The sequence below is a fragment of the Lutra lutra genome, chromosome 2 (assembly GCF_902655055.1).
Source record: "Lutra lutra chromosome 2, mLutLut1.2, whole genome shotgun sequence".
Lineage (NCBI taxonomy): Eukaryota > Metazoa > Chordata > Mammalia > Carnivora > Mustelidae > Lutra > Lutra lutra.
The window spans coordinates 143,778,173-144,908,391 of record NC_062279.1 but is presented as its reverse complement, the minus strand read 5'-3'; the positions used below and the strand labels follow the sequence as shown (position 1 = coordinate 144,908,391).

The following is a 1,130,219-nucleotide window of genomic DNA, read 5'->3' as shown; positions in this document are numbered from 1 at the left end:
CTCCCCCTGCAGAACCTCCTGATTCGGTTTTAGTGAGGTTTCCCCTTATTCATTTTCATGGAGCCAAATAATGCTCCACTCTCTGAATTACCACAGTTTATTTTTCCATTCATCTATTAAAAGACCCCTTAATCCTCCCCTATTTGGGCAGTATGAATAGAGGGGCTATACACATCTATGTGCAAGTTTTTGTGTGGATGTCCGTTTTCAGGTCATTTGTAGAAATACCAAGGACCACAACTGCTGGACCATATAGGAAGAGTATGCTTAGTTTTGTAAGAAACTGCCAAACTGTCTTCCAAGGTGATGCTGTTCCCTTTTTGCATTTGCACTAGCAAGGAACGAAGCGTTCCTGTTGCTTCACTTCCTCACCAGCATTTAGTGGTGTCTGTTTTCTGCATTTGGGGATTTTTAACAAGGGTGTAGTGGTATCTCATTGTTGTTTGAACCACTTATTTTATGCATACAAAAAACACTTATGAGCTAGCTGCCTCTGATATACCAAGGAAGACCAAAAGTTGGATTTTTAATAGAGCAGCCAAAATATGAAAATCCTGAGGAAAGTTTAAAATATGAGGACTCCACACGTGTATATGTTTGGTATTTACAAAGCATTTTCATGACTATTTCCTTCTTAACTGTGCCATACTCAGTAACTAGGATTTGGTTCCGTTTAATGGACAGGAAAACAGAAGCCAAAGGCACTTGTGCAAGCTGGATTCCTCACGTTTTTGCTGCTGTTTTGTGACTGGGTCAACAGACTAGAAAAGTAATTTCTTTTCTTAAAATTGTAGCAAATGTTAAAGCAAGTTTACTGTGTACCAAACTCTGCTCAGGGCTTAGGGGACACAGAGCTGAATAAGAAGACTCCGGGGGAACCCTCAACTAGGTAAAAGGTGTCAAGGCTAGCCCGAAAAACCCTCTTCACCTCCACTGAGCTTTGGGTCTGGTGGGGCCTCAGGATGAAGGTACCACACACGGCCTAGGACCCTGGAGGTGGGGGGAGGTCTCCGGCCCTGGGGGAAACGACACCCAGACATTTTCTACTGTAATTCGAAGATGGAAAACTAATCTTTCAGCCAGCTGAGACGGGTCTGGGTCTGGCTGCTTACTAAAGCCGAAGGGGCTATTGGAGTTAGTCTGGGGATGTCACAGCCTTTCTATCTTTGTTTATTGTAGGAAGATCGTACTTATAACTTAAAAATATGTAACTCAGTGCTCCAGAAACCCTCCAAGAGGAAGGTACACCCAGAAGGAATCACCCCAAAACCAGGGTGACGGAGGATCAAACCACAAAGGTAAGGGGGAAAGGAGGAAGAGCGTGCGCGCATACGTGCGCGCTCGCAGCCACGGGGCGTATTGCCCCGCCCCATTGACGTGCGCGCGGCCCGCGCCTCGTTCTACGAGAGGCGTGGCCGTAAAGAGGCAGGGCCGTGTCGTGAAAGGGGCCGCAACGCGCAGGGCGCTGGTTGACGGCTGGGACTCCATTTTGTTCGCGGCTTCTCTGCTCGTAAGTCGCTTGTTTCCGTGGCTTCTGTGAGGCGAAAAGTTTAAAAAGGGTAAAAGTTTTAAAGAATATTCTGGAAGTCTGTCGGTAAGCCTAGCGAGTCTCCATTTTCTCTCCGCAGCAGACGTCGGCAGCGCGGTTCGGAGAGGCGGCGAGAATGCGGCCCTTGGACATCGTCGAGCTGGCGGAGCCCGAGGAAGTGGAAGTGCTGGAGCCCGAGGAGGACTTCGAGCAGTTCCTGCTGCCCGTCATCAACGAGATGCGCGAGGACATCGCGGCCCTCACGCGGGAGCACGGGAGAGCCTACCTGCGGAACAGGAGCAAGCTGTGGGAGATGGACAATATGCTCATCCAGATCAAAACGCAGGTGGAGGCCTCGGAGGAGAGCGCCCTCAACCATCTGCAGAACCCCGGCGACGGCGTGGACGGCAGGGCGGCCAAGAGGTGCGAGAAGGCCGAGGAGAAGGCCAAGGAGATCGCGAAGATGGCAGAGATGCTGTGGAGCTGGTGCGGCGGATAGAGAGAAGCGAGTCGTCCTGAAGGAGCGCGGGCGGTTGAGGCGGGGCGGCTGGGGGACTGGGGCGGGGCGGGGAAGTGAACGCGAGCCCGGCGGGCACCCGGGTCAGCGGGGTCGGTCGCCAGGGTCGGTCGCCAGGGTAGTGGCAGAGAAGGTGGTGGGCGTGTGTCCGGTTGGGGCCCAGAGTAACGGTTTCTTGGAGGAAGACAGTCGTTCGGCCTGTAGGGAAACTAAGTCACGTGAGGGGCCACTGAGGAAAGGGATGGAGAGGGAAGGCCGCTCCGTGACGGTCTCAGAATTTGCTGGAAGACTGGAGTTGGGTAGGGGGCACCTCGCATGGTCGGGTTGGTGAGGGCGTTGGTTGCTGTTTTTTCTACAGGATTTTAACCTCTACGATGATTTCCTCCCATCTGCGCTTCAGGTTTCCAGCCAGCGGATTCTGGTCAACTGATGGAGATTGGCTGACATCCTTGAGAAGCTGAAACCAGAGAGCCTTTTGTTTTCTCCTTTTTCCTCTGTCTACACTCTGTCCTCACTTACACTACGTTTCTGCTATGGTCTGTGGTGGATGACCTCAAAACAAGTTCTGACCGTTCATTGTTTTTGTTTTGGGGAAGTAGTTTTCATTTGGAAGATGCTCTCACACGAGAATTAGGGCCTAGATTGTAAGCTCTTGCGGCAGTCACATTGTGTTCTTGGGCTTTGGTTATTTGTAAATTTTGAGGTGCTTTGTGCTTTCTTGCGTGACTTGATAGCTCCCTGGAACTTTGAGTCTGTGTCACATGAGACTCAGGAGTTGGAGTTTTCCAGCTCTGGAGCTGCTGAAGGAGCTGCGTTACTTCTAGAATATTACTTCATGCAGCAGCTGCTGAAGAAGCTGAAGAAGAAGGGACCAGACGTCAACATGCAATGTGAATGGGAGCTGATCTGGCTAGGACTGATGAATCAGAAGGCGGGTGGGACGATGGTAGTGTCTGTATTTCGGGACTTTGATTTCTGTGTGAGACAAAGGAGAAGAGATGTATTTTGTTCAACATTTAAATTTTATGTGGCACACTATCTGATGTAACCTATCTGGTCAGTTTGTTTGGACAACCCAACTCAGCTTTATTTGATGTGGAACCTAGAATAGGAGACAAGATCTTGGTTTTGTACACATTGATGTAATACTCTGATGCATTTCAGGGGATTCTGGGCATAAAATGGAAGAGATATTTGCAAAGGCTCTTGAGGGGCTGGGAAAGGAAAGGAGGACTGTCTGCATTGGACCCTAAACTGGACAGGGACTAGGTATTTTTGAAGTTCATAAGTCGTCCTGCTATAAGTTTCATTTGAGTAGCAGACCTGACAAGTATTTGAGGTCAAAACCCTACCATGTGTATTAAAAAGAAAAAAAAAAAAAAAAAGTTAATAAAAGTATTCATTTGCTTGAAAAGACAAAAGACCTAAAAAGTTATTGACTAAAATTTTATTTCTCTCAAAATGAAAACTTTCTCCCTTGATTGTCATTGCCAAATGTAAGATGAATTTCTTACCGGTTTTGAGGCTTTCAGAAAGCCTCTGGTCGTGGGAAAGAATTATCTCTGCAGGAGCTGGTCAAGGGAAGGACAGACTTGGTTCTTAGCATAGGAGGGGACCTCCTAAAATCCCATGGTCTGGGTCATTGCTTTTAGAGAGCCAAGCCAGAGTACTTTCAATCACCTAACCTAAAAAAACTAGAACATTAGCCGTCATATAGGGAATATTTTAATAAGTCATAATTATAACAGTGGTAGATCACACCACTCCCAGCACCTTCAGAAATTACGGGCTTACTCCCCAGCTACTGGAAGTGCTGCTGACAGACAGCCATCAGCTGGTCAGCCCTCTTGAGGAGACCCTCTGCTTAAGAGAGCTGCTTTGCCAAGTTCATGCCCCCTTTCCTAGGTGGCCTGTATCCAGTGACTAACTGGCTAAGAGTCTAAAGGCTCTTTCCTTCTCACCACAAGTTGGGACAACTTTGAAGGGCATCTGTGTGAGCTCCCTGACGGGTCTCCTCAGGCTCTTGCTAGGACAATCTCACAGCCCCACTCCTCTGCCTAGTCTAATGGACCTCCCCTTTCCCAGTTGGTAAGTGTAAAACAGTAGGAAACTGTCAAAAGCTACATGTCCTATCTCTGGGAGAGTTAAGCATTTCAGAGCAAGGAACTGGTGAACTTAGAAGATGAGTACAGCTTCTGAGAACAAGAAGAGAATGAGGGATGTCCAAGCACAAGGACCAATGTGAGAAAATCCCAGAAGTTGCAAATTTTTCTCTAAGCATCTTAATGGTAAAAACTGGATAGGATGAAATTATGAACAAGGAAACAGCCACCAGAAAAGTTAAATTTGGTAATTTGCTAAAAACTAGGAAATTAACATTGGTAACAATACTACTAACCAGACTACAGACTTTATTCTTCTTTCACCAGTTTTCCCAGTAATACCTGTTTTACTGTTTCAGGATACCACATGGCCTTTGGTTTGTTGACTTTTAAAACCAGGAATGGCACAAAATTCAAAAGATAAAAAAAAGTGGCCCTTTCCCTGCACCAATCTTCCCAGTTGCCCTCTAAGAAAACATTTACCAGTGTCCTATACCCTCCAAATATCCATTTTGAGCATATACATACATACTCTCCCCAACCTTGGGGATTTTTGGGTTTCTTTTTGTCTTTACAGAGATGGTAGCACACTGTATAACCTGTGAATGTCCTTTTTTTTTTTTTTCCACCTAAAACTATGGTTTGAAAAATCTTACCCCATTTAAACATCAAGATCTGCGTTCTTTTTTCCAGTGGCTACATGGCATTCACTGTTTATTGTCCTATAAACTGTGAAGTAGTCAGATGATCCTTAAAGGTTTGAGAACTTTCATTCTAAATTACTATCCAGTAACTCCTTACTTAGTTCCTCCTTCTTGTAAGAAACCACCAACTCCAATATCCCCAGCTTCTGAAGTCTACCCTCAATCGAGCTCCAGCATTTGGAGCAATCAAATCTCTTTCATTTTCTAAGCAAAGAATGTTCTAAGGAGCCATTCTGAGAGGTAGTCTTATGGGACTGTACAATCACGTCATTGAGTATGACCAGGGTTGCCAGAATTTTTTATTATATATCTATATGTCCTTTATAAGCCCCAGGTTCTCTGTCCCTTTCCTGGTCGTCCTTCAGAGTTCCAGTCATGGACAGCTATGCAGAAAGGCCTGCTGGGGTTCTTGGCCAGGTTCTCTCCATTGCACAGCCTGCCCAGAGCTGGAACCTATCTTTGCTCAGGTGCTTCAGGTGTAATGAGTGTCCTTTTATATCGACTGCTATTACAGAAGGAAGCATAGGGGCTGTGGGAGCATAGAGCTCTGGAAAGCCATCTATCTGAAAGGAGATAGACAAAGTATTATATAACAGAAGTTCTGATGAGAAATGGAGAAAAAGTATGCAGAATAGGCACAATCTGCTGGTCTCATGCTTAATACAAATCAGGCTGGGAAGACCACAAAAGTTGCTCCTACAGAGGCTTCTGCAGCTAGAGGTTTCATCAGCTGACATGACCCCAGGGAAGAAAGCAAGTGTATTCTAGTGGACATGGCAGGACTGACAATAACCAAGGATACAATCAACACTTTGGGGGCAAGCATTAACAAAAAATGATTCTGGGGCACCTGACTGGCTCAGTCAGTAGAGCCTGCAACTCTTGATTTGGGATCTTGAGTTCAAGCCCCACTTTGGGGTGTAGAGCTTCTTAAAGTAGAAAGTAGATTTTTTTTTTTAATTACTCCAAGTGAAGGGAGAACTCCACGGAGTTCTTAACCTTGCTGAAAATAAAACTTTAGAGTCGTGGCCGCCATTAAACAGAGGGACTGGGAAACAGGAGATCTGGCTCCCAGTCATCCTGCTACTGCTCTCTGTGTGATCTTGGGCAGATATTGGCTTGTCTGAGGTTATTTCCAGCACAGGCAATTCCGTGTGACTTTCTAGAACTAAAGCTCACCTGGCAACAAAATGCTGTAGAAGCAATTAGTGTATATTGCACTTCCTCGCCCCCTCGGGGTAAGTGGGTGTGGGTGTGGGTGGGACCGAGAGGGAGAATGAGAGAGACGAATTCTAGCCAGTGACTTGTGAGGGAAAGGAGGGAAAGGAGCACGTGTCACATCCAAGCTGGAACCTCCAACAGGAGACCTTCCAGAGTCCTCTGTGGCTCGGAGCCATTCAACATGCAAAATGGTGGTTGATCATCAGCCTATGTTCCTTTGATAGTGTAGTTTCCTTGCTAACCTATGTTAATACATAGCACAAACAGGGAAGACCTTAGTTGCTTTAAAGACCCTGAGATTGGGGGGGGGGGGGGGGGCGCCTGGGTGGCTTAGTGGGTTAAAGCCTCTGCCTTCAGCTCAGGTCATGATCTCAGGGTCCTGGGATCAAGCCCCCAAATCAGGCTATTGCTCAGTGGGGAGCCTGCCTCCCCCCTCTCTCTCTCTGCCTGCCTCTCTGCCTACTGTGATCTCTGTCTGTCAATAAATAAATGAAATCTTTAAAAAAAAAAAAAAAAAGACCCTGAGATTTGGGAATTGTTAAAATGAACGTGAGCCCACCTTAGGTGACTGATAATTTCATCCTTTCTTCCTCTCCTTGCATTTGATGAAAGGGTTGTCCTTCCTTCTCTCTAGGCCTAGAGCCTTGTTTGTCCTCACATCCCTCCCACTTGCTCAGGGCATTTCCTCAAACAACAATCTTCTTTCTCACTCGTTCGCAGCTGTTTACTTTCTTCTGCCCTCAAAAGACTCCAAGGTGAAAGAGCCCAAATTCAAGTCCCTGGTCCTGGACACTTCCTCCTTCCAGGCAGCAGACAAACATGGAATGGGTTGAGTTTCCACCATCTTTCAAAAATAAATGGAGATTTGTTACCTTGTTAACACTGTGGCCAAATAAATAAACCCATCCAGGGGTTACTTCACTGCTGCCCAAAATAGCTGAGGGCTTCCCCTAGTTAATTCTATTTTCCTCTTTTCTGATCCCCATAATGCTCCGTAGTTCCTTTCTCCTATTTACATCCCCACTCCTTCTTCCTTCATTCACAAAATCCTCCATTCCAGTATTCCCAAACTCACCGATATTATTCTTTGCCTCTTAAAAGTATGTTTCTTTACGACCCGTGACAGCTGCAAATAGACTCCCCCAAGCCCTGGGCTTTCCTGCAGTCTCATTGGTGATGGTCCCTCGCAGCACGCAACTGATCAAGGGCTGCATTTTTGACAGGAAACAAGAAGTAAAAGGTCAGGATTTTGACAAGGACATTGTCATAACGATGGATGGTGTACACTGAAGGGATGCGTGGGGAACTAAGCCGGAGAGCTACAGGAGAAAGCAGCTGTTAAAGCAAATTGCTCAGGTTAAAAAGAAAAGGTACGGGTGACTATAGCACAAATGTCACCTAGGAGGACAGGGACGTGGTCAGAAAGGGGGAAGGCTGAGCAGGTATTGAGCAGGTTTGGGGCAATAACAAGCCCCAAGTCACCCTTGGGAATAAGCAGCCAAGGGACATTGAGGAGCTCATCAAATGGGAGGAGGCTGGGGGCCTGGGGACCAGGTGTGGGATGGCCGTGGAATTCATCCAAGATGATGACAGGACGTGGGGTGGAAAGGAAGGCCAGGGGGCGCCTGGGTGGCTCAGTGGGTTAAAGCCTCTGCCTTCAGCTCAGGTCATGACCCCAAGGTCCTGGGATCGAGCCCCGCATCGGGCTCTCTGCACAGCAGGGAGCCTGCTTCCCCTTCTCTCTCTCTCTGCCTGCCTCTCTGCCTACTTGTGATCTCTATCTATCAAATAAATAAATAAAATCTTTAAAAAAAAAAAAAAAAAGGAAGGAAGGCCAGGAGCTGGGTGCCACAGTATACATGAATGAGGGAGCCCCAACATGGGGAGGGGGTCAGAGGATGATAACAGTGGGGAGGGAGAGAGGGTAGTGAGATGAGCAGCACACACTCTAAAGGAGTGCCACCTTAGAAAAGAGGGAGGACGATGAGGAATGGTATAGCGATGGCCAGAGGACAGTCTTGCCCCAACTCCTGACCGAAGCACAGGGAACATGGGGAAACCAGCAGCTTTCCCTTCATGGACCTGAGGGCCATGTGGCACAATTCTCTGGGGACAGTCCAGTAAGGGGCAAGGTTGGGGTGGAAGGCAGGGAGCCAGGCAATGGCTCACCAGTTCCTATAGGGCCAGGAGAGGGTTTGGGGGTAGAGAGCATTATGTGAAACTTGTCCTAAGAAAAGTGCCTTAGGCAGATTTCTACTTGGTTCATCAATGAGACAGACAGGGGTGATGAGTGTGGTAAATTAAGTCCTGAACATAGTCTGAGAGCAGATGGGTATGGCCTTGGCATGACCACTACAGCAGAGCCAAAGAAGTGGCAGCTGGAGGTTGTCAACTATGCTTCCTACAGTCGCTTCTTTGAAGGAGATGTGAGAGGCCACCACCACTGGTCATTTGGGGTTGAAAATGGCAAGAGTTTCTGCATGTGAAACTGAAACTCGTAAGAGGTGGCTCCAGATGGAGCCTTGCTGGCTCAGTCAGTGAAGCATATGACTCTTGATCTCAGGGTCCTGGGTTTAAGCCTCACATTGGGCATTGGGCAGAGAACTTATTTAAATATATATTTTTAAATTTTTATTTATTATATGTATGTGTGTGTATGTGTATAAATTTTTTTTTTAAAAAGAGATGGCTCCAGAAGAAGCCATCTTAGAGATGAGATGAGCTTGAGACTTCAAGATCTTTCTCAAGCTTGTTGTTGAAAGGTTCTTCCCCAGATAGCGGGTGCCATCCAAGCAGCAAAGACCAGATTATAACAGTTACCTTCCCATCAAAGCCACTCATTCCCCATGGAACGAGCTGAGAGAGTCAGGGAAGAGACCAGTTAACAAAAAACGTGTCTTGGTAAAATTTTTTGCTGTAAATACACGCACATTGGAACTGGCCGAAAGTAAACAGAAAACATTCCAGGGTTTTGAGGAAATTATATTGGCAAAGAAATTCCAAGCAGGGTGTGCTAAATTCTGTGATTAATCAATGTCCAGAGGAACAGGTGAGACCCGCACCTGCAGCAGCAGAAAGGGGGCTTCCTTGATGAAAGGTGAAAGCTGTGGTCCTACAGGTCACTGTTTCAGGTGCTATACCATCACCCCTTCTGTGTTCTGCTTGTTAGCAGCAAGTCCCATCTGCCCTCCAGGGAAGGTAATCAAGTTCTGTCCCCAGCCTGACCCCCAAACTCAGGAAAATTCTAGTAGAAGCTTCTGCCTAGCCGTCAGTCTTACCTTTTAGAAACAAACTAAGAGACTGCTGGAACAGAAAAAGACATTCGAGGAAGACTCCTGTTCAGATGAATCAGAAAGTGCCAGAAGTGCCCCACAGTTACCCCAGCTTCGTTATAATGTTAATATCCCGCCTGAACAGTCATCCCAAGCCCTACTAGGGAGTCAAGGATCTGGAGATTATTCCTCATGATCTTCTTATTTGTACAAAGAAAGATGACCTTGTGAGGCAACTCCCCCAGTGTAGTCTCTCAGTCTATAACTTAACAAGGAACAGAACCATGAAGAGAGGAGCAAAAAATTCATTGACATGTTTCTTTTTTTTTGAGATTTTTATTTATTCAGGGGCGCCTGGGTGGCTCAGTGGGTTAAAGCCTCTGCCTTCGGCTCAGGTCATGATCCCAGGGTCCTGGGATCGAACCCCACATCAGGCTCTCTGCTCTGTGGGGAGCCTGCTTCCTCCTCCCTCTCTGCTTACTTGTGATCTCTGTCTGTCAAATAAATAAATAAAATCTTTTAAAAAGTAAATTTTAAAAAGATTTTATTTATTCATTTGAGAGAGAGAGAGAGCACAAGAAGGGGAGAGAGGCAGAGGAGAAAGCAGACTCCATGGAGCAGGGAGCCTGATGCAGGGCTTGATCCCAGGAACCTGGGATCACGACCCAAGCCGAAAGCGGAAGCCCAACCATCTGAGCCACCCAGGCACCCCAGAGAGAGGGTGATTGAGAATACCAACAGGCAGAGGGGCAGAGGGAGAGGGAGAAGCAGGCTCTCCACTGAGCAGGCAGCCCAATGTGGGGCTTGATCCCAGGACCCTAGGATCATGACTTGAGCTGAAGGCAGACGCTAACCGACTGAGCCACCCAGGTGCCCTATGGACATGTCTCTTAAATGATCACAACTATTACCATTATATTCTAGTGATATTTTTCAAACGTCATACATTTGAAAGAATCTAAAGCTAAATCATCAGTATTAGTAGTAGAGTTTAGCAAGCTTTCTAGAAACAAAATCAATACATGATAGTCAGCAGTGTTTCTATTCACCAGGAAGAGAAAATATATTTTCTAAGAGGATCATTTAGTACATCCATAGATAAGTGGATAAAGAAGATGTAGTATATATATTCAATGGAATATTACTCAACCATAAAAAAGGAATGAAATCTTGCCGTTTGCAACAACATGGGTGGACCCAGAGGGTATAATGTTAAACGAAATAAGTCAATCAGAGAAGGACAAATACCATGTGATTTCTCTCATATGTGGAAGTTAAGAAACAAAACATATGAGCAAAGAAAAAAAGGAGATAAACAAACAAACAAACAAAACTCTTAACGATAGACAACAAACTGGTGGTTGCCAGAGGGGAGGGGAACGGGGTGATGGGATGGATGAATTACATGAAGGGGATTGAGAGCACACTTACCATGATGAGCACTGAGCAATGTACAAAATTGTTGAATCACTATATTGTACACCTGAAATTAATATAACACTGTATGCTACTCAGGGTTGCCTGCCTGGCTCAGTTGTTAAGTGTCTGCCTTCGGCTCAGGTCATGATCCCAGGGTCCTGGGATCGAGCCCCACATCGGGCTCCCTACTTGGCGGGAAGCCTGCTTCTCCCTCTCCCACACACCCTGCTGTATTCCCTCTCCTCGCTGTGTCTCTCTCTGTCAAATAAATAAATAAAATCTTTTTAAAAAGTAATACTGTATGTTGTTCACACTGGGATTTTAAAAATAAATAACAATTAAACCTAACTACCTCTCAAAAATCATAGTAAAATAAAAGGTGTCACTTATAATAGGACAAAACTGTTTTTTAATGGTGTGTTATTATCCTAGGGATGCTGTAATTGCCACAGACTGAGTGGCTTAAAGCAATAGAAATTCATTCTCTCACAGTTGAGGAGGGTAGAAATCAGAAATCAAGGTATGGGCAGGGCCATGCTCCCCCTTAAATGTCTAGGAGAGAATCTTTCCTTGGCTCTTTCAGCTTCTGGTGACTGTTGGCAATCTTCGGTGCTCCTTTGATCAATTCAATCCCTGCCCTCTTGTCACCTTCCCTGTGCCTCTGTGTTTTCACATGGGCTTCACATAAGGATACCTATCGTTGGAGTTAGGGCCCACCTTCATCCAGTATGGTCTCATATTAACTAATTACGTCTATAAAGACCCTATTTCCTTTTTTTTTTAAGAAGTTACTTACTTATTTATTTGGGAGAGACAGAGAGAGAGAAAGAGAGAGCATAAGCAGGAAGGAGGGGCAGAGGAAGACTCCCCACTCAGCAGGGTGCCTGACTCGGGCTTGATCCCAGGACCCTGAGATCATGACCTGAGCTGAAGGCAGACACTCAACCAACTGAGTCACCAAGGCATGCCATAAAGGCCCTATTTTCAATAAGATCATATTCTGAGGGGCAAAGTCCACATGAATTTGAAGGAGACATCATTCAACCCAGTACAAATGGTAACTGGGATAATTTTAACAAAACATATGGAAAAATCTTTCTGTATAAAACTACAAAAATGAGGGGCGCCTGGGTGGCTCAGTGGGTTAAAGCCTCTGCCTTCAGCTCAGGTCATGATCTCAGGGTCCTGGGATCAAGTCCTGCATTGGGCAGGCTCCCTCCTCTTTCTCTGCCTGCTTCTCTGCCTACTTGTGATCTCCGTCTGTCAAACAAAAAAATAAATTAAAAAAAAAAAACACTACAAATTATATTGAAATACATTACAGAGCAACTAATAGACTGACAAAATCGGCATTCTAATTCTTTCCTAATTGGCCCACTGAGTCAATCCAATTCCAAAGAAATCTCATCAGGTGGGTCTGCTTGTTTTGGTAAAATTTTAAAAACTAACTGGAAGTCAGAACAAGCAGAAAAGGGGCGCCCGGGTGGCTCAGAGGGTTGAGCCCCTAGGATTGGGCCCGAGTCAGGCTCTTTGCTCGGCGGGGAGCCTGCTTCCCCCTCTCTCTCTGCCTGACTCTGCCTGCCTGTGATCTCTCTGTGTGTCACATAAATAAACAAAATCTTAAAAAAAAAAAAAAAGGAAGAAAAGCCAGGACATCCCTGAAGGAGGAGAAGGGGGTGGTGGGGTGGGTGGAGGCTTGTCATACTTAACCAGATATCAATATTTACCATAAATCTAATTTAGTAATCAAGTCAATGCAATAAAAAGCCCAGAGATGGAGACAAATGGAACAGAATACAGACATAAGCAAACAGAGAGACTTGACAGCTGACAGATGTACATTGCAGACCAGAGGGAATGGATAAAATATTCAGTAAGCAGGGCTGGGATAACTAAGTACACACATAGGGAGAACTGCAATGAGATACCTGCCTCAAACTTCACTTCTAGATGGATTGCTCACAAGTATGAAAAAACACTAAGTCTTTTAGAAAAGAACATAAAGGAACATTTTTATGACCTTAGTGTAGCTAAAGATTTCTTAAAATAAAAGGATTTATTTTCTTAAAATAAATCCTTTTATTTTAAGGATTTCTTAAAATAAAGCCTTTATCAAAACTAAAATATTAGGGGCACCTGGGTGGCTCAGTGGGTTAAAGCCTCTGCCTTTGGCTCAGGTCGTGATCCCAGGGTCCTGGGATTGAGCCCCGCATTTGCCTCTCTGCTCAGTGGGGACCCTGCTTCCCTTCCTCTCTCTCTGCCTACCTTTCTGCCTACCTGTGATCTCTGTCTGTCAAATAAGTAAATAAATCTTTAAAAAATAATAATAATAATTTTAAAACTTGCAAACTTTTTTTTAAAAACTAAAATATTAATTTGTACAAGAATGTTTGGAGCATCATTACTCATAATAGCCAAAGGGTAGACAACCCAAATGGCCATCAATGGATGAATGGATAAACAAACTGTGGTATATTCATGAAACAGTATTCAGCCATAACAAGGAATGAAGTACTGATACATGCCCGGATAAAAGCTTGAAAATATTATGCAAAGTGAAAAAAGCCATACACAAAAGGCCACATACCATAAGATTCCTTTCTTTAAAAAAATTTTTAGGGGCACCTGAGCCGCTCAGTCAGTGGGCATCTGCCTTCAGGTGGGGTCAAGGTCCCGGTGTGCTGGGATCAATTCCTCGGGCTCCCTGCTCAGCAGGTGCCCTGCTTCTCCCCTCTTCCTCTGCCACTCCCCCTGCTTGTGCTCATGCTCCCTTGCTCTCTCTCTGTCAAATAAATAAAAAAAATCTTTAGAAAAAAATTTAAAAAATAAAATAATTTTAAAAAAATTTTTTTAATAATCTCTACACCCAACATGGGGTTCAAACTCGAAACCCTGAGGTCAAGAGTTGCATGGTCTACTGGGAGCACCTGAGTGGCTCATTCGGTTGAACATCCGACTCTTGATTTTGGCTCAGGTTGTGATCTCGGGGCTGTGAGATGGAGCCCCAGGTTGGGCTCTAGGCTCTGTGCAGTCTGCTTCAGATTTTCTCTCCCTCTGCCCCTTCCCTCACTTGTGTGTGCCTGAGATTGCACACACACACAAGCTCTCTAAAATAAATAAATAAAATCTTAAAAAAAAAAAAAAAAAAGAGTTGCATGCTCTACTGGCTGAGCCAGCCAGGTGTCCCTCTATGAACCCTTTTATAGGATGTTATAGATTGAATTGTGTCCCCCAAATTCATACATGGAAGTCCTAACCCCCAAGATGACTGCATTTGGAACAGGGCCTTTGTCTCAGTCTGCTGTAGCTGTCACAACAAAATGCCACAGACTGGGTAGCTTATAAGCAACAGAAATCTATTTCTCACAGTTCACGGATTTGAAATAATCTAAAGATAAATCATCAGCATTAGTGGTAGAGTTTAGCAGTTTTCTAGAAACAAAATTGGCTGGAAGTCCAAGATCAAGGTACAAGCATGGCTGAACTCTGGTGAGGGCTCTCTTCCTGGTTCCTAGCAGGTGATTTCTCACTGAGTTCTCACAGGGCACAAGGTGAAGGCAGATGTGTCAGGAAGCTCTATGCGGTCTCTTTTATAAGAACATTAATCCCATTCAGAGGGGTCTACCCCATGACCTAAGCCCTTCCAAAGGCCCACCTCCTAACACCAACACACTGGGCATTAGGATTTCAACATAAGAATTTGGCAAGGGGAGGACGCCACAACATTTAGATCATAGTAACCTTAAAGAAGTAATAATTATATAAGAATAATAAAATTAAATGAGGTCATGGGATGGAATTCTAATCCAACATAACTGGGGACCTTAAAGAAGAGGAAGAGACACCAGGGTTGCTCATGAGCAAAGATTTTTGGGAACCACTGTGCCTACTACTTCTCCCTAAAGGTCTTGGCGCCCAACCCGCTACGTCCCGGTGGGGACACCAATGCCCAGAGAGCCATCTGCAGGCTGCTACCTGATTGGCCCCGAGTCTCCCAGCCAGCATGTTATGAAGCTAGGATCCAAATCCCAGATCCAATCCCAGCACTTTGCCCTCAACCACCAGATACACGGTCTAGTAACACCACCACCACTTGCTCCTGCCTCGTGCTTTTATCAGTTCTACAAGGGGCCTTCACTCCTGTTTTCCCAGTTAATCGTTTCAAAAGCCCTGACAGGTATTCAGAAGTGGGACTACCGGCTCCATTCGATCCCCCGGTAAGCCCACTTGCGCAGGAAGGACCCCCGAGCTTTCTTTTTCGTCTGTCCGGGGCCACAGACCTAGAACATAAAGTTATCTAATTATCTCCCCCCAAATAGCACGGTAAGGCAAAGAAACTAAAGCCCTGCTGGGCGGCAGGCTGGGGTAGAAATGTGGGGGCAAAGCGAGGGGAGAAACTGATGCAGTCCTGGGTTTCCTAGTGTGGAGAGACCACGTCTACAAGTCTGGGTTCAAAGCCGCCCCCTGAGAACCGACCCCGGGGCATTGGCAGAGAGGAGCCAAGACCTGGGACGTGCGTGCACACCCGCACGCGCGCCACCCCAAATACCGGGCGCGAGCGCCCTGTGCGCCCCTCGGGACTCCCACAGGGGCGTCGCCGTAAAGGGGTTCGGGGCTGTCGCGAAAGGGGCTGCAAAGCAACAGGGCGCTGCTGCACGGCTGGTAGGCCATTTTGGATGGAACTTGAGCTCTGTTAAGGGGAGAAGTTTTGTAAAGTTTTATTAAAAGTACGCAAAATTCCTGCGCCCGTTGCTCGTCAGGGAGGTGCTCCCGCCGAACTCGGCCCCGCGCCCAGGGCTCGCGGACGGCCAGACGCGGACGCGCGGCAGGGCCCCGAACGTCTTCAGGCCCCGCGCACGCCGCCGCTGCCGCGCGCCGGGACGTCGCCGCCCTCGAGCGCGAGCACGTGCGCGCGCACCGGCGAGCCGGCCTGAAGCTGCGGGAGGTCTCGAGCCTGCGGGGCGAGTTGCGAGCGAGGTGCGCGTCTCCGCGGAGCTCCACCGGCCGGCGCGGGCGGGGGGGGGGGTCCTCGGGGGGCGGGAGAAGAGGGTCATTGCACACAGGGTCGCACTCTTTGGTTGGTGACGAGAGGAGAAGGGATTTGGTTTTCTTAAAAATGAAACTTACAGATTAGTGGTAGAAAAGCAAGAGGTGTAGAGCCGCCACTGGTTAGGGAATTGAACCGAAGAAAACCCTAGGCTATCAAGCAGAATACGGGGGAGCAGAGCAGACTTTTAAAGTGTGTGAAACAGAAGGCCGTTATGACCATTTCTAAATTTTGCCAGCAGTTTGGAGCGTTTCACTTGACCTTTTCTGCTGTGGGTGGCGTTCTGCATGCACAATTGGCCTTTATACCCCAGGACGACGGATTCCCGCAGGTGTGAAAGATAAGCTGGGCACTACCTGAAGCTGTAAGGATGGATCTTATTGAGTTATAACTATTGTAATAGGGCAGAGAATTCAGCGTGAACTGAACTCAGCTCCCCCGAAACGAAGGGCAGCAGACTAAAGCTTCGGAGTGCTAGGGAAAGAGGCACTGAAGGGTTAAAAGGGGGGTTTGGTCCAAATGACTCAACTATCCGGATTTGCTCAATGGAGTATATTCAGAGTAGCAAACATCTGTCTTTGTAACAGGAGCGCGGGTGCAAGTTGGACCAGGCACCAATCCAAGTGAGACCCTGTCCTCCTGCACAGACCAAGAGTGATGAGGCCAGAGAGATGGCCTTCAGGTCCTTGAGAAGACAGTGTTGGGTAGTAGAAGATTACATTTCAGAGGGTAAAGAGAAGATTTATAAGTGCAAGCTTTCTAAAGTAGCTGCTCTAACAGGGTCTCAGGTGCTTCTCTGCCTATCACTAGGTTTGGTTAGAACAAACAGTAAATTTTCCCAGCAACTTTGAGCTTTACCCCTTCTGGCTCTTTAATGGGGCTGGGGGAACTAGTGGGGGCTGGGATTGTTCTAGGGACACAGCCTTAAGATGCTGGAAGCTGGGGCACCTGAGTGGCTTAGTCATTGGGCACTTGCCTTTGGCTCAGGTCTTAATCCCAGTGTCCTGGGATGGAGCCCCACATCGGTCTTCCTGCTCGCTGGGAGTCTACTTCTCCCTCTCCAGCTCCCCAATGCTTGTGTTCCCCTCTCTCGCTCTCTCTCTCTGTCATAAATAAATAAATTTTTTAAAAATAGATGCTGAAAGCCATGCTAGAGTTTGGTCAGGTCTCTGAGCACCAGGGTTTGGACACAGTGGGTATGGGCCAGAGTTCTGTAATTCTCATAGGTAACACCTTAAAAATAAATTTCTCCCAATTGTCCAATAGGTTCACTATCACTCTCGTTGACTGGTCGGCTGACACCCTGGAAAAGCTGAAACCTGAGAGCCTCTTAATTTCACCTTGTTGTTTCTCGGGACACATTCTTTCTCCATATACCACTAAATCTGTGATGTACTCTATGTGGTGACCACTGTAGGAATAACAGATTGACAAATGTATTCTGTTCTGGAAGGAATTTTTACTTGGAAAAGACTCTCAAGGCAATTTGAGACTATAAATTGATGAGGTGGTCATATTTTTTATTTTTTATTCAGTGTTTTTATTTTATTTTTTTAATTTTTTTTTATTCAGTGTTTTTAAATTTGACTGTTACTGTGCGTTTTACTGTCTCCCATGTGACTTAATCAGTGCTGGAAACTCTGGGCCAAGCAATACACTGTCAGTTGTCCAAGAGTGGAGTTGCTGAATGATCCCGCCTGCTTCATTGGAAGATGCCACTAGAAGAGGGCAGTTTGGAACTCGTCGTTTCTCTGGGAGACAAAGAAGCTTCCCTCTGAAGTTAAATCACATTATTTGGTATACGTACTGTGAACTCTTGGGAGAGTTTGAACAACCTGGCGAGATCTGATTTGACTTGAAACCTGGAACATGGTTGTGTTCTTTTATTTCATTTGTTGTTTGATTTAAGGGTCAGCATTACTGACCACTGTCCCCAGTACGTTTCCACCACTCTGAGGGCTAGAAGTAGAGGAATCTGCCCTGATGGTCTGGGGAAAGAACCACAGACCTAAAGTGAACAGGTACATCATCATCATGAGTCATCAGTTGTCTGGTGACACTCATTTGAATAGCACAACCCACAGGGATTCAAGGTTAAAACACAACATGTAAGGGGGCGCCTGGGTGGTTCAGTGGGTTAGGCCGCTGCCTTCAGCTCAGGTCATGATCTCAGGGTCCTGGGATCGAGCCCCGCATCGGGCTCTCTGCTCAGCAGGGAGCCTGCTTCCCCCTCTCTCTCTCTGCCTGCCTCTGCCTACTTGTGATCTCTCTGTCAAATAAATAAATAAATAAACCTTTAAAAAAAAAAACACGACATGTAGAGCCATCTCGGTGCCTCAGTCGGTTAAGTATCCGCCTTGAGCTCAGGTCATGATCTCAGGGTCCTGGGATCGAGTCCCACATCAGGCTTCCTGCTCAGGGGGGAGCCTGCTTCTCCTTCTGCATGCCACTCCCCTGCTTGTGCTCCCTCTCCCTCTCTCCCTGCCTCCCTCCCTCCCTCACTTTCAGTCTCTGATGAATAGAAAGAAAGAACACACAAATATGTCACAAGGTAATATGTTCTGTGAATAAAAAAATTACACGGTGCAGGTAGGTGTGTGAAGTCCAGGACAGTGGTGGACGATGGGGACAGAACTGAATCTCAGGTCCACAGCTAAGTGACTGTGACCTTTTGCAAGTCTCTTCCAGTGTTGGCACGTCATCTATAAGATGTATTCCAATAGTACCTGCCTCATAGACTCTTGAGTGAGTTACATGACCTAAGTGTGTAAACCACTCGCAACAGAGAACAAATACATAATAATAACTGTACCTGATTCTGAAACTCCCAAGTACGAGCTGTTTACTGCAAATGAAGTGTGAAAAAAAAGGGACTCACCCATGACTTTGAGGTTTTCAGCCTTGAGAGCATGACCATAAATGCCGTGGCATTAGGAAGCATTGCAGAGCATGTCCACTTTGCGGGGGTGCAGACATGTGGAAGGCTATCAGACAGAGGTGTCTTGAACTGAGCTCTTAGAGGAGCGTGAGACTCTCCCAAGGCAGAGGAGAGAGGAAGTGCTGCTCTGGGCATATAGGGGACAGCATGAGAAAAGGCCAGGGGTTCAGAACCAGTATGGTAAGTTTCTGCCATGGGGACTGGTGTGGTAGGTTGGCTCATAAACCATGAACTGCAGAGACTTGTTCTTTGTAGTGGCTAATTCTGTGTGTCCCATTCCCCAGAATTTTTATTTTACTCTTTGTCCCTAAAATTGTTTGATGGAAAAGTTACATGAGCATAAGAATGGGAGGATTTTAGGCAGGAAAGTAGTATATTTCCTGTGTGGCCTTTGAGGTAGCAGCTTGCTGTGGCTGCTTCTACTAGACCAGGGATCAGCAAGCTTTCTGTTAAAGGCCAGGTGACTTAGGCCTTAGGATTTTAGGCCCTGTGTTCTCTGTCCTAACTACTCAATTCTGCACTATAGCTCAAAAACAACTCTAGAGATTCCTAAACAAATAGGCCTGGCTGTGTAAAACTATTAAGAATGACTGGAGATGGGCTAGACTGGGCCATGGGGTGGGTGTCAGTCTGAGTTATGAAAGACCACAAATTCCATCTTAGACATGGTCTCTTTGTATTATCCTGTGGGGAGCTAGTGCCATGTTATGAGGCCCATATTGCAAGGGAGTGAGGCCAGGCGACAACCAGAAGTCATCTTAGAAGCAGTCACCCACCCCCTCCTGTGGGCCAGGAGAGATCGAAGGAGCCCAGCCAACACCTTGACTACAACCTCATGAGAGCTCTCAACCAGATCCCCAGGAGTGCTAACATGACAAATGTTTGTAGTTTCAAGCTTCTACGTGCTGTGCAAATTTGCTATGCAGCAAGGGATCACTAGGAAAAGTTTGATAGTCCTCTAGGGCTTCCCACAGTTGGGGTAGAGGACCAAGATTTGTACCTCTTCATGGATCACTCACTGAATGCAGATGCTCCTGGAGAAGTATCATGACATTGAGGGAGGCAGCGTCTTCTGCTGAGGCAGCATCTGAAGATGAGAACAGTGTGGGCTGTCTCCAGGAAACTCTTACAGCAGCTGGGATCATAAGATCTCCATTCCTGAAGGGGGATCTGAGCCATGAGTCCCATCCCTCCCAACTTCACTGGGCTCTAGACTGCCCTGATCAAGCTCACCAAGGTTTGCAGATGCCTCCAGTGCAAAGGCTAACTTGGATGTTCGCATTCCCTGAGTCACCTGCCATTTCTTTTCCATTTGACCTCTAAGGAATCCATTTTGTTTTCCAGCTCAACAGTGCATTTAAACTGATCTTTATTTTAAAAATTTATTTGGGGGCCAGTACCTGAGTGGTTCAGTTCGTTGGGCATCCAACTCTTGATTTCCGCTCAGGTCATGATCTTAGGGTCATGGGATCGTGCCCCGCATCAGGCTTTGCACTGGGTGTGGAGCCTGCTTAGGATTCTCTCTCTCCCTCTCTCTCTGCACCTCCAACCCACCCCTCAAGGTGCCTATTTGGGGGCACCTGGGTGGCTCAGTCACTTAAGTGTCTGACCCTTGGTTTCAGCTCAGGTCATGATCTCAGGGTCATGAGATCGAGCCCTGCATCAGGCTCCCCATTCAGCATGGAGTTTGCTTGAGATTCTCCCTCTCTCTATCTTCCCTCTAGTGGTCTGTCTCTCTCTACAATAAAAAAAAAATCTTTTTTAAAAATAATAAAATAACTTATTTAGTATTATAAAATTTTTTCAGGGGGAGAGTGTTTTAGGAAACCAAGTCAGTGAGTCCTACTAAAATGTAAACTTCGTGGGTGTGGGAACTTTGTTTTGTTTTGTTTGCTGCTTTATCTCCAGAGATTAGAATATTTGAGTTAATAACCTGTTTTACTGCCCAGAAAGGAAGAGCAAACCTTTTGAAACAGGCCCTAAAAGGTCTGAGGTTATGATTTATTATAAGCCCACATCCCATTGGTAGAAAAAGGACACTCTTTGCTCTTTCATGGCCCCTTTCCATTCCTTGGGCCCCAGGAATCCATCAAAACTGGTGAAGGAGGCAGTAGTAAATAGAACAGACCAGAGGAGGAGGGAATGTCTTGCCCTCAAGATCCTTCCAGGGGGTGAGATGGACGACAAGCGAGTACATCTACACTATGTTGTCAGGTTGTACTGGCTACTCTGATGAGAAGTCAAGCAAGGTCAGAGGTTTGAGCTGCTTTAGGTCGGGGAAGGGGCAGAACTGAATGAAGTGAGGACCAAGCCAAACAGACACTTGGAAGGAGACATGTGATTTGTACTTTGGGGGCCCTGCAGACTTCGGGGTGGAGAGAGTGGCTGGGTGAGCGGGATATCAGGAGGATTTTGTGGGGAGAGAACCCACTGAGGCCCTGAGAAACCTGACACCAGCTCCCAGCAGATATGAGGGTCACAGGGAGGAAGAGCTGGGAGAGGGTACTGTTGGACTGCCTGCAGGCAGCAGGGAAAGGGATCCATCACTGGTTCTTCTAGCCTGGTGGTGGTACAGGTCCCTGAGAAGGGGAGATGCACGTAGGAGAGCTGCTTCCTGCCCTTGATCCACCAAAGCCTTCCACAGCCAGCCGAACCTGTGTGCTCTGGCCTCTGCCCTGTCTGATCGCCTCCTGCCTTTGCTGGAGTTTTCTACAGCCACACCGGCCTTGTGTTGCTTGTTGAGGGCTTTAGTCCTTGCCCAAGAGACTCCAGTGCAGCCAAGAGGTGCAACCTCCAGCGTGAAGGGGGTAAGAAGTGGAAATGATGCATACGTATAACTTCTGAAATATGGGGATGGACAGGCACAGGTTCAAGAGAGGGTCTTCTTTTTCTAGTGACATGAGGCCATGCCCTGTGCTAGGGAAGCCCCACATGCAGGTCATGATGCTCTCAGGCCATGGGAAGCATGGCCAGCCCCGAGTCCTTCCCTGGGCTCACTGCTCCAAAGCCTCCCTCCATCCTTCATGGAACCGAGGGGTTTTGAGGCCTCTGGTAACAGATCAGCAGCATGGGATTCCCCACAAATTCCTACCTCCTGAGGTTTCTCAAGCCAGTGGCAGGAAGGTACAGCACCAGCATCCCGCTACTGTATTCTTCCCTGGGGAAGCCAGGCTGTCGGCAGCCCAAATCCCCCCCCAGCTCCCCTCCTAACTTCCCTCACAAAGCCAGAGTCCTGAGCCCCTGTGCCAGGCCACCTTCCCACAACGGCCTGAGGGGCACCTGCTGCGGCCTGTTTTAGGATGCAGTGCCCCCCACTCCATACACTTGACTCTGCCACCCTCTAGGCTCCCTGTGTCTTCTTGCCAGCCCTTCGTGGGATGCCCTCTTCCTTTCTCCTGGATCAATCCAGCTTTTCTGTGAGATTCGTGATGGAATGATACAGGTTTACCACCACTGTTCTTATGAACCCCTTCCCCAGTATTCCTGGGACAATGACCCAAAACACAGATGAGGACAGACTCCCAGCTTTCTGGTTGCATTAGCCATTTGCCATTTTCCTGCTTTCTGCTCCCACAGCAAGTTCAGTGAGCTTTTGCAGGGCGGGCTCTCCCATCCACAGAGCCTTCCTCACAGTGCAGAATTCCCAGGTACTTGGTTTAGCTCCAGCCTGACAGGCACTGCTCAGTTACTCCTGTAGGTTAACCAGTGGGTGGGTAAGTGCAGCCCATCTCCAGAGCGACAGCCTGCTGTCTGTGGACCACCCAGAGGCCTGGGGCGCTGGCACATCTTGTCTTCACTGAGTCTGTCCCAGGTGGGCACTGTCCCAGGTGAGGATTCCGTTCTCTGTTGGTCACTCCTGCTTGTGGTCCCCTTGTTTCCTTGATCCTTCTGCACCCCCCTCCCTGCTCTTCCTTCAGCACCAGCACCACTCTCCTTGAACCCTAGGAAAAGTGAGCTCCTTCACAATGTCTTAACAAAGTCGCCCTCCTCCACCCAAAGTGGGGGACAATGGGAGGCCAAGGGGATAAGAAAATCTCTTCTGTAACAAAACTTTTTAATATAGTGAATGAACATGAAGAGAAAAAGGGAGCCTCAGTAAGACCTGTAGAACAGAGGTGCCATCACTCCAGATTAGCTTTTTTAATAAAGATTTATTTCTTTAGAGATAGAGTGTGGGAGGGGAGGGGCAGAGGGGGAGGGAGAATCTCCAGCAGACTCCATGCTGAGTGCAGAGCCTGATGGGGTGAGGGGGGTCGATCTCACCAACCTGAGATCGTGACCTGAGCCGAAACCAAGAGTTAGACACTTAACTGACTGAGCCACCCAGACGCCGCCCCCCACTTTTTTTTTAATAATCCAGATTTGCTTGAAGAAGTCATGGGCATCTAAAAGACTCCCACATGGAGGCGTTTATGTCCCAAGGCTATGGAAAGAAGTGGCTTCCCCAATTACACTGTGCTTCTGTTTGAGGTCACACACCATGATGTATGACTTTTGAGTTACATTGGTGGCAGGGCACCAGCAAATTAGGCAGAGGGAAACCAAGGCCTAATTGCCTGGGGTTCTTCAGGTTCAGCTTTCGTTGTCAGAGATTCTGTCAGAATTTTGGCTCCCATGATCTGTACATGTGGTGTTACTTCCACAAACACGTTATGTTGCAAGGCAAAAAGCACTTTGCAGATGTAATTATCCAGATGGGTCCAATGTAAAATCCAGTGGACCTTTCAGAGCAGAGAGCTATAGCTTCAGAGGAACTCCAAAGTTCAGAGGAACTCAAAGCAGAAAAAGCATCCCACGCACGTTGCTGGCTTAAAGATGGAGGCAGCCCCATGTCCAGGAAACAGGATTCCAGTCCTGCAGACCCAAGCAACTGGAGTCTGCCAACAACCTAAATGAGCTTGGGAATGGTGTCTTCCCCAGGACCTCCAGAAAGGAAGGTAGCCCAGCCTAAGTGAGCAGAGACTCTAGCCACACTGGACTTCAGACATTAAAAGCATGAGATAATAAGTGGGTGGTTTGTTTTTATTTCCAAGCTGCCAAGTAGGTAATCTGCTACACAGCCACAGAAGACAATGTCAGCTTTGTGGCAGAAGGTACATCAGCCTTCACCAAACAGCAGTTTCTGGCACTCTGTTCTGATAATCTCTTGTTACATAATTGATCACTCTAAAACTGAATAGGTCAAGGGGCGCCTGGGTAGCTCAGTGCTAAAGCCTCTGCCTTCAGCTCAGGTCATGATCCCAGGGCGGGGGATCAAGCCCCGCATCGGGCTCTTTGCTCGGCGGGAGCCTGATTCCTCCTCTCTCTCTCTGCCTGCCTCTCTGCCTGCTTGTGATCTCTGTCTGTCAAATAAATAAATAAAATCTTAGGAAAAAAAACTGAATAGGTCAAGAATTTGGAAGACCCAGTTCAACATTTAGGGCTCAGGGTCTGGTCGAATTGCTGTCAGGGGTGGCTAGAGCTGGAGTCATCTCAAATGCTCCTTCACTTCACATATCTGGTGACTGGGCTCAGAAAACTGGAAAGTTGGGGACCCTTGGGCATCTCTTCGACTCTCTCTCTATGGTCTGTCCACTGTGGCGGCTCTGGGTAGTTGGATTTTTTGAGACCTTGGGGATCTAAAGCTGCATGTCCCAGGAGTCACATAGCACCACCTGAGCCATCCTCTCTTAGGTGGCCACAAAGTCCTATCCAGATTCCAGGAGAGGGGACATAGATCCCTCCTCATGATAGGGAAGGGGCAAGGTTCTGGAAGAGCTCATGGGACTAGAAATACCGTGGTGGCCATCTTCAGAGAATACAGTCCATCCTCGGGCCACAACAGTTCACACACGTCCCACACCTGGGAAAACCCACACTCAAACTCTCCCTCCCTGAAGAGCCCCAAGTCTTACCACATTGTGTCGGGAGGCCAGGGTCTTGTCATCTGGATCAGAACCAAGGATCGAAGAGGCTCCCTAGGTCATTTTCCTCAGTGCTGCTTCTCCACACATGGACCTGAGAACCAGTGAGATGCTCTATCCGCCCCATACACTCCCAGGCCCTGATGGGACCAGCATCATCTAGCTGCTACAGACACAACCCAAAAGAGGGCAAGAGGAAGCATATGGTAATCACCAGTCTTTAGCAGTTTCTGCAACGCAGTTAGGCTGTTTCCAGTTCCTCCACCAGGGCCTAGTCTTACTGCCTGGGAACAATTCTCCGTGAATCTGTCTCCAGCTTCTGGACTCTCTACCCCAACCTCTGAATTATCTTTCCTTTCTTCGGAAGACGTAGCTCAGGATTGCAGCTGAGTAGTTTTTCCCAACTGCTTCTTGCTTGCAGAAATTTGGGGTTCTAAGATTCCCTTTTCATTTTGTTTAGTCTCTGTCTCCCTTAATTCAAACTGATATGGCTCCTTTTGAAACACTGCTTCTTATTGATTCATAATTAACTAATATACCCATGAAAGCCATACCCACAAAACTCATTGAGATAAGGCCTTCTCTACCCCAGGATTTTAGTGATATTTGTAAGGACAGTGTTCTTCGGATTCTTAGAGATCCTGCTCTTTGCAAGAGATCTATGAGGCATGTCTTTGAGATCCTCAGCCGGCCTTTTACGTATTTGAAAGGTTCTATGTGGCAATACCATAAGTCTTCCTAAGGTTTTAACAAAGCATTTCTAGTCATGCCTTTGGGTCTCATATTTAAACCATGTTTTCCTGATAGCAACGTGGACTTCATCTCTGTCCAGAGCCCTCCCTTTATGTTAGCATCATCTGCCATCCAGAGAGGCTGGGAATGAGATGCCCAGCAAAACCAGCCAGTCCCAGCTCTTTTATACACAACACTTGTTTCTTCCTCTTACATCCTACTACCAACAACTAGAAGAATCCAGGAGACCTTCAACACTGCCTTCACATCTCCTTAACAAGATTATCTAGTCCATTAGGTATATGTTCTCTTTCCACTATTCTGCAGGTTGCAGGTTCTCTGCTGCTGTGTAACAAAGATCCCTTTCCTCCAGAATCCTTCATGTGGTGTGATGTGGTCCGCAGCTGGTCATAGCAATGTGATCTTGATTGTAAAATGTGCAACTTTGGGGAACATCACTTTTGCATATGGCAGTGACATTAAAAATAGTTGTAGTGATGGCTGATTTATATATTCTAAAATCTGTGTCTTATGCTGTGACATCCAGAAAAATAGGACACAGTTTTAAGGTGAAAATGGGATATGGAAGAAGCTTTGGATGTCCAAAGGGAATGAGTACCACTTCCTGAAGAAGATACTCCAGGCCCAAGTTTCTAAAGTTTGTTTCTTTGTTTTTTTTAAGTAGGCTCCATGCCCAGCGTGGGGCATGAACTCACAACCCTGAGATCACGACAGAGCCAGCCAAGCACCCCTGGCCCGAGTTTCTAAAGAAAAAAATACCCAGGGATGCCTGGGTGGCTCAGTCAGTTAAAAGCGTCTGCTTTTGGCTCAGGTCATGATCTCAGGGTCCTTGGAGGGCGACACTCACTGGACTTTGCTCAGCGGGGAGTCTCCTTCTTCCTCTCCCTCTGCCCCTCCCCCCATTCGTGCTTGCTTGAGAGAGAGAGCGCGGCACAAGCAGGGGGAGCAGCAGGCAGAGGGAGAGGAGAGACAGGTTCCCCGCTAAGCAAGGATGCCTATGTGGAAGAGCCACCGCCCGCGAGCCTAGAGCCAGCGAGGGTTGGAGGGCCGCCAGGGCGAGTCCCGAAGCCCGACGCCGAGCTCGCCACCTCGGTTCTCGCTGCGCAGAGGGATGCTAGCAGGGCCCACCGAGCCGGTGACTTGGGATTCAGAACGTTAGTAGCTCGAGCAACCGGCAGTAAGCGCCAGCCAGAGAGGAGGAGGCAACCCACACCAGCGCAGGGAGAGCGATGTCCGCACGTACAGACGGCGCCGGGCGCGGGGTTGGCGCAGCGCGGCCGCAAGGGAGCCCCGCCGTGTCGTAAAAGGGCCGTACGTGAGCGCAGCTCTGGAGGACGGTGGGGTCCCATCTCGGACGCCGTGTCTGCGGTGCGGAGTGCGGCCAACCTGTTGCTCGTCACGGCGAGTTCGGCCCACGGGTCCGCGTTCGCTGCCAGCCTGCCGGCCTCTCAGAGGCGGTGACCCGGCCGCGGGGGCGGGGGCGGCGCTATGCGAACGGCGGAAGTGGACGAGCGGCGGGAGCCCGAGCGGCCTCGTGGCCGCACCCCAAGCCCCGCGCGCCCGGACGTCGCCGCCCTCGAGCGCGAGCGCGTGCGCGCGCACCTGCGGGCCCGCCGGACGCTGCTGGAGGTGGCGAACTTGCTGGACGAGCTGCAGAGCGCGGTGGACACCTCGGCCGAGGGTGTCCGGGGCCCCGGCCGCTATGTGGCCGGCGAAGCGGAGGAGCGGGTGCTGCAGCTGTGCGAGAAGGCGGAGAGGAAGGCCGCCGAGGCCGCGCTGGTGGGGCGGAGGATCGTAGAGCTCCACCGGCAGATAGACCGCTGCGGGTGCTCCTGAAGGACGCGGGGGCGGGTACGTGCCGGGCGGCGGGGGTCGTCGTGGGGCGGCGCGCTGGACGGGGATTCGTGCCTCCCTGCCTCCTGGTGCCCCGCTGGGCGGAGGGAGAGGGGTGTGAACAGACACAGGGTGGCGCTCTTAGGTTGGGAATTAGTAGCAAGTGGTTTGTACGTGGCTGCGAAGGTAACAGGTGCACAAGGTGCGTGAGACAGAAGTGCAGGACGGGAACCCTACGTGCTGACTGGAGCGTTGCACATAACCTAGCTGCAAGCGGTAGCATTTTGCATGGGTGGTTGGGTCTGTTTGACTCCAGGATATGAGAGTCTTAGGATTTAAATTGTGGTGATTAATTTACCCACTTGTACGCCCGCTTATCAGCCGATGGACTCCGTTCCGCTGGTAAAGAGGACGGACTGGAGAGGCTGAAACCGAGAGCGTTTTCTCTCCCATACTGTTCTTATATTTTCACCATGTTAAATAGTAGATGTCCAGTATCATTTTGGGGAGAGGATTTCAGTATTATGTGTGCGGATATGATTACGATTATTAGGTGCATTGAGTTTTGAGAAGACTGCTTTTAGATAAATACTGTTACCTAAGGGAATAGGGCCTAGGTTGTAAGCTGTTTTGCGGTCATATTCGTTATTGTGATTTTATTCTGTTTATTTAAAGTTCCGAAGTATACTCTTGTGCCTTGCTTTTTTTTTATGCTTCCTGGAATCTGGGGATGCTTGGAAGAGGCTTGAGGTCAGAGTTCTGCAAGACAGAAGACACTGCCTGGCTGCAGCTGCTGAAAGGAAAGCCCAGACCGGCCAAGGATGTGGATGCCGCTGCTTTGGATCAGATTGAGAAGTCCCTGGAGGGTTGTTGGGCATGAAGAGTGGTGGCGTCTGCATTTTCGGATTCTGTAGTCTGTCAGATCGAAGGAGGAGAGTTGTGTTCTTTTCATTTTTGTTTGCTTGTTTCTTTTTTTCAGAAATGTAATTTTTCTGTGGCATGTTAACTGGTGCACATCTTGTAACCTGTCTGGTGAGTAACCTAGAATAAGGGATGAGTTCTAGGTGCTGTGTGTATTGGCTGACTTTGGGGCACACTTTTTTGATGTAATCATGCATTTCAGGAGCTTCTCTGCCACAGCTGCCTGTGACATGTGCATGGCCTGAAGGGTTTGGGGAGGGGAGCATGGGTCTGACCCTGGCAGGCCCAGAATGATAGCAGGAAGCTTCTTCCAGGCTGAGATGATATCCAGTCTTGGTCCTCACAGGTTGAGATCAGAGCTCTAGCTTTCTTTGATAAAGTTCAGTTGCCTGGAAAAACAAATGCTGAAAGCCAGTTTTTAGTGCAAATAACCAAAGCCATTGACTTGGCCAAGAAAAGGTGAGAGGAATAAATTCTTTTCAGAATAAAAGTTTCTCTTTGATTGTCGTTATTGTCAAATGAATGTCCATTGGGAATGTGCTCAAAAGCCTGGAGGCCAGAGAAGGGTTTGGTCTGTAGGGACTGTAACAGGAGAGGAGAGAAGATACAGCCTCAGGAAAGCATTTGGGCTGGCCTCTGCCTTCAGAGCAATTCATTCAGTCACTTAACATTCACCGTGACCATGGGCTCCTCCAGAGTCTGCCAGACACTAGGAATTTCCAGGAGAGATGATCCAGTGGGTTAAGACAGCTCTTGTTAATGTAAAATCACAGTACAGCACCCCCGGTGCTGGTCTTTGGTTTGCCACATAAGCTGGGTGCCTGCGGATGGCTGGGGTGCATCGGTGGGCAAAGTGCAAGCCTTGGATCTGACATTTGTAAGCTTAGAGCAGTGCCCCGTCATGCTAAGGCAGGAAGGAAACTGTATGTCAGGTAGTGGTAAGTTCTATAGAAAAAAGAGGAGGAGTATTGAGGAGGGAGGGGTTGCTGTTTTATATAGGGTGGTTGGGTGACATACCTGATGCAGCGACACTGGGGCAAAGAGAAGTGTGGAATGAGTTGGGGCTGGAGCAAGGGTGAGGTGGGGAGGCAGGGCACAAGCAGCTGGGGGTGCTTGGGGTACAGTGGTCCCTGCAGGTGCTGGCGGGTGTGTGGACTGCGTTCTGAAAGTGTTGCTAAGGCATGACGCCGGTGCGCAAGGATCTAGCTGTGGTCCTGAGGCTCATGGCCTGAGCACCTGTTGAGGCTAGCCATGTCGTTCGCCAAATGGGGGCAGTTTTGAAAGGGTAAGATGGTCCTAGTAGTAATGTGGTTTGTGGTCCCAGGCTTGCTGCTGGCAGACAAGGAGATGTAGGTACCCTTTGCTTGTACTGCAGTGGGAGCACTAAAGAGGGAGTCCACTGAGCATTGGGGAGTGTGGGAAAGCTTTTTGGACCGAACGACTCTTAGTCTGGGCCCAGAAGCTTGAGCTCAGCCTCCCGAACGGCACCCCAGGCACAGGGAATGGGCATCTCAGAACCAATTCTGGGAGTCTCTCAGGAGGTCGAAATGGGACATGGTAGGGTTTGTGGGTGTTTGCAGGGCACAGAGAGGCAGGAAGGGAGGTGGGCATGGTTGTAGAGGTCTGCTTATGACCTGGAAGAGGTTAAACTTGATCCTGTGAGTCCCTGCTTCTGCCTCTGCGGTGTTTGTGCTCCTGGCTGGCCTGCACGTGCCATCAAGTACTTCGTACCAGGGCATATGTCACCGTGTTCAGAATAGGGTTCCCGAATGTGTGACAGCAAAGATACTGTTTAATTTTTAAAATGACCTACCCACGGCATCTGGGGGGCTCAGTTGGTTAGGCATCTGCCTTTGGTTCAGGTCATGACCTCAGGGTCAGGGGATTGAGTCCTGACTCAGGTTTCTTGCTCAGTGGGGAGTCTGCTTCTCCCTCTGCCTCCTGCTCCGCCTGCTTGTGCTCTCTCTCTGACAAATAAAATCTTAAAAACAAAACAATGTGAATAAAATAAAATGACCTACCACTCACTAGAGTCACAACCGGGGCTGCTTCGGGCTCTGTCCCGAGCCCCTAAAGCAGTGCTGTTCAAACTTCAAGTGTGGGGGTGCCTGGGTGGCTCAGTGGGTTAGAGCCTCTGCCTTCAGCTCAGGTCATGATCTCAGGGTCCTGGGATCGAGCCCCACATTAGGCTCTCTGCTCAGCAGAGAGCCTGCTTCCTCCTCTCTCTCTGCCTGCCTCTGCCTACTTGTGATCTCTGTCAAATAAATAAATAAAATCTTTAAAAAACAAAACAAAACAACTTCAAGTGCGTTGGAACTCATGGGATCTTACCAAAATGCAGGGTCCGATCCTATGGTTAAGGACCTGATGTTGTGCATTTCTAACAAGCCCCCCCCCCCCATGCCTGTGCTGCTGGTCAAGGGACCACATTTTGAGTAGGTTAAGGAGGGTTCACTGGAAACTGGGAAGCGGAGTGATGGGGAGCCATGGAAAGGTTTGAGCAGGAAGACAACACCTTATGTTTGGGCTTTAGGAAATAGGCATGTGGTGTGGGAGATGGGTAAGGCGGGGCTGTGAGTGAAGTTAGAGACCCCGTTGCCGGGATTGTACAGAGGGGAACTGGGGACCTGGCTCACCTCCCTGCCTCCACTTCCTCTGGCTGCTCGTGAGTTTGTCATTGTGGGAATTGCAGCAGCTGATATCCCGTCCCACCAGCACCCGGGTCTGTAGAATAGTCCTTTGCTAGAAGGGTGCCTGTAGAGAACATAGAAATCATTTTATGTGGTCTTTGAACTAAAATATAATTGACATCACCGTGGGGGAAAAAAAAGGTCCTGTAGGTTTTGCCATGGCTTCAGCAACAAATGATGCCAGGAGTGCTATGTGTGCAGCCGGGCAGGGCCGGGTTGTCAGGGCTGAGGACGGCATAACCCCCCCAGGACCCCCCAGCCTCCAGGCCCCTGTCCTGGCTGCCCCCTCAGGCAAGACTGTGGGTGACTTTCAGCGGTGTCAGATGGAGAGGGCCAGGGGTGAAAATGGGAGGGGGAATTCTTGGGAATCCCTGTCTGAGTGTATTGTACCTATTAAGGCAAATATGCTTTATTTCCATTTTAAAATCAACTTCCTTTTCTAACCAGTGGTAGTTGGTATCAATACCTTTGCTTGCATCGAACTCATGAGGAATAAAGTCAGTCTCTAGGATGCAAATGGGATGGAACAGGTCCAACCCTAAAATCACTCAAGAGACCAAAAGCGCAGTGTACCTGGATCCAGCTTTTTTTTTTTTTAAGATTTTATTTATTTATTTGACAGAGATCACAAGTAGGCAGGGAGGCAAGTAGAGAGAGGAGGAAGCAGGCTCTCCACAGAGCGGAGAGCCTGATGCGGGTCTCAATCCCAGGACTCTGGGATCATGACCTGAGCCAAAGGCAGAGGCTTTAACCCACTGAGCCACCCAGGCGTCCCTGGATCCAGCTTTTGCTGTCCCACAGCCAAGTTCCTATAGCCTGTCCAGTGACAGTGCTTTGGACGTGTGGAATGAGAAAATAAAAGTCTGTATTAGAAAAATCTACTTGGGGTTTGCCCCTTCACATCATCTAATTTTCCCAAATTTGAGAGGTCATTTTATTGTCATTGTTCAGGTGAGGACATGGTGGGTACGGTGTCCCCTGGAACTCACCCAGGAGGAGAAGCTGGCTCTGTGACTCTGGCCGAATGTGTCTGGGCCTCCAGAAGATGACAGTTTTGCACTCTCTTGTCTTTGAGCTTCCTTGGGGCTTGACATTCCAGTTGTCTCCAATTCATGTCAAGTAACCACTCAGCCTTTAAGACAATTTCAGTGCTGGCCCTCGAGGCAAGGTGCATCAGGCCTTTTCCTAGGCTCAGGGAATTCAGGGGGAGCTCTGTCAGATTTTCCCTGGAGTTCTGTAGGTTCTTTGGGCAGTTGGATGCTCTGCGAGTAAGTGCATTGGTGCTTTTATCCCTTTGTAGCGATACTCTGTCAGTAACTGTTTCTTTCTTTTTTTTTTAATATATTTTATTTATTTGAGAGAGTGTGTGAGCACAATCAGGGTGAGCAGCAGAGGGAGAGGGAGAAGCAGACTCCCCACTGAGCAGGGAGCCCAATGTGGGACTCGATCCCAGGACTCCAGGATCTCGACCCAAGCTGAAGGTAGACACCCAAGAACTGAGTAACCATTTCTGTTTGCTGTTGTAAGCTACCCCAGCTTGCTGTGGGTTACTGTTTGCCTTGGGATTGTTTACCATTTTATTTTCAATCTTTCTGTGTCCTTAACATTTTTTTAAAGATTTTATTTATTTATTTGACAGAGGGCACAAATAGGGGGAGCAGCCTGCAGCAGGAGAGAGAAGCAGGCTTCCCACCAACCAGGAAGCCTGAGGCATGACTCGAACCCAGGACCCTGGGATCAGGACCTGAGTTGAAGGCAGATGCTTAACCCACTGAGCCACCCAGGCACCCCTGTGTCCTTACATTTTTTTAAGGATGTTTTTTTGTAAGCCGTGTGTGTCTTGATTTTGTTTGGTTCGGATTTTTTCATCCGGGTCAACAATCTTTGTCTTTTGGCTTGAGAATCACACCCTCATACATTTATTGTAATTGCTAATGTATTGAGATTTATTTTACCATCTTATTTTGACCTGTTCCACTTTTCTCATTTCTTTTCTTGCCTTACTATGGACTAAGATTTTTTTTTTTTTTAAGATTTTATTTATTTGACAGAGAGAGATCACTAGTAGGCAGAGAGGCAGGCAGAGAGAGAGGGGAGGAAGCAGGCTCCCTACTGAGTGGAGAGTCCAATGCGGGGCTCAATCCCAGGACCCTGAGATCATGACCCAAGCTGAAGGCAGAGGCTCAACCCACTGAGCCACCCAGGCAGCCATGGACTAAGATTTTTTAAATTTATTCTCCCTCTGCCCCACTCCATGCCTTACTGGCTTAAAACTCATATACTTGGGGCACCTGGGTGGCTTAGTCTGCTAAGCATCTGCCTTCAGCTCAGGTCATGATCTCGGGGTTGTGGGTTCGAGCACTGCATTGGGTTCCCTGCTCAGCAGCAAATCTGCTGCTCCCTCTCCCTCTTCTCTGTGATCTCTCTCTCTTTATCTCTCTCAAAAAATAAGTAAATAAAATCATTAAAAAAAAACTCGTACTCTTTTTCTATTTCTTTAATTATCTTCTTCAAAATCTGTACATGCATAATTAGCTTACCAAAATTTAATTTATTGGCATCTCTATCCTCCTAAAATACACCAGGATCTGGAAACTTCTGATATGCTAGTTTTTTTTTTTTAATACACATTAGAAATAATACTGTTCTATTTAATAATCCATTTTTATTTATATTTACCCACATATTTACCAATTTCTTTGCTCCTCATTCTTTTCTTGCCTCCAAGGTGGCCAGTCTGCACCCTGGAATTCATATTTTAGAATTGCATTTTGTGAGGAGCAACGATGGTGGACTTAATCGAATTTGTGTTTCCTTCTTGGAAGATAGTCTTGCCGGGTGTGTGATTTTAGGTTGACACACGTTCTCCCTTGGCACCTTTGAGATAATATTTCAGCACCTTTCTGGCATCTGTTGGAGATTTTAGTTATCACTTGGAACCAAATTCAAGGTCAGCACCATAGACTGCAAAGGGCAGGGTGGGCAGACCTCTACGATTTCACCACTCCAGCCCTTCCCTAGCCAGGATGAGCATGTGATGGCCCCAGGGCCTTTGCCCAATGCCTCTGAGTGGGACACCTAAAGGGATAAGAATGGAGAGCAAGAAGGGGAGCGCTGTGAAGGAATTCTGCTGTGGAGCGGAGCAGAGGAATGAGGTGACTGGGGAGTGGCTCACGAAAGGTCTCTTTTCTTTGATGATGGGTGACATGAAGAGAGGCACCTGCTGCTGGGACCCCAGGGCACACCATGGCCCTTACCCCTCTGGTTCTTGTAGGCACGTCCGTGCTTCTCTCCTGCTCTCCAGCCTCTGGTTGAGTTAATGTAAGCTTCTCTGTGGTTCTCTCTGAAGCCGGCAGCAAGAAGTGCATTAGCACTGACATTCCATTTCTGGAACATTTCCTTGGGGAACACCCCAACCACAGTCCACATGCCCCTTCCCCAGCAGCCTCCCTGCTTCCCCCTGAGAGTCCTGAACTCCATGTGCTTGGGACCACTGACCCCTCCATGATCTTGTCCCCCAGGTCACCCTGCCCTATCCCCTGACCCCTCCTGGAGCAATATACGTGATTCTGAAATTCTGTGTTGGGTGAGAATGGGTTTATGAACCATGATCCAGAGGCCCTTTCTCCCTACAGCTTTCCTGGGAAGGCGACCTGAAAAGCCCCCACAAGATGGCAGGGTTGTGGCTTTCTGGTGGAACAGCCACTCACCTGGTTCCTGGTGGTGGTGGTGAGCTCACCACCACTCCACTACCCCCAGCCCCTGGGCAGCCCTCTGCCGACAGTCCAGAGGCTTTATCATTCAGCATTCAGCAGGCTCGGGCTGTGACCTGCCCTGAGTGCTACCCAGCAGGTGCCTTGTGCTGGTGAGATGTGCAGGCAGGTCAGCCCTGAACCGACCCAGAGGGGCCACGGTCAGTCTGGAGTTCACTGCAGAGTGTATCAGTGTAGAGCACGTCAGCAGATCCATACCGTCCCTTCTTCCCACGGGAGGGCAGCCCTTGATGACGGCTGTGCTCAGCAGACCATGGGGCCTCCCAGGTGCTCGGCCTCAGTCCAGGAATGCAGTTCACCCATTGGCAGGTTAACAGAGGGGAAAGGCACAGTGAGACAGAACAGGCATTCACGCGATCCCCTGCAGCGCCCACTAGTGCTTGCAGGAGGACAGAGGGGTGTACTGGGAACCCCCAGCAATGTTCTCCCTGAGACTTAAACCTAGCCCGGTCTGACCCAGGCCTCGCTCCCCCACCCCACACCAGAGGTCTTGGCCCAGAACTGGACACTCAGCTCTGCGGGGCTAGGAAATGCTGGGTGGGGGACAGACAGCCCGGAAATGCAGGGCTTACGGACTCAAGTGCCCTGGCACATCAGTGAGATCACAGCCTCTCCTCCGACTCTCAGCTCCTTTTTCTTGGTGTGCTCAAACCAGCACTCCCCTGTGGTCACTCAGGACCCAGCTAGAGGAGGGGACTGGAGCCCAGCTCACACAGGTCAGGGGGCACGACCCCACAGCTGGCTGCCGGGGCTACCAGGACCCAGCTGAATGGGCCCCAGGGATGGAAACCACAGGTGTTCACCACAAGGCTCCTGCTTTAGCTTGAACATTTCTGTGAGTTTCTCCATCCCAAGAGAAACACTTTGTAAATCCTGGTGGTCCAAGTACCCTCAGCACACACTGCACCCCAAGGGTGACAGGCACCTTGGCTGAGAATATGAGATTCGGGAGCTCAGAGTCCTGGAGCGGGTCTAATCTGCACCCCTCATTTACAGGTGAGAAAAGTAGTCCTGAAAGGAGAAGAGACTCACCAGAGTCACTGAGCAGGTCAGCGGCCCGGCAGGGTCAAGGCCAGGTAGGCCCCAGGTGCCCTGCCCCAGGCAGCCCTGCACCACGGGCGGGAGCCAGGTTCCTGCCGCCCCTTGCACATGCCCCAGAACCCCCAGTGCTTCTGCTTAAGACAGATCATGGGGCAAAATTCACACTAGTATCAGGGGGATCCTGGGAGAGCCATCTGAAGGACATGAACACATTAATTTGAGTCAGCAGGCCTGGGTTTGAAGACATGGAAACGTGTCCCTAGTCCCCTCTGCCACCGCCAGCCTAGACTTTGATTCTGAGCAGACTGTCACGGGTTTTCCCATACCTATCACCTGCAAGTCTTGACTCGCAGAAGAAAACAGCCAAGTTTCCTAAGGTGTGGCCCTGGAGGAGACCAGAGGGGAGCCCCCCCCCCCCCATGCCCCGATCTGGAGGCTGTGGGGCTCCAGGCACACGGAGATGGCCAGGAGGGTGGGCTTTTTCTCTCCATCAAGGCCCTGTGGCAGCATTTAACACAGGCAGGAGCAGGGTTCAGTGGCTGCACACCCAGGAAAGCCAAGGATTTCAGGCCGTCTCCAAAAGCCAGGCAAGCGGCAGACAATGGTCTCCCTCTGAGGTCCCAAGAAGGAGCAGCCCTGCTCACACCTTGATTTTGGACTCGCAGATCTGTGAGAGTGACAGTTTCTATTGTCTGTGGTTGTGGGTCACAGCAGCCCCACAAAACAAGCACCAAGAACTCATTCTAACCTCATCCACGTGGTGGCAGCATGGCTGCCGCTGCTCCAGGCATCACTTCCAGGCTTCAGAGGAAGACAAGCAGGGGTAGCAGATGGAGTTTGGCTTTCTGGACTGGAGAAGGGGGTTTACAGGCAGCTGCCCGGGGCACAGGGCTGGTCACCACCTTCCCCAGGAGCCACATGCCTGGGCTTGAGACCAGGCCCCTGCCCCCACAGCTATGTGGTACAGGACCCCTGACACCTGGGGTTCCTGAGAAACTCATTTTCTCAGTGGGGCGTGTGCCTTCAGCTCAGGTTATGATCCCTGGGTCCTGGGATCTAGCCCTGCATTGGGCTCCCTGCTCAAGGGGAAGCCTGCTTCTCCCTCTCTCACTCCACCTGCTTGTGTTCCCTCTCTCTCAATCTCTCTCTGTCAAATAAATAAAATCTTAAAAAAACAAAACAAAACAAAACAATCACTCACTTCCTCCACTCTGTCAACCTCCTCCCTCAGCAAATATTTGTCAGATACATCACCAAGGACAAAATCAGTTCAGCCCGGGAGCTGTTTGTACAGTGAGAGTGGAGGGGGACCTAGGGTTGCTCACCCACGTCCTCGCCCTAAGCCTCAATTCCCCTTCTACAAAGCATGGATCAGATGGTGAGGCCCGCATCTTTCTTCTCATCTCTGCACCCTGTTGAGGCCTCCCCCGTCCCAGGTGTGCTTTGGGCTGCGGCTGCAGGAACCCTGAGCCTGTGTGCCTGGAGGGTTCCTTACTCTGCAGCCTCCTCCCCGGCCTCCCTGCCTCCAGCCTCACCCTCCTCATCTGACTGTCCTACCAGCTGCTAGGGTCGCCTAAAAGGTAAATCTGACCATGTCTCTTCCCAGTGGAAAACCCTCCGGACCAGTGGTCTCCAGCGGGCTGCTGGGCAGGGTAAGCTGGGAAGCTTTGGGCCAGCGCAGCTCTGGGGGAGTGGGGCCCTGACAGCAGGCCTTTAAAGTCCCTCAGGAGCTCTACTGTGCCCTAAGGGCTGTGAGACAGGCTCCCAGGGAGCCTTTCCTGTTGCCCCTCCAATCACCCCCCACCAACTTCCCAGCTCTCCAGAGCCACAGTTCTTCCTGCCTCTGTTCTTTGCTGCACTCCCCTTCCCTCCGATCCCAGCTGCAGACTTCCCTTTCTCCTCAGGCTGCTCCCTGGTCTGGGGCCCCTTGCGCCTGTGCTCTCTGCCTCTCCCTCGAAGGCCCCTGTCTGGCCAGGCACTCCAGAGGTCAGGGTTTGCCTCCTGGGGCTGGGGCCCAGGTGGGGGTGGGGAGTTTGCTCAGAAGAACTCGCTGCACCAACATGGTTTGGTCTGGGGCCTGTGCCTGGCAGGGGTGTGCTGACCTGGGGCCACACAGGAGGGGCCTTGGTCGTGTTTGCTGAGCACAGACGTCCTTCTCAGAGTGACCCAGACTTCCAGAGTCTAGCAAACTGTTCCCACCAGCAGACCACGCCTTGCCTTCCCCACCCCAAAGCTCCCTGACCCACCGAGACATTTCCTGGCCGCCCATCCCCCTTAGAACTGGGGCAATGTCCTGGGCTTCTAGCGGCTTCCTGGTGATGGTTACCTGGGCCCCTCGGTCTTTCAGTGGTTCCTCTTTGCCCTGCATGGTGTGTAGGAAGGTCGTAATTCCACTTCTTCTGGCCTCCGGCGCTGGACGTGGGAGGGCCCACATGCATGCAGAGGTCTGGCCCAGCCTGCTGGGTGGTGAGCTGTGGGTGGCTGGCCAGGGATGGTGGCTGGCGACCCAGTACCCTTCCCCACTGTCAGCAGATTATGGGGGAGCATGAGAAGGGCATGGGGGTAGGGGTGGGGATTTGTGCTGATGCAGAACGCTTTTCTCTCCCAGCTCAGCCGGCTCAGAGGCTCAGAAGAGACGTGCTTGTCCCTTCCCAGGAAGCTGGGGGCTGGCCCCACACAGACAGCAGTCTCCCAGATCCGTAACCCCTGGGTGTCTGCTTCCTTGCTGATATTCCTGTTACCGCCCCCACCACCACCGAATCCCCATGCTGTAAAGGAGGCCCAGGCACCAGGGATCTTAGGGCGCCTGGGGCCTGGAGGCTGGGAAGAAAAATCACCCTGACCTGGTCAGGGTCAGAAGGGGGTTTCTGCATGATGCCACTCACCATCTCCTTTTGGGAAGAAACTACCTTTCCAGATAAATGCAGGGTTAAAAAACAAAATCCAACCCAGTGCATTTGAAGCTCGAACTGGCTTTGTTAAATGATTCAGGAACCAGACAGCACCCAGGTAGCAAGCCAGCTGAGGGGAGCTCCCAGAAGTTGTGCAAAATGAAAGGTTTTCCTACGAAAGAGGGTGCAGGGAGATGTTATTAGCAAAAGAAAAGGCTCTTCTAGATAAGCACACTTGACTTTGGGAGGAGGAGGACAAGGGGTCTCATGCCAGTTAGCCCACAGCCCAGCTCCTTTATTGGGCTGCTCAGAGCATTCCTGACGGGCTAGGACTAGGGTTTCTGGGGGTTGTTGGAACTGTAGCTAGATTAGCTATGAAGGGCCGGGTTGGGGACTCGGCCAGTGACACCAATTTGGGCCTGTGATTTTGATATAGGAAATGTTAGAGTTCGAAGCCGACAGCCAAGAAAAAATTCTTGACACATGTTCAGTGCAAAATGGTTTTATTAAATCAGGAGGACAGGACCGACCCACAGGCAGAACGAACTGCACTGGGGTCATGAGGAGTGGCCCATTATATACTTTCAAGTTGGGAGGGGGTTAGTGAGAGCATACCCATACGTCTCTAAGGAATTTTGGAAGCAAGGCTTCCAGGACTTTGAGGGGGCTAGCTGCTGTTGGGAAAAGGTCATTTAGTAGTCTAAAAAACCTGAGTCATGAGACCCTTCAGATGGGTATCGGTGGGTCAGATGCTTGGGGAATGATTGCCAATTGTATCTTGTGGGGGCAGAGATAAAGCAAGTTTCCAAAGGAATTTTTATAGGTTAAGGTAGACTCACAGGATCCTGGGGCTCTGGCTAAAGGATTGCCTTTTGCCCTAGTAAAGCATTAACATCAGGACAGCTGAGTCCCTAGAGGAATGTCACTCTGCCTGTTTCCAGGACTTGAAGTCAGTGGGCTGTGGGTAGTTTTTCTTTTTCTTTTTTTTTTTTTTTAATTTTATTTATTTATTTAACAGAGAGAGAGAAATCACAATAGGCAGAGAGGCAGGCAGAGAGACAGGGGGTAAGCACGCTCCCTGCTGGGCAGAAAACCCAATGGGAGGACCCTGGGATCATGACCTTAGCCAAAGGCAGAGGCTTAACCCACTGAGCCACCAGGCACCCAGTAGTTTTTCTTTTTAACAGCGGTTTCTGTTAAATGTTTAAGAGTTAAGATCTGGTCTGGGAAGTTAGTTGCCTACCCCCATGTTACCTACATCGAGGTATTAGTGACCTTTAATCAGGCGTTCTCTTCTGTGCTCACTCGACCAGGGATCATCTAACCACTTTTTTTTTTTTTTTTTAAGATTTTATTTATTTGAGAGAGAGAATGAACAAGGGGAGGGAAAGGGAGAAGCAGACTACCCGCTCAGCAGGGAGCCCAACAGGACCAGGGATGCTGCCCTGAGCCACCCAGGCACCCCCACTTTTTTTTAATCCCTACAAAGATCTCCACCAGGAGAGGTCTTTGAGTGGCCTTACTTTGACTTCTGCAACAAGTTTGAAAAGACAATGTTGAGGGGGAAAAACCACACACTCATCACTAAATCTTATGGGGGGCTGGGGGAGCATCTGTGTTTGAGCAAGGAAGGTGACTGTAGGTTTGAGAGTGCCAGCAGGGGTCAGAGCCCTGCAGGTGTTGTGCTGCTCTCTCCCCGCTGCCTGCCCGGCTGCCCCCACAGCTCCCGGGAGGCCCTCCCCTAGAGAGCCCAGGCTAGGCCCCCAGTCGGGGGTCTTTTCCCTGCCAGGTCTTGCCCCAGGAGTCTGGCTGACTCCCCCCTTCATCAGGCTGCTCAGCAATCCTGCCTCATCCTTGGTCCCATCTATCTTCCACCTGCCCAGCCCAGCTGTATCAAGAGTCAGGAAGTCACCTCCCTACCCTTGATGCCTGCCCAAGTTCCTTATCCCCCACTCTGACGAGTGAGCCCTGGGCTTGCCTGTGGCCAGAATCCCCCAACCCTGTCAGCCTCCTCTTAGTAATACCCTCCCACCCTCTGACCCCCACTGGCTCTGCTCCTGGGCCACCCAGGCCGGTTCTGCTGAGTTGCAAGCTGAGCCAGTGGCCCCCGCCCCCGTTGAGACAGTTATGAGCCCTATTGTGACAGCCCTGAACACCCTTCCTTTTCACCAAGTGTCACAACGGGATGTCTTACTTTGGGATGCCCTCTGGGAGGCACCACTGGCTGGCTGGAAACCTAGAGTCTCATCCTAGGAGGGCCTTGTCCAGCGCAGCAGAGTGGACTGACCTTTCCTTGCTCCCAAATGATCCCCTGCAGGAGACGTGGGAAAGGCAGTGTGTCCAAAGCAGAAAGGACTGCCAGGCTGGGGCTGAGCCCGCTGAGTGTAACTGGCTTCCTCTCCCCTCCACCCTGACCTGCAGGCTCTGTGAAGGGCTTCCCTCGGTGCCTGGGCCTGCAGGCATTCTCAGCAACAGCCCCCCCCCCCCAGTCCCATGCCACCCCTGGGGCTACCTCTGGGGACTGAGGGAGGGGCAGCTCTGTGCCCAGGGCATTCTAGCTCAGTCACAGCCTACTACCCGCCCCTGCGGTTCTCGCAGACTGAGTCCTCAACATCCACAATCAGGAAACAAAGAGGAGTCCACTTTCGGGTCTGGAAATCACTGCACCATGGGGCCAGCCTCCAAGGCACAGGGAGAGAGCATGCAGGGGTTTCTGGGGAGCATAGCAGGGTGGGGCGGGGCAGCCCTTCATCTGATCCGCTAGCTGGCAGTGTCTGCCTCCCAGACCCGTCACTGCTGTGTGTTTGGGGAGTGGGACAGAGGTGCACGGCTGTCCTCCACGAAGTGTTCTGCAAAGCGCCACGGAAGCAAAACCCTGCTTAGTCCGACATTTCCCTCGTGCAACCTCCCTCCCGCTGGCCCGCCAGATGTGGCCCGCCCACCAGATGTGGCCGGACAGGACCACTCCACCCATTCCTTAGTCACTCAACAAACATTCGCCAGGCACCCTCTTACCCTGCTGACCCCACCCGTCAAGGGTGTGGGCTGGGGGAGGGCTTCAGACAGGAAGTCGTGCCCGCACAATTTCTGGGGAACTGAGCAGCGCACGGGGGGAGGGGGGGGGCGGCGGTGTGTGTGCGGGGAGGGGCAGGGCTTGCCTTCCGTCCCACCGTCAAGGGTGTGGGCTGGGGGAGGGCTTCAGACAGGAAGCCGTGCCCGCACAATTTCTGGGGAACTGAGCAGCGCACGGGGGCGGGGGGGGGGGGGCCGGGGTGTGTGCGGGGAGGGGCAGGGCTTGCCGTCGGTCCCACCGTCAAGGGTGTGGGCTGGGGGAGGGCTTCAGACAGGAAGCCGTGCCCGCACAATTTCTGGGGAACTGAGCAGCGCACGGGGGTGGGGGGGGGGTGCGGGGAGGGGCAGGGCTTGCCATCCATCCCACCCTCTGAGTCAATACCAGGCTGGGCCTTATAAAGCTCCAAGAAGCTGCCCTGGGAAAGTTTCCTCTGTCGTGCCAGCTCCCAGAAGGAAGGTGGGTCCAAGTCCAGCACCATGACCGAACTGGAGACAGCCATGGGCATGATCATTGACGTCTTTGCCCGCTATGCGGGTGTGGAGGGCAGCAAGCAGAGCCTGACCAAGGGGGAGCTGAAGACGCTCATGGAGAAGGAGCTCCCCGGCTTCCTGCAGGTGAGGGTGCAGAGCCTGGGGCGGGGGCAGGCGGGGAGGGTCAGGGAGGACGGTGGGCTGGCCCGCAGGAGAAAGGAGGGCAGGAGAGGGCCAAGGGGCTGCAGAAGGAGCAGCTGGAAGGCAAGACCACCCGCCCAGGAGCTGATCTGTTGCCCTCCGGGTGGAGGTCTTTAGGAGCAGGGAGCTGGAGTAGCCAGCTCAGTCCCTGACACATGAAGTTAGAGCCACCAGGATTCTTTCTCAGCAGGGGCCCAGTGGCAGAGCTAGGGGTGGGGGGTGGTTTGCAAACCTGAACCTGAGCAGTAGGGATGGTGGGGCTGGGTTTGCTGGTCCCTCACCGCTGCACCCCTCTGAGGTGGCTGGCCATGAACACCCCTGCCCTCCTGTCTGCTTGGCTGTGTCCTCCCAGCATCCCCCGAGTGGTGTTAGCGGGGCTGACAGGGGTACAGATGGGAGGAGGTCCCACCTGGCACTTATCTGCCTGGAGCCCCTGGACCTGGATCTGCCCAAGGGAGACCTCCTCAGGGACCTCAAAACAGGGGGCTCCCCTCTCGGTCCTCCTTTCCCCATTATGCTCCTCTCGGTTCTTGACCCTCTGGCTGCCTCTTCTGGCTCCGTCCTCTTCCCGTTCCCTCCTCCTACCCCTTTCCTTCCTCCACTTTCCCTCCCCTCTCTCCTCTCCTCCCCTTCCTCCCCTCTTCCCCCTCCCTTCCACTCTCCCCCTCCTCCTTCCTTCTTCCTCCTTCCCTCTACTCTCCTCCTCCCTCCCTCCTCCTCTCTTTTCCTTCCCTTCCTCTCTCCCCCTTTTCCCTCCTCTTTTTCTTCCTCTTCTCTCCTCTACCCCGCCCTCCCCTTCTCCCCCTCCTTTCCTCTCTCCCTCCCTTCCTCCAGGTCCTCACCCTTGCCCCACTCCTTCCCTCTTTCCCGCCCCCTCTCTTCCCTTCCCTTTCCTTACTGTCCTTCTCTTCTCTTCAATTACAGCTCCCCTTCTTCTCCACTCCTCCCCTTCCCCTCTTGCCTCCTCCCTGGCCCCACCAAACCCCACCTCCTGCCCTCTAATGGATCTACCCTGAGCTGATTCTTAAAAATGGAAGCCTAAGATTTTTAGCCTTCAAACACACTGAGCACTTCAGTATATAAAGGTAGTGAGGGTATAGATCTTTAAATGAAGTTCATTTGTTTTTGTCTCTTATAAATGTGTTTGTGGTAGAAAATGTAAAAATACAGAAACGTGAAGGCAAGAAATCCCCTCCCCCAGCACACTCTCCCTCTCCCTTTCTGCCTTTTCCCCAGTCAAAAGCTCAAAGCTAATGTGTATGAAATTCTAAATATGCAATTTAATTTCCTTTTGAACTTAATATCACCGCAAAGTCTCAAACCTGGATGCTCACTGAACGCCCCTGCCCCGGTTAGGAATCGGGCATGGTGCAGATGTTCTGATAACAAGCCAAGTTTGAGTCTAACCCATGGAGATTTTGAACCCAAAAGCTGGGGGTTGCTGGAGGGGCAGAGGCAGGTGGCCCGGGAACACAATTTGAGAACCGGTGGCTAAGCCTGGGATCCTCAGCAAGGTGCTTGTAAAAGCTAGGGCTCAGGGCCATAGGCCCCCAGGCCTCCCCTGCCCACCCCTCCTCCCCACCTCTCACCCCAGCTTGGATTTCCCCATTCTGAGGATCAGAGGCTTGTGGCCGGGACAGGTGTGCAGGGCATGGCCCATACGTGATCGCCTAAAGTGACCCCGCCAGGCTGGCAGCACATCCTGGGGGTGGTCCCCCTTCTAAAGCATCTTAAACAGTCCAAAGACTCCCCCTTCCAAACTTGCCAGTAAGACAAACGCTGCCTCTGAGCTGCACCACACAATTCCGATTGGCCCTAAACCCAACCCTGGCTCCTGGCCTCCTGGAGCCCAGTGACACAACCTGTCAGTGTCCCCCCACCCTTCCCCCGCCCCCCGACCAGGCAGCAGTGCATGGGCCTCTCACCCACTGACCCCGGCCTCTGTCTCTAGACTAAAAGGGACAGGGACGCCGTTGACAAACTGCTCAAAGACCTGGACGCCAACGGGGATGCCGAGGTGAACTTCAGCGAGTTCATCGTGTTTGTGGCCACACTCACGGCTGCCTGCCACAAGTACTTCGAGCAAGCTGGGCGCCCCTGACGTCCTGCAAGCCCAGAACCCCAGCGGCCCTGGAGGGGGAGGGGGTGGGCAGGGAGCAGCCCCTGGCTTCCAGAACCCTGTGCTCCACAGCCTCCAGCTGCCCCTGTGATCAGTAAAATGTTTGTGAAATGTTCCTGGTCTGGTGGACATGGATTACTTCTTGACCCCCTCAGTGCCCCCACCCCAGCACGGTGAGTTCCCTGATTTGTTACTTCCTGCTCCTGCCCAGTACGGAGCTGGAGAAGGAAAGGACTCGGATCAGTTGATCAGGTGGACCACCTCCTTACTGCCCCGTGCCAGTGGGGCCCTGTCCCTGCTTTTGTGGGTGGCTCAGCACTGAGGGAGCATCATGCCGCCCTGGACCACGGAGGTCCACGGGCCACGCATCCCTCCACCCAGGCCGCCAGAGAGCCACTGATCAGACACCAGCACCTCCAAGTCCAAACAAGTCACATTCTTAAATGCATGGGGGTTTTTGTTTCTTCGAGTTTTTGGCGGGGGGGGGGGGGGGGGGGGGGTTGGCCACAAAGGCTATAAAACACAGTAACACACGTACAGAAGAAATGAATGACACAAGGGGCAGCTGGGTGGCTCAGTCAGTTGAGTCTGACCTCAGCTCAGCTTATGATCTCAGGGAGCTCTGCTCTCATCAGGGAGTCTGCCTGTCCCTCTGCCTCTGCCCATCCCCCCACTCATGCTCCTCGCTTTTAAAGATTGTATTGATTTGTCAGAGAGAGAGAGAGCACAAGCAGGGGGAGCGGCAGACAAGGGAAGAAGCAGACTCCGCACTGAGCAGGGAGCCTGATGTGGGACTCAATCCCAGGACCCTGGAATCATCACCATGGCTGGAGGCAGATGCTTAACCCACTGAGCCACCCAGGCATCCCAGTAAAATGAATTTTCAAAATGGTTCTCAGCAGGGACCTGACATAGCCCCACCCACTGCTGACTGGGAAGGAGCAGGAGAGACATGAAGCCACAGCAGGGGGGTCAGTTAGGAGAGCGCTGCACCAGCGGCCTAGGGCAGTGGGAGGGGGTCTATGAATCCAGGGTACGCTCTTATCAGAGCCTCAGTGACAGCACAAGGAAGGAGGAAGGGGTTGCTGAGAAAGAGGGATGAATCAAGAAGCACACTAAAGTTTCTGCCTTAGAAACTTCGGTTTGAGTTATGTGCACTGGTAAGCAGACACAACTACTTTTTTTTTTTAAGATTTATTTATTTTTGAGAGACAAGGAAAGGGAGAGAATCAAAAGCAGACCCTGACATGAGGCTCAATCTCATGACCTGAGCCGAGACCAAGTGTCTGACGCTAACCAACCTAGCCACCCAGGTGCCCCACAATTAAATGTAATGTATGTATAGAACTGATGCTCATTCAGTGAGTATTAAGCACCAGCCACATGGCAGCCAAGCATTCATCTCTGTGCTGGGAATGTAGCAGTAAACAAAATTCCTGACATTCCAAGCGGAGAGGTCAGACAATACACCAATTAATTATCACATGTCAGGTAGTGAGAAGCAAAATAAAGGAGCAGAGAGTAGCAGGGACAGCAGTGCTGTCTGAAAGATGAAGCATAAGCGGGCCTCTCTGGCATGGAAGCCGACACTGGGAAAGGCGGCTCAGTGAGCTATGTGGGTATGGGACACTCACCTGTTCTCAGAAGAAACAAAAGTATCGTTCTGTATCATATTGCAACAAAACACTAGTGAAGAGGCAGGCTCACAAGCCAGCTGACGCAAGTGGCCACTGGAGAACTTCCCAGGCCTTCTGGAAGAGAACACAGAATCTCAGAATTCACGGCAAGGGGAGTCTGGGCACCACTGGCTCATCCGTGACAAATGATTTCGCAGCTGCTGACAGGTGATTCAAATTTTCTAGCTGATCTGGAAGTGGGTTCAGTTCCACAGATCCAGAATCCGACTAGGGGCAAATGGATGAGTTAAAGCAGGAAATGCACACAAGGCCTGTAGGCCTCTCCATCACACTGCGTCACAAACACGAGGGAAGACGCTCAGCTTGTCGCCACAGTGCTCTGCCTTAGAGCCAGGGGTCCAAAGGATTCAGACTTTAAGGCTCTGACCACAAAGGAGGCCTAGCATCGAGCCCTAAGACAATGAAGAGATGAAATGCACCCTAATGGAGGAGTATAATCTGTGGTCAGTTAATAAAAGGGAAAATCTATGTGCGCGCATGCGCACACACACACACACACACAAGTATGGCAAGTTTTACACCAACACATTTGTTTTTAAATCACTGAAGCAACTTACAACTAAGTTTTCTTTTTTTTTTTTTTAAAGATTTTATTTATTTATTTGACAGACAGAGATCACAAGTAGGCAGAACAGCAGGCAGAGAGAGAGAGAGGAGGAAGCAGGCTCCCCGCTGAGCAGAGAGCCTGATGTGGGGCTCGATCCCAGGACCCTGGGACCATGACCTGAGCTGAAGCAGAGGCTTAACCCACTGAGCCACCCAAGAGCCCACAACTAAGTCTTCTGATCAAGGTCCATGATATCTCAAAGAGGGGTGATCCTTCAGCCAGCTCCCTGAATTAAGAGAATGTGGAGCAAGTGACCTGTGGTGTACATCAAAAGGAATGAGAAATAACTCTTGCAGGCTATATGCCCCAAGACTTTGGGGGGACCTGTTAGCACAGTTTAACCTAGCCGCCTTGACTGACACAGATAGACACTGACTCTAGGCCCCAGGAAAGCCTAGTGGGTCCTCCCTACTCCCCCGCTCCAGGTCAGGCTCTCAACTCCCATGTGCACCAGCCCCCATATTCTCGCCTTCACCCAAGTCCCATCAACACACAGACTGCAGGCAGTGAGTAAGCCTCCCACGCTACACACATGACCCCCAACACTCCCCTGCTCCTGGGTCTCAAGGGCTCCCGGCACTATTTCTGTGCCTGCTCCAGACCTCAGAAGGCCAGGAGCGTGGACAAGGATTCCATGGACAGAAACAGTTTCTGTAAAGGACTCTGTGCCCAGGTACTCTATGATAAAGTACACAGTCATCCAAGACATGTATCTTAGCCTCTCTCCATGAACACATGCTTGCTCCAATCAAATCATGTGTAGCAGTTCTGGAAATCACACCCTGCCTGTCCTATGGCTTTGAGCATCCATCAGCACAGTCCAATGCAGATGAATTAACTCCCTGAGGAAGCCTCTCTCCTCGGCCCACCTCTCTCACCTGGCTCCCCCAGTGTCCTCCAGAGTCTCCCCAGGGCTGCAGCTCCCGTGGTTCCGAGCTCCAGGGTCCCCCACTGGGTTCTGCTCTCAGAGGTTGTACTCCACACTCAGGGCAAGTCGTTTGCTCTAAAGAGCTTTCCAGTCTCCTCCATGAGTGCTCAGTCCCTCCTCATGCTCCCACAGGATACTCAAGCATACGGTAGTGCAATTACTCGTCCCAGCTCTTCCCTATCCGGGACTTGCCTTCACATTCCTGGTGCCTCAGGTAGGACAGAAAGCATGTTCTATTCCCACTGATTGAGAGACTAAACATACTGCAGCTGCTGAGAAGCAAGGCCAGAGACGAGATGATGGCCTGAAGTTCATCTCTGTTAAAAGCTGAGAGTTCTGTCAACCTGTCCCCACACCACCTGCTGTAAGCAATTCTCCCTCCCAGTTCCAGGCTCACGAGAACCCCAACCTTCAAGTAGCTCGGTCCCGCTTGCTGGTGGCAGCGCTGAAAGAAGAGTGTCCATTTCAAAAGAAATGGATTAACACACACACTGGCTTTGGTCTTCTGAACAACATCTTTATTTGAAAAAAGATTTTCTATAGATCTTTGTTTTTCAAGGCAAATGAACACTTATTGATCACATGTCTGACTTTGAACTCAAATCATGGTCAGGTCTACCTTGATAGACTAGAAGGGACTTTATGGGCCCCGATAACACCTTTTCCTTCCTCCAGTGTCCCCAGGCTCCTTGGAGACTCTCTTTGATGTGATCCTCTAAAAACCTTGTAACATGTGAGGTCATTCTGACAGCGAAGCGTCCTCCATCATTCTCTACCCAAACTTCTTTGTCATTTGGGGCCAGCAAGGTTGTCTAAATAAACCCACTTGATAGGTGCCACCGCAGACACCAGACACTATGTCACAAGACCCAGATCCCCACGTGTGTCTCATAGGAATCAAAGTTCCAGAATGCACACCCAACCATCTTCCATCTCCAACTGCCTTCTAGTTCTTCCCAGAGCTTCCCAAAGCAGTCTCACCCCTACACTGGTCACTAGCTTTAACCAAGCAGTGCCTTCCATGCATCTCCACAGAGAGAAGATTCTGGCACCAAGTCTACGCACCCTCCGAAGGTCCAGAGATCAGGTCACAGAGGTTAACAGCAAAACACAAGGCCACACCCAACATTCCAAACACAGTGAAGGAATAGGAATAAACGTGAGCACTGAAACAACTCTTCACTAAGCCCCGTTCCCCTTACAGTGTCACCAGCCAAAGCCAGACCCAGTTAATTCAGATGAACGGATGAACACCAGAGGTCTTATCTTCCCGGGGCACAGCTGGACTGGCCAGGAAACACGAAGACCCAGGCCCAAGACCCAGGAATACTTGCTGATCATTCAAAGGAACACAAAGGATCCAAGCCCGTTAACTTACGCCCAGACAAGTAGCTCGTTTAGGCGTATACAAGCCACTGATCAACACTATCCTAACCACAGAATCACCAGATGTACCTAATGAAATCTCTAACAAAAGAAAGACATTTTGGGGACGCCTGGGTGGCTCAGTCAGTTAGGCATCTGCCTTTGGCTCAGGTCATGACCCCAGGGTCCTAGGATTGACCCCGCATCGGGCTCCTTGTAGTGTGGGGAGCCTGTTCTCCCTCTGCCTGTGGCTCCCGGTACTTGTGCACTCTGTCTCTCTGACAAATAAAATCTTAAAAAAAAAAAAAAAAAGACATTTTTCAAATTCTAAGTCTCTCAAAATTGAACAGACAGACCTCTGTGGGACCAGAATAACTAAGTAAGCCTGTGAACACAACTGCACCTCCAAACCATCAACAGCATTCACCTGCTGAGACACCCCCTGACCAAATTCTGCGCTTAAAAACCCTCACCTGGGGGCGCCTGGGTGGCTCAGTGGTTAGGCCACTGCCTTCGGCTCAGGTCATGGTCCCAGGGTCCTGGGATCGAGCCCAGCAACGGGTTCTCTGCTCAGCAAGCAGCCCGCTTCCTCCTCTCTCTCTGCCTGCCTCTCTGCCTAGTTGTGATCTCTGTCTGTCAGATAAATAAATAAAATCTTTAAAAAAAAAAAAAACAAACCCTCACCTGTAAGTCATCGGGCAGTTTGGGACTTGAAGCCTTAGCTCTAGCCTACCTTTCCTCACTGCAAAATCTCCATGTCAGTCTTTTACTGGCTGGCTGTGCATCCGAGGGAAGAATTCTCTTTTGGCTCGCTTACACAACCACTGACCCTGAGGGAGACTGTCGCATGCAGATAAGAAACATACAAAAACAGAATAAACAAGCTACTTCAGCTTTCTCGTGGTGTCAGCCCAGGTGACCTGCATCCATCAACTCAGAACCTAAAGCAGAACTGGAAGAAATTCACCATCAAAACACTGAGTCTCAAATTTCTGCATCCTGGTTTAAAATTTAAAAAAAAAAAAAAAAAAAACCATCCACAAGAATGCCACTTCTTTCAGACAGAGTCCTCTGACACTGCCTCCTCCTAGAAGAACCTGGAAATTTCTAGTCCAGGCCTAAAGCTTCACACTTCTCTGTTTCTTTCCCGTGTTCTCACCCACCCCTATTTTGCTCAATGGCCAAGCTTTCTTCCCATCCCCGGCCACCACCCTCCTCAGTGCCCGGGAGGCTCTACCTCCAGCAACTGTCCCTCCAGAGGTGACTTTTCAGTTTCACAAAGACAAACCCCAAGTTATTCTAATTTTTCTCTAATTACCAGCGGAGTCAGGAAGAACCACAAAAATCACTATCTGCTCTAGCACCTGTCCCAGCTAGTAGCAAGGACCCATTCTCCTCTCAACCTCAACTTTGCTCCCCCTGCCCAATTTCGGATGCAGTGAAACTGAGGCTTCACCTTCACTGCTGCAGCAGCACGACCACCCAGGACGCTACTGAATCTGGCTGCGGCATGGCCAGGCCCCGCAGCCGCCCCGCCTCACCGCCCGCGCTTCTCTCTATCCGACTCGCTTCTCTCTATCCGCCGCACCAGCTCCACCAGCATCTCTGCCATCTTCGCGATCTCCTTGGCCTTCTCCTCGGCCTTCTCGCACCTCTTGGCCGCCCTGCCGTCCACGCCGTCGCCGGGGTTCTGCAGATGGTTGAGGGCGCTCTCCTCCGAGGCCTCCACCTGAGTTTTTTTAACTTTTTTTTTTTTTAAGATTTTATTTATTTATTTGTCAGAGTGAGCACAGGCAGACAGAGTGGCAGGCAGAGGCAGACGGAGAAGCAGGCTCCCGCTGAGCGAGGAGCCCGATGTGGGACTCGATCCCAGGACGCTGGGATCATGACCTGAGCCGAAGGCAGCCGCTTAACCAACTGGGCCACCCAGGCGTCCCTCCACCTGCGTTTTGATCTGGATGAGCATATTGTCCATCTCCCACAGCTTGCTCCTGTTCCGCAGGTAGGCTCTCCCGTGCTCCCGCGTGAGGGCCGCGATGTCCTCGCGCATCTCGTTGATGACGGGCAGCAGGAACTGCTCGAAGTCCTCCTCCGGCTCCAGCACTTCCACCTCCTCGGGCTCCGCCAGCTCGACGATGTCCAAGGGCCGCATGGGTCCTGCCACTTCTTCATGCCCGCGCCCCTGGGGACGGCTAAACCGTTCCTGCGGCCGTCCGCGCGTCAACAGTGCTCCGGAACTATCTACGCCTCAGAGCCGCTCCGGGAAAGAACCCGGAGCCGATCCCGTACCTACGCCTGGCCAACAAGCGGTACTCGCGGCCGACGCCGGGGGTGGGTGTGTTTGCGGCACTTTCACGACGTGGCCTGGCCCCCTTACGGCCGTGACTGGGACCGACCCGTGGCGGGCGCGCGCACACTGATGGGCCTCTGTCGCGGGCGCGCGCACGCCCACTGCCCCCAGCTTCCGTCCCCGCCCCGCCCCCAGTCAGCCTTTGGGATTCCCCCGGGTACCTCGCTTACCTCTTCTGTGCGGGCATCCCAGGCTTTTACTTCCACTTTGTTTTTTTTTTTTTTTAAGTGAAAGCAATTTTCCCTCCCTAGTGTTTAAATCAGACAGGCTGATGTCCAGCCTGATATCCAGCCACGCACTATTCTAAGTGCTTAGTTTAATTCACTTAACCTCACAGCAAAGCTGATAGATGAAAAACTGGCTAAAAACCTCTCTTATGGCGGCGCCCGGGTGGCTCAGGTCATGGTCTAAGGGTCCTGAGATGCAGCCCGCATTGGGCTCTCTGCTCAGTGGGGAACCTGCTTCCCCCTCTCTCTGCCTGCCTCTCTGCCTACTTGTGATTTCTCTCTCTGTCTGTAAAATAAATAAATAAAAATCCTAAAAGCAGCAACAACAAAACACAAGCTTATGGTCAGAATTTGAACCTGAGCCATTTGGGTCTACTCTTTTCTTTTTTTTTAAGATTTTATTCATTTATTTGACAGAGATCACAAGTAGGCAGAGAGGCAGGCGGTGTGGGGGGGTGGGGGTGGGCGGGAAGCAGGCTCCCCGCCGAGGAGAGAGCCCGATGCAGGGTCGGATGCGGACCCATCCCAGGACCTGGAGATCCTGACTCCAGCCAAAGGCAGAGGCCCAACCCACTGAGCCATGCAGGCGCCCCTACAGTTGCTCATCTTATGAGCACATATGCTTCCTCTTCTGGGACAGGGCCCTTAAGTAAAAAACCCAGGATTCTTCTTCTTTTTTTTTTTTTTTTTAATTTTTTTTTTATAAACATACAATGTATTATTAGCCCCAGAGTACAGGTCTCCCTCCCTTCCTGCCCCCAAACCCCCAACGTTGCATCTCCACTTCCTCATATCAGAGAGATCATATGATAGTTGTCTTTCTCCAATTGACTTATTTGGCTAAGCATAATACCCTCTAGTTCCATCCATGTCATCATAAATGGCAAGAGTTCATTTCTTTTGATGGCTGCATAGTATTCCATTGTGTGTATGTGTATATATATATATATATATATATATACCACATCTTCTTTATCCATTCATCTGTTGATGGACATCTAGGATCTTTCCATAGTTTGGCTATTGTGGACATTGCTGCTATAAACATTCGGGTGCACATGCCCCTCTGGATCACTACGTTTGTATATTTAGGGTAAATACCCAGTAGTGCAATTGCTGGGTCATAAGGTAGCTCTATTTTCAACTTTTTGAGGAACCTCCATGCTGTTTTCCAGAGTGGTTGCACCAGCATGCATTCCCACCAACAGTGTAGGAGGGTTCCCCTTTCTCTGCATCCTCGCCAGCATCTGTCATTTCCTGACTTGTTAATTTTAGCCATTCTGACTGGTGTGAGGTGATATCTCATTGTGGTTTTGATTTGTATTTCCCTGATGCCGAGTGATGTGGAGCACTTTTTCATGTGTCTGTTGGCCATCTGGATGTCTTCTTTGCAGAAATGTCTCTTCATGTCTTCTGCCCATTTCTTGATTGGATTATTTGTTCTTTGGGTGTTGATTTGATAAGCTCTTTATAGATTTTGGATACTAGCCCTTTATCTGATATATCGTTTGCAAATATCTTCTCCCATTCTGTCAGTTGTCTTTTGGTTTTGTTAACTGTTTCCTTTGCTGTGCAAAAGCTTTTGATCTTGATGAAGTCCCAAAAGTTCATTTTTGCCCTCACTTCTCTTGCCAAAAACCCAGGATTCTAACTGCTCTTTTCTCACCCCTTGCTCCCAGCTTTTTGTCCTGGGCGGATTTTTCTCCCACTGCCTTGGATTGTTCTGGTCAGTAGGTTTTTGTTCTCTGTTTGAGGTAGGGTAACTGAAGGGACTCCATTTTAGAAAGGTCCTGTCTCTGTTGTTTCTGTTTAGGCCACAAGTACTTATGTTCTTTATTCTGCATCCAGTTAAACCAAACAAGCTATGTTCCCACTTCAAAGGGAAACAAGAGAGTTAATCATTCTCTGAGGTTTTTAAAAAAGAATTTATTTATTTGCTTGACACAAAGAGACACAAAGAGAGAGGGAGCACAAGTAGGGGAAGCGGGAGAGGGAGAAGCAGGCTTCCTGCCGAGCAGGGAGCCCGATGTCTGGACTGATCCCAGGACCCTGGAATCATGACCTGAGCTGAAGGCAGAAACTTAACAACTGAGCCACCCAGGCACCCTATTCTCTGAATTTTTGTCCTAGGCCCCCAAACACCTGATAACATCTAAGAAGAGCTAGATCCCAAACATGTTCCCAGGACATTAACTTTGAACAAGACTTGGCAGACGCTGGCATCAGTAACCCATACCTTCAATGATTTATAGAATAACACCTATTACTGACCTGCCACTCACCTTTGATCGGACCCTACTCTGGATTCCTGAAGGAATAGTTGCCCTAGATCCCTTTCCAATATGAACCCCTAGACCCAAGCCAGGAAGAGACTCCTTTCTGAGTCTCCCAGTCTGTCTGCTAAATTCTGTTTCTCACACTATTTAATAAACTGTTTTTACTTTCTCTGGCCTGTGTTTGATTTCTGTCCCATGCAAAGTTGGTCCTGCAGGGACCCCGAACCCCCTCTGGGTTCTTGGACCCAACCTGCCTGCATCATCTTCACCAGACTGTGAGCAACCCAAGATAAAGGGCCACTTCTGATTCGGCTCTGTCCTCAGCCCCTCCTGGCAGCCTGGACACAAGTAGGGCCTTAGGGAATGTTTTAGAGATAAGGCCTCCTTTCATAAAATATAAGCGCTTCTGTCTGTTGGAGGCTCCTTGACAGTGCGTCCTGGTCTCTGTCCTTAACACCTATAGGACCTGAAAAACAGCAGGGGACCAGTAAAATTCAGCTTTAACATTCATTTAACAAAAAATGTTTGAGCACCGAGAGTATGCCATTGTGGAGTGGGTGGAGTCTCTTTGCAGGCTTGTTCAGTGAGTGTTCCACTAGCTGAACTTTGGAGGGATTCTGCTTACAATAGTGCCACAGATTAGAGCTTCAGTATTCCAGTCTTTAAGTAAAAACCGGTGATCCCAGCCTGAATATCCATCGATTGGGAAGATGTGTAAGTGAGGTGATGTGCAGGAAAGTGATTTGCAAATACCAAAGCACCAGCAGATATAAGTGGTGATAGTGTTATAGTTATTATGACAGTGAATGGAGGTTGTTTGTGCTAAAGGTTTTGAAGTCAGAAACATCCTGTATTAGGTGCTCCTAGTCCCTCCAGTTACTTGTTCTGTGGCCATGGACAAGCTGGCTAACTCGAACACATATCTCTGAGGTCAGTTTCCACGTGCTGCTCTAAACTGGGCATTGGACATATGATCTGTAATGATCATCTCACGATCTTTATAGTCCCATAATAATTACGTGATATGGTTTGCCCAAGATTTTGTATCTTGCTCGTCTCCTGCCTAGTGCAGCCACAGCTCATGGTCCCAAGGCTATCTGAAGCAGGTAGTATTGGATGCTGGATAAACTGACCAGTGTGTTTGCTCCTCACCTGTCTACTGGTCCCATAAGCTGAGAGAATGCCCGCCTCTTAATCATTTTCCTAAGGAACAGACTTAAGTATGCCCTAATAGGAGATGAAGTAAAGATCTGTATGCAGCATTTTATTAAGAATGATGGCAATATCCAAGCTGATATGACGTATCCTACTGGTTTTATGGGTGTCATCAGCAGTGGCAAGACTGGGGGAGAATTTCCATCTGATGTATGACACCAAGGGTCGCTTTGCTGTTCATTGGATTACACCTGAGAAGGTCAAGTGTAAGTTGTGCAAAGTGAGGAAGATCTTTGTGGGGACAAAAGGAATCCCTCATCTGGTGACTCATGATGCTTGCTCATCCACTGTCCTGAGCCCTTCATCAGGGTGAATGACACCATTCAGATTGATTTGGGAGACTGGAGAGATTACTGATTTCATCAAGTGCAACACTGGCTATCTGTGTAGGGTGACCAGAGTGCTAACCTGGGAAGAACTGGTGTGATCACCAACAGAGAGAGACACCCTGGTCTTCTGATACTGTTCACGTGAAAGATGCCAATGGCAACTGATTTGCCACTCAACTCTCTTAACATTTTTTTACTGGCAAAGGGAACAAACCACGGATTTCTCTTCCCCAGGGAAAGGGTATCCACCTCACCATTGCTGAAGAAAGAGACGAGACTGGCGACCAAACAGAGCAGTGGGTAAAATGGTCCCTAGGTGACTTGATTGGAAGACTATAGTTAATTAAAGATCATACAGCGCACACACACACAAAATGATTTGTATCTTGTATCCTGAGTGTCCCCTTTCACTCTCCAAACATTCCTGGTTTGATGAATTAGAATTTATTAAAGGGATATAGATAACAAAGGATTCACATTCAAACTGTATTGAGAATGTCTATAGGTCAATAAGGAAAAGACAAATAACTCAATTTAAAAACCGGCAAGATGGGACACCTGGGTGGCTCAGTCAGTTAAGTGTCTGCATTTGGCTGGAATCGAGTCCCACATCGCGCTCCCTGCTCAGCGAGGAACCAGCTTCTCTCTTGGCCTGCTGCTCCCCCTGGTTGTGATCTGACAAGTAAATAAATAAAATCTTTAAAAAAATAAAAATAAAAATGGGGCTCCTGGGTGGCTCAGTGGGTTAAGCCTCTGCCTGCGACTCCACGGTCATGATCTCAGGGTCCTGGGATGGAGCCCTGCATCCGGCTCCCTGCTCAGCAGGAGCCTGCTTCCTCCTCTCTCTCTCTCTGTCTGCCTCTCTGCCTACTTGTGATCTCTGTCTGTCAAATAAATAAATAAAATCTTTTTAAAAAATAAAAAATAAAAATGGGCAAGACTTGAGCCAGCACTTCAGAAGAGGGAATATCCACATGGCCAATAAATATACAAAAGGGTGCTAAAGTTCACTATTCAACAGGAAATGCCAATTAAAACCACGCTGAGATAGCATTCACTATACACCCACTAGAATGGCTAAAAATGAAAATGTTGACAATACCAAGTGTTTGGGGGAAAGTGGAAAGAAGATGAGAACGTTCAGAGTCATCAAGAAGAGCAAGGTTCTGGAGAACTCCTGTTTATTTCTCTCTTTGATTTTGGTTTGAGCAGCAAGAAGAAACTAGGGACAGTGGGAAGCTCTTCATGGGTCCTTGACATGTCCTATATCTTGATCTGGATGGAGGTTACCTGATTGTGTGACCATGCGAAAGATACAGTGAGGACGCACGCGTCTTAATCTAGTTCTGTTCACATCGCGCGCGGAGGAGCGTTCAGGGTCTGGAAACAGAGACCGGCGCGCGTGCGTGTACGTGAGCGCGCAAAAGCCGGTTGCTGGGGCGCGCGCGCGCGCAGGAGCCGGAAGCAGAACTGGGAGCCCGGAAGCGGGGCCGGCATCCCCGCCGCGGCGGGCCATGGAGGGTCGCGCCGCGGGTCGTGGGCCGCCGCGCGAGGGGTCGGCGGAGGATGAGGCCGAACTCCCCGGAGCAGCGTGGAGCGGGGACAGCGGCAATGTGTCCCAGAGCCACAGCAGCGCCTCGGGGCCGTGGGAGGACGAGGCGTCGGAGCTGGGCGCGCCGGGCCGCGATTTGCCGCTGCTGCGCCGCGCCGCCGCAGGCTACGCCGCCTGCCTGCTGCCGAAAGCCGGGGAGCGGCCTGAGGTCGAGGCCCTGGACTCCAGCCTGGAGGACCTGCTCACCAGAGTGGACGAGTTCGTGGGCATGCTGGACATGCTGCGCGGGGACTCCTCCCACGTCGTCAGTGAGGGTGTGCCTCGCATTTACGCGAAGGCCGCGGAGATGCGGCGGGTCTACAGCAGGATCGACCGGCTGGAGGCCTTCGTGGGGATGATCGGCGCCCGCGTGGCCAGGATGGAGGAGCAGGTGGCCAGGGCGGAGGCCGAGCTGGGTGCTTTCCCCAGCGCCTTCAGGAAGCTGCTGCACACGATCAGCGTGCCCTCCTTGTTCAGCAAGGCGCCCTCCGGCAGGCCCCAGCAGAGCGGCTACGAGCCGCCCGTCCTGTTTCGGACCGAAGACCACTTTCCCTGCTGCAGCGAGACACCTCAGATCTGAGTCCGCCGGCCGGCCAGCGAGGGGACGCCGGCTGCGAGGGCCTGGGCTGCTGAGTCTGCCGGCGAGGCTGCTGGTAGACCTCCACGAGGTTGGAGGACGGCGTGTTTGTCTTTGGCACACTTGTTTCCCACTGTCTGCTTGACCTCTCGTAAGGACGTGTGGCTTTCTGTCTCCAGTGCTGAACTGAGGGCTGGCTGCTTGGGGCGTCGGGGAACCTGAATGCGTTTCTCTGTGCGCTGTGGCAGAATTGTTGTTTTTATGGGTTTTACAGCTCACCCAACAGTATTACCTTTTCAGAGTTTCTATATTTTATATTAAGAAAAACTGCCCAACTGTTCCAGTCTTATTATTCGACCCTAATAGCGATTCCATTTTCTGTAACTTTTAGGGTAGATGGTAAGTTATTTCACGTTATATTATACTTTGCACATCATGGGTTGTAAACCGAAGGAAATCATACAATTTCTGAGGAGATGGATTGATTTATTGCAATTAATTCCGAAGCTGTATTTGCCAGTAGGCCCTCCGAATCTTAATTTGCCCACAGCAAACATGTCTGTAAGTGGTTGCTAACATTTAGTTTATAATTTAAATATTAATAAAACTTTTAAATTTTATTGGAAAAGCTTTTCTTCTGGAAAGGACTTTGCATATTTCTTTTTTTGTTTGAAAATAGATACATTGCTCATGATTGTAGGGATAAGAAGTGTCTTGGGAGTAACTCCTTTCAGATGTGAAAAAGCTTAGCTACTATTCCACAGAATTTTGTTCCTCACCTCTCAAAGTCAATAGTTAAGTCATGTGTGTGAATGACTGGTGTTGGGATTTTTGTTCTTTTCACCCAACAGCATGGAATCCTAAAGATGTCTTGCAGGTGCAGCAGGCTTTGATCTTGATTTGAATCTTAATCTATTGTTATTAATTGATGTTCCTAGGCAATAGACCTCAAATAAGCACCCAGCTTAGGTTTCTTTTGTGCCATTTATCGTGGATCTTAGAGGCTAACGGAGTAGTCATGTTCTCTCATAGCTGTATATCATAAGTCTGATCATGTAGGGGCACCTGGGTGGCTGAGTAGGTTAAGTGTCTGCCTTCTGCTCAGGTCAGGATCCCAGAGTCCAGGGATGGAGTCCTGCATTGGGTTCCTTGTTCAGCGGGGAGCCTGCTTCTCCCTGGAACTGCCGCTCCCCCGGCTTGTGCACCCACTCGCCTGCTCACAAGCTCGCTCTCTCTTTCTCTGACCAAAAAAAAAAAAATCTGATGATGTAATCTGCACTTTCCTCTTTCATGGACCTGCAGTGTCGCACATTTATACTTTTTATTCAGGAGGTTCATAGACGATAAATTAAGGAACTCCTAAATTTAGAAGCCGAAAGCACAAGTAAGCTACATTTAATACTGTTGGGCAATCACTGGGTAGTATCATAAGTAATTAGCATATCCCTATGATACAGTCACTGAATATGAAAATAGCTTTAGTACCTAACATCCATATTGCAAAAATGCTTTATATTAAAAAGTAGGTAGTAATTAGGGCAAATTACGAAAAAAATTGGGATAACTAATTTTTTTTAAGATTCTATTTATTTGAAATAGAGAGCATGCACACAAGCAGTGGGGAGGAGCAGGGGAGAGGGAGAAGCAGACTTCCCACTGAGCAGGAAGCCTGATTCCGGCTCTCAGGGAACCTGAGATCCTGTCCTGAGCCCAAGGCAAATGCCCAACCAACTAAGCCACCCAGGTACCCCATTTTCTGGCAATATTAAAAAAAAAAAACAACCCCCTGGAGCACCTGGGTGGCTCCATTGAACGTCTGCCTTTGGCTCCAGTCATGATCCTGAGATCCTGGGATTGAGCCCCACATTGGGCTCCTTCCTCAGCAGGGTGTCAGCTTCTCCCTCTCCCTCTGCTTGTGATCTCTTGCGTGCCCGTGCACACGCATGCGCGCGCTCTCTCTCTCTCTCTCTTGGTCAAATAAATAAACAAATAAAATCTTATATAAAACTAGGAGAGAGAAAGGAAAGTAAGAGCTGGCAGTGCTGAACTGGCTCAGTGGGGAGAGCGTGCACTTTTTGATCTCAGGGTTGTAAGTTTGACCCCCCCATGCTGAGTGTAAAGAGGACTAAAAAATAAACTTTAAATATTTTATTTTATTTGAGATTTTTTTTAAGATTTTATTTAATTATTGTCAAAGAGAGCTCACACAAGCAGGGGGGTAGGCAGAGGGAGAAGCAGGCTCCCCGCTGATCAAGGGGCCTGATGTGGGACTCTATCCCATGACCCTGGATCACACCTGAGCCGAAGGCAGATGCCCAATGACTGGGCCACTCTGGTGTCCCGAGGTTTTATTTCTAAGTAATCTACACCCAACATGGGGCTTGAACCCACAACCCCAAGATCAAGAGTTGCATGCTCTACCAACTGGGCCCGTCCGGAGCCCCAAATATAAATAAACTTAAAAAAATAAAAATGATGGGACAGCTGGGTGGCTCAGTCAGTTGAGCATCTGCCTTCAGCTCAGGTCACAATCCCAGGGTCCTAGAATCACGTCCCCTTTGGGCTCCCTGCTCAGCGGGGAGCCTGCTTCTTTTTCTGCCTGCTGTTCCCCCTGCTTGTGCTCCTGTTTGCTCTCTCTGGCAAATAAATAAATAAAATCTTAGAAAAGAAAACAAGGCCTGGTTTGATGACTACTTACCTGCTTACTGGTGCAGCTTATCTCTAGGCAGCCTTGGGTTCTGAAATTCTCCTGGTCACTTGTGTTGTCCTTGAGGGTTCTAAATAGAGATTAGGGTAGGGCCTTGTGTGGAATGGGGACTGGAAGTTGGTCTGCACAGTGCAAGACAGATTCTAGATGAAGCCCCTTGGTCTCGAGAACCCGGGCTGGGGTAGCCAGGCACACCTCTGATCTGGCACTGCCACCCGCACACCTTCTGGCTCCCTCCTACCCCACCCCTGACCAGCTGGAGATTTCAGGAAGCTCCTTCCCCCTCTCATAAGCCAATAAAATTGGGGGGGGGGGGTGCAGCACTAGTAGTCATCCTGGGTGACCCCTGCAGACCCATCTGCGCCGCTGGAGTCTAGAGCTCCCCCCACTTTCTAGAAGAATAATCAGGGATGGGGTTCAATAAAGCTTGAGAGGGGCACCTCACCAGTCACACCGGAGTCCGTCTGTTCTTCATTCCCACACCTGCTTACAGAGCACAGGCTGCCTAGTGTCCAGGAGTCCACAGGACATCGCTGAGTCCAAAGGCAGCCTCGGGCGTCCAGGAGCCAGTTTATGAACATGTGTAAAACTGGGTACTAACGAGCTAGTCAGCACTTTGTGGCTTTTCCTCCCAGCCAGACTTTCAGGAATATGAGTCTTGGACCATGTGTGAGTGGGTGGGCCTATTGTAGATAGAAAAGTACAGGTCCTGGGGTGCCTGGGGGGCTCAGTCGGTGAAGCTGCTGCTTTGGCTCAGGTCGTGGTCCCTGGGTCCTTGGGATCGAGATCTGCGTCGGGCTCCTTGCTGAGTGGGGAGCCTGCTTCTTCCTTGCCTGCCATCCCCCTGCTTGTGCTTGCTCTCTCTCTCTGTCAAATAATAGAGTCCCACATCAGGCTCCATGCCTGGGCTCACTCACTCAAATAAAATCTTTAAAAAAAGGGGGGGTGGCGCCTGGATGGCTCAGTGGGTTAAGCCTCTGCTTTTGGCCCAGGTCATGATCTCAGGATCTTGGGATCGAGCTCAGAGTTGGGCTCTCTGCTCAGCAGGGAACCTGCTTCCTCTTCTTTCTCCTCCTGCCTACTCTGATTTCTCTGTCAAATAAATAAATAGAATCTAAAAAAAAAAAAAGTGCAGGTCGTGGAGTCAGCCCAGTGTGAACCTGCTAAGTATATGATCTAGGACAGGCTAGCCACGTCCCTAAAGGGGTGGAGGGAAAGAACCACAAGGCCACAGTTCTCAAAACTACTCCCTTGGCGCTGGTGCAGAAGCAGCCACATAGACAAACGTGCAGGCTGCATGCAAATAAAACCCAGGTACTTCTTGAAACAAAAGACCTAAGGGGAGCAGACCAATGATGGTCTGCGATTTAAGATTTTTAAAGTAGCTTGGGACACCTGGTGGCTCAGTCGTTTAAGCATCTGCCTTCAGCTCAGGTCATGATCCCAGGGTTCTGAGATTGAGACCCGTGTCGGGCTCCCTGATTAGCGGGAGCCTACTTCTCCCTCTCCCTCTGCCTGCCACTTCCCCAGCTTGTGCTCTCTCTCTCTCTGACAAATAAAATCTATTAAAAACAAAACCAAAAACAGGGCACCTAGGTGGCTCAGTCGATAAGTGTCTGCCTTCAGCTCAGGTCATGATCCCAGGTTCCTGGGATCGAGCCCCGCATCGGGCTCCCTGCTGAGCTGGAAACCTGCTTCTCCCTCTCCCACTCATCTGCTTGGGTTCCCTCTCTTGCTGTGTCTCTCTCTGTAGAATAAATAAATAAAATCTTTAAAAAAAAACTTAAAAACAATAACTAAAAAATTTTAAACTAGCTTGGCTTCCTCAGAAGGGGCAGCACTGGAAAGCATTAGTTCTAAGGATACCCCCCTCACCACCACACTGGTGAATGTGAATCAGGAGAAAGCCGGGTTTAGGACCGCAAACGGGGCTCAGGTTGCCAGTTACCTTCGGACCAAAGACAGTCACAAACAGCTGGAGACCAGCTCAGGTCTTACCTTCTTTGAGACCCACCTTTACCAGAAACAAAGCTTCCTGGTCTCTCTCAGCAGTATCTTCTAAGGACTTTGGCTTAAAATGAACTGCTGTTAATAGTGTGCGCTGTAACAGGGCCTCTGGGGGGATCAGTTGGTTAAGCGTCTGCCTTCAGCTTGGGTCATGATCTCTGGGTCCTGGGACGGAGTGCTGCATGGGGCTCCCTGCTCATCTGGAAGTCTGCTTCTCCCTCTGCCCCTCCCCCTGCTCATGCTCGCCCATGCTCCCTCTCTCTCAAATAAAATCTTTTATATATATATATATATGGAAAGCTAACATCCCAATTCATCAGTACGACTATAGGTACCACCCACAACACATCCCAAATGCACCCCTCTGTCCATCCCACAACTACCCCATCTCACCTCCACCACCCAGCAGTCTCTTAAGTGGTTTCCTGCCTCCTCCATCCTCTCTCCAAGCCACTCTCCACACAGTACTTGGCAGCCAGAGGTGTCTTTAGAAACCATAGGCCAGGGGCGCCTGGGTGGCTCAGTGGGTTAAAAGCCTCTGCCTTAGGCTGAGGTCATGATCCCAGGGTCCTGGGATCGAGTCCTGCATCGGGCTCTCTGCTCAGAGGGGAGCCTGCCTCTCCCTCTCTCTGCCTGCCTCTCTGCCTACTTGTGATCTCTGTCTGTCAAATAAACAAACAAACAAACAAACAAATAAATAAATCTTTACAAAAATATAAATAAATAAATAAATAAAAACCGTAGGCCAGATACATTGGGCTTTGCCTAAATAGCATTGTTGGCTTCTCGTGACATTAGAGTAAGATCTGAATTCTATTCTGTGGCCTGCCACACCTTAGAGGATCTGGCTCCCACCCCTTCAGTGATCTTGACTTGGGCCTCTCTCCCCTTGCTCACTCCCATCCAGCTTCACCTTGATCCTGAAAGATACTCAGTGCAGTCCTTTCACAGTGCTGTGTCACTCTATGCTGTCTGCCTCCCCCACCTCCAGCCAGGCACAGGTTCTGTCCGTCCCACTGCACCACGGCTGTCTTATCAGCAGGTAACACCGCGCCTGGCACGCTCAGCTGTTGAACCAATGACAATCAGGCCGGCCAAGGGAATGAACAGCCAGGGAAAAACTAGGCGCTGCGTATGGAATGGGAGATAGGAAGACAAATAGAGTAATGCAGTCAAGACTTGCTGGAAAATCAAGCATCCTGGGAGGGCTGAGGACACCAAGAAAAATAAGACCTGATTGTTCTTCAAGAGCTGGATGGGCCAGAGGGTGAGCAGTCCAACCCCAACCCAGTCCAACCCCAGCTTCGGGGATTGAATTTGTTAAATCTGGTGCCATCATTCCTGTAGGCTCCAAGAGGGCCCCTTCTGAAATGAGCCCCGGGGATGTTGCTAGAGAACTTTCAGAACTATCTTTCTTTCTTTTTTTTTAAGATTTTATTTATTTATTTGACAGAGAGAGAGATCACAAGCAGGCAGAGAGAGAGGAAGGGAAAGCAGGCTCCTCGCTGAGCAGAGAGCCCAATGCGGGGCTTGATCCCAGGACACCGAGACCATGAACCGAGCCGAAGGCAGAGGCCCAACCCACTGAGCCACCCAGGCGTCCCCAGAACTACCTTTCTGAAGAGACTCCTTTTCATGCCGCAAGGTTAAAAACCATTTTCCAAAGAGACCTACATCGTTAGCCCCAGCAATAGAGAAGGGAATGAATGTCTTTTTTTTTTTTTTTTAGATTTTATTTATTTATTTGACAGAGATCACAAGTAGGCAGAGAGACAGGCAGAGAGAGAGGTGGAGGCAGGCTCCCTGCTGAGCAGGGAGCCCGACGCGGGGCTCGATCCCAGGACCCCGGGACCATGACCCGAGCTGAAGGCAGAGGCTCAACCCACTGAGCCACCCAGGAGCCCCGGGAATGAATGTCTTGTAGAGTGAAAGTTTCCTCTTGGTGGTCTTCATCCCCAAAGGAAGGCGTGCCCGAAGGTGTTCAGGTGGGACCCTGGGGCAGAGGATAGGAATAAAGGGACCTCGGCCCCCTCCCGTGGGCGTGTGACAGCGTGCCGGCGGCCAAGGAGGCGGCAGGAACAGCCCCTGTCCAGCAGGGGGCGGTGCCGTAGCAGGAAAGGCCGCCCTGCCAGGAGCTGGTCCGCCCCGCCTGCAGGAACCGGCCCTGGCGAGGCTGGGGCGGGGGCTGGAAGCTGCTGATTCAGAGCCTTCGGGCCCTGTCCACGCCGGAGGGGCCCGCAGTGTGGGGACCACGGCTCTACCCCAAGGCTGCCCTTTCTGCTCAGGGTGTGGGAGGGGAGGAAGGTGGGATGGGAGCAGCTGAGGGGGTGGGGAGGGGGCCGTATACAATGGCCGGTCCTGTCCCTCACCCTGTTTGCTGTCCTTCTCATCTCCTCTGCACCCAGAATGAGCACGCTCATGTATCGATTTGTCTGTCTGTCTGTCTCCCCCACCAGGGCGAGGAGCTTGGCCTTTGTCCATTTTGTGCACCCTGGATTCGGGGTGCCTGGTCCAGAGGAGGCCGTGGGCAAGGAGAACCTGGGAGGCTGTCCTGGTGAGGGATGCGCTTCCAAGCTCCCATCCTGGTTGTTCAGCTCCTTGTCCAGGCAAAACCAGGAAACCTATTGCCCTGCTTCCCCAGGGGAAGAAAAAGGCAGACTCCTCCCCCAGCCCCCACAAAATCCCCCACGGGCTCTCGCTCTCTCCACCGAGGAACTGCTCGCTGGTTTATTGTCTTGGCAGCATGTGGATTCCCGGCCCCCGGCTAACCAAGGCAGAGAAGGGTGGGGGTGGGAATTAGGAGCCACTGGGACAAGTTCAGTGCCAAACACCAGCAGCAAGTTGTTTGCTTTGCAAAGTTGTTGAAGTTGGAAACTTAAGTGTTCTTGAGTTCTCTCTTAATTGGTTTGTTTTATTTTTTAATTTTTAAATTATTTTCTAGATTTTATTTACTTACTTGTCAGGGAGAGAGAGAGAGAGAGAGAGCACAAGCAGGGGGAGTGGCAGACGGAGAAGCAGGATCCCCTCTGAGCCGGCAGCCCAATAGATACAGGACAGGGATCATGACCTGAGCAGAGAAGCCAGACAGTTAACCCGCTGAGCCACCCCGGTGTCCCTTAATTGATTTTGTTTTTAGTTCAATCAAAGTTTTTATTATTTTTAAAAGAATCTGTGGTAACGTACATACAAATTTACCATCCTAACCATTTTTTGTGTGTCCAGTTCCGTGCTGTTAAACCCGTTCACGCTGCTATGTAGTAGCTGCCACCATCCATGCCCAGAACTTTCCTCACAAAACTCACACTCTGTCCCCATTGAACACGAACCCCATCCCTGTCCCCCCACCCGCCTACCTTTAATCTGTGAACCTGACTACTCTCGGTACCTCATAGGACAGCAACCCTACAGTGTTTGATGTTTTGCAATGGGCTTTTTCGGCTGAGCACAGTGTCCTCCAGGTTCATCAGTGTGATGGCCGGTGTCGGAATGTGCTTCCTGTCTAACACTCTAACATTGGAAAATACATCCCATCGTGTGTGTGGACCACACTGTGTTTATCCATCCACCTGCTGATGGGCACTTGGGTTCCTCCCACCTTTTGGCTTCTGTGAACAACATAGCTCTGAACATGGTGTAAATATCTCTCTGAAACCTTGCTTTCAGGGTTTTTTTGGTGTTTTTTTTTTTTCTGGTTGGTTTTTTTTTTTTTTTTTTTTTCATTTTTAAATTTTACTTGACAGAGAGAGAGACAACGAGAGAGGGAACACAAGCAGGGGGAGTGGGAGAGGGAGAAGCAGGCTTCCCGCCAAGCAGTGAGCCCAATGCTGGATTCCATCCCAGGACCCTGGGATTGTGACCTGAGCCGAAGACAGACATTTAAGGATTGAGCCACCCAGACATCCGCAGCCTTACTGTCAGTTGATTTGGATAAATACCCAGCAGTGGGGTTGCTGGATCACAGGGTGGTTCATATTTCAGTTTTTTGGAGGCACCTCCAGTTTTCCAGCATGGCCACACCCCCTTACACACCCATCAGCACAGCACGTTGTCCCAGCTTCCCCCCATCTTCACCAAGCCTTGTGTTTATTAGTTTACAGTGGCCGTCCTCGCCCACTCAAGGTGGCAAGGGGGTGAGCCCGTGCCAACAGTGAGAACTGCAGCAGGCACACCTGTGTTCTTGGGGCGCCATCAAGCCTCGTGTCCACCCTTCCTTCCCCCTAAGAAGGGTGCTGGGTGGGAGCCTTGAGTACTCCAGGACCACTTCTGCCCACATTGGATTGAATTTCCTTTTTTTTAAGATTTTACTTATTTATTAGAGAGAGAGCGCACGTGTGCTCGTGTGCATGAGCGGGGGTGAGGCAAAGGGAGAGGGAAAGAGAGAATCCCAAGCAAAGTGCACACCCAGTGCGGGACTTGATCTCACATCCCCAAGATCATGACCTGAGCTGAAATCAAGAGTCGGATGCCTCACCCATTGAGCCACCGCAGTGCTCCGTCTTTCTGCTCTTCTAATCTGTGTTGAGTGCTACAGTCTCCCTCTAAGTACTGCTTTCGCTACAATTTACATAAGTTGTGTTTTCAGTTTCATGGAGTTCAAAATATTTAAAAATTTCTCTCACCATGTCTTCTTTGAGCTGCGTATTATTGAGAAGACTGTTGTTCGATCGCTGAGAATTTGGGTTTTTTTTTTTTTCAACTGTCTCCATTATGACTTCTAGCTTACTTCCACTGCAGTTCGAGAGTACATACAGCATGGTTTCCATTCCTTTCAACATAAGGTGTATCTGAGGGTCTGTCTTCGGTGTGGTCTCCCCAGCAGATGCTCTGTGGGAACTTGAGAAGGACGTGCACTCTGTTAGTGTTAGAGGAAGTAGTCTCCGTGTTTTTGTTTTTAAAACTTTTGTATTTTGAAGTAGTTTTAGCTTGTGTAGAGGTTGCAAAAATAGTCCAGGGAGCCCACGTGTGCCTGTCAGGCAGCTCCCCGCAGGGCACATCTTACCTAACCACCAAGGAACAATGGACCCAGGAAATTGACATTGGCATGCTCTGATACCCCACTATTCAGAACGGCAGCCCTTATGCAGATTCCTCCTGCCCTTCCATGCACTCACTTTTTCTCTTTGTACCCAGTTCTCTGTAACCACCACCCCAGGTACAGAACTGTTCTGCCTCCCCAGAAAGTTCCCTTGTGCTACCCATCGTGCTGGTCACCCCCTCCGCACTCCAACCCCTGGCCACCAACACCTGCTCTCTCTCCATGGCTATATATGGAGTGATATATAAATGGAATCATCCAGCATGTTATCTGAGACTGGCTTTGTCCACACAACCTGACTGATCCCCTTGAGATCCACCTGGGTGGTCTCCATGTCGGGGGATTTTCCTTCTGTTCTTGGCATTGTCTATCTTCCCCTCCACCCCTTTCCTCAACCCCTGGCTTCCCTGCTTCCGCAGGCTGAGTGCTGTGCCCCCAGGCAGCAGGACCCTGAGTGGTGATTCCCCCAACACCCTGTTTCCACATTCCACGACCAGCACACACTTGGCCCTGTGCCAAGCCCCCTGCTCACATGTTCTTGCTCAGCCCTGCTGGGTGAGTACCCACCTTTCAGATGGGATGCAGAAGCACAGAGAAGATGTCATTGGCTTCTAATTTGGCTGTGAGCAGAGGTGCACCACATGCCCCTGAAAGCCAATCCAGCCCACACTCACTGACCACTGTGCCACCCCACTCGCCATGCAGGATATTCCCCACTCCCGCTCCTGGGATGGCCAGGATGGAGAAGACCTTCAGCAGCAGGTGTCATCCATGCTGAGACCTGAACCAGGAGAGGGAGGCAGCCAGACCAATAGCTAATGCACAAGGGAACAGCAAGTGCAAAGGCCCTGAGGCAGCGGCACGCGTGGCCCCTGAGGTTTCCGAGGGAAAACAGGAGGAAGGACATGGTGTCTGGTGTTAAGCATTCTTTTTGTGGGGCCTCCACTTCCTGGTCACTGGTCCTGACTTTGGCCGGATACATCCAGGGCAGTGACCAGAGAATGTGACCCCCATGTGAAGAGAGGACAGAAAGCCACAGTCTTTCAGGGGAGATGTGTACATGCATGCATGTGTGTGCATGTGTGTGTGAGAGGCACTTCACTCAACCCTAAAGCAGAGAGGAGTATGGGTGCTATAGAAGGTGTCACTGGGGCCGAGGGTTGGCTGGGTCTCCTGGGAAGGCAGAGAGCAATGAAGGAGGCAGAGGGAGAAGTCCCTAGCACCTGGCTCAAGGGCCAGCCTACCTGGCTTCCCATTCCAGCTCACCCCCACCTCATGACAGATGGAAAACCAAGGCTAGGTGCAGGCAGGAGACCTGCTCAAAGTCATGTCCCTCCCACCCCGTGGCTTGCCCACCACGCTGGCTCTTTGTCACAGGGCACCAGTGTACGCCCTCCTTTCTTGTGTTTCTACCAGTCTCAGAATCGGTGAGAACGGGCACAGAGAAACATTCACCGTTTGATGGACAGGCACATGTAGCTTTCAGACTCACCCAGACTTTGAGACGAGGGGCCCTAAGAAGTCAAGAAAACTACCCAAGATCACATCGCCTGGAAGTGGTAGAGAGGGAAGGTAGACCACACTGGCTGGCTCTCCAGATGGCCTCATTTGAGTGCATCCTTCACTCATTCATTCCACAGACACTGTTTGGAGTGTAACGTGTCCTGGGCACTGGCCAGTGAATAAGACCCAGGCCCTGACCTCAAGGGACAGCAGGGGAGAGAGTGCTAAAGAGTCATCTTAGGTGGTCACAAGAAGAAACCTGGGTATTCTGTGTGAGGTCTGGGGTAGGGGTAGGCAATTAGGGATGGCTTCCTGGAGGAGGTGATTGCTGAACTAAACATTGCAGGGTGGGTAAAAGTTTCCCAGAGAGAAATGGGAGGGGAAGGGCACTCCAGGGAGAGGGAACAGCAAGTGCAAACACACAGAAACAGAGACAAAGAATGCATAATACAGTGGAGTCAAATTAACTAGTGAAAATTCAGTTGGGCATATGAAATTTTACATATTCAAAAAGAAAAAAAAAAAAAGGCTAAGCAGGAGATGGAGTGAGGACCTGCAGCTGGGCAGTGGGTCCAGAGCATGGGAATCTTGCTCTGTGGATGGTTGACTTTGGGTAGGAAGAACCTCTGGGGCCTTGACCGTTGAGGCTTAGGAAAGACGGGGGGCAGGAGGGACCCCTGAAGCCACTTCAAAGACTGTGGCCTTTATCCTGGGCGTCCCGGGAGTCCTTGGATGGCTTCCCTGAACAATTCAGAGTGAAGTTCTGTCCAGACAACCCCTGGGCGCTCAGCAAGCAACAGCCTGTAGCGAGCTGCCACCAGTGGCCCCAGAGATCTTTAAGAGTGTCACTGACAGGGGGTCACCCAGATGATAGGACAGGGCGTGTCCACACAAATGTGCATGATCCCACTCTGTGCCCAACCTGCCAAGGTTCAAGAGTCTGCCCACGTGTCCCAGGAGGGGCAGGACCTGTCCCCAACCCTCACCCCCACCCCCATTTCCCAGAAGTCAGTGCATACTCTCAGGCCTTGTGTTCCAGACATCCTGCCTCGGGTCACTCTCCCCGGAGCAAGGTAAGCCTGAGTGGCTGCGGGGGACTGGTCCTGCACTGGGCAGAGGCTGAAATCCTGAAATACCCCGCAGTCCCACGTGCACTCCTCCCACCAAGCAGTCTCTCCCCTCGGGGCTCCCCTCCACCTGCCTCCATCTCCAGGATGCTCACTCTGGGGGAAGCCAGCTGCCATACATGGAAGGACCACGTGGGGACACCCCCCAGGGGACAGCCAGTGGCAACCAGCACCATGAATGCACCTCCAGAAGATTCCTGCTGAGGTCCCGGATAACGTGGGGCAGAGAGGAGCCCGAATTCCTCACCCACAGAATCTGGGTTAACAGATCCTTGTTTCCGGAAGTCTCCAGGTAATCTGCTCCATAGCCCGGAACAGAGGGACCCACCACCCTACCCTTGAGAGGGAAGCGGCTGGGAGTGGGGCAGAGGAGTCATCAATGCCGCTGTGACAAGCCCTGGGCAGGGGAAGCACCAGGGTCTGGAGGCCCAGAGCCTTGAAGGAGGGGAGAGAACACTTGCCAGGGGAGCCTTCAGGGAAGGATTCCAGCAGGGTAACTACAGGGGCACAGGCCCAGAGGCCTGAACCTTGCAGAGCTCTGTTCGGAGCCAAGTCCAAAGTCAGATGAGGCAGGAGGTGAGGGCAGAGACAGGGCGGGTCCTGCAGCCTTGGGATCTGTCCCCAGGAAAGCTAAAGGAGGGGAAAGAATGGGGCAGATTTGATTGAGAACCTCTGGGGCCCACGGTGGGGAGGAAGGTGGGTAGGGGGATTCTGGCTGGAGGCAGGTGAGCAGTGAGGAGGATCCTCATTCCATGGGCAGGTGGGCCTGCCAGGGGGGACTAAGAGGTTCAGTAGGCCTCTGAGCCTCCCTTCCTCTGTTCCCTCTATGCCCCTTCCTTTTCCCTGGTCTCTCTGGTCCTTTTCCTGCCCTTCAAGAGTCTGACCCAGCTCCCAGAGGCCCTGACCCCATGAAAGAAATGTCCCCACCTGAAGATGCCCCCTGCACCCCTGCCTTGGCAGGGAGTACTTTGGGGCTGATTTCCCCAACACTTGCTGTAAATAAGCTTGGCCCGTTCCCAAAGCCAGTTTACTGGGCGCGTCCTGACCAAGGTTAAGGTCAAGGTCAAGTTTCTGGATACGCCCTGGAAGAACACACACTGTGATGGTGAAATGCACAGGCCTGAGCCTGGGGCAGACCTGCTTCCATCCCAGTTCCATTAGTTCGGCAATGAATCTGGCCAAGTTACAGATCCTCTCCTGCCCTCAGTTTCTTCATCTGCAGAATGGGGTTGGTGACCAGGGGCACCCATTCATGGAATCGCAGAGCAGCCCTTGAGCTCAGGTGTCAAGGCCTGCAGAGACTCACGTGGCATTATTCCCAGACCACACCCTTCGTGTGGGAAATAAAAACGTTTCTTCTGGGGCACCTGGGTGGTTCAGTGGGTTAAAGCCTCTGCCTTCGGTTCAGGTCATGATCCCAGGACCCTGGGATTGAGCCCCTAATTGGGTTCTCTGCTCAGCAGGGAGCCTGCTTTCCGCACACCCCGCCCTCCCCCCACCTCTGTCTGCCTCTCTGCCTACTTGTGATCTCTGTCAAATAAATAAAGTCTTCAAACAAACAAACAAACAAAACATTTCTTCTGTCCTGGGGAGGAAGGTGCAAGAAAGGTAGCTGTGTGTCTCTGTGTGGGAGTCGGTGTGTGTATGACAAGCCGCCCGCAGACGAGGAAAGTAGACTCATTGCCGGTTCCATGCGCGCTTGTGGCTTAGTGTCCAGCCCGCTGTCCTCCCGGCCCAGCCTCACAGGGGTTGCAGATGGATGGCCTGACTTTTCCTCTGTTTCAGGCCGTGAGGGACCTTCCCTTCATAAAGACCTGTTTCTTCCTGGCTGCACTCTTGGCCTGGTGCTCATGGGCTCAATGAGCGCTTCTGAGCACCCAGCCTGCCCGCCCTTCTGTTTGCCCACGCTGTCCTGGGCCAAGCTCACAACGTGGCTCTGTTCTCCGGCCACCCGGCCGCCAGCTCCCCAGGCCTCCCCGGGAAGATGCCGTGCCAGCTGGGGGAGGCTGCCTTTGCTGGTTTTCAGGAGGACGCACGCACTGTGTGTGGCCAGAGACGGGGGCATGTCTTCACTGGCAGCCCCTTAAGGAGCTTAATGGGGCAACCCCCATTAAGGAGCGATTTGTTGCAGACAAAACACATGTTCAGCAGGCGGGCTGTTCCTCTCACCCTTGAGGGGTTCCCTCCTGCCTCTCCTTCAAGCCTGAGCGCGAGTGGCTCCTGCTTGGACGGGGACCCGCCACTCCTGAGTGCTGTGCTCTGTCCCATGGCTCTGTCTGATTTTCCCCATGTAGGTAGCACTTGTCATGTTCCCTCTAGAGGGTATCGTTCAGAGGTCAACTTGCTGTGTGTCTCGATCATGGCCATTTCCCAGAGCCCAGCACAGTGCCTGATTCACAGAAGGCCACAGTCGAGATTTGAATGAACAAACCAACCACTGTATTAAGAAATCAGCCGGCGAGTCCGTGAAACCATGATTCAGCAGATCAGTCACTGACTTCATGAGGTCAGGGCCCACAGGCAGGAATCCTTGCCTGACTGCGTCTCTGTTTACTCACCTTATCTTCCCCACTCACATCTAAGCCCTTGGAGGGCCGTGCTGGGGCCAGCTTCCTAGCTGTGGTACCTGGACCCACAGCCAGCTCTGGGCCCCGCACACATCGTCACTGCAGTGAACAAGCTAGGGCCCTTCACGTGACCTCTGATCCATCTGGGAGTCGCCCTGGCTTTGTCCCATCTCAAGATCTTTGAACCTGCTACTCCCTGGGCCTGGAATTCTGCTCCCTGCCCCTTTTACATGAAGACCTTCCTCTTTGGGGTCTTGGTTGGAACAGCCCCTTCCTTCCCAGGGCAGGCTACACTGGCTCGGGTTGGGCATAGCTCATTTTGTGTCCACGTTACAGCTCGGGGCAGTGGGCCCTCAGGCAGAGTTTGTCCGAGACATAGGGGCTAGAATCCAGTCCTGCATTTGTTTATATGACAGATTTTTATCCAGCGCCCAGTGGGGGCAGAGATAGAGCTGAAGCTGCCTCGTGAAAGAAACACAAGCTCCCAGGGCGGGGGGGGGGGGGGGGGGGGGGGGGATGGGAGCAGGAGTGCCGAAGAGCCAGACCACCTGCTCCTCAGGGAGGGGTGGTCTGGGAAGGCTCCCTGGGGGAGGTGAGGTAATCCCTGGGTGGAGTTGCAGGGAAGGAACGCCATTCCAGGGGAGTAGGAGCTGTGTGCACAGTCCCTTCAAGTTCCACCTTTCAGGCCGTTGTGGAGCCGTTCCCATGCTCAGCGGGGCCTGTGTGAGGAAGAGGCCTCACTTGATTTGCTCTGTACAGTTTTGAGAACCAGGGCCAATGGTGGATGCCCAGGAAGACCTGTTTCATTCCAGTATTGGGCAGGGCCACGTAGAGGTGGAATGAGTGGCCTGAGGAGGGAATGAGCATCCTGTTCCTCGGGGTATGTAACCTAGCTAGGGAGAGGGAGGAGGGGTTCAGCAAGATGGGAAGGCTGCAAAATACCCATGAATCCGGAAAATCTCCAGGTCTGTCTAACTCAGGCAGGTGGTACCGACATGCTACTAATACAGGTACGCATGAAGTCCATCATTACAGTTTACTGATCATGGAAGAAACCCTGTGTCATATACTCCACTTTTAGAAAGTCATCCTGGGGCACCTGAGTGGCTCAGTGGGTTAAGCGTCTGCCTTCGGCTCAGGTCATGATCTCAGGGTCCTGGAATGGAGCCCCACATCCAACCCGCGGAGCAGGGAACCTGCTTCTCCCTCTCCCTCTGCCTGCCTCTCCCGCTGCTTATGCTCCTACTCCATCTCTCTCTATATCTCAAATAAATAAAACCTTACAAAAAAAAGTCATCCTAGGTGATCGACATGCATGTGTTCAGGCGATCCATGGAACAGGGATTCACCGTAGTCCTATTTGTAACAAAGAAAACTGTAAATGCCCTGCAAATTCATCTGTGTGTTTTTTTTGTCTCCTCTCCGGACTGTGAGCTCCAAGGGAATGGGCCCTTGGCTGTCTTGTTTACCATTGTACGTGTCTCCTCTGGTGGGTGCAAGAAATAGTATAATCTGTTTTTTAAAAGTATAATCCCATTGAAGAGAGAGAGAGGTGCATCCAGTGTTACGGGGTTTTGGGTGACGGGATTAAAGGTAGTGTTCGTCCCCTTCCTCACACCAAACTATGTTTTTCATCCTGTCTATAGTAAACGTGTATTATGTTTGGGATGTGAAAAATTCTCAGAAAAAAATAGAATGGCACGGTGAAATCGGGGCACAAAAATAATAATCATTTCCTTTGCTGAGCTGGGAATGGATTTTTATTTTATTTTTTATTTTCTGGGAATGGACTTTTAAAGCCAAACTGAGTTGAATAAGACTTGATCGCAACGTCCCCAGTGGCTCCCTCTCACCATCTGGATGGGACCCCACAACAATCCAGCTCTTTGGGTGGGAAGAAAAAAATTTCAGTTTCACAGTGGACCCCCCCCCCCTAAAGCCACCCGCCCCCTCCCTGGTGACCTATTTATAGTTTCCTTTGGGTGCAGACATTTATCTGAGCAAACCAGGCATCCACACTCTAGGGCTTCCAAAGCCACTTCTGTTCAAGGCAGATAACAAAACACAGATAAGTCTACCAGCAGGAATCTGCCTTTGAATTTGCCTACCAAAACAAGCAAGCTCTCTTGCTGTTTAGGGCGGAAACCAACCTGCTTTGAATTGCTCCCGAAGATGAAACAGCCCTCTCTCGGTTTCTGTAGGGCTGAAGGGATTCAGCCTCCCTGTGGGGCTGCTCCCAAGGATGGCAGCCACTGCCAGAAGTCACTGTCCACCGTTTTTCCCCTTGGGAGGTAGAAAGCTCCCTGACACGGGAAGTATGTGAGCCGAAGTTGGTCAACCCTTGTCAGAGGCAAGGGAGCAGGAATTTGTGTGTCAGATGAAAGGCAGTGCTGTGGGCTGAATTGTGTGTCTCCAGAATCCATAGGTTGAAGCCCTAACCCATGCACCCACCCACCTCCGTACTGCAGACTGTGACTGTTTGCAGGTGGGGTCTTTCCAGAGGTAATCAAGTTAAAGCGAGATCATAGGGTGGGTGCTCATTTAATCTAGCAGATGTCTGATGTAGTTTAGGAAGGTAGGTGAGGTCCGCAGGCTGACACCCGAGAAATAATTTTTGAGCTGTCTTTGGTACAAACTGCTGGTTTATGAAAGCACCGGGATAGGACCCTTGGGCAGAAAGAGCTACTGCCCCAGGGTTGGGAGGAATGGCTATCTGATGGCTATTAGATACTTGGGATTGCTAGTAAGGAACCCTGGAGGTTTTCAAAAGAACTTTCATATGCTGGGGCGCCTGGGTGGCTCAGTGGGTTAAGCCGATGCCTTCGGCTCAGGTCATGATCTCAGGGTCCTGGGATCGAGTCCCACATCGGGCTCTCTGCTCAGCAGGAAGCCTGCTTCCCTCTCTCTCTCTCTCTCTGCCTGCCTCTCCGTCTACTTGTGATCTCTCTCTGTCAAATAAATAAAATCTTTAAAAAAAAAAAAAAAAAGAACTTTCATATGCTAAAGAGGACCTACCAGCCACCTGAGGCCTTGCAGTAGGCATGTTGGGGTTTTCCCTCTAGGAAAGCAGTAGTGAAGACAGTTGGGGGCTTCTTGGAGGAACCTGACACTGTGCCTGGCTCAGGTGTTTGCCAGTGCGCTGCAGGTTAGAAGGACCTTTAATTGGATCTACTTTCCTTCTGCCTTTTTTTCCCACAGCACGAGGGCCCCACCGGTTACTTCAGGGGACTCTGTGGGCCGAGGACACAGGCAGCCTGGGGGAGGCTCTGCCCTTGCCTCCTCTGCAGACTGGAGCCCCTGGGTTGTGCCGAGCAGACATGCACCTGGCCAGAGCCCACGTGCTGTTGGGAGCGTTGGTCAGTGATGGTGCACGTGTGTGCTCTGTGCTGGTGTGTACCTGAAGTACAGGCAGACACCCGTGTTTGCCCGGAATCGAGGCAGCGCATGTGGATTGGCACCTGTGCGTGGGCTGCAGGGAGCACTGCAGGTGGGCCACATGCCCTCTCCAGCACCCACCTTGGCTCCTGTGTGCTTTGGCGGGGCTACCCAGGCCCCCGATTCGGAGCTGCTCTGTCCAGGCTGCCCCTCAGGAGAACCCCCTCCCTGCCCACCTGCCCTCAGGACCTCTCTCCATCCCACCTTCCTGACTCCTGGTCTCTCTCTGTGCGTCTGACCCAGACTCTGACCCTGTCTCTGGTCCTTTCAAGTTTGTCCTCTCCCTGGCTCCCCCTCCCTGTCCCCTACCCTCTGCATCTCTGTCTCAGTCTGTCTGTCTCCCTCCTCCACTTCCCCTCTAAGGAGGGTTGGCTCAGGCCTGGCCAGGTCTTTCTGGCGGACACAGCCCAGCTGTCCCCATGAGCCCCAGACTGCCCTCTTGGGTGTCTCTTTGCTTTGGGAGGCCCCTGGAATGCTTTCTCTGCTCAGCTCTGACATGGCTCGTTGTCACCCTGTTTTATGGGGCCTAAATGAATGCATTCAGGCGGAGTCACACCAGGGTGTGGGGACAGACCTGATCATTAAAGGCAGGGGAGGGGGGTGCTCAGCCAGCACGGCTGGCAGCTGGCACTGAGATGCCCAGGAGCATGGCCGGTGGGGGTTCCTGAGAGCAGAGAGCAGGCTAACAACCCCTCAGGAGCACAACGTTGCTGCCTGCTAACCCTCCCATCTGGACACACCCCTGTATGTGCTGCCCTCATGATCCCATTTCACAGGTAAGAAGACTGAGGCCCAGAGAGGTCACTGGATGGCCCAAGGCCACACAGTACCGCAAAGGCTCTGACCATCAGGATTTCCCAGGCCTTGGGCAGTCTCGGCTGGGGAGAGCCCTACTTACCTCCTGGAGGAGGAAAAGGCCTGGAAGGGGACACTATTCAGTCTCCAGATGTTCCCATGCTTCTATCACCACCCTAAGAGGCTGAACTAAGTAACTTGGCAGTGTTGAGTTCTCTCCCCAGGGAATTCAGAGTCTGATATAAAGATAATACAATATTTGCCCCCTAGTGTCCCTTCCTTCCTTCCTTCCTTCCCTCATTCCATGGGTACTCACCAGGCCCTATGAAGCCCCAAGTATGTGTCAGCCTGGATTTAAGAAGTGGTTGGAGGGGCAGAAGCCAGGGCGTGGCCCCTCCAAGGCTCAGCCAAAGGCGGCCTCCTCAAAGCCTTGCCCGACCCTTGTGCCTGCATGTCTGTGGAGGTATGGCTGGCTGGCAGCCTGTGGTTGTCTGTCTGTCTGTCTCCGCTGGTCCGCTGCTTGCGTGGGCTCCATGCCCAGCACGGGGACTTCCCACCCGGTAGCTCAACAGTGCTATTTGTAGAAGGGGGTGGCCGCACCTTTGAGGCGATGCCTCCTGAACGGCCAGGACGGGCTGGCGCCTGAGGGGTTGTTAAGAGTCAGCAGGGCAGACTGGGTGGGACACAGGGGTCAGCCACAGGCTGGGACGCACCCGGAGCCCCGGGCAGTGGCTTGGCCTTGGTCCAAGAGGACGCTGCTTCTTTGTAGCTACCCCCGCAGAGCCTTGCCCTTCTGGACTGACCTTGGCCTTTCCCCGAGGCTGGCCATGCCCGATGTGGAGCCCTGGCACACACACTGCCTGGGTGATTGTGGAAGGGAAAGAGAGGTTTGGGATAGCGATCTGCCCTGATTCATAGCTACCCGGAGCAGAGCTGGAATCAAATCCAGATCTGTCTTCTTCTCCCACCGGACTGGGCATTCTCCCACAGTAATAGTCACCACTAATAATAAAGTCATAAGAATGGTAGCAATAGCAACAACAATCCAATGTGAATGAGCTTCCAATGTTTAAATGTGCTTTTTCCAACATTATCTCACAGGATGTGGTCTGAGAGCTGAGGGAAGAACTCATCCTCATTTAACTCATCCTCATTTATGGATGGGGACACTGAGGCTCAGCGTGGTTGCATTCTGTGGCCAGGTCCCTCCTCCTGCTATAAAGGGCATGACCAGCCCACAGGAGGCTGAGCCTAGATCCTGGGTGGGGCTGTGTCAGGACAGCTGGGTGGGGACAGGGCTCCCACCCATCCTGTGGTCTGGACTGGGGGGCAGCCCTCCCCCCTGGCCAGCTGGGCTGTGACTGACTGCCACCTGCCTGGGCGGCCTGGATGTCCCAGAGGGAATGACAGCCCCGGGGAAGCCAAGGGGCCAGCCCAGGCCACCCACCCTCCTCGGCTCAAGCTGTGTGTCCCAGCCCAGCTAGCATCCAGTGCCGCCTGGGTCTGTCTTGCTCTGACCTGTTTTCCTGGCAGGGGCTGTCGGGGTTGGGCTGGGCTCGCCTGGGTGTCCTGCCAAGGCAGAGGTGGCCATGGGGTCAGAGGCGGCGTCCTCTGCCCTCCCCGCCCTTCCTTGGCTGAGAAGTCTTTCTCCTCCCAGCTCATGTCGTCCAACGCCCACCCACCCGTCACCTCCCCAGGGAGTGGCATCCCCCAGGTGGAGCCGGTCCAGCCCTTCTGCCCTGCTGTGTTGTCGGCTTCATAGGTTAGGCCATCTCACTGGTCATCCTGGCTGCATACAGCATCCTGTCGGGGAGGCTCAGCCAGCTTTTCCTGGAGCTCGTGATCACTTTAAACCGGGGCCAGGGAGGGCACGGGGCTAAGACTCAAGTGAGTGTCGGGCAAAGGGAGAAGGGGTTCCAGAGTTGTCCACTTGGCAGGGGCGGGGAGGGAGGACCCAACGACATGATTGTACCAGAGGGAGCACTAGGATCTGGGAAGCACACCCTGGGAGGGGGGCAGGGCAGGAAGGAATTCAGGTGGAAGGGGAGGTGGCTGGGTTGGGTGGGCAGCCCAAGGCTGAGGTGGCCCTATCCAGGCGCTAGGGGGTCCCTGAGGCTGGTGTGTCCTATTTGTGTCTCCGTGTCCCTGCGTGGAGATGGAATGACAAACGGCAGTGTCCAGCCAGCAAACCCTGGGCCAGTTCCTTGGTGTGGGACCCTCCCATTTGGCAGCTTCACACTAGTTCCTGGGCTGTCAGTGGGTCAGACGCAACTGCCCAGACAACAGGCCGAGGCAGAGACACCCAGAGGTCCTAGCTGGGAAGGTGGGTCTTTTGTGTTCAGACTCTCTCTCTCAATATAAAAGTGATACTTTATGTCTGTTGTCAAAATAAGCTGGAAAAGTGAGAAGGACAACAGACTTCCACCAAACATCACAGTCACCCCATCGGGCTCAGCAAACCTTATCAGTACGTTGGGGGAACAGTCGCCTGGGGGTTTTCTGTACATGTTTTGACAAACTGGGATCAAGCTGTACCTGAAATTTCGTGTTTGGCTCTTTTCACTTAACATAGATAGGTGTTACAATCTAAAATCATATTTAGTGTTTGTTTCTGATCATAGAATTATTATTTGCTTGTTGTAAAAACGAACAATGACAGAAAGGTGAGAGAGACAGTCCAGGGATAAACAAGGCGAAAATCCCCCAAAGTCCCCAGTCCAGAGGTACCTGTGAATGGCTGTGTAAACAGCCCAAGGAGTGTAGACCAGAAAGGTATTAAGAACACAATGCGGGTTGAGGGTCAAGTCAGCTGGTTCAATTCCTGCCTCCACAGGCCATTCTTGAGCAGACTTCTCAGGGCCCAGGGTTTCTATAAAGCAGAAATGACCAGTGGAACCTACCCCCACAGAGTTGCTGGAGAAATGAATGAATGAAGGAAAAACATAGACATAAATGAGTTAATACAGGTATAGGACTTAAAAGGGTACACAGTAAGTGCTCAATAAATGTCAGATTATGAGCAAACCCCAGCAGAATCAACAGTGGAGCACTGGCCAGGCGCCAGGCCAGGGCCTCACATCTCTAACCCACTCAGCCTCCCAGTGGCCTCACGAGGTAGGTCTTTTCCTTGTCCCCATTCTGCAGACATGACAGGTGAAGCTGACGTATGTCGAGTGTCATCACAACACAGGCACAAGAGCCCAGAGGTGCAAACAGCCACGTGTCCGCAGCTAGAACAATAAATAAACACCGTTTGTCCTCTCCCCGCAAGTGGAAGATCACTCAGCTGGAACAAGGGACAGAGCAGTGACGTGCTACCATGCGGATGAACGTAGGTCATGTCCGCCAAGGGGGCAGAGCCAATGGCAGAAGGCCACACATCGTAGGATTCCATTTATATGACATGCTGGGGCAACAGAATGCCCTTGATGGGTGGTCTCCAGGGGCTGGGGGAGGGGGAGGGAGAGCAGGAGTAACTGCTTCCCAGGTAGGGGGCCACTTTTAGGGGTGACGGAAAAGCTTTAGAATTACGTGCAGTTAGGGGTTAAAACTGTGAAGGTGCTGAATGCCAGTGAGTTGACATTTTAAAATAGTTGATTTTGGGGGCCGCCTGGGGGGCTCAGTCGGTTGAGCATCTGACTCTTGATTTGGGCTCCAGCTGTGATCTTGGGGTCGTGGGATCCAGCCTGTGTCAGGCTCTCAAGAGCCTGCTTGAGGTGCCCTCTCTCCCTCTCCCTCTGCCCCTCCCCCATGCACCCCTCCACGCATGTGTGCCCTCTCTAATTTAAAATTTTTTTTTAAGTTGATTTTTTTTTTAAAGATTTATTTATTTATTTGACAGACAGAGATCACAAGCAGGCAGAGAGGCAGGCGAGGGAGAGGGAGAAGCAGGCTCCCCGCCGAGCAGAGAGCCCGATGCGGGGCTCGATCCCAGGACTCCGGGATCATGACCTGAGCCGAAGGCAGAGGCTCAACCCACTGAGCCACCCAGGCGCCCCAAAGTTGATGTTTTTTAATTGTGAATTTCACTTCAACTAAAAAGTAAAAAGGATCAGGCAGCCAGAGACTGACGATCAAAGTATCCGAGGGTTCCTGGGTGGCTCAGTCGTTAAGCGTCTGCCTTTGGCTCAGGTCATGATCCCAGGGTCCTGGGATCGAGCACATCGGGCTCCCTGCTCCTTGAGCCTGCTTCTCCCTCTCCCTCTGCCTGTCACTGTCCCTGCTTGTGCTCTCTCTCTCTTTCTGGCTATCTCTCTCTCTCTCTGTCAAATAAATAAATAAAATCCTTTAAAAACAAAAACATTCAAAGTAGCCGCAGTGCTTCTCCACAATCCCCCACCTGCCCCCGCCCCCAGGCCAGGGTCCATTGCAGATCACAACCCTTTACTCACCAAGTTTGCACCCAGGACGCCGCCTCCCAGAAGTGGAATCATGGGGTCAAAGCGGCCACACAACATATCTGGGGACAGCCCTGGCCTCACGTGACCCCCTGGGTGGGCAGGAGCACTGTTCAGAGGCCTGAATGCAGAGAGACTGGTCAGAGCAGTGGGTCTGGTCCTGCAGCCCCACGGGGGAAGGGCGGTGCTGCCCTTTGGCCTGCTCTTTCTTTCTTTTCTTTTTTATTTATTTGACAGAGAGAGAGACACGCACAGAGGGAGGGAACACAAGCAAGGGGAGCAGGAGAGAGAGAATCAGGCTCTGCGGGGCTGGATCCCAGGACCCCGGGATCATGACCTGAGCTGAAGGCATACTGAGCCACCCAGGCACCCCTGGCCTGCACTTTCAGGTTAAGCCTCTGCTTTCGACACCAGCCTCCAGCTTGCCAGAGTTCTGTTTACCCTCCCAGAAGCCAGGACTTGAGAATGGCATGGCTTCTCGCCGGCTGCAGGGCCTCACACGGTGATTCATGGCACAGAATTGCCTCCGGCCCCATGGGGCCTTACCACCCCGCTTCGATGTTCTGAGCTTCAGTTTCCCTGTCTGGAAACCAAGGACACAGTAACTCAACCACAGAGGAGGTCCAGCAGGAGCAGGATGGACTCTAACCAAGGTGGTAGGAAATCTGTTTCCGTGCTCCCTATGGCCCTGCAGGCTCCTCGTGCGGCATCTGGGCAATTGTGCACATACAAGGATGTCCAAGAGATGTTGTTTCCAAACACCACCAGTGAGCCCCTCACAAACACTCAAGAAGTGGGAGTTGTTGTGACCCTTGATTTGGGCTTCTTGGCTTTGCCCACATGGGTTTCCATGCCCAGAGAATATTTCTGGAAGGCTCTACGAGATATTGTGGACGATAGTTTCTTCTGGAGATGAGCCAAGGACCCTTTTCACTTATGACCTTTCTGTTCTCTTGAAAATTTTCACAAGGAGCACGTATTACTTTTATAACAAAGCAGTTAACAATAAACTATACTCTGAAATAAAAAAGCGTGAGTTATTACGACCCTCTCAATCAACAGAAGAGGAACATGGTGCCCAGACCTCACCTCCTCCAGGAAGTCCTCCTGTTGCCCCAGCACAGGGCCTGTGACTATCTGTTTTCTTGGCTGCCTCTTCCATGAAGCTGGGAGTGCCTGGAAGGAAAAGCCTTTTTGACTCATCCCTGAATCTCCATTGCATTGACGGGGGAAAAGCTGGGCACAGCAGAGTGAGGAAATGAGGCTCAGGGTAAGCCAGCTGCCCGAGTTGGGTGGTTTTGCAGGGGCAAGACCCAGGCCTCTGAGTTTCAACTCCACCACCCTACCATGCCCTGACTTCTCGAACACAGGCCCCACAGCTTCTGCCCACTCAACACATATGTCCAGAAGAGGCCACTGGGGGGTCATTGGGATGGCACCTAACCTTGGGGCAGCTGCTATGCTACTGGGGGTTCAGGACGTAAGTTTGCTCAGGCCCCAAGTGGCATCTGGGGACGGCCAGGCAGGAAAAATGACAGACTGTGCTCCAAGCAGAGCCAACCAGAGCAGCCAAGGAAGTCAGGGTGGGCTGTCCTCCTGTGTTATCTTGTCTGACACTTAAAATAGAGACTTCAGCCTTCTAAACTCAGGCACAAACTTTTCTGATGATAGCAGAGTCCTTTCCGGGCATAGAGCAGTCACCACTGCCCAGAAGGATTGGGGCCTGAAGGTCCCCATAGTAGCTCAGGGTCAGAGAGATCAGAGCAAGCAGAAGGGTGAAGCCTCAAATCAACTCTTCTGGGTCCCGAACGTGTCTGTGTTCGCACCTGTGCCATGTGCACCACGTGGCTTGGAGTCAGCCTACGAGGGTCCCATCACTCCCTACTCAGGAGGCAATGGAGGTTTAGACACAGAAAGCATCTAGGCCAGTGGCCAGCACGGAGGAAGGCAGCACTCGGGAGAAAGGCGCATTTGGGGCTGCTGGTGCTCTCATACAGACAGATTTGGGGGTATGTGTGTCCTTCACTGGTTACCTTCCCAACGTGTACCTCACTGTCCTCTGGCAAACCTTAGCATCTTGCCCCCACTGCAGGAAGAGTGGGGTGAGTCTCCTGCCCTGCCTAGTGAAGCAGGGGCCTCGGTGAATCCACCCATTTCGGGGGCCGCACCCGGTGCCAGCCCGTGGTCTACCCGTGCTGCCAGACTTCCAGGCTTGCCCAGAGCAGGGTGACCTTGACCTCCAACTGCTCTTAGCCCATGTGTTCTCAGCAGACACTCACAACCTGAACATCATCTCCGGATCTTCGAACAAATAAACACAAATCATAGCTCTACAGAAAGGGACTGCAGGGAAATGAGGTCACCCTATTTTGGTCTGCTTTGGAAAGGCTCTCCTCTGAGTCGTGATCTCTGCTCACAGCCACCTTAAAAAAGTCAGGGGGCGGGAACCCCCCGCCCCCTGGCTCTGGTATAGTCTCTTGTGTATTTTTTTTTTTAAAGATTTTATTTATTTATCTGACAGAGAGAAATCACAAGTAGGCAGAGAGGCAGGCAGAGAGAGAGGAGGAAGCAGGCTCCCCGCCGAGCAGAAAGCCCGATGCGGGGCTCGAACCAAGGACCTGGGATCATGACCTGAGCCGAAGGCAGCGGCTTAACCCACTGAGCCACCCAGGCGCCCCTCTCTTGTGTATTTTTAAGTGGACTCTCAATTTTTCTCTTTATTTTTTTTAATTTTTAAATTATCTCCCTTTTTAAAAAAAGATTTTATTTATTTATTCATGGGAGACAGAGAGAGAGAGAGAGAGGGGCAGAGGGAGAGGCAGGCTCCCCACTGAGCAGGAAGTCTGCTGCGGGACTTGATCCCAGGACTCAGGGATCATGACCTGGGCTGAAGGCAGACATTTAACCATCTAAGCCACCCAGGCACCCTGGACTCTCAGTTTTTCATGCTAAATTTACAGAGTTACAAATAATGTAATTTCCTAATACATTGTAAATGTTGACATTTTATTATTACTTTATTTATTTATTTAAAGATTCTATTTCTTTATTTGACAGAGAGAGATCACAAGTAGGCAGAGAGGCAGGCAGAGGGGGAGGGGGAAGCAGGCCCCCCTGCCGAACAGAGAGCCTGACGTGGGGCTCTATCCCAGGACCCTGAGATCACCACCAGAGCCGAGGGCAGAGGCCCAACCCGCCAAGCCATCCAGTCGCCCTATTTTGTTTTATTTTATTCTTTTGGTTTTATGCCACTCATGCCCCATTCCCGTTCCTCTCTCGCGGGTTACCGACTGCCAGCAAAGGCCCGTTCTGGGCCCAGCCCTCTGACAACATCCATTTTCAGGGCTCCCTAATTTGGCAGGTGAATTATTATACACTCCCAAATGGATTCCAGCTTCCATGGCCACTGTCCTGCTAATGTCGACATTTTATTTTTATTTATTTTTAAAAAGATTTTATTTATATATTTGACAGAGAGAGAGAGATCACAAGTAGGCAAAGAGGCAGGCAGAGAGAGGGGAAGGCAGACTCCCTGCTGAGCAGAGAGCCTGATGTGGGGCTCCATCCCAGGGTCCTGAGATCATGACCTGAGCCAAAGGCAGAGGCTTAACCTACTGAGCCACCCAGGCGCCCCTAATGTCACCATTTTTTTTTTTTTAAGATTTTATTTATTTATTTGACAGAGAGATAGATCACAAGTAGGCAGAGAGGCAGTCAGAGAAGAGAGGAGGAAGCAGGCTCTCTGCTGAGCAGAGAGCCCGATGCGGGCCTTGATCCCAGAACTCTGGGATCATGACCTGAGCGGAAGGCAGAGGCTTTAACCCACTGAGCCACCCAGGCGCCCTAATGTCACCATTTTAAAATAAAATTGTTATGTTGCTCTTTTAAATAAAACCAATGGAACCTAAATCCCATAGCAATTTCATAGTCACTATCACCCACTTAAAAAATGCATGACAAGGGTTGCCTGGGTGGCTCAGTGGGTTAAAGCCTCTGCCTTCGGCTCAGGTGGTAATCCCAGGGTCAGGGGATCGAGCCCCGTGTGTCGTGTGTCGGGCTTTCTGCTCAGCGGGGAGCCTACCTCCCCCTCTCTCTGTGTCTGCCTCTCTGCCTACTTGTGATTTCTGTCAAGTAAATAAATAAATAAAATCTTTTTAAAAGAAATGCATGACAAGCTCTTTGACGATTAAGCATTTTGCATCGTTTCTGTGACTTTCTATCTCTGTTCCACTTCCCCTGGAATTTTATCCTAATTTACTAGAATTTATCTTTACACTGAAAACTGTTTTACTGTTATCAAATCATTTTTTCCTTGTATAAATTAAAGTTAATTTTCTTTGACTGCAAGGCTCAAAAATCTTATTTTTGGGTTGAGTTACCATTACCAAAATACTTTGTAACCAAGTCTTATGTTCCACCTTTTGATAAATAATCTCGAACATGAAAGTACAGTTTTACTAGAAGTTTGTTAGCAGTATGGATAGGCCTTATTTTGTGAATTAGTTCGTGGTGCCCACAGACAAATATTGCTGATAGTTAGAATGAGACGTAGTTCAAGGTAGATTTTATTCTTTTTTTTTTTCATACTTATCATGTAAGTATGGAAGAAATATGTTCATATAAATACATTGATGGGAAGGAAAGATCTTTTGTTATAGAAATGTCACTTACGTCTTTGAACTCCTTCAAAGATATGTGGCCAAAAAAAAAAAAAAAATCAAATAACAATGATCCATCAACTAAACTTTTTTTTTTTTAAAGATTTTATTTATTTATTTGACAGAGATCACAAGTAGGCAGAGGGGCAGGCAGAAAGAGAGGGGGAAGCAGGCTCTCCCCACTGAGCAGAGAGCCCAAGGTGGGGCTCAATACCAGAACCCTGGGATCATGACCCGAGCCGAAGGCAGGGGCTTAACCCACTGAGCCACCCAGGCGCCCCTAAACTATTTCTACTGATCAGTCAGTGGGCAACTTGGTTATGATCTTCTCAGTTTGTTGATTTCTCTTTGATTTGCTGGAAAGCCCCTGCCTTGCCCAAGAATATGTCACCCAGCTGTTGGCTGTTGGGGTCCCACTCTCTCAGTCCCTGGGAAAGGACACCAAGAAGAATCTACCCAAACTTATCTGGGAGCTGTCCTGTATACCTCTTACCATCAAAGACCCTTTGTGTAACTGGAAGTACACAGAAAGAATAGGGGAAATGAAAAGGTTGTTAATTTCAATACACTTCCCCCCACCAAATTATTTCATGCCCCTGTCATATGCTTTACGTGTAATTTCATCAAAATGTTGGAGCTATAGATTTATAGATTTTGTTTAGTTTGTGGAAAATACCGACCACAAAGGCAGCTCTCCCCATCAATGCATGAAGCCAATCAGACATGCTTTCTCTGAGAGGAAGGCTGGCTTCATCTTTCGATTCCAACAAAGGTGGCAATACTCACCGTTGGGGCCATCACCTCCCTTCTGCATTCTAGACAAATAAGAGATGATTAGGAGGGGAGTAAGTCATACTGATTAGACACGCCTTCAGTCCTTCTCCTGAGAAGCTTTTTGCTTAGCTCCTACAAGACAATTGCTCTGAGAGCACAGAGTGAAAAGACGTTCCAGGGGCTCCTGACTCAGTCGGCAGAGTGTGCAACTCTCGATCTGAGTCATGAGTCTGAGCCCCACACTGGGCACGGAGCCTACTTAAAAAAAATAATAATAAAATAAATTTTTAAAGTCCTGTTCCTTAAAAAACCAACCAAACAAAGAAACATGGATTTCCTCTCTCTCCATGCCCTGCGTGAGAACCCAGAATGGCCAACACGAGCCACAGCAGCCGCTCGGTCTCCAGTCCTGCCCCTGAGGAGGTATATAGGGACAAAGATGGAGATGGCCCACCCCAGTGCCTGGAAGGGAGAGGCTCTGCCCACACTGGGGCTTGGATTACCATCCAGAGTGGAGGAGCCAGGCCTCTCACAGGGCAGGAGACGTGGGTGGGGGGACTTGGGGGGAAATGGGGAAGGAACATTGTTCTGGCCTCCTGATAGGGGACAACCTGGAAATTGAGGTCCTTAAGCCACTTGGAAAGTCCTTGCCTACGCCTGGAGCACAATGCAGCCCCTGCGAAGGCTGCTGCCTTGGGGGTGCTCTTGGGATTGGAGGGACCTCTGGGCCCCTAGGGAATCAAGCTCCACCCCTTAACATCCTCAGTCGTGGAGGATCGGGATGGGTGCTGGCCCCTAGGTCACTCCCATAGGCCACACTTTTCCACTACCCACCAGATCTTCCTGGTGATTTCTTCTTGGCTGTCCCAAACCCCTCCAGAATGGAGGACACAGCAGCCTGGGGTCCCCAACCTGCTCCTCCTCCTGGGGTCCTATCTCAGTGAGAGTACCACCTTCCACCAGAAATATGACCCTGACCCATGGTCAAGGGCCCCAAATTCAAGAACTGCCAAGGCCTTTTCTAATCAGCCCCAGCGTCGCACCCCTCTCCCCTTCACCACTGCTCCATCTTGTTCCCCCTCCCAGACATCAAGATGCCTTTCCCAAGCCTGACCTTCTGGACCCCTGCCCCAGGCGATGGTCAAGTCATCTTCCTGGGCCAGAGTCTGACCTTCCGGGCCCCAGTCCGTGCCAGTGTCCTTCGTGCACATGCTCCCCCCCGCAATTGGAATGAGCCTGCAGCCCTGTCCTCCTGCCTTGGAGGGACTACCACGTCCCCAACCTCCAAAAGGAGGCATCCCCTGGCTGGCTGAGACCAAAGGCAGCAGCAGCTGTGCCCCCCAGCCCAGCCATTGCTCAGTGTCACTGCATGGCCCTCAATGCTCACCACACAGTCCTTCCCTCCTACCTCTGGGGGCTGAGGGCAGACGGAGCCTCATGTTGGGCAGCCAACCCATTTCCCATCATAGAAATGCAGCCCAGCGGGTGTGCAGAAGGCCGAGCCTGGCAGTTGGCAATGGAAGGGGGCAGAGGGCTCTGATTCCCGAAAAGCTGAACGGCCCATCCGGAGGAGAGAAACTAGGAGGCCTGAGTGAGGATGGAAGGGGCCCGCAGCTGGTCAGCTGCTAGAGCTGGTCTGGGCTGCCTGCCCTGGCCCAGGGAGCTGTGGATGCCTGAGGTTGCCCCAATCCCCGATATCACCACGACCAGTGTGTGCAGGCAGGATGCGTGGCCCCCATAACTTTTTTTTTTAAAAGATTTTATTTATTCATTTGACAACAAGAGAGAGAGAGCACAAGTAGGCAGAACAGCAAGCAGAGGGAGAGAGAGAAGCAGGCTCCCTGCCTGGCTCCATCCCAGGATCCTGAGACGGTGACCTGAGCTGAAGGCAGAGGCTTAACTGACCGAGCCGCCCTGGCGCCCCTCCTTGCTGCTCCTTGCATTGAGAGGTGGGGTCCATGTCCTTGCCTCTTGACCCTGGGGTGCAGGGAGCTTTTAATTTCTTTGACCCAAATCACAGGGGATGCTAGCCTGGGGTGAGCTGGGTGAATTTGCAGGACTGAGCTCCTGCGGCCTGTTTCCTGGTCTCTAAAGAGAGAGATGAAGGTCTCTTCCTCATGGGTGCTGGTCAGGATGGCAAGAGTGCACCCAGGTAAAGCAGGTGGGGCAGTGCCAGGTTTAATAAACCCCAGCATGGGGTACCGTGCCGAGTCCCCCAGGCAGGGCTGCCCCTGCCCCTCAGTGCTCCTTGGCCCATGCTTGCTCACACTGTTTCCTCTCTCCCACGTGCGCACCCATACACACACACAGACACACTTTCTCCTACAAGCAACTATTCACTAAGCCTTTACTGAGCGTGTGTGAATCATGGACAAGCTACACCTGGGGAGGTGGTGTGACCGTGGCACACCTGGGTGGCACACAACACAGGTGTTCAAGACAAATAACACAACCAGTGACTTCTTCGTGATCATGCTGGGGGCCGTGGAAGAAAGTTCTAGGTGAGAGGTGCCTACAGCAGGTGCTTTAGGGAGGGCTTCCAGAAGAAAGCGTGTCAGCCTGTCGTATGGAGGGAGGGAGCAGGCTGGTGGAGGGAGAGGATGTGATGTACACGTCTGCCCCTCCCGTGGGAGTGAGGAGGGCTCCAAGGACACACTGTACACAAACTGCTCCCTTAGCGACAGACCCTGACCACAGCCCTTCCTCACGTACCCCTCTCTTCTCCACATCATCTTGCAATTCAAGCAGAGAAAAAAAGCCAGCGTGAACCATGCATAGGAAGTTCGAAAACAGGAAAACCAATTCACAGCGAGAGGAGTCAGAATTGGGGGAGTGGGGGAGGGGAGTCTGTCGGAAAGGGACTCAAGGTGTCTCAATTGGAGCAGTGGTTAGGAGTGCACGCCTTGGGCCAAACTCACCCAAAGCTCAGATCTATCAATTATACTCCAAGAAATTATTTTTAAAAGAGAGAAGAAAGGAGAGAGAAAGGAGGGAGGGAGGGTGGGAGGGGAGGAAGGAAAAGCGGTGATGAAACAATATGAGATGAAGTATCAGAAAGAATAAGGAGCCAGCCCACTGACCTCAACCAGATTGTTTAACCTTTCTGAGCCTCAGTTTCCCTTCCTGCAAAACCATATCCTCGCCTGACCTCAGAGGGCCTGGAGCACAGGGGGTTGGGGTGTCTGGACCCCACCCTCTGTCCCTCTCCAGGCTGGGCCATCCCACCCATGAGGCGACAGTGGCCTGCCGGTGGCTTGGAGAGGCCCCTGAGGGCTCTAAAAGGATCTCTTCGGAAGACCAGCCTCAGTGCCCTGTCACCTCCTTGCCCATGGGTCAATCTTGGAAACTTTTCTCTTTGTTTCCTTTCTAAAGCGCCCATTACAGCAGAGAACTCTCAGCAGCCGTCCCACCAGGACACAAAACCAGTGGTTCCTCTGTGGAGGGGTCTCTGCTCAGCTCTTCTCACTGTTTCCTCTACAGGGGAGGACTTCCCAGAGATGGGGACACCCAGGGCGTGACAATGAACAGCCCCACATCTTCAGTGTCACTAGTAACCCTGGGACCATGCTCTGCCCTGGAAATCTCACCTGTTCTTTCCCATATACCTTGGCCTTTGCCTGAGGCCGCACCCTGGCCAGGGCCCTGAGGGACTACGAACAGGAATCAGGTCTGAGATTCTGGAAAGGAATGATGTTTTTAAAATATTTTAAAATATTAATCACGAGCGCCTGTGTGGCTGTCTGTTGAGCGTCTGCCTTTGGCTCAGGTCATGATCCCAGGGTCCTGCAATCAAGCCCTGCATCAGGCTCCCTGCTTAGCGAGAAGCTTGCTTCTCTCTCTCCCATTCTCCCTGCTTGTGTTCCCTCTCCTGCTGTCTCTCTCCGTCAAATAAATAAATAAACAGATAATCTTAAAAAAAAAAAAAAACTTTAAAAAACATTAATCAAGATGTCTCTGCCCTGTCTTCTTACTGAGCTTAGCAAAGAGTCTGGATTGACTCCAAGACCCCCTCCCCTTGTTTTCAGATGAGATAACAGGTGTAGCAACCAGTGTGAGATCACCCAGCTCAGAGGGTGTCTCTGCGGTGCCTGCAGATACAGAGATGGTGAGCCATGTAGGCCCTCTAGGTGCCCCTGGTCTGGGGGGAAAGCCTGGACAAGTAAAAAAGTGGCCAAACCACAGGGCTCTTTCTCTGCTCAGAACCTTCCCACGTGCTGTTCCCTCTTGATAGCTGCTATTCTCTTCACTCCCCGTTGAGTGAAATCCTGACGGGTCTTTAGGTCTCTCCCAGAAGCCATCCCCCACAGGGAAGCCCTCCCAACCCCTCAATCTACGTGGGTCCTTTGTTACATTCTTCTAGGCGGTGGTGCACGGGTAAGCTTGCGGGGCATGGTGCGGGCTGGCGGCACTTACTGGTTTCCATAGTTGGCTACTCCGGCCACAGGCAGCTTCAAGCTGCCAATATGAACGGTAGTACTGAACGCCGAGGGAAGACCCCTGTGCGACCAGCCATCTGGACCCAGCTGAGCCCACTCTGCAAGGTCCGGCTCCCTGCGAGCCCGGGCTCATCACGCATGAGCACACAGCTCTTTCCATGCTCGTCTTCCCTGTTGGACTGTGGGGGGACCTGTCTCGTGCACCTCTCCCCACCTGGGTCTAGCACGGTCAGCTCTCCAGGAATGAAGGGAAAGGTGGGATAGGGACGGGATGCCTGTTTCCTGCTCTGTCAGCCAGCTTCCGCCAGAGAAACACAGATTTATTTTAAGGAATTGGCTTACATGATTGTGAGGTCTGGCAGGCACGTCCGGAATCAGCAGGATGGACCTGCGAGCCGGGGACTCTGCCGTCCACGGGCAGAATCCCTTTTTTCTTATGAAAACCCAGTTTTACTCCCAAAGTCTTCAATGGAGCGGAGGATGCCCACCCATGTTATTAAGGATGACCTTGAACCTCAAGGCAACCCATTATAGATGTGAACCCATGGAGAAAAGGCCTTCCCAGCAACCCCCACGTGAGTCTAACCTGCACACCCCTTTTAGGCGAGGACGATTTTCCTTGTTCTTTGAGGTCCCTGCTGGAATCATTTCTCCCCAGCGCATGTCCAGTGCCTTCAGAGAGAGGGTCTGAGGTGGCCAGCCCCCCCACCACCAGGGAGCACCCTGGGGCCTGCATCCCAGGAGCATGCACGCCCCCTCTGCAAGGTCACCACACTCGGATCCTGGTGTCTGAGTGCAGAGTCCCAGCCGGGAGCCCCTGCCTCGGCACAGACTCAGCTTCACAGCACCAACGTGGGAGTCCGGTGGGAGGCTCCTGGGGACTCACAGGAAACTGAACAGTTAAGCCCCCAGGGCACTTCTCCTGGCCCCCCTGGACTTCCTCCTGCTGGCTCAGGGCAAGACTGCCTTGCTTTCCTCCCTCACCCACCACCGCTGCCCACTCCTTCCCCTGAGACCAAGGACACCGCCTTCCTCATTCTGAAGGGACCCAAAAAAACTGACAGGAGCAGATACGGCAGGGTCCAAGGTTCTGGACTTTACCGGTTACTTTCCCCATGCAAGGCCCCTCTCTGAGAGGGTCCAGGGCCCATCAGAGACTTCTAGCTCCTCCTTGTAGCCCCAAGCTTATCTCCCTGTTGTCATGATGCCTGCCCTGAGAGGGGTCCAGCAAGAGCCCCTCCAGGGTCAGCAGGGGCTGGGGGCACACGGCTGACCGCTTCCCCCATGTCCCATGTCCGTGTTGGAGGCCTCCTCATAGGGCAGCTCCCGTCTTCTTGGGGGCTCAGTCTGCCCTCTGGGTTTCCCCCTCCACATAGTCTTCAGCGTCTGTCCCCAGAGCCATGGGAGAGAGGGCACCCCCTCCTTGGAGATGGGAGGAAGACGTTCTTCCTCCAGAGCCTGTCACAGACACTGACTAACCTTTTCCAGGGCCATGTTAGGCCACTTTCCAAAAGAGGAAACAGGCTCAGGGAGATTAAGTAGCTTGCCCAAAATCTCACAGTGGAGTCAGGACTCAAATTTAGCTCTGACACTCAGGCCACCTGTTCCGTACCAACCCCCACGGCAGGACTGCTCCCTGGTGGAAAGAGGCGCATGGGACCATTCCCCTTCAGACAGGAGCTGTGCCTAAACCCCAGGTCCCGCAGAGCCCCGTGCCACAAGGCATGAACCAAATTCAGGTAAAACAAGAGCCCTTCCTCATCCAAAGTTCTGATTATCCTTCAGCTTCCCAGTAAAGCCTTCAAATCATGATGAGTAATGGTAGCACCGTGGGGCTGATGGGCCCCTGTGGCAAGGATGCGGTGTTCCCATCCCACCTGGGGACACCCGAAGAATCCCTGATGTGCTGTCCTTTCCTGCTGGGAAAAGGATTTTCTGGAAGGAAGGGTTTTTATGTACGCTTTCCCACTTAACGTGGCTATGAAGAACTGTCATGCCCATTTTACAGGTGAGGAGACTGAGGCGGGGGTCATTATTTGTCCAAGGTCACAGAAATGGTAATTGACAGAGGCAGATCTATCGGGCATTAAAACCCTTATTCTTCAAACCATATCACACCAGCTCTTTGCAGTTGCTTGTCCCAAGTGATCTTCCCCCAACTGATCTCCAGAGGGGGCTTCCAAGTTCTTTTTTTTTTTTTTTTTAAAGATTTTATTTATTCATTTGACAGACAGAGATCACAAGTAGGCAGAGAGGCAGAGAGAGAGGAGGAAGCAGGCTCCCTGCTGAGCAGAGAGCCCGATGCGATGCGGGGCTCGATCCCAGGACTCTGGGACCATGACCTGAGCTGAAGGCAGAGGCTTTAACCCACTGAGCCACCCAGGTGCCCCGGGGGCTTCCAAGTTCTTAACCAGAATTGGAATCTGTCCTTGGCGGGGGGGGGGGGGGGGGGGGGTGACTATGGACATGATTATTCTTTGCTGTACGGACCTGTGGCTCATTGTCTGTAGATGCTTTGGCTTCCAGAACTGCCAGTGCGTCCTTGTGAGTCTGGTGAAGGAAATCAAGCCCTCCAGAGAGGGGTAAGGGGGTCCTCTGGAGTTTGAGCCTCTGACGGGATGGGGTCCATGTCTGAGCTTGGCTGAAGTAGAGGCAGGCTTCCCTCCCTCTGGGCACACTCCCCATTCTGGTCCCACATCCTGGGATCCCGGCATGCAGCCTGGCTCACTCCCCGCCTGTGCTCAGTCTCCATGTCCAGTGGGTGGGATGGGTGTGGAATGGTGGACAGAGCCTGGCGTTGAACAGGGTGACTGTGGTTGAGTCAGCGCTCTGGCTCTGTGCTTTCCGACAGTTAGAGATGGCGTGCTGAGAGCTGGCAGTTCCTGGAGATGTTCTCTGTCCTTCTCTATGCTAGGAGAGACCTTGTATCTTCTGACAACAACCCCGTGGGGCAGCTACTATTCTCGCTTCCATCTGGCAGGCAGAAAACTGAGGACCAGAGAGCTCAAGTGACCTGCCTTAGGTCACACAGCCAGTGGGCAGCTGGGCCAGGCCTTGAACCCAGGCAACGTGGCTCCGGGGCTTGCAGACTGACCCCTCAGTCCCTGTCATGGGAGACTGTGGTCATGCCTTGGAGAGGAAGCCACTCCTACCTGTCTGTGCCTTAGTTTCCCCATCTGCAAGATGCCAGAGTCTATCCCCTCTTCCATTACTGAAGTGAGCGATCATTCAGGGGATCTCCGACAGACTGCTCCCACGAGCAAGCCAGGCGGTTCCAGGCACTGGGGGTGGAATGGTGAACAGATCTGAGAACCGTCTGAGCTCCTGGGCAAGGCATTCTAGTGCCAGGCAGCGGGCAGTGGACACGCCAGCAAGTGTGTTCTATGGCAGACAGCTGCGTGCTCTAAGAGGCGTGAGAACTCAGAGCAAACTGGTAGGAAGGACGCCGTCCTCCCCAGAGAGGATCTCTGCAGCTCAGTGTCGTGTCTGTACAGAAACGGGGCCCAGGATGTGTGAGGGCTGTTGAGGGGTGCATGTGGTCTTATCCTCACCTGCCAGGTGCTTTCCCCTGACCCACCTGAGTCTGTCCTCCCCATGGCCTGTGCGCTGGGTTTATTACTTCTGTCTCACAGACAAGGAAACAGGCTCAGAGTCTGTAAGCAACTCGGCCCGTGTCACGTACTGCAGGTAGGACACCTGGGATTCAGAGAAGGCCCCTGGTCCGAGGCCCGGGGACCCCAACTCCCGGGGCTACCTACCTATGACAGAATTTCCCCATGCCCAGAGTTCTCATTTTACGAGTCTAAATTCAAATCAGCGATGCCTAATGTCAGAGGAACAGAATTTCTCATGCATCCATTTGGCCTGATTCCAGGCCCTGTCCCAGCAGTGCTGTGGTGGCGGTGGCAGGGATGGGACTGCAGATCTAATTAACTGGGGTGGGGGGGGGGTAGAGGGTGGGGGACCTGCCCAGTGGGAGCGCAGGGCGTCAGGAGAGGGTTCTGGACCTGGGACTCGGAATCCCAGCGATGTTTCGGGGTACCCTGATAAGGCACAGGTGGACACCCATCGCAGCACTGATTAAACATTTCCCATATGACAGGGTTGGGCAGGGCTGGCTTCTGGTCTGGCTCTGGGCCTGTCACACCCTTGCTGTGTGACTTAGCGCTAGTCCCTGTACTCGGGGCCTTAGGGCATGACATGGGGTGAGCACCGACTGTGAGCATGGACAGTGAGCCAGAGCACGGAGCATAGATCAGGTTCTCCATGATGGGGATGTGTGTGTGTGTGTGTGTGTGTGTGTGTAAATATACACACACACACATTCTTACAAACAACCTCTGGCTCTCTCTGTGAGAGAGAGAGAGGGAATGAGGGGAGGGAAGGAGAGAGGAAAAGAGGGAGAGAAAGAGGGAGGGAAGGAGACAGAGAAGAAGGGGAGGGAAGGAGGGAGAGAAGGAGAAAGGGAAGAAGGGGAGGGAGGAAGGGAGGGAAGGAGAGAGGGAGGGAGAGGAGGGAAGGAGAGAGAGAAAGAGGGAAGGAAGGAGGGGAGGGAAGGAGAGAGAGAAAGAGGGAAGGAAGGAGGGGGAAAGTAAGGGAAAAAAGAGCCATGCTGGTGGACCCTAGGGAAGCTAGCCAGCTGGCTGTCTAGGGATGAGGGCTGGGTTTGCACTGAGTAAAATACTCCCTTTTTTTTTTTTTTTTTTTTTGCTATGACAATCCGAAGTTATATATTTTTTAAATTAATATCTATATTCTAGCATGGTTAACATACGGTGCTATGTTGATTTCAGGCATACAATACAGCGACTGTGTGACATTTCTATGCTTCCCCTGGTGCTCACGGCGACAAGTGCACTCCTTCATCCCCTCCTTCATCCCCACCAGCTCTCTCCCCCACCCCCACCTACCTCCCCTCCAGGAACTATCAGATTGCGCTCTGGAGTTAGGAGTCTCATTTTCTGTTTGTCTCATTTTTCCTTTGTTCCTTTGTTGTGGTTCTTACATTCCACCTGTGAGTTAAATCATGTGATATTTGTCTTTCTCTGAATGACTGACTTCACTTAGCAAAGTAGTCCTCTGGTTCCATCCACGTCATTGCAAGTGGCAAGATTTCATTCTTTTTCAGGGCTGAGTAATATTCTGTGAAGATTGGGGCGCCTGGGTGGCTCAGTGGGTTAAGCCGCTGCCTTCGGCTCAGGTCATGATCTCAGGGTCCTGGGATCGAGCCCCGCATCGGGCTCTCTGCTCAGCAGGGAGCCTGCTTCCTCCTCTCTCTCTGCCTGCTTGTGATCTCTCTCTGTCAAATAAATAAACAAAATCTTTAAAAAAAAAATATTCTGTGAAGATATATACCATGGCTTTATCCGTTCACCAATCGATGGGCAGTGGGCTGCTTCTGTAATTCGGCTATTGTGGGTAATGCTGCTAGAAACATCTGGGTGCATGTATCCCTTTGAATGAGTGTTTTTGTGTCCTTTGGGTAAATGCCCAGTAGTGCAATTGCTGGATCTGAGGGTACTTTTATTTTTAACTTTTTGAAGAATCTCCATACTATTTTCTTTTCTTTCTTTTTAAAGGATTTTATTGATTTATTTGTCAGAGAGAGAGAGAGTACTAGCATGGGGAGCAGCAGAGGGAGGTTAAGAAGCAGGCTCCCTGCTGAACAAGGAGCCCGACAAGGGACTCGATCCCAGGACCCCGGGATCATGACTGGAGCAGAAGGCCGAGGCTTCACCGACTGAGCCGCCCAGTGCTGTTTTGCAGAGTGTGTGCACAGGTTTGCGTTCCCACAATGCATGGTGCATCCTTGCCTACATTGTTTCTTCTAGTTTTGATTTTAGGCATTCCGATAGGTGTAAAGCGGTAGCTCACTGAGGTTCTGGGAATACCCCTTTCTAAACTTTGCGTCTTGAATCATGTTGCTATTTCCCTGTTTCAAACGACATTCCAGTTAGAGTTATCGCCTTATCATTGGATGCTCAGAATAATCTGCAAGAGAGGGCCAGACCCCACCCCTTTGTCAGATGAGGTAACCTGAATGACTTATTCAAGGTCACACGGCTCTGTCTTAGGGGACTCTGTCCAGGAGGTGAGCTGGGCCCTGCAGTCCCTCGTGGCTCTAAGGTATGGCTCTCCGGCCAATGTCAAGGCGCTGTGCTCCCCAGGGGGAGCCCCCACGACCCCTCCGGCTGGCCTCTGGCTGGGGCAGAACCCGTAAATGCCTTCACTCTGCCTGGCTGGTCTCACGGGCTCAGATTGGGCCTCCTCACTGCAGGGGGAGGAAATAAAAATAGCCAGGCTGAGAGGCCAGGGGCTGGGCTGTGGGCAGCAACGCGTGCCTTTCCCATGACTTGGATTCTGTAGAGCAGAGTCTCCCCCTGAGCCGGTGTGTGCCAGGCCCTGGGCTGGGTGCCCAGGCGGCAGAGCCCAGTCAGGCACCACGGTCCCGCCCACCCTCAGGAGCTCACAGCCTCAGGGCTGGGAGGTGTGGAGCACAGCCCCGCAAGGAATGGGGCCCAAGAGGGCTGGCATGCAGGGGACCTCTCCCCCAGCCTGAGGGTGGGGGAGGCAGCAGGGAAGGATTCCCAGAAATCGGTCACATGGGAGAACGCAGTAGTTAAGAGGTGCGGGGAGCATCCAGGCAGTGGGAACAGCATTTGCAAAGTCAGAGAAGTGTGATGAATACGAGCCCTGGAGAAGTGCAAATGACTGGGTGCCCCTGGAGGGTGGGTGCCTGTGGGGCAGGATGTAGGGTTGGGCTGGGGTAGCAGGTAGCCCTGGTCACAGGAGAGGCCAGACAGGTGCAGGGCAACGTCAGAAAGACTGTGACTCTGGAACTCAACCAGACGGTCACACCACAGCCTCGGTGCGCCCTCTGGTCCCCGTGTGCTCCCCGCAGATCCCCTGGAGGCCTCCTTTACAACCTCCAGTTTCTAGCACTTGCCTCTCTTCCTGAGGCCACTCTCTGGCTGCCGGAATCCCTGCCCCTGCTGGTCTCTGCTTACTCCCACCGTGAGCTCCAGGTGTCTCACAGAGGAAGCAGAGCCCAGTTAGGCATACCTGCTCCCGTGGCAGGAGCTCACAGCCTTGTAAGCTTCTAGAGGCTTCCAGCATTCCTCAGCTCATGGCCCCTCCTCCATCCTCTTGCCCAGCAGGTGAAGTCCTTCCCCTATGGGGTCTCCCTGACCCACTCTTTTGTCTCCCTCTTCCAATTTTAAGGACTCTGAGAGATAATCCGGGATAATCTCCCCATCGCAGGGTCCATAACCTTAGTCACCCCTGCAAAGTTCCTCTTGCAGACACAGGTTCTGGGGACGAGGAGGTGGATCTCTGTGGGGGCCGTTATTCTGCCGACCTCACCTCCATAATTAACCATTGGCACTGAATCTTTGCCCTGAGGCCTGTTTATGGTCAAAGAACCCCAAACCTCAATCCTGATCCCTCCCTCCACGGACCCCAGCTCTGAGGTTCTTGGCAGCTCAGACTCAACAGACATTAGGTTTTGCTGACCTTGCACTCTACATCCCCACCTCCAAGCCGGGGCCTCTGCCTGAGGTCCCACCCACTGCAACCTTGTACTTTCTCTTGAACCGGAACAATTGAGACAAAAAGCCAGTAAGGGAAAGGACGCAACCCTCCCCGTGGAGAAGGGGCGTGGCTTTGGCTTCCGCCAGGCCTGTGTTCAAATCCTTTCTCCTCCACGGCTTCGGCTTCCTTGCTCAGCGGCCTTGGGGGAGCCACTCACTGGTCCCCTCGGAGCCTCGGTGGGCTCACCTGGCAAAGGGGGTGGGGACCTTGAGGGATCACCGAGAGGTCAGAGAGCGGATGTGTGCGAATAGCTGCTCACAGTAGGCTCTCAAGGAAGGAGAGCTGTTGTCAGTGACCAGGAGTTCTAGCTCTGTTATCCTGTCCTTTACAGAAAAGAATAACGAGGAATAAATGCTTTGCTACCTCCCAGAACTGACAACTGCTTAGGGGTAAGAGAAGTTTGTTTGTTTGTTTGTTTGTTTCCTGGATGCAAAGAACCAGCTGATTTCTCCATGCCTGGTGCAGCCGACGATCGTCCCAGTCAACACGGATGTGGCCCAGAAGGTAGCCGAGGTTCTCGGTGGCATGGGACAGGGCTCTTCTGAGGACCCACCAGGACCTTCACCTCAAAACCAACACCAGTTTAGGGCCCTGTGATAGCCACAGGGGTAATTAGACTAGATGGTTTGGGGGCAGAAATTCCACCCTTCCCGTCAGTGCCATAAATCAAGCCACAAATGGGGAGGGCATCTGATGGACACAGGTTGTGGTCATTTTATGTCCACTTCCCCCTTCAGGGAAGGTTTCTGTGGCCATGTGTCCAGCCTTCCTTGCATCTGACTGTGGAAAAGAGTTAGGTGATGGGTCCCCCTTTTTTTTTTTTAGAGAGTGAGCACATGTGAGCAAGGCTGGGAAGGGGCAGAGGGAGAGGGAAGTAGAGAATCCCAAGTAGGCTCCACATCCAGTATGGGGCCAGACAAGGGGCTCCATCTCCCGATCTGAGATCACAACCTGAGCCAAAATCAAGAGTCAGATGCTCAACTATCCGAGCCACCAGGCGCCCCTAGGTGACGGGTTCTGATGGTTTGCATGTTAAATGAACACATCCCTGTGAATATAATGTTTGATACTCCCTTTGATAGTGTCGACTGGACAGAGTGTGGAGATTTCTAGCCTTTTTTTGCCTCCAAAAGCGGTATGAAATAGGAGTTTTCATGTAATTGCTACATAGATTTTGTTATTTTGTTTTTCAGAAGAGGGATTGAACATCTGTTTTGCAGGAACAACTGAGCTCCTCTCAGCCAAGTAGGCAAACTGCAGAACCTTCTCGCATCTTCCTCCATCTTCCTCCCCAAGGCAAATGGAACCATGGGCATGCGGTGGTGGCTGTGAGGACGGCCCCCTGTGGATCTCGCCAGGTGGGTGGGATAAGCCCAGCCACGTGGCAGACCCTGCTTTGGTGAAGTGGGACAAAGACAGCACCTGCCTCCTAGGCCCATGAGCTTTTGCTCTGTAAGTACACACGGAGCCTACAGAATTGCCCGTGGCACACAGTGAGTGCCCAGCAAATGCCAGCATTCTCCTCCTGTTTTAAAAGGCCTCTGTGGCTCGTCAAGCAAGTAGCAGGCAAACAAAGTCATGTAAGCATCTGAGGATAGGGACCCCATTTCCCAGATGAGGAATAAAGCTTCAAAAGCAATGAAACAAAGTAGCGTGATTCACAATCGCTGAGAGGTGGAAGCAACCCATGTTCATTGGGGTACTGGTGGATTAACCAAGCATGGTGCATCCATGTGGTGGAATGTTCCTCAGCCCTAAAAAGGAAGGGCAGGCTGACACCTGCCACACCGTGGACGGAGCTTAGAGATGTCACGCTCATGAGATTAAACAAGTCGTGGAAAGACAAATCATTCTGGATGATTTCACTTTACATGAGGGCTGCAGAGGAGTCCAGCTCCTAGAAACAGGGGCACCTGGGTCTCTCAGTCATTAAACGTCTGCCTTCGGCTCAGGTCGAGCCCCATGTTGGGCTCCCTGCTCTACTGGGAAGCCTGCTTCTCCTTCTCACACTCCCCCTGCCCCTGCTTGTGTTTCCTGTCTCTCTGTCTCTCTATCAAATAAATAAATAAAATCTAAAAAAAAAAAGACCTCCTAGAAACAGAAAGTAGATGGTGGCTGCAAGGGCTGGGGTGGAGGAGGGAGGGCAGAATGGGGAGTGTTCCCTGCATTCAGTTTCAGTTTTGCAAGGTCAAGATTATGGAGATGGACAGTGGTGTCAGTTGCAAAACAGTATGAATGGATCTTGTACCACTGAACTATATACTTAGAAATGGCTGAGGTAACATATTTTATGTGATGTGTATTTTACTACAATTATAAAACAATTTTTTGGACCTAGCTTGCCCACATCCCTCTGCTACCAAACGTGAGAGGAGAGACTCAGACCCAGGTCTGAATGGCTTCCCCGCCAGCAGCTCCCCATCAGAAACCTCTTGGCCAGGTGCCTTTTGAGTGGGTAAAATTCAGGGGGAGAGGGCAGCTTCCAGAAAGAGCTGAATGCTTTACTGAGGGAAGACACAGAAGGTAACCTGGGAGAGAGGAGAAATCAGTGGCATGGAATCAAGTCAGGAGAATGGGGTGTCAGCGGACTTCTGCCACATGAGCTTGGGGACACCACTCACCTTCTCTGGGTTTTGTGTCTCCGCTCCTACGTGAGTTAGGTTGGGAGTGCATCAGGGCCCTCCCAACTCGAAGGTCTGGGGAGGGGAGAGATAGGACGCCCAGGTCCATTCGTACACTCCAACAGGCCTGAGTGCCCCACCCCGGGACACTTGCTGGGCACTGGGAGTGGTCTTCTTCCTCGAGCACCTTCCCTGCACCAAGTTCTGTTCTGGGCCAGGTCCCAACATCTTCTCAGGGAAGAGAGGTAACAGACAAGCAAAGAAACAGGAATAGATCCTGACAAGAAGGGCAGACCTTGGTGGGGTAGGGTTTTTCAGAGGTGGGTCAATGGATTCCTAGTGGAGAGGAAGGCTTTGCTCTGAAAGGCATCCTGGAGGAGGTGGCATTTGGGTCAGGCCTTGAGCTTTGTTCCACAAGCCCTTGGGAGCACACAGACTGTCAGCTGGGTGAGGGGTGCTGGAGAGAAAGAGTCTTGTGGGGACGACAGACAGGGCAGCAAACGCATTGCAGTGCAGGCACGGGCCAGGAGACGGGGACAGCAGGGTGCCTCACAGGAGATCTGGCCGGAGAAGAGGACACATGAGGTGGACTCAGGTGAGTTCATCAGAGCTGAGAAACGCCCCAGGCTTGGGGAACATTGAGGGTGAAGGCCCGAGGGCCCACAGCAGAGGCTCCAGCAGTGTGTGACGTTGAAAGATGACACTTGCACAGAGTTTTGCATGCTGGGTGACCCTGCTTCAGGTGACTCGCTTCTCTGAGCCTCAGTTTCCCCACTTGCACAATGAATGGGAGTACTTTTGAGAAGGCAGTGAGGTGATGTAGGGACGGAGCAGAAGCTCGATGGCATGGGTTTCTTTTCTGGCTCCTCTTCCCATATTGCCAGGTCACCGTGTATCAGGGGAACGGGGCATGAGGGGCAAATTTGCTCTGTTGGGCTCCCGTCAAAGTCCCTTTGCCTACATTGACTGCCCACCCCTCTGAGTAGAGAACCGTCCTCTAGGACCCCTGCATCTCCATGTGGACCCTACCAGCCCCAACCTCCAAAAACCCCACCCATTTGAAGCACTATCCTGGATATTATGCTTTTGGGGACCTTCTTTCTTTCCCAGCAAATGATGGCTAAGGGTGAGCAGAGTTCCGGCTCAAGGTGCGGGCTGGATCCGGATCCTCTCCATTTACCTCGGCGGGGGGGGGGGGATACTGCTCCACTGTGGAAGTCCCAAGCTCCAGAGAGACAGTGGAGAGGGTGCTCCTGGTCAGAAGAGGCAGGCAGGTGGTGTTCCTGCCACTGACCCCTCCCCCATCTGAGTCAAAAGGGCCTGAGCAGGGGTGCCTGGCTGGCTCACTTGGTTAAATGTCTGCTTTTATCTCGGGTCATCATCCCAGGGTCCTGGGATCGAACCCCGCATTGGGCTCCCTGCTCAGTGGAAAGTCTGCTTCTTCCTCCGCTTGCTGATCCCTGCCCCCAACTAGTGCTCTCTCTCAAATAAATAAATAAAATTAATTAAAAAAGAAAGAAAGAAAGGGCTTTAACAGGAAAGGAACATTATTTTTTTTAAATATATTTATTTATTTTGGTGGGGGAGGAACAGGGGGAGAGAGAAACCCAAACAGACTCTGGGATCAGCGTGGAGCCTGATGCAGGGTCGAACTCATGACCCTAAGCTGATACCAAGCTCAACTGACTGCGCCACCCAGGTGCCCCAGGAAGGGAACTTTGCCCAAAGGCTATGCGACTGCCAAGTGGCAGAGTCACCCAGTCCAAATTTTCCATGTTGGCTCTGAGAAGCAAAGCCACTGGCCCCTATGCCATGAGCATACCTGATGTACCTTCTCACTTCAGGTCACTTCTTTCTAGAAGATGCTAGCTTCCTCCGAGGACACTTAAGCATTGTCATCAGACTATGACATAATTGTGGCACATAAACATAATATCCATTTTAATAAGTGTCAATTATATTCATTTTCCCTGTAAACACTATAGCATCACCAGCTGTTAGTAACAATTCTTAGGAATGACCCAAACAGAGCTGTAAGTCTTTGGCACTCTCTGATCTTTATTTATTCATTCAACAAATCCTTATTTGAGCACCTGCTGCATGTGAGGCTCCGTTTTAGGGGCTCAGGATCCAGCAGTGTGCAAAACAGACAGAGCCTTGCTTGCCCTCCTGGGACTTACAGTGGGGAGAGAGCCAGAGACAAATAAATGTGCAAGGAAGCATGCGATGCTTCGTGCTAGGAAGAAAAACCCAGGCCACGCAGGGGTTGTGCTATTTATGACCATGGAAGATTAGAAAGGACCAAATATAATGGATTACACAGCGGACCCAAAAGATATGTCCGGGGGCTCCTGGATGGCTCAGTGGGTTAAGCGTCTGCCTCAGGCTCAGGTCCTGATGTCCTGGGATCAATCCCTATGGGATGCTCTGTTCAGCGGGGAGCCTGCTTCTCCTCTCCTTCTGCCTGCTGCTCCCCCTGCTTGTGCTCTCTCTCTCTTTTTCTGTGTCAGATAAATAAATAAAAGCCTAAAATAGAGTTTATTTATTTGTTAGAGAGAGATAGAGAGAGCACAAGCAGGGGGAGCAGCAGAAGGGGAGGGAGAAGTAGGCTCCCTGCTGAGCAGGGAGCCTGATGTGGGGCTCGATCTAGGACCCCAGGATCATGACCCAAACCAAAGGCAGACACCTAACCGACTGAGCCACCCAGGCATCCCAAATAGTGTCCTTATAAGAAGAGAAGACAGACTCGGGGCGCGTGGGTGGCTCAGTTGTTAAGCAACTGCCTTCGGCTCCTGTCATGATCCCAGGGTCCTGGGATCAAGCCCCACTTCCGGTTCCCTGCTCAGTGGGATCCTGCTTCTCCCTCTCCCTCTGCCTGCTTGTGTTCCCTCTCTTGCTGTGTCAGTGTCAAATAAATAAAATTAAAAAAAAAAAAAGAAGAAGAGAGAAGACAGACACCCAGAGAAGGCCACGTGAATACCCCAGCAACGATGGAGGCAGGGAGATTAGAGTAATGTGGCCACAAGCCAGGGAAAGACTAGAATCTGCAGAAGCTGAGAGAGATTAAGAATCCTCTCCCTAGAGCCTTCGGAGGGAATGCTGTTCTGCTGATGCCTTGATTTCAGACTTCCTGCCTCTGGAACTGGGAGAAAATCCATTTTGGTTGTTTTAAGCCCCCCAGCTTGTGGTGATTTGTTACAGCAGTCCCAGAAAACAACTCCTGATAACTTCTGACCCACCTTGAACCCAGTGAAGAAGTAATCACACAGGTATGTGGGGGAAGAGCACTGCAGGTGGAGGCAAAGCAAGGGCAAAGGCCCTGAGGTTGACTAAGCAGACTTGGGGAACAGCAAAAGGCAATGTGGCTACTTCAGGAGGCTTGGGGTGTCTGTGAGAGTGGGTCAAAAGGAGCCTGGTTGGTGGGCCTTGTGTGTGTCTGTTTACTTGGGCTTAGGCGAGGAGGAAGACATGATCCATGTGGTCCAGAATCAGACCACTCTGACTGCTGAGATGAGAACAGACTGAGGAGGTGGGGCATGGAAGCCCACCTTGCATGCCCCCCAAAGTCATGTCGGGTTCCAAAATCATTGTGAAGCTCACATGCTTTACGGAAGGTCTGGTGGGAAAACAGAAGGGGAAGTTACACAGCCCAGCAAACCTTGCCCTCCTTCCTCTTTAAACAACTCAGCTCCCCCCACCTTTTTTAAAATTTTAATTTGCATCCCAAATCCTTTTAATAACAAGCCAGGATCTGGGGCTAATTTTTTCTTTTAAAGATTTTATTTATTTGACAGACAGAGACCACAAGTAGAGAGGCAGGCAGAGAGAGGAGGAAGTAGGCTCCCGCTGAGCAGAAAGCCCAATGTGGGGCTCGATCCCAGGACCCCGAGATCATGACCTGAGCTGAAGGCAGATGCTTTAACCCACTGAGCCACCCAGGCACCCCTGGGATTCATTTTTGTAGCCGAGGCTGGCTGGGCCATCTCAGGTGCCCTCGAACTTCTAGCCTTTGGATCTCCCGTAGGATATGGTGCAGCTGCGCAGGGTCCCTGGGACTTTGTCAAAATGCCTGAATACTTCTCAGCCCTTGCATGGACCAAAGAGTGGGACGGTGCCACAGCCCTTGGGGGCCGGGGGTTCCGGGTCAACTGGTCAAAGGCCAGAATCTTGTCCCCAGCTTTGAGGTTGCAGCTCTGGGATGGCCACCTGCTAGCAGGGCGCACGCCTTCCATTTGGGCAGCTTTTCGACATGTACCTCATGGCTTCGCACACCTACAACTGTAGCTGTCTTTCCCCTCTGCTGGGAAGAGTTCCATCCTCCCCATCATCCGGGAAAGGGCCAGAGGCCACCATTGGTGGGACTCACCAACACCCTCTCCGACACAACGTGGTTAAACGCGGAGTTAGCTGTGTCAGAAACCTATCCAGCTTGACCACGGGGCGCGGGTCGACATCCTTGCTCTTGGGCTCCTTGCACCAAACCTCTCCCTCCTCCTAGTGGCCAGTGTCAGCAATCATGAGGGCCTCTCCTGCTCCCCCCGGTCTGGAAAGATCTCTCGGCTTCTTTTTGAATGTGTTACCCACGCATGTGCGGGGAAGGAGGCAGGAGCCCCAAGCAGGGGTCACCCAGCCAGTGAGACTCAGAACCCCACTCCTCCTCCTGCTTCATTGCTCCTTCGTCAGACGCTAACTTCTGGATGGTGACCTGGCCTTGTGGACATTTTCCAAATAAGATCTGACCTGGCACCATGAGACTTGAGACTCCAAACACCCTCAGAGCCAAGAGCTAGTCTTCTTCAGCCTTGAACTGACCAGAGCACTAAACCCGTTCTGTGACCTTGATCTAGACCTGCTGACTAGGTACACGAGTTGCTTTCTAGTGGATCTGCTGTAGATGCACATTTCCCATCTGCACTGTGTATCAGTTCCAAAGTCCTTGCTTGATCTGCACTCTGTTCACACTTACACACACACACACACACACACACACCCCACTTCTCCAAAGTCATGTGCCATCCTTCAGCCATGCCCAGCTTTCAGTTTCTCGGTGCACCTTTCCTGCCACAAGACCTTCTCATGTGCTATTCCTCTGCCTAGAACGCTCTCTGGGGCCTGCCTGCCCACTGTCCTGACCATGAAGAGCCTAGTTCTTCCCATTCTTTAAGACTCGATGTGGATATCACTTCTTCAGTGAAGCCTTTTGCTGACTAAGCGAATATAGCTATAGCTAAGTACAGCCTCCTGTTCGCTGCAAAAAAAAAGTTTTGCAATTTTTATCACAGTTAGTAATGGTATATTTCAACATATTATAGTCCTCTCCAGCCTCAGATTGTAGGTTCCAGGCAAACAGGCTGACCTTATTTACCAATGCCTACCCAGAACCCCGCCTAGGGCCTGTCCCATTGCACTCAGGTCTCCTGATGGGACAGATGGAAGGAGAAAAGGGAAGAAAACTGAATGTGGGGTTAAAAGCTTGGAGTCCTGGGGGCGCCTGGGTGGCTCAGTAGGTTAAAGCCTCTGCCTTCAGCTCAGGTCATGTTCCCAGAGTCCTGGGATTGAGCCCCCATATCGGGCTCTCCGCTCAGCGGGGAGCCTGCTTCCTCCTCTCTCTCTCTCTCTCTCTCTCTGTCTGCCTGCCTCTCTGCCTAATTGTGATCTCTGTCAAATAAATAAATAAAATCTTTAAAAAAAAAAAAAAAAAGCTTGGAGCACCAGCTGAGCGGTAGACCTGGGAGAATCACTCCAGTTCTCTGAGGCTGATTTTTCCAGTTGTTAAAACAACAACAATAGGCCCTCCTTTCTCCCATTGATCAAGTGAGGTAGTGCGTCAAGTGAGGTAGGTCAGGTATGTTCACTTGCCTCCAAGGCCAAGAACATGGCAGGTGTCAGAGGTTACACTCTGCCCCCCCGACCCCCGGACAAAATATGTTGACATCCTAACTGCCTTGGTGAACTTCTCTGAAAATAGGGTCTTTGTGGATATAATTAGTTAAGATGAGGTCATCCTAGAGTAGGGTGGGCCCCTAATTCTATGAGATTAGCGTCCTTATAAGAAGAGAGAAATGGGAAAGAGATGCTGTGTGCTATGTTTGCAGAGCCTGGACTTAAGCCCCTGCGAGCCATGGAGCACCAGGGATGGCTGCCAACAGCAGGGGTTGCTAAAGGCAAGGGAGAAGTTTCTAGAAGCTTCAGAGGGAGCACACCCTGCTGACACCTTGCTTTCAGGCTTCTACCTTCCATTGCTGTAGGTCAACGCATTTCTGGTGCATAAGCCAGCTCGTTTAGGGTACTTTTAACCGAAGCCCTAGGAAATGGACCCCGTAGAAACTCAACAGATGCCAGGCCAGTGTGCTTCCCTTCCTTTTGTGCTCTCAGACAGTTAGGTCTCTATTTATGGCTGTGTCGTCTCCAGGAGTCAGTGCGGTCCTCAAAGGGTCTGTGTTGGAATCACCCTGGTCCCCAGCACGCAGCACAGAGCTGGCCCATGAGTGCTTGTGAAGTGTGACTAGAACACATTCGCTCTGTGCTTCTCAGGGGTGGGAAGAAAAGGCCAGTTTCCTGTGGTCCTTGCTGGGCTGGGATCTGCCCCTTGCTGTACCTGGGAAAGCAAGGTGAGGTAACTTGTCCAGACGAAGATGTGGGGGTAAATGGGGAGGATCTGGGTCCAGCCCAGGTTTCCCAGTGTTGGGACCTGCTTCTCTGCCCGGCATTCCCTCCCGTTATTTCTTGGGCCCTCCTGTTGGTAAGGAGCTAGGGAGCCTCTTCTGATGGAAAAGAGGGGGTGACAGCCTGGGTGGAACATCCCCTCCCACAAAAGGCCGGCAAGCTGCTGGTAGGCTATGTTCACAGTTTAATATCTTGATTAAAAATCACCTACAAGCCCTTTACATACCAATCGCCCAGACACAGAGTTCTCTTGGGTGTGGAAGAGCAAACCAGCGCAGAGGAAACCTGGAGCTTGGTGTTATTAATGACAGGCCATCAGGGTCAAGGCCCGGAGATTGGGAGGGAAGTGGGGTCAAGGACTAGCCTTAGGCTCCAGTAGCTAGACTTTAGCCTCGCTTCCCACTCAGACTCTCAAGGCGCTATTTTGGAGATACCTCAGAGCATTCAAGGTTGCACAGGTGTTGTACTCACACCCAGTCTGACTGCAAGTTCATTTCTGAAGCAGATTCATAAGGGCAGAGTACATGAGGACTCTGGCTCAGCAGCGGGGAGAGGGCAATGCCATAACATGGAAATGGGTGAGGGGCACGGCTTGCATGGGGAGTCAGCCATGGACACCCTGGGGTAGAGGCCTCACCCAGCAAGGTGAACAAGTGCAGGGGGCAGGTCCGGGGCCTCAGAGAAAGGTCAGGGTGCGGAGGAGATAGAGATGTCCTTCTGTCTCCTTGTGAGCTCAGGCTGCAGAGGGGAGGAAAGCACCCAGGAGCAGGCTGAGTGGCAGCAGTGAAGCAGTGGGGTGACAAGGGGTAGAGGAAGAGGGAGCCAGCGAAGGGTTTAAGAGCAGAGCAGCAGCCAAGGGAAAAAGGTTGCATGTTTGCTGTGTGACGGGGGCTGTCTGACCCCCTATGCAGATTTACTTATCCCCTCACTATAGCTCTCTGAGCTAGATACCGTCATATTATGCCCATTTTTAAAAAGATTTTATTTATCTATTTGAAAGAGAGACAGTGAGAGAGAGCATGAGAGAGGAGAAAGTCAGAGGGAGAAGCAGACTCCCCGTGGAGCTGGGAGCCTGATACAGGCCTCGTCCCCGGACTCCTGGATCATGACCTGAGCCTAAGGCAGTTGCTTAACCAACTGAACAACCCAGATGCCCTCTATTATGCCCATTTTACAGAGGAGGAAACTGAGATGCAAAATAGATTCCCTATGTCAGCAAGCCAAGTAGTAGAGCCTGGGTTCCACCCAGTGGTCCAGCCTGTGTGCTTAGCCAGCATTCACCCTGCCTATAGACTGGATGGTCGCTGGTGACCCTGTTGAATTTTCTGTGAATTGGGGTGGAGGGGCTAGAGTGAGGATATTACCATCAGCCCTTGGGACAAATTTGAGAAAAGATAATGATACCGGACATTTGCATGGCATCTTTGAGTCTACAGAGGCATCGTACCTCTGATTGTGTTTGGCCCTTAATATAACTGACAGATGAGCAGGACAGGGCCATTATCCCTCCATCGTTCATACACTAGGGAATGGAAGCCCTGTGAAGGTCAGTGAGCTCCTCAAAGTCATACTGTGAGGCTTCGTCAAAGGCTTGACCTCAACTTTTTATTTTATTTACTTTTAGTTAACTTTATTTTTTAAGGTTTTACGTATTTAAGTAATCTCTACCCCCAATGTGGAGCTCGAACTCATGATCCCGAGATCAAGAGATCCATACTCCTCTGACTGAGTCAGCCAGGAGCCCCTTGATCTCAGCTCTTCAGATGCTGGAATGGCATTTACCACCCCTGAAGGGAATGCAGGGCCCCTGAGAGGAGAGGTGGCAGGAGGGCTCCTGGGGGGAGCAAGGGAAAAACCCAAGAAGGAGGGGTTCGTTGACTGCTTTGACTGGCAGCATCTGAACTGAGATGAGCACTCAGAATCCTGAATGAGGGTGTTGGGCCTGTGGGGGGGAACTGGGGGAACTTCTCTGGGATTTTTATCTGGGCTTCGTTCATCTAAAGGCTGACTCAGGAAGGACTTTAATGGAATTGTGTTGCATGGTAGCGAGAGCAGGGCTGCAATCAAATCCTGGTGCTTGCCACTTAATACCAGCGTGGCGGGGGGGCGAGCCACCTAACCTGCCACTTAAGTCACAACATGGCTAGGGGCAAGCCACCTAACCTGCCATTTAAGGAGCCGTGTGGCTAGGGGTGAGCCACTGACCTGTCCAGAGTCCTCCAAGTCTCTAACTACAAATGGGAATTACCTCCCCCTGCCAACTGGCTAAGTTGGGGTTGGGACAATGTGAGTTGAGCACTTGGCAGACAGCTGAGGTCAATACAGGAACAGGTAATGTGAGTGTTGGGTGGCAGCTGAGATTGGTACGTATCCTTTTATTTTTAAAATCAGACTTTTTTTTTTTTTAAGAGCAGTTTTAGGTTCCCAGCAAAACTGAACAGAAAGTACAGAGACTTCCTGTATCCCTCCTGCCCTGCCCCCCTCCACATAACCTCCCCACTTTTATCAAAGTTGGCTTTGGTGAAATTTTGTTTCCAAAGTTCAGAGGAAAAAAACCAAATGGGAGGATGCTTTTGAAATCTTCTTGCCTAAATCCCTTGCTGTGCAGAAGGGGAAACTGAGTCCCCGAGAGGGAGATCACAGACATGCCCAAGGTCAGAAAGTGGGGGAGGCCTGGCTGCTGTCATCTACCAGCATGCTGTGCAGTATCCTGGACTTATGAATGTGGTTACAAAACCACTGCCCTAGTTGGCATCAGCCTGGATCCTTGCTGGCATTCAGAACATTCAGGTCAGAGGGCTCTGGGAGTTGTCATATGCCCGCTCTCACGGCCTCATCCTCCTGCAGGGGTCAAAGAGCTGCAGGAGGGGATCCTGGGGCTGGAGAGCTGAAATGAAGGATCCCAGCATATGCTGAGCCCAAGATACTCTCTTTAGAAAATCCTTAGGCAGAACTCCTCCATTCCCACCCCAGTTGTGCCCTCTGGCCTCCTTTTGTTCCCTGCGGATCACTGCCCTCCAGCCCTCTTTATTCCGGGTTGAATTCTTCTGATCACTACTCGAGAGCTTTAAAGAAGGTCTCGGGCAGGGTGGCCTACTAGAGTGAAGGGTTCATGTTTGAGATGCCGTTCCCAATTGCTCACATGAGTAAGTGGGGTCATTTTCTCTCCGTGTAGACCCTCAGACTCCATTCCAGATGGCCATTTAGTCATTCACCCACAAACTGACAGGTCTCAGGATGGGTTGGTGACCACCACAGACAAAAGGACAGCTCTCCTGGGATGCAGGTCTTGGGGTTGGGGGGGAAGCTGAGTTTAATGACCAAACAAACATACAACCAAGATAATTGCTTATACTGACAAAAATGATGAATAAAAAAACCAAAAGAGGGTGATTGCCTCATGACTGGGAAGGCAGGCCATTCCAAATTGGGGATCAGGAAGGTGTCTCTGAATGTATGACCTTATAGCTGAACCCTGAACAGGAAGGAGCCAGCTATGGAAAGACATGGGAAGAGAGGATTCAGCAAGTGCAAAGGCCCCGAGGTTGGAGTCAGCCAAACATTCTAGGACTTTTATCAAAACAAACAATCTGAAGCACGCGGAGCTATTTTGTTAAGGAAATACAGAAACCAAGATACTCTCATTCTCTAATCTGTAATCTTACCCTACCATTCTAAATCCTACTAATCCTAGTTACCGCCTGTTCAGTTTCAATACTTCGCCTCTAGGAAGCCTTCTGATTTCACTGCTTTATGGTTTAGAGAATCTGGTCTGTGGCAAAATGAGAAAAATAAGGCCAGTAAACTCTGAGTGTGTGTTTGTGTGCATGTATGTGTGTGTGTGTGTATAGCTATAACATTGCCCACTGTGTTTCCTTCTGAGAATATCTGAGATACATTGTTACTATTTTTTTTTATTTTTCACTGTTCATAAATTCTTTCACAAAATGAGTGTAGAGGACAGCAATATTAGCAATGTAACATGTTGGTTACTCTGGTCCCGGGAGATTTCACCCTTTTGTGAAATCCCAGATTTGGGGGCACCTGGCAGCTAGACTTCCAAACTCCTTTACTTGCCTCTGTTCTGCCCAGACCACCCTGGCTTTCCCACACCCTTTCATCCTCTCCCTCCAGTTTTAAAGTGAGCTCCAAGAGGGCAGGGCCACCTCTGCCTGTCATGGAGCCAAACCCAGCACAGGCACTGAGAATGTGTTGACTGAATGAACACGCTGACTTCTGACGAGGTACATTCAACCCAGAGGAACCTCAGAAAATAAAATTGCCAGAAGCTGATGAGAAAGAGCTGCCCAAGGGAAGACCCCAGACTCCAGAGCCAGAGCCTGGATGCTAACTCTGCCTCCTCCAAGACCCAGTGTAGTTCGGGGGAGTCAGGAACCTCCCTCCACCCGCTGCTAGCAGCAAGGCTTAGAAGAATCACTTTCTCTGAGCCTCAGTTTCCTGACCTGTGATATGGGCAGATAGTATTCAGGATTCTTCTGAAGAGCAAAAGAAATGTTTGCAGAAAACCACTTTGTAGGTAGCATGTAAATGATAGTTCTCCATGGTCATCCCTCCAGCAGTCCTCTCGGGACCCAGCTGGCCCCTTCCCAGTCTGTACTTCTGCTTCTCAGGAGCCTGTGAGCTGGTTGCCTTTCAAGTTCTCAACAGAAAAGCCCCCCGCCTGGCATCTGGTGGGCGCTCAATAAATACATCAACGGAACCATGACCCCAGGTAGGGCACTGCTCCTCTGGACAGGTTTTCTCTTTGTAAGTAGGTAATCTCCCGGGCTTCATCCCTTCTGGTGCCAATCATCCTTAGTTTTTTGCTTTTTAAGGACGGGACTAGGAATCACATTTAAGGAAGGTGGGTGTGAAGAGAGACGTTGATTAAAAGGTTAGTGCACATTTTTGGTTCCCACTTTCGAATGTTCCAGAATTTATTTTTGCCTACTTAATAAAAAGAGCCATGTCACATTTCTTTAGCTTGTCTTCTGGGATCCTTAAAAAAAAAATTAAAAAAAAAATTAAAGTCTTTATTTTAAACCGCCCACTCCAGCCATCCCAGGACGCGGGTAGGAGGGGGCGCAGACAGGTGGAGCCTGCACCCGGAAAGGCGGGGGCTGTACCGGGCCGCGGGAGTGGCGGTGCAGCGCGAGTCGCGCGGCCCCGGCGGTGTCTGGGGTCTGGGGAGGGGCAGCCGCGTTGCTGAGGGGCTCTCGCCGGATGCCGCCCCCCGCGCCCTCCGCAGGGGGCGTTTCCCCTCCGACTGCCCTCACGTGGGGTGGGCTCCCACCCGCAGCCCCGCACCTCCCGGCGGCCCCCAGCACTCACGCCCCGCCCAGTGGCTCGGCCAGGCCCCGGGCCCCTGCGCCGCCGCCCAAGGGACCGGCCGGCCGTGGGGGCGGGGCCGGGCGGTCGAAGGGGCGGGGCCGGGCGGGGCGGGCGTGCGCTGATGTAATCCGGCGGCTGGGCGGAAGGATATGGAGCGCGCCCGGCTGGCGGGGCGCTGAGGCCAGTTGCCGGGTAACGGAGCGGAGCGGCCGCGGCGCGCCGCCTCCCGCCCTCCGCCGAGTGGCGCCGGAGCCGCCGCCGCTTTACGTAAGGCGCAGGCCAGGGCCGCCGGCGCTCGGCAGCCGCTCGGAGCCCTTGCCTCGAGAGGAGGCGCCCCCGCCGGCCGCCGCGCCGCCCGGCCGCTCGGCAGGTACCGCGGGCCGGGGTCGAGGCGGGTGGGCGCGGGCCGCGGCGACCGCCGGCGCGGAGGGGCCCGGGGCCGGCCCGAGGGAGGCCGAACTGCCCCGGCGGGCCCGCGGGCTCCGCGGGAACCCCGGCCGGGCCCGGGGCGTGCGGCGGGGCCCGGAGGCCCCCCGTCCCGGTCGCTGCGGCTTCGCTCCGTGCCGGGCGCGCCGGGGCCGGACGATGAGTCCGCACAATGGGCCGGTGCAGCCGCGCGGGGAGCGGCTCGCGGCGGGGAGGCGAGGCGGGGCGCGGGGCCCGGGGGCGGCGGGGCTGGCGGGGCTGGCGGCGGGTCTCCCCAGCGGCCGGCGGGTAGGCGCCCGGCGCGTTGCCCTCGGCCCGCGCGTGCCTCCGCCCCTCCCCTCCAGCATTGTCCTTTGGGGGCCCGGGCGGGGAGACCGCCGGCGGGGGAGGGGCCGCGCGGGGCGGGGCGGGCGCTGAGTGACGGGCACGCGGGCCTGTGGCGCGGGGCGGGCGGGGCGCGGGGTCCGGCGAAGGTTACGGTCGCCGGCGAGAGCTGCGGGCCCGCTGAGTCGCCGGCGCTGGAGGGATGCGGGATTCGCGGGGCTGCTGCGGGCTCGCGGAGCTCCCCGTACCTCCCGGCCCGGGATTCGGGGCCGTCGCGTGCGAAGGGCCGCCTGCCGCCCGAGGGGCTAGCGTGCCGCGGGCAGTGCGCAGGTGACAGGCCTGCCGGGCTCCCCGGGACGAGACCCCTGCCCCCCCCCCCCGCCCCGCCCCGCCCCGGTCTTGGCCGAACTCAGTTTTGGTTTCTCAGTTTGAGGCCTCTGGGCGAGGTGTAGAGACTTAACCTCGAAGAAGGTATAGGAGATTAGGCGGGGAGGGGACGTGCGGTTCCTTGCGATCATTTAATTGTGATTCCTGCTAGTAATGAGCTGGGTGGGATGCTTGGATTCATTGTGCCAAGTTTCTAAGAGTGGGTTTTACATCTTTGGGCCTTTGTTTGTTTAAAAAAAAGAAAAGGAAAGGAAAAAAGACAACCCGGTGGTAGAAGATGGGTGAAGGGGTGCGGGCAGGCAGTTTTGTTAATAGGAGGTGATGTTGTGGATAAAACTAAACAATCAGATCCCCAAGCTAGATTTCTCCTATGCAGTGTGAATAGGAGATTCCTATTCCTGCCAGAATTCCTGGACCGTTTCGTAGACTATGCACTTAAAGCGGGGGAAATCTACCAGTCTGCATCCTGAAGGTCAAATATTCTGTCATTGGTTGTTTTGGATGGATCCATTCTTAAATGGGTCTCGGAATCCTTTTTATGCCTTTTCTTTGTGACAAAAACCATTTCCAAAATTGTGCCTTTGCCTACCTTTAGGTAAGCGCTTTGTAATCATGCCTTATTGTATATACTAGATTGAATTGCTGTACGTGCTAAATAATGAATTTTTAATTATTTCAAAAGTAGTTTACTTCTTCAGTTTGGGCACATGGATCAGTTTTCATGTTTGCCCGTTTGGCCACTGAACATTCAGTGGAGGGGAGATTACTACTATTAAGTATTTAAATCCATAGGAAGTGGAATTAGAGGGTTTTTTGCTTTTTAAAGAATAGTACAAGTCTTTAACATGGCAAAAACAAGCAAATCTGTAATAATTTTAATGGTAATTAGCTTATCTGTTGCACAAGCTGCCAACATTTCAGAAAATTACGGATTTTTAGCATTTCTCTAATGGTATACCTTTACCTTTGCTTCGGAATCAGTAGGATTTTTTTTTTTTTTTATTTTGCACAGTGTGCTTGCCTTTTCTCCCTGTTTTAGCAGCATTGGAAATGGAGCAATTAATGGCCTCTGAGTCAGTTTTCTGGTCTGTAATATGGAAGGAATGATGATACCTGTCCCACAGGGTGCTTGGGGTGATCAGGTGAGGGGAGATATGAAGTAATTCTGTCAAAAGCCCTCTGCTTTTAAAATACAAGATTAGTGCTAGTTTGTGAAGCCACAGATTCCTCTCTTGGCTGATGCTCTCTTTAGATTCCTCCCCACCCCTTCCTGTGCACACTCTGCCTGGCTGCCAGAGTCCTCTCTCCTAAACACAGATCACATCTTGCCAGTCTCTGGCTCAGATTGCTAAGACTGCCTGTTGTTTGGAGCCTGGATTCCAGATCCACAAGCATCACATTCAGGGCCCCTCGTTCTGACCCGAATCATCTCTGAACTTTACCTGACCGCTCTGTCACCTTTCTACACTGTCCCACCGAATGGAACTATGCTCCATTCTCTAAGTGTGCCCAGCTACTTCCTTCTTTGCTTATGTCCTTTTCTCTGATTGCAGTGCTCTCACTCCCGCCCTCTCCCATTTTTAAAAGTTCACACCCCATTTTATGTCCTCTGGAGCCCTTTAGAAACCCTGTCAATGTGAATTATTCATTGCTGCAGTCATAACCCTCTCTTTTGCTTTCATCATTGCCTGTATCACTTTACATTGTGTATGTGAAACTCTGGCTGTGATGGCCATACCATTATTTTCCCCCCAGCACCTTGCTCAGGCGTCTTAACACAAAAGTGTTCAAATGTTTGCTGAATAAAGTCAGAGTCTGTCATTCTACTTATGCAGTATATTATTATTACTAAGTATTTTAATAACAAACATAAGAGTACCAGCCACAGTGTTCAAAATAGTTTTATTACATTGAAGGTATTTAATACTTAGAATATTTCTTTTCCATTATGTTTGATCTCTCATATAATACCAGGTGGGATTTTTATAGGAACTAGAAACAACCATCTTTCTCTTCTGTGTCTGAACTTCAGGGTCCATGAGCCTGCACTGCTGACTGGGAAGTAAGTCCCTCTGTTGGGTAGAGGGAACAAGAGCACAAGCTTTAAAATACTTCTTAAAATTTTATTTTTATTTATTTGAGAAAGAGAGAGAGAGAGCTCGTGTGCACAGGAGTGGGGAGACAGAAGCAGATTCCCAGCTGAGCAGGGAGCCTGATGTGGGGCTTAATCCCAGGACCCTGAGACCATGACCTGAGCCTAAGGCAAACGCTTAACTATCTGAACCACGCAGGCGCCCCAGAATATTTCTTACCTTTGAGATAAAATTGCACTCCCAGCAGATTAAAGCTCTTTTTTTTTTTTTAAAGATTTTATTTATTTATTTGACAGATCACAGTAGGCAGAGGTGGGGGGAGGGCTGGGGGTGTGGAAAGCAGGCTCCCCGCTGAGCAGAGAGCCCGATGTGGGGCTTGATCCCAGGACTCTGGGATCATGACCTGACCCAAAGGCAGAGGCTTTAAACCACTGAGCCACCCAAGCGTCCCTGAAGCTCTTTTTTTAAGCATTTTTTGTTTAAAATGCCTTTTTTTTTTTTTTTTGGACATTTGTTACAATATAAAAAGTAACTTGGTTTTGGGGAGGGTTATTTAAAGAACGTTAGGGGACACCTGGGTGGCTCAGTTGATTGAGTGTCTGCCTTTGGCTCAGGTCCTGATCCCGGCCGGGATCCTGGGATCGAGTCCCACATCTGGCTCCTTGCTCAGAGGGGAGCCTGCTTCTCCCTCTGCCTGCTGCTCCTCCTATTTGTGCTTTCTTTCTCTTTGACAAGTAAATAAATAAAATCTTTAAAATAAATAATTGATTAATTAAATAAAATAAAGAACATTAGGCCTGGGTTTGCAAGACTCGGGTTGGTGTCTTGGCTCCTCTTTTTCCCCCTGTGTCAGCCTGGGTAAGTCAGTTAAATCTCTCTTGGACCTCAGTGTCTTTATTCTGTGAAATGAGAACAGTCTTGTCTGTGCTATTTTTGCTCTGCAGCGTCACTTAAAGTGGCTATACTTTGTGTGTGGCACGTCCTTGTTCAGATAGAAGCTTATAGGATGCCTTTGCCACACATTTGTCTCCCTCATTACCATTCCCAGTCTGGAAACTTGGGTTTTTACGAGGTCTACCCCCATGTCTCTTTTCCATCAGCGTTTTTCTCAGCAGTTCCCCTAGTGAGCCCTTCCAGTACTCCTGTAGATTGTTACTGTAGGCCTGCTGATGGCCTCCCTTTCTCTGGTCTCCCTGGTCTTCCTGTGTTCTGTTGCCAGAATTGCTCAGTGGGTAGATCAGATCCCATCATCCCCGCCTCCCAGTGTGCGCTGCTGAGGTTCTCAGCACAACCCCCCCCCCCCCCCCCCCGCCCCGCCATTCTGCCACACCTGAGATATGGCCTAGTTCTGTTGGTAGGCTTACTCCTACAAAGATTTTCTCCTTAGAGACACTACCACCAGTTGGGTCTTAGTGGTAAAGAAATCACTGTAAGACCAACACCACCTGGCCTCCTAGAACTCTCAGCCCTGTCTGTACTGCCTCTCTCTCAGCGCCTCCACCTCATATTTCAGCCCTAGGCTTCTGGCCACTTTTGTGCTTGTTTTGTCCAGTTCCTTTACTCTGGAACGTCCTTTGCGCCTTTCTCTTCCTATCAGAATCCTTAATACTGAGAGCTTGGCTTAAATGCTTCTGCTTCCATGAAAGAAACTTTTCCTGGGTTGTCAGAGTTAACTCTTTATCATTCTTCTCCCACACAGTGTTTGACTGATGCCCCCACTCAGTTATTTTTCTTTATGACATTTTAGTGTAGTCTTTACGTGGAGGCCTTTCCTGGATTATAAACGTCTTGAGGGAAGACCGGAAACCTTATCCACTGCTGATTCCTTCTACTGTGCAGTGTGGTCTTTTATGTAGTACTTACTCATTAAATGCTTGAGGGAATTAAGTCAGCCATCCTGCAGTCTCTGATTTCAGCAGAGGGGAAGCAGGGTTGGAATGGTTCTCAGTGAGAGCTTCATGCATGCCCATGATGCAGAACAGGGCCAGCACATAGTAAGTGCTCGGTAAGCAGCAGCTGTTAGCCAGTATTTTAAGCAGGTGTAGAAAACACTAGTGGTTGGCTAAGTTGATAGATTGTATGTGCTGGTTTACTGTAACAGTGTTCACAGATTGTTCCTGGGGCATCCTTCTAAGTGTGTATGTAAAGAAAAGTCCTCTGGGTTTTCCACCTGCAGTCCTGTTCTTTATTAGTTTGATACCAAGCAGAGAAGTGAGTACTTCATTGGAGAGGGCTCTTGCACAAGCACATTAGTGACAGTGGTCCTAAATTATTCTGAAGACAGGCAGACCAGACTTATCTGTAGGTGAACCACGTTTTTTGCTTGTGGCTTAAGAAAGTCAGTGGAAGGGACGCCTGGGTGGCTCAGTTGGTTGAGCAGCTGCCTTCAGCTCAGGTCATGATCCCAGCGTCCTGGGATCGAGTCCCACATCGGGCTCCTTGCTCCACAGGGAGCCTACTTCTCCCTCTGACTCTGCCTGCCATTCTGTCTGCCTGTGCTTGCTCTCGCGCTCGCTCTCTCTTTCTGACAAATAAATAAATAAAATCTTTAAAAAAAATAATTAAAAAAGAAAGTAGAAATGGGAATTGTCAAATTTCACACTATGTTATTTTTCAGTAAAGCAAATGTTTTCATTTTAATCTTAAATGTCTCGTAATTATTAAGTGATAGAATCTCTCTATTCAGAATTTGGAGTGACTGTTTAAATTCTGATTTTGATATTCCTTCCAAAGCGTTCTGGGTCGCTAGGCTTTCCCCATAGCTCTTTGTCTCTTCCTTTGTCTGGTCATCACTGTTACCCTGGCTGGAGAGGGAGAAACTAGGTAAGGAAAACCAGATATAATTTTGAAACTTTTTTTTAAAGATTTTTTTTTTTTTTTTAAATTTTTGAGATGGAGAAAGAGAGAGAGAGCACATGTGCACAAGCATGGGGGAGGGGCAGGAGAGAGGGAGAAGCTGACTCCTCACTGAGCAGGGAGCCTGATGTGGGGCTCAGTCCCAGGACCCTGGGATCATGACCTGAGCCAAAGGCAGATGCTTAACCAACTGAGCCACCCAGGTGCCCCAATTTTGAAACTTTTTTTTTTAGATTTTATTTATTTATTTGACAGAAAGCAGGAGAGTGGGGAGGGTCAGAGAGAGAAGTGGACTGTCCATCTAGCGGGGAGCCTGCCAGGGGACTCCAGGATCATGACCCGAGCCGAAGGTGGATGCTTAACCGGTGTCCTGGAAATCTATATATTCCTAATAAATCTCTCTTAAAACCTGCCTCAAAGAATTGTGGATGATAGGGCTATCCCAGTGGAAGAACTAATGTATTAGAAATAATGGCAGTAAGACAGTAATTTAATCATTACAGTATGCTTGAGAATGTGCTGCTTTTGTTTCTAGCTAGAAGTGGGTGTTCTGTGAATACAGGCACTGTAGGTGTGTGTTTGTGCATGCACATGTGTACATTTGCTCCTCTCATGACTGGAAGCGAGCCGGGCAATGTCTGCAGTCTTCATGGTACCTGGCACAAGGGAGTGGTTGCTCAGTACAGAGTGAAATGAGCCCATTATCTGTGGAGAAAAAATTCATGGAGCTAAATAAGTATCAGGAAATGTGGCTTAGTGCATTTTCAGACTTCATTTTTGGTGATGCGGTTATTACCATAGTTAATATGGGGAGGTGGAAAGTGAGGAGGGACTTCTTTTCCTTTTCAACCAGGAGCTAGTTTCTAGCTCAGTTCCATTTTCCAGAGTACCTTTGGAATCTTAATAGCCAGTACAGAGCTGTTTCAAAAATTGTTGGCCCAGTTTGGGGATTTATTCAAACCTTTAATTCAATTTATTTATTCAGTCACTAGCTTTTTCTTAGGTGTCTGATTAACATTTTGTTTCTTAGCATCTTCTGTGAAGATTTTAGTGGAGAGAAAGCTGAAATAGAATAGATGCTTTTTTAAAAAAATTTTTAAATTTTTTAAATAAACATACAATTTCTTATTAGCCCCAGGGGTACAGGTCTGTGAATCGCCAGGTTTACACACTTCATAGCAATCACCATAGCACATACCCTCCCCAATGTCCATAACCCTACCACCTTCTCCTGACCCGCCTCCCCCCAGCAACCCTCAGTTTGTTTTGTGAGATTAAGAGTCTCTTACAGTTTGTCTCCCTCCTGATCCCATCTTGTTTCATTTATTCTTTTCCTACCCCCCAAACTCCCCACGTTGCATCTCCACTTCCTCATATCAGGGAGATCATATGATAGTTGTCTTTCTCCGATTGACTTATTTCGCTAAGCATATACCTCTAGTTCGAACCACGTCATCGCAAATGGCAAGGTTTCATTTCTTTTGATGGCTGCATAGTATTCCATTGTGTGTGTGTGTGTGTGTGTGTGTGTGTGTGTGTGTGTATACCACATTTTCTTTATCCATTCATCTGTTGATGGACATCTAGGTTCTTTCCATAGTTTAGCTATTAGAATAGACGCTTTTTTAATTCTTTTTTTGGTGGTGGTGATTTGCCATCGCTTTATTTGGTTACCACCATAGATAATTGAGTACTGATTGCATTTTTATTTTTTACTTTCTTTGCTGGTACCAGCAAAGGAGTTTCTTGTTTTTATAAATTTAAAAGCTTTATTTAAAACTGTTAAAGTAGGGGTGCCTGGGTGGCTCAGTGGGTTAAAACCTCTGCCTTTGCCTCGGGTCATGATCTCAGGGTCCTGGGATCGAGCCCCGCATCGGGCTCTCTGCTCAGCAGGGAGCCTGCTTTCCCCTCTCTCTCTGCCTGTCTCTCTGCCTCCTTGTGATTTCTGTCTGTCAAATAAATAAATAAAATCTAAAAAAAAAACCACAAAAAACCTGTTAAAGTAGGAGTGCATGGCTGGCTCAGTCAGAAGAGCATGCGACTTGATTGTGCAGCTTGAGTTCAAGTCCCATGTTGGGTGTGGAGATTACTTAAGTGAATAAATATTTTAAAAAAATTAAAAAACTGTTAAAGTATATTTTGTATGATTCATCAAAACATTGTTCTAAAACAGCAGCAGATTATAAGATGAAAAGTAAGTCTCCTGGGGCACCTGGGTGGCTCGGTGGGTTAAAGCCTCTTCCTTCGGCTCAGGTCATGATCCCAGGGTCCTGGGATCGAGCCCCGCATCGGGCTCTCTGCTTAGCAGGAAGCCTGCTTCCTCTTCCCTCTCTCCCTGCTCGTGATCTCTATCAAATAAATAAATAAAATCTTTAAAAAAAAAAAAGTCTCCTTTCATGCTCCTACCCCTCCTATACTCATCCTGTACTGAAGAAAACATTGATAAGTCTCTTGGGTGTCCTAGGCAAAAAATACGCCAGTGTTTCTAAAAAATGGGAGTCCTTGTCGAGAGTGTTTTGTGTTTAAGCAAACCTTGAACTTTGTGCTTGGGGTGCTCTCCATATCCCCACACACAAGTCTTTATGTTCACGTCTGATTCACTGTGGCTTTTTTTTGTGCCTAGTATTCCATTGTATGAATGTGCCAGAATTTACTGAGCTAGTTGATGGGATGGGCTTCTGTGTCGCTGAACACTTTTTTTTTTTTTTAAGATTTTATTTATTTGACACACAGAGAGAGATCACAAGTAGGCAGAGAGACAGGCGGGGGGGTGGGGGTGGGGGAAGTAGGCTCCCTGCTGAGCAGAAAGACCGATGCCACTCCGAGATCATGACCTGAGCTGAGCGGAAGGCAGAGGCTTAACCCACTGAGCCACCCAGGCGCCCTGAACACTTTTTTTCTTTCTTTTTTTTTTTTTTTTTTTTTTAAGATTTTATTTATTTGTCAGGGAGAGAGTGAGAGCAAGATAGTACAAGCAGGGGGAGCTGCAGGCAGAGGGAGAAGCAGGCTCCCCGCTGAGCAGGTATACTGATGTAGGACTCGATCCCAGGATCCTGGGATCATGACCTGGGCTGAAGGCAGATGCTTAACTGACTGAGACAGGTGTCCCTGAACATATTTTTTTTAAGGAATTTAAAAAATATATATATTTATTTGTCAGAGAGCACACGCAGGGGGAGCTGCCTTGATGCTTAAATAATTTTGATCAAGGGGCCTACATTTTCACTTTGCACTGGACCCTACCAATTATGTCAGTCCTATAAAGGCTTTTTTTTTTTTTTTAAATGGGGATGTGTGTGTGTTGAGCGGGAGGAAAGGAAGAGAGAGAATCTTTTTTTTTTTTTTTTTAAATAAAGACTTCTATTTATTTGACAGAGAGATAACACAAGTAGAGCGGCAGGGAGAGGGAGAAACAGGCACTCTGTTGAGCAGGGAGCCCAATGCAGGGCTTGATCCCAGGACCCTGGGATCATGACCTGTGCTGAAGGCGGATGCTTAACGGGCTGAGCCACCTGGGTGCCCCAGGGAGAGAGAATCTTAAGCAGGTGCCAGAGCCATTGTGGAGCCCGACACAGGGTTGATCGCACACCCCTGAGATCATGACCTGAGCTGAAATCAAGAGTGAGATGCTTAGCCAGCTGACCCCCCCCACCCCCCACCCCGTGCCCTAGTCCGGTAAACACTATTTAAAAGAAGCACCCCTCATCCTCATGCCTCCTTATGCTGCTACCTCTGAGTGACCACCACTACCAATTTGGTTACCAACTTGGAGACTTTCGGGAATGCATTATATAAATGCACCTACAGCATTCTTGAGTGTTCTTAAAATCTGCTAATTAAGACTATGTGAACTCAGTGTGTATTTTGTTGAAAAACCTCTAATCTAGAATGCTACAAACTGAAAAAGTCTTTAAAGGAGCTGTAAAAACAGCAGTAGGAAGTTGGTACTGAACTGCAGTTTTAGATTTTGTATTGGTTTGTTTTTTTAAGGTGTGCTTTACTTGAAGCTTTAGAGAAACAGTTTAAGTTTCAGACCTATCCCTGGGATTTCATTTTCTGAAATCTAGTAAAATGAATCCTAAGCCCATCACAGGCAAATCAGGAATGAAAATAAAATTGAACCATCAGGCTCAGTTGATCAGAGCACCACTAGTGGGTATGTAGGATTACTTGGGGCTTTATTTATTTAAAAAGTGGGCACCGTGAGGACTCTGAATGTGCAGCAGCGGGTGGCTGTGGGTCCACTGGGTCAGGTTCTCCTGAGGGCCCCTGCTCCCTGTGCATACGCAGCCCTGTTCTGTCCTGACAATATGAGTAAGCGAATGGGTACAGCCGTCAAGCAACAGCTCCTGCTAAGAGGAAAAATAAAGTAGGAGACGAGGGTCGTGTTGTATAGGGTGGACAGGGAAGGGCTCTCTGATCAGATGCTATTTGAGCTGAGACCCGAAGGAAGTAAGGGGGAAGAATGGAGCTCTCTGAAGAGCTGAGCGTCATCCAGAGGGAGAGCAGAACAGGCGAAGGACCCTGATTCTGGATGTGTTAGGAAGGGAGAACTATGGATTTGCTGGTGGGTTGGGTATGGGATTTGAGAGGAGGATGAGGGGTCTGGATGATGCCAAAGCTTTTGCTTTGAGCAGTGGAAACAGGAGCTCACCTTGGCTGACATTGGGAAGGTCTCAGCAAGATTGTTGGTGGTGAGAATTCAGTTTTTGTGGGTTTTTTTTAAGACCTATTATAAGTTGAGAAGCCAGTTAGACACCTAACTGTCTTGTAGCTTGATGGCTCTAGAATTCCTGGATTCTTGAGAGAAAGAGTACAGTTTGGAGTAATTGCTACATAGATGGTATTTAAATTCATAGGACTGGACATCAGCGAGGACTGCTGTTCAGTTAGTTAGCCATGAGCCACATATGGCTTTTGAGTGCTTGAATTGTGGCTAGTTTGCTTTGAGATGTGCTGTGTCAAACATACACCAGATTTCCAAGACTCGGTGTAGGGGAAAAATATAAAATATCAGTGATCTCTTACCCCGATTCTGTTTGGATTGATAATATTTTGAATCTATTGAGTTAAATAAAATATATTACTACAATTAATTTTACCCATTTCCTTTTTACTGTGGCTACTGGGAAATTTGAAATTGCATACTGGTGACTTACATCTTGCAGCTGGGTGGTGCTAATGGAGGAAGCGAGTGTTGGTAGGGAAGTCCAAGGACGGTCTGGAGAGCTGGCGGAGGAGGGGAGCTGAAGAAGAGAGGGGGTGATAACAGTTGTGGTCTGTGGGCAAGTGAGCCTCACTAAAATTTCTCTAGAACTTGTGGAAAAGAATCAGAGCAGCTAGGCCTGGCCACTGTACGGTAGGTGGGCCTGGCTCTTTAGACAGGAACAGCTCTTGGAGATAGTCAGGAGGATCAGGATCTTTCCCTGTAACTTCTCTTGTTTTTGGTTTTGTTTTAAAGTGAGTTCCATCCAGACGGGGATGCAGCCTGTTCAGTGAGAGCTGTGCTGTAACGTGGCCTTTGCCAAAGAACCACAGTCAGAGAAGGTGCTCGTGTAAGAGCTTTGACGCAGTCAATGCAGGCAGGTGACTCCCGTGACCCTCAGAACCTCGGTCTCAGGCACCCTCCCACCTGCAGCCTTTGCCTGCTGTGACACCTATAAGAATGTCTTCCCTTCCTTCTTCCAAACTACGCAGAGTGCCTGTCAACACTCACTTAGGCCCCGGGAGTGGGCTCAGCTACCCCGAGAGAGGACTTTGTTATCATCCCTCTTGTCGTTCAGTTCCTTCCGTCAGTGCGATCTCGTGCCCAGGCTGCGCCTGCCCTGAGCGCCTCCTGGAGACCAGGAGCTGAGCCCAGGCGGCGCCACTGGTGGGATGTTGCTCTCCACGCTGGGGCTGCATCGATCAGTGTCAGGCAAACATTCCTCCCCTTACATGGTATCCTTGATGCCCCTGCGTTTCATGCGCCCATTTCCAAACACACAAGTGCACATTGAGGAACTGTATTTTTAACCATTTTTCCCCTAGCTGTGGGGTTGAAACTGTCATGGAAATGGCAACTCCTCCAGTAGACGTGCCCAAGGCTTGCCAGGGCAGGCGGGGGGAGCTTCAAGAGGGATCGGGTAGCACCCCGCAGTCTGCCCTTGGCTGAAGTGGTGTCAGAGCTGGTCTCGCTCTCCCTCTAACACACAGTTTAGGTCCGTTGGCTTCTCAAAGTGTCTCTAGGGCCGTGGAGCTGGTGAACACTCGTGGCCAAACTGAAAGCTTTGATTAAGAAAGATAGGCTTAATGCAAGGTAAAAAGGTTTTGCCTTGATCCTTCAGAACTGTATGACAGCAAGGCTGTCAAGGTTAGGTGAGGGGTGGACGGTGTGGTGGAAGCAGCAGCAGCTTCCCAACTGGACCACGGGGGCCCTGGGCTGCACCCATTGCAGGCCCCAGGCTGCATCTGTAAAATGCAGAGGTTTGGTTTAGCTCCGTGTTTTTCCATGCTGTGAAAGCCGTGCTTGGCACAGAGAAGGTGCTCAGATGTTTATTGAATGAACAAATGAATAAAAGGATTCTAGGTGTGAGGCAGGGGTGGATGGGGAGAGGGGACTTTCGGCGCTTCCCGTGCTCCTCACCTGTGCCCCCATAAGCTGTTTCAGGTACAGTATTGGGATTTGCTTCTTTGAGAGATGTTTGAGCAGCCCTAGGTCGGGCAATGTCTTGGAGTAAAAGCACACTCCTGACACTGACGCCTGCCCGTTTCTTTCTCCTCCTGTCCCATCCCGTACACCTTCCAGGAGGCAGGATCGCAGGAGCAGAAATGTGCCTTCAGCTGGGTGTCAGGTAGGAAGTGCTGCAAGAGTTTCCCAGGCTGCTGTAAGGAGTGCCACGGCCTGGGCGGTGGACAGAGATCCTTGCAGTTCTGGAGGCTGCGGGTCTGAAAGGCCCGTGTCAAGAGGCTGGGGTCCTGGGGAGGTGCTGCGGAAAGGCCTGTCTGTGCCTCTGTCTCAGCTTCTGGTGTTCCTCAGCTTGTATGCACCTTACTCCTGTCCACCTCTGGTTGCACATGGCCTCCTCCTGAGGTCTCTGTCACCGTTTCCCTCATCTTGTAAGGGCATCAGTCATTGGGTTAGGGGCTGAACAGAGGTAGCTTGACCAGTGTTTAGAAGAGAGTGGAAGGAAGCTACTAGTTGGAAGTGACTCTCGTTCCTCAGTCTTGGATCAGCATATCCACGTTCCTAAACCTGGAACGTGAGAGTTTCCATGGAGCGGAAATGTGGATTCCGGGTCATCGCAGAGCAGATGGATGACGTGGGCCATTGAGGATGATTTTTTTGAGCATGCGATGAAATGACATTCTCCTAGCTTTACAATTACTAGAGGACATGCCACCACTGCCCCCCAGATTAAGCTGCTTTGTCACACCCACCGTGTCTTGCGGAGTCACCAAATGGTGGTGGCTTCTGATATTTATATACAATTAAGGGTCACTTGAATCTGATGGGACAGTCAGTTCCTTTCTTAGTGTCACAGGGTGGGGTCTTTGGAAAATGGGTTCTCTGGAAAACAGTCGTAGACTGTTCAGCATGCTGATGTTGATTAAGAAGGACCCACAGGGGCGGTGCCTGGTGGTGCTGTCAGTTAAATGTCTGAGCAGTTTGGCTCAGGTCATGAGATCAAGCCCCATGTTAGGCTCTGCATTTACGATTCTCACTCCCTCTGCTCTGCCCGCCCCCTCCAAGTCACTGGCATGTTCTCTTTCTCTTTCTCTCTTTCTTTTTCCTTATAAAACATTTTGAAACTTTTTTGTTTCTTTCTTTTTCTTTTTTTCTTTCTTTTTTTTTTTTTAAAGACTTTTTATTTATTTGACAGAGAGACAGCGAGAGAGGGAATACAAGTAGGGGCAGAGGGAGAGGCAGAAGCCAGCTCCCCACTGACAAGGGAGCCCGACACAGGACTCCATCCCAGGACCCTGAGATCATGACCTGAGCTGAAGACAGACGCTTAATGAGTGAGCCACCCACGTGCCCCATCTTTCTCTCTTAAAAAGGGTCCCTGGAACAGTAGCTCAGTCTCAAAATTTTGGGACCTATTTCACGTGAATTTAAAATTCAATCCTACCTTCCTTTCCCCCCGTTTGAATTTGTCCTGCTTTGATGATTTGAAGGATTCCTGAAGGCGGATCCTTGGTCAGGTGGCACTGTGCACAGAACATACTTCCTGGACAGCCCGAGTTCGGTGCAGACCATTGCTGTGCAAGTCCTGCCCTCTGGGGCCAGAAGGACCCTTTGGGTAGCTGCAGGTTATTACCAGACAGCCTGCAGCAGTGAGGAGCTTCGCTCTAGGGTTAGCTTAGTCTGCTTTCAGATCCCAGCTCTTCCTCTTACTTGCTGTTTGGAGAAATGAAGTTTCTGTTCTAAGTTTCTGTGTTGTCATCTGTACAAAGGGAATAATTACGTGTCTACTTCATGGGGTGTTGGAATGCAGCGAGCATGCATGTAGAACCACTTTGGTAGTAAATTCCAGAAACATAATCTGCTTCTGCTGTTGCTGGAGGAAAACCACATTTATGCCATGAAAAAGGAAGTACCTTTAGTTCACTAACTCTAGACACGGGTGACTAGGCAGCTGTAGCTACGATCTTAGCGAACTGAAAGTAGAAGGCAGTGTTCCTAGCCGGTAAAGGATGTCTGCAGAAAACCTATGGACAGCATCAGTTTTAATGAGGAAGAGTGGACCCATTTCCTGTATAGCCGGGTACAGGACAGAGGACACCCTGCTGAGGCCGCTTCTCTTCATTGTCCCGCCGAGGTGACAGTGGGCCAGCACAGCCAGAGGATGGCCTTGCCCTCTCCAAGGATTGCTGCGCTAGAAGCAGGGAAGTGTTGTCACCTGCAGGTGATGATTCTGTATAAAACCTAGGAGAGTCTGTGGCCTAGCATCTAGGAATAAATGTGTGTGCTGAACATGGACACTTATTTGAAAGATCTAGGGGGAGACCTAGATAAATGGAGAAACGGTCCTTGTTCATAAATGGGAAGACTGCGTAGTATAAAGCGGTCTGTTTTCCTCAAATCGATCTATATATTTAATGTATCTCTAGTTAAAACTAGAGATCCATTAATCTCTAGTTAAAACTAATGTATCTCTAGTTAAAACCCAGCAGGGTTTCTCACAGAATGTGGAGGTAGATCCTAAAATTTTAAGAGTGAACACAGGGCCAGGCACAGAGAAGACACTCCCAAGGAGGAGTCTCGACACTTCGTGTAGAAGTTCAGTAGCTCCAACAGTGCGGTGTAGGCATGGGGGTGGGTGTGCTGAGCACAGAAGAGAGCCCCTAAGAGATGTGTGGTTACACTGAACTTGCATCTGGGAGAAAAGTGCAGTTACCGATGGGGATGGAGGGCTGATCCATCAGGGACACGGGCGCAGCTGGGTTTCCATGTAGGAAAACATGCAGTTAAGGGCCTGCTTCACTAATCCTAGATACAAGTAACTCACAGGTGGATTAAGAATGTGATCGTGTTACTAGATTTTACAAGGTTGCACTGCGGTGACCGAACCCCCGAATCTGTGACTTAAGCACTGGACAGTTCTTCAAGGCTCACATCACACATTGGCAGCTGCCACTTATAGCTATGGTGCTCTTCCAGGTGTCCCCTTGTCCTGAGACGCATGCTGAGGAAGCGGTCTCATCTGGGACACGTTCTTCCTTTCATAGCAGAAGAAGCCAGGCCTAATCCCATGATCACTTTAAAAGCTGCTTGGACATGATGTAGGTCATGTCCACTGTGATCCACTGGCCGCACCAGTCACAGGAGGCAATGCAGGGACATGTTCTCAGCCTGAGGGAGGCACTGCCAGTCCATCCCATGGCGACAATGGTGGGGACTTGCTGTGGAATGGGATGAATGGAACACAAAGTTGGAAACAATGATTCACTTTGCTACAATATGAGAAGAAAAACTTGAATACTTTTAGAAGAAAGTACAGACAAGCCTCTTTCTGACCTTGAGGTAGGGAAAGAGGTCTAAGGCCTGTGTTCTCAAACTTTTAAAGTACATGGCGGCGTGGGGGGGGGGGGGGAAGGTGCCTTGGTGTCTCGGTCGTTAATTGGCTGCCTTCCACTCGGGTCATGATCTCTGAGTCCTGGGATCCAGCCCTGGGCTCCCTGCTCCACAGGAAGCCTGCTTCTCCCTCTCCCACTTCCCCAGCTTTTAGTCCCTCTTTCACTGTGTCTTTTTCTTTCTCTGTCAAGTAAATAAATAAAATCTTTTTAAAAAATAAAAAAAAATAAAGTACATTTGTGAGTGCCTGGGTGGCTCGGTCCATACACATGTGACTCTTGTTCTCAGGGTCGTGAGTTCAAGCACTGCATTGGGCCTAGAGCTCACTTAAAGAAAATGAGTACATTTGTCACTTGGGGAACTTGGTAAAACGGAGATTCTGATTCACTGGCTCTGAGCAAGATCTGACAAAGTCTACCACCACAGTGACCATCTCCTCTTAAACCCTACCCTCAATTGCTCTTGTAGTAAAGTTCTCAGACCCTTGGGTAGGGGGTGGGGTGGAGAACTGGTCTGTAGGTAGTGACTTCTGCATAAACTACACAGGTCTTTGACCTTTTCAGTGAGGGGTTGAAACAGGGATCTATAACACAACTCCGCCCAAATCATTCCTGTGGTTCTAGTTACTGGTCATTAGGTAGCACCTGAAAGATGCATCTAGATAAGATTACCCTTATTTATCAAATATTTCTAGGGATTATTACCTTTTTTTCCAGAGGTGTCTGTTATCATATTCACCGGAGTGGAAAACTTAACTACCAATCCCCGAATTAAATATTTCATGTGATAGAAAACTTGACCAGAATCTATACGAAAAGCGTAATCAACTTCATATGTAACAGGAGTCATATGAAAGGTGACTTTATGTTCAGTGTTTGGATACTTAACAGTTCTTATTTATATCCTTTTCTCAGCTGTGCATGTATATTGCTGTTGTGTTTGTGAGTGTACATGTCTGCTACTTTTTATTTTACAGTTATCTTTGTAATCTTCATGATTTGAACATACCAGTGAAATTTTAAAAACATTTAAAAAGAGATTTTATGTATTTATGACATTGAGATAGCGAGAGAGGGAATACAAGCAGGGGGAATGGGAGGGGGAGAAGCAGGCTTCCTGTGGAGCAGGGAGCCCAGGGCTGGATCCCAGGACTCAGAGATCATGACCCGAGTGGAAGGGTCATGCTAGCAGGGAGCCCGATGTGGGGCTAACATGACCTGAGCAGAAGGCATACAGTTAAACAACTGAGTCACCCAGGCACCATCAGTGAAATTTTAGAGTTTTGACATCTATAGAGCTCTACAGATGGTCATGCCCAGTCTGTTCTTTGAGGAGAAGTGTTTTTTCTTTTTTCTAAGATTTTAAAATTTGGGGGCACCTGGGTGGCTCAGTTGGTTGAGCGTCTGCCTTCAACTCATTTCATGGTCTCAGGGTCCTGGGATCACTTCGGGCTCTCTGCTCAGTAGAGAGCCTGCTTCTCCCTCTCCCTCTGCTCCTCCCCCTGCTTGTGCTTGCTCTCACTCTCTGTCAAATGAATGAATAAAATCTTAAAAACACTTTTTTTTTTAAATTTTAAATTTACATTTATTTGGGGGAGCAGTGGAGAGAGACCAGCAGACTCCTCACCCTGAGCATGGAGCCCAGCATGGAGCTCAGTCTCATGACCCTGAGATCGTGACCTGAGTTGAAACCCAGGAGTTGGTTGCTTGATGGACTGAACCACATAGGTGCCCTCAAAAGGTTGTTTTTTTGTTTGTTTGTTTAAGACTTATTTATTTCATTTGAGAGAGAGAGTGTGAGCATGAGTGGGAGGGGCGGGGGGAGAGGGAGAATCCCAAGCAGACTCCCCACTGAGTGTGGAGCCTGATGCAGGGCTTGATTCCACAACCTCTAGGTTATGACCTGAGCTGAAACCAAGAGTTGGACACTTAACTGACTGTGCCACTAAGGCACCCTGAGAAGGGTTTTAATTAGTGTAAAATTCCAACCCCAAATCTTTCACTTTTGTGTCTTCCATTGCTGTGCATTTTATTTTATTTCTTGAAACTGTCATTATTGTTAAGGGATCCACTTCTGTGACTGTCATGAAACCGAGGCTGGATTAACAGTCATGAATCCTGGAGGTAACTGCACCTGACTCTGAACTTCCCGGCTGTGAGCACCATCTTCTCTAACTCAGCTGAAACCCAGGCTCCTGAGCTCTCAACCCCTGCCTCCCTATTCCTGGAAGGTGCTAAAGCCAGCTGTGTAGGAGTCTTTCTCAGAAGAGAAGACAAACCCTCTCCTTGGCTTTACAAGGCAGAAACCCCAGACCACAGGCAGGTTGGGACCTGTGCAGGCTGCTGGGTATTTTAAGGATTTTGTTTATTTTTAGAGAGCGAGGGAGTATGGACATGGGGGAGGTGGGGAGGGTAGAGGGAGAGAGAGGCCCTAGCAGACTCTCTGCTGAGTGCAGCCTTCGATTTCATGGCCTCAAGATCATGACCTGAGTGGAAATCAAAGTGGATAACTAACTGACTGTGCCACCTGGGTGTCCCGGCCACTGGCTATTTTAAATATATATATTTTTTTTCTTTTTTTTTTTTTTTTTTTTTACAGCTTTATAAACATATATTTTTATCCCCAGGGGTACAGGTCTGCGAATCGCCAGGTTTACACACTTCACAACACTCACCATAGCACATACCCTCCCCAATATCCATAACCCCACCCCCTCTCCCAACCCCCTCCCCCCATCAACCCTCAGTTGGTTTTGTGAGATTAAGAGTCACTTATGGTTTGTCTCCCTCCCAATCCCATCTTGTTTCATTTACTCTTCTCCTACCCCCTCGACCCCCCATGTTGCATCTCCTCTCCCTCATATCAGGGAGATCATATGATAGTTGTCTTTCTCCGATTGACTTATTTCGCTAAGCATGATACCCTCTAGTTCCATCCACGTCGTCGCAAATGGCAAGATTTCATTTCTTTTGATGGCTGCATAGTATTCCATTGTGTATATATACCACATCTTCTTTATCCATTCGTCTGTTGATGGACATCTAGGTTCTTTCCATAGTTTGGCTATTGTAGACATTGCTGCTATAAACATTCGGGTGCATGTGCCCCTTCGGATCACTATGTTTGTATCTTTAGGGTAAATACCCAGCAGTGCAATTGCAGGGTCATAGGGTAGTTCTATTTTCAACATTTTGAGGAACCTCCATGCTGTTTTCCAGAGTGGTTGCACCAGCTTGCATTCCCACCAACAGTGTAGGAGGGTTCCCCTTTCTCCGCATCCTCGCCAGCATCTGTCATTTCCTGACTTGTTAATTTTAGCCATTCTGACTGGTGTGAGGTGATATCTCATGGTGGTTTTGATTTGTATTTCCCTGATGCCGAGTGATATGGAGCACTTTTTCATGTGTCTGTTGGCCATCTGGATGTCTTCTTTGCAGAAATGTCTGTTCATGTCCTCTGCCCATTTCTTGATTGGATTATTTGTTCTTTGGGTGTTGAGTTTGCTAAGTTCTTTATAGATTTTGGACACTAGCCCTTTATCTGATATGTCATTTGCAAATATCTTCTCCCATTCTGTCAGTTGTCTTTTGGTTTTGTTCACTGTTTCCTTTGCTGTGCATTAAATATATTTTTGATGATATGGCATTGTCTGTAAAGTATTTCTGTTTTAGGTCTTGAGAATTATCACTGATGGATGGAGAATTTCAGAGATAAACATTCATATTAATGCCAGTCCACTCGGCCTCCCAGAGTAATGGAGCTTCTCAGCATCTTTCCCAGATTCAGGGATGCCTCGGAGTACACTGAAAATTGGTAGCATTTCTAAATTCTTTAGCAGCCGTACTTGACCCCAGCAAATGTTTGTGAACGACAGGTGCTTCTCCGTCAGCTTGCCCTTCCACCAGCCCCTGGAGCGTGGCCTCTACACTGCACTCGGCCTTCCAGTGTTGCAGAGCCACTGGCCAGTTGAGTTCCGTCCTAGTGGTGGCTCTGCCACGAGCATCCTATTACACCTCTGTCTTTAGAGCCACGAAAACCCAACTTGGTGGCTCTGTGCAGTGGAAATAAACCCAGGATCATTTTAGGGGCTGTAAGCACCCCGACATCTCAGGTGCCTCCTTTGCTGCTGGGCCTGGAGTGTGTGCTGTGGGGAAGTGCTGTGTGTCGAAGGCATTGGATGTAGGTCCAGCTCCTTTAGTGTGGGTATTCCAGGATTGCATATGAGGACTGAGGCGTGCCTGGGGGAGAGGGAGGGATTGGGAACTTTCGATCCCATGGAGCTTTTGATCGATTTACTGTATAGCACAATATAATTTATGTGATTTTTATTTTTTAAAAAGTATTTTTATTTATGTATTTATTTATTTTAAAAGTTTTTATTTATCTATCTGATGGAGATAGAGAGCACCAGTAGGCAGAGCAGCAGGCAGAGGGAAAGGGAGAAGCAGGCTCTTGGCTGAGCAGGGAGCCTGACATGGGGCTCCATCCCACAGGATGGGAGCCAAAGGCTGCCGCTTAACCAACTGAGCCACCCAGGTGCCCCTATATGCAGATTTTTAAAAGGATAATAAATGTACTTATTTATATGCTTAAAATCTTACTCCTAAATAGTATCTTCAGTTTAACTTTTCAACCCTAGGAAATTAAGGATATAAGGACCCTAGATGGTCTAGGTCTTTCTTATACCTTGACCCTTAGGGAAAATGGTAAGTCTGTTTTAAAAGGTCCTATTTCCCAAAGTGTGTTCTTGGGAACACAGAAGAGATCTCTAATTAAGTGAGTATGGAAAACACTGTCTACTGTGTTTTCTTCCTAGAGGGTCCAGATGCACATTACCTACCATATTAAAAGTTATAATAAATAAACCTACTTTTGTTTCAGCTCTGGTATTTCCCTAATTCATGCAAGAGGAAGAATTTCTACAGCAAAATAATAAATTTTATATCACCTAGAATAAATACACTTTAGGGGAATTGTAGCAGCTTATACTTTAAATGATGACACTATTCATTTAAATAGCTTCCTACGGACTGTAGCTACATAGTTATCCTTAGAGTCGCAGCTAAAGACTTGATTTAATCTTTGAAGCATATAATTAGTGGGTAAAAAATACAGGTACTTTGAACCTATTCTGAGTTCTCAGATGTATCTCTTTTTGCAAAATCAAAGAATTTTATTCTGATCACTGAAAATTTCTAACTAGTGGGATATGTATCAGATAATCATCTAAAATTTTTTATTGAATTAGGTATCTCTTATTGAGAGATACCAAATCTTACCAAAATTTTATTGCTTATTACCCAGTTTCATTTTGGAGAACTGTAATATGTATCACTTAGCTTATGGCTTTATTTTAGTATTTTTTAAAAATGCACGGTCTTACCAGTGAGCCTCAGAGTTTCAGGCCACTTTTTCCCCCCACCTACTGAAACTCAGAAGACCGTTCACTGTAATTTTGAGGTCAGTAGTTGAAAGCTGTAGAGTTTATAAAAAATTTTTGAAAGAGTGTATGCGCAGGGCTGGGGGTAGGTTGAGGGGATGCAGAGTGAGAGGGAGGGAATCTCGAGGCTCCACTCTGAGCAAGGAACCCAGTGGCACAGGGCTCGATCTCACAACCCTGAGATCATGACCTGAGCTGAAATCAAGAGTTGGACGCTTAACAGACTGAGCCCCACTCCCCCAGGCGCCCCAGGAGCTGTAGAATTTTTATGCACAGATAGATGTTGGACAAGCAACAGTATTGCTCAGAGAAACTATTTTGATACACTCTCGTGATCTAGTATCTTATTTAATAAATGTCTCATCCTTGACTAAATGGTTTTCATAATGGTAGAGCCTTTTGCATTTTCAGAATTCTAAAAATCTGCTTGTTTAGATTTTTTGTTTCTAAAAAAGTTGTTTAGTGTTGAAAATTTTTCTTAGAATTGAAGATCCATATAGTTTCTCCTAATTGAAATTTTTAAATTTCTGAAATTTAGTTTCATCACTTTCCAGCAGTTTTTAGGATTTCATAATAATGAACTTTGTTTTAATGTTTGGCTTTTGTTTAGTAGCTGTATTATCGTTTGCAGGAGGACGCTTTCAGATGTCAGTGTGTGCACTTACTGCCTGCTCTCTGACCTAAAGGGCTTTCTGCATGGTTTTTCATTCTGTAAAGTGCCCGACGTGTGGTTTGCCCTTTCTAGGGAAAAACGACATTTTTGTAAGTCTCCAATAAGGACTTTTTTGAAGGTACAAAAGCTGCCATTTTGCAGTCCTGCTAATGAATTCTGGTGTCTAATTAAGATCTAGATGAGTGATAAATGCTGGTTATTGTAATGGAACTTGCAAAAGAGATTTCGGTCTGGGAAAATCAGCCCAGCTTTCAAACCAGAAATATTAACAGATGAGAATGAATCATCTAATAACTGGCCTTGGAGTAAAAGTTAGAAATAAAATAATGTTACTTTGCATAAGCAGTTTATCTCCCTCTGGTTAGCCCCTTTAGGACTCTAAGAACTTAGAGGCTGGCCCAGACTTTGGGTTCTGTAAGCACTCACCAGTAGCACACCATGGGGAGAGTTTCTCCAGGCTGGACTGAAAAGCTCTTCCCTTTTAGTCTCATTACACATGTGGTACAGTTCCCGTTTGTTTTGTTTTTGGAAGTCTATCCTGTGCTTCTGATTCTCTGTGCGACCAGGTCCTTTCATTTCACCTGTCCTCATTATCTAGCTGTTCTTCCTTTTTCTTATCTTTTCACCTTAGAAATTAACCAGGTCTGTTATGTGTGTGCAATTTAGTAAGACCTTTGCTATTTCCTTTTACTCTGGAGTAATACTTTCAGCAATAAGAACAACCCTATGTTCATGAAAAGAATTCATTTTCATTGTCACTGGAGAATATATAGTGGTCAGTGTATTTCTGATAGCCTGGCTAGTAAAAATGGAATTTAATCTTTATGCAGTTCTTCCTATTTGCGTGGAAAGCGCTCGTGTCCCACACTAGTCTCATTGCTTATATTGTCTTAGAAGCCTTATTCACTTCCTAGGACTTGGCACGTTTCTAGATGGGGAAGCAATTGTAGGTCCGACTCTCCCTGTCTCCATAGTTTTTCAGATACAGAAGCTTAACCAGGTGCATATGACCAGCTTTTAGCCTGTCATTTTTTCAGTGATAAGAGTTCTGGTTTAGGCTGATTTCTATGGATTTTCTCTTCTGGCCATAGATTAGCTCTGAAGGCCTGCTACCTACTAAAGAAAATGAGTGATCCCTTATGTTCCAAATCGACGCCCAGAGATGATGTACATGTGTGTAATTAGCTCATTATAAATGTGCGCTCTCTGATTTGCCAGGCAGATATTTAGGATCTTTGTGAAAAGTAGTAGAATCTAAAAGCTTAGTTCAAGCTTCTACTTTCTTTGTTCTGTTTTCTTCTACTTATATTTTTTATATCCTTTACTCTCCCCCTTTAAAGGCTTTTGTGTGTGTGTGAAAGTCGCATTGATACAAAAATTGAGGAATTATGAAAAGACCGTTTCAGGTAATTCAGGCCCTTGAATATTGAGCACTTTGTCAAATTTATTGTGAAATTTGTAGTGCGGAAGACCAGGTAAAATATGAAGGCATAAATTGCAAAAGTACCAAACTAGATCAAGGAAGATGGAAGACAGTGGGTTTCAGCAGGAAGAAGTACAAGTTGATTACCTCAGGATGAAGCCCAAAGCCCATTAACGTAGGTTGGTAAATACAGAAGGAACGAACCTGAGGGTCATTGATTTTGTATCACTAACAGCGTGCCCTGTATCTGGCACACGCCTCCAGCACATGTGTGAGTGGTGGAAGAGTGAACTAGGGCTCCTGGGCTAGAGTTGTTCCCCACCTGGCAGCTGAGGACTTGACTGGGGCCCAGTGGTTTCCCACACATGCTAGCATTAGGAATATTGTATTTCCCAAGGCTGTCCCTCAGAATTTATTCCATTTAGATGTGGAAAGTGTTTAATTTGACACAGTTTTGCTCACCTGCCAAGGCCCAAGTATTTTGCTAATTAGCATGTGGAACATCTCACAGTTTGGCTTTGGGGAACTTTCAGCCTTGCTTGTGAAGGAGCCCACATGCAGGAGGCCCTTGGGAGAATAGTGTGAATGCGTGTCATTGAGAAGCAGAGAGCAGGGAGGACAGTGAGTGCCCCCAGTGTCACAGAAAGTGAGTAGTGTGGCCTTAAGTAGTCAGGGATGGCTTCTTAGAGGAGATAGGGCAGGGGTTGGCTGTTGCCATTTAGGTGTTAATGTTTCAGCAGTGCTCATGCCTTCAGAAACCTTCCTGAGCATGTTACTTTAGTCTCTTTTGTGGGTGTTGTTGTTTTTTGGGGGGGCAGTGTTTTGATTTATCTCCTTCAAATAGTCCCCCCAAGTTGACCAGAAGCTGGTTTTCAATAGTGTTAGACTTTAGAGTTGTTTCCTATCAAGAGTCCCACATTTTGCCTCTTAAAGTAGTTCTTAGGGCTGTTGATACCTGTTACTGCTCTCCCCTCCTCCTCGGCATGGGAGAGGCAAGCTCCCCCTGAGCCCTGCTTGGAATGATGCCATGAGACTTGCTTTAACTGGGGAGATGGGGGCTTACTCCCAGGAGGGAGTTTCCAAAGCACTGATGCATGCTTTGACATAGGTTTTCTTTGCCCCTGGTTCCTGAACTAACAGGGTTCAAAGTTGGTGACGGCACTGTCATCTTGTGTACAGAGTCCCAGAGTGGTTGTGCTGTGATTATTACGCTGAGCATTCCTGCCAGTCCAGGATGGACCTGACTACTGTGATTTGGGGATTGTTTGTTTCTGCAGCATAATCCACCCTGTTTTGACTAAATAACCTTTCTTCCTGAATTTTGAACCTTGAAATTTGGCCCCCCATTCAGGTTATTGTCAGTTTTCTTTTTGCTTTGTCAGTAAGCATCTTGGTCCTTGCTGTTCTGTATACAGTTTGACATTGTCTCTGAACCTTTCATGATTACTTTCTATTGCAGTGCCATTTGACCTGATGACATTTGAGATCCACCAAACACAAAGGCAGGTGTTTTCCACTTCCCTCAGACCGTCCCTCTGGTACTCTGTGCTGTCTCAGAGTGGCTCTGCTTAGCATCCCATCTTGCAGGTGTGAGGGGGAGTGTCTCATACAGTCCACAGGTACAGGGAGGAGGGTGCGTGGGTTCTGCTGAGCCTATGACTCTGCTTAGTCCAACATGGGAGAGAATCTAAGCCAGTATTGTTTAGCAGAACTTCTGCAGTGACAGAAATGTCCTATATTTGCACAACAGCCACTAGCTACACATGTCCTTGAGCTCTTGAAATGTGGCTGGTGTGGCCAATTTTTTTTTTTTTTTTAATTTTATTTGTTTATTTGACAGACAGAGATCACAAGTAGGCAGAGAGGCAGGCAGAGAGAGAGGGGGAAGCAGGCTCCCCGCCAAGCAGAGAGCCTGATGCGGGACTGGATCCCAGGATCCTGGGATCACGACCTGAACTGAAGGCAGCGGCTTAACCCACTGAGCCGCCCAGGCGCCCACGTGTGGCCGATTTTTAATTAAAATGTTAAATAGCCATATTGGACCCTAGCACAGCACTGGGAAGATGTAATGTTAGGTGAAAAGCAGAGAACACAGAAGTATGTATTAGTATTTAACCTGTTGAAATAAGAAAACATTTTAAATTCTATGAAAAGGAAAAATAACCACTGAAAATGACCATATGGAAATACTGTGGATTATATTAAGGTGGAGAAATTGTGTATGGGTGTCCTTCTGTTTTCATATTTAGAAAAATACTTTAACCAACTTTTGTAATGAAAGTAGATGTGATCCACTTAAGCAGAAAAGCAGAAGTGCTTGGAGAGTAAAAGAGCAAGGCCGTCGGTTGAACAGATTTCCATGTATAAGACCTGCGCTTTGCACTATGTGCTGAGAAGCGCTGTTTAGAATGGTTGACAGGTGCTCTGTGACTGGTTGTGCTGCCATACGAGCCAGTGGACACAGTGCCACAGATGATAGCTGTGAGCCATGTCAGAAAGGGATGATGCTTTTGAAATAGTCGTAATGTGTTTTCAGCAGATCTAAAAATACGTGGGCCCTACTACAAAAGAAGAAGGGAAATCCTTTGACATTTAAATTCCACTGGTCACTTGTCCGCTTGGCTTGAGCTCTAAGGAACAGACTATAAGATATCTGTTTCTTCGAGCTTCTCGGAGTCACTGCTGCTTGCACCTGAGATGACTCTGTAGGCACACAAATGGAGCTGTAATTTGAATTACTTCTAGGAATGTGTGTGGTGTTACAAAGAGGACAGAAAGACACCATTTTATTTCTTGAAACTTTGTTACACAAGGAAAGAGATTTTGGAAGATCAGTTAACTCCTTCAAATTGACCCTTTATCCCACTGTAAAAAGAGCCTTCATTATTCTGTCACTCATTTGAAACTTGTGGCCTTACCATGTCTTAATTATTTGTTGAAAAAGTACTTAGTAATAACTTAAGTTCTAGATCTGTTTTCTATTTTTCTTAGTGGACAGATCATTTGGGACTAATTATATGACTCAGAAACATATAGACTAGATAGTTAAAGAATTAAATGCTTTTATTTTATTTTTTAATTAACATATAATGTATTATTTGTTTCAGGGGAACAGGTCTGTGATTCATCAGTCTTATACAACACCCAGTGCTCACCACCACACATACCTCCCCAGCATCCATCACCTGGCCACCCCCCCCCCCCAGTGCTTTTATTTTTAATATTCAGTTTGTTACGCTAGTCCCAGATCTGATCCTAAATGTCCCAGGCCCCAGGGCCCTGACTCCTGGAGACCCAGCATGGTGTGAGGTTTCTGGCGGTGGGGACGGGGATATCTTGAGAGGGACCAGGGGGCATGATGTGTATTCCCCCTGCCCTCTGCACTTTGGCTTCCAGGCTCTGACTAATATTAAGCCTGGAGGCTTTGCTTGATCCCCAAGCCTGCACAGAGTTGCCCCAGTCTTGGGGGAAGATTTTCATTCATCACCGGGGCTATTTTTAATCCTTGATTAGAAATCGCATTTCTAGAAGCTGTACACTGGGCCGCAGAAAAAGCACCCAGGGTGTGCTGAGGGCCTCTGGATCTGTGCTGTTTGGGGCTGGTGTGGCTTCTCTGCAGAGACTGCTCTGCAGGTGTGCACATTTCAAAACAAATAGAAAACTGGGCAGCAAAGGGGATCATTGTATTTCTGTGTTCATCCTCTGCACCTTAACCACCTTGAGTTATTTGCAGTGTCACGTTTGAATTTGTAGCAGAGAATAACATGTTAACAAGCGGGAAGGCTTTGATGTGACTAGAAACTAGGTTCTTATCAGTGAAGAAGATTTCATAGTTTTTTGTTTGTTTTAAGGATAGTAAGGAAGTCAAGAATTTTTTGTTCCAGAAGAGTAGTATTTTTTACACACATACTATTCTCATAATCTGGTCACTGAAGGGACGTGTAAAATAAAGCAGGTATAAACAGTTTGAGGGGCGCAGTTTGTAACAGTACCTTCCATTTGTGTGACAGTTTATGAAATGCAAAGGCCACAAAAACATAAATGTGCTTCTCCTTTGCTCTTGGCAACAACCTTATGAGACATTGAAGTGTAGAGAGAGCTTGTATTTATTATTCTGTTTTACAGATGAGAAAACAAAGACCCCAAGAAGTCATGGGCACAAAACCAGCTATTAAGTAGCAGAGATGAGACTGACTACAAAAACCTAGATGTTATGACTGCTAGGCTCGTGAACTTTCCACTCTCCCGTGCTACCTGCAAGAATTAAAGAAGACCTAAGTGGTATAGAAACTTCATAGGCATTTAATTATACCTGTATATATTTTTTTGCATCCTTAATGGAAACCATTTAAAGTTTGATGTAAAAAAGACAGAAAAATCTAAAATAAGTGTGTTTTAATGGGACTTTTTTTTTTTAAAGACTATTTGAGAGAGCAACTGAGTGAGAGCAAGAGTGGAGGGGAGGGGCAGAGGGAGAGGGAGAAACAGACTCTCCGCTGAGCTGGGAGCCAGATGCGGGCTTGTTCCCAGGTCTCTGGGATCATGATCTGAGCTAAAGGCAGACACCTAACGAACTGAGCCACCCAGGCCCCCCCCTCTATTGTGAAACCTTTTAAATCGTCATTTATGCAGCCCGGTCTTTAGGATAATTTGGGTTAGTTTTGTGTGGGAGAAAGATAATCAAGATGATCCAAAGGTCCCTCTTTTTTCTGTAAACCTCTGGAGAATCACATGTTGAAAAATGAAGTGAAGCAAGACAAAAAGCCTTTGAGTATATACAGTGGTGCTCTTTCTCTAAAACTCTTCTGGAGGAGCACCTGGGTGACCCAGTCTGTTATACATCTGACTTTGGCTCAGGTCATGATCTTAGGGTCCTGAGATGGAGCCCTTATCAGGCTTTCCGCTCAGTGGGGAGTCTGCTTATCCCTTTGCCCCTCCCCCCACTTGTTCTCTCTCTCATTAAAAAAAAGTCTTGAAAAACTTTTGGAGAATTTAGTTAAGCCCAAATGAAATTTAACTTCATACTGACTAAATTTCACATTTAGAATGAGCGTAACAGTTTGAAATTTGGGTGTTTGCCAGCTGTATTCTTGAACTTGTCAGACAGATGTTAGATGGGTTTTGCCTCGGTTTGTCAGACCCTTCCACTGTTTTGACCATGTGGTAGATCATAACCCAAAATAAATTTTAATTAAGAATCATGAGCCAACATACCTAGGAGTCTCCTTTCAGTTCAGAACTAGAAATAGAGTCTCTCATTTAGTCGAATGTTCATCCCTCTATCAGAGGCTTGCTTCTTAGAGAGAAGCGGCTTAGTTATGGCCCAGTATTCTGTACCGGGTCCTCTGGTTACAGTTGTTCAAAATACAGAGAATGGACACTGGCTCCAAGAACATTTAGACCTGCCGTTATGGTGCAGGGAGAGCCATCTTGTGCTATTTCTGTCTCAGACCCTGTTACTGGGATCCACTCAGAGTTCTTGTGTAGACAGCTGCCCGATAGCCTGTCAGCAGCAGACTTACCAGTGTCCACTCTTCTCTGTGGTCCTCTGCAGTCTGAACTAGAGAGAGTGAAAAAAAGATCATAACCGCTAGTGACTCTAGGGATATGGCCCATTATTTAATAATGATACGGCGTCAGCTATTGGACAGGTTTGAGGAAGAGTTCTCATAGGGTTTTAACCAGCTCTGAGGAGAGCTTGGGAGTTTAGTGTACTTCATTTTGCATTTGTGTGCTGATTTTTTTTCCTCACTTCTTGAATCCTTGCACTTGGCTAAAGAAGTGTGAAGTCTCTTAGTGACAACAGAGAGAATCCTGTGGTTGGTTGGGTTGAAACCTTTTTTTTTTCTTTTTTTCTTTTAGAGAGAGAGAACTGGGAAGATGCGAGGTACAGAGGGAGAGAGAAAATCTCAAGCAGGTTCCATGCCTGTCATGGAGCCTGACACGGGGCTCGATCTCACAACCCTGAGATCATGACCTGAACTGAAATCAAGAGTGGGGCACCCAACAGACTGAGCCACCCAGGTGCCTCTGATTAGTTTATAATTTAGTTCCATGTGGTCAGGGAATGTATTTTCTATGATTTGAATCCTTTTAAGTTTGTTGCAACCTTCTTTAGAGCCCAGAATTCAGTCTTCTGTCTGAATGATGATAATGTTGCTCTAGTTTTCTGAATCCTTATTGATTTTCTGTTTACTTTCAGTGATTGAGAGAGGGATTTTGAAATCTAGTACAATCATGGATTTGTTTATTTCTCCTATCAGTTTTCACGCATTTGGAAACTCTGCGACCAGGTATATAATAAATAGGACTGTTACAACTTCTTGGTAATTGACCTCTTTATCATTACGAAATGACCTTTACTTCTGTTAATGCTCTGTTCTGAATTCTGTCAGATAATAATGTGGACATTCTACCTTGTACTTGTACTAAAAAAAAGATTTACTTATTTATTTGAGAGAGAATGTGTGAGAGGGCCAGCTAGAGGAGGGGCAGAGAGAGAGGGAGAGGGAATCCCCAAGCCGACCCCCTGCCAAACACCGAGCCCAACGCAGAGCCCTAGCCCAGGATCCCAAGATCCCAACCTGAGACAAAATCAAGAGTCAGCTGCCATCTGACTGAGCCACTGGGACCCCTCCACCTTGCTTTTGTCAGTGTTGGCATGGTGTATCGTTTTCTATCCTTTTACTGTGAACCTATCCATGCCTTTATATTTAATGTGGATATTTTTATAAGTAGCATGTATCTGGGTCTTGCAGTTTTAAAGTCCGTTCTGATTTTCTCTGCTTTTTAATTGGTTGGTTCGACCGTTTACATTTGTTATGATTATTAACCTCTATCATATCACCGCCTGTCTCCAAGTGGTATTCTACCATTGCGGGTAGTAGTAGTAGATTCCCCCCTCCAGCCTTTGTGCTCTGTTGCTCTCCATTTTGCTTCTACAGACATTGCAAACCTCATAAGATATTGTTACTATTTTTGTTTCAATAGTGGAATTATCTTTGAAAGATACTGAAATAATAAGAAGAATGTAGTTACACTGTTTCCGCTACTCTTTGTTCCTTTGAGTGGATGCACCTTTTGTTCTGGTGTCATTTTACTTCTGCTCCAACATTTCTGATGGCTGTCTGCTGCTGCTGCTGCTGCTGGAACCCTCCAGCTTTGGCAAGTCTGAAAAAGTCTTTGTTTCACCTTTGTTTTGGAAGATTTTGTGATGAGTATAGAATTCTAAGTTGATGGGTTTTTCTTCCAGTCCTTAAACTTTTTTTTTTTTGCCTGATTATCTTCTCCTTTGTATGTTTCTGACAAGAAGGTTGGTGTCCTTATTCATCCTTTGCTGTGTTCTGCGTAGTGTGTCTCTTCTTCCCAGCAGTTTTGAGCTTCTTCCCTTTACTATTTGTTTGGACAGTTTTGCTGCAGGAAGCCTAGGTGTCAATTTTTTTTTTGTGTTTCTTATGTTTAGAGTTTATTGAACTTCTTGAATCTGTGCTTTTAGTGGTCATCAATTTTGGAGAAAATGTTGGTCATTATTTTTTCAAATATTTCTTGACCCCTTCTCTTTCTCTTCCAACTAAACGTATCTTAGATTTCTGAAAATTGTCACCCAGCTTGCCGAAGCTGTGTTATTTTATTCCTTTTCTCTCTGTTTGTATGGTTTCTTTTGCAGTTTAAGACTCTGGACTCTTTCCTTCTGAAGTGGCTGATCTGCCATTACCCCATGCTGCCTGCTTTTCCTCTGTGATATTGTAGTTTTCATTTGTAGATGTTTGACTTTCAATCTTCTATATTTTCTGTTCATCACATATATGGCTTTTTGTCCTAGTAACTGCTTCAGAGTCCTTTCTGCTAATCTGACATTTGTATCAATTCTTAGTTGGTTTCAGTGAGTTTATTTTTCTCTTAATTTCTGCTTCTGCTTTGCATGTCTGCTAATTTTTATTAGGTGCCAACCATTGTAAATTTTACTTTTTTTAAAAAAGATTTTACTTGCTTGAGAGAGCACGAATGAGGAGAGGAGTAGAGGGGGAAGAAGAAAGAGGGGGGAAAATCTCCAGTAGACTCCATGCCAAGCTTGGAGCCCAATGTGGGTCTCGATCCATGACCCTGAGATCGGGACCTGAGCCAAATCCAAGAGTCAGACGCTAAACCGACTGAGCCATCCAGGTGCCTCTTAATTTTACTTTGTTAGGTGCTAGGTATTTTTTGTGTTCCTATAAACTTCTTGAGGTTTGTTCTGGGACCATAGTGAAATTAGAAATAGTTTGGTCCTTTCTGGGGCGCCTGGGTGGCTCAGTGGTTAAAGCCTCTGCCTTCGGCTCAGGTCATGATCCCAGGGTCCTGGGATCGAGCCTCACATCGGGCTCTCTGCTCAGCAGGGAGCCTGCCTCCTCCTCCTCTCTCTCTCTGCCTGCCTCTGTGCCTACTTGTGATCTGTCAAATAAATAAAAATCTTTAAAAAAAAAAAAAAAAGAAATAGTTTGGTCCTTTCAGGTCTTTCTTTTAGGATGTGTTAGGCACACACTGTTTTCTATCTAGGGCTAGTTGCTTCCCCTTTTAAAATTAGGAGCCTTCCAAGTACCCAGTGTCCCTGAACTTACTGTGTAGTTATCATGAAATGCAAGAAATGAAATCTTAAATCTTTGGTGAAGAGTCTTTCAGACTTCACGCAGGGGGAGGAGCAGGCCGTGGGAGAAGCAGGATCCCCACAGAGCAAGCAGCCTGATGTGGGGCTCGCTCCCAGGACCGGGGGTCATGACCTGAGCTGAAGGCAGACACTTGCTTAACCAACTGAACCACCCAGGCATCTCTAAAATCATTTTTTTAAGAAAAGATTTATTATATTTTTAGAGAGGGAGTGCATGAGTGGGGTGAGTGGCAGAGGGAGAGGGAAGGGATCTCAACCAGACTCCCTGCTAAGCAGGGAGGGAGCCTGGCAAAGGACTGAATCTCATGACCTTGAGACCATGACTGGAGCCTAAATCAGGTGTTGGATGCTTAATGGACTGATACACCCAAGTGCCCCTGAAAGTCACTTTTGGTAGCCCTCCTATTGTCTGTTAAAATTCATGCACAATCTGAGCTGATGAGATTTCCTGTCGCTGTGGTAGTTTCCATCTTCTCCTGGCATGAGTGATTTAACAAGGCCGTTAGATTAGTTTGACATATGAAAGTAGGTTAACTTAAGGGAAAAAGCTATTAAGAGCATGGCATCCTTCACACAAGTAGGCAGACCGTCAGCCGAGGTATAGTAGAATAAAGCAGGTCTAACCATCCAGCCTGGCATGGCTCTGAGCCAAATCCATGGTTTACCTTAACTTTTATGAAATAAGTAGCGAGCAGCCATGCAAATCTTTTAGCCGTAGGAGATGATTGACTACGATTATGAGACCTTCAAGTTAAAGGACTACTTTTTAACAATGGTGTAAATGGAATTACTATGCAGCTGCTTGTGTCTGTGAACACTCAAAAATGAACTAGTGATTTGTTACCACGCAAATTCTTTCAGCATTACGGATGAACAAAATTTTGTTAGCTCAGTCTCTCGGCATCAGTGTGACGGAGCACAAGCACAACAACGTAGATTTTAGAGTTTCTCTTTCTTTTAAATGATATTAAGCTTAAAATTTTGAGATGTCACTTATTTTAAAATGTTAAACATTATAATAAAAAAGAAATCCGTGTTCTAAGACACCAAATTTCAAAAAACAGTTCATTTGGGTTTTTTTTTCCCCCAAAAGATTGGTAATTTATATCTATATATAATGCGTACCTTTTTCTCTCTCTCTCTCATTTTCGTAGGTTCTGCCGGAGACTTCCATTTGGCCTCAATGTGAAAGTAGAGTAGAAAATCGCATCTACATGTGTATTGCTATCAGAATGTTGATTCATTGGTCATGCCTGAAGAGGGAAATTCTGTCCTAATGGCTGACTGCCAGCGAAAATAGATGCTTATCCTAGATGTCAAGCATCTCTCCTTTTTACTGGAGTGAAAATCCCCTCCAGATACCAACAGAACATCAACTGCAGAAAATGCTTCACATTTTAAGGATGTCAGCAACCTAAATTCATGCGCCCTGTCTGCACAGTAGCTGTGGATGGTTTACCATCTGAAAGCTCCTCAAGCTCTTATCCAGGCCCCGTATCTGTTTCTGAAATGTCTCTGCTTCATGCTCTGGGCCCAGTGCAGACCTGGCTGGGGCAGGAGCTGGAGAAATGTGGCATCGATGCCATGATTTATACCCGCTATGTCCTCAGTCTTCTGCTGCATGACAGCTACGATTACGACCTGCAGGAACAGGTACTTCCCCCTTGTTGTGCTTTGGGACAACTCCCCGTTGTGTCTGCATGTTTGCATTTCTCTTCCTGGATTGCTTTTATGCTGCAGGACAGGCTTGTCGGTGTGCCGGCCACACACACCTGTCCTGTCGGGCTTAGGGGAGTGGTCCCAGCGGGTAGTCCAGCTGCTTGCTCTGGGGGGAGACCTCCTCCATGTGGACCGCACCCTGGCTCAGCTCTGGTTGTGGGCAGGGCAGATTTGGGGACCTGCCTTGGAGGAGTGCTGCTCTCTGCTGGTTAGGCGCCTCATACGGGACCACTAGGCCTAGTGACCCTTGTGTCTGTGATCCTTAACATGCTAGGGGTGAGTATTTCCTTTTCATGTTAAATTGCTGGTTAACCAAAGTGTGTGTTATAAACCAGTGGACTTAGAAAGCTAAGTAAAGCACGTAATGGTGTAAGTCATTGTAGGTCACCCGTGAGTCGGCCATTATGCATTTTATCTGATGGCGGGGCTGAGTGGAAAGTGAGAAAGTAAGCAAATCTAGGTTCTTGAGAAAAAAAGAAGAAAAACCAGTAGTAGTCCCACCCTCTGAGAGTTGCTTCTGAAAGTGAGGTCTGCCCAGAGGGCAGCACAGTTGTCACTGGTGACCACAGGGGCTCTGGGCGGCTTCTGTGTGCAGAGTTCACGTGAAACCAGGTGGTTTGTGGCTGTTTTTGTTGTTTGTGTTTTAAACCATTATTGCTAACACTGAAAGCAGGAATAAAGTTCGACTGACAGAACAAGTGGCTTCACCCTTCCAAACCACAGAAAAGCCTCCAAGAACTATAAATCCATCGTTTCCCCACTGTGTTTAGCGTTCGTCACGCATCAGCTGTGTGGAGTGTGTCCTCTTCTGCTGGTGCTCCTTACCCGTCCTCGCTGGACACGGCAGTGTGTTCCTGCTTATGGGGTGCTTACTGCCTTGGCTGCTGAGAATGAGTTTCGCATTTTCGGGGGGTTGAGTTATAACCCAGTAATCAGAAAACATGTCGTGTTGGTAATCACTATTTTGTATAATTTCCTTACTAAGGCTCTACTGTTTCCTGTCATCTTCCCAGTAAATGTAACACTTAGGACTGTGTGTTAACAGTATCCACCTGGAATATTTTATCGCCACCAGTAAGTTTATTAGCACAAAGTATTGACGTACTGCATGCTGTAGGGCATTGAGAAGGGAATGAAACACGGGCCTACTGTGTGGGTTATAGTTGACACCTCTCTGATAAGACGCGTTTGTGATTCCTCTGGTTCCTTTCTTAGGAGAGCCTGAGGGTCAGGCAGGGGCAAGGCAGCTCTCGGTGCCCAACTTGATCCTCCTTCCAGAGTACTGCTTTGTCTTTAGGGAGCAGGACAGATAAAGGTTAGCGAAAACACAATGTGTCTGGAGTTGCAAGGAGAATCCAAAGGGAAATAAAGGCTCCTAAAATACTCTTGCCCTCAACCCAGTGCTGAGTCCCTTGCGGATGGGGAAGGTCGAATTGAAAACAATACTTGTTTTAGTAAGGGGTGGCCTAGGAGGTCAGTTAGCCCTGGTGATCCTTTCCCATGACTCTGGGGGAGGATGGGCTCACTGTACCCCCAGAAGGAGAGTTTAGGCTCAGAGCCGACGCCAGTCTCCGAGCCTCGCCCACCTTCTGTGGTTCAGACGCCGGCCAGTTGTAGTTCTTGATCCCTGGGTCAGAGTGTGGTAGCCTCGCTCCTCATGTGGAGGCCAGAAGACTCTCCTTTGGGAGTCTGTTTCCTTGAGAGTTTTGCACCTTCTGTCCATGAATGAGTCTAATCTTGACTTGCACCTGACTAGTTTTAGGGCTATTGGTGCTGCCACATTTAATCCCTCATTTTTCCTAATCTTGGTTAAAACAACCCTACAAAGAGCTCCTGAGTCCTAAGAAACAGATTATGCACAGGACTTTGGTCTCCGCTGCCCCTGCCCCAGATGATAGGATAGGAGAAAGGCTGACCCGCCGTGGTCCTGTGAGGTGGGATGCCCAGCAGAGTTGCACAGGGTTGTAATTGCAGCGGTGGCATTGCTGGTTCCCAGGCGGCCCTGGAGAGGAGCACCTCTGACAGGTGGACACTGGGGATGCCCCACAGTTATTTTTTGTTCTTGTTTTGTTTTTAAGATTTTATTGATTTATTCTGGGACGCCTGAGTGGCTCAGTTGGTTAAGCAGCTGCCTTCGGCTCAGGTCATGATCCCGGCGTCCTGGGATCGAGTCCCACATCGGGCTCCTTGCTTGGCAGGGAGCCTGCTTCTCCCTCTGCCTCTGCCTGCCACTCTGTCTGCCTGTGCTCACTCTCGCTTCTCTCTCTATGACAAATAAATAAATAAAATCTTTAAAAAAAAAAAAGATTTTATTGATTTATTCAATAGAGAGAAAGAGGGAGAGAGAGCATAAGCGGGGGGAGCAGCAGGCAGAGGGGGAAGCAGACTCCCCACTGAGCAGGGAGCCTGATATGGGGCTTGATCCCAGGACCCTGGGACCATAACCTGAGCTGAAGGCATACGCTTCACCGATTGAGCCCCCCAGGTACCCCCGCAGCCACTTTGTTTCCACAAATTCTTCTTTCTCTTTCTCCTTCCTTCCTATCTTCTTTGGCTTACAATTACCGTGATCCGGTAAGGGCACTCGCAGCCCCTTAGGAGCTCGCTTCTTGTCACTTTCAGATGTAGGTAGGAATCCAAATTCTAACCTGTCCTGTGGGGCCAGGCCCCTGCGGCGACGCCCTGTGAGGCCTCTGCTCGCTCCTCCACGTGACTGCGTCCTCTGCTTCCAGACTCCGTGTTTCTGCTGGAGAGCTCGTCTTTGCAGCTGTTAGAAAGTATTTAAGGTCTTTGAGCACAGAAATCAGATTTTCATCTTCTTTTTTTCAAGATTTTATTTATTTGGGAGAGAGAGAAAGAGGGAGAGGGAGAAAAAGCACAAGCAAGGAGTTGGGGGAAAGCAGGGGGAAAAGCAGATTCCCCCACGGAGCAGAGTACCCAATGTGGGGTGATCCCTGGACCCTGAGATCGTGACCTGAGCCTAAGGTGGATGCCTCACTGACGGAGCCCCCCAGGCGCCCCCAGATACTCATTTTCTTAAACATTTTTGACTTCTCGTGAAAGAATTCCAAACATCCGAGTGACAAAGCAGGACGAGGAACTCTTGTGTACTCTTTACTCAGTTACCTGTTGCCCGTATTTTCCTGCTTTTGCTTTATTTCTCTCATTTTGATACCCTAAATAAATCAGCATATGTTTCTTAAGACTGGACTTTCTCTTAGATAGCCACAATAGAAAATTCAGGAAAATTAACACCAGTGCGTTAGTATATAACATATATCCTTGTTCCCATTTTATCCGTTGTCCCAGTAATTTCCTGCATCATGGCGTTCCCCTAGTCCAGGATCTAGTTGAAGACCACACACGGATTTCACTGGTTGCTGGTCTTGACTCCTTTAATCTGGAATAGTTCCGTGTCTTTTTTTGGGGCTCACAGCTTTGACATTTGTGAAGATAGCAGGCCAGCTGTTTTGCAGCGTTTCCTTTAACCTTGGGTTCGCCCGATGCTCCCATTTAGCGTCAGTGTGTGCTGATGGCAGTGATGTTTCATGAGCCTGGGGTTCCCTTTCTTCCCCTGCGCCACAGCGGATGCAGACATCGGTTTGCTTCGTGGTGGCAGTACTGGCTTTGGTGACGTCTGCCAGATCTCCGCTCTTCTCTGTGTAACCATCCGGTGGCCCGGGCGGGAGACTGGCACTTGGGCTGTGCCTGGGTGATTCTGCCAGAATCACTTGTACCTGGTGATTTGTCTAGCTCCGTGGTCCCCTCTGCATTCACTAGCTGGCCTTCCTGGACGAGGGGAATGCCAGCCCCGTCACGCAGAGAGCGCCGCAGCAGGCCCAGGGCAGCGCCAGCCGTGTGCCCTGGGGACTGTGGTAGCCTTCGCTCCATAGCTTGCAGGTGAGTAGTAGTATGTTCCTCTTATGTGGACACGGACGTTCAGAGGAGTTTTGGTGACCTTCCTGAGGCCACACAGTACTGAGTAGGAGTGTAGACTCATGTCTGCCAGACCCAGATCACGTGCCCACTTTTATGTCAGGGAGTGTTTTGTTTTTGTTTTCATATATAACAGATAATTATTGAACACTTTCTCATAAAGGCAAGCTTTAGAAACCACATGGAATTGGTTTAATTTTTTTCTAATGTTCTCACGATTTGTAGAGGTGGGGAAAAATCCATTTGTATTAGTTGACATTTGAATTAGGAGTTGAGTCCCTGCAAAGTAAAAGTGAGGGCCATGGCAGCATGCACTGCCAGGAAACTCAGAGCATCAGGTCTCTGAGTGTTAAACTGGATTTAAGTTCTTTAAAAATACACACAGACACACACGTTTTAAGTATAAGCAAGTTTCATGCCCAGTGCGCAGCCCAGTACAGGCTTGAAGCCATGACCCTTAGATCAGGACCTGAGCTGAAATCCAGAGTTGGATGTCTAGCTGACTGAGCCACTCACCTGCCCCTCAGAAATACCAGATAGTCTTACTTAATATTGGTTAAAAGGGAAGCTTATAGTAAAAACTGTAATTTAAAGGGAGTGGGAGTTTCCTTTTCTCGCCTCAAGGTTATGCTGGGTTGATGGTCAATAGCAAGTTCCCCATAATCTTTTGTGAGTAGAAAGAGTTATTTTAGGAAGATAGGACTGCATTTCACTACCCCATTTCTTAGAACTCCACATCTTCTGAATTTTCTTCTATAATTAGTAAATTAAAACTATCATCCAAGAGTTCACTGAAACATTTTTCGTGTCTGTAATATTAATGTTCTCAGCATCATGAAATCTGTATCAGGAGCGTGTGATGACCACAGAGAGCCCAGCTCACTTATGCTCACACGGAAGTGGTGGTCCAGACAAGCGTACACGCCCCTCGAGCAGTGAGCCAGCCGCAAGGCGGCACTCACCCTCCCAGCCCGCTGCCTTACCATTGGCACACGGGAGGGACTTAGACATGGTGGTGAAGCCACTTGCCTAGCATCACAAAGCCAGTCAGTTGGGAGCCTTTATTGATTAAAAACTTGAAATGTCCAGGGATGCCTGGCTGGCTCAGTGAGCCTGCAATTCTTTTTTTTAAGATTTTATATAACACAGAGAGAGATCACAGGTAGGCAGAGAGAGAAGGGAAAGCAGGCTTCTCGCTGAGCAGAAAGCCCAATATGGGGCTTGATCCCAGGACCCCGAGATCATGACCTGAGCCGAAGGCAGAGGCTTAACCCACTGAGCCACCCAGGTGCCCCGAGCCTGCAATTCTTGATTTCAGGGTTGTAGGTTTGAGCCCCATGTTAGATGTAGAAGTTACTTAAAATCTTAAAAATAAATAAATAAATAAATAAATAAAAACTTGGAATGTCCAGAGGCTAGGGCTGGCCCCAGTGGCAGCTTGACTCAGAGCCTTCCATAGAATCTGTGCCCCCCACCCCCAGCTGTGAAGCTTGCCTTATCTATTGCCTTTATTCCGAGCCACACCCTTGGCCCCCCCACTCCCCTCTCCACTGCAACCCCAGACTCCCTCTTCCTGGTAGGGCAGCTTGGTCATGGCACGACTCCTGACTCAGTTACTGGGACAAGGAGACTTTGGCTGAGCTACAAGCACCTGGAGCCATAGGAACTAAGAATTGGAGAAGGTCGTGCCCCACAGGTAGTCTGGGGTGATTAGGGTGCTGAGCTGGAAAAACACAGTCCTCCGGGCACCTGGGTGGCACAGTCAGTTAAGTGTGCAGCTCTTGATTTTAGCTCAGATCTTGATCTCAGGGTCATGAGTTCAAGCTCCACACTGGGCTCTGTGCTGGTTGTGGAGCCTGCTTAAAAAGAAAGGAAGAAAGAAAGTAGTCCTCTCAAGAGTACCTGCATACAAATGCTCATAGGTTTGGGGAGCGCTCACTGGTGGTACTGCATTCTGACATTTGTGTTTCAGACAAATCAACTCTTCGTTGTGTTATCCACTCTTCATGACTTTGTTCTCCTTGTTTCTTTGAGGGGTTTTACCTTGCACGCCTCCTCCAAGACTGTCCTCCCATGGTCATCCCTCCGTCTCTGTGGTTGCTTCAGGAGCTCTTAGGTAGACTTTTTGTAGGTTCCAGATTGGGAACAACCAGGGATTCTGTGCAGAAATATAAGAGGGTCTTTTTCCTTACGCTTTTTATTGAGGCCTACGGTCTGTACTGACCAGGATAGTAATGGGTGAATGGTCACAGAGTTCCCATCTACGGAATGACACGCAGACAGCACGTTACTGTCAACACAGAAGCTCCCGGGTGCCCTGCAGCCTCCCTATGCACCACGTGTCCAGAGGAGAAGTTGGCCGTGTGGCCCGTGAGGCCTCTGGGCTACTGGCCCCTGCCTCACTGATGTGTTCTGTCCAGGCCTGAGAAGTCGCCCCCAGCTCCCCTGGTTTCTCTGTCTCTTAAAGGGCCACCTTTTTCTCTGCCTCTTGCCCTGTGCCTAGAACGGGTACATTTCCCAGAGGAGAAAACAGGCTCAGGTCTCCCACTCAAATGAACCGCCCTTGCCTAGGATGGTCTCCTCACCTGTTATCAAGGCCTGGATGTTTCAGCACAGGTGTTCATGTTGCTTTGGTTTTGTATTTTATCTGGCTTTTCTGGTTAGTCTGGGCAGGGGAGTTGGTCTGCTGCCACTTACCTTTCTTTTCTTTCTTTTTTTTTCTTTTTCTTTAGAGTCGTTTTGACTCGCAGTAAATTGAGAAGAAGAGATTTCCTACATACCCCCTGCCGCACACATGCAGAGCCTCCCCCGTTATCAACACCCCGACCCAAGCAGCACTTTTGTTAGTGAACCCACATTGGTACATAATCGCCCAAAGTCCGAAATTACGTTAGGATTCACTCTCTGTTGAACAGTCTCTGGATTTGGACAGATGCAGAGTGAATGACATGTATCCGTCATCACAGTAGCCTGCAGACTAGTTTCCCTACCCCAAACATCCCCCGTGCTCTACCTGTTCATCTCTCTCTCCCCCAAGCCCCGGCAACCATTGGGCTCTTTACTGCCTCCACAGTTTCACCCTTTCCAGAATGTCAGGGAATTGGGATCACACAGTATGTGGCCTTTTCAGACCGGCTTCATCACCACTGGGTGAATATGCATTTAAGTTTCTGCATGTTTCAGAATCTCCTCCTTTTAATATTCCATGGTAGGAAAATGTATAATATTCCACAGTAGGAAAATGCCACATTTGGACGCTTGGGTTTCTTCCATGTCATAGCTATTGCAAATGACACTGCCATGAATGGGAAACAGTATCTTTGAGATCCTGCTTTCAATTTGGTGGGGGTGGGGGGAGGTGGGGGTTACATACTCAGAAGTGGAATTGCTGGGTCATATGGTAATTCTGTTTAAAAAAATTTTTAAGGATTTTATTTGAGTGAGAGAGTGCACGAACGGGGTAGGGGCAGAGGGAAAGGGTGAAGCAGACTCTTCTGCTGAACAGGGAGCCCTACTTGAGGTCATGACCTGAGCTGAAGGCAGACACTTAACTGACTGAGCCAGCCAGTCACCCCTCTATTTTAAATTTTTTGGGGAACTTCTAGCAGCTACACCATTTTACATTCCCACCAATTTCTCTGCAGAGTCACTCACACCTTTGTTTTTTGGTGTTTTGATAGTAGCCATCCTGATGGGTATGAGGTGGTATCTTGCTGTGGTTTGATTCATATTCTCCCTGATGATAAGTGATGTTTGAACATCTTTTCGTGTGCTCACTGGCCTTCTGCATGTCTTCTGTGGAAGACCGTCTGTTCATGTCATTTGCCCATTTTTGAATCGGGCTGTTTCTTGCTGTTGTTGAATGTTGGGAGTTCTCCATGTGTTTTATGTTAACCCCCCCGTCAGAGACATGGCTGGATATAAATATCTCCCATCCTGTGGGCTGTTATTTTCACTCTGTGGAGAGCATCTTTGATGTACAGAATCAAAATTTTTCATGAAGTCCAGTTTGTTTATTTTTTCTTTTGTTGCCGGTGCCTTTGGTGTCCTAAGAGATCACTGTCAAAACTAAGTCATGAAGCTTTACCCTGTGTTTCTTCCCAGAGTTTATAGATTTAGCTCTTACATATAGGTCTTTTGTCCACTTCTGGTTAAATTTTTGTATATGGTGTGAGGTACGGATCCAGTATCATTCTTTTGCAGGTGGATGTCCAGTCTTCCCAGCACCATTTGTTGAAAAGACTGTCCTTTTCCCATTGAGTGGTTGTGGCACCTTTGTTGAAAATCATTTGACACATGCACAAGAGTCTGTTTCTGGTCTCTCTGTCCTATTTCTTTGGTCTAGTGCCTGTCTCTTTGTGAGTACCACACTGTTTTGATTAGTGTAGCTTTGTTGCAGTTTCTTTTAAATCTCCTAATTGAGTTGTATCTTCTAGCTCAGAGTCCATCATTGTAGAAATGTAGCTGCATTATCACATTATTTGTGTTCCCAGAGGTTAAATAAGAATACCCCAGAACTGATTGCTAAGTGGGACTGATGACGTCTACATTGGGCACAGCTCGTTTATTCCTGGAACCGCTTGTGACCTGCTCTTGAGCACATCTCCACCTGGGGAAGCTAGCATCTGCAGTGTTCCCTTGGAAGATTGTTGTCTTCTTTAATGATAACTACCACAAAATTGGATCTGTCCTGGGTTGCTTGGGTGTCTCACCCATATGCTGTATTTCAGCATACATGTACTCAGCAGACCCTGATTAGGTCAGCCTTACACATAGGGAATACGACATTACAGTCAGAGCGGGAGTTAGCACTGTGGGTGGGCCCATAAGTTCCTGTCCACAGACTCCCTAAGATACCATAATAAAAATGTGGTTTTTGGGGGGTGTGGGGGTAGAATCTTCAAATGAAATAGAGGAAAGGTTTTGAATATAAATAATTGCATTTTTATTACTTTTTAATAAATAATTGCATTTTTAAAATGCACATGTCTGCTTTTTTATTCAGCAGGTGGTGCCCATGATGTGCTAGATACTATGACGGGGTGCCAGGAATCCAGGGCTGACTAGGAACAGTCCTCCAGAGACAGCCGCTAGTTTTGGGATCTGTGAAACACTGGCTGTGCAGAGCTAGGGACACTGGATGGGGGACGGTGGCAGTGGGAGTGACAGAGGAGAGACCTTTGAGCAGTTGAAGGAAGGAGGAAGGGAGAGTGCAGGTGAGGTCACAGAAATAGGAAGGGCCTGTGCTGGGAGGCGGCAGAAGAGTGGGGTGGGGGTGGGGAATGAGAAGGGCAGGTGGGCAGACCCATCCTGATGAACTGGTGTGCTGTCGGGGGGAGTTGCACACCCCCCATTGCTGGAGAAGGCCGGCACTGCAGGATGGCGTGTGTGCTGCTGGGTAGACTGGTTGGGCTGCTGAGTGCAGGGAGGCCAGTGAGGAATTGTTCCTGTTGACTGAGGACCTAGCCAGAATTAACCTGAAGTTACGCTTATTTTTTAGAAGCAAGTCTCCATTCTTTTGAGCAACAAGAAGAGGATTTATTACTTAGGCCCTTCCTCAAATTCTTGCTTTATCTTCTATTCATAAGCAACCAAAAATTTAGCCCAAGTTGGCTTACAAGGGGGAAAAGTCTCCTATAACTGAATTTCTGGAAGTAGGGCTGGCCCAAGCCTGGTTCAGTTCAGAACTTTCCTGGTGTCATTAGAGTTGTCCTGCCTCCCTGCCTGCCTCCCTGTGGCAGCTTGCTCTTCCCGCCAGCTCCCAGGGACATGGAGGGCGCATGAAAGTGAGCATAGGTCTGGCATCCGAGGATGTGTTCCCCTTTTCTTTTTTTTTTTTTTTTTTTTTTTTTTTGCTCATTTTCAAGTGCCCACGTCTGATTGGTCGCATGCCGATATGAGCCAATCTTTATGGCCAAAGGAATGAAACACGCGGATTTGTATTAAGCTAGTTAGGGCCTGAAGATGGGGGCGGCACCAGTCCCATTCAGACACTTCATGGTTTGGGTTTTTCAGGGTGCTGTTAACAGGAAGGTGTGGGAGGCAGGGGTGGGTGCCGAGCAGCCAGCAGCAGACGTCATCACCCCAGCTGTATTTCAGAATGGCGTGTTCTTTTTCTTCCTCCAGTTCCTAGTGTTTCCGTTTTGACAGAAGGCAGCCAGAGAAAGTCAATCAAAACCCTTGCCTTATGTCACCTCACAGTAGCGTCTGGAAAAGTACTTGGTAATAGATTTCCAAGCCGAGAATGTTCTTTAGCCGTATCTTCTTTTGGTACTTGGTAATGTTTTCTGTCTTTAAGATTACGACTTCGAGAAATCATCCTTGATTTTACTGAGTTTATCAAGGAGATATTTGGCACACAGTCAATATTTTATGTTTGTGCCTAAGTAGATCTGTAATGAGTATAGCATCGGGGACTAAAAATAATAACCTAGAAATATCTTGAAGTGTCTTTTTATACTGTGTTCTTTTAAAAGCTGATTATTAGCTCAGTGCTATTGTTTAAGAAGTCCTAATACATTCACACAGTACAGGAAGCCAGAAAAAGAAGGGAGCTCTTGGATACAGTAAGTGGAAGAGCCAGAAGGCCTGGTGCATCTGCTACGTTGCTTGTTCACATAGCTTTTTCTACACACTTGATGATGTTTCTGTGAGGTCACCCTAAAATTACAAGGCAAAACAGCACATTATCTGCAAAATGTATAAAGCCATCCTCACAGCTAACATTGTTTGACTCACAAATAATGGCAAGCTGCTTTGTGCATTTTCTTTTTTTTTTTTTTTTAAAGATTTTATTTATTATTTATTTGAGAGAGAGACAGTGAGAGAGAGCATGAGCTAGGAGAAGGTCAGAGAGAGAAGCAGACTCCCCGTGGAGCTGGGAGCCCGATGCGGGACTCGATCCCGGGACTCCAGGATCATGACCTGAGCCGAAGGCAGTCGTCCAACCAACCGAGCCACCCAGGCGTCCCTGCTTTGTGCATTTTCATTCTGTCAAAAGGGAAAACAAGAAGCAAGCTCCCCACTCCGGCCCGGCTCAGTGGTGGGACGTTGTGTAGGGTCACACTGTAGTGCAGCTGTGCTTTCCCACTGGCCATGGTGCACAGGGACCGTCTGTATCTTCACATCTGTGTCACTGTTCAGCTGAGAAGCTTCTACCAAACTTTGACTTAGGGGCGACTGGTCTGCACTACAGGGACATGTGGAAAGGCAAATAGGAAGGGAAGAATCTAACAGATTTCATAAATGTCTTCTAGTCGATTAACATGTTTAGTTAAATGCATGCCTGCGGTTCATATCAGTATTTGGCAGTATCTGTGTGAAAAGACATTTTCAAAGACAAAATACACCAAGTCTTACTATAGATCAGCATTAGCAAGGGCGGCTGGGGAAGAAGAAAAGACTGCCAGCTTGGAAGTGATGGTTCACAGGTACCACAATCTTGTATAGAGAAAACCTTAAGGAATGGAATTAAGAAAAGTCCATTTATAGCAGTATTAAGAAGGATGAAATACTTTGGAATAAATCTAACAAAGGAGGTGCAAGACTTGCACACTGAAAACGTCACTCAGAGACATGAAGGAAGACCTCGTACGTGGAAGGACCTCCCATGTTCACGACCAGAAGACTCCATGTCGGTAAGACAGTGGTGTCCCACGCATTGATCCACACACAGCGTGGCCCCGCCAAAGTCCCCACTGCCTCTGTTGCCGAGATTTTGGCAAGCTGATCCTAAAATCCATATAGACCTCTAAAGAGACTCAGAGTAGCCAGTGAAATCTTGAACAAAGCTGGAGGACTTAACACGTCTCCGTTTCAAAACTTGCACAAGGCTCTGGTAACCACAGCCACTTGGTCCTGGTGTACGGATGGCTGTAGGAAATGAAACTGAGCGTTCAGAAACGAACCTGTGTGTTTATGGTCTAACAAGACCACGTGAGGGAAAGAATGGTCTTTTCAATGAAAGCTGCCGAGATGGCAGAGTAGCCGCCTGTAAAGGAAGTTGGACTCCTACTTCATACCACGTGCAAGTATTAACTCCAACTGGTGTCGAGTCATCAGTGAAAGGAGCTGAACTATAAAGCTCTTGGAAGAAAACATGGGAGTGAATTGTCACAACTTGGAGGAGGCAGTGATTTTTCAGGACACCAAAAGCAAGCAGCCTAAGACCCTAGTGGATGAGACTTTATCACAATGAGAAACTTCTGTGCCCCAAAGGACATCATCAAGAAAGTGAAGAAAAAAAAATATAGAATTGGAGAAAATGTTCCCAAATCCTGTATTTAGTGAGAGATTTGTGTTCAGAATATATTCTTTTAAAACGGGCCACTACTTGAATAGCCTGCTGGTGTATCTTTCCTGGACAGAAGATAGCAAGACCATGAGAGGGCGCCCCATGTTGTTAGTTGTTAGTCATTCGGGACATAAAGACCATGATGAGACACCACTTCGTGCTTGCCGAGACGGCTAAGATAAAAACCCAGGGAATGGCGAGTGTCAGGATATGGGGGAGGCAGAACCCTGAGATGCCGCTGGTGGGATGGTGAACGAGAGCCGCTTTGAAAATCATATGTCGGTTCTTCAAAGGGTTGAACACACAGATGCCACGTGACCCCACCGTTCTACTCCTGGGTCTCCAATCGGGAAAATGAAAACTATATGTCCTTACGAAAACCTGTATGTGAATGTTGAGAATAGCCAGGAGGTAAAATGATCCAAATGCTCGTTAGAGCGTTCATAGAGGAAACGCGGTGGAGTATTCCTCAGTCAGAAAAGGGAGTGGAGCCCTGGTACGTGCCACAGCCTGTATGAAGGATGAGCCTTCAAAACCTTGCCCTGAGGGGAAGAAGCCAGACGAAAAAGGTGGTCGATCATATCACTCCATTTATATGAAATTTCCAGAATAGTCAGATGCATAGAGACAGCAGGCCAGGAGTTCCCAGTGACTCAGGAGAGAGCAGAGTAGTGATGGGAAGGGACTGCTAATGGTATAGGGTTTCCTTTGGGGTGAGAAATAGATTTTTTTTAATTATTTATTTACATACACACACATATATATATTTAAGATTTTATTTATTTGACAGAGACAGCGAGAGAGGGAGCACAAGCAGGGGGAGTAGGAGAGGGAGAAGCAGGCTTCCCACGGAGCAGGGAGCCTGATGTGGGGCTTGATCCCAGGACCCTGGGATCATGACCTGAGCCAAAGGCAGCCACTTAACAACTGAGCCACCCAGGTGCACCTCCTTACTTATATTTTTAAAATATTTTATTTGCTTACCAGAGATCGAGAGAGCACTAGTTTGGGAGAGGGGCAGGCAGAGGGAAAAGCCTGGCCAACCAGGCCAAGAAAAAGAATGTGCCCCTTTTAGTCTTCCTGAATGTGTTCTGCAGACCTTTATAGCAGCAACAGCCATTCTCAGGTGTTGGCCTTTGAGTTTGTATTTCATACCAGCCTGGGCACCTCTGGCAGGCAGGGCCTCTGCTGTGTTCATACTTATGATCCCTAGTGCCCCAGAGCAGACACTGAAGTCATTGCTGAATGAACGGGGGAGTCCACATTTATGGGTAGACCTAGGATGCCAGATAGGAAACATGAAGCCCCTGCCAGATAACCTATCCTAGGTGAAGAGTGGCAGACGCTCTTCTAAGTTTCTCCATTTTTTTTTTAAAGATTTTATTTATTTATCTGACAGAGAGAAATCACAAGTAGGCAGAGAGGCAGGCAGAGAGAGAGGAGGAAGCAGGCTCCCTGCTGAGCAGAGAGCCCGACGCGGGGCTCGATCCCAGGACCCTGAGATCATGACCTGAGCTGAAGGCAGCAGCTTAACCCACTGAGCCACCCAGGCGCCCCAAGTTTCTCCATTTTTAACTTAGTAAATTTTCTATTAAAACAATATCACAACTTTTTTTTTTTTTTTAAAGTTTTTACTTATTTGAAAGAGCACGAGCAAGTGAGAGATCACAAGCAGGAGGTAGCACCAGAGGGAGAGGGAAGAGCAGGCCCTCCACGAGCAGGGAGCCCGATGTGGGGCTTGATCCCAGGACTTCGGGATCATGACCTGAGCCGAAGGCAGACCCTTCATGACTGAGCCACCCAGGTGCCCCAACAACTTTTGACTATTAAACAGTATGACCTAATTATAAGAAAAATCAGAAAATAATATTAGTGTGCTTCTCCTGCTTACTGAGAGAGAAGCTCCTCAGTGACCTCTTAGGTCATTTCTCTTGAGACCTTCTAGTGCACGGTAACGTGTGCACACACGCACGTTCACACGAAACGAGGTTGTACTGCTGTGTAGACTGTTTCTCCTAGTATATTGCAGATAGTTTTCTTTGTCAGTAAGTGCACTGTGTAATCTCCTTAATGGCTGTCGTACATATCTTATCGCCTGGATAAGCTATAACTTATTTAACCAGGTCTTCCTTATTTGGCATTTAGGTTTCTGGCTGTTTGCCTTGGTTGACAGCATTGTGATCAGTACCACAGCAGCTAAGCCTGTGCGCACAGAGGTGATTATTTTGTTAGGATAAATTCTCAGAAATAGAACTATTAGATTGAAAGTACACACCTATGTTTAAGATGTTTGAGGTGTTTTGTCAGACGGCCTCCAGAAAAAGCACCTGACCACGTGAACTGAATTTTGAAAGCCCCTTCTGTCTGTGTAATAAAACTTCATTAGGACTTTGAATGTGTGTTACCTCTGCTGAGCTGTAATACAGCTTCAATACAGAAACATGTTGATAATCTCAAGAAGGAGAAAGAGCCAGGCTCAATAGCTCACACAAAAATGAGTCCTGTGTTCATCATTACAGAAATAGCTTTTCTACTTCCTTTGTTTTATATAGTATGAACAGTAGAATTATTACGTTTCTTTCTGCATTTGGAAGCTTCGGGTCTGTGTTGTTATGGGTCTGTCTGCTGCTCCTCTTAGAGGACAAACCTGATCACCAGAAGATATCACTGATAAGGAATGTCAGGTTTCAGGTGTTGTCCCGCCAAACCCGTCAGATAAATGGAAATACACTGATAGTACTTACTTGGCCATTAAACACATTTTCCCTTGGAAAACTGGAGTTGACATCACTCAGCCAGAAAATATGTTTTTCAGGTTCATGAGATCTGCAGACATGCCCAAGAAATTAAGGAAAGTATGCTAATGATGAGGGGTGTAGAGGGAGGGATTGTTCTCCCACTCTTATCTGGTGGCATTAAAGTAATTTTTATGTATTGAATCAAAGTAAAAATTGGGTTACACAGTTGATGGTGTATGATTTGATTTTTATTTTCTTTATTTTTCATTTATTTATTTTTAAAGATTTTATTTATTTATTTGACAGAGAGAAATCACAAGTAAGCAGAGAGGCAGGCAGAGAGAGAGGAGGAAGCAGGCTCCCTGCTGAGCAGAAAGCCCGATGTGGGGCTCGAACCCAGGACCTGGGATCATGACCTGAGCCGAAGGCAGCGGCTTAACCCACTGAGCCACCCAGGCGCCCCATGATTTGATTTTTAAAATCTTTTTATTATTATGTTTTTCCATCTTTATCTCCTCTTGTACATATATTCGTAGCCATGTCCTGAGGTCCTGCTGTAGGCCACGTCATCTTCTAAGTAATTTTTAAAATTTTGCCATTGCCTTTCTGGTCCTTTTTTTTTTCCTTATTGTCTGTCCACTGTTTTAATCATAATTTATCTAATGGAAGGCTTTTTATTTACTTATTTTTAAATTGGGTGAGACAAAGTAGCAAAGCAATTAAAAATATTACTTTAAAGTCCCAGCTTAGGGAAATAGCTGTAAACTTACATCTTAGAATATTCTATAGCCAAAGAATTTGTGGTAATGTTGAGGTGATGCTTACGGTTTAATAAGTTAAGTCAAATACAATATTCTATAACTAGCATGAATTCAAGTCTGTGATTTTTAAAGCATACAGAAAAGGCCAAATGAAGCAGACCAAATAATTCAAGTTCTCACTGGGTGGTAGTCTCATGGATGATTTTGCTTTCTTCCCACTTTCCAAATTTTCTTCAGATTTTGATTATGGGCCTGTGTAACCAAGGGGAAAAATAAACTTACAATGCCAACATAAAATATTTTATATCTGTTGTTTTTTTAGACTACAAGGTAAAAAAATAGGAATTGAACCATTTAACTGTTAAACGTTAAAATCTTGTAGTAATATATATACTCATTATCAAAGAGTAGGAAGTACAGAAGACATTTAATTGTGTATGCAGTCTGGAATTTATTTACGCTGTACTTGATTTACATACAAATGTCTGCGTTTATTACCACTTCATGTCAGTGGGTCATATTCCTTAAGATCGTAAATAAATCATAATATAATGCAAATCTGGGTAATAGGTACCAAACGAATGATTATTCCAAAGCGCTCAGACTGACTGTGTCTGTAGTCTCTGAACTTACTAGCAATGAATGCACTTGGGAGGGGAATGTGTTTGAGCATGTGGGAAGGAACAGTGTTTGAAACTTGCTTCGTAGTTCACTGTTCATTGAGCTCTGTCTAATCTTATTTTAGGAGAATGACATCTTCCTGGGCTGGGAAAGAGGAGCGTACAAGAAATGGGGAAAGAGTAAGAAAAAGTGCTCAGACCTGACTCTAGAAGAAATGAAAAAACAGGCTGCTGTCCAGTGTCTTCGCTCTGCTTCTGACGAAGTAGGTTCACATTTTATTTCTAATGCTTAAGAGAAGAAAAAAGAGACCGGGGTGGGGGGAGGGTGTTTTTTTAAAAGTACACAATTACAACATCTTGACCAAAGAAACTTAGAAAAATAAACTACTCGTTATCTTAATGCTGTAATGTGAACAGTATCACTCTTTCCTCTAGGACATTTTAATGCATAAATGAAGTTGCATTAAAATAGATTCATTTAAAGTACTGTACAATTAGAGTATACACCAAATTCTATATCCTTTTTTCCCATTAAACATGTTCCATCTTTTTACTACATTATCTTTATTCTTTGTAGTGGCTGAGTTCTAGTTCATCAAATAATATTCCAACAGCAATATAATACACTCTTTATTAGTGGATATTTACTTAGCTTGCTTTTTTTTTTTTTTTAAGTAATTTCTGTGCTCAGTCTCATGACTCCTGAGATCCGAGTCGCATGCTCTCCTGACTGAGCCAGCCACTCTTTATTTTCTGTTATATTCTCCCGAATATTTTCATATGTGGCTTTTCCATATTCTAGATTATTTCTTTTGGATCCATTCCTAGAAGTGGGATAGTAGTTTAGTATTTTGAGGACAATACATTTGCTTATGATTCATAATTTTTTGTTGGTTTTTACAAAATATTACAAGATTTATTTTCAAGTAAGTTCTATGCCCAACATGGAGCTTGAACTCATGACCCCGAGATCAAGAGTCACATGCTGTACTGACTGAGCCAGCCAGGCACCCCATATAAGATTATTTTATTTTATCAGTCTTCTAATACTTCATATAAAATATTTGTCATGTCCTTTAACATCCTGAAAAAATATGGTTTTAGATATAATCACCCATTTAATTAATACTATGCAATTCTTTCCTTTTTCTTTCTTTCTTTGAGAGAGTGAGCAAGAGAGCACAAGCAGGGGGTAGTGGCAGAGGGAGGGGGGAGAAGCAGACTCCCCGCTGAGCAGGGAGCCCAGTGCAGGGCTCAATCCCAGGACCCTGGGGTCATGACCTGAATTGAAGGCAGATGCTTAACTCACTGAGCCACCCAGGGGCCCCAGTACTATGCAATTTTTAATACTCACTATAAGACATACTCTCTGAGATCCTACTACTTAGAAAATTATTTTATTTTGCTTTTAGCAGTTATTTGAGATGGTATGGTTTAAGTACCTTTTATAAAACAGAGTTGAATTGAAAGGATACTGTCCTCTAGAAACTTTTTAATTTAAATGGGTGATTATATTCTAAAACCATTTTCTTTCAGGATGCTAAGGGATGTGACAAATGTTTTATGTAATATTAGAAGACAAAACAGTTACAGGAGTTGCCTCATGGCTGATGTTGAGATAACCAGGTTTGCTGCATTGGGTGATCTGTGGAAGGGTCTTCTGTGTGGCCACCGCGTAGCACGCACGGCTCCCCAGGCTTGTTCAGGGCGCCTCCGCTCTGTGTTCTTCCCCCGCCCAGCACTGTCTTTGAGAGCCGAGCCCTGGCACCGTCTTGTTCTGCTTGTGCACATCTCGTGTCCGCCACTGCCGTTGTTCACTTCTGTCTTCCCTTTATGACTTTGTGCCTTGGGGACTGACACCATGAGCTCCCTGGGCACTGGTCTCCTGGTGCTTGATAGCGTGAGTGCGGTCTTGGGGCAGTCCCCCCTTGTCATCCCGACCCTTCCTATCCTCTCCTGCTGGGTTCCTCCCTCTACCCCTTTGATCTTTGACTTTTGATCTCATGAAAGTGCTGCTTCTTAGACTGTAGGACAGGGATTTGGAAGTTACTGCTCACGTGGCCATCTTCGGAACTGTTGCATTACAACAAGGGGGAGCATCAGGAACTTAGTTTAAGAAAAAGTGGGAATATACATGAAGGATGTAGGGATAGCTCACTGAAGTCAGGTCTGGGAATGCAGGGCCTGAGGAGCGGCCTCAACTGGGAACAAAATAATTGGCAGCCAAAGTCATTTACTCTAATGATCCACATTCTCTCATTTGCTTCTCTCTCTGCTTCTGGGTCGTTCCACCTCTCTCTGATGTCTGGCTTTCTCTGCTTTAGCCAGCATGCTGAGAAAACCACCCGCCAGCCCTAGCCCAGCACCACTGCTGAAGGGTGGTATCTAGCACCGATCAGCCAGGGAGAACTGTAATTGGTCGGACTGGGCCAGATATCGTCCACCCCCCTACCCCTGGTTGGGCGAGCTGCAGGGAGGGGGGCAGAATTGCCTGGGGGTCCACTCCTGGAGCAGGGGCAGTGCTCAGAGAGAAGGGGGTGGATAGTTTTGCAAAAGGTATTTTCTACCTGACACTGAAGGAAAAATAATTTGGAGTTGAAAAATGGCAGGTGGTTTTTTTAAGGAGAGTTTAGTTCAGGTAAATTCTTTGAGTAAAATCAAAGCTGCTGAGTCATGCTTGAAAGGAAAATATGAGTTAGGAGTTTCAGTCTGGGAGAGGATCTTATTTCTGCTTTGGACCAAAGTTGCTGAGAAATAACTCTTGCCTTTGACTCATGGTGAAGGGAAGCGGAGTAGAAATCCAGGGTGCAGCGCGCCTGAGTGGCTCAGTGGGTTAAGCCTCTGCCTTTGGCTCTCAGGTCATGATCTCAGGGTCCTGGGATTGAGCCCCACATTGGGCTCTCTTCTCTGCTCAGCAGGGAGCCTGCTTCCTCCTTTGTCTCTGCCTGCCTCTCCACCTACTTGTGATCTCTCTTTCTCTGTCAAATAAATAAATAAAATATTTTTTAAAAAAAGAAAAAGAAAACCAGGGTGCCTAACGTGAACTGTGAAAGAGTGAGAAGTACAGGTGCCTTCTCCTAGCCTAACACAAGACTCCCCTGCCTCATGGAGTACAGTACTCTGCTGATGAGTACAGGTGCCTTCTCCTAGCCTAACACAAGACTCCCTTGCCTCGTGGCACTCACATCTGGTTCATCCTCGCTGAGCGTGGTGTGTGCTGGAAAGGATTTGATGTGAAGCAGGAACAGTGCAGGCAGAGGAGAGTGGTTCTTTTCTTTGTTGCTTTGGAAAAAATGCTTTCCTTTGCTGGGAAGTCAAAGGGGGTATTTTTGTTTTCAAGCCCAGTGAAGTTGTCTGATTGGTTCTTCTCATTTTATAAAAAACTGTTGCATTTCTTTTTCCTAATGATGGCTTTTAATCTTATCAAATGAAAATGAGCCAGGTAAGTGAATGTGCAAGGAATGTATCAGGAGCTGCGGTCATGCTTGGAAATGGAGGAAGAGGAAGTAGGACATTCTGGAGCCCCCGGCCTTTCTCGGAGTGCCTGCTGCTGTGTGTGCATCAGCACAGAGTCCTTCAGCCAGCGCTCCAGCTGGCTCAGCATGACTCAGGGAGTCCATGGAAAGAACTGGAAAAAAATCCCTCTTTCCTTATGGCCTGTAACTATAGAAAGAGATCACTGTTGATGTTCATAAACTGTAGGCTCTGTGTCCCTAGGCTTTTCTTTCTAGAATCTGTCTGGCAGCTTCAGTGAAAATAAAGGTACAAAGAGGTCCTAGCTAGGAAATTAGAATGCAGAAGTTTTGTTTTCTGTTTTGGCCACAGTGAATGTTCGCATATGGGTATGGTGTTCATTCCCTAAATACTGAGGATGGTGACATCTGTGGTGCTGGGCTTTGCTTTCCCACCCAGTCACTGCCAGCTGACCAGAATCCAAAAGTCTACAATCCAGTTAAAATGTTCCTGACATAACTACATGACAGCAACATAAATGAGGCTGTTGTATTAGGTGGGTAGGTAGGGGTGCTGGTACGTGTTCTGCATGGGGTCTTTTCTCCTGATGATCCGTGTGTGTGTGTGCATGTGTGACTGTGCCAGGGACTGGGCTAGTTGTTTCTGTAAAAGCGTCCACAGCCTCAGACTTCCCTGGGTCGTTTCAGGAGGATGGAGGATGGTGGACTTCCCTGACTCCACTTTATATACTTGGGAAGTGACGCTTTGTCTCCTCCCGCTCTCTCCCTGCAGCAGGTTGTGCCCCCACATCACAGCACATCTCTTTGACCTGCTCAGCCCAGTATTTTGTCTAAGAGATGTCACCGAAACAGTAGGAAACTCCGTTATGTCAAATTTCATGTTAGACATTGAATAAAGTTTGGCAACCCCCGCGAAGACTCTGGGCAGGTGATATCAAGACACACACAAACAAACACACACACACAAACAAACAAACACACACACACACACACACACACACCCACCCACCCACCCACCCACCCACCCCCGAGGAGTTTGTGACCCTTGTGGGCTTTGCTTTTGGTGAGGCCCGGCCCAAGCTGCCCTTGCGGATGGCCTTCATTTGCACCCACGAGTGACCCCACTTCCTGGGCAGCTGTCTGCTCCAGCATGTTTGCATTGGCTCTGCTTGGGTTGTGCCAGGCGTGGCCCCCATGCCCTGCAGGTGGCTGGTTTCGTCAAGGGACGCTCTCCTGAGTGGTTTCTGTCATCCAAGGACGGGGCGTGTGCCTGATATCCCCTATATCCAGACCTTGTCATGTCCTGTTTTAGTGTTAGAGTTTGCCGACTTGTATTTTGGAATCCTCAAATTTCCTTGGTTCTGTTTTCTCAGTCCCCAGAATTGGAGCTTTTTATATTGTTTGGTTTTTTTGTTTTTGTTTTTGTTTTTGTTTTTCATTTTAATGAGTGATATTTCTGCTTATTCTAATGGGGCTACTGAAAGCTGCTCCGCAGCTGGTATGTCGTTGCCCAGTTTGGACGTTTGTGGAAGGCCAGGCGCCACACCGGACCCCTGTCTAGGGAGTGAGTTAGGCTTGAGGTGATAACTTGGTGAGGTTTGGGAAGTAGAGCTGCTGGTCAGCCTGGGCAGTCGCCTGGCCCGAGGCTGTCATGGAGCCTCGCAGGGGCTTGTGGCCATGGCTCGTGTGCCCGCAGTGCCTGCAGCCCCCCAGCAAAAGCGCGTTGCGCATCCTCGTATCTGAGTTGGTGGTGTTTCCGTGCTGTCCAGGGCCACGTGTACCAAAGCTGTTTTCCCTGGTGGTCTACTGTGGAAGTCAGCTTTGACAGTATATATTGATTGTGTCTTTGCATGCTGACTTTTGACCATAACTCATTCTGGATGATAATAGCATCAAAACAGTGATAAGTAACACTTAGAGGGGTTCTGAACATTGCAAGTGGTGAGGCTGTGCTGAGTCTGTAGGCCAGACCGCCGAGAAGCTGGTCAGTGGTCTCTAAAGCTGAGTGCGCTCCCCGTGGTTGTGCTGTCACAACTGGCCCTGGCCCCGGCCCCGCCCACGCGGCCTCTGCCTTACCCCGGGTTCCGTGGAGGGGAGGCATTCAAGGACACCTGTAGGCCTTAGGGAGGATTTGGCTTTTCCTCTGGGAAGTGGTGAAGTGTTGGTGAATCTGGAGCAGAGGCTAGTGTAACCTGACGTCTCTGCTGCTAGGACCCTGTGGACTGCTGCACTGACAGGGGGCCGACTCTGAGAAAGTGGCGGTCTGGAAGGGAGAGGACCATGAGAATTAGTGGGATTCTAAATGCATTTTGAAGGTAGAGCTGAGAGGACTCGATTTGGGGTGGAGAAAAGGGAGGAATTGGGGAGGATAGCTATGGTGTTTGGTCTGAGCCACTGCAAGAATACAGTTTTCAGGTATGCCTGGCTGGGAGGTTCAGTCACTTGAGCATCTGACTCTTGATTTCAGCTCAGGCCATGATCTCAGGGTTGGGACATCAAGCCCTGCATGGGACTCTGTGCTCAGAAGGGAGTCTGCTGGGGCTCCTTTCCCTCTGCCACTCCCCCTGCTCATGTGCTCACTCTCTCAGATCTTTTTATTTTAAAGATTTTATGTATTTGTCAGAGAGCACACAAGCAGGGAGAACATCAGAGTGAGAGGGAGAGGCAGTCTCCCTGCTGACCAAGGAGCCTGACCGCTGGCCTTGATCCCAGGACCCCGAGTTCATGATCTGAGCCGGAGGCAGGTGCTTCACCATCTGAGCCACCCAGGTGCCCCTCAAATAAATCTTCAAAAAAAAAAAATGCGATTTTCATTTCTGAGGACAGGAAATTAGGGAAAAGACACAAATCTGTGGGTGGAGGTATCAATAGAGCTTTGAACGTGAGCTTGGTGGGACGAAGGCCACGCGGAGACTGGGAAAGGACAGTTGGGTGTGAGGGGGTTGCCGCTGCTGCTGCATGGTTTGGAGGGAGGTGGAGTAACAGACCGATGGCTTGTCTGTGTCTCGCCCAGACCCGGAGAGCTCATGTCTCTAGGGCCAAGGAGGAAGCTGAGTGAGTAGGACAGTAGAGAGCATGAGGCCTGCCAGGCACGGGCTTGTCTCCACACTCACTGGTTGTGACTGTGGCAGGTGCGGGCCTGATGGGGCTAGGTCTTCTGATCTCTCTTTGGAAAAGGTAGGAAATTGTGGTTTTTACAAGAGAGTCCTGAATATCAAATGTCGAGAAGTGAGGGTATGGAAAGGGAAGAAATGGGAGCTGCTATAAATCTGTGGCAGGGGGAGGGGGTGAGAGGGCCAGCAGGCGACCTATGAGGGTAGTGGCGTGGGTCGTGAATCTGACTGGGTGCTTGAGGGGGCTGTTGCCCCCCCACCCCCAGCCACAGATGAGGCAGAATGGAGTTACCTTTTTCGAAGCCTTTGTGAATCATGTTATTTGATCGTTACTTGTAACAGACGCTGCCATCCTCTACTTCTTAGGACAAATTATAACTGCTTTTTGTCCATCTTTCTAAGAAGATGTGGGTCTTGTCCTCCCTGGCATGTGGTAGGCATTTGGTAGTACCCAGTGGGTATTTCTCTGCTCCTCTCTACTGTATTCTGGAGAGCAGGTGTAACGAGCTAGAAGCAGCCACGGGGTGGCTTCTTGTAGCTCTTCCGGTGGTCAAGGATGGGAGTCTCGGCCCTCGTGCAGGTGCCTTGGCAGAAACAACTTTTTGTTTCGGTTTTTGTTTTTGTTTTTTTTTCCCCTAAATCTTTGAATGGCTGTAGGCCAGAGATGTCTGTTCTGTCTGCATAGCGCGTGCCCCATCCTCCACTTCCTACTGCATCACAGCTAGCCACGGCACATGTTTCTGTTCCTTCCCTCGCCACTGAGGCATGAGCCTGGGAACCCTGGTATCGATTATCTGTTGTCTCACTTGATACCCTTTTGTTTATTGGCTTAACCTTAACTTAGTTCTGCATTTTAAAAAGGCTTTTAAAATGCAAGTGATTCTTTACAGTTTATCATCATCAGTAGGTTTCCTGCCACTCATCTTACATTTCTGCTTTAGAAATTCCAAGTGTGAGGGGTGCCTGGGTGGCTCAGTCAGTTAAGCGCCCAACTCTTGTTTTCAGCTCAGGTTGTGAACTCAGGGCTGTGAGACTGAGGCCTTCATGGGGCTGGCTCTGCTCTGGGCATGGAACCTGTTTAAGATTCTCCCTCTCAAAAAAAAAAAAAAAAAAAGATTCTCCCTCTCCCCACCCCCCCAACCCCCCAGCTTGTGAGTGCACTCTCTCACTGTCTCTCTAAAAAAAAGGGGAGGGGGCCACCTGGGTGGCTCGTGGGTTAAGCCTCTGCCTTCGGCTCAGGTCGTGATCCCAGCGTCTTGGGATTGAGCCCCATACCGGCCTCCCTGCTCTGCGGGAAGCCTGCTTCCTTCTCTCCCATTCCCTCTCTCGCTGTGTCTCTCTCTGTCTAATAAATAAATAAAATCTTAAAAAAAATAAAAAATAAAAATCTGAGATCTGAAAAATTATAAACGAGTTCTGTCCATGTGCAGGGTATGGGTATTTGGAAGTGTGTACCTTCGTTATTGGTGTCTGACCAAGTACTCCAAAGCTTAATGACTTACACTGATAGCTGTTTTCACTTCCTCACAGCAGTGTGGGTCAGCTAGGGCTCAGCTGGGAGGTTCTGTTGCTGGTCTTGTGTGGGGTCTTAATGCTCTTGAAATCATATGGCAGCTGGGACTGGAAGATCCAAGATTGCTCTCCTCACTTGTCTTGTGTTTCTGCGGGGATCACTAGCTGTGACCTCTGTGTGGCTAGTACAGGCCTCTTTATAGGCAGGTGGAACCCAGGAGGTAGCATTTCAGGAGCCCATGCATCACACCCGCTGGTGTCTCACTGTGGGCAGAACCTCTGGTGGGCGGGGTGCCAGGAGATGTGGCTCATCGGGGTCCCCAAAGTGCTAGGCTTTCCCAGTCCTGATAGGTACTTTCTGGAGTGATGGAACCAGGCAGGACACCAGGCACCCAAGATGAGATGAGACACCTTAATGGAAATTGCAGAGTAAAAGTCAACAAATTGACAGGTGAATGAATCCCTGTCCCTTTCTTCTGTCCAGCTGCCGTGGTGCTGTAGGTCAGCGGTGCTGTGAAGAAGAGACATTCAGGGGACAAAATAATGTCTTCAGTTCTAAACATGTAACAGAAATGAAGATGCTCAGTAGAAGGGTTGGCAGGAAGAGAGAAGGGACACCCCCAGTAAGTAGCACAGGAGCACTGTGGGAGTGGTGGGCAGGAGAGAAGTTGGGGCTGGTGTAGGAAATGCAGTAACAGCCTACAGGACGTGCATCAGCCCTGGTGTCATCATTTTCCTGGTGTGGAAAGCCACGGTCACGTGGTGAGCCCTGGGATGATGTGCAGACCAGGTCTTTTTGACTCATGTGTTCCTGCGTGTGAATGGAACACTCGTGTGTCCTTTTGGTTAGTGACCCCAGGGTTGGGGTGGGAGTGCCTACCCAGCAGTTAGGGAGTATCCAGTTCAAATGATCTCTCCATAGAAGATGAAGCTTTGAGATAGAGAGATAGCGATAGAAAGCTTTGAATGTGGAGAGGAGAGATAATGGACTGAGTGTGATTGCCTTTGTTTCCCTCATGTTGAGAAGGATGTGCAGTGTGGAGAGGATGGAGAAGGACTGAGCATGTTGTGGGAAGAGAGCACATAAAAGAATTTCTCAGAAGCAGTAGGACAGTAGCTGCTGCATCCGACTGTGGCTTGGATTCCAGGGGCACAGCTGTGTCTGCTGCTTTACCTATGGGCTCGGCGAGGGAATCTGGTCATGCCGGGGCCCCGGATTCTGGCAGAATCCAGGGAACTTGGGGTGACCTGGGTCAGGTTAATTATCTTTCTTATTCCTCCAACGTCCAACTCAAAGCAGAGCAAAATTTAAAGGCATTTTAGAAGCAGTGAATCCAATCCATTAATGAGATTTTGGAAAATGGAAAGCATACACAAAGTCTAGAAATGGCACCAACATTGGTGCCTCACAGGCACGTCCTCCTAATTCGCCCTCGCGGGCCTCGAGGGGAAGGTGTAGTGTCCTCGGCTTCCCAGGTAGAACAGCACCCACCCTGCCACCCAGTGGGTACAAGGCAGGGTGGGAATTCAGACCCTGCCCCTGGGACCCCAGGGCCAAATACATGCTACTCAGCCATCTTGTCTGAGCGGCAGGCACTGTTTCTGTGTCCGCTCTGGGAGGACAGGGCCCTGTCTCTCCCGGGGTCACACCTGGCCCCGTGCTCATGACCGTCTGCTGACCAAGCGAGTGCTAACCCCATGGGTGCCTGTGCACGCGGACACAAGCCAGTCTTCGTGTGTGCTCCCCTGGGTCCGGATTTGGAGGACAGTTGCTTGTGGCTTGGCATGCTCTTGTTTTTTGGTGGGGGTGGGGGTGGGTGCGGCATTTTTACGTGTTCGTTTGACGCTGGGCAGTGACCGTTAGGTGCTACTGCTTGAAAAAGCAGTTCATGAGTTCAGTGCTAGAACGGTAACAGTGTTTTCACCTGCAGCATGTTGTTCCTTACAGGTGTCACTGTTGCTTTATTCCCTTTTTTCTTTTAAGATTTTATTGATTTATTGATTTATTTGGGAGAGAGAAAGGAGCAGAAGGAGAGGGACAAGCAAACGCGGGGCTCAATCTCATGATCCTGAGACACGACCTGAGCCAAAACCAAGAGTCAGATGCTTAACTGACCGAGCCACCCAGATGCCCCTGATTTACTTTATTTCTTAAGATCCGGTAGGCTCGGGGCGCCTGGGTGGCTCAGTGGGTTAAGCCTCTGCCTTTGGCTCAAGTCATGATCTCAGGGTCCTGGGATCGAGTCCCACATCCGGCTGTCTGCTCAGCAGGGAGCCTGTTTCCCACCCCCTGCCCCCCCTGCCTGCCTCTCTGCCTACTTGTGCGTGCGTGCTCTTTCTCTATCAAATAAATAAATAAAACTTAAAAAATTAAAAAGATCCGGTAGACTCTCTGTATTCTTGATTGTCTTCAGGATATGCTATACTATGGAAATATTAAAATATCTAATGGTTTATATCATAATTGGGAAAGTAAATGGCATTTCTCATTCACAGCACCAGATTAACCCAGCAGAATGCCTGCTGGGAGATGACCGGGTACAGTGCTGCTTGGGGTACCCCTTTTTGTGTCTCAGTTCACAGTTATAGCCCCACCGTCAAATGATTATGTGTAATCTAAGTAGGCTGCTGCAGGAGTCCGGGAAGGAAGGTGGAAGCCCTGGTGGGGAGCGCTGGCCTTTCTGTGCAGAGTTAAGAAGTAAGCTCACTGTTTTTTTTGCCCTTCATATACAAGAGCAAATAGATCTACTTCCACACTGCATTACGGCCCAGAAACAACTCAGCTGGAGAGATGTGTGGATACAATTTCCCAGACAAAGCATGAAACATAGTATCTCATCCCTTGGTTCTCATGATTTTCCCCAGACACTGTGGAACAGCTGGCAGGCACCGCAGGGCCCCAAACAGGGCTGAGCAGGCCATCCCTGGAGGCTCTGCCTTCCTCACTGGAGCCTGGCACCAGGTTTAGAAACACGGTGACATAGGCTTGCTGTACTGAGCAGCGTGCAGCAGGTGGCGTGTCAGCTGACGCCGGGCTAGGTTCGTAGTCAGGGGGAATGCAATAAAACAGCCACGTCGAGCACACCTTGCGCGCTATGGTAAGCCGAGGCTTTCTGATGGGATTGTGGCGGCCGAGCAGGGTCTGTGACTAACATTTGCTGCGGGGTTTCTGAGTGGTTTTAAGGGCAGGATGGCTCTTCTGTGGCCCGTTTCCCTGTCACCCTCTGGCTTGTCTCCCCGCTTAAAGCTGTGGTCTGCCGTGGATAGGATGTAACTGTCCGTGTCTACCGTTAACCATTCCCTCTGTGCTCTGTTTCTTGCTGTTCAAATTGGAGCTATGCGCTTTCTTGTTTAGGATATCTCTGAGACTTGTGCTGAGTCATTTTGAGTTGAGTGAATGGGGAAAAGTTCTATTTTTAGCCCCTCCAGGCCCCAGGAAGGCAGCCGCTTGAGCAGAGTCACGGGCACCTGTCCGGGTCGGCCCACCTAAGACAGACTCACTTCCAGTTTAAACACGACTTTGACCACTGAATAAAGGGCCTCAGAAATGCATTTGCTCCACTTGTACCCTGTGAAGGAATTTTCTTTCTTCCTTGAGAAAGGGAAAATTGTTGAAGTTGGAAAGTCTACATAGTGGAAGATGATTTGTTCGTGCCTGTTTTCCAGTATTCATTTTTCTTTCAACTTTGGCTCTTTTGGTTATCCTCCCCATTTCAGGCTCTTGCGCGTGGTGTCCTTAGCACCCACCCCCGACCCCGTGTGGAGCCTAATACCCTGTTCGTGACCTTTCAGAGAACACATAGCTTTCACGCTCATGCACGGCTATGAGTGCTGTGCACTTCTCTTTCTGTTGCTGTCACCAGTGTTCGCTTCAAAAAAGAAAATACTGGCCTTCTTTTCTCTAGACTGTAAGCTCCTAGAGGAACCACATGAGATTTCTGTGATTTTTCCTCCTGTGTGTTGAATCTGGTACAGAGCCTTGCTCACATAGGTACCGAGTATTGTTCTGGCTGGTGACTGATTTCTAGCCATGCGATAGGTACGAGGGTATGTCGGCTGCACGGGCAGTGAGATGCTAAACCCCCAGAAAGACCAGCCGTCCTGGGAGCCTTATTAATGTTTGCACATTGTATCAGTAAGCCATTGACTGTACTCAGTTAATAAAATATGTATGCTCAATCAGAGCAACAAACCTGGAGTGTTTCAGCTCTCATGTACTTTATTTATTTATTTTAAAGATTTTATTTATTTGACAGAGAGCATAGCAGCGGGGGAGCAGCAGGCAGTGGGAGAGGGAGAAGCAGGCTCTCTAAGCAGGGAGCCCGATGTGGGGCCCGATCCCACGACCCTGGGATCATGACCTGAGCTGAAGCAGATACTTGACAACTGAGCCACCAGGCAACCCTCTCGTGGGGTTTAAATATTACTAACATATTTCATTTAGAACATGGGAGATTGGTCAAACCTTTGTATGAAAATAAGCATGTCCAAGGGCCTGACAATGAAGTAACATGTATTTTTGTTGTCACGCAGAGCTCTGGCATCGAGACTTTAGTGGAGGAGCTCTGCTCCAGACTGAAGGACCTTCAGAGCAAGCAAGGTGAGTGCAGCCTCCAGAGCCCATCCACATGCAGTAGGCTGTGGGCCCCGAGGGGTTTGATTCCAGAGGCGCTAGAGTCTGCCAGAGACAGACAGAAGGAAGTTCGTCTTCGTGTTCAGTGTGTCGCCTTTCCAGCGTCACGCTGTGCCTTCAGCTGTTAGGGCTTCCGGGTCACCCTTAGCAGTCACTTGTGGATAGATCCCCGCTCAAAGGAGTATATTAATTCACAGGTGCCCTCGTTGGGGACGGGGGCTGGGGGGCACGTTTTGTTTCCCCTTCACATGGAAGCACGGGGATCAGGAGCAATAGTTTCTCTTTCCCACCCTGGCCTCCCTGTTGGCATCTGCCTGTTGACATCAAGGCCTCCAGAGGTGTTGTCTCTATTTCAGGTTTGAAAGGAACTTCTTCCTTGACTTGGGTTTTTTTGGAAAGGCAGTCTTGAAGCTCATAAAGGTCATTTTGACGCATGAAGCCTCATAGCTTTTTGTGGATACTTTTCTGCAAGCGCTTGGAACTAGAGCTGCATATTGAGGTCAAGGGTCTTGGTTTCATTGTCCTCTTCATGGCCATTTTTGCTGCCTGCCAAGCCTTGAGCCTTGCTGAAGAGTTTGTTTGTAACTGAAGGGCTTCCCAAGGGCTGAGCTGAGAGCTCAGCCCTTTGTTTTAGTTGACTCCACAGCCCTTGCTTACCTAGATGGTTGGAACAGAGAGCTGATTATAATGGGCTTTCTTTACAGAGTAGTGTCAGTCCAACATGAGTCCATACAGAATCCATGGGTGCAGAATTTTGTGAGGATCTCAACAGATGTTCTCTCCGTCTGGCAAAATTAATAGAGGATTTTAGTCTTTAATCTGGTGCCTCTGGAGCACTCAGAGATGAGACAGACAGCTGTTCCCTCGCAGCCCACCGTTAGTGTGGTTAAGCTGGAGAATTCCGTCTGGGGCTGTGAAGAAATGGATTTTTATTAGAAAGACAGATGGGTATAGAGTTCTTTTTCAGCCATAAAGTCTATATAAGTTCTGATTAAAGTTACTTGAGAAACTTAAAAAAAAAAACAGGAGCGTTTATTAACTAGATATAAGACATATCTTTCTGAATTTTTGTTTCGTAACAGAAGAGAAGATTCACAAAAAGTTAGAGGGGTCTCCCTCTCCAGAGGCAGAATTATCCCCTACAGCAAAGGATCAAGTGGAAATGTATGTAAGATTGTATTCGGTAATAAAGTGTGCATTTGTTAAAATCAGACTATAACTGCTGCGTGGTTTACAGTTTTTGTTCATTGTCTTGTATTTGGTTCCGTATTTGATAATTCAGGAAACACTCATTGAGCATTTACTATGTGTTTGACACAGAATTCAGATGTGAATAAAATGGTCCTGTGCTTAGGACAGAATCAGTACTTGTGAGATGAATGAATGGAACAAGCAAGGTTATTATTTACAGTCCATTCGCGTACTGTCACTCCAGTGCCTGGAGGCGGCTATGAGAAAATACCGGCATCCTTGTTTTACATACAAGGAGACCATGTTTCTCCGGCTGATTACAGAGGAATGTGGGCAAGTCATTGACCTTGTCAAGCTTGTTTCCTGAAGATACTCTTTGCAGTTTTTTTGTAAATAGTTAGTAAAATTGGCTGCACTATAAGCAGAACTTCCTTCTTATACGTTTTATTGAATCTTCTGAACTTCTCGAACTTAAGGTGAACATAGCTTTTCCTGGCTGGTAGGGACGTGGGCTGTCCCGCGTAGTCTCTGTAGGCTGCGTGTGGCTATGTAGCACTTGATATGTGGCTATTACAAATTGAGATGTGCTTTAGGTGTAAGATTCTCATCAGATTTCACAGACTTGGTTAAAAAAAAAAAAAAAGAATGTAAAATACTCCGTTAATATTTTTAAATATCCTATGATGAGTGCTGTGAAGTCTGTAAGCCTGATGATTCACAGACATGTAAACCCAGGGCTAATAGTACATTATATGTTAATATTGAAAAAATACTTTTAAATCTCAATTACATGCTGAAATAATGTTATGGATGTATTTGGTTAAGTAAAATACATAATTGAATTCAGTTTCACCTTTTTTTCTTACACTTTTAATGTGACTTCTAGGACATTAAGAATTCCATGTGAGGCTCACCATGTATGTCTGTTAGACAGCTCTGGTAGAGGCTGAAAAGGAGAATCAAGTATAGGCCCTTTGAAAACATGGCCTTTTATCACTTGGTGTATGACCTTCACTGTTGCCTCCAGAATGACAGTCCCCTTGGTAGGCAACCTGACTCCAGATTCTTGCTTTGGCAGTCTGTCTTGCTCTGAAATCTGTGATGGCTACCAGCTTCTTGGCAAATTGGAAACAAGTTCAATCCCTCTAAAAGCAGCCTCCCCGGCTTTTCCTGCAGTCACTGGTCTCCTCAGATCTTGTGTCCACACACGGGCACCCATGCCTCACGAGTAGTGGCTCTAAGCTCCGTTTCCGGAGCGTCCAGGCTCTGCTGTGGGCCACTTGTCCTCAGGGTTCTCAGCTGCACCAGCATCCTCTTTTTTGACCACTTAAACGCTCTGCATAATCCTGCCTGTTTTCTGAGGGCCTCATGAGAACACGTGGGGACCGACAACCACGTAATATTCCAGCTCCTCTTGTACATTAATTCCTTCACTCCTCCCAGCTCTGTGAGGCAGCTAGTAGTATTCCCTGTATCTCACAGGCCACAGAGAGGTTGTGTCACGGGCCTGAGGTCACACAGCTGCTCAGGGTGGAGTCAGGGTTCACAGTCGGGGAGCGCAGCTTCAGAGCACATGTTCTCGGCTCTCAGCTCCTTCTGTTTCCCCTACTCCCAGTGGCCTCGGGAGGTGAGTCCTGTCCTCATCAGTGTGCAGCTGAGAATGTGGACCGACACATCAGATAATGAGCTGAAAGTCACATGTGTAGTAACTGACGTGAGCTGAGATGCAGGTGCAGGCATTTCTTCTCGAGGTGACATTCTTTCCACCATATTGCATTTGTCCTTTGTGGCTCCTTAATTAAAATGACAACTTTAAAGATAAGAACTGTCCTCTTCCCTATTTTCTAAATATTTCTAAATTAGTGCCAACCTCAGTGCTGAACATAAAGGTGCTTGATACACGGGACTAAACATAAAGTATATTTTACTGTATTATTCAATTTTTTTTTTTTTTTTTTTTTTTTTTTTTTTAAGTTTTAGTCTGTGGATGACGTAAATGTTGACCGTTAAAGTGAAATACCCCATCGCCCCACCTGGGAGGGAATGTTGTTTTGCTCTATCTTGTACATCTAAATGCCTGCTTTTGAACTCTGTCCTCTGTTTTCCAGGTACTATGAAGCATTTCCGCCACTGTCTGAGAAACCAGTTTGCCTACAGGAGATCATGACTGTGTGGAACAAGTCTAAAGTCTGTTCTTACTCTAGCCCTTCTTCATCATCCACAGCCCCAGCAGCTAGCACAGACACATCCTCCCCCAAGGACTGCAACAGCGAAGGCGAAGTCAGCAAGGAAAGAAGCAATGAAGCGCCAGGCACCGTACACACGAAAATCCAGAGCAGAAGTAAAAGTGAGAAGGAGAACAAATTCAGTAATGGCACAATGGAAGAAAAGCCTGCTTTGTACAAAAAGCAGATCCGACATAAACCTGAAGGAAAGATTCGCCCTCGCTCTTGGTCCTCTGGCTCGAGTGAAGCAGGCTCAAGTTCAAGTGGTCATCAGGGAGAACTAAAAGCATCCGTGAAGTGTGTGAAAGTCAGACACAAGACCCGAGAGATTCGCAACAAGAAAGGGCGGAACGGGCCAAGCAGGCTCTCGCTGAAGACTGGCGACAAGGCTGAGAGGGGCATGCATGCGGGGGGGAGCGGCGGTGGGGGAGCCCCCATCAAGCCACTGTGCCGGCGCGGGAAGAGGCCCTTGAAGGACTCGGGGAGAAGAGAGGCCAGCAGCGCGGAAGGAAGAGATCTGTCCCTGGAGAGCAGAAACGACAGAGAATATAAAGAGGAACCACTGTGGTACACTGAACCGATTGCTGAATATTTCGTTCCTTTGAGCAGAAAAAGTAAACTGGAGACCACGTACCGAAACCGACAGGAAACGAGTGATCTGACGTCAGAGGCGGTGGAAGAGTTGTCAGAATCTGTGCACGGTCTTTGTATCAGCAACAATAATATTCATAAAACATACCTCGCAGCAGGTACTTTCATTGATGGTCATTTTGTAGAAATGCCTGCGGTTATCAATGAGGATATTGACCTCACTGGGACCTCGTTCTGTTCTCTCCCAGAGGACAACAAGTATCTGGATGATATTCATCTATCAGAATTAACACACTTCTATGAAGTGGATATTGATCAATCCATGTTGGATCCTGGTGCCTCAGAAACAATGCAAGGAGAAAGTCGGATTTTGAATATGATTCGACAAAAAAGCAAAGAGAAAACGGATTTTGAGGCAGAATGTTGCATAGTGTTAGATGGAATGGAGTTGCAAGGGGAACGTGCAATATGGACAGATTCCACCAGCACTGTGGGTGCCGAGGGATTCTTCCTGCAAGACCTGGGCAACCTGGCTCAGTTTTGGGAGTGCTGTTCATCCAGCTCGGGCGATGCCGACGGAGAGAGTTTCGGCGGAGACTCTCCAGTTAGACTCTCTCCGATCTTGGACAGCACAGCACTCAGTCCGCATTTGCTTGCTGGCAATCAGGAGCTCTTTTCAGATATTAATGAAGGATCTGGCATAAACTCGTGTTTTTCAGTGTTTGAAGTGCAATGCAGTAATTCTGTTCTACCATTTTCGTTTGAAACTCTCAACTTGGGAAATGAAAATACGGATTCTAGTGCTAATATGCTTGGGAAAACCCAGTCTAGATTGCTAATATGGACCAAAAATAGTGCCTTTGAAGAAAATGAACACTGTTCTAATCTTTCAACAAGAACTTGTAGCCCATGGTCCCATTCAGAAGAAACACGTTCAGACAACGAGACATTAAATATTCAGTTTGAAGAGTCCACTCAGTTTAATGCAGAAGATATTAATTATGTAGTTCCTAGAGTCTCGTCAAATTATGTAGATGAAGAACTTCTAGATTTTTTGCAAGATGAAACTTGCCAGCAAAACAGTAGAACATTAGGAGAAATTCCTACCTTAGTTTTCAAAAAAAAATCGAAACTAGAATCTGTCTGTGGTATTCAGCTCGAACAAAAGACAGAACACAAAACCGTGGAAACTGCCCGAGGGGGTGGCGAGAGTGGTCCACGTGGTGGCGGCTACAGCTCAGGGGTTATTAAAGACATTTGGACAAAGATGGCAGACGGGGGATCTGCCGCGCCGGTGGACATGGATAGAGTTGACGAGGAGTTGTTCCCAACAGACGTCGGTAACTACTGCTGCTGCCTGGACGCCGAGGCTGAGGCCGAGAGCCTGCGGGAGCCCCACAAGGCCGTGCAGAGGTCCGAGTATCGTCTGTGGGAGGGGCAGAAGGAAAGCCTGGAGAAGAGAGCGTTCGTTTCCGGGGCGCTCTCGAAGGTGGACGGGGGCGACTACACTACACCCTCTAAACCCTGGGACGTGGCCCCAGACAAAGAGAACACATTCATTCTCGGCGGAGTTTATGGAGAGCTCAAGACCTTCAGCAGCGACGGGGAGTGGGCGGTCGTGCCGCCCAGTCACACCAAGGGAAGCCTGTTACAGTGTGCGGCTTCCGACGTCGTGACCATAGCTGGTACGGACGTCTTCATGACCCCAGGAAACAGCTTCGCTCCCGGTCACAGGCAGCTGTGGAAGCCCTTCATGTCATTCGAACAGAGTGATCAGCCGAGGAGTGGGGAAAATGGATTAAATAAGGGATTTTCTTTTATCTTCCATGAAGACTTACTAGGAGCTTGTGGTAACTTTCAGGTTGAGGATCCTGGGCTGGAATATTCCTTCTCGTCCTTTGACTTAAGCAATCCATTCTCGCAAGTTCTTCATGTGGAGTGTTCGTTTGAACCCGAGGGGATTGCCTCTTTCAGCCCTAGTTTCAAACCGAAGTCAATCCTCTGCTCTGATTCAGACAGCGAAGTTTTTCACCCCAGAATCTGTGGCGTTGACAGAACACAGTACCGGGCGATTCGGATCTCTCCTCGGACTCACTTCCGCCCCATTTCTGCATCCGAGCTGTCCCCGGGAGGAGGAAGTGAGTCAGAATTTGAATCTGAGAAAGATGAAGCAAATATTCCCATTCCTTCTCAGGTTGATACATTTGAAGACCCACAGGCAGATCTCCAACCACTGGAAGAAGATGCGGAGAAAGAAGGCCATTACTATGGAAAATCAGAGCTGGAGTCTGGAAAATTCCTCCCCAGGTTAAAAAAATCTGGCATGGAAAAGAGTGCTCAGACATCACTGGATTCTCAGGAGGAATCAGCTGGGATTCTGCCAGTGGGGAAGCAGGATCAGTGTTTGGAATGTAGCATGAATGAATCTCTGGAAATTGCTTTAGAAAGTTCAGAAGCTAATTGTAAAATAATGGCACAATGTGAGGAAGAAATTAATAATTTTTGCAGTTGCAAAGCAGGTTGTCAGTTTCCTGCTTACGAAGATAATCCGGTTTCTTCGGGACAGCTGGAAGAGGTAGGTGGTTGTCTGTGTGTGCTGGTGCTTGATCGAAGTTGTTAACTGGACTCGAATGCAGGAGCAGCCGGATCAAGCAGTGGAAGATAGGGTGAAATTATTGGGAAATTAACTTCAGTGTCTTAAAACTTACATGCTTATGATTTTACGTCAGGATTAAAATGGGTTTGATATTTGTAAATTGGAACTAGACCGTAGACCTCTTCTGCAGAGAAAAGACATTTTTAAATTTTAAGATAGTAAGAGTCTGTCTTAATACGCACGTACTGTGCTTCAAACCGAGTACCCTGGCATTCCGGCCTTCGAAGCGGACGGATCACAAAGTGGCTGTTCACCCTGAGGAAGGCCCCATGCTCTTCGGAAGCAGAGACAGAGGGCCTCTTTGAGGTAGCAACCCATCTCACAGTCCCCGAAACACAGATTGGTTTAGGATTTAGGTTTTACACGTAAAATAAGTTACATCTGTGTGGAGTTCCCTCAAACAGATGGTGGTACGTGTAAAAACCCCAGTCCCTGTGCATCAGAGGAGCCGCTCTGGGACCTACAGAGCTGAGACCCACTGTGTACCAAGGGTACCGTCCTAAAGCGCTGCAATTCACACGTTAAAATGGGGCTAATGGTGGTAGTTTTGTGAATGGGAGTCATTGTACCCTCTGACGACTTCTGAGACGTGGTTTGAGGTTAAATGGAGTGTGCTGGAACTATCACTGAAGGTGCTAATCTGTTTCACAGAAAAGCCCAGCGATCTGCCCATTTCTCAGCCCATACTCGATCAGCAGTGCCTGGCCTCTGTCCAGGAGCAGCTTAGTGAAAAGACAGTTGGAGGTGCTTGGAAGTCATGCTGCCTATGGCCGGAGAGTAGCTGAATGTCCTCTCTCCTCTCCACCCCGGTGCTCGTTCCCCCCACCTCTGCTGCTGCTAACTGCTCCCCAGACAGCGAGGCTCTCTTCAGTCCGTCCCCCCTTCTGACCCGCATCCTAATTCCTCCTCTCTCCCCTTCCCCGCCCCCTCCCACATCAGAACTAACACCTCCCTTCTCTTTTCACGCACTGTGCCTCTTTTCCTGTTGCAGTGCCCGATTCATGAGTCATCGTGTACTTTCTCTCGTTGGGTTATAAGCTCCTAATGGAAACAGACTGTGCCTTCGTCGCTTGCAGGGCCAAGTGCCTGGGGGTCCTGAGTGCGTGTGGTGGGAGGAAGCCCCACAGACGACTTGAGGGTCGCTGCTCCGAGGAGCCTGCCCAGAGACCCTTCGGGGGGGCGTCATGCACTGGGTCCCGCTGAGACACAAGCCGAGCTGCCAGGAATGGGAAGCAGTCGTGTTGTTAGCCTTCACCTGTTTGTTTGTTGTCCCTGCTTTGTAGCCTTGAATATTCCTTTGTGTACCTTTGTATTTCACCTAGTTCCAGATTGGAAAGAAGGAAAAAGAGGGAAGAAGCGAGATTCTACATCATACTAGTGCCATATTCCTTCACTTTCTAGTGTGTTGATGGATTTATGTGTTATCAGAATTCCAGGTTGTCTTGGAAGGTCTCAGCGGCTAGAACGGGACGCAGGGACGTAGTGGGGTTGTCAGCCAGCGGCCTGCTCCCGTCACCCCCAGGCTCTGGGCATCGGTGCTCCAGTGTAGAGCTGGATGGGGCTCACGTCCTAAGAGCCTGAGCCGAAGGGACAGCGTGGGGGCTGGGCAGGGACCAGAGTGACGATGGTGTCTGACTTGCCACTCTCACACCGCTTGGGCAGTCCAGGCGAGCTCCAACCAGAGTCATCTTCCCCCTTTTCCTGAGAGAGGGCAGTCTGGGAGCCCTGTGGTAAAGGTCACTAGTGCAAGGCCACCTGGCTCAGAGTAAGTGGACCAAAATGTAGGAACTCTAGAGGCGCCTGGCGGGTGCAGTTGGCAGAGCCTTGACCCTTGATTGCAGGGTCGCGAGTTCACAAGCCCCATTAGGTGTGGGGTTTACTTGAAAAGAGAAAACTTAGAATGTAGGAATTTTGATAGAATTGGTGTCCAGAAGCATGGATTCTTTTCAAAAACTTAGTTCAGTCAGTACAGCAAACATTTTCTGAATACCCGTTACATGCTCATCGCTAAGGTAGGTGTCATGTACAAACAGGCCCCCGTCCTTACACTGGAAGAAGTCAGTCTAGTTACAAAGACTGCTTTGGAAGTAGTCATTTACTTCAACTGAAGTAGGTCATTGATCACCTGGTTTTAATGCAGACTTTATGGGAGGGGGTGTGTACCTTGAACAGGGCGTTCCCCTGGCCGCTGGAAGCTTGCATCCCAGCACGGCTTTCCAAGGCTGTTTATGTGTGTAGAGGCAAAGATACATCCACATATGTTTCCTCTTCTGTTTCTCTTCTCGGAGAAATGGCACTTTATTGTAATCAGCCTTTTTGATTTTCTGTGTCCTGTTCCACTGTATGGACAGATGTACTAGGGTTTATCGAACCAGTTCCTTACATTTCAGGGCATCTGGGCAGAAGTAGTTGAAGGGAGAAGGGGAGGTGGCGTGGTGGAGGTGACCGCAGGCGGCCTCGGGAGCCCAAGGAAGCCGTCTCAACAGTGAGCATGAGTGTGAGCGCAAGCATGGAGGGACACTCGTGGCGCACACCTGGGGTGGCTCACCCCTGGGGTTGCACACATCCTGGGGCAGGAGGGTGAGGAGGCGGCAGGGCACTCGAGGCAGAGGGATCAGCATCAGCAAAGGCGAGGGGGCATCTGCCAGCGGTCAGTTCTTGGCTTCTGAAATACAAAATGGGAGGTGAGGAGCAGCACAGTGTGTCTCCCATGTCTCTCTGTGCGTAAGTTTGTGGTTTGTGGTGTAAGGGTTCTCCTCGTCACTGACCTGTTGCCACTGTAGCGGCACATGTCCAGGAGCACAGAAGAGCAGCAGAAAGCTTGGGCTGCCCTCCGGAGTTTGCAGTCCAGTCCCGGGGAGAAGGCCGTTTTGCCCACAGACAATTTGCAGTGGCATCAGAAGGCTCTGATGACTGGAGGGGGTAGGGGACCCATCCTTGGGGCATGGCACCTGGCCCCCCGTGCCAAGCACTGTGCCCACTCTGCCCTGGCACCATTATCCCGCTGAATGCCCACAGTGACCTTCTGTGATGGGTTTCTGTCCCCCTCCCCGGACTGTGAAGGCCACATAGGCCCAGAGGGGTGGAGTCCCTGCCCCTGAGCCCACTGTCAGGGACAGAGCCTGAGTTCTTTGCTCTGCTTTGCCATGCAGCGTCTCTCATTGGTCTCAGTGGCCCTTTGCAGCTCTTCATCTACATGGGCTGGCTTTTCCTTTTGTGACCCAGGTGGGTGGGAGCGGACTGTGGGTGAGGGGCACTTCTCTGTGCTCTTCCCAGAGTAGAACTCAAAGAGGAACAGCAGGGATCTTTGTCTTCCCAGACCCAGGAGGACTTAGTAAGAGTGCAGGGAGGTGCCCCCTACCCAGCTTCCAGCTTCTAAAGACTTTCTTAGTATCCTGTCTTTGCTAGAAAACATTACTGGTCAGGCTTTGTGGCTTAAATTGTTGTCTTCTCTGTTACTTCACGGTTTCATTCATCATTGAGTATTTTTGGGGAGCACGCCCTGTCTGAGTGCTGGCCTGGGTGTGGGGGACCAGCACAGAGCACTGCCCTGGCTGGGTCACATTCAGTGACAGCCTGTGGCCTGTCACTCAGTGCTGCATCTGTAGAGGGCGGAGAGCTGGCTCAGGGCTGCAGCGCAGTGGGGCGCCTGGAGGACTGGGCACAAGAAGCCGGAGCTCAGGGCTGGCTTCTCGGTGAAGGTGCCCTCTGAAGACAGGCTGGCAGGTGAGAAAGGGAGCCAAGCAGCTGTCGGAGGAGAGGGAGAGCGGCACAGGGACAGCGGAGCCCAGCCCGCCCACGGCTGTGGCTTCGTCTGGTTTCCTTCCCTCCATTCCCTGTCAGCCAGAAACAGAATCGTGCATCCAGAAGAGGCTATTTAAGCAAAGCATGGTCATTGCTGCTGTGCAACGATGTCCTAAGATGATGCATGTTCATCAGGGGGTTACTCAGTGTGGCACAGAACAGGACAGAGAACTCTGCCTTGGGAACTGACTTTCAAGGGGAGGATGCAGAAAATTTCCTAAAACTAGAGCAGAAACTGGCATGACTTGAACAGGTCGGGGGCAGGGGGGGTGGGGGACAGTGGGCCACATAATGGGGGACCTGCGTCGGGGGAGAGCCTTTCCTTCAGGCTAGCGGACTCGAGCATCCACTTTCTGCAGGCCCTGTGCTGGAGATACACAGACAATCAAGGCATGGGCTTCCTGCCTTTCCCGCTCTACTCTTGTCTAGCCTCCTCTCGTTCACGCTGACCTCTCCGGCCTGGTCTCCCAGCCATCTCCCACACCCTGCGATGAGTTCTCTCTCCCTCCCTTGCTTACCCTTGCCCCGACTCCCACGGTCTTGGCACGGGGTCGCACGAGTAAACGCTAATTGTTGCACAGCTGCTGGGGACATTTTCTTCTGCAGGTGGAAACTTGCTGCCTCCAAATCCGTCTGCCTGCAGTGGTGCCTTGGGGAGGAGGGCAGCTCTTCTGTCCGGGGAGGCCTTTGCCTCTTGCTCCTCCCAGATAGTGAGAGTAGGTGTGCCTTGGAGAGAAGGCCTTTCTGGAAAGGTCTAGGGGTTTTGTGAATTATACGCCAAATGCAGTTAATGTCCTTGAACTAACCATAGACCTTGGCTGTTGTGGCTTTGTTTGCATGAAGCTGAGTCTTGTCCTGTGTATGTACAGAGGGGTGCTGACTACTGTTGTTGGAGGAAGCTGGGGGAGAACGCAGTGAAGTTAACTGGCCACGCTGGGTACACGGTACCATTTTCCTTCAGTGTCTCACTTAAGAATATTTCTTTCTGCAAAATTATGTGAAGTGAAAAAAAATAAAGGTTTGAGGTATTTCCTGTTAGTTAAATAATAAACTCATTGAATCAAAAAGTCTTTTACCCATAAGACAGTTCACATGTAAGAGAAAAGCCAAGTCCTGTCAGAGGACTGACAGTCATTGTTTGCTAAGAGCACTCAGGTTTTAAGCTTGAACACATGGTGAGAATGTCTTCTGAAGCAGGGGGCGCAGACGGGGGTCTACAGGCCTTCTTTGGCTTGAGTCCCAGTGTCCTCTGGTTCTCAGCAAAGCACATAATGGAGTTAAAAAGCCATTGAAGTTGGTAATTCTCTCTCTTCAGTTTCTTTCATCCCATGCTGTCATCTTTGACTTTTTCCTGCCGAGTGTGTGAAGAAGAGGGTCCTCTCTCTTCCCTGGAGCATCTCATACCAGTGGACACTTAGGGCCGCCCTTTTATTTCTCTGCATTTCCCAAATCTAGAAATTTGCCTAGTCTGGGATATTAATTGGGGATATTTTGCCTTGGAAGGGTTTTGTCATGTCTGGTTTGTTTTTTTTGTTTTACTTTTTTTTTTTTTTAAGATTTTATTTATTTATTTGACAGAGATCACAGGTGGGCAGAGAGGAGGAAGCAGGCTCCCCACTGAGCAGAGAACCTGATGCAGGGCTCAATTCCAGGACCCTGGGATCATGACCAGAGCTGAAGGCAGAGGCTTTAGCCCACTGAGCCACCCAGGCTCCCCTTGTCCTGTTTTTTAAAGAGATCTTCATTCTCACTTCCACCATAAGTCTTTCTTAAGAAAAACTTCCTTTATATGTTATGAACACGTATTTTTTTTTTTTTTTTTTAAGATCTTCTTTGAAAGAGAGAGAGAGAGAGCATGAGTATGGGGTAGAGGGAGAAGTAGACTCCCCGCTGAGCAGGGAGCCCAGTGCGGGGCTTAATCCTGGGACTCTGGGATTGTGACCTGAACCTCCCAGGTGCCCCAACCCTGAGGCCTTTTGAATTTACCTCGTTGGGTTACCCAGCTGGCTCAGTCAGTGGAGGATGTGACTCTTGATCTCAGGGTTGTGAGTTTGAAACCCACATTGGGTATAGAGATTACTTAAAAGTAACATCTAAAGGGGCACCTGGGTGGCTCAGTGGTTTAAACCTCTGCCTTTGGCCCAGGTCATGATCTCAGGGTTCTGGGATCGAGCCCCGCATCAGGCTCTCTGCTCGGCGGGGAGCCTGCTTCCCTCTCTCTCTCTGCCTGCCTCTCTGCCTACTTATGATCTCTCTCTGTCAAATAAATAAATTCTTAAAAAAAAAAAAAGTAACATCTAAAAAAATAAATAAATAAATTCACCTGGTCTAGAACAATATTAAAAATGAAATTCATCAGTTTAAAAATCCTGGATTTGTAGTTTCTAGTTAATAATGTTTGAATTTTCTCCTTTATCCTGAAAGTTTGTAAACTTTTTTTCATATTTGTTTAACCTAAACAGTTTCCCGTATTGAACACTGATGTTCAAGGAATGAATAGGAGTCAAGAAAAGCAAACCTGGTGGGAAAAAGCCTTGTACTCTCCTCTCTTTCCTGCGTCAGAGTGTGAAGGTAAGGAGGCCTGTGTTAGGTCATTGGTTCATCATTTGGATTTCTCGTCATTGAGAACAATACATTCTTTCACTATGCCAGGCACTTACCGGGAGGCTTCTGGGTGGTGGCATTGTCAGGCCCCAGGGACGCAGAGATGAGTGAGGACTGGAGCCCGCCCTTAGCCTAATGTGGGGAAAGGCATGGAAATGCATAAAAGCAGGTCTGGCCTTTACCAAGGCCTGTTCAAGATCTCTGTGAATCCTGGGGGAATCACTTATGGGGGGATCTTCAGGAAGCCGCCCAGGTGGGGAAGGTGGGGGAGGGCAGACCCCGTGAAAGGGTCAGCTTGCAGGAGGGTAAGAGGGTCTCTGGGCCCAGTGGTCCCAAGTGGGCCCAGCTAGGTGGTAGCCGAGGCCAGAAGGGCAGGCAGGGAAGAAGCCTGTCTGGAGGTGCGGGAGTACCGCTGGTATGGGTGGAGTGTGGTGTGCAGGAAGGGACGGCCACTGAGAAGACAGCAAATTGGAGGCTGTCAGGTCCGTGTGTGTTTTAAGACAGTACTCGCAGCAGAGTGGAGAAGGGGTAGAATAGCTCTGGTACCAGCTGGGGTTCTGGGCCCCTGGTACTGGCTGTCTGGGAGACCCAGGTCAAGGCCTGGCCTCAGGCCCTACAGGGGTAGTATGGGAGGACAGCATGGAGAGGTCTCAGTCGAGGACTCCAGGGCCTCAGGAGTGACCCTGTGAGGCGTGAGCAGCAGGAAGGGGTGGAGGGGCACCTGCAGGGGGCAGACGGAGCAGGAGCACGTTGGGTGAAGGGGATTTGGGTCTGGGAGCCTCCTGGGAGGACATGCCTGGCAGCTATGAAAACTCCGCAAGCCTTGGGGGGAGTGAGGGCTGCGAAGGGCATGCCGTCGGCCCCGGGCTGCCGTGGGCTGTGCCATCCAACAGTCTCTGCCATCGGAGCTGGAAGTGGCACATACCCCATTGGTTAGTATTCACACGTGCACGTGTCCGTCGTGTCTCCCGGTTCATGTAATGACCGTGGAGCCCGTGGCGCCGCTCACTGCCTGCCGTGCCTGGCTCGGTCCAACACTCGGGCCGCCAGCCGGCGCTGGCCTCCCTCTGCAGCCTGGCCTTCACCAATGGTGGGGGTGCTGTTTGTTTCTCTCTGTGCTGTGAGCCTCTGAACGCCCTCGCCAGAGCCTGCCTGCCTTCTTCCCAGAAGTTCGCTGGGTCAGAAAGAGCACAAGGCGGAGTCTTCATTTTTAGCATCTTTATTTAACTGCATTTATTAGAGAGCGGTCATTCCACTTCTGAGCTAGTATCTGGGCCGCCTTCTCTGGTTTACAGTGCTCCCAGGCTTTCCTTTGACATAGGCCCCACCGTAGCTTTGGGAGGCGGCAGCACTAGTTTACAGATGAGGAGGCGCTGAGACTCACGTCTGACGGTTTGTCCAGAATCCTGCACTAACCGGCAAGCTCAGGCTCGCATCCAGACCGTCTTCCCTCGGTGCCCAGGGAGGCGCCAGGGTCAGGGGAGCCCAGATCTGGCCGTGACATAGATCATTCCGTGCACCGCGAGTGTCCAGTCACCGGTGAGTTTAACAGGAATGCAGCTAAGGGAGGCCCAGTGCCCCAGAGTGGTGTAGCCAGACGGACAGAGGGAAGTGGCAGTAGGCAGCGCTGGGGGTCCAGAAGACCAGTCCCTGTGGGGGTTTAGGCTGGCTCTCAGATGCTGAGTTCAAGCTTCATTAGTGTGTCAAGGGCGTCTTGGCAGCCTTAGTCTGGTTTCTTGTCATTAGTTAGGAGTCAGTCCTGACCTTTAGCCTGGGCCCTTAAGGGATGGTTAGTGCACGGCGCTTGTTTTAATGTGAAATGACAGAGAGACTCTCAGTGGGTAGGTAATGGCCACCAGGCTTGGGAATGACTTTCGCCTTACAGCTATGCATTAAATGCCTGCGCAGGTGCCTTGTCACCGTGACATGACCAGCCTCACTCTTGCGGCCTGTGGGGTGGGGGTGAGCTGTCTCAGGAGCAGGTTGGCCAGGAAAATGGGGAGCCTCTTGCCCTCTCAGCAGGAGTGACTGGAGTCTCTTGTAGCCTGGCTGGGGGGTAATAACAAGCCCCCCGAGTCAGGGGTGACCTGGCAGCTCCCAGCCTCCCCGGAGAGGAGGGGGATCATCTGTTTTTACGGTAAGGCAGGAGGTGGAGACCCGGAGTCAGCCAGCTGATCGAGGCACCCTGCTGCTGGGGCGCCAGTCTGAGCCCCGCACCCTGCCACCTGTGCCTTCACGGATGTAGCCGCATGCCGGTGTTGCTTACGGGCCTGCCTTGTGCCAGGCCCTGGGGGCCCTCCTGATGAGCTCACATCCCAGCACCAGCACAGGGAGTGAGGACATGAGCCCTGTGACAGTGGGGGCCACCTGCAGTGGGAGGTGCCCGGGCAGCAGCTCTGGCTGGCGCTGGAGCAGGATGCGCTTGGTGAACCCCGGTGTGCCTGGCAGAGAGGAGCAATGTGAGAGTGCGGTGGGGACATGGTCTGCCGGAAGCCAGCAGCCAGAGCACGAGGGCCTTGTGCACCCCAAGCCATGACGGGTCTGTCCTGAGTGGTGGTCTCGAGAGCTCATGCGCTGAATTCTGAACCTTTGGAAGGCTCATTCATTGTAAGTGTGTGGATGTTCGCTCAGTCTTCTGGAGAAAGCCCTGCAGGGAAACCATACAGATAACAGTTAAGGGTTCAGGAGACAGAACGGAGCTGGAGCCCAGGGCCTCCATGGCCAGCTGGTAGACCTGGGGCAGTGACCAGACCTCCTGTGACTCCATTGTTTGTGTTTGTAGAAAGGGGCTAACGATAGTTCCTCCCCGAGGGGGTACTTCTGACAAGTAACGTGCGTAGCACAGCCCTGGCACGTGGTCCTAACCTGGAACACGGGAGCCGTCCACGGGCAGATCACAAAGAACATTGTCCACAGTCACCACCGCCCATTCCTGACACCTGTGGTGTCACGAGCTCCTTTTGTACATACAGAATCCTGACAGCGGGGCCGGGAAGTGCAGGAGTCAGGGACGGCTGACTCCGGCTCCACCCAGGGCATATCCTAGTCCAGGAGACCGTTACCGTTCCTGTGGTGATGAGCTGACGGGGTGCATGGGGCCCATGGTGCTTGGTCAGGTGGGCTGAGTGGGCGAGCCAGCCAGGGTCTTGGTTCACCAGCCAGCATACGGCGCCGTTCTTGAGGCTGCCCGCGCGTCACCTCTTCTACTGTGCACAGGACCCCACGTGGGCAGATGGTGACCCTGTTTTAGAGCTGAGGGAGCCAGGGCTCAAAGAGAGCCAGTTACATCACAGGTGAGTGCAGAAGCAGGGGTCCGCTCATGTGGGTGTAGTCCCGGTGTCCGGGTTATTTTCGTGAACCTGAGCTGGTGACTTCAAGGTCCTGAGGCAGGCAGAGAGAGCTAAAGGTCATGGAGAATGTGATGTGGCCCACTCCCAATGGTATGAGGGCACAGTGGTCACTGAGCATCAGTCCTGTCCGCTCCCGTGTCACGCATGGGGAGCATGTCATCTCCTTGAACTCCTCGTGGTAACTGGACCACAGTCAACAGGAAACATATTCCACTGGGGGCATTACAGGATTTGCACACCGTGATTTCAAGCCAGGGTCTGCCCTGGGCCTACCAGCTGTCTCCTCTCTTGTCACTGTGTGTCCGCAGCTGTGTGGGGGCGCGGGTCTGGATTGAGACTGGCAGCGGTCAGCCATGGCTGCACATCAGAACCCCCTGGCCCTGCCCAGATCCGTCAGGATCTCAGGTAGGGGCCTGGGCTGGCGGGCTGGGCTTCACGCTCCCAGGGCTGAGAACTTTGGCCTAGATGATCTGTTTGATTCCTTCTAATTCCATCCCCTTCTGTGGGCTGCTTGCCTACTCAGACCACAAGCCTCCTTTCTCTTCCCTGTCCTGCAGATACAGGGCAGGTGAGCTTTAGCGTGATGTTGGCTTGAGAGGGAACAGACAAGGTGGTCGCCGTTCTGTCTTTCCCACTGCACTCCTCCTGTCAGAAGCCCCTTTGTTCATTTGTTAGATGAACACACACGCACCGCATCGTCTGTCTCCCTCTGCACTCCGTACGCTTGTGAGAGCTCAGGCCTTGTTGGTCTTTATCCTGTGTTCCAGGGCTTACCCTAGTACAGGTGTGAATTTGTGCTTTGTTGAATGATTGTCTCATGCTGGGATAATAGGCATGTCTGGTTATGCCAGCCTGTCTTTTAAAAACTCGATAAACAGTTTACTAGAATTTTTAAATGGACGTAGCATTTTGCTCGTGCATACCTGGCTGGCTGGTGTGCGCGTGTCTGCTTTTAGTGAGTGCTTAAACTCTGCAGAGGGTTGGTAAACCTAACTGATCTGACTCAGCAAAAAATGAAACAAAAATGTATGTTTCATAACTGTGTCTTAATGAAATTTCCCCCCCTTTCCCTCTTTTCCCTTCTCCATTCAAAATGATTAAGACTGTTATACAAATGCCAAGGGAGAGAATGGTATAGAAGAGTGTCCAGATGGTAAAGACATACCCAGTAACGAAGAGCGTCTGTTAGATTTTAATAGGGTAAGTGGACTGTCCTCCTCCTTACTAACTTACTAACAGCCACATCTCCTTGCCACTCAGGCTGGAGCCTGGGAGCCCTGGGAGCTCCCCCCCACTCCCCTGCCAGTCCCGAGTGACCCAGCTCCCAGGCCCTCAGTCCCCACTTTCATCTCCCACCTTGTCCACTTACTACCAAGGCTTCCCACACTCCTGCCCTCGCTACCCCCAGTCTGTCGTTCCCAGGGCTGCCACTGGTAATTCCTGCCTACCAGTTGGACTTTGGCACTCCCCCAGAAGCCCTTGGGTGGGCAGCACCGGGAGACCCTTCTGGTGAGCTCCAGGGATGGACCCTACCTTCCTCTGCCCTCACCATGCCCTGTGTGGCACTCTGGCCTCAGCCCTGACCCCGGGCTGCTTTTGGTTTCTGTAGCACTGTAGCCTCCCCACCAGGCCTGTGAGCTCCCGCTAGGCAGGCAGGTGGGTGAATAAGGACACGTGTCTCTTTACTGTGTCAGCGCTGTCCTATGAGGACTTTTCCCCCAGGGCACCCTAGGGTGTTGGCACCCGTGGTCCTATCTTTCTCACCTCTGTGGGGGGTGCCCTGTGGCACCCCCGCCGCCACACCCATGCCTGGGAGCCACTCTCTGGCCCCTGGCCCTGACCACCCCGCCCTCCCCTTCTCCCACCTCCTGCACCCTGTCCAGGCTGAGCACTCCCTCGCTGCTCCTCACGACGCCTGATGGGGGGACTGTCCCTGTGCCATTCTGCACAGAGTCGGGACATCCTGTCTGAGGCTATGCAGCCTCACTGCAAAGTACAGACCTGAGCCTCGAGCCTTCGCTGGGACTCAGCCACTCCCGCTCCTAACCAGAATGGCCTTATGTCCCTGCGCCTTGTCCAGAAAAAGGCCCTGTCGTGCTCTGCCCTCGTGTGCCTCTGACCTCACATCCTCTCTTCTCCTGTCCTTCCTTGTGGCTGTCTTCTGCTGCTGCCTCAGGGGTCCCAACCAGGGACAGTGCTGCCATTTGGAAATGGGGGGTGTTGGCTACTCTGAGGAGGGGGGTGGTCCTGGGTTCTGTGATGGGGGTTTTTGTGACTGGGGAAGGGGTACTGCTAGCTAGTATGATGCGGGGGGTGGTTACTGTTACTGTGACTGGGGGTGTGCTGGTTACTGTGGGGGAGGGGGTGGGCGTTGCTCGTTACTGTGACTTGGAGAGGCGGCGGGATAGCGCTGGTTACTATAACTGGCCGGTGGGGGCGGCTTGGTTCTGGCCACTGAGGGACGGGAGCTTTGCTGATCACCTCAGGGTGAGGTGGGGGGGGCGGCATTGCAGGTGGCCGTGGCGGGGGAGGGTGGTGTCACTCATTGTCTGACGGGGTTCGGGGAGCATTGGTAGTTGCTGTGACTAGGGAGGGGCTGCCATTTGCAGTCAGTGTCCTGGGGGACAGAGATGCTGACCATCTGGTGTGTGGGGGACAGTCCCACACAATAGAGAGTTTTTAGAACTCCGGTTTCTGAAGCCCGGCCCCCAGGCAAGCTCTGGCTGTTCCTTACACAAGGCGTGCTTCTTGGCCTTCAGGTGAGGACGCTTCTCAGAAGGGCCTCCCCTGCCACAGCTGTCAGAGAGAGAAAGAGAGAGAGAGAGTGTGTGTGTCCCCTGCCCGTGCCTCCCCTGTCGGCCGCAGCACCCCATTTACAAAAACCGCGGCGTGCTGTGCTGTTGCTTGGTCACTTGCTGTGGCCTCTCCCAGAATGTGAGCCCGGGGACAACACGGCCGCGCCAACCTCCCCGGGTTCCCAGTGCTCGGCCCAGCCCCCAGCGGGGCAGCCCTCATACCTTGGCTCGTGCAGTCAGTCCTCACACTTGGAACGTTTTGTCCCAGGGACTCAACATACAGAATCAGCCTTTTGGCCGCTTTCCGGACTGCAGAGGAGAGTGTGATGGTTTTTTGCCCCGAAGCAGTGCAGCTTTTCGTCGCCTGCGGGTCTCCCCAGGAAGCCGGCGATTTGCTGTTTGCCCTCTGTATGTCGGGAGTGTGTCATGTAGCCCTTTGGGGAAAAAGTCTGGCTTTTGATCTGTTAAAAACTGTTTCTTTCACCCCAGGTGTCTTCTGTTTATGAAGCAAGGTGTGCAGGAGAGAGAGGTGCCAGAGCAAGACCCAGCGGCTTCCGCAGAAAGACCTACTCCAGTGCCAGCTCCGGCTCGGAGGGCTCCGGCTCGGAGGGCGGAGGCGAGTGGGTGGACCCTGGCGAAGAAGAGCTCTTTTCTCGAACTCATCTCTAATCCTGCAGCGTAGTACAAATTATTTTTTGAGAGCGATATGTGATGGCAAATACCCTTTTGTGAGGCCTGTTAATCTAAAGCAACAACTTAGGTTTCTTCTTCAATTAACTGATTCAGATCAGCAATTATCTTTCTCTTCTTGCTTATTTTAGAGTTGAGGACAGCTATCCTGTTGAAGATTTTTTGTTTTCCAAGCTGTTGAATTCTTGGCTATCTGAAATAGACTAGATTGTGTTGTCAAATCAAGAATGGGTGTGCATGTGCTTGTCTAGAAGCAACCCTGCTTTCCACATCTTGACCACAGTTGCTGTCTGTCCTTCCAGCTGCAGCCCGGTCACTGTCACCTTAGCGCCGCGGTGTCCGCGGCCACTGCCGCTCTCCAGAGACTTGAGCTTTGAAACCTTTAGGCTTTGTTCTCTCAGAACTGGGATATAACACCCACCCCTGCCATGGATCGGGGTCTTTCTCAAGGCAAGAGGGAAGCATGGGTGACTCGTCCACGGGCTTCACAAGGTCCGCTCTCATGTACATTTGCCGTAGGAGCCACAAGGGTGTGCTTTTAGAGACTTACAAAATACTGTTTTCTCTCTTAGGATTCTCCCCCCTCGAGTATCATGGAAGATACTATGGTTTGTGACTTTCTTGCTAACTGGAGGAGCCAAGGCTTTGAGGTGCAGGGTAGCAGTGGAGGCAGAGCGGAGCAAGGGCGCACCCCTGGCCTGTTTGACGTTGTGGTGACTTTTGCGCCAAACACCCTTCAGGGTTATTTGTGGTGAGGGTCTTAGTTGCAGATCATGATTTTCTGGTGACCTCCATTGAATCGAAGCCTCCAGAACTCCAAATTATAAACGTCTGATATGCAGTACAGGCCGCCTTGTCACCCCAGAGAAGCCCTGGCTGCTGCAGCTAGCCGCTGTCACGGCTGTGATCGAGTAGAGCTTAGATTTCATTTTGTGTTGGCAAGAATGTTCTGGGCAAGTTCTGTGTGGTGGGTTGGGGGCTGGCAGAGATGTCTTTCTCCCAGACCTTTGTGATGGTTTCATGGGACTCGCTTCCCGCTCTCCGTGGGGGCTGAGCAGTCAGTCCGTCTCCTCCAAGTCCTGTCCACTTAGGATGGCCGCCACCTCGAGTTTTCACGCCGGTGGGCAGCAGGTGAAGCTACGAGGAGCAGTGTTGTAAAACCAAATTGTTTTTCTATTTAAAAAACAAACAAACAAAACCTAATGTGTAAAATCAGTTTAGTGTGCCCGTAACACCAGGAATGGCAGAGAAGTCTGGCGTGGATGAGACAGCTTCACCGTGAGTCTTGGCAGGCGGTGCACACGTGCACTTCGCTAGCTGGGAGCTGGAGTGGCTGGGAGATCCCTGGTTTGCTCCGAGCCGCGGGTGCAGTTGCCTGCTTGTAACTGAGGACACAGATGACTCCAGGGCTGCAGAGCCGCCCCGGCTTCGGTGTCCTCGCTGGGAGAAACCCAGCAGACGGCGGGCTGGGGTCTCACCACACGCCAGGGCTTGTTCGTACTTGGCACATCTTATGACACTTTAAAGTGTGTGCGTGCGTGTGTGTGTGTGTGTGCGCGCACGCGCGCATGTGTGCGTGTACGTGTGCAGGGGTGTGTGTGTGTGTGCATGTAAGGTTTATGTTGCTGTTATTTATTTACAGACTTTATAAGGTTTTATGTATTTTTCTTTCTTCCAGAGCTTCCTAAAAAGTGATTAGCATCTGCACTGAAATATAATTGAACAGCAAAGGCAAAAAAGAATTGGAAGTTGTAAATTCCTAAAATCACTACAGTGACGATCATTCTAGAAATCGTTGCTTATGTAGCAGAGACCAAATAAATATATTTCAGATACAACCTTTAGCTCAGTTGATTTTGGACAGCTGCTTTTTATCAAGACAGGGCTCCAGGTGGCCGAGGTGCCGACTTCCTCATGCACTGGCAGGAAGACAGTGCACCTTCCACGGGGGAACGGGGATGGATTATAAAATGGGCAAGGGGATTAACAGATTATGTATTTATTTGTTTTCATAGCTAAATGGCTGAAGTCCAGAGGCTTTCAGCAACAGAGTTGAAAGTGTGGTTTTTAGTTTTGTGAATGGATGATCACAAAGAAAAAGCATTTTTTAAAAAGTTGGCAAAACGCTGAGACGCACTGTGGTATGACGCGCATTTGCATATCCATAGCACTGAAGTACCCGTGTTCCATTCCTGGGCTGAGATTTTTTTCCCCGTGGTTGTATTGTTCTGATTTCACGTACACCAGAGTAACTGATTTTTTTGTTTTCTTGTGGAGTTAACACCAAATAAAAATTTCAAAAAACAGTTGGTTGTCTTTGTTTATCATAGCAGAGGATCTTTTGTAGAGATCCGCAGCCTTAGTGACCTGCGTCAGGAGAAAATAGAAAGCATCCAGGTCACATCGTTCCAGATGAAGGGCATGCAGCTCTTACGGGCATTTGCTCAGAATGCTGGTGCACTGCTTTGCTGGAAAAGGGTGAGGGGGCTGCTGGTAAACGAGTCGTGACCCCCCCCCCCCCCCGCCCAACCCCAGCTCCTACCTAAATCCTGCAAGAAACATGGGATTTTTGTCCAGAGGTGTAGACAAAAGTTCCATGTCTTTGTTACGGGAAAAAAAAATCTCTGTTAACACGATCAACGTTCATTGTAGGAAAAGAAATCAGTGTATTTTTAAAGTATAAGGGAAACTCCTCTGCACTTCCACCACCGGGCGCTGGAAGCTGCTCCCATTCGTGCCCAAAGCCTCTGCAGACAGCCGAGCACCTACAGGGCTGCAGAAAACGTGTGATGTGACGGGACGGTGCTGTCCCTGCTTCTGCGGACTTCATTTTTTATTCGTTTATTTGACAGATAGAAATCACAAGTAGAGAGAGAGGAGGAAGCAGGCTTCCCGCTGAGCAGAGAGCCCGATGCAGGGCTTGATCCCAGGACCCTGGGATCATGACCCAAGCCCAAGGCAGAGGCTTTAACCCACTGAGCCACCCAGGTGCCCTTCTACGGACTTCAGAAGTGGGTTTTCACTCAGACGTCAACTCGTGGCTGTGATTGTAGGTGCGTGAGAGGTTTGGTTTTGGTGGGTTTTTTTTTAAGATTTTACTTATTTGAAAGCGGGACAGCACTAGTGAGGGTTAGAGCAAGAGGGAGAAGTAGGCTCCCCGCTGAGCAGGGAGCTGACTAGGGACTCGATTCTGGGGCCCCAGGATCATGACCTGAGCTGAGGGGAGATGCCTAGCTGCCTGAGCCACCCAGGCGCCCTGTACATAAGTTTTTATAGCTGTGTTATTTTGTTCTAGAGATTTAATAGGTCCCTCACTGATCATCATATAGAACGTTCCATCATACAGAGTGCTCCGTATTCTGGATAGCACTTCTGCAGATGCCTGTAAACGTGGGTGTCCTTGTACAGTCGCTCCTGAGGGGAGAGTCCGGCCTGTGGAGTGCCTGCTGTCCCCATGGTGTTCCAGCAGCACGTGGGGCAGGACGTCCTTCAGGCCTCTTCTGGAAGTTGGACAGCCTTTCTCTCACCATCTGAAAGCTGAGGATCAGCTTGGGTGATTTGAGGCAAGTACTTTCTCTGGTTAGCATTTGTCTTTAATCTGGGGCAGAGGACAAGTGGATTCCATACAGAAGCATTTCAGTGTTGTTTTATCCTTTTTAAAAAAATTTATTTCTGGTACACCTGGGTGGCTCAGTGGGTTAGGGCTCCTGCCTTCGGCTCAGGTCATGATCCCAGAGTCCTGGGATGGAGCCCCGCATCAGGCTCTCTGCTCAGCAGGGAGCCTGCTTCCTCCTTTCTGCCTGCCTCTCTGCCTACTTGTGATCTCTGTCTGTCAAATAAATAAATGAAATCTTTAAAAAAAAAAAAAAAGATTCATTTCTAATGGTTTCTGGGATATGTGGGCATGTTTTTAAATGCTTTCTTCACCTTAAAAGAGTATAAAGATACACTTCCGTGGTTTTTCTAGAACCCATATACCTTTTGTAGAGTTGATTTATTTTTATTATTTTTTTTAAGTGCGCTGTACACCCAATGTGGGGCTTGAACTCATGGCCTGGAGATCAAGAGTCACCTGTGCTTCCGACTGAGCCATCCAGGCAGTCTTGGAAGCATGTAAATTACATACAAGGAGTGAGGCTTACGGATTCAGTCTCCTTGTCTTTTCCGGCTTGTTGGCCAGCTACTGCAACTCCGTTTGTTACCGTCACCTGGTGTGGCCCGAGTCTCCCCAGGAATGGCGGCAGTGCCCTGTGGCACTCCCCTCCCAGAAGTACCAGAGGCTGGGCTGGAGGGTGTTTGTGGGGCGAGGTGGCGGTCATCTGTCCCCCTGCGGGAGGTTGTCCGGGGGAGGTGTGCCCTGTGGCCGCCTTGGACTGTCTTCAGCCTGCTTCACTGGGGCCCACACCTGCAAGACCAGGGTGCGGGGGCAGGGCTGGACCACTGCTCTGTGCTCATGCTCCTCTGGAGATGGGGTGTTGTCCCCAGGAATTGGGACATTTCAGCTAAGTGCTTCTAGACCAAAGGGGTATAAAGCCCTTTAATTTTTTTTTAAAGACTTTATTTTGGAGAGGGGCAGAGGCACAGAGTCTCCAGCAGTCTCCCCTCTGAGCACAGAGCCCAGCATGGGGCTCCATGTCACACTCTGAGATCGTGACCTGAGCGGAAATTAAGAGCTAGATGGACACTAAGCCCACTGAGCCACCCAGGCCCCTTGCAGACCTCTCCACATGAAATGACCTACATGTTCAACCACTGGCCTTGTGGCTGTGCATGCCAGGCAGGGGGCTGTGTCTGCTTGGCTGTCCAGGAACAGAAAAGAGGGCCCAGCCTCAGGTTTCTCTTGAAAGCAGGCAGTGGCTGGATGGCATCACAGGCAAGGCACTGTCATGGGCACAGAGGCCAGGAAAGGCGCTCCTGCTTGAGAGCTCACCACTGGCCTTGCGTCACTGGTGTGGGGAAAGAGGTTTGCCAGGGACAGTTGTGTCACTTGACCGAACTAGCAGGGACTGGCAGTGACCTCCCCACTGAGCCCTTGGATGGGGTCCACGTGTCTGCTAGTAACAGGAACAGCGGGCATCCTTCCAGGCATCGGTCATGTTAACCGACAATGCTGTGACATTGGTGCCTTTGCCGCATTTGACGGGTGAGAAGACTGAGGCCTCGCACCTGCCGCATGGTGCAGCCAGGATCCGAAGTCCGCTAGGCAGAGATCTTAGCGGTGCCTCCCGTGGGTAGTTTGTAAGGATAAAACAACACAGTGGGGCAGCCAGAAGGTGGAGTCGGGGGGACGCTGTCCCGTCCTGGGGGTGCAGCCAGGAAAGAAGCCAGGAGCGCAGAGAAGCTGCTGCTGCACCCTGGTCTGGTAACTCAAGGAAATCACATCCTTAGGCCGCCCTTCCTTCCCTCTTCTCCTCCCCCCGGCCCCCAGGGGGCTGGTGAGCGGTGGGTAGCAGAGCCTCTGCAAGGCCCTTGCAGAGGCCATGCGGCGGCGTGTCACATGCAATGGCAGTCAGCCTGCTCTCCCCCTGCTGCTATCTCAGCCGGAGCACATCTGCCTCGAGCCCACCATCTCCGGGTCCTCCCGCTCTCTGGCCTCAGACCCCAGGCTGAGTCGGGGGCCCACCTTCCCACCACTGTGGCTTCTTCCTCACTCAGGCCCCCCGGGCAGAGGGAAGAGCCCCCACGGGACCTCTGGCCCACTGTGGGCCTGGCCTCCTGGGAGAGGCTGCTAGCCCAGCCCCGGGGTGGCTTCGTGGTGCCTTCTCCCCTTGCTGAGGGGACCCAGCCTGAAAGGATTCTCATCCCAAGTGCCCTAAACCCCAGGCTCAAGCGACCCCAGGGTTCCTGAGGGCCTTGAGCAAGTCCTGGCCCCCTCCTGGGCTTGACTCTAGCTCTCCTCCCAGGCCTGGGGCCCCAGTTCCTGCTGGTCACAAATGTCAAGCATGCCCCCGGCATCCTCCCACAGACTGCAAGCTGCAAGCCGGCGATAACGGACAGCCCAGCGGGTGGCTCCCCTGCGGGGCCACAGGTCATGCTGAAGCTCTCAGGCCCCACTCCCACCCAGCGATCACAGACCTGGGAACTGCTCAGAGACATCAGGGACCTCAGCTGACAGCTCAGCGGGGGCAGACCTGGCCCTTGGCTCCTGCTGCCGGTTCCTCCCCAACACCTGCACCTGGCTCAGTGCCCCACCCATGGGAACCTGCCTTTGCCTGGCAGCTCCCCCACCACACAGGGCCCCAGCCAGGATGCAGGCTGAGCCTCTTCCCGCTTACTCCGGTGGTCCTGGGCCTGCGGGGCCTCATTACCTACCGATCTGTTATGCCTCAACCTGACTGAGTTCTCACGGTGGAAACGGCGGCTGCACGTTGAGGTCTTTTGGGGGCTGGGGTGTCTTTATGTTGGCACGAAACGAAGCTGACAATTAGGAAGAAAAGAGGTCTCTGGGCCTTGGTCATAAGTAGGGCTTGGAAACATTCGTTCATGAAACAGACAGTATCCAGATCCTACTATGTGCTAGGCCTGAACCCTGATGTTGGTCATAAGCTTAATTTTTCTCTATCAGTAAAACTCCCACAGCCCTGGTTCTGGTCAGAAACCTCTCTCAAGGTCCTCTTTCATCTCTCCAGCCTGCCTGAGCCACGACCATTCTCCGGGGCTCAGAAGGAAGGTGTGTGGATGTTCTTCCTCGTCTTACTTCTCCGATTTTCCTGCCTTTCGGGCCCTCAGCCCCACCCAACTTGGGAAGCCACGGGAAGACCGCAGGCTGGGGGGAGGGGCAAGGTGAAGTGGATGAGGCCCCTTGCTACCCTGACCAGCTGGTGGCCTTGCCAAGGTCATGGGCATCTCAGGGCAGGGCACAGGGAGGAGGGAGGCACACAGGGGTCGTGGCCCTTTCTGCAGAACAGTTAACGAATTTCATCCCAGAGAGAACTCCGAGCCTCCGTCTCCACCCATCACCACAGATGGGCCGCGGGCGACAGTGTGGTTTCCTCCAGGACAGGCTCTGGCTTTCTGGCCTGGCTACAGGCCCCAGGAAGCTGGGGCAAGCCACTGCCCGGGCACAGCCTCCTGGGGCCTGGAAAGCCAGATGGAGTGTGCCGTGGGGAGCCTCCACCTCCTAGGCCTGTGCAGGGAGGCTTCATGGGCAGCTGGGGGGGCCCAGGGCAGGGGACAAGGACCAGACTGCCTGGCTCTCCAGTAGTCATGGCTTCTGCCATGTGGCCTTCCACAAGCCATTCACCCTCTCGAGCCTCAGTTTCCTCCCCTGTACAGCTGGCAAAGCAAGGCCAGCTGCCAGGCTGAGTAGGAAGAATGTGCCTGCACGAATGGGGTGAGGGAGAGGAGCTGATTCCCTCTGCAGTGGCCGCCCAAGCCACCGGTCAGACCATCCCAGAATCTCTGGTTAGTCTGTCAGAGAGTCTAGTCTGACAGTCTGTCAGAGTCCGGATGGGTGTGGCTGGGGTGGGCACGTTCGTTCAGGAAGAGACGGAAGTAGGGAGGTGGGAGGGGTCAGTCTGTGAGGGACCCTGAGTGTCTCTTGGGAAAGGTTGGTCCTGGAGGTAGCAGGGAGCGTCGAGGGGTGTGAATGTTGAGGTTTGTGTCATGAGACAGTGGTCTCCAAGGCTGGATAGGGATTTCAGAATCAGCGGTGCACAGTACTCTTCTAGAACTTTTATAGCTTTTCAGAGAGGCTCACTGTGGCATATCCTCCCTTCCCTACCCCTGGGTGAGCTCCGTATACTCCTATGAATGGGGCTCTAGGCAGGTGCCTGGGCTTAGCCAGGTGCCGTTGCTGACCTCAGGGTCTTATGCAGGCCACTTCCCCGCTCTGACCCGTCTCCTCGTCTGCGGAAAATCATTCCGAGATTGCCCAGCCCGCCTCCAGCACAGCGGGGAGTTTGGGTAGTCCATCCTGGAGAGAAAAGCCCTTTGTAAACTGTGTGTGACGAAGCATTAAGATCATAACTGCGTTATGCTAAAAATAGTGGGCCTCACCATTCTGCGGCCCTAGTGATGACAGAAGCCAGCAAGGTGACCTCGTTCAAGGTGAGGCGAGCCACCCCTCCTGATGGAACCTGGAGGAAGTAAACATTCAGACTCTGGGAGTGACCCCGACATGGGCCCCTGCCTCCATCTCCCACTCAGAGCTTCCTAAGGATTCAGTTCAGAGGACTTGGCCACATGTTCCCTGGAGGCAAAGTTGTCCTTGGCTGAGAACCACTGCTTGAGTTTATAGGAAATAGCGGGTGGGGGAGAGCTCGTTTAACACCACCGCCAGGCTACAGCCAGCCAAATCCACGATGTGGAAAGTTCTACAAGATAAGCAATTCCGGGTCGCCCACAAGTATACAGCACAGGAAAAACAAAGGGAGAACTATTTCAATCAGAAGAGGTGTAAGAGGGGCGCCTGGGTGGCTCAGTGGGTTAAGCCGCTGCCTTCGGCTCAGGTCATGATCTCAGAGTCCTGGGATCGAGTCCCGCATCGGGCTCTCTGCTCAGCGGGGAGCCTGCTTCCTCCTCTCTCTCTGCCTGCCTCTCCGTCTACTTGTGATCTCTGTCTGTCAAATAAATAAATAAAATCTTAAAAAAAAAAAAAGAGGTGTAAGAGATCTGTCTACCAAGTGCAGTTTGGTAAGATAAACTGTATGATAAAAATAAATTTTTATTTATTTGACAGATCACAAGTAGGCGGAGAGGCAGGCAGAGAGGAGGAAGCAGGCTCCCTGCTGAGCAGAGGGCCCAATGCGGGGCTCCATCCGAGGACCCTGAGATCATGATCTGAGCCAAAGACAGAGGCTTTAACCCACTGAGCCACCCAGGCGCCCCAAGAAATTTTTATTTTTTAAAGATTTTTTTTTTTTTTTATTAGAGAGAACAAGCAGTGGTGAGGGGCGGAGGGCGGTTGGGAGGGGGGAAGCAGGCTTCCCACAGAGCAGGGCACCCGACATGGAGCTCCATCCCAGGACCTGAGATCATGACCTGAGCTGAAGGCAGACACTTCCCTGACTGAGCCACCCAGGCGCCCCAAAAAGACATTTTTAAAGATAATGGTGGGGGGCGCCTGGGTGGCTCAGTCATTAGGCCTCTGCCTTCAGCTCAGGTCATGATCCCAGGGTCCTGGAATCAAACCCCGCATCGGGCTCCCCACTTGGTGGGAAGCCTGCTTCTCCCTCTCCCACTCCCCCTGCTTGTGTTCCCTCTCTTGCTGTGTGTCTCTGTCAAATAAATAAATAAAATCTTAACAAAGAAATAATTGGGGATACCGAGGAATTCTTGTTCATTGTGTCCAGTCTACACCCATTATGGTACTTTGGCTTCAGAAAGGACCGACCGGGCCATCTCTGGCCACGCAAGCCCTATCAGCAGGGTGACACAGATGGGGACCATGCTGGGGTTCCCTGTCCCTGCACCAGCCTCCACCATTGGCTACGCAGGGATTGAAACAGAGGGATGATGGGGAGAACAGTGCTGGAGATGGGCACTGGACCAGCTGGATGGGAGCCGCACCTGACCCAGTGGAGGGAGTGGGGAGCAGCAGGACACCAACCACACCTACCCCCAGTGCTCTGCTTTGTACACATTTGACATTTTCCATCATTAAAACTGTTTGAAAGATGAAAGCCAGGTTTTCGCCTCACAGTGGGACCTCATTCTGCAGGGCCTTACTGGGGTCAGAAAGGATGGAGACGGCACAGCCTGGGCCCTTGCCCTCTGCCAGCAGCAGGCTCCCTTCTGGACACAGCAGACCCGAGAGCGAGGCTCCCGTGCCCCCTCCACCCCAGGTTAGGGTTAGGGTTCCAGGCCTTGCTGAGCTTCACTCCCCAGGGCCAGGTGAATGCAGGGGAGATGGGGGACCTTTCTACCCCTCAGATCCGGGCCTCCCACCGGGCGTGTTCAGTGCACTGCCCCCATCGTCACTCAGTGTCCTGAATCTCTTCCCTCACCTGTTTCCAGCTCAGACATCCACTTGGAGCCCCGACAGGGAGATGAGCAAGCTGGGGGGCCTCTGCGTCCCCCAGAATATGGACCTGAGTCCATGCGCCCTCGGAGTGATGCTGCCGGAGCCCCCTTCTACACCTACACTCCCGCCCCTTCCTCCCGGATCCCACTGCAGCCCCCCCTGTCTCCAGGGGCCGCATGTCCCCAAGTCCTCCCAAGAGCCCAAGGACGCGTCAAGCGATCCATGGGCATCTCCATTTTATAGATGAACAAACTAGGGCTTGGGGGGTCAGGGGTGAGTCCTGTGGGTGGGGCCTCCTCCCCCTACCCCCCCACCCCCTACCACCACAAGGGACAGGAGGTGAATCCACCATACAGTACAGCAGCCCAGAACAGGGCTCTGGAGCTGGAGGGCCTGGGTTCAAATCCTGCCTGTGTACTTGGCTGGAAGGTCCCTCTGCCTGAGTCTCAGTTTCCTCACGACGACATGGCCAGGTGCTAGGATGAAGGACATGGACACATCCATGATGCACTCCTCAGTGTGGGTCCCAGGCTGTCTGCTAGGGATCTGAGGACTGTGCAGAGACCCTACAAGGCAAAAGGTTACCTGGGAGGGTGGCCCCGAGATCATAACGGGGAGCATGAACGGGGTGAGGCTGGTGTGGGTCTGGCAGCCGCTGGGGCAATGTTGGGAGGCACTGGCTGGAGGGACCAGGAATTTGAGCAAGAAGGGAGTCTGGGAGTTCTGGGTAGAGGGCAGGGCAGGTACCAAGGCTGATTTGTGAGGACAACCCTGGTAGTTCTGTGAACTTAGGAGAGACCTCAGGCCCAGTGACAGAGCCTCACGGGTGGCCGGGAGGGGTGCCCTGCAGAGGACCGTTGCATGTGGGAAGGAGCTGTCCCCTGCCCCCTTCTGCCCTCTGCACCCTCCTTGTGCATCTCCCAGGTGGGACCTGACCCCACAGCTTCTGAACCAGGCTTTGCTTTCTGAGGATGACAGCAGCAGGCAACAGAATGATGCCTGTAAGAAACCAGGCTATTTGGAAAATTCCACTGGGGTGTTCCGGAAGGGGGAGCCCCGCCCCCAGGCACTCTGCTTCCCTCATACCTAGAGCCTTCCAGGCCTCTTGCTCCTCTGAATATTCAGGAAGCCGAGGCCACAGGGGGGTCCCCCTGGGTCTCCCCCACTCCCCCAGTAAGGCCATGCATTCCCTAATTCGGAGGGTCTGTTGGTTTCATTGTAACTCATTTTTTTTTTTTTTTCCAGGCAATTACTTGGGATGCTCTGGAAAAGGATGAGCTTTGATTCTGGGCCAGATCCAGCTGGGTTCAAGTGTTCCCATGAAAAGGGGCAATGGTAGGGCATCACAGGGTCACTAGGGCGGCTAGAGACACTGTGACAGAGGGTGGGCCACACCGACCAGTCTCGGGGCTCTGTTGTGCTGCCTGGCTGTGCATGGATCCCTAACCTCTTGCCTCTTGGGGCGCGAGCATGGAATGGGGCTTGCTTTGCTTAAAGTTCTTGGTAAGGAGGGCTCTGGACACGGAGCCCTCACAGGACGGTTTACCATGCTTCTCGAAGTCTGCTGGTCACCCATCAGCGAGCATCCTTGCCCATCTTTAAAAATAGCATGTACGTTTCATGAGGAATTCTGAGTTTCAAAACATAGGGACAGAAGACCATCAAGTGTGTTCTGAGACTCATTTCAGTGTTTCTGCCTGTTCATGCCTGTGAGTGATGCATATTCCATTTTCTTTGCTTATACTTTATTTAAAATTCAGTATTACTCTTATGACTTAAGGATATCTTCTGTCTTATAATAAACATTTTTTTAACGGCTGCATACGAGTCTCTCCATTTAATCTCCCCTGTGATCAGACATCTACATCATGTCCATTTCACTATTGCAAATAACACCGGTGAACATCTTTTTACACTAGTCTTTGCCTGAATTTGGGGGTAACTGTCTAAGGATAGCTCCTTTCAAGCATATGCACAGACCGGAGAGATCCTGTGTGTTACATTTTCTTCTTTCCCTTCCTTCTCTGCTAGAGCCATGCCTTATCTCATTGATGAAAGTCTTGCTATTAGAACATCTGCCTCCCTGCATTCATCGAGTTTAACCTAGTGCAGGTAGGAAACCAGTAAGTGCACTTGCTAAAACTGGGAGGAAAATGCCAGTTGACGGCTCTGGTGTGAGGGTCTGAGGGCCACTTCTTGCAGCCAAGTGCAGAGGCTGTGGTGTCTTCTCTGCTGGTTCTGACACTCTTCCATCTCTGTGTCTCTGGCTGTCTTCTTTGGGCTGAGGTTGTGGGAAGCCTGACCTGCATGCAGCTCTCCCAGGCTCTCCCTGCCCGTTCTTATTTTTTTATTTGTTACTTTTATGATACTGCTCAATTTCCAGGAGCAGCAAAGAGAACCCCAAATTCCAGGCATTGTTCCCAAAAAGTAAGCACTCCCGTGTCCACAGGGAAGAAGGTAACCCTCCCGGGACTCAAGGCAGAAAGGATGAGCTTTCTGGTGGATTCCGGAAAATGCTTGGGCTGAGGGGAAGCTCTTTTGAGATCATTGAGGGCTGTGCAATCTGCCTTTGCCCCGTGGGGATGGTCTTGCCCTGGGGGCTCGAACAGAGGCTGGGGACAAGGAGGATGAGAGGGAGGATGGCAAATGGGCAAGGGCTTCCAGACGGTGGAAAGCATGCTGTGAGCCCTGGACCGGGGAGCCTCACTGCCCGGCGCCTGTCTCCTTACCTGCAAAATTCAAGTCACTGTGCGAGCTGGGCAGGTTATGGGGACAGATGCAGCTGTGAGCAGCATTTATTCATCCATTCAACAGAAATTTATGGAGCTCCCATTGGGGGCTGGGTGGGGGAGGGTTGGGGCAAAATGGGTGTTTGGGAGACTAGATCCCCATATCTCCTGAGAAGAGATGCAAAGGGGTTTTGCAGGGCAAGAGGCCTCTGGCCTCATCCTGTGCCCACCGCCTATACCCCCTACTCTTTGGGCCTGTTTCCCCTCTGAGGGATGGGCTGGAGGATCCTGATGCTGTGCTTATGACCCTCCTGAGGTCTGCCTCTGGTCAGTGAACCGTTTTCCTTGCAAGGAGATGGGGCTGAATTGGTGAATGTCCACCTGTCTCTCGAGACTGGGGATCTGCGAGGGCAGGAATTATGGGCTGTCAGTCCTTCTGGTGTGGCCAGGGCCCAGCATGGGGCCAACACAAGAGTGGTTCCCATGGGTACCAGGCGCCTGCTCCTGCTTGTAAGCCCAGGGAGGCTCAGAGGTCAGGCCTGAGGTCCCTCTGTGGGCTCTCTGAGGAGGCCCACATCCCCCCTCCCCTCGGCGGGCTGACCAATACAGTTTTTCTATGCCATATTACTGGGGGGTGCCAAGAGCTTCCCAAACAGGCCCGAAAATGACAAAGCCAGACAGTTTTTTACATTTAACCTCTCTGCCACTTACTTGGTCTCTAATCCTTGGACAACTTGGGAGGTAGAGGTGTTAGGAATCTGGTAGACAGGGAAAGCCTTATGGACACAGTCTAGGATGGGTCACTCAGTCCTGGGCCCGGAACTGAGCCGCGGGAGCTGACAGCCCATACCTGTTTTCCTCTAGCAACAGCTTTGCAGCCAGCCCTCAAAGGAACAACTGGGATGAGAATCATTCTGGGGGTCTCGGTCTGCGTGGGGGAGGCTGGATGGCTTTGCCAAGGCAGTCAGCAGTGAGTGGCAGAGCTCACTGGTACAAGCACGGGCCCCTTACACAGTTGTCTCCCTATTACAGAGGGGGCTGGGAGGCGCCAAGGTTCTCAAACGGGTGATGGGCGTGCAAACGCCCACACAGCTTATCTCACTCTTATTTTTAATTGTTAGGCTCACTGAGGCTGTTAAGTGACTGATGGGCCCCGAGGAAGGGCTCTTGGCTGGGGCCGGGAGCTGGGGGTGGGTGGCAGGATGGGGGAGGGTGAGGAAAAGGCAGATAGAGGGCGCCATGTGTAAATCTGAGGGCCAAAAAAAATTTTTTTTTTTGGTTCTGGATTCAGAACAATGGTTCCTAGTCATTATGGGGTTTTAAAACCCTAAGACTCAGTATGAGGGCAGTAGGGGATTTGGGGGAGTGGCCAGGAGCACTGGGAAGGTGGACTTATTAATCCTATTTATTACATTGCTGATTAAGTAAGCCCTGAAGCAAGTCTGTATTTTCCTGTTAGTGTTTTCTTAAAATAAGCAGGAGGAGGGGCGCCTGGGTGGCTCAGTGGGTGAAAGCCTCCGCCTTCGGCTCAGGTCATGATCTCAGGATCTCTGCTCAGTGGGGAGCCTGCTTCCTCCTCCCTCTCTCTGCCTGCCTCTCTGCCTACTTGTGATCTCTGTCAAATAAATAAATAAAATCTTAAAAAAAAAAAAAAGTAAGCAGGGGGAAGGCTTGCTGGGGTTTGAAGGAGGGTCAGCATTTTTCCTTAAAACCACCCAGAAGCGTAAGCATTTGTAAAACTTCTATTATGCACCAAGCACTGTAAGGGGTGTTAATATATTCTCTTAAGAGACTGCTTTTTTAAAATTTCTCACCCCTCCTGTCATCTTAACGAATAGGTGGTAAGAGTTGGGGTGTTTTTTTTTAACTTTTTTTTTTTTTTTTTTTTTTTTTTTTAGATTTTATTTGACACAGAGAGAGCACAAGTAGGGGAAGAGGGAGAAGGAGAAGCAGGGAGCCGGAAGCAGGGTCTATCCCAGGACCCCGGGCAGACCCTGAACCAATGGAGCCACCCAGGCGGCCCATGTGAGTTTTTTGACCTAGGACACAGGCAGTAGAAACAAGCCAGGGGTTCCTTGGCCCAACACTAATGACCATGGCTCGGACAAGTTCATCTTCCGCTGCAGGCTTCCAGATACTCTGTGAAGGAGACATTCCCCTTCCCTGACTGCTCTGCCAATTCGCAGCGGACCCGACTCTCTGACGTCTCCTCTCTGATCATTCTGGCCAGGGACAGCCCCAAGGGCTCCAAGCCTTGTTTGGACCCCAGGCCTCCCGGGTCCCAGCCACTGAACTCTTTCCTCTGCCCTAATGTCCCCAGAATAGAACAGTTCAGCGACTACTGAAGTGCCGACTCCCTGCCAGGACCAGGGAACAGACAGAGCAGCACACAAGATAAACTCGCGTTGGCCCCGGGAGCCTGGATCCCCCAAGGAGGCTTCGCCTCGTCTCGGAAGGCGGCTACCCGCGGGGCACCTGGCTTCTGACCCGTCTCTGCTCCGGCTGGTCCTGGGATCAGGGCCAGCGACCTCATCCCCCACTCCGCAGGGCTGCTTTTACCGCAGACCCGGCCCAGACTGTATCCCCCTGTGGAGGCTGTGATTTAACAGGGCTGGGGCGCGGCACGGTCGTCCGAATTTTCCAAAAACCCTCCAGCGCGGCTCAGTGCGGGAACCACGGCGCTGGCCCCGCGGAACAGCTCGGCAAAGCACTCCCAGCAGAGCCCGTTTTACAGATCAATAGACTTAGGCCGGACCAGACGGACGGCCACCGGACGTCCCGGGGCGCATTCGTCTCGCACACCTGCCGGGAGGCAGGGGCGCCCATCGATGCGCTCCGCCGCTCGGCTCCCCACGCCTGGTCCCTGCCCGCGCGCGCCCCTTCCCCCTCCCGGCCGCTTCCCACTTCCAAGATGGCCGCGGGTGGAGCTGACCAGGTACGGAGGCCTCTGGCGGGTGTCCACGGGGGCCGGGCGGACCCGAAGATCCCCTCAGGCCTCCCCTCGCGGTCCCACTGGGCCCTCGGGAGAGAAAAGGGCCGGCGACACCTCTTCGGAGCCCGCGGCGGGCGGGCGAGCGGCCCAGGAGTGGCAGTGGGGCGAGCGTCGAGCTCCAGGAGCGGCGGCGGCGCGGCGGGGGGCGGCAGCCGGGCGGAAGAGCGGCAGCCTGGCGGAAGAGCAACTGCAGCCGGCAGGGGGCGGGGCGAGGGCGCGCGGGGCGGGGCGGGGAAGGGGGCGGGGTAGGGGCTCGCGGGGCGGGGGCAGGGCGTGCGGGGCGGGGCGAGGGCGCGCGCCGCTGTTGGCCGCGGGCGGCTCGCGCGCACCTGCCCGCCCGGCCCACCGCCTGCGGCGCGCCCAGCGTCCTCCCAGTGCAAGTTGCGGCTCCCAGGGGGCCTGGGCTGCGGGCCCGCCGGCCCCGGGGATGGCGTCTGAGCCGTGCTGACTCCGGTACTGAGGGGCTCCGGCGAGGGGTCGGGACGCGAGGGAGGGAGGGGGGCCGGGGCGCGCGGGGCCGCTGCCACCTGCTGCTGCGTCGGCGGGCGCGGAAGGCGGGCCGGGCCGGGGCGCGCGGGTTAGGGACTGGCTTGTGTCCCCACGGGCCCTCGCGGCCGCTCTGTCCCCCCGCACCCGGGGAGCGCGTGGGGCCCGGGTGACCTCGCGGGGCCGGGGGCTCTCGATTCCTCCGCCTCTTGGAGACGCGCGCGCTGACACGCTTCTTTTCCGGAACTTGACGAAAAGTTTTGTTCCTGAAGCGCCGGGCTTCTCAGCCCGAGAGGAGCTAGCTCGGCGCGCGCAGCCGCCCCGCGGGGTCCCCGCCACCTCCGGGGTCTCTGACCCCCGACCCCCAGGACCATATAACCCCCGCCAGCCCCCTCCACTTTGGGGCCCCGACCACCGGAACCCTCTCCACCTTGGGATCACCTCCATCTCGGCCCCCTCCCCCACAGGTTCTTGTCCACCTGGGGGGAGGGCGACCCCTGGCCCCTACCACCCCAGGAATCATTGAAAGTGGCCTCCACTTAGGGGCCACTGGCATCTGGGGTCTCCGACTCCCGGGACTCTACCTTGGAGTTCCCGACCCCTTTTCTTTTTGGAACCGCTGTCACCAGACCGCAGAACCCACATTCTCAGACCTCCTGTCCCGGAGCCAGGGGCTCCGGTAACCTCAGGGACCCCCCCCCCCCCCCCCCCCCCCCGCCGCCCTTTCCTGGGCCACAGAATTCCTCTGTGCAGGAGAGACCAGAGAGAGTGGGCTTGGGGATCCTATCCACCGGGCTGACAGAGGGGCCAGAGCTGGGGTGTTGGCGCACAGGCAGCCTCCCTGGGCACAGAGCTGCCAGGAGGAAGATTGAGGCCATGTTGTGGAAGCCTCAGGAAGGGACAGGACTGGCCACACAGACTCCAGGCTCCTGGCTCGGGCAGTGGGCATTTAGTGGAGGGAGCCCTCCCAGTCTAGCCCCCCATCCCCCTTGTTTTTTGTTTGTTTGTTTGTTTGTTTTGAAATTGCACAGCACCGTTTTTCCCAGGAGAGTATTGAAAGCTTTGCTTTGGAAAGTTCAGTGTGCAGGAGGGTCTTGAGCATTCACTTATTTTATTTCCTGAGGCTGGTTGAGGACGGTGGTGTCTTTGGGACCCTATCAGCAGATGTTTGTACCTCCTTGTTGTCTTGACTTCCTTTATTTTTTATTTTTTTAAGATTTTATTTATTTATTTATGGCGGGGGTGGAGAGCACGTGACAGAACACACGCAGGCTCACGGGCACCACCGGGCAGAGGGAGAGAGAGAATTTCAAGCAGACCCCACGGAGTGTGGAGCCAGGTGGGGCTCGATCCCAAGACCCTGAGATCATGTCCTGAGCCGAAGCTAAGAGGCAGGTGCTCAACCAGCTGAACCACCTCTTCCCCTCTTTTACAGCTGGGTTACATCTGCACACTGTTAGGTGCTTTGCCTGGACCCGACTGGTCTTACAGCGGTCTTGGAACACTGCCTCTGGCCCAGTTTCTCTGGCCAGTACCACCCCTGCCTCAAGTGTGGCAATGACTTCTTCCTGACTCCTTCTTAACTCCCTGTCCAGCCCGGGTTGCCCTTTCCCCCTCCACCCTCCACGGCCTGAAGGCTGTCTTAGTTGTATATATATATATTTTTTAAGATTTTATTTATTTGTCAGAGAGAGAGAGGGAGAGCGAGCGAGCACAGGCAGACAGAATGGCAGGCAGAGGCAGAGGGAGAAGCAGGCTCCCCGCCAAGCAAGGAGCCCAATGTGGGACTCGATCCCAGGACGCTGGGATCATGACCTGAGCCGAAGGCAGCCGCTTAACCAACTGAGCCACCCAGGCATCCCTTAGTTGTATATATTTGATCCCTGTAGATTGTGGGCTCCACCTGATCCCCAGCCCTAATGAGAACATGGTTATTGAGTGAGTATTTTCTTTGGGAAACATTAAAGGAGGTAATGTAACTGATCCACGGTCCCCCAGTGGGGTGAGAGGCATGGGTGGGATTCAGATGGCCCTGGGTAGCTCGGCCAGGTTCACCTGGTGAACACTTGGTGTTCAGCCTGGTCCCAGTTCCTGTCCCAGTTCCTGCTTAGCACTTTGTTGTGTGCTGAGCTGGGCTTGCTTCGTCCTGGTGAAACTGTTTTCACAGTGTGCCTCCAGCCCACCCTCACATTCAGCTTCACTGCTGCCTTGCCTGGCCTCTGTTGATCCCGCCGTTCCTCTCCATTCCTCTGTCACTCCTCTGGCCCACTGTCCTATTCCCCTCTGTCCAGTGGGCCAAGTTCTGTCTTTCAGGCCTGCCTTCCTCTCATCTGTGCTCTGATGAAGTCCTCTCTAACCCTGAGGACCTGCTTATCAGAGCAGCTTAGTTTGGAATCTGTCTCCCCTGTTGGTCAGGGCTTCTGACCGTCATGTCCCCAGCCTTAACACAGGGGATGCCTGCCCAGCCTAAAGTGAGTGCTTGTGGAGCTCGGGGACCTTGGAGAAGATTTGCTATGAAAATAGGCATTTATACATAATATGGAAGAGAAGGTTTTAGGAAAATGAGTGGGTGTCATCTGTTAATGTTTGTTTTAGGACGGTTATGAAATTTCTAGGGCCTGAATTGTTAAGAATTCTAGGTTGCCCAGCTGGAAGGACCTCAGGTAGATCAGCTGGGCTTATCACCTCATTTGACAGATGGGCAGTTGAGGCCCGGAGCTTAGTGCCACAGAGCAGGTGTGAGGAGAGATGTCAGTGACAGGAAGAAACCAGAGGGTGAGGTTTGCCTGCACAAAGTGGCTGAGTCTGGGCTTTGTTTATGCAAATGAGTTGCTAAAATGGTGGGCCAGAGCCTGCTGGCCATATCTGCCCAGGAAGAAGTAACACCAGCATCTGAGGTTTAACTCGTGCCAGGCATGATCTAAACGTTTTATATTTGGGGGCGCCTGGCTGGCTCAGTTGCTGGGCGTCTTAGGCTCAGGTCATGGCCCTGGGGTCCTGGGATCTAGCCCTGACTCAGGCTCCCTGCTCAGCGGGAAGCCTGTTTCTCCCTCTCATACTCCCCCTGCTTGTGTTCCTTCTCTCGCTGTGTCTTTCTCTGTCAAATAAATAAATAAAATCTTAAAAAAAAAAAAAAACCCAAAATGCTTTATTTGCCTAAGGAGATAGGAGCTATTATTGTTCCTATTTTACTACATGGAAATTTGGGCACGGGGTGTTAACCGAGTCCAAGGTCACAGAGCTTGTAAGTGGAGGAGCTAGGCTTTGAACCCCGGGCAGCCTGCCTCCAGAGCCTGCATTATTTTTCCTCCTTGTGTATTTTGTTTTTAAAGACCCTTTCCCTGAATTCTAACATACAGAGGCGTGTAAAAATTGTTAAGCATTTAGTTTATCGAGCATTGCAAAGCTTCAGCAAGCTGGTTTGTGCTTTGATGTCAGACCTGGTGTGAATCCAGTTTCTGTCGCCGTGTGACCTTAGGTGATTACTCAGCCTCAGTTTCTCCACCGAGCTTGGCAGCCTTGTGATGAGTGGAGTGTGTGATTACATGAAGCAGATTTGCTGCCTGGCAAGTGTTTAATAAATGGTTTTCTCTTCTTAATAATTAAGACTGTAAGTTGTGCTGGTTTTGCTAAGTGGTCTGAATACCTTCCTCTTCTGTCAGTTACCTGTCAGTCACCTTGAGATACTTATGCTGAGTCACTTTGCTAAGTCACTGTATGTAGCTGAAACATTTGGGGGTAGTTGGGGGACAAAGGCCCCCCTCCCCAGCCCGTGCAGTGAAAGTCCTTAATTTAAAATTTCCCACCTGTGTCTTTTTTTTTTTTTTTAAAACATAACCACTTTGGGGCAGTGAAAGTTACATGTCTTCTCCTTTGGGTTGTGGAAGAGCCTTTGGGGACCCTCAACAGCTTACCCCCAGTTTCTGCCTGGCTTGCTGATGGGCCAAAACTTACTTAAACAACATTCTGTTACGTTCTAGGCACCTGAAAGTTGCTGTTCACCTCCCAGAGGAGTATATTGAACTTCTAGGAAATCCTTTTTTGGGATTGTTTTTATCCTGAAGAAGAACCCATTTAAAAATCAAATTACTTTTATGGTTGACGTTTCCATTGTGCATAATGCAAATTGAGCCATTATTCTTGGCCCTGGTGCAGTGGGAAGAGCGAGCCCACAGGAGCCCTCCCCAGGTTGGACCATGCACAGGGCGCGTCATTACACAAGCCCCTTGCGTCTTGCCTCCTTATCCTCGAGGTGGTAATGATGGTGCCAGGAACTCCTGGGGTTGTCATGAAGGTTACAGAGATGGCGGGTGTGAACTTTGAACACTGTGCCTGACGTACAAGGCAGACCCGGGGAGCAGAGGCAGCTGCTCATGTTAATTGTTGACGCCAAAGCACCCTAGTTCCAGAACGGCCTGTGCCTTTCTCTCCCGGGTCCTTTTTGTCTCGGCCACGACCTTAGAGAAAGTGACTCAGCATGGTTGGTGGTCCTGGAGCCCTCTAAAAGCCAGCTGATTCGTGTGGGTGATGCCCCGGAGATCAGGGGGCTTTCCTGGGTGGTAGGACCTTACTTCAGAGGCTTAACTAGCCGGTTTCTCCTGACTGGTCCTGTCCTCCAGGGTCAAGATGAAGGCCTGCCAGGAGGCTGGTGGTCTCATCAGAATTCTCCCCAGGAGGCATGAAGGACCCCGAGGAGCCTCGTGAGGAATGACGTGGGTGTTGGAGAGAGAACAGGTAGGGCCTCACCTGTACCATCATGGGCAGGTCACTGTACCAGGCTCAAGTCGGCTTTGTTCCTATCTGGGAAATGGCAGAAGACAGTCTGCTTTTTCACAGGAAGAATGAGGATTTAGGGAGGTTCTCGATGTCTGTTAGGGCTGCGTGAATAGCCCAGTTGTCTGAGGGGCCTTGGAGTCACGAACTTGGGTTCAGGCCCCCGTTGCTGCCACATAAAAGCAGAGCCCTTGGGTAAGCCATGGACATCAGTGTCCTCCTCTGTAACAGTGGGGACAATACCTAGCATGTAGAATTGTTGAGAGCTGTAAAGCAGAGACCATTTTAGGAGCTTAGCACAGGGCCTGGTACTCATTAAATTGTAGCTTTATGGTGATGTTCTGGGGTCTTTGGTGTTGCAGACCTGGTCCTATCCTCTTGAAGCTTTGGCTCTGTGACAGGTGGCTTCTGAGGCCGTGGCTGACAGAAAGGAGCAATGTCTGTCTTCTCTTAAGATTAAGGGTACGGAGGGGCGCCTGGTGGCTCAGTTGTTGAAGCATTCGACTCTTGGTTTCAGCTCAGGCCATGATCTCAGGGTCTTGGGATCGAGCCTCGTGGTGGGCTTTGCACTCAGTGTGGAATCTGCTGGAGATTCTCTCTCCATGCGTTAGCGTGTACGCTCTCTCACTATCTCTCTCTCTCTCTCTAAAATAAATCTGTTAAAAAAAAAAAAAAAGAGTAAGGGGATACGGAAATCAGTGGCAGAGCCGGGCTGATGGGATGCTTGGCAGCAAAGGCAGGCGCGTCCTCTGTGGAGGCTCGGGGAGAGGCACGGTGTCAATGGTGCTGGTGGGGGTGTGAGGAAGCGGCCCCCAGCAGCAGCCACTGAGGACCCCGGATGGGGTGGGCGCCGGGGAGTGCCATAGGCAGGAAGCAGCTGCAGGCAGGTGAGCACCAGAGGATGTCTGCATGGATGGGCAGCACCCTTTCTCCCCGAAGCTGCCCGAAAGTAAAGGTGTGCCGGCTGGGGACATAACTCAGTCATTTGGGTTTGGCCTCATAAACCGTTTATTTATGAAGGCATGGTCAAGACCTTGTCACTGCTTTTTATTTATTTTTTTTTTAAAGATTTTATTTATTTATTTGACAGAGAGAAATCACAAGTAAGCAGAGAGGCAGGCAGAGAGAGAGGAGGAAGCAGGCTCCCTGCTGAGCAGAAAGCCCGATGTGGGGCTCGATCCCAGGACCTGGGATCATGACCTGAGCCGAAGGCAGCGGCTTAACCCACTGAGCCACCCAGGCGCCCCTGTCACTGCTTTTTAAAGAGAAGCAAATTAAACTGTTGTTCAGGACGGACTTGTTTTCCAAAGTCTCATTCAGAGTCACTGGCAGAGCTGCCATGGGCTTTCGGACTTGTCTGGAAGGCCTAGCCGGGGCGGGGTGAGAGGTGCAGGTCTGGCGGGCGGGGTGAGAGGTGCGCTGTCTCTTGGGGCGGTAAATAGGATGCAGATTCTTCTTGCTGCCTGGAGGGAGAAAGCCTTCCTCTGATCTGTACTTGACGTCTTATGGGTTTTTCCTTTGTCTGGGAGGTGACAGCTAGTCATCCTTAAACTTGTATCCCATGGCTGGCCACCTGGGTCTGGAGGAGATGGAGGGCCTGCGGGGTCTGCCGTGGCCACTGCTGGAGGGGATTGTCCCAGGCTTCGGGAAGCCGGTGTAGAGGGAGGAATTCTCTCACTTTGACCGTTCCTCCCAGAGTGGTGGGCAGCCAGCGGGGCATGGGATGGTCATGCCCGGCTTGCTGCCGGGAACTTGATTGGGGGGTGCACTTCTTTCTCATCTCCTTGGGTCCAGGGCTCACCTTGTTCTTGAAGCAGAACCCATTCGCCATAGATGTTTCTTGGACAGACTGTCCCCGAAACCTGCCCTCTTAGAACCTAGTTGTTAGTAATAATTAACTCAGCAAGTAGATTTTTTTTTTAATTTTTTTTTATTTTTAATTTATTTATTTGACAGAGAAAGATCACAGATAAGCAGAGAGGCAGGCAGAGAGAGAGAGAGAGAAGCAGGCTCCCTGCTGAGCAAAGAGCCCGATGTGGGGCTCGATCCCAGGACCCCGAGATCATGACCCGAGCCGAAGGCAGCGGCTTAACCCACTGAGCCACCCAGGCGCCCCAGCAAGTAGATTTTTGAATCCTTAATCCATGCAAGGCATTTGGCCAGACAGTGGTATCTGGAACCTGTTAGCCCCATGCCTGCCTGGGCTTAGAAACCCTCAGAGGGCCAGGGGAGCAGCGGAGGGCCAAGGGGAGCAGTGGACGGGGAGCAGCAGAGTGCCAGGGGAGCAGCGGGATAGACCGTTGTCTCAGGTGTGGCCAAAAGGAGCCTCAGAGAAGGGAGGACCTGCAGCCTCCTGGGGGAGCAGGGGAAAGCTTCTCAGGGGAGGTGGCCTTGGGAATGTGCTGTGTCTTCTTGTGGCACCTGCTGCCACATCCCCAGGGACGCTGGTGGCCCCGGCCGTGGGGTTTTGAGAGAGGCAAGGGTGACCACATGAGGCTGCTGAGGCTGTCAAGGCCAGGGTGGGAGGGCTCTGTGCCAGCTCAGGGAATTTAGGCTGATCCTGTCTTTAGAAAATGTGTGACTTGGAGGCAGGCCATCTGCAGCTGGCCTCTTGGCAGGCATCCAACAGCCACCCTGCAGCCTCTCCGAGAAGCGAGTGCTTTGTGCATGCAGCCCCCCTTTGGGGCACGCTCGGAAGGCAGGTGCTCTGGCCAGGGGCTTCTGGTTTCCTAGGACTGGTGGCCCCAGGCAGAGGGGTTTGAGGACAGGCGGCCTGGGCCCTTGTGGGGTTTGGTTTGTGAGTCTGCTGCAAGCAGCAGGACATGTTTGCTTTAAGCTTATGTCCCTGCAGGCCGCCAGCCTTGTTTGTGGGGTTTAAGGAACTTCACCTGGACTTGGACCGAGGGAGGCGCCAAAGGTCATTCATCTTCTCCCTGGAAGAGGCCCTTGTTCTGCAGGCCAGGGCCCCAGCAGAGAGGAGAGAGGGGTGCAGAGGAGGCCACGGCCAGGCGGCTTTGGACTCTGTCACCCCAGGTTCGGCGCCCTCGTGCTCTTGGGGTGGCGGTTCTGGGAAGGGGTCCCTGCATCCACTCAGCACACTTTTTGTGTCCCGTGACTTCTCGTCTCAGAATTGCTGTCTGCGGGCACCTGTGCAGGTCCTGCAGCTCCTCACACGACGGCGGGGGAGGGAATTCCTGTCTCCTGGGCCTAGACTGTGGTTGGACAGGGTAGAGCACGTGCCCCCACCGAGCCCTCTCGTTGTCTATATCCCTGTATCGCCCACTTTCCTGCCAGCCGGGGGGGAAGCTGAGGCCCAGGAAGGTTACACTTTCTCCCTGTGGTAATCAGCGGAGCCAGAATGTCAGCCAGTCCAGGCACCCAGGTTCCATCGCCATGTGTGGTGAGGGTTTCCTCCGGCGTTTCTGGCTTTTTGCCAGTTTGACCTGTCAGACTATTGATGGCTTTTTGATGATTCTAATAACTTTCAACATTGCAAGAGATTAGCTCTTCACTGTGTGCTAGAAATGTTTCTTGCTGTATTTTCCTCTTAATTAAAAAAATGTCGAAGTCTTGGGGCGCCTGGGTGGCTCAGTGGTTTAAGCTTCTGCCTTTGGCTCAGGTCATGATCTCAGGGTCCTGGGATGGATCCCCAGATTGGGCTCTCTGCTCAGCGGGGAGCCTGCTTTCCCCTCTCTCTCTCTGTCTGCCTCTGCCTGCTTGTGATCTCTGTCTGTCAAATAAATAAATAAAACCTTAAAAAAAAAGTCGAAGTCTCAAGTGTATGTGCATTTGAATCTCCCTGTGTCTCCCTGTTGGGACTCCTGTTGTTCCACTGCATGGCTGGGTTCAGGGATTTCCTAGGGCAGGGGCCCCAATATTGGCAGCGGCTTTGGCTGGAGGAGCCCAGGCCTGGGGACTCGGGGTGGTGGCTGCAGCCCAGGAAATCGAGGGCGGTGGGAACTGTGGCCTGAAAATGTGTTCATGTGTGCTGAGGTGGTGCCCAGAGTCTTCCAGAGGATGAACTGAGGTTTTGCTCACTAGGTTAGAGAAGCACTTGATGGAATACATTTATAATTTTGTTTCTGTATTTAATCCTAATTTTGTGTTTTTGTTTTGGTGTAGTGCAGTGTGGTTCTACCTTGTAAGAAAAAAATCGATAATTGATCAGTGCAACATCGTGGTTTAATAACCCTTCCTCACTCACCGGGTCATATTTCAAGATTTTATATTTAGTTCTGTCTGTTTCTGAATTCTGCATTTTGATTCATTCCTTCATATATTTTTTTTATTTTTTATTTTAAAGATTTTATTTATTTGAGAGACAGAGAGAGAGAATGAACCAGGGGGAGGGGCAGAGGGAGAGGGAGACTCAGACTCCCTGCTGAGCAGGGAGCCTGATGTGGGGCTTGATCCCAGGATCCTGAGATGATGACCTGAGCCGAAGGAAGACGCTTAACAGACTGAGCCACCCAGGCGCCCCACATTCCTTCTTATTTTTATTTTTTCTTCAGTGCTGCACTGTCAGGCTGGTTGCTTCGAATTCTGGGAGGGAGGGAAATGACCCCCTCCCTGGTTCTTCTAATGAATTTGCTTTTGCTGTGTTGACAGGCTTCCTGAAGGGGAGCGGGAAGGCTCAGTGACACCCAAAAAGGAGTGGCTATCATTGTTCCCACTGTGCTTCAGAACCTTCCCCCACTGACTCTTTGATGATGGCGGCCACCAGCAGAGCGCTGGCTGGGCCCTCTGCCTTTAGATGCTTTTCTCATGGTAGTGGACTTAATTCTCCCTGGGCAGTCAGTACAGTGGGGATTAGAGCCCAGGAAAAGTCCCATTAAAACCCAAGAAAGTGGGGCGACTGGTGGCTTAGTCGATTGTCTGCCTTCAGCTCGGTCATGATCTCAGGGTCTTGAGATCAAGCCCTGCACTAGTGTCCATGCTGGGTGTGGAGCTTACTTAAAAACAAAAAACCAAAAAACCAAAAAACAACCCAAAGTACCATTCTTTATGTTGTTCTACACTGTGGATCAGATTTCTTTTTTCTTTTTTAAGATTATTTATTTATTTGTCATCGAGAGAGCACAAGCAGGGGAGCGGCAGGCAGAGGGAGAAGCAGGCTCCCCGCTGAGCAGAGAGCCCGATGCAGGACTCAATTCCAGGACCTGAGATCATGACCTGAGCTTCGGCTCAGGGCTGCTCCCTATCAGACTGAGCCACCCAGGCGTCCCCGTGGAGCAGATTTCAATAACCCCACCAGATTTCTCTAGTTTTGATGTTTTGAAGGACAGTGGAAGGTGGTTTAACCTACTCCAGGGTTCTCTGTCTAATGGGGGCTGTGCTGTCCCAGGCTGTGTGCCTCCTGCGCCATCAAGTCCACCCGTGTCTTAGGCCAGAGAACCGTAGGCAGGTGTGTGTGTGTGTGTGTGTTACTGACAGCTTTGACTCTTGTCACTCAAGTCTTTATTGTAGGTTTATGGTCTTTATTTTTCCTTTTTAAATTTTATTTATTTATTTACTTATTTGGAGAGAGTAGGGAGCAGCAGGCAGAGGGAGAAGCAGACTCCCTATTGAGCAGGGAGCCTGACGCAGGGCTGGATCCCAGGACCCCGGGTTCATGACCTGAGCCCAAGGCAGATGCTTAACTGACTGAGCCACCCAGGTGACCCATTATTTTTCCTTTATTATCTGCCTTCCTGAGGCAGCCTTCTACCTGGGTTTTTATGACTCCACACTAAGCTATTCATCCACTGGGGATGGCCTGTTTTTGGGATCAGTCCCATACATCCTGGCTGTGCTGCTAAATAACGCTATGATCTTGGAGCTATTTCTTGACCTCACTGAGGTTTCCTTGGTTTCCTCCACGGTAATGGGGGTAATATGCCCGGCCTTGTGGATATGTGGAGGGCCATGGCTGACTTGGATGTGGTTGGGGCCATCTCACGGCATGTGGCATACACAGTGTATCTTGCTTCCTATCTTGATGAGGAAACCTGGGTTTTAATGCTGTCTTGGAACAGGTAGCACTTGACTTACATGTGGGTTATGAATTCACGTACTTTGGACAGAGGTGTTCTATTATTTATTTATTTATTTATTTTTAAGATTTTATTTATTTATTTGACAGAGAGAGAGAGATCACAAGTAGGCAGAGAGGCAGGCAGAGAGAGATGGGGAAGCAGGCTCCCCCCCTGAGCAGAGAGCCCAATTCGGGGCTCGATCCCAGGACTCGGAGACCATGACCTGAGTTGAAGGCACACTAAGCCACCCAGGCGCCCCAGGTGTTCTGTTATTTTTTTTTTATTTTTTAAGTAGGCTCCACGCCCAGTGTGGAGCCCAGTGTGGGACTCAAACTCACCACCGTGAGCTCAAGACCCGAGCTCAGATCAAGAGGGGCCGCTCCACCCACTGAGCCACTGATAAACATAAAAATGTTTATCATTTTTCAAAAACTATGAAAAGCAAATAACCCTTTCTCTGCCTGGGCCTGTCCTCATAGGGAGTCAGACACGTGACTGGTGGGGTGCTGGTGATGAAGAGCAAGGTGATTGTTGAAGTACTGTTTTACCCTACCTGTAGCCTTTGTTGGGTTATTGTCCCATTGTTTTTTATTTTTTAGAAGATTATATTTCATATCGTGGTGATACATGCTAGAACTGTAGCTTCTGGTTCTGCATTAAAACTTGGCTATGTAGGACTTTTTTCAAGGATTTGTCCCTAAAAAGGGCATCAGAACATTCGAGCTCTATGGCAGAGGAGTGTGTCTTAGGCTTTTATAGCTACTGTCTTAATTTCCATCTTTGTGTTTTTTTCTAGTTCCTCCTCAGACCAAGATGACTGATGGAAACCTGTCCACCTCTACAAATGGCATAGCCTTGATGGGTGTTCTGGGTGGTCGGCCGGGAAACCACATTCAGAACCTGCAGCACTTGACTCTCAAGGCCCCCCGATCCCTCTCGTTGCCAGAGTATGGGCCCAGGCTGAAGCTTGGTCCTGTAGACGATCAGCACAGCCTCAAGTCTGTGGACTCCGGCATTCCCACCCTCGAGATCAGTAACCCGGAACCCGTCCCCTGCAGCACGGTCCACGTGAAGAGGAAGCCGTCGGAGCCGGAGATCGTCCCTGAGCGAGCTTGCCAGAGTGCTTGCCCACTGCCATCCTACACGCCTCCGGCTACTGGCGGTGCCGAGTGGGAGCAGAGCGTGCGGAAGTCGTCCACATTCCCCAGGACGGGCTATGACTCAGTGAAGCTCTATAGCCCCGCCTCCAAAGCCCTGAGCCGCAGTGATGATGTGTCCGTGTGCAGCGTGTCCAGTCTTGGCACGGAGCTATCAACCACGCTGTCCGTCAGCAATGAGGACATTTTGGACCTCGTGGTCACGAGCAGCTCCAGTGCCATCGTGACCCTGGAGAGCGACGATGACCCGCAGTTCACGGATGTCACCTTGAGCTCTGTCAAGGAAACCCGTGAGCTGCGCCAGCAGGACTGTGCGGATGGAACCGAGGATGGGAGTAAACTGAAAATTTTGGGACCACTTAGCAGCTTCTTTACCAGGTAACACCATCTTTGTCTCCACGAGAGTTAGGTTCGCTGAACCGGCTGCTCTGTTCTTGTCTGAAATGTGCTGTGTGCTTCCTGCCTTGCCAAGCACGCCCCAAGTCCTACAGGCGACTGTGATTTCTGCCCAGAGCCTGGAACCAGGTGCAGTGGTGGGTAGGATTGGTTTGGAGGTGACCCTACTGTCTGAGCCCTCACCGCTTGCCGTCACCTCTGTGTCCTTCCCTGGCTCCCTCGCACACTTTGTTGTCATTTCCCGGCTTCTGAGTGGCTGTGGCATAGGGCGACCCATAAGTGGCCAGTGCTAACAGATTGGCAGCCTTACTCTGTCAGCCTTGTCCTCTGAAGGGCCCTTTACGCTCAGGGTTAAGCTCCGGGTTAGGAACCAACATCCCCCTTGGACCCTGCCGGCCTAACATAGTTCTGGTGTTGCCAGGCAGCCCTGGCCACGTGCCCCCACAGGGCTGAGTGCCGGGCCCGTGTTCTCACGCTGGCCCTGCCCTGCGGCTTCTGCTTTCCCCCCGGGCTGGCACCAGGCCACTCGGTTGCCAAACCAGGGCCTGTGGGGCCCCTGTGTCTCACCTTTAGCCCCGGGGTGCACAGCTCCCACGGGGCCTGCTTCTTACCTGTCCTCTTATGCTTTCATTCAACAAGTGTGTGTGTCCCCAGCTCTTAGTAAGGGACTGTGGGAGGGGTGTGTGCATCGAAGTGTTACAGGAACTGACTTTGGGTCGGGTGCATGGGCAGGGGACACATCAGTCGTATAAGTAGCCGGGGACCTCTGGGCTGTGCCATGCTGTGGGGAAGGGCATGGTGGGGGGGGGCGTGTGAGTCACTGTGCAGGGAAGTGGTGACCTGTCCCTAACTGCCTGTTGGGGGACCCATTGCTGTGATCAGCGCAACTGCCCCCCGCATGTGTGTACTGTAGCAAAGCCCAGGGAGGACACTTTGTGGTACTGGGTGTCCCCTTTTTCCTTTTTAAAGATTTATTTATCTATTTGGGAGAGAGAGAGCTCAAGTGAGGAAAGGGGCAAAGGGACGAGGAGAATCTCCAGCAGACTCCCTGTTGAGTGTGGAGCCCGACCTGGGGCTTGATCCTACAACCCTGAGCTGAAATCAAGAGTCAGATGCTTGACTGACTGAGCCAGCCAGATGCACCTGGTTGTCCATTAGAAGTGGTGTGCTGTGCTGGTGGGCATCCACTGGAGACATCTGTGGCTGTGGGCTTGAAGCATAACTCACCGCAGCCCCAGCTGCTTCACCGTCTGAATGTGGGCATCGTCCTGAGTGAGCCTGAGACCAGTTTTGAGTGAAAAGATGTCCAGTGCAGGCTGTGGTTCATGGGGGATCTCTTCTCTTCAATGTGCTGACAGTCAGGTGTGAGGCCTCTGTGGTCCTGGAGCTCTGTAACCCAGGACCGCCTTCAGTGGGAGGCGCCCAGGAGCTCTGGGGGCAACAGTCACCATCCCTTCTGTGGCCATCGCCCCAGAATCTGTGGTTGTGGCTCTGACTAGCATGGCCGAGCTGTTCTCTTTACTCAGGTCAGTGTTTTCAGCATTCTAGGTCTGTAGATCCCACCTGGGTTCCTGGGACACGTGGGGTCCTCAGGATCCATCCCAGAACTCCAGAATCCGAATCTCAGGGGAAGGGCTGGGGAGACCATGTGGGGGTTCTTGGCAAATTTGGAAACGTGGTTCAGAGTGGGGGTGGCTGGGGAGCAGCCTAGAGGAAAGAGCTGAGCTTTGGACTGAACACACCTGCACCTGTGTCCTTGCTGTGTGACCTTGAATAGGTCACTTCACCTGTCTGAGTTGGCTCTCTCACCTCTCAGCATTGAGTAAGTGCCCTGCCCAAGGTGCCCATTACGTTGTTGAGCACAAGGTCCGCTTCTGAGACCTACTTCATGTGGCGGTCACGGGAATGAAGTGGGTCCACGTGTGTGACCGTCACGGCTGCGCCTGGCTCTGGCCGCTGCCTTGTCTCACCGGGATGGAGCCTTCTCTCCCTTTGGAAGGAAACACTGCCAGTTACTTGGATTGTTGCTGAGGCTACTGTTCTTTTTTAATTGACGCGTAGTGGACTATGCTGTTATGCTGGTTTCAGGTGTAAGACAGCATGACTGGACTTTCACGCGTGTTCCTAAGTGATCGTCGAGCTGGATCTCAGTACTGTCTGTCACCATTCAAAGCTGTTACCTGGTGTCGACTACATTGTGTTCCCTGTGTTGTGCGCTGTGTTCTTTTGTCTTATTTAGTTTATAACTGGAAGTTTGTACCTCTAGATCCCCCTCCCCTATTCAGCCCGTCCTCCTCCCCACCAGATTGCTCTTCATTTCGCAGTCTGTTCTTGTGTTGTTCTGTATTTTAGAGTCTGCACGTAAGGGAAATTATATAGTATGGTAAAGCTTCTGTTTCTTGAAAATCTTTCGTAGCTTTGTGCCGCAGAAATGAAATGTCTCCTCTTTGTTTTATTCTCTGGTTCTTGTCTCCTTAGCCCTTTGATAAAATATTAAAAAAAAATTTTTTTTAAACTTCTGTTTATTTATTTAAGGAATCTCTACACCCAACATGGGGCTGGGACTCCCAACCCTGGGATCAACAGTTGCGTGCTCCACTGACTGAGCTGGTCAGACACCCCCTCGTTTACCCTTTTAATGGCTGTGACATTATTGTGAGCCATTATTAAGCACTTTGGGGAAGCAGGTGGAATGTTAATGGCAAATGGATCAAAGTTTGTGATCTCCTGGGCTGAGTCTAGTGAGTTTTTGTGTCCTAGAGTCTTTAGGTGTTAGAGGAGCTTTCCATCTCAAATTCCTTTAAGGGGGAGAGGGTTCTGTGGCAAGGGTGTTTGGAACCCACTACACGTTTTACAGGTGAGTCACACAGGGGGGCCTGCTCACAGTAAGGCCTGTATGAGTTTTGTCGAGGGCAGGGCTGGGGCTAGAGCTGCACTCTGGGGTTTCTGGCCCAGCCTCTGAGTCCTCCTGTTTCTCTGCTTCATCCCTTGACCCAGGCGACTTCCTTTACCCTTGTGCTTCTCTGTTCTCCTTGTCCTCACTGAGTCAATTTCTAGGAAATTGTAGGAGGAAGTGTGGGTAGCAGTGGAAGGCTCATCTGGGAGAATGGGGCTCAGAGGAGGGGTTGGACACATTCACGAAACGAACTTGTGGCCCGAGGGGGCAGACTGGTTGGTGGCCCTGACTGCTTGATGATGGTGGTCTGGGAGAGAAAGGAGCAGAGAAGGGACAGGATGGCAGGCTGGGCCTGATCACTGTGGACCTAGCTCCCTCTGTCGCTTTGACCTGCTCTCCATCTGGGCTGTCGGAAGCCCTGTGGTACTGATGCCGCCTTGAGCTGAGAGGTGGTCCTGGGCCTTCAGGGACTCATGGCTGGTGGGGAGGACAGAGCAGGCGCGGTGAGGGTAGGGGGGCATGAGTGCAGTCATGAGGGTGTGAGCCTATGAGCCTTTGGCTCTCCTGCTTAGTAGCTGTGTGACCTTCGGCAAGTCATTTTACTCTCCTCTGAGCTGTTAAATGGGGGCATGAAACTGTAAAGTTAGAGATCAAATCAGTAAGCCTTTAGCACACTCCCTGAGAAGTAGTAAGTAGGGGCTCTCTGTGATGCTAACAGAAATGTTACCACTTCTAGGAAATAAGTTTTTCTGAAGCTTTCTCTGGTTCTTATCCTAATGTGGTGCTTACTTTGATCAAAAGTTGTGATGGGGGCGCCTGGGTGGCTCAGTGGGTTAAGCCGCTGCCTTCGGCTCAGGTCATGATCTCAGGGTCCTGGGATCAAGTCCCGTATCGGGCTCTCTGCTCAACAGGGAGCCTGCTTCCCTTCCTCTCTCTCTGCCTGCCTCTCTGCCTACTTGTGATCTCTGTCTGTCAAATAAATAAATAAAATCTTAAAAAAAAAAAAAGTTGTGATGGAAAAAGTTAAACCAGGATGTCTGCACTGTTGACATTTTGGGGTGGATGAATCTTTGTGGTGGGGGCCGTCCTGTCTAACAGCCTCCCTGGCTTATGTCCCCAAGATGCCAGGAGCCCTTCACAGGGTCGTACCGGGTGCTGCCTTCTGTCCCAGGCAGGGAGGGCTGGGAGGGGCGGGCAGGATCACCCAGCCTGTGAGAACCACCCTTCTGGCAGGTATAGACGTTGGTGTCTGTTTCCCTGAAGGAAATATACTGATGTCACATAATTGGAGCAGGATCCCCTCTTGTTTGGAGAGAGGGCCTGTGTTAAGGGGTTCTGTTTCACCCGTGTAGTTGAACAGTGTTTGTGTAGACGAGAGGAATCCAGTAATACACGCGTTTTCCACAGGAGACGGCTTGTTTCTGCAAAGGCAGGGTTTCCCGGCTGCTAATCTTCACCACGGGCCTGGGGGCCTGGAAGGTGATAATCCGCTTTGCCCACTTACGGCTTTTTCAGGCAGCTCTGTATGCTGCTCTCAGCAGAGACTGGGTGTCCTTGCTGAGGAGCCATGCTTGGGCTGTAGTGGAAGCAGATGAAGGTTCTTGCACGGGGAGGGAGGATGGAGAGCTGCCGGGGCGGGGGAGGCTGGGAGATGTGGTGCCCCGGCTGTGTTCTGAACTGCTCCCACCCCCCACTCACCTCCCCCCACCCTGGTCAAGAGCCCCTAGGGACGCAGTCTGCATGGGGCTCACCCCAGCAGTGGGGGCCTGTGACAGAGTGAGCAGGGTGCTGGGTGAGCTGGAGCTGCTCCGACCCAGGTTCGAACCTCGGCTCTGCCATTTTTGGCTTGTGTGACCCCAACAACTCCCCTCTGGTCTGTGGTCCCCTGTGTGTACGGGGTGGCGGGCGTTCACTGCCGCTCTGGTGAGGAGCGCATGGGGTCTTCAGAGAGACGCCGCGGGACAAAGTCCAGGCCGAGTGCATCCCCAGCTTGCGGCTTGGCTTTGTAGGCCTGCTGTCTGCTTTTGTTGGGGATTCACATAAGAGTCCACTGTTTTTACGGGTCTGTGTAGGGACAAAGAAGAAACCGTTCTTTTGAGAAAAGTCTTTAAGGCATTTTGACTTGGCGTGAATGCATTCAACTGCAATTCCTCGGCTTTGGGGGTTTGATAACTTGGAAGGAGCTCTGGACAGTGCTGAGGAGGAAATGTGCTCCTTGCTTTCTTTTTTTCTTTCCTTTTTTTTTAAAGAAACTAATTTTTTTAAGGGGGGAGAGAGAGAACCCGAAGCTCCGAAGCAGGCTCCCTGCCCCACACAGGGCTCGGCCTCACCATCCTGAGATCATGACCAGAGCCCAAACCAAGAGTTGGACGCTTAACCGACTGGGCCCCCCAGGCCCCCCCTCCTCACTTTCTCTTTGGAGAGGTGAGTTTGTTTATGAGCCGGGCAGAGAAACTTCAGAGGCACGGGGAGTGACAGGTGGTGGCTGCTTTGGGCCCCTCGGAGCACGTGGCCATGGCGGCCTTGCTTGATCTTCAGTCCCGTGGGAGAGAGCGTGTGTGGGTAGGTGGACTCTGCAGGCGGGCTTGCGCCTCATGCGGGCCACTCTCCTTCCTGTGTGTGCCGTCGGGGTCTCTCAGAGCTGGGGTTCTGGATAGGAGTTGGGTGCTGTCAGCTTCTCCCGGGAGGAGCCAACTGAGGCAGGAGGAGGCGGAGAAAGTTAGGTGGTATTGTCCCGTAGGGTGGTGTCAGGGCCGTGCGGCTCTCCAGTGTCGGCCCTGTGCTTGTCCCCTGGCTAGTGCCAGGCCACTGTGGCGGTGGTGGGGTGGAGTGGGAGGGTCCTGACCCTGACTTCTGAGGGTTGGGGGGTGGCTCTGATGCAGCAGAGGGCCTAGGGGCCCAGGGTAGAGCCCAAGACTTAGGCCCTCACCGGAAGTGTGAAATCACCTCAGTCCTTGCGTTGTTAGAGCCTTTCTGCTTAAACTTTTTCGGGTGGTTTCTATAACCTGTGCCGAAAACTGATGGATTCAGGTAAGTCCTGTGAGTAATTCTTACTCATAGGTGGGGAGACTGTGGCAGGGGGTGGTTAAGTAGCCCGCAAGGGATACAGCTGGCACTGGGCACAGGACTCCGAACTTAGGGTTCTCATCTGGAGAACAGGAACAAGTTCGGGTGTCAAAGGGAGGAGGTGTGCGTGGGTATGAAGCACCAGGCACACAGGAGGCACACTGTCTATGTTACTAATTGACTTTTGCCCAGATGCGTGTGCACGCGCGCTTGTGGTGCATGTGTATGTGTGCGTGCATGATACCCAGGAAACAGCCCTGGTGGGTGTTCCCTGGACCTAGCTGTCTGCTGCTGTGTGGGCACGGGTAAGGTGGGCACTCAGCCTCTCTGGAGGCTTCCTGTCCTTGTTTGCAGAAGGGGCTCAGGGCACCTGCCTTATGGAGCTGTGAAAAGAAAAAGTAGCCGTGTGACCCCGGTGCTGGGCTCCAAGCACCAGGCAGCAAGGGAGGCCCTGTGGCATGTGAGGACGGTTCCTAGACAGACGTAGAAGTCCGGAAAGAAATACGGAGACTTAGAGGCTGGCAGGTCTTTGAGTGTCTTCCGCATGGACAAGGTCAACATGGTGTCCCGCAGGTGGAAGGATCAACATGTGTGAAGTCATAGGAGCAGGAGAAAGCCCAGTGTTTCTGGGAAAGCACTGTGGCCCGAGGTGCCCAGGATGGAGAGCCGACAGGCTCACATGCCCAACTCCACAGTCCCTGCTCTTTCTACCAGAGACACCACACTACCTCTTTTAAAAAAATGTATTCTTACTTTTAAGTAATCTCTGTGCCCAAGGTGGGGCTCAGATTCAGCACCTGAGCTCCAGAGTCACCTGCTGTATGGACCGAGCCAGCAGGGGGGCCCTGCGTGGCCTTTGGGGACATGCGTGCCACGATCAGCTCTGGGGGGTTGCTGGGAGAGCAAGAGGAGATGCGCTGTGCTCGGGCCGGGCAGGGTCTGCAAGTGTGTGGCTGGGGCCAATGGGGGCACTGCTCGCAGGTCAGGGGGTCCGCTCTGCGGCACCCCCTCGGGGCACAGAAGCGTCTCGGTGCGAAGACGGCATGGTGTATGAGCAGGTTGAGAAGGCTGTCCTCGCTCACTGAGTCCTGAGGCCTTCCTGGGCTGGCTGTGGGGAGGGGGTGCAGAGCAGAATCAGTGACAGGCCAGGGCAGCCAGGAGCAGGAGAAGCAGAGAAGATTTTGGCAAGGATGCCAGGAGGGCAGCCGCTATTGTATTAAGTACACATCCATGCGGTGTCTCGACGATTCCGAGTACTGTCCTTTGTGCGAAGAGGGTTTTCCCTGGCCCTGTTTGGATGACCCCACTCCCGGGCTTTCCGGCCCTCTAGGACTTCTCGTGCCAAGTGGTGGCTTTTCAGCAGCTCGACCCCAGTGCTGTAGAATGCCTGCCTTTTCCGAGCACGGGCTGACCCGTTGAGCTGCCAGTGGCCCTTGTTACAGCTCCTCCCAGGTCCTTGATGCCCTGACTCCACCTGACCTTCATTTCCAGGGGTTCTTCCGGGGCGGGGGTGGGGAGAGCAGCGCGCGGATGGTGCAGCAGCCACAGGCGGCTGATGTCCGTGAGGGGTCCGTTCCAGGAGCTCACTCTGAGCAGCCGAGCTAAGGGCGTGCTGCCTGCCCGAGCTTTGCTTCCTGGTGATGGTGGGCCCTAGCACGATTCCCTGCAGGCCTGGGGGGGGTGTTGTGCACTGTGCTCTGCCCTTCACCATGTTTCTCATCAGGCCTATTTTTTTTTTAAGAAACATTTACCGAGGGGCGCCTAGGGGGCTCAGTTGTTAAGCAAGACTTCCGCTGCCTTCTGCTCAAGTCATGATCCCAGGGTCCTGTGATCGAGCCCCACATCCAGCTCTTTGCTCCATGGGGAGCCTGCTTTTCCCTCTCCATCCGCTGTTCCCCTGCTTGTGTGCTTGCTCCCTCTCTTTCACAAATAAATAAATAACATTAAAAAAAAATACTTACCAAGCATCTGCCCTTTGCCAAGGCACCGTGCTAGGTGCTTGGGATTCGGCTGTGGACAAGACAAAGACCCTTGTCCCTGAGGAGCTTCTGTTCTAGTGGGAGGAGAGGATAATACCCGAAGTAAGTATGGGGAGCACAGATGTTGATGGTGATGGGTGGTGCCATGGGGAGAACAAGGCAGCGCAGGCAGGAGGAGAGACTGGCCAGGGCGTGCTCTAAAACACACTGGTCAGCGGGGCCCACGGAAGCAGGGCCTGCCTGGTGCAGGAGCGGGAGACACTTCAGCAGAGACGGAGGAGGCAGGGAAGTTGACCCCGCAGACTGCTGGCGAAGCTGAGACAGGCCAGGAAGGGCCCGGCTAGGCCTGTTGACTAGAGAAGAGGACGGAAGCTGGGGGGACAGAGTGAGCCATGACAGGGGTGGAGATGAGGTCGGTGGGACCAGGTCCTATGCAGGCCTGCAGGTCGTCAAGAGCTGCCTTTGACCGAGCACGAGGGGAAGAACGGCAGAACATGGGGCAGAGGAGGCGTGCTAGTCTTCTACTAGCTTGCTGCACAGCAAGTGAAAAGTAACCAGATAGCAGATGAAAACGTCAGTGGCCCCTGGTCACATGGCCACGTTCTCTCTGGGGGTCTCACAAGGATGGAACCCAGGCGTTGAGCAGCGGAGAGCAAGGACCTGTCACCTTCCTGGCTCAGTCAGATCATTGGCAGCGCTTGGTTTCCCATGGTCTTTGGTTCCTCGATGGCCGTCAGCTGGGGCTGCTTCCAGTCCCTAGCTGCTTCTGCTGTGCCTTGTCGTGTGTCCCGGCTGTCTTCAGTGCAGCAACAGGGAAACCCCCCCCCCCCCTTTGTGTACAGTCCTTCTCCCACTTTGACTCTCTCTTGCCAGGGAGAGCCCTGGTTCTTAAGGGCTCACTGATGAGATGAGGCCAACCAAGAATAACCTCCCTTTCCCGAAATTTCTGTGCCGTACGACAGCTGACCATGGGAGTGACTGTCCGACACAGTCATGGTTTATACCCACACTGAGGGTTGCTGGGGAGGTGGGGGCAGCGGCGTACCCTGGAAACCAGTGTGGGGTGAGTTTGAGAAAGAGTTAGAGGAGGGGACTTGCTATTAGCAAAGGCAGATGGGAGCAAACACGTGAGGTGACAGCCGGATGAAGACGTGGAATGAGGGGTCTTTCTTTTCTCTAGGGCTGGAGAAACGGGGGTTTCTGTTTACTGTTAAGAATAGCCTAGCAGGGACGCCTGGGTGGCTCAGTTGGTTAAGCAGTTGCCTTCGGCTCAGGTCATGATCCCAGTGTCCTGGGATCAAGTCCCACTTCGGGCTCCTTGCTCAGCAGGGAGCCTGCTTCTCCCTCTGCCTGTGCTCACTCTCTCTGACAAATAAATAAATCTTAAAAAAAAAAAAAAAAAAAGAATAGCCTAGCAAAAGAGCAGATGCAGATGTAACCAGAGAGAGAAGGCCTTGCAGAGAGGTGTCCTTCAGTGGCCTCCAAAGGAGCGGGGTCTGGTGCTCACGGGACACACTGGCTTCAGCTGCATGGAATCGTCTAGATTAAGAAGTGGTGAAGCAGAGGATGTTGGCACCAGGGCCGGAGGACAGATGTGGCCGTGGGGGTCTGTGGGAGTCCTCGCCTTCTTTATTTAGTGAATGTGGACTACTTTATTGTCTTTAGTGCTGTGTCATTGTTTTTCTGTGTGTGAATATAGATTTTTAATTTCAGCATATTTCCTTTTTTAACTGTCTTAGAGCAGTTTTATATCACAGCAAAATTAAGCAGAAAGTGCAGAGTTGGGGCGTCTGGCTGGCTCAGTTGGTAGGGCATGCGACTCTTGATCTTGGGGTTGTGAGTTCAAGCCCCAGGTTGGGCATGGAGCCCACTTAAGAGAGAGAGTGCAGAGTTCGCATAGAATGCCCACCTGCCAGCCGAGGCACTGCCTCCCCCATCTCAACGTCCTGACCAGAGCGAAACCTCCTTACAGTCAGTGGACACGTCATCGTCACCCAGAGTCCGCGGTTAGTGGCCATGTCACGTTCCATGCGGAGTGACCTGTATCCATTGTTACCATCGCACATGAGGTGCTGCCCTGCCCTAGACAGCCTGCTCCCCTCCCTCCCTACACACCCCTGGCGACCACCCATCTTCTTCCTGCCTCCATAATTTCGTCTTTTCCAGAATGTCAGGGAGTTGGAATCCTAACAGTGCAGCCTGTTCAGACTGGCTTCTCTGGCTTGGTAATATGCATTTAAGGTTCCTCCCTGTCTTTTCATGCCTCGGTGAAGCTCGTTTCTTCCTAGCACTGAATATTATCTCATTGTCTGGAACGGACCATTTATTTTTTCATTCATCTCCTGAAGGACATCTCGGTTGCTTCCAAGCTTTGGCAGTTGTGGATAACGTGGCTGTAAATATCTCCATGCGGATTTTTGTGTCGACAGGAGTTTTCAACTCCTTCAGGTAAACAGCAGGGAGCCTGATGCTGGATCGAACGTAAGAGTGTGTTTAAGTTCAGCAGAAACTGCCAAACCGCCTTGTGGAGCAGCCGTCCTGTTTCTGTGCCCACCCACAGTGAGCGAGGGTTCCTGCGGCTCTAGGAAGCCTGCTTCCTTGTGCCCTAGGAAGGAAGCAGGATCCTCTGTGGATGGGATGGGCCCCTGAGGTGAAGGAGGGAGTGTGATGAAAGGAGAAGGTATGAGAGTCATCGTGGGGCGTGGGATTGCAGGATCTGGCTCTGTAAGAGAGTGGGCAGCCTGCCTCTGGGGGGTACGTGTGCCGGGCCCAGGCGTGTGTGTGGGCCATGGTTGTGATTATGCTGAGTTGGGATGAAAGGGGAGGCAGGCAAGGGAGTTGAGGAAGTGTGGAAGCTGGGGAAGGGGTGGGGGACGTCAGGAGGGCAAGCGGCAGTGAAGGAGGATGGACCAGTGGGATCTTGGTGGGTGGAGGAATCGGAGGAGCCGGTTGAGGGATCCAGGCCTAAGGGTAGCGGGGAGCCTTCATGGTGTGGATAAATGGGCTTAGGGCAACAGCCAGCTGGCCGTGGAGCTTGGAGGGCTCAGCTCCCACCTGGACCCCTGCCCTGCTCAGTCTGACCGTAAGACTCAACCCCGGGAGGTCACGTGCTGTTCCAGGTGTCTGGTAACTCCTCCAGGGGGTTGGAAGGAGGAGGCAGAGCACCTTCACAGGACCCCTTTCTGGTGCTCAGTGGGAGGAGGGAGGTAGCAGTTCCCTCCCGGGGGTATTGTTGGGATGGGTGCTCCTTCACTGGGCTGGCCATGGGTACATGGAAGCTTCCGTTTGCGAGCGGCATCTCCTCCTGTCGGAAAGGCCGGCACGGGGCACTCTGCTCTGGGTGCTGTGATCCTCTGGAGTGGCCCAGGCCAGGATGGCACGAGGGGAAGGAAATGCCATGAGGAAATGTCCAGGAGGAGCACGGACCATCGTCATGCAGGGGCCATCACTTCCTCTTCTTCAGTCCTTGGCCTTCTCTAGGGGACCCCGTCCTCCCTCCAGCTGGCTGCTCGCAGCCGATGTCTCTTTGGCATTCCCCACCAGGCACTAGCCTCCCAAAGGCCAGGCCTGCGGAGGTAGGGGCTCGCTCACTCAGGAACACTTCCATGCTTCTCTGAGGCTCTGCATCCTTGCATTGTTGCTATAAATGCTTACCCACTGTCAGAGCAGTTCCCTCCAGCCTCCATGTGAGGACCAGCCTCATGGGCCTTCTGTGTGCTCCAGGGCGCCCTTGTTCCCACCAGAGGGGCACAGAGAAGACGCTGGGGGTGGGTTTGTGTGTGTCCCAGAAGTTGCCTTGCTGCTGTGGCTTTGGCTGCTGTCCTGATGGGCCCGATCTCTCGCGTGTTCAGGTCCTTGGGTCCCTTTCCTGCATCCGTGTCCCCAAGCGTCTCTTGGAGCAGGAGCCCCTTGCGGTCAGTGGGGAGTGCGCACAGGGAGGTCCCGGCAGCTGCCGTTGCATCGTGGCTGTCGTGGGCTACAGCCCTGTGTGGGGAGGGCTGTGGAGGCCACAGTGAAGCCTCCCACATGTCACAGGGGTGAATATCATCCCAGCTCTGCCACTTACTTCCCCCCTGCACTGGCAGCAAGTTGCTGTGTCCCACATGTCAAACGGAGAATTGGGCTGGTGGTCTCCTCCAGCAGGAGAAACATTTCCCGGCTTGGCGCCTCATCTGCCTGCAGCCCTCCTTCCCTCCTCCGCCAGGCTCAGCGACCCTCTTCTGGGAGCAGGTGGCACTTCCGCCCTTTGCTGCTGCCCACACTGCGTGAGAGGAGCCCACTGAAGATTCCCAGCAGAGTGGAGTCCCCGGCTCCCGGCCCAAGCAGCCCCCCCTTGTTCGGTACCATTGGTGGGTGCCCCTCGAGGGCCTGCATCATACCCCCACACTCACACCTAGATGGAATTCAGTAAACGTTTGTCAGATGAGTGAGTGGAGACGGCTTCCATGTCCTTGGTGAACACCTCCCCAGGACCGAGTGCTGAGGACGCAGCCACCACCAGCCTTGTCCCCCCAGTAAATGTAACAGATGCCCCTTGAGGTCTGGTGTGGGTGCACAGCTGCAAGAAAGGCTCCAGCTCAGGCTTTCAGTGCCAGTGCCGGGGAGAGATAAACTGCAGGGTGTCTGGAGAGGGACAAGGGATGCAGGGGAGCCCAACCTCTGTGAGAAGCAGAAACCAGTGGGTTCAGGTCCCTGGTCCCATGATGCCTTGTGTGCACTTTGTCTCGCCTCTTCTATCATCTGGGGTCTTACGTTGGGGCGCGGTTGTCGCCTGAGCTGTCCGGTGTGTCTGCCACTAGCCACACGAAGCAGTTGAGACTGAATTGAAGTTGGCAGTCTGACTCTGCAGCTGCCTGAGCCACATTCCGGGGCTTTTCCATCCCGTGGGAAGCTCCGTTGTTCAGCGCTAGTCTGGTTGGTCTAGGTGATGAGCTGGCACTTTACTTTTGGCCTTTGTTCTTGTGAAAGAAGCGAATCTGGAGGGAAGTGAATGGAACCCAGGGAAGCTTGCAGCAGAAAGCACCGGAGGCTAGGACCCCTGGGGGAGGGCAGAGGCTGAGGGGAGGTAGCCCGCTGCTGGCAAGGCCGGCTGGGGTGGGGGGAGGGCCGACCTGCCCTTGGTCCAGCCGGCCCGGGGACAGCAGCTGCCTTGCAGGGTGTAGGGGATCTCACTCGAGGTCCTGTCCAACACTGCCCCTGAGCTCTGGGGCACATTCTAGTATCTGGGGAGCTGCATGCAGGGAGGTGGACGGGTGAGCACCTCGGACTTGCCCTGTGGTGCCTCCAGCCCAGAGACTGAGAACCCAGAGGGCGTTCAGGGAGTGAGGTCTCAGAGCCAGAGACGGGAGTATCTATTCTGCATGTCCTGTCGGGTTCTGGGCACCCAGCTGTGTTCTCCTGAGCCTTGGTGTCTTTTCTCCCAAATGGCAATAACAAGGCTGAGCATACAGCGTGCTTGGCATAGTGATTGGTGTTTGCGCCCCACCAGAATTCATTAGGGGCCTCTGTGTACCCCTGTGGTTGAATGAGTGAATGCTAGCAAGGGCCAACCTGCCCAGGAGCTGAGCACTAGAAAAGGGAGAATGGAGAAAAGAAGGATTTGATCTGTCCCAAAGGGTGAACGGACTTGACTTCCTCTGTGTGATTCACTGGTGACGGGTCAGAGCAGGCCACTTGCTGGCTTTCCCGTGATCCCGCCAGCTCGAGACCGCATGTTGAACTCCAGGGAACACGAACAAGTTCTGTGTTCCAGGTTGAGTCTGATGATCTGTTGTCCTTCCCTTGGGGGGTTAGGAAACTTCTGTTTGAGGAAGAAACCTTTCAAATTCAGCCACTTTTTGTTGAATGTAGACCTTGAAATCCCCGTTTGTCTCAGGTGGAGCGGGCAGGCACCTTCGCTGTGGTGTGTCAAGGCGATGGCGTTCAGGAGTGGTGTGGACTGAACCAGGAAGGGACTTCGCCGGCTTACACATCTGCTTACCCGTCCTGTTCAGGAGCCAGATCGTGTCCTGGTGGACCTCGCGGGTTACACTGATTTCTCTGCAGTGCTTCTGCCCTGGCTTCTGGGAGCTGTGCTGTCCTTAGAAATCTCACAGCCATGAGGCGCTTGGGTGGCTCAATTGGTTAAGCGTCCGACTCAGGTCATGATCTCAGGGCTGTTAGTTGGAGCCCTGTGTCAGGCTCCCTGCTTGGTGTGGAGTCTGCTTAAGTCATCCTCTCTCTCTCTCTTTCAGGTAAGTATTTTTTAAAAAAGGAATTTCAGGGGCACCTGGATGGCTCAGTCAGTTGGGCGTCTGCCTTTGGATGAGGTCATGATCGCAGGGTTCTGGAATCAAGCCCCACGTCTGGCTCTGTGCTCAGCAGGAGGCCTGCTTCTCTCTCTCCCTCTGCCTCTCCCCATTTGTGATTTTTCTGTCTGTCAAATAAGTAAATAAAATCTTAAAAAAACAACCCTTTCATACCTATAAGCAAGATAGTTTTGGGCAGTGGCCGAAAGGAGAATGTATTTATTCCATGCGAGAGTCATCCGGCTTTCCGCAAGTGTGTGCCACCCTCCGTGCGCTGGCACTATTGGGAAATCACACACTGGGTCTTTATGGGAAGTCCCAGATTTCTGTGTTTAGAGACTTTCCAGTCTGCCTTCTTTCTGTCCGTGGTGAGGTTAGTCAGCCTGGGAAGCGGGGGATCAGCAGGAAACGCAGGACACCGTGGCGGCATGGCAATTTGTGGGGTTCAGAGAAACCCATAGGCCGCCCCATTCCTACAAAGTGCTTCTCTCGCCACCGGCTGCTTCCTGCTCGCACACTGATCTCCCTTTGCCCGCTTAAGAAAATGTTCACAGAACACCCGAGCAATTAAAGCTGCCCTGCTCTATGTTCTACCCATCAGCGCCCATTCTAAAGTGTTTACAGATTTATTTTGTTTGGAGGAGCCTGAATATTTGGCATAGGGAACATCAAATTCTCTTACGCCTTCTGTATTTTTCATGTGCGCAAGGACATACCAGATTGCCACATCCAGTCTGCTAGTTCCTGTTGCCGTTAAGTGAGCTGAGTTTGTAACCGAGAGTTGTTTTGATTTCAGTTTTGCTGATTCTTTGTTGTGAGTAGTTGAGGTTTATCTCAGGATTCTGTAAGGTTCTGTAAATGGGAGAGTGATGAGTCATCCAGATTTGCCTAATAGCCGTTCTGGGCCTGCAGCATCCCATTTTCCTGTTGATTCCCCTTTGCTTCCAGCTAGAGGCTTTTCAGATCCAGGCTCTGTGTGCACAGCGTTATGGAAATAGTACATGTCTGCAGGACTTGGAAAACTAGGTTTGAATTTTAGTCCTAATTTCTTTCAGGTTTCAGATTTGCGTGTGAGACCCATCTCCCTCCAGGAAGGGAGATCTGGGCAAAGTGGCGCAGAGGTGGAAGGGGCCTGGCCTTGGAGTGGGGGTGGGGGGACTGAGAGGCCAGGTGGAGGAAGACACTGGCTTGCTGGGTCAGCCCTTGTCCTAGCTCCTAAGGGGTCTATACCAGAACGAGCAGGTTTTATTCCTTTTAGAAGTTCCTTTGAAAACAGGTGTTTTTAAAGCAGAAGAAATCGAGTGGTGGTCCCAGTTGGTGGGGAAGACCCATGAATGTACGTTTACTCCTGTGAATGTCAGCTGCTGTAACAAACTTGACACCTGCGTGGTGGCCCAGGTGGATGGAAGTTCATTTGCGGCTGGTGCTCTCCCAGGGTCTCGCCATCTGGTGGCTCTGGAGATTGCTCCCTGAGTTCTGTGGGCTTCTCTGCGTCAAGCCAGGAAGGGGCTCGTGGGGGATGCAGTTTCAGGGCCCCGCTGGCACTTTTGGTCACGTGAAGCCCACCTGAAAGGGAGGTCGGGAAGTGGGACCAGTGCCCAGCACTGGGAGGAGGTGGGTTTAGCAATAGCCGGGAGCCTCGGCCCTTTTGGGGATCGTTGTTTTTTTCCCAAGCCCCCTTCCTCTCTCTCCTTCTTTAGGATTAAATGCTTGGAGTTGGGGCGCCTGGGTGGCTCAGTGGGTTAAGCCTCTGCCTTCGGCTCAGGTCATGATCCCAGGGTCTTGGGATCGAACCCCACATCGGGCTCTCTGTTCGGTGGGGAGCCTGCTTCCTCCTCTCTTTCTCTGCCTGCCTCTCTGCCTGCTTGTGATCTCTCTGTCAAATAAATAAAATCTAAGAAAAAAAAATGCTTGGAGTTGATGAGGTGAATGCATTGTTATTTTCTTGCTAAATGGTGGATCCCACCAGTTGTGGGCGGGATTCCAAACTGTGGTGCGGCACAAGGAACATTCTGGATCCACCCCTGCGCCCCTCAGACCTCCAGTTCAATTTGTACTCAAGCCATACTTGGAGTTCTCCGAACCTGTGTCTTGTCTCTGCACCTCAGCCCATTTTGTTGCCTCTGCCTGGCAAACTCCTGTTTGTCCTTTAGGATTTCACTTAAGTGTCACCTCCTCTGGGAGGCCTTCTGTGATCGTGATCTCTGCAACCCCTTCCAGGGCCTTCATTTGGATCCCGCAGACCCTGGACTTCTGACACAGCATGGACACCCTTCCCACCCTTGGACCGTGAGCTTCTTGAAGACAGGGGCCACATCTTACTGCTTGTTTTCCTAGCCGGTGCAGAACCTTAGTAGATGTTCAATAAATAACCTGAAGTGAACGATAGGTAGGGTATACATTTTAAAAAGTAGTAAATTTGGCATACTTCAAAACTTGAATGTTTTCCTTTTCAATTTTATTACTGTTCTAGATGCAGAGAGAAGTCTCTCCCCAGCAGTTTGGTCTGCCATGTCAGGTCACCCAGCTTCTGTAGCTTTTGGGTCACATGTACTGCCTCCATACCTGTGCTGTCTGCAGAGCTGGAATGTTCTTCTGAGTTTTTAATTTTAATTTTAATTTAATTTAATTTTTTTTACTGAGATCTTCGATGTGTTTTGTTATGGATTTTTTTTTAGGACAATAAATTTTTTTTTAACGTGTTTTCTTAATGCTTCTCTTTGTTAAAAATACACAGGAAAATTTTGGTTTTTTTATGTTCATCATTCTGTTTTTGTCCTTTCCACTTTTATACTTACTACCTATTTTTCCCTCTTGCCATATTTCCTTAAAGACTTTTTATGAATTGTAAACTTAAAACTGTGTGTTTTGTAGTTTGGTACCCTCCTTTTCACTTCTAGAAGACATGTCCGCTCATAATTAGACCTTGTTCACCCATTTATTAATGACCTTGTGGTATTCCATCCTGTGAATCATTTACTGATCCAACAGTAAGGAAGTAGATTTTGTTCCTGCTTTTGGATGATAAAATCACCTGTGTGCAAGTCAGCATGCATTATCCACCATTCCCATGATTTCCTGGGACCGGATTCCAGGTGACTACTGTCCCACTTCCTGCTTCCGTGACCACGTCCCGACCGCTGGTCTGCCCTCTCATGAGCGTGGATGGTGACGCCGCTGGAGCTGTCTGACCATGGTGTGATTTTACTGGCAGTGAAAATCCGGCCTCTGTTTTATGAATGAGGCTGAGGAACTGTTAGAGTTTGTCGAAGCTCCGGCCACAGGTTACCGTGAACGGCTGTTGGGGGGATATGTCCTTCTGGGGACTCCGGTCTGCTCAATGAAGAGATGCCTGTGGTTTTCTCCTCTTCTCCTGCTGGGCCCTTGCTTGGGCTCATGAGACTGACCCTGACTTTGCCTGAGATGCCCCCCTCCCCTCTGCCCCCTGTCGCCTTGGCCCATTTCTGCACGTGTTTAAGACCTGTTCTCACTGACACCTCTTTTCTGCAGCCTTCCTGGCGTCTCCAGGACAGAGGGGACCTCCTCCAGGGGCACTCTCACCGGGCCTGCTCTCCTGTGGCTTTACTATAGTCTAATCTAGCTTTGTACGTCTTGGGGTTACCGTGAGCCCCTCAAGGGCAGGGTCTGAATGTGAGTCGTCCCTGATCCCCAGCTCCTGCCCCGCTCAGGTTCCTGATCGGCACTGGCAGATTAGTTAGACGTGCTTGTTCTGTGCACTTGTGCAGCGTGGACTCCTTCCTGGACCTGCGTGTAAGTGGCTTTTTAGATCCACAGAGGGCTGGCCTGCTTCCTGCTGTGCTCTGTGCTACGCATGTTCTGTATTCGAGAAAACAGGGATCTGCTGGCTTCATGGAGCATGGTCTAAATTTGCTGCATGGAGGGAGAGGGTACACTCCTGGGTTAGGAGTCTCCCCACTGCCTGGATCAGTGGAAAAAGACAGGAAGATACTAGAAGAACTCACACTGTAAGGCAGGTGTTCACAGTGTGGTTTTGCTTTAGTGAGTACGGTTGTTGAAGTAGTTTAAAGCAAAATCTAAAAGGTAGTAATGCGCTATTCACGGAAGCTGCTGGAAAGGAGTTAATCTCAAATTCATATAGGTTAAAGTATCAGCTAAAGAAACAAGGAAGGGAAACATTTATTAATTAAAGAGCAAAGTTCTCGCCACTCTTGCTGCACAATAGAATTGTCCGGAAAACCGAAAAAAGAAATTAGCGTCCAGGCCCCACCCTCAGAGATGAGTCGGGTGAGACTTGGGCACTAGGAATTTTTTTCGAAGCTCCCCAGGTCGTTCTCGCGTGCAGTGAGGACTGAGAACCGCCAGTAGAAGGTAGAGATCTCAGGTAGAATCCGAGCCTTGCGGTCTGTCTAGTGACCGTAGGCAAGGGGATGGCTCTGAATTCCCCGTCTGTTAAGATAAGGAAGACCGTGTGAGCCCCTCGGGGGTGAAGTCCTATGTCTGGTCATCGGGTAACTGCGGTCCGTGTCTTTGGTGCCTGGGGTGTAGTGGGTGCCCCATGTGTACTTGTCGAATGAAAGAAACCAGTGTGACGCATGGGATTAGGATGAGATGAGGTGAGATAGTTGGCGCTGTGTGGTGAATGAATTGCTGTTGGTGGGATTAATAAGCGTACTTTCTGGTCCCAAACCTCACTGAGGGGCTGGGACTCTGTTCCGCAGGTGGGAAAGGGAAAGGAGGCTCGTTTCTTACCCACAGTCGGTTTGCCATGAAGCTCTCCCTTGAGCCCGGGTCTGCCCGACACCAAATCCCCTGCACACTGTCTGTGCCTTAGGTCAGATCTTACTCCTTCAGGTTCCTAAAACAGGAAGGAACTAGTCATTCATGCCGCCTCTCACCTGTCTCCAGTCCCCGGTGGGCTCTTGCTTTATGATGCTTACAGGCCTTTGTTAACCAGCAACTCATCTTTCCTTCTTTTCCTTTCCATTCGGAGATTAAGAATAAATTTGTATTTTCCCCCTTACAGGCATTTTCGCCCTGCCTTCTCTCTCCTAAGCTGACGCTAGAGAATGTGTTCCCGTGTCACTTCTGCTTCTGTTTGATGGTTGGAGAGCATTTGAAGGAGGTCTCAAGGAGGCTGTGGTGACGCAGGAGAGCCCTGTGGCTTGTTTTGGGCTCGGTGACTTAGTGGTGAGAGGCACACAGTTTCCTGCAGGCCAGACTTAGTTAATGTTACATTAGGTGTCTACCATCCAGATTAGATTCCAGGCCCTGGGGACACGGAAGCCCAGGAGGCCATGCCTTCCCTGCACCTCTGCGCAGCGGGAAGTGATCCCTCAACTAGGATTCTCCAGGCCTCCGCCCAAGATGATGTACGGGTGTCCAGAGCCCCAAGGATAGACATAGTGGGGACAGGCTTGTCTGCCAGAGAGGACCCAGGAGTGGTTGAGCTGAGCTGCTGGTGGCTGGAGGAAATGCAAAGTCGCATGTACAGAGGAAGCACACTCACGCACTGGCCCTGTGGAGAGTGTTGCCCACACCCCCGCAGTCGCCATCTCATGCCGTCCCTGTCAGGACCTCACTCTGCTAGGGCAACCACTGTTCCGACTTCTGTCATCGTAGATCAGTGTGTTTTTTTTAGCTTTAAGTAGCTGGAGTCCTATAGCATGGCCTTTTGTGTCTGGCTTGCTTTGCTCCCCTTCCAGGACATTCACCTGGTGGCTGCTGGACGGCAGTATTCGTTTGCTTTCATCATGTGTGATTCAGATGTGCACATACACCAGCACATGTTCTCCATGGGGGGACACGTGACTTGTTTTCGGTTTTGATAACTCAGGAGAACGCTCATCACAGTCCTCTCACACACGTGTTGTGGTGCACGGGTCCCGGGGGGTGGGGGCTCCCACCGTCAGTCTGCGTCAGTCACAGCCACTGGGTGGTTTCCGGTGCACTGGGCGGGCAGCATGGTTGTACAGACTTCTAGTGGTGGGTGGGCATTCTGGGTGCAGGGTCCTCCAAAATCCGCTAGCTTTTTGTTTTTGCCATTCCGGTGATAGATGGAGTAAAGGGTATTGGGTTTTCATTTGCATTTCCCTGATGGCTAATGATTTGGTGCATTTTTTCAAATTGTACTGACCATGTGGCATCTGGTGGAGTGTCTGTGGTTGTCTCACTGACTTGTGGGCACCCTTCATGTACTCAGGAGGAGAGGCCTTTGTGAGATGGACATACTGCAAATATGTACGACACTGTGACTTGTCTTTTCACTCTCTGTGTTTTTTGTTTTCCGAACGAACAGAAGTTCTTAGCTGTAATGAATTTTAGTTTTTTAGAATCTTTTTTTAATGATTAGTGCCTTTTGTATCCTGTTTAAGAAATTATTCGTTCTCTTCCAGAAGCTTTGCTTTGCCAACTATGTCACTGACCCATCGGAATTAATTTTCTGTATGGTGTGAGGTGGTGGTTCATGTTTATTTACTGTGAAGACCATCCTGTTCACTGAACCTTTGAAATAAATCAGGTGACCATATATGTTCCGTTTTTCACCAATAATAGCTTATATAATAGGTCTTGATATCTCATAGAGTAAGCCCTTCTATTTCTTTGTTCTTTAGGATTATTTTGACTATTCTAGGTACTTTTCATATCCATATAAATTTTATTTTATTTTTTAAAATTTATTTTATTTTATTTTATTTAAAAATTTATTCTATTCTAAGATTTTATTTGACAGAGAGAGAGAAAAGTGAGAGAGGGAACACAACCAGGGGGAGTGGGAGAGGGAGAGGGAGAAGCATGCTCCCCACTGAGCAGGAAGCCCGTTGTGGGGCCAATCCCAGGACCCTGGGATCACAACCGGAGCTAGAAGGCAGATGCCTAATGACTGAACCACCCAGGTGCCCCTCCATCTAAATTTTAAAATCAGCTTGGCAATTACCACAAAAACATCTGTGGTTTTCTTTGCAATTACATTGAATCCTTTGATCATTTTTTACTATATGAAGACTTCTGATCTCTGAATGTGGTATTTCTTCCATTTATTTAGGTTTTCTATAATTTCTCCACAATATTTTTTAGTTTTTAATGTAAGGTCTTGTGTGTCTTTCATTGTAACTTATTCCAAGATAATTGTTAATTTCTGATGGTTTTATGGATGCCATTCTATAAATGTTTGCTGGAAATGTAATTACATTGTGTAGAGAACTTGAATCCTGTAATCTTGCTAAATTCAGTTATTCTAATAGTTTATCTTTGGATTCGTTGAATTTTCTTTATAGAAGATATTTTGTCTGTGGATGAGCTTTACTTCCTCCATTTCTTACACGTTTCATTTCGTTTTCTCGCCTTATTGCATGGCGAGGAACTCCCAGACAGTGCTGCTCTGAAGTGGTGTGGACAGAAACCCTAACCCTTGTCTGGCTCCTGGTCTCTGGGACAGATTACCATTTCCCCATTGACTGTGGTGTTTGCCGTAGGATCCCTCTTATGAGACACCTTACTTTTTGTGAGAAACCTGTTATCAGATTAAGGAAGTTCCCTTTGATTCCTGGTTCTATGATTTAAAAAAAAAAAATCATGACTGTGTTGCATTTTATCAAATGCTTTTTTTTCCTGCATCTGTTGACTTTGCATGTGTTTTCTCCTTTATTTTGCATAGTAAATAACAGTGTATTTTTCTAATGTTAAGTAACTAACTTTGTATTCTTAGGAAAAAATCCCAAATTGTTTGTGTTACATCATTCTTTTATACCTATTGTTGGGTTGGTTTGGTAATACTTTATGAATTTCTGTCCATATTTATAAGCATGTGACATGTAATTTTCCTTAGGTTTTGGTATCAGGATTATGCTGGCTTTCTTTTTTTTTTTTTTTTTTTTTTTTTTAAGATTTTATTTATTTATTTGACAGAGAGAGATCACAAGTAGGCAGAGGCAGGCAGAGAGAGAGGAAGGGAAGCAGGCTTCCTGCCGAGCAGCAAGCCCGACGCGGGACTCGATCCCAGGACTCTGGGATCATGACCTGAGCCGAAGGCAGCGGCCCAACCCACTGAGCCACCCAGGCGCCCTATGCTGGCTTTCTAAAATGGGTTGAGTGTTCTGCTTTCTGTTTCTCAAAGTTTCTATAAGATTTTTCTCTGGTGGTTGAATGATCCTACTGATACGTTATAACTTACAGAACCAAACACCAAAAGACTCAATTTTATTGTATATGAGTTTTATTTATTTGTGTATGTATTTTTTACACTTAAAAAAAAAGATTTTATTTATTTATTTGACAGAGAGAAAGAGCTCACAAGTAGGCAGAGAGGCATGCAGAGAGAGAGAGGGGGTAAGCAGGCTCCCTGCTGAGCAGAGAGCCCAATGTAGGGCTGGATCCCGGGACCCTGAGATCATGACCTGAGCCCAAGGCAGATCCTTAACCCACTGAGCCACCCAGGCGCCCCCCTATTTTTTACTCTTTAAAGGTAGGCTCCGAGTCCATCATGGAGCCCAATGCAGGGCTTGAAATATGACCCTGAGGTCAAGAGTCACGTGTCCAACCTACTGAGCCACTCAGGTACCGCTATTGTACATGAACTTAAAAAATAATAAAAAGGCTTCACAGGAGGGGCGCCTGGGTGGCTCAGTGGGTTAAGCCTCTTCCTTCCACTCAGGTCATGATCTCTGGGTCCTGGGCTCGAGTCCTGCATCAGGCTGTCTGCTCAGCAAGAAGCGTGCTTCTCTCTCTCCTCCCTGCTCCTCCGCCCTCTCTCTTGCTATCTCTGCCACTGTCTCTGCCTCTCAAATAAAGGACTGTTCTGACTAAATGCATGCACTTACAAATTCCTGCTGTGCTGCTGGAGGAGACCTGGTCTGGCGCAGCAGCAGGTCTGGGTCGGGGAGTGGGGCTGGAATAGAGCAGGCAAGCCCTCCGGCCCCTCTCCCTGTCACTCTCCTCACGCCACGCTCTCCTACACTAGCCACCTGCAGCTTCATGTGCCTGCGTCCCTCCAAATAGTTCCTCAACCTGCCGTATGTGGGTTTCTCCACTGTATGTCAGAAAAAAAAAAAAAAATCCAAAAATATCTGTATTTTAAAAGCCCACAAAGAATACTCAGGTCCAAATGGCCTCACTAGTGAATTCTTCCAAATCTTTAAGGAAGAAGTACACAAACTCAGAGAACAAACCTCTTATTCCTCCCCTCAGCACCCCAAGGAAATACAGTAGATCATTCAATAAAAACATTTATAGGCATTATTCACCAAGAAAAATGTATTCAACTAGGACTTTTTGCTGCCCCCGCAAGGACCATTTAACATTGTGGGCGTATGTGTGTCTATCTGTATTTTTAAAAAATTCCCCAGTGAAATCTTTTTTTTTTTTTTTTTTAATATTTTTAGTCAGAGCAGTCCTTCTCAAACCTGAGTGAGCATCACAGCCACCCGGAGGGCTCATTCGGAGCCTGCTGGCCTTATCCCCAAGTTTGATTCAGTCGGTCTGGGCAGGGCTCGAGAATCTGTGTTTCTTGCCCCTTCCCAGGTGATGCGGCCTCCAGTCCAGGTTCCCCACTTTGGGATCCGTGCTGCCAGAGGACATGGGTTAGTTGGCACCTGTCTGTCATAGGCTGTGCTGGGGTCAGTGTGTTGTTTGCCATCCCAGAGGCTGTTTCTGTGCCGTGCTGTCTAGCACATTTGATTGTTTTCTTTTTTCTTTTGGATAGCAAAAGTAATACATGCTCATTTGTTGCTGCTGTTGTTTCTCTTTTCTTTTTTAAGCAGTACAGAAATTTGTAAAAGGAGAATTTCTCTCTTTGGCCCTCACCGTCTCCTCCTGCCAGAGCTGGCCACCTGCTGGCTCTCTGCAGTCAGATGTTTCCTGTGCCGTTGTGAACACACACACACACACACACACACACACACCACCACCACCACCACCACCATCACCCCCACCCCCGGGCTGGGGCACATGAAGGATTGTTTTACCACAGACTAATTGTTGACACATGACTGAGGGATGCCCTCGTGACGCCCCAGGGAGGCCCGACCTAGAGCAACTTCTTGCGGGTTTACATTAGGTCATTTTTCCTGACCTTGTAGTTGTTTGTTAGATCTTGTCCTTTTTTTATACCTTGCGGTACTTGAAGTCATGAAGGTGGGAGCACCCTCTAGTGAGGGTTCTTATGCAAGTTTGTGCCAGGGGTTTATGTGAGAGCGTTTGGGACCCACCTGTATACCTGATTGCTTTTTCAAAGGGTGCTGTCTGGCACTCGGGACACCTTGTGCCCAGTGGGATTCTGCTTTTGCCCTCAGAAGAAGTGGCTGTCGGTTTCGTGGCTGGTTAGCCCACCATGACTGGCAGGCTGTGGCTCTGGGTCACTGCAGAGATGTCAGAGAAGAGCTGTGTTGGGAACCCGGTCACACGGGCTTTGCTTCCCAGACCGCCTACCCTCCTCCCTCCCTGTGACTAGTTAGGAGTCAGAACCCTGCCCGCCCCACCCCTGCCTTTCCAGCTGGGCCGCCCCGTCCCTGTGCCTTAATCTTCCAGACTGTGGAGCAGGGCCCCAAATGGTGCCTCCCCAGGACGGTGGCCCCAGCCCCAGGAATGTGGCCTGGGAGAGTCCGCGCTTCTGGGGCTGGCCTTTTAGAGCTGCGTGGCCACTGTCGACACCATGGCGGTCTCCCCGGCGTTCCTGTTAATGGACAGGTTAGTGGTTGCCGTCTTGCCTTTCTTGATTTTGTAAATGGAGGCATCACTGGAGCTTGGTTCTTGCCTGTGTGTAGGTTTTTGCACGATTTAGCCATATCCCCCCTTCACCGCCCCCGGGGCAGAGCTGTCTCTTTGGTGTTCCTCCGTTTAAGCTGGTGTGGTCCTGTGTCTCCAGGAGGGTTCCCGTGGGTCAGAAGCTCCCGGGCCTGCCTGTGTATGCAGGTGGTTTCCAGTGCTCACTACATGCCTTCGTGTTGACTGTCGCCTCTGGTTTTAGGGATCAGCTTTTTAGCATCAGATGCTACTTAGGTAACGTTTTCTGAAGGAGGAGAGACGCCAAGTGTTTCTGGCTCTTGGGTACTTTTAATCATGTGTGGAACTAGGAAGTTTGAGCCCCCTCTTTGGTCACAGTAATAACAACCCCTCAGTGTGTGTCTGACTCACCTCCTATTTCCTGTGTGTGTGGGGGGGTGTCACGCAGAGGCTGCCTTTGTAGAGTTCAGTTTTGTGTTTCCGTGACAGTGGAGTGGGCTGGTCTTCTCCCCCAGGGCTCTTGGAGCAGTGTCTGTGTGAGTGTCTGTAGCAGTGGAGCGTGCCAGTTTTTGAGGGCTGGAGATCTGGAAGAAACACCTAAGAAATGGGCTTTAGAGGAATCGTTGAAGATTTTTGCGTTTTCTGCTCCCCAAAGGAGTGCCAGGATTTCTCTGTCCCTTCAGGAGCAAGTTCCTTGACCTCACTGAGACTCCGTTTCCCATCTGTACCACGTCGACTCTGATACCTCTCCAATGGGGTTCAAGCCCCGGTGGTGCTTCTGGGTGACAATGACACGCCAGCAGGGACATCTGTGCTAAGTTCCATCTCTGGTGTGGAACATGTGTGATGTGCCTGGTGCAGCATGAGGCCCCTGACAGGTGCTCTGTGAAAGGTGAGTGTGGCTCAGAAGATGGCGGAGAAGACGCCTGTCTGCTGTCCTGGGAACGGAATCTACATGTGTCGGCCATTTGTGACGACTGTGGAATGAGCTTTGGAATGTCTCTTTTGTCAGCGGGACAGAGGAGGGAAAGAGCCAGTAGCCCCAGGGAACTATTACTGAATTAGAAGCAAGAGTTCAAATGTACAGTCTCCAAGGAGAAGGACTTTGGAGGTTTATTTTCGAAGATTCTGAGAGAAGTTTTGAGAAACCCGTTGAGTGTGTGTGGCTTGTGGAACCGGCTCCACCGGGTCAGGGCAGACTTCGACCTTGCGCTCCAGCTGCTTTGGCTTTCGTGGCCGGTGCTGCCAGCTGCCAGGGAGCAGCCTCGGAGCTTCGGGTCCAAGGCTTGGCCCTGCATTGCTCAGCTGCGTGCATGTCTCTGGGCGGGACTCCCCCGCCTCCGAATCCTGGCTTCCTCTGTTTTAAGTGGAGAGGAATAGTTCTTGTGTGATCGTTCTGATAATTCCTCCAAAAAGCACGCATTCAGTATATGTGTTCTCCTGTGTGCCGGCGACGGTTCAGGACCCTAGAGGCACTGCGGTGAATAGAGACGGGATTCTTGCTTCCTGGTCTGTACCTTCTGGTGATGAAAGCACAGAAAGTAACAAGTTATCATTCTCAGCTGGAAATACACTGGAGGGCTTCCTGTCTGCAGGGCACTGGCTCTGAGTGCTGTCCTTGGCACACCATCAGGGGCTTTGAAATACTCGGGTGTGGGGACCCAGAGCCAGCCCCTCATCTCCATTGACAGCTGTCATTTTTGATTGCTCCCGGAGTCACCCTGTTTTGACCTCAGTCATGTCTGGAAGTGAAGTTCGTGGGGGCAGGGCTGACAGTAACAGCCTCACCCCATAGCATCTAGGAAGAAAGGGAGTCGGTCCTTGGATTCTACTGTCTCTTGTCGGAAAACAGAGAGATGGAGCTTTGGGTAGAAGTCCTGGCTGGAGTCCCGTCATGTGGAAGCACGTGGTTTTGGTTTCAAAAGTCAAAACACGACAATGTTGGATTTGTGATGTTAATGACGCTTAGCCTTCAGGACTCCTCACCTATGCCTAATTTTGTGTTCATAGTTAAACATCATTTTCTTTCTCAAGAGGATTCCCCGGGGTGCCTTGGGTGTCTCAGTCGGTGAAGCGTCTGCCTTCGACTCCGGTCATGATCTTGGGGTCCTAGGATGTAGCCCCCCCGGGATTCCTACTCAGTGGGGAGTCAGCTTCTCCCTCTGCCACTCCCCCTCTTGTGTTCTCTCGCTTGCAGTCTTGGTCTCAAATAAATAAATAAAATCTTTAAAAAAAAAAAAAAAGGATTCCCCAAAGTAAATGAGCTTCAAAGCCCACTAAAACCCAGATCTGGCCCTGCAGACAAGTGCACTGGCCAATCCTCTGAAGTGAGGACAGCGGAAGGACCAAGTGCAGCGTGGCCTGCCAGGGATCTGCAGCTTCCCTCCCGCTGGTGGTCGTGCAAGAGCATGTGCCCTGGGGGCCAGATCCTGTAGCCCTTCAGGAGAAGACAGAAACCTAGGTTGTTCTGTGATTTCTTGATCAACACAAAATGTGGACAGATGTTTCAAACTGGAAAACACCGTGTAGGCAGCAAACACAGGCTATGGCGTGACCTCTCCCCTGGGAACCCCCGCACACCCACCCGGCTTCATCCTCACCGAGGCCCCAGGAAGGTTTGTCCTCTCTGCTTACAGATGAAGAACAGCAGGCCCAGGGCTGCTGCCGCTCCTGTGGGGGTGTGGGTGGGAAGCCCTGATTGGAACCCCGTGGGTTCAGATTTGGGGGCCACTCACTAGGAAGGCCGCTGTTCTGCCTCTGCCTGACGCTGCTGTAGCAAGGGGGTGCCAGCATTGTGAGGGGATAGCAAGGAGCCTGGGCCACTTGGCGGAGCTTTGGAATGTCTCTTTTGGCCATCGTTGCCTTATTGCCTGTGCTGGCTCGCAGGAGGCTTGGGAGGGGGAAGGGAACGCGTGTGCGCTGCCCCATTAACCACAGTGCAGGCTCACTGATCTTCTGGCCGGTGGTGGCCCGCCCATCTCCTTGGTCTGGGAGAAGGGGACACTGCTGGGAGGCCTGCAAGGGCCCGGTTTTGATTCCCTGGTGGGTGATCTTGGGAACTTGCCTAACCTAGGCAGGCCATTTTCCGTGGTGCACTGTCCCCAGTCTCTCACAGCCCCCGCTCCCAGCTCGGTGGCCTGAAGTGCCGTGGGGGGAGGCCTGTGCCCCAGCTGCGCTGTCATGTAGGCCATGCGGGCTGAGCACCCGGATGCCTTCATGGGTGCGCTCTCTGTAGCTCTCCACTTCTCTCTCCCAGAAGGTTTTCGTTTTTATACCAGTAGAGCGGATCATTTTCATTTTTTCTTCAGCTTTTTGCTCGTATAAGTCACTTCCCACCTGACGCAGGCGCCCTGTCAATACGGTTTCTTTCTTCTCCCAGGGGTGGTCTGTGCTCTATACTTTTACAGAGCTCGCTTTTCTCCCTCAGCAACAGGTAGCTCGCAGTCTTTTGAAAGAGTGCCCCCCGACCGTCTTAGTGCTGCAAATGGGAGTGTCATGAACCCTTGGGCTGTTTTCAGTGTTTTTGTGACATCTTTAAACCCTGCTTTGTTCCAGCTGGCATCTTTGGGCAGGGTGACTTGGGTGACGAGCACATTTCTCACACATTCAGCAGCATCTGTGGCTGGTGGCCCCGTCCTGGGTGGCGTAGGCCTGACTCTTGTAAGGGGGTGAGGGCTGTTGAGGTCACTGGGTTGTGTGTTTCCTCACTCCCTCAGCCCCACTCGGCCCCTTGTCAGGCTTCTGTGTGTGTCCTGCCTACGGAGCTGCACTGGACAAGCGGGGGCTCACAGCTGGAGAAGGCGGGGGAAAGGGAGCTGCGGTCAGGGTCCGAGCAAACCCGTGCTCAGCTGTTCTTGGTGAGGACCGGCTCCTGCTGGGCCATTTTGTCCCGGTGAAATGTGTCCGTGCCTGATCTTGCTGCTAATTGTGATGTGGCACTTTTCTTGAGAGCTGGTGGGCAGAAATTAACACGCCATTATTTTTAGCATGACTTTGTCACCGGTGGCCCATTTCTCTTCCTCTGAGTTGTTGCCTCTTGAAATGAAAAGAATTATACTGTAAGCCAGGGTAAGGACCCCAAGTGAAACCCTGCCTCCTTTTTCCTGCCTAAGGGTCTTTTGCCCCCACAGGATGGGAGGGTTAGTCTCTGTCCTTATAGTTGGGCGTGGCTTAGTCCTCAACCACCCATGTGTTTCCCAAGGGCTCTCAGCATTGCTGTAAAGTGCATCCAGATAGGCCTCATCGACAGATCCCTGGTGGGGCCGGCCCTGCAGGGTCACCTCCCTTCAAGCCCACCATTCCCGTAAACCTGGCCTGTGCCCCCCCAGTCCCTCTGATGCCTCCAGGGTGCAGAGTGCCGGCCCAGCTGCAGGGGATTGAGTGGGGGGGGGCAGGGCTGGCAGTCCTTTAGAAGTCCTCCCACGGCAATGGGGATGACGGCAACTGTTCCCGTGAACCGAGTATGTGTGGAAGCAGCAGGCCAGGCCTGTGAGGTCCCTTGCCTCATTTGATCCTCAAAATGTGCCTGTGATCAGGAGCACACTGAGGGTAGGGGGTGAGGCACGTGTGGCGTTGAAGCCGGTGAGGGGATTTGGGGGACAGGGCTGGTGGGATCCGTGTGTGCTCTCAGAAGACCACCCTGCCCGCCATGTGGAGGAGACTTCTGGGCATCATGGCAGATACAGGGGGCATTCTGCAAGGCCCCAGGGTCTGCCGGGTCATGTCCTGTGCCTGAGGGACACTTGAAGGAAGCCTGGGGTAGGTGTATGTGGGCTGTGACAGGCTGGCTGCAGGCCTGATGTGTAGGCCCCAAAAAGACACAAGGAGGAGGGCTGGGGAGGGCGGCCAGACCCTTGACAGATCAGGTGAGAGCTTTGGAGCTAACCTGAGGAGAGATGGAAGGTTTCTTAGCAAATCAGATTGGCTCGTTTGTTGTTCTGTAGAGCTGAGGCCCTCAGAACAATTCCCTGGATGAACGCAGTCTGGTGGGTTGTTGAGCGAGCCTCCTGCCTGAGGGTGCTCCCAGGGCCAGCTCCTGAGGGATTGTGAGGACGCCTCTGGAAGAGTCCACAGGTGCTTCCCCGTCGTTACTCACCCCTGCCACCTGCAGGAGGGTGGACCTGAGTGGGCATTGCAGAAGGGGCGGTAGTCAGGAGGAAAGCCAGGCCCACTCCCAGGTAGGGTGCGTGCAGGTCAGAGGTGCTGAGTGGATTGGCTTGCGGGTGCGGCTGGGTGGGGCTGCAGTCCCATTACACACCTCACAGCCCTGCACCTGCGTCCCCTGCAGACATGTACGGTGTCTGTTCCGTTTGCTGGCAAACAGGTGTGGCGCACCTGCTGCGTGCTGGCTGGGATTGTGGGGGTGCAGAGGCGACTCTGCCCTGCCTCCTGGCAGCCCCACCCCAAGGAGGAGCTGCGTGGAGAGGAGTCAGGGGCCCTTCAGCAAGTGCAGGGTAACTGGCTGCATGCTGTGGGAGCTGAAGCCCTGCTAGGGCTGGTGGTAGCCGGTGGATGAAGGCTGTGCAGAACCTGGGCAGACGTGAGGGCTTCCTGGAGCTGCTGGTGGCACAGGTGCATTTGAAATGATCTTGATGAAACAGGAAGCTTGAATCAAGCGGTCCCTATGTTTTGCCCCTGGTGAAGTGTCACAGATGGTGGCAATGGCAGCAGGGGGTGCTAACTTGCTGAGGACCCATAGCTGTGGCTCTGGCCTCTCCTGGACTGGGGAGAGCGGCACCAGTGTGTGACTCTGTGTGGGGTCCAGGATGATCCCAAGGGTGCCTCCGGGCCAGCCAGACAGCACAGGGTTTAAAGGGCGCAGTCAGGGCTCCTGGGCTCTCCCTACCCCATCTGCACACCTGGCCCCGGGAATGGGGCTTGGGCACATCATGGCCAGAGGCAGGGGCTTGGCTCCAGCTGGCCTCCTGGGCTCAGTGGCCAGCTCTGTGCCAGGCTTCCAGGGACCCACCGATCTGAAAGGGAAGCCAGAGGCCGGAACCTCTTTCTGGCTGGCTCCCTGTTCCCTGTGCTGAGGACACAAAGAGCTGAAGCTCGGGTGGGATTTCCTGTCCTTTCAGAGCTCCTTGGCCTCTTATCCATGACAAATAACCCAACCGAGGATACCTTTCGTGAGCCTTTCAGAAGTCGTGGCCTATCATGTATTGTGATTTTTTTTTTTAAGATTTTTTTTATTTATTTGATAGAGATCACAAGTAGGCAGAGAGACAGGCAGAGAGAGAGGGGGAGGCAGGCTCCCCGCTGAGCAGAGAGCCCGATGTGGGGCTCCATCCCAGGACCCTGGGATCATGACCTGAGCCGAAGGCAGAGGCTTAACCCAGTGAGCCACCCAGGTGTCTCTTGTATGGTGAATTTTGAGAAGTTCTCTTTGTACTATGTACAGACTTACAGAGCCTTTGCAGGGGATGGAGAAAACAAGGTTTCTGTTCCTCCTACTGCTTTTGCTGGCCTTCTGTGCGACTAGCTCCACCGGTCTGGTCCTGCTCCTGGATCCCAGTCACCGGTTGCTTCTGTGCAGTTCTCTGTCCTAGTCCTTACTACTCCAGACCCTTGGCGACCCGCATCTGTCTAGAATGGGGTCAGGTTTCATCACCTCACTCCCGGCCTCTCCCCTTCCAGGAGCATTTGGGTTCCTCACTATTTGTCCCTTGTGCCCTGTTCCCTTCTCCAGAGGCAATGCCTCTTCAGCAAAATGCAGACTGTTAGTGAGCCGAGAGTTCTGGAAGCTGAGGTTTTCGCTCTGTTTGAATCGTGTGTCCTCCACCGTTGGCCGAGTTAAACAGGTTGGGTCTGGGGACAGCTCAGAGTTTGTTTCTTACAAAGGTGTATAGAATTGCCTTGGCCTGTGAAGTGGTTTCTATTATAACCACAACAGAAAAGCAAGGAAGAGTATGTGAAACCGTTTGTTTCCTTTTGGGAAGTTTTTATAACTTTATTTTGATTGATTTTCGAATTTGTTGAAAAGTTGCAAGAAAAATAAGGAACTTCCAAGTATCCTTTACCCAGATTCACTGTTCGTGTCTCACTTCATGTGTTGTTTATGTGTGTTATTTTGTTTTGTTTTAAGATTTTATGTATTTATTTGAGTGAGAGAGCAGGAACAGGGAGAGAGGGAGACGCAGGCTCCCCGTTGAGCAGGGAGCCCAGCCTGGGGCTTGATCCCAGAACCCGGAGGTCATGACCTGAGCCAAAGGCAGATGCTTAACCGGCAGAGTCACCCAGGTGCCCCTCACTTCCTATGTTTTATCTGGTGTGTGACTGTGGTATCTATGCCATATAAGCAAGTAAGTATTTCTAAGAAGCATTAGAAGAACTGGTAGGAAGTACGAGTACCTTCCCTAAGAGCAAGGGCACTCTCTTACATAAGCGCTGTGTGGTTATAAGATCAGCAAATTTAACATAAATCTTGCGCTCTTTCCTAGTCCACAGTGTGTATTCACATCCCGTTAGTTGTTTCAGGAATCTTCTCCGATAGTCCGACTGCCCGTTGCCGCCATCAACGTGGTGGGCTCTTGTCAGGGCCCGAGAGCGGGAGGCACGTGCCAGCTCCTCTGTGCTGGGAACACGGGCTCTGAGCACCTGCCCAAGCAGGCTTGCCTTTGTACTGACAAGGAATTTGTGGGAGATGCTTTCAGAATCGGTGGAAACCATCATCGTCAGCTGTCAGCTGCCAGGCCGAGCGCCCACTGGTCCTTTCCCATGTCCACGCGCCTGCCTGTGCTTCTGAGGCTGCATCCCTCCTCCTCCGCTTCTTTGTGCTTGCTCAGATCCATATGGGCTTTTGGATTCTTGTTTATTCAGTGGATTATAATCCCTTGCCCTCCTTTTATTTCAACGACTAGATTGTTCCCGATTTAGCCAGGGAGAGTCTGTATTTCACGTTGGCTTCTGTTTCCTTTAGACGCGTCCCTGTTTTTCCCTGAGCACTTTCTTCCTTTCTGGGACAGGAGATGCCGCGGAGTCATTTTACATTTCCAGTGAGCCCTGGAAACTGTTTGTTTTTTTTAAACTTTTTTTTTTTTTTTAATTTTTTATTTATTTGACGGAGAGAGATCACAAGCAGGCAGAGAGGCAGGCAGAGAGAGAGGAGGAAGCAGGCTCCCCGCCGAGCAGAGAGCCCTACGCGGGGCTCGATCCCAGGACTCTGAGATCATGACCTGAGCCGAAGGCAGTGGCTTAACCCACTGAGCCACCCAGGCGCCCCGAAACTGTTTGTTTTTAATGAATGCACCAGCACGTACATTCCAAAACGTAGTTTATTTTGTACTACCAGTGGGGACTTATCTGTGGTTTTCAAGACTTTTGTTTACTTGTTGTTGGGAGGGAAGACCTCATGACTGTTGGCTGAGTGGCTTTCTTTTCATGGCCTGTGGAGACTCTTTATGAAGAGATAATGCAGATTTACCTTATAGATAACTTCAACTAAGCTAGAGGTTAATTATTAAAGCAACTGCTGTTTTTTTTTTTTTTTTAAGATTTTATTTCTTTATTTAGAGAGCATGTGAGAGTGGGAGGAGGGGGAGAGGGAGAGAATCTCAAGCACACTTCACACTGAGCACAAAGCCTGACGCGGGGCTCGATCTCTCGCCCTGAGATCATAACCTGAGCCGAAACCAAGAGTCGTACACTCAGCCCACTGAGCCCCCAGCGCCTAGCAGCTCTTATTTTTTAAGCACTGACTATGTACCTGTCATTTTAATTCCAACAAAGACCCTTGTTAAACATAAGGAAACTGAGGCTCAAAGAGATGAATATACTGGTCAAATTCACACAGTTAGTGAGTAACTGGGCCAGGGTTTCAATTCACTTCAGTCTGACTTTAAAACTCACTTTTTCTGGGGGCACCTGGGTGGCTTAGTGGGTTGAGCCTCAGCCTTCAGCTTGGGTCGTGATCTTAGGGATCGAGCCCCGCATCAGGCTCTCTGCTTGGCAGGGAGCCTGCTTCCTCCACTCTCTGCCTGACTCTCTGCCTACTTGTGATCTCTCTCTCTCAAATAAGTTTAAAAAAAGTTTAAAAAAAAAAACAAACCTCACTTTTTCTGAGATATTTTGTTGTGATACAAGGTATTTCCTTACTCCGAATTGTAGAATTTGTACATGTCACAGTTGAACAACAAAAAGCTTACTTGTGGTTATGGGGCTTTTTCCCGGTTGCATAATTCTGTGTCTTCTCTGATGACAGGTCTGCAGAATTAAAACTTGTGGTTCCTCATGGTGGTCTCTCAAAGGAAGGTCTACTTGTTTTCATTAGAGAGTGACTTGGCTGTCCTGGTGTTTCTGTGAATACCCAGAAGTTCCCTAACCCTCTTATTTTCTTCCTATAGGAATTTGCTTGCTAGAAAACAGAATGCAAGACTTGACAAACAAAATGACTTGGGATGGAAGTTATTTGGAAAAGTACCACTTCGAGAGAATGCTCAGAAAGATTCAAAGAAAATACAAAAGGTATACGAGACCCAAAAACGCAGAAATATGCTGTGCAGCGCTATTTATGAACCTTGCGAAAATGACCTTTCTGGAGGCTTTGAAATTGGAAAACTTTGTGTTGATCTGCATGCCCACTTCCTAAAATCTGAGTCTGTCATCAGAAAGTTGATGCCTTTAACCTTTTCCATTCCTTGTTGCTTCCCGCATGCGCACAGGGGAGAGCTGGCTTCGCTCTGTGTAATGTCACTCGATCGGTTTTTCCAGTACTAGTTGCAGATGTGTTTATTGTCAAACTTTTATTAATTGTGTTCCTTATTAAAGCACTCTCCCCTCCGGTCCCATGGGTTTCTTGGAGTGTAATCCTTCCGTTGCTGATTTGGCCAGGAATGCAGGGGCCATCGCTCATCCCCCTCCTACCCCCTGTAGGAGGACCCCTTCCCCTTGCTGGCTTGGGAGCTGCTCCCTTTTCCGAGCAGGGGGAGGGAGTGGGGTACAAGGGTCAGGCCCGGCCTGTCCTATCTCATCACTGGGATGCCGACAGCTGGAGGCATGTGTTCATCTTTTCAAAGAAGGCTCGTGCACAGACTCTGCAAGGCCAGAGGTATCTATGGCTTGGACTTTGACTGTTACCGGCTGCGTCCTCCCCTGCACTCTGAGTCCCAGCCATCCTCACAGACTGCCATTTGCCCAATGCCGTGACACTGTCCCCCCAGCAGGCTGCCTCCTACCACCTCAGTTTTGTATTCACTGACAGTTGTTCAGTGAATACTTTTGAGGACCTACTAAGTGCCCGGCCTCAGGTGTGGCGCTGGGCTGAGAGAAGTGACTGCAGCATTTGCTCCAGAGCGCCCCTCTGGTAAGGAGAGGACTCCAGGGCGGGTAGGAGGAGGAGAACCGTAGGTGTGTATGGGGGTGCGGCTGGGCCTGCTGGGCCAGGCCTCACACATGGTTGAGTTCAGAGGTGTGGCAGAGTTACTAAGACGGGGGATCCTGAATTGAGTGCTTCCTCTGTGCCAGTTTCAGATGAGTCAGCACTTGGGTTTCTAGTTCATTTAAAGCTTGTAACTGCCTTCTGCAGAAGGTACCATTATTATCTTACCAAAGAAGCACCTAAGAGACCGGCTGAGTGACTTGGGCAGAGGTAGACCCTACCCTAGGGCTGCTCCTCTGAGTCTCTGTAAGGAAGGGGCGGGAGAAAGTGAGGGTGGCCTGTGCCAGGGCTGAGGGGCTGAGGGACCAGGGCTGTGTGTGGCCTGCACCCAAGGAGCAGTGGGAGGGGCTGTCCCTGGGGCCTGTGTCATTGGCTGGGCCTGGAACCTGTCTCTCACCTGAAGGCTCTGGGCAGTCCCGGAGGATTTTACTTACCTAAGGAGTGAAAAGTCCCCCTGGCAAGAATGTGGCTCTTGGACTAGTCCAGAGGAGTAAAGTGGGGTCTGCCCAGCGCTGTGGTTCTTGTGGGTTGAGGGTACCAGACGTGCTGGGTAGAGGGGCATGGCATGTATGGGAGACGGTGAGGGCATGCCGGGGCTCTGGCTTGAACAGCATGGGGAATCTGCATGCATTTCATGTGTTTCTGCCTCAGCAAACTGAATGTCTGAAGGCGTTCTGAAGATTGTCTGATATTCCTTATTGCGATTGTCTGGGCCCAGGGAACTTAGCAAGTACACCGGTGTTGGAATTCGTTTTTACAGATTGTTATATTTTGAATTGGAATCACTTATTGTGTAGGCTTAGTATAATAGCATACAATTAAAAGGTGATGCATTCATATGCAAAGCTCTGCTATAAATTTCTTAGAAACTAAATAGCCAAGCTGAATTTTTAAAGAAATCCACACTTTGGAAAAAAAGTGGCCATTGTGCTTTTGTAGTTTTTCCCATGACTTTTAGTATCACTTGCATTGTGTTTGAATTTCTTTGTTATCTTTGTTGAACCTTTTTTTTTTTAAGGTGAACATGGATTATGTTTTTTTTTTTTTTTTAAGATTTTATTTATTTACTTGACACAGAGAGAGAGAGAGACAGATCACAAGTAGGCAGAGAGGCAGGCAGAGAGAGAGAGGAGGAAGCAGGCTCCCCGCCGAGCAGAAAGCCTGATGCGGGGCTCGATCTCAGGACCCTGAGATCCTGACCTGAGCCGAAGGCAGAGGCTTCAACCCACTGAGCCACCCAGGCGCCCCGGATTATGTTCTTGAACCTAAAGGAATTTTGTGAACTGAAATGACTAGGTCCGCTAATCATGTGGTAACACAGTACTGCAGAGAAGAGGGCCATCTGGCTTCAAGCATCAATAATAAAGGATGTAATTGTACCTGCATGAGTCACACAATCTGGCCTGTGTCTTATTCGCTCCTGCTTTGTGTCTCTGGCCCTTAATCCCATGCCTCCCTCCTGGGGCTGGCAAGGCCTGTGGGGGATCCCAGGCCGGGGATCTGGTGTGGTGGAGAGGCCCCCGGGCATCGGGCTGGAGCTGGCTGCTGTCACAGGTGTCGGCTCCCACTCTCTAGAGAGCTTGGAGCCAGGGTTTAGTTTCGGGACCTGTGAGCCCAAGCAGTGCCAACGACTCCCGTTAGAGCCGGAGCAGCAAGAAGGGCTTAGGAGACTCGAGTTCCTTTTCCTGCTCTCTTTGGAAAGTGTTTATCGCACAGTGATTTAAGAGCTTGGACTTTGGAGTCAGAGTGCAGGAGTCGGTATCCCGGCTTTGCCACAGCTCAGCTAGGTGGGCAAGTCCCATAACCCTTTTGAGCCTCATTTCCTCCTCTCCAGAATCTGGAGAGCCACAGGACCAGCCTTGGAGGGGCAAGGATTCAGTGTGCGAGTGGACATCACATGCTCAGAACAGCGTGGAATGTCCTAAGTGCCGGCAGGTGTTTGCTGTTATTATTGTGCCCTTCTTGTGACACACAAGAAACAGAACACAGTGTGAGAGGATGAGCCTGACGCCTCCATGCGCCCCTTCACTTAACACGTTCAGCAAACACCGCCCTGTGCCAAGGCCAGGCCTGTGGCTGGGTCGGGACACCTCAAGGAGCCTGCGGTGCAGCCAAGGGGACAGGTGCGCACACCAGCCAAGGTCTTTGGACTTACCGACCTGTGTGTGATTTCCAGCCTCGCCTCCCCTTATCTGTGTAACCTTGGCCAGTTACTCCTGGGCAGCAAGGGCATTCTGAATCCAACTCACTAGATTGTTATAAGAGATCACGTATGTGGAATATTTTTGTCCCATGTTTCCCAGAGCCCATGGCCCAGAGTTAGTACTCAAGGAGGGGCGGTTGTGACTTTCAATTAATAGGTCCAGCAAGTGGGAGATGCTACCTCTGATTTGCCCAGGGCGCCCTGGGACACATTGGACTTCGTCCAACTGGGCCAGAGTCTCTTAACTTGAGACGTATGGGTACATGGCTGCCATTTTTAGGAAATGTTACTTTCAGATATCTTTTCAAATTTCATAAAGGTTTTGAAAAGTAATTTTCTCTCTGCTTAACATTATTTCAGAGAGATTTTCTAAACAGGGGAAACAAAAATGACCAAGGATAGCTATGAGAATGACCCTAAAGCATGGTTCTCAAAGTATGGTCTGTGGACTAATGTTGTTACCATCTGGGTGTTTGTTAGAAACCCAGGTTCTCGGGCCTCATCTCAGACCCACTGAAGAAACTGTGGAGCTGGGGGCACCCCAAGTAGTGTTCTAGCAAATGCTCCAGGTACTGGTCACGTGCACTCACATTACCGAAACACTGCTGTTAGAGAAGGGGTTGGTGGGTATAAGAGGCAAATAGCCATCGTTGCTCACAGCAGGTTAAATAAGTGGTCCAGAATATACCGGACGCCCATCGTGGCAGCTGCTGGTGAACTGGAGAGGCCCCTGAGAATAAAGTTGTGGAGAATGCATTTGAACATAGCTGTCTTGGGGTCTCTTGTCCTTGGGTTTGTACGGGGCAGGGCTCTGGCCACATTGGCCCCTTAGGGCGGCACATCCTTTGCCTTGTGAAGAAAGAGGAGCCTTCCTTCTTGGATTCAGTGGTCCTTTGCCCCGTAAAGTTGAGCCACCGTGGGGGTCCCTCCCAGGATTACAGTGAAGGGCAAGACTAACATGGCCCCTGCCTTTGTTGGACCTTATGATAGATCGGGGACACACAGCTTGAAGCACAATAACTCTGCAGGTCATTGCAGCTGTGATAAGCCTGTGAAGAGAAGTGGCGTGCAGAAACGGTGTGATGGAAACCCATCCTAGGGTTTCCACGCCACTGGTTTTTCAAGTTGACCGCCCGTTCCCAGGTCCAGGGGTCATTCCTCAGCCCAGCTCTTATCCACCTCTCTTCTGCTCCTTGCGAGCCTTTCTGACCTTGACTTCCGGGTCACTGCACTCTCCTCTGCGGGGTGCCCTTTGGATTTTAGAGGGCCTCTCAGGTGCTTCTCTGTCTGTGGTCACCCCCTAGGAGACCTCAGTGGGACTCAAGGCTCCCCAGCAGCCCTCACATTTGTTCCCAGCCAGGACCTCATCCTTGAACTGTAGACCTTGCCTGCATGTTCCACTGGGTATCCACCAGCCACTTCCTGTCTGACTCCTACATTGCTTTTTCTGTACCATTGGGCCTGTTCCCTTTGCATCTTTCCCCATTTTGGAAAGTGATAGCCTTCTTTTTCAAGTCTTCTTCTTCTTCTCAAGTCTAAGACTTGAGAATTGTTCTTGACTTCTCTCTTCCCATAGCCCCCTTCCAGCCTGACTGGCGTTTTGCTGTTGTTTGCGTTCTGCCCGTGACACTGACACGCACCGGGTTTGAGAAGCGGCGACTTGCTGGGGAATTTGGGTACTCTGGTGAAGACGTGCGGATGAAATCTTATTAAAAGATCTCGCTGCCATCGCCTGGCGTGCGGGAGTTGTGGTTTACTGTCTCCCGGTTGCTCGAACTATCGGAAACGGGGGTTGGATTTATAAAGATAAATTAGCAATACTTACTATCTTGGTTAATTGGTAGAAGATGTATAAGATGTTAACCTATTAAGGAAAAGAATACACTGGGCATCTTATCGCCCTGAAATAACCACTGTTTGCATTTGGGTATTTTTCCTTTCAATAATTTTCTCATGCGTGGTCTTTTGATTTTTATTTATTTATTTATTTATTTATTTAGAGGAAAAGACCACTTAAAAAGTCAAAGCGAGTCTCTGTATTCTGAGATGTCAGAGGAGCTCAGGGCTGCCCACATTTAGAGAGATGCTTCCAAGCATCGTTTGTAAATCCTTGAAACCTTACAGCAGGTACATAGACTCGGGGATTCAGACAGCGTCCTGTTTGAGCTCCAAGGCAGCTGCCGACGGGTAGGGACCGCCACGGGCAGTGCGGGCTTGTGGGCTCCCATGTTCTGGATAAGACATGTCATTTGAGCAGAGAAGCGTACATGTGTTTGGGCGTGTGTAACCTGGAACGACTTGGATGGCCTGGAATTTCCAGTCAGCCCTTAGATGTGAAAGCGAGAATCCCAGAAGGCGGCAAATCCAGAACAGTTGAAAGCAATATTCATTCTCCTCACTTCTGGGTGCTGTGAAGTCTGGGTGGTCAGAAAAACATAAACCATCACAAACTGCAGAAAAGACAAAGCCTGGATGGTCAGTGCAGGGGGCTGGTGACGGGCCTGCAGGTAATTCTAAAACAACTTGAGAAAACTTCCTTCATCTTCAAAATAGGGTTGAACCCATTTACAAAAAAGAGCAGGTCCTAGTTGTGGGTAAGGAGCAAACACACTCTAACCTGTCTCCTGATAAGCACAGCTGTAAAACTGGAACATAATACATCATATGTAGAGTAGCTTTTCGAGCCTTCTGGAAAGTAAATGGTAGCAGGTGGACCACGGGAAAAGACCACAGCTCAGAGTACCGCTGACTCGATTGACCCTACCATTTTTTTCTCCTCTGATATTCCACAGCCCAAACTCAAGGTATCCTAAGACCCAGAGATGGGTGTTAATAAGCACTAGGTATTAGAGACGGGTTAGATCAGAGTTAGCACTAGGAAAGCCTTTCTAGTTCTGGATGAGGAGTGGTACTCTTACACTCAGAATGCAAAAACCCTACTTTTCATTTTTTCCTTTTCTCTGTTTTCTCACACCCCAGCTCCCGTGCAGTCTCCCGACAGTAGAAATGGGCCAGCAGGAGTCTGAAACTCTCAGGAAGGGGACCTGATGAGAGGAGGTTTATTCCCAAGATGGTGGGGGAGACCGCTGATGCCCTCTTCTCTCTCCTCCTACCACTTGGCCCAAGGTTGTGGGAGGTGTGTGTGTGGCTAGAAAACCAGAGAAGGGGTGACCCAGGGAATCTGTAAGTTCTGGAGACATTGTAGAGAGGAAGAGCTCAGGAAAGTGGCCTTGAAGGTTATTATGAACTCCTGGGCTGACTCCCAAGTTGTGGATGCATGGATCTGACCGTAACTAGCAAAAGTAGACTTGAGAACTGGACTTCAGGAACAGACTGGCACCTGGGTCCCATGCTGGCCGCTGGGCGATGCACATGGTGGGGATTGTAGCCAACAGGCGCCGTGAAGGCTTTGAAAAGTCAGCTGACTTTGGAGCCACAACCAAGGAGCCCCTACACAGAATTTTTAAATGAAAAATAAAAATAACATGTTATTTTTTATTTATTATATTGCCTGGGTGGCTCAGTAGGTTAAGTGTCTGCCTTCAGCCGGGGTCATGATCTCAGGGTCCTGGGATAGAGACCCACATCAGGCTTCTTGCTTAGCGGAGAGCCTGCTTCTCCCTCTGTCCCTGCCTATGCTCTCTCTCTCTCTGACAGATGGATGAGTAATATCTTTAAAAAGAAAAAAAGATAACCGTAACAATAAAAAGCTAATAAACAACAAAAAGCTAACTGGATAGTCTCAGTAGTAGAGCAAAGATGATAGCAGAAAGAGTGCGTAAACTTTGAGATGGGTCCATAGAAACCATTCCGTCTGAACAATACAGAGAAAAAAGATTGGAGAAAGTGACTAAGCTTTAGGGACACGTAGGGCAGTACTGACAGGCTGAACAGTGGTGCTCTTGGGGTTTTGGAAAGAGAGGAGAAAGACGGGGTGCAGAAAACATATTGGACTAGATAGTGTCTGAATATGGCTTAAATCCGACAGAAGATCTAAGCTTATAGACTTGGGAAAGGGGTCTCGGTGAACTCCAGATGGGAGGAAGCCACAGAGGACCATGCCGAGACAAATCATAATCGAACTGCTGAAAATAAAGACAAAAACTATCTTACAAGCAGCCAGATAAAATGGATTACTTACTGGGGAATGACAATTTGAATGACTTTGATTGTTTACATCAGAAACCTGGTTTTTAAAAAGTACTGGAGGAAAAGCGCCATCAGTTCCAAATTCTGTGTCGGGCACAAAACCCTGCAGGGTTGCAGGTGAAACACAGGGGTCTCAGGATGAAGGAAGCATGGGAGAATTTGTTGCCAGCAGATCTGAGTTGCTGTAGGACGTTTTTCAGATGGAAGGTCATTATACCTTAAGGAGACTTGGAACATTCAGAAGGAAGAGGAGGGGAAGAGTGAGGCTCTAGGTAGGTGCAACAGACCCCTGTTCTCTTCGTGAACTCTTTCTAATGTGTTCCATTGAAGCAAAGACTAGAACATCATCTGGGTTCTCAGTGTCTGTAGATGTGACATAAAGGAATATGGTGGTAAGAGGCTAAAACAATTAAATGTGCATTATAATCCCTAGGTCAACTGCCAAATTACAACAGAGAGTAAAAAACACAAGACATTAAAATGAAATTCTAAAAAGTTAAAAAAATGAAACCAAGGCAGGAAGGAGGAAATAGAGGAAGGAAAAACAAAACAGACAAGATAATAAACTGAAACATATCAGTTATTATATTAATATAAATGCTCTGAACACACCAGTTGTGTGTCTGAGGGCCTAATCTTGACAGATTGTCAGAATGGGTAAGAAAATTAAAAAGACCCAAATACGTGTTGTCTAAAAGAAACTCACTTCACATGTAAAATACGTAGGTTAAAATGAAAGGATGGGAAAAGATATACCAGGAAAGCACTAATTGGAATGAAGATGGAGTAGATAGAGTAGCATAAGAAAAATTAGATTTCAGAGGATGCGAAGTTCCCAGGGACGAGGCAGAATGTCACCTGGTGAAGACAGAATGACTCTGAATGTGTGTGTACCCACGAGAGCTGTGGAATGCATGAAGCAGAGATGGGCAGAGCTGGAACACATGTACAAGTCCACAGTTACTACTGGGTTGTCGACTCTAAACGGTGACCTATAGACCACTGACGGAATCAGCCAGGACTCTGAAGGACTGACTATGGGCCGGCTGGACTGATGGGTGTTTGGAAAACGCTCCGGCCTTCCGCAGGAGCATAGCACACATTTCTTGACAAGCATGCATACAGCGTGCACCAGGATAGACTATAACCTGTGTTATAGAAGCAACCATGAAGCTGAAAGGATTAAAATGACACAAAATAGGTTCTCTAACCACAGTGGAATTAGATCACAAAGCCGTGACACAAAGATAGCAAGAACCCACCCCAAAACTTGGAAATTAAATAAGTAACACACTTCTAGATAAATCATGGGACAATGAGGAGGTCACAAAGAAAGTTAGAGAATATTTTGGACTGAATGAAAATAGAACATACCAAAATTTGTGGGATATAATGCTTAGAAGGAAATTTAAAGTGTTAAAAGGCTCATGTTAGAAAAGAACAAAGTTCTCTGATCAATAATCTGATTTTCTATGCTAAGAACCATAAAAGAAGCAAATAAACCCAGAGTAAGCCAAGGGGAGGGGGGTAATAAACATAAGAACAGAAATCAGTGAAACTAAAAATGAAAAATAACAGTGAAACCAAAAGCTGATTCTTTGAAATGATGAAGAACATTGATCAAACGCTAGCAAAATTGACAAAAGGAGAAGCAAACCAGATTATCAATAAGAGTGAGAGAGGGGATACCACAGAAATTAAAACAACAATGAGAATGTCACGGATAACTCCACATTCATAAGTTTGAGAATTTAGATGAAATGGTCCATTTCTTTGAAAATCACAAGTCACCAAATCTCATCCAAGGTGACTAGATGACCTGAATCACCCTCTAATTATCAAAGAAATGGAAATCTCCAAGCCCAGGGAGTGTCCTTGGTGAGTTCTGCCAGTATTTAAAGAAAAATAACACCAGTTTTAGAGGCGAGCCCAGCTCCTGACACATTTTACGAGGCCTCAATTACCCTGATACCAAAGGAGACAAGTGCAGTACAGAAAAATCTGATTGCAGACCTGTCTCCCTTATGAAGATGTATGTAATCCCCAATAGAATATTGGCAAGTTGAATCCATTAATACTTTAAAAAAAAAAAAAAAAAAGGTCATACCCCACAACTAAATGGCATTTTTGCCAGGAATGCAAGGCTGGTTTAGCATTTGAAGATCAGTTGGTGTAATCCACCATATTGACAATCTTGGTTGAGCCTTGGGGGTTTTATCTGAGCGTGGGAACCTAGTTTCAAAAGTTGACAGGCTATATGATTCCATACATGTGACACACTGGAAATGACAGGAGTAGTTCCAGGGATGGCGTGGGGTGCGAGGAGCAGGGAGGAGGTCTTGGGGCTGGTAGAATTTCTCCTCATCTTGGTTGTGATGGTGATGGCTGGAAGAAAGATGTAGAACTTTCTGTTCTGTGGTGGCAGTAGCTGTTAGAAGTCATAGAACTATGTACATCAAAAATATTTTAATTAAAAAAATAACGTACAATGAATGAATCCATCAGGGTACCTTTGACCCACGTTTCCATTTCTAGGGATTCATCCTAGAGATGAATCAGTATATAAGTAATCAGTATGTAAGTAAAATGATGGTTGCTAAGGGTATCGATTCCAGCGCCAAAGGTTGGAAGTAAGCTCAATGCCTGGCAGTAGGAAATTGGTTAAATCCCTAAGTGGAGGGGCGCCTGGGTGGCTCAGTGGGTTAAGCCGCTGCCTTCGGCTCAGGTCATGATCCCAGGTCCTGGGTTCGAGCCCCGCATCGGGCTCTCTGCTCAGCAGGGAGCTTGCTTCCTCCTCTCTCTCTGCCTGCCTCTCTGCCTGCTTGTGATTTCTCTCTGTCGAATAAATAAATAAAATCTTTAAAAAAAAAAAAAATCCCTAAGTGGAATAAAGTGCAGATCCTAAAAATCAAAACAAATAACCATTCTCTGAGTGTGCTCTGTACATGTAAAGATACATGCATATATTTGTAGACACAGTGACTCTGTCTGGAAGGACACTTACACAGCTGATCGTGATCGAATTGCTTTGGAGTGGGGAATGCACTGGATATGTGGGAGATAGGGAGGAGGGTGACCTGCTTTCTCTGTATATCCTTTCGTATCTTTTAAATTTTGTTCTGTGTGCGTGTCTACTCTAAAAAATATATTTTTTAAGATTTTATTTATTGGGACGCCTGGGTGGCTCAGTGGGTTAAGGCCTCTACCTTCAGCTCAGATCATGGTCCCAGGGTCCTGGGATCAAGCCCCGCATCGGGCTCTCTGCTAGGGGGAGCCTGCTTCCCCCCACTCTGCCTACTTGTGATCTCTGTCTGTCAAATAAATAAAATCTTTAAAAAAAAAGAAAAAGATTTTATTTATTTATTTAAGAGAGAGAGAACAAGAGAGATAGAGGGCAAGCACAGGCAGGGAGAGGGGCAGAAGCAGAGGGAGAAGCAGGCTCCTCGCTGAGCAGGGAGCCTGATGAAGGACTCGATCCCAAGACCCCAAGGATGATGACCCAAGCTGAAGGCAGATGCTTAACAGACTGAGCCCCCCAGCCATCCCAGTCTAAGAAATATTTTTTTTTAAAGAAGTCTTTTTTTTTTTTTTTTTAAGTTTTTTTTAGTTATTTATTTGACAGAGATCACAAGTAGGCAGAGGGGCAGGCACCGGGGAGCGGAGGGGGGCGGGGAAGCAGGCTCCCTGCTGAGCAGAGAGCTCAGATGCAGGCCTCCATCCCAGGACCCTGGGGTCATGACCTGAGCCGAAGACAGAGGCTTTAACCCACTGAGCCACCCAGGCGCCCCTAAGGAATATATATTTTTTAATGTGTGTAGGGGACATCTGTCTGGCTCCTTTGGTAGAACATAAAACTCTTGATCTTGAGGCTGTCTGTTCGAGCCCTACATTGGTGTAAGATTACTTAAGAATTAAAAAAATCTTTTTTAAAAAAAGAAACAGTTAAAACAATATAAAAAGGGGCGCCTGGGGCCTCAGTTGGTTAGGCAACTGCCTTAGACTCGGGTTATGATTCCGGGGTCCTGGGATCAATCCTCTTATCGGGCTCCCTGCTCAGTGGGGAGCCTGTTTCTTCCTCTCCCTCTGCTGCTCTGCCTGCTTGTGCTCTTTCGCTCTCTCTGTCAAATAAATAAAATCTTTAAAAAAATAAACAAAACAAAACAAAACAAAAAATGCGTGCAGAATGAGAGAGGAAAAATTTGAGGAGTTTCGGGCCCAAGATAGCAAGATGAAGCCAGAGGTGAATGGGTGTCCCCACACACAACCCATGTCCCTCCAGAGGGATGGTACAGATCGGACATTGAGCTGCCCAGTGGCCAGAGCAAAGAGGGTTACGTTCAACAGCTGTGGTGGTCCCTTACTGGAAGCTGAACCTGTTCTGGAAGTTCAGGCTTGTCGAGGTGCCAGACAGCATGTGTTTGTGTGCAATAGGGACCTTTCGGTGGAGATTCAGGAGGTGATCGCACAAAATTTCCAGTCCCGCTTAATTTGGGTTTTTGGAGAAGGAGCAGGTTAATTATTTATCAGACTTGTACATGAGGCCTTTCTGGAGGAGAAGGGAGAGCAGTGATGGGAAGTTTCTGTAGGGAAAATGACAAGGTCATTGAATTTGACCTCTGTGTTTATTCTTTGGATAGATTGTCTCCCACTGTTGTGGTAATGGTTAATTTATTCTGAGAAGTATAGCTCTTGTACTGAGAAGTATAGCTCTTGTACTTCAAGTGCCTTTCAGGGATATAAACTCTGAAATTCCAGTGCATAGTACCTCTTACGGTTTGCTTATTTTTCCTGATGTGGAAGTGATAAATTCCCCATCTGTCTGCCTATGTGGCTCCCAGGAAGAGAGAGGGATTTGGGAACAGAAGCCCACATATTAGTTCCTGCAGATCTTCCTGGGGGCCTCTGACAGGGCAGGGGTGAGAGGTCTGCAGTTTGGGAAGGCAGGGGAACCATGAGAGGATTCTGACTGGGATCAGGGGACCCCAAGTCTTGTCTTGGTTCTGTCATCCACAGTCAGTTGTGTGGCCCTGGGCCAGCGACTTTATCTGCCCGAACTGCAGTTTCCCACTCTCCAAAGGTCCTATGCACCTTGCCCGTGCTTGGAGGGTCAAGTAGGCTGAAAGCATTCCCGGGGCAGCGGCTGGCGTCCAGTCCAGTGGGAGCTCAGTAAAGGTCAGTGGCTCCTCCTGTTCCAGTCTAACCTATGGCTACACCTTCGCTGTTGTGGGAGGGTAAATTAAAAAAAAAAACCAAAACACATAAAAACCAAAAACCAAAAACCAAACCAGCTTTGCTGCAGGAATGTTCAGTGTGGTTTGGAAATTGCAATTGGCAAATCAGCCTTGGATTCCATCTGAAATGGCTTTAAAAATGTTTTGTTTTGTTTTGTTTCAAATTCAAAATAATTTATGAAAAAAGACACAAATGGTCAATATAGGTAGGGTAAAACAGGAATGCCCTCTTCACCCCAAGACTTCTGAGCCCCTCCTGGGGGGGGGCTCTGACAGGTTAGTGCCCACCTGCCCACACTGCTTGCATACACATTTCGACCACATAAATACAGTTGTCCGTAGGCCATGTGAGCCGTGCACACTCTCTCTGGCATGCGCATGCCAGGTATTGGGGAAACTGGAACAAAGAAAGGACTCAAAGCTACAGTAGGCTTGTGCTGAGCCGGAGGGCACCATTCATGTTCTGCAGTCAAATGCTCTAACCCTGAGCTATACCCCCAACCACTCACATTCTGAAGCCGGTTTCTCACTGGCCTTGGACTCCGGCAATGGCGTCTGCATTCTGGTGGCCCATCCTGTCACTAGAACCAGAAAGATGCATTTCATGGTAGCAGCAGAACGGAGGCAGCTTCCTAGGAAGACCCGGACAGATGGCCATTGGGAGCTTTCAAATGCTTTTGCCCTTGTCTGGGCAGTTTAATGTGTTGACATGGAAAGAGTGACAGCCGAAAAACATCACTCTTCCATTGATCTAATTCGCAGTGGAAGACTGAGATTCTCAGGTATTTTATAGTCTCTCAAACACTATTGGAGCAGCGGGAAGACATTTCCAGTGAGCGAGGGTCCTAGGGCTGGCTGGCTTGTCTTGCGTGTCCAGCCTGGAGTGCAGGGCCCAATGCACGGCAGGCGGCCTGAGGAGACCTGATCAGCCGGCTAGGGGTGGAAAATTTTCCCTTCTCCCCTTCTAGGTTCCATTGCCCGTCCTGTAATGAAACATAAGACAGATTAACAGGAAAAAAACTAATTTTGTATGTATGGGAGACTTGGGTTTGGACTTGGGGTAGTAGATTAGTGAAGACATAATAAGGTTTTTTGACGCAGCCTTCTTGGCCCTGAGTTCTCAGTCTCTGGTGGCAAGGATGCCTCTGTCCCTCCTGATGCAGGGAGGGTACCTCTCACACAGGAGACTTATTCCTGCTTTCAGGGGGACAGACGAAGGCCAGAGTGTCCTTGCACTCACTGTTTCTCGAGAGACTTTAACTCGGAATAGTGTGCCAAAGTGGCATGTTTGCAGTGTTATATTCTGTGCTCCTTCATAGGTGACTGTGTAGGACTCTGAGAAACCTCAGATTGGTGGAGAGTGAGGCATTTTCCACACCTCTCTGTGACTTGTCTAACTTGAACTCAGAGTGTTACTTTTACAAAAACACTTGTCGGTGTGGAAGCACTTTGGATGGGGCCTTTGCATTGTAGAAGGTAGTGGAAACTACCCGTGGTGTTTCCGGAAGTAATAGGCAAGTGCTCTGTTTGTTCCTTGGTCTCATGGCTGAGTCTAATCATTAATGTGGCTGTGGGCGTGTGAAGGGAGCACCGGTGTAGGAAACTGAAATCTTAGTTCAAGGGCAGTCCCCCAGAGAATTCGGCTCTAGAGTCGGACAGCCTGGGTTCAGATTGGACCTTGCCACCTCCCATCTGCTGCCTTTCCGAAGAGGCCACTCAGAGCCTCAGGTGGCATGTTTGGGGACAGAGAGGTGGGGAAGGGGACACTGGCATTGCCTCTGTTAGTGTCCTGGGGCCACTGTGACAGTGCCACGGACTTGGGGGCTGAAAACAGCCCACATTTATTCTCCTACAGCTTTGGAGGTCAGAAGTCTGAAATGTGTCTTCCAGGCCAAAATCAAGGTGTTGGCCAGGCTGGTCTTTCTAGAGGCTCTAGGAGGGAGTCCCTTTTTTCCCTTCCAGCTTCTGGCGGCTGCTGGCATTCCTTGGCATGTGGCTACCTCACTCCAACCTCTGATCCTCTTGTCTCCCTCTCTTCCATAGTCACACCCCCCTCTGCCTCCCCTTTTTAAGGATACCTGTGGTTATTTTGGGTCCCTGCAGATAATCCAGGATAATCTCCCCCCATCTCAGGGTCCATAACCTTAATCACATCTGCAAAGCCCCTTCTCCCATAGAAGGTCACATTCACAGGTGCTGGGGATTCCAGCATGCTTTTAAGTGGGGGCCATGGCTCAGCCTAACACAATCTCTACCTCATAGGATCATTAGGACTGAATGAGACTCACTGGGTCTCAGCCCAGTGCTCCCTCCTAGATAGTGTTCCGAGAGGTCTTCCCTGCCCTCCCTGTCTGGATGACCTTTCCGGCCCCCATCAGTCATCACGGTCACAGACTTCGCTATTTCCCATCTTAAGTTCTTGCTCGGTTGTTTCTTTACGGCCTCTCAGCCCCTGCTAGACTACGAGCTCACGAAAGCAAGGTCTAGAACTTGTTCGCTCAACCATTCTTTATCTCCAGGGTCTGGAACTGCGCCAAGATTTAGTGGGTAGTTAATACGTATTTGTTAAGTGGATGAATGAGTGTCAAAATTCAAAACATACCACTTTGTGGGCGTTTTTCTTCTTATTTTTATGACAATATAGGCATTTTCCCGTATCCTTAGATAGTCTTTCATGATCTCGTTTTTTTACTAAGTAGTGGCCTTCTGATTTACTTAACCAAATCCCCAGGACTGAAAGTTGTTCCTTCGGTAATCTTTTGATCCCTGTGAGATCCAGGGGCTGGTTTCTAAAGTGTATGCAGCCCTGGGTGTCGTAGGAGTCGTGAGGGCTGAGAACCCATTCGTCTGTGGGAAGGGAGCTTGGCAGTGTTAGCCCTCTCTGGCTCCGGGAACTCCTTCCAGAAAGCCCACAGTTAGCCCATGGGCCAGTCAGCTGCCTCCGGGGGCTCTGGAAATCTAGGAGGTGTCTTGGGCACGTCTGTGGTTTAGCAGTCATCTGCTTGCTGGTCTGGGATGATATGAGGGTAGGGACTGTGCTCGTCTGTGTTCGTCTGTGTTCCTGGGGCCAATCACCAGAAGCGTGTGGATGGAGGGATGGAAGGGAGGGAGGGGAAATGACTGCCACTGTTCTCAGAGGTTTTATGGTCCCCTGAGGGAAACACATCTTTTTTTTTTTTTTCAAAGATTTTATTTATTCATTTGAGAGAGAGAGAGAGAGAGCACAAGCAGGGAGAGATGCAAGCAGAGGGAGAGGGAGAAGCAGGCTCCCTACTGAGCTGGGACCCTGATTCAGGGCTTGATCCCAGGATCTGGGATCATGACCTGAGCCAAAGGCAGATGCTTAACCCACTGAGCCCCCCAGGCACCCTGAGGGAAATACATTTTAAATAAACATGTAATTACAAGTGTGATCAGTGCTGTGAGCAACGGAAGCTGATGCTGGGAGAGAATGATGGGCCTTGTTCTGGTCCCCGAGGGCAGGACAGGGGGTGCATTTCTGCTGTTTGGGACAAGATCTGAAGGACGGTCACCAGACATTGCATAGTCCCTTTCACTTGTGAAGAAAAACTCTAAACCTACAGAAGGGTTCCAGGAATAATTCAGTAAGCACCATATATGGTCCGCTGAGACAGAATAGTCACTGACATTAGGATATTCATATTATCATGCCTCTATTTTTTTTTTTAATGCAACCATTTGAAAGTAAGTTGCAGGTATCGTAACATCTTACCCCTCAATATGCCAGCATACAGGTCTACAGAGTGGAAGCTGTCCTACGGTCAGCATGAGGCTGTTAGCACACCTAGGGGGATGGTCAGTAATTCCATGTGACTGTGACCATGTTCATGACCAGACCACATTCTGCTTTTCCCCAGTTGCACCACACTGTTCTTATGAACTGGAATCCAGTCAGGCTTGCGTATTGCCCTTAGCTTTTTTGTCTCTTTATTCTCTTGGTATAAAACAGTTATTCTGCCGTTTTCTCATGACATTTACCTTTTCTTTTTTCCCTTTCCTCCTCCCTCCCTCCCTCCTTTCCCTCCTTCCTTCCCTTTTTTTTTTCTTTCATTCATTCATTCATTCATTCATGACCATAGGTCAAAAATTCATTTAAAACATGGAGAAGTTGAGTGAGATGGTAAAATTGATGATAAGGGTATTCGAAGAACTAGGCATTTATTGGCATAAAAACAAAAAAAGAATTAGAACAAGATTGTTAGGTTGGATTTAAACCTACAGACTGGTGGGAACAAGAAAATACAACCTCTGGAGTTGTTCTTTCTACTGGACATCAGTGTACAAGTTAGTGTGTCTGTCACATTTTCTGGGCTCTAATAAAGTAATAAATAACATGGGCACACCCTCCTGGAGGACTGAATAAACTGGCTGATATGTTAAAAGTGCCCAGGGATGAAGTGAAAGGACACCCCACCCTCCAATGCTTTTGTCTTCCAAATTTCGAGTAATTTCTCTTAAGGTTTTCCCTAATCCTTCTTCCAGAATCAACCTCTCTCCCTTGATCCTCCTGTTACTTTTTGAAACAGCTTTATTGAAATATAATTACTAAACAGTTTCTCGTTGTCCATGTTCAGTGATTTTTAGGAAATTTATGTAGCTATGCAGCTATCAGTGCACTCCAGTATTAGGATGTTTTCCTCATTCCAGAAAGTTCCCTCAGGCCTGTTGGCAGTTCCCTCCTCAAGCTCCAGGCAAACAGTAATTTGCTTTCTGTCTAGAGATTTGTCTTTTAAAGAAACTTCATAGAGGGGCGCCTGGGTGGCTCAGTGGGTTGGGCCGCTGCCTTCGGCTCAGGTCATGATCTCAGGGTCCTGGGATCGAGTCCCGCATCGGGCTCTCTGCTCAGCAGGAAGCCTGCTTCCCTCTCTCTCTCTCTGCCTGCCTCTCCGTCTACTTGTGATCTCTCTCTGTCAAATAAATAAATAAAATCTTTAAAAAAAAAAAAAAGAAACTTCATAGAAACGGAATCTTCCAGATGACCTTAGGCATGTTTTGGGGTTCGCCTGTCCAGTAGCCTTTGTGCACCGAGACTTCCTGCCCATCCCATGTCCTCAGTTAATGTGAGTTCATGTTGTGAATATTTGCAACAGGTCTCTTTGTGGAGGGACATTTTGTTTCTCTTGGGCAGGTTCCCAGGGGTGTGGTCGGTGTACTGGCCCCTGAGGGATGCCAGACTGTCCTCCAAAATGGCTGCACCTGCCAATGACCTGTGGCAATTCCCGTGTCTGCAGGTGCTCCCCGTTACTCCTCCATCTTCTTGAGTACAGCTGGGTGGAAATCCTAGGCTTCTTCCCAGTGAAGAAGTTTCTGGTGGCAATTTGGGAATGCTGGTCTCCAGCAAGTCAGCTGGGGAAGCCTCGTTGTCCTAGTCTGGAGACTTGTGCATTTCCATCTCCGGGGAGTCTTGGCATTGGCCCAGACCCAGTCTGTCCACCCCTGGACGTTGGACCCGTGGGCTGCCGGGAAGGAATTTTGCCCCTGCACCTGTAAGCTGGGGTATGGTCTGTAGTGGGATGCTCCCATCTGAGATGCACTGTGCGACTGGCTTCGGTGAGTGTCACCGAAGGACAGGGCAGTGGTGTTGCCCGCACGGATCCTAACGCCCCTCCCAGCTGCCCCCCTCGGGAGCAGTCGTTCGTCAGGATGGGCTTCGCTGTGCACCCTGACGTTGGACTGGACGCACCTTCCTGCGGAAGAAAGATGAGCAACCGTGTGCTCTCAGCCCGCTACGCAGAGCGGAGGCGCGCGGACACATTGTGCAGCTCGGTTCGGTGACATACGTTTCTCATTCCAGGAAGTGCTAGGGAGCGGAGCTCCGCGTGCTCGGGGTCTCGCCGCTGCCTATGAGGAGCGCGCGTTTCCCAGTGCGGTGCGGCTCTGCTGAGGGTGCCGGCCGCGGTCCGGGCGGGCGGGGGGGCGGACCCCAGGGAGGTGGAGGGAGCTGGGAGCCCCGCCCCTCCCCGCCCATAGCCCCCGCCCAGCGCCCGTGAGCCAGGCCTGATGCGCCGACGCGGAGCGCGCGATCCCATCGGCGGCGCGGCATCGGCGCTCCACTGAGCGGCCTGCCGCCCCCGCCCGCGCGCGCGCGCCGAGCCGCCGCCCGAGGTCCCCGGAGCAGCCCGCCGGAGCCCGCCCGGGCATGGAGCCGCCGGCCGCGCGCCCCTGAGCCCCGCGGCGTTCATGGTGAGTGCGGCCGGCCCGCCCACCGGCCGGGTGCCTAGCGTGGGTGCGCCCGGGTGCGTGTGCATATGTGTGTTTTGCACACCACTGCTCCAGCGAGCTGAGGCTTGCACGCGGCCGCCGTGTTCCCCGCGCCCTCCCCGCAGGCATTGTGTGTGCGGCTCCGCGAGATTTTCCCCCGGGGGTCGGCCTCGGCGGAGGCAGTCAGAGATTTTCCCCCGGGGGTCGGCCTCGGCGGAGGCAGTGAGTGGCCGAAGGGTGAGCCGCCGCGTCCTGATTGTTGTCGCCCCGCGGGGGACTGCAGCCTGTTCTCCGATTCGGGCCAGGCCCGGCCCCCTCTCCCCGGCCAGGGGGCCTTGCCCAGGATGCTGGGGGAAGCCTTCGTGCGGGGGGCGGGCGGGGGCAGCCTGCGTCCTGTTGGATCAGACGGCAGCAGCGGCCAGGCTTGCTGGAAGCCCCGGTTCGTCTTTAAGACATTGCACTACCCAGGCCGCCTATTAACTCGGTGTTCTGCGTGTTTTGTAAGGAGCACGGCCTTGAACAGAGGTTCCCCACAGTTGCTTTCCCAAATGCCATTTCCGGTGAGATGGGGGATGCTCTCCGGGAACCGCGCTGCCGGCGAGCAGCCCCGGAGGTCCTCAGGGGGCCTTCTCGCTGTGAGGTCAGGCGGGTGGTCACCAGGCCGGCCTCCCGGAAGGCTGAGTCCTTGGGAGACCTGGACAGGCCACTGAACGTCCCAACAGACCAGAGCCTCCCCCCCCCCCCCCAACTGCGTGTCACCGATGGCAAGGTGTGAAGCCAGCTGTGGCCTTCCAGGCTCTTCCTTGCTCTGCGTTTCCCCACGGCCCTGCTGGGGAAATACTGAGAAGGGTGATTTTGTAGTACCCGGCAATGGAAAGAATTCCTAGCCATTTTCTGGGCACCTGCGGTGGCTGTCATCTGATAATCCATTCTCAGGGGAAGGGCGAAGGAATGCGCTCAAGGTCACGCTGCTGATGGTCATTGAGGAGGTTGAGATTGAAACCTGGGCCTCCTGGCCCCCTGGTGCTTCCCCTGCAGGCTGCCTGGGCTCTTGGCCTATGAAGGTGTGGCCACTGGTGCTGTGAACGGTGGGTCTTGTGGGGATCATGCGTGATGACCCGCCTTGCTTTGTTGTCGAGGTCCCTGCAGCACTAGCTCTCTTGTGGGAAGAGTCTAATCTTGCCACGGTGTAAGTTGAGTCAGAGACTGGAGCACAGGTCTTGTCGGACGGCTGTGCTCTTTCCAGCCTTTTCCAGGCAGCCTGGGGGCCTCCCCTCCTGCCATCCTGCCCGGAATGCTTTCATCATTCAGGAAGCTTGATCTTTTCTTCCTCCTCTCAAATAAATGTTTGTCCCGCTGTCTTTTGTTTTTCCTCTTTAATGGCAAGTTAAACATGTATCTGAGGAGTCTGTCACCCTTTTACTCGCCCTCAGCGCTGTCCCGATTACACGATCACATGGATTACACGATCACATGGGGGCTGTGGCTCCTGTGGCGGGGCACATCAGACGGGCTCCTCTCACAGTTCACTTTCCAGCTCGCCCCAAGTCCAGCTCCTCTCTCGAGGCTCATCCCTCCGGCTCCAGGGAGCTTGCTGTTGGCACTTGGACTCAGCACCATTCCCCATGTAACTCACTGGTCCTGACCCGCGGACAAGCCTGCTCCTGTGTGTCCCTTGGCTGCGGCTGGTGCCGGCAGGATGCCTCTCCAGTGTCCAGCCCCGATCTGCCCTGTCCTGTGTCCTTTCGGGTGGCACCCTCGATGAGATGCTGTCCTGGATTCCTGCCGCCTTAGACACCCAGTCCTCCAGCCTTGCTCTCTTGCGGCAGTTTTCCTGATCTGCTCTCCTCAGCTCTGTGGCTTACTGCCCCTCCCAGAGCCCTTCAGGGCTGAGGTCTGGGTCTCCTCCAGGGCTGGCCCCGTGTGGTCCCTTTGCAGATGAGGGCCCTTTCCATTTTCCTCCTGCCTGCTAAAGCTGTTTGGCTCTCGGCCCCTGCATGGAGTTGGGACCCTGCTCCGCTGTCCTGGCTTTTCCCCCTGACCCTTTGCTAGGTCATCAGACCACACCCACAGCTCAGCCCCTGGTTTGTTGCTGCTCTTGGTCTGTTCTTCCCAGCAGGATGTGGGGGGTAGTAAACTCCTCAGGGCAGGGGCTGGGACCTCCCATGCTGACTAATGAGTGGCCTGTAAACCTTTTTGACAATCCCCTGCACCCCCATCCCCTGTGCCTTACACAATTTAAGTTGAGACTCTGGACGGAGATAAAACTAGTATAGAACTGAAAAAACTGTCCTTATTATGTGGACTCTGCTTTTTTTTTCTCTCTCTCTCTTATTGTTTGATTTTAAAGAAAATGTTTTCATGACCACTTAAACTGATTTATCCCTGGAACTTTGAAGAACCCCATTCTCTGTTTCCTCTGGGGCTGGGCAGTGTGGGGCAGGGTGATCTGTACTGAGCAGCCTGCGGGCTAATCAAAACTTGATCCCATAGGGGTCCCAACAAGAGAAAAACTTTGTGAGGAGAGACTGGCCGAAGGCTACGCCTGACCCCCTGAAGGGGCTCACGCTCTAGTAGCTCTGGAGCGGGCCTCACCTCCCCTCCTCCTGGGAGCCTTCTCGGAGATGAGGAGGTGGGTTGAGTGAGGGCAAAGAGGACTTGCCCGAATAGGAACCAGGCTTCCGACTCACTGTTTGCTTCTCACTCTGTCCCCGTCCCCATGGCGTGCCTAACACTGGTAAGTCATGGCAGAACGTTGTTTCTCCAGGGATTTTTTTTTTGTAGCCCTTCTCCCTCCGCACCCCCCGCCCCCAAAGGAGCCTTGGAGTGAATAGTTGTCTTTTTTTTTTTTTTTTTTCCTGGTTAAACAATGATTTTATTGCTGAGTGCTTAGACAAATTTATGCAATCAGGGCAAACAGAGGCTGTGGGTGACTCGGATTTCCAACTGAGGGGAGGGGACAAGAAGACTTCCTGGTCTTAGGAATATGGAGCCAACTGGTAAACCCAGCTCTGGGTCAGAGTGGGCCAGAATTCGGCATCCTTATCTTTTCTGTTCCCAGGATGCTTTCAGACAGCCACAGCTTTCTCAGTTAAATGGTTGGGATCCTCAGGAAGATCAGGAGCAAGTCCTTTGGACTTTAGACTTCTCCAGGTTTTATGTGCCTGTCACAGGATCCACTTGGGCAAGGTCACATGAGCCTCTTGGGATCACCCCGGTTCCTGAGGGAGTCAGGCTCTTCTTGGGCAGTGTGTACATCTGTCCCTCTGTACCCTCAGCCGGGTGGGGACACCAGGCAGTGAGGCAGGGTGGGTGGGGACGGGCCCTTCTCAGGAGCAGGCGTGGTCCGTGGTGGCGACGGTCAGGCGGCAGAAAAGGGCAGTCAGTCCTTTCTGGTTTCTAAAGTCAGTTTGTCGCATTGGGAAAATGAGCTAATTGTTGACATCTTCGTGTGAGGCTCTGGAAGAACTAGGTGTGGAGCGAGACCTGTGACTGTTTCCAACGTTCCAATGACATTCACACCGGCAGTGCTGTTTGGAGTTCTGGAAAGGCTTTCCCTGTAATTTCAAGTATGGGAAGGACAAGCCACCTCTTTTTTTTTTTTTTTTTAAATCATGCAGTGCTTTATGTGGTTAAAACAAAAGTATTTGCCCTACCTCTGCCCTTAATTCAGTATTACAGGTTTCTGTCATGGTTGAAAGCTTTTCTTAGACAGAATGTGAATGACTGAATTACTTCTGCATCGTGTCTGTGAGTGGCTCTTGTGCGTTCTAGAGTCCTGGGAAGTGTGGCTGCTTGCGTGTCTCCTGACCCCAGGTCCCCCGCTCCCCAGCGGGCTGGTCACTGACAGCTGGGCCTGCACCTTCCATCTGTGACGTGGGGACAGAGGCGGCTCCTGGCTCAGAGGGCTGGCGGGAAGGCGAAGTCACGCTGACGTGTGTGTCAGGTTCTTGCAAAGCTCTCCGCTCGTTCGCGGTGCGGTGGTGCGTGTTGTTGTGACAGAGTTTCTGAGCACTAAATGAAGGGATCTGATATTTTTTGGTTACGAATCAAGGCATTTGGTTACTTTTACTCCTTTCTGTATTTGTGCTGTTTGCAGACTTTGTAGGGCTCCGTGATTGTTTGGCCCTAGGGCTGGTGGCCTGCTTGCTTTCTCTTTCTTTCTGTTTTTCTTTTTCTTTTTCTTTTTTTATATGCTTGTTTCAGGCCTAAGGGTAATGGCATTCAGCAGCCAGGGCTACCCTTTATTGAGAACTTTCTGTGCACAAAGCTTCTCCCTGTTCCTTAGATAGTCCTCTCTGGTTGGTACGGCTTCCTTCCCTTTCTGGACGTGTGGACATGAAGCTCAGGGATTCCAGTAAGGGCTTTGCTGGAGGCCGCAACTGGTTCTCGGTGAATCCGAATTTGTTCCCACCCCCATCTGGCTCCAGTGGCTGCACTTAACCCATGTAGAACTGGGCCTTTTCCCTCTAACACTGCATACCTGTTTGAGTGTAATCACAAAGAGGTTGGGCTGGTGCAGGGTGGCGGAATGGCCAACCCCAGTCCCTTGCTGGCTGTGTACTTGGGGGGTAAGGCACTTCACTCTGAGCCTCAGTTACCCTGTCTGTAGAATGGGGTGAGACTTGCCATGGAGATTGCCACAGAGCTAGAATAAGACTGTGTGTGTAAAGCACACAAAAGCAAATGGAAATGGGTGTCCATGTTCTGGGACATTTAACTTGGGTTTGCCATCTTCGGCCTCCATGGTCAGCAGGTAAGTAGCACCTTATGGGGCATTCGGGACTAATTCTTGTTAAAATCCAGTATGTCTCAGAATCTTTCTTAACACACAGCTTTGGGTATATTGTCTCTAAAATTCAAGACTCTGACATCCTGGTGCTAGATGTGAAGCTTCCAGTGGCTCGATGGCCGTGTGAAGTTAGAGCTGAGTGCCTGACACCGTGTGTGCTCAGATGTTGACTCCATGAAGGAGGGAGTCTGTTTTCTCAGTTTCGGGTAGGTAGGAGTCATTTTGGTGTTTTAGTGGGACCATTTCAGGGTAGACGGTGACGGCATGTAATCTTGCACACCCAGATGCACAGAAACTGCCCCACCCACCTGCTTCTTGGGGTGCCCTGTCTTGCAGCCTTTGAGGAAACAAATGCGCCTTTCTACTTTTTAGAGGCTTCTCTAGGCTCTTCTGGCTGAGGGAATAATTGCTGGCCAAATAATGTTACCAGTAACAGCCCTTTGGCAGCCAGTGTCGGTCTAATTCCTTTAGCAATCAATGGCTTTCTGCTCGTGATATTGCTTCTGTTGTTCTCTGGAATGGTTATTTAAATCGTGGGTTAACTGTTCATTTGTTTTCCTGTCTTGGCAGTTAGATGGTCTTCCCTCGAGCAGGAGGGTCCCAAGAGCCTTCTCTGTAACATAGGCAATAAGAAAGTATTGTTTTGTTTTTCTCTTTGGCAGAGGGCTAAGGGCGCGCACATATGTGCGCGTGCGCACACATGCACACGCACACACCCAGGCACAGGCACACAACGCACACGCTGTTCCAGAAGCCAGACTCTTTGGTGCCAACTTGCTTGACTCCCCGAACTCCTCTGGTTGGGCATTGGGAATGTGGGTCACCAGGTGTGACCAAGCCTTGGGCTACAATCCGTGGGACACATCCGTGACCCAGAGCTAGTGAGTCTGCTTGTAGCACTGTTATTTACGTAACCACTTGCAGTGACGGCTTCATACAAAGATGTTAAAGAATTTTTTTTTTATGCTCCTGCTCTTAAGAAAATGGAACCGCGTTTGCAACATCGTGGATGGACCAGGAGTGTGTTATGCTGAGTGAAATAAATCAGACAAATACCATCTGATCTCTTTGAGATGTGGAATGTAAAAACCAAAACAAATGAATAAACAAAAAGCAGAATCAGACCCCTAAGTACAGAGAACACACTGATGCTTGCCGGGGGGGTGGGGGCGGAGAGACTGAGTGGGAGACACATGCTCCCAGTTAGGGCATGAGTAAATCATGGGAACAAAAGACCCAGCACAGGGAACATCGTGATGTTGTCATAGCGTTCATGGTGAGACGTGGCAACCACATTGGCTGAATCACTATGTTGTGCACCTGACGCTAACGCTAACGTAACATTGAGTCAGCTGTGCTTAAAAAATACATCTATGAAAAGAAACACTTCTAATCATTTTCTGCAAAAAATGTTTAACCTTTTCCTCATGTTGGAAACTGTTGGACGGGCTAACAAAAACATATAAAATGCCATGAGATAAAAGGAAAGGGGTTTGAAATTTGGGTTGGAAGCATGTCGGGGATGAAGCCAGGGGTCAGATGAGTGCTATGGCCCTGAGTTTCCCAGTGGCCACGGCAATAACCAGTAGAAGTTGGCATCATCCAGAAGCCAGAAGACAGCTCTTATCCCGGAAAAGCATAGAGCCTGAGGGGGGCTGCTGGGATGGTGGTCCTCAGTGACCCCCCCCCCCCCCGCAAGCCCCCAGCAGCAGGGGCAGCTGCAGTCCTCACTGCAGAGCTTTATGACCGACCCCTCTAGTTGGCAGTGTTTCCTTTCAAAAAGGAAATATTTTCAATATGCTACCCTCAAAATGACCTAAAGGACCTCATTACAAAACAGCTCTCTTGTGCTTGGAGGGACTTCATAATATCAGAACTGGCTAGGCCCAGAGTTACCCATTGTTTCTTTGTCCCAGGAATATGAAGACAAGGCTGGACGACCTAGCAAGCCACCCTCTCCAAAGCAGAATGTGAGGAAGAATCTTGATTTTGAGCCACTGTCCACTACCGCTCTCATCCTGGAAGACAGACCAGCGTGAGTCTTTAAAAGATTCTTAGAATCTCTAGAATGTTTGCTTTAGTAGATAAGCCACAATTTGTTGATCACATTTGTGTTAGAATTAAGAGCTCGGGTCACTCTAGGGAAGAAGAGTAACCCCTGGTACATACTAAAATCCTCAGTTCCTCATTATTCCCTATGTTAATGTGTGTTCTATGATAATAATTATAACCAGTTTGCAAAACTGTCTTTAACACAAAAGTTTTGACCAAGGTTTTCCATTCAGATGGTTTTTCATTATAATTTAGCATTTAGAAATACTTCAGTAGCCACTGTAGGTTATGGGCTGACTCGTAATGGCAAGAAACACAGGGAAGTGTCCTGCAAAGGGGGTGTTGCGAGGACACCCCAGCATAGTGGGTCAGCTCCTGGCCTAGCCTGCTAGCTTTTTGGAGGTCTGCTGTACATGGGCCCACCTCTGGTGTCCCGGGGCCTCTAGAGTCCGTCGGCAGATGAGATGGGCTTTGATGACTGGTTTACAGATCACGTTTGGAGGCATCAGTGAGGTAAAGGGACTACTGCGTTGTCCCAGGCCACAGACAGTCTCTTTTTAAGTACTGAGCTTCCGTGAACATTTTGTTTGAATAGGACAATCCCACAGCTTTGGATAGAGGGAAAAAGAGAGCTTGTTAAGACAGTGGTCTCTTAGGTCCCTGCCCACCCTGAAATCTGCAGAAGTGGGTCATATTCTTTTTGGGGGGGGGTAAGATTTTATTTTTCTATTTATTTACTTATTTAGAGAGCGTGCACACGTGTGAGTTGGGGGGAGAGAGGGAGAGAAAGAATCCCAAGCGGACTCCATGCCAAGAGCAGTGCCCGTTGTGAGGCTCAATCTCATGACCCCAAGATCACTTCCTTGAGCCGAAATCAAGAGCTGGACGCCCAACTAACTGAGCCACCCAGAAATGGATCTTGTAATGTTAACTCTTGGGCCTTGGGCCTGGTGAATGTGTGGTAGGTGGGGAGGGAGTCCGTGCAATGCCGGGTTAGAAGGATGGAGAGGGACCTCGGAAGAGCCCATTTGGGACCACCCTCCCAGCACTGTCAGAAACGGGGCCTGTGGGAGAAGGTGCCATGCCTTCTGGCAGAAAGGTGGGCAGTCATGCAGAATATGCCAGAATGCAGGCTGTGCTATGTGGGGAGCATACCAGCCCGACCTTGCTGCCCCCAGCTGTCAAGAGCCTGCAGATTGACCTTCTGAAGGAGCCCATGCGTTTAAGGTTTTCACCCAGGATTCGAAGTTGCACACCCCATTTATATGCTCAGAACTGTGACACACATTTTATGTAAAAGAACACAGATGAGCCAGTAGCTGATAGAAAGCTTGCGCCCTGGAGAAACTGGTCAGAGAGTGGATTCCTCCGTGTGTGCGACACCTGCCCTTGGGGTCCCTGCTTCTCAGAAAGTGTGACAGCTGTCTGGGTGCTGTGCTCAGCTCGCAGTTGTTCTGGAGACTGGGGTGAAAAATACCAGAAGATCAAGTGTCTATGGGCAGCTGTTCCTTTCCTTCTACTAACTTTGTACTTCAGATTTTTTAAAATACTGAGCTTGTTTTACTTCTGTAATTAAATCTTTTTAGTTTAAGAAATTGCTGTGTCTTGGGTTATCCTAACAAGTGTAGTTTTTTGGTCTTTTGAGTTTTTCATTTTTTTTAGTAAGTAATTCTCAAATTTTGTTTTTCAAAGACTTTTATTTGATGTTTGTAATAGTAGAAATCCTTTGTTTTTTGTCAAGAAATCTCCCAGCGAAGCCAGCTGAAGAAGCCCAGAAACACAGGCAGCAGTACGAGGAAATGGTGGTTCAGGCCAAGAAACGAGGTAACGGCTCTCACATGTGTTGCTTATGTCAGACGCCATGAGATTGCGTGTCTTTCTGGAGATTTTTTTTACCTCCCGGAGCCCTAGATCCTGAACTTTGGTGAATGCCTAAATATTCTGAAATTTATTATCTTTCATCGAAAGCATATGTTTCCACTGACTGTCCATTCCCAGTAGCTTTCTCCAAGGAGGTAATACCATGAATTTACATGAGAAAAGAGACCCTTTAGGACAGAAGTGCTAGGCTGGGGAAAGCTTCAGTCCGAGGTGATGAGGTGATGAGCAAACTTCCTCCCCTCTCCGGCCTTCACTTTCCTCATTTACAAGACGATGTCATTGGATTTGATGAAATCCCGTGCAGCATTTAAAAACCCTAAGACGCCAGCCTGTTTAAAAAAGTATACGTAATAAACACAGTGTGGCCCATCCCACAAGTATTAATTCAGCGTAAACTGGAAGGATGTTCTGCCACCTGCTAGAGCATGGACAGACCTGGAGGGCTCAGCGACATAAGCTACTTACTAAAGTATGCATATTGTAAGATTTTGCTGACCTGAAGCCCCAGAGCAATGAGAATCATAGAGCTGGAGAGTAGAGTGGTGGTGAGCTTCTGTCAGGGAAGGTGAGAAAGTTCTGGAGTGGCGGGTGGCACACAACCATGTGAACGTACCCCATGCTGCCAGTTGTACATGAGAATGGCTAAGATGCTGCATGTTGTTTTAGTAAAAGAAAGAGCGCGATAAACTGCTAAATAGCGCAGTAAAAGAAATAGCAAAAAGCACATGTAGTTTAAGATGCGTGAGATTTCTCCAAGTTGCTCCTCCCACGCTATGACTTGTGCCCGAGCTGTGAGAGGTGAGGCTAGAGGCTCAATGGGGAAGGGGACTGGGCAGGGGGCCCGGGGGCGCCTGGTGGTCAGCCGTGTTCCAGGTTGGCTGGGCAGGGAGTTTCTTGGGTTTCTCTCCTGAGGTGGCTGAGCCCTGTTCTCACTCGCGTGTCCTTCCATCTGCGCGTTCTCCTTAAAAAGCTTAGCGAGAGGTGGACAAGGCCTAAGTGTCCCGCACCCCGAGAGGCCCAGAACGGGAGTTGGGAGGGTGGCGTCTTCTGGGTGTTTCGCAGCATGACTCTGAGCCAAGTCACCCTGTGTGCGAGCGGCAGGTGTCAGTTAACCAATGCTCTGTCCTTGTTTGCCATCGCTGTTTGCAGAGCTGAAGGAGGCCCAGCGGAGGAGAAGGCAGCTGGAGGAGAGGTGCCGCCTGGAGGAGAGCATCGGCAACGCCGTCCTCACCTGGAACAACGAGATTTTGCCTAACTGGGAAACAATGTAAGCTGTCATGTGGTGGGTACTGCTAGATGGCTTGGCAGTTCCCTCTAGAACCTGCCGTTAGCAGCGGTGTGAACTGGAGCTCCCGTCACAGCCTTCGGTGAATTTACCCTTTACGTTTATGTGGTGTGGGTCTCCCTCCCCACCTCAGTTCACCCCCGCCATTCCCTGCCGGGACACTGGGACAGCCCTCATCTGACCCCCAGGTTGTCTTTGCTTCGTATCCAGAGGAACCTTCTAAAGCCCAGGTCTGTGTCATCCCCCGCCCCCTAGTGTAGAATGTCCGTGACTTCCTGCTGCTCTGTATACAGTGTGAGTTCCTTTGCTTACCTGGTGGGAACTTCTGTGAGATAACCCTTCCCATCTAGGCTCACCTTCTAGCTCTCCCGCCTTGATGACCCCTCTCTTTAGGCAGCCGCAGGACCTTTGCATGTTCCGTGCCCTCTGCTTAGAGTGCCCTTGTCCTGTAACACCTCCAGCTAACTCTTCGTTCTTTAAAGCTCATACTTCCTTGGGGAAGACATTCCTGCCCATGGGACTGTGGCTGACCCCTGGGTACACTGCACCCATCTGCTCCAGCATCTGATGTCTTCTGTCTGAGGCTGGGGATGGGGTCTTTGATGACATTTCCCAGTGGTCAGTACCCAGCAGAGCCTGACACCTGCTGTCATCTTAACACCCGTGGACAGCAAGAGATCTGTCCTCCTTGCACGTGCAGAATGGGGAGGGGCAGTGTGCAGACAGCGGTCCCTAGGGCCACACGCAGAGGCGGGTAGCATCTTCTGGGTCTTGGTCCATTAGCAGGTGCCACCATGGAGCTTGGATGGGAGTTTCCCTGCAGGCTTGTCCCTTTCCACCTAAAGTGGATGTCAGGATGTTGGGGACTTGCTTCTGGCACTTTCCTCGCTCTGGTGTTCCTCGCTCTCGTTACAGGGGTCAGACGGCCCTGTTGAGGATCTCTGCTGGGAAAACAAGCTATTCCTGAAGCCCGCTTTTCTAGGTGTCTTTTTTTTTTTTTTTTTTTTTTTAAGATTTTATTTATTTATTTGAGAGAGAGACAGTGAGAGAGAGCATGAGCTAGGAGAAGGTCAGAGGGAGAAGCAGACTCCCCATGGAGCTGGGAGCCTGATGTGGGACTCGATCCCGGGATTCCGGGATCATGACCTGAGCCGAAGGCAGTCGTCCAACCAACTGAGCCACCCAGGCGTCCCTCTAGGTGTCTTTAATAGGCTGGACATGCTCAGGAAATATTTTCTCTCAAAGGGGACCCAGGAAGAGAATGGGGTTGCTCAGAACCCCTAGGCTGTCTCCCTGTGTGGCTGCAAAATGCCTCCTGCCCCTCCACTCCTGGTGCCTCCTGCCCTGCCCGACCCTTGGTGTGAGCTAGATGTGGGCACTTACACAGCAGCCCGTGTTCAGGGCTCCGGCTGGGCGCCCCTGTGCTCTGTCCCACTTGACCTTTACAGCGCCTCCCGGGGGAGGGTCTCAGCAGCTGCAGGGCAGAGGGGAGAAGGAATCTGCTCTGGGTGCCACAGGTAAGGGCAGAATCAGTCGCAGCAGCCTGTGCTGTTCTCCCCGCACTGTGCCAAGAAGCCCCAGCCGAGCCTGGGCCCCTTTACGTTATCCTCGGCTGGCGGCAATCCCTGCTGTGGGCCGTGCATGTGCCTCGTGGCCCACAGGCCTCCACGGCTCCACTGCTGGTGGGGCTCACTTCCCAGTGACCGGCCTGCGTGTGGGGTGTGGCGGCCAGCCGCTGGGCTCTGGGGCCCCCTTCGCTGTGCCCAGGTGTCTGTAGTTCCTGCAGCGGCCCAGGCTGTTTCTCATTCGCTGCCTCCTGCTAGAAAGCCCTTCCCTTTACTTGCTTAAACTGGGGCCGGTCACACAGGGTTCAGCTCCAGAACAGCGCCCTCCCTGCTCACACGGGGCCCTTGGCGTCCCTGTCACAGCCGTCTTGTTGATCTCCTGGCCTCTGGAGCGTGGGGCTGCGGCTCCCTGAGCGTGGGGACTGTATGTGCAAGACTCTGTCCCCTGATTTTCTGGTCTGGGGTGGTCGGATGTTTCTTCACTGAGAAAAAACTCATAAATCCACGCTTCTGTTTTTGTGCAGGTGGTGCTCTAGGAAAGTTCGAGATCTCTGGTGGCAGGGGATCCCTCCCAGTGTGAGAGGCAAAGTCTGGAGCTTAGCCATTGGCAATGAGTTAAACATCACCCATGGTGAGTAGCTTGCCTGATTCCAGGCTTGGAGAATGGATCCTTTCCCGCTGCCACCTTCCAGCCCCAGTCCTCTGGCTTCCCCCGTACCCTCTGCCCCGTGAGGAAGAGAGGCAGCCACTGCCCTGAGGTCGTGTCTTTGAGAGGCCTGGTAACTGGGTCCTCCAGGAGGGAGAGACAGCGGGCAGCCAGGGTCACTCCTCCCTGCTTCTGTTACCCAGGAGTTCCGAGCAGACGCCTGCCTTCCTCCTGATACCTGTCCTCTTCCCGGAACAGACGAGGGGGCACAGAGAGGTTTCAGAGCAGCGGTGGGCTGGGTCATGTCAGGATCTTTCCTCCAGGTGCTGTGGAAAGCCAGCTTGGTGGGGACGTGGGAGTGGAAGAGAGGCGGGCGTTCTTTCTGGAGGCCTCGTGGTTGGGGTGCGGTGGGGTTTTTGACAGCGTTTTGTTCCAGGCGGCTGGTCTGTAAGCGCCGTAGAAGGACAGCTCCCATGCCAGGTCGGGGTCCCTGAGTCCTGGTAGCTGCCGTCCAGGGGGAGGTGGAGATGTGTAGGTATTCCTCTTTCTTTGGGCTCTTTGTCTCCCCGGATGCCCCGTGCAGCATGCAGGTGGTCGTACCCTAGCAGCTGTGCACCCTGGACTGGCTTCCCGCTCTGCACCCCGCAGCCCACGAGGCTGTGTGCCCAGAGGGAGCCGGACACCAGGAGCTGAGACACTTCTCTGCCTGGCCACAGTCTCGGCTGCTGAGACAGGAGCCTCCTCCTCCCGCCCTTCGTGCTCCTGCCGTGGGTGGTGGCAGTTTTCGCCCCACGGAAGGCATTCAAGTGGAAAACTGATTTGTATCTTCTCTTTGTAGGTAGGGTTCGTGTTTTTATTACTGTTACTTTTTTTTTTTTTCTCTTTAATCTTACAAGACTTTGACCTTACCCCACAGTGGCGGCCTTGTCCAGGCAGCGGTCTCTGTCTTGATTAAGGTCAGCTGGTTGTGTGGATGGTTCCTGGTTTCTGTTTCTAGTGACTGCCTCCAGGCTCTGTTTTAATTTCGTTACCTTAGAGGATTATATGTACCATTTAACTTTTGAAATCGTTTGTAGACGTTTGGAGAAATCGCCGAGCATTTACCTCAGTCCTTGTTCTTAAAAATGTTCTAAACTCTAGCAACAGCTGAGCATCGTGCTGGATACTGTGTGTCTGTGTGGTTCTCACTGATGCCTGCGTTGATTTTAGGAGAATTAGAATCTTCTGTGGACTGTGTCAGAGTAGATGGGGCTCCACAGCCCTGATTACATATCTTGAAAGTTTGTCTCGATGCTGATACCGGTTTCATTTTATTTACATCGCATCGTTCTTGTATGATTGGCTGCCTGGAGTCCGTTTCCCCCACGAGAACACGTGCCCTGGAGGCTGTGGTCCCAGCTGTCACGCTCTCTGCTCCATCACTGGGCCCGGCCCAGCCCTCTGCATGTGGCCGGCTCTCAGGAAGTATCCGTGGGGTGCATGCCTGTGCCACCTTCTTGGGTTCTCCTTAATCTCAGTTATACTGAATATTTAAGCCAACATAAGAACATGAGGCCGGGCATCACGTTCTGTTGCTTACTTAGATGTCTTCTCTAACATCAACAACCCTCCTGAGAAGGTTCGGGACTGCCCCACACCCTGGTGCGGGCTGGAGTCAGGATTCTCTGCTACCCTGGCTGGGTCGGAAGCCTGTGGTCCAACTTGGGAAGCCCTGGAGATTAGCTCTTGAAGGTTGTGCTTATAAGATTGGAAACTTCTAGAAAGTCAGTGTAGTACATTACTGAGCCTTTGCTCTCAGGAAAGTCAGCCTTGGCCTTTGTACCCAGGTCTGGGAGGAAGGTGTGTTTGCTGCCCCCTCATCACTGCAGACAGCACAGTAAAGGACAGAGACACCTGTGGGACTTGACGCTTCAACTCGTTTTGTCTGAGGCTGCTGGCTTCTGTGCTTGAACCATCTCATACCTCTTCAGGCCAATGGTTCCCAGTGGTTGGGGGCCAGGCGGTGGTTTCCTTCCATGTTCAAGCCAGGCCCACCTCCTGTTATGTGAGAGCGAGCAGAGGTTCCCCAGACCCTCTTGTTCAGGGATAATAGTATGAAGTTACATTTCACAGTCGTACCCTCTTCTGCCCTGGCCGACCCGCGTGTTGTGACTCAGATCTTTAACAAGGCTGGAAAAGGTAATTAATCAAGATTTCCCTTGTTGGATCACAGTACGGTTCCTACAACTTATTATTTTATTAAAACATAAAAATTTATGTTTTAATAAAATATTTTTTATTATTATTTATTTTATTATGTTTTTATTAAAACATAAAAATTTATGTTTTAATAAAATAGCATGAACTCTCTGGAAGGCAGGGTGCTCTGTTGTATATTCCAAAAGTAATGGTGGGAAAAATAAAATGACAGAAATTCTCTGGGTAGCTGCAGTTAAAGTCTTCGTGATCCATCAGTGCTCGTCAGCAACGCCGATGTGGATGAGGGACCCAGGGCTGGGGTGAACGGCCAGGAGGCCGGGGAGGTCTCTGTGGGTGGAGCCCTCACGGGGGTTCCTTCAGGAATGAGGCGTGGACATACCCACACAGGGCTGGCTATGACAGTAGAATTTGTGAGAATGAGCTCTTACTTCACTATTCTAAGCTCCTCAAAGAGAAGACTTACTGAAAAAGAAAGTTGTAGGGGTGGGGGAGGTTGGGAGCCAGCCTTCTGGGGGCTCCTCCCAGGAATTGGCGGCCAGCAAGAGCCCCAGTGTCGTGAAACCTCTGCCCGCTGTGCTTGGCCCCCTCCCTGCGTCTGGCATCGAGCTGAGGGAGGCTGGGCCCCCGTGGTAACGGCCACCTCCTGTCTTCTCTGGAGCCACATGGGTCTCTGCTGGGCTCTGCTTCCCTCCATCGTCCGTCGTCTGGTGCTCATTGATTGTGTCCCTGTGCCGATCGCCCTCGCTGCGTAGGCGAGGGAGAAACCTTTACGTCTCACCTCCCGGGGGCTCACAGTCTAGTGAGGCAGTAAACCCAGACACGAGTCAGAACAGAAGTGTGGTAGGCGCGTGTTGTGTTGTTGAAGCATGCACCCAGCATCGTGCTAATACTTTGTGACTTCTTCCTTAGTATGTGCTGACGTCCTCAGAAGCCGCGTTGGGGACTTGCTCACGTGGCCTCCTGAGTGTGCAGTCTGAGACCAACCTGTAAGCATTGGAACGAGTTGGTCATGTGCTCGCCGGGGCTTTGGGGACACAGACTCCCATATGCCTGTGGTACTCACCCTGAGGCTTTTCTTCCAGAGCTCTTTGACATCTGTCTTGCCCGAGCCAAGGAGAGGTGGCGGTCCTTCAGCACAGGAGGCTCTGAGGCGGAGAACGAAGGTACACACCATGCTAATCCCGGGAGGCTACGTGGGTCCGTCGTGTGTCACTGTTTATGACACAGCCAACTTTCTGGCACTGAAATAGTGGTTGGTGCACATTTATAGAAAGGTTCATGGGGAAAGGGATTTTTTTGTCTTTTTTTGAAAAGATTTTATTATTAGAGAGAGAGAACATGAACAGAGGAGCATCAGGCAGAGGGAAAGGGAGTGGAAGAGGGAGAAGCAGACTACCCACTGAACAGGGAGCCTGATGCGGGACTCGATCCCAGTATCTTAAGAATCATGACCCAACTGAAGGCAGATGCTTAATGGCTGAGCCACCAATGCGCACCGGATTTTTTTTTTTCTTAGAAGAAACCAGTTGAAGAGAAGCTTATGAGGAAGACCAATTCCTGAGATGCATTTGTGTGCAGACAGGCCAGAGGGCCAGTCGTAACTGCTGTGGTTACGCGGTTCCCTTGATTTTAGTGCCCTGGCCCCCGGGACTAGTTGAGTATTGGCTCTGACCCGAGCTTGGGAACTTCTGCAGGGAGACAGGAGTCCTGCACATTTGCTGTGTGATGCTTTTAGAATGCCCCGCAACGCCCAGGAATGATTATTGCTGGTGCTTAATGGTGTCGTGTTCGCTGATCTGTGTTTAAACTGTCCGTGTCATGTTGGAATTCCAAAATTCAAAACCGGTTATTTGTGAATATTAGTCAGAAATAGTATGCAGGACTGTTTCCCTGCAGTAACTGCCACACATTCTGAGTTCACACCGCTAATGTTTCGGAGCCAAGGAAGGTGCGTTTCGTGTATATTCCCTTCCTTGTCCATCCTTCCACGGACTCTTGCTGCTGTCCGGTAACATCGGGTGACATTGGAACTTTAGATGCCAGGAAATCCCTGATGACGGTCCAGCCTCAGCTGGTGCCATGAGGTTTTGCTCTTCAGAAGCCCACGGTGCACCGTGCTGGCTCCCGTGTAATCGGGCCCGTGACCACCCCTGTCACACTTAGAGCCTTGGTGTGGTTGTGCATGCCCACCTCTGAGACATGTCCCAATTCCCTGTCTTTTGATAGATGCCGGGTTTTCCGCCGCAGACCGAGAAGCCAGCTTGGAGCTTATTAAACTGGACATCTCTAGGACCTTTCCTAATCTCTGCATTTTTCAGCAGGTAGGTGGGGGTCCTTTGTTGCTTTAAGTGTGTTTTGTCTAAACGTCACAGATGCCAAGCTGCCTGTGTTTGTAACCACGTTTGAAAAGCACTGGGGTTTGGGGGGTGCCAGTGGGAGAGGGCAGTCTTCCATCATCACATTGAGACCTTTACGGACGAGGGTAATTCACGCTTCTGCTCTCAGGCAGCTCTAGTCCCTCTTACGGTGCATGTAGCCAGGCCTCAGTAGGTCTGGCCCAGGAAGGGCCTCATGTGCTGCTCCACCCGATTGGGCGTCCCTGGCCACAGCTTCGTGTTCAGGGCTGCACACACAGCCCTCCCTCAGAAGACGATCTGGGTGTGGAGCCTGGGGCGCTGGAGGGGGCATGCAGAAGTCCTTGGCAGCTGTGGGCTGGAATGAGAGTGGGCTTCTGAGCAGATGGCCCAGGAGAGAGTGGTGACACCCCTGGGTGCAGAACCAGCCATGGGAGATGGGATGGAGTAGCCTCTTGGATGGCAGTCAAGAGAAATGTGGCCTCTCCCGTGGGGCTCTGAGCTGGCCCAGGAGGGGCTCAGGGCTGCTGGCCATGGATTTTGGAGTCATCGGAGCAGAGGGGCATGGAGACTTTTTCTGGCAGTGGACGTTTACCCCGGGGGTCTTCTTTGACCCTTCCCGCATCCAGTCTGTAATGGTTTTTGCCAGGTCTTCTTGTGAAGAAATGCCCTTGAGCCTGTCCTTGCCCTGTTCCCACTGCCCTTACTTGGTTCAGATTCCCGTCTTTTTGTGGATCTCTTTGCCAGCCCCCGCACAGGTCCCCGGCCTCCTCCGTGCGCTCACCTTGGCACTTGCCAAGCAACCTTGGGATCCCCGACCTGATTCTGTCAGGCTCGTGTTTCTGGTATCACGCTGTGTGCACACTGAATAACCAGTAAAAGGATAATGGAATGAACCAGAACAGAGAGTTCACCGGGCACATGGAAGGAAGGAGCCAGGCACATAGATGCACGTGTTAGACACATGTGGGCTTGGCAGAAATATAGGTGTGTCCCAGCACAGAGGAGCTGTGGCCATTGTGCTGTGGGTCCAGCAGGGGTCGGGGGGTGTCGGGAATGGGGTAACTAAGGAAGGGGCCCTCAGCCTGCGCTTGGACTGGGTTTGAATGACAGTCTGACCAGACGATGGGAAAGACCCTCCAGGCGGAAGGAGAACTGGAACAGAAGCATCAGACGGTGGGTGGTGCAGGGGATTCCCCTTCCCTCTGAAGGAACGAGCAGAGAGTGTGGAATTCAGTACTGTGGCCCCGCTTACCACCCCCAGGCCACGGTGGCCGCCCTGTGAGCCCGTGTGCTTCAGCCGTGCTCTAGAGGAAGGACAACGTCAGGACGTGCTTCAAGGTACACCTGCCGTGTAGCTGACCAGGGCAGTCTGCGAACCGCAACGTGGCCTGAGAGGGTGCCGGCCTCTTCCCGACACTGACGAGCAGAGTTCCCAAACCAGGGACCCAGCGGGATCTCTGTACTGTCTCTCCCAGGGACAGCCTCGTTGACTTCGAGATTCACTGGGCAGTTATCTCGGCGCAGGGAGATGTGTTCAGAAGAAGAGGAGGGCTCTTGGGGTCTCTCGGGTGCGGTTTGAGACAGATGGCAGAGATGTTGGCTTTTCTTCTTCCCTCTACATTCCTCTGGGTGTGTCCCTCAGTCCGTGGTTCCCTCAGCGCTGATTTCCTAAGTGGGTAATACCAAGAAACAGCACAGCGGGAGGGGAGAGTGTGGGGAGATGTCTGAAGCAAGAGTTCTGAAACAGGGCTACCATCCACTGGCACCGTCTTTTCTTCAGAGAAAAGACATTCAGCGCATAGAAGGCTGGAGCATCTTTGGAGTTAAAAGCATTTACCGTTAAGAGAAGTTGAGCCTGATGCTCTTGTCTTTCCCGTTGCGTGACGGTCAGCAGTAGTGTTCACACGGGCCTCTGGCACTCTGCCCCCGAGCTCCCTGCCCGTCCTCCTCCTCCTACCCTCGTGGCACTGGATGCTATCTCTTTTACTTTCCCATGTGGGGTTTCTTTCTTTTTTCCCCTCTGATATAGAGTGTCTCTTCTTTCTCTTCTCGGACATAACAGAATGTGATGGTTTGGGCCGTGGCATTCTTTCATAAGAGTGGTCACCTGCAGAGTGACTTCCTCATCACACACCATGTACGCTTTCATTTCCTAAGTTGACTGTGGCTGCACAGTAGCTGTGGGTGGGGACTATGGGGTCTGGACCCTGATGGTCCTTTCACGGTGTCTGCAGACACACTGACATGGCGGGAGGCCCTGTGTGACTGCCACTGTGCCCTCTTAGAAAACAGGAAATTCCAGCTCAGGTCTTGGGTGGACAGGACTGGGAGAGCGTCAATTAAATGATTCCTCTCAGGACTTGACACTCACGGGGTATTTCTTAAACTCGCCATGCTGAAACGCACAGAAGAAACAGGCGATCATTGGGGCGGGGGGCAGGGGGGACGGGTTGGTCACCTGCTCTGAAGAGCCCAGGGGTGGCTGGCTGGCTTGTGGAACGTTGAAGGGGAGACAGTCACACAGCAGGAGCCAGACTGAGGATGCTTTCCGAGCAGGGTGTTAACGCCTGACCCCTCCGCTTTTTCCCAAGCAGCTTTGTGGGTTGAGCCGCAGGCTCTGATTAACCGTGGATTGGCCGTTAACTCGTCGAACCACGCAGGACGCATAGAGCTGCAAGCATAATGCTTGGTCCCTGGTCCACCCCCCCCCGAGAGCAGCTGTTGTGGCCGGCAGTGGCAGCATCCTGTGTCATCCCGAGTACTAACCAGACTTACGCACATATTGTTTTTTGGTGTGTTGATCCTTTTAGGGTGGTCCGTATCATGACATGTTGCACAGTATTTTGGGCGCTTATACTTGTTACCGACCGGATGTGGGTTATGTAAGTGAATCTTTTCAATATTGTGGGTTATGTAAGTGAATCTTTTCAATATTTTATAATGTTACCATTTAAAGAGAAAGTCAGAATATTGCCCAGCACAACTTAGCTGCAAACGTCAGGTTGAGTGCCTTCATTTTTTTGTTGTTGTCAGGGGTAGGGGGTTGGTAGAGAGCTTCGTGGTCCGTGAGTCGCCTCCGCTTTCTCATAAAGGGGCTGAGCTGACACGGCCGCTTTGTGGCACTAATCACATTGTAACCGATTTGACTTTCATTTTTTGCATGTGATTTCTTTTTTTCTTAGCATTAAGTCAGAAAAGCCTTTAAGCATAACTGTTGATACACTGTGCTGCTGTCCCCATGGCTGTGTGCACATGACCATAGACTAATGGGGTTAGGCCCCAGCTCTGCAGCCCTGACACTGTCCGTGCTGGAGGGCGGGCTGTCAGGTGCCAGATGTGCTCATGGTTTTCCATGTAGCAGGGGGGTGGGGGGGCCGAGGGAGAGCAGGCAGGTGCAGGAGTGGGTGGGTGCTGCTGAGGCTCTCGGATCAGTGGTGGGTGGGGGCAGGTGGGGGGTGTGTGGGCTCTGTGAGCTTGGGGGTGTCTTGATGCCTCTCTGAACCCGTGAAAGAGCAGTTCGGACCACGGTGGCTGCCGTGAGTTTGACTCCCCTTCTCTTCTCCCTCAGGTCCAGGGCATGTCATTTATTGCGGCTGTGCTGATCTTGAACCTAGATACTGCAGATGCCTTCATTGCTTTTTCTAATCTTTTGAATAAACCCTGCCAGATGGCGTTTTTCCGAGTGGACCATGGCCTTGTGAGTATCCCCAGGATGTGTGTCTTATCACACAGTCAGGTTGCTGATCATTCTGTCTTTTCAGAGGGAAAGGGAGTGTGTTTTCCAAACACATGGTTCAGAACCATTTGTATGTATTTCTTAACAATTCTTTCAGAAGTATTTCTGAACAAACCCTTTTTCAAGGAGGGAGGAGGCGGAGGGCCGGCTGCTACCCGAGCATGCACGCCCTGTGTCCCAGCAGAAGCTCAGGGGGGCTGTCCACGTTTGGGTCCATCGTGGAGAGCATGGTATCACCCACCTCTGTGGCTGCTCACTGTCACCCTGGGGCTCTGCCTCATGAGGTGCGCCCCACACAAGACAGGGGACGTGGTTAGACACAGACCGGATGTAAGGAGCAGACAGGAGTTGCCCTGGGGCAGCCCCTCACGTGCTCCCAATGGTGGGTCTCCTACAGGACACCAATGAAGAACCAAGGCCCAGATAATGTGACCCATCCAGGTACATAGCTGGTGCATGGAAGAGCTGCGAGCCTAACCTATTCTGCTCCCTAAGCCCACGGGCTCCCTACACCCTGAGAGCCATCCACTCAGGGGCCCAGTGGCTGGATTTGCTGATTATTTGCTGATAATGGTCACCGGTACTACAGGATCTCGGTCATGTTTCTTCCCAAATGTCTTAAGGCTTCCAGAGTATGTCTTGCTCAGGTAGTACTTACATTTAAAAAAAAAAAAAAAGTAGTATTTTAACACTGCTGTGAACATGGTGGCTGTTGGGGGGCTATGAATTGTCAGAAACCTTTTGGAAGACAGTTTGGTTTCAACTGTCAGTAGTGGTATTGGCACAGGTAGGTAACTCGGCATGTGCAGATCAATCCTGAGGTCACAGGTGTGGACAAAGCATTATGCACAGAGGTGGTTGTTATGTAATTATTTATACTGTAATAACTTAAAAATATTGTTCATGGTGAAGATGAAAACATTTTAAAATGGGTGCTTCAGGGAGGCAGATGGTTACTTAAAATCCAGCAGTAGAAACAACGGGTGTTGGCGAGGTTGTGGAGAAAAAGGGGAACCATCTTCCACTGCTGGTAGAAATGCAGGCTGGTGCAGCCACTCTGGAGAACAGTGTGGAGGTTCCTCAAGGTCCTGAAAGTAGAGCTGCCCTAGCATCCAGTAATTGCACTATAGGGTATTTACCCTGAGAACGAGACGGCGCTGACTCAGAAGACTGTGTGTGTGTGCTGGTGTTCACAGCGGCATTAGCTACAAGAGCCGAACTGTAGAAGCAGCCCACGTGTCCATCCACTGATGAACGGTTAAGGGAGGGTGTGTGTGTGACACGTACAGTGGAATATTACTTAGCCGTGAAAAGGAATGAAATCTTGCCATTTGCAACAACATGGATGAAGTTAGGGAGTATTGTGTGACGTGAGATAAGTCAGTCAGAGGAAGACAGACACCGTGTGATTTTTCTTATATGTGGACTTGAAAAAACACATGATGAAAGGGAAAAAAGAGACAAATCAACAAACTCCTGATTCTGGAAGACAAGATGGTGTTTCCCCAGGGGAGGTGGGCCAGGGGCTGGGGGTTAGGAGCGCTCTGAGCACCAAGTGATGAGTGGAACTGCTGAATCCCTCATGACATCGTACATCTGAAAATAAGGTTATCGCTGCATGCTAATATACTGCAGTTAAAATAAGAAAAAATAATGTTTGGGAGCATAGCTGATGCAGTCCTGAGGTTTGCAAAGCATCATATCCTGGAAAAGTATTTAAGATTAAAAAGCTGATTATTTTTTCAAAAGTGTCTGAAACAGACCACTTTCCGTAACAGCTACCGTATTTAACAATAAAAGGAAGTGAACAGTATTAGTAGTACTTACAGACGATCTGTTTTGTTTTTGTACTACTTAAGTGTTCTACAGGCAACATCTACAGACTTCCAGAGTCAGGAAAGTACCTGCTGTATATAATAAAATGATCGCCATCTCCATATCTCCTATTGGTGAAGATAAGACCACCCCCCTTCTCTTTAGATGCCTATGATAAAAACTGAGCTTAGGCGTTTCTGTGTATATTTTTAAGGAGAGATCAGAGAATCACGGTGTGGAACAGGGCCTTCTTGACAGTGGGGTCTCCCGGCAGTAGCACTGTGGACGTAGGGGGCTGATAGCCACAGGGGAGGCCCACAGTGCCCACCGCCTCTAACCCCCTGAATGCGAGTAGCACCGCCCAGTTAGCAGACCCATCAGAAACGTCCTCTGAGGTGGTCAGGTGTCCCCCTAAGGGGCGGAGTCCTCCCCACACCCCCACCGAGACCCCCTGGTTTATAGTATGTCCCTTCATTGGGTCGGAGAGTGGCTGGTTGCCCGCGTGTAGCCAGGGGTGGGTGGCCCAGAAGCGAGCCACCTCTCTGATGTACATCATGGCTAATCCCGCCCTCGATGTTGGTCCCCTTCCATAAGTACTCCCCCTCTCAGTGTGTGCTGTTGTCCCATAAACCCTCCAGGAGATGGAAAGTACATGCCGGGGACAAGGCTCTGACTGCTTGCTTACTCTTGACGTCTTCTCCCTTGGCTGCATTAAAAGGGCTGCATTCCTGAGCCAGCCTCGCGTGCCTGTGCCCCACCCGTCAGTGTCGCACTCCCTCGGGAAGGGCCAGGGTTGTGCATGGGGGTGGGGGTGGAACGTGCTTTCTCAGGTTCTTCTTTCCTGGTTCTTGGAGAAGAGCCAGCCCACAAACACTCAGCCTTTGCTGAGGGGGTCAGGCACGGTTCCTCTCCCAGCCTTGCCACACTCCTGTGGGCCTCTGCTGTCTTCCTTATAAGCTGCGGAAATAGGACGATGGAGCTGGTAATGCTGGTATGGGGAGCAGAGAAGGGGCTTTGGTAGAAAGTGCCTGAGCCCAGAGAGGGGTGCTGGTCAGGACACGTTAGCAACTACGGACGACGACGATTGTCCTGTCCTACAAGTATCCATATGTGGCCTTTCTTCTGGAGAATGGGAACCTGTGCTGATAATTGCTTTATTGGTCTCTCTCACATTATCTCCCCAGATGTTGACCTATTTTGCTGCATTTGAGGTATTCTTTGAAGAAAATTTGCCGAAATTATTTGCTCATTTCAAGAAAAACAACTTAACTCCAGACATCTACCTAATTGATTGGTAAGACTGAATTTTCTATGTGTTTTGTCCTCTCTCTGCCTCTTTTTCCACTGTCCTCACTGCCGGCTTTTTTCTGGGCTCAGCCAATCTCCGTCCTACGTCTTATCTTACCATCTTCCCCACTGCCCTGCGTCGGAGGTGCCTTTTCAAGCTCTGTGTCTGCCAGGTGCTGGGAGATCTGTTTGATTACTGTGACTCGAATTGTCCTTCTTCATTCCCTTGAGGAGAGAAATGGCATCTTGGACCTACTTGTTTCAGAGTGCCATTTATCCGTGCACTAAGCAAGAGGTCACTAAGCACCTGGTCTGTGCAGGGCTCTCTGCTAGGGTCTTGTGACGCACGGGGAGCAGGACACGGTGCCTGCCTGTCCAGAGCTCTGTCCCAAGGGAAGAGCTGCATCCACGGACAGCTGTACGGCATGTCATACGTGTTGTCTCTTAGGAAGGGAAGATGGACAGAGCTCTGGACCCCGGCTCAGGGGTCAGAGTATGCAGAGGGGATCCGCGAGTTTGAGCTGAGGCATGATGTAAGCACATGGAGGCCCAGAATTGGCGGGCTGTAGTGGTCGGCCTGGGGATGCTGGAGCCTGTGGTGAGGGGGTGAGAGGTCGTGTGGGACTTCGGTCCCATGCCAGGGAGCTTGGGCAGGATTGCAGGACCCAGAGGGAATGGTTGCAGGCTTCTGCTCGGGGTGCCAAGGGAGATGAGTTCTATCCAGAAGTGAGCTTTAGGTTCCATGGGAGCCCGGGGAGCCTGAGGGCAGGGATATGTGAAGGCCAAAAGACCAGGGCTTGAACTTAGGTGTGGGGAGCTGGTGGACGGGCGGGGGCTGGGAGGCCAAGGGAGATGAGAGCTGCAGGTCCCTGAGGGAGTTTGTGGGTGTGTGAGGGAAGGCCGAGAATCATCTGCACTCCACCGTCTAGCTAGTGAGGGGCTCGTGGGCACCCCTGGCTGGGATCAGGTTTGGCGGCGTGCTTAAGGGACTTGGTTTTGGACACTGCTTTGGAGGTACCTGCTAGACATCTAAGTAGACATACACACTGGGGGCTCCAGAGAGTTCTGGGTGGAGTGGAGCAGCAGGCCAGGCCGATCTTCATGCAGAGGTGGATGTGGTCATCGGAGCAAGGGGTGGGATGTCACTCCTGAGAACACAGTGTTCGGGGGCAGGAGAGCAGATGGTGGCGGGAGGAGTGTGGTTCTGGAACCCTCAGACCTGGTCTGGCCTCTCTGCTACTTGTTTCGTGGCCTCGGGGAAGGGCATTAACCCTCTCTCCATACGTTTTCTCCTCTGTCACCTGCAGTGATGAACCTTGTTGGGCCTTAAGAGGTGATGCCCCCGGTGCCTGCCACCTGGCTCACAGAGGGACTCTACAGAAAAAAAAGATGTCATTCGGCCAGAAGCCCTGTTTGGGCTTCTGCACAGTGCCGACTGTGACTTTGCATGGAGTAGGGGAGGGTCAGACCGCACCACAGTCTTTGCTTCTGCCTCACCCGTGTTAGGCCTCCAACTCCGATTCTTAGGTTTTTGGCCTAAAGCTGAGGGTGGAGAACACTGTCTGGAATGGCGTCTTACACACTCTTTCCCCAACTCACAAAAGGAAAGGGATTCTGTGTTGGGATCGGTGTGTGGCCGTATGTGCAGAAACTTCCTCTGCATACCTGACCGGAGCAAGTTTCAGACAATATCTAGCTCTTGCTTTGTGGTAAAGCATTCTGAAATTTCCTGTTCTGTTCTGTTTACTTAAAAACCACCGGTGGTCCTCCACTTGGATTGATTTCACAGTGCCGTCGTCTTGACTAGGTCGTGAGGGGCAGCACTGAGAGCACTGTCCTAGAGGACCGGCTCGTCTCTCTTTTCGTCTGGAGACAGTTTCCGTCCAGATGAGGGCAGAGGCCAAGGGCAACTGCGTTTATTGACTCCAGTGCTGCTCACACAGAACCTCCTGTAAGCTCAGAGCAATCCCTTGGCGTGAACCCTGACACCTCTATCTCATAGATGGTGAGACTGAGGCTCGGGGAGGCCTCTAGTGGCTCTCCCGAGGTCACAGGGCTCACGTGGCCTGCCCACGGAGCCCTTCTAAGGGAGTAGGTGAGGCAGTGTAACCCGAGAGCTGCCTCCCAGAACTCGGGCTCCAAAGGTCGCGTCTGCACGCCAGTGGTGCTCCGGGGAGCCTGAACCTCGGACCAGACTTGTCCGTGATGGAAACTGATGCAGCATACAGGGTGTCTACGGGACAAGGAAGCTCCAGGGTTCATGCATGGTGGGTCATGGCTGGTCCCCAATGCCTCGTGTACGCTGCCCCCTGTGCTCTGGGGAGGCCTCTGCTTTCTGGAGTAAGGACCGAGGAGAACATCATCTCCGTTTACAGTAGCAGTGGGTGGCCAGTGAAAATGCCTTGGGCCCAGCCAAGCCCCGTGTTCCTGACATACTCCTTGCAGTTTAGGGATGAGCTGCATTGACTCAGGTTCTTGGTGGGGTGCTCCCGGGGAACGGCTCCGGCGGGGAGCAGGTCGGGTGGCAGGGAGGAAGCCAGGAAAGAGCCTGGAAGCCGACCACGTGGAATTTTGTCTTCACCGAGGAGCCAACTGCCCTGTCATACCCGAAGTCAGTGGCTGGGCCCGGTCAGACGCCAGAGCCCTGGCTTTCTTGCTGGGCATCCCTGGCCTCCCCAAAGCTGTGTCCACACTCTCAGCAGGGCGCTGCCACAGAGGGGCCGTGTGCCAGGAGACGAGGCAGATCTTGGCAGCCTCCGGATGAAGTCTCGTTCCTGCCCCCTGACCTGTCCGAGGGTCGACGGGCGCCCCTATGCCTTGGCTGGCTGAGTGTCCCGGGCGAGCTCCATGGGCACAAAGATGTCCTCTCCTTTCTGGCTGCACATCCGTCCGCCGGAGGCCGGCTAGGAATGGTTCCTGCTTCACTGCAGGAGGCCCCCTGCCCCGTGGCGGCTGACAGGGTGCGCGGTCAGTTCTTACCTAGCGCAGTGGGAGAGGGTCCTGGCTGATGTGCTCGTCCTTCTCCGCCTTGCGGCGTGAGCTTGTCTTCGTCACAGCACTGACCCGCTCCTGGGGCATCTCTGTTTCTTGCTGTCCCTGGTGTCCGGCCCCATGGGTGGCTTTGAATCCTAGAGCAGGGCTCACGTCTACTCCCAAGGGGCCCGTGCCAGATCCCAGCCCGAGGCCCGCCGTGGGGCTTGTCCGTCTGCATGCACTCGGGACACTGGCGCAGGAGCTCACGGTGCAGAGTCAGATTCACCTGCCGCTGCTGCCTTCCTGGAAAGAGGGGTCTTCCCTGGGGCGGCGTGTCACCCTTCTCTGCACGCCACAGACACATGAGGGCCGGAGCACGGGCTCGCCGGCAGCGTTGGTCTCCCTGCAGTTTCGGGTGCTCAGTCGGATGTCATGTCCTGTGGGAGGATCGACACGCTCACCGGACTCCTTGGACTCCTGCCCAATGCCGTGGACTGGCAGAATTGTCTGGAGGCATGAACGGATGTTGTATTAAACAGTCTGGGATTAGTAAAAGAATCCGGCAGGCTGTTCCCCAGCGTGAGTGGTGTTTGTCGAAGTGAGGTTGGAGGTCCTTGGGATCCCACCGCTTCGCTGAATCTCCACCTTGGAGGAGAGGTTCAGGGTGAGTTTGTTGGCACATTTCAGTTTCTGTTGCATCCTGTGCTCATTCCATTTGTGGGTTTTAATGTTGGGGTGACAGGTCCGTCTATGAGCTGCTCAGGAGCAGGGGCTTGTCCTGCCGAGCTCCCATGCACCTGGGCTAGTGGCTGGCATGCCCTGGGGCCCTTGTTTTTGCAGGGGGACAGGGAGGGTTGCAAGCCCCCTTGCAGGAAGGGCCTGCTCAGCTTGGCTGCACCTGGGGCCTACCCTGCAGTGCCAGGGCCCTGAGCCGTCCCTGCCACCTGCCGGCCCTGCTGTGGGCTGTGGCACGAGGGCCCAGTGAGAGGGAGCTCTGAGGGCATAGAGCGGGATCTGACTGCTTCCAGGCCTGGGGCAGGGGCTAGACTTGGGAACTGAGTTGGAACTGAGTCTTACATAACTACCTCCCTGTCTTTTGTCTTTTTTTTTTTTTTTAAGGTTTTATTTGTTTGAAAGAACAAGTAAGCACGAGTTGGGAGAGAGGGGCAGAGGGAGAAGCAGACTCCCCACTGAGTAGGGAGCTGGATGTAGGACTCGATCCCAGGACCCCGAGATCATGACCTGAGCTGAAGGCAAACGCTTTGCCGACTGGGCCTCCCAGGTGCCCCGCTACCTCCCAGTCTTTGCACACATGCAGTTTGTGTTTGACATTTAATGTTTTCATAGCTCTTATAAAGTCTGATCATCTCATTTAGCAGCATCTGTTCTAATGGCTCATCTCAGTTTGTGGGGAACACGGGGAGCACCTGGTGAGGTTGGGGGCTTGGGGACACTTCCTAAACCAGCTCTGGGGGACAGAGGCTCGCAACCCTGGGAAAGTGGGGCATGGCTGGGGGTCCGTGGCATCAGGCCTCGAAGGTCCTGTCCAAGAATCTGGCTGTGGCTTCTCTGCAGGGGGCCTTCCAGATGGCACCTGCACCCTAGGCTCAAACCTGCTTCCCACAGCCTCCCTGTGTTTGCATCTTCCTCGCTTATAAAGTGGAGATGAGCGTACGTGCTTGTGGAGTTGCAGTGGGGAGAAATGGGATAAACTGGGCAGATGGCAGGAAGCTGTGCTCAGCATGGAGCCGGTGCTCCCCACAGCCCTGTTACCTGCTCGGGGAGTGGACTGGGGAAGGGCTGGCTTCTGAGAGTGAGCCTTGGCCTCCGTGGAGGCTTCGGGAGCCGTGGAGCCCCCTTCTCCCCCTGCCCGTACCCCATCACATGCCTGCAAGCCAAGACCAGCAGTTAGAGCAGACATTGCTAGTCGGGATGTTTTCTGGAAGTTGGGGGCACTTGGGGGGAAGAATCCGACCTGCTCCTCCCATACACATCATGAGGGGAGCAGAGGCACACTAAGGTGTGTGTGATGCCTTCTATAAGCCCATGGCCGCTTCTTTAGTTCCGCAGTGTGGAAATAGAGTATTTTGCATTAGTTGAATGTGTACCTAAAGTGACCATTTTTGACATCCAGTGCAATAACGTGCAGCGGTCCGGGGAAGAGCGGCCTGGAACTCTTTGTTGCTGCCATGGGGAGAAGCCTGTAGCATCCTGGGCAGGCCTTGGGACCCTGCTCCTCCCACACTCAACGGGCCGAGCAGGAGGCAGCCAAGTGCACTGGGCATGGTGAGAGCGAGCGCCTGAAGGGTTGGAAACAGGAAAGGACAGAGCTCTCTGGTTCCTGCTGCTCCCGAGGGAGCCGTCCCCATCCCCGTCCCCAGGGAGGAAGTACGCATTGGTGATCCAGTCAGCATTTGCCTCTCTCCCTCTCTGATCCTGGGATACGGCCTCTGTTCAGTACCATCCACACTGTCGCCAGCCCAGAGCCCTCCCTGATCTCCAGGTCACACACAAGTGATGAGTTCATGCAGCCACTTGGACGTCTGGCTCTCAGACAGCAGGTCTTCGCACTCAACTCTGGACTTCTCTGTCCCAACCAGAGATGCCACATGTCTTTACATGACCACTCCATCCAACCTAGTGTCCCTGAAATCAGTCCACCACGGAGTCCAGGGTCTTCCCCTCTCCGGCCACTTCCACTGTGGCCTCCCTGCTCCGACCTTGCATGGGCTGTCGCAGTGGCCATCCAGGAAAGCCTGTGTCTGCGAGGTGGGCAGGACCCCCCACTGGTTTTCCACCACACGTAGAATAAAACCTAGAGACCTGACAGCCTGTGAGGCCCGCCTTTGTGGGGCTCCGGTCTCCACGGGCACGTTTGTGTGTTCTGTCCTTCGCTCTTCTTGTCTTCAGCCTGGTGACCTCCTTGTTCCTCCTCGGCTGTGTCCCCTTCACTCCTGCCTTGGAGCTTGGGAACTCCTTGCCTCCTCCGTCTGGATGCCGTCCCGACCCCTTCTCTTGGTCTGCAGCCTCTTTTCGGGGCCTTATGGAAATGCCACTTCACAGTGCTCCGTTCCTAGACCGTCCTGTTTAGAAGTGCGTGTGTGCACGTGCATGTGCTTGCACACCCAGGCTCGCAGGGCCTGCCTCCTACTCCTGCTCGTGGTCTGTTACCCTCTGACCTACCGTTCACACTGTCCCAGAGAGCAGGGACTCTGTCCCACCACACAGCACTGGTAAGCCAATGGCAGTGGGCTTCCGCAGGTGGTTTTGGTGGGTAGACCAACCTGCGGGCCATCGGAGGGACTCCAGCCTGGGCAGTTGTCTCATAGAGAAGTGGTAGGTGCCTTGATGGCTGTGAGGGCTGAGTAGGGGTGCGTCACAGGCACAGACTGACACTCTTTTTTAATTTTACAAAGCTCAGGACATCTAGAGTGATTTGTGGAGACACACATTTGAGTCTGAGCCCAGGAGCTTCATGTCACAGACATTTCTTTTGTCCTTTCTCTCCCTTTGCCTATAGCTGGGTCTGTTTTCTGGGTTTGCAGGGCGCTGGGTTGGCACATTCAGTTACGCGGCCAACTCTTGGTTTTGGCTCAGATCGTGATCTCAGGGTCGGGAGTTCGAGCCCCAAGCTGGGTGTAGAGATTACAAATAAATAAAAATAAACTTTTAAGAAAAATCCCTCAGATCCCTTGAACTGTGTTTTCTGGGCCAGATAGTGACATAAATGGTTTTCCATCTGTGAGATAACAAGCTCAGGCCAAAGGCTTGTTGTGACTTGTAGAGATAAAATGTCCTAATAGGGTCACAGCGGTGGGTCCCCCAACTCCTCAGAGCGGTCCTACATTTGGGGCCTGGGCTTTGGAGTCAGGGTCACAGCCTGGCTCTGCCTCTTGTGGGTGGAACCCATTATGTCAAAGTGAGTTAGAGGAACTGCCTCCCACAGCTGCCCTGGCTCCTGGACGTTGGGGGCATGCAGAGTGCATAGTAGGGCCCTAGTTGAAGCTCACTGTCGCCTCCATGATGTAGGGGCATTCTGTGATGCTCATCTCCCCATGTCATCATCTGAGCTGAATGGAATCTAAGTTGGCTTGCCTTCTTAAAGTCTCTTGTGTGGGTGGGGGTCTCAGCCTGCTGCTGTGATCAATACGTGCCCTTGACTGCGTGACCCATTCCTCTGCGTCCCGGATGAAAGGCTGGGGCAGGGCACACTGCCCAGTGAGCATTCGGAGCTCACAGCAGGCAAGAAAGCCCGTGCGCTGGAGCCTCGTGAGCACATCGGCCTGGATGGCAGGGACTCTGGTAGCATCTCTTCTAGGAAGCTGGGGGTCCCGCTGTTGAAGGCAGGAGGACACTCAGCCCTATAGTCGGGGTCTGACAGCTGAGGCCGGGTGCCTTCACACCTGTCTGTAGAGCTGGGGCCAGCCCTAGGCAGTGCTGGAACTGGACGGGTGATTTTCCAGGAGGGAGGGGGCTGTCCCCCGGCTGCTGAGAATCCCTGCTTCTCATGAACGCTGCCACCGGTGCGGAGGTGGTGAGAACCGCCAATGTCCAGGACTCCTGGAGCAGCTCTGCGGGGTGTCCACCCATCTGCTTCCTCAGCAGAGATCTCCAGGTGCTGTGCTAGATGCCAAGGGGGCAGGTGGGAGGGAATCAGGCAGGGTCCCGGCTCTCGGGCCTCTCTGTGGGGAGGACTGAAGCAAACACGTGCTCTGAGAGGCATCAGGGTCGGGGGAGCATCTGGCTGGTCCTGGGGGTCAGCAGATGCCCGGGGATGGCACCCAGGCTGTGTCTCTGAGCCGAGAAAGGAGGATGGGGTCACAGAGAATCCGCTCGACCTGCGTCCCAACCTGGCTTCTCTCCCTCTGCAGCACAGACCTGTTCCAGATCAGAAACGCTTCAACCTGGTAGTGTAGTCGATCACCCAAGGTTGTGTTTGTTGGGTAGTGTGGATGGCGATTATCACATCATTTTAAGATCATATCTGCATTTCACTTTTTCATCTGATCGTTTGCATTAAGTTCCATTTCTTACTTACATTCAGATTATTTTGAAAGTTTTTCTTTGTTCCTGTGCAGATCTCTAGTGGGAGAAAAGAATACAGTGTTTTTCAGAAGTGGGGAGTATGTGTGTACATGGATTATATTGTTGACTGTTACTGTTCACCTCAGACTCTGAGCTCTGTCCACCTTACTAACCTTGTGTCCAGTGCCTCCTACAGAGGAAGCACGTAGTGGATTCTCAATAAATATTTGTCCTGTATGGATGTAATCAGAATCAGCGATTCAGAAACTGTACAGTGTTTGGGATTCTGCATGAAAGCTGAGATGTTTTCTCATAACATTGGCCTTCGGAATGAACGCAGGCCTCGGGCCTGTCGCGCCCGCCCGCCCCAGATCCCCAACCGTGTCTTAAGTAGGAAAGTGACCGTGTCAGGGAGCATTTTAGCGGATTTGATCTGAATTCAGAGCTGTTTCTTTCTGCCATCCAAAATCTGAAAAACTCAAAACTTTTTTCCCCCAGGATTTTTACCTTGTATAGTAAATCTTTGCCCCTGGACCTGGCCTGTCGTGTCTGGGACGTGTTCTGTCGTGACGGGGAAGGGTTTCTGTTCCGGACAGCCCTGGGCATCCTGAAGCTGTTTGAGGACATCCTGACCAAGATGGACTTCATTCACATAGCCCAGTTCCTGACGAGGCTGCCGGACGACCTGCCTGCAGAGGAGGTGTTCGCGTCCATAGCTACGATTCAGATGCAGAGTCGAAACAGGAAGTGGGCTCAGGTAAGGAGATCTTCTGTTCTCTTTTTTCCTGCAGGTAGCCTGGCTAAGCAGCCTCCCCGAGGAATTCGTTACTCCAGCTGCCTTCTGAGAAAATGGCCCTCTCTAAATAAAGTTCTTCTTGGACTGGACCCGAGGAGCCTGGGTTTGAGGCTTGGCTCTGCTGCACAGGGTCTGGGACAGTCCTTTGGTCCCTGAGAGTCTGTCAGACGGAGGGTGGATAACAGAAGCCTCCTGCCCATTCCGAGGGCGGTCTGGGGCCTGGGTGGTGGGATTGTCTCCCATCGCTGGTAAACAGGAGGTGGGTGGGGGACAGGAGGGCTGAGGGATGGTTCCCCTGGGACGGGTCACGCTGGCCCTCTGGTGGCTGAGTCAGGCGAGTCCAGCCTGGACCTCCTTCTGGATTTCTCTAGGCCCTTCTGGGTGTCCTGCCTAGCTTGGCCTTGGCCCCTGTGGGACTGGCCAGTGTTAGCCGGCTCCGAGTGCTGATAGCGCCCGAAAGGAAAAATAAAGCCTTGCTTCCTGACCCTCTGTCGGCTCCTAGCTTGCCCAAGCAACAGATCATGGTTGGAGACTATCTGTGGAGGTTCGTACTCTCCTGTGACCCTTTGTATTAGTGGGAGATTTTCAAATGCATACTAAAATAGAGTAAGTAGTTAACGGATCCTGTGCCCTTGTTAAATGTGCAGGCGTTTTTACATTTCTAACGGTCTCAGCTGTCGGCACCTTTCTGGCTTGCTTGAACCAAGATCCAAATAAGGTTCACACCGTCGTTAGTTGAAAGATCTTTTTAGTGTCTTTTTCATACGTAGGTCACCCCACCTCTCTTTGTATCCCTTGACCTCTGTCAGCTGAAGAAATGAGCTTATGTGTCCCGCAGCGTCTCCCAGATTCTGGATCTTGCTGGGTATATCCTGGTGGTGGTGTTCAGCCCGACCCTCAAAGCTGAATTTCCCATGAAGTGACTGTTAGAGCTAAAGGTTACTTCACGGGCAACCAGGCTGTCTGCCTTTGTTTTTATAGCAGTAATAGTTTTATTGAGATGTAATTCACATACCATAAAATTCACCCCTTTGAAAGTGTACAGTTCTGCGCATTTATTAACTGGAGCATTTACTAACCACCTGGGTCCTTCATCCTGGCCCTTGAGCTGGTCCTTCCTGGCCTTCCTGGCCTGTTACATGATGCTCTCCTTGGCTGGCAGACTCCCTCCCTGTGTGTGTTTTTCGGGAAGAAGCACGGCTGCAGTGTGGACCTGGGGTAATACTGGGGGCCGGTGGGGGGGGGCACTGTTTTGTGCTTGGGTGATAGGATTTGCGTTTCTGAAGTATTGTTAAATACATTCTATTGATAAAAAGGAATGGCGTCCTGACACTACAGCTTGTGTGACCCTTGAGAATGTCACTTGAAGGGACAAAGCCAGACACTAAGGATGGCACGCTCTGTGATTCTGCTTATAGGCAAGTCCAGAACAGGGTCCCCTGTGGAGACAGGAAGTCAGTGACTGGACGCCCAGCAGTGGGCAGGAGTAGCTGGAGGATACAGGGTTCCCTGACGCAGACCGTGGTAGTATCGCACACATCCACAGATACACGAAAAACCCGTGAAATGTACATTCTAAAGGGACAAATTATATGGTTAAGGAATCATATCTCAGGAAAACTTAGAGAATGCCCTCCGCTCATGCACGAGCAGGACTGGCTGTGTGATTATCCGGGATCTGCCAAGAGGGAAAAAGAGACTTTTTCTGGTTAGGACGTTGGTGGACAGTGCACAGTGGAAATCTGCAACCACTGTTCAGAATTACTGAGAGTTTCAGGAAGGGGACTGCAGACCGTCCGGCTATGTAGGCCCCTCTGATTGGGGACCCAATGTGATGGCCGGTGTGGGAGGGCACACTGTGGTCTCTGTGGCTCACTGGCTGGCGGGCTTTCTCAGGTCCAGGAAGCCCAGGAAGCCCAGGTCTTTCCTGATGGTCTTTGTCCCACACGTAGCTTGATTTGGCCTGACTTCACACCCCACCTGCCCCACGCAGCCCCCATGCAGGCATGCAGAGGGCAGGGGTAAACCCGCATCTGTTGTTTCTCTTTTTGTGTTATAGAGACAAAGTAAAAAGGTTTGCTCAAAACTAGGTCAGTTGTTGTGTGATACTAGGGTATTTTCTAATCACGGGATCACGATGGAAGTCCGCCTGATGGGGAACTCGGGAGGCATCGTCGAGTTCGTATGGTGCTAGGCTCCATGGGAACTGCGGTCTGTGCGCATCCTCTCACATGTTCCACGTTAGGCCCCGGAGAGCTCACAAGCACGTGTACGTGTCTGTCTGCTCAGCGGTCCTGACGACTTAGAGGTAGAGGGAGGCTTTTTTTCTGTTCAGGTCATTGGAAACCTACATAAAGTGTTCCTGCTTAGCTTCTCGCCATTTGTAACTCCGCTCAGGTGACATAGTGCCTGACCTGTCGATTAGGCCCCAGTTTTGAATTCCCACCAGTCTAGGTCTGAATGGGTGCAGGCTGTTTGAATGGCCGCTCCTGTGAGTGTCTGTACCCAACCATGGGGGTCTGACCTTCCCGAGCTGCTTGTTTGTCCTTATAGCTGCTGTGCGGGAGATCCCCGGAGACGTGTCCCACTCGGGCGGCCAGTAAATGGGGCCTCTGTTAGCCCTGCAGCTGGTACTAAGCGGTCAGAATGGAATGTGGTGTCTCTGAAAATGAAGGTGTTAACCAGGAGCTGGGAGAGCACAGAATTGGGAGCTCAGTCACTTTGGGAAAGCCCGGGAGGGCGTGAGAGCCCAGGCGTGTTTGTTAGTGTTCAGGAGCAGAGAGCCTGGCTTGGGGGTGGAGCACGCCAGGGCCAGAGCCAGATGGTGGAAGGAGAGCCCCGTAACTGGGTCCTGACAGTACTGTGGCTGCTGGGACGTGGTTGTAGGATGTTAGCCCAGAGATGGCACGGTTGCAGTCCACATGAGTAGGAGGGCTGTGGTGCGGGCATAGGGGGTGGAATGGAGGAGCGGCGGAAGTGGGGGGCCGGAGCCTCCTGCAACCAGGAGGCTGCACAGCCTGTCGCTATGCTTGGCAGGACCTGTGTTCAGTGTGTTCGCAGATCACCCACGGACGTCTCCCCTGTGATTCCCAGGTGCTGACCGCCTTACAGAAGGACAGCCGTGACACAGAGAAAGGCAGCCCGTCTCTCAGACACTGAGCTCTCGGCGCTGGAGCAGATCTCCAGGTGGTGCCTGCGTTTCTGATGGACACATTGACAGCCAAGACGAACAGGCTCTTTGCACGTTTGATCCTAACCCTGGAGTTGGCCTTAAAACAAAACAAACAACTTTTAAAGAACTCAGCCAAGGCTTAGCCTTAAGCAGCTCAGTGGGGCGATGAGCCAGTGTTGATCGCGGCCAACGCTGCATATTCTGCATGGTGTAAAAATGAGATGGTGGCTAACCCCCCCCCCCCCCCGATTTCACAAGTTAATTAAATCGTCACGCTCTTATGTCAACTGGCGGGAATACATCACAGTCTTCCTTAGCCGAGGTGCGGGAGGCCTCGGAGGCGTTCCTGGCTACTGACCTGCTTGAGCGAGGAAGGACTTGTGGAGCTAGTTAACCGAGAGTCCCGTTCCAGGGCTGGAGGGCCTGCTTTTAAAGCCCACCTACCAAAGACAGCAGGAAAGGAAAGCAGGCTCTCACAGGTGGTCACCCAGCGTGCCTGTGGGCAGCCTGGGACTTGACCTGACTTTTCAGGTTGGCCTTTCTCCACTGTCACCTTGACAGAATCACAGCATGAGGGCTGAAAAGGGCCACTTGGGTTCTGGGGAACCCCTGCTCTCCCCCGCAAGATTGTTCCCTCCATCTGAGCAGGAAGGGCTGCTCACCCAGGAGGCCCGAGACCGCCTTCAGCCCCACACCTCCTGTGTTCAGAGGCCGGGCTGGCGGGGGCAGCCTGCGCCCTTGCTCCCCCAGAACGCTGCTCTTCCCTGTGTCCCCCGAGCAGCAGGATCATCCCGAGTACCAGCGCTTCCCTCCTTGTGCGTCTGGCTGAAAGCTACAGTGTTGTGAGGGCTGAGGCATGGACCCACGCAGATGGCCTTGCAGGGGCTCCCGATGTTTGTCCCATCGGCCTCTCCCCACATAGGTGGTACCCCCCACAACCAAGTTCATCAGCAACTTTCCCACTGGAACCCCTCCTTAACTAAGAATTTTGTTAAAAGCGCTTTGGTCATGGTCATGCACATTCGAAGACGGGAATGGTTTTCACACAGAAGAACCCAGAGGACAGGCAGGTCTGTGGAGACAGGTCCTCGCGCGGACCCGGCTGTGTGCTGGTGTCCATGAGGGCTTGAGAGACTGGGTCCGAGGGCTCCGCTGCCCCCTCAGCCACACTCCGGCCGGCTGCCCTTGGTGCGGCCCTGGGGAGCGCCCTGGGCTCCGAGAGCAGGCTTGCCACAAGGCGGCCTGGCTCTCCGGGGCCTTTTCTGTCTGCCATGTTCACGGCCAGCATGGGCAGGAGCAGGGGCAGGGGGCCGCACCATGGCCATGGGTCCCGTTTCCTGGGGCAGTTGCCTTCATCCCCTGTCTTCTTAACTGAAGTCTCCAGGGAGGTTGCGGAGCGTCTCAGACCCACTCTCCACCTCAGCCTGGAAGTGCTGGCCTGGCTGTCCTCTCGGGGGAAGCGTCCCGTCTTCACTGAGGGCTCACACTTCCAGACGTAGCCCACCGTCCACCATGCTGCTGATTGTCACCTTGCACCATGCTGCTGATTGTCACCTTGCCGGCCCCGGGCCTCCGCCCACAAAGGCCGAGTGTCGCTCCTAGATGTGAGCTTTCTGTTCTGAAAGGTGTATATATTTTCTTACTGTACATACAGATGTTCCTCGGTCGGGACAGGAAGCACCGCCGCTGCAGGGCGTGCTTGCCACTCGTCTGCGCCTTCAGACCCAGCCCTCAACCTCCTCCGTGGGACAGGCTGACGTCCGTCTCTCGGGACTCATGGCACCACATAGGCATTACATTTTTAAACGGGTTCCGAGCTGATGCAGAATACTTAACCAAATCTCTAGCTCACAGAGGTTTCTGTGGCCCATTCAGGGGCTGCCTGGGGCCTGCCCCAGAGGCCGGGAGCTTGGGCTGTGTGGCCCATCTGTGGGGTCAGGCTGCTCTGTCGGATGCCATCCTTTAGGAAAACGGGGAGCCCCCTGGAAGGCTGCACCCCCTGCGCGTCTGCACTTTCCCGGCCCAGCTGCCGGCTGTCCAGATCTGAAACTTGGGGTTTGGCCCCTTGTGCGTCTGGCCCTTTAGAGTCGAAAGCCGTGTCCCCACCTATCCCTGAAAGCCCATCTAGAAGCAATGTTCACTTTCAAAGGTACTTTTTAACCGCTCAGTTTTTGACTATTTGAACAGTTTGCTGATAGAAACGTCCTGATAATACTTGCTACCATGTTTTAACTGCTTGTACAGTTAACCTTTAATTTTATTTAGTAAAGTCTATCAAATTAAGACTTTTTGAATTGTAAATAATGTGGTTTTATTAAATAAAAGTCATGTAAAATTGTTACTTACGTTCACTGTAGTTTGGTTTCCAATTGAAGTTCTCACCTTCAAGTGTGGAACAATTCGACTTCGAACATCGCGTTATTTTTTCTTAAAGATTTTATCTGAGAGAACACAGGGAACGGCAGAAGGCGAGGAAGAAGCAGGCTCCCCGCTGAGCAGGGCACCCAACACGGGGACACCGGGCTTGATTCCAGGACCTTGAGACCATGACCTGAGCCGAAGGTGGACGCCCCGCCTGAGCCACCCGGGCGCCCCGAGCATCCCATTATTTTAGAACCCGCTTACTATACTCGGTTACGTTAAAAAGGTGGTGGTTGTGTTAATTCGGTGCAGGGATTTGGGAGCTGAGTGTGTCCCTTGCACATCGAAGGGGGACCACTGATTCGCTGACCCCTTCCCTGCCCCCGATCCCAGCTCTCGAGGTGAGTGCCCGCTCCCCCTGCGCCTGGTGGGCCACAGGCTGCCTGCAGTGCCCCATCCAGCCTGCGGGTGACCAGGGGCACCTCTGTTCCCAGCTCCGGGGCAGATGTCAGTCTGGCTGTCCCAGCTCGGTGGCAGTGAGCACAACCCGGTCTGAGAGGTCACTTGGCGCCAGTCAGAGCCAGCGCTCCTGTGCACTTGTGTGTCACCCATGCTCGTGCCAGCCGTTCAGCCAAGTGCAGTAGGCCCGGCCAGGAGGTGGGGGCCCTCGGGGCTGCTCCCTCTCTTGTCCCCTGGTCCCCCGGGAGAAGTGGACAGTGCTGCCCTCCTGTGTCATCGAGGCTGGTGGTCTGCGCTGGGCCACTCAGTACCGTTGAGCCCGTGACTGGTCTCCCCGCTTCTCTCCCCCAGAGACCGTGCAGCTCCGCTCTGGGCGTTTAGCTCCCAGCACGAGGCTCCTGTCTCACCAGGGATTCCGAGGCTGCTCTCCAGCTGGCACCGGCCGGGAGGTGCTATGGCTGCTATGGCCGGCAAGGGTGGCCGTGCTGGACAGCGGTCGTGCCCCAGGGCTCGCTGCCTACTGCACCTACACCAGACCCCAGGCTGAGTTCTGTGAACGGCCTCATTTCTCTCCACAGCAACTCCGTCACCGTCGCCATCCCAAAGGTGTGATGCAGAAAGCGGATCTGCTTGGGCTCCTGTGGCCAGTTAGCCACGGGGCTGGGAATCTGATGCTTCCCCTGTGGCTCCTGAGCCCTGGCTGACGCCCTCCGCAGGGAACAGGTGTGCTCTGGGGCCTTTGGAAGCCTTTCTCCTCTCGCTTGGTCCTCAACCGCCAAGTGCAAGGTTTGGGGCAAGGCCTGGATTCACTCACCTGGATGCCTCCTGTGTGCGAGGCACGAGCCTGATGGCCGGCTTGGGGAGGACCTCGGGGATGCCCCAGCTTTGAGGGTGGAAGCTGTGGACCATTTTCCCAAGAGAAACCAGGGAGCCAGCTGTTCAAAAACCCATCCCCGGAGACGTGGAGCCAGCCGCAAAGGCCCAGAGAGGGGACGAAATCTCACAGTCCTAGAGGGCAGGGACCAAGTTGGACCTTGAGAACAGCCACTGGCCATCAGAGGATGGGTGTGGCCAGCAGAGGGAAGCCTCAGAGCCCCGGCAAGTCCTCAGTCGGGGCCACGCAGGAGCTCACTGTCCCCAGGTCCTTCTGAGAGGTCTGAATCGCCAGGCTGGCCCAGGAGCTCGGGTTCCTCCGTGAGCACTGCCTCGCCTGCAGCCAGGGGGCTCAAGGGGGTGACTGCTCCACGGGCCATGGCCACGCCAAGGCCCCTTCTCTCATAATGCCTGAGCCTGTGGAGGGAGGGGCGGGAGCCTTCTCCGCAGGCAGCACGAGTCACCCACACCCCAGCCTGTCTCTGGTCCTGCGACTTTTTGACCGAACTCCAGAGCACCTGGTAGAAACTGCTCCAGCCAAAAATAACTCCCGTTTCAGGTGTCGTTTAGTTACAGGTCAGATCAGGAGTATTTAAATTCTCTGAGCCTTCCCTTTCTTTTCTGTAGCCAGACCTTAAAACAGGTACCAGCATCCATCCACTGGCTTGTGAGGATTAAAAGAAGATGCTGAATTGTGTCATTAAGAGAATCTCCTCACTAGAGATAGAGCCATACCCTTGACATGTGAACTTTCAGTATCTGAACTCTTGAGGAACTTAGGGATTTTGAAAATTGGTATTTTTCCCCTAGTTATTACAACTGCATTTTCATTGTATGCAATTTGGAAATACAAAAAATAGAAGCCATAATTTCACCACCTAGGGAAGAGATACTTTTTCCATAATGAATAAATTTGTTACCCCATTTTACCAGGGAGCACGTGGAGGTTTAAAGAGGTGGAGTGTGTGTCCCAGGTCACAATCAGAAGAGATCAGAATCCAAGTCAGCCTGATTCCAAGGCCTTATTTGCAAGCACGACACTGTGTCTTCCCCCTAGAGGCACATTTATATTCAACTTTGGCATCTTTTGGGCAAAATATTAGAAGCCAGCATCAGTTAAAAAGCTGGGGCATGCATAAGTGTATTCATTCAAACCCGCGCCTGTGTAGACAGGGTTCCAGCAGGAGCGGGCATAGTGGCCAAGCAGGAGGTGTGGACCAGGAGCGGTGCCCAGCCTTCGGGCCCCCGTGCCCACCAGCCGCTCAGCTCAGCCGTAGGCCCGCGTAGAGTCCTTGCCGATCGTGCCCCTTGTGTGACTCTTCCTTGTCCCATGAAGACGGTCCTCAAGTTTAAAACCCACGTTGCAGATCAGGGTGCATTAACTCCGATAGGATTTGATCAGATAGGCATTCCTGACCAATGGCAAACTCCTAAATTATGGCTGCAGACCCACTTACAAAAAAAGAAGGCATGTTTCTCAGCTTACGTCATTGAGAAACCTCAAATGCAGTTTGAAGCCACCAGCAAGGACGTCCCCCTATGCATGAAAAGCATTTCCTTTTCGATGCCTCGTACTCTGCGCACAGGTGGTGCCCGATTCCCTCCTGCCTGTGCTGCCCAACCACCCGAGCCGCCTGTGACACGGAAGGGGACACTTCTGACCCCAGCCCATTTAGAAAGAAGTCACGTTGTGCAACGTCTTGAACTGTATTGGGTCTGCATTTTGCAGACCTCCTTTTTGACAAGTTCTTTTTTTCCCACATTTTATTTATCTGACAGAGATCACAAGCAGGCAGAGAGGCAGGCAGAGAGAGAGGAGGAAGCAGGCTCCCCGCCGAGCAGAGAGCCCGACGCAGGGCTCGATCCCAGAACCCCGGGATCACCACCGGAGCCGAAGGCAGAGGCCTTAACCCCCCAAGCCGTCCAGGCGCCCCTTGACAAGCTCTTTAAAAGCCTTTGAGGTCAGAGGTCTCTGATCCAGCCGGGGGCGCCCCCTCTTCATCTTCCTAGAGGGAGGGAGGCTGCCTGGAGGTGGTCTCCGTCCCCTGCTACAAGGGACCATTATGTTCAACGCTTCTACTTCTAGAAAGCTCCTCTTCCTGGCCTCTGCTTATTTTCGAGTCTGCTATAGGACTTAGCAGCGTCTGCTTCTCCTAGGCCTCCGAGCAACACTTATTGCCCGAAAAGGAGAATGCTGTGATGTTGGTACATTAATAACCCAACAGACTGAGCGTCGATTATGGGCTAGGTAGGCATCGTGCTGGCTCCGAGGGCGGATGACAGTCTCCCTGGGGTCCAGAGAACTGGAGTTGGGGCTCAGGGGCTGGAATGGGGCCCGTCAGTAAGACTGGGCGGGTGGGGGTGGTCTGTGGCTTTCTTCCTCGGAGGCGAGATGAAGAAACACTTCCGGAATGGGTTGCTATTTCCTGATCAAGAGCTCTCCTGTAATTCAATTAGAAGGAACCTCGTTGTGAAGTCATCAGCGGAAGATTATCTTCTAATGAACTGTAACACTCTCTAGAGGGGGAGAGTGTAATTTGCAAGAACACGGGCAACTTTGCAGCTTAAAGCAACACTAGCAACATTGATCTGCATCTTGCGCTCTCAAGAGGCCTGTCTACCTGGTTCAATGCTGGTGAGGGAGTGCTTGGTGCAGCCTGGGGAACTGCCAGTGGGTCAAAGTCAGCTGAAACTACCCACACTCCTGCTGGGGAGCCGAAGGGACACTCTGGCCACGAAAGCTGCTTAGCTGGGAGAGGCACGGAATACAGGGTGTCAGGTTCACTCGGAAGCTTTCCCAACCACTGAAGACACCAGGGGTCCTGTGCTGCTCTTAGCACAAGGCACAAAGAGAATGAAGTTGTGCTTGCTGGTGATGGACTAACCCCCTCTGGCCTTGATGAACGGGGCAGAGGGAAGACAAGTGTAGAAGGTAAGGAGGATTGGAAGAGGAAGCAGGAAGTGAATGCTTTTTACTCCCTTGATTTTACATTTGTGTGGTTTGACAAGTATGGTCTCATAAGAGTGTATCCAAGCTGTAAAAGTTAGAAAAGGAATTTTAATCGACCTTTATTGGCTTCAAAGGGAACACACCTTAGAAAACAGCCGCACCCCCAAAAGTTAAAGTCATCGTGACCTTCTTGTGACCAACTGAGTCATCTGCCTTAGAGGGAGGGGATTCTACCCTTCCTTACGGGTATTCAGCACCAAAAACTCACTCCGCCCCCCTTTTTAAAGGGTTATTTATTTATTTATTTGACAGAGATCACAGGTAGGCAGAGAGGCAGGCGGGGGGGGGGGCAGTGGGGACAGGCTCCCTGCTGAGCAGAGAGCCCGATGTGGGGCTCAATCCCATGACCCTGGGATCATGACCTGGGCCGAAGGCACAGGCTTTAACCCACTGAGCCACCCAGTCACCCCCTAACTCATCCTTCTTATGACCTACTTAAACTTGGGGATGGGAGGATACTTCTAACCCCAAATCTGCACATTTCAAAACTCAATTTAAAATTAAGAAGAAATAAAACCAAGCCCCTAGCTTCAAAACCACCAAAGTAAGTTGGAAATGGAATCCCCAATTCTGGATGAAAGAGGTAGGCCTATCAGGTGTTTCTTACATTAACACAAGGAATAGTAGACACTTTTACATTTGATACAGAAAAATCACATGCAGAGTAAGGGTCCTCTTGCCAAGATCCAAAAATACCTTGCCGAGAACAAAAGGCTTATGGGCATTCTGGCCCCACACACTGTGCAATCATTTCGTCCTCACTGGAAAACAAAATTTCATGTTTTTGTATTTCTTTAGAGGATCCCAGGAAACATTTCATTAGAATTGCAGACTGTCGTTGAGCCAGAAAACGTTAATGGTCAAGCAGACTGAGCCTCCTCTCATGGAAAGAGGAAAGAGGACGGAACGTCAGCTCCTTCTCCTAGTTACCATTTCTCCTGTTTCCCTCCTCTTGTTTATTACCCAGAAGCCTGTGCTGCTTACATACGAAACAAGTTTAGATTCATCAAAGGAAACTAGTGAGCTTCATGTTGAGGATGTGACTCAGAATGACACAGTTTAATATGTTCAAAGGGGATTTAATAATTAGCTTATATAAGCACAGGACATTTCTTGCTCCCCCACCTGTTTGTTGAACCCTCTGATATATGGAAGAGGAACAGTTTTCCACAGGATCAAGTCTTTGAAATTACGGACTTTCTTAGATACAACAAGGCTTCTGACAGCTTTTTTATGAGAAGTCAGGTACAGTAAGTCGTCACGTCTCTGGGCCTGACTTCACCCTGTGTAAAATGGACGGCTAACCCAATTGTGCTCAGGACTAATTTAGGAGCTGACAATGATGAGATTAATACAAAATACAGCTTCATCCCCAATACCAGAAGCCTTTTAAAGAATGGCCACAAGCAGAGACTTAAGAATTAATGAAGGCTAGAAAAAGTTGCTGACATTGAAGATGTCCTGCAGATACTTCCCGTCGTGGGGGTTAAGACGGGAGAAAGGCTTTGGCTTCCCTGATCTTTTGCCTCACACCTCTGCAGGACATAGTAAGGCCAGCGTGATGGCGCTTCAGGGACTCGATACGCTGGTTGAGGGCTTCTGTCCTGTCCACTTTCTCCTCCATGTCCCGGAGCAGGAGCTCCTTGCCCAGGAGCCCGCACTTCTGATTCAGCTTGATGTTGTCAGCCCGCAGGCTGTCCCGGGCCTGCTTCGTCCTGGTCAGGATGTCCCTCTTCAGGGCCACCTGAGCCTCAGTTTCCAAAAGCTGTGTCTTTTTGCACATGTTTTCTATGTCCACGAAGTGTAACTTCTCCTTCACGTGGGTTATGATCTGTACGTTGTTGGTCACTTTGTTGTGCAGTTTTAAAAGTTCCTCGTTCCGCTCCTCCACTTTTTCGTTGAAGGTCTGGTTCTCGATCTTCAGCTGTTCAAAATCGATGAGGAGCAGCCCCTCCGTCAGGTCCTCCTGGGCCTTCATCCGCGTCTCAAAGTGCACCAAGCTCTGCTTCAGCTGCACGTTCTCTAGCCTCACGGCGCTCATCTCCTTCTCCTTCTTATCCTCCAGCGCCTGGATCTGCTCCACCTCTCGCAGGCCAGCCTGGTGGCCGCCGCGCACCCAACAGGTGCCCATGGCCTGCATCACCACCTGCTTCTTGAGTGCCTGGAAGCCGGCCCACTCCTTCTCCACCCTGGACAGCACCTCCCTGCACTGCTCCTGCAGCTGCTCCAGCTCCTGGTGGTACCACTCCAGGTCGTCCGCCTGCTGCTTCCTCAGCTCCTCCAGCAAGGCCAGATGACGGAGGTATGCTTGCTCTTTCTCGGGGGCATCGGGCTCCGGGCCCTTGTCGGGCACCTCGGCGGCGTCCAGGCCCTTCTTCTTGCGCAGCGCCTCGGAGATCTTGTGCTGCAAGTAGTTGTTGTAGCGCTGGTAGTTGCCGCGCTCGACCACCAGCGACCGGTACTGTTCCAGGAGCTCCTCGCGCAGCTGCTGCTCCTGCAGCTTCTGCATCTCCTCCGTCCATTCCTCGTCCTCGAGGTCCCGTCGCTCGCCTTCCTCCCTTTGCTGGCTATTCGCTGGGCTTCCTTGCACACCCCTCTCCTTGATTTCCTCGCTCTCCTCCCCCTCCTCCCCCTCCACCTGCTCAGCCTCCCGGGTCGGCGGAGCGTCTTCCCGGCCAGGGGTGGATGGCCGCCCCGAGGCGGCCGAGGGCGCTTTTTTCCTCCTCCACTTGAGCGCGGCTGCCGCGGCCTCCTCCTCCTCCTCCGACTCCTCCCCCTCTTCTTCCTCCTCGTCCTCCTCGTCCTTCGCCTCCGCCCGCTCCTCCTCCGCCAGCTCCTCCGGTTCCGTGGACCAGCCTCCGGGCTCGGGCGGGGCGGCCTCCTCAGGCCCCGCGTCGGCCGCCTCCCGGGGTTCCAGCTGGGTCTCAGCCTCGGTCGGCGGCTCCGGCTCCCCGGGTCCCGCCTGGTCCACAGCCTCGGGGACCTCCGGCGCTTCCCGGGCCTCGGCGGCCTCGTCCCCGGCGGCGCCTCCCTCCGAAGACTCTACGGCCCCCTGCTCCGGCTCTACGGCCCCCGGCTCTGGCTCCGGCTTGAGCGGTTCGGCCGGGGAGTGGGGGCCGGAGGCGGCCTTGATCCCGGACAGTCTGGAGGACAGGTTGGTCCCATCTCCGTCTTCCCCCTCGGGGTCTCCACGGTGCTCGGAGCTGCCGTCCATGTCTCTCCGGGTCAGCGGGCGCGGCGGAGCCCGGACGCCGGCTGTTGGGTTTCCAGGGGCAACCAGGGGCGCGCGCGGTGGGCCCGGCGATTGGCCGAGAGGCACGCAGACGCCCAGCCCCTTCTCCCCGCCTCCGGGGAGAGCGGACCAATGGGAAGCCGCGAGCGGGAGGCGGGCGGCACTGATTGGAAGGGGGCGCGGGCTCGCGCCGCGAGTCCTTCCCGCCCATTTCCAGGCGCAGGGCCTGGGGCGGGGTGGCCGGGAGGCGCTAGGAGGGACGGGCGGCCGGCGCGAGCAGCGCGCAGGCGCAGGGCGGCGGGCCGGGCCCCCGCGAGGTGGCGCGCGCGGAGCGCCTGCGCGGTGCGGCCGGCGGCGGCGGCGGCGGCGGCGGCAGCCGGGCCGGGCCCGAGGGCGCCTGCGTGCTGAGGCGGGACGCGGCCCGGCTGGCCGGCTCCGGCGGCGCCTGGGCGGGGCGGCGCGGTGGCGGCGGGCGCGGGCGGCGGTTGCTCGAGCGCGGCGGCGGGCGCGGGCGGCGGCGCGCTGACGGCGGGCGCGGGCGGCGGGCGGGGGAAGATGGCGGAGCTCGGTAAGAAGTACTGCGTGTACTGCCTGGCCGAGGTGAGCCCGCTGCGCTTCCGCTGCACCGAGTGCCAGGACATCGAGCTGTGCCCCGAGTGCTTCTCGGCCGGCGCCGAGATCGGCCACCACCGGCGCTATCACGGCTACCAGCTGGTGGACGGCGGACGCTTCACGCTGTGGGGGCCCGAGGCCGAGGGCGGCTGGACCAGCCGCGAGGAGCAGCTGCTGCTGGATGCCATCGAGCAGTTCGGCTTCGGAAACTGGGTGAGCGGCCGGCTCGACGCGCACCTGCTCGCCCCGGGCCCGCGGCGGCGGGGAGGCGGGCGGCGGTGGGGAGGCGGGTGCGGTCGGCGCCGGGTGGGTTCCGCGCCGGGTGGGCTCCGGGAGCTGGAGCGATGTGCCCAAGGGCACACAGCCGGGAAGTAGCCAGGTGGGGCTCGGGGCTGCGGCTCGGCGCCCCTGGGGCCCTCGTCCCGGCCTCAGGAGCCGTTGCATGGTGTTTGCCGAGTGCAGGCGCTTTGGGCAGGAGCGCGCTGAGCCCGAGTGCCCTTGCTGGACGGTGGCAGGTCCGCAGACTTGACAGAGGCGCCTTGAGGAACGACTTGGCTCTGCCGGGGGTACAGGGGTGCTGAAGGCCAGGCAGGCTTCCCACGCGCCCTCCGGCCGCTCTGCCGTCTCCGTGCACTTGGCTTTGTATGCGGCCCGGTGGGCTCTGCGCTCTTGTGCCCTGGGTCTCCTGGCAGGGGCCTCTTTATCGGTGGGGTCCCTGCAAGGCCCAGGACGTGGTGTGAGGAGCGCTGGGTAAGTACTGAACAAAGGAGCACAGACCCGGAGGCGTTGGTCCTGGGCTCTTGCTCTTATCAGAAGGGTTGTGTGGAGACTGAGCTGAGTGGAATAGGTGAGAGCCAGGGTCCCTTTAGGCTTGAGGGCCCCTCGGGGGAGAGTGGGTGCTCTGCTCTGGACAGTCTCTGGGGAGTTCTCTTTCCACTGGGGAGCAGGAAGCTTTCCTCCGTGTTAGAAAGGTCTCTGGCTGGATTCTGGGCCATCTCTGCCAAGAGCTTCTGTCCACCTACAGGCATCCGGGGAAGCAGGGAGGGGGCGCATGACCCCAGCTCCCCTATCTTTCTAGACCCTTCTACATGAGGTCCTCCTACTTCCCTGAACCAGTATTACATCTTGCTGCCATTTCTCCAGCAGTACACTTCTCCTGGGCTTCTCCCCTCATTCCCAAACCTGGCCTGGTTTCCTTTCCAAAAAGTGAGCCAGCCTTCAGGGACCAACACCCATGCTGCATCCCGGGGACTCCTTACTCCTTAGAGATGCACTGCTCCCCAGAGTCTCACCTAAGTGCCAACATGGTGATCACCATCCTCCGAAAACCTCATTTTGTCTTGAAGTGCACTGATGTGCACTGAGCCTCTGCTCTCTGCCGAAGGACTTTGTAGGAGGGAAAGGCTTCTCTCTGTCTTCAAGGGTCTTAAAGTGTTGTAATCCTTTGAGCCTGAGCCAGGACCTCTTGCTTAAGTTTCAGTGAGTCGACGGTGAGCCACTGGCGGACCTCCTCCCTGTTTATCTCGTGGACATCTTGACCCTCCGTGACCCAGATCTCCTACCACCTCACTCTGTTCCTCGGGCTGCTGGAACTTGGTCCTTGGTCCTTGTAGGCCCAGTCCAGCCGCAGCTGCATGTCCAACATATTTTTAGAATCTAACCACTGGTCGCAACCTTAGTCCAGGCTGGTGCTTATCTCTCGCCTTGACCACCTCTGGGGCCTCCCAGCTGGTCTTCCTGCTTCATTCTTGTGCCCTCCAGCCCATTCTGTACGCCATCATCAGAGTGATCTTTGCAGACATGCCGCATGTCATCAGCCTCCAGTGGCTTCCAGGCCTACTTAGATTCAATATCATGGCCAAAGGGGATCTCAGCTGCTACCCCCTCGATCATTTTTTATTTCTATTGCTCAGAGCACTCTTCCTCCAGATCCTGGGTCGTGACTCGTCTTTCTGCTTCCATGTCAGTGCTCCAAGAGACTTCTCCCCTCTCCACTCCATTCCCAGAGCACTTATCTCCACAGCCGTTGCTAAAAATAGCCAAGGTGGACCCCGAGCCTTGCCGAGTGCCAGGCACTGTGCTGAGGACTTTGTTTCCTGGGATCTTTCCCAGCAGCTCTGTGCAGCCGGCTTTGAGCTAGAGTTTGATGTCTGAGTCTGTGCTCTGGGCAGTGCTGCTTCCTAGTGTGCATCGCCTTCTCCGCCACACTGGGGGGGACACACAAGGACCAGGCCACCTGGGGTGTGTTGGAGGAAGCATGGGGGCAGGAAGCGGGCTGTTCTCTAAAGCAGTGCTTTAGAAGCTGGCGTGTGCCCAGGAATTACCTGGGCAGCTTGTTCCCATGCAGATTACTGCTCCAAGCAGCCAGCAGTCTCAGCTGTTACAGGAGACAAAGCCGCAGGAGGAGGGGCGCCGAGGGTCCTCTTCCTGCTGAACCCCTTGTGGGGGCGGGATGGGGGCAGGGATTTTGCATCCTAACCACGCCTGGCACGTGGCCAGGCTGCAGGCACTAGTGTGTCTTGGGCCACCTGCTCTGCCCACTAGACTTCCCCGTGCTTCACCTGAGGCTCTCCGCAGCTCCGAGACGTGCAGTGTCCTTCTGAGCAGACTCCGTGGCTGTGTGTGCAGAAGGGATGTGCCCCATGTATGCTCCATCCGGCCTGTGCTAGCTTGGATGGAGTGCACACCTGATCTTGGGCTCCTCCCCACAGCTCCAGGGCTGGGTCTGCAGTTTACAGCTGCAGAACAGCGGCTCGGAGGGTTTCGGATGCTTGTGGGGGCTGCCTCGGCTTTTCTCATGGTGAAGCCAGGGCTCAGATGCAGGCCCGGCTGACTGCAGAGTCTGGGCCTTAACCTCTGGGTATAAGAGCATTAAGTGCTACAGGGCAGGGGCTGGGAGCTTAGGGCTGCGGCTAAAGGCATGGCTGGCTTGCAGAGCTTCTCGGAGGTGCAGGGTCTTGACCTGGCTCAGCGGGAAGCAGGGAGAGGACCCAGGGAGGGCGGGAGCTCGGTGTCGAGGGCTGGGCTGCATTGTGGGGAGTCGCAGCACACATATCAGTGGCAGCGATGCATTCGAAGGTGAGGCCGGTCGCTGTCATTTTTCAGATGGCACGTGTGATCTGTCACCTCTGGGTGGCACTGCTTTGTGTGGGATTCAAGGGGTGGGGTGATGGCAGCCAACCTGTTGGGGGGAGGCTGCTCCTGAAGTCTGGCGCTGTTGCTCCCATTCGTCCTGGCTGCGGGGTGCTCGCTGTGACACTGGGGGGCTTGGGGGCGAGCTGTGTAGCTAGGCTTGGACACTGGGCCCCGGCCTTTGAGGGTGGGTGGGGAGTTGCCTGGGAATGCGACAGCAGGGAAGGGGGGCAGGTGGTTGGCGAGCCAGAGTGCTGTCACCAGGGGCTTCCAGAGCCTCGAAGCAGCCGGTTTTGTGGTGGGTGCTAGTTGTGTTCCGAGTCAGCAGACATAGATCTTGCTGGAAGCTGCTGTGGCTGATGAAGGAATGTGGCAGAGCTGGAAGCTGACCCCGGTATTCTGACTCCATGCTCTGAACCTCACTGAGCACGGGCAGAGTCCTGGCTTCTACGGGGTCTGGGAATCCCAGGGGCCCCCAGATCTCCTGAACTGGCATCTGTATGGGGGAGGTCTGGAAATAGATGTTGCTGGAGTGAGTTCCGGTGTGGCCCATGGGGCCCCATTGGGGAACCGTGGGAACGGTCACCTCACCGAGGTAGAGGCCTGTGTGTGTTGGTGGGAACGGGTAAACCCGTCCCTTGAGCATCCTTTCGGTGGGTTCTTACTTGTGGTTGAGGATGGAGAGGCTGAGGGAGGAGCCTGGGTGGAGAAAGCTGCCAGAAGTGATGGGTCTACAGGGCGGTGGTTCCAGAACACCCTGGAGGGCTTGCTAAAACACACATGCCCTGGGGCGCCTGGGTGGCTCAGTGGGTTAAAGCCTCTGCCTTCGGCTCAGGTCATGATCCCAGGGTCCTGGGATCGAGCCCCACATCGGGCTCTCTGCTTGGCGGGGAGCCTGCTTCCTCCTCTCTCTCTCTCTGCTTGCCTCTCTGCCTACTTATGATCTCTCTCTGTCAAATAAATAAATAAAATCTTAAACACACACACACACACATGCCCAGCACCCCCTCTGGGCTCTGCATCTGTAGGTCCCCTCCGGGGTCCGGATAGGAATTTGCATTTTTAACAACTTCTTGGGTAATGCGGGTGAGGCTGGGGGTTCATATCCATGACCTGAGATCGAGTTGCAGGCTCTGCTGACCGAGCTAGCCGGGTGCCCCTGGTTTTAACCATCTTTAAGTGCCCAGTTCAGTGACATTAAGTACGTTCATGTCATTGGGTGACATCACCACCATCCATCTCCAGAACTTTCCCATCATAGAAACTGCCTGTTACTTAACACTTCCTGGCTTCCCCCACCCCAGCTCTGGACACCCACCATCCTGCTTTCCATCTCTGTGAATTTGACTACTCTGGGGAGTACTTGACTACTCTCTACTCGTAGAGAGAAACGCTGCAACATTTGTCCTTTTATGACTAGTTCATGTTCCTCCGCGTAACCCTCTTGAGGTTCGTTCATGTAGCGGGCGTCGCCGTGTCCTGCGAGTGTAAGGCTGACAGCCATCCCACTGTCCATCTGTCTGGTCAGGCGCCTGGGCCGCTCCTACTGTTGGCTGCTGGGGGTCCTCCGCAGTGAATGTAGGTGTGCAGACCTCTGTTGAAGTCCGCACTTGTCATCCTTTTATTTATTTTAATTTTTATTTTTTTTTTAAGATTTTATTTATTTATTTGACAGAGAAATATCAGAAGTAGGCAGAGAGGCAGGCAGAGAGAGAGGGGGAAGCAGGCTCCTCACTGAGCGGAGAGCCTGATACGGCGCTCGATCCCAGGACCTTGAGATCATGACCTGAGCCAAAGGCAGAGGCTTAACCACTGAACCACCCAGGTGCCCCTTGTCATCCTTTTAGATTAATACCTTGTGGCACAGCAGCGTCATCTGGTTATGTTTTGAGGCCATGCCCTGCTGTTAGCCCCCCTGTGAGGCTTGGTCTCAGGTTTACTTGATCCGGAAGTCTCCATCCCCTTGAAGGCCGGTCACAGCTGTGTGGGCTGCTTAGTTCTCTTGAGTGGAGACAGGAGGACAGGGCACCTGGAACTGAGGCCTGCGGAACTTTCCATGTGCACGAATCAGTGAACAGGAGCAGGGGCCAAGGGAAATAGGGTCCCTGGAATGGCTGGGGATCTTGTAAGGATAGACGACAAGCTGCTGTTAGTCCTTGGCCTCTGATGTGGGCGGTGGCACCGACTACCAGCTTGTCTGCAGGAGAGGGGGCCGCGCTGGGGGTGGCAGCAGGTTTCGCTCCAGACCGGTGAGTGCCCCATCCTTCCAGCCCCTGCGAGGCAGGCTGCCCTTCTGTTCCCTTGGAGGATGACTGAAAGAGGCTGGAGCAGGCAAACCCGAACCACACCCAAAGCCATGTGGGGTCAGCTGGGAGTGGAGGCCCCGGGTGGCCAGGCCGGCAAAGGGTGAGGTGATGCTGGGCCCGCGGGTGCACATGTCCAGCTCAGGAGGAGCAGACAGGTATCCCACTGTATGGGTTTTCCCTCCACTTTCCTCTGGGCCTGAGCAGCCTCCTTGTCCCTTAGGTGAAAGCTCATCCATCGGCCCTTCGTCCTTCCCTGGCCCTGTGCAGGCCTTTGCTCCATCCTGCTGCTCCTGGGGACTCTGCTCCCTGGGTGGCTCTGCCTGCACAGCCTGCTCCCCCGGGGCGCCCCAGGTTTGTGAGCTGGGCCTTCAGGCTGCTTCTGTCCCTTTGAACCTTCTTGCCTTGAGGAAGAAGGAAGCCCCGCCTCAGAGTCTAGATCCCCAGTGCTGGGGAGGAAAGAGCCCAGGCGTCCTGAGGTGGTGCTTGGTGCTCTCCGGGGAAGGTGAAGGCCACCCGAGTTCTGGGGGCGGAGCTGGTTTGGCCGTGGGCCCCAGAGGCTGGAGGTGGACTGGCCCAGATGAGGTGTCAGGGGCATGGGGCCTGTGGTCTGGCCCTGTTCTGCCGTTTTAAAGGGCCGGGAAGCGTTTGACTGCAGAGGTCTCCCCGCGGTGTGTACTGAGCCAGCACCCCGCCAGAGGCCCCTCGGTGACAGGGCCGCGTGCCCCGGAGCAGGACTGTCTGCTGTGGGAACCCCGGGGGGCCTCTGGGGGACCACACCAGATGCTACATGCTGAAGCACTTACCTCACTGTGGCGGGCCTTGTGTTGTCCCTGAGAGGGGAGGGACCGCAGGCCCAGAAGCAGGAGGGGAGAGGATGAGGATTGTAGTCCGGGGGTGGTTGAGCTACACCTGCACCCCCTGCAGGCTCTGGCAGGGAGGAGCTGGGCATGGGGTAAGAACGCGTTGTGGGAGTGACACCCACAGCTTTCCTGTGGTGGCGATCGTGTGTGTGTGTGTCCTCTCTGCTGTGACCTGTCGTGATGTAGGGACCAGCGCTTGTGTGACTCACGTGAGGAGCCGGAGGCAAGAGAGGTGAAGTCACTTGGTCCTCGGCCATGAGGAGTGGAGCTAGGTCTGGGACCCAAGCCTGTGCACACAGAGAAAGGGAGCATCTGGCAAGGGTTTGGGGCCGCTGGCCTGGATGGCGGGGCGGGTCATGTGGGGTCTGGCGGGGGCCAGGCAGGGGTCTGAGACTCCGTGTCATGGACCCCTGACAGGTCAGGCCTCCCACATGCTCAGACTTTGGAGACTAGTGCTGTTGAAAACGGTATATCAAAGGCTAACCCAGAGTTGCTGACTTCAAGTCTGCCAAATAAGGATATTAATATCCGATCCGATTAATACTCTCTCACCATTTTCCAGAAAGAAAGACTATCTTAGTACTCTCCAAACAAGAACGACATCATCTGGGAATGAAGAACTGTCCTTTAAATGCAAAAGTTTAGCTCTAAGGGAAAGCCTTAGTTGTCCCGAGGTTTTCAGAGTTCCCCCTCAATCATGGGCCAATCTGGTGGGAGCTGTAGTGGACTCCCTGATAGGAGCCTTTGAAGGTTTGTCATCGGTGGGAGTGACCCCGTGGGGCTTGCACCTGTCGGGGGGATGTGTGCACAGAGCAGTGGGCGGGCAGCCATTCTGGGGGGAAAGGAGGAGACGTCTGTGGGTGCCCGCAGGCCACGGCACAGGGGCGGTGTGGTGGGCGGCTGGTGCTACCCACGGTTGCTCTGACTGCCCTCCCTTTCCCGTCCCTGCTTCTGGGCTGGAGGCCTCTCCATGAGCCATGGGAAGGCTGGAAGGAGACCAGACCACCACAGAAGGCCGCGGAGTCCTGAGTCACTAGGGTGCTCACTTCCTGTCCCTGAGAGCCAGCACCCAGGGGGAGTCTGGTGACCTTGGACTGTAGACTTGAGGGCCGTTCAGTGTCCTAGAGGTGTGTTTTCCTTCATTTCTCTAAGGACTCTGAGGAAGCAGCATATCTAGCCTTACCTTTTTCCGGGGGTGGGTGTCCTTTTCTTAGTGAGGATGAAAGGGCAGAACCTGGGATTCTGTCTCTACTGACTGTGGGCTCCTCACCCCTGTGCTGCCCTGTGTCAGGGAACACCAGCTGCAGGGTACACTCGTGTCCCTTGTTTAATTGTAGGTGTACTTGAGTTGTCTTTGTCTCTCCAGATCTGTCCCCCCAGACCCACTTTTGTTGCTTCTGCCTGCCCATCCGTGCGTCCGTCTGTTCCTGCATCCATCCGTCTTCTAGATTAAGCGGAAACTTCGACCTTGAGCAGGTGCTCGGTAGCTGTTGCAGGTGACACAGGGCGGTGACAGGACACTTGTGCCCCTTGTGGGAGGTGGGCAGGTTTCACGTGACTGCTGACGCGTGCGGATGGGAGAGGACAGTGTGGCGGGCAGGTGCCAGCGTGGGGTGGGGTGCTGCTGCTCCCGCTGTTTTTAGTCATCTTGTAAAGTGTGTTCCTCACTGTCACCTAGTGCCATGGAACCTGTCTGCTCTCTGTGGATTCTGTTTAGAGCCAGAGCTGTGTCATCTCTCCTGTGCAGACGATTCTCTTGTGATCTTCTCTGTTTCCAGAGCTTTGAGAAATGAGGGTTTTGTGTGTTTTCCTGGGCCTTTCTCAATGGTCATGAAACAAACACGGCGGCCCAGGGGCAGGATTCTCTCTCAGCAGCAGCTTCCGGCCAGTGTAGTGTTGGCCTTGGCCTTTGAGCTGTTGTCGGGCAGCGGGTAAGGGTGATTGGTGACAGATTCCTGGGCTCCTGGTGACGAGGCGCTAGCCACTCTGATTTGGTTCGTGGCTTTGTAAGTACTCATCGCCTGGGTCTGTCCGAGAGCCAGAGTCTGCCTCGACGTGAAGAGGGTCTGTGCACCCAAAGTGCCCACGCGGCTGGCTGGCCTGCTCCCTGGCTGGCCCCGGGGCCCCAGGAGGGTGCTTCTCTGCCAAGTACATGTTGCCCTTGTCACGGGCCTGTGACCACAGAGCCACACCGCACCCGCCGTGGACAGGGCAGCTTTCCCACGTGATGGAACAGCCTTCTCTTGAACGCTCTGTGTTTTCTTTTCTAATGTTTGGATGTCAATCTTATACCGCTCAACAAAATTGTGAGGCAGAATTTATCTTTATTTTTTGGTGGCTCGTGGGTGGGCTCAGTCGGTGAAGTGTTCGATTCTTGATTTTGGCTCAGGTTGCCATGATCTCAGGGCCGTGAGGTCGAGCCCCGCGCCGGGCTCTATGCTCAGCGTGCAGTTGGCTTGAGAGCCTCTCTCTCCCCACTGTCTCTCCCCCACCCCACTCTCCCTCTTTCTCTCTCTCTCTCTATAAAAAGAGAAAAGAATTTAATTTAATTTAATTTATTTATTTATTTATTTATTTATTTTTTTTTTTAAAGATTTTATTTATTTATTTGACAGAGAGATCACAAGCAGGCAGAGAGAGAGGAGGAAGCAGGCTCCCTGCTGAGCAGAGAGCCCGATGCGGGGCTCGATCCCAGGACCCTGAGATCATGACCCGAGCCGAAGGCAGCGGCTTAACGCACTGAGCCACCCAGGCGCCCCTAATTTTATTTTTTTAAAAATAACTTTTATTTTCAGTTTACCCAAAAGGGTGAAACAGTAGTATGCAGAGTTCCCACGTATGTTCCTCTCATAACCCTCCCGGAACAGCAGCATTTCGCAGAGGTGTGGTGTGGCTCCAGAAAGCAGGGTGCTGACCTTGACTCAGAGCCCCTCACTCATGCACAGACTGGCCTGGGGTCCCACCCAGGACACCCCAGTGATGTCGCTGATGGGTCTCTTCAGGTCACAGTTCTTTCCTTGTCTTGTGACTGTGACACGCTGGAGGGGTGCTGGCTGGTGTTTTGTAGAATGTTCCGTAATTTGGGTCTGGCTGCTATACTCTGGTGCTGAGGCTGAGATACCTGGGCTGGGCCGTGGGACAGCGTGGGACAGGGTCGCTCTTCAGATGCTCCCTCCTCCCCACTGTGGGATTTCTCCTTAGGACTTAGAATTGGACACAGTGTTCTTGAGGATGACAATGGTCAGGCCGGAAGCTGGTGTCCAGTGGAATGGCTCCCTCCCCAGCCCCTCCGCCCCGGGTGTCCTCCAGCCCTTTGGACGACAGCAGCGGCATGCACACACTCATTCCGTGTTGTGTGGCCAGCAGCTGGGCGTGTGAGAGGGGACACTAGCTGGGGACAGGAGGTCCTGTATGGCCCTGCTCCGGCCCAGAGCTTTGAAGGCCTCTGTGGTTTCCATCCCTGCTCTCGCTCCCGCAGTGCCAGAGTTGATGGCAGGAACCTCTGACCAGTAGCACACCCTGGTTTGGTCGAGTGAGTCAACTTGACTACTCACAATCTTCCTGTTTTTCAGGATTTCAGTTTTCTCCAAAACACGCGGGCTCTGCCATCACTTGTTTTTGAAAGGCAGATTGCTGAGTTTTAGGCTGGGGGCCCTTTTGCTAGGGGGGCAGCTGGTGCTTCTGGACGCTGGCTGGGTAGCCCGCTGTGCAGGTCTCACTGGGCCAGGCTGGGGGCAAGGCCTGGGGCCCGACTTCCAACCGGGTGAGCTTGGATGTGCGGCCCAGACCCCCCGAGCCTCTGCTGAAGGGGTCCCCCAGGTCCCTCACCCAGGAGGCTCCCTGGATGCTGGACTCGGAAATTTGTAGCGGCTGCAGGCCCTCACCAAAGCTGTGGCGAGGGATGGTGAAGACCCTGGGCCCGTACAACCTCTGGCTGTGTGCCTGGGCCCTGGAATCTCGGACCGGGAGCATGTGGGCATTTCTGCTGTCTGGACACCCTTGTGAGGCTGTGTTTCCCTCCTGAACGCGCAGGTGTCAGGGCGGTATTCTTCCGGCGTAGCTCATCAGGGTGGAAGAATACCCACTGGCTATCTCGCCCCTCTGAGCGGGACCTGAGCTGGGCCCCTCACAGGAGCTCCAAGCCTCTGGGCACTCTGTCCACAGTGCTCGTGGCAGGTGCAGGGTGGGTGCTGGGGCTGACTCCTGTCTCCTTATTGGAAGGAACTCAAGGCCCAGAGGTGGGAAGCGACCAGCTTGGGTCATGTGGTGGCCATAGATGCTTGGGATGGTTGTGACTTGGTTTGTTTTTTGGGTTTTTTTCTTTTTTGGGGGTGGGGTGAGGTAAATGGTCCCTGGGAAAATACAAACAGATTTGATGCAAACAGTAACATTTTAAAGAAGTTAATCATGACACAGTTCTTCCCCAAAGGACCAGAATCTGGTGTTTGCTCTAATCTTCCCTTTTCTCTTAGATTCTCAGAAAGGGTCCTCCTGCATTAGGCCCCAGCATTGTCCTGTCCTCCTGTCTTGGAGCCCTGCCCTTGGGACTCAGGCCCCACACAGGTTCTTTTCCCTCTCAGGAGCACTTCCCTCCAATGGTGCCCGGTGTGTCCTCAGTCCTCAACCCGAGTGGACTGGCTGGTTTCTTGGAGTCCAGTTTGGCCTTTGGGGCTGCAGAGACCAACCTGATCTCACAGGACTAAGGGGCAAGGGCACAGAGCAGTGGCATTGGGCCCTGGTGGCTGCCGGAACGGCAGGGTGAGTGGAGGCTGGAGGCAGGGGCTGAGCGGCTGCTTGTGAATGAGTGCGCATTTTGGGCAGCTCCTTTGTGAAGTGGCTTTAGCGGTTGACTGAGGAAGAGGCCTCTTGGCAGAAGGAAAAGATTGGGGGAGTTGTATAATTTCCTCTCATTAATAACCCTCGTGTTCATAGGTCACCTCCTACAGGCATGTGTGCTCACAGCCCATGGCAGATTCCAGCTACCTAACTGTGGAGCCTGTCACCAGTGACGGCCCCGCCCCTTGAAAAGGCACAGCTGGTCCCTGGCACCATCACCCAGGAAGGGGATAGGCTGCCACCCCGCTACACTCCCAGGGGCCGGGTCCTTTTGGTTCCTGGAGGCAGGCAGCACCATACAGCCGGGTCCGTTTTGTGCCGGGAGCTGTGGTTGGGTATCCCTGGTGGACCTGGGAAAAGGTGGGGCAGCTTGGGTGCTCCCCGACCGGGCCCAGAGTGCAGGGTGTGACGTGTGGCCACGAGGCCACTACAGGTGCAGGAGAGCGGAGTCCAAGGGGCAAAGTGGGCCCGGTGTCAGCGCGCTGGCAGGTGGCGCCTCCAGATCGTACCCCTTCAGCCTGTCTAGTGTCCGCAGCCGCGTGCTGTGAGCCCGGCTGCAAAGAGCGCACTGCCTGGGGCCCCTTGGGGGCGGGGGTGACACAGGCCGGAAGTGGGCATGCACGCCACGCCGACCGCCGCTTTAACCTGTGGTCCCTGTCCTTGCAGGAGGACATGGCCGCGCACGTGGGAGCTTCCCGCACGCCGCAGGAGGTGATGGAGCATTACGTAAGCATGTACATCCACGGCAACTTGGGGAGAGCCTGCATCCCCGACACCATCCCCAACCGGGTGACCGACCACACGTGCCCCGGCGGAGGGCCCCTGTCCCCCAGCCTCACCACACCCTTGCCTCCCCTAGACATCTCGGTGGCTGAGCAGCAGCAGCTGGGCTACATGCCGCTGCGTGACGACTACGAGATCGAGTACGACCAGGATGCCGAGACGCTCATCAGCGGGCTCTCGGTCAACTACGACGACGAGGACGTGGAGATCGAGCTCAAGCGCGCGCACGTGGACATGTACGTGCGCAAGCTGCGGGAGAGGCAGCGGCGCAAGAACATCGCGCGTGACTACAACCTGGTGCCCGCCTTCCTGGGCAAGGACAAGAAGGACAAGGAGCGGCCGGCCAAGCGCAAGGTCACAAAGGAGGAGAAGGAGCTGCGGCTCAAGCTGCGCCCGCTCTACCAGTTCATGTCGTGCAAGGAGTTTGACGACCTGTTCGAGGGCATGCACAAGGAGAAGATGCTGCGCGCCAAGATCCGCGAGCTGCAGCGTTACCGGCGCAACGGCATCACCAAGCTGGAGGAGTCGGCCGAGTACGAGGCGGCGCGCCACAAGCGCGAGAAGAGGAAGGAGAACAAGAGCGCGGCCGGCGCCAGGCGGGGCAAGGAAGACGGCAGGGACGGCGAGTTCGCAGCCATCGAGCACCTGCCGGGCTTTGAGCTGCTGTCGGACCGCGAGAAGGTGCTCTGCAGCTCCTTGAACCTGAGCCCAGCGCGCTACGTGACCGTGAAGACCATCATCATCAAGGACCACCTCCAGAAGCGGCAGGGCATCCCCTCCAAAAGCCGCCTTCCGAGCTACTTGGACAAAGTCCTAAAGAAAAGGATTTTAAACTTCCTCACGGAGAGCGGGTGGATATCCAGGGAGGCCTCCTGAAAGCCCGTGGCTCTGCAGGGAGCCTAGAGGACTGTGGGTGTGGGAGGGGGAGGAGGTGCTCTTTTTTAAGCAGATTGAATTCCTTTCTTTTAGGCTATAAATTCTGCTCATGGTCCTCTGAAAGAAGCAATAGTAACGATTTTATGCCGGATCATGGGGGAAGCCGACATATGTATATTTTAACTTAGTCCTAAAGTCACACCTCCAGATGACGATTTGCCTTTCCATGTTCAGTTTGGGGAATATTATGAGATTGGGTCATTTCCTTTTGTGTCTTCCTTTTGGTACGCAACTCTTGGGCTGTGGGTGAAAGGAGCAGCTTTCTGCTGGGCCCGCCACCACCAGCTTGGCCCTGTGATGTGACCTCTGGCTGGCTGCCAGGGACGCCCTTGGGGGGCCCACTGCCAACCCCGCGGACACCCCAGCACAGCCCCAGCACGCGGCACTTTACGTGGGGGCCAGGGTGGGGCAGGTGGGAGGTGAGGCTGGAGAACCACAGGAAGTTTCCTTGGGAGCTTTAGAGGCAGAGTGGGTGGGACAGGATGTCCAAAGGAGCTTCCTTTTGACCTCTGCAGCCAGGGTCGCAGCTCATGATGCCAGAGCCCAGAAACGCCCCTGGCCTCTTTGGGCGGGGGGGAGGGGTGATGGAGCCTGTGGGCTCACCTCGGGGCCAGCACAGGATCCCCCCCACAACAGGTCCCTGGTGTGTGGGGAGGGGTGCTCTGGAGGAGCTGGGAGGACTAGTGTGGGTGCCAGAATTCTGAGCCAGCCTTTGGGGTGCTGCTGCTTGCTCTTGTACTTGCAGTACTAAGCACCCCATTTACTTGGAAGAACTCGTAGTGGAGGGCTCTGAGTTCTGCAGTTTATTTCCTCCAGAATTCTCATGGTGGTCGCAAGAACCTTTCTCATGGAAACTCTGATCTTGACCGTGCTAGCCAGGCTAAGCGTCCTACTGCAGGTGGTCCCCAGCACTCTGCAGACTGGCCAGGCTGGACCAGGCTCGCACGAGCAGGAGGGAGCCCTCAGGGCAAGGCCCCACAGGGCTTCTCTGGGTCCTGCTCTTGAACCGCCCAGCTTCTGCCCAGCCCTGCTGTCTCCTCAGGGGCCTCGCTTCTGTGGATGGACACGGTGCCTTCTTTCCGGGAACTTGAGTCTGTCATCTGTCTTCCTGCTGCTCAGTGCTGTTTCTCCTGGCCAAGGCCCCGCTCTAGGGCCGGGGTGACTGCAGACCCCAGCGCTCCGTTCTTCCTGGCGCTCATCCTGCCTCTCCTGCCCCCATAGCTCCCAAGAGACTGTTGACCTCCCACAATGTTCAGGCTTGCAGTTACATTAAAGTGAAGTTATTTGAAAGACAAAAGAAAAAAAGACCCTCATCATTTCCAAGGACTTAATTACGGTGCCTTTTCCTTTCTTTTTACATCCTTCTGTCCCCCAGGGTAAATTTTTCAGCATTAAATAAAACATTTCAAATATATCGTACGTGGCTTTAGTTGTACTGTGCACGCTGGCCGGTAGTGTTCCCTGTTAGCCAAGCCCCGGGCTTTTGTGACTGTAGAAGGAGCGAGCAGGGGTGGTACTCATGAGGCCTCCTCCTGTTGTCCCCTCTGTGGGCTCACTGCGTCGACAGTCGCACAGCACAGAGCGCAGGTTTGGTCTGCCCCTGAGCAATGATGGGGATGTTGCGTCTCACTTGCGCTTCTGGACCCTGGAAACCTTCTAGAACTGCGGACCCTCAGGCCTTAGGGGCAAGGCCCTGAGACCAGTCAGGCAGGGCCCTGCCACTGGCAGGCAAGCTGGTTGGGCAGCTCAGGCTGCAGCTCCTCCCACCTTGAGATTTACTCATTTCCTGCACCAGGTTCCTGGTTGGGTGAGGTTCTAAATTTGCTATTATTTTGATATGAAATGGTTGGCAGACTTAAGCGGGAGAAGCAAAAGACTGTGTCAGCATGTGGCCCAGGCCAACCGGGCTGTCCAGCGGGCAATTCTGTGCTTAAGCAGGGTTTCAGGATGTGTATCTTTCTCAGTGGTACGAAGAACTTGGTTAGGCTTGGCTGTTTTAAAACTGTAAACGCGTGACTGACGTTATAGCATCAGGCTGTCCTGAGAAGACGGCCTGTCCTCACTGGCTGCCTCTGAGCCCATCCCCGCGGGCTGTGCCGCCCGTCAGTCCTCACTGTGGCCGCCAGCAAGGGGCCCTTGAGCTTCAACATGTCAAATTCATCCCCGCATCCCATGAAATGAGGGTTTTTCCAAATTGAAACTGACTTGAGTCCATAAAAAGTTAATTCAGCCATTCAAAATAATGCCCTCTTGGATGGCCAGTATCCCAAGGATGTGTAAAAAAGAGAAACTCTACAATTTTTTAGCACTTTTTACACATTCAACAAGTGGGGAACAAAGTGGTGTTGCGGCTGCCCCTCGAGCTGGGGATGGCATGCTTGGGACGTGTTTGGGCTCAGCACTCCGGCGTCAGACCGGTTTTCCCTCCCAGGTGGGAGTTAAACTGGCTACTAAGCAGAAGCCCCTCATACCTGGTCCCTCTGGCTGCCAGCAGTGGATCCCCAGGGACCGTGCGCGTATCTCAAGCAGATCCCGGCCACAAAGGCCCCTCAGGAGCAAATGATGCCGCCCAGTTGGTGGTGTCTGGCCCGCAGCCCTGCACCCCTGGGCCCTGGGCAGGATGCCGTCAGCAGGTCTCACCTCCAGTGTAGAGAGGCGCTTCCCTTTTAGGGGCAATGCAGGGTGATGAGAACCCACAGCGGAGCCACAATCCATCCCCAGAGTCTCCTGGGGTGCAGCCCCCCCAGTGGTCATGCCCCAGCTGACAAGGAAGGGGCTACACACACGTGTAGAAATTCGTTTGAAAATTCCTCATGTGGGGGCACCTGGGTGGCTCAGTGGGTTAAGCCTCTGCCTTCGGCTTAGGTCATGATCTCAGGGTCCTGGGATCGAGCCCCACATCAGGCTCTCTGCTCAAGTGGAGAGCCTGCTTCCCTTCCTCTCTCTCTGCCTGCCTGTCTACTTGTGATCTATGTCTGTCAAATAAATAAAATAAAATCTTAAAAAAAAAAAAAATTCCTCATGCGGCTTTCAGTTTATAGAAGTTCCAGGAAGGTGATGCAAGGCCCTCGCAGAGCTCTGACCCTGGTGGGTTTTTTCAGTGCACTACGCTGCCTGCGGTTCTGGGGCAAGTTTGTGACCAACAAACTTATGAAGACTGCTTCACAGAAAAGAGGAAAATACTTTGAAATAGTATAAATTTTTAATTATGGGAATACTACCTACATCTTTCAAAATTACAAGCAAAGTCGACCACCCCACCTTTCTTATGTAGTAAATGAATTAAGAGTGTTGACTTTTGCTCCTAGACCTACCTCTCTGCAGCACAGACAGCGGGAGGCTGGATTTTGTCTGGTCTGTAACTGCTCACTCTCAACACCCCGTGTGAATGAGCAACAGAGGGGCCTACAGAGTGGTGCGGACCCGTCCCCAGTCCCCTGCCCAGGGCCGTGGATGGCAACATCTGTCCCCAGCCAAGGCCCCGTTCCTCCTGCTCTCCCTTCCCACGGGAAGCTACCACGTGTGGCATGTCTGAGTGTCAAGCACAAGGCTTCGGGATTTGAGCCGAGAGCGGGAAAGCGAAATCCTGCTCAGTGCAGGTGGGTCTCCTCCACCAAAGTACACAAAACAGTTTCCAGAAAGTAGGAAAATAAACACATTAGGGCTTTAATCCTCTTAAATAAAATTTGAAAATTAAACATTGACATTTAAAATGTACGAAGTATGCAATCCTCGGATTTTGAGCAAGTCCGTCTTTCTAGGGAAAAGACCTTCCGGTCATCAGTAAGTGGCTACTAGAGATCTGAACATTTCTGCAAATAGATGAACAAAAGGGCAAAAGTGACTGATTTTGTCAAATTCAGTAACGGGCAAAGTAAGCTGGTGAGACCTGTTCAGGTGCATGTGCTCACTTTCCATCTCCAGAAGGAAGCCGGAAGTTGGGTATTTTCATTGCTAGACCGTAACGAATTACAAATGAACTCGCATGTTTTTCAGTGAGGGCATGGCGAAACTTTTCTAAGCAGGAAGAACACGCTCGAGCTCTCGCCTTCCCTTCTGCACAGGAAAGTTCGGGCTGAGCTCCCGGGACCCGGTGAGCCACAGCACGCAGCCCAAGTGGGGTTCCCGAAGGCACGGACTCATTTATGGTACCTGGATGTCGCTAGGCTTTAACCAGCTAGAGCATGATTCCTGACCCTCTAGGGTCCAGTTGTGTCCCGCCGGCCTGTTCTCTAAGCATGTAGAGCGATTAAAGGTGTATTAAAAATCAACGAACAGACTCCCGAATTTAAGTTCATTCACGCATCTGTGCAACCGGCTTCATTTTCTGTTTAGCCACTGGTTACTAAAGCTTTCCAACAAGGACAGAGAAAGGGTCAAAGGTATTCACAAAGATGAACCTCTCAAGAGCTATAGCAGGGGATCGCAAAGAACCCACGGGAGCCCCATGAGGCCATTAAGCTGCCTTCACCACCCCCACCAGCGCAGGTCTCAGGGTGCGCCCGTGCAGCTTGTACCCCACTTTGCTGACCAGCGCCACTGTGCCGGGCTCCTTGCCCTCCACTGGCGTGTGGAACAGGGCCTCGTGCTCGTAGGGGTCGAACCTGGCACCCACGGGGTTCAGCCGCAGCAAGCCGTGTTTGGTGAACACCTTCTGGATCTGGACCTCCGTCATCAGGAGCCCCTCGTAGAGGTTCTTGAGGTGAGGATTGTCGTCTCTGACCTCCTCCTTCGGGACACTCTGCGTTGCCTTCTCCAAGATATCTGCGACCTCCAGCAAGTCCTTACAGAAGCCCTGGATGCCTAAACGAAGAGGAGGACACGGTCACCTGCACCCCCATCGCCATGGGGCACCCCAAGGGCCAGAAGACCGCCGGCCGCACGCATAGCCTCCCCAACGGTAACCTTTCAAACCATTCACTTGTCCTTGGAATCCAGTGGCGTGTTAAAAAACAAAACCCCCACAAACCCCCCCACAGCTTCTGGGTTTAGACGAGAGCTAGTTTTAGGCACGAGGATAAACAGCTCTTGAGGGGCAGAATCATCTCCCCATCAGCCCTCCCCTGGGCTAAGGAACTGCACTCGCCACCCAACAGAACACCACACCCCCCGGACATGAGGCCAGGGAGAGGGCTGCTGCCCTGAGTTCCCAGGACACACCTGAGCTTTAACCTTAATCTAACAAAAGAAATCACGGTAGGAGAAAAGTCCCTCAAAATTCAAGGCAGCATATTACATCGAACCGTTTGTGGTTTTCAAGAGAGTGCTTCAGATGCTGAATGGAAGTCTGGGCCTGACTGGACACAAGGGTACCTTGTACCACAAGGCAGCACCTGTGGGCAACTTCTTACAACACTTTCCCCTCCTGCTGGAAAATAAAATAAAAAACTCTCTACCTATCTGCTAAAAACACGGCGTCTATCACGGATTAAGCTTGTGCTGATTCTTGCAGGGCGGTCTGTCCTCGGGGAACATAGAGACAAGACATCCAAGAACTACGAGTGACAAATAAAATTACAGGTCCCACCTCCAAGAGGGAGCTTTCCTCAGTGCCGAGGAACGATTATACTAAGGGACTTCATCGAGACTGGAGAGTCAGAGGAGAGGTCTGTGAACCAAGGCCTCAAGAGTCATCCAAACATCTGAGGACTGACGGGCAGCCAGAGCACAGGAAGAGGCAGACCCAGGCGAGCTGAAGGTTCCAGATGGGGCAGCCAAATGGGCGGACGGCGTGGTCACACTGTTGGGGCATCTGGCACAGATACGGTGGTTCAAGCTGCGGACTGCCCCGAAAGGGTAAGGAGCTCAGTAAATGGAGTCAAATGAGTTTTTGGGGTTCTCAATGCATGTAGAAATTACGTTTCTGCTGAATCTATGAGGTGTGCAATAGTGTTATGTGTAAAACACACATACCTTAAAAAATACATTTTGCTCAAAAATGCTAACCATCTGAGATTCCAACGAGGTGTGGTCACAGGCCACAACAAACACAGTGACAATCAAGTGTTGGAACTGCTGTGAGACTCGCCCGACATGTGACAGAGACAGGAAGTGAGCAGATGCTGGTGGAAAAATGCTTGCGCGACAGAGCGTTGCCATAAACCTTCAACTGGCAAAAACTGCATCATCCGTGAAGCGTGGTAAAGCAAGGAATGACTATCTTATCGCTTTGGCCCAGGGTGTGGTGGTGTGAGCGCCAAAGCTGGCCAGGATCCATCCAGGTAAATGGACAGCTGGGAGGTCAGCCACTCAGTGCCCTTGGGACAGGAGAAGAGAACTTGATTCCTGCCCTTAATAAACACCGGGCAAGATCAGAGGATCATTTAGCAGAATGAGGAAGGACAGCACAGATAAAGGGAAAATGGAGTTTAAAGCACCTGTGAGACACCCAGGTGAAGATGCGGGGTAAACGAAAGGACACACAGGGCCAGAGCTCTGAACAAACATCTGAGCCACAAAGAACCTGTGCGTGGGTGGGCCCGCGGGAGGATGAGTCGCGCGGGAAGGATGTCAAGAGGAGGGGAGGCCTGACCCCAATCCCTGAAGGACCCAGACTTCTGGAGGCCAGGCAGATGAGAAGCCAACGAAGGGCATTACCAGGAAGAGGAATAAGCAGAATTTCAAGAACAGACTGTTAGCTGCTGCCTGTGGATGAGACTGGACCCTGGCTTCCACCAGGCCATGCACCTGCCTTCTGTCCTTGGGCAAAGCAGCTCCCATCTGTGAGCCCAAGGTGGTTTTTCCAGAATGTGGGGGAAGGGTGCCTGCCGGTCTGTACAGGAGGTCCCGCGAGTGCTCAAACCGTACGGACATTTAGTGGACACCAGTCGGGGCCACCGGCCTCAGCACAGCCACCGTGACTTCCCAGCCTTGTGAAGCCTCAATGATCTCACATGTAAAATGCAAAGGACAGTGACAAAAACATCCCAATGCTGACAGTGCAGATAGCATCTTCGATCTCTGGCCTGTGCGACTGCGGAGGGAGCCACGGAAATGCCCATCCGGAGGCTGGCCTTCGGGAACCATCTGCAGGCTCAGACGGCCTCAGGTTAACGGAGGTCCACGTGGGGACAGCAATGCACACACACTCCTCACCAAAGGAGTGACACCTGCCATCCTAAGTGTGGGTCACAGCTGCAGCTTTGGCTCCTTGGGGACTCCTCCTCGCTGGAGGGAATGCTCCCGGTCGCCCCCCCGACCCTGGCCTCCTCATCCTGGCCCGCCACCCGCCTGCCCCATACTTTTCTAGGATCAGTGCAAGCAGTGTTGAAAGTTACCGTATAATTTTGCCTCCTCCACCAATTTCTGGCTCCTCTGCCTCAAGTTCTCAGTGTCTGCCAAAGCTCGCTTATACTTTTCCTAAAAGATAAAAAAAGGGCAAAGAGGAAATACGCACAAATAAAAAAGGGAACAGATTCGTAAGAAAACAAATGCAAAACGAACAAATCCCAAGTCAAAGTACAAGTAACACGTGTCATTATGTCTGGCAGCGCCGCTTCCTGAGCAGAAAGAAGGTCCACCCATGTCACCACTTCCAAGGAATGACATCAAGGGGTCATGAATCTGTACAGCCCCCAGAGAGCAGCTGGGTAAGGATGAGGAAGTCTCATGGTTTTACGGTCTCATCGCCCCTCTAGGACGGCCTGCTCACTCGCATAGAATTTCCCACTTCAGGGAATCCCAGAATGCTGGTTGGGGTGGACACACCCAGAGCCCACAGCTCCGGGAGGGGTTTAGAACCACCAGCCCACTGAGTGGAGAAAATCCCATCCGTGAACCTCGTCTTTCAACTTCTGCCCAATGGCCCCATCCCAACACTGACTGGGTACCAATCAGCAAATGCTGCGCCTTCTCTGTTTCTCACCAACTGTCCTGCCAGGCCGAGCATCTGCGCACTTCAGCTCCAGGGCCTCTGTCCTCCACCTGTCCTCCAGTTACAGGTGATTCTAGAACAAGGCTCCCGAGGCTCAAACCTGGGTTCTGCCGATCAGTAGCTAAGCAACCTGGGGAAAGTTACCCAACCTTCCCGTGCCTCAGTTTCCTCATCTGTAACTGGGGCTCTAACAGGCGACCCATGGGTGTTGTGAAGATTAATGTAAATAAGGTGGTGAAACAGAGCCAGTAGAGTGTGTCTGATAGGAGCGTGTTTTCAATTCTTAAAGAACCTGATTTGTGCCACCTACGCCTTTTCACGTGGAACACTGATCTGTCCTTCCAACTAGTTCACCGAACTCCTCCCTCCCTGGGAGTGCACCGCAGAACCCACCTCTGGCCCCAGCCCTTGCCTTCCCGTCAGACCCCGCGTAAATGCCAGGTGCGTGTTCCTCACTTGTAAAGACTGCCTCACATCTTAACTCGGTATCGTCTATGCAGCATGTAAAGAGGATTCTCATGACGGAACTGGAGCCACAGGGGATTTGAGTTCTACTCCCTTCTTCAGCGGGAACTTGCTACAGGAGCCGACCATAGTTTTTGGAAAATGACCCACCTCCTCTGGCCAGAGGTCCTCTGGAGAACCCCACCTGAGCTCAACAGATCACACTTCCCACAAGAGCCCACATGACCTTACCACAGTCTCCTTCAGCTGCTCTTCTAGCTTGACCTTCTCGTCCAGGAGTATCTTCTCTGGGGAAGGAGTATCTGTCTTCTGTTCATTCTGACCCATGTCCTCTTCCAGGTTCTGGCCACTGTTCTTCTGTTTTGTAGCTGTGCACAGCAGCCGAGGAGATGTTCTAAGGCAAATGCATAGCACTGGGAATTAAGACTCGACTTTTGGCTTAAAAGACTGATGTATCAGTTTAGAAACTTGAGATAATTTAAAACTATTTGCTACTGACCTGTGAGGGGGAATGAATTTATCTTAGATCTAATAAAGCCAGACAGTATATTATGTACAGAAGGTACTAACTTACATACAACTTTCTGTGTGTAAACTAGTTTGTCAATGTACCAAGGCCATGGAACTAACCTCTTCTTCCCGTTCCAAACATCTCCTTCTGAGGTATGGTCATCCACACCCATCACATATTGAGGGAGTAGCTACTAGGAGAAGTGAGGTCCCGTGCTGATGTTGAGGACAAGGACGGACTGGGCAGAGATCCTGCCATAGGGTACTTACTGTCAAAAAAGGCATCTACAGACAAAGTATTATGATTTTGGGTTTAAAAGTGATAAAGAAGGAATCATGCTTTAGGAGGCTCAGAGTAGAATGTTTATAACTTTGGGGAAATGAAAGGCTTTGTACGGAGGAGCTCTGAAGAATAGGTAAGAGTTACACATAAGGAGTCCACACTGGAGATAGGAAAGCAGAGGGATATATAGAGGGAAACAAGGAGCTCTAAACCCAGTACTGGAAATACTCAAAACCTGATCCAATCTGTTCCTCACATGAAAAAGGTTAAGTGATAAGCCCAAGGTCACAAAGTTATTGATGAATGGCAAAATGGTCTTAAACTCAGACTTCTTCACCAGGACCAGATTTCTCCTCTAAGCTTAAAACTCAGATTTCTTCTAAGAGTTCTTCTTCTTCCTCTTCTTTTTTTAAAGATTTTATATATTTGACAGAGAAAGAGTGACAGTGAGAGAAGGAACAGAAGCAGGGGGGTGGGAGAGGGAGAAGGAGTCTCCCCGAAGAGTAGGGAGCTTGATGTGGGACTTGATCCCAGGACTCTGGGATCATGACCTGAGCTGCAGGCAGACGCTTAAGGACTGAGCCACCCAGGCGCCCTGCTAAGAGTTCTTCTTAATGGCACCACATTTCAATCTGAAAATAAAGTACAATCTTCTTCCCAGAATAAAGGGAACTGCCTCAAAGAACAGGAGAGCTATCAGTACACAGACTATGTGTACAAGAATGTTTATGGCAACACAATACAGCAACAAGCTGGGGACACTGCTGAACACACTGTCACTTCCACAATCTGGAATATTCTGTGGCTGTGAAAAAGAATGTCAAACTCTCACCTCTGGGATACACTACAGATGTACTGGGACATACGAAATGCAATTTAGAGAAATAGACAAAACATGAAGCCTCTGTGTCAGGACAAACCAGAAATCCTGTGTATGTATACCTGTGTCTTAGGCCTGAAGAAGAATGGAAGGATCCACTAGTCTGTGGAGTGGAGTGCATTAAGCCTTTTATTGTATTTTATTTCTGTGATTTAAAGAGGCTGGTAATTTAACAACTGCATATGCTGTTGTGAGGCCGGTCGTTTCTCAGCAATGCTGATTCCTGGATATGACAGTCACAGCCTCTGTACCTATTCTGCTCCTCAGCCACGGAGGGAATGCAGCCGGGCAGTCAGAGCTTAGCCCCCTCTCAGAGTTCGGACTAGGACTCCACCTGACTCCCGGTTTGAGCCTCTTTCCACAATCAGCTAGTTCTCAAAGACAGAAATTATTGCTACCTTTGTGACTGCTTTCCAATTAGTTCAGATACAAAACGACAGACTACCTGAGCAACCCCGGCAATGCGGGTGCTCAAGGCTCTGTCCGCATGTGTTGCTTTCTGTAATTTCCGAGGCTGGCAATCACAGGGTGACCCCCCAACCACCGGAGGTCATCCTCGCCCCACCCGCCAGGTCTCCCGGTCCACGCGAGCAAGCGCGTCCGAAGAGAAGTCCAGCTCCGGCTCCGCCCGGCTGCTACCCAACGTTTGGCCCGAGCAGCTCCTCCGTGAAGTACACGGTTCGGAGCCGTTCCTCCGGCAAAGGCGATGCTAAGACTTGCCAAATTACCTTTCGAGCTAGGACTTCGAATGGCAGAGGCCGCTAGCTAAAAGAACAAACAGGGGGAGGGCCCGGGACGGTCCACCTAAACTGCTCCCTCCATGGCGGGGCAGCCCTCGCCGCGGGTCTGGCCTGCACTCCGAAAGGAACCGGGACGAGGTTCGGGACCAGCCCGAACGCCCGGCGGACCAAGCCTGGCGCTGCCCGAGCACGCGCACCCGCTCCCGCTCCCGCGCGCGACCTGGCCTTGGGCGGCCCGCCAGATCCCGGGCGCGAGCGCGCGTGGGCCGGTACGCGGGGCCGCTCTGCCCCAGCAGCCGGCCAGGCCCCGGGCAGGGGGTCCGCGTGCCGCGTCGGCGAACCGCGGGGCCCATGACGCCCCTCTCCGGGCCGGACCCCCGGAGCGGCCTCGGTCTGAGTGGAAGCCGCACTGAGGACAACGTCCTTCTTCCGCCACGGGCAGTCGAGCGCGCCTTACCTGAGAGACAGGTAAGCTGGGAAGCTTTGCCGCGCCAACCTCACACACCGAGCCGCCATGACTGCCGCCGCCGCCGCCACTGCTCACGCACTGGGCATGCGCCTAGACCGCTGGTCCGCCCCCCCTCGGGGGCGTGGCCACTCGCGGGACTCCGTGCCTCCGTCCCCGCCCAACCACTTCCCTTCAGCCAGTCCGTAACCGCTTCTCCTCTGATGGACAGACAATAGTAACCAATATTGTGGGCCGCTTCAGAGCACTCCCCACCAACCCCTCCCCCCCCGCCGTGCTCTCAGCTCTTTCCCTCCTGGTGGGCGGGGTCGGAGGCTTCCGGGGCTCGGAGGGTGAGGAGGTGAAAGGTGAAGGGAACCGTGGGAGGGGAAGCTCGTGGGCGGGGCGCGGTCCAGGAAAAACCAATGGGGACGAAGCGTGGGGAGGGCGGGGCGCGGAAGTGCGGCTCTCGGCCCGGGAGACTAGCGTCCGGCCGACCCTTCGGCGCTTGCGCCGCATATAGCTGTGGGAGCGCGTTCGGCACGCTGCGTGTGCGCGCTGGGGTGGTGCGGGCTCTCGGGACGCCGGGTGCGGTGAGGGGCCGTGTGCGGGGTCGGGTCCGCGGTGGGGACCGAGGGGGGCTCCTGTCAGAGCCGGGGCGGGAACCCAGGGGCTGATGGGCCCTCGTGGACGCTGGAGGGTGGATGGAGACGCGGGCCGACACTGGTTCTCCGCGCTGTGCCCTCGCTTCTCCGAGTAAAACACACATTGTGGCGACGAGCTCGGCGCCTAGAGGGCTCTGGGGACACAGCTGAAGGTCATGAACCCAAGTGGCAACGGCCACTGCTGCTCGATCACAGGCCCCGAGGCACTAACCCTCGGCTGCCGTCCGTCCGGCGAGGGCCCCGGAACTCTGACCCGGCTCTTGCTCCAGCGCGCCTGGCCGCAACCCCGTGGGCGCCTTGCCGCCTGGGCTGCAGGGGCTGGAGCTGTGGCTTCCTCGAGCGGCAGGGCTGCCCGCACGTCACGTCGGGGAGGACCAGCTTTTCTCCGCGTGCGCCGCATAAGTAGTGACGGTGTTGAACGGTAGTCTGCGACACCTGCAGGGGGAGGCCAGCCGCCAGATCCGGGATGGGGGCTGTTCTGGGGGAGAATGACCCAGTTTATTAATTAGTTAAGGGGCCGGAGGAAAAGAAAATAAGTAGGACTGTCTGACAAAGCTTAAAAGACACAATTAAATGGATGTGAGGACCTTATGTGGATCATGATGGAAAAAACCAACTGCACAAAAGACATTTGTGACACGGTGAGGGGAAATTTGGATACAAACAGAATGGTAAAGGAGGTCGTGACACTTGTTACAGAGAGAGAATGGCATGGTGGTTAGGTCAAAATGCCCCATTTGTTGAGGGATGCAAACGGAGTATTTACACTGTATTGCCATAGTGTTTGGAATTTGCCTTATACATACTCTTGTAAAAAAAAAAAAAGAAAATGGCAAAATGTTGAAAATGGTTGAGGCTGGATGGTGAATACCGTCCAAATTGTAACTCTTCTATTGTTTATTTGAAATTTCCTTTAATAAAATGTAGCATGATAATGTCCTTGTTTCTCACTGGCCTTGGGTAAGCGACAATCCTTGATCTGCTCACCTGTAAAACTGAGATCATTTCCTTAAAAAGATTTTTTAATTTTTTGTTTGAGAGAGAAGCAGCACACAAGCAGGGGAAGAGGCGGAAGGAGAGGGAGAAACAGGCTCCCTGCTGAGCAGGGAGCCTGATGGGGAGCTCAATCCCAGGACTCTGGACCATGACCTGAGCTAGAGGGACACGCTTAACCGACTGAGCCACCCAGGCGCCCAAAAACTTGGATTATATTTATTGTGAAGTTTAAAAAACAAATACTCATTTTCTAACATATTTGGGCTCAGAGGGAGTCCGGGCACCCCAAATAGCTTACAATGCAGCATGAGGACAGTCAGGAGAGAGTTATAGCCACCAGGTCCCGAGACAGAGACGAGCTTGTCACGAGGCCACGCTGGGGACAGTGAACCACCAGTTGGTCCAGGCTTGCCAGGAAGCCATAATCCTGACCAGTGTCCCACCCCTTGCAATCTCCCTGAGCAGGGATCTGCCTGTGCTGCCACCTCGTGGCCACACTGGAAACTTCCAAAAGGGAGCTGGGGTGTCCCATATGAAAGGGTCATTTTGCCACTGCTCTTGGGAACCTGCTAAGGTAGTTAGTTCCTTGAGGTCTTCATGAACTTGGTGCAAGTCCTCTCCACATGGAGAGGAAGTTGCTTGTATGGGAAGACTCCTAGATCAGCCCACTGATCACACTTCACAAAGGGCGTGGGTGGCCCTAGGCAGGGATGCAGGAAAAGCAAGCTCAACAGTGCATGGTGCCCCTGACAAGGAGGGGGTGACGTTTAAGAAGGTGTCCCTGGATGAAGGTTCTGCAGATGGCTCAAAGGCATGCGGGCCATGGGTGTGACCCTCCTAACCGCTGAGTGCTGGTGGCTGCCAGGTTCTGGGTGGATGTCCTATTGGGTAAGCACACAATAAGGTGATGAAAGGCCAGAGCCCTGCCAGGTTAGGTGACTTGTTCAAGGTCTCGAAGGCAGAAAAAAGCAGAACTTTCCCTTGTTTTCCTCAACTAATCTCAGCTTCCACCTGACGGTCAGAGGGGAAGCCAGCAGCATGTGTCCGTCTCCCCAGAGTGTTGGCTGCCGCCACAAACTGCATTATTATTGTCCCTCAGCGTAGATGTGGGTTTTCCTCCTTTAATCCAACTCTGAAATAAGCCAATTAAAAAAATGGGAGGGGCGTCTGGATGGCTCAGTTGGTTCAACGTTCGACTCTCAATTTCCGCTCCGGTCATGATCTCAGGATTGTGGGATCGAGTCCTTCATCGGGCTCCTCACTGAGCATGGAGTCTGCTTAAGGTTCTCTCTTTCCCTTTCCCTCTGCCCTTCCCCTGCTTTCCTTCTCTCTCTCTCTCTAAAAAAAAGAGGGGGCATAATGGGTGTGGTAGACAGAATTCTAAAACTGGGCCTCAAGATACCCATCCTCTGATTATCCAATCCAACACAAATCCCAGTGCTGATCTGAAGGCACTTTGCAGATGTAATGAAAAGGCCAAGGCAGTTGGCCTTCATGGAGATTGTCCGCTGGGCTTGACCTTGATGAGTGGAGAGGTTCCTCCAGCAAGCCACCTCAGAGAGCTTCCAAGCGTGAGAACATGGCCACAGCCACTTTGGAGATGGAAGGGTTGTGGGAGAGGGACGGGAGTGTGTGGCCTCCGGGAGCAGAGGGCGGCCTTTAGCTGATGGTCAGCAAGGAAATGAAGATCTCCGACTTTCTGTTGCCAGGAGCTGGACTCCACCAGCAACCTAAAGGAGCCCCCTGGATGCCCAGCCTGCTGGCACCTGCCACTGTGAGACCTGGAGGGGCACTGAGACCCCGAAGAATCCCGTGAGGTGGGCCTTACATTTACTGGCTTTATTGGGTCATGTTTTGGATCTCAGCACATGGGATAGATTGATCTTAGCCCTTGCTCCCTTTTTCAGCACCACTGCTCATTCTTGGCCCACTTTGGACTGTTGCTTTGTTTGGTGGCCGACTCCTCCGCCAAGGGGAAACCAGGGTTCCCCGGCTAGGAGACTTGCCTGGATGAGGGACCTGACGTCTAGCAGCAGATCTCACCACAACTCGTCTCTGGCACACTGGCTCTAAGCAGAAAGGATGTTCTTGGTAAGAAAATGCCACTAGAAGGGGCACAGATGTTCCTGTTGAAATTACCTTCTGCAAAAAGAGTCCCATCTGTTGCACAGGGAGACACAAATTCAACAGAACTCACAGCATGTCCCTGAGAACTTTGAAAGACAGCGAGCGGTTAGAAACAGCTGTTCCAGGTGCGGTCAAGGGCCCTCCGTGGGCGCAGTTTTCTCTGGGAAGACAGTGGCCTTGGCTTGCCCAAAGGATGGGGAAGGAGGGAGGAGGCGGCAAGCCCCTCGCACCTTGGGGAGAGCTTCTTATGAAGCCTGTGGACATGAGAGATAATTTGAATCTAAGGCTGATTAAATTGTTCCCCACCAGCCCCCTGCGTTTTGAGCCCTCCTGTGTGTTGGTAGAAGTCATCATCGGCCAGAAAAAAGTCAGAACCATGAAAAGCGCCGTGGGAGAGGATTGGCAGGAGGGATGGTTTCTCATTAGAAAAATAATGGAGATTATTACAGAGGCGTTGGAGGGCACGAACAGTAGGGAACCCCTGGTGCATCAGCCTTCCCCTACCTTCTGCAGCTCTCGAATCCCTGTGACGAAGCTGGGTTCTTTGTTTTTCTTGGCTCTGCGCTTGGATGGGTCCCGAGCCCAGAACCAGAACCAGAGCCGGAGGGATCTCGAGGTGATGGCTGTGATCCTGCGGGACCGCAATGAACAGGGGTGAGGCTGAGTAAGGAGGCTAGGGACACTCGTGGTATCGTGAGGAGCACATGGCTGTGCTATCCATCCCCCAGACGATGACCTGTAGCCACCAGAAGCAGTGGATGCCCCTGCTCTCATGCCTAAGCCCTCCTGGGTTCAGGGAACCAGGCAACGGTCGCCAAAGCCAAAGGTGCTAATTTCCCCCTATGCAAACATCCAGGGGACGGCAGTCCACAGCTCCCAGGCTGGCTCTGTGGTCCCAGGTTATCAGGGGCCCAGACCTCTTCCCACTTGGGGCTCTGCCCTCCCCCAGTGGTGGCGCCCGCCCTCTCCATGAAGATGGAGCTCCGGCCATCACAGCAGCATCCCCAACATTCAACCCATAGAGCTGGGGGAAGGGAAAAGTCATACTGTAGCAATCCTCAGGGAAGTTCTGTGCAGAGGGGCTGTGAGCTGGGAAGCAGGGTCACTAGTGTGCCCAGCCTGCCAGCTCACCCCTTCACATTCTGTTCTGCCCTGGCCTCCACCTGCATTCACCGATTGGACTGCTTTTTCCTTGGATGTGAAAACTTGGAAAACGCCTCTCCAAAGGGAGTTTCCAAAACGAAAGATGTTCCTTCCAGAAACAAAGCCAGTGATCTGAGGCCATAGGAAAGCAGACTGGAGCTTGGCCGCTGCTGGGGACCCTGGGGAGGTGCCCAGCCACGCCCCTGCCAGGTGAATCCCCTCCTGCCACAGCTCCGTCTGCCCACACCCTGAGCTGCAAAACAGCATCCAAAGAGCCCCACTTGGTGCTACAGATGGCTGGTGCTGGGCTTTGTTTCTGGAATAAGCAGCATCTGAGTAGGAAGCAAATGCACTTCGGTCTGGAATCTGCTCCAAAATTGGGTTTCAAAACATGCATAATGTTTTCAAGAGGTTTTTCAGGATGACTCCTGTTGCTGGTGCTGCTGGTGATGGGGGAAGGGGTTCTGCTTTGCCTGTCCTCTCTCAGGACCTTGTCTGGAGTCCCTGCCCACCTCGTTCCAGGGGACTGACCAGCAGAGACACAGGAAGGGGGGCTGGAGACATATCCCCATCCCAGAGCCTAAATCCTCCCCCGGAAGCCCTTTCTTCACTCCTGAGGCACGCCAGCACCCATCCTCGCGTGAGGAACCAAGTTAGGAGTGGCTCTGTTTGCTCACGTTGATTTGCTTTGGCCTTCCGTCCCTTACCGCTAAGGTGGTCACCACAGTGTCCCTTCCTAGTCACGTCGTGGACAGACGTCGCCGTAACCCCAGTGGACAGAGAAGGTGGCTGCTCGGTGTCCAGGGTCCAGGTCCTACCCTCTCATGCTCTGGACCTCACGCTCTTTCCAGCACCCACTGTTCCAACCTCCAGGAAGTCCCTCGTGGCCGCTGCACTGTGGCTGTTTTGCCATACCTCCATGATGAACGAGGGGCCCAGGCTTAAGTCAGAGCCGTGTCTGTGTGTCTGCATGTCTGTGTGTGTTCGGCTCTGGGAGCCCCAATCCCCGTGTTATTTCATTTTCAGATACAATGGACATCTGACCCCCACTGTGACCCCCACTGTCCCTGTCACCCCAGGGTCCTTTCCCCAATGTGCTCATGCTGGGCTTTTATTCCAGTGGAGTGTAGCGGGCACTCAGGCAGTGTGAGCGAGTCCTAATGTCCGTCTGACCATGAGACCGTGGGCTTCCCGGATGCAAAACCTCCAGCCCACCCCCAACCATGAGCGCATCACTTGGGAGCATCGGGGGCTCTGTTCCCCCACCTCCCGGTGGCTTGGAGGCAGAGTGGGCTAAGCCCAGGACGGAGGCTGGACACCAGGCCTTGGCCTTGCCCTTCCTCCCCTCCCCCCGGAGAACTATTGAGCTTCCCTGAGTTTTCCTCCAGAAATCCGTGGCAGGAAGTTTTGGTTTCTACCAACTTATTAGACCATCAGGTAAGATGCAAGTGCGTCATCCTAAAGACTTCTGAAAGTCAGTGTTTCTGGGTGAGAAATGGTACCTGGGGGTCTTTCCCCGAAGGCATCGAGAGTAGGAACCCGGAGATATCTGTACACTCATGTCCGTGACAGCACTGTCCCCAGGAGCCGAGAGGTCGGAAGTGGTCCTCAGGCCCTCAGATGGAGGGACAGACACACGGTGCGGCCCATCTGTGCGACACGATGTCATTCAACCTTAACAAGGAAGAAGATTCCGACACCTGCTGCAACGCGGATGAGACTTGAAAGCCTTGTTCTCTGTGAAATAAGCCAGACAACAAAAGGTTTGGATTGGGAGACAGGGTCTCTACAGGGTAATTAAGGTAAAATGAGGTCATCAGGGTGGGCCTGGGCTGCCATCCAGGTGTCCTTACAAGAGGGGCCATTTGGACACACAGGTGCACGGGGAGATGCAGAGATCTGTAGCCCGTCTCTGAGCCAGAGAGAGCGGAGGATGCTGGTAAACCCCGGAGGCTGGGGGAGAGGCAGGGGACGGATTCTCCGCCAGGGCCCCAGAAGGAGCCAACCCTGCCGAGACCTTGACCTTGGGCTGCCAGCCTCCAGAACTATGAGACTGTAAATTCCTATTGTGTAAGCAAGCCAGTCCGTGGTGCCCTATTACATCCCTAGGAAACTCAGATGGTGGCTGGCTTACGACAACAGACGTGTTTTTTTGTTGCTACGTCTGTGTTCAAAATTCTCTCTTTGAAGGGCACCCGCTCGTATCAGAGTAGAGCCCGCTCGACTCCATTATGGCCTCAGCTTCACTAATTACATCTGCAAAGACTTCATTCCCACAAAGGTTCCATTGACGGGCCCTGGGGTTTAGGACATCAACATGCCTTTCGACGGGATACCCCTTAACCCCTGACAGTCTGCCCTCTGGTCCCCCAAATTCATGTCTTCCTCAGAGGCAAAGTATATTCACGTTATCCTGAGAGCCCCCCAAAGTCTTAACCATTACAGCATTGAAATACCATCAGGTCAGACTCAGATCTTGACTCCTCTCTGTGTCTGAGGCCTGCGCGGGGGACACACTCAGGGAACTCGGGGAACATTGGACAGGATCCCTGAGGTTGGAGGGAAGCCCAAGACAGAAACTCGTGATCAGAATAAAAGGTACTACTGGCCTTCCATCAAGATGCTTGTAACACTGTTTTGTGATTATTTACCTAAAGCGACCTGAAAAACCTCACAAGATTGCATTTTTGTAAAACAAAGGGAAACTGTTTTTACTGACTTTTTTGTTTCTTCTGGCAGAGACTTCTTGTCTGTCCCCCAGGACAAACAGGTCTTTTGTCTCTCAGAGCTCAGGACCTGTCTCTTCCGGCTGGGCCTCCTCCTCTTCTCTCTCTCAACGGCTGGGCTCCCTGGGGTCCTTCCCATTGCTCGCCCATGGAAGGGACCCCAAATCTCTTCTTTATCATGTGCTGTGCATGCCAAGGCGAGGCCTGGCCACTTCTTTAGGGGAACAACTAAGGAAATGGGCCATTCAAATGCAGGCCGCCATCCCAGATGGTGAGAAGGGAGGGAACAGAAAGAGAAGGTTCTGGGAGGAAGAGCACACGATGCATGCAAGGCAGTTGTTGGGGAAGCCAGCGAGAAGACGGGTTTGGAGGGGTGGATGTCTGTTTCTGCCTCTACGAGATGTGCTCTCTGAAGGGGTAGTGGTCTCCGTGGAAGGGGGCAACGCCCCTGGTCTCAGGGCAACACTCTTCTGACTCTCTGGGCCTCAGTTTCCTCATCTGTGAAACGGGATGAGGAGAATGCATGAAGACATCACACAGTTGCTGTGGTTCATTCGTCATGTGCTGAACCATTCCAGGGCCCAGGTGGTATCAGACGCAGGGAGGCCGCCATAGGAGGAAAGCAAGGCTCTCAGTCTGTGGTGAATAGCCATAGTTATCAGTCCACATTGTGCCTTTCAAGTGAAGCTTGCATCATGAACCAGGGCCTGTGGGTAGAAGGGAGGGATTTGGGACCCACGTAAAGAATGTGATCACCATAGGTAGTGAGCTTGCTGTCAGCAGAGGAAATCAAGCAGCTGCTTGCTGCCCTGGCAATTACAACCAAGGTGATGCGGCTCGTGATGAGGATGTGGAGGTGTCAGGTGACAAAGGGGTCACCTGGATCGGACTCTAATTCTACCCCAAAGTAGTGAGGATCTGGAGAGCCACGTGGGCAGACCTCCAGAGTCATCAGGAGGCAGGTAGGTTTTGCGGGGAGGGGGGGGCAGGTGGCAGTGGCCTGCAGGGCCCCCTGGAGGGAGAAGAGGCTGCCTTTAGGCTGGGGGAAGGCAGTCCTGGTGGCCTGGTGATGCCCTGTTGCCATGGTGGGAGGGAGTGACCACCCCCAAAACAGTGTTCCCAGAGGGAAGGACTAAGCTGTGTGTACCACTGGATGGTGGGGTCCTTGAAGGCAGGGATGGGGTCTTCTGTGTTCATTTCTGTTTCCCTAACAGGAGAGGGCTGGGCCCACGTGAGGTCTTGGGCCTGGTTCTCTGTGATAGAATCATAGCTAGAACCTTGTGATGGCCAGTTTTCTGGTTCAGCGTGGCTGGGCTCAGGGATGCCGCAGAGGTGGTGGAACATTCTGGGTGCTTCTGCGAGGGCATCTCTGGAAGAGATGAGTGTTGCCAGCAGGTGTGCGCTCCCCCATGTGGGGGGTTCCACCCTGTCCACTGGGGGCTGGAAGAGGACACACTGGTGTGGACGCACTCTGTGCTTGAGCTGAGACCTCCGACCCATGCCCCCACAGCGCGCACGAATCCGCAGGTTGTGCGAATCCTCAGGGACAGCTGCAGGTGGAAAGAACTGTGGTGGGGGAACCGGGACCTGCGCCCCCAGCTGGCCCTGTCCCTGACTCACTGTGTGATGAGCACAGCGTCTGTTTCTCTCTGGCCCTGTTTCCTGTGCTCTAAAACAGGGCCCTGGCTTACATGCTGGCTGGAGCCCATTGTCGCTCTTGACAACACACAAGCCCCCTAGGGGAGACCCTAACCCTGGGAGGCTCTCACCTCAGTCCTCCACCCAGCCTGCCAGCTCCTCCAGAACTTAGCAGCTGATGTCACCCGCTCCTGATGTGTCCTTCTCTGGGGGAGGGGCCTCTGGCCCACTCTGGCCAGCCTCCCTCCTGCTCAGGGGAAGAGAGCTCATGGGCGAGGTCTGCTATTAGGGACCCCACATTCTTCTCTGGGCCCCGTGGCCAAGGCCTGCCCATGCTGGGGAGGCTCAGGGTTCAGTGTCTGGAGATCTATTGGCCGACAGATAGAAACCACGTTTTCCAAAATCAACTTCCCCAGCCATAAAGGGAATATTCTGGTTTCTCATTGGGGTTTTCCTGGCTTCTCTCCTTGTTCAGAACAGAGAGGAGCCATTGGCTGGCAGGGCCCCTGCAGACAGTCTGATCGCGCAGTTCCTCCTTGCTGCCTCCAGGCGGCTCTCTGCTGCTGCCAGGATCAATGCACGTGCCAGGAAGGCTGGCCCCAGGGACCCCTGCCCTCAGTCCCCCAGCCCCCATAAGCACACTGAACATCTTGCATACCCTCTGTTGTCTAGAGTCTCAGCCTAGAACATTCCTTCTTTTTCTCCTGAACTCCCTTCCCCAAGTCCTTTTGCCTGGCTAATAGCTATCTTTTGACTCATGCTCTAACCTAGCTGTCACCTCCTCCAGGAAGCTTTCCTGGATCGCCCCAAGCTACTTTATCCTTCCTCTCTCAGGGCCCTGGCCACACTGGGAGGTCTTTGCTCTTGTCTGGGCTGAGGATGAGGGCTGGGCTTGTCTCCTCTCGGGGCTGTTGAGCAGGACAGAGTGACCAGAGACAGCAGCTGCACTGGGAAGTCTGAAGGCACTGTTTCCCCCTCCATCCTTCCCCCATCACTGTTCCCTCCTGGTCCCTTCCTTCACTTTTCGGATTCCCCCATGCACTGGGATAGAGATAGCACTGCAAGGAGGCCTCCTTCTGGGCCCCTGACACCCCCTCCTGAAGGCCGGGCTTCTCTGTGGGCCGCCCCCGCCTCCAGTTCCCTGTGTCCGCCTTGATTTACTGGACATGTCGGACCTGCTTGCCAGGTGTCTGGCCCCATCTGGAAGTAAGGATCTACTTCCAGGTGATAAACGGGGCTCACTGGGCCTGGGCCCCCAGCGAGTGCTCCCAGGCACTGCTGTTTTCCCCGACTCTGCTGAGTTCAACCAAGAGAGATGATTTAAATAAGTTGTCCCCGATTTTTCTTTGTTCATTCCTGGAAATATCTTGAACACACTATTTGTGTTTTGAAAAAAATCAATGCAACAAATGGCATTCAGTATACTCTGTCGCCGGGAAGGCCGGGATCCTTTCTGTCCCTGCATTTCTATTCCTGCGGATAGGGAAGGCATCTGAGGCAGATAGGTCCCCGCAGCAGAATGCTGGAGGCGTTTGGAATTTGTCCTCACAAAACTGGGAGGAGCAGGGGCTCCAATCACTTTGCGAGACCAGGGGAAATATCTGTGTCCCTTGCAAAACTCTAACTGTGGAAACTCGTGCAATGAGCTTTGCATGCTGCTTGGCGCCCCAAGCCGAGGGCTCCACCTGGAAGGCCCGGGGCCTCCGGCCATGCTCCCGGTGCCAGCCTGGCTTCCAGCTGCTCACACCGGCGTCTCTTTGCCCGGCCAGCTATCTATGTGTGCAGTGGCTGCGAATGGGAATCAGGCCATCCCCAGGCCCGCCCTGACCCAGCAGCCGTGTGACCTGCCAGCTCCATGCCCGGCGCTGCTGTGGGCCCTGGCGCTGGAAGTCAGCCTGCTTTGGCCTTCAACGTCTGACCATGCATGGGTGAGACCATTGGAACAGCGGGCGGTTTGTAAGGGAGAGATCTTCTCCCAAAGACCTCCTCTCCAGAGTCCATCCATCACGGGTAGGGCCTGCCCCCTTTGTGGGCTCGTTCCCCAGCTGGCCCCATCTACACAACTATCTTTTCTCCACTTTCTCCCTCCCCACCCCTCCCTGCCCCTGGTGTCCTGACCTCCAGCCCCCTCAGACTGGCCTCCAGGGCCTTCACAGTTTGTGGCGCTCTGGGTTTGCTGTCCGAGGGAAACACTCATTCCTTTTGCTTGGGTGCCTTACTCATCCTTTAAGATGTGGTTCTGGCACTCCCCCCTCCACGAAGCCCTCCTGGGCACCCCCTCTATGGGTCACGTGCCTCTTGGGCCTCCCCAGACCACAGTACTTCTCTGGCCCAGCCCCACCAACCTTCATCAGTGTTGTCTTGTTGCATTTCTATTTCTACTGGCCTGAGCTGCAGCTGCTCCTGCTGCTTTTTTTTTTTTTTTTAAGATTTTATTTATTTATTTGACAGAGAGAGACACATCGAGAAAGCAGGGGGAGTGGGAGAGGGAGAAGCAGGCTTCCTGCCAAGCAGGGAACCCGATGCGGGACCCTGGGATCGTGACCTGAGCCGAAGGCAGACGCTTAATGACTGAGCCACCAGGCGCCCCCGGCCTGAGCTCCTTGAGGACGGCTCTCAGCACAGAGGAGATGCCTAATGAAGTAAGTTTTTATGGAGAGAACAGATGGTGGATAGCTGGCTGGATGGATGGATGGGTGAATGGATGGACAATGAACGGATAAATGATGGCTGAGTGGTCGGTGGATGGAAGGATGGATGGATGAATGAATGGATAGAGGGATGCATGGATGCATCCTTGGCTGTATGGTTGAATGGATGGAAGGATGCTTGAAACCACATTTCTGAGCGAATATGCTATCTTTAGTCTCAAGTTTGCATCCTGTCTATCTGAGCCATCCCATACTTCCCCTATTTCAGCCCCCCTCTTCCTTCGAACACCCAAGTCGGGGTTTCCCTGGGGGCTTTCCTGGACAGGGCGAGTCCTCTTCGATGGCTGTCCCAGGAGGCCCTGTTCTGCAGGGCCTGAGTTAGCAGGGTGGGCAGGGAGGGGTGCTGGTGGACTCCTGTACTGTTAGCCCCCGTGTTTGGTGACCCACTGAGTCTGGGGGTGCAGTAGAGACAGTGAGAAGGCTGGCTTAGCCCATTTTATTTTAAACATGCTATTTCTTTCTAATGGCAGCCCTGGGGTCTTGGGACAGACATATGAGTGGAATGGTCATCACGTTGGATCGGTAGACGGAGATGATGGAAACAGGAGGGAGGCCGGGAAGGAGGAAAGAAGGAAGCACCATGACATGGACACAAGGAGGACCTCTCAGTCCCTGGGGAGACCAGACAACACATGCACAATGGACATTCAGCTGGGAAAGTCCTTGGCATCATCCATCCCCTGGCCACGTGTACGGAGAAAGAGCTTAGAGAAGTGTGGCCTGGAAACCTGGCCAGCTGCCTGGGGGCCAGGAGGTCGGATTGTCCAGATCCAGCTTTCAAGTGGTTACAGAGAACATCTCTGCCATGCTCCCTTCCCCTGGCCCCCAGGCTCATCCTCGACTCATGGTTGTAAGGGATGAATCAGATCTAAGTCTTCAGAACACCTCCCTCCCTCTCTCTCTTCTCCCTCTCTTTAAAGCTATGGGAGATACTCAAAAAGCACCTTGAGAATTTCCAGGGCTTGCCAGGGGCTGCCAAGAAAACTACAGACTCTGGGAAACAAATAGATGGCAATGATCCTTCAGCTCAACTGAGGATGGTCTGAGGACAGAATCAGCCTCTGCCTCCTCTCTGACTCCCCACCAAAGATAGAACCTGGCCCCAGGAAGGTCCCAAGGGGGTTGGGCACCAAGGCTTTCCTCAGTGGGGTGCTCGTGGGCTGAGCCGTGCCGGCTTTCCCTGGCCCCAGGTGCCTGGGAAAGGCCATATTGCTCCATGGGGAGGGACCACAAACACCAGAGGAAAGTGTCATCCTTCCCAGCCTCCGGGCCCCTGGCTCTGGTTGCAGGTGGACTGAGGGGTGGCCAGGAGGTGGACAGAGGCCCACAGAATGTCCCAGAGCCAGATCACAGTGTAGACAGGAGCATGAGCTGTGACCACATCCCCTGGTGGTCCTTTAAAGCTGGGCGGGGACACCTTCCCCCTTCCCTCCTCCCTGCATCACAGAGTGAATGGTGCGGTGGGATAGTTCTGGGAGCCCCTCCTTGTCTGCCACTTAGCTCCCGGAGCCCTATGTCCTCTTCTCCACATGGGATTATGTTCCCAGTTTAACGAAATGATGTTATTGCGACCAAGGGCTGCCCAACCCCAGGGGCCTGAAGCAAAGGTTGATTCCTGTTCATATCCCATGCCCCTCATGGGCCAGATGACAGCAATGTGTGAAGTCTTTCTCATCCTGTGTCTCAGCTCGGGTTCCCCAAAAGTTGGCCTTGAGATAAAGCTCTGACCTTGGTTGTCACTTGCCTAAGCCCTTCCAGGCCTCTCCCCTGCCCTACTCCCTCAATGCCAGGTGCATGGGAGGGCCTTGGGCTCTGCCCCAGGAACCCTTCCCCGCCCCCTTCCTGCCAGATGGGATCCAGCCCCTCTGTGCGGGGCTCTGGCCGGCCTTGCTTGCCCATGAGAGGTGGTGCAGTAGCACGGGGCTGAGACGGGGGGCTTTGGAGCTAGGCTGCTGGCACCTGGACCCCAGCTCTGCAGGAGGTCGAGCTGAGACTTGTCTGCTCCCCTGGTGTGGCCAGAGCCCAGGGAGCCTGTGAGAAGGAGGAGGGACTGTGTTGTTCACATTGGGGCATCCCTGCAGGACTGTCGCTGGAGGATGGGATCCCCCACCCCCACCCCTGCGACTGCACTGGGCTCACTTCATTCTCCTGCCGCCACCGCAAACCAGTACTTTTGAGGACAACTTGCTTTTGCCTCAAAGGACTAGCAGTTCGTGGTGGATGTACAAAGCCCCTGCTGGGGTGCCCTGCCCAGTCTCTCCTGGGTCAATACCATGCTGACCATCACCCCCCGATCTCGCCCTCTCCCCGGGCTGTGTCCCACCTTCCCCACCCCTCTTTACTTTCCATATTTATTTAAGCACTGGTTTTGGTGTTGGGGTCAGGGGTCCAAGGGTGGAGGAGACACAGCCCTGCCCCTAGACTGGTCTTCCAGGACAGTGAGTCACAGAGAAGTCGTCCCCACTGGCTTCTGACGCAGACACCACGTGGTGTGATGGTGCCAGTGAGAGTGGACCGTGGAGGCTGGGAAGGGGAGAGGAGGGAGGGGGCGGGGAGAGGCCTGGCTCAGGGAATTAGGAAGGACAGGTGCTCAGCAGGGTCCAGGCTCAGCTGAACGTGGGTTGCAGACCCTGGGTTGTGCCAGATTCATACCGTACTGGTTGGATGGTAACCTAGGTCTCATCAGCACCCCCTTTCTCATCTCCTGTGTGCCTCCGGGGGTCATTCTGAAGGTCAAAGAAACCAGTGGGCGGGTAAGGTCTCTCTAAATACAAAGGCCTGTACCCATTTTTGATTTTTAGAATCCTACCTTCCCATGTAAATGAAATTTCATTGTTTAAACATGTTTTTCGGTGGCAGAACTAAAACCCACGACTGAAAATAAGTTGAATCACACGCTGATGAAATGTGGAATGTGGAACGTGAAGGGTCTCCCTTGATTTCCAAGTTCACCGCTGTGAACATTGCATATGCTGTCAACGCAGAAACACCTAGAAGGTAAGAAAGCTCCAGCCAGAGGGGCTGGGCTTGGCTGTGCCCTGCTGCCACTCGCTGGCCCAGTGTCCCTGGCGGGTCCCAGAGCTTGGTTTTGCCAAGTTCACAAGTTGGGAGGAGAATTGTCTCTACCTCCCTGTGTTTGTTTGGGGATTAATGGTCTTCACCAGGCCCTGCCTGGCTGCAGCCACTGTCAGCTGGGCCCGCGGCCGCCGTCCAAAGCCAGGGCAAGCGTTTAGTGGAGCAGGCTTGAGAGGGGACTAGGGCGTTGCAAACGCCAAAAAAATATCATGACTCCTGTCACGATTCCAAGAGCGATTTTCACGGCTGGTGGACAAGCTGTGTTGTTGGGCTTCCTTGTTTGGTTTGTGGAAGCCCTTTGACGCATCCCATTCAGCAGAATTCAAGTCACACTTCCCAGGTTTTAAAAAACATTGTAAAATCCACATCACCTAAAACCATCTGAGCCAGGGCCGAGCGGCCCATCCAGGGGCACAGAGGGCATTCAGAGCCAAGTGTCGTGCAGCTGTGCCCACCCTCGAGCTTTCCAAACTGATACCCCGTCCCTAGGGAGCACAGGCTCCCCCTGCCCCCTCCATGGTCCTGGCAGCCACCCCCCTTCCCGCTCTGCCAGCTCCGGAACTCAGATCTGGTCCTTCTGACAGGCTGATGTCACCGGGCTCAGCAATTCATCCGTGGGGTGGTGTGGGGAAGGGTCGCCTTCCTTTACGACTGCGTGATACTCTGTTGTCTGGTGGGACATGGTTGCATTCGCCAGTCCGTCCGCATCGAGGGGCCCTGGGGCTTCTCCCACCCTTGGCTCTCAGAGCTCTCCTTGGCCCTTTTCTCTTCCCATTTCCTGGGTCTGGCTTTCCTCCCGGCCTTGGCTTCCCTCTGTGGTCCTTCCAGGCAGCTCAGGAAGCTGAATGCCTGAGATCCAGGCTTCTGTGTCCTCAGAACTCAGGTCCCAGGGCAAGAGAGAGCCCCCCCCGCCACGGGTCCAGGCAGCCCATCCGTAGAGTCCTTCCAGGTCCAGTGCTGGGCCAGGAGATGGGCTAGGTCCTCGTTCAGGTGGCCCAGAGGTCCTGGGAGCAGGTGGGCAGGAGAGGCTTGGATGTCTTCATGGGGCACAGAGGGCTTTGATGGCAGAGCCCCGACAAAATGGAAACCAAGTACAAAACACAGACCCCTGCTGTGGGCCGCAGAGGCCCACGGGCTCTTCATCTGGGGCCACTGAACCCACTCCAAGGAGACGGGCCGCGGTAGAGGGAGCCACCTTTCCGAGCGCCTCGCAGAAGCTGATTATCCAGAGGGATTTCTGTATGAAAACCTTTCATGTTTTTGGTACAATATTTTAACTTTGGTTTTTCGGTGTGCAGATATGGAATTCTGCCAGCTTTTCTCCAAGCAGAAGGGGCCTCCCACTTCCTTTAGGGACCGTCCCAGCGGGCTGGGCTGGCCTTTCTCCTGGGCAGCTTGCGGCCTGGGGCCCGACTGGCTGGATCTGTGCCCAGGCGGCTGGCCTGCCTCTGACGTGGGGGTCCTGGTGCTCAGCTCCCTGGGTGAGGTTTTAAATCGGACGGCGATGAGAATGCTTTCTAACTGGAAGGCAGTGGGGCTGTGGGGGCAGCCCATGATCCTTCTCTTTTCCCTCTTCCAGCAGGGGTTCCCCCTGCCCCTCCAGGGGCTCTGGCTCTGGCAAACCCCCAGTTGCTGGAGCGAGGAGAGGACTTGGGGGGGTGGCAGGGGTGTTGGGAGCGTGCATGGAGGGAGGTCTCATCTGGGTACCAGGTTAGGTTTGTTATGGTTTAGAGGAGGGGTGAGGCAGAACCCGGGGCCAGTGGTGCCTTGCCTGAGCCACCTGGGGGAAGGGGTGGGAAGCAGGTGGAGGGGAGGGTGCAGATGCCCCTTTCTGAGCTTCCCGGGCCAAGTTTGGATGCCTGTGAGGAGCCAAAGGTACCAACAGATCTCTGAGCTCCTCTGTTTTATTTCTGGGGCTTTCAGACTTTCCTAGTCATTGCCCTGCTCCTTTTGGGGGGGGTGCTCAGGAACCTCCCCCATCTTCTTCATGCCCCAAATAGGTTTTAAGGTCCCAGTAGGTAGCAGGCACTGTCATAGGTGCTGGGGATCCATCCGTGTGACGCCCATCACGTGGTGCGCATGGTCCAGTGGGGAGAAGGGACAGCCAACAGCACGGGAAGTGAGTGAGCGCATCCCACCCATTGTCTGGGAGAAGACTGGGCAGAAGGGAACATGGAGGAAGGTGAAGGCTGGGCTAACGGGAGCACCTGGGACAAGCCCCCCCCTTCCCCTGCCGGGGTAGGGCTGTGAGAAGGAGCTAGAAAGCCTGGGGTGGGGCGGGGGGCCACCACCGGGGTGGGGGTGGGGGGAAGCTCAGTCCAGGAAGGGGATAGGTGGTGGGCTAAATGAGGCTGGGGGGAGGGGCTGGGTGACCAGAACACACAGTCCTTCCCAGGACCTCTGCGATCCCCCTCCGGGTGACACAGGGACCATGACATCTTTAAGACAATGAACAACTTTGCTGAGATGTAATTCTCATGCCCAATAACCCGCCCACTTTATAGGCAATTAAATGCTTTTCAGCGCATTCAGAGCCACGACCATGACCTTGGGCCATTCTTGAACAGTTTCATCTTGTCAGGAAGTAACCTGGTACTTTGAGCTGTCGCCCGTGTCTCTCCCATTCCCTGGCTGCGGCCCTAAGCAGCCACGAGCCTCCTTTCTGTCCCTCTGGATAGCCGTTCCGGATGTTTCCCATGGATGGAATCACACAGCGTGGTCTTTTGTGGCTTCCTTCCACTGAGGGTCGTGTTCTTGGGGCTCGTCCGGCTGAGGTGTGGGTCGGGTCTCCGTCCCTTCCCAGGGCTGCGGCAGTGTTCTAACGGGAGGACGGACGCATCAGCGGTTCTTGTTAAAGCTCGTACTTTCATCACGTTGGTGAAGGAGAAAGGGAGTATCAGCCCTAAATTTGAAAGTGGAAGCCAGCAGCTGGCCAGGTGCGGAGAGCTCCGGCACCTGTCACCCGGCACGCAGAGCTCCCCGGGTAACTTGGAAAATAGTTTTGGGAGAGAGCTGAACATCAGCTTTCCCTAATGTTAATATTGAGTCTCATAATCAGAATAATTATTTTAGAAATTAAATAAGTAACTGATGGACACAGCACAAAATTCAGAAGGCACAAAGGGTGTGTCCCGAGAGGCAGGCCTCCCTTCTAGCGTGCCTGGCCATGGGGCTCCTGGGCTCTTCTCAGGTCACCTAGTATGGCCAGTCCCAGCTCTTCCGCTAACCCCGCACTCTTGCCCTTGCCTGGGAATAGGATTACCAGGTAAGACACCTAATTACGTCTGAATTCCAGACAGTGAATACTTTTTAGTATAAGCATATCTCAAATAACATATGGGATATACTTACAGTAAAAAAATTAATTTGTTGTTTAATCTGAAATCCCCATTTCACTGGGTATTCTCTATCTTTGATTGCTAAAATTGGCAAGCCTGCCAGGGATGGAAAAAGAATAAAATGGCTTTGAGAAATTGAGAGTAAAATTTGGCTTTGAGAGTAAAACAAGTGACTCACATGCAAAGCTGCTTCTGGGCGGCAGCTGTGTCCCTGAGGATTTTGTTTGGGTTGTTTTATTCACATCTAGCAAATTGTTTCTAAGCGGCCCATCTTATTTTCCGTTGTTCATTCCTTCTTTCAACCCTAGAAACCTGCTGTGTGTTGGCCATGGGAGAGGTGAGCCAGAGAGCCAGATGCTGAGAGTGCCCCCTCCCGGATGCCCTTGCTACTTCCCCCAAAGCGTCAGTCCCTCAGAGCCAGCCCCGTGTGCCAGGCACTGCCGCAGTACCACGGCCCAGGGCCAGGTCTAGGACCCAGGAAGTTGTCAGTCGGTATCTGTGAGCCTGAAAATGTGCACCAGGTGTTAACTGGGTCACGTGACCCTCAGCATGGTGATGGGGGAATGCCGCAACTTGCAGAGCACCCCTTTCTTGGGGAAGTTTGTAGGACACCCTTGCAGGGCGATGTGTTTCTGACGGCTTGCCTTTCAGTGAGATGACAACAGCTCGGGTTCCCTTGCCATTTTATCCCTGAACACGGTCGGCTGTACCCCGGGGGGATTCCGGAATCTCTTCCAAGCAAACCTATCCTCGCGGGGCCTCCTAAAGGTGTTATAACTCCCGGGTGGTCCCCTTCCCTCCCCTCCCGGGGGGCAGTGGCCTCCACACGGAGTCCTGGGTCCTGAAGGCAAGCGCTTGCCTCACATGTCCAGGTGCACGGGCCGTGAAGAAGGGCAGAGCGGGAGCAGGTGGAGTGACCTTTCTCGGCATTTGCATGGAGTGTGAGATTGGCGCGGGGACGCGGACTGTGCCATGGGCAGGACACGAGGTAACAGCCAGCACTGAGCCTCTGTGTGAGGTCATTACTAGCAGGTGACCCTCCCCGTGCTGTGTGCTTATGTAGCCGCCGTGTCCTCAGCTGGAACTTGGCAAACATCACCTTCGAGTGTGTGGGCAAGGTAAGCTTTCAGGGGAAATGAGAATTTGGCAGTAATGTGTCCGGGTGGGAATTTAATAGGGTGTCCCCAGTGGGGCCCCTGCTGTGCCTTCTTCAGGCCAGCGAGCCCCCTCCAGTCCTGTTTCCCTCCACCCTGCCCTCATTTCCTTCGATGCCTGGGTTCAGAAACCAGTCTCTCTGGAGACTGAAAACCTGGAGGTGTGCCGCCAGCCGCCAGCCTGGGGCCGCGGTAAGGGCTTTTCTTTGGGAGAGGGTGACTGTGGTTCTCTCAGAGAACTGGACAAGCTACACGCTGCTCACGATCTCACTCTACAGGCAGGAAGTTCGTTATCCCTGTGACCCCCCATGCCAGGGAAACGGGCTCATATGCTCCCTGTTTTGTCTGCCCAGCATCCCTGACTCTTGGGAACTCCCACATCCTTCCACGTGACCCCAGTGGGGCTGTCAGTTGAGGGACTGACACAGGTAGGTCTAAGCGCCTGTTGTCCCGTGTGCAGTGTGACTGGGCCAATGCTGAGGGCAGGACCAAGCAGGCCCAGCATCCTTGTCCCAAGAGGTGGATGTTGAGGCCCAGAGAGTTTAAGTGACCAGCCTTAGGGCATAGAGCTAGACCAGAAGCAAGGAGGCCCCCAAGGCTGTGGCATTTACAGGGGAAAAGCCAGAGACTGAACCCTGGGCCCATGAGCAATGATGGGGTTCTGATTCTGACCTAAGGGCCTTGGAAGTGGGAGATGCGAGCGGGACCCCAAACACAACTGGAACCTTCGGTGAGAGACAGAGGCAGCCTGAAGCTCCCATGGGCCGAGGAGGGTTTGGGTTGCATGGGGATTGCTGGCGCAGAGTCACTGCCTGGGGAGGCCACTAAGGTCACTGGCTGGGACCCCCGTCCCTGCACAGGGAGAAGGGCCCACGGGAGGGGACTCCATGGGAGAGGAGTGGCCAGCCCTTCCCTGTCCTGCCTCTCCCCTCCCCCTCCCTGCCGGGTCTTGTGTGAGGAGATGGCTGCGGAGTATGGCCTCAGCAGGACCACTGGGCCACCGCCAGGATGTCCTGGCTGGGTGGAGATGGGCGTGGGAGCATGCGTGGAAGAGGGTGTGTGAGCGTGTGCAGTGTGTGAGTACATGTGCACACGTGTGTGAGTTGTGTGTGAGTGTGTCCTTCAGGACTGGGCATGCAGAGGCCTGGACACGGCGGGGCTGCAGGGAGATCCTGGAGGGGTAACGGGGGACAGGACAGAGAAGGAAACTGAGGCAGGCTCAGGCAAGTGCCCATGTTAGGATCTCACTGATGGTGGCATGGGAGGGGCAGGGACAGGGCTCTGGATGGAGAAGACTGCCCAGCTGTCTCCCTGTGGGTGTGGGCGCCACCAGCCACCCAGGCAACACCACGGGGAGCAGGAGCCGCCTGGGGGCCGGGGTGGTGGGAGGTGCTAAGAATCTCCCCACTGGGCGGCTCCTGTGGTGGAGGTCTTGGCACACGCCTGCCTGGAATTTAAACCTGGGAGGAGATCAAAGAGCCAGCCCACATGCCGCAGCCCTCCAGCCGGAGCTGCTCTAAACCCCGACCCCAGTGAAGGGAGCGGGTGGGATTTCTGCCCAAGGAACGTTCCCCAGCACCAACCATAGGGCCCGCTCTGCCTCCCTGGACGGTCCTGTTCAGCACTCCCCACGGGACCCCTCCTCCCGCCTGGACCTGGGCTGGGCACCGCTCAGGGAGGCGGCAGCGGTGGGGAGGACAGTGGACTCAGGGGGGTCTGGGTGAGGCTGCTGTGACGGGCCCATGGCCCTACAGGCCTGACCCCCTGCCCAAAGTTTGGGGCTTTGAGACATCGGACAGCTTGGCCGGGTGGGTGGTTTGTCCAGCCTGCTCTTCCCATAGACCAGGAGGCGGGTAGCCTGGTGGTGGGGTGTGCCAGCCTCTCCTCCCGCCCTGAGGCTCTCTCAGTTTTCCCTAAGTTCTCCCCCTCCCCAGCCTCCTGGCTCCAACCTGATCCTCTCACCCATGGCCATGCAGCTGTGAGAGGAGGAGTTGCCTAGCCAATATTCCCTTCCCATCCTACATCAGCCAGAACCCTGATTTGGTGTCAGGTTGCACTCTGTCCTGATAAAGGACAGATACCAGGCACACTTGCAGTTTGGGTGGCCATGAGACCCAGTGCTGTCCTTGAAATCTGAGTGCATTTCTGGGACCTACTTAGACTTTGCCTTCTTGCCTGGAATGGTGATGTGGTGCCTGGTGTTCTGGCAACCAGTTTGTGAATATAAGGAAGGAAACTACGTGCTGAGGATCTTAAAGCAAGAAGATAAGAAAAAAGCCTGGGTCCCTGAACAAATTCTGAAACTTTTCAATGAGCTCTGGATTGTTGCTATCTAGCCTGCTTGTTGAAAGGGTGGTGGGAGAGTCTTCTAGAACCTTCCAGTGGAGGGAATTGCCATGAAGAGGAATGGCAATCAGAACATAGCTGGAGGGTCCGAGGGCTGGGATGCATTCTCTTATTCTTTCTGGTTCTTTGTCTGAGTCTTTCTGCTCTGTTCCCTCTGACCCTTGTTCTCCCTGATGGAACCCTGTCTCTGTGCCAACTGCTCCCTCCTCTCCTTCCCTGCACTGCCAGCCTTGCATGGAGCCTGTGCTCTTAGCCCTGGGACCTATCCTTCCTGGTCTGGTCTGGCCCATGAGACCTTCTGGTCCCTTGTGTAGCCCTCGCACTTCTTTCCAAAGTCTGTATTGAGACCCGGCCTCATTCCCCAAGTGTTCACAATGGATGGCTTCCACCACATTTCTTGGTGTGCAAATGACACGTCTTGGTGTCCCAGGCTTGGCTTCCCAGGAAGCCAACTCCAAGGTGAAGTGTAGCATGCTGGGGGTAGGGGATGGGTTTAGGGAGGACCCTCAGGACCCAGCTCCTGGGGAAGGAGGGGAAGGAAGCAGATTCAACTGAGAAAGGCATCCAGCTGAGATGCAGGTCCAAGGCCAGGCCTGCTCGGCCCTCTGGAGAGCTCTGGAGCCAAAAGACCCTTCAGGTTGTGAAACATTAGGTCAAAATGATCAGGTCCTTCTACCCCTGGCTGGATCACATTTCAGATGCCGCTCCCCCTGGAAGGGTGTGGCCCAGGCACAGAGACTCCCCGAAGAGGCCATCCCTGAAGGGGGTGCGGATTGAAGGCCACCCACCCCTTTCCTTGTTGGCGTGTCTGGGAGGTGCATCTCCATTCCATCCCGTCAGTCAGCTCTCCAGGCGTGGCTCTTGGAACCCCACCCCACGCAGAAGGTTCACACATTCCCCAAGTGCGCATCCAGGGGCTGCTTCTCCTCCCGGTGAGGGTCCCAAGGGCCTAGGGTTGTCCAGCGGGAGCAGTGGCCAGCGCAGTGGAGGCCCGTTTGGGGGCCCTGAGCGTGGAAGATGAGGTAGGCTTCTGTGCACCCCCATGAAGGCCTGGTTGCAGCGGACTTCAGTGCCCAGAGGCAGGACACTATAAGGGTACGCTGCCAGAAATGGGAACTTGGGAGAATGGGAAAGAGAGCCAGGGTGATGTTTAGCGCGGACTTGTGGTAGGTGGGAGAACTGGTGACCCGTGTCGTGCTGCGGTGAGACGTTCTAACTGTCCTCTGCTTGGTTTTGGGATGGTGACTGGGGTTGGGCGGTGAGGGGCATGGAGGAAATGTTTCGAATATTGGCATATGCGGGTTCCTCATGGAGAAGTTCCACAGGAGATGGCTGAGCTGAGGCTGGACCCAGCCTGTCTCCGAGGACACAGAGTAAGAGGCCTGGCTGGCATTGCCTGTGACCAAGCACTCTGCCCCTTGGGGCTCTCCAGAGACGAGGGAGCCTGGGTTTTTCAACCCTAGCCCAACACAGAGGTGAGCAGCTGACTGGGCTGCTGCCCCCTCCTTGTCCAGGGCCCTTGAGAGAGCCCCACCAGTCACAGCCCAGTTGAGGAGGGAGATATTTCTCTCTGGAACATGGTGTCTTGAATTTTCCCAGGACAAAGGGGACCGGCCCTGGGGCCAGGGCAGTGGGCGTGGCCCAGGGCAGGAGGTGCTCGGAATCTTTGGGCTTCAAGTCACAGTGTAGACAAGACTGCTGGAGGTGGAGGCAGGCGCATAGACTGGACTGGAGCTTTCTAGATTCTTGAGGGAATTAGATTTCAAAGAAGCTCTGGACCTGTCTGTTCAACCCCCAAGGCCATCCCCAACTCTCCAGGTGGACCCCGCAGGTTTTTTATCAGGCTTGATCCCTGAAAGGCCAGTGGGGCCTGAAGCATCCTCGGGTTCAGGCAGGCCACCCGCAGGCAGTGCCCAGTGTGTGTGCATGTGGCTGGCACTCCGTGGTGCCACTCCCCTTCCTTCTGGTGGCGCCCCTCAGAGCAGAACCCTTCCCAGGCCCCCCTTCCCCATTTCCCTCTCCGCTCCCACCCAGCTGGCTCACCCCCACCCTGGCCTCCTTCCCTGCGGGCGGCCGCACGCCTTCCTTCTGAGCGCATCGCTTCTCCTGAATGCCCAGACCCAGCGAACAATGTTGCCAAAAACGCAAGCTGGAAACCAGAGATGTATTTTTTTTTTTTCCAAGAGGGAAGAGGATTTAAAAATCTTGGCCCGAGAGTTTTGTTCAAGGAGAAAGTGAATAGCAAGTCTTCCTTTGGAATGTAGCCCCCTCCATCTCCGCTGTTTGAGACGAGTTTAAAAGGGAGGTTTGTGGGAGGCGTGAAGGGACTCTGCTTTGACCTGCAGCTTTGCCCTCACCTCTGAGCCTTAGCTCATGCTTTCCCCCTTGCAGGGAGAGACCTTTCCCTGCTCTAAATGCTCCTGGCTCTTACTCACCCTTCAATGCATGGTGTCAATGCCTCCTCCTCCACGAAGCCTCCCTGATCACTTCAGCTTCTCTCTGTCCTCAGTGCTCACTGGTGAGGGGCAAGTGAGTGGGCTTAGACAGTGCTGGGTTTAATCCAGGCCCTGCCAGCCTGCTTTTGCTGTAGCCACCTGCGGAAGCAGAAGCTTCTGGCCTGCCTCCCTGGCCGGGTCTAAGATCTACCCTGTGTTTCCAAGATCCTGACAAAGTGTGACCTTTCTCCCCGCTTCCACAGAGCGGTAAGATTTCTTCAGCTTATTTTATTACACACAGACAGAGATTGTCATCTGGAAAAGGCTTTATTTGAATTAACGTAGCATAAAAAGATGGAATGTCACTTATCAGCCTTGGCAGCCGTGAGACAAGATAGCTTTAAAGCTAGTGACCCAGTTGCTGGGTTTCCAGAACTACAGGAGCATTTTGTTGGTTTGTTTAGGGGTCTCCCCCTTCCTGGAGCAGTGTGGGTGATCCTGGGGGGATCACACCGGTGTGCTAACTCCTAATGCTTGGGGTGTCAGGATGCAGCGAAACAGCCCGGGTTTGGTATCCTTTGAATTCCTGCTGTGCTCCTGACCACCTGGGGGCTGGAGCAGTCCCTTCCCTGATTGGTGCCCCAGGACTCATCTAGAAAAGAGAGCACTCGCTCCCTCGGACGGGCGCTGTGGGTACCGGCTGAGATGGGGCGGGCCCTGGCTGGCCCATGGTAGAAGCTTGGAGGATGCAAGGTCTCCCTCTGGGACCCTGAACTACCACATCCAGGCAAATGCCCTGAGTGCCAATTTTGCTAGATAACTCTTTTGGTCAAAGTCTCGTGATGTTAATTATTTTTTATTTTTTTAAGTAGGCTCTGTGACAAATGTGGAGCCCAACACGGGGCTTGAACTCATGACCCGGAGATCAAGACCTGGCTGAGATTAAGAGGCAGATGCTCAGCTGACTGAGCCACCCAGGTGCCCCCAAATCTTGTGACTTTAAAAATACTGTCAACAGGGGCACCTGGGTGGCTCAGTGGGTTGAGGCCTCTGCCTTCCGCTCGGGTCACAATCTCAGGGTCCTGGGATTGAGCCCCATATCGGGCTCTCTGCTCAATGGGGAGCCTGCTTCCCCCTTTCTCTCTGTCTGCCTTTCTGCCTACTTGTGTTCTCTCTTTCTGTCAAATAAATAAAAATTAAAAAAAAAATACTGTCAACATTCTTCTGCTTGGCATTCAAGTCCCTCTGGGATCTGAGCCCCTCCATGCTCCTGCCCTGTGACCTCCCGATCTGACCCCGCCGTGCTCCTGCCCTGTGACCTCCCGATCTGAGCTCTGCCATGCTCCTGCTCTGTGACCTCCAGATCTGACCCCACTATGCTCCTACACTGTCACCTCTGGATCTGAGCCTACCATGTTCCTGTGCTGTGACCTCCTGAGCCCTGCTAGGACCTTGGTGTTCCCACCCATGAGGGGTGGTTATGTCTTGGAGGCCCAGCCCCTGTTCTACCTTCTCTCTCATCTCTGACTCTAAACATTCCCTCATTCCTGTTTTAGCACCATTACTCATTGTCGGGCAGGCCTGAGTTCAGGCTCTCCTCTCTTATCAGGAGAGGAGAGTCTAATGTAAGAAACTGAAACAAACTCTGGCTGTTTTTGTTTTATTTTAAATTTTATTCATTTATTTGAGAGAGAAAGAGTGAGTGAGCACGAAGTGGGAGAAGGGGAGAGGGAGAAGCAGGCTCCCCGCTGAGCGGGGAGCCAAACTTGGGCCTCCATCCCAGGACCCTGTGATCATGACCTGAGCGGAAGGCAGACGCCTAACTCGCTGAGCCCCCCAGACGCCCCTCAACTCTGGCTGATTATAGCAGAAAATAAGTTTGCTCAAAAGACTGAGCTGCCACGGACTTGCTGGAGAATTAGCTGGGAGGCAGTCAGGGCACATTTGGCTGAAAAGCAACAGCAAATACAACTCAGAAAGACTAAGTAAGGAAACTCACAGTTCCCTGGAATGAGCTTCAGACCGAGGGCAGGGCAGCCCTGACGGTGGTTCATTCAGGAGCTCTGTGACCGAAGCCCAGGGACCGGGCTTTCCATCTTGCTGCTCTGTCCAGCCTGCTGGTGGGCGCCGGGTGGCTGGCGTGCTGTGTGCAGATGCAGAGCAGAGCCCGTCAGTCCTGGGAGTCAGGGTGAGGGTGAGGGGTGAGAGCGGGGAGAGGTGAGGGGTGAAGGCCAGGAGTCAGGGTGAGGGGTGAGGGCCGGGACTCATCAGTTCTGGCGTTTAGAGCAGGGGCTGGCACCTCCCGGGCAGCTCTCTTCTCATTGGTCAGATGGGCATCACATGTTTGCCCACTGACAAATCACCGGCGGGATGTGGGCCAATCAGAAGGCTTGCGTGTAGCAGGTGCGATTGCGGAATGGTGCCGCTCCCTGGGCCAGGTCTGGGGAGACCTGGGGCAGGTGGGCGACAGTGGGTCCCCCGGCCCCGGCCGAGCGTCCTAGCGGCTCCTGGATCTCAGATGTCACCTCAGGGGCCCTTGGCCAGGGAGTGGGGGAGCCCGTGCGCTGGCCAGATGGGCCTCGCGGCTCCGCGCCGAGTCGGTGACCTCAGCAGCATGCTATGCGGAGACAAGGTATGTTTAAAGGACCTTCAAGGGCTGGAGCGTGTTTACTTCTTACACATCTAAAGACAAAAGATGGGCCTTCCAGCAGTGCCTGCGAGTCTCTCTGCGAGGGAAAGCCAGGCAGTGCTGCAGCCGGGGGTTCGGGTGGGACAGACCCTCCCTGCTGGGCTCCCATTTACGTGCTGCGAAATGGAGCGGAGGGCGCCCCAGCTTGGGGTGGGTGTGAGGAGCCAGGGAGGCTGAGTGTGTCCCCCTGGCCAGGGTCAGACTCTCCGAGTCCCCTCTGCTTCGGCTCCACTGGGCTCCCCGCTCCAGACCCGTGAGGGGTGATTACTCCTGCTTGCCGTCTCTCCTCCAGGTGACACACCCTCCAGCCAGGCAGGAACCCTCTGGGGAAGGGCCTTGCTCCCCTGGACAAACCCTTCCCCATCCTTTGAGACTCAACTGAAAGGTCATATTCTCTGAGAGAGACTTGTAAGGACGGGGCTTGGGACGGGGCTTGTGATGGGAGGGTCTGGTCTGGCTTTGGGTTTCCAGGGATGTCTTTGGCTGCTGAGTTGAGGACAGACTGTCAGGGGCAGTTAGGAGGTGAGGATGAAGTCAAGTCTTGGCCCGGGGCTCATGGCTTTGCAGTTGCCAGGCCCCACATCCCTCTCCAGCATTACCTCTTGCCCTCAGCATCTGCACACGCTGAGTGTGGATAGAAAGTGCCAGGAATGGGTCACAGTGACCGTGCCTTTGGTGTCCCAGCGAGGGGAGAGCCTTCCATGAGCCGATGCCAGGCCCAGAGGGGCCACGGGAGACAGAGAACGTACGAAGGAGGGAATGACTGAGTGTCGTGCTTGGGCGGACGGTGTCACCGGTGGCAGAGTGTGGCAGAGTTAACAGGAAAGGGGCCGCCTCCCGGTACTGCTCAGCCCCCTGCAGCAGCACTGACGGGCCTGGGGCATGATGCCAGGAGAGATTAACCAGACAGAGAAAAGACAAGCCCTGCACAGTGTCACTTGTACGAGGAATCAGAAACCAAGTCAAACTCCTGGAAACAGCAGGAAGGTGGTTGGGTGGGGGGGGGCAGCGGAGAAGGGGGAGGTGGGTCTGAGGGCACGAGCTCTGTGCTGTAACATGAGTAAGGCCTGAAGGGCTCACGTGAAAACTATGATTGGAGCAGATGACTCCATACTGGGACACCGTGTTATGGGACTGACCTTTGCTGAGAGTGGGACTTTGGGGCTCTTGCACACACACACACACACACACACACACAAGGTGAGATCATGGATGTATTAGCTGGTCTGACTGGGGAGACACAGGGGACAGGGGGAGGGGGGAGGCATTTTTCACATCTCACCAGGGCGCATGCTTTAAATAGCTTACATGTTGTCCATTCTTTCTCAACAAACCTGAACAAACCCCCACATTAAGGGGTGGTTCCTGGGGGAACGCTGGTGAGTAAACCCCGGGGGGGGGTTGGACCCACCTGTTTGGGGCAAAGCCCCCTGAACCCCAGCTGGAGGAGCTGGGCCCCTCGCAGAGAGCCGCCTGGCTGCTCCGCACTCCTTGACAGGTTCTGGGAGACAGGCCGCCGGCCATCTGAATCACCATGGGGCCTGATTTGAAATTCAGATCCTGGCTAAACAGAACATTAATATGAATTTCATATTCTGTTCTTCTCACAGGCCCAGCTGTGTGTGTGTTGGGCCCTCCCGGGGCGCTGCAGGTTTCGGGGCACAGGACCCCCCCCAGCTGCCTCCTCACCCCGCCGTGACCCTGCCTGAGCCCCAGAGCCAAGGGCGCTGGGGGAGAACGGCTGGTCTCTCTGGATGTTTCTCTTGCAGGGAAACAAAAAGAAGGAATAGAGAAGCAACTGGGGCCAGCCTCCACCGGCAAAGGTAAAATGGGGACCTCTGGGAATGGGGGGTCCCGGGTGGTGTCAGCAATACTCTTGGCATTTCAAGGCTGCCTGGAGACCTGGCTTTGAACTTGGGTGGGGGCTCTGGGGAACAAGGAAGAAGTGGCACAGGCCGTGCTGGCAACAGAGCTGGGCAGTGCAGTAGGCCTGGGGCCTGCCCGTCCTCATGAGGTCCTCTTGGACGCCCCCCACCATCTCAGGGTTGGCCTGTCTTCCACCATCACTGCAGAACCTGGGTGTTCTGGAGTGATGTGTGGTGTGGCCCAGCTCTGCGGTCCCTGGGCCGCTCCTTCCTACAGCGGGCCAAGCTGTGCCCAGGACTCCACCCCAGCCTCATCCTCCCTGCTTCTCACCCAACCCCCCACAGACAACCAGCCACTCCCAAACTCAGTAACCTCCCATGACTCCCTGGTGCCAGAGAGGCATTAAGGCCTGGGCTTAGTGGGGGTGAGAGGGGGGTGTCAAATCCTGGCTCAATCAGGACAGTAGCCTGGGGGTCTTAGATGAGTTTCTTAGCCTCTTGTGTCTCAGTTTCTCCCTCTGTACCGGGGGGTAAGATTACTCACCTCCCAGGGTTGTTGGAGGCTCAGGTGCATGTGTGGGAAGCACCAGGACCCTGCTGGGCCTCACCTGGGGTCTGCCCACCTCCCCAGCGTCCATGCATGGCCCACCTCCTCGCACTCTGCATGGAGCCAAGGACCTCTGGCCCTGCTCTTCCCCTGCACTCAGCTCCGCCTGGCCTTCCCACCTGCTGTTCCTCTGCCTGCTTTCTCCGGGTTCCCCTCAGCCAGATGCAGCCTTCCAGCATCTGTCCCAGGAAGTGTCCCATCTGTGTCTGTCTGGCTGTGGGCTCCCTTGGGGCTGGGCTGGCCCATCTCTTCTTTACTGTCTCTGCCCCTAGCCCGGCCCTCCGCTGCTCGGTGAATCTCTGGACTTGTGCCTCTGAGCTTGGCTCAGCCCTGCTGACCTTCAGGGGGCACCCACCAGGGGTGGGGTGTCTCTGAGCCTCCTGGAAGCCCACTGGCATTCCCGGTGCCACCCACCTCCAGCCAGGGAATTTGGGCTGGGAACCCATGGCTAAGACTTTCCATGCTGGCCTTGCTTTCTGGGCCCAGTGGCAGAAGGTGGGGCGTCCTCTTGGGGTCCACATGTGACTCTGGGCTCCGTCCTGGGCTCTGTGATACAAGCTGCAGCCTTTCCCAGAGCTGACGGGCTGTGGTTGCCATCATCACCATTGTTAGGCCACATTGGTGCACGTGAGGAGGGCCGTGTCTGGAGCGGCGCTTGTTGGTATGCTCTGTGAAGCAGTGTCTGTCCCCACTATGTGCCCATCGCCTGCCCTGTGCCAGACACACAGTAGGTGATCATGGACAGAGGGCTGAAGAAGTCAGCGGGCTTTTCCCAGAAGTTGTCCTTGCTGAGTCTTACCCTGCCTGAGCGCCCCGCCCTACTGCCCAGCTGGCGTCTGGGCCCCATGGGGTGGGCAGAGCTGGCACCTGGCTGCTTCCAAGCTGGAGGGCCTAGACCCTGGCATGTGGGTACAAAGTTGGCTCCGTTCTTGTGTGGTCCCCTCTCCCCTCAGTTGTGCCTCTGTGCTGGGACTGCATGCTCTCAGGGCCCACGTATCTCAAATTCAGGACCCGGGGACTTGCCTCCCTGGGGCTGGCCACCTGCTGTCTCTCCAGTGCTTCGGGCTGCGGCTGCTAGCGGGCAGCAAGGGGCAGCTGGCCATCTGCTGCTCACCTGTCTCTGCCCCAGCACCTTGTCCAGTCCCCCCCACCCCCGAGTTATTTACAGCCCATGAGAGGGGCTTGCTAAACCCTTCCTGGACCAGGCTCCTTTTATCAACTTCATCTGATGGGGCCCGACTAGGGCTGTCCTGGCTTCCCTTCTCCCTGCCTTCCTCCTCCAGCCTTTCCAGGGAAGAACGGGGAGATGGAGGGGAAGGAAGGTTATTTTTATTAATGGCTGGACTAGTGGTAACTTCTTGAGGGCTCATTGTGCACCTTCTGGCATCATCTCTTTCCACCCCCTACGGCCCTACGGTGCGGCCATGATCATATCCATCCTGTACAGGCAGGTTCCTGGCCTCGCCAATATCACATGGCAAGGAGTCAGGGGCTCAGAGATTTGACCCCAGGTGTCCTGGTCCACTGTCTGCCTTTCAGCATCTCTGCTCTGCAACTCGTTACCAGACTGAGGCCATGGCGAGGTGACAGAGGGCAGAATCCCTCCCCTGGTCCGTCATTTGGCAGGTGTCTCTGAGACCCTGGGCTGTGGGGACACGGAGATGATACAGTCCATTAGTCTTCTAAAGTAAAATGCGCATGAGTAAGGTGCCATGCCCAGCCCCATTTTACAAATATTACAAATGAGGACAAAAAAAATTTTACAAATGAGGACAGAGGCCCAGAGATGTTTGGAGACCTGCTTAAGGTCACACAGCAAGGAAGTGGGGAAGACAGGGTTTGGGCCCGGCTGTCTCCCACCTTGGAGACACTTGCCCTCTAGTTGGGAAGAGAGGAAGAGTCTGGCTGTCACCACAGGGCTGTGGGATCCCACAGGGATCTGAACACATACCCTGGCAGGCCAACCTGAGGAGAGATGGCCATCCCGAGAGATGAGGGTGGAAAGTTCCCTGCGTGGAGGCCCAAGGGTGCCTACTCCCCACCAGTGACACACACACCCTGCAGACAGGTTCACGGGCCACTGGGGATGCAGGGTGAGTGGTCTTGACCCTTGACCTCTAGGGCTCTTCTGGGACCAGGACAGCAGGAAGGGCAGGCCCTGTGGAACACTGGGGCTGGAGTCCTTCACTGCCCCCAAGGACTACCTGTTTCCCTGGTGGAGTGGGCTGGGAACCAGGTACCCCTGCTATTGGGGACGTGGGTGCTTTGGGGACAGAGCCTGGGACTGAGGCCAAGAAAGTGTGGCCAAGTCTTTGATGTCCCCATCCCAGCACCTTGTCCAGCCCCAGGCTTTCCCATGGTTCCCGTTTCCGCTCACTCCAGCTGCTGTGGATTCACTACCTTTAATATTGTGTCTGATAGAATTCAGATGTGCCATCGGATGCCTTATTTCTCTGAACCATTTCAAAGTCATTCTTCACTGCTTATGTGATTTCAAACCTCCCCATCCTTCCCCTCCCCTCCCTTATTACTCTCTGTTCATGTCCAGGGCTCTGGGTTGAAGAGAAAGATGGGGAAGAAGAGTTCATGCTGGGGAGAAGGTGTTTGACTTTTGCCACCCATGTGCTGTGTGATTCTAGACACATAACTTGACCTCTCTGTGCACCAGGGCTCTGGGTTGGAGAAAGCAATGGGTGTGGGGAAGGTTGTTGGCCTCGCTGTACAGAAACATCCTGACTTCTCTGTGCCTGAGAACACGTGATGGTTTTTATCCAGTAGGGACACATTACCATGTCAGTGGAACATCTCTCATCTACCGTTGCCTCTGTGACCACTCACTGTGCCCCCTAGCTCAGTGTTTTCCTGAGTATCATACACATCCTACTGGATACACAGAATGCGGAACCAAAGCCGACAGCTTCAGGGACACAGGGAAAATACTTGGGCCGATGGAACTGGTCTCTATCTTGGCTGTGGAGGTGGTTGCGTGACCACAAGTATTTGTTAAAATTTGTACAAATACGCTAAAAAGGGTGAGTTTAACCGTATGCGTGTTATACCTCAGTTAAAAATATTTTCTTTCAAAAGTCTTGTGCACAATTATTAGAGTTACTTCTAGGTAGTTAACATTTTTTGTAGATATTATGCGTGGTATCTTTTTAAAATTACATTTTATGTTTGTTGTTGATATATAGAAATATAACTGATTTTTTTACATGTACTTTTGGATTCCCTTAGTACTTTTAATAGTTTGATTGTAGATCCCCCTTTGGATTTTCTATGCAGATATTTGTGAATAATGAGAGTTATACCGTGTTATACTTTATTTCTTTTTCTTTCCTCATCGCACTGGCTAGAATCTCTAGTACAACATAACAGGAGCAGGGAGTATCGATTTCTTGGTTTTGGTGCCTACTAGCATTTCTAGTTTTCATCCAGGAAGATGACATTCATCGTAGGCTTTTGGTAGATACGCTTTCTCAAGTTAAGAAACCGTCTTTCCAAAATTTTAGTTTACCAAAATTTTTTATTTTGCTTTGTTTTGTTTCAAATCATCTTGTTGAATTTCATCAGATTTTCGTCTGCATTATTGAGGTGACCGTGCTTCCTTGAACCTGATGGCATGGTGACGCACACTGAGGATTCGTATCCTAAAATCATCCGTGCATCCCCAGGGCCGCTCCATCCTGGTTGTGATGTGGTCACATTTCAGCTTCCCACTTACTTCGTACAAAACGCTGAATCTGGCTGCCCGGATTTTGTGGCGGATCTTCCCACCTTTGCTCAAGTGTGTGATGGGCTGCATTTTCTTTTCTCATACAGTTTGTCTCTGGTTTGGGCGTCAGTGTTGTAGCAGCCTCAGGGACGGGCGTCGTGGGGGGAGAAGGAAGCATCTAGGATGAGCAAGGATTGCTTCTTACTCCGCGTTTCAAATCGCAGGGCCCTTCAAATGTTCATTTCTTCCGCCGCAAGCTCAGTACGGAGTGTGTCTATTTCATTTCGCCTTTAGAAGTTCTGTCATTAAGATTTTATTTTATGAGCATTTCAGTCGGGGGCATATCTGTAGTCGCACCCGTTCTTTATTCCAAATACCGTTTGCGCATGCGCTCTGTTTTTCTTGATCGTTCTTGTTGGAGGTTAGCGGAGGTCGGCTTGGTTGAGTATTTGCTCTGTTGCTTTGTTTTCTGGTTCCTTCACTCATCCTTTTCTGCATCCATTGGGTTTATTCAGCTGTGGACAGCGTATTCGTTTCCAGCCCCCTTTTCCAATGCAATAGGTTGAGAGCACCCATGATGCTCCAGGAACAACTTCTGCTATCCTTTGCAGTTGTTCCTAGGTGGCATTTTCATTACCACACGATTCCAGGAATCAAGACCATCCTGGTTTTTCCCTGGGCCCAGAATGAAGTCTGTTTTCCCGAAGACAGGATGTGAGGGAATGGTGTGCTCAGTGCAAGCGATGCGCAGGCGCTGTGGGCTTTCCAGAGGCCCCCCCCGAGGAGGGGTGGTGGCGTTTTGTCTTGTGTTTTAATTTGGTTTAAGGCAGCAGTTGGGAAGGAGTGAGTTGCAGTTAGGCTTTAGATCATTCACATACATTTTGAAAACACAAAGCATTATTAAAACACATTCTGTTTGAAAACACAAAATCCCTCCCCCCCTTTTTTTTTAACGGATGCGTAAGCAATGAGAGTGAAAACATGGGGCAGGCATGTACCAGCTTCTTGGTCGCAGCGCCCTGCGACAGGGAGAAGGACAGGCCCTGGGGAGGGGTTCGATGGAAGCCCGTCGCATTTTCTTTCTTGTAACAAGAAGATCTCAAACCATGACAATAACAATTATAAAAAACTGTAAAAATGTAAGAGGTAGGAGAACCTTTCTCAAACTGCAAAGAAACAACCGTTTTTGACATTTAAACCGTTGAGGTGCTACCCGTCTCTGCCTGTGACCAGAAGTTGTCAAAACCCCAGCTTGGTGGGAGTCAGAGTGGAGGGAAAACAAAGACCAGAGCCAGAGACCAGCGCCTAGAGCGGCCCCTGTGGAGCACCCAGTGGGTTCCCTGGTGGTGGTGGTGGTGGGTGTGGCCAGCACCCAGCATCAGGCAGCCCAGTTCCCGGCAAGATTTTGGGAAGTGACTTGTCCCTGTTTGTCAAGTGCCTTCCTGGTTGGCTTAGGAATTCTACATTGGGGGATGGAGGCAAGGAAAAGAGTTTGGACAAAGAGATAAATAGATGAGAAAATGGTTATCAGAATCGTTTACAGAAAAAAAATTTGGAGATAGAGGACAATCAGTATGTTCTGTATTTGCATGTTAAAAGACTTTGTATCATTTTAACAAAAATGATAGTGATGAAAACGTGTAATAATAGAGTAAAATGCTTGTGGTTATGTTTTAAGTGACAAAAAAAAAAAAAGCAAAAGGCAACATTGTGCATCTCACTTGATGTGTCTGTATGGAAAAACTATGAATTAAAAACATCCAGAAGAAATAGATCAGAATGTTATCAGAAGAGTCTCCAGCTGGCGCTCCTTGCTGCTGCGTATTTCCCCAAATGGAATATTTTAGGTGTAATGTAGGGAAAGAAGAACTGTGTCACGGGTGGCCTGGTGACATAGCAGGTCAGGTCACTGGTTTCCAGCGAGGTGAGCTCCAGGTGCTTGTGTGAGCTGGTCTTGTTTGATCCTCACGCCATCTCCCCTGGCTTGAGCTGGTGTTGTCCCATTTACAGATGAGGACACTGAGGCCCACAGCAGTTTGGTGACTTGCCCACCTACTAAGTGGCAGAGTTGGGGTCTAAACCTGAATCAGGGGGAGAGAGCCATCAGGGGACCTGGCCCCACATCTGAGCCCCACTTCTCCTGGCCTGGCCATTCCGTGCTGGGGCCAGGATCTGCCTGTGGGGCTGGACTTTTTCCCATGCCCTGGAGCCCACCCTGTCCCGAGGGATCACTTGTCTGCAAGCCCCCACCCCTCCCATTCCTGCCTGTGCTGTGGGCAGGGGCACCCACCTCCTGCGGGAGACCCTTCTGGCTCCCTGCCACTGCTCCCTGGTGGGGATGGGGGGGCACCTTTCCCCACACTCCCGCCATCCTCCATCACCGGGCAGTATCCGCAGCACAGAGATGGTGGCCGTGGCCAACCCTGAGCTCCCCGAGGGCGGGCACTTGCCTCGATCCGCTTTGAGGAGGGTTCCCCACTTCCATTTTACGTGGGAGGAAACAGGATCAGCCATGTCACATGCCAGGTCTCTTGGTCTCAAGCCGGCCCCTCTGCTGGGTGAGCCCTCGGCTCCTCCAGGGGTCCGCGCGCCGACTCCGATATCACTCTCTGTGGAAGGCCCTTTTGGTCTTCCTCACTTCCACCTTCCCTTGTTTCCTTCAAGGACCCCATCTGAGTGCTAATTTAGCCTGATGAGGCAACACATTACAAATCTGGGGCTGGGGTGGGTGGCTGGGGCCCTTGACCGGATCCGTGGGTGTAACAGAGAAGTGACCCAGTTTTGACCCAGATATGTTAGGGCCAGAGGGGTGGTTTGTGGGTGGGAGCAGATTCTTCCTGTGACCCTGGGTCACTGGGGGTCTGTCAGCAGCCCGTGGGGCCAGCCAGCAGGGCTCCGGGCCCGCGGGAGCGGCCCATCCTGCCCCCATCAGTCTGTCGCCCAGCGGTTCTGGCTCGTCCATCCCTGGGCCTTGCCCGAGTCCATGCATGTGCCAGTGCTGGTCAGATGATGATTTTTCTAATGAGACCACACTGACCGACTTCCAGAAGAGAGCAGCTTTCCCTCCCCTGCCCCACCCCCAACATATGGACCGCCCCCCCATCATCCGTCATTGTAACGGTTCATTTTGGGGATCAAATTATCCCAAGTTTAGCCAGTGGGAGCCCCATGTTCTTCTGACATCTCCCCGGCTTTTAAAGACATTCTTCGTCAATGACTCCTTATTGCCCGCGAGCTGTTGCTGACCCACACTGCCCCATGTTTGCCCCGCATCTAGAATTCCCTCCCCGCACCCTAGCCTCGCTCCCTGTAGGTGATGGTTTTTTTGAAACCAAGGTCTTGGTGTCAGGTGAGCTCCTTTATCAAAAGATGTTAATCTCCAGTGATTGATTTGTTATTGACGGATCCTTCCTTCTTCCCAGCAGAGCGCCAGGAGGAGAGCACTTGGTAGTCCTTCCCACAGCTATTTCTAGTCAGCCAGGCCCCCAGCAAACCCTCCGCCTCTCCCCAGGGAGTCTTCCTTAAAAAAGCAGGCTCCCCTGTCCTGGCAGCGAGGTTGCTGGATTCAAGCTGTCTGTCTGTCATTGGTCTTCCCGTCTGCTCTTTTTGGCATCCTCAACGAGTGGAATTGGGCCTTGGTTAGGCTCCAGCCATGCAGGGGCGCCTGGATAGAGTCTGGAGGCTTCCAGGACTCCCAGGCCATAAGAGGCGGACCCACCTCGTCTCTGTCCCTGGGCAGGTCACCTCTTCCCCTCCTGGGGGAGGGGAAAGGAAGGAGGGTTTTCGTGTGAGCAGGTGCAGGGGAACTCCTGGAAGGAAGGGTTCTTTCCAGAGGTGGATGGAAGCATCCTGTGTCTGCGATGGGCTCCTCTGGGCCAGGGCGAGCAAGCACTGAGGCTGGGAGGGGGCAGGATTTGAAATGAGGTAGCCCGGTTTTATGCACACTCACCAGTCGCCTTGCTCAGACCTCCTGCGTCTGGGCTCCAGGCACAGAATGGGGAAGCAGGAAGGCTTTGGAGTCAGGAATGTTCACGTCCACAGCATCGCTTTGCTGCTTGGGACTGTGCTGTCCCTGGGCAGGTCATCCACACTCTCTGGGCCTAGGTTTCTCCAGCTCATGGTGACAATGGTGGTCCTCAAATGTCGGGGTCCGCGTGAGGGTTAGAAGTGACAATAATCAGGAATCTGTTATCTAGTTTGTCAATAATAACTAGTGGCGGGGCACCTGGGTGGCTCAATGGGTTAAAGCCTCTGCCTTCAGCTCAGGTCATGATCTCAGGGTCCTGGGATGGAGCCCTGCATTGGGCTTTTTGCTCAGCAGGGAGCCTGCTTCCCCCTATCTCTCTGCCTGCCTCTCTGCATGCTTGTGATCTCTGTCTGTTAAATAAAAAATAACTAATCTTTAAAAAAAATAATAACTAGTGGCCATAAGTGTTCCTAAATGGAATGCTTCCTACCAATTGTGAAGTGCTCTATAATTGTGAAGAGTTGATAATCTTAAAATCAAGGGTCAGGGGACCTGTAGGAGTCTGCTGTCCATAGGGCACATGGAGAACCCGGCTCCCAGCCCTTGGGGGACTCTCACCCAGGGCCTGACCCTGCCCACTGTCTGATCATCACAGAACATGATAAACTTCTCTTCCAGAAGTTAGGTGGAAGAACTAACCCTTTCATGAGGACAACTAGGACTGCGGCAGTAATAACAGTGCTTGTGGGTTTCAGACAAACAACCAGACCAGGAGTGTTGGGTGAGATCTCAGAGTGGGGTGGTGGGGGGCAGCAGACAGAGGCTCGGGCAGAGGAGCACAGCATTTGGGGCCACGGGAATCTAGCATGCTTTCTGAGATGCTGAGTCGTGCCTGTGGCCAGGGGCAAGAGCCCAGGGCTGTGATTGACCCAACCATAGCTCAATCCAACCATAGTTGGTACCCAACTTGACTGTCCCCAAGGGTAGCCAGTACTAATCCCAGAGGCTGTGAGTGTTTCCCTTCATCAAAAAGGGAGTTGGCAACTATGATTAAGGGTCTTAAGATGGGGAGATGATTCCGGATTAGCTAGCTGGGCCCTAAATATAATCCCAGAGGGAGATTTGATGCAGAAGATGGAGGCCTTATGACCACTGATGTAGGATGCTAGACTTCCAGTTTTGGAGATAGGAGGAGGAGCCTCAGGTCAAGGAACGTGGGCGCCTCTAGAAGCTGGAAAAGGCCAGGATTCTCTCCTAGACTCTACAGAAGGTGGGCAGCCTGACTGACCACTTGCCTTTGTCCTAGTAAAAGAAAGTTCAGACTTGCGGTCCCTAGAACTGTAAGAAAATCAGTATGTGTTGTTTTCAGCTACCAAGTTGGTGGTAATTTGTTAGAGCAGCCCCAGGAAACTAATGCAAGGACCTGCCCAGGGATCCTGTCCTGGCAAGCCGGACTTGTTCTGAATTAGGACCACAGAGGGCGGACCTTATCCGTGAGGGCATCAGCAGCAGACCATGTGGATACAGCATTTCAGCTCTGTGCAGTCAGAACCGCTGAAATTGTGGAGATACCATATGGGATACCTGGTGCCCTGGACAGCCGGCAGACGCGAACATAGATCCCTTCTGGACCGGGTGACACCATCCTGAATGTCTACATCAGAAATCCGGTGTTTGTGCACAATAACGACTACTGGGCACACGAGACGGCATCCTGGGAGCTCAGCAGGAATGACGAACCACAGACGCAGACCCTCAGGATATCCAGGAAAGGAGTTACCAGACGAGAACTTCGATGGGACTGTTTTCTGGCCTCCAAGAGATGACACGATGGGATTGAGAGTTTCAAGAACTGGGAGCTGTAAAGAGCAGCGAAGTGGAAATGACCGAACTCAGACATTCAGTAAGTGAAACACACAGCTGGAGAGAGAACCGGGGGCTTGGAGGAAGATTCGAAAGGGAAAACCAGAATGAGGCACAGGGTTAAAGGGTAGAAAACACCAGAAAGAGGTTACGATCCATAGAAGGGGGGGATCCAATGAGATCGGAGTTCCGGAAGAAGAGGCAAAGAAATGGGCCAGAAGCAATCATGGTTGGGTCTGGGACGAGACTGCCTTCCTTTGCTGCATCCATCATGACAAAATCCCACAGCCAGCGCGGCGTGAACAAAAGAAATAGAAATCTACTTTATCGTGGCTCTGAGGCCAGAAGCCTGAGATCCAGCTGTTGGCGGGTTTGGTCTCTCGGGACCTCCGTCCTCAGTCTGCAGGGGACGACTTCTCGCTGCGTCCTCATGTGGCCTCCATGCGCACGTGTCCTGGTGTCTCTGTGCGTCCACATCTCCGCTTAGAAGGACATCAGGTTGAGTTAGGGTCCTCCCCAAAGCTCAATTTCACGTAACCACCTCTTTAAAGATACGACCTCCAAACAGTCATATCCAGAGGTGCTGTGACGTAAAGCTTCAGCGAGTGCCCTTTTTGGGAGGCGGAGCGGGGAAGACACAGTTAGGCCGTAGCGATGATAGTCAGCCATGGATTCGAGAATGTCCGGGAGCCCTGAGCAGGACAAGGAGAACAAAACCGCATCTCTCCACCCCATGCCAACACTGCCAAATGCTAAAGATACAAGAAGCCTTCTAAGCAGCCAGAAAGAAAGGACAGGTCACCTTCAGGGGAATGACTGCTAGAGTGTCAGCTGACTTCTTATCCAAAACAATGGAAGCCAGGAGGTGGTGAGCGAGATCCTTAATGAACAGGAAGAAGGAAATGCCAGCCCAGACCCTGCGTCAAGGATGTCCTTCTGGAGTCCGTGCTGCAGCTTGGGGTCCCTGTGGGTAAGATGGGAAGGGTGGTGGAAGGACCCATAAGCTCTGGTGTGTGGCTGTAACGTGTAAGGGGTCTACATGGTACCCTGGGCCGAGAGACAAAAGACAAGCAGGAAGGAATGTGGAGGGGGCCTCCCCAGGCGGGTTCGGACTTTTGTGGAGGAGGTGTGGTCCAGCCCCTTGGACAGTGGGGAAGCTTGTCAGGTTTCCCAGATGGGAGCCAGTCTGCAGTCCTTAGGCAGGTGGCCCCCCTCCTGTGTGCGATCAGGGCCCAGTGGTCAGCAGTGAGGGGGCGCTGTCCAGAGAGGGTGTGGGTCTGCGGTGCAGGTGAGCTATGTGGGGGCCTGTGGAGGGACAGTGGCCTGGTGGGAACCTTCCGTGGTAAGCCAATCAGTGGCTTCCAGGGAGAAGAGGGGATAGGGAAGAGGGGGAGACACATATGTATACGGTGTCAGAACTTATCAGATTTTACACCTTGAATAAGGGCGATTTGTTGCCTGTCAGTAATGCTGTTGAAGGAAAGGGTTTAAGGATGTAGGCTCCATGGAAACTCTGTAAAGAAGGGGAAGTGTTTCACATGGAAATCAGGATAGTGTGTTAACTTTGGGAGGGGTTGGACTGGGGAGGGGCCCTGGCTTGCGGGGTGGTGGGGGCTCCCAGAGTCCTTGGTAATGTCCTGATTCTTGACCTGGATTGTGGTTTCAAGGCTATTTACTTTGTGAGGAATTTTTGATCTTCAGAACCCAGAAAAAGTAGGGTCTGGTGTCGCAGAGGAGACGTCTGTGCTCAGTTCCCTTCCCAGCTGCTCCCTGAGTGCAGGCCTGGGGGTGCCACAAAGGACCTCCCACTCCCCCTTCCCCTCGCCCGCAGCAGGACAGGCATGGGGTGAATGTGAGCTGAGAGCAGGACCAGGGGTAGTTTGGATGGGCCTCTCCCCCACAGAAGCACAGGGGCGAACAGGAAGCCAGAGTCTCAGGGCTGTGGAGGGTCACTTGCAGCAGGACCCTGGTCCCCAGAGAAGGGTCAAGGGCAAGCCCCCAAGATGGGCAGGGATGTCTCAGGTCAGAGGTGAGGGCCGATGACAGGGAGGGATGTGTGAGAAGCAAGCTGACTTCCCTGTGTCGTGGAACTCGTCTGAATTTCAATCCCTTCATCTTTAAAATGGGGACAAGGAACCTTGGAGGCTGAGCAGGTGACCCAGTGTCCCAGCTGCCTGAGCGGGTCCCGGCCGATGCCTGTGCTCATGGCTTAGTTACCGACGGTGCTGGCGTTCATCTCTATGGCAGCCCCGTTTGGTTTGGATGGAGGTTACAGTCATCCCAGTCACAGGGATGTCGTGACGATCGGCAATGTGACGAGGGCCTCGCTCACCAGCCTGCTCACGGTTCGTGGTCCACCAGTGCAGGTTCTGACCCAGCTGCCTCCGGGGCCGTCCGAGAGCCACGAGGGTGACCAGTGACCTTTCCCGGACCTTCCCGTATCCGGGAAGTATCTATCTACTCAGCCCGGCATCCAGTCCACCAACAGCCATTTACCTTAGTACCCGTCCCTTCAACCATCCGTCCATCCAAACATCCCCATCCATTCTGACCCCCGTGCTTCCATCTGTCCAAGAAATACCCATCCATTCTCCTGTCTTTCCACCCGCCCGCCCGCCCTCTCAGCTGTCCACCCACCCAGCACGTGTCTGTTCGTTGAATACCGCCCCAGCCTCATCTCAGTGGACGGCACCCCACGGCCCCGGGGAAGCGGGGCCCTCAGGCTCAGAGTGTCCATGCCACTAAGTACCGAAGCGTGAGTTAATCTTAACCCTCGCTTCGCTCTCCAAACGTGCTGGCTTTGACTTTGTCCTTTGAAACAGTGTTGTCTTGCTTCTGGGACACCACTGTGCATTCCCTCCCCACCACCCCTGCCTTACTGACCCTTCCTAGTCTCTTGTCTCTCCCGTGCTTCCCGCTTGTGGGCTCTCACATGCCCAGGAAGCAGTCCCTGGACTCTCCCTTCATTAGGCCGTATACTTGGGACCTTGGGGTCCCATCCGGTCTCAAGGCGTTAAGTACATTCCATGAGCAGCACGGACTCCCCCTTGTCCCTCTGTGTCCTGGGTTGGCCCCCTTGGCCGCAGTCATGTGTGTCCGGCTGTTTCTGTGACCTCCTCCTGGGGCGTGTGGTGGACACTCGGACTCACCGAGCGCACACTTCTGTCCTTCCCCATGCCGTTCTGCTCTCTCCCCAGCTTGTCAACGGCGACTCCATCTCTCCAGTTGCTCAGACCGAGTGTCTTGGGGTCACTCTAGAATCTGACCTTCCCCCCCGCCTCCTCTTCAAGATGTCCGCACAGCCTATTTGTCTCCCACCCAAATATGTCCAGAATCCCTCTCCTGACCTCTCCTCTGCCGCATGCGCCCTGGCTCAAGCCACCAGCTGCTCAGACTAGGTCACAGAAATAGCCTCCTGTCTGGCCTCCTTGCCTTCACTCCTGCTCCCTGCAGCCAGCAATCAGCTTAGTGGCCAGACTCAGGCCATGTCACCCCCCATCAGAGACCTCCAGTGGCTCCCAGGTCACCCAGACTTCACCCCCCCCACCCCGTCCTTCCTCCCTGGCGGTGTCTGCTACTCCCCTTCCCTGGCTCACCCATTCTGGCCCCGCCGGGCCCCTTGCTGTTCTTTGAACCCGCCAGATTCCCCTGCCTGGAATGCCCTTTCCCCAAACACCTATGCGGCTTCTCCGCTAACCTCCTTGGGTTTGTCAAGTGCCCTTTCTTAGTGTGGATGGTGCCCTGTGGAGGGTTCAAGATCGCGTCTGGTCTGAGCTCTGCTCCTTGGGAAGCAGAGCCTGAGGAGGAGGCTGGGCCTGGGGTGGGAATGCGTGTTTGCGAGCTGCAAGCCCCGGGTGGCGAGCTCGAGGGGAGAGGAAGCCCCGAGCTGCCATTTTCTTGGCAACCCGTGGTGATGCCCGGCAGGCTACTTGGCACCTGTGTGTGCCCAGCACCGCCGCTCTCCAGAAAGCGCATAGGGTGGGGCCATGTTTGGGGGGCTCCGCAGGCAACGGCATGGAGGGGCATGTGTCTGCTCACCACTCACCTCCTGCTTCTCACTGGTCACCATCTGTGCCCTGGGGAGCTGTTCACTCACAGCTCTGGCTGGTTAGGAAGCCAGAGCCCAGGCTCCAATGCCATGTCTTCTCCATGTATACAAGCCCGGGGCCCAGGCACAGGTGCGCCCACAGGGAGGCAGGGGCGGGAGACCCCCGCAGTGGGCGATGGCTCTGGGTGCACACCTTGCTGTCCTTCCTGCCTTGTCTTTCCCGTGGAGCGTCTGACATAATCTAGGGTGTTACTCATTTCTGTGTTTAGCGTCTCCCTCTCCCTCCTGGGATGGAAGCTCAAGAGGGCAGGAATTATTGCTGTGTCCCCTGCTTATTCCTACTGCTTAGAGCTGTGTCTGGTCCCTCGTAGGTACTCTGTAAATATTTGTGGAATGAAGGAATGAAAGGAGATTCTGTTTCATCGACCCAAAGAAGATTCTCTTTTGAGCAGTAGGTTTAATGCCGTAGGATTACGTTTTATCTTGGAGTCTTACGTTGTAGAGTATTTATTTAGACACACTGTTACGAATGTGGAGTATCAGAGTCTATGTTCCAGAGCCTGGTCTTTAGGCAAAGTCCACAGGACTTCGCTGGGGCCAGACAACAGGATGTGAGTGTTTAAACTGAGCCCTAGTAAAATACATATGTGTGCATGCTGTGGGGGGGTAGCAGGAAGGATCCACATCCAGTTTGTAGTTCTGGGATGGGTGGGTGGGGAAGGGTTTACGTTATTGCTCTAGTATTTCTTTTTTTTTTTTTTAATATTTTATTTATTTGACAGACAGAGATCACAAGTAGGCAGAGAGGCAGGCAGAGAGAGAGAGAGAGAGAGAGGAGGAAGCAGGCTCCCTGCCGAGCAGAGAGCCCGATGTGGGGCTCGATCCCAGGACCCTGGGATCATGACCTGAGCCGAAGGCAGAGGCTTTAACCCACTGAGCCACCCAGGTGCCCCGGTCTAGTATTTCTTTTTATGCTCCTCACTGTTGGGGTCTTTTTTTTTTCTTAACAAGTATGTGTTACTTCTATATTAAATTGTTCGTTTCTAAACTTTAAAAAATGTCCAGCTGAGAATCTGGAAAAATGACCCTCAGTCCTGAGTCCAGGCGAGGCCCCCTGGGGTCAGAGGCTGCTTGGCAGCCCTGGGCAGAGTGGCGCTCTGGCCTCTCTCAGGTCCCTGGGTGTCCCTGGAGATGTCCTCCTCCTGGGCATCCCTGGGGAGGCTGCGGGTGGCTGGAGCTCTGGTTCCTTCTGGAAGGGGCATCCTAGAGGCCAACTTGTTTTCCAGTATGCGAGGCTGATCGCTGGCAACCTCCCCACTCTGCCTGTTGCCCCTGCTGTTTTTTGTTTTTTGTTTTAAAGATTATATTTGTTTGAGAGAGAGAGAGAGCATGAAAAAAGTCTGCTTCTTCAGAGGAAGAAGCAGACTCCCCACGGAGCAGGGAGCCCGATGCAGGACTCGATCCTGGGACTCCATCTGAGATCCTGACCTGAGCTGAAGGCAGTCGCTTAACCAGCTGAGCCCCCCAGACACCCCACGTTTCTCCTGCTGTTAACACAAGGCCGTACCTTTGATGCAGATAGCCAGGACCCCTGCTGAGCTGAAGCAGGGGTGACAGGTCACTTCGCTCATTCATCATTCTCTGCTGGTCTGCTTTGCACTGAGCCAGGTGTGTGGTGACTCAGACATGGCCATGGTCCTTAGGGAGCTCACAGGCTACTGGGGGAGACAGACACCAGTTCACCCCATGCTCGTCCCCCACAGCATAGGCAGTGTGTAGGCGTTGTCCTAGAGGGGAGGGGCCTGGAGTCCCACAGGTGAGCTTCCTGGAGGAAGTGGCGCCTGTGCTGAGTCTTCGTGGCATAGCCAGGCAGATGGCGGGAGGGAAGGGGAGTGGGGCCAGAGGATCAGAGGTGTTCCAGGGGCAGAGACAGGCAGCGGATAGGGGGCCACTTTATCAGCTGGAGGAAGGAGGTGGGGTTGAGGATAAATAGACAACACAGGGAAAGGGGGCCCAAGCATTCGGCACCCCATCCCCTGTTGGGAGAGGTGGGGCTGGGGCAGAGCCTCAACCTTGATCTTGCCCCTTGATGGCCTCGATGAGGTAGACCAGACATGTGTATTCATTGACACAATCGCCACTGGTCACGGATCGTGACTGGCTGTCCGGGGAATTGGGCCATGTAAGTCACCAAACCCTGCCAAGGTGGTGTTACACATGTCCTGGGACCCTGGATGGCATTATGCACTGCACGGGGCTCTGAGAGAGACTAGGACTCAGACGCCCCCTGCGGAGGATAAGGGTAGGAGGCAGGGTTGTATGAGTGGGATGAGGGGCAGCGCAGGGAGGCCTGGCGGCTGGACATCCTGGACAGAGGGTTGGAGTGATCCTTGGTGACAGAGTGGCAGAAATGAGTACCAGGAGATGCGTGGAGATTTTCTCTGAGTTTAGTCCAAACCCTTGGATTTTTAAATGTCTATTCCATGTATCAGAACCAGTTAAGAAGAAAATACTGAAAACATGCAGAAAAACTCAGAAAATGACTATAAAATCTCCATGGACCCTGCCACCCACCCCCTACCCTCCCCACCGCCGCCTTGACACTATTTACGGTTTTAGTTTTCTTTCCAAAACAGGAGATGGGATGTTGCTGGTGCCCATGCCCCTCCCCCCGCCCCCGACATAACTGCTGCCCCTGAGTTGGCCGTTATCGTTCCCACGAGTCTTGGCACTTAAGGGGCTGACGTTTGGAACCCAGCATGAAGCTCCCACATGCACATCACTGCTGAGCGAGGGGCCGTACCTCAGTTTCCTGGGGCTGCTGGGACGACATGCACAAACGGGGGCTCACGTGCTGGACACGGATTCTCTTGCAATTCTGGGCCCAGATGCTCAGAATCGGGGTGTGGGCAGGGCTGGGTCCTCCAGAGGCTGCAAAAGACAGCCTGTTCTGGGCCTCTCCTGGTTTTGGGGGTTTGCTGGCATCCTTGGTGCTCCCCATCTCTGCCTTCATCTTTACATGGCCTTCTCCCTGTGTGCCTGTCTCTGTCCAAATGTCCCCTTTTTATAAGGATGCCCGTTGTATTGGATGATGGCCCCCTGCTCCAGTACGACCTCCGCTTAATTAATTACTCCTACAATGGCTGTTTACAAATCAGTTCATGTTCTGAGGTCTCGGGGGTTGGGACTTAAGCCTATAGTTTTTGAGAGGACACAAGTCAGGCCATCATGACCGGTTATTATCGTTACTAACCTCATTGTTCCACTGCATTTCCTCTCTGTCACACTGCTCCCCCACGTAGATCAGAAACTGGGATGTCCCCGGTCCTGGGCCTGGAACGCTGGGAGGAACCAGGGTGTAGGGCAAGGCAGGGCCCACCAGCTCTGGCCCTGCTGCTCATGCAGGGTCTGGGGTGGCTTGGCATGGCACTCTGTTTTCTCATCAGGTAGAACAGAACCTAGCCCAGCTCCCTCTCTCCTGGGTGACCCCGCATGTCCCGTCACTACAAATGGGCTTTGAGCCCCAAGAGTGCGGCCATGGGCCACTCATTCGGGGTCGGAAGCCTCCAGAGCCTTGGTATTGAGAAGGGGAGGCCCGCAGGGACAGGACAGGCTTGGGGCGCTAGAGGCTTGAGCCCAAGATGCGTCTTTGGAGGATTCTGTTTTGAACTCACTGTCGTTGCGCTGATTGGAAATGACTGTGTGACAAAGATGAGGAAGGCAGCGAACAAAGCCCGCCTTCTTCCCAGGAATGAGGTCTGGGAGATTTTTCTGATGAGAGCAGCTGGGGTCTCCGGCAGAGAGGGGCACGGTCCGCTTGCTAAGTAGACCAGAAGTAACGTCCATCACTGCTGCTCTGCTCACGCGCTCGCGCTGCTGCCTGCCCGGCTCTCTTCGGGGCCTCATCTATTAGTCATGAAACACAAAACACATTTAAATTGCCCGAGGCAGCTTGTTGGAGTCAGAACACGGGTTCCCTGACGTCGGGGAGCTGCTAGCTGGGGGGCAGGGGGCAGGGAGATCCCGGCCAGCGAGGATTAAGTGTCTGGAGCCCACCTGTCCCACGCTGTCTGGTGTGACTGTTGGCTCGGTTTGGCCCTGGAACGAGGCTGTTAGATTTGACAACTTCTCCTGTTCCCTGGTGTGCACTTTCTTCCCATGTAAACACATAGGGCTTAGAGGTGAACAGGCCAGGGTTCCAGTCTCAGATCTGTGTGTGACCTCGGACAGGTCACTTGACCCTGTCACCTGTCACCAGTGAAGCATCTCTCCCATGAAGGAGGGGCACCTGGACGGCACTTGTCGGTGCGGGGAGATGATGCTCAGTGAACTTGGCAAATGCCTGGCACAGGGTGGGCATCCAGAAATGGCCAGGCCCTCCAGGGTACGTTCTCGAGAACAGAAGTCCAGCTTCTTCTGGATGTTCTTTTCTGTTCTGCCTGAGATGTGCTCTGAGTCAGGGCCAGCCTTGGGAAAACAGTGGGCCGATCTCCGGGAAAGTCCGAGATCGTGTCTCTGCTGCTTTGCCTGTCCACCCCAATGTTCCTGTTCCCCGTGGGCAGGGAGGCACAGCCTGTGCATGGCGGCCCCTGTGGGGACAGCCCGAGGCGACCAGGCTGTGTCTACCTGGAGGACCCTCTGGCAATCTGTTGTGATGGGAAACTGTGCTTGACAACAGCTGAGTCTTGTGAACGTGGCAGAGTGAACGAAGGCGGACCCCAGGGTAAGAGTTGGGTTACGTGATGTTCAGCTAACACGCCAAGATGGGCTCCGGGCTTGGACGGGCCGTGGGAACCTGCTACCCAGCGCAGCAAGACCACCGGCCCACCATGTTCTGGTTCTTGATGTTGGAGGAGGTCCTGTGGGTTCTGATTGCCGTGAAGCTGGATGTTTCTGTTTCACATACACTTGCTTTTGTGTATGTGTGTGTGTGTGTGTGTGTGTGTGTGTGTGTAGTATGTTGTGTCATGGATTCAGATGTGTCCCTGGCTAACTCACGTGCTGTGGTCCTAGCCCCCAAGACCTCAGAAGGTGACCTTATTTGGAGATGGGTCTTTCCAGATGTGCAGGTTAAAGCGAGGCTGTGAGGGTGGGCCTGGCTCCTGCCTGACTGACATCCTTACGAAAAGTGGTGGTTTGGGGCCAGAGACAGACACGCCCAAGGAGTGTGGCCGGTTCAGTTGAAGGCAGAGGTCCCCAGTCCCGAGGAGAAAGGTCAGAGCCACCAGCAAACCCAGCCCTTTGGTGGGAGGTCTGAAGCAGGTTCTCCTGCGGCCCTGCTGGCACCTTGATCTGGGACCTCCTGCCACCAGGGCTGTGGGACGCTAAGGTCCTGTGTTGGAGGCCTCCGCGGGTGGCACTGTTTTAGGGTGGACCCCAGAAACAAACAAACACCGTGGAATAGGAAAGGGGGGAAAAGCACCTTGCATTCAAGTGTTGGACTGAGGTACTTTTGACTTGGGTCATAGTGGACAGGGGACCTGTGCCCCCAACCCGGATCCCTTGTGTCATTCTGCCCCTTGTTTTGGGTAGTGAAGCCCTGAAGAGACTTTTGTTTCCCAGGAAAGGGCCGTGGTGGGTTTTGAGAGGAATCCTCCGGTGATTTCTGGGTCAGTGTCCTCTAATCACCCAGAATTCTGATCTAAGGGATTAGAAGCTGCTGTGTTCCCGCTCCCCCTCCCTCCAAAACAAGGGGCGTCTGCTTAGTGTTACCTACGTGGTGAGCAAGATTAGACACCGTTCCTAATAAGTACCTCTTAAAGCATTGTGGGAATGAGAGCCCGGGGTCAGGCCCCAAACACAGGCTGTGGCAGTGGTGGGCGCCTGAGTGCCATTTATAACTGTCTGGTGACATGTGGGGATGGGGACATCTCTGGCTTAGTCTAGACCTCCCTCAGCCCCCCAGCAGGGCAGGGGGAGGCTGGCGGGTTCCAGGGGCAGGGAGAGGTGGCTGCAATCCCAGATCACCACCCCGTGGCTGTGCTTCTTTTGGTGAGTTCCTTCCTTTGTTTGCTGGGACCCCCGTTAACAAAGCAGTCTGGGCGGGGACTCACACAGCTGGCCTTTATTCTCTACTGTTATGGAGGCTGGAAACCCGAGATCAAGGTGAGGGCAGGTAGGTTTTCCTGAGGCCTCTCTCCTTGGTGTGAGGATGGTCATCTTCCTTCCGTGGGTCCTTGCGTGGTCATCCCCTGGGCATGTCTGTGTCCTCATCTCTTCCAAGGGCACCTGCTCAGGGCACCCAGGTGACCTCATGGTAAATTAATCACCTCTTCAGAGACTCTACCTCCAACGACAGTCGCATTCTTAGGTTTTGGGGGTTAGGGCTTCAACATAGGAACTTGGGGGACACAGTTCACCCTTCAGCAGCTGGTGCTGTTGTAAAGAGACAGTTGGAATGACATCTGTGTCCTAAGTGGTGTCATGATGACCACCTACGGTCCTCGTACTTCTGAGTGCCCAAGGAAGGGGACAGGCCAGTCTGGTTGCCGCCCCCAGACTCCCGCAGTGCTCTTCCTGGCCCCGTGTTGGCCGCACAGGCCGCCATCTGGGGATGTCCTCACCCAGGCAGGCCTCGGACTTGCTGTCGGGTTCAGCCAGTGGAAGGCACCAGCCAGAGCTTGGAGAGTGGACCCAGAGAGCCTAGGCCGGTTCCCCTTCCTCGCCGCCTGCCTGGCCCTGGTTCTGGAGTTGGCCTTGCTTGCACCCCCACCCCTGGGTCACGGCTCCTGTCTTGGGGCCCCTCCCTCAGCTACGACCTTTGGTGTTCCCTTGGAGTCATGACCCTTCTTGCTTTGGCCCTGGAGAGAAACACCTTCCTGTATGTGTCCTTCAACCTAGCCCGAGCCTGTGTAAGAAGAGCCCTTCCCCTGAGCCCTCATTGTTCCCCTCCAAGCAAGGCACCCAGGGGCCCCGTGGCTCCTTCCAGAACACCCGGGGTTCTGGAACTACCCCATGCCTGGCATAAAGAAGAGGTGTTTGGGAATGCTTCCTGAATCAAATTCATGATTTGCAAAGGGCCTAAAGCCCTTGGATTAAAGCACTTTTAAAATGCAAAGTTAAAGGATTTTTCATATATTATTCATGTGGGGAGTCTTAGAATAGCTCCTTTGAGCTCCTTGGCTTTGTGTGGCCTGCGTGGCTTTCCATAATGAAAGCGAATGTCCTTTCATGTCCTGGTCTGGCTTGTCTTTACCTGGGTATTGTGTCTCACCCAACTGAATGAGGAGGGCGGGACAGAGGCTGCCTGAGGGTAGGAAGCACCACAAGGCCAAGGGGAGGCAGGGAGTCCAGATTTGGCCTCTTGGGGTTGCGGTGGGGGTGACATGGTGACTTCTGGAGAGAAGAGGCACCAGCTTGTAGTTCAAACAGTAAAGGCACAGAAGGTCCCGCCAGTCTACCTGCTGGGCAGTCTCCAGCGTGCACTTTCTAAAGGCTGATGGGATCAGGGGCCCCTCTATCTCAGGACTCCACAGGGAGCCACTCTTGCCTGTAGAATGAGATCTGGGGCCTTCGGAACTGTGCCCTAGTCCAGCGCTTCGGCCTCGGGCTGGCCGTGCTCTTCCCTTGCAACCGCTCGCAAACCCTGCCCTGAGTTATTTCCAGCCGCCTAATGCCTTCTGTCAGTCCACGTCTCTGCACCTGTTCCCGTGTTCGGCTCAGCCTGGGGTGCTGTCGCCAGCAGTCAGAACAGTCCCACTAGGGAGCACAATGTCAAGTACGGAAGGAAAGAAAAGCTTACTGCTGCGTGAGTGAGTAAGAGCCGCTACAGGGAAGGCTCTGGTCCTGGGACCTGAGCTTCAGATCAATGGACGATGCCTGGCTCTCTCTGGCCATGGGCCCACCACTCTGACCCAGCTGCCTTCATGGTGGTCCAGACTCTAGGTGAGAAGCTCTGGCTTTAGACTCAGACAGACATGGGATCCCGTCCCAGCCCTGCCCTGCCCCTTGCTAGCCCTGGGGCCCTGGGCAGGTCCCTCCAGGAGCCTCAGGTGATTCCCCTGTGAAGTGGGTGAGGATGCTCGTTACACGAGGCAGAGGGAGGGGCCTCAGGGCAAGAGCTGGCCCGCGGGTGGTGCACGGGACTAACTCCGGAAATGGCCCTGGCTGTGGGTGTAGGACTGGCCTCTGATACCTGTATTGGGATGGGGCCTGTTTTCCAAAGTGGGGATAGCAGGATTCTTGAATCGGAGGCTGGGCTGTGAGCTAGTGAGATTATGAATTTCAGGCTCAGGGGACAGTCTGTTGCCATGTGTTCCCAGAGCCTGTGATGGGGTGGGGCTGCTGGGGGCGAGTGGCAAAGCCCCTCCCTGAGTCTGTTCTGTGCTGGAGGCCCGAATGCAGCAGGCTGTGCCCCAACCGCTTCCCCTCTGGCGGAGGGAGCTGATGTGCACAGAGACAGTGACAACACGGAGTGTGTGGGGGGGGATGCTGTGGGAGGGTGGAGTCGTCACTTTCCTGAGGATCCAGGTGGTTAGGATGGGCTTCTTGGAGGAGGTGATCGTGGATGAGCTACAGTCGAACAGGTGGGTAGGAACGGGTTACCTGGGGCAGAGAGGCCGGGGAGTGTGGGCTCAGGAATCCCTTAAAGACTGTGGGAGGATGTCAGGGGTGCTGAGGGAGTGGCAGGACAGAGCCCAGGAGCCATCCAGGTAGAGAAAGAGGGCTCTGGCGTCTCTCCCTTTCTTCCAAGGGCACAGGTCCCATCCCGGGGGGCCTCACTCTCATGACCTCATGACCCAGTCACCTCCCAAAGGCCCGCCTCCAGAGTACGTGAGTAGGGCTTCTGTGTATGATTTTTGGGGGACATAATTCTGGACAGAATTCTCCATTCTGGACAGAGGGAAAGACCTGACTTCTGGCCCATTTGTCTCTAGGCTCCTCAGAGCACTGAGAAATCCACTTCCTTGCATATTTGACATTTGCTGATTTTACCAAACATGATCAGCTGCTAGGAATCTTATGCCCCTCCCCCCAGCACCGCCCCCGCCCTTCCCTCGCCCATCACCCTGCTGGTCTGCACAGACGAGGGGAATTGTTCACCACGGAAGCCCTGGGCTTCTAGAGGATAAAACAGCCTCTAAATGCACATTATTGTTATTTTCATTACAGGCGTCAGAGCAAAACCACCATTTCAAAAGAGCTAATTTAGTTAAATCAGGCATAAGTGCTACTTGAGTTGAAAACTCATTCTCCTTTGCGGTATTTTCTTTCGGGTATAAATCAAGAGAAGCGCTTTAAAAATATTTTTAGTCAGTGGTCATCTGGTCAGTCACCTCTTAGCACACTTACCTACCTGGGCCGCTATGTGGTTTCTCCAAATGACTTGCCCAACAGCCCTGCGGTCCTCCCTCCGTTCCCATCGGGCGCGAGAGTCAGCAGGTTGTGGGTGGAAATCGGTAGCTGCCCCAGCCTGACCTACTCGTAGGGATGAAGACCAGGATGAGGAAGATGGGGGAAAGACAAAGATAGGGGAAATGATGGTGGTAATCCATAACTTGTAAAAAAAAAATTGGCAAAGAACATATCATGAAAAAATTACCATTGTAAGGGTTTCTTTGAGTTTATGGTTCAATAGCACTGCGTACATTTGCATCATGGCGCCCACCACTCTACCTTCTATTTCTGAGTCTGACAACCCCAGATGCCTCGTGTCCCCAGACTCACTGGATTTTTCCTTTTGCACCTGGATTATTTCACTGAGCACTGTGTCCTCTCCAGGTCTGGCCATGTTGTGCTGTGTGTCAGAATTTCTCTCCTTTTCTTTAAAGATTTATATATTTGAGAGAGAGAGAGAGACAGAGAGAGTGAGTAGGGGGAGGAGCAGAGGGATAAGCAGACTCCCTGCTGATCAGGGAGCCCAATGTGGGGCTTGACCCCAAGACTGTGAGATCATGACCTGAGCTGAAATCAAGAGTCAGACACCCAACTGACTGAGCCACCCAGGTATCCCTCCTTTCCAAGGCTGAATAGTATTCCATTGGGTAGATTTCCCACATTTTGTTTATCCATCCATCCCCTGATGGACACGTGGTCCATGATGGTTTTACACTTTAGCTGGACTCCTCATGAAGCCCCTCGTGTCTCACTCAGTCCCAGGAGAGCCCACTGGGCAGGCGTCGGGAGTAACAGTCCTTGGTTTTGATGCTGCTGAGTGGTTAGGGACCCAGACCTGCATGATTCCAGGCTTGCCAAGCCCTCTCCAGCTCTTGGCACTCCTGCTCCTTGCTCTCCCCTGACTGTCTAGAGCTCCTTGGTCTTTATTGCTTTGACAACAATGCTCAAGCACCAGGACGTGGGACTCTTGTCAATGCTGGAGTATGTGCATGTCTCAGATTCAAAGCCCCCATGGGACACTTTTACTCTTGAATCCATGTTTTGAGCTTGGGGCCCTTGTGGATGGCCCCTGGAGGAAAATGTTCATCTGGAGAAACCAAGTCATATGCCATTTGCCCATGCATCACTTGGACAGCAGAAGCCATGGCAGATTTGTGTGGGTTTTGATGTCCCTGACTCACCTGTCCATGTGGCTGTCCCCTGCCTGTACCCTGATTAACTGAGGGGTGGTGGCTAAGAAGGGACTGGACAGAGGCAAGTCTCCCTTCCACAGAGGGCATGGCAGGGAGAGTGAGACTCATTGTTGAGAGAGGTATTCAATGCTTCAAATCCCCCCAGCAAATAAGAGATTGGTCAGCAGTTTGAATCTTACCGTTGTCAACGCGGACAGCTTGTCCCTGACCAGGACACAGAGGTGTGGGGTGTGGGTGGGTGGGGGGCTGGAGGAGGGAGGAAGAGCATCCTGATGGTCATCAGTGGGCTCTAGGCAGTTAGGGGAGAGCAAGGAACAAGGGGTGGCCAGGCAGGGGAGTGAAGGTGGCTGTGTGAAGAGCAGAATAACGACCCTCCAAAGATTTCCTCACCCGGGTCCCCTGAATGTGTGACTGTGTTGCCTCCTATGGCAAGAAGCTTTGCAGAAGTGAAAGAGTTAGGGACCTTGAGATGGAGAGGCTGTCCTGGATTATCCAGGTGGGGCCAGTGGAATCACAAGCTTGCTCAAAAGAGGGAGATGTGAGGTCACAAGCAGAGGTCAGAGACAGATGGGAAGAAGCTGTCCTGCAGTCAGGGATGAGCGAGGAGGCTGGCACCCCTACAAGTGGGAAAAGACCAGGAGTCTCCCCTGGAGCCTTCCGAAGGGACCCACCCCACCAGCCCCTTAATTTTGGACTTTTGGCTTCCAGAAGTGAAAGAAAATGAATTGTTTGGAGCCCCCCAGCTGGGGTTTTGTGAGGGCTGCTCTGGGGTCTAGTACGACTGACCGCACACAGTGGCCCGTAACCACCACCGTCCTGTCTGACGTGGAGACTCCTGTCACTTGTCAGGGGTCTGGCCTATGTCTGTGTCTGACACTTGCGTTGGCTAGTGTCCCCCAGATGGCGGGCCCCTTCCTGAATCACGCAAACACAGTGTAGACAGACAGCAGGAGAAGCTGTGTCTCCCAACATGGGGCAGATTTTGTTGACATTTTCCAGGTGAGCCAGAGAGCTGCAGGGGTCACAGGCAGTGGGACAGCCAGGCCTGTGGTGTCAGACAAGGAGCCGGCGAGGAACGGGGACTCCGTGAGGTAAGCACGAGGCGGGGTCCCCAAGAGAATGACCAAATTTGGTTGAGAAAGGACGCTCTGTACTGGTTCAATCAGCCAGGGTTCTCCAGAGAAGCTGAGTCAACAGGAAGATACATCTGAGGCAATAACCACGCAAGCCATGTCCTCACAATAGATCTCATTCTAGATGTTGGCTTACATGGTGTGGAGAGCCAGGGAGGCTGGCGGTGTGGTTCGGAGGCAGGCCTGAGAGCTGGTGGTGTACATTCAGTTGGGTCTGTGGTTCTGAGCATGGGGAGACAGGTTGTGGGTATCAGTGTCCCAGCCCAAGCATGGAGAATGGATGGGCCCTTCCTCTGCCTGTTTGTTCTGTTTGGGTCTCCCTTGCATTGGATGAGGCCCACGTGTCTGCTTTCCTCAGTCTGCCAATCCAGGTGGAAACTCCCTCACAGACCCACTTGCAAAGAATGTTTAACCAGTTATCTGGGCCAAGTCAAGGGAACACATAAATTTGGCATTGCAGTGGGGCTGTCAAGGGAACATAACACGAGGGATGTTGTATTGTGCTCTCATAGGACTTGTTGGAAAAATCACCCCAGGAAACTCACCCCTGTAAGCCTTGACTTATAGTTGGCTAGTCCTAAATGTCAACACTTTGTTCTGATTATATCTCAAGTTTTGTCTCATTAGGGTGAAATAAGTTGATGTTCGTAATTCTTGGCCCCTCCTGTAAAATTTCTGTGGCCCTAACACATACACACTCGGAGGGGTGCAGATGGTGAGGACACAACTCTGTGCTTTCTCAGCCTGCACACACCTGTATCACCTGCCCCCAGAGCACAGAAGAGAATGTTCAGTTCTGAAAGCCCTCCTGCATCTCTGTTTTTGCTCAGTGTGTGTCCTTTCCCATTTGTCCCTGATATGTACCAGGACATTTGGTTTTTTATCTCAGCAGATTCGTTCTAAGTGGTTTCTCTCCTATTCTGGTTTTATAGGAATGGCTAGAGCCTCTTGCTTTAAACATGGCGAGATGCTTGCTGTGAAGAAGGGCAGATCGTCCTGTGGATCACTGATGAGACCTCAGGGTTTCTAGAAAAGATAAAACTGATCCTCAGATGGCATGTCAGGGAGGGGCTCCAGGTGACAAATCAGAGACACAAGGAGGTTTTGACTCAGACACGATTCTGGTTCATCCAGATGGGGCCAGCCCTGTGCTGGGACTGGTGATATGGTGCCTTTGGCATGGACCCTGTGTGAATTTTATTTTTGTATTTATTGGTTTGTTTTATTTATTTACTTATTTATTTATTTGTCAGAAAGAGAGAGAGAGAGAGTGCACAAGCAAGCAGAGTGGCAGACAGAGGCAGAGAGAGAAGCAGGCTCCCTGCTGAGCAAGGAGCTTGATGTGGGACTTAATACCAGGACCCTGGGATCATGACCTAAGCCAAAGGCAGCAGCTTAACCGACTGAGCCACCCAGGTGTTCCTGTTTTTGTTTGTTTTGAGAGAGAGAGCAAGCAAGCAGGGGGAGGGACAGAGGGAGAAGGAGAGAAAATATCTGAAGCAGGCTCCACGGTCATCGCAGAGACCAATGTGGGACTCGATCTCATAACCCTGAGATTGTGACCTGAACTGAAATCAAGAGTTGGATGCCCAACGAACTGAGCCACCCAGGCTTCACCACCCTCCTTCCACACCACATGAGTTTTCTGTGGTTGCCATAACAAATGACCACAAACTGGGTGGCTTGAAACAACAGAAAGTTATGCTGTCAGTTTTGGAGGTCAGAAGTTCAAAATCAAGTGTTGGCAGTATTGGCTGTGAAGGGGAAATCTGTCCAGGTGTCTCTCCTAGCTTCGGAAGGTTTCTGGGAATCCTTGGTGTTCCCTGACTTGTAGAAGTGTCACCTGATCTCTGCCTATCTCTTCACATGGTCTTCTCCTCTGTCTCTTATAAGGAGATCAGTCATTGGATTTCACTCCCATCCTAAATCTTGGAAGACTTCATCTCGAGATCTTTGACTAAGTCCCTCTGCAAAGACCCTCTTTCCCAGTAAGTCATATTCACAGGTTCTGGGAGTTAGGACTTGGACATGACTTTTGGGGGGGACATGAGTCACCCCATTACAGACCCCACTCCATAGACCAGGCCTCAAGGTCTGGTGGGGCAGGGAGGACAGGTATCCCAAGAATCAGGCCAAGGCATGAAGGTGTGCTCCTCTGAGTGGGAGCTGTGCTGTAGGGAAGGAGGAAGCTCAGGGCAGGAGGCTGTGAGAGTGGAAATCTGGCTCTGCATGCCTGGTGAGGGAGTGTGTGAGCAAAGGCACAAGGAGCAGGGTGGGGGGTGTGGGGTCTGTCACTCAGTGGGAAAATGGGGACCTCCCAAGTGTAGAGGCTTTTAGTCTGGCTCTGTGACAAGCTGGGCCCAAACAAGGGGAGAAGAGGGAGGATGGTAATCTCCTTGAGGTCAGAGGCGAAGGAGGTGGGAGTGTGGTCTGGGCTTGACCCTGACCCTTACCCCCTTACTTTACATAATGGGTACAGCCTCTCTGAGCTTCAGTCTCTCCATCCATACAATGGGAATGACGAGAGCAACACCCACCTCACAGGGATGTTGTGGGGCTGGTGAGGGTGATGAGGGCGAGGTGAGAAACGCTCACCTCTCAGTCACCTGCTGTTTCACCTGGTTCCAGCAGCTGGCCCAAGAAGCACAGCAGAGGTGCTCAAGACCTGGTAGGTGCATTCATGAAGGATGAAAAATGAAAACCCCACTGAAACATGTTTCTTTCTGTCTTAAAAACAGACTTATTGAGGTATAGTTCATGCATCATAAAATCCACCTGTTGGAAGCCACTTCGTAACTTCCAGCACACTTACAGATCTGTGTGACCGTCCCTCGACCGCTGGTCACCCAGCCCAGGCTGGGTGGTTCTGGGTCTCTCGGATGGATTCTTGGGAAGAGTGGACACACTCTCCCATGAAGTGGGCACTGCTATTATTGAGTTGATTTCACCGATGAGGAGAGTGAGATTCCATGTTGTTGAGGTTTGGGTGGGGCTCACGTGAACTTTCTCAGAAACCATCATCTTGTCTCCAGAGTGGCGGTGCCACTGGACTTTCCCACAGTGGTTCGGGCTCTTTGTCCTTTCCACCTGTCCTTTGTTGTGGCCGCCTGAGTAGAGGTGCAGTAGTCTGTCCCTGTGTTTTGAATGTTCTCTGTGATTAACGGTGTTGAACATACTTTCATATGCTTGACCATTTATTTGTCTGTCTTCCTTGGTGGAATGTCTGTTCACTTCTTTTGCCCATTTTCCTGTGGCTTCTCTCCCCTCTTAAGTTTTGAGTTGTTTGTATATTCTGGATCTAAGGCTTTCCTTCACCCCCATTGAACTGTCTTGGCACCTTTGTCAACCATCCATTATCCTAACCTGTAAGGTTTTGTTCCTGGACTCTTCATTCTGTTCTATTGGTCTATACATCTGTCCCCCCACAGATGCCTCCCTGTTTTGATTACTGAATCTTGGCTGTAAATTTGAGATTGGGTAGTGTAAGTCTTCCAACTTTGTTCTTTTAAAATCTTTTTTAAAAAAATATTTTATTTATCTATTTGTTTATCGGGGAGTTGACAGAGGAAGAGGGAGAGAAAATCTTAAGCAGACTCCACACTGAGTGTGGAGCCTGGTGTGGGCGGGGCTTGATCTCACAACTATGGGATCATGACCTGAGCCAAAATCAAGAGTCAGACGCTTAACCGACTGAGCCATCCAGGTGCCCCTGTTCTTCTATTTAAACATTGTTTGGGCAATTCTAGTACTTTTGCATTTCCATATAAAATTTAGGATCAGCTTGCCAATTTCTACTAAAAAGCCCAATGGGATTTTGGTGAGGATTACATTCAACCTATAGATCGATTTGTGGAGAACTGCCATCTTGCCAATATTGAGTCTTCCAATCCACGAACATGGAATGTTTCTGCATTTATTTTTTTATTTATTTATTTTTTAAAGAGTATATCACTTCTTTTTTTTTTTTTAAGATATTTTTTATTTATTTGACAGAGAGAGAGGTCACAAGTAGTCAGAGAGGCAGGCAGAGAGAGAGGAGGAAGCAGGCTCCCTGCTGAGAGGAGAGCCCGATGCGGGGCTCGATCCCAGAACCCCGGGATCATGACCTGAGCCGAAGGCAGAGGCTTTAACCCACTGAGCCACACAGGCGCCCCTGTTTCTGCATTTAGTTATATCATCTTTAATTTCCCACAGTGACATTTGTAGACTTCAGGGTAGGTCGTGACCTCTTTTGTTAAAATTATTCCCAAGCATTTTACTCTAATAATTAAAATTATTCCCAAGCATTTTACTTTACTTTATGCTATTGTGAATGGAATTGCTAATTTCATTTTTGGATTTTTGTTGCTAACATATACAAATAGAGTTGATTTTTATCTATTGATCTTGTATCATGTGGTCTTGCTAAATTTGTTTATTGGTTCTATAATGTCTTTATGGGTCTCTAGGGATTTTCTCCATAAAGAATCATTTCATTTGTGAACAAAGGTAGTTGGATGTCTTTGAATCTGGATGATTTTGGCGATTTGCTTTGCCTTATTGCCCTGGTGAGAATCTGTGAATAAAAGTGGTAAGAGAAGACATGCTTGGTTCTTTCTTTCTTTCTTTTTTTTTTTTTAACATTTTATTTATTTATTTGACAGAGAGAGATCACAAGTAGGCAGAGAGGCAGGCAGAGAGAGAGGAGGAAGCAGGCTCTCCACGGAGCAGAGAGCCCAATGCGGGGCTGGATCCCAGGACCCTGGGATCATGACCTGAGCCTAAGGCAGGGCTTTAACCCACTGAGCCACCCAGGTGCCCCTGGTTGGTTCTTTCTGATCTCGGGGGAAGCGTTGTTTGTCTTTCACCAACACGCACAATGGTAGCTGGAGCTGTGGATATTTGCATTGTCCTCAGCTGGTCTGAGAAGTGTCTTTCTTCTTCTAGTTTGTCAAGAAATTTTATCATCAGTGGATACTGAATTTTTTCAAATGCTTTTTCTGCAACATAATAATGTGATTTCCCCCTCATTTGTCTATTAATATGGTACATGTGTTCATTAATATATGGATATTAAACCAACCTTGCTTTCCTGGGATAGATCCCATTGGGTTATGGTGTGAAATCATTTTTCCATGTTGATGGATTCTATTTGCTGATATTTTATTAAGGATTTTTGTTTCAATTTAATAAGGAATAAATGAATTGGAAAGTATTACCCCTTCCATTTCCTGAGAAAGTTTGTGCAAGATTGGTTTTCTTTTTTCTTTAAACGGTAGAATTCACAAGTGAAGCCAAATGGGTCTGGACCTTTCTTGTGGGAAGATTTTAAATTCTTAATTCTGTTCTTCTTTGCAGCCCCATTTAGACTTCATATTTTATCTTGGGTCAGCTTGGTAACTTGTGTGTTTCTAGGAACATGTCTGTTTATCTTTGTTGTGTGTTTTGTTGGTGTCATTCGTGGTGTTCCTTTATAATCTTTTTCATTTCAGGGGGTTGGTGATGATCCCGCCTTTTCCATGATGATTTCAGTAATTTGCGTGTCTCTATTTTTTTTCCTAACTAGCTAAAAGCCTGTCAATTTTTTTCACCTTTTAAAAAAAAAAAAAAAGATTTTATTTTTATTATTTATTTGACAGACAGAGATCACAAGTAGGCAGAGAGGCAGGCAGAGAGAGAGGAAGGGAAGCAGGCTCACTGCTGAGCAGAGAGCCCGATGTGGGGCTTGATCCCAGGACCCTGGGATCATGACCTGAGCCGAAGGCAGAGACTTTAACCCACTGAGCCACCCAGGCGCCCCCTTTTTTCACCTTTTTAAAGAACCAGCTTTGGTTTCATTGATTTTCTCTCTTGCTTTTCTGTTTCCTATCTCATGGATGCACGGTCTCATATTTCTTACTTGCTTTCTTCTGCTTGCTTTGGGCTTAGTTTGTTCTTTGTTTTCTAGCTTCTTTAGGTGGAAACTTTGATTATTTAAGAACATTCTTTTTTCTAATGTGGGCATTTGAAGTTACAAACTCTGTGCTAGGCGTGGTGTTGACTGCACGCCATGCATTTTTGTACATTGCAGGGATTTTCACCCGCTTCAAAATATTCTCTATTCTCTTGTGATTTCTTCCTTGACCCTTGAGTTACTCAGAAGCATGTTGTGCAATTTTGAAATATTTTGGGCTTTCATCGGTCCTTCTATTGTTAATATCTAATTGAATTCCGTTGCGGTCAGAGATCATGCTTCCTGTGAATTTAGGCTTTTCACATTTATTGAGGATCATTTTATGGCCTGGCACATGGTGTGTTCTGGAGAATGTTCCATGTGTGCTTGGAAAGAAAGTGTGACCCAAAGTCACTGGGTCCACTAGGTTATATGATCTGAAGTGTCCTCCAGTCTTTAGCATCTTTGTTGATTTTTAAAATCTAGTTGTTCTCCCAGCCATCAGGAGTGGGTTATCAACACCTCTTCTGATGCTGTTGCCTAGTTGTCTCTTTCTCCTTTTAAGGAGTTTAGTTTTTGCTTCATGTATTTTAAGGCTCTATTATGAGTGGTGTGTACATTTATAATTTTTATATTTTCCCAATAGATTGGCCCTTCTATCATTATGAAATGTCCCTCTTTGCCTCTAGGAATATTTCTTGTCTTAACATTTGTTTCATTTGATATCAAAGTGGTCACTCCCGGCTCTCCTACTGTGGTTGTTTTCATAGCGTATCTTTGTCCCATCCTTTTACTTTCAACCCACTGCCTTGCATCTTTGAATCTGAGATTTGTCTCTTGTAGCTAGTGTGCATTCATATCTTGCTTATTTGTTCAGTCTGATAATCTCTGTCTTTTGATTTAAGCACATAGAGTATTCACATTTAATTATAAATTAAATTATTTGACCTTAACTAATTAAATTAAAATTTCTATTACATGATATTGATATTTTCCCTTGTGCTGTTTTCTCCATGTCTCCTGAGTTTGTTTTTTTTTATTGTTGTTGTCTTGTTCTTCTGATTCTCCTTTACTGTTTTCCTTTATGCTAAGTAAATGTTTTTAGTGTCCCCTTTTAATTTCTCTTGTAAAAAACCATATACTGTGGATGATTTTCTTAGGTTTGTTCTAGGGACTGCAAAAATACATTTGAGTTTGTCTCAGTCCACTTCAAATTAGCACTAGCTTCCCTCTGGTCAAATGTGGAAAGTGCACTCCATCCTTCCCCCTGCCTTGTGCTGCCATTGCCATACATCTTGTGTCTTTTAATGCTATAAACCCAAGAGTAGAACACTGTAATTACCACTTAGGTCTTTTAAAGAATTTAAGAGAAAAATTAAGAAAAATATATTTATCGAGTATTTCATATTGACTCTCATATTTACCATTTCTGCTGTTTTTTATTTCTTCTCGTGGATTTAAGTTATCATCGGGTGCCAGTTCCTTTCAGCCTAATGGACTTCCCTTTAGTATTTCTCATAAGGCAACTTTGCTAACAATACATTATTGATCTTTGTTTATCTGAGAATATCTTTATTTCACCTTTAGTTTTGGAGGATAGTTTTGCTGGATTTTTTGTTTAAGTTTTTTTTTTTTATTTCCTTTGAGCACTTTGAATGTGTCATTCCACTGCCTTCTGCTGTTCTTTTTTTCCCTCTTTTAATGAAAAGCCATCTGTTAATTGTATTGTTCATAATATATGAAATTTTGGTTTTCTCCTGCTTTCATGGTTTTCTCTTTGTCTTTCAACAGTTTGATTATAGTATGTATAGGTGTATATCTCTTTGTGTTTAACCTATCTGGGATTTGTTTAGTTTCTTGGATGTTTGATTTAAAGTGTTTCATCGATCTGGAAACATATTGGCCATTATTCCTCATGGTTTATTTCTTAACCCTTTTCTATCTCTCTTTTGGGACTCACATTATACATGCGATTGTGCTTGATGTTGTTCTATGTGTCTTTGGAGCTGTGTTCATTGTTGCTCATAGTTTTCTCTCTGTTCTTCACAGTGGATAATTTTTTCATAACTCTGTCTTCAAGTTCATGCATTCTTGTGCTATGTCAAGTATGCCACTGAGCCTCTCTAGTGAATTTTCCTCATTATTGTATTCAACTCCAGACTTTCCATTTGATACATTATTTCTTTTTCCTTTCTGAGAATTGCCATTTGTTGATTTCTTATTGTCATGCTTCCCTTTAATTCATTGGTGTTGTGTGTGTGTGTGTGTGTGTGTGTATAAAACAGCTGCTTTGAAGTCTTTCACTACCAAATCCAACTTCTGGGGTCCCCTGAAGATGGAAGAATGCTTTTTTTTTTTTCTTTCTCCAACTATAGGTCATATTTTCCTGTTTCTTTGTACTTCTCACTTTTTTTGTTGTTGTTGTTAAAAACTGGACATTTTTCAATCTGTTGCATCAACTCTGGATTTTTCTTTTCTTCCAGAGATTATTTCTGATTTTTCTTATTCATTTGTTTGTTTTTTGAAGTAACTTACCTGGGCTAAATCTTTGAAATCTATCTACGTTGCTGGTGATTTTTTTTCTTAATTTTTATTTTTAACTTATAGCTTTTGCACCCTTCTGTCTGCCTCACTTAGAGATCAGCCAGTATTTGATCAGAGATATTCTCAAATACCTTGAGTTAGTAAACCTTCTATCTGATATCAAAGACCTTTGTGTGGGTAGAGGAGCACATTCAAAATTTAGGCATTTTCAAATCTGCCTGGCTTTTGCTTTTCACTGGGCTGCTCGTGTTTCCTATGTGAGTACACATGGCCTTGGGGTCATCTAGGAGTCTGTGGCTGGCTTGGGCCATTTCCAAAGGCACACAGTCTCAGCCATTCTATACAACCTTCAAGATGATCATTGCCATTGTCACTGCTACTAGGCAGGGGTGTCACCCATTGATCCAAATTGAGTGAGTCCCTTCAGCCATGGCATTGCAGCTGCTGTGCCCTTCCCTACAGAGTCTCTGAGTCTCCCCAGCTGGGAGGGTGCTTTGGGAGCAGCCTGGGGCCAGCATGCTCCAGACTCACTGTTTCTACCTGAAATGCAGCAGTTTTTAAGCACGAACACTTCATAGATGGTTGCATGCTCTTGGATGATTTCCAGCATGTGGAAATGGCTGCTTTTGTTAACTTGTGCAGTTTTATAATTGATTTTTGGAAAGAGCATTTGCCAACCCCCTCACTTGGCCACACATCAAGGTTCTATCTCCCCAGAGTGCATTTGTGACTAGGGACGTGGGGCAGAGCTGAGGGTGCTTGAAGGGATAGAAAGGGGAAGAAGTGGCTATATATGAGGCTGTAGAGGTTGGTTGGGGTGGATGAGACTTTATTTAGCAAAGAAGGAAAACAGAAGTGCCCACAGAGAAAGGGATTTTTCCCAAGTTCTTGAAGCTCAGTCACTAGCGTGTTGACACTGGAACCTGGCCCTCCTGACTCCCAGTCCAGTGCTCTTTCCCTTCTTCCAAATTGCTTCAGCAGTTGTTGTTTAGAAGTCCAAATCCCTAGGAGTTTTCAGGATGGCAGACCCATCCATCCATCCATCCATTGATCCATCCATCCACCCACCCATCATCCATTCTCCATCTATTATCCTTCCATCCATCCATTATCTTTCCTTCCTTCTACCCGTCCATCCATCTTCTTTCCATCCATTCATCATCTATCCATCCATCCATTATCCTTCCTCCCATCCATCCATCCATCCATCTTCTTTCCATCCATCCATCATCCACCATCCACCATCCATCTATCCATTATCCTTCCTTCCACCCATCCATCCATCCATCCATCTTTTTTCCATTCATCCATTATCCTTCCTTCCTTCTACCCATCCATCCATCTTCTTTCCATCCATTCATCATCTATCCATCCATTATCCTTCCTCCCATCCATCCATCCATCTTCTTTTCATCCATCCATCATCCATGCATCCATCCATCCATTATCCTTCCTTCCACCTATCCATCCATCCATCCATCCATCTTCTTTCCATCCATCCATCCATCATCCATCCATCCATCCATCCATCCATCCATTATCCTTTATCTATCTACCCATCCATTATCCTTCATTCTATCCATCTATCCATCCATCCATCCATCATTATCTTTCCATCCGTCCATTATCCTTCCTTCCTTCTATCCATCCTCTGTTTTTCCTTCGGTCCATCCACTCATTCAATACTTATTAAGTACCTACTGTGTGCCCAGCACTGTGCTGTGCTCTGAGGCTAAGTAGAGAACAAAAACTGACATGGTTCCAGTGTTATGACCCTCTCATAGTCTCAGAGTGGGACACTAGCCTCAGGAAAGGGCAAGATCCATGTTGAAGAAGTATCCCATCCTTCTCTGTTAGTCTTAACTAAAGCAATATCCCTTTCAAGGGAAAACAATGAGTTTTTTTTTTTTTTTTTTTTTTAAAGTAGACGGAGAGGCAGGCAGAGAGAGAGAGAGAGGGAAGCAGGCTTCTTGCTGAGCAGAGAGCCCGATGTGGGACTCGATCCCAGGACCCTGAGATCATGACCCGAGCCGAAGGCAGCGGCTTTAACCCACTGAGCCACCCAGGCGCCCGAAAACAATGAGTTTTAATTAACCTCTAAACTAAAATCCCACAAAACGTGATTTCAAATAGTAATTTGTGGCAAATTTTATTTGTGGAAGCATTTTAAAGATTTTTTTTTTAAATTTATTTATTTGTCAGAGAGAGAGGGAGAGAGAGCAAGCACAGGCAGACAGAATGGCAGGCAGAGGCAGAGGGAGAAGCAGGCTCCCCGCCAAGCAAGGAGCCCGATGTGGGACTCGATCCCAGGACGCTGGGATCATGACCTGAGCCGAAGGCAGCTGCTTAACCAACTGAGCCACCCAGGTGTCCCTGTGGAAGCATTTTAAGTGTGTAAGTATTTAAATAAAAAAAAGAAGGGGTGCCTGGGTGGCTCAGTGGGTTAAAGCCTCTGCCTTAGGCTCAGGTCATGATCCCAGGGTCCTGGGATCGAGCCCCACATTGGGCTCTCTGCTCGGTGGGGAGCCTGCTTCCCCTCCTCTCTCTCTCTGCCTGTCTCTCTGCCTACTTGTGATCTCTGTCAAATAAATAAATAAAATCTTTTAAAAAAAGAAGCTGTCATATTTAATAGTTTGGTAGCAAAAATTTTGATTTCTGAAATGAATCTCAAAGGCAGCCATACTGTGAGTTGTCTTTCAAAATAGTCATTAAAATGGAAGGCTCTGGAAACTCCTCCTCCAGACAAATCTGTAAGTCTGAGGCCCTTGGCCTTGCATGGAGGGAACCTTGCAGAACGGTTTGGTACTTAGACACGTGCCAGCTGCTTGCGGCTGCCTGTGCCATGCCAAGTGCCATCTGGAAACTGAAAAATGCAGGAAAGACTCTGGAGGCTTGGTCCACATGACAACAAATAAGTGGATATTTGGAAATGAGCTTTTGGACTACATCTTGAGTCATCCTCTGGGAATTCCTAAATAAAACCTCAGAGGGATTAATGGAATTTTGTATCTCATCTTTCTCTCTTCCTTCCCCTCCCACTCCAGGTGATCTCATTCCACAGTCATGTCCAAATCTGTGTCCCAAGCTCTGATTCTGCCCCAGGCACCATTTCCAAAGGCCTCTGGAGCCCCGCTGCTGGTGTGCCACCAAATGTCCCTATGCTCCTGCATCTGCCAGGCTCCCTTACAGGTGGGTCAGGCCATGAACCCAGGCTCTGGCCGATGGGATGTGAGTGACAGTGAGGTGACTCCCAGGTCCAACCCCACAAAATATCCCATGTGGTTCTCTGGCTTCCTCTTCTGCCACCGTGACCTTGAAGGCTAGATGGTCCAACTGGCAGAGCCACAGTTGGAGGGGGAGACACCTGACCTGCATCAGGCTTCATGAATGAGTACAGTGTGCCTTCCTCGGGTTATTTATCCCATTGGGATTTGGGGTTCATTTGTTACTGTGGCCCAGCCTAGCCTAGCCTGACTCATGGCTCCTGGATGTCCCATAGACACTTTGGAAGCAACACATCCAAAGCTGAGCATTCACCTGCTTCAAATTTTTTCCCTAACCATGCAGTGGCGTCATGTTGTCCCAGATGCTTCTGAGTCTCCCTAGAGAGACTTGCACGGGATGGGCCCCCCTCTTCTTCCTCCTCCCCATTGTGCTTGCCCGCATCTTGTCTTCTCTGCCCTGGACTGATGCCGTGGCCCCCGCCGGCCCCCCTGTCTCTTTTCCAAGCTCTGGTTTTCTGGAGCTGCCAGAATTATCATTCTGAAACAAATCTCATTGTGCTGTTCCTGTTCTTGAAAGCCCTGGAAGGTTCTCTTTCACCTTGGGAGAAGGCACAAGCCTGGAGCTTCTGGGCCTGGCTTCCCCCCAAGTTCTTGTCCTGCGTGGCCAGGCTGCTGGGCCCTCCCTGTGTGGGTGGGGGACCTTTGTCCTTTGTCCCTTGCAGGTCCTACACTTTGTGTTTTACTTCACCCAGGTCCCAGCTCATCATTCAAGACCTGCTCAAATGTATTCTTCTCTTTGCCAGCACCTCAGGCAGAATGAATTCTCCCTTCTTCCTTCCGCCGTACTCAGCACATATTTCCATAATAACCTGCATTCTCCAGGGCGCTCGTGGCGGTAAGCAGGAGGAAAGAACTACAGGGTCAAGAAGTTGGGGGTGAAACTGAATTCATCAACGTCAAACAGACGGTTAAATTGCAGAGCTTTTCCGTTCCTTACGCACGTGAGCCCATGAGAGGGGTGGTCAGCCAGCTGTAGGGCTTAGACCACAGATGCTCTTCTGGGGAGCGCCTCCTGGAGCTCATGTCCTGGGGAAGTCATAATGTTGTCCTTCCCCTCGTTTTACAGGTGGGAAACTGAGGCCGAGTGCACACGGCTGCCAGAGACAGAGGCACATACTTGCTGGGGACTTAGCACTGCCGTCTGGTCCCCTGCCCACCAGCGTCAGTGGTTACTGCTCAGCCCCCCTGGGCCTCTCCCTTCAAATGAAGATACTCCTCACCCCAGCCGGGCGCTTGGGGGATGGCGGAAGACTTCCGAGGGGATGGTCGTGGACCATCACCTCAGAGACGTGCGTCACACAGACGGACCTATGGCAGGTCATTCTGTTACTCTCCCACGTGACGACCTTCCATCAGCGCGGTCCAGGTGCGCTTCTGAGCTCTGTAGAGACACTCCTCCCCCTGCTAGACAGCCTGGGACTTGGGCTGTGACTGTTCTCAGTGGATGTGGGGAGACTGAGGCACAAAGACACTCGGTGACTTATGCAGGGAGTCAGCCTTCAGGCCCCAGCCTGACCCCCACTGTGAGCTCATCGCCCCCCAGCACCCACCTGTTACAGACCGAGGTCTTCAGCCTGGAGGGCGAGTCTGAGGAGAAGCAGGGCCCACCAGAGCTGACTATGCCCCTCCCCTCCCCCACGTCCCTCACAGATGTGTACTGGGCCCCTCCTGGGCCACGCCCTCTGCATTTGGCCTCCACGCAGAGACTCTGGGCCCCTACCCTCTTTCCCAGCTCCCAGGAATCCCCAGGGACCGTTTCTGGTGTTGTATGTCCCTCTTAGGTCCAGCCCTCCTCTCCTCTGCCCTGCCTGCTGGAGTGACCAAAGCGGGCTCTGGCCCCTGCAGACTGATGGGGAATCCCTTCTCCCAGGGTCCACAGGGGCCATTTTCCAGGGTCTTCCCTGATGATCAAGTACCAGAAAGCTCTAAGGAGCTGAGGGCTCACTTCTCAGCAGCTGGCCTGCGCTGGTCAGAGCCAGTCACTGTCCCGCTCCCTGTCCCCATAGTGCTTTATGTATGTACACAGGTGGGGAGCAGTGGGGCTTGGGGCTGGCCCCCTGGCCTGTGCCTACCTGCCACGGGGGATGGGGGGGGGCATTGTCATTCTGGGAACCCTAGTCTCAGTGGATGTCAGTGGAGATGATAATCAGCCCAGCCCCGTCCCAGCCTCCCAGGGTTGGGGAAAGATTGATGCACGCGGAAGGTGAGGCAGAGAGGAGGGTGCCCCCGGCCTACCCCTCCCATTGCTGCGGACGGAACCCTGGCGAGCCCCTTTTCCTTTTTATGCTGTGCCTCTGTTTCTTCTTCCAGGAAAAGGACATGATGATGAAGCCCATCCTCCGGTCAGCTTGGGGGCCCGCACTTTGCAAAGTCACTGGGGCAGAGCTGGTGTGACACCAGCCGCTGCTGGGGAAGTGTCCCCAACATGGGCCACACTGAGGTGTCATTGACCTGCCTGCCCCCATCACTACGGCTGACTTCCCAGAGGCCAGTCCCAGGTCATCCCTCAGACCCCGGCACCACACGAGATGCTCTTGGGACCAGGAAGCCCCCCAGTCGTCACTGCCCTGCCCCCCACCCCCAGCCTGCACTCTGGCTCCCTGGAGCTCTGTGTCCATGTCCTCACCTGTCCCCGACTCTGCCTTCCCCCAGGTCATCACTCATGCCGGTCCTTCTGCCGGGAGCCCTCTTCCACTCCCTCCACCTGTTTACCTACCCAAAGATTGATTTGTTCCCTGCTGTCTCCCCGGAGCCTCGAGCTTGGCACGTGATGAGCTTGGCATGTGATGGGGCTCCACGGACACCCGGTGAAAGGAAGGGGGACACGAGCCTGTCACACTGCATCAGCCGTGTGAGGTCTGCGACTGGGGGCAGCGGTTGCCATCCCCGTCCCTCCCAGGAGCCAGCCTCCAGCTTGGCCGGCCTCTCATACATGCAGGGCTGGGCTGGCCCGTGGCTACAGGGTTGCAGGCCAGAGGAATCCCTGCCCCCACCAAGAAGTGACCACACCCCACCGTCCCTTAGAGTGTCTCATCCCCAGAGTGGCCACCGCCTTCCACCTTGTCTCTCCATCCCTCTACGGATCAGAGCAGCCAGACCACCATCTCCCTGTGGGGCCTTTTCTTCCTTCTCCATCTAGACACATTTCTCTCTGGCCTCCGGGTCACACTTCTGCCCCTGGCCCCAATGCATGTCCTGAGCAACCTCCCCCCCCAATTTGGCACCTTCCCCATGGCAACCGGATAATGTCCCGCAAGCTGTCCCCTCCAACCCCTTGTCATTTGCTGGAAGGCATTAGGAGACGTCTCTGCAAGGCATCACAGCCCCCCACCCTACACCTGGCAGCTTCCTACCACCCCCACGCGGCAGTTAACCCTTGGCCCCCACCCCTGGTGGCTTTCCCCCAACATCTGGCAGCACCCCCACAGCTCTCCCCACAGCCCCCCCTTCCTAACCTGGCAGCTTCCCCAGCCCCCCCACCCCTGTGCCTTACTGTCCTCACCTGGCAACCCCCCGTGCACCTGGCAGCGCCCCTACATCTGGCAGCGCCCCACCCCCACCCAGCTGTTTCCCACCCCCCACTAAGCAGGTGCAAATTTCTTAGTTTTTTTTTTTTTTTTTTAAGATTTTATTTATTTGACAGAGAGAGGTCACAAGCAGACAGAGAGGCAGGCAGAGAGAGGGAGGGAAGCAGGTTCCCTGCTGAGCAGAGAGCCCGATGCAGGGCTCGATCCCAGGACCCTGAGATCATGACCTGAGCCGAAGGCAGAGGCTCAACCCACTGAGCCACCCAGGCGCCCCAAATTTCTTAGTTTTGCTGGAGGCCAGGCCAAGGGCACAGCACAGGGGAGAGGCTCCCTGCTGTAGAGTCTGGCCCCCCCAACAGCCTGTCCCCTCAGTCTCCCTCCTGCTGGTGCCCCCAGCGTCCCTGAGAGCATTGCTCACGGAGTCCTTGACCAAGCTGAGCTTTGTCACATGTATCAAGACACATTAAAATATTATCACTAGAGACCTTTGATAATTTAAAAAAGCCTGAGACTTTTAATGAGGAAGTGGTCGGATTAACAGTTGGAGAGGAGAAGCACGTCTCCTTTTTGGGTGGGGGGACATTGCTGCGGGGTGAGGAACCCAGGCTGCATCTTGGTTTGGGCTGGGGTTCAGCGGGGACCCCCACTCACCTCTCAGGGAAAGCTCCATTTCCTGGATCCAACCACATGCCAGGCGCTTGGCATCTGGTCATTCACGGATGCCCATAAGGAGCCCTGCGGGGTCCATGGCACGCTCTGGCTGCTCGTGGAACTCCCAGTGAGTTTAGCGAGGGCTGGATAGTGGGCCCCAGACACAGAGGTCAGGAGTCACTGGCATTTTTCTAAAGTTCTCCCATGTGGTTCTCAGAGCCCAGGCCTAGAACCACCGGGTTAGCACAATGGCTCTCAAACCTGGGGATGCGTCGGAACCACCATGGGGCTCGTTAGAACCCAAATCCCAGGGCCCCCATCTCCTTGTTTCTGGTTCAGAGGGTCTGGGGTGGGGTCTAGGAGTCACGCATTTCTAACCAGTTCCCATTAAAGCTGATGCTGTGGTCCAGGGATGACCCACAGAGAACCACCGAGTCCGGGCAGTGCTGGTGGGGCGATGACAGATACAGAGAGAGGACAAGTCTCCCACGGGACACCCTAGCTGGCACATGGGGATGCGTCCCTTTGAGTTCGTCGGAGAAATTACTGAACCCCTGTGTGCCTTCACCTTCATCCTCAAAGTGGGGAAAACTGTGGCCTCCCAGTGTAAGTGCTACATAGATGTATGCTAGATCGATGTGAGGTTCAATGAGGTCTTCCTTCTGGAACAATCCCAGGCCCAGAGTAGGCTCAAGTCCTAATTCTGATTATTTTTGTGACTGTCTCCTAAAGGATCAGTTGAAGGGTGTCCCCCTCTGAGCAGCCTTCTTCCCTCAGCCCCACATAGGGGGCCGAGCCACTCTTTCTTCCCGGATGGCGTGGTCTACCATGTGTCTCCCCCATCCCACTGGGGGCCCCCCACAAGCAGGGGCCAGGCGTGATGGGGTTCTGGAGCTCAGTGCCCCCCATGGAACCTGGAAGGAGGAGGCAGTGAGGGAGGTGGCTGGGGCTGCTTTCCCCCTCTTAGGATGTTCTGTCGTGAGCAACCCAGCTTTACAAACCCGGAGCGTGTTTGATACCCCATACACCCAGAGCACGGATGCCGGACCCGAGTGTCTGCAAGCACGGGGCCTCCGCCAGCATTCACACCCCCTGCCACCCCGGGGGGGGGGGCACCCTAACGCTGCCCCATGGTTTCCCCACGCTTCTCTCCAGCAGCATGCCTGGCTGTCCCCTGTTCTCTTTGCTTTCTGCACCCAAGTCCCCTGCTTTCCTGACTCGGTCACCAGTGAAGGTGAGCATAGGCTCAGCAGATGCTGGAGTGGGCTTCCCTCCGTCATCCTCCCTAAGTCCCTCACTGCCTGCCTGGGCCCAGCCCCTAAGGCCTCTCTCCACCTGGACAGGAGCCTCCTAAGTGGCTCCCTGCACTGGTCCTTACCGCAGCTGGAGACATGGCTCCGGAATGTCGCTGGTCTCACTCCCCCACTTAAAACCTTCCAGCGACTTTGCACCAGCCTGTGAATACAAATCAGGCCCCCTGCCTGCCTCCCCTGAGCGCCCACACCCTCGTGGACTTGACTGTGGCTCTCCTGCTCCAATGCCCTCTGGGACAGCATTTCCCACTCTCCTCCTCTTCCGCTGCTTCTCCTTCTGGGCTCAAAGTTACCCGGCCCCTTTGTGACTCTTCCCTCTCCATGTGGTGACCATCCGATTTTCTCCTGGGTCCTCAGTCCTGTCTGAAATGAGCCTTCCTTGGGACCTGTCTGCACAAGGACGGGAGCTCTGCACCTGCCCCCCAGGGAACTTATCCGTTTCCTTGTCACCGTGTCCCCTCGCCCGGCAATGTTCGACCAAGTGACCTCAGGGAGTCCCCACGTCTCTGAGCTTTGGATTCAGAGAAGGGCCGGATCAGTCCTGCCCTTTGACAAGCCCTGCAGCCTTATCCAGGCAGAAGCAGCCAGCCGACTGTTCTGGAAGAAGCCGGGTGAGGCGTCCGCCACTCCACCCACCTTCCAGGTCTGGACTCTCCTTCCATGCGGTCGTGGACCTTCACCAAGTCACAAACAAAGTGGGCCTTGGTGTGAGCCTGCGGCGGTGGCTGGTTGTGCCCGTGGTGGAGAGGCTCCATCTGAGCCTCTGAGGGGCAGCACGCCTGTGAGCCCAGTGCCCTGACCACAGGTAACCACATGGGGCTGTGGGAAGGACGCCATCGTGGGGCCAGAAAACCCGGGCTGGAATCTGGTCTCTGACCCGCTCTGGCCTGGGGACCTCGGGCATTCACGGCCTGGTGGAGTCTGGTTCCTCAACTGTGGAAAGGGGACCATCACATGCACCCCACAGCCTGGTCGTAAGAATTACCTACAATAACCTGCAACGTCTCCTCTTGCCCCGGGAATGGGGACCAACCCCCTCGCCCTCTGCCCCGGGCCCCAGGGACAGTGTCCAGAACAGAGTAGGTGCTCAGTCACTTGTCACAGTTTATCTTGGGGACAGTGCTTAGGGGCTCCCTTTTATTAAAACAAGCGAACGGGTGGGGAGAGAGCTCTGAGCCTGTGTGGCTGGGGAGGGGTGATGGGGACCGGGGTGTGGGGAAGGCCTGACGGGGCACCAGGTCAAAGCTGGGACACGACCCAGCCCTTTCCGGACCTTTGGCCCTGCTTTCCCCGCCAGGCACGGTCTGCCCTGTGCCTTGTTTGAAGTTTCTTTCTGGGCTCCTGTTACCCGGCTCCCAGGCTTGCCTCCCTCAGCCCTGCACTGACTGGGTTCTGCTCCTTTCTGCTCCCTGGGCCAGAACACGGGCTCCCACAGCTGATGGCTTCTGCATCCCTTCCCGACCCCAGGCCTGAGCTGGAGATTTCAAGTCTGACATGTTGGGAATTGACACCACGAAGGGGGAGGGCCAGGGCACATTCCAGGGGTCACTGCCACATCCCACCTCCTGAGGCTGGGCACAGACAGCCATGGCCCTGGGGACGCTCTCTGTTATTGGATATGACTTCCAGCTGAGCCTGGGGTGGGGGGTGGTGAGCCAGCACCAGCACACAGGACACTGGGCGCTTTTCCTCTTGGGGACAGGAGGGAACCCACACTCTCCACCCTTCCCAAATGTTTGAGGCTTTGCTCCTCTGCCTCATTCGTGGTTCTTTCTCTCTGGAGTGAAGATACCCAGCTGGGAAGCAGGTGTGGCACAGGGCCTCCTGATTTTTACCAGATGCAGAGGTCTCTGGGGGAAGGATGGAGACAGGCTGGCCCCCTGTTCCCACCCCCACCCCCCAGCCTGGCCCAGGATGTGAAGCTGGCCCGGCCTCAGTGAAGTTCCCACTCCCGTTCTCCTATTTTCCCTAAGGCCAATGTGGAGCACAACAAAGTTCTATTGAAATCTGCCTAAAGTAGCCCATGACCTCCGGTGGCGGCTTCATGGGCTCTGGCTCTCTGTGGCCTGACCGGCTGTGCCCTGGATGGATCCTTGTCCTCACACCCACACCCCTCTAAATGCTTCCGCACCCAGGTGCCTGCCCTCATGTTCAGAGGCTGCCTGGTTGGGCCAGGGGCAGCCTCAGGGCCTTTGCAATGCATAGAGAGGCCCCTACGTGCTGTCTACACTGCCGGCTCACTCTTCGGAGGCCCCTGCCAGAGAACACCTCCCCACTTCCACTCTGTCCTAGTTCGGGCTCTCTGGAGTTCTCTCGTCCCTAAAGGTGTTCTCTGGGGTGCAGGTCTCCCGGGCTGTCAGCTCCAGGGCCTGGCACCTGGCACCTGGCAGTGGTTCACCCCTGTGCCCCCAGGGCCTGGAACGGTGCCTGGCCCCAGTAAGTGCTCAGTGAGTACAGGAGGAAAGGGAGGGAGGAAGGGAAGAGGGCAGAGAGGAGGGCAGGAGCAGGGGAGGAAGGGGCAAGGGAGGAAAGGAGGAGAGGGCTCTGGGGCTTGGCGCTCCCCAGGACCTGGGTTCAGGCCCTGTGCGGGTGGGCGCTCGCTCGGCGGGCGCGAGGCCGGCCGGCAGGTGGCGGTGCGCCCTCGGCTGCGCGGGCGGCGGCGGAGCGGCGAGTCCCCTCCTCCCGCCCGCTCCCTCCCCTCGCCGGCTCCTTTCTCTGCGCTCTCGCTCGCGCTCCCCAGCGCCCTCCCGCTCGCCCGGCCGCGGTCTCCGTCGCCCGCGCCCGCCCCGCCGCCGCCCCTCGGCGACCATGGCGCCCCGGGGGCCCCCGCGCTCCCCGAAGGGCCCCGGCCCCGCCGCTCGAGCCCCGAGCCCGGGGGCGCCGCCGCCGCCGCCGCGCTCGCCGCGCTCGCGGCCGCTCCTGCTGCTGCTGCTGCTGCTGGCCGCCTGCGGGGCGGCGGGGCGCTCCCCCGAGCCCGGGCGCCTGGGTCCCCGCGCGCTGCTGACCCGGGTGTCGGCGAGCCCGCCCACGGGGCGCGCGCTGCCTGGAGGCGGCGAGGACCACCAGGCGCGCGGCGCGGAGCCCGGCGCCCCGGGGCTCGGTCCCGCTCCAGGTCCCGGCGAGGACGGCGCCCCCGCCTCGGGCCAGGGGCGCTGGGCGCGGGCGGCTCCAGGGGCCGGAGCGGCTTCGCGGGCGCAGGTCTCGCTCATCAGCACGTCGTTCGTGCTCAAGGGGGACGCAACGCACAACCAGGCGATGGTGCACTGGACGGGCGAGAACAGCAGCGTAAGTGACCTCCGCGCGCCCCCCGCGGCCCCTGTCCCGGACCCCTCGAGGCCCCACTTCCGGACCGCCCCGCGGTCACCCCGGGCGTTCTCGGCGACTTGGGGACGCGAGTCACCTCGGCGGCGCCCCTACTGGACTCTAGCCACGGATTTCTTGGGGGAGAGGTCCCCAGATATGTGAAGACCCTACCTCACAGGGTTCTGGGACCCCGAGCCACCTCGGAGGCGCCCCCAGTGGCCTCCCGATCCCAGGTTATGGGGTGGGGGTGTCTCCCGAGGCTTCGGAACCCTGGTCCCTAGGTCACCTAGGGTCCCTCCCGGTCCTTTAGGACCGCCCCAACTCGGTGTTGCGCCCGGACCGCTCTCAGACTCCACCCGGTCCGCTCAGCGTTGTGTTCTGGGATTTTGGCTGCGGGAACCTCTCTACCCAGGTCTGCCCGGGACCCGGCTAGTGGTCTACCCTGGAGCTCGCTCCACGAGCTCCAGGAATTCCGCGGTCCGCTCGGCGTGGGATTCTGGGACCCCCTGTCCGGATTCCCCCAGTGCGACCCGGGGCTGCACCTGGAAGCTCAGGGACTGCGTACCCACGGAGTTGGGCGCCACGCAGCGCTCGAGACCGGCGGCCGCAAACTCCCCGCCCTCCCTCCACCTTCCCCGTACTCTGGAAGTTGAGCTCCCCCACCCTGGCCACATCTATTAGGGTCCTGGGTGCCTCCTTCCTCCAGCGCTGCGCTGTGGTTCCTATCCCTCTGGATACCGGTCCGTTCCTTTTTTTTTTTTTTTTTTTTGTGGTTCTTGGAGGTTGGCCCTCATATTCTTCCCTTGGGGAGCTGCCTCAGCCTCCTTTTTCCCCCAGGACAGATGACCAATGATCAGGCATGGGTCGTCTCCCAGCTGCCCTGGTGGGTTATCCCCAGTTTGGGAAGAGAGCAGGGAGGTGGCAGCTGTTATTGGGGGGGGGGCTGTTGTGTGGGGAGTAGAGATGGGACTCTCTGCTTACTCCCTGCCATCGGTGTTGACTTAGGTCTCCCCAGAGGCTGACCCCCACCCCCGCAGTTCTTTTCTTGGACAAAGTTCCGAGGAGGCAGCATGGGGCCAGCACCCCTGCATGCTTTGGGAGTGGAGGGATGGGCATCTGTGAGCTTCCTTACCCAGGAAAGGGGTGTAACATGGGCTCCAGGCGCTTTTACCTTTCTCTGTCTGGCCCTGCTGGGCTGATGCGGGTGGGGGCGGGGCGGATTCTGCCAGAGAAGGGAGGGGTGGGGGTTGAACATGTTGGGCCACCCTATGGCTTCTCCAGCCGAATCCTGGGGCAGCGCATCCAGGGGGCAGTGCCCGTCCCCCACCGGGTCATATCTGTCACCTCCAGTCAGACTAGAAGCGTTGGGTGGAGGCGGGGGGGGGGGCTGTTGAGTTGATGCCCAGGAGGCCAGCAGGGGGCGCTCAGGGAGCCAGGTGGAGTGGGGGTTGGGGGAATGGTGCCTGTCCGAAGGTAGCAGGCTTCCCCCTCCCTTGAAGAGCCCTAGGAGATGGTCCCTGTCTGCATGGTGAGAGCCAGGGGGGACCCCAGCTCTTGATCACTCCCCATCCTGGTGGACAACCCCCCCGCCCCCGCCCCCGCCCTCTGTGCTGTAAGCTCTGACTTAGGGACCTAAAGGTAACGAGGAACCCAACATTTCCGGGAACACATGAGCATTTAAGGTCATCCCCTAGAGCCCCACTGTCTCAACTAAGCCCCCTACCCCACTGGCTGAGGGGGATGCATCAGCTGCTGACCCACTTCCTTGGTCATTTTCCCTTCCTGGGTCGGGCGGGGAGGTGAGGGTGGCGAAAGGGAGAGGGAGGAGGTCGGGGGTGGGACCGGCACCTCCGGGACTCACCGGCTCCCAGCACCCACCCCAGCATGAGTACAGAGCCAGAGGGCTGCGCACCTTCCTTGGAAGGGAGTGAGGAGGGGTTGGGCCCGTGGGGCTGGAGTTCTGGGGTGGGGGTGGGGAGCATCAGAGGAGCTTCCCTGACTTTGCTCCCTGGGGACTCAGGCTCAGGTGCGTGACTGCTTTGTAACCAGGAGGCTTGTATCCTGGCTGCTAGAGAAGGGGGCTTGGGAGGGGAGGGGATCTGGCTGCTCTTTGGTCGGGGAGGGACAAGAGGTCCAGAACAGGAGAGGTGTGTTAAAGGCTGGATCTCTCCTCTGGCCCTCCGCAAAGGGGAGGGCAGGGATAGCATGTAAAAAGCCAGGCCCAGCCTGGCACTTAGCACACACTTAGGAGGCAGAAGGCAGAAGTACCTTATTCCCATCAGGGAGTGTTGTTGGAGTAGCAAAGAGAAGGCAAGCTACATGGAAATGTCGACCCAGGCATTTGGCTCCAGCACCTTCTCACTTCTGCTTCCCTTCTCCCGCTCACCCATCCTCTGGAATGGGATGTTGAGGCCAACTGCATTCTCTCTGGAAAAGCAGGTCACCCTCTGGCCCGGGGATCAGGTGGTACCTTAAGAATTTCATCTTGCCTGGGGAAGGCTCATATGGAAAGGGAAAGCCGAACCAAGTGCTTACATGAAAACGTGTTTCTAGTTGTTACTTGTTCAGTGCACAGGTGGCGTTGTTTTCTGGGCACCTGAAGAAGGTCTTAGAAATGTGCTTTGCTCCCTCTGTTCTCAGCGGGCAGCCACGGGGCCAAAGATATTAGCCGAGACATTCTGCACTTGAATGCACCATTTTTACCGGCACTTGAAGGCATGATTGGCTACAACAGGGAAGAAACAAACTTGAGGCCGATTTGCAGAGCGGAGCCTTTCACAAATTTTATTTCGCTCCGTGTGTCTGGGTAGTGAGACCCCGGAAACTGTTCTTTGCAGATGTGGCCCCCAGCAGCAGAGGAAGTGTTTGCTTTACCCCAGCAGGTGTTTTCAAAAATTAAAAAAAAAAAAACAAAACGTTTGCTGAGAGGGATAGGCTTTCTGAGATAGTGTTTTCGAGCGTCTGCGAGGAGTCACAGGATTGCAAGAGACAAGCCCTTGTCGCTGAGCACTGGGAACCTGTGTGCCTTTTCCTTCCCACGGCCTGATGTCTTCCTGCTCCCATGGAGATAGGGAAGCCGGCTTGCCTGGAAGTTCAAACACTGTCTTTCCGTCTATGGAGCTGTAGAAATGAACGGTTAAATGAGCTAAATGAACGTTTCATCGTTTCATCGGGACCACTGGGCATTGCCTTTGAGGGATCCAGGAGGGGCTTTGCCCCGAGGCTCCAGGTTTCGCTTCTCTGGAGCTGCCGCTTCTGTGTACTGTTTAGCTATGGCAGGGTGTGGCACTTGAACTAGCTTTGGTGCCTTCGCGGCACTTGAACGTGAGCTTGCTGCGACTCGACCTGGTTGGTTCAGTGTTGTCCCCACTGTCAGTAGATGAGCATCTCTCCCTGTCCCCCACCGTCCCCATCCTCACCCCCTCCCCCATTTTGCACATTTGCACCGTGCTGTGCCCACAGGGCTTGGGATGTCCATGGGACATGGGAGCTGTGTACAGAGGTAATTCTGAGCTGGTGATCCACATTCTCTGCTCTGGGGTCTCTAGGATCCGGTTATTTGTGTCTCTTTTAGACCCAGGGAGCCAGAGCTCCAGATGGAGGGTGTGAATTGGGTCATGACAACTTGCCAGATGTCACGTTCCAGGAGGGCAGGTCCATTAGTGTGCTCGGGCACACTCAGGCAGCCCAGACCGGGTGGCTTCAATGACAGAAGCATGTTTCCTCCTGGTCTGGAGGCTGGAAGTCTGAGGTTGGTTCCCTCACGTGGTCATCCTCTGTGTGTGTCTGTGTCTAGATCTCCTCTTCTTCTGAAGACCCCGGTCAGATTGGATCAGGCCCACCTGACTGGCCTCATGTTCACTTAATTTGAAACTTTTAAAAGACCCTCCGAAGTACAGTCCCAGTCAGAGGGGCTTGACTTCCATGTATGACGTTTGTGGAACAGCCCACAGTGGCGGGGAAGGGGTCTCTCTTACCCTTTTGTTCATGGAGTGGTAATGTGGTGGATCTCAGGGTGGTCCGGCAGGAGAGAAGGGAGGGACACCAAAGGTAGGGTACAAGGGGCAAGTGCCATCTTCCCTGGTGGGGAAATCAGGGGAGGCTGCCTGGAGGAGGTGGTATCAGAGTGGGCCTAAGGAATGACTAGGGGAGGTGTATGGGAGATGGAGAGGATCACTCAATGGGGAGGAACAGCATGGACAAGCTCTGAGATATGGAAATTTAAAGGTGTCTACCTGTTGTATAAAGACCGTGGATGCATTATGCATAGAGATGGATCAGAGGGAAGAAGTTTGGGGAAAACAGGTTGAAGTCAGCTCCTCAGGGAACCTAACGTGAGGCTGGAGAGCCCATGGGGGCGGGATGAAGTGGTGGCTTTGTTTTGTTTTACTTGGTTTGAAGGTTAAAAGCTTTTATTTAGAAAGGCCAAAATGATTGTGGGCTAATTGGAATAGCTAGGTTGTGCAAGAAATGACTTAATGACTTGAAAATCCCCTTTCGATGTCCCCAAAGAGTTGATTCCTTTATATGTGCTTTATTCTTCCTGTGGACCTCCGACCTCAGGGGGGTCAAGCAGAAATAGGGCTTAGGCTCCCTGCCATCGTTGCCGGGCTCTGGGCAAGGCGCTGGACCCCTGAGCAAACCAGCAGGCTACTGGGGATGGTGCCCGGGGAGGTCGAAGCTGTGGAGTGATCCCAGTTCCTGCCACAGGGTCCCCTCCACACCATGGAGGGGGACCTCTCAGGTGACCATGTGCTTTCCTGTGTATCACGGGGAGCTGGTGGGATTTGTCACAGAGACAGTGGTGGTGACCAACACATGAGCCTCAGCGCCTGCTGGCCTGGGGTTCCCCGGCCTCATCCTTCCTGGCTGGGAGATCTTGGGCAAACTGACTCAGCTGGGTCTTGCCATCTTGGAGCCTGACTGGGAAGCCTCGCTTTGGGCCTGCTTGGCACCTGAAGGAGGTGGTCCTTGTGCTCTGACATGGGCCTGGCCTACAGCGAGCATGCAGGAAGCTAAGTTGGGTCCCATCTGAGCTTCCGTGAGCACCGGGGTGGGAGGGGGTTGGTGTGTAGCAACGGGGGCTAGAGGGGAGGCTTTTGGACAGAGGCTCAGAGGCGAGGCTGCTGGGAGACTGAGACCTGGGCCGGACCCTGGAGGGGCGGAGGGAGGGAAGGGGTTGTGAGAGAGCTTTCCAGGTGAGGATGGACGGGCAGTGGCAGCCCCTCGCTCTGCAGGCCTCTCCCTTTCCCAGGGCCCTGCTGGCTTCACGGTTACTGGCCGGCCTCCAGCACACAACACCATAAAGGCCTTCTCCTCAAGCACTTGTAGGTTTTCCAATGAACAGGTCCAAATCTAGTGACAGAGCTGACCTGTGGCCTATGTCTGATACCGCGGTTTCTTAGAGGTGAGCTGGGTAGCTCCAGGGCACAGGGTCTCACCTTCAAGCCCGCTGAATGCTCCGTGCGTTATTTTGGAATTCCAGCTCACCGTCCTGCGGGCCTCCCAGCAGTCAGGGGTTGGGGACTGAACTGGAGGGAGACGTCTGGCCCACAGGAGGCTGAGCTGTGGCTGTGTGGCACGTTGATGGTGACCAGTGGCCACCTGGGGCGAGGAGCAGATTGGGAGGCAGAGCGTGAAGGCCCAAGGTGAGGCACGGGGGGCCTGCAAAGCCCCAAGCACTAGGACAGGGAAAGGACATCCGTCAGTCAAGAAGCCGGGCTTGAAGGCAGAGAGACGGCCCCCTTAATAAAGTTCCTGAACACGTTGCACAAATCTACTTTTACTTTAATAAAGTGGCTATTTAATCTGTAGTTGCATGAGAGTTCCTGAGAGTGTTTTAAAGAGGTCATAAATTAACTCCATCCTTCTGCCGGCCCCTTCGGAGCGGAGCGTGGCCCAACGCAAGGGCCTTCTGGAGGGTTGCCTTTGTGTTTAATTCTGATTTTATTATTATCTGTCAGAGGCAGGCTCAGGCCCTGGGGCAGGGGTACGGGGTTGGAGCGGTTGGAAAATACTCTGGGAGGAGGTCGAGCCCCTGCGCCTTTCTCAGTTGAGAGAGACCCTGAGGGGGAACTTGGCCTTGCCTTGTGTTTGAGGTATCTATCCTTTTGCCTCCAAAGACAGAGTTATTTATAGAATCTTACAAATGGCCTGTTTCATCCTAACCCCTCCTAAACCCCAGTGTATGTGAGTGCTTCGTGGAGCAGGGGTGCCGACAAGCCCAGATGCCAGGCCACTGCTGCTGTACCTGGTCACTATCCCCAGGTTTGGAAGCCCCGGGAGCAGGGAAACCGGGGACCCCCAGGCCTCTATCTGCAGTGTTTAGAGGCTCGAAGGCAAGCACCTGATCTGTTCATAGCCTGCCATTTTGCTGCAGCAATCCCGTGAAAGCCTTGCACTGGGCCGGAGCTGGGCTTCTGCACATAGAGGAAATGCCATATAAATGTGAAACGTGCCCAGGATGGGGATCCCCCTAAGTATGATCTGCTCGCTTGCACCCCAAGTCTTCCTAGAGCCATGACCCTCCGGGCCCCCAGGTCAGCAGGTCTGCGGGTGGTGGACGGTGGGGGCCCTGTGCTCGCTGGTACCCGGCAGGTGCATGCGCGCCCTGACCTGCTCCGGCTTCTGTGGGAAACTGAGGCTTGTTTTCAGCCTCCCGGGGAGCAGGTGGTGGGCACACACCCACCGAGGGCAGCAGCAACATCTTTTTAACTTGAGTCCTGTGGCTCGGGGACCCTTCACATAACGTCTCATGCTCATCCTTTTCATCCCGACTCCGTTCCATTTGTCGTCTTCAAAAATTAATAGGGCTCCTCGAACGTGTGGGCTCTCGCAGGAGGACTGAAGGGAAAAGGAAACCTCGGATGCTCTTTGGAGATAGAAAAGTTCCTCTCCATTCTGCATTTCTGTAGCAGTCAGTGACTGTGTTTGCACAGAATGTTACAATCTTTTAATTAGTTTCTTCTCAGACCACCTTGAAGATCTTAAAATAACACCATTCTCCTTCCTCGGTAATTTTTTTTTTGCAAAAGCAGGTAATTTCCTTGCAGCGCAGAGCTTGTCTTGACTTCACCAGGGCACACATCCCTCGCACGGCACCATTTCCCGATGCTCGGAGATAAAGTTTAAAGCTCGAATCAAAGTTTAAAAACAATTGCTTGTCATTTACATAGGGCTCCTGATGAGTAATAATGAAGTTAATAATCCCGGGCCCCACTGATGGGCTCATTGCTATGCCGGGCGCCTCACCTGCCTTCCCTCCGCTAGCCCTGCAAAGTTGACCTGATTATCATACCCACTTTCCAGACAAGAGAAGTCAGGTTCACGGCCACACAGGGCTGAGGGGGGCTTGCCCGAAGCCACACAGCTAATAAGGGTCCGAGTTGACATCTAATTTCTTTTCCTCTTTAGCCTGAGTGGTGTTTTTTTTTTTTTTTTTTTTTTTTTTAGTTTTAGTGCAAGAGATAGATTTTCTTTTTTCTTGATTATTATTTTGTAATTCTAAATGGAAGTATCATAAAAATTACTGTCATTACCACTGGTAGGTATCTGGTTCAGGGACTTTAAGCCACCAGCGCTCTCAGCCTCCAGAGCTCACTCGTTTTCCTCAAATGGAAACTCTGTCCCCATGAAACACTAGCCCCCCGTGTTCCCTGCCCCCAGCCCCTGGTGCCTGCCCGCTGTTCTGCTTTCTGTCTCTATGAACTTGATTCATCTGGCGGACCTCACGTAAGTGGAAACATACATACGTTGTCTTTTTGTGACTGGGTTATTTTGGGAGCATAATATCTTCCAGGTTCATCCAGGCGATAGCAGGTGTCAGAATGTCCATCCTTTCTTAAGGCTGAATAATAGTCTGTTGTCTGGATGGACCACATCTTCATCCGTCCGTCTGTCTGTCTGTCCATCCGGGGGCACTGGGGGGCTGTTCCTACCTTCCAGCTGTTGTGAATCACGCCGCTGTGATCTTGGGCGTACAGATACCTGATCAAGTCCTCGCGTCCACTTCTTCTGGGTGCGTACCCAGAAACGGGCCTGCTGAGTCATGTGGGAATCCCGGGTTGGTTTTGTGGTCGAGCCCAAGAACTTAACTGGAGCAGAAATTGCTCTTGTGTCTGCCTTGAGTTTTGCCGGCCTGCCCGTTAGTTGCATGACTGAAATCCCCCAAGAAGCCCACCACCCGCATTTCTGGAAGAGAACTGTTGACCGTGTTAGAGGCGGTCCTGCGTCTAGAGAGGGCCCAGCGGCGAGACTGTGCGTGGGAGCGGCTTTTGTTTCTGCGTTCTTCCAATAATCCTGGATTCTGCCAGCGTGACCCAAGGGAGGGGCTGTTGCTCAGAGCCCAGGAAAACCAGCTCTGTCTGTGTTGCAAAGTCAGAAGGAGGCTGGCTGGTCTGCTGCCCGGCCAAGGAGGGGGAGGAGGAAGCTGGCCGGGGCGATGCGGTCCTGAAGGCTGGTAGTGTGCATTTCAAGTTCAAGCTTGTTCTGCTTCCTCCCTGCATTTAGGAGCTTTTCCCTATTGACTGCCTCATTGGCCTGTGAAATAATTCAGTTTTCCCTCTGTAAAAATAAAGCATTCAATAAAAAATCTCATGTTTTTCTCAATTTATTCCTATCAATCCTGCTTAACCCCATCCAAGTTCATTTTCTGATTTATCCTTGGGCCGTAGGATGGGCTTCTGGGGGTTGATTCCTGCAGCAGCTCTGCCTCTGTGCTTTGAGGGGGCTGCTGTGTGCCTCGCTCGCTGTCAGGTGCCGTGGGCTGCCCCCCGATGCCCACTGAGGGGCTTCCTGGCTCCGGCAACCTGGTTCGGGGGGTTCTTAGCTCTCTCTGTGCCATGGACAGCCCTACTCTGAGTCTGGAGGAGCCCATGGAACTTTGTCAGGATGTTGTTTTAATAATGAGCATAAAAGGAAATCTACAGCATTCAAAGGAAATCAGTTCTGTGGCAATGTAGTTAGTGAAATACTGAATTGAATTTCTTTACCAACATAGTAAAGGAGCCAGCAGAAGGCAGAGGCTCGTATGTATGTAGGAGTAACAGCGATGCGAGGTGGGCCATGGCCCGTGGAAAGAGAAGGGAGAGACAGAACCTGTGGGAATGATTCCTCTTCCCTGCTCCCTGTGTACTGTGTCCGCCAGGCTCCAGCCCCTTCTTGGCCTCCCAGGCCCCAGAGCCTCTGGGCTTTTGTCTGCTTGTTCTCTGCTCTCCTCCAGTGCTTGGCACCTAGTAGATGCTCAGTAAGTCTTTGAGTAGAAGAGGAGTGACTGTCAGTCCTATAGGGTACCAGAGCCCAGAGGCCCAGCCCACTCCCCTTTGGGGAGTGACAGGGCTGAGGCCCCCTGTTCAGCTGCCTACTCTTTGAAGCATTAACTACTCCTCACCCCCGTGCAGACAGGTCATGTTGGCTTCCCGGAGACATGGAGAGGTCTCTTTCCTCTCCGAGACGAGGCCGAGAGGAGAGCTGTCCAGAAGCTTCTGACTCATGGCAGTGGCTGTGTGGTCAGGCCCTGGTGCCACCAGGTCTCCTGCCTTTGCCTTTTGGTCAGGAGCCAGGGCACTCTGGTGAGAAGGCACCTGCTCTGGAATTAGGGGCTTTAAATAGCACCCCCGGTTCCAGCCTCATTTCATGAATGTAAGACAAAATGTCCGGGAGATGGCTACACTCAGCTTCTGGACCAAGACTGGGTGGGCTAGGGTGCTGCCTCCAGCAAAGCTGGCCCAGGATGTGGCTCTGGAGCGGCGGGAGCATCAATGCTGGAGTGGTGGGAGCACCAGCTTTGGAACGGCGGGAGCACTGACTCTGGAGCAGTGGGAGCACCAGCTCCTGGTGGCCTGAGTATCCTTCTCTGGTACCTGCGGCCTGTCCATCTGGCTGCCAGCAGCCCCGCACTGAACGGTCCCTTGGGCCGGCTCCCCGGAGGAGTGGCCTTGTTCCATGTCACTCTCTTATGTTGTGTCCCCTTCAAGGTGTTGTCTTTGGAGGCTGGGGTGCTGGCAGCACCCCCTTACTGTGCCCCCCTCCCCCACCGACATGCTGCACACAGAGCTCAGGGGAGCACACACCAGCTGGTGTCCTGTGTCCTGGTCCCCACAGTGACTGTTGGGACCTGCGCCTGCCCTGGGACACAGGAGGAGATTGCTGGTGTGTGCAGAAGCTGGGGCCAGAGGGCGAAGCTGGAACCCACTGAGAAGATGGTGGGGGTGCCCATCGGAGCCAGGGGGTCCGATGTGGGTACGTTTCCCGGAATGGTTGGCTCAACGACGGCTGCACTAGGCCCAGCGGTATTCATGAAACACTCATGAAACACGGGGGCTCCGAGAATCCGCTTGTACAGAGAATTTCTCGTTGATGGCTGGCTTTTCACAAGTTTCTTGACGTGAATGATTGCCTGGAATGCTCTCTTCTTAAGAGCAAGTCAGAGTTTTTTTCCATTCTGTCCCAGGCGAGCAGAGGCCTGGGCTGGCACGGGGAAATCCAAAACCTGCGGCCCTCGGGGCTGGAGGGAGCGTTGGGGCCGCCTTCCCTAAGATCCCTCTGCTTCCTGTCTGCCCCCCCCTCCACCAGGCCAGCCCTGGACAGTCAGCAGCGCCCTCTCTGACACAGAAAAAGCAAGAAGGACGAGCCCTGGACTCCGAGGTGGCTTTGTCCCCATCTGTCCGCCCAGCCTGTGGCCGCCTCACCCCTTGGGGGTATGGAGGAGAGGGGGGCCATCCATGTGTCATGTTGGGGAAGGAACAAAATCGCCCTCAGTTCTCCAGGGAACAGGGAGTCCTGCCTTCCAGAGTGCTTCCAAATGGCCTCTCAGTGCATGTTGTTCACTGAGAAGCTCAGGGAATGGTCGTCCGGGCAGGGCCTTGGCAGCACCGGGCTGGAGGCGGGGCCCGTCTTCTGCCCTGCGCTCCTCCTCTCTCTCCTGGGGACACATTTCCTGGGCCCTCTCCCTGTGGGCCGGGCTTCGTTCTTGGTAGGTCAGCAATGGACGCCCTTCTGAGCCGGCCATCAGAGACTGCCCGCTGGTCTCTGGGCTCAGCTGCCTCCAAAACCCCGGTGCCAGGGCAGGACCCCCACCTGTTCGTGCCTATGGCTCACGAGACCTCCTGTGTTAGTCCCTGAGTTGCCCGTGGCCCCAGAGCAGCGCTCGGGATGGCGGCTTTAAGGACGAGAGCCTGCAACTCCGTCTGGGGCCAGCAAGACCTTGGGGCTGGGCTTGACCTCTGCTGTGTCTCCTTCAGGGTCCCCAGAATTTTTGTAGGGATGAATCCCCTTGTCACTCGGCTCATTGGTGGCCTCTCTGTAGTCCCATAGAGGAGCTTGCGACCATACCCAGGTCTGGGGTCTTGGGAGCACTGAGAGGGCTCTGAGAGGCTGACCGGCCGTGTGAGCCCACCTGTCCTGGCTGGGAATGGGCAGCGTGGAGGGTGGCCCCGTCTGCCTCCACATCTTTCCCCCAACACTGCATGACCCTCACCTGCTCCACGGGCTCCCGCACACCCACCAGCTCCTACCTGTCCCTGACCACACTCAGGCCCTCTTCATACGCATGGCCCTCCACGGGGCTGTCCCCTCTGCTCTGCTGCCTTCCGGCTATGAGTGGCCCTGGCCAGCTGCTAACCTCATGCAGTTTTGTCTTTCTCATCCTTAAGGACAGTAATGAGATCGTCTGTGACCTTGTGGACTGAAGGCTTATGTAAAGGGCTGGTCTGGGTGCTGGGCCACTGGCTCCTGCCCAGGGTACCCCTCCTCATCCCTGCTGCTCAGGCTGGCCATCCTCACCCCTGCCACACTGCCCCATCCTTCAGGAATGTGGTCCCTCACCCTGGGCCTCACTGCCCTTCTTCTCCGAGGCTCCTCATGTCTTCCTGCATACCTCTGGGGTTGGCTGGCCCATCCTGGGCAGGGGGAGGGGGTTCTCTGGGGTGCAGTGGTGTTGGGCCAGAGGCCCCCACCTGCCAGAAGGGAGCCTGCCAGAGAGTGAAAGTGGGGTCAGCAGTGAGGCCAGCTGGAGGTGCTTAAGCCCCAGGCTTGGCGGCCCCCAAGAGTGGCGGCTGAGCCCCACCCCTGGCTGGTGTGTGGGTGCCAATCCACGAGTTTGGGGCCATTTCCAGTCTGGGGTTTGCTGGAATCCGAAGTTCCCCCTGAGGCTGACATCGGCAGATCTTGTTCTCAATGTGATGGGAGGAAGGCAGAATGCTAGGGTGACCCCCCCCCCCCCCACTTGTCAATGACCCACAGTTTTGTTGACATCCACGGGGCTTGGCTTGGCCTGAATTCGCACTTCCCTCACAGGGCCTTGGAGAGAGTGGGTTTGAATGGTTGATTTGCTCATCCGACCACGAGCGTGGAGAGTTCCAGGCCCCACCTGCTGCGGGTGGAAGGACCGACATGGCCAAATGAGGCGCCATCCCTGCCCTGCAAGGGGACGGACGATGAACTGGAGACACAGGGCAGGAGTGGGTGGGAGGCTGCCATGAAGGAGCACACAGGTGTGTGTGGGGTCTCTAACTGGAGTGGGGGAAGCAAGGGCCTGTGTGAGTCAGTGGTCAGGGAGGGTGTCCTGACGGAGGGGGTGGCATTTCCCTGAAGTCTGTTGGGGTTGCAGCAATGCTGTGTGGGGCTCTGTCCTGCTCTGGACCTGGAAGGAGTGTGGGGGATGGTGGCTGGGCTGCTCATGCTGCCTGTCCTCTCCCAGGCAAGCCCCCCCACTCCCATGATGGGGGTACACGGTGCCCACCTCGTCATAATATCTTGGGCCCAAGTTGAGACAATTCATGTAAACACTGGTCACCAAGCCCAGTGCCCAGGAATGGGGCCCAGGGACCTGCCGCCTGCTGACCGCATAGGTCATTCCTGGACCTACCATGAGAAAGGTGTTTGGGGGATGCGGGGTGGGGGGTGGTCCGCTAGCCCACGGGACAGGTGCCCACAGAACTCTTCCAGGAGCTCCTGCTGCTCGGTGGACACCAGGAAGGTTTATGGCAGGGCTGAGTCCAGGGGGCAGACTCACCTGTGTGAGAAATTTCTTGTGTCTGTAGTTCTTCCTTCAGTCAGTACATTCTGGGTCCCTGTCCTCCTGCCAGGGGGAAAAACTGACCCCTGAGCCTCCCCACCTGGAGAAATTTTGGAACATTTCCCAGAGTTGGTGCTTGGGAAATGAAGAGGAGGGAGGGAGGGCATCTAGGTGGTGGGAATAGCAGGGCACAGACTCACGGAAGAACCTAGAAGGAAGGATCCTTGGGCAGAGCCAGGAGTGGCTGCCAGGCCTGCCACTTTCTGACTTTTTGTTCTGGCGCCTTCTTCTTCTTCTTCTTTTTTTTTTTTTTTTTTTTTTTAGATTATATTTATTTATTTGACAGAGATCACAGGTAGGCAGAGAGGCAGGCGGGGGTGGGGGGCGGGGACAGGCTCCCCGCTGAGCAGAGAGCCCAATGCAGGACCCTGAGATCATGACCTGAGCCGAAGGCAGAGGCTTTAACCCACTGAGCCACCCAGGCGCCCCTGTTCTGGTGCCTTCTTAAAGGTGTGTGTCTATGGGCATCCTCTTGAAATTCTGCCAAGTGCCTACGTGTCCCGCCCGCTGGGCAATCGAGGAGGAAGCAGTGGCAGAGGGGCGTGGGTGAATGCCTGAGATGCTGTTAGCTAATCCTTAATCCCTTTTATTCCCGTTCCACCTGGAAGAAAGCGGAATGGCATTTTTTTCTGAGCGGTGCAAGGAGATAATGAAGGGTGTCTGTTTCTGCATAATTACGTCAAGAATGTTCCCAGGCTTCTGCATGGGGAAGTCCCCTTCCATGGCCTGAGTCTCCAGGGCTCCCCTCCCTGGAGGGCCTGTCTCCCCGTACCTCCACTTGGAGGCAGAGGGCAAAGAAGGGGGCAGAGTGCAGGGGATGCTGGGGGGTGACAACTTTTGGGTCTTTCCCTCCTCTCCCTTAGCCCTCCCGGCTTCTCTTCCTACCCGAACTGGGTTGCACCGTCAGCACCATGGGGTTTCACCTGACTGTGTTCCAGCTGACTGGTCAGACCTTCCTGCCCAGGCTGAAGGGGAGGTGAGTTTGGGGTGCCTGTTCCTATGTCTGTGCTTACCCGTAGCTCCTGCAGTGCTGTGCGAGGAAGGGAGTGCGTTAAGCAGGGTTCTTGAAGACAAGTCATAGAAACCTGAAACCAAGGCGCTTAAGTGGAAAGTAGAATCACAGGTCACAGATACAGGAAGCCCAAGGGTAGTGACTTCAGGCATGGCTGTCTCCAGGGGCTCTGTGGTTGGCCCCAGGCCCTCTGTCTCCGTCTCTGTATCTGGGCTCTGCTTCCCTGTGTGTTTGCCTCCTTCCGATGGCCCACTCGGGTCGGGGGTCTGTGAGAAGCTGAGGCTAGGCCCCCGGTGGTTCCCAGCAGGATTCCAGAGCTCACACGCCTGACCTGCACCCATCATCCCTGCTGGGTGGGATGACATGCTCTGAGCGCCAAGCCCAGACCCCGTGCCCAACCCTCGAGCTGCGTACACTGAGGCTAAGCGGGAGCGTTTCTGGGGGGCACCCTACAGGGGGCACGTGGGGAGTTGGAAGGGGGCCGGGCTGCACCCTCAGTCTCCACTGGCTTTGTGGGCAGAGGGTCATGCTCCCACCTTGGGAGGGCATCTGGCACTGTCTCATGGTGTCCCTTCCCCTCTCCCAAAGCCCCCGCCTCCCAGAGTGTCATTTCTATCTCTGTTTGCATGGACGAGGCCAAGATGGCCTCCATCACCTTGCTTTTGGTGGTTTACTGTCTGTGGAAGCCCCAAACCAGGTCGTCCAGGGCCACTTGGCTCTGCTTGGGGCTATGTCAGCCTCCACAGAGCTCGTGAGTGAAAGAGGACCTCCCTGCGCCTGACCCCGGGATGGCTGGGCTGCTTCTTGGCCGCTGTGCCCTGTGGGTTCCCTAGGGCAAGGCTGGTGGGCAGAGCTTTGCAGCCACAGGTGGCAGGGTGAGGTGCAGGGGGGGTGGCCCTCGAGCCCCGGGCACAGGCCCTAGGAGGGCCGGAGCAGGGTGGGAGGTGGCCCCATTGGGTGGAGACAGGGGCTGAAGGTAACCCAGGGAGGGGTCCCCTAACAGCGTGGGTGTCCCAGCCCCGAGACCATCCTGTCCCCAAGCTGTGACATTCCCTCGGGGAGTGGATGCCCTCTGTGAGGGACTTGGCTGCAAGTCTTTGTTGGTGTCTGACAGGAACCACAGGAGAAGGTGAGTCACAGATGTCTCCTTGGCTCTTCTGAGAAGGAAGCCAGCCCTGCGTGCGGCGCCTCTGCCAAGAGGACAGCTGTCGGCTGGGGAACGCCCATTCGTTCATTCACTCACTCACTCACTCACTCACTCACGTGGGCACCTACTATGTGCAGGATGGCTGCTGGGAGGAGATCCAGGACAGACTCACAGGGTCTCAGCATTTCCAGGGGCTTGGGATCCCTCCAGTGACGGGAGGCTCACCCCTTGCTGAGACAGCACATTCCAGGATGTCTGGTCTCTGCTGAGAGTGGCTGAGGTCAGCAGTGCGCCGGGGTTGCAGTGAGAAGATGCCGTCCCAGGCGGGGCAGGTCATCTGATGGATGTGGGGATGCCTGTCTTTGCTGGTTGGGTTTCTGGGCTTCACAGCCCAGTCTGTTCAACTCAGAGAGTGGGGGTAGGGCCAGGTTGTGTGTGTGGGGGGGGCAGCTTTGCCTCCCTTTGATGGCAAATGCTGGAAGGTGGGTGGGGGGGACGATCTTTGTGAATGTGGAGCAGCACCACACAGCGGAGGCTGCCCAGCCCTGGACAGGTCCATCTGGTGGCCAGCGGTGGGTGGGAGGCAGGAGGCCAGCATCTACGGCTGGGCCCTCTGCTCAAGGCCACGTCTCTCTGTGTAGGCTCTTGGGGCTGCTGGAACAAACTCCCACACCCTTGGTGGCTGAGAACACAGATATATTCTCTTGGGGTTCTGGGGTTCGGAAGGCCAAGGTCAGCATCACTGGGCTACGGTCAAGCAGTCAGCAGGGCAGGTTCCTTCTGGAGGCTCCAAGAGATGATCTGATCCCTCGTGTTTGTCATTTTCAGGAGGTGCTCGCGTTCCTTGGTGGGTGGTCCCTTCCTTGCCCCTCCCCAGCCTCGGCTGTGTGGTCACACCTCCATGACTGACTGTCCTTGGCCCAGGGCTGCTTTTCCTCCCCCCGCTGAGCTCTGCTTTCCATCGCATGGCCTTCTGAGTCACATCTCCCTCTGCCTTCTTCTTGTAAGGACCTGTGATCCCACAGGGCCCATCCTGAACATCCAGGGTAACCTCCCATCTCCAAATTCTCAAAACCACCTGCCTAGTCCCGTGCAAGGTCCCTTCTGGGTTCAAGGGCACCTTTTGGGGCTGGTATCAGCTGCCGCTGCCTTCCTCTCCCACCGGCGCCCCCGGCCCTCACATGGTGCTCTGACCAACTGTTCTGGGGTCCCCCTTCCCCATCTGTCTCTGGGTTTTGCAAATGGGCCATCTTTACCTAGCCTGGCCTCCTAACCACGGGCCTCCCCTGCTTTGGCCCCACCATGGCCAGCACTGGAGAACATGATAGTCTGCCCTCCATCACCTTCCCAGGACACTGTGCCCTGCCTCGGGACCTCAAGGACCCTGCAGCCTTGCTCAGGCCGTGGCCCTCAGATAGAGTGGGTCTCAGTGACCCTTTGTGGGATGGATGGCAAACAGAAGCGTCCACACTCGAGTTGCAGATAAATGAGAGGAGAGCTATTTTTAAAGCACGTTTAAGCAGTTTGCTTGACGCTGGGCCTCTTCACCTATCCTTCTGTCTGTAGAACTACGTGGGTATCCCACGAGGCTGAGTCTGCACGTTTTTCCTGAAGACAAAGGTTTTAAATCAATTTGGAGGCAAAATTTGGCCAACTTTAAACGACAGCAAATCAGCAAACACTTCTCGAGCAGGTGCAAATGAAAGGCGGCTCCCCAGGATGGTGTGGACGGCTGCGGTCTGCGCGCCCACGCCAGAATTGTCCATGGCCCTTGGCTTCTGCTTGCAAGTGACTTCTTCTTTAATTGTGCGTGGGTGTCTGTGACAACAGCGCATAAACGAACGAGAAGGAAAAATACCCAGCAGTTAAGTTGGGCGCAGGGAAAGAAACCATGAGGAAGGTTCTTTGGGTGGGTCTTTCCTGCCTACAGGAGCCAGAGGACCTAGGCAGGGCTCACGGGAGGGGGCCGGGTGGGTTTTCAATGTTTTTCAGATGCTGATGGTTGAGGGGTTTGCGGAGGGACTGCTAAGCTGGGGTCGGGGTGAACAGGATCCTCTGCTAGCTAAGGGATGGCCAGCAGACCAGGGCACCTCTCCAGGGCCTGACTTCCCCATACGCATGTGCGTGAGTGGCGGGCTCGGGCCAGCCCCTGGACCAGCTGGGAGTCAGGAGGACCCCTCCAGAAGCAGATGGCCATCTTTGGAGGTTTGTGAGCCGGTGGACTTGGCTGAAGCAGAAAATCAGATGAAACGCAAAGGAAATCCGTGCAAGGAGATCCTGTACTCCTGATGGCACTTGGCCTGCTTGCCTCCCTCTCCGCCCGTCCTCACCTCCTCGCCGCGCTCCGTAAATGGATTCTAATAGCTTTCTTCTCTTCCATCCCTCAAAGAATGGCCTCGGTAGCCAGAAAGGAAATTAGTTTCAGGTGGAGGCCAAACTGTTAATTACCTAGAAATCACAGGAGGATTTTTAGCCTGAAAAAGTTCTTTTTTTTTTTTTTCCTTCTCCTTGGGTTCAATTTTTCATGGATATTAATTATAGATATCGGCTTTAGCCCGCTGAAATAATTCCTCTCTCAAGAGATCGGAAGACTTTTCAAATGCTGTCCCCTTGTTCAACACAACGCATATTCTTTTCTCTGTGTCTGCTGAGTGCCTGGGATGGAAATATGAGATCGGGGCATCGAAAAATGATTGGATGCCTTTTCTGTGTTTAACTGAAGGCTGATGCTGTCCCCTGTGTGTGTTTCCAAATCTCTGAAGCCAGAGGGGACTCAAAGAGAAAGGTCGAGAAGGCAGGCCTTTAATGTCGTGAATATTAATCCTGATAGAAATGTCACGACTCTTTTCTGATACAGATGTGTCTGCCCCACCCCCGTTCATATCTGTAAAACATCACCCCAGGGCCTCCTGGTGCTCATGGGGGGCATGTCCCAGGCAGGCTGAAACTCTCGTGTCCCTTCCAGTTGATTTTCTGGAAATATCTACTCTGCATCCTCGTTCCAGCCATTGAGACTTTGAACAAGCTGGCTGCACACCATTATAGAGCAAAGATGTGTCCTCCAAAACACCCTTCTCAAGCCCAGCCTTCCCAGGAAGATATCAGAGGGATCATTTCCAGCAAAGGGGCAGGCTGCTGTCCTCAGGGGGAGAGGGGCTGGTGGAAGCCCCCTCTGCCCAATCTGGAGCGTCCTTGAGCAGACGTGTGTTTCTGCGCCCAGAGAGTGGCCTCCCGGGTGCCTGCACGCCCCCCTGTTTTCCGGCTCCTTCTCAAGTTCACGTTTGGATACTGTGCAGTGGGAAGTGATTTCGGGGGTGGGTTGGTGTGAAATTTCCGACAAACCGTTTTAGCACACTGCACATTTAATTTCTTTTATGTTTCCAAGTTGCTCTAGAAAGTAAATGATTAATTAAGCGGCACCCACACAGTTTTTTTTTTTTTTAAGGAATGATTTTTCAAAACAGAGTAATGCCCCAGTGATTTATCAGTGAGAGAGAGAGAGAGAAGGCTCTAATAAGCAGAATGTTGTTCAATAAATCATAATTACTTATGTGGACAAGTGCGTCAGCTCGAGGGGGTGTGCCTTGTTACACGTCTGATCATGCTGACTTTCTCTGTCATGCTACAGATCTGGCAGCAGGCCTGTGGTCGACCAGATGTCCCCAGGCCCTCTTGGGCAGAACGTGAAGCACCTTTTTTGTTTTTCCCTTGAGTCCCTGAACTGAGGTCCTTGAAGAGTTACTCCGAAACTTCGGTGTGTCTTCGACTCTCCAGGGGGAGCTTGGTACAAAGACTGAGGCTGGAACTCCCCTCAGATGTCCTGGGCCGGAGTTAACAGGGTGGGCCTGGCGTCCGCATCTTGAATGAGCTCTCCGGAAGTGGGATCCGTACCTCCATGGGAGAGGCCTCTCCCAGACATGGTGACCTCCCCTGTGTACCCCCAGGGCCCTCCATCTCAGGGTGTGCAAGAGTGCGAATTGCATTCAGGACAGGTGAGACTCCCCTGATTCTCTGAGTGTGTGTGTGGACTCTGAGAACGTGAAGCAGTGTCACTGGGGCTGGTCAGAGGCAAAACTCCCTGGGCCTCTGCTCTGTACCAGGCCCATGTGTGCCTGTGGGACGCAGAGAGAGACACATAAGCTCTGGCTTCCAGAAGCCCCCCAGTCCAGCAAGCAGATGGATAGGTAAATGCCAAGCAAGGCCGGTGGAGCAGAACAGCGGGATCAGGGTGGGCTTTCTGGAAGAGGAGGCATTTCACTGAGACTTGGGGAATTGACCGAGTCACAGTAAATTAAGTACAGATGTATTAAGTATCCTCTGGGGGTCCAGCCCTGTGCTAGGTGGTGGTGATTTGGTAACCCATGCAACACAGATACTTGTCTTCATGGAGATGATATTTTGGCAGAAGAGAGGGACACTGAACCTAAAAAAAGCAGCTAAATAAAATCAGATGGTGCTCAGGGCTCGGGAGACCATCAGACAAGTGATGACATGCAGGTGATAGAGAAGGGGGCTGTGGGGGAGGTGAGAGATATGAATCTCCAGAGGTGCGGGGGAAGGAAGCATTGCACGTCTGAGCAGGGACTGGGCTGTGCATGTGTGGCTCATGGAAGGAAGGACAGTGGCACGTGACCCAGCCACCTCACTGCTGGGAGATGAGCACCTGGAGAAGGGACCCTGCCCGCGGATGTTCATAGCAGCGTTGTGCTTCATCTCCCCAAGGGAAACAACCCAAACGCCGCCCAGCCAAGGAATCAGTAAACAATGACATTTGTCTGCACAGTGGAGTTCCCACTGTTGGGTCACAAGAAGGAAGGGAGTGTGGACACGCTCTATGACATGGGTGAGCTTTAAGCCCAGGGTGCTCAGCAAGAGAAGCCAGACACAAAAGACCATGTGTTCTGCCTCGTGTAACCCATGTGCACGTTCGACCTTGCATGAAGAAAGAGGAAAGAAAAGAAATCAGAATTACCTAATAAGCCCATACCTCAGAGGGCAGTGTCCTCTGGGTCCTTTGGGCCATTCCCTCCCTGCCCCCATTTCTTCTGTGCGAGCCAGAGAGCCCTGCTGGGAAGTATAGAATTCTTCGGGTGCCTAATGTCACCCCAGGACCCTTTTTCTATGTCAGCGGAAATCCTCCGAGAGCCAGAGGCAACCCTGTCATCGTTCAGAGACATTTTCCTGCAGTCATCCCTGGAAGGATGCTCCTGGTATTAGAAGCGATGGTATTGATCCCGTGAACCAAACCAGCACCCTTCGTTGTCACCCTATCCACGTGTCTAACCCTTTTCTAGGACCAGTTTGCTGGAAGGGAGTCACCAGGTCCAAGGTCATGAACCTCCAGCAGACTAGCCATGGGTATGTTTTCCAGAAAGATCCACCATGCATCCTAGAATTGCAGTGTGCCTCGTGTGTGATGAAGTGACAGGCACGGGCATCACAGGGGCCCTTTGGGTCTCCTCCTGGGAAGGGCTGGGCTGGGGCGGGCTTTTTGGAGGAGGCGCACTTGGCCCACGGGCTGCTCTGGCATGGTGTGTGGTGGGGGAGCACGTGCAAGGTCTCGATGGCTGGAACGTAGGCATCTTCGTCTGGGGGAGGCCAGGGAGCTGCGGGTGTGAAGCTGTGTGCCCCCCCAGGGGCTGGACGGAGTGGGAACCTCATGCGCGTGTGGCCCGCACGACCCGGCTTCCCACCGGCCTTGGAACTGCACAGTTGAGCGTGGGTGAAGCTGTTCCGTTGTGGCCCTGTGCTTGTTAGAGGCCATTGTTTGGGGACACGAGGCTGGCCCTGAGTGGTTTTCTGTGATCTCACAGCGGCTGTGGTTACCTTATTCCTGCCTGTGTCGTTGCCAAAGCTGGACTAAAAGATTAGAAGAGAAATCCAGGAATCTCGGCTTCATTAGTGCTTTCATGACATGTCCCGCTGAGTCTTTGCAGTTTTCCTGGGTGTTGTGGAGTGTTCTGAGCATGCTGGCCAGGGAAGTCAGTGACTCAGGAGTGACTTGTTTCTCAGGGTCCTCTGTTGGTCAGCGCCTGAGGCAGCGAGTGTCCTCGTCACAGGGAAACGCCGGGTCACTGCTAGGGGGACAGGCCCGGGCCCGCAGTGGTCATGCCGGTGTCCTGGGAGGACTGGTTCTCTGGGACCCAAGGCTTCTGCTGAGGGGCTCCCCGGTTTCCAGGGACAAGTGAACTTTACGGTTGGGAAGAGGCAGGCTTGAACACAGGGACCCCTGCTCCAGCCCCCATGGCTGTGTACCTGCCCGGGGAGGCAGTAGTGGCCTGGCCGGTGGGCTGGGCTTCCCTGTGTGAGGCTTGAGGTGTGACCTCTGGCAGAACAAACTCTTTGACCACAGGTGGCTACTTGAAAGGCTGGCTACAGCGAAAGTTTCACTGATCCTCCCAGAAGGGCCTTTGAGCAAGGAGCCTTGAATCCCGCTGGAGGGTGCCGGAAGGTGCCGGAAGGTGGGGTGTCCACAGGTGGAGGGGTGGGGGGACGTGCCTGGATCTATGGGAGGGTCCCGAGGTAGGTGGCAGGGCAGGGGGCTCTCCTCCTCCACCCCCAACATGCACTCATCCCGTGCTTTGTTGCTGCAGACTGGTGCTAGAACTTTCCGTGAACGAACTCTCTTTGTCCTCATGGCATCCTTGGAGGCAGGTACAGCTCTCGCCCATTTGCAGATGGGAGAGCCAAAGCACAGAGGGGTCAAGTAACTTGCACCGGCTCACGCAGCTCAGCGGCCACCCCTGGAATTGGAACCCGGTCATCCCGCTCTGGAGTCCATGTTCTTAAGCAGCATGTGAGACAGGTAACTTCCCTGGGCCTCAGTTTTCTTATCTGTTCAATGGGATGACTCAGGCCTACTAGGCGCAGAGTAGGGACTCAGTTGCTGTGTGATCTTGTTATGAATTATTCCAGCCAATGAAGAGAGACATGCAAAGAGAGTGTATATGCCACAGGGGCAGGTCAGGGAGGGGTATGGTGGCCCCTAGGCTTGGCCCACAGGGAGCAGGCCCAGGCCCACCTGCTGGGAGGCTAGAAGCTCCTACAAAGCCAGGTTCTGGCCAGGAGGCCCCGCTCCTTGCAGCACTCAGCCCCAGGGGTGGCCCTGGGAACCTGGCTGGGAAGGCAGGTCTGACGATGTCGAATTCTCCCGTCTGCACCTGCCAACTCAAGTCTTGTTGAGCGTGAAGGCAAACGCACCATTAAGTCACCAAATAGGAGTGTGGAATTGCTTTTAATAATTTGTGATGAGTGGGTGCGGGTGAGTGGGGTGGGCTCTGAGGAGGGAAGCTTCCCTTCTTCCCCTTCAGGACGGTCCTGAGGCTGTGATCCTGTCCCTCCTGCTTGCTGGGGGCCGGGTGGGCATACCCTAGGACCCCGAGCTTCATCAGTGACATCTTTATCTCAGGCAAGACATTTAACCTCTTTGCTTCGAGGTTTCCTCTAAATGATGGTGAACAGACCAGTCTTCCCTCCATCTTATGGGGAGTGATATTTGGGGTCTGTGTTCCTTAAAGTGATTCAAAGAGAGGGAGGCAAGGAGAGAGAAGAAATACAATCCAATTACACAGACTATGTTGGCAGACTCCTATTCGTTCGTTAAAACCCTAATAGGGCATTGGCTCCTCTATGAAGCCTTTCTCGACTCCCCTCAGACAGAGTTGCTCATACCCACTGCTCACCCTGGTGCTTTGCTATATACGCATTTCCCTCATGGTTGGGCTTTCCCCAAACATGGGGTCCAAGTCTAGCCCGTCAGACTAGGGAGCTCTGGCTGGTGGGACCAAGGCCTACCTCCTCATCCTCGTGTGCTCCACACCTGGTGCTGCTCTTGGCTCAGGATAGGCCCCAGATGCTGTCCGTCCAATTGGAAGGAGTACTAACCGCAGAATTGGGCCCCCACAGGGCGTGGCCAGGTGTTGGTGGCATTGTGAGCTTGAACCCCTCTCTGCTTCTCCTCTCTTGGTGGTTTGAACCAGCACAGCCTGGCCAGCATGTGAGTTGTCGGGGCAGGACTTTGCATGTGCTGGGTCTAGTCCTGGGAGGGGGCAGAGATGGGGCGCACTGGCCCCCACTGCGGTCCAGGAACTGTGGGGTGGGGCAGCCAGTGGAGGGCAGGAGCTGGTAGGCTCTTGGCCTTCTCCAGCGTTCCTTGGCCCTGGGCCTGCTCCAGCCCCTCTGGGCATATGGTGGCCCTGGTGCTTGGGGACTGCTCACGAGGCGGGCCTGGGCTCCAGCGTGTGGGTTCCTGCAGGGGCGTGGTGCCCTTTCAGGATGCAGCCTTGGAAGTCATGCTGCGTCGTTTGTGCCAATAACCAGTCAGCAGCCTCCCCAGACTCCAGGGGAGGGAACCTCGACCATCTAGTGGGATGACGGGGACTGTGTTTTAAAACCACAATAGTGAGGAATCATGGCCTTGGAGGGCCTGGGACCCCAGGGCATCCTCTGGGTCTTCAGCAGGGGCTCCATTGTGCCGGGAAGGTCGGGACTGTAAGGTCACTGCTGGTGGCATGTGTGCTGTAGTGCATGTGGTGCATGCGGGACCATTTCTGCTCCAAACCTGGGAGACGGGCAGTGCTCCCCTGCTTATGGGAGAGGCATGGGGAGCCCATGTGGCTGAGGTTGCAAAGCCCAGGGGGCAGAATCTGGATTCGAACAGGGTCCTCTTGACCCCAGGCCTGGCTTTGCTTGGCCCCTATGTGTCCCCACTGATCAGAGTGTCAGAGGGAGGAGGGAAGGAGGGGATTTAGTCCTAACAAGTGCTGTGCACAGGGCCATGGGTCTATAGGCAGTGACAGCCTGCTCGATGCCTTACAGGACGAAGAGAGGCCATGGCCCTTCCCCTGAGACCCGATAATCCAGACCGCCATCTGTCCCCGGCTGGCACAGGCCACCTCCTGCCTGTGGGGTCCCACCCAGGCTGAGATGCAGCTGTAGCCCGTGGGGGGAGGGGGTTACACCCGTCATGAGGTCATGGCCAGGCCTTGCTCAGGTTCCTGGGGGAGCCACACCCACTGGCACTTCCAGGACCCCCCAGGGAGTGCCAGAGCATGGGGCTCTTTCTGGCCCCATCTTCTCACTTCTGGGTCTCCCGGGGCCAAGGTTCCAGAGGCTCCAAACTGGATGACATGCTTTCTTTGCTCGCAGGCTGGTTCACTGAGGCTGAAAGGAGCCACGCCTCGTGGATCATGCCCCGGGGGCTGCTGGCTACACTGAGTGTGCCCTTGCCTTTTGTACACATGACTGCTACCCGTGCACACACTCCCACACTCTCAGGAGGGCAATCATGAGACAGAAGTTGGGCGGTCCCCCCACCGCTTTCTCCTCCTGAGTCTCTCGGGGCCTCTGCAGGAGACAACAGGCTTGCTCCCATTCCCACACAGAGGAGGACCAGAGCTGCCCTTTTGTCTCCATGGCACCGCCCAATCTTCCAGACCCTCCTGGTCCCGGGATTTGCTCAAGCTCCAGGAGGGCCCACGGGCTCAAGGGGCAGGGTGTGTGGGGGAGGGGGTATGGTTTAGTTTTCTCTTTCTCTGGGGCCCAGGTCCCATGGGCATGCAGGGTGACCAAGGCAGGGGGCTTTGGAGACTGCCGGGAGGAGGCAGGGAGGGGAGCTTGTTAGTGAGTGTTCACTCGTTTACTGGGGCTGCCGTGGCCTGGGGCTTCATTCCCGGAGGCCGGAAGTCCGAGATCCAGGCATGGGCAGCTTGGTCCCCTAAGGTCCCCTCCGTGGCTTGTAAGTGGAGTCTTCTCCTGGGTCCTCTGTGTCTTCCCGCTTCCTGTAGGACACCTGTCAGGCTGGGTCAGAACCTACCCCAAATGACCTCCTTTACCTGAATTACCACCTTAAAGGCCCCACTTCTAAATAGGGTCCCGTTCTGAGGTGCTGAGTTGGGGGGGGACATGATGGGTGCAGGTGCTGTGGGGTCCCCCTCGTGGTGGGGGCCGCCGTGCTCTCTCGGCCGAGTAACTTGTCCTGTAACTGGGTCCCGTGGCTTGCCTTCGCCCTCCTCTCACGGGGCTGTGGGGAGACACATCGGAAGAGCTTGAGACTTTGGGCCATTTCCACGGTGGTGGTAGTCATTTGGCAGCGTGGCTACGTGCGCCCCCCAGGTTCCCCCCCACCGTGGTGGCCCAGGATCACCCCCAGAACAAGCGAGGGCCCTGTGGTGTCCCCTTGCACAAACTCATCAGCCAGCTGGTGTCTTTGTGGATGCTGCTGCTCAGGTCAGGGCTGGAACCACCCGTGCCTGAAGTCCAGGCTGCCTGTCCCTGCTGCTGAGCGGGCTCCGAGGTGCGGCCTTGCTCATACTGCTCTCGCCGTGGCCTTGTCCGTGTCAGAGGCCCTTGAGCCCTGTGGCTCCCATTGTTTTGTCCCTTTTGACTTTGGGGCCCCATGCCAGGGCTGCCCATAGGATATCGCTTCTGCTTTCTGGGCAAAGGGGGCGTTTTGTCCTGCTCAGAGCCTCTCCTCCTAGGACAGCCCTGTTTTCTCCCTGCACTACTTTCTGTCTCCAGAATGTGCCTTTCTTCCTCTTACTCCCACACAGCAAAATCCTTCCCATCCTTCATGATTTCCCTGACACACGGCTGACAGAGACTCCCCCACCCCCAAACCTGGAAGTTCAACCTCCCTGCCACCAGTTCTCAGAACCAAGAGGACCTTGAGGCATCAGTCCTCTTACTTTGTCCAAGTGGCTCTAGACCCTTTCTAGAAAGAGAGTTGCCATCATGTTAGAATTGGCCTTTGTTCCCAGAGGGAAGTCCCTAGTGAAGTGGGTCGCCATCTTCCAGCATCGATGTGTGTAAGTTCCTTTTCTGAGAGCTTGCCTGGAACCCCTCCTGCCATAAGCCAAACCAAACCTTACTTGGCTCATCTTCGGGGTACAGAGGGCAGCTGCTTGTCACTCAGAGGGTGAGAAATGTACTCAGAGCTTCTGTCAAGGCTGCGAGCATTAAATTTGCATGACGTTCTCATGGTCAAGTGTGTAAGGGCTTGGGGGCAGAGCAGTGTCATCACGTTCATGTAGGAAGGAGGCAGATACCTGCTTCATTCAACTATTCCTCTATCTACCCATCCACTCAGCCCTCCTCCCCTCTCTCTCTCCCTCCCTCCATCCATCTATCCAACATCCATCCATCCTCTATTCAACATCCATCCATCCATCTACCCAACATCCATCTGTCCATCCATCTATCCAGCTAACATCCTTCCATCCATCTATCCAGCATCCATCCATCCATTCACCCATTTATCTAGCATCTGTCCATCTACCTGTTCATCCATCTGTCCATCCATCATCCATCTGTCTGTCCATCCATCCATCCCTCCCTTTGCCTTTCATCCATCCATTTGTCCATCCATTCTATCTATCCCTCTGTCCTCACGTTTGTCCATTCATACATCCATCCTGTAGCTCAGGTTAGAGAAGGCTGCAGGTTTGGGGGAACCCATTGGAGCTGAAGCCTGGGAGAGGGCAGGGAGGAGGGCTCTCCCAGGGCTAGTGAGGAGGAGGAGGGCCAGATGGGGCAGTGGCTGGGGCAGTGGAGAGGAAGCAGGGACACTGGGTGACACCGTGTCTTCTGCCTGGGGATGCTGCCAAGCCCGGAGCCCTCTCAGGGCTGGTTCCCAGGTGAGCTTCTCTCCAGGTGCCGCCCTGGCCCCTGGGGCCCCGTGACCTGGTGCCCAGACACCTGGGAGTGCTAGTTAGCGAGCGGGGCCTGGCGTGCCGGTCTCATTATGTCACTCCCCATGGCAGCCTGGGATGGCGGATTTCTTCTTTTCATCATCTCTACAGCCCCCCAGGGTTCTGGTCCCGAGCTCTTAATTTGCTTCCCTGCCAAGCCTCGTGGTCCGTGACCTTCAGACTCCCGCTCAGCTCCGACATTTCAATCCGAGCCCTTGGCAGTGGGGCTTCGCATAATGGGCGGGGGGAGGGCTGCCCTCGCCAGCTGCTGCCATTTCTGCAGGAGGCCCCGTGCTGTGCAGAAGCCTGCCTTCCCTTCATCCTGCCGGGAGGGGGGGTGACCGTGGCCCCCCCATCGGTGGCCCCTCTCCCCAGCTGGGGGCAGGGACGCCATGGGTGAAACCAGGGCACTCAGTTCAATTCCACTTAACCGAGGGCTGTCGGCACCAAGGAAGGGCCGGGCCCCAGGGGTCGGGGTTCACCCATGGGGGACAGGGAGGGTAGAGCTCGGCCTGAGGCTGTACATCTGGAGAGCAACGGGGCTGGAATTGGATGCGAGAGTCTGAGGTCAGGCTGGCATGTCACTGCGGCTTCCTGGTGGAGATGGGCAGGCTGGAGACGGGAGTGCGCCCAGCCCCGGGGGGTGAGGGCAGGCTTCCCCTGCACCCGCAGGTGGCGATGCCCCTCTTGGCCAGTCGGCGCGGCATGGAGAAGGCCTGGAAGGCGCCGGGGCAGGGAGAGCTGGAGGGATGGGCCCGGGGACCCACTGAGGACTTGATCTGCAGAAGCCACAAGGGGACAGGAGCCTTGTAAACACATCTGGGGTGACCATGGCCCGGCCTCCTGGCTGGTACTGAGCACTTACTCCACAGGAGACGAGAGGACTTAACTGTCACCTGCAGCCCCCACGAGGGTGGGACCCAGAGAAGCCACCAGGGCCGTGACCCCAGGATGCTGTGGATGGGAACCCCTCACTGGGAGGATTAGAGGCCCCGGAGGGGACAGCTTCTGGGGAGGGTGGTGCCAAACCCCTGGGCCAACCCCCAATGCCATAGGGGTCTATTCTGGCCGCTTGCATGACTGGTGAGAGGCCAGGCCCTGGCTGGCTGCAGTTGAGAGACCGTGCGCCCTTGGGGTCTGTCAGCACCGTGTTTGTGAGCACTCAGCAGCTGGAGACTGGGATCTGCTGGAAAGCTGAGTGATGCCTCGTGTGTGGATTGTGAGGGCGGCTGCTCATGGCAGGCGGGGGGGCCGTCGTGGGGCAGTGCCAGGGTGGGGTTTGTGGGCAGGCGCGAGCCCCTGGGAAGCATCAGCTATAAGTCTTGCCAAGCCTGCATGACTTCCCAAGTGTGGACACCGCATTTTGGTGTGCAGGCACCATTCTGGGTGCTAGTGATGAAAGCAGGGAACAAAATCAGTGGAAATCCCTTTTCCCCGGCGTCCTCGCAGAGAGGGGTGCGCTGTACACTCACAGGTGAGCAGATGCACACACTCATCTCCACCTGTGGGATGGTGTGCAGTGGAGACAACTGGGTGGTAGAGGAGGGGATGTCTGAAGATGGGGGTGGTTGACATTTTAGGGGAGTGACCAGAGAGCAGAAGTGACTTTTGAGATGTTCTGTGAGGGAAATGAGGGACTGAGCCCTGTGGGCATCTGGGGCCTGAACAGCGCAAGCAGGAAGCAGGTGCAAAGGCCCTGAGGCAGGGTGCGTATCAGTCTGTGTGAGGCCCAGCAGAGTCTGTTGGCGGGAGAAGAGGCCAAGAGGTGGCGGGGCAGAGGGGCAGACATGGGCAAGGGGGCATTGGAGCCCACGTCCTTAGAACAGTTGGTTCACGTAGTCTCACATCTCCCCAGAGGGAGAGGCAGTGGTGTTTTCTAGAAGGAGGCCCCATGCCTAGAGGGAAGGGTGGGGGCTGGTTGCTGGCTGGCTTCCCAGGGAAGAGCGGACTCTGGTTCGGCCCTCCTGACCATGCTGGCTTCTGTGGCTATGCCCTGCGTCATGGCGACTACTCATTGTTGCTGGTGGGGACACGGAGGAGTCGGGACCTCAAGTCCGACTGAGAATGGAAGCGGAGTGTGGAGTTTCTGACAAGCAGCAGGTAATGTGGGCAGTTTTCATCCACTCTAGGAAATCCAGCGTTAACAAAATTGATTGCAATAAAAATAGCCAGCCTTTTCAGAATGCACGGCGAAGTTCACTATCCAGAGGGAGTCCTGCTTACAATGGTTTTTATCTTGTTATCGGAGGAAGTCTGCTTTCTCCCCATGGCTTTCCAGCTGTGAGTATGGAACTCTCCTGCAGAGGGGGCACCTCCTGGCTCTCAGGCATCAGCAGCGACCCCCACTGGCCCCCAGTGAGGACCCCACCCCCATCTATCTTGATGGAGTTGCAGACCGGGAGCAGGTGGCATGACCTGCGTGTGCCTGGGACGGGAGTCTGACTCCGGCATTTCATAGTTGACTCTTTTCATCTATCCATTTATTCATTCAGCCTTGTTCTTGAGCACCTGCTGTATACCAGGAGTGAGGCTTGGGGCCTGCGTGAGGGGCACGGGTACGACTCTGTGTCCTGGAGTGTTCAGTCTCAGGTCTCATTCTCTTTGAGCCTCGGCTGTCCCATCTGTAGAGCGCGAGTGATATGCCAGACTCTCGGGGTGTTGGCCAGGGTCCACATCAGATCGTGCGTAGTAAGACAACCCTTTGGACCCAGGAGAATGCGGGGCCCGAGGAAGGGAAGCTTTGTTCTTCTTTTTCTTTTATGTGCTTCTCTCAGATTTGCACCATGATCCATCTGAAATGGGATATTTTTGACAGGGGGGAGGGGATGTTCTTTTGCTTCTCAGAGAAAACTAGCAAGTGAAAGAACATGGTTCTGAAATGTTCAGAACTTTTACAGATACTAATGGATTGTGGACCAAGGGCATTGTTGGACGTCTGTCATCTGAAATGTGGAGTGCATTTTCCTTCAGAAACAATGCTCTTTCGGCTGCACCGGCAATAGAGAGACAAGGTTGTATTGAACTCGTGGTGGGAACGGGGAGGCTGGTTTGCAGAGCCTGAATGAAATTACAGTAATACGACTGTTTGGTGAGCCAGGCGTGCTCAAAAGAATAAACAAAGATTTTATCAGTTTTGGAAGCGGATGCTTGAGGAAAAAAATCCAGATTTAATTAGAAAAGCCTGTTGGGGGGAGAAGGAGGCTTTGCAAAGGGTCTGAAGGGGACCCCTGGGTGCCACAGAAGGCTCTAGATATTGCCGGTGGTGTTCTTTACTGTGGATAACACTGAATCCAGACGGAGTCTGTTCTGTTTAGAAGTGTAGGTATAGGGCTCTTGGTACTGTTAGATTTCTCAGACTCTTGGTTGGGGGGACAGCTGGGCTCAGAGAGGCAGTGCAAAACATGGCCCTTCTGCTGGGCGCTGAGCGGCGCTGTGGCCCCGGGACAGCTCGGTTGCTCTTGGGAGTGAGTGTGTACATGTGTGTGTGGGTGGGGGACAGTGGAAGCTATGCAGGGAATGGTCTTGAGGAGCACGTGTTGTCATGGTTGTGGCAAGGAGTGCACGATGGTGAGTGTGAGCCTGGCATCCCGATGTGGGCTCTGTGATTGAATTCAGCTCCTCCCTCCCGGAGACCAGCTCTGTGCTTTCATCTCCCTGGCCCTGGGGCCACAGCTTCCCAGGCTGTGGCTGAGCCTCTCAGGTCCATCCTGGCCGAGTGGCTCTGTTTCCTCCTCCCTGCTCTGGTCCTCTGACCCCCACTCTCTTGGGGGCCTTGCTTTGTTCTCTGCCTGCTGTGGTCAACTAAGGGGGCCCTTCTCTTCCCCACTTATGGGACCCAGCATGGACACATCGGCAGCTCCTGGGCTTCTGCTGGGACTGGGGCCAGCGACACATAAGACTGGGGCAGGGCCATGGCTACTGGGAGCTCCGGCCTCCTTTTGGGAAGGGCAGAGTGCTCTGCCAAGAGCAGCTGCCCCGCAGAGGTGACATGTCTAATTGGAGCCCTCAGCCCAGAACGAGCCACCCCCTGGTGACCAGCACAAAATGGCCTTCTCTTTCTGTCTCTCTGCTGATTGTTTTCCTGAAGGGCTTCGGGTTTTCATTTTGAATATTCCTGACCTTCCTGCCCTTGTCCAAATGTAAGTTGGGCCCAGGCTGCTGTCCCTCTGCGGACTGTCCTTAGTGACTTTCTTGGTCACAGCTTCTGACTTCGAGCGTGGGATCTGGTCAAGGGACTTCAAGGGGACAGATTTGGCCACAGTCTATCAGCAGAGCCTTCCAGGAGCTGGGCCCAGCCCGACTGGTCTGTGGGCACGACATAAACTGTGTAGCTGGCTAGGCCCTCTGGGGTCCGCATCCTTTCTCTGAAGTGGAAAACAGAGGTTCTGGGTGAGAAGTCCTCAAAAGACCACTTTGCCCTTTTGGATGTTAGCAAAGGGAATGAGAAAGAAAAGAAACCACTCTTTGATTTCTTTGTCTTTGAAGATAAAAGCCTAAGAATTTGTCAAAGCAGGTTAAGGGCCCGATGCTGCCTTCATCCATCTTGTCGAACCGCTTTGGGAAGACGGATGTTCTCCCTGGGATCGTTGGACCCAAGGGCCGCCATATTGGTTTCCTCCTCCATGGGCAGGTTGGGTTGTTGAGAAAGGAGCCTGGTCTCCACCGTGGAATGGGTCCTGATTTCAGCTCCAGACCCTCCAGGATGTGGGGACTGGACAGTGGGCCGTGAAAAGGCTGCCCTAGGACCATAGGAGCGTCATGAGCACCGTGGGAGCTGGTGTCATGGCAAGCTCGATGGAAAGCCCAGAGCAAAGCACCAGGTGTGTGGACCAGGTGGCTTCAGGTATCTCTGGGTGTCGTTGTCCTTGGTGGGGCAGGAGGCTTCTGTGTCCCTGTCTCTGGGCCAGGGGCCCAGCACGGGACCCCGGACAGCAGCACTGATGCTTTGCCTGCTCGGGAGGAAGACAGAGGACGAGAACACTGAAGAGCATCCTTCTAATCGGGTTTTACTTCTGCAAAGATGTTTCACCAGCAAACGACTGTGAGGAGCCCTTCCTGGGGATTCATAATTCGTTTGATGCCTAATGTGACGCTATCGCGGATGTCGGCTGGAATGAAGGATATACTCTAATTCGCTGGGGAGCTCAGAGGCTGGAGGGATGGTAATTAGAAGCGATTATCTGCTCCTAATTCTGCCAAATCACTGCTCCCTTCCTGGTTCTTGAGGTTAGGGTGGAGCCAAGGTGGGAAGCCCGGGCCCTGCTCCGAGGCTTTGCCACCCCACGAGCTCTATCCCACCGCTTTTTCTGGGGGCGGGCCATGCGGCATCACAAAGACACTGCCTTCTTAAGTGGCCTTACCTTCTCAGCCCTGAGTCTGGTTAGAATCCTGAAGCCTGGACTGACGAACTTCTCATGAAGAAGAGTTAAGACTGACCAGGACGGTACCACGTGAGGCCCTGCACCCGGGGCGGTTTGGTAGAAGCCCCTGAGAACAGCGGCTGGGAGCAGGACACATGGCTGTTGAGAGCCAGCTTGACCCTCAGCTGGGGTTGCCAGATCAAATACAGGATGCTCAGTTACATTTGGATTTCAAATAAACAGTGAATACTTTTTAGACATAAGTATATCCCATGGAACATTTGGGATATACTTGTATCTAGAAATTATTGTGCATTTGAACTTCAAATTCAAATATGGCTTGGGGCATATTTACATTAAGAAAGTATCCGAATAATCTGTTGTTTATCCAAAATCCAGATTGCACTGTGGGTCCTGTATTCTCCTTTGCTAGGTCTGCAGCTTGGGACCTTGGCCCTTTGCATAATGGCCCGAGGTCTGCGACTTCGGTTGACGAGGAGGTGACCGACTGGGGATGTCTCTCTCGGTTGTTACACCACCCGGTGGCCTTCAGCCTGGCCATCATATTGGTTCAGCCAGGCTCTCCACCCGCCCTGTGTGGGGAACCAGCGAGCCTCGTCCTTGTGGAAGCAGGTCAGTGAGAGTTGTCCAGATGTTCCATTGCCTTCCGAATCAACCCCTGAATCTTTAGCCCAATGTGCATTGTCCAAACCTGCTGGCCCCCACTGGCCTTTCCTCGCCATCTTGGCCAGCCAACTGGGCTTTCACATCCTCTGTTGTCTCCCTCTCTGGAATGAATTTCTCCACCATCTTGATTTCCAAAGCCTACTCATACGTCAAGACTCAGTGCAAATGTCTTCTCTTGTGAAAAGCTTTTCCTGGCTCTCTGGATGAATGCCTCCACCCTGCCCCCACCCCCACTGATTCCACTGTTCATTATTTCCCCCAGAATTTGAGCTGGCACTTGGTTGACCTGGTAGTAGACTTAGCTGCAAACATGACTATATGCTTGGATAATTGTCACCCTCCACAGCATGGTGTCTGGGAAATGGTGGCTATAATGGAATGTTCCCATTGAGCCCAGCAGCAGGCTGGCTGCAGGCCATGCTGATAGTTTAAGGGACGTCAGGCGTGGTCCTCTTTGGGGTTCCCAACCTCGAGTTTGGAGCTCTGGCCCCCAGTCTTCTCCCTAGGGATTTTCTTCCATGCAGGGGTGGGGGCTGGGATCAGCCTGCCGGGGCCCAATTTGCTTACATGCCCTCATACACATTCTGGGGAATTATACTCTTGCTCATTGTGTGTAATGTTCTGGTCTCAGCAGCGGTCAGGCTACTCCCTGAGTTATAGAAATTGGCAGAAGCTAGATATTGGATGCAGGTCTCAGACTTTGGGTGAGGATGGGGCTAGGGATAAAGAAACCCTAGCCAACCTCACCCTTGCTAGGTCTAGCTGGAAAGTGGGGTTCAGAGAAAGGATCCCCAAGACCGTCTCCAGGCTTGGTGGCTCCCTAGGATGACTCACAGGCCTGGGTGTATGGTCCTGCTCAGGATTTACTGCTGAAGGACAAAAAGCCAAGGGAAGAGGCACGTGGTATAAGTCTGGAGAAAGGCAGATGTAAGCTCCGAAGGGCCACTTCCTGGTACAGTCACATCTGGTCATGGCAACCCACTTAAGTGTCCCCTAAGCAAGCCCACTGAGACTCGGTGCCCCCGGTTTTTCCTGGGAGCTGCTCAGGAAAATTCTGGCACTTGCCAGAATTTCCAGCTCTCAGGAGGAAAGCAGGTGTCAGCACAAAGCACGCTGTCTGCACATAGGACTGAGACCCTGCGAGCCACTCTTACCAGTTGGGGTGGCGGGAACCTCTTGACATCTAAGTTCACGGACACCATCCGGCAGATGGGCCTCTCTCTAAGGCCAGCAGGTGCATGTTCGCACCTCCAGTGTAGCACAGCCAGACCCCCTGCCTGCTTTTCCCTCTTGCGATTCTGCCCCCTTCCACGTGCACACGGGAGGCAGACTGGGTAATGGGGCTCTGGGGGGCCTGGGGGATGGACTGGGCAGGCAGGAGGCCCATGACTGGGGAGAAAACACTTGTCTTTCTTCAGGGCTTGTTCATCATCTCCCTGTCCTGCTGAGTCACCTCTGCCCTCTTTGCCTCTCCCCTTGGGCCACCTTCCGTTGCCCAGGAAGTGTGGCAGGGAGTGGGCCTGCCAAGGCGCTTTTCATGACTCACGTGTTCTCGGGGGGATGGAAGACACGAAGCTGGCGCAGCATGGATCAGGCCTCGGCCCTGTGTCCCCCGTCCTGAGCATGTGGGGTCCCAGTGAGCCCCCCAGCGGACCCACCCACTTGATCCCACCCCTGCCCACCTCCGTGCACTCTTGGTGAAACAATTACAGGAAATCCTTTTTTGGACAATGAGGAAAGTCTACGAGCAGCCCAAACAGGCTCCTTCAGCCGTTTTTTGTGTTTTTGTTCTGCGGAGTGGAAGGTTTCCAGAATGTGGATGAGGGAAAGCTTGTGCCTTAATATTCAGATCACGCAGGGCGGTTGGGGATGCTGAGCCCAGCCAGGCCCTTGGCCTCCTTGGCCTACTGGGTGGGAAGTCAGGGAGGGGAGGAGGCAGTCCTGGGAACCCACGGATTGGCTGGTGCCCTGGTTCCCGGGGACTCAGGCTCCCCTGGGACTCAGGCTCCCTGCGCCCCCATGCCCTGGAGTGAGGCTGTAGGGCAGGGCAGGCCTGTGCTGGGTGGAGACTGTATGGCCCAGCCAGGGGTCCAGGATAGGACCACCTGGCTTTACAAATGAGGAAACCAGTATTCAGAAGCAGCGAGTAACGAGTCTGGGGTCACTAGGCTAGGTTCCCTGTGCCGAGGACTGAGGGAGGTGGTGTGCACGGTAGGACTGTGTATGATGTCACTTTGTTCAGAGCCCCAAAAGGCACTTACGCTGAGACCACTCAGGCTTTCCTGTCTCAAACTGGGCAAAGGTCGGCCCAGAGTAGCCCCTTCTCGCCTTTTGGAGACCGTGGGCTGCCCCTTTCAGTGAAGCGGGAACCGACAGTCCCAGTTTGGCCCGCCCGTGGGCTTAAGCCTTTTCCACGCGCAAGAGGGTGGGGAGGGGTGTTCTCATAGGTGGGAGGGTCCGGGTCCCAGCCGGAAGGGTTGAGAGACACCTGGGAGCTATGTGGGGGCCAGAGGACTGGCTCAGATGCAGGCAGCTGTGCGGGGGCCCGTGGAAGGGCTGAGGCAGGGGCTGCGGGGGCAGGCGTGGGGCCAGGATTCAGAAGTGGTCGTCCATCTTTGATCTGAAAGATCCTTTAGGGTCCTCTAGGAGCTCAGTTTTGGGGTGACCGCACCATCTGCCTGCAGCCTTGCAGACTGGTGGTCCCCCAAACCCTCCTTTCGTGGGGTCTCCGCAAATCCCAGAGACGAGTGAGCCCTCCGCTTCCTGTGATGGCATCATGGGTATTTTCCTTTTGTTGCCGTTGAAGAGGCATCCAAAGACCACCGGGTTATAGGTATGGCAGTGAGAAAAGACAAGACTCTGGCTTTTGCTGCTTCTGGGGGAGCCCAGGAGCTTGGCGGGCCAAGGAGTCAGAGGCACATGGCTTCCAGTCAGCTCCAGAAATGCACGTCTAATTCTGGAAGGAGTAGGGCGGGAGCGGTGTCCACTGAGCTCCCTGGCGCTGGGCCAGTCTGCACGTAGAGCCCATTACAGGGACCCAGGACGACCACAGTCGAGGAGAATCATGAGTTTGTGAGACTCTGATGTGTTTCTGGGCTCAAGACCTTGAATGGGGGTAGCAGGGAGTGGACAGGATGCCTCTGTCTACCATGTACAACCCTGGCTCCCGGGTTCCCGATACCCAGCATGGGAACAGGGCTGGTACTGATCAAGGTACTGATCAAGGGCTCTCAGCCCAGCCTTGACGTCAGGCCCTGCTGTTCCCTTCCAGACATGTTCGAGCCTCTTGGCTTTGGCCAAGACTGAGGACCTCACCAAGAGATTCATGGGGAGTGACTTGGGGCTCAAGGGAAGGTGGGGGGGTTTCAAGTCCCTCATTAGGAGCAGACTCTTTTTTAAAAAATGGCTTTAGGAAGTCCATGAGGAAATGTGGTCTGATACCCGGTTGTATGCTTAGCACAGGCCTGTAGACATTAACACAGAGTTTCATTTAGTCCTGGGGGTGCTACGGGGGGAAGAGGTGTCTCCCATTTCCTGAGGAAGACATGAGGCCCCAAGTCAGGGTCACACAATCCACATTATGTGGACATCAGGAAGGGCTGGGGCAATCGGGGAGGACTTCCTGGAGATGCTGAGGTACACAGCACAAAGACCTTGCTCTGCTGGGGCCTGTGTCCCAGTGCGGCATTACCACAAACACCAGGTGCTCAGAGAATGCCTAGCTGGTGCTTCCTCTGTGCCAAGGGTGAATCCAGGAGCCATGTAAGCATGAACTCATTTATTTTCACATAAAGGGGTTGCTGTAGGAACAAATACTGTGCCCAATTTACAGACGTGGAAACTGAGGCTCACTTGCCCAGACCTGCAAATGGTAAGCAGTAGCACTGGGATTTGAACTCAGGACATGATCAGGGTATCTTCCCTGGCTTCTAAGATGTGTAGAGAATATAGAGGAACCTTCCTATCCCCCGAGCTATAGTTGCAAAGGGAAACCACCAGCAGCACATCATTGTCTGATTCCCGGAGGACTGGGGCCCTCGGAGCATGCCTTACCTCCTTACGAGAGATGCCCGTAGTACCGGGATGTCCTGTCCCTCCTGCGTGGGCGTGTGGGGTTTGCAGGCCGAGCTGCTGCGGGGTCATAAGAGTGAGCATCTGGCACTCCTCCCCTGTGACCCTGCTGCTTCTTCCCACTGCCCTACCGTCTCCACAGGCAGGGCCCTCCCATCCTTCCAGGCTCTGCCCACTTGCTTCCTCCTCCAGGCAGTCCGCCCTGATTGCCCCTCTCCCTGCCTCATCCATGGCACACATACTGGGTGCTCAAGATGTGCGAGCTGCATGAGTAGTGGCAAGAACCTTGCTCTGAATGCCAGGGGTCCTGCCCTGCCACCGGCTCGCACGCTCCCTCTGAGAGCATCGGTCATCCGCGAGAGCCCAAGCAGCAGGGTTGAGCTGGGGGAGTGCTGGGTGGCCGGGATGCAGCCACATCTTCTTGCGGGTTCCCCCGTGGAGCCTGACGTGACCGACTGGGAATTACACACGGGAAACGGACTTCTCTGCCTTCAGTGCTGTTTGTGTCTACTGGAGGCTTTAATGTTTCTGGTTAATGAAATCCATTATCCGGTTTTCAGCAGACGACTCTGAAAACAAAATTATCGGAATGAATAAACAATGCAGTGTCTGTACCCAAACACTCCTTTAAAATGTAATGAAAAACATTCTTCCAACACTTGGAGTGTTTCAGTTGCTGGCCAGCTCTAAGTGGACTCGTCAAACACAAGGAAGAAGCAGATTCGTTCATCTTCAGAGAGACACGACTTCTCCATCTTCCTTGGAGGATTTGGGAGGCACACGCAGGGGATGTTAGAGGGGCTGGCGACGGCCCCCGTCTCTCTGTATGGACGTAGAGTCAAGGCCCAGAGCAGGCCAGGGGCTGGGCCTTGGCCTTGGCCTTGAGCCTCAGGGTCATGGCCAGCTTTCCTCCTTTGCTGGGCCTCACGGGCCTCATCTTAATATTGGAGATGCCAGTGACGTCCGTGGGGCTCTCCTTCCAGGACTGTCGGGGTCAAGTGCGAGGCACGTGGGAGACTGCTTTGTGAGCCCGTTGCCCCCTGTTCTCGAGAACCTCCCATGTCCCAGAGTGACACACTCCTGTCCTGTATCCCTCTTGCCCCAGTTGCCTAAAAAGCTGGGAGCTCAGTCCCTGTGCATGAAGAGCCCTCCTAAGGAGGGGGCGGCCCGTGCAGGGTGTTGGGAGACCTGGGAACTGAGCCCCCGCTCCTCTTTATTTAGAGGGTGGGGCTCCAGGCTCTGGGAGAGGAGCCCCCAGGCCTGAGCTCAGACGCCTGCTCAGCCGCTCACCGTGTGTGGCTGCAGGTGCCGAAGTCTCTGGAGCCCAGGATGCTGTGTGTGCTGGGGTGATCCTGTGGCCGTGTAGGCCACGGTGGGGCTGGATTGGAGGGGGGGGGATGGTGCGTGGAGGACATTCTGGCAGTTGGGGCTCCCTCTACCCTGTTCGTTGAACTTGGAGCTGGGCCTCCTGTGGGGGAGGTGCCGGCCAGTGTGGGCCCGTGGGTTGAATCTGAACTTCATAGTTACCGCACCAGGGATGTGGCCCAGCGGTGGGACTCTGGGCAAGTTACTTAACCTCTCTGGGCCTTCAGTTCTGCGCCTGTGGCAGAGGCCACCTCTCTGCCACGATTTTGTGTGGGAATTTTAGACATCCCTCCAGAGTGCCTGGTGCGCTGGTGGCATTTGGTACATGGTGGCCGTGATCTGGATCCCTGGCTGCATGGCCTTGGGTGGGCCCCTAGCTTGGCCTGTTCCGTTTTCTCATCTCTCTGATGACGGGACTTGACCAATTGATTTGTAAAGGTCTCTGTCCTTGAATTTGCATCCCCTTCCCAGGTGTGTCATTCCTCCTTGGCATGCATGAATATTCGAAGCCCTATACTTTGCTGCAAGTTTCACAAAACCACCTCATTCCCCCGCAGAGGTGGCATCTGTGACAGGGCTGGAGGTCCCTGCTCGTGGTCTGTGTTGGGCCAGGTGGTGGGACACTGGGTCCGGGCTGTTGGGTCCGGGTGTCTGGAGGGATCGGGGCATGGGGGCCAGTGCACGGGGGCCAGGCGGGTTGTCGTCCCTCTTCCCAGACTTCTCAGGGCCCTCGAGTTTGCTAAAAGTCAGGCTGGCAGGGGTATGTGGGATGATGAGGGCTTTTCTTAGGATATCGAGGTAAAGGGCAGTAACAATTACTCTGAGTCTCAGGGGTGTGAAATGGTCATTTACTATCACTACTCACGGTCAGAGGGGTTGACTCTCTCATCCGCATGGCTCCTGCTTGGCTTGGTGGGTGTCGGAGGGTGGTGGGGCTGGCGTCTCCCAAGGATCGCCTGGGCAGGACATCCGTGACAAGGCTTCTTCACTCCCATGTTGGATCCTGGGCCGGATCGGCCAGACTGGCGTGAGGTGGGTGGGGGATAGGGCGGGCAGGAGATGGGGGTTCGCACTCTCTGTGCGGCCTCAGAGGACATGATCTCAAAGACAGACCGTGGAAGCCACTGGCTCCCGAGGCCCGGCCCAGATACCAGCATGCTGTCACTGCAGCTGTGTTCTATGGTCAGCGATGTCGTGGACCTGCCCAGGGTCCTGAGACATAAATTTTACCTTTTGGTGGGCAGCATGCCAGAAATTGTGGCCATCCTTAATATTCTGTGGCCACAATCCGTGGAAGCTTACCGTGGACCTGGCGCTCTTCCCAAAGCCCCAAGGCTTTTTACCCCCTTGAAGCCTCAAAGGAGCCTGGGAGGCAGGTGCCATTATATACCCATTTTACAGGTGAGGAAGTAAAGGTAGAGAGGGCAAGTATCCTGCTCCAGGCCCCACAGGGTGTGCATGGGAGATCCAGCATGAACCCAGGACTCCCTTCCCGCAGCGGTAAGATGAGTGTGAGCCACAGCAAGAAAGATCCTGGGACCTGCAGAATTCTCCTCTCTGGTACAGAGCTGAATGAACCCGCTGACATTTATTCTGCACATCCCCGAGCTGGGCCCCCGCGCACAGGACGGCCCTTGGCAGGCTTAGGCAAGAACGGGTCTTATATAAGAAAGGGGGCGAAGGTCTGCTCCAACCCAGCAATTATCCCATCACCTGGGCCTCCTTGACTTGGAACGTTTCTCTTCTGTAGGCTGCTCCATTCCGTAATTAAAAAAACCCCACAGATCCTGTTTAATGGGAAACACGCTGGCTCTTCTGGGGTGATTTGAAGCAAGCCGGCTTATTCCAGAGATATTTCGTTGCGAGTATTAATAAAAACAACATGGATTTTTGTGTGTTTCCATAGAGACTTCCCGAGATTTATGTCCCCAAGACGTATCTTTGGATCCCATGGAATAATTATCTTCCAAATGTCCCCTGATCTTCTGCAGGTGTCCCCGGCCTCGAGGCAGATGTGGAGGATAGCTGCGTACGAGGCACAGACGGACTGGGTACAGCTGGCCTGAGGTCTTTCGTGTGCTTTCGTGAGGTGTCAGGGTGCACAGAGGCCAAGCCGGGAAACATCTGGGCACACACAGTCTTGTTGCATCTGTACTTGGGGCCGTTGGAAAGTTGGTGCATGTCTGCCAAGAACAGTGGTTTCCCTTTGCTGCCTAATAAGAGAAGTTCAGGTTTTCCCCAAAGGCCAAAAGAGTGGGATCTCTTAATATGGACTTGTTGCCCTAACCACCGTGGTACTGGGACAGGCTGGGTGGTCGACCGAGAGCCAGCTGCCCCAGGTGGTGTGGACACTAGAGTGGTAGGGTCAGGAGTGTAGGGTTCTTGTCCCTGCTTGGCCACCAAAAGGCTAAGTGACTAGGGGTATCTCTTTAGACCCCAGTTTCTTCATCTGTCGAATGGGTGCATTAAGGCAATGTTCCATAATTTGCAGATGACTGATACCCAGTTGGAACTAGCATAAGGAAAAAAAAAGGCATATATGACTTTGTATAATGGAAAATTCCTGGGATAGAGCTCTAGCTTCAGGCGTGGCTGGATCCAGAGGCTCAAACAATGTCATCTGAGCTCTGTTCTTTTCTCTATCTCCAGGCTCTGCTAAGTGCAAGAATTTGTTTGGTGAGGAGTCATCCTAAGATTTTCCTAGGGAGTTGAACAATTTTTTAAAAAAATTTAAATCTGCACACTCATGTTAATAGCATAGAGAGTGGGTTGGGGGATAAGGACTGTTGCTTTGTCCTATTGTTGGAGGAAATCTCCTCGTGGTGTATAGACGGCCTCCCCCTAAGTCCTAATTTGCTGTCCTCGGGACTGGGGGTGAGCACAATGCCATAGGGAAGAAAGTTCTGGGCCAGGATGACCAGCATACTGAGCCTGGCTCTGTTATTTTTAGGACTTCTGTTTCTCCAGGTGGGAGCCCTCCCCTCCCTATGCCTCAGGCTCCTCTTCCATAACTGGGTAAAAGACTCTCTTGGCACCTGGACCGGTAACTGTGAACATCCAGAGAATAAGGCACTGGGGTCTGGAATGTGGCGAGTGCTCTTGCAGTGTTCTTCTCTCCCTGACATCTGTGTCCTTGGCAGTTCTCTTGGTCCCTTTGGCATCATTTCCAGTTGCTTCTTGTCCACCTGACTGGAATTCAGTTCAGCCCCATGCTGTGAGAATAGTTGGCCAGTGATCCTTTGACTGGTTAAGCATGTATCTGTCCCACGCTAGAAGATGACTGGGGTGAGCTGAGCAGTGCTGGTGTGGCAGCTCCTGTCTGCGGCTCCTTCTGCCTTCCTGCTCTGCTGTCCTCCATGTGTGGCTTCATCCTCAGTTTACAAAGTGGCTGTCATACCTCTGGGCATCACATTTGAACTCCAGGCAGGAAGGAGGGGTAGAGAGGTAAGGAGCAAAAGGAAGCCTTTGGAGAGCCTAGCTTTTTAAAAAAGCCATCCAAAGACCCCACCAGGGACTTTTGCCTGTATCTTGCTGTCAGAACCGGGTCACCAGAAATGGCCACCTCTAGAACCACGGAGTCTGGGAAGGTCAGTATTTCCGCTAAGCATTGGATTCCCCAGGACAGTGTCAGGTTAGACTGGCAAGGAGGATGTGGAAAGTGGGTGCTGAATGGCCCACATTCTTGGGGCAGGTAATGTGTTTATCAGATGTGTTCTACCCCAGATCCTCCTCTGCCCCCCTTGGGAGGGAAAGCAGGAACACTCTGGGCTCAGGCAGGCCCTCCACACCCCGAGCTCTGCATGGCACCAGCTCCCTGAGTCTGAGCCAGTGTCATGAGATATTTGGGCCTCAATTTCCCATCTGTGCAATGGGAAAGGATTGGGGGGTGTGTGCGGATTAGCCTGGTGCCAAGTCTCAGACGTGGGACCCCGAAGCCCTACTTGCTCAGGCTCCAGTCTTGGGCACTGTCTAAGCCCCCGCAAGCCCGAACACGTCTGAGAGGGTCCCATCGCTGGCTGCTTCCCAGCCAGTCATTAAGGAAGATGGCATGAGGTTCCCTCCAGGGACAGCATCATCATAGTTGGGGTAGGTGGAACAGCCTGGAAAGGAGGAACAGAAGAAAGGAGAGCACGACCAGGACCCGACCCAGTAACAGGGGTTGCTGGAGAGGTGAAGTGGGTGGGGGTGTGCTTGTCCCAGAAGCCTCCGGGGGAGGGGCTCCCAGCAAGGCTCCCAGCAGCAAGGAGGAGACGGTGGGGGCAGGTGCCGCATGGGAACACAGACAGAGGGCACTCCCAGCCTGGGTCATAGGCACACGGGGCCCCTTGAGGCTGAGAACGTTGTCAAACCTCATAGTTGCCTGCAGAGGCAGGCTGGGGCCTGAGGGCCCTAGGGGAAGTGTCAGGAAGCAAGGGGATGTCCTTAGGAACCGGGGCAGGTCACAGGGTGAGCCTTCCTTGTTGGGGGCCCCAAGTTCCTGTGAGAATTCACCAAGAGTGGGGGCTTCCTCTCGAGTTTCTGCATCTGTGTGGAGGTCCAAGGACACGGTGAGGCCCATCTATGAGCCTTCAGTGCCCAGGACTCCAGAGCCCGCTGGTGCTACGGTTTGTGCAAACATATGCTCAGACTGAACTTTTCAGAGGAATGAGGTTGTTTTTCTTTTTTCTTTTCTTTTTTCTTTTAAGATTTTCTTTTATTCTTTTATTTTTTTTTTAAAGATTTTATTTATTATTTATTTTGACAGAGAGAGATCACAAGTAGACAGAGAGGCAGGCAGGCGGGGAGAGAGAGAGAGAGAGAGAGAGAGAGGGAAGCAGGCTCCCTGTCGAGCAGAGAGCCTGATGCGGGACTCGATCCCAGGACCCTGAGATCATGACCTGAGCCGAAGGCAGCGGCTTAACCCACTGAGCCACCCAGGCGCCCCATCTTTTATTATTTTTTTTTAAGTGGTCTGGACTCCCAGCGTGGAGCTTGAACCTACCAACCCGAAATCGAGAGGCTCACGCTCCACCGAGTGAGCCAGCCAGGTGCCCCCCATGTGATGTATGTACACAAGAATACATTTCTTGTAATTGTTTATAATGATGAAAAATGGGCATGGTTTTCCCCAGGGTGGAAGGCAATGTCCACCATACAGCCAGATGCTGCGTGGCTGGGTTTCTGCTTGGGTCGTGGCTGGGGCATGATTCGGGACGTGGCTCAGGGCATGGCTGGTGCCTGACAGCTGGGTAGACTGGTTCTTTTATTCTGTACATGTGAGTGTGTGTGAGTGTGTCAGCATGCGTGTGAGTGGAAGCATGCTATTAGCCTTTCAAACAGAACCCCACAAGTTGCTCTTTGTAAAATGGGATCCTTGCTCACACACTAGTGGGGATTGTTTCCTGTGGTCCCTATGAGATGTGCCATGTCCACTGGCCACTAAAGGCCTTGAAAAGGCCTGTAAAGTAACCATTATTTCAACCTAACCGTTTGTCTCCCTATCTCCTGGGAGGGCGGGACCCTTCCCGTCACCCCTGGTTCATTCTTGTGGAACACACTTGTGGAACCTGTTCCACCCTGTAGATATGTAATGACCCCCAGTGCTGGGCACTGTGCTCGGTCCTAGGAAGACCAACAATGAGCAAGACAGATGCAACCCAGACCGCACAGAGCTTTTGGGCTCTGCTAAGTTGTCATCGTGGCCTGGTGGAGTGGAGGGGTATGCAGGCCTGAGCCCCATCACGGGGCCTCCTTTGTTTTGGGATGGAGGTTGGGAGGGAGGCTGAAAACTTTCTAGACCAGTGGTTCTCAAAGGGGGGCCGGCGTCCCCTGTGATGTGCTGGAAATACAAATTCATCAGAGAGGTGCTGGGGCCTTTGGGAAGTGCTGCTCTGGGGGAGGCCCAGCTGGCCAGGTGGGACTTGAGGCTGGAGGCGGGCAGGGCAGGGGTCTTCCAGGCAAGGGTACTGCCCTGCAAAGGCCCTGAGGTAGGACAGATGGGAAGGTCAAAGAGCTGGGAGACAGGAGGTAGTACAGGAGGGTCGGGGTGGGGCAGAGCTGGGCCCATGGGCTCTGGGACCTGGGGGTGCTGTGGCCCTGGGGGGTGCATGCATCTTGGGAGCCTGTGGCCCGGGGTGCGTGCGTCTGTGGGAGGGCGTCCCACTCTGGGGGGCTGGATCAGGAAGGCATTGCTCAACCCCCTCTTTCTTTGTGAAATATTCCTCTATTGGTGGAAATTGTATGACTTGGAGAATGAAAGAAAACCAATAAAACTGATTTTTACTTTTAAAAAAAGTAAACTCCGGGGCTCTAAACATCTCTCCAGGTGACTTTGTTGCCAGATGGCTCCTCTTTCTCCATCAGTCCCTCTGTTTACAAAGCCCAGAGTGACCATGTGATGGACCGCTTGGGCCAGGACACTCCTGAGAAAGGATTGGGCAGGGGGGATTCATCCCTGCACTGATGACAGACATATATGGGGGCCCCCTGTGGGAATGGATGGTCCTCCCCCAACTAAACCCCCCAACATGCATTATGGACAAACATCTCCAGCCAGCCTGGGTCTTCAAGGATGATTATCCAAAATAGTTACGATATTTTGTTTTGAAATTTTGGAAACAAACAGAAAATCCACCCCCCCCCACCCTGCCCCAACCCAGCACATCCTGGGCCATTATCTGTTTCCCAGATGGAGTGCAGGAGGTTGCATGGCCGGACCCATGTCAGCGCCCGCATATTGGCTGAAGACCCTAGCTCGGGCCCCCTGCACTGCTGGATTGGCCGGCTGGGCTCAGACCACCATGGCCAGGTTCCTCTCAGCCTCCGAGGCATCTGGAAGGCTAAGGGGGTCACGACTATAATTAAGAATTGAAATAGCAAAGCCCTTGGCCTTCCTGATCTGTGAGCTTTTCCCCAAATCCAACTGCTGGCCCCCGGGAGCCTTCCCTGCATTTGCTGCTGACACAAACAGGCATTGGGCTGGGGAGGGACTGCAGGGCGGCTCTCGGGAGGTGGGGGTCCCAAAGGTCCACACTGACTCTCTGTTCCTCTGTCCTGCATCCCTCCGGGCCCCTGGAAATGGCGTGTTCTGTTGACGCTGAGCAGTGGGGCAGTCCAGTCCTCACCAGGGTCTGGGGTGCCTCCCAGAGCCGGGGATGGGGTGAAGCCCAGGGTGAATCCCTTCTCCTGCAGGAAAGTCAGGCCTTGGGGCTCGCAAAGACCATCTCACTGGCATTCCTTTGCCCGTGGGTGAGTGTGCTGAGCCCCCACTGAGTGCTGGAGGCTGGGGAAATCAGGTGGAGCAGGGGTAGCTCTTGCCTGGTGAGACACCAGGCAAGAATACCACCAACTCCCCCAGGTGATGTGACAGTGCCATGGCAGGGCACAAATCAGGGAGAATCGGGGTCAGAGTGCACGGAGGGTGCTAGGCCAGGACCGGAGGTCGTGATGTCTGGTCTCTTTCTCCTGTGGCCCCCCTGGGCCTCAGAGAGCCACTATGAGTTGTCCTCTCCTCTCCTCGTCCTGGAGTGCCTTGGGGTCACCGGTCTCTTGGGACACAGTGAGCTGATGCTTTGTCATCCTGAGGGATTCAGCTTGTAAACACCCAGACCGGTGGCAAACCCATAAGGAGAGCTCCCAGTGACTTACAGGGATGCGCCACCCTTGAGGAGGGCCCTCCCCCGCAGTCCCCATGCGTGCACGGGGCACGGTGACCTCCCCGCTAAGGGCACAGTGTGGGAGGGCCAGGAGGGGAACTGGGGGGCGGGGAAGCCTGGCAAAGCCCACCTCGGCCAGGGGGTCACGGTCACTATTGCTGTGACCGGTCACTTCGATGGCAGGTGCCCTTGACCTTATGGGACGGGCGGGCACTGTGCCCCGGGGGTCTTCCTCCCAAGAACCCGCGATCCCCGACTGATCACAAGAAATAACCAGACCAGTCCTCATGGAGGGACGCCCCACGGACCATCTGCCAGGACTCCTCACGAGAATCTTCGCAGACCAGGGAGGACTGAGAAACTGTTGTGGCCCAGAGGGGCCTGGGGAGATGGGACAGCTGCGTGTCATGTGATGTCCCACACGGGATCCTGGGACAGGGGAGGGGACGCTGGATGAAGACTAAGGGAATCTGAGCCAAGTGTGGGCTTTAGTTGATAATAAGGCCTGAGTCTTGCTTTAGTAGCAAACACCCCTGGGTCTGGTACACGCTACTTCTCCATGCTCTTCGCAACTTTCCTCCGAGTCGTGAGCTAATGTGAACGGTTTATTTAAGGCAAAACACCCAGATCCATCTCTTCCATGCTCTGTCTGCGGGCAAAGCCAAGGCCCTTCCCCATCAGAGTCCTTCCCATCCCCGCCGAGAACCAAGGACGTGACCGTGGGATTCGAACTCGGTGTTTGAGAATGGCCATGTCGTCTTGGCTCATGTTCTCTCTCTCTTCTCTGTCCCCCGCTCCCTCCCTCCGCCATCTGTCCCCCAGTGGCACAGACACTGGTGGGTGTTTGGTTGCTGTCCTGCCCGTGGGGGGCTCCTGGCATCCCGTGTGTGGAGACGGGGGTGCTGCGGAAGAATTATCCAGAGCAAAACGTCAGCAGTGCCAAAGCCGAGGGTCCTTGTTCTAGAAGCCAGACACTCGGACGGACTCCTGGTCCTGGCTGGGCCCTTTCTACGTGTTCACATTCCATACCAGCAACTAAATCTTTTTTTTTAAAGATGTATTTATTTACTGGAGAGAGTGAGAGACCGGGGGGAGGGGCAGAGGGAGAGGAAGAGGACAAATCTCAAGTAGACTCCCACTGAGCTTGGAGCCTGATGCAGGACTCAGTCTCATGACCCCAAGATCATGACCTGAGCTGAAGCAGGAGTCAGCTGGTCAATGCATGGAGGCCCCCCCCCCAGGTACCCCCAGCAACTGAATCTTTCTAGCAGAACTGTGCCTTGCCTGCAGTTATAAGAAGCAGAGGGAGAACAAAAGAATACTGCTAACAGCCACTGAAGGTTTCCTATGGGCCAGGTCTTTGGGCAAACAGAGCCTCCTCATCCTCACCCCATCTCAACAGGCAGGTTGGGTGCTTTTGGTATGATACTCATTGCACACATGGGGGAACTGAGGCTCAGAGAGGTTAATTATCTCACCTCAAGTTGCACAGTGGGAAGTGGCCGAGCTGAGCTTTGAACCCAGGCTCTCTGGTACCAAGGTCCTGGTGGTGCCCATCATGCCAGTGGGCCCTCCCTGCAGGGGCACCCAGGCCTCTGAAGGCCTGGCCCAAGCTGTGTCCTCAGCTGGGGGCTGCCCCTTATCCTGGCTTGGCACTACCCCCTGAAGGCTCACGTGTCACGCTGTGGCTCGGTGTTCCCTGGCGGAGCCTGGGCCCCCGCCCGGGCCCCTTGTCTCTGCGCTCTGCACACGTGGGCGTTGCCGGTGCCATGGAGACAGCGGGGTCTGTCACCCATCACGCGGTGTCACCATTAATTTACGGCTCTGGGGCATTGACCGATTTCAGAAGCTCAGTGGGAACTTCTCGGTGCTTCTGGAATAGCCTGGGGTTTGGTGTTTTAGCATCTGGGGCCCTCGGGGTGGGGAGGGGGAAGGGATTATTAAAGGTGTAGATCGTTGGCCACAGGTCCTCCAGGCTTGGAGGTGGGCAGCCGGCCGGGGCGCAGAGCGTGTGTGTGTGTTCCTGCAGACGAGTGATCTCCCCATCCCCTCCTGGGTGGCAGGAATGGCATCCACAGCACAGATCTGGAGGTCAGGCCCGCGCGCCCTGGGCCTGGGGTACCCACCCTACCCACCAGTGGAGAGCAGCCCTTGGTGTCGGGGAGGCCGGTGTGGGGAGTGTGTCCTTGGACCCGTGTTATTCCTTAATCCTCAGGACCCCCTCCCCAGTGTGAAAGCGCCATTGTCACCCGTTTTATAGAAGTGGACTCCGAAGTCCAGGTTCCTTGCCTGGGGGATTTGAACGAAGGCTGCTGGGTCGGGATGTCCTCAGGGCCACGTTCACCCTCCAGGATGGCGTCCCGGGGCTTCGGGGGTTATGGTCACCAGGCTCGCAGCTGTAGGAGGTGCTCAGGTGACAACCATGTGTCTTATGTCCCTCTGGTGGGAGTGGTGGGCCTTGCTGCCTCCCCCTGCATCGGGCCCTGCACTCTCGCTGCTGTCTCTTCCAAGAGCCCTCTTGCCCCTGGTGTCCCGCCCAGGCCCCTCTGTCCATCTGTCTGTCTGTGAGGCTGAGCCCTCCGTCCCCAGGAGATGCTCCCAAGTGTCCAAGGAGGCGTTTGTGTGTGTGGCTGTCCCACGGCTCCTGGCGCGTTCCCGGTGGTCCTCTCCTGCACTCTTCACGCCCTCCTGGGCTTCATAGTTTCGTCCCCATTTTGCAGACGAGGACCCACGACTCCGAGAAGCAGTGATCTTCTGCCTCGCTGAGGACGGAGCAGAGGACATTCCCCAAGCCCGCGGGGTCACTGCCGGGTGACACAGCCTGTGGGACAGGGCAAGGGTTTCCCTGAGGGTCCAGGCTGGAACTTGCGGGGGTTGAGGACTATGTGGGGGAAAAGCAGAAGGCCCCCGACTGTGCTCACTGCTGCTGCCTCCTAGCCCCTACTGCCCCTCCCCAAGAGTGGGGGAGAAGGGTAGCCTCTCTGGATGCCCCAGGACCTCCCAGCTCACTGCCCCACGGGAGCTTGGCTTTCCTCCTCCGGTCGCTGCTCTAAGGGGGTGTGTGTGAAGGTCTGCTACGCAGGGCCACAGGGGCTCCTCCATCTGTCCCAGCCCCTACTTTCTGTGGCTCCAGGCCCCACTCTCCAGAATTATGAGGAACAAGTTGCCTTCATTGCTCCTTTGATGACTGATGGGCTGGTGCAGTAGTCATTCAACAAATACTCCACTTGCCTTGCTGACCCCAGCTCAGCACCCTGAGGGCTGCCAGGAGGACTCCCACCTCCCTGGGGCCCACTGTCTCCCTCTGTGAAAAGGACCACAGATCCTGCCCTTGGGGTGAGGATAGAAGGAGGAAGGTGAGGAAAATGCATGACCCCCCTGCCTGCCCAGGTTTCATCACCGCCTCCCAGCGCACCAGTGGGTTTTCAGTTGGAATGAGTGGATGGGTGGGTGGATGATGGCTGGCTGGCTGGCTGGGTGGATAGATGGGTGGTTGGATGGTGGGTGGATGGTGGATGGATGGGTGGTACCAGGGTGATCACTACAGGCTGTTCTGGAGGCGATGCACCAATATAGCAACCAGGCAGAAAAGCACTCTGCCCCCTAAGAGAGGCACAGAGAGAAAGTCAGGGGACGTCACTCCATCTCAGGGGGAAGAGGCAGGGTGTTGGGGAAGGTGGGAGCAGGCAGAGAGGTGGCATTTCAGCAGGGCCTTAGTGGAACGGTACTCCCTGCTAGGCACTCGAGTGTTTGTGTTTAGGGGACAGGTGGGGACAGAGGGAACTGGGACGGGGCCGAGGTTGGAGCAGAGCAGGAGACTAAACCAGCTGACGTCTGGCTGGGCTGCTGTCTCGGGGCCTGTGGTGGGACTAGGGGTACAAGGTGTCAGGCCCCCTGGACTTGTGCAGGTTGCTTGTCTGGCAAAAAGATCAAGGTAAGAGGATTTGGCCCAGAATTTCCAAGGACCGACTTCGGTGCTCCTCTTTGGTCTCCTCAACTGGGCCAAGGGCTCCTCACCTCTGCCCATGTCATGGCATCCAGGAAGCCTCCCTGGGTTACACTCCTGGGTCAGGCCCCACCTCCAGCCCTCCAGCTTCCGCAGCCTCTGTGTCTGCCTCCCTCCCCCATCCCAGCCCTACTCACAGCTCTGTGAGTGTGGTCATGGCCTCTGAGCTTGTCCCGTGCCCCCTTATACCAGGAGTCCCATGGAGCATGGCCTGGGGTGTCTTGTCACGGTGTTGGTGGTGTCCGGCCCAGGCTGGCCCTGAGTGGTCTCCCTTGATCCCGAGCATGGCCTGCCTAACAGAGGAGCCCTGAGCTGGCTGCTCATTTTCTAGGATTAGTGACCGTGGGCCTGTCCTATCCTCCAGGGAGGCTGGCCTCAGGTGCGACTTCTCTGTTCACATCAGCTGTGTGCTGCCCAGACCTTCCCTCTGGGGGCCCGGAGCAGGGGATGGAGTTTTCTGGCTTGACCCAGCCATGGGTGCCTTCCTCCCTGGAGAGCTTATGTGTGCTTGGATTCAGTTAGCCCTGACTGCCTACTCAGCGTCTCCTCTGCTCCAAGCAAAATGGAGAGGCCATCACAAATAGCAAGACGGGTCCTCAGTGATTTCCAGCCTCCGTGGCATTCCCTCAGCTGAGTTCCAGGGAGCAGTGGGGTCTGGAGTCTTCTGATAGGTATGTTCGTGGATGAGGAAGGAAAGAGGACGAATGTCCCATAGCTTCAGGTTACCCAACAGCATTTAAAGGCTCTGACAAGTCCTGTAGCGAAGAAATCAATTAACTTCTTGGAGTGTTCCCAAACTTCTTTGATCATGAAACCCTGTTTTTGTTTGTTTGTTTTTCTCGGGGCATCTATGAACATCATTAACACTGTATCTGGGGAAAGCTGACTTAAAGAACAGAGTCCTAACCTCCCTTCCCTGTCCATCCCCCAATGCGTGTGCTGAGCACAGTCACAGGTGCTAGGACCAGCTGGGGCTTCTCATGCATTCTGTCCCCTTATAATCCCTCCTAACTGGTGAATGTGACCTGCTCTGTGGTCTAACATTACATTTTTAAGGCAGGCATTCGGTCCTGCCCGTGAACGCCCTGGGTGCTGGCCTTCCCAGTGCAGATGATTTCCTAGTGGAATTTGGAGGTTCCTCGGAAGGAAGGCCCCCAGGGCTGCTCAGATGGGGCTGCATGGGGTCCGTCTCGTGCCACATCTCGCTTTGGCCCTGGGGGACTGTGTGCTTCTCTCATGAACGTGCCTCCCCTCCACTGTGGCCTCCACAGCCAAGACACGGGAATGTATTTATTGAATGCAAATCACGCCGGGCAAATTTATTTCCCTGTCTTGCTGTTCTCCCTCCTTTCCCCACATCCCAGATTTATGAAATGTATGGATCTTCTCTTTAAACAATCCCTCAAAAGCTCTGACTTGCAAATTAGTTCCTTGAATGATCCGCTGTATATATTCTGCATTTAATAAATTCAGTTATTAAGGAAGTAGCGATTGATTATTTAATTACAGCGGATCAGGAAATCAGGCTCCTCGGCAAACGGCCTGAAACACTGGGCGGAGAAGTAATAAATGGGAAAAAGCACTCATCTCACCTGCTTTGGCGGTGGCATTTCCGGTGGTGATGGAGGGAGCTGGGGCTGGGTCCAGCCAGGGTCCCTGTGGACGCTGCCCTGCTCGAGTACTGACGTGGCAAAGAAATGGATGAACCAGCCATCCGCGGTCCTTTTCATTTGATTTGTGTGGATTGGAGTGTTTGTATTATGTATGAAATGCAATTTGCATTCCATTCCAGGGAAAAAACACAAACAATATTGATAAATACATTTTATGTGTATACAAAATAGATTTGAGCAAGATAGAGGGGTCCTGGGAGTGGATGTGTGTGTGTGAGGAAATCAGCTTTATAAAAAAGGCTAGTGCAGTGGGAAGGTGGTCCTGAAGACAGGGAAAGGCCCAGGCAGAAATGGGGGACCTGAGGGCACCTCCCGCTGCACTCAGGCTGCCTGTGCCCAGCGCTCAGGGCCCACTCCCGGCCACCTCCTCCAAGAAGCGCTCTTCCTTTTGAAACCCTACAGTGCTCTGCTCTTGGTCTTTGCCAAGAGCGGCAGATGCTGATGCTTCCTCCCTCCTCCTTCCCTCTTTCTCCCTCTTTCCCTCCCTCCTCCTCCTCCCTCCTCCTTCTTTCCCTTCCTCCTTCAGTCCTTCCCTCCCTCCTCCTTCCCTCCTTCTCTCCCTCCCCCTCCCTTCTTCCCTTCCTTTCTCCTTCCTTCCCATCTCCCTCTTTCTTTCCTTCTTCTCTCTCTCCTTTCCTCCCTCCTTCTTCTCCCCTCCCTCTTCCTTCTTCCTCTGATTCTCCTTCCCTCCCTCTTTCTCACCTCTCTCCTCCCGCCCTTTTTCTCTCCCTCCTCCTCCCTTCTTCCCTCCCTTTCCCCTTCCCTCCTTCCCATCTGCCTCCTCTTCTTCCTCCCACCCTCCTTCTTCCATCCTCCCTCCCCCTCCTTTCTTCCTTCTCTTTCTCCTAACCTCCCTTCTTCCCATAACCCTCCTCCTTTTCTTCCTCCCTCCCTCATGTCCCTCCTTCCTTCTCTTCCTTGTCCTTCCATTCATTCCCTTACTCATCCTCTGTCCGCCCATCTCCTGCTTGTAGGGGTCTTCCTCTATGCTGGGGCTGTGGGGCTGGCAAGATCTCTAGAGGACACTTACCTCCTAGTGTCCCCTAAACTTGGGCCAGGCAAAGGGTCTCACGGTCAAGTTCCACCTGGACGTGGATGCAGGAGGTTTGCCGAGCTGAGCCTGCTGGGAGGCCCTGGCCTTGTTCTCTCGTGTCCATGGGTCAGCAGAGCACTTCCCGTCCTCCTGCACTCATTCCTCCCTGAGGACCCAGGAAGTGCCAGGCCTCATGCAGGGTACTTGGGGATGCCAGGTCACTGGGGGACAGTCCAGGGAACAGCAGACCTGGGGTAGCACACGGGGGTGGAGGGGCTGGCTGGAGGCCTGAGGACCCGGAGGAGGAAACTGACGACTGTTTCAGCGCTGGGGGACGGACTTGGTTGGGGGCTTTGATCTCCCATGATGAGAGACAGGCTGCTGGGTCACCAGCATGGGGACATCAGGGCGGGGAACAGGCAAGGACCGCGGGGTCCCTGCCACGTGGAAACCTCAGCATGCTGGCCATCTGCTTTCTGCCATCTTCCCTTTGGTGTGGACCACTGGGCCCTGTCGCTAGCGGGACAGGAGACTCTGGGGCCCACAGTGGAGCCTGATCCCCCGCGATGGCTGCTCTCGGTTTTGCTGTGGTCTAGGTTCACTTCTTTCTCAAATGCTTCTGCTGGGCCTGGTGTGGCTCTCTCCAGCAACCCTGCCCGGCTCCCGGCCCTGGCTCCCCACCTATCCTATGCCCCCAGGAGCACGGGGAGGGGGACTTCTGGTTCTCTTGGGAGGTATGTTTGTTTCCTGAGGCTCCAGGAGGCCAGAGGGGAAGTCAGGTGTGTGAGCCCCCTTCTGAGGCTCTAGGGGAGGGCCCTCCCCCCCTCCCCCAGCTCCTGGGCTCCACCCCCTCATCAAGACCTCCTACTTGATGTGGCCTTCCTCTGTCTTCTCTGTGTGTCTCCAATGAGTTGTCGCTGGATTTAGGGTCCCCCCAGGTCATCCAGGATGACCTCACCTCCAGATCCTTAATCGTTTCTGCAAACACCCTTCCCAGAAGAGGCTACACCTGTGAATGAACAGGGAGACCGAGGTGTCCCTCCCTCCTCCTACTGCTTCCTTCTTACAAGAACCCTTTGTTTTTTTTTTTTTTTTTTTTTTTTTAAAGATTTTTTATTTATTTATTTGACAGAGAGATCACAAGTAGCCAGAGAGGCAGGCAGAGAGAGAGGAGGAAGCAGGCTCCCCGCCGAGCAGAGAGCCCGATGCGGGGCTCGATCCCAGGACTCTGGGATCATGACCTGAGCCGAAGGCAGCGGCTTAACCCACTGAGCCACCCAGGCACCCTACAAGAACCCTTTGTCCCCCACCCTCGATGCCCAGTGCTCTGAGCCGTCTCCCTACCCTCGCTGATCATGCCTTGGGCGTGTCTGAAGATGATGCAGAAACAGAGTTCTTGCCCGAGGTGCGTGGGGCTCTCTGTCTTCTCTCCCTCCGCAGCTAGTCTGCTGTCTTCTTTCATTCATTCACTCCACTAACACTCAGATGCCACCTCCCCAGGGGGACCCCCCTGATGGCCTGGGGCCCCTGGGAACCCCCCCACTGTGTGGCTTGGGGTCTCTGTGAAGACCTCCTTCTGCCTCAGTTTCTCCAGTATCCTCATGCTGGAGCCAGGCTGCCTGCTCGCAAGTCCCAGCCTGAGCAGTGGTGGCAGGGACATCAGACAAGGTCATGACCTGTCCCCCACCCCCACCCCAAGCCTCTGTTCATACCCCTGCAGACAGCGGCCGGCTGGTCCAGGGTCCCAGGGGTTCCGCTGGTAGGGGGCACTTCGGGCCGGGCCATGCACAGGAATGCTGGTGAGCACGGGGTGAGGGGGATCCACGGTGGCCTGGGGCCCCCAGCCTCTCCCCCATGGCACACCTGATAGTTTCTCAGTAAGTCTGTACTAAATGAATGAAGGAGCCAAACAGGCCCTCCCTCCTAAGTTCCCTGGAGAATTATTACACGGGGACAGACCAGAGAGTGTTAGAAACGGGTATGCGTTTCCTCCCCCTGAGCCTTTAAAATTCCGTTATTCTTCCACTATTATTACAGCTGCTAGCTATTCCCATGCCCTCCCCCTTTTACCTAAGAGCAGTGGATTTGATTCATGGAGGTCTATCTTCCCTTCTTTGCACAAAACACCTGTTCGATCAAGGGTAGAGCGGGGGTCCTTGGAGAAGCCTCCCCCATGGGGGAGCCAAGGCACCTTCAGCTCTGAGGGGCGGGTTTGAGGAGGGGGTTCTGTCTCCCAACCCCCCCTGCAGCTGACTGGGGATAGGCTCCAATGGGTGTCGTCCTGGCAGTGACCGCCACCCCCGCCCCCACTGTGACTGTAGCCCCTGACTGGAGCTGATTGGATAAAAGAAAGAAAACTTGATGGACGGAACGATCAGCCTCTCTTGGGCACTGGGGCTGCCAGACCTTTGTCATTAAGTCAGGAGAGGAGCGGCTCCTGCAAGAGAAGTCTTGGCTGTGTGACACCGCCACAGGGAGGTGACCAGCGTGCTCGGGGACGTGGCAAACTGCACATCGCGGGTGAGGCCGAACCAGAAGGTGCCAGCCGACTGGAGAGGACCCTTTCTGGAGGGATCCTGGTGTGTGCGTGGAACATGACCCAAGTTGTGTGCCTGCCCCGTGGGGCTCCCCAAAATAAGCCTCAGGCCCCTCTGGTCTTCTCCCGCCACCATCACCGTGGGTCGGTCTGTGAGGAGCTTGCTTTGTGGGGCACCTAGGGGAGCTGCATTTCCTGGGAGGAGACAGTGCTTTGTTCAGATGGACCGCTCCCCTCATTGGTCAGTCCCCTTCCCATCTGGCCATCAGGCCATGGGGACCAATGTCAGGGGCATCCAGGAGTCAGGTGTTCTCATCAGTGATGACAGCACTGTGGGAGGGCTGGTCAGGGACGCTGTGCATGAAGGAGGGGCCAGCTGAGTCTGGGGAGGGGGAAGGATCAAGGAGGACTTGCTGGAGGAGGTGAGGTGGGGACTGTATCTTAAAGCGTGAGCAGCAGGTAGCAAGCCAGTTGGCCTCCTAGAGGGAGGGGTCAGTGTGAGGAAGGGCCAGTAGGAGGTTGCCGCCTGGGTGTGGGTGTGGCAGGTGATAGCTGGAGGAGGTCTAAGGGACACGGATGTTGGCTATGGCATTCTCTGAAGAGGCAAACACGGACAGAAAGCCAGCAGCAACGGGAGATCTGGGGATCCTGTAAGGGGCCTGTAAGGGTGTGTGTGTGTGGGGGGTGGCTGCCCAGTGTTGACTGGGGCCTGTGGCCTGCTGGCCTGATGGTGGGGGTCATGGGTTGAATGGTGCCCCCCAGAAAGGTGGGTCCACATCCTAACCCCTGGTACCAATGAACTTGAGCTTCTTTGGAAAGAGGGTCTTTGCTCAAGTAGTGAGTTGAAGGTTTTGGGGTGAAGTCCTCCTGGATTTTGAGGGGCCCCGAATCCAGTGGCCTGTGTCCTCATGTAAGAAAGGAAGGAGATTTGAGACACGGACGCACAGAGGGGGGGGCTCATGAGGATGGGCGGAGATGGGAGGGATGCATCCAGAAGCCAGGAAGCCCCGAGATGGACTGTGGTCCCCAGAGGGCAATGCGGGGGCCAGGAATGGGGTCTCCCTCAGAGCCCCCAGGAGGACCCAACCCTGCCCACACCTGATTTCAGCCCCACGATCCTAGTTGTGGACTTGCAGCCTCCAGAACCATGAGGAACAAGAAGCAGTGTTGTTCTCAGCCCCCCAGTTCGGGGTAACTTGTAGGGCCGCTGCGGGAACGAAGCAGGATGTGGGTTTTCAATCTCCTGATGTCATCCTGAGACATCTGTGGTGCTCAGGGGTTCTACCTGCCAGTGGGGGTGAGGGGCGCAGATCCGGCTGCCCAGGAACGGGAGCACACTGGTGTGGGTGGGAGCACTGCAGGAACGCCCTGTTCCAGAAGTAACCCCACTCCGTCCTGCCGCGTTCACGCCAATGGTGGGCTGAGCAGGGTCAGCCATCTGTCTCAGCCCTCTGTCTGCAGCCCCTGAGACTACGTGACTATGCCGCGGCCTGCTGTCCTGTCCTTCCCCCGCCCCCTCCCATCAGCCGGGGCTCGGAGGTCCTGGCCACATACTCGTAGTCCCACCCTACCGCTCAGCAGAGTTGCATGTTTTCAGAGTCACGTTCAGGGACTAAATGTTGCTAGGAAGATTGCTGCTCGGAATACTTAACCTAAAATGACCACGTGCCTTTCCACTGAAAAAAAGATCCTTGGGAGCTCCGACTGTTCTCCTGAAAGCCACCGTCAGGAAAGGCGAAGACAAAACAGAGTTGGTTTTCTTTTTGTGGAAGTGTGTCACCAACTGTAAGATGGCTGGAAAGGAATTTCGGGACAGGAATAAGAGACTGCAGTCTGGGTTAGAGCCGCACAGCCTGCTGGGAAGTGGAGGGCGTGCTTGGAGACCTCCGCGCTAGACACCCCCCGCTCAGCTGGCCTTCCCGGTGGGCACGGAGAGGGGCCAAGGGCAGTTCAACAACATGATGTCCTCTCCAGAGCCCACTAGGTCATTCATTCATTCATCCCTGTGCCTGACACTACACTACATGTGGGACAGACCCTGGGAAGAGTTAAACACCGTTCTTGCTACAGGAACTGAGTGTTTCCATGATGACTGCAGGCTGAACTCCAAATGATGGGGCTACTGTAGGAAGCCCCATCATGGAGGTGGGGGATACTGGGACCCCTGCTCTTGCCCTGGCCCCCGTGGCCTACTCTGCACTCGGGCCAAAGGGATCCTGTGAAAACCCCATCTTGCGCTCTAAGGATGTCTCTCCTCTGCTCTGAGACCTCCCTGGACACCCTAGCACTCTCAGAGAAAGAATCAGTGATCCCAGTGGACCACAAGGCCCCATAGGTTCAAGTCTCGATTTCTCTTTGGTCTCATCTCTTGCTCCTCTCCCTCCAGACCACACCGGCCTCCTCTCAACTCCTTGAATCTGCCAAGCATGATCTGGTCTCAGGTTTTGGGCTTGCTGTCCCTGAGCCTGGAATGGCCTTCCCCAGATGGCCACATGCCTCCCCTCCCCTACTTCCCTCGGGTCTATAGTCCAACGTCATCTTCTCAGGGAGCCCTCCCCGGCCACTGCGTCTAAAATGTCAATACCCCAACCCCTTCTTATGCTTCTCCCCGACGGTTTTACTCCGAGCCCAACCTAGTACTAAATTATCCAAAGCACGATTCACTCAGTGGTCCTGTTTCTCTGTGGGTCCCTGTGCTGGAATGCAAACCCCAGGGAGGGCAGGACTCTGCTCGTTTCGTTTGCCGTGGCCTCTGTGGTGCCTGGGACGGGGCTGGCAAATGGGGAGTGCGTGACCCATAGCCCGAGGTCTGGAAGGGCAAGTGTGAGCCCCGTAGCTGGGCTGTGGGGCACATGCAGAGGGCCTGGGGCTGGGAAGCATGTACGTCCAGGGAACAGAGAAGGAAGGGTCCGGGTGGATGGGGACTGAGGGTGCAGAGGGCGATGGGCTGAGGTGTCGAAACCTTCTCCAGAGGCAACGGTGAGGTCTCTGGGGGTATTCAGCACGGGGGACGTACGTGTGCACGCATGTGTGAGCAAGTGTGTGCCTGAGGATGGGCAGAGGGGGCTAGGGCTGGGCAGGTGCCTTGATGATTTACCAGCGTATCTCCACCACCGTTTATTAAGCATTAAGCACCGTTTTTTATCTGCAGTGAAGTCCACTTGAAAGGACTGTGTACATTACCAGGACATAATGTTAAAAGCCTGTGGTGAGTTGCTCTGGCTGTGGAGAGGCGGGATGTCAGCAGTAAAAAGAGGTTTAGTTCTCGCCTGGTTGTTGGCAACAATTTCAGATACCGTATTTCATCCCCCTGAAACTCCCTCCCATGCGCTGCATGTGGCATCATTATTTTATTTGCCATGGAGGAATGTCATTGCTTATAAGCCGCCTTCCAATTTCAAAGATGTTAACCTGTGGAAGAAAACAGCAGGTGCTAGAATCAGTGAAATACGGTAATAATGGAATGTACAGATATACGGGATAGCACGCCAGGTTCTTTTCGTAAATGCAGGCAAATATATGCTCTGGAGAACCAAAGGAAACAGGCTGGGGCGTGCCATAAATCACTCAGCTTGTGTGTGCAAGCAGGCTTCCTCGGAGGTGAAACCTTCCGGCACATTCTGGAGAGCCGGCCTGGGAAGCGTCTCCTGGGGAGGAGCGGGGCAGCCCACCGGTGTGAAGCGAGGCTCAAGGGTTTCCAGGGGGTGGGCAATTTAAGACACAGTGATACAAGCCTGTGATCATCGTGGTCAGATCTTGCGTTTCGGGGTGGAAGCTGAAACCCCCGGGGAGGCGGGACAGAATGCTTGTTCACTAGAAGTTTCCAGAGCCATTCTGCTCCAGCTGCCCCTGCCTGCCAGGGCTCTCCAGGGTGGGAGAGTGCAGGTGTGGAGGGATGCCACGTGGAGCAGAGCCACGGGTGGGAGGCTGTAGGCTCCCATCCATGGATGTGGGATTCGCCGTGGTCCTGGTGTATCTTTACTGGTTTTTAGAACTCAAGCTTCTGGAGGTGAAGAGGGGAGTTGTTCCCAATGGCATCTGGCTAGCAGCTTCCCATGTCCTCTCCCAAGATCCCTTTGGGATATTTAGGAGGAAACACAACAGATGAGAAAGTACAATGGTGGGAACAGTGTAGCCGACAGTCCTGCGGGGATCGGGAGCCATGGCCTCTCAGTGAAAGGCTGGCAGGTGGACGGAGAGATGCCAGCCCAGCGCCTAGTGCCTGCTTCGAGTACGCAGGAAGCAGGGCTCCTTTCCCGCCCCTCCCCTCCCCCATCTCAGCGACCCACATCGAAATCCAACTGAACACCCCGTCCGTGTCCATCTGGGTTTGATTCCCTCAGAAACACCCTGAGACAAGGATGGGAGTACGTGTCATTTGTGGGAAGGAGGAGCAGGCTGAGGGCTGCTCCAGCAGTGTGCACTGCCCAGCCCGGCCCCCTGTGGGCAGCTGGGGCTCAGTCCCTCAGGGGACCCTGGGGGATGGTGAGGAACACGCATGGAGGTCTCAGGTGTGGCCAGGAAGCAGCCTGCAGCATGTGGGGTGACGCCGGAGGGCCCCTGCGGGACACCTCGTGCTCAGTCCTCGTGTCTATGCATCTGTCCCAGGAGGTGTGGAGGTGCACAGACGGCGGCGAGCATGAAGTTCAGCAGACGCCCCTCACAGTCCACTCATGCTCTAGTAACTGACGGAGCCGCAGGGTCCCCGCCCGGCCCCCCGGCCCCCCCCCCCCCGCCTTCCCCATCCGTGACATGGGAAGATTACATCCAATGTTGACCTTGACAGTGCTCTGTGAGGTGGAGAGGGCCTTTATGTCCATGGTGGGGACAGCACGTGTGGAAAGGCGGGGTGCTAGGCCCTCAGAGAACCGCCCTCGCCTCCTATGCTGTGCCGGCTGCAGGGGTGCTGCGGGGAGGGTCCCGGAGCGCATGTGGGGTTGAGGTGCAAAGCGAGGGGGTGCTGAGAGTCTCAGAAGCCACCCAGTGAGGCACGGGGCGGGGCGGGGGTGGCAGAGCTGTCTGGCCCCAGCGTTCTCTCGGGCACCTGGCTGAGCGTCAGGCTGTCCCTGGATCTTTCACAGGCTAGGCTGGCAGCAGGTGGCACTTTAGCAAAGGGTTAAGAATATGACCATCTGGGGGGAGGGAGACGGGGAATGGCTGGCTGTGTCCTTTGAAAGCTGTGGGACGTTGGGCATGGTCCCAGCCTTTCTGAGCCTCTGTGCCCTGTCTGCGAAAGGAGCTCTGGCGCAGTCCCCCCTTCCCAGGCTGGTGGGGAAGGTTGTGTGTGTTCAGTGCGCCCGGGGCACTTGGTCACACGTGGGTTCGGTGCCTGGGGAGGGGGCCAGAGGGAGCGCCCTGGTCTGCACTGCTCACGGGGGTTGTGGGGGCAAGCACAGACCCCTCCCAGGCAGAAGAGAGCTCCTGCCGCCTCCCCCTGTGTCCTCATGTCCTACACTCCAAGTTTCCGATAAAAGTTGGTCTTTCTCTGCTGCCCCATGGCCTGGTTTTATTAACTGGTCTTCCCTCCTGTGACTTTTCACCCCCCTCCCCTCCCTTCCCTCATCCATTTTCTGCGCAGTGGGTCTCAAGGCTTGGTTCCTTGGTGTCCTTCCCCCGTAGGCGGTGGCTGTGAAGTGTGCCCCCAGGGACTGGTTTGTCTTGCTGGAACAGGGCTCTGATAGCTAGCTTACCTGTCGCAGAGGAGGGCAGGTGTGTGCGCTATTCATTCCTTCATTCTAGAACCTTGGTGCCAGCTCCCTGTGGCTCTGTCGGGGCACAAACCTGCCATCTCAGGGGTGAGAGGGGCCAGGCCAGCATCATTCAAGATCTCAGCGGCCACCTCCCCTTGAAACCTGAGGGCGGCCCTCCTGGTGTCAAAGTTTTTTTTTTTCCTCAATGAATTTCGATGAGAATCTTTCCAAAACGTTTCCTACAGTTTTCTGGGAGTAATGGGGCAGGTTTGTCACTGCCAAGCATGTCCCGCTTCACCCACCATGCTAAATCACAGTTTCCTCGTCGGGAGAGCAGGGATTGGGGTCTCCATCTGTGGGTCGCTGTGAGCATTAGGTGGGCCGTGTAGCTGGGCACCCTGCAGGCACCTCAGAAATAAATCACAGCAGAGAGGATTCTTTCGTTTCTTGGGGGCCCAGGGTCATTGCGACGAGCAGGATGTGGTTCACGGTAACGGGTTCTGCAGGTGGCTCAGATCCAAGGGCACTCTCAGGTCACGTGTATACAAATGAGGCTGAACAATGAATTCCGCAGCACTCATTTATCGGACAGCTGGCATGGGGGGCACAGGGCCGGGCACGGACGGTGCCGGATCCCGGGTCTCTGTTCTGAGACACTGTCCCGAGGACTGGCCGGGGAGAGGGCATCCTTTACAAATGGTCTAGAAACCTCCGCTAAACTTGCTCGTGTTGTGAGCGAACTAGGAGTAAGTAGGCTCTGAGTGAGGGGTCCACGGGACTCTCTATCAGCTTCGGCGGGGAATGTTGTGGCATCGCCTTGACAAGACTGGGCTCCTAGCAGGTCCGATGGCCCTGTCCTGGTTACTCACTCACTCTCTCATTCGTCTGAGTTGCATCGAGCTCCCCAGTGCAAGAAGGCACACACAAGAGTCCCCAGACAGGTGCACAAACCACGGTTTGGAGAGCATGAGGTGGGGCTTGAAAACGTCTGTTGAGGGCAGGAGTTACCTCTGCTCCTTCCACACAACCCAAGGAGCGTCTGCCAGTGAGCTGAGCCGTGAGCAGGGCTGTGACCTTTCCCGCCTTGGAACCTTCCAGCCCCCTGACTTCCAGATGGAATCCAGGCTCCTGAAGGCAGCCGAGATGGTGTCCACCTGCCCTCTGGAACTTTCCCTCTAGCCCTGCCGGTGGAGAAGGGCTCCTGTTCTCTGGTGTAAGCATTGGTGGCTATGGATTCATGCAGTTTTTATGACAACCCAGAGGGGAAACTGAGGCACAGCAGGGAAATAATGTGCCATAGACCTGCCTGTAAGTGGTGGGGTGGGAACGGGAAGGCTGCGTGGCTCTGTACCGCTTGTACTCTCTTGATGCCCATCGGCCTCTTGGTACCAGTAACTAAATCCCGTGCTGGGAGAGTTTGTTCTCCAGATTCCTTTCTTTGTAGACGTTTGCTCTCTCCTTAAGAATCCCACAGGCCTATCTGAGCCCCCACCCCGCTCTTAGGTTCTAGCACCATTCCTGTTTCAGGGGTGAGGCGGGGGAGGCTGGCAGACTGACTTCAACAGCTTTGCCCGAGGCCATCAGGGAGCCTGTTTACAGGGTGGGACATGATTGCTGGCAGCCTGACCTGTGGTGCCCAGCAGCTTTTCCAGAAACTTCCCTGAACTTATGAAGCACTTTACGAGCCTGCCTTCATGCCCTGGGTCACATTCATTCTCATTGGCCTCTGGGATGGCCACAGGGCCCCATTTCACAGGTGGGGAGACTGAGGCTTGCTCCATGTGGCTCACCTGGAAGATGGCAGGTGGCCTTGTCCAGCTCACAGCCCTGCTCTGTCCCCTGCAGGGGACTGAGGGTCCTCACAGCCCTTGGCCCCCTGGCAGAGCTCAGGTACCCACGAGGTGATCAGAGGAGCCTCATGGGGCAGGATTGCGCCGCCCTTGCTGCTGGGGGAGGTGCAGACGTGCTAGCCTTTGGGTTAGTTGGCAGCTGCACGCCGGTCCTGGGATGCTGTGATGGAGCATCTCCACCTGGCCAGCCGGCCTGCAGAGGCGCCCTGTGATGGTCCCTCTGGGCCCTGCTCTCCCTGTCTGTGCACGGGGTGTCAGCAGCATGCAGGCTGAGAGCCTCCCGCATGCAGGCTGAGGGTCTGGAGTGGGGCCACATCCTGCCTGCTGGGTCCACCTGGTGCAGACAGAGGAGCTGACCCCCAGTGAGGTTGTGCAAAAAACGGTGGGGCCGGCAGTCCGGGCCAGCGCTCTGCTGGGGGCAGGTCGTCTCCCCCCCCCCCCCCCCCCCCGCCCCGCAGCCGCCCTCCCTGCCCTGGGTGACCGGGAGTCTGATGGCTTTGCCCATCCCAGCATTTATCGGGTGGGGCATTAATTCCCCGAGAAGCTGGCGCGGGGTCTTCATGACCATCCCTGCTGGGCAGCCCTCTGGTGTTGCATCTATTTTTAGAGGGAGAAGGGGGTGGGGGAGCAGGGCTGTGGCCATGCCCCAAGCCAGCTGTGCGATTTCCAAGCGGCGCCAACCACCCAGGGTCCGCCGAGCCCTCCCTTCCTGCAGGTCGCGTCTGTCTGTTGGATAATGTTTTAAGCAGGGTGAGGTGCTGGTTTCCTGATGTTCGAGGTTCCAGAGAACATCTGTTTCATAGATCCAGGGACACTCCCCTCCCCTCCCTTCCACAACGGCAGTATTGATGTCTCAGCCGGCAGGGGCTGCACAGGGTTTCTGGGGCAGCTCTCCTCACCAGCCCCATGTTTGCTCTGCCACCAAAGGCTTCTTCTTTTCAAACAGAATAGATCAGTCAGAATGCTGTCGTGGAGAAAGGGCAACCCCTCTAGCCGGCTTGTGCGAAAGGGGATCTAATGGGCATTACCTGCTCTCGAGATCAGCGGAAAGGCTTGCAGAGCAGCCCAAAGCTTGGATCTCCAAGGTGAAGCTTCTTAGAAAACCCCCAGAGCTGGCTGGGGGCAAGCCAGCAGGCGGTCACTCCCTGTCTGCGAGCCACCACTGTTGGCCACTGGCCCAGCCCTGTGAAATAGTTGCCTCCCATGCCACGTGGCTCCCCGCCTCACTCAGTTCTAAAGGTGGCTCTGAGCTTCCTAGCAGCCAGAGTGAAGAGGGAAAGTTGAACAGAGGCAAACAGAGCTGCTGCCCAGGAGAGCTTCCCTGAACTGAGTGCTGACAGCAGTGGTCGGTATGGACTTCATATCCTCTCGGCCAGTGGAATGTTCTGTTCATTCAGCTGGAACGGCTCAATCCCCAAACCCTCTTCACCAGGGAGACTGCCCCACGCCAGGACAGCCTGTTCAAGGGCACTGTTCTCTGCAGGGTCGAGGGGCGAGGAGATATCCCACTCCGCCTAGCAGGTCAGCTGTCCAGCCCCTGAGAGGGGAGAGTGGGCAGGGTATGCTGAGGGAGCCCACATCTGTGGCTGTGGACCTGCCACATTTGAAGACACAGTTGAGGGGAACATTGTGTGTGCTCAAAACCCTTCGTGGGTATCATGTGGGTTCACGGTTAATCAGACAAACTAAAAAATTTGGTTTAAAAATCAATCTCTGGGTCTGTGTCCCCCACCCCATTAGTCTACCATGTTGCATTTTTGCAATCCCCAGTGCACGTGTGGAATCACTGTGGTGACATCGGCACACCTGGCGGTCCTTAACCTGCACACCTCAGGCCTCTGTTTCTGAGAAAGGGCTGGACCCAGATTGGATGCTGGTGGTGACACCTTTGAAACACTTCCTTATGTGCTACGCGGTTCCAGGTCTGGAATTCAGCCTCTCGTCTTTATTTTGGGGGGTGTCTGCTGTCACTTATTTTCCCTAAGGGAAGACATGTCAAAACTCCGGGAAAGGGAGTAGACGGCGGACTGGCCACACCCACAGGAATATAGGGGCTCGCGCTGCACGAGGACATCGTCTCCGATTTCTGCCCCTTTAGGTAGCAGGCCCGTGAGCCCGGGCTCTCAGGTGGAAACACATCCTTCTGAACAATGGCGTTCCCCGGAGGCACATGGGGGCACCAGAGCCGGCCTCTGGAACATTCCAGGATTCTGGAACTGTGTGGTTGGCCCTCCCCAAGCGTATCTGAAAGAGTGACCTTTTTCTTAAACCGTTTCCCAGTGGACATCTGGGGACTGCTTCCCCTTCACTTCCTAAAGCAGGCTAACACCCTCTTCCCTTCCTGCTCTCTCTTGTGTCCCATGTGCCGGTCATCCAGGGAGGGCTGGTGTTGGGTGTGGTCCCAGGACCCGGTTTGACATGGCTGTGGCTGTGGGAGCACTTTGGAATGGTTTGGGGACATGTGCTGCGATCTAGTCCCCCCTGATGAAGTTACCCGCTCGATGCCTCAGTTTCCCCTTCTGGAAAATGTGGAAATGATGAACACCGACAGCACGCCGTGGTGGTGAGCAGTGAATGACTGAACCCAGAGGCAGCGCTCAACCCCCCCGTCTGCTGCACACACTGGGGGTCGTCAGTTAATTAACCCCTGACCGGCTAACGGAGGCCCTTTCTCCCTTATCTTGGAGAGCCCTGTGCAAGGGCCTCATTAGTTTGGTGCAGACAGAACGGCCTGCCACGCCATAAACGCAAGTTGCCTGTCGCAGCGGGCCCTGTCTGGAGCCCTTCCGGACTCAGGACATGGCCCTGGAAAGAGACACATGGTAGCACCCGGCGCGAGAGGCCGGGAGGCCGGGAGGCTGGCAGCATTCTCCGCTCTGCACAAAACGATTTTTCCTTGTCAGTCAGGCTGATAGAATCGGAGCGCGGGGGTCATGCTTGTGACAGCTTGCGCCTTGCGCTTGAGATGGGACTGCTGTTTTGGCGAGAAATCATTCTGTTTCCAGGTGGAGGGGGCCGCCTGTCTCCACGTGTCAGCCGGGCACTGGTGACATGTTTGCAAACCTTTGTGATGTCTTTGTAGCTCCTCGTTTGGGGTTTGGCCGTCGTCTGACACACGAGGGTCTCAATCCAGCAGCTGCCCCCTGGGGAGCATCGTGCTGCTCCCCTGCCCCATCCTTCTTCCCCTCAGCCTCCGAGTGCAAGGGGCCGCCCCCCGGCCCTTGGCATCTGGGCAGGCCGCTCCTGGGTCTAGTGGTCTGGCTCTCATTCTAGAACCAGAGGATCTCCCCTCCCAGGGAGCTTGGAGCCCCCCACCAAGCCAGCTGCATGGAGGGTGGGGTGGCCAGACCTCCGTCACTGGGATGGCAGCCTGCAGGTCCCTGTTGGGGTATTGTGCTGGGAATGACAGTGTGGACTCCTCCCTCCTCTCCCCTGCATCCTCGCACCCGTCTCTGCAGGCCTGCACCCTTCCCTGTACAGACACCTTACAGACAACTGTAAGTCTGATTCGTGAGCTCCTGTAATGCCATGTAATTCTGAGTGCTAAGGGCTGGGGCATCACGGGGCATATGTTAATGCGGTTGCTGTCCTGGGCTTGTTTGCACCAGCTACCATTTCGACGTAATGAGGATGTGGCTTCGTGGCCCAGGGATCGCCCAGGCAGCCCGAGTCTGTGAATCTCTTCTCGGCGCCCCCGCTAATTGCGAGGCGAGCCCGGGCACGAGCTGGCGGTGCCCGTCGGTGGGTGGTGTTCGTTACGTCGGTGGCTTAGCGCCCCCCCACTCTCCCCTGGGGTCAGAGGTGTTGTGGTCCCTGGGATACGGATGAGGAAGCTAGGCAGAGAGAGGTGAGTCACTGTCCCTGGCAGGCTTCCCTGGCAGTGGGTGGGGGCTTGGGATCACAGCCGGGTGAGTCTGCACTGAGCAATGAATGACACCAGGTCCCTGCCCCTTGGGGCTTTGTGCCCTGGGCAGGAACATGTAGGGGTGATGTAAGGCAGCTCTGGGTTAGGAGGTGCCCTGGCCTGCCAGAGGCAGCTCGGGGAGGAAGCGAGCGGAGTTGGGAGGTGGACATGGGAGTGGAGATGGTTTGCGGGGGGTTGAGGGAGTGTGAGCTGGAGAGGGGGGAGGTGCGCCAAGATGCCTGGCTCTCCACGGGTGCTCAGGACACATGTGTGCGTTGAGTGAATGAGCACAGGCCTTTGTTTATTTCTGTTGAGGCTGTGGGACGGATACCATAGGCTGGTGGCTGGTCACCAGCACACGTTCATCCGCTTGCAGCTCTGGGGACTGGGGGTCCGCAATTATGGTGCCTCGAGGGCCGGGTTCTGGGGAGCAGCCCCTTCCGGGGTGCAGACAGCTGACTTCTGGTCTCCTCTCACGCTGGAAGAGGTACAAGCTAGCTTTCTGGCCATTTCTTAGGAGAGCTCTAACCCCATCTGTGGGGGCTCGACCTTCATGACCTAAACACCTCTCAGAGGAGCTCATTCTGGCTGGAGCCTCGGGGTGGGGGGTCTGGGGAAAGAGGAGGTGGCCGAGGGGAGCAGGGTAAGGATGTAGGGAGACTTGGAGGTCCCTCTGGCTTCTCCTGTCCGTACCAGGGAGCCAGTGAAGGACTTGGACCAAGAGGGCGAGGGGTCCATTGTGATGTCGATCTCATCCTTCGCTTCCAGGGATCTGGCCTCGTAGGGATCCTTTGCAGACAGCCCTGGGGCTGGGGGTGGGGGATGTCCCCAGAGATGCGGGACCCATGGTGCTGCAGAGACTATCTAGCCTGGCAGAACCCCGGGCATATTGCTGTGCACAGTTCTGCCATGCAGCCTGTGAAAAGCCACGGGGAGGACTCCCGACTCCAGAATGACTGTCGTTATAGGGACGAGGCAGGAGGGGTTATGATCCCGGCTGGATGGACCTCCAATTTCCCTGTAAACTGGTTTCTCTTTGCCAGGCAGTGTGAAGGGGAAGAGCACAGAGTGAGGTCAGATGACCCCACGTTGGGTGTCAGCCCCATCACTGTGTGACCTGCAGCAATGTCCTCCACCTCCCTGAGTCTCGGTTTCCACCCCTGTCCCCATGGGAGGGACAGCTTTTGACACGAAGGTGTTCAGAGCTAGAAGGCCCGAAGGGGTCACGTGTTCTGGTCGAATCTGGGGTCCGAGAGCACCACACCTTCTTTTTTTTTTTTTTTTTTTTAAAGATTATTTATTTGACAGACAGAGATCACAAGTAGGCAGAGAGGCAGGCAGAGAGAGAGAGAGGAGGAAGCAGGCTCCCTGCCGTGCAGAGAGCCCGATGCGGGGCTCGATCCCAGGACCCTGGGATCATGACCTGAGCCAAAGGCAGAGGCTTTAACCCACTGAGCCACCCAGGCGCCCAGCACCACACCTTCTGATCACTCAGTAAATGTGTGGCAGCCGTGGCTTTGGAGCCCGGGTCCTCTGGTTTCCAACTGTGCGGGTTTACGAGGCTGGTGTGACAAATGATCACAAACCTGGTGGCTTAAAATAAGAAATGTATTGTCGCACCTTCTTGGAGGCCCGAATCCAAAATCAAGGTATGGGCAGTGCTGCCCTCCCTCCGGGGAGGCTGCAGGGGGAGGCTCCTTCCCCCGACTTCCAGCTCCCGGGCTGCAGGTGCTCCTGGGCCTGTGGCTGCATCCCTCCATCTCTCCTCCTCTGTGTGTCTCTTAAGAGGACACTTGTCACCAGGTTTAGGGCCCCCCTGGAGAAGCCCCAGGATAGTCTCCCCTTGGGACCCTTAACTAACGGGATAACCTCTGCAAAGACTTTTTTTGTCCAAATAAGGTCACATGGCAGGCCCTGGGTGTTAGATGTGGACCCATCTTTCAGGGGCCACCGTTCAGCCACCACACCCGTGCCTGGTCTCACCTGCCCTGTGGGGGCTCCGCAGAGGGCCTGGGTGGAGGAAGGGGCTGATTTCCAGGGAGCCCTTCCTGCCTTCCCCATGCCCTATGTGTGCTTTGCAGCCAGTCCTCTGAGACAGCTGGCTAAGCTGTGGTGGGGGGTGGGCGGGGAGGGGTGCCTGGTGGGGGGTTGGTGGGGGTGGGGGCATCACCTGGGGCCTCCGTCCTTCCTTCCTCATTCAAGGCCAGGCCTCCAGCAGAGCTTTCCAGAGTCAAAGCCCTTTTCCTTTTGGTCTGGCTCAAGCTGCCTTGTCCCAGGGAAGCTAGGAGCATGTGGTCCTGGGGCTGGGAGAGCAAAGCTGAGAGCAAATTAAAAGTTCTCCCGCTGAGGCAGTGAATTTCTCAGAGGTGTGAGCCTGGGTGGTGTGGGTGGCACTCCCAGGACCCAGAGCTGGGGGTCCCCACGAGCAGGTGCCCTTCTCCAAGCCCCGCTGAGAGCTGGCTGCTGGTCCTGCTGTCCCAGGCCATCCTCCTGGCACCCCTCCTTGGGGGGGGGGTCTCTTAGCATCCCTCCATCCTCACTGCCGCGCCCCCAGGAGATGAGCAGGTACACAGTTTCCCGACGTGACAGGCTGGGCCACTCAGACCTCGGTCTTGTCTGTGGAGTGAGGCAGCAGAACCAGCCTGTGCCAGAGGCAGGGCCTGGCCTGGAAGGGGGACCCTGCAGGAAACAGAGAGGAAGAGGGTGCAGGAGAAAAGACAGGTGCTGGAGAACAGCCCCAGAGGCCTGAGGTGTGAGCTGGGCCGTCTGCCCGGTGGTGGTGGGGTTCCTCCTTCTTCCCAAGGTGCTGCTTGTGCGGGCTAGACAGAGGGTGGCAGGCTGTCCTGGCTTGGAGCTGGGTCTGCTGCTTGGCTGCCCCCTGGCCCCAGGCCAATGCCCTCATTCTACTGGGGGAGGACTCGGGCCCAGAGAGGGCCTTGCTCACGGCCGCATGGCTCCCAGATGGAGTTGGGACTCAGTCTCTTGCCTTCCAGCCTGGCACGTGTTCACGGGCCTCAGGTGACCCGAGCAGAGCAGCCTGGGAAGGGCCCTGCGACCCAGACCACAGACACTGGGCCTAGTCGGCATCAGGAGCCATGGAAGGTTGTGAGGACAGAATGCTCTGAAGTAGTTTTGGGAAGGTGAACTCGGTGGCTGGAAACAGGTCTGACTGAGGAGAGGGACTGGCCTAGGGGGGCACAGTGAGAGGATTTGGGGCCTCAAGTTGAGTCCTCCTTGCTTGAGGTCACTGTGTCAGCCTGGGAGCCACCTCCTCCAGGAAGCCCTTCCTTCCCTCTTCTGAATCTTCAGCTCCCTGTGCTGCCTTGGGTCTCAGCATGGATTTTTATCTGCATACTCCATAAGGGCAGGAATGGGAGTCGTCTTGGGGGGTCTCATGCTTTGTGCAGAGGTGGGCACAGTATCTCTGACAACCTAGAAGAAGGGAAAATTCCAGAGGAGAAGGACCAAGGTCCCACTGGGGAAGAAGAACAGGTTCTAGACGTGAGACCCCAGGTAGGGGATCTCAGGCCTCTGGTTGATTAGATCCCCAGACCGGGACCAGGAGCTGAAGACATCGTCAGGCTCACAGCAGCTGGACCCCTGCCTGCCTTTCCAGATGCTTCTCTTGGTGAACTCCTTAGTGGGTTCTTGGCTGGCCTTCACTCCCAGAAAGGGAAAAGTCAGGCATGAGAACCATTTCCTGGCTGGAAGATGGTTCTCAGGAGGTAGGGGGCTGTGGGTGCCCTGTCCTCGGACAGGCTAGGAGACACGAGCCTCTTCTCCTTCAGGTTGTTCTGCTGCTGTGAAAACACCTAGACTTAGCAGGTGTGGGCCGCTTTCCACCAGCCTCTGGAGGAAGGAGAGTCTAACTTTACAGGTGCAGAGTTCATCCAGTAGATTATTATTATTATTATTTTAAAGAAAGATACTACAATCCTGGTATCGACTGCCTTTAATTTGACACTTGACTGAGAGGGAAAAAAAATAGCTTCTAAGGAATTCAGGAGTATTGATCTGGTGTCACAGGCCGAGGCTGGTTTGCGGTCTTCCTGTCTTCAGAAATAAAAGAGCGAAGGACACAGTAGATTTATTTAAGGTGGTTTTCCCCTTGGAGGTAAGGCCATTTCTTGCAGTGTTTTTAAAAATGGTTTCTGGTTTGGAGGGAAGTGTTGAAACCGGCTGAGTGGAGACCCGACCAGATGCCCCTCGTGAGCCTCTGCTGGCGGCTTTGTTTGGGGCTCTGGACGCGTGGGAGGAGGAGGAGGCTGTCGGCACGCTGATCCGGCCCAGGGAGGCAGGGGGCCTTTATGAAAACCAATTTATGCCATTCAGCTCCAACCAATGATTTTAGACAGCTGTCCCTAGGGTTCTGGTGTGGTGCTTAAAAATTCAGAAGAGCAGTATATTAATTAACGAGTTAATCCACGGAAAAGCTCGGTGAATCAGCCAGAATCGTCACCCACGTTCTCCGGATGAGCATCTGAAGGAAAAGGCCGCTGGGCCGTGAGAACTGGAACCTTCCACCTCAGGCCCGGGGGGGTGCCCTCTCCACGGCGAGTGGGGTCTGTCCTCCTTGTTTCTCACAGTTGCCCCTCCCTTGAGAGAATGCTTTGGTCTGGGAGGCGGAGGGCCTGCGTCTGCTGTGGTGGTGGAGTGTGGGCTGGTGGCTTATTTCTGATAGTTTTGGGGGCCAGAAAGCCAAGAGCAAGGGGCCCGCTCACTGGCCCTGTAGCTGCTGAGGGCCCTCTTCCTGATTTGCCAATGTACCCCTTGCTGTGTGCTCTGGTGGTCGACTGACCTTGCTCTCTTCTCATATGGATGGCCCTACTGGCTCAGGCCCTCACCCCACCGACCTCTTCCGACCTTATGACCCCATACAGTCACACTGGGGGGGACTTCTGCATATGAATTTTGGGGAGACACAGTTCAGTTTGTAGCAGAGTTGTTAGCCTGGGCCCTTCTTGCTGGATGTAGCTGCTGCCCAGCCCAAGTGCCACCTCCTCCAGGAAGCCTTCTGTTTTCCTCTTCCGGGTTTTCAGGGTGTTCTGTGCTGTCCTCGGCTCATGGACAATTAGACTTTCGCCCTCTCAGGCTTGGTACTCAGGTTAGACTTTGAGGGGCTAACAATGGGAAAACACCCCCCATCTAGTGTGGGAGACCAACAGTATCTTCCATCTAGGGCACTATTGACAATTTAGGGTGTATTTCTGGAGATTTGGGGTGGCTTCAGGATTGGCAATCAAGCTAATCTGATTCTGTGATTCTCTGGGCACCTGTGAGGTTCCAGGCCTCCTAGCCTTTGCTGGGGCCGGTCTCTGCCTGGAATGTGCTTCTTCACTTCTCTTTGGCCTGCTTCTCCTTGGGATTTGGCCTGGTGTTTCCTCCTCCAGGAAGTCTTACAAGTGTGCGGCCCCACGAGCCCACCTCGCTGTCGTCAGAGCCTCGCAGACGGGGCCTGGCCCTCATCCCCGTGTTGCTCAGTGCCTTCAATGAGGGGTGCTCAGTAAATACTTGTTGGTGGGTTGAAGCCTGCCCCCCGACTCCTGGAACGGTGCCTGACACCTAATGGGCGCTCAGTAAATGTTTGATGAATTGAATGCATTGAAGTCAGCCACGCAGATCGGCAGCAACTGCCAACGAGACCCAGTGCAGTTAATAAAGCCCTCCCAGACCTGGGACATTAGTAAAATATCACAATTTATGTAAAGCTTTTCATTATAACTCTGCGGGGAGTTTCCTCCAGCATTAGCATGTTTCTGACTCTCTTAGCAGCAGCATTCCAAGGATAAAAGCGGGCAGCTGCAGAAGGCGGGCGCTGAGTACAAACATGGCCTATTTGTACATCCCGAATAGAGATGGAGGTCGGCGCACGGCTGTCCTCCTGAGATGCTGGGCTCCTGCTTGCACAGGATCTCAATGAACACATTCCTCCTTGCCACGGTCGCTTGGAGCCGCCCTGATTGCCACGGGGAGGGGACGAGAGCCCCCTTCTACTCTCGGGGAAAGCGGCCCTTGGAGTTGGCCCCTGGCCTCCTGGGAGCGTGGGGAAGGGCGGGGCACGGGGGGTTTGGGGAGGGCGGCTCATTCTGGGGCAGCTGCTGGCTGACCCCGGGGGTGGCGGGTCATCTCCGTGATGGCCCAGCCTCGTAACCATGGGAGGTGTGGAGTTGGTGGGAATTGTGGGTGAAGCCAGCCATCGTGGGGAGCAAGAGGAGCCTGCCCACTGACCAGCCGCTGCAGGGCGTGAACTGGACGTCTCACCCCTTCCCGTGATGGATGGTTTAAAAAAAAATTTTATTTTCTGCTGTCATAAATTTATTTTCTGCATCATAATCACAGATGCTCACTGTAGAAAAGTGGTCAAGTCCAGACTCTCACGAAGATGCAGGCAAGTCCCTTTTGGCCACCATACACTGAGGCCACCCCTATGGACATCTGGGCATTTCCCTCCCTCCCTTCCAGGCCTTTCCTGTTTGGGGGTGTGGGATGGGGCATGTCACTTTTTGTGTCCAAGGAATTTTGGCCCCAAACTTGAGCCAGACTTTTAGGTTGTGGGAGGGCTTTTGACACTGGGGAGGTGGTGAGGGGCTGTAGCCGGCCCCTGCCTCATGGGCGGTGGCCGGGTGGTAGCCCAGCCAGAGGAGCCCATACACTGAGAGCTGCTGGCAGGGCGCTAGGTTCATGGCTGTTGAAAACATTGGCCTGCCTGGCACAGAGCATGGCGCGTGGCAGACTCACGGCGAGGCCCCGTTGGGGTTTGATGGCTGCCGTTTTGTTATGAGGACACAGACGCTCACTGCTGTCACAGACACCTCTCAGCTTATTGACACAGTGACCACGTGGGTTGGGTGGTGACCGGTGACCTCTTCCGTCGCATGGGCCCACCGTCTTGGAGCCTTCACCTCAGCCTTTGGGCAGGAGGGAACAAGCACAGACTGTCACCTGGGACGCTCAGGGCTGTCGGCTATCACCTGGTCCCAGGGGCCTGACGGATTAGTTGGTGGGGTCACACACCCCCTCCCTCACCTGCAGGCAAACCTTGCACCCCCCCACCCAGATCTGTGTGACCTCTGACCTCACCCTTCCCAAATGTCTTTCTCTGGACTCCTGTGGCCCGGGCCGAGGGCAAGGGGGCAGAGGGACCTGGCCTGGAGAACGAGACTCGGTTTCCATGTCTGTACAGTGGGGGCATTGAACAGCGCTCAGCTCACGGGGTCAGTGGCTCTCCTCACTAAGACGTGTTCACAGTCTTAGTTCCCCCGGGGCCTCCTCCCTGTGGCCACTGTTGCACTCCCTGCTCCTGTGGGCATCCTTCCAGCCACCTGGGTGTGTGTGTGAAGCTGTGTTAGCATCGCTGATGGGCGCCTACAGTGGGGAGGCCCTTATGGGTCTGTTGGCCCCACCTACCCCTGGGCCATATGGGGACGTTGAGGCCAGGAAAAGAAAAGGCCCAGCTGAGAACCACAGTGACTCAGTGGGAAGGTGGAGGCTTGAGCCCAGGTCTGGGGACTCCCAGCCCGTGTTCCTCCCACGTTCTCATACCTATGTGTGCACGCGTGTGTGATATGCATTCATTTGTTCACTCATTCGTCTATTCACTGGCTTGGTGAGGGAAGGCTGTGGGTCTGCGCTGAGCACAGGGGTGCACCAACCATGAGCCCTACTGTAGAAGCACACAGGGACGGGAGAGCATGACACCTGGGGGCCAGAAACAGCCTCTCTGGGCAGAGATTCCCAGGAATGGACGAGATGTCTGAGTGAAGGTGGGTGGAGTGATCTAGCCTGAGGGGCAGCATGTGCAAAGGTCCTGAGGTGAAAACAAGCATGGCTGTTGAAGGCAGAGTCTCTGGAACACAAAGTAGAGCACATGCCCAGAGGGGGCAGGAGAAGAGGCGGATGGAGCACAAGGGCCATGTAGTCAGTGAGACGGCTTTTAAGCAGAAATAGAGGAAGCCAGTAGAGGGTTTAATGGCTGGGTGGGCGTACAATCAGCCTGGCTTTTCATAAGAGCCCTCCAGCTACTAGGTGCTGCAGCAGCTGTAAAGTGGACCCAGAGAGGAGGCGGGGGGGGGGGGCCCTTGGTGGGGGGTGGCTGCGCTCTCCAGTCAGTTCTGGGGCTAAGCCAGCCTGGAGGCTGGGGGTCTGGAGCACAGAGTGCCGGGGACTGGAGATGGACTGGTGCATGGGGAGGGAGGAGACTTCCAGAACAACTCTGACGTTTCTAGTTGGGAGCCGGGGGCATGGTGGTGTCCTTCCTGGGAAAGAAAAGTCCTGTGTGGTTGAGGAACTGGGCTGCTAGGGATCTAGGCCCACTTTCCTTCGGGACAGCGGAGCTGTCTCAGTGTGAGTGAGACTGCTGGGGAAGCCGAGTCTGGAAGGTGTAGGGAGAGGGCCAGGGTGGGCATGTTGGTCTGCTGGAAGTCCAGTGTGTCCCTGTCCCTGTCCCACACCTTTGCGTATGACTCTCCCCTGAACCCAGAGAGTACCATATTCAGTTCTGACGTTATAGCCCAGGGAGCCGATGTGCTGGAAGGAAGGCCATGAGGGTTTTTTGAGGGCTTGTGACCGGAGAGGGACAAACCACCCAACTTAAAGCACCTGTGGAGGGCGGAGGAGAGTGGCAGGAGGGGGTGTGTGGGCAGACAGCGTTCACCACTGTGCCTGTGGTCTGGGGATCGCGGTGCTTGGGGCCTTGCAGGGAAACTGGACCAGACTTGCAGCCTGTGATGCCTGGCCCTCCCGCCCCCTACAGCAACAAGCAGGTTGACTCCCTTCCAGCGTGGGGCTGACCAGGCTCCGGGAGTGCCAGGCTGGGGCCCTGGGTTGGCAGTCTCCAGTTCTTCCTGGTGTCATTGAAGAAGATGAGGCTGGGGCTGGGCCCACGTTCAGCTGCGAAATTGGGCCGCATGCTGAATCGTGTTTTTCCCAGAAGACACTCACTGATTAAGAAAAAAAATAGGGTGTGCTTATTGGGAAATACAGAGAAGGAGAAGGGAGAAGGGTTGCCACGGTGAGGGCGTGCGGCTAATCACCGTCAGGCCATCTTGGGTGACTTTCCCTTCGCTTTATTTCCGTTTAGGACTTTGTGGCCTCCCACTCGCTGGTCGAGGTTTTCCCAACCACGCGCATTTGAGCCTTGATGTGTTTCTGACTCCGATTTCTGTTGTGCGTGGTCCCCCGTTCTCCCACAGCCCTGGTACCCACTGTTTTTAAGAGTGGCCTAGACTTCCACTGAGGGCATGTTCCAAAATTCATTCCACTGTTCCTCTGCAGGTGGTTATTTTCAGTTCTCCATGAGCTGTTTTTGGAATTTAGGATTCTTCCCTTAGAAGTGGAACCTCTCGTCAAGGGGGTGAGTGTTTTTGGATGTGTGCAAAGCCGACCTCTTGTTTCTGGGGGCTCTGCTGGGGGGAGCAGGTGCCTCACATGAGCCGCCGGGGTGGGGGAGGGGTGTCTGCCTTTCAGGTCAGGGGGTCAGCAAGTGGCTCCTGGAAGGAAAGCCTCCGAGACTACTTTCTTTGGCCCAGGACAGGCAGGGCGCCCCACGTTGGCTCATTTTAAAAGGGTGCCTCCAACAAGCCCTGGTGTTCACTTTCTGGCCAGGCCTCCCTTACCGAAGGGTCCCGTTGGCAACAGCCTGGCCTGCTGGGATCTCTCCTTCCTTCCAAAGGCATTCCACGTATCCTCATTATTCCTGCTAATTTGCCATTTTGTTTTGGTTCCTGCTTTCTCGAACTCTCCAGGGCCTAGCGCTGCGTTCTGCCTCCCCGTCTGGCCCCGTCTGGCCAGAGCCGAATGTACGCAGCCGTTGAGGAGCATTGGCTCGGGTTAATTTAAATTCTCATTAACCGGAGGAGTTCGGAGCATGGCACATGTGTGCCATGCTCGTCACCGGTGTGACAGCTCGGATCCTGTAAAGTGGTGTGGGGGTGGGGAGGGGCTGGTCTGGGAGCCGCCCGCGTGAGGAGGGGGTTGAGTGGGTAGAGATGGGGTGATGGTTTCTTGTTGAAGCAAGGGTCTCTGTGGGGGTGTGGGGGCAGTGACAAGAACTGAGTGTCCTCTGGAGTAACCAGGACAGGGGCTGGGAGGCGAAGGGATGGACTGAAGGAAAGGTGGGGGTGGGGCCGGGGGGTAGGTTAGGACCCGAGTGTGACATTCAGTGATGGCAGGTGGGAGGTAGCACCTGGAGGTGCTAGGGAGCCATAGATGGTTTCTGGACCAAGGGGTCTCTGAATTCCACTGCGGGTGTCAGAGAAGCTCTCCTGGAGCCCTCTGGCCTGATTTCCCTGATTTCATTGCACTCCCCAGAAGTTCATTAAAAAAAAAATTAGCCCTTCCCGTTTCTTTGTTATTTATCCTCTAAAAACACTCCGGTTCCTTGGGCTTTCTGGCTGCCTGGACTCTGGGTGAATGGAAGTTGTTCTGGTTTTTAATCGTGAGCTGTCCTGGACCACGCTGTTTGCACACAAACCCTGCCAGGGCCAGAACCGGGTCTCCCCACCCCCCACCCTGCCACCCCCCAGCCCCCCAGATGGAGACCCCGGGATGTAACTCTGAGGCCCTCCAGGAGGGGGAGGAATACCTTCAGATCGGGGACACCTTTGGTCGGGAACATCATCACCCCGTCCTCAGGGGTGGGGGCCCAGCCAGCATGGGGTGGGGGGGCTCCTGACTTCCCCCTTCCTTCTTTTCCTCCCCACTCCGCTCCCACCGCTCCTTCTCCCTGGTCCGCACCTCCCTCTCCCCCTCCCCCTTTCTCCTTCTCCTCTCCCACCCCCCTCCTCTCCTGCTCTGTCTCCCCCACACCTCCCCCGCCCCTTCCTTCCTCCTCGTCCGGAGACTCCGTTATGGCCACCCACACAATGAGGCGATTGTGAAGCTGGCCCCACCGAAGCTCAGGAACATGGCGGAGGCCTGATTTCCATGAATAATCAGACTCCCAGCCAGGTCCTGTGCAGGCGGCAGCCTGAGCTGGGGCGGCTGGCCGGGCGCTTTGCTCTGGGGCTTTGTCTGTGGATGAAGAGCCCCTGGCTGGGTGCCACGTTGCCTTGACAGTGGGGGTGGGGCCGTCTAGGGCCAGATGCCCAGCCGCAGGGTGGTCGGGGTGGGAGGGGGTGGGGGGGGCTGGAAGCCCTTGTCAGGAATGGTGGGAAGTGTTGGGGGGTGGGGCTGGCCTGGGTGTCCCTCCAGTGGGGGTCTGCGCGCTCTGACCAGGTGCACGGGGACACCCGGACAGCCACCCTGCTCCATGCCTGCAGACAGGACGCTGCTCTCATCCTGATTTGCTACTGTGACTGTGGGGGGTAGCTTTGGCTGTGCCCCCCCCCCCCAGTTCCTATGAGCACCACCTGGGTCTGAGCTTCGGTTTCCTCACCTGTCAGATGGGCCTGTTGTGGTAGGACAGGCTGGGGGGATGGGGCCAAGTGCATACCATAGGCCCTCTATTATGACACTTGAAGACGGAAGATGCCAAGCCCTCTGTGGCCAGTGTGGTTCCCAGCTGACAGAGAAACAAGCCCTGAGGTGTGGGGGTCCCTGTGGTTAGCAAGTCTGAGCCCCAAGGGGACGGCACCCACATGTGGGCAATCATACTCAGTGCCCAGCCCTACAGCTGCAGGGACACCTGCTGACTGGCCCCCCGGACTGACCGGCCCTTCCTCCCACGCACCCTCTTCTCCCTGGATTGCTCCCGGATTGCCCCGCTCAGCCTCTGCTCTCACAGCCCCTAGGAGCCGGAAGTCTCTGTCCCTCCCGGGCAGACACTATTTCTGTCTCTCAATTGTGTCACCGGTGAGCCTGTGTATGGTGAGCACACTTGGTAGTGGGCCTTTATGAGCCGGGATGGGGCTTCCTGACAGCCTCTTCTCCAAAGACCAGACCCTGGGGGCACAGCTGAATCCCACAGAGGGCCCCTGGAACCCAGAGTGGCTCCCTCTCTTCTGTCCCTTGAAGGCACTCTGCCCCTATGAGTGCAGATCTCAGGCAGACGACCGCATCGCTCCAAGCCTTAGTTTGCCCACCTGTCAAATGGGAGTCAGTGTCCCGGCCCCTGGGCTGTGGGAGGAGTGGATGAGTTCGTATTTGCAAACACTACCTCGGGGGCCAGAGCCGCTTCTGCAGGTCAGTGTGGAAAACAGCAAACCCTAGGGTGGAGGGTGCTCCCCACTGTGTGCCCAGCAGTCAGAGACAAGCCCACGTCTCCCCGACACCCACCGAGGAGTCTACACACCTGGCCTGGCGTCCTGGGTGCCCAGAACCAGCCCGGCTGCTCCCTAACCAGACGGCTGTGTCTTCACGCCTCTGGATTCCCACGGGCCAGGGACCATCTGGGTGTCCCCGCCCCACTGTTTCCTGCCTTTGATACTCCACTGACTGCTCCTGCTCCGGGGGGGGGTGTCTGGGGGGGCTATCTCTACCTCCTTGGATGCCTATGGGCCCCCCTCTCTGGGCCTCTGGAGTTTCTCATGTCTGCCCCGTCCTGGAGGGCAGAAGCCCTGAGTCACCGGCATCCCCAGTGCCTGTCACGGGGTCCCACAGGGCACTCAGTGTCTGTCTGTGAAGGGCATCCGTGGATGGCTGCCTGGCCAGGCTGGCGGGAAAGGCTGGGCTGCCCTCTGGCCCTCCGCTGTCCCCAGGCTCCCCACATGAATGCCACTTTTGTGTTTGTTCTGCTGATCTGGCCCCTCCTCGGGGTTAGTGCTGGGTGGGATCTCTAGCTGGGGAGGGGGGAGCATGGTGGCTCTGCTCCTGTTGCCCCCCCCAAGCCTGCAGTCAAATGCTCTACCCTTGAGCTATACCCCCCTCAGGCCTGGGCAGGTCACTGCCCCTTGCTGAGTGGTGGTGGGGCTTGTGGCCTGGTGTTTGCAGGCCTTGTCCCAGGCTCTTGCCGGAGGCTTTTGGAGGTTAGAGTCTGTGGTGAAACTCAGAAGAGCTACCTCAGAATGGGAGGTGGATGTATCCTATGTGACTCCAGGAGCGAGGGCTGCCCAGACTTAGGCCTAGGCTGGGGAGGTGCCCCGGGGCCCCACCATGCCGCTCGAGGGCACTGCCTGGGCTTCACACCCCAGCTGTGGCTTTCCTTTGGCTGTGACCCACTGTGAAACCCAGAGTCTCAGAGCCACTGGTGGTCACAAAGGCCACGGGTTGCTTGGTTCCGCTGTAGACACGGCGTTGACCAGCGTGGCCTCTAGCCTCAGTGTCCACGCTGCCAGTGTCACAGCTGGGAGGAAGGAGGAAGGGGGCCAGTTCGCTGGAGTGACCAGGAACAGGGGCCCATGTCTTCATCAACCAAAGACGCAGTGGGGGCCCAAAACAACCCTTTGTGGCCCTGGGCTCCCCGTGCCGTGCGGACCCTCGCGTGGTGTCTGGAGCCCTGTGGTGGAGACTCTGGGGGAACAGACCTGGATCGGGCTTCCAGAGCCCGCCTCCCTCCGTGGGTTTGTCCCCCTCTGGGAAGGGCCTCATGGGAAGATTCCTGAAAGTGACCCCATGCCTCAGGGTTGTGCAGTGGTGGGATTAGCGGGGTGTTGGAAGGGCCCCCCCGGCCCTGGCTGTCCCCTACCCAGCTCCCCGGGGCCCTGGGGTGGGGGGACGCATGTGGGGGGAGGTGGGCAGATAAGACCAGAGAGCAGGAGGAATCAGCAGTGCCCTAGGGAATTTACTCTCTGGTGCTTGGCAGACAAAGCACGTGGCCCAGCCCAGGCTGGGTGGGGCGGGGGTGGGGGGTTGCTGCTTGGGCTGCTGGAGGCCCGGCGAGTGGGGGCCCGGCTGAGCTGATGGCATGCTGGGCCCTCATGAGACATCGGGGCTGCCATGGTGGCCCCAGGCCCCCAATCCTAATCAGTGGGATGTGGCTTGTTTTCCCTCCGACGGTGGCTCTCCCCATCTGCGATGCTCAGTGCCGTTCCATGTGGATGGTGTATCCCTGAAGAAATCTCTCTGAGACCATCTGGTCTGGAACATCAAAGAACAGCTGGAGATAACTTTTTCCCCTTCCTTTTAAAACAGGGCAAAAGCACCCACACGTCTATGAAGGGAGCACCTGTTAGATCCCAGAGAATTTTCTAGGCGGTTGGTTTTTGTGGTTCTTTCTTCTTAAAGGTGTAAGGGAAAGGAGTGCAGGGTCTTGGTTCTGAAAGTCTGGGCTCTCCCTGGATGTCTTAGCATCTGAAACCAGGAGGGGCAGGAGGCCCCGAGCCGGGCTCCCGCCCCTCTGTCCAGCACTCTCGTCCTTCTCCGGGACTCTGCTGTCCAGAGCTCCAGGCACACGCTTCCCTGAGCTCCTTAGGGTCCCATCCCACTGTCCAGCCAGGCACACACACCAGAGCACCGGCCTTGACCTTGACTTGTCCTCTTCCCAGAGTTCCCAGACACCCGCCTTGCCTGACTTGCCTGACTCTAAGCTGGAAAGGCAAGAGTCAGGGTCTGATGGAACCGGTGTTTCTCTCTGGGGCTGAGAAGACAGCTACAGGCTGGCATAATCAGGACAAGAGACCACATGCCCTCCCCTGGGCCCACGGACTGAGACTCGGAACAGGCATTGCCCTGCCCTTTGAGCCACTGATAAATTGTTTGAGCAACCACTGAATGGATTCTCAGGGAGAGGGGACAGTGAGGGCATAGTCACTGCCCGGAAAGCTTCCTGGAGGAGGGGGCCCAGGAGCGGGAGCACTGGAGGGAGGACAGGATCCTCTTCAAGCCACATTGCAGGAAGCCCTCTGGGTGGAAAGTGGGGGCAGCTTTCCTGGGGACCCAGCAGAGTCTGAGAGCCAGGAGCAGGGAGTTGTAGGATAGGGGGAGATCAAGGGAGGATTCTTTGAATCTGGTGTTCCCTTCTTCCTGCCTTCCCCTTAGCATTCTCCCCCAAGCCCTGCTGAGACCCTCCTGGAAATGAGACTCCTGTCTCCTGTCCCCACCTCTGACTTCCAACAATGAACTGATTTTATCGGGGTAAATCAGTGCTGATGCAGGCCCTGTTCTAACCTTCATGCCCATGTTCTGGCCTGCTGCATGGGTGTTGGCACCACACCGTGTTTGTGGATGAGGACCTGGGGCGCCGAGAAGGGAAGTAACTCACCAGCCTTTGAATGCAGGGTGTCTGGCCTCCATGGCCTGGACCACCACATGGAATGCCTGGAGGGACCCCCCCCCCCACCCCCACCCTGGCCTGTCTCCTGCCAGCCTCCTCACCGGCCTGGCCCAGCCCCTTTCTGCCACCCGCCCTGACCTGGCCTGCGGCCTCTATCCGCTCACAGAGAAGAGCCTCGTTCTAGTCAGTCTGGCCACTGGCCCCGTGGCTTCTGCAAGATCCAGGGTCCTGAAGCCACAGTATGTGCCTGTGTGCCTCAGGGCCTTTGCATAAACAGCTCCTTCTGCCCACATGTTCCCCCAGGGGAGTCATCCTTTCCTTCCTCTGCAGGACTTAGCTTGGCTTCACCTACCTGGGGAACCTTCCCCAGGTGGCTCAGCCTCAGCTAGGTGCCACCCTGAACTGGTGTGGTCCCTCTGTCTTCCTCTGGCTGGCCCTCTGTCCTGTTCATCCCTGGCGTAGGCATGGTCTGGGTCACTCACAGGTCCCACAGCACAGCCCAGAGCTTGGCATTCCCTGTCCTCTCCCTCACCACATTCGTTGGTTCCACGGATGTTCGTTTCACGCAACTTCTGCAACAACTGCAAACCGGGCGTTGTGTGGACATGGGAGAAGCAGCAGTGATCAGGGCCAAGAAGCCTGTGTCCCTGGATGGAGCTTATATTCTGGAGGGGAGGCAGGGAGCAAGTAAATGCTAAGTGCGCATCCTTAGTCCACACTCTCGGGGGAGATGAGCACTGCGCCCTGCAGAGACAGGACCCCTTACATTCCTGCCTGAATGAACGGGTGAGGGGATCAGTATCACTCCGAATTCTCAGCGGCTGGGCTGGGCTCAGGACTGGGTCTGGAACTTGGGGGGGCTACTGACACCTGGTCTGTGGTCCCATGCCATGACAGGTTTGCAGGCCAGCCTGGGGAGCACTGTGCTGGCACGTGCTGGACCCTCCTCTCCAGGGGGCAGAGGCCTAGGCTGGCTCTAGCTGCTGCCTTAGCTGTGGGGGCTGGCAGAAATCCACCCCCCCGCCCCAGTCGCCTCTGCTGCCCGGGCTGAATGTCGGGGGCCTCATAGCCCCAGGGGAGAGTGTGTTTCCTGAAACCACAGTTAGGTGACAAGGGGCAGTTTCTGTTCTTTTTCCATCAGCTGGGCCCATCTCCCAAGTGGTCCCTCCTGCACGTGTTTCTGGATTGCGTTCTTGCTGATCTGAAAGGAGGTGGTTAACACCTAGAATTGTTGTTCCCGCCCATTCCTTCTCGGACAAATCCAGGCACCTCGTAATGGACTATGGTAACCTCCCCTCTCCTTCTGTCATTGCCCCCTCCCCTCTCCCCTGCAGTGGCTTCTGTGGCCCACAGCATGGGAAGGATGGTGGGCAGGCCCACCATCTACACCTGCACCGCCTACAACTGCGGCCCATCTTTCCCAGCTCAGCGCCTGATTACGCGGAGTTGTGTTTTGTTTGCTATTTCTTGGCTCTGGTCTCGTCTCCGCGGCCCAATCGCAGGCATCATCTCATGTCCCCGATATTGATGGGGCAGACTTGCAAGAAGCCTGGGTGCAAACTGGAGCCAGTTGTGCTCCCTGCCCTCCAAAAGCTTGTTGTGTTGCTGGAGCAAAGACACTTGCACGACTAATTGCTGTGCTGTGGCTCCCACTTCACTCCAAGAAGCCAGGCAGCACCGCCCCTTCTCCTTGCCTCATCTCCTGTCACCATGTGCTGTAGCACACCCCTGCCCCAGGGCCTTTGCATCTGCCATTTTCTCATCTCCTGGCACAGTGTGCTCCAGCATACCCCGGCCCCAGGGTCTTTGCACCATCCTTTTCTCCAGATGTCTGCTCTCTACCTCCCCCTTCAGGCTGTGCACAACTACCACCTCTCAGTAAGGTTCCCCGGACCACCTTTTTTAAACAACCGTGGGGTTATGCCCCCACTTATTTTTATTTTCCAAAAGGTCATTTACCAAAGTCGGTTATAACATGTATTATACCTCCTTATTTGTTTACTGTCTGTCCCCCCACCTGCATAAATGTGAGCTACTTTGCCTACTTTATCCCCATCTTCTAGAACAGTCTCTGCCATGTAGTAGGGACAATCAATAATTATGCACTGTGTGTATGCTGTAGGCACTTGTGGACACCAGCATCCCTTTCAACACTATGAGGAGAGAACATCGAATAGCTTTTTATGGTGTCAGTAAGCATAAGAATATCATCTGGTTAGCACTTCGCAGTGTCCCCAGGCCTGTGTTAACAGCTGAGGTTTCTGAGGGCCCCAGCAGAAAAGTGATTTCACCTTCCAACCTTGGGTCCCAGGACCTTGGAGTTCCTGGGGGGCCTTGTTCATGATCGTATGTTAATGTGGAGTCCCTCTGGGCCGCTCCTCCACACTCACAAAACAGAGCTCTGACAGGGTCATAAAAAAGCCAATCTAATTTGATTTTTCAGAATTAGTGCCCCTGGAGGACCTTTTCAAAAAAAGGAGCAGGCGTGGGGTCAGGAGGAAGGCCATCTCGGCGCACGGGAAGCAAGTTCCCCGGGGACAGGCAATATCCAAATCAATGAGGCGTCCCCAACTTCATTAAGTACCTTACAGCACCTTTTAAATTGTGTCGGGAATTCAGGCTTCGGGGAATTATTAATGGGTCATATCTGCTGATGACGAGGACGTCTGGTCCTCATGCTACCTCTGTGTGGCCTCGGCTTCTCTCTCCTTCCAGAAGAAAGCTGCGTCTCTGCGCTCAGTGGCCTCCTGCTCCTGGTCCCCTGTGTCCCGGTTCCTGACATGCAGGAGGTGGGAACTGGCACCGTTTGAGATAACATCGGATTCTGTGGGCCGCTTCCCCTTCTTTTATTCGTTGTCTTAAAATTGGAACCGGTATGAGCTAGTGTCACTGTCAAGTTTAATGAGGCTTTTTATTAAAGGAAGATTTTCTTTATTAATTTTTTGAGGCAGGGGAGGCGCAGAGGGAGGGAGAGAGGGAATCTCCAGCAGACTTCCCACTGAGCGCGGAACCCGAGAAGTGGGACTTGATCCCACAACCTGGAGATCGTGAACTGAGCTGAAATCAAGAGTCGGATGTTCTACCGACTGAACTGCCCGAGACCCTGCCACTGCCAAGTTTAATGAGATTTTTTTTTGAAGGTTTTATTTATTTACTTTTTGAGGAGGGGGTGGGGGCAGAGGGAGAGAGAGAGAAGGGAGAGAAGGAGATGGTCTCAGCCATCACTTGCTGGGTGATGGATGAAGGCCAATGCTGTCTCAGACCTGCCAGGGAGCCAGGCACAGAGCTCAGCAGGTCCCCCTGTCCAGCTGCCACAGAGCTTGGCATCGAGGCCAGTGAAGGTGGCCTTCGCTGGGGGACCTGTGGTGAGAGTGTCCTGAGTGGAGGAGGCCAGGGGCTGCAGAGCGAGGGAGGGCCCCGTGGCTGGGTGCCCTACTGAGCCAGTCCCACTCCCCCATGGCTTCATGGGTGCTCCCAGAGCTCTAGGAGCAGGAGTGGCTGTCAGCCTCAGTTTACTGATGGAAAACCAACGATCAGTTGGCGGAATTCGTGACACACCAGGCCGGTGTGTCAGGCCAGGCTGGTTCCCTCTTAGCCTGCTTGTCTTCTTCTACGACCTGGGCCTGGGTAGAGAGTGCGAGCCTGGGAGGGAGTGTGGCTGGCACCCCCGGAGCAGGGACAGGGGCTGGTGGACGCAGGGGACAGGGAGGCCTAGCCCTCCGCAGAAGCCTCATCCTGCAGCGCGAGCGCGGCCTTTTCTTCTTATTCCTTCTTCAGGAGGAGCACAGTAAAGCATGATGTTTCAGCTGTCCAGTGGGTTGGAATGCAGCTGAAGCTTCCTGCCGGGGGCTCCTGGGGTTCCTGCCCCTGGGAGTGCTCCTGGCAGAGATCCTGTCCCCCCACCTCTGGGCAGCAGGCAGCTGGGCCTTACTCACTGGAACTTACTGGTGTTTCTTGCTCCCATGTCTCCTTTGATCTTCTTTCCCTCACCGCATTCTTCTGATGGAACATAATACTTGCTAAGGAGGGATGCTTGGCCGGCTCTGAAAATAGAGACGGGGCCAGGTCCTCACCCATCCCTCCCACACAGCGCTCAGCTGCCTGGGGCTCCCGCTTCCTGCTTCCTGCTTCCCTTCCCGTGTTCCCTGCACACCCACAGGACCAGGGAGGGGGGAGGGGGGGTCCTGCAGTTGTCAGGGAAAGCGGTGAGGCACCCCACTCTCAGGGGCCTAGCGTCCTTCTGGGTCCTGGAAGTGGCCTGGAGCTGGGGTTTGACTGGTGGCTTCCATGGGTGGCTGAGGGGGCCAGGCTCCCCCTACCCTGCAGATCCTGGGGTTCCTGTCTATGCCGGGCGGTGGATATAAGTGAGGTGTGCAGAATTGTGCAAAGGTGTTGATGTGTTACTTATTCAGCAGCTGGCCGGCTGAGCTTGAGGCAGGGAACCAGAGCCTCGGAGGTGGGGACAGTGAAGAGACACAGGCCCCTTGCACTTGAGCTCTGCCCTCCAGGAGCCTGCAGCTGGCTGGCGGGGTCGGGGCTCTGTGCCAGGGCGTGGGCCCTGGGGCAGGGGCACCCGTCACTGTCCTGTTCCTGTGTGCGGGTGGGGGCAGTGCTGGGGAAGGTTTATGGTCTGGAGGTGGAGGGAGAGGGAGGCATCTCGAATGGAGGGTGCCCGTCTGGCTTCTGGGGCACATGGCCTGGTGATGGTAAGGCGACTCCAAGACTGGGAGCAGGGAAGGGGGGCCTTGGTCCTGCTGAGTCTCGGGGAGCAGGGACGTGCCTTGACCACTGTGTTCACTTCTGAAGATGACGTAGTCCGAGCCCAGCGGGGGAGGGGGGGGGTTCGGAACAGAGGGGCCGGATGGGGGCGTTTGATGCTGTCACTTGAAAACCCTCCAAGGATTGTAGGGCCAGCCCACAGGAAGGGGGCTCCCAGGGGCTGGGGATCTGCGGGGGAGTGGCCTTCAGTTCCCAAAGCTCACGCTGGGCAAGGTGGGGAAGATGGGTCCTGTGCTGGCCTGGGCTATCAGGGGTCGTCCTGCCGGTGGGTCTGGGCTCCGTGTACCGCACCCTCCTTCTCAGAAGTCAGGGGCTGAAGCTGACCCCAGAGGAGTGCGGGCACCGCGGCCAGCAGCAAGTGACCACCAGCGGGAGAACTTGTAGGGGACCCTGGAGATAGGCTGGGGGCTGGACTGGGGGACCTTTCCAGTGCCCAGGAGTTAGCCCTTTGACAAAGAAGGGGGTCTGAATGACCTGCACTGCTCCCCCCACCCCCCACCAGGGGCTCAGAGATATTTTGGTGCCTGGGAGAGCATGGAAGATCACACTGTCCCACTCCTGGATCTCTCGAGACAGTCTGGTTCTTAGGGGACGCCGCCTGTGTTTGGGGGATATGGAGGTGGGGCAGGCTCTGTGCCTGAGCACAGATTCCCAGAAAGGGGCAGAGAAGCCAGGCCAGCCAAGTCCCAGGCTGTATTAACCCTGCAGCCCCCTCCTCTCCCCTTTCCTCCCCTCCCCAAACCACTTTCAGAGCCAGACAAAGGCTGCCCTGTGCCTGGGAAGGACGCTCACAGGCCCGGGGAGGGGATTCCGGAAGATTCCATGCATGACTCTTCTCCTTCACTTCTAGGCAGCCTGGAAGTTGTTTTTTTTTTTTCCCCCATAACTAATTCATCCAAAAAAAGAAGAAAAGCAGCCACTTGGACGTGCACAACTTCCTGTCCATTCTCTCCGGCAGCTCCCGTGCTAGCCTGGGTGGGGGGATGGCCATTCCTCAGGCTATAGATGGGGAATCAGGGGCTGGAGGAGCAAGTGTGTGCCCCCCGGCCCCCCGGGCTGGGACCCCCGGGCCTCTGTCCTTGTTTGTGCCTGGTCCTCGCAGGGAGCCGAGGAGGGTGCATGCTGACCGCTGATCTGCAAACACTAGGCGAGGAGGACAGTGGCAGCCGGGGGCCCACAGGGGTGGGCGGGAAGCATGTGGTGCGGGTGTGCACGTGGGTGTGTGGTTCTTGTGTGTGTGTGCACATGTGTACCGGGGAGGGGGCTCTGCCTTGTTTCTTTATCTGCAGTCATCTGGGTGCCCTCAGGCCCCTGTGTTCATGTGGCTGGAGCAGTGAGGACATGGAGACCCCGTTCTGAGTCAGGGGTGCTGGGGGAGCCTCCCCACCCTGGGCCCTTCTCATCTATCCCCGTTCAGGGTTCCTCCTGGACTCTGGCCTAGCCTGCTCAAAGTCCTCAGGGGCTCAGCGCTCCCTACCCCAGGAGAGGGGCAAAGGCTTGAGAACCCAGGTCCCACCTCCCCTCTCTCTCCTCCTCCGCACCAGCCTCACCTGGTGACCTTGGGCTCTCTCTGAGGGCTCTTCCTCTTCCTCTGCCGTCAGCCCCTCCTGGTCACGATGAGGGGGCATCGCAGGCAGCGGGGGCTCTTCTGACCCATAGACTTGGGGTTCACGAGGTTGAGCCCCATGCACCTGAGGGTGCGGGAGCCAAAGCCAGGGTTGGGCCTGGGTTCTGCATTTGGGGTGGACCCCTGCTCTATCTGTGCGCCAGGCTGGCCCTCATGGGAGCCCACTCTCTTCCCGGGATCCCAGCACGATGTCAGGCTGGCCTCTTCCATGGGACACTGGTGGGCTTGGTGGCCTACTCAAGGCGGTGGCGTCGTTGGGGTGGAGGTTACAGACACACCTAGGCAGCTGGTGGCATCTCGCTTTCTAAAGGAAGCCATGTTACCTGCCTCCCCTCCAAGCAGCCCCTGCTCATTGTCCTCCTACAGTCCCCGCTCATCACTGACCGCCCCCCACCCGCCGAGCAGAGCTGGTCCTCAGGCCCTGGCCCCCTTCCTCCTCTCTCCGCTTTTCCTTCTGCCTCTCTGGGACAAACCCACCTGGCCTGGGTGCAGAGCAGCTCGGAGCACACACGCCCACACATTGTACCCCCTTCTCCAAGGCCTCCTGTTCCCCAGACTCCTTCTGAACCTGGGTCTGCCAGTCATGTGACGGTGCTCTCTCCCCCTCATGCAAGGCTCACCTGGCAGCCTTCTACTTTCTGAGCTTTTCTGGAGCCCCTGGCGAAGCCCCATCCCTCCCTCCTCCACCGTCTCCCCCTGTTCGGCCTGCAGGGGCCCTTGCTGGGGTGTAACACACGGCGGCAAACTTGGGTACATGGGCACGGTGGGATTCGAATTCAAAACCTGTGGATCCCCCGCCCTGTGACGTGGGGACTGCTTCTTAGAGAAGGCCGAAGGAGGGGGGATTTGGGGACCTCAGAGCTGGGGAGCTGGCACTGGAGGCACAGGGAGCACCACAGGTGACGGCAGGAGCTGGGGGCCCCAGAGGCACCTTGAGGCATGAAGAGCTCCCAGCTCTCCGGCCGCACCCCTGCCTGGCCAGGCTGTGCTGGGCAGTGTGGCTGTCGTGTCCACTGAATCTCAACGACTCACAGGAGCAGGAAGCGTCGCCAGCCCTGTGACAGAGATGAGCAAACGGAGTCCCAGAAAGGTTAGATCAGTCATCCGAGGCCACACACTCAGCAGTGGACTGAGGTTTGATCGCTGGCCTCCTGACTCGAGTGTGAAGGAGGTGGGGGTCTGCTGGGCTGAGGGCTTGGCTGTGGCAGGGGCCCTGGCCGCCTTCTAAGGCCAGGTTCCCCGGTCCTGCTCAGGACATCAGGCAGGTCCCCGGGGAAGGCACACCCTTCGAGGCCTTCACTGCCCATCGCAAAGTGGGGCATTTGGGTAAAATGCGGGCTCTAAAGCCTGATTCCTAGAGGGAACCGCAGGGATGCCACAAACATTGGCTTTGAATTTCAGGTTAAATTCATTTGACTAAATGCTGATGAAGGCGGACACTAACCCACAGGGGCCCAGACGCCTTCCCTGGCTGGCAGGCTGCCTGTTTTTTTGCAGGGATCATTCGAGATCATCTCCCACCCTTGGGGTCAGTGTCTGAGCCCCTGCATGTCCGTCTGCAAACAAATAGTGTAGATTTCAGGCCCGCGTAGGTCTCTCGTGGTGGGAGTGGGTGGGGGTGCGGTGTTCTGCAATTGATGCCCGTTTCCTCCGTGGGTCAGGATATCTCCCTGATACAGTGGCAGCTCCAGATGTGGGGGTGCTGTGGGAGGGCCTGATTGGCCTTAAACATGGAATTGATTAAGTAATCTTGCATACTAATAAGGCACACCTTCCATCTACCTTGTCCGTTGGCTGTTGCAAAGAATTTTATTCTAAAGGTGGCCTGTGAGCCATCGGATGAGGAAGCTTGTTTGACTTGAGCCGACTCCGGGTCAGAAACCGGACGATGTGGCCCCAGGGACCCCCGGGCCTCCTGCAGGCTCAGCGGGCTTGGGGGTGGGTTCCTGCACGGCCTTGACCTTGGACCTACGTTTGCCCTGCCCTGGTCTGGGAAGCGTTTAGGCTGCAAAGCTGGGTTTTTGGCAAATTTGCAGAGAGTGACTGACTCCTCTGAATTTGTAATGTTGCACAGAGCCTTCCAGAAAAAAACGCCAGGCATGAGCTGGAGCCCTACGTCAGCCTCAGGACATTTGAAAAAGGCTTTATTGGGGGTAGATTTGGTATGCCATTAATTGTGCGTATTTAAAGTGTACAGTTTTGATAAGTTTTGACCCATATGAGCCCCGGAGAAGCCATCACCACGAGAGGGCACGTTTATCTCCCTCAGGCCTTCCTTGTGCCCACTCCTCCTACAGTCCCCCATCAGTTTTGCGGGGGACGGGTGCTGCTGTCACTGTGGACTTTGATGTGAGTGGTGCACTGTCTCGCCTGCGCTCTTACTGCACGGAGCTGTTTTGAGATGAACCCATGTGGTCACGTGAGTTGATGGTTCGTTTGTTTCTTTTTATCCCACTTTTTGGACAGACCACGGTTTGTTGATCCCGGGTGCTAATGGACGCTTGGTTTGGTTCCTGTCTGTGGCTATAACAATACAGTTCCTGCGACCATTCCTGTACGAGTTTTGGGGGGGGGGGACGGGCGCTGTCATTTCTCTTGGGCAAATACTTGGGAGTGGGATGGCCAAGTCACGTTTACCTTTGGAAAGTACTGCCGAACTATACCACTTTGCATTTTGTTGAAGATTTATTTATTTATTTGAGAGAGAGAGGGAGAGAGAGAGAACACGAGCGAGCGAGCGCAGGGGTTTGGGGCAGAGGGAGAGAGAGAGAGAGAGAGATTGAGAGAGAGGATCCCCACCAGATTCTACATGAGCGCGGAGTCTGACTCAAGACTTGATCTTGAGAGTCTGAGGTCACGACCATGATCATGGAAACCAAGAGTTGGCCGCTCAACCGACTGTGCCCCACAACTTTACATTTTCACCAGTGATGAAAGTGAATCCTGTCCCTGCCTCCGCCCCCATCCTTGTCAGCACTTGGAATGGTCTGTCTCTTTAATTTTAGCCATTCTCACAAGTGTGTGGTGGTACCACACTGTGGTTTTGATTTGCCTTTTCCTGGCGACCTTTGATGTCCCACATTTCCTAATGCTGATTTGCCATCCCTTCATCTGCCTTCTTTGGCGAGGGGTTTATTAGAATCCTTTGTCCGTTTTTTAAGTTGTTGCTTTTGTCATCGTCGTTGTGTTGTGAGACCTCTTTATATAAGCAGGACCGTCTTCATTCTTATGATTGGCAAGTGTTTTCTCCTAGTCTGTGGCCTGTCCTTTCCTCCCCTCCACAGTGTCATTTGAAGAGCAAAAGGATTTAATTTTGATGAAGTACCTTTGTCAGTTTTTTCTTTTATGCTTTGTGCTTCTGGCGGGATAGCTAAGAAATCTTGTCCTCACACGTAGGCTCTGAACGGTACTCAGCTGGATACCTGGGAAATTCCCGCTCTGGCCTGTAGGCTTTGGGCCCACACCACTGGAGCTGGGGTTCCCCGTGTGGGTTTTCCTTGGGACGTGGAACGACGACCCCTCAGATATCCTCCACCCCTCTCTCCTTTGGCGCCTTAAATCCTTGCTCCTCCTGCCTCCTCCTTCTCCCTTCTGTACCTGCCTCAAGTGTCAGCAAGACCCAGGCCTTCTGTCTTGGGTCTCATGGTCCCCAGTGTGGTGGGAGGGGGCACCATCCTGGGAGCTCATGCTCTCGTCTGTGCTATGCTGCAGGGTGTTTCTGGAGAGGGTTCTGGAGAAAGGGTCCTCCTCTCTCACCTCAGGAAGGCCTGACTCTACCCCTTGCTACAGCCCTTGGCTTGGTGGACGGGGTCTTCCTGTTTTCATGCAGGAAGAACTTGCTGGAACTGGGCTTGGATGTCCTGGATGAAGGGGCTCCCAGATTTCCCCAAAGCCCAGATCTGTTGGGGAGACTCTGGGCATCTGAGGAAGGGCTGGCCAGAGGCCTCGGCTTGGATCCCACATGGCCTCACAGAGCTGGCTCAACCATGGTGACGAGGGGCCACTGTTCTAGGGAGAGTGACAGATGTGAGCCCTTCCTTGCCTCCAGATGTCTCGGAAAGTTCCAGGTGCCATGGGTGGACGTGGACGCCACCAAGGGTTGCTAGCTCTCCGTGGGGCCTGTGTGACCTCTGGAAAGGGGCCTCTGAGCTGAGCTCTGGGAGGGAGCAGACGGAAAATCTTTGTGGGGAGCCCGTCAAGCATGACTGAAATGAGCTCACCGGCCATGGAGACGCTTCTGTTTTCCACATGAGCGGTCCAAAATGGAGCAGGGCAGCCTTGGCCCCATTTGCTGGCAAGTGAAAGGATAGAGTTTGTTCAGGGAAGCAAGCTGTAGGGAAGCAAGAAGCAATGTGGGTTTGGAGTTGGCCTGAACTGGGGTGAACAGTGTCCCCCCAAATTCACGTCCACCTGGAAACTGACTGTGACCTCATTTGGCAATATGGCCTCCTAGACATAATCCAGCAAAGAGGAGGTCATGCTGGTCAGGGCGGCTGTCCTCCAGTGACAGTGCTGTTAAATAAAAGCAGGGGAGGGGGTGGTTTGGACACAGACACAGGGCGAGGCCACATGAGGACAGAGGAGACACGGAGAGTGGGGCCACCCCCCCAGGGACACCTGGAGCCCCAGGAGCTGGAAGAGGCAGGAAGGAGCCAGGCCCTGTGAACGCCTCGATCTTGGACTTCTGGCCCCCAGACTTGGAGAGAAGAAATTTCAGTTGTTGTGAACACACAATTGGTAGGAATCACACAAGCTAACCTGGGCACAGGGCATGGAGTCAGTGCTCAGTCCACACGGGGTGGCCCCTCTGTGGCCTCTCCTGAGTCTGTGGGGCTGATGACTGTTCCACTAAACAGATTATCTACAGAGCAGACACCCACCTGTGGGTCAGGCACTCTGGACCGCCTGGAGGCCCCATGCAGCTGAGTCAGGGCCCCTGCAGCCTTTCGCCACAGTCCAGGGGAAAGTTATGAGCTGGTCTCTCTGAAGATCAGGAGCCCCTTTTCTATAACATGAAACATGCTCGGTGTAATTGGGCATCACGGGACTCCTAGCACCAGTGAAAGGTCTGCTCTGTTCAGACCTCTGGGCCGAGCCTCTGTCTGTTGAGCAGTCAGCAACCTGCACAGCTGGGCCATGGGCCTGCTGACCAGCCCCGGGCCCCATAAATGGGATGTGCAGCTGGGTAGAGGCCTAGCAGGGCTACAGGGGTCTTGGCACAGCCCCCCAGGGTACTGTGATGATCAGGCCTCTCTTCTCTATTTGTGGATCCCTACTGTGCGCAGGGCCTGGACTACAGAAGGACACAGCAGTTAATTTCACTCAAGTGAAAGAGCTTCCCTGGTTATGGATTAAATTTCCAGGGTATCAGTCTGGCACAATTAGGGGGCAAGACAAGGGCTGTAATGGCACCATCTGGTGGGACGTCCAGACATCATTCATTCAGGTGTGAGACTCCCTGTGTGCCTACTGTGTGCCAGGCCTAGGGATACAAAGACAAGTGAAGACACAGCCCTCCTCCTGCAGTGGGGAGACAGCGCCAAGGTGGGAGATGCAGATACCAGGCTGCTTAGCTGGCTTTGCGTAAGAGGCGTGCAGGGGGGAGCAGACAGACGGAGGAGCGGTTGTCCTGGGAGCACCTGCAGGGGAGGGTGGGGGGACGGTGAGGTTAAGATAGGCAGGAAGTGGAAGGGGGTGAGCTGCAAAGACAGAGAAAAAGACTGCATTGCCCAAGCCAGGGGTTGTGGAGAGCCATCGTGTAAAACTGGCCTGGACTTGGCCTCTTTTCCAGAAACTTGGGAGCTCTTGTCCGTTCATCTGAATCAGCCTCCCCCGCCCCGTCTTTGCTGCCTCTAGTCTCCCCAGATGTTCACACTGTTCTGGAATGATGTTGCCAAGGTGGGTCTGATGAGGTCACTCCTTTGCTTCGAAGCTGAATGTGGCTTCCCAGGGCCGTGGGATCAAGTCTGGGCCCTGGGCTGCCGTCAGGATGCCTCTCCTCGACCCCTCCATGTTCCCCTGCGGGGTGCCCCCATCCCTGCTCCCTCTGCCTGATTCCCTGGTCTTCCTCTTCTGGCAGGCACACCCCAGCAGGTCTTCCAGCTGCTTGTCCCCACTTTCTACCCCCTCCCCCCACCTCCAGCCACACCTCTGTAGGGGACCCAATGTTTGTGTACCCCCAACACTCATGTGTAATGCATCTTGGTGAGTGATGCCTTACTCCCCGCACTACCTCCCCCCCCCCCCCCGCCACTGTGTGATGGTGGATGAAGGCAGGGCCTGTAGGAGGCACATAGGTCATGAGGATGGGGCCTGGTGCCTGGGATTAGTGCCCTCCTACCAAAGCCCCAGAGAGCCCCCCGCCCCCTGCCATGGGAGGATGCAGCAGGATGAAGGCTGTCCACGAGGAATCAGGCCCTGGACACTGGGGCTGCCTCCTACCTCTGGGACCATGAGGGACAAGGGCTTAGAGCGTAACCTGGCCCCCCACCCCTCTTGATGGTGTTTTTGCTGTGATGTCTTGAATGGCAACCATTTTTTTTTTCCTCCTGGAGTCAGACTCCTTCATACAGCCATGCCGCGAGGTGATGGGGTGATGGCGGCTGAGCTGGACTGCCGGGGTGAGGGAGGGACCGGGCAGGACAGCCTTGCCCCTCACCCACCTCCTGGCATCACCCAGGTGGAAAAGGTGGCGGCAGACCTCGATGCACAGCCCCTCCGCCCAGCATCCTAAGGGAATTCTGGATTTTCCTAATCATCTTGACGAATCATTGAGAAACAAGAAGTGGAGAGCAGGGGCCCCCAAGATCTTGTAAATGGACTGTCCTGCCATGCAGGGACCGGTGTCAAGGTCACATGTGTGAGCTGGTGCCCGAGGTCTCACCACTGTTCTTCTACTCCTCTCCTGCCCCTAATGGAGAAGGTGGAGTCCTTCCAGCCAGTGGCCTGGGCTCCGTCCTGGTCTCTGCCAGCCCTGGCTATGTGACCCTGGGCACGTCAGTCTCCCCACTGTGACCATGGCCAGGTAGTCTCCAGGGTTACTGAGATCATGCCTGGCGGGCTTCTGGTGCGTAGTCGGTGTGGAATGTGTGCTCATTTCTGCTTTCATTCATGTTACCGCAATCAGGGCTCATGAGCGGAATCCGTCAAAGCAGTAAGAACTGACTACCCTGTCCATCCTGGGTCGGGCCAGGGCTGGTGCTGTGGCAGGAGAGAGGGACACGGCTGGCCCTTGACCTGCAGGAGCTCCTGTTCTTGGGAGGGAGCCAGGTGGGGTTAGTGACTCCCAGCTGGCACATCGATCCCCTCTCTCCCACCCTGTCACTTTGCTCACGCCCTCCTTCCTCCCAGGAGGACCCCTCCCTAGCTCTCCCATTCACAGGTCAGTCCCAGGAGCCTCTCCTTCAACCCGGTGAGAGGGACCTTCTCTCACTTCTGCACCTCCCTTAGGGTCTCGGCTGCTTCTGTTCTCTGCTCCGTCATTCATGTCCACAGCTTCTGTACTTGACGATTTACTGCAGGCTTGAGTCTTCACATCACTGTCCTCCTGAACACTGAGGAGGGGTCCCACCCATCCAATCATCCATCCATCTGTCCCCTATACCCATCCATCCATCACTTCATCCATCCTTACTTCCATCGTCTGGCCATCCATCCATCGTCTACTCATCCTTCCTTCCATCATCCACCCATCCCACCATCCTTCCATCTATCCATCCATCCCTCCCTCCATCTTTCCTTCCCTCCATCCTTCCATCGTCTCCCCATCCCACCATCCTCTCTTCATCCTTCCTTCCTTCCATCCTTCCATCATCTACCCATCCATCCTCTATTCATCCATCCTTACCTCATCCCCCCAGCCCCCCATCCTTCCATCCATCCATCTTTCCAGCCATCATCTGTCTTTCTATTCTTCACCCATCCTTCCTTCCATTGGTCATCCTTCCATCCTTTCTCCTGTCCTCCCTTCTTCCTTTCCTCCATTCTTTTGCTCTTTTCTCCACCCTAACAATAAATATTTATTGAGCATTTCCATTATTGCATGTCTGGGATACAAGAAAAGAGACAGAAAGGACCATTTATTAAGCTTTTGTTGGGCACCTCCTACATGCTGGTGTAGGCCCAGCGCCGAGCACAACGTGTCTGGGATAAATGTGTGAGGACAAATGAGGCTGAGGATGGTACCTAGTAACTGCTCTGGGATGGTTGCAGCGTGGCCCTGGACAAATTATCCAACCTTCCTGAGTCTGTACGTGGATTAAATGAGATAAGGAACTTAAAGTGCTTAGCTTAGAAAATGTTAACTCTTGTTATTAACCATGCAGGATGACAAGGTGAATTATGGGAGAACACTGAATATTCTGTTCATACAAGAAATAAATAGGGACCCAAAGACTCTGTTCTTGCACAATTTCCAGCTATTCCAAACCTGTTAGTGGAAGTCCCAGCCGAGGTGGGACTCCAGGTGGTGAACCACCACCACTCCCGCCGCCCACCAGACTCCTGAGGCTCTGATGGAGGGAATTTGTATCACTTGGCTTCCTTTTCCACCACTAGAACTGACTCCCCCCTGAAATAGGCAGACTTCCTTGAGGCTTCATGAGAGCCCCTAGGGTCCGAGGATGCCCAGAGACCCTTGTCACTTGCCCCAAGCCGCCATGGACTCGGACACCCATAGGGGCACCAGAGTGAAGTGTCAGGGCTCTCCAGTGTCCTGGGGAAACAAGGTTTGCAGATCAACTTGCTCACTCAACGAACGCCAGTGCATCTACTCTGTGCCTGGGGCGATGCTGGGGGCTGGGGGCCCAGAAATGACAAAGCTGCTCGGGTGATGGTAACATGCGAGTGCCCAGTGCATGGGGGCTGGTGGGGACCCTAAACTGAGGTCAGGTGGATAAATGAATTGTCAGGGGCCGGGCCCACACAGGAGTGGTGCCCGTGGTGGTGGTGGGGGCAGGGGCCGCGGGAGCAGGACGCTAGGAAGGCTCGGCAGAATCATGTAGCGGGTACTGTGCAGACATGTGTCGCAGTCCCAGCCTGGGTGGGACTGGTGCCGGGGGCGTGTTGGGGGCGTGTCTGTGCAGGTGTCCTTGGGGGGCCGGGTCTGGCCCACGGCTCTGCCCCTCTTGCCTGCTGCTCCTTCTTCCGGCTTGGTGGCCCCTGTGGGGCCCCCATGGGGCTCCCTTAGCTTCAGCCTTTCTCCTCCCCCAGCCAGGGGAGGGCTCTTTGGGTCGGACATACCATATGGGTTCTGCGCCAGCAGCCCCATTTCCGGGGCTGAGGATTAGGACATTGGGGGCCCGAGTCTCCTGATTGTCTTGACCCTGTAGGTTCCCAGGTGTGCTGTTCTGAAGGCGAGGGGGGGCTCTACAAGTCATGGGACCAGGCACCCCCACCCACCCTTCCACCGTTCAGTGGATTAAACAAATGTACAGAGACTTGAGGTCCCAGTGGGGCCCTTGGACCAGCTGGTTAAATGCTGACAGGTGCCCAGCTGTATAGGCTGAATGGCGACACTCCCCCGCCCAGCCCCGTAAGCTGGGGGCCCTGAGCCCAGAACCTCAGAATGTGGCCTTTGGTGAAGCTCAGGTCTCGGAGCTCATTGAGATAACACGAAGTCGTTGGGGCATCCCCGATCCTAGCTGCCTGGTGTCCTTAGGGGAAGAGGTGATCGAGACACAGACTCGCAGAGAGATGATCACACGGGGACACAGGGAGGGGCCACCATCTGCAAGCCAAGGAGGGAGGCTAAAGGGAACAACCACTCACATCTGGATCTTGCACCTTTGGACTCCAGAGTCAGGAGATGGTATCTTTGTGTGTCTGGCATGCTAATGCCTCAGGGCGCCCTGCAGCCCATGCTCTCATGGGTAGTGGGGCCAGAGCCACAGTGGCCCAGGGACCTAAGTGGGACCTGCCGGGGCAGCAGGAGTTGAACGCTCCCTAGCTGTGCACCGGCCCCTCCTCTAGGATTTTTACCCCAATTCTCTCCTTTTCCCACTGCAGAAATTGAGGCACAGAGAGGCTGAGTCACTTGCCCAAGGCTACACAGCGAGTGCCCAGGGCCCCAGGCCCCAGTGTGCTGCCCACCACCCCACACCCACTCTCCAGTCCAAGATGGTCTGGCTGGACAGGCTGGACACTGCTGGGAGTGTGGGACCTCCTTTGGGTGGGTGGGGTCCAGGGCCCTCCCTCCCCTTCTTAGGTGCTGTCATGAGAAGGGGAAGGACCCTGGCACAGGGCGGGAGCCCAGATGCTCTGTGGGAGCTCCATGAAGCTGCTCCCCGAATGCACGAGAGCCCTCTTGGCTTCAGGACAGAGTTTCTGATGACCCACGAACGTCCTTAGTAGATTCACACATCGCTGTCTGACAGAAGGCGGAGGCCCAGGACGCCGGCAGATGAGGGGTTCCCTGACACACCTGATCTGCACCCCATGTCTGCCCACCACACCAGGGCGAGCTGTCTGGATGGTGGTTGCTGGAGCTGCCTGGCGGGAGCCTCACCTCCTGGCGGGGGGGTAGGCTTTCTAAGCTTGCACACATGCAGCAATGCATGTGGCTCGTGGGTCTGCGGTAATTGACTTGGGAGGTGGTATCGCTCAGGAGGAAAGGTCATGGCCATCCAGCGTGGCTCTGACTCCCTGTCTTGCGGCTTCTCTCCTGTCTCAGCCCTGAGGGGGAATTAACCCTTCTGTCCCCGTCCGAGTCTTCCACGTTTTAGTGCCTGGAGTCCGCAATTTTTTGCATCTGTATGAAGCTCAGTTGGCATAAATGCCCACTCAAGGTATCAAAACACAGAAGCTGGAGGACAAGCCGTTTATTCAGCAAGTATGTATGGGATGCCTACTATGTGCTAAGTGGGCTCCGGGGAGACACAGCAGTGAGTCAATCAGAAAAACCCCATGCTCACGGAGCTGATGTTCTGGGGCAGGGCGGCGGGTAGGGGGACCTCAACAGAGAATAAGAATAAATATATGGTTTGTTACATAAGGGCTTAGGAAGGGAGCTCTGGAAGGCTTGCAGAGGACAGCTGGGCGGGGCGTGAGGACAGGTGGGGATGGGAGGCGGAGTCAGGAGTTCAGATCCTTTTGTGCACAAATGCTTTCCCTTCCCGGCATCTTCATTCTGCAAGCAGCTCATGACCTTGCACACAGAGAGCCTCCCAGAGAGGGCCAGCCGACTGTGCTGGGCCCCCAGCCCGGTTGGCAGAGTCAGGATTCAAACCCAGATCTCCAGGCCCCTGTCTAGCTCCCTTTCTCTTGCCTCAGGAGCTGGTGGTGGGGTATCTCCTGCAAAGCACATGTCACAGACTTGACTCTGGTCTTGCTGGCTGGCCGACTCTTCCTCTATGGACTGCCTCCCAAGGCTGTAACCCCAGGGGTGGGGACAAGTTTGAGGTTTTGAGGGTCCAAGCATGTATGTGGGAGCCTGGTGGTCTTGGGGAAGGCAGCACGGAGCTCTTTGTCAGGATTTTGGTAGCCCAGGGTTCCCTTTCTGCTCACACCATTAGCTTGCTGGGCGCTCCCCTCTCCCTTCCTTGGTCTGATTTGTGGAGTTGGATGCTGGCCAGGAGAGAAGGTTTTGTTCAAACTTGCCTTGAAGCGTGCATCGAAGTGCATCGAAGGCTGGTGGGGTGGTGTGTGGAGCTAAAGAAACTTCTAGCTAGGGCTTGGAGGCAGGAACAACGAATACGGGTTCAGAACAGGGTCCAGACTCCTGGGAAGGAAACAGGGAAGACAGAGGCTAGCTCCGTGCTGAATCTAATACCAGCAACGTAACTACGTTCACTGAGCACCTACTATGTGCCCTGCACTGGCTCTTCATGTTGGTTTTACATTTTATTTGGTCCTCAAGTGATTCTGTCAATAGGTGTCATTGCATTTTACAGACAGGGAAACTGAGGCTCAGGGAAGTAGGTAGACCACTGAAGGCCATCCAACTGCCTAGCAGGTGGCTGGGCTGCCATCTTTACCATGGTCACTTGGTCCCAAGGTGCTGAAGCCAAAATGGGGCCATTTGGTGTATGCCCTCTAATAGGATCAAGGCATTACTGGCCTCAGAGACTCGATGGGGAACCCCAGCCTGACCTCAGGGGCTCACAGACCTCATAGTGCAGGGCCTGGGGCTGGGCACACACGCTGTCAGATGTGCCTGGAAGACCCTGTTAGCTGTCGTGCTAACTGCTCGTGGGCTTGGACAACCCCCGTTGTCTCTTCAGTGCCAGATTTGTTCTGTAAAATGTTGATGGAATCCACCCTTTGGTTGTGATGAATTATTGTTCAGTCACTGGTGTGCAGTTGGTACTTACACTGTGGGTGCCATAATTATTATTATTATTATTTTAAAGATTTATTTATTTATTTTTGAGAGAGAGATCTCAAGTGAGTATGACCAGGAGGGCTAGAGGGAGCAGGAGAGAGAATCTGAAGCAGACTCCACACTGAGCATGGAGCCCAACACGTGGCTTGACCTTCCAACCCTGAGATCATGACCTGAGCAGAAACCAAGGGTGGGAACCTTAACCTACTGCACCACTTAGGTGCCCCTCCATGGGTGCAAATATTTAGCTACTCCCCACAAAGCCTGTCACCTGGGGCCTGCCCTTTTTTAAACCCCTCCAGGTTTATTGAGATAGGATTTACATTCCATACAGTGGACCCTTTGCACTGTGCAGTGCAAATTTCAACACATTGGGTCATGTCCGCTCCACCACAGTCAAGACCTAGTACAATGTCTTATCCCCTAAATTCCCTTATGTTGCTCAGGGCAGGTCCTCTCCATTCCTGCAGCCCCTGGCAACGACTGATTTGGGATTGTCGCTATAGCGTTGCCTTCTCCAGAATGCCACGTGAGCGACGATGTGATTCCATGCACGATCACGGTCTGTAACCTTTTGGTCTGTTTCACCTCACTTAGTGCAATGCATTTGAGACTCACCTGTGTCCTGGCAGGTGTCGGTTGTCTGTTTTTGTTGCTGGGTGGTGTCCCGTTGCGGGGGTAGACTGTAGCCTGTGCTTTTCCCTTCACCGTTTGGGTTCTTTTGAGTTGCTATTGTTTTTTTGACGTGTCTTGTAATTTTTGATTGGTTACCAGACATTGTGAAGAGACAGGCGGTAAACGGTATTACGCTTGGAAACAGACCTGCCTCCTTTCTCACCAGCACTGCTGGGGTGGAGACTTCAGTCCTCCTAGTTATCAATTAAGCTGGGTTTGGGTTTTATTGGCTTGAGATCAAATCTGACCCTCTGACTTGTCTTACCTGGCTGCACAGCATTTTCTAACGTTTCAAAACACAATATTTAATATAAAGATCTGGATTCTAACTTCTCTTGAAAAATGAAAGTTTTGGTGACACTGGTTTTGTGTGGCCACCTGTCCCTGTCACCAATCGGCTTGTGCGGAGTAGTGGCCGCCCCCCCCCCTTGGCAGGGGAAGGGGGGCGCTCTCTCAACTTGGCTGCAGGCCCCCTACTCCCTAAAGCTTCACCCCCACCATGCTTCCCCTTTGTGTTATCCTCCTGGCTCTCACAGATGGTTGAGTTTGTGCTGTCAGATACTGAGTGATGGTGCACACTTCTTGCAAAGATACGGAAATCTATATATTGCTTAACAGCGGCTTTCCCCTCCCAGTAGTTAAACCAATAATCAAAGAGTTTATTTATACTGGAGATTTTTAGGGAACTCTCTCCCCGGAGCATGTCTTTCCATAGTAGTGGTGGTACAAGGAAAATCTTGCCTCTCTTGAGTCCATGTGGGTCTGCTTGGCACGTTGGGCTGGGGATCACATGATTTCAGGGGTGGGACACTGGATCCCATAGAAGAAAGAGCTTTTTACTGACGCCTGGAAACAAAGAACGCAGAAGAGGCCAGGTTTTTCACCTCTTCCTGAGGTGTGTGATATTACCTGCTGGGCAGACTCACGTTTGACAGTTTATTTAGAGGATGCAGATTTCTGAGTCCGCAGCCAGATGGCCCGGGCGGCAGCTGACGTGTGCCAGACGGCGACTTACGGGAGATTTAGAAATGCAAACACACCCGCACGTTTGGATGAGCCGCTGTTTCCGGATGGAAGGGCAGGGACTCATGACTCTTTGATGTTGTTGGCCAGAGTTACCCTGCGCCCCATGTTGGGGGGCCCCCGTGTCCCTGTTGTGTGCCTGTGGAAGGCTGCGGAAGGTTGGGCTGGACAGGACCGGGTGAGCGCCAGCTGCTTGAGCTGCTCTGTTACTCAGGTACACTCGGCTTATGGATTCACTTAAACAAAGTGCCTGGTGCTTACTGTTCATGCAAAATGGTGAGCGAAGCCAAGTCCCGGCTTTCATTGCGATGACGTTCCCGCAAGGGAAAGGGACAGCAAGGAGCAGACAAGTAGTGAGCCAAGTAGTTTCCAATGGACCTAAGTGTGAGAGCGACGGAGGAGCAGAACAGGGAAGAATATTCCGGGCGAGGCAGGGGGGAACCTGTGGGTACAGGGCCGGGGAGAGGGTTGGGGCCTGAGCCGGAGCTCTGATCCCAGGGGCCTCCTAGGCCTGGGAACGCACAGGACCTGACTTCAGGTGCGTGAGGGGGTGTGGGGGAGCAGCGTGATCTGAGCACATTTCCCCCGTGGCTTCGTTCGCCTAGGTTCACACTCAGGTGCAAATGATGCAGCGGTGGAGGCCACATGAGAGTTGCTCGTTCCTGGTGAGATTCCGCCAAGAGGCAGGCCATTGTTTCCCTGAGCTGCACAGGGCGTACCAGATGGGCTGTGTGCGGCAGGCTGGGCAGACCAGAGGTGGCGTAGTCTGATGGCCAGGGGCCTGGACACCCGACACCTGTCCTCGTGGGCCGAGACAGACCTGAGGGCCCAGGCCCGGGGCGGGGGGAGCAGAGGGGATGAACAGGACGAAGGAGGTGCCGCGAGGGGTGCCGGGTGGTGGTGGGCCAGACAGCAGCAGAAGAGCAGGGAGCATGGAGTCCGGAAGGTGCTGGGTGATGCAGAGAGGTCAGTGGGGGGAGCACATACGGGGTTGGCTGTGAGGTGAGCCCATGAGGCCAAGCCTTTTATAACTGGCCACGATGGCAAGTAATCCTGACCACATTGTTTATTTGCCTCAAGGGTGGCTCCCTGTTGCTGACGCATAAAGAGGGTGGAGTGACCCGGGCAGTCCTGTCCCTCTCCCTGCTGGCCTGTCCCCGTTCCCATCACAGCCTCCCAGCCTTGGCCCTGGCTCATGCTCTTCCCTCTGGAAGAGACCTGTTCCCTTTCCTCCCTCTCTCCGCCTGGCTGCCCTGTGCTCCATGCGGCCCTGCCCCTGCCATCCTCAGTCTCCCGGCTTCTGTGACATTGTCAGCTCACCTGGGCTTCTCCGGAGAAGGCCGGTCTGGTTCGTCCCAGCTTTGCCACAAGCCTTATGTGTGGGGCTGGAGCTGTGCCTCATCAGGTGAATGTCCCTGAAGGACTCACGTGGGGAGGAAGCTGGACGTGCAGGAGGAGGGTGGGGGGATGTCCTGGGAGAGGCAGTGGCACCCCCCCTCACCGGGCTGCTTGTCTAGCCTCTCAAAAGTCACAGGGGTTCCCCAAGGCCTCCCAGGAGCTCTGGCTTTGCAGACAATCTGGATTCAGATGCAGGAGGATCTATTTTGACTTTCAAATAAGGTGTGGAAAGGAGCGGCTGGAATTCTGGTACCCTTTGCAGAGGAGAACCTGGGGCTTTGAGAGCACACAGCCAGCAGCGGCCTGGTGCCTGCCTCCCACCCCTGCCCCACCCCGAAGGCCAAGTCTTCCGTTGCTCCTGAAATCTGGCATGTCCTTGAGGACCCTTCTTTTTTATATGTGTATAAAATGCTCTGATAATTCTAGTTCTCCTAACTGTGTATTTGCTGGGTGTTGTAACATGCCGAAGTCCATAAATCTCGCATTATTACACAATTGTCACTTAGCAGGGGTGTCAAATATTATTTATGTATTCATAACTGCTTATAGTTCTGTAAAGGGCTTGAGGTGATTTTCTTAAAGTGTGCGTTGATACTTCGCTAAAATCATGAACAGCTGAGGGAATTCATAGGAAGGGCACATAATGGGAAGAAAGGTATCAAACCCAATGGGAAAAGAGCATCCTAGCAGCCAAAACAAAAAGCAAAACTGGGTTTGTTCCAACAGTCCTGGGGGAAATCGGCCCATCGAGGAATCAAGGGGACCTTTCAGGAGAATCAGAGTGTTCTTTGGGGACCAGGATGGGGTGAAATGCCTCTCGTGGGCCTCCTGAAGGGGGCTTGGTGAAAGATTGCCCGGTTGGCCTAGGGGATCAAGATGTAGTCCTTGGCTTTGAGGCGGTGTGTTCTGATTCCCACATGCAAGGCTCTGGAACTGAAGGCAGGTGAGTTCAGCAGAGCATCTGGGGGCCTGGAGAAGCTGCTTGGAGGGGCCGCTGTGCCCAGGTCCACGGAGGAGGAACAGGGTGGTAGGACAGTCTCGGGCTAAGTGGCTGGATGGGATCTTGCTGGCTGCCAGGAGCCGGGGATCCAGTCCTGTCCTGTCCCTCCTGGTGCCAGTCAGGTTCATTCACCCTCAGAGTTCTAATCTTAACATCTGAAAAATGGGAGCACAGCTCCATTCTCATAGGGTGGTCCTGGGGACCAGGGAGCAGTGTTTCAAAGCTCGAGGCGACTGGAAAGTGTCACTTCACTGAAGTTGTTGGAAGGACTGCACTCTTGACATAGGTGTGCATCCTGCATCCTGGGGAGGGGACACTTGCCGAGGACCCACCGTGTGCCCCACGCCCTGCCCGGGGCCTGTCACCGGAGGCTCACACCCTCCTTGTGTGGGGTGTCTTCCACAGAAATCCCCTGTGTTATGTAGGGGTACTCTGTGCCCAGAGCAGTGGACACCCCAGACCCCACAGCCAGCAGGTGGCGGGGCTGGGATTCAAACCCAGGCAGTCTGGCTCTAAAGCCCATTGTCTTTCCACTAAGCCAGGCTGCCTCGGCGGAGTCCCAGCAAGGATGGCTTTGGGTTTTGCTCTACTCCCTCTCCCACCAGGGTGTCTCTGCCACGATGGCCTGTCATGTGGTCCGGGTGAGGCAGGTGGCTTCGGGGAGGGATTCAGAAGTGCGGGAGCCTCCTGGGGTGGGGGCGGTGAACAGGAAGCAGAAACACTCCCTCAGGGCACATGGCCGTGGCTGGGCCTCCACTCCACGGCTCAGAGGGCTGGCTGGCTGGGCAGGGATAGGAGGGCTGTCAGCTCGAGTCCCTGAGTCCCTGAGTCCCCCCGCCCCGCAGTCACCAGCCCCGCCCAGCTGTCAGGAGAGGTTGTCCTGCCGCAGGGCAAGCCCTCAACAAGGGGGATCTTGATTCCTCGCTCCCTCTGCTCCCTCTGCTCCCTCCTCCCTTTCTCTGAACCCTGCGGGTGGGGCTGGGCTGCTGTCTGTCTGCCTGCCTGGGCCTCAGGGATCTGGCAGAGGCCCTCCTACCTGGGCCCCTCCCTCAGACAGAGGCCAGGAGAGGCATTGGATAGGGGTGCGGAGGGTGGAGCGCAGGGGGAGATGGGTGGAGCAGGCATTTCTGGTGTGGCTCCAGCAGCTACCAGTGGGCAGCCCATTTCACACCCACGGCCTCAGTGACTCCAACTGTAAAATGGGACTTGCGGCCGGTTAATCAGGTGATGTGGGCAGGGACCTTCTCGTGGGACCTCAACCCCAGGAAATGGAAGAACAGATGAATAAGTGAATGGGTGAATGAATGAATGAAAGAGAGCAGGCAGGAAGGAAGGAATTGCGGGAGAAAGAAGTTGGTTATCTGTGTCTCAGAATGGGGTGCAGGGAGTCCTGGTGGCCTCACATGCCTGTGGGGCTCCCACAGCACCCCAAGAGCTGAGGTGGGATGAGGGGGGATAGCTGCACTAAACAAGAATTTCAGTTTTAACTGTATGGCTGTGGATCAGGCTTTCCCAGAGAGAGTGAGCTCCCCATCCCTGGGGGTATTCAAACAGTTCTGGAAGGCCATGTGGCAGGGCTTTCTCAGGCACATTTTTCTCTGGTTGGGGGATCAGATGGTGATTGCTCACTGCCCTCGGGCGCAACAGGAAGGGGCAGGCCACTCATCCTCACTCTGCAAACTTTTATTGAGCCCTTACTGGGAGCTTGGCGCTGCCCCCAGAGGCCAAGGAGCCCCAATGCCCCCAGTGGAGGGCATAAGAATGACAGGGAGTGCTTCACAGAGGAGGTTAGCCAAGCAGTTTTCATGGGCTGGGGAAGCAGGGAAGAGAGTTCTGGATAGAGGGATCAGCATTGGCGGAGGCTCATAGGCTGGTGATGACGGACTGTGTCCTAGGGCTTCTGGAGCAGAGTTTGAGGGAACCATAAGAGAAACAGTGGGGGCTGGGAGGCTCAGGAACATTAGGGTCAGGTCATGAGGACCTAGGACGAGGGATCTTGCCCCACAGGCAGGGGTTTCCATCACAGGGGTGTGTTTCACAGAGTGCTTCTTAGGCAGACCTGCCTGCTCTGTTTCCTCGCCTGCAGAATGGGGACAGCTGTGGCCCCCCTTGTCATGAGGCTGCAGCAAGGCCCCAAGTCCATGGCCCTGCCACACATGGCCCTTGACTTTCCTTCCCCGCCCCACGCCAGAGCTTGGTGCGTCACTGCTGCCAGAATGGCTGTGTAGACCGACCTTGGAGCAGGCCTTTTCTCTTGGGTGACCTTGTTGCTCGGGCTAGACAGCGGTGCCTTTGTCCAGGTTGATCCAGAGCTGCTGTCCATACCCTGAAGGGCACCGAGGCCCAGAAGGACCCTCCCAGCCCATTCCCGGGTTCTCTGGCTCTGAGACACGGTGCAGGTGAGCCCGGTTGAGTCCTACCCCTGCTTCTGGTGGGGGAGCTCCGAGTAATGGGGTGGAGGTTCCATGCTGGGTTCCTGGGGCTTGTGGAACTGTGGGCTCAGCATTTGAGGTCCAGAGCTAGGTGCCCACCGCCACCCCTGTGTCCCTGTCCCTTCGGTCACCACTGGCACCTTCCCAGGGTTTGAGGTATCAGAGCTTTGCCAGACAGGGGACTGCTCCCAAGTGGGGGGCCCACACGCTCCAAGGGGCCAGGCTTGGGGCTCTCACGGCACATGTTCTGCCCCAAACCCAGACTCATGTTTCTTAGCGTGGGATCGGCCTTCTAGACGGAGAAGGTTGGCTACATAGAGCTTCTGGAGCTTCAAGCCGGATGGGACCCACGGGGCCATCATCCTGGCCCCTCCACTTGGACTTTACAAGTCAGGACACTGAGGCATGTGGAGGAGGCCCTTTAGCGCAGGGAGGAATTCTCCTCCGCTGTCCATGGGGGACGAGACATGGGTCCAGGTGCATCCTCGGCTGGGGGCACCATGGCCCATCCCACGCCGCCCCCCCTCTGCCTGATCCACCTCATTCATTTTTCTCCCATGGGGGGGGGGCTCTAAGGCCTCGCAGTCGTGGCTTGCAGGAGCCAGAAGCCCACCGCGATGACCATCTGCTGTCCTTGTCACGCTCCTGTCACCCTCGCAAGCTCTGGCCAGGAGCGAGGCTGCAGCGCTTGTCCCACTGGCCTGGCCAGTGGCCAGCCGAGCTTCCATAGGGCCTGGTCTGGCTGCAGGAAGTGCTGGCCCACTGGAGATGGAAGGGCAGGGCAGCTCGGGGCAGCGCGCCCTCGTTCTGAAGGGCTCCATTGAGAGGTGGGTGGCGGGCAGTCAGGATGCAGTGGCCTTCCTGCTGCCCCCTGGGCCCTGTGGCCAAGGGGCCTGTGGCCTCTGCATGGCTCACAGCTGCTTGGCAAGCTCTCTGGAGGCTGCGTCACCATGCCAGGGGGCTGGCAACGCCCCCGTCCCCGTTCTCAGCTGGGCCACTGGAGGGCAGGCGGCCTGCGGGGTCCCTCCAGCTGCATCACCGGGTGCCACAGTGGGGGGCTTGAGACAATGGGATTCCTTCTTTCCCACTTTCAGAGGCGGGAAGGCTGGGATGCCGGTGTGGGCAGCCCGCGCACCCTCTGAGGCTGGAGGAGAGAGTCTGTCCTTGTCTCCTGCAGCTTCTGGGGGTTCCTGGCCACCCTTGGCGTGGGTCTGTAGCCTTGTAGCCTTCCTTCCTGTGGGTCCCTTGGTCCAAACCCCATCTCCTTCCTCTTGCAAGGCGCCAATGACTGGCTCCGGTATGGCGTCATCTCACCTCGATGGCATTGCAAAGGCCCTATTTGCAAGTGCGGTCACCTTCTGAAGTTCTGGGTGCGTGTGAATCGTGGGGGATATTGACTACAGGTAGCACCCCTCACTCAGCATCCTGGCCCAGGCCCAGCTGCTCCTCCAGCTCCCAGGACGCGTCGTGCTCTGGAACCACTGTGTGCTCTCGCCTCCTCCACGCCTCCGTCCGTGTCTTGCCTCCTTTCTTCCCCAGGCACCTGAGGGCCCTGCCCTTGTGGGTACATCTCCCTCTGGGTCTTGAGGTGGGGACCCTTCTCTTCCCTATCCTCAGAGGTTGAGCGCCCCCTCTGTGCCAGGCATCAAGCCAGACTTCTGACATATGTTCACCCCTGAAACTTCTGGGCCACCCCAGAAGGCAGGCACATTGCATTCCCATTTTACAGATGCAGAAGCCGAAGCTCTGAGAGGTGGAGGGGATTGCCCCAGGGCACTGAGCACAGCTGGGATGGACGCTTGGATTCGTTTGGGTCCGTTCTGTGAGGGACCCTTGGGGCTTATCCAAGGACTGGTCTGGATTTGGGTCATGCATCCAAAAATCATTTTTTTTTAAAGTTTTTATTTATTTATTTCACACACACACACACACACACACACACACACACACACACAGAGAGAGAGAGAGAGAGAGAGAGAGAGAGACCAAAAGCAGGGGGAGCAGCAGAGGGAGGGAGAAGCAGGCTCCCTGCTGAGCAAGGAGCCCGATGTGGGACTTGATCATGACCTGAGCCGAAGGCAGCCACCTAACCAACTGAGCCACCCAGGCGTCGCGAAAATCGTTTTTTGAGCGCCTTCTCTGTGCTCGGCATTAGGGACCTAACGGTGGCAGTCCCCCCCGTGTTCTGCCCTTGCAGACTTAGAATGTGTGAAGACAGAAACACAGATGACTAAACACAGCTTCAAAGGGCACTGGGGACCTAGTCCTGGCTTTGCCACTGAGTACTTCTGTGACCTTGGCCACACGCAGTCCCTCTGGGGATCTCAGTTTCCCCACGTGTAAGGGGGAATCTCTGATCTCTATGGGCCTTTCTGGCCTGACAATGAGCATTCTGTGTCCAGGAGCCCAGCTGGCCTGCCACACCTGTCAGGTAGCTGGGGGCAGGGCCTGGGAGCCCTGAGTCCCCAGAGACCCCAGATGAACCACCCTTGGCCAACAGCAGTGGTCAGGTGGGATGCATTCTCCCCAGGTCACAGGCAGGCTCAGAACCCTTGCGCATGAAGGCCAAGTTGGAGCAAATGTAGCTTTTGCTTCCCTCTGAGCTTGGGTCCTGGCTCTGGGAAAGAATTGGGGGCACTTTCCAAGTCCTGTAGCTCAGAGCCCCTGGGCAAGGCCACCAGGTCAAATGTTGCCATTGAATGGGGGCATTGAGAGGCCACAAGGCTCTCTTGCGGGCGGGGGCCAAGGTTCTAGAAGGGCAGTCTGTCCAGGTGTCCCATAGGGAAAGCGCAGCTAATGCCTGGCTTACCTGGGAGGCCCTCAAGGGCCTGCGGCTTCTGGGAGTCTGGAGGAGTTTCCTACAGAGGAAAGCTCTCCGACCCACGGGGGAGCCCTCGGTGTCATGCCTGCAGCGTACAGCCCCTGCGCCCCTGGACACACAGCAGCCTTCAGAAGTCCAGCCTGTCGGAGAGCCAGTTCACCCTGGGTTTGCTGGAGCAAAACCCTTCCACCCAAAGTCTCCTGCCAAACGCGTTTCTGGAGAGGAACGTGAAGGGTCCTATGGCCGCCGTTAACAGAGGAGCGCAGATGCAGGGGCTGGAAACAGCACGGGTCTCCTCTCTTCTAGGCTAGAGGCAAGAAGGGTCTGAGATGAACCTCCTGAGGCTGGAATTGAAGGTTCTAGGCCACTTTGCTTCCGCCATCATACCTGCTCTCTGCCCCCCATCTCCCCCCGCCCCCTCACTGCAAGATCCTTAACCTGATCCCATTCACACACTCACTTTTGTCCCTGTAAGGCCATGCGTGGAGTTTGGGGGACTGACGAGGATGTCTTGAGGGGGGGCATTTGTCAACTGAGCACAGAGCCCCCTGGCTACTTCCAGCATTCTCCCCGGGGATGGGACTTGGGTTGGCCACGACCCCACCTTTTTGCCACCCTCATAGCCAGGCCCGGTGTCCGGGGTCCCAGCTCCTTCCATCTGGTGTGGCGCCCCCAGAAGTTAGAATCGGCATGAGAATTTGAAACTAGAACATAGACTTTGGATATGAAGAGAGATGAGGTCACGGACTGTCCTCTGTGAGCAGCCCTCCTCTGGCCTCGCCCCGGCCCTGAGACTCAGATTTTCCCTCGCCCAGATCAGGGAGGAACAGAGACTCAGAGGGAAAGAAGGAAGGTTCTGGAAGTTTCCTAGCAAGTCCAGGGCAAGCTAGGGTGCTCACTCCGGCTCTCCCACCACGTTTATGCTGCAAGACTTAGAGGGGTGGCACCTAGGAGTCCGTGCCCACTGCAGTTCAGGGACAGAGGGAGTTGGGGTCACATGGCGGGGCAGAGAGGGGAGAAGAGGGGGTCCCTCGCCCCTGTGGAGCAGTCTGTGTGCCATTCTCCTTGGTCTGGAAACTGCGGGGGGCCAGCCTGGGACTTGTATGACATAAGCCCTATTACACTGCCCGGGTCTTGGGCTCGAGGAGGTTCTTTGGGCAGGACAGACGGATGTGGACCAGGGCTGGGCTCCTGGAGGCCCAGCTGCCAAAGAGGGCCAGTCCTGGCAGCTCAGAGCCGTGGCTAGGAGTGTCCTGTGGGTGCCAGGCTGCATGATGGAACCTGCCACATGAACTTGTGTGAAGCTGGGGAGTGACAGGGCCCGAGGAGTGAGAGGTTGGGACTGGGGGTTCTTCCAAACACAGGTGGGAGGAACAGGCTTTGGAGTCAGAGCAGGTCTGCGACTGGGTTACAGATCAAACCAGGTGTGAGGGGCGCCTGGGTGGCTCAGTGGGTTAAGCCTCTGCCTTCGGCTCAGGTCATGATCCGGGGGTCCTGGGATCGAGCCCTGCATCGGGCTCTCTGCTCGGCACTGAGCCTGCTTCCTCCTCTCTCTGCCTGCCTCTCTGCCTACTTGTGATCTCTCTCTCTCTGTCAAATAAATAAAAAATCTTAAAAAAAAAAAAAACCAGGTGTGAGAGGGGAGGGCCCATCTTTCAGATCCTCTAAAGCAACCCTTAGCAGATTTTCATCAGCCCACGGTCCCCTGGGACCTTGTTAAAATGCAGGTTCTGATTTAGTGGGTCCTGGTGAAGTTGAGACTATTTCTAACAAGCTCCCAGGAGGCTGGTGAAGCAGGTCCAGGGAACTCTGTGAGGGAGAGGAAGAGGGTCAGTGGCTTTGATCCTTCCCTTTCTGTCAACCTCCAGACCCCTGCAGGGGGTAGGAGGGGATGTCAGGAGCCCCGTATGACAGATGGGGACACAAGCTCCAGGAGGGGGAGCAAGTTGCCAGGATCTCACAGGGAGGCCAGAGGTGTGGACACAGATCCGTCTCCAGTGTTGCCCTCCACTGGGAGAGGGTAGGCGCCCGCTGCCGTTGGGCAGCTGGCCTCTGTGAGGCCAGAGGGGAAGTCCCCAGCAGAGGTCCTCCCTGGGGGGGGGCAGCTTGGGGGATGTGGCCTCCTTAGGAATGAACAGCCACAGGCTAATCGTGGCTCACAGGAGGAGGGAAGAGAGCCCGTGCTAAATGAGCACCTACTAAGCAACAGGCATCTAGTGCCTTGCCTTATTTGCCTTCGTTCAGGGACAGCAGCTTTCTCTCACTAGACCTGCCTCCTCCTGGACTCAAGGGGAGAGCCTCAGAGTCTTGAGACCTTGGCTTCTCCATCTGCTTTCCGGCCTGGGCCCGAGCCCTTGGGAAGTGCAGTCTGTGATGCTGCAGGGACTCTGGGAGAGCCCCGGGACTCTGGGCCGGGCCCCTCTAAAGCCGATTTCAACCTGCCAAGGGTCTAGAAAGACGGCGGGGAGAGCCCATTTGAAGGACTTCCAACTCAACCCACTCACGGGTCCCAACCGGATGGAGTAGAGAGAGAAATCAGACTGTGGGTGGGGCTGATGCTTCCAATGGAACACATGATCCCAGACACAGAGCCTCATCCTCCTGGTGTCCTGTGGACTCAGAACTCGGCCTTAGCCAGAGCATGGGGACCCGGCCACTGGGGCCCAAGGGCTTTCGCTTCTGATGGGTTCAAGTCCCACTGGGTGGGAGGCACTCCCTGGACAGCACAGGGCTTGGCTCGTGGTAGGGGCTGAGCTTGGAGACCTCTTGGTCCAGCCACCGTGTTCAAGATGGAGACACTGAGGCCCAGGGAGGGGCAGCGAGGTGGCAGGACCCCACGTGCCCCCACCCTGCCCTGGGGACGGACACGGCTCTTTCCCTAGACCCAGATACCGTGTCTGCCTCAGCTGGTGCCCTGCAGCCCAGGCTTTCCCACAGACAGCTCCAAGCCCGCACTTTCAAACCATCTGAAAGCAATAAGGAAAGCTGCTTGTGGACGAAATGCCTTCAACATGAAGTTGTAGCTTGCGGTCAGTGTTTCTTGCAGTCAAAACATTTCTCCTCGCTGAGCTGGGTGGCAGTGGGGTGGGGAGGGCCCAGGAAACCCAGTGTCTCCACCAGAAACTCAAGGAGGAGCCAGCGCCGCACCTCAGGAGGGAGGAGTGGCAGGACTGGACTTTGATTCCCTGTCCCCCATCTCTGCCCTGTTGGTCTGGCCTCCACACAGCCAGGGAGCATCCTAAAATCACAGATGACCAGACACGATCCAGATCGAGCACCTTCTTTGGTTCCCTACTGTCTTCAGACTGAGGTTTTAGACCCCCATTACCTTACTCCTACCACTCCCCACCCCTAGGGCCTGAGCAGGCTGAGACGTCTGGGGCACAAAATCTAAGCAGGTCCTCCCTTGGATGGCGCCAGAGAGTGATGCTCCCTTTAAATGTTGAGCCCGAGCAGCCTTGCTTTCTACACCCTAGACCTGGACCTGCTCTACCAGCAGCTGTGCTGCAGCCACCGTGGGATTCCTCTCCTGCTCAGCCTTGCTCTGGGCTCTGTGCTGGCTCCATCACCTGGATCCCCTTCCTTCTCTTTCCCTTGGCCAATTATGATTCCTTCTCCTGATCTTCCAGATTCCACCAGACTCTGTGGTGAGGTCCCTGCAGACCCTCATCACACTCTTGAATACCTTATTTGATGTCTGTCAAATCCTTAAGGCTGTGATCTCTGTGAAGGCTGGGCCTCAGATGTTGTGTTCATTGTGTCCTTGGGCCTAGCACAGGACTCAGCACATAGTAGGTGCTGAAGAAACATCTGTTGGATGAGTGAGTAGGTGGCTGGGTGGGTGGATGGAAGAAAGGATATGTCGGTGAATGAATGGATAGATGGAAGGACAGGAGGATGGATGGATGGATGGATGGATGGAAGGATGGGTGGGTGGGTGGGTGATGGATGGATGGGTAGATGGAAGGATGGGTGGGTGGGTGTGTGGATGGATGGAAGGAAAGATGGGTAGGTGAATGGATGGATGGAAGGACAGGAGGATGGATGGTGGATGGATGGGTGATGGTTGGATGGGTAGATGGAAGGATGGATAGAAGAATATGTGGGTGGATGGATGGATCGATGGAAGGAAGAAAGGGTGAGTGGATGGATGGAACCATGAATGGATGGGTAGATGGATGGAAGGAAGGAAGGATGGGTATAGGTGAATGAATGGATAGATGGATGGAAGAACAGGAGGGTGAATGGATGGAAGGAAGGAAGGATGGGTGGGTGATGGATGGATGGAAGGATGGATGAGTGGATGGACGGATGGAAGCATGAATGGATGGGTGGATGGAAGGATGGAAGAAACATGGGTGGGTGGATGGATTGGTGATGGTTGGCTGGATGGATCGAAGGACAGGAGGGTGGGTAGATGGATGGTTAGGTGGATGGGTGAGTGAGTCGCTGTCTCATGGCTGAACCTTTATTTGAGGGTAATTTGAAGCCCTTAGCAGATGCACAGGAGTCCTAGGCTCAGCCAGGTAGGATGGACTGGACCTCAGTGATTCTTTAGGAGGCCACATGGCTCGGGGCCACAAACAAGAGATTCAAAGCTGAGATGTGCCCAAGGCCCTGGGAACACAGCAGAGTTGGACACGGTGCCTGCACTCTGGGAGCTTACCATGTGTTGTGTTGTGGGAGGTGGGGCAGGAACAGACCCACATGATTAGGCAGTGATGGTGGCATGGACAAAGTGCCCTGGGGCACACGGCGGGAGGCACTCGTTCTTGAGGCCTTTCTCGGGAAGGATTCACGGAAGAGGTGACTTTGAGGAGGCTTTGTAGGATGGGTGGGTGTTGGCTGGTGGGGCTGGTGGGGGTGGGAATTCCTGGCGGAGAGAATAGCATGAGTCGGACTGTCAGGCATTTTCTGGGAAGAGAGAGAAGTACTCTGTGGCTGGGGGTTAGGAGCCAGGGGATGCCGGCTTTATTAGCGCAATAAAGCTAAGGAGGTGACTGGAGATGCACTCTGCCAGCCCAAGGTCTTTGAATGTGGTGTGGTGGCAGTGGGGATGACGTGGAGGATTTTACATGGAAGGCAGCTCTTCTGCTCTCATTCAGCAGCTCCCAGCCCAAGGTTGTGCCAAGGTCAAGTCCAAGTGGTGCCAAGGTCAGGTCCAAGTTCCTGCTCAAAATTCCAGAATTCCTGGAGATTCTTGTGCAGCACCCTCCCCCCACCCCCACCCTGCCCCTGTCAGGTCTCATCTCTGTGGTCTTGGAGTTCTACCACCGGAAGTCCCAACAGAGGTCTTTGTATGGATCTCTACTAGTCAGGGAGGGTAAAAAAAAAGAGAAAGAAATGTGTTTTCATTCTGCACCTTCCCTGGGGAGGGACAGGAATTTAAAAGGGATGGGGAAGCTTTGATAATCCAAATGTTTTGTAGAAAACCGGAGCCTGAGAGAAATTCCTCCTCCAGGCTCCCTCAGCCCCCCAACCTGCCGAGAGCTGCCCTCCCACGACATCCCCGCCTCCCCAGGCCTCCCCAGGGCTCCCCGCTCCGGCTCCCTCCTGTTCTCATGTGCGCGCTCACCTTCCCCCACTCGGGAGGCTAGGGAGGCTAGCGGTTCGGGATAACAACTGTGTCTTGCCTGAGGCAGGCCCTGGCGGAATTTCCAGAATGGTCCATCAGCAACTTTCTTCTGGACCACCAGCAGCTCCTGGGGCTTCCAAGGCCGGGCCGACTCCTGGGCTCATGTCAGCCCATTTTACACACAGGGAGGCTGAGGCACGGTGGGGGGGTTCTCAGCCAGGTGGGCTGCATGGGGATGCCTGGCGTGGAGTGGGGGCTGGGGATGAGGCCCCAGTGGCAGGCCAGTCTTGGTGACCTGGCTCCAGTCTCTGCTCTATCCCCTGCTGGCCGGGCTGGTGGCGCCTGGCTTCCTCATTTAGAAGGCAGGGCTGTGAGGACCAGGGTAATTGGTAAGTCAGCATTCCCGGTGAGTCCACGTCCCCCACCCAGAGTCTCAGATGGGTGACAGCTGTCTGTTCCGTGTCCTGATCTGTGAGGTAATCTTGGAGTAGACAGCAGGCTTCTGAGGTGAAAGGTCCTCCAGTCCAGGAGGGGATGCCCCCCCCCCCCCCAAGAGACAGGAATAGCATGAGGCCCCGCCCACCTTTTTTGTGACTTTCCTCCTCTGTAGACAGAAGGGAGGTGACAGCGTCCCTTGCTGGTGGTCTAGTGACATTCACTGGCACTCACTGGGTGCGGGGCTCTCCTGTGGGGACTGGGTGAGTGCTGTGCTCCCCTGAGGGAACCCCTCATGCTTGTGGCCCCCCATCAGCACGGGTGGGGAGAGGGTTGCAGGGCGTCGTCCTGGGCTGAGAAGATCCAGCCAGCAGGCAGAATCATCACCCTTACGGGACCACACAGTAGCAAGCTGTGTCAGAGGGCTGGCATACAATAGGAGCTTAAAAAGTACTCCTGACTAATAAGATGGAGACTGGCTTAGTTTGACAAGACGTAGTCCCACACATCACAGCCCCCGTCAGGCCATCCCTCCCAGCCTCAGGACTCCCTAGAGCAGACGTCCCACCTTGATTCTCAGTACGCTGGAAACAGAGGGATCTTAGAGCTAAGGACTTCGTTTGCTCGTGCATTCGTTCCCTCACCAGGATGTCCTAAAGGCTGGCCCTGTGCTGGCCCGCAGGAAGGGACAGCAATGTGGTCCAGGTGGATAACTGGTAGTTCAAACTAAGTTGGGAGGGGATATTCCCAGCAGCAGGAATCACCCGTGCAAAGGCCCTGCGGTTAGAGGGAACCTGGCTCCTTGGAGGACTCTGCAGGTCAGGCAGCTGGCCAGGTGTGGCTTGGGCTTTGAGGACAGCGGAGCCCCTGAAGGGCTCTCTGCCTGTGGTGACAGGACCAGCTTTGCACCCTGCCTGTGATATGAGACTTGTTGCCACAGTCACTGGACAGAGGATTAGGGATCCCAGAGCCCTCAGTCAAAGCTGAGCCAGAGCCACCTTCTTTAGCAGGGTTTGGGTAGCTTCCTGTGTGAGCCAGCCCTGCAGCTTTCCCTCCCATCTTCCTTTTCATCCCCAGAGTAAGCATATCTGCCTTTGTTCTTGCTGTTCCCTGGATGGAGACACCTTTCCTACACCGGTAAGGCCAGGGCTCGCTTCCTGACCCCACTGCCCCTCCATGGGATCACAGGTGTGCATCTGTCCCTGCGCCCTCGTCACCTTGTAGTTGGGTCCCTGCAAGGTTTTGAGTTCCCTGGCTTTGTTGCAGAGCCCAGCACCTGGTTGGGTCACCAAGCTTGCAGGGTGAATGAAGAATGAATGAGGGAGTGACTAGCATGCTGGGCTGTCCAAACCATGATGACCAGAGCTCGTGCCCTAAGATGTTGTATGCTCTACATCCCTCTGCACTGGTGGGGAAACTGAGGCTGGTCACCAGCTGGGGCCAAGGTGGGGCCAGGCGAGAGGCTCTGGAACTCCTGGTCCTGTGCTCGTTCTGCAGCCCGCCGCTCCCACCCCTGCAGTCCCATCCCTCAGCTGGCACGTAAAATAATGCCCTCATTTATTCTTTAAAAATTAATTTTAAAATATTTCACATGCTGTCTCAATCACAGTTGGGAGCCATTTAATTAATCCCGAGTGACAGGACACCAGACAGCTGCCGTAATCGCTTACAGTCCTCTGGCCCGCTCGGCTGGTTTGGAGCCACTGCTGTTTGTCTCTGCAGAACATGCGGATTCCCTCCCAGCCAATCCCATGCGCCCCCGTCCCCAGCCTCAGGCTTTCTGCGGGGCAGAGTCCGTCAGGGGCACCTGTAGCCCCTCGGCCGGCCCCCCAGGCAGATGGGCTTGTTCAGCCTGCCTGGAAATTCGTGGAGGCCCTGCCAGGAGGTGCCTCCCTACTGACTTGACTTCTGAGCATTGGGTGTCTCGTGCGTGACCCTGGGGGCCAAAAGTCCTTTTGTTGTGGTGTAGGCCGCATGGGGCTGGGGGCTGCTGTTCCATCTACTGGAGAGAGAGCCCAGGCCCGTGCTGCCTGTTCTGTCCAGATGCTCTCTTTGAGGAGCAGCCCTCCCCCCGGGTGGGGAGGTGGCAGGGCGGTGGACTGGGCTGCCGTCACGTGGCCCAGGAACACCGACCCGGGATGGAACTGTGCCGGGGTGGATCAGCGCACCAGGACGGCCCAACAAGGCACCGCATGCTGGGTGATTTAGACAACAGACATCTATGTCTTGTGGTTCTGGAAGCAGAAGTCCAAGGTCAGTGTCTTGGCAGGGCTAGAGGGAGAAGCTGTCCTGGCCTCTCCCCGAACTGACGGGGATTTGTTGGCAAACTTGGTCTTCCTTGGCTCATAGAAGCATCACCCCATCTCCACCTGTCTTCACATGGTGGGGCCCTCCATGTTTCTTTCTCCAAATCTTCCCTTCTCGTGAGGACACTCATCATGTGGGGGACCTGATGGCCTTGGTAAGACTCTGTCTCCACAGAAGCTCACATTCCGTGGGAACAGAGGGGCCGAGGGCTTATCTAAGAGGAGTCTGGCCGGGGGGACACAGATGAACTCACAACAGGGAGAAATCACGAGCAAGCTCAGACATTTCCATTTGCAGATCTGGGGGGTGGGGAGTCTGGAGATGAATGTCTTCAAAGGCCCAGGGTTCTAAGGCAAAGATTCTCAGGAAAGACCCAGCCTGAGCGGAGACCGAGCACCAGCCAGCAGCAGGGGGCTGGGGAGGGGGTGGCTGCTTCTCACAGAGACTCGCCATTCTGAGGCCTGGACAGGGGAGGGCCTGGTCGTGGCCAGAGGGGACACAGCCTGTGTTTCAACCTGGCCATCAGCATGGGGGGGGGGGCAGCCGAAACAAGAGGTCAGGGAGCAGGGCTGGGGCCACAGAGGGTCTAAGCACCAGAGACTAGAGACAGACCATGGTGGTCAGGAGGGGAAAGGAGGTGGCCCATGTGCGAGGCCAGCACAGGGCTTGGGTGGGCTTCCCCCCACCCAGGCCGTGGGTGAAGCTACCACATTCACAAAGGGCTTGTGGGGGCCCTGGGCACCGTGCCAGGCTTGCCGGGCCCCACATCCAGGGACCACAGGAGCCTGCGAGGTGGGTTTCTATGTGTTCATTGGATGAATGTCCCAAAGTTCACCATGTGAACAGCTCCCAGCTGAGGTGGGAGAAGCAGATCAGCCTCACAGTTAGTAAGAGAGCAAGCCAGCTTCGAACCCAGGACTGCCTGACCCCCAAGCCTCACGCAGAGTCTAAATGTGTCACTCAGCATCGGGTGGCTGGGGGAGGCTGGCCTGCGGTGAGGGCACCAGCCACCCTGGTATGTCTGGGACTGAGGGGCTCTTGGGAGCCAAGCTGTCCGGTGCCAGGACAGGGACAGTCCCAGGCGGACAGGGACGGTTGGTGGAGCTGGGACAGAGCCTCTCCATCTCCCAGTGTTTGTGGAAGAACCCGATCTCAGCCTGCATCTGGGTCCAAAAGTGTCAGTTCCCTTCCTCCTTGGAAGGAGTCTCCTTCTTGGGTTTTGTGAATCTGCTCATTGGGCCTCACTCGCTGCTGGGTCTGAAGGCAACCTCTTCCTGATGAAACCCGGTTTGATTGTTCTTCTGTGGCCTTGCTCTCGGGCACCTTTCCTCTCCAGCACTGTGGGTCAGAGCCAGTAGTGAGACCAGAAGGAAAAGGGGAATGTGTCAATCAACAGGGAATGTGTGGTCCTGGGCCATCCAGTGACACCCCCCATTCCATCTGGAGCTCAGGACCAGTTGAGAAATAAGGCACAGGACAAACCTTACATCAGATGATGGCTTTAGGATCGGCAAAGTTGGCTGGGGCAATGCAGTCTGAGGTCTGTAGCCAAGAGGAGCTGCTCTTCCCTCCTGAACCCTGTCTCTGGCAGAGCCGACCTGTTGCTACCCTCATCCCTACTGCATGGTCAGAGCAGCTGGAATAAGCCTTACCTGCAGGCCATGGCCATGAACAGCAAAGGAGCCATGAGGAGCGAGGAGGAAGTGGTCCCACTTCTTAGAAAGGAAAATAACACACAGCTTAGGATGATGGTCTTGCTGAGAGTTGGTTGAGTCCCTGGCTCCTGGCCTGGAACATGATACGTGCACAGGAAACGTTTGCCAAATGGAAGCAGGTCCACAGTGTGGGGTCGACCCCTGGGACTGTTTGTGGGAAGCTGGAGAGTTCTTCCATAGAGACTGCTCTGATCTAGCCTCTGGACCTTGGTACAAGTGGTTCTTCTCTCTTGACCTTCTTCCCTCTGCCTGTCTGAGGCACCTCCTCCAGGAAGTCTTCTTGGTCCCACCTACCTTAAACTCTCCCAGCACTTTGCCCTTCTCACGTTGGCTGTTCTTCTCGCCTTAGCTGTTTGTGCATGTGTTTTGTCCTTTTAGCTGGATCCTGAGCTTCCTGGGAGGAGAGTTCGTTTTCCTACCCACTTGATCATCCTGTAGGAGGGCCTGGCACACACAGTTAAGCCCTTGACAGGGAACGATCCAGTGGCGTTTAGTGCAGTCACAGTGTTGGGCAAGCACCATCTATCTCTAGTCCCCAGACATTTTCATCTCCCCCAAAGGAAGCCCTCCAGCCCTTCAGCACCACTCCCCACTCCCCCCTTGCTGCGGATTGCATTGTGTCCCCCAGATTCCCATGTGGAGGCCCTGACCCCCAGTGGGGATGGTATTTGAGGGTGGGGGGTCTTAGGAACAATTGGTTCAAGATCGTGAGGCTGGGCCCCGTGATGGGATTAGCGTGCTCATAAGAAGAGGAAGAGATGCTGGAATGACATCAGCCTCTGTCACATGAGGACACAGGGAGGGGGCAACGATCTGCTAGCCAGCCATAAGTCCTGCCAGTGACCCCACCTGCAGATACCTCGATCTCAGACACTTCCAGCTTCCAGAACTGGGAGCAAGTGGGTGTCTGTTGTTCTAGCCGCCTGAGCGGAAAACAGGTAGACAGAGCCCGTCCTCCCTGACCCTGCCAGCCACTGACCAGCCGGCTCCAGAAATTAGCCCATTCTGGACAGGTGACGTGCATGGAGTCACACGGCGTGGGTCCTTTGGTGACTGGGTTCTTTTTCTTGGTGTGGTGCCCTTGGGGGTCCCCCATGGTGCAGTGCAGGGTGTCCTTGTCCTGGTTGAGGGATATTCCGTTGTGTGGATCCGTATGTGGGACTGTGGGAGCCCGGGTGGGGCCACCATGCTCACGGGCCTCTGTTAGCACCTACTGTATACCAGCCCTGCCATGAGAATTGTTGGGGGACGGGGCTGGGGCCTGTGGTTTCTGCCTTAAAGCTTTGAGTCCCACGCAGGGTGAAGCCCCAAGAGGGGGGAGGGCATCGCACCCTCACCAAAGGGGTGGACGCTGGAATCCCACCTCCTACAGGTGGACCCTCTCCCTCTTGCAGGGGTGGCATGGGGTCCGCGAGACAGACAAATCTTGGGGGAGCAGCATCCTGGGCTCATGGCCTGTGAGGTGGGTGTGTGTGTCCTTCACGTTTGGAGTTAGGCCCAACTGCTCTGACACGTGGAGTTGGTGTGGCACGTGGCCCGGGTGACATGCGTGATGGCTCAGCCTCCCAACAGGTGAGAGCCAGACCCAGCTCCTCCCCAGGGAAGCCTGGGACCCAGGGAGGGCCCGGGAGCGGCGGGAACATGTGTGGGTCTGGCCTGCGGGCTGGGCCCTGTGGGCTCTGACCCCGCAAAGCTGCGTGACGGCATGCCCCATGCCACACGCGTGAGTCCTTGGCCAGGGTGAAGGTCCCCACTCTTCCCACATGGTCTTAAGACCGGAGTCCAGAGCCCGCTGGCTGAAATACCACCCCTCATCGAAAGGAACTGCTTTCAGGGCCAGAAAGTTATTTTCAAACTAAAAAATGAAGCATGCACTGAGGGGCCCCCTGAGGGTGTCCTGGCCCCTTTAACATGGGCATCAGTCCCCCAGCTGGGATCCAGGCAGCCAGTTGAGCGGGGAATCCCAGTGACAGCCAATCAGGGGCAGGCTCCTGGCCTCCCTGGTCCCCACAAGGTCTTCTCACTGTACCCTCACACCGAATCCCCAGACAATGGGGGATGGCGGTGAGACCTCCTCTGGTGGGGCCACCAAGTGGCTTGGGAAGGACCACGGGACTCGAAGGGCAGAGCTGGGGTCCTGGGGCCCAGCCGGGGTGAGGAAGGGAGAAGGTGGTCTCCAAGTGGCTGGTCTGAAGGTCCGCCTCTGTTCTTGGACCCCACACCCTCCAGGGGCCAGGCTGGGAGGAAAGGGCTCCCTGCTCTCCTGGGGCTGACGACAGTGCATGACAGGGTCACCCCCTTCCTGCGCTGCTCTCTCCTGTCCCTCTGTCCATGGGAGCCTTCTTCAGGGTCACAGCCTCCCCCGATTCCCGTCCCATGGCTGAACCTTGCTCACGATGATTTTCAATAGCACCTTCTCAGGGTGGGGGACCTGGCAGGTCCACCCATGTGCAAAAGTGGGTCAGGGCACTGTGAGACAAAGCTTTTGCTCCAGGTGACCCAGCCTCGAGGAGCTACTTCCTGATCCACTGTGGGGGCTGCTTGTGGGGGGCCGATGGGCTGCCTCTCTGCCGGGAGATGTCCTGCTGCCCCCTGGGGGGGGCACCCGGGGGCCCACCTGCTCAGCCCTTCTGAGCCCAGTACCTGAAGCAGGCCCCGGGTGAGACTGTACTCTCCCAGGCCCCTCCTTCCAGGGTTCCTGGAGCCAGGGTAATGAGGTGTGCCCTATAGTTTCCCATACACTAATCGGCCTTGAAGAACGGTGCCAAGAGGTGTAATTGGCCGTGGACGTGGGCGGTGATTTTAATGGTCGTTAAGCCTCAGAGCTGTGAGCAGGGAGACCGAGCTCCTGGTGTCTTCAGCTAGATATTGCAGCTGCCAAGGTGGAAAGAAGAGGCGGTTACCGTGAGAGTGACGGCACCTCTTCCTTGGGTGCCAGCCTGGGTCTCTGCCCAGCCGCGGGGCCCATGGCAGCTCTGGGTGGACGCCCAGGGCAGGTGTGCTAAAGGGGTGGTGGGGATGGGGACATAGTGACGTCTTCTCCGTGCCTTCCACTCATGCGACTCTGTCCTTAGGACAGACACCGTGACACAGACCCTGAGAGGAAACCAGGGGTCTGGCCCAGGCCCACCCAGCTAGCATGGTGGTGCCCACTGTGAACCCAAGTCTGAGGGTGTCGTTGGCAGACTCTCTGGGACGCTGATAGGAACTTTGAGGATTGGCTCATGGCAGTCTAGGGGGATCCCGAAGGCCTGGAGCTCCTGAGCGGTGGGCAGGAGGATGCCACAGAAGGGCACCTGGGTCTCTAAGCGGAGTGTGTCCGTTCGGCTCCTGGAGGGTCACTCAGTTAAGCTATTGGACACTCCAGGAGTGAACCTTCAATCGCTTAGCCGAGTGACACCAGGCAGAGCACGTGACATGTCTGAGCCCTAGCCATATGTAAGGTAGACATGGTGGTCCCAATACCTGGAACCGGGCAGGTGTTCTGGGACGTGGCCTCCCCAGCCCAGTGCCTGGCGTGGAAAGGGCGTCCGCAAGCGAGCATTTCCTTCTCTGCTCCTTGCTCCTTCTGCAGAAAGACTTGACCTACATCAGTGACAGAGGACAGAGCACAGGGTTGGAGGGGTCAGGTTCTAGTGTCAAAGCCCAGAGTGGCTATTTCTGGCTGCAGGGCCCTAGGTATGTTTCTTAACCTGACAGCCTCAATTTCCCCATCTGGAAAACAGCTGATATGAACAGTCCCTACCTCCTTGGGTGGTCTGGAGGATTCAGTGAGCCCATACGCAGTGTCTATAAAGTATTCATGGGAGCCTGCTCTCCGGGTACAAAGCACCTGCCTTGTCCCATCTGAGTCCCACGAGGGGGCAGACTGGTCTCATTGTGGGGTTGGGGGATCCTGAGGTTTCCAGATTCTCTGGAAGGTCCAAGGCCCACAGTTGGGAAGTGGCAGTGCTGGGACCTTCCTAGTGGCCCTCTGTAAAGTCCGGGCATGATGTGTCCTTCCCAGGTGGTGGTGGGATTTCTCAGGCCTCCGGGGTAGCCGCCCACAGGCGTTTATTTCTTTGGGCCTGTGAGTAGAGTGTTGGGGGTGGTGTGGTTTGGACGTTGGGTCCCAATACCCCTGGCCCCATGCTGTCCTGCATGTAAAGACAGTTGCCCCTCTCTGCAGGCATGTGGACGTCATCATGGGCTTGGGACCTGAGGTCTCCGGGAGCACTTTCTGCTGGGTCCTGGGTCATCGGGCCCTTAAAGTAGATGCTGAGCATCGTCCAGGAGACATGGGATGAGGAGAGCCACAGGCCCCCCAGGAAGGGGGGGAGTGCTTGCTTATCCCATGGAACATTCTAGAAATGGAGGAAAACTGAGCGACCGGCCCAGCAGCCCTGGGTTTTTGCTGCCACTGGTGGCTGGAAGGAAGAGGCTCAGGGTCTGTGTGCTATTCTGGGGCAGCAAGGAAGGCTGAAATAGGTACTCCTGAGCAGAGCAGTCTGGGTGGTGCTGGCCCTCAATGGGCAGGGGTGAGGGTAGGGGAGTATGAGGTGGGGGGCAGAAATGCGCCTTTGGTGAATGAGGCTTCCAGATCAGGCAGCAGGTAAGGAGGCAGCGCCATGCCAGATGGGAAGTTGGGTGAACAGGTTTGGGTTTGGAAATGAGGCCAAAATGGCAAAGCTGATAAAACCCCCTTCCACGTATGCCTGGATCCCCCACATCCTGACGCATCATTTATCCTCACAAACTGATTCAGGATTCTTTCCATGAGGAGCCCTGTGGAATTGGAGGTGGGGCCCGGGATTCTGGGAGGTCGGAGGGTTTGGAAGCTGTGCCTTCCAACTCTGGGGGCCACCCAGATCCCCCAACATGCTGACACTGTGGGAGATGGACAGCACGCCATCCCCCACCCTGTTCGGGGTCCTCCAAATTACCCTGAGCTCGTGGGGACCTGGGGAGGCCCTGCTTGCTCTCCTTCAGTCTCTGGCTGGGAGCGTGGGTTGTGCACTGGGTCGTTCCTTCAGGGATTTGGATGGATTTGGTGGAGATGGGTGGGGATTTTGTCCTGTGATAAAAATGTCAGTCACACCATGCTGGGGCCCAATTTTCAGGAAAAATTTTGGAGTTATGGAAGCATGTTCCAAAGAGCAGAGTCTCTAGTATTTATTTCTGCTTGGCGTCTGTTTTGAAAACATCACGATGGGTGGTGCAGGAAAGTCTGAGTTGTGGGGGTACTTGTAAGACCACCATAAAGTCAAAAGAGCATAGATTACATAGGACATAAGGACAGCAAAAATGTAACTGTTCTCTATTTAGAACATGTGTGCCTCTGTTGGAAGGCACTGTTTGGATGGAGCTTTGCCAGAGGACCCATCAATTTCCAGCAGGCTCTGGTGACAGGCAGTGATGTAGGGGGTCTCTTCTGGCCACACCATCAGTGCTCTGTCCAAGATGATTGGGTAGAAGAGCTGAGCGCTGTTCCAGCAATGCTGCTGGCCAGCTGCATGATTTTAGGCAAGTCCCAAGGCCTCTCCATGTCTCCTGTCCCATCTGTGAGCTGTAAGGATCCCCAAAACCTCTGACTATGGTGTGTGTTTTCTGCTTAAAACCTTCAAATGATGGCTTTTTGCCCTAGAGGTGGAGCTCCAGCCCACTGACAGGGCACAAGATCTTCGGTGACCCTTGCCCAGGGACAGCCAGCCTTCTCCCCCATCCCATGCCTCCATGCCCTCCATCCTCTCTTGTCTCTGGGCTCTCACTGCCCAGGTCTTTCTGCCTGGAGCCCTTTCTTTCTCCTTCTTCCTTCATTTTCATCCTGCTATCTTTTCTCTGGCAAGTTCTTTCTCTTTTTTCCGAGTCAATCTAGCTGAAGGTGTATCGTTTCTAATTTTTGAAAGAACAAATTTTTGGTTTAACTGATTTTTCTCCCTTATTTTTCTGTCATCTATTTTATTTGTTTTTATTTATTTTTTTATTATTTCCTTCCTTCTATTTACTTTGGGTTTTATATGCTCTTCTTTTCTAGCTTCTTGAGGTGGAGCTTAGATGATTTTAGGTCTTTCTTCCTTTCTAATACAAGCATTTAAGGCTATAAATTTCCCTCTTCACACTGCTTTAGCTACACTCCATACATTATGATATGTTGCATTTCATTTTCTTCAGTTCAAGTTCTTTTCTAATTTCCCTTGTGATTTCTTTCTTTCATCCATGGGCTATTTAGAAATGATTGTTTCTTTTTCAATACTTGAGGGTTTTCCAAATTTTTCTCTGTTGTAATCTCTAATATAGTTCTGTGGTGGTCAGGGAACGTATTTTGTATGATTTCAGCTCTTTCACACTTGTTGAGCCTTGTTTTACAGCCTAACATGTGATCCTTGTGCTTTGGAAAGGAACGTGTTTTCTGCTGTTGTTTGGTGGAGGGTTCTATAAATGTCCATTAGATCAAGTTGGTTGACAATGCTGCTCAGGTCTTCCATATCCTTGCTGATCTTCTGCCTAGTTGTTCCAGTCATTATTGAGAGTGGAACATTCAAATCTCCAACTTTAATTGTTGAATTATCTTTTTCTACTTTCAGTTTGCTCAGTTTTGCTTTATGTATTTTGGGGATGTGTTTTTAGGTGCATATTAGTTTCCCTTGTCATGAGTTCCTATGGCTCCTTGTATTTTCCCCACCGTAACATTCATCAAACTATACTCTAACTGCTTGAACGTTCTATGAGGCCAGGGATAATGTCAAACCCCCGCAGCTTGTCATACTCAGCACCCAACAAGAGCCTGCATAGAGTTGTAGGCACTCTGCAAATATTTGTTGGTTGATTGAATACGATCATGTCTATGAGGGATATTATATTAATCTTGGTTATTATTATTCCTGTCATGCAGCACTGTCTTTACTTACAAACATTTGAAAAAAATTTAGTGCTGGAGGACAGCTATGACCCAGCCCAGCTAGGCGGCTCATACATGCTTCTTGAACAGAATTGAGTTAGTTCCCCCTCAGGGAAGTGTCAGCTCCTGCTGGTCTCCCCTGTTTGGGACCACTCGGAGTCACCTGTCTGAGGTGGCATCTGGCCTCGTTTCCCCCACCCTTTGGATTTGATTTGGCATTGGCTTAGCTGTTGGTGTTGTTCATCTGGTTCTTCATGTGTGAAGTCCTTAGCAACCCTGGATCCATTTACAGTGACCTCCCCATATGCCACACCTGGTACCAGCTTTTAAGGATATGATGGGGAATAAGAATAAAAAGCACCAACTATGTACCAGGCATTCTACTGGGCCATCTAAGTACCTGTCTCAGCCTCACGACAATCCAGTGAGGTAGGGGTTCCCATAGTCCTTTGCAGGTGAGGAACTCAAGGACCAGGGAGGTTCAGCATTTTGCCCCAGGTCACACAACAAGTAAGCCCAGAGCTGAAATATTCCCCCGAGTGGTTCCAAATCCCACAGTTATTTCCAGTCCTCCCTTGTCCCTTGAGAGGTGGGGAATGCCTCTTGGACTCTGTGGGTATGTGTGGACACCTCCCATCCCATTCAGAGTGCCATGTGTTTAAACCACAGCATCTAAAATGGAGATGAAAAATTATGTAGTAACTACATTTTAAGGCAAATTAACCTTGATAAGATCTTTAATGTCATGTATTAGACTATTTCCCCTTAGTAATGCATTAAAACTGTCAAACCTGATATGATCGGACAATTAATGAGATTACACACGATGTAAATTTCAATTCGTCATTACAGTGTCTGTGCTAATAGGCTTGCGATCAACACCCAGAAACCACGCTAGTTCAAAAGGACAGCTTTTTGTGAATCCCGTGAAATGAACAGGCAGAGGCAGCCACAGTTCTGACAACTGATGGCTAATGATTTACTCAGATTAGCCGCAGAGACGGAGTTAATTGACAGAGTCCTTTGTGTAGGGCCAGTAAGCCCGAGGAGCCGGCGACTGACGAGTGGCCGTGTGGAGGCCTCCCCGGTGCTCCCTGGGAATTCCTGGGGTAATTACTCACCACCAAGTACACGTCCTTCAGACACCTTGTTCTTCCAGGGCCGTTCACTGGCTTTCTTGCAGGAATTAGGAAGCTGGAGTTCATTCAGAGAGAGCAAATGGTGGGAGAAAGTCTTTCATGAACTTGAGGAATAATAAAAATAACTCATATTTCTTGAGTTCCTACAACTTGTCAGGCACCGTGGTTAGGTGCCTGTTGTGCATTCGTGTATTCAGCTCTCCCGGCTGCTTGGCTTCTGCCATCACGACCCCCCTGCCCCCCACTTCACAGATGGTGAAACTGAGGCTTCCAGATGCTGGGGAACAGGCCAAGGCCACGTGGCTGGCTGGGGGCAGATTTTAATCCTGTGTTTTCCCCGGTTGTCTCTTCTTTTTGCTACGAGCAAATGGGCTTTCCCACGGGCCAGAGTGGGGGGGCTCTCATTGCAGGAAACCCATCTGGAATCTCCTTGGTTCTGGAAAGACTGTGAGGAGACATTCCAGCCCCGACACGCCTGACATGTATCAGCCACCCCAGAGGGGAAATCCGGTTTCATGGAACAGCTACGTCATGTGCCATGCCTGGGGACTTCTGGACCAGTGCAGGCCATCCCCTGGGGTTGGGGGGGGGGCGCTCAGCATTTCCCCTTTAAATATCTTGCATGAGGGCCTTTGCAAACCCACAGCGAGTCCCTCTGCCTTCCCCATATATATCTTCTAAACACCTCATTGTTTTCTTGGGTGCCCTGGGAGCAGGGAATCCTGCATCCCTCCTCCCTGCCTCCATGAGCATGTCCTCTGGGCTGGGCTCCCGGGCTAGGCTCCGGGGCTGCAGCCTCACTGGGAAGGGGAGGAGATGGGAGGTAAAGCCACAAAGGCTGTGGATGTGTAGGACAGAGGCATGGAGGGTGTGGGAGCGCCCCTGCAGAGGCAGGCCCTCTCCTGGGTCAGGAAGGGGCCAGGGAGGGACAGGCAAGACTTCATAGTGCTGAAGGAGGGATGACAGAGGGGACTTGACCATCAGGGAGCTGTCCCCGAGTGGACAGCAGGGTGCCAAGTCAAGACACTGGGCTTTCTGGGGACTGCAGCTGGTTCATGTGTCTGGGCGAGGCTGGGGGCTGAGCCTGGGCTTCATTTCCTATGGACGTGGGGGGCAGGAGGACGTGGTAGTAGGAGCACTAGGTGGGATTTAGAGGCAGCTCTCGTCCTGGTTGCGGGGGGGGGGGGGTGGTTCTTGCACAGGTGAATAGGCCTCTGACCAGATGGACATGAGTGTTGCTCCGTGGGTGGCTTTTGAAACACATCTACACCTGGGCCAGGCCTTTTGGTAGCGTTCCTCCGTGGTCCTCGAATATGAGCTAGACCTGCTGGGCTGAACTTTCCCTGGAGGTTCCTGCAAAGCTGTGAGTGAGCGTAGCTCTGAGGTTGGCCATAGTAGGCTGTCCGGATGTGGGTTTCTAGCACAGAGGACAGCAGGACCTGCGACTCTACTTTACGTTGGATGCAGCTGGCACTAAGAAATTTCTGGCAAATATGAAAAACAGGGTGGTGAGCCCATGAACCATAGGTTGTGTCTGATGCTAGCAGAAGTGCAAGGAAAAACAGCATTTTCGGGGGCACCTGGGTGGCTCAGTTGGTTAAGCCGCGGCCTTTGGCTCAGGTCATGATCCTGGAGTCCCAGAATCCAGCCCCGCATCGGGCTCCCCACTCGGCACGGAGTCTGCTTCTCCCTCTCGCTCTGCTGCTCCCTCTGTGCTCCTCCTCTGGCTTGCACTCCTCCCCTGGCTCGTGCTCATGCTCTGTCTCCATGTCTCTCTGTCCAATAAATAAAACCTTTAAAAAAGAAAAAAGGGTGTTTTTGTGCATTTTTCTGCAGTGTTGTAAACGGACATAGTCTGTCTCGTTTTAAGATGCGAGCTTGCTGTGTGGCTTGAAGAATCGCACTCTGGGAATTTCTCCGAAGCCGGCGGATCCCCCGTAGCCAGGAAGTCACCGTGCTTGACGGTGTTGGTGGCAGCGTCCTTTCCAGGGTAGCAGTTCAGAGGTATCACTGGCCTGGCGTGAGGCTGTTGTCAGGTCAGCAGGGTGACTTCTCATTATGATCTGTACCAGATCATTTAAAATTGATCCTTTGGAAGACCCCCCCACGATGGACAGAGGAGCCTAGGGTGACATGGACAATGAGGCAAACCCTCAGGTGGGTTGGGGAGGATGTCAGATGCTGCCACGCTTGGGACCTGTGACCCTGGTAACCCAGCCCCCTCCATCCCTGCTGGGCAGTGCAGTCCCAAGGGTGTCGGGGCTGGGCCGAGATCCCTGCCCGCCTCCATTGGGGGGTTGGAGGGCCACCAAGGCTGTCAGGTGGGGTGTTTCAGAAGGAGCGCACTGGCTACTTCGTGTACGTGGATGTAAGATGGGAACCGGAAGGCCAGTCCCCGAGAGGCTGGCAGAGTGGGGCCTGTACCAGGCGTGGCCCAGGCCATGGGACGGCTGGGCTGAGATTTTTCCCCACGGCCCCGTGGCAATGCCTCTCTCTTGCCTTTCTAATCAAATACTGTGGGTCACAAGCGTGTTTTAAATGGGCTCTGAATAATTCACATCTATTAATTGCTACTGTGATTGCTAATCTCTCTGTTGGAGTCTGGCTTACTTTGGAACCTATCCCTGGGGTCGGCTCCTGACGTCTGTGTTTGCGCCTTACAACTTCTGTTCCTTGCGTGCCTCTCAACACCTGGGCACCTCTCTTCCCTTGCTGCCGTGTTTGGGGGGTGCTGTGGGGCACACTGATGGGGGGCCCTGGGGGCGCCCGAGGTCTGAGTGGGGGTGTCCCAGGCTGATGTTCACAGGTTGGGGGCCCGTGTTGCCTTACGATGCCCAGTCACCTCGCAGACACCACTGCCAGCAGGGTCAGGCGGGTGCTGGCCTTGCTGGCCCCCTCTGTATGGCTCGCACGAGCTGCCCCCCACACCAGCCCCTCGCCCGTCTTTACATCCTCTGGGTGGGCCGTCCGCTGGGAGCCACCAGCCCTCTCCTGCCAGTCACTGGGACTGCCCTGTCACCGTGAACACGAGGTGGGGTGGGTGTCTTTGCTGTTCCCTGTCAGGCTTTTGGACCACCGTATCCCAGGGGCCTGCTCGGCGTGCGGGCTGGTACTCAGCCTGGCATTTTGGGCTATCATTGATCAATCATGCCAGCCGTGGACTGCTTTCTCTGTCCCTGTTCCCTCGTTCCCACCACATACACAGCTGGCACTCTCTCCTCATCCATATTCTCTCCGTCCTCCATCACACGGTCCCTCTGCCTCCCGCTGCCCCTTCCTGCCCATCTCCCTCCTTTCTTGCATTCTTTCTCCCTTCTTTCCTTCAGTTTTGGCTGATTAGTCTCTTTCCCCTGATCTCCGTCTGTCTTGTTAAGTGGGCTCTGGACACTAGTTCTCTGGGCCAGGCCCTTGCTGAGTGAGCTTGTGTGAAGGGCAAAGAGGAGGGGCAGCTCTCGCTCCTCTGAAATGTCACAGAGATCCCCGTCTATCCTTCCACCTGCTACATTCCATCTGTCCTGTCTCCCACCCTCCCATTCACCTGCCCATCCACCCATCTACCTAACCACCATTCAACTCACCCCTCCATCCCAGCTCCTACGCACCCTCCTACCCATCCACATACCCACCCTCCTGCCCATCCACCCATTCATCCATCTACCTGTCCACTCACCCACTCATCCCTTCTCCATCCATCCATCCTTCCATCCATCCTCTCTCCCATCCATCCATCCATCCATCCATCCATGTGTCTTTCTAGTCATCCTCTCTCCTACACCCCCACCCATGCACATCCATCCATCCATCCTTCTATCCATCCTCTCTCCCACCCCCATCCATCCATCCATCCATCCTTCCATCCATCCACTCTCCCACCCCCCACCCAGTCATGCCCCCAGCATTTATAGAGCTTGCCCTGCATTAGCTGCTGGGTAGCAGTGATGGACAGCTCAAGTGGAGTTGGTTGCTTCGTTTTTTGGCTCCTTGAACCCTCCTGTGTATCCACACGTCACAGTTGTAGCCACTCGGGACTGTGAAATGTTTTGTGGGGCTCTGTCTCCCTCCCTGACTATGAGTGCTCTGGGGGCTTGGGTTGGGTCTTATCACAGCCTGGGATATCACAGGCTCTCAGTGGGTTCTAGTTTGGAGTGAAGCCGTGACCTGGTCTGGCAGCTCAGTTTTGTAAATGAGGCCGTCAGTGTGGGATGTGGTGGGCCTTCTCCAGGGCCTCAGAGCAGGTTGGGGGGGGGGGGCGCGGCTCACCCACGCTCCATGAATCCCATCCTTGTGCTTTGTCTGCATCTTCCTGCCTCTTATATTTTGAGCTGGGGAGGGGGCGTGTATCGGGAGGAGTCTCTGCTTGGGTGTAGTCTCTGGGGAGAAAGCTGGTGGGCTGGGCTCCCAGCAGGGGTCGGGTGGGCTCTGGAGGGTGAGGAGGAGGGGTACGCTGGCATCGGTGCGTGAGCATTCACGAGTCTGGGACAGGTGAGATCGCAGGACTCACACCTGCCCCAGTCTGAGTGTCAGGAAGGCAAGTCTGAGGGATCTGATGACATCCTTGTCCAGATTTGGAAACTGAGGCTCAGAGAGGCAGGAGGCAGGAGGCAGGACCTGCCTACCTGGTTCTGGAGTTCTTGATGGAAGCTGGTTCTTGAGCTCATGATGGAAGGACAGCTGTGAGGAATGAGAGTCCCTGTCTGCAGTGGGGTGCAGAGGGCAGAGCGGCCGTGAGAGGGGGGAGCCAGGAGCCAAGGGCCCGGAAGGTGGGTGCCAGTCAGCAGAGCAGAGGAGTTCCTGCAGGGGTGTTGGAGTGGGGTGTTGGGTAGTGCCCGGGGTGACTACTGGCTAAGATGGCAAGGTGGGGAGAGCCTCAGGGCAGGCCCAAGGGGGCTGCCAGGGTTTTCCTGGGGCCCAGAGGGAACACCAGCACCAGCCTAGGCTCCAGTGTGACCTCCGAGGAACCTGGAGTGTAGATGCCTGTGCTGGGACCGAGAGGGGCCCGGGAGAGGGGTGTGCCATGGGTTCGGGCACGACCATCTGTCGCCTAGCACGAGACTCTGCTCAGTGAATTGTGTAGGATTTGGGTGCCCGTTCCATTCCAGATTTCCTGTCTAGGCACCACCCTGTGATGTCCTCACCAGACCAGATCGTACTGGTGAGACCAGTCCCTGGGATCGCTTTGGGAGGCAGCCCAGCTGGGCCATTTTCCCCATGCGCTGAGACTGGGGGGGCTGTGGGACAGGCTGGCTGGGCTCGGTGGGGATGAGGTACGCTTGCTGTTTCTTCTGCTTTGGGCAGTAAAGTCTGACCCCTTCTGCCATTTTAGCAGAATGTGGGGTAATGAATTTTTTATTAGCAGGGATCCCGGTGTCTCATGAGGGTCTTTGTGGGGGAAGCTTCGTGATTTCAAAGATCAATATTTAAAACCCAGAGAACCTGATCATTACAGTGGCTGGGAAGGAGCCACTCTCCCTGCTGTGCACACAGGTCTTACCTGAACCCTGGCCTTCTCTGTCTCTTTTCTGGAATGTACAGTTTTGAGTGTCCACAGCTCCTCCTTCCAGCTGAGACCATGGTTCTCGGCTCTGGCTTTGTGCCCCATCAGTGGCATGAGCTGAAGACCCAGGTTCTGTTTTATCCTGTACACAACCCCTGTACTGTGACATTGCAATGACCTTGGGCAAAGCCCTGATCCCACACAGTCTTGTGTTCAGAGCCCCTGGGGCACAGAAGACAAAAGCTGGTGTGCCCCTATGTCCCAGACTACAGTGGCTGGTCTGGGCTGGGCAGCCGAGCGGGGAAAGTCCAGCTGCTCGGGCCTCGGGGAGGTGGCCAGAGGCCACACACATGTCTTGATTGGAGGGTAAGCCTCGGAGATCTCACCCAGGGTAAAACAAAACCTGATTTCTACTGAGTAACCTCCGTAGGGGCACCGAGGTCATTTTTAACAACTAGAGCAGGGAGGGAACAATCAATTAAATAAGAAAGCAGACCTGAGGCGGGTTGCAAAGCGGGTGAGCTTGCGGCTGCAGGTCCTCAGGGGTCAGACACGGCACTGGGAAGCCTGGGGGCTGGGTGCTCGCAGCCCGTGGGACCTGGTACCCGCATGGCAAAGCTCAGCTCCAAAGTAGAGGCGAGAACTGATTTGATCTTGTAAACGGGTCAGCACCGATCTCCTGTGTTCGCGGGATACGGCCCATGTTTGGAGCCTCTCTGTGTTCCTCAAATGTGATGTGGCTTTAATCGATGCTTTGTTTACCCAAATCTCCTCTTGTGTTTCCAAACAGTATCAAGTGATTAGAGAAACACAAACATACACAGGAGAAAAACAACCCCCACTTTACTGACAACATTCAGTCTGTTCTATTTCTCCGTCTGGTTAATGATGTTTTTATTTGTTTGCGTCATTCTGGAATTGGGAAGGAACCCTGGGCTGGGTCGGAGGAATCGGAGCTGGGGCCCCAGGAGCCAGGCCCAAAAGACCCTCCTCACTTCCCCGGCTCCTCCCCAGACTAACCTTCCAGTTAACCCTTTCATGCTACCCCCCCCCCCCCCCCCCCCCCCGGCCTCAGAACACATCCCTCTGGCTTAGGGCGGTCTTAGAACGTCTTTGGATCAATAATTTTGCTACATAATCTGTGTCAGGAGGTTCACTGCTGGGTGGGAGGCGACCAGCACAGGCCCATGGAGGTTTGAAACGAGGGAGTGGAGGATCAAAGGGCTGGCAGCTATGAGACCCAGGACTGTGCCCTCAGAGCGCAGGGAACTGCTGGCTGAACATTGAAACTAGGAACTCCAAAGCCCAGGAAAGCCACCATCCTGTCCTTTCTACCCCAGGGCTCAAGTTGACTTCAAGGGAGACTGGAAATGTGGTCTCGTGGTCAGTCCAGGAGAAAAGAAAATGACCTTTGGTGAATGCCTAGCATTTCTTTGCTCCCGGTTCGTTCTCACCTGGGAGAGAACAAGAAATCCAAGGGTTCAGGGCTCCCAGGCTGAGCAGTTAGGGTTACGGTTAGCGTCCTTCCCTGGGATCCCTCCTTGCCCCACCTGATGAAGTTCTAGAACCTAGGTGAGGTTCGGTGGGGTGAGGTTCGGAGCCGATGGCTAAGAAAGAATTCTTAAGATGTCTTTGGTGCAAAAAGGTGGTTTATTAGAGCACGGGGACAGGACCCGTGGGCAGATGGAGATGCTGCCCCGGGGATGTGAGGAGTGGCTGGTTATATACACAGGAGTTGGGTAGGTGAGGACAAAGGGGTGTCCAGAAGGGCTATTGGGGTAAAGAAGACTGTCAGGATATTGAAGGCCTGGTTACTATCAAGCCAAGGCCGCTTTCCCTTTAATGAGGCACTAACATAAAGACAATCGGGAGTCTCCTGGTGGAATGTTACATTCCTGCTATCAAGTGTCCTTGTTAGTGAGATTTGGGTTTAGAAGAAATTTAACTTTATTTACTTTTTCTTCTACCTCAGCCTCCTTCAGTTTTTATGGAGGGGAGGGCGATATTAGGGCTTGAGGAACTGAGTTATGTATGTGCCTTTGGAAATTGGGCTATTGATAAGGTAACTTCTTTGTTGTAAATCTCAAGGACATTTGTAAACCAAGGGAGACTCCTGCCTTGCAGGATTGTGATCTCTGCAAGTTAACTATTTGTTTTTCTTTTAGGGCAGTCAGGGGTGCCTGAGGAATGTGACACATATTACCGAGGGGAGCGGGTGGAGAGGGGGTGCAAGGTGCCAGCTTTTGCTTTGTTTTCAGCCAGCCTCCTGCTCCCTCATCACCACCCACTGCCTGACAGCACTTTTTTCTACCCTTCCCTGGTTTCTTGACTTTAGCCACTTTGGCCTTCTTCCTGTCCATGAGCTACCCAAGCTTGTTGCTGCCTCAGGGCCTTTGCACTGACTTTCTTGTGCGCAGAACTAGTCTTCATGGGGCCGGTTTCTAGGTCTTGACTGTCACCTCTGCAGAAAATGCCTCTCTTATCAGACATCCCAAAGCAGGCCTGCCTGCTGGCCCTCAGGACCACTCACCCAGCAGAACTCTCATTTATTGTATTTCCTCCCACGGCTTATCACTGTTGGACACAGGACATATTGCTCGTTTATTTGGTTTATTTTCTGTGAGGCCCCCGTCTTAGTCTGTTCAGGTTGCTGTGACAAATATCACAGAGTCCTGGGGCTTAAACAACAGACATTTATTTCTCATGGTGCTGGAGGCGGAAAGACAGAGATGAAGGTGTTGGCAGATTTCCCTCCCGGCTCGCGAGCAGCTACCTTCTGGTGCGTGCTCAATTCTCACACAGCCTCTCCTCCTCCCAGGGAGAGAGCTTTGTTTTCCCCTTCTCATAAGGACGCTCATCCTGCTCATCCCGTCCCCTCAGCCCCGCCTTTACGAACTCATCTAAGTCCAAACTCCTCCCAAAGGCCCTACCTCCTGATACCCTCACAGTTGGGGCACAGGGCTTCCCTATATGGATTGTGGGGGGACACACACCTGCCTGGCAGCCCCCTCTTTGCACACTAAGATGACAGAGCCACAAGGAGAGGGATGCTATCTGTCCTGCTCAGAGTGCCATCGTCAGGGACTGTGGAAGTGAGTGAGTGTCCCCATGAATGAATGATCCTGGGATTTCAGAAGATGCCTCCAGGTTTGTCCACTGATTGGCTCTGGTTCCTCCTGGAGGTGCCTGGCCAGCCCCCTGCTCTGCCCTGACACGTGCCAGATGTTTTATATCCATCCCCTCATCTGATCTTCCCAGCGAGCTCAGAAGGCATTCTGAGCCCCGTCACAGAGGCAAGGGACCCTGGACCCAGTCCCTCCCTCCCTTTACTGCAGACTCTAGGCGGGAGCAGTGACGTCCCAGAGCTTGTGGCCGAGCTCCTTCTGCCCATGACCTTGGGCGTCAGCCTGTGTCCTCCATGAGGGTGGAAGGGGTGGGGGCTTTCCAACTGTGCTTCTCTGCTTTGCCCGTCCCTGGGACTTGGGAGAGTGCCAGGTGAAACCTGGTTCAGGGCTCAGCCTTTGCTCTTTAATTTGAAAAGCCTAATTAAAAACTGTATAACATGACCGTATTGGCTCAACTATTGGTTCCTAATCCTAGCCATGAAAATTTGGATTGGGTCAAGAGGGGAGAGAGTAGATAACAGACTCACATATCCTGGAAGTTGGCCTCAAACTTCAGCTAGCAGTTGTGTTGGCTCAGAGCGCCCTTGGTTGGGATCAGAGCCCGGCTTGTTCCAGCCAAATTCCGGGGGTGGGATGTTGGCTAAGGAACTGAATTTGAGGATATGCTAATTACACACCTAGAGTGCTAATAATCTCTAGTCTTACCCATGCTAATTGAGTGATAATTTCGTCCTTTCAAGGTGACTTAGCTCTTCAAGAGACTCGGGTTTTTAGGAAGATAACGGCAAGATAGTACAGCTCCGCTGGGTGGAAAATAGCTGGTTTGGGAGGAGACTTTGGATTTTGGCATGACGCCTGACGTAGCCACTTAGCTGGAGGCCCGGCTGGGGAGGAGGTGGAGGCCTTGAAATCCCACGCCCTGTGGGCCCTCTCCTGGGCCTGCCCTCCTTCTGTGGGTGGGTGGGGGGCCTTGGTGTTCTGGTGCTTTCTGCAGACATGGGCTTCAGGTGAAGATGGGCGGCAGCGTGCGCGGTTCCTCTGGTTGGGAATGCTTTCCAGGTGAGCCCCTCGGGGTTCTGTGTGTTCCCACCCCGAGTCCTTCTGTACTGAGGGAGCCCCATGGTTCATTGGGTTCCCCCGCTCCCAAGGAAGAGCTCGAACAGACTGGGATTCCCTGGGCAGGTTAGAGAGGAAATCCACCAGTGCTCACTGGGGTGGAATGTGTCGTCTCAGGGAGAGCTCCCAAGACGAGTTTTCGTAACATCTGTGCAGTTCAGGCCTGCCAGGCGGGGATGGTGATAGCCTGGGTCAGGAGGCAAGTCGGTGTGAGCTGGTTAACGAAGTGGGGTCCCTGATTGGCATTTAGGAAGCACTTGCCCAATCATACCGGCCCCTGACAGACAGTATCTCCAGTCCTTGCCGTAGCCCCCTGGGTTGAAACTCGTATGGCCCTTAACCCCATTTTGCAGATGAATCGTGATTATCATTATGGTTCTGATTGGTCCCAGCACACAGATGAGAAGACTGAGGCACAGAGCAATGGCTTGGCCAGGATTCCCTTCCCCCAGTAAGCTCCTTAGGTTGTGTTCTTCCTCTTCTTAGGATTGACTCTCATTTTAATTTTGAAGTGTCTGCTTTGACGTGTGAAGCCTTTCGACCAGTCTGCGAGGACTTTCCCTTCCAGAGCCCCCCCACCCCCATCTTGTCCTCAGAGGACCAGGTGTAGAGCTCAGCCTGGCTGCCCGCAGAGGGGAGCGGGCAGCTCAAGGATGGCAAAATGAATTTTTCTAAAAGGAAATTTCAAAACATATCAAGGTTGTCTTCATGGCCCCAAATATGGCTTTTTGTGCTTTAAGTTACAAGTTGGTGGTGGGTTTGTAGCATTACTGTTTGGGTCTTTTAGGTTCTTCTGTATTTTCCTGTCTTATCATCTGTCAGGAGCCACAAGCAGGACATTTTTTTGCATCTCCTCCCATCGCTCGTAGTTTCTGTTTGATGCATGTGGGTGCTGCGTCGTTGGAGACAAAACATTCAAAATAGACCCTCCCTGGGAATCCTATCATTGGCCTCATACGATGCCCCTACCAGGGAACGGACTTGGTGCGTATCGTCTGGATGTCGAAGGGCTCGGTGCTGTCTGAAGACCGTCTGGAAAATGCCTCAGGTGCACAGAACAAAAAAACAGGTGCATCTCTGTCTTGGTTCTGTTGTCACGATCCCGTGAGGCAGGTGGCTTGGGTGTAGGGGTCAAGGAGTCTGCGTCTGAGATGCAGGGACCTGGAGGGGCTTTCCCGAACTCAGGGGACAGGAGGTGGCTCAGCTGGGTCTTTGGCTGAGGACTTTGTAGGCTTAAGCACTGGGCAGGGGAGGCGGGGGGCGCATCCAGGAGTGGTGTGCCCACACACGCAGCTGACCAAGGACTCGGCCTTGTTCTCCGGCAGTCTTCTCGGCATCCCCATAAAGGGGTTACCCCTCTCAACAGGCCGGGATCCCTCATTACCAGGGCTCAGTGAGCCAACCAACAGCAGCGTGCCCGGTGCCCCAGGTGGGGTGGAGAAGCTGGGAGCCAGGCTCGGGCTCAGGATGCCCCATGGAAGAGTCCCCTGTGGCAAATACATGAGTGGTGGCTTCTCCACTGGCATATTTTATCTGACTGTTGCTGGCGCTCACAGATCCCAGGCTGTGCCTAAATTTAAATTACCTGTGCCCGGTAACTTAAATTTAGGAAAACACTGCTTGGGCAATGTGCTCGGGGACGCCGCTGTTTGTTTAATTGGCTTTGGGTATGGAGGGGCCAAGGCACGATCTAAAAATACCCAGGCTGAGGCCCTCATCGGTGCTCCCGCATCAGAAGGACCCGTTGAGCTCCTGGAGGCCTGTGCCCGAGAGCTAGGGAGCCGCCAGAGAACGAGTTCCCTCTCCGACCTTTGCTGGTGGCCGTTAGGGCATCATTCTGCGTGAATGAATTTACTTTTCCACGGAACGTATTCCATTCGGTGGCTGTAGGCATTAATGTAGCTGGGATTAAAATTGGGTCAACAGGATTGAGAATAAATAGTGCTTTAACCTGAGCAATACACAGCTAGTTCCCCCCAGGGGCCCGCCTGGGCCAAGAGCAGCTCTTCTGAGGTCAAGACCGTGTCCCTAAGTGTGCTGCAGGAGGGGAGGGAGGGACAAGCATGGAGGGTGGGCTGGCGGGGCCCTGCTATCGTGGATGTGGCTGGACACGGGGCCAGCAAGCAGAGCATGAGTCCCGGTGGCTGTCATTTGGAGAGTGTACCCCAAACAGCCAGCATATTGAAACGATTATGGGTGTTAGTTTATAACGAATGCCCCATGAGGTGGTTAATTACCTTTTTAATATTCTTACCACTGATTGGACATGAACTACCATGGGCTGCTGCCTGTTTGCCTGGCAGAACGCGAGGCTTTTTTTTTTTTTTTTTTTTTTTTTTTGCATCGTCATTCTGATTTCCGCTTTGTGGGTGGGGACCAGGCTCTGAGAGGTGAGATGACAGGGTCCACGTTTCACAGCAGGACGGCAGCAGGGAAAGGATTCCAGCCCTTTCTCCTGGTCGGTCCCTTGCAGCGCACCTTCCCTTGGGAGGCCGGTCCATCCCAGGAGGGCTCCCCTTTTCAGTTCCAGCCAGGCCAGGGGCGTCCTGCAGGGCTACCTGTGTCCTTTCCCCCAGGACAGTGTGGAGACCGGCTGGCCTTGGCTGCCCCTCCTTGGCCCGCACCTTCCCCCAGACACCTGCAGAGTGCCAGCCCAGCCCTGAAGGTCCCGTAGGTGCTGTCTGACCAGGCCCAGGGGAGCAGGCCTGTTGCCTCCCTGACTCCAGCATGGCCATGGCTTTGGGCGCATTACCCCTCCAGGATGCCCCAGGGAGTGATCTCTCAGACTGGTAGATGACTGACACAGTCTCACATCCCTGGCTTTTGGCTGACCCCTGGACCGGTCGGTAGTATCCTGGGGGATCAGCTGTGGCTTGGACCTGCCTCGATGGGTGGGTCACTGAGTTCCTTCTCAGGTGCTGGATACAGGCCTTCTGTTAGCCCCCGAGGCCTGATGGATAGCCTGTGGCCTGTGGGGACGGCATGGTGGGGGCCTGTGTCATGAAGAGCTGTCCCAGGTCCTGGAGGACCCTGTGTCTGTGGCGGGTACAAGCCGCCACATCGGAGGATGCAGCAGTTGGCCCTTTGCTCAGGGGACTGTCTGCAGCCCTGTGGGAGGGACTCCGGCTACTTTGCCATTGAGTGGAAGATGTAAGACAATGGGACACCGAGATGGATCATATCTGATGTGCTAGCAAAAATTTCGGCAAAGACTCGCCAGCCTTGATATTGTGGGGCTGGGGGGCAGGCCCCCATGGGGCTCTGTGGGTTGGCGGCCATCAGGATCAGGACCTGACACTCCCCTCTGGAGCCTAACAGCCAGCCTGCATTTCACGAACTATTCGTGGGTTATAAAAATAGCAGAAAGAGAAAGGAGATTAAAAATCCTCAAGGACCTAGAGTGCTCAGGACTCCGTCCTTAGTGATGCCGCCATGGCTGTTTGAAGGTGCAGAATTGGAGGCTCAGAGAGGTTGAGCGGTTTCCTCAAAGTCACCCAGCTCGTGGGTGGTGGGGGGCTGAGTGAGCGGGTGAACAAGGCCAGGCAGCGGCGGTATGGGGGGTGGGCAATGACCTCCAGTGTGCGTGGCTTCCGGCCCCTCCCTGCCATGTCACCAGGCTGTGTTAACTTTGGGTCCTGTCTCTGACCGCCAGGTGGCAGCTCCAGGGGCCCCCTGGGCCACGTGACCAGGAGTCCACAGGGAATACCACAGGGAATCTCTCTTGTTAACCTGCCGGCATATCCTCCCGTTTCTTCCCTTGAAGGCAATGCTGGGCTTGATAGATCTTTTGGGAACTCATCTTGGTGAGGTGCCACGTGGTAGACAAAGACGGCAGAGCCTTGGAAACAGATCTGAGCCTCAGGGGGCCACAGCTCAGGCCATGTGCAGGTTCTGTGGTCCCCAGGGCATCTGATACCATGGACGCTGATGGCCACTCAGCCCATGGTCCCCTGACTTGCCTCAGAGGGCACAGTTTGTCTTGGAGAAGCTGTATTTGTGCCCGAACATCTCAAAATCCCTGCTTTAAACTCATTCTGTTATTTTGCTGGGAATTAATGCCAAGCTCAAGAGATTGTTCTTTCTGGATTCCGATGTGTCCTCTTCGTTTTAAAAAATGGGGACCTTTTTCCTCTCTGGGCCTCTGGCAGCCCCCCAACCTCTCTGGAAGGGTATGGCAGCCCACAGGACCAGACACAAACCAGCCAGACTCCCAGAGCTCCTAACTTTGGACCGAGAGCCCAGAGGCTCAGTTTCCTCATCTGTGAAGTGGGTCCAACAGCACCTACCTCCGGGTGGATGGTGAGTCTTCAGTGAGTCTGGAGACGTGACGGCTCACAGACAAGTGTTTTGTCCCAGGAGCCGCATCCCCTTCTTCCTGACATGGCTCGCCGTGGTTGTTCCACGCTGTCCAGGGGAGGTGAGATGAGTCCCCTGTCCCTGAGGCCGAAGTTCTCCAGAGTCCTTGCTTCCCATTTCCTCTTCCTGCTGGAAGACCGTGGTGCCAGGCTGAGTTGCTCCCCGTCCCCTCCTGGTCCCTTTTTCATGCATCTTCTTACTCCCACGGATGTTAAGTGTCCTCTAGTTTGGAGGCAAGCGGATCTTGACCCCATCCCAGTTTCTCTTTCCCTGAGTCCCCTCTGGAGGTCCCAGCCTAGTGCTCCATGACCTGGGCTCTCGGAAAGGCCCCCTCCCTTCCTTCCTCCATCGGGGTTTCATCAGACCCTCCGAGGGCCTGCAGCCCTCCCCGCTCTACCCCACGTTCCCCATCAGTGGTATCATTTTCTTGGTGAACACATGGTGAACACTTTGGAGATAACTTCATTAGGGCTGTGTGCACCATGGATGGCCAAGCAGGTTTGTAAGTTGTGGATGGCCTGAGAGATCCCTCATGGAGATGCTGTCAACACAGCGACAGTAAATGAGTTCTAGTCCGTGTCTCTGAGGGCCACTCCCACTCCCCGACCCGGGCCACCCCTACCCAGGAAGCAGCAGGTGAGGTGGTGGGATCTGCTCTAGGCTCAGCACCTGCCCACACCTGTCGCCCAGATTAGACGCGCTCCCCACCCCTCTACCCGCCCTGGAGCACAGGGGCAGCAGGGTTGGGAACAACAGTGGGCAGAGCAGGGACCGCCCCCCGGAGGCCTTGATGGCAGCAGGCCTGCCTCTCATATGACAATCCCGGGGAGCCAGCGATTATGAACAACCTTATTTTATTAAGGAAAAAAATAGAACCTGCTTGCCAGAATGCAAAACAATAGGAGATGTCTCTGTGTGGAGAGAGGGGGCTGCTGGGGCATCCGGGTGCTGGGCCCCGCTGCTGGCGGCTGGACAGCTTTTATGAAACTGACCTTCACACAATCGCTAAGGAAGAAAAGAGGAAAACAGGTTGAATGCTAATGACTGCAGACTTGGCCTTGCTGCTCAGGCAGACACAGCCTCCAGGGCCCTCCCGGTGCCCAGAGGTGCTTCTGTGGCAGCCCCAAGGGGCAGGTCGAGCACAGCCCGGGGAGGGGGAGATGGGAGGGTGTGGGGGAGTCAGGCATCCATGGGATTTGGCAGTGACTGGGGACTGGGGGTGTCTGGGGGTCTGTGGCTGTCAAAGGACCCCTAGGTTCTAGTTTGGGGCACATGGGTGGATGGCAGGACAGCCAAGGCTGGGTCTGGGACGTCCGTCCAGTGCCATCAGCCGTTCCATCATGGACATGGTGGATAGTGGCTTTGAGATGTTTTCAAGGCCCATGACCATTTCTTTGAAAAGGATCTAGAGCAGAGCCATGATTTATAAACCAGACGAGCAGGGTTCCCCTGCCACAGCCCACCCTTGGTACGTGGCGATCAGTGTGGGACTCCAGGCCTCCTGGGGCAGTGATCAGAAGCCCAGGTGCCGGCTGGGGCGGCTGTGCACCCGTAAGAGCCCGACGTACCTGCTATTTATGGTCACACCTGCTGCGGGGGCTGCAGGAGTGACCATAGCTGGTGGATGGTTGTGCTAGGGTTCTCCAGGACAGAAGCCTGTCCCCGGCTTTGCAGAATGTCATGTGAATGCACAGCCACCCCCTACTTGGCCGGGACAAGAGGTGCCACTTCCAGGGCTGTCCCCACTGCCCCCGCCCCCAGATCAGACAAGCCTGGGGCTGGCAGCCTGGTCCGGCTCCATAGGTACAAAGAGTGGGCTCTCTGTCCCTTGTTTTTGTTTGTCACAGTGACATTCATTAGCAGGACACCTGAGTCTGTGCCTGAGACAGATGCAGAAGGTGGGGCTGGGCGGGGTGCCTCTGAACATCCCCGCACCCTCGCACCCCTCCTCCTCCTGGGCTTCTTCTGGCCTGTGATGTGGAAAGAAAGACGGGAGACTTCCATTCCTTCTTTCTCTCCTTCTTCGCTTCTGCTCCTCTCCTTTCCTCTCTCTCCACTCCCCTCCTTCTCCTCCCTCCTTTCCTTCCTCCCTTCTCGCCTTCCCTCCCCTCCCTCTCCCCTTGTCCCTCCTCTCCCCTTCCCCCCCCATCTTCCACCTCTTCCCCCTTCTCCCCCTCCCTTCCCTCTCTCCCCTTCCCCCTTCCATCTCATCTCCCCTCCTCCCCCCTCCCCTCCCTCCCTGTCTCTGAGATACTGTCCATGCCCTGTGGGCACCATCCACAGTTTGCCACCAGTGATGGGCTGTGTGATCGCCAACTGTGTGTGTTTCCTGCCCCCAGGCCAGGAAGGGGCCGCTCTCCAGGGCAGATAGGGCCAGCTCCCCAGGGCAGAGAGCTGGTTTGTTTCCTGCTGTGTCCCCAGCACAGAGCCAGGCACATAGCTCACACTCAGGATTTCATGGTTGGATGAAAGCATGCCTTCTTTCCTCCATTCCTGCGTTCTCCCAGCATTTACTGGCTGTGGTTGGGCAGCCACTCGGGGGAGCCCCAGAATCCATTCATAGAGTTGGGGACACCATGGCCCAGGCCCTTGGATGGTGAGGGGAGGACCTGGCTCAAGTCCGTGGGCAGGTCAGCAGCAAAGTCTGACCTGGCCGGAAGGACCTGAGTCACAGAAGGAATCTGACAGGGATAGATGTAACTTATGTATTGAGGTTCCCAAACCAGCTGACCCAGGAGCAGGTGCTGGCCTCTTTCCTAGCAGCGGCAGGTGTTAGGAGGACCCCAGGGTCTCCAAGGAGTATGAGCTCCCCATGAGGAATCACGCAACATAGTCCCCGCAGTGACACTACCACCTCAGGCTACATTCATAGAGGTATTAGATCTACATCCAGGGAGGTGATAGTCTGTTGTACTTTGCAGGGACCTGAATACACCTTGAATACTGTTCAGGTGAGGTCATACTTGAAGAGGAGTGGCAACAATCGCCATAGTGTCCAGAGCACCGTGGCCAGAATGGAGACCTATCAAATTTACCGTCAACAGTGTTGGAGTCCAACGGGCTCGAGATTTTGCTCTGCCACTTGTGAGCTGTGTGACGTTGTGCCAGTTCCCGAACCTCTCTGAGCCTCAAGTTCCTCCTCTGTGAAATGGGAATGATTGGCACTAGGGGTTGTTGGGAGGATTGAATGATGACTCTTGCCGGGGTGGCCGTCACAGGGACAGTGGACAGGGTGTGTCCTCAAAGCGCGCCCCAGCTCAGGCCAAGCAGCTGCCAGCCACCGGCTCTGATGGGTGCCGGCTCTGACACTGGGCTCTGACACTCGCTAGGAAATTGCTCATTAGGGGCCCTGAAAGCGTGCATTGAATTCACGCAGTTTATTTTTACATAAATTTGGGGGAGTGGGAAAACAAAAAGACAATTTGAAAACAGCATTCTTCAAGCATAATGAAGGCTTTGGCAGGGAGCCAAACCTCACCCCAAATCCCAGCTCCAGGGTGCAAGCTGGTGACATACGCCCTGCCTGCCGCCTTCCCACAAAGCCCAGGCTGTGTGTCAGCTGGATTTTCAGCTTTGCCTCTGAATGGCTGAGCTGCCTTTGGCCCTAAATCCTGTGCTCTGGGCTGCGGGAAGACTTTCAGAGACAGGGAGCTGCTTAAATATGGCAGAAGCCTTCTTTCTACAAAGGGCTTGTGAGCTGGAGCCATCACTCTGCACCCCCCCTCCGCCCCCGCTGGATTGTGTGTCCCGGCTTACTTGTTGGTGGGGGATGGGTGCCCTTTTCTAAAGCAGAGCCCAGGCCTCCTGGGGGGGTTTTGGACTTACCTTCTGGGCTCGGTCTTGCTCACACCCTTGGGTGTACTCTCTAGGAAGTCTGCCCTGGCTTCACAAAGATGGGCCAAGCCATGTCCCCCAGGGGGTTTGAAAAGTGACCCCAGGCGGTTGCTGAAGGTTGCTGAAAGCAGCTCGTAAGTGTGAAATTGGCCAAGTACATAATGGAAAGTGATACTTAAGGAAATGCTCACTCTCGGCTGTCTGTCCTAAGTCCACCTCCATTCCTCAGAGCTGCTTTGGTTCACAGATAGGGAAACTGAGGCATGGAGAGCAGCATTTGTTTGCTGAACTCAAGAGGCAGTATGGGGAGGAGGTGGGGTATGACTCCAAGATCTATTTAGATGTTCTGGGGGGTGGAGACTTTGGTGGAGTGATGGGACCCTGGAGCTCAGGCTTGGTTTGGGCAGAGTGTTTGAAGGACGGGTCCCCAGACCTCCCACCTCCCCTCCAGCACCCCCTTTGCTGTGGCTGCTTAGCCCCTGGGATGTCTGCCCTCTGCCCTCCTCCTTGCCCAGTTTGCTTTGTAGTTTCTGCCCCATGGATCTTAGCAGCAACCCTGAAGCCTCCTGCTAGTGTCTGCTCTGCTGTGCAGCCCCCCAGCTCCTCGCTTCCATCAGTACCTGCATACTCTGGGGGTTTGCACATGCTTCCCCCCCGGGGCGGGACCCCTGCACTATTGCCCCCTCCCCACCACTCTGTCCCCTCTCCTCTAGGAGGCAAGGAAATACGGGAGCTGTGTGACCTTGGATAAGTTAACCCCCCTCTCTGAGCCTGTTTCCTCATCTTTGAAGTTAGGATAATCATAACAATACCAATAACCCCCCAAAGTGTGGGGATTGTGTGAAGGGAGGCTTGGCCGTTCACTGCTCTGCTCACACGTAGGGGGGCTGCTGTGTCTCCAGCCTGTATGGGCACCCAGGACATACGGGGCGGGGAGATCTCCTTTCAGGTTGTTCCTTCAGCCTCTGGGAAGGGCGGGGGGCCATGGTGCCTGGGAGGGGCACAACTTCTAACATGGGAGCCCCCGACATCCAGCCAGAGCTCTGTTCATGGCCCCTGAAGGGCCTGGACATGCTTGGAATTCAGCAGGTGTATTTCTTGGGTGGAGAAAGAGGGATGACGGGCCTCTGGGCTGCCCGGTCTGCACGTGCGGGCTGGCGTGGCACGCGGTGGGGGAGGCAGAGGACAGACCCTGTCCGCCTGGGATCTCTGTCATTAGGATTCTCAGCAATTAGTTGTAACAAAGCTGAGCCTACCGTTGACAACTTGAGCAAAACTACTTAAAATCAGGGTCCTTGGCAGTGTGGCTGACTAATTTATGATTGAAAAATGACACCTCAGCACTAGCAAAGCTTTTCCAAAAGGCAAGAGGGTTACCTGTCATCACCATGTGTCTGCGGGCCCTTCTGGATGAAGCCTGGCGTCCTCCAGTTCCTGCCTTGCATACGGCTGGACCTCCGTTGGGACCCTGCTGGGCCTCCACTCAGCCTCCTGGCACAGGATTCGGTCCTGTCTCTCTCCCTCCTGGCTCTGAGGGCTCCTGGAGGGCAGGGACAAGGTTTTTTCCTGCACAAGTAGGAGCCAGGTTACTGCTGAATGTTTGTGGGGTGTTTCATGCAGAGTCGGGGCCTGGGCAATGCCCAAAAGTCTGCAGAGTTCCCCTTGGACTCTTCCCTGCGTTTCTGTGGAGGTGTGCGGGAGCCTGAACCCATGTACGTGCCAAATGCAGATTCTGAGGGTTGCAGGGGTCCCCATCCTGGGCCTGAAGGGGCTGCCTGTCCCTCCTCTGCCCCTACCCAGTGAGAAGGCACTGTCCGGAAGCCGAGGCAGTCAGGGTCCCATCCTGGGGGACTGCCTGTGCCCCATATCCGGGCCAACCGCTCACTGTTCCCATCACGGAGCACATCGGACATGCCCCACCAAGTCCTCCTCGAGAGCCTCACCACACTTCCCGGGTTTCCATGGTGATGTCAGTTTCCCACTCCGACTGCTCTTCAGTGGGATTATAAATTCATTATTTCATACTTAGGTCTTGCACTCTGCCTTGTTCAGCTTCTAGATTCCGCTGTCTTGATAGGACTCTATTCATTTGTTATCTGATGGGGGGGAAAGGAATTGAGTTGGTGCCTGGATATTTCCTTCTCCCCAGGGCCCGAGGGCGGCCATGCTCACAGAGGAGCCACCGTACCCAGAGATGCGCTGCTGGGCATTTGGAATCCCCGTTGTGTGCCTTGGGCTCTGGAGCTGTAGATTTTAATCACTGTGGATAAACCGAGCTGCTCAGATGAGCTGCACACAGTCCCCCCCGGGGGGGTTGGGGAGGTCCATGGAGAGTGGGTGGCTGTCTCCTGCTTGCTGTGGGATCTGGTCCTGGCCAGTTGCTTGGTAGCTGCCCACCCTTGGATGAGTGGGGGCAGCAGGGTCTGAGCCTCTGTCCCCTCATCTTTAAAATAAAGCCCGCTTTGCAGGGCTGGGGGCCAAGCAGACAGAGCCCAGCACAGAGAGAGACACAGGCATGTTCCATAGGACAGCTGCTGAGTGAACCATCACCCTTCCTCTTAAGAAGCCATGCTACACCTCAGCCAGGGGGACAGGGTGGGCGAGTGGTGGTGTTTCTCAGTCTTGGCCATTGTTGACATTTCGGACCTCATCATTTTGCTGTTGTGACTGTTCCGGGGTCAGCCCGTGCCCTGTGAGGTGTTCAGCAGCTCCCTTGAGCTCTTCCCGCCAGATGCCAAGAGTGGCAATCAACAAAGTACCAGAAATCACCCGATGCCAAATGCCTGCTGTTTGGGAACCCCTGCCCTGGCCTCCAGGGGCCCAGGCTGGGAGAACGTCTGTGCCGTATCTGCCCCTAGTGCCCTTCTGGCTTCTTCTGTCACTGTGATGACTTTCTGTCCTGCGTTCCAGCCATGCGTGCTTGTGGTGATGATTGGGTACGTGTCTTTTCCCCAGGGAATGTGACTGTGGGTGCATTGTTTTTGGGTGGATGTGCACGTGTTTACGTTTCTCTTGGATAGATGCCAAGGAGGGGGAAGATCTTATGATAGCATATTTACACTTTGTAAGCAAATTGTTTCCAAAGTAGCTGTGTCATTTTGCATTCCTTCCGCTGAAGGGCCAGAGTTCCAGTTGCTCCACATCCTTGCTAACGCTTGGTATTGTCAACTTAGAAATTTTAGCCACCTCACCAGCATGCTGATCTATCTCTTTGTAATTTAATTTTCATTTCCCTAATAACTAAGGATATCGAGCATCCTTTCATGGGCTTCTTGCCACCCATATCTTTTCTTTGGTAGAGCAAATGTTTGACGTTTTTGGCTATTTTCTGTTGCACCGTTTGTCTTCATATGATCAAATTGTTAGAGCCTTTTTTATGTCCTGGATTCAGATCTTTTGTCAGATGTGTGTTTTGCAAGCATTTTCTCCCATCTATAATTTGTCTTTTCTGTTTCTTAACAGTGTCATTCGGGTGTAAATTTTTTAATATTCGTGAAGTCCAATTTATACTTATGTATTTTTTTATGGCCCATACTTTTGTGTCTCAGCTAAGAATTTTGACCAGAAGTCAGTGATTTTCTTCCCTGTCTTGTTCTAGAACTGTTAGAGTTTTAGAGTTTACATTTAGGTCTGGGGCCCATCGTGAGCTGGGTTTTGTCTATGGTGTGAGGTAGGGGTTGAGATTCAGGTTTTGCTTTGCTTCTTGTTTCTTGGCTGGTGTTTGTTGAAAACACCATGACTGATGATTAATTGATTAATTAGTGATTAATTTTAAAGGAGTGGAAAGAGATAAGGGGTCTCCCTTGGAAGAAGGACGGAGTTAGTTCATTAAGACCATGATATGGAAATCATCTTAACCCAAACAGAAAGGAAGGAGGGAGAAAAGCAGAGGACAGTGGAGCCCTTGCTGGACTCCAGGTCTGGGTGGCAAACTCATTTCACCCAGATTTCTCCCACCACAATGGAAATCGGTTGCCATGTGAGCCCTGGGCATGGCTCCCAGAGCCCTGGGCATTGGTTTTCCAGAGGGAGTGGCTCGACCTGCTCATTTTCTACTCACACCCTCTGGCCAAATTCACTCTGACCATGCATGACTCGGGGCCTCACACGTGTCCAGTTCTTGTGAATAGTAGTGGTGAGCGTGGGCGGGAAGGCCAAACCCCACGACCTGGGTTTGCACAGAGAACCAGCGTGGGGCAGCATTGTGGAAGTGGGAGTAGCACCCGGACCAGAAGCAAACACAAAACCACATACTAGACTGCATCGGCCATGCTGCCGTGGACACCTGCCTGCTGGAGAACCCTGAGAGGTGACTGTGAGAGGTACAGGGTGTCCCCCAAGGGGTGACCAGGAACAGATGCATCTGGTTTTCAGTAGACTTGGCTCCTTCCGGTCTCATGCAAGCTCCTTTCTCCCATCATTGGCCACCGATCAGCTGTGTGTGAGTTCCTTAACTTCCCTGATCACCAGCTGGAAAAAGTAATTGCCCTGAATCATAGACTTGTTGTGGAGCTCAAACCAGGTGAATGCTCATAGCTTGGAAAGTTCCAGATAAGCGCCATGATGTAAACACCTAAGCTAGGCGATCACGGGATTTGGCACAAGAATACGTGGAGGCAAGTCTCGCACGTAGTAGGAGCTCCATGGAGGGTGGCTGACGGTGTGTGTCTCATACCTTGAAAGCCCATCTGGACAGAGCTCTGTACGGCGTGCAGCTATGACAAATGTGACCTCTTTGGTCACAGAATTGCCTCACCCCCAAGCATTCTTATTATAGAAAACCTGGCAAGTGCGCAAAAGAGAAAAGAAAACCATTACTGCACCCAGAGGTCACCGTTCCTGCATTCAGACACTTTCCATCTGGTTAGTTTCATGCATGTGTCTGTGTATCTGTCATCTGTCCACGTCTGTGTTCATAGGTGGGTATAAACTCAACAGTCATGATGAAGAGATGGCGGGAAACATGCTTTGCTATAGTTTATGGAAACTTTCGCTCCATAGGCTTTGCTCCCAGGCTTGGTGTTATAAGTAAATGGCTCCCAGATGAGCTTTGAATGTTGACAAGCAGATGTGTTAGCCCAGCCCCCGAACTGGGGACGGAGGCGGGGGTGGCAGATCGGACCTCCTGCCAAGGGTCTGATTCTGGAGAAAGGGACAATGTGGCAGGAAGCGGCACGGCTGTGGTCTCGGCTGGAGCCCAGCAGACATTCATCACTTCGGCATCCCCTCTGAAAGCCGGGACCGCATCGGGATGCGTGTTGAAATAGTTCTGCCAAATTTGCTCCATCATTAACTTTCCATCACTGTTAATTTCAGGCAGGGCTCTTCATTCACGCCTTTTGTCTTTGTCGAGTTGATGGAGATGGGTCTGTTTTCAGCCCAACGTGCTGGCAGCAGGGCGCTCCGGCACCTGGGACGGTGGGGCGCCCTCCGCCACAGCTGGTCGTGACACACTGAGCCTGTGACTTAGCCGCATCGGCTCGGGACGTTTGCATGCGGAGCCTGATTTGACAGATCTGTTCTGTAATGCATCACTTCGGGGAAGGGAGCATTCTGTCTCTTGTACTGAAGGTACGGCTCAGCCATGTGTTCAGGTCCCAGCAGGTTCATTCCCATTCTTGTCTTTTGGAGGGAGATGCACTGACGTCACCCTGGAGGGAGAGCATCTTTGCAGAGATTTCAAAAACGAAGCTATGGTTTGGGTCCGCAAGTCCAGCCCTCGCATCATTTTCTTCTCTCCAACAAGTGACAAATATACCCCAGTTTTCATGATTAATTTATATATATATATATATATATATACAAATATATATAACATTTATATATTTATAAATATATATATTATATATATTTATATATATTATTAAATATATATATATTTATATATAAATGTACATATAAATAAGAATCTATAGATATATTTATGTATGACATAAAATACAAAAAATATATATATATTTCCCCCTCTGCTTTTAGCTAGAATTCCTTAGGCTGCCCCGAAATATTTAGAGAAGGTAGGGTCATGTTTATTTACGACAGGTGTATTTATATCAATTATAAATGCGAGAAAGTGGGGTCCCTGCCCTCCCGGCTAATGTTTGCCCTTGCAGGGGTTGGATGATTTCAAACAGCTGATGGGGTACCTTGCGTCCCACCACTGGAGAACACCTGTGCGCCGGGATTGGCTCTTGGCATTGCCAAGCTGTCAGTCTCTAGCATGCTCTCCAGGCCCACTGCCCATTCAGATGGTCCCGGGCAGCTGAGAATTAACCCAGGTCTGTCCAACCTGGGCGTGAGCTCTTTTTGGGACGGTATCAGAGGAAGGGTCATGTGTCTCCTCTTTCCCCATTGTCCACCATGGACACAGACTAATTCTTGGCATTTTTAATGCCAAGCTCTTGGGCTGAGACAGGCAGCAAAGGGGAGCCCCTTGGCTGATCCTGCTTAATTCTCTGGCAGTGCACACAGCCTTCCTTTGTCTCGTCTGGTGCCCTCAGAGGGTCAGCCACGCCCATGTAAACAGAAGTGTGTGGTTTTCGTGGAATTCTGTTGCCCCCCGGGGCCCCATGACTGGGAGGGTGGCTAAGGGTGCCCAGTCGGAGGGGCAGATCTGAGAACAGGCAGCTCTCCACGTGGACTAGCTGTGAGAATAAGGATTGTTTCAGGAATTTAACACAGGCTGTGGTTTATCCCTCTGCTTTATTGGTTTGTACAAGGTCAGCAGCAGCTGGGTGACATGACCTTGGGCAAGGGAGAGGTCTTTGGGTGGCTGTTGGGTCTGCAGGGTGGCCGTGGGGAGCAGACCAGCCTGCGTGGTCCCGCGGGGCGGAGCTGGGACCTACTCAGGGGGATAATTCAGCTAAACCTACAAGAGGGGCTTTGGAAGGTGGGCGCGCCCCATTATAGGAGCTATGCAAGCTGAAAGCCCGGCGGACTGGGGTGCTGCAGGTCTGGCAGTGACGTCTGAAAGAGGCTACGCCATCCACTGGTGAGACCTGCCTGGCATCAGGGTCCCTACTGAGCATTCTCCTTCCGGCAGGCACACGGGCATTCCTGGTGTCCATCTTACAGATGGGCGGCTTGCCAAGCTGGCTAACTAGACTGGGGAGGAACCCTCACACCCTGAGGTCTTTGGACTCAGAAAGAGGCGAGGGACCCCCTGGGAATATGTTGCTTTGTGTGTCGGATGTCCATTAAGACCTCCAGGAAAGGCCCAAGGTCCCTGATATGGGGCTGCACTTAGAAAACACGGCGAGGACAGCTGTAGAAATCTGCTTCCTAGAAATGGCCAAATGTTATTTTAAAAGCACTTTTCTCCAAGAACTTCATCTCTGACATCCACAGCACGGCTGTGACGATGGGCCTCTTTCCAGGCGGGTCCTTCCCCAGTCTGCCAGCGGCACCCTGCTTTCCCACTGTGAACAGGCTTGGGAGACCTGTCCCAGGCCAGGTACACCTGTCCCAGGCCCCTGAAGATTTCTCCCAATGGCCACTTCTAGGAAGGGCACAAGCCTTGAGGATGGTCGGGGAAGCGGTTTCTGAAGATGTCATTGGGAGACACCCCCCCCGCCCTGCCGAGGGGGCAAGTTTCCATAAGGCCAAGGCCATCATGGCTGATTATGTGCCTGAAAGCCCAGAGAAGGCCTGCGGAGGCCATGGTCACCATTGTCAAAGACAGCTTAACACCACCTGGGATCTGGGGCTTCACCTGAACCCCACACAAGCCTCGCTCTCTTTGAGGAGAATCACTGCCCAAGTTTATGGCTCTTGCCTAGGTACCCCCATGGCTTTTTGGCTTTACAGAAATAACATCCACAGGAAGAGGCTGGGTTTTGTTGTCTGCCTGGTTTTTCACAAAAGCTGAAGTGGCTGAGAGCTTTTGGCAATCTCCCTGATGCGTCCTGTCCTGTGGGAGCTGCGTTTGTGAGGTAGTGAGCTCCCTGTCACTGGATTCCTGTATTGCTGTTGGGGCTTGGGGAGGAAGCCGAGGTGGGGTGTTCTGCATTCAGAGAAGCTAGATGTTTTTCCAAGGAGGAGCCAGGACAGAGGCATCCAGTGACCCTCGGGGCCTGGAGGGGACCCCTTCTTCCCCCCATCTTGTTTCCATTCTCTTCCACACTGACAATAAGGACAGCTGCCTGAGCAGGGGCGAGCATGCTTCCGACAGCTCTGTAGTTCCCTTTAGCAAATCGAGGGCAGGCCCCAGGTCCTGGGTGCGCTTGTCTTGGGCGGACGGCGTGCGTGCCGCAGTAGGAGGGAACGAACTGTTTTCATCATGTCAGCTTTCCGCTCGTGGGAGCTGTTATGCCCCAATAATGGGTCCGTGATTAAAGGAGCGAGACTGATACAAAGTGAAGGTCAAGCAAAGCTTTATTTTGCGCCAAGCATTAAGAATCTAACCGAACGTTCGGGGCCGCACCTCTTACAAGAGAGGGCGACCCTTCTCTGTTTCACAGACTAGCTTTTAAGGGCAAAGGCCATGCGGTCGGGCCTGGCCACGCACAGGTGGCCAATGAGATTGTAACACACACAGGAAACTCTCAGTGATGCTAGGTGACCAATTGAGTTACAATTGACCCTAGTAGACATTTGAACCAGCCTATTACACCTTGATTGGGATTGGCCCCCAAAGGGCGGGTCTCATACTCCTTGGTAACCAGGGAGACAGTATGCATCCCCCCACTGATCGGATGCCTCCACCTGGCCTGACCCACCTTCGTATCTGGGCTTTGTTACCTGAAGCTGGTTTCCCCGGACTTGTCTCCAAGTAAATCCCCTGGGGGAAGGGGAGCAGGGACAGTTTCTAAATAGGTCCTTATAGGAGCAACGTGAAATTTTCTGCTTATGTAAAAGCGGTGAGTTGATTAAAAAAAAAGCCTTAGTAAGAAAACAAAACAAAAAAACAAAAAAAACCCCACCTTAGTAACATAGCTTCCTGATGGATAATTTTGGTACAGATGGCACAGGTGGGCCCAGAGTGATGGACACTGGGTGTAGACCACTGGGCAGTGGTCCCTGGTCCCGCGTAGATGAGGTGGCCACTGACCTACCAGCCCAGCTGAGGGCGTCTGGTATGGGGGCTTCTAGGTAGATGCGCAGACCACTGCGCTGCGACATGAGTCCCCAGAGGAGCACGCCATGCCCCAAGCCACGTGGGCTCATAGGCCAGCCCACCTCCACCGTGACAGCCAGACTCCAGTGCACAAAATCTGGCCACAGCCATGTGCAGCCCGAGGACCTTCTGTGTGCCAGGTGCTGGGGCAGTGGGACAAGCAAGTCCTTGATTAGGAGGCTTCAGTGCCCGGGGGCAGACCCCGGCTGTGAGCCATCAGAGGAGGCAAGATAGGATGTGGTCAGCTGTGGGGATGGGGATGAGCCCCTTCCCTGCACCAGCTCCTCGCCATCCCAGACCTGTGGGCTCCAGGCTCAGAGCTGGCCCTTGAGGAAACTCCAGGGAGAGAAATAGCCAATGAATGAGGAGTCAGGGGTGCAAGGTCAAAGACACAGAGTCATTGGGAAGGTCTGAGATAGGAGGGGCTCTGAGTCCCCTGGGGAATGGGTGGGTGGGGTTGGGGGAAGGAATTTTAGGGTGAGGATTGAGGTGAGTGGGGCCCTAAAGCAGGGTAGAGCTGGAGGTGGATGGTGGGCAGGACTTGACTATCAGCGAGGGGGTCTGGGCAGCAGGAGACCCCATGGAGCTCGTGCCTGGGAACAGGTGTCGTCACCACCATGTGTCTATGTAGCTTTACCATAGGCTGTAAAGGGAGTTCCCAAGTGACATCTCTGGGCTGAATCCACACTGAATGGCCTAGTGAGGCCCAGAGAGCAGGCCTGTCCAGAGAGGGCCCAGGCTTGGCAATTTCATAGGGATGAGCTCGAAGTAGATTTCTTTCTGCCTGGCCAGGGGAATGGGAGGGACTCAGTGGCCCCATAGACTGGTTGGGTCCCAGGCTGGTCTGTGAACCCCAAAATGGCATGGATAACTCTGCTGATGGGCCTGTCTTTACAGTTATGGGTTTCCTGGGATTCTTCACAGGAGGACCCCTACCCGAGAAAATGTCTGAGTCATAATTCTGGGTGAGGGAGGGCTATCGGGACCTGTCTGCCTTGGAGAACAGTGTGCACAGGAGTCTTTTCGGGGGTTGGGGTGCAAGACTGGTGTGCAGGGGGCACGCGCTGCAGGGCAAGGCCAGGGAGAACGGGCTGGATGCGGGGGGCTGGGGGGAGGCCACAGGGCCGTGTCTCCGGCAGACTCAGGGCTCCCAGCCAGGGCCTACAGGACATTTAGGCACCCACAAAAATGTTTTAATTTCCTTCAGCCTCAGAAGAAGAAAAAGAAATTTTTAGGTCAAGGAAATGTTTTGATATATAATATGAATATATTCTTTTTTATATCAGTGCAGCCATAAAATATAATTGTTCATTTTTTTTTTTTTATGGAGGAAGTAGCCGATGAAATCCTGAAATGCCTCAGGCCCCCTGAAGTCATCTCTCTCCCCAGATGGCTAAGAGGGGTGGATTCCAGAAACGGGGATGGATTTCATTGTTGGTCTCTCCTACTCGCTTTCTTGAGAAGATAAATTAGTCTTTGCAGAGCTCAGATGGGCCCCAAGTGGCTTCTCTCCAAGCTGGTATCTGGCTCACCAGATCCCCTGCTTTCCTGAGAGATAGGCCTTTGGGGGTGAGCAGCCTGTCTGGGCTCCTTAAAGCCCTGGGACCTCTTCAAGGGCTGCTGTGGCCAGTATCTCGGCCTCCCAGCCGGAGGCAGCCAAGGGCTCCCATCCCACCACCTGCCTTTCCTTTGTTCTGGGCCCCTCTGCTCTGACGTGTCAGCAGATTTGTGAAGAGAAATTCTTGGAAGTGGTGAACATATGGTTCTCGGGCTGGGGGCTGGCGGGGAGGAGGGGCAGGGTGTCGGGGCCCAGGGGAGGGAATTTCTGTTTTAAAAAAAATGGGACTGGCAGTTTCCACCTCCTGTGGGAGATGCCCCGCACTTTCTATGTCGAGAGAGGAGGCACGCATGTGACTGTGTTTTCAGGACCTTCTCCGGCCACAACCAGCTCTGAAAAATGCCAGCTCGGCCCGCTAGACAGGCAAGAGCATTGTTCCAAACATCTAGGAATGGGCGAATGAATGAATGAATAAGGATCTTGCAATTTCACTAATAATTTTCCTGACGGCAACTTAGGAGGGAGTGACAGGTGGGATGAAGGCCGATTGGGTGGCTGGAAATGGAAAGTAAGTAGTATTTTCAAAGCTCAGCCGGGGCAGGAATGTCTACCAAGACCCATCTATTAACTTACACATTATCCTTTAAACAGCTTGGATGTAAATTGCCATTTTCCACAGAGTGGTAGCACTCTCCATTTATTTTCTGCTGACTGATTTTGATTTATAGGAGTCCTTTCGAAGCTTACCTCTCAATTCCCTTTTCTTAAACATTTGGTTTGGTGTCCGTGAAGGGGGCCTGATTGACGGAGGGCTGGGCTCTCACCTGCTCGCTAGGCTAGTGCACACGGCTAGGGTGGAGGGGAGACACAGCTTTTCAGAGCCCGGCTGCCCCGGGACCCTCCCCTGTTCCTTCCTCCCGTCTGGGCCAGTGGGAAGGGCACCGGACTGTGGAGTCAGGCAGGGCGGGACCCCCATGGAGACCGCAGCCCTGCCAGTTCCCCGCTGTGTCCCCTGCAGTGGGCTGAGCCTCTGTGTTCTCATCTGGAGAATGCGTATGTGCCTGGGTGGGTGTCCTTAGGCTGCCATAAGGCATTACCCCCCACTGCGTGATTAAATGGCAGAAGTTTATCACCTCCCAGCTCTGGAGGCTGGAGGTCCAGGGCAAGGTGTGGGCAGGTCAATCAATGTCCTCCGAGGGCCCAGAGGGAGAAGCGTTCCCAGCTCTCTCCCCCAGCGTCTAGTGGCTTCAGTCATTCCTTGGCTGTGGGCAGACATCTTCCCTCTGTGTGTGTCTGTGCCCAGATGTCCCCTTTTTGTGAGGACACTAGTCATATTGGATTAGATTAATTCCTCTATTTCCAGAGAAGGTCATATTCCCAGGTCACGGGGGTTAGGACCTTTTGGGGGGACGTGATCTGACCTCGTCTCCAAGGTCTGTGGAAGACATCTCACGCAGCACCCCCCCACCCCAAGCTGCTTCTCTACCTATCCTACCTGGGGACTAGAGACAGAGGACACTCATGGCCCTGCCTGCAGGAGGCTGCCATCTCCAGGAGGAAAGAACAGGACATGCTGATGAGGTCCGCTTGTGGGAGACTAAGAGCGTTGGCCTCCTGGGGCGGCCGTGGCAAAGAGGCTGGGGATGGAAGCCGCAGGGTTTGCTCTCAGCCTGCTCTGGGGCTGGGACTCCCGGATCAGGGGTCTCAGGCAGGGCTGGTTCTGCTCCAGGCCTCTTGCCTGGCTTCTGGGAGTTTGCCCGTGATCCTTGGTGTTCTCGGACTTGGAGAGGCGTCACCCCCATCTCTGCATCTATTTTCAAGTGTCTGCCTCCCTGAGGACTGTCTCTCCTTTTCTTTGTGAGGACACTTGTCACTGGATTTACGCCACTCCAGGACGATCTCATCTTGAGATTTTTTTTTTTAAGATTTTATTTATTTATTTGAGAGAGAGAGAGAGAGCGAGCGAGCGAGCGCACAAGTAGGGGGAGCAGCAGGCAGAAGGAGAGCACATGCACTGCTGAGCAGGAAGCCCCATGCAGGGCTCAATCCCGGAACCATGGGATCGTGAGCTGAGACGAAGGCAGACGCTTCACCGCGAAGCCACCCAGGCGCCCCCTCATCTCGAACTTTTTAATTATATCCTAAATGTCCCTTACCCATATCAGGTCACATTCAGAGGTTCCAAGTGGACATACTTTGGGGGGCTGTGTTCGGCTCACTATATCCAAGACCCAAATGGGGCACCAGCCTCAACTGGAGGTGGGCTGAAGGTTCTGGAAGTCTTCCCGGACAGCTGTGCCTGACAGAGTCCCTCTAGAAGTACAGATGTGCCTGATGAGGAGGGCCAGAGGAGGCCAAGGCCTCCTAAGGGGACCTGAGCTGAGTGGAGGGAGACGGGGTGGGGGAAGAACACAGGGGGACTGGGTGGGGCCTGTTCATGGCAGGCCCGTCCCTCCTGCCTGATGGGAGCGTCCTGTCCTCACCCGTGTTCACTCCTTCCTTCTCCAAACCCTGCCGATTGTGGCCCCAGAGGCGAGGATGGCTCCCTGCCCGCCCCCCTCCCCCCACTCCAGACGCACCCGGGGGTTGGGTGTTGGTTCAGTCCATTTGCGCGGTGGCCTGAGGCCTTATGAATAAATCCTTCTTCCTATGGCGTTTGGGTTGGACGAGGGCTCTCTGGGGGGGTGGTGACAGACGGCCAGGCCACGGTCTGAAATTAGAACTGTAAAACATCCATGCGAAGCCTGATAGAGGGCCTCATGGGGACGTTGCCGGTCACTGTGAGCTCCTGGCAGGGGAGGGGCTGCTGCATATCCGCCAAGGCCAAGGACAGCCCCCTGCCGACCCACCATATGGAGACAGCTTCAGACACCTCTGGGGAGGCTATAGCGGGGAGTCTGGCTTCAGGGGATACATGATTTGCTGCCGCCTGTCCCCAAGCTGTCCTGCTAAACTGGGGTGCATGGGGGTGGGGGGAAGGGGCTTGGGTGACACATCTCTGCGGACATCTGTACTTCAGCTGCCCAGGTGACAAGGGTCCCACCAGTGTGGGCACTGCAGGGACCAGAAGAATGTCCCTGAAACTACCCTGTGGACACGGCATCTTACTGGCCTCTCCCAGGGAGAAAGGGCCGTGTGGGCAGGGTCATGGGTTCAAGGCCATGGCTCCTGTGAGATGTTCTTTCTTGCTTTTGTCCTCTTTCGGTTCTTACATCCCTGCCTGTTTCTGGTCCCCACGTGCTGGGGATACCCCGGGCAGGGCCTCCAGGTCATGTGGAAGGAGCCCACCGTGTGTGTGATGGGCCTGGGTCTCAGTCCATGGGGCTGGCTGGGGAGTGGGCCTGAGTGTGGCCGCAGGCCCAGCCTTGTCTCCGGGACTCTCTGTGAGGCTTGTCTGAGGTCCCTGAGGGGTGGGGGGTCGGGAGAGGGGTGAGGCTTTGCTTTGTTTTCTATTCTTTGTATCTGGGTGAACTGCCTCTCAAGTTTCTCTTTCTTATGATAACTTTTTTTTTTTTTTTTTTTTTTTAAGTAGCAGCAAGGAGTCACAGAGATAGTGTGGACATCTGGGTGTGACCTTCCCACCATGTGGCCAGACCCACAGGACCCTGGCACAGAGCCCTGCATGGAGAACGTTCCATTTGGGCTAAAGCTGGCATTCTTGTCTGGGACACCCCATGCCTGCCTTGTTGGGCCACATCCTTTATGAACATTCTCCTTCCTTCTTCCTGGAAGGGACAGGTTCTATCATCCTCTCACTCCAGACCCTTGTCAGAGACCCCCTGCCATCTCCCCAGGCCACCAGAGCGCTGTCCTGGGACCCCCTCATTGTCTTATCAAGAGCCTCTGCAGCGAGGGACCTTTCTAGAGTGGCTTCACACCTTCTGCTTTTCCAGAGAGTGCTAGACCGGACCCTCCCAGACCTTCCCAGATCTTCCCCTGCTCCCGGGGTGGCAGCCTCTCCCTCTTGCCTTTCCCAGGCGTGGTTGGAGGCAGAGAGGAGGTCGTATGGACACCATGAGCAAGAAGGAGGCCCCACTCTGGACTTGCCGGGCAGCCCTGGACCTCTGCTTCTGTACCTGAGCGGCTATAGGGCCCTTTAGCCCAAGTGGAACTTTCTCTGTCTGGGAGTCAGGGGGTGGGGGCCTGCATCAGGGGGAGGGCTCTGTCAAGTGGCAGGAGCTAGGCTCTCTGCTCCGTGGAAGATCCTGGAGGGAGATGCCTCATGCTAGCAATGGCTTAGCAAGTAGGCCCACTTGGGAGCGAGGACCTCAGGGAACTCCTGGGGCCTGGGGGATCCCACCAGCTGAGAGAATCACGGAGTCTTATGAAGTAGACGGAGAGGGAGTGAGGCTCCTGGGGTGGGTGGCAGGCATGGCTGAGAGCTAGCCAATGGCCTGAGCCAGCAGCCCTTGGTGTCTACAGGGAGATGGTGGGCTTGACCAAGGTCTGGTCCTCGGAGAATCAGCATGTGCCCCACGGCTTTCTGAGCCCAGCCATTCCCTGTCTTTCCCCAAGGGGTCTTGGGCAGAGAGAAACAGGATTCCTCTCCCTGATAGATAAATGCAGAAGCAGCTCCCTTAAATGGACCAGATTGCTTCATCGAGGAGGGCTCTTGGGTTGGAAGTGTGCAGAGCTGAGCCCTGCTGTCTTCCTGGGGTACGGGGTATGGGCCAACCCTGCCTGCTGATTGTGGGGAAGACGTGCATGGTGGGTCCATGGGAAGCCCCTCCTCTCTCATTTAGGCTGGGGAGAGCTCCACAGGGTGCTGTTCTAGAAAAAGCCACAGTCTTGGCCTCAGACCAGCCTGACTCCAGCTCTGCCATCTCTCGAGCACACCCTTGGGGTCACCCACCAACCCCTTCCACACCTCCACTTCTAATCCAGGCGGTGGGAATGATGGTGCTGATCTGCGGGGTTGTTGGGAGACATAAAGGACGGGAATGTGTGTTCCCTCTCTCTCTTGCTGCATTATATATGTGAGCAGTGGGACAAAGCCCCTGTGCTTGCCCGGGGCAGGGTCTGACACCCTTCCCCCTCCGGGGCTTACAGCCAGGTCTGGTCAGGGTGACGCTGCCTGAGTGTAGTACCTGGCCCAGTACCTTCTGTATCCCTTCACAGCCCAGCCACCCCCCAGCTCAGGATCAGGTTTCTCGAATGGCTTTGCTGGGAGAGAGAGAAAACGGACATTTATGGAGTGCCGACTGAATACGTTCATCAGGGTCTAGTCTTCACCCTTCCATGGGTGCCAGTCCCCCGGCATAAAAATGAGCATCTTTATCAGGTTTTGAGGACAGGAGGGAGAAGGACTCCTTAATGTGAGGGCTGGGGAATGTCAGCCTTAGCTACCAGGGTGAGAGCATGCTGGGGTGTGTGTGTGTGTGACCCCAGTATGTGCACACGTGCCTGAGGTGTGAACACACAGTAAGTGACTCAGCCCAGGGCTCAGTGTCAGCAGCCGTAACGGCTCTCCGGTGAGAACCTGCCCTCCTTCCCGTGTCTCCTCCGTCACCCAAGAGTAGGTTTGCTCCTGTCCAGCCCCTATCCCATCCAGCGCCATTCCCGTCCAGCCCCGATCCCGTCCAGCCCTGATCCCATCCAGCCCCGATCCTGTCCAGCGCCATTCCCATCCAGCCCCGATCCCATCAGTTTTTCAGTTGAGATAACACTCGAGTGACCTAAAATTCACCATTTTAACTCTTTCCAAGTGGGCCATGATCCTGTGGTTTTTACATCTACCGTGTGTTAACAGTTAACAGTGGCTCTGTTCACCGAGTGGGCATTCTGGAGGCCCGTCCGTGCCATCCACAGGCCTTCCTTCCTCCTCCCTACGGCTGTGAGGTGCTCCCGAGGGTGGCCGGGCTGCGGGCCATCTAGCCTGGCCCGTTTCCAGTCTCTCCCGATTACGGTGTCGCAGGAAATGACTTTGGACATCCATCATTCCACATGCACAAAGACGTCTGCAGAGTAGCGCCCTGGGGCAGGGCGGGGGTCATTGCCAGGCCACAGCATCCAGGGGCTGCAGTTTTGTGAGCTGTGAGGTATTGGTTTCACCATGAGTGTGTCTTACACACCCACCAGCAGCCTGTCGAAGGTGCTGGCCTCTTGCGGCTCCTTTGCGAGCTGGCTCTCTCTGCCCTGGACCAGCATCCTTCCGAGTACAGGTAGAGGGTGACACCAGGGCCCACGGGCCTCACATAAAGGCCAGCTGGCAAGCTGCTGTCTCACACATGCCCTGGCCCGGCTGGAGCCCCCAGCCCCAGGGAGCCTCTGGGAGGGCCTGCTGGCACTGGGAGGCCATCCTGATGTCCGTCACCTTCCATCACCTCCCCTCCCTGCCAGCTGTAGACCAGCCCCCTCCACCAGCATGGGCTGTTGGGGTCAATGAAAACAGCTGCCACCATCTGCCACCAGAGGCGCCCTCCTGCTGGGGCCCGAGGAGCAACCCCACCCCCACCCCCTCACCCCCCGCCAAAGCTCATCATTTTTTGGAACATGTGGTGAGGTGCTGGGGCTGGATCGGGCCTCCACAAAGGCACCCCCCGGAGGGCGTCTTAGCTCCCAGCTCGGGACAGAAAGCATCCCTTTGTGTGCGCGAGGATCCCCAGGTGTGGGCGGCCTTCCACCTTTCTGTGTGGCAACTTGTGTTTACAGACCGCAGAACACACCTTGGCATGCTCTCCTGGGCATCCTGGAAGCCTGAGTGTGGAGGGAAGGTCAGCATCCGTGGGCCCAGGGGACCCGGCTGCTCCTTCTCTGTGGCTCCCCCTGCTGGCCATAGTGAGCGATGAGACTGTTGAATGAATACTCGAAGTCACCATAAGACATCTTATTCTTTGCCTTCTTTTTTGACCTCCCTTTTCTCAACACTGGATGCCTCATTTATTCTTTGTGTTCCCACATCAAACACTAGCTGTGTGATCTAGGGGCTATTGTTTTATGTCTCTGTTCTCAGTGTGTTCACCTGTGTAATGGGCACAGTCAGTGCATCGGGGAAGACACTAGCCTCCTTCCCATCTTCAGCATCTCTCCTGTGGGGCTCAGTGCACCAGGGGGCAGAGAGCCAGGGTGGGCTTCTGCAGGTGTCCCTGGTCTGGACCCCTCCCCTGTCTGGGCTTCTGATGGGGGTGAGCAGATGGGGACTCAGGCCCTTTTTTGCATACAGAGATATGTCAGTGTGGTTTCTTAAACATTAAGGTTAAAACACAGATTCTGAGTCAGCAGAATTCTGAAATTCTGAGTCATCGGGGGTGGGGCTCCATTCAGGTTCTGCATATCTGGGAGCTCTGGGGAGGTGTGCATGCCTGGGCACAGACCCCACTGTGAGCAGCGAGGACCTCACCTGCCACGGGCCGGCCCTGTCCCAATTGGCAGGGGCAGGGCCAGGGGCAGGGGAAGACTCATCAGTGTGCAGGGGGCCCTTCTGGGCCCTGAATTTTCCTTTTCTGATGGGAAGTCCGTTCTCGGAGTTCACAGTTGAGCCTGAATTCTCGCTGCTGCGTGAGTGCGTGTGTGTGTGTCTGTGTGCAGGGGGCTTAATGATGGACAGCTGAACTGAGCCAGAGTCTCTGTTACTTTTCTTGGATTATTCTTGAGCCCGTAGAAGGCACAGGGCTCAGTGATCCACCCACACGAAGGGCTTGCATCTCCACTCAAGACTGCGCAGCCAAATGAGGCCTGGCTGTGTGCTGGCCCTGGGCAGGGGCCCCGTGTTTCACGGGTGGCCACAGCAGGGCGCCTGGTCAGTGCTGCTGGGGGAGCTCCCTCCCCAGGATACAGAAACAGCTGATGTGGACACGTGCCCGTGGCCATACAGGGGGAGGGGGCCTGGGTCCCGGGATACCTGTGCTCTGATTTCTGGTGGAAGCCCGTGTGGATGGATGTCACCCTCCTAGCAGCCTTGTGACGCCCTACTGAGTCTGCTCCGATGCGCAGCTAAGGAAACAGGCTTGGAGGGCCAGACTTGTCCCCATGCACTGCACCCTCCTCGTTTGTTGGATTCTGCTGGAGATGTGGGTGCAGCCATGCCTGGGGCACCTGACGAAGGTGAACACTGTTTGCAGGTGGAGATGCTTATTGTACCATTGGGCTCTGCAGCCCTGGGCCCTGGCGCTCCCTACCGTGAGCCAGCCTCCTCTCCAACCGGCAGATCTGCTCACGCCCCTTACTGGTCTCCCGCCGGCGGGCGACTCTGCTGGTTCCTCCAGCTGCAGGGCTGTTTCCGGAAGCCCCTTGCAGGGGCTCTGAGGGACAGAGCCGCTGCCTTGTTTCTAAGTGCATTGTATAGGCTCCTTGAGGAGCCTGAGGAGTGAAGGGTGTGTTGCTGGGGGTCATGGGGACAATGACTCACCATCTGGGTCTGGAATTGGCCCCACGATCTGCAGAAGGTCTCTGCCTGAGTTAGGGTTTCTTTTCCTTCTTGGGGAGAGAGCCCTGGGCTGCCGCTCAGTGGAGGAGCGGGCTGGCAAGGCCCATGGCTCCCGCCTGTGGAAGTTATTCCTGGGCCCTGGATGGGGCTCTTGGGGGACCAGGCGTGCCTCTGCTGAGCACACTTCTGTCCTCTGAATCTGTTTCTCCATTTCCAAAGGCTCGGTGTTCAATCTGATGCCTCCTATAGCCTCCCACCTGGGCCCATCCTGCTGCTTCCCTGACCAGGAGATGAGATCCAGCAGGCTTGGGTAGAATGGGGTGTCCGCAGACTCTCTCTCTCCAGCTCTATGAGGGGCTGGAGGGGGATTCAGACTGGGGAACATCAGGCCTGCCTATGCTATTCCCAGGGTCCAATGCATAGTGAAAACATAGGGCCCTTTGTTCAAACATTTTTAAGAATTTCAAGATGGGGACAGCAGAGCATTAAACCAAGCGGGGGCCCTGGGGGCTGCTTGGGTCGCACACCAGCCCTCTGGTCCTGGCTGCCTGGGACACTCTGGTTGGGGACACCTCATGTATGCTGTCCCTGGGAAGGGGGTGGGCTCCCCCCACCAGGATTCATGAGATCCCTCCCCTGAGGGCTGGAAGGCATCACTGTGGACAAGCAGGGGCCTCAAGAACGGGGCAAGTTCTGGACCCTCGGGTGGTGTTTGCTGGTGTCAGAAGGAGATGGATGGGCTCTGGAGTGAGCCCCCGACAGCAGGGGTTAGTGGGGTCAGCTGGGGTTGGCTGTGGCCTCGGCCTGACAGATTCTGTCTCCGCCCTGGATCGGCTTCTAGAAAGGGATATTCATTCATTCATTCAATGAAAACTGGTGAACTCTTGCTCTGTGCTAGGCTCTGCGAATTCGGGTGGAATGAAATAGATCATGTCCTCCCTGCCCCCGATGGAACCCACAGCCCAGCAGCCTCAAGGACAAGCAGGCCTGGGAAGTCCACAGAGCCCGGCTTCTCTTCCTGGGGTCACAGGTTGGCTGGACCCAGGGGACGGGACATCTGTCAGGAGCAGCACCCCTGCCATGATCCCATGACACCTCCTGGGCCTGGGGGACTGGCAGTGCAGGGAGGAGACACAGGGGTGACCTGGGACCGGAGGGGCCCGCCCTCTCCCTGCAGGGGCTTTTCTCCAATCCTGGTCTCCTCCTTGGGCATTCCTGGCTGTCTGGAAGGAGTCACGGAGGCCAGTGGTGGGCTCTGGCCACCTCAGGGATGGGAGGAGACCATTGGCCACAGCTGGGAGCTAGAAGCCCCAACTCCTGTTCCAGACTTTTCTCCCACCAGATCAAAGCACCCAGAGCTGCGGGGATAGGCCAGCCACTGGAAAATAGTTCCAGGATATTTTATTTCCAAAGCTGTTCATGGAGGAACCCCCGTCCCCCCATCCCCCAAGGGCAGGCCATACTTTTTAGTTTTTTGTAACGACTTTCAAACAGTAACGAAAACATGCGGCCCTTGTTCAAACCCTTGTGAGAGTTTCAGGATGGTATCCGCGCACAGATGGCAGAGACCCAGCCTCACCCCGAGTGCGGAGGACACACCGTCTGGGCTCCCAGGCTGGCCCAGGTGCTCACCGGCTGTGCGCACAGGGCTTACCCTCCCTCTGCTTGTCTCCTTCATCGGTCAGTGGGGCTGATGAGAGGCCCGTGGGTCCCGAGTAGAAACAGGCCTTAGTCATGTTAGCAGGAGGCATGCCCAGTGCTGGGACCCGAGGCAAGACACAGTCCCCTCCCACAAAGGGCTCATGATCATGTGGTGGGAACTGGCCCTGGGAGGGTGCCGGAAGGGAGAGCACAGTGTCTGGGAAGTGTGGGGGGCATTGAACCAGGGGAGGGGTCCAGGAGCCTTCTGGGAGGTGCTGTCACTTAGGCTGAGATCTGAGAGTCTTGTAGGAATTACCCAAGGAATTCGGAGTGGCGGTGGGAAGAGGGTCCAGAAGGCCCCGTAGGGTTGGTACTGGGAATATGAAGGGGCTGGGCCTAAGTGGAGAGACCCTCCCAGAAGAGGGTGGGAGGGGCACTAGCCCTGCCTGGAACGGGACCCCAGAGGAGGACTAGTCCCAGCAGCAGAAACCCCCAGACAAGGAGCTCAGCCTGCAGAAGGGCTGAAGTGCCATGTTAGGGGGTGAGCTCCCCGCCCCTCCAAGTGTGTGGGCAAGGCTGAAATGGCTGGGGCTTGATAGGGATGTTGGCTTGAGGATTTCACCCCGGAGAGGCTGCATTAAACAGACTTTGAGGTCCCTTCCAGCTGTCACACTCCAGCTCCTCGAAATCCCCTCTGCGAACAGCGAGACTATGAAATATAAATCAATAGGTTAAAAATACGCTTGTCTCCTGCACGTCCAGGCCCTGTCACTCTGCCTGTCTCCCTCGGTCTTCAGAGGATTCCTGCTCGGCTCGGGCAGCCTGAGAGCCTGGCAGGAGAAAATCGCTTTGTTCCCGAGCAAGGCAGGGCTGATCGCGTCTCTGTGGATGGGGCCTCGAGTTGGTTTTTGATCATTGCTGCCTCTAGGATGCACACTATCCCGTCGCGGCCGGCGTCCCCTCCTCATGCCTTCCCTGCTTTCATCGCTGGGGAGAGGACGATCAGGCAGACCTTGTCAGGGGGGCAGCTGAGCCCCCAAACCCGAGAGCTGAGGAGGTGCCGCCGGCAGGAAACCAAACTCAGGGATGGCCGGTGTGGTGACCCCAGATTAGCTGGGGTAAATGGCTCTGCTGGGGGGGGTGGGTGTTCCCTGGTTACCTCCTGGGGTTCCCATGGCAATGGGAGTGTTAGGAGCAGCTAATAGGGACTGACAGCGAGTGAAATGAAATTTGATGTATGGGAAAATGCATCGGCCAGTGAAATAATTGGGGAGAAGGCGCTTTTTCCCGCCGGGCAAGGCCAGTCCTCACTTCCTTTCTGTTGTTCTGTGAGAACTTTCTGGCGCTCTTAGACACAGGTGTTTTTATCAGAACGAACAGTCGCCTTTTCTCAGGGGTGTGAGATGGCACAGGCTCTGTCACACGGGGCCAGTGTGTGTGTGATGAGTTGTTCGGCATCCCTCGCATGAGTGTGTGTGTCCTCCGCTGTGTGCGGCCCACCGCCGGCCCGCTCGGCTGTTCTCGGGCCTTCCACAGCCCCTCGCTGGCTCTGCCATCAGCCAGTGCTTGCCGGGGGGTGGGGTGCGGTGGGGTGGGGTGGGGGAGGGGGTAACCATAACCCGCCATTCTGGGGCCCAGGCTGGGCACAGAATGCATCTGACAAGGGTTCCGAAGATGGGGACTTGGAGAGCAGCCAAGAACGCCCGCCGGGGCTGTACCCAGGACAAGAGGAGGCCCAGTTTGAGAAGGTCCAAGGCTGGGTTTGAGTGTTTCCTGGCAGCTACTGGGTGGACCTCGCAGGACTGGGATGTTCCCAAGGTCACTGTGAAGAGTGGGGTGAGGTTTCAGAACCTAGACTCAAGGCACTCTGCTGCAGGGCGGCTGGAGCCCCCCCAGAGAGCCCGCCAGGAAGGTCCAGGCAACTGACGTTCAACACAACACCCCAAATCCTGGGCGGTGGTGGGGAGGTGTCGTCTTATCCCTCTTCGTTCAGAACCGTGAAACCCACTGATTTCTTCTCTCTGTTGCCACCACAGGTGATCTTGATCCTGACGAAGTATTACCATGCAGACATGGGGAAGGTTCTGGAAAGTTCTCTGTGGCGGTAAGTCACCCCTCCTTATGCACCTGCGTGTCTCCCTGGGCTGAGGGCCGAGACCCCCCCCATGCCCAGTAGGAGCAGCCCTGTGAGTTGATGGTCTCCCAACTTTCCTTTTGGCTGCACAATGCGTGTAGAGGACATGGAAGGCGATTGAGGGTGTCCCCCATGGGCCCACACAGCCCTGGAAAAGAGACAGCCCTATAGAAAGTGACTTTGCTGGCTTTTCTTTCCGTGTGTCCTCCCCCCGCTTCCTTTTCTCCTCGCAGGGGGAAGACGGTTTGCATCGTGAATTCAGGTCAGTGCGCAAATGCCCTCTGCCTGTGCCCTACACTTGAGATGTGGCTCTCAGAGTCCACCAAATACGCGATTCCCCTCATTGTTCAGACGTGTTTCTTTCTCTCTGGCTTAGCTGAAGAGCTTGGTGTATAAATTGGGGGGGGGGGGGTCTCTCTTTCTACGTGAGATGTGAATTCAGCCCAAGAATGTCAAGCAGCCATTCTGATGTTTTAAACGAGGTGGGAGAGAAGGAGGTTTTGAGAAATCCTGTCGGTTACTCTTGTCTTCGATGTTTACACCCGCTCACCCAGACAGCGGGGAGGGAGGCTCCCAGCGTCTCACGCCGTCCTTGAAAAGCTTTTCTCGGGCAAGGATCCTGTTTCCTGTGAGTGCTGCGTCGCTCCCATGTTCCCTGGTGTTGAGCTGTTTTGGTTTTCAAGATGTGTTTCTCAAGGAACAATTAATTCATTTTGCTGTTTGAAATCCATGAACAACACCCAGACCTGCTCATCAGGAGTCCCGTGTGTGTGTGTGTGTGTGTGTGTGTGTGTGTGTGTTTGGGGTGGGGGAGGGGCTTGAGCTGATTTTTTTTTTGGTTTTTGGTTTTGCTTCTAGGGCAGGAGCATGATGGTTGATTCCATGATGGTTGGCTCTCATTGGGGGATTCCTACGAGCCTTTGGGAAGGTGTTGAAATGGCACCTCGAGCTGGGTCCTTTCCCTGTTGTATGAGGATGGTGTCGCCTGGGGGCCAGCTGGTACGGTCAGTGGCGGTCCTGATGGCGCCGGGTCTGGGGAGTAAGCCGCACGTGCCGCCCTGGGTTTTTCTTAACCCTCTCGTGGCAGCCCTTTGAGGGTTTGTGCTCTGGGACTAGTTTCAGGGTTAGGCCCCCTGGGGAAGGGCTGGCCCATGGAGGCCGTTCCCCTCGCTGGGAGGATGTTCCAAGGATGAGTGCCTGGGTTATGCAGAGAACAGAGGCGCCCGAGTCTTCTCTTCCCCCAAGCGGAATTCTGTAGTCCCCTTGTTGGCCCTGCCTGCCTCATGCCGGCTGAGTTCTAAAGTGGGGGACTTCTCCTTCCTCAGTACCCCCCAACCGTCCAAAGCCCGGGGGTCCTCCGCTCTCGGTAGCATCTCCATGGGCTGCACACAGAGGAGACGGAGGTGTCGTAGATGTTGTTTTGACATTGAACAGCCCTCCTCGGTGTAATCTGTGCCCATGGGACAGAGTTGCCCATCCTCGTGGGGGACACGGTGGGGACAGTGGCTTTGGGCCATCCCTGGGGTATAGGGACTGGGCCTTCTTGCTTATGGACTCCAGATTCAGATTCTTCAGATGCGGGTAGAAAAGCCGAGAGAGAGGACAACGACCCACCTCGGGGCCGCTGGGACGGGGCCGCTGGGACGGGGGGTCCCTCTGCTCCACCCCGAGCCTCAGGTCCTGACCTGTCCCTGCCTGGAAGACTGTGCATGCCCAGCAAGCTGACCCAACCCAAAATCGTCCCTAGAAAGGTACACGGTCTCGATGGAGGTTTTCTCCAGAGCAAATCAACAGGCTTTAATTCTCTGTGTTCTCATCATTGTACGCAGACATTTCCTCTCCTTTATTAAAAATACATGCAAAGGAATTAGTCATGTCAGAAGCAACCCCCTTCCCTGTACAGCGCCATTCCTTCCTCTGTTTATCTTTCTCACGTGGTCGTGTTTATGGAGTCAGACCTGGAATAATGTCTCGTGTTTTTCACGCATCTGTTTCCAGCTCGTCCCTGTTGGCCTGTGGCCGCAGCAGGGCGCTCTGGGGCCTCGAACTCATGCTGACGCTAAGGGTTCCTTCTGACGCTAGCCACGGCACCACCATAAAGCATGTAGACATGTGGTTTTCCTCCTCCTCCTCTTGGTCCTGATGTTTTAAATGAGGTGGGAGAGAAGGAGGTTCTGAGAAATCATGTTGGTTACCCTTGTCTTCGATGTTTATTCCCGCTCACCTCCTTTAGGAGGCTTCACTTCCTGAAGTGGTATCCTGGGGCGATTAGCAGCAGGAGGACCACTCTTGCTCAGACCAGCCTGCCCAGCACTTGCCTGATGTCCAGTCTGTGAGAAGGTCCTGGGGCCGCTGGAACAAAGGATGGAAGTGACAGGAATTCATTCCCCCCCCACCCCGCCGGGAGGCCAGAGCCCGAGATGGAGCTGTGGGCAGGGCCGGGCTACCCTGAGGCTCCAGAGCAGGGTCCTTCCCCCTCTTCCAGCTCCTGGGGCTGAGCGGACTCCAGGCCCCGTCCCCATGGCCTCTCCTCTGTGTGTCTGTCCTCTGTGTGTGTGCCTTACGATGACACTTACCATTGGATTTAGAACCGGCCCAGGTGATAGGGGTGATCTCATCTCACAAGCTCTAACTTAATCACATCCATAACTGCCCCTTTTCCAAAGGAGGCTGTGCACCATCTCTGGAGGTTGGCCATGGACATGTGGGTTTGGCTCCGCCGTTCAGCTCTCGGCATGGTCATGTCCCCTCTGGCCACACCACCCAGATCTGACTTCCTGAATGGCTCTTGCCCTGGCCCCTGGTTCTCCATTCTTAGCCATGCTCCCTTTGCGCTGCTCCATCCATGGTGGGGCCCTGTAGCCCTTCCCAGCTCCTCCCCTTTCCCCCTGCTGCCCCTCCCAGCCTCTGCCCTTGCAGGGCTCTGGGGACGTGAGAAGCACACATGCCCACAGTCTGGTCCTATTCACTTGTCCCCAGTGGTTTCCCAAGGCTGGCACTGGGGCAGCCCAGCATTCCTTGTCCCAGCACAAGGGATTCAAGGGCTGGAAGCTACAGTGGCAGGTGTAGAACGTTGGCGCTCGTGGTCCTGCGGAAAGATGATATGGCTTGTATCCATTCCGGGGTAGAACCATGACGGTTTCAAGGGAAAGATAAATAGCATTTGGAACACGGAACTAAGAAAGGCATGGTGTGTAAGGGCTCCTGTGCTCCCATTCCCTGCCTGCAGGAGAATGTCGCTCGGTCCTTCTCCTGGTTTGGGGCTGTTCCTCCAGATGCTGGGAGACATGGGGCAGCCAATGTGACCTGAGGGGCTTCCCAGGACACTGGGCAGGCAGTTTGAAGACTGAGACCATTCCTGGGCAAACAGAAGAAGGGTTAGCCCTGAAACAGTGGCGGCCAAGTCTGCAGCCGAGCCCGCCTGGGGCCCGCAGCCTGGAGCAGATGTTCGCGACCCCCTGCACTCCCTGGCAACTATTTGGGGTCACCTGGCTGGTGGGGGCTAGTGGGTGATGGGCAGGGACAGTTTGGGTGAAGCCACGGAAGCTGAGAGCTGAGCCTGGGCTAGCCCTGTACCGGGTCCCTCCCTGTCATAGATGTTAATTTTTTTTTTTTCTGCCTGGGATTTCTATCTCTTTGAAAAACACACTCTTACAGATTCTGATCAAGCCCAGCTCTCTCCTCTCTCCTCTCTCCTCTCTCCTCCCATCCCCCACACCCCGCCATCACCAACCCAGAAGAAACCACCGTCTTGAAACTGGCGGGGACCGTCCCCAAGTGTGCATTCTCGGTGAACGACATGCGTGTGCATCAGTCCACCATTGATGGGTTCTACTGTTCAGCGTGTTTAAAGAACTGATATAAATGACATCATGGTGCCTTTCGAAATCTGATTTATATTCCCAACTCAGTTTTGGTAATTTCTCTGTGCAGCACGCGTTAGCTGGCTGATGTCTGCGTCCCCCTACTGGGGGAGTGTGAGGATTCCCCCCGCCCCCGATTTTGTTATTCCCATCGGGGCTGCCATGAGCATCCCCACATGCATCTCTAGCTTCCTTCTCTGCTCCCTGCTGCCCGTCTGTCTGCCGAGGGATGCCCGCTCCACGTCTCCACAACCATCAGGCTTCGTGCGTCTGCACTAGGGTGGGTGTGAGGGTGTATTTCATCTTTGTGATTTCGCATTTTTGTTTCTCATCTTTGTGACTCTTCATGAACCTGGACATACTTTCTCTGTATGTAGTGACTTGTCAAGTTTCCTCCCCTCGGATTCACCTGCTTGGGTCACCCATCTTTTTCCTCTGGGAGGCTTAACGTTTTCTTAAACCCTGCCTCTCTGCTGCGAAGAGCCCAGATGCTCTCCAGGACCTTGATTCTAAGGCTCCCAGCAGACGCTGTTCATTCTCTCCCAATGGCTTCTTTTTAAAAAGATTTTATTTATTTTTGGGGGGAGGGAGAGAGAGAGAACAGGTAAGAGGGAGGGGCAGAAGGAGAGGGAGATTCCACTGAGCGCAGAGCCCGTCTCGGGGCTCGATACCGGGACCCCAGGATCATGACCTGAGCAGAAGGCAGACGCTTCATCGATGGAGCCCCCTAGGTGCACCTCTTTCCAGATAGCTTATCAGAATGATGCCTCTTATGAGTATTTGTCTTTGCCACGTTATTTTGTGCACGATTCTTAAAAGAGTCATTCTGTGGGCGATAAGGGTGCCTAACAAGTCAACCTGAGCTCAGTGGTATGAACCACATACTTACCCTCACGCCCCTGGGTGGACTGGCTTGGCTTCCTTGCACAGGGCATGGACAGGCAGCTCTACTTCAGGCTGCAAGCTGGTGGGCATGGCCTGCTCCCCTTGGGTTTGTTCTGGGACCAGGCTGACAGGATAGAGGTCGTGAGGACATGTTCTTCCCCTGCGCCACACAGCCTCTCAAGAACCAAGCCAACCCCACGAGCACGTTCATGGCTTCTGCTCACCTCCCATCTGCTAGAATTCTGTCCACCAAAGCAGCTCGCGGTGTTCATCCTAACCCCAGTGGGGGAGGGGAGCGGAGCAATGTTCCCTGAGTGACAGTTGCATATATCACATTGGTCGTAGGGGTTTGGTGAAAATACACGTTTTGTGGTCCTCTAAGTTTGGGAAAACTTCTTGGGTTGAAAATCGACCAGGTTTCTCTGCCTCAGGACTTTGGGCATCTATGACATGCCAGTGCCCCTTGGACGTCTCCTGGGGGCACTTGGGAGGCGTTTCTCCATCTCATCCGAGACCGCGCTCTTTCATTTTGATTTTATTTAAATGTTACTTCATTTAAAATTTAAATTAAATCAGATTAATTTCAATTCCATTTTATTTATGCATTTTAATATGTATGTATTATTGTATTTTTGTTCGCTGAGCATTTCCTGGGACCGGGTTTCCTGGGCACCGACTTTGGGAAGCTCTGTTTCATGGATTTTGCGTTCTGGTGGAGTTGGCATTTGAGGTGTTGAGATCACTTCTGTTCTTGTAGGATGTTATCGCATTGTTACCCAACCCTGCTTAAAATCCGAGTGGGTTCTGCGGTCCTATCCTGTCTCCCTGGATAGAATTTGAGCATTCTGTGTTGGGAACGCAGGGTCTGGGGTGCTCAAGGCAGTGAGCCCCAGTCCTCTGAGGACCTCTCCACGTGCACTGATACAAAGCAGCCTCCAGGTCCTGCCCTGCAGACATGCATGACAGCGGGGGTGGGGACGTCCATGTGGCTCAATGTCCCAGGGTGAGGTGGACAGAGATGGTGCGCGCCCTTCCTGAGCCGATGGCAGTCCCTCAGGGGTCCCAAGCGTCAGGGCGAATGGGGACGCACTGGGCCGATGGAGTCCCTCTTGGAAGGCAGGGGAGCCTTAGACTTCAAGGGGCTTCCCCCCCGAGGCTAACTTGGGCCCTGCTGCTGTGTGGTTCATGCCCTGCACGCGTTGTGCTTCCGTTTGGGCTCTGAGACCTCCCTGCCTCGCCGCATCGTCTCCTGTCTCCCCTGAGCCAGAGATGGCAACGTGAGGACAGCAGCTAATGTGTGGACGCCTGGCACTTAGTAGGTGTCCTCCCTCCCCCACCGGGCTCTCAGGGCGAGGGCTTCAGCATCACCGTGGACGCCTGAGCTTGATTTAATCAAGGCCCAGAGCAGACAGGGATCAGGACCGGCACTGAGTTAAAAGCTTTCAGGAGTTGAATCTATTCAGTAAATAATTCGATTTGAATCAACAGTTTGATGAGGTCAGGCTCTGAGGCCTTGAGGTGCCTGTAGAATACTCTAGAACAAGAATTGGGGTGGCTGGAAGGTCACAGGACATTTGAGGAAGTCCCTCAGCATCCCCAGCCCCGAGCCTCTTCTTCCTCCCTCTGTCCTCACTCAGGTCCTGGCTCCCCCTGTTCCACGACCCTCCCAGGACTCCTCCCAGCTGGTGGTGACTATCTTCCTGTCTGCTGCCCGTTCTCCTCCTTCTTCCCCTCCCCCAACCTCTTCCCCTTGCTTCCTTCACCTCTATCCACCATCCATCTCCTCATCCGTTCATCCCCCTTCTGTCCGTCTATCCTTCATCCATTGATCTATCCATCTCCTGCATGTTCGTCCCCCGTCCACTCACCAACCCCCCACACCCATTCATCCATCCATCCATCCATCCTCCATCCACCCAGTATCCCTCTCCTGTCCACCTACCAAACCCTAGGCATCCAGGCATCCATCTATCTACGCATCCCTCTATCCATCCATCTGTCCTCTATCTGCCCTCATGCATCCCCTGTCCACCCCCTACCCCCCCATCCACCCATCCTTCCATCCACCCACCTTCCATCCCCCATGTATCCATCCTCTATCCCCCAACCCCCCCATCCTTGCATCCAGCCATCCAGGCTTTGGGTTGGAGTAAGGCATGGTGAAGCAGCCCCAAGAACCCCAGTTTAGTAGCAGGCACAGATGAGCAAACGATGCAGGTCGATGACATATACTCTGCACCACGATGAACCTGAGAGAACTGGGGAAGGACTAGATGCCTGCACTCAGTTCGGTAGAGTGGGTGGTGGTCAAGGAGGACTTTCTGGAGGAAGGTCCTGTCTTCTGGCACCACTACAGTGTCCCTGCCCTTCCAGGGCAGCTCTCTTTGCACGGTGCCTCCCGCATGGGTATACTCGTCCCCTGCAGCCCCAGTTACCACCCCCACCCCACCCCACCCCCCACCGCCGGTTTCAGCCCTGGTGCAGCAGGCCTCATGCCCCACGCCCCAGCAAACCTTTGGTGACCTGAGCCTGCGTTAGGGAGTACAGCTGCTGGCCCCGGCAGGTGACAGGAACATTCTAGTCCTCTCCAGCCTGGTCAAGCCTGAGTCCAGCTTCCTGGGGGTGGGGTGGGGGTCTGCCCTTGGGGAAGCCACATGCCATCTGGGCTCACCCCTCATCCTTCCTGTGGTTTTCTCCCTCCTGCTCTCGTTGTGTCCTGCTCCTGTGACCCCATTCCTACAGGCTGGAAAGGACAGCCCCAGGCTCTGGAAGACTGCACACAGGACCCCACCTCCTTTGGGAGGACCCTGCAGCATCTAGCAATGGCAAGGAGGCTCGTTGCAGCGATGATGGCTGCTAGCCGGCTGCGAAGGCCATCCTGTCCCTCTGAGCCCACAGCATAGCCTCCCAAACCCTAGGATCCTTCCGGAGAAATGGGGGATGGGGCTCAGTGGGGAGGGGCAGCCTGTGAATTTGGGGTCACAATCTGATTCTTGGGCCTGCATTTAGTCGAGGGCTGTCTTTTTGGTGCTCAGTACACTTGCAGATTTTAGTCTAGAGCACTTCCCCAGCTCCCTCTTTGAACGGCCCCCTGGGGATAGCCTCCTTAAGAACTCTGCCCTGTGTCCCTGGCCCTGTCCTGGCTGTGTGCAGATGTCCCCTCCCCAGCTGGGCCAGCCACCTCCCCTGGTCTCTCCCAGACCCTCTCCCACAGCCCGCCGCTCACCTCCTCCTGGGATCAGGGTTTCTGTGTTCTCTACTCTGTAGAACAGACACAGGCCCCTGGGGTTTACTGAGCAGGATCAGAAGCTGAGAAACATGGCCTGTGGTAGTCACTTCACGTTCCCTTAACTGGGGGCTGTGTGCCGCCATCCACCCCCTGAAAGATGTTCTCGAGGGGCACCAGGGAGGCTCAGTTGGTGAAGCACCTGCCTTCGACTCAGGTCATGATCCCAGGATCGTGGGATTGAGTTCCATGTCGGGCTCCCTGCTCAGTGGGGAGCCTGCTTCTCCCTCTCCCTCTACCCCTCTCCCCTGCTTATGCTCTATCTCACTCTCAAATAAATAGTCTTTTTTAAAAAAAGAAAAATGTTCTTGATAAGGATATTGCTAAATTCTTCTCCAGAAAATTCTCCCTAAAAAAAAAAAAATCTTATTTCAAAAAAATTATAATCTATGATTATCGTAGAGATTTTGGAAACTATAACATAGGCATAAAAACTACCCCACGGTAACCCACCTTAGGAGATTACAGCCGTTAATATTTCAGACAAATGTCCTCACTAGTCCTTTTCAGATGCAAATATATACGTGTTTTATAAATTTTCGATACCAGTTTCGTGTTATATCTTAAACATTTCCCTATGCTCCTGAATGTTTTCAGACTACTGTTTTTAGTGGCTGTATTCTAAACTCTCGGCAGAAGGAGACATTATTTATTTAACCAAATCCTTGTTTTCGGACATTGGTGTCATTGTCAGTTTCCAGCCGCATAAGGACATAAATTGGATTCTGGGGAGCAGCCTGCCCACACCTTGTCCCCACGTCTCTGAGGAATTTTATAAGGTAAACGCTTGAGCACGGGCTTCCTTCTGTGCCTGTTGGATCACGGGGTGTTGGGATCCTGGTGTACATATTGGAAGCATTGGGGCCAGGCGGGAAGCTGGGGAGAAATCAGAGCCCCATATAGGGAGGAGGAGAGGAGATAGATGACACGAGAGCCTCTTCCTGTCCCGGCACAAACGCTCCTCCAGCTGAGGAAAGCCGAGGCGGCCAGGCCCGGGAGCGCTGTCCTGCGCACCCCACAAATGGATGGAAGCCTTTGACCTTGACTGGCCAGAGCCCCATCGCTCCCTTGGTGCTTCTTGAGGCCCTGAAATGTGTCAGGCACCGTCCTAGGTGTCAGAGACTCAGAGTGAATGGAACACAGGTGTCTGCCCACCCCCACCACCATGGGACATCACCATGCTGGGGGAGAACAGGGGATCCAGGGTAAGCACCCCCCACCCCATCTGTGAAGCCCTGTGAGGCCTGACAGAGTCTCAGGAGCTGTGACGTCCCAACTTACTGGACATGTGGGGACAGCATCCCCTAAAAGGAACCTTAGAAATGGGTTCTGAAGGATGAATAGAAGTTTGCTTGGTAGGGAAGGTGAGGTGAAGCAGGGGACGGGAATCAAGGCAGTAGGAGAGGCAGGCAGTGGCGCAGAGGCTGGGGATGCCCAGAGTTGCGGGGAGCCCCCTAAAACTGGCCAGGATGGTGTACCTCATATGTTTATTTTCTTTTGCTGCTGTAACAAATTATCACACACCCAGTGGCTTAAAACAACCCAGGTTCATTACCACATAGTTCCAGAGGGCACAAGTGCGATGTGATATGGGTCCCACTGGCTAGAACCAAGTGTTCCCTTCCTGAGACATTAGCGGAGAATCTTTACCATGGCCTTCTGCAGCCGCTCGAGGCCACCTGCGTGCCTTGGCTCATGACCCTCCTCCACCCTCAGTGCCCAGAACGACCTCTCACTCGCACCTCTTTTACTTCCCGTCTTTCTCTGACCATAGTTTGGGCAGGTCCTTCCTTCCAGGAGCTGTGTGATTAGATCAGGCCCACTGGGAGAATCCAAGAAGATGGCTCCATCTCCAAGTTCTCCACTTGTAAAAATTTCTCTTGGTGCCAGCACACTGCCATGCCTTGGGATTATTGGCTGTGAATGAGACACTAGCCTTTTTAGGGAGGAAGGGACTGATGAGGGGGGGTGGGCAAACATCTGCTGTGAAGGAACCCGCAGGAGAGGGCAACTGGCCATTTCAGAGGAGGTGGTATCTGAACTGGGCTTTGAAGGATGAATAGGAGTTTTCTAGGTGGACAGACAGGGGAAAAGCTTTCCAGATAGAGGAAACATTGCCTATGGAAACATGGAGGCATGAGCCAGCCTGGTGGGAGGAATCTTAGGAAGTTGGGAGGGGCTGGTCAGAGGATGATGGGAGACAAGGTTGGGGGGCCTGTGAGGGTTGGACCCAGGAGCCCTGTACGCACGAACGAGATGACCAAACTCTGTCCTATAGGTGGTGGGGAGCTAGGCATGGGGTTATGGGTTGGATTGAGCACACAGCTGCAACATTGCGGGGGAACAGTGGGGGCAATCGCATGGTTTAGGGAGACCCACTGGCAGAGTGGAATATGGAGAGGGGGAGACCATGGGACCCCAAAGCCTCATCCCTCCTCGCCCCTCCAGGACCCAGTGGAGTGCAGAGCCCCAGTTCCTGGGAGGGAGGAGTTGGGGGTGGGCTCAGAGTGCCATTCTTTCCCTCACTCACCTCCCGCACCCCTTCCTCCCCCCGCCCCACCCCTGCCTTACCCGGCAGTCTACAGAAGAACAGAGCTGGATTCCCTGCCCTTTGAGTTAAAATCACACTCTGCCCTGGAGATTTATTGCATTTTAATAAAACTCCCTGAGTGGGAAACATATGAAAACACTATCTTTGTTTTCTATTATGTAATAAACCTTGCTTGAGTGTGCTTTGAAGGATGGAGCCATAAACCTGTTTACAGGGCAAGCAGCATCCAGGGGATGTGCTGGTGGCCGAGTGGCATCTTGGGGGCCCCTGTTGTTAGCCTGTGCCGGGGACAGTGAGTCCATTTCTTGGAGCCCTGGTTTCCCCATCCACAAAGAAGGAGCTGCGGGGTCGAGCACAGTACTCTTGGTATAATTTGCTAAACACGAGGAATTTGCTAAACACGAGGGTAGAAGATTTAGCTGTTTTTATTTTGCTGTGAACGTTATTTTGTTGGGAGGTAAATGCTAATATTTGGGGGAAGTATGGGCACCCCGATTCTGGATGTCCCAGCTCTGCCATTCATGAAGGAACCTGGGGAAGTCACTAGCTGTGTCTGAACCTGTTTGCCCTCCTGTAAAATGGGTCTATTTGCTCCCCGAGCTCTACTGATGAGGGTGGCAGTTCCTGGGGGGCACCCGGCAAGGGACCTGCTCTTCCCTGGACCTGACCCATGTCCTCTGTTACAACTCCCCATGTCTGTTCCCTGCGGTTCCTGTCATCACTGATGTCAGCCCTGGAGGATTCAGAGAAGGAAGGCCTCCTTCCTGTTCAGTGGGGCCCGAGTCGGAGGGTGGCCCCTGAGCCAGGTTTGGGGAAAGAGGGGTTGGCAGAGGAGAGCACTGGGGAGAGAGTCCTCTCAAGGGCTTTGGTGGTCATCGCATCCTGATGACAGGGAACATACAGGATTAAGTAAGTAGATGGGGGAGGGGATCCTGGAGAAGCTGAGTTTCAGGACTGGTATCACATAAGCAGACATGAGCTGGTGCCATCAGCTGGGACCCTTACCGATCTGAAACATTGTGACTCCTCTTCTGCCCCCTCTCTCTCCTGTCCCCTCTTCCCTCTTGTCCCCACCATCTCTCTTGTACCCTCCCTCCCTCCATAATGTCCTCTCCCTTCTTCCTGTCCCCTCCCTCCCGACCGCCCTCCTGTCCCCTCCTCCCTCCTGTCCTCTCCCTTCCTCCTGTCCTCTCACTCCTGTCCCTCTCATCCTTCTTGTCCTCTCCCTCTTGTCCCATCCTCCCTCCTATTCTCTTCCTCTTATCCCCTCCCTCCTTCCTGTCCCCTCCATCCCTCCTGTCCCCTCCCTCCCTCCTGCCTTCTCCCTACCATCCTGTCCCCTCCTCCCTCCCCGCCTTTCCTCCCTCTCTTCAGCAAGTTTCTCAGAGCCCTGAGCACATTCTGGATACCCTCCTTGACTCCAGGAACTCAGAACTGAATGAGAGCGACTCATGGCCCCTGCCCTCATGGGGCTCCTGTGCTTCCTTCCTCTCTTCTCCTGGAGATAGTGTGACAGGTGGCTGAGAGCACAGGCTTTCAGAGCAATGAGGAGTCTCTCCTGGCTCTGTCTTATTAGCTGTGTGGCCTTGGGAGAGCCACTCCCCTTCTCTGAGCCCAGGTTAGCTCAGCATCAGTCAGATGGGGACAGCAGTATTGCCTGGTTTGGTGGGTCCAAGGACTGAGGAAGCATCAGGGAAAGCAGCTGTCCCTGTCGCCACCCTTACTGATGACACTGGGGGCTGGGTCACTGAATTTGACCCAAGTCCCTTTGTGTAGCGAGTGTGGTCTCTAAGCTACAAGCTGGCGACTTTCTCCACTGGGCCCTGGGAACCGCGGAGTGACTGTGCCACAGGCCTGGCCCTCACGGGGTTGGAAGCTCTGTCTCCATCTCCTGTCCCCACGCGGGGCATGCTCAGTGCCGCATGGTCCCTCTCCTGGATGACGTGCCAGACTCTGAATCAGCAGGGGTCAGTTCCGCACCTCCCCTCAGAGCCACTGTCCTGCCAGCCTGTGTCACAAGCCCTACGTGTTAGACGCAGTTTCTCTGGGCTCTTTTCTCTGTTGTGCTGATCATAAGCTCTCAGGATTTAAATGCAGTCTTTGTAACACTGTTATTTTAATCAGTTCTCATTTCCAAACCTTCATATGGTTTCTTCCCATATGGCGCGTCTGTGTGCCCCACCAGGCGCAGGCGGGAGGGAGCCATGTCCTTGCCCTCCTTCACTCTTGCCACAGGGTCTAGAACAGTGCCTGGTGCCCAGGGCTTGAAAGCAGAGACCAGACATCTTGCTTGTCTGCTCTGTGAGCTGCTCTGGGTAATGGGGGACAGGTTCCCGCCAGGGACCAGACTGGGACCAGAGCCTGCCCTCGCCCAGTACTTGCTGTGTCTTTGGGCAGGGTCTGTGCTCCGGAGACCCAAGCCGCCTTCTCAGGGATGTGAGCTCTAGCAACATTTACTGCTGGTAAATGTTAACCGCCAGCCCCCCAGGAAAGAACCCTCATGTGTGCTGCTTCTCAGGGCCCATGAGAATGGACATGTAAATTCCCCACCATGGCCAATCACAAGCTACAATGGAGTTTGGAGGAGACGTGCATCATGGGCTCTAGCTGGTGTGAGCCAGAGTAAACTGTTGTGAGCTGGTACCAGCACACCATTGTTCAGAAAGATTCCCGAGGCCTCCAGCCTTCCAGGAATGGGCAGATCTGTGAGCACCTGGCTGGGAGGATGCCACTGGCCCAGCAGAACAGCTGGGATGTTGTTGGCTCTTCTCAGGAAACTCGGCCACCAGTAATGCTGGCACCTAGTGTGTTTCCTGGCTGCGTGTCAGGAGGAGGTGATGGGGCCTGAGATGTCGGACAGTTCTCTGTTCCTCATCCAAACAGCAGGATCATAATCTCAGCTCCCTTAGCAAACCCCCAGAAGCAGAAGCGCTGGGTGGAAGGGTTGGAGAGCCTGGGAGATCCAGGCCTGAACACCATGTGACCCCAAGAAGGCTATGTCTTTGCCTCTTGGCTTTGCTTTCTTTGTCTGCCCAGTGTGGATGATGAGGCCTGCCTGCTGGCCGTGAAATCCGGGTCTGCACAGCCTTCTGAGTCAGCTGGGGAAGTGGAGGCTCAGAAAGTGGCTCAGAAAGTGCCCACAGTGGCCCAGGATGTTGGCAGCACCCCCTTGTGGTAGCAGGTGTGGGATCCCAGCAGGGCTGGCTTTTCCCAGGAGGGTCTCAGCAGGAGCTGGGTGAGGGACCGCCAAGGGACCCCATTGCTTCCTGGTCACTATGGGTTGGGGGGCAATGACAGGGACGTTGTGTCCACGAGTCCTGTCAAGTCTGCTTAGCCTGCCGTCACGCAGTTGGGTGTCCTCTTGCCCCTGGGAGGTCACCCAGTCAGGACAGTGTGTGTGGGGGCCAGCATGGAGGTCAGGGTGAGAGGACCTCAGATCCCACGGCCCCCACTCCCCCAGGCTGCCGTGCTAACCACCTCCTGGTGGGGCCGGCTCTCAGTCTTGGGAGAGCTGCCAGGGGGGCGGTTCCTGTCAGGGTCAGTGGGAGGCTGGAACAGACCTTGCCCCTCTCCTGACCTTGGCCCCCTGGTGGGATGAGCTCAGGGACTGACCCTGGGAGCCTGGGGGCTGCATGGGTGCCCCCTTTGGGCCCGGATTCTGGAGGCCTGCAGGTGACCCTTGGGTGCTCTGTGTTCCTTCCACAGTGAGGGCACGCAGCTGGAACTGGGACATGAGAGCCTTGTGTTTTCAGTTTAGCTAGATGTCCCCAAGCCCTGTCCCTTGCTGGCTATGGAGTCCCGCAGGCTGGGCTGGACTGGCCATCTCCTGCTCCAAAACGGGCAGGAAGCCCTCTACCCATGGTGCCAGTCCAAGGCACCCTCCGTTTCTGCTGGTGGTTTAGCCATGGAGGCCCTGCCCACAGAGGGCCTGAGTGGGGAAGCTGGCGTGGGAGGGGATTAGCCCACTGCTTTGGGAACCCACTGCAGAGTGAGTCTGGTGGCCCCCCCACCCCAGGCTTGGTGAGGAGACAGGTGGCCTGCAGAGGCAGGTGCTAGTGGCCCACGGGGCGGAGCCTCCAGGCATACTTTGGCCAGAAGAGGACAGGAGGAACCTGTTACTGAACCACCAATACTGAAGAATTGGGATTGAGGTTCTGACCTCGGGAGCAAGGAGTGGGAGGGGAAGCAGGGGCCGCGCTGTCCCTGGGCCACTGCACTGTCTGCCAGGAGGGGCCCAGGGTTGGACATCATCGTGCCCATCGTGTCCTGGGGATATGTTGGTGCTGGCCCCCCGTCAAGCTCAACCACCCCCGGTTACGGGAGGGAAGCAGGTGCGAGCTTCACCCCCCAGGTCACACTACCCATCGCAGGGTCCCCCAGGAATCACACTTGGGACTCCCCCATGGCTGCAGACATGCTGGGACAGCCTGGGACCTGCAGCCATGTGCCAGGGCCCGTGTTAATCTGGGGAGGAAGGCCGTGCGTCCAGGCCCACCATGCCGGGCATGACTTTCCCATGGTCAGCGAGTATAGTCTTGCTTGCTGACGTCTGGCGTTTGGCCCTGAGCCCAGTGGAGAAGCCAGGACAGCTGGGCCATCCTCACAAGTCAAGGGCTTTGAGTCCAGCTCTGGAAACATCCTTCCTAGCCCACACCGCTGACCCAATGGCGGCTCTTGGGGTCCATTCTTAAGCACTGTGTTGTAGGTGCCCCTTTCTGGAGGGAAAACCCAGAACAGCTTTGAACAGAAAAGGGAAGATCCCTTCTCTCCCTCTCTCTTCTTCCCCGCTACCCCCCACCCTGCGTCTCTCGGGTTTTCCTCCCTGGCTTCTGGGTCATCAGGCCAGTGGGCTCTTTTGACCCATCTGGCGAACTTGGACCCTAACAGGCTCCCTCTGGGCAGTGGGCCTTGGGTCAAGTTTCCGGGGTTCTATGAGCTACAGGAAGCTGAAGCTCGGGGTCAGGGGCAGGGGTTGGTGTCTTCAAATAGACAGGACAACACAGGTAGTGTACAGTTGTGTGCACCTGGCCCGGCGACAAGCTCGGATGCAGTGACCTCGCTTAATCCTTGCACGGATTCCTAGCAGGACGTGCCTTGTTACCCACGCTGGGAACCACGGCTCAGAGCTGTGAAGTGACTTGGCCAAGGCCACACAGCTGTGAGTAGTGAAGCCTGGCTCTGATGTACCCATGTGCAAAGACTATGCTTGGTTCCTGGGACTCCCTGTCTCTTCCAGAAAGTTCTCATGGTGCCAGGTCAGGCTTGGTCCCTGTTAATGGGGGGGGGGGATTCAGTGAATCTGGGGGTATTTCAGAGCAATGGGGTGACGAAGGCAGTCTTCCTGGGGGAGGAGGCCTATGGAAGCTGGGCCTTGCAGACCGGGAGGTCGAGGTGGTGGCGGGAGCTGGGCGGGGGCCGTTTCTGGGCCTGGGGGGACAGCTCCTCTGGGCTGGAGCCTGGCTTTGGGGACTTCTGGAGGTCCCACGGAGAATCCCGGCACAGTTTGAGTCCCAAGGGCAGTGTGAGGGTGATTACGTCGGTATGGGGGTGCGCGTGGCATAATATGGGGGCCTCTTGCTGCAGGACGAACAAAGCCTTGCAGGGAGAGGGCTCAGGCCCCTGCCTGTCTCTGAGTGACCGGACGTGGCTGGCTGTTTCTCATCCCAACCCTTCCCTTGGAGCCAGACCCTGGATGCCATCTACACTGGGGCTAGGTACTTAAGGCAAGATGCTGCCCCTCTCTGGGCTCCAGGGTTTGGGCACATCCCAGGCCTGTTTGGGCTGCGTGTCTCCCACATCCCTTCCTGACCAGTGCTTGGTGCCCCAGCTGGGAGCGAAGCGGGAGGAACAGTCCGGACTCCCACCTGCAGGAGGCCACTGCTTGTGCAGTGCTGGGATGGGCCAGAGTGCCCAAGCGGGGATGGCAGTGGGGTGACGGGGAACGGGTGTGACACTGCCTTGGTAGGGAGCTGGAACTAAGCAGAGCCGATCTGCTTTCATTTATGGAGGGATCGGTGTCCATATTGGATTCCGGGGAGGTCTGGCCGTGACTCAGCCTTCTCCGGAACGTCTGACTCCACAGGGCTCTCAGGGCCGGGTGGTCCCTGCCTATGAGCCAGAGGGAGGTTCCGGCAACAGATGCTGTCACACAGAGCCAGCATACCAAATCCCTTCCAGACATGTGCACGGAGACCTGTTCGAAGCTGGCTCTGTGGTAGGAGATAGGAGCAGTGAGGACCCCGGATGCCAGTAAGAAGTGGCATCATTAGTGTGCTCTGAGAGAGTGGCTGAGAGGAGAATGAGCCAGGAGCAGGGGCAGCGGTGTGGGGGTGGACCCTCCCTGGGAGGGGGCATGGGGACAGAGTTTCGAAGGAGGGAGGGGCTGCCCCTCCCTGAGGTTGGGATGAGGATGGACTGGGAGGGGTGGAGGAGGCAGCTGTGGGCGGGGGGTGGGGCACCTGGTGCCATGGGGTAAGCCCAGGGCCTTGTAGGAAGGCCTTCTACTTCAGAAGTTGTTTGTGGGTTGGTGGGGCCCTTTGGCAGCTGAGATGGAGGGAGAAGGGGGAGCAGCAGGACTAGTCCCCTTTACCCTGCTGGGTTGGGCTGGGCCTGAGCTGGGATCCACGTGATCCTGGCCTTTGGCTTTGCACAGAAGCTTCCACGCAGATGTGAGCACATGCACTCACAGTGCCATACTCACAGTCTGTGTGCCCGTGCCTGGAGGTTTGGGGAAAGCGAGGGACACCCCCACTGAGCAAGCGGCTCCCCAATGCCGGGCAGGGTGGCCCTGGCGCTCTCCCAGGGGCTCAGCTCCAGCGAGAAGCTAGTGCACCCGGCCCCAGCTTGCTAATGTGAAAGGAGTTTGGGGAGGGAAGCGCTAGAAAACAGCAGAGCGGTTAAGATGCTTGCCTGCGGAAAGCCAATTAATCAGCCATATCAGACCCAGAAATCAGTGTGTCTTAAGAGGAAGATATGCAAAAACCAAACCAAGCCATGAAAACATGTTTGAAGAGGCAAGCTGGAGACGCAGAGGGAAAGATGTTGGGTAGGGGAGGACGGACGGTGTGCGTACTGAGCTGTCCCCTCCCCGCATGGTCACGAATCCCACTGTGGACCCCAGGAAGTAGGGATCATCCTGTTTACGATGGGGAAGATAAGGCAGAGACCACAGAGCAGTAAAGTCGGGACTTGAACTCTGGCATGTCAGGTGCAACAGGTGGGAGGGTCAGGAGCGCACACCCTGGGACCCGCTCTTGCCTGGACTGAACTCCTGGCTCCATTGCTGGCTGGCTGTGTAACCTTGGACCAGTTACTGAACCTCTCTGGTCTCTGTGACATGGGATGACAACGGCAGCTGCTTGGTGGAGGTCATGGAGGGTAAAGAGTGATGCTGAGCAGAGCTGCTGGGGCAGGTGGGAAGCCCTCGGGAGGTGACCAGGGCCACTGTCCTAGTTCACAGGGCATCCGGAACTCAGCTGCTTGGGAAGCTTTCCCAGGCCTCCTCCCAGCATAGGGGAGATGTCTTCATGCCTGCAGGGCAAAGAGAAAGTTGAGGAAGGAGGAAAGATGGGGCCGCGTGGGGGTCTCCCCCACATGCCTTTCCAGGGCCCCGGTGCCTGCGTTTCTGCTATGGGCAGGTGGCTGTCCACCATGACTGCTCTTCCGCATTTTCTAGGAGAGCCCCAAATCTGTATTTGTGAAGTCTTTGCAAAAGAGGGGACGCCACCGTGTTTCCTGACATCTGGTCCCAAGTTTCTACCCACAGATCGCTTTTCTCAAATGAGAACAACCTAACATACCTCTTCACCCCTCGCCCTTTCTCACTGCGATTGGGACGGGAGATCCTGAGGGTCCCCCTCTGTGGGTCTCCCTCTGCGGGTCACCCTCTCACTTCCCCAGAGGAAGGGTCTGGGCTGTCCTCACAGGATGCCATCTCGGGGCAGGGCAGGTGGCCACACAAGCCTGCCGCGGTGTCTCAGGTTGGTTTTTGGTCTTTCTGATTTTTCTTGGTCAGTGACATTTCTTACAGGCACACCTCGTTTCCTTGCTGTCCCTTGGCAATTCTCACACTGTTTCACACCTCTCCACTCCCCTTCTGTGACGTGTGGTGGTCTGTGATCAGTGACTCCTGCCCGCGGAACATTATAGGGATGGTTGGCATTTTAGTGGTAAAGTGTTTCTTGGTTGAGGGGGCGCACACTGTCCTGTTGGGCACGTGCACACGTGGTCAGCCGTGGAGCAGCGTGTGCACGTGGCCTGTCTCTGCCCTGGGAAACCAAACGAGTCATTTGACTTGCTTTGCTGCGGTGTTTGCTTTGTCCTGGTGGCCCGGACGGGGTGTGCAGTGTCTCCAGGTGGGCATGAAGAGGACAGTGGGGGCAGTGAGCAGAGCCTCCATACCCACAGGAGGCCCGGAGCTTGGAACCAGGCCCCGACCCAGCTGGAGCTGGGAGCTATGAGGTCGTCGCCAGCTGTACTATGGGGGCACATAGGTCATGGATGGTCACCTTTGTGGAGAGCACTGGCTGGGCCCAGGCACAGTCCTGGCCATACAGGGGGTCCATGGGAGTAGCTGGTCCCCAGGCCCGGGAGTGGGGGTGAGCAGAGGGAAGGGGCGTTTGGAGAGTACCCTCCCACCCACTCCTGCTCTAGGTAGCTTTGCACTGGGGGAAGGTGGGTGAGCTCAGGACTGGAGGGTCTGGGAAGCCTCTCAGTTCTGTATGGCTGGGTCACCTGTGTGGCGCTCAGCTCTCCTGAGCTCTGGGAGGCCTGCTGTGTGTGACCAGTGGTGTCTCACATAACTGTCAGCAGGTGTATTCCTCAGACAGGCTGGAGGAGGGGGTAAGGCTCTGTGCTGTCTGAGAGGGGTGAACCTTGGTCCCCAGTGGGGGCACCGACAGGCCAACAGTCTCTAGGGCCATTCCCAGAGATGGTGGTTTGTGCTGGGTCCGGTCATTTCCAAGTCCACCCATCCCGAGTGGTCTGTTTTGGAATCTGACGTGGAGTTCCCTTCCCATGGCCATATCCAGCCCTTGGATTGGTGGTCCCTTTGGTGTCTGTGTCTTAGACAGGGCTGACCAGGGGGCCCAGGCCTGCCAGCCAGCGAGTACCAGTGTTGAGGGTATGGAAACTCAGGCTAAGCATGGCTGTCCCTCCCTGGGGCAATGGGTAGGGCCCCAGACATCTACCTAAGGGCTCAGGTTTGGTATCTTGGAGAAGAGAACCTACTCAGGTCCCTGCCAACCCAGGTCTGGACCCTTTTCTTTTCCAGGGAGTTCTATGGAAGGCAGCTACTGGGCCTCACCTGGCCAGGCCTCGTGTGACACATTCTTCCGGGGTGTGTCCCACAAATGTTCAAACATCTACTGCGTGCCAGCCCCGTGCCAGGCCCCAGACACGGCAGGGATTGTGTCTCATGTCTGTCCCTCTGGGGCTCATGTCCCCCTGGGGCTCATGGTCCCAGGGAGACCACAGTGACAATGCAGCAGGAGAGGAAAACAGCAGGTGCCCAGATTGCCCCAGGGGGCATCGGGGAAGGCTTCCCATGAGAGGGGACACCTGAAGGGGGGCCAGAAGGAGGGCAGCTGTGGCGGCCGCTCCCAGACCAGGACTTCCGAGAGAATAAAAAACAGGCGTTAGGAGAATGCTTTCACGTTACTCAACGCTTGCACAGCAAGATTTCTCTGGGGAGCCCTGGGCTGGGTGTTGCTGATCCCAGCAGACTGACTGGGCTCAGCAGGGGGAAGAAGCTCATGGGCATCTCCTTGAATTGTCTTAACATCCCTGTGAGACAGGTGTGGTCACCCTTATTGTACAGATCAAGAAACCGAGGCTCTGATGGACGAGGGGCCACCGCGAGGTGGAGGGGCCACCGCGAGGTGGAGGAGACACCAGAGCTCACTACCCTCTGCAGGTGCCAGCATCCAGGGGTCCAGAAGCTCAGGCTAAGCATGCCTGTCTTCCCGGCACCAGCATCACGACACCAGTGACCATGGGCGGGGGCTAGAACAGGGCAGCACGCGTCAGGTGGCTTCATCTGTTAGAGACACTTGCAAGGAGGGCAGAGCCACGTGGCGTGGCTGCTGGGACAGAGCTCTGCAGGATCCGAGTCTCGGTTCTGCTCTCCCCAGTCAGAGCCCCAGTTTCCTCTGAGGGAAATGGGGATGGGGACAGCACCCACCTCGTAGGGACCCTGGGGTTTCAGGGAGTTAGGGCCTCCCAGGCAGGTGTTAGCAGATGCTAGACCACTGGAGGGCATGGTCCCGGGAGCCTTCTGGTGTGGGCGGCTGTGGCTGTGGCAGAGCCCCACAGGGCCACACATCAGGGCTGACTCCTGGCTCTTCCCCAAAGTTCGGGCCTGTGGCACACCAGTCAGTGCCCAGCAGCTGGGCATGGCAGATGCAGGGCCACAGGGTCCATTGTGTCTGTGAGGACATTGACAAGCTGGGCTTTAACTCAGTCACACAGTACTGGCGAGATCATAGGCAGGAAGGACAGGATATTGTCCTCCACGCTGTGGGTCTTCAGGCTGTTGGTGATGGGCTGACCAGGTTCTTGCACACCTGGCAGGCATGCCACCTTCTGTCCCCGAGGACAGTGTGGTTGTAAGGGCCTCGCCAGCTTCCTAGGTTCCCCTGGGGTTGCTACACACCTCCAGAGTCTCACCTCTCCTCCCTGGGGTGACTCTGGTCACCTAAGAACATGTGGTAGGTGTCCATGAAGGTGATGCCCTGCTGGGCGACGGAGGCAGGCAAGACTGAACCCACAGAGTCCGGAGTGTTGTTCTTGAGGACCTCTGGGGTCTTGGATTCCAGCCACTCATCTAGCTCCTGGACCACCTGCAGACACACCTTGCAGGTCATGGCCTGGCTCTTCTTCCTTGGTGACACCAGCTTTGGACGCTGGACCCTGTCCACACCAGCTGCAGGAGCAGGGCAGGTGGATCTCTCCAGCTTCTCCCTGAAGTCTGCCCTCCCAGGGAGCTCCAGGGGCATGGCCAGGTCAGTGTTTGCCCAGCTGGGGAGGAAGAAGTGGAGGATAGAGTTTTTGCAGAGGTGACCCCCGGAGGACCCCAGGGACACACCATGCTCCTACACGCTCATGTCTGCCAAGTTAGCTCCAATGGTGCCTAGGAGCCCAGTGACCAGACCAACACGGTCCCAGCACACAGGACCCACAGGGGTTGGCAGGGGCCAGGAGTGGAGGGACTCGGCGACCTCGAAGGGAGGGAGCACCCCTTTGGAGGTGTCATCCTTGGGGGGCTGTGCCTGGGCGGCTGGTGCTACAGGTGGGGCCAGCAGGGGGTGGGTGTGGTACACAGGTATGCAGGGCCCCGCCGAGGCTGCGGGATGTGCCTGGGGTGCTGCCCAGTGAGCTCAGGATGCCTGAGCTGCAGCTGCCCACCAGCCTCTTGCATTTGGCTGCGGATTTCTGGCTGGGAAGCCACTCACAGGACTTCTTCAAAGCCAGAGCCTCTGTCTCTGTGGCATTGGTATTCAGTCCTTCACCGGCATCTGCGACCACCTCCAGGCGCAGGTGGAGGGTCAGGGACTTGGTGGTGGGCTGGCCCCGCAGTCTGTGGGCAGTGCTCCCCGGGGTCTGCGGCGAGTGCTCCCTATGGTCTGCAGGCAGTGCTCCCCACGGTCTGTGGGAAGTGCTCCCCGGGTTCTGTGGGGAAGTGCTTCCTAGGGTGTGCAGGGAATGCTCCCCAGGGTGTGCGGGAAATGCTCCCCATGGTCGTGGGAAGTGCTCCCCTTGGTCTCAGGCAGTGCTCCGTAGCCCTGAGCCTCACTGCTGTCTGCAGGTACTGACCCCACACGGCAGAGCTCTCTGCACACCGCTGGGGGATAGTGACGGGGCTGGCCATGACAGTTGTGATGGGGCTGGGCAGGAGAAGCAGGGCACAGAACATGCTGGATGGTGAGTCTGCCAGCTCCAGTGCTCCTGTCAGCCCAGCTGTGGCTTATCAACCCTGCACCCCACCCGACCCCCTGACACAGCCCGACTCCCGACCCCCACTACCCTGCACCTGCAGGTGTCTTCTTCTTTGCCTCTGGGCGTACATTGACCTTGGTTTTTCTTCCTTGGTTTTAGAAAGCGTTCTGAAGCAAGAAAGCGAGTGCTGGGTGAGAATTCCAGAGTCAGCCTGCCTGTGCCCTGATTTCTGCCCATTTGACACCCCCGCTGGGCCCTCTCCGGGTGGCTCGGGGCCCAGTGGGGGCCCACTCCCTGGGTGGCTGTGAGCCCCTCATGTAACACTCCCTCAGATTATGGGGTTCAGAGGACGCAGTGGGAGCATTCCGTGCCCCCAGGGTTGTCGGCAGCCTTAGTGGAGAAATGCGGGTAGGGCTGTAGATGGCGGGCTCTCCCGGCTGCAGGGGCGGCAGCTGGCCACTGGACTCCATGTGCAGAGATGGGCCTGGACATATCAGGTGTCCTTATCTAAGGCCGCCCAGAGCAGGCAGGTGTCTGTTCATTTCACTCATGGGCCTGCTGTTCATTCAGGGTTTTGTCTGATGCTGTGGGGCCCTCATGCCCATTCTATAGGGACCGCGGGCTCAGGGCTGGGGGAGCAGAGGGCCTTGCCCGCTGTTTGATTGGCCTGTGTTCAGCTGCTCTCCGGGCTCAGCCTCACAGTTGAGCCCCACACTGCCGCCTTGCCCTCCTTCCCTGGATGGCACACTTCCTGGAGGGCCTAGAACATTCTCCTCCTCTTCGTATGCACAGTGACCTGTGATGAAATACTGAATTTGATTTTTATTTTTAATTTTTAAAAAGATTATATTTATTTATTTGACGGGGGAGGGGAGGGAGAAAGAGAGTGAGAGAGCATAGGCAGGGTGAGTGGCAGAGGGAGAAGCAGGCTGCGGGCTGAGCAGGAAGCCAGACATGGGGCTTGATCCCAAGATAATGGGATCATGACCTGAGCTGAAGGCAGACGCTCAACTGACCGAGCCACCCAGACACCCTGTTTTGTTTTTTTATTTTTAAAAATCATTTAGAAGCCTTTTCTTTTGGGGCACCTGGGTGGCTCAGTGGGTTAAGCCGCTGCCTTCGGCTCAGGTCATGATCTCAGGGTCCTGGGATCGAGTCCCGCATCGGGTTCTCTGCTCGGCGGAGATCCTGCTTCCCTCTCTCTCTCTCTCTCTGCCTGCCTCTCCATCTACTTGTGATCTCTCTCTGTCAAATAAATAAATAAAATCTTTAAAAAAAAGAAGCCTTTTCTTTTGGACTTTCTTATATTTAAATTTTTATTGAAATAGTTCACATATCCACGAGAAGGCACAAATTATGTGTTCAGGGCAGTGCAGATCCACAGACCAAGCCAGTGCTAATCCAGACAAGCGTGTCCACCACCCCCCGACAGCCACCGTGCCCTTTCCGGTCGCCCCGTGCCCCTACCCTGACCGTGTTGTGTCTGGCTTCTTGGGTGCCGTGTGCGTCTGATCTCCATCCCGGCTGCTGTGTGGGGCTGTGGGTCCGGGGTTCTCATTCCTGGGCAGGATGCCATCAGCTGGTGTTTGAGTCATTTCTGGTTTAGGGCTAGTGTACGATTTCTGGACACATCTTAGAATGCACATGCACCCCCCCCCATCCCATCTCTGCTGGGTTTTATCGAGGAACAGAACTGTCATGGCCAGTGTGCATAGGTCACATAGGGACTGAGCATTTTCCCCAAGTGCTGTGCCGGTCCCCACTGCCCCCCCCCACTGCTTGAGTTCTGGTTGCCCCACATCTTTTTGGGGGGGTATGTTTTATTTTGATGTAATTTTAAAGATTTTGTTTATTTGAGAGAGAGCAGGAGTAGGGGGAGTGGCAGAGGGAGAGGGAGAAGTAGGCTCTCCATTGAGCAGAGAGCCTGATATGGGGCTCAGTCCCAGAACCCTGAGATCATGACTTGAGTGAAAGGCAGACACTTCACCAACTGAGCCCCCAAGCTGCCCCAATTTTGCTATAATCTTGAACTTAGCAGTTGTGAAAACAGTGTGGGGGACCCCCGCCTGCCTTTACCCCCAGAAGCCTGTATACATTGCTCTGTGGCCCCTCTCCTCTGCTCTGCCCCTCCATCTCCACACTAGGTACTTACAGACACATTTTCCTGGTACATTGAGAGCCGGTTGGCAACCCCAAGTCCCTTTACACCTGGTTTCCTGAGGACAAGGCTAGTGTCTGAGATGATCACAGCCCATTTGTCTCTATCCGCAGCCCGTGTTCAGATGTTTCGGCAGCTCCGGGGCTGCTGTGTCTAGACTCCACTTCCCAGATCCTGCTTTGGTCCAGTCCGGGACCCCACGCGATACCTGAATATCTCCCAGCTGCCTTCATCTGTCTTTTGAAACAGTGGTGTGCGGGATGATTATTTGGAGGATGCTGTCACCCGGGGTCTGTCTGGGTTTGCTCATTGTCAGTTGCCATGGTGTTTTTGGCAGGGATCCAGCTCGGGTGCCTGGTGTCCTCAGGGCATCATATCAGGGCGTGGGAGGGGGCAGCCCAGTGCTGCTGGTCTCGGATGGTTTGCTGGCAGAACTCTTTCTCCTCGTGATTAGTAAGTAGTGTTTAGAAAGGGACTCTGAGATTAGGTCAATATTCTGTTCTCATCAAGTGTTTACCCATTCCTCTTAACATCTGTTGATCAATGGCTCAAACCCTCTCCTTTCTGAATTTGTGAGTTGGCATTCTTTTGTAAAAAAGAGCTTTCTTTTCTTGCCCTCTCTCTTTCTTCCCTTCTCTCTTTCAACTATGTGGACTCATCAGCTTGTAGTTTATTTAATAGGCTGTTATACATGACCAGCAATTGTTTCCATGCCTCAGTGACTCCAGATTTGGCCCACAGGAGCCCCTGTGAGCTGGCCTTGCATGTCTTTGACTTGTGTCCATCATATTTGGAATGCTTCCACACTTTCTGGCACAGGAATTATTCCAGGCTTGTCCTCTGCTTTGCTCGAACCAGGTCTGGAATCAGCTTGCTCTTCAAGGGAAATGGTGTTTAGAAACCAAAACCCAGACCCCAGAGGTGGTCAGTGTTACTGTGAGGTCGTTACTTCTAGGCTGTGTTGGGGAACAGGGGAACAGGGCAGTGCAAAACTTACCTCTTATTGACGGGGATCAAGGAGGCAGGAGGGAGGAAGGATGTATTTATAATAGAAATAGGGAGGCAGAGGGCCACAGAGAAACATGCATGTATATGCGTACAGATACATATGTGCGTGTAACCCTCAGATCCATCCATCCACAAGTCTTTATAAGCCTGGTCTGCATGGATGGCTTTTGGCACCTTAGGGAAAAGTCCAGCATTCTCCCTTCCCATATTTATGACTCTCCTGCTCAACAGGGAGGAGCCTGGCTTCCATTATCCTAAATGTATCCCCTCATTTGCTCAATCGTAAAATGTCGAAAAAGTTGTTTCACAAATGCTGACCTCTGCCATGTGAGAAGCAAACCCACCAACTCGGCTTCCCCACTTGTGTGTATTTCTCTTGGTTCTACTGGGAGAAAACGTACACATATGCAATACACACACCTTAACTGCAACTCACTGAGTTTTGGCAAATATGCCTACAGTGGAAATCATGTCCCATTGTGATGCAGAACATTCCCGAACGTCTTCCTTGTTGCTCTTCAACCAGAGCAAATACTTTTCTGATTGTCTTCACCAAAGACTCAGTTCACCTGTCTTGGATCTGATATCTGGGGACCCAGCAGGATGTTGTCCCATGTGTCTGTTGTTTCTGTGCACTCTTGTGAGAGCTGTCCGCTCGGACCCTGTAGCTGTCCTGTGCCTCGGTGGCTGGGCCGCATTTCATTGTGTGATTATAACGCCATCTATTTTTTCCCCATTGGTTGGCATTGGATAGTTTCCACTTTGGTGTTATCCACAAATGTTTTGTATATTCTACGTGACGCATGGTGGATATGATGTGTGTTTTGGTTGTGTGAGCACCTGGGGGGGGGGGTGGCTAAGGCATGGAGCTTCTGTGTGCTGACCAGATGACCCCTAAGACTTCTTGAAGTGGTGATATCAGGTGTGGTCACCCCACCGGTATCGTTACACATTGCTGTGGTTTCAATTCCAAGAAGACGGAGGGAATAATACGGTGACTGTCCTTTTGCCATCCATAACTGAGCAAATGGTGGCATTCTCTGTATTTGTAAATTCCATTTGTTTAAGAAAGTTCTCTGGAAGTTGTTTACTTTTTCTTCCCAAGCAAAGATAAGCCTGGTCACAACAGGATTAAGGAGTGTGTGTGTGTGTGGGGGGTGTGGTTTGTGGAGCCTGGTTGGTGGGGAGGGGTGGTGAGAAGCCAAACAGCTGGGGATAGAGAAGCATTCAAGAGGGAGTTGGGAAGGGTTTGATGCCAAGCAGAAACCACACCCACTTCTCAGCCCTTTGCTGGTGCTCCCCTACAGGTCACCTTGCTTGTGGGGAGCTGCCCTGATGGACACAGCTCGCTCTGCCCCCTCAGAGTGTCTGCCTCCAGTCTCAGCCCGGCTGGGCTTGCCCACCTGTATTCCAGAATGACTGATCACAGAAATACTCGCGTTTCTGTTCTTCCACCAACCCTAACCCTGACCCTGACCCTTCTGCTGGGGTCACACTTGACATTCCCTCCCCTCCGTTCCCGGGGCTGCCTCTCTCTTCCCCTCTGCCCTTCTTCTGGGGGCTGCTTCTATCCCCTGCCCAGGACGCACCCACCCCACCTGGCTATGTTGGGACCCAAGGGTGGGCCTCACACAACAGCTCATTTCAGCCATATTTTTGTGACCCCTGCTGTGAGCTGGGGGCTCAAATGGGAAGAAGACAGACAAGGAGTGGGTGTTCTGTTCCAGGGGACAGACCATGAATGAGTAAATACCAAGTAGCTGTTCTAATTCCAGGGGAAGGAGGCATTCCCTTACTATAGAGCGAAGGGAAGCAGAATGAGGACCGTGTGGCGGGGGAGGTGGGCACTTGGGCAGCTGGGTGGTCTGCACGGTCACTCTGGGAAGAGGGTGCGAGGGCGCTCAGGTACAGTGAGTACCCAGGGCGGCACAGTGAGAGGGCAGAGGCCCTGCAGCGGGCGTGTGCTGCTGTCTGTGCTGCGGTGAGGAGCCCAGGGAGGAAGGAGCACCTGGGCGTGTGGGGCTGCATAGCTTTCCTGAGCACCTGAGGCCCCCAGAGGAACCTTTGGCTGCTTCTGAGGAGGTGGGGTGCCCACTTTATCAATGTACCGTCACTGTGCGGTCTGCGAGACAGGGCCCCCCCGGGGGGGGGATGGCGTGTGGGTGGAACAGCCTGAGGGGTGTCAGGACCTCCTCCAGGAGAGCACCCAGCCTGCCGGAGAGTTGGGGAAACTGAGCTCTGCCACAGTGGGGCCTGGGGTCTGTAGCGCAGAGGCCCCGCGAGGCCTGGCAGGGCCCAGAGTGAGGGGTGGTGGCCCGCCAGGGAGCTGGGCTGTGTGGGAGTCTCTGACTCAAGCCTGGCCAGCAGGTGTGGGCGTGGGGGGAAGGGGGGGCAGTGGGATTTCTTGAGCAGCGCTTCGGGGAGTGCCCCATCAGAGCACCTTCCCAGCTCGAGGCTGGTGGGGACGGGAGCTCACCTCCAAGCCCCTTTGGAGCTGGAGCCTCGAGTCATCTGTGTGCCCATCAGTGCCGCCCGCCCTCCTCCCCGTGGACGCGGTCGGCTCCCTGGCCCCTGCCCTCCTGCTGAGACACACGAGCACAGCAGAGTGACATCTGCAGGGAGCCAGAGGCTGCAGGGGACCTGGCTGTTTCCACAGGCAAGCACTCTGTGCGCTGGGGACCAGCGGGGGACCCTCTGCTCGCTTCCTCTGCACCTCTGTCCTCACCTGGCTGCTCTCTGGGCATCTATCTTCTCCAGATTTCCCTCTTCCTATGAGGACCCACCCTAAAGGCAGACCCTCATTCCTCTGTCCGAAACCCAAAGGCCAGGGGAGGCATGGAAGCTTCCAGCCATTCCGGTCAGCAACTCCAGGCACTTGCGAACCCTGTCCCAGGCTGTGAGGTGTAGAATCCCAGGGGTCGCGGTGCATGAGGCCCAGGGACCAGAGGAATTAGGGTGCAGGTCTTTGGGGGCTCTGAGGATCCGGGATCTTAGGATGCCAGCCATGCTTCTGCGTCAGGACGTGTCCAGCGCCCTGGCTGGCCCTCTGCTGCTTTCCTCCTCCGAGTCTGGGCTTCCTCCCAGCCCATCTGAAATCTCCCAGGTGCTTCCCCACCAGGACCCTCCCTGGGCCAGCTGCAGCTTAAGGGGTCTTCCTAGAACAAGCCCCACTCAGGACCACCCCACCCCCCAAGGCTACCTGTGGGAAAGCACCTGGGGGAGCCCCGCTGGCAGGTAAAGCAGGTTGTCTCATGGCCACAGGTGAAGGGAGAAGGCTGGCGACAAGGGTAGGACTCTCTTGTACTCCGTTAGAAGAGGGAGAGAGTATGTCTGGGGTCAGTCGCACTCAGAACCCATCTGCTATGGATGGAGTGAACGGTGACCACTAAAACCGTCAGGGAAAATGCCTGCACTTTGTTTATTTTGCTTTTATTTTATGCATATATTCAGCAATTATTTATTGAGCACCTACTGTGTGCCCGTGCCATTCTAGATTATGGGCCTATTGGAGTCCATGAAACAGATAGAGCCCCATGCCCCTGGGCATAGTGGGAGGAAGCAGAAATTAAACAACAAATGTACTGAATATGTCCATGCTGTAAAGTGGAAGAAGGTGTTGAGCAAGGAAGAGAAGTCACATGGGGGTCCAGAGTGGGTGGGAGGTTGGAGAAGGCCTCAGTAATTCAACTGTGTTGGAGTGGAAATTCGGAGATGGTATGAATGCAAGCCAGACGGGTGTCTGGGGGAGGTGTTCTCCAAGCAGGGGGACTGGCCTATGCAAAGGTCCTAGGGCACATGGGTGTAGGAATAGTCAGGGTGGAAACAGGGAGAGCTGGTGACGGGGGTCTGAGTAACAAGGGTGGGTGGCAGGCTGTGGTTTCCTGTTCTACTTGAAGTTAGAGCCAATAGAAAACACTGTTGGTTTGCATATGGAATATGAGAGAGAGAAGTCAGGGACAGACCAGTGTTTGACCTGAGTAATTCAGAAAGTGGCCTGGAGGAGGGGATCCAGGTAGACAGACCTGTAGGCTGTTGTATAGACATCTAGGTGAGAGGCAGGTGCCTGACCCTGAGCATGGCACAGAGGACGGAAGAAGGACACAGGGGACTGGGCCAGCAGCAGGGCCTAGGGGAAGCCCAGACTTGCGTGGTGGGACCCAGGAGGGGAAGAGTATGTTGGGGAGGGCAAATGGTGACCTGGGGAGGAGGGCGAGCAGGGTGAGATCCTGTGGGAGAGGCACACGGGACTGCATTGGGACAGACATTTGGGGCTCCCCCCACTCTGTGGGGGTTCCAGACCCAAGAGAAAGTATGGAAGCCCTGCCTCTGGGTGGTCTCTGAGGTTCAGAGGTCTAGAATGGTTGGGAAACAGTGGGGAGATGTTGGAGAGAGGAGCCCCAGGGGATGGGAGAGGGGAGACGTGGGGCGGGTTGCTGCCCCTGGGGGTCTTGGAAGGTTCGGACCACCAGGAGGGTGCTGGTGGTCTTGAGGAGGGCAGTTTCCGTGGCAGGAGCTGGCATGGATGCCACAGGGGCTCAGAGAGGCCGAGGGTGCCAGTGGCGAGCACGAGGGCTCTCAAAAGAAGATGGATTGGGGGCTTGGGGGTGCAGGAAGGATGCAGGAGGAAAATGAAAGAGGCCCAGCTCCCACCCATCCCCCCAGGGAACCGCCCCCAAACCGCTCACAGTGGGACCCTATTTTTCTCTATTTCTTTCTATTCAGAGCCCCTGTCAGTGTCCGTGGGCCCCTAATGGAGTGGGAGCAGAGCTTCCGCAACAGAAATGTATTCTCGGGGTGCCTGGGTGGCTCAGTGGGTTAAAGTCTCTGCCTTCAGCTCAGGTCATGATTCCAGGGTCCTGGGATCGAGCCCCACATCGGGCTCTCTGCTCAGCAGGGAGCCTTCTTCCCTCCTCTCTCTCTCTGCCGGCCTCTCTGCCTACTTGTGATCTCTGTCTGTCAAATAAATAAATAAAATCTTTAAAAAAAAAGTGTTTCTTAAAAAAAATGTATTCTCTCACGATCTGGAGGCTGGAGGCTGGAGGTCAGGGGTCCAGGTGTTGGCAGGGCTAGCGCCTTCTGAGGCTCCTGCCTCCTCCATCCTTACCTGGTGTTCCATGGGCGTGTCCCCTTTCTGGAAGGTGGGAGGATGCACTGCATTAGGGCTCGTCCTGCTGACCTCAGAATGACCTCTAAAGACCTTATTTCCCAATGAAGTCACATTCCAAGGTCCTGGGGGCTGGAACTTGGGCATATGAATGTGGGGACCTGTTCAGCTCACAGCTGCTATTGTCATCTTTGAAGATCTGTGGGCATTGAGGAATATACAGGGATTGGAGGGTTGTTCTGATGTACTTGGAAGGCTGGGGACGCCGCTCAGGGGTCACGTAACCCTCCCAGAGCCCTGGGGGGGGGGATGGCGTGTCCCCCCACCCCTGCCCTCCAGCTTGTTGTTGACTGTTGTGTAGAGATGGAGACTGCTTCCCAATATGGAGTGGGACCCGGGCCATGGGAGGTGCCCTGGCATTGGGGCCGAGGGAGCAAGCGTCATGTGTGGGGACCCCGTGGGACATCACACATGCAGAGCTGTGGGGCTGGCCTGGGATGCAGGGATCAGGGCCCATGTCCTTCCTAGAGACACCACCATGTCAGGTCAAGGGCTTGGGGAAACTGAGGCATGGCCCAGGCTATGGCAACTAATTGCAGTCTGAGGTTTCCCTAAGCTTCAGCCGAGTGTTTTCTGTGGCCTCTCTCCGTGACCCCACAGCCTGAAGGAGCTGGGTGAAGCCGTCTTATCTTTACTGACACTCTCAACAGGAAAAGAGTTCTAGAAGGATCCCCCACCTCACAAGGGGCTTGGGTTTATCTGAAACAACTGTTAAGCCTCATTCCCATAAGTCCCCACAGAGAGGTCACCTGGATGCACAGGTGGGGCAGTGTCCAGGCTGGGTGTGCTAATTTCTGTGCCCGTTCCTGGCCTCATCTAGGAGGGGGGATCCTGCTGGGGCTTCCTGAGCGCTTATGTAAGTCCCTGGCACATGGCGAGCCCTCAACCTGGCCCCCATCGGCTCCATTTTAGATGGGGACACTGAGGCTTAGGGAAGTTCTGAGCAGGATTTAGTCCTAGCTCAGCTGACCTTGTACTCTGCACCTGTACCCATAGCCTGGTCCTCTGCACCACGCGGCTGCCTTTCATTCCTGGTGGGCGGGTGTTCTAGGCATAATCTGCCCCATGCTCTCTGCCCCGTTTTACTCCTGTGAAGTGCTGGGTTAACTGTCAAGGGCTAAACGAAGGTCAGAGGGGCTTGCTGTTGTCACAGACCTGGGGGGACTGCACCCCAGTGCTAACTTCTGTCACCTTGGAGTAAGAGTGCACCCTGTTTCCAGCAAGCCCTTTGTGTTGTGAGCGATCATGGAAACTGGGGAACCAGAAGGAGAGGGGAGACCCAGGGCCGCTGCCCAGAGAGCACAGTCTTGCTGCCTTGGAGCGCGTCCTTCCCACCCTTTGCACACCATTTCTTTGAGCGGCTCCTGAGTCCCCTGTTCCCATCTGTGCAATTTCCCCTGCTCCTTGGGTGGTGGCGGCTAATGGACTGTTTGCCTTATTTGCTAGTGGCCTTGTCCCAGAGCCCAGCGCCTGAGTCCCTCAATGAGGTGCACCGCTCAGTCCAGGGGTGCTTGTGTCCAGGATGCCCACAGGGCACGGGTGGCACCTGGCTGGCCCACCCCTCTCCAAGAAGGATGGCTGGACAGGTGGCCATAGCACCTGTGGGTTCATGAACCCGAGGGATGTGCAGACGGCTCAAGGTCTGACAGCATCTTGATTTTCCTCTGTCCTCAGCCACAGGCTTGTCCTGGTGATGAAACTGCCAAGATGACGTCCTGCCCACGGGTAAATGGAGGGTCGGTCTCCTGTGCTGGGCACAGCGCGACGGGGTGGGAGTGGGAGGCCCAGGTGTACCCGCATGCACTCATCACCACAGCCTGCAGGGGGCACTGTCCTCTCCTGTTTCAAGGGGAGCACCTGCTGCTGTGACACCTGGGGGCCCAGGTTTAAATAGGCAGCTGCCCTCTGAGTCCCCATGCCCTGCTGCTTCAGTTCTCTGGGGATAATTTGTTCTAGTGTCTGTTCACACCTGGGTTGTTTGGATCCTGGGGCACCCTGGGAGGAGGGGCAGGGACTGTGATATTCTGGTTCTGCCTATGGGGAAACCTGGCTGAATGCTCTTGGGCCTGGGCCCCACCTTCCCCATCCAGATCACATTCCCCACCCTCCCTCCCGAAGGACGTGGAAGGGCACTGGGGACTCTCACGAGGCAGAATCACAATGTCCATCCCCTCTCAATCCGCAGATGGGGAAACAGAGGCTCAGAGAGTTCAAACCACTGTCCCCCAGTGAAGCCAGTGCATGTGTGGCAGCCCCCTTAGAGCCTGTCATTTCTGTTTGCTGGCTGATCCCCTCCTGGAAAACGTTCTATTCTCTGTGGAGAAAGAGATACGCAATTTACCAATAAATCAGTCCATACATTGAGAGTGTGTGGACTTGGAAACATGGCAGTCAGAGTGAGCATCTGGGGTCCTCCAGCAGCCTGGTGCTTCCCAGGCGAGATGAATCCTAATGGTTAAAAAATTACAATTGTGAAACTATTTAAATGGGGGAAACAATGTAACTGATCCCTAGCTTCCCATGGACATTAGACAGATGCAAATATTTGGCATGCATCAGTGAGATTTTTGAAAGAAGTCAAACATTGTAGCTATAGCACAGACATTTCTTCCCTCTCTCCCGCCTTCCGCCTGATGTGACCTCCATGCACACATGGATGTATTCCATTCTCCCGCTTGTTTGCACGGTTTTGGTGCATCTGTCTGTGCCCATAAACAGTGCATGCCATTGTGTCGTGTGCTCTCAACCCACATGGCTGGTTCCGTCACGGACATCTCTGCCTGTGGCTTGCTCTTCCCTGCTCGGTGTTGTGTTTCCAAAATGGATCCCTAACGATAGGTGGGATTCCTCTGTATGAAAAGCCCGCCGTTTGTCCATTTCCCCTTGGAGGGCCACTTTGCATGTTGTTCGCCCTTTTTTTGCTATGATAGTAGTTCTACGGCCACCATCCTTTTGAAGTCTCCCAGGGGCACGTGCTCGAGTGAGCAGGTGGGTTTCCAGGGAGACCCAGCTGGGATCTTGGAGTGTCTCCTGAGTCACTAGGTGCGGCCGAGGGGGGCTCCAGAGCCCCGTGCCGACCAGGGAGAGCAGAAGAGCAGACTTCATGGGCCTGCATTCAGAAGGAGGTTTTTGCCTGCCTGCCTTCCTCCCTTCCCTCGCTTCCCTCCTGCCCTCCCCTTCTCCCCCTCCTTGGGCATCTTTGCAATCGCATGGACTGTGGGTTATTGTGATTTGGAGTTTTGCTTAACAGGTGATCTATGTGGCACCCACATTCAGTAAGGGCTGGATATTGTCATTTGTTTATTGAATAGTCATGCCATGGATCTGTTGACTACACCTCTAGCAGTCATGTGGGTAGGCTCAGTGCTAGGCTTGCTGAGCCTCCCAGCACCCTCCCCCTCCATGCCCCCTTCCTCAGCTGGCCCTGGCGCTCAGGCTTCTTGTCTCATGTGGTTTTTGGCCTGGAGGTTCCCTCCAGGTTTCCAGGAATTCCGCAGCCTCCTCCCCCGATCCTTCATCAGCCAGACATTCTGCCACACCCAGGGGTCCCCATGGGAGCCACCCCCTCACCCCCAGAGGTGAGCTGGGTTGAAAAGGAACTTGGAGCTAGGCAAGAGAGAGGAGCTGGGGAAAAATCGGGAAATTCTTAATCCTTGAAACTACTAAATACCATTCACTCTTCCCCTTACCCTTTAAATGACCCAAAGAATGGGGCTCGCGGGACCCAGGGACATGGCATCTTCTGTTCATAGTAAGGTCTTAAGGGATGGAGGGGCCCTGAGATGCATGTGGGCAGAGCCCGTGATGTGGGTCAGACCTGCTGGGACCTCAGGCTTGTCTGCCCCTCTCTGGGCCTCAGTTTCCTTGTGTGTGTCTGGTGGGAATGGATGGAGGGTCTTCTCTGACTCACGAGAGAAGTCGGCCTGAGATACTGAGTCCCCCAGGGACACACTAGTGGGTATCCCCCTCTGCCCGTGGGGAGGGATTAGGGAAACCAGAGGAACCATGTGGGCCCTGCCTCAGTGTCCCCTCCCTCACCCTTCCAGGGATCCCGCAGCTCTAGTAGGGGTCAGCCTTCATGAGGAGCCTTCACATGAGACCACCACCTCCTTACCCTTGCTCAGGGGTGGGCTGGTTCACGGACCTGCACATCGAGGCCTCCTGCACCAGATCAGAGCCCCCAGCCCCACAACGCCCAGCTTCGTGGCCTGAACACTCTTAGGCCCCCTCTATTATGCTCACCACAGCTCTAAGTTCTTCCCTTAATGATCCAACGAGGTGGGCTGCTTCTCCTGCAGCAGATGTGCCCCAGCCTCCAGGGCTCTCCTGACTTGTGCTCAGCATCTGGAGAGGGCCTGGCACACGGGAGGTGTTCATCAGCCACAGTTGGAGTGAGTGAATGAGGGATTGATTGAATGAGTAAATGAATGAGTAAATGAGCGAAGGCATGAATACATGAATGAATGATTGAGTGATGAATGAATGATTGAGTGAGGAGTGAATAAGTGCAGAATCGAATGAATGAGGGAGTGAGCGAGTGAATGATTGAATGAGTGAATGAGTGAGTGAATTATGAGTAAACGAGTGAATTCAGTAAACTGAATACATGAATGAATGTCTGTGTGAATAAGGGAATGAATGATGGGTGAATGAATGAGTGAGGTGAGGAATGAATGAGCGAGTGAGGAATTGAATGACTGATGGAGTGAATGAGTAAATGAATGAGTGGGCTAATGAATGAATGAATGAGCAAGCGTATGAATGAGGAAAGTGTCCTGGAGCTCAGAGTCAGCCCTTCAGCAGATGGCGCAGCGGCTGGGCCTTCATGGGAGCTCCGTGCTCCTGCGGGCCAAGCTGCTCCTGGCAGCGCCCGCCGCGGGGGCCTGCAGTGAGCCCCTCTTCCCCCAGAACGTGCTTCTCAGCCTAGCAATGGGCGTGAGAAAACAGTTGGGCAGCAAGTGTTTGTGCATGTATGTGGTGGCTGCTTTGCCAGCCTCGCGGCTGTCACGCCCCAGGGGCATTGGTCTCCCTGTGTTTCAGGCGAGCCCGCCAGACCCAGCCCTCAGTCTACCTCCAGACTTGGGGTTACAGCCTGTCAGGAAACAGCGGGCACGGGTCGTCCTTCTTCCTCCTGTCCTCTGCTCGGAACAGCCTGACGGGCTTGGATCAAGGCCTCCTGTCACTCTGGGCCTCACTCTGCTCATCTGTAAGTGGGGCCTGTGGTGCACAGGAGGTCTGGGCCCTCAGACCTACTCTCCTGGGGCCAGAGTCTGGACTGCCACACATGCTGGTTTCGATTTTGTGTTTGGCTTGACCAGTTGCTCCTGTGGCTGCCATTGTCAGAGTCCTAGGAACTGGGACCCACCCTGGGGTGGGGGGGTCCCCAGGAGTGTGGGCTCTGGAGGGACAGCACTGGGAGATGTCACGTGTCCAGGTCAGCACTGAGGTGCATAGGGTTTAAAAGGATCCCCTCCCAAATAAAGCTTCCCAGAGCCGGCCAGCTGGGAGGGTCTTGCCCTCATCGTAGGGAGCCCCCTTGGACATCTAGGTGGCCTCCCCTGCAGACAAGCCATAGGTCTGGGTTTCCCCTCTGCCCAGGCTCCTGCCTCCCTCAGATTGACATGTGCCACCAACCTCCCCAAGGAACCAGCAGCACGGCAGTAAGGACAGAAAGGCAGGGAGGCTCACCAGAGGTGGACCCATTCTTCCCCATAGGGCTGAGAACATTCCAGGCTTGGAGGTGGGGGTTGGGTTAGGGCACCAGGGAGGGAGGTATCCCAGAGATACCCAAGTGGGGCAGTGGGGATGGTTGGGGGGTTCTTGGGGGTCTCTCCTTCCTTAGGAGAGAAGAGGCTCACCCAGGCAGCAGTGAGAAGGTCCTGCCACGAAATGCTGTGTGACCTATAAGGTGACTTGGCCTCTCTGAGCCTCCCATTCCTCAAGCTGGAGGAGCCAGTGGAAGGAGCTGCTCGCAAGGCCCCATCAGCTCTGGGATGGGGCTCTACTGTCCAGAGCCTCTTCTCCTCCTCCTTCCCCCCTGCATGGACCGTGAGGCCAGGGTGGGCAGCCCCTCGCCCTCCCTTACCCTCCCCTCCCATCAATCTGCCATGAAGCCTGGTGTTCCTGCTCAGCTCCCACCCTTGTACCCATTCCTTCCTCCTGGCCTGGGACATGGCAGCACTGTCCTCCCCGGCAACGAGAGAGAGAGAGTCGCCTAAAGTTCTTGGGTGAGCTTACACTTGGCCAAAGCATTTAAGGCCCTTCTCAGTTGACCCTAAGATCTTAGTTTTTGGGTTCCTTCCTGTGTCTTTCCCTCAATGTGCCACACTTGTGATCCTGCCCAGCCTTAGCTCCTGCTCTGCCTCCCTCTGGAAGGTTCTACCACTCCTCCCTCCTCTCTGCCACAGAGGTTTGGCCCACACAGGGGCCCCCAGCACTGCAGCTTCTGACCCCATCCCAAGCCTCTGTTGGGGGTTTGTTCTCGGGCTGGACTCCTGGACCGCACACTGAGGTCCTCAAAGTCAGGGGGCAATATCATGGCCATCTCTTTATCCCCAGTGCCTGCCAAGTGATTTACCTGCTCTGTGCGTCAGTGTCCACTTCTGCAACATGGGTTCCTTACAGGACCTGTCTCCTAGGTTTGCTGGGAGCACGAAATGAGTTAACACAGGGAAGCAGCCTCAAGCAGTGCCTGGCCGTGTAAGTTCTTGGACACTCACGGCCCCCATCACTGTGTTCGTTTCCCGGGGCAGCTGGAACAGAACACATGGGCCATGTGGCCCAGAGACGGTCGTCTCCCAGATCTGCCGGCTGGGAGCCCCAGACCAAGGTGTTGGCATTTTTGGTTCCTTCAGAGGCCCCTCCCTTTGGCGTGTGGTGAGTGTCTGTCCCTGTGTCCCTCTGAGTGTATCTGGGTCCGAATCTCTTCTTCTAAGGGCACAAGTCATGATGGATCCAGGCCCACCCCAACCACCTTATCCACCTTACTCACCGCTCCAAAGACCCCACCTCTAATGACAGGCACATTCCGAGTGCGGGGTTAGGACCTCAACATACGGATCGTGGGGAGCTCAGTTCAGCCCGGAGCAGGTGCTCGTGGTTATCTGTGAGGTAAATGAATAGGCAGATGGGACGCTTCCTTTCTGCTCAGGAAATCTCACACATGGGGGGTCAAGCACACGCCTTGGGGGTCTTAGGAGCTGCTCCACAGAGGCATTCAATGCTAGTAACAAGGGGAGCCTCATGTGGAAGCTTCTAGTTTATAAATGCTCTTGTATCCATTGCCCAGTTTTGGCTCGACTGCCATTTCTGATGGGAACCACAGCCTTGGGAGCCCACTGCTCAATTCCAGGGGCTGTTCTCAGAGCCTCCACGCCATCGGCCTGGGGCAGGAGGACAACAGCACATGTTCTTGCTGGGCCAGAGTCAGGCCCATTTGTAAGTGAGCCCCTGGTCCTGTCCATCCAACACTCATTCATTCATTTATTCATTCATTCAGCAAACATCTTCTGTGGGTCTACTGTATGCCAGGCACTGTGCTGGGCACTGGAATTGATAGGACACACAGTTATCATCCCCATTTCGCAGAAGGGGAAGCTGAGGCTCGGAGGGGTTCCCTCACCTGTGCAGGAAGGCGGAAGGCAGGGCCTCTCTGGACCATGCTCTGTCACATGAACGCCCCCTCTGAGAGCCTGCCATTTCCCCTCCCTTCTGTCCACCTGGGGGCTGTGCCCTCCTCGGGGCTGCTCTGGATTGTCCTTGCCTTTGGGGACCTGCCTTCCCCCTCAGCCAGTGGATCTGACACGTCTCAGGCTCCAGGCAGGGTGAGGCGCGGTCCAGGCATTCCATGGCACCCAGTACACTGAGTTCTGCTCCACGGGGACCCACTTGGCGCCAAGCAGCAGACCCCCACCTGTGGCCAGCACTGTGCCCTGGACCCAGAGCTGCTTGGCGGCAGCCTGGGTAGCTCAGGCCACAGGTCCCTTCCTGAACCTGTGGGGTCAACCGTGGGCTTGCAGGGATTAGCCGTGGAGAGCCGTGGAATCGTGGAGTCGGGGTTTGGAAGATGAGTGGCGCATACGTGGGAGTTTGGAGGGAAGTGCGAGAAGACTGGGGTGGGTGCTGAGATCTGGGGAGTGGCTGATGTGCTGTTCCCCAGTCGTGCCCAGCCTGGCATGGCCTTTTCACGTCTGCGGCTGTGACCTGAGGGCTGGGACCGCGCGTTCCAAACGCCTGCTGAGTTGGTTCTTTGAGTTTTTCATGGTACCGCACTTGAGAGAAGGCACCGCGTTTCCGTTAAGGGTTTTGCTCCTCTGCCCCCACTTTTCCACACTCTTCTCCCTTCCCGCCACTTCCCACTGGGGGAGTCAGGAATGCCCAAGCCGAAGGCACAGCTCACGTTTGCCAGAAGCTTCCTCAAGATGCCCGCCCTTCCAGAGATGTCAAAAGAAAGGAGAGAAGGGGGTGTCAGGCCTGAGGAAGTGATGATTCTGTTGGGGATGCAGGCCTCTCCCCAAATTAACTTATGCCCCACGTCCTGGTCCTGCATGACCTAATCTCCGCCTTTGTCCTCCACCGGGAGACGGCTTGCTCTGTGTCTGAAGGGGGGAGCCTGTGGAGGACCCCAGCCTGAGAACCAACACCCACCCCGGCCCATGGGGCGTCGCCCACCACCCGCAGTGGCTGAGTGTCCTCTGGCCCCCGGTGCCACCAGGCCATGCCAGTGCTCGTCTGCACAGTGGCCACAGACTGTGTGATCAGGGGGCTTCTGAGCCCAGGCTGAGATGTCCATCCAGTCCCATAGCCTGCCCCCTCCAAGTCCCCTCCAGTTATGACCCAGGCCTCTCTGGAAGCTTCTCTGAGGGATGGCTACCCTCCATCACGCAGGGGTCACCCTTCTGCAAGTCCCTGGCACTGGCTTGGCTGGCCAGGCTTTACAGCCTGTCCCCCTCCCACCCCAAGGTTCTGTGACAGCAGGACCATGATGCTCTGGCCCAGAGCTGCCCCGAGTCAATGCACCATGTTGGGAATGACTGGCATTCATGAGCGCCTTCTTATCTGCTGGGCCCTGGGCTCGCCCCTGATGCTCAAGGTCTTGTTCTGTCCTCTTGATGCCCACCTGCTGTTTGGGCCACATCTGCAGGCTGAGTGACAGCTCAGGTCTTGGGGCTGGCAGTTGGCAGACAGCATACCTCTGGTCCCTCCTAGAGGTTTTCCATCATCTGGTTTTTGGAGGGCCAGGTCTGAGTGCAGCAGGGGCCTCTGTCCTGGGGAGCCCACTGCTTGTCTGCACTGCGGTGGTGGCCTGAGAAGGGGTAACAAGACTGATGCGGGTCCTGAGTTCACAGAGGCCACCCCAGGCCCCCAGGACAAGGACGCTGATGTCACCACTGCTCCTTGCTCTGCCTGCTTGACTGGGGGGACCACTGATCCTGAGACTTCCCTGGGGGCTCAGGAGTGTCTTCAAGTAGATTGACTTCCCCCTGCCCTACCCTCTTCCTTGGGGGCCAGGCACAGGTCACCAGGTGACCTCTGCAGGAGACACCGTATTGGTCAGTGGGAGACTGTGGGCTCCAGATTCAGAGAGCTGACTCTGCGGCGGCCTCGGCTGTGAACTCACCAGGCCTTCCAGCACAGCGCCCAACTTCTGGGTGGACGCAGGGACTGGAACCGCATCCGTGGGCTCGCAGCTGGGGGAAATGGAGGTGCCTGGAGATTGGTGCTTCCTGAACCGGCTCTCTGCTTCTCCTCACCCAGTAACCCTCACACCAGGGGTGTGTGTTTCCCATCGTCATCGTGTGGCTAGCAGTGGTTAGTGACCTTCTGAGTCCAGAGGGAGACACAGCTGGCGGAGGTGGGCTCTAGGATGGCGTGGGCTGGCTTTGGTTGGCCCATCCCGAGTTCCCTCCACTCTCCGGGTCTCTTAATGGACCTATCTGGGAGGAAGGACAAGGAGATGGAACAGCCACTTGGGGACTAAGGCCTGTGAGCATCTGTCCTCTGTGTTCCAGAACCTTCTCTTTGGCTCTTTTTGGTGCCCCGGTGAGGGGAGGTTGCTTCTTCACCCCTCTGGATGAGTGAGGGGCCCCTGCATGTTCTGCATTGTGCTATGAAAATCCTGCGGAAGTAGAGAAGTCAGGAGGCCCACCTCCCACTACCCCTAACCAGGTGGGACCCATCTCCTTGACCTTCCTAAGACCCCCTCGTTGTCTTCTCAGTAATGACACCTCAGTCTCCAGGGCGCCAGTGCCCAGACCTTCCGCAAGGCATTGCACACAGAGGTGTGGGTCATATGGCATGGTTTCGAGTGCCTTTCCTTGATTGTGAGTGATGTTGAGCACCTTTTCATCTGTCTGTTGGCTATCTGTCTGTCTTCCCTGGAGAAATGTCAAGTTTTTTTGCCCATTTTTGAACAGGATATTTTTGTTCTTCTGGTGTTGGGGCCTTGCACTTTATAGTGTATAAAAGGCCACCTACATCCTCAATTTACTTGTGCAGGAAACTGGGAACAAGGTTCTCGCTCCCCTTTCCCAGGGGAGGGCAGTGAGCCTGGGTGAAGCAGTCACACACCCTGGGGTGAGTGGCGGGGCTCTGAGCCCAGCGTGCCTTCCTCACACACGCGGTGCCTGGCTCGCCCTTCCCCGCTGAGTGGAAGATGACAGGGTAGCCTGGGGTCCTTTCTCAGAGGGCGAGCATATCACCTGTATAGCAGGCGATAGGTGAGTGGGATGTCGTGTGGGTGGTAGGTGTAAGGAGTTTACCTGATCATTATAGGTCGGCCAGCCAGACAGTCAGCACCACCAAATGTGTTCTCCTTGGCCAGGGGGCCCCCGACATACAGGAAACCAGATAAAATTTGGGGAACACTCCTATCTGTAAACGTGTGAGCAATGGGATGGACATCCTGGCCCCCTGCCTTCCTGGTGCTCACGGCCTCACCGTGGTCAGCATGTGGCCGTGGTCTGTCCCCACAGCGGCCTTCTCCATGGCTGGAGAACAGACTTCAGGATCAGTGCTGGTCTGGCACAGAGGAGGTGTGAATGAACCCAGGAGGCCCACTGGGGGTGGCGCCTACTCTGGATGGTGTCTAGTGAGGAGCTGTGGGCTGCGTGCCTGGGTGCTCCTGGGTCCCGTGGTCCTTATTCCTACTGTCCAGGTGAGGAAAATGGGTCCCTAACTGTGTGGTACCCAGGATGCCAGCCCAGTGAGTCTGGCCCTGAAATCCCACTCTGACCACCATGCTGGGGAACCTTCCTGCGTGACACCTGGAGGAAGGAACCGGGCCTCTGATGTTGTCAGTCCCACATTAATAGCGCTCGCTGGTAGCCCGTCAACAAAGAGAAGACGGGACAGTACTGTCAAGAGACCCAGTTTTGAATCCTACACGTATTCTAGCTGTTTGACTTAGGGTTGGGGAGGGGTGGGACTTTCTTGGAGCTAAAGGGGGTTTTAGAAGAAGACAGCAGCCTGTAACAGGTGCTTACTACATGTTTCCTTCCTAGAGCAGAGGTGTGTTCTATCTGTTGCCTCTCCCTGGATGGCAGGGCAGCAGGGTGTGGGTGAGGGGTTGGTGGGAGTGCCTCTGGGGACAAGCAGGGCCCACTCGTCAAGGGCCTCGCCTGCCGTTCTCCACATCCCATTAGAACAACAGATGCCAGAAAGTGGCAAAGCAATTTGTTGTTTAACTCTGGGAAAAAATGAGATGAGTGATTTGTGCTGATTGAATTTGGAAATTGGGGAGGAATGCAGAGCAGATCTGGGGGGCCTGCGGAGTGGCGTTCCTGCACCGCCCTGGAGCACAGAGCCACGCATACCAGTGGCCCCAATTAATTTTTCAGCAGGAGCTTCCCTGGTCTGCATCCTGATGCTCACCAGACTGGCATGAAATTGGTTTCCCTGTTGTCACACTGGGAGTCTCAGTGTGGCAGCCGGTGACCTCCTGCAGGCGCCACGGAGCCTCCACGCTGGTGGGCCGTGGATGTGGATTTGAGAAAGGATGAGAATGCCTTATTTATCAGGCTGTTGGAAGCAACTGTGAGCCACCGTATTAATTCATTCAATCATTGACTTGGGAAGCACTCCTTGAGCCTCTCCTCTGGGCCAGGAGTGAGCCCAGAGCTGGGGATGACACGGCCACCGGGACATAGCTAGCCCCACAGTCCAGAGCTTTCCTATCTGGAGGAGCAAAATAGACCCCAACTGCTTCAGTATCCTGAGACATCATAGGGTAGGCACGCATCTCATAGAACCCGCTTGGCCTCCTGTGGCCAAGTAGCTGGGGGAGTCGGAAAAGGTTCCTTGGGAGTGGGACATGTGGGTTCTTTCGTACTGGTCATTGCAGGATGCGTAGGAGTTTGCAGAGGATGGGGGCAGAAGAGCCCTCTAGGAGAGGGTGCAGCCTGAACTCAGGGTCTCCTGAGGGGCTGGGGGCTCTTCGGGAAAATGGGAGCGGCATATGGGCATGGAGTCGGTGGGATTGGTGGTGGGAGAAAGGAGTAAGTAGTCAGCTGCAAGAGGCCTGGAATGCGGTTCTGAGTCCTCATTCTTGTCCTTGCTGGGCGAGTCCTGACGGAAGGGGAGCAGGGGGAGGGATGGAAGCCGAGGAGAGCCATATGGTCTGCTTTGTCCTCTAGGAAGAACTGTGCTGCATCAAGAATGGCTAGTTTTGGGGTCCATGTTTGTCCCCATTCAACAGTGGTGAGGGCAGGACAGGGGGACCCACACCCTGGGAACCCCAAGAAATAGTGTCCTGTGACCATTCCCACCGAGATCAGTGAGAAATGGGCAGCAGCACGAAAGCCCATCCTAAATTCACTCTGGAATCCTGACTTTCTGGAATCCCAGCATGCTCAGATGTGGGCGTGTGTCATGCCCCAGGAGCAGCGCCTGGCACTGAGGGAGGAGGAGCCCAGGGAAGGTGCATGGGGAAGGGCAAGGTTGGCAAATGGCCCCCCTTCCTTACTCCCACCCCCCATCCAAAGGCTGCTGAGTCTCGCTGGCTTTGGGCTGAGGTTCAGGGAGCCCTATGGGGTGTGGCCCCAGGCTCTGGGTATCCTGGCCGGGTTACTTGACCTCACTGTGAAAGGGGGGCTGAAAGTTGCCCCTAGAAGGACTTCAGAAGCTGCAATAAGGCTAGTTATTAGCTTTTCTGGGGAGGCCAAAGTCCCCGTGCTGATGTCAGGTGAGAGAACAGACCGTTGGTGGACCCTGGGCATGCGGGCAGCCCTGTGTTGGAGGCTTTTCGGCTCAGCAGGCGTGTTCTCCTACGTTTAGCCTTGAAGGGACCCCAAGGCATAAATATTTAATTATAGTGGAAACGATTTAGCTTTGCACTGCTCTTACTCTTTTCCTTTTTAATTTAGCAGAACAGTACAAGTCTTGCAGGATTCTTTACCAGGTGAAGGGTATGCTGTTCGGGGTGCACTCATTAGCTGTGTGCGACCTGGGGTGCTGGGAGGGCAGGCAGGAGACCCCACACTGGGCACAGGATCCAGAGTGCGGCTGGCAAGGCTCTGTCTCATTTCTGCTGCTTGGGATGTTTGTGGGGACACGTCTGCCCCCTCCAGGGAGCTGTGCTAGAGATGTGAATGCGCTACTCCTGTTACTGGTTTTTTTCCTCCTCTATAAAAACACAGAGTTGTTATAGAAAACATTGAAGAGGAAAGGATTCACACAGAATCTTACTCGCCATGGCTTCATTCCTATTAACAAGGCAGTCTTAGGTTGGGTTAAGAGATAATCAGAAAACACATCAAGCTGAAAGCTTACATAGTCAATGGTCTCAGGCTCCTGTTATAATAAACCTGAGATGCAGGTTCTCTAACCACTCCCCTTTTGCAGATGAGGAGACTGAGGCTCAGACAGCCCAAGCAATGTGTGCCAGGACAAGGACAGGAGCATAGTGAATAGACTGCTGGCACTAGCTTGATGGAAATTTTTTTAAAATGGCCCCAGATCTTACAACTGGAAGACAACCACTATCAACATGGGGTGCCTTCCTCAAGACAAGGATGACGGTGGTGGTAGTGATGATATTGGTGATGATGGTGATGGCAGTGTTGGTGAGAGTGATGATGATGATGGTGATGATGATGGTGATGGTAGTGATGGTGGTGATGGTGATGATGGTGATGATGATGGCGATGGTGATGATGATGGTGATTATGATGACAATAATGAAGGTAATAGAAGGGACTGAAAATAAAATGACAGAGACAGAGACAATATGATGACTCTTATAGACAACTATTTGTTTCTCTAAGAAATTCAGTGCTCTGAGATCCCACAGGTGGCTTGCACAGACCCCAACTCTAAGCTGTGTCATTCATTTTTCTTCCCTTATGCTCCCTGGCTGACTGAGAGCAGGAGGTGATGGATCAGAACCTCCAAAGGGAATCCTGTTCTTCCAGAAAGATCCACTCTTACAGTACCTGTTGAGTCTATAGCTTTTTCCCGACCACTGAGTGCTTCTACGTCTCTAGCCAACCGGTCCCCAGTCCCCATGGCACAAGAATGTCTTGGAGTGCTGTGAAAATCAGGATTCTGGCCACCACTGCAGAGATTCTGACTAAATTGGATTATGGTGGGGCCCCTGTGTCTATTGAAAAGCTCCCCAGGTGATTCCAATTTGCAGCCAAGGCTGAGAACCCCACAAGGGATTTCATTCTTTCTCATTACAGGGCTGTTTAAAAATGGTCTCCTACTCGGCGTCTCATGGGGAGGTGAGATTAGTGGCACCACAGGAATCTGTCACCAGAAAGAGGGAGGTGTCTGTTAGCAGACAGTGGGTTCTCATGGTCAGCCATATTGAAAAGAAAAAAAGAGGAGGTGAGAGGTCACCAAGGAGGCAGACAAAGGTACTCAAGTCATGGGACCAGGGAGTCTACTCTTCCCCAGGCAGGTTCATGGCCAAGGAAGAAAGAGTCCTTCTGCTCCTTGAGCCTTATCTCCTCTTTCCCCCAGAAGAGTAAATAGGGCTCAGATTGGCTAAGAGACCTGCTCCAGGTCACACAGCAAGTTGCTGTGTCTGTCCAGCGACGCACTCCTCCATTCATCTGTCTGTCCACCTATCCACCATCCCTTCACCCCAGCCTTGTTAAAGGAGAAAATAAAGAAGAAGGGCTCTAGTGTAGGTAGGAGACCCCCTGTGTTCTAGCCCTCTTTGGGTATCTTATGCATTGGCACATGTGCTTTGTCCTGGCCCCAGAACTAGGCAGTGTTGGGGTTTAAGAGGCATCGAAGATAGGCTGCAGCCCTCAAGGGGCATATAGCTGTGGCCGGGAAAGGGTGGACACTGGCCGACGGGCATAGACAGGGTGTGATTGGGGCTTTGGAGAGATGCTGAACAGGAGGCATCCGGGCAGGGAGCCGGGGCAGAATGGGAGGCTAGGAACACACAGCTGGTGGGATTGCAGCTCTCTGGTCGGGGTTGTGTGGCTCTGGGCACAAGCCCCGACCTCTCTGGGCCAACACAAGGCTGAAGATCCATCCCTGGGGAATTCAGGGCTGATGGAATTATTTGAAGTGCTGACTAAGTGGCGGGTGAGTGTCTGTCAGCAATCCTGCCTGCGTGGGTCTCAGAGGTTTTGAGCTAAGTCTCTAGAGGTTGGTAGGAAGGGGATCCCAGGTGGAAAGGACAGCATGAGCCTGAGCAAGAAGGTGGGAGTGTTGGGGGCCATCCTGAGCCCTGAGGGCAGTGGGAGCAGAAGGGCGGGTGAGGTGAGGCTGAACTGGTGCTCAGAGGCTCCCTGGGGGTCATGGCTGCCAAGGGGAGGTTGGCTCTAGCCTGGGGCCGAGAGGAGCCACAAGCTGTGTCAGGAGGGAGACCCCGGTAGCTGTTGTCATGGTCTGGAGACTGATTGGGGACACCCGGGGTGGGGGGCTTGAGGTTGGGGAGGGACCCATGGAAGAACTGTCGGGGACTGAGCATGGGAACACAAAGCATCTGCCACGTGAGGGCTCATGTCCCCACGGGAGACAGACCAGTATGACAGGAAAGACGTGATGCTGATCTAGGAGGCCCTGGTTTGTTCCCAGAGCCCATGACTGTGTGCGGCCCCTCGTGGGGTCTCCAAAAACACTTTGCGTGAGGAGGCCACATGACGAGGAAGACAGATTGGACCTCTGTGTCTACAAACCAGGGAACACGGCAGAGCTGGGCAAGGTGACAAGACCTACCCCCAGGGGTGTCTTTGGATGATATGAGGCCCCACCTGTACCTGATCTTGGACTTCTGGCTTCCAGATCTGTCTGGGAAAGGTGTGTGGGACCCCATCTATGGGCTTTGGGCCTCGTGTTCTCCTTCTCCCGTGGATGCTTTTCTGGAATCCTCGAAGTTGGTAGCTGGTGCAGTCATCAGCTCATTCAAAACCGGCCCTGGGATAATACGACTCACAGTTATCCATGAGGGCAGGAGCACACAGAGCAATTTAATTGAGTTCAGACAAGACTTTTAGTGCACCTACAGCATCCCGGGACTTGTTAGGTCTGAAAACCCTAAGGCGGACGAGAGACTCACACTCTGCTCCCCAGGGGTTCCTAGTTGACTAAGGGACTGTTGGGAAGTCATGCAATGTCCCCGTGCTTTATGGTAAACTGTAGACCAGACGAAAGAGCAATCATTGTTGGCTGGGGTCACATGCTGGGGAGTCTTAGGGGGACCACCAGGGGAAAGTGACCTTTGGGAAGGGTTTTGGAAGGTGTGTAGTTTTCCAGGCCAGCGTGGAATCAATGGCTTTTGGAGATGGGAGAGAAAACATAAGCAAGTGCATGGAGGCTAGAACTGCTGGGCTGGTGGTTGCTGAGGCTGCTGGTGTGTTGTTTGGGTGTGGTGGTGTTACAGCCCCAAGTTGGCTGAAGTCAGGTGAGATTTGTTACCGGAAGTCAGACCCGCTCCTAAACCCAAGAGCAGAGAGCCCTGGTGGGTGAGCATGATGAAGTGGGGAGCCGGGGACCTTGGATGTCTGGGTTGGACCACTCCATTCTCGCTCTCCCTCTCCATCCCTGCTTCCCTTTGGGGAATTAGCCTTCTGCTCCTGCTGGTGCCCTGTCCAATATGGCCACCTTGGGCTATGAATCTGTATTATGGTATCGTTCAGGGACCTGCTCAGCCAGCTTCTTCAGACCTGTCTCCAAGTTCCTGGGAAAGAGAATATGATGAAAAAACCCAGGGTCCTGCCTGGGTCTGGCCCTGGAGCTTCTGTCCCCTCAGCTGGAGCCCTCAGGAAGGGGACAGGGCTGGGGAAGATCACGTGCCTCTCTGCTGGGCTTGGGCATGAGCGTTAAGAGCCCTGAGCCCCAGTTGCTTTCCTGTGACACCCAGGGATAGGGACTTGGAACTCCTGCCGGGAGAAATGAAATATTCCATTTAGGTCCCTGCCAGGGTGAGATCGCTTCAGTCCCCTACAGCTTTGTGCTTATTTTCTTGCCCTGTCCTTCCCACGGCTGCTGTCCCAGCAGCAACACAAGCGCAGGGACACAGGTAGGGAGAGCCCAGCTTGGTCCCCCGGCTGAGCTGGCCTCGGGACAGCTTGTTAACTCCGCAGGGCTGCCGGGGCGTCTGGGAATTAGGTGTTGGTGGCGCTGCTGACTTTACAGTCTTGTGAGAAAGCTTTGGTGGGAAAAAGGGTTACAAAGTGCCAGGCATGAGATAGGTCCTTAGACACGTGTATCTCGTTAATAAGCTGGTTAACGAGCGTAAAGAACTTTCTGGCCCTGTTCTCAATGAAAGTAGACACAAAATAATTTGTGACCAAGCCTAAGTGCCGGATACCCTTTTTTTGGAGGCGGGGCACAGGAAGAGGGAGGGAAGTGCGCTGATTGGGCGCACCTCCTGGCCGTCCATACACCTTCTCTTCTAAGGGGGTGACACCCCCCCTCAGAGTGATGCCACCAAGTCCCCACACTTTGTTGGAAAACAGAAGGGCAAAGAATCGAAGCCGTGAGTACTTTGCAGCATCTTTGGAATTCCCGAGCTCAGGCCATTGCAGACCTACATGAGCTGTTTTCCGACTGGGTTTTTCAAGCATCTAAGGGTTTTTCTGTTTCTTTGCTTTCCCGCTGTGTCCTGGAAAACAGAGCGTGGGAAAAACCAACACGCGCTGAGAGCCACGGTGGCGTCCGTCCTCCCAGAGGCCTCTGCTCCCTGCCCTCAGACCTCGCAGGCTGCCTGTGGCCGCCCGTGGCAGGTGGCTCCACATCTGAACGTGTTCTCCGAGGGGCTTGAGAACTGCATCCCGTCTTCCCCATGGGGGCCCATTGCCTTGCCCTCCGGCTACACATTTCCGTGTTTCTCCAACTGGGGGACTCAAGTGACCGCCGGGCATCGGGTCTGTCTCGCTCTCCGGCAGGGCAGAGCAGGGGCAGCTGGATGGGGTGGATGTCGTGCTGCGGTGGAGAGGACTGTTGCTGGGGAGGCTAGCTGCAGTGGCATCTATGGGACAGAGCTGAGTGTGGCCCTGTGAGGAGGTGTTGGCCAGAAGGTCGGAGCTCGAACCCACGTCCTCCATGCATTCAGATCCCGCAGGTTTTCCTCCTCCACTCAGAGCTCATTTAAAAGCAAAAGCAACAGGATCCTGGGGCGCCTGGGTGGCTCAGTGGGTTAAGCCGCTGCCTTCGGCTCAGGTCATGATCCCAGGTCCTGGGTTCGAGCCCCACATCGGGCTTTCTGCTCAGCGGGGAGCCTGCTTCCTCCTCTCTCTCTGCCTGCCTCTCTGCCTACTTGTGATTTCTCTCTGTCAAAAAAAAAAAAAAAAAAAAAAGGCAACAGGATCCTATCCTTAAATGAGAGCATTCTGATTAAATGTCACTGATGTCCTCACGGTCCCAGCCCCACCTCCCTCTGGTGCTTCCCAGAGGCTGGAGGGCGCACACGTGTGTGTGTGTGTGTGTGTGTGTGAGTACGCACGTGCGTGCATGAGCAAATCACCAGCCGTCCCTACCAGAAGGGAATTCCCTCTCAGAGCACTGGGACCTGGCCAGTTGGTTCCCGTCGGGGCGTTTGTTGAATGAATGAGCGAGTGGGCGAGGAGCAAGGCTGGCCGTGGGTCTGACCTTCCTGTGGGCACAGACTCCTCTGACAGGACTGTCAGACACCTGCGTGCACCCCCACGACGTTCATTCACACTCAGGACCCACAGCTCCCATAGGTTGCCTGCAGATCCACACGGCCTTTTATCACCATGGACGGGCTGTGTGCGGAGCACCTGGGTTGTCCCAGCCCAGGGCCCGGAGGCTGCCACCGCTGCTTCTCCATCACACCGGGGACCGGCCACTTCATCCTCAGCAGCCCCCTGTACCCTCCCCTCCCCCGGCATAGGGCACAGGTTTTGTGCCTGCCAGAGCCCCGAGGCTGAACAGTTCCTCCGGGCCCATCCCAGCACAGCTGAGGAGCCCCTGCTGACTTGGAGCCCCCGTGTCCCTGGCTTGGGGCTGCGCTCCCCACAGGGGATCTGGAGGGGATCCTCCTCCTTCTTCCAGCCCCTGGGCTTGTGGCCCTATCCCTGTATCAAATCAGAGAAGGCTCTGCCATCACACGGCCTTCTCTCTGTGTCTGTCTGTGTTCTCTCTTCTGAGTCTTATGAGGACACTTGTCATTCTAAGGACTTGAGGCCCACGGACGATCCAGGGATGGTCTGGTCTGCAGACTAGTCACTTGCTGATGTCTGCAAAGACCTCTTTCCCAAACAGTTTGCATCTGCAGGTTCTGGGGAGGAGGCTGTGGACATACCTTCCTGAGGGTCACGAACTAACCCACTACAAACCCCAAAGGATGGGGCCCGGACAGCCCTGCGGTGTGCCCAGGACTCCCTTGCCAGGGAGCGGGAGAGCACGGTCCAGAGCCTGGGACTCCCGCCCCTGGTCTAGGCTCTCCCATGTTCATGCCTGGGCGGGGCTTGTTGGGCCGGATCTAAATTGCTCAGAAAAATAGGACGATGAAGCTGTGAACATTCTCACTGCCTGTGCCAGGAGACCAGGCTGGTCCGTGGGGCTCTGTGCTCCCCACTGCCTAGAGATTACCGGCCTGTAGGGAGGCTGCATGCTCCTCTGGGCTCCCACCAGATGCACAAAGTGGTGCTAGGCAGAGCTCAGTGCCCCCTGCGCGGGGGCTCAGCTCCGCCCCCCGCCTCGCCCTGCCTCTGGGCCTTCTACTTCTCTGCCTCTTTCTCTCAATTAGGCCCCAGTGGCTTTGGCCCCAGGGTTCTGGCTGCGTGCTCTCTGCACCTTAATTAGGGGTCACAGCGAATGGTATTATTTCTCAGCGTTGCCGTGCTTCTATTACAATGTCTCTTTGTAGACTCCAAGCAGGGCCGATTCTACCCACAGACAAAGGAGAGAGAAATCCGGGGCAGGGCGGGTCTCACATCAGTGAGCCCTGTGCGTCCTTCTTGTGGCTGCTGCTCGCAGCTGAGCTTGGGGACATGAGCGTCAGTGGGTTTGGCATTTGAGGTCGCTTAGATCCTCTGGCACTGGGACCCCAAGCTCCGAAATTCAGACGGTCCCAGCGGTACGGAGTGTCTGCCACGGGCTCTGTCTGGTTGCCTCGTCCTGCTGAGTCCTTCATCAGGTCTGGCCGGCCAGGTTTGCCGTCACCAAGGGTCACCTGCAGTGGTAGCCACAGCGACGTCATCTTTGAGGTAGTTCCATGCCTGGCAAAGGCAGGGACCTGAAGCAGGTCATGGGGTCCTGATTGGGGCCCATGGCCAGCTTCAGCCTAGCAGTTTGAGAAATGGGGCGGAAGAAGGAGCAATGGTCCTCCTGTGTCCTGCTTCAGGTCCCCAGCCTACCCGTGTGGTATAGATGCCCCCACTTGCATAGACACCCCCCAGCCCTACTCTACCTCTGAGGGACCCTCCACCCCATGCTCCCAGAAAACCTATCGTTTACACCGCACTTTGCCAGACTTCCCTGCCTCGGTCCCCACAGGGAGCCCCTGCGATCACTAGGATGGGAACAATCACTTTATCTATGGAGTGGGAAACTGAGGCTCAGTGTGGAGAAGCCACCTAAAGTGTTCAGCCGAGACAGGGACACACATGTCACCTGGCCACCAGATGGCGAAGCATCAGTGCCTCGTTGTACAGGAGCCTGATCTGAGGGTCACATACTCGCTGTGCCGTGAATGGCCGCTGGCTTCTTTCATGTGTCCGTGCATTTTCCATTCATTCATTCAGTGATTATTTCGAGAGCACTTCCCACCATCCAGGGCTGGGGGACCTCCCAGATGACTGTCCAGCGGGGGAGACAACAAACAGACACACAGGGAGGGGAAGCTGGAAGTGGTCTTTCTGGGCCCCCCTCCAGCCCCTCGCCCCCCTGCAGTCGTCACCCTCTCACACATGGCCTTCCCTGAGCACCCTACATTGACTTTGTAATTTCCAGCTGCTGAATCCCCAGTGTCTTCTCGAAACAGCTTCCTGCTCCCCATCTTGCATGGGGGGGTGCTTGTCAGGGGCCGAGGGGGTGTTATTTCAGGTGTGAAAATCCCGTCCGTGTATGAAAATCAAGGCCTGCAACTCAAAATAATTGCCCATAATTCAGGTGAACCCTTCATTTCTGTTCACAGAAGTGTTCTGGAAAACGGGAATGCCTGCTCACACCCCATTCAGGTCATGAGGAAACCACTTGTGAGCTAATGGCTCCTCTTTTCAGGGTGCTCGAGTTCTGGGAAGTGCTGGCTGCTGAGTGAATGGATGGGATAGGCATTGTCGCAAAGGGCGTTGAGTGGATGGGAGCAGCCTGAGTCGTGGGGTGTGGCGGGGACGCTGGGGCTGTGAGCAGGCTTACCGGGAAGTTCCTACCCACTTCTGAGTTTGCACACAGGAAGGCTCCCCACGCTGGTCTTTTAAAGCGGTCATGTTTGGGGCTCAGGATCGCCACGGTCGGGGGGACCAGCCTCAAATGCCACAATGGCTAGGAGAACTGCTCAGAGAGTACCTTTCACTGGAGGAGGTGGTAGGGGGTTGTTGACCAGCAGGGGTGAGGTCTACAAACACGCAGGGGAAGACAGCCCCACAGGCATCACTGTGCTCAGAGCTTGTCTGTTTCCATCCCCAGTGTGTCCTGCCCTGGTCAGGATCCCGTGACTTGGACCTTGTTCTCACCAGCATCCCAGCTGCCTGTCCTGCCTCTTTGCTCCATCCTTACCATGCTGTTCACTCTAGAATGCTCTCATGGGTTTCCCTTTGCCCTCCTGTGGCTATAAACCAAATCTTTCCCTGCAAACTCTCCAGCTGTTTCCTTTTTCTCTATCCCCTAATTCTGAGTTCCTTCTACTCTGAACCTCCTTGACATCCTCTGAGCACACAATGCTCATCTTCCCTTCCAGCCTTTGGCTCATGCTGCTCCCTGCATCCTCTTACCTGAGTAACCTGTAGTCACGATCTAGTCCTCCATGTAGATATCCTATCCTCCAGAGGCTGTCTGTGGCTCTAGGTGGCCCCAAGTCTGTGCTGGGGTGGGACACCCTCACCTCTGTTCTCATGGCAGCTTCGCATGGGGTCACAGAGCTTCCTGCATCATGAACCATCCCCAGGTCCCTAAGCGAGCTCATCCCTTCTTAGAGCATGTGCAGCAGTTTTTACGCTGGTCTCCTGGATAGCCTCTGGGTACCCAGGGGAGGGCATACAGTAGGCGCTCATTTCATGCTCACTGAGTAAATGCAGAGGGACTGCCTTACGATCTATCTGAATTTGACTCCTCCTGACGCTGTGTGACCTTGGGCATGTCACTTAACCTCTCTGAGCTTCCATGTTCTCATCTATAAAAGGAGGGCGGTGACAGTAATAGCTGGCATCTCTCAAACATTTATGAAGCCCATGTGCCCCACGCTCCCATGAGCCTCGCTCCTTCATAGTAGGCAGTCCTGGAGCAGGGAGTGCCTGGGAATTCTGAGTGCGGTGCTGTGCTTTGGACAACACAAGACAGGCGCCGGCTGCCCTGCCTGTCCGTCCTCTGGCCTCCGTGGAAACCGCCCCCATGCCTGGCCTTGGAGCCTGAGGGGGTCCAAGCGTCGTCAGCCTCTTATGACCTGCTTCCTTGCGGGGTCAGCATGGTGGGTCTGGGCCAGGTCCCTGGAGCTGTGGCGTCCTCCAGCTTTCTCTGAGACTACCCCCTTCAGAGACCCTGTCCTCCCTCCTAGTGCTGTCCCTGCTCCAGCTGTCACTGGGAATGTGCTCACCGACCACATGGGTAGCCAAGCGTGGTGTTTGCAGGGCTTCTGACCCAAGTCTAACCCCCGCCATAGCCCTGACCATCTGGGGCTCTGGCTGGGCAAGTCACTGGCCCTCCTGGGACCTCTGGATCTTTATTGCTAGGCAGGAGTGGTGCCTACAAAGGAAATACCAGCTTTAGAAGAACGGTAGATGTCACGAGCAGTACTATTCCCTGAGTCTGAGCGCGTGGTCTCTGCTGAGGTCATGTCTTAACCCTTGCCAAGCCAGGGAAGGGAACTCTCCCATGCTGAGAGTAGGGCATGCCGCACCCTGGAGCGTGCCAACTGTTTTCTGCCCTGAAGCGGCTTTGTGAGTCCTGCAGGGAGAATGGAGGCTCAGAGAGGGCAGGTGACTTGCCCAAGGCCCTACTACTACCTGGGAGCAGGACAAGGACTCAAACCACACTCAGTATGGCTTGGGTGCTGGTGCTGGTCCCGGGACCCCAGGCTGCCTGCTTGATCAGTGACAGAACATGGTCCCTTCCTCAAGGACTCCTGAGTACAATGAGCCAGCAGGAACAGCAGCTGGGCATCCCTAATGCAGGGAGGAGAGAGGAGGCTGCCCTCCCCGAGGCTCACAGCAGCCCATAGCGGTCCCGGAAGGCTCTCCCCTTACAGGAGTCACACCGTCACACGGGTGAAGCCAACAGGCCTGAGTGGACAAGTACAGAAAATGAGAGGCAGTGCAGGGACCTCGGGAGGATGTGGCCAGGGGTGGGTGCAGAGCCTCCCTGACTTTCTCTGGGTCTCAGTTTTTTCATCCACTAAATGGGAACAGCTACATTCACCCAGACGGTGGCTGTGAGGTCAAGGGCTCAGGATGGAGTGCTGCCCTCATTTTTGGGGCTTTCTGGGGGAAGTGTCCAGGCAAGGAGCAGAGCTGAGCCCAGGGCCTGAGCTCTCTCCCGTGGGTCCTTGTCAGGGACAGTGAGGCAAGAGGCCAGGCCTAGTTCTTGAGAATCTGAGACTTTCTGGCCACCCCCTTATTTGCTCCACACTTCATGTCTGTCCTTTCCTGTGTCCTCAGCCCCGGCCCAGGCCTGGCAGCACCAGGTGTCAGGAATGTTGTACGGATGAGGGAGGAAAAGGGGACCCATCGGTGGAGGGAGGCATCAGTTCTGGCCACAGAGGGAGTGGGCCCAGACTCCGGGGGGCTTGGGAGTGTTGCAGGGGTGAGTGGACAGGGGAGAGAATTTGGAGCTTTCTGGAGTGTTCTGGAAAGTTCTTTCAGTGCCTTACCCTGTTCACTGCAGGAAGAAAGGGGGGAAGCAGAAGCAGTGGGACTCGCTTTATGCCAGCCTTGCTGCCCCTCTGTGTATGCTTATGCTACACCACAACACCCTCCAGGACACTGCAGAGAATGTCTTCCCTATTGCTCAGGTGAGGGCCTGGGAGCCCAAAGAAGGAGACATTGGCCCGGGGCTGCCTGAACCCACCCAAGGAGCAGGGGAGTGAGGCTTCCCACCTGAGTCTGACTCGAAGGCTCCTTCCCATCACACCACCTGACCTCCAGGAATTAGAACTTTCTGTAAAGCTCCTGTGGCCCTCAACCCCCTCCCTGACTCCACACTGGGGCAGTGAGCCAGTGGCATTCTGCATGGAGGCTATAAAATTAGCAACTTGAATTTAGTTGTTAGGAAACCAGTTGAGGGAAAAGCGTATTTTCAAGGGATTAGTTTTCTTACAACCAGCGTGATAAAAATAAAGAAAAAGGCCGAGTGGTGGGACGCAAGGACATTTTCTAAATTTGTAACAGGGATCCATTATTCATGGGCCACACTTGAGAGACCGCAGCTCCAGAAGGGAACGAGGCTTGAGGGGGAAGGGCCCTGGATGGGTGGGGCCCTACCAGGGAGCCACCAAGGGAATGGACCTGCTGATTGGGGAGGGATGTACCTGCTGATTAGGGGGGAAGCACATGCTGATCGGGAGGGATGCACATGCTGATCGGGAGGGACGCACATGCTGATTGGGGAGACGCACCTGCTGATCGGGGAGGACGCACCTGCCAATCAGGGGGGACGCACATGCTGATCGGGGGGACGCACCTGCTGATTAGGGGGATGCACTTGCAGATCTGGGAGACACATATGTTGATCGGGGGGGATGCACATGCTGATTGGGGAGACACACATGCTGATCGGGGGGATGCATCTGCTGATCAGGGAGGACGCACCTTCTGATTGGGGGGGACGCACCTGCTGATTGGGGGGGATGGACATGCTGATCGGGGAGACACACCTGATCGGGGAGACGAACCTGCTGATTGGGGGGATGCACCTGCTGATCGGGGGAGACGCACCTGCTGGTCGGGGGATGCACCTGCTGATCGGGGAGATGCACCTGCTGATCGGGGGGATGCACCTGCTGATGGGAGGGAGAAACACCTGCTGATTGGGGGATACACCTGCTGATCAAGTGTGGGAGCAAGGGCGTCCCGCGGTGATGAGCACAGCTTGGCTCTGTCAGGGGGCTCAGAGCTGCCTCTCCACGCACCACTGGGCTGTACTAAGTGTAGTTTGTACGGGTGCATGCCCACAGTAGGAGGGCAAACTGAAACTGACCTGGGGCCCCCATCATCATGTGTGGGTCCTAATTTAGTCTAAACAGCAATGCCATGAATGGATATCAGGCATTCTGCAGAAGAAGACACTGAGGGTCAGAGTGAGGGAAAGAAATAACAGTGTCATCTGGCTGGTTTCAGGGGCTGAGTCTTCAGGCTTGGGGAGTCCACATCCAACTGCCCCACTGCCCCACTGTCTCTCCTCACTCTGCTATCTCTGCCCTTTTCCTTTGGTCTGTTGGGACAGTAAGGAATGGAGACACAGGGCACTCTTGGAATGCCCACTGTGTGCCTCTCACCAGGCCTGAGCCCCCACAATGAGGGCCCCATTCAGCCTTCCCCTGGCCCGCGGGAAAGAGGAGGAGACAGAGGCTCTGGGGAGGGCTGGGGACTTGCTCAGGTTCTGAAACTCATAAGCAGGCACCTTCCCTTTGTCAACCCCTGGCATCCCTGCGGGGAGGACAAGGCCATCCTGATGCTGGGATCAGCCCAATTCCTCAGCACGAGAGACCCCTCCGAACCCCTCCGGCTGGGTTCCGGTCAAGGCTCCTAAAAGTCCTTTCCTCCAAAGAATCCCACAGTTCAGATTTCTCCGTTAGTTATGATCCCTGCCCCACTTGAGAGCTAGCTCTGCGCTGGGCCTGCACTGAGGAGCTGTCACTCAAGGTACCAGGTGCCTCCATGAACCCGAGTGCGGGTCTTGGGGTCTTGGACCTGGCTCTCCCTCTAGGTCATGACATGGAGAAGTTGAAAATCACCAGGGTAAGGGGGTTGCCCCATGTCAGGACCTGGTGGGAGAGCCAGGTCCAAGACCCCACACCAGGCTCTTTCCAGAAAATTCATTCTATGAAATGCAGAAGTCAGAGGGCCACCAGGCACTTTTTGAAAATGGCAGGTACATGTACGTAGGAGGAACAGTTGTAAGAAGTGATTTTCCACTTCGGCTCATCTCCCGTGGTTTGACCCAGCTGCAGTTTGGGACCCCTTTGTCCTCATCTCAAAAGGCTGCACTTCTGGGGTGGGGGTGGGGTGGCGGTGGGTGGATGTGGATATGTCTGAGGTCGTGGAGATGAAGGATGGGGGTTCCTTGACAGCAGGGCCTGGAGCAGTTCCCTTGCTCAGCCTGCATGGGGGCAGTAGGCGGGGCTGGGGATAAGCCTGAGAAGCCCCCCAATCCCTGCTGCCCGCCCCGCCCCAGCCTCCTCGCTTCTGGTGAGCTCTGTGCCCCCTCTCGGGACCCCACAGGACTGAGCCACTCTGCCCGCAGCCAGGACTCTTCCTGACCATCCTTTGCTGAGCCCGCCCTCCCTCCCTGCTTTTCCGCAGGTGCCTCCTGGAATCACCTTGCAAGGAAGCTTCCCGTTCCCGCATCCTCGTCCACTTCCTGGGGACACTGCCTCAGACTTGTGGGGAGTGCAGGCTGTGCGGGGGGCACGGAGGGTGGGATGGGGAGGAGCCAAGCAAGGGATCCTGTGGAAGGACCTTGTCCAAGCAGGGTCCTTGCTGTCTCAGTAGCTAACTCAGGGAAGGCCCTGGCACTGGGGGTCAGTGAGAGAGCGGAGGGGGGTCCCTAGGGGAGGGGGCAGAACCCAGTACCCCCCACGTTCCTCCCAGGGCCTCTGAGGCTGGAATGGCATGTGCCCCATGGCAGGCAGAGCGGAAGGAGACACGGGGCAGAATCCCAAGGCCCATCAGTCCTGACTCCTACCTTGGGCCCGGGGTTTTGGTCTCGCCAGCACTCGGCTGGCTTAGCCTAGCCTAGGCATTCTGGAGGGGGCCTGGCCTCCTCCTCCGGGGTGCTGAGATTTGTGCTGCTGTGGGTGGGTCCTTCCCTCTGGACCCCCTGCTGCGCCAGGCCCGGGCTTCAGGGGTACCACCTGATCTTACGTGGTGTCCCCGGCAGGGCTCCTGCACCGACTGAGGTGCCGGGAAGGCCCAGCATGGAGCACGGCACTTTTCCCCGGCTCTGTCCTCTTTCCTTAGTTACTGTGCCCCTTCTTCTTTACATTGTTGTCTTTCTTGGGGAATGAAAGCAGGGACACCTCCGTGATGATGTTACGGTCATTGGTGACAGTCTGGTTCCCTTTGGCATCCCTGCCCGCTGGAGGAGGCAGGGCTGGGAGCGCCCAAGGAGCAGGACTTGCGTGCTACGGGCTGAACAGGCCTCCTAGTGGAGGTGCGAGGGCTCAGGCTGAGAATGAGCCTCCTGGAGTTCCCTTCGCACCGAGACTGCCCACACTGGACCTGGGGCAGCTGTCTTCCCGTGCCCCGGTGTCCCTGCCTACAAGAGGGGGGTGATCTGACTGCATCTCTGTGCCGTGAGACTGAAGGAAACAGGAGGTTTATCCTCCCTTCTTCCTCTCTTTTAAAGTACATCCCGACCAGGGAGCTCCTCCCCCGCCAAGACACAATTAAGTTTCTCAAATTAATTATGCACCTGACAGCAGGGTTGGTGATTTTCTTAATTTCTCCTGTAATTACATCGCGGGAACAGTCACCCCTGCTCTCCCAGGAAGGAGGCGTGGGCTCTAGCAGTGAGCACCGTGTCTGTGGAACCAGCCATCCAAGTCCCAGGGATGGCCCCTGGATGGATGCTCCGCCCAAGCGCACCAAGCACATCCTCGCTCCGTCCCTCGTGGTTCATTGGAAACAAAGACTGTGTGCAACTGGACCTGAAGGGTCTTACCAGGGAAAAAGCTGTGGGAGGCCGAAGCCAGGCCTCCCAGGGCTCAAGGAACAAAACCTAGCACCGCCGTCTGAGGTGGAATTCTTCCAGGTTGGGACGAGGACTCCATGATCATGGTGGTCTCTGTGGGCTTGATGATTCTGAAGCCCGGGCTGGGCTGGGAGCTCTGTTCCTCAGGGGGATCATTTGTGTGATTGCAAAGCAAGACCATTGCAAGGTGGAGAAGGGCATACGCAGGGGTGTGATCAGACTGATCGCTGGTGTTTATTAGAAGGCGCGTGCTTGGGCTTGGCGGGTCCGTCTGTGGGCCGGAGCCCGGGCAGCTTGTGTTGCCCCTCTCGTCCCCGGGATAATCCCCCACAATCACCTCGTCCCTCCCCGTGGCTGCCACAGTCTGTCCGCTTTCTGCCTGCGACACCTTCGGGACAAGGGGTGCTTGGGGGGTGCAGGGAGGGGAAGCTACATGCCGGGACCCCAGGGCTGGGAGAGCTGCAAGCCGGGGTTGAAAACCAGCTCTCCTGGGGTGCCCGGTGGCTCAGTGGGTTAAAGCCTCTGCCTTCAGCTCGGGTCATGACCCCAGGGTCCTGGGATCGAGCCCCGCATCGGGCTCTCTGCTCAGCAGGGAGCCTGCTTCCTCCTCTCTCTCTGCCTGCCTCTCTGCCTACTTGTGATCTCTCTCTCTCTGTCAAATAAATAAATAAAATCTTAAAAAAAAAAAAAAAAGAAAACCAGCTCTCCTGCTCTCCGCTCCGTAAGACCTCCTGCTCTCCACTCGGCAAGACCTTCTGCTCCGCCCGGGCTGGCGGGGGGACGGAAGTGGCCTTTCCCTCCCAGGCGTGCCCGTGGATGTGCTTCACTAAAAGAGTCACGCCTTCAGCCTCCGCGGTTGGAGGACAAGAGAATATTCTAAAACCGGGAGTGGGGGTCTCAGTGACCCACGGGCAGTGGGACCTTTGTGAATGCCAGCTCGTTGTTTGAGAATGTGGCTGTTCCACCCTCCCCCAGTGCATCTGTTGGACAGGTCGCACCCTGTTTCATGTGCTCAAATTAAACAGGTCCTGGCAACCATGACAGGCTGTCATTCGGATCAGAGGCACCTCTCCACGAGCCCAGGCTCATCTGAGGGGTTGGGAGATCAAAAATAAGAACAAATTAAATATGTATACTGTGTCCTACATCTTTGTCATCTTTTCAGGAGCCCCGGGGGAAAGTTATTAACTTGTAGAGCAGGGAAAATCCAAACGCAGAAGGAGAAGAGCCCTGCACACAGGACATTACCCATGTGCACGGCCGGGGGGTTGCCGGGCCTTTTACTGACAGTGGTGAGACACTGTGTGGAAACAAGGGGACTGGGTGTTCTGGACGAAATTTATTATCTCCTAGAAGTACAAAATCGGCATTGACCTTGACTCAAATCTAGTCTGTTCAGGTTTCTCGGCCCCAACCACATGGAGATGAGAGGACATAGAGAGGGATAGACAGCGGGGCAGGGGCGCTGTGAAGGGGACGGACGGACAGCTGGGATAGGGGAGCCGTGGAGGTGGAAAGGATGGTACAGAGGCAGACAACCCTCCCTGAACAACAGCAGACACGCTGAGTGAGACTGAGATACAGGGACAGGGACAGTACAGATGGAGGCGGAGGTGGGGGGTGGGAGAGGCAGGCAGGAAGGACCCCGTGTGCCCCATTGGCTAAGCCAGATGCAGGCCCGGAGCTGGGACGGCTGGTCACACACGGTGTGTGGATCTCAGCGGATCGGCTTAGCCCCCGGCCACCTGGATGGCACATCTTGGGATTTCTCACATTAAATGTCACCGCAGATCTCGGGCTGGAGGCCAGGTGTGAGCATCGGGGGAGTGGTTGGTTCTAGGGCCCCTGGCTCAACCTGGGACCCTGAACACAAAGACCTCCCTCTGCTGGCCCCTCCCTCTCTGAGGTGGCTGTGTGACTTGTCCCCTGGCCAGGGGCATGATGGGGTGGAGCTGGAGCTGCCCCCGCTCCACCTCTGACCCCGAACCCTCCCTGGCTGCCCCCTGGGCCCTGCTAGGTGGTCTCACTGCTCTCCGTTTGTGAGTGTGTGTGTGTGTGTGTGTGTGTACATGCACATGGGGCAGATTCCAGTGTACCTGTCCTGGCGTGGCCTGGGCTCTGCCTGAAGCCCAGATGATCAGAGGGGGCTGGCCGTGCCACGTGGGGGCCCCAGGCTCCTCTCTGAGGCTCTTCCTACTGCAGGTGCAACTGCAGGGGCTCAGGTATTGGTTCATTAGTGTAACTGAAATCCACACGCCTTTGCTGGAAGAGCCCAGAGCACTGTCGGATGAACCTGGCACTCCAGCCAGGGCTTCTCTTGCTCCCCTGACGCGGCCGGGGCCAGAGTGAAGCCACGGGGCTGTATTCGGTGTCCCCTGGGTGCGGGGTATCCCACTAGTTCCTCTGATTCTCTCCGTCCAGCTGGTAACTCTTACGTACTACTCATTTTAAAAACTAGGAAGCCCTGCCCAGACAGGTGTAGAAACAGCTGACATCATTCAGTTGTTAAGTGGCTGTGCAGGGGGCATGGTCCCTTTGAGCGTCCGACTCTTGGTTTTGGCTCAGGTCATGATCCTGGGGTTGCAGTATCGTGTCGGGCTTCCTGCTCAGCGGAGGGTCTGCTTGTAGATTCTCTCCCTCTGCTCCTCTCCCCCTGCTTGCTGTCTCTTGCTCTCAAATAAATAAATAAATCTAAAAAAAAAAAAGTGGTGGAACACCTGTAGGGCTCAGTCAGTGAAGCGCCTGCCTTCGGCTCAGGTCAAGATCTCAGGGTCCTGGGATTGAGCCCCGAGTCAGGTTCCCCGCTCGCTCACAGCTCAGCATGGTTTGTTTCTCCCTCTCCGTCTGCTCACACTCATTCTCTCTCAGATAAATAAATAAAATTCTTCAAAAAAAAAAAAAAGCGTCTGTGCTGGGATTTGAACCCACATCTGCCTGGCTCCTGGCCCCCACAGGACTGGCCACCGGGGCCCCACATGCAGCAGGGTTCTGTCCTTGCTTAGTGATCTCCCGTCACCACCTTGAAAATCCTACTAAGTTTTGAACAAGGGGTCAGCATTTTCAGAGCCCTGAGCCCTGAACTTCTGATGTTTCCATCACAACTTGCCCCCTGCCTCCTCTGGTCTGGCCATCAGGGATAGAGAGAGACCAGAGCTGAGAAGGATGCTTGGGAACATCTGATGCTTGGGGCTGTTTCTCCTGCAGACCTATTGTGCACAGCTCCTTCTAGAAGTGGAAAAATTCTAGCCTGGAGATGATCCATGGCCTGAACCCCCTGCCCCTCACCTGTAAAGCAAAGTAAACAGGGTTCAAGAAGGCAGAAGTCTGGAGTAAAGGAGGGGATGAGAATCAGACTGTGAATCCCACGGCAGACACAGGATGAATGAAATGTGCTGAGAAAGACTAATATCATGGAACCTTCCAGATGAGGGATCGATGATCAGGTTTCTTTTTCTGGGGATCTACTTATTTTAAAGATGAGGCATGACAACCCCAGTGGGAAATGCTACTTTATTTCAAAGGAGAGCTTCTTGGGGCATCTGGGTGGCTCAGTGGGTTAAGCATCCAACTCTTGATTTCGGCTTAGGTGGTGATCTCAGGGTCGTGCGATCGAGCCCCACATCGGGCTCTGTGCTCAACAGGGGGTCTGCTTGGGATTCTCTTACTCTCTCTTCCTTTGCTTCCCCCCACCAATAAATAAACATATTCTTTTTGAAAAAGAGAGAGAGCATTGATGTGGTATGTAGGGAATCCATTATGGTGGCAAGAGTGGTCTTTGGAATCGCTTCTCGGCCTTTTGGCTAAGATCAAGTGAAGAGTGGTCTTTGGAGGGAAGGGATGTGAGAGCTGCCATATCTCTCTGACCTGCTGGATGTCAGGTGCTGGCTGGGGTCTGTATACTGAAAGTCTCATTGAATTGTCTCATCAGCCCCAAGAAACAGGCCTTGTCAACCCCGTGTGCCCATGAAGACAGCTTGGCCTACCTTGCCCTGTAGGACCCTGGCCTAGCTTCTTTTCAGGAGTCCCAGCCTCTCCCTGTACCCCCTGGGTCAGACCCTGTAGACACCACTGTCCTAGACTCTCCCCTGCCACCGAAGACAGCCTCTGGCCCCCGAGGGATTCTAGGCCTGTCCTCTCACAACTGACACCCCGGTGTACCAGCCCCGTGACACTTGAATGGTCCAGGTCGACCCAGCCCACCTTGCTAGGATTGGAGAGAGGAAGCAGGGAGCCCTATGTGGAAGCAGGTAGAACTGGGAGCTTGGCACGGGGAGGACACCCCAATGCCCTGTCTCCCAGTGGGTGGGACTGTGAGAAGGTGGGTGGTGGACTCTGGAGAAAGGCTCTTTGAGTCAGAAGCCCCGTCCTGCTGTGCAACCTTTGTGAGTTAATGAACTTATGGAGGACCTGGGGTAATTGACGGGTAATTTGTCCTCTTGGATCCAGAGTCAAGATTCGGTGTTGGCAGCCTTTAGCAGAGAGCCTCCGTGCAATGTTGGGTACCCTGCTACTTCTGAGCCTCTGTGTCCCCATCTGTGAGATGATGATACCTTGTGTATTTCTGGGGAGTTGCCAGGCAAAGGGAGCGGCCATGCGGGGCGTCTAGCTAAATGTTCTATTGCCACTCTCCAGGTGGGCACTAATTTGGGGTGGGGACGCTTATGGAAGCCAGCAGGGTAGCGGGGCAGCCTGGCGTCTCCATCTGCTGAGAGCCTCCATGTCTCGCTTGCCCGAATCCTGGGAAATAGCATGTGGGAAATGGGACATTTTCTCATTGTCATAAACCACTTCCACAAAAGCATAGCCGGCCATGCTGGTCCACACTTAATGAAGCTGTTGCCTATGGTAAGGCCTTGGCATCTGATCCCATTCGGGATGGTGGTATTTACTCCACTGGAAGCATTAACTCCCTGCTTCCCACGGATTCGTCTTTCTCCATGTAGAAGGTTCCAGAAGCTGCAGACAGAATTGCTGTATCTGTGTGACCATCCATCTATCTATCCATTCACTCATCAGCTAGTGTTACTGAAGTCTTACTCTACTGGGGCAGCAAGATTAACAGTGGAAGGAGGAAGCCACCACAGGCTGTGTGGCCCTGGGCTGGCCATTTGTCCCCTCTGGGCCTCAACGCTTCTATCTCAGAATGGGGAGTTCTTTATTTCTGACTTCAGAGGGATTCTTGGGAGGCATGAATTAAACGTCTATAAAGTGCATGGACAGTGCCTTGAGTAGGAGCCCAGTAAACTTTCCCTGAGACTTGATGTAATCATGGAGGGTTTCCTGGAGGCGGCAGAGCCTGAAACAGATCTCAGAGGATAAATAGACACTCAATCCCTGACACACAGTTACAAACCAAACCAAACAACACTAGGCAGTATAGGGACGTGCTCTAAACATACAACTAGATTAGTCTGTGTGTGTAAAGAGTTCAGGAATATTTTCTCCAAGTATAGCTGGTTTTTTACTGGATCTGTTGAGCCAGTGAAGGAACCAGCATCTAACAGTCAAAAGAAACCCCCGTAATAATGGCCAGGGGGTCAGGTGTCTCTAGGTGTGTTTGTTTGTTTGTTTGTTTTTTTAAGATTTTACTTATTTATTTGACACAAAGAGAGAGATCACATGTAGGCAGAGAGGCAGGCAGAAAGAGAAGGAGAAGCAGGCTCCCTGCTGAGCAGAGAGCCTGTGTGGGGCTCCATCCCAGGACCTTGGGATCATGACCTGAGGCGAAGGCAGAGGCTTAACCCACTGAGCCACCCAGGCACCCCTAGATGTGTTTCTTAAGTACGTTTCTGAGCCTGGATTTAACTAATTTGTGTTTCTGAGCATTTTAGGTTTAGTCAAGGATTGTAACCTATACAGAGCCAACATTCATGTAACCTTAGACTTAGCTGTTTTATTGTCTGCAAAGTGAAAGTGGATACAATTCTCTCATACTTTATGTAGAAGGGTAGCTGCTCAGGAATCGCAAAATTTCCTAAAAATAGAAAAAGAAACCAAAGAGAGAGAATTTGTGTACAAGCTCTTAGAACTTCCCACGAAGCTGCTGCCCTCGGAAATGGGGTGTTGGTGAGGCAGGTGAGCACATCGATGGGGACCCCAGTGGACCTGCCCACGCACATGGCGATAGATGAGAACTAACGGTGAGAAAGGTGGTTTTCCAGACCAGTGTGGAAAAGAGGCCATGGGCCCATCTGGTACTTTCAGTGGAAAACGGAAGGCTGTGCCTGGTCTCTGGTGGGGGATGAGGCGAGAACATGGGATTGGGTCTCTGGTTTGGAGCCTTGTGCCAAAGCACCTGTTAGATGTGTCAAGGAAATAAAAGTAACACATCCAAGTCTTGTAAGAAAAGTCAAGAGAATATACACAATCATTTCAGCCAGATCGGAAACCTAGAATTTCTAAGACAAGGTGTAGACCCATTCGATGTATCAAACATAACCGTGTGTGAAGCTAAAATGCCACAAACCCCAAATCAACAGATAGCGGGGATTGACCAGAAGTGCCACACATCGGATGAGGGCAGGATTACTGCGCAGTGACTGCCTCTGGTGTGTTTCTGGAAAGCTCTTGTATGTTGGGAGTGGCAGGAGGTGAAGAATGGAAGGGCTGGGGAGTGGGGCAGATGTTCCCAGAACAGTTAACTGATGAGAAGATGCTGAGGCCTGGGGAGGCAGAGTGGGGGCAGGGTCATTGTCTCCCAGCCTGCAAAGATGTGCAGATAAGACATAGAGAGTGAGCCTCTTCTCCGCCAGCCTCGGGAAGCGGGGTGGCCCACGTGTTCCTGGTGCTGAGAGCCGAGGGAAGTAGACATGGGACATTCACTGCCACGCTTGCTGATCTCTCCCAGAGAGGGAAAGTGGCAGGATTTCAGGCTCCATGGATGGGATGTTTCTTACAGCCTGATGAGGAAAAAAAGAAGCTAGGTGACAGGGAGCAGAGCAGGTGCCCGAGGACAGTTCACCCATCTCTCCCCTCCTTCTCTTCCTCCTTCCCTCCCTCTCTTCCTCCTTCCCTTCCCTCCTTCCTTCCTCCCTTCCCTCTTTCCTTCCTTCTTCCCTCCCTCCCTCCCAACCTTCCTTCCTTCATTCCTGATTCATGTATAGGTGAACTCATAGTGTATTTGTACTTCTCTGACTTAATATCACTTAGCATAATGCCCTCAAGGTCCATCCATATTGTCAGGAGTAGCAAGATTTCCTTTTTTATGGCTGAGTAGTATTCGTGTGTGTGTATATGTGTCCATTCATCCATTGCTAGACACTTAGGTCACTTCCATGTCTTAGCTGTTGTCAATAATGCCGCCATGATATCTTTCCAAGTTAGTGTTTTTTCCTTCCTTTGGGTAAATACCCAGAAGTGATATTGAGTTGGATCATGTGGTATTTCTATTTTTAATTTTTTGAGGAACGTTTGTGTTTTCTAGTGGCTATGCCAATTTACATTCTACCAGTTATGTACAGGATTCCCCTCTCTCCACATCCTTGCTGACACCTGTTATTTCTCGTCTTTTTGATACTAGCCATTCCGACAAGTGTGAAGTCATTTCCCACATTGTGGATTTTATTTGCATTCCCCTGATGAGGGATGTGGAGCCTCTTTTCATGTACTGGTTGGGCATCTGTATGCCTTCTTTGGATCAGTGTCTATTCAGACTCGTAATTCTGTGTGTGGCTTCCAGTTTTCCCAACACTATTTATTGAGGAGACTGTCTTTCTCTAGTGTGTATTCTTGGCTCCTTTGTAGCAAATTAACTGACCATATATGTGTGGGTTTATTTCTGGCCCCCTATTCTGTCCTTTTGATCTATATGTCTGTTTTTGTGCTGGTACCATATTGTTTTAATTATGGTAGCTTTGTAATAGAGTTTGAAATCAGGGAGTGTGATGCCTCCAGTGTTGTTCTTCTTTCTCAAGTTTGCTTTGGCTATTTGGGGGTCTGCTGTGGTTCCACACAAATATGAAGATTGTTTACTCTATTTTTTAAAAATATGTCACTGGACTTTGATAGGTATTGCATTAAACCTGTAGATTGCTTTGGGTGGTATGGACATTTGAACAATACTAATTCTTCCAATCCATGAGCATGGTATATCTTTCCATTTATTTGTGTCTTCCTCAACTTCTTTCATTCACATCTTATAGTTTTTAATAAGCAGTTCTTTATATTACCTTGGTTGAATTTATTCCTAGGCATTTTAATCTTTTGGGCAGAATTGTAAATGGGAATGTTTTCCTAATTTCTCCGATAGTTCATTATTGTGATAGAAATGTAACAACGTCTGAAGTATCGATTTTGTATCCTGCAACTTTACTAAATTCTTTTATTGTTTTTTTTTTTTAGATTTTTATTTATTTATTTGACAGGCAGAGATTACAAGTAGGCAGAGAGGCATACAGAGAAAGAGAGGTGGAAGTAGGCTCCCCACTGAGCCGGGAACCCAATGTGGGGCTCGATCCCAGGACCCTGGGATCATGACTCAAGCTGAAAGCAGAGGCTTTAACCCACTGAGCCACCCAGGTGCCCCTCTTTTATTGGTTTTAACAGGGTTTTTTGATGCAGTCATTAGGGTTTTCTACATATATTATCATGTTATCTGCAGCTGGTGAAAGATTTACTTCTTTCCCGACTTGGATACCTTTTATTTCTTTATCTTGCCTAATTGCACTGGCTAGGATTTCTATTACTAAAGTTGAATAAAAGTGTTGAGACTGGGCAGCCTCATTTTATTCCTGATCTTAGAGGAAAAGCTTTCAGCATTTCACCATGGAAGATGGTATCAGCTGTGGGCTCCTCATCCATGACCTTTGTTATGTTGAGGTACGTTCTTCCCACACCCACTCTGTTGAGATACATAGTAATAAGTAAGAAAACAGGATAGAGGTGGGAGATAATGTCATCTTGCTTAATATGAAACAAAACCAACCAACAGCAAAATAAGCCTGATCTACAGAGGTATGTGTTTGTGTGTGTAAGTACGTGAGCTCAGGGAAGGATCTGAATGGCTTCTCCCTGGGATGTTTGGTTGAGTTTGGTCATCTGGGTGTGGATGGAGGGAAGCCTTGTGGGCGAGGCAGAGAAGGTGATTGAATTTTATAAAATGTGTAGAAAGGGAGTAGAGAGGAGAAGGGAGGGGAGCCTAAGGATGGTCAACGGTCAGATCGCCCCTCCCCAACCTGCCTGCAACAGTTGATATGTCAGGATGGTGGGATTTCACACAGTTTACACTTCTTCTGTTATATATGTAGGCATCACTCAGGTTTCTGTAGTGCACAAGTGTGATTTATATAATCAGAAATTAAACAACAAAGCTGTTCTCACTGCATGAAAAAAATGGCAGTACTGTGCATCTGAGCTTTGAGAAGCCCAAAGGATTGATATAAGGATAGAGAACACTGTAGAAAGAAAACAAATTGGAAAAGGCAAAATGGTTAATATCAGTTGGGCCAGTGAGAAGCGAATCATCGGGAAGCTGTCCTGGGGAAGACCATCATGTGCACTGTGTGCAGGATAGTAAAGGACCCCGGGACCATGGTGTGGACACACAGTGCGCGCAATAGCATGTTGTGGGTCATTGTGAATTTCATCGGAGATGACCTCTGTCAAAGCCGAAGCAGGAGATCAGCACCGTGTGAAGTACATAGCACAGACTGGGTTACATAGAGATGGGTGAGGTTGAGGGCCTCGCTGCCACCTCTCGGGCAGAGGGATGAAGGGAGATGGTGACTGTCATACAGCTTGGGGCCCAGGCCCCCCAGCAGGAGCCAGAATCAGGGTGGACCTCCTGGGCAGGAGCTGGAACCATGGAGGAGACCCAGCCTCTGTGGGAGACGTGACCAGAAGAGAAGGCTTCCTGTAGGTTCTACAGGATTCTATCTGATGCGGTGTGTCCCAGGACCCGGAGTTCAGGGACGGACTCGGGTGTGTCCTAGGTCTGGGGGACAGGGGCAGACTCAGGAGGGAACTTTCTGTGTGGGGAGGGAGCCAAGCTGCCTTTCCAAACCACCACCTCTGACAACGGCTGCTGTCACCGCTTCAGGGACCACAAAATTATGTCTCTAAGTGTTCCTTTCTTTTTTTCTTTTTTAAATTGCCATGACTGGAATAATCCCAGTTTATCTTCTCTTTCACCCTTGACGGTGAATTTAATTTAATAGGCTGTAACTGCACTGCCTCTGATCTTTAAATGCCGTGTTTATTTGCCTTATTAGTGTGGATGTGATGTTTGAAGAAAGTGCACAGATGTCTTGCAATGTGGGGTTTCACCCAGCAGCCGGATCCTTGAGCGGCCTTGCTGTGTCCACAGCCCCAGACTGAAACTGATGGGGCCAGAAAGGCCTTCTGTTCCTCTGGGGCCACAAGAGCCTGCCATAGTGTGGGAATGACAGGGAAGGTTGAGCAGATGGAAGGAGGCCAAGGATATTCCTACTGAATGTTTCAGAGCTCTGTCTGGGAGAGTCCTGCTTGAGGCCCCAAAGACAGGACAGGTGGCCCTGCCTGCCCTAGCTGTCAGCAGGTTGTGTGTGTATGTGGCATCCTCCTGCTGACTTGCCCCAGGGAGGCCTCTGCCCCTGTCAGTCACCAAGTTGGCCAGACCAGAAGTTGATATCTGAAGAACTCTGGCTTCAAAACACAATCCAATTCCACTGGAAGCTCGTGGCCTGAGCATGGAAGCCAGGAAGGAACCATGTCCGGTTCCATGAGCAACCTGCCCAGGAAAGGGAGCTGGGGTGTCCTGCCTCAGGGCATGTGCTCTTCTCTTTCTCAGACACCCTCAGACACTGACTCCTCAACGCATTCTAGTCTCTGTTCAAATGTCACCTTGGTGGGAGAGCATCCTCTGTCACTCTGAAATAGCAGCCCCTCACTCTCTGCCCCTTATTCTGTGAGTCATAGCAAGCACCAGCTGACAATAGATATTTGTTCTGCCTACTTATTATCTGACCACCCCTCTATAACATCAGCTCCCTGGGATCAGAAGCCCTGGCATCTGGTGAACCCAAAGGGGGGAAGCCAGAACCAGTGTCCTGCTTTCCCTGTGGCTCCTGAGAGATGGTCACACCTTGTCCCCAGACCTTTCTATCATGGGACATCTCCTCTTGAGATGATCTCAGGAGAAAGGGAACAGGGAAGGTGGAAGGGGTGAATGAAGGAGAAAAGGACTCACACAGAAAATCACGTGTAGAGACATGTGTAGAGAGAGACAGAGATAGACAGGCCTAGAGACATAGGGAGAGAGGTGGCCCATGGAAGAACTCTGAGAGACATAGAGAGATGGAGAAGGAATGCAGAGAGATACAAACACAGAGAGCAACAGAGACAGAATCTGAGGTTGCATAAGAGCCAGAGATTCATGCCCAGAGAGATACAGAGAGCCAGACCCCAGGCACCAGAACAGCCTATTTCTTCATGTCGCTGACAAATTGAGCTCGTCTCCTTCATTCTGTCTGGAATCCCAGCGTCAGCTGTCTGCCACAACCCTAGATGCTCACACACGGAAAATTCAGACAAGCTTTGGGCTGGCCTATTTCCAGTTAAGAATCTGTCCTTGGGGGAAAAAAAATCCCTCCATGTGGAGGGAAAGAGAAAACTGACATCACTCTGGGGCCTGATCTGTACACCTCCATCGTGAGCAGGTCCTTGCAAGGTGGTGTGTGGCTGTTGAAGGTATATAGTGTCCCCCGCGTGGCAGCACTGCAGGCCCTGTGGATTCATTGGCATGCTTCCTGTGAAGAACAGCACAATGACATCCTGGTGTTTTTAAAATAGAAGTTGAGTCACATTCTGGAATCAACCCAGTAATAGGCACTGGGATCTAGGAGACATAACGATGGCCTCAACAGGCAATGCAGTTACCGGAAGAGCATCTTTAAGGCTCACTCAGTCACTCATCAAACGTCTGTGCTCCTGGTGGCAGATCCTCCCCAAAGCATCTCTGTGTCCCCCTCTCAGAGCCCAGCCCAGAGCCAGACATGCAGCAGGTACCTGGGAATGTATGGGGTAGGAGTTGGACAGATGGAAGGAAAGAAGGAAGAATGGATGGATGGACAGATACACGGGTGGGTGGTGGATAGGAGAATGGTTGGGTAGATGGATGGATAGATGGGTGGTGGATGGAAGAATGGATGGATGGACAGACAGATGGACAGGTGGGTTGTGGATAGAAGAATGGTTGGAAGGATGGATTGGAGAACAGGTGGGTGGTGGATGGAAGAATAGATAGATGGACAGACAGATGGACAGGTGGGTTGTGGATGGAAGAATAGTTGGCCAGATGGATGGATGGAAAGGCAGGTGGTGGATGGAAGAATGGTTGGAAGGATGGACTGGAGAACAGGTGGGTGGTGGATGAAAGAATGGATAGATGGACAGACAGATGGACAGGTGGGTAGCGGATGGAAGAATGGCTAGATAGATGGGTGGGTGGATAGACATTTAGGGAAGCAGATGGGAAGTGTCACCAGAAACAAGCCCAGAATACCACAAGGCACAACTCACTTGTCTATAGTGGGGACCCACAGGATCAGCCCCTCAGAACTCAGCTCCCTCAGACCCCATTGTTACCGACCCCTTCATGCCCACCCCCTGGCTTTCCAAGGGCAGGACCTTTCCTCCCTCTTCCTTCCCTTCCAAGACCCACTCAGGTGTGTGGTCACTGCACTCATGCACGTTCCCGTGGAGGAGTAGGCCCCCTCCTCTGCTGATGGGCACTCACGCAGGTGTGGTGAGTGGGAGCCCCACCGGAAGGGTGGGACCCCACATGTCTATACAGACAGGAACCCACATCTCTATACCGACAGAACCCCAGCTGGAGGGGGGAGTTCTTCTTCCAACATCAGAACCCGTTCCAAAGGCACTTTCCCTCTCAGTGACCATGGCGCCTTGGCTGGGCCACTTCAGGGGCTAGAACCTCAAATTCTTCCTTTTCTTTGGTGGCTTCTCGGCTCCTATGGGCTACCCGTGAGGTGAGTGTGTGGGGAGAGCCCATGCGCCATTCCCGGACCCAGGAGCCCCTCTGAGGACCAGAACCACTGCTTTCTCTCGGGTGGACCAGGGAGGTCGTGGGCTGTAGGATCTGACAGACTTGGGCCCACCAGCCTTGCCGCCTTTTTGCTGTGGGATTCTGAGCAAGTCACTGAATCTCACTGAGCCTTGGCTTCCTGGAGTCTGCAATGGGGCCTGTGTTCCCAGGGTGGGAGCACTTGGAGAAGTGGGATCTGAGCTATAGTGCAAGTTGCATGACTTCTAAAAATGCTTTTGCTGGGGACGCGCAAGGGTTCCAGCCTCAGCCTCTTCCTGGCCAGTGCCTGGCTGTGGCCCCACGCCCCAGCTCGCCAAGATGACTCCAGGGGCAGAAGCACCCCCAGAAGGTGGACCATGGCTTCAGCTTGATTCTAGGGGTGACGTGCCCATGAAGGGTCCCCCTTCATGTGGCCTGGAGGTCAGGAGTCCACTCGCCACCTGGCCAAGTGTCCTGGGGCTGGTTCTAGGCAGGGACCAGCAGCCCTGTCTGTGCAACGCTGGGACAGGTACTGTCTGTGGGGTGAGAGTGCCCAGTCCCCAGAGACCCCCACATGCTCCCAAGGAGATACTGATGGTAGCCTGGCCCAGCGCTCTGCGGTGCCGCCCGCCCCCACCCCTCCCAGCTCCTCGGACCTGTGGTCAAAGCAGTCCCACGTGCTTGCTGAATGACGCACCTTTGCTGAGAAGGGCTTGACTCATAGTTTTCATGGGCTTGAAGGCATCTTGTCCTCATTGAACTCTCAAATGGGAATCTTAGGAATTGGGAGAAATATGTTCTGCCAATTTCTACCTGCTTTTGTTCTCTTGCCCAGAGAACAAGGTGCATGAGGTTATTATGGGATGCCTGTGGGAGGAGGCCGAGTGACAGGGCTTGCAAGGGGGTTGGGGAGGGGGAGGTGGCAGAAGGCTCCCGGCCACATTTTACTGTAAGGAAGTTGTTTGGGCACCGTTCAGTCATTTTAGCCAATTTGCCCTGACCGGCTGCTGGGGCTGGGAGCAGGGGACAGTGCTGCTGGGACTCAAGGACAGCCCAGGTGCCCTGATTGGGCACCCCGATTTGCCCTTGTCTTGTGACCTAGCTTACTACAGTGGGCGTGGGGGAGGAAGGACTGTCAGCAGGTGGGGCAAACACTATTGGCATGGAGCACGAGCCTGGCTCATGCCCAGTGGGGTCTTCGGGACAGGGATGGCTTCCCAGGATGAAGGGTACCCACCACCGGTCCTCTCCTCCCAGGAGCTGATGTTCTAGACAGACTGTGCTGTCACAAAACACGCGTATAACGCCAGGTAGCAACGCATGCTCTGGATAAAAGTCATGCGAGAAAGGGGGCTGAGAGTCATGGGAGAGTGGCCCAGGACACTAGCCTCAGGGAGGGACACCCGGACCAAGACTAGAAGGCAGTGGGGAGTCCCTGTGTGTGTCTGGGAAGGAGAACAGCGCGTGCAAAGGCCCAGGACCGAATCTACTCGCAGGCAGCCTCTCATGGGCCTCGGGGACAGTGCTTATCTCTTCAAGCAGTGACAGCATGACAGCACATCCCAGGGACTACCAGCCAGGGCACCTCACCCGAGCCCTGGTGTCCACGGTTTTTATTGAGGCTGGTCCTGTGGCCCCGGAGCCGACTTCAATCTCCAGCCCCTCCAGAAGGAAGGGGATCCCGCTGAGATCCCGAGACCCCTACCACAAATCACATTGTCTGCAGGGACTGGCAGGCTGGCTAGGGGCAACCCTCCTCCCCCACCCTCAACCGGACCTTGAAGGGAAAATTCCCGAGCCATGGGAAACCTCGATCTTCTCTGGGGTTGCGGGGAGGGGTGTGCTGGCTCCCTCTGCACGCCCACCCGCTGCCGGAGTTGTGGGCGCAGGTGGGAGATGCCCCCTTTCACACTGTCCTGTCTGGGAAGCAGCTGCTGGCAAGGCACGGGGCCTGCATGGTCTGGGGCAGAGCTCATGGATGGGCCGAGGTTGCCGTGGCCACTCTCAGCTCCCATGCGCTGGTCCTTAGTCTCCCGCTCCAGAAAATGGGCCGGTGCTCCTCATCCTCACGTGTCAGGAAGATTAAGTGAGCTAGTCCATGCAAAGCACTTGGTTGGGGTGGAACTTGACATGCGGGGGAATATCAATGATGTGTTCTTGTCCCCAGTTCTATTATTGTCCCCTGCTGTCGCAGACAAGTTCAATCTCTGAGATATGAACCGACTCGTCCAAGATCCAAAACTGGGAAAGGACAGAGGTGTCCCCAAGCCCAGATCTCTTAGCCGCAGCCCAGAGACTGTGACTTTAGGGACACAGTTTGGAAATGGAAATCTGTAGGCCGTTGGCTTAACTATTCCGTTTTGTCATTACATCAACCTTTGTTTCTCTTCCAGGAGCTTTTTGCCATAAAGAAGGTTTTTTTCAATCAGCTATCCCCAGTTTCATGATATAAACAGTTCTTTGATGTTTACCGAGATGGAGAGTTGTTCGTGTTACATCTTATTTCTTACTTACTTTATGCGCTTTGGACTAAAATATTCCTTGTAACATTTAAAAATAGAATTCCCTCCAGATCGCCTGGATCTCGTCCGCTAAGGCCTCTTTGCATTTATTCCTCTTTAAGATGCTTAATACATCATTCGGGCTGCCTTTGGCAGAAACTGAGTGTAGTCAACAGCCATTCAAAAAAATCAATCTAGAGCGTCAGATTCTATAAGCTGACACATTGGCATAGAAGAGTGTTATCACTGTGTGCCAGGACCCCCTAAGAATAAATGAGGCCCCTCATTTTTAAGATATCAAGTTATAAGATTTTTCTCAGATCCAAAGACACCTTTTTTTAAACACCACGTGGAAGCTTCGAGCTTCGCAGAGAAGCCCCCGCTCCTGGGACATCACCCTCGGGAATAATCCAAGATGTGTTCAAGTAATGAAGACGTTGTTGATAATGGGCAGAGAGGCTCGGAATAGCAATCCGCAGAAAAAAGTGAATTTCCAAAGCGCTTGGCACGTAGAAGGCACTCGGTGTTTGCAGAAATGCCTGGCATAGTTCAGCCTGCGGAATGGCCCGTCAGTAATGCCATGTGGCCTGGATGGAGTGTCACGTGGCCTGGATGGAATGTCACACAGCCGACAGGAAATGCCAACCATCCTGAACTCAGAATGGAATTTTGTGTGCCTGCTTTCATCGCAGTACGATCAGTATGACCACATTTGGAGCAATGCTGGATGGGCGGAGAGGATAAAGGGCCCCCGTCAATGGTGGAAGCAGAAACTTCTTTTCTCGCTCCTGTTGTAGCTACTTCCTGTTGTTTTTGTCCCATCATCTTTTAATGATGCCAAGAAGAGTGGAGGATATGTTGGCATATTGAGAAAGGAAACGTCATTTTCAGTGGATTGGTAAACTTCTGGAATTTTCCTAAGGAGAGATTCTAGTCCCAGGGGGAGCCTAAGCTGGCACAGCCCCCAGAGCCAGGCCCGGACCCTCTGACTTGGCAGCTCACACTCCCCCCGCCCTCACCCCCGCCTCACATGGCCCTCTTTACCGTGGCCTCGACGACCCTCTCCCACCATGAGGCCATGGCTGGGTTGGACAGCTTTTCAGAGCCACGTTATCTGGTCTGTGCCCAGTCTTTCTGTGTGATTATTTGTCTTATTCGATTTGGATGTTTTCTATCTGAAATGACATTTCTGGGTTTCGGAAGTGCTCGGCATTCTCCCAAGCTGGTTGGTTCCCTGGGAAAATGCTGTGTCAGCGTACTTCCCACCGGGCCCTGGCAGAAGGAGGTTAGCAGCTGGAAGGTCCTCTGGTCCTGGCCAGGGGCTGCCCTGCCCTGTCCCTCAGAGGGGCTTGTGTCATTCCTGACAAAATCCGGAGTGCCCCTCGCTGCCTCCCCCATCCCCTCCATGCTCCATGCAATGGCATCCGGATCATCAGAGTCGCTCCCTCCTGACCATAAATCCAACCCCTCCCCCCACCAGATACAACTGCCTCAGCTAACTCAGAAGACACAGTGATGTCCTCTCTGGCCCCTGGCTTGCTTCTCAGGAAACCACACCTGGTGGCAGTCCCAGTGGCCACCTGTCACCCGCAGCCTCTAAGATGAGCGACACCTCCCCTCCCTGCACCCGTCATTGCTAATGACCCCGTCTGCTCCCAGCCTGCAGCCCAGGCCGGGACGGGGGAGGGGCCTTGGTCACCTGCCTTGGGCCCTGGAAGCAAGCGCAGCTAAGGGCTTGCAGAATGGCTGAGAAAGCAGGAACATCAGCGGGAGGTTGATGGGGTCTGGTGTGCCAAGGTGAGCAGCAGACAGCCCTGCCCCTGCCAGGTGACCGTGGGGCCCTCCCAGGGACACAGGCCTCATTTAGCCTGATGGTTAGAAACCCGTTCTAAAGACTACCCCCCACTCCGCAGTTGGGAAGAAAGCTATTGCAAAGGTCTTAACCTTATGCCATGTTAAAACCTCCAGAAACAAAGCCAGCCAGAGCCATGGGGTCCCCTTCCTTTCTGTAGAGCCGGAAGCTCGGCCCCCTGACTGGGACACGGCTGTTGTCCGTGTGCAACTGCTGACGGTTAGCAAGCACCGCACGTCAGGCTCTGCCAGAGAATGAAGTTGGCGAGGGGGGTGCCATGCTGCATGAGGACCTCCGGGGGCATCAGTGCACTGCTCGGGGGGGACAGTCTGTGTGATTAAGCATGAAAAAGTCACTTCCTACTCCCTGAGCCTCAGTCTCCTCATCTGTAAAATGGGAAGGCACGCTCTTGTTTGAACTTGGCCTTCCTGTGTCAGCAAGTCTGTGTGTCCGTCTGAGCATGGCGTTGTGGTGACATGGTGAGCACGTGGTTTCACTAACCACCCCCCCGCCGGGTGTTTGACGTCAGAGGGGCCCAGTGGCTGCAGTAGACTGGGATGGCTCTCCGCCTTATGAGGCCATGTACCCCCTGGGATCGGGGATGCTTTCTTCCCCTCAGCTCACCTATCCAGCCGGCGCCTGACTCCCCACTTTACACTCAGAGTCTCCCGCCACATTCTGGATTTTTCTTGAATGACTTGACCAGCCTGAGAAGTACCCCACACTGCCCCAGTGCTCTTGCGCTGACCCCAAGTCCATGTGTTAACAAACCCGGGCAGTGGATCAAAGCCCAGGAATGCTCAGTGTCTGGGAACCAGAACAGCCCCACTGTGAAGGTGGGTCAGCGTCCCTTCCTTCTCTCCGCACATCACAGACGCGGGGTGCGGCTGGGATCCCACCAAAGCTCAGACCCATGTCAGCTGCCATAGTGTGCCTCTCACTTGTCACCTGGTCTAGGGGGAGAGCCCACGGTGGGTGCCTGGATCACTGTACAACTCTGGACAAGTCCCTTTCCTCGCTGGGCCTCAGTTTCTCCATGGGTCAAGTGCAGATTTTAATTTGGACCCTCTGGACCAGCCACAGGGGTCTCCCCAGGATTTTCTGCAAACGGTCAGTGACCTCAGCGTCTGGGCAGCCACGACCCTAGCAGGGTGGGTGGTGGTCTGGTAAGGCCAAGGAAGAAACCCCGAGACAGCGATCGGGACCTAGGTTTATTGGGGGAACTGCTGTGTAGGGAGTCTAGGAGCGGCCGACTGGACAGAGCATCCGTTGTTGGGATCAACGGGTAGCAAACTTTCCTATCAGAGCAGTTGCACCAAGCGAGCATCAGCGGCCGTTCCTTCCTTGCACGACCAGCGTTTCCAGAGAGATCTGAGGCCTGCCACCTCATGCTCTGTGTTGGCACCCCTGGAGCCCCTGACCTTGAACTCCAGAAACAGATTTCACAGCCCATCTCGCTGGTGGGGCTCTGGAGGGAGGGCAGGATCTCCGAGTTCTCAAGACAGTGACTAAAGGCGCTCGGGCTGAGCTTGCAAACACGAACTGCCCCTCCTCGTGCTCATCAGAGCACACGGGTGTGTCCACACACCTGCACCTTCCAGCAGACAGGGGTCCATGTGGAGCTGCTGGGACTGCTTTCCCCCAGGTGATGCGGAGAGCTGGGAACTTGCTCCTGCCAGGACCAAGAGCTGAACTCGTGTTCGCTTTCCTTGTGCTCTCTGATCTCACGCAGGTGTGTGTGCTGTGGGCGTTCTCTGGGCCCCTTTCACAGATCAAGAAAGCGCATCTCCCAGAGTCCGGGCCTCACCCAGGGCCCTGCACCTGTGGGAGCACCAGCCACACAGGTGGGCAGCCCCTTTCGCCCCTGCTGTGGTTTTCCAGGCTAGCTGGGCGGGGAGGGGATTGGGTGGGAGATAGGGGCTCCTCTGCATGACGGGGAGGGGCGGGAGCAGAACATATGGCCCTGCCAATGAAATAATTATGGAGCATGAAAATGGCTCAATTAAATCATTTTTTAAAAAGTGAATATGTACAAACACTCAGCAATTAAGCAGCCGATTTGCAAAGAGCGACTTTCCAACTGAGCTTGCCTTTCCTGTTTCTGGGTGCCCAGTTTTAGAGTTGGGTTTTTTTTTTTTTAATTTGAATAAATGCAGATTGGAATAATCACTCTCAGCGCTCCAGGACACATGAAAGGAGAGCTGCTGGGAAGGTCACCCTGCGGGGAGGGCCTAGCAGGAAGTGGCTCAGGGGTCACTGGGGCAGCTCGGGCAGGGTGTTGGGGGTGGGGAGAGAGCCACTGGGGCCGCCGCTGCTGGTGCTCAGACATGATCACATCCAACCTGCACATTTTTGATGGGAAACTGTCATGGCCCAGAGAGGGCCATGTGTGGCTTGAGGTCATACAGCCTCCAGGTCTGACACCAGAGCACCCCCATAGGAGCCGGTAAGCATTTATTGAGTGCTAGCTGTGTGCCCAGCCTGTGGACTCTTACATGATCCCGGTGACTGCTGTCCTCATTGCGTGATCTGTTTAGACTTCAGGAGGGGGCAGTGTTAGGTGCAGTGTTGGTCGGAGGGTCTGGGTTCGGACCTGCCCCCACTCACCATCTCGACAGTGAGGCTAGTCATCCTCTATCTCCCGGACTTATTCACGGTAATAAATTCCATTCTCATCCCCCGCCTACACTGGGGGTGCACTGAGAGACAGCCCCAGGCCCCATGGTCAGAGAGGCGCCCCATGGCGAGGCGAGCTGGGCAGGCCATTTACTGCTGACCTTGGTGGTTGGTATTCTGACCCAAAGTGCCGGGAGCCCGTCTGGCCTCATTGGGGCACCTGACAGACACTGAGTCAGTGTGGGGGAGTGATTGGAGGGCCACCGATAACGGGGATGGGTCCCTATCTCTAAGGTCCCAAACAGCATCTCAGTCTCCCCTGTGTTCTTGCCCCTGCCTCCCACTCTCTGAAGGAACTTTGCCCAGGAGCCTGTGCACCTGAACCTGAGCCACGCCCTGAACTCTTCCTGGGGGCAGAGCGAGGGGAGGGGCTGACTCCAGAGGAAGGGGACCTGACAATGGTTGGGAGGTAGAGGCGGGCACATGGGCCAACAAGAGTGAGTGCCTCTAGAAGCCAGGAAGGAGAGGGAAGGGGCTTCCCTAGAGCTTCTGGATGATACAGATGCCTTGATTTGAGCCCATTTAAGACCGATTTCGGACTTTTGATCTTCCAAGCTGCAAGATAATAGATCGGTCCTGTTTTAAGCCACTAAGGTTGGGGTAATGTGTTACATCAGCACCAGGAAACTGCGCACTGGCCCTCAATGAAGCCCGCCCAGCCTGTACCAGCCTCCCCATCCTCTGAGCCTGTAGCCCACAGGGGCCCCTCACGGGTGGCAGGGAGAATGGGAGGGACGGCGAGGGGGGCATGTCGGGACCGACCATGAACAATCCTGCAGGAAGAGTCGGCGGGGCGAGATGGATGGTTAGATGGTCGGTGGGGGCAGCTGGGGGCAGGGGTGTCTAGGGCAGACCTGAGTCCCTGTCTCCCTGAGAGTCTCCCAAGCTTCTCTGGCCATGTCCATTGGCATTGCTGGTTCCCTGGAACCGCGGGTCTGTTCTCTGTCTCACCCACCAGCCTGTCGTCCCCATGGGGCAGGGCAGTGTCTGTCCTGCTTACAGTGCAAGGAAGTGACTGGCACACAGTGGGTATGTCATACACAAGCATGCCATGAGTGAACCTGACCCAGGGAACATGTTTGCATTCCTACTTGGAGCGTGGTACTGGAAGCTTTAAGAAACTAAACACATATTGGACAAAGGAGTGAGTGAGTGAATGAACTGAGGGCCCCAGCCTCCAACAAGAGGCCTGGAATTTGGGGCTCATGGCTAAGTGGGGAGCTGGATTTGCGTTGTCCTCAGGGTGAGGAGTTCCTGATGCCTCAGTAGCTGGTAACAGTGGCGAATGGGTTCAAACAGGTCCCTCCTTCCTTGTCCCAAGAGAAGGAGGGAGAGCTAGCCTGTTCACAGGGCCTTTGCACCTGCTGTTCCCTCCACCTGGAAGGCTGTGTTAGTTTCCTAGGGCCACCATAACAGAGGCCCACATACTTCTTCCAGGGTAGCCTGGAACAAGGGAAATTTGTTGTCCTTGGTCTGGAGGCTGAAAGTCCTGGGTGAAGGTGTTGGCAGGGCCGGCTTCTTCTGGAGTCTCCTAGGGAGAGTCTGTCCCGGGCCTGTCTCCCAGCCTCTGGCTGTTGCCGGCAATCCTTGGCATTCCTTTTCTGTGCTCTCCCTGTGCGTCTGTGTGCCCCTGGGTCCAAATTCCCTTCTCTTCTGATACCAGTCCTTGGATTAGGGCCTGCCCTCGTCCAGTATGACCTCCTCATGACTTAATTACATCTTCAAAACCCTTGTTTGCAAATAAGGTCACATTCACAGATTGCGGATGGACATAGATTTTGGTGGTGGGGGGACATTATTTAGCCAGGTACAAATGGCTTTCCCCCAGCCAGGCTCATACTGTCTTCCTGCCAGCCTGCCTGCCTCTGCCCAAACTTCACCGCATCCGAGGGGCCTTCCCTGCCTCTCAGAGACAGCAATCCCATTGACCCTGATCGCCCAGCCCTGATCGCCCCTGATGCTGTTATATTTTTCTTACTTATCACCCTTGCCCCTCCCCGCCCCCAGGCCTGCTGCACCTGCTGGCCCACACTAGCAGGTGCCCTGGAGGGAGCAGGTTGAGTAGGCGCCTGTGATCGGGAGGGGGAAGGGTGGGGGGGGGGAGGTGGGGGGAGGCTGGATCCTGGGGAAACACCTGGACTGAGGCAGGTCAGTGTCAGGGATGGAGGGAAGGGCTGGACGGCAAGGTGTCTGGGAGACAGAATCTATGCGCAGGTCTTAGACTCGGCTTGCTGGTGGCAGTAGGGACAGCCTGGGGACCAAGAGGCTCATCCAGCTGGGAAACACCATCATTGGTTTCCGTGGAGACTCAAATTCCCTGGGTCTTTGCTAATGGGCCTCTGGATCCCTCCTTCCCAAAATAAATCAATTCTCTGTGGTTTGGAGACCAAGTGCATCCCTGATCACCCCTCCAGGGAGCCCTTCTTGGTTCGCTGGAGCAAGGCCTCCCTGGGGAGACCAAGGGCAGTCAAGGACCTACCTCAAGGAGGGGGCTGGCTCCCCCCTGGGCCCCCCCTCCCTGGGAGTCAGGGGGCAGGGATCGCTCTCTGTCCTGGTCTGGGAATGGTCTGTGGCTGTGAGGCTGGTGAGGGACCTGGCCTCCGGGGTTAGGTGGACAGGTGGCCATTAGGCACCAGGACCATGAACATGACCCATCCTCCTGGAGCTTCGGTTTCCCTTGAAGATGGGGGGAGGAAGTGTATGTGTGCAGAAAGCACTCAAGACGTCCTGGGGAAGGCTGCAGGCACGTGCTGGTGGGGCAGGAATTTACGCTGCCCCAGGCTGGCCCCGGGCCCCCAACAATACTGGGCAAGCCAAGAAACACTGGCCTCATCCAGCCCCCAGAGAGGGAAGGTGCTGCTGGGGAGGAACCCCAGAACCCCAAAGACGGGGTTCTAGCCGCTTTCTTCCCCTGGCCTTGGGACTCGGCTCTGGCAGGCAGCTCTCAGCTGTGATGATACAGAAGGCGATCACAGGGAGGCCCCGGGCCCGAGGGCTTCCTGTTGCTTGCTGGCCCTGTCCCCTCCGTGGGTTGATTCTCCTGACCCGTCCAAAGATAGGGAAGCCCGGGGACAGCCCTGAAGCCCAACATCCTGGATGTTTTAGGCTCAGATGGACCTGGCCACCCTCAGGCTCGCAGCCAGCCTCGCTCTGCAGTCACAGGGCATGTTAATGGGGTGATAATAAGGACTGTTGATTTCGGGGTCACAGAGGTTGTAAGCTTCAATGTGGAATTGATTCCATGTCCCACTGCATCGGGTGCTTCCAAACCACAGATGTGAACTTGCCCAGATGACCTTTCCCCTCTCGCTGTGGTGGGCTGGGGGTTCAGAACCGCAGATTCTGTCCTGCCCTCCCCCACCACCTCATGCTACCACAGGGGAGAGAGGCCTGCAGGCGAGGAGGGGTTAGCCCCTGGCGTGGGTTAGCAGACACGGGCAGGGGGCCTGGTTTCCGGCAGCCCCTAGAGCTCGGTCCTGCCTGCTGTCCCCTGCCGTCCTCCAGCCCAATGTGGTCACAGCAGGGAGGGTGCAGCTTCCTGGAGCTGCTCAGGAACCAGAGGGGGAAACGGAGAAGTAGGCCACTGTGAGGTCTCAGCATGGCGAGGGACCCTCTCCAGAGTGAGCAGGGGGCCAGCGGCAAGTGACACGGGCCAGCTTGCACCTTCCGCGTCAGCCACAGGTTCGCAGAGGGATCCCAGGCAGGAACTTACCTGCTCTGACCTCTCCTCGTTCTTGGTGCCTCTGCAAGAGAGACAGAGTGATCTAGTCTTAAAGGGTTCTCAAGGATTCGAGAAGATGGAAGGATGCAGAAGGGCCTGGCACGAGAGGGCTCTTCCCCAACATACACGCATGTAGCATGTGGGTGAAGGTACACTTAGGGACGGGGCAGAACATGGTGGAAGGCCAAGGAGGGGGTCAGCTGGTGGGGAGACCGGCTGGCATTCATTAACTCCACACCCCGCTCCAGACCCGAGCGAGCCCTTGGAGACTCAGGGAGTCTGGTCACCTCCCCGTCACCTGGGTCATGCTGTTCCCGGGGAGAGGTGGTCTTGGGATGCCTGCGGCCCATGCTGGCTGTCCTGTGGGGCTGGACACACCTGCACCTGGAGGGACACTTTGCTGACCCCTGTCATCCTGTCCCTCCAGGTCCTCGGACTTCGGGACGTCCTACACCAAGCTTACCCTCCAGCCTGGCGTCACCACAGTCATCGACAACTTCTACATTTGCCCTACGAACAAGAGAAAGGTAAGGGGCGCACCAGGACACATTCCCATGCCACATAGCCAGGCTCTGGCACTGGGCTCCCGGCCACGGTATGTCCTGTGACCCCCTTTTGGGTTCCATGGCGGTCTGTCCTGATGACTGTGTTTCAGCGGCCAGCTGTGCCATCGCTGGAAGGTTGTGTGTGCTTGTGCGGGTGCGTCTCTCTTCTCCCAGCCCCAGAGACAGCGGCCGGGGCAAAGCAGCAGGGGCTGGTAGGCACTGGGGACAGAGGAAGAACCTCTTGGGTTCGGGGGGGTCCTTGGAAGGTGGTCGTGGGCAGTTGCCTTCTTGGGCAGGTGTTTTTATTTGGTCTGATCTGGCTTTGATTTTCCACCTGAGCTGCGCTTCTGTGTTCTTGGTCTGAGCGTGTCTCCTGACGGTTGTGGAATCGGGATCCATGTTCTTCCCGGGTGGCCACTGGCCACCTGGTTCTGTGTGAAGACCCATCTGCAAACCCATGCTTGCTTCCCAGCCTCCTGGGACCCCAGCACAAGGGGAGAGAGGCCTTGCACGCTTGGCTGCTTCTGGAGAAGCAGCTTGGTGTCACCGGAGGGGACTGACTTGGATGGATCAGGTGCCTCACGGGAAAGTGGGGGGTAACCCCGTCTGGCACAGAGAATCGTGACTACGGAGACTGGACCCCACAGCCTGGTGCTCGCTTGGCGTGAGCCTGGCCCACGGGCACTGATGACTATTCTGGGGACTTTTCACCAAAGGTCAAAGTGACATAAAGCCTGTGACATCCCTGGTCTGTCTCCAGCCAGAGAGTCCTTAAGTGCCCGGGAAGGGGCCATGTGCGGCCCCACAGGCTGTGCCTCCCTTTAGAAGGGACATGAGCAGAAGCAGCAATGGAAGGTGCAGGATGGGGTTTTGGAGGCTGTGAAGTCGGGGAGGACTTCACAGGGAGGCTGGGTGGACAGTGGTGACAAGAGCCAGGGACGTGGCTCCTCCAAGCCTCAGTTTCCTGGCCTGTAAAGGGGGTGGACAGGAAGGTTAGTGAGACGACGCATGTGGTCGGTGGGGGGTTGTGGCGAAGGGCTTTCTAGGTTGGCTAGGGCCTTTGGGGCAGGCCCCGGGTGACATCTGTGTGGGCCGCTGGGCGACGCGTGCAGCCCTGGAGGGATGGGGCTTCCCAGAGAGTGTCCCCTGTGGGCAGCGTGGGGACAGGGAAGCAGGGAGGGCGGCGGCATCGGTAACACCGACGGCACCACTGGGCTCCCTGAGGGGTCACTTGCTTGTTTAGCCTGGACACACCGACGGGACCGAAGGCTGGGGCTGGTGACCCGTAGCGCCCCTGGGCTCGGCCGGCATCGAAAGAATGGAACGAGGGAACGCAGGAGTACGGGAAACTGCAGCGGGTCTGGCTGTATGGTGACCCCCAGAGCCTCCTGCACCGGTGAGAGCCTCCCGGCCAACCTGCTTGGGGCCCGTGTGCGAGGAGCCTGGGGCACCTTCCTGGGGTTGCTGTGGCCACCCCGTGTTTGCAGGGAGGCCTGGGGGGTAGTGTCTGGGCTGGGTGTCCCCGAACTCAGTCCAGCTGTGCTGTGTCCCCCAGCAGGGGAGTGAAACCTCCCTGAGGTCCCTTGTGTCTCATCTGTGAAGGGGGCTGGGATCTAGGAGCTATCTGACCACTCATAATTGTCACTGTGGGGTGGGGGGGTTGCACACTGCATCCCAGAGGTGTCCTCTTCCCAGTCCTGGCACCCAGGGCGGTGACCTTGCATGGCAAAAGAGACTTGACAAATGTGGTTCACGGTGTTGAAAGGTTGTCCTGGTTCTGCAGGTGCGTCCGTGCCATCACGGGGCCTGGAAGCAGGGGGGCGGGTCAGGTGTGAGGCCAGAGGCTGGGGACGGAGGAGGGACATGTCTAGAAGCTGGAGAGGGCCAGGAGGCATTCCCCCCAGGAGCCTCCAGACAGGAGCGCAGTCTGCTGACACCTTGGTTTTACCCTTTTGGCCTCCAGACCAAGGGAGCGCTTTTCTGTTGTTTGAAGCCACTTGGTTGTGGTAACGTGTTATGGTGGCTCCGGGAACTCACATGGCGTCCACTTGCAGGGTGGACTGTGGGGAGGCCTGCTCCCCCTTCTCCCCCTTCCCAGCGCATTGCCCTGCCCACCCACATCCCCTCTGGATGGAATCCACCTCCCCGTGGGCCCCCAGGAAGCCCCCAGGCCCTCCTCCTTCTAAAGCGTGGACCTTGCTGCCGGCTGGACCCCAGACAGGGAAGCTGAGTCCCAGATGCAGGCAGGGTCTGGGCTTACAGATGTCTCCAGCCTCTGTTCCGTCTCTGACCTCTCACACAGCAGCCCCTCACCCCACACACCCCAGGACTGAGCTGACCCTCCCTCTAGTGCGGTTGAAGGCATCGATAGGCCCACTGAGGTATGCGCTAGCCCACGGGATGGGTGTCTGTCTTGGAGGCAGGCAGAGATAGCAGTGACGGCAGGTGCCTTCCTCTGGGTCATGGGAGCTCGGGGGCGCCGAGCAGGGTGGACTGGGAGCCCTGGGAACCGAAAGGCAGTCTGGGCACGTGCAAGTGAGCAGGAAGGTAGCCTAGGGGGTGACCCCTCTCTCGTATTGGGGCTGGGCCTGTGCCTGGGTCCAGCTCCACAGCCCCCAGCTCCGTGACCTTGCCCGAATTCTGAACCTCTGGTTCCCCGTTTCTCCTTGGTGGAATGGGGGTAACAGTAGTGTCTACACTCTTGGGTTGATGGGATTAAATGAGGGCCTACTTGTTCAGTGCTTAGAGCAGGGCCTGACTTGAACAAAGCCTCCCCCTCCCCCCAAAAGTGTTCCTGGAACCATTGTCCTCAGAAAGAATTGCAGCAGGCCCTCTCCTCACCACCCTCCTGAGACTGTGAGGGTAGGAATTGGTTCTGGGTGATTCATACTCAACGAGGTGTCAGCTCTCAACTGGGTCTGTCAGGGAACAAGACCTGGCCCGGGGGAACGAGGGCCCCACCGGATGTCTGTGACAGGTTGCAGGGGTGGAGGTGGGGCGGGGCACCGCCTTCTCTCCACACCTCGCTGTGTCGAAGGAACAAATCATTTGTCTGAGGCACAAGGTGGCCCGAGCCTCGGAGTCTAGAACATGAAATGCCAGTTTCTCTATCTGAAGAGGTGGGACTGGTACCGAGTGGGGCTGGGGACAGAGCCCGCCGTCTGGAAGGGCATGGCCCACTGGAGGCCCTGCGGAGCTAGAAGGCAGCCAGCAGAGGCCCGAGCTCACCAGCAGGACAACCATGGGCGCTTATGTCCACTGTCCCTGCCTGCGATCCCGCGTTGTCACGTGGGGTCTAAGAGCTGAGTGAGGACTGCATGAGACTGGAAATACCTGGGATTTGACGGGAGCTGGGGAAGTGGAGCGGCCGGGCCCCCAGAGCTGCCTCCGCAGGACAGGGGCTCCGTGTGATGTGGATTTGAATGCGCTGAGGAGCAGAAAAGTTCCAGTTGGGGATGAGGGAAGCTGCAGTGACTGGGGAAGGCAGGTAGAGGGAAGAATTGGGGGTCCTCCACGGGCTGGTCCTCGAACTAATGAAGGAGCATTGTAGGGCACAAGGACAGCCTGGGCAGACCGCTTGGTGGAGACCGGATTGTGTTTACCTCCAGGTCTTCAACTGGGGACAGCCCCAAGCGCTCAGCAGGGACTTGGGAAATACGGACATCGTGGGCTGGGCTGGGGATGGGGTGCTGTCCTTCAGCGGGAGAGATTTCTACTTCTTACGAAGCAGAATGTTCCTTCCCCATCTGTGCTGCATGGTCCCTTCATTTATGGCTTCTTGATTCTTCAGCTAGCCTCATGGTGGTCATTCCCAGTGTTCTAGGCACTGGGCCAGAAGGGGATGTCAATCATATTCATTTATTGGTGGGGGCACGACTGAGGAGTTGACGTCATCCCCTGCACTACCGAGGTGAGAAAAGAGGCTCGGGGAAGCTGGGACGTTGGTCCAAGCTCACCCAGCTGGCAGGCAGCAAAGCGTTCACCGTGCACCAATGCAGTAAACGTACTGAGTGTCTCCCTGTGTCTGGGTGTGCTAGATGCGGGGGCAATCTGTGTCTTACTCTGAGCCCCCCAGGCACCCCGCAGCAACATTCTGGGGAGAAGATGGGATTCCCTACATCATTGCAAGCACAGTCCAGCCCACTTTGCTGGAGGCTGGGAATCCGCAGCTCTTGAATGTACCGCAGCCTGCCTGGTCTCGGTCTGATGGTGGCGGAGCTGTGAGACTCTGGGCAGATCCTATTTCTGCTCCAGGCCTCAGTTTCCCCATCCATAAGATGAGGAGTTTGAACTAGAGATCCGCCAAAGCCCTTTCCAGCTCGGATGTTCAGGTCTCTTCTGCTCTCCTCCCAACGGGAGAGGGGCAGCTGGGTAAGGAGGCTCATGTGAGCAGACCCCCAGCTCTGTTTGGTTCATCCCGTGCCTCGGCTGGGTCCCCAGGCTCCCTCTCGACACCAGCGCCCAACCGCTCAGTGGATGTGGGTCGAGGCCCTACGCTGCCCCAGGCTGTGTGCTTGTTGCTAAGGGGAGAGGACCCTTCATCCAAGCTTGCAGAAAACAAATTCGGATTTCATACCTACTAATGGCGCTGGAGCCCCTTGCAGGGCACTGGGGTGCTGAGGTGAACCGGGCAGACAGTTCTAACCTTCTAGAACCTTGAGGGTCTGGGAGAATGCTGAGAAACTGAACCTCTCCTGCTGTGTTTTGTGGGAGGAAAAGAAAGGGGGGCTCGAGTCAGCTTCCCGCGTGGAGGGTTTGTCTGGGGGTGAGTTTGATCTGGGTGAAGATCAGCCCTTATTTGCAGGGATGTCTGTGGGTGCGTGTCTCCCTCTTCAGTTAGGGTGACTGGTAGACTTTGCTAGAAGGTTCGAATATTATTAGGAGTCCATTTAGCGACAATTACAGATGGAGTAGCCCTTTATAGTTTCTTAAGAGAACACATTGTAACCTGTCTTACAAAATGAATCCCCTTTTATTTTCATCTCTCCTGCAGTAAAGTCAGAACTCTGTGGCATGGCCTCGCTGCCCATGGGTAGGGCCTTCTACTATTGTCACGGCCTGAACCCAGACATCCCCTGTGGGCCTTCTGTGCCGTCCACAATCCCCACCTTAGTTCTGGATAGCTGCGTTATTTCTAACTTGGCCACAGACCCTGGGGCCGCAGGGCTAAGGCCTGAAGGCATGGCCTGCGGGTACTACTTGGGCCATGGGATTACTTTCAAGCGCTGTGCTTTATATTAAAAATTCATACAAATGTTCATTTTACTCCGTGGTGCATCAGGCTTGGTGTGACTACTAAGATGACACACACACATGCACGTTTTCAACAAAAAGTCTTTGTCAACCTGATGACCCAGAAGAATGCTCCCATTTTAAGTGCCGGGACCCCCTGGCCCAGCCGGCACAGTGCCCCCCACATCCCTGCCGCTCCCCCCCACCCCCCACCCTGTCCTGGGGGATGCGCAGCTTCTGGTTTGAGAAGCACTGGGTTGGGACAAGATGTCCATCAATCCATCCCCGTGCTCGTTCTGCTCACTCACCCGAGACGCTTTGAGGAACTGCCCCGTGCCATGCACTCTAGATGGAGAGATGAATCAAAACAAAACCTTGCCTTCGAGAAGCTCAGAGTGTCTCAGAGAGCCGGCAATCCACTCAGCAGAGGCAGCACTGATGGTGAGAGAGAGAGGGCCCGAGTTTCCGAAGGCCCTTCATGGGTCAGATCCGGTCTAAGGATCTTCACATGTGTTCTCTCGGGTCCTGGCAACAGCTCTGCCAGGTGAGGCTTTGTGCATCTCGTGGGTGAGGGGACGCGAGGACAGGACGCGTGTGGTGGCCTCCCACACACCACCCAGGAGCAGGTCCCTGGGTCAGGGTTTGCCCCCAGGCCCAGGTGACCCTTTCCACTTTCTATGGCCCTGTGTGGCCTCTGAGCAGCCTGTCCTGGGGGCCAACGAGGCTGCCCCCTTCCAGCGAGAGGGAAACCTAGGGAGAAGGCGCAGGCCCGCGAGCCGAGTCAGATTCTAGGGCTGCTGTTCAGCCAATCTCTCTAGACTCGGAGCTCTGCCAGGAGGGCAGGACAGCGCTGCCCCTAGCCTTCGAGCCCCCGGCCCCTTGCACCTGTGGCCAAGGGGAGGCCCAGGCTCCTTCACTGTTCCACAGCCTGTGCCTCGTCTCCTTCCTCAGGCAATTCCACAGCGTGAAAGGACAAAGGTCACACTTTGTTTTGCTCTACTTGTGCAGTTCTGGTCTACTTGTACAGGTGAGCCTTTCTTGCTCCCATCTCAAATTTGGCTCCAGGAGCTCTCTTGCAGTCTGTCTCCCCTCTGTCTGTGTCTCTGACCTCCGCTCAGTTCCTGTGCCTGCTAGCCTATAAACCTGGTCTCTAGCTCCGAGGCACAACTGGTGTGGAAGCTCTGCCCCTCCCTAGAGTGGAGGCCCCGCCCATTCCTGGTGTGGAAGCCATGCCCCTCCCTGGTGTGGAGGCCCTGCCCCTAGCATAGAGCCCCACACCTCCCTGGAGTGGAGGCCCCACCCCTCCAGGGTGTAGAAGCCCATTCCTCCCTGCTGTGGTGGCTCCACCCCTTGGAGTGGAGGCCCCGCCCCTCCCTGGTGTGGAGGCCCCACCCCTAGCATAGAGCCCCTCACCTCCCTAGAGTTGAGGACCCACCCCTCCCTGGTGTAGAAGCCTCCCCCCATATGGAAGCTCCGCCTCCTTCTCCTGCAGCAGACCACTTGGTGCACCCCTGCCTTGTTTCCTCATCTGGGGCCCCAGCAGTGGGCAGTGGTGGTTGGCTCTCAGGAGGGAGGTCAGGTGAGCCCAGGTCCTGCGGACACAGCCCCGGCAAACCCTCTCCTGCGCTCACAGAGCGCCTGGGTGGATGGGTGACCGCTGACGGATCAGGCCCAGGTTGGAGGGCAAGAGCGTTGTGCCATTGTCGCTGCGGGCTGTACCCCGTGGGGTCCTCAGACGCCTGCGTGCAGGGTCTCAGGGAGCCCGGGATCTGTAGATTTAAGGTGTCCTAAATGGCAGGGAGTCAGTTTGTCTCTGTGCTTTGGCCAGCCAGCATCCCGTTACCCGGGGCCCAAGCCCCGGTCAGGAGGAAGGGGCCCGGGCACAGGGTGGGAGATCCAGGGGTCCCCTATGCGCCTGCCTTTCTGGGTGTGAACTGGGATTATAACATTGCCCATGTGATGCAGCTAGGCTGCAGGTTAGGTGATATGAGGCGGGACAAAGGCCAGCGCCTGGCCCCATGGCTGAGACAAAGGCTCAGGGTTCCAGAGTGCCGAAGGGGGTGGTGTCCCTGCCCTGCTGAGCTGGGACCAGGGCATGCAACACCTTCGGCAGTGCCTGGCGCACACCAGGGACCCCGAAGGGACTGCATCTGCCCCTCGTGCTTGTCTCCCTGGATGTGTTCGGCGTGTGGCTGGCCCCGTGCTCTGGAAATACACCATCCTTTGTCGGCTGGGTGGCTCTGACCCTGTTGGGGGGACATCCGGGAGAATGACGCTGAGTCTGAACCTGGGTGTGCGGGGATATCCCAGCAGGGACAGGGCCAGAAGACACTTTGGGACCAGGCGGTGCCCCCCGCCTTCTGGTAGGAGCTGTGGGTGAATGGGATGCAGTTGTCTGAGATGGAGGCCCTGGGGAGGCGGCAGACCTGGGGGAGCATGAAGGCCCAGAGGAGGCAGATGGGGTATGATCCCCAGTGTTCCCCACTCTCTTAGGCCAAAGTGAGGGCTCCCTGGAGGCCCCCTGCTGTCCCTGAGCCTCACCCACACCCTTGGCTCAGCTCTCAGGGTGAGCCGGATCCTTCCAGGTCTGTGACTAACGAGGGGAGGGGTGGAAGCCCCTGCCTGGTAGGGAGGCAGGCCAGAGAGCAGAGCCCTGCTGGGAGCTGGGAGGTGGGCACGGGGCTAAATGGGCTTTTTGTTCCAATCACCAATGCTCTCCATTTCCCTTGAGAGCCAGGCATCCTCCTCTGTCCAGAAGAAAAATGGCTCAATTGGGCCTGTTGATGTACAGAGGCTTTTGTCTCAGAAATAGACTGAACCCCTTGCAAGTTCAGCTAATGGGCAGAAAATGACTCCCTCTTTTTTTTTTTTTTTTTGCAATGTTTTAATTTTTTATTTTTTTTTCAGCATAACAGTATTCATTATTTTTGCACCACACCCAGTGCTCCATGCAATCCGTGCCCTCTACAATACCCACCACCTGGTGCCCCCAACCTCCCACCCCCCACCCCTTCAAAATTCTCAGATCGTTTTTCAGAGAAAATGACTCCCTCTTAAAGCTCATAGGTGGTTACCGGAGAGGGGAAAGAAAGGGGTCTCACCTCTTAGAAAGCCAGTCTCCTAGGCCTCTAGGGCCTCTGGAACTGCTGAAACACAGAGGGACAGAGATTCGGGATTTCCTCTGTCTTTGGAAGCAAGTGCATTGTCGAATGCTCTGGGGACCACAGCCCTGAACGAGTGTGTCACCCCACATGGCAAAGGGGCCCCTGCAGGTGTGATTACATGAAGAACGGGACATGGGGAATTGTCCTGGCTTGTCTGGGGTATCTGGTGTATTCACAGCAGGCTAGTAAGAGGGAGGCAAGAGGGTTAGAGCAGGGGATGTGTCCCTGGAAGCAGGGGGTGGGGTGTGCTGGGAGAGGGAGGGAGGAAAGGGGCAGGGAAGATACCCCGCTTTTGGTTGTGATGGTGGAAGGTGCTGGGGGCCAAGGGACGCAGATGACCTGTGGACACTGGAAAATGCAAGGGCTTCTGGAACCTTCAGCTGAGCCAACTTGTTGACTGTAGCCCATGTAAGACTGATTTTGGACTCAGACCTCCATCCTCACGAAAAGTTGCATGTGTCTTGTTTTAAACCATATGTAGTATGTGGTTCTTTGCCATGACAACCACAGGAGACTTGTGCAAAGCCAGGATCCCAGGGCCCTGGAGCGCGGGGACCTGAGAACTGCACTCTGTCTGTGGCCCCATGGAGAGCCGGCCACCATCAGCTTGCATGGGGCCATGTCACCTCTCCCCTTCTTGGGTTCTGTTACCATCCATGACCAGAACACACACAGGGTTGCAGGCTTCTCTGGGGAACAGAAGGAGCTTTGCAACGTGGGGGCCTGCGCATAGGATCGTGGGGCAGGCGTGTGTGGACGGGTGTTGGCCCTGTGGTGGCAGTGATGCTGGGTGGAGTAGCATGGGCCCAGGTAGCAGGCATCTCTGGTGGCCCTCGGGAGTGGAAGGTGGGGCTCATAGCATGGCCATTGTCTCCCACTCCTGTATATCACAGGGAAGATGCAGTTCTCGGAATGAGGCAGCCCTGGGACTGAGCCCCTCTGAGCCCCTCTGAGCCTTGTCTATAAAGCTTGAGTGAGATGCGCTGTGTCTTGTGCATGGATTCGCACACTGAGCCACTGCTGACTCGGTGACCAATGATGACATTGTTGCTGATGTCATTGATCATCATTCAGCCAAACCCACAGAGAAGCTTGGTGCCACAGGCGTCCTCGTCCTGCAGGTGACTGCCTGCAGCTCAGAGAGGTGATGTATCTCCCACGGTCAGGGTGGCGCAGGAGGTGTCTCAGGTCTGGGGCCCCATGCTGGAGAGGGTTTGTACCCACCCTGCTGCCCTGGCTGTTTGGAGGGTTCAGGGAAAGCACAGTGAGACAGAGGGAAGGCATCCAAAGTCCTTCGTGTGTATATTCTTAGCATTCATTTGTCACTAAACTTTGGTGGTTGTGTTCTTTAATTTTAAAAGGTGCTGACCATGCCCCCTCCTCCCCTCATATAGGAATACCCCAATATCCAGGAATTTGGGAAGTCCTATGGCTTCTCCCAAGAAGTATGGCTGACCTCACCAAGAGAAATCGTCAGATACCGGGGAAGGCATAAGTCAAGGGATTGTACCGTCTTGGGTACTCCTGTGGGTTAGCCAAGGCTGGGGACCTCACCTCCCTCTGAGTCAGTCTGGTTGGAAGTAGGTTTATCCCATCTACCCACTCCAACAGTTGGTCTTCACTCCATGGAGGTCAAGGGAAGGACGTGGGGGCCATTTGAGTTCAGTGGGGAAGAATGGTCTGATGGATCTGTGCTGTTGACCTTGGGAATCAGAGGGACAGAGAGGCAGCACCCATGTCACAAAGCAGCTGTCCGTCCTCATATGGTCTTTGAGGGGCCTTCCATTTCTAGTGTTCTCTGTTTTCATTGTCTACCTTTGATGAACCAGCCACAATGTCAGTATGCACCCTAACATCCCATGCTGTGTTAGCCAGGACTCCAGGGATTACAGGTAACATAGGTCATTCAGACAAGAAGAGGAACATACTGGCTTATGTCACTGTGATGATCAGGGGTAGGCATGGCTTCAGGCAAGGGTTGATCCAGCGCGTCTACCGGAGACATGGGGCACAGCCTCTCTCCTCCCATCTCTCAGCCAGGCTCTCCTGTGTCTTGGCTTTGATCTTGGGCATGTTTTTGCTGTTGGTTGGAATGACCTCTGGGAATCCCAGACACACCTGATCCTTAGCACCGGGATCTCAGAAAGAGCAGGGTCCTTTTCCTATTAGGTGCTACACACAGATCCCTCAGAAGGCTCCTGATGTCTGGGTCAGGGTCCCTTTCCTGAAGCAGTCAGGGTGGCCAGAGGGAGTGGACACTCTGATTGGCCAGGCCCTGTCACGTGTCCTCTAGGGGTGGGGTCAGCCCACCCTAATGGAACTGAGTGAGGGGAAGAGGCCGGTTCCCTGAACTAGGCAGGCAAGATTTCCTGAGCAGGGCCAGGTGGGAACAAGGGCAGCCCATGTGCCCACGTCCACTGGCATCTGGAGACACGCCGCCAACCGATGTTGCCACTGCTGAGTTTCTTTGAAGTTTGTTGTGAGAGAAAAAAGTCATTCTTTATTTGAGGAATTTGTTTTGAACTTCAAAATCCATCTTCCTCCTTCTTTCAGTCAGCAGGCCAGTGTCTATTTTTAGCGAGAAAGAAGGACCTCATCACTGGCCTGCTTTCCCATGGAAGCCTCCCGCCTGGACAGTGGGGGTGTGGGGAGCACTGGGAAGGGGAGCAGGGAGCAGGGTTGGGGGGGCTAGCAGGAGGCCCTGAACCCGGCTCACAGCGCCGTCCCTGGCTGGTGGGATGGCTTCAGGGAGAGGAAGACAGGCCCTAGCGTCTGCTCCTGGAGACTGAAATGAGTCTTACGCACCTAAAGCAGGAATGCACTGGAGGGCGGTTCTGGCAGGGCCAGAGAAGGGCTGGAAGGCGGTTCCAGCAGGGCCGGGGAAGGGCTGCAGGCAGTGGGAAATAGGAGCTGCTCTTCCCGCCCACGGGGAGTGTGCGTATTTTTGTGTCTCAGGTGTGTATGTTTGCATTTCAAGCAGCCGAGGCTGAAAAACGCTGATTCCCCAACCACAGTGACTCACCTCACTGTGAGCAGCTGTGGACTGTGTTGTGGGGGGGACTGGAGGTGAGCGGGCCTGGGGGAGGGGGGCACCTGCGTTCTGGGCCAGCCCCTGCCCTGCCCTGCTCTGCCCTGCCAGGGGGCTATCTGCAGAGGACGGCACTTCTGTGGTCAAAGGAAGTATGCGTTCCTGCAAGTCCAAACTTCTCAGCACCACTGCTTTGTGTGGCTGTGGGTAAAGGCAGGTGGCTGCCACGGGGCTTTGGCGGCTGTTAGCAGAAGCCACTGCAGCCACAGAAGGGTTCTATGCTGGAAACCCGTCAGGTAGAGTCAGTAGCAGGAAGGTGACTGGCAAAGGGCAGGAAGCCGGGAGTCTGCAGGGACTTGGCTAACCTCACAGCTGCTATAACAGGAACCCTAGAGACACCCTCCCTTATGTCTCCGGTATATCATGAACTTGCCCCTTTGAAGTCAGGAACCTATTAATTTTTAATTTTTTGAGAGAGAGAAAGAGAGCATGCATAGTGGGGAGGGGCGGAAGTGGGGAGAAAGAAATTTAAGCAGGGTCCATGCCCAGCATGGAGCCAGACGTGGGGCTCGATCTCCCGATCCTGAAATCACGGACCTGAGCAGAAACCAAGAGTCAGATGCTCACCCAACTGAGCCATCCAGGCGCCCCTGAAGGCAGGAACCTTGATGGGTATTTCCAACAGACTGTCCACCCAGGGGGACTGGATATTCTTTGAAAGGGAGGTGGATCATCTCACCAAATCAAGAGGGACTGGGTGCCGAGCGACCACACACCCATTACCACGAGGGGGAAACAAAATGTCCATGTGTCTAAGCCCCTTTGTCCATCTGTCTGATGGGATGGCGGGGTATGGTGAATTGGGCAAGGTCTGGGAGGCACGGTGGTCCTGGGTTCAAATCCAGAACTCTGGCTTACTAGCCAGTGTGTCACTGAGCCTGTCATGTGACCTCTCTGGACCTTTTGCTTCTCTCTGTGAACCATGGTGGATGGTAACAGGCGTGAATGCTTGCTTGCCGTGTTCACACTCACATACTGTGGGCAGCTGAAGGAGGCTCCTCCCGGGGGCGTCTGCGCCCTGAGCCCAGGGAACCTATGAGTGTTACCAGTGCATGGGAGACTAAGTTAGGGATCCTGAGATGGGGCGCTTCTCCTGGGTTATCTGCGTGGGCCCGGATTCTACCCTGGAGCTTCCAGAAGGTCCCAACCCTGCTGACACTTTGATTTTAGGCTCCCAAGATTCATTACAGACTCTGACTTGCAGAACAGCAAGATAGGACATTCATGCTGTTTTAAGCCAATAAATTTGTGTTGATTTGTTACAGTGGCTGTAGGAAACCAACCCATGCTCGTGGTGCCTACTGTCACCTCCCTATTCCTGCAGAGACTGTCCAGGCACCGTGGTGGAGAGAGGGACCCCACAGCAGGGTCCCGACTTATGTAGCCTCCCTCCGCCCCTTCTCCCTGGGAAGCTTTGAGGGTCTGCAGCCATAGCGGGCTCCACTGAGACACAAAGGCTCAGGCCTGAGGCCCCATGCCTTCCCAGGGCTGGGGTGTTAATTCAGCAGCTGCTGTCTGGCCTTTGCTTTCCACCCAGGCTGTGACCGCACTTTGCTTTCTCGCTGTGTCTGTTCTGTTTGGAGCGTCTTGTTCCAGGCTCTGCTTTTCTCATGGCATGTGCGGTCACGCCGACCACTGGGGACTTGGCCTCTCTTTCTGGCTACCTTGTTCCTGAAAGTTCTGGTCACCCCGTTGATTGCTTTTAGCTGGCCTTGCATGATGCACTGGATGGAGGTGTAAGCGACAGGACTGCCGTTCTCAAGGGCAAGTAACTTTGATGTCGCTGGTCCAGCTCATCCATCAACACCCCCTCCTTTTCCCACCCAACTCTATAACTGGGATCCTCTGGCCAGATCTCCACAGGGCCTGTCCTTCCAACCTCGTTTGGCAGGTGCATAGGAGGCCCTCCTCCGGCTTGGCATCCACCCCTTTGTGCCACCAATAGAAGTAAGACCCTCGAGGGTCCTGCCACGGCGAGAAGCAAAGTCCAGAAGGGTAGACAGACAAGAAAACAGGTGGTTCTGACACAGAGTGGGTCATGGAGCTGGACCTCTGGGTAGCAGAGGGCTAGTGGCCTATGGAGAGGCCCTGAGGGGAGGCAGCAGAGAGCCCACTGAGGGGGGACAGCTCCCGCAGCTGCCTCTAGGCTGGGTGGGCTTGCCGTCCCCACCCTGGTGGTAGGGCTGAGTTCCCAGCGTCCCCACCCAGACCTTGGTCGTCGCACAGTGTGGTGCTGATCTGAGGCAGTCCCACCCTGAGATTTTCATCGGATGACTTTCATGTTAGTTTCACCAAGAAAAAAAAAAAAAAAGAAAGAAAGAAACTGATGTGCGCCTCCTGGCCGGCTCCCAGTTTGTGAAAGGAGACTATGATTAGGTATATGAATAAATTGTAATACACAGATAATACTGCCATGTAATTCCTCGGGTATAAGAGAATAATTACACGGGTAATTATGCTCTGTAATTGTCGGTGTTCTTAATGGCTGCGGGTGCCCCAGCCGTGCTCCATGCAGGCCATAAACAGACACCGGAGGATGGGGCCACGGTATGGATTCTAACTGTCATGTAATTAGAGAATAATTAAATAGTTATTTGTCCCATCTAAATCAGCAATTATGTGTCCTCCAAAGTCCTGCTCTACTTTTCAATAGAGGAGGAAGGACAGCTCCCTGAGAGAAAGGGAGAAGCTATGGGTGGGGAGGCGACTAGGGGGACCCAAGCTTGAGTGTGAGACCCCGGGAACCTGAATGTCAACTGTGGGACCACATGGGGGCAAGAGGAAGCAGAGGGGCAGGAAAAGCATATCCACCATGTGGGAGTGAGCCTTGGGCATTCTTGCTAACATGGTAGGGGCTCGAGATGCAGGGATGATGGTGAGATCGAAGGTGCCAGCCAGAGACGGAGGGGAAAGGGGATGGCAAGCACATCTGGGGACCCGGGCGTTTCCGGACCAGAACCAGCGAGCAGGAGAAGTTGTCAAGACGGGTCTGCGCCTGAGGTGGCTGAGGGGCCCCCAGGAAGCTGAACACACATCACTCTGCTTGTGACGGGAAGAGGAACTTGTAATACCTCGCTGAAAAGAAAAATGGTCTGTTAAGAGAAGAAGAATCGGGCCAGAACAGTCATGTCTCTGGTATGAAATTTCAAAATAGTAAGATGGACTCTGGTGTCTGTGGGAAAGACAGGTTCTTCAGGTCTGACATCTGATACAGCTGTCATGTGTCGTTTTGGGGAACACAGGGGCGTCTTCAGAGAGCAGAATGTCCTCCATTACACAGCCGGCTTCCTGTGTGAAAGGAGAAGCCTTTGAAAAGATGTTGTGGCAGCAGAGAAACAGATCTCACGCAGTGCTGGGGAGGCGGAGAAGATCTGGCAGGGAGGCAGGCGGGAGGACCGTGGCCAGACGCACCTGTTGTCACAAAATGGATAAAACCAAAGGCACATGTGGAAAACAGCTTTTTGGAAAGGCAATCTCATGCAAACTCTGGCTAATGTTACTAAAGCCTGTGATGTGATGTGGGGAGAGGGGAGGAGACGATTGAAGGTGGGAAGGAAGCTTCTCCAGACATAGAGGGAAGTAAAAAGATATCACTTGGTTCCTTCCTTCCGCAGTCAGAGAAAATATAAATTGAAGAATGTTTTAGGAAACTTTGAATAATCTCTAGCTAAATCCAGTTAGGCTCATTGCCGTGTGCTGGAGGAGGGAGGAGAGCCACGGGGCCAAATCACAAGCACTCAGAATAGCGAGGAAGTGTGTAGAACAGGGGACAAGCGTTAGACATAGACCACTCCTGACCTAACGTGGAAGCTGCCTTCTTGCCCTTGATGTCCTAGTGAGTGAAGGAGCAGGGCGACGGGCGCCAAAGAGGGACTGCTCCTTTTGAAAAATAGCCTGGAGGTTCTCTCCTGTTCTGTGCCTGATGCTGAGGGTTGAGGGTTGAATGCTGTGAACACCAGGTGCTTTGCAAAATGGGAATTGGGAGGGTTATTTCATTGTGAGTGGGTAGGGCCACAGAGAAGTGTAGAGCGCATGAGTGAGAGACAGTATGCTGTATCTGAGCCGTTAGGAGAGGGGACTCCCCCCCCCAACAGACACACCATATCTTCTCCACGCTGACCCACCCCCCTCACCCCGCTCTCTAAGAATATTTTTCCTAGGAGGGGGCTTTGGTCTTGAATGTTCTACCATTAATGTTTCAAGTCCCAAAGTAAATTTAGCAAACACCTTTGAAGCAGTTAGAGGTAGACTATTTTTTTTTAAGATTTTTTTTTTTTTTTTATTTGACAGAGATCACAAGTAGGCAGAGAGACAGGCTGGGGGTGGGGGCAAGCAGGCTCCCCGCCGAGCAGAGAGCCAATGCAGGGCTCTATCCCAGGACCCTGGGATCATGACCTGAGCTGAAGGCAGAGGCTTTGACCCACTGAGCCACCCAGGCGCCACAGAGGTAGACCATTTAGAATACGGGGACATAGGAAGATGAAAGAGATGTCTGTCTTGTCCTCAGGGCACTTTTTAAAAATAAAATGATTAAATGTTATGGAGACATATTTAAGGAGAAGCCAGTAAATGAAGATGATACTATTAATGAGTGGGGAAGGAAACCAACTTGGCGAAGAAGTCAGTTCTTTTCAAATTTACCTGCAGACAATGTAATTCTACATTAAATGCCAACGGCTTTGGGGTGTTTTGTTTGAACTTGATGAGCTGATCTGAAAGTGTGTATCAGAGGGCAGGGACCAAGGATAACCGAAGCAGGCCTGAAGGACAAGCTGGATACCTTGCTTTACGGGAACACGTCAAGAATTACCACATGAGGGGCGCCTGGTTCAGTGGGTTAAAGCCTCTGCCTTGGGCTCAGGTCATGATCTCAGGGTCCTGGGATCGAGCCCCACAGCGGGCTCTCTGCTCAGCAGGGAACCTACTTCCCCCTCTCTCTCTGCCTGCTGCTCTGTCTACTTGTGATCTCTCTCTCTCTCTGTCAAATGAATAAATAAAATATAAAAAAAAAAAAAAGAAAAGAAAAGAATTCCTACACGATTGGCGTCCTTTGGAAAGACAAGTTGACCAGAGGAACCAAATCAAGGGCCTGAAGACAGACCCGACTTTAGGCACCGCTGGTTACTGGGCAAAGGAAGGACTATTTTAAATGGTGATTCACTTGGAAATAAAAGAGAAGGGATCCCTCTCTGGCCTCATAGCAACTTATTCCAGGTGGATTAAACACTTTTGTGTGAAAGGCACAGCCACAAAACTTTTAGAAGACAAAGCAGGAGAATATTTTAATGACCTTGTTATAAGGAAGGATCTCTTCCACAAGATGAAGATCAAATGTTGAAGAGAAGATGGAACAACTTGAGTTAATTACTCCTGTGTGGCTTGTGGCTACCTCAGGGCACTTTGGGCACCTGGAAAATACATGAGGATTTTAAGTGAAATGCTGATGTAGAGATTTTCAGAGAACTCTGGGAGCAGGGAAAGCAGGAAGGGTAGGTGGCAGGGCGGGGTGCTTGAGAAAGGGATGGTGGCAAAAAACGTACTGGTGAGGACACGTATGAGGGACTGGTGTGAAGGGAAAGGTGTGAAGTTACCTGGTGAAGGACAGGTGTGAAGGGATGGGTGTGAGAGATTGGTGTGAGGGAATGGGTGAGGGACTGGTGTGAGGGACTGGGTAAGAGGGACTGGTGTGAAGTGATGGGTGTGAAGAGACTGGTATGAAGGGACTGGGTGAGGGACAGGTGTGAAAGGACTGGTGTGAAAGTACCTGGTGAGGGACAGGTGTGAAGGGACAGGGTAAAGGGACAGGTATGAGGGACTGATATGAAAGAGATGGTGTGAGGGACTGGTATGAAGGGACTGGTGTGAGGGACTAGTGGGGGACTGGTGAGGGACTAGTGTGAGGGACTGGGTGAGTGACTGGTGTGGAGTGACTAGTAAGAGGGACTGGTGTGAAAGGACAGGTATGAAGAGACTGGTGTGAAGGTACCTGGTGAGGGACATGTGTGAAGGGACTGGTGTGAACAGATTGGAGTGAAGGACTGGGTGAGTGATTAGTATGAAGGGACAGGTATGAAAGGACAGGTGTGAAGGGACAGGTATGAAGTTATCTGGTGGGATAGGTGTGAAGGGACTGGTGTGAAGCAACTGGTGTGAAGGGACTGGTGTGAAGGGACAAGTGCGAAGAACTGGGTAAGGAACTGGTATGAGGGACAGATGTGGAGGGACAGGTGTAAATGGACTGGTGTGAAGGGACAGGTGTGGGACAGGTGTGGAGGGACAGATATAAAGGGACTGGTGTGAAGGGACAGGTGTGAGGGACTAGGTGAACAACTGGTGTGAGGGACAGGTGTAAAGGGACTGGTGTGAAGGGACAGGTGTGAGGGATTGGTGTGAGGGACTGGGGTGAGGGACCGGTGTGGAGGGATTGGTGTAAAGGGACTGGTGTGAGGGAGTGATGTGAAGGTACTGATGTGAAGGTACCTGGTGAAGGAAGGACAGGTGTGAAGGGACTGGTGTGAGGGACTGGTGTGAAGGTATCTGGTGAAGGAAGGACAGGTGTGAGGGACTGGGGTGAGGGACCGGTATGGAGGGACAGGTGTAAAGGGACTGGTGTGAGGGAGTGGTGTGAAGGGACTGGTGTGAAGGTACCTGGTGAAGGAAGGACAGGTGTGAAGGGACTGGTGTGAGGGAGTGGTGTGAAGGGACTGGTGTGAAGGTACCTGGTGAAGGAAGGACAGGTGTGAAGGGACTGGTGTGAGGGACTGGGTGAGGGAGTGGTGAGTAAGGGCTGGTGGGAGGGACACAAGCTGGGATCTTGAGGGGCTGTGGCATGAGGCTCAGGTGAAAATGCACAGAAGTCATCACCACCTTTGACTCCCTGGAAGCCGTGACTCAGACGGACATTTTGTTGGCTAAGCACTCACGGATGCCGGGAGCAGCACCGTCCAGGTGGGGATGCTTGTTTAGGCCTCTCCTGGAACCCCGAGTTCAGATCTCATAAACGCAGATGACCTCCAAGGACCTCTTCAGGGTAAACACCCCCTGTGTATGAAAGTGATGGTAATTGCATGAGACAGATCATTCCAGAACCTCCGGCTGTGTGAGTGGGTTGCTATTAAACTGTCTCGTTTTAACGGCCACTTTCCTAGGGAGCAGTTTGGCGCCATCCCCCTCGAAATTATCTGCGAATGACTTCCCGTGGGCAGCGTTCTGATGGCACTTCCTGGGGGTGCCTTTATCCCTGCCGCAGCCCCCTGCCCACCTGAGGGAACCGCCAGGGCCCAGGACGGCACCTGACACCCCCACCAGCTGTACGGGCAGGCCGCGAGGAGGGTCTGATCACCACCTGGTGTCAACATTTGGGAAGAAGCACCCAGTTTTCTATCACCTGTGCAACTCTTGAAACAGATGCCATCCATGCTCTTGCTCCCCCAAGGGAAAGTGGCCTTGCCCCAGACATGTGTGGGATTCAAAGCCTGGGTGGGTGGAGGAAACACGCCCAGCATTAGGGGAATGCAGAGTTTTAAAAGTCACTCTGGGAGAGGGTCGTGGGAGGTTTTCCCTGCAGAAGTGACACTTGAGTCCCAGTCTGAAGGTAGGGGTTGTATAAGTCAGAACCTCAGAGAAGATGGCAGGTGCAAAGGTCCAGGGGCTGGAGATGCTAGGAGGGGAAGCCAGTGTGGTGGCAGGCAGCTGAGGCAGAAAGAAATAGATGGGGAAGGTTTGCATTAGCATGGCAAGTGTCCATCGCTAAAGGGTGCATCTGAGGAGGGTAAGGGGCCCTGGGCAGAGCCTGTGTCTTATACATGCACTGACACCTTCACACTCAACTCCTGAGGTGGGGATATGGGAAGCCAGCAAAGAGCTTCCAACAGAGGATGAACCCTGGGGTTGTATTTCAGAAGGTTAAATGGTGGAGTAGGAGGAGGCCAAGTTGGGGGCCCCTGCCATCCAGGTAAGAGGTGATAGAGATCTGGACTGTGGTGGATGGGATTCAGCAATGGGGAGAGTAGTTATCCCTTGGGAGGGGGAGGTGATAGGTGTAGGGTGTGTTTGTGGTACAGAGTGCCCTGAGACATCCAGGTAGGGTGCAGGCATGTAGGCATGTGAGTGGGGAGCCTGGTTGAGGGACCAGGCTACACCCACTCCTGTGGCCCTTGTCAGCTAGAGCCTGGGACAGAGGACTTCTCCCTGAGGGGACGTGGAAGCAGGAAGAGAAGGGGGCCTTGCTCCTAGACACTGTGCAAAGGCAGAGGGTACAGGTCCAGTGCTACCTGGTAGGAAATCTGCACAAAGTCCTGTTCTCACAAGAAGACTCAAGATATATCTAAAATATGCAGTCAACTAGGCTCTAGAATTTGCTGTCTCTCTGTCCATCCATCCATCCATCCATCCATCCTTCCTTCCATCCATCCATCCATCCATCCATCCATCCATCCATCCATCTTTTCATCCTTCCATCCCCATCCATCCCCCATCCATCCAACCATCTATCCATCCATCCATCCATCCACCCACCCATCCCTCCGTCCTCTCTTTCTTCCTTCCATCCATCCTTTCTCCCACTTCATCTGTGCCAGGTATACCACTGGGGCACCCTCTGCTCTGTGGGGAGACAAGTGTGCAAACTTCACAAACAAGGAGGGCAGTTTTCACAATGCACATGCCTCCTGTGGGGACACAGAGGGGGCGGGGGGCAGTTTAGTCCACCTTGTCTGTTGGGAAAGTGATTGGATAAGAGGCTTCCTAGGTAAAGGACAGCTCATCAGGAGTGTGAAGGATCCGTGGGAGGTGGTACTCAGTATCCCTTGGTGAGGTGTGATGCTCAGCATGGGTCTGGCTTGGTTTGGCAGGGAGAACCAGAAGCAGAGAACAGTCTGGCATGAATTTACCAATTGTTCATACATAAGGAACTTGGTGCTTCCAAAGTACTAGCAGGGACTTGAAACTGTTTATTAAACTTCTCATTTACATCTTTACAGCCATTCATTTGTCTAGTTCAACCAACCAACCAATGAACCAATCACTCATTAATCAAATGTTCTTCCTAGAAGGTGCCTGAGGCCATTCCATCTTCCTCTTAAAAGGATCTTAGATCCATTGCCCCATTGCCCGGGGTGGGGGAGGGAGGCGCAGTTCAAATTGTTTCTGTCTCTGAGCCTCAATCACTTCATCTGTGAACTGGGGTTGCTGACACTATGGTGAATTCTGGCTCCCAGTGACAAAGTTAGGAAAAGGCTGTGAAGACCGTCTGCTTTATAGGCAGTGCGAGGATTCATTGCTCTGTATCACACTTATTAAATAGATGGAGATTAATCACCGAGCATGGAGACTGTGAATTGGATTAACTGCTCTGGGCTAGATTCTATTATCATAAGGATAATCATTTGTTCATCCAATGAATATTTACCAAGTGCTTTTCCTGTGTCAAGCACCTTTAAAAAGGGTCTGTCCTCCTCTGTGGGAGCCATTGGAAGCATTTTGATTTCCAGGTGTCTCTGGGGACTGCACCCCAGGCATGCACGGCAGATCCCCTGTAGGACCTGATGGTGGGGGTTGAGACAGCCGGTGTGATCCCTCCCTCCTCCCCCCTGCCTTGCGATAACCTCATTGCGGGAGGGATGTTGCCGGGAGCACGGAGGCTGGAATCCCTGTGAAGAGTGGCCGCTGTCTGCCTCAGTCAAGGCTGTAAGTGCTTTGTATCCATTAACACCTTTCACAACACAGCACCCATTTTGCAGATGAGGAAAATTAGGTTCACAGATCACATTTACCCATAGACTTGAAGCAGCTAAGAAACGGAGCCAGAAACAGCCAGGTCAGTGCCACAGCAAAACCTCTGAGGTCTCCTGAGTGCAGATACACTCGGGAACATGTAGGTTCCAGAATGTGCCCTCCTTCCAGCCATCCTTCTACCCCGTGCCTCCACCCCTGCTGCAGTGGGTGTTAGGGAAGGAGGGGAGCTGCCCGCCACTTCCCCAGGGCTGTTCTGGGAGCTGCGATCCCTCTCTTTTAATGGCCAAGGTGACAGAAACACTTAAACAGGAGACGGATGGGTAAACAAGTGTGTTTGGGAAACATTTCTTTAGACCGGACTCTTTCCACCATGACATGGACATTCGGGCTGGATGCTGGGTTGTGGGGGAGTGGGCTTGTTAGCAGCATCCCCACTGGATGCCAGTGGCACCCCTCCCCCAAGTTGTGATGACCAGAAATATGTCCAAACATTGCCAGTGTCCCGGGGAGCAAAGCCACCCCCAGTTAGAACCAGCGCTGAGCAAGCCCCAGGGGCATTGTCCCCTCCTAACCTAAAGGGGAAGGATCTTCTGAGAGCCACAGGGACATCCCAGCTACCTGGGCCTGGCGCTGTGACCTGGGGCATTTGACAATGCAACCAGAATGAGCGAACGCAAAGGCAGCATCTATCCTGAGCTGGGCAGCTTTGGGTCTGGCCCAGGAGGCTGGCTTGCACACCTGTTCAGAGCCCCCAGCCGGAAGCCTGTGCAGGGGCCTCTGGCTTCCCCCCTGAGCCCACCCCCCTGGAGTCCCCGGGGTGGCTGTCCTTGCCCCTTCACTTGTCCTAATCCCAAAGACCCTTTCCATGTTCGTCTGACCCTACTCTGCCTACAGCAGCCCCAAGCCACCAAATGTCACTCCTCCTCACTCCTAATGTCAGTTTTCCTGGTCTCTGTGCATTTTGAACCACATCTCCCTCTGTGTCTTGCTTTTCCGGTAGTGTCATGGGGAAGGGGGTCTCTGGGCTGCTCTGCTTTCAGCCCTCACTGTCCCAGGCAGGTGTTCCCTCTGTCTAGAAGGGGCTCTTCCCTTCTCCCTTTGCTGAACTCTGCCCTGCCCTCAAAGCACAGCTTGCATGACACTCTCCAGGCGGGCTTGTGGTCCCTGTGCCTGCCTAACACCCCAGGCTCCTGTGCTTTTTGTTCAGGACCCCTCCTGCAGCCCTGCGAGTGCCCCACAGATCCGGCTGGGCCTGGTTGCTCTCTGGTCTTGCTGAGATATTCAGGACCTGGCCTGGTTCTGGAGCTGGACTTAGGTGATGTCATGCTGCCTATGGTCTGGGGGGACACCCTACACCACTGTCCTGCCCCGTGGTGATGTGGGCACCACGAGAGGGACAGACAGAGGACAGGGCATACCCAGAAGATGCTGGAGCCCTCACAGTGGAGGACCCATGTAGGACTTCCTGGTGGCCCCAAGTGGTGGTGCGGGCACTCTTGGACAGGCAGAGGCCCTGAGGAAAGCATCAGCAGAAGCCCAGATGGGGTGATCACTCTCCTTCCTGGAGTTGAGGGCTTGCAGGGAGTGGCACAGAATTTTGAGGTCCTGGGTTCAAACCCACTGTGCAATCTTGGACAGTTCCTGTCCCTCCCTGGGCCTCAGTGTCCTCATATATAACATGAGGTTGCCAGTAGTACCTCCCCCTTCAGTTGGTCATAGGGGATGGGGGGGAGCTGCCCCACAGGGCTCAGCAGAACAGCTCGTACCCCATGCCCACTCCTGAATCTCCATTACCAGCACCGATCAGGGGGTCCATCCCATGGCTGTGCTGGGGAGGGCCTGGGGCAGATGTATGGAGGTGGGACTTAATTCCCAAACATTCTATTTGGGAAGCAGGTAAAAGCCCACCTGGAACTGTCCTTTAGATAGATGTGGTGATGTGCCTGTTGGACCCAAGGCAGGGAGGCTGATGTGGAGGCTGTGGCCAGAATTCCAGGGCCGTGCAAGTCTGACAAATGCTCCCACCCTTGCGGCTCTGAGCAGGAGAAATGCCAGCAGAGGAGCCACTAGAATGGCTTGTAATTACCTTCATTGATCTGTTTGTTCTGTTTCACTCATCCTTGTCCATGGTGGCCGGGGCTGGGGCGCTTCACAACCTGTCCAGGGTTTGGCAGTCTGTATTTACTCCCCTCGTGTAAGGAGCCGCCAAGAACACACCACATTCAGGGAGTGGGGTGGAGAAGGTGATGGATTGATTTTTCTCCTGAAAGGTAATTTCTGGGGAATTCTTTGCCTGGAGGCAGGGTGGTGGGTGGGAAGACAGAAGACAGACTCTGCTGTTGTCAGACGGCGTTGTCTCCTCTCCCTGGTGGCCTGGCTGGGCGACTGTGCCTCCCAACTTTCAGCCCCCTGGGGTGCTTTTTCCCTGGGTCATCGGGAAGAGTGGCAGAGAGAATGCAGGGACAGGGCTCCCCCGACCCTGACCCTGTCCTGGGCACAGCCAGGTGCAAAGGAAGGTGAGGAAGCCACGGGGGCTCTGGGCATGTGCCACCTGGCTGTGGTGGCCGCTCCAAGCCCAAGACCCTCCCCGGCGCTTCCTCACGCCTGCTGCAGAGCCAAGAAGTACATGCAGGTGTCACTCTTCTTTGGAACTTAGTCCTTTTAGGACTTCATAATGGGGTCCATTAGCATGTTGGTAACATTGCTAATTTCTGAGAGGTAGACCCTATTTCCCCACCCACTGGGGCTGGCGTGCTGCTTTGATCAGTCCAGAAATTGAGGTTTGCCAAGCAAGACGCAAATGGAGAATTCTAGTTAGTGGCTTCAAAAAGTGAGACCAAGTTAGCTTTGGGGATGCTAATTAATGGGCAGCAGCAGTGGCAGTGAAGGGGTGGGGAGTACTTAGACCTGAACACAGACTCTTTCTGTGCCTGGCCGCCTTCCCTACCCACCCCACGAGCCATTTGGATGTCACCTCATCCCCAAAGTGTTCCCAGATGGCCTCATTCCAGTTGCATCTCCCACCTAGCCCAGGAGTCTCCTGAACGCCAGTGACCAGGAACACCTCCTCTGGGCTCCCACGGCAGCTTCTCCCTGTGGGGCCTGGCGTCAAAATGCGGGCCACATGCCACTTTGTGCAAACCCACCCTGTTTTTGATACTGTCACTGGCTGTGGAGTTCTAGCTAATGCAGAGAACACTTATGCCCTCTCCCTGCACAAACACGACCCCAGAGATCAACACTGCTTGTTTGCTTCTGTGCACATACGTGTCCTAGGCCCCAAAACATTCCAGTCATTTACGTAACTTTGTGACTACAGAAGGCTCCACTGCTTTTGACTATCACTAAGCTACACCAAGTGGGAACAATTTGACTAAAACGTAAACAACCTAATTTCGGTGAAATGGCACTTGTTAGAAATTACTTTATGAAACATAAAATGTCAGGTTAATTTATTCGATAACATCTTTCTCTGGCTTTTTTCCCCAAGCTGGGTGTTTCTTTTTGTCTTAGCACAAAGTAACCAGCCATAGAGAGCTCGCAGGCTGCTTGTTGGTGGGGGACGAGAGATCCTTGTCCCTAGGTTCTCGGAGACCTTGGTGGCTGGGCTGTGTCCGGCTGTGGTGTGGGCCGTGGGGCTGCAGGCTAGGCCTCCGTCTCTGCCCCCGGAATGTCCAGCTTTGGCCGGGGTGCAGGCTAGTCTCACAACGGAGGCCGTTTGCCCCCCTGGGAGACAGAGATTATTCTGTCCCCTGCTCTGGGTGGCTTGAGCCCGAAAGGAGAAGACAGCATGTAAAATCTCGAGGTGTGGTTGCTTAAACAGAGTCGGTGCTCAGCAAAGGCTCTCCTTAAATGCTTTTGGTTTGGCGTTAGCAGATGATTGATTAACCTTCTAATGGTAGGAACAATGATTTCTTTTCATTACTGGGCCTGGGGGGTGTGGAGCTGTCTTCAGCATGAAGGGGGCCCTCAGTAAGCACCTGGTGAATGAGCAGAGCGCTGTGGGAAAACCAGGGCTATTGCGATCAGACCAGCTCCGTGCTGCATCTCAGGCCGGGCTCCCGCAGGAGCCCAGGAGGGGAGCAAGGCCAGCCGGTTCCTCCTCGGGAAGCCCCACCCCTTCCTTCCCCACCTGCCTCGGAGCTGACACCCATGACCGTGAGCTGGTACTGTGCGCAGGGCCCCCCGTGGGGTCCTCCTGAGGAGGAGTGCCCGTGTTTTCTCTCCCTGGGACATGTGTGTCCCCACTGCTCAGAGCAGGAAGCCGAGGCTCAGACAGTGAAGTCCACTCAAGGGGACTCAGTGAGTCCGTGGGGGTCAGACTCGAAAAGGCCTTGTTGGTCCCCAAGAGAAGTGGGGACGTCTTGGAACAGCAGCTCTGCGAGGGCTCCAGTCAGTGGTTGGGGGTGGGGACAGAGCCGCCCAGGTGTCTGGGTGTCCTTGCCAGCAACTGCCTCTCACAGCTCCCAGCCACAGGGGGGAGTCTTTCTCTGGCTGCCTGCTGGTCACAGAGGGCCCAAGACCAGCCCGGGGCTCCTCCATCACCTCTTCCAGGAAGCCTCTAGTTTCCAGAGCTCTTGGGACTCTGAGGCCTGCGTCCATCTGCCGGGCTGCCTCCCCAGTTCTGTCCCTCGAGGAGAGTGTCAGCCCTTCCCAGGGGAGGCGGGCAGGAGAGTGCTCGGTGCACCCATAGACGAGCAAGCATCTCTGTGGTCTGTTGTATTCCAAGGTACCCCGCTCCTGCCTGTCTGCACACAGCAGCACTCCAGAACGCTTCTTTGGCAGTGAATGAATAAGACAGGAAGGGGAAGGATGCGCTAGGAGGGAGGACAGGATGGAAGGAAGGGGACAGACTTGGCCGGTGGTCCTGGAGTCCTGGGGTCCTGGGGTTGCCCTCAGCCAGAAGTCCAAGACTGACATATCAGCAGATGTTCCCCTTGAAGCTATAGGGGAAGGTCCTTCCCAGCGTCTCCCCCAGCTTCTGGGCTTTGCCGTCGTCCTTGGCGCTCCCTGCCTTGTAGACAGTCCCCCGTCTCCACCTTTGCCTCCCATGGTGTTCTCCATGTGTGTCTGTGTCATCATGTCCCCTTTTCATAGGGACACCTGTCCTGTTGAATCTGCGCCCACCCCTAATGACCCGCTTTAGCCTGATCACCTCTGCAAAGCCCCTGTCCGCCTCAGGTTGCATTTGGGGTAGTCGAGGTTAGGACTGCCCGTGAATTTGGGCCCCCGACTTGCAGTGCTGTTGCCCCCACGGGTGGCTCTCGCTCTGTGTCTGAGGGCCCCAGGGGACCTCGGGGACCATAGGAACCCTTGTCTGAGTGCTCGGGAGGAGTGACCGCTACCCTGCCTTCATCCCAGACCTGTCCCCGTGGAGCAGGCCCCATGAAGCTCTTTGTAGAAGGGAGCCCCGTAACACGGTCCCTGTCACCGTGAGTATTACAGATACTGGATTCCAGAGAAAGAGAAGCAAAGTCCCAGCAGTGAAGAGGAAACACCCCAGTTTCCTGGACGCCGTCTGGCCTGTTCAGGGCAGGCGCTTCCTGCTTGCCTTCCTGGCATCCACGGGCTCGTGTGACTCTGAACTTCATCACAGGGGCTGAGCTTCCGCAGGGCCCTTGGCTTCTGAAGATAATGTCCCCTCTGGTGCGCCTCCTTCCATCGCTGGGATGGCTTGCTGCTTAGCAGCCAGGAGCTGGGATGGAGAGGGAGCCGGGCTGGCAGCTCTGGATTCTGCAGGGATGCCCACGTGCTCTGCACATTTGTTTCCCCAGACTGAAGATCGATGAGACATGATTTTAAAAATAAATAACTGGTCCTGAAGAAGAACTGTTTTATTTTATTTATTTTTGAGATAGAGCGTATGCACATCTGAGTGGGGGGAGGGGCAGAGGGTGAGAGAGAATCTCAAGCAGGCTCCCCGCTGAGTGCAGAGTCTGACACGGGGCTCGACCTCACGACCCTGAGATCATGACCTGAGCCGAATTCAAGCGTCAGTGGCTCACCGACGGAGCCACCAAGGCACCCAGAAGAACTATCTTAAAACAGTTTCCTGGACTGCCCTGGATGGGACCTGCCTCTCTCCTCTGGGGCTAACAGGCAGGGGAGAGGCTCGCCCTGCCCTTGGGGTGCAGGCTGTGGGCCACATCTCATCAGGGGGCGGTGGTGGTGGTGAGGGATGATGATGATGAAGATGATGGTTGGTTCATGACACCACGAGGGGTCATTTCTCCCCTGGGAAGTCTGGGGGCTGTTGCTGTCTGCCTTCTGTCCTGGGTGAGGCACTCGGTTCTTTGATCCTCTGGTTGGGAGGTGACATGCCCATGTCGCTCAGTCAGGGGGCTACAACCAGTCACACAGGAGACTGAGAGCTAGGGGCACGCGGGGGTTTTGGTGGGTGCTAACTTCTCCGCCACCCAAGCCTCTATTTGGGCACGGATCTGCTGACTTCAACACCCACATTTATCTCTTAAGTGTATTCTTTCTTAGAGTTCTACATTTTGTAGCCATTTTAGATTTATAGAAAAATTGCAAAGATAATGATGAGAGCCCCTGCATATCTCCTGCCCAGTTCGCTGTTACTAATTTGGGACCTTGGGACCTTGGACCTGATGCATTATGACTGTCTATACTCTATTCTATATTCAGATTTCCTCCATATTTCCTCAGTGGCCACATTCTGTACCAGGACCGCATCCAGAATGTCCCAGGACACTTAGCGGTCATGTGTCCCGAGGCTCCCCCACAGTGCTGCAGTCCTTGGACTTTTCTGCCTGTCGATGACCTTGAACACCTGAAGAGTGCTCATCAGATGTTTTTTAAGGGGGTTTCTCAGGATTTGTCTGATGTTTTCCCTGTGATTAAACCGAGGTCATGGTTTTGGGGAGAGGAAGACCACAGAGGTGAAGTGCTCTCCTCGTCACATCATTTGTGAATGTGACCTGTCACCGTGGCATTGACCTTGGTCTCCTGGCCGAGGTGGTGTTTGTCAGGGGTCTCGACTATAAGGTTCCCCTTTGCACGCTCTGCTCTGTGGTGGGAAGTCATCGGGGCAGCTCCCAACTTAGGGACTGGGGAGTTGTGGCCCCCTTCCTGGAGGGCAGGGTGTCCACACCAAGTACTGAGAATTCTTCTTCAAAAGACGTTTGTGGTGTCCCCTGCCCTCCATGTATTTATTTATTCCATTGTTTCTTTACATGGGGATGGATGCATGAATGTTTATTTTATGCTTTGGGTTATAATCCAGTCCTTCTGTATTTACTGTTTGGCTCAGATGGGTCTAGCATTGGCCCCTGGGAGCTCATTCAGTTGGCTCCTGTCCTGTGGGCACACTCCCAGCATTGTCATTTTTGTTTTGTGTTTAGCACTTCCTCACTTTCTGGTGATGCACTGGGCTCACTGTCCACGTTCCCCATCCAGTCCCAGAATCAGCTCCTTCCCCGCTGAGCCTTGGCTGCTCTGTTAAAGGTTGACCATAGAAGCCAAGGTCAGAGCGTCCTCACCCCCAGCACGGGCTCCCAGAGCTCCGCAGCTCACGGGGCCCCCAGTGTCTCTGTGGATTCTGCACCACAAAACAAAGTCTACAAGGTCTATTTATTCAATAGTCAGGTCCACACAACCTAGTAAGTGCGTATGTCCTGACAATGTCACAGCACAGTCATCTTGAAAAACAAATAGAGCCCGAAGGAGTTTATTTCTGTTTCGTTCCTCACCATGACTTGTTGATGGGAACGCACACATCCGTCAGACTCTCTGCTCCTTCTGGAACCCTGGGGTCACAGCCCCGTCACACGTCAGCACCCGCCTCTCCTCCTCCACACCCTCCTCTGCTCTTCCTTCTTGTCACAACACCTGCCAGAAACCCGACGTGGCAAAGGGAGGGCGTCATCGAAAGGGATATGGCATGCTCTCATTTGGAAACTGGAAGTGGGTGCAGAATCCAGAAAATGTTGAACCTCACTGTGTTTTTCTCAAAAAACAAAACAAAACAAAACAAAAAGGCCACTGCATCCCTGTGAGCTCGCTACAGCACCCTCAGGTGCCTTGGCCCGCAGTTTGGGAACCGTGGCACTGAATGGTAGCCGTCTGCTGTTGTGACAGGGTAGCAGGGGGACACTGGGCCAGAGTGGCCAAGGTGGCTCATCTGTGCCTGTAGGGGTCAAGGAGCACACATCAGGAGTTGCAAACCTTTGCTCAGCACCTGTAGAATGCTCCCTGGGGGTCATAAGGGAATGGCTCTGAGCTCACCTGCATCTTGGATCTGCGGGGACTGTGGCATTCCGCCATCCTGCCGGGGTCTTATGTCTCTCGTCAGCATCTATATCTATAGCTCTGTGGTGAGCCGAGGAGCCAAGGAGGCTGTCCAGCTCCCTGTATTTTCAAGGACAATGCTGTCCCCCTTTTCCCCACACCTGCCAGGTGGCACTGATGATGCAGAGGTAAAAGGTCAGGAGGCGTGTGTTCCAGGCTGTATGCAGGCTCAGTGCGGTGCCCCATGCTGACCCCTTTGCACAAGCCCCCAAGCATCCATCTGGGAGGGGTACAGGCAATGGCGCAGCTTTGCACAGCCTTTCAGGGTGTGCTCCTGGAGGCCGGGCTCACCGCTAGCCTGGGCGAAGGCCAGCCTCGGGGGATTCTCTGGTAGAAACAGTGGCTGGACAAAGAAACGTGGGGACTGGCCTCCCAGGCACTCTCTGGCCTGAATTCTACCTGCCCACTTTCCAACAGGTGTGACTCTTCCTTTTGAGGTCGGGGGACGACATCCAGATGCCCCAGCCAATCTGCTCTCTTCATGTCATGCTTCCAGATCAAGCCCTGGGGTGACAGCAAAACCAGGGCCACTGAGGGAAGTGAACGGCCACTGAAAGGGACCAGGAGCTGGGCAAGGGGCAAACTAGAGTTATCAGTTAGGGCTGGGCTTGGTCACTTTCTGACTGTAGGACCTTGGCCACAGGTCCCTCTGAGCCTCAGCTTGCTTCTCTGCGAAATGGGTAGCAGTGTGGCAGCATAGGGACTCACATGTATGCCCATGGGGCAAGTGGAATGACAGCAAGCATGGCACAGTGCAGGTGCTGCCCATCCCCCATGTGGAGGACAGATGCTGCAGGGTGTGGATGGTGGGACACCCTGTGTCTCTGCACTCAGAGGTGCCCAGGTGACTGGCAGGCTGAGCCCCTCCCTCTGCTGAGTGTGAGGCCAGAGCTTGGAGAACCCATGTGGTCTGGCTGTGTTTCATAAAGTATGCGTATTTTATACTGTCCACCCTACAAACATCCCCCATGTGTGCACGTGTATGTGGACAGTGTTCCATCCATCATGCGTGAACATGTGTGCTAGATATAATGCGCCATTTGTAAGGGGCATGTGTCTTGCCCACACAACACGGTGCTCCTCCCTTTGTGGAATTTTAATGGTTCTTCAAGGTCCTTCTAACTTTCTCAAGCTCCACCCCCCCCGCCAGACAAAGGGTCTACCGTGCCCCTGGGGTATGGCAGGGCAAGTATGGGATACAGGGGGAAGAGGGGGGTCCTTTAAGTACTCTTGGCTCCAGTAAGTGGCCCTTTCTGAGCCAGTGGATGGATGCGTCTGTGTTGGACCCTTCTGTTCCCCGCTTGACAGATAAGACCTTTAAAGACAACCGGGGCGATCTGTTAGCAGGAGAAAAGGTGCTTTGTCTCCAGGCCTGCTAGGGACAGACGAGGCCACACAGCCCTATTCCTGCTGCTTCAGAACATGAGAGCAAGGACCCCGAATCCGGCACTGGCTCAGAATGCTAATTGCCTCGTCTAAGGTGTTATTGATAAAGGCGGCCAGAGAGAGCAGGTAATTCATTATTTAGGGCTTGGGATGTCCATGGACGGGATGGCAGTGATTAATGGATTGGGAAACCGCCTGTTGGCTCTGGAGTCCCAATTTATGGGCCCATGAAGCAGCAGCCAGCAGAGCCCGGGGATGGCCAGGCGCCAAACGTGCGTCTTACCATGTGCGGGGGCCCTGGACCCTCTCCGGGCACAGCAGGTGCATTCTGAGACTTGAGCCTTCACCAGCCACTGCTGGAGGCTGCCGGAGGGTCCTCCTTGTCACATCAATGCCCAAGCGTGGTCCCCTCATCTGACACCCACCCTCCTCTGCAGCCCAGGCGGCTCCACCAGAGAGCCTGTGGGCCTATCCATGTCCCCCCCATGTCTCTGTTTTCAGAGGGAAGCGAATTTATTTCCATAAGCCTCCGCCCCTCTGCCCTGTGGGTCAGCCACCCCTTTCTGAGGACCCAGAGGGAGGTGGCGGCCCCCCAGGGGTGAAGGGGGTGGATTTAGCTCTCAGGCACCCGACTTGAAGTGTGGGTTCCTGGCACGGACTTCGCCCTTTCCTCCGTGCCAGACCGCATCTGCCATGCCTTGGCACCAGACTTCTGGGTCTCCAGCTTTCTTCCAGAAGGGAGGTTGTCATGGGTGTAGGAAGCCACACTCCATGCAGCATTCAAATATGGGCAGGACGGGGGCGGGGAGGGTGGCTGGCGGTGCGAGGCTTGGTGATCCAGAGACGAAATTCCTGATGGGTGTTATTCGGAGAAGCAATTCAGCAAGCTTATCTCCCTGTGTGATGTGGTTGCGCTGCTGGGAGGAGGGACAGCGTCCCTGGCTACCGGCCACCCGCTTCTCTGTCCCGCATCAGCCCAGAGGGATTTCAGAGGCCGGGGGGGCATAGGGCACTGCTCTCCTTGGGAATCTGTGTTTGCAGATTGAATGGCCCCATCTTCCTGGCTGGAGCGCCCAGTATTTATTAAAATAATGAACCCCGGGGCGCCTGGGTGGCTCAGTCTTTTGGACATCTGCCTCTTGATTTCAGCTCAGGTCGTGATGTCCGGGTCAGGAGATGGGGCCCTCCGTTCAGCTCTGTGCTTAGCAGTGAGTCTGCTTGGGATTCTCTCTCTCTCCCTCTGCCCTCCCAGACCCACCACACATGTGCTCTCTTTCTCTCAAATAAATATATCTTTAAAAAAATAAAAACTAAACTAAGCTAACAAATCCCGGAGGGCAACCCCCAGGCCCAGACACCCCTTAATGCCAGTGTTTGTTCTAGAAGCTGACAGAACAGCAAAGAGCCTCTACATATTTGCTTGTTGGGTTTTTCAGCAGATGCTCTCCTTGCCTTGGGCTGGGGGCCGCAAACACAGAGGGCTCAGACGCAGCCCCAGTTTCAGGAGAGGCAGACAAGATGTCTTTGCTGGCTAGAGAAGCCTTAAACTGGACCATGAGGAGGAGACTTGCTCGTCCGGGAAGGAGGGGTCAGGCGGGGACTAAAGGAAAGGCTTCCCGGCAGCTAGCTTGGAAGAGGCAGAGACACAGAAGTGGGAAACCGAGTGGCAGGTCTGGGGCAAGCCTGTGCCGGGTGCCTCCGCTCACCCCCGTGTTTGCTGATTGTACACGGCTGGGCTCGCCCCCCCCCCCCCGCGACCAGTGAGGCGGGAGACACTGGGGGCCACCAGTGAGTCCAGTGTGATCTGGAAGGGGAGGAGGAGGTGATGGGGACCGGGAAGGGAGGGTCAGGGTGAGGAAGGGGAGGAACCCCGTGCCAGCAGGACACGCCAGGCGGGAAAGGGCCCCTGAGGCAAGTGGCTTCGAGCCTCACAGCTTTAAATCATGAACATTACTCAGTGTTAATAATGGTGATTATCATCAGTAATGGGAAGGGACAGATGTATCCTGATAACAAGACCAGCTAGTTGGCTTCCTGGGACCCACCAGCCCCCGCGTGGGGATGGAAACTGCACGTAATTGCTCTTCAGAGAGAGAAGCAGTTTCTGGTCCCATTCACTGGGCGTGGGGAGGACGTACCGGGAGCCGCCCTCCGGCTTGCTGCTGGGGGGCGCTCGGCAGCGCTCGAGTGCCAGCAGGAGGGACTTAGCAGTGCGCATCTCCCGTGTTCACATCTGATGCCATGTCCCTTAGGGCTGGAAGCGCTGTGATGCTCCCCGCCATCCCCAAATCAACCACAGGCCCTTCGGCCTCAGAGCCTTGTCCTGCCCCCCACCCTGCTCCCTGTCCTTGGGGCTCCTGACCTGCTAGGCCTGAGTGGGGAGGAGGGATGGGCAGCAGCCCTATCCCTCTCCTTTCTTAGCTTCTCCCCATGCATCCTGATCTCTCAGAACCAGCTGCCTCCTCCAATCAGTCCTCTGGGCCCAGCCAGGCCTGGAGTCCTTTAGGGGCCCTACATACTCTTTCATGAGCCACTGTCTTTCATCTCTTGATGGGACAATGAGACTCTTTTCTGTGTCCTCCTCCAGACCGTTTGCTCCCCGAGGGCAGGGCCTGCGTTGGTCTGGTTCACGGTTGGTGTCCATTGCTTGCCAGTGCCTGGAACCTACCTGGCTCCACACCTGTCTGCCTGGGGACCACAGACTGCACAGCAGAGGGGCCGGACATCTCTCTATCCCCCTGCACAGCAAACTCATGGAGAGGTGTTGCGTTTTTCAGATTTTTAACCAATGGGCTCCAAAAAATACTGAACCCCTTTAGAAAACTTCAAAATAAGCTAGAAGTTTTTGTTTCTCAGAATTTATGGTCTGCACATTTGAGAGATTTCGTAAGTGACGCACATTTCCTAACACTGGCGAGACTGCCAAACATCCATTTTCAGAGAACTCCCTCCAGAACCGATATCTCATTGGAAAGGAAGGGTTTTCTCACTTATTATTAAAGCAATTCTTGATCAGAGGGGACCAGTTGCATGTGTTGATTCTCTGTGAAAACATAAGCAGGGTAGTGTTCGAGTGATAACAGCCTGCCTTGGGTTCCACTTGGAACTTGTGTCTTTTGGTAAAAGAAAAAAGCATAATTCATCTTCCAGCTCAATGGCCCTTAAAAGCACCTTGCTTAGAAGACGTACCTGCAGCGGGGTCCCCAGGGTCTCCATGGCCACGCCCCCTCTCATGGTGGATGGCTTTTGTCCTTATAAGGCAGTCCCCCCTGGGACTCTCCTGGGTGGGTGAATGTCAACAGACCGGACTGCAGTGCAGCCAGGGGGTCCACGTCGGTCTTGCAGCTGAGTGGGTGAAGCCACTTTGCACCCCGTTTTTCAGATCAAATAGAAGCACGCATTGAATTCTGCTAGTTACGTGTTGCATGTCACTGTCCCACTCAGCGGTGAGGAACAAGGACAGAGGCAAGCCTAACGCAGGGTAGCCACATGTGCTGAGCTGTGGCTCAGAGCCCTTGGCCTCTGCTGGGCTGCAGGTTCTCTGCCCCTTACAGTAACTCACGGCCCCTTACGATAACTAACACACAGGGTGAATTTCAAACAGCGGCCCCGCCCTCAGGGCCAGGCTCTGCATGCGCACTACATCTCACCAGCCTCCTGGGTTTTCCTGGGAGGCACCAGCCGTCCTCGTGCTGCCCCAGCCCGTCTACCCAAGGCCCTCAGTCCCAGAGACTCCCCGGGGCCTCCCTCCATGGCTAAGCTGTCCAGACTGGCGCGCCTCCTCTCCCCCAGGCCTTCTCTTTTCTCTTGCTGACTCTTCTTCAAAGCACCTGTCACCTTTGGAAGTCATCGTCCTTGTGTGCGAGCCCCACGGGGCAGACTCTGTCCCACGTTCTGCCTCGGTGACAGGACACCCCTGTGCAGATCCCCCCTTCTCCCCGTGGTGACCTTGATGACCTGCCTTACCGTCCGCCAAGGTGTGCTGGGACAACATGAGCCAAATGCATGTCTTCACTTAGAGGACAGTGAGGTTTTGGAAGCGAGATGAAATTCGGCTCCCTATACCCCACAGTTACTCCTCTCATACTTCCCCCGATTTCAGACACACGCATTCACACAGAACATCAGAGTGGGGCAGGGGGCGATGGGGCTGTTCTCGTTATAGGAAAGGGGGAGAGGGACAGGGAAGGGGGAGGGAGGGGAAGGGAAAGAAGGGAAGCAGGGAAACAGGAGGAAGGGAGGGAAGCTGGCCATTTGCAAAGGAAGCAGAGTGATCCTTCTCTCCCAGGGCAGGACTTTTAGAAAGGTCAGTGTCAGCCGCAGACCTTGTAGCTTCCTTGACTGAGTCTGTGGAGATGGCCACGTTGCTGTGAGAGGTGCGGCGTGCCACGGGCTGTCCTCAGCCACGCCGTGAGCGAGTGCAACGGTCCTTAAAGGCTTTCTCGTCCTTGGGCTCCTCTCATCTTACCATCATTCCTTGCCCAGGGGAGGAACTGCCACCGACTGACCTGCCTGTGGACGGCTCTTTTCCTCCTGGGCCTACTGCCTTGGACATTCCAGAAGCTGTGGGTGCTGTGTGGTCGGAGCTTCAAGGGAAGGTGACAGTGAGACAGATGAGGATTCCCAGGTGTGATGTCACACAGTAAAGGCCCAGGGACTGGAGGCAGGATGCCATAGCAGGGGGTGGCCACAGGGGAGGGCGGCCGCAGGGGAAGGCTGTGGTCCCTGGGGTCCGCCACAGTTACCCCTTGTGAAATGAAGAGTCCATGAGGAGATCTCATGCAGCTTTCCCCCTAAGTTCTAGGCTGGCTCAGTGCATAGAAATACCAGGTGAGCACACACTTAATTCCACAATTTCTAAAAGCCATGCTCAAAAATATTAAGGAAAAACAATGTAATTGCTTTAATAGTATATTTTATGTAATGCAATATTATGTTGTAGGGGAGGAGAAATTTTCCTCTATAGATTTTTCTGACTGGTCTAAGATTTAAATTGATGTGAGACAGATTAACAGAAGAAAATCAAATTTAATTTTTACATTTGGGAATCCCCCCATCCCCATACATGAGAGGATCAAAGTCGGAAATGAACAATATGGTGTGGGTCCCATCCTGACCTAGGGGATGGGGTGGGGGCCTGGGGCTTCAAAGGGGAGGAGGGCAGTTAAGGGAGGGGCCAAAAGCTTCCCTGGAGCCCTCAGGGTCTGGATTGCCTTTGGCTGAAAATAGTCAACACGCTAATATGGTACGTGGTGGGGAGACCTGCTCTGAACCCCTTCTGCTGAGTTTTTGAGATGTGAAAGAGGTTGCGTGGTCCCAAAGCTGAGTGGGTGGATTGCTCCCTGTCCTGTTAAGAGCCTTGGTCCTGAGAATGGGTCAGGCCAGTTAAACTGTTGTGACCGGTTTCACGAAATGGTCTTGTGGGTGAGCTCCCAAAGTTAGGCCTCGATCGTGCAAGCAACCGGGTAATTAATAAGAGGTATTTCTGGGGCGCTGGGGTGGCTCAGTGGGTTAAAGCCTCTGCCTTTGGCTTAGATCATGATCTCAGGGTCCTGGGATCGAGCCCCACATTGGGACTCTCTGCTCAGCAGGGAACCTGCTTCCTCCTTTCTCTCTGCCTGCCTCTCTGTCTACTTGTGATCTCTGCCTGTCAAATAAATAAATAAAAAAAGAGGTATTTCTATGGAAACTAGACACACACTGGTTAGCAGAGCGAGTTCCAAGCCCCATGTCTGAGTGCCGTCGGTGGGATTTCTGGGCATCAGGCTCAAAGCACCCGCACGTGGAGAGAGGGCCGGCGGTGGCAGTCTGGTACAGTGTCATGGTTTGCCGTTTGCTGATCACTGGAGGTCCCTCCGCGTGGCCCACGCAGCAGCAGACAGGGGTCTGTCTGAATAGGGCTGTTGTAGTGATTCCTCTCAAGCTTGCATCAGGCTGCCTCGTGTGCAGGGCCTCGGGGGCAAGGGGCAGTTCTCGTTCTTGGTGACTCCAAGTCAAAAGGATGGGAGAGGATGAGAAATGTTGGTTTGGAGAGTCATAAGCAGATATTTGAGGACATCAGAAGAATTCAGGATCTCATCCAGTTTAGGAGCAAATAGTAACGCCTGAAAGACCATTCGTCAGATCTAGAATCATCTACTACCCAACAGGTTATGTTGGGGAGACATACTTTTTCTCTATAAAACCACCCTCCTTTCCACCAAAGATAGCCAAATGAAGACTCGTTTGTTTGCAAAATGAGTCTGGTTTCGGACGGACTTGGCCTGACAACGTGCAAAAGTGGCCCGAGAATGGTCTTGGGCCGCGTGGGCTGTTTTTAAATCTGCTTTGCTGGAACTTTCCATAAGATATCTTCAGACCAAACATTGAACGGCCTCTAGAGATAAAACCAAACTTTGACCTTGCACCAAGTGCACTTTGGGCGTTAAAGCTCACTGACTTGTTTAAGTCCATTCCTGTCTTAGCCAGTCCTGCCCATGCGTCAAATCCCTTTCCGAGGAGTCCTTTCCCACAAGCCTTCTACAACTTCCTTTTTTAACATTCAGACTCTGCTCTGTGTTTTCCCTTTTAAATAATCAGACTCAACTTTAGGACCAAACTACTTTCTTCTCCCTCAACCACAAAAAAAAATTCATTTCCATTCCTCATCCCGTTTCTTACCGGAAGCCCACATCTCAGTCTCTCTGCCCACAGAGATGTTTCTCTTATTGTTTCTGGTAGTTTACGTTCTTTGTCAGCAATAAATGTTTCTTTATTTTCTCTTATTTGGAATCAATCTGGATCTTCAATGAATTTAACTTCACTCAACGCTCAATAGCAAAGTTTGAAATTTCAGGTTATTACCAGAAAGATTTGGGGAGACTGGCTTAGAAATGTGCGTCTATTCAACTTACTTGTTCTTAACAATTGTGTTTTGATCAGTCACGAAAACCTTACAAAGCATGAAACAGCTAAACTGCAATACTTATGTTGTCTTTCCTGCTGACAAGCCCTCTAATGGAGGTGATGGGAGCTGATTTTACTTTCAGTGAAGGTAAGTAGCATAAAAGGATTATATTTAATGCTAAGGACTCTAAACCCATGCTGATTTCATTATACCAGCATGCTTCAACCAGCTTTCACGTATTAGAGACCAATCCTAGATCACGTGAACTTGAAGAACACTTGGGTTTGTTTTGATAATTTCTGAGAGTTTTGAAACAGCCAAGCCTGTAAGCTCATGTCTCAAGACAGCTCTGTGAAGTTATTTTACAAATGAATTTTGGCAATGCCAGATGTAGGAGACTTGGCACACACCCACGACACACAGGCATGGACACATATGAACAGGGCAAACAGAGGTCTTATGCTTTCTAATGTATGTGCTCATTTGCCCCATCTCCAAAGACACCCTCTTTCCCTCTGTCTGTCCGTCTCTCTCTTCTGGTAAGAAATCTCTCCCTAAGGTGTGTGTTTCAAAGAATGGCTCTTGGGTCCTAGAGGAGATATGGGTAGAAAATCTCTATCACAAAGGCACTAAGTTTCTCTAAGAAGGACTTGGGATTCCTAAGGACAATACTTAAAAGAGTTTTGAGATAAATAGGAAGGGTTTTAGGATTGGTAAAAGGACAGGTTAAACAACTCTGAATTATTTCTGAGGCTGTATTTCTAGTTTTGCAAAGATTTGTAAGATAAGGACAGTTGCCTACAATCCCTTAAGAAATCCCTTCGGTTACATCCCCTAAATGGCATCACCTAATTATCTTCAATTTGCTTCTTTTCCTTTGGGAATGTAGCTCTAATTTTACCTCAGGGGTGAAGGCCTTAAGAAACTCCAATCACGTTCTGAATATCAGCTTCCAGTATGGCTAACTTTTAACTACAGGGCCGCTTAAAAATAAAAGTACTCTAGACACCGTCTTTGGGGTGATCCGTGGTGGACATTTTGAGGACAGCTGACCTGCAGCCTGTGTGCCCTGGTCCGTCCCCCATGGAAAACTGAGCGGGCCGTGTAGCTTTCTCCCTTTGTCTCATAACTGTGTCCACCAGCGAGAATGCTAATTCACCAGCTGCCCGCCTTAACAGATTCAAGAACAAGGGGAAAGACAGTATGGAAATGAGGCAGCGTCGAATGGAAGTTAATGTGGAGCTGACGAAAGCTAAGAAGGTTGACCAGATGCTGAAAAGGAGAAACGGAAGCTGATTTCCTGATGACGCTACCTCTGCACGGCAGGCAAACTTCCAACAACCCGGGCACTGTAAACTGGTCTATTGATGACATTGTCAAAGGCATCCATAGCAACAACTTGGAAAGCCAGCTCCAGGCTACTCAAGCCGCCAGGAAACTGCTCTCTGGGGAAGAACAGCCCCCTATAGATGCCATAATCTGGGCTGGGTTGATTCCAAAATGTGTGTCCTTCTTAGGCAGAACTGATGGAAGCCCCATTCGGTTTGAATCTGCTTGAGGCTCACTACCATTGCTTCTGGGACATCAGAACTGACCAAGGCTGTGGTAGATGGAGGTGCTGTCCCAGCATGCATTTCTCCATTGGCATCTTCCCATGCCCACGTCATTGAACGAGCTGTGTGGGCTCTAGGAAACATTGCGGGGGGTGGCTCAGTTTTTCAAGGCTTGGTTATCTCCTTGCAATTCCTGGCATATCATCTTTATTTAGCATGTGGCTACTTATGTAACCTTACTTGGACACTTTCAAACCTTTGTCGGAACAAGAATCCCGTACCCCGGTGAGATGCTCTTGAGCTGATTCTTCCTACCTTAGTTCGTCCCCTGCGTCACGATGATCTAGAAGTCTTGGCAGATACCTGTTGGGCCATTTCCTACCTTCCTGATGGTCCAAATGAACAGATTGAAATGGTTGTGAAAACAGGAGTTGTGCTCCAACTTGGGAAGCTTGTAGGAGCTACTGAATTGTCCATTGTGACTCCCGATCTAAGAGCCATAGGAAATATTGTCCCTGGGACAGACAAACAGACTCAGGGTATCATAGATGCAGGAGCACTTGCTGTCTTTCCCAGCCTGCTAATGAACCCCAAAACTAATATTCAGAAGGAAGCTATGGGGACAATGTCAAACATCACAGCTGGTCGCCAGGACCAGATGCCGCAAGTTGTGAATCGTGGATTAGTCCCATTCCTCAGTGTTGTTCCCTCTAAGGCCGACTTTAAGACACAATAGGAAGCTGTCTGGTCTGTGACCACCTACGCAAGTGGCGGGACAACTGAACAGATTGTATACCTCATTCATCATGGCATAATAGAACCATTGATAAGCCCCTTGGAGGCGATTTCAACATCTTTCCAGCTGCTGAGAAGATAGGTGAGACCGAGAAATTTAGTATAATGATGGAAGAATGTGGAGGTTTGGACAAAATGGAAGCTCTACAAAACCATGAAAATGGGGGCGCCTGGGTGGCTGGTAGGTTAAAGCCTCTGCCTTCAGCTCAGGTCATGATCCCAGGGTCCTGGGATCGAGCCCCGCATCGGGCTCTCTGTTCAGCAGGGAGCCTGCTTCCTCCTCTCTCTCTTTCTGCCTGCTTCTCTGCCTACTTATGATCTCTGTCGGTCAAATAAATAAATAAAATCTTTAAAAAAAAAAACCATGAAAACGAGTCTGTGTACAAAGCTTCCTTAAACTTAATTGAGAAAGATTTCTCTGTAGAGGAAGAGGACAATCAGAAAGTTGTGCCAGAAACTACCTCTGAAGGGTATTCATCCCAAGCTCAGGGTCGCACTCCTGGGATCTTTAAGGTTTAGACTGTACAGCTGCGGCAGAAAGTTGTTTGTTGTGTGCTCTGTTCGGCAGGAGTTTGTCTTACTGTTTCTCTACTAAGAACTCTTTTTAAATGTGTTTTGCTATTGTAGCATTTTTTTTTAAAGATTTTATTTATTTATTTGACAGAGAGAGAGAGATCACATAGAGGCAGAGAGGCAGGCGGGGCAGGGGGGTGGGGGAGCAGGCTCCCTGCTGAGCAGAGAGCCCAATGCAGGACTCAATCTCAGGACCCTGAGATCATGACCTGAGCCAAAGGCAGAAGCTTAACCCACTGAGCCACCCAGGCACCCCTTATTGTCGCATTTTCTACAACGAAATTCAACTTAACCAGTTCCAAACCGTATAAACGGTATGAAGTTCCTCCTTTCAGTGGGTTTCTTATTTCTGTGTGGAATCTCTTAACTTGTGGTGTCCTGTAAATAAAGATCAAATTCCGCCCTTTTCTTTTCTTTATATATATATTATATTATATTTAATTCTCTATTATATATATATAATATTCTAATATATATGTATATATTCTAAATATCTTGCCTATTTTCAACCAGGACACATAGTAAATATTCCGGCAGTGTTGAATAACCTCTCTCTCCTCCTGGGGTTTAAGAGGGGACCCCAAAGAGGGTGCAAATGATACCATCCTCCCAAGATCCAGAATCATTCCCAAGTATCCCAAAGGAAGAGCCAGCAGCCTACCTGTCCAAGGCAGACACAGCCCAAGCCAGGTTCTCAGGAGGCAAAGTGAGACCATCCACAGGGTCAAAGCTGTCCCTGGGAGAGAAAGGATCCGTAACCGATGGGTCTGGATTTGGAAAGGAGGGGCATCCTGAAATTTTATTTTCCTCTTCTGCGAGATTCTGAGCAACACCTGGTCATGTGTGAGAGAGCCTAGGAGAAATTCTGGTCACGTGTTTCCTCTTGGGACAATGAAGGGGATTCGCGAAGGGCTATCAATCTTTCTTTTCTTTTCTTTTTTTTCTTTTAGTTTCAGAGGTAGAGATCAGGGATTCATCAGTTCATGTAACACCCAGTGCTCATTCCATCACATGCCCTCCTTAATGCCTGTCACCCAGTTACCCCATCCCCCACCCTCCTCCCCTCCAGCAGCCCTCAGTTGGTTCCCTAGAGTTAAGAGTCTCTGATTTTGTCTTATTTTATTCCTTTGTCCCTTCCCCTATGATCCTCTGTTTCTTAACTTCCACATATGGGTGAAGTCTTACAGTATCTGTCTTTCTCTGACTGACTTATTTTGCTTAGCATAATACCCTCTAGTTCCATTGACGTCATTGCAAATGCCAAGATGTCTTTTGATGGCTGAGCAATATTCCAGTGTGTGTGTGTGTGTGTGTGTGTGTGTGTGTGTGTGATGATATATCTTCTTTATCCATTCATCTATCAGTGGTCATCTGGGCTCTTTCCATAGTTTGGCTCTTGGGGACATTGCTGTTATAAACATGGGTGCCCTTTTGAATCACCATGTTTGTTTCCTTTGGGTAATACCTAGTAAAGCAATCGCTATCAGTCTTTCTAATTCTTCTCCAAATTTGCTAGAATCTGCTGGAAAAGATCTGCTGCTGTCCAGGGGACATTTATTCTTCTGGTGGGGTTCTAGGCTATATCCACGAAGGACTTGCACAAGAAGACCAGAAGCTGGTGGAGCCTGATTTACAGGGTGGGCCCTGCTGCCCATCCCACTGCCTCCACTAAGCCCACCTCCTGGCTTTCAGTTTGTACATGAGTAACCAGGCCTGGAGATCGGGCTGTGGGACACTCTGTAAATCTCATAAGAAAAAAAAAAAAAAAAAAAAGGAAGTTGAAATAGGCAGATAGGGCCAGATTTTAAGAAGGGGAATTTCTGTTGAATTTACTTTTTGTTCAAGTCTGATTTCTCTTCTTTCATCCTGCTAAGGGAGTCCCTAAGAGGAATCACTGTATTTCCTTGTGTCCTCTTTTTAATTCGGTCTCTCTGAAGGTGCCAAGAAATTGTTTAGGATGAGAGATCTTTAAAATTTTTTCTTCGCTCAAATACAGCCAATTCAGAGAATCAGTCATTTGGCCATCAATGAGTAGGATCTGTCAGTAGTGATTCAGACTAATAAGCCTTTTCATGGAACGACCCAGAGGTAATTTTCCAGGCTTAAGATAAATCTTTCTTGAATGCAGGTGGCATCCTTGGGGTGGGTACAGATGATGTACTCCCATGAGCACAGATGTTTCTTCTCAAAGCCAGTCTCAGAAAGCAAAGGCCTTTGTCCCACCAGTGGTCATGGGTCTCCGGTCTCCCATGAAAATGGGATGCCTCCAGTCTGAGACCTGCTGATTTGTGACACTGGGCAGGTGCTCCTGGAATGGGATTTTTCTAACAGTAACAATGAAGGTCAAGGTAACAACAGCTTCTCATGAACTGGGATCTCTGATCCTGACACAGACAAAGATTGTCAGATCCACAGCCTTTGGGGGTGCCCAGCAGATGGGCAAAGACACCCATCCTCTGACTGGCAGACCAGAGAGGGCATGCTCACTGGCCAGAACGCCAAGCGCTCAGGCCATAAACAACACAGCAGACAGAAGTAACATCCATTTCTGGGAGGAAAAGGATGGATAAAAACATGGAGTACTCTTGCCAAATACTAGAGTCACCAAGCCCAAGGAGCTAGCTCTGAACCCCTTCAATGTGGACAAGTAACTGATGTGACATTGCCAGTGAGATCCTTTCCACTCCATTTTCACACTAAGTCTTTGAAATCCAGTTTCTCTCTTGGTCTTGTAGCACATCTCAGGTTCTTTAGCCACTAAAATGTCTTTGGGGGTACTTGGCCGATATTTTGAGCTATGAAATTTACCGTCGGAGAAGTGGACCCACGTGCCCGAGTTGTTCCGCAGATACTTCAGTTTCCCAATAAGCAAACAGAAATCATTTTCAAAATTAAAACTAACTTAATTACAATTGAGTTAAATTAACATTGCTGGTCCTCATCCACGCTGGTGCATTTCAAGTGCTCAGCTAAGTGGTCCCCAGATCGGACGGCGTGCTTCTCGCTCCCCGGTCATCCGAGGCCTCAGAATTCACCTGTGTGTTTAGACATTGCAGTTGCTGCCCTGTGTTTCCTGTTCTAAGGGGAATAAAGCAGAAGTCCGTGTTTGACTGGTGAGGTGTTTATCGAGGGACGAGGAACGGGAATTATTGATGTTTCTGTTTCTGTTCAGTAATTTGACAAATGAATGGTCTGAGTTCATAATTAAGAAATTAGTTTTTAGAAAAGCTCCATTGGCTCGTGAATTGATGAAGTGAAGACTGTCACATTGCAGGGGACGGGGGGAGTCACATCTCAGCGAATAAACAAGATTTTAATGACTAGTCCACAGCTGTGTGTGTTAGGAGGTGGCAAGTTGAAAGAACAGGGAAGAGATCCAGCATCAGAATATTCTCCTATAGGGGTGCCTGGGCGGCTCAGTTGGTTGAGCAACTGCCTTCGGCTCAGGTCATGATCCTGGAGTCCTGGGATCGAGTCCCACATCGGGCTCCCTGCTTGGCGGGGAGTCTGCTCTTCCTCTGACCTCTCCACTCTTACAATCTCTCTCTCTCAAATAAATAAATAAATTTAAAAAAAAAAGAATATTCTCCTAGAAAGCAGGATTAATGGCACCAGAGAGTTCCACTCCAGCAGCATTCCTCCTCTGACCAAAGCCAGCCACCCACTCAGCCAAAAAGCCGTTGTAGCAAAGAAAAAACCTTGTCTTCTGGCCCCGTGGATCACGAGGAGGAACTGGTTGCCTACATACAGTAATAAGCCAGTAGGGAACTTTTAGTGAGTCATTTCATTCTAAAAGTATGAGCTTACTCTCAGTTATCATTTTTAAAAGATCTCTTTACAAGACATATTGGCCTCCCCTTGGATTTAGCAAAAGAAAACAGTAGGAGAGGGCCAGTCCATGAGAACAGCCCTTGAGTGCCTACTGGGTGCCAAGCACAATGTGAGTGAGGAGGGGTGATACTCAGCCTTGTGTGTCTTACTACAGAGGTGACTTTTGTGCTGGACATCAAGGGATGAATAGGAGTTGGCTGGAAAAAGAGATTTGAAGAACTTGTGATCAATTTGGGAACTGGTGACAGATGTAAGGCATGGAGGTAGAGAGTGGAGAGAAAGAGCAGAATCTGGAAAATGTGGCTACTGTTGGAAAGGAAGGTCCCAGAGCACCAAGGCAAGACATTGAGACCGTCTTGAAGAACTAGAGGCTGCAAACTCCAGAGGCTACAGGGGTAGGGTGAGGGATATAGGTGAGCAGGGCCGGTCCAGCTGTGATGCGGGCTGGGACTGTGGCAGGGGAGTACGTGAACATGGGTGGGCCTTGTCACCCCAGTCTTTTGAGAATTGTGGTATTCATGTGAAACATCACAACTGTCAAAACCTTGTGAGGGCAGATGTGGTCCTCTGGCAGCCCGTTTGCCGTGTCTGTTAGATTTCAGCAGGGGAGGCTGAGGTAGGGTCCCTGCAGAGTCGGGCTCAGGCTCAGAAGAGACCACAACTACTATGGCAAAAGACCCAAGTAGGGGCATGGACTTCCGTTGGCTCCAGGTGGGAGATTGTGGTGTTTGTCCAGAGCAGAAAAAGCCGAGACAAAGTGACAGGTATAAGGAAGGAAGACAGCGTGCCTGAAAGATGGCACCTTTCAACTTTTGCCATCAGCTTTCTGGTGGGCAGACACGTAAAGCAGGTGGGCAAACCATGAAGGCAGGTGGATGGACAGGTAAGGCAGGTAGGCAGACAGGTGAAGGCAGGTGGGCAGACAAGGTAAGAGCTAGAGTACTAAAGTACTTTGAAAAGTACTATGATCTGAAGTCCTTTAAAGGTTTTCTACTAAACTGCAGCTCCTGTCTGTCTCTGTGAATTATGATCAAATTACCCATCATGATTACTTCCGGTTAATTTGTCCTGCTAAGCCTGAGCCGGTTGATGAGTTTTCTTAATTTTGATTATATGCTCAAGGGAGTGTTTAGTTCCTGTGCATCTGAAGGTTGTCTGAAGGCAAACAAAGTCAACAATGAGCGGTGGCACCTCAGAAGCCACCTGGGCTCCTGTTCCAACTCTAGGTCTAATGACCTTGGTTAAGACATGTAAGTGCTCTGGGACTCAGTTTCCCCATCTATAAAATGGAACAAGGGGAGTACCTGGTCTCAAAGTTTCTCCCAGTCCTGGAATCGTATGCAGTTTCCTACTTTCTGTGAAGTGTTGGTGATTTAACCCTGATGTCTCTGTTTATTGGATAAAAGCCCACCTCACCCCTAAGTTAACCCCTCACTGACTCTAATGTCTGGCTAAGGGCGATATCAGGGTCTTTGGGACTGACTTGCTGTCATTCCAGCCACACACAAGTCTTTGTGTCTCTCCCATGGTGAAATGAATGAATGAATGAATGAATGAATGAGTAGTTGTGATTTCAGTGCTCATGGAGCCTGAGCATGCCTACATGACCAACCAGCACCCCCAGGCCCCCCCCATCCAAGACTCTTATCGCAAGGGTTTGCATCCCTCAATGAAGAGTTCCCTTTTCCCATCCATGAGTGATGACATATGGGTGGTTTCAATATTTACTTGTGTTATGATTTAAAAAAAAAAAGTTTATGGTAGTGCCCACACACTGAGTACCTAGAAGATTCTATGCACTTGGCTAGGCCACCTCCACCCCTACCCACATACATGCCTGTAATCCCATGACATTCTCACATTTGGAAGTGGATATTATTATCCCCATGGTATAGCCGGAGAAACTGAGGCCCAAAGAACTTATTTTGCCCACATAACTAATCTTTAGAGGAGCCAGAATTAGGACATTGGTCTGGATTCTTTTAATCTCCCAGGCTGCCCTCTTGGATCCCACTTATCTTTTAGGACAGCCTCGAATGTCCCCAAGGTCCCGGGACCAGTAAGACACAGGCCATGTTTCTCTTTGTGTCTTCTATGTCATGTTGGCTCTCAGTGCAATGCACTTCTGATGAGTGCTTGTGCTTTCCGGGCCTTATGAAGCACCGAGTATGCAGGGGTGAATGAGGCCTGACCTGTCTTCAGGAGCTCACCTTCTAGTGGAGGACACAAACCGGTGCATGTCTGGGGCTCCCAGAACACAGAGATGCAAAGTGCCAGGAGACTGTAGATAAAGATTTCTTCTACCTCTAAGGATGTAGGAGATCTTCCTGGAAGAGAAGGCAGCTGTGCTTATCATTAAGAGCGGGATGTGATTTGTTCATGTCAGAGCAGAGTGGTGTGATTCCAGACAGAGGGGAGAAGGTGAGCAGAGGCAAGGAAGAGGGGACATGCAATTAGGTGTGTGCTCCTGAAGGTATGTATGTAGATGGCTGTTTGGTTAAACAGTTCATCCAGTTGGCCATGCAGCCAAAACCCAGGCTTCCTGCAAACCCTTCCAATTCATGGCATATTAACTTACCATTTTCTACACAAATAGACAAGAAAGACTTTGTTTCTAGCTGGTAGAAATGACTTTGCATAGTAACCTACTTCTTTACAAAATTATCTCTTGATCTTTAAAATTTTCCCCATAGAAAGCCTCAAGGAGGAACTGACAATCTTTACTGTCTACCTGATTAGGAGTTATTTGGGACAATAGCAGAGGCCCTCACATAGCAGTGGGGCTTGGGGAAATGTGGGAAGAGTTGGGAGAGTGTCTGGATCAGGGAGCCAAGTGTCTTTGGTTATGAATAGGGACTTCTGGGCCAGAATGTCAATCTCAATTTTAGGAGATCCAGAACAGTGGGAGACCACTCCCAACTTACAGTAATAACTATTGCTGGGTTGTATTCTTTGTTTTATACTAAAATTCTTACAGTAGTCTTATAAGGAAGACACATTACCATTTTACGAGTGAGGAACCTGTGTTTCAGAGAAAAGAAGTTGTAGGCAGCTAGAGAAGGTAGACTTGAGAATCAAACCCAGATCAGTCTAGCACAAAAGCCTTCTGGCCTTCCAGTGTCCTTAATTAAAAAAAAAAAAAGTTACAAGAAGAATTTTTTAAGGGAAAAATGAAAAAGTCACTTAAAAGGCAACATACAGAAACATAGCTCGTTCTAATTCAAATTTTAAACACGCATGTGAAAAGATGTTAAGCCTCAGTGTAAAAGCAAACCAAATAACTAGATACCTCTCTTACTCCTTACATTGGCAAAAAAGAAAAAAAAAAACAAAAAAACTAAGATAACAACAATAATGATACCCCATTTGACAAGGATGGGAGGGAGTAGAAATTTTGCTGCTTGTTCACCTGACTGCCTATGTTATTGTTACTTCGTTAGAACAAAGTCAGTGTCCTTTCAATGAAACACTAAAGAAAAAAGGCATCTGCCATCTTCTGGGCTGGTGTGACATTCAGTGCTACGGGAATGCGGGAACCTAATAGCAGCTGGTCCTGGTCTTTTGGGATCCCAAAACCACAAGAGAAGAGCCTCCATGGAGACCAGGGCATTGGTTGCCCTGAGCGCTGTCCGTGGTGCTGACCCAGATGAGCCTCTCTGCCCACTTGGTTGGTGGCCTTGGGAGGCACAGCCTGGCCCTCCTGACCCCAGCATGGATTCCTGCTGCCAGAAACCTGCCCAGAATCTAAGTCCTGCCCCCACCAACAGTAATGCTTGCTTACTACTCAAACACTGAAAAACAGAGCCACCTGTAAATCTGCCGTCTATTGTAACGTTCTGATGTATTTTCTTCCTGTCTTTTTTCTACGAATCTTTGTTATATAGTTGAGATACTTTAATATTCTTAAGTTTCCTCTTAGAAGTACTCTTCCACATTATTCAGAATGCTTTGTGAGCATCATTTTAATGACTTCAAATAATCTGAGATTCAGTTAATGATAATGTAGCCATTTTTGTAGTTAGCTACTATTTATTGAAGACGTAGTATGTTCTTAGCATAATACTAAGGCATTTCCAGATACTACTTCTCATATGCAAAAGGACTTTGAGATGAAGGTGTTATTATCCTCAAGTTTGCTGATATTGAAACTGAAGTTCAGAGAGGGTAAGTTACTTGCCCAAGATCACACAGCTAGGTAAGGGGCAGAGATGGTTTCGAATCGATGGGTGTCTGATGACAAAGGCACTGATTTTGCCATTGCCCCACACTGCCTTCCATAGTTTTTACATAAGATGGTTAAAAAAAAAAAACACGTATCTATCACAATTTAATATTCATCCCCCAGATACTTGGATATCTAGATGGCTTTGCACTGTCAAATAGAAGGTTGTTAAAGATGAAAGATCACAGAAGGTTGAGATTAGGATATCCCCAGGCAATGTCAGTGTCTTCCAGTGCCCCTCCTTGGGCAGGCCACATCTTGCAAGAAAATGTGTAGCCTCTACTTGAATGCCTCCTTGCACTGAAAACTCACTATCTGGGCCAGAGAGTTGTATTAACAATGACAGCCACAGTTTTAACCAAGAAGCAATCTGAGTGGCCCAGTTAATCAGGGTCATTTCACTGCCTACCCTACCCGCCCCCCAGTGGCAGGTCCCCATCCACTCTGGGCTCATTGTTGAACATGGATGGATGAGCTGTGGCTTCAGGACCTGTCTCACAGCCAGTGTTGATACACACATGTTGACATGAAGGTGGCTGGCTTCCGGTTCCCAAGGACCTTGGCAAACTTTCCAGCTCCAGCATTTGTCCAGAAGTGGCTCTGCCCAGGTCAGCCTTGGTGGCAGCCACCTCTGTGGGGAGGTAGGGGTGTTGCAGAAGTGCCCAGCACACCTGCCCTTGTCATTCTGAGCCCACTCTAGGTGCTTTCTTTTCCTGAGGGCCTGAGGGGCACTGCCAGAGAGAATGCCTTAGAGAGAGGAGGACAGGCATCACAGGTGGCTTGCTCTGGGAAACATGACAGGGCCATGTGTCCCAGTGTCCCTCCATTCCCTGAGACTCGGTCTGCCCAAGCCACCTAGTCATGGAACGATAAAGCAGGGCTACAACACGACCTTATCCTCAGGTCACGGCTCTTTGATCTCACTCTGAGCCTCAGCACAGCACAGAGAGCCCGAGCTCTGGGGCCGGAGGACCTGGATTCAGCCACTGTGATGCTGTGTCTCATGTGCAGCCCTTCTCCTCATTGTCTTAGCCTCTTCATCCATAAATAGGATTCAGGAGACCTGCTCCAGAGGCTAGACGCTCAGGACTAAGTATCTGTGGCCGTGCGTTGCAGACTCTAACCTGAGAATGTCCTGTGTTACGGCAGCATCACCTGCCATGTGCTGCCTCCTAACATCATGTCTGTCATACAGCAGGTGTTTTATAAATGCTGGCTGAATCAACTGTCAGTATTAACAGTGGTCAATAAGTGTCACTGATAAGAAGGAATGGGAACAAAGAGTGGGTGAGAATGGGAATGCCTCTGGTCTCTGAGTCCAGGCACAGAGGGGCACAGATGGAATGGAGAGGTAGGGATCTTTGAGGTGTGGTCTCTGGACACTATAGCTGTGTCTGTGTCCAGCAGGGCTCCTGTTTGGAAGCCAGAAGAGTACATGGAGAACCAGGTGCTTCAGCGCCATGGCGGGCTGAAGGAGATAGAAAGGAGCTCAGAACTCTCTGGAGGGTGGACAGAGTGGGCTGGGCTCCGGGGAGTAAATCTGAGTCTGGGTAGGTTTGCAGGCAGAGTTCTGAGAGCATCATAATTCTGCAGCCTGCAACAGACTGTGTGAGATTTTCTAACGTGGAATAAATTCTGCCATTACCCAGTTGAACCGAGAAAATCGATGTCATTAGCCTAATTACGTGGGCTCTGTTTATAGACTCCGATCCTAGGCGCTAGGGGGTGTCAGAATAAGGACAGCGCGTTGCAAAACATGGAGGGAGGTGGGTGTAAATATCCTGCTGTGGTTCTTGGTGCCACTTGGTTTCTCAGTGTGCTCACACCGACAGGGAAAGGGATGACATCATTCTGGTCTGATATGTAATAGGTCTTCAAAACTGCTTTGTTGGACGGATGAGAAGAAGAGGGAGGGAGGGAGGAAAGGAAAGATCTGAGGCAGTCATATAAATCTGAAAAATGTAATTTCCCCTTTGGGGCCATGTGATCTTCAGCAGGAAATGGACATAACAGGCATGAAAGCTCTTGCGTCTCCCCAAAATGCCTCCTGATGTGGGGGCTTGGGCTCCCCAAGGGAAGAATGGGGCTTGGGCTGAATTGTCACCCCTAATGGGGTCTGCAATTCTGCCCCACACCTCAAAGCTATCGGACTTCAAAGTAACGGTCTGCGGCGGCACGTGGGTGGGGAGATGGATAGGATGGATAGCAGCTGGAGGACAAATGTCACCCTGGCCACCCCTCCGGGCTCTGGAGACAAAGGGGAGCCTAGTCCCTATGCATCAGATGCCCGTTTCTTGGGTCTCCTGCCGACTCCAGAGCCAACAGCAGAGTGTCTGCCGGCCGGGTCCCATGTGTCCTACCTCCTCCGGACTGTATAGACACAATTCACAGACTGTGATCCTTACATGACTACCTCCTTATCCTGGATCTCTGTGCTGGAGAGTGGACTACAGCACATTCAGGATTTAGAATCCCATTGGCTGAGACTGTGAGCCTCACACATGAGCTCACTCCCATTTGATGTGTCCATCCCCCTCTGGGTTGGTAATTGTGGTTCCCCTGTCAGTGGCCAACAGACATCTTCAAACGCTGATGCTGAGGATGTGTGAGGCTAGGACCATGAAAGCTTCAATGGTAGAAACGGGGACAAGGTCAGGTTTCTCTGACCCGGGTGTTGGTCTTGCATCCTGGGATTCTTCTTTGACTCCAGCCTGGTTGGATGGTGCCCTTACCAGATATAGAATTTCAAACATCTGGAGGGGGGTCCTTTGGTGGTCTAACACTTAGCATTAGAGAGGTATCTTCCGCCAATCCAATCTTTCATTCATTTGCCTGGTTTTCTCTCTCCTTCTGGTTAAATATCTCCCCCAGGTGGATCTGATGGCCAGCGTCCTCTTGAGGACTTTGTCTGGGACGTGCTGAGCTGCTCCCCATGCAGACTCCATTCCGTATCTCTGACCATCTCTCTGTTACACCTGTGACTCCTTCCTTGGAAACACTTTCAGTTTTGAGGCTAGATTCCTGTGTTCTAACCTCCAAGGACAAATTTTGGGTTTTTTCTCCCCTCCTGTTTATTTTATATCTTTGTCTTCTTCTGCTACCTTCTGGGAACGTTCCACAAGGATTTCAGTGCTGTCCCCGATTCCTTTTCTACACATAAACTCTGCCTTTCCCTGCCCCCCTGCCCCCACTTTGGCAATTTTATTTCTGCTCTTACCCTGAGATTTTCCTTTCACGTTTCTCTCACTCCCTCTGAAAGCCCGAGGGTGCCGGCCACGAGTTTCCTTACATTTTCTTCAGCTTTCGGGGATAAATCCTTTTCAGAGAGGATGCTTTTCTCTGAATCTTGAGGGTTTCATTCCTTTCAACTGGGCTGTCATGTCCCTTCACAAGCACCATGCTGGGGTTTTTTTCTGTTTTCCTGCTTGCCCATCTTTGACAAAGAACATCATCCACAGAAGGAGGCGTTTATCTTCTCAGCTCCCCCGCTGTCCGCTTGGGCTTGGACCCACCCCCAACCCCCACCACCGTAGCCCTGGCAGGACGGTCCCTGTGGTTGGAACCCTGTCACGGGGTGTCCACAGCGCCGCTGGACCAGCTCAGATCTTCCCCTTGATAAGTCCCTCCCTCTCTGGTTTTCGAGAAGTGACCGAAGTCACAGACCCAGTACACCCTGCTCCTACGGGGCTGTCTGCCTCTGGCTAGGATGCAGTGGTCCCCTTACCAGACCCTCAGCCCCTGTCACATGTGCACAGAGAGCTGTGGCCCCAAAGAGAATGGTCAAGGGAGGGTCCTATAGCAGAACTTGGGTCCCATCAGAGTAGCCCCCACTGTGGCAGGGGTCATGCAGTCCAGTGGTGCCAGCTTGGGACCCCGTGGCAGACGGTGGGCGGGACAGGGTGTCCGTCTGCCTGACAGGCTAGAGTTGTCTATTCAGCGTACACAGGGGCTGCCCCACAGGCTCCTCGATCCAACTCTCGTGGTGTCATGGTTGGTGGGCGTTTCTCTGGTGTTTCGGCAGCGGGCAGGCTGTCTTCAGGATTCCTGTCCAGGTGGAATTCATCATTTTCTGTGTGTTTGTGGGCCAGGTGTGGCTCTAACGCGGGAGGCCGGGGCAGCGGTCTGGACTCAATATTTTGTGCACATCACCATGGGGAGCGGTGTTCTCATGGTTGTGATGGCCCCCGGAGCTGGGCAGGGCAGGGCGTGTCCCGGTCCCCATTTCTCCAGGAAGAGACAGAGACTCAGAGACACAGCTAGGTGAGCGGCCAACCAGGGGCTCGAAGTCAAGAGTGCCCCATTCTTAGCTCTTGCTCTTTTCCCTGCAAAGAAAGGAGGGAAAATCAGACCAGCGCCTCTCCGGCAGGCCTCGCCGTGCTTACTGTCTTGTGCAGCTCCACATAATTGCAGGCAGTCCGAAAGTTGCCAGGTCCTTCCGTCACACATGACGTCACCCTCCTCATCACAAGCTGAGGCCAAGGAAGACTGTGGGAAGGAGCCAGAAAGCTCCTCTGTCCGTATTTGAGTGCAAGCATTGTTCCAGATGCACCAGTTGGCTCATTTTCTGTGGTCTTGGGCTACTCTTCCCCACGGGGAGGATGCTCCCCTGCAGCCCTGGGGCTTCCCTTGAACTCACTGCTGTGTGACCTTGGGCAGGTCACCTCACCTCTCTGTGCCTTCTGCCTCTCCATGAAATGAGCACGATGGTTCCTCCCTTCCAGGGCTGTGGTGACGATGAAGTCAGCTAGTCCTGTAGAAAAAGCGGGAACACGTCCGGGTACAAAACCAGAATAGTATTATCAAGAGAAATTGCTCCTTACAACCCGATGCAAAGGCAGATCCCCCCCCAGCCCACATCGTGGGGACTCCTTCCCCCTCCACATGCCCCATGTGTCACAGTGGAAGGGCCACAAGGCACACCCCACCCTATGCCTCTCCTGGCTGCTCTGCTCTTGTCCCCAGAGCCGGCCAGAGCATCTTTGGAGCTGAAATAGCCACAAGGCCGGGGAAACTCAGCTGGGATGTTTTGGTCCTTGGGGACCAGAGGTGCTTAGAGATACAGAGCTCTCTCCTTCCCCCAGATCTCAGAGGCACAGGGGAGCCGATGAAAGGCAGGCAAGCAGCTTGCCTGGAGTCCCCAGTGCATGGATTTAGGTCCCTTTCTCAGAAAAGCCTCCTTGACTGTGAAGAGGGACCCAGCTTGCTCAGCAGACCCAGCTTCCCCTGCTCCCAATTAAGTGGCCTGGCCATGCTTCTCCAGCCTGAGGAAGAGTCCAGGTTTGGGGCCCGGGATGCAGAACGCACAGGGGAGGGACTGACTCGAGGGGGCTTAGATCCTCCCCCTCCCGCCTTGCTGGCCATCCCTTCCACCTGCCTCCCTCCCCTCCAGACCCACCATGCCCTCTCCTTGGAGCCCACCATCCCCGCAGCCTCTGACCTTTTGTTCCTGAGGTTCTCCCGGCCAGCGCTTTGTCCCCTCCCTCCTCTGTAGGTCACCCCCCTGGGTGGCCAAGTGGCTGGTGTCCTGTGCAGGCGGAGAGGGCGTGGGTGTGGGGACTCCTGCGTGGGAGGACCTTCATCAGGTTCTGTCTCAGGCCACAAAGCAGCCATGGAGAGAAATACAGGCACGTTCAATCCTATGATTGATAATCAATCTGGAGCATCCGCAGGAAGGCAAAGTATTCAAATGCTTGAATGCATGATTTCAAAGAACATTTAAGACTACAGGAATATGCTTGCGTGAAAAGCCAGTCACCAAAAATATGCATGCCAATGTCCTAATTCTCTAAAAGTGGAATGTATGTGCAAAGAATAAATCTCATTTTTATGTATTTCTTTACATTTTTCCTGTGTTGTCACCAACAAACATGTATTTCTTCTACCTGGAGAGAAAGGACTAGACTTTTCTCAATGTCGCCCTCCCTATGCAGTAGCCGGTTTTGTTTGTTTGTTTGTTTGTTTTAGTTGCGGTGAAATTCACATAACATAAAATTAACCATTTGAAAGTGAACAATTCCATGGTATTTAACACATTCCCAGCGTTGTGGACCCACCCCCTCCACTCCGTACCAGAACTTTCTCATCTCCACGGAGCCACCCCTCCCGGCTCACCTCCGGCCATCCTGGCTGCCATCTGGACCCTTCCTATCCGTGGATCAGTCTGTTCTGGAAATCGATCTCTGCATCTGGCTTCCTTCCTCACTGTGGTGTTCCCACAGCTCACGTGCCCTGCAGCCTGGGCCCCCACGTCATTTGGCTTTATGACCGAACGATGTCCCACTGGGTAGATATGCCACAATTTGCTGATTCCTTCACCAACAGATGGACATTGGGTGGTTCATACCTGTTGTGAACCCGTGTGTGCCTTACCTCTTAGAGTACTTCTTTTCTGTTCTCTGGGGATATAATTCACGGACGTCTGTTATTCTCAAGAACCTAGAGGCCTTTCGTAGAGGAAAGGAAGGGATGTCAGATAACAGGGTGTCTGTGATGGAGGCCGGGACCAGGGTGGACTCTGAGCACCTACAGGAATGTGTTCCATCCACAGGATGGCCCTGCCAAGCAAGGGCCTTGATCACCCCATCCCGAGATGAGGTCACTGAGGCCCCAGGGATTTTGGCTAACTCCCCAAACCTAAGTCAACCAGTGAAAGGGTGAGGCAGGTTTAGACTGGGCATGCTGGCTGGTGGATGAGGTCCCAGGCGGTGGCCCATGGGGTTTCCATAGAGACCCACCCTAGCTGGAGTCACATGCACTGGGCCTCCCAGATGGGTTCTCACATTGGGGAGGGTTGGGGTACAGTCACGGCCTGGGTTCTATTCTGTTTGCCCATCTCCCCATCACCTGACGTATATGGGCTGGCAAGTTGGGGACAGTCTGTTCTGTTGCCCCCCCCTTCCTGCAGAGGGGCCTGTCCGACGGCATTGGCTTCGAGGCTGGGGTCTCCGAGAGCAGAGCTGGCCCGTGCCAAGAATGCTTCTGACACCCTCCTTGGAGCTCCGGCTTCTTCCCAGCAGGATGACCCTCGGAGAGCCGGCACCAGGAAATTTTTAAAAGAATCAATTTGTCATTTCAGTAGCAACAGCGAAGTAAAGATGGATTGTTTTTCTGGAACAACAGAACACTTTATCGGGCCTTTAAAACCAATTTCTTTAACTGTCCACAGTGGCCTTGCGGGACTTGTCAGAGCACCTGGGGACAGAGCTCTCCTGTCTGTCTGACAGCCCACAGCGTCCTTTGTCCTCTGTCCCAGGGTCCCCAGAGAGGGGCGGAGCGGGCATGACAGCGGGAACTGCCACCCAGTGCCTGACGGCATCTCTTTGGCTTGTCACTGAGAACAACTGTGGCCTGAAAACCCTGTCTTCTCTTCCAGCGGCCGACCCATGCTGCGGCCCCGTTCCCTAAGCAGCTGGCTTTGGGCCGTGATATGTCCCGCACCATACTGGCCTTGGGATTCTTCAGGGGGATCTAACCTGTGGCCTCTGGGTTGTGTTTGTGTTGTTGTTGTTGTTGTTGTTGTTATTATTATTGGAAGGAAAGGCTGCATTTTAACTTAGACTCCGAGCATGTGGAAATCTCTCCATGTCTCCTGGGTTGTTAGGCTCAGAGTCTGGGGTCTGCTCTGGCCCCTGCCTGTTTGATGTGCCCCCGAGGAACCAGCTTTTCAGAACCAAGGGAGCAGTTGCCAAGGGAGCAACAGCAGGAAACCCAGTTTGGAATCTGCTGGGCAGCACTGAGAAGCTAGGCTTCGTCTGGGGCCGAGGACGCATTTCTGAGGGGTTGCGGGGGCCTTGCCTGGTCCACTGACTCATGACCATCCCTGGGATTCGGAAGTCCTTGTGCGGACCTTTTATTTTCCATCTTGGAAAAGTAGGGTCGGATATGCCTTCCGTGAAGAACTAGTCTGGGCTCGGAGGGAGGGGGCAGGCAGGGAAGACTGACACGTGTTCGTCTTCCATTGATTCATTCATTCTTCATTCATTCATTCATTCATTCACTGTGCAGTGTGGCGAATGCTCAGACAACTGTGTGGCCAAGACTTCTGTGTTTGTGTTTTGGTTTCTTTGTTCTGCCTTTTTTTTTTTTTTTTTTTTAAACTCTAAGCAACTCAGCCCAGGTCAGGACTCTTCACAGAGGACGTGGAAATCTAGTTGATTCTCGGGGCACCTGGGTGGCTCATTAGGGCCAACATCGCAGTCTTGACTCTTGGTTTCAGCTCGGGTCACCATCTCAGGGTCATGAGATCAAGCCCCGCCCACACAGGACTCTGTGCTCAGGACAGAGTCTGCTTCTCCCTCTGCCTCTGCTCCTCTAACCCCCGCTCATTTTCTGTCTCTCTCAAATAAAGAAATGAATAAATACATATTTAAAAAAAGAAAGAAATCAAGTTAGTTCTCTAGGGGCCATTGGTAATTCAGAGCAAAGAGGCCAAGCGTTGGGGCCCCAGGAAACACAGAGGGCGAGGAGTGCGGTCTCTCAGGGAGAGGGAGAGCCTCTCTCGGGTGCCTAGCGCACGGGGGGTGTGGGACGGACTGCCAGGCAGGGTGGGTGGGATCATGGGGGCCCTGGGCGCCGTGGCACTGATGCTAGGCTGCCCCTGGCAGGAGCCTGTGCATCCCATCGGGGGGCCAGTGAGATGAGCGTTGGAGCCGTGGGCGGTGAGCACAGCCTGGAGAGTGAGGACGAGGAGGCTGTGCAGGGTGTAATGACAATGGCAGCGGCATGTTCTTGGGGGCACCCTTGTCACAAGTACCCTTGTAAGCCCCGTGCTCTGGGGCTACCCACAGTGACCTCTGCAGGGGGAGCTACTGCACCCCCTTCTACAGATGAGGGGACAGAGGCTCAGGGAAGCCAAGGAAGGTGGCACAGCTGAGAAGTGGCAGAGTGACATTTGAACCCGGACCATCTGGAACCCCCACCGTGGTGCAGATCTAGCAGATCTGTGGGTGACCCCGGCGGAGGGATGACGTCACTGCTGGGCCGGGGGTGGGGGTGGGGCGTAGGTCAGAGGAAGCAGGACAGTGTTCCCGGCTGTCCCCTGTGGGCGTGCCTTCAGCATGAGCAGAAAACCAGGAAGAAACCTGTAACTGGAGCACGTGTTCCCCGCCAGGGAGTCAGCCTTGCTTGTTAAGAAAAAAACATTAAACCGAAAACATGACCTTCTCCAGCGATTTGTCCCAACATTAAATAATGACTAATTTGAATTTAAATATGTGGCAGCAAATTATGCTCAGATCCCTTCTTCTGGAAAGGATTCGGGGTGTTTGATTGCCGAATGCGTCATGCATATTCATAACTGGGCTTTAATCTTGCCAGTTGGATTCCCTGCGTTGTTTGCTGACTTGGACGGAAAAGCCTGTGCAAGCTCAGTGCAGGGAGGTGTGAATCGGGGCGCGCGCCAGCATTCCTGCAGGATGGACAAGAGCACTGAGCTTGGAGTCCAGGGCCCAAGGGGCTGCCCCACTCAGGAGCGGGGGTGGGGGCATGCGGGGTGCCTTGTGGTATGCTGTGGGTCACTCACATGCTGCACAAAGCCCTGTGGTGGAGGGAGCTGGATAAATGGATTCATTCTTGAGATGTGGAGACTGAGGCACAGAGGGAAACCGGCAAGGTCGAACTTATAATAGGGAACAGGACTAGGCTCAGCGTGACCTCACGTGTGCTCTCTTCCCTGCCCCTGGAGACCTCCATTCGTTCCTACAGTTCACAGAGATCCTCCCAGGAGCTCAGCACAGGGACAGTGGCTACCTACCCGCGTCCCTGACGCACAGTGGCCTCAGTCGGCAGTGGACGTGAGCTGGGTGGCTTTTAGTTACACTCGACGCCTCATTTTCCCATTGGTAGAGAGAGGGTAGGTAGCCCAGACGAACGGTTGCCCACACCGCCTTCCAGCCAAAAGTGTATGAGCAGGTTGTCGGCGGGGGGGTGAGGGGTGGGAAGAGCTGCTTGGCATTAGGTTTCATGTTCATATGTTGTGCGCAGCCCCATGTGGAGAGCAGCGCCCCTCCCAGTGGCCTGGGCCCTCATCCCGGGACGAGGACAGGGTGGAAGGATGATCTCCAGGGATCCCGGTGGCCCCGGGCCGATATCGTGCGGCCCTCAACAGGGAGACCCTTTCCAGGCTCCGGTGAGAGGGAGCCTTGGCCATGGACAGAGGGCAGAGGTATGCAGCTTGGCCAAGTCTGTAGGTGGACGAGGGGCCCAGGTCAGCTGGGCCCGTTCCATGGGAGCTGGAGCTCCTGGGCCTGGGGGCCCACCGTGGGGCTGACCCGTGCCCTCTCTCTCAGGCTCTTGCCAGGAGCCTCTTGGGAAGTCCGGCTTATGAGGATTAAAGGGGACGCTGGGTGGGGTTGGCTTTGGAGGGAACCCTTCCCCACTCCGTGGGGCCTGGCCTGTGGGAGACCTCTGGGCTGCGGGTCTGTCATTAGGGGCCACCGCCGCCGTCAGGAGGGATGGGCCCGCGTCCTTCAGCACCCGGCTGATTATCTGGGGCACTTGGGAGTGGCTATGACATTTCCCTGTGCTTGTGTGTCAACCTCCAGAGCGCAAAAAGGTGCCTCAAAGGAGGACATGGGGTCATTTCAGAAAACCCCAGTGGGCCACGGCAGAGGGGAAAAAAGCCGCTTTCAACGGGCAAAGCAGCCAGGCAGACGGCACGGCTTTCCTGCGGCCTTGAGCGTCTCCCCTTTCTAGTTTAGAAAGACCGGCCTCCGGGTTTCGGCCGCTCGACAAAGCTCCTTTCATTTTCTCCAGGGCTCTGCTGTTTACAGAGCCCCTTCCTCTTCATTAGCTTTGTGGGTTTTGCCAATAGGCCACATGCATCACGCTGTGGCTACTGTCATTATTTAACCAAAAAAAAAAAAAAAAAAAAGGTAGGGGCATCTGGGGGTCTCAGTCATTAAGCATCTGCCTTCAGCTCAGGTCATGATCTCGGGGTCCTGGGATTGAGCCCCATATGGGGCTCCCTGCTTAGCGGGGAGTCTGCTCCTCCCTCTGCCACTCCCCCTGCTTGTGCGCATGCGTGCACGCTCTCTCTCAAATAAATAAACTTAAAAAAAGAAAGGGTACAGGCTGTTCTGGGATACGCTGGTGTATTTGGAGATGAATGGGTCAGTCCCATGGGTGACTTTCCAGACCTGTGGCTGCAGCAGTGAGCTGAGTCTCCTCCAGCCTGGGCTCTCCCATGCCTAGATCCTCTTCCCCTGTGGCCCTAGCCCCCCACGGGCGAGCACGCTCCTTGGCCCCCATAGGGCAGGTGTGTCCACAAGGGAGTGGAAGGGAGGAGGGTCACTTCCGACCTGGGACCACAAGAAGCTTCATTCTCTGTCCCCCTCACCACAGCCGAGAAGGTCAAGGGTTGTGGGGTCCCAGCCTGTGTCAGCCTGGATCCGGAGGGGCCGTGTGGAGCCAAGCCTTGGTGGGCCCACCACAGACACATAGCATGAGGGAGTTGCGATCCGCCAATGTGTCCGAGGCTGGGCCCACAGCAGAGTTTGCACAAGAGCTAGCCTATCCTTCCTAAAATAGAATCCCCATTTCATAGCATTGCGGGAATTTGTTGAATGAATGAATGAATGAATGACGTAAACCAGCAAATAAAAGGTCTGGCTTCTGGTATGACAGAGGCCAGTCATTTCCCCTGGAAGGTAGATCCCAGTGGGGGGCTGCTGTGGCCCCGTACCGCTGCATGACAAAGCCACCCAGACCAGCTGGCATTGCCTCCTTGGTCCTGTGGGCTGAGCCACCTCACCTGGGACGATTTCACGCATGATTGCCATCCGATGTGAGCTTCGTGTGACCATCACCTGAAGCCGGGACGGGGCCGGATGTCTAGGCTGGTCACTCCGTTGATGCTGGCGGGTGGCTGAGGGCCCAGCACCTGGGCACCTCTGTGTGGCCTCGGTGTGGGACGTGGGAGTCCTGCTGGCTGGGTTCTAAGAGGGAGTGCCTCTGGGTGTCCTGGGAGGGCTTCTTACATTCAAGCCTCAGACGTCCTGGGACATCACTTCGCTATATTCCTTTGGCCCGGGAAGGCAGTGAGGCCAGCCCTGAACCAGGGCCAGGGAGATGGGCTCTGCCACCAGGAGTCCTGGTCCCTTCCGGGACCCTCCAGTGGTTGGTTCTGCTATCCACGTCCCTGGCCAAGCCCCAGCAGCCCCGGGTCAGTTCCAGGTGACGCTGCTGCTGCTGCTCAGAGTCCTGGCCAAACTGTGGGCCTGGGGAGGTGGGGACAACCCCAGGGGGACCCTGGACAGCACGAGCAGAGGCTGGCACTGACCGGCAGGGCTGTCACCACCGATTAGTTCCAGAATGCTGGAGCCTGGCAGTCGCTAACTTAGTGTACAGAAACCGCCCAGTTTTAAGTGGGTGACACTGTCATGATAGGGGGGCTCCCTCCTGTGCTCCCTTGCCGCCCCCCGCCCCCCGCCCCCAGGAGCCTGCAAAGAACCAGGGGCTGCTCAGGCCACCTGCTCCTAAATCAAAGCACTCTCATTGTGGGAAGCCCATGGGTATTTACTGAAACCCCTCCCGACGTTCTGCACTTGGAGGCAGGTTTTAGTTCATTTTTCTAGTGTCTCTTGAGCGTGTTTGTCTGCCTGGACCCGAGCGAGATCCAGTGATCAAATAAAGACACTCAGTTCCTGCCTTCAAAAGGTCCCCGGTCTCTGGGGAAATAAAACAGGAGAGAGACGGGCTGGGTTATCAAGAACAAGGGTGCTGGCCCCCATCTCAGCCCCACACTCCTGGCTGTGTGCGGGCGCCTTGGAGCCTCAGTTTCCCTCCCGTGTTTAAGACAAGGATGCCTGTCGACCTGGGAGGCTGTAGGGTTCACGAGTGTGTATGTTCCTCTCCTGATGCCCTGTCTGCGCGTGGCCTTGAGTGGGAAGGAAACGGGAATGCGTTTTCAGAAATTGCAGCATGAACGAGGCCCGCTCTTCTTTCTGCTCCCGTGTGCTGGCCGAGGGGCTGGCCTGAGGGGGAGCCCCAGGCCAGGCCTTCCCTCACGTGGTTCTGCCCTGCCTGCTTCCAGGATGGGCTTCAGGGTGGGCAGGAGATCGGAAAGCAGTGGGTGCCATGGAACTGATCTCTGCCTGCAGGAAACAGCCCCGCCTGGGATGGCATGCTGGGTCTGCCATGCAGAGGCTATGTGACTTCTGATAGGCTGCTCTCCCTCCTCCTCTTCTCCCTCCTCCTCTTCTCCCTCCTCCTTCTCTCCCTCCTCTTTCTTCTCCTTTTCCTTTTCTTCCTCCTCCCTTTTCCTCCTCCTCTCCCTTTTTCTCCTCTCCTCTCTCCTCCTCTCCTTCTTCCTCTCCCTCCTCTTTCTTCCCCTTCTCATCTTTCTCCTCCTCTCCCTCCTTGTCTTTCTCCTCCTTTCCCTCTTCCTCTTCTCCCTCTTCCTTTCTCTCCTCCTCCTCTCCCTCCTCCCCTCCTTCTTCTTCCTTTCTCTCCTCCCCCCTTCCTCTCTTTCTCCCCCTCCCCCTCCTCCTCCTCTCCCCTCCCTTCCATGCTTTACCGTCAGCATGCAGGAGACTTGCTGTGTGTCAGGTGCTAAAGCTGCAGAGGTCAGGAAGGTAAAACAATATATGACCCCCAGAGCTTACATCACACAGACAAAGATGGACCCATGGAGCTCAGGAATGGCCATGATAGGCCAGGAACCAGCCCCCCATGGGACATGGTGGAGACCTCTGGCTTGAGGTGTCGGTGGGAGGGAGGATTCCTCCTCAACACAGGCCGTGCAAGGGGGTATGAGGTGGAGTTCTGAGCATGTGAAGGAGCGTGCCTGCGGTCTGTCACTCACTCACTAGCCATGTATCCCTGGGCAGGGGTTGCCAAAACCCTGCCTCAGTGTTCTCACCTGTACAACCAGGACAGTAACGGCAGTGGCTTTGTGAGCTGTTCTGAGGACGGAAGGAGATGGGACGCGGACTGCACCCGATTGACACCGGTGACCGTGTCCTCCAGCCCCTCCTCTCAGCTCTGACACTGGCAGATCCCTGACAGTTCCACTCCGTCCTAATGCCATCCACCTGGACTCAGCATCCAGCCCTGCAGACCAAGGGCTTAGGCCCATGAGATTGCCAACGTGCCAGGAGAGAGGTGTGCCCGGAGAGGGTGTGGAAGCTTCATACGTTGGTGTGCTTACCAACCAAAAGGCCCTGGAAACTTATTTCAGGGGGTCTTACGGGGGTTTCCTTGCTTGGATATGATTGATTAGATCGTTGGCCACTGGCGATTGGCAGTCAAGCCCCAGCCCCCTCCCCTCCTGGAAGTCAGGCTGCGGGACAGACAGCCCTCCCAGCCCAGGTCTTTCAGACCACCAGCCCCATCCTGAAGCTCCAGGGCCTCCAGCCCCCTGTCCTCCCATTAGCAAACAGAAGACGTCCCTGTTGCTCCAGAGATGTGAAGGGCTTTATCTGCAGCATGCCAGGAACAAGGGACGAAGACCAGATGGAGATGTCTTATGAGGCCACGGTACACAGAAGCCCTGGCACGAGGACCAGCACTGGCTACGCACTCCCTTCCAATTTGCCGCCCCGATTCTGTGACACCCTATCTTGGTCATTCTACATGAGTGGGGGATGTTCGTTCTAGTACTCAAGCACCTGCCTGTGTTTATTGAGCACGTACTGTGTGCCGGCCCCGTACCTACCCTGGCTGTTGCAAGAGGGAACAGCCAGCCCGTCTCCACCCTGGGGGAGGGGGGTCCCCAGCCCAGCATCTGTGCCCTCCCCACCCAAGACCCATTGTGGGGGACCTGGAAATGCCCTGCAGCTGCCCCCTCCCCATCACGTGGTGTGCTGTGGAAAACAGCAGATACCCCCGAGGGCCACACCCCTGCAAATGAAGTTTCAGTTGGCTGGAGGGAGCACTCCCTGCTCACAGAAGGGACTCAGTGGCACCCTGTGGTTTTCGATGGGCCATTTACTGCTCTTGGAAGATGCAAAACAAATGGATTTTGCATGAAGCAGAAAGAAGATGAGAAAGGAGGGGGTTCGTGGCCTGGTGTGGGTGTGCACCTGCAGGACAGCTTCCTGCTTGGGAAGGGGACTCCGGAGGGTTCCAGTGAGATGCCTGCCCACCAGCTTGGCCGGTGTGGCTGGGGGGCCAAACGAACGGCTCCTCTCCAGGAGGAGAGGCTCGCCTCCCAGCTGAGGTGCACACAAGGTGCCCGCGACTGAGGCTGCTTCATACCGGGACTCGCCAGACCTGTGTGTCGCAATGTCTGCGGAGCGCCCTTCGGGTGCCAAGACTCAGCTCTTTGACTCGGGTAAAATGCTGGTTAATTAGCCAGCTCCAAAAGACACCCAATTAGGAGGGAAATTGGGCTGGGAGGACCTATTTTTTCAATTTTCTCACCTTCTGTGCTGAAGCCCATTCCATCCCTCTAAGACCCACTTGTTAATTATTTAATGTAATTTTAAGTGGAAGTTCTAGGAGGAATTCGCATTCTTTTGGATATGGGCTGAGAGCTGCGTGCTTGCTTCAGCAGCTCACGGCTCACTGGGGTTGCTGGTGTCTCCATTAGGGTCTCTCTGCTCTGTCAGCGTTTGCTGGGTTAGGGGCTTGGCCGCACACCCATATGGTCCAGCACTTCAGAAAACTGTCTAAGGCTGCTGGGCTCCTCTATGCCATCGCCGGCCCCCACTGAGCTCTCACAGGTGTGTAGGAAAGGTGGAAGGAGGGCTCCGTTGGGCTGGAGCAAGGGTGTCACCTTCTCAGAAGGTATCCAGGGAGGAGACTACTGCTTCCACCCTCACGGAAGGAGCCTCACGGTCACGGTCCCCCTCCCTCCATCTACCAGGGGCCACCTGCTGTCATTCCCACACTAGGCAGCTGTGTAGACAGGTGTGGGCGGCCCAAGAGGCCAGTCTGTCCACTGCACTTTGTGGACTGGTAGGGACTCAGCCACCAAGGGAAGAGACCCCCAGATCACCAGACTCAGGTGGCGAGGGGCTCACGGGACACCCTGGGGGTTTTAGAAGAGGAGGGGCTCAGCTTTTTGACTCTGGAAAAATCTCAGGAGGAGAGCCAAAGGACCTTGACATAGTGTCACACAGACAAAGAGGCACTACTGACCCTGTGCCTGGGGCTGATCCCTGTGTCAAGTACACAGCAAGCTGAACTTGGGGCGCCTGGGGGCTCAGTTGGCTAGGCGTCCAACTCTTTATCTCGGCTGGGGTCATGATCTCAGGGTCATGAGATCGAGCCCCAAGTCGGAGTTTGCTGGAGATTCTCTCTTGGTTTCTCTGCCCCCTCCACACCCCTCCCCACCCGACCTGACCCCTGCTTATACATGCGCGCATTTTTCTCTCTCTCAAAAAAACCAAACAAACAAAAGAAAGTAAGTCCGGACCAGGGAACCAGAGACTTGATTTGAAAACTATTGCAATGGGGGAGGGGCTCTCACAATAGAAGGAGGGGCCTCAAGACAGGGGCGGGGCTATCACAAGGGGGTGGAGCTATCACAAGGGGTGGGGCTACCACAGGGGGTGGGGCTACCACAAGGGCGGGGGCCTTCAAAGGGGTGGGGCTGTCACGGGGGTGGGGCTATCACAGTGGGTGAGGCTATCACAGGGGGATGGGGCTATCACGGGGTGGGGCTATCACAGGGGATGGGGCTATCACATCAGGAGGAGGGTTTTTTCCAATAGAGAGACCTTCTGTTCTACCATCCAGAGTGTCTCCAAGGCAGGGAGAAAGCTGTTTCCTTTGGGGAGGAGCGGGGGGGACAGCGGGGTGAGGGGCTGGCTGGAGGCAGGAGCAGGTGGCAGTCTGCTTTGCAGCCTCTGGCTCTCAGGAGGGCTGTGCAGTGGGCTTATTCTGTGTCCCAGGGCTGGGCAACTGCGGTCCAGTCGGAGTTGGGTCTGCTGTGGGGAGAGACGCCCAACAGAGGTCCATCTGGCTCGCTACCAGCGTTTCATCTGGCGTGGTCTGTGGGGGCCAGAGTGTGGCTAATCTAGGAGCAGAGAGTGGGACCTTGGGGATCAGTGTCTGGCCTCCTCACGAGGGAACAGGGGATACCAGCATGACGGGTCTAAGTCCGGCCGGGCTGGGGCTTCTCGCGATGGCTGTCTTCTGGAGCACATGCTTACTCTCAGCATTTCTGAGAGCACAGGGCTCAGGAGAAGGTGCAGCACTGTCACCGCAGTGCGGGTCCTGGCCACTGCTGTCCCGGCTCAGATCAGTGGGGTTCCTTGGGTTCCAGAGGAAGAGCTGCACATTCTCCCCGAAGGCCACCACAGAGCCAGCCCCGCAGACAGCACTGGGGCCACTGTATCGAGCCCCCCCACTCAGCTCCCTGGCTCAGTCTGGGGATCTGTTCGCTCTCCACACTCTGTTGTGATCACGTCTCAGGCTGGGTTGGACCAGGCCCAATGTAAATCCAGGGAGCAGAAGATGCGGGAGGCCTGTCAAGCATGTGGGGAGCCCTGGTGCCTGCAAGACACAGGCCGGCTGTTGGCGGGCTGGGGAGCGGCGTGCTGGAAGGCGAGACTGGAAGCAGCCCGAATGCTAATTTCCCTCATTTCTGCTTTTCTGGCACTGAAACATTCTTCCTGCCACGCTTGCTTAAGCTTTTCTCATGAAAACCTCATGTGATGGTTTCTTCTACTCTATGTGGTATTCCTCAACCTCTCAGAAGCGGTGTGTGGAAGCCACAGCGTGTCCGCTGGGACCGTGACTGTATTGGGAGGGGACGGTGGCGGCGTCCTCCCCGAGCTGAGTTAAGGGTGAGCTGCACGGTGTCCCATAGTGATGGTCATTTCCGTGGCCTGTGAGACCCTGCGATGTGGGGGGGCCCAGCCTCCCTGATGGTCTTGATGTGCTTGGCATTGGTGCTCTCGCAGGCAGCGAGACCGAAGGGAGGGTCTGCGAGGAAGGGTGCAGAGAGGTTGCTTGTGCCAGCGGGGCCTTGTGGAGACCCGTCCTCCAGGAGCATGGTCTGCTTCCTTCTGCAGAATAATGTTCATAGCGCCCTGGAGACAAGGAGCCTGGCTCACCCCAGGGCCTCACAGCTCCAGACTCCCTGGACGGGTGACAGCTCACTCCAGAGGGCGACAGAGAGGATCTAAGCAAGGCACTGGGCACAGAGGGCTCCTTGGCAGCCTCAGGAATGGCCCCGTCCTTACCCTAGCCTCCTGGCCTCCACTTGGAAGTGGATCTTAGGAGGTGGGTCTCAATGGAGGGGGTGCTGTGAGGCACCAGGGAGACAGGAGTACTGATGGAAAATTGGATATCCCCAGGCACCTCACCATCCACCACGAAAGTGCCCCGGCCATGGATTCTTTTGTTGTTCTTCTTGTCACCTCCAGGCTGCCCCCCAGATTGCATGCATCTCCTCCGTACACGGTTCCATTTGGCACCTCTGGCTGTGGTTGGGGTACAGGCCAGGAGCAGAGCATCCCTGGGGAGAGATGAGGGGCGGGCGGGGGCAATCTCAGAACCCTGGGAAGATCCAGGGAAGGTATCCCGAATGTTTAAATGTCGGTGGGGTTTTGTGTGACCTTTCTTTAGTTTCTAAGCTGATTGCGTGTTGTATTAGCTTCCCTTTGCTGCTGTCACCAAGTCATATGCAGTTGGTGGCTCAGAACAAGAGGAATCTGTTCTCTTATGGTTCTGGAGTCAGCAGTGTGAAATGGGTCTCACTGGGCTGGGATCAAGGAGTCTGCGGGGCTGCCCCCTCCAGTCAGCACCACGGGAGAGCGTGCTCTTGGCTCCTTCCGCCTCTGCACAGCCTGTCCTTGGGACTCTGGCCTTCTGATTGCCTCACCATGCCCCCTGTCACACTCTGACCTTCCCGCCTCCCCCCTGTAACGACCTGGGGTTACAGGAGGCCCCCCAGATAATCCAGGGGCCTTTCCCATCTCAGGATCTTAAATTCATCACATCTGCAGAATCCTTTTGGCCATATAAGGTGAGATATTCATGGGTACTGAGGATCAGTGCACAGACATCTGTGGGGAGGGGGGCATTGTTCCACCAGCTGTGCAGGTAGTCAGTGAACTTGGCCTGATGAGCCCTTTAAATCAGCAGAAATGGACTTTTTGACAGAGTGCACGGTGTATTATCCCGAGTGTTCCCAAAACCCCCAGAGAAGCTGTGTGTTCTCCACTGTCTGTTGGTTAGACGCTGCAGGTATACCCTTGGATCGAGCTCATTAAAACTGTGCCTCCAATCTTCTATATTCTTACGGACTTTTGTCGGTTTAGCTTGTGTCGAGAAAGGCATGGTAGGATTTCTCCACTGGGTGTGGATTTGTGAATTTCTTTGCTTGAAGTTCTGTCCACTTTTGGGTTGTTTTGAGGCTTATTCTCTTATAAAATGGGCACATTGCAATATGTATCTTTCTTGTAGATTGAACCATTTATCATCGAATCAGGGAACTTTCATCCATCTAGCAATTATTTTGTTGTGTGTGTGCGTGTGCGCTTTTCTTTCCAGGGACAGGGTAAAGGTGGGTGGGTTTCCTTCTACACTGTGGATTTATCTCCAGTTCACACTAGTACCAAACATGTAGGCCTTTGGGTCCCAGCTTTAGGCAGAAGTCTTGTTATAAACTTCTTGTTATAAACTTCCTTTCTTGGCTTTGTCCCCTGATCCCCAGCCCTCATGCAGCCATCAAAACAGAGATCCAGGATCTCCTGTTGTATTGGGGTCCACTTGAGCCATGAGTAACATATAAACCCGAACCAGAGTAGCTTAGTTAAGATAGAAATTTATTAGCTTCTTTCTTTCTTATGGGTCAGTAAGGCCGAGATGGTCAGTGCAGCGCTGAGAGCTCTTCTTTATGCTTCAGTTGGCATGACTTCCAGTTCCAGGGGCCTCACAGTCCAGAATGGCTGCTGCTGTACCAGGCATTGTGTGCATATTCCAGAAAGGACTAAAGAGCAGTGTGCTGTCATTTCCAGGACACTTCCCCCTTGCTTCACGCAGTACTTCTGCTCACATTCTTGGGCCAAACTTAGTTACACGGTCACCCCAAGTTTCAGGGGAGCCTGGGAAGTATAGGCTGTATGGTGTAAGATCACATGCCCAGCTAAAAACTGAGGGTTCTGTTATTAGGAAGGAGAGGAGGATGGTCCCTGGGGGCCATCGAAGCTAACTTCCTGCTTTCCATCTCCATGACCTCTTTAGGATTTGGCCCCCAAAGATTCCTATTTCCTTAACAGCTCAACAATGCACATTCAAATATTTTAAGATACATTCAATCAAGCTTTATTGTGGCTTCCATGGGAAGGATGTTTAATGTCACCGAATGTGCCATCTTGCTGGTGAAAGGGAGTCTCCCCAGGCGGACTTTTCTGGATAACGTGCTATTTCACACCTGCCTCTGTTCTCCCATACTCATGCATTTGGCAGTTGGTGTTGGTCCCTCTGGGGCAGAAGTCAGGGTGGGGGTGGGGCACGGGGCACTCTGCTGGGGGAGAAGGGAGGGGAGGCTGCTGCTCCTGGAAGATTGGGCAGTGGAACCATCTGGAAAGCCCACATACAGTCCTCTGGGCGGTGGTCTCAGTGGGGTTGGTCTGGGGACCAGCAGGGGCCAGGGATACAGAAGGGACACATGTGGGACCTCTGGGCTGGACTGAAAGCTCTGCACACTCGGGCAGGCTGCGGGAGTGACACAGTGAGGCTCCCCTTCACACCATAGAGTGCATTGCTCTTTATGACATGAAAGCCTCAAGTCTGTCCAGCCAAGGAAAATACCCGTTCAAACCCATTTGACTGGATTGCATTTTCTAAGAGTATTTATTAAGCACCTGTCTCTGTGGCCTTGAGACTCCAGTGATTGTAATTCAAGCATCGAAAGGGTCCTCTAGCCTTCTGGCATCTCCCTCTGACCCCTGCTCTTGGCTTTTCGCTGGGACTGGTTGGTTCCCAGACCTGGAAGGTTCATTTGCCCCAGGTGGAATTTTCTAGAGCGCTCTTTCTGGCGGCAGGCTTCTGAGAAGGGACAGCTTCTGCACCTTCTCTAGAATGGGGCGCTGTTTCCTTTAGCTTTGGGACTACTCCTCGGGTCCTGCTGGACTTGGCCCGTTTGTGTCCACCCCACATGCCTTCTGCACAAGGTACACGGTGGTGTCACTAGGAAGGTGAGAGCCCAGGTGTTGGTGAGGACCCTAGTGTGGCCTCCGCTGGAACGTGTGTGTCATACAGTCATACAGTCCGCTAAATGTCCCTCCTCCCTGCTCAGGGCCTGTCACTCATCCTCTGTGGAGCCCTCCATGAGCCAAGCCTCCAACCTCCTGCCCTTCCTGCCTCACACAGCCTCTAGGGTCAGCCCCACTCCAGGACCAGTCCTGACCATGTCCCCACCCTGCCTCAAGCCCAGTGGACTTGCCCCTTCTCGGCATCCCCCTTCACCCCATGCCTGGGCAGGAGCTGGCCTCTGAGGTCCGCCAGTAGCCTCTCCCAGAACAATGTGTCCTTTATCTGAAGGTGGCTGCTTCCTACTTTGGGGGTCCTTAAATGGTCCTTTCGTGGGGTGCCTGGATGTCTCAGTCGATTGTGTCCGATTGGCTCAGGACATGATCTCAGGGTCATGGGATCGAGTCCCCCATCAGGCTCCACACTTGGTGGTTTGAGATTCTCTTTCGCTCTCCCTATGCCGCCCCTCCCTCTGCTTGCACGCATGCATGTGCATGGTCTCTCTCTCAAATAAATTAAAATAAAATGTTCTTTCTTCTATGAATTGGTGGTTGAAGATGGTGGTTTTCTTTTAATAACATCCTTGGAAAAATAAGAGACTGCAGCTTAGTGGGCTCCACTTTGATATTCCTGTAAATTGTGATGGTTGGCCCATGGAGGCTGGATGTGGACGGGGACAGGGCTTGGCCTGCCCTCCAGCCCTGCGTTTGCGCCTTCACACTGGCAGGCCACCCGTCACCCCTGTGGGGCTTGCCCACCCCCACACCTATCTACCCTGCTCCCCCTGGGGAGTTTTCCACATTTGCTGTCACTGCCTCCTGGAAGCCTGTCTCATAGCGCCCTGCAGACTTAGATGCTCCTCCTCTGGGCTCTATCTCCACAGCCCCTACGACTTCTTCTTCACACCCTTTCCCTATTTGGTCATCAAGGGCGTTTTCTCTTCTGGACTCTGAGCTTCCAGAGGGAGGAGGGCAGGAACCGTGTCCTACAGTGTGTCCTTGGGCCAGGACCATCTACAAACCACCAGCCAGGAGGCAGCAGGACCAGAGCAGTGCTGACAATGGCGTGGGCTCAAAGCACGGGCTGGGGGCTGGTCGAGTCGCCCTGGCACCCCTGTTCACTCGGGACAAGCTTTGGGAGATAGAGGGGGCCAAGCCGGCCTGAGGGGCTAGCTGGACTTGCCGGACGCCCTCTGGGCAGACGCTGACCGCTCTGAACACAAAAGCTATCTGCCTCTTGCTTTGCATTTTATTTTTGGCTAATGCAACTTGGCATCTTATTTTCCTTCATTACTTGGCAATTGTGCTCAAGGCAGAGAGCTCCAGTAAATTCGCGACCGTGCTCATCTGCGGGTCTGTTTTTCAATCTGAGGCTGATGATTAGCCCCCCAATGCCCTCTCCCCGACGGTCTCCTCGGGGCCCCAGACTAATTAGTGCAAGACGTGCTCGGTGATGCTCGGGGCTGCGGACTGTTGTGGAAATCCTTCCAGCTCTGAAATCGCAGAACATCCAACATATTCAGAAGAGGCCGTTAGCTGTGGTCGGTGGGGGTTGTTGGAGGAGGGGCCTCAGGGGTCAAGGACACCCCCCACCCTGCAGCCTGAGCACTGTGTGTGTGGGTGTGTGTGTGTATGTGTGTGTTAGCTCCTTACTCCATGCCCACTTTTCCCAGGCAGCCAAGCCATTGCTCCCATAAGCCTCTCAGAGTGTTCTGGACCCGGCAGGGTCCAGCATCACTGGTCGAGCAAAGGGCCCCCAAGTGAAGAGATAGGATGTGGTGGGTGCCGGGATTGGCATAAAGCTCCCGGAAGAGAGCACCTGCCTGGTCCTGGGGGAGGGGTGCAGGGAGCAGAAAGGCGGGGAGGGGTGTGAGCAGCAAACCCCAGGTGTACGGGACTTGGTGTCGGGGCGGGGTTTGGATGTGTTCTCTTATTTTTGTTCCTGGCGTTCATAAGATTTCCAGCAGCCCTCCCTCAGCCCCCGGCCCCCCCACACCTCTGCACACACCTGGGTGAAGCAGAAATGGGGGCGGTGGGCCCACTGGTGCCCAGCATTTGGGAAGGTAGCCTACACTCCGCACTCAGCACAGCACCCAGCAGCCGTGAGGGCCCACGGCAGGCAGCTGCCCGAGATAGAGACGGTGAGCTCCTTGGCACCTTGCCATAGCATCTGCCTTGGGCCTAGTGTTCTGTGGCACTTGGTGGAACATTGCATGAAACCAGAAGCTCGGAAGTTAGCGAAAGCTAGAGGGACTTGGGCCTTGGAGCTATCGACCTGCGGGGGGGTGGGGGGTGAGGCCCTTGGCTGTCCTGGGACCCAGCTGCATGGGAGGTCCCTTGCTGCTGCTGGGTCCCTCTGGAAATCCGACACAACTGCCCAGCTGTGCCTGCCTGGCGGTGCGAGGGCCATCTTCTCCCCTGCCCTCTGCTGTTGCCCGACTCAAACGACTCACATGCTCATGTACACATTTGGATCAGAGGTCACTGCACTGACCGTCCCGCTCATGGACATCTTCGAGGCTCCACCTGCATGTGCCACAGCCGTTTGTCTAGAGGCTGCTGTGGCTCTCTTGGCTCTGTGGCAGAGTGGCACGGTTAGGACCAGGGACCTGTGGCCTGCGGGCTAATGGGTTGACTCTGTTCTTTTCAGAGCAAGTGTGCTGAGCCTGGTCCCCGGAGGAGGCAAGTGAGGTGGGAGCAGGCGTTCTGCTTGGCACAGGCTCTGGGCTCTACTCTTCTCTACTTTTATATTTAATATTTAATCATTTATTTGAGAAAGAGAGAGAGCATCAGGGAGAGGGCAGAGGGAGAGGGAGAGAGGATCTCAAGCAGACTTCCCACTGAGCAGGGAACCTGGTGCGGGGCTCGATCCCAGGACCCTGAGATCATGACCCGAGCTGAAGGCAGACGCTTCACTGACTGAGCCCCCCCAGGCACCCCAGAGTTCTGCTCTCGGTTCTGCTCTTCACTTGTCACACAGGGAGCACCTGCAGAATGGAGGGGAACATGGGGATGGGACGTGCTCAGCTTTGCACTTGCATTTGGAGGGACGCAAGTGTGGGGACAAGGGGAGCCAGCTGGCCCATGTCCATCTCCCCGAGTAAAGACCTCTGCCTGAGCCCCTTGGTGTCCATAGCAGGTGGGAAGGAGATCGTCATCTGCAGCCCATGGGAGGTCCTAAGGCAGGCCTGCTGTGCTGTCCTCATCCTCCCTGCTGTGACTGGACGGAGTGCTCAGGCTCCTGCAGGAACCCTCCCCTTGCCCTCCACGGCCGACCCACACCTTGGCTCTCTATCAGCGGCCTGGCGTGCTGGCCGAAAGTGCCATCTGTAATAACCCTTCACATCGCTACAGCGATTTCCAATTTGCCGTGTACTTTCCCATCCATTATACCATTTAATCCCGCCCCGTGGGTAGCTGCTGGGATAAGGGAGATAATGCAAGCTAAGCTCTAGTACAGGGCCTTCCCCACCATCGGCACCTGCGAGAAAACACAGCTATAACTCCAGGGGTGGGCGGAGGGAGGGGAGGCGGTAGGCGGGGGCAGCTGTTCTTCAAGCTGGGCTCTCTGGCCAGTGCTCCCTGCGCCTAAAGGCAGGGCCCTTTCTCCCCACCCCTCCCTTCTGGAGAGGAGCCTGAGGTCCCAGGACCAGCCAGGGCTGGAGACTTTAGCTACTATGCTCCAAGGGGGAACGTAGCGTTCTGGGCAGAAGGAGGGTCTGTTGAATACACGAACAAGCACTGGAGATCCCAGTCATGGTCATCTGCCTGAAAAATAGATCTTTATTCCACATGAAGGATTAAAAAGTATTAATTGGTGCCCATTTCTGTGTGTGTGCTCACACACACGTGCACAAAATGCAAGGGGACTTCTAAGATGACCTAAATAACCCAATGAGTAAGACAGAGCAGAAAGCATTGAGAACAAAGAGGCAGTGGACAGCTGCTCAGTGGGGCATTTGAGTCTGGTCATCTCTGTGCTGTCCCTTGGAGGCAATCTGTCCGCACTCACAGGAGGGTGGAAAGTCACATCCACCAACTAAGGGACAGGCTAGCCCCAATATACACACATAACTCTGAGGTTAGCCTCAGAGAAGGGGACCCACTAAAGACCAAAGAAGCACATGCATCCCACACAATTTGCCAGATATGACCCTTAAGAAAACTGCTTGTGGAAATAGCCCAGGTCCTGGAAAATGGGGGTCCCTCCAATTCCACTGCTGTTCCTTGATTTCCTAGGGCAAGCAGCTGCTCAGCACCTAGATGTGAGGCCCCGGATGGAGGGTCTGGATCCTGCCATTCTGGAACTTGTGATTCATCCATCCACTCAACCACCCATCCCTCTTTCCATGCATTCATTCATCATCCACCCAGTCTTCTCTCTATCTGTCCATGTATCCTTTCATTGATCATCCATCCATGCATCCGTCATCCATCCATGCATCCATTCATGTATCCATCATCCATCCAATCCATCCATCCATCCGTGTATTCATCTGTTCATCTATCCATCATCCATCCAATCCATCCATTAATCTATCCATCATTCATCCCTGTATTTATCCATCCATCCATCCATCCGTCATCCACACATCCATCCATTCACGCATCCATCATCCATCCATCCATCCATGTATCCATCATCCATCCAATGCATCCATCCATCTGTCCATCATCCATTCATGCATCCATCATCCATCCTTCCATCATCTATCCATCCATCCATGCATTCATCCATCACCCATCCATCCATGTATCCCTGTATCCATCATCCATCCAGTCCATCCATCTATCTATTCATCATCCATCCATGTATCCATCCATGCATGCATACATCATCCATCCATCCATGTAACCATGTATCCATCACCCATCCAATCCAATCCATCCATCCATCCATGTATCTATCCATCCATCCATGCACCCATCCATCCATCTACTCACCCTCAGCCACTCAATACTGATTTATCAGATATTTATCTGACATTGCTGTAGGATCTGGGGATATAGCAGTGAGCAAGATAGACAAGGACTCACCCATGTGGGGCTTAAAGTCAGGGCCACCACACACCATTGGGCAGGCTGCACACCGCACAAGGGCACTTCACTGTGGGTGAATGGGGCTGAAATCTACTTGCCAGGCTATGAACTCTGAAGTGGGCTACCTTGGCCTTGAGGAAGGGAAATCTTTTTCCCAGTAAAAAGATGCCAACCATTCCTCAAGGAACATGCCCTGGGGGCTACTTCCACCTTTTAAATGGCAATAGCAGCCATATCGCATCCTGGGCAATCTCAGAGGGAGGGTGTTACATCCCTCTCAGTCCCAATGCCCTTCAACTCCTAACATATCTGTCAAGTGTCCTTGTGCCCACCAATGTTACTTTTCTAGCACCTGAAATAGCTTTCTCTTAAAATAATACTCCCCAAGTAACTCATTCATCCTTCAAGGAAACCTCCTCCAGGAAGCCCTCCTTAACTACCCTAGAGAGGCTCGGTGACTCCTCTGAGCTGCCACAGATCCAAAGAATTTTCCTCCATCTTGGTGCTTATCACTGAGGCAATGAAGGGCCACCACTGGCCTCAGGGCCAACCAGAGGTGAGCAGCAGGCCTGTATTATCCACTTCAGTGCCTCCAGTCCTTCACAGGGTTGCCAGATTGAGCAAAAACAAAAACAAACACAGTTAGTTAAATTTAAATTTCATCTGAACAGTAAATTATTTTCAGCATATCACAAATATGGCATACTTGTACTAAAAATATGCAACATTGGGGAACTACTCAGACTAAAAGCTTACTTGTTTATCAGAAATTCAGATTTAAACAGGCATCCTGTGTTTTCTGTCAACCTTCACTTCAATTTGGACTCCAGCCTCCAGAGCAGGCCTGGAGCAAAATGAGGTTGAACGTACTGGATGACCCCAGCATCACTGTGCCACGTCTCTGCCCCACAGAAGCCCTAGCTAGAGAACAGCCTCATCTGGAGGCTTCCTTGACTCTCCCCATCCAGGCTGGGTGGGATGCCTCTCTGAATGTCCCCGTACACACCTACTTGAATACACACAGATGTGCACATGCACAGGCACACACAGCCTGTGCCCCTTGCTGTCCCTCCAACCCAGCCAGGCTGCCCTGTGTGTTGTCCATCATCCTCTGCACCACGAACCCCAAAAAGACTCCTCCTTGGTCCAGGTCCTGAGGAAGCCCCATCTCTGTAAGTTGGTGAGGTCTCACCAGACCAAACAATGAGTTTGAGAAAGTGTCCTCAGCCCAGGAATAGATTTTTTTTTTCTGCCTAATTATAAAATCCATTGCAACAGAAATCACAAAACAGAGCAACTTGGCTATTATAGGGACATGCTTTATACCCAAAACTTAAAGTGCTTGTTTTAAAAACTAACTGTAAAACCACTTAATTACTTGGTTTTAAAGTCAGCCATGTGGAAATTATGTCCTCTCGATGTACGTTTTGGAGGTGATTTCTGGCACAGAGAGCTCCATGGTGGTGCGTAATGTGCAAGGCTCCCAGGGGCTGCCTCACGTGTCCACAGCCCCGTGCACTCCCTGAGCTGCTCTCATGGCCCCGCTGAGCCTCTCAGAGTCCCAGCAGAGAGACAACTGGTCACTCATAAAGGTGAGGAGCCCAGGGTCCAGCCCTGGGGGCCTTGTGGTGCCTGACAGCCAGCATAAGAGGCCAGGACTAAGTTCTGAATGTTTTGACTGCAAATTTTATTGTCTTTCCAGCAAATCTTATTGTTTTTCAGATGCCATCCATCTATCCAACCACCCACCTAAGTGCCATTTATCTGTATATTTAGCTGTCTGTTGATTGTCCCATCCATATATACAGCTGCCTACCCACCCATATATCCATCCATCCATCCACCCATCCATCCATCCATTTGTCCATCCACCCATCCATCCATCCATCCATCCATCCGTCCATCCATTCATCTGTCCATCTGTCCGTCCATCCATCCTTCCATCCATCTATTCTCCCACCCATCCATCCATCCATTTGTCCATCCACCCATCCATCCATTCATCTGTTTGTCCATCCATCCATCCATCCATCCATTATCTACCCACCCATCCATCCATTCATCTGTCCATCTGTCTGTCCATCCATCCACCCATCCATCCACCCATACATCCTTCCATTCAACAAGCCTTATAGAGTTCCTCATATGCCAAGTTTCTGGGCAAGCAAGGAGGTGGAGTAGGAATAGAACACATTCTCTGACCTCAAGGAGCTCACAGCCCAGTTAGATCACAAGTCCCTTTCCTGAGGTGGACTAAACACAGAGGTGGAGGTGGGTATAAGCTTCAGTGGACCTACAATGGAGTACTGGTCACCATGATGTGGCAGGGAGTGTTTCATAGGAGAAGAGAACTTTGGGTTGGCTTTTGAAGATGTACAGATGTTGACCATGTGTAAGAGGGAAGCATATTCCAAGCAACACTTCTGGTTCTGAAGTTCAAGTTTAAGAACTTTGAGCTCAAAATCTGCCCCTCCCCTGGCTCTGTTTCTGGGGATGAGTCTTTTGAGCTCAGTTTCCTTACCAGTAAGAGGGGGAGAGTCATACTTACTGTGTGTTGCCCACTTTCCTTCCATTCCACTTCATCTTCTCAGCTGGAACTTTCCCTCTGGGGTGGGATGTTTACCAATCCCCCGGTTGTCCTCCTCTCCCCGTGACCCTGTCGAGTCCCATGGCTTCACATACTGCAGACACACCCCAGTTAACCTCCCAGCCCTGCTGTCACCCTCAACTCCACACTCAGGTCTTCTGCTGTTTCCATGACCCCTAGAAGCCATTACTAATGGGCATCTCAGACACGTCATGCTGCACTCAGAAACTTCCAGAGGGTGGCACCACCCCTAGGCAGGCCGAAAGCCTGGAGGTCAAGTGCATCAGCAAGTTCTGAGCTGCTGTGTCCCGAGCACACTGCCCTTGTGCCCAATCAGCACCCTGGTCCAACCACCCCACGTCATCATGCCCCATCCCAGCAGGTACTTCTCTTCAAATAGCCTGGAAGCCTCCTGGCCTACAAATCCTGCCCTGGATTGGCCACCTCTTCAGTCCCTACCCAGGGACAGGACAGGAAGTCTCCTGTGGGGAGGGTCTCTCATCTTGGCATTTGTGTTAGGCAGCCTGGGGTGTGGACTTTGGTGAGGTGGGGAGGTGGCTCTCTCTAGTGACACTAGGTCACTAGTGTCCTCAACAGTAAAGTAAGGCATTTGGACTAGGTGACTGACCTCCCTGCTCCAAGTCCTGATGGGGAACCATCTGGTGTGGTTGCCCTGCCTTCCCCCCCTAAGGGGGGGTCTAGAGGCTCCACCAAGAACAGGTGTCAGGCTGCAACTTGTGTCTCATACTACACTTGTGTTAGGGGCTGCTTTTAGGAACGTAATTGTGTGTGTGTGTGTGTGTGTGTGCACATGTGTGTGTGTGTGCTTCTGTGTGTGTGTGTGCGCACATGTGTGGACGTGTGTGCTTCTGTGTGTGTGCGCACATGTGTGGACGTGTGTGCTTCTGTGTGTGTGTGCACATGTGTGGACGTGTGTGCTTCTGTGTGTGTGTGTGTGCACATGTGTGGACGTGTGTGCTTCTCTGTGTGTGTGGACGTGTGTGCACATGTGTGTGTGTGCACGTGTGTGGACGTGTGTGTGTGCTTCTGTGTGGACGTGTGTGTGTGCACATGTGTGTGTGTGCTTCTGTGTGGATGTGTGTGTGTGTGTGTGCTTCTGTGTGGACGTGTGTGTGTGTGCACTTGTGTGTGCGCGCTTCTGTGTGCACGTGTGTGTGCCTGCACGTGTGTGGACGTGTGTGTGCACGTGTGCGCGCGTGCACATGTGTGGACGTGTGTGTGGACGTGTGTGTGTGTGTGTGTGTGTGTGTGTGTGTGATTTAAAAACACATCAGGATGTTGCACCATGAGAAGGGGTCCTCGCCCGGATTTTGTCAGCCCTCGCCCAACCAGGCCCAGACACTTCATTTCCTCCCGCTTTGGAAGCAGAGCTGCCTCGGTGGGAGTCTCCCTCCAGCACCTGGCCCTCTTCCTCCTCCTCTGTATCCTGGGCTGGGGAACTGCTGGGCATTTCTCAAGCCTGGTACCTCTCCTGCTGCTTAAAGTTTTGCTCCTGCTGGAGAAGAACAATACAGGGTCACCTGCTTGCCAAGATCAGCCCCCTTTCCACATAACTATTGATTCTTTTCCTTGGTCTTAAAAATATGAGAAAAATGGCCCTTGTTTTTGCTAAGAGTTTTGCTTTATTACATGGCGTGATTCATTGCATGGACACCAGCATCCAGCGGACCCAGATTTTCACAGGGAGTACTCATCCTTTCCCACAGTGCACACTGTGTGGATTATGGAGTCCTCCCTGCCACATGCCGACCCTGGGGGGACACGGAGTGACCAAGACTGCCAGAGCCCCTGCTCTTCAGGACCTTCCAGCTACCTGGGGAGATGGCTGCTTTGAGAAATTGGAGCAGCCTCAGGTCAGGTTCCTCAGAAGCAGAGCCCGAGGCAGGGATTCGGTGCGGCTGTTGTACTGAGGGTAAACACTCAGAAGGACCCTGAGAAAAGAAGCAGCTGAGGAAGGACATGCTCTCAGGCAGAGTCAGACCTAGGTCTGATCGGCAACAAGTTCAGGAGCACAAAAGAGAGTGGCCCCCTTGGAGGCAAGGAGGCCAGCCTTCCCCCTTCTCCTCATGGAGCTCTGCCTGTGGACCACCAGGGGAGGGTTTAACTTCACAGGTGAGGGGCTCCTGTCAGCGGAAGGCAATTTTCTGGGAAAGGGATTTGCTGTGAGATGTTGGTGGCTGGCCCCCATGGGGTAGGGGGCTGGTACTCCCCACAGGGTCAGTCACGAGGCAGAGGTATCTGCCAGCCTGGCATCTGTGATAGGGGCTTGATGCTGTTGGCAAGGCTGGGTTTGTCTTGGTTTCCATAGGTCGGCCTGCAGATCGACTGATTGCTCTCTTCTTACAGATTAGACACAGCAGTGCAGGCCTGGGGGTCGGTAAGCAGAAGGAACAGGATGGCAGGTCCCACTTCAAGGGTTTCTTCCCCACTGCTATGCTGCTTTCTCCACCCTGGGCAGGCAGGCAGGTCAGTCTTCCAGGCTCTCCTGCTTCTCAGAACAAAGAAGGGGTACTCTAGGGGCTCCCCTCACCAGCTCGGCCTCCTACGACCTGACGGAGCTCTGGGCAGGGTGTTCACCCCTCAGGAAAGTGGACATAGCCCCAGAAGATCCTCTCGGGAGGAACCAGTGGGTGAGTGTGCACAGAGCACTCAGAGCAGCGTCTGGACTCAGTGAGTGCCTCCCCCCATGCATGGTTTTCCTCTTACTGTTATTTCTACATTCGTTGTTGTTCGTGCCACGATCAGTGTCATTGCCGTGATGCCCACCAGGCTTGGTGAGTTCTGCACACGCTCACATCTACACACAGGCACAGCCAGTAAATCAGGGACAGGGTGGGAGTTTAATGGCATTCTGGGCTGTGGAGGTCCCAGAAATACCCATGTCCTGTCCCAGGGCACAGCCCTTCACCCAGGTTGGCTCCCACAGGGGACAGAGCCACCATCGAGGAAAGCCAGGGACCACCGTGCTCTGTGCCAACCTGAGACTTGGTTGAAGAGAGAGGCCAGAGAGGGGAGGAAGGAGGGTGGATGGTGCCCCCACTCCTCCTGAGACCACTGAACTAAGTCAAGGTTATCCTGCTGTATGCTCATAACCAGAAGTCAGCAGAGGTCTGCCAGATTCCAAAGCCGTTTTTTTCTATGCCTTACAGAGTTGAGCTTGTTATAAAGAAAAATACTGATGCCATCTGTGAGGTAGGGAGCCCCTTGTCACTGGAGGCATCCAAGAGACATGGCTGTAGCAATTCCAACATCAGAAGTATGCAGGTCTGGCTGGCACCAGCTAAAGCTCTGCACCTTAGCCTGCCATCTATTTCTGGGTGTTACTGTCTTAAGTGACAGGAAGCAACTGGATCTGCCCCATTCCACCTACCCACCCCGACCTTCTCCTTGGTCTGTGCCTGTGGGAGGGGGGAGGGCCGGGCCTCCACCCTGAGTGCTGTGGGGGTGGGGTCTTGGGAACCTGGATGCTGGCCACTTGTCCATATGTCTCCATCTGGAAACATCTATGCTGAGGGTCCTCGCCGGAAACCAGAGCCTTGGTTCACAACCGTTTCCACGTGACTGCTGAAAACCCTCAGGAAACCTACTCCAGAGCTCTTTCCCTGAGAACTTTAATTAAATCATCATTCATTTGCGGTGGAAGGATGAGAAGGAATTGACAGAGGAGACCACTCATCTCTCCTGTTATCGCTGTGTGTTTGTACAGTTCCCTACCACTTAGGAGGTGTCTGTGGTAACCCTGGGGCCACTCCTTGACCCTAAGGAGTAAAAGCCACAGGACGCACTGGTGACTGATGGCATGTGGCTAAGAAGACAGAAAGAGGGGATGAAAGATGACACTACCCCGCACACCATCTTTTCCCAGGGACACAAGAGCCCACCTTTGATGGTCAGTGATGCCCGGGGACATCAGGACCCCACCTTTGACCATCAGTGGTACCTGGGGATACCAGAGCCCCACCACTGACCATCTGTGATGCCCAGGGACACCAGTGCATGCCTTTGACCATCAGTGGTAGGTATCCGGGGACACCAGAACCCTACCTTTGACCATCACGGGGAATACCAGTTCCCCATTTTTGACCATCAGAGGTACCTGGGGACACCACTGCCCACCTTTGACCATCAGTGGTACTTAGGGACACCAGAACCCCACCTTTGACCGTCATGATGTCTGGGAACACTAGTCCCCCACCTTTGACAATTAATGACACTACAGCTGGCCTGTGGCTTCCCTCGCAGTGTCCTCTCTGGTCCTCACCTCACATTCCTGCTCAGTCGTTAGTCTCTACAGGCTCTTGTCCAGCACCAGGAAGCACCCAGCCCCCTCAGTTCACTGCTTTTCTTCCAGCGCTGCAGGCAAGAGCCAGAGACTCTTCCAGACTCCCAGCTGCCACCCGGTCCTGCTACCTCCACCCTCTTTACACCTGCAGCTCTCTCCCTGCCCCATGGCCTCCTCATCCTCCTGCCAGACCTGGCCCATCTCACTGTCTCTCTGGTCTTACGGGTGCCCTCCTAGACAACGTCCCCTTTGTTAAATGGTCAGGCCCTCTTCAGGGTTCATAATTGGTCATTCATGTACGTCTTTGGTCATTGTCTCACCACGAGACTGTGGGCTCCATGAAGCCCAAGGACAGCGAGGCTGCCCCCACTTGGTCCCCAGCATGAGCTGATATCGGTTCCGTGGACACCTGAGTGAACAGTGATGGGAAGAGCACTCTGTGCCCCTTGCCCATCTCTGCAGGTGCAAGGTTCAGCCTGGATGCCTTGGCGGTAGCCTGTCTCCAGCTCACCACCTGTGTGTGGTTGCTGCCCTCCCTGGGCACTCCTGCTTCATCCACCAACAGGGGTAATGATAGTAACTACCTCATTGGAGGGCTGTCCAACTATATAGGGAGCATCTAGTGTAGTGCCTGGTATACAGTAAGTGCTCAAGCCATGCTACGTACAAGCATGTCATGACCCGTCCTCACCCAGAAGAGGACTTTCCACTTGAATCTGTGACCACGGAATGTCAACAGCCCTCGCGTTGATGACCGTGGCCTGGACCATCTGGTGTGGACATGGATTCATGTCAGACGTCCACCTCCAGGGAAGGGGAGGAGAGTGACTGCTGGTTGACTCTATTTTGACGTTTTCACCTGCCTGACCAGTGCTGGCAATCCTGCCTTGGTCTCTGTTCTCAAACGTTTGAAGAGAAAGCCTTCAGCAATCCCACAGTTACTTCCGAAAGCTGCCATCTTTCTCCTGGAGGCTGCTGGGTCCCCGTCGAAGAGGTGTAGCAGGGACTGACCCACGTCCTCTTGCTTGCCACTGTTCAATCAGGGAGTGGATGAATGAGCAAATTGTTCACAGATCTAATCGTACGTAGTTAATACAGCTGTCCTGATACAAGACAATCTTCCAGAACCAGTCATTCCGGAGAATTAGCTGTCCACCGCACTCCGCCCCAGCAAGTGGGCTTTTAGCTCTGTCTGCAAAATACCTTCAGACAGCCAAACAAAACACAATTAGACTGTGCTCACTCCAAAAACTCCGTGTGAGCCCCTTTAGAGAACAGAGATCATCAATAATTACGGGGGAGGGGCCATGGGGGCCTCTTATGTCACAAACGCGGTGGGCAAGATTATTAATAAATCAAGGATATAAAACAGTGGCGACGAGCTTTTTTTTTTATGGCCTGAAATACGTTTGCCTTATCTAGTTAGTATTGATCGACGCAAGACGTTCCAAGTCAGCCTCCGGCCAAAGGGAAAAGGTTCACCTCTCTGTTGAATTTACAAATGCTCTTGGAGAGGTTTCCTGGCACGTGAGTGATTGTCAGGCTGGTAATTAAGTCCGAACCAGCCCTTTCCTGACAATCCATTCATTAATTGTGTTTGTGTGGACATTTTCCTAAATTGTGCTGGATGCCTGTCAGCTCAAGGGTTGACCTGGAGGCAGGGGGAGGTGGTTAGCCTCAGCCAGTGTGGGGTCTCAGTCCCGTGTCACGGTTCTCAGCCTGTGTGGGCCTGAGCGGGTCCTTTCCCCCTCTTCGCTTCTGGGTGTTCTCTGTGAAACGGAGCCAAGCACATCCCCCACCTCGTCTTGTTGCAGAAAAGTGAGAACCCATGTGTCGGGGCCAAGTTCAAAGCCACTTCGGGGTCTTAGCAAACGCCCTGGATGCTGGTAGGTAAGGGCTGAGATGTCTCAAGGCTTGGACCTGAGCCAGCCGAATGACCTTTCTGACAAGACAGTGGCTGGAAGTAAGGCCTGCGATGGGTTGGCCTGAGAAAAAGGAACCAGGGTTTGCTCCTCATATCGGGTGGAATAGTTCCAGAGAGTTCGCGTGGTCAGGGCTGGTCCGGAAGCCCTTGGGACATCTGAGCAGGGACTTGGGGGCTGACGGCTGATGGGGCTGTGGGTAGGGGTCAGAGGGCTCAGTCCCAGGAGGCGGGGTGGGGGGCTCAGAAGGGCTGCTATCAGCCACCCCTCCCCCGTCATCTGTTAAACATTTGCCAGAAAGAGACTTCAGTGCTATTTGGTCAAGACTGTTCCGCACTGATCAGCTCAGCACCTGCTGTGTCCCAGGTGGGGGTTTGGGATCCAGCATCGAGCAAGAGAGATGTGATCCCGACAGCGTGATCTTAGGTGGGGGGGCGGACAGTAACAGCAGGGGGGCAATGTGAAAGGAGAGCGTGGGGAGCTGGTCAGGGAGATGGAAAAGCTCCGGGACCAATGGCTGACATCACCCTGACTCTGTCTAATGCCGCTGAACCGTGTACTCGAAGGGTTAAAAGAGTGAGTTTTGTGTTACTATCTTCACCACAATTATAAAAATAATGTAAGCAGGGGCGCCTGGGTGGCTCAGTGGGTTAAGCCACTGCCTTCGGCTCAGGTCATGGTCCCAGGGTCCTGGGATCGAGCCCCGCATCAGGTTCTCTGCTCGGCAGGGAGCCCGCTTCCTCCTCTCTCTCTGCCTGCCTCTCTGCCTACTTGTGATCTCTGTCTGTCAGATAAATAAATAAAATCTTGAAAAAAAAATAATGTAAGCAGGTGTTTACAGAGAGTGTTAATAATTGTCTTTAAGACCATAGGGTATGCTGGCATCAGGGCCTGTTTAAATGCGGAAGGAAGAGCCCCCCACCCCCCCCCCAGAAGGTGGTCTGTGAGTTGAGGGGCTGCCCTGTGGTCAGGAAAGTGCCCTCCAGAGCAGGAGCCCCAGCAGGAAGGGCCTGGGGCCAGCAGGGCTGAGTGAGGGAGGGCTGGGCTCTGGGCCCGGGGTGCAGGCCCACAGGAGGTGGGCAGGCAGAGGTGTGGGGCAGGGTAGGGGGACTGGGGAGGGCGTCCCCCCTGTTGGCCCCCAGGTGCTTGCCTGTCCCACTGCCCCACCCCCTCCTCATGGGCTCCTCTTGGCTCTCTTCCCCGCCCACCCCCCAGCTAGCACTTACAACCCCAGCTAGCACTCACAACCCCAGGTGGGCTCCTCCACCCCCAGGACCCCCAGCCCATGTGACTTCCAGACACCTGTCCCCAGTGCAGATTTCCAGGGAGCTGCACTCCCCCCGGGATGTCACCCCAAGCCCCTTCCTCCACCAGGTGTCCCTCAGGGCCCGCCGCCCTGATGCGGGTTTCCCAATGGGCCACCCCTCCGTCTGCCCTAAGCCGGCTCTTCCTCCTGTGCCCTCCTCTCCTGCAGCTGGGCCAGAGCTTGGGTGAGTTCCCACATTTCCTCGTTCTGTTCATTCCGTGCCGAACCCACTAAACTCCCAATTCAGCAGTGTGTTGGAGCCTGCCCTCTCTATGGCATCACGGGGCTGTCTCACCCGGGTGACCTCCGTGGCCTCCACATCAGCCTCCGGTCTGCTCCAGGCCTCAGCCTTCACTGCAGTGGGCTGGGTGTCTGGGCGAAGTGGGAAGCATTCTTAAGTTGATAGTGAGAGTGCTGCAGCGGTGGTGGGGGGCGGGGGATAGGGTGGCTGGAGACCATCCAGGGTGGTGGAAACTCGGGCTGTGGGCTGGTGAGGTCATGGGACAGGGTCGTGAATGTCACCCTCAGGAGTGACCCTGAAGGGGTTTCAGCAGGCTTGTGTTTGCGTAAATTCAGATTATCCTGGACTTCTCCAAGATGGATCTTTCTGGTTTAAGAAAGCACAGAAATAATGATGAGCCTTTGGGTAATTCTCCAGCACTTTTGAACATGGTAGCTAATTTGGGATCTCAGCACAGAAGAGATTACCATCTCCAATTTAAGGTTGAGGAGAGTGACTTGCCCAAGGTCATGGAACACAGAGATGGCAGAACCCCCGGCGCAGTCAGACTCTGTGTCCTGTGACCTCTTCCGAGCTCCTGGTTGCCCACACAGAGACTGTTGTGGGGTGATGAGTTCCGACGACTGTGGGTAGCTGATCCGAGGGTGTGTGGAACATCCCAGCAGGATGCATCCGTCCACAAGAGCGAGGCTCCGGGTGGGAGAGTTATTTTTGCTCATCATGACTCACACAGGCGTGGATGAGACGCTGTGCACGGCTGCTAATTTAAGACCGGAGGGTGGATGCCGCTGGATTTGTTGGTCTCCGCTGTCTGCCTCTCCTGGTGTCAAAGCCGTTTTCTGCGTCCCTCTCTGGGAGCATCTGTCTGGCCAGGAATAGACCGGGTGACTGGGTTTTAAATAGGTAACTGCAGATGACAGGGAGCCGGGGGGCCGGGGTGGGGACCCTTGTAGGGATAAACCTGGTAAAGGGCAGACTAAAATAAGAAATCCTCCCCTTGCTGCGGTTCTGAATGGAAACCAGAGATCTGTGGCGCATCCAAAAGGAGCCCTAGCAGAGGCGAGAAATAGTTTCTGGATGCTGTTTGTTTCCCTTTTTAAACGTGGAGCTCTGAGAGCCGTGACGTAAGCGAGTGCCACGGCCACACAGGCTGGGAGGCTGGCACCACCTTTCGGAGGAGAGAGGCTGGGAGACCTGTGGGAAGCGGCCTGAGAGGGGCGGGGCCATGTGCTGTTCCCACGGGGGGGGGGGGGGGGCTCAGGCCGGCTTGTCCAAACAGGAGTCAGGGCCAGCGGGTGGTTGGGGGGCGGGAGCTGGCCTGGAACCGGCCTGGAGGCGGCTGTGCGTGTGGGAGGGTCAGAGAAGGGTGTCTGGGCCCCTGGGTTCCGATAGGTCTCCGGACCTGGTGGAGAGGAAAACCTGAGTCCCGTATCAGGATAGCACATGGGCAGCCCTGTCCCCCTGGAGTGTCTTTCTGCATGTGGCTGTGACCCATCTCCACTGGGAGCTTGGGGTGCACCTCCTGCAGAAACTTCCAGAAAGTCTCTTGTCTACTCCAGTCCAGCCTAGGGGAGGTCCCCTGCCTCCACCATTAAAAGCCTTCCACTGTCTTCTGTGAGCTCCCCCGAGGCAGGCGTCCTGAGGGGCCTGTTTCCCAGCTGAGGTCTGATGTGCAGCTCAATGACTCAGTTAATGATTTGTGAGAACAAGACCAAGACCGTAGGACAAAGGGAAGAAGGGAAGGATGAAGAGGAACGAAGTCCCCTGCCCCTTCCTTTGCGTGGCCAGAAGTCCATCCCCAAAGCTCTGGATGGACCCGCAGACCTCCGGAGGCCAGTCCTCATAGCCCTTGAAGGTGTCAGGGTCTCTCTGGACATCACAAGTGTGTTCCCGCAGGAACCCTAGTGTTTGCTGCTACTTACTGAGCAGACTGGCCATGCTGTGTGCTAGCGGTGTGGGCAGGTGATGTCGGGAGGGGTGAGGCCGCAGACCCCGGCTGGCGGTGTGACCTTCCACAGGCCCTTGGCCTCTCTGGCCATGCTCCAGCCCATGCGCCGGGGAGAGAGGGGTCATTCTCCTGTTGGCAGCGTCTGTACCCTCTGCCCATGTCTGTCCTGGGGTCTCATAGTGCAGGGGGCCGTACGCTTCCCCTCGCTCTCATCACCACATATGACCTGCCTCAGCAACGTGATCCTGACTCACAACAGGGCTTGGTGACCTCCTGCAGGGACGGTAATCCGAATTGTCCCATATGGCGAGCTCCCGCATATTCGGGATGCTCGCTGTGTCCCAGGCACCAGGCTGGTCTGCTACACACTTCGTGCATTGACTTCTCTGGTCACCTCAGCAACAGGGATTCCTCTCTACTTACAGAGGAGGAAACAGCAGCCCAGAGAGGTACACTGACTTTCCCAAGGCTGCACAGCTCACAGCTCAGGGGGTAACGGTGGCCTGAAGCCCCACTCTGCGTGCCCCCCATGTTTGTGTTGTGGCCTAGCTGGACTCCTGGGGCTCTCATCCATATTTTCCCCACCCTGTGGAGCATCGTCAGAGTAGCTGCGAGGGTGGCCGTGAGCTACAGAATCCCAGGGAAGGACGTGGCGTGGGAGGCAAGTGGCTTATTTCATGGTCACTTGGTGGGGAACGGAGCAGAGTCAGCCACGGCGCTCAGAGTCACACAGCTGGTGGGCTCAGAGCTGAGAACCATCAGGAACTACAGCCCAGAACAGATGTCCCGAGGCTGGAAGCTCAGGGCTCACCAGGGACTTTGAGAAAGTGCTGATTTCCACCCGGGTGGGGCAGACACAGTGTGCTTCCAGCAGCCTCCATGCCGCTGGGGCTAGGGGTCCCAGAGTTTATGAGCAGAATCCCTGTGGGATGATGGAGGCAGGCTCCAGAGCCAGACGTAGTGCTTGCTGTAATGCTTGCTCTCTGCCACGTTGGAATTCCTTATTCTTCTTGAGCAAGGAGCCCTGCATTTGGGGCCCTGCAGATTACCTAGGCAGTCCTGGGACTCACACTCAGCGGGGCTGGCCGCTGGTCCTCTGAACCTGTCCCATATTTCTCTCCAACGTATGGCCTCTGATTTCCAAACACCCAGCCTCGTGGGCCCCCGGAAGCTGGTGCAGGTACCATATGTTGGCCCGGAATAGTAAACAGTAAAAATACACCATTGGAAATAGTCTGGTTCCCAATTTGGGAGAACAGTCTGCCAGCCTCTGCTCTGCACTATGCTAATTGATTTGTTTTCTTTGCTCTAGTAATCCTTTCCTTGTCAGCACTTTCTCGTCCCCCAATCTTTCCTGGCTTACTTGTCCCACTCTGAGGCCCAAAATAACCCCCGATCCAGATTGCTGGGCCCCCTGCCAGAACGACTTCCTCTGGTTCTTGTTTCTCCAAGGCAGTTCCACCGTGGGCGGGGCCTCGGCCATCAAGGAGGGCCGTGATGGAGCTGTGACCCTGTCCCCAGAGCCCTGATGCTGTGTGGGAGTGGCACCAACACCTGTTTATGGGTACCTGGTGCCTGCTCGGGACCAGGCCCTGTAGTCCTGGCTGGAGGCATGGCCCTGATGAAGACACAGGGCGTTCCTAGAGGGGGAGGCAGACTCCCAAAGAGAACACTAAGAATGTTGGGCTGGAGCAGATGAATGCCTGAGATGCTGGAGAGAGGGGCAGAGGAGGTATTGGAATAAATCTACTGGAGGACTTGTATCATGGAGGGCTGCCTGGAGGCAGTGACCTTTGAAATGAGCCTCAGTGGATAAAGAGGTGTTAGACAAGCGGATACAAAGGGGAAGGGCATTCCAGAAACAAACAGGCTAAACTCATGCCGGAGACGTCTGCAAAATTAAGTGAGAAATATTCGGCTTTGTGGAAGCGGCCCAGAATTGGGGTCTCTGATCATTTTCACAAGCTGCTTTAAGTTCATCACACGTGGGCTTTGTATCATTTTGAAATTGTCAGATCTGAATCTGAATTATCTGCAACGAGGTTGGGGGAGTCTTGGTTCCACCGCACATTCTAGCCCAAGGGAACCATGCGTGAAAAGGCAGTCAAGATGTGAACAGTCTCAGGGAACTAGAGAAACACAGCAGGGCTCTATGGGGCTGACACCTGGAGCCTGAGGCAGGGGGTGGGGGGGGAGGCGGGTCAGGGACCCCCACCCTCCCGTCATGCTGTCCTCTCTGACTGAAACACCCTCCCCTGGGTCTGCCAGTCAAATTTCCATCCATTTTTCGAAGCTCACCTGGGGTGGGAAGTCACCTCTTCTAGGAAGCCTTCCTTTGGGCCCCGTATCTGGATTCTCCTTTCCACCTTGGCTCTGCTGCCACAAAGTCCTGGTCACACCTGAATCTTTGCTCGACTCTGTGGTCTTAGCACCAATGGAAGAATGAAGGAATGGATGAGTGGATGAATGAGTCTTCTCTGACGTGTGAAGCTCTGGGTAATGGGGAGAAGTAAATGAGGTTTGTTATGACATCCCGTCTCCAGGCTTCTGCCATAACTCTAGGAATGTTCTCCTCCCAGAGGAAAAGAGCGGACAAACAATTCCTCTCGGAATCAAGGGTTGAGATGGACTCCTTTATTCATTCACCTGTGCATGCATTCAGTCAGTAACCATCAGGCAGGGATTAACCCACAGCGCTCTGGGCTCTGGGCCAGCAGAACAGGAGTCAGGTCGCCATCCCTGCACTCAAGAGGCACAATCTCCTGGGGGAGGTGGCTAAGTCAATAGTTGCATCATAAGAACATGGAGGAATCGTCATCATGAGAAAGCGTTTTGAGGAGTGATGTTTGGGCTTCCCTGGCCAGATGGCCCCAAGGAGCCAGGCATGTGGGCAGCTGCCCTGGGGTGGGGCACAGAGCCTGGGCCACATGTTTGGGCAGATGCTGAGTGAACCCAGCCATCTCCAGTAAGATGGGTGAGAAATCTGGGTGACTTGTTTCATTATTCCCGATTATCTGGGTTGACCAGGTGCAGCACAGAGCAACATTTAGAAATGGAAGCAGGGTGTTGTGGCAAAGGAGACCGCCCAAGCCCCCCTCCCCGCCACTAGCCAGAGTGGGAGCCTTGGGGCAATGAGATAACAGAACAGCCTTGAATTACAACTCAAAGTCTGACATAAATATTCATGAGTTCATAGTGATGTAAATAAATGAGTCAGTAAGGGCAGGGGCGAGGAGACCAGTCTCCCATGCAGAAGAATTCACAAGAATGCTCTCAGCTCCTCTGCCTCAAGGAGGGGAGCTGCCCTCCCCACCTCAGGTGTGGGCTGTGCAGGGGGCTGTCCTCCAAGAGAGCATCGTGGATGCGGGGAGGAAAGGAGGGCCCGTTCCTCTGGGGAGCCCTGAACCGGTACCACAAGGCTGGTGAGGCCAGTACCATGGCTGTGGGCTCCCCTTTGGGCCCACTGCAACAAGAAGGGTCCTCACCTTTGTGCCTTTCCTTCCCCAAACCCCTGACGCCCATTTTTACCACGAGAAAAGCCTAGATAAGCCGAAATCAGAGTCAGTCTGCAAAAGACCCAACCAGAGCTTCTCAACACTGTCAAGGTCAAGAAAAACAAGGTGCATTTGAGAAAGTCACGGCCCTAAGGAGGTGTGATGCCTGAATGTCATGTGGGTTCCCAGATGGGATCCCAGACCAGGAAAAGCCAGTCGTGGAACGTAGCGTGTGGTTCAGACCGTACATATGTGGGTATGCTGGCTCCTTAACCGTACAGACATCTGACACCGACGTGAGCTGTCCTGGCAGATAACACTGCATCGGGTGCTGTGGGACTCTCCATCCTATCCTTGCCACCTTTCTGTAAAGTTAAAACTATTCTAAGCTACAGCCTTCATTGAAAATAAGAAAACAAACTCCTTCTAACTCCACCACTTAAAAACAACCACTATTAAGGTCCTCGTGTTGCTTTCATTGGTTTTTTTCAAAATTGAGATGTAATTGACATGTAACATTATCTTAGTTTCCAGTGTAGGACATCATGATTCAGTCTTTACGGGGAAGCGATCGTCCCTGTATGACTGGTTACCATCCGCTGCCACACAATGTCAGAGCGATGCTTTCCCGTGAGGAGACCATTCAGGATCCCCTCTCTCAGCCACCTCCAGACACGCAGTCCTTTGTGTCACCACGCTGGGCCCATGGCAGCCCGAGACCTGCTCACTTGGCAACGGGAAGTGCAGGCCTTCTAATGCCGTCACCCCTCGCCCACCCACCCCCTGCGGCGCCCACCCGTTCTCTGGAGCTGTGAGCTCAGGCTTTGCTTTGTTTACAAGAGTCTACCTGCAAGCCTGATCTCAGGGCATTTGTCTCCCACTGGGCATGACACCCTCAAGGTCCATCCCTGGGGTCGCGAGGGGTGGCGTTTCCTCTTATATGATGGCTGAACAGTGAGCCCTCCACTCCCGTTTCTGTGCACCTCTGCTGATAAGATCACGTGTACTCTCATACGGTAACCATCGGCAAAATCATCATAGGCTTCCTGACGTTTTGTCTTTGGGAGATACATAGTCTCTCGTAAATTTGCACTCACTTCTTTTTGTGAGTGCGTGAGCGCCCTTGTCATTCCACATTTCCTGGGATGATTATACGTGGCCGTTCTTGGCCCCTCCGCTTCTCCTGCGTGGAAACCACCCCCGAGGGACACCTCCCGCAAGGCTCCTCCACCTTCCGAGAGCACGGCGGCCTAGAGGCAGGCTCCGGGAGTGCCCTACCTGCCCTTCTCTTTCGGCCCCCCCTCGGCTGGCCAGCGCGGGCGGGATCTCTGCCATGGGAGACCAGCTGTGGCTTGCACAACTCCTCAGGGTTCCCCTGGAAAGAGCGCATGAGATACCGTTTGTAAAGACAGGGGCTCGTGCAATTCTTGATTTCTGCCCTGTGTGCTTCATCGTCTTCTAGAGGAAATGTTGGTGTGTGGGGAGCCCATCGCAGTGGGGCGTCCACATGATGGGGGCTTAGTGTCCCATAGCCCCAGCCGCTGGGAAGGAAGAGGTCATCTTGGTGCCAGGCTGGTCCCACCCCCCTGCCCCACCGGCACCCCACCCTGCATGGGCTCCCTCTCAACTCCAGACCCTGGCTCCTTCCTACACGGTGTGTGACCTGAAGCAGTTTGCTTCCCCTCTCTGTGCCTCAGTTTCCCCATCCACCGAGCAGAGATCATAACTGCCCCACTGAGCTCTAGTGAGGATGTGGTGGTCTCAAACACTCACAGTAGACTTTAACTGCAGGCTCGCCCAATGCCAGGCACCATATTATTTTCCCCATTTTACAGACAAAGAAACTGAGGCAGGGAATGGCCAGCCAGCTTGCTTCAGGTCACACAGACATGGAATTTGAACTGGGCTGTCTGAGGTTGAGTGTGCCCTGACCCCTATTCTATCAGCACATGGTATCTGTTCGTTCATTCATTCATTGATGCATTCATTCAATAAGTGTGTGGAGTCCCCAGGCCCTGCAGGGGTGGGGGTGGGGAGGAGGATAGCAGGAAACCCCACAGACCTGGCCCCGGCCCCAAGGGGCCACAGTCCTGGGAGAAGAGGCTACCTCCATGACAGGTGGTGAGCTTTTGCTGGGCAAATACCAGGTCCCCTGTGGCCTTGAATCAGGGGGCTCCACTGGGCCTTGGGGGTGAGGGGGAAACAGAGGAAACGGGTGTTGTGGGGAGGGGGCTGTACATGGGTGGACCCTACTGGCTGTGGCCAGCTCACAAGCAGGAGGCAGGGAGGGAGGCCAGTCCAGGAGGAGCCTGCAGACCCTGTCACAGAGGTCACAGTCTCCTTGGGGCCGTGAGGAGCCCAGAACTTTACATGAGGTGTGTGCGTAGGAAGACTACCCCCAGCTTCATTGTGGGAACTGGGACTCCCAGAAGAGGGTGGAGGTAGAGACTGGGCCCACCCATGCTGGCGGGGGCTGACCATGTAGTCTGGGGGAGTGGGATCCACTCACAGTGGTAGGAGCCCACATCGTCTTCCCAACCTTCCAGACTGGCCGACCCTCTCTGGCCTCAGGGGAAGGAGGGAAGCCTCTCCCTCTCCCCCTTTGCTCTCTTTCTGAGGGTCCCTTTGGTCCCCTGTGTGCAGTTAGCAGGGCCAACCTGTTCTGACCCATAGTCGGCCTTTCCTGAACTTTCTGGAAGACCCGGGGCACCTCGCAGCCCAGGAGGGCATGTACCTGCGTGCTTGGGAAGTGGACAAACCTAGAGAGGGCCACAGGCCAGCTTCCCCAACTTCCTTGACCCTCTGGGCGGAGCCAAGAGAGGCCTTGCGGGACCCCCACCCACGGGAGAATTCTGCAAATGGTGGGGCTGTCCCTCATCCTCTCCATGGGCGCCTTGCCTTCCAGTTCCCAGGATGACCTCATCCTGAGATGTTTAACTTGATCCCACCTGTGCAGACCCCATTTCTAAGTGAGGTCACCTTCACAGGAACCAGGGTGAGGACGCAGGGATGTGGTGTCTCTCCGGGTTCCCCATTCCACCCACCACGGTGCACTCTAAGGCCTCATGGAGCCAGACACGCTGTTACCTATCCAGTCCCGTCCCCCTCGGCCACCTCACATCCGAGTTCCTGCCCAGCGCCTGCTGTCCCGGGTCGCCCCCCTACCTGGTCCAGTGCTCTGCTTCTGCACGCAGCCCCCATCCCGGCCTCCCCAGCCCCCTGCTTTGTCTCCACAGGCTGCCGGTCAGGCCCACAATGGGCGACGCACTGATGTATCTCACACTGCCCCCATAGAACGGACTATTCACGGCAGAAAACCCCAGCTCGTGGTCGGCCTCACCTTGTGGACAGTGCCTGGCTGGGGGACAGAGTTGTGGAGGGAATTAATGAGTGACTAATTAGAGGAGTGGGTGGGGCAGGGTGGGAGGAGGGGGCGTGGTTCCGGCCCCGCCCTCCCTGGCTGAGTGCAGGGGCTGGGTGCGGAGGGGGAGCTCACGTCCACCCTGCTTTCTGTTCCAGATCGTCCTGCTGAGCTCCTCGCTCAGCGACCGGGACCAGAGTCTGTTCCTCAGCACGGACGAGGGGGCCACCTTCCAGAAGCAGCTCATCCCCTTCTCAGTGGAGACTCTGATTTTCCACCCCAAGGAGGAGGACAAGGTCCTGGCCTACACCAAGGAGGGCAGGGTAAGCAGTGGTGGAGCCAGTATCTGGGCCCCAGTCACCCACAGCTGCTCCTTTGGTGAGGTAACGGGGCAATGCAGGTTGCTCCTCATAGGGTCCTCGGAGCCCTTTCCCCCAAGGCCGGCCGGGTGTGGGTGCTGCCATCGTTGGTCTCGGGATGTAGGAGCCAAGCAGGCGGAGGTGAGAGGTGTACTTGGCACAAGTAAGCACGTGAGACAGGATTGAAGAACAGTAGGTAATTATTAGGGCTGTCCCCCTCGGCCTCCCCTCCGGGTGCACCGCCATAAGGCCTTCTTCCACTTCCAGAACATTCCACACACCCTCCCACGCTGGGCCTTGCCGGGCCCTTCTGCTGGCCTGGGATGCTTTTCTACCTTCAGTAGGTGTGACTTGTCCTTCAGATCCCAAGTCCATGTCCTTTTCTCTGGGGGCTGTGTCACCAGAACCCCACAGGAGCCCAAGGGACCCTCCACCGGCTGATGGAGAGAACGTGGTGGAGGGTTCTTTCCAGGCCAAGGGAGAGGAGAGCCCGGGGCTGGCCCCAGGAAGGGGTGAGGACTGAGCAGGAGGTGAAGCAGGGCACAGAGAGCACGGGAGGATGAGGACCTGCCCTCGCTGCCACGGAGACCAGGATCTGTTCCTATCACCACGCACTCCATGGCTGGCCAGTCCAGATGTGGGGTCTCCCACAGCTTGGGAGACCAGAAGTCCAAAATGTGTTTCGCGGGATCGAAATCGAGGTGTCTGCAAGGGACATGCTCCCCCTGGAGGCTCTGGGGTGGGGGTGGGGGACTGGGCCTTTTCTGGCTTCTGGTGTCCATGTGGCTTGTGGAGGAGCCACTGCAGCCGGCGTGGGGACTGCTCCCCACACACCCACTCCTGGGTAAGCCCCTTGCGGGCACGGACTCTGCCCAGTTTCTGCAGCATTTCCTCACAAGCTCCTGGCTGAGGCTATTTGTTGGCTGGATGGACATGGAGCTGAGGACGGGTGGAAGGGTGAGTGGGTGACAGACGGGGGCTGCGGGGTGATGGACGGGGGAGGTGGACGGATCGATGGAGGGGTGCCCATTGGTTGGATCAGTCAGTGAGTGAGTGATGGATTTCTCTCATGAGGGTTCCCCCAGGTCAAGGACCTCCCAACGCCGATTTCGGCTGGTCTGAGCCACGGCTCGCTGCAGGACCTGGCCTCCTTGCCAAGGTCTGGTCCTCTCTGACTGGCATCCCTGGGTTCCTCCAGCCCCACCGGCCGCCTCTTTGCTCCCGACGCCTTCTTCTGGGACAGCATGCGCTTCTGGGTATTAATAGCACTACTTAGCCTTCCATGTAATTAGACTAAAGCACAATCACGGAGACTTATTTTCCTGCAGAAATTGACTGCGTTGCAATTGCTCTTTAATTTATGGTGCCCTGAAAAATTAATGGAGCTGAAATCTCGGTGATTTTCCTTGGTTCTTTGCTGTGACTCTAAGGAAAGAAAAAGGGGAGGAAAAAGGGCTTCGTTGTAGTTACAAAAGGAATGAAGAATTTGAGGAAATTAGTAACAGCGACAATAGGGCCTTGGGGCTTTTTGTTTTTTTGGGGGGGTTTTTTGTTTTTTGGGGGGGCTTTCGTTTTTTTTTTCTTTTTTTTTTTTTTAGGGATGTATGGTTTTCAAAGCTCTCTGTCTTCCAAGGGTGGATGGTCACGTGGTACCACATTGGTTCTCCATTCCCACAGACCTGGTGCATTGGGCAGGCGTCTGCTAATCAGAGGAACACACAGCCCCAAACCTAGGTGGCACCCATCTGCAAGCCTTATTGCTGGTCCCGGATCTGTGAGCTGGCTAGGGTTCTGCCCAGTGCTGCACTGTAGCTTGGGGTGCTGTGAGGCTTCCTTATTCGGAGCCTGGGCAGCCTGCTGAGGGGAGAGCCTGATGTGGTGGTTTTTCTTTCGAGGCTCAGCAAACTGCACTGGGGTCCTGAGATCAAAGGAATGTGAGAGCCGGGAAGCCCCTTCCCACCCCAACTCCCTGGGGACCACCGGCGCCCACCGGCGCCAAACTGACCCGCCTGGTTCCCTGTGCTTGTCCCTGGGACTTGCTTACAGGCACAGCCCTCTAACACTGTTAAGTGTTATTCTGCTCCCCATCAAGAACCCCTTCTGTTTCCCAGCACTCTGAGAAGTTAATCTGAGCCTGGGACTGCCTTCCAGAACCTTAGTAGGGAAGAAAAGACACCTTGGATGACCAATCTGGGAAGCCTTCCTGGAGGAGGGGGTTCGAAGAAAGGCATAGAGAATGTATAGGGAAGGATGTTCACTTTTTTTTTAAAAATATTTTATTTATTTATTTGACACAGAGAGAGATCACAAGTAGGCAGAGAGACAGGCAGAGAGAGAGGGGAAGCAGACTCCCTGTGGAGCAGAGATCGCAATGTGGGGCTCGATCCCAGGACCCTGAGATCATGACCTGAGCCGGAGGTAGAGGCTTAACCACTGAGCCACCCAGGTGCCCCGGATGTTCACTTTTTAATACAACTTCAGGACAACAGAGATGACTGCACGAGCAGTTCAGGAAAACCGAGCACCCACCATCCTCCAGCCCCCGTGAAACCGGGTCTGTGTTTATACGCGTGAAGCAAAGTGGAGTAGCTGTCCAGGCAGGGGCGGTGGGGGGCCAGCAAGGGTTCCCCTAAGAAGGGGCAGGCACAGGCATGGGTTCACAGCAGCTGCCATGAGCGTCCCTTGGCAGACTTATCGGCTCGCATGTCTTCGAATGACCTTCCTCTGACCTCATCCTTCACCTTCGTTTCTCTCTTGCCCTGACTTCCGTGCATGTCGTCTTTGTGTTGGAGTGGCCTCTGTTATTCTGGGAGGGCCTCTGATACTCTCCTGGACGAGCAACCTGGAGTCAGTCAGCCTTTGCATGGGACACCACTGGGTTGGGGTCCGCTGCAGTGGCTAGGATGTCCCCCGTGTGTTTATACTTATTTGCTGGTGTTTGTCTTGTATTAAGTGGGAAATGGTCCATTTCTGCTGCAATTGAGCCTTATAAAATCACCTCCCACGAACTGGAAAGCCTGCACCATGTTTCGGGGTGGGCGTCCTCAGTGCACGTGGGGATGGCAGGCGTCATGCCGTCCACGAACGCTGAGGCTTTATTACCAGAAATTGACGGCTGCACGCCCATTTTTAATTGCTCACTGTTCGAGGATGGCGGTGGTTCTCTCCCGGTTTGTAGAGGGATAAATTAAGACCTGAGGTGGAAGGAGCCCTGGGCTGGTCACTCAGACGGCCCAGAGAAAGGACGAGAGGGGATCTCGCATCTTTCCCAGGGGGAACCCCTCAGCCACAGGGGTATCATGGTCAGGTCCACGAGCAAACACTGTGACCTTGAGCAGCTTACTTACCTCTCTAAGCTCCCATTCTTTCATTGGTAAAGGGACAGAGGCCCGTCTTATATGCGTGCACATGTGGATTACGTGAATGGAGACTGACAAGCTCTTAGCTCAGCATCTGGCCTCCATGAAAGGTCGTACCTCCTGCTGGGCTCTCTCACTGAGGCCTTTCCAGAAATTCAGGACCTCCAGCCGCTGGAGCCATTAGCTATTTACTAAGCACCTACTGCATGACTCGGCATGACTCCACGTGCTTAGCAAGAATGGATGAGTTCCTTGTGCTCCTGGATTTTACGTTCCAGGGCATGAAAACTTTCCAAAAGGCCCTTTTTAAATAGGAAAGTGATAATTTCATATCGTGTGCCCTGGAGCAGGCATCAGCAGACGGTGGCCTGGCACCCACTTTGTAAATTAAGGTCTCGCTGGCACACAGGCAAGCCCATCCGTTTCCATATTGTCTCTGGCTGCTTGCCTGCTCCAGGGGCAGAGAGAAGTCGTGATAACAGAGACTGCACAGCCTGGAAAGCCAAAGATATTTACCGTCTGGCCCTTTCCAGAAAAGTGTGCCAGCCCCTATGCTAGAATTGAATTTGTCTGTTCCTCCAGCACACCCAGTGGCGATCAGTCCGGGGCTAGGCTGGGGGAGAGGTGAGCCACAGAAGCTTGAGCAGAGGAGCAGGAAGCAAAACCGCCACGAAGGGGGAGAAACCAAGCACAGAGCTCAGGGTTGGAGGGTGGGGTTCTCTCAGCCAATGTGAGGCTAGGGGTCCAGAGAAGCTCCCAGAGACACAGGCAGCAGAAGTGGGCCTGTGGCAGGGAGGGAGGGAGGGAGGACACCAGAGGTGGAGTGGATAGGAGGTTGGCTTCTGGGATGTGCTGTGTTGTGTCCCCTCCCAAAATCTATATACTGCTCCCCCAGCACCTCGGATGTAACCATATTTGGAAATGAGGCTTTTAAAGAGGTATTTAAGTTAAAATGGGTCATCTGGGTGGGACCTGATCGGGATGACAGGTGTCCTTAGAAGAAGGGGACATCAGGACACAGATGTGCACAGAGGGTTGACCACATAAGGACACGGGGGATTCATGGCCATCTACCCACCAAACAGGGAGGCCTCAGAGGGAACCAACCCTGCCCACATCTTGGTCTCAGACTCCCAGCACCAGGACGGAGAGAGAGTCAGGCTCTGCTGCTTAGGCACTATCCTTGGTGCTTTGTTTGGGTGATCCTGGCATCCACGATGCTCACAGATGCTCAGCCTCCTTGTGGAGCAAGATCTCATGGTCTTGGGCATTTTCTTTGTGCTGCTGACAGCAGGGGACAGTGGCCTTACAGAGGAAATCCCCTCATGTGTTAAGAACAGGGACAACCCTCACTGTTGCCGTGGACTCATAAATTCGGGAGTCACGGCCACGCAACACGACTCTCCAGGGGCTGCGGTTGAGTGTCCGGCAGTGTCCTGAGGTGGGGCATCTTCTTATGGTAACCTGTGGTTAGGACGCCATGGTTAGGATGATGTGGTTAGGACATTGTGGTTAGGACGCTGTGGTTAGTATGCCATGGTTAGGATGCCATGATTAGGACACTTTGGTTAGGATGCTGTGGTTAGGATGCCATGGTTAGGACACTGTGGTTAAGATAACTGTGATTAGAACAATGTGGTTAGGACACATGGTTGGGTGCTGTAGTTAGGACACCATGGTAAGGACACTATGGTTAAGATACTGTAATTAGAACAATGTGGTTAGGACGCCATGGTTAGGACACTGTGGTTAGGATACTGTGATCAGAATGATGAGGTTAGGATGGCTTGGTTAGGACGATGTGGTTAGAATGAGGATAGCTCACTGAGGTGGGATCCACAGGATCTTCTTCCTAGAGCTGTGGGAAGAAGGAGTCCTGAGGGGGTCTGCCAGGGGTGGTGGAAGAATCCAGAATGTGGGACTTGAACCGTGGCCTGAAACGTAGGTCATCTACTAGAAGCCAGGTGGCAAGGAGGAGGTCCCAGGTGGAGGTGGAGGGGGACTGACTGAAGGGTGCAGGAGGGTCCTGGAGACAAGGAGCAGAAGCACCGGGCCCTCAGTGCCAGGTGGGTAACCGCACAAGGGGGTGTGCCCTGGGGACCCCTCCTCTAAGCCAGAGTAGAGTGTATAGCAAAGGGAAGGCACTGCAGCCCAGTTCTCTCTGGGTCCCGGGCCCTGAGCCCTGAAACAGGCTTCTTGACCTGAGGGACTGGGTTCTGAGCCTGGTTCTGCAATACCAGGACCTCTGAGCTTCGACCTTGGCCAAGGCCTGACCAACAGGTGACTTTCGATGGAGTCCTGAACACTGAATGAAGACAAGGAAGGGCATTCCAGCCAGACTGAACAGCAGGTGCAGATGCTCAGAGGACCTCATGAGACATATTAGCACCACCGTCACTCAAGAGCCCAGAGTTGGGCATGATGGGGGCATGGGAGGTATGGGGGCTATATGGGCCGGGCAGCCCAGGGGCCCTGAGTGCCCACACGAGGAGTGTGGGCTTTATCCCAAGGAGGGTCTGTGGCATCCCCTGGCAGGTCTGATGCAGGAGAGTGATGTGGTCAGGTGTGTGTTCCAGAAGAGCCCAGTGGCTCTCTCATGGAGCAAGGGCTGGATGGGAGGGCTGAGGGCTGTGGGTAGGAGACCCAGAGGAGGGATGCAGGAAGCCAAAGATGCAGGTGGCTCAGTAGGCTCAGGGTACTTAGGCTGTGGGTTAGGTGGAGGACGTTAGCTCATTTGGACTCGGTGACTTGCTGGGGTAGTGAGGACAGGCCTGGAGTCCTGGCCTTGGCAGCTAGTGGGGGATTGGCATTGGGCAGGTCTAGGGCAGGCTTCCGGGATGGGGGTATGTCTGCCCACACTGAAGGCCAGGACGGCACAGGGCTGATGCATGAAGAGCCCGTTTCCCTTCAGAGATTCCATAATCCCTTCCTTCGGGAACAACAGCAGGGATAACACCATGACCTCACTTCCTCTCCATCACTTGGGTCCCCAATGGGGACAAGCTGGGTCAGAAGAGGAGCATGTGTCCTGCTGGCCCTGAAGGCCAGCAGTCAGGAGCTCTAATCCTGGTGACTCTTGTCAGGTTTATTAGACCCATTTCACAGACAGAAACACTGAGGTCCAGTGGCTGCCTTTGGCCTTCCTTCCTCTTGAGGTCTGGCCATGAAATTGCTCTGCTTAACTGATTTATTCCAGACACATCTTGAGTGCAGAGGAATAAAGGAAGGGGCATTCAAAGCACGGAGAATTCAAATCTGGCCTCTGCCAGTGAACTACCCCAGGGCAGATCGCTCAGCTGCTCTTAGCTGCCATTCCTGATCTGAAAAACAGGTTGATAAAAGTGTCTGATTCACAGAGACGTCATGAGAGGCTCCGAGAGGGGACAAGCTGGGCACACGCTCACACGGTCGGCCCTCAGCGGCAGCCCTGGGTGGATGAGATCCCTGCATGACAGCGGCGGGATTCAAGGGGAATGTCATTTGTGTAAACACTTTGCCATGGTGCCTGGGATCAGCCCACACATCCCAGTAAGGCCAGGATCTGGATCCCCGTTTTAGGAAAGTGGGGAACTGAGGTTTAGGGAGCCTTGGGGGGTCATGCAGCTGGGTCGCACAGACTGTGGAGTCTGTCGTGAGCTACGGCTACGGAACCCCATGATCTCTCAAGCCACGGACTCACCCCTGCAAAACATACCATCTTCTCAATAGGGAAACTGAGGCAGCACAGGGACTGCCAGACAGGGCTCAGGGGAACCAGGTCTTCTCTGTCCCCAAGCACAGCAGCCCTCTCGGCTGGGGAGTGGCCGCTGAGTGTCCCCGCTCAGCCCTGCCTCTGCAACAGAATGCTTGGGTCTCTGGGCTCCGTGTGGGCTGTGTAGGATTTCCGTGTGTGTGTCCTGCTTCATGGGTGTACGGATCCCTTAACACCCTCACAGCCTACCCTGCTCTCAGGAATGGAGGGGACGTTTCAGCGTTCCCACGAACTACCCCTCAACCACCCCCCAACCAGGGAGGGTGGCAAAGGAAATTTGGCAAAACCACCAATGAAAGATGCCTTGAGACCTGGACTGTAGACCTGCCCACGTCCCAGCTCGGAGTTGGGAAGGGGGGGCAGCGTTAGTTCTCGCCCACAGGTTGACTCAGGGCCCAGTTGGAGGGAGATGAGGGGAGGGACAGACGGGGCGCCTGTGTTCTGGGGGCCCTGCAGCCCCACAAGGGCCTCATCCTACCAGCTGCACACAGCCCGGAGGTATGCCCTTGCGGGCTCCAGCATATCTGAAAGATGTTGCAAAGTCAGAAAGGCCTGCAGCCTCTCTCAGCCCGGCCTGGTGGGCTGCTTCTATTGCTGGAGGGACCCACAATGCTCCATCTGTTTCTGGCGTCCAGTGTAGTGACTGGGCAAGTCCCTGCATTATGCTGTGCTCTCTGCAGGCGTAGCTCCCACCTGTCACCACGTGACAGTATCCCAGTACCCCTGACTGAGTTCCCTCAGTTGTGGCTCTCTTCCCCTCCAAGGTGGGCACCGACAGCAAGGGGTCGGGGGCAGGCTGTCACGGTGATTTTTACAGGCTATTTAACATCAGGGACACTGGTGTGGCGAGCGCAGACCCCCACCCCCAGGCTCCCACAGCCCTGCCTCGGGACTCAGCGCACAGAGGGCTGATCCTGACGGTCCCCAGCCCAGGCCTGGCTTGGGGATCTGCCTGGCCAGTGTCCCTCAGTTCCTACCATCAGGCCTGGGGGGCGAGAGTGGCTCTTGGAGCTCCTCCGCTTGACCCTTGGCCTCTCAGAGGTGTGGGTGCGGGGCCTGCCTGGGGCATGTTTGTCGTCCAGGAGGGGTCACCCCAGCTCAGAAGAGGCTCATCCCCAAGGCGTGACCAGACTGTTTCTCTTCTCTCTGCCAAGCTGTATGTGTCATCGGACCTGGGGAAGAAGTGGACGCTTCTGCGGGAGCGAGTGACCAAAGACCACGTGTTCTGGTGAGAGCCTCCCCACAATGGGGACCCCCCAACCCTGAGGGCCGGGGCTCCCCTTTCCTCCCTGCAGCCCCCAGCTTAGGGCTCCCCACCTTCTCCTGCCTCTGACCCCAGCCATGGACCTCCTCACCCCAGGGGGACCTCCAGGTGCTCTTTCCACTCTGCTGGGAACTTAGGAAATGGTGGAGAGGCGGGGCTCGCTGTCCCGACCCACAGGACCCGCTGTCCTGTGACCCAGCTGTGCAACCTGATGCGGGCTGGTCCCTCTCTGAGCTCCTGCTTCCTCCAGGGTGCAAACAGGAGCCAAGTACCTCAGGCTGGCACAATGCCCAGCACACAGTAGGCCCACCACCTGTCTCCCCTCCCCACCTGCCCTCTTCCCCCTTCCCACTCCCCTGCCTCCCCCTCCTTGCCTCTCTGGCCTCCTCCTCACCACCCCTGTCTCTCCCTCCCCAGCACACCTGCCTCCCCCTCCTCACCTTCTCTGCCTCCTCCTCCTGCCTTCCCTACTTCCCCCTTCTCACCTTCCCTGCCTCCCCCTCTTCACCACCCCTTCTCTCACCCTCCTCACCTCCTCTCCTTCTCTTCCCCACACACCCTCTCCCTCTCCCCTCAACATGTCCTTGACATGTCCCTTCCCCAACTCCCCTGCCACTCCCTCCTCCTCACCATCTCTGCCCTCTCCCCTCCTCCCCTCCCTCCCTCCTTCTTACCCCTCCCCTTTCATCCTCCCCACCTCCCCTGCCTCCCTTTCACCACCCCTACCTCCCCCTCCTCACCTCCCCTCCTTCTCTAAACCCCCTCCCTCCTTACCCCTCCTTTCTCCTCCCTACCTCCACTTCCTTCTCCTCCTCACCACCCCTTTCTCCCCCTCTTCACCACCCCTGCCTCGCCCACCTCACCACTCCTGCCACCCCCTCCTCACCACTTGCCCTCTCCCCTCCTCACTTTCCCCCTCCCCCCTCCACATCTTCCCTCCCTCCATCCTTCCTACCCCTTGCCCTTCCTCCTCCCCTCCTCCTCTGCCTCCCCACTCCTGCCCCAGGTCCTCACTCAGCCCCTGACTAGCTGCCCCCTCCCACACAGCTTCCCCTACCCCATGCTTCCTCCAACCCTGCCTGCCTTGGCCCCAATATCCCACCCGATCCAGTGCCCTGACTCCCCTCCCACACTTGGGCTATCTCTTGGGAGCCACTCAGTGATCCATCTGAGCCATGTTCTAGCCTCACTGTCTCAGTGGGGAGACTCTGGTGCTCAAGACTGGTCATTGGTCAAGTCTGGTAAAGCTGTGTGAGTGAGGCCCGTGCGGGCTGAGTGCCGGAGGGCAGCGCTGTGGAGGTTGTGGAAACTGGGAGTCTCGCTGGCTCAGGGCCCCCATTTGCTGGTTGCCGGCCATGGCCATGGTCCCTTCTTCTGCCCAAACTGCCCCTGGAGAGACGTGGCTTACACACATGTTCTTCCGACCAAATGGCTCTTTCTAGCACATGTACATACACACACAAGAGCGTGTGCACACACACTCCTGCCTTTCCCTTTCTCACCTCATTTGTAGGACAGACTATGCACTGGCTTTCTCACTGGGCCACAGTCCTGTCTCCCCAGCAGAGAAGCCCCGTGGAAAGAGCTCTCCTTTCCCTCCCACGCTCCGTGTGTCTCGCAAGAAATTCGTTTCCTGGTTTACGGCTTCGAGGCCGGAGGGAAGCCCACCTCACTAACTGGAGTATTGGTGGCTGGCCTGTGGGGCTTCTGCGGGGGCGGGAGGGGGGTGCGGGGGGCTGGCTTCAGCCACATGGCCACCTGTGGGAGGGCCGGGTTCCTTACTTGGCACCCTGAGTGCCTCATCCATCACTGGCCTTGTCACTGATGTCAGCTGTGGCCACCCCAGGGCCCCCAGGAGGTGGGGAAGGGCAAGGAGGGGCCATTTTCCCAACAGCCAGGGCCTGAGAGGTTGGCGGAGTGGCGGAGCGCAGCCGTGCATCGGTCCCCGGCGGGACCAGGTGCTCGGGGATCTCTCAGGCCAGAGAGGCAAACCTGCCCACAGTTACTGCAAGGTAAATTGGCACTAATTCAAACATGTTATTATCTTGCGCAAATCAAATTATTTCTCCCCCAAGTTTCTCAAATTGCCCTGAGTTGTTATGTGTGAGAGATTATCAGGCCGGACACTTGGCCTCTGGGGCCCGGGAACCTATCCTGGAACGCAGTGACAGGCAGCCACGGGCCCCCCTCTTGCAAGCAGTGAATAACGCTGTTTTGACAGGGTTTCTAGGGCGCTCTTTGTCCTTGATCTGACAGCAGGAATTGCCAAAGCCTGCGTTCTGTCTGAGGCTTGGACCCCTTCATGCTTTGGGAGGCTGAACAGCAAGCGAGCTCATTAGCGTGATCTTGGGGGCCCCTGGGAGGAGCAGCCCGGGGGGCGGGAGGCCCGCTGCGTTCTGGGCCAACCAGGGGTACCTGCTCACTGCCTTCCCTGTGGGGTCTCAGTGGGCCTGGAACAAACCAGAACATTCTCCTCCGGGAGTGGCCACATCATGGATGCTGACCGTCTACCAGGCACCAGACCGGGGGTCTGCATGCATTATCTTCTCAGACCCTGGTCGTCTTCCCCTCATGTGACAGCAGGGGAGACTGAGGCTCAGGGAGGCCAGGGCACAGTTCTGGGGTCCTGCCGCCCATAAGCAGCAGCCCGGGACCATGACTGCCTCTGTCTAGGGTGGGGGCATGCTGATGACCACACATCTGGGTCTGTTTCTCTGCTGGGGCCTGAGCAGACCCACAAAGCCTCAGCCTTCCTCTCCCATCAGCTCAGCGCCTGTCCAGGTGTGGGACAAGTGGCAGGGCCTCGGCGGTGGAGGTTGGGTGAGAAGAGCCCTTGCCCCACTCCCGGCCCAGTGCAGAGTCCTTGAGGACTTATAAGAGCTGGTGGTATTCAGCAGGGGTGAGAGCTGACCACCCGTGTCCCCAGAGCACTGAGGTCTCCAGAGATCTGCCTGCCCAGGGCTCATCTCATGCGTCTGCTGTTTCTAAGCAGTACACAAAGGAGCTTCCCCACAGGCCATCTTTGGGGACCCCAACAAACCAGAAGGCATGGGGGTCAACACTGTGTCCTTCCCTGCAGGGAGCTGGGCTCTAGCTGCATGGCTGGACACCCAGCCTAGAGTGGTCTTCAGAACCTATGACCAAAGGTGTCTGGGGAGGGACTCCCACCCGCTGGGCCCCTGCCTGGTCCAGGACCCGATGTGGGCTCCTGGAGTTCGGTTGTGGGGATGTTCCAATGGGAGAGCCAGAGAGTTGGGGAGGGTAGAGCCCTGCTAAGGGGAGGCAAGTGCAGACTGAGGGGTGAGTGAGTCTGTGCAGGAGTGAGCGGGTGAGTGAGGGAATGAGGGAGTGAATGAGTGAGAGTGAGGAAGGGAATGAATGAATGAATGCAAGTGAGTCAGCCAATAAATTAATGTGTGAATGAGGGAGGTAGTAAAGGAGGGAGTGAGGGAGTCAGGGAGTGAATGAATGAGGGAGGGAATGAATGAGTCAATGAATGAATGAATGAGGGAATGAATGAGGGATGGAATAAATGAATCAGGGAGTGAGGGAGGGAGTCAGTGAATGAAGGAGGGAGGGAATAAGGGAAAGAATGAATGAATGAGGGAGGGATGGAGGGAATTCGTGAGGGAGTGAGGGAGGGAATGAGTGAGGCAGTGAAGGAGCCGGCTGGTGTGACTACCACACCCTGCAAATGACCGGCAGTCACACTAAAACCCCACCAGCCGGCTGAGGACTGGTCAGTGCCCCTGGTAAAGGGAACAATGCCACTTTATTCAGAAAAGAGAGACAACGGTCAGGCAGGAGACCTCGCTCCTGGGAGTGCACAGGAGTTAAAAAGAGCCTGTAGCAAACCTCACCTTGAAATAGACCTGGGGGCCTAGTGGCTGGGGCCACCGGATTAGAGCACCAGTGGATGGCAGGGTGCGCCCCACCCCCCACAGGGTCTTCTCACTTGGAGAGTGTGCCCTTGACCTCTCAGGTGCCAGGCTCTGTGCTGGTTGGGTGCCGGGTGCCGGGAGTCCCCGAGGCTGTCGGCCCTGTCCCTACCTCCCCCGTAAGTGGAGACCCAAGGATGCACCTTCATCTACTCTCCTCGGCTCTTGTGGAAGGCTCCGTGGGCAGCCACAGGCCCCGCTGCATCCTGGGCGCTGCCTGAGCCCTGGGCCCACATGGGCAAGGGAGGAGCCCGCACCATGGTGGGTGGTGGGCAGGGAGCAGTGTGGTGGATGCAAGGGAGCCGGGTGTGAGTCCTGGCTCTGCCTGTAGAGCTGTGTGCCCCTGGGTGGGGGTCGGGGGCCGTTTGGCTCCTCTGAGCCTCAGTGTCCTAATTGGCAAGTTCAGGGTGATATTCCCAAGGCCCACCTAGTCTCCTCGGAGTATTTGGATCACCAAAAAAAAACAGAACAAAAGCAGCCATGGTCAAGATGCAAGGAATGTGAAGGCCTTTGGTAAAGGGGAGTCTTTTATAAAGAGTGCCACAAAAGAAGAAGAGCAAGCAAACCTCGAGTTCTGGCTACCTCCCCAGGAGCAGGTGGGGAAGACTGTGCTCTCACACCCACAGAGTAAGAGTGGCTCCAGCCGCGGGAGGCCTGGTAGCTACCTGGGACTCAGGGACTGACATAGGAACCGGGAGAGGGGCTTGGGACTTGGTCCAGCGCTGACCCCCACATACTGTCTTCCAGGGCCGTGTCTGGGGTGGACGCCGACCCTGACTTGGTCCACATGGAAGCCCAGGACCTCGGAGGAGGTAAGCCAGAAAGGGTGTGGGCACCCAGTGTCCCCTGGTGTCCTTATATGCCCTCGTTCCTTTCCTGGGCTGGCCCTGCAGAGCTGACCTCGCTATGTTATAATGTGGTGTAACTTTCGATGTGCTTGTTTTCCAGCTGGGGGTAAATTGAAGTCAAGGAGCTCGACTCCAGTGGAAAAGTCCATTAAGAGGGTGATTTGTTTCGGCCCCTGAGCACTAAGTGTTTCCTGCTCTCTCTGCCCCCACCCTTGCTAGTGAGTGTGGAGGCCTCTGATGGCTTCCCCTTTAATGGGGCAGGGACCTGGTCCACCCCAACCCAGCTGGCTTAATGCCAGAATGCACCCAGGGGCCTTATATGCTATGAGAAAGATCTTCTGTGTTCCTGAAAGAGGAGCACCAGCCCTAGAACTATGGAATATTCTAGAACCATGGTGTCTTCCAGGATATCAGAGCCCGCTATTCAGCAAGGGCTTATTGAGTCCCCTGTGGACCAGGCCTAGTGCTGACCTTGCCGAGGACACAGGTGAACAAGGCACAGCCCTGCCCTTTGCCTGGTTGGGGACGGTTGGGTGTCGTCTACACTGCAGAAGCCACGGGAGCAAGGAGGGGAGGAGTGCAGAGCGGGTGCCATGCCAGTGATCTCACTGCTCTGACTGCAGAACCCCGCAGCTGGGGACGTTAAGCCTCCCCCTGCTGGGCTTCTCTCCGAGTGAACCTCTGTAGGTTCACATTTAACAAATAAATGGTGGGAGTTGACAAGTGCCAAGCCGCAGAGCTCTCTGGCTAGGACATACTAGGTGGAAGACAGACTGAGGGCCAGGCCGCGGAGAGACCGGCTGAGCACAGAGCAGTGGCGTAAGCTCCCAGCCTGCCACAGGCCAGCTACATGACCCTGGGACGTCACCTTTCCTCCTTGCTCCCCAGTGTCCTCATCTGGGAAAAGGGTCAGTTCACACGTGGTGCTCAGTGTGGGGACATCATGGGGAGTGCTCGGTGCTACTGGAGGGAAGCTGCAGCCGGGGCTCTTAACCTTCTCCAGGCTGTCAGCTCTTTCTAGGATCTGCTGTCCTGCGGGGAGGTGAGGCGGGTGTTACGGTCGCTTCTGCTTCCTCACAACAAGGCTCAGAGGGGTTCCGGGCTGGCTGCACTCATAGGGTTGTAGGCGGGTAGAGACCACAGCTCCCACTGTGCTCCACCCACAAATCTGAGATCATCCCAGGGTGATATGGGGACTGACCCCCCAACCCAGGGCTCAAGGCAGCAATGACAGGTGTGGTTGTCTCTCGGGATATCCCCACATCCAGCGAGGAGGGGGGACAAGCCGGCATCCTGGATGAGGGGAGCCATTTTTACCCAGCGGTGATGTCTCACCACCTGCCCTCTTCAGGGGGAGGAGGCCTTAGCCGCAGACTCCCCAGAACCGACGTGCCACTTGAGTGGTGTCCCCTCCACCAAAGACCACGTGTGCCCCTGTGCTTCCTGACTCGTGGCACCCCCACCCCAGCCTGGGAGCCCCGTTAGAGTCCAGTCCAGCACGCTCAGGGACATGGTGCCCGGACCTTCTGGTCCTTCCCCCAGTTGTCACTCACCTAGCCCAGCCAGCCTGAGCCACTCAGTCACTCCACATACTCCCCGGCTCTCACCCCTACTGGGAGCGCTCACCCCAGCCCTCCTTCTTGGGTTTCTTGTTGTTCTTGGACCACCTTCCCTGCCTGTCATCTTCTCAGTGCCTAGGCTGCTGTCACAGCTCTGCACACCGCCCCACGCCTGGAGCCCTGTGGGGACAGGGTGGAGTTTGACTGAGTCACCTCCGTGTCTGTGGCAGAGCTGCCACGTGACTCATCACATGACCAAATGCCTGCTGCCCTGAGCAGTCGCAGGGTCACTGTGAGCGAGGGAATGAATGAGTGGATGAATGAGTGAGAAAATGAATGGAGTGAATGAATGAATGAGTCAGTGAGTGAGGGGTGAATGAGCGAATTAATGAATAAGTGAGTAAATGAACAAATGAGTGAGCGAGTGAAAGACTGAGTGAATGAGTGAGTGAATGAATGAATGAGTGAATTAATTAGTAAGTGAATGAGTAGGTGAATGAGTGAATTAATGAATAAGTGAGTGAATGAACAAATGAATGAGTGAGTGGGTGAATGAATAAGTGAATGAGTGGGTGTATGAGTAAGAAAGTGAATGGAGTGAGTGAATCAATGAATGAGTCAATTGGTGAGTAGATGAATGACTGAGTGAGTGGGTGAGCCGGTGAACGGGTGAGTGAGCAGATGGTTGACCTTGAATCGGGCCTGGGCGAGTCTGCCCACTGTGTGCCCAGCAGGCGAGCCCAGGACAGGAGAGTCCATGCTGAGCACAGGGAGTGGCCAGGCTGTTTGTCAGGGAGGTGGCCGGGGTTCGGGTGTGAGTGGGCAGTGGCACGGCCGTGTTGACTGTAGGCCCCCTGCATGCCGCTCTCCCTAGATCTTCACCAAGTGGTTTTACGCAGAGCACCCGAGAGGGAGATTATCCTGCCCCTGAACAAGTGCGTGGGTCTTCTCACCCTGAGGCGGCCCCTGGGCACTGTCCACACTGTGCAGCCATCCAGGGCTGTGGGCAGGACGTGCTCCGAAGGTGCTGACGACCTGGATTGCCTTCGTGGGCTCCGTTCAGTGCCCAGGGTTAAACCCTGCTGTGGCCCTGCAAGCTGGGAGGGGTCGCTTGCTGTGGCACGTAGGCTCACCCCCCACCTGGCACAGTTTCTCTGGATCTCCCAAACCCTGGAAAAACAGGGCTTGAAGAAAAAACAGTGGCCGCCTGCGAAGTGTGCGTTCCTTTTTGCCTGGCTATAAATACTTGCAAAGGGATGGAAGTGTTCCTCTGAAGTTAGTGTCCCGCCCACAGTCTGCCTGGGTCCGTCAGAGGTCCCTCTCCCAGCCAGACAGAGCCTGCGTATGAGATGAGATGAGATGTGAGATCTGAGATGAGAGCGAGCTGAAGGGGGACGGGGTCCTCTGCTCACATCCCGGCTCTCACTGGCACAACTTTGGCCCAGGGTCCGCAGACCTTCCCCATCAAGGGCCAGCTGCTGGATGCTTCCAGCGTGGAGGCCTCTGCCATTGCCGCAGGAGAGCGACTGTCCCCGACCCCCAGAGGAGCAGGCACAGCCGTGTACCCGTGAACCTCTGTTTACAAGCAGCTGGCGGCTGGCCAGGCGACCCTGCTGTAGGCACGTTACCTGACCTCTCTCGCCTTAGTTTCACCATCCAGAGGATGGGACCACGGTCGGGCCGTCCCGAGGATTCAAAGCGCCTCCGCTGAGTGTTCCTGGCACGTCACCGCCACGGATCGGCGGCAGGTGCCACCCCAGGGCGGGTCCTTTGAGCCTCAGCCCCACAGCAGGATCCGGCCAAGGCCAGAGCGGGCCTGCGTTTCTCGGTGTCTGAGGCTGCTGGGCTCCTCCTGCGGCCAGAGCCGGAGTGCGTGAGATTCACGCGTTGTGCTGGCTCTCATCACCTGCAGGGTTTCGCTACATCACCTGCCAGATCCACAACTGCTCCGAGAAGACTCTGACGGCTCCGTTCCCCGGCCCCATCGACCAAGGCTCTCTGACCGTGCAGGACAATTACATCTTCTTCAAGGTCAGGCTGCTTCTGGGCCCCTCGGGATGGGCAGTGGGCAGTCGGGAGGGCGAGCCACACAGGGGAAGCAGAACTTGCTGTTTGACTTTAAAGCACTGATTTGTTGGTGCTTTGCCCCACCCAGGGCGTGGTGGCCGTGGGTCACCACAAGGCTGGCAAACCCGCCACCTCGAGGCAGGGAGGGACCTCCCCTAGCTCAGAGTCCCCAAGCCCGAGCCCAGTTTGCTCTGTTTGGTTTCACTGACTTTGGAACTGATAGGGGCTCTCTCTGGTCATTGCCCTTGGTGGCCAGGCAGCAGCTGGACAGAGCCCAGCACCCAGGATCCTGCTGCCTGTGCACACAGGTCCTCAGGTCCCAGTTGAGACCACCCGTAAAAGACACAGGGTCTGACCATTCAGAAACCCCAGTGAATAGCTGCTCACACCACTTCTTGATGACTTCCACGGATTGGGAGCTCACTCACTCCTTCCCAAAAGCCTGCGCTCTCCTGGAGAGCTCGGATATTTAGAAAGTTCATTCTGACACTGAGAGAACATTTCCTTTGCTTCTGTCGTTGGGGGCCCCTGTCGTGCCCTCTGGGACCCCATGAGACAAGTCCAAAAGCTCCTAGCCCCTCCTTGGCCCTCAGGGCTGTTCTATTACCCCAGCTGCCTTGTCCACCTACAGAATACACCAGGACCTCCTGGGAAACTAGCAGGGGCTTCACAGCCCATTAGAGCAGGCCAGCCAAGAAGATCTTGTCCCTGTTCTTCTTTGGCCTCTGTGATGTCCCATGATTTCCAGTCTCTTCTGTGTGATTACATACTCTAGTCCCTGTCCCTCAAATGCCCATGTCTCTTTCTCCACCTGTGCTGCCAAGGCTTACTCACATGCCACCTCCTCCAGGGAGCCTTCCCTGACTTCCACCTCTATCTCCTTTAGGTCCACTGGCACAGCTAGTCCTTTGCCTTCCTTGGTCACAGCCAGGCCACAGGTGTCATCCTCTATTGTCTACATTAGTCTCCATATTCAGGGCATGAGCTCTATGCACATACTTAGAGGGAAGATGTGTGCAGGGGAGCTGGGGGGTGGCTTGGTCAGAGGCCTGACTGTAGGGTGAAGCATGGGGAGAAATGGGGCACATGCAAGGCCACAGGGCACTCTGTGATTGGGCATCTGGTAAGTCTGATCTGGAAGGAGCCAGGCTCGCCAAGGTCACAGACAGGATGGGATAGGACGTGGCCCCACTCACTGCTGCTGGGACGGGCGCCTGGTCATTGCTGGGGTCTGCCCTGTGTGTGCTCAGACGGGGCTGCCATTTGTGCTTCGCTTTGTCTCCATCCTCACGGCCACAGTGGCCTGGTCTGACCTTGGACAAGCCCTACCCTGTGAATGCGGGCTGCCCCCAGCCCCGACTCATGCCATCAGGGGCTGCGGGTATCCATCAGACTCCTGTCCTGAGTTGGTTCCCAGCTTTCTCAACAACTGCCCAGAAAAGTTGTTCCTGCGGCCCGGCTCAGAGTTCACCCAGGGGCTGCCCCCCTGCAGACTCTTACCTTGGCGGGTTCCCTGGAGCCCACGGTCAGCCCTGGGACCAGTCCTGCCTCTGCCTGCCCTCCTCCCCTCCCCTCCTTCCTGGTCCTTGGAGGATTGGGCGCAGAGCCCACTAGCCTCTCTCGCCACTCCCTCCACCAACGAAGCATGCGATGAACATAAAGGTTCACTTCCCGGCCCCCCAGCCAAGGCACCAAGCAGCTCGTGATGCTGGTTCGTTTGCTAAAGCCATGCTATGGGCCGGGGATGGGACCTTAGCCTCCAGAAAGAAGGGTCTGGGCCTCCGGGGACAAGGGTGACACAGGTGAGGGTCTGACTCTACAGGTGCCCCCTGCTGGCTTTGGGAAGAGTCATCATTCTGCCTCTGAGCCTTGCTGTGCTGACCTATCAAATGGGCCTGACTGGTCCTAGCCGCCCAGAGGCCTGGATGGACGCCAGCTGCGTTCCCGACCGGGGAGAGGCCCTGGGGGGTCTGGCAGAGGACCTGCCGCTCAGGGAAGCAGTGCCACGGGTCAGCCTTCTAGGCCTGCTCCTACTGGTCAGTGGCCCAGTAGGAGGTTGGCGGTTCTCGAGAGGCGAGTGCCATGCAGGCCGGCACCCCAATGAAGGGCGTTGCTGTGCTCAGCGCGACCCGCTCCCCAGGCACAGGTCATATTTGCATCTCAGGGATGGCGGTGTTTCTGCTCGTCCCCGCTCTAACCTCAGGCCTGAACCGCAAGCCCCCTCGGCCTGTGGCCTGCCCAGCTCAAGGCTGGCTCTTTGGGAAAGGTTTGCTGCCCTCCTTCTTCCTGCGCCACCGGCTGCCTACACCCCCAGCTCCTGGCAGGAAGGGGCCCGGCCGGCCCTGGCTGGCTGAGCATCCCCCCAGGACTCCCCAGAGAACATGATCTTGTTGAGGCTGAGTCTGGGAGGGCTGCCGACCCTTCTGCACAATCCGAGGACCTCAGCTGCTGGCGAATGGGGCTCTGAGAAGGGGCACTGACTTCCTCAGCCACCCTCTCCAGTGTCCTCCCTAACCTGCTAAGCAGGTCTTTCTCTGGGCTGCGTGGCTCTTCCTTCTGAGGAAGCAGCGTGCCCCCTCCTCCAGGAAGTCTGCCTGGCCTCTCCCACCCCAGGGTACTCTCTCTGAGCTCCAGGACCCCTGTGCTTCCCCCATCCTGACACCGCCTGCTCAGGGAACCCCAAAGGCCAGACCACCACAGACCTCACAGCCCCTGCCCTTGGGATGGAAATGCCTAGAGAAACCTGGTCAGCCTTGTAATCACGATGCTTTGCACACCGTGGGCCTGTGGTATTTCGTTGATTTGTAGTAACAAAAGTTCCTATTGGGGCCTTGTGCCCCGGTGCTAATCCCCACAACTGCCCCATCACTTTGCCTCTGTTCTTGTCCTCCCCACTTACAAGGAGGGAACTGAGACTCTGAAAACTCTCCCAAGGCCACGTGGCTCTGGTCGTGGCACTGGAACCTGAGCCCAGGCCATGATGCGTGATGGCCCAGGCTCTTAAGCATGGCACTGCGTTGCTGCGCACATATGTGTGTACACACACGTACACGCACACACGTATGCACACATACGTACATGTGTGTGTGCACACATGACTCAGGCTCACACACTTGTGCATAGAGTCCATCTCCACGTGCCTGCACATAGCAGACACACTTGTGCGAGGTTATGTGTTCACACTCACACACGTGTGGTCCCCACACCCACACATATGCACACACACGGTGAGATGCAGAGGTCACCCATCATCTTCCTGCTGGGCGGCCGCCCTCTCCCAGCCCATATGCTGCCCTCACCCCTCTCCTCCCACTCTCTTCTCCTCGCCCTGTTCAAGAGAGAGCCACGGTGATCACCGTCAGTGATCACGCACAGGAGACAAGCAACTCATCTCTGTGCTCGATATTCTCTTTACAACAGAAGCGATCGCAGTTTGTGGGGCTGGTTGTCAGAGTCCAGAGGAATGGCACTCAGGACAGTGCTGCGATGTGGACCATCTCAGCACAGGTCACCCCTCATTTTGATTCTCATGCCTCGTAGCTTGATGGTTGTTTTTGTGGCTTGAGCTTAACTTTGGCCTGTCTCTTCCTCCACTGCGTACTCTCTCCAAGATAATTTCTGGGGAGGAGAACTTCCCCACCTTATTCTATAACATGGTTATAGGGAAATGGGTGCCAAGAGAGCATGGGGACAGAGGTTGGTTCTAACAGAGAAATGTAGAAGGGGAGGGGTGTTTGGCGTGGGGCTTTGAAGGGTGAGTAGGAGTTTGTCCATTTTGGGCAGAGCAGGTCTAATCAAAGTAAAAGGGCATTCTCACCAGCTGAAATACAATTTCTAGTTTTTCATTCATGAAGACCTGGCTTGAATGGAACCTAGCTTCCTAAAAAGGTGTTTTTCTTTCCTGTTAGGCAACTTCAACCAACCGGACCAAATACTACATCTCTTATCGTCGCAGTGAATTTGTCCTGATGAAGCTGCCGAAGTACGCACTGCCAAAGGTACGAGTTGTTTCCCCGTCCCACCTGACCCCGTGGCCAGGGCCCAAGCCTGCACTGACTCATGCCTGGCTCCATCTGGTCATCAGGCCTTGGCTGTACTCTCCCCTCAGCCCAGTCAGCCTCTACCCCAAACCCCGGCACATGTGATGTTTCAAATGTCTCTTATGAGGGCCTCTTCAGGCTGGTCCAGCCCTTAGTTTCCATCTTGCACCCTGTCCCCCTCCTTCCTGAAGCTCAGGGTGCTGGTGAGCCCCTGTATCCATCTCCTGCTTTCATCTGGAGTTCGCAAGTGTGAGGCAGTTCTTGTTTTGTTCACCTCTGCATTCCAGCTGCCCCAATTTGGCGACGGTGCCTAGTAGGTGCTCAGTTAATATTATTTCTTTCCCCTTTGCTGGGCAGGCAGAGAAGGGGGTCTGGGGGTTGCCCAGACCCTGCCTCAGGCCTGCCTCGGGACCAAACTCCACAGTGCCCTCCCTGCTGATGTTGTTCCCAGGTCCCAAAGGAGGTGATGGACGTTCAGAGAGGCTGAGTAACCTGTCTGGGGTCACACAGCTTGTAAGGAACCAAAGTTGGTCTGAGACCAGCCTCATACCACATCTCCCACCAGAGGACCTTGGATGGCCCACTTCCCAGACATCCATCCTATGGGCTTATGATTGAGAAGCACAGATGGGAGCAGCCCTTCCTCCTCCACATATTTATTGAGCATCAAATATAAGCTGGGAAGCATGCTAGGGTCTGAGGCTAATAGCTGTCGATCATATACCCCGGTTCCTGCCCTTGGGGGGTTTCTAGCAAGGAAGCAGGCAGAAAACCAAGTAGACAGAGAAACATATGACATGATCTCAGGTTGTACTTTGCCTGGTGAGGGATAGAGGGGCAGAGGCGAAGGCTAATGGCATGGGGGGACGTCCCCCAGGGAGCATTTCCTCTGAAGTCGGAAGGTTATTAGGAAAGCTGTGCAGGTGGAGGTCTGAGCTTGTGCAAAGGGCCTGGGGCAGGAAGGAGCCTGGCTGTAAAGCAGCGGGTAGGGGTGGAGAGAGGAAATCTTTGCTCTGGGCCCTGCAAGGCCAGGGGCCGTGAGCTATTGTAAAAGCCCACCACACCTGCCCCTGTGCTGGGCTGCACCAGGCATGGGCACACCTCTCCTGAGCCAGGAACAAGGAGAGTACTTGTGGGTTTTCTTTAAAAATTTAAGAAAACTTTGTAAAAATTCTTAAGAAAAGGACAGGGGTGGTTGCTGGGGGGAAGGGGGCCGGGAGAGGGGGGTGGGGTTATGGACATTGGGGAGGGTATGTGCTATGGTGAGTGCTATAAAGTGTGTAAACCTGGCGATTCACAGCCCTGTACCCCTGGGGATAAAAATACATTATATGTTTATAAAAAAATAAAATAATTTAATTAAAAAAAACAAATAAAAAGAAAAGGAAATGGGATAGAATGGGAAGGGAAGGAAAGAAAGAAAGAAAGAAAGAAAGAGAAGGAAGGAAGGAAAGAAAAGAAAGGAAGGAAGGAAGGGGCAGGGAGGCAGAGAAAGAAAGGAAGATAGGATGGGAAGGAAAGAAGGAAGGAAGGAAAGAAAGAAAGCAAGAGGGAGGGAGAGAAAGAAAGGAAGGGAAGGAAAGATGGAAGGGAAGGAAGGGAAGAAAGAAGGAAAGGGAAAGAAAGAAGGAAAGAAAAAAGGGAAAGAAAGGAAAGGAAGGAAGGAAGGAAAGAAAGAAGGAAATAAAGTTGCAGAGATTAACTCCAGCCTGGAAATAGAAAGCTAATGGTTCCAAGGAGGGCAAATGCATGGGTGTTCCTGGGGTTGAAGGGCCCTTTCAGCTTGTGGGGCTTTTCTCCCCCACCCCGCCACCATCCCAGGGTTGGGGGGCTATAGCATCAGAAGCACCTGTGTCCTGGGCCCTATGTTCTGGAGTTGGGGATGGGGGCCCCTGGCACTGGGGCAGCTGGACCAGCAGCCAGCCCATTTCTGAAGGAATTCTGAGGAGCCGACGGCCACAAGTCGTAACCTCTGTGGCCTCGAGTGCTGGCCTCAGAGTCCTTGCCTGCGGAGGGGCTGAGGTGGGAGTGTGTGTTTCTCCAAGTCACCCGTGGGGTTTGCAGAAAGCACCCTGTGTGTGTCCCACTGCGGCCCCTCAGTGGTCGTGCCACCTGCCAGCTTCCTTTGTCTCCAGGTCTGGGGACCACGGGGGTCATCGAAAGGAATCTTGAGGCTCTGATGGAAGACACAGCCTTTGCATCATCAGTGGGTGACAAGAGTGAGACTCCTACAAGTCCCCATGTCATCAGTTTCAAGGGAAGACCAGGCACCCATTCAGATTGTGGTGATCACATGGGCCCTAAGTGAGCTCACCTGGGGCCAAGCCCGGGACCCATGACAGGCAGCGGGGGATGATGGCTGAGCTGGGCTGTTCTTGGGAGCTCTCCCCAGCCCCAGAGACCACGTTTCATCTTGCTGAGCACTTTGCCCAGCCACACAGCCCATCTGCTTCCTCTCCGCCAAATTCAGGGGAGCAGCCAGACCACAGGGTTTCCCGCCAACAACCTGTAGAATTGGATAGTTTAATTTCCTAATCAGATTTTGTTGTTCTTTGGTAAATTTAAATATCTGTATAGCTTGGCACTATAAGAAAGGTGGGGACCTTGGGGCGCCTGGGTGGCTCAGTGGGTTAGGCCTCTGCCTTTGGCTCAGGTCATGATCTCAGGGTCCTGGGATCGAGCCCCACATCGGGCTCTCTGCTCACCAGGGAGCCTGCTTCCTCCTCTCTCTATCCCTGCCTGCCTCTCTGCCTACTTGTGATCTGTCTGTCAAATAAATGAATAATATCTTTAAAAAAAAAAAAAAAAAAAAAAAGAAAGGTGGGGACCTTGCTACTGGCCAAGTTAGAACAGACTGGTGTCAACAGATCTTTGCCAGATTCCGTGTTGGGTCGGTTCTTCCAACATTCCTTCTGCTTCAAAAGGCATGTTTGGTACCATTCTACTGTTGTAATTTAATTTACCTGTCTGCAGAAACTGGAAAAGGTGGACAGGTTTTACTATATTTGCCAGCATCCTTTGCTTGAATTACTTACTTGTAATGATTTTTTTTTTTAATGTCATCTTCCTTAACAGAGAAAAAAAAATAGGCAAAGGCTGTAAACAGACAAGGGGGAAAAATCCAGAGAACCCTTGATTATATGAGATCATTCATAAGCATGGAGTACATGCAAGTTTACTTTAAAGTAAGATATTCCTTTATTTGTAATAACCTTTCTACACTAAAATGAAACCCGTAAAACATAAGAAGGAAGGAGGAGGGGGCGCCTGGGTGGCTCAGTTTGATGAATCTTGGCATTGGCTTGGGTCGGGGTCTCACGGGTCATAGGATTGAGCCCTGTGTTGGGCTCTCCACTCAGCAGGGGGTATGCCTGGGAGACTCTCTCCCTCTGCCCCTCCTCATGTGCATGCTCTCTCTCTCTCTCTCTCTCCCAAATAAATTAATCTTAAAAAAAAAAAGTAACAAAGAAGAACAGGACAGCACAGATGGTGGTATTAGAATGCCAGCCTCCCAACTTCTCACTTAGGCAACAGTGGCCGCTGCAGGATCTGTCCAAATCACCTGTTTTAGAACTCTGGAGTCTATTCAGAGACTTGCAGTATCCAGGGGAATGTTTGGACAGTAAATCAAAGTTAGTTTCCACAATTTCAGCTCTTCGCATGATAGCAGGAGCCCATGCCCCAACCTCAGCCTTGTGGCAGGCAGCTGTGCTCATGGGCGCAGAGCAGCATGCACACTACTTACAGGAGCCAGGGTGGCTGTGGGGACCTTGTTCTCTGAATACCGGGGGTCTGCATTGGGGGTTGATGGCTTATTCTGGTCATGGAAGTGTAGATATCATGGTGGAAACAGCCATTGTTACCACCCGCACCAGCCAAAGCAGCTTCCAAGGGATTTAAAGGACCAGACCCTGTTTCTACTCCCCAACCCCTTGGACATTTAGGGACCACAACATTCAAAAGCAACAAGTCATATGTTGGAATTTAGCAAAGTCACCGTGCATGTCCAGGGAAAAGCTCAGGCTCAAGTAACTTTCTGCTTCCGCCTGATCCCTGATACAGAAACAAAAAACCAACACACCCTGGGGAAGGGAGAGAACATGATTTCCAGAGTTACCACATTATCAATTTACAGTGTCCAGTTTTCAACAACAAATTATAGGGCATAAAAAGAAAATATGATCCAATCGCAGGAGAAAAGGCAACAGAAACTGTCCCTGAGAAGACCAGATGGCGAATCTACCAGACAAAGACTTTAATATGACTGTCCTACAGATGCTCAGAAAGCTAAACAAAACCATGAAGCAAGTCAAGATAACCAAGTACAAGTGCCCAAAATAGAAATAATGAAGAAATAGATTGGACACATAAAAAAGAACCAAAAATAAATTCTGTAGCTAAAACGAGCAATGATCAAAAGCAAAATTGATTAGGTGGATTGAAAAGTAGGCTTGAGCAGAAGGAAGGACTCTGAGAACTTGAAGGTGGGACCATTGACATTAAGGAGTCTGAGTGACAGAAAGCGAAATGGATTGAGGAAACTGAGCACCCTCAGAGGGGCCAGTGGGACATCAGCAAGTAAACCAACACATACATTGTGGGCATCCCAGAAAGAGAGGAGACAGATAGTGGCAGGGGATTGTCTAAAGAAGCAATGGGGATGGGGGAGGCGGTGCTCCTAGGTGGCTCAGTTGGTTAGGCATACGACTCTTGATTTTGGCTTTAGTCATGATCTCATGGGTCATAGGATCCAGCCCCGTGTCAGGCTCCACACCCAGCACAGAGTCTACTTGAGTTTACCTCTACCCTTCCTCTCATTTCCCTGCCCTCCCTGAAAATAAATAAAATATATTTTTTAAAGGAGCAATGGCCCAAATTCCCCCAAATTAATGAAAGACATGAATATAAATATCTTTAAAAAGCCTGATGAACTCCAAGGAGTGAAACACAATGCATTCCACACCAAGATGCATTGTAATTAGACCACTGAAAGATGAGGAAAGAATCTTGAAAGCAGCAAGAGAGAAGCAGCTTGTCACGTATGAGGGTCCTCAAAGAGGTAAGCAGCAGATTATTCATTGGAAACCTCAGAGGCAGAAGGTGGTGATTTGCTGTATGCACGGATGGAAGTGGTGGTCTCTCCTATGTGGTGGGCATGGACAGAAGTGGAGGTCACTGACATCTGGTGGGCATGGACGCAAGTGGAGATCTCTGACATCTGGCAGGCACAGATGGAAGTGGAGGTCTCTGACATCTGGCTGGCATGGATGGAAGTGGAGTCTCTAATATTTGGTGGGCATGGACAGAAGTGAAGTTCTCTCCCATCTGGTGCACATGGATGGAAATGGCGGTCTCTCCCATGTGCAGGCATGGATGGAAGTGGAGGTCTCTGACATCTGGCGGGCACAGATGGATGTGGAGTCTGTAACATTTGGTGGACACGGACAGAAGTGAATTTCTCTCCCATCTGGTGCACACGGATGGAAGTGGAGGTCTCTGACATCTGGTGGGCATGGATGAAAGTGGAGTCTTTGATATCTAGCGGGCACAGATGGAAGTGGAGGTCCCTGACATCTGGCGGGCATGGACGGAAGTGGAGTCTCTGACATTTGGCGGGCACGGACGTATGTGGAGTTACCATCAGAGACTTCCCAGAGCCCCTCCCCCCTTTAAAGACAAGGCTTTGTCTCATCTTCCCTTTTGCTTGCAAGTCCACATGTTGACTACAGGTCTAACCATTATCTTGGACAAGGGCCATGCCATGAGGTGGTGGAATGATGAGCCAGAAGAAGCCTCTGTTCCCGGTAACTTTGTAGCAGTTCCATACCAGACTGTCCACCTCTGGGCATCTCTTACATGTGCGGGGAAGGCGCTATTGTGTTTGAACCACTTTTCTTTTCTCCAGTTTCTGTTACTAACAACCAAACGTGATTCTACCTGATGACACGTATCAGCAACGTTGGTGTTTCCTTCCACGCATCTCTCCAGGACATCCAGACACATATGTATGTATTTATATATACAGATGCACATCATGAATCCCCAAATACACAAACGAACATCTGTTTCGTGTCCTTTGTTTAAAACTGGAGTCGACAAACATCTTTGGCTTCTGACTTTCCCTTTCAGAGATCGAATTCCATAAATTCAAATGTAAGCCACCACCGCATGTATATATGTCTTCTCTATTATCCATTATTGTTATTCTCTAATCAGCAAAGATTTTTAAAAAACCATTCTTGCGATCGGCAGGAAGTGCGGTGGGCCCCCTCCAGCCGTGTTGGCGAGGCAGGAATGAATAGAAACTCTCAGGACGGTCATTTAACAACGTCAGCAGAGCTTTAAACGTGCTCGTACTCTCCCACGCAGCAATTTCCTTTAAAATTTATGTCTGGGACGTGATCAGAGAGGCAGAGACGTCTGTCTAGAAATGTTCGTAACTGTTTTTTTGCTTTTCGGTTTTTTTTTTTTTTTTTTTTTGAACATCGTGTTGGAGACGCTAAAGGCTCAGCAGTGGGGAAATCATTCAAAGACACGAGCACAACCGGGAGATGGAATAGCATACACTCTTAAAAATGGTGCTTGTGCATAATTGTAATGAGAGAGGGACATGTTCCTCATATCACGTGAGAGAACAGGTGGCAGACTGTCCATGAACAGCACACGTGAGTCACACGTGGCAGAAAGCCCCAAGGTAGACGTTTATTAAGTGTTGGAATTCGTGCCGTGACAGTAAGTGCTGGTGGCGTGCTAGGTGTGGGCGCTGTCTGAGCTGGAAACCCAGCCTGTGCCCCTGGAGCACTGTCCCCTGCTGAGGCAGCAGGATGGCCAAACCCCGGTGGGCATGGTGCAGCCTGCCTTGTGGCCAAGAGCGGAGAAACGGGAGGGGAGGGGGGTAGAGAAGGATAGCAATCAGTTTGCTTCTGTGCCAGGTGCCACGGGACCTGGCTGGGACTCCCCACCACTCTCCTCTCTCCTGTCATGGGTGGGGACGGCCAAGCCCTGTGGCCCTGACCTCCACAGTGTTCCTGGTGACAAACTTCTTGGTTGCAGTCATTTCTGTGTGTTGGATTTAAGTCTGTAGACAGACAGAGGGCACCGGCTCGTGCTGCCAGGGGTCCTCCCTGAGTGGGAAGGGCCTGGTTGGGGCTTCACACCACTAAGTCCTTCTTCTGCAAAGCCCCTGCTTTTGGTGCACAGCATGGTGGTTGGGCAGGGGGTGGGGGGGGCAGGGCCATCAGCACAGGGTCCCACCCAGGCAGCCAGTCCTTCCCTCTACGGGAGGCCATGCCCCACTGAACAGAATAGAGACTCGGTGCGTTGTTAGAGAACCAAGCCTGCCTGTCCACACCTGCCCTAATACCAGATGTGAAGACGCAGACAGAGGATTCCCCACAAAGGGCCACAGCCCTCCACTGGGCAGGGCCGGAGGGGAGCGCCTCTCCTCTGTAGGTGCTGGCTGGCGGGACCAGCCTCAGTGCCTCAGTGCCTGTCTTACAGCTGCCCTGCCAGCCCAGCGATTGGAGTTTCAGGGTGATAGAAGGGGAGTCACAGACGCTGGAGGAAATGCTTGTTACGGCTTTAAAATTGGTCTGTTCCCGGGGCTCCCATGCAGCACCAGGCGCTGGCTGGGAGAGAGAAGGCAAACGGAGCAAGGGCGGCCTTGGGTTCCTTTTTCTTCCTTTTTATGTCACTGGGTTTTGTTCTGCTTCTGACTGTAAATCTGGAACCGAGCCTCAAGCCTAGAGAGGACATGCGTGACTTAATCAGGTTCCCCACCACCCCCAGGTATGTTCCCAAGGGCAGAGCCCACCTGTGGCTCCCCGCGGAGCCCTGGTGCCTGATACAGTACCTGGCACACAGTAGGTGCATAGTGAATGCGTGCTGAGTGAATGTACCAGCAGAGGACTCGCCTGATCCCCAGGGGGGTGCAGTGGGGGATACCTGTCCCCTGCCTGCCAGGGGTGACCGCTGAGGGTGCATGGAGGAAGAAGTCCTCTGCACAGGCAGGACAGACAGGCAGACAGCCTGACGTGGGGCTGGGAGGATGAGCTCTCAGGGTGCCTGCTCTGTGCCCGGGCCCTCCCTCCCCCAGCCCAGTACGGAGGGCTGAAACGTCACCCCCATGCTGCAGGGGGGGGAAACGGGAGGTCAGGGGACCTGCCCTGGGTCACAAAGCTGAGGCAGAAGCAGGGTGAAAATCGAGGTCAACCTGATTCCTAGAAAACCAGGACTAATCCCCCAGACCCAAGCTCTGCCCTGCCCCCTCTAGCTCAGCCTCCCACCCCTGACGCTGCGCTCTCCCCGCCGTGTCCGCAGGACCTGCAGGTCATCAGCACGGACGAGAGCCAGGTGTTCGTGGCGGTGCAGGAGTGGTACCAGACGGACACCTACAACCTGTACCAGTCGGACCCACGTGGCGTGCACTACGCGCTGGTCCTGGAGGACGTGCGCAGCTCCCGGCAGGCGGAGGACAGCGTGGTCATCGACATCCTCGAGGTGGGGCCCAGAGACTGATGTGGGGGTCCCAGCAGGTGTTGGGTGTGGGGCTGGGCCTCACCCTGTCCTCGCTCCCTCCTCTCACCTTCCCTCCTCCCCGTCCAGCCCCATCCCTCATGTGCTGTCTCTGCGAACGTTTCCAGAAAGCACACCTATCTGAGGCTTTGTGGGCAAAAGATACTTTGTCTCCTTGATGACTGTGCAATTCAGTCCTGGAGTGGAGTTTTCTCCGTGATACAGATCTACCATGGAGAAGAGTCTTTGGGGAGCGTCTTTGGGGAATGCTGTTTTGGTGATCTGGGGATCCGCATTTGTGGTCCTCGTCCTGGACACGAGCACAAGCTCTGAGGCATAAAAACGGGCATGGTACAGTTTGGCCTGAGGGACAGAGGCGACAACTCTGAGCATCCCTGCCTCTCCACTTCTCCCCCTACACTCCTCCCTGCCTTGGTTGTCTCCCACGGAAGCTCGAGCTTGCTCTTGGTGGACTCAGGTCTCCTGGCTCCCAGGAGCACCATCTCACTCTGTACTTGGATTCCACGGATATCCATGACCCTGGGGCCCCACCTGCACTGGGCTCTCGTAGTCACCTCCTCTGTCCTGGTCCACACCAGGGCCAGGGAGGGGATGCTTGGCCCATTTCTGGGTCAGGAGCCTAAAGCTCAGAAAAGGTAAGCGACCTGCCTGGATAGACCCAGGAAATCAAGCAAGGAAACCAGAACCAGCCCAGGCCTGTCCCCACCGAGCTTGGTTCCAGACTCTTAGCCAGCCCTCCCCAGCTCTGTCCTTCACCTTTACGCTCTCCCCTCAGGCCTTGCCTTCAGGGATCCCCCGCCTGTGGGAACCTCAGCAAGTGCCCTGATCACAGTGGGTGCTGGGGTGTTTGTGGGTGCATGGGTGAGAGCGGAGTCTGGGGCAGACAGCGAGGCTCATCAGCATAGGAGGCAGCCTCCCGGAGAGACCCAGGACTCTAGGCTTTGCCTCCAAGCTGTTCACAAGCAGCAGGGAACCATTTTCTCCAAAAAAGTAATGAATGTTACCATTTGTTTACAACGAGAGCTGATGGTCAGGATTCACTTCTCTGCTGGAGGACCCAGAGGACACAGTGAACGGTAATCGCCCAGCCCAGGGTGGGAGTCAGGCAGTGCTTCCTGGAGGAGGGGGCGCAGACCGAGTCGAGGCGGAGCAGGAATTAGCCAGCTGGGGAACCAGGGAACATCTGTGGACAAAGACCACGAAGGAAGAGGACACGAGGAACCAGAAGCCGCGTGCCAAGGGGACACCTGCTGCCCACCCACTGGGTGTGCTCCCAGGAGACGTCTCTTCTCTGAAATCCAGCTCACAGGGGTCATGGGTGGTGGTTACAAGCACAACTCTGGAGATACACTGCTTGTGTTCAATTCCCAGTTCTGGTATGTGTTTGCTGTGTGACCTTGGGCAGGTGACTTAACATCTCTGTGCTCCAGTTTCCCCATTGAGAAATGAGGATGGCAGTAGTGCTTTCCCCAGGACTTCCATGCAGTTTCAAGGACATAGTTCTCCTCAAACATGGAGACCAGCATCTGGTGCGAGTCAGTGCTTGGCCTGCGCCCCACGGCTTTCCCAGTCCCTGGGGATTTGAGCTACTGTACGGGAAGGACCTGGCCCAGAATCCGGCTTGTGAGGTCCTGCACACGAACCAGTTATTGTCAGGGTAAACGTTCTTCCTATGTGTGTGTCTGGAAAGAAACACTTTGTCCCAGCCGTCCCAGGCCGATACTGCCCAGGAGGCATGGGCTGTCTGGCGCCCTAAGTTGACATCTCAGTGTGGTGCTCCCTGGGTTCACGGCAGGACGGCGGCCCTTTTTGGGTGCTCTGTGCTGGAACTCAGGTTAGGAAGGGGGTTCAGGGGACCCCACTCTTGCACTTGCCCGTGAAGAGCCCCGGCCACAGTTGTGGAGGCAGCCATTGTCAGGGGCTGAATGGGGCCCTACAGATACATGGCCATGCCCTGGAACCAGTGACCGTGACCATATCTGGAATAAGGGTCTTCACAGTTGTCATTAAGTGAAGGACCTTGGGATGAGACCACGCTGGATGGCCCCGCTGGGCCCCAGATCCAATGACAAGCATTCTTCGGGGTCAGAGGAGGAGACGCAGGCACAGGGAAGCGGCCACGTGAAGACGGGGGAAGGTGGGGAGAGGTTGGAGAGACACGGACAGAAGCCCAGGGTGTGTGGAGCTGCCAGAAGCTAGAAGAGACAAGGGAGTGTCTTCCCCGGGGACCTTGGAGTAACTCCTCCATTTTGGCCTTCTGGCCTCCAGAGGGTGAGAGAAGAGGTTCTGGTTAGTCCCCCAGTTTGTGACACTCTGCCTCAGCAGCCGCGGCCGTGAATACTGCCCCGGACAGGGCCTGTGGTGAGCATGTTGCTTTTGGGAGCTGGTCATCCTGTGTGGGAGAAAGGGCTGTGGTCCTCCACGCCCCGGGCTGTCCCCATGGGGGGACCTGCCCCAGCTTCCTGGGCAGACACCCTTCCCACCCACAGCTCTGTCCTGCATAGACGCACATGATCCGGGGCGATTAGGGTTGAAGGGGCCCGCTGTAACCAAGAGGGGTCCCGGAACGGGGGCAGACAAGGAGGATCAGAGAGACCCGTGTGATCATGGATGACAGGCCAGAAAGATGCCGCCCCACCTGCTTCGGGGCCTCCAAAAGCTGGGGAAGGCCAGGACCTGATTCTCGATTCTCATCATCTCATCATCTCATCGATTCTCATCTGGAGCCTCCAGGTCAAGCTAGCCCTGTGACCCGGGGGACACCCATGCTAGACTTCTGACCTCCAGAACGATAACCGTATTACTCCGTTACGGCAGCTGCCAGAGGCGTGTCCTCCACTTGTCCGTCTTTCCATCCATCACCTGTGTTCTCCCCACGTGGGGGGCTTGTGGTGGGCCTGTGTGCTGGGCACGGGGGAGCACTGGCCCCAGGCGCCGGGGGAGCTCCTGGATGGCCTGCCACAGAGAAGGCACTGGAGAACTGTGCATCGTGACCTTGACATAAGCAGATCCCTCAGCCTCAGACCCCGGGTAAATTCTTTGGCTCGCCAAGCCTCCATTTTCTCAGGCTCGCCTTGAAAAGCAGTGACGTGATGCCCACGCAGAAGACCCAGCTGCAGGGACACGGGACGCCACATGGACATGTCTTGGTGGTTGTGGGCCTAAGGCCCCCATGTGTGCGCAAGGAACTTGCAGGAAGAGGCCGCCTCTTTGGGATCAGGAGGCTGACCGACAGGCATTTGCTGATCTATGACCTTTCTTAACCGGCCATTCCGTAGCTGACTGTTGGCTGTCTTTGGGTCACTGCACTGGCGCTCAGGAAACCCTGACAAGGTGAACCCGAGCCCCTGGCCAGGATGGGGAGTGAGGGGGGTAAGCACCCACCTCATGTCCTCACTACTTGGCATTTCCGTGCAGGGGGCTGAGCTGAGCGAGTCTGGAGGGGAGCCCACAGCAACGGCCCAGGCCCTGTGGGTCCCGTGGAGGGAGGCAGGGGCTTGGGGGCTGTGGAGCCAGAGCTCTGGGGTGTAGACAGGGTGACTGTGACACACAGGCGTGGCAGGACCAGGGCTGTGCTCCTTGTCTGACAGCCAGCGTCTGGGTCTGGGAGGACAGTGCTGTGTCATGAGAGCACCCAGGCTTCGGGGGTCACGGTATGGGCTTCCCTGAGCCCCACTCACCTCCCGTGTGTACAGTATACACAGACAGCCTCAGCTCTGGGACTCTTGCCGGCGTGACACATGGCCCCATGGGCAGGGCTCGGAGCAAGCGGCTAGCCCGTGGTGGGAGCTCCGTGGTCAGAGGGCTCCAGACCTGTGTGTGTGTGACACTTCTTATCCTGCTGTCCCAGGTCCGAGGGGTGAAAGGGGTCTTCCTGGCCAACCAAAAGACCAATGGGAAGGTGGTGACACTTATAACCTACAACAAGGGCCGCGACTGGGATCGCCTGAGGCCCCCAAGCATGGACATGAACGGAAAGCCCACCAACTGCGAGCCTGTAAGTGCCTCTCCCATCCCACGCCTTCCCTGGGGTAGGGCCATCTGGAAGGGCTGTGTGAGAGCCGGGGGCTGCAGACATCTCCCGGCATGGCAGAGGCTCCTGTGAAAACCCCTGCTTTACAGAAGGGTCCCCTGGGGCTCAGAGAGGGAAAGCGTGTCAGTCAGCATGGGCACAGTGTTGCTGCGTAACAGACTGACAATCCCAGGTCTGGGCTGGGTTCCTCACCAATGTGGGGGTTGGCCAATGTCAGAGGGGGTCTGCTCCCTATATCTGGCCTCTTCTTCGTCCTTCTGGGGCCAGCCCTGGCTCCCTCTCGTGGTGATGGCAGAGGGCCAAGAGGGCGAGCACAAGCAGACAAGCAAGCGGCAAGCCTCTGTTAAACCTGCTGAATCCAAGGGCCTGCAGGGAGGACCAGGAAGTGCACTCTGCCTGTGTGTGTGTGCGCATGTGTGCCTGTGTGTGGGGGCGGGGGAAGGGACTGAGATAAGCCGCCAACCCGGGCCACAGCCCAAATGCTCTGAGCTCCAGGCAGGTCCTACTATCCCCATGGGACCTCTCATAGGAACACCGGTAGAGGCAGCCCCAGTACATTTACTGCCCTGGGGAGCTTGGCCCCTGGGAGGTGTGGATGGTAGGCAGGCCTGTGTCTGTGAGGACGGCAAGAGGGAGCACCAAGAACCCTGGCTTGAGGCAGGCTGCTCATGGACCCGCCTCTCCTTGCTCCACGGGGAGCTCACCACCAGCACCAGCACCTGGCCTTCCCCCACAGGGGACCACTCTGAGTGGGGTCCAGTGTTAGAGCTGCATAGAGCAATCAGGCAGGGGAGCACTCATCCCTTCCCATTTGGACTGCCCTTCTTCCCATGCTGTCTTGTAGCCTGGAATGCCTTTTCCTTTTTCCTTCATCCAGCAGACTCCTATTGATGCCTGAAAACCTTGCCCAGATAGCCCCTCCGCTGAAAAACCTACGCTGGGCATACTTGCTTCTCTTTTTTCCACTGACCTTGACTATAAGTTCCTTTGCAAGTAGGGACCATGCTCTGGGGATGCCTGAGCCCAACCATGTCTCTGTCTCCACAGAAAGAACAGTGTCTGTTTTATAGGGATATTCATTCAACAAAGCTATATGGGTAGCTACTGTGTGTGAGGCTCTGCTCTGGGTGTTGGGAATACATTAGCACGCCCAACCCTGCCCTCCCGGGATCCTGCCTGGATCTCTCTGCAGGGCCTCTGGATATGGTAGGCCCCCAGCCCACCGGCCGCGGTGTGGACACAATCCAGACAGAATCAGTGCCTTCCTCCTACTCGGGGACACTGACACCCGAGAGCCCCAGGGCACCCCTGCCCCAGCCTGGCAGGGACCGCCCTCGCTCCATGAGCCCAGGCCTGGGCTGCCCCTTACCCCCCACCCTGGGACCTGCGCCCAGCCTCGGCATGAGCCCCTCCCGCTGAGACCCAGCGGGGTGGCGGCGGGGGTAGGGGGAGGTGGGGAGTCGCACCTGTCAGCCTGTGGGAAGAAGTACTTATCTCCCGCTTGTATAAAGTCTGCGGAGAACAGGAGTGCTAGGAAGGGCTCAATTCTGTATCGTCCTCAGCCAAGTTAAGCCATATTAATCTGTCAAAGCAAGTTTTTTTTGCTAAGAATAGATTCTTGTCTGCAATTATGCAGCTCAGCGAGGAGATAACGTTCCTGAGATCCATGTCCTCGCTTTAAAATAACACAAGTGGGAGCCGGCTGGTGGGGCGTGCGGTGCCATCAGCTTGTGGAGAACCCGGGGACCTCCAGGCAAGAGAGGATGGGGTCTAGGCCCGGCCACTTGCCTGGGTTTCTTGTCTGTGTCCTCCACGCGTCCTCTGCAGGAACGGAGGGTTCGCTTCTCCGATAAGAGGTTCCCGTTTACTACAGAACATGGAAATGTATAAACAGGGAGAGAAGGTGCGGGCGTCCCTGGGTCACCCGGAAATAACCGTAATCGGGTAGATTCCTGACCACCCTTCAGTTTCTGTGTGCTGGAAGGGTCATCGCAGGGACCCTGACACACGTGTGATGTGTCTTCCATCTTCCTCTGAACTCTGGGCCAGCGGTACCTTCCCGGGCCACGGCCTGGCTCTCCACGGGGGCAGATGTCCTCCCGGGCACGGGGCCTCATGATGTGGATGAGGGTCAGGACCGGATCTGTTTCAGGGGCATGAATCCTCTTCGGAAGTGGTTTGAGTCTGTTGACATCTTAATTCAGAATGAAAACCCATTCGCTCTGCAGCCGTTCTCAGATGCAGGCTGTCAGGAAGGGGCCAAGAAGGGGGTGCTGGGGGCATTGTGGGCCTCTCTTGTGTGCCCTGCCTCACACCCACCCCCCCCCCCCAACAAGCCCGGCAGGGATCCGGGCCCACCCCTCTCAGGACAGAACTTTCAGCTGTGACACCAGCCTCCTCTGGGGGCTCCCACTTTGGCCCCTCTCTGACTGCCCTCACCTGACTGCAGGGGGCCTCAGTGCCCTGGGCTCAGCCCCCCTCGTTCTGCCTCACCCTGCCTGCCCCCTCCCAGTCCTCCAGCGGCTCAGATCCTAAGGCCTGTGTCGAGCTATCAGACGCTAGCAGGCCACCCCAGCAGCCCCAGGACTGGCTGGAAAACACTTGGCCAGCAGGCCCTCTGTGGCTCCAAAGGGGATCCCAGCTCTGCCCGCACCTACCAGTGTCCTACAGGCCACAACTGACCATATGGGATCCTGAGGAGGTTCTACCTCTGGCCCAAACAAGTGCCTGGGGCTGGACAGCCCCCCAGCAGGCGGGGAGGGGAGGGGCCAGGATCTACAAGACAGGCCACTCTGCTGTGCTCTGCTCGCTATGCACACAGGGATACCAAGCACATAGCCCCTCAGGGGACATGGAAAACTGGTGGCAGTCCCAAGAGGACAGCCCAGGAGCTCAGGCTGCTCCAGGCCCCAACTGGCCCACCAGGAAGCCAGGGCAGCAAGACAGGGCTGGGCCACTTCCCTTTTCTGCCTCGTTCCTGGCGAGGCTCCTTTATCTTTAGCCAGCTGTGCCCACAGAGGTCACAGGTATTGGGGTACCCGTGCATGGGAGCCGGCTGTGCCCACAGGTCACGGGTGCCCCATCCCCTGGGAGCTGGCCCTGCCCACAGAGGTCATAGGAATCTCCCTGCCTGTTAGTATTTAAGTGGGGAGGGGAAGAGAACTGAATGGTCTCACCACAGATACTCATCAATCTGCTCTTCGGTCGTAAGAAGTCAGGAGAAAACCCAAACAAAGTCGTACCCCACAGGTTTGTGGAGAGAGTTTGTCCTGGTGGATCCAAGTGCTCCTGGACTGGGCACAGGGCTCCCCTCTGTGGACTCAGTGACTCTAAGCTCCCCTGCAACAGGGGCTCCCCTATCCCACACCCACCCACCCCATAACCCCCACCCATGTCCCCCAACTACACCCTCCCACCCACCCACCCACCCCCCAACCCTATGACCCCTACCCATGTCCCCCACTCTACATCCCTGAACCCCATGCCCAGCCACCTCCTGACCCCCCACGCCCCACCCCTAACCGGCACTAGTCTGCTTCTTGTCTTCACAGAGACTAGACTGGGCCCTGGGGCCACCACTTGATGCCATCAGTTCTGGGTCTATGTCCAGTTTATTAAATAGTTTTGCTTTTCCCTTGGCACCATCTAAAATGTGCTCTGTCCATGGGCCAGGAGACCATATCATGAAACACAGAAGGAAGGCGAGAGGCATCTGTCAGATAGACATCAGCAGATGGCAGAACGTGGGTCCTGACTGCGGGTATGCAGGGTTGCCTCCGAGCCCTCGGCGGTGTGTGCAGTGGGTGCCTCTGCCTTCCAGTTGCCACGAGGAGATCAAGGCCCAGAGGTGCCCCTAGAATCAGCAGCATCTCCGAGTTAAAAGCTGGCTCTCTGGGTGCTTGGTGCCATGGTGTTTCTCAACTGGAGAATGTCCATACATGTTGGGCATGCTCTCCCGTGCTGGGGAAACCCTCCCTCAGAGAAGCCTGGCTAGCTTCATCCACAACTGGTCCCCCTGGGCCCAATGGTCTCCACTCTGCGGTCAACTCCAGAGCCTCCATCCCCTCCTCCGATGGGCTCCTGGCCCTGCCTTCCCACCCGAAATGCCTCAGTCCTACCTTTTCTACACGTCTCCCACCCGAGTGCTGACCTTGGCCCCCTTTCTCCCTACCCCTGCAGCCGGACTGCCACCTCCACCTGCACCTGCGATGGGCAGACAACCCCTACGTGTCGGGCACTGTGCACACCAAAGACACTGCTCCGGGCCTCATCATGGGTGCAGGTAGGTGCTACCATCAATGCCTTCGGGAAGCTCTGTCCTCAAGGAGAAAACTGCATGGTCATGGGCCTGGGACCTTGCTGTGTCGACTGGAGAGGGTAGGGGTGCAACATCTCCAGGGAGCTCAACAATCATGGTACACTCCGAGGGATGAATATATGGCCCACAGTGGGCATGTGATACATGTTGCTGTGTGGGAAGTTGGATGGAAGTTGGAGGGATGGGTGGATGGTTGGACATACGGATGGATGTATGGATGTATGGAGTTTGGATGGATGTTTGGATGGATGGATGGGTGGATGGATGGGTGGATGGGTGTATGTATGTATGTATGTATGGATGGATGGATGGATAGATGGTTGGATGGACGGATGGTGGGATGGATGGATGGATAGGTGGGATGGATGGGTGGATGGATGGTTGGATGGGTGGATGGATGGGTGGATGGATAGTTATTTCGACAAAGAATGATGGGCAGGGATGAACGGTGGAGGACAGGTGAAGGGATGGGCAGAAAGAGTGGACAGTTGGATGACCAGGTAGAGGGATGGATCACACAATGGTGAATGGGTCAAATGAGTGATGGATGGATGGGAGAATGATTTGAGTCATGGCTGACATGTATTGATTCCTGAAGAAGGTTCTAGTTTAGTCAAGGAGAGAGACACATACAGCTAGCATGAGGAAAAAATAAATCAAAGCAAAGTCGTGCCTGTGGCTGTCATCGTGGGTAAACTAGAGCCTCTGTATGTGTGCACAGATAGGACATGAGCTAAAATTATGTTTGACTTCAGAGAATCTTTCAAAATTAAAAGCATGTGTTTTCAAAACAAATTGCTAGTTAGTGGCTGGTATCTTTCTTTCCGTGTTGTGTTCAAGGTTAAGGGTTGTCCTGCACCCAGCCCTAAGACAGTCCCCACCTGCTCCCTCTGCTTAGATGCGGGTAGGAGCACTCGGGCCACTGATGGGATGGAAGGGAGGACAAGACGTTGTTGTGACCGGGCCTTTCCTCCGTCCAGGCACTGAGCTCCTAATCACTGCACCAACCCTGAGAGCTTTGCCCCTCTCTTTACAGGAGAGCAGGTGGGAGCTGGGGGAGAGGGATTCCCTGCCCCACCTGCAAGGTGTCACTCAGGAAGCCCGAAATCCAACCCAGGCTCCCAGGGGAGGGGACACCCTAGGGCGCTCCTGCCTCTCAGCCCCTCAAAGTCACTATCCCGATGGTCTGAATGCCCAGATTCTTAACTAAAACGGCAAATGCACAATTTTAAATGTTTCTGTCACCCAAAGTCCTTACAAACCCAGAATGAGCTTCCTGGCTGTCCAAGCAAGCCTCACGGATCTGGAGGGGGTCACTCGCCACGCTCAGTCTCATGGAGGCTGTGGAGCCCAGCTGACCTGCCAGGCCCTACAGAGAGGAGGCAAGCCCATGGCAGCCTCCCCGCTTCTCCTTTAGTCACATCCTTGCCCCACACCTGGGGCTCAGTTTCCCCATCTGTAAAATGAGGGCACCGCCTCCGTGTTGCTCAGGCCCTTCTGCTCTGACAGCCTGGGGACACATTCTGTGGATTTCCCTTTATTTTCCCCCAGTGCCTGTTGGGTGACTGGCAGCCTGACAGCTCTGGTAGACGGAGCAAGGAAAACAGATAGCGTCCCTTAGAAGACAGACATCTGCACCACAAAATCACAGGAGCTCGCCTGCTGAGTCTTGTTGACACCGCGACATTCGCCGCGCAGCTCCGTGTGCCATGTGTGCATCCCGGCGTGTCTGCTGGCATCTGCCGTGCTGCGGAGACAAAGGGCAGCCCTCATTCCTTCCCACCCCCATTATTCCATTCATTCATTCATTCAGCTTGCTCCTTTCACTCATTCTCGGCCATCTCTCAGCACCGTAGGTTTGCCAGGCAGGGAGAGGGGACCTGGTTCAGCACCCGCCCCTCCACCCCCACTTCTGCTGTGAGCCTTCCCACCTCCATGCCATTAACCTAGCCGTTCCCTCCATCTGGCACACCCTTTCCTTCTCTCTTGGCCAGCACGTATTTGTCTCTCCAGGCACAACTTGGAGGTCACTCCCTGCGGGAGTTTCCTCTTGATGGCCTCCCTTCCTGGGCCCATTAGCTGTTCCCTGTCTGCTGTCACAATTCCATGGGCTTCCAGATATCCTGGCTCTGTGTGCAATTGCATGGCATACTTCTTTCCCAGCTGGTTTGAGAGCTCTCTAGGAGCTGGGGCTATGGTTTATTCAGTTCAGACCCCTGTGGCTCAGCACAGGGGCTGGACAGAGAGCAGGTGCTCAGCAAATGGTGTTGAACAAATGCAGGCATGGGCGAGTGGGTGGGATTGATGAAGAAGAGAAGTGTGGGGATGGAGGGATGACGGGTGGGTGGATGGATGGGTAAACTAATGAAGGATGCATTGGTGGATGATGGATGAAGAATGTATTGATGGATGATTGATGGATGGATAATGGATGGATGGGTAAATGGATGGATAGATGGTGGATGGATGGATGGATGGATGCTGACTGGATGGATGGATGGTTGGATGGGTGGATGGATGATGGATGGATGGATGGATAGATGATGAATGGATGGAAGGGTGGATGGGCAGATGATGGATAGATAGATGGGTGGGTGGATAATGGATGGATAATGGATAGATGGATGGTTAGATAATGGATGAATGGATGGATGAATGATTGGATGGATGGACACGTTGGTGGTTGGTTGGACTTCAGCTAATATGACAGGCACAGAAACTGTCACTCTGCTTAGAACTCATATTCACTCATCTCTTTGAGGACAATCCATCTCCTTTGGAACCTTCCAAAGACATACAAACTCAACTCTGGATAAGATGCTCCTGAGAGTACCCCATAAACAATGCAGCAAATGGCCAGTGATGTACAGGTCATGCAGGACAGAGGCCTCTGGGGCTCTAGGCTAGGATCCAAAAGGGCTTCAGTGTCCTTATTTGTAGGCTGGGATTGGCTTGGCCACTGAGTTGGGCATCTTCCCACTCTGGTACCACCCCAGGATTTGAATCTGAGTCTAGAGAGTGGCCTTGAGGGTGGTGACCCATCAGCCAGCCTAGTACTGGGCTTAAGTGAACCATGGATAGATGGTTTGGTGCCCACCTCACATTCCTCCAAATATCACTGAACATATTTAATGAGTAATTCCTTGGTGCTTAGCCTGCCTCTCACCTGTACGTCTCATGGTCTACCTCACCCCGCCGCCCCAGGGAGCTGGCTCCAAATGCAAATCCAGCTGTGTCCTGACCCAGTGTGAAGGCTATCAGGGGCCGCCACGACCCCACACCAGCCCACCTGGAGCACGTCCTCTTTGCTACTCCCCGATCGGCCCTCCACAGTTGTTTTTGAACCCCTCACTCCCCGTGGACCTCTGAAGCACAGCCCAGCCCGACACTGGCTTTCCTTGCAATGTTAATCCTTCCTTGCACAGACTGGGATGCAGGCCCCAAGCCCAGTGGTTCCACAGGCTAGTCAGCATACGAAGAATGCAGGGAGGGCATGTGCACGAGCAGCTTGGGTGTGAGAGATGTAGACCTAGCACACACTCGACTCTCACGTGGGCCTTTGTCTGGGCACAGACCTCAGTGAGGCCAAGAGTGGGCTGGTCCTAACGGCAACCCTGTCCCTGTTCTTCCGGACCAGGTAACCTGGGCTCCCAGCTGGTGGAATATAAAGAAGAAATGTACATCACGTCGGACTGTGGCCATACCTGGAGACAGGTAAGGAGGCTGGGTACCTGGCGCCCGCCACACACACTTTCTGCCGAGAACCCCTGCTGATGCATCCGATCTGTGGTTTCCCTGCCCCCCTGCCCCAGACGTGTCCCAAGACATGAGTCTTCAGCCTGCAGCCAGCCTGCCCAGCTGGACAGGGAGCTCCTCATAACAGGTGTTCATGTCTGCTGCATAAGCCCCTGCTGGGGAGTTAGGGATCTGACACGCATCCTCGATCGCTCAGACCCGTTTCCATCAGGCTCTAAGCAATGGGAGTAAATGCCGGGCCCGGGGGGTCCTGGCACATGCCACATAGGGCCTTGGAGGCTGGGGCTGACCTCTCCTGGGAGCCTAGAGGCGAGGAAGCAGGGGCCAGTGGTGCTCCCCAGGTTCCCATCAGGGGCAGCTATTGGGGGAGAGCAGAGATGTGGAAGAGAAGGAGAATCTGGGGGAGAGGCTGGCTCTGGGGCCCTTGCTGAGTCTGGGTTGGGGGGCCTGGGAGGCATCTGGGGGGTGATTCGAGGTCAAGGCAGGGTCTGAGAAGAGCAACAAAGCAGGGAAGCTGCTAGCCACGAAGGTACCCTGTTTACCTGCAGCCTGGGTGTAAGGCCCTGACATTTTTAATAATATGCAAGAAACCAGGAATTCTGAAAAGGGCACAAGAGACTTACTGTGCTAGAATGTTTCTATTTCACGAAAGCTCGTGAAAGATGCCTAAACTTCCTGAAAGGGCACCATCCATCCATTTATTAAAGAAACGTGCCCCCTGTTAGATGGAGGAGGCCAGGTGAAACAGACAAGGTGTCTGAATATTTGAGAAAACGAGGGGAAGATGTTCACAGTGGCCCCTATTGTTCTGCCATTTGCTGGCATTCCATGCTCTGGGAGTGTGGGGATTGGTTGGGGCAGAGCGGTGGCCTGACCTCCGTGGGTGGGGGCAGGGGTGCCGGAGCCCGGGGAGAGGAGAGGTGCTCCGTGGGTTTTGGAGCTGGGGCGGGGGGGAGGGGTGGCAGAGGACGGGCTGGGATGGTCACCCAAGGCAGGACAGCGTACTGGGCGCACGCAGACTATGAAGGATGTAATAACACAGGTCTGAGAGGAGAGCTTTCAGAATATGAATTACAGATGACTGCGTGTATACTGCTCAATGGACATAAGCTTTGAAAACACGAGTTTCCTAGAATGATAAAAAACAAAACAAAACAACAACAACAACAAACAAACAAACCAGAAGACATTCAGAAGCCCAGGGGGTAGGGAGTGGGGAGAAATGGGGACGGGAGGCCCCCTGCTCCTGGGCCCTGCTGCCGGGGGCTGATGAGCCACAGAACGACCCCATTGGTTGGGGGTCAGACCCCCGTGCCCCCTCTTGCAGAGTCCCAGGCTTATGGGAGTGGAGTCGCTCTGGGGGGGTGTCCAGGGGTAGCTTGGAGACCCCCCATCTTTGGGGTGAGGGGACATGGTCAATGCTGTCTGTCCTCTGGGGAGGAGCCCCCAGCCGCTTGCACACAGAGTTGCACCAGCGGGTATGAGGCCTGGGCCCGGGGTAGAAGCTGCTCCTGCTCTGGGACAGCCAGGCCCCGGGAACCCACAGATAGTGGTTTCATGACCACATCCCGCTGCTCCATGGCCTGAGCACTCCAGGAAGAAAGTGGAGTAGGCCCCCCACGGAGCAAGAAGATGGGTGCCCATGGTGCCAGCAGAGGCTTCTGCAAGTTCAGAGCGACAGGACCAGTGCCCCCGGGGAGACAGCTGTGTTTGCGGTGAGAGGCCCCCAGCACAACCTGAGGACCCAGCGTGGTTCTGCCACCATGCTTGAATAGTCCCTGGAACAAGGAGCTCTCTCTCTCCTGGAGGAGAAGCCCGGCTGCTTGGGAATTCAGTTTCCTCGGGTGGGCCTCTGTCCCTCTGGCCTGTTTCCCCCTAGCGCCCCAGGATTCTTGGGGCCCAGACGTTCATCTCTGTCTCTGGTTTCCAGCACCCAGATGGAGAGGACCTGGAGCACTGATCCCAAGGCCACCAGAGGTGTCTCCTCCTATGTGAGCCCTGTCCGGGCCACTTGACTTTTGTCACCTGGAGACTTAGTGATGACTTATCCATTCATGCCCTTACGCATTCATTCATTCATTCATCCCTGCACATGCTCCCTGAGCACAGGCCCCCTCACCTCTGAACTGAGCCGTGCTGGGCCATAAAGAGGACCCAGAGGCAGGCCCCACCTGGGAGGAGCTCCCTGGCTGGAGGTAACAAGGACAAACAGTGTAGTAAGTGTCCCAGCTTGGGGCCCAGAGGCACTCCCCGCCCAGCCTGGCTTCAGGGAGGGCTTCCTGGAGGAGGTGGCACATCTGCTGGGGATTACTGTCAAATAGAGGTTTGCCAAACTCCCTGATCTTTTTCTTGCCTTCACGCCGTCCACCGTATTGGTGCGCGAGCCCTTCCTGTGCCCAGGCTGCCTGCGGTGTTTATTCCCAGCGTTCTCGCCTCAGTGGTCTCATTCAATCATCCCTCACGCACAGAGTCTGGATGGCGTGGGAGAGCATGTGGAGGGCCTGGGGGACGCAGGGAGCCCTCGGGCCAGCCCTGCCTTGGGGAGCTGGCATCTGCTGGTGACCCCCAGCCTGTGCGTTGACAGCTCTGCCCCCAGAGAGAGTGACCTGCCCTCAGGGTGTCACCCACCCCCTCTGCAGGTGTTCGAGGAGGAGCACCACGTCCTCTACCTGGACCATGGCGGCGTGATTGCAGCTATCAAGGACACCTCCATCCCCTTGAAGATCCTCAAGTAACGCCACAGGGGCCCAGCATGGGGAGTGGTGGCAGGGCCAGCACTGGGACACAGGGAAACAGGGGGCTGGAGGGAGGGCTTCCCAGAAGAGGTGACATGCAAGCATCCACATGAGTTAGTCAAGCGGAGGAGGTAGGGCCAGGCAAGGAAGCCAGCCGGATGTGCCCAGGTGAGAGGGCGTTTGGATCAGCTTCAGACCTCTGAAGGGCGCTTGTGGGGGACTGAGGGCAGGTGTGAACTCTGGACTCAGAAGTCAGAGGATGCCTGGGTGGCTCAGTTGGTTAGGCACCTGCCTTCAGTTTAGGTCATGATCCTGGAGTCCCAGGATCGAGTCCCACATTGGGCTCCCTGCTCAACGGGGAGTCTGCTTCTCCCTCTGAGCCTCCCCTGCCTCATGCTCTCTCTCTCTCTGTCCCTCATTCTCTCTGTCAAATAAATAAATAAATAAATAAAATCTTTAAAAAAAAAAGAAGAAGAAGAAGGCAGAGGTGGGGGAGCTGCCAGGAAGTCAATATCACTTTAGTCTGAAAGAGTTTTCTGCACTGCAAGCTTATGACACCATGATACAATGCTTTGGGAGGTAGTAAGCTTCTGTCCCTGGCCTGGCAACCCTGGGCTGGGCTCAGGCATCACGTGGGGCTGTCCTGGATGTTCCAAGACCCTGATAACTGCCATCCACGGGCTGTAAAGCAGCTTCATGGTACTCAGACAACACGCATGGAACTTCTTGGCCATAGTGTTACTAAGGAGATGCGGAGGCCACTTGGTGCTGGTGGGTGGCTGCTGTGATCCCACAGCCCCTTAGCTGGGCAGCGCTGGCCTTGGGGCTCAGGCAGGGCTGGATCCAGGGACAGGGGCCGTGCTCCCACCTGCCTACGGTGGTGATTCCCCACTCTCTGCAGGTTCAGCGTGGACGAGGGCCTGACCTGGAGCACGCACAACTTCACCAGCACCTCTGTGTTCGTGGACGGGCTGCTGAGTGAGCCGGGGGATGAGACGCTGGTCATGACGTGAGTGCCACGGGAAGGGGACAGGCAGATGGCCTTGCTCCTCTGGGGTGCACTCAGCGCTGGCCTTCCCACCTCCCTCCCCGTCCTCCTCTCCTCTCCAACCTCACGCCTGCCTCCTCCTGTCTCCCTATCCCCTGCCCGCCCCGCCCCCAGGGACATCTGTCCCCTGCCCAGGATCGCCTGGGTGGTGAGGGCTGGAACCAGGTCAAGGGCAGCTCCGGTCCACTGCTCCAAGCTGCCTTCGGAGCTATCATCCTCATCATCGCCATTATTATTATGAGCTCCTGGCACCCCAAAGGGCTCCCAGGCCCACTGTGCAGGGAGGACCCGACACACATGGGCCCATGTGGGGCAGAACCAGGCTGTGGCCAGGGTCAGGCTGGGCTCTGGGGCTGCAGCTCTGGGCTCTGAGGCCTTTTGCTAACCCGCAGGGGGTGCCAGACCTTACTCCGGGCCAAACTCTGTCCTGGGCACGGTGAAGAGGGGTGCAGGGGCAGCCCTGTTCTGATATGAGAGAGCAGAGCTTGACTGCCCTCCACACGCCCTCAGATGCCAGGGAGAGGGGCTCCAGCTCTAGAAGTCTCTTCCAGGGCAACCGACCCTCCTGGGGACTTGTTCAGGTCGACCCAAGCACTGGGGTGGGGCCTGAGACTCTGCATTTCTAACAGCCCCCCGATTCTCGGTATGCCTGGCCATGCTTGGCATAACATGCTTTTACTGATGACACCTGTCCTGGGGAGACCACGTTCCCCAGAACGCACAGCGACCCGGAACCTGCGACTTTATGTGGAAGCAGGGTCTTTGCAGATGTCAGGAGGTCACACTACACTGGGGGGAGGGATGCAGACAGACCCACGGGCACACAGTGACCCAAGGCGGACACTGGTGGGGGGGGGCGTGGGGGCCATAATCCCAGGACTGCCTGGCGTCCTGGGAGCTGGAGGAAGCATGAGGGACCCTCCCCTAGAGCCCGCGGACGGGGCCCCACACTGTGAACACCTACGTTTCAAACTCATGGCTTCCAGGACGGGGAGAAAATAAGCTTCTGTTACTCACGGCCCTCAGTTTGTGGAAATGGTTGGGGCAGCCCCAGGAAGCTCTCACAGGGCCCCACAACCTTTCCCTGCTCTGCTCAGGGCTGGGGGCTGCGGGTCGTGGACGGGGCGCCTCCACTGAGACCTCCGACTCACTGCAGGCAGTCAGCCTCCTTGCGTTCTCTTTCTCTGGGTGGACGGGGTCGAAGCTTCCCCAAGGCCCAGAGAGTTGGGGGAAGTGTAGCGCCTCCTCCTGCTGACCGGGCCCCCTGAGCTCCACACCTCGGAGACCACGGAGGCCAGCGCTTCTCCAGTCTTTCCAGCATGGCCCGCCATGTGCCGCGCTCTGTTCTGGGCACCAAGGATCCCGAGGACTCCCAGAGCTGGCTGTCCGGTGGGCAGACGTCGAATTTAAGGAGAGAGTGGCCCCCTTTCTCACTAGTGTGAACAATGCCGGTGTCCCAGGGCCAGCTGTTGGGGTGGGGAGGGGCCGTGCTGGGGCCTGGCATGTCTTGGGCATCTTGGGGCAGCTGACCTTGAACTGGGATGGGGTGGATGAGACACAGGCTCAAGGACGGGCTGTGGGTGGGAAGGAGTCAAGTGCTTCCCCCACGTTAGGATTTGGATGGCCCACTGCTCTGCCGGGCTCCGTGTTTCCTGGAACCGACAGGCCTGGCCAGGAGAGCAGCTGGCAGCAGGACCCCTATCCCCATGGGCGCAGCCTGGGGGGGCCATGTGCCCTGCGGCGGGCCGGCTTTATTGCCTGGTTAGAGAACAATTCACATGTTGTGTGCCCTCCAGCTTCCAGGGGTCCTCCAAGCCGGACCTCCACTGCCCTGCAGAGGCCTACGTGGATGAACCCCCAACCTTAGACCCAAAATAGCAAAAAACCGCCCAGCACAGACAGTACTGCCCGCCCCGCCCGGGTCTCCCTCCGCTCTGAGCAGGGCCAGGCTGTCCCTCCGTTAGCAGGGAGAATTGGGGAAGGGAGCCCTGAGCTCCTCTGCTACCTGGGGGGTGTGGCTGGGAGCATGGGCCTGGACAGTCCCCCACCACTGACCACTGTGGACCACCCCACTTCTGCGCCCATGTCCCAGGCTTCTGGGAGCTGCGGATGGCATGGGTCAGGACAGGAAGCAGTGAGTGTGGGCTCCTCGCTTGGATGCTTGAGATGATTGGGGTAGGCAGCCATCTGAATTCCTGGCAAGTGGAAATCCAGCACATGACCCCTCGTCGGTGGGGGAGGTGTGGAGGGTGGACCTTTCCTGTCACCAGGACAGAGGCGGCGTGGTGCCCTCCCAGCCTCTTGAGCAGTGTGGCCCCTTGGCAAGGGCTCTGGGGACGCCTTGCTGAGTACCCGCTGCCTGTTTACATCATGTCCTTTTGTCCTCATAAGAAATGTCCACGGAAGGAGGTGTCATTCACTTCACTTTTGTAGGTGTTTAAATCTCAGTAGTTTGGCACCGAGGGAGTGGCAGGCAAGGGGCCCCTGTCACTTCAGCTCTGCCTGGTCCCCTGAGCTGGAGGCGACCCCGTAATGCTGTCCTGGAGACCCTGGCTGGGGTGCTTCCCCGGACACCCAGCCACCTCCATGCCCCCGCCTGGGGACGTGGTATGTTCTCTGTGGCCCCGGTATCTGTGCTTTCGCAGGCTCAGGTATGGGTTGGGGGAGTGGGTCCTTCTAGGGCCGCAGCAAGGTGTCAGCCTGTGTGGGAAGCGGAGGGAGGGCTCCAGCCTGGGGTCCAACGCAGTGCTCTCCGTCTGGGGTGTGACAAGAAGGCTGGTGTCTGCCTCGCAAAAATGCCAGTGCTGAGGGTGGCAGGCCTGCCAGGCCAGAGGCCTCAGTTTCCCCAGCTGAGAAGTGGGGACACTTTCATTTGTAGAACGTTGGGCTTGGTGCTTCAGGACACCAAGCCCCTGGTCCCACGTGTCACAGCACCAGGACCGGGTTTGGTCACAGAAACAACCCTATTTTTCGTCTCTCGGCCACAGACAGTGTTTGATCCCCAGAATGCCAATGGCCAAATTCATAGGCAGGTGCTATAACTTGTTAAGGAGGAGGGTTCCTCCCTCAAGGAGCGGCATTTCCACACGCTTTCCTAATGCCAGCTGACACGGGCCAGTCATACGGCACAAGAGGGAACGCATGGGAACCTGAGAGCAAACGCGTATGTCTCTGGGCTGTGGGAGCGTCCTCGCTGGGACCTGGCATCCTCCCCCGAGCCCTTGCTCCTTCTTCTCTCCCTCTCTGTATCTCTGCATCTCTCTCTCCCTCTCCATGTCTCTGTCTCTCCCCTGCTGTCCTGTTTCCTACAGTTGAGAACATTTTCTCAGGTGACTTTTTTACCCAGATCTACCCAAAGTTCATGTCCCAGCTGCCCACCACTGCCGCCTTTCTGGATGTGTCCCCCATCCCAGCTGGCTCTCCATTGCCCACCCACCCCTCCCCGTGCCGCGCCCAGGGCCAGGGGGCTATTTACAGGGCGGGGGGGGGGGGCGGTGTGCTCCTGGCCCACATTGCCCCACGTGGCCCCTTCTCTCCTATTAACCGTGAGGCAATTCACGGGCTGCCTTGGGCTTGTTCATCCTAAAACTCAGAATGAACCGGGTGACAGATATTTCTGCGTTTCAGCTGCGGCTCTGGGAGCCCTGCCTGGACCTGACTATGGAGATCAACCCAACCAGCCTCTTTGGGATCAGGGTGGGAGCACAGTGAGGCTGAGACTTTCCTGGCCGGGGACAATGCTCTGTGACGGTCTCACCCTGCCAGCACTAACCGTGCTTCCCCAGCACCTCGCCCCAGCCCCAGCGGCCCACAGCTCTCCTCCGGGCAGTGGCCTTGGCTGCGCCATCCTCAGCAGGTCCCTTGCCAGCCTCAGTTTCCTTGTCTGTAAAGTGGGAATGACAGCAGTATATTCCTCACAGTTTGGGAAAGGAGAAGATGAGACGTTGAGCCAGCACCTCACACGCGGTCAGTAGGTCGTTTCAGCTGTGCACTTGCTGTTCTCAGGATAACGTGGCTTTCAGGAGGGAGATAGGCCTACTCGGCATCAGGGGGCGCCATGAGTGCTCCATAGAGAGTGTCCCTATTGAGATAGGATCCCTACACACTGTTTCCGTAAAGCCTAGCAGGCTTTGTTTAGGAGACTAGGAGACGGGAGACAAGGCTGACCATAGGGGCGGGTCAAGGCTGGGACAAAGGGAAGCTCAGGGGCCTCAAGGACCTGAGGAGGCCCACGGCCAGACTGCAGAGCTGGGGGCTTTCATCTGCAAAATAAAGACAGTAGTATCTACTTCAAGGCCTGTTTTGGGGAGCAGAGGAATTGCTTCGTGTGCATGTGGGTGAAGCCCCTGGTGTGTGCCTACGTACCACACAAACCATTGCCAATCCACCAGCAGTCCTGAAAGGCCAGAGCTATGGTCTCCACTCTAAAGCCAAGGAAATGGGTACACAGAGAGAATGAACCTACCCAAGGTCACAGATGCAGGAAACGGGGCATTGATTCAGGCCTGCCCCGCACAGGGCTGCCCTGTGAGAGCAAAACTCTTCGATATCAGCCTCAGACCTTCAGAGCCAGCCATCAGGTCCCCAAGAAAATACTCAAGACACTTCTCACCTACCATCCTAGAATGGGGTTAGGATCCTTCCAGGTCATGATTGTCCTTCCCCAAGTATCCTGTCCCTGTCAACCTGCTTGGAAGGGGATCGAATACAACAAGGTGTATCACCTCCGCCACCCAGATGCTCAGCCTCTGGTGATATATCCCAAATGCGGCAGGTTGGACGGGGGAAGGACCCAAGGAATGCAGGCTAGTCCCCTCTTCCATGGTGGTCTTTGGAGCCCCTGAAATAGCAGTCCTTGAAGAAAGGAAGGGATTTGGATACATGGTAGGTGCTCAGCAGACTGCTACAGGCTGAGGGAGAAGAAATGGTCCAAGCAAGCTGTGTGATCTAGGGCAAGTTACTCAACCTCTCTGTGCCTCAGTCTTCCTTTCTGTGAAATAGGGGTGGACTCGTCTCACGAGGCTGTGGTGAGGATTGGACCAGACAACATAGAAGGGACCCCTAGCACACCATGGGTACCCCGTACTCAGCTGGCTTTTTAAGAGCACCCATGGTGTGCCATTGCCCTGCTTTCTCCACTCGCCAAGGCTGGGGCCACATGATGAACAGGAAGTGAGCACGAGGCTAGGGGGTCTTCCCATCCTGCTACAGTGACCCCTTATGGTGGCTTGTTACCTTTCCTTGGATGGCTGGTTGCACCTGGAAAAAACAGCCTGTGGCCCAGCTTTGCAGAGTTAGGTGTCCATGGCTCAGGTCCCTGGCACGGTGACCTTGGTATCTGCGGACAGACCCCCCACACACACCGTGAGACCGGCCTGGGTGTCTGCGGGTTAGACCTCCGGTGTGGTGATGCCAACAGAGGCAAGAAAAAGCACTCTGCATCCAGCTGACCCCTGTCATTTGGTGGAACAGAAGGAAGGACCGTGGAAGGCCATAGAAGGGCCCGGATGGCCGCTGAGGGGCCCAGGCGGCCGCTGGGGGGCCCAGGCTCCTGACACAACTGTGTCCACTTCCTCGTCCACTGAGGGGAACCTTGGGGGTGACCTCCACCTGTGCCGTCCACGAGCCACAGACAGCATGTGACCCTTGTGGGACACTGGGGGCACCACCACCAGGAACACAGGCCTGTAGATGGCTGTGTACGGTGCTGGCTGGGACTCTGGGAGAGTGCAGGAGAGCTGTCACTGGGCCCGCAAGCGGAGGACCCCGAGGCCCCGAGGGGAAGTGGTTCCCACTGTGACGTGGGCCGGGCTAAGGTGATTTCCCTTCCCTCTTCCTCCCTCCCCAGCGTCTTCGGCCACATCAGCTTCCGTTCCGACTGGGAGCTGGTGAAGGTGGACTTCCGGCCCTCATTCTCCAGGCAGTGCAGTGAGGAGGACTATGGCTCCTGGGACCTGACTGACCTGAAGGTGGGCCGGGGCCCGGACTGGGGCAGGAGGTGGCCTCCTTTGCCCGTGCACCCCCGTTCTGCATGGCACTGGGAGCCTCACCTCCAACAGGCCCCCAGAACCCCAGCAGCCCTGAGATACGCAATTCTTCGGCTGGATTTTCTGGCCCTCTCTTGGTGCCTCTGTTGCTCTGAGTGTTCAGGGACACGGGGCCACAGGTTGTGACCCCACTGTGCAGTCCAGTGTGCTTGGGGTCCAGGACTTGGGACATGGTGGGTGGGTAGCACGGGGCCTGTGTCATAGATTACCAAACACCCCGGGGAGGGGGCAGTCTGGGGCATCCCCACCCTGTAAGCTCAAATACATAGATGTTTCTAGAACAAAAGGTAGACTAGTCACACTAAGTGAAATAGGTAAGGGCTGAAGTGGCAGCAGCACAGTGAACCCTCAGGCCCAGGGGAAGAGTGTACACAATGGGTGCTAAATGGATGCTTGTGGGTCAGGATAGGAGAGAGGCTGCCCCTGCTTGACCTCAGGCACACCACTTCTGCTCTGGCCCTCATTTTCCCCATCTGGGATAGGAAACTCACCCCTGTCCCCCATGGCTGCCTGGGTGTTGAGACTCAGCTATTTTCTGGGGACGGGCATGAACAGTAGTCCAAGCCACTGGAGGGCAATGGCCCTTCTCGGCTGGTCCTCACCCCGCGTTCCCATGGCAGGGCGACCGCTGCATCATGGGCCAGCAGAGAAGTTTCCGGAAGAGAAAGTCCACGTCCTGGTGCATCAAGGGGCGGAGCTTCACGTCGGCGCTTGAGTCCCGGGTGTGCAGGTGCCGGGAGTCGGACTTCCTCTGGTGAGGAACTCGCCAGCGGCTGGGCTCTCCGGCACCCTGAGCAGCTTCACATGACCTGGTAGCTGCGGGTCTGAGACTCAGTCCTCCCACCACCTTACTCTGTGCCTTAGAGCCAGGCGGGAAGCCCAGCTGTGTTCCCGGGAGGAGCGCGGGGAACTCAAGGGCGTGTGGCCCCCACCCACCACAGTGACCCGCTCACAGCGGGAAGGGCCCTAGGAACCGGGGAGGGGTCCCCGGGCACAAACGGTGCCCATCCAGCCCTTCTGCGAGTTCCAGAGCCTGGTTCACGAAGACTCTGGCCGCCTGCCTCCCTGGCCACCCTCAACCCTTGCTCTCCTGCTCCCTGTCATGTGCCTAACACCTCCACCTGTACCTCCCTCACCGGCATTGACGGGGCTCCTTGTGCAGTGCTCCTCCCCTGTCTTCCCCTGGCTGTCCACTGTGCTTCCTTTGAGATTCAGTGCACCTCCTCCAGGCAGCCCTCCAGGACGCCTAGGCTGGGCTCAGTGCTCTTCTGGATGTTCCTAGAACTCCCTCTGCAACGCTTCTTACCTGGAATGTAACCCTAATTTCCAGGCTGGGTAGGGCTATGTGTCCCCACAAATGGGTATATTGCAGACCCTTGTGGTGCGGACCCCCGCCCGCCCCTGACCGCTCCCATCCCCACCCAAGCCTGTCTCCTGAACCCTTCTCCTCTCCTCCAGCGACTACGGATTTGAGCGCTCCCCCTCCTTGGAGTCTGAGGCCGACAAGTGCTTTGCCAGCTTCTGGTTTAACCCCCTGTCCCCACCAGACGACTGTGTCCTGGGCCAGACCTACGGCAGCAGCCTCGGGTGAGTGTGGCACGGCCTCCTCGCGGTGCTACAGGGGCAGAGCTGCGGGAAGAGAGGTCAGCCGAGGCTGCCCTATTGTCTGGGCCCCTGGGTCACCCTGGGCACCAGCCCTGCAGGGGCTCTATCTGCACCCACATGGGCAGCATCAGGGACAGAAGGTGCTTTGAGATGGCTCTGAACAGAGAACAAAAGCGTCAGGTACATGAAGCTGTGAGCCTGTGGCTTCAGGAGGTCCTGAGGCGCTCTACTTTGTTTCTACTGTTTCACTTTGAGGCAGTTTTGGGAGGGAAGAAAATGTCAGTGGACTTACTACAAAATCCCCATTACCTCCCCTGGGGAAGGGGCAGGGGCAGAACTTGAGGAAGCAGGATCAGATGTTATAGGTTTTGGCCTTAGCAATGTAAGTTATATCATCCATCGATCTATCTATCCATCTTCCTTCCATCCATCATTCACCCATCATCCCTCCCTCCCTCCATCCATCCTTCTGTCATTTGCTCATCATCTATCCATCCATCTATTCAACATTCCATCCATCATCCATCCATCCATCCATCCTTCACCTACGTTCCCTCCCTCCCTCCCTCCCTCCATCCTTCCTTTCATTCATCCATCCATCCATCCATTCTTCTGTCATTCACCCATCATCCATCCATCCATCCATCCATCCAACATTCCATCCATTATTAACCCATCATCCATCTATCCATCATTCACCCATCATCCCTCTCTCCCTCTATCCAACATCCATCCATCCATCCAACATTCCACCCATCTTTAACCCATCATCCATCCATCCTTCCATCATTCACCCATCATCCCTCCCTTCTTCCTTCCCTCCCTCCCTCCTTTATCCTTCCATCCAACACTCACCCATTACCCATCCATCCATCATCCATCCATTCCCCTTCCATCAATCAATCCATCCATCTCTCTTCCATCTATCATTCACCCATCATCCGTCCAGTTAGCAGCCACAGCCACCTCTCTTGTGCACCCACTAGGGCTTGGCAAGCAAGGACTCTTGCAGAAGTATCAGAGCCAGGGCCCACATCACGGATGAAGGATTGCATGTCATACCATGTGACATTCTGGGCATCAAGGCGCCGGGGGGGTGGGTGGGGTAGCTCCTAGACTCTATATTCTTCTGAATTAATCCGATGTGTTTGTGGGATAAACCCCTGAATGTGTGTCTCAGTGGTTGAGTTCTGGGCGCAGGAGGGGGCACCAGGCTCAGGGAGGGGGACAGAGCCAGGCTCTTGGGCCATGATGCTAGTTTTATGGACCCAGGGTCCTGGTGTAGCCCAAGGGAGCTTCACAATCAGCAAGTCAGGTGATGCCACTCTAGGCATGGTTCGCCCGGGGTCTCCTAACATGTTCATCAGAGCCCATGGTCTCTGGCCCCCAACCCCTGTCCAGCCTCCTCCCAGTCCTGTTTTCTACTCTGGCTCCAGCTGCCCATCCCAGGACCTTTGCCCATGCCAGTCCTGCTGCCTGGGTGCCCTTCCCTGTCTTGCTCACCCTTCCGACTTCTGCCGAAAGCTGCTCTCTTGGGGACCAGTTCCCAGAGCTCATGGGTGGTGATTTTACCTTGAGGGAGGTAGTGTGGCGCAGTCTGCCACTACCACTGGGCGGTCCGCCCGGCAAGCGCAGGGGCTATACAGTCCGCCCGTCCCCCAGCAAATACACTATATGAAGGAGGTACTGGGTCAGGTGTCCTCTAACCGGATGGTGAGGGAGGGAGCCCCGAGGGGGTGCGGCAGCGTCAAGGCCACGGCCGAGCCCCGGCCTCTCTTGGGTGCACTTCTCGGCAAGGCCCCAGCATCAGGACTGTGCCCAGTCACACCCTTGGCTGCAACGACAATAGGTGTTGAGGTTGTCACAAGTCCTGTGGCCACACAGGGAATCGGCCAGCGCCAGAGCTGATCCCACCCTTGCTGGCTGCCCCCCGCCACGCCTGGCCTCTCAGCTGTGACACAGGGCAGCGATGGCCCTCGATGGGGCCGAGAGGAGGCCGGGAGGCCAGAGGAAGCCACCAGTGAGAGCCACACCTCGCCACCAGTGAGGCCCCGCCAGGCCGTGGGGCCCGTGCCCTCCCCCCACCATCCCACCATGGGTGCAGACCCTGACCATCCCTGTGGCCACAGGTACCGGAAGGTGGTGTCCAACGTGTGCGAGGGCGGCGTGGACCCCCGGCAGAGCCCCACGCAGCTGCAGTGTCCTCTCATGCGGCCCCGGGGCCTGCAGGTCAGCATCCGCGGCGAGGCCGTGGCCGTGCGGCCTGGAGAGGACGTCCTGTTTGTGGTGCGGCAGGAGCAGGTGAGCGCAGCGTGCTATCCACCTGGGGCCACTCCCACCGGACAAGCAGGGGAGGTGTGTGTGTATGGGGGGGGTGTCCCTTCCGCCTACGGGTGCTTTGGAGCAGAATCTTCTAGGTGGGCCTTTTCCGAGCTGAGGGGTAGGAGGGGGCTGGAAGCCCCTCCCCAGGCCCCAGGCAGTAGGGAGAGGATGGGAACCAGACCGCCGAGGACTGTGAAATATGGGGGGGTCACTGGGCCGCCGGCACACACGGCGGGGACCCTTCTGTGCACGGCAGACTGTTTCCTGGACTCTGAGGCTTCCGAGATGTGCTCATTCCTGTGGGTGGCAATTTGTTAAACCTCTAATTATATTGATTTAATTAATCTGGAATCTTAAGAAAAGCAGAAAATTTAAAAAGCAAAACAAAACTATTATTTATAATCCCAGAACCAAAGATAAATCCTGTAGGTAGATGATATTGTATGGATTTAATTCTATATCATATATACAAATATGTAAACTCCCTTCCTGTGTTCTCTCTTTTCCTCTTTAGTATAAGTGTTACATATTCTTCTGCCTTAAAAAAGAATTTATACTCATGGTGGAACATTGGAAAAACACCCAAAATGTCAAGAATATAAATATCCCCCAAAACCCTGTTCCCCCCGCAAAGGTAACAACTGCGAGGTTTTGTATTTTCTTCTAGCCTCTTAAAATTAATATACAGCATGCTTATTTTTCTGATTATAAAAGCAGCAAACTCCCTGTAGAGCATCCAAAAACAGAAATCAGAAAAACTTGCCAAGAGGCAGGAAATTCAAAGTAACAGAATCTCACAGAGGAGATGCCGCTCCCACCCCTAGGGAGATCCACCCCCGGACCGCTGTCCGCACACGCGGCTCTGTTGGGCACACCGGTCTTTGGTTAACAAATACACTGAATGAAGCGAGTTCGGCTTTATAACTGTGTGTGTGTGTGTGGTTTAGCACATGTCCTTCCAAATATGATGCCCAGGTGATGACAGAAGTCTCTGGTGTCCAATGTGTGCAGATGGGGAAACTGAGGCCAGAGGGCACAGAGCTGTATGTGTGAGAGCCCATGTGCCATGCTGGGAAACCCCGGCTCGGAGAGGTACAATGACTCCCTCGAGGCCATGCAGTATCAGGTGACAGAGCTCCACATGGACAGCACCTGGTCTGTGGTCCCCAGACTTGGGCTGGGCCCGGGGCAGGTCCCAGATCCACCTGCTTCCAGGCCCTGTGCTGATGAGTCTGGTCCTGAGATTCATGCTCAGGGCCTCGGGGGTGGCCCCAGGGTGGGGGTCGGGCATCTGTCACAGCAGCATCTTGATGTGGCGGGAGGACAATGCCCCTTCCCCGGGTGGGACCCCTGGACCCTCAGAGTAGACCCAACAACTGCCCAAGTTCTAGCACAGACTTCCAGGAAAAATGGCTGTTTGCTGCCCCCTAGAGCCTTCCATCTGGGCAATGTGGTCATGTTGGCTGATTCCCTGGCCAGAGCCAGGCCAGGCCAGGCTGATCAGCCCCGCTGCCCCGTGGTCCCCAGCCTTGCTGCATGGGGTCGCTGGCGTGACTGAAAGGTGTCCTTGCAAGAGAGGTCTCCCGGCGCACTCCCCGATGTGGAGGGGCCGCTGACTTCCTCCTGGAGGCGGTGGGGGAGTGTGGGAGCTTGGTGGGGGTGGACATGTACTCACACCTGCTCATACACACTCAGTTCTCACACACTGACCACCAGAACTTGCACATGCCTTCCCCACGTGTTCACACAGTCGTAACCAGTCACACAGGCACTTCTTCACGCTGACATGCAAGTCACACCCACCTGCCCTCCCGCACGGGCCAAGCTGCCTGCGGAACTAGCTGGGTCTGGGGCTGGAGCCAAGTTCTGTAAGCATCCGAGACTTAGAAGTAAGAGCTGATAGAGATCCCAGAAATAGATGTGCACAGAAGCAGGAGTGGAAGTGTCCCAGGGGAGGGAGGACGGTCCTCAGCAAACAGACCGCCAGCAAAAACGAGCCTCAGCTGGAACCTGACGCCTGATACCAGATCGTCTCAGGATGGACCACGGAGGTCAACAGAATGTGAAAAACTAGCCGTCCTTTGGGAAAAAGAAAATATGCAGATCCAGGGCCAGGCCAAGGGTTCGTAGAGTGGATGCCAAAAGCATCATCCCTAAAGGAAATTTAGTGAATCAGACTTTGAGTGAGATGCCCGTGTGCTGAGGAAAGCCCCGTAGAGAAGGTGAAAAGGGAGCTGTGGAGGAAATACGTGCCCGGCACGCATCCAGCGAACGCTGGGAACTAGAACACAGAGAGTAGGAAGAAAACAACGCTCCAGTTAGGAAATGGGTCAAGGACATGGAGGGACAGTTAATCGCAGATGAGGAGCAGGTGACCGGGGAGCCCACAAATGTCGTTCAGCTTCACTGGCCGTTAGGGGAATGGGACTCTAACCCCGATGACAGGGCCCTGCAGGTCTAGGAGAGTAGCCCAAGTAAGACACAGCTACGCCACCAAACGCTGGCGAGGGTGCGGAAAAGCTGGGCCCCTCGTACTCGGCGACTGGGAGCAGAGGATGGGACCACCACACTGGAAAACCGGGGGACAGTTTCTTAGAAAACTGAACACGCAACCACCCTGTGACTCAGCACGTGTGCTCCTGGGCGTGTGTCTCGGAGAAATGAAGGCCTGTGTCCACGCAGGACCCTGCACGTGAATGTTCCTGGTAGCTTTCTGGCCAGAGAGCCAGAACGTGGGAACACCCAGACATCCTCTGAGGGGCGTCTGCCTGAACAGTGGCAGCGGCCGCTGCGTGGGACACGACTCCGCGGTGAGAAGGAGCAGATTACAGACATGTCATGACCCGGGTGGGGCTCTGGAGAATTGAACTGAAGGAGAAAGAGGCAACCCCAGCGAGTCCATGCTGTCGGATTCCGTTTATGGGATGTTCTTGAGATGACAGCATTACAGAAATGGAGGACAGAGGAGTCGGGGGCATGACAGCGGGGGCCGGCGGTGGCTCAGCGGCTCTGCACCCCGATATTCTGGTTTCGATGGGTGTCTGCTCCGGGCATGCGGTACGGGGCACACGGGCTGTCTTGGTTCCTACAAACTACATGGAAACTGGCGGTTGTCTCGGGACAAGATGTCCACATCTCCTGCACAAGATGCAGCAGTGTGCAGGACGGGGTTACGGGGATGAGTCTCCTTGTCTATGGCCGTGGCTGCTGGACTCTGTTCTGATCGTGGGCAAAAATGACAAGTTATGTTAATGAAGTAAAATGTTTAAATCATTCAGCGGGCACCCGTAGGTGGCCTACAGGCAGGAACATGGGGTCCCGAGGCACAGAGTGACGCCCTGTGCACCTGGGAGCCACGGGGCTTCCGAGGTACGTCTGGCTTGCAGGTGGTGGGCACCAAGCCCCTGCCCCCACCCCCGGAGCAAGGCGGGCATGAGATCCCGCTCCCCAGGTCCCCGTGAGCCCGCGTGCCCACAGGAGCCCTGGACGCTGAGCCCGTCTGCCCCGCGGTTCTGCCCAGCACGTGGGAACAATCGGCTGGCACGTAAGCTGTTGTCCCAAGTCACGTGTGCTGCAGGCACAAAACCCCATGGGCTTCTCTCCCAGTTTCAAAGGCTGGAAGCCCGAAATCAAGGCATAGGCAGAGCTGGGCTCCCACTGGAGCCTCTGAGGAGGGATTCTTCCCGGTCTCATCGGTTTCTGGGGCGCTGGTGTCCCTGGCTGTGGCTCTGTCTCCACGGACTCTCCCCCGTCCCGTCATCATGTGGCCATCTCATCTGGGTCCCAAGCCCCCACCTCTGCTTGTAAAGATGTGGCCACTGGCTGGGGACCCGTCTCTACTTCGGCGTGACCTCATCTTAACTAATCGCTTCCACAAAGACCCTATTTCCGAATAAGGTCCCATTCTGAGCTCCCCCGGGGGACGTGGATTTGGGAGCATAGACCCTGTTCAACCAGCCACCGTATTTGTGGAACAAGTTGAGTGAATGTAATTTATGGGAAAGATTTCAAGGCTCCACAGGCGTAGAATGAGGGGATCATAAGCAGTCGGCGTGAATCCTGGTCACTCTGGGTCAGCAAGAGATGATTTGGGGGGTGTTCCTGCAGGGGTAGGACAGCAGGAAGGGGTGATGGGTCAGGGGAGAGGGGCAGAGGTAAAGTGCGAGAACTCTTTCTTGACACCAAGTGGAGAAAGATACTGTTTCCGTTTCCTTCCCTGGATTTCCTGCACCTCAGCCCATGCCAGGTGGCAGGTGTAGCTTCTGGGGCCCCCAGGACCGGCGGCCTTTGAGGGGGGGAGGGACGGGATGGAGAGGATGCAAGCTGCTGCTGACCCCTTGGCTGTGCCATCCTTCCAAGTGGCCTCGCGGGATTTCCTGCAGGGTGACGTCCTGACCACCAAGTACCAGGTGGACCTGGGGGATGGCTTCAAGGCCGTGTACATGAACCTGACGCTGACTGAGGACCCCATCCGGCACCGCTACGAGAGCCCCGGCGTCTACCGCGTGTCTGTCAGGGCGGAGAACGTGGCTGGGCATGACGAGGCCGTGCTCTTTGTCCAGGTCAACTGTAAGTCAGCAGCCCCTTTGAGGCCCAGAGTCCCCCCCCCCCTTCCCGGGGCAGAGAGAGAACCTAGGCCCCAGGGGCATGCAGGGAGTCCTCTGGGGCGGCAACAGGACCCCAGTCTGGTGAGCCCGTGGACGGGGAGCAGGCAGGTAGACTCAAGTTCATGCCCTTGGCGGTGTGTGCGGTGGTAGGGTGGGGGTGATGAGGGAGGAAGTGATGAAGGTGACCAAGAAGCCCCCTCTGAAATAGCCAGGGCCTTGGTCTCCCCTAACCCCGGGCTTTCCCGCGACCTGCAGCCCCCCTACAGGCCCTCCACCTTGACGTGGTTCCTGTGGTTGGCGTCGACCAGGAGGTGAACCTCACGGCTGTGCTGCTGCCCCTGAACCCCAAGCTCACTGTGTTCTACTGGTGGATCGGCCATAGCCTGCAGGTGCGCAGACCCCCAGAGTGGCCCCTGCTGAGAGCGGGGGGCCGGGGTAGAAGGACACAGGGTATGACTGTGCGGAGCTGACACGAGCACAGCTCGGCCTTTCTCCCGGAGCCGCTGAGCGGGTCTGGCCATGTCTGCATCTGGCAGCTGCGGAAGAAGGCAGGCTGGCCCCTGCCTTTACCTGGGGAAAGAGATGTAAACAAAGCAGGTGACCTGAGCTGTGATGAGGATCACGGGAAGGGGACTAGGGGGGTGCTGTGAGTGCCAGGGAAGATCGGCCGTTTCTAGTCTGGGTGTTGGGTGTGGTCAGGGAAGGCTTCATGGAGGAGGGGACCCTTGGAGCTGGACCGGATGTCAGAGGCCTCACCCAGAGCCCTAAATTGTGTCTGGAAGCAGTGGGGAGCCACAGACAATGGCCGGTTGGAGGCCTAGATGGTCTCTGTGGGCAGGGCTGCCCATCCTTAGCCTGAGGTCCTCAAGACCCATAGAGGGCTGTCCTTCCCTCATTCGGAGGGCTGCTGCCCTGCATTCATGCAGAACGACCCCAACAGTGGCTAAAGGCCCAGACGCAGAGGCCTGGGTGGGGGGGGACTGGTAGGCCTCAGGTCATGTTTCTCTGGAATGTGGAGGGTTGAGGAAGGTGCTAGGCTCTGGATTCAAATCACAGCTCAGCTACTTTGAGCCCAGCAATTTGGGCAGGTCTGGAAGGAAGGGTACACTGGGACACTTGGTCCAGGCTGCATTGGCTTAGAGCTGGTGGCTGGGGTTGGGGGTGCCCCCACGTTCTGACCAGAGCAGGGGAGTCTGAGCATTCTCGGTGAGGCCCTAGGCAGTGGGGCGGCTGGCTGTCCCGTGTGGGGCTGCCCCCTGACCCCCGGGCCTGACCCCCACTCACGTCCCCTGCAGCCCTTGCTCTCCTTGGAGAACTCTGTGACCACGCGGTTTGCAGACCCAGGGGACGTGCGTGTGACGGTGCAGGCGGCCTGTGGAAGCTCGGTGCTGCAGGACTCCACGGTGGTCCGCGTGCTGGGTGAGCCCCCTCCTCGGGCGTGCCGTGTGTCTCGTCCCTTGTGGGGGCCCCAAGCTCAGGTGATGTAAGCCACAGGTGCCCTGGGTATACGGGGCAGCCACAGGCTCAGGGAGGAGACAGTGAACACTGCTCAGACGCTCCCCGGCTCCCCGGGCCTCAGTTTCCCCCGTCTGTAAAATGAACACAGACACGTCTCTGAGTCTGTGGCACTCATGGGCCTCACACAGCACATACCATGGGATGGCTGAGTGACCTGTCGAGGGCACCCGGTGATGCCTCCCAGGAGCCTGACCTCTCCTGCCATCTGTCACCTGAGCCCCCTAACACAGCCTTTGTAGAGACTCAGTTCTGAATCTGTACCCCATTTTCTGTGCTCACTGGGGGTGCCCAGACCCTCAAGGGAGACATTTACCATAGGAAATTCATCCTAAACATGGAAGAGACCCCACCCTTCACCCAGTGCACTGTGGCCCTCCTCAGCCCACCAATGAAACCTCGTGTGGCTTTGAGAACAGCCTTGCCCATGGACAGCAGCCATCAGTTAAATATTTAGCAGGCCTGCCCGTGGCTGTTCCTTCATTCACAAACACGTGCGCAGAGGGTCCTGAGCCCAGAGCTCGGGAATAGCACCCCCTCCCGCTGTGAGATGCTGAGTTCTGCTCACGAAGCACGTGTCCCTTGGGCCATTAATCCCAGCAAAGCCTCTCCCGTTTCCCAAGTGGGAAACCCGGGTTTCAGGAGGAACATGGAGAGTACAGTGAGCCCCAAGTAACACCACTGGCAGGTGGCTCTGGAGTGGGCCTCTGAGCCAGGAACCCCAGGACATGTGCGGGAAAGGGAAGGTAGGGCCTCGGCCCTTGCAGGACTCTTATTCTGGTGGGGAGACCAGCCCAGTGAAGTCCGAGGATCCCTGGTGGACGGAAGCCCAGTCTCATGGGGTATGTGCATCCCTGAGAACGAAAGGGCAGATATGGTGCAGGCGCCCAGCCCTCGCTCCCCCACTCCCTCCCCAGGGGGCACCGTTCAGCAGTCATCGGTGCTGCAGTGATCACTCCTTGGTGCCGGTCAGTGAGGTGGGCCCTGCCTGGGCAGCTGCCGGCACAGGGAGGACTCTCATATTCTAAAAGCGAGCTGCCATGTCTCACCCTGGGCGGTCCTAGGCCATCCGGGGCTGGCGGTTGCTGGGAAACAGAGCCCCGCTGCCCAGGGCTAACTGGCTCCCCATCTCTGCATCTCTTCAGACCAGTTCCAGGTGGTGGCTCTACACTTTTCCAAGGAGCTGGACGCCCACAATCCCAACACCCCTGAGTGGAGAGAGGACGTTGGCCTGGTGGTGACGCGGCTGCTGTCCAAGGTGCCCCCCGCCCCCACGGGTACCCAGGAGAAGTGGGGGGTGGGAGGGCAGGGCAGAGTGAGGGGGCTGGTCTTTCTTTCGCTGCAGGACCAAGGTATCTCTGTGAGCTCTGCCCACCCTGAGTCATCTCTGCTGCCAGAGGCCAAGGCTCGCTCTGGCCGTGACTCCCCTCAGTCTCTTAATAATGCTGGTGATACCATCCTGGGCATTGAAGAGTGAATAGGAGTTCGCTAGATGAAAATGCATTGAGTGGGATTCTCAGGAGGCAGAGGGACCTCCGGAAGCTGAACTCCATGGGTTGAAGGATTTGTATGGTCAGGAGCCCTGATGTCTGGAACGACGTTAGCCAGAGAGGGGCCTGCTCACCTTTACCCCGGCCACGGTGTGAGGAATGGATTAGAGGGGGCAGGCCTGGCCCAGAGGAGGTTGGTGTTGGTGGGGGCAGGTCAGAGGGACCAGGAGAGCTGCAGGAGGGGAAACGTGGTGCTTCAGGGTCCCAGGGCTGTCCCTGTATGTTCAGGGGTCAGGAATAGCTCACAGGACAGACAGCTGGGACTTGGCCAGGCCAAGATGAGTGAGAGGGTATTCCTGGGGGCCCCGGAGTGCGGCAGGGGACAGAGAAGGCAGGTGGCTCAGAGGGGTGTGTCTGTGTCCCCACAGGAGACCAGCATCCCTGAGGAGCTCCTGGTGACGGTGGTAAAGCCAGGACTGCCCACCTTGGCCGACCTGCATGTGCTCCTGCCCCCTCCCAGGCCCACGAGGAAGAGGAGCCCCACCAGTGACAAGGTATCCCTGCGGCCATGGGCCCCAGATTCTCTCTGCACTGCCCAGGGTTTGAGGCCTAGTGCTGGGGGTTTGAGGGAGAAGTCTCAGCGGCTCATCATCACAGAGAGGCCCATTTCTCACAAGTCACTGCCCGACACAGGCAGCTGGCCCTCCTCCATGGGTGGCTAACCCCCTCCCTGGGACCCAGATGGACTTCAAGCTCACTTTTGGGGACTGGGGAGGCACAAGGGCACCTGGGGCCAGACTGCCCCACAGGGGGACATGCGCCATCTCCTTTCCCATTCTGCTGGCTAGTGCTGGTCACCGCGGCCCAGGCTGACAGGGAGAACCATGGACTCCCATGGCGCGGGTCTCAGGACAGAGCAGAACTCAGCCTCCATCCAGTCTGCACACATCTTCACTGCGTGTCTCAGCCTCCGAGTAATAGCCCTCACCTGGAGGGCCAGGCCAGGCATGGGGTGGAGACCCCAAGAGAAGCTGGAGCTTCTTCATGCCCCCTGGGATGGCTGTCACTGTTCCCGAAATTGGCGGCACTCTAGGTTGCGTGCAGAACCAGGACCCCTCCCGCGTGGCTGAGCCTGCTGTCAGCTGCTCCCCGAAACCACAGGCAGAGTTAGCAGGCGGCACGGACATGGGAGCGCGCGGCTGTCCGTCCACATGCACGCACACAGGGAGGGTCACTGCAGCCCGGGGTGGCCACATGTGCCTCCATAGGCCTTGTTGGATGAGATGTGTCCCCGCATACCACAGGCTCTTACTCGGCCGTGAAGAGGAGGGAGTTTTGACACCTGCTACCATCTGGACAAACCCTGCAGAAGGGGTGCTGAGGGAGGGAAGCTAGTCACAGAGGCCACCTGCTGCGCCAGCGCGTTGATGGGAAATGTCTTTATTGGGCCAAGGCCCGGGGGGCAGAAGGTGGAGGTGGTTGCTGGGGGCCAGGGGGCGGGGCTGCTGGCAGGCACCGGGTTTCTGGAAGGAAGGATGAAGATGTTCTGGAATCAGCAGTGATAGTTGCACAGATGCAAATAGACCAAAAACGGTAGAATTATGCACTTGAAGGAAGTACGTGTTATCTCAAAAAAAAAAAAAAAAAAAAAAAAAAAAAGAGGAGCTCAGCTACTCCCGACTAGTCTGAGACAGATGCTCCAGGAAGAGGCCGTCTGGAAGACAGAGCAAGGCCTCCGGCACCTCGGGGACTGGGGAGGCGTGTCTCCTTCTACAGCTCGGTGGGAAGTGCATCAGGAAGGTCAGAGGGGACACAGAGCTCCAAGGTCGCTCTGGCTGCCACCCTGCCATACCCAGGCTGCCTCCTGGTTGACACATGACTGCCTGGGCCTGACCCCCAGCATTTCCCGAAGGGCATCTACACTGGGACCTGGGTCCCTGCTGATGCAGTGTCTCTGGGGGTGGGACGGCAGACGATGGAGAGTGACTGTACCCATTTCTCAGATGGGGAGGGGACTGCAGAGGCTTGGCACTGCTTGGGGAAGGCACGGCAGGGCTCGGGGACTCCCCTCGCTCTTGCCCCCCAAGTTGGTGGGCAGATGAACTAATTCTGCAGTAGTCAGGTGTGGGCGCTCAGGAGAGATTTGGAAGGAGGCGGAGGAGGGGACAGATGGGCGCCCCCACCCTCGTTGTCCTGAGTGCTGAGAGTAAGCCTCCGGCCCGAGGTTGGTGAAAAGTCACAGGGACTCGTCCTGGCCACGGATGACAAGGCAGGCCCCTGGCCCTTGCTGGGTGCCAGGTACTGGGCACGGGGCTGGAGGCCTCCCACGAGGTGTTCCTTTGAAGCCTCACATGGACCCCCGAAAAAAAGAGGTGCTGGGGTTCCCCGCAGCACAGAGCTGTGTGCCTTCCTAGAGCCTCCAAATCTGGGCTGTTCTGGCTTGTCCGGGCCGGGATGTGTACTCTTTTCCACGGAATGCCAGGTGCTAAAACGCTGTGCATGGAGGCTGAGTCTGGCCCCGGGGAATGTCCTGCCCAAGGCACCTGGGAGTGGGTGCTCGGGGACCACCAGCTCTTGGGAGGCCCCCTTCCTCAAGGCCTACAACATCTGCCTGTGCAGAGGAATGACTCCGGGGCACCTACAAGGGCCAGTCGGTTCCCTTCTGAGCCCCGGGAAAGCTCCCTCTCGTGAGACGGCAAGCCAGCTGCCTCTCCCACCCCGTGGTCCAGCCCCGCCACCCCCTGGGCTGGCTCTCCTTCACTGGTGGGGTCATTCCCTTGCCTGGGTCACCTGGCTTGTCCCCATCTTGCTCTCTTCTTGGTCCTCCTCCTCTGAGAAGCCTTCCTGGACCACTGCCAGGCCTGGGGGCCCTCCTAGAGCACCCCTGGTTTCCCCAGCTTTGCCACACTCTATGGTCCCGACCAAAATAAGAGGCTTTAGTCCCCTGCTGGGTCGCCTTTCTAACCCATTGTCGGCTTTTGATGAAAGCTGGCTGGTGGGCGAGCATTCCCATGTTGCAAATGAGGAGATTGAGACCCAAGGAGGCCGAGTGGCCCCCAACCCCTTGGCTCTGGAGTGTCAGAGCGGATGTTTGCCCAGCTCTCCGCTCCCTCCAGTGGGTTCCAGCGGACCCTCCTCACTCTCCCCCTCCTGCTTTCAGAGACTCACCACCATCCAGCAGGTGCTGAAGGCACAGAAGATCAGCTTCCTTCTGCGGGGCGGGGTCCGGGTCCTGGTGGCCATGAGGGACATGGACGCAGGTAAGGGGCTCTCCCCTGCAGGGTAGGGTGGGCGTGCAACTGGCTTCACAGGTGACACTCTTCCTGCGGGGACTGGGGACAGAGGGCCCCTCAGGGCTGGGTGGTTGCCTCCAGTGACCACCGGGTCAGACCCAAGGGCCTTGCTTTCTGCGCAGAGGCAGCACAGAGCTCTGGCTCCCCTCACGCAGACATTTAGGGTCTTGACCTTGGCCTCCTGCCCCCACCGTGGGACTGTCCTCTCTAGTCACACGTGCAGCCTTTCCTTTTTTGGGCAAGAATGTTTGCAGATGCTGAGGACTTTCCCTCTGCTCTGGAGACCTGGTGCCCGTCGGGAAACGTGGCGGGTTCGCCGCATGCGAGCAGACTTGTGCACAGGGACATTCTGTCTACCTTCTAGAAGGAAGGCCCGGGGCCCACGGATACACGGTGGGAGTCCAGGGGGCCCAGGGGCTGAGGTTCCCCTGAGACCTGCCTGCACAGCTCAGCCACACCTGGAGAACCTGCCAGACCACCCCCTGTCCTAGGAGACTGGGGCTGGGGAGGGATGCCCCCAACCCTGACCACCAGCTGCTTCCCTTACAGGTTCTCAGAGGCTGGGAGGCGCTGGTGGCTACTGGGCAGTGGCGGTCCTCTTGGTCATCGGACTCTTTGCGGTGGGCGTGTTCATTCTCTACAAGTTCAAAAGGCAAGGCCTCCTGGCAGGCCGGGCACGAGGTCAGGCCTTGGGCAGTGGCGGCAAGGGGCGGGGACTTGCGGAGACAGAATGGTCCCAGCCCAGAAGCAGGTGGGAGACAGCTGCTTTGGACCCCACAAGCATCTTCCAACCTCACCTTCCTCTCTGCCAGCATCGCGGCCTTATCTCCCCCAGGTCCACCCCACCTTGGAGGAAGGCCCCTCGGAAAGTAGGATTTGTCACGGCTAGGAAGTGGCATCTGAGACTAGGATTCCTGGTGCAGAAGCTGGGGCCCTCGTCCCGACCCCAAAACAGCATCAGGTTCCAGCTGGTATGGACAGAGCCCAGGACTTTAACCACGGGTGTCCACTCTGCTGCTCACCCCAGGCTAGGCAGACCCCTTCCGGGACCCCCTGAACAGCCAAGTCTTCAGATGGATGAGAGATGCACTTGACCCTTCAAGAAGGGGCGTCCCTGCTCCCCACCCCACTCCCTTCTTACTGCTTCACACTGTTCCAACAGGTTCCCTCAGGGCCGCGGGAGTGTGGCCTTGCTAAGTGGGACTTGTTTTAGAGCCTTGGTTTCCCGCCCTGTGGAATTGGTGCACCGGGTCTCCCTGCGGTGTTAAGGGCAAGCATCCGGCCAGCCCCTCCCATATCATGCAAGTGTGTGGGAGAGCCTGGCGTCCTGGATATTTGCAGAGATGAAACAAAAAAGGAGAGGCTTCCAGCCATATCTGCCCTGTCTGGGTCTCTGTCCCAGAGCACCCTTCCTTCAGCCTGTGTGCGAGGCCCCTCTAGACCGCGGGACGGGCCAGCACAGTGCCCAGGGCCCAGGTCCTGCCCTGCCGCTGACCAGCTCCGCGGCTGTCCCCGCCCTGGGCCTCAGTTTCCCCATCTGTAAAAGGGGACTAAGAAGAAGGGGGTGGGAAAAGGGAAGGAGGAAAAGAACAGAAGGAAAGGGAGGAGGAGGAGAGGAGAGAAGGGAGGAGCAGAGAGGGGAGAGGGGGGAGGAGGATAGGGAAGACGCTGAGTGGGCCCTAAAGGTGCCCCGGACAGGGGTGAGGGTGTCCGTGCTGGTCTGCTGCCTGGCATGGTGAGTGTTATTAGTGAACTGATTGTGCTCCCTCGGGAGGGGAGGGTGTCGCCATAGAAACAGCACAGCACAGATCGGGGTGTGTGTGCACCCCCAGAGTGTTGGGCGGTCACTGGCCTTGTAGCCATCCCTGTGGGTGGGGCTCAGCCAATGTCACAAACAGCCCCAGGGGCTCCGAGGCTCAGGGCCACCCAAGGCTCTCATCATCCCTCAGGGGCAGGGGTTTCTAGGGTACAGGAGCCACAGCAGAGGGGAGTGAGTTCTGGAGGTGACAAGTCATTCCGTGCATGTTCCAGCTGGAGGTGACCTGTGTCCCCTTTGGTCACCCTCAGCAGTCTGCGCCCTGCACTCCTGCAGGGTGGGCAGGGCCTGGCGAACGGCGTCGGAGGAAGCCTGCTCCTTCTTGGCAACCGTGGGCTCTTTCCAGGTTTCAGACTAACTAGGCATCAGAAGCGGGGGAACCAGACCCCGGGGACCCCAAGCCCAGTCCCAGCACAGGCAGAGGGGGCTGTGCCCATGGTCTCTTCTCCCTCTGGCTCTGGAGGGACAGGAATTCGAGACCGCACAGCCCCAGAACCTGGGCAGGACTCAGCAAGTCCCTCTTGGACCCGGGTGGGCATCCCGTCTGCCCCGGGAATCCATGTCCCTCCCACCCGTTCAGAGCCCAGGACACTGCTCTCCCACAGATGCTGGATGACGGGGACTAAAGGACAGTGAAACACCCCCTCCCTGCAATATGACCTCAGTCCAGTCCCCGCGGGAGCCACACGATGCACACTTGTGCCCTGGGGCTGAGGGAAACCCCGGGGCTACAGGAGCTTGTAGGAGGGAGGGCTTCCTGGAGGAGGTGGTCTAGAGCAGAGATGGGGCAGGAGAGCAGATCCAGGAGCGCTGTCTGCCCTGTGCACAGGAGTGGTCCGGGGCCCAGTGGCCCCGGGCAGCCTCCCCTGAGCCCGGCCTCCACCCTGCAGGAAACGCCCCGGGAGGACCGTGTATGCCCAGATGCACAATGAAAAGGAGCAGGAAATGACGAGCCCCGTGAGCCACAGCCAGGCCGTCCAGAGCGCCATCCAGGGTGAGGAGTTTATAGATGATGATCTCGACTCACAGACTCTAGGTAACGCCCGCCCTGAAAACCCCCTCCCCACCCTCCTGTGGGTCCCGCCGGCCAGCACTGGCCAGCTGAGGGCGAGGACGAAGCCCAGGCAGACGGTGGCGCTGTGTCCCCTCCGTCTGATGGGGGAATGACCGGAGCTTCGATCTGGGCCTGGGGACACGTGGCCCCGGAGCACCCCGTCCAGCTACCCCCACCCCGGGGAAGGCATCCTGGTCACTGGAAGCGATGACTGTGTGAGCACGTGTCTACCACCCTAACATGGTGCCCTGTTACCGTGGTCTGCCTGCGTGGCCCAGCGCATCTCCCATACATCTCTCTTGAGGTGGCACTGACAGTGGCTTGAGTCCCCTCTGGGCTTCTGCGCTCAGCCTGGGCCATTGGCTCAGTGGTCACCAGTGCTCCCTGTGGGGTTGTCCCTGCAAACATCTGCTGTGGCCTCTCCATGTGGCTTGGCTCCACACAGAGTAGCGGCCATGTCCTCGGAGCCCCTAGAGAGTCAGCCAGCTAGGTGGTAGCCATGTCACCCTCCATGACCGTCACCACTGTCACTTGTGTCACACTAGGTGGGTGGAGGTGAGCACAGAGTCTGTCCTTCTTCAGGGGAGGGGACACGGTCTGCACCTGCGGCGAGGAGGGCGCAGGCCACACTGTATAAGGAGCACAACACGTCCCCGGTAGGGGGAACTGAGGCTCTGGGAGCTTCCCGGACCTCCAAGGTCTCTTGGAGTTTGTGCTGATGGGGCCGTGGCTCTGCTGAGCTTCGGGGTGGGGGGGTTCAGTGAGCATCTCGTAGATTGTCCCATGTCGGCCAGCCTGGGAGGCGGGCTCCTTTCCAGAGGCGAGGACACCCAGGTGCAGGGAGATAAGGTCACCCCACTGGTGGGGAGGGACTGGGATACAGGGAGCCCATGCGCTCCCTCTGGCCCTCCCAGTTCCCACTAGTGCCCCGTGGCACAACGGCTCTCATCTCCCACACCTGCCAGGCCTGTTGCACTCCCCGGGGGTGGTGCCTCTGTTCCCTCTTGGGACATGGCAGCCACTCTGACGTCCTTAGCGTGGGCTGCATGCCGGTCCCTGGGCTGAAGGGCTGCCAGAAGCCAGGTCACCGGACAGATGAGAAACCCGAGGTTCAGAGTGGTCACGCAGCCTGCCACCTCCCTTAGCTGATCAGAGCCAGGTTCAAGCCCAGCTCTGCAGCTCCAAAGCCTGTGCCCTCCCCAACACTGCAGCCCCTAGGCTTGGGGTGCCATCCCTGTGCACCCCAAAGGCCCCCTCAACCACCCTCCCCTGCTTGGGGCTCCCCGCTGCCTCCCACGTAACCCGGTCCCTGCCTTCATGCAGGTGATATCACAGCCCCATGACCAGCTACAGAGGCTCCCAGGGACCCGGGGCCTCCCAAGCTCGGGCGGAGGGCGGGGTGTCCCCCGAAGACCCGAGCTCGGCTCTCCTGCCTGTGGCCCCTCTTTGCTATCAGGCTCCTGAAGGACAATGAGGGCATAATAACAGGCCGTTTTAGTATGCGCCAGGTGCTTTTTCCCATGTAATCCCCATACGGTCCGCAGAGGGTGGCACCGCCATGCCCACGTTCCAGATTACAAAACCAAGGCTGCAGGGTGATGCACCTTGACGAGGGTCTCACCCAACTGGTTGGGCTCGTGGGCTGGGAATGCTGCAGCTGGGCAGCTGCCACAGAACTGTGGGCCGCCTTCTCCTGGTGCCCCTGGGGTGGGGGTAGGCAGCGCGCAGACACCACTCCGGGTCAGCCTCCTCCCCTCCCCCAGCGGGCCAGGCCTCAGTCCCCTGGTCTCCTGTGGCTGTCCCCTCCCAGGACCAGGCCTCCCCAGGAGTGTTCTGGCAGCGCCCCGCCCCCACGCAGCCCCTCCCACCGCCCCTCCCCCCGCAATCCCTCCCCCCTTCTCTCCCAAGCCCCTCCCCCCAAGCCTCTCCCGCAGCCCCCTGCCCTCCCTGCTATGGTGCAGGTGCCTATCTGCTGGCCTTGGCCTCACCTCCTGAGGCCTGCTGGGCTCGGGAGGGCACCGGGAGAACCCACCCTATCACGCGCCACAGAGGGAGACCCCCACACCCCCAGCGCGCTCGGGCACCCCCTCCCACCCCCGCACACCTGAAGGACCCACTGACGCGCGGGGATTCCCCCCAGGTTGGCTGCGGGCGCTGTTGACGCCACCCTGGGTCCCCACGCCGTCTGCGGGGGCGGAGGGCGCGTGTACTCACGGGCGGGCGTGTCTGTCTCCTAGGGAATCACTCCGGCGTAGTCCTGAGTATCAACTCCCGAGAGATGCACAGCTACCTGGTGAGCTGATGTCCCCGACGCCGCGCCCCGGACACTCGCCTCTGCGCCGTCTCAGCCCCGGAGGGCACCGGTGCCAGGACCCGCGTCCCATCGGAGACCTGCGGAAGCACCACCTCCTCCAGCTGTCCCCACGCATGGGGGACAGAGGTCCCCTCTTCAGCTCACGCCCTCCCAGCCCACAAGATGCACGGGGAGGGGCCTGCGGACCCCTTCCCCGCCCCCATCCCTTGGACACCAGGCCCAGGGCGCCTCTGGCTCTCCCCACCCCGCTCTGGGCTCCTCTCTGCCCCTAGCCCCTGTGGACCACCGGCTGCTGATGCCCATTGTCCCAGCCGGAGGCCTGGCCTCCCTAGGGGGAGGTGAGCCCCTCAGGGGGCCCTGCAGGCCCTGTCCCAGTACCGGGGCAGGAGTCCTGCTTTCTTCCCATCACCCCGGGGAGGGCGGCTCCTACCCTGCATGGCCTCCTTCCTGGGGTGTCCCCCTGAACCCAGAAAGCCTCTGCCCCAGGCGCCCCCCCCTGCCCCAGGCCCTCTGAAACAGCCCTCCATGCCTCCCTCTTTCCGCCTCTTTGTAAACTGCAGGTGACGTAAATACCTCTCTAGGTAGCTGTTTGCGTTTTGGGGGTTTGCTCCCCTTTCTAGTATCAACAGCCAGGCAGTAGCCATCTGCATTGCTTTCTCAGAGCCCCCTGCTTGGGGACCCTTCCTGGAGGGCCCAGCGCTGCTCCTCTGCTTCTCCAGGCTCCTTTCCTAACCTAGGGCCCAGAGGGGCCAACACTCTCTAAGCTTTGTCCCCCCTGCCTCCCCACCATGCTCCCCAGGCTCCCTGCCCACCCATCAGGTCTCCTCCCCCCCACAGGCATGGAGGGAGTACCCCCCTCCCAGGGGCACCAAGGGTCCCATGCTTCCCAGCAGTTGGAGGAACCTGGGTGGGAGCCCAGGGAGCAGCCAAGGTTTTGGATGGCAGAGCAGAAGGGCCCTCCAGGAGTGTGCCCCTCCTTCTGAAGGTGGAGAAATTGAGGCCCAGAGAGGGAGTGACTTCCCCCAAGTCAAACAGCAACACCCCGGCCGCCCGAGGTGCCCCAGGGACCAGCCCTGCCCCTGCCCCCCGGTGCAGGGAGTCTGCTCACTCACAGATGCCTAGAATCAGGGACACTAGCCTCAGTCTACACATGTGAATATATGGGGGGGGGATGTTCACCTTTTGCCTTGAAACCGGAACTCAGTATTCTCCCTCCCTCCCTCCCTCCCTCCTCCCCTCTGCCTCTCCCTGTCCCTCTTCCCTTCTTGTCCTCCCTCTACCCCTCCTCCTCTCCCCTCCCAGCAGGGCTCTCCCTGGTCCAGGGCCTTTCCTTAGGGGATGGGGACACCAGAGCCCAGGCTAGGTGCTCCCGGGCTCCTAGTGAGTCCATAATGAAGCCTAGCAGGGCACTACCCCATGTCTCCTAGAAGAGGACCATGACCTGCGGGAGGGGAGGCCCAGGGACGCACCCTCACACCTGCAACAGCCCCCCCCCCCACCCCGCACGCAGGAGTCACTTGTCTTTGTGTGTTACAGATAGGGACTCTGAGCCCGTGGGGGGGAAGGGGTCACAACACGTCACCCGCCAGGTGGAGGAGGCCCCCTGCTCACCAGCTGGCGCTCCCAGGCCCCACTCCAGAAGTTACCCTCTAGGCTGTTCTCAAGACCCTCAAGAGAAGGGCTGGGGCTTGAGGACCCGGGGACAAGTTGCAGGTGTGGTCACTGTGGGAAGAGGCCGGGATTCTTTGGACTTTTGTACCACCTCCTTCCAGCCCGTTAGCAGCCTCCAAAGAGAACTTCGGGAGCCCAGTGTCCTGCTGTCCACCCCCACCCCGCCTGCCCCATGAGCATCAGACACACAGGGTCAGACACCTGTCAGCACCACCCAGGTCCAAGGTCAAGGTCAGCATGGAGTCCCCTGGCCACATCCCCACCCCCCAGCTCACCAGTGCCTGTGGGTGACAACCCCTTGACCTTCTTTGACCACTCGACTTCGTTCTCTCTCCTGCTCGGGTAGGGTTGTGGTTGTTCTTCTCCCTTAGTTATTTGTGTTTTTCTGGTATTTTATTATTTCTACGAAGAGTATTTTGAGCGCGTGGACCCAAGAGTCCGGAAATCAGGCGGCATCTGACATGACCTTATGTGTGTCCATGCCCATGACTGTAGAGATGAGCGTGTAGGTCTGTGGGGGAGCGGGGTACATACTTGAGGTGCTGCACAGCTGCGGGCCGGTGTACGAGGCGCTGGGGACACAGCGCGGTCTGCACAGGCAGCCGGCGCTTCATTCGAACGGGCTATGCCCATACTTGGTATATGCACATAACAAAGACGCGAAAAATCCTTTCTTATGTTTCCTTTTTAAAAATCAATAAATCATTTGTGATGCTTTTAACAAAGATTAAATGAATATAATCAGCTTTTGCCTTATTATGAAGCGATTCTTCCCCATTTCCCTAAACACACGCACACAAACACACACGCACACGAGCGCACACAGGCCCCCAGAGCTGTGGTCTCAGGGACAGGGACGAGGCCCTGGGGCCATTCCTGACACTGGGAGCATGTGGCAGTGACATTAACCTTTTCGGTCTCTGGATCTGGGACTGTCCACACCTGTCCACCTGCGAAGCCGTGATACTGCCCACCAGCTTTCAAAGTTCTCATGCGCGGGCTGGCGGCCCTCCTGCCCTTGAGGCCAGCAGAAGGGCCCGCAGGCATCAGCCCGTTTGCCGGAGGAGGGACAGAGTTCCAGCCAGCCCGACAGGTTACACTCCGGGCTGACGGTCTCCTGATGTCTGAGGTGTCATCTGGCCCTTCTCGGAGGAGCCGGGGGCTGGAATCCCCCTCCTTGGCCCAGGCTCTGATTTTGGCACTGCCCAGACTGCTCAGGAGTTTCCTCTGGGAGCGCTCAGCAGGCAAACACTTCCTTCCTGCTCTCGTCCCAGGTCAGAGCCATGGACATGTGCCCCAGCCAACTGTGCAGGCGCGCGCACATTTCCCACGTGGTCCCAGCAGAAGGCGAAGTCTGTGTGGGGCTGTGGGGTGGGGGGAGGAGGGTTGGTGGGGTGCTGACCGCCTGCTGCTCATCCTCGAGAGGACTTTACCGGGAGCTGGCACCGGGGTCCCCGGGAATCTGCCTTGGGTGCAAGCCCATGTCCGTGGAAGCCCTGGAGCGAGGGTTTTCCTCTCCCTGGTGCACATCTCTGCTACATGTATGTTTGGGGCAGCTTAGGAGGAAATCTGCATTATGGATTCGGGTCAGCACTGGGCCTCGAGGGGATGCAGCACCGCAGGGTACCAGGGGCTCTAGGATGGTGACTCGTCCAGGTCTAGGAACCGGGAAGGGTCCTAATTATGCTGGAGATGTAGCCGCCCCATCACTGTACCCACCAGGCCTGGAGTATGCTTGCTTTGTGGGGGCGGAGCTGTGACTTCAGGGGGCGGTCCCCTATTCCAGTCCTGGGGATGCTGCAGTCAGTGCTGCATACCCCTGTGGGCTCAACCACCATGACCACGGCTGAAACTGGCTTCCCACAAAATGCGCCAGGCTGACGGGTCTCTGGAGGGTGCCAGCTGTCATCCAGACTCTGCAGCCTGGGGTCCCACATCCCCATGGAATTCGGGGACCCAAGCTCTGTGCTGACAGCCGTATTCTCAGCTCCCACCTACGAAAAGCAGCCACCACACAAGTTTCCAGAATGTTCCCTGCACCAGCAACCCTCTTCTGTGTCACCAGTGAAGGGAGTGTCTGCTGGACACTGTGGGTTCAAGATGATGGGGGATGGGGAGTCATCCACCTAAGTCCTGGCCTCAGGTTTCCTCACGGAACATGGTTCCAGGGTCCTAGCACACTGCAACCAGAGAGCGGCATCATTCCTCACAGCTCCCATGGTCTCTGGTTGCACATGTATTAGTGGGGTTACTGCTTCACATCCACCCCGATACCCGGTGGCTGCAGCGAGGTGAGGGTTCTGACTGCTTCTTCCTAGTGTGTCTGCATCCGCCTCCACCCCCAACAGCGGGCATTCAACAAATGGAGAAATGAATGAAGGATTAGTTGAGTGAAAAGAGTGTCTATCTTGCGGAAAAGACACCCCACAGTGAGGGGGTGGGGGTTGTGCTCCATTGACGCCCTGCAGGGGCCGCAGGAGAGCACATGGACCAGTGGCCTGCCCTTGGTGCGCACGAGGCAGACAGTCGGGCCACTGTGGAAAAGCATGGGCTCAGGGCCTGGAGCGCAGCAAGCCCGGGACCAGTGTGTCAGTCTTGGTCACCGCTGGCATGCTGTTGTCACACTGGTGCTTTGGGACTGCTTCTCAAGGCAGCCTGGGGCTCCCAGCAAGCCCGGGGCCAGTGTGGCAGTCTTGGTCACTGCTGGCGTGCTGTTGTCACACTGGTGCTTTGGGACTGCTTCTCAAGGCAGCCTGGGGCTCCCAGCATTGAGAAACATGGAACATGTTTAAAAACAAGAGCAGAAAGGCTCAAGGGCATTGGACATCCCCTCCCCCCTTCCTCATGGATGCATACAGAGGGAGGGGACAGGAAGGCGCATGCATATTGTGTGTGGCAGCAGCACGGGGTGGGGGTGGGCAGGGTGGGAGCAGGCAGGGCACACACCTGGGTGGCACCCTGATCCCTAGGGATCCCCAAATTGTTCTGGGGATGCAGATTCTTCATCAATGAGAAAGGGAAGGGACAAATAGGAGGCGCAACCACCGGTAGGGACATTTCCTCATCTTATGGCCGCTTGTGGAGTGCTCTGGGATGGGACAGGAAGGGGAGGGGGGGTTAGAGGGGAGTGGTCTGGAAGAGGGTCCCAGGGGCCCCCCAGTGGGGATAGGACGGACACTGTAGAGCACCTGCCAGGGCCCTAGCATGCCTGTGATTTCCAGGCCTCACCCACTGACTTCTGAGAACTGGCCAGCCAGTGGGGGCTCCCCTCCTACTCCGTGGGGGTCGGAAGTCACAAAATGCTCCAGTATGCCAACCAGAGACCAGCGGACTTCGGGGTCTCTCCTGATCCCCTAGGACTGGGATGTCTTAAAATGTAGGCTTTGTTGTGACTAGGAATGGAGAGGCTTCAGATCAGGGGAGGACTGCCACAGATCAGCTAAGCCTGTCGTACTCAGTTCTCAAGAGGACGGCCACGCCATGCCACATGTGGGCCATGTGTAGGAGGCGTTCAGTGATGGGAAAGTGTGAACAGAAGCCTCTGTTGCAGGTTCACGGGAAGGAGCAGGTGGGCAGGGAAAACAGGCTGAGGACTGGCTAGTGGGAAGAATTTCAGGGGGCTCCGGGCCCGAGGGGCTGACCCAGGGTGTCTGGCACCTGGCCCTGTGGGAACTAGGGAAGGTGGCCCAGAGTGTGGGGGCCCCCACTGGAGATGGTTGGGGGGTGGGTTCTAGAATGGTCGGTCTGCGCGTGCAGGCATGCTGGTGGGCAAGCCCTTCCCCATCTGTAGGAACCGGCTGCCCTGGGAGGGCAGTCTGTCTGTCTAGGGCTGAGGCTGGCCACCCCTGCAGAGAGCTCTGGGATAGGCCGGCCCCCTTGGGGGTCAGGACCAGCTGGCACTAGTCCCCCAGGTCACGAGGTGGGTGTACCAGACCTGCTGCCCTGGGGACGGCCTCCCTCCTGTGCTCCCCACCCCACTTCTCCACGAACTGGTCCCTTTGTACGAAAAGATGGCCATTTTAGCAGCATCATGGAATTGACGAAGCCTCCATCCTAACATTTCCGGATCACACAGGTCAGCTAATGTTCTCCCTGCTTCCCAGTGAGGAAGCTCCTGATTTACACTGGGGAGGCTTTGTGTCGCCTGCCCCCAAAACCATAACACATGTGATGAATGTCCCCAAGTCATCTCTGTGGTTTTGCAGAACCAAGACAGGAGTTCTGGCCTCTTCTAGACAAGTCTGAAAAGAAATAAGAGGCACCTCCCTTTCCTTCGGCAGCGCCCCAGGATGTGACCAGGGTGCGGGACCCAGGGAGGAGCATCAGTTAACATAGGCTTAACCCGCCTCCCCAGGGGGAGGGGAGGACAGACTGCCCATGCTGAATAGCAGAGGCTGGGGCCTGGAAGACTCTGCCCCTGGTTTTGTACCTCCAAGTGCACGGGGTGCGCTGAGAACCCCCTTCTTCTAAGACGGATGGAGAGGGCCGCCCTCCTGCCTCCCACTGGAACCAAAAGGGGCCCTTCACCATCCGTGATGTTCCCAGGTCCATCCCACAGCACAAGGAGACAGAATTTGGGTTGCGGGGTCCCACGGGGCCGTCTGGCCCTAGAGCCTGGAAGGTAGGTCTGGGGGGACACTTAGTCTCCCACAGATCCCTGGCCCTGGGATCAGACCTGGCCTTTCCCCCTCATTGACCAGGGTGTCCTGCAGACTCCAGTCCAGTGGGCCCACACCGGTCTCTCTACCTGTGCAGTCCTTGCCAAGGGCCACTCCTCCGTGTGTTCTGCCTGATGCAGTCCAGCCCAGTTCCTTGGGCCGGGCCAAGGAGAGCTCTGGGGGAAGAGCCAGCCACCTGGGGTGGGAGGGGGGTGCTCGGTTGCCTTAGACTGGGTGTGTTCATCTGCAGGCGGCCTGTCTTTCTGGCCCTCCCTGCCCCCCAACCCCAGCAAGTGTGGAGGCATGGGCCTGCCACAACCGTCATTGTGACTCATTCTGGTCCCAGCCAGCAGGGGCCTTCCCGAAACCAGAGATCAGGCCATCCCACCCACAGGGGGAGGCTTGGACCCTCCAATCTGACTCCAGCCGCTTGTCTAGACTCACCTTCCACCTCCCCCTGCCCCCCGCCGCCAGTGTCCCTCACGTGGCTGCTGGCTGCGTCCCTGGTCCTCCCCCTCCCCCCTCTGCTCCTGTTGCCCCCAAGGCAACATCTTGCCCTTGCCCAGCTCCCTGCTGAACTCCTGCTCAATCACCATGACGGAGCTCCAGGACCCCCCTCCTACACGCCCCACCCACCCATCCAGAGGGCAGCTGCATCTTCCCGGGGGTGGGAGGGGGGCACACAGATGTCTGCACGCAGACCTACGCCCCCAGGAGGCACTGAGCTGGCTGTTTGGGAGAAGGAGCTCCTAAGAGGCAGGTACCATCGGGGCACCTGAGTGGCTCAGTGGCTTGGGCCTCTGCCTTCCGCTCGGGTCATGATCTCAGGGTCCTGGGGTGGAGCCCCGAATAGGGCTCTCTGCTCAGCGGGGAGCCTGCTTCCTCCTCTCTCTCTGCCTGCCTCTCTGCCTACTTGTGATCTCTGTCTGTCAAATAAATAAATAAAATTGAAAAAAAAAAAAAAAGAGGCAGGTACCATCTGATTCACTCCTGTCTCCAGCACCTGGCCCAGAGCCTGGCCCTCAGCGGGGGCACAAAGGTCTCTACATTGAATATTCTGATCCGTGGACTAAAAACCACTGGAAAGCACAGTAGCTGACGCTCTTTGGGGAAAGAACATCTTTGCTCATAGAAACAAGGCACAGCCCCCACCTTCACCCTCACCTGCTCCTTCTTACCTGCGCCCCCCCACCCCACAGGTGTCCGTCAACCCTGTGCCTCCATCCAGCGGATGGTGAGGCCGGCGGAAGCAAGACACGGAGGCCAGCTGGAAGCATAAAGCTTTATTGATAACACACCAATGAGGCACGCCGGAGGGCGCCAGTCCGTGGGCTACACCCCTTCAAACAGTAGAAAAATCCGTTAGTAAAGCAGAACATTCAGGGGAGGGGACTACAACATGGAGCAGACGGCCTGAAAACCAGTATTTAAGTTGGAAGTTTCCTTTGATAAAAGTCCTTGATGAATTAAATACATTGAGAAACACAGTGAAAACATATTTACAGTCCTTTTGAAATGGGCACCGCCAACATATTTAATTTAAAAAAATCTTTGCTGTTTCTTGCTGGTTTCATTCAAAGAGAATTTTAAATACGACTTTAGTTTTTAAAAAATACAGTAAGGAAATAATTACAATCTTCATATGAAAACATTTTACAACTTAGAGCTGTGGTCAGTGAATGCTAAATATCCATGATTTTTAAAAGTTGGTGTTAGAATTTAAAGTCACTATTTCCTTTCTCGTTAGAAAATCAAGTAGAAAGATTATCTTATTAAAAACACCTTTGGTCCCTAAGAATCGCGATCTGATGATCCCATGTTGGAAACGCCTTCTCTGGCCAAAACCAGGGACACCCGGTGATGCTTGCCAGCGGCGGGAGGGAGGCAGCTGGCGTAGTTCCCTCCCTGTTCCCATCCTGATCCCGGCACTGCTCCAGGAAGGGGGGCCAGATGAAGTTCGGGCGCCCCTGTAGCCCTGGCCTCGTGGGAGACGAGCTTCCTGCAGGGGGCGCTGGTGGGAGAGGCTGTGCCCCACAAGGGACACAAGGTAAAGTTCACCTTCAGGTATTCACAGTGTGGACCCAGCCCGTTATGGGGATGGTGAAGAGCCAGCAGTGACAACAGGAACAAAATAAGGAATCCCTCTCTTTAACACGACGCCACAGATTTGAAAAATTTCCCGTTAAAATTTTTAGAAAAAGACAAAATGAGGAAGGCAACCATTTAACATCTGAGAAAGCCAGGTGGACAGGGGTGGGGGCTGGGATAGTGGAGATGACAGCCTTCCCCTGGGAGAGGCCGCCTTGAAGGGGCCCGTGGGCTGGCTGCAGGGGTCTTTTCTGGCACCAGACGCCCCGCTCTGGGCACCCACCTTGATGCCCACCCTCGGGAGGTCCTGTCGCACAGCTGGGCCAGCGAACCCAGGGCACCCACCGCCTGCTATGAGGCTGCGTCCCTCTGCAGCCCCCAGACTCACGCCTGTCCCTGTGCAAACCTGCATGCACCTTCCCGGTTGTTGCCGCTGTGAAAATGGGGCTGGGTCTCCTTTCTGGGGACAGCCCTCGGGGCCAAAAGCACACACTGACTTTGCAGAAGGTGGCACATCTCCAACCTGAGTGGCTTGGGGTTTCTGGATCTCGGACAGTTGAAGGGAACGAGAACGATGGTGAGGTTTGGCAACATGGAGGTACGCGAACGGGGGACAGGACGGCTTTATGCCACGGCTATGCACGGTCACCCAGAGATTCCAGAAAGATCCACTCCCATCTGGACCCTTCCCCAGACCCGCACTGGGTACCAGGCAGTGGAACCATCCGGGGCTGGGGCTGACTGCTCTGACTCCCGCAGAGGGATTTGCCCCCTCCCCCACTGACTCCAAAGGGGAAAAATGACCGCTCCCACCCATCCCACGTCACAGGTGACACAGCGCACCCACAGCCACCATTTTGTTTGTGTGCAAAAGGTCAGTGAGTTATAAACACACAAAACTGGAGGGGATTTAAAGGTTGAAGTCACCTGACCAAAACAGAGCCGGAGGCCGAGCCCCAAGGCTGATGGTGGGGCTGCGGGGGGTGGGGGCAGGGAGCCGCTGTGATCCCCAGAGGTGGCCCCATGGGCACAGCTGCCACGCTCCTCCACTTTGGGTCAGGATCCTGTCACGGTCTGGGCAGTGCTCGGTGAACAGGTGACACCTCGAAGGGAACGGGACTTCTCCCGGAAGGGCAAGCCTCCCGTGGCCAGCCTGTTCCATGCCTCATCTGGGGCCTCCGGCCAGGGACTTGGGGAGGGCCCTAACATGACCTCACCGCCCGAATCCTGACAAGACGTCTCATGTGTGTCTAATATGTACAGATATAAATTAAAAACTCTATTTATTGAACATATACAAATAAATAACTTATTTGGAAGCAAATCCTTTCGCCTAACTTTCTGATCAAACCTAAAGACACCGGGGGAACACGCAACACAGCAGGAGCCCATGGGGGTGGCCGCGGCCTTGGCTTCTGTGTGACCCGCTGCCAATGGCTCTGGGGAACCAGCAGGATCTGTCTAAGCTTGCCATCCTCTTTACAGGGCTGATGGTGAGGAAAGGGAGTGTGAAACCTGGGTTCTGCAGACACGGAATGCACACGCCGGAGTCTGAGCCCAGGGTCCAAATCCCGGCTCCCACTTCGACAGGCCGTGTCCTCAGGCAAACCCAGGGGGTGGGGTCCCTGTGCTGCCTAGGGTCTCCCTGGCAGGGGCATGGGCAGCTCATGCTTTTTCCTCCTGATGGTTGGAACCTGTCAGCTGCTTGGACTGAGTTGGCTGACAAGCAGGGAGGCCCAAGAGCCTTACTTTGAGAAACCTTCTTTGACTGGAAGGCAGCAAAAATCTATGGGGGATAAAACCTTTTTGTTTTATAGAAAATCAGCTTTGTAGAGTGCAGGGCGGCCCAGCTTCCCATGCAGACAAACAGGACAGGGTTCCTCCTGACAGCACTGGGAAGATGGACCCAGAGGCTTTGGGGGACATCCTCCCTTGATTTCTTGGGGGTGCTCAGGCAGGAGGGGGCCCACAGCTCCACTGGGCTCCACTGCAGCCCCCGCTCCCTGTTGGAAACTGTCTCCTGCCCAGGAGGCCGCTCACTTGCTCTCCAGCCAAAATCTCATGGGGCCATGAGGGCCCTGTGCTCTCCTGACTCCATGCAGAAGGAAGGCCTGCGTGAGCGTGGCCAAGCCCGGGAGGGACTCTGGAGGCGTGCCGGGGGTGTAGGGGAAAACATGGAGACCGTTTCTTGCCTTCTATCCCTAAGGTTGGTATGGAAGCTTCTAGATGCGAGGCTTGCTCTCAGCAGAAAGCACCCACGTGTGCCCCTGAATCCATCTGTAGAGGGACCCCAGCGTGACTGACTCTGCCCGTCCCTGGAACTGAGGATCCCTGAGAGGGTCTCTCTGGAGGCCCAGCAGAGTTAGGTGGGTCTCAGGCCACACGGGTGCAGAGACCTGGCCTTGGCCCTCAGGCCTGGGAGCCATCCAGGGGCACCCGCGCTCTGGGCCTGGGTTTGCAGGCGGGGGGACAGGGGCGGGGAGAGGGACTGGAAGCTGTCGTTCTACTCGGGATGCCGCGGTTCTATGGCCCAGTGACTTCCAGAACCTGCTTCCCTCTTGGGGGAATGGAAATCCCACCACCATCTGGGGAGGCTGCCCGGGGTTCTGCGGGTCTCCTGCAGGCTCTGAGGGGCACATGGGGTCAGGGACACTGGGGACGGAGGGCGGGGACACACATCAGTGAAGCAGCAGAGACGCTCCACTGCCTTTCGAAAGCAGTACAAATAATTAATAAGATAGGCTACAGAACCTCTGAAAAACCGTTAGAGCTAAGTGCAACACACGATAAAAAGAGACATTTTTAAAAAGTTTAAAAAGAATGGCAGCTTTTCGCATCGTGGCGACAAAAGCATTTGTCCAGAGAAGAGACAGTTAAAAGGTAACAGACGCTTCACAGCACGGGTTTCCCACGCACCCGCCTCAAGTGACGTGGGGGATGGGAAGGGCACGTGGGGAGGGGATGCCGAGACACAAGGAGGACACGCCGCTCCCCCGCGAGGGGCCTCCGCCTGCAGTCCGAGTGCGGGGGACACGGGAGAGCACTCGCTGAGCTCGGTAAAAAGACGCAGCTTCCCATCGGCCCCGGGACTCCTCTACCTCCCTTTCTGCTCTTCAACAGAGAGAGGTGGGGACCCCGGTGTCACAGGTGAATTTCTTTACAGGGACAAGTACAGTAGGAGAGGACGTGCGGGTGGGTCTGGGCGCTGGCGGCGTGGGGGCTCGGCCGCTGGCCCTGGCGTCCGGAGCGGCGGCCACGCGGGCGGGGCTTCCTGCGGCGGCGGCGGGACAGCACCTGCAAGCGGGGCATCCAGCCGTCCCTCTACGTCCCATTCTTCAGCTCCCATTCCTGGTGTGGCGAGAGGAAGGGCACGGGTCAAAGCGGCAAGGTGCCAGGAGACAGGCCTGCGGCCGTGGATGGTGCAGAAACCCGTTTGGTGGCTGCTCAAGAGTTCGGGAATCACCGTTGAGCCGGGAGTTAGATCAAGGAGGGGAGTGTTGTCCCGGGGCCCAGAGGCCAAGCCCCACCTCTGACCCCGGCTTCAAGTCCCTTGTCACTGTTCTCAGGAGTCCCTCCCTGAAGCTGTGTGCATGGTTGCTGGCCCCATGAGCAGGGACGCCTTGGTCCCTCCAGGTGTGTTGCTGGCTTCAGCGTTGCTGTGCACTGACCCACCGAGACCCCACGTTTATCCTGGGGACGCGGCAGGAGCTGCAGTCCCCAAGCCGGTGACTGCTGAGCGCCTGCGGGACACATGGCTCATGCACAGGCTGCAGCAGTGCCCTTGCAGGTCTGACCCGACAGTCAAGAGACCACATAAACCAGACCCTTTCCTGCACTTGTCATCTGCAAATGGTCAGGGGGATGGCCCCGGACAGCTCTCTCCTGAGAGCCCTGCCCCCACAGCCCCCCGCACCTGCAGGGACAGGCACGGACCCAGAACACTCCACGCCTGCTGAGAAAGGGAACAGAAACCTGCAGTAGCTCTTCCTTCCCCAGACTTGGTGGTACCCACAGCTTTGGACACTTGCCGGGGAGGACACGGGGTCGCAGATGCGTCTGCAGCCATGGCCGCCGGGGCCACTCTGAGAACACGTCCCGGGGGTACCACCTGCGTTCCTCCATGCCACAAGCCACCTCTCTGAAAGCCATGGACTTCTGGCCAGTTTGGCCCAGGTCCCGACGTGGCCCTGGGACCAACGCCACAATAGCAATGCAAGGCCTGGAGGCCACGGAGGGAGGCCGCCTGCCTTCACACCCAACAGAGCAAATTCAGTTCCTCTGCTGAACTAATGTAATTCTTCCAGGCATAGTTTTTCTGAATGACATACTTGTAGTGACCGCCCTCAAGAACTGTTTGCTTTGATAACCTGCAAATGGTCCTTAAGTTTTCTGAGAACTCTAAGTTCAGCATCCAAGCTTCTCAGGGCTGGTCCCATTTGGGGACTGGAGACCACAGTAGGCCCGGGGGGGCTCAGTGTATGCCCCCAACATGAGGTTCTGGGCTTTTCACTTTTGAAAAGGAGGCTCCCTGTGGGGACTCGGGAGACAGTGAGGACACGGCGTCTTCCTCCACCCCACCCACATCCCTCCCAGGGCAGCAGGCACGCCTCAGGGCAGGTGTCCCCCCTGCAGGAGGGCGAGCTCACCTTTGCCTTCCGCAGCACGTGTCCCCGGCAGGGGGAGCTGCCTGCCGGCTGGCTCTTCCTCAACACAGCCGCGCTGTTCACCGGCACTGGGCCCTCAGCGTCGCTGGTCTCACAGCTGGACATGGGTGAGCTCTCCAGAGTGCGATGCCTAAAAACTGGAGACTGTCCATGCAGACAGAAGACCCCACATGAGGCGTGGTCACCAGGCCCGCTGTATGTCCCAGTGCTCAGGAAAGCGCGCTGGCAGCGAGCGGGGTCTGCTAGGAGGAGCCCCCAGACCACACTCCCCCTGCCCCTGTCACTGCTGTGCAGCATATGACCCAAGAGGAAGCCGCTAGGCCCCCCGGTCTGGGTGGGGAGGCGCAAGACAGACTCATCCTGAGCCTTCGGAAGGGCAAGTTGGCTATTTGGGCCAAGTGAGAGGACTCGACAAGTAGGGCCAAGATGGGGACCCCTGGGGGAAATACGGAGCACCACTGGAAAGAGGGGACCCCCGACAGGTGATGGGGGTCACCCTGGAGAGAGGGGACCCCCAGGGGGGTGTAGGGTCACGCATCAAGAAAGTAGCCAGTGTGGAGAGATACCTGGAATTTGGAGGCAGGTGTGAGGTGGGGGATTTGTAGTTTGGAGGTGACCTAAAGGGAAAGCAGGTTCAATGAGTGGTGGAGAGAGCAGGTGAACAGGACATCATGGGAACAGACATCTGTTTCCAAAAGTTTAATTTGGAAGGGGAGGGGCAAAAGGTAGGAGGGGAGCTGCAGGGGGATGGGGTGGGCCAGAGCCCAGAGAATGGGTAAGGGCTCTGAAGGAAGGGAGTGGGGAGGAGAGCCTGGGACGTGGCAGAAGAGACCCCAAGTGGGGGTAGGCGGCCGCCCTTACAGGCGGCCAGGGTCCATGGGGTCCACAAGCCCATGTGCCTCCAGCAGGACCCTCTCCAGTTACAGCTGCCTTCACTGTGCCCGGTCCTGTTCAAGCAGGATGCTGAGACGCTGAGGGGGAGGGTGGTGCTCGCCCTTGCGTGCCAGCTCCCAGGACACCCACCCTCCCTGTACCTTGATCTCCCAGTGGGACTCCTCCCTTGCCAGAACACAGGCTCCACGGTGGCCACTGTGCCTAGGACAGTGGTCAGCACCCTGCAGGTGCACGGCCAGGGTATGTCTTTGTAATTCACTGAATGAATGAATGAGCAAACCGCCACATGATGAGCCCACACCGTCTGGCCAGGTGCTGTGCCCTGAGCCGTGCCAGATGCAGCCATGCCATCCCCATTTTGCAGATGACCAAGTGAGGCCTCGAGAAGGGAGGTGACCTCAAGCCCTCCGAGCCCCGAGCCTGCTTTCCTACACACTGCAGTAGAGGAAGTGGTGCATGGCAAGGGGTTCTGGGGTCCTGGTGTCTGGTTCTTGTTGCTAGAACCTGCTTTGCCAGGCGAGGGCCAACTCTATCACATAGAGGGGTGGCCAGTGGAGAGGGGCTGGAGTTTCAGAGAGGGACAGGCTTAAGGCGGTGGTGGGATTTCAGGGAGGCGGGGACAGAGAGAGCTGGGGCCCCTGGAGACAGAGCCTGCGTCCAGGGCTGCACGGCTGGCCTTGAGTGCTCGGGCGGCTTCACATTACTACTCTGGGCCTCCCCTTCCTGGTTTGTAAGATAGAAGCGGTGACCCGTGACTCCCCAGGTCCCAGGGACCCAACGGCACTGTCACGAGAAAAGGACAGCAGTAAATTCTCAGTGACTGTTGGTCCAACAAGAGCGAAGGGTAAGTCACTGAAGGGGATCATGCGTATTGGAAAGTGATTAATTCGTTCTGTGAGATTGGAGGGGGAGGCCGTGTTTCCCGGCACCTGGCAGGACTCCTGAGCCGAGAGACATGCCTCAATCCACCCAGCTACATGGGATTAACGTCTTCAGCTGATGAACTGGAATTGAATTAGGACATGGTTCCAAAGAGATCAGAGGCCGTGCCTTTGATCAGTGGTCCGGAGGAGGGAGGGGAAGGGGGCCTGAGAGCCCACCATCCTCCCGCGGAGAGAAGCACTGGGCACACGGCCTGGAACACGTCTAAGGCTGACCCGCGGCTGTGCGGCCACTGGGCGGACGCAGACCTTACCTGCGGGCTCGACGTCCCCGACCTGGGCTCGATGGCCAGCCCCAGGGTGACCCCGCCAGCCAGGGCCTTCTTCAGGCTCTCCGTGACCTCCGTGAGCTCCAGCTCCAGGTTGACACGCTCAGCCTCCTTCTGCTTACACTCCTCCTCCAGCCGCCTCAGCTTGTCCTCCAGAGCCACCTGGGTCTTCCTGCCTGAAACCCCACAGATGCACAGTTGTTGCAGCCACCGGCGAGGGGCTCCGTGGACGGAGGTCACAGGTAACCCCGCACAGGACCCCGCGGAACTCTCCGGCTCGAGCGGCCCTGACCTGGGCCCTTTCTACAAAACTCAAGTCCAGCTGTGCTTTCAAAGAGCCGAGGCCCCTCCTGACCACTCCGCTCTCCCGCAGCTGGGAGACCTGACCTAGAAGCCGGAGCCCTCGAGTCTCAGAGAACCCAGACAGAACTCTAGGCCCGAGCCACCTCGTGTGCTCACCTGAACACATGGGCTGCAACGGACGGCCTGCAGGGGCGCCGTGGACTTGGAAAGTCTGGCTATTTTCCTGTTCTGCTGGTTCCGCCCATTCTTCCCGAGTCCTCTCTATGCCCGTGGGGGCGACTACTATAAAGCTTTGCCCCTCGAGGCTCCACACACACTCACTGAATTGCTTTTGTTGAAATGTGTGTCAGTGACACAAGGAGGCAGGTCAAGTATCCACTGCACATGCAGGATAATGGGTGCCAGAGGGTCCCCTGACTTCTGTGTGCAGCCCCGGCCTCTAATGCTCATGGCGCGGGAGCTGGTCTAACCTCTCTGCGTCTTCACTATCCTGCAGACTTGGGACAGCAGAAGCAAGAAATCCTCCTTCTGTCTTGTTGGCCTGGAAGCTCCTCCCAGGGTCTCTGACTCAGCATTCGGTCCCCCCACAGGTGGCCGGATGTCACATCCCCCATTCCTCCTAGGCGTTATCTCCCACCTGCTCAGCCTGTAACCGACCTCCCAGACTCAAAACTCCAAAAGCACTTCCTGTCATAAGGGTCACTGAGGCACAAAGTCTGGAAGTGCCGACGGACTGTTCAGGCTCAGGTTCACCAATGCCTCCTTCCCAATCCTCTGCGTCCCTCCAAGGCCTGCCTCACCCAAGCCTGAAGAGTGGGTCTTGCCCAGGATAAGAGCCAGTCTCGAGCTGAGGTGACTACGTTAAACAGGTCCATCCCCAGAACTGGGAACCTCATTCCCAGCTCCTGCTGGAGATGCCCCTCTGGTCCCGACTCGGCTCTCTGACAGCTGCCGTCGCTCTGACTTGCCCTTTGAGAGTGTCTCTGCTAACCTGGCCTATCGTCCTGCTCCAAGAATTCAGACACACTGTCCCTTCTCGGGCATGGTGGGCCCCGTCTGTCCCTAGAGACCTCTTACTGGGTTCCTGAATCTTACCTGTCCCTGTGGACTGTCCTCTTGCCAACAACCACCGCTCCCCCCTGCCAACCAGCTGCTTCATCAGACACATGACATAAAACCCCTGAGCATCTCTGTGGCCAGCACCCGAGGCTGCGACAGCCCCCAGCACCACCGGCCTCCTCCAGCCTGTCCCAAGGTCCCCTTCCCCCCCACCCCATCGCCGCAGCACTGGCCCCAGGCTTCCCCACGAGGCTTCCCAATGACGGGCAGCACTGCACGGGGAGGTGCGGTCTTCCTAAGGTGAGAGCCTGTGGGCAGAATGGGGGGAAGAGGAGGCACTACACAGGGAGGTGCCCAGGACGCCCGGAACCGTGCCCCTCGCCCCGTACCAGCATTCACTTCGATGGCGGCCCGCAGGTCCCGCCTCTCCTTCCGGAGCTGGGCCAGCCGGTTCCGCAGGGTCTCCTTCCGCTTCAGCAGCTCCTCCTCTTTGCTCTGCAACCGCTTGGCATCGGCTTCGACCCGGTTTTTGCCGTATTTGTACTGGTCGGCATCTTAGGGGAGAAGAGGCAGCAAGAGAAAACTAGGCTTAACCACCTAACAGGGTGAATCATAAAGCCTGTGTAAGATCGGCCAATGCAGGGAAAGACACTCCCACCCGGTTCTATCGCTAGTTCGGTCAGAGAAAGAACGGGGCCCGTTTGGATGGAGCAGAACGGTGAGCAGTTGCCATGTCCCGGTGCGGGCAAGAATGGGAGGTGGCGTAAGGCTGGGATGAGCACCCCGCTGTCAGCATTGGGGCTCACCTCTCCGGTTTGCCTACTTCTGTTATTTTCCAGAACGTTTCCATAAGACGGCCACCCCTGAGCCCAGTGCCCGCGCTGTCTGGCTCTGGCCGACCGGATGGCGGCTCTGTCCCCGGGGCTGCGGTTGGTGCCCAGCCTGGAGCAAGCACGCGGGCATCTGCTGAGTGAGCGGGCGAGGAATGGAGAGTTGGGGAGTCCACGCAGAGCAGCGTCTGGGCCTGGCCGACTGGGTTAGAACCCCGCAGCGAGGCCCCTCGCCTCTCCATGCCTCAGTTCCCCCATCTGTGAAGTGGCCACTCTCAGGGCCGTTTTGAGGGTCCACTTAATATTTACAAAGTACTTGGGACAAGCACAAGATGGGCAGGATGCCAGGGCTCATTAAATAAAAGGAGTGATGGGGCGACTGGGTGGCTCAGTGGGTTGAGCCTCTGCCTTTGGCTCAAGTCATGATTCCAGGGTCCTGGGATCGAGCCCCGAGTCGGGCTCTCTGCTCAGCAGGGAGCCTGCTTCCTCCTCTCTCTCTGCCTGCCTCTCTGACTACTTGTGATCTCTGTCAGATAAATAAAAATAAAATCTTAAAAAAAAAATAAAAGGAGTGAGTGGAGGAGGAGGAGGAAACCAGTCTTCGGGAAACCCCTCTGAGAGTTGGCCAGTGTCACCCTAGTACTTAATGTCACCTTAAAATCCCTACCCCAACCTCTTCTCCTCTAATCACACTGGTCTTTGATAAGTATTAAGCTAGAAGGACCCTCTCTGGAAAAAACGTGTGAAGAGAGGATGATGTCACAGGCGTGATTTAGGGTCACCGATTTCTGCCCTTCTGTTTGCCTCCCACACCTGATTCCCCCCGGGGGGGCCTCCCGTGCGTCACCACCCCCCAGGCTTCACACCCCACAGCACACCCCACCACAATGTTGTCATTGGCCTGCGTGTCTGCAGCCCCACAGGACATGCAACAACTTCTGGGCAGAAGCATGGGGTGAGAGTCCCCAGTGGAGGCAGGAGCCAGGGAGGTGGCCATGACCCTGGGCCACAGTGTATCTCCCGGAGCCTCAGCACTAAAGCAGGAGTGGGGTGTAACCAGCCACATCTTTGTTCCCCATGCCGGAAAGCCCTTCCGGTCTACAGTGCAACAGGCTGAATTCAGCAAAAACACAGAACGCAATTATTTTTCTCTTTTGTCACCATTAGATGTCACCAAAGTTAATAAAGAGTCCCTACAGAAGGTCTTCTAAAATAAAGGGATAAATCACCCAGGAAATGCCAGGAGCACAGGCACGGGGAGGAAAGTTGTTGAGAGGAGATCCCATGAGGGTCGGGTTCCACGTGGCAGAATTTCGGGGACCAGCTACCCCCTCCCCAAGTGCACAGCGCGGAAATTTTAAATGACTATAGAGAAACCCAACTGCGTCAGGGAAACAAGATTGGCCAGAAAGATAAGGTCAAAATAAGCACAATAAAACTGGCTCCTGAGCTGTGTGCTTGAAATGCAGGTGTGAGGACGAGGGAAGTACAGACAGGCGGATGGACAGGCTACATGTTCCCTCAGGACGGAAGTCCGAGGCTCGTCTGCATACATGGCCAAGGAAGAGGCCCGCCTCCCCATCCCCGTGTGCTCTCAAACTCTGAACGCCCATCATGGGGCCAGAGGGTCAGTAAGTCAGGAAGGGGTGCCTGGCTGCGGCCAGGCGGCCTCGGCTTCACGGACACGGACACTGGTCTCCTGGCCACACGGAGCCAGATTCTGAAAGTGTAGATGCTACTTACTCCCCAAGCGATCCTCTCAAACCCATCACTGGCATCTGACTCCCATCCTCCCTGCAAGACCCTTAGGAGCTCAAGACTCATGACAGCCTGCAGCTCGGCCTCTCCTGCGAGCCCCAAGCAGCTCGATGCCCATGGCCCGGCTTGACCGTATGGCCCCGGTGGCAAGGATGCCTTGCGGGTAAGCGCTCCCGGCTGGCCAAAGGGACCGGCGCCCACCGCCCAGGGCTGAAGCAAACCCACAGTGCTGTCACTACCACAAATCCTTCTGCAGGGGTGCTGAGTCCCTCACTTGTATCTGCTGCTTCTTGGCTCAAACCCGCCCCCCAGATTTGGACGCCTGCTCGTCCCTCTGGTTCTGTCACCTGCCAGCTGTGAGGTGCAGTGGGAGCCCCTTTGGTTTCTCAGAGAGGATTCTGCCTCACAGGGTGGGGCAGGGGATGACACCTACCCGAGGACAAGGCTGGGAGAAGGAAGGGAGACTGTCCCTATGAGCTCACAGACTACAAGGCGCAGTGGGAACGTGCGTCCCTTAGTGATCCTTACAGGGCTGTGGTGCCTGGAGGCCATGTGGCACCTCAATTCCTTCAGTCCCAGAAACCACGGTGGCCACTGGTCTATGCCTCCCACACAGGGACCTGAGCTTAGGGTGTCTACATGGCTTGACCAAAGTCACTACGTCACTCGTAGATCAGGTGCACATGCCGGGGTCTCCTGACCTGAAGCCCCAGGCCCCTTGCACCTACGACCACCTCCTCCTGAAACGCGTGAAACCCCTTCTGCACTTAATGGACAGCTTTACACAACGGTCATAAGAGCTGGGTGAGAAACCGCACCGTCCTGCAATCCGGCAAGGAGGAAGGGTGACGGTGAAGACAGTCCCCTGTCTCCGGCTGACCCCCACATTTGGAGTCTCTACCCGCACAGGTGAGGAGGAAAGATGGCTCTTACGGCCCCACCTCTACAAACCACACCTGAAACTTGCACTGAGAAGCTGAACCTTGAACTTACTTGAAGATGTTCGCTTCACACCGGCTACGGAATCCGCCTTTTTTTGCTGGTTGCTCGGGGTCTTCCCTTTTCCCATAACCCCATTGGAGGCCACTGGGGGCTTTTTACCCTTCAACTGTTGAGATAGACAGTAAGAAAATTTAAAAACAAACCATAAAACAAAAAAACAAACAAACAAAAAACTTTTCTTCTTTTTCAGTAAGTTGTCTCAGACCCTGAATCTTGCATTTAACCCACCACACACAGGAAACACAAAGGGAGTAAAAAAACCCGTCTGGCTTCCAGACACGAAGCTGCCGTGGTTTTCCTGCGCTGGCTGAGCAGGTCTGGAACTGAGGTCCAAGGCCGGTGAGGGACTTGGACTTGCCCAGTTGGGATGCAATAAAAGTCATATAGATTTCTACTGGGATCATGAATGCTCATCAAGAAACTGGACCGGGCAGTTGGATATCCAAGAGCAATTGGTTGTGATTAGTGAAAGTTTGGGTTTTTAAACACGAACGGTTTTTCTTTCCAGCGGATGCTCTTTAGGGGAGCGGCTTGGCTGAGCTCCAGATTCCGGCCTGAGTGTCTATGCAGTCGGCTGAAGTCCCCACGGGACAAAAAACCACCTTCTGCTTCACTGACGGGTCAGAAGGTGGAGGCAAGGGGAGAACATGGGACCAGTATGAACGGGGTCTGAAGTAGCCACAGGTTCTTAAGACCCAAGCAATGGTACCTTCGCCCTTTTGCTACAGACTGACAAATGCCATGGGTCCCCCAGCTGTGTCATCGATCTGGCTTGGTAGCAGGTGCTGATGGGTGCTGCTGCCGTGGGACTCACTTTGGGGAGAATGCCCTCCCTTCAGATTCTGGCTCTAGGATTTGGGACACACTGGAGCAAGTTGTTAAAGTTTTCTGAGCTTCCATTAGCTCATTAAAAATATAAATAAATAAAGATACTGAATCCTGTCCATGGTGTTCCTGAAAATGGGCAGAAGACACACCAGACAGGGGCACAACTGTGGCACACTGGGGGTGCGTGGTAATTGGAAGGTGTCTCCATTAACCAACAGGTTATGAGAACGACCAAAGGAGCACAGGAAAATGAAAGGTGCTATAATTCCACTTACAAATGTGTTCCTACTGAAAATAGTAAAGATGAATAAAAACAACACAAGAAACAATGTATCAGACCATTCCAAACTAATCTGGGGACAATGCAAGCACGAGGTGTCATACTCCGTCCCACGATTTCTACCTAACAGAAACTGAATGCCAGCAAAAAAGCAAGTATGGATATAGATGTGTGATCAGTGAGTGAATCTTGGTTAAAAATCAGAAACAAATCCTAGGCTGTGATTGGATGGAGTCTACAGGCCGCGGGGAGCCAGCAAACCTGAGATGCTAGGGCCCTACCAGGCACTCGGTGTTTCTGAAAATTACCCAAGAAATGGAGGGGAAAGAATGTGAATTAAACTGTGTCCCTAGAGGGGCCTGTAGGTTAAGCTTCTGCTTTTGGCTCAGGTTATGATCCCAGGGTCCTGGGATCGAGCTCCGCATCGGGCTCCCTACTCAGCAGGAAGCTCGTTTCTCCTTCTCCCTGTGCCTGCTGCACTGCCTACTTGTGCTCTCTCTAACTCTCTCAAATAAATATAATCTTAAAAAAAAAAAAAGATAAAGTGTGCCCATCTGCTTCATGTTTGCAGAGAATTCTCATGGCCCCTGGACTCGTGAGCAAAGCATACAACGTTCGTGGGCGGAAAGCACGTGAACACACGCAATGAACATTTACACTGGGCCGTCGCTGTTTGCCGTAACTATGGGGTATGGTGCCAACGGCAGCTCGACACCAAGGTCATCATTGGTCATGCAATCACAATCCAAAATTCTCATTACCATCAACTTGTTTTTAGGCGTCCCACTTTCAGACTCATTATAGAAGAACCCTGTCGTACCCTGAAAATCCTGCTTAACGTGGAAAGATCGGAAGCAATTACTACCTGGAGTCCAGCGTTCCTCGTGTACCTGTGATGGAAATCTTTAAAAAAAAGCTTGCAGTGCAAGAATCTTCTGGAATGTTTTAGTGTTCCTGTCCTTGTTTAAAATCTTTGGCTTTAGTCAACGTACCGCACAAAACTCACAAGGGACTTTTCCGGGAACAGAAAGAAAGCCAGATTTAGACCACGAAATACCGGGCCTCTTCAGCCGCGAGCTAGTTCGGGGCGCTCCATCGGCCCCCAGGCAGCCCCCCGGGGATTGCATTTGCAAACTCCATTCTGGTGGAGACAAAAGTCCCACCTGACCCTCAGTGAGTCTCATCTGCTACGGGCCAGTGACCAACCCCCGCAGAGGACCATGATTCAGACAATTCTAGAACAGGATGGAAGGAGATGCTGTACCTGATTGCTGAGCCCGAGAGGTGCCCTCCCCAGAGATGAGGGGTTAGTGGGAGGCAGACTGCAGGAGGGAGGGTATTTGTAATGGTTACAGAACAGTTTGTCGGGAGGCGGCCTAGAAGCCTTTCTGTCAGCAGGCGGGTAGCGTGCAAAGATTTTCGGAGATGGCAAGTTATCATACAGGACCGCGTTATCATAGAGCACCTCTTCTCCCAGGCCCCTGGCACCGGAAGCAGGAGGGCCATCTTCAGGGTCCCACTGCAACACACAGCTTCGTCGTTAGTGCCCTCGGTCACGGAAAGCATGGCAGAGATTTTAGTACATTGAGATATTATTAGTACCCCCAGAACACATGCAGGTACCCCGTAAAACACGGTCACCGATGGAACGCACACACACACGCATACCCCCAGAACACATGCAGGTACCCCGTAAAACACGGTCACCGATGGAACGCACACACACACAAACACATGCACGCACAGGTGGACGTTTCTGCTTCGAGGTTTCAGCCAAGGTTTCTTTTCCCCTGAATCACTCCCAGGGTAACTGGCTTAGGAAATGTTTGTGTCATTCTGTTTTTTTAAGATAGAGGGAAAAAAGAACTGATTTGACATTTCTTTCTTCAAAGAGCCAGATTTTGGAAGTTCTAGTCTGGAGAGCAGAAACCACGGGACGTAAGGAGAGGCCTGCCAGACCGGGGCGGGAGGGGGGTTGGCGAAACCCAGAGGTCTGGCTGCCTCCAGAAAGCACCTTGTGATCCCAGCGAAGCACTTTTGTTTATAGTCGTGACTACGCCTGGATGTTGTCTGAAGTCCTTCACAATTGTTGACCCGTGTGGTTCCCAGGGGACTCTCAAAAGAGGCAGGGGGAAACTGAGGCAGAGCCGGGCTGCTACCCGCACAGGGAGCTGCCTCCCAGCTGCAGGCTCTCCCAGGGGAGAAAGGCCCCTCCTGACCCTCCCCATCCATCAGGCAGGCCCCAGGGACTTGGGTGGTACAGGTGACTGTCACTGGGCTCCCGGCGGCCACACTCTTATGCCTCAAAGAAGCCCAGCGACCAAAACATAGTCTGTCAAAAGAAAGAAATGCAATCATCGTAGAAAAGAGGACCTTTCAGCATATAATGGATATAATGGCATCGTCTTAGCAGAAAACCTTTTTACAAAGGACTGAAATAGCTACAGGCCGCTTCAGAGCCTGAACATGAAAGCATAAATGAAAACCTAAACTTACAACTGCAGCCAGAGCCCTTTCCATTTTAAAGGTCTTTGTAAATTGCTTTGCATTTACCAAAAAGAGAGAGAAATATTAATTCCTATGTTGTGCTCATCTTACCCTATTTTTGTACCCCTCTGGCAGCAGCTCCTTCTGCCAGACTGTAATCACAGCCTTTTGTTACGGAAATAGGAACAGCCTGAAACCTCAAGGGAGGAGCCCTCTGTCCCTTCGCAGCCACTTCGAGGGGTCTATTTTTGTGACGCGGGGACACTCCTACCATCTAAACACAGCAGCCCACGCGTGCAGCCCGGATGGGACGGCCCCGTGAGGGTGACCGGCACACGCTCGTTTCGAAGCTCATTTCGAAGCTCTAGGTGGACCATCCCCTCCCCACACACCAGAGGATCGGGCTCCTGGGAGTGCTTCCAGAACAGACTCCATAGCGGTGTCAGGATTAAATCCTTTTGGAGACTTCGATCTGGGGCTGGTGTCACGGGGGGCCCCTAGGGTGACAGAGATCGATGAAAGGTCAAGATTCAGCTCAGAAAGTCCAGCAGGAAAGGACTGCCTGGTACTGGGGCCCGGTGTGGAGGAGCAGACTTCGAGGAGAGGCCCGAGCTTCAGGACAGCCGTCACTAAAGCCAGCGAGACGCTGACGCCGCGCACAGGACCTTGCGTTGTCCGCCGTCCTCGTGCAGAAGGAATGGCTCACAACTGCTGAATGCAGAGCCCTTGCAGAACGGTGGGCCTTTCTCTCTGAGACAGAGGGTGCTGCGGGGACCCTAAAGCAAGCTCCTTCCTAGGGGCCGGCCTGAACCCGCGGGACCCACATGGAGGCGCATGGGCCGGTGGGTGGGGTGGTGCTTGGGTGGGCCTGGGGCTCTTCCGGGCGCTCAGCCCGCCCTGCAGCTTCCGTGTTGAAGGAAAGGAAGGGGGGAAAAACCCTTTCAGGGAAAGAGGCCCAAAGGGGCCCTGGGGCGGGCAGGGCCGGAGGCAGGTTTGTGTTGCTGTCCAGCCATGGAGGCTGAGGGCCCAGAGCAGCAGAGCATTCCGTGGGGATGGGTCTGGGGGCTGGGCCCACAATGAGGGCGACACTGCTCAAGGGGGCTGTGGGCAACCAAAATCGTTGGGAGCCAGCACCGCTGGGGCCACCCTGGACATGGCTTGTGTCCAGGAAGACGCACAGAGACCACTCCAGATCCTGCTCTCACAGAGGTCGCCACGCAGCCTTCCCTAAGTCAGGGCCACTGTGGGCAGCAGGAGCACCTCAAACTCTGGAGATCCCGGGAGTGAGGGTGGAGGTGGAGATGGGGGTCAGGAGTGCACATTTTCTCATTGGGCCGGGACTCTCTCCCTACCCCAGCCCTGACCACCCCGGCCTCAGACAGGAAACCAGCTCAGGGACCTGTAGGCAGGATGGGGTTGCGCAGTGGCTCTGCTCCTACTCCTCCCCCATGTCCCAGCGCGGCCCCTGATCTTCATGTGAGCCTGCCAGGCCTGGCCCTCACTCTGCGCTACACCCCGACCCCCTCTTCAGCCCTGCTGGACCAGAAGGCCATTATCCCTGGTGCAGAGCCCGGGTGCTGGGGGACGTGCAGAAAATCGGGAAGGAGGGAGAAAGGGTGGGACACGGGACACAGGACACATAGCATGTGGTAACTGGCTGGCCACTTCTGACCCAGAGCACAGAAACCTTCTTTTCAGTCTGTTTCTATCTCTGAGATCCAGGAGTCCTTGCTCGACCCCTGCACCTCCCTCAAGAAGACTGTGGTCTCCCCATTCCTGCCTCGGGCAGGTGTGGATTTTATGACCATGTAAAACAGGGAGCCGATTGGGGACTGCCACCAAAGTATGGAGAAAAGAATGCATGAGCAAAACAAGAAAAAAATCTAACAGACGTTCCAAGCTTGGAAAAAACCAACAATCAACGCATCTTATACCAACTTCTGAACTAGATCTTGACACAGATGCCCAGACTAAGCCCACCCAATCCTGGGGGACCAATGGCAGGCTCACATCTTGAGTGCCCCTCCAGGAGCCTGCGGACTCTGTGGGCCTCATGCCTGGTGGGCCAGGAGACGGCTCAGGGCCTGGCCCAGGGAGCATGCAGGGTGGCCTTGGCCGTGGCAATGCTTCTTGTGATGGGTGTTCCCTGAGCTCTTTTCCAAGCACTGACTGCTGAGCGATAACCTGTACTGTACTCTCTTGTGATGTATCCAGGTTACAGACCCTGACGTGCTAGCCTTCACTCGGTATTCTGGGCCGTGCAGAGACACTTAAGTGATGACGAGGACCCTGAATGACACTCAGGGTCCTGAGGTCTGGTTCCCTACTTGTGCAGATGCAGATGGACGACTAGTCAAAAACCAGCAGAGGAGGGAGGGGGAAACAGTTTTCATCCTTGCCCCAGAGCATGGCGGAAAGTCCTGGGGCTCCGGGCTGGAAGTCAGGGGTCCCCAGGCATAGGTGTGCTCCCACCGCCCCACGTCTAACGCGCCAGAGCCCGGACTGTTGCCAGGAGGATGCACTCACCGAGCCGTTAATGCACGGGACGTCGTCGTAATGCAGGGCCGTGCCACTGGGGTGCGCGTAGCCGTTGGCGGTGCTCCCCAGGTACGGGTTGGCAGAGATGCCGCGCCTGTTCATGAAACTGCAGGAGAGGAAGGGGGTTAGACCCTCCCCCAAGCAATCCAGAATCTTCCCTGAGTCCAGCTGGATGGATGCTCAGGGCCCAGCCGGAGGTGGCAGGGGACGAAAGCACCAGCACCCCCAGCAGACGTGGTGTGTCCAGTGAGTACCGAGGACAGCGTCGAGAGCAGCCACCCTGTAGAACTGTGGCAAGGACGGTGGTAGAGCATGCTGGACATGAGACACCGTTTGGCACGGGACCATGCTCAGTACATGCCACGCATTCCGTGCCTGCAGGGCGCAACAAGGGCGCCTGGCTGGCCGCCGGCTGGCTGGGGCACCGGCCCCACCCTCCGAGGGGCACATGCCATCTGTGGCTACTCTCTAGCATTTTCCTGCCTGTCAACGTCAACACTCAAAGGCAGAGACCCAGTGGGCAAAAGTGAGGGACTGACCATCTGACGTCTCTCAGGAAACTTCATAGACCCCCAGCTCTTTACAGCACCCAGTCCACACGCATTGCTCTGGTTCCCATGTTCGTGTGGTACCGCCGCCACCCACCTCAACGCCACTCACCTCCCGCCTGCCCTCCCACCCCTGAACTTGGGGGAGGTGGCCAGTGGCCAGCGCACATCTCTGGGAGGCCAGCTGGAGTGGTCACTCTCTGCGCACATGGCACTGGCGTCCATTGTGCACCCAGAGCAGTCAGAGCGCTGAGTGGCCCGCGGGGCTTGGTGGCCACCTGCCACCTCTCTGCTTCTTTGTGACTCCGCAGTCCCCTCTGCCCAGCAGCTCTCCTCCGGAGCCCCCCATGGTTCTTCCTGCCCCGGCGGGGACTCACTTCCCCGGGAGAGCCCCACCTGAGCCCCCACAGTAGGCAGCACTCCCCTGCCCCTCAGAGTTGCTGTTCTTCCCCTCCATGTGTGTGTCGCTCATCACCCCTTGATGTGTCCTGTGATGAGCTCGTCCCCCAGAACATCAGCCCCCAGAGCATGGCTGTGGTCCCTCCTGCTTATTCTGGACCTCACGTATCGGCCTGGGAGACTCTTGGCCAAGGCCTGCTGCACCCATGGACACGCCAGTGGCTGACTCATGAAGTTATGTTTGTTAGAAGTGGGTGATATGAGTGCCCAGGGAAGAGAGGACCCCAAGAGTACTTCCTCTGAACTAAAATAACTAAACAGCTAAACTACAACAGTCTGCAATACATACATACATATATATATATATATATATATATGTTTTTTTTTTTTTAAAGCCCCACACTGGGTGTGGAGCCCAATGAGGGGCTCAAACTCACGACCCAGAGATCAAGATCTGAGCTTCAATCAAGAGTTGGAGGCTTCGGGACGCCTGGGTGGCTCAGTTGGTTGGGCCGCTGCCTTCGGCTCAGGTCATGATCCCAGCGTCCTGGGATCGAGTCCCACATCGGGCTCCTTGTTCTGTGGGGAGCCTGCTTCTCCCTCTGCCTCTGCCTGCCACTCTGTCTGCCTGTGCTCGCTCTCTCTCTCTCTCTCTGACAAATAAATAAATAAAATCTTAAAAAAAAAAAAAAAAGAGTTGGAGGCTTAACCCACTGAGCCACCCAGGGGCCCCAACCCCAAAATGATACTGTGTTCCTTCGCAGGATCTTACATTTCTGGGATAACCAGATGCATAACAATGGGACGAAAGGACACTGGTGAGGGCAGCACAGGGAATGAGGTCTCGGGGGAAGCCAGCTCCTGGTTCCCTGGGGAAGCCCAGGAGCCCGCTGTCCAGGGGACCCCTCTCTGCGGTTCTGCATGCAGGTGCGCCCTCTGCTGGGTGAAGGTGGGCATGGCAGTCCTGCCTCACGCAGGCTCTTCAATGTGTAACAGACAAAACCTATAGGATTATTCTGTACCTACAATACAGATAATTACATATAGGAAAAGGAAATGTGTAGACAAGGAATAAACAAGAAGGAAAGAGAAATTTAAGCACGTCAGTCTTCTGCCACAACAGAGAATTTTTTGTTTTAAAATACATATTTTTCTAACATAAACGTCTCATTAAAGGCGATTTGGGGGTTAGGTAGCATGGGCACAGCTGACCCTGCACGGCGGTCACTGACTGGACAACCAGAGCCCTGGTGGTGGGGACTGTTGCACGCTTGCTGGGTGCTGGGACACCAGGACAGAGCGGGGCCCACCAGGGACGGGACAGACCTTGGAGCGGACACGAGCAGGGTGCTGCGAGTCAATGGGGTGTGGGAGGGAGCGACGTCCCACACATGCGCAGTCCAGCTGGAAGTGGCCTGGGCCTTTCAGAGAGGGACCTGTGCTCCCAACACAGATATCTGGGCCCTAGGTAGCCCGGGAGCCCTGTCTGCGGCCTGGGACCCCCTCCTCTTGCCATAGAGGCTTTAGCCACATATAATAGTGGAAATGACCTAAGAGAGGCCCAGGCCACTTGCTGAAGACATAAGCCTCTCCAAGAAGTACAGGTACTGTGTGAAAAGCCAACGTAAGGTCTACCATCTAACCATGGCCAAGTGTATGGTTCTGGGGCAGGACTGGCGTTGCCGTGGCTGGGAGGCCGGCCCCGCCCTCCACCCCAGCACCTCTCCACCCACCCCGCAGGAGCCCCTATCTGCCTCCCGCCTCTGTGGACCGGCCACAGCAGTGCATCGACAGAATACGTCCCCTTGCCTCGGTCTTATTCCCCCAGCACAACACCCTCGAGGTCCATCCCGTTGTAAGGGGTTCTGGTAAGAAGGCAACTCCAGTTGATGGGTTCCTCCCGTCTGTCTACTGCCCTCTCTGTCCACACTGATCCACGGCCTTTTAGCCCCCCATGCTTCCTCCCCACAGCCCACCATGACTAGCAATAGCTCATGAGTCTCCAATGAAGCGTCACTTGAAACAGTTTCAGGGAAAAAATCCAGAATGTTTCCCTTGTGTCATATAATCTATGCACCTCATTTAAAAATAGGCTAGGCCTGGGGAAAATAAATTCCAACTGTTTACCATTATTGATATTCCTAAATACACCACTTCTCCCAGGAGACGTTAAATGACTGTTTCTTCTTTTTCTGCCTTCTTCCCAAAACATACCACTGTCCTCCCCTTCAGACATATCCAGCTCGCAGACACTCCCCCGATGACCTTGAAAGGATTCATTAATGAACTGCCAATTTGCATAAAAGCAAAAATTAATTTAATCCCAGGACATTTATGACACTCTCAAGCGGTCATATTTTATATTTTGAACATCATTTGCTTGTTAAATCTCTTCTCTCTAGTTGTATGCGCGTGTTCAGCTAGAACACCAAAAACCGAAAATAATCTTTATTGCAAACTAACATTTATACAGGTTTTAATGAGGTAGCAAAATTCCTGTAGCCCTAAACTCCTTATGTATGTATTTCTAATAAGTAATTTTTCAATGTTGCCATCTACGTCCTTTCTCAAACCTGGGATCTTCCCCCATTTGGTTAGATGAATACTCATCTGGAAGGCAGAGGCGGAGTTTCGTTCTAGGGGAACTGTTAAGGGATGTTTCGTTTTAGGGGAAATGCTGTTACTTGGGCTGCTCTGCGGTGTAGTTACCAGTGGCTGATCACAGCTGGAGACACACATGCACAACCACAGGCTCTGTGCTCCGTGAGTTAATCAAGTTCCAAAGAAGCAGTTAAGCACCACAAACTCCTTTCTCTCAGGTTGCTCTAGATGCGAAGATTTTGCAAGACCCGGTTTATGGATATTACATTTCTCGAAGAGCCACTGGAGTAAATGTGCTCGTTTACTGCGTGTGCTGAGTGACTGGGTTCACTGTAACCCACGTGCCCATGGCTGAGGGGACAGAGTGTGGTTATGGAAAAATAGTGAACAAGAACAGAAGAGTCAGTACTTGACTGTCACCCCGATTTGACACAAAGGACAGTCTGTAAGAACGGGGAGTCTGGACTTTAGGAAACTTCTAGGGTCACTGGGGATTTTCTGGAAGAGTTGTATGCAGAAATTAATTCATGTGGTCAAGGCTATTCACCTGAGTTGGCTGTAGCCTGGGCCTAATCCCTCCTAGGAGCCCACGTTGCCTCCACTGGCCCCAGAGCGTCTCAGCCAAGCCCTAAATGTCCCTTTTATGGCACCACCCGAGAGACACACAGAGACTGTGTGAACTCGCCACACGCACCACGCGTGTGCTCGAACTAGACGGTGGAGTCCTGGAGAACAGGCCAGCGTCGCTGTGGACAATGGGTCTCCCCATCGCAGAGCACCAGTGGGTCTGCCCAAAGCGGCTGCTAGGTCCGCCAACACAGGCGGACGATATGACCCCATCATCTGCTTTGTTGCGAGCCACCTGTCTGAGTGTTTCCGCAAATAAAGTTTTATGGGAACACAGCACATCGGTTCCCTTACCCAAAGTCTGTGGCTGTGATGGCAGAGCGGGTAGTTTCAACAGGAAACATTTGGCCCCTGAAGCCAAAGATACTTACTGTCTCGCACCTCACAGAAAAAGTTCGCCATCCCTGCTCCGATAGAAAACACGGAGGAAGGAAATGACAAATATTTCAGCAGAGTCTGGATCAATATTACACAAAAGCGACAGTCTTTAGTGGGTTTCTCCCCCAAGTCTATGCACACAAAAAGTAACAATTAGGGAAAAAAGAGCAGATCTTACCAGAAGGTCTGTTTGGCCGTCTGGATGACATTTGCAGACGTCTCCACATCGATGTAGTCGTAGTGCAGGGCCCCAGGGTCTGTGGACGACCCCGTCTCGGCCAGCAAAATCCCAATCCACCTGCCCATGTCCTCCGAAGAGGAGGCCTGGGGAGAAGGGAGAAGTGGGCATGTATTTAAGTGGTGGGAAGGAGTCTCGCATTCCCCCACACGTCTGCCCAGACCCTGCGAAGCAGCGAAGGGCGGGTATGCGCCTGGAAGCACATGGGGAGCACGAAGAGGCACAGAGACGCAGTCCGGCCCACGTGATGCCCTCACACGTGCACACTAAGTCCTGGCACAGGATGTCATGGCATGATGTCCACCTGAGGAAACAAAATCGGAGTCCTGGGGTGCCGTGCTGTCACTTTGGGGAAAGGCAGCAGGTGTGTGCTATGGAAATTACCATGGGGAGTTAAATCTCAGCTGAAGGAAGTTGCCTAGAAAGCATCATTAATTCGGCAACAAATTCTGGCCAGAAGGAGAAGCTCCTCTAGCCTCTGCTGGCCTAAAACCCCATGGGGCCCATGCCTCCCTGGGCCCCGCCCGAACTCTGTCTCTAGCGCCCCAGACCCTCTTTAGCCCTTGCTGGGGCCTCCTAACCTGGCCTGAAAAGGCCATCTTAATTCTCTTGATTAGGTGGTACAAACAACTTTCTATCTGTTGTGTTCGTACCAGTGGGATTATGCTTTCTAGTCAGTAGCTGCTTTATGTGTGACATTTTTAAGATGTTTGAAATGGTCCCCACCCCAAATTGAACCCGTTGAATGTGCAGGTTTGAGTGAGAGCCCTAAGATACTGTTCATTAAATTTTTAAGTTGTCTTCATTATGTGATTTAGAAAATCAGAAATTTTACATTTATACTGGTGTTCAAAACATCTGATTCATCAGAATATAATGTTTAAGGTTTAGGGGACACTGAGCTATTTAGTAAGTGCATGAGTTAATGGAATGTGAAAGAAAAAACACATATTTTCATTAAAATTATTAATTTTTAATATAAGGATCTATTTTTAAAATTTATTTATTTGAGAAACATGGAGAAAGAGAGAGCACAAGCAAGGGGAATGGCAGGTGAAGGGAGAAGCAGGCTTTCCGCTAAGCAGGGAGCCCGACACGGGACTCGATCTCAGGACCTGGGGGATCATGACCTGAGCCGAAGGCAGACGCTTAACAACTGAGCCGCCTGGGTTCCCCAGAAAGATCTATTAGGTTTAGCTTAAGGACTAAAGAGAATGAGGTTTTCTATTTATAGCCCTGACAAGTTGAACATAGCTCAGGATACACGTAATCGTAAATATTCCCAGAGCCGTTAACGTAACAGAAGCCAATTTTCCTGCGCTCATGCAGTTGGCTGTAACCAGTCCTCCCCAGAGGACTGAGTGAGGCCCCAGGACAAGCTGCAGGCACTCCAGTCCCGGGCCCCACAGAGGGAGAGTGTAGCCAATGTTCGTGGAATTAAAATGAATTCATTTGAATACTTGGGTAAATAAAAATCCCATATGTTATCTTCACCGGAGGTCCTTCTGTCCTTCCCCAAAACAAAATCTGCAGCCAGGCTGTGTCTGCGACTGCGCCCATACTGACTGGCTGCTACTATTCTATCTAAGCATTTTTAACAAGTATTTGAAGACGCTATATAACGTGAGATTGATACAATTACTCTGGAACTTAGTAACTGTTCTCTTCATAAAAAAATATTCTTGTAAAATATTCTCTTGTAAAGCCTGGGTGGCTCAGTGGGTTAAAGCCTCTGCCTTTGGCTCAGGTCACGATCTCAGGGTCCTGGGATCGAGCCCCGCATCGGGCTCTCTGCTCGGCGGGGAGCCTGCTTCCTCCTCTCTCTCTGCCTGCCTCTCTGCCTACTTGTGATCTCTGTCAAATAAATAAATAAAATCTTAAAAAAAAAAAAAAAGACCCTGTGATGTTGGGCTGAAATGAGAGGTATTAGTTACAATCCCATGGCTCTTAATAAGAAATAGATATGGAAGTGTATGTTTGAACGCACATCCGTGTGTCTACGAAAGCTCACAAACACGTACATGTGAACACACACACACACACACACACACACATCCATGTTTCTGAGTCCCACCAGGAGGAACCCTGAAGACATGGCTGAGCCCAGGCCTGGGCCAAGGAAAGGTACACGCTGAGCCTAGAACATCCTTATTAAAGAATGACAGGGCCCATGGTGTCTTATCACAGGGACATAGCAAGGGCCGCAGGGCCTAGTTCAAAGGGCCTTCACTGACCCAGTCTGGGATGATTCCACCCAAGTAAATCACAACAAGAAAGCATTACAATCACTGATTAAAACGATACTCTCAGAACCCCCACCAATATACAGAAAGGGATTAATAATTAAATGGAAGGGAGGGGAACTTTCCCATAGCAGATGTGAACAAAGAGCATAGAGGCATAATGGAGTTACAAGGTCCCCACTGAGCACCCGTCATTCTGGTGACTGCCCCAGGCAAGCATCATCACTGGAGATTGACATTAGCAGGTGCAGCTGGGAGGCTAATGGGCTGTTTACATAGAGGGCCTTGAAGTACCTTCCCACGTGAGGCTTCTAGAGATGAAGGGGAAGTCCGGTGAGCGTGCGGTGGAAAGCACACAGACACTCAGCCCAAGGGGGCACAGTCAAAACCCCTGGCCGTGGGGCAGAGCGACAGGTGCGCCTGCCGGTGGGAGGTGCTGTGCTACCCACCACCACCTCCACGGGCGCCGGCTGGGAAGCCCGCTTGGAGCCCAACAGCAGGGAAACGGCATGTGCACCTAGACCAAGCGGGCCTCTACACAGGAACTGGTCAGTACCCTCCACACGTCTTGCCACCGTGAAACCAGCCAGCTGGAGAAAGGGACAGCGGCTGAGGCGACACACAGTCTGGGGTCTCCTCCCGCGTGCAAGGGACACCGTCCAACTCGGAAAAGCTGATTAAGGTGCACAAGAGGGCCTCCCTCCCCAGGCCACCCCCAGGGCTGCCCCCTCCTCCTTTCGGGATCAGGCATGCGCCAGCTCAGACCTCCATCCCCTTGCTCCCTGTCCCTGCTGTCGAAGCTCACACGAGAGACCTGCCTTGTTTCACACCAAGGCCACAGTTTCCCTCTTTCTCCCCAGCACCTACCCCACAGTTTTCAGCCTGCATAAATCTTAGTATGTACAGACTTTGGCTCAGTGCTCACATTTTACAGGTGAATCAAAAAATTGAGGGAGAAAAAAAGATGCGGTGTGATCCCAGTGTGGGCAGAACGAGGATGGGGGCCCAGACTTGCGGATTCCAGGAGGTCCCAGGACCATGAGTCTGAAGCCGGCCGCAGTCGGCTACAGTCCATCCAGGCCAGCCTCATGGGCTATCCGCCCAGGGTACGAAGAACTCCAGTGTTAGTCTCCCCCCGTGCCCCCTGCCAAAAATAGTCATTTCTGTGAAAAGAGTCTCGGAAACAATCTCCTATCTCCTATCAAGACCTTTGAGATGGCCTCATGGGCCACCGTGATCTTGGCCTCAAGCCCTGGACTTGCTCCCCATCCATCTATCACTACAGTCGTTCAGAATCTGGCTCTATGCCCGAGTAAGGGAGTGCCCCCAAGCCATTCCAGCAAACCTAAGGCAGCCTCATTCCCACCACTGACATGGCCCTCGTCCGCCAACTCCGAGGGTTCACACCCCTGGTACGCAGGCACAGGTGTGTGTGCGTGTGAGTCTTTGCATCTTAGTCACGATAATGTAAACGCACAAAAAGAGAAAAGGAGGTCCGAATTCACAGTGGGCAGAAAATATATAGTGTAATAAAGGGAAATAAAACTGCCAGTTTTCAGCAGAGAGCTAAGAAACCAGCTCCATTTGCTATTCTGCTCTGGAGAAGAATTCGTTCCAGGAGAGCAGACAGACATGGAACGAACGCACACAAAGCCAAGGGCTCTTCAGAATTAAAGATGGTCTTTCGGTTTCTGTAGGAATGGCAGACGAGCCACGGTCTATAAGGTTGTCTAAAAATCTGTGTTTTGTCTGTAGAGAAGAATATTCCTAAGGGCAAGTTAAAGAAATAACGTTGTTTCACAGTGGACCACAGTCAGGGGAAAAATGAGTTATTTTTCTGCTGCTTTCAGGAACCAGTACACTGTACGGAGTCCCGTATCTCATCTCCACGCAAAAGCACACAGGGGTAAGGAAGTCTGGTGGAGGGCTGGCGAGGACGGCCGGTAAGATCGGGCACCAGCCCAGGGAGGAGGCAACAGAAAAGGCTGGCAGAGATCACCACAGTGCGGGGGGGCATGAAGGACACGGCTGGAAGCCACGGTGCCCTGGGGAAGGATCTCGGAGTGTGGCTGCAGATGGCACCTTACCTCCAGCACGGCCACCTCTTGCCCGTTGCGAAGCAGTCGGAAGGTCAGGGGATGCTTAGAGTCCAAGCCCGGGATCACGTCACAGCCGCGGAGAGGAACAGACACGATGTGGGTCTTGAGATCGGTCCTGTCCTTGTGGAAGATGAGTCTGTTATCCTTGACTCGGCACCAGCGCTCCCTCCAGCGGCTGTTGGAGAGCACGTTGAGATAGCCTGCGAGGGGACCAATGGTGGGCAGTCAGCACGCGGAAACCAAACCCGCACCCTCCGCGGCTCGAGCACTCCCTTCAGCCAGCTCTGGGGCTCCTCGTGAGGCAGATGGCCCACCCCAGAAGCCCCCGCACTCCCGCAGTTTGAGGATGTTGTCAGACAGGTGAAGCCCACCGAGATGGGCTTGAAAGGCTTCGGTCTGAAAGCCCGTGTCTCTGACCCTGCATGACACTGTTACCACTATGGGGAGACCCGCGTACCCCTGCACACGGGATCGAACTGTAAGAACAGCAACCGTCATTTCTAAAAGAGGAAGGCGCAAATACGAGAAACTGATTGCCCTCGTTTGTCACAAACAAATGAGCAGGCAAGCACACACCATGGGAGCTGAGGAGGCATGGGATCCAGGTTTCAGGGGTGGGGCCTTGCGGACCGGCTCCATAATGCAAGGAGGAGACTGCCCCCTGCCTTTGACACGGAAGAAGGCAGCGACATGGCACAGGAAACTCAGGTCCAAGAGGAAGAAATAAAACGAGGATGCTTTAAGTCATCCAGCCACCTTGTCAACTCACGCACGTGTGTGCACACGTGCCCATGCCCACATGCCCCGAATCCTCTCCAGTTCTGATTTTTACGATGCCTTCCCAAAGGGTTTGGGAGGACGCATCTGGCTTCTCTCTGGGTCTCTACCACACTTTGTTTCTGCATCCACACATCGTTAGCCATGGATAAGTGCTAGGCAATCCCATAAAACAGAACCCCAAGCACTCAGGTAAGTTACAGGGCTCCAAGACACTCTCTGCCCGACAGATAAACACTTGCTCAATGAATTCCCGAGGTGAACGTGCAGAGTGGAAGTTTGCCTTCAGCTCAGCGTGACATCCGTTCTACTGATAACCCCTAAATGCCAGAAGCACTGCTTCTCCCGCTACCAAAGCTTACACTTGGGGCCCACACGGCTGTGTTTATGAAATAAGACAGAAGGGGGAGAAGCCAACCCAACGGCTCAAGGGCAAGGGACCCAAGTTCCTTGTATTTTGCATATTTAGGAGGGAGTGCAGGGAGGAGGAGAGAGGCTGGGGTCTGACTGGAGTCTGAGGGGGCTCCTCTGCAAAGGAGTGGGGTTACTCCTGACGTGGGACTGGGGCAGGCCACCTGGAAAACCGGACCTGAAGCTTTTTAAAAAAAATTTTTAGGGGTGCCTGGGTGGCTCAGTGGGTTAAAGCCTCTGCCTTCGGCTCGGGTCATGATCCCAGGGTCCTGGGATCGAGCCCCGCATCAGGCTCTCTGCTCGGCAGGGAACCTGCTTCCCTGTCTCTCTGCCTGCCTCTCTGCCTACTTGTAATCTTTGTCTGTCAAACAAACAAAAAAAAATCTTAAAAAAAAATTTTTAGAAGATTTTTATTTGTCAGAGAGAGAGAGCGAGAGAGAGCACGTGCGCACAAGGAGGGGAGAGAGAGGACCGCGCCGAGCGTGAGCCACCATGTGGGGCCAAGGCCAGACGTGACGGTGTATCTAAGAGGAAGCAAGTGGCGCACGGCAGATGTCCAGGAACTCAGGGAACTCAAGGGTGAGTGAGCTTCACAGGGAAGTCCTGCCCTCCAGGATACTAACAGACCTTGTGGCTGGGGCTGGCGCGAGGGGCAACCCCCATGCCCAAGTGGTTCAGGGGCAGGTGCAGGGACGTCTACAGGCCTGGCGGCAAGTGAGCACGGGAGACAAAGGCTGGAAACATCCAATGACTGGGTGACAGGAGCCTTGGAAATGACCGTAGGAGCCTGGCCTCGACGCACAAGGGGACAGGGAAGTGAGGTGGTAAGATGTCTCTTGAGGAATCTAAGCTGTAAGACCTCAGAGCACAGTGGACTTCTCGGTGACAGTGACCAGGTTCCATTCAAGCTGGTACGTGACTTTCTACTGAAGACAGGGACACTATCTCAGGGGCCCGGTGGCCATGTGGAGGGAGCAGTTACTGAGCACACTCCACTCAGCAGGGGGATGGTCATCCCTGGGACAGGTCAAGGCACTCTCAGGACATTTCCTTCCCCGGGTGAACCCGGCCCAGTCACCAAAGTTATGGATCTCTTGACATTTGAGTCATAAAAGGGATGATTATATTGGACAAACCCTCGTTTTATTTAGAGCATGACATCATAGGAAATGACCACGTCTTAATGCCTTTCTCAGATTTATTTTCAGTTCCGAAAAGGGAAGAGCAAAAAGAAAATCACAGCGGGTGAGGCCTGTTTCTACAAACAGGAAAGCCCGTGGTAACCAGGCTCACTGCCCTTTGCTCTTCTCTGAGAGGGGCAGCCCTACAGTCCCATCTTCCAGCGTGGGGGAGCCCAGGGAAATGAAGACAGTCCATCAGAGGCATCTGGGGTCATGGGGTAGGTCCCCATGCCCCCTGACATGCTGATGGGGTGGGGACACTGGGTCCCAATGGGTCCCAAGCATAGTTCAGCTGGACCACAAACCGGCCACCAGGTGGTGCCAGAGTGCAGCCAGGCCTGGGGATGTGGGGACCACGGGGTCCTCCAAGAGTCCTCCAGGGGTCCTCTAGTGAGAACCACTCTCCCTACCCCAGGGTCACCTGCCAGCCCAGGTCAGTTCCACGAACTGCATGAGGCAATTTCAATGCAATTTGATTTCTTTTTAGATCCCATCCATCGCGCTAGGTGAGATGTTATCGGTAGTATCTTTGTAGTTGGGAATGTCACTGGTGTTTTGAGATTATTCTTGCTCTGAATCCGAAGATTGCTCACAAAACCATGGCAAGAGGCTCAAGGTTTCATTAAAGCCATAAAAGTAACGCTACGGGCCCGAGATTAAACAAACACCCGAGCAGAGGGGGGACAGACACAAACGCTCTTGCATTCCACCATTTTGAGACCCAGCATCCTGGCCTCCACGCGAGCTGCTCTTGAGTTCAGGCAGCTACGGAAGGACAGGTAAAGTGGGGCCAAGTGTCCCCGAGTTCCCCTCCATGGGGTGGGACATGTGGCGTCTGCCTGCCAGGCCTGTCTCAGTTTATAATCAGCTGGGAAGAGACGTCAGGGGGAAAGGGGGGTCGGGGATACGAAAGGTCATGATGCTGCCAACGGCCAGACCCTGTCCCCCCGGCGCCCAAGCCCCCACCTAACCTTCTTAGGGGCCTGTCTTCCAATAGGCGCACATGGCCCAGAACGGGGATGCTGATGCCCCAGCTCCGTGACTTATACCAAGAATTCCTTCTGCCTCTTGATGAAAGGTCGCCTGATTTTTTGTGGGGTAGATTGTGACAGAAGGTAAGAAAACCCCTCCCGCTGGAAACTACACAAAGTCCCTGAAGAGCTGAGCTAGGAGGGGCCCTGGAAACATCCAGCAAGGCCATCGGCTAGGTCAACTTCTGCTGCCCCCTGGGGCCCCCCACCTGGACCTGGGACCACGCCTTCCGTGTTTCTGATGACCCAGGCCACGCACTGGCGCTGCCGTGATGCTGCCTTGAATCCGTCTGGATGCTCAGGTCTTTTTAAAAATAAGCACTGTCAGGTGAACCAATGAGCGATCACAGCAAGCGTTTACTGAGTGTAAATTACGACCTCGTTATGAAGCACCGAGCTTAGCGCTCATGATTTCATCTTTAATTTTTTTAGGAGAACAAGGTCAGGAGGAGCCTGTCTCACAGAGGGAAGAACCCGAGGCTCAGGGAGGCAATGCAATTTGCTTAAGCTAATTCATTCCGTCTGCGAGCTGGCTGAGCTGCCTTTGTCTGCCAGGCTCTGTGCCGGGCGCCGGGGCACGGCTGGGGTGCACGGTTGTTCTTGGTCTCACCGAGGAAGGCAGGAGAGACCGCTGCAGCATTGCCCTGAGATAGGACCATCAGAGGCTCTGACCCGGGCCACACAGAGACTTGGGTTTCAGTGCAGGACCCTGTTTGCGCAGCTCCCAGCTGGTAGCCGGGACGGTGCAGAGAAGGTGGCCAATCAGGAGGCCGGAGTGCGGGTCCAGCGGGGGACAGATGGGGCAGAGAGGGAGAGGACAGGCATCTCCAGACAACAACTGCTGAGTTCATAGAGAGGCTCGTCAGCACCAGCGAAGGGCAAAGAGAAGGTCCTTCTTTGCTCAGGGGACTGGCACCCATCTCTGATCATGGCATACAGTGGCTGTGCACAGTGCTCACCCAGCTGACACCCCCATCACTGCCCAGCCTCAGGGCAGGAAGGAACAGCGCTGCCACGCTGCCCAGGGGACTCACTGCCCCTCTTCACTCCGCGGGGGAACGATCTCCGATCCCCCAACAGGATTGTTATTACGCATCTAGAGGCCCACCCACACAGCTACATTTCACAGAAGAGCTGGATTCGAACCCAGGTCTTGGTTGCTCTCGGGAGCTCTCCTCTGCCTGCCTAGCAGCACGGTCCCTCTGGCCTGGCCCTTTCGGCTCTGCTCACCGTGCAGGGACCACGGCTGCACGGCCCCAGCTTGGCACAGCAAGTGTCTCAGGCCTTCATCCAGCTAACATTTTCTGCCTACGACTTTGCAGCTATACCCAAACCATTGGGAATAGTCATTTCCCCCTTCCTTTCCCTATAGGCCCCTTCTCTGGCCCCTGGACAAAGGGAAGAGCCACATGACAGTCTTAAAATCTTGTGGACAGAGGAAGTTCTCTTAATAGAGGCTAAAGATGTCCCCTGAACTGTTTGGTAGAAATCCATACATGGGTAATTACAGGCTCCAGATTCCTCCCTTCCTGCCCTCAGTGTGGCCGACTGTGTTTCCAAGAAAGTGCCAGCAGCAGGATTTCCCGCAGGGCCTGCTCACCAACGCAGGGAGGCTGGGTTATGAGGGGTTATGAGTAGGCAGCTGCCAAAGGCGGGGGCAGAGCTGGGTCAGCGGGCCAGCTTACCCCCCCCCCCCCCCACTGGCTGTGCCATGGCTTTGCGGGGCTCTGCGTTCTGGTTTGTAATGAGGGTCTGGACCCCACTGTCTGCCTTGCCTGCCACATGAATGTGGCTTTTCATGAGAGAATTCCTACTTCTTCTGCTGACCTAGAGCAGTTTAAAACACAAAAACGAGGGCCTCCTGGGTGGCTCAGGCGGTTAAGCGTCTGATTCTTGGTGTTTTGGCTCAGGTCGTGATCTCAGGGTCCTGGAATCGAGCCCCACGTCGGGCTCCACACTCAGGAGGCAGTCTGCCACAGATTCTCTCTCCCTCTCCCCCTGGCCCTCTCCTGCTCCTGCACACACTCTCTCTTTCTCTCTCTCTCAAATAAATAAACCTTAAAAAAAAAAAGTCAAAAATGAAGCTGAAAAAGCAGTTCCCTTTGTTGGCTAATTCCTTCCTTCCATTTTTAATCTCTGACTCCCCTGTGGGCCAACCCTCGAGGACAAACCATCCCACACCAAGTGCTTCTTGCAGCACTGGGGGAGGCAGAGTAGACAGGAAAGAGCAGATTCGGCTCCAACAGATTCACGTTTTTCCTTCTGCCCCTCGGTGCCAGAACTCTGTGTGATCTGGTGTCGTTCTGCCCCTCGGTGTACCACCACCCAGGGCGGCAAAGGCTTAACAAAGGACGTGACCGTACTGGGCCCACTGAAGTCTCATGCGTGGGGCTGCCTAGATCCCCAACCGTCAAGGCCAGAGGGAGCGGGGACCTGCCCCGGACCTGCTCTCGGGGCTCAGCTCACACCTGGCTCCTGTAAGCTCTGGCACCCACCCACTGTGACACCCCCTGCACCCTCCCTGCTACAGCGCCAACTCCTCCTATCGCCCTGACACAGTTCACGCCCTGGGACGTGATGGCTGTCGAATGGGTTCATATCTGTCTGTATGGCCAATGTTGGGCGCTTAGGGCAGCATATCCCCCAGCTAGGCCCCATCTGTGGGCAGACGGATGCTCACTGCAACACTAGAGCAAGCAGAATGGGTTTGCAGAGGGACGCGACCAGGGATCTGGTGACAGGACGTGGGTTGGGCCACTGGGGTGTCCGGGCACCACAGCGCAGCCTCAGTTCCTAATAGAGGCCAAAGCCTCATCGCCCAGCTTCTAGGGCTGTTCTCCCGCGAAGGGCTGCATGGTGGCCAAGGAAACAGGACCCCTGTACAACCCCAGCCTCCGTCCCTCCCCAGCGGCCACCCTGTCCGCCTCCACCTCAGGGTCCCGGGGAGATGCTCCCACTACCCTGGTTTCCCTCCTCTTAGTCACCGGGTCACACTGCACGTCTCTGCCCATGGCCCCTCATTCAGAACCGTCTCTGCCACGTAAATGGAAACCCTGGGAGGGCTGGGGTTGCGTTGCCAGTGCCCACCCTATCCTGGGGATGCGGGGGGCAGCTGCTCAGAGAGGACTCCGTTGACTGGCTGAGGATGGGGTGGTCCAGCAGGCTGCACTTGAAACTGATGTCTGAGACAGGCAGTGCTGTCAGGGTGCTCGGTTTCCCCCCGTCAGCCCGGGGAAGAGCACCGACTGTGACCCTGCTCTTAAACCGCACTCCATGCTCCTGCCATCGCTCACCAAGGCACGTGCGTGTGCCCCAGCTGAGAAACGCTTAAAAGGAATTTGGGAGAACTTCATGGGTTTAAAGAAAGAATTTGCTTTTCGTCTTGAAAGAACCTGAGATCAGGCCGAACCCTTGTGAGATCTTTTATTACGAAGCAGTAGACACCGCATGTCTCCCGCTCTCCCGCCATGCTGAGGATCACCAGCCTGACTTGAGCAAGCCCACGGGAAGCAGAGGCCATTGCAGAAGAGGCCACGCTCATGGCCGGGCCCCCTCCATCTTACCGCAGGTGGGGACATCCTCCTCCGCGGACGAGGTCTGCTCATCCGTCGAGGGCTTTTTCTTCCCCAGGCCAATGATCTTGGTGATCTTCTTCCCAGTGACTTTGGACACAGTGCCCTTGGCCTCTGATTTGGAACTTTTTTTCCTCTTGACTGTCAAGAACAACGATGAAAACAAGAAAGTGTGTTTCGATTACGGGCTTCAACTGAGAACATTTTTAAAAAGCCTAAATCATGGTCAATCTTATCTTCCTTGTTTTTCCCTCACTGAGCACCTGCTGTGTGCCAGGGATTGGGGTGGGCCCAGAAGAGAGCAGAAGACAGGTGTTCTGCAGGAGGACATGCACGCATGTGTGCATACACAGAGGTGGCCGGCCCAATGGCACCAGGCCCGTGCAGAGATCTACAGTGGGGTGACGCGGCAGAGACATGGGGCAGCTGGGGAATCCTTCTGGGAAGGCCAACACAAAGGCCGTGAGGCTGGGGGAGCTGGAGGAACAGAAGGAGGCAGTGCGGCCACACCCTGGCCACTCAGGGAAGGGAGGGGAGCGTAGGGTTCCTCCTCATGGCTCAAAGCAAAGAGGTTCCGCTTAATTTCAATTCTGCTAGTGTTTGCTCCTATTGGGAAAGTACCTGCTGGAAAGAGATCTACAAAGAAAAGAGATCATACTTTGAATTCCCCAAGGACCCCTGATTAATTTTTTGCAAAAGCAGAAGAAAGGGACTTGTTGGAGGAAAAAGCCAAAGTACAGAGGAATGTGAGAATAGGTGCCGCTATTTACTACACGAAGGCAGCATGTGGCACATGTAATAAAATTATGAAGAAACCCTCAAAACTTAGGACGTTCAAGTCAGAGCAGGAAAGTCACAGGGGTCCGAGCGGCACACACCGTGAGCACACGGCGTGCAGGGAGGGACAGGCTACAGAGGCAAAGCTAACTCCCAGCATTAGCAAAGTCGTAACTGTCATCAGCGCAGACACTGTCATGCAGCTTGTGGAGATTCTGAGCGAAAACACAGCTGGGATAGGGGGAGCCCTGCTGAGATCTGTCACCTGCAAACAGCTTGAGAGTGAGCAAGGGGAGAAGCTGAGGTCGAAGCCACAGTGTATTTAAACTACCGGCTCCCTTCAGCAATGACTTAGCGTCTGCAGGACACAGAGCAGAGCAGTTTCAAACCCGGGTCACCGTCCTCATGGAAACAAAGCAGGGGAGTTCTAGATACAGATGCATTCTCTGACACAGACACCCAGACGTCTGTATCTTTCTGTGAACCTGATTTCCAGCAGGGAGCCAGGGCAGAAATGGCAAACGAGGACAGGGACCAACAAAGCCCATGTCTGCCATGCCCCACGCCTGCATGGGAACCTGAGATTGTAGGTTTTTCTGTTTCAGGGCAAAATTTAAAGATAGTTTTCCTGGCTTTGATTATATGTTATGTGCTGTGGGAGGACACAGACAATGTCTTCCCCTGAGTAACTTCCGGTGGCGAGAACTGAAATTGCGCTCTGACGTGACCACGTCAGGGAATCACGTGGGCAGAGGAAGAGACCATGACCCTTTGGCATGAACCTGGTTGTAACCCAAGAGTCCAAGTTACTTGGATTTCAAGGTTCTCAGTGGCCTGGCTTGCTGTGTGGTTGAAGGGGATGTCATTTCAGAGCTGGGCGGGGGGTGTCTGTTCCCTTCTAGCGCGAGAGCACAGATGAGCTGGGTTGGCAGGCTTCTCCTCTGGGAAGCAGAGGTCCCAGGACCACGAGCACACAGGCTGTTGGCTTTGCACAAGGAGAACTCCCCCACAGCCTGCAAATCCTACCCTCCTCTCGGTCCACACCCCAGGAAGGAAAGTAAAAGTCAAGCCACGGACCAGGAAAAGTTACATGTAAGACACGCCAATAAAGGACTTGTATTCAAAATACATAAAGAGCTCTCAGCAGTCAGTAAAGATGAACAAAATCCAATAAAAATAAGGACAAAGATTTGGATAGACATTTCATCAGATACATGGTTGGCAAAAAAAAAAACACATTAAAAAAGCTTCAACATTGTTCGTCATTACGGAAATGCAAATTAAAGCCACAAGTACAGAGTACTACATTAAAGTGGTCATAACTTATGCTTGAAAAGTTGACTTAGAAAAAACACAATTCAAAACTCCAATGCCTGTGTTCACAGTAGCATCATTCACAATGGCCAGAACATGGGAGAACCCAAGGGTCCACTGATAGATGGACAGATAAACATAGTGTGGTCCCTCCGGAGGCTAGAATGTCATCCAGCCTTAAAAGGAAGGACATTCTGACACCTGATACCATGCGACAGCCAGCTCTCCTGGCTGCAAAGTCCTTTCAGTGACAAGTCAGGTGAGGAAGTCAGCTGTGGGGAGCTTGGGAGTCGGAAAACAGACGGGCCGTCCACACCCAGGCCAGGGCTCGGTAGGACGGCAGGTGAAGATGCGTGGGGCTCCCGTCAAACACGGGTTTCTCTGCACTTCCCACATGTGACCTGGACCATGCCATCTCTGTCGCCAAACTTCCAAGGAGATCTGTCACACAATCAGGGCCTGCGGAGCTGGCCCCTGCCTTTTGTTGATTACTCTCGTTTTCATGTTTCAATGTTTGAGGTCTGGGTGCGGGTAGAACTCACCTTGTTCTTTTCCTTCACACACGGTGGCTCCGTTCTCCATGACGCCCTCCCCGTCCGAGCTGGGTCTCTCAGAAGACAGCTTCTGTGAGGGTAAAAAGGATGAAATTACTCTCACCGTGGCTCCCACTGGCCACGTGATGTCTCATGGATGCGTCCACAGTGATCCCCACAGTGGAAGGAAGTGTGGCCAAGTCCACAGCCACATAGAGAGGCCAGGGCTTGGGGACAGACAGGCTGCCAGGCGGCTCGCTGCTGAAGCCTCAGAAACAGCAGAGGAACGAAGAACAAACTCACCAAAGTATAACAAACACGCTCTCTAGTACCGCCCCTATCGCATCCAAATCCTGTTTGCTTGCAAGTAATTTTGAAAAAATATTAAGATTACAAAAGATATTCCCCTCAGCAAACCGTGTTACCCTTCCAGAAATAGCTCACCATGCACTCAATTTCGTCCTGTCGCCGACCAATAACCGGGTGAGGTCAGACATCGCCTGTAACACACACCCTCCGCATATACTGAGACAAGCTACCGTGGAAATGGCCCAAGGGCACGCCTGACAACTTGAAATTCTTTCAGGCCTGAGATCTGGATGTAAGGAGCATGATTAGGACCCCAAGCTGGCGCCTAAAGAGGAGATGTTGCTTGGAGCTGGGATCCTCCATTCTGGTGGGAGACTGTGGTATCAGGGGGGTGGGGAGGAAGAGGAAGTGGGCTGGACACCCCTCGCCCCCCGGTTTTGTGCATCATAGCCCAGCGCCACAGAGCCTGGCCAGTTGGAGACAAACAGAACGTCTGGACGACACGAGGGCAGCAGGGAACATGATGACCAGCTGCTATCAAGGGGTCTGGGCGGTGGTGCCAGAGATAGCGGGTGGGTGTCTGCGATCCTATTGCGACGCCAGGAGGAGTCACAGGGAGGAAACTGGGGCTTTTAGAGGGTGCCTGTCATGGGCCAAGTCCCCCAGGGACAGCATCACAAAAGCCAGCACTGCCCCAGCTCTTGGGCCAGGAAGCAGCCCTGGGGCCTGGGTTGGTGGGTCTGACCAGGCATTCAGAGGACGGCCTTAAACGGCAGAGATCAGAATGGCCAGCGCCCATGGGGAATGGGAGCCCTGATGTGCTCCGCAAAGAGGCATGGGGGCAGCCTGTCTGGAAAGCAGAGTGCTTAGCAGCGTGAGCCAAAATCATAAGAAATATCTCTACCATTTGGTCTGGTAAGCCAACTTCTGGGAGTCTCGTCTTGGGTCACAGAGACACAGCGAAGACTCGTGAGCGAGATGCCAAGGACCACGCTGTGTTAAACCGTCTGAAGAAGGAAGACAGGCCTGGGGCGCCGGGGGGGTTCTGATACAAATAGCAGAGATGCATAGATCCAGGGTAGCGTGCCTGGTGAAAACGCAGAAGCGCTTGCTACTTATTATAAGTTTTCAAAAAGCTGGAACATTGCTAATAGGATGCAGGGAAGGGAGGGAGAGGCAGCGTAAGAAATTTTATGCACCAGAGCACCCCGCTGGTTAAACCTACACAGAGTGCTGCGGGGGCTGCCTCCTCTGGGCGGCAGACTCACCGGGGACTTCTTTCCTCCTCTTTCTGTTTCTCTGCGCTTTCCGAATTTCTACAGTGAGCAGGCATGGGTTTTGTTATTAGGAGAAAAACAAACAGGCCGGCTGCGTCACAGTGTCTGGGTGAGGACTGGGAGGTTAATTTATTGTGTCCGCTTGGAGGGGGCTGGTGATGAGACTAATACTGAGATCAGTAGATGTGAGTAAGCAGGCTGCCCGCTATAATGCAGGTAGGCCTCACCCAATCAGGTGAAGGCTCGGGGTGACCCAAAAGACCTGCTTTCCCCTACAAGAGGGGACTCTCCAGAAGACTGCCAGCAGACTTCATCTGCACTATCGGCTCCCCTGGGTCTCCAGCCCATGGACCTACACTGTTGAGCTGGACCTGCCAGTTCCCATCATCACATAAGCCAATTCCTCATAATAAATCTCTTCAGGGGCACCTTGGTGGCTCAGTTGGTTAAGTGCCTCCAGCTCAGGTCATGATCCCAGGACTCTGGGATTGAGTCCCATGTTGGGCTCCCTGCTCAGCGGAGAGTCTGCTTCTCCCTGTGCCCCTCCCCTTGCTCCTGCTCTCTCTCTCTCTCCAATAAATAAATAAAATCTTAGAAAAATAAATCCTTTGTGTACATATATATGTGTGTGTATCTGTATACCTACTTACAGAATTTTGCAATATAAGCCATATTTTACATTTAAATAGTATATACTTAATAACACACACACACACACACACACCCTTATCAGTTCTGCTTCCTGGAGAACTCGGGCTGAAACAAGAACAGACAAAAAGGGATTTGTTTGCTGGCAGCAGGGGTTAGCCGGGGAGGACTCAGAAGTTTCCAGGACCACAGGCTGCCCCACAAGACCACCGCCTAGCCTGCACAGAGAGGAGACGTGTGTGTGTGTGGTGTGTGTGCAGGCACGGAGGGCACAGCCAAAGAGGGCCGGGCATGGCGCCCAGCAGTGCTGGGTTCACACATTTCCTGCAAGAAAGACCAACCCTCCAGCCCCACTGCTGGGCTCTCGCTGCACCTTCCAACCAGCCAACCGAATACAGAGCAGAAATGGACAGAGAACGCATCCTGGTCTGCGGGGAATAACCCTTCGGGAAGGCACACTGACATGGTGCCCACCGCCTTCCAGCTGTACGCGGACCAGCACGCAGAGTTCAACTCCGCCACGGGCCAGCGAGCTAGCCTTGAACCCCTGAAATCCTTCCGCACGTTTCAACCCATTTCTGCAGCTACGGCTGGGGGATGATCAAACCAGCCCTATGGTCTGTGAAAGGACTAACTCGAGCTTCATACGGAAGTAGGCACTCAAAATGCAGAAACAGGGGCGCCTGGGTGGCTCAGTGGGTTAAAGCCTCTGCCTTCAGCTCAGGTCATGATCTCAGGGTCCTGGGGTCGAGCCCCGCATCGGGCTCTCTGCTCTGCGAGGAGCCTGCTTCCCTCTCTCTCTGCCTGCCTCTCTGCCTACTTGTGATCTCTCTCTGTCAAATAAATAAATAAAATCTTTAAAAAAAAAATGCAGAAACAGAAGGATTGCACTTTTACTCCCACCTCCAAGGGTTAAAATTCTCAGAGAATGCTATCACAGCACCGAGGGAGGACTAAATCCATGGTTAGAGCGCTGTTCCTGGGGAGAAAGACGTCCTTACCTTCTCCAGCTCTGTCTTGTGCACCGGGGAGCTCGACGGGGGAGGGCCTTCTGACTCCACCTGCCCGCTGCAGCCGCTGTAGACGTCTCGGATCACCTACGAGAAGTAGAGATGGGCCTGAGTGATCTCAGAGGGGGGACACTGACCTACAGGGCTGAAGCCGGCATGAACAGGCAGAGGTGTACAGCGCGGCGGGGAAGTCTATGGGCCCAAAGGCACTTGCTCTAAGTCCCAAGGTACCAAGTGCTTATTTGTTGACTCAGCAAATGTCTCCCCGATCCCAAGACGGATGCAAGGTTTAGGATACGGGGAGAATGCATGGCCTTGCTTTCCTGGGGCCTGCATTCCAATGGAAGTTAGATATCACAGCAAACGGTGAGGATCGCCCAAACACGAAGGTCAAGTAAGATGGAAGTTGGGCTACAAAGACTGGAAGGTGGTGTTTAATGAAAAGGGAACAGCGAATTGACAAGATCAGGAGGCCTCACTGGGATGATAGGTAGGCTGGGAGGCAAATGTCGAGAAGGACCCAGCCACATGAGGAACCAGCAGACAAGGCTTCCAGACAGAGGGGCCAGCTGGTGCAAAGGCTTTGTGGTGGACTGGAGTGTTTAAGGATACTGCCTGGTGCCATGTGGCAGGAGATGGGGGCAGACCACAAGAAGGCTCCCACAGTGCCTTCAGGCCCAGTGAGGAGGCTGGGTTTGAGCAGCCCACGCCCCAGAGTGACGGGAGTGACCTTCTGGGAGGCCATATGTGCCGAGGCCCGGAGAGCTCCACTGTCTGGGGTTTCACCCCAGCCTTCACCTTGGGCCAATTTAATTAACTGCTTGGTGCTCCAGTGCTCCCACCAAGAGAGCAGACACAATGGTCCTACCTGTGAGACATACGGCCTGAGACAGTGCTTGTGACACAGGGGGACACCACTGTCAGAAGTCGCAGACAGCACACAAGAACTAAAAAGGAAACGTGCCAGGCCTCCTGTAGTGGCCCGGAGCCAAGAATGGGGCAGTGCAGGCTGTGGCAAAGGCGGGAGGGAGCAAACCAGCAGCTTGCGGAGGATTCTGGAGACCCAGCAGGCCCTGCTGGTGGGTCAGGCAGAGCAGGAGGGAAGTGTCACCAGCAGCTGGGTGCTACCATTCAGACAGAGGAGGCAGAGAGAAGCAGCAGGTAGGGGAGAAGTGAGGCAGGTGACAGCAGAGCAGAGGAAAACTTCTAGGCAGAGCTGGAATTAAACTCGGAGTCAGGGGAGAAGAGGCTCATTCCCAGCCCAGGAGTGGGTGAGTTGCAAGAGGGAGGGCAGACAGAGCAGAATGCAAGTCCAGGACAAGGCCAGAGCCAAGCCAAAGGGGAGAGGCTGGTGCAAGAATGAGCTGGAATGGCCAGGGAAGTGGGGGCGAGGTGGGGGAGTGGTGCAGCTCCCAGGAGCAGGGAGGAGGAGGGAGGGGCAGGCCCTAGGAAGTCCCTCCACTGCGGGGGAGGGATGGGGGGTGGGAGTGACTGGAGGGGCTCCCGGAGCGGAGATGAGCAGAGGAGCAATTTCCAGAGGAGGCAGTGGAATTTCCACTTCTGGAGAAGGCCAGTGTGCTTGGTGGCGGGAGTTTGAGGACACCCCAGCCCAGCTGGTTCTGTCTCCTTGGCGAAATGCGAGACCAGAGCATCAGCTGCTGGTTCAAAGGCCCAACCTTGCTGAGCCTACTTCTCCTCACCAGCAAAGGAAGGAGTGTCCGGATGACTATCCTGCTATGTCAGAACGGTGACATCCATAAAAAATGAGATTCTCTCTGCAAAGTGCCCAAGCCAGTGCCTGGCATGTGGCGGCTGCTCCTCTGGCCAAAACTGTCACTACTGTGAGTGTCCTCACCATCGACACAGAGGGCTCAGAAAGGATCCTGCCTGAGACTGATAAGCATGGGGGGTCTGGGGCACACAAGTAGTGATCCTTGGCCGTGCCAGTACTCACAGAGCCCCCAAGGTCACCCACTGTCCTGCTGTCATTACTGAGCTCCTGCCATGAGCTGGGCATGGTTCTGATGGCTGAGGACATGCAGGTAGCAGGACAGAGTGGGATCCCGGGTTGGTGGAATTTGCAGGCTAGCAAGGGAAAAGTTAGGCAACAGTTCCTTCAAAACGTCTTCCGTTCTTTTTGGAATGAAGCTGCAAGTTGAGTCCAGCCCATGTGTCTTCAGGGCAGAACTAAAACACCAAAGTCCCAGATATCTGGGTCATAATTTTGCAACACGATCTCTGCAGACATGCCTGAGTGCCCTGGCTTGCGCTGGGGTTGGGATCAGCGCCAGGACCCGACGGGTCCCCAGGACAGTGTTTGCAGCCATTCTGCTGCTCAGCTGTCTTATGAAAAAGCTATGGAGCAAAGTCCACATTTGAGACTAAAATAGGACAAAGGGAAAAGAAAGAAAAGCCCAGAGAGTTTGCTGCCATGTTTTTCTCCCTATCTCTTCCAAGGAGTGAAGGCGTTGTCCAAGTGACATCCACCCGGGGACCTGGGCCTTCTGGACGCCTGCATCTCTGTCCACGCGGATTCTGCTCCCGCTGCTCTGGCCGGGTCTCTACTCCCACGCCTCCCCTGGGACGTCATCAGGTCTTTAGCTGACAATGCAAATTCTCACTTGAGCTAAGGACAAGAGTTTGTCTTTTCTCCAGGGAAAGAGCACGCCACAGGAGAATTTCCTGGGCTCTGGTGTCGAACAGAATGGGGTTTCAACCCTAACTCTACCTCCTGCTGCACAGGGGAGGCTGAGCGGTGCAGACTCGGGCCCGATGTCCTCGTCCAGAACATGCACAAAAGAAGGTCTCTGGGCCACCGAGGAAAGCAGGATCATGCAACGCGAGGTGCCCAGCCCAGCTTCTCTCCAGAACAGGCACGAAGCTCGCAGGCGCCCCTTTCCCGAGACGACAGCCCTAAACAGAGTGTGTGGCTCTGACAATCATACAAACTAACCCGAAACTTACAAGCTCCTCATCACGCACCAGAAGGCTGAACCTCACAAAACAGAACCTGCAGAATCCTCTCTCTGGCAAAGGCGTTTCTGCACAAAGCAGCTTTCCTTTTCCCTTCTTTCTTTTTCCAAGGAGGGAGGGGCCACAATGTGTAGCACCGTTGCTCCGAGGAACCCCCCCCCCCCCCCCCCCCCCCCCCGCCGTCCCGGCCTCATGCGCGAGTGATGTGAACTGCTTCAGGGATAGATTCGGCTTGTTGGATCGGGTTTGTCCTGCAAGCCTCAGCCTCTGTTTCATGTGCCCTGGGGAGCAGGCTCTTCCCCCACAGGGCACAGGGCTCAGCTCTCCCTGCTCTTGGCCACAGCCAGCCGGGTGTGTCTCACATGGACACCGCTCCCGTGCCTTGTACACCCATGGGGCTCTTTCTTCTCTTCAGCTGGGCTTGCTTTCAGGGACGGGACTACGCCTTGCTTATGTGGGCATTTCCAAAGCCTAGCACAGAACAGCAACCTAAAAAGTGTGATGAAAGAAAACAAAAAAAGGTGGGAACAAGGAACCCAACTGGACTTGACATTTTCTGCGGGCAAGAAAGATGAAGGAAGGAGTGAAATCCAGAGGGGAGGAAACCAGGCCATCACGTCCAGTAAGTAAACCCTCAGGACAACCTTCCCCCAGTCCTCTGCAGAGGTTTCTGAAAACCTTGGAGGAAAAAAGGAAAAAAAGAGCATTCAGCTAAGACCCACGCCTGCGGCACCCGGGCGAACTTCCTCGCCCTCTCCTCGTCCCTCAAATGTCTCCTTTCCTACCCTCCCTCCCACATCAGGGTCCGTTCTGCCCACAAACACAAGGTGGAGGAACGGCAGACTCATTGAATGGCCAGATGAGATGACCTGGCCATGGAAGTGGCGGAGTGTCCTCGACTTCCCTGAGAAGCCTTCCCTTGTAAACCCAACCCATGCATCCGTATGCTTAGAATTCTGTGTGCAGATAAAGGATGCACTTTTGTTCTCCACTGGGGTCCCCCTGCCTGACCTTACACAGAGTGCAGCATCACCACGGTGCTTAGGAAAGAGACAGGACTTTGGTGGCCACAGGGACCCGGACACACCTAGGGCTAGGCCTGTGTGTCTGGGAAAGAGAAAGGCGCTGCTGAAACATCAGGGAGTGTGAGCCTGTCTTTACTCCCATGGGTTTCATCCACTAGCCAGGCCGACTGGTGACGTCCGTGAAACGGTCTTTCTCCTCTGATCGCTATTCATTGCCCAACTGCCCCCACAGAGTTAATACAGAAGGAATCAATAAAGGGTTTATCGCCCGAATTCTTTTAATAGCTGCAGATGAAGATTCTGTATTAATATATTGAATATATATTTTTATATATATTTATTAATATATATTCTATATTTGTATTTTGATTTATTTATTTTTAAGGAGCCCTGTTAATGAGAAGTTCAGCATGTATTTAAGAGAACTGGGTCCAAGTTCAAAATCACATATCCTTCAAAAAACAAATTGTTATATGTTCTGTGGTATTTTTGTTTGCTTTTAACTTGAGCCCTCATTGCCAGAAACACAATCTCTGCACATTTTTTAGGGAAACCTGACCACTCTGTTTCTGGGAATATTGGCTGTTGTCTTCTGACTGACCCCTGCAACATGCCTCATGTTTTCGGCATCTGTATACACAAGCACGCGTGCAAGCACGCACACACACACACACACACACACACACACACACACACACACACAGAGCCAGTCAGCTTTGGCAGGAGCTGCTGGTAATGGAAGTTGCAGACCGAAGGAAGAGAAACAAATCTGGCTTGAAGAAGCATGGGTCCAGTCAGGTGCTGGCTACATGCGGCCCTCCTGCTCTCCACGCCGGACAAGAAAGGCTGAGTGTGACTCATTAGAGACTGTTAGCTCTGACTTAAAGACACATGTCACAATACCAAAAGCCTGGGTAATCAGTTGGGACGGCGTGGATAATAGTAGTTGACATTAACAAGGACTTGGCTCCTGTTTTGTAAAACAGTTCGTGTCAGAGTTGTTCTAGGGTTTTTACAAAAGGAATCCTAGGGGGTGACTCTAATGGAATCACTGACATTGCAACACTTCATTATAGTTCTGAAAGCACATTTGTGTAATTTCTTCATTCTGCCTTTGTGATCATTCTGATCAGTAGTATTTCCATTTGATAAGTGGGAGTCAGCTGACTCCAAAGATCCTGATGAGTTAGAGGACTTCTGGGACTATATTCCAGATTTCCAGACCCTTCCTTCAAGCTCCACCACTCTAGCATGCTATCTTCAAGATAAATAAGGGCTGTGCCTCCAATGAGAGTAGTTCTTTAATTTGGGGAAAAAAAAAAATCACAAAGATGTGGGCTTGACCAGACAATATAACAAGCTCTGACAACAGCATTGACTAATTTTACAGAAAACTGTCATTTCAAAGTTTTAAATCATTTGGAAAAAAAAATAGAGCAAAGTTAGAAGGTACAGGCTAGCTGATTTCAAGACTCTGTAGAGTTGCAGCCATCAAGACAATGTGGCATTGGCATGGCCACGTAGACACAGACTAATGAAGCAGACGGGCTCAGAGAGGGGCCCACATGTATTCAATTGGTGGATTTCCAATCCAGGCAATTCAGGTCCTCAGTGGGACTGAAACAGCTGACTACCTATATGAAGAAAATCAATTTTGACCCCTACATGCCATCCTATACACAAAACCAACTGTATGAATCAGAGACCAGTCCATAAAGACAGAGCCATAAAGATCTAGAAAAAGAGGCAGGTACTATCTTGGTGAATGGAATATGCTAAGATTTGATGGACAGAAGGCAAAAGCACTAACTGTAAAAGGAAAGACTGAAGTAATGAAGAAATAACAACTTCTTCTCATCAAAGGGCACTCTGAAGGGAAAGAATTCATCCGTGGCTTAATCAGAGTCATTCTTTGAGGTGAGACACCCTGACATCAACAGGGACATTTCATATTCTTGAAAGGGTTTCAATTACCATAAGGTATCACCACTTAAACTCTGTACGCAACCACTAACATAGCCTCAAAACAAATTAAGCAAGAACTGATGGAAATAGAAATACAAAGAGACAAATTCATAATCAAAGAGGCAGATATGACCACATCTCTCCCTTTTATTAGCTGACAAAATGAATTAGTAGAAGATCTGAAGATGACAGTAAGTGCGACCTGACAGACCCATGTAGACGTGTGCACCCAACAACAGCAAAATGCATGTCCTTGGTGCAGACATGAGCATTACCCACCTTGACTACATGTTGAGCAACAAGTCAAGTCTACAAATCTCTACGATGTAAAATCGTATCAAATTCTGACTGGTAAATTTGAACTGGAAACTCAAGGCAAATAGATTATTTTTAAAAACCTGAATGTTCGGAAAGTAGACAATATATCCCCTGGAGGGGATATATTGTCAAAAAAGGAGTCACAACAGATACTAGGAAAGATTTTGAACTGAATGACGATGAAAACACAAACATCAGAACTTACAGGCCACAGCGAAGACTATGCTCAGGGGGCAATGGAGAGCTTTAAATGAACGTGTGTATATAAGAAAAGGACTGAGAGGGAGCCTGGGTGGCTCAGTGGGTTAAAGCCTCTGCCTTCGGCTCAGGTCATGATCCCAGGGTCCTGGGATCGAGTCCCGCATTGGGCTCTCTGCTCAGCGGGGAGCCTGCTTCTCTGTCTCTCTCTGCCTGCCTCTCTGCCTACTTGTGATCTCCATCTGTCAAATAAATAAATAAAATCTTAAAAAAAAAAAGGACTGAGAATCAATTATCTAAGCATAAACGTCAAGAAGTTGGCCTAATTACAACCAATGAAGCCAAAAGAAAGTAGGAGTGAAGAAGGGAACTGAAAATAGAACACGATAGCACCACAGAGAAACACCAAGAGTGTATGTTTGGCTTTCTGAGAGAGCTGGCACACTGGGGTCCGTCTGGCAGGAGCACTGACAAAGTAAAGGAGGAACAGGTATCTCCATTCTGGTGACCACACAGAAAGGCACCCAAGACCGCCATTCCCCCCTTGACAGATAAAATGAGGTGGGTATATTTAAAAAATCAGAGTGGTTTTTCACTCATCGGAGGATGAGGATGTAAAGAAACCTGGACACACCATGTCCTCACAAGGGAAGAACCCTTCACAGGAAAGAAATGACCAGGCTGCCCGCTGGCTGGCAGGGTGGCGGGAGGCAGGGGTGCCCACCACAGAGGGTGGGAAACAAACTGGCTACATCCTAGGAGCACATGTGGCCCAGCGTAACGGCTGTGGGCAAGGGAGCCGAGTTCAGGGATGTCCTCCTGGGGGGCACACACGAGGCGTCCTGGCAGTCCTGGTCCAGGAGGGTATGAGGCCATGATGTGGACACCCCTAGTTCGGGCCCCTGACACATCCCACTATCGTGATTTTTAAACTGTTTTCAGCCAGAACTTGTGGAGTTGACTGGGACCTAGAAGTGGTAGCATAGCGATAACAGGAACCAAACAATAGTGACCCAGCTTACACTTACCTGTGGGCTCACTGCATGCGAGATGTTCTTCTAAATGTTTCTATCTCGTTATTTTATCCTCATAACAAGTCAGAGAGGTGGGCACCATCATGACCCACCCTCCCTCCCATTGCACGGAGGAGAAAACTGAGGCACAGAGGAGCTAAGTATCTCATTCGAGACCATAGGAAGCGAAACACAGATTCAAGAGAAGGAGACCCACCCTTCCCCATCTCACTGGCAAGCTCCCCATGGCTTGCGGACAGACGGTGGGCAAGGCTGTGAGGGAAAGGCACTCAGATGTGTCACTGGTGAAAGGCCGAGCTGGCAGACCTCCCATGCACAGTGACGTGGCTGTGTATCAAAGTTACAAGTGCCCGTGACCTTCACGCAAGCGCACAGCCTCTCTGGGAAGTCAGGCCACATGCTAGCAAGAGTGTGAGCTGAGATATGCACGGGGTCGATTATTACAGAGCTGTGTGCAAACAACCCAATAGCCACGAATCAGAGAATAGTTTTTAAAAATTATGGTCTATTGAAACAATGAAATGGTAGGTCCTTTAAAAAAAAAAAAAGAAAGAAAGAAAAGAAAAGAAAAGAAAAGAAAGGAAAAAAGAAAGCGAAAGGAGAGGCTCCATTCTCTAAACTGGAAAAATCTGTAAGACATGTTGTTTAGGTGTAAAAAGGAAGAGGCAGAGCACCACATCTTGTCTACGGGGGTGGAAACTGAAAACTGCATTTCTCCTTGCCTGCATATATATGTAAATAGCCTCGGAAAGGATACGCACAAAATGCCTGCTCTCACATGTGCTGGCAGACGGTCTAACGGCACAAGCAAACCTGGGAAGCCATTTGTCAAGATCTAGTAGGGTTGAAAATGCGCACATACTAAAGTCAGCCATGCCCCCGTAGACAGCCATCCCAGAGAAGCCATGACACGCGAGACCAAGGACCATGCACGACAACGCTCCCTGGAGCGGTCTAGGACAGTGGCGGGGGGCAGTGGCAAACCACAGGGCCATCGACCCCCCCAGAGCAGACACGAAACAGTGAGTGGAAAACGTGAGGGGCAGGAAACGTGCAGTTTGAAGTCGTGTACATGGACGTGTTTAAATATTAAAAAAAAAAAAAAAAACTTCTGATTTATAAGCACATACATAAGTGAAAAAAAGTATTTTTAATGCATACCTCAGTAATAATATTCAGGATAAAAGTTACCTTTGAGGAGGGAGACAGAGTTAGTAGGGGAGGCCTGTTCCAATCCTAGCTGCAGCATTTGAGGTCTTGAACAAGAAGGTACAGGGTGAAAAGGAAAAGGAAAAGATTCTTAGAACCTTCATGAGTCTGAGTCAGTGGGAGTCTAGGCTTCTTGAGTTTCTAGGCGATATCAATAAAACAGCCCATCTAATAACAGTACTGAGAAAACACGACCCTGGGTCCTCTCCAGTCTCTGCTGGTCTTAAAGCAAGAAAATTCTCTGACAGAAGCTAGTTTTGTCTCTGTCCATTTCTCTTCGGGACTTCTTGGCTTCTCACACTGACACACATAATGGGAGCAAAGCATAAACATTGAACTAAGAAATTAATCAATTCAAACTCTTTAGAAGAAGGTAACTTACCGTGTAGTTTTTACTTCCCTTTAAAGAAATACCAGCAGATGTTAAAAAAATTCCTTGCAATCAAGCTTCTGTCGACAGAGTCATCACTGTGGAATTAGCTGAACGGTTCTGATGTGCATCTTATATCTGGCCAAAGAGGAGGTAAGACTGTTCTGCTCCATCAGTGCCCCACGTCTTGGACACATTTTCTCTTTAAGCGCCTACTTGCGAGCTGCGTGGTTAGCTCAGGGCCACGTCCCAGGGACACAGAAGCTGGCTATGCTTCCCAAGGCTCCGCGTGGAGTGAGTCACAAAGAAGGGACCGGGCAAGGAAGAAAGCCCAGGGTTCAGGGTGGCCCTTTTTGCTTCTCCACTAGGGAATAGGGAAAGTGGAGCTTGCAGAAGGATGGACACCACTCACCCTGCGTGGGACCAGGCCAAGAAAATAGAATCACAATGAAGGCTCCTTGTTTCCTTCATCTTTTCCCCCTCCTTCCTCAAGGGATGGTGCTGGGACCCAGGAAGTAGGAATGAAGGGAAAATGGCCAAGTGGTGGGCAGCCCAGTACAGGAATGAGGGATGTGAAGGGGGAAAATCCGAGGTGGACTCCTGGTTCCCGCACCGGTTGGCCACTGTGTCACCCGCCTCCCCGGCACTTGGCCTCTCACCTGAACAGTGAAGCTGTCCCTGAGAACACCTCCCTCAAGCGGTCGTTCTGTGTGCTAGGACATGATGACAGTGGAAATGCATTTTGTAAACGTGAAGGGGGCTTCGAAGATATTACTGACAGACGGGGTGGTGTGCAACACACTCAAATTGTGTGTGGGGGAGGCCAAGCACACCGAGTCACAGGACTCCAGGAGGAAGACAGACACTCTGTTTAGGATCTCCTGGGGCAGCCACGAGAAAAGCCGCCTGCGTGTCTGGGGTGATGGTGGAACACTCTCATGGGGGGTGGAGGGCAATGAGGCTGGAGGTAGAACGGACGCCGGCACATCGGAGAGCCACCATGAGAGAGAAGGTCTCATTTTCCAAAGCATTTTCCCACCCCATTTTCCCAAAGCAGGTACCGGCCAGCAGTGAGGGTCTAGACGGTCTGGACTCACCTTCCATCAGGAAGGACAGAGAAAACAGACACGGCTTCTCCCTAGAGCAAGGAGGAGCTATTATTGCTGTGGGGGAATGACTGGGTCACAATGTGGAAGATGGAAACGTGGAGAGGTAGGCCGGCCATGGGATGGCCTTGGCCTCCGGAAACAAGGCAGCTGGGAGACCAGGCAGTGCCTCTGTGGGTCTTGGGGGTCGGGAGGCAGAGGCTGGAGTCTGCAGCATGCCAAAGGTGAGGTGTCTGGCAAAAACGCCCACAGTTCAGCTGGGGACTCCCAAGGAACAGACCCGGAGTAACAGTGCAATGAAGATCAACCTGCCCTTGAAGCAACCACTGCGGGCTGACTTTGACTTCTCTGCTCTAAAAAAAATCTCAAGCGCAGAAATTATAAACAGATTTTGGAGAGCTAATACCCTCCGAGCGCACGGCAGAGGCAAAGGAAAATGCTGTCCCACAGAGGAAAGCGTAGGGCCAAGGATCCAATTATTTCTGCAGGGACAACCGGATCCGTGCAAGAAAAAGATCGGAATTGGACCTCTATCTCATGCTACATGCAATGATGAGATCAAAGTAGACCACAGATGAAATTTAAGGCCTGACATCACGAAATGATCAGAAGAAAACACCGGTGTACGTCCATAGGACCTTGGAATAAGCGATGGTTTCTTAGATGTGGTCTGAAAGTGACACAAAGGAAGTACTGATACAGTTAGCAACATGGATGAACCTGGGAAACATGATGCCAAATCAAAGCCGCCCGTCCCTGAAGGACACAGCGTATTTATATGAAGTGTTGAACACAGGCTACTCTACAGGAACAGAAAATGAAGGAGCGGTTGCCTGGGGCTGGGGTGAAGCTGGGCATGGGGGCCAGGGCTGCTCACATGGTGAGTACATGGTATTTCTCTTCGGGGAGATGAAGAGGCTATGAAAAGTAGGTTATGATGAAGAGACTCATAGACACCGAATCGTACTTTAAAATCATAACTGTACGGTATGAATGATACTTCAATAAAGCTGTTATATAAAAACTACTGAATTAATTTTTCCCCATGTAGAAGGCGCAGTGTGATCATCAGAGAACCCAGCATGCGGGAAGGACAAAATGACAGGAACAAGCACACTGACAAGATGACACGGCCAGGTTTCCGCACCACCCCAACCACTGTCCAACAACCAGGCCTGTCACCTGCCTGCCGTGGAGATAAGGGACAAACATGTCTACAGGAAATTTAACACTGTAGAAACTGGCATTCCCAGGTCAAAAAAGAAACCACTAGAACTATTAGAAGTCTCTAACTGACATTCAGAACCCAGTGGAGAGGGACAATTTTAACAGCAGATTTGGCACAGCCAGAAAGTGAAAGAGTGAGCGGGGAAGTAACAAGAACACATTAACCAGATTAAGGAGAAAAGAAAAAAAAAAGGATACTAAGATACAAAGCAAAGATAAATAGAATATAGTGAAAACTTCTAACATGTATTTAAACATAGTTGAAGGGATGAGACTAAGTTATATTTTTAAGAGAAACGGCTGAAAATGTGTTTTCTAAACCTTAGAAAGATGATAGTCCACAGATTTAGAATTCCAGGGAACTCCAAGAAGAATAAATAGAAAAGAACACACCTCCAGACACATAAGAAGAAAGAAAGAAAAAAAAATCAAAGGCAATCAAAGGAACAGAGGAAGTCATAAAGCAGCCTACAATCTTGAGGCAGACTGCCTTCCAAGGACCACAGCTGGGGAGATCAGCAGCAAAGAGATCAGGACACTCTGCTACCAAACACAGAACTGCTCGGGTTCATCTAGTCTTGCCTACACTTGAGAAACAGACAAACTGAACCAGACACAGGTCTGGGGGAGAGGCCTGGCCACGTAAAGGGCTCAGAGGCCGGGTGAGCGCCTCACCTTCAGCCATTGCTCGGCCTGCTCCTTGCTCTGGACCGCAAGTACCAACGGGTCCGTGCCTTGCTGGGTGATTTTCAGCTCGTGCTTCTTCTTCTTGCTGTCCTTCGGGGTGTAAGTGATGTTGCAGCCTTGGAGGGGCAATTCCATCTGGGGCTGCTGGTCCTTGGAGCTTTTGTAGCACTGCATTTAACAAGAGAAAGCAGAGTTATTCTGAAGAGAGTTCGAGGAGAAACACGGATACAGCTCCAGCAGGATGGGAAGGCCGGTGCCTGCGAGGCCCCCGAGGTCTCCTGAAGACCCCAGAAGATGGGTCTGCAGATGCACATGCGTCACCCACATGGGGCGCGCTCCACACCACATGTCACCCCCCACGTACATGAAAATACTTCTACCCTTTAGTTCAGCCAAGTTTACTGAGCATCGATGACGTGACTCAGCGGGAACCGGAAACTCCTTCCTCCTCCGGGGATCACAGACCAGCGGAGCCTCCTCACTAAGTCACACAAATGTGACATACTAGATGTGCCAAAAAGCACAGCCCTCATGTGGACAGACAGTCATCTGGATGCCTTCTTCTACAACCTGTGTCATTTGGTATCTGCCGGTCTCCTCTCTATGCCCTTTTGGAGAGACGGATGAAGGACTTCCACAAGAATATCCAGGGCAACAGTTCCCAGACCCCATGTCTGCAAAGGCTGGCTTTCCAGTCGAGTACGGGATCTAGAACTCACACCGCTCCATTTATGCAGCAAGGCATCCCTTCTAGAGCTCAGTGCCATGGCAAACGCTCAGATTGAGTTCCCATCGTTGGTGCTTCACCTGCCTCTGTGAGACCTGGGGTTGCATCCTGTCCAGAGGCTTCCCCTCCCTCTTTGGGCCTAATCCTATGACTTGGGACCAAAAGCACATGTCTTCACGGAAACGAACATCTGAGAATGTAGACGTCTGGGTCCCAGCTCTGCCCCTAATGTAATCCAGCTCCTGGTAAGTCTTTCCAGCTTGCTAAGCCTGTTTCCTCATCCGGAAAATGAACTATTGCCGGGAGCATCGTGACTTTATGGGGTCACACTAAATGATTAGTTATAATAACACCTGCTGGCGAGGCTTCACACTTTCACTCGATGGCCACTGTTGTCCATTCTGCAGATGAGGAAACTGAGGCTTACTCGGTTACATGGTTTGCCAAAGTCAGATGCGTGAAAAGCGACTGACCCCAGCCCCAGATGGCAAAAGCTCCCAGGGGCTCCCTCCATGGGGCGCCATCTACCGGAGAGGGAGCGAAGGAAGAGACACCTGTTTTCAGAAGTGACTTCCAGAGTCCTCTCATATATTAAGGTTCTAAAATCCTCACTTCTGAGTGCCATACATATGGAACAGAGCCCCTTTTTACAAAAATCTCAGTGATAGTGGCCCTGTTGGAAACAGAAGAACAAAAAATACACCAAAACCAACTAACCCCAGATGGCTATGAACATTCACCATTTGGCAGGTTTTTGTATTCTCAGTAAGTGCAAGAAAAAAACAAAACAGCAAAAAAGAAACTAATAGCACAGTGGATGGAGTTAGACAGGCAATGCCTCAAATTGGGTCTGTCACCAGCCCTGCGTTAAAGTGTGGGCTGGACATCCTTGCCGCCAACCCCCCAGGGAGCGGACTCTAAAACAGAGAGGGCAGTGTGTACCCTGAGAGCCAGGCCTGCGGGAGAGAGGGGCAGGAAGAAGCGGCAAGGTTGTCCTGGCGCAGAGCTCAGAGGAGGGAGCAGGACCTGGGCAAACTGTCCTGATGGGGGTTCTGCCCCTCCCCGTGTCCACCACAGTGTTGCCTGGGCCTGGAAGAGCACAGATGCCAGACGTGTACCCAAAAAGCTGTGGAGAGCAGTGCCCACGGGAAGACAGGCTGGGAACATAGAGGGAAGAGCCTGGCTTTGGGATTTCTGTTTATAGGTTTCTGTGCTATTCAGACTTGGAAAGCATTTATGTGTTTTTCCTTTTTTAAAGATTTTATTTAATTATTTAACAGAGAGAGACAGCGAGAGCAGGAACACAAGCAGGGGGGAGTGGGAGAGGGAGAAGCAGGCTTCCTGCTGAGCAGAGATCCTGATGCAGAGCTGGATCCCACGACCCTGGGATCATGACCTGAGCCCAAGGCAGACAGTTAACGACTGAGCCACCCAGGCTCCCAAGCATTTGTTTTGATCACTGTTAATTTTTTTTTTTTTTTTCAGTGTCAACAGGGGTCATTGGGGCAGTTGGATCATTGGGGATTTTTGAAATAAAAAGAGCTTCATAATAAAAATAATTAACTTTGATTCTGCATTTTATCAAAGGCAGTGTTTTCACATGGTTTTCCATTAATTTCTCCTGAAATGTTTACCACTACTCTGAATGGTAGGTGTTTTCATCCTGGTTTTGAAAGCAGAAATGCCAGAAATTCGGCAGCAGATGGAAGGAATGAGGAATTAGAGGGAGGGGAGGGTGTGGAGGAGGAGGGCTGTGGGGGAGGATGCTGACCCCCACCGCTGACCCCCACCACACAGGCACAGGGTTCCTGCTCAGGGCCAGAGCTCCTCTGGCACCTGAGAGCCCCCTGCAGGTTTTATGGCATTTCCGTGACATGCCCACATATTGCCTCCATTATGTAGGACTGAGTAAGGACCACATGAATCCTTTTCATCCTCTTTTTTTTCTTTCTCATTCTTTACTTTAAAATTCCCCCATGGCATCATTTTTGGCATACTCTAAATTTGGGAGAAAGTCAGGCCACACATGTGGAAAAAATACGTATCCTCACTGTTTAAAAAAACTTTTTTGAAAAACACTAATTTAAAAATATACAACATCCTCAGACTCTAGTAAAAGAACATTCCCATAATTCACAGATGGAACTATACAGAATAAGGTTAGCCACTCCACTGAAGAGAGATACATAGAATCATAAACTCCCTTGGTTCTGTCTGAACAATAGAATTCTGTGATTCCCGCCCCGACCCCCAAAGTTAGCTTGAAGGAAAAACATCATGCAGAAATGCTCTCTGAAATTCTTCATCCCAATAATCAACTGTTCCTAAAGCTGGCGGGACTGGAGGAGGCGGGAGGAAGGAGAGTCCCACGTGCCCAAGGGCTCCAGCTTCCTAATGGGGTCCCTTGTGAGAAGGACGGCACAGCAGAAGGCCCAAGCATCCCCACAGCCTGAGTCTCTGCTACTTAGTCCATCTTCCCATTCAGCCCCTTGGATTCAACCAGAAAAGACTCTGCCTTTAGCTTTCCAAAAGAATTTCCTTTCCTGGACACTCTCCTTCCGGCCGCAGCTGGCCTGCCCGTCCCACTCGATGACCTGGCTTTGAGGAATTCACTGACTCACTACAAATGAGAAAATCCATCCTGTGACTTCTGGTGAGTTAAAGCTTGTGCCTGTCTTGCGGCACACGCTGGCCCAGGACGGGAAGGACTCTGCGCGCTGGTGGCTGCAGGGACTGAGACCCAGGGCATCGAAGGCTCAGAAAGCCCCAAGGGCTCGGACCATGGGGCACTCAGGCTGTGCCCAGGCCACAGTCCTCCAGCCCCCCGCCAGCTGATGCCCGCCCCGCCTGAGCCCCACCTGAGCGCCGCTCCCATCCCGGAAGGCTGTTGGCCAAGCGCGCCAACCGCACGAGCCTGGGAGCCCGAGAGGCCTCACCAGCAGCCTGGCGTCCTTGACCACACACAGCAGCTTGCTCCACTGGCCAAAGCGCTTCTTCCTCAGCAGGAATGCACAGATCTTGGCATCCTTCACCAGGTCCATGGAGGCCTCCTCGGATGGCCACTGGTGCCGCGTCTTCTTGCCCTTTCCGTCCTCCTCCTCCTCGTCATAAGACTCGTAAGAGCTACTCATGGCATCCGAGTCATAATCTGTCAGAAGAAAGGACAGAAGGAAAGGTAAAGGGCCTACCCATGGAGAGCTGACCTGGAAGCCGGCCTGTGGGGCCAGGAGCACATTTGTGGCGCCTGTAAACGAGGAAGGGGCCTCTGTGATCGGCGTGCCAGGGAATGGTAACTAGCAGAAAATGGGGAAAAAATAACCACGCTAGGTGGTGCAAAGTAACGCCAAGTTTGTTTGTTTGTTTGTTTTTTAAAGATTTTATCTATTTATTTGACAGAAAGAGATCACAAGTAGGCAGAGTCAGGCAGAGAGAGAGGGGGAAGCAGGCTCCCCGCTGAGCAGACGATGCGGGGCTCGATCCCAGGACCCTGAGATCATGACCCGAGCCGAAGGCCAAGGCTTTAACCCACTGAGCCACCCAGGCGCCCCAACGTAATGCCAAGTTTTAACCTGAAGCATCTTAGAATTCTTTCTCTGGGACAACCAGTCCTAGATGGTTCAGTGAGGGCTGGGCTATTGGCAGACCCTGCATCATCCGATTCTGGCCATGCCGCCGCCAGGCGAGGGGACCCTGGCCAACAGGCTGTCCCCTGCAGGGTACAGAGCTCCCATGCCACACCTCTAGGTCAAGGTCCTGTAGGTCTGCAAGGTCCTTCCTGCACACATCGCCACGTGCAGGCCCTCACTAACCATCCAGATCCAGCCCGCGGCCTCCCTCGCCTTGGGACTTCTGGAGAGACTTTAACACCTCTCCTTCTCAGTCTACAAGGTAGGAACACTTCCTATCAGATTATTCCCATTTCCCGAATGCAGTTCTCTCTCTCTCTCTCTCTCGTTGCTGGGGCTCTGCACCTGCTGTCCTCTCCCACAGGCTTCTGGCTCATCCGTTCAACCTCTTGCCTTTACCTGGATAAGTGCTCTTGCCTTTCAGGGTTCAATTATGGACACTGCCTCCATGACGCCCACCTCGAATCACCAAAGCTGGTGCCTCCACTTGTGTTCCCCCCCTCCAATTCACCCCACTGAGACTATATTCAGAGACAGGACTTCTAGGAGATAATGATGGTTAAGCGGGTTACATGAATGGGGTCCTAACTCAACAGGACCCATGTCTTTATGGGAAGAGGGAGAGAGAGATATTGCTCTCTGTCCATCATGTGAGGACACGGGGAGAAGGTGGTTGTCTGTGAGCCAAGAAGAGGTGGGGGGCAGGCTGGGTGCCAGGAAGTCCCTGCAGAGGGCTGCCCAGGATGGGCCTGGATGACCTTGTGGGGGGCTGACTCCAGGCCCACGAAGGGTCCAGCCTGGACTGCCATGGCCAGTGCATGAGAGAGAAGCATCTGACATACAGCCAGCCAACCACGGTCGGGCCTTCTCCTCAAGTCCACATCTCCCCACCCGCACACATGCACATCACCATCACCGTTTCACATACTAGCCACAGCGGGCTACTTAAATTCAGTTCAAATTAAAGTCCGATGAAATGATCAGTTCCCTGATGGCAGGAACCTCATCTCCAGCACTCAGCACTCTCTGGTGGCTGAGGGATGTGACGCCAAGGGCACAGACGGGGAGGCTGTCCTGGCCTGGCTGGAGGGACCGACACGTACTGGGGAGCATGGTGTAGGCCGCAGCACACACAGGGCAGGGACCACTGCAGATTACACTTGACCTAGATCTTTCATGAGTCAATGCAAACAGGACAAAAAAGTCTAGAAGGAACACAGTGAGCAAAAGCACTGAAAAATATCAAACATTTAAAGAACAGAGTGGATCTTTTCATTTCCTGGTAGCATTTAGGTGCTGGTCACAGTGCCAAGTCAGTGGTTGCATCTGTGGGGAGGGGGCTGTGACGAGGAAGGGGCCCGAGGGAGGCTTTCAGGGTGATGTGCTCTAGTCCAGACTGGGTGTCCAGAAACAGGCGATCCTCCTCCTCACGTAACACGAGGACGTTGGCAGTGGCCTTACACTGCAGCACGTGCCCATGTCACCGAGCCCCGCATCTCCTCCTGAGGGCAGTTTACCATCTCATGTCATCGCAGGAAGAAGGGTGAGCGCAAGACAGTAAGATCAGAGATAGCGTGACCACCACTTTTAGGACAGTGTGTTGTTACACTTGTTCTAGCGTCCATCTCCTACTGTGCCTCATTTATTCATCACACTTGGTCGCATGGTGTGTGGATAGGGAGAAATGCGGCACATATAGGGTCAGGTACTATGCGCACCCTCCGTCAACCACTGGGGGTCCTGGGACGTCTCTCCCAAGGAGGAAGAAGACTGCTGACAGAGCCCCTGGCACCTAGCAGCCCATATAGACGTCTGTATTTCTTACAGAACAAGGGGGCAGATTCAAGTGCCAGCCAGAGATCTGTGGGGACCTGTGTGTTTATGGGATTTGCTGGTTAGGAAATGTTTTTCACACCAGACACTGTTTCCATGGGTGGTTCTGGAGGAACTGAAGAACATTCCAAAGAATGATGACTTTCAACTCTAAAACATTAGAATATGTAGGGGCACCCGGGTGGCTCAATGGGTTAATCCTCTGCCCTCAGCTCAGGTCATGATCTCAGGGTCCCGGGATCGAGCCCCGCATCAGGCTCTTTGCTCAGCAGGGAGCCTGCTTCTCCCTCTCTCTCTCTGCCTGCCTCTCTGCCTACTTGTGATCTCTCTCTGTCAAATAAATAAATAAAATCTTTAATACAAAACAAAAACATTAGAATGTGTATTTTAGACATAGACCCTTCCGCAAGAAATCACAATGGGTATTTCAACCAGTTGACCTCGAGGAGGGATAGGACAAGGAGAAAGGGGAACCAGAAAACTGAAAATAACATGAAAGGCAGGTCTGAGCCCCAAACCCCAACAAGGTGTGCAGTGAGGGTGCCACCGACCAGCCCGGCTGGAACCAGCTTCCCAGGACTCCCGGCCGCTACGGCCAGGTGGGGTCAGCACTGGGGAGCGCTGTGGGGAGACAGGATGGCGGCAGCTGCCACACCTCCAGTAGCTGCCACAATCATGTGAGGGCCAGCCCCTAGGACATATCTGTTCCACGTCACAGTGGCTCTGGGTCTCTGATCGCACCCTGTTCTCGATGGTGACAGAAGCCCGATGGCAGCAGGCTCCTCGGGTGAAGCTCAGCACAGACTTTCAGGATTTCAGAGTGCAGCTACATAAACCTCTGCAAACAATTATTTTACCCTTGAGAAACTGCTTTTTGCTGACACCCAGCAGCTTCTAAAGGCTTGGTTATAGGTGCCTCAGTTGCCCAGCAAGGTTTCTGGGTCACCTCTCCCACCGCAGAGCCAAGCAGTCTGTATCCATTGGGCTCAGAGGCCATAAAGAACAGGTGCAGGCTTGTAGTTCAAGGGCATGTGTCTGCTGCATGGGCTCCTTCTCCCAACATGGACTCCTCAGCCCAGGCTAATGGTTTGGTTGGGTGGTCAAGACTGGGGGGACCTTGCAGTGAGCCAGGACTGCAGGAGGGACTGGGAACAGACCTCCTAGATGGGCTCAGAAAGTGAAGATTTACACAGCAGGCGAGTGCTTAGCAAAGCCTCAGATTTTCAGTCAGGTACATAGCACGGTCTGTTACACGGATGTTGGGCGGCCTCTCTCCCCAGACTTCCTGTCCAAAGGGACTCCCAAACAAGTCGCCAGGGCATGGATGGACCTCCTCTTGGCAGGATTAGTCTGACTCCTGACCCTTCTCAGTGGCCTGCCTGCACACGACACTGTTCCCTGGGGTGTCAGCCAGCCACCAGGACTGGACCACCACCATCATGGGGGTGGGACAGCAGGGACGCTCATTGGAAAAGATCACTGAAGAAAATTTGCCTTCCCTGCCGCAAAGCTCCTGCCCAAAGCACCAGCCACAGTCTTGCAGAATGCCCTATTCACCAGCCTGGCACCCCGCAGCACAGCTTCCGACCAGGGAACTCACGTTACAGCAAATGGAAGTCCACACCATGGGTCTGTGCTCGGGACAGTCACAGGTCTCACGTGTCCCCATCACCGAAGCAGCTAACCCAGCAGACCAGTGTAATGCCTTCTGAATATTCAGTTCCAGGACCAGCTTGACTGGCCACCCCTGGGAGACTGGGGATGCTATCTTTCAGGATACCTTCGAGTAGATCCTGCTCTGCCCCACTGGGGCTCTTTCCCCCAGATCCGGGGCTCACAGATCTGGGAACCCAGGGCTGAAAATGGCAGTGGCTCCCCTCATTGTTACCCCAGAGACCCCATGGACAACATTTCTGCCTCAAGCCCCCAAGTCTTAGTTTCTAAGGGCAGAATGTTCCCTCCAAAGGACACAGTCATTGCTCTGTTAGCCTGGAAGTGGGGTCAACAGGCAAAGAGGGCATTAGCGGCAGACCAGTCACGGCCACACCGGTGGGGGGAGGAGGTCCCTGGGGGGGCTCTCAGTACTCCTGCGCCCCGTGAGTGAGAGCTATCCAATGTAGCCAGACCTTCCAGGAAGGATGGGGGTATAGCTCAGGGGTAGAGCATTTGACTGCAGACCTTCCAGGAAGGAAAGACGAGTTACCTCACCGGGTGATCGACCAAGTGGCTTGCCAAGGGCAACGAGAGCCTGAAGGAAGCTGTTGGTATGCGGTATGACCATTGACTGGTTGTAGAAATGAGGGCCAGGCTGGTGACGCAGCAGTCTTTTTGTCCTGACGCCGATATGACATGTGTAGAAACAAGTTCCCCTCCCCACCCCATTCCCCACCATCCCTGGCAGCTGGCCAGGGACCTCCACACTGAAGCCACAGGCTCTCCAAGGGGAGAGAGTGGGTGTCACCCCAAAGTCGATAAAGGGACTTTGTGTCCCCTGGGGCAGTTAGGGAGTTTTCCATGAGGCCGACAACAGTAGAATCATGTTCACCTGCGCTGTCATTCTGCTCTTGGTCTTAGCTGGAAATTCAGTGTTCTTAAGAGAAGCAAGCTCGGTCACCAAATGGGCACAGGAGAAACGGTGGTGGCTTTATACCAAGGCAGCACAGCACGGCTGGAGTTACCTTCCCCAGTTCCCTTCCTTGGGTGGTTCTGGGTTAGGGCTGGCTGCCAGCGAGGTCTGAGAGCAGCCCGGAAACTGGGAGGGAAACGGGGCAGCTCACACCCACCGTCGCTGGTCAGCGCTCTGCTGGGCCCACAGCCCCTGCAGGTCCCCTCCCTGGTCATCCGAGGCCTGGCCAAGCTCCGCGTTGCCTCCCCATTGCCAGGCCTTCTCCACTGACTTTTCCACCAGTGTCAATGGCTGTATCAGGTCTTCCTATCATAGACCCTTTATTCCTCTGCTAGAACTACACCGGACACAGGGTTCAACAGAGCTGCCACTGAGTCCCAAGCAGGAAGGCAGCTCCCTGCACTGCTCCTCGGCAGGAAGGTGAGGCCCTCGACGTCCACTGCTCACCCCTCGATACCTGACTGAGGGAGCCTCGGTACTCTGTCCCTGCGGCCGCGCCGCCCCGAGCCTGCGTCCTTCTGTTACCCCTTCTTCTGGACCTCATTCCACAAAAGCTGCCTACCCGTCGGCTGCTACGGGATGGCCTCTCTGAAGAAGGGGACAGAACACAGCACTGAGGTGAGGCTTCTCAGATGGAAAATGGCCTCAGGCCCTCCAAGCCAAAGGAAATACTCTGTTTCCAGCCTTGCAAGTGTATTGGTGGGAGGGGGACAGACGGTGGGAGCAGGCTAGAGCCCCATAGTCCCGGCGCTGGCAAATACCCTCGTGGAAAAGCTTGTTTTCCCGGATGCGCTGCTGAGAAGGAAAGGAAGCCAGTGAGGTTCTGCATTACACGGAGAGCCGCTTCAAGTTCTGGGTTTTCTGATTCATCTCCTGACTTCTGAAATGGTGGCCACGTAGAAATGACCTGAGTGCATTTTCCGTGGATGTTTTTTAAATAACAGAGAAACTAGAACAACTTGACTTAGAGGCCTTGAAACCCAGCATGTTTTAACCCCCTCCAGAACCTGTCCCTTTCCCTCTCTGAACATGACCACTACAGAGGCTGAGCAGACTGGCTCCTGTCCTTGAGGGGCTCCTGTCCGGCTCGCATGCAGAAATCACGTGCAGGGAGGCTCTCCAGGGACGCTCTAGGACAGCGGGCTGCAGTGTCTCTGTCTGTCAGCCACCGGGGAAGACGGAGGCAGAGACATCAGGCAACAGGAGGACGGCCCCAGGAACTGGTGTGCACTTCCATCAGAAGACAGGATAGATAACCACGAGTTAATGTGCCCAAAGCCTCGTGACTAAAACGAGCAAATCTTGGGGCGCCTGTGTGGCTCAGTGGGTTAAAGCCTCTGCCTTTGGCTCAGATCATGATCTCAGGGTCCTGGGATAGAGCCCCACATTGGGCTCTCTGTTCAGTGGGGAGCCTGCTTCCCCCTCTCTCTTTGCTTGCCTCTCTGCCTACTTGTGATCTCTGTCAAATAAATAAATAAAATCTTTAAAAAAAATTAAAAATAAAACGAGAAATCCCCGACTTTCTGTTTTCTCTTTTATGAGAAAAACAAGGTTCCCTCATCCACGGGGATGAGGACACCATACCTCCACTGCATTCGGACACAGCTCCTAGCCTGACAGAGCATTGAGTGGGGGAATGAAGCCAGTGACCCCAAACCAAACCACAGAGGTGCTTGTGAGGGAAGACCAGAGCTGGGCCAGGACAACTCCAGCTCAGCAGGAAGGTTCTAGAAGAACCTATATGAAAGCAAGAAGAGACGGACAGGTGATTTTGTACCCAGGCTCCTTCAGCCTCCTCAGCACAAGGAAAGCAGGCGTGGGGCCACAAGGGGCACCACAAACACACGCCATGCAAGTCTCTGCCTTGTGACCAAAGAGGACACATTTCACTGAGACCCAGACCCAGAGCAACAAGGTCTCACCGGCGTGAATCAGAGAAAGACGACCATCTGAGTTTCCAAATGCACTGTAGGCTTTCAAAGCCCTGTCTCAGTTTACCCTTTGGGATCAATACTGCCCAAGCTCCACATGCCCCCGGTGTTTGGTACCGCCCAGACCCCCTTCCACACCCCAGGAGCAGGCCATGCTTCCCACAGTCCCACACTTCCAGAGGCTGGCGGGGGCCAGGCACCCCAACACTCACTTGACGTGATGTATTCTGGAGCTTTCCCTGGGCTCAGTGGCACGGCTTCCTCGTAGTAACCTTCCGGGAGAGAGGATGTCGGGAGCGGTGGCGGCCCACTGTCAGGTGGCTGAGGAGAAGAAGGAAGAAGCCACGGAGATCAGAGCCATGACTATAAAATTCTGTAACTTGGACTAGAATGTGCTGACCAGCATTAGCCATGTTCCTTTGTCAAGTCCACGGCAAAAGAGAGCACTGAGCAGAGAGCTTCTGAGTTCGGTTCCTGACTGGCCTCCTCTGCTTCCTCGTCCACATCCACCATCAGCCCAGCCGGGGTCACACACCACTCAGTCTACACTCAAGCAGCCTTGAGCATCGCAGCATGGCCTGCTTCAGGGGCAGGGGCTAACTCACAGCCCTCTCTCGGGCCCCACCCAGAGCTGAGATGGGGGTCTCCCTCCTCCGTCCCCCCACCCTGCTGACCCTCCCGCATCCCCTGGGCCCACACCCCTGCATGGGGCCTCTGGGGCACGGGAACTGTCTGGATTCCCTGGTACTCATCACTGTGTCCCACCAGGTGAGCAGCGGCTGGATAAAGGAAAGTGGCTTGCCCACCATCTCACCACGCTCCCAACACGGGTGCACTACTCCTTAAAAGAAGCTTGTGTCGAGAAGGAATCTGCTTGTAGCAGAAACCAAGCACGTCACGGCTTCCTCTCAGACTGTGGGACTGATGCTCTGGTTTGAAAGCCACGACGTGGGAACACAAGAGTCGGCAGGACTGTCCAAATGTGAAGCCCCCCTCTGCTCATGTGCTCCCAACGACTAGTGCGCGCTGACCCCTCTTCCCAGGGATATCTCAGAGCCTGCTGCTCCTGTCACTCACCAGCCCCTGCCGCAACAGCAGGGTTAGATGGGAAGGGTGAGGAAAGCCAGCATTTGGCAAGTGCCGGCTATGTGCCTGCTGCTGTACCAGGTGCTTCTACGATGGCAACAGGTGGTGTCAGGCACACCCCTCATCGCAGGCCTCAGCTTACCTCCTACGTCACGACACAGAGTGGGCTCGGGGGCCACAACAGCCTCCTTGACATCGGGGGCTGGTAAATCACTGAGCAGGCTTCTTCCGCAGCAGGTCTGGCCACTAAAGCCCTCTTTCTGTTCATAGACAGTCCCTTCCTTTCGTAACGAGCTCACACAACCTATATACTCTACACACCCTGGACGGCATCACCGAGCACGGAACAGAACAGCAAGCCCAAATTGAAGATCTACCAAGTTAAGTTTCTAAGCAGAACGCTGTTCCGAAGGAACCAGAAGGATTTACACCCATATAAACTCTCTAGGATGGGAAACAGCTTAATTCTGAATCCAAGAAGCCCTTTGTGAGTGACTAATCACCCTCTGGGCATCCAACCCACTCCTTCCTCCTGCCAGATGAAGGGTCATTTACACAATTTTCCTCCATCTGCTAGAGCCCAGTTATCTCCCCTCCAGCCCCAGGCCTGGGGCCCCGGGCTAAATAACCCCTGGCCCCACGCGCACGCCTCCTGCAAGGCTGCCTTCCCTACTGTCGTCATTCTGTGGTCATGCGCTGGACGGTCCCCAGCGCCTCCCTAACCTCCCCAAGAGGCAGGGCTTAAAAACGGAACCTGATCCACGGTGCTCAGCCCCAGGCGAGGTCTGAACAGCAGACCGTGCCCGGGTTAAAATCTCTGCTTGTTGCTTTTGGAAAAGAGCTGCTCGATTCACTGGGTGTCTTTATTCATGAAACAGAGAGTGTTTCAACTTCCTCTTGGTATGCTGAAACAGTGGAATGATTCATGTCCTGGGAAAGCATCACGAACAGCTGAGTCGGACAAATGCTTGTGAAACAGCACAGACTCCCTTCCTAGGGCCACGAGATGGGCGAAGTATACCAGCTGAGGCTGCTGGAGGCCTAGCTCATGGCCCTCTCAGCTGTCTCTCAGACCCTGCGGGCGGCCGTGTGTGTGCGGCAGCTTTTCAACGGCTCTGCCTTAGATCCAATCATTCTGCTTCTGGAAACACATGCTGAGAGGTCAACTGGTCAGGCAGGCAAAAACGTACACAGATGTTCAATAGAAGATTGTTTAGCAAAATCTGAAAGCCACCTAAATCTTCACCTGGAGAAGACGGCGTGTGGACACCTTCATGTGCAGGCGTTGGAAAGGACAGTGCTTACGTGTTCAAGTAGTTTCCGTGAAAACCCTCCACCAGACACTGTTAAGTGGGAAGAAACAGGTACCCTAGGAGCCCTTGACATAACTGTGTGTGTTGAGGCTCAAAGACAGGAGGTCATCCAGCAAAACGCTATAAGAGGTTGTGTATCTCTATGGCTTGGCTCTCCTGCACAAAACGTGTCATTTCTAAAATTTAAAAATTTATCATTTTTAAAAACAGAAAAAAAACCATTTTTGCTTTGAAGTAATGCCCCTCAAAAATGAATTCTTTTAAGATTTTATTTTTATTTATTTGCCAGAGATAGCATATGTGCACAAGCAGGGGGGCAGCAGGCAGAGGGAGAGGGAGAAGCCCCCCAATGGGGGGGGGGCTCGATTCCAGGACCCTGGGATCATGACCTGAGCCGAAGGCAGGCACTTAACCGACAGAGCCACCCAAGAATCCCTCAAAAACAAATTCTTATAGAGGAACACCCTCTCTCTCCAAAGGGACCCATACTCCTCTCCCAAATACCACTTACCCATGAAATTCTGGGTTTCAGACACTCAAGTAGAGGAATTATGGCTTGTTAAGGGCAAGTCGGGGCGGGGGGGGGGGCAGGATAAAAAAAGGTCCCCGAACTGTTAGTACCATTTCTTTCAAAGGAGAAACTTCCTTCAGAGCCTTTGCGATAGGTAGGAATTCACTGAAATCACCATCAACAGGAGTTTTTTTTTTTTTTTTTAAAGATTTTATTTATTTATTTATTTGACAGATCACAAGCAGGCAGAGAGGCAGGCAGAGAGAGAGGAGGAAGCAGGCTCCCTGCTGAGCAGAGAGCCCGATGCGGGGCTCGATCTCAGGACTCTGAGATCACGACCTGAGCCGAAGGCAGCGGCTTAACCCACTGAGCCACCCAGGCACCCCAACAGGAGTTTTTTAAAAGTACAAAAACATGGAAGACAGATTTCCAAAAGGGGTCATGGAAAACCCGAGAAAGCAGAGCATGGGCAGGAAGCGTGAGCGCAGCACGAAAAAGCGAAGCTCGAATCCCCACACCGACCCGGGGCCAGAGCGACCTCCCCGTAACTCTGGGCCCCAGCGTCCTCACTGGAAATGAGGGTGCTTCTGACGCCCAGCCCTGTGCCGAGATTCTGATGCTGCAGTTCTTAACAAGTCGCAGGTCAGCAGGCTACGCCAACTTGACCAGTCACAAGACCTTCATGAGAGCTGATGTCGGGGACTCGTTGAACGGTAATGACATGATGGCCACTGGCTGGGGCAAGGGGCTGCGGTGTCCCTCTACTGATGACACCACGCACTAGCGTGGCACCCCTCCTGCTGGATCGCGTGCCTCCCCTCAGCACCAGAAGACAGCGAGTCTGTGCACGGACCCTGACTGCCATCCTGCCCCCATCACCTGTTTCCTGCGCTGGTTCCCACAAATCACTCCAACCACATAGCCTCGGAGGAGACTAGAGAAGAAACGTGAGAGACTGTCCTCCTGAGGAAGGGCTGCTGGTGGCTCGGCCGTGCTCCAGACATGAGAGATGGGAGCAGCCCAGTGCCAGGCACTAGGCAAGGTCAAGTACACTGGAATGCTTCTCTGACAGATTAGGCTGTCAGTGGCAATAACTCTACTTTAGGGAAGCTTCTCCTCCCAGGGGTCCGTGTCTCACTAGAGAAGCCCATACCTACAACTGGGTAGGAACACAACCTATAGGCTGGCTTGGCCATAACTGAATTCCCAACTTTTGGGGGAAAAAAAGCCCATTAGAATTTGCCTTTGCTGATTTAAGGAGAAGCCTGACATTTTCCCATTGCTAATAATAAATTTTTTTCCCATTGCTAATAATAAATGCTATGTTTATATAATTATATGGCAGAGACATAGTTATCATTGTTATCGTGACTATTTGAGCACTCGAACAATGATTCCTAATGTTTCCGGTTTGCCTGCATGTGGCAGATGCTGCCCTGGGATGCTTTAGAGAAATTTTTCTCCTGCTCAGAATTAACACTGAGATGTTGGCAGTTTGATAGATCTTACAAAGGAGGGAACAGAAGCCCAGGAGGTGAGCGGCCCCGACAGGTTCCCACGTGCGCATGTGTGATGGGCTGACCACAGGAGGAGCCGGAAGTCTGCCCGAGTGGCCTGGGCGCAGAGCTGGAGCCTGGGGAACGGCACGCACTGCATTTCTGTGTCATGACGGGACTGTGCTGCCCCTGCTCTACCCACTCCAGAAGGGAGCCAGCCAGCCCCCTGAGCCCACTGGGTCTAACCCGCATGCTTGTGTGTCCTCCACCATCATTCCCTCCTGCTCTTCAGGAAAGCAAGCATTCCTCGTGCCCCATGCTCTTCACGGCTCCCTCTCTGTCGCCACGGGCATCTGTTCCTCCACCGCCCCCTCCTCCCCCAGCCATCACTCAGCCTCTGCACCAGAATCACCAATAAACAAAGAGCCCTGATTCTAGCAGAGGAAAGTATCAGCCCAGGATCGAATCACTTTCGGACCTGAATTCTGCGTAGACAGTGGGTACCGGACTGTTGTGCCTACATGGACAGAACTCCATTAAGAATAACATAATCAGAATCCAGAGAATCAGAGCTCAGGGTCCAGATCTGTTCCATCACTGACACAGAGACTTCAGAAGCTCGGCGGGCCCCCATTTGTGAGTCCGAACCTCCTCTGTGGCCAGGCCTTGTTAGGGAGGTGTCCATGTCTCTGGGTGAGCCTCATGAGTGGAGCAACAGAATTTTACAGTCTCCACTGCAAAAGAGGTTCAGTCCTAAATAGCACGAATCCTGAGCACTTTTCCTGGCAAAATAAAAGTTTTTATCCAAATTATGCCTTGCTCCATTCCTCTCACTACTCAACTTGCATTCTACAGGGCATGTGCATCAAGAGAAGGCAGTGAACCGCATTGTCAAGCTCCCTCTGGCTTCGTTCATGCACACGGAATGGAGCCCCATGGGGCTGGGTCATCTCCCGCCTCCATCAGCAGGAAGGCAGCTGCCAGGAAGGCCAACAGCCCAATGGGAGTGTCCACAGGAGACGTATCTGGAGTGCAGCCACAGATTAAATCTTTAAAAGATGCCGCAGGAATTACCCAAGAGACTGAACTCCTCAGAAAGAAGAGGAAAAAAAAAAAAGAACAAATGATTCATGTTCACTCAGAGGATCGCCATCTGATTCCACCAGGACACAAACGGTTTTCTTGTCTTAAAAATTGGGCTTTTGTCTCAACTTTGCAACTGGGACAATGCTTGATTTTGTCATATCATCTCGAATAACCCCATAAGCTCATCTATCAGACAGAACGCGGTTGCCGTGAACGTGCTTTAGAAGGTCTCGGTCAGGGGGCGCCTGGGTGGCTCAGTGGGTTAAGCCTCTGCCTTCGGCTCAGGTCGTGATCCCAGGGTCCTGGGATCGAGCCCCGCATCAGGCTCTCTGCTCAGCAGGGAGCCTGCTTCCTCCTCTCTCTCTGCCTGCCTCTCTGCCTACTTGTGATCTCTCTCTGTCAAATAAATAAATAAAATCTTAAAAAAAAAAAAGAAGGTCTTGGTCAGGCAGTGTGCGAGGGCAGGAGTGGGCAGACGGCACGTTCACAGTTCCAGGGACAGAGGCAGGAAGCAGAGTGGATGCGGGTGGTGGGATGGGGGGTAGTGCTCATGGGGACGGAGTTCCAACGGGGGAAGATGGAAAAGGTCTGGAGACGGGGGTGGAGATGTCTGCACAACACTCTGAAAGCTCTTGCCGCCACCCAACGGGACAGCCGGCAGTGGTTAAAATGGTAAAGCTTATATCATGAATATCTTACCACAATTAAAAAAAAACCTTCATTATTATCTGCTGACATAAGAAACGATCACATTTATGTAATAAACTCTGGCCCTATACTATCAAAGAGCTTAGTTGCTCTCCCACACCCCATCTGAACACCGTGTAACGCCCTGCCACTAAATGATCGAATAAAAGTATTGCTACGTGCCTCGATGGGGTAGCATGCCGATGTGGAATCCCAGAAGGGGTCCCATTGCTCCCTTCACTCAACCACAAAGATCTGAGAGACTCCTGATCGGGGTTCTGTGCTGTTCTGAGAAGAGGGGGAAGGAGGAGGCATGACAGGTGCTGTGGGCATCTGGGCCCCTGGGAAACGGCTGCCTGAGTGTGGGCACTGGCCAGCAGGAACATCCACACAGACGGGATCCATTTCCCAGGGAGGCAGCCGCCACTCACACATGCTCCACACCCATGCTCTACACAGAGAATAGCAGCAGGATGGCCGCGCACTCTCAGTGGGAAACAAAATGAACCATTCCCAGGCAGGCTCTGATGAAACACATGCGTATCTGGGCCTAGTCCAGTCTCCCGTCGGAAAGTGAGGGAGCTCAACCAGACGGTCCAACATGTCGCGTAGCCCGCCCGGTTTCCAGGATTTGGGAGAAGTTGTGAACACACACACAGCATCCCCTGCCGCACGTTCCCATGGACACTTGAGTAAGATCTGCTGGCCTCGCTGAAGGGCCACCGGGTCTCCTGGGACACCCTCGGCTGTCACCACATTCACTCCCAGGCCCGGACAGAGAAAAAACAGTCTAACGTGCTCTCCGCACATGGAGGCATCATCAACGTTACAAGACAGACGTTTGGACGTGCTCCCCGCCCTTGACAAGAGGTCGGTCATTTTCCACCGCACAACTCGAGGAATCCAAGGAAGCATAGAAACAAACACCATCTCCAACAGGTGAACATTTAGTTTAATTAAAAGAATGTGAAAATGAGGTCCCGCTATTAGATCTGAGGATGTAGAGCCTCAGCTACCAAGAGGAACAGATCTCAGGGATCCCTCGGGGAAGAGGAATGGAAGAAGATGGTTAGGGGTGGTTGCATGAAGCCCTGCTGGGCACCGAAAGGGATAAAAAGCTCAAAGATAACTCATCTTCTAGAGTCTGCAACGCCAATTCGAGTGAGAAACGGCAGCCTGCGTTCTGTCGTGTGCCACAGATGAGGCAACAGGGAAGAGCGGTTCAAATGGAGAAGGCCTGCTGGGAGTGTCGTTCATCTTCCATCCTTCTGCCATTATCAGCGGTGTTGCTGGGACATCCCACGGGGCCCTCATGACTGGCCCCTGCAGCCTCGTGGGCAGACCCTGCCCGAATTCCAGCCCCCAGCACCCAGAGCCCCATGCCCCACTCCAGGCAGCCCGTGTCTTCCTTCGTGGGCCCTCCATGCCTGGCCATGCCATCTCCAGCCCAGCACACGCAAATTCACCTGAAAGTTAACCTGCGGACAGATGACCGAGCGGCCCCAGCCAATCTGCCAGCAGCAAAGTGAATCTACCCAATGTCCACCTTACTTGCTGAATAACGAATTCAGTGAAAACTCTCAAATACAGTAGAAGCATCATCACCAGTCTCTGCTTCCCTGACTTGCAAAAGGGACAGATGTTCTTTGTTTCCTCTGCAGAGAGCCCTGATGGATGTCCACAAACTGTTAAACATTCACGATCCACGAAAGGCTCCCCTCCTGAGTGCCCCTCACAGAGTCCCCCGAGCTGAGCTAGTCATTTACCAAGGCTCAGCCTCATTCTGTAAATGCTTGTACTCACTACTATAGTTACTTCCATTAACTTGATTAGCTATTACATAAATAAACCAGCGAAATAATGAGTGCAAAAGGAGAGGTGATAAATCCCCGAGATGACCCTCTTTAGAAAGCTTCAGCCAAGGGGCACCTGGCTGGCTCACTGGGTAGAGCGTGTGACTCTTCATCTCGGTGTTGTGAGTATCAAGCCCCATGTGGAATATAGAAATTACATAAAAATAAAATATGAAAAAAAATAGAAAAGAGGGGCACCTGGGTGACTCAGTTGGTTAAGTGTCTGCCTATGGCTCAGGTCATGATCCCGGGGTTCTGGGATCAAGTCCCGCACTGGGCTCCCTGCTCAGTAGGGTCTGCTTCTCCTTCTCCCTCTGCCCCTCCTTCTTGCTCGTGAACTCTCTCTCCCTCAAATAGACAAAATCTTAAAAAGATTAAAAAGTTTAAAATGCTAATAATAAAACAACAAATAACACATGGAAAAACTGAAAGTCAATCAAGTCAATTCCCGTAACAAACAGGATGAGTTAAAAAAAGGAAAATAATGAAAAAGAACCTTATAAAGAGGAAAAAAATATAACAAATAACGTTAAGATAAAAACAGCACACAAAAATTCTGCATTCAGTATACTCTCAATTGCAGAAAGATTAAATGTATAAAACAACAGATAAACAGTGAAGGTCTCCTATTCCTCATCCCCAGCCTTTCAAGCCTAGTGTGCCCGAGGCACTCCCAGCACATCTCCACGTAGACTGGAGGTCCATGGCCTGGCCCCGGCTCTGCACAGGTGAAGGAAGTTGGTGGCTCTCCCAGCAAGAAGGAAACAGAGATGGCTTTTATGCCTTTCAGGGCTTCTCCCCAGTTTTCTATGGTGATCTTGTTGAAAATGCAGCACTTATGGCCCCATGCAGCCCTAGTAGTGCGGAAAGTTCCTTTCAGCAGATCCCTGGGGACTTGGGGACCGTCAAAGCTGGAGAGGCCCTGCTCTGCTCCACAGCAGCCCATTCTCGCACAGGACACAGAGCCACAAGGCCCCGGCTCTAAGCTCTCAAGGTCTTCCCGGTTATCCCGTCGCACGGGCACCACTGGAACAGTCTCTTGGGAACTTTGGCGTCTGCAGCCAGAGACACTGTGGACATCAGGCACCGTCATTCAAGGACGTGGCAGAGCTGGTGCTGGCGACGGCTATGCTCGGTGTCCCGCCGCCTCCCTGGACCCCAGCTCAGGGGCAGGCTGCCAGTTCCTGACACAACCTTTCCTGATCTGCAGGCTGGGCCTGCCTTGGCTTTGCGGCCACACCGCCCAAGTAGTATTATGGAGAAACGGCTGCATTTGAACCCAAAGAACCATGACAATTTCTGCCTTTTCCTGCCTAGCATCTGATCTTGAACAAATCACATATATTCATGGATCATAAATTTCCTTGTCTGGAAACTGGGTGTGTGTACTCTTCACATGGACAGGCTCTCTGAGTTCAAGCCGTGAGGATTCAGTGAAATTACAAGGGAAAAAGTAATGAGTGCGGTGTGTAATACGCGGTAGTGACCTGTGAGCACTAATGTCTTCTGTCCCCCTCTAAAATGGTAATTAACAGGCATCTCTGGACATCAGCCACTGTGCTGCAGTGCAGGGAGAGCCAGGGGTAAATGGAACCCAGGCTGGCTCTCCTGCAGTCTTTGTCCCGGTGGTGAGATGAAGAAATGACTCATACAGGGGATGCCTGGGGGGCTCAGTTGGTGAAGCGTCTGCCTTCAGCTCAGGTCGCGAACCGGGGTCCTGGGATGGAGCCCCACATTGGGCTCCCTGATCAGCGGGGAGCCTGCTTCTCCTACTCCCTCTGCCCCCTGACCCTGCGCTTGCTAGTTCTCTCTCTCTCCCTCTCTCATGTGGTGCTCTCTCTCTAATAAATAAATCTTTTAAAAAAATGACTTATGCAGAAAGCAAACGTTACAAAGAGAACTGCCAAGTCACTGAGTTTGTTCTGATTCTGAATGAAAGTCAAATTTTCCTGAGGAAGCAAATGAGCCAACAGCCAAAGGCAGGAGAAGCTGAACAGCACACGTGAACATCCCAAAACCGCAAAGGCGGTGAAGAACTCACATAAAATACGCATTCCTGGAATGCACACATCTGTTTTATCCCAGAAGGAACAGAACAATGAAGATTAAAGATGTCGACTACAGTATTCAAATCCAGAGTCAGCCCAGAGAAAGGGTCAAGTCCCCACGTTCTACACCACTGTCGTGCCTGCTAAAGCCTCTGATCGAAAAAGAAAAGCTCTGACTTGAGAACAGATTTCTGTGAATCCGTAGCTCCAGCCATTTCCAAGGAGACACCAGCCTCCCGCTTGGCTGGTACCAGCAGCCCTAGAAACCCACCCAAAGGAGAGTCTCTGGCAAGGCAAGGCCTCCTTTCCTCCAGATCTGGGCTGTTACCACCTGCCAGAGCCCCGAGTGGCTCAGGGGCCCAGCGGCTGCAATGGCAGGACTGCGAACTCACCAGCCACGGCTGGGGGATCTCTGGCAAAGGCATCTGGGGAGGTGCTGGCAGGCTGTTGGGGGTCTCTTGTCTCTGAGCATGGTCCTTCACGTCGAAACCTGGAAACATCGACCAAAACCAGAGAAGGTGAGGAGGAGGAAGGTGCAGACAGTGTCCCTGGCTGCTGCCCCTCCCTTGGCCCCACTGTGAACGCTGGGCAAACATCTGTCTCCTTCAAGCCTCTACAACAATCCTGTTATTCTTCTCTAGGTGGGGGATCTGTGGCTGGGAAGAAGAAAAGAGGTTACAGAACTAATCAAAGCATTTGCAGGTGGAAACGGTGGAGCTGGCACTGAAGCCTGGGTTCCTCCAACGCCTCGCAAAGGTGAGCTGCTCGGCCTCAACTTCTGCTCAGGTCAGTACTTATCTGTGGACCCAGGCATGGGCGTGGCCCCAGGGAGCCTTATGTTTGTATCAGGAGCCCTCCTGAAGTCAGATACTGGGACACATGGGCGCCGTGTGTGTCCCGCTAGCTTAAGCTTGAGCTCTTGGCACAGCTGTGTTCAAGCTAGGAAGACAAGTTTATACCCAAGTGATTTAGGAAGCATGATGGGCTGAGTACTGTGGCAACAAAGGCAGGAAAGGAAGGAACCAGTTTAATCTGGGTGCGGGACTCCTTCCAGGCCAGCCACCCCCCACACCCCAGGAAGACCCACAAGGACCACCTCGCAAAAACAGTCACCTGTCCTGGGTCACGCAAGAGGCGCAGCCAGGGAATGGGCTAGGAAGGCACAGAGCCTGACCGCCAGAAAAACGGGGGGATTTCGGGCACAGAAGTGGGCACGGTAAAAAAGGAGAGAAGGAAAAAGAGGACAAATGGGAATTCTACCACGAAAAACATGCAGCAGACGGGCTCAAGGCTCATGAACTCAGAGGAGAATAAGTGAGTTGGAAAGCATCGGAAGGCATGTGTGGAGAGACAGAGGGTGGGAACCCAGTGAGCAGAGGAAGAGGACAAGGCACCAGGGAGAGCCAACACAACTCCTGAGGCCAGAGGCCTGAGCGCCGTGGCGCATTTGGACCAACGGTGGGTGATAGCCGAGCAAAGGGAAGGGGTGCCCCCTCTACTAATAGGAGCAACGGGAGAAAGGAACCATTGTGGTACCTGCAGGCTTACCATGGGTCAGGCACTATTTGGAGCCATTTTCTGTCCTCTCCTCTACCACGCCCCCTGCAGAATGTCCCTCCAAGGCAGAAGTTCCGGGCGCAGTGGGGTGGGGAGAGGAGTGAACAGAGATGAAGTTCCTGGAATACAGTCTCCCACTAAGTCCATCAGCTCCCAAAAGGCTTTGCCTTCCTGCGGCTGGAGACCACCAGCACTGGCACACAGGGACACGCCCAGGGACAGTGTGATGAATAAACAATAACGAGCAAACAAATGTGTCTGAGAAAGATGGTGGATTAAGGATGGTTTAGAGACAGAAGGAGACTGGAAGACAAAAAAGCAGACGCACCTTTGGACGACTGTATCCTCAGCAGGATGTCTGTGATCACTGCCTTCTTCTCCCTGACAGTTGTCGTTAGGTATTCGTGGTCCAGGAGCTCAAGAAAGAGACGGAGTTCAACAATTAACTCTTCCATTGCTGCAAATGAAGGAGAGGGATGGGAGCTGTTAGACCCAGTGCGGGGCAAACACCATAATAGAAATGCATTTCATTCTAGCTTCACAGGATATAGTATTCCAGCATGATGAGGTGTGTCGAAGCCAGGACGACGAAGATTCATGTGTGATCTTCTGGACTAACGCACTGCTCCTTTGCTTTGGCTCTGAGACAGTGATTTTCTAGGAGAAGCTCCAGTCATCTAGGAGAAGCTCCAAGCCATGCTGCCAACACATGGAGTCATGACCCAAAAGCCTGACATCATCATGGTGTCAATTGCATGATATTAAATTTCAATGTCGAGGAGGAGATGGGAGTTTAAAACGCCAAACAGTTTTCACATAACCACCAGGACGTGGTTTCGGAAACTCAACCCCCAGCTCTGCCTTTGCAGGGCTGGCTCCATCCCCAGGAAGGCTGTGAGCATGTTTGTGCGGTGACGACAAAGTCGCCGCATGCCGAGGAGGACTTGGGGGCAGACTCCTGACCATGTCTTTTCCTTCTAGGATCACAGCTGACTCAGGACCTGATGACATGGCTGGTGTCAGCAATTTACAAATCATGGTGTGAACCTTTCAGGGGCCCCCAAAGCCCCTTTAGGGCATACAGGAGGCCTGACTATTTTTCTAACCCTGAAGCATTATTCTCCTTTTCCGATGTCAATGGTGCGAAGGCAAAGGGGCTTATGCTGCGGGCCTCTGCCACACATCAAGGCAGGGACAGCAGAAGAAACTAGCGGTCACTGTATCCCTCACCACACACTTGCAGGAAAAATGAAAATGTCACTGTCACTCAAGAGTGGCTTTGATGGAGTGGTACAAATTGCTGCTTTTATTCTGTCTCAGCCCTGGATGATGGACTTTTTTGGGATCCCGTGTGACGAAAGGATAAAGTATGCAAACAGCCTGTCTCCTGCCGACTGGAGGACAACGGCCGTTGGAAGAAAAGCACGTGTGCGCTGTTTAAGGCGCAAGTCACCCTATGCTGCTTTTCCTGTGCAGCACTGAAGAAGAAATGATACACAAACAACAAGCACACAGTTTGAGCGTATGACCGACATCTTCCCAAAAGAGAACAAAGTGACCTGACCACGTCAAGGTAAACAATGACAGCCTTGGTTGCCAATGATAAAATTTGAGCTTCCAAGTGGAAGTGAGAATTTCGAACACTTGTACCCACCCCCGTGAGCATGACCGCTTCTCAGCAGAGACTTTCCTGATCAGATGGGGACAGACACTGGCCAACAGGCTCTTCTGATCGGATATAATGCGGTGTGTCAGCGTTTAGAAGCTCTGAACCACTCCGCGATCAGTGAGGTCACGAAATCACACAGAGGCAAGGATCTAACGTACAAAAGAAGCGGAAATATCTGATCGTATCAGAGAATGAAGTGTTCTGTGAGTCAGCTTCAGGTCCCTTGTTGCAACTAACCTTTAAGAAACTACCCCTTGCCAGTTTTGGGTGTAGGATCAAAGAAGAATATTGACAGCTTTCTGAAGGGGCACTGAAGAATTCTTCTCTGACTACGTAACTGTGCGAGCCAGATTTTCTTTTTGTGCTTCCTCTAAAACAACGCTCCACAAAAAGGTGAACACAGAAATACATACGAGAATCCAGCCATCTTTATCAGAACAGGCACAGGAGATGCTAGCCGAAATCTGAAACAGGCCACTCTCCCCCAAATCAGCTTGTTTTGGCAGACGCAGTTACTTTTTGTAAACGTATTTTTAATGAGTTAATAAATACCTTAAAAATCTGCCACTTTTTAATTCAAATATAATAAATATAAACAGATACACCCACGTAAATAAGAACTCTTTGGAATGTTCAATATGTATGTTGGGACCAAAAAGTCCTAAGCAAAAAGTTCGGTCCGTGTAATTCTTTCCAAGCCGACAACACTCTTCGGGATTAAAGGTCACGTTGTTGTCACTGCCAACATTCTCACGGTTTTAGGTAGGTCTAGGATAGAGAAACGGACATGAGTCCAAAGTGTTCACTTGTCCTCACTGAATTTTCCCTCTATGAAACGAAGAGATTGGATTAATCAATTCTTAAAGGTCCTTTTCATTAGTAAGACAACTTCTCGATGATTCTAAGGGGAAAACAAGCTCATCTGTCCTTTAAGAGAGAAGGGCTGCTAGCATTATTCAGAATAGTCGTAAGGTGGAAACCACCCACACACCCGCTGGTGGATGGCTAGGTGAAGCAACGTGGTCTCCACGCGTGATAATCTGGATATCGATAATCCAGATACTGCTCCGCCTTAAACAGGAAGGGCGTTCTGACACCTGCTAGAACACGAGGAACCTTAAGGACATCGTGCTGAGTGAAGTCAGCCGGTCACAAAAGGACAAACACTGTCTGATTCCACTTATACGAGGTACTTAGAGTCATCAAGATCAGTGAGACGGAAAGTGGTGTGGTGTGTGCTAGGGGCTGGGAGGGAGAATGGGGAGTCTGTGATCCACGGGTGGTTTCAGTTTGGGGAGATAAATGACTGCTGGGGAAGATGAAGCAGCGATGGGACGGACGGTGGTGATGGCTGCCCACCAGCGTGAGCGTGCTGAATGACACTGAACTGTGCAACCAAAAAAGGGTGAAAATGGCAAATTTTACACAACGTATATTGTACCACAATAAAAAATATCAACCTCATCCAAAAATCAAAGAGTGGCCATTAGCAAAAATGTGGAAAATGCTTATGAGCCTATGTGAAACTCACAGCAGCCCATCTTCATTCACACATTTTCTTTTCCAGAAAAGCCTCTCTTGTATAGAGCATGATTACATTTATCCTGAAAGATTTCACTTAGGAGTTGGTTTGTAGCATCAGAATGTCTGAAGAGGACCTCAGACTGAGCCTGTCCTGTCTCTGCCCTGGGCTCCCTGACAGAATTCCCACAGAGGACTCATGCAGACGCCTCCTCGCTGGGAGTCTGCTGTAACCACGGCTGGGGGACACCTGTGCAGCTGTGCTTCGAGGCTCAGAGCCCAGCACCTTCAGCCACAAGTGGCCTCTGGGCAGCCAGAGCCGCCCTAGGGGGCCAGCAGCCCCCTCCTGCTCCCAGGTTACAACTCTCTGGGCTGCCCTGTGCCAAGCTGGCCTGTCTGATGTGATGCTCCTTCCAGAGAGTGTGCCTGGGACCAGGAACTCACGGGAAGCTGGGATTTCTGGAGCTGAAGACACATAGACATGGGAGCCACATTTCAGCATGTACGTGCCAGAGCGAGGAGCTTGTACCAATGGAGGAAAGGACCCAGTAATCAGTACCCAGGGGAGCATGGGCAGACCTGCTCAGATGCCAGAAACTAGGTGAGGAGAGAGGACAAAGACACACACTGATGGGCTTCCCAAGACCTTCCTGGGCTCTCCTTGGTCACCTGTGCACTTGAACTACATAGCATACCTGCATCATTCTAATGAATGATCATGATGCTGATTTTTACTAGGCTGCCCTGTATGGTATTCTTTTTGCTGAAATCTCAGACCAAGGCCACAATGCATAGACAGCTCTCCCCACCGCCGGGTGCAGGACCTCCCAAATTTGAGAGCGTGATCATCAGAAAAGTTACTCCATTTCAGGATCATCACAGACTCCACAAACCACATTATAACCCTTAAGAGTCCCTTTGAGCCCTACAAGCCCACAGTATCCCCTTTCTCCCAGCCTGCTCTCATCAATCACCCCTCGTTTGTTCCTCCCCGTGGTGGTCTTCCTTAATTACTGAAGTTCACCCGTCTTGCAGCAGCCATACCGATAACTGGATATCAAGTGATATGTGGGTCGGTTTTTGTTTCGCTTTTTTTTTCTCCAAACAATGGATCTGCCCTTTAAGAGCACGTTTCGTGCTTGGCTCATCTCAGGATAACCAGTCCCCCGGTCCAACGTGCATGGAAAGCCCGTGCTTCTGGACGCACAGCTCGCAAGCAAAGAAGTGATCGTTTCTGATGGCTTACTACCCATGACGCCTCCTCCTCCTCCTGGGAGTGCTGCAGGGACCCCCTCGTCCCCATTTGCGGGGGCACGAGAAGCGAGCAACGGTCTGATCACTTGTCTTCAAGCAAATGCTCCCCCAGCGGCCTCAAGTGCCCGCACTGTGCTCGTCCCTGGACGGTTGTGAGTTTGCTCTGCTCCCAGAGACCCAGAGAGGGGTTGGATGGTATTATCAGCCCCTGTTCATAGCTCAGCAAACAGGGGTTCAGAGGGGTCGACAAAGGCTACTAGGCAAATTAAGTGGCTAAGCCTCTGCAGCTAATAATTTTTTAAAATTTGTTTTTAAGATCTTTTACTTTTCTATTTGACAGAGAGAGACACAGTGAGAGAAGGAACACAAGCAGGGGGAGTGGGAGAGGGAGAAGTAGGCTTCCCGCTGGGCAGGGAGCCCAATATGGGGCTCGATCCCAGGACCCTGGGATGATGACTTGAGCCCAAGGCAGACGCTTAATGACTGAGCCACCCAGGTGTCCCCACAGCTAATAATTTTCTCACAGCCACACAGCGAGATGGCAGCAGTGAGAACCTGAACACAGATCAGATTCCAAAGGCCCCAATCTGATGCTTTCATGATAATCATTCCACGACTACTCTCTGAGATGACCCTGGCCTGGAGAGATGCCACGACCATTTTTTTAAGAGCAACATGGTCAGTTATAATTAAGAACACGCACCCTAAAAAAAAAAAAAAAAAAAAAAAAAGAGGGTGATTCATTTCACCAGAGCCTCCACAGCACCCTGTAGAGAATTATAATCATGTACTGAGCCACTACCTCCCCCATGGGACTGCCTGTCCCGATGTGCACAGATAGCGTCCCATACAACGCTGCATTCCTTCTGGTGCCCATGCACTTGGCAAATGCAAGTTGAAGGTCAGGGCACAATGTCCAATAGCTCACGGACATGCCACCACGGCAAGGGAAGAAGGAGAAGTTCCTTTACCTGGGCTCCCAGGTGGCTCAGTCATTAAGCATCTGCCTTTGGTTCAGGTCATGATCCCAGGGTCCTGGGATCAAGCCCCACATCAGGCTCCCTGCTCCACAGAGAGACTGTTTCTCCTTCTCCCACCGCCCCCATCTGCCCGTGCTCTCTCTTCACACACTCTCTCTCAAATAAATAAATAAAAAGAAGTCCCTGCACCCAATTTTCAGTTTAAAATTCTTGATATGAACATGCCTTTCCCGTAAGCCTGAGAACAGCTGGAGGTGGAACACACAGGCTTATGCATGGGGATGGCCTCGTAGGACAGGCACGGCGGTTGGGCATCCAGGAATTCAGGTGAGGTATTCAGAGACACATCCCAAGTGCCCTTCTCCACGTGCGACCCAGCACTTATCTTCCTGATATCCAGTTTTTCCACTGCCTGACACTGGTTCCCTCCTGCCTCTCCAGGGTCAGGAACGGCTCACAGGAGGCCTATGACCTCCTCCAGCACCAGCGGCCCAAGTCCTCATCCTGATACAGCTCTATCTGCCCCCCACCCCGACCCCTGCCCTGCAATGTCTCATTGCTTCCTAGAGACGTCACATAGAGAATGACGGCAACCACCCAGAGCTGACCACATGCCAGGCAATAGGCTATGGGCTTCGCACACATTACAACAGATCGTCCCACTAGCCCTTCGACACAGGACTTACTTTCCCCATTTCACCGACGGGAAAACCGAGCCTGAGAAACATTCTGTTCTTGCCCAAGGTCACATTGTTCAAAATAAGAGGCAGGATGGGAGTCGGAACCTAGCTGCTCAGTTTTCGTGCCTCTGGCAGCGACCCCATCACATCGTACATTTCGCTTATGGTAGACGAGGATGTTCAGTCCTCTTACGTCATGTTCCTTGGTGTTTACGCCCAAATAACCTCTCTCCCGTGACACAGAGCAGGCTCTCTACACAATCACATCCTTCAAGGACGTTGCTCAAACTGTGCCTTCCGTAGCTATTTTACTAGCGATTTTTAAAACAAATATTAAAAAGAAAAGCATCTTATGACTGTAGATAATTCATCCAAATCCCTCAACCTCCTGATGAAGGAAAGAAGGCTCAGAGAATCAGAGACTCACTGAGGGCACAGTCTGATGGACCACTTCCATCTGTGTGCCCGGAACGCGGGCCAGAGGGCTTTGCGTTCACAGTAACAACCAGTTACATACAATCCACCATATAAAATACTCTCAGTGTATTTTATCCCTTGATCCTTACACTCCCATTATTTTAGAAATACCACAGATGGCAGAGATATAATGAAGAAAGGTGAAGAGCCTGACCCTGGACAGGAAGCAAAGCAGGAACACATCGACCCTGGACTCCACGCTCCCGCCTCCATTGTTCGACCCCCTAACCCTCACACTGTTGTCCTCCTCTGGGCACAATGGGTGTCACTGAACATTGACTGGGATCAGGACACAGGTGCAAATCAGTAACTTCCAGAAAAAAAAAAAAAAAATTTTTTTCCCCAAGCACCCACAGCCACACAAGAGACCTGGCTACAGAATTTACGATTCCCAAGGCAGCAGGGAAATCACCTAGAGGCATTTCAGGATATATTCTATGCATCTGAAAAGCAGTACTCCCTTCTCCCTAGCCAAAGGATTTCTCTACTAAATCAAGATACTCTGCTCTCTTGTAAGTGGCCAGTGTGTTCCATGGTCCTACATGAAAAGGGAAAGTGTGAGTAAAGGCTAGACAGCACGGCAGACCAGTAATCTAGTCCAGCAACATGATTCCTCTGTGATCAACCCCCTATTCCTGAACGCAAACCTCTTAGGTTTGCCAGTGGGTTCCTTCATTTCAACAACATAAAAGAAATGGGCAATATTATTTGTGAGATCCGAAAGCCACTTTAAAGGAATCTGATCCACCTTACTGCCTAAATCACAGAATCTGAAAGCCAGAAGGGTCCATCAGATCTAGTGTCTTTATTTCACATGGGAGGAAGCTGGGTCCCAGAGAAAGGAAGTGACCTACCTGCAGAGTGCACACGGGATTTGGTATAAAGGCTTGAACGGGGAGCCGGGTGCCCTGACGGCTAGGCAGGAGTGTCCTCGTCTGCGCGGAATGGTCTTCCTCACACGCCTCCTCCAGGGGCAAGGACGGAGCACCCAGGGTCCACCTGTAGTTGCTCAGGAAACCAAACCACTCTTTGAGAGCAAATCCTGCAAACAAGGAGAAGAAATGCCTGCTGTGACTAGTTCCAGGAAGACACAGTTCACTACCCAGAACTTCCTGCTGCTTGGTCAGAAAAGGCAAGGACCGGTTCACAGACTGACATCATTCCATGGGTCACGGGCATAGACCACACACGTTGCCCAGTCCACGTTCTCCTCAGTCTGCAAACTTCAGTGATGAGTGAGAGACCTAGTGCTGTCTGCGTCCTCAGTTCTAGCCAGTGTCTCCAGACAACCACAAGGGCAGCGGGGCATCTTTTCAACACTATGTGTTCATCCGAGATCCCTCCGGGGCAACTATTCCCTTCAGGGTCCCAGCCTAGTGCACAGAAACTTGATGTAACTTCCCTCACCTAGTCTCCATTGAAAACAAGCACATGCTTCCCTCAACTCCCCAGTGTCCCTGGCTATCCCCTTGCCAGCCACATCCCCAGCCCCAGCTGGCACCCTGACCTGCCACCCTCCATGTGCCCTTCTCACCGTGTGAGGCTCTGGGGTTCCTGCCTACCGTAGCCAGGGCTATCTCCTGCTGCCAGCCAGCCCACCCTGATCACTGGGCTGACTGTCCTCCCTGCCCCTCCAAGTGCTACCAGTCCTCTAGAGTGGTGTGGATGTCTAGAGTGGAGTGGCCATTCCATTCATCCCGACCCCCCCTTCCCAGAATCTGTCTCTACTTGGTCCTCCTCATCTACTGTGTTCTTAGAAGGAGCTCCGCCTTCACAGCCATACAAATCGATCCAAATCCCAGTTATGAGCCTTCCTAGTTTTGTGACCTTGGGTGAGTGAGTAGTAAGTCCCCCAAATTATCCCATGCTTAAAATGAGATGCTGATTACGCATCTCGGTATCATAATGAGGACTAAATGGGCAGCTCTACATACAGAACCAAGTATTTCACAAATGGTAGCTGTCATCATTACAATTAGTATATGCTCCTCTTTCTAGAACCTCGCTGTATAACTCGGGATCAATGAACACAGTAAGTGAACAGTGCTCACATGCTTCTTATTTTCTTAATGATGATATCCTTAAATATGTGCCCCCCCCTTAAGAGGAGTCAGGAAACACTATTCTGTATAATTCTGTGCAAATACATTTGAAATTGGGTGAAATACATAATTTCACAGAAAAGAATACAATTTACCCACTATTTTAGAAAGCATACACAGATCAATTTTCCATAGAAGTAGAGAAAGTTGTCAAAGATTTGCCTCACAGATAAAAGCTCCAGGCCCAAATGGTTTTACAGGTGAATTCTGCCAAATCTCAAACACCAAACCTTACTACCCAAATTTTTCCAGAAGGGAGGTACAGAAAATTTTCAAATACTCTCTTTTTTAGAAGTAGGTTACAAAAGCGATGCCTAAACCTGATAGAGTCAGCACAATAAAAGAAAACCAAAGACTGATGTTACTTACAAATATCAAGGTACAAATCCTAAATACAATATTCACAAACAAATCCACACAATACATTAATAGCACACCATGACCAAAGGGGTTCATTCCAGGAATACAAGGATGACTCGATACGAAAGACTAAAAAATCTACTAATATAATTCATCATATTAATAAATCTTGTAAGAAGATCACGACTCTCGCCATAGATCATGAAAAAGCCTTCAACTAAATGCAATACTCATTCCTGATTTTTAAAAAAGTCAGTAAATGGGCATTGATATGTACTTTCTTAGCTTGATAAAATACATGTACTAACTGTTATAGGGTGCATGTCTGTATCCCCCCAAAACTCATATGTTGAAACCTAATGCCCATTGTGACGGTAATGGGAGGCAGGGCCTTTGAGAGGTGATGAGGTCATGAGGGTGGGACCTTCCCCAAGAGGATTAGTGCCCTTCCCACCAGTGAGGAGGAGAAGTAGGCAGCCCACAACCCAGAAGAAGGCCTTCATCAGAGCCCGTCCATGTTGGAACAATGATCTCAGACATCCAGCCTCCAGAACTGGGAGAAATAAATTTCTATTCTTTACCAGGCACCCAGTCTATGGTATTTTGTTACAGCGGCCCCAAAGGACTAAGACACCAAGAGACAAAAACAAGAACAGCATCCTAGTCAGGCATTCCGGGTAAGGTCAGAGACAAGCCAAGGATGCCTGTTTGCTCCACTGCCCTTAACACAATACGGGAAGTGTTAGCCAATGCAGTTAGAAACGAGCAGGCAATGAGAAACTCAAAGATGGAAAAGAAAAAATAAAATGATCTCTGTTTGCAGCTGATGAGAAATTATACATAGGAAATCAAAGGTAGGGGTGCCTGGGTGGCTCAGTGGGTTAAAGCCTCTGCCCTCGGCTCAGGTCATGATCCCAGGGTCCTGGGATCGAGCCCCACATCAGGCTCTCTGCTCAGCAGGGAACCTGCTTCCTCCTCTCTCTCTCTCTCTGCCTGCCTCTCCGCCTACCTGTGATCTCTGTCTGTCGAATAAATAAAATCTAAAAAAAAAAAAAGAAAAGAAAAAAGAAAATACATGGGAATCAATGATAAACCTACTAAAAGTAATTTTAAAAACTTGAATATAGTAGTAAATATGTAGAAACTATTGCTTTTCCCGTATTAAATTTTTACCAAACAATATATACTAGAAGACAGAGTGAAAAAGATTTCATTGAAAAGCAATGAAGAAAGTAAAACACTTAAATTTAAAAAGAAATATGCAAAACTTCCATGCAGAAAACTTAAAACATTCCTGAAAGACAAAGAAGTAAATCTAAATAAATGAAAATTGTCCCTTGCCTACGGAAAGGACAACATCAGAAAGATGTCAATATTCTCCACATTCACGAATAAATGTAATATACCCGCGAGTATGCAAGGACATTTAAGAGCAATGAAGAGGGACTGGCCCTATCCTCTATTAAAACATAATATAAAGTTTCTATCATTGAAAAGGGAAGAGGAGCCCCGGGGGGCTCAGCTGGTGGAGCGTCTGACTTGATTTTGGCTCAGGCCATGATCTCGGGGTCCTGGGATCCAAATCTACATAAGGCTCTGCACTCAGTAGGGACTCTGCTCGAGACTCTTCTCTACCCCTCCTCCACGTTGTGCGCTCCCTCCCTCTCTAAAAGAAATAAATAAAATCTAAAAAAAAAAAAAAAAGGTGTGATACTGGTACATAAATTCCCAGTTGGATTGATTCTACAGAAAAGAACATCAACAAAGAGGCCTGTTTACCTTGTGGCCTCTGAGAAAGGCAGTGTCCCAAACCCAATGGGGAAGATATGGACCTCTTAACTGGAGATAGGACAACTGGTGATCATTTGGGGAAAGAAGAAAGATCAATTTAAATACTTACATTATACACCGGAAAAAAATGCAAAGATACTTGAGAGTCAAAATATAAAATGTGAGGCCATCCAAGTCCTCAAAGATTTAGAAAGTGAATTCTTCTATAACCCTGGTGGGGGAGAAGATTTTCTCTCTAGGATTCCAAATCAGACGTCACAAAAGAACACAGGGCAGGCAGGGACTGCTCTGTGCAGCTCATGGCCACCTCCTACTGGCAAGGGGCTCACACCTGCCGCGCACTGGGGCTCACACCTGTGGCACACCAGGGTGCATACCTGTGGTGCAACAGGATGTACATGGGGGCTCACACCTGTGGCGCACTGGGGCTCACACGTCTGACGCACCAGGACGCACACGGGGGCACACACCTGTGGCGTACCAGGGCTCACACCTGCAGCGCACCGTGGCTCACACCTGTGGCACACCAGGATGCACACCTGTGGTGCATCAGGACACATACCGGGGCGCACACCAGGGCTCACACCTCAGTGCACCTGCTGCCTGGCCTGCACACCTCTCTTCAAGCTGCCCGTCTCCAGAAGCTGGATCACTGCACAGCTGGAACTGGTTCCACGAAAGCCCCCTCTTCCCCCCCGCTCAGGACCATGGTGCCAGATTTGAAAGTCCAATTAGGAAGCAGTTGCTAAACCACAGCTGGTCCCAAAACCAACCTGTTTCTCAGAAAACAGCCTTGTCCCCTTCCTTCTTCTTTTCAGAGACTTATCCTGATGTTGTATCAGAATCTTAACGAGCCTCTGCCTATTCTTCCAGACTCCTCTCTTTCCACTCCCACACTGTGTTTCACACGGCAGCAAATGGCATGCTTTTGCACACGCATAATGATCACTGGAGCCCATGGACCGTGGCACGCACGGCTGCCCTCTACGGTGGGCCTCGCCCCTGCGTGCCCGGCTCGCCCTCGCATGCACCCCCTGCCACACCTCTCATCCTGGAAGCCTCTTACCTGCCCAGCCTGGGAGGCAGCGCCGTCCGCACCAGGCGGGCCTGCCTCCATCGCAGCCCCAGCTTCCGCTGGAATCACGGGTAAATCTGTCTGTCCACTGCAGCAGGCAGCAGGCCTCTGAAGTCAGGGACCGCTGCCTCCTCTCTGTGCCGAGGGCACCCAGCAGCGTGCCCGACGCAGAAGCCGGGACTCACCCGACAGCTGCAGTGTGTTTGGTGAATCTGTTCACTCATTTGTTTCTATGTCTCCATAACAGACAAAATTCCTGAGATCTGTTTGGAAGAGAAAGTTGCAGAGCAAAATACCCCGAACGGTCCTCTCACAGCAAGCGTGTCTTCTGTGATATTCTTAGAACATGCGCACCAAAAGTAGCAAAAGAAGGATTCTGACAAGGTCACTGTCCCAGACAGGTTGACCACCGTCCGGTCGGGGCCCTTCTGTCAGCATGGACGCTGAGGAGAATATCTGGGGGCGCGCTCGGGACAGACAGAACTCATGCGGCACCGACGCAAAGGAGCGGATTCCCCAGCACCGCGTCTGCATATTTTCCCTTATAGGGTTACAGGCAGGACTCTCAGGCGGACTTGCAAATACTTCCACAGGCCCCTGCAGATGATCTAAATGGGCTGCCGCAGGCCAGGCCAGGCTGAGCTATCTCAGGGAAAGCAGCATAGCTTTAAACCCTGTCTGGCTGGAAACGTTCCCTCAGCTAGACCACATCTGAAATTCCTCAGGACTCAGATGACCGTGATTTGGATGACCAGACGGAGGGCTCTGAGCACAAGCTACCAAACGCCTTTGTCTCCCCGTGCCCTGTCTACACCGCAGGGATAATAACAGCTATGGGCCTTGCAAGACTGCCGGAGATCCAAAGACGGCTATAAATAAAAGCGAGGGACTTTCAGGGCATTCCATTAAGGCTAGTTCAATTTGACCCTGAAAAGTTACAGTAAATAAGGTTTCTTCTTCTCACTCTCTGGTGTCTGGACCTGTGACAGTCATGGGTAGTTCCAGTACTGACTGAAAAGTGGATCTTAGATTTATCAATATCCCAGGGGAACGCCTGCATTTCTATAAGAGTATGTATATATATGCATAGTCTAAGTCCCGAGAATCTTCCTTTCTGGCTTACAGACAGCCAGCAAAACCTCTCAAAGGAATTCATGTAAAAATCTGCAAATCATATTCCTTCCGACAATCATGATTCACAAAAATCAGATTAACACATGGATAGAAAAAGCAAGCCCTAAAGGAAAGATCCTTCTATTATTTCGTAGAAAGGAAAAGAAGAGCAAAAGCTAGATCAGGCAATGTCTTTCATAATCCTAATAACATAGGTAACCTGACTTCCTGCTTCCTGAAGCCTCATTGCTAAACTGGGTGGAGAGACTAGGGATGAAAATCAAGCTGGTTGCGAGCAAAGATTTCGGCATGATATCGAGAGCGCAGTAGGTCTAATTCCATTTATGCCAGTTCATTTAATTCAGCAGTAAGTTGCGAAACACCAACTGTGCTCAAGACACTAGTCAAAACTGAAAGCAAGCCCAGCTTCCAAGGGTTCATTATCTAACACTGGGACTCCTGATCCATTAGTCTGTGAAAGGGAGAGTCACTGATGATGGCCTTTCAGCCGGCATTGGCGGGTCTCCGTCTCTGCAAAGGTGATTCTGATCGTGGCTTTTAGGACTACCTGGCATAGCGGGGCTGGTGCAGGAAAAGGCATGCTGGGCAGAGGAATGAAAGAATAACAGCCATAGAAGGATGGAAAAGGAAAATGCAAATCTGTGTGCTGTTCACCGTACTAGATTTTAACTGTTTAAGAAAAACCACCTCCATGTCCAGATACTTGGGTACCTAAGCGTGGGTAGACAATAATAAGTGAAACAAACATGATCTCTTACACTCAAATTAGACACACCAAGAATGTGCAAGTAAATGAAAACAGCTGGGAAGGGGGATGGGTGCTAGGAATGAAGCATCTGGCCAACCATTTTATGTCGAATTTTCTAGCTCCAAATCCCCACTGCATTTCTGAGGTCCTTTGCCCTTAAGGATGGTTCTCTTTAACTGGAATCTGAAGTTTTGAAAAAGAGAAAAAAAAAAAGAAGAATGGTCCACAGTCACAATAGTCAGAAGATGGAAGCCACCCATGTGTCCTTCGAAGGATGACCAGATAACCAAGTGTGGTCCATTCACTCCACAGAACACTATTCGGCCTTAAGAAGGAATGACAGCACGGGTGACACTTTGTGAAGCGAGCCAGGCCCCAAGGACACCTAGACGAGGTCTTTAGGGACGTCATACCCATAGATGCAGAGCGTAGATTGGGGCAGCCAGTGGCTGGGGGACGGACGCAAGGAGAGTTAGTGTTTCGTGGGTACAGAGTTTCGATCTGGGACGATGGGAAAGTTCTGGAGATGGGAGGGTAGGGAGGCACAACAGCACGAACGTGCTTAATACCACTGAATTCTATACTTACAATTGGCTAAGATGGTAAATTTTATTGCAATTTTTTAATTTATTGTATTTGTTTTGGGTAGAGCACACAATTCACAAATGACTGAGTGAGGGAGTGAGAAGGCTCCAGGCCCCCTGTTTGCAGAGCTCCCAAGCACCCCTGAGCAGAGTGTAGCTGCGTTTGGCCATGGACCCCCGGGAGTGAGGCCCCAGCATCCTTATAGATGCAACACCTTCCACACCCCACCTCTCTGTGCTTCTGGGCCGCCCGATCCAGCTACTGCCGCTTCTTCTCAGAACATCCCCATGTTCCTGCCTCCAGCTCCGCTCTTGTGTTCTGCCACAGGCCTGCCCTGGTACTCAGCTTCTCGGCCAAGCAAGCTCGCTGTGGGTAAAACCAAGCGCCTCCCCCTCTGCAAACCCTTCCCAGGCCACCTCCGGGAAGCATGGACGCCCCGGTCTGGCAGTTTCCCTGCATAATCATCAGCTTCTTACTAGCAACGAACAACTGAGAGGTGGAAGAACGAGAAAGGCTAGTTCCAGGTGTGATGGCATTAACATACATGCAACACCCACCCAGTTTAACAAACTATGAGAAAGAGCGATACACAGACACCTATGAAATGTTGCTGAGAAAATGTCATGAGGACCCAGATAGAAGGAGAGATACCATATTCGCAGACTGGAAGAGTCTGTACTGTTCATATAGTCGTTGTCCTCCCAAATTACTCTAGAGACTCAACACAACCCCATTCAAGAGCCCAGCAGGGTATGCGAAAAGAAAAGAAGAAGAAGAAAACGGCTGATTCTAAAATATATGAGGCAAACAAGAATAGATGCTCATGGAGCGAAAATGCAATGTTGGGGCCGCACTGAGCCTCAAGGCTTCCTCCAGGTTACAACAACCAATCCCAGGGGGTACTGGCATTAGGATGGATAGTGAAACACAGCAGAGTCCAGAAATAAACCCCGACGCAAACGGCCAGCTGGGTTTCGACCAAGATGCCAGGGCACCTCAACAGGGAAACAAGTGAACTTGACCACCTACATCACACCACACACAAAATGAACTCAAGTGGACCAGAGACCTGAATATAAAAAGACCATCAGACCATAGAAGAAAATGTGGGAGCGATTATTTGTAACTTTGGAGGAGCCCAAGATTTCCTAGGATCACATAAAGTACTAACATAAAGTTTAAACACTGATGTATTGGACTTTTTGAAAGAAATCACTAGGAAAATATTTGCAATACACACGTTTGACACCTACACGCTGAATACTGAGAACGTACAAAAGACCCAACCAAAAACCTAAGCAAAGGAGGCAGACATTTCACACGCAGGAAAGGACACAAGTGGCCAGGACTCATGTTAAGGACGTGCTGATATCGTTAGTCATCAGTGTCAAGCAGGTTGAAGTCACAATGAGATACATCTCTACCGGCAGCACAGGGAGATTCTAAGCACAATGAGATTCATCAGGAGATGAGATTCTAAGGCTGATAACACCAAGGTCTGCCAAAATGCAAGCAAGCAGTCCCTCCTACCTTCCCATCCGGAGCCTCCGAGGCCCCACCTCCTCCGAGAACAGTCTGACAGTTTCTTGTAGAGTGAAATGTACATTCACCATGTGGTCCAGTAATTCCACTCCTGGGTATTCACCCAGCAGAAATCACTGCATGTGTCCACACAAACACATTAGCAGCTCCACTCCTAACAGCCAGAGACTGCGCACAGCCTAAACGACCATTAGCAAATACAGGATATACAAATTGTGAGGTCTTCACACAATGGAATATTTCATCGCAGTAAAAAGAAATAAACCATCCAAATGTGTAACTTGTGAAAAAATCATAAAAACCCATACTCTCTGATCCCATTTTTACGAAATTCCAGAACCAGCAAAGCTAATGGAGAGAGCAGACGGGTGGGTGCCCTGGTCTGAGCGGGCAAAGGACACGTCCTGTTGGATTCTCAGGACTCGGACACTGGGAGCTGAAGCTGACCATGTTAGAAGAGACAGTTCAAGGTCTGGGAGAAAACCCTACCTAGTTAAGGTGAAGTCAATTAAACAGGGGACAGTCTGTATATTGTATGTGATAAGACCAAATGCCAATTTTGAGAAAATCCAGGTAAACAGGATTTTAAGAAATGATTTTGCCGCATCACAACAAGCTAAGATAAGAGCACTGGACTGGCACGGCACATCAGGGCTAATTCTGCTTTTATAAAGAAGAAAGCAGGGTTCCTAAATCACAGAAAGCTCCAGGGAATGAGTTCTCTTCATTACCATAAAGCTGCACTGCATCTTTATTCATGAATGGCTTCTTCTTCTAATCAAAGGAAGGAATAAAAACAAACAAAAGGGGAAAGAGCGGCAGACTGAACTTGTAAACTGGGTCTCATTCAAACAACCACAGGCTACTGTTGAAGCCAAGGGAGTTGGGAGAGGCTCACAGCCCACAGGGCTGGACAGGACAGGAGCAGCCTACATCCTAGCCAGCTCTGCCTTCTCCCAAGGGGAACAGGATCCCGCTGAAGCACAAAGCCCTCAAAGCCCTCCGTTTGGCCAGGTCAAGGCTCTTTGAAAAGCACGGCGGGGTGAGCTGAGCTGACCCCTCCCCTCTCCAGCAAGCACGGAGAGGCCACGTGTGGCCCTGGCCGGGGAGGGAGGAAGGGAGGGCCAGGTGCAGGGGGCCGGCTGCTGCCTCCTCACCCACAGCCTCCTCACCCAGCTCGAGGGAGCAGGGCCCACCCTCTCCGGGCACATCTGTCTTCCTGCTGACTGAGTTCTCTCTTCAGCAGGGAGGCTCCTCAAGTCGAGGCAATCTAGAACAGTCTAATATCTAATACTGGGGTTTCACGAATGCAGGCCCTGAAGCTCAGGGAGGAACAGGGACCTTCAGATCAAGGCCACAGAAAGGACTAAGAGGCAAGTCTGGGGGGCACCTGAATGGCTCAGACGGTTGGGCATCTGTCTTCAGCTCAGGTCATGATCCCAGGGTCCTGGGATCGAGCCCCATGTCAGGAGGCCTGCTCAGTGGGACCCTTCTTCTCCCTCTGCTCCCCACCCATGCTCTCTTCTCACTATCTCTGTCTGTCTGTCCTCAAATAAAGAAATAAAATTAAAAAAAAAAAAAGAGGCAAGTCTGGGTGCCCAGAAGTGCTCCCTCTGGTCCGAACCTGCCTTTAAAATCCTCAGGGATGGTAGCTAATTTAGGGTATGAGAGAGGCCCTGGCACCATCTCCCGAATTGGAGAAGCATCACTTTAAAAAAACACTGAGGCCTCTCAGCACAGAGCGAAAGCTGAGCCGGCAGCCAGCACAGCGGCCCCCAGCTGCCGGCTTGGGGGGCTAATGGCTCGGCAGATGTCCACGGTCACTGCTGGGACAGCAGCTTTGTGGGGGAGGAAGCAGGAAGAGATGCCAGAGTGGGAAAGCTGCTCACAGACTCAACACTCTCTGAGAAGAGGGATGGGGGTAGAGAAAGAGGGAGGCCCCGGCCATCAGGACAGACCCCCCATGGTACGCCACCTCACTTCCAGAAACTGAGACAATAGATATTTGCTCTTAAACACTGCCCTTCACACTACCAGCTCCGTTCTATACACATCTGCAGCCTACTTTACATGAATTAAAAGGCCTAACCTAACTAAGTCATTGGGGACACAGCTTGGGGCCGGGAGGTCAGGGGGGCCGCAGGGCCCTCAGACTTCAGACTTGCATGGTGGGCAAAGCTTGTGCACCTCCAACAAATTGAGAATTGGCCTCCCCACATCTGAGCTTTTCCTCACCATAGTTCAAAGCTCCAGAAAGACACTGCATTTCCGATCGCTCCCACACCCCAGACCTCAGCCAAAAGTGGGCAGGGAGGAGGGGTCACCCACAACTCAGGGAAGGAAAGCATCCTCCTTGAGATGGCAGGGGCGGGAGGCCAGGATCAAGGCCCGTGGCCTGACAAAAAGCAAACAGAATCCTTGTAACCATGAGAGCTGTAAACCCTGGCTGTCCTCCGTCTCTCCTATCGTACTGGGGAGACTGAGGCACAGGACAGCAAGGCAGGGCACCTGGGCACACACCGAGGGGCAGAAACTTCCGCCTCGTGCTTTTTAGGTAGTCTAGAACTCCTGATGTCACTCCCCAAGGTGAGCCAGACAGCCCCTTTCTGTAAGGAAGATAGCACTCAGAGATGGTTCTAGTAGATGTCGGTCCAGACACAGCTGCCTACACAGCAATCAAGTTCTGCAATTACACTTTAATGTTAAACAGCTGGAGATAAAAGCATTTTCCAAAATGCTTCCTCTCTGTCCTTCACACTGGAACACCCCCCCACCCCACCCGGGCTTCTGAAACTTCCATGGGAATGCTACTACGGAGTGCTTGTTAAAATGCAGATTTTGACTAAGCAGGTAAGGGGGCTCCGAGGGTCTACCTTCCTAACAAGCTCCCAGGGGAGGTGATGCTGCGGGTCCCAGTGGCCCCAACCCACAGGGGACTGGCTGACTGACAACAGGGTTCCTTGAAGAAGCAGTGACCGTCCTGCTCCATGAAGCACCCAGCCAACCACAACCGACAACCTCGGGGGCCCCAGGGATCCAGACCTCCAGCAAGGCCGTCAGGAGAGGGGACAGCTGAAGAGTGGCACTGCCCCCCGAAGATATGCTCGGCCTCTGGCTGATGTCCTCCCAAAGGTCAGGTTCAGCCAGATGCAGAAGGTCTTGGTAACAGGCCTCGATCTGTAGCTTCACCATCCCAGTGAGGGGTGGACGACAGCTGTGGGCCCCGTCTTGCCCGAAGCCTCGGTCTGTAAACGGGGTCTTATTGGCACACAGCCACCCCCACTCACTGGTTGGCCACGGGGCTTCCATGACACAGCAGCAGGCCAGCATAGTGGCCACGAAAGCCGGAAGCCTGAAATCTTTGCCATCTCTGCTCTGGGGGTCCAGGGAAGCAAAGTCTAGAAAGGCAAGCCTGAAGGCTGAGGCCCAGCCTACAAGGCCGAGAGAGGCTGTTGGGACAGGCCCAGGACTCAGAAGGCCAGTCTGCTAAGAGCTGAAGTGCAGCTGGAAACAGGAGGCCAACTCTGCTCCTTGGGCTCACTGTCTTCCGGCTGTTCGCACAGAGGTGGCCTGGCCTTAGAGGGACATACACACTGGGCAGGATGCATGTCCCGGTACCCCATCCCCCCGCCCCTGCTGACAAGTGCTGCCACCCCGCGTGTACACCTGACTCTGCACAGACTCCGGGGCAGGGGCGGGGGGCTGCCAATGGAGAGGCTGACCTCAGGCCTCAGATGAGTTTGTTCCTATCCTCCAGTCATGGTGAAGTGCAGAGGCCGCAGACCCTGCTTCCATCCAGGTCCTCCAGAGAGCAGAACAAGAAACCCTCTGGGGCTCCTGGTAGCAGCAGGCACAGAACCGGGGCTCAGATGGCAGGGGGAGTGTGGGGCTGATCGGCTTGTCTCTGGGGAAGGCAGGCTGGAAGGCAGTCTGTCGCTCTGCCTCCGTTCCCCCTCCCCAGCAGATGGGGCCCCCACCATGCCCACGTGGACAGGGAGGGTTGGCGGGCGGGCACTGAGGGCTGGGGAACATATGTCCATGTGTCAGTGGAAGCCAATTAAAGAGGACAGTCACCTTCCCATTAGCTTCTTAGGGCTTGGAGCCTCCGGGCTCACAGAACAGATGTGACTCAGGTTCCCAAAGAACGTGATAATGGACTTGTGCTCGCGCATTGAACGGTCACAGACTCTGGAGTTGAAGCAACTGGGTTGAAATTCTGCCCCTGTACTTCCTAGCTGGGGCCTCAAGTGCACAGCCGCGTCACTCTCCTCTCTCCGGAAAACGACAACGATGGAGCTCGTCAACACATCCTCATGTGAAGAACTTGGCACACAGGGTTAATCCTCAATAGACTGTGACGGTTCCCTCCTCATCCGTCAGTATAATTATCTGTCAGAAACATTTGCTCAAGCATTATCTTGGCTTTAAAGCGTAGGTGTAGGGTTAAATAAGATGATCCGTAACTTGCCTGGACAGAGCATCATCTCTCAGTGGGGCCCTTGGTTTGGAGAAACCCAACCTCATCTCCCCTGTATATTTCATGAGACATCCCCCCCCTCCAAACCTAGTGAGAACCCCTCCTCCAAACAAGTCACTAACATCGTTTCAGCAACAAGGTAATCCGTGGAGGAGACGCTGTATTTCGGAGAGGAGAAAACGAGCCCCCGGGGAAGAGGGACTCACTCCCACCAAGACACAAGGCTCGCAGGTGACAGACCAGCGTCTCCTCAGTAACAAGAGGCACCTGGCCGAGATGCTAGCTAGCAGCTTTAGTGAATGCTACCTCAGTAACCATAAAGCAGTGAACTGTTCTGTCACTTTAACCATTTCTGTATGAAAGTGCGTGTCCCTCTTGGAAGTGCTTCTTGACCCAAAGGGCCCTACTTCCAAAGAGAAAATGTCCCTTGTAATGTCCAAAACATAGCCCGAGCCACAACTAAGAGAGTTTTAATACATGTTTAGTCTTCCAGCTGAAGGGTGTTCATCTGCTCCTGGCTAAGGATCCAGAGCTTATGAAATAAACGAAGTACTGTGCATAACATCAGGACGGACCATCTAGAGCAAGCCTGACTTGACCGGATCCCTCGAAACAGAGGTCCACACTGCCTCCCCCCAACTCCCGTCCTTCCCACCCCGTCAGGCTCCCTCGTCGCATTGGCCCCTCCTCTGACGGGCTCCTGTACAGTCAGGAACATCTGCCCTCACTTCACTGATGGGACCGCGTCTGACTGTACACCGGTCACACGCCCTTCTGGACACAGTTTCTCCACTTGCCTCCCAGGCCTGGCCTCCTCTGCTCTTCCCGCTCATCATCTTGGACCGAGGCTTTTTCCTCTTCAGTACACTCATCCCTGGGTGACTTCCTCCAACTCTGACTCCACCTACCATTTACACAGTAATCTCCCCTCAATTCCCATCTTCCGTTAAGACCCCGTCGGCACTGCCAGCTGCCCTCTGTGGTGAAAAGAAGCTGAATCTAGCCTTCCTGAGGAATGCTGGGGAGATGGGGTCGAGTGTGGGAGACACCCAGAGGCAAGTGACAGGAGTGGTGACAAAGAGCTGTGAAAGCAAAGGCCATGGGACACAGATGGCACATTATGAGAAACAGGACATGGGGGTTAGCTCTGTGCATCTGCGGATGAAAGCCAGCTGCTTCCACCAACAGAGGGGACCGTGTGACACGAGCAGGCTCAGCCCTGTCTAGACGAGCTGGGGACTCCTCACACCTCAGTGGCCTCTTCGCTTATGAATGAAATCTGCTAACTCTATCCTTCTGAATTGCTCATGTTCTTTGAGGTCTTGTTTTCTGCTCTTTTCCCCCAGTGCTCCAGGCCCTCTGTGCTTAGGCCAGTCTTAGCCCTTAGCCTTAGCTTCTGACTCCCCCTGCTAAACCCCCTCCTCCCGGTCATCCCCATCTCAATAATGGCATCACTAGTGTACCAGCCACTCAGGCCAAAATCCCTGAGGCCCATCATCCAACCTGTGAGCAAATCATACAGCAGATGAACCCCATTTCACCTCTCTGGTCATTTCCCACCAGGCCCAGCCACTGTGTTCTGCCCAGATTGCTGTGAGAGCTCCCAGCCCACCTCTCCTCTGCCACTTCTTCACCTCACCCCTGCAATCCAGCCTCCACTCCAAACAGTTTGGTAATGAATGAATGAAAGAATAAACACACACACACACACACACACACACGAGAGTGAGCGAGAGAGGGAGGGCAAGTGGAAGTACTCATGTTGTAAAATGTTTGGGGAATCTGGTGAAGGGCATACAGGAGTTCTCTGCTATTTCTGCGATATTTCCCTAGTCTGTGTGATTGCAAATGAAAGTTGAGAAACAAAACCCACTCCCTCCCTCGGTGAGCCCATCCTGTCTATCCCCCGCTCCCCCAACCATGGGGACCCCTCCTTCAGCCCACGTAGTTTCCATGAAACAGTAAAGAACCCTTGTCCATCTTTTGCCTTTACCATGCTGGGCAATGAGAATGTAACAATAATGGGTACATAGCCTACACCGTGTCCCTCGAGAGCTTGCCATTTCATGGGAATCCAGATGAGCATATAAGCTAAGAATTTCAAAGCATTGTGGCGAGGGCTCTGGTGGGCATGCAGAGCTATGGGGACGAGCTGCTTAGGGGGCGGTGGGGACACAGGAGCTCAGCCCCACACCTTGCAGGAACCCCGTTCCAGCGCTCTCAAAATACCACCAGTTTTGCATGTCTGTCTGGGCCGGGCCATCCTGAGGGACAGTGACCCTAGGGGTGGGTCCCAGAGGCCCGCAAAGCAGCTGCCACAGAGTGCACACGTACCCAGGTCAGCAGACCCCGGCTGAGTGAATGAGGAGCTCCAGGACAGCCTATCCGTCGATACCCAGTGATACAAAACAAGATGATATGCGAATCATGCTTTTCCTGTTGGAAGCGAGGCTAGGTTCACGAAGCATCCTTCACTAAGGAGGGCGGAAGTCAAGCATTCTTTAGCATTTAGCACACGGCAAGTTGAAAATCCCATCGTTGCCAAATAGCGCGCAAGCCCCTCCCTGAGCCTCAGCCTCTCCGCCATCCCCAGGGCCTGATAAAACAAGATTCAGAAAACCCTGGAAACTGTGAGGGTGCTTCCCAGCCGCAGGAGCCTCCGACACCAGGAAGGAAGAAGGCAGACCGACTGGGGACAACAGGTGTCTGGGAGGTAAAACAGAAGGGGCAGTGGGATGGGAAAGTGCTGGAAGCAGATGTGGCCAATAAAGCTGGGGCTTTAAAAAGGACACGTGTATATGTGTATGGATGGGTGGGAGGGGGTGTGAGTGTGGGCAGTGTGTGCACACACGCAGGAGGGCTCGAGGGACCCTCATCCAGAGTCTGACCGGGAGGTGGTACAGTGATTAATAAATAATGTGGCCAAGGGCACCTGCCTGTGTTTCGCTTACTCATAGTTCAGACAGATTCAAATGCACATCACTCCCTCACGTCAGCCCTAGCAAACCCCTGCACCGGTCCCGCCAGGAGGACGTCAACCTTCACACATGGCCGGGAATAAGGCTGCTATGAGGAAATGAACCCAGAATGAACCCTGACTGCCCACTGCCCGCAGGAGGGCCGTCCTTGGTGTTTCCAGGTACCCTGAATCTTCCAGAAATCTGTAATGCTGTTGGGAGGGGCTGTAAAGAACATGCCACATGCAGAGTGCGTCCCATGCTGCCCATGCAAACTGTCTCCATCCCAGGTTACTTGGCAAACTCTCCTTCCAGTATATCTCTGTGCCGGTTCCAGCCCCTCTTTTCCCAGAGAACTTGAACTGTATGCTAAAACAGCGAACTCAGGAGACCCCCGTGCTGCCGGCCAGGTGCCTGCGCCAGAAAGCCAGGGCACCGGGACGGTGCAGCGACAGTGCTCTCTCTCGACCACCAAGAACACTCCCATGGTGCATGCGGCTGGAGGCCTATAGTACGAGGAACAGCATGACAGCAGAGGAAGAACACTGTGGCGGGAGCTGAAACACAATCGCCAGATGAGTTCCTAAGTCACACGTGGGATGCAGCCCCACATCCACCGGTGCCTAGCAGGGAGATGCACAGCGTGCCTGTCACCCCTTCACCTCCCTGCTCCGCTGTCACTCCATGACAAGTCCCTGACATCCCTCTAACCCAAAATTTCAGGAATCACATATTTTCTCATGGATTTCCAGCCATGATTAAGATACTCAGAGCATCCCGACGAAGAGATGGGTCCTGCCATCACTTTGACCTCTGGTTTTGCAGAAGTACGTGCTTTCGGTGCCACTCGGTGACCGGACCGCAGCTCTGGCAAGATGAACGCCCCCCACAGGACAGCTGGCAGCAACCCCTCTCTTCCAGCCACAGGAAAGCCAAGGCAGGGGCCGATCCCTCTGCAGAACACCCAGAGGAGGGGGGACAGGTAGGGAAGTCAGGTAGGCAGGACAGGGGCACAGCCTGTGAGGAGAAAGGCAGGGAGCACTCCCACCCTGGAAACACCTTTGGGTTGTATAAAGGGAGGAAGGAGGAGCTGGGCCAGTTCTATGGCTACGTTGCAAAATACTGATGCCAAATCCGAATTCAGACAAGATGAAAGGGGTCATTTAGGCGGTCATTTAGGTCCAGGTTCTGTTCTAAGCACCATATCCTCATGTAAACAAAGTGCTAGGGGCTATACCATGGGGCACACCCCTGTTCAATCAGGAACATATTCAATTACCTTTTGAAGAAGACCTTAATTAGCTCACGTAAACCCTAGACACGGATTCGAAAGCTCTGAAGCACAAAGAGAAGAGAGCCTTTGGATAGCTCTCTCCGCTTCAGGATTTTGGACGGTGCAAACAACCCTTCATGATTTCAAAACAATCAGCTATCCATCTTCACGGACTGCAGGAGAGCAATCCTTCTGGACCAGGCGAGAAAAAGAGCCCAGCTGGCAAGAGGACAGATCATAATCAGTTCTCCTCGGGCTCAGCCAGTCCCAGGTCCAGACGTAACATGCAGAAGCAAAGAGCTGTCAGTGACCAAACATCTAAATTCTTAGCCCACCTCGCCATCTGCTGCTCCTGTCATTTGCATTTAAAATGAGTAAGACTGCCCTTAGAGGGGAGAGTTGGTGGCGGCATCTGCTGTTCTAGAACAATGGGGAGTCACTGGCCTCATAATGGTCCAAGCTGCGGGTGAGACTCACTTAAATGTTAGGCTGACAGTAAAGCAAGAACCACAAATTCTCTCTTTGACTTTTCCCCCTTTTCCTAAAGTCGCCATTCCCCAAACCCCTTTGATCATCTTGTATTATAAAACTTATGAGAAAATGTAAGGTCCTGTGAAATTTAAAAGTATTGTAAAAAATCACCCTTGCTCTCGGTACAAGACGTGTCAATGTGATTTGAAGCTGCTGGGTTTTTTCTCTGCACCAGTGGCACAGGGGTACATTTTCTCCCCTGTTCCTGCTTTTTTGGAGTGGAGGAAGATGGTGCGAGCAGGAGAGAGGGCGGGGAGGTGAGCAGCAGTGAGGCTCTGGGAAGGACACAGGTAGGCTCTGGTCCCATTCTACCTGGTGATGCTGGGCAGCTCGTTTTCTCATGCCTCGGGCTGTATATTCTCTCTGCACCAGGACAGAAGCCTGTGGCCCATGCACGCGCGTACACACACACACACACACACACGCACACATGTGCACACATATACACGCGCACACAGGGCAGCGTCGCTTACCTGTGTGGAATGCCGAGACCACCTGCTAATTTCCCAAGGAAGCGATTCCCACGTTTCCACTCAAGACTTGCACCTTCTTCCAGGTTAAGTATTTGGGCTGACGAGACATCCCCCAGGGACGCATGTAGCCTCATCACCTACAGTCCCCTATTCCCTGTTCGCGCAGCATCTCCCACAAGCATTTTTCAGGACCTGGCAGAAGAGGGAAGAGCGGCCGTCTCATCCCTCCCGTTCACTCAACAAACACAATTCGCTATGCCTGGGTTGGGGGTGGGGAGCAGCAACTCCAGACGCCAACCTGGGCCTTCGAGGAGCCCACGTGTGTGCCGGCGCGAACAGACAAACCGGAACACACACCAGAGAATGAACAGTCGCGGGACGGAACCATGCCACAGAGAAGAGGAGAAAGGATGTCTCCACCCGACCTGCGGTGATGCTGACATGACAGGTCAACAGGGAATAGGACAGACGGTGACAAGAGCCCCTGTAAAGTGACACTGTCCTCTCTCCGTTCTTCTCTCCTCATAATGGAAAAAAGGGGCAAGGCGGGGGGGGCAGATAAAGCTGTTTTAAGATGGTTTCGGATTTCAGATGTCTGGCCATCAAACTCCCTGTATTTCAAGGGAAAGCTGATCAGCCATATGGCCAACGGCTGACTGTCTGTTTTTAAGAGCAACTCTTAAAGATGGGCAAATGTGTTTGTTTATGTGAACGCTCGGGCCCACATTCGTGCAAACTGCGCGCACAGAACTGTCCGTGTTTTGCCAGATCTGCCAGCTTGCCACAAACAGCCTTCCACGCCTTTTCTAAGGCGTTTATAAATAGCACAAACACCCAGATATGCAAATCGAGGCAAGCTGTCCTTTCTGCTGCTGCTGCTGCTGCTGCTGTGACAACGGGCCAAATGTGCACATGACAGACCACGTGGGGTTCTCTGGATGCATTCTGCTACCGCACCCATGTGTCCCTCACCATCGTCCCACGGCTTTCCTGATTTCTGCCTTCCCTGGAAGGCCCCCGGCCCTGCGGCAGGAAGGTGCTATAGCTCCCAACATGCACGGGAGGAGCAAGGAACTGCTCAGGACTGCAGGCTCATCAGAGAGCCCCATTCACAGCTGAGTCTTTTGACGCCCAAATTATGCTTTTCCATCACACTGTTTATAGGGAACTGAATTCAGGTTCTTTCTACAACGGCCCGAGGATGACCTGTTAGCATTCTCTTTCTTCTAAAATGTTGAAATGATAGCATTATGCCCTCGGGAAGTGCCAGGCTCTGAGTTTAATCTCAGAACTCTTGAGACAACCGTATAAAATGGATACAATACCACTCCCCAACCGAGGCACAGGAAGGCTGAATAACCAGTCCCCAGTCACAGTCACAGGTTATTTCACATTTTTTTCAAATTCTCAGAAGTAAATATTGCTTTCATTACAAATGTGATTAATGTGTAAACATAATTAAGAGGCGCTAAATAATAAAATATTAAAACTTGAAATTCAGATAGATGAGGGCCTCCTGGGTGGCTCAGGGGGTTAAGCGTCTGCCTTCGGCTCAGGTAATGATCCCGGGGTCCTGGGATCGAGGCCCACATTGGGCTTCCTGCTCTATGGGGAGCCTGCTTCTCCCTCTGCCCTTCCCCCCCAATGCTTGCTCTCTCTCTCTCATTCTCTCAAATAAACAAAATCTTTAAAAAAAAATAAAATAAAATTCAGATTTATGCAAAATGGGGACATTCTCCCTCCACTCTAACCTCCCACCCCAGCCCCTCCTCTGGGGCCCTCCAGAGCGTTGCCATGGGTGTGGCACACACATATGACGTACTAGACGTCACCTCTGCATCGCCCCAGGGACCTGAGGGGGTGTAGCAACTGCACCCCCCCCAAGACACACCTTCCCTAGCACCTCCTCTAAACAGTCAAGGTGAGGAGTCAGCCTGTGGCACAAACACAGCTCCTGGCCACCAGCTCCCCTCCCCCACCCGGTCACTGCAGCGGCATGTGCTCAGCCATCTTTTCTGCCAGCAGCCGGAAAGTACTGGCAGTCATCATCGTTGTGGACACATACGTCCCCCGCAATCAAGTCCCCTTTGGGCAGGGACTCAGCACTGGGGACAGACTCCTTCTGTGTCTTTGTGTACCTGCTACAGTCCCATGTCACTTTTGCAATCACACGGGGTTAGTGAGCTCATTAAGGTTTTCACATTCAGAATCTTTCTGTATTTCATGAGAAATACACGGACACATCCTGGTGGAGATATTTGTACCATTACAGCGAGTGATAAACAGATAAAGGCCCCTCATTGCCCCTCTCCCCCATGGAAGCAGCTGCCCCTGTCCCCATCCTCTGAGGGATGCCACGGCATCCTTCCGTGGCACGTATCAATTCCAGGGCACACATCGGGGCTTTCTTTTAAGGAGGACCTCATCAATGGGCAACAAGAAGTCATGCTTCCCACCGTAAGGAAAGCCCACTTCTCCAACACACACCATGTCAGAGGCCTGGAGGGGGTACGCAGAGGGAGGATACAAGGATTCTCCCTGGGAGGTCACTATCCCAGCCCAGAAGCATCACACAATATCTGGGCAAAGGATGGGAAATGCTCAATCAAAAAGAATGATGGGCAGGCAAGTCAGAAAAGAAAATCATTCAAACCTCACTAATACCTAAAAATGCAAATCAAGGGGCTCCTGGGTGGCCTTGTTTGTTAAGCATCTGCTTTTGGCTCAGGTCATGATTTCAGGGTCCTAGGATGGAGCCCCACCAAGTAGAGAGCCTGCTTCTCCCTCTGCCCCAGCCCCCCACACCCCTTTCGTGCTCTCACTCTGTGCATGCTCTCTCTCTCTGTGTCAAATAAATAAATATTTTCAAAAAATCCAAATTAAAATGATATCTATAATTTATCCAGTTGACAAATTGCTTTGCCTGGTAATACTCAGTACTGGTGAGGACTCAGTGAGGCAACTGTTCTCAAACGCAGCCTATGACGGAGCCGGCAGAAACTGCTTCTCTGCAGAAGAGTTGAAGTCATCTGCCCAGATCACCCACACCACCACACCCTCTCCAACCCACCCCAAGGACAACCTACGCTGAGACGCATACTTGAATTCTGCAAACAAGGGTTTTTCGTTATCTGCTATAGCTCTATAAACCATAAAGCCCAAACAGCCAACGTTACATAAACCTTTAAGGTATAATTTGAGCATAAATCATGTTTTGAAAGAATATTTCATGATGTGACAAAATGCTCCTTTATGTTTGTGGAATAAAAAAAAGATCTCAGACAGATGTCATACCTGTTTTACTAAAGAAAAAACAAACAAAGTTTGATGCTGAGAAAAAGAAAAGGACTAGCCCTTGGTCAAGGGTCTCTAAGATCTCCTGCCGCCTCCCCCTAGCCCGGAGGCTGGATGACTGGCCAGGAGAGCTCGGCACACGGGCACCCCAAGAGCTAGATTCATCCCTGTGAGAAGGCACAGAGCCCTGTCAGCAACAGGGAAAGACGTAAGGTGCGGAGGCCCTGAGGTGGGCGGCTCTGGGGTCCTCACCCTCAGAGTTTCACGGGAAAGTGCACGTGAGTTGCTGTCACCAGGAAACTCATTAGAGACCCAGCATCAGGGGTTTCACTGGGGGCTGCACACACGGGCCTCCCTGGCCTGGCGCGTACAAGGTTCCAGACTCCTGGGAGGACAGCGGGTCTGCAGGCACAAACCGTGCTCTCTGCACAAGGACCTCAGACTCCGGGAGCCGCTTTTACCTGTCAGGGTGGTGGGAACCGTCCCGACATGGAGGTTCCAGACACCAGCCAAGGGCCCAGCTTGCAAGCAGGCCTCTTAGAGGACAGAGGACAGCATTCTCTGGCCTGCTGTGGTAGCGCTTTTCTGCCCAAGGCCGACTCGGTCCTAGTGCTGATGTCTGCTACTGAGACTTATTTTCTTCTCTATCTTTCTTATTTCCAAACACTCCCCAATGAACATGTTTCCTTTATGAGTGGGGAGATGTGTGTTACACACTTTTAAAAAGCTCTGTTTTGCCTATGTGAATTTTCAGATCACACGCAGGGGAATTCTGATATTCATAAAAGCCACAAGAAGACAAATGCCAGTGAGAGAGCAGAGCAGGGTTGGCAAGGACGCGGGAGAGCCACTGTGGGATGGGCTGTCCTGGGTGACGAGCAGGGACAAAGGTTCTTACCTGTGTCCTCAAGATTTCCAGCTTTACCCCCAACCAAATAAGCCAGACAGTCACACTTCATCTCTGACATGGTTATGAGCAGACACGCTCTTGGTTTTAATGCAAAACCTCTATTCTAAGCATTCCCAGCAGATCACGCAATGGCTCTTGCCAAGACGGGTTAATTTCTTTTAAAGCCACTGAACTGGAAGACCGTGAAATCTTCTTACCTGTGCCTCCTGACGACCCTCACCAAAGAAAGAATTTCAGAAGAATCTGAAAGGTAAAAAAAAAATTGTATGAACTGGAGATACATAACCCAGAACTCAATTCCAGACTCTACAACATCATTTCCTTATGTGTAACAGGGGAGGGAAACACTCTGCCTCCCCATTGTAAGGGTCAGGTGAGAAAACAGATATACAAGAATGTTAATGATAAGATGCTAATATCAGAAACCTCTCACGTCATCATTCCACAAATGCCTACTATGTGCTGGCTATTAGATCAGGCCTGGGCAATACAGTGTAAATAAGACAGACACAGCCCCACAGAGCTCAGAGGGCAGGTGGCTCCCTCGAAGACGAGATCGTAAGGTATGGGGGTGACAGGAGGCAGCCTTTCAGCAGGGGCTCAGAGGAGGCCTCTGGGACCGAGGTTTGGCTTGCCACCCCAGAACTACCACACAAGAGCTCTGTGACCTTGGGCAAGCTGCTTCAGTTTCGCTGAGCCTCAGTTTCCTTATCTGTAAGGGAAAGATCCAAATAACATAGAGACTTGAGACAGCATTCGAGAATTTCCCTGATGCACATGCGTCTTGCTCTCCCGCTTTGAGAATTGCTTCACTGTCCTTTGGCGGAGGAGGCAGAACCCAGACCAAACTCCCGAGAGCCGAAAGCAGAGTGTTTGCTCCTCGGCAGGGTTAAACGAACAGGAGGAGATCATTCCACAAAATTACCGTTATGCTTCTCAAAAAGGAAGTGTGACTTTCATAGAAAAATCTGTTCCATTTGGGAGAAAGGTCCATGAAAGCCACAAAAGCATAATATGGTCATACAACAACAATTAAATTCATCTGTCACAGAGCGAAACCCCAAAGCCCTCGGGGACACAGCTGCTTTCTGAGCTGAAATTAAACTCCAGCTGAGAAACAGGTCAACTCTCTAAAATATTCTTTTGCAAACATCTTAAGTAAAAATTCCTTTAGCTTGCTTGTCATTTTCCAGGCGCAATACCTCTGCTGGCCTTACTTGGGTTTCAGCAGTCCTTAACCACGGCCCGGACACCAAGCCAGCCACTGTGGCGACAACACGGAGGGACGAGCTCACACGGAGGAAGGGACAGCTGCCCAGTCACAGTCTGAAAGCAGCATACTGATTGCTATCATCTATTTCAGCTTTGGCTCTAACTAGCATGAATGGAAAAAAAAAAAAAAAAAAAAGAACCCAGCACACTAGCATATCCCATTTCTAGAAGGAAGTGATCAGATCTGAACATTACATGGAGTGCAGAGTGGGGCGGGGGTGGGGGGAGAGGGTTGTCAGGTGGGGGCGGTCCCTGTAGGGCAAGAGCTCATTCACAGGGGTTAAAATAACACGCATACCACAGCGAGGTGGAGGCGGCCCCCAGGCACAGGGCCAACCCGGGGGCTTCAGGAACACATCTGGAGGAAAGAACGGAGGGCGGGATATTGAAAGGGTCCAAACTGGACAGAAATGCCCCCAAGAACTGCTCCAGAGCCCCGGTGGAGCAGCAAGGAAGACACACGGCCACCTTAACTCAGTCCGTGACCTTGGTAAAGCCTCTTTCTCTAGTTACTTTTTATTTTTAAAATTGAGGTGTGATTGACACCCTGCATCATGTGAGTTTTGGGTATATAACATAATTAATATACCATATCTGTGTATCTCGCCAACGATCACCACGATGAGTCTAGGCGACGTCCCTCACCGCACACAGTCACAAGATCGCCTGTCCTTGTGAGGAGCTCTTTTAAGATCTACTCTTAGCGGCTCTCAAATATGCAAAACAGTATTTTTTTTTTAAGATTTTATTTATTTATTTGACAGAGAGAGATCACAAGTAGGCAGAGAGGGAGGAAGAAGCAGGCTCCCCACTGAGCAGAGAGCCCGATGTGGGGCTCGATCCCAGGACCCTGAGATCATGACCTGAGCTGAAGGCAGCGGCTTAACCCGCTGAGCCACCCAGGTGCCCCGCAAAACAGTATTATTAACTCAGTCACCATGCTGTACCTGAGAGCCCTTGGTTAAGTCCCTGATCTTCTGTGAGCCCCACTAAAGTCACTGGGGAAAACAAGAGATGTGAAACCCACCCGGCTTCCACACAGAATCGCCGAGGGGATAAAATGAGATGTTAAACTTCTTTGTGAACCATGAGGCAAAACACAAACGTAATTTGTCATTACTGCCATTCATAACCACCACGTAAAACAGAGTTCCTCCTACCTCGTCCTGACCAAGAGCACCGTGAGTGCGGGCGATCTCACTGGGCAACCTTGGGGGGCCCTGGGCAGCCCTGGACTTGAGTTGTACCCCTCTTCCAAGGGGTCAGGAAGCGCTCTCAGAGAGAGAACCAAAGCAATGTATGAGACCACACTTTCTCGGACGGGCCTGAGCCCATCCCAACTCAGCACAGCGAAGCCATCGGGTGTTGCTGCCTGCTAACTCAGAAGCGGGAGCCTATACGTTTCCACAGCAGAGGCCAAAGGGTGTTCAACGTCCCATGATGATGGCAAATATCCTGGGCCTAAACCACAGGAATCACATGAAGCTAGAATCCCTGAAAAAGGTACTCACAGAAGAGAGTCCGTGAATTCTGCTCCCAATACATCACGTGTAGTGCTCGGTCCTCTGCCTCCTCCTGGCTGACTCCACTGATGCTTGGACCTTACCCAGGCATTTACCACCATCACAGAACACAAAGACGCCTGCGTGCCCCTCACAGTGGAGCATGGAACAGACCACCAACATTTCTCCCAGGGCGTTCCCCAAAATCAGGCCACAAAGTCCCAGTAAATGTAGGTCAACAACTTCCCGGTTGCCATGTTCGTTCTCTACTCCCCAGGAACGTGGGTTGAGATGATGGGTCTTGAAGTCAGAACTACAAAAGGCCATAAGTGTCATCTAACCCAATCCTCCTGCCCCAGCACAGCACCTCAACACCCAGACAGTGGCCAGGGCAGAAGAGCCAAAGCCAAAACTCACTGGCCCGAACTCAGGCCCAGAGCTCCTGTAGCAATGTTGCTCTGATTTTCATTTTCCTCATGAAGGAAGATAAAGCAAGGCCTGGGCAAATCCATTCCATCCACATAAGGCCATTCAAGAGTCTATTTGGCACGTATGTGGGCACTTCCCACCAACTGTACAAGCATGGGTATACAGAGTCACTCCAGCTGCATTTCAACTCACTGTCTGTGTCCATAAAGCACAAACTGGTCAGTGGTCCCAGGTGTGTATGGAGTATCCCTCCATCATCATACTCACCCATTTATCCTGCAGCCACATGTCTGTCCACTGCCCTAGACCTCACCTCCATGAGAGCAGGAATCAGCTATAATTACCTCTATCCCCAATGCCCAGCCTATAAGATACCCAGTAAGTGATGAATGAGCTAAGGTAACTCTTTAAACATTTTAATTATTTTTAAAGATTTTATTTGTTTGACAGAGAGAGATAGTGAGAGAGGGAACATAGTTATGGGGAGTGGGAGAGGGAGAAACAGGCTTTCCACTTACTAGGGGCTCAAGCCCAGGACCCTGGAACCATGACCTGAGCTGAAGGCAGAGGCTTAACTGACTGAGCCACCCAGGTGCCCCTACTCAAACATTTTATATCTGCATTAACAATGTGGATACAGATTTCATACCACACAACTTAAACCTTAAATTGTGGACTTATCCTGTGTTCTCCTAGATTTCATTTGCTAAGTATTCAGTGAGCACCTAATATGTGCTGGACATTGCTGAGTGCAGATGGCCTTGCTGTGCCTGGAACCAGAGTTCCTGTTCAGATGGACCTTGGAGTCCGATGGGAAACAGAAGAAGAGACAAGGCTTGGTGGGAGAGCTGAGGAGAATGAGCCCTGGCTACTGAAGGATGACGCACTGGGTCCGGCTGGAGGGCAGATAACGCACACTTCCTACAGCGTGTGATCGCGTTCCCTCGGCAGCTAACAAAGCCGCAGTGCGATGACCCCCTGCATGCCAGACGTCACCACGGAGCCGGGTTCAGGAGAAGAAACCAAAGAAACAAATAAACCTCCAGGACTGTGCATGAATACAGATTGAAACCAGCTTTTTGGGGGGCAACGTTCCAATCAGGAAATCCCCTGGCTACACTGGCTTGAAATTCAAGGTACTCTTGAGGCCGATATTCAAGGGATGAATTAACCCTACCAGTTAAGACCAAAGACATCTTTGATTCAAGGGCTACAGATGAATGATCTTGGGCAAATTTATTAGCTCTGAGTATTTCCATTAAGAAAATTGTGAAAATTACCGAGCACTTATGTGCTAGGAACAGGCAGCAAGGTATACGCTTTAAAGATACATTAGTATTTAAACCTCAGAACAATCCTGGAAGATGACAATGGCTCCTCTCATCCCATTTCATAGGTGAAGAAAGCGAGATTCGCCCAAGTTCTAAAACTTGCCCGAGGTTACGCCGCGGTCAAAACCCAGGCAGCCCGCCTCCGCAGCCCTGCCCGAAGAGGTGGTATTTACAAGCTGTCCAGCAGAAAGCCCATACGATTGGCTACAAGAAATATACAGACCATTTCACACCCAAGATCGTCTTGGGCCAATCAGACCGGATTGGCTTTAGTTCTGTGAAACTAACTGCCAAACGATTCCGTAAAGAGAAAGCAGACTGGGTAGACACTGGAATAAACTGGAAAGCGGGTAGACATTTGCAGGGTATGGCATTATTGGCACAGTATTTGTCACTCGCCCCGCAGTACCCAAAGCCGGTGTAAGCCAGTGAAAGCAGGAGGGCCTCGTGCAGCCTGGAGCTCCCACTCACCCTGGACTCAGGTTCGTAACCTTCACAGTCCATCAGAATCCCCTGGGCAGGGATGCCTGGGTGGCTCAGTGGGTTAAGCAGCTGCCCTCGGCTCCGGTCCCGATCCCGGTGTCCTGGGATCGAGTCCCACACATCAGGCTCCTAGCTTGGCAGGAAGCCTGCTTCTCCCTCTGCCTCTGCCTGCCGCTCTGTCTGCCTGTGCTCGCCCACGCTGTCTCTCTCTCTCTGTCTCTGACAAATAAATAAAATCTTAAAAAAAAAAAAAAAAAAAAAAAGAATCCCCTGGGCAGCTTCTCAGACCTACAGGTTCCCGGGCTCCATTCCTGGAGATCCTATCTGAATATTGTGCAGTGAGCATACCTGCTCTTCCCAGAGCCCCCGCCCGGCCCCGGACATACTCCAGGGTTGGGAACCACTGCTTGCGCCCTTCAGCTCTGTTGGACAAATGCTCGCTGGGACTCTAAGCACTAGGGATCCAGGCTGGGTAAGAGGAGTCACCAACTACCCACCCACCCCTAAAAAGTATTTACAGTCTACTCTGCTTTTAGGATAAAGAAACTAAGGTTGGAGATTTATTCCAGTTCAAATCAAAGAAACCCCCAGTGAAAAAATGTTCTCATACAGGTTTATGTACAAACGACTTCCTTGATCCTCCCCGTCAGCAGCTGGAGGCTTAACTAACTGAGCTGCGAGAGGCCTGCAGAGATGAGAAATTCAGTTTGTTGGCTGTTCGCCACATTCCACACGCACCCGTCCCCAGAAGGAGGTCTCGGTTACAAGGCAGATTTACCGTTTTACCAAGCAGAGAAACAGAAAAGCATGGTGCAGCCCGGAGTCAAGGGGCTGGGGACTCTGGCCCGGGCCCCAGAGTGATGTCCTGTCAGGCATGGCCTGCCTCCTCCCCAGTCCCGGTCTGGCTACCAGCAGATGACAGGGAAAGCAAGCATGCAGGTGTCACTGTAGGCTCCAGGCTCCAACGGGGATAAATGGGATTTCTGCCACCAACCAGGTAAGAAACCCAAGTCCCTTTCCCCATTCCTTAGAATCTGAATTGGGAGCAGAGAGCAAAGCAATCATCCAACCAGGCGGACCGGGCGCAGAACACACGGGACAGGTGAGGGGACGGGATCAGGAGTGCCGTGGCTGGAGGCTCCCTTGTCCACCCACCCACACGTCCCCCAGATGGCTGTCCTGTCCTGGCAGCTGTCACAGGCTGTTATGAGGCCCTGAAGGTCACAAACACACAGGGCTACCGTGGTCCGTTGGTCTGGAACAGATCTTGGACTTGTCCTTCTGCTCACTTCTGTGGGCAGATGGGTTCGGATGGGCATTGGCAAGTTACGACGGAGGGACTCCCCTCAGTTCCTCCCCCAGGAAGGCAGACTGGCTGTCAGCGGTGAGGACAGCTTTCTTCTCCACTTCTCACTGCACGGTCCCGTCCCTAAAGCACTCGGGCCATGCCAGCAAATGTAGGCAGGAAGGAGCCTCCTCTCTCTAGGCCAACGTGGGGGGGGGTTGGGGGAGAGTCCCCTGGGGCAGCTCTAACTCAGCAATAAAACAGAACACCCCTCCCCCCATGACACAGGATGTACGACACAGGGGCTCACTGGTATCACCAGCCGGAACCACAGACATGCTTCAGAGTTTCATACAATTATTCCCAGAGAGCTGTTCGCACGGCATCACTCCCCATGTCTGTGATGTTTATGGGCAGCCAAGCCTCGCCACCATGCACCGCGTATGCACCTCTCAGCACCCTGGTGTAATACGGTATGTTTCATTATACCCATTGTCTAGCTGGTGACAGCAAAACCCATAGCAACTCAGTGACTGTCCCCAGGATGCCCAGCTAGTGTTAGACCCGGGGCACGAGGCCTGGAGTCCAGAACTGATCTCGTTGCCACCGTCCCGCATGGTCCTTCTGGGGATGCTCACCAGCTCGCAGGAGCACAGAAAGCAGGTCTGTCCTCCAAAACCCTTGCAATGTGGGGACAAGGGGGGACCAGCTTCCAATGGAGAGAACACGCTTACTCGCAAAGTTCACATGGGACCATGCAGTCCGTCTGCGCTTTGGAAGGAGGCTTCTAACAGCCGTGTGGAGAAGGACATGTGTGAGGTGCTCTCTGACCAGACAGAGGGCATGAAAGGGGCTCTAAAAGTGCATAGTAGAGAGGCTTGGTCACCCGTAAAGCATCACAGACATGTGTAACTGCTCAACAGCACCAGGTCGAGGCACTAAGCCGGAACTGTAAGGGTAGAGACAGGACTGAGCAGACAAGCCCTAGAGAGCAAGGTGGGTGAAGTCTGGTTAGACAGCCAGAGGGAGGGGAACGAGGAGGGCACTTCTAGTCTGAAGGACTGATGAGTAAGGATCTCATTACCCAAGTAAAAACTGGGCAGGAGAAGCAGGCTTTTCGGAAGAGAAATGCGTGTATGTTTTATTTGAGAAGCCCGGGCACCCCACAGTGAGGATCGCTGAACCAAACTGGATTTCCAGAGTCTAGCACAGACTACACACGAGGGGACATCTGCAGAAGGGACAACAGGAGGAAGGAAAGGAAAGGAAGCTGGGCAGAAATGACCACTGGGTTGCTGATCAGATCCTGGAGGTGGGGACAGAAACCAGGCGGTCACCCACAACAGTTCTCCATTCATGGACTCAATGGGCCAACAACTAGCTGAGAGCCCAAGTGTGCCAGATGCTGGGTCAGACGCTGCAGGGCCCCACTCAATACCTGGAAGCTCCAAGGGAACAGAGTAGGCATGTGGTGCAAATGAGTAGGCAATCCAAGAATCAAGACAGACACGAGGACTGCGAGGGAACAGCGGAAACAGAGGCTGACGTGTGTTTCCATTTCCCAGTTATCACGGTACCCTGCGCATGGCTCATGCATCACCATGATGGCCTGGCACCTCCCACCCTCTAGAATCATTCGGAGGGCTTACCAGACAAAAAAAATCCTGATTCCAAAGGTGGGAGCATTTCCAATGTTTCCGGGTGACAGTGGTGTGTGGCCAGAGGACCACATTGGGGGACGAGGGAGGGGACAGAGGCAGGGCAAGCCCCAGGCAAGGTATTAACGATGCCTGGGGGCTGGTTCTGCTTCTGGACACTAACTTGGTACCTGACCTTGACCAAGACATGCGAAGTCCCCAAGCTTGGAATTCCTGACGCCAAAATGAGGACAAGCACAGCCATGACCATGCTCGGAAGGAAAGAACAAATGAAGGTGTGGCGAAGGAAACACTACTGTATTTTAAAAATTTACCTTTACGGTAATTTTCGAAGGACGAGTTTTAGGCGATTCATCTGTGTGTTTTTCAGCATCATTTGACTTCTTCATGACATGCATATAACAGGTTTTACAAGAACATAAATAATTTTTTCAGAAGCAAAAAAGGTTCCCATTTCAGTTCCCTAGAAGAGTTTTCCGGTGGGTGATGAAAACAAGGAAATGCTTCACAACCAGCTTCTTTTTCATAATTAAACTTTGTATTTCAAAATAACTGTAGCTTTACAGACAAATATGGAAGAATCTCAGGTACTCTTTACCCAATCTCTCCCAGCAGTAATGTTCTTTTTTTTTTTTTTTAAGATTTTATTTATTTATTTGACAGAGAGAGATCACAAGTAGACGGAGAGGAAGGCAGAGAGAGAGAGAGGGAAGCAGGCTTCTTGCTGAGCAGAGAGCCCGACGTGGGACTCGATCCCAGGACCCTGAGATCATGACCTGAGCCAAAGGCAGCGACTTAACCCACTGAGCCACCCAGGCGCCCCTCCCAGCAGTAATGTTCTTGCAGAAGCACAGAGCAATGTCATATCAGGATCCTCACACGGACGCAGGCAAGATACAGAACATTCTGCCACCACCGGCACTCCCCCGCCGCCACCATGGCCCCCTTAGAGTCATGCCTACCTCCTTCCCGCCTCCTATGCCCTGACCTTACTCTGTCCTCCATTTCCGTAATGCTGTCATCTCAAGAACATCCCATAAACAGAACCCGAAAGCACGGACTCGCTGGGGTTACCTCTTTCTCCTTCAGTTTAATTCTCCGGAGCCCCACCCGGGTCATGACGTGTCTGTAACCCTCTCCTTCTCACCGCGGAGTCGTGTCCCACGCAGCGGCCACTGCCACTGTTCAGGCAGACGCCCCTCAGAGGATGTCTGGGTGTTCCCAGGTTCCGGATCTCCCCCCAGAAAGCTGCCAGGAACATTCACGTGCAGGGTCCTGCGTGGACACAGGCCTTCATTTCTCCGAGACACACGCCCAGGAGCACACGTGCTGAGTCACAGGGTGGTTGCATGTTCAGTTTTCTAAGAAACTGCCCCCCGGTTTTCCAGTGTGGTGGTCCCGTCCTCTGCTCCCAGATGCCACGTACGAGGGGCCCAGCTTCTCTGAACCCTCACCAGCGCTTGGTGGTGTCGCTGTGTCTTACTTGGGCCACTCTCCTAGACCTGCAGGGCCCTGTCATCGGGGTTAGAGTCACATTTCCCTAATGGCCAGTGAAGCTGAATGATGTTCGTGAGCTCCCCAGCCACTCACTCATCGTCTGCGATGAACCGTCCCTCCGTGTCCTTGACCCGTTTCCCAATTGCACTGTTTGTGTGACTGCTTTTGAGAATTTTTTTACACATTCCAGACATAAGCCCTGAATCTCAAAGGTTTCAGGGTTTTCCTTCTCCAAGTTTTATAGCCTTACATCTTGCATTTAAGTCCACGATGCACTTTGAGTGGACTTATGTTTACGGTGAGACTTAGGTCCGGGCTTCTTGGGTTGCCCATGGGTGTCCGAGGGCTCCTGGCAACGAGATCTGCTTTCTGATGGGGAGAGAAGCAGGCCAGCACACACCCGCCTCCCAGGCAAGTCTTGTTTTGTGAAATTGTAATTCCAGTTCTATACTGGGCAATGTAAAATGTCCAGCTTGAAGGTTTGAAAAATCACAGCTCTGAGTATTCTTACTGTAAAACTCCTATTTCCGCCTATGGGGTCAGATTCTATGGTCAGCATCACAGATAAGCCTAAACAACAAGCTACAACATATAATAAGAAAAACAATTAGCACGTGTGTCTACTGATTAGGATCTCATTTACCAACTATTGGGGGAAGAAAGGCCGTGACCGCAGATAGCTGAGGCGGGACAGAAAACACGTGTGCTTCTGTCTACCGTCAGACTTAGGGTGGAAATTTAGACATTAAATATACAAATACTTCATGTTCACTGAAGGCAGGATCGTGTCGTTCACACTAACATCTAGGGTCAATGACAAAGATATGAAAAAGTGGCCACTTCATGGCCATTCCAGCCCAAGTTAGGCTTTCTGACCTCCAGGAGTTAAGAGCCCATGGAATCGGGGCGTCTGTCTGAGTCAGATCATCAGTGCTTGGTTCTGCTTCGCCACTTCCCAGCTGTGCGACTTTGGCAGGATCCCGCAACCGCGTGGAGCTAACCACCCTCGTCACTCATGGGGGATAAACACCACCTCTCTCAGCCAGTGAAGCTGAAAGTGAATGCGTGCCCAGCGGCCTCCCACGGCCGGCCGGCATACGGTAACCCCCTCCATCAGAGGGGCTAGCCTCAGCACCCCATGGAAGTAAAAGCTTTCTTTTTCACTTCCCCAGCCTCTGCCTGCATGCCATCAGCAGAGAACATCAAAGAAAGAAGGAAAAACACTTGCTCAATTGTAAAAAAGAAATGTTTAAAAACAAAACAGCAGTCGGAGGTGAGGTGAGAGATTACCGCCCTCATTACCCACCCTCTCCCCAGGGTGACCATCAGACCCCACAGAGTGGGAGGGGGGATCGCCTCCTCTGCTCAGAATGGCCTCTCCCCTGGTGTTCAGAAACCACCAACACCTTGAGATGGGCTGGCAGTGTGCTTGGGGTAGGACAGCTCCAACCTCCTTAAAGAAACCACAGCACAGAAAGTGACCCACATAGGAGGTACCGACCGCTATAAATACTTGGTGGCAAACGCTGATGTCATGCTTTCTCTACAGGAGACACCCAAATAAAACTCGCCCAAACAGCAGAGAGGGCGTTCAGCAGGCACCCAGAGCCGTGGCCACACATCCGATGCTGCTCTGTTGCCGAAGCCGTCACAACCTCGCCTCAATGACCTCCAGCACCTGGCCCCAGTGCTCTGTGCTCCTCCCACATCTTGTGAAACTTTCCTACCATGCTGGTGTTATATGTGTGCCAACCATCGCACTCCAGATCCCCGCTGCCCCGACCCCCAGCCCTGCATCCGAACTCAGGGCCGAGTGAAACGTCTGTTTGCAAGTGGGAATGAGCAGGAGAGTCTGACCTACCACAGCCAGCGGCAAACTCTCGCAGCCGCTCCGAGGCAGTCTAGTTCCGGGTGACCCCCCTCCCACACAGAACTAGAGGGGTGTTAGCACTGACCTTGACTCGGGTGGTTTGAAACAAGGGCCACTCAGTGTCAGACAAGCCATTATAAAACCCAAACCAGATCTCAGAAAAGTGTACAAGAGGTGGGCAGTGTGTAGCGAAAAGGGCTGTCCCAAGGGCTACCCAGCCACCTCCTCTCTGTAACCCTTACACCCCAGGAGACCCCCGGGCACCTGGCAGTCTCTTGTCTACTCCGTCGCAAACACACTTTGAGGGAAAGCAACTCGGATGGCACCGCACCCAGAATGTGATCAATCAATGATTCCCGCAGTGAGTAAAGGTCCTGTCACTTCAACTCAACAGGAATCCTTTCGAATGTGTCATCCCTCTTGGAAACAATGCCGGGAGCGAGAGCGGGAGGCTTCTCTCTATGACCGTTGTCTCATTTGTAAAAGGAAAAGTGCAAACAGCACCCACACTCACCCACAGGGCTGTTGTGGAAAATCACATGACCCGGTTCGAGAACCGAGCCTAGCATAAAGGACCGGGCATGTTAAAATGCTCAGGAAAGGTCAGTTATCCTTAGCTACGATTACCCAGCACTCCACAGGCAAAGAGCCAGTTAGATCCACATGGCTCATCACAGAAGGATGTCTCTCTATACCACTGGGGTACGCGTGTGAGCAGCGTGTACCAAATACTATTTATTTAAAAGAATCCCTCCAAAAGGTACATTTCTATTTGTGTGTACACTGGAAAAGATCCGGACGGAAACACACCAAATACTAACAGTCACTGCTCCCAAAGACAGTGAGAAAAGATCATTCGCCTTTTGCTTATTGTCTCACTTAATGATCTAAATTATTTCCCTTGGGCATCTCTTCCTTCTGTAGAGTTTTTCGGAGGAACTCACCGCCACTTTTCTGGAGAAGCTGGTTGCATCAGCAGGGCAAAGAGAAGACGAAGCAGATGGACCTGAGGGTCAAGTCCAGGCTTGGCATGCACGTGTGCACCACGGGCCCAACTCCTGTGCAAACAGACCACCGTCCCTCCACCATCTGTCTTGTGGCCTCACCGAAGACTTGGGGATTGACATTGTTCTAAGCAACCTCATGTTTTTTGCATGTGTCTTCCTCAGAACAGTGGGGAGGTTTGGGGCCACCCACCACTCTAAGGGACTTGGCACCAGCCTTCCAAACTCCTCCAGGGTACGCACCTGCCCAGTGCCACTAGCTCGCCCCTCTGTGTCTGAAATTGGATCGCAATGTCATTCCCACCACACTCGGTAAAGTGCAGACAACAGGACAGTAATCACTATGCTGGAAGTTACCTTAGAACACATGCCATCGCCATTCTGCTTACAAAGACATGGATCCGGGAAGGGACAGGACATGCCTTTGCTAACTCACGAGTTAGCGCTGGAAGTGGGGCAGAGCCAGGTCTCCTGACTCCCAGAAGAGTATGGGTGTGCAGTCTCACAACAACTATTTGTGTGTGTGTGTGCGTTTTTTGTTTTTGTTTTTTAATATTTATTTGAGAGAGAAAGAGAGACAGTAAGAGAGAGCATGAGAGGGGAGAAGGTCAGAGGGAGAAGCAGACTCCCCATGGAGCTGGGAGCCCCATGCAGGGCTCGATCCCGGGACTCCAGGATCATGACCTGAGCCGAAGGCAGTCACTTAACCAACTGAGCCACCCAGGCGCCCCAACTATTCGTGTGTTTTGCGGGCCTTGAAAGTCCTCCCCGATACAGAGGGTAAGCACAATGTCTCTGGGACTGCCTGGCCCAGAGTCCTGAATGCCCATTGCTGGAAAAAACAGTGAAGTTCCATGACTTAAGACAATCTGTCCCAAAGAGAATGTAGCTGATGGGGAAGGGAGCACACACAGATTATAATTAGTTCAGTGAGCAGAACAAACCAAAAAAATCTAAACCAATTCACCTGAGTAGAAAACTTAAGTCCAATGAGCAAATTCAAGAGAGATCTACAACACTGGAAACATGATCGCTAAAACAGAGCTACCAGAAAACAGTGCGCACACTTTAAGTACGGGTCTAAAATGTCCATACTTTGGGAACAGGAGGGTTATTTGGAATTTGTCAGAAAGTCCCTTTTAAACAGTATTATTTAATTCCTACCAAAAAAAAAAAAAAAGTAAATGTCCATTTACACACACAATCACATAGTAAGTTTGTATATGAATTATATTGTTCAGTTCATATTTTGGGAAGCTGGACAATATCAGAATTGTTATGCACAATTATTTGGGGACTAAATTCATAGCATGCTGGGCAATCTGGGGGCGAAACCAAGGGGCTTTACAGGCAGATTTTAGGCTGTCACTAGACTGGATAAAAGAAAGAAGGAAAAAGAGAATTGAATCATCAAGGGAGCAAATTTAATTGCTCAACTGTACTTGCTTCCTAAAACAATCTTGTAAGTCACTTGGAAAATATAATTTACTGAACACAGACAGCTGCTACAAGTTGAACCTGTTCCTAACAAGGTTCCCTTTCTCTTACCAAGAAGCTGGAACCCCTCAAATGAATGGCCTAGACTTCACTCTTAGAATCAATCTGTATCAAAGGTTTGAGAAGTCAAGACAATTTTTTTTTAAAGAACTTATTTGAAAGAGAGAGAGAGAGCACAAGCAAGCAAGAGAGCATGAGGTGGGTGAAGGGCAGAAAGAGAGGGAGAAGCAGACTTCCTCCTGAGCCAGGAACCGGACGTGGGATCCCAGGACCCTGGGGATCATGACCTGAGCCAAAGGCAGATGCTTCACCGAATGACCCAGCCAAGCGCCCCAAGAAGTCAAGACAATTTAGATATGTTTTGAGATTTAAAATCAGAAGAACCTACTAATGTTATTTTACCATCTGCAGAGGACTGTCCTAGTCTCAATAAAAAAATTCTCTTACTCTGAAAATCCCCTCTGCGCGCACGCGTGCGCGCGCGCGCGCGCACACACACACACACACACACACACACACACACACACACACACACATGGCCTGTAATTCCAGGAGAAGGAGTAAAGAGTACATACTTATTAATTTGTCAATGGCAATGTATATTTTATGCCAGCTTGCCTCCAAAGAAAACACATTTTGAAATTTAAAAGGCTAAATTCAAGTCATGGCTTCGCCAGCTCTAGCAGACCAGGCAAATTCCCTAACTGCTCTTAGCTTCGGTCCCCTACTTTTTAAAATAGGCCTAATTTTTTTTTTAAATCTATCTATTAGATTGTCAAAGAACAACCTGAGGACTTACCATGTTGTCGAGAGGAAGGAAATGGGCACCTTAGACACTGACATAGAGAGGATTAAACTGTCCAGCCCTGATGAACGGGAACCTAGCATTGCCCAATCAGAATTTCGGCAGCCCCGCTTCTAGAACCATCTCGCTAACATACTCACACACCCACACAGGGGTTATGTACAACGCAGCATGGCTTCTTGTTCCAAAAGACTGGGAACAATCTCAACATCGAATAATAGTGTTCACTACACCGACATCTGTTTTTTAAAGCAGACAAAATTATCCATAAATTGACCATGCTCAGAAAACCCTCAAGGATGCAAACGCAGCCGGTCATGCGCTTACGGGAGACCCCTTTCGCTCTCAAGCACCCTTTGAATGTTACTGTACTGCTCAGGTCCCATGGTCAAAGTCCAGGACCGAAGCAAACATTTCTAACCTGACAATACAAGAACTAAGGTACCTAGGAAGAGCTAACCCACAGTTCACTGTGTTAATTCAATAATTCAGAGTTGTAAGGACGCTGGAGCAATTTTAATCGGAGTGTTGGGAGGGAGTCGTGGAGAGGGAGGACTTCACATCTCGAAGGATGGGCAAGGTTGGAAGAGGCAGGAGAGTGTGCGTCTTACGTGTAGCTCCTACACTGGGCTTCAGAGACGGGCTCACATGACCAGTTGGAGGGCAAGGTTGGCGGACAGTGAGAGACAGATGAGCCCAAACCTGTAGACGGTGCCTAGATCACGAAGGCCTTGAATGCCAAGCAAAGGAACCTGCCCTCTCTTAACAACGGAAAATCACAAAAGGGGTTTGTACAGATGAGGTATGCTAAGAGCAGGACACCATGCATGATTTATTCCTGATGTGGGGTAGGGTGCAGAGGGATGAAGAAGCTGTCCTAATATAGACAGGATGTCATTGGGAGGACCTGAGCGACGGTACTAGGCCTGGGATCACTGTGCTGTCTCCACCTACAAAGTCCCATGCTTTATTTTACTAGCACATACAACTTCTATACAGATGACAGTAGTCTAAACCATGTCCATATTCATCATCTCGGGCCATAAACAACAGAAGTTGATTTCTCCCAGTTCAGGAGGCTGGAAGTCCAAGATCTCGGTGCCCGTCGATGCGGCTCCTGCAGAGAGCTCTACCCCTGGCTCGCAGACGGCCACCTTCTCATGGTGTGTCCACACCGTGCAGACTGCACGCAAGCTCTCCGCTGAAGCTGGGAGGCCCATAACAGTGTCCTGTCAATCATGTTGAATCAGTAAATGAATGAATAGGAAAAATGGCAATCTGTATGTCAACAAGTCACTATTTTTTTTTTTTAAGATTTTATTTATTTATTTGACAGAGAGAGATCACAAGCAGGCAGAGAGGCAGGCAGAGAGACAGGAGGAAGCAGGCTCCCCGCTGAGCAGAGAGCCCGATGTGGGACTCGATCCCAGGACTCCGAGATCATGACCTGAGCTGAAGGCAGCGGCTTAACCCACTGAGCCACCCAGGCGCCCCAACAAGTCACTATTGTTTACATTTATTTAACATGTAAAGGCCAACTTAAAATTTCTGTGCTTATAAGAACGAGAAGCAGAGCTATATGAAAATCAGTTATAAAAATATTTCCTTTTGGGGGGCATGTTTGGCCTTCCCTGAACCACACTGGCAGGTACACGGACTTTTATTCCCTGCTTTGCTACCAAAAACGCTAGAGCATTTCCCTGCATCCCAGTTAATCAGTGCGATCAGCGGACTGACCCACAGTTCAATACCCTGGTACCAATCAAGGTGACAAAACTCAACCTCACTGACCAGGCGGACAAGCCAAGACCAACCATGAAGGGCACAGGAGATGAGAAACACAGGGGAATGGACTAACCACAAAGTGATGACAAAGACCCAATCGTGGACAAGAGCAGATTTTTATAACAATGAATGAATCTTGTAACCACACCAAGGGGACATTATTGAAGCTTTTCTATTGTAAATCTTGGCGGTAATGGTCCCACAGTTTACAGTCAGTGATGTCAATGTCAATGTAAAAAAATTCCTCCAGGGGTCATATGACAGCTACAAAATTTCTGACATATCTGGCATTTAATACTGTTACAGGTAAGAGAAAGATGAGAGACTGAGATATACAAAAAGACAACGAACAGACACACAGCCCACAGGGAGACCCTTACCCAGAGCAACCCAGACCCTTATCCGCAGCAATCCACTCAGGGAACTGGCCCCTCACCCACAGAGATCCATGCAGGGAACCTGCCTGCTAGAAGCCAGATCCGCAGGAAGACAGACAGACAGACTGTCTCAAAGGACAATCCAGGAACCCAACAATGACCTCTGTGACCATCGGCCAGGACTGGATTGATACCAGACACCTTCCCTGGTTTCTGTCCTGCCTCGGACTCAGGACTAACCCAAGAAAGCCAAACCCGCTCCCCTCACCAGCCACATGGGACGGCCCCTTCCGTCGGGCTCACCGGAGAGCCCCCTTTCCTCCTCTGGGAAGCTTCCCTCCCCACCGCTCTGCCTGCCTCTGGGTCTCTGCCAAGTGCAGGTGGCTGACCCCCCTGCTCCAGCCGGCGCTGGGTACACAGCTTTACCTTTCACATATGTTTGCTCTTTATCTACTTCCACAAAGAAAAGTCTTAAACCAGGGGCTTTTTTCCAGGGTCATTCTGTAACTTGGAAGCGTGATGTGGCATGTCCCAAGTCTGGAGACCCTTTCCACAAAGCCCCATGTTTTGGGGTTCTTAGTCCCTCCCTCACCGCCATGGAAGTGACCGAGTATTGAGGCAAGTTCAAGGACTTTGGGGTTAAGCCCCAGAGTTCGTCAGCATCTCACTTTTCCACTTAACAACTGTGCAACTTTGAGAAAGTCCCTTAACGCCACTAAGCTTCTGTCTTCATCTTTTTTAAAAAAGATTTTATTTATTTATTTGTCAGAGAGATAGAGTACAGGCAGGCAGAGTGGCAGGCAGAGGCGGAGGGAGAAGCAGGCTCCCTGCGGAGCAAGGAGCCGGATGTGGGACTTGATCCCAGGACGCTGGGATCATGACCTGAGCTGAAGGCAGCCGCTTAACCGACTGAGCCACCCAGGCATCCATCTGTCTTCATCTTTAATAAAAATGGTAATTACTCTTCAGCTTGTACATAAAGCGGTTGACACACAGTCCCAACTGTGGGCACCCTCATCCCGGCCCCCTGTCCCCCAGGGAGAACACTAAGATGCTTCAGAATGAGGCTGATGGCCCCTCATTCAGGCCCCTTTCCATCAATGATGTGCGATGGCACCCAGACTCTTGGAGCATCACCAAAACACAGCATTTGTGTCCACTCTGCAACGTAGGTATGGGCCGTTCTAACTCACACTCACTGATCCATAATTGAAGTGATTTCTCCAAGCTCGGGTGGAGACTCGGGTGTGCTCTATTCACTCCCTCTTAAATCCGCTTCAGAATCACAAACAAAACTTCAATCGCCCATGCCTTTCCGGGCACCTTTCCTGCGGAGCTTGAGCTCAGACACGGTGCTGGGCAGCCTGGGCTCCCTCACCCAGCATGGATGTGCTGCCCCTCCAGCAGCTCGGGAAAGGCTGCACCAACCATCCAGCATGAGCTGTGTGTATCCGACCCAGGAGGTCCTCAGGTTTGCAGGTGGCTGCAAACCAGGAATGCAAATTTTACCAACAGTTACAGATCCCACGGCTCTGTGCCGATGCTCGCTGTGCAAGTCAGAGGCTCCCACGCCTGCCCCTGCGCTGTTGCAGCCCTTATCCCCAGGCTGGGTGACATTCTCCACCAGGGTGCACCCGAGTCAAAGCTGTGACTACCCCCAATAACTCCAGCCATGCCATCGCACTCAGCAACCCTCCGCTAGTCCACACACCTTGCGCACACAAAGCACTTCAGGTTCATTGCCTCACACACCTGATCCCCTAACCAAGAAGGCTGTGTTTCCACATCATCTAAGAGGCTCACAGAAGTTACAGACGAGCCCAAGATTCTACATGGCTCATCAGCAAGTGGCAGGGCCAGATGCCAGCCCAGGCCTAGGGGCCCGTGTCTTGGCCATCACCCCTGGCTGCTCTCCCCAAGCTCCATGGGCAGCCGACAGACGGCCAGCATCTGGAGGCTTCGGAAATGCCCTCCACGGTGGTACAAGGAATGGTTCAGTGTCAGGGAGGCCGGGTGTGGATTGGTAGGACTCCTCTGTTCTCTGAGGTTAACGCACCCAGAGGGCGGGCTAAATGTCACAGGTGGTGGCCCTCATGCACAGTACAACAGCTTCCTTTGTACTCCCCCAAATTCAGGGGCAGCTGGCATGCGGGGTCCAGGCATGATGACCTCCTCTGGGCCTCGCCTGACAGGTATCCAGCCGGGTGGGTGGCCCAGGCTCTTCTCTCATGGTCCAGGCTGGCCCAATCTGCTAGACTCTGAAGACTCACCACATTCATGACACACAGAAGGCTCCCTTGCTCTGGTCCATTTCTGCCCTGCACTAAAAATACTGTGAATTCGGGAAAAGCCATCCAAGTCGGACCAACTGCCTGGAATCTTCAGAGGGCCAAGAAAGCCTCTGGGAACCCCACTGCTCCTCCACAGTCCACCTCCAAACCACATCCTCTGGGGCACCATGCCCCCCCCACCCCTGATAATGTCCCAGAGCATCTGGTTCCCGCCTCTGCCAGCATTTGTCACAAGCCCCAAGAGCCAATCGACACACGTCTGCCCCTCTCCCCACACAGTTGGACAGGCCGCCTAGGCTGGGACTCCTGCTCCCAGACGAGGCATGCTCACTGCCACATGGCTGACACAGGGAGTGCAGGGGGCACGGACACTGAGGACACACCCATACCCCAAGATGCACCCTGAAGGTCAAAGGCAGCAAGAGCCACAGGGCTGCCAAGCAGGAGTTGCTGGCACCGTGAAAAGCTCTATTATGACAGGTCCTGGGCACATCAGTCAACTCTCAGCCAGGCCACCAAGGAGCCCAAGCAGATAAAAAAGCCTCATAGCATGGAGTCAGGAGTCAGGAGCCCGGGCTTTGGCCTTGACATTTGAGTTCCGCTTACCATGGGATCTTAAGCAAGTTATTCAGTGTCTCCTCCTCTCTAGTATTTAAACTGAGATGCAACTGACAAACAACAATGGGATGAGTCTGAAGGATAGGACATCAGGGTTTGCTACATGTGTATATCGGGACGTGATCCCCACACTAAGTCTAGTCAATGGGGATCATTCCTAAAGCATTACCAGCTTTTCTTCTACGTCACGCAGACTGCTAACTCTAGTCCCCAGGACTCTCATCTTATTTTGTTGCCTGCAAAATGGGGACATGACCTACCCCACAGAGTGGCTACAGAGACAAAGTAAGGTACGGATGGAAAGTGCTGGGCACAGTGCCTTGGGCACAGTAAGCACTCAACCCACAGAAGAGGTAGGGATGGGGGAGTGATACAGGACCCCGAGCTTCTCCAAACGTCCTACAGACCGAATGTTGAAATTCCTATGTTGAATGTTCCTATGTTGAAATTGAACCCCCAAGGGGATGGTCTTAGGAGGCAGGGCCCTCAGGAGGCCACCAGGTCATGAGGGCAGAGCCACCCTAAATGGGATTAGTGCCCTTATAAAGGGGACCCCAGGGCGCCCTGTTATCCTTCCATCACACAAGCGCAGTGCAAGAAGATGTCATCTATGAGCCAGGAGGGTCCATGCCACATACTGAATGGGCCAACACTGATCTTGGACTTCTGGCCTCCAGAACTCCAGATTTAAATTCTGGGGGTTTACAAGCCACTTGGTCTTCGGTCTTCTGCTATAGCAGACTAAAAGGACTAACATAGAGGGTCACGCCTCCAGAACAGGAAAACTGAAATAACCCACCTGGAGAAAAAAAAAAAAAATCAAATAACTTATGTAGGACCTCCCAATATACAAATCTGAATTAATTGGGAAGAGGGGATTTTCACAAGAAAATATCATGCCAAGTGTCCTCAAGATTCACCCTGATTGTCACTTTCACTTTTGTTTCCACATCAGAGAGTTAACATAACTGAGAATTGCGTGCTCTAAATGTTCTGGAAAACCCTTTACTTTTCAAGAGCCACTCTCCATGTAGGGTTCCTGCATTCTCCTTTCTTCTTTGGACATCTGTCACACAGGTCTTCATCAAACACCCCACTACCACCAGGAGGCCTGTGTCCTGCTCCCAAGAAGCCATTTCTGTACACTGCTTATGCTAGAAAGTTCCAGACTAGCCGACAGCCCCAAACCTTGCCCTACCCACAACGGCTAAAAATACCCCTAGTTTGTGACACCGTTACCTAGGGTCCAGAACAAGAATCCAGCATTACTACTCCTTCTTTTTTCTTTTCCCAATATTTTTTATGGTCAAAAAAAGACCTTGAAAAGGAGCTTTCTCAAGGTTGCCTGCCACCAGCAGTGCCGCACACCATACATACGGGCACAATCAACTAGGAGTGTGCCAGGTCAAGTAAAAGGACACAAGGATTTCCAAACTCTGAACTCATTGACGGCAGCCACACATAGAGTACTGAATGGACGTGCTTAGGTTTATGAAGCGGAGGGCAAAATTTAGCTGCGACATGCATGGACGGGAAAGAAATGTGTTTGAAGAGGGTGTTTGGAAACATACAAACACTATGTCTCATGCCTCCAAGGACTGAAAGATAACCTTTCTTTTTTCATATTGAAAAACAGATAATGGGCTGAAAGGGAGTTTTTCTCTCAGAATGCAGTAGTGTCATGAAACTACTATCAGATATGTCAGGCTTTGTTAGATAATCAAACTGAGAAGCCATGTAAAAATAAACCTTTCTTCCAGGATGTCTAATGCAATAAAACCACATCTGACCACATCCCCAAAACCAGAAAGGATGGTACGGTAAAAAACATATATTTTCGGGGGCTATAAAGGAGTTCCTAATACTAAAAAAAAAAAATGTATATAGCAATAAAAAGTCATAGGAGGGTTTAGAGAAAAGGCTGGAGAAATCTTCCAAAAAGGAAATTAGAGACAAAGAAGTAGGTAAATAGAAGAGTGCAGAAGACCGGTAGGGGCATGTGAGCTCAGAATAAAGGGTAGGAGTCCACAGATGGGGCAGGCCCACTAAGTGCCCAACATAAGGAACAAAAACAAGACCCCCATCATGATGTGACCATCACAAAATTTCCAAACACCAGGAAAAACAAGGGTCTAAAAGATTATGCAAAGGAATATGTGGGTCACCTACAAAGAAAAGGCTTTGGACACATCGACTGTCCCATTGGAACTTGAATTCTGAGCAGAGTCTTCAAAATTCTGCAGGAAAATTATTTCTAGCCCAGAATTCTTTTTTTTTTAAGATTTTATTTATTTATTTGACAGAAAGAATGCAAGTAGGCAAAGAGGCAGGCAGAGAGAGAGAGAGAGAGAGAGAGAGGGAAGCAGGCTCCCCACTGAGCAGGGAGCCCGATACGGGGCTCGATCCCAGGAACCTGAGATCATGACCCGAGCCGAAGGCAGAGGCTTAACCCACTGAGCCACCCAGGTGCCCCTCTAGCCCAGAATTCTATACTCAGACAAATGGTCAATTACATGCGAGAGTGAAATAGTTCAACATTATACAAGATCTCAAAAAATGTATATATCTTCGACAGCTATTAGTAGGTATGCTCCACCAAAGTAAGAGAGAAAACTAAAAAAAGGAGGAATCTTGCTTAAGCCAAGAGAGAGAAACTCTCAGGGTGATGGGGAAGATCTAGGAGGAGAGTTACAGCAGGCCTAGCAGGCAGGCACTGGAGAGGAAAGGCAGCAGGATGGGAAGTTCAGAAGAATTATTACCTGGTGGGTGTGGATGTACTGAGGGGAGACTGACACTTGTCGGGTGAGGGGTGAATAAACGACAGATACAAAGAACACTAGGCAAAACAAACTCTAGGAAAAAGAAAGGAAATGTAATCAAAATAGACCCAACATCTCAGCTGTGAATAACATCTCCACAGTTGTCCTAAGTGCTGCTAAACTCTCCAGCAAAACCTTTAACGTAATCACACACAGGACAGGGCAGAAAGAGGTGGTAGCGGGAGGAGACGATAGGATAAAGGACCCAGATCGGCTTCTAAATAGTAGGATGTTTCACAAACACCAAATCTGAAGGAAAGAGTGGAAACTTTAAAATGATGGCCTCTGAGGAGCAGGAATCAGGGTGGAGAAGGGCGGGGTAGGTGATTGCTGTGTTTTTGTTCTCAGTCTCACAGAACTTTTGACTCTTAAAAGTATGGGCCTGTAGAAGAACTTTGTTCAAAACGAGTATTAAATTTTTAAACAAAATCTGATACTTGAGCGGCAGGAATATCACACTGAGTGGTGTGTTAAGCCTTCCAGAACTCAACCCCGTCCGTTGAAAATGAATGGCAAAGCTGGAACTCCTCTCCCCCGCTAAACACACACACGGGCACGGACAAACAAAATGTTTGCCCAGGGTCTCAGGCAGTTCATAAATTCCTGGAGGCCAGCTGGAAAGTCTTAGAATTCTAGATTCTGCTTTCTTACAGGAAGTTTATTTCGAATCAGAGCTTGTCATTTGTTGTAAGGGGAAAAAAAATCCTTATGAAAAAGGATTAAAAACAGCCACATGATCAAATGAGGTCACGCTTGGTCTTAAATACTTGGTGATCATCACCAATTGTCTCCTTGACCAGCCAGTGTACCTCATTCCTGATTATCAATGAAAGTGAAAACTTTGTTTACTAGGCTTTGCCTCAGCCTTGAAACAGACTCTCTAAAACTCAGGAATGCGAATCCCCATTGGGTTGACTCAGCTGTTTCCATTCTAGAAACGGACGTGGAATCCTGCACTCTCTACCCCATAAGGACAGAGTCCTTCGTGTAAACTTTGAAAAGGCAAGACCCCCACCCCAAGGCTGGTTTTTCTAATGGAGGAATTCCTCTATTGACTTGGCAAAACTTCTCTGATCAGAGTCGACCACTTAAGTAGCCCAAAGCCCAAAAGTTACTATGCCTTTGACTGACTTATCTCTAGGGCTATGAATCACACCCACAGCTCAACAGCAAAGCAGAACCATCTTGTCACTTAATAGGGATCTTAATGGTCCTATCGATCGGCTTAAAATTTTGGTGCGTTCCTTAATTTATGTATCAATTAGGGTAACGATCACAACTTCATTGGCTGCTGTCATAAATGGATCAGCGAACTGTGGAAGGCAGAATGACAGTCCCCAAAGATGTCCCTAACTCTGGAACCCATGAGTATGTCACATTCACAGCAAAGGGACTTTGCCATCAGCCTTAGATGGGAAGGTTATCCTGGGTTATCTGGGTAGGCCACATCAGATCACACCAGCCCTTAAAAGTCAAGAACTTTCTCCAAGTAGAAGAGATGTGGCAGAAGGGGAGGTCAGAGAGCTTGGGGCAGGCTTTGGGGGTCCCTGCTGGTTCTGGGCCTGGTGGGTTGTGCGCAAGGACCAGAAAGAGGCCTCTAGGAGCCGTGGGCGGCGCGCCAGCTGACAGCCAGAAAGGAAACAGGGGCCTCAATCCAACGACTGCAGGAACTATATTCGGCTGATAATCTGCACGAGCTTGGAAGCAATTCTTCCCCAGATTCTCCAGGACAGAGCGCAGCCCTGCCCACACCTTGTTTTTTGCCGGGTGAGGCCAGAGTCAGACTTTTCACCTAGAGAACTGTAAGATAAGGAATCTACGTCATTCTAAAGCCACTCAGCGTGTGACACTTTGTTCCAGCAGTCACAGGCGCCCATACAGTGGGACAGGCGAAAACACCCTGCAGAGTGCCTGTCCCCCGGCTGACCTTCAGAAAGAGTAAAGTGACTTGCATCGACAGACAGTGACGGCCGTCCAGACATTAGAGATCTGTTCTGACAAATGCAGATTCGGGGAATTGAGAAGTGCCCAGAACCTTCTGCAAAGTTTAGATTTGGGGTAATTCCCTGCCTTTCAACTTAGAAACCTGCGGACACCTGTCTTGCCCAATAAACTCTAAGCAGCAGGGAAGGAAATGAATGTTGGATTGTGCATACCAATCCAGCCTCCACACTCTCCTCTGGACCTCTGGCCACACTCACTACACTGCACCATGCTGAGACCACGCCCAGGTCTCCTGCCCCTCCCCCCTGGACCGTGGAGACCCCTGCCCTTCATGCTCCAGTCACCGTGTCCCATATCGTATGTCCACACCTACCATGGGACTTGGGCGCATCACAGGTAACCCATGTTAAGGTTTGTTGAGCTGCATGATGGTATAATTTAATATCTGTGCATAAAAGGTGGATTCTTAGAGGAGAAGTGCTGTGTTTTATGAGCCGTTGTACCCCTCCACGCGAAGGCAGGCGCAGCTCAGAGACACTGAGCAGTCGACAGAGAGGAAGCAAAGGCAGGAGAGAGAGAAAGAGACCCTGGGAAGTACTGCCCATTCTCCAGAGTGGGCTGGCCAGAGTGGGGAAGGCTCGAGAAACCCTGGAGCTGATTGATGCCCGCTGCTCCCTCGAGCCGGGTAGCTCTGATGTGAGCTGGTGAGCGCTGGCTGACCTTGACCTCAGAATGCCTATTGCCTGCCCCCACACCTTGCTCAAATGCATTAAAGGAGCACACATGGGATCCCACAAGCCTAAAGAGATGGTAAAGGCTACATCCCACACGTGCTGTCGTCCCGCTCACAAAGGATTAACGGTGACTCCACATGACATGGCCGCACACTGGCCAATGAAAGGTGAAAAACAATCCTAAATGAAGCACCCACTAAGGACCAAACTTTAGAGATCTAAGAACAACCTGGGTTCATTCAATTGCACATGAGGCATTTTTTTTTTTTTTTTTGAAAATCCTGGGCAACGTACTATTTTACAACTTAACAAATTGCACCACGTCCCTGATTTCATTTCATCCCCAGAACAACCTCTTGAGCTACACAGAAGAGGCATAACTAACAGCTCACTCCTTTTTACCGCTGGGGGAGCTGAAGTTCAAGACGCAATTGGACTTCACGAATCCCTACCAGGAGTGGGGGTCTAGTTCACATCTCCTGCCCAAGAGAACCAAAGGGAGTGGTCGTCACTATGTCACTTGTCTTTATATCCTGCCAACAGGCAAAAAGATCTTGAGGTAGCCTGTGATAACAGGCATATACATGATGAGCACTTTAAAATTAAAAAGGGAGAAGAAAATCCATTTGGTGGGTGATATGGGGCTTGGGGTGGAAATTAGGCTAAAACACCAAAGACTGACTTTGAGACAAAAATAGAAAAAGAAAAAGGTGTTTTATAAAATATCATAATCCTAAAAAGAAGAAGAAGAAGAAGCAGCAGCAGCAGCAGCGGCAGCGCCATCAATCCTTGAAAGCAGGTGAATGAGGCTTCATGTTAGGGATCCTGGGTCAAAGAAAAAGAGAGGACAGCTTTGAAATGCAGAGTCCAAGCTCTGCCATCTCTAACCCCAGGCATTCTATTCCATGGGAGACCCCTTTTCATTGAAACCATATAAAGATCCAGCCAGCTATGAACAAAATGGTCATCTCCATACAGAAAAAGCATTAACTGGTTAAGTTTCGGTGGGAATATCAAAACATCTTAAGAAACCCACAAAGAAGATCCAGCTGAGTTTTTGAAGGCCTCTCCTAAAATAAAATTGTGAACAAAACAAATCACGTACAGCATGTAACAAAGCACTTTTTTTTTTTTTTTTTTAATTAGGAAAGGATGCGAACCAAAAAAAGGACAAAACTCCTACTGAGTTAAGTGAAAATCCTAATTCGGTGGTATTGCTACCAGACGGTTTATCCTATTTTTAATCCCTGCAATCACTCAAATAAGAATGGCAGAGAAAACTACCTATCCTTTCTACAGACAGACATGGGGCTTTCAGGAAACCAAGCCCGCCAAATTCCCATCTTACGAAACAGAGAAACTAGAGAGAGATTTATAGTTTAAAGGATTATTACTATATTCCTTAGAAGCGGAGTTTCCTTTTAGGCCGTTGAACATAGGACATAATTTTCTGCAAGCAACAATTTTCAACTATGCTTTAAACCATCATATAAAGTCACACACACCTACTCAAGGCACTCTCCAAATTCCACTTATTTCAGACTCCCCAAATAAAAAAACTCTGTGAGAGACTGGGACGTACAGAAGCCCACAGTTGGACGCCTTCATATGACACTCAAAAGTTCAACGAAATGCTCCAGACCAGAGTTCTGCACCCAATGACTTCATTAAGGAAAACATCAAACCAATTTGATACAATGCAGATGTTGCAAGAACAGCATAATTATAAAGAACAGGCAAGACAATCTCGAAATTTGCTTCAGTTTCCATCATATTCTACTGTCCTTACATTTGAGACAAAGTGTACACCCACGCACCTAAACTTCTGGAAGAAAAAGAAAAGAACTTCTACTTCTGGATCTGTATTTTCACAGATCTCCATTATGTCTACACTCCTGCTACGAGGGCTTTCCTCTGCTCTATTAGGTTAAAAGCTTGAAAGGTTTAGGACTAAGAAGATTCTTCCCCCATGTTAAGATTCTCAAAGGTGAAGGAAGTGAAACCCAGAACGGGTAGCTTTGCAGGAACCAACAGTACCTTGAATTCTGGAGACAGAATGAGACCAAATGAATGCTAATGAAGAACACTGTACTCGCTCGTGCAGGAAATACTAGGAAGTAACGACAAATATTATTCTAAAAACCATTCTGAGACTTGATGAATCACAGAATGGTGAAGAAATAAATCACATCAACTATCTGGAACCATGGTATAGGGAAAAACAAACAAACAACACCCTCCCATTTAAATATGCCTCTTCTCAGCTCTGGATACAAACTGTGCCCATCTTTATCACTCCACTACAGCTAACCACCCTGTCCTCAAAGACCATAGCTCTAGAGGGCAGGACATAAGATTTCAGGGAAGACTTCCAAGAGCAGGCGTCACCGAAACCGACAGGTAAGAATGGGTAAGACGACCTAGAAGGACAGCAGCTGTAGGTGGGGGAGAGGGAAGAGCTGAACACGGAGGAGGGTCTCCATGCTAAGTCTGGACTGTATAAAAGCAACAACTCCATTATTTCATTTTTGTCTGGCACTCCTGTTACTCATACACCATCTTGTTCACAACAATTGTGAACAAAACAAACCACGACATTTGGATACAATGATTGTGAACAAAACAAACCACCATATTTGGATATTAGAACTACTGCTGCCTATGCCTCAGTCTTCTATCTTGGACCAGAACAAAACATCCTAAAAGGAAGAGGCCGCCTTGTTCAACTTTGAGATCCCCAAGGAAGAGAATCATCCCTGAGACACTGTAGGTGTTTCCCCTTTATTTAAGTGGCTGAAAGATAAAGAGCCTGCAAGGCAGTATCAAGTCTTGACATCGGGCTGAAATCTGAGTTTCGCCATCCTCAACCTCACTCTCCTTATCCCTCTGTCAACTTGACCTCTAACTGTAACTGCCTTGGCCTCATTCCGTGGGTGTGGATTCTCCTCCTTCAAATGCATTTTCCAGCCCGCCAAATTCTTGCCAGAGTTTCCTCCAGTCTCCAGGCACTGAACCCTGCAAAGTTAAATCTGGCTTTAAAGATTTTTTTTTTTCTTCCCAATCCTAACGGAAGAAATCAAGAAGCGCAGGGCAGAGGGGCTGGGCTCCATCCAATCAGAGCCGGCTCTCACAGTGCAGCAGGAAATGGGGCGGCCTGACGCGTGGTCCCCCTGGCCGGTGACAGCCCTGCCATTCCCCTGGCCTGGGGCGGGGCCGCGGAGAGGGGTGGGTTCCCGGAGAAGGGCAGCCCTGAGATGCGGCTCTCCTTTCCCCTCATTTGGCAAAAAACCAAACCAAAACAAAAAAACAATAAAAGAGAGAGTCAGCTGTCCTAACCAGGCCAACTGCGCCCCCATGCACAACCCGCTACACCCTGCCAGGCTCCACTACATGCACAAGGACCCCCCTCACCATACAGACCACCGCCCGCAAGCCCGCACAGGCGCAGGGTGGGGGGCGGCGGGCAGTGGTGGTGGATCACACCCCTACAAGCCCGGAGAAGGGGAACAGGGCCAGACTTTCCCAACTCGCAGGGTGGCCAGGACACCAGGAGCGCCGTCCCATGGACGGCCACGGTTGGCAACGCATTCATTTAACCAATCATGGGGCTGGGGAGCAAGAGAAAGAGCCTCTCACTCTCAGGGTGGCCAGGACCCCCACAATCAGAGCCCATGCAGTCATCCTCAATGAGACACCCAGGCACACCCTGGGGGTAAGGAAGACGAAAACAGTCTCTCCCACTCGCATGCGGTCTGGGATTCCCCACGCGCAAGGGCCCACGCAGAGTTACCTTCACAGACACACTGAACCAGCCACACCATCGGGGAGCGGGGACCGAAACAGTGCCCCCCAACTCTGAGTGATCAGAAGCACCGCGCGCGCATTCACGCGCGGGTCCACAGAGGGTCGCAGCGGGCGCGCAGCCCCCTCGGTGCGCCCCACCAAGCGGAGACAATGCCCGGGCCCCCGGATGCGCGACGACCCGGCCAGTCCTGGTCCCCATCCTACTAGCGCTCAGGGCGGCGGCCGCCTCCTCCGGCAGCGACCCGGCGATGGTCCCGCTTGGACATGCCACACCCGCCCCTGGGACCCCCACCGCCCCCGGGTCCCTGCCGCCTGGGACCTCCACCGACCCAGGACCCTCGTCCAGCCCCAGGAGCTCTGCCGCCTGGGACTCCGTCCGGCCGCTGGACCTCCACTTAGCCCTGAAACCCCGGCCGGGTCCGCGGACCCCCACCCAAACGGGAACCTCGCCCAACTCGGGATCCCCGCCGGGCCCGGGACTCCTGCCACCTGGGACTTCCTCCAGGCCCAGCCCGGCCGCTCTGCCCCGGGACCCCCACCCAGCTCCTGGACCCGGTCCGGTCCCGGGACTCCTCTCCAGCTCCTGGACCCCCACCGGCCCTGGCCCCTCCCCCGGCCGCGGAACCCTGCCCGTCGCGGACCCCGTTCAGACCCCGGACCCGACAGGTGCTGGCCCCTCTCCCGCCCCGGACCCCGTCCGGCCCCGAGACCCGCGTCCAGTCCCTGGACCCACACCAGCCTTGGCCCTTCGCCCTACCCCGGACCCCTGCCGGTCCCGGACTCGGTCCGGTCCGGCCCCGCCGCCTCACCTCAGGCCACCGCCTCGGCGGCACTCGCTCGGGGCCGAACGAAACAGAGCCGAGCACCTGGAGGAGCCGCGGCCGCCGCAACAATGGAGCCCTGGGGCGGGGCCGCCTCCGCCGCCGCCTCAGCCCGACTCCGGCTCGGGATCGGACTCGGGCTCCGGCTCCGTGCAGAGCAGCAGCCGGCGCCAGGCTGCGGCCGGGCTGGAGCACCGCGCAAGCGCACACGTCCACCCCCCCACCCCCGCGCCCCTTCGCTCCGCCCTCGGCGGTGCCCCAAACTCGGGGCCCGCCCCCAGACCAATGGGGAGGGAGCCGCGCGCAGGGGGCGGGGCCGGGGAAACAAAGGAGGGGGCGGGGCCACGCCGGGGCGGGGCTGAGGGGCTGCGGGCTGCGGGACTGCAGGCTGTGGGGCTGTGGGGCTGCGAGGCTAAGGGACTGCCGGGCGGCACAGCCCCTGGTCGAATTCACTTCCCCACCGGCTGCGGGGCTGCACAGCCCGTGGCCGAATTCACGTCCCCACCGGGGAGGGCCGAGCGTATTGTCCACTCGGAATCGGCTCAGCAGGCAGTGCTCACACCAAACCCCAAACTCAGGTGTGTAGGGTTGGCCTGGATTACAGAAAGGGAAACTGAGGCCCAAGGAGCCAGATCACCTGCCGCCCCAAGTCACATAGCCCCCCTGTTCACTCATTCTTTTATTCATTCGGCAAACATTTTAGCAGCACAGAGGATATGCGTTAGGAGTGGCATAGAGGCAAAAATCCGCAGAACCAGAGATTTCTGGGGGTCACTTTAACGCATGATAAAAGAGCCAGGCGCCAAGCTCTTGTCCTTTCCTACCTCAAAGTCTCTGTGGTTTTGCTATTTTGCACCTGAAAGGCCCTCCTTTCCCCTCCTGTCACCCGCATGTATTCAAGTGTGGATCATCTCGAAAACCTCTGTCCTCATTGTATTTTATCTTTCAGCATTGTCGGAGACAATGCTGGTTTCTGGGTTTCTGTCTACGTGACACATCCCTTGCTCTGCCCAACCCCTGCATTTTGGAGCGTTAGGGTAAGGACGGCTGGGCGCCCGTCCTATCTGCCATGAACTCTCTTAACCAGGAAATCCCATGCTCTTCCAGGCTACATACTGTGGAGATCGCTAGGTCTCTATCTCTAGCCCTGCTTGCTCTCTCCCAGATCCCCTGCTGGATGCCCACCAGGCACCCCTAGCTTCTCATGGCCAATACAAGTGCTTTATTGAACACTTCCAACCGGCTTCTCTGCATTCTTCCTGTTCTCAGTAAGGGGCCTCCATCCACACAGTTGCTCAGGCTAAAATCTGAACTCCATCCTCGGGTGCTTTATGTCCCTTGCTCCCCCATGCAATCCCTCTCTGCATTCCCACCTCCCTCACAGCACTGGCTGGAGTTCCTGTCTGAGTGGTCCCCCCCACACCCCACCCCACTCCCGCCAACCACCCTCAGTGAAGTGTGACCTCTCCAGGACAAGGCAGGACTCTGACTCATTTTTGTGCATAGAACGGAACCTGGTGCCCTTAAGGTACTCGGGGGGATCAGGTCCCATCTCCCTGCACATGCAGACACACACACACACACACACACATGCACACACCAATGAAAGCCTGACCTCCGAACTGATTTGCCAAAGTCCTCCATGAATGTAAGAAACTTCCCTCCTCCTCTCCAGCCAGGACCCTGCTGTGGTTGGGGGATGTCTTCAGAGAATAGGAAGATAGTATCCCAGGGAGCAAAGTAGTTACTACAAAGGAGGGTCACTCCAGGCCGCAGACCTTTGCACACACTGCCCTCTGCCTGACACACTTTCTCCCTGTACCAGCCAGCTCCCACTGACCCTTCCACCCTCTCCCTAAATGTCACTTTTCCCAGGAAGGCTTTGTAACCACCCCTATACCAGGCACAACTGTTACAGACCCACCGTCAAAAAGCTAGGCCTCCTATCATGCAGGCCCACAGGTGTAAATTCAGGCATCAACCTGAATGATCCTGGGAGTGGATTCTTCCCGAACAAGGGAGCATGAAACCCGGCCAACAGGTTGAACAAAGCCCAAGCAGAGGACCCAGCTAGCACGTAACCCAGAACCAGAATTAAGACATGTGTGCACTGTTTTAAGCTCTTACATTTTGCGTTATTTCTCCTGAAACAATAAAGAACTAATACCGGGTCCCCTCCCCCAGACACACATTCACAGCTCCCTGTACGTCCCTCTGGCATTCATCGCAACCACTCTCTTGCCACCCACGCTGAAAGCCCTGGGAGAATAGGAACAGGACATGTCTTCCTCACCCTGTGCTCCAAATGCCCAGCACAGTTCTGGTCCAGGGCTGTTGGCTGGAGATAGACCAATCAGTCAACTTGTTGGCTGGCCCTACTGTCCTTTCTAGGCCCTTCTCCCTGGCTATATTCCACTCTACAGACCTGAATAGTATCTTGTCTTCCTGGCCTCCCTCACAGCCTTTTGTGGCCATGTGACATCGTCCTGGCAAGGGAAACACAGTGGAAGTTGGCTGAGAGGTTTCTAACAGTGGTGCCCCCTGTGCCAATTTGGACCGGACCCTGAGAGCTGATTGTTCCTTGTGTAAGAGTTTGGCAGTCAGTTCTTAAACACAGTCATTACTCAAAAATCAAATGATATAAACTTACAATTAAAAGTTATATTAAAAACAAAAATAAATATTCGAAATTAATTGCTAGTTATTTTGCAGTGGCTTACGATCATCTATGCTACAGAGAATTTTATATCCTCTGTAACTGTATGAGAGAAGTGCCATACGATGTGTTTCTCGCATCTCTTCCCATAGCCTCAGCCAAGCAGCGTCCTGTTGGTAGCTTGAAATTCAATGCGGTAAGAGAATAAGCACAGGAATTGGTAATGATTCTAGATCAGGATGTTCTTCCTTGCTCTTATTCCCCAGAGAGCCAGTAATGGAAGATTTACCAGCATACCCTTAATTTCCAGGGGAGGTTTTCCTCTTTGGGAAAAGGTATCAGCATAGCTGATGCTGCCTTTTCTCTGCAGTAGAGATCATTACCTTTGGATGCACATGTGATATCTGGATCCACAGCAGCCACTTTACAACCAGAAGCAAAGTCAGAGTCAGAAATTCTGACCCTTGCCCCCTTGAGCCACCGAATCAAGACAAGGGATTTCCTACCTCCAGATTCTCTGTGAGGTAGGAAAAAACAAAACCCCTTGTTTGTGTAAGCCAGTGTTAGTCCATTTTTCTGTTACTTACAGAATTCCTCATGGTCACATTGAGGTATTCAATGAATGTCTGTCACACAGAGAAACACAGCCTGACTCTCTTTCCTCTCTGGTGGCCATCCTGTTTGGGCCCCATGTTCACTGACAAAGCCAACAGCCAGTGCACCCGTCCAGGCAGACTTCAAAGCTCTGACTAGTAAAATTGTTTTTTCCCATATGAAAATGGATGTTGGGACCTCTTGGTACCTCAGAAAATGAGCCCAGTACCTGTATGCCACCCCCCCCCAGTCCTTCTGATGGAAAGAGAACATTTATCCAATAGGAAATTTATCCTATAGGAACATTTATCCAATAGGAAAATAAATAGGAAATTTATTTTGAAATCCAATAGGAAAATAAATCAGCATTCATTGACCCAAAAGGTGGAAAAACACTCTTTGTGGAAACTCCTGATGGGGTCTGATACCGTGAAGGGCTCCTTGATGAGGTCTGTGACCTGAGACCTCTTCCCAAACTCTTCCAATGACATGTCTCTGGAGGATAAACATAATTCCCACCTGTTATACCCCAAGTAAGCTGCGTTGCCATGACACTTTGGATTCAGTCTTCCTAGATTCTGGGGCCGAGAGGGAGCAAAGACCACCCATGGCAGCTGGGCCCAGCGGCTCACTGTGTCAACCCCACACAGGGTCACTTACATGGCTGCTGACTTTGCTCAGAGGAAGGATGGTGGAAGCCACAAGTGTTTGTACCCAATACCACAACTGCTGAAAACAATGGTTTTTTTTTATAAGATTTTATTTATTTATTTGACAGACAGAGACCACAAGTAGGCAGAGAGGCAGGCAGAGAGAGAGGAAGGGAAGCAGGCTCCCCGCTGAGCAGAGAGCCCGATGCGGGACTCGATCCCAGGACCCCGAGACCATGACCTGAGCCGAAGGCAGCGGCCCAACCCACTGAGCCACCCAGGCGCCCTGAAAACAATGGTTTAAAAAAAAATCTTAAAAGTAGCCATAGAGGGGCGCCCGGGTGGCTCAGTTAGATTGCGTCTGCCTTCGGTTCAGGTCATGACCCTGTGTCCTTGATTGAGCCCTGTGTCAGGCTCCCTGCTCAGCAGGGAGTCTGCTTCTCTCTCTCTCTCTCCCGTTCTTTCTCTCTCTCTCACTTGCTCACTCTCTCAAATAAATAAAATCTTTTTTTTTAAAGATTGTATTTATTTATTTGACAGACAGAGATCACAAGTAGGCCGAGAGGCAGGCAGAGAGAGAGAGAGAAGGAAGCAGACTCCCTGCTGAGCAAAGAGCCCGATGTGGGGCTCAATCCCAGGACTCTGGGATCATGACCAGAGCTGAAGGCAGAGGCTTTAACCCACTGAGCCACCCAGGCGCCCCTCAAATAAAAAAAATCTTTAAAAAAAATTTAAACAATGATTTAAAAAAAAAGCAGCCGTATAAACAAATGTCATAGTCTGACGAATAACAGTAAGAATTAGAGATGACTTCTTACCAGAAATAAGTGAAATCAAAAGAGAATGAAACAGTCTTATAATATTGAAAGAGAAAGGAAAAAAAAAAAAACCCTGTTAATTCATCTCCTCCAAACCTACCAGCCGGGCCCCCGCCCACCTTGCACCCACCGTCGGCCTCCTCTGCCCCACGCAGCTCGGTCCCATTGGACCGCATCTCACCTCACACCCTGCTCTGTTATGGACACTGCCTCAGCTCGACCACACACACCCTCCTGACTCCCCTCCCTGTCCTGCCGCCCTCCGAGATTGCCTCTGTCCTCTGTTCATCCTCTGCCGGATGCGGGAAGGCCAAGTGCTCAAGAAGCCAGTGTTCCCCTAGGGCTACTCTGCTGGTCCAGCACCTTCCCCTGCACTGTCCCTAGGGGCAGCTCATATTCTGGTGAAACCAGAAACATCCTAGCCGGGGCACCATCCACTGGGAAGCCCATGGGCACCTCATTAGTGACAAGCAGCAGCTCGAACCCGCCTTCCACACCCCAGACCTGCTGTTCCTCTTGGGTTTCATCACTCATGAGTAGCACCCTTGCCAAGGAGCAGGGTCCTGCCCTCTCCCCCATCCCCCACCTCCAGCTGCCAGGTCCTGCTGCCTCTCTTTCTGGAATCCACATCCTCCCACCGCCCCGCCCAGCCTTTGCAGCTGTCCCCAGAATTATCCAAAAGCATCCTTATCAGTCTCCCTCTCCCCGATCTGGTCCCTCCAACCCCTCCTCCACGGGATAACCCATGGCAAAGGAAGAAGGGTGGAGATAGTTCTTTGAGAGCAAACCTCATAATTTCTTTCCCAGAGAAAAGCACATGGGTTGGTCAGGGAAGCCACTGGAAGGGAAGCTTACAGGCGGCTAGAGGACATGGGTGCATGGGTTGAGAGGCAGAGAAACCAATAGAGCTGTCCTGCTCTGGGCAAGAATGGACTGGCAGGTGTATTTGGGAAGTCCCAGAGAAGGGGGTGACCCCACTGCCCAAAAGATGACCTCTTGATTATAAGGCAACTGAGGGCCGCCCCTTAGCAGAGCTGGGGATCTGGGAGAAATCATAGCTGGTCAGCATTGAAAAAGATAAAGGTACAGATGGAACGGCCTTACCCCCCAAAGTAATGAGAGATGCCTCCCCACCCCCCACAGTGCTAGGGCCTCTCTTTGGCCTCTGGGAGAGCATCTGAACCCAGAGAGCGACCATAAGCCCCAGCTGAAAGGCTGTCCTTTTAGCTACTCCTCTAGGGCAGAGAAACTCTTGGAGACATTTGAAGGACACCAAGCGTTTTAGTGCAGAGAAGGTAAGAAAGCATTCAGGCAGGCAAGAGGCACTGCTCGGCCGCCCACCTGGTCGCCAGAAGCCTCACAGGACTTGCTGGGAGCATCTTAAATGGAGGGCAGTATTGGGGGGCAGGAAAGCTGGTTCCTGGCAGCCCTTGCCAGCTGGAAGCCTTGACGTGCTGAGGATCGAAAGCTGGTAGACCACTGGGGTGCATGCACCTGGGGACTCGCTGGTGCCAGGGGTCCCGTCAGGAGCCCGCCTGGAGCTGGTGGCCCAGGGCAGCTGGAGAGAGACCCCCTTGAGGGAAGGTGGGCCAGATGGAGCCTAAGTCAGGAGGTCCACAGGAGCCGTGATTTCAGACAGGATGGAAGATATGGCCGTTCTTCCTGCCGCCAGAGGGTCTCAAGAGGGAGCTGCAAGTCCCCGCAGACCAGCAGCTTCCTGTGGGTCCTCCAGAAAATTCCATCATGAGACGCAGAAAGTGTTCTCTGTAGGCTAGAGAGAGAACAAGCCTATCCCAACGCTTCTTGGATAGGCCATGGGACTTCGACTGTGGGGTAGGGGTCCTGCCATATGGCAAAAGAAGCGGTGGTGACCCCTCTCCCCACCTTCCATGGCCCCAATCCCATTACCAGACAGTTGCACTTGTTTCTGGGTTGGTTTTAAGGATAACATCTTTCTAACCCCTATAGATGAGGCTGGGGGGTGAGGGAAGGCGAGACGGGCATCTGCGGAAGTAGACCCAGAACCCAGGACTGAGGACAAGCCGTTTAAGCTGGAGGAGATCCCAGGAAGCACCGGGACAAAGGAAGGAAGGTCGGGGAAAGAAGGGAAGGAGCCCGAGGAGGTGAGCAGGTGGCCTCTGTGAGCAGCGGGGGTTCAGTCCCAGTGGGGAGGAGCTCAGAGTTGTCCCAGTCAATGAGGAAGACCTGGGAAGCCTTACTGGTTGAGAGCTTTATGCTCTCAACATATGTGTTGGCCCCGGTGCCAACACATTATACGGGAACGGTGTGTGCCCAGTAGCTCTAGGCAGGGCATGGCCGCATCTCCCCAGCGGCGGGGACAGGTAGTTATGAGCTGATGGTGACTGTGTCCTAACCCAGATCCAGCCAGGCTACTATGGAGCACAGAGAAAGGAGCATGTCCCCTACTCCTGCCAGCCACACTGGCAGCTCCTGGAGCTTCCTGTCCTCCGACCTCGGCATGTGCTGTGCCCTCAGCTGGCAAGGCTCCGTCAGTCTTTCTCTCTCAGACTCCCACTCACTGTTCTGGACTCAGTACTTGGTGTAGAAAACCTTCCCACACACCCACCTGCTTCTGGCTAGTCTCCTTCCCTCACTCTCCCAGAGCTCACTACCCCTACTGCCGTGGCCCCATCCTTTGACCGTTTCGTATCTGTCAGATGGACTGCGTAACAAAACACCACAGACTGAGGGCTCCAACAACATTAATTTGTTCCTCACAGTTCTGGAAGCTGGGAAGTCCGTGATCACCTGTCAGCAGGTTTGGTTTCTAGTGAAGGCTCTCTTCTTGGCTTGTAGAGACCCATCTCCTCGCTGTGCCCTCACAGGGCCTTTTAGGAAACTCTTTTCCTCCTCTTACAAGGCACCAGCCCTATCAGATCAGTACCCCACCCTTATCTGTAGTTACCTACTTCTAGACCCCGTCTCCAAATATAGTCACACTGGGGGTTTTCTATGGGTGGATTTGTGAGGAACACAATTCAGTCCACAGTACATGTCCTCCATGGGTTTGTGATCAGTTCTTGAGGTCAGGGACGGTGTCTCTTTCACCTCTGATTTGTCATGCCCAGCTCAGCAAAGATCTGTGGACGAACTAGTCTATCGGATGGAAAGAAAAATGTTAACAGTTTGGGGAAGGGGATCATATCATGGAAGTCTTTGCAGAGAAGATAGTGTCTCTGCTGGGTATTGAAGGATGAATAGGAGTTTGCTAGGTGGGGCACTACAGGCAGAGGAAAGAGCCTTTACCAAGGGGGGAAGGGAAGTGGGGATTGTGTGTGGGAGGGAAGTGGGGGCTACTGCTTAAGAAATAAGAGCGATCAGGGAGGAGGAAGGAAGAGTCTGGGGAGGGAGTCCGTGGCCCGGTGATGCTTGTGAAGGAGTCAGGGACCAGCCCCAGAGGTCCTCCAGGGAGGTCTCCAGGCAGAGGATGGCACGGGCACGTGTGCGTTAACGAGAGATTGCCATGGGCTCCTGAGCGCAGGATGGACCAGAGGGAATGATGGATCCCAGAGGAGCAGAGGAGAGAATTGCTGTCAGCCACTAAAGGGAGCTCTCGGAAATGACCGTTAACTGAGGAATATTCCTTGGACCTCCGGATTCAGATGGAAGGAAAGGGAGCGTCTATTATTCACGAAACCTAGTTCGGTAATCGCCTGGCAGCCTCCGGGGCCACCAGGGCAGCTCTGCTACCCTTCCTTGTTAAATTTGCAGGAAATGCACTCACTAGGGACGTGCCCCTCCCAGGAGGGGCTGTTCTGGGGGCCAGAACTCGCAACACAGGTGGGCCACCTCCATGGCCCCAGGATTTCTTCCATCCAGAAGGTTTGGGGGTTGGGGAGGGGAAAACAACGGGGATGGGAACTAGTTCTGCAATGATCCAGGTTTCACTTAGTAGTAGATGGGTTTCCCCTTTGGAGGGCAGTCTGGGGACTAAGGACTAGCCTGGGGTCAGCCCTGTGTCCCAACGGGCCCCTGTCTCATCAAGTATTCTAACCACGTCTCAGAGCATAGTTGATAAAACCGTCAGCCCTCCCGGCTTTACAGGTGGTGGAGGCAAAGAGTCAACAGACAGAGGCCAGTGTGGGGACGGGGACAGCAGGCGGGCATGATGAATCCTGGCACGGGTGGGGTGCGGATTCCCTAAAGAGCCGGCAAGGGGCTTGTGTGACGTGGCGACTTCTGAGCTGAACTGGGAAGGGAGAGAGGGGCCTCACCTGGGAGGAAGAAGGGCCCATGTGGAAGCTCAAGACCTGCTCCCTTAGGGAACTCAAAGAAAGGTTGCAGGACTGTGACATACGGGACAGACCCCAAGACCTCATGCGGAGTGGGGTGCTGAGTGGGGACCCTGGCTGTCTGCTGAGAACGGCCTGCTGGGAGCCGCTGTGTCTGTCCAGGGAGGTGTGAGAGTGGACCCAGTACGGTCTGTGTGACCATGTGTCCCAGACTACCTGGGATGGGCCAGGTGCATGCTGTGTCCCGGGGCCATTGGGTTAGAGTACCAGCTTCCCGGCTGTGAGTGCTTTGGGTGGGAATGAGCCCATGACCATGTCTGCGGAGTGGAGAGAGGCCAACGGACATGTGCCGTGGAACCAGGACTTCTGGGGGGTGGTCCTTGGGAGAGAAGCGTACCCACTTCTGACTTGCATAATGGTGGGGGGGGTGCGTACAGTCATGACGTTTACCGAGATGGGCAGATAATATATGTGTGGCCCGCCTTCTGGGGGGATACCCCAATGTTCACAAGAGCCATTGCATTCACTGGGATGAGACTAGAGGGGGCTATAAGGTCTGTGTCCCCCAGATTCATATGAGGAAGCCCTAACTGCCCCCATGTGATGGGGCCTTGGAGAGGTGATGAGGCCACGAGGGTGGGGCCCTCACAAGGGAACCTCACCCTTGAAGGGGGAAGAGCTGGATGAAAAGCATCTGCGTCCGCCAATGAGGACACAGCGAGAGGCAGGCGTCTGCAAGACAGGAACAGGCTGTCACTAGAACCCAATCCCCCTGCACCTGGTCTTGGACTTCCAGATCCCACAACTATAAGAAATCAGGGTTTGTCATTTAAGACACCCACCCAGTTGATGGGATTTTGTTATCGGAATCTGAGCAGGCTGAAACAGATCAGGAAACATTTAATCCCAGGACAGCAGGGGTGACCATGGTGGGGCAGACCAGCAGAGCCCTCCCACGTGGGAGACCAACCTGCATTTTCTTCCCTTCCTGAGTCCTGTGCTCCAGCCATAACCAGCTCCAGAAGTTTCCAGAACCTGGGAGGCTAACTGCCGCTCCACGTGTCTGCTCCTGCTGTTCCCTCAGCCTGAATGCCCTTCCCTTCATCGGCCACTAGGAATGCTTCCTCACTGTCAAGACTTTGGTCGGAAAGCCTCCCCTGCCCTCTGGGGTGCTGCTGCTTTCCACAGAAACTCTCTTTATGCGCCATCAGCAGAAGGGGGTCTGTGTGCTGAGAAATGACACACGCGGCAAAGTGGCTTTCACTTTCACGAATTAGGGTACACCGTCCTTTATTTTTCCAGGCTGTCCTGGGAGCTGACGGGACATTGCACTAATGAAAAAGCGGGGGTTTCCATTTGCACGGGGCTCAGATTGCTAAAGGGAAGGAAGTGTATCAGGTGCCAGAAACTTGCCTCCCTGGCCGAGCCGGGCTGGTGGGAAGCCGGTGTGCAACGGGGTGTGTGGTGGGGCTGGAGGGATCAGAGTCACGCTGACTCACAGACGGGGTGGCCAGGACACACAGAAAGACACAGCTCCGCAGGAGACAGGGGAACAGACTTGGGTGACACCTTCCCAGTGTTTCATAAATCTCTCCACCCACATTACAAGCATCCTGTGACAGGCGTTAGCACTTCCCGTGCCTCATCAGAGATAGGGACGCCTTTGGGGGGGGGGGGAGGGGGTGGCTAGCCTTCTGTGCCGGGACCCTGTGCCAACCTCACAGGCCAGAAGAGGGTGGCGTCTCTCTCTTCCTTCCCCAGCGGCCAGGTGCCTGTCTCGGGACCACGTAGGCATGCACGAGGCTTCAACCCTGGGGGGCTATGTTTCACTGCAGGAAAGACGGGCACAGCAAGGGCTACGTTGGGTATTAGGCTGGGTGCATGGAAATCCTTTATTCTGGGGCTTTGGCCATCAGAAGAGGGCGTTTTCTCTCCAAGATGGGGAGAGTAACAGCGAGGCGGACAGTGGTGGCTACACGTACAGACAGCATCACATGGGCGAGGAAGGCCCTTCAGGGCACCTGTGGGACAGGTGAAAAAGAAAGCAACAATAACAACAACAACGACCATGGAAAGAAAACTGGCAAGGAGCCCTAGGGGTTAGGAGCCCACCAAAAAGCAAAAACATACAGATCCGGACAGTGAAGAATAAGGCTGGAGGCGCTCCCCTTCCGCGGGCCCGTACAAGGGAACTCTATATATGTCGTCTTATGTTTAAGTAGGCTATGCTCTTTAATAAAATAAAAACTTCTGTGTTACTTTAAAGATATCATTTAGGCATCTAGGGGATGATTCGGAAGAAAAATGCAGTGCACGGAGGGCCCCGGCCAAAGGTACCCTGTCAGGCTGACGTTTGTCCCTAAAAACAGACGCGTCACAAGCGGTTGCAAAAATCGTGCACCCCACGCTTGAGTTCATGCAGCCCTGGGCGCTCTGCGGCCCCCTTCCTGGCATGGCCTGTCTGTGCGCAGGGCTATGCCTCCCCCCAGCGTGGGGGGCTGAGCGAATGGGTGGGGGGCGAGCAGACCCTGGGAGCCAGACGCCCATCCGTCTGTGATTGTGTCAGCGACTGTCATCGACCAACCTCCTGAAATCCCAAGTCCCAGGCACCTCTGTGCCCCCAGGGCCTCGTGCGGGGGGCTGGGGCACCGCACAGGGGTTTGGGAAGGCGGGCTACACGCTGTGTAGATATCCCTTGATCTCCTGGGACCACTGCTTTGCAGCGTCTCCCTAACGCCAAGCAACAGTGGGGAAGGAGCCGTGCAAAGCAAGGCATCTGGGCTCTGAACCGGAGGCAGGAGCACTGCTGGCGGAAACAGAGGTCGCACCGGCTCTGGGACCTCCTCCTGCCCAGCCTCCAGCCCAGCCCTCTCCAGGGGCCCACCGCCCGCCCCCCGTGGACACAGAGAAGCCAGAGCCAGGTGCAATAGGAGGGGTTTTTGTGGTTCTCGCCGGGTGTCCCGTGCTCTGCCGCCGGGCGTGCACATGGTCACACATGCTGGTGGCAGTCAAAACAATAGGGCTTTCTTCTTGAGGTCATTCCTCTTCCAGAGGGCCAGGCGGTCAAACTCTTCCATGCTCATCCCAAATACTTCCTGGAAATCCTCGGGCGACAGGTGCCTCTGCAAACCAACAGGAAAACCCAGAGAGGAGCAGTGAGCAGCTCTGCAACGCGCTGCCAGACCAGCTCCGTGCTGCTGGGCAGTCTGCAGGCAGGATGGGTGTCCAGGCGGCCATGGCCCTCCCCACCCATGTGCCCTATGGGGCCATCTAGTTCCCTGCGTTCCCTCTGCTTCCCTGCTATTCCCATGCTGCAGCGCTGGTCACTGAGCCTAAAGAAAGAGACTTGCTTAGGGGCCCGACCGAACAGGACTCACACAGGGTCCTCCTGCATACCCCCGTTTGCAGAATTACTCCCAGTGGCCAGAACACGGAAATACCCAGCTGCCTAAGCAGGGTCCGTGCACACAGAGTGGAGCACACTCCATCCATAAGAAGCCGCGAAGGCCTGATGCACAGGGCAACGCGGTTAAGACATGCGACAGGAGGGCCAGGGAAGGAGGCTGGACGCAAAGGGCCCCAGATTGTGTGGTTCTGATTCTACGAAGCTTCAGGAAGGGGCAATCCACAGGGACCAAGAACGGAGAAGCGGCTGCCAGGGGCTGGGGATGGACGGGAGTGGGGAGGCACTGCTCGACGGGACAGCATTTCCTTTCAGGGGGATGAAAACATTCCAGAACTTGATTGAGGAGGTGGCTGCACGCGGGATGAATGTGACAAGAATTTTACAATGAAAGGGAACAATTCTTGTCACTCCCACCCATGCAGTTTCCTTGACTTTAAAACAAAACTACTCATCCTAAGGGTTGCGATGATCCGGAGAGAAACAGAGGTGAAGACATTTGGTGAACTAGGAAAAGCACAGACACCCATGCCGACTGTTCGTGGCTTCACAAAAGTCCCTAGATCTGTGCGGCAGGCAGCGGGTTTTAGAGCCGGATGTCGGCATGATCCAGAGGAGGGAACCCAGGACTGCACTCAGTCTCCCGTGAGTCACCGAAGGGCCTCCTGGTTGAATTGGGGCCCCGAATACTCGGTGCGTTCATGTGCACACACATACGGACACACGGACACACAGACAGAGACACACACATGGACACACAGACACACAGACACACACACGGACACACGGACACACATACACACACACACACACAGACACAGAGACACTCAGGCACACACACACAGAGACACACAGACACGCACAGAGACACAGACACATACATGGACACACAGACACACACACACGGACACATGGACACACGAATACACAAGTACGTGGACACACACACAGACACAGAGAGACCCTGAAGCACACACACAGACACACATAGACGCAGAGATGCATAGATACACACGGACACAGAACACACACACACAGATACATAGACACACACAGAAACACACACACACACACACACACACACACACAACACCCCATCAAGCGAGACTCTGCCAGAAAGGGGCTGGCTGCCCCCTCGCTCTCTTGAGCTTGAGCACAGGAAGAGATGCTGGCGGCCGCAGAAATGAACCGTCCACACGGCATGGACACCAGCATGCCATGGGGCTCACAGCCAGTCCATGGAGACAAGGAATTGTCATCAGACAACAGCACCCCACTTCTAGGTACCAAATCACAACCTTCCCCATCACCGTGGGGCAACCGCAACGTGAAGAGGACAGGACAAGAGCCAAAATGTGTCCCCTGCTCTCAGCACCAACCAGTAGCCTGGCTGGGATGGAATCACAGGCCCCTGGGGGAGCAGACAGCCGTGCAGGGGATCCAGGGACTGTCCAGAGCCCGAAGCTGGCGTCGGGGGAGGGCGTCTCACTTTCTTCATTGCTGTCCTCAGTGGATGACCCGAGAGGTGCCCCCAGGTGGCCCTGCTGAGTAGGCAGGGACCTCCAGGCTGAGCCATTTGAGGGGGTCGTCAGGTTGGGGATACACAGGAGGGGGATGAGCGGGAGGCATGACACCCCAGTGGTGGGAGGACAGTGCCGTGTGCTCAAGCCTAGGGGACCACCCCACCCAGGGCAGAGGGGACTGTGGCAGCTGGGAGATGTCCTGGGGGAGCCCGGGGGGCAGAGAGCCCTGTCCCTGCAGGTCCCACGCAGCTCACCTGCACCTTCGGGACCAAGCTGGCCTGGGAAGTGCATCGGAAATCTGCACAAAGCCCAGGTCCGGTGGCCATGGAAAGGCGCACCCTCAGGACCTGTACTCTGGGGACATGTGGTGGAGCAGTGGCAAGAGAGAGTCGGGCAGGCCAGAGGGCCAGAGGAGCTGGTGTGGTGCTCGTGCCCAGTGCCTGAACACAGGCGGGCTGCTGGAGGTGGCTGGCCTGTCCTTGGGCAGGAGGCCCCATCCAGCCCTGAAAGAGATTCAAGGCTGGCTCCCGCCTTTTGGGCTCCCTGTGGGGGCCCGAGGTGCGATGTGTACTTAATTTTGATGATGCGGTCCCGCATTCCTGCTGCCTCCAGGAGCCCACTGTGAGCAGGGAAGGCAGGGTGGGCTTAGGAGAAAGAGGGGAGCTTACCCTGATGCGTCTCCCCTGCCACCTAGGTGAGAAGCAGCTGAGGCATTCGAGATAAACTTGCTCAGGGTCATGGGGCTTGAAACTGGGGTTGGTGTGAGAAGGAGGCCTGGGGGCTCTGGGAGTTTGTGGCAACGGTACAATCAGGAAAGGCTTCCTGGAGGAGCCGCCATCCATGGCCAGGTCTGAGCAGTGAGCGGAGGGGGCTGACATTCCAAAGGTGGAAGAGCACAAGAAGACCCAGATGTGCTTCTTCCCATTTTCTAGAATCGTAACCCAAGTTAGGTCACGCGGCACAGCTGGATCAGGATGGAGCCAGGACCAGAGTCCTGGGGGGGCCTGTCTCCTGGGCGGGAGGTCCCTGCCTGACACTTGCCCACGAGGGGTCATATGTCAGCAGACCCCCAGCAAAGCATGTAGGGCCCCTGCCACCTTGCAGAAGTGGTCTCCTGAGTCTACTCAGGTATCTTCCTTCACCCCGTGCCCCATGGCAGGTAGGACACGTGGGACACAGCTCACCCCAGGGGCTGAAGCCAGCTTTCTGGCCGCAGGCCGACTCCCCGGGCCCCACCTCCCCAGGAGGAGGGGCAGCCCAACCCCCAGGTGCTTGCCAAGGTCAGGCATGGCCAAGCTCCTTCCTGAGTGAGTAGGGAGGAATCCCAGGGTGGGGCACCTTTGTAGAGGGGTGTCTTGGCCTCATTCTGACACAGCCTCATTCCTGGAGTGCACTGGGCTCCCCAAGAAGTGCCCCTGGGGAGACCACTTCCTCAATGTGGCATACTCACGTATGTGCTCACTGTTCAGACCTGGCCGTGGACCTCGGCTCCTCCAGGAAGCCTCTCCTGATTGCATCCTCGCCACAAGCTCCCAGAGTCCCCATGCCTCATTCTCACACTAGCCCCGGTTTCAAGCTGCCGCTGTGATGTCACTGAGGGCAGAGTTAGGGAGTTGGGTCCCTGTGAGGGCTATGGGATGACCCAGGAGGGGCCTGTTGATGGGACACCTGTGACCCAGAAGCCTCGTTGCCTTAAAAAGCATTAATGATCTTTCTGCCAGTCTCTTGGGGCTAGAAGGGGGTTTTCTGAGGGAAATGAACCTCTGACTTCACTCTGTGATCTGGTGCCCTTGGTGGAGGCTTCCCGAACATGTGAGTCATAAGGACCAGCCACCTGCTCGCTGCAGGAGCTCATCCGAGGAGATGGCCCGACCTCCAATGCGCATACATCTTCCCACAGAGAGAAGGGCCATGAATGGTAGGTGTGTGAGGCACAGGGCACTCCCACAGTCACCTCCTTTCTGCAAGGCTGCAGACCCAGCTGCGGGCAGGGGACGCTTCGGTGTCACAGAGCCTGCAAAGGGCACGTTGGAACTCCACCTGGGGGCCCAGGGCACTGCACTCCCAGACCACTGTGCGGCTCAGCCCGGCAGATGCCCAGAGCTTCCCATGGAACGAGGGCCCAACTCAGGCCTGCCATCCCGAAGCCTGGCCATCCAAGCTATCTCTTTGGTGGCAGATATCCCCAGATTTTTCTGGGTAACATGGGTGAAGCTGCCCATCCCAGTAGAAACACATCTCTCACACAGTCTTGGTGTCCAGTGTCAGGGAGCTCCGTGGACACAGTGAGGCCCATGCCAGGACCCCAGTTCGGGAGGCAAACTGCACAATTCTCCTGCACCGACCAAGGACCGTGGGTCAGCCTGAGCTGAAAGCTTTCACTGCACCTGCTGCCATCCTCACATCCTGAGATTCCCCTCCTTTTATTGCCCCAGGAAACCCTGGCTCAGAGAGGGCATGGGCCTTGCCCAAGGTCACACAGCCAGGAAGCTGCAGGTCTGGACCAGGGAGCTTGGAGGGGGCCCAGTGGCCAGAGAGCCCCCTCGGGGCCATGCCCCCTCTGCCCCACACTGTGACCAGCCTGCCCTCCTGTGGTCTTCACCCTGCCGGGCACTTCCAGCAGCCCCTCACTTCTCTAAGCTCAGTGGTTCTCCTGGGAGGGGCCCGGCTGACCCTCAGCCGCTCCTTCCGCCCATCCCACGAGGCAAGGCCAGCCCATGCACCCATGTCGGCAGCCCAGGGCTGGGGTAGGGGGTTCAGGCCACAGGCTTCCTCAGCCTGCCTCTCCTGGGCCAGCGAGGGGCCGCTTTTCACAGGAGAACAGAGCTTATCACCATCATCCCGACAATGGCCCCCACCATCTGTGAAGCTTGGCCTATGTCTGGGGAGTGCTGGGAATGCTCCACCCACCGTCCCGTGAGCCCTCCCAGAGCCCATGTGGCAGGGAGGGGACGCAGGCTACGCCAGGTGGAGTGACATGCTGTCCAGTGGTTCGAGGCCCTGCACCACGATCAGGTGTCCCCCACCTCTCCCACCACCACTCTGCTCCAAGGGGCCTCTAGAACATGTCAGGATCTTTGCCACCCCAAGGCCTGCAGTGCTTTCTCTCCCTTAGCACAATGGCTCCTTCTTATCCTACATGTCCCAGCTCAAATGTCGCTTCTCCAGGGAGCCTTCCCATGTTGCCTTAGCCAATCAGGCCCCTGCTGACCTGGTTACTGATGACCTCATCCGGCTCCCAGCTCCACGAGGGTGGGCATGGGCCTGCCCCTTCAGCCCAGTCTCCCTTCCTCCCTCCTCCAGGGACAATCTGGGTTGGTCACGTGTATCCCTAAATCCAAATGTCTGTTCCCCCCATCCCTGTCATACTGTCTCCCAACCTCCTCCCCTCTCCATGGGGTCTGCCTACCCTACTCTCCCTGCGGTTCCCTCTTCGCTCACCATCCTCCACCCTTGCAATCCCTGCCCCTCGGCCTGGTCTGGGAGCACTGCTCAGCCTTCGACCTGGGAGCCCCCGAAATGCCAGATTCTGGTGTAGCCCACGCCCATGTGCTGGGCACGCTCTCGGCTGCTGCCATCAGTCTATCAGGTTCTCACTGGACCGGTTGGATGAGTTTAAATAAAGGACGCATTCTTAACTGCAGGGTCCTTCCTTTCCAGTCGCATTCTGACTTGGGTTCTTACTGCTGGGGCAAACTCAGGAGTGCATTCAGCCTCAAGGTCTGGTGGGGGCAGTCCAGAAGCCACAGACTCCCTTCCTGCAGACCTGAGCACTTGCAAACCCTGGAGAGGAGATGGCGAGTCTGGAGGGTCCTCCAGGGACTCCCTGGGCCAGCCCCCAGGTCCCTGGCTGGACGAGAAGCCCCTTTTGTTCCTATTCTCTCGTTGGCTTCCCGGGATAACTACCCTTTCTGTCCCAGCCTTGCCAGGCATGGTGCCCAGCTGTTTGGCCAAACACTAGTCTTGGGGCTGCTAGGAAGACATTCTGTAGATGTGGTTCATGTTAGTAAAGGTTAGCCTCAGTAACAGGGACGGGGCAGGGGGGCTCATCCCATCTGCTGGAGGCCTTGAGAGCAAAACCTGCCTGCTTCCTGGGAAAGAAATTCTGCTTCGAAGTGTCAGCTTGGGCCTGGGTCTCCAGCACGCCAGCCTGCCCTACAGATTTCAGACCTGCCTGCACCCATGACTACTCAAGCCAGTTTCCGAAAATAAACGGCCATGTCCGTGTCTGTGTGCTCCCCTCTTTATCTCCCACTGGCTCTGTCTCTCTGGAAGGCTTGGCTGATAAAGCGTCCTAGCTATGCAGCAGAATGTCCCTCAGTGTGGACTGAGGAGTGGGGCACACCCGCCAGGACATCCTGATGCTAAGTCTGCCCTCTCTTCCCCGGGATGCCACCCTCGTGCAACAAGACACTGGTGTGTGAACGGAACAGTGATGTCTTCTGGCAAGTGCTGGGCAGAGATGTGCAGGGAGTGGCCCCAGGATATCTGATTCTGCCCAGGGACAGTCAAGGCTCCTTCCATTCCTAGAAGCTCCTGGAAGCAGACCCTCAGAGGGTAACATCCAAATGCAGGAAGGATGTGAGAGCCTCCAGTGCATGAGGCCTTCAGGTCCTTGGTACAGGAGCCAGGGGCCAGACCCTCTAGGACAGAGAGCCCTGGATCTCAGGAATGGCACTCAGCCAGGCCCCCGATGGGTCTCCTGGGAAGTCTGCCTGCCCATCGGGGTTACATGGTTCCTCTGACCACACGTCCCTGGAACCACACTTCCTGAGCTGCGGAGGACTGCCATTCTTCCCCCAAATGGCACCAACATCACAGAATACCTACGGGCTCTGTGCTACGGGCTACTATTAGGCCCTTTCATTTTGCCAGGCTAAGCATCCTGAATTCCCCCAGCCAAGCCTCATCGTGTCTGTGATCGTTAGGGTCCCGGCACATCCCGCTCCATCCAGGGGCCACCAGCACAGCCACCACCCCATCCCAGCACCCTGTAGTGACTCTAAATGTGTCCCTGCCACACTGCATGACCCATGACCCAGTCCTGCCACCTTGACGTCCCAAATAGTGCCCAAACCCCAAATCCACCCACTGCGCGCCTCGGCACTGCCATCACACTGTCCAAGATGCCCGCATCTCTTGCCAGGATGACTCCATTGCTTCCCAGTCTCTCTGCACCCACAGGACCAGGCTGGGCTTCACGGTGCAGCCTCGCTGTTGTTTTGAATTACAAATTACAAATCTGATCAGGAAGCCCCTCAAATTAAAAGCCATTGTCCTTAAGACTAAAATCCAAACTGCTTAACGTGGCCTGGGACCGGCAAGACCTGGCCCCATTCTTACCTTCACCCTGCTCAAGTACAGACACCTTAGTCTCCTAAAATTCTTCCTCAAAGAGCTCCTGTGGCTTCCTGCCCCAGGGTCTTTGCACATACTGGCTGCTCTTCCTGGAATTTTCTTCCTGTGGGTCTCCCTCACCTTAAACACAGGCATATATGGACACACACACACACACACCCCAACACAACACTTCCTTTTACCCAGTTACTTCCTTTTTCCCAGTTAACTTTTACCACTGTTGATGGCCCGTGTTCCTCCCCTTTAGAACCCTTATCACAGACTCATTTGGGTTATCAGTTGGTTGATTGTGCCTCCTGCATCAGACTGAGTCTGGGAGGGCAGAGCTCAGGCCCGTGTCTGCTCTTCACACATCCCAGGACCCAGCTCAGGGCCTGAAACATAGTCAGCAAATGAAGGACAGAGTCAGCTAAGCATTCTGGGAGCAACAGTCAACAACGTGACCGAGCCTGCTTCTCCTGCTCCCTCTGCTGCTTCCCTTGCTTGTGCTCGCGTTCCCCACCCCCGACTCTAATAAATGAATAAATAAAATCTTTTTTAAAAAGCTGATATCAAATTCCATAAACAGTATGAAGCTACTCATCAAAAATGGAATTCAGCGATTTTGGGTATTTGTGCCAAAAGAGATCTCCGGAATCATATTCACCAGCGTGGGGCCCACAGGAGTTATAACTTGGTGGGGGAATTCCGTGTGATGTTTGCCTTCTTCTTTGCATTTTTCTGGAGTTCTACAAGAGTTATAAAATGTTTTTATATTAAAAATAAAGCTCTCTCCCCTGAAATAAAAACATCAGGGGCCCTCCTGTCCTGCTGGGATACGGCCCCTCCTAGACCATTCCTGGCTCACCTCCCAGCTCCAGCCCAGAAGAATGTGGGACGTGCCCCACCACTGGAAACATTTCCAGCTTGCCTTCCGGCTCCGCGGGGATGACAGGAGAGTGAATACAGAGACGCACCCTTGGGTGTGTTCTTGGATGATTAAACCCATGGCCCGGTCCTCCGAGTTTGCTCAAAGGAAGTATTTAGAGGCACTAACCGCTATTTTGCACCTTTTATCTGATATTTAGCAAAAAGAAAAGGGGGTGTCACTTAAAGGGCACCCTAGTCCCTAGAGGGAAACAGCTAGTCCTAACGAGCTCTTGGCCCCAGGCCCCAGGAGCCTCGGGCATCTTGTTCTGGGCTCAGCTCTCTCCATGAGGCAACCAGCCCACAGGGCTTGGCCCTTTAAGGAACAAAAACACACAGCAAACAGGCACCCTCCAGGCTGGGGACTTGACCACACAACTAACAAGGACTCCACTGAGCAGGAGGCAAAGAGCATGTCCACTGCGGAGCAAGTGGGGACTGTCATATCTGAACCCCATGCCGAGGCCACCCAGAACCCCGTCCCCCCCCATAGCAGGCACCCCGAAGATTCCCCTAAGGAATCTGATCCCGAGGCAGGACCGAGCCAGCCCTGGGGGGACTGCTCAACCCTATGAGCTCATCAGGCCCTTTTTGCTTGAGTCACTTTGGGTCACTTGCAACAGGAAAGGTCCACATGGATGTGTCTCTGCACAAGGCTGCAGCCACACCAGCATCCCCAGACCCTCTCCCACCACCGTTACTCCCACTGAGGGCTGCTGTTCCCGGCTGTGGGCGAGGACCCCAGAGACCCCCTCAGTAGAAGCTGTATGTTCATCTGGAGGCGCACACATCAAGGTCAGATAGTGTGGGGGAAATCGGTGGCTGACCAGCATCACTGTGAGGCTTCCTTCTTGCCTGGGGACAACCTGCAGGTGCCCCCCCCACCCCCCACACCCCTGCTCCTTCAAGCCTTTACTTGTGGGTCCCTTGGCCTGGAAAGCCCCTTCCCTGCTCTCCCTTCTTTGCTGGTGAGAATCCCGTCCCTCCTTCAAAGGCCAGCCCCGTGTTTCTTCCTGAGCAGCGGATGTGCCCCCCTCCCTCTCCCCCAATGCTCCCTGCCGGGGCTGCCAGCCATTCCCTCTTAGGTGGCAGTCCCATGCAGATGTGCCTGGCCTCCCGACTTTTCCTGGCAGCCCTCCTGCTCTGGCTGGGCGCCCCTCCTACGACTCCCTCCCAGAAGGGCGGTCTGGCGACTCCTGCCCTGGCTGGACACACACTTGGCCTCAGATGTTCCCTGCACCTCCCGGGGGCCCAGCCCTGGGGCATGGATGGGGGCAGGGGCAGCCCTGGGTCCCCAGGAGACTCCAGACCCCGCACTGCCCAGCAAAATGGTGGCTGACAGGGCTCGGGAGGGGAGATCCAGTGCATGGACAGTGATTATCTGGTAGGACGACAATGGGGGACTAAGTCCTGCACGTTGGCCCGCGGGACCGTGGCTCATTGCACATACTCAGCAAAGTCCTTTCAGTCAACAAATATCATCCCAATATCTCCTCTGAGCTGACACCCTCTGGGCCTTCTAAGCCTCTACTTAAAGATGAGCTTACTATTCTTGCTTGGTGTGAACGTGGCCAAACGAGAGGCCACAGATCGTGACCATCTTCTCAGTGTCAGTTCCCTGGGGAAAAACCAGCACCACCGACTCAGCATTGTCACGAAGCCTTTCTTGGCCAGAAGCACGCAGTTAGAGCCCTAGTCAAAGCCGCCTGTGTTGGGGCATACTCCCTAGTTCTCAGGCGTTGGAGCACTGGGGGTGCTCAGCGCTGGTGCTGGGGACAGATGCGTGCAGAGGACCGCCCCCCCAGGCCTGAATGTGTGCCCCCACCCCTGGAGATGTCCTCCTACCTCCAGCCGGGTCCGGTCCACATCCTTGGGCAGTTTGACACGAATTCGGTTGGTGACAATGAGGGCATCATAAGGATAGATCTGTGGGGAGAGGAAGCTGCAGGTTCACCCCAGGAAGCAGGTGTGGGCCGGGACCAAAGGGCAGAGCCGAAGGCCAACGGAGAGTACATACTTGCGCCGGCATCAGACACACACATTTCATAGGAAACCACAACAAAAGGAACTTTTAACCTGGGCAGCTGTGTGGTGGCGGGAAGAGGTCGGCGTGGCAGTGGGCGGCCCCTCTTACCTTGTATTCTGTAAGAGACAGAGCAGAAGCCACGCGTGGCGGTTTAGAAAGCGCTGGAACGTGGTCCAGCGGCAGAAGCAGTCCCGTCCTGGGGACACCACCCCCCCACCCCCTGCACTGGGTCCCTAGTCCTCGGGGGGGGCAGATTCTGTGGAAGGAACCGGGGAGCAGGAGGCATGGTCAGGAGGCTGGAGGCCAGACTGGGAGCCGGATGCAGCACCATGTTCCTCAGGCACGATACTATCTTCCTGGATTCCGGGCCGCCCTGAGAACGCGGCCTGCCTCGGTTTACCCACCTGAGGAGCCGACCTTCCAGGGTGGTTTTGGGGGCATTGCAGAGATGGACAGTCGCGCAGGGTCTGACCCCTTGGCCTCTTACTCTCTTACCTTCTTGACCCTGTAGCTCCTCCTTTATATTCCTGAGTTCCCCACGCTCGCTTTTTAAAAGTTTTTTTTCTGCCAGACTAAAATTGCCGTGTCAGAAAATAGACTTGTATGGATCAGAGGGCCTCTGTGAGTGCGTAGAACCCACAGAAAGCAGACCCCTAGGACATGGGCCGCAAGCTGGTCTTGGGAGGGGGACCCTGACAAGGGGCCTGGGCGACATGGGCCGGTCCCCAAATTTCCCAGCGGGCCCCACACAACACCCAGACGTGCCAGCTCTGAGCCAAGTGCAGGGGGCTGGCTGCGAGCCCCCAGCGTGAGCCCCCAGTGTGAGCCAGCAGCCTATGAGTGCACGCTCCCGCCATGCGGGGTGACAGGGGTGAGTCAGCACCCCACCCAGGAGGGGCTCAGAACCAGCAAAGCCCAGTCAGGTTCCTGCCAGGCAGCCGGGGTCACACCAGGAGCATCAGCTTCTGGCAAGCAACCTTCCTGGTTCGAAGCCCGGGAGCCCCACACAGCCGGGAGGAGTGGGAGGCAGTCTGGGACCTGAATTCATTTGACTCAGACCCCAGAGGCATTCTGTTGTGATGCTTCCCCCCTTATTGCCACAGAATGTAATGGGGGGTGATGGGGTTGGCCTCAGTCCTGGTACAGGACGGCGATTCTGACACACAGCTCTCTTCCAGGGTGACCGGAGTGACCAATGGATCGGGACAGGGTCAGCTGTCCTCAAGGATGAGGAGGAGGGAAGGGAGCACGTCATGTAACATAAAAATGGAAGTAACCAGCTCCCCAAGGGGTAACGAGTGCCCCCATTTCCCCCCACTGCACGAAGCTCAGAGCCTTTGCCAGGTGGTCCCAGAGGGGCCCATCTCAGAACGAGATTGTGGGAATGTGTAAGAGATCCCTGCCCAGCCAGAGACCCATGGGGCTCCCCGCATCTTGTACCTCGCGTGCCCCAGCTGGCATCCAGGTCTGCTCCACCAGGGGCCAGATTGGCATTCTGGAAGAGAAAGAGAGAAGGCGGCAGGAGGCAGGTTGCTGGGGCAGGTGGTTGTGCCTTGGTGCTGCCCGGCCTGGGTGGGAGGACAGTGGGCTCCCCAGAGTCCCTGGTGCCTCGGCTCTGGAAGGGCCATGCTGAGACACTCTTGGAGGGTTTGCTTGCACGCCTCCCCCTTGCCTTCCAGGCCAGCACAGACCCTGCCTGGCCCAGCTCTTCTGCCCGCCTTCTGAGCCTCCTCCCTGCGCCCCACGGCACCCTAGGCGTGCAGCCTAGCCTGCTGTGGAGGCCAGCCTGCGGGGGCCTCTGCTCCCTCCAGACCCCGTGGTCCCTAGGCACCCAGGAGGGCTGGTCCGTACAGCCCCCGGACAGAGCTCTGTGTGCCCGAGCGGCCGTGACAGAGGATGGCTCTCAGGTGGAGACATGCCGAAGGAACACAGGCCACCGTCTTCGGTGTCTGTCTCCCTCGTTCACAGCAGTCGTCAGCGGACTGCCATTTCCATGCAACTCCACCACCCAGGTCGGGAAGTCTCTTAACTTCCGCTAGCCTGAAAAAAACCACCCCACACACCACTAAGGGGGGTCTGGGCCCCCAAAGCAGGTGCCGAGCCCCTGTATCTCTACCCCCAACTCCTGTGTCTGGCACGATACCATGAGTCCAGCTCTGCTACGACCCCCGGTCCACAGAGCCGCTGGAAGAACATGGCTCCTACAGGCCCAGCACCTGCTCTGGGGTCTGACATGGGCCCTGGGATCCTGCAATCCCAGGGCTGGGTCACGCCTCGCTCTGGACAGGGAGACTGTTAAAACACGGTCAGCACTAGTTCCGGAAGCACAGGAGTGACCTGCAAGGAGCAGGTGTCGTCCCAGAGAATGTGCGGGCAGCAGACAAGCCCCAAATCCTTCATCCCAAACAGGGGAGACAAGGAGGGTGAGTCGGGCAAGCACGTAAGTGGAGGGTTGGAGCCGGTCTCTATGTAAATATTTGGTGTTTTGTTCATCATGAATTTTCTTGCATTGACTTGGATTTTAAAAAACACTGCCTTAGAACAAGATTTACATTGATTATGGAGCCTTTTGGCAAGTGCCCCACTCGCCTTACCTAGTGTCAGCCCTGGGCCAGGCGCCCTCACCCCCATCCACTCTCCTGACCGTCACAGAATCACTCTCCTTAGCAGTTTGCAAGGACAGATTTTGAGACATTTTCTCATGACGCTGAGAAGCACCCCCTATGTGCACCTGTCTGGTCCAGAAACAGGTTCCCGCCTAAGGCAAGGTAAACCTGCTCTCCAGGCGCCTTCTCTACCACTTGGCCCATCAGTGATGTGGAAGAGAGAGGCCTCCCCCTAGTGCCCACTGCCCTGCATCACAGGCCACTGACTCAGGTCACCACCACCACCTCAGGCATTTAGAGCGTCCACTGGTCTGCCAGGCTCTGAGGCCGGACAGAGACTCCCAGGAGAGAGGGAAGGGCATCTTCTGGGTGGATGGGAGGGGGACCGAATCAGTCCAAAGCAGGGGAAAAGCAGTCTACCTTTGGTCCTCTAAGTGCCCAGGATCTCCAAGACCTCTCTGGTACAAGGAAGCCTTGTGGTCATTCCTTAACAGATGGGGTACCCAGGGGAGCCCCACAAGGGCAGTGCCACCGGGCCCACCACTGGCTAATTCCCTTGTGGTTCTCAACAGAGGCACCAGAGAATTGAAAAGCAACAGATTATTTGCCTCTCCCATTGGTTTGGAGTTTACTAGTCGCCCACTACCCTTACAGATATGGTCTACAAGTTTTGCTGTGAGCCTAGGAGGTGGGCGTCATCCTTGTGGTTTTATGGATGAGGCTCAGAGAGGTCAAGGAATGAGCCCAAGATCACACAGCAATACACAAAACTGTAAACGTTTTAACCCATGTCTTTTGCTTCTCAAAGATGATACTGGAATTGTTAGTAGTAGGAATGAAATGAGCCCATTCAGGGCTCATTGTTACTGTCCTGCCAAGCTGGAATATGCCACTTAGTAGCCACCAACGTGGAAGGAACAAGGGGTTGGAACTTGCTTTTGTAACAATTACACTTGTAGTAATCAAGCTACAGAGCTTAGGATATTTCACGTGTTTTAACTGTTACTTGTCCTCACACTGATCTTACGAGGTCAGGGTAACTTCTTTGAAAGCCAGGAAGTAGAGACTCAGGAAATACAAGTGACTTTCCCTAAGACATACACCGGGCTGGTGGCAGAGCTGGGATTTGAACTCGGGGCTCAGCGCGGCAAATGTCCTTTCCAGTGTCACCATGGGAAAATACCAGACTTCTTTAATTTATCCAGATTTCCTTGTACACAGGCATTTTTGCAAATGCTTTACAGGCATATGAAAACCTGATTCAAAAGATAGAGATTTTTCCCATCTACCTAGTAGATGGCTTGCTGTTTGCACTATTCAATAGCTCCAAACGACTTTTACTATTTTTTTTTGTTGTTGTTGTTCATTAGATCCACACGTCTGATTCCAAATGCCATCTTGAAAGTGCCTCCCGCCTTGAATTTAATGAGGGTGCCAGCACAGGCATGCTGCTGGGTGTGCTTAAATGTACGAAGGCTACGCCTGCTGAATGAAGTGTCATCATGAGCTAGAGTCCCCTCTATTGCTATTAGAATCTGTCAACCAGCAGGAGAATTCAGTCTCTACGTATTCGCCATCAGGGTTTTTCTGTCAGTGGCCAGTGGTTGTTCTGTTAATAACAGACCAGGGGACACATGCTGAGGGCCATGATGCCTTCCTCAAGGGAGCGCCTGTGACAGGTGACTACTGTACAATTTATTCCACAGAGAGGAGAGCTTCCGCCATGAGTGGGCTCCGTGGCAGACTGGTTAGCGGGACAATTAAATGAGCTCTGGGACTCAGGGTGCTGGTCCCTTGTGACAAATCTCTCTCAAAGCAACAACTTGAAACCTCTCCCCCCACCCTGCCCCCGCCATGAATGGATCTCCTTCCACTGGACAAGAACTACCCACCAGTGATGTTTGCCTCTTTGTCCTGGTTACTAGGAAGCTCAGAGCTAAGCTCCAGCGGTTTGGCTCATACAATATTCTTTTGTTTCTGATAGGATTCTGATACATAATTTCTTTCAGAGTTTCCTTCTCTGCCCCTTTGTGATTTGGGGTTGGTGGGTTTCTGGTCTCAGTGTGCCTGTGTTTTTCCTTTAGGCCGCCTAGAATCCTTTCTGGAAGTAGAGACACACACAAAATAAAACCAACCTAACAAGTAGCTTGTGAGGACTGTGGGCAATAGACAGTAGCAGGTGACCACATCCAGGTGCTGAGAATGGCCGCACCGTGAAAGGCTAATCATTCAAAAGCTCAAGTATCTGGCCTTCCTACTGAGAAATAGGCATAAAATTATATAAAAGTCTTAGAATGTCTGAAAAAAAAAAAAAACAGGAAAAGAAGCTTCGCAGGGAAAAAGAACCCTAAAGCGAAGTGCTTGTCCCCAATTTCCCATGTCAGCAACATGAAGAGCTAACGATCTTCCCAAGAAGACACTTTTATCACCCTCCCCCCAGCATCTGCAGGACACACGGGCTTCCCACCCTTGAGACCACAGGAGGAACATTCTCAGAGGCTCAGCTCTAGACTCTATAAAGCTCTGTCTAGCCCCTGCTCTCCCTAGTTCTGAGAGAGGGAGTGAAGCCTGCGTCCATGCTGGAATGTCTGATCAGCTGTTCCCAGCTCGTTTGGGGCTGGATGCATGTGGCGGCTGTGGCCTTTTCTGCAAGTGCTGGGAGCATCGATCCAAGCCATTCCAGCATGAACCAAGAAGGACATCTCCCCAGAAGATGTGTGGCCCAGGCCCCAAGGCTAGAAATGTGGAGCGTTCCTCCCTTAATTGTCTTCCACATATTGAGGGACAGTCCCAGGACTTGGCTTGAGGGCTAGAACACCGCTACCCTCCTGGGCCCCCGAGTCACAGAAAAGCTGTTCCAGGTGCAGAGGACATTCCAGAAGGCTTCCCCACCACCCTCAGGTCCCCAACCCTAAAGCCCAAGGGTTGACATTTCCTGGTGCTGTGGGGGTCCTGTGGACGTCCTCCTGCCCCCTGCCCTTGCCGTGCCCACCCTGCTGTCCACTGAAGAGGAAGTGTGGAGAAATCCTTAGAAGAAAATTGAGAGAAGCATGCGGCATGCGAGCCCTGAGCTAGCCTGTTCCAGAACGGGAAGTGCGGTTAGTGGGAAGGGGGCTTCCCTGGAGTCAAGCCATGCAGAGGTGGCTGGGCCCCAGTTGCGAGGTATGCCCTGGTGACCGGAGGCGGTGGTCTAGGCGTTACACACTATTGGCGAGACCTCTGCTCTGCAATACACGGGGGCCTCGAATTCTGAGCACCTTCTTTGGTGGAATGACTTGCCCCAGTTTTGGACAAACATCCTTAGACAGGGGAGAGGCAGCCCGAGAGGGGGTGTCCTGGGGTTTTATAAGGGGGCCTCTGGTACCATCATGCCCGCCCCACCCCAGGGGTCCTCACTGGGGACTAGTGAAGCTGTGGGAACAGCAACAAAAAGTCGCCCAGCCCCTCCGTAGGGACAAGTCAGGCGCCAAACTCTCTGGGCTCACATTCCAAGATCCCCGATTGGGAAGACGGGATGGGGAAGTCCAACCAGCCTTTAGCTGGGAGCAGCCAGAGCCAGCCAGCTACGGAGTGTGGAATCCAGGAAAATTATGGGCGCAAGTGGCAGCATTAGCAGTGACGGTAATGGTCCCAGATGCAAATGGCACTGTTTATGGTGACAGCTGGAGGCAGTGGCAGTGAGGGGACGATACACTCCAGGAAGGAAGTGGATCCGTGGTTCATGTTGCTCACCAACTAGCTGATCCTGGAAGCCCCTCACTAGGCTCTGGGTCACAGAAGAATGATGTGGCTTGGAAGGGACCTTGGGGTCGGAATGCTCTGCATGGTGCTGTCTCCCCCTCCCCCACACAGAGGTGTCCTGGGCCAGGGGCGGGGTTAAACAGGAGGAAGGGAGGGGGTTCCAGTTCTGGTCTGATGGTGGTCTGCAGAGGGGCCAGCACAGCCCCCAGGCAGGGCAGCAGGTGGAGGCGGGGGGCAAGCAGGGTCCCCAGGCCCCTCCTTCCTGCCGCGGGGTCAAGAAGCTATGGGCTCCATGCTCAGGCTCCTGGCGTGGCATGGTTAGTATACCGCGAGCCAAGGAGGCGTTGAGTACCTACCCGATGGTCCAAGCCATTCTTTCCGTGTCCTGGGGGAGGGTCAGATTTGGAATAGGGGAGTCCTGAAACAGACACAGCATAGCCCTGTCATGCATGCACGGAGGCCCCGCCCCTGCTGGAGGGGCCACGCCCTGCCTCCATCATGACCTCCGTCCCCAGGAAGTCAGCCAGCAGGGGTGTGAAGCCCCTGAGCCCGCCTAGGACACCAGGAACCCCGTGGCACCCTCTTGGGCACCTGTGTTTTCTGGCAGCCTCAGGCCCGGGCATCACCTGTCACCCAGGCTGAGCTCCTCATCCGGCAGACCCGGAGAGCTGGGGACAGGAGCCGGAAGGGCTCCCCATGGGGGCCGTGGTAAGGGCTGTGCCATCCTGTGCCAGGGCAGCAAATGGAGGCCCGACATCAACCAAAGGTTGTGAACTGTTTTATTTTTTTAAATGATCGTGAGCTACTGGCCATTGGGGGAATTTCACATTAAAATCCTAGTTCGGCTTCTCTTGAAACAAAAAAGGGCGGGTCTGAGACCACGGGAATCCCACAGTTGAACCGGCTGTACCACTCGCATTCCTGGCTGCCCTGCATGGGCCCCGGGCTCTGACTCTCCCAGTTAACCTCTGCAATGTGTCTGGAGAGCATGGTGCAGGGATTCTCTGCTATGGCCTCCTGGCTCAGGGGAAGGATATGTGGCAGCAAGGCAGAGCCGAGCCCCCTGCAGGGGCAGGACCTCCCTCTCCTGGGGGAAGCTCCTGGGGTTCTTGCTCCTAGCACCGGGCTGACCCTGAGCAGCACCGGGCTGACCCTGAGCAGCTCCGGCAATGACAAACAGGACCAAACGCCAGTGCCCACTGCGGGAGCTGCGAGGCTGCTAGCCTGGGCCCAGTGGGTGGCAGATTCTGTCTCCTGCTGTCCACAAGGCCATGTGCATCCATGGGACCAAGAACTGAGCCTTGGCCAGAGCTGAGGTGGGTACCATGCACAGAACTGCCTGCCCACCCAATCCAGGACCCAAGAAGGCTCATCCAGAGGCCTTTCCTCTCAGGGAGTCCTCACAAACTCTGGGGGCTGAGATGACACTCTGCACGGGTCACGTGTGGACCCAGGAAAGACTGGCAGCGATGCCTCAGCTGGGGAACCTATCCTGGGTACTTGTTTGCACCTACATGGCCTGTCGGAAGGTCCTGGATGTGAGTCCGAAAGGGCCTTTTGCTACATCAAGGTCAGGGTTCTCAAACTTCTTTTAGCAAAGAGATTTTATATGAAATCCAGCATCGAAAAGAGTGGGGCAGGGGAGCTGGACACAGAAGAGGGACAAGGGGCTAGACCTGCCATGCCACCCCTGTTCCACCTAGCCTCTCTGAAGACTCCCATTTGACAGAGGGGGAATCGAGGCCCAGATCAGGGGCCTGGCCATGGTCACACAGCCCTGGGATGCCAGACAAGGCCGCCAACTCACAGTCCTGGGCTCCCTCCTAATTTACACATAGAGCCAGGCATGTGGCTTGGGGATGTGAAGCTGTAGGATTGAGGATCTGAGGGACCCTCCACTGAGACACAGGAGCTCCTGATCCACAAAGATGCTGGAGCAGTGGTTCTCAAAGTGGGATCCCTGACCGGTGGCATCAGGCTCCCTTGGAATTGGGTAAAGAGGCAAATTCTCAGGGCCTGCCTCCGACCTCCTGCTTTGGAATCCCAGGGCTGGGGTCCCATGAGCTGTGGTTTACAACCCCTCCAGGGCATTCTGATGGACACAATGGTTGGGGACCTTGAGAAGAGCCATGCCCTCACCTCTGTCCTGTGCCTGGACGTGCCGCTGTCACCCAGACCGCTGTCACAGGGTCCCGTGCTCAGGCTGCCTCCTATGGTCTCTGCATCTGACTGCTTTTTATAAAGCCCAGAGACCCTACTTCAGTAGGTCACTCTGTTCTCCTGACTTTGTGATGACAACTGTCCTGGGTGTCTCTTCTACCTACCTGGAGCCCCCATCGCATAATGTCACAATTTCTGCTTCAACCATCAGGCAGGATTTCAGAACCTCGTGGAAAGGAGAAGAGTAGATGATATTTGCCCCATTTTTACCTCTTCAGATGTCCTCTCCGTTCCGAGGCCCAGAGTCTTCTCTTACCATGTCTCTCTGCTTGGACACCTGCTGCCTGCGATTCTTTAAACATCTGCTTGTGAAAAATGCTTAGTGTTCCTTTGAGAATTTCTTAATTTCCCCATTCATTCCCGCAAGATAAGCTCCCTTAGTGCAGAATTTGCGTTGACAGCAACCGTCCTTTGACACACGGAAATAGGCCCTTTCCTTCTGGCCCCATGGCTTCTGCAGAGAAACCCCGTCTCCAGGTGGCTTTGTCCTCTGGGGAGTCTGTCTGTCTTCTGCTGCAGCAGCTCTCAAGACCTGCCACCCTCTTTCAGATTTCAACCGTTCTCATGGTAACTGGGTTGGGCGTGAACTGCCTTGGATTCATCCTACTCGGGATTCTTCAAGTTTCTTGAACCTGTAGGTTTAGGTCTCTGGCCACCGTTGGCAGGTGTTCAGCCATATCTTTGTTTTTTGTTTTGTTTTGTTTTTTAAAGATTTTATTTATTTACTTGTCAGAGAGAGAGAGAAAGAATGAGCACAGGCAGACAGAATGGCAGGCAGAGGCAGAGGGAGAAGCAGGCTCTCTGCGGAGCAAGGAGCCTGATGTGGGACTTGATCCCAGGACGCTGGGATCATGACCTGAGCCGAAGGCAGCCGCTTAACCCACTGAGCCACCCAGGCGTCCCTCAGCCCATATCTTTGAATGCTTTTTCCAGTCTGCTGTCTTCACTCCTCTCAGGATTCTACTGTGAGATGCTGCCCCCCAGATCTCAGGCTCTGTTCAGTTTCTCCCTGCTGTTTTCTCTCTGTTGCTCAGACAGAGTCATTTCTGCTGCTCCATCTATGAGATTGCTGATTGCTCTGCCATATTCTGTTATGCTGTTTCTGAATCCATCCAGTGAATTTTAAATTTTGGTTATTTTGTCTTTCAGTTTCATAGTTTCCACTTGATTCTCTTTTTTTGCGGGGGGAAGGGTGGTAATGTCTATTTCTTTGGAGAGGTTACCTTTCTTTATTTCAGGTGTTTCCAGAGAATTTGTACTTGTTTGCTGAAGCATTTTCTGAGTGGCTCCCTAAACATCCTTGTCAGGGAACCCCAACACCCGATTCTTGTCAACATCGTATCTGCCACTTGTCTTTGCAGGTTCAAATCGGCAAGTGGCTCTTGATGTAGGGTGTGGTCCTCTATTGTCTCCCAGACATGACATCAGAGGACACTAGATCCTGGAAGAACCTTTTATTGGAGCAGCTGCCGCCTGTCTGGGCCTGGTGCGTTACAGCCTGTGGTTCTGAGGACAGGGTGGTTTTCAGAATGCTTGTCAATGTGCTCTTCTGGTCTGCCTAGTCCAGCTGGGGTTCCTGGGATGGTCCATGTGTAGGGGGGGATGTGCTTCCCCATTTGCTCTATGCCCTGAGGTGGAGATGGGAGACACAGGCTGCCATGGGGAGAGTCTCCTGGGCCCATTCTCCTGGCTGCCCCAGGCCTTTTGCTTCATACCTACCCATGCAGCCTGGGGAGGAAGATGTCACCTGGCTGCCCGGAGCTGCTGCATGAGAGGTGGGAGACACGGGCCCTGAGTTTTCCTTCAAGTCCTGAGGTCCCTAGCCAGCCCACCTTCCTCTATCCACCCTCAAGATTTCTGCAATTTGTCTGCTGTATTGTTTTTTTTTTGGGGGGGGGCATGTTGGGGTTATACTTAGTATGGATGAGCAGGAGAAAGGAGACTCCCCTATCTTCCCCTCCCCACCTCAGCTGCCATGTTGACCCATCAAACTTGGCCTCTCTGGGACTAGGAGGAGCCATCAGCAGATTTTAAAGCAGATTTTAAAGCAGATTTTAAAGGTCCCAGTGACCTTTAAAGGTCCCAGGGCAGTCAGGGTTGAGAGCCGCTGGCTTAAAAAGTGCCTTTGCACATTCAGAGACTTTCCCTGGCCCTCTTAGGCCTGTGCATTCATGGGACCTCCTCTTATAGGTAAGGAAGCTGAGGCCCCATGAGAATAACGACCCCTACAAGGTCAATGTGTGCTCCCGCAGAGGATAAAATGAGAGCCTTGGACTTCTGGCTTCATGAACCAGTGATCCTGTCTGCACCAGTGGCTCTGTGCCTGTGTGGGTCTGCAGGTGTGGGTGTCTTCTGGGCACCTGCGGGTCAGATGGCAGCAGGTAGCTGTGGGAGTGTGTGCTGTGTGTGTGCACAAGAGAGAAGGTAGGTCTGTCGGACCTGGGACGGGGCAGCAGCTGGGAATTTTGAGTCTCATTGGTCCCTTAAGCACTGAACACCAGCCATCCTCATGTCCGTACTCAGTACAAACAGACTCCCTTGCCACCTCCTCTCAGAAGCCCACCTGTGGCAGCCTTGCACTCAGCATTCTGCGCAGAGTCTCCTTGGGTCTGTAGTTCTTCTGCACTGGCTGGCCAAAGGTCAGTAGATCTGGTGGACATGTGAGGAGAGGCCCAGATACAGCTGGAAACAAGCAGCTCATCACCGTCTCCGGGGAGGCCCTGTGCACAACTGAGCAGGAAGGCCCTTCCCTGGGCACATCTTCCACCAACGCCCAGATGTGGAACTTGGCAGCCGCATGGCCCTGCAGGGGTTGGGTCCAGGAGGGGCTGGAACGGCCTTCAGTTCTGAATGACTATGAGCAGGAGAACCGAGGATTACCCAAGCTCCAGGCTTCCAGAAGCAAGCAAGACGGGCACACGGCAGCTAGGCTTGTGGTCTTGACCATGCATTGCCATGACATCCCCGAGGCTCAGGTGACAGGATGCTCGAGGGCTCACAGGTGAGCCCCCACACCCTGATGCTTCCTGCCAGCATGATGGGATCATCCCCGTTTTTACAGATGAGGCCATTTTAAACACAGACGAGTTTGCTCTAATGCCCAAAGTCACACAGCAAGTGACAAGCTGGGATTCAAGTGTCCATGGACCAGCACCCAGATCTAGCATTCTCTGCTGGCCCATCCTGTGATCTCGAGGACACTGTCGCTGTCTGCGTGAGCAGTGACCACTGTCATCCCCTCCACCCCACCAGGAGCAATGTCGTGTCCCACTGAGGGAGGACGGTGCTGCTCTGGGAAGGCCCAGGTCTACCCAGTGCTCTGGGGAGCACTCACCGAGAAGCTGCCCCATGCAAGGGAGGGAAGCCCAGGGGCATCCTCATAGCACCCCACTCCCCAGGGGCGAACAGTCCACAGGGAAGAAAGGACACAGGGTTATAAAGAGCCCCTGGCCTGGGTTGAGGGAATAGAGAGAGCTTCCAGTTGGGTGGGTGTCTCAAGACCCCAACACAAATTTGGAGGGGAGCGGAGGGGGGCCCTGAAACATTGGCTCCTTTCCCGAAACACTGCATCACCTGTGGCTTGGGTCCCTGCCCACAAATCAGAGGCCACACCCTGTCTAGTCCCAGAGGATAAGCCTGCTGGAAACAGGGGGCACAGAGAATTTTGCTAAAACTCCCCCATCAAATGGCAGTAGGTTTTGCCCAAGGATGCCCCACTTTCGCAGCCGGGGGTGGTTCTCTCCCATGAGAGGCCAACACTGTTATCTGGGCCAGGGTCCCGTCCCTGATATCTGGAGTCCTCACTGCTCTCTCCATGTGTTGGCTAGGAGCAGGGGCAGAGAGCAGTCTGTCCATCCAGTGGGAGACCACAATCTTGCAGAATGACCTGGCTGGCCATGCCCTCCCCAGGAGTCTGTGCACCGGGTGACCTAACTACCTGATGAATTCCAGGGTGCCCCCCAACCCTGACCCTCTCCCCTAGCCCTAACTCTCTCCATCCCCTGCAGATCCTCTGGGACCCTTCCTGCCCCAACACAACACAGCACCTCGCCCACTTGCTCACTCTTGATCTCCCCTCTCTTGCAGCATTTGGCGGAGACAGGAAATGGGGGAGAAGAGGACTAAGAGTGAGCTGGGAATGGACTGGGAGAATCGCACCTTCTTTGGGCCTCACTTTGCAGAAAGTAACACAAGCTCAGGATCATGTTTATCAGGAAGAAAGTCCCGGGTTCAAAGGTTACCCACTTGCATCTGGGAGTTGAGAACCTGCAGGGACTCTGCTCCCCGTCCATCCATCCAGCTCTGGACAGCTTGGCCTGGACATCCAGTCTCCTGACTCCACACAGAGAACCACCCTATTCTTTCCTTACCTCTGAATAAAGGTGCCTCCATCTACCTGAACCCGAAATGGCCCGTGTCATTCCTGATTCTGTCCCCACCATGCACCCCTAACGGCTCACATGTGGTCTTGCCACTCAGATCCCTTAGGAGGCCCCCCGCTGCTTATGGGGACACCCCAATCCCTTGTGCTTGGCACAGCAGCCTCCAGTCTATCCTCTGTGAAGCTGCCTGTCTTTGTTTTAAATACGAAAAATAGTCCATCTCATTTGCCCGCTCACCACTGACCATTCCCGGCAGAAAGAGCAGCTTCTTAGCCCTGTCCACAGACCAGCTGGGTCCTGGCTAGTCCCTCTTCTGCCACCCCTTGCCTTCCTATTGCCCGAATGGCCACCCTGCTTCTTGCCTTGGCATATGCTTGGACATGCTATTCATGCTATTTAGAACATCTCCCGGGGACACCTCCCCCAGCAGCCCTCCAGGGTACCCCCTACCAAAGCAACCCCTCAGGACTCCCTCCTCATAGGACACTCTTCCCAGGGACACCCTGTTGGGACATCCTTTTAAGATACCTCCCCCTTGGACACCCCTCTAGGACACCCTCCCAGGACACTGTCCCCCAACCTGGCTGATGGCAATTGCCCCCCACGGTCTTTCGGGTTCCTACTCAGGCCTGTTGAAACCTGCATCAGCCGAGGTCAGGGCTCTGCAGAGATCTCTCTGGGGCCAGGTTGCCACTTGCATGCCAGGCTGGAGTCTTCCGCAGGCGACCCAGTCCTGTGCGCACCGCCGCCTTCACCCCTACCACACAGGGCCCCGCACCGGCCCTCAAGCCCACCAGGCTTCCCCCGAGCAGACTCAGTGTTCGAGCCTATGCCCCCGTCGCGTCTTGTTCAGTCTTCCTCACCCGACTATACTGAAAACTGCCCCCAGCACCTCCTGACCTCACCTGTGGGGCACTGATGCATACTCCCTAACTTTGTTCTGGTCTCAGCCCCCGTCCCGCTAGCACACAGGCCCATGGGGCAGGGGACGGCGTCCTCGGCACGATCCCCAACACCCACAGCGTGCCGTAACACTGAAGACACTTGGAAAGTATCTGCGGAGGGTAGGGCCTTGTCCTGCCTGTCAAGAAGGAGAAGACATTGACCAGCTTCTCCAGTCCTGCCATTGGTGGATTCTAGCCCTCGAGGCTGCAGGGGAGACCTACCCACCAGACGTCCAGCTGCCCACAGGCTAATCTCAGAGACTGGTACATGGCAAATCTCAGTGTCTCGTTCTTTCACTCATGGACAAGGAAATGGGGGAACAATTTTGCCACCACTCCAGGGCAATGACAGGGAACAGGCCATTTCTGATCAAGCTTCATGCCCAGCGAGCCCTGGGAGGGAGCCGTGGCAGCGACCCTGAGCCTGGCCCCAAGCCAGGCCCCCGGCAGTGACAAGCAGCAGGTGAAAACAAGCATGTCCCATCAGACACAGGACTCCATGGGAGGGACACACAGAAGGAGACACAAAAGCCAAAGCCATGGGACCACCATCTGGCTGCCTTAGTTTCCAAAGCAGAGCTCTTCCCATCCAACCCCCTCCTCCATTCCTCTCCTGTTCTGGTGCCTGAGAAAGGGCCTGCATCTTCAGAAGCCCCGGGCTCTTTCTAGGGGATCACTGAGTCCTCTGGACGGGGCTCCCCCACCAGCCAGGCCTTTGTCTTCAGGGGATGGGGACCTACATCCCCTTGTGTTCTTCTGGGGACAGTGAATCTCCTCCTGAAAGGCTCAAGACCCCCTTTGCATAACAAAAATCCAATGTCAGCCATTCCCTGTGTAGAAACCAGGTCAGTTGGGAACACAGTCTGTTATGCACTCAGCCCCGATAAGGCACGAGGTGTAGGATGAGGGAGGAGAACAGTCGTCTATAACACGACGTGTATTTCTGGAAGACCCTCTTCAGAGGCAGAGGCGGCAGTGGGCCAGAAAGAAGGGCGTCACACTGGCTTGTCACTGCCGCCCAAGCACCTGCTTCTCCACTGGGGAGTGGGGACTGGACCACACTCACACCTGCCTCTCTGCCTAGCCCTGTGTCCAGCACGTAGCAGGTGCTCAGTAAACGTCTGGGGGTGAGATGGATGTGTGAGCGAAGGGTGAACGCAGTCCCGGGTGAAATGCACTGATGGGGTCGCGAATGGGGTGAGCCGTGTCTCCGCTCCATCAGCCCACGGAGGCTCCAGGGGTAGGTGCGGGGGCGGGGGGGTGCACGGTGTTCGCTCCCGTTGGCGTCTCTGCCTCGCTCAGCTCCCTGCATGCTTCTCCGGGGGCAGGGGCCGCTCTGGTCGTCTCGGTGCCCCACTCAGCGTCTGGCACAGAGTGGGGGCTCAGTAAATACCCGTTGAATGTAGCGCATCTCAACTCAACAAACATTTACTGAGCGTCCACTGTGTTGAGAGTCGCAGTCCTACCTTCCTGGGGCGCGCGACAGATGGGTGGCCCCGGGGATGCGGGTGCGGGCGTGCCTTGCCACGTGCAAGCGCCCTGCTCAGTGACGCTTTTTTCCAAATGGAACTGGTGTCCCTGGGCTCACTAGAGGGGAGGGAGCCCTGAGGAAAGAGGAGAGAGGGTAGGCAGCCCCCCGTTGGGGAATGCTGCTGCCCTTCCCACCCCAAGTTCTCAGCAGGCGAGCACGTGGCAAGGCATGCGTGATGGAGGCAGGACCAGCAGCCCGCGTGTTGGCTGCTGCTCCCATGCCCATCGGGAAAGCAGGCAGAGGTAAAAGCATGGCTGCAGCGATGCATGGTGGGTTCCCCGCTCAGCGGAACCAGCATCGGAATGCCGTGGAGAGTGGAGAACAGTGCCGTCATAATTGCCCTAAGCAAGTGTCCGTGAAGGGGAAGGCCATGCACACGCACACACGTGCGTGATTTGTACTGTGGAGGGGTCTCCCCAGTTAGAGCGTGGATTTTAGCACGGGCAAGGTGCTTCCTGCCGGCCCGGTGTGCCCTGGGTGAGAAGCACTGGGACCCCAACCGTGGCTGCTGTGCTGCCAGTGACAGGGGAATGACAGTGAAGGCAAGGGGACGGAGCTGAAGCAAGACCTTGCAGGTGTGTGACTGGTCTGTCAAAATGGCGTGTGCACAGCCTGGGGGCCTCGTGGGGGGTCTCCCACCTACAGGGCTCCTGGGATGACCTGGGGGCCCCTGATCCCAGCACATGTGGGCGAGGAGACTGTGCACGGGGACAGGGCAGGTCAGCAGCATGGGGAGAGGGGGCTGGCCAGGCTCTCATCACATGGTAGCTCCCTCCTGCAGACAGGCTGTGGACATGAGTGGGGATCCCTGGGTCAGTGGGAGGTGGGAGTCTGAGCACCACCCCACAAGGGGAGGACGGGAAGCCATAAAAGTCCACCCTGAGGTCCCCAGACACTCACTCCCTGAGAGCTCCTGGGCCTCATGGGTAACAGGATGACACCCAAGTGCAGGGGGCTGTGCAGGTGCTGGGGGGCTGGTACAACAGGAGCCCGCCACCGTCCAAAGCCGCTGCCATTGGGAAAGAGACCATGGAGCAGCAAGGCCCACGATCAAGTCCTGTAGTGCCCAGGGTCTTGGGTGCCTGGGAGCAGAGAAGATCCCGGGGCCGTATGGCCGCTGCTGGGCTGGTCCGTGCTATGACCTGCCTGCAGGTGGGACGGGCAGCCTGTCGTGTCCCTCCCCACACACACACCTGCCCTGGCAGGACATGCTTGCCACAACCTTGGGCGAGTCGCTCTGGGGGACTGTTCTGACGTGGCCTTCCTGGGGTGGCACCCACCTGGACACCGGCCCAGAGAGCCCCCATCTAGAGCACCGCACTCTTAGAGGGGCCAGAGGCATGGGGCTCCCGATGTGTGCTCGCAAAGATCACACAAAACAAGGCACCTTCGTTTGGCTTCGAGCTCTTCTTCAACAAATGGCAGCGCCCGGGCCGCCCTTCCCTCTTCCCATAGAATACTTGCATGTGTAAGACAGGTCACACTTTGGAGTCACGAGGATAGGAATGGCAATGACAGTCTGTTTGCTGAGCATCTACTATGGGCCGGGCAGAGCGCCCACATGTGTCACCTCCTCTGGTCTCTACTGACCTGGCCAGGCAGACAGGTGGGATGGAGGCCCACCGGTGGGGTCACAGCCAGGGTCCCACGGCCCATCAGGGGCGAGCCCAGATCCGCGCTCGGGCCCATCTCATAGCCATGTCAGCCCCGTGTTCTGCTCACACCCACATCCGCCCTCCGTGTCCCAGCTCAGCCTCATGTGTGCCCACGGAAACCATCCACTGGGACCCAGACACGCCGTCCGGATCTCCTTAGGGCATCACACCGCAGCCAGCTGTGCCCTTCACCTCCAGCATACAATTCTAGGACCCTATGTAGAGCGTAGCACTCCATCTGAAAACCCCTCCTCATTTAGCCCTCCCAACCCCCAGACTCCGGCAGCGGTCACATGTCCCATACTCCCTGCAGACAGGGTGTCCCCGTTTCCCAGTGCTTTGTTCAGGCCGAGTGCCAGGAGGCTGTGCCTGTTGTCGACTCCCAGTCTGGACTCACCCGCCTAGACCATGCTTACATCTGCTCTGGAGGGAAACGGGCCCCCACTTTCCAGCCCGGCAGCCCGGGATGCCTCCTTCACAATATACCCCAGGAACCCCATTCAGCTTTCTGGGCTGTCTCCAGCTCTGGAGTGTTCCAGGAGACAAGCCCATGGGCGATACGTGAGCTAACCATGTTGAAGGGGAACTCACGCAGAAAGGGAGTCTGCTTTCCTACCTGGTTTGTTCCTTAGCTTTCTTAACGAGCAAGGCTCAGGTCTGGGGGATGGGTTCCAACCTGTGGGGCCCCTTGCTGCGAGGCCTCTCATGCCCCAGTTACAGCTCCTTGCTCAGAAGAACCACTCACGTGAGTAAAAGTTGTCCCCTTGCATTGTCTGGAGAGGGTCTCTATCGGTCCCACTACTGTGGGACAAAGACTGGCTGTCTAGGTCTGGAGAGTTAGTCCTAGTGTCTGCATCCCCCTTGAGAATCAGCCAGCTGGTCTTCTGCGGAGGGAGGAAAAAGCCACGTGAATGCTGAGGCCATCGGCAGTGGGACTGACCGCGTTATAGACAAGGAAATGGGGTCAGGGAGCTCAGGGACCCAAAGGGCTTCTCCCAGGGGCACGTGAGGGAGCCACACACACCTCCCTCCCTTTAAGACAAGCCCGGGGCCCTTGCCCTCCCTGGAGCCAGGATGGGGAGACTCTGGGGCCAAACCCCGCCCATAGAGGTACACCCATGCCTCTGCACTGCCTCCAGGTGCTTTCCCAACAGGGCCGCCCAGCCCCAGGGCCTCACTCTTGACCTTCGGACCCTTTACTGGGAAACTCTGTCCAGCCTGTTCTCAAGCCAGCACCCCAGATGCCCTCGGAATGCCCTTGGACTAATTCTCCTTTCTTTTCAGACATGCCTCCGTGATAGAGCCAGAACTGGGTTACAGGGGCGTGGAAGGAGGACAGTGGGAGGAGGTGGCTGGGGGGGCACCTCTGAAATCTGGTCCCTGCTGTGTGGGGCCCCGTGGGGCCCCTCCAGAGCAGAATGTAAGCTGGGGAGCCTGAACTTTCAGCTGGGGAACCCTCCCCAGAACCAGCCTGCCTCTGGCAAGGCTGTGTTCCACCAGACCTGCCCCCAAATTTACCTTCCTGTTATCCTGATCGAAGATTCCATCCTCGCCATCCGGTCGCCTGGCGGCTGGAAGGGAAGAGGCGGCCCGTCAAGGAGATACACCAGCTCCCTGGGCATTGCCTGCCACGGTTCCCGCTTCCCATCGTGCTCAGAAACAGAAAGGAATCAAGCCAAGGTCAACAGGACAAGAGCTTTTGCAGGGCCAGGGAGCAGGACGCACCAGGGAAGCATCCCACGGGAGCCCCGCAGGCGGTGGCCATGCACCCTCTCTCAGGATGGGTCTTCGAACTGAGAGCAGGTGTGCGAAGTGACGCAGTCGTAAAACGCCAGCCCCCCTAATCCCCCCACCCCGAGATCACACCATGCGTTTAGGAGCTTGGGATTTTTAAGAACATATGCTCTACTCTTCTAGTCGAACTCCAAAGGATCAGGAGGGCTTGATCCCCAGTGCCTGCTGGGTCCGGCTCAGCTGGGTGCACCCCCGATCCCCACACCACCCCATTCTCAGATCGGGAGACTGAGGCTCAGAGACACGACAGGCCTTGCTGAAGGCCATGCACGGGGGGCTGGCAGAGGCTGACCTGTGAACCCAAGTGCTCTGTCTCCAATGTACCCCTGTTTGCCCCCCTCACTACCTGCTGCCCACAAAACAGAAAGGTCAGCAAGCTCTGCCACTGAGAAAGTCCATGAAGAGACAGAAAGGAGGTATGATCCACAGCCAGAGGTGACCTCAGGGACTGGAAGGAGCGAAAGCTCACTTTGCCACACTATGCCCCCCAAGAATGCTATCTGGGGCCGAGAAGTCCGCCTTTTATACTCTCCACTGGCATATTTTTTGGTGGCAGGGGTGGGATGGTCACCCCGAGGGGCTGACGTTATCCCCAAGCCAGTACAATCAAGCCCATCACACAAGGGCATATGACGGTTCTCAGCGCCCATGTGAGGACTTCCCGTACGAAGCCATGGATCCCGTGCATGGAACAATGGAAGGAAGACCCCTGGCCCCTTCCCCACCCGCCACGGAGACTGAGGCCATGGTAAGGACATGCCAGGGGTGGGCTTCTTACCTGCAGCCTGCGGAGGGCTTGGACCTTCGAGCCTTTTGGAACACCCTGCCTTGTGCACCACCAAGGACAAGACTGACATCAGGCCCGAGAGCTTGGAAATTGGGGATTGGGCTACAGGACCTTGACAAGATAAGGTCACAGTTGAAGAGCGTTCTGGATACGTGGACATTTTGTTACTCCCGATGGCTGTTTCTCCTTCTTCCAGGAGAGCCCATGATTTTTCTAGTGCGAAAATAAAAACCCTGCTCTCTCCATGGGCAGAAGCAAAATTACAGGGGGCCTGCTCAAGGGGCGTCGTGATGGACAGAGGCACAGGCAGGACGGATGCGTGCCCACTGCCCAAGGCTCACTTGTCGCATAGACAATGGTGGTCACCAGGCAGCAGAGCCCTGAGCATCTGGCTCTACGTTCACTGTGACCCTTGGCGACTGCCCAGCAAGCTCTGGGGACGATCAGGCCAGCGGGGACTTGGAGCTGCAGAGCACAGCCACTGTCCAACCCAGAGGAGCCTCTCAGGCTTGGAGTGCTGGTGGGAGTCAGTGGGCGCACCCCTGAAGAACCCTCAGTGGCCCCCAAATGGACCACTACAGTGGGGCCAATTTACAAATACGAAGACAACAAAGGGCTCTTTGGAATATGAAATCCCAGCCCTCTGGGTCACAGGGCCCAGAGGCCACCTTGGGTTTGAGCACTTCACACAGCTGTGGATGACCAGTTGGGTCAGACACTTATGGTGGCAGAGAGACCTCGGGGCTCAAAAAATGGCCCCCACCCCACCTGATGAGGAAGCTATCCCACCAGGATTGAGCATGTTTCCTCTGCAAATGTTCTTCCCCCAATCACCAAGGGCTCTCCAAAGGCCAAACATGCCAGCCCATGGCACACGCAAGAGATGCCCAGACGTGGGAGCAGGGGTAGGAAAATACAGGCATTCGGCACTTGGTATTATTTGCAGCCTGCCTCCTGAACAGCTCTGAGCCTCAGTTTCCTGATCTGTAAAATGGGCAAATGACGCCCACCACCCGCCCCCGCTCTGAGTTGTGAGGCTCCTGCGGGGTAATGCCTGTAGATGCTGTAACACACTGGGGGACCCAGGTCTGAAAAACGAGGAATGAACAGAGAACAGCCTTGAGGCGAGCTGGCAGCCCGGCATTTCAGAGAGTTGGGAGAAGACAGATTGATTCAGGACGACCCAGGAAACTGGCCTGAGTATGTCTGTTCCAGCAAACAAGGCTGTGCCTCTGAGCCTGGAATGTGTTTGCCATGAGGAGCCCTTCAGGGAGAGCCCTGGGGGACCTCTTTTGGGGGCGTCCCCAGGAGACTGGCTGGCCTCTGATGTTCTTTCTGGACCCACAACCCACCTGCCTTCCCCTTTCCTCCCGTCCCAAGACAGGACCCCAAAACCGAGATGAGGCTATACCCCGCCACAGAGGAATCCCAGAGAGTCCCATGAGAGGTGGTTGCTTCCCGTCTTACATCAGGGAGCACGTACTGATGAATTTGCATGGGAGGACGGAGAGCGCACCCCTATACTAGAAGGCGGATACAGGTGCAGGGCTGAGCTGCCCTCTCCGGCCTCCAGGGCCCTGGCATTCACTCCCACAGCTGTTGCTGCCAAGCTGCCTTTTGCTTACCAATGACACAGCATTAGCCCTGTCCCTGCAACCGGACGCAGCTTTCTGGCTGGTGTCGGGGGAGGGGCTCTGGTTTTCCCTGGAATCCCTTTTGAGCAGTCTGAACCTAGCATAGCATCCCTCTCTTGAGGAGACCTACTACTGGTATGTTCCTGCTCTGCGCCCCCACATCAGTGGGGCCTCTGCCAACTCTGACAAAACCTGATGGCAAGGCAGCCTAGAACCCACTCTCAGGGAGGAGATGGGGAGCGGCCGTGGCGGGAGCCGCACCTGCTTCACCAACGTCAGGGGGCCCCCGCCGTGAGCGCCTGCAGACGGCTCGGAAGCACCACCATACCCCAGTTCCATGTGCACTCTGCGTCCTGCCGCTCCCTGCCTATCCCATGTCTGCCCCTGACTATGCAGGAAAGGGCTCTTCCGCTCCCGTCCTGCCCTGCCCCTCACCATTTTCAATTTTCCATTCACTTCCTCTTGCTTCTTTTATTCCTTTTTTTTCTTACTACTTTTTCAAAAAGCCATTAAATCATAAATAAGCAGACTGGAACTAATATAGTACAAGGCATACTGTTTGGCCCTAAATGCTGTACAGCGAGAACAGAAGGGTCAGGGGCTGGGGGTCGGGTGGACAAGCCCCAATGGAGCCCAGAGCAGCCACTTCTCAGCCCCAGCCTTGGGTTCCTCATCCGCAGGGGTACCGAACCCAGAGCGGGCCGGAAGGGGACATGCTGGCAGCTGTCGAGCACCTGCACAGAATAGGGGTGCTTGCAGCAGCTGCTCAGGAAAGGACCCCCTTGTCCTCCACACCAGTGCCCCACCACGAGGCCGGGCCACCTCACTGCTGGAGCTCATGTCCCCAGCACGGGAACGGGATGCAGGCACCAGAAAAGAGTGATGCTGATTAAGAACTGTGTGTGAGTTGGAGATGGGGCTTTGGAAAATAAATGAATTAATTAGATACTATGCTTTTTAAACGGGTTGGACGTATTATCTTCAATTAGTTAATGGTTCAGTGATGCAACATCTTTGCCCACACAATCTCGAGACAGGTGGACATCAGCGTAAAAGTTTCTGGAGTCCCTCCCCGAGAGACAACAGGGTGGTGACTTTGCTGAGTGTGTGTGTGTGCGCACAAGCACGTGCATGTTCACACACATGCTCACCCTCACACACATGCTCACAAACATGCTCACACATGCACACACAATGCTCACACGCGCTCACATGCACCATGCACCCACACATGCTCACACGCGTGCTCACACACATGCTCATAAACACATGCTCACACACACTCACGCAGTCACACATGCTCACACGCATGTCCCCCCACCCATGCTCTCCCACAGACTCACACTCACACATGCATGATCTCATACATATGCATTATTTCACACGCATACACATGTTCTCACACACTCACACTCATGCATGTTCTCACACAGTGCACACACATGATCTTATACACAAACACACTTACACATGCACGATCTCACAACACACACATGCTTGCACATGCATGCTCACACATGCGTGTGCACACACATACACACTTCTGACAGGACATGCTCCGCCTGGAATGGGGGAAATCTTGTAAGATCAAAACATCTCAAATATATCAGAGGCCAGAGACATCCTAACACAAATGTTATTTCTGGAACGTTCCCTGAGGACACCCGGGGAAGGACAGTACACACACATGCTGTCCCTTGCACCCTTGCACAGCCGATTCCCATTCCCGAAGGGACGGGTTGTGGTCGCGTTTACCCCCCAGCTGTGGCTGGGTGCTGGGTGGAGAGCAGGCACTCTGGAAAGTATATTTGCTAAAAGAATCAGGAAACGGATTTCTGAAACGATAAATGGACTTGGGTCGTTGCTCAGCGTTCAGTCATGCAGGAATTCCCTTGCCTTTGGATGGGACAGGCCTCCGTATCCAGGTTAAAAGCAACAACGCAAGGATTCACGCTGATAACGTAAAATAAAATGTCTCTCCAGGGGACGATTTAGTTAGTCAAAGAACTTGGAGCTGGAAGCTCTTTGTCTTAGATCTGGCCAGTTCGGAGGCTGTTGAGCAATTTCATGATCTGATTTATTGCTTCCTCTGCTTCCTGAGAGGATGGCCCCTCCTATACAACATGTGTGAATTCTCTGAGGTTAATAGAAGGCCAAGTCAGCCAACGTCACTATGACAAGCACAGGACACACACCTTCCCACGCAGGCATGAACACGGCCACCATGATGGTAAGACAGCCTTCAATGCGGCTGCTCCTTCCTTCAGCTGGGCCTCGGTCTCCCCACTTGTAACAACAAGGGGCCAGTCCAGACAACCTCTAAGGGCTCTAGGGTCTCACCAGCCCAACCCTCTCTGATCCCTCCAGAACATCTGAGCTCCAAGCTTCCCCAGGTAAGCAGGAATGGCAAAGGTCACTGCCTTCTGGGAACCCAAGAGTTTAATCCATTCCTTTCTTTCCTGGGATGAGGAAGAAATGCACAAGGCACAGGGCCTACTGCCCTCAAGGAAAAACCAGAAATCCTATTTGTATAATCAGACCACTGATGGATTAGTAAGTCACAGAAAGCATGCTTTTATAGGATTGCACGTAACAGTGGTGCAGTTGTGGACGGGGGACGTGGCTGTTTTCTTTTAAATACAGGAATCCTTCTTCCCATGCCCCCATCATATGCACAGCGCTTCACAGATTAGAGCCTATTTCCACGTTCATTATTTCATTTGGTCCATAACCAGCCCGTGAAGAGGGCAGGGTAGATGGGTCGGTCCCATTTTGCAGAAAAGGAAACAGAGACTCAGGATGATGAAGCCCCATGCCCCAAATCACCCAGAAATTCCATCAAGAAACAGAGGGAGACCCGGAGCCTTCTGGTTCCTGCTCCATGGTTCCAGCCACCTGCCACCCGAGCCCCTGTCCCAGGACGATAGGGCTAAGTGGAGGTGGACAGTCACCTTGGAGAGGGAAACCAGGGACTGAGATACCCCCTCACTGCCAGACCTGTCCAGCCCATACCCGCTGATGCGACAAAGCTCTCTGACTGCTGGCTCGCTATTCACTCCCTCCTCAGAAAGTCCTAAAACCCGGGAATGAATGGCTACACCTGGTTTGTTCTGTTTTCCAAAATCCTGGCTGGGTTGCGTTGGGGGTCCAGGAAGCCTTGTCCCCCAGCACCTCGGCTGATGTCAGCCTGGCTGCCTCCCTCCAAGGGGCATTACGGAAACACTGGGAACCCGCTGTCGCTGAGGAACTCCCACCCCAAGCCCGCGGCCGTGTGCTCGCCTCGGCTTCAGAGCACACGGAACGGTCCAGACTCAGAGTTGCCCGCTGCGGTCTCTGACGCAGAGGCTCCTGGGAGCCCACTTGCCAACCTGTCCTTCCTACTCAGGCTACCCGCGGTGCCTCCCCATCCCCGCTCAGAACACAGCGAAAGGAAGCAACCAGAAGCAAAGGGGTGGCAACAGGCATGCAGGGAACACGGCAGCAGAGGAAATCCGACTGTACCATGCTGTTTGTAGATAGGGGGTTTCCTATAGATGTTATCTTTTACGCCAGTGTCTGGGAAAGAAGAGAGAGAAGAGGAGAAGAGCGGGGTGAGCGAGCACACTGGTTTCCATTCTGCTGCTTCTCCAAAGCAGCCATCAGCCATCAGATTCCACACGGCCAGAGAGGCTCACAGGGACTGACTGACTCCTGGGACCCACACCTCAGACCAAGCGTGCCCCAGCCCCAGCCCAAAGCCAGACCTAATTCGAGGGGAGCGGGGAGGGAGGCGGCTTGAGTGGGCAGCCGGTCAGACAGAGCCTTCTCTCCAGCACATTCCCAGGAGGGCCAAAGTGGCTCCCTGGTGTTTGTGTGGCTTTGGGGTAAACTCCAACACTCCAGTGGGGAGACATGCAAACCCTCAGAATTGGGGGAGGGGGTGGTCGAGAGGGTTGGGAGTCATAGCAATTCTGTACAATTGGGTGCTCTGCGTGGCAACCCCAATCACGCATCCTGGGTACCTACCTGGGACGTGGAAATGGCGAGGCGCCTGCTGGTAGGTGCAGGGGGGAGGCTTGCTGTCTGAGAGCACCGAGAGGCTGGGGGTGCTCCGACCACTTTCACTGCCTCCAGATGCAAGAGCAAAGACAGGCAGAAGGGAGGAAGGGGAAGGCAAAGGAAAGTAGGTCAAGTAGGAATGCTGGTTCCCAGGAAGCCCGTCTTCCCCGGCTGGTGGAGCCCCACAGACACTCTACCCAGAGAAGGAAGTGGCCCCCTGTCAACACTTCCAGACTGGACCCCACAGCTTGTTAATCCAACCTCGAGTGGACCCTTTCAAATGGCCCATTTGCAAGCACTAGTGGCTCCAAGAGCAAAGGTCTTGCGGTTGCCAGTTCACAGGAAGTTCGGCTGTGCTCTGGGCTGACCCCTACTCTCCTCAGGGTGCACAGCTGGTCTGCCGTCCAGCCCCGACTGGTGCTTGAATCCAGCAAATGGCAAATTCACCAAAAACAAAAGCCTCCTTCCCTCAGTATCCTTGCGTAAAAAAGATGCCACTTTCTTGGAGGATCCGCAAATCAGTCATTCAGAATAGGATTACAAAATCAGTCCCGAAGGGCCACTGACTAAAATTTTACCAGCTAGAGAATAAGAGCAAGTTGGTATTCATTAGCTGCTAAGCTCCTAAATAGAGCTACTTCTGGCAAATTCAATGAAAGGAATTCTCCCATTCTGGCTCCAATTTCTCATCCCATCTGGATTTGTAATTCCTGTTTCTGAACAAGGTTGGATTATCAAGTCACAAATTTAGTAGTCTCCCCGGGTGACCTCCCCGCCCCATGCCCTACACATACCTATTTAAGGAACGACATGATAGACAGAATGCAATGGGCATCAAACACTTTGGATGATGAGGTTTACGATTCATTTTAGCAAGACACTCCTGAGGCATGCCTCGTTTCCTCTCCCCTCAGCCTCAGGAAACCCTCTGCTACCTTGGATCATAGTCTGGCAAAGGGGGGGCCCTCCTGGCTTGGAAGGAGCCCCTGTGAGCTGCAGCTGTTCCAAGTGGCAGGGCCCTGAGCTGACCTGGCAAGGAAACAGCCCTCCCTTGGGGCTAGACGTGTGCTCAGAGCGTGCTTTTGCCTGCGTTGGGTGCACCGGGAACCCGGGAGGGCATGTAGGGGCAGAGGAGGGCACCCAGTCCGAGCAAGCCCCCATCTGCAGCCCAAATCTGGCTGAGACCACAAACGGGGCTGCTGACCACAGCTCGGAGCATCCATCCTCCTGTGCTGGGCACCAATTCCGCCCGTGAGTGCTGATGGAACTCGCAGCCCGGCATCGCCGCATGAACCCTGCCTTCCTCTGAGCCACGGCCTCCCTGCAGCGTCAACCCTTCCAGAGCCCCACACTGGACCAGGCTCCTTCCTGCAGTTCCCTGAGGGGCAGGAGGCTTCAGGCCATGTCTGAGCCCCTGAAGGAAACCATCCCCGTGTGCACGTAAGGGGAACCGCAGATCACTGGTTGTTTCTGGCAATGGTGGCTGGGATGGGATCCACGCTCGAGGGTGGAGGAACACGGCAGAAGTTTAAACAATCTCCTTGCACAGGCTCTGGGACAGCCAAGGACTGCCCACTCTGGGGATCGGCACAAAGCCGGGTGTGCCCCAGGCACGGCCTGGTGAATCCAGGAGCCTTCGAATGGCTCACTTCCTTCTGCCTAGAAGTCACGTGCCCTCATGAACCCAGCTCCCACCCACATGGCTGCAGACAATGGGATACATGGCAGGGCTCCTGGCCTCCAGTCCCCAAGCCTAGAGTGCTGTGTCCTCCTACAGCCCAAGCATCAGCCTCTGTGTGGGGGAGCACCCCCAGTGCAGGTCCTCACAGGGCCCGAGACCCAGGGGCAGCTGGGGACACAGACCCAGAAGCAGTGGCCCATGACACCCACCCACACCTGCCACCCAGTGGTACAGAGATCACCAAAGTCTGCCGGGCCTGGTCCTAGGCTGAGACGTCTCTCCTGGCATCCCTTCCTCCCCACCCCCATGAGAATCCCCTTTGCAATGCACCCCACTTGTCATAACCCTTCTGGGGTCATGGCCCAACGCAAAGCCTCCTTAGGAAACCCAGGCCACTGCTGGCCATTCCCCTGTCTGGACTCACTGGGTTACCTCATTGTAATAAAACACACAGCTAACATCAAGCCCCTGCCCCACTGCCCCCAACCCCACCCCGTCCAGGGCCCCCCGCGGTGCTTTGGCCACATCAGCTCACGGAAATGCCCACAGCATCCCCGCAGGACTCACGGCTCCCTGGGTCCCTTCTGCAGGAAGCACAGGGCTGGGGTGGGAGGGGGGTGCCCAGGGCCAGGTCCCCGGGCGGCCAGCTTCCTTCCTGGGCCTCAGCAGTAAAACCCCAAGCCACAGATCTGGCCACAGATGCAGGGAAACCCAAGGAGGGCCCAGCTGGACTTTAAAAAGAGAGGACTCTTCAGACCAGGCTCTCATGGCCTCTGGAGCAGCTCAGGAAGGAGGTCTGATCCTAACATCTACTGCGGGGGTGGGGAGGGGCTTCTTCACACAGTGGAAGCAAGTGGTCTACGCTGCAGGGGTTCCAGGCAGTCCGAGCGGCCTCTGCTGCCTGTCTCTCCGCGGGGTAACAGCTCACGTCACTGCGGGCATCACTGCCTTGGTGTTGGCTGAAGGCCACCCTTCATTCAGGCTTCACGTCCCCTCCCCTGTCCCAGGATCCTGTCTGGGACATCACGTGACATGCGGCCATCCCATCTCCCCAAGCTCCTCTGGGCCGCAACGATTTCTCAGATGTCCCTGGTTTGCGATGATTTTCATGAGGAGTCCTGGCAGGTGGTCCGTGGGGCGTCCCTCTGTGAGGACTTGTCTGGTTATTTCTCGTGATCAGTGGGGGATCGTGGGTTCTCGGGAGGAAGACCCCGGGGTCACAGTGCCCGCCCATCCCATCAGGTCAAGGGCACCTGCCATCGACGTGACCGGTCACTGCAATGGTGACCTTGACCCCCTGGCCGAGGTGGGCTTTGCCAGGCTTCCCTGCCTCCAGTCCCCCTCCCAGCACTCCCACGCCGTGCCCTTAGTGGGTAGGTCACCATGACCCGCGCACGCCTGGGGACTGGGGGTGCCCTCCTTGAGGGTGGTGCGTCCCCATAAGTCATTGGGAGCTCCCTTGCTTGGGACATTTGTCCCTTCTCCTTCATTTATTCATTTGCTCACTTATCTATGTCAGTGTGGACTTGTGGGCCCTCATCTCGCTGGCTGGGTGACAGTCCAGTGTCCCATTACTCATTCTGCTCTTCAATCATCCCAGCTTTGCCTTGGGTTGGCTCCTGCCAAGTCCTCTCAAGGAGGCCAGAAGCAAAGCCAGCTCCAGTCCACATACAAGGGCATGTTAAGGATGATGAGTGAACCCTGTGTGGGTTCTCACATGTGCAGCGCATCTCTGTGGGCTGTCTGAGCCTTGACCACAACCACCCAGTATAGTGCACGGCCCCGGGACTAGGGCCAGATAAAGAGCTGCCTCTGGGGCACCACGAGTGAATGGGAAGCTGGCCCTGACTTGAGGCTCTGCCCCAGCAGCCCTATCCCTCTGGTCCTGTCCCCTCCCACCATGGTGGAAGGAGGTTGCTGGTCAGTAAGCAGCACCTGCCCAGCGAAGGGGTCCTGGCAACACCATCTCCCCTTGACCCTCCATACCTGCCTGCTCCTTAACAGGTGAGAGGCCAGGCTTAAACCTTACGCGGCCTCAGGAAACATCCTCGGGTCTGTAATTCATACTAAAGTGCAAATGACTGCCACCAACACAGAGGCTGCTTGTCCGTCTTGGTAGGGGAGGGGCCTTGGGCACTGAGACATGGCGGGAGGAAGGTGTGTCTGGGGTGGGGGTCCAGTGAGGAGAGAGGAGGAAAGCAAGGGGTCCCTGTCAGCAATCAGCTGGGTCAGGCAGGTGAGGGCTGGGGTGAGGGCAAGCCTCTCCTTGGGGAGCCCTACCCCCACAGCAGCATTCAGAGAGTAATCTCCACCTAGAGGAGCTAAAGATGCAAAGGATGCCATCAGGAGAGGCCCAATGGCAACACAGCTGTCTCTCCCTGTGCTCCCCGCCAGCCCTCCCTCACAGGGTGAGGAAGGGGCGCTGCTCCCCCTGATGTACCTGGAGCGGGCTGGCTGTAGGTCTGAGACACCGTCCCAGGGCCTGCCCTTGGCTGAGGGTACACGCTGGCGTTCCTCACCCGAGAACTTGAGGGTAGAGGGTCAGAAGGGAGCAATGGAGGACAGGGTCGCAATGTCTGCTCTGGGCCCAGACCCAGCCTGGACTCGTCTTGGCCAGAGCGGGTCCCCATGCAGTCCAGCCAGTTCATGGGCAGCTGCTGGGACAGCATGGCTACCACAGCAGAGACAATAAGTACCCCGTGGCTGGGCCTCACCTCTGGGCCACCCCTCTTCCAGAGCCCCCAGCAGGACAGCCCCATCCAAAGCAGGGCCATGGCAGGTGGGGGTAACTCTGTGTGTCCAGGGGCCCACGGACCAGTTAGTGAAAGGAGAAGAGGCATCTCCTTTGTGACCTGCCATGACTGGCCATTAGCCAAATTCCCCCTGGTTTGCAGTGAGTGTGCATTCTGTTCACAGGACACACATGGGCACCCAGACATGTGTCCCAAGGCCCTGCTGGCTGCGTCCACTCACGGGATGCACCATGTCGGGCTTCGCTGCTTCTCGAGAGAGACGATATGTCCAGAAGACTCAGACTGTGAGCTGTTGGGTCCTGATGCTTCGGGGCTCAGCTCTCCGTAGACCGAGGTTGGGGGGGACACGCAAAGCAGGTGACAGTGATGTATGGAAGGGAAGGCACAGATGCCAAGAGCCCCATCTAAGACCATCAGATGGGGGCACGAGCCAGCTGAACTCCGCTAGCCTCCCAGCCCCATCGGGAGGGATATGTCCCACCGGGAGGGACATGTCCCACTTGGCATCTGAACAGAATGGGGGCTCAGCGGCTCTTTGGGGACATCAGTGAGAACATCGCTGTGGCTTCCTCTAATGCCAGAGCATCTTTCTGCGGCATCTCAGGCTGCTCGTGCTGCATAGCAACATGCCAGACACGTATTTCTTACTGTTCTGGAAGCTGCAAGTCCCAGACCAAAGTGGGGCAGGGCTTGGTTTCCGTTGGGAGCACTGCTCCTGGCTGGCAGACGGCCACCTATCCTCGCATGACCGTGAGGCCCTTCCTCTGAGCACACGCAGAGGGCGAGAGCTCTTCCCGGGTCGTTCTTCTTGTAAGGCCACTGATCTTATGGGATCAGGGCCTCACCTTAGTGACTTCATGTGGCCTGATGGCCTCCCAGAGACCCCATCTCCAAATGTAATCCCAGGGCAGTTAGGGCTTTAACGTACAGATCCTGGGGACACAAGCAGTCCGTAACGTATGGGAAACGAGCATGGCCATTTTCCTGGTGTGATTGGCCTATGATGTCTGTGCAGGGATGTGGACGGCGGGTGGGTCCATGGCCTGGGAAGGGGCAGGAGCTGGAGCCTGTGCAGGGTGTGCCTCTGGCCCCAGCCACTGTGAGCCCCAAGGCCACAGACAAGTCACAGTCTGCTCTGTTTTGGCCCCTGATAATGGCTGCAAGTGGTCCCTGTGCCCCGAGGAGCTGATGTGGGAAATCAGAGGGGGTCATGGGGGAAGGTTTCAGAAATGAGGCCCCAGGCCAAGAATGGGGGAGATCCTAGCCTCCTGCCCCATGGCTTTCACTCAGCTCCTCACTACTCACTCCTTCCCACAGCAAGCTTCCTACGTCCTTGTCCCAGGAACACTGACACAGCGACAAACGGGGCTGGACCCACGAGACACACAGCAGGGAGCACGGGCAGAGACACAGGGCTCGGGGAAGCCATGCGGCAGACACAGGACAGCAAGACACAGACGCGTGGCTGGACGCCCTGCGCGTGCCCACAGCCCGGGCACTGCGCACCTTACCTCGGAAGTAGGGGATGTAATGATGTCTGAACACGGATGTAGGGCTTGGGTGTTGGGACAGGGACAGGCAGCTACTGGTACCAACACTCACAGTACCAGCTGCGGGCGACAGAGAGCAAGTCAGAGTCCACCCCAGGCCCACTGGCCGCACAGCCACCAAATATTCCTAGGCCCCACTCCGCTAGGAACATTTGCGCTTCCTCTTCCGAGGAAGGGACACCTTTTTGAGGCAGCCAAGGGGGACTCAGCAGATACGCTTTAGGCCAGTCTGCTCCGGTTCTGAGCAAGGAAGCCCGGCCACCTGAGGTACAGGGTGGCAGCCCCGGCCCTGAGCCCTGGCCTGTCCCTCCACTCGGGGGCTCCTTGGCCTCCGTGACAGCTGACGGCAGCTGGCTAGAGTGGGGCGGGTGTGCACCTGACAGGCACCAGGCCTTGTCCCGCCGAGACCCACATCTCAGCTCCCTGGGGGCCGCACCTGGCCAGGCATAGCCAACAAGCCCAGCTGAGCCAGGGGTTGGGGGTCAGGGTTTGGGGATGGGGGATCAGGAGAAGGGCCCTCGGAGAGGACGCCTGGGGAGTCAGACTGCCCTTCAGCCCTCACTCACCTGCTTGCCTGCTTGCTTGTCAGTCATTCATCCATTCGTTCACTCTTACACCTGCTCACTCATTCACGCACTCATTCACTCACACACTCATTCACACACTCGCTCACCCACTCACTTGCTCACTAACACACTCTCTCACTTATTCACTCATTCACTCACTCACATACTTGCTCACTCATTCACTCACACATTCATTCACTCGCTCACTCATTCATTCACTCACACACTCACACACATGCTCACACACCCTGTGGCTCACTCACACTTACTGGTTCATACACATACACACTCACACCCTCATTGGCTCACTCACACACATCACACACCCCTGGCTCACACGCACTCACACACACTCACAACCCCATGGTGGCTCTAACTGGCTAGTTACTAACTAACTGGCTCACTCACACATACGCACTCACACTCACATGCCTCCTGGCTCACACTCTCATGGGCTCACTCACACACACTCACACACCCCTGCACACACACTCACACACCCCTGGCTCATATGCTTACACACCCCCTGACACACACACACATACACACACTCGTGCACTCCATGGTTTACACACTTGCACACCCCTGGCTGACACACACACCCCTGCTCACACACATATGCACACCCTACCTCACACACTTGCGCACATGCTTGCACACCCCTGGCTGACCCACACCCTGGCTCATACACTTGCATACGTGCTTGCACACCCCCTGGCTCACACACTCGCACACTGATCCGTCCATTCTCCACTTATTGAGCAGGATGTTCCGAGAACATTGCAGGGAGTCGACAAAAATAACTTTGCAAATGAATGAGTTGATTTTTCCACAAAGGCTGTGAAAATTAGAGCTGTAGCCCGTGGATGTGGACATGGAGTCATGCAGCAGCTGGCCATGGAGGAAGCAGCTTGGAAAAATCCCTCACAGAGGCAGTGTGCACGTGGAGTGTCCCTGGGCCTTGGACACACTGAGGCCAATGGTGAGTTTTCAGAGCTAAGGGTGAGAGATACACAGCTGGGCGCCAGGCAGGGAAGGCAGCGGGCCAGGGAAAGAGAGCACCCTGCCCTGGGTGTCCCCTTGCCAGGAGGGGGCAGTAAGCCCTCACAGACGGCTGCCGGTCTTCAGAGCCACCAACCCAGCCATAGGTGAAGGGTGTCAATAGATATTCTAGATGGTTTTGGCCATTGACACTGCCCGCATAGTTCAAAGCCCCCAGCCCCACGTGAGCCCAGCACTGACGGACCTCTGGTCGCCCACATTTATGCCCCTTTAGCTCGCTGGCATCCCTTGCTATATTCTAAATGCTCAGCGCTGCCTGTGTGTCTCACCCAGGTAACCAGCTGCCTGTGCAGCAGTCCTCCTGTCCCCTCCAAACATGGGGGGCCGACGTCCCCAGACACGTGCCTGGTCAAGTTCTCCCATCACCCACTGGCCATCCCACACCCTGCCCATCATCCTTCCAGTTGTGTTAAGGAAGAGACAGAGTCAAAAGAGGGAAAGCAATAAGAAATACAGCTTGATCTGGGGTCAAAGAAGCCACGGGGGCTGAGTACCTGGACGGCTGTAGTGCTGGGGGGACCGTGAGGTTGGGGTGTAGCGCCCAAGGCTGACGGACCCGGTGGAGCTCGGGCTGGAGGTCCGGCACTGCTTGTAAGAGCGGTCATCCTGATCCCCCTGGGAGGAAAGGCAGCCTAGTGAACAGTGGAGCTGTGGGCACTGCCCGCCCCTACGCATTCACCCTCCTCCTGGTGTTGGCCCTCTGGACTGGAGAGGCTGACTCAGCGTGGCCCCAGGATGACACTGTCTGCACCTGCCAGGGCACCCCGGGGTGAGCCAGGTAGGGGCTGGGCCCTGTGCCAATACTCCCTGTGGCCTGAGCATGGCCCCAGAACCCCCAGATCCCAGAGGGCAAAGTCTCCATCAGCCTTCCCTATGGCTGGGCTCCCAAAGAGGGTTCCCCCTACACCCCTCCTGCCCCATCCTTCCGGCCACCCAAGCTCCTTACAAGCAGGACCTTTTGAGATCCTCAAGAATCATGAGATTCTGCATTCTCTCCCTGGCTCCCGCACAAGGGGGCTCCCAGATCTGGGACGTAGAAGACACCCCTCCCAGGCTCGAAGGCCCAGTTGAGTCAGACCCACAAGCACTGGCCCACGCATGAGACTCCAGTCAAATGGGATGAACAATGGTTTGGAACAGTCAGAGCAGGCTGCAGGTGGCGTGAGATGGCATGACACCATGGTGTGGGGGAGAGCAGGCTGCTGGCCCGCCACAGCCTGGACCACCAGCCAGAGTCCTGGAATGGCCCAGCCCAGCAGCCTGCCGTGGGGTAAGCTGAGGCCAGCATGAGGATAAGCCCAGGAGAGGGGAGAGCCTGGTCTGGAGCTCATGGCCCTCGCGCTTTCTGAGCTGACCTTCTGCCTCCAAAAGCATGTCCTTCAGCAGAACTAGCTGAGTCACTGCCCTAACACCTACCCATGCCCCCACCTCCACGCCTGGCCAGGCCAGCTCCCGCATTGGGATCTCACCCGCCAGGTGTCCCCTGGCTTCCCCCTGAGCCCGCCTGGCCTGTCCCACCCACAGCGATGGGCGCGCTCTCTCCCTGCTGACCAGTTGCCATCCCACAGGCGTCCCATCTCCTTGCTTAGCCTATCTGTGGGGCTAGCCAGCCACATGTGGTTTTTGAAGCTCGGCATGGATGGCCACTTATCCGGTATAGGTGGTGCATTCCTGGATCTGAGAGTTCGATGCCCATGCAGACTGGAGTCTGATTGGCACCTGTCCAGACCCCTGAGTGGCTCTGAGAAATAGGCAGACAGGGCTGTGGACTAGAAATGCTATTGGATAGAGAAATGCTCTTGGAATATTCATCTGCGAGGACCTGGGCGCTCTGTACGTCCCACCCAGAGGAGCATGAGTGGGCCCAAGCTCACCCGGGCTCCTGGGCCTTTTATCTCCAGGACGAGCCAGACCTCGAGGGAGCCACATCCCAAGTGTCAGCCACTGCAGGACCGACAGGTGCACCATGGAAGCATGCAGATGAGACGTGATTATAAAAATAACCGACACCCAGGACGGCGTTCAGGTCACCGAGGACCATGGCCCCAGATCCCATGGTTGAGAGCTACAGAGGCCCTCTCAGGGTTGCCGTGGGTGGTTATGTTTATAACCCCAGTGGCAGTGCCATGAGCAAGAGGGGGCGTTGGCCGGGGACAGGCAGTTACCTCCGTCAGCGTTGGTGAGAGTACCTGCGGGGACTGGGGACATAACATGCAGAGTGGCCTGTTAGGTCGCTGGTGGGGGTGGAGGGGCACACACACGCCCTCACACCCAGACCTTCCTCCAGACGGGAAATGAACCCCACCATAAGACACGATGCAGGATTCCAGAACCTTTTTAGATAAATACGGTCAATGGCCCTCCAAGAAAGGGGTCCCCAGATCACTTGTTTGGGCCAAGCCTGGAGTGTCCCTCCACACTGGCCCACCCTGATGCCCACTGCTCTCCCGTGAGGATGTATTTTCCAAAAGGAAGACCATCAGTTCAGGGCATGCTGTGACAATAACATCTGAACCCAGCACCTTGGTTTTCTCCAGACAGGAGAGATGAGGGGCCCAGAAAAAGGAGGGGCTGTTAGGACCTCAGGGTTTAGGGTTCCTGCTCTCTGCAGAATGGAAAGGGAAAGTGTCCCCAGTCTTCCCATTTCACAGAAGGGGAGACTGAGGCTCGGAGAGGTGAAGGCAGTTCCCTGAGCCTCCAGCCTGCTGTTCTTTTTCCCGCTGGACCCCTGCTCTGGTGGCCACCTGCCAGAAGGCCGCCATCCCAGAGAGACAGGGCTCTCCAGCCCTGAGGCCAGTGTCTGCTCAGCTCAGTGCCTGACCCTTCTTCTGGGGCTTTCCTGTCCCCACCCCATCATTCACCCACAGAAGAGCCACCTTAGAGATTTCTACTGTGCCGGCTTCCCGCCAGGGTGCATCAGGGCCTGGAGAGGGGAGAGGCCCAGGGCCCTGAGATAGGGGAGTGAGGGGACTCTGACACCCCCGGGGGATGGTGGAAGCTGGTGGGGAGGCCACAGTGACCAGGACTGGGTAGCCCAACCCAAGTCCCACCTCTGCCTTGGTGAGATGCATAGCCCTAGGCCGGCATGTCTGTCCCCTGAGCCTGTGCCCTCGTCTGCACCTTGGGACACTCGCTCCTACAGTGTGGGGCCATGGGCCACGGATACACAGGAAAGCCCAGTGTCCATATGGTGAGTAGGCCAGTGGAATAAGCAGTGACCTGGATGGTGGGGACTGCTCAGCTGCCACAGTGTGACCCACCAGCTCACAGACAGTGCACCACGGGAGGGGTGTGGCATTGGTGACCGTGGCTCAGACTTGACATGTGCCCCGTGCTGTTGTGCTCTGCTCGTTTGTTTGCAGACACTTCCAGGACCTGCGGGAGCAGGACTGAGGGTAGCAGCAGCCCGCGCCCATGTGCACGTGTGGCCCTCCCCGACCAAAGGGCTCCATGGCACTCACAGCAGCCCTACAAATGGCTGGGGGCCCCATGAGCCAGTCTGCACAGGAAATCTCAGGCTCCAGCCGGGGAGGGTGGGGTGGCCCAGGGCCACCAAGGGGTTGGACAGGAACTTGAACCCCGGCCTCTAGATTTGGCTCCCGTGTCTTAGAGGAAGCACGAGGGGCAGCCAAGGAAATAGTCAGCAGGTGGTCTTTGGGGCAGAAAGGCCTGGATTGGTCTCGGCTGTGAGTTCATCATTTGGGGGAGCTTGGCCAAGTCACTGGACCTCTCTGATCCTCTTCTAGTGCTGTCCACTGGAGCTGACCAGATGCTGGAGAATAAAGCCCCATGCACAGCTTGCGTGCGTGGTAGGTGGGGGCAGGTTGGGATCCCTCCCTGTCCTGCCTCTGAATGGGGCTTGTTGCCCAGATCCTCAGGGTCCCGGGTGTCCCCTGCAGCAGAAGCCAGCCAGGAGAGGTGCCTGCTGGTTACTGAGCAAACTAACTGGGGTCGTCGTCACCCTCCTGCCCCACCCTTGTGTTGCACAGCCCAGAGCACCTGTGCCCAGCTCCCAACAAGTGGGCAGCACACACGCTTGGGCCACCAGCTAGCAAATTGTTCTTCCCACCTATCCCAGGCATCCACAGCCACACTCCAGTCTCAACACTACCAAAGAGCAGGGAAAACCAACAGCGGACTCCATGGGAGATGGAGAAAGGCCATGAGAACCAAGTCACCAGAGAGGAATGCGCCCGAGGGACTCTAGGGAGTCCATCGTGTGTGGTCCCCACAGGTGGTCAAATCAGCGCATGGGATTCATGAGGCGGGAGGCAGGCCACCCAAGGAGGGCAGCAGCTTTTCTTCATACCAGCGTGTCTCCTACTTCCTCCCCTGCCCAAGGAGACCCTCTGCCAGGGTTGGGGTGGAGCCCTTGGGGCCTCTCGATAGGGGATGGGCACAGGCCATTAGAGGGGACAGGAGGCTGAGGGTCAGAAGGGGAGGAAGCAGACGGGACTCCTGCCGTGGGCACGCCGCCTGTCATGGGGGCCGCACCTCATGGCAGCTCTGCCTGCCTGTCGCTGAATGGCTGATGTATGGCGAGTAGGAGATCATGTCGGGGCGGTCGATGTTATAGATGGCCTTGCTTTTAGGAAGAGCAGCCAGGTCCCTGTAGTCAAGAATCTCATCGCCCAGCTTGGCCTGAGAGAGAGAGAGAGAGAGCAGAGGCGCTGTGACTCACAGCCCAGAGAGGGTAGCAGGTGCTCCAGTGGCCGCTTGGACAGCAGGGCCCTGCCCAGGAGTCAGGCTCCGTGCAAAGGGGGTGAAGGGACAAAGGCAGCAGTGAGGGGGTCCTCATGGTCACGTGGGCCTGGGTCCCTTGACCCCACCATGGAAGGTCACATGGTCCTAAGGAAGTTTATTCTCTGAGCCTCTGCCTCTCACCCTCCAGATTGGCACAAACAGTTGCATAGGACAGCCCCAGGGGCAGACAGGTAGAGCCGCTCGCCTGCCCGGCACAGAGCCCAGCAGACAACGAGACTCAGCCCGTGGCCTAAACACACCTATGCACACCTGTGTATGCACACACAAATCCATACACACATGCAAATCACACGCACACAGATGAGAATGCACACGTGTGCATATGGACATGCAAATTCTTGGATGCATATGCGTACATACACACCCACAAGAATAACATGCACGTGTGTGTGCAAACACAGACCCACATATGAATATATGCAAACAGCACTTGAAAACATGCCCATAAACATACATGCACACATGCGTGCACACCTAAAACACGTGTGTGCAAATAGGCATGTGCAGGCACTTAAAGTCGCATGTACATGTATGTGTGCATGCAAACATGCACATTCGTACACGTGCACACACACAATATATACACACATAAGACACATGCGTGTGTGCATGCATTTAAATATACACCTAGTAGGTTTGTGTATGTGCATGTGCAAACACCATGTACACACTTATGCACACATATTGCACGTGCACACAGAAGACTGCCTACGGCAGAGGCAGTATATGCTCTCACAGACCTCTACCCTCTCACTGCCACTGCCAAACACTAGCACACACACTTGCACAAGTCGTAAGTGCCCATACCCTTTCACACACTCACGTGTGCAGGCAAAACGCACACTCCCTTTCTCACCCACCACTGCACACCAGCACAGACACTCACACATGCTCCTGTCCCCACACCAGTGCATGTTCACACCCTCATGTCCACACACTTGCTCATACGCACACACACAGTCCCACACTGGCACACATGCTCTCGGCCCCAAACTCACACCTACACGTGTACATGCACACACTCCCATGTGATAACACACATTCATACCCATAATCACACTCACCTGAACCACTACACACTCACACGCACAGGTATTCACACTCCCACAAGGTTGCACACACACGCATGCACTCAGCAATTTCCACTTGAGATATGGCAGCAGAGTAACTGACACCTGTCGGTCTGGCTGGGCTCGGACCTCTGGTGGAGCTAGGACTACACCTGGACTCCAGCAGTGCTCACGGAGGGTGCACACAGAGCCACTGCATTTGCTCAGGGAACAGCCACCAGACCATTCACTCTCCTTTGACCTGGCCTTCTCCAGCATCGTCCCACTGCTCCGGGCTTCTGCTCCCACTCTGCTGCCCCTCCCTGCTCCAGGGGGCTGCCGGGTCACATGGCAGGTTGAAACAGTCCTGGAGCTGGGCAGGACCACACCCACACACCCCTCAGCTGTCACAACAGGACGATCATCTGTGTCAGTTCCCAAGTTCCTGTCGTGGGTGCCAACGTCCCCATCCATCCCGGAGCAGACACCTGTGGTCACCTCCTCCCCACCAGGACCCTCTGTCAGGATTAAGGTCAGCTTGGCCTTGCCGGATGTCAGGTTGCCCCCACTGGCTCAGCTCTACCTGATCCCCGAGGGAACCTTTTGCTCAACCCCAGTGTCCTGCAGTGACCAGGGTCCAGGGCCAGCATGGGCGCACATTCTTCTCTGCAGTGGAACCAGCTGTCCCTTTCCAGCCCAGGTGGCTCTGGTCCAGGTCCTCGCTGCTCACATCTAGACCCGGCCAGAGCCTTCAGGGTGTTCTTCCCACATTTGCGCCAAACAAACATCATCAACAGAGGTTGTTAACACTGTGAGCTCCTCCCTGGGACGGCACTGGCCTGAGCCTTTTATTATCTACTCCCCAAATACTTATGAAGAGCCCGTGATGGGAGCAGCTAGTTACCACCCTTCACTGATGCAGAAAGCAGAGCCAGAGAGGTTAGGTAACTCACCCAGAGTCACACAGCCAGGGATGTGGGGTAGGAAGAGGCCTGGGTTCTTGGACTCCAGAGCTGTGCTCCCCACCATCGCCCTCTGCCGGGACCCAGACTCTGAGCCCCACCTATGGCACATTGCCTGCCAGCTCAAATCTTCCGCCAGCCTCCCCAGGTAGGTGACACAACCCCTCGCTATGGTCCCCAAATGCAAGGTTGACGTTCCCGGCCTGCTCCCCCCAAGGTCTCTCCTTCCTGTGCCCCCAGCAGGCCAGGGTTCAGTAGCCCCAGTCCACCTCCCCTAAGAAGACTTCCCTGACCACCCGACTCCAAGGCTCTCATGAGCTGGTGGGTGCTCTTGGGGTGAATGCTGCCATTTGTGGTGTAGGTTGAGAGATGGAATGTCGGATGTCTCAGACCTCTGACTCTTCCCCGTGGAGCCTTGGGCAGGGCTCAGAAGACCTGAGTTTGAATCCTAAGCCTGTTGTTTATAGCCAGGATGGACACTGATGAGAATTTTTGAGCTGTTCCTCAAGGGCCCTTGTGCACCTGCTTACCCGAGGGGCTCACTCCACCGCCCACGCTGCCTACCAAGATGAGCTTCTTATGGGGCCCAAGGGCTTGGCACCTGCTGCTCTCTCCCAGGCCTCTGTGCCTGCTCCCTCTCTGGTTCTTCCAGACTCAGTCCAGGTCGCCCTCTCTGAGGGACCTGCCCTGCCCCCTCCATTATTTGGGTTGGGTGTCTTGTCTCCTTCAAGTAAAAGTGCTGATGTTGGTTGACACATCAGGCTCCCACGAGGGACTGGTGGCTCCTGGGGGTCCAAGACTAGATCTGATTCATTACGGAGTCCCTCTCCCTAGCTCTGTCCCTGGCATGGCAGGGTTCTTGGGGGCATACTTGCCAAATTCAAGTAAAATCCTTGGGGTATTTGCCAAAATTAGGTGGATTCTCTGGGCCATTTTACAAGATGAGAATGCCACCTATGTCTTGTCTATCCACTGGATTTCATGAACCTCAAATTAAAGCTGACGCTGGAATGGGGGGCCGGGCGAGGCCTGGACTCATGGGTCCATGTGCAGATGGACACCCTTCCCTGCCTTGGACCCCACTGTGATCAGAGCATCTGCCCTCCCGTGGCTGTCACCCCACTCTGCACAGGTCAGCGAGGCCGGCCCCGCCCTGGGTTAGCCCCTGCCAATCCCCGAACAGCATGGATCAGGGAGGCAGCTGGAGGGCACCAATACTGCCTGCTCCCACCCTGGACAGGTGGCTCTGCTCCTGGGTCCTCAGCATCTGTCCTGCCTAGTACACACACAGATGCATTTCCTCCCACAGCTGGCCTCTGGGTGGTCGCCATGACAACGGGCTATGCTCTCTAATTGGCGGAAGGCCACTGGGATGCGTATATGTTCCTGGGACTTTTCTTCACTTTTTTCCCTCCCACACTCCGTCCAGCATCATAAATAATAATAACATATGGCTGTCCACAACCGGATAGTTACAACAAGCTGTCCCTAATAATACATGGTAACGTGATGATGCTGATTTTCTGCTTTCCTTTGTTACTGATTTATTGCCGCGCTGAAGAAAGGTTACAACAAAATATTCAGCATGACCTCATTTGGGTTAAAAAAGAATACAGCACAAAGTGACCTAAGGGGCATGTCACATAACATTATCAGGGCTACTTTGGCTGGTCGGAGAGCACACGTTATCCATCTTCTGCACAGCTGGGCTGCTGGGCAGCTAGCATTCTTCTAAGCTGCAGCAGGGCTCAGGCTCCCCCCGCCCCCCGCCTCAGGGCCCAACACTGAGCACGGTATCAGGCACACAGTAGGCCAAACATAGATCCCAACAGAGAGATGAAAGAAAAGGCAGGGCACAGACACCTGGGTAGCTCAGTCGGTTGAGCATCTGCCTTCAGCTCAGGTCATGATCCCAGGGGCCTGGAATCGCGTCCCACATCGGGCTCCTTGCTCAGCGGGAGTCTGCTTCTCCCTCTGCCTGCCGCTCCCCCAGCTTGTGTGTGTTCTCTTTCTCTGACAAATAAATAAAATTCTTAAAAAAAAATGCAGAGCAGAGCCCCAAGACAGAGGAAGGGCTTGCTTCCCCAGACTCACGCCTCCCCAGTGAAGGAGTTCCAGGGACGTGTGCCGACGGGGTGCCCACACCACCCTGATTTGGGGGGAAGGATGGCTGGATGCTCTGGCCTGTGACCGACCTGGTGCCCTGGAGGGCAGATGTGTCCAGGCTGTGTGCTGGCCATGGTGCCTGGAGCCCATGTGTTGGAATGGGACATGGGCGCTCTTGGGTGGGGGGTCCAAGGCTTGGTAGCTGTGATGCAGATGAATTTCTGCAGGTCTGAGTGGCATCTGAAAAGTGGGTGCAGTGATCTGGGGAGGGAGGAGGAGGAGTGTGGCATACATCCCGAGGTCCCCTGTGCTCACAGCCTCTCTGTTGTGTCATGAGCATGTGTCACGCTCAGATTCGGGGGACTGGGTGAAGTTAACTTGCTCGAGGCCTGTTGAAAACTGGAATCCAGGGCACCCATATCAGCCAAACGGAAGTTCATCCAAGCTGAGACCGCCCACCTCAGGCCAATGAGCACCAGTAACCCCCAGTGCAGACGTTCACGGGGCCTTTCAAGGAGCCGTGACCACAGGGCCCAGCATTGCTGCTCGTCGCATGGTCCCAACTGTATCTCAGTCCTTGACAAATGACTGTTTAAAAGAGGAGCTCACACCAAGAGAGCCGTTACCATGTGCTTGCAGCCATGGCAGCCACAGAAGCCGGGCGCCCCCTGCCTCACCAAGTGCGCCACTGACCTTGTCTCACCGAAGTAACAGAAATCGTAATTAAGATCTTTCATGACATTGATGACACCATGGGCTGAATTACATCCTGCCAAACCCGTATCTTGAAGCCCTAACCCCTGGGACCTCAGGTGGGACCGTGTTTGGAGATGGGGTCTTTACAGAGGTGAGTAAGATAAAAGGAGGTCACGAGGGCGGACCTCTATCCCATCTCACTGGTGACCTTAGAAGAAGAGATTAGGACACAGAAAGACACAGAGGGATGACCATGTGAGGGACCAGAAGAAGACTAGAAGTCAAGGATGGTGGCCTCAGGACAGCCAGCTCTGCCCACACCTGGATCTCAGCCCCAGCCTCTTAGACAGGGAGAGAATGCGTTTCTGAGGTTGGAGCCACCTGCTCTGTGGGATTTATTTGCTATGGTGGCTGAGCTACGAGCACAGACGTCATACTGATCATCGCAGTGAGCATTCCTGAAGTCCTGCCTCTGGCCAGGGCTGCAACTCAGGGCTCCCCCCCCAGGCCCTAGACAGCAGGAACTGTGAGTCTCCTTTGGTACAGATGAGCCCTCAGTGGCTTAGAGAGGTTCACTCATCACCCAAGGGCACACAGCTGGTCTGATGAAATCACACTGCCTTTCTGAGCCTCTGAGGGCATGTTCACAAAGGGCCACACTGTGATTCATCTTTGGAGCTCGTAATAATCATGTTCCCCTGAGGACTAGAGTACTTAGGATTGTTACCCATCAGAATTCAGATCAGGAATGACTCTGCATCCAAAGAGTATGAGATTCAGGGCTGAAAAGGTGTCAGGAAGAGCTGATCCAACCCCCACAGTGTCCCACCTGTTTGGGTGGGAAGGGACTGGCAGGAGGGACGTGCCCCAAGTCACCTGCTGCTCCTTGCAGTAGCAGAGCAAGGCCCTGATGCCCAGCTGCCCCTCCCCCAGCCTGTACCAGGAGCCTCAGGTCTTTTCCTCCCAGCACAGTTTGGTGCTCACGGGTAAATTAGCAGAAGTACCGACCTCCCACTGCCCGTCCTGCTGGGAAAGACCTAGTGATCATTTTAATACTTTGTGTACACACCACCTCCACACACCCACATGCACATGTACGCACCCATGCATACATCCACGTGCACAATACACACCCACGTGCACACCAGCACACACCCATGTGCACACGTGCACACACCCCCACATGCACATGTACACACATACCCACATTCTCACACACCCATATATACACCCATGTGCACACGCGCGCGCGCACACATATGTGCACACACACCTGCACACACACACCCACACACATCCACATGCACACATGCACACCCATACACACACCCACATGTACATGTACACTCCTACACACACCTGCATGCACACCCCCATGCACACGTACACAACCACACACCTGCACACACACCCATGTGCCACATGCACACCCCACATGCACACGTACACAACCACACACACCTGCACACACACCCATGTGCCACATACACACCCATATGCACACATACACACCCATATACACACCTGCATGTACACCCATATGCACACACACACATCCCATATGCACATGCACATGCACCCATACACACATATACCCCTCTTCGTTTACACATGTACACACACACACTCTTTAATGAAAATGGGATCACATAACGTATATTATCAGTAACAAGCTTCTCGTAGGAACACATTAGCAACACTTCCCAGGGCAACAGGTGCACATCTGTACTGCTATTGGCCACGACTGCCCAGTCCCACGTGAGCCTGAGTATTTCTTATTCAGGCAAGACTTAGCTGTGGGACGGGGACACAATATCGGTTTGATACCCCCATGGACAACAGCTGTGAGCACATCTGTTTGGGCACCATTGCCCTGGAAATAGGCAGCCCCCAAGTGGCATGGCAGTCCTTGCCAAAGGATCTGAGTCAACATCGTGAAGTCTGCCCTGGTCTGTGCCCCGTGGCGGTGATGAGGGCACCAGGCCCACACTCTGATGCTCAAGGATGCCCAGCCCCCAATGGCACACCCAGCAATGACCCAGGCCCAAACCATCCCCCCACTGGTCTCCCCACTCTCCAACTCACATAGATCACGCGGCTGGGAGACCCCGAGGTGCTGGAAGCAGGTACAGAGATGATGCTCTCAGAAGAGCTTCTGGTTTCCTGGAAAGGAGACAGGAGGAGACTGTAGCAGCACATGTCGGTGCCAGAAGCTTCCAGATGCAATCATCACAGGTCACGCTCCAACAGAAATGCCAATTGCGAGATTTTTTTTTTTTTTTTTTAGGTTGAAAGAATTCTTAAAATAAACACTCGGGCTTGAATGAGCTGCTGGAAAGCTATAATCAGACAGACACAGCAGGTGACACAGGCTGCCAGCACCCCAGCAAGCTCTCTGCACGGTTGGAAACACTCCGATGATCACCCAGCTTGCGTGCACAGAAATTATGTTTCAGGGGACAAGAGCAAGCAATGCATTTTCAACCGATTCTGCATGCTCCGGTAGCAAAGGCCATCACTTTTACGCACAATGTTACTGCTCAGAGGTGTTATTTTCCACCTAGATTATAGGGGTGGGTGGTCATTGCTTATTCTACCAGCCTGGTCCTTTGCTGTTGGACTCTGTGGCCATGTCATCTGTGACCTGCTCCTCAAATGTCTACCCCATCCCTCCTCCCTCCCAGACCACATCTCCTGCTTCACCCAAGGGGACGGTTTCCCTGGCCCTTCCTCTGTCCCCTGCATCGGGGCCACCCATCCCTGCAAGGCACTGTCCTTCTTCAGCTCCCAACCCACTCTCTACACCTGCATCTCTCCCCACCTGTAGGGCGTGACCTGGCAGCTGTCTGCCCCCCCTGGTCCAGCCTCCACCCCTGCCTGGACCACCCACCACCTGGCTTTCCCATGCCACCCCTGCCAAGAATACAGACCTCCCTCTGCACCCCACAGACAGCTCCCCCTGCTGCCTCCTTTCTTGTTGCCATCCCTCTTGGTGTCCCATGCCCCCTGCAGTGAAGCCAGCAGCCTGGGAAGGGCCCCGTTGTAGGCTGAATGATGTCTCCTGAAATTCCTATATTGAAGCCCTCATCCCGAGCACCCCAGAATGTGACCCTGTTTGGAGAGATGTAATTAATGTAAGATGAGGTCACAAGGGGAGGTTCCGATCCAATCCAATGGGGGTCCTTATAAGAAGAGGGGATCAGGACACAGATGGGCACAGAGGGACGACTGTGTGAGGACACAGGGAGAAGGCGGCTGTCTACACCCCATGAGGCCTTGGAAGGAACCATTCCTGCATGCACATTGAGCTAGGACCCCCAGCCTCAGGGACTGGGAGAGAATACATTTCTACTGGTTGAGTCATCAGTCTGCAGCAGTGGCCCCAGGACACTCTCACGGGCCATAGGGTCCTCCCCTTGCAGGTGGAGGACATCCAGCTCCTCCTTCCCTTGGCAGGACAGCAATAAGAACAGGACAACATCCTGTCATGCCTGTAAGGCACAGAGGTAGCAGCCCAGGGAATCTGATCGTAATCCTGGTTATATATTCGGGGCAGAAAGAGAAGAGGGAGAGGGCACAAGGCTGGGGGTCCCCACCTCACTCGCCTATGCAGCCATTCTGGTCTGTCTCCGTCACCCACACTCCTGGGGACGGCCAGCTTCCTCCAGGTCCAGGCGTGGGGCCGCCCCCTCCCTCAGGGCCTACCCTGCCTCTTTGGGCCCCGGCTGTGCCCCAGCGCTGGACGGGGCACTGACCCAGGGCTTCCGAGGGCCAGTGGGACTCAGCCCGACCCTACTGTGCAGTCTCGTGTCCTCAGCCTCCCCTGTGTCAGACACAGCTGCGTGCTGTCTGCAGAAAACGTCCCAAGATAGCTAACGGGTATGTGTCTGTCCCTGGCCCTGTGTGCAGGCGGCCCATCATACTGGCCCCAAATGAGGTCCATACACATTCTATACACTCGGAAAAAAACCCTTTGAGTCTCTGCTTCCTTGTCTATAAAGGCAATTTCCCTGAGGATCCGACCAGAGACATGGCGTGCTGGGAGCCCAGTGCTGGCAAATCATCCTGGCTGTCATATCATTTCAGCCTGGGCTCAGGACACAAAGCCCCTTGCTTGTAAAGCAGAGGAACTCGGGGTGTTTTCAAGGAAAGGGTGCTGAAGCCGGGAGACCCAAGGACGGCCCCACGCCTGAGGAATGCCTCCTGGCCCCGGGGCGACACCACCACTGTGATCCCAGGCGCTTGGGCTGCCTCCATGGGCGCAGGGGCTGGCAGTGTCCCCGTACCTGCAAGGCGTCCCCAGCAGGCAGCTCCTCTGAGCTGAGTCCTGGGAACCTCCTCCAGGGCCCGGAGACCCAGCTTTCTCTCACTCTCTATTTGGACTCCAACACACCCCAAGGAGCCTCACCATTAATCAATACTTACTTGTGTTCTTGGGGGCTTGTTCACACCCATGGAGACAGATGGGGTCAGGCTGCTCGCCCAGCCCCTTCCCCAGCACTAGGCCTGACCCCCAGCAGACACCATCCTGTAACAGCGACTGGGGAGCCTGGTTCTCACGAGGTCATGTACAGGTCACACTGACACAGTGCAAGGAGTGCAACACCCATTCATCTCCATGTTAAAGCTGAGGGCTGAGGCTCAGAGAGGGCTGGCGGGTGGCCCAGGGTCACACAGCCAGGTGGTGGCAGAGCTGGATTGTAGCTCTGAGGCTTATTCTACTGCCCCTGGCTGCCACAGGGAATTCCATGTCCCACATTCGGCCAGCCTGTCCTTGCATTGGGGCCTTTCCAGCTGGTCCCACCACAGCAGGTAGCTCAGGGCTCTGTGGACAGAGCAGAGTAGGGGGCATTGCCGCTTGAACTCCAGCCAGGGTCCTCACAGCCTGTGGGATCAGCCAGGCCAGCCCAGCCCCGCCCCCACAGCACCCCAGCTGGAGCAGAAGCCCACCTGACCTTCTCCCAGGCCACCTTACCTTAACTGCTTGGAGCCCCTCTCCAGCTACCTGGCTGGGACATCCCTCCCTGTCACCCCCGGAGCGCCCTGCACCCTGGAGCCTGCCCGTCGCACTAGATGTCAGGAAGTCTGCTAGGGGCAGGGACCGGGCCATCTCACTCATCACTGCATTCCAGCCACCAGCCAGTAGGTACTCAGTAGGAGCTCAGTGGCTAGCTGTGTCCGGAATGAGCACATGACCCAGTGACCAAGGACATACCAGGGATGTGCAGTCAGGGCGAGAGCCTTCTGGAAGGTTTTCCTTGGGCACCCTCAGTGGACACCCAGGAGACATCCTTGTCCTGCAGAGTCACCGTGCCCCGGGGGGGGGTGTCTTCAGGGAGGACAAAGGGCCCTCCCTTTCCTAGCCTGTCCTTACAGGGATCCCGGTGCCAGCCTCTCCTACTGGAGAGCAACTCGGAGGCATGGACCGAGCTGGTCCCATGGGTCCAGGAGCCTGGCAAAGAGGGCCCTTGTTAAAGGACTGGTTATTGGTCAGGTAATGCTGAGCTCGCTATTGTCTGGATTACCAGGTCGCATGGGGCTTCCCCCACGTGGGGGCCGCTTCCAGAGAGAGCTAGGGATGGCCGCACCAGCTCCGCTGCGCTTCTCAGGGGCTGGCCCTGCCGAGATGACTCTGACCCAGAGCTGACCCGGGGCTGACCCAGGGCTGATCCAGAGCTGACCCGGGGCTGACCCGGAGCTGACCCGGAGCTGACCCAGGGCTGACCACGCCTGGCTGTTTCATGCCCCCCAAGTGGCTTGCACGAAATGAACAATACAGGAAAGTACAGTTCAGTCTTCCTGTCTCGCAGCCTGGCTGGGAGGACTCTCTGGAGGGGGACCCGTGGCCCAGGCCCGTCCATTCACTGTGAGCCCCACCCTCGGTCTGTTCTCACTTGGGTGAGACAGAGGAGGCTCTGAAGGGCTGAAGGGTGAAATGCGGGACAAGCAGGGCATGACCGGGGCCTGGATCCTGTCCCGGGACACAGAGGGCAGGCCCTGTGCCCCAGCCCCGGGTGCAGCATCAAGGAACAGCTGTTCTCAAGGGACAGTCTCGACACCGGATGTGCCCGGGGTGTCAGCAGAGACACAGCCCAGGAAGCCAGGCCCGGCTGTGCAGCAACCCTCTCCTTCTTCCCTGTCTGGCAATCAGAGGACCTCCCATCCCTTGGGCCAGCAGCCATGGTCACAGCGGGCTGACCTCTGGGCTGAGAGCGGAGGACGCTGCTGCTGGCAGGCCTGGCTGTCCCGACCTGTCTTTGAGTGGGCTGGCCATGGGCCTGAGTCCCCCCGGTCACACTCGGGAAATGGGTCTGGAGGCTTGTCAGGTCCCTTTGGCAGGCTTTTGGGTGGGGATTTGGGGAGGGGTCCCACCAACAAATGTCGGGACCCTGCGGTCACTTTAAGATCAGTGATGCTGCCTGGCTCATCTCCAAGGCCTCGAGTAGCCCCGGGGCAGGGGCTTGGGAGCTCCATCAGCCACACAAGTCAATGGTGCCCCTGCCACTTACCGCGACCCGAGTCGTGTACGTGACAAACTGGGCACATCTGTCCTCCGCGAGCTCGCCCGTGCCTGTGAACCTATGACCACGCGCGACCAAAGGGACGCGGAGCCTGATGGGACTAAGGAGAGCCTGAGCTGGGAGTCACTCTGGACGACGCGGATTGGGTTCCCCGGGATCTCGGGGTCCTGGTAAGGAGGGCAGGGGGCGATCGGGGCACAGGTAGTGACAGAAGTGAGGCCTCCAGACATGGGAACAGAAATGGAGGAGTAGAGGAGCCTCCCCTGGATCCTCCAGAGGGAGCACAGCCCCATCAGGGAGCACATCTGTGGTTCTTTAAGCCACTAAACATGTGGTCACTCAGTACAGCAGCCACAGGGACAAAGGCAGTCACCAGGTCCCTCCTGTGGTCTCTATGCTCTGCGTCCCTGGAGCTGGGAAGATGGCTTCCCTGAGCACTGGGCCTGGGGACAGGCCCCATCCTGCACATGCTCAGTGTGAGCATCCTGGGCCCCAGGCAGTGGGGGACCCCGGGACCCAGCCAAGGGGCGGCAACCCTGGTCCCAGACAGGGAGGAGCAGGAGGGCAGGGAGAAGGCCAGGTGGGCACTCTGGGCCCCAATCCCAGTGTTCTAGAATTTGGGCTAGAGTTCTAGGAATTCAGCCAAACTGGTGATAGGTGTTATCTGTGTGCCTGGGGAAGAGGATGGGCCTGGCCACCAGACACTGCTGGCATCCCTTCCCAGGCTGGGGGGCTTCCTGTGCCCCCTGCTTCCTTCTGCACGGTCTGAGAGGGCACCGAGCTCAGGGAAGCAGACCCGGGGGTGCTTAATACAGGGTCCAGGGGCCACAGACCTGCCCTAGGGCTCCTTGCCCCTGCACTCCAGCTCCTGCCACTACCTACACCCCGGGGCGGGGATCCCTGGGCCTCTAGCACTTGGGGGACTCCTCCCTGTCTGCACCCCAGGCCCAAGTCTTGAGCAGCAGCCCCTTAAGGTCCGTGCCCACCAGCCCTAAAAGGGGGCTCTCCAGGCTGAGCAGGCCTCCTCTTGGTGGGCATCAAAACTGAACTAAACCAAAGCCCCATGTAGACACTCGGAGGACTCTGAACAAAGCAACTGGCACCACCCAAGAAACAAGGTCACAGGTGAAGGGCAGGGCCAGCCCTGGAGAGGAGAACCCCAGTGGGGAGGTCCCCACCTTTGGGCCCGGCCTGGAGTCCACAGAAAGTGTTGAACAATGGCATGATGGTGCCACAGATGAGGGCAGGCCTGGGGCCCACAAGAGGAAGTGCCTCTCCTCCACAGAGTCCTCCTGCCCTGGCCCGGGGGCGCCCTGTGCTTGGGTCCCCATCACTGTCACATGACATGAACGTGTGCCCCCCGCACCCCTCTGCCCAGAGGCAAGGGTCCATCACCTCTGGGCCCCAGGCCAGGAGCAGGGCCTGGCATAGCCAGATACTTGGTGACGTCGTGCTGAATGACTGAGGCTACCCGCAAGGTAGGCACGGGAAGCTTCCAAACCCACTGGAAGCAATTTCTAAGGGAAAGGGGAGAATGTCCCTCTGCTGGTTTCCTTCAGCGAAGGCTTACTGAGAGTTTGCCAGATGGGGTTGGGGCTCTCCCATCCTGTGGGAGCCAGTATGGAGAGGGTCTCCTCCACCAGCCAGCATCCCCTCAACCTTGCACTTGGTGCCCATGTGTGGACTGTCTGGGGACTGCTTGGAGACCCACTCATGTCCTTGCTGTCCCCAAACTTTTGTAGCCCTCATGCCCTCTAGACCCATGGAGAGGTGGGCGGGCCAAGACAGGGAGGCCCTGAGATTCCCCCGCCTTGGCCCGCACCATCCTCAGCACCCCCGGGCCTCGTGCCACCTGATCCGTGGCACGGTGCGACTGGCCAGCGAGCCGTCAGGTGCAGCTGACCACACACGGGTGCCGAAGCAAGCACAGGAGCAAATTGTAAATTCCACCAACCTTGTTTTTGTCTTCAGTTCTGGCTGCTTGTCGGCACGCCGGGTGCCAGATGGAGGAGCCTGTGGACAGATCCCCGAGAGGGAGGGCTCAGTGTCACTTCCCACGATGCAGGGGCCGTGCAGGGAGTCAGCAGCGGGGGGGCCGGCTGGAGTGCTGGAGTGGGTGCTGGGCCTGGGGCAAGCAGACCGCCGCCCGGCCCCAGGGGCTCACAGCCCGGTGTCGGGGGGCGGGGGTGTACAATGAACGGGAAGCACATCACTGTGAGCTATCTGCCCAGCGGGGGCACCCGGGGTGCCCAGAGGCTTCTCAGAAGAGGGGTGTCAAGTGCGTTCTTGTTCAAAGGGGCGGGGGGAGAGAGGATGGGCTGCCTGTGGATATGGGGGCAGCAGCCAGGCCCAACCACGGGCATGGCTGGGGCTGGGGCCGGAGCTGGGGATGGGAACCAGCCTTGGGAATGAGGGCTGGGGGGCGAGAGATCTTGACTGGGAGGCAGGAGGGGGTACCCTGTTGGGGAAACCAGGGTGTGCGGTGAAGAGCAGCACCGGGGGCTGCTGGGGGCCAGTCATGAGGCTCCGGCATTCGGCCCATCCCTCTCCCTGACTCTCTGGGTCCTGAGCCCTATCCTGCCTCAGTTCCCTCAGCAACCAGCACGGCCCCAGCACCCACACTGACACCCAGCTCCATCAAGGTAATGGGAACACCACGCCCCTCCTTTTCCCAGTTCAAACTCAAGTTCTCCAGGCATTGGATTTTTCCCACCTGCCAACAGGGCTGATAACATTCCTCGCTCATCGGGCCCTCAGGAGAATTCAGGGCGGTTCATCTGGGGTAAGGACATAGCAGAACGGACCTGCTGAACCGTGCCTTACGGGTTCACTGTCTCACTGCACTATGTCCGGTGTGGGTGGGCTCGGCGCACGTCAGCCCTCCAGCCCTCCCTGCGCCCTGTCCTTCAGGGCCCGGAGCACCTGCTCTCCCACGGGGCCCTCCCTGGGATCCCAGCCTGGTCCTCTTGCCTCCAAGGCTCTGTGTCTAGGTTCATGCCCCATCAAAAAGGGGGCTGAGTCTTCTCCACGCCTGCACCCCCCACCCCAAACAAGGCACACGGCGCCTGGCTCATGAGAGGCACTGGAGACTGTGTGAAGGAAAGAGCGGCATCCTATTTCTTGCTTGCAAATCCTTCCCAGGAGGGGAATCTTTTATTGCCCCCACGTGGCAAAACATGTGCAGCTCCTGGAGAGCCCCGAGAGACCACGATTGAGGGGGGTGTGTGTATATGTGCGTGTGTGCGTAAAACATTCCTCTTGACAACTATGATTACCATTGATATTCCTTATTAAAAATTAAAGACACCCAACAAAGTATAAATCAGAAAATTAAAACCACCTATAACCTCCTAGCCACTCGGTTTGGGCCGCTTTCCAGGGTTTTTTTCAGAGAACGTGGATAATGTTGTATAAACATTGCTTTCTGTCCTATGATTTGTTTCAGGTGTCTGAAAGGTTCCCCCCACAGAAGTAACTATCAGAAGCATAACAGGGAGGGCCGTGGGACATCCCAGCACATGGAGAGGGGAGGGTTTATCTGTCCCTTGCCATCTGGTTGTGGCGTTTTATTTCTAAAGTCACATTGGAGATGGGGGGTTCCGTGGCACGCAAGTCCCAGCACACCCCTCCTGTTCACTCAAAGACTTGCTGGAAATGGAGTCGTGTAGGCATTAAGGTTCTTGATCCATTCTAGCATTTTCCCAATTTTTGTTACACCAGCCAGGTAAAAGGCCCATTTCCTTGATTCCTCACAATGGGGCTGTGACCTTCCTTTTAATCCTCGTCAACCCAGTAGGGAAAAGCAGCATCTCATTATTCTTTTCATCTGGGTCTCCCTAATCATTCCTAAGCATCCACAGCTGCTCCCCTATATTTCCTGGCAAGGTGTGTCCCAGGGTTGGTGGTGCTGATGGTCATGGGGTGGGGGCTGGCTGCCCTGTTGTCCCCGAAGGCCTTGAGGCTCACTAGGGCCCCTGCTTTGCAGAGCTTTGACTGTATGGGATTCACCTGTCGACACATTCATGGAGCCCCAGTATCCAGGTGGACCAGGCACAGGTTCCCAGGGTGAAGAGGCCCCAGCTGGTGCTCCACAGTGTGGGGTTGAAACCTCTGATCTGGGTCCACCCCCTTGTCACACCGACTGGGAAACTTGAGGCTGGGAGAGGGGAAGGGACTGGCTTCCACGTCCCACACAAAGTCACGGCAGGACCCGCTGCCCAGAGCCATGAAGAGCATCTTTATTCCCTGAGACTGGGTCCCCCTTGATGGCGAGCTTCTGTCCCTGTGCTATGGTCCCAGCGCCATTGTGCTGGGTGTCAGGAAGGCCTGAAAGCACTATTTACAGTGGGGATGATGCTGGCGGGAGGCCCCCTCCTTCCCAGACATCCCAGCAGCAACAGGAGGGGTGCAAAGGACCCCTTTCATGGGCTCTCAAGCAGAGACTCAAGGAACAAGAGGGGACACCAGGGACAAGGCCGGCTTAGCTGACGTCACCTCACGAGGTTGGGCTCAGAAAGGCAGGCCTGTGTGATACACAGCTCCAAGATGACCGGCCCCTGAGGTCATGAAACAGCCCATGTGGGTCTCTCCCATCAGCCCAGCCCTGCTCAGCCTGCCTGTGGGACCACTGGACACAGACAGACCATTGAATAGAAACAGTGGCTGAAGACGTGAGCTCTCCATATCCAACCCACTGTCTTGGGGAGGGGCCAAGCAGCCCTGGGTCCCTCTCCATGTCCTGGCCATCACCAGTCCATGGCTCTGCCTCCCGCATGCTGCCACCGGGCTGGGTGGGGGGACCTCCCACCTAGTGAGTTGACACAGGCCACCCACCTGTTCCCACCTGGCATGCAGTAAGGGCCCGGGGCTGTTCCTGTCTTGCCTAGAGGACTGGGTGGAGTGATTTTGTCCTTACCTTGAAGATACATCTCCTCGCCTTCTGCAAACATCCGGCCGCACCGGACGCATAGCGCACACAGCGGGTGGTAGTGTTTCTCTCCTGCCTGTGTAGACAACAAAACACAAGTGTTTCTGCTGAAACCAAAGGGGCCATGGAAGCAGCCACTCTTGGCCGGTGGGCATGGTGTGCCCACATGTGGGGTTCTCAGGGGGTGCTGAGTGTATGCTATGTTCCGTACCCATCAGGGGGTTCAGGATGGCGCCCAAGAAAGCCTGGGTCCACCAGGTGTGGAAGCAGGCCACATGCACCAGGGCGACCTGTGCCAGGGCCACGTCTGGGAGGAGAGACCCAGCTGCACTGCCCAATCTGCTGGGGAGCAGGGGTGTCACCCAGGTCCTCCGGCTCAGTGGTTGATGGCTCTGCCTCCCTCACGGGGCAGGGGGCCAGGTCCTGTCTGTCTCTGTACCCGGGGGTGGGGAAGGGGCTCAGCAAGGGAGAGCAGAGGGGAGGCCGAAGCTAACGTGATCTCCCAGGTGAAGGCACTGGAGGGGTGGGCTGTCTTAGGCATCTGCGTGTGGCTCAGATTTCTCCATTCGCATTTACTGTTTTCATAATCCCTAGCGTCCATGAAATTAGGTGCAAAGATTAATATGGGATACCACGCGAATTAGTTATATAGGCTGGCGGGGCGTAGACGGCACAGATGAACTGCCCCACACTATCGTCTTGGACATCCCTCCACGGCAATATTGGTAGCCTTGGGCTCAGGCGGGCGGCAGCCGGCTGCTGGCCATGGTGCTGACACCACCTTTCACTTTCCCTGACATGGGATGATCCCACGATCACTTCCGGAATGTGGGTTAGTAATACCCCTTCCCCACATGAGCACGTGATGGGGTAAAATGCGTACATGCACCTCACACTCCTCCCCTCACCATTGAGCCGTCGGTGACCACCTGCCCGAAGGTGACCCCTGTGAAGGAGAGGAGAGGCCCTGAACACGCCCTCTCCCGCGGGACGCACCCTGTGGCACGGCCCACCAATGCTTCCGGGTGAAGGGATTCTTGCTATGGAGCGCAAGGACACTGCAGCCTCAGTCCTCCTGCCCGCTCTGGGGCCTCCTCCCCTTCCCTCTGCTGGGAGCATCTGACCCCGCTCCACCTGCCCGGGGCCCTCCATGTTCTTCATCACAGCTCAAAGGCCACTGCCTCCTGAAAGCCTCCGCGGTACACGTCCCTAGTCTGGGTTCCTGCTGGTTTCTTCTTCCCCACTAGACAGGGCGCCCCTCGGGGGCGAGCCCTAGCTGGGGCCGCTTCAGGAACCGCTCATTGTGGGGACCTCTCTGGGCAGCAGGTCAGAGGGCAGCGCTGGCTCAGATGTGATGAGGGTGAAGCGGTCATTTCGGCGATATTAAACATGGCGCCCTCTGACCTGTCCTCACGCCCACCTCACCCAGGCCCCTTTCTCACTGGTGGGGGAGAACCCCCATGACCTTAAACAGTAGGAATTCTGTGAGGGCCACTTGGGGTAGAAAGCATGCCCTGGAGGGCAGACAGACCCTGGCGTCTGTCTCCATGGGGTGTCTATACCTGAGTAGGAGGAGAAAGAATACCATGGGGATGGTTTCTAAGACAACAGGTTGAAACTCCAACTGCACGGATGAGAATTAACAGAGTGGAGATGCAGCCCGAGGCTGCTATGAGGGGCGAGCCCTGCGTCCACAGTCTTCTGCCATCAGGGAAGCACTCCCACCCAGACCTGGTGAACGCCCCCGGTCCCTCAAAATAACATCAACTCCACCACCTTTTCCACAGCTCGAGCTGAGGCCCTTTCACATGATACCTGGTCTTCACCCTCCAGAAGTCCTACGAACTACATCATTATCATTTTCCACACAGTGCACAGAGAGGTGGAGGCAGATGGGAAAGGTCACACAGCACAGAGCTGGTGGAGCATGACTGGAGCCCAGGGGCGTGGCCTTCCGTGGCCTTCCAGCCTCAAGCCAGGCGGTCCTGGCTCCAGGGTGCCGACCCCAGCCTCACATGCTCCCCCACCCAGACCCTGGACAGTCCTGAGAACCTGAGAACCTCAGGAGGGAGGAAAGAGGCAGACACTGGAAGGCACAGATTCTATTCACACCAAGTGCAGAGCCAGACCTACGAGTCTCCTTTACTTAGAGTCAGGGAGGCGGCCGCCCTGGGTGGGATCTCAGGGGTTGGGCACATTCTCCTTCTTGATCTGGGTGGATTGATGACTGAAATTAAGACCTAAAACTATAAATCTCTCAGGAGAAAACACAGGGGTACACCCTCATCGCCCCAGGTTTGACGGTGAGTTCTTGGATTACCCACCAAAAGCATGAACAGCACCAACAAAAATAGGTGTTTTTTCCCCCACAAAAATTAAACTAGTGTGCCTCTGAGAACGTGGTCGAGAAAGTGGAAAGACAGCCTGTGGAATGGGAGGAAACGCTTGAAATCCTAGACCCAGGAAGGGCTTAGCACTCAGAACATAGAATTATATATCTATTATATATATAAAGAGCTTATAGCTCAATAACTATAGAAAGTGGGTGAAGGACTCGAGTAGACATCTATTCCCAAGAAGATACACAAGGGGTCAAGGACCACATACAGGATGCTGGACATCCCTGTCCCAGAGGAAGGGCAAGTCCAAGCCGCCACGAGATGCCACTCCATGCCCACTAGTGTGGCTATAATCAAAGCGAGACCCAAGGGACAGTGCGTGTTGGTGAGGATGTGGGGAGAGGAGGGCCCCGTGTACCTGCTGGGGGGACGTGGGTGTGGCTGCCAGCGCCTGGAAAGGAGACTCAGGGTTACCACTGGACCCAGCAGTTCCACTCCTGGGTGGGAACAAAATGGAGACAAGAGCCCAGCAAGACACAGGTCCGCACAACTTGGACGTGAGTATCCAAGACAGCCATTTTCATGGTGGCTCCAGGGCAAATGGACCCCGGGTGCGAGTGGGGAAAAAAAACTGTGGTTTGGCCACACAGTGGAATATCCTTCAGCCTTAGGAAGGACTGGAGTCCTGGAACTTGTGGCCCCGATATGTCCTAGGGGGACGTCAGTGTCCTTTAAGATGGGACACCAGAGCTCTGTCTCTGCCACATGACGGTCCAGGGAGAAGGTGGCTGTCTGCAGTGCGAGCAGCGGGCCCTCCCCAGGAACTGAAGGGGCCGGGCCGGCACCGGGATGGCAGACTTGCGGCCCCCAGCACAGAGAGGAACACTGTCTGGGGTTTCAGCATGCAGCGCCCGGAATGGCTGCAGCAGCTCCGGCGGACTAAGACCTGCTATAGAGCCCAAAGTCAAAGCACCCTCACTCTTTGGATTGGGCCCCATGGTCACTCCCGTCCTCTCTCCTGTTGGTCGCAGTGACCGGATGTTCCACATCATCTGAAAGCTGCTGCAGCCCCTGCCCTTTCAGAGCCTCTCCTCCCCATTCCCGTGCACTATGGGCCTGGAGCGTCAGCACCAGCGTGTGGTCTCAGCAACCGCCCGGCCCCCAGCCGGGCAGATGGCCCAGCCCCACGCCAGGTGGGTCTCAAGATGGCTCAGCTTTCTGAAGAATATTAAAAACTCATGAGCTTCTGCAGTGCGTGGTTTTAAAAAGATGTCTGTGCCTCTGACAAGTGGCTGTCATCTTTAATAAGACGGAACAAGGCTCATTAGGAACGCAGGCAGGCGGGCTCCAGGGGCCTATGGCAAGCGCTGTTCCTCATTCAGGACCAAGTCAGCGAGAAGGATCGGATCACGTCCCAACACGGACACGCAGGGCACGGCCAGCACAGGGGATGTGGGCAGTGTCTCTGGGCTCCAGAAACTCACGCCCACCCCCTCCACGGCCAGCCATGGGCAGCACAGAGGGACACCCCCGGCACATGGGAGGAAGGCGTCCCATCATCCTGGGCCACTTCCGTTCCCTGGACAACAGGCTGCACCCTCCCTCCCCCGCTGCTCTCTGCGTGCTCCCCTGGACACTGGCACCACAGGAGCCCACCACCGAGGCCACCAGCCCCCCAGGGGCTGCTCATGTGCCTCCACTGGCCCGAATCAAAGCTTGAGTTTCCTTGTTGAATGGCCAGAACCGAACCCAGATCTGAAAAGACCTCATCGCCAGCATGAGTCCAGATAACAAAATGCACTGTGAAGCCAACTGAAGCCTTGGGCAGGAGCGTCTAGCAACCGCACAGACTTCCCGGATCGGCTCCACAACCTAGGGCACCTGAAGGAGCTCCATCCCCCCCAGAAGAAGAGCCCAGCTCCTCACCACGCAGGGCCCTGCACATGAATCCCTAGAGCCATCCGCAGCCCTTCCCCCGAGCCCCTGTCCTCACTCCTGCCATTGTCCCCATCGCTGACCCCACGTGTTCTCTCTTGGCTTGGGGTCTCTGCCATGTCACAGAGACATACCGTGTGCTCATCTGCGTACGTGTACACACGATCTAAAACAGTGATTTCTAAATGCTAACACAGCTTAGTCTGGGTGACAGCGTTCATTATGGATGAGCTTTCGGTTTATTTTATGACAAACAGGTGTTCCCTCTGAATATGTGTTTTTTTTTTTTTTTTAAATAAACGCATCCATCAAATTACAAAAAGAGAGGGAGCAGTGGGGCCTTGGGAAGTTGCCTTTGTTTCTGTCCTGAGGACATGCTTTTGTTTCTTTGGAATATATTTTCTCCCATTGATTTTTATCAATCATACCTACTTAGGAGGGTGAAAAGGAAGCATGCCAAAGGAAAACAGGAAAGCAAATAACCCAGGTCCTGTAGCCCCAGGGGATGGCTTATTTGAAATGAAGAAATGTTTAGGGGCTGCCTGCCCTGGGGTGGGACCTTGCCTTCGAGACCCCCCCCCCCAACCAGGGCTCCTGGGAATGGGTCAGGTGTAGGCAGGAAGCCCAGTAGCTGCCAGCCCGGGACAGGGGACACAGTGAGTGATCAGAGGGTCTGTAGGTTGGGGGTGGTGGTGGTTAAGAGAGAAGGGAAGGCAGGCAGGGGAAGGGAGAGAGGGAGGGAGGAATAAATAGTGGTCCAGGAGGGACCCTGGGCTTCTCATGGAGACAGCAGGCTGCTCCAGGCAGGTGGGGCTCAGACAGCAGCACCTCAAGGGTTAAGGAGGGCAGGGGCTGTCCCCACCCCGACACTCCCACCTGTGTGGGGAAGCACTCCAGCTGGCAGAGAACAAGGCAGGGGTAGGGTGAAGGCCAGTATTGAGCAGGGACTCCCCTCCTCCCCCTCACTCAACACCCCCTTATTAAAGTCGGGGTCCAGTTGGTCTGGTCACACCACTGTCCCTGGCAGACAATCCCATAGCCACCTTTCAGCTCTCCTGTGAGGTGAGCCCACTGCCCCAGGCCCCCCACCTCTACCCCCACATTCCCAACCTTCAGTCTCCCCAATAGGGCTGGGCGTACAGCCCCTCCCGAGTCCCCACCAGACCAAGAGGGCTCCCCCTCCTGCACTCCAGCATGGAGCTGGCTCCCCAAGACAGACACCCCGAGACACACAGGCTCAGAGAAGGCGCTGGGAAGATGATGCTACAGATTTAGGATAACTAAGGAAGGGGAGGAAGGGCTCCAGCATCGCCGCGAGATGCACATTTCACGGGCGGACAGGCCGGTGCTGCTGGCGCCCGGCATCAAGATGGCACTGTGCCCGCCACACACAGACGCAGCAGATTGATGGCTCCTGCTGGCAGGGAAGGGGGCCTGGGCTGCTCTCCTGCTCAGGCTCCGAGGAAAGAAAAGCTCTGAGTGGGACAAGCATCTGGTGGGGGACAAAGCAGGGTGGGGGGGTGACAGCTGCCTCAGGGAGTCTGACCTGGACAATCTGTCCCAGCTCCCTGCAAACCCACGCACTTGCCACCCAGCATGGCTTCTGCAGCCTCCCCATCAGCCCTCTGAAGCGCCTGGCCAGGCTTCCTACCTGCACGGGGTCCTCGCAACAGAGCCCGATCCAATCGGCCAGCCCCCACGGCCCCTCTCCGGTGCCCACTCCCTAGGCAGGTCGGCTGGAACGGGCAGTGTGACCGTGAAGACGGACACCCTCTGCCTTCAGCCAGACATCTGGGTCCTGTTCCTTCTTTTTCAGATCCTGCCACCTGCTGCCCCCCCGTCGCCGAGAGCCTGCTGCCTGCCCAGCGGGGCTCCAGCACGCTCTGGGCCAAGTTCAGGTGGTGGTGCGTCGGCGGCAACGGCTCCCCTTCTGCGGAGCCAGGCTCGTCTCTGCCCGCCCGCAGCTGCCGCCTCGCAAGGAGGATGCTCAGAGCTTTGCAGAGCCCGCCGACTCAGCCACGCTGGGGAACTCGAAAACAAAAGCATTAATCTTCCCTGGGAGGCCCTACATCCCCCACCACTGACGAGGAGGAAAATCCAGACCTGTTTCTCTCCTGTTCTTCGTAATTAAGATGGTCCCTTCCTGAAGCTAAACCTGAGAGCACGTTCGTGGGCACCGAACCCCCCCATTCTATATTTGGTCCAGCATTAAATATCAAGGACATACAGTGCACATGGAGTCACCCACAGAGGGGAGGCCTGCTGATGACCTGTGACAATAAGGAAGCCGCCAGTCCCCAGTATTTACCACGGGGCCAGCACTGAGCTGGGGACACTTCAGAGAGGACATCTCATTGAATCCCTGAGCTACTAGAACGTTCTCTCGCTCAGCACAGCGATAGCTGAGGGCAGGCAGCAGGGCTGGGGTCGGGTCTCCACCCCCGCCCCTAGGGTGCAGGGGCCGATGCCTGCAAGTGCCCCGAAGCTGGCCAGGCTGGGTCCACACACCAGCAGTGCAACAGCTCAGCCCACCTGAGCCTGAAATGCTCCCCACTTTCTGCCGTCAGGTAGCACAGTGTGGCACAGTGCTCAAACAACACACAAACTGATGTCTACACGCGGGGAGAGGCTGCACGCCAGGAGGTGCTCTCACAGGTGCCAGGAGCCCGGGTAGCCACAGTTCAAGTCTGGCTCTGCCACCTGCTTGGGGAGGCCAATGGCCCAGCATACGTGTGCGGGGAGCCCAGGAGAGAGTAGAGGGTCTGGAATAGCCTTGCAGGGAATGCCAGTCTGAACGACTGGCAGTGGAGAGACGGGGCCGTGTCCCTAATACGTATAGGGCCACGGGTCCCGTAAGAAGGTCATAGTTTCCGTCCACATATTCAGAGGATGTGGGTGTAAATATTACATCACCACCCAAGACCATATGTACAAGATGCCCACTAACCCTTTGCCAACAGCTCCATCTTGTGACCTGTACCGGCAGATGGAGCTGCAGACCATGAAGACCCCACCCCTGTGAAGACCCCCACCCACGAGGACTCTTCCCCGTGAAGACCCCACCCCTGTGTAGAACACAGGCACTGTAGTCTGGGGGTGGGACAGGCTGTAGAAGGACCCGCATCGAGGGATGTAAGGAAGTCACCAAAGCAAGTGAGGACTGAAGTTCCCAGCCGCAGACCCAGCCGCAGACACACAGGGATTCCTAAAGACTACACTCCCACTGGGGGAGTGGGGGCACCACACACTGACACTAAGAGTGGAAATTAGGGTCATCTTTCTGGAAAGCACTTCCTAACTGTCAAGACTCTTCAGAGGGTCCCAGTTGTTGACTGAGTGTCCACATTTCGATGAAGAAATCTTAAGAAAAACTAGAAATGCCAAAAAAAAAAAAAAAAGATGTTCGTCGCTGTGCTGTTTATCGTAGTAAAAAACTAGAGAGCTGGGCTACGTCCGACGATAAACAATCAGCTTACTACATTCTAGAATAGTCCTGTGATGGAATCTAATGCCAGATGGACCCACGCTGACCCCCAGAGCGCCCTGGACACCCCACCCTGTGAGCTAGCCCGGCACAGAGGCCCACACACTGACCCTGTTCACGTGCCCCGTGCAGAAGATGGAAGCCCATGGAGACAGCAGGGAGACCCATGGGGCCGGGGTCGGGGTCGGGGCTGGGGCAGTGGCAGCCAGGGGATTGGGTTCTTGTTGAGGTAATGGAAACACCCCCAAACAGAGATTCGCCGAGCACACGTCTACGTGGATACCGACCACTGGTGCGCGATATGCACTGAATGGTGTGGTCTACGAGCTATGTTCCCATGCAGCTGTTTAACAGAAAGGGCCACGGTACCCAAAACCCACCAGAAACAAAAACGTGGGGACCTACTGCTTAGGAGATGCAACTTGGACAGACTCAGAATATAATGTTGTATCAACAGTTTGGTCTCAACCAGAATTACATGGAGACAGGAAAAACTGGAAGGAAACCAGCCAAACAGCTACCTGTGCCCGCGTTATCTGTGATCTGCCCCCAACGTGTGCTGTGCACACTCTCCGCGGTCCAGGAGCATGTGGTCACACCCACCCTGAGGACCCTCGCGCTATGCACTGGCCTGAGGGGGTTCCCTTCCTGGGAATGAGGGGAGAGGCGGTCCTGCCCTGTGGATGGGTCTGACACCCCCTTCCCTTTCCCTTTCCCACTCGGAAGGGAGTGAGAGGGAAAGTGGGTGGGGGTTGAGGCCCTATGACAAGTCTGTCCCTGCGGCTCAGAGGGACATCAAATGTAATTTCGAGACAAACAGCTCAGCGCTCAGTGTGCAATTCCGCTGTGGCACTGGGGATGTCGAATATGTGTCAGGCACCAGCTGTGGGGGCTGGCGGGGCAGGAACCCTTGGGGACTCTCAAGGGGTACCCCACGCATCCCACTGTCCCCAGCCTCCAGCCTCAGCAGCAGCTCCACACTATTTAAAATGCCAGTGTGACCCAGGCATTCTGAGGCTCAGAAGTCTTTGTCGGGGATGGCGGTGGGTGCCCGACAGCCTCGTCCCCCCACCTATCCTCCCACCCCCAGAGGCCCATCTGTGACCTGGTGGGAAAGGGTCCCTAGCCCCCCAGCGGGCTCAGTGCACCTTCCTCATTCCCTCAGGTCCTCTGTGACCTGTGCCTTCTCTGGGAACATGGGCAGGCCCCAGCACAGAGCCAACGGGGGCTGAAGAATGGGGAGAGGGGCAGGCTGGGTGTGACAAACAGGTGGGTGGGGTATGGTCATCTCATGGGGTTTATCTTACTGAACAACTGTGCCAAAGTGCATGCTACGTGTATTTTTCATAGAGACAGAACCTGGAAACTCCCACCAGGATCAAAACATGATCTGTCAGCATCTCCCGGAAAGCCTGCCTACCCCATGACCACTGTGTGACTGGGGCTGCCAGGTGACCACTCAGGGTCTCCTGTGGGCACAGGGTCTTGCCTCCTGGGCTCACTTCCACTCCTCCAGGCCTCAGACCCCCATCTAGACATGGGAGGGCTGGACCCAAGCTCTCAACCCCCCACCTCTCCAACTCCATCCGCTTGCAGAGGGCACGGGAGAGACAGCATCCAGGGAAGGCTTCCTGGAGGAGCTGGCCGTCACGGAGCAGGCCTTGTAAGGCTGAGGAAGCTGCCCCCTGGCAGAGCTGGGGGGATGGGGGAGGCAAAGTCTCAGGGGCACAAATTCTTGCACAAACACACATGAACAGCAGACACCGTGAGAGGCCGGGGAGCAGGGCGTGCCTTGGAGAGGGCACCCAGAGACCCACTCACCTCCAGCACATGCCCCGTGATGTACTTCTCACAGCCGTCACAGCGGATGCCAAACTTGGTGTGGTAGTCAGCCTCGCAGTAGGGCAGCCCGTCCCTGCAATGAGACAGGCCGTCAGGGTTCGTAGGGGGCTCGCCCGGGGGCCCTGTTGGCTAAATGAGGGCTGATGGCTGCCTTGAGAGGCTCAGCTGCGGGGATAAGGGCTGCATCTGGGAAACCATAAATAGGCCCTTTCTCACCAACCACGGGGCTCTTCCTTCCGGTTCACTCTGGGCCATGTTGGGCACATGGGTGGGAAATGGCCTATTTACTCTCCAGGGGATGCTGAGTAAAGAGATTCCCTCCGAAGGGGGTCTGGGGCGCCTTCCAAAATCATGAGCCACTAAGCATGTGTGACAAGGTGCCCATGCCAGGGACCACGTTTGAGGAGGACGCAATGTCACATGGCATAGGTGGTAGGTGGGACAGCACCTCTCTGTCCCCTGGGTGAAGCAGCAGAGGCGTCCAGCCATGTGCGAGGAGTCAGGAGGGCCACAGGTGACCTGTCCACTCTGCACGTGTATTTATGGCGTGCCCACCACGTTTGTGGCGTGGGGAAGTGGTGACAGGTGACACACGGTTTTGGGTGCTGCTCTGAGGATCTGGGCAGCCTGGGGCGACTCACTTCAATGCTGAGCCTCCCCTGAAGGCACACTGAGGGAGGCAGCTGGTTTTCCGGGCTGCCGGTGGGAAGGTAGTCGGGCACACGACCAGGCACAGCATATGGCGGGAGCTGATTTGAAAGTGACTGGAATTAATTATTAAGACAGGAAATGGCAGGAGGCTTTGTGGCAGCCAAGGGGAGGCCTGGAGATGGGGCCAAGGTTCCTGGCTTGGTGGCTGTGCTCCATGCGGGAGGTGTTGGTGGGCAGCGGCGACGTGAACAGGCTCACACAGGACCACGTCCCTGCTCTGTGCCCTGGGCAAGTCACGTAACCTCTCTGAGCCTCATCTTCCCCAACCATAAAATGGGAGAAATAACAGTAAGTTCTAAAGACGAGAAGGTGTGGCCAGCGCCTAGTACACGGCAGGCACCACCAGTTGGTGGCCAAGGCCACTGTCATTATTAACCAGGCCTACCTCCCCACCCCCGGCCAGGCTGGGCCCGGCTCAGCAGGAGTTGGGTGTGGAGGTCACTGGCAGACAGGGGCACCTGCTGCCTGCACACATCTCCCCTCCCCCGAACAGAGGAAGTTGCCCCGTTACTCCAGCTTGGGTTTTTTATTTTTACGCAGCTGCCAACACAAGGTAAGAGTTCTTGACTTTTGGGAAACCAGAGCTAAGACCCCCTCTGGACATTCTGTAGGACATAGGACAGGAAGGCTTCCTGGAGGAGGTGGCCTGTGGAGGAAGGGCAGTGGGGGTTTATAAGGCCCTGGGGCTGCGGTGGCTGCAGGGTAAGTCTCTGACCAGAGAGGAGGAAGCCCTTCCTTCCAGGAGAGGAAGAGATAAATTGAGCCCTCGGGATCTCCTTTCAAATGCCACTGACCTCAGGGCCTCTGTTATCCCCACCATAACAGAGGTGTGTGCCCCAAACCCAAAAGGCTCAAAGATAACATCTCCATAGCAACACCAACGTACCTCCCTGTCAATTCCAGGACCGCTCTGGAGGCTGCTGAGTGACAGGCAAGCCGTGTGGGTGAGCTACCTCAGTAGCGAGCACCCTGGGGGCTGGGCACGTTTATTTTATTTTATTTTAAAGTGCTCTGCCTCCTGGGGCTGCCTTCATGGGAATCACTCCCCTCCTTTCCTTCATTACGACAGAGGAGAGGCCAGCACCTTCCCCCGCCTGATCCAGCCCGGACAGAGGCTCATCTTGGCTTGGGGACTCTAACTGAGAATGTTTTGTTTTGAGATGAGTATGGACTCACCCGGGGTTGTAGGACAGCAGACAGAGAGACCCCCCAATACCGTCACCCCGTTTCCCCCATGAGTGGCCTCGTGTACAGGGAGGGTACAAGAGCAGCCAGATGGAGGGGGCACACCGGTGACCTGACTGGATGCCCAGTGACATGTACTCATGCTGTACTGTGTCTGTGTGTATGACTGTGTGCATGTGTGGATGTGTGTGAATGTACACGTGTGCATGCATATGTGCATGCATGTGTACCTGTGTGTGGATGTGTGCGTGCATTTGTGAATGTGTGTATGCACCCGTGTGTGCGTATGTGTGTGTGCATGAATGTGTGTGCATGCATATGTGGAGGCATATGTGTGCATGCGTGAATGTGTGTGCATTGATGTGTGTACACATGTGTGTGCATGTATGCATGTGTGCATGCGTGAGCATGTGCATACATCTGTGGATGTGTGTGCATGCATACACATGTGTGAATGTGTGTCCGCGCATGTGTGTGAACATGTGTGCATGGATATGTGCATGCGTGTGTGTGGATGTGTGTGCATGTGTGCATGTGTGTGTGAATGTGTGTGCATGCGCACTTTGTGCATGCATGTGAGATGAATGTGTACATGAGGGTGTGTGCATATGTGTGCATGTGCACGCATGTGTGTGAATGCATGTCTGCATGTCCGTGCATGCGTGTGCATGTGTATATGCACCCATGTGTGCATGTATGCATGTGTGTGAATGTGTGTACATGCATGCATGTGCATGTGTGTGCGTACACACACAGGTTTCATTCTGTGTGGGTCTATCACACTGCCAGTTCCTGGGCCAGTTCTGCTCCCTCAGGCATCAAGAACCTGTAGGCTCTCCCAAATGAGCTGCCCACAGAGCCCCCCAACTCGCAGAAAGGACCCTGCTCTGCACCTTTCAGCTGTCCCCCTAACTCTGGGCCAGAGGGGCTTCCCTGACATAGTCCCCAATGCCAGGGGCTGAAATGCACCCCTTCCTGGCAAACCAGCTGCTTCTGCTCGGGGCTAAGATCTCCCAGAGGCTCCATCTGCACAGCTTTTGGATAAGATGTGCCCTCCAACCCATCACGGCATCCTGGCCACACGTCTGGGGTCTGGGAATATGGGGTCGGCCAGGAGCAGCAGCCAGATGGCCAGGCACTGCAGAAGTTGGAGCTGGGGCTGAGTTCTCCATCAGCTCTGTGACAGCTGCAGTGGCTCAGCCCTCTTCCCCTCACTCCCGCTGCTGGAGTCAGCTGGCCTCCACCGTGCAAGCTACAGGTGACCCAGGGGCTTCATGAGGGTGACCCCTGGGGCCAGGCAAGGGGACGCATTTACAAAGGCAGAGAGCGGGCAAGGTCTCTGTTTCGATCCACAGAATCGGAGCTGAAGTTTTTGCAGACCACACTGAGGAAGCCAGGCTGCTAGGAAAGATGCCAGGTAGGGGGACAAATATGTAGGGCCTGACAGGACAGGAGCGACCACAGGAGGGACGTGGGAGGAGCCCGCCACTCACTTGCTGATGTACTCTGCGTCCAACTGCTTCCCGCATGTCTCACACTTAAAACAGCCCAAATGCCAGTGTTTCTCCAAAGCCACCAGGGACTGGCCATTTTTTATTTCTGTGCCGCAGCCTCCACAACCTGAAAGAAAAAAAGAACAGGACACAGACATCATCACCATGGGCCAGAGGCGTGTGGGACCAGACCACTGGATCACCAGAGTCAAAAGTGTCTAGAGCCAACCTGTGGGAGGGGACAGAGGGGACAGAGGGGACAGTCCAGCTGGGTGTGCTGGAAGAACCCTGCGACCTCCAGCCGGTGTGAACATGTAGAAAACCAATCACAAAGTTCACCCCTGCATGCATTGAGCGCTGACTGCATGCAGCCTGGGCTGGGAGCTGACAGAGGCCAGGATGGCCTGGGGCTGGGTGCCCACCCCCCACAGCAGGTGTGCCCTCGAACAATAGCGCACTGCAGGGTGGGGGCTGCTTGGAGGGGATGCAGCAGGTCTGGGGGGGCCCATCTGTCATCTTCGGTTGACAAGGAGAATGTGAACCTAAGTGACCTGGCCAACGTGCCGCCCCAAGGAGTTTGTGCCTCCTGCCACTCCTTCCCCTGGGCGCTCCCCTGCCAGGATGCCCCTCCCAGGAAGCCCTCCCGGCCCACCCGTCTGGACCTCCTTCCGTGGCCATCTGTGCCGCATCCCAGACACAGAAAGACCGCCTAGTCCCCCACCCGTGTTCCTGCTCCTAGTCAGCCCAAGTCCGAGCCAGGCCCCAGGAGGGCAGCCTTGGGGATTCCTCCCTTGGCAAACTGCCCTCGGGTGATGCGTGCTTCTCATCCCACGGTCCCCACCTGGGCTGGATCCCCACACCTCCTCTCTCCCTCCCAGTGTGCCCGTCCCTGCTCGATGGCTCCGGGGTCCCAGGGCCTCTGGGTCCTGATCTGGCCCAGCTGCATCCAGGCCTTCCAGCTGTGGGCGGCCACACCAGGGCCCCCCAGCACTCTTTGGGTCACAGTGAGCCAAGCAGCTCTGTCCTCTGTGGGCCCCCGGTTTCTTGCGGGTGGGGTGGAGCGGTCCCATTAAATGACAAAAGGCAAAGACCACACTCACCACGCCTGCACAAGGAGGTGCCTCCTGCCAGGACAGAAGGGGACGGGACGCGGGCAGGGTGCCTAGCAGGGGCTCCACAGATGCCCTTCGGACCCCTGCTCCTGCCCTTCTCCTCAGCAGACAGGGTATCATTGGCTTTAAGAAGAGAAAATATTTGATGCCCACAAAACTGTTGGTCAAGCTCTGGCTTTCCTAAGTTACCACACTGTTCAAATCCATGTGCAACACCCGACGCTTGGACCCGAGCTCCGAGATCCAGGGCCACGAGGGACAAGAGCGGCTTGTTCATCTGGGGACCCTGGAGGCCCAGCATGGGCTGGCAGCTCAACCTTGCCGAGTGGACACACTCGTGAATGAGTGAATGAATGAATGGGGACCAAGAGAATGTCCTCCCCTCTCAAGCTCAGGAGGCATTCAAACCCCATCCCCAGCCCACTCCCTCCCTCAATCCCCCAGCAGCACAGGGACAATGCAACGTGCAACTCACACCTCGCAACGTGCCCGTTGTGGATTTGAGCAGCCTGGCTTTGAGCGCAGGCTTGCTCTATAAGCTCCAGGTCACTGCCTCGAAACCGAAACCGAGGATGACTGTGCTCCCCAGGGGACCCTTGGAAATGTCTGGAGACACTTTGGATGACCTCAGCTGGAGGGGGCAAACTCCAGGCACCTGGAGGCTGAGGCCAGAGATGCTGCTCACTGTCCTCCAGCGGAAGGGACAGTCCCACGGCGAGAATCATATGGGCCCAGTCAGCAGCGCCCAAGTGGAGAAACCCAGCTCAGAGCCTTAGCGTGCTTCTCCGGAAACGCATAGAGCAAAGGAGCACGCCACCCCGCATCACGCCTGGGGTGGCGGGGCGGCAGGGTGAGCAGCAGTTAGAAATGTGGCCCTTGGAGCCAGGATGCCCTCCCCAGCTGTGTGATCGTGGGCAAGTCATACAAGTCTCTGTGCTCAGCACAGTGGGGATGCATTTTATGGGGGTAGTGAAGATCTAGGCTCGCACACTTGTTACACGGCTGAGGACAGCTAACAGCTCTAGGCCCACGGGGGTGTCTGACAACCAACTCCATGCACACAGGGCCGAATGCTGGGACTCGTGCTGCTGTTGTCACGACGGGAAGACAACGGTGGCCCGATGTCCCGCGGTCACCATCTGAGGATGCCTCTGACAGCACACTCTGCCTCCTGCCCCAGGGGAGGGCCCAGAGCTCTAGGTCAGCGTGCCAGCTGCGGCTGTAGGGGGACACGGACCGGACACCGGCCTCAGCCCTTCACTCATCCCGGCGACCTCAGGAAGAGTCTCAGAACCGCAAGCCCTGACCTCCGAGATAGAGCAACGTGCTTGAAGGACCGTTGTCATGGAAACAGCAATCCTCACTTTCCAAACACAACTGGAGCTCAGTGTGGCTTTGCAGGGCTTTGCAAATGACAGCACAGGGTCTGGTGATGAGTCATCAGCAGCGGGGATGTCCTCGAGGGAGTGTGTCCCCACTGCTGAGGGCAGAGGTTGCCGGGAAGGCCGCCCACTCACCCATACACCCTAGACTAGCTCATCAGGGCAACGGCAATGAGCCCCAGCTGTGAACTGAGAGGGTCAGGCCCACTGTTGCTCCTGCCCTCCAGGTCAAACCGGGTCGGGAAGCAGGAAGGGCTCCGAGTTGAATCCGAGCTTGACTTCAGAAGGCATGGAGCCTACTGAGGTCTAAAACGTGCAAATGCTGACATGTTATGAGCGGGACCTGTCATTTCTCTGAAAGCCCCAAACAGTGGGAAAGTGGGAGCAGCTGCTGGGAGAGAGAAAGCGCGTTCAAGTGCACCCCACGCACAGGGGCTTGGAGCTAAACTGGCGACACCCACCCCTGACTGCTGCTCGAGGGCGTGAGGTGCGTGGCTGGAAAGCGGCCAGGAGTGGGTGTTGGCTGCTGGGGGCTGCAGCACTCCACAAGGCAGGTGCATCCCAATAGTAGTCATGGTACCCCACAAGGCATATAGCTCACAGCCTCGCTGCCCCGTCTCCCAGGCAGGAGTGGGCCAGCCAGGGGGTTGGGAAGCCTCTCTCAGGGAAGAAGATGCAGAAGCTCCAAGGGCCACAGACCAGATGGTCTCAGAGGGAAGGGCTGTGGACCCTCGGCCTCGCCCCACTTCCTCCTGACTCTGGAGGGGCCTCCAGGGGCCCCAGCTCCAGTATGACCCCAGCTCTGGGTGTGAATCCATCAATGCCCTGGTTGGGCTGAGCCCCAGCCGGTGAAGCATGGACCCAGGGTGGGTGCAGAACGGGGGGCCAAGCCCAAGAACAGGCCCCAGGGCCCCTTGGCTCAGACAAAGCTGCTCCCCACTCTGGTCCCCCAAGGCCTCACCGCCTGCCCACCCTGCCCCAGACCCTTGCCCCCACATACTTCTGATCCCGTGCCCAGTCCCAAGGCCCAGAGAGGGGACACAGCTTGCCCGGGGCAAGCAGGGGTGAGTGGGAGGGTTTGCCTGGGGCAGCCAGGCCCACAGCTGTCCCTGACATTACGGTGCCAGGCCCTTGGGAGGGCTGCCCTATGGCAGTGAGACCAGCAACTTGTTCAGAGCTGGAGCCCAGAGGAAGAGAAGCAACAAGCCCTCCTGGGGAGGAGACCCTCCTCCAGTGGGGGAGGCGGCCCAGGGCAGCCGCTCTTGTGCAAGCCTCAGAAGGAGGGGTGTGCTTCTCCAGGGATGGAATGGCGTGGGCGTCCAATGCCAAGTGCTTATCCTGTTTCTAAGCAACAGACTCAGGGCCAGAGAGCAGAAGAGGGACTCCGAGGGATGCTCAGAGCCCAGGACTCCAGCTGGACTCCTACCACTATAGCTGCCCCGGGGAAAGGCAGCTTTCACCCTTTCACCCCACTGCGGGGGGCCACAGCACCTCCCCCAGCCCCGCAACCTGCAGGCAAACCACACTGCTCAGGCTCCTCCCGGCACCCCTCACTCAACAGCCCTCTATGGCTCCTCGCTGCCTCTGGGACATGCTTGGGACTCTTGGCCTGGGTCTGCCCTCTGGTTTCCATCTCTCCTGTTTCCTTCTGTTCCCTGTCCCCATGCAGCAGCCCCCCTTGTCCACTCACAAGGGTCTGAGGGTGGCCCACGGCACCTCCCATTTTCTCCCTGTTCTATAGAGCCTTCTCTTCAACGCCCACCTACCTGAACGCTTGTGTCGAGTTTCAGAAACAAGGCCACCTCCTTCAAAAGCATCTGTCACAGCAGGGTGAGCTCCCAGGCTTCAGAGTCTGAAGGCCTTGGCTCAAGCCTCAGGGGAACCATTCCCGGGCTGGGTGCCTGGCACTCACCCGCCTCCCCACCAGACTCCAGGCACCTCTGCGCCTGTAGAAGGAGAGGAGGCTTCCTGCATGGCACGGCTGCTCTGGGCACAAAAGGAAGCAGGAACTCGGAAGATTTTGCAAACGTCCACGCAGGAACCAAGAGCTGGTGATGAATGTTTAACACTTTCTAGGCACAAAGGAGGTGCTAAGCTGAAGAGTCTCACCGAACTGGAAGAGGGGACAGGTCACATTATTAGAACATCTGAGGGTCAGGGGAGCATTTGTTCTCTGGAAAGTAAATTTGATATTTTAAAAGAAATTTACATTTGGAAAGGGCAGAGCCTTTTAAAACTCTCACCAAATTCTCATTGAGTCCGGGTTTGGGCATATTTCCCTTTTTACTCTGGCTGCCAGGGAGCTCTGGACAAACTGTTTGAACTAATCTCGCCCCCTTTTTCAATTTTGCTTATTTGAGTTTTTTTATTACTATTTCAGATTTCATTATAACAGTATCAATTGTGAAGCAAATTCTCAGAAGTTCAGGCAATCCTGTCCTCCACAAGAAAGTTTTGAACGGAGGACTCTCCGAGCAAGCCCCAAATCCACAGCCTCACCAGCCGGAACTGCTGTTCGCTGGCCTCTCCAGGGGATGAAGGCTTTGCCTCCTTTCACTACTACCAGACCCCTAGGTCAGCCCTGAGCTTCTGGAAGCCTGCAGGGGCAATCTCCTTTGTTGAGAGGCACTCGAGCCCAGCACTGGGGCGCCACTGTGACCACGGCATATAGGGCGGGCGCTGAAACTCCCTTCCTGTCCGGGGAGCATGGCAGCAGCAGGTCTTGGAGCACTGGGCCCCTTTTCCTTCCCCACATCCCCCATCTGGCCCAGAAGAGCTGTGGAAGCCATGGAAGGCAGCTCCTGCCTGCCCCACGTTGTTCTCGCACTGCCTTGCACCCTCAAGGACACTCCAGCCCACATTTGTTCTGGGACAGTCTGCTACTGCTTCCAACAAGCATCTATTGAATACCCATGGCATACAAGCCTGGGCCTTGCTCCTGGGGCATGGAGCAGTAAACCCAGGAACTCTCGACCTCAGGCGCCCAGAGTTCAGTGTTCTCCCAATGACTCCCCCAAAGGGTTTCTGAAGGGTCTAGAATTACCTGTGGAGCTGAACGTGTGTGTGTGCGGGGGAGAACCAGAGGAAGCCAGGAGGCTTCCTGGAGGAGGCAGGCTGGAGGGCACAGACTCCCAGAGAATTCTGTCCCTGGTTCCCTCCCTGTGTCTGTCTGTCAACAGTCACCGTTCACTCCCACTGCTTCTGCTTCGGGTCCAGGTGGTCAGGTCCCTCCCACTTTCCCTTCACCCCAACCCCTCTGCACCCACTTACTCCAGAGGCCCTGGGACAGGTGCGCGCTGCTGCCTGCTGTCTTGGGCAGGGAGCACTTCTGACACATGCATTCCTTCCCGTTGAAGGTCACTCGATCCCCCGGCGGAAAGGGCAACCTGAAACAAGAGAGCACATGACCAGCCAGGGTTGCCTCCTGCTCTTCTCCTGGGTGGGGGCGGGGGGCAAGACTCCCCCCCATATAGCACCACCCGCCCGGGGCCTCATGGAGACAGCACCTCAGGCTGAGGACACAGGACCTCCCCATCCAGGCACCCCTGCGTTCCTGCCGTGTGAGCCCCGGCTCATACCCGATGCCCTAGCTTTGGTTGGTCCTCTTCTGCACAAACAGGCAGGGTGGCGGGGCCCTGGGTGAGGAAGCGCGAGGGCCAGCCTGGTGCTTGGCACATGGCAACGGACCAGGCAGCCTCAACCACCCCCTCCTCCATTCACCCCTGCCTCCTCTAACCACCCAGGATGCTTTGTTCACATCAGTTCAGCAACAATGGCACCTGCCAGCATTTATTGAGCACCTACTGTGTGCCAGGTGCCACGAATTACAGTAGCTACCCCACATGCGTGCCTCATGTAATAACTCCAGGACATTTGTCCAAGCTGAAATTTCCTTCATTTTTTTCTCTGCAGGTGAGAAAACCGAAGTTCAGAGAGGGTAGTTAACTTTTCCAAGGACAGACAACTGATGCATGTCAGAACCAGAGTCAAACCTGGACCTGTTCTGGCTCCAAAGCCCCCTGATTTATGTACCCACTTGGACCTCGAAGAAGTCAGTGCCTTGTACAAGCAGGCCTTGTAGACACAAAGGTATCACATATTCTCTCCCTTCTATTTAAGTTCAGCATTTTGCTTATCATGAATGTTTTTGCATTAATTTTTAATTTTTTTAAATATCGCATTAAAATATCATGTACCTTGATTGCTGATTTTTTTGGGCATCGCTGAAATCCCACATCCAGACTGAGTCCCAGCCCTGGTGCAGGCTGGGTAGAGGCAGCAGAGAGCCACCTTGCATCCCTGCACCAAGAACGTCCCCCCCTGGTGCCTGAGAGGTGGCTGCTCTCCAGCAAGGGAGAGACAGGCCACCTGTAGGCAGGGCTGGAAGATCGATTTCGGTGTCCTGCCCGTGTCCATCCTGGCCACCTGCTGCCACTGAGTTCCCGGCTGCCCTGGGGCCACTTTCCTTCCCCAGCAGAGCCTGGCCAGAGAAGAGCTCTGGGGCAGTAGCCTGCAAGATTCTCTGCACCAGGACATGCCCTTTGCTTGGGTTAAACCTTCGGGTCTGCCCTCTGCCTTCTCGGGGCTGGACAATTCCGTGGAGCATCTGGGTGCTCAGTAGGTACTTGCTAATGAGTGAATGAGTGAGTGAGTGAGTGAGTGAGTGAGTGAGTGAATGACTGAAGGCCTCTAGGGGGCCTGACTCAGAGCCCCCTCCTGCCTGGCCTTCCTTCCCATGCAGCCTGCCCAGTCACACCAGCCCCAGGCCAGTCCCAAGCCGGCAGTGTTCATCCCCGCAACAGAGCCTACCCTAGCCCTTGCCTTGCATGGCTGGTGTTCATCCAGCAGGTGTGTTCTGGGGCCCCAGGGGCCAGTTCCTGGTCTTGTGGACCCAGGACACGTACAGGATGAGCTGATCCCCCTCCCTAGGCTTGGGAGACGATCCCGAGGACCTGGCTCCTCAGGGCCCAGAGCCTTTGCAGCTGTTGTCACCTGCCATCAACATTGTGCCCTGCTGCTCTCTCCTAGAGTGCTGCTGCTGGCTGGGTAGTGCCGGGTGTTGGGTGTTGGGCTAGACTGAGCATGTGCTCTGATAGGGTCTCTGCCTGTGTAACCAAGAGTAAGTTCCTTACCCTGTCTGAGTCCTGTTTCTCACCTGTAAAGTGGGACTTAAAATAACTATCTCGTGGGGTTGTTATTCAATCCTCCCACTCTCCTTACCTCCCTTCATCCATCTATCCTTCCATCCACACATCCATGTATCATCCATCCATCCATCCATCCATCCATCCTTCCATATCCATCTATCTATCTGTCCATTTCCCTTCCATCCATCCATCCATCCATCCATCCATCCATCCATTGGACAAACTGCATTGAAAGCTCTAGCATAATGTCTAGGACCAGGTGGGGCTGAATAAATGATAGCTATTATTTTATTAGTTCAACTTTATTGAAATACACTTTGACAAATGCACCCATTCATGTTATCAACACCTCGGTCATGATATGGGACATTCTGTCCACTGCAAAAAGTCCCCTGTGACTCTATAGTCACCCCCACCACCACCCATGGCCCCAGGCGACCATCATGGGCATTCTGCTGCTGTGGATTGGAAATGTCTTTCCTAGAATTGCAACTGCAGGCACATGGAATCACACAGTACATAGGCTTCAATGTCTGGTTCAGCGCCCTGCCCCTGATATTCACTCCCGTGGCTGTGTACATCTGTAGCTTGTCCCTTGTCATTGTGGAGTGGTGCTCCACTGACAAGATGAGGGACAACATGATTCCATTCATTGCTGAAAGGCATCTGGGTTCTTTCCAGTTTGGGGCTGTTACAAATAAAACTGATAAGAACATTTGGTGACAAGTCTGTCTGTGGACATGTGCTTCCACTTCTCTTAGGACATACCTAGGAGTGGAATCACTTGTTCACAGGCTAACTCTCTGTTTATAACAAACTGCCAAACTGATTTCCAGACAGGTTGTACCACTTTGCAGTCACCCTGGCAATAGATGAGCATTCCTTCAGCTTCATATCTTCGTCAATGCCCACCTTTTTAGCTTTAGCCATTCTGGTGGCTAGATGATGGTGTTCCACCATTTTAATCTACTCTGTTGCATGTGCTTATGGTTATTTGCATTGATTCTTCTGTGGAGTGTCTGTTAAACTCTTCTGCCCATTTTTAATAAGGTTTTTGTTTATCTTCTTATTGATGACTTACAGAAATTCTTTATATATTTTGGATGTCAGTCCCTCATCAGACATATTTTATCTACCAGTTGATGGCTTGCTTCTGTACTTTACCAACATCTTTTGACATCATTTTTCTTCTTCTAACTCTACTGTCACTTAGGTGTGCTGGCAACAAGTTCTCTTAGCTTTTATGTGTCTACAGAAGTCTTTATTTTGCCTTCATCTTTTTTTACAGGGCATACACATTTATTCATGTTATTTTAATCACATACATCTTGGAGATACTTCAGTTTCAGTTCCAGACCACTGCAATTAAAGCAAATATTGCAATAAGGCAAGTCAATTGTATCTTCTGATTTCCCAGTGCAGAGAAAAGTGATGTTTACACTGTAGTCTATTAAAGGTGAAAAAAAAAAAAAAGCAATAAGTCTAAAAACAAAAGTACAGATCTTAATAAAAAGTACTTTATTGTGAAAAAATACACTAGCCGTCATCTGAACTTCCAGCAAGTCTTAATCACTGATCACAGACCAGCATGAAAAATATAATCATACAAAAGTTTGGCATTTTGTGAGAGTTACCAAGAGGTGACACAGTGACATGAAGTGAGCAAATACTGTCAGAAAATGGCACTGACACACTTGGTCGATGCAAGGTGGCCATGAACCTTCAGCTGGTAAAAAATGCAGTATCTGCAAAGTTCAATGTGCCTGTACATAACGTTCATACCATTCAGTGTGTGTGATTCAACAGTTTCTAGTGTATTCAGACTCACGCATGTGTCTCCATGATCAGTTTGAGGACTTTTTCATCATCCTAACAAGGCAACTCCGTACTCTTTAGTGGTCTTGACTTCATTTATTGAAAGTCTTTCTTTTTCCCCCTTCCTTCCTTAATTCCTTTCTCTCTCTCTCTCTTTCTCTCTCTTTCTTTCTTTTCCATGGTATGGAAATTGTGTGATTTTTTTTTTTCCTTATAACTCTTTAAAGATGCTATTCCATTGTCTCCTGGGGGTGCATAGTTTAGATAAAAAGTCTGCAGTCATTCTTTCATTCCACTTTATATCATGTGGGTCTTTTCTCTTCCGTGTTAGATTTCTTCTTATTATTTTTCAAAAATTTGGTTATGATGGACTTATTATGTTTCTGTCATGTTTTTTCTGCTTGGGGTTTATCAAGATTCCTGGATCCATGCATGGGCTTATAGTTTTCAAGATTGGAAAATTTTCAACCATTATCTCTTCAATTATTTGGTCTTCCCCCACCTCCAGGGTTTCCCCCTCTCAGCCCAGATGGGCAGAAAGATTCTTTATACACAGATCCCTGAATCTTTCTTCATGTGTTCCAGTCTTTTCTGTCTCTTTGCTTTAGTCTGTATAGTTTCTGTTCTTATGTCTTCAGGTTCACCAAGCCTTTCCTCCTCAATACCTAATCTATTGCTAATTCCTTTGAAGGGATCTGTCATCTCAGAAATTGCCTTTTTCATTTTCAGAATTTCCACTTGGCTTCTTTTTATTCCTTCCATATGACTTCTCTTACATCACATTCTCCTTTAAATACCTAAGCATATTTTCAATACTGTTTCAAAGCCACCATCTGCTGGTTTCACATCCTTCTCATTTCTGGATCCCACAGCTATTGGGTTTTTTCTTCTGGCTTTGGGTCTCAATGCCCAGCTTCTATGGCTAATAAGACCTGAGTGGACGTTGGGTGCTGCCAATGCTATGTTGCTCAGGGCTGGATTTTCCATCTTCCTATGAAGAGTGGTGGAAGGCAGTTAGCCTGTTTGCAGATCAGTGCAAACCTTTGGGGGTTTATTCTGTCCTTCATTTCAGTAGGTGCTTGTAGCCTTTGCTCTTGGGCTATTTTACTCCCACTAATAATGCACAACTTAGCATCCCCACTGCATACCTGGGTCACATCTTGAATGTCTCCCAGCCCTGGGAACCATTCAGCTTACAGCAATCTGGCCATTCTTTGTCCACCTTGTGAAATGTCCTCTATGCCTACATGGCTTTGTGTTCAGTGATGTCTCAAAGGTGCCCCTATGTTGCTTTCTGCACTTGCTCTGTGTGGCTCCCTCCCCCTGGCACACAGCCCCTGCTGCTCTTATCACTGTCTCCTGACCCAGCCTCCTTTCCTGGTAGTGCCACTCCAGGAACTGTCACCAGGCAAAAAGCTGGGTGGTTGCAGGGTCCATTGTCTTTGTGGTCCTGCTCTTTGTCCCATGCAGACTGTGCCCCAATGCCCCCAAACAATTAATTCATGTAGAGTATTGCAATTGTGTACAGAGGGTGTAAGTCTGGCCCAGTTACTCCAGTGTGACAGAGCTCTCTGTTGTTATTTTAAAAATGTAAGATTATCCAGAAGTGATCTTTCAAACTTATTCTGATTATGTCCCCTTGTCTCTAAGCTGTGTGCACAGCAATCAAACATTGGATTGTCCTTGTGGGAACTCTGAGACCCACACATGCTGCAACAGCACAGTGACTCTCATTAGAGATATTCCCTGTCATTGTTCCCTCCTCTCTGCATCCCTCTGATGAAAACATCCACTTCTACCCAGCACACAAGCCCTAACCACAAACAACAGCTTTGGCAACAACACTCAAAAAGTCCCCCTTGAAACTGGGTGTGGTGAGACTGAGAAAACAGAGCAGAAGATAAACTCGGGGTTCTTTTTAATCTTTGCATCTTCAACATAGAATTTCTTCCTGGGAGCAGTGTGTCTAGGGCAGGGAGTGGGGTGCAGGAGGTTTGCTCACATGGGAAAGCTGCTTCTGGGCTCTCTCCTAAGTCCCCAGAGGTGCAGGGTGGAGCAGGGAGCTGGCTGAGGCCCTGCTGGGAGGGTCAGGCTCTTTCTAACTGCAGCAACCCTCCACCTCCTCCCTGCTTTGGGCCTTAATCATGGATTCTAGGGGGCAGTAGGGAGGAGAGACAAAGAGAGGGGAGGTAGGGACCCCAGGGCAGAGGTCGTGGCAGGACCCCAAGTAGGCACACTTTAAGACCTGCATAGGGGTGGTGGCTGGGAAGATTCTAAAAAGAGAGGGACCCTTCCCCAAATCTGGAAGATACCCATGCTTAGGGGCCATGCACCCAGTGGGTGGGTGAGGGGCCACCCACAGATCAAGGACCTGGGAGCAGCTGAGGGGTGGTGGTGGGTGGGCAAGGATCAGGTGAAGTGTGGACCCCACAGGCACCAATGTGAGAGAAGAAACACATGGAGGATGCTGGGAGGAGAGGAGCTAGCAAGGGGGCCAAGGAGACTGGGGAGGGAGCTCCTTCCCAGAAGCCCAAGGAGGCCCCACATTGGCAGCCTCCGAACCTGCCTCTGTGCCACCACCACCACCACTCCCAGGAAGGAGGGCCTGGTCCTTCCCTTCAGGCAAAGGGTGGAGGCCTGCACGTTCTGGGGTTGGACAAAGGTATGTCTTGGTGTATAGCCATCCTGTGTCCACCTGCCACCCCGGAGTTGTGCCCTGCCTCCCCTCCCAGCTGTGGCCCAGCAGGAGGGAGGAGAGATGGAAGGAGGGAAGGAGGGAAGGAAGGAGGAAGATGGAGTGAGGAGGGAGGAGGCAGGAGGATGGGGGGAGGAGGGGGAGAAGGGAGAGAGGAGGCAGAAGAACAGAGGGAGGAGAAGGGAGGGAGGAGAATGGAGAGAGGGGGGAAGGAGGGAAAATGGAGGGAGAGAAGGAGAGAGGAGGCAGGAGGACAGAGGGAGGGAAGGAGGAGGAGTGAGGAGGGAAAGGGGATGAGAATGGAGGGAGGGAGGAGGATGGAGAGAGGAGAGAAGGAGGGAGGAGGACAGAGGGAGGAGGGAGAGGGGAACAGGAGGGAAGGAAGGAGGGAGGAGGGTGAGGGAAGGTGGTTGGAGGGAGGAAGGAGGACAAAGAACGGAGGGAGGAAAGAGGAGGGAAGGGGAGAGGAGGGAGGAGGACAGAGGGAGGAGGGAAGGAGGGAGGTGGATGGAGGAGGCAGGAGGGAGAGGGGAGGAGGAGTGGCGCCAGCAGCCCAGCAGTCCCGACTCACCGGCATGTGGCGCACACGAAGCAGTCAGGGTGGTAGGTCTTGCCCAGGGCTGACACCACCTCGCCCTCGATGAACTGGTCGCAGCTGAAGCAGCGGGTCCCGTATAGACGCTGGTAGTCCCGCGTGCAGATGTACTCTCCCTGCCGCACGAAGAAGCCACCCTCGGCCAGGTCACAGCCGCATGCTGGAGGGGTGGGAGGGACACACAGTGTTGGCGGGCTACTGACTGTCCACCAGGTCCCGCCACACACAGCTCCCCCTTGATACAGGCCCCAGGGCAAATCTGGGGTGACTCATCGAACCCCTGGGGGGCCGGGTTCCAGGAACAGACAATGGCTCTGGCCCCCCAGCCTGGTGCTGAGTGGACTTTCTTGGGGAAGCTTCCAGGAAAGTAGCACCGATCCGGGACAAGGAGGAGGCTATGCAAAGGGGCCAGCGCCTGCGAGCCCAGCAGGGGTGGTGTGTGGATGCCCGCGAGCCCCTCCATGACTTCAATGGGGCTGTTTCCAGCAGGAAATACAATGAAGCAGGAAGGTGTTCTGTTCTGGATGAGGAGATCCCAATCCCGTGTGGTGGAGGACAGGTGCATCCCATGGTTGCCCCTGGGCGGCAGAGAAATCCTGTTAACCCCTCCCCAACTCTGCCTATTTCCGCGTCCCAATGTCTGTCTCCCACAGTGCAGACAAGGCCAGACCTCCCACAGGAGGGAGGGAGACAGTGAACACTGGAACACGAATCCTTTCTGGGCACTTCTCCAGGTGGGGAATGGGGCGACTTTCTCTGGACAGCCTGCCAGTCTGAGTGTGGGACACCCATGCATCCACCCCCCACACACACACCCTCCAGCCCAGGGGCACGTGGGAGACACACATGGTTTCAGAGGGAGCCGCCTCTACCCACCCTGCACCCCGGCCCTGCCAGCCGGGTCAGCCTGGGGTCCTTGTGGGTCCTAGCTGCCAGGCAGCATCCTAAAAACCATGTCTTTCCTTCCTTCCTGTCTCCTTTCCTTCTTCCTTCACCATGTTTTTGAATCAACAATGAAAATGCTTCATCGACACATCAGCTGATTGCAAAGGATGCTATTTCTGGTAAATTCTAAGGATCAGCATCTTGACATTTAACTCATGTCATCCTTTTGGGCACATCGAGTGAAGGGTAGATGCCAAAGAAAGACCACCAACACCTCCTTGCAAAACCCATAGCCGACTCTCGGTAAAAGCAGAAACTTCACCTTGTCCCATTTCTGCCTGGAAACCCATGTCCGCTCAATTTCCCTAAAGAACGGTGCATGGACATAAGGCCCCCGACGCTCATAGCAGCAGTGTCCACAGTCGCCAAACCCAGATGGCCATCGACAGAGGAATAGATGAAGAAGATGTGGTGTATATATAAAATGGAATATTACACAGCCATCGAAAGGATGAAATCTTGCCATTTGCAACGACATGGATGCAAGTAGAGGGTATTAAGCTAAATGAAATAAGTCAATCAGAGAAAGACAATTGTCATAGGACCTCACTCATAGGTGGAACTTAAGAAACAAAACAGGATCATAGGGGAAGAGAGGGATAAATAGAACAAGATAAAATTAGAGAGGAAGACAAACCCTAGGAGACTCTTAATCATTAGGAAACAAACTGAGGGCTGCTGGAGGGGAAGGGGGTGGGGGATGGGCAGTAAAGAGGGCACTTGGCGTAATGAGCACTGGGTGTGATATTAGACTGATGAATCGCTGACCCCTACTCCTGAAACTAATAATAATGAAAAAAAAAAAAACTAATAAGAAGGGTGGAAGTGCCACATTGTGCTCTCTACAACAAAATATTCCAGCATCAACGTGGACACTGGTTTATTTGGAATTTCTTGTGGTCACAAGGCTCTAAATATTTAATAAGTTATCTGGATTGGGTTATTTTTTTCTCCAAAGATTAGCAGAAAGCTATCAAAATAACACAGACGTTATACATGTTGGCAGGTCAGTTGAGACACAAAGGAAAGCCTTCATGCATCACAAAGGGCGGGAGTGACAGAGGGGAGCTCCCAGTGTCTGGTCAAGGGAGCCCGGAACAGGCAACCGTTCCCTGGCTTAGGGCCAGGAGGCCAGGAGGTGAGGGCAGCCCGGCAGCCCCAGCCCCAGCCCCAGCCCTGAGCCTTCTCAGGCAGGTTTCAGAAGCGCAGCTCTGGAAGGTTGGAGTCTGGAGATGGAAGCTCCAGGGAGTCGGGGTACCCCAGGGCCCGGTCTGCTCGGCCTGATCAGCAGGGGGCCCCCCTCAGCTCATGCCTCACTACTCCCTGCCCACCACCTGTCCTTTCACCTGCCACCTGGGGGCCTAGGCGTCCCTGCAGAGAGGGGTGCACCCCCAGCTTGGCCCATCCCCCACACTAGGGGAGGCAGTGGGCCTCTCCGGGGTCCCCTTGTCCCCTTGCCAGGGCCACGGGGTGGCACATGCTTCTCCCTGTTCCAGACACTGGAGCGGTGTTCGGAGGAGATGTTAGCTCTGCAGACAACCGAGAGCCCAGAGGCTGGAGCGGCCTGGCTCTGGATCCCGGAGTCACCTGTGCACTTGGCTGTGCGCCCCGGGCAAGCTCCTGAACCTCTCTGGGCCTCTGCAGCTTCCTTTGGAACCCAGCCCACTTCCAAAGTAAAAATAGCTGCACAGAAAAGCATCCTCTGAACCCCGAGTTACGCAGGGCCCCATCAAGGCTGTGGATGCACCCATGTCGCTCATCCCTGGAGGCTGAGGCCGTGGCCAGACCTGAACTCCCCACACCCAGCAGGAGAGTGTAAACCTTTGGTGTCGTCTTGTATCAGGGTGCACGCCCAGCAGGGGTACCCCGACTCGGGAAGAACAGCCCACCGGGGTCCTGCTAGGCATCTTTTTCTGTGAAAAGATAGCCATGGAGCACCAGGAGGGCCCAAGGGTACCCAGACTTTGGCGTCTGGCTGTCTTCCTGATCTTTGCAAGCATATGCTGGCATACCCTGGATGAAAATGTGCCCAGGCACGTAGTGCCCTGCTGAGACCCCATGAGTCAGCATTGCAGACCCTGGAAGAGTCAATGCAGCCGCTTTCCTGGCTCGCCTGTCCCTGCTGGTCAGCCCTGCTCCTGGCCGGCCTGCAGCTGCCCCAAGCTCATCAGGTCATAGTCAAAACCCCGACCTCTGCCCGCTCAAAATCGAAACTCCAGATTAATTAGGAATCTAAAAATTTCTCATCAGGGCAGTCATGACATCTATCTTCCCTGTCGAATTAGCCAACACCGATACAGGGGCGCGGAGCAGCTGTGGGTGACCCCGAGTGCCGGTCCCCCCCACTTCCCTGTGGTCATTTACAAGAAATGCTCAGGAGCGCGGGCAGTGGTGGGGAGACACTTTCTGGAACACTGTTTGGCGCTGACTCTAAAGAACACGGAAACCACTCCTACCCTCTGACCATCAACCTCCTTTTGGGGACTTTAGCCCCAGGAAATGACCAGGAACCCCCAAAGAGTTGTTGTTGCTGCATTACACATCCTGGCACACCCACACTGGGTGTGAGCAACTTGACGTTGAAGCCCTTACAGGATGGGATCGTGGGCACAGAAACAGGGCTATGACATGACATCCAGGTAAAGAGACTCACAGAGGAGAGGACGAGGGAGGCTGCACACTGAACCTGACAGGGATCCCCTTGGGTGGCCCTGGAGGGATGTGACCCACTATCCCCTACACCTCTCTGTGCTGGGGGATAGAAGAGGGAGCAGCTGGAGGTGACCCCACGGCCTGATCAGAATGAGCCAACCCCGGGGCTCATGGCCACGGCCAGCCAGGGCTTGCCCGATCTCTGCCCCCCGGGACCCTCCATCTGTACCAACAGTCCCCTGTTGCCAGTCTCATCCTGCCGCGTGGTCCATGGATCCTTGAGCACCTGCGTGGGTGTGACTGTGTGGAAGGAACGTGCCCTGGGCAGGCGGACGGCACCCATGTATCTGAAGCTTTCCTTCGGTTCTGGAAGCCCTTGGCTGGTTTCTCATAAATATTCCGGGAAGGCCCCAAAAGGAGAAAATGCAGGCACTTTTGCACCATGTTTGGCACATTTCTATTCGGTTTTGCAGCATGAGAATAGAGCTGACTGGATTTCCACTCCCAGCCAGAATCACATGTCCTCGCAGGGTGGACACGATGGGCTCTGGCCCCCAGGCCCTTCCCTGCACGCCCACTGCATGTCCACACGGCACCCCCAAAGCAATCTCTGGAAACAAAGGTGGATCAGAGCCCTCCTCTGTCCGTCGTCCCCGGGTGTCAGAGCCAGGGGTCTCACAAGAACCCCCCTCCCCATTGCTCATTCTGCTCCGGCCTGTCCCTGAGTCCACCAGGATGCTCCCTCTGTCTGCAAGGCTCTTCCCCAATATCCCTCAAGTCTTCACTCAGTTCACCTCCTCCGTGAGGCCCACCCTGATTACCGAGTTGAAAATAGCAACTCCTCCCTCATTCCCATGCCTGCCTTTCCTGAGCCCCTCTTCCACGTTCCCTGTAGGGCACCTAAACAAAATGTATCTATCCTATCCAGTGTTTTATGGTCTGTCCCCCACACTAGGACATGATCTCCACAAGGACAAACAGAGCCATTTTGCTCATGAATGCCTCTCACGCACCCAGAACATGGCGTGCATGCAGTAGGTGCCCAAGAGATCATTGTTGCATAAACCCCAAGGTTAGGAAACATGTCTGAGACCCACATGAGCAGTGGTGACAGGGGTGAGATTTGTATCCAGATCTCCAGGCATCAAAGCCCAAGGCTGGAGCATCCATGAAGGAGAGTATAATTACACAACCATTTCATGGATTTTCCCAGGTAACCTGGGCCCACCCATTAAGTGTCAAGGTGGTAAGAACCCATTACACTGGGGCCTCTGGTGAGAAGCTGTGCTAAACATGTTTACCTGGCAACATGCCCACCTGGGGACAGACAGGACTGGTCTCAGGGAGTCACTGCCCTCCTTTCTGGTTCTCTGTGCTGATGTGGGTGGGCCCGGGACCCAGTTCTAACCAATGGATCCTATTTGAAGACTTTAGGGGACCTTGGGGAAAAGGTTCTCCCTGGTCAAAGTGGGAATCATGTGAGGAGAGAGCCCTTTGCCTCTCCCCCTCTCCAACCCCTTCTCCTGTTGGATGCTACCCTAGGAGGATGTGATGCTTGGAGCTACAGCAGCCACTCTGAGACCGTGAGGAGAGGCACTGTTGCCATGCACAGGATGGGGGAGAGGGAGAGGGGATGGTGAGGGTGGGGAAGCAGAAAAAGAACCTGGTCTTTAAGGACCTTGTTGAGCTGTTACATTCACCAACTCTCAGGGGTTAAAGGGGCCACTTCCAGACTTCAGGATAAGACAATCAATATCCATGTTGCTTAAGACACTGTGAGTTGGGTATTCATTTTGATTCCTCCAAAAGTAGCCTCAGTGATTCCTAGGCTTTGCGTTTTCATGAAAACCTGGATAAAAGACCAGTCCGAGACTGTGGGATTGTCATGCTTCAACAAACAAGGCTTTTCCCAGCTAGCAGGTAATCTAGAAATGTCATTTCTCAGCCAGTGAATCAGGGGCAGCTCTGATCCCCATGGCCATGGGCACAGCTGGCAAACATGGGGTGAGGCTGTACAACTGGCCTTGGAAGGGGGCCCACATGCCCACAGGTCCTGCCACCAAAGCCACTACTGCAGGAACCATGGAGCGGGGCAGCCGCTGTCACGGGGCCAGTCCCAGCAGCCGTAGGTCCCGCCCACCACCTACCACGAGGGAGGGAGCACAGCTATTCCCGCAGCTGCTCAGGAGCTAAAGGTTGGAGGACAAAGTGATCTGGCCCAGATGACGCTGTGGGAGGTGGGGAGGACTCCTGGGGCAGTCCCCACCTCCCCTCAAACCTTGTGGGTCAAACCAGGACTCGATTCTGGAGTCTCATGCCTTCTCTTGCATTCCTAAGGTCTGCGCTTACAGACAATCCTTTTAAACACGGTGGCTGCTTCCCCTGTGCCTTTTGAAATAACCTTTTAAAAAGAGCATTTTAATGGATTTTGCTTTCCAGACACAGCAAATTTGTCTTTTGGAGAGTACAGAAAATTAAACCAGACAAATCCCATAATAGTCTGGGAGCTCTGATGAAAAGGGAGAGATGCTTCAGGCAGGGAGAGGGCACTGGCCATGGCGGGGGGATGGGGCACTGACCACGGTGGGGGTGGGGCACTGACCACAACGGGGGGGTAGGGCACTGGTCATGGGGGGGTGGGGCACTGATCAGGGTAGGGGGGCACAGAGCACAGTGCAGGGGGCAGCCTCAAGGGCAAAGGCATTGTTCACAGGACACTAAGTGATTGCTAGTCTCACACCCTCACCTGGGGCTGCTCCATCCTTTCCCAGAAAACAGGCACCTTTAGGTGTGCCCCTCTGAAGGGCAGGGGCAGGGTGGCCCTCAGACTGAGGGTCTCAGGGCACTCCCATCCTCTGCCAGAGATAGTGCCACCCCAGAGGTCCCTGGCTGGGGGGCACCGGGGACATTCAGTTCTCCCCTGGGTCAGTGGCCCCCACAGGCCCCCATGTCTCCCATGGCACTCTGCCCCTCTCCAATGGCAGGGGACTTGAGAGCCATTTCTGGGGTGTCCCCCCTCACAGCAGAAGAGCCCGGCCAGTGGTTCTCAAGTGTTCTTTCCAAACAATAGGACTCAACACGAAGTCCTCGCAGAGGGCCTGAAGCCATGGTATGGCGATGGGGCAGAGCTCCTCTGGGGCGGGGGGCTCACCCGTGGCCTCGCACCCCCACACCCAGGAGATGGCTCCACAGAAGTCTCCAAGGGAGTCAGCTGGGGCCACACCCAGGCCTGGCATCCAGCTGGGGACAGACTCCCCCATCTCCAGGCCCCAGCTGCCCCCTCACCTAGCTGTTGCACATCACTCCTAGGGCCGCTGGCACAGGGAGGAGGAGGCTGGGCCCCTAGTGTCGCCCCTCCCCCCAACAGCACTCTGTGGTCACACCCATCTGCCCCTGCCACCTGGACTGGCCTGGAACCCTCCGATCACCGGAGTCCTCCTTACTCCAAGTTAGATCCCAAACACCACCTCCTCTGTGAAGCTCTCTCTGGAAGCTTCCAGATCTTTCCCTGCCCCCGCCCCCAGCAAGGAAAAAGAGCAGAGGCCCGAGAAGCTCACCTTTGCACACGAAGCACTCGATGTGGAAATACTTGTTCTGCACCCGCAGCACCTCCCCCTTGCACACATTCCCGCAGGTGTTACACAGGATCGAGGTGCTCGGCGGCTTCTCCAGGGGGCTGTGAGCGGCCTGCGGCTCCGACACTGTGCGGAAGGAACAAGGAACGACGTTAACAGTGGGGCAGGCACAGGGGAGCAAAGCAGCAGGAGCGTGAGGCCGTGGAGGGGGCACCCCCCAGTTCAAGCCCCATAGGGGGTCGGGGACAGATGTGTCTTCTTTCCCAGGGGACCAAAGGAAACTGGATAATGTGAGAGGCCGTCTGGTCAACCCCCAGTGGGGGGGGGGGTTGCTCCCCTGTATGGCATCCCCCCTGATGGGCCATCTGCCCCTGTCCAGGTCGGCACACATGCAGTGGCGGGGAGGTCACACCCCCTCCCAATGGGCAGCCTAGTCTCTTGCCGCCTTGACCTGGTAGGACTCCGGCTGGCAGGGCCTCAGAAGCAAAGCCCCCACCGTGAGCATGGCAGCCCTCCTGCAGCCAAGAGACCCGGTGCCCTCTCTTCTGCGAGTACCAGGGTCTGCGAGTACCACAGTCCTCCTTTGAGCTTGCTTCAGATTCCCTCTGCGTCCTGGGGCCATTGACTGCAATTTTGCTGCTGTCCTCCTCAAAGCCAGCCATGGCCTGGGATGCTTATGGAAGCGCTGGAGACCCACTGAGGGCCAGGTCAGGGTGGACGGTTAAAGGGCCCGGCTGTAGGGCTCTTGGGGTCTGGGGGGGCGTCCACATGCTCCTCAGCCACATCCTCCAAAAGTACCCTGTGACCCACGGCGGATCTGCCCCCTTGAGAAGCTCCAGCCGGACAGTGGAGATGCACCACGTGGCAGAGCTGGGGCGAGGGGAGGCCCAGGGGCTGGGGACCAGCAGAGTTGTTTGAAGTACAAGGAGAAGCTGGCTGGATGCTGGGCTTGGAGGTCAGCACGGAGGTTTGCCGGGTAAAGAGCATGGCCCATGCAGGAACATAAGCAGGCTGGATCCTTGGACCAACCCAAGAAAGTCAAATCTGGTGCTCCCCTCACCAGCCACGTGGGATGCCCCCTTCCAGCCTATCCAGGTCCCCAGCCCCCATCAGGCTCCCCTGAGAGCCCTCTTTCCTCCTCTGGGAACTCACCCCCCACCCCACCGCCTGTCTCTGGGTCTCTGCCAAGTGCGGGTGGCCAACCCCCGGCTCCAGCCAGCACTGAGTAGACCGCTTGGCTTTTCTCGTGGGTGGGTGTCTTTACTCATTTCCCCATCTTCTAATACCACCCACATTTTGTTCTGGGGGCCCTGCATGAGGCCGAGCCAAGGACAGGCTGCAGGTGTGTATCAGGGTTGGCAGGTGGCAGGAAGGAGTGAGGGCACCTGAGGCAGAAGGTCTGCAGGTGCAGGTGAGCTGTGCACCTGGCTACAGTGGAAACCCCAGGTGGGCTGGCCAAGGAAGCACCTGCCACGCTTCGTTGGAAGGTTATTTGCACATGCGTACCTATTTACACAACAGTCTAATGCTAGCTTTGAGCAAGCAGCAGACCTCAAGTTCTCCTCATCCCTGTCCGAGGAGGACACTTGTCTACCTGATTTCCCACCTGTCCCCCACGCCCAGCACCCCGCCTCCCAGCAGCCCCCAATCTGCCAGAGCTGGGCTGCGTCATGCTGGGGACAGCGAGCTGTCCAAGGAGGAGGCTGTGAACACCCCAAGGGCAGCAGAGTGCCTGCTGTCTGGGGACAAGAAGGTGCAAGAAAAGAGGTGAGCAGCATGAAACGTAATTCAGCGTCTCCCTGGACTCTCCAGACCCAGAGTCAATGCCTGTCTCTGGTTTCCAGAAGAGTCACACTGGAGGGTGCAAAGCTGGGGAAGGGGTGGGGGGGCTTTGTCTGCCCTCCTATGGCCCCAGTGACATTCTCCACTCTAGCTTAAATGCCAACCATAGGCTTGCCCTTCGCTTCTTTTTCCTGTAGAAAAGGTGCAGAAATGGCCTTATCTATTACTTAACAAAATTGGTGGAAGGTGGCATTTCCTTGGGCTTGAATTTACGACTCCCCGGGGGAATGAGCCACTGGAATCCAGGTTTAAAACCTGTGAACTGCCTGGGGCCTGCCAGGCTCCAAGTCACCCCATCCACCTCCTAGGCTCCGTGGAGATTGTGGGGGGTGGGTCGTGGGGGTGGGACACGGATCCTCCACACTGTTATCTTCTCATCTGTCCAGCAGACAGAGAACAATAGCCTATCATCTGTCCACGAGCAGACAAACAAGTTTTTATACTACTAGAATCTGGCTCAAGTCCAATACGAGCCGAAGGTCACCCAGCCACCCTGGGGGTCACTCTGAGCCCCGGGGGAGCACTGGCTGCAGGGGCAGATGGCCCAGGTGCAGCCCAGCTTCCCCTGCTGCGTGCTGTCACCTGGAATGTCCAGCCTTCCGTGTGTCTGTCCATCCATGCGTCTGCCCTCCGCTCACATCACCTGCCCTGAGGAGGTGGGCGTGTTTGCCAGGAAGATGGGCTCAATACACAATAGCTATTGTCATTCACAAAGACACACAGCCTGACACCACCAGTTTCCTGGTTACTCGAGGTCGATCTGGTCTAGGTTGGGGGAGCTGCTTTAAGATAGGCTTTGCTGGGGGGATCCAACTCTTGCCCACCTGGGGCATCCTAAAAGCCTCCCAGGATGTCTGGGCGTGAGAGCTGTGGTGCTGCCCTCTGGTGGCGGGAGGCCGACACTGCGCTGTGGGGATGGGTGGCAGGTGCCACTCTGCCCCAAGGAGTCCCATCTGGGCATCCCGTACATTTGTGGCGGGAGCATCTAACCTCCCAAGGTGACTCATTCCTCGAACCTCTGCAGAGGCCCAGTTGAAAGAAATTCCCATATGTGGACTCAGATGGGGTGTGTCTCTGCGGGGAGCTGTTGTCCCTGCTGCGGAGGGAGCTGAGGCCCAGATAGGAGGCCCAGGACCTGCAGGGGGCAACACCCAGGGTTCTCTCCAGGGGGCCCCAAGACAGGGATGGGCTGTTCTGGCCAGCCCTGGTGTCTGGTGTGTGGGTCTTACATAAAAAAAGGAGCATAATCAAGAAACCAGATATCAAGCCACAAAATGACACGGGGACAGACAGCCAGATGCATATTACTGAGGGAAACGAGCCAGTCTGCAGAGGCCGTGGGCTGTGTGAGTCCATCTACAGGACATTCTGGAAAAGGCAGAACCACGGAAACGGGAAAAACAATCAGTGATTGCCAGGGCTTGGGGGGAGGGAGGGGCGAGCAGATGGGGTGTGGGGGTGTTTAGGGTAGAGAAGCCACTGGGGTGGGACACGGTGATGTCATCCCACCCTTGTGGGAACCCACAGCAGGTTCAACCGTCACTGTGGACCGAAAAGCACTCTAAGGACTAAAGTCTGGGAAAAACGTTAAAAGAACATTTTAGAATGAGAAGCCGAGGGAGAGCTACCACACACCACCAAAGGCACAGGCTCATTTGGCTACGTTGCAAGATGGGCTCCAACCTCTAGCTTCATGGCCCCCACTGGGATAATAGCCCAGCGCGTAAACTCAGGTGCTAAGAACTGATCGCACGGGGCTGAAACTATTTGATTGCCACGTGATAAGGAAATCCTGGTCCTGGGGAGCCTTGCAGGGAACGGGAATTATTCCCAGGATCATCAACCTGACCAAGGGCTGGTCCCACGGTCCCCATGACGCCCTAGTGGCCCTCCAGGCTGTGACCCGGCTCTCTCCCCAGGAGACAGGAGCCGCGTGCTGCTGGGCCTGGGATGGGAGCCAGCAGGGCAGGGTGTGGGCTTGCGTCCACATCCAGGGGCAGCTATGTGACCTTGGAGAGCTGACCAAATCCCAAGAAGCCTCAGGTTTCACATCGATGAGTTGGTGCCTGGTCTCATGAGGCATTTTGTGAGACTCCATTAAAGGAGAAAAAGCACCCAGTGCAATGCCTGACAGGTGTCGTCAACCACCGCTGCTGGCCTGGTTGTCCCCAGGCCCTCCAATCTCAGGGGCCCCCCTACCCCTGGGGATGGGGAGGGGAGGAGGCTATCAGAAAGGAAACCAGGAGTCCACCAGGGACAGTGGGCGTGCCTTTGCTTACACGCCCACTTGTCAGGAGATCGTCCTAGATTTGCCTCCATGCTTTGGCTACCTCGTGATGTGGCAGAGGGGGACAGCTGTCCTGATCCCAGCAACGCCCCTCCCTAACCTTGGGCAGATCACATGCCCTCTGGAGCCTTTTTTCCTCCTCCAGGAAATGGGGACAAGTATTCCCAAATGTGGGACCCTCACACGGATCAGACCAGATGACACGTGCGGAGCCCGTGACCCAGCTGAGCACCTGTCGTGTGTGGGGATGCAGGAGGCAGTGACAGTGATGGGGCCACAGATGGTGCCATTAGTGACCTACAGCAGGTGAGGCTCCTAACTTCGGCATCTGCACCCAGCGCTTCACCCAGCGGTGCCCAGCACTGACACCATGAGCGGGCCCAACCCAGAGCAGAGCCAGGCCTCGCCGGCCCTTGGCTTGGGGAGCAGGGTCGGTGGCGGATCCCCACCAGCATGCCGGCTAACGTCGGCACCAAGCTCCGCTCCCTCGCCCATGTGGCTGGCAGGCGGGGCTCCTGGACACCGGGCAATGGGCTTTTTACCCTGATGAGCTGGGAACACACCTCTGGCCTCTTCACCCACCAAACCCTCCCATTCTCCTCTTCCCTCTGTCAGCTCAGCCCTGAGTGGGGCCACTTCCCACTGTGTTCTTAGAAATTCACCAACCTGACGTCGCTCTAGACGCCACAGCCGGATGCCACATGTCTGTTCCTGTCATCAAAGCTGGAGACCCACGCCATGATGATGGCCTTGGAATGCATGCCTGGAGTGGTCTCCCTTCTCCCATGAGATCCTCCCCCGGGCAGATGCCACTGTGGCCCTGGCCTCCTCCGGCCTTGGAGCATCTGGCCTGAGCCTTCCCGGTGCCCTGAGCCCCTGGAGACCACCACGAGTCAAAGCACTTCATTGTGAAGTCAGAAGTGCGAGGCGCTCAGCTAAAGGGCGCTCAACTCCAGTAACTCAAACAACAAAGCTGTTCTTGCTGTTACTGTCTGCTGACTCCGTGGTTCACCCACCCGACATGTGCCCGAGGGTGAGTGCCTGGGGACCTAATAATTGGTGCCCAGATTCCACAGGAACCAAACAGGCCCAGCCCCGGCCCCCTACCTGCAGGAAGGGTCTGTCACCCCCATTTTACAGGGGACGACCCTCAGACTTAGAGATGCCTCTCTCATTCCCGCAACGCATCTCTCGCTTCCCATACCGCAAGGCACACATCGTTTGTGACCTTCAGGGACATTTCCAACTCCAAGGGCCCAGGCCATGCTGGAGCCCAAGCTGGTGCACCCGATGTGGCCAAACATCCCCATTCCTGCTCATCTTGTTGTCCGGGGTTTGGTCTGCAGGTCATGAACTGCAGGACTGCCCGAGGGGGCCCTGTGTGCTTGGGGTCTGACTTGCCTCCATGTCCCGTCAGCCGTGACGGCTTTGCTGTGCTCCTCACTCTGCTGAGTGCATCACGCAAACCACTGGCTGGGGCTCCCGACGGCATGGCTCTGCTCTAATATTGAATAGGCCATATGGTCCTGAGACTCCAGTACGCCCAGGGTGGGTCCTAGGCACACAGCTCCCGCCCTCCCCCAGGCCTTCATTTCTGAAGAGACAATGAGCAGAGAGTCACAGACAGAAGCCCAGCAGGGAGATGAAACTGTGTGCAATTGGAGAGGACTTCTGGGAGGAAGTGACATGAGGTGGGCAGGTGCCTCCTGGGTCTTCAGTGAGTACCCATCCCCATGCTCATCTCCACCACAGTATGACCATGCTGGGTGGCCCTTGTCTCTTGGTCTGTGGCTGCCTTCCCTGGCCTGGAAGCCCCTCTAAAGTCAGGGATCAGGAGGGGACGGCTCTCACACAACGTGGCCAGAAGCATCCTTGTGTCTGGTGCATGTCCTCCAGCGGGGGTGTTTCTTTGGGCTGGTTTTCCCAGTGTGGAGTGGAGGGCCCACCCATGCCTGAGCTTGGAGTGTCTGCCTGCCCTCAGGGCATGTTCTTCTGTAGGCTGTGTCTCAGGTCGGAACGGGTCCCCACTCTGTCCCGCAGCCCTCCCCTGGGCTGTGTGTTGGAAAATCACACCAACTCACACAAGAGCACTCCCTTCCCTAACCTACTTATGAGCCAACTGCTAATTATAATCACGAAGCGGGAACTGTCCTCTGGAGCAGCCATCCGGGCCATGGCTGTGGCCGTCGGCAACGTGGGCCCAGCAAGCAAGCTCCCCCTCGGCCAGAGAGAAGACCCTCTGCCTCTTCAAGTATGTCATTCATCCAGGATATCCATGGGCTCCTACTCCCTCCCGAGCCTGGGGCTGGCACAGGGTCCAGGCAAAGCAGAGGAGTCCCTGCCCCCTGGGGGACAGAAAGCCTCCCTGAGGGAAGCCTGTTGCCCCAGACGCCTGAACTCCCAGCACCCACCCCACACCCGCTTCCACAGTTACACCATCAAACTGCAGGGACCCCACCGGGATGCCACATCCACGTGAAGCTGTCCCCCCGCCCCCCCCCCGGAAACGACCCGGCCCTCTTCTGCTTCCCCACGGATATGGTCTTTGGTTTCTCCTGTGGAGCTGAGTGGGCTCATCCAAGCCCCTGACCTGCCCCAGGGCGAGACTGCGGTCAGCTGTCCATGATCCGCTCCGCTCAGCCAGAGTTCTAAGCAGTGGACACAGGCTCGAGCACATGTTTGCAGACAGAACTGATTATGTGAAAATGCTTCAAATTCCCAGACTGACCACCTCCTGCCTGCATCTCGCGGCTTCTCCATCAGCCCCGGACCAGGACGTCTGGGGAGGCTGACCCACCAGGGCTTCTCCGAGCCCTGCTCAGGGCCGGCCCAGGGCACAGCAGTGAACGTCTCTGGGTGGGTGAGCCGCCCTCCTCTCCTGTTCACTCCCCTGCACTGAACGTCTTTCTGACGTCCTCTCCTCTGAAGGGGTACAGGCTCCACGCCTGCCCAGCTTGCCCTCGGAGGCCCAGCACCCAGCCCAGCGCCTAGCACCTGGCAGGTGCTCCAGAAATGGACCGAATCAACATGTATCACATTGAGCATGTGCCATCTCCCCCTGCACACAGCTCACCTCAGCCTCTGGCAATGTGACCGGCACTCCTTCTAGAGATTGTGGCACGCTCATCCCTCCCCAGCAGGCTTCCGAGCAGCCCCTGGAGGCAGGCATCCACCCCCCAGGCTCTCCTCCACTGTGGCTTTAACATGCCTCCCACTCAGCGGCAGGGACCAAAACCCCTCCCCGGGAACACAGGTGGACCCTGGAACTGCCTTGGCCAATGACGTGATGGGGGCGACACAGGGTGGCTTCCAACCTAGACCAGAATGCCATAAACTGCCTTGCCTTTAAGGATGCTTGTTCTTGGAGCCCAGTGGCCATACAGAGAGGAAGCCCAACCATCCCAAACACCGAGCGACCACACGCAGGGGGCACAGGGATCTATTCTCCAGAGGCTCCTGTTGTCCCCAGCTCTCAGGTCACCCCAGCCTCTAGATCTTCCCAGATGAAACCAGAGATAGCATGGATAGGACAGAAAACATCCCTGCCATGTCTTTCTGAATTTCTGACCCCAGGATCCCCTCCCCAAGTCCGGACATGGTATCCCCCCCACACACACTTCTGCACACAACCTGCCTGAGGCTCACCAGGACCTTTCCAGAGACAGGAAAGTCACTCCCTCCACAACCTAAGTCCCAGAGGAGGTGCTGGCTGCTTGGATCCAGGAAAGGAAATGCCCAGAGTCTGGCCTGACCTTGCCTGGAGTCTTCACTAACCCCTTATGTTAGATACTCTTGTACCCATTCAGCAAGAGCTAGAAACCAAGCTCAGAGAGGCACGCTAACCAGCCCAAAGCCACACAGCCAGGAGAGGCAGAGTCAAGATTCAACCCCAGGTCTGTTCTCCTACCCTGGCTCCCAAGTCCCAGGTGTCTGAGTAGATCTCCATTTGGACCCACTGGGAAAGTATCCCCTTGAGCCCAGCGAGCTCACCAAAGGAGGCGCCTAGGACAATGGGGCCCCCAGAACGAGCTCTCCCAGCTGGCATAAGGGCAGGATGAGGGAGGTGGCCTTGAGCACAGGCACCATTTGCTCAGGTCCCTGCCCTGCTCAAGCATGTTCTGTGGCTCCCCAAGCCACCAGTACCCAGCTCAGCCCCCAGAGGGACCCCCACGCCTCCAAGCTCAGTGCCCAGCTGGTTCCCTGACTTACCTCCCACCACTCCCTGCCCCAGACTCTTCCCCAGAGTTGCCGCTGATGGCCTCAGCTCTGGCCCTGGCTCCCAGCATCGCCTCTGCTGGGAGTGCTGCCCCCCGTTCCCCTCCACCTGGGAAAACTGAGCTTCAGGGCCCACGTCCAGGGCCTCCTCTGGACCCACAGCACGCTCACAGGGAGCCCCGCGTGCTGGCCCCATGTCCCCCTGGGCTACCAACTGCCACCTACCAACTCATGTCACCTCTCCCAAACGGCCGGTGACCCTCTGACCTCCTCAGGTGGAGACCCCACTAGAGGCTCCTGTCTATTCTCCAGGATCCCCTAAACGTCAGCGTGGGGCTGGGGGAACAAAGGACCTGGGTCACCTCAGAGCACCTGGGTCATGCTCGCCGTCCCTGAGCAATCGGCCTGCAAGGGTCCTCACCCTACCTAACATGGGGCCCCTGCTGTCGGGTCCCTGAGCCCTGAGACAGCAGCGCATTCTGACACAGACAATCTCAGCCACACCCAGGCCATCAGGGAGTCCCATGCAGCCCAGGAGGAGCCTTGAGCTTGATGGGGAGAGGCCTAAAAGGGAAAACCCGCCCAGCCTACGGAGTCTCCCTTCCTCCACACGGAGTGTGCGAGCCGTCAAAAGGGGAGCCTGGGAGGCCACAGAAAGAGCCCCTCTGTGATGGCTGAACTGTGTCCCCCCAGAGTCACAGGTCAGCCCCCCAGTTCTAGCACTTCAGACTACAACCTGATTTGGTCCTCACATCTGTCCTTACACACAGGGGACGTTAGGACACAGACACAGATGCATGGGGGACCCTGTGCGGATTCAGGGAGAGGCCCACTGTCTGCAGGCCAAGGACAGAGCCTCCCTCACGGCCACCAAATGAACCACCCTGCAACACCTTGATCTTGGGCTCATGGCCTCCAGGAGGTGAGCAGAGGTCCCCTGTGGAAGACCCGGTCTGCACTCAGTACTTTGTTACCGTGACCCCACGAGACGAGCTGGTGGAAAGTGCTAGAAGCCAGGCCTGGTGTGTGCTGGTGTCCCTCCTCCAGGCCTTTTTCCATCTGCAGGGGGGACAATGATGTGACCCCACGCAGGGCTTTCTGGGGATGGTGATGGGGCAGGGCCAGCTCATGGTGGGGTCTCAACGCGTGGCAGGGAGCTGGAAACTCAGGCTGGCCACCAGGCTTGGCACACTCCAGTTCGAGCTTCTGGCAAGTCCCAGGACATGTCATGCCTCCAGTAGCTGGTCCAGGCAGCCTGGCCACCCAGGTCCCTGAGGGTGTCACCTCGTGGCCAGAAGAACGGCACTTGCTGACCGGAGAGGCACCCGAGGATCTCATGGGTGGCATCTGTAAGGTCCAGGCTCAGAGGGTATCTGGGCCCATTCCCTCCCCACACTTGCCCTGGGGATATGGCCAAGGGCAGAGGGGGGTAGAACCCGCCCAGGGCACATACAAAGTCTGGCTGGGCCAGACGCAGGGCTGGGGGCTCGAGGCCCTCAGGCCAGTCTCTTGTTCCTCTTATCACACCACCACTGGCCAGTGCAGCCCCTGCAGCAGCAGCGAGTGACCTTGTCAGGTCAGGGCCCACTACCCTGCAGATGTGCAGTAAGTGTTCCTTAAATCCAATGGGAACGGGACTCACATCTGACGGCCCGAAGCCATGCGTGGTACATCAGTGTGGTGATGATAACATGTGTGACAACATCGTCTTTTAATCCCCGGGCCCGGGCTGAGTGCCAGGTGCTGCCCTTGGTGGCTCCCACTGACGACCATCACAGAGCGGAGAACACAGGCCCTGTTCTCCCTTCCTCTGTATTCAAGCCAATGCAGGCCGAACGACTCAGGCACGGTCAGGCTGGACGTGATGATGCCCTCCATCTGTGATGGGCAGACACATTGGCTCCAGGCCCCGACGAGAGCCACGACCACCCCACAGCACAGAGAAGGAGCCTGAGGCCCAGAGACATTCAGTAGTGTGGTGAGATCACATAGCCTGTAACTGGTGGGGGCCGGTTTGTGTCCCTAGGCCTTCCCCCTGCCACACGATCTGTCTCCTCGGTACCGTCCTCCCACATGCTGGTCCACGGAAGGCTGGTGGCAGAGAAGTATGTCGGAGTGTCCAATTAAAACTGGGCATCCAGAGGGTCGGCTGGATGCCAGGGAAAGCCGAGATGTACAGGAAGGCGTCGGTTCAACACGCACACCATGCTCCCACTCCTTCCACGAACCCCAGGTCCCCTGGGGCATTTGGCTCGTACAGACTGGACTCCCACTCACAGTCTGATGTCTGACGGTCCCATCTGTCCTCTGAACGCGGACGGACTGGGGTTCATTTACACCTGGTGATGCAGCCCGTGGGTGGCGATGGCCCCCGGCTCCATCCGTCAGGCCCAGAGGTGTGGCCCTGGGGGTCACCCAGCGCCACGTGGGAGCCCAGACCCCGCTCCCCCGAGTCAACCGTTCCTTAGGTTTCAACAAAAGTAGCTGCTTTTGCGGGGAGAGAAATAATACCATTCATCACCACAAACCCAAACAGCACAGAGAAGTCGAAGGAGAATTGAAAGCCCCGGCTAATCTTCAACCCTGAGATTAACCACGCATCAGCTCAGTGGCCATGCTGGGTGGCAAGGGTGTACCACGAATGACACATCATGTGTGTGCATTTACACATGCAGACACATGCCTAGGACATGTGGTGTGACAGGAGCCACAATGAGACATAACAGAAAGACCCGATCTTTACAGGGAGCCTCGTCCTCGTGTCTTCCTGAACAATTTCCTAAAGTCTTGAGCAGAAGCCACACTGCTTGGCAGAAGGGGCTCAGTGTACACTCAGAAATGTTTATCGAGATAGCGTCCACAGACATACGATTCCCCTAGCTAGAGGCACAGTTGTATGATTTGGGGAGTAAAGTTGGCCCTGGAGCCCCACAGGAATCAGAGGCATCAAGCAGTCGAAAACGCAGGCGTGACTTCCGACTCCCCATCACCCTAACCACGCTCGCCGCCTGTGGACCAGAGCCTTCCTGAGGACGGAAACGGGATTAACACGTGTCCCATACGTGGCACGTGTGATACGCTGGCTTCTCACAAAAAGTCACCTAGAGAAAAGTGCTGTGACGAAAATCAGAAGAAAGAGAGCACACATTTACCGAACCGTACGGGTACACGCTGAAAAAATGCGTGGCGGTGGACGGTGGATCCGCACGGCTCCAGCCTGTTGCTCGAGGTCATCTGTGCTCCCGGGGCCGTGTGTCCAGAGGCAAAAGCAATTGTAGAACAAGCTTGTTGTCCCCAGAAGTAACCCCTTGCCCATCGCTGTCCCTCCCCGCTGCCCCGCCCCTGCCCTGGCGACCGATGATTTACTTTCCGTCTCCATGGATCTGCTCCTTTGGGACATTTCACACACAGACCCGTACGGGCGGCTTCTGTGTCTGGCTTCGCAAGAATGCAGAATGTTCCTGTACCTCACCTGTGTTACAGCAAGAGTCGGGCTCTCCGTGACGCTAATGTTCCACCGCGTGGACACACCCACGTTCCGGTTCCTCGAGCGGAGGTCTCTGGGGCTGTTTCCGCCTGCTGGTCGTTGTGGATCAGCTGCTGTGATGACTCAGGCGCAGCCCCCTCAGTGTGGACATGGGTGCCCGTGTCTCCAGGGTGCCTCCCGGGATGAACTGGGAGTTGGCCATTCGTACGGTGACTGTGTTTCAGCATCTGAAGCCCTGCTAGACCTTTCCCTAAGTGGCATCCCACCAGTGGTAGCGGGCAAGGGTCCGGAGTCCCCATATCCGTGTCTCCCTGACCGTTGCCGCGGGGCAGGTGCGTGGTGGCCACCGACAGCCATCTCGATGCACAGCGGCAAGGACCAGAGATGTTCGTTCTTGCTTGCCTGTCTCCTTGGGAGAATCGCCTGCTCAGATCCTCAGTCCACGTCCTGTGGCCGTATCTCCATTCAGCGTCAGAACAGAGTCCTAAGGATTGTTTACGTGTTCTGGACGCGAGTCCCATACCACATACGAGATCGGCAAATACCGTCTTCCACTCTGCCAGCTGCTTCCGTCTGCTTCATGCCATTCTTTGCAGCATAAGAATGTTCCATTTTGATGAAATACAATTTATTTGCATTTTCTTTTGCTGCTTGTGTCCTTGGTGTCAAGGCTAAGAAAGCACTTCTTTTCAGAGTTCTACCACGAGCTGTTTTCGGCTTTACTGTAATTTCACATAAACACAATCACACTTCCTTTGCTGCTGTTTCTTCATCTGTATAGCAGGCTTTGGATGCAGGAGGTTGGGGCTACTTCTGATGATCCCTGTTTCCCCTCTGCCGTTGGCATCACCACCCACCGCCCAGTGGGAAGGATATAGGGTGCGCGGCCGAGAACTGCCCGGCCACCAGCCTGGAAACCTGCTGCGGGCACAGACATCATGCTCATGTGCCACAGCTCTCAGGACTGCTGGTAACATCGGAACACTCCAGTGCGCCCCCCAGGCCGGCAGGTGTGCCCCCCAAGGCTGGCCTGTGCTCCAAGGCTGGGGAGGAGAGCCCCGCACAGGGCTATATCTTGCCTGCCGGGGAGGACGGGGGGGATGGCCACAGCTTTGTGGAAACGAGTGTCAGATGTCTGCTATGCCTGCTCACAGTGCTCTGGGAAGAGGCGCCACAATCCAGCCCAGGTTACAGAGCGGGCCCCCCAGGCCCCCAGGACTGGTGAAGTGTCCAGCCCAGGGCGCAGTGAGGGCAGGCCTGAGACCTTCAGCAGCTCGCTGGTCGGCTTCCGGGCAGCCCCCAAGCACCCCAGGTCTCAGAGGCTCTCCTGTGCAGCCTGGCCTCCCTCTGCTCCCGGGGTCCAGGCTCCCTCCCTGAACTCGCTTCCCCTTCCCCACGTGCCTCCCCAGACCCCTCCAACTCCTCTTCCCACCACCCTGACTGTTGGCCCCCTGGCTGAGTCCTGAGTCCTGAGTTTGAGGGGATGAAGAGATCACTGTTATGTAAGCGGGTGAGGGCCCGACGCCTCCCGTCAGCCCCAGCAGAAACGCTGGTTTATGACCATCCCTTCAAGCGGGTTGCCCAGCCTGAACTCACCTGACAGTCTGGGTTGGACAAGTCTTGCTGCGGGGGCCGTCCTGGGTCAGGAGCACCCTTCCCCAAGGTGTGACAAACCAAACTGCCTCCAGACATCACCAGATGTCCCCAGGGAGAGCAGAATCAGCTCCAGCTACAAGCACCGCCTTACAGGAGAAAAGAAGGAAGGGGAGGCGGGCGCAGACGGCCTGTGGGCCCAGTGACTCCGGCCCAGACGATGGGGTCTGAGGGCCCCAGAGCCCACCACTGTGTGATGTTGGACCATAGTCTCCCTTTTCCTGGATCGTAGCTTAGTCGTCTGTAAAACGGGTCACCCCACAGGGTTGTCATCAAGCTGCCGTAAGAAACCCGAAAACGCGGCTAACAGTTGGTGCTCATGTGTGCTGGCCTTAACTTGTAACTGGCAGAGCTTGATCAGGCTGCCTCCCTTCAAGTCAAACCCCCAAAGCTTATCTGTGGGACTCCAGGCTTCCAGTTGGAAAAGCAAGCCTTCCCCCACAAGCCAGCCGGTCTCAGCCATGAGGGTGGCAGCGAGGTTTACCTGTCTCTCCTCCCGGCATCCCCATGGAGCGAGGCCTCCACACCAAGGACTGGCTGTGGCGGCTGCAGGCGGCAGCTGGGCAGCGGGACAGCCTCTGTGGCCAGCACGACTCCAGATGGTCACGTGGGACTGCCACCCTCATGCCCCAGGAAGGGCAGGGCCCACCCCTTCCCGGCACACTGAAATAGACTCCCCCCCCCAACCCAAAGATGCACCTGTTTCCCAGCCATCCGGGAAAGCGACTTTAGAAAGACACGCAGCGGGAGTGGAGGGGGGAGGGCCGGGCCCAGGGCCAGGTGCGGGCAGCAGGCACCGGGCACGAGCCCACGTGACCCTCACCACACCCCGCACCCGTGGTCTGGGGCTGCCCAGCAGAGGGGGGCTTCACATGGCTCCGGAGGCCGGGAGGCTCCTTCCCCACAGCTTCCAGCCCATGGAAGGCACTTTCTTATGTGGCTGCTCCCTGTGCATCCGTGTGTCCTTTTCCGTCTCTGCTAAGGACACCAGTCACTGGATGGATAACCCCATCGCCAGCCCTACTTTAATCACATCTGGAAAGACCCTTCCAAAGAAGGTTACGTGCCAAGTCTCTGGGTGGGCATGATGGCGGGGGGAGGACTTCCTACCCCACTACACAGCCCCAATGTGCCAGAGGGGAAACAGGCACCACATAGAAAGCTGCAGCCATGAAAGATGGCTTTGGGGCCCCACTGGGACCGGCTGACCATGTGGTCCCCGAGCCGTCTAGCGTCCCCAGTGTCCCTTCGCTAGCTTCAGCTTTAAGGTGCCAAATCATGCATCCTGGGCACGGAACTATATATTCTCTTTGCTCATAAATGAGAGGCGATTCTGCGACCCATGCCCTGCATCCCTGTGCCCAGCTTGGGGCAGACACCAAGATGGTGACAATGATGTCCGATCCCCTCTGAGTGCTCAGCAAATCCCATATGCTGCCCCATACCAAGGCAGGAGCCATTCTGTCCCCACTGTTCCTAAGAGGAAACCGAGGCAGAGATAGGTGGGGTGCAGCCACGTTTGGTGAATGAGAGGGGTTTGTGGGCTTGGAGCCTGAGGGTCTGGCAGGGCCCTCTGCGTGTGGCCAGAGGCATAGAGGGCGCCCAGGAGGAAAGGACTGGCGGACATGCAGAGGCCCAGGGGCAGCTCGCTGCTGGACCCTGGGAAGGCTATGCCAGGCATGGGAACAGCCTGTGTGAGATTGGAGAGGAGATGCTCCCCCTGGGCAGAGGAACCCCAATCACATGGCTTATGTGGCCGACTGTGGCCCATGATGCCTCGCTGGAAGGGACAATGAGTCAGGACGTGCCTCACTCCTCTCCACTGGCCCTGTCGTGCCTCTGCCTTTGAACAAGGAGACAATCCCTGGGCCAGTGTGCTAGTCCCAGGAGGAAGATTCAAGATGGAGGGGACCCACCACCTGGAGCCTGGCCTGATCTCACTGAGCCCCCGCCAGCAGGCAGGCCCCTATTTACGTCTCCGAGCACTGGACTATTTGTCCCGCCGTGCACAAGTTTCCCACAGCTGCTGTCACAAACTGGAGGCCACAAATCCAGGATCAGTGTTACTAGGCCCATCTCAAGGTGTCTGCAGGGCGGCCTCCTCCCAAGGCCCCCGGGAGAGTCTAATTCCTGGCCTCCCCCAGTTTCTAGGGGCTACTGGTCCTCCCTGGCTGTAGCCTCGTGTCACGTGGCCTTGTTTTCTGTGTCTGTCCCTAACCTCTGTCGACCTCCCCTTCCAGGAATAGTTGTGACTGCATTCTGGGCTCACACAGGTCATCCACGATGATCTCCTTGCCGTGACCCCCTTAATGCAATCCCATCTGCGAAACTCTGTTTTCCAAATAAGCCCACCCTCCCAGGTCACAGGGCCGAGGACCTGGTCTATTTCGGAGGGGTCATTCTCCAGCTGCCATGTGCAGCAACGGTTTATGTGGGAAGTAGACAGGTAACAGTTCTCCTCACCAAACCCAAGCCACTCTCCTCACTCGCGATGGGCTCTGCGGTTTTTCCACTCGGTTCCACTTCTTATGTAACCCACGTGGCTCTGACCCACTGAACTGATTTCGTGCCCACAAATGGGTCGCCACCTGCGGTGTGGAAAGTTCTATCCCCACTTCCACACCTGCCGGGGTGGGGGACCTGAGCGAAACGGAGTGATTTAAAGGAAAGAGAGAAATGTGTTCTTTCTGCACAGTGAGGGTGGGCGGACTGACAGGTACCCAGAAGGATACTCTCTCTCTCTGTCTCTCTCTCTCACACACACACACACACACACACACACACACACATAGCTGACTACATGGTCCCAGCCACCCTGCTCAAGGACGGCCTCCCCCAGCCACCCACCCAGCAACCTGCATCCCAGGAGCAGCGGGGCTCACCGGGTGGCTTGGGAAGGGGCTCTGACCGAGAGGAAAGGAGAGCACGGTCCCAGATGGCCCCAGCCTCTCCACCCAGGATCCACCACTGCTCCCTCGTCCTCCTCCCGGCACACCCTTGCCCCACATTCCAGCAAGATCCTTCTCTCCCTGACAGCCCCACGCTGTTTCCACCAACCATAGCTCTTGTCAGTGCACTCACTCGCATCTTTACCAACGCTGCTGGAAGATGAGAAACAAATGGGACCAGGGCCTGGAACTCTCCGACAGATGGTGTGGATCCCCAAGGTCACTTTAAACCAAGGAAGACACCAGCACTTTTTCAGGGGCATAAAAACTTAGGTCTGGAGGGAACTGCAATATTGTCCAGACCCCGGACAGGGATTCCTGAGGCCCAGCCCTGGCCTCTCTGAGCACTTAGCCCCCACACCAGCGGCATGCTGGACGCCTCTGCCTGTAAGCCCTCCCATGCAATTCATAGTGGGAAAGAGACCACTTTGCCCTTTGCATCTGCTCCCACCACACTCGCCTCTCCTTCTGCATGCAGGCAGACCTGGGTTTGCAACCATCGCTCAGCCACTGGGTGACCTTGACCCAGAGACTTAACCTCTCTGAGCCTCAGTCTCCTTGTCTATAACATGGGGATGCCTACCTATCAGGTTACAGGGAGATAAATGAAAGGTTTATGTGAAACTGCCTGCACCCAGCCCCATTAGGATGCCAGTCACAGTGGATCTGACCCAGCTTGCTCTACTGTGACCCCCTAAAACGAGTTACAACCCTCCTTCCAAATAAGGTCCCATCCCAGGGTACCAGGTCCCAGGATTAGGACTTCAGCATATCTCTTTGGGGAACTTGCTTGACCCACAACACAGGCATTCCCATTTTCAGCAAAATCACCCACAATCTCAGACTGGCTGGCACAAAGCACGGATGTCCCCTGTCATGTTTCTCCCCTGCATGGCAGAAGACATCCCTTCTCTCTGCCCCTGCCCCTGTGCCCCCCCATTTCTCTCCTGGTAAAGACCCTGCTCCACCCGCATTGGTCTCCCCTCCCTGCCAGAGTGGCAACTCTGAGGGTTCCCACGGCCTCCCAGATGGAGACCCAACTCCTCGCTCTGGAGCTGGACCCTGGCCTGGCAGGGAACTCTCCAGATGCCACAGCTCCTGCCTCCCTCCCTCTCCCTCTCTGCACAGCTGCTGGGCACTGCCCCGAGAACACACTTCCAGGGCCCCCAAGGTATCAGCCAGGAGCTGGTTGCGGTGCGAACCCCCCAGACATCCCAGGGTTGGGCCAGGCAGGAGACAGATGTCCCATCGGTGCCATGGAGCAAAGACTGCATCCACGCCGGTGCCACGGGCCTGCCGGGAGCTCAGTACTGTAGAAGGTGCAAGACGCAGGGGCTCGTGGGCGTGGAACAGGCAGGTTGGCCAAGCGACAAATGTGGACAGGGAAACCCTGAACGTGCAGGTCCAACATGTGATCGGTGTAACCGCGGAGGAACACGGGTAGCGGCCTTGGCCGTGGCTGCGCACAGGGTGCAGGAAGGCGGCTGCTGTGTTCCGGGTCTCAGGGGTCTCCCCGAGGTCACACAGAAACTCAACTCTGCCAGCTTCAGAGTAAGACAGAAAACATTTCAGAGCAGGTGGGGGGTGGGGTGGGGTGGGGGGGTGCCCAGCATGGGGATCAGCAGCTGTGACGACCCTGAGGCCATGGGGACCCTGGAGCAACAGGGAGGCTGCAGGAGGCCCAAGGGACGGCCTGAGCTACGGGGCAAGCACCTCGGTGGCCCCCAGAGCCACCAGCAGGGCACAGCGGTCAGCGAGAAGGGTGGGTGGTGACTTTCTGCCACCAACACAGCCATGCCCCTCCCCTGCAACACACCGGCTTGCCCTTCCCAGAGCACCAGCCCCCTCCCTGCCCTCCCAACCCCTGGGAAGGCTATCCTGCCCTGAGCTCAGCAGGGATTCATCTCCCTGCCCACATACCCACCTGCCTCCCACCCCAATAAAGACAGACAAGCCAGCGATAGAAAAATAAGCAAAGGAGGCAACAGGAAATCCGCAGAAAGACAAGTGGCCCGGAAATGTAGAGAATGTTCTGGGCGCCACAGGACCGGGGGAGGCGACTCAGAACTGGGAGGAGCCCCTTCCCACCCGCTTGGCAAACATGAACACACAGACACTGACCTGAGCTGGGCTAGGAGGGGACAGGGACAAGGGACCCACATGCCCCTTGCGGTAAAGGTATGAGGTAGGACAGCCTCTGGGGAGAGCAGTTTGGCCTTAGAAATTTCCATTTAGCGATTGCAGCCCTGGACCATCTCCCATGAGTTCTACCTGCGCGTGGGGGCAAAGGTGCATGAGTAAGCCCCCTCAGCCCCGCCGGGTATGGCCAGTCTGATCACATGTGGGGCAATGGCCCATGTGCCTCCAACACAGGTCACAGGGCTTGACAATAGCTCAGCCCGAGCCCTGGAGCCCATTCCCGGGCCTTCCCTCTGTGTGAGTCAGGATGGCCCCACGGACCCCACTCAGCCAGCCCAGCACAGGGCAGAGAGTAGACCCACTCAGGGTTCAAGAAGCAAACCATCGAGCGAGAGAAGGGACGCACACGGACAGGCCACTGGGTGCTCTCCAGGAAACATAGTGACATCGGTGCCACACGTGGCAGGTCCCCCACCTCAGTGGCCTCAGTTTCCCATCTGTGCACTGGGATACAAAGAGCACCCAGCTATGGCAGGGCTGGGGAAGGGATGAATGGAGAGTCACATGCTCTGTGCCGGCCTGGCACCTGGTCCCTGCTCGTGGCAGGACCATAGGACCAGCCACAGAGCTGCTAACGGGACTGCTAAAACCTGGACGGCACGCGAGTCCCAGCGGCCGAAGTGGGAGCGGCCCCAGCTCCCACCACCAGGCAAACAGATAAACAAAATGTGGCATGTCCACACAACGGGACATCAATCACCCTCAGAGAGGAAGCTGGGATGCGAGTCACGACGTGGACAAACCCACCCCTTGCACGAGGGACCCAAGGAGTCAAATCCACAGACAGAACTAGATGGCAGGGACCAGGGGCCAGGGCAGGGGTGGGGAGCTAGTGTCTCTCAGGGACGAAGTCGGTCCAGGACGATGACAAAGTTCTGGGGACAGTTGGGGTCCCGGCACAACAGCATGAAGGCATTAAATACCACTGAGCTGGTTATGTAGAAATGGTTAAAATGGTAAATTCTGCGCCAGGTATGTTTTACTGCGATTAAAACAAAATGTGCCAACAGACGCTTTCTGGGCCTGAGGCAGCGAAACTGCAAAGCCCGAAAGAGGGGGCTTGGCTGGCTGTGCCCAGTGTGGAGGGGACTTGCCTGCTGCCCTTGCCCGTTTTACCGCGATTAAAACAAAATGTGCCAACAGACGCTTTCTGGGCCTGAGGCAGCGAAACTGCAAAGCCCGAAAGAGGGGGCTTGGCTGGCTGTGCCCAGTGTGGAGGGGACTTGCCTGCTGCCCTTGCCCGTTTTACCGCGATTAAAACAAAATGTGCCAACAGACGCTTTCTGGGCCTGAGGCAGCGAAACTGCAAAGCCCAAAAGAGGGGGCTTGGCTGGCTGTGCCCAGTGTGGAGGGGACTTGCCTGCTGCCCTTGCCCACCTGAGTCCGCGGGTCCCAGACAACGGGGGTGGGGGGGGGTGTGGTCTGAGTGGGGCTTACAACAGGGGCCGCCCCTGAGTATGCTCACAGGGACAAAGGGAAGTGGAGGAAGGGAAGTGAGCACATTTTCCAGCTCAGCACAGCTAAGTTTACTCCTTGGTGCCCAGAGCAGCGTCCTGGACCACACAACTTTCCCAAATATGACTGTGTTTCCCAGCTAAGGCCTAGGGAAACCCCAGACCACCCCACCCTCGTGTGGATGCTTTCTCAGGTTCTGGGACCCGTGGCCCTGGGTCACTAGCCCTGACCCAGCTCAGAACTTCAGGGGCAAACAGGTGCACACTGGTTCTGAGGATTCTGAGGTGGAGGGGTGGGGAGCCACAATGGGGCAGACAGGGGCAGCAGGAGTCAGAGAGACGAAGGGCCTCCTGTGGAGTCCCTGGTGGAGGCAGCTGGACAGGAAGGGAACAGGTATGCCCACACACAAAGAGACAAGCGCATGCATCAGCTGGGGGAGGGGATCGGGGAGAGCCAGCTGGAGGTCACCCACGGAGCAGTCGTCGCTGGCTGACGGAAGGGGAGCGTTTGCAGAGGAAAGCACCCCCCTGAGGCAAAGTTGTGGGGGCAGGAGGAGGAACCCCCAAGAGCTCAGCACGGCCTGGACACAGGCGCTCACCAGGATGGGGTGAGGCAGGGAGAGCCTCGGCCAAGCCAGGAGCCCGTCCCTTGATCCAGAGATCCCATTTCCGGATTGTGCCCAGGGGAAGGAAAAGCGAACAGATCTGTGCGCCCCCGTGTTCACAGCATGAGTCACAACAGCCAAAAGCAGCCAAGGGTCCATCAACAGAGGAACTGATATGCACAACACCATCCACCCAGTGCAATGTTCCTCAGCCTCAAAAAGGAAGGACGTTCCGACACCTGCCACCGCCTGGAGGGACCTTGGGGATGCTGCTGCGCGCGGGGAGATAAGGTGGCCACAAAGACAAACAGCGTGTGAGGTCACTTGCACGAGGTCCCCCGAGCCGTCCGATCCACAGGGGAGAGAGCGCCATGGAGGCTGCTGGGGGCTGGGGCGGGTGTGCAGGGAATTGTTTCACCGGGGGCCCATGGGCAAGCTCCAGAGGTGTATGGTGGGGAAGGTCTTGCCAGAATGTGAACGTCCTTAACGCTCCAGAACCATCTAGCTCTGGTTAAAATGGCAGATTTTATATAATTATATTTTAGCACAATAAAAAAGTCTAGATACAAAAACAAAACAGAAAGCACTCTGCACCTAGTGAAGGCAAGAGGGAAGGGGTCCAACGAGGCACAGAAAACCTGCTCAGGGCCAGATTCCACAGGGATCTGTGTGCAGGAAGGAAGGCGTGGCGCCCCTCCCGAGGGTTGAGGCGGAGGGAAGAGAGGCTTTTGCAAAAACGAATGCGTGTTGTTTGTGATACCATCACACACGCTGCTGCCCGCCCTCCAGGGGATGACAAAGGTAATACACGGACTCTAAGAAACACGACTGAGGAGGACATCCCCGGAAAAGCTTGGGGCCCTTCAGTCAGTTCCTCACTACCCAGATGTGCGTGGGAGGCAGGAGAGAGCTGGTGGCAGAGGTCAGCGAAGCAAGAGGCTCGGGCTGGTCAGTTAGTGGGGGTCAGGAGCGTGCTGTGAGCACCAGGACATTCGAACCAGAGCAGATGGGACCTGGGTTCAAGAACGTGTCCTTTAAAGTCTCCTTTCTCCCTGAAATCATCGGTGACACTTAATGCCCGGTGAAGGCGGGGGGACACTGCTCCTCCGAGGGGATTCCACCTGGCCTGGAGCTCAGCTGACCAGCCCCCCAGCCCCGCCACCAGCACCCCTCCCCCCAGTGCTCCCATGAGCCATCTGGGGGCAGAGATAGGGCCCAGGGCCCGGGGACAGGCAGCCCTGCCTCCCTGTGGCCAGGTGACCTTGGCTTCCTGTCTCCCCGCCAAACCCAGAATCCAGAATATTTCTGAGGATTTGGGGAAAAGTAGCAGTGTCACCAACACCCAAGTTCAGAAGACACAGGATCTATAATCTTATGGGACCCCCGCATGGCCCAGCCAGTCTGGGCCCTAGATGTGTCTGGTCTTTAGTCACCAGCCCCTCATCCCTCTTTGCAAGACCACAGCCATGCAGGGCCGGGTGCCCCCTGCAGTTCATTCCCCTTCGCTGGAAGCTCAGGGGCACCCAGGGAAATGGCCTTTGCCCAACACGAATGCGATTCGGGCCTATTTGTTGGAGCAGAGTCGAGGGATCAAATCGGTATCTGAATAATTCAGCTTCCCCAGATGACGCGGCGGGCGAGGGGGGTTAGATGTGTTCAGAATTCGGAGCAGGTCCCCTTGGCAGGTTTGCGCACAGGAGAACTATCTGCGAGGCTGCCCATTTTGAGCGCTAAGCCAAAGGACGCCTGTCAGTAACGAGCTTGCCATGCCGTCCCGGGGCTCCATGTCACGCTCCTCTCCTCCGCTCGGCCCAAGCATTCCAGATCTCCGAATGTTCAGCCTGAGCGCTGAGGCGATCTGTCACCCTGGACAGAGAATGGACAAGTGTCCGAGCAGAGCTCCTGCTCATTGGCTCCAGGTAGGAAGGCACACCGAGATCCCAGCACATTCCACAGAGCTCCCCGACCCCAGCCACAGGAGGGACCCGGGTCCTCCTCTGCTGCAGAGCTGGGCAGGGAGGGAGCCATGCTGGCACAGGGGGGCTGTGTCGCCTGCCAATGCTGTCCTATTGCTGCCACGGTGGCCAGTGAATGGCCCTAGCTCCCGCCTAGCCACGAATCCCGCGGCTCGAGGTGCACCTCTCCAAGTCGCAGCGGCTTCAGAGTCAGGCACGCCGTGGGAAATGAGAGGTTCTATTCCTGGCCTAACCCTCTTTCCCAAAACTGGGCCAGCCAGGGCCCAGCTACTGCCTGGGTCTTGGGACTGGCCTGAGACCCGTTCCTGGGTCCCTGGGTCTCCCTAATCTCTGTGGCCCCAAAGGCTATCTGCTCACAGGCCAGTCTCTCCGCAGGACCACACCCCCAGGGGGCAGGATCCCGTGGGCTTTGTGCAGCCAGGTCCAAGCACTGAAGGCCCAGCAGCCCAGGCCGAGCCCTGCCACCGTTGCCATCACTCTCCAGCTCCATTACCCCGGATACACCTCCCTGTTACCTAGCTTCACAGACTGCACATGCCACCGATTCCACAAGACGTGTGAAGCTGATGAGGACAGAAGGACTGTGGACCAGACTGCAGTGTGAGTCCTATTAGATTGGAGGGAGGGGCCCATCTGCATCCCTGGCCCTCTCTCCTGCCCAGCCCAAGGCAAGTGCCAGCTCCTGCCCCAAGGACAGTGCCCTGTGCCTGAGCCAGCTTTAAGGGGTCCTGGGCCCTCAGGAGGTCGACCCCACGTGGCCCTCGAGGAACCTCCATCTAGGGAGGCGATAGGGCCAAGGAAGACAGCTCAGCAGCAGGAGGGGAGAACAGGGCCAGGGCCTCGGCACCAGGTCCCCTCTGTTGCTCCCACCTCCCTCTCTCACCCACAGGGAGCCTGCCAGCCCTCCCTGAGCCAGGCCACACCAGCTCTCGGGCTTTTTCTCTCTTACAAAGATTGTGACACCAACAGTGCCCAAATCTGGCCTGGAATCGTTGGCAGAATCACCAGCACACTCCTGGATCCCACCAGCCCTATCAGAATAGCCAGGAGTCCATCCTTTGCCGAACCCAGGTCCCTGTGTTCCCTTTCCTCCTCCTCCTCCTCTTCTCTCTGACTCATCAGCTCCTCACATGGTCACTGAGCTCCAGCTGTGAGCCTGGTGCCACCCAAGGTGCTGGATGACCACAGAATTCGAGAGGCGGACAGGGCGCTGAGGCCAGACATGTGCCCAGCACCTCCCCCAGAGCCTAACCCAGGGCGTGGGCAGAAATGAAGTTTCTCCAACATGCCCTCTACTTGCTCCTCCAGGGCTCTGTACCTGCTGCCAGACGCCTTCCTCCCACTGTTTTGGCTAACTCCTGCTTGGTGAAGTATCCCTCTTTCAGGAAGCCTGCCAGGGTTTCTCTCTCATCGCAGGTGGTTAACCAGCCACCTTCTCTCTGTTCCCAGAGCCTCCCTGAGAAGTGCTTTCTCATGGTGTGTTTTCGTCATGCACTGTGCCTTTCTCATCAGGCCTGGAGGAAGAACTGAGCTAGGTCACCTCCAGCACCCAGCCAGCAGATAGACATCCCAAGTGAAATCACCAACTCTTCCTCCCACCTCCCCCTACAGATGGCTGGTTGCTTTGCTGCCTATTAGAAGGAGTCCCTGTTCATGCGACTCAGAGCAGGGCCCCACCTTTGGGGCAGAGGGAAGGGTCCCCTGTGAGGGGGGTGTCCTTCCTGAAGTCGACCCCCCCTGGGGAGAGGCAGGTCCTCACAGAGGGAATTAGAAGTTGGAAGGGGAGGGGTGCCTGGGTGGCTCAGTGGGTTAAAGCCTCTGCCTTTGGCTCAGGTCATGATCCCAGGGTTCTGGGATCGAGCCCCACATGGGGCCTCTCTGCTCAACAGGGAGCCTGCTTTCCCCTCTCTCTCTGCCTGCTTCTCTGCCTATTTGTGATCTCTCTCTCTCTCTCTCTCTGTCAAATAAATAAATAAAAAATCTTTAAAAAAAAAAAAAAAAGAAGTTGGAAGGGGAGGTCCAGGGAGAAGCTCCCCTCTTTCCTGCTGGCCAGTGCTTTGGCCAGGAGGCTGTACCACCAGCCCTCCCAAATTCAGAGCAAAGCCCTGCTGAGATCCCCGCTAGGCCACAGGGGTTAGGAGGAAGGGAGGCATCCAAGCCCAAAGCAGGGCATCTGTGGTGGAGAGTTCCCAGACGCCTGGGACCCCCAGGGGCACAAGTGGCCCTCAGGACCCTGCTTTCCAGTAAGATGTTCCTTCCAAGGTACCCAGCTTGGAACCTGTGGGTCATATTTTAAGTTAGAAAAACAATGATTTCTTTATAAGACCCTCTCATAATGTGGAAGAAAACCACACACACACACACACACACACACATACACACACAACCTTGCATTGAGCACAGAACTCTGAAAAACCCAAGAGACACACACCCTGGGACAAGTGAGAGCCGGGTAGGGCCCATCGGAAAGCGCCCTCCTCCCCGGCCTCCCCCCTCTACCGTATTACCAGCTGGGTGACCTTGGGCAGGTGGCCTCCTGAGTGGGAGCACCCCAGGTACAGAGTGGGAGCACCAGCCCCCTCCCCGTAGGAATGCACGCACTGGAGACCAGCCCGGACCACTCGTCCCCCGTGCACCCCAGGCTCCTAGATGCTCGGCAAAGGCAGACATTGATTTGTATTAGAGGAGTCAATGCCTCCCGCAGCTTGGTCCCGGCCGGTGTGGGCGGGGTGCCCCATGGTCAGCACACACCAGGGATATCTTTAGCTCCGGCTGCAGCGGCCGGGGGCGGGCATTCCAGCCAAGGACGCGACGTTTCAGACCGGCTTTTGGGGCTGCCCCAGGACCCAGAATCCGCAGGGCCGCTTGTTTGTAGCAGGAGCCTGTGTTGTCATGAGTACACACTCCCGCACGCCAGGGGCCTGCGCTCGTAGCCTGCGGATGCCACCCACCGCCCTAGTTCCACTGTGAAAACACACCTCCCAAAATAAAGGACGCCGTCCCCGGAGCAGGAGCCGGGAGCCAGGCAGCTGCTCTCCAAGCAAACCTCCTCCTCCAGCGAGAGCCTGTCTCCGGCAGATCCCTAAAGTGAATCAGCAGGAAAAAATAACACAGCACAGCACTAGGAGGAATAACAAAAGGGCCCAGAACCCTATGGCATTTGGATGTATTTTATTCTAGGGGGATTTTTTTCGGCGGGTTTTCTAGAAACCGTGTATAAAATTCCAGGTTCCGCATTCATTCACGGGCAGCAGCGATGTACAAGGCTTATGGATCCTTGACGATCCTCCTAACGGCTGCATACTAACCTGCCTTTATCAGCATCTCCCCAACACCCCATCAGGGGGTTGGCAGGGTCAAAGCCATGGCCGTAATAAGATTGAGACCTTATTTCCCCTCTCCACTTCCACCGGCTCCCAAGAGGAAAGTTCTGCAGGGGCTGGTGACGAATGATGGCACACAGGCAGGACGCGAGAGCCCAGCTGTCCCCCATTAGGCCGGACATTAATGAGATTTGCAAAACTGCAGCTTGGGGCCTCTCTGGGCACTAAAAATATGATCACACAGGGAGGGCTAGGATCCAACAAATTAGCAAAGACCTTAGAATTTCCTCCATTTTAATTTCTAACTCAGTCAATCTCAACAAATACAACGCACTCCAAAGCTCTTTGGGGCCCTCAAGAAATTTGAGTTGAGGCACTCAGACCTGGGCGCCACAGCTCTGGGTGGACCATGATCCAGGCACCCAGCATCGCGGGGCCGAACGGCTGTGGGCCCGACTGCGCCAGACTTGCGGCAAGTGAGGCTGTGTGTCTAAGTCCATGTCCGTGTTCCAGAGCCTTTACAGAAAGATTCCCAGAAGCCGAGGTGCCTCGCTCAAAAGGCAGGAGTGTATTTAAGGCCCAAAGCATGTGCTGAATTGCTCCCTTAAAGCTGGTACGAACCGAGGCCCAGTCAGCAGCCTGTGACAGCATGTAGCTCACGGGGTCTGGGGATGTTTAAATTGAGCCCAGTTAAGAGCACATTTGTTTCCTAGGAGAGGTAGTTCTCAAATCCACGTGGGGAGGGGAGAAGGTGTGGGTCCCAGAAGTGGCGTGCTCCAGAGGCTGCCTGCAGGATGCTGGGGGATGACCCCCCATTGTAGGTGTGATCAGGTGTGGGTCTGGAGTTGGGGAACATCCCGGGGGATCCAGGCGGGCCCCGATGCGATCACACAAGTGTCCTTGTGGGCAGGAGGCAGAGGGAGAATGGACACAGAAGGGAGGCCTTGGGGAGACGGGGAGGGAAGGGGTGCAGAGTTGCCACCCCCAAGGCTGGAGGAGGCAAGAAAGGGATCTACCCGGAGCATCGAGAGCAGGTGGTCCTCGGGCTGAGGAGGGATTTGGGGTAGCAGGAGATGGGGGCCGAGGTGGGAAGGGGAGAGGTGGCAGGGGTGGCAGGACAAAGCCTTGCATGGCAGCCCCAGGCCTGCCTTGGCCAGATGGGAACTAAAGGGCTTGGAGGGAAGGGCAGTCAGGGCAGCACAGAGTCCCAGGAAGACCTGCCCGAGGACCCCAAGGGTGGCCTGCAGACTGTTGGCAGTGGCACCCCCTGTCCCTCAGCCCTGGGAGCCCTGGCCCATGCTGGGCTGCACCCCACACCCGCGCTGTGCCCCCCTCCCCCCTCGGAGACAGGAGGGGAGGCGCCCAGCTGGACATGTAGCTTCTCGCATACATATCGCATTTCCTGATTTCTGCAGTAGCCAGCAAGGTGTGCAAGGGAGCTGATGTGTAATTCTGCACCCACAACTGCTTCCTGAGCATGCGGCAGGCCAGGCCTGGTTTCAGAGCTGCAGGTGAACTGCTGGGTCTGAACCACAGATGAGAAGTTGGATCAGAGTGCATCCAGGCTCGAACAGAGGAGCCCTGGGGAGGCAGCAGGGTGGCCAGCCCCCGATAACGTTCATATTAGGTCAGCCACACTGACTTCCCCTCCTTGATGCCCAGCCCTTCAGCCTCCCTGCTCACCACCCATGTGCTGGTCTCAGGACTCAACTCCATGTCTACTCCTCCAGGAAGCCTTCCCTGATGCCACGTGGGAGGGATTCCTCTTGTCCTGTCCCCATTCTGCCCCCCAGCCAGGTTCCGATGACACATGTCCCCCGTCTGGATTATGACCTCCGGGGGGAAGTGTCCCTGTTGCACCGGTGTCCTCAGCATCCTCCGTGTGTCCCCCACAGGCTCATGCACCCAGAACCATTTCTTACCCCTTGGTCAGACCAGCCACTGCTTCATCTGAGGCAGGTGAGAGGAGGGGCAGGGGGTCAGGGACCCAGAGGCAAACACTGCCTACAATGTCTCATGGGAAAGAGCCCCAGCTATCACAGGGGTAGTGGGATGGGTGCTCAGAGATGCTGCCCCACTCCCCGTGCCCCAGTTAGGAGTGTGGGTTTAGGGGTCAGCTTGGCTTGCCAGCTGGATGGCCTCAGGCAGGTGACCTGATTCTTTGGGCTTGTTTGCTCACCTGGGAGGAGGGAATCTGTTAAGGGTTATGGCACGTGGGAGCCCAGGGCCCTCAGACAGTGCTGGAACCCCCGACCCCTGGTGGGAAACACTGCAAGTCACTGCTCATGGTGGGGGCCAGCTTTCCTGACAGCAAACTCTGGTCCCACTGTGTCGATACACAAGCACAGGGCTGGAGGACCAGGAGGACAACTGAAGGCTCGGAAGGTGGAGGGGTCTGCCTGGGGGACAAGCCAGAGCCCAGTCTTCTGGCTCTCCAGGGGACCAACTCCTCCTTCCCACCAAATCCAGAGGGGCTCACACACCATGCCAAGACCCAGGCTCACCCAGGTCCAGCGAAAACCAGATTGTGCCAGACCAGTCACTCCCACTCCCACTCCCAGTCACTGACACTCCCACTCACCAGGGAGTGTCAGACTACGACCCCCTGAACTAGAGAAAGGCATGGATCCAGACCCTACAGATGTAGACCACTGAAGACTGCGGGGAGGCTGGGGTTCGGGTGGGACACTGGCCAGGAGAGGAAGGCTAATGGAGGTCCGAGAAGGTGACATGAGTAGGGGTGATGTGGGTTTGGAACCAGGAGCTAACCAGGCTGGAATCCTAGCTGGCGTGTCACCGGACACACCACAGATGCCCAGCCCCGACTTCCTGAATAATCGGGAGTTGTGATCTGAACATGTACCGCTAGTGCTGGCCACACCCACCCAGTGTGCTGTGCGCCCAGCCAGGCATCCCGGAGCCTGGGGCATGACCCCCTGCCCTAGGCGAGGAGAGGCCCACGTGAGCCGGAGTATGAGCCCAGAGGTTCTCAGTAAACATGGACCCCTCCTTGCCCCTCCTCCCTCCAAGGGCAGTCCTCCCTAATTCCTTATTCATGAAGGTGCTCCCCGAGCCCTTCCAGCAGCAGGAGAGCCCAGCGATGTGTGTGCACGGATAGGACACTGCCTCACACCACCAAGGAGGTCTGGAACAATCGTCCCTTTGCAAAACGCTACCATCCTCCTCTCCCTGGACCTCCCAGCCCAGCAGCGGGGAATGCAGGGAAGGTGGACCATCTGTCTGAGCATCCAGCAGCTGCTGTGACAAATGGGCACAGACGTACAGGCCTAAAGCAGACGTAATCCCTGACAGGGGATGGGCTGGGGGATGGACTCTGCAATGGGTCTGCAGGGCTGGGTCCTCCCAGAGTCCCCAGGCAAGGATCCCTTACTGGTCCTTTCCAGCCTCAAGAGGTGCCCTGTTTCCTAGCTCGGGGCCCTCTTCCATCCTCCCTCCCCTCACCTCTGCTTCTGCCCTCCTGCCTCCCACTCCTGAGAGCTGCTGATCACAAGGGGCCCACCGGGCAGTCTCCCCAGTGCAAGGTCTCTAACTAAATCACACCTGAAAGCCTCTTTCGAGCAGAGGCACAGGTTCTGGGGATAAAGACAGGGACATCTTTGGGGGGCCATTACTCAGCTACTCCCCACCATGAGGGGGATGAGGCATTCAGGGAGGGGGCAGCACCTGGCCCTGAGTCACACCAGAGAGAGACCAGACCCAAGTCCTCCACAAGAAATCCCAGCTCTGTCCACTGTCCCCACCTCCAAGGAGGGCAGACTGTGTCATAGACAGCCTGGAGTTTAAGATCAAGGAGGAGGACTTCTGGGATGGGGGGAAGGGAGGCAGATGGGCAGCGCAGCTGGAAAAGCGCAAGCAAGGGTGTTTGGTCATCAGGAGCAAGGACGGTGAGTTGCACACAGTAGGTGCTCAATAAATAGTCATCGAAAGACTCCAGGAGCATTCTGGAATGGCTTTAAGCCCTTGTGGCCTGCTAAAGGCTGGGACCAGAGGTGGTCCCGACCTAGGCTGGGGCTGGACCATGTCTGGGCACCAACCGGGACTTGGAGACATTGTTTTCCAGTCTGATGCTGGGGCTGCCAAAGCCCGAGGAGAAGCAGAGGGTCAGAGAGAGGCACACGGCGGGGAGCCCTTGGCCCAGGATGATGGCAAACCCTGAGGGAGGTTGAGCACAATGAGGGGCCCCAAGGTCCATCCTCCATTCATCCCTTCCTTGGCCAGATGCTCAGGGAACACCTGTCACAGGCAGCTTGGGGGGATCTCCAGGCGAATATCCTGAGGTCTGCCCTGAGTTTTAGAGGGCGTGGACAGCTGGGACAAAGACCATGTCACCTGCTTCCCAGGGTCCTGCACGCCCAGCACCCTTGAACAACCACAAAGCATGAGAGGCAGAGTCTCTGCTCCGCAGGTGTGGAAACTAAGGCAAAGAGCCACAACACTGTCCAGTTGCCAGGACACAACTAGCAGGTGATGACTGGGACCGGAGCCCAGGTGAGCCTGACCTCAAAGCCACTGCCGTATTTCCCAAGCCATCAAGATGGCCCCCTCATTGCTTAGAAATCTTCAGGCAAAGCACACGCACACGAAACCCCCAAACACACCCTTTTGCGACAGAACCTGTTTCGTATATGCCCCCAGCCTAGAAGCCCGCCCTGGCTCCCAGTGGGGCTCCCCAGTCCTGCCCACAGACAAGGAGGACTGAGGACAAGGGGGACCCAGGTCTCCCGGCTCAGGCACCAGACACAGACATGGCTTCCCTCCCTGGCAGGCAGTGGAGAAACCCCCTTACAGTAGGGAGCCTCCATGTGAAGGGCAAGTGCTCCCTGCCACGAAATTGTCCGACGAGGTCTATGTGGCAGGAAAGGATGACAGGTGGCCATGGTTCCCTGAAATGCTGTCTAGCCTCAAACCCAGACAATCGCTCTGGGAACAGTGGAGGGGACAGGATTATAGTCAGAAGCCGATCACAGCCCTTAGGATGGCGGTGGCCCCCATCTCTGCAGATGGGGACCCTGAAGCCCAGAGGGGGAAGACAGCCTGCCCAAGGTCACACGACGGCCTGGGTTGGTGGGGCCAGGATTCCCGGGAGCTCAGGCACCAGCAGTGGGGCTGGGCCGGCCGCCGCAGCCTTGGCACAGGACAGCCAGGACTGCTATCTTGCAGTGGGAAAGGACAGCTCCAGAAGGCCTCGAGGAGCTGGTGGAAGGGAGAGCTGGGGTCAGAGGGTCAAGGTTACAGAGAGTCACACAGGCTTGCCAAAGTTGCTTCATGGCCCAGGGGAGAAGACGGGCCCTGGGAACTCCCATCAGGAAAAAGCACTGTCATGATGTCCCAAATGGTCAAGCCTTATCCATCCCACTCAGCCCCACACTACGAGGGGGTAGTGAATCACCCACAGAAGCCGACTCATGTGGGCACAGGAGCGGTGCGGGGGCAGACAGTTCGAGACCACATGGTGGGAAGATGAGCATCCAGGCACAGCGGGGTTCTGCTGTTCCGAGGTGCTGTGGCATACTGCCAGGCCACTGACAGCCCCTTCTTGGGCATCTGCATCCCTACCCGCGAGTGGGCACACCCCAGCAGCCCTTTGAGTGCTATGAGGGTTTAGGATGCCCAAGGGAGCATCCCCTGAGCCATGGCTGCCATGACACTGAAGTAGGGTGCTGTCCGACACCCTAGAGACCTCGGGGATGGAAACATCCCCAAGTAAACAAAGACGCTCTGCTCAGGTTGCCATGCCCTGCGCCCTCGCAGCCTCGAGGCCCGCTGTTTGCTGCCCATCCGGGCTGGCCCGCACCCGGCTGGTCCCCTCAGCAGCTCGCAACGTGATCAGCACCCCAAAACAGGCTGCTATCTGAACACCACCCATGGTCTCCTGTTGCAAGCACGCTAACTGCCTTTGCAAGCCTCTCACACCTGTTGGAACCTGCACCTTCGGTCCCTACAGAGACCCCGGGGGAGGCAGCTGCAGAAGCACAGGGAGGTTCCACGTTCAAGAATGCTAGCAGGGGGCAGAGCAGAATGAGCTCCTCAGACCCAATTCAGGGGAGGCCTTCCCATGTCCTGCCGAGGCAGGTGCAGGGCAGGGCAGGGCAGGGCAGAGAAAGGGTCAGCACCCTGGCAGCTGCCACCATCATCCACCGTGGCCAGTACCAGGACAGACCCCACCAGCTGGACCCCTTCCCACCCTCTCCTTTCGTTACCCGGATGTGCCTATCTTCTCTGGCCAGCTCGCAGCTCCCCCATGCTCCAGAGGACGCTCTGGGGGGTCAGGGAGCCAGATAGGTGACTTCTCCATGAGTGAAGGTCATGTTCCCTTTTCTGGGACAGTAAGCCTGGACTCACCAAGAGTTCATCGAAGTCAGAGCTTGATTCTAGAAAACATGCCCTCTATCCCCAAATTACCCCATTGACAGAAATGGTAAAGAATTAAAGGGTCTTTGGTGGCAGGCTAGGGAGTAACCCTGAACCTCTGGGGAATGAAATCCGAGCTTGGGGATGCCTGTGCTGAGCCTGGGAGTGCCAGCTGGGTCTTGGGCAACAACTGTCCTTTTCAGATGATTTTTTGGGTCAGGATGATTTGTCTTCTGTCGCATCTAATTCAGATGGAATCACGCAGGGGAACCGGGCACCAGTCCCCTGCCTGTGGGAAGCTCCTGAGCGCTGTCCGCTCCGCTCCCAGCCAAAGGACAGTGGCCCCTGCAGAACACAATGGTCTGGGCCTCTCGCCGAGTCATGGACTTCCCACGTGCCCTCCTTGGACCTGGAGGTAATGCTTCCTCCTCATTTTCACTGGATTTTTAATTGCAAAAAAGAAGTATGGACCATGAAGAAAATTTGGGAAAGCCAGAGAAAGTATAAAGATGCAGATATGGGAAAACTCTTTCTCTTTTTTCCGCTCAAGAGGGAGACCCCTGCTGACATCTGGACGTGGGTCCTTCCGATTTTCCTCCTCTACGGTGCTCGTGGCCTCAAGATCACCCAGGATGGGCAATTGTGGTCCATTGTTTTTGGAGTTAAAATTGGTTTGCTGGAGCTTGGTGCCTCACATTAAGATCTCCTCACACGCTGTTGGCTAGAATGAGCCCCCTGCTCTCCCAACCTGCGAGAAACTTAGGAAAGACGTGGACTCTGTCTATTCCTGCTGGGCCCACAGAGGGCGGGTGGAAAGCCCTTGGTCACTGAATGAGGGACATCATGGCTGGCTGACTTCTGTCACTCCCCTCCACATTGGGGCAGCCTCCAACTTTCTGTCGTACTGTCCACAGCATCTTTGTGGCGACGTCCTTGTCCACACTCGGGTTAGGTGAAGAGATGTGTCCTGTTCTAGAGACCCAGGGCTGTGCCAACCAGAGTAGGCGACTGGGGCTCAGGTCCTAGATCTGCCACACTCTCTCCTTGACCCCGGACAGTTGCTTTTCCTTCTCTGGGCCTTGGCTTCCCCTCTGGGCACATGAGTGGGTTTGGACGGCAGCATCCTTCCAGGTCCCTTCCAGCTCTGGGATCCTAACCAGGCAGCCATGACCACAAGACAGCTGAGCCAGCTCCATGCCCCTCCCCCAGGCTCTCCACCCGGCCCTGCCCCCTGTTATGAGTTATTATTCCCCCCTCCAAATCCAAATGCTGAAGTTCTAACTGCTAGGACCTCAGAACGTGACTGTATTTGGAGGGGGGACTTTACGGAGTAATCAAGGTAACAAGGCCAGGCAGGTGGTCTTAGTCTAATATGAATGGTGTCCTTACAAGCAAAGGAAATTTGGACACACATACATAAGGAAAGCCCTGTGGATACAGAGAGAAGACGGCCATCTACAACTCAAGGAAGAAAGCCGCAGCAGGAACCAACCCTGCCCGCACCTTGAACTTGGGACTTCCAGGACCTGGCACCCAGCGGGGGCAGAGCCGGCCTTGGAGCCCCTTCTAGCTCAGGTCCCCTTGTCTGTCACACGTCGCCCATCGTGACTTCCAGGACTCTCATGTTATGAGGCCACCACCATATACTGTGGCTCACCTACTGTGCCCCATATACGTGGGCCGGGGCTGCTGGCAAAGTTAAGGGCATTCCCTCCACACACTGGGGAAAATGAGACACAGGGCACCCATAGCAAGTGCACTGGGTTTGGATCTAGGCCTGACACAGAACGCCACCTCTGACAACTTCCCCAGCTACCTCAAAATCAATGAGTCACAAAACAAGCAGGCAAATACATGGGGCCCAGAGACCACACCAAAGCCATCCCCAAGGTGCCCTGGGTCACCTGACTGAAAGAAGATAAGCCTGCAGCTTGGTGGCATGAGGGAGAGGGGAGTCTCCGACCTGGGGAGGTTGTGCAGAATGTCTCAAGCTTGGACCCAAGGGCCCATCTGGGCAGCCGGACACTGGACCAGCTGATGTCCCCCCACACCAGCTGACACCAAGCTCTGGGACGATGGGTGTCTTCTTGGCAGGAGAGCATCAGGAGACCTGCCCTCATTGATGATAGAGTCCCCTGACCTGTTGGACATACACAATGGCGAGATGTGAAAGCCAGGTGCCAGGCACAGGGCCACACTCTCCCCTGCTGTTGGGGGGGGGCGCCTAGGAACACATCTTGGGCACAAGCCACAGGCAGACAGGGAGCAGGTTCACTGGCAGTTCTGAAGGGCTGACTGATGCAGGTAGACTGAGGGGAGCAGGACCCCCGGCAGTGACCATCACAAGCTACTGAGGACCTACTGTGTAGGTAGTTTCCCACTCGAATCTCATCCTCTCCAGGCAAAAGGCATAGTGCTGCTTTTGCACGTCAGGAAGCCGAACCCGGGAAGATGCCACCATTTGTCAAGACAATTTGCCACCAGACAGATGTATGGGTCAAACCCCAGACCCCTTGCTCGTTCGAATCATGACCCCACACCAACAGACACCAGTGCCCACACAGCCCTTCTCCCAGGACAACCACAAATGCCAGTGCTCCTTCCAGGGCTCCCCCTGATTACAAGGAGGACTGGAGATAACAATTATGATCACAGAAAACCTAGAATTACCCTGTGTGCACCCTGCCATTATCCCCACCTGACATTAGATGAACATGTCTGGAGTTTCTGCCAGGTCTCAGGGTGTCCCGCTCCCTGGCCTCCTCCAGATAACAGGTTGGCCATTTCAGAAATCCTCTAGAGATTCTGCTTCTCGCTGCCTGCCATTTGCTCTCAGCCACTCTCCCAACACCCACTGCCAGTGTGGTCCCTCCTTCCTGGGTTGGAGGGGGAGGGGATGATGTCCCTGGGAGATGGGTGCCTCAAAACTGGAAACAGCCCTCCCAAACCACGAGCAGGGAGCAAGCACTCACCAAATGAACACTAACCACCCACCACCCGCCCCAGTCCGATTTTTCCTCCAGCTTGTCCAGGCTTTTTTCTGCACCGTGGCCAAGGGCCATACTGCAGTCTGTGGCCAGACACGGAGGAAAAAAATCACAGGAGTCAGGGAGTACCAGGTTCGAATCCCCACCACCCTGCGTGACCTGGGCAGGTGACTCAAGCTTGGTGAGCCTAAGTCGCACCCTGAAAAATGGGATGACAGTCCCTCCCTGCCTGGAAATGTACGAACCAACTCTCAGCTCAGTGTGGGGCCACAGGAGACTCTCAAAACCGGGTTCCTCCGTCCGCGTATCAGACTCTTCCTGCCAAGGCCTCCCTGCTGTCGGTCTCAGTTTCCCCAAGCGCAATAGGCGCGGCTGGCTGGTGACGAATTGGGATTTTCCAGGGCCCGCACAGAGGCGGTCAGATCCGGTGGGTGCGGCGGGAGGCAGCCACTGGGATGCGCGGGGAGGGGGGGGGCAGTGAGATGCTGACTGGAGGAAAATGGGGCGGGCCGCACACACCTGCGGGCTCTGCGCCCCCAAATCTGCAGCGGGAGAGCCCAGGGCGCCGGGGATCCGCCGGACTCCCCCAAACCCCCCTCTCAGGCTGAGCGAGCGCCGTGCAAGGGCGGCGGCCCCTGCCGCAAAGACCCCCGTGTGACCACACCTCTCTATAGCAGGGCCTGCGGTGGCCCTGAGCCCCTCGCCCCTACCGGTCGCTTTCTGCAACCTACAGACACCCGGGACCCTGGAGAAGCAAAAAAGTGGCGCCTTCCAGACAGCCGGCGCAACCAGCCTGGCAGGCGCGGGGGAAGCGGGTCCCTAGACCACCCTGCAGAGCCGCACGCGCCCCGGGCGCAGGGGCAGGGACCTGCGGACAGGCCCTAGGGTTTGCAAGACCCTGCGTTGAAAGTTGGGTGGAGCACTGGCTGATTTCGCCTGTGCTGCAGGTGCAGCCCCAGAATGCCTTCACAGCCCTTGCTGCGCCCAGATCCAGCTCGGGGACGCGCCAGTCCCTCGGTCCCCACACTCACCTGCACTCATCTCAGCGGCAGTTGGGAGGCGGGCGGTCCGGCGCTGCGGCAGCCAGACGCTCCTGCCCGCAGGTGCCACGCCCGCGCGATCGCCCGCCCGCCCGCGGGTCCGCCGGCCTAGGGTAAGGTCCGCGCCCGCCCGCAGCGCCGCCGCAGCCCCCCGGCGCGCCGGCCCCGCCCCGCCGGCCCCGCCCCCGCCCCCTCCGGCCCCGCCCCTGCGAGCCGCGCCGCTCCACCCCGCCCTCGCCGCGATGCGGGCGGGACGCACCCTGGGAAGTGTAGGCACAGCGCCCCCGCCGCTCCGCCTTCGCGGCCGAGCCGCCGCATGGACTAACTACAAGTCCCGGCAGGCAGTGCGCTGAGCGCACGCGCAGGCAGGCAACGCTGCTGCGGCCTCCCGCAGTCGCTGGAAGGTCTCTGTGGGACTGTCTTCTTGGCCTGGCTGGCGTCCTGGCTGGCTAGCTGGCGGCGGCGGTGACGGCTCTCGGGAGCCCGGGAATGGCGCGAAGGGAGGCCCAGGGACAGACGCTTAGAGCAGCTCCTCTTGTTGTGGAGCTGCAGGGGGCCTGAAGACCTGGGCCAAACTCCCCCCTTCTAGTTTACAGACGGGGAAACTGAGGCTGGTCGGGGCGCGCGGGCTGGGATTCTGGCTCCGGGCCCCTGACTTCAGGCTTAGAACAGCACGCCGCCGACTCCCGGCGCCCTGCACTGGCTGGCGCCCGAGGAGGGGGTGCGCCCCACCCCAAGGTAGTCCTGGGGCCCCAGCCCCCCCCCCCCACTGTCACCGACTGACCTCTCTGACGTCAGGCGCCTAGCACAGGGTGGGGTCCTGGTACAGGAGAGGGAAAGACTAGGGTTGGGATTTAGGAAATCTGGGGGAGCAGGCTGAACCTGCCTGGTAGTCACAAAAGGGGACTTTGGGGTGCAGCCTC

At 53.9% G+C, this 1,130,219-nt stretch overlaps 14 protein-coding genes, 3 long non-coding RNA genes and 2 pseudogenes across 59 annotated transcripts; 14 read left to right on the top strand and 5 right to left on the bottom strand.

The window, feature by feature from the left end:
* Window positions 1-1,412: 1,412 nt before the first annotated feature.
* Window positions 1,413-3,459, top strand: LOC125093521 (MORF4 family-associated protein 1-like). Of its 2 annotated transcripts, none has more exons than XM_047718817.1 (3): window positions 1,413-1,510; window positions 1,629-2,060; window positions 2,446-3,459. In XM_047718817.1, exon 2 carries the CDS (start codon window positions 1,665-1,667, stop codon window positions 2,025-2,027), a length of 363 nt encoding a protein of 120 aa, XP_047574773.1. In that variant the 5' UTR covers window positions 1,413-1,510; window positions 1,629-1,664; the 3' UTR covers window positions 2,028-2,060; window positions 2,446-3,459. The 2 variants fall into 2 exon arrangements, with proteins under 2 accessions (XP_047574773.1, XP_047574774.1); XM_047718818.1 differs by having other exon boundaries at window positions 1,431-1,510; window positions 1,632-2,060.
* Window positions 3,460-15,440: 11,981 nt separating this feature from the next.
* Window positions 15,441-18,035, top strand: LOC125094315 (uncharacterized). The gene is made up of 3 exons (XR_007125452.1): window positions 15,441-15,740; window positions 16,052-16,141; window positions 17,077-18,035. It is a non-coding gene; the product is annotated as an uncharacterized LOC125094315 (long non-coding RNA).
* An 8,266-nt stretch (window positions 18,036-26,301) lies between these two features.
* LOC125093520 (putative MORF4 family-associated protein 1-like protein UPP) lies at window positions 26,302-30,316 on the top strand. 2 transcript variants are annotated; one of them, XM_047718816.1, is made up of 2 exons: window positions 26,302-27,255; window positions 27,913-30,316. In XM_047718816.1, exon 1 carries the CDS (start codon window positions 26,893-26,895, stop codon window positions 27,238-27,240), a length of 348 nt encoding a protein of 115 aa, XP_047574772.1. In that variant the 5' UTR covers window positions 26,302-26,892; the 3' UTR covers window positions 27,241-27,255; window positions 27,913-30,316. The 2 variants fall into 2 exon arrangements, with proteins under 2 accessions (XP_047574772.1, XP_047574771.1); XM_047718815.1 differs by having other exon boundaries at window positions 26,307-27,255; window positions 27,979-30,313.
* Window positions 30,317-41,987: 11,671 nt separating this feature from the next.
* On the top strand, window positions 41,988-44,531 carry S100P (S100 calcium binding protein P). Its single transcript, XM_047718813.1, has 2 exons — window positions 41,988-42,240; window positions 44,249-44,531. The coding sequence occupies exons 1-2, from the start codon at window positions 42,103-42,105 to the stop codon at window positions 44,396-44,398; spliced, it is 288 nt and encodes a 95-aa protein (XP_047574769.1). The 5' UTR covers window positions 41,988-42,102; the 3' UTR covers window positions 44,399-44,531.
* A 5,401-nt stretch (window positions 44,532-49,932) lies between these two features.
* LOC125093518 (MORF4 family-associated protein 1) lies at window positions 49,933-51,205 on the bottom strand. The gene is made up of 3 exons (XM_047718812.1): window positions 50,956-51,205; window positions 50,555-50,742; window positions 49,933-49,954 (listed from the first exon to the last, which is right to left on the bottom strand). Exons 1-3 carry the CDS (start codon window positions 51,163-51,165, stop codon window positions 49,948-49,950), a joined length of 405 nt encoding a protein of 134 aa, XP_047574768.1. The 5' UTR covers window positions 51,166-51,205; the 3' UTR covers window positions 49,933-49,947.
* A 3,091-nt stretch (window positions 51,206-54,296) lies between these two features.
* On the top strand, window positions 54,297-55,877 carry LOC125094314 (40S ribosomal protein S4, X isoform-like; annotated as a pseudogene).
* A 988-nt stretch (window positions 55,878-56,865) lies between these two features.
* BLOC1S4 (biogenesis of lysosomal organelles complex 1 subunit 4) lies at window positions 56,866-58,222 on the top strand. The gene has a single exon (XM_047718811.1). It carries the CDS (start codon window positions 56,925-56,927, stop codon window positions 57,579-57,581), a length of 657 nt encoding a protein of 218 aa, XP_047574767.1. The 5' UTR covers window positions 56,866-56,924; the 3' UTR covers window positions 57,582-58,222.
* Window positions 58,223-96,646: 38,424 nt separating this feature from the next.
* LOC125093515 (uncharacterized) lies at window positions 96,647-100,628 on the top strand. Its single transcript, XR_007125272.1, has 3 exons — window positions 96,647-96,798; window positions 98,941-98,998; window positions 99,803-100,628. It is a non-coding gene; the product is annotated as an uncharacterized LOC125093515 (long non-coding RNA).
* Window positions 100,629-113,361: 12,733 nt separating this feature from the next.
* KIAA0232 (KIAA0232 ortholog) lies at window positions 113,362-198,560 on the top strand. Of its 8 annotated transcripts, none has more exons than XM_047718807.1 (10): window positions 113,362-113,597; window positions 146,705-147,203; window positions 163,743-163,880; window positions 176,249-176,315; window positions 177,431-177,512; window positions 179,648-182,930; window positions 189,278-189,386; window positions 193,078-193,174; window positions 193,872-193,969; window positions 196,054-196,192. In XM_047718807.1, the coding sequence occupies exons 2-9, from the start codon at window positions 146,973-146,975 to the stop codon at window positions 193,924-193,926; spliced, it is 4,062 nt and encodes a 1,353-aa protein (XP_047574763.1). In that variant the 5' UTR covers window positions 113,362-113,597; window positions 146,705-146,972; the 3' UTR covers window positions 193,927-193,969; window positions 196,054-196,192. The 8 variants fall into 8 exon arrangements, with proteins under 8 accessions (XP_047574763.1, XP_047574764.1, XP_047574760.1 ...); XM_047718804.1 differs by lacking the exon at window positions 193,078-193,174 and adding an exon at window positions 124,775-124,899 and having other exon boundaries at window positions 113,366-113,597; window positions 196,054-198,560; XM_047718805.1 differs by lacking the exons at window positions 113,362-113,597; window positions 193,078-193,174 and adding exons at window positions 141,056-141,187; window positions 143,109-143,199 and having other exon boundaries at window positions 196,054-198,560.
* Window positions 198,561-211,827: 13,267 nt separating this feature from the next.
* Window positions 211,828-315,793, top strand: TBC1D14 (TBC1 domain family member 14). Of its 8 annotated transcripts, none has more exons than XM_047718796.1 (14): window positions 211,828-211,882; window positions 224,009-224,747; window positions 259,033-259,153; window positions 284,580-284,698; window positions 286,457-286,539; window positions 287,746-287,863; window positions 289,971-290,077; window positions 293,374-293,454; window positions 294,518-294,612; window positions 297,459-297,530; window positions 298,217-298,345; window positions 301,384-301,493; window positions 309,983-310,241; window positions 313,374-315,793. In XM_047718796.1, the coding sequence occupies exons 2-14, from the start codon at window positions 224,026-224,028 to the stop codon at window positions 313,437-313,439; spliced, it is 2,082 nt and encodes a 693-aa protein (XP_047574752.1). In that variant the 5' UTR covers window positions 211,828-211,882; window positions 224,009-224,025; the 3' UTR covers window positions 313,440-315,793. The 8 variants fall into 8 exon arrangements, 6 of the variants coding, with proteins under 6 accessions (XP_047574752.1, XP_047574755.1, XP_047574753.1 ...); XM_047718799.1 differs by lacking the exon at window positions 211,828-211,882 and adding an exon at window positions 212,240-212,392; XM_047718797.1 differs by lacking the exon at window positions 211,828-211,882 and adding an exon at window positions 217,045-217,159.
* Window positions 298,844-299,465, top strand: LOC125093513 (uncharacterized). The gene is made up of 2 exons (XR_007125271.1): window positions 298,844-299,156; window positions 299,239-299,465. It is a non-coding gene; the product is annotated as an uncharacterized LOC125093513 (long non-coding RNA).
* A 4,703-nt stretch (window positions 315,794-320,496) lies between the features above and the next one.
* Window positions 320,497-323,538, bottom strand: CCDC96 (coiled-coil domain containing 96). Its single transcript, XM_047718795.1, has one exon. It carries the CDS (start codon window positions 323,367-323,369, stop codon window positions 321,642-321,644), a length of 1,728 nt encoding a protein of 575 aa, XP_047574751.1. The 5' UTR covers window positions 323,370-323,538; the 3' UTR covers window positions 320,497-321,641.
* A 310-nt stretch (window positions 323,539-323,848) lies between these two features.
* Window positions 323,849-338,266, top strand: TADA2B (transcriptional adaptor 2B). Its single transcript, XM_047718794.1, has 2 exons — window positions 323,849-324,212; window positions 335,800-338,266. Exons 1-2 carry the CDS (start codon window positions 323,943-323,945, stop codon window positions 336,790-336,792), a joined length of 1,263 nt encoding a protein of 420 aa, XP_047574750.1. The 5' UTR covers window positions 323,849-323,942; the 3' UTR covers window positions 336,793-338,266.
* Window positions 338,267-340,494: 2,228 nt separating this feature from the next.
* GRPEL1 (GrpE like 1, mitochondrial) lies at window positions 340,495-348,200 on the bottom strand. Its single transcript, XM_047718792.1, has 4 exons — window positions 348,061-348,200; window positions 345,422-345,584; window positions 344,130-344,211; window positions 340,495-341,655 (listed from the first exon to the last, which is right to left on the bottom strand). The coding sequence occupies exons 1-4, from the start codon at window positions 348,117-348,119 to the stop codon at window positions 341,309-341,311; spliced, it is 651 nt and encodes a 216-aa protein (XP_047574748.1). The 5' UTR covers window positions 348,120-348,200; the 3' UTR covers window positions 340,495-341,308.
* Window positions 348,201-348,517: 317 nt separating this feature from the next.
* On the top strand, window positions 348,518-418,152 carry LOC125093508 (uncharacterized). Of its 10 annotated transcripts, none has more exons than XM_047718789.1 (9): window positions 359,842-359,985; window positions 362,914-363,051; window positions 367,340-367,585; window positions 376,861-376,914; window positions 404,712-404,806; window positions 405,450-405,486; window positions 414,318-414,462; window positions 415,301-415,392; window positions 415,624-418,152. In XM_047718789.1, exons 7-9 carry the CDS (start codon window positions 414,337-414,339, stop codon window positions 416,336-416,338), a joined length of 933 nt encoding a protein of 310 aa, XP_047574745.1. In that variant the 5' UTR covers window positions 359,842-359,985; window positions 362,914-363,051; window positions 367,340-367,585; window positions 376,861-376,914; window positions 404,712-404,806; window positions 405,450-405,486; window positions 414,318-414,336; the 3' UTR covers window positions 416,339-418,152. The 10 variants fall into 10 exon arrangements, 5 of the variants coding, with proteins under 5 accessions (XP_047574747.1, XP_047574745.1, XP_047574743.1 ...); XM_047718787.1 differs by having other exon boundaries at window positions 376,702-376,914; XM_047718791.1 differs by lacking the exons at window positions 359,842-359,985; window positions 367,340-367,585; window positions 404,712-404,806; window positions 405,450-405,486; window positions 414,318-414,462 and adding exons at window positions 348,518-348,641; window positions 351,419-351,526 and having other exon boundaries at window positions 362,908-363,051; window positions 376,702-376,914; window positions 415,624-415,923; window positions 416,868-416,944; window positions 417,306-418,152.
* A 4,704-nt stretch (window positions 418,153-422,856) lies between these two features.
* Window positions 422,857-843,842, top strand: SORCS2 (sortilin related VPS10 domain containing receptor 2). Of its 4 annotated transcripts, none has more exons than XM_047718782.1 (27): window positions 422,857-423,333; window positions 591,929-591,996; window positions 675,538-675,637; window positions 769,937-770,101; window positions 778,402-778,475; window positions 783,197-783,261; window positions 786,769-786,887; window positions 790,832-790,921; window positions 799,283-799,462; window positions 803,349-803,495; window positions 807,711-807,813; window positions 811,487-811,563; window positions 814,245-814,336; window positions 815,242-815,349; window positions 821,237-821,357; window positions 822,056-822,189; window positions 822,894-823,022; window positions 825,170-825,341; window positions 829,745-829,931; window positions 830,225-830,358; window positions 831,265-831,388; window positions 832,630-832,742; window positions 833,403-833,528; window positions 836,135-836,234; window positions 836,817-836,919; window positions 838,974-839,077; window positions 841,375-843,842. In XM_047718782.1, the coding sequence occupies exons 1-27, from the start codon at window positions 422,857-422,859 to the stop codon at window positions 841,437-841,439; spliced, it is 3,477 nt and encodes a 1,158-aa protein (XP_047574738.1). In that variant the 3' UTR covers window positions 841,440-843,842. The 4 variants fall into 4 exon arrangements, with proteins under 4 accessions (XP_047574738.1, XP_047574739.1, XP_047574740.1 ...); XM_047718783.1 differs by having other exon boundaries at window positions 423,171-423,333; window positions 838,974-839,119; XM_047718784.1 differs by lacking the exon at window positions 422,857-423,333 and adding an exon at window positions 560,581-560,731 and having other exon boundaries at window positions 838,974-839,119.
* On the top strand, window positions 713,576-716,323 carry LOC125093869 (importin subunit alpha-1-like; annotated as a pseudogene).
* A 5,206-nt stretch (window positions 843,843-849,048) lies between the features above and the next one.
* Window positions 849,049-984,104, bottom strand: AFAP1 (actin filament associated protein 1). 6 transcript variants are annotated; one of them, XM_047718777.1, is made up of 21 exons: window positions 983,834-984,103; window positions 954,217-954,262; window positions 949,816-950,007; window positions 931,622-931,809; window positions 924,515-924,643; window positions 923,022-923,119; window positions 912,762-912,870; window positions 905,470-905,681; window positions 901,795-901,974; window positions 889,686-889,781; window positions 886,460-886,541; window positions 883,818-883,967; window positions 876,843-877,054; window positions 872,453-872,598; window positions 867,710-867,827; window positions 863,961-864,215; window positions 861,580-861,694; window positions 858,388-858,552; window positions 856,622-856,812; window positions 854,515-854,676; window positions 849,049-853,216 (listed from the first exon to the last, which is right to left on the bottom strand). In XM_047718777.1, exons 5-21 carry the CDS (start codon window positions 924,639-924,641, stop codon window positions 853,190-853,192), a joined length of 2,445 nt encoding a protein of 814 aa, XP_047574733.1. In that variant the 5' UTR covers window positions 924,642-924,643; window positions 931,622-931,809; window positions 949,816-950,007; window positions 954,217-954,262; window positions 983,834-984,103; the 3' UTR covers window positions 849,049-853,189. The 6 variants fall into 6 exon arrangements, with proteins under 6 accessions (XP_047574733.1, XP_047574731.1, XP_047574736.1 ...); XM_047718775.1 differs by lacking the exon at window positions 949,816-950,007; XM_047718780.1 differs by lacking the exons at window positions 931,622-931,809; window positions 949,816-950,007 and having other exon boundaries at window positions 983,834-984,104.
* Window positions 984,105-994,074: 9,970 nt separating this feature from the next.
* ABLIM2 (actin binding LIM protein family member 2) lies at window positions 994,075-1,129,464 on the bottom strand. 10 transcript variants are annotated; one of them, XM_047718767.1, is made up of 23 exons: window positions 1,129,288-1,129,464; window positions 1,092,891-1,093,034; window positions 1,085,713-1,085,896; window positions 1,078,755-1,078,870; window positions 1,072,991-1,073,117; window positions 1,069,581-1,069,674; window positions 1,059,990-1,060,077; window positions 1,057,029-1,057,087; window positions 1,050,639-1,050,716; window positions 1,043,471-1,043,617; window positions 1,041,142-1,041,174; window positions 1,039,471-1,039,591; window positions 1,037,310-1,037,408; window positions 1,031,332-1,031,433; window positions 1,030,828-1,030,881; window positions 1,025,684-1,025,803; window positions 1,024,630-1,024,682; window positions 1,023,857-1,023,995; window positions 1,012,736-1,012,797; window positions 1,007,473-1,007,527; window positions 1,006,141-1,006,148; window positions 1,005,852-1,005,932; window positions 994,075-995,938 (listed from the first exon to the last, which is right to left on the bottom strand). In XM_047718767.1, the coding sequence occupies exons 1-23, from the start codon at window positions 1,129,295-1,129,297 to the stop codon at window positions 995,825-995,827; spliced, it is 2,088 nt and encodes a 695-aa protein (XP_047574723.1). In that variant the 5' UTR covers window positions 1,129,298-1,129,464; the 3' UTR covers window positions 994,075-995,824. The 10 variants fall into 10 exon arrangements, with proteins under 10 accessions (XP_047574723.1, XP_047574720.1, XP_047574722.1 ...); XM_047718764.1 differs by lacking the exon at window positions 1,129,288-1,129,464 and adding an exon at window positions 1,106,877-1,106,986; XM_047718766.1 differs by lacking the exons at window positions 1,037,310-1,037,408; window positions 1,129,288-1,129,464 and adding an exon at window positions 1,097,704-1,097,888.
* Window positions 1,129,465-1,130,219: the final 755 nt, after the last annotated feature.

What these genes read in the sequence shown, in the direction of transcription:
- LOC125093521 (XM_047718817.1), top strand. Translation starts at nt 1,665, where the DNA reads ATGCGGCCCTTGGACATCGTCGAGCTGGCGGAGCCCGAGGAAGTGGAA.
- GRPEL1 (XM_047718792.1), bottom strand. Translation starts at nt 348,119, where the DNA reads ATGGCGGCTCGGTGTGTGAGGTTGGCGCGGCAAAGCTTCCCAGCTTAC. An exon ending in CCAGCTTACCTGTCTCTCAG is followed by an intron (nt 345,585 to 348,060) that starts GTAAGGCGCGCT and finishes CATTTGCCTTAG; the next exon opens with AACATCTCCTCGGCTGCTGT. An exon ending in AGCAGCTGAAGGAGACTGTG is followed by an intron (nt 344,212 to 345,421) that starts GTAAGGTCATGT and finishes TTTATCTTTTAG; the next exon opens with GAAAAGTATAAGCGAGCTTT.
- CCDC96 (XM_047718795.1), bottom strand. Translation starts at nt 323,369, where the DNA reads ATGGACGGCAGCTCCGAGCACCGTGGAGACCCCGAGGGGGAAGACGGA.
- ABLIM2 (XM_047718764.1), bottom strand. Translation starts at nt 1,106,901, where the DNA reads ATGGGGATGCCGGGAGGAGAGACAG. An exon ending in CGAGTGCTTCGTGTGCAAAG is followed by an intron (nt 1,085,897 to 1,092,890) that starts GTGAGCTTCTCG and finishes CCACCCCTCCAG; the next exon opens with CATGCGGCTGTGACCTGGCC. An exon ending in CCTGTCCCAGGGCCTCTGGA is followed by an intron (nt 1,073,118 to 1,078,754) that starts GTAAGTGGGTGC and finishes TTTTTCTTTCAG; the next exon opens with GTTGTGGAGGCTGCGGCACA.
- LOC125093508 (XM_047718789.1), top strand. Translation starts at nt 414,337, where the DNA reads ATGTCCAAATCTGTGTCCCAAGCTCTGATTCTGCCCCAGGCACCATTT. An exon ending in TCTGCCAGGCTCCCTTACAG is followed by an intron (nt 414,463 to 415,300) that starts GTGGGTCAGGCC and finishes TCTCTTTGCCAG; the next exon opens with CACCTCAGGCAGAATGAATT. An exon ending in TCTCCAGGGCGCTCGTGGCG is followed by an intron (nt 415,393 to 415,623) that starts GTAAGCAGGAGG and finishes CTCGTTTTACAG; the next exon opens with GTGGGAAACTGAGGCCGAGT.
- TBC1D14 (XM_047718796.1), top strand. Translation starts at nt 224,026, where the DNA reads ATGACTGATGGAAACCTGTCCACCTCTACAAATGGCATAGCCTTGATG. An exon ending in ACCGACCGGATGTGGGTTAT is followed by an intron (nt 297,531 to 298,216) that starts GTAAGTGAATCT and finishes CTTCTCCCTCAG; the next exon opens with GTCCAGGGCATGTCATTTAT. An exon ending in GAAACAGGAAGTGGGCTCAG is followed by an intron (nt 310,242 to 313,373) that starts GTAAGGAGATCT and finishes TGTGATTCCCAG; the next exon opens with GTGCTGACCGCCTTACAGAA.
- KIAA0232 (XM_047718803.1), top strand. Translation starts at nt 146,973, where the DNA reads ATGCGCCCTGTCTGCACAGTAGCTGTGGATGGTTTACCATCTGAAAGC. An exon ending in TTCGCTCTGCTTCTGACGAA is followed by an intron (nt 163,881 to 176,248) that starts GTAGGTTCACAT and finishes GTTGTCACGCAG; the next exon opens with AGCTCTGGCATCGAGACTTT. An exon ending in CTTCGGGACAGCTGGAAGAG is followed by an intron (nt 182,931 to 189,277) that starts GTAGGTGGTTGT and finishes TAACCTAAACAG; the next exon opens with TTTCCCGTATTGAACACTGA.
- LOC125093518 (XM_047718812.1), bottom strand. Translation starts at nt 51,165, where the DNA reads ATGCGGCCCTTGGACATCGTCGAGCTGGCGGAGCCCGAGGAGGTGGAA. An exon ending in TCATCCAGATCAAAACGCAG is followed by an intron (nt 50,743 to 50,955) that starts GTGGAGGGACGC and finishes AAAAAAACTCAG; the next exon opens with GTGGAGGCCTCGGAGGAGAG.
- TADA2B (XM_047718794.1), top strand. Translation starts at nt 323,943, where the DNA reads ATGGCGGAGCTCGGTAAGAAGTACTGCGTGTACTGCCTGGCCGAGGTG. An exon ending in AGTTCGGCTTCGGAAACTGG is followed by an intron (nt 324,213 to 335,799) that starts GTGAGCGGCCGG and finishes CTGTCCTTGCAG; the next exon opens with GAGGACATGGCCGCGCACGT.
- SORCS2 (XM_047718782.1), top strand. Translation starts at nt 422,857, where the DNA reads ATGGCGCCCCGGGGGCCCCCGCGCTCCCCGAAGGGCCCCGGCCCCGCC. An exon ending in CCTACACCAAGGAGGGCAGG is followed by an intron (nt 770,102 to 778,401) that starts GTAAGCAGTGGT and finishes CTCTCTGCCAAG; the next exon opens with CTGTATGTGTCATCGGACCT. An exon ending in GGGACCTGACTGACCTGAAG is followed by an intron (nt 821,358 to 822,055) that starts GTGGGCCGGGGC and finishes TTCCCATGGCAG; the next exon opens with GGCGACCGCTGCATCATGGG.
- BLOC1S4 (XM_047718811.1), top strand. Translation starts at nt 56,925, where the DNA reads ATGGAGGGTCGCGCCGCGGGTCGTGGGCCGCCGCGCGAGGGGTCGGCG.
- S100P (XM_047718813.1), top strand. Translation starts at nt 42,103, where the DNA reads ATGACCGAACTGGAGACAGCCATGGGCATGATCATTGACGTCTTTGCC. An exon ending in AGCTCCCCGGCTTCCTGCAG is followed by an intron (nt 42,241 to 44,248) that starts GTGAGGGTGCAG and finishes CTCTGTCTCTAG; the next exon opens with ACTAAAAGGGACAGGGACGC.
- AFAP1 (XM_047718780.1), bottom strand. Translation starts at nt 924,641, where the DNA reads ATGGAAGAGTTAATTGTTGAACTCCGTCTCTTTCTTGAGCTCCTGGAC. An exon ending in TCCAGAATACATCACGTCAA is followed by an intron (nt 905,682 to 912,761) that starts GTGAGTGTTGGG and finishes TTCTTCTGACAG; the next exon opens with ATTATGACTCGGATGCCATG. An exon ending in AAGAGGTGGCCGTGCTGGAG is followed by an intron (nt 872,599 to 876,842) that starts GTAAGGTGCCAT and finishes CCTTCTCCCCAG; the next exon opens with GCCTCCTCTTCGGAGGACAT.
- LOC125093520 (XM_047718816.1), top strand. Translation starts at nt 26,893, where the DNA reads ATGCGAACGGCGGAAGTGGACGAGCGGCGGGAGCCCGAGCGGCCTCGT.